The 1153433-nt window shown below is 41.8% G+C and overlaps 10 protein-coding genes and 1 pseudogene across 27 annotated transcripts; 5 read left to right on the top strand and 6 right to left on the bottom strand.

The window, feature by feature from the left end:
• Positions 1–1572: 1572 nt before the first annotated feature.
• LOC140910002 (histone H2A.J-like) lies at positions 1573–1970 on the top strand (annotated as a pseudogene).
• Positions 1971–120633: 118663 nt separating this feature from the next.
• On the bottom strand, positions 120634–193530 carry GABRA4 (gamma-aminobutyric acid type A receptor subunit alpha4). Of its 5 annotated transcripts, none has more exons than XM_073342133.1 (9): positions 193424–193530; positions 192286–192404; positions 180504–180571; positions 174512–174732; positions 174327–174409; positions 172605–172748; positions 167964–168116; positions 159326–159585; positions 120634–122576 (listed from the first exon to the last, which is right to left on the bottom strand). In XM_073342133.1, the coding sequence occupies exons 3-9, from the start codon at positions 180504–180506 to the stop codon at positions 122043–122045; spliced, it is 1398 nt and encodes a 465-aa protein (XP_073198234.1). In that variant the 5' UTR covers positions 180507–180571; positions 192286–192404; positions 193424–193530; the 3' UTR covers positions 120634–122042. The 5 variants fall into 5 exon arrangements, with proteins under 5 accessions (XP_073198234.1, XP_073198230.1, XP_073198231.1 ...); XM_073342129.1 differs by lacking the exon at positions 193424–193530 and adding an exon at positions 192619–193200; XM_073342130.1 differs by lacking the exons at positions 167964–168116; positions 193424–193530 and adding an exon at positions 192619–193200.
• A 40828-nt stretch (positions 193531–234358) lies between these two features.
• Positions 234359–495729, top strand: GABRB1 (gamma-aminobutyric acid type A receptor subunit beta1). 3 transcript variants are annotated; one of them, XM_073342125.1, is made up of 9 exons: positions 234359–234603; positions 234761–234852; positions 235144–235211; positions 386741–386961; positions 442521–442603; positions 476594–476731; positions 476820–476972; positions 478260–478501; positions 495097–495729. In XM_073342125.1, the coding sequence occupies exons 1-9, from the start codon at positions 234524–234526 to the stop codon at positions 495442–495444; spliced, it is 1425 nt and encodes a 474-aa protein (XP_073198226.1). In that variant the 5' UTR covers positions 234359–234523; the 3' UTR covers positions 495445–495729. The 3 variants fall into 3 exon arrangements, with proteins under 3 accessions (XP_073198226.1, XP_073198228.1, XP_073198229.1); XM_073342127.1 differs by lacking the exon at positions 234761–234852 and having other exon boundaries at positions 234549–234603; XM_073342128.1 differs by lacking the exons at positions 234359–234603; positions 234761–234852; positions 235144–235211 and adding an exon at positions 382478–382552.
• On the bottom strand, positions 422786–424383 carry LOC140910791 (uncharacterized). The gene is made up of 3 exons (XM_073342636.1): positions 424228–424383; positions 423726–424131; positions 422786–423138 (listed from the first exon to the last, which is right to left on the bottom strand). Exons 1-3 carry the CDS (start codon positions 424303–424305, stop codon positions 422786–422788), a joined length of 837 nt encoding a protein of 278 aa, XP_073198737.1. The 5' UTR covers positions 424306–424383.
• Positions 495730–510257: 14528 nt separating the features above from the next.
• On the bottom strand, positions 510258–523093 carry COMMD8 (COMM domain containing 8). The gene is given in 6 exon segments (XM_073342124.1): positions 510258–511280; positions 513792–513947; positions 517081–517233; positions 519105–519260; positions 522780–522964; positions 522967–523093. Coding segments are annotated over 6 exon segments (783 nt in total). The 5' UTR covers positions 523079–523093; the 3' UTR covers positions 510258–511259.
• ATP10D (ATPase phospholipid transporting 10D (putative)) lies at positions 523025–631127 on the top strand. 5 transcript variants are annotated; one of them, XM_073342118.1, is made up of 26 exons: positions 523025–523426; positions 524124–524233; positions 545833–545926; positions 555999–556059; positions 581510–581818; positions 586419–586613; positions 590350–590554; positions 595441–595526; positions 597178–597284; positions 598074–598205; positions 600246–600373; positions 600557–600809; positions 605355–605575; positions 608230–608418; positions 611547–612165; positions 613398–613504; positions 614163–614289; positions 617304–617488; positions 619316–619625; positions 620339–620415; positions 620956–621081; positions 621631–621831; positions 626591–626671; positions 626918–627022; positions 628452–628639; positions 630029–631127. In XM_073342118.1, the coding sequence occupies exons 5-26, from the start codon at positions 581550–581552 to the stop codon at positions 630555–630557; spliced, it is 4440 nt and encodes a 1479-aa protein (XP_073198219.1). In that variant the 5' UTR covers positions 523025–523426; positions 524124–524233; positions 545833–545926; positions 555999–556059; positions 581510–581549; the 3' UTR covers positions 630558–631127. The 5 variants fall into 5 exon arrangements, with proteins under 5 accessions (XP_073198219.1, XP_073198222.1, XP_073198221.1 ...); XM_073342121.1 differs by lacking the exons at positions 545833–545926; positions 555999–556059 and having other exon boundaries at positions 524124–524195; XM_073342120.1 differs by lacking the exons at positions 545833–545926; positions 555999–556059.
• Positions 631128–633786: 2659 nt separating this feature from the next.
• CORIN (corin, serine peptidase) lies at positions 633787–953218 on the bottom strand. Its single transcript, XM_073342123.1, has 22 exons — positions 953093–953218; positions 901408–901549; positions 888744–889196; positions 843244–843454; positions 808854–809035; positions 751226–751339; positions 732527–732634; positions 723109–723219; positions 719277–719399; positions 713446–713553; positions 703050–703281; positions 696432–696577; positions 691764–691871; positions 685386–685499; positions 676766–676876; positions 674841–674970; positions 659581–659703; positions 651207–651256; positions 647999–648173; positions 639279–639550; positions 637075–637208; positions 633787–635864 (listed from the first exon to the last, which is right to left on the bottom strand). The coding sequence occupies exons 1-22, from the start codon at positions 953165–953167 to the stop codon at positions 635682–635684; spliced, it is 3405 nt and encodes a 1134-aa protein (XP_073198224.1). The 5' UTR covers positions 953168–953218; the 3' UTR covers positions 633787–635681.
• LOC140910789 (uncharacterized) lies at positions 918733–931560 on the top strand. Its single transcript, XM_073342634.1, has 3 exons — positions 918733–919367; positions 919955–920026; positions 931286–931560. The coding sequence occupies exons 1-3, from the start codon at positions 918785–918787 to the stop codon at positions 931558–931560; spliced, it is 930 nt and encodes a 309-aa protein (XP_073198735.1). The 5' UTR covers positions 918733–918784.
• A 4823-nt stretch (positions 953219–958041) lies between the features above and the next one.
• On the bottom strand, positions 958042–1049084 carry NFXL1 (nuclear transcription factor, X-box binding like 1). Of its 4 annotated transcripts, XM_073342114.1 has the most exons (23): positions 1048757–1049083; positions 1045841–1046008; positions 1044258–1044367; positions 1040652–1040785; positions 1039085–1039153; positions 1032637–1032815; positions 1032232–1032393; positions 1031975–1032075; positions 1031181–1031295; positions 1030634–1030758; positions 1028769–1028891; positions 1024970–1025060; positions 1011815–1011935; positions 1007318–1007474; positions 1006294–1006385; positions 1000308–1000329; positions 990404–990544; positions 983840–984006; positions 979454–979523; positions 973102–973206; positions 971262–971348; positions 967247–967300; positions 958043–961674 (listed from the first exon to the last, which is right to left on the bottom strand). In XM_073342114.1, exons 1-23 carry the CDS (start codon positions 1048968–1048970, stop codon positions 961501–961503), a joined length of 2781 nt encoding a protein of 926 aa, XP_073198215.1. In that variant the 5' UTR covers positions 1048971–1049083; the 3' UTR covers positions 958043–961500. The 4 variants fall into 4 exon arrangements, with proteins under 4 accessions (XP_073198217.1, XP_073198218.1, XP_073198215.1 ...); XM_073342115.1 differs by lacking the exon at positions 1039085–1039153; XM_073342116.1 differs by lacking the exons at positions 979454–979523; positions 983840–984006 and having other exon boundaries at positions 958042–961674; positions 1048757–1049084.
• A 4564-nt stretch (positions 1049085–1053648) lies between these two features.
• CNGA1 (cyclic nucleotide gated channel subunit alpha 1) lies at positions 1053649–1100260 on the bottom strand. 4 transcript variants are annotated; one of them, XM_073342109.1, is made up of 10 exons: positions 1099944–1100260; positions 1072166–1072288; positions 1070190–1070306; positions 1066091–1066255; positions 1065348–1065410; positions 1064952–1064978; positions 1064742–1064855; positions 1058220–1058327; positions 1057339–1057445; positions 1053649–1055536 (listed from the first exon to the last, which is right to left on the bottom strand). In XM_073342109.1, the coding sequence occupies exons 1-10, from the start codon at positions 1100063–1100065 to the stop codon at positions 1054152–1054154; spliced, it is 2331 nt and encodes a 776-aa protein (XP_073198210.1). In that variant the 5' UTR covers positions 1100066–1100260; the 3' UTR covers positions 1053649–1054151. The 4 variants fall into 4 exon arrangements, with proteins under 4 accessions (XP_073198210.1, XP_073198212.1, XP_073198211.1 ...); XM_073342111.1 differs by lacking the exon at positions 1099944–1100260 and adding an exon at positions 1079136–1079511; XM_073342110.1 differs by lacking the exon at positions 1070190–1070306.
• Positions 1100261–1100388: 128 nt separating this feature from the next.
• NIPAL1 (NIPA like domain containing 1) lies at positions 1100389–1145659 on the top strand. 2 transcript variants are annotated; one of them, XM_073342107.1, is made up of 6 exons: positions 1100389–1100488; positions 1126034–1126300; positions 1127394–1127450; positions 1128822–1128912; positions 1132499–1132659; positions 1142372–1145659. In XM_073342107.1, exons 1-6 carry the CDS (start codon positions 1100440–1100442, stop codon positions 1143001–1143003), a joined length of 1257 nt encoding a protein of 418 aa, XP_073198208.1. In that variant the 5' UTR covers positions 1100389–1100439; the 3' UTR covers positions 1143004–1145659. The 2 variants fall into 2 exon arrangements, with proteins under 2 accessions (XP_073198208.1, XP_073198209.1); XM_073342108.1 differs by lacking the exon at positions 1100389–1100488 and adding an exon at positions 1123506–1123532.
• The last annotated feature ends 7774 nt before the right edge of the window (positions 1145660–1153433 follow it).

Genomic DNA, 1153433 nt, shown 5'->3' with positions numbered 1-1153433 from the left:
CCAACGGCAAAATTAGGAAGTAGGAGAGTGCTACATTGCAGAGCTGAGTTAATAGCTGAAGATATAAAAAAGTTGCCAGTAAAAAGAAAAAAAAAAGTCAGTTAAGATTAGAGTTCCACATCATTCTCTTTTACCTTTGTACACACCATCAAGTTGATCCCTCTGGTTGAATTAAACGAGAGCTGACTATGTTTTTTACTGACTCTCTTGAATTGGGCCTGGGTTGTCAGACAGGAATTGCTGATGTGGTGTGGGGGGGCTGAACAGAGAGAAGCAGGCAGTCTACAGCAGACAGACTTCTGCTGGCTTGACAGGGGATGTTGTGCTAAGAAAACTGGCAGAAGAAGAGAGGGTTTATCGGCACCTCACTCACTTCCCCTCCAGACTAGGTGCACTGCCATGGATTTAGAAGGTGGTTCCTAGAAGAAGAGGCAGGGCCATGCCTCCATCCTACCCTCCTTATGCTATATCAGCAGGGCTACCCTATGAGGGCAGAATCAGCCGGCATTGGCACAAGATTGCAGCTGGAGACATTGAATGCAGCCAGCAGATGACTCTGCTGCGCAGCACTCTTTCAACCTGAATGCAGCAACCTGAGGCAGTGGCTGAAGTTGCTATCAGCCCACTGAGAAAATACCTGGCTGTCCATTGGCTGTGTTGGGCCTGACCAACAGTAAAAGCAGGTCTCTTATATGCATATCATACAAACCCATAGAACATTCAGGCTTCATGATTAAGCAGAAAAATTAAGAAACCCAGGGTTGCATTTGTAGCCTTAACTCTGCCCCCTTGTGCATAGACACTATAAGGTCAGATTTAATTATACTGTTCCTCAGATAAAGAAAATATAAGGAACTATACTGTATTGTCTACAGGATTAGACACACACTTTAGGTCCATAGCACCTTAGGAAACCCAAAGGAGGGAGCCTTTCTCATGTGCCCTCCACAGCTGGCAATGCTCTCTTTTCTACAGCTGGCATTTTAGTATTTTAAATCTACTAGTGATGCAGCTCCGAGTCAAACTATTCCCTCTTATATTCACAAAGGGAATATATTCAAATCCTGTTTTTCTCTCTGTTCTGGTGACAATAAGCACTTTTGTACCTGCTTCAGACTTAATGAAATATCAAAAAGTATAGCCACTCTGACTAAAAAGGCTAATCCAATACATCAAGGCTATGGCTCATGAGCAGCAGCTGTTAAATTCTTGACAAACAGCTCCTTCAGCATTTGCATCGCTAGCATGGCTTCTTGCACAATTCCTAGTTTTTCTCTGATTTGAAAAGGTCATATCAAGCTATAAGTACTTATGCTTTTGTTCTCTCATCTGTGGATGGTTAGAGAGAGGAATCCTGAATTATTTGAGAGGTTTTTTTAAATGAATACATGCTATTTAGAAAAGGATAGAAATATTACATGGACACGGCTCTTCTTCTCTCATGCAACCCTACTGAGTCCAATGGGGCTGCATAGGTATATTGGACAGCAGAATTTGACTCTGTTTTCAGATGCTTTTTCTGTTTGTTTCTATTTCTGTGAATGGTGGTGGCTGTGGTGAAGAAGCGTTGCAATGTTGGGCCAAGGGATACAAGGCAGCAAAGTGTGGGCTAAGGCAAACTCTTGTTCATCTAGGGCTGACTTGCAGTTCACAGTGGGACGTGTGTTCATTGGCTTCTCTGGAAGGGTAATTATGCTGAGCAAGTTGGAGCTGGAGCCCCTGTTTGTATGACTGCCATCTTAGAATATCTGACTGCTGAGATTCTCGAGTTGGCTGGCAATGCTGGTCGGGATAACAAAAAAACCAGGATCATCCTCCGCCATCTGCAGCTCGCCGTCCGTAATGATGAGGAGCTCAACAAGCTACTGGAGAAAGTCACTATTGCTCAAAGGGGTGTTTGGCCCAACATCCAGGCTGTGCTGCTGCCTAAGAAAACTGAAAGTCATAAAGCCAAGAGCAAGTACAAGTGACCTAGAGGAAACGAAAGATCCGAATCTGTGCTTAAAATAATTTAAAAAAAATAAATAAATAGAGCATTGTTGGCACAGAGCTTCAGTTCTGGTAATGCTATCTTCTTGTAGTTAGTGCTATGTTTTCCCAAACACAGAAAGCCAAAGAAGTATCTCTCACACTAGATCTCTCTATCTAGGTGTAACATAGCACCTATTCCCAAGGCATAAGAGCATGACCAAGAATTCTGCAGGGTATGTGTGAGATATAGCTTGCTCATGCCTCACTCTTTCTTCCATCTACCAGCAATTGGGTTTTTTGTTGTTTGCTATAGGGGAAGGCTCAGCTGAAGAGCTTTGAAGGAACTCTGGTTCCTGGACGTCCTCATCTCTTCCAGATGTATATGCCAGTGTGACATTATCTAATAAAATATAACCTGTAGAACATTGTTGCTACCGCTGTTCTATAATTGCAATAAATCTTGTACAAAATGTGGCATGTAAGATGTCTGTGCAAAAGTTATGATTCGCTGAAAATGGATTATGCTATTTGTATGCATGTATCATTTTTGTATCTGAAGTTATAAGTATTGGTTCTATACCTGAATTTCTAATGTGTTTGCTTCTGGGAAACACCAACAAGGTGTTTAGCCAGCACATTGTGAAGGAACTATTCAAATACAACAGCTCATCAAGGAACACCCTCTTTCAGTATTGTTATCACTAGTAATATTTTAAGGTACCTTTGTGCTGTGTCCCACACTTCCTATTCATCCTTCAAAAACTACTGATCTTAAGGGGTTTCTATGTGTAACCCTTCTGCCAGGTGGAGTATCTTGAGGTTCCACCCAGCTCTCAGTGATTTCAGCTCTTAGTGAGGGAACCTCACTGCTAGTGCAGGCTGGGCAGTCTCTTTCTCAGAAACGCTGTTGGGCAGCAGGTATAAGGCTTAGCACTTAGACCTGGTTATCAGTGATTTCAGCTCTAGTGATCACTTAACTAACAAATTTCAGAGGAACAGCCGTGTTAGTCTGTATTCGCAAAAAGAAAAGGAGTACTTGTGGCACCTTAGAGACTAACCAATTTATTTGAGCATGAGCTTTCGTGAGCTACAGCTCATGAAGTGAGCTGTAGCTCACGAAAGCTCATGCTCAAATAAATTGGTTAGTCTCTAAGGTGCCACAAGTACTCCTTTTCTTTTAACTAACAAAATATTCCATTGAGCCTAATCAGCTCTGTCTTTAAACAGCAGAGAGGGGCAGATCAAATGGTGCCTGTAACTCACACAATTATGAACCAGAAGTTCAGGATTACAAGCCTTAGACTGGCTGTAAGAGATAAAGGACAGAGCCTCAGCAGGTTAACCTGGCCTCTCCCCATGTTTAATTAAGCTTCTGTTACAAATCTGCCTTCTTGCAGCATCACTTATTGCTAATGGAACAGTAAAGGATTGCTTATGGGGACAAAGAGCAGCATAGAAAGAAAAGTCAGACCCAAGGATAGCCGGCATTTTGTGTTCTCCTTTGCCAATAGATGCAAAGGACCTGTTGGGTTTGTAGGCAACAATTTTTGCTCCTCTGCATGGCCATAAATGCCTCCCTTTATGAGAACTATGAGGTAACAGCTTCACAAATCTATTTTTCCTTTGTAGTTCAAAGAGACAGTTACTGGAAGACAGTGTGGGGCAGAAAGGGGTGTTTTAAGTGGTTAAACACCAAGTAATTTTATCCCCCAAATTACTAACAATTTACAAACTAGAGCAACAAAAAATGACAAGCCAGACCTTTGTAATTCTCTCTCTCTCAAAGACAATTCAGGAATATAACTCCCACTATTTTAGTCACATGGAGTTCTTTTCATACCATAGGGAACACCACCATTAGAGGCTGGCAAGAGAGTCAGTTATTAACTATGACTATTTTCTTATTGAGAAAAGAAAACTGAGACAAACAACAGTCTGCAAACTATTGTTACTTCAATTCTAATCTTTTCTCTACATTTCTCTCTGGAGAGTTTGCAACAGAGATTATATCTTTGAGATTGGGTCTGACCTGGTGGAGACACTCTTCCCTAAGTGAATTAAGACCTAAGTATATAATTACCAAAATCAGTAGTGAGTTCTGTTTCCATGTATCATAGAAAAGTATGACAGCTTGTAGATAGGAAGGGGATTTTTTTTAAAATGAGAGATGAATCCTATTTATTTTCATGGATAACAAAGTTTAAGAAAATCTTTTAATTGCTTAAAAGAAGCCACTCAACAAGTAGTTTTAAAAATTTTCAATCCAATTTAAACCCCGTTGTTTTTCTGTTTACCAAATGTAGCTGTTGGCTACTCCCTGGGAAAGCATACCATGGTAGCTACTCTGTGCATCCCCTTCCCATGAGGGGATGCACAACTTTGCAGGCCCCTGCCCCTGTTATTCCCTTCTTGTGTGCCCCTTAAGCACTCCACAGCCTCTCTCATGACTAACAGCATCCCCCACCACCCCCGCCCTGCAGGACTGGTTAACAGCAAAGAAGTTCAGGCATTGCACAGATAGTCCCCAAAATAAGGTCCATAATAACAGACATTCACACTCAGCCCTGGTTCTTCTGCCACACACAAAGCTCTTCCATTGTCTCAGTTTGCTCCATCCAAAGCCACCAGCCCTTTCTGCCAGAAGCTCTAGCCCTGACTTCCTTCTCTTTTAGCATTCTGAGGGAGAGGGTTGCCTATATACCGCCCTCCTCCAGCGCTCACCCCACAATTGGCTGGAAGAGAGGAGCCCTGCCCCACCCTAAATTAAAGGGCTCCTGATCCCAGCCCTTAAAGGAAGGGTGTCCTGCAAGTTACTCCACATCCAACTCATAATTCCCCAGGGAATGCTTCCTCTCCTCCAGGACCACGCCATTTCCTGAACCTTTGATTATTCCAATTCCCCGGACAGGGATCTTCTGGCTCCCTTTACTCTTCAAGGGCTTGTATATCCCATTACAGAATCCATAGTCTAAACAATCTGGTATTTAACAGGAGAAGCTGTTAGATATTAACTTATAATAACACTTCAATGTCCCATTAAAATCACTAAAATTAAAATTTAAACCTAATTCCTTGGCAGTGCTTTTGTAAACTCCAACTCACTGATGCATTTTGAAGAACAACGCTATGCTGGAAGGTTGCTGCTTCTTTTTTCTTGCTGAGCTGAGATGAACAGGATGAGTTGAAATGAAAGTGCTGCCAAGCTGAAGGATGGAAACAGAGTGTTACTGCTTTCTTGCTCTGTTCAGAGAGCTTGATAGGCTGTTTCTTTCCTAGTTTCACTGGAGGAGGAAGACACTTCTTTTGGGTATAGCTGGATTTTAATATCAGCTGCTGTCACCCTTTTATTGGCTCAGCACCTTCATGAGATGATCCTGGTAACAGCTCCATCTCATGAATATGTGATCTGCTAATGCATATACAAGAGAGTTGCAACTGGCTTTGTCTCTTGGCAGGAAATTCTCAGCGCATCTTCAAAGGGTAGAGGTTTTACTTTTATTTAGTCCATTTTCTGAGCTATCGCTTTAGTTCCATCAGGGTTTAATAAAAGTTGAAATTCCATTTCAAATAAATACATACACTCATATTTCCTATGTAAAGGTCTTTAGTCTCTCAAAATAGTCTAACAAATAATTCTTAAAAAGAGTCCCTTAAATTTAAACAACCAAAGAAGGCATTATCTCTTCTCAATCTTTGGAGAGGTTCTTTTAATCTTTCAGTTTGGTAAAAAGTTGCTTAATCATTGTCAGATTAATATCAGTTGGAGAATTAATTAGTTATTTGTTGTTCCTCAAATGGGCTCATACATTACTAACCAGTTATTAGCAACCAGTTAAGTGACCTTTCTATATGAAACATCTGACTATTCATATAACAAAGGCATCAGGAAATTGTTACATGAGGCTTATATTTAGATGCAAAATATTTGAAAATATACACTTTCAAAAGAAACCTATGCCATTTTAGGCATTTAAGGAGGTTTTCACCTTTAAGTGGAAACATGGATTAGAACAACAAAGGCCTTCTACAAAGCATTTCCCAACTATAAGTTATTTACTTAAGAGCTGAAGACTGAAGGCTTTAGAGTGTCTATAAAAGAAAATTTTCAATAACAATTTTTTCGTAGAATCTTTTTTGTGAGTTTCAAACCAAGAGATTTTTCCTTGCAAATGGGAGAGAGTAAAAGGCCCACTTTTATAAATTAATGTACTGCTTCTGATTCCACATAATAAGGATTACTTCTCTTTATGTTCTTTTATACAGTGTACCACTTATAGCTTTTACAACTTGTAATTAAAAGCTCCTATCAAATGTTCTGTACATTCACAATAACAAACACTTGTATACATCTTTCAAAACATAGCATAAGAACAGAGTATAGAATGTTAATGGAAAACAGAAGTTTCAAGACTGCATGTCAGAGACACTGAAAAAACACCAAGTGTAATCTCCCTTGATGCTGTGGCGCCTGTCTCATTGACAGAAAGCAGAGACCCTCCAGAAGTTTCCTTAACTAGCTTGACACGTTATATAATTAAACAAACAGCTAATATATTCTCCAAGCACCATGGGTATGAAAATTATTTTAAGTAAAGACAAAGGTAAGTTTGTAATAACCCAAACCCAAAGAATAAATAATATTAATAGCTATTTTACATCTGTAATGATGTTTACTCCCTACTTTACCCAATGAAGCAAGCAATTATATGCATAATGTATACCTGAGAAAATGATTTAAAAGGGGCATGTAGGACATGTAAATTATATAAACCAAAGTAATTTAGGGCATAAGTATCTCATGTTACAATGGTAGTTAGAAATTAAGATAGTCTTTTGTACAATAAATCAATGTAATCAGGAGGCAGGGAGAAATATAAGTGAATCAGAGCTTAGTAGAGTTTTGTTATATATTACTGTAGATAAGATACACAAGCACACAGGCAAGATATTTGGTACAAGTGTCATATTTCTCTGAAAGATTCATTTTGTGTTGGTATTTTAGTCTGGGTCCAAGGTTGTTTTGAAGCCCATCTTTCCTCTAACTGTCCCCTGCTTTGATACTATATTCCCAAGGAAGCACATCCTCATATGATAAGATCTGTCTTCTACTTGTTTATTTTGGAAACAGAGATTAATTTGATAATTTCTGCTCTCTTCACTTCTGCCACCCCTATGTATCAGTGAAAATTGTGTAATGTACTGTAGTAATATTATCGTTACTTCCTATAGCTTACGATATTTGCATTGTTAGGACCTCATTTCAATCTCATACCAATGAGTTCTGACTCATTAATTTTCAACTTCCATGAATTTTCATTACGGGGAGAGCAGGAGTCTGAAAATATTTGTTTGGCAGTTTCATACATACAGAATAATCATAAAATGCTTCACCGGTGATTAAAATCTATGGGTTTGACCTTCATCTTATTGAAACTGGTTTTATACTCATGTAAATCCACAGCACTCTCTCCGAGTTTACCCTGCTGTAAGTGACAGCTAAATCAGGCCCTATACCTACAAGTGCAAGTAAACAACATGGGTTATATCAATATATCACACAATTGCCTTCAGTAGATATGGACCACAGAAGTGAAAAGTAGTACGATGGCTAAATTATGGGGGGAAATGACTGGCCAGAAGGGTGACTGGGAAGATGGGTGAGATTTTCAAAAGTGCTTACAATAATTCAGAGCACAAATATTATTGACTTTTAACAGGACTTGTGCTTCTTAGTCACTTTTGAAAATCTCCCTTTTCTTTCACATACTATTTTAGAGAGGAGTTTTAACTAAATGCATATACCTGGGAAAGGCGATAGATAAGAGATCTTGGAGTTAAGTTGTACAGCTGACACTGAAAGTAAATGTTAGATGCAATTTGAAGAGGATTTGATGAAGTTTTGGTGAATTCAGGAGCGAAATAGCCAGTTAAATAAAATATTTGGGATGGGAGAGGGCGATAGGTCCTGGGACACACAGGGAAAGCTTTTGGGCAATAATACTATGAAAAAGCCTAATATACAGATTGGTCCCATCATCTTGGACCCACAAAGATACTTAAATCCTATTTTTATGCTCCTCTGTGATCCACAAAATTCCCACTCAGCTGCTGCCGAACTCTGAAGGTATCTAAACTCGCTCAGCATCTACATTTCCACTGTAAAAGTTCTCTAGACTCATAAGTTTCTGTCTCTGGACACTGTCTCACACTCGGTGTCAAAGCACCCATCTCCTGCCTAAGCCCCAGAACAACCCACAAACAGGCACTGCTCAACCAATCTCATCAGTGGGCTAGATCCAGTAGGCACACTCAGAGACCAGCTACCAGATTAGGTCCCATTTAAACTCCAACCAGTAGCAGTGACCTTGTAATTTTTATCCCAATGGTTAGAACACTCACCCAGGATGTGGGAGACCAGGTTCAATGTCCCCCTCTACCTGGGATGGAAGAAGGTATTTAATTAGGGGTCTCCCATTTCTCAGTAGAATGCACTAATTGCTCAGCTATGGGATATCCTGATGTGAGGGTCCCTCTATCAGAGACAGGAATGTGGGTAATCAGACCTAGTGATTAGAGCAGGAGCCCAGCCTAGTAGTTAGAGCAGTAGTTAGGCAGCTAGGAATAGGAGTCCAGAGTCAGCACCAGAGCTAGAGTGAGAAGTCAGGAATCAGAGCCAATGGTCAGATGCCATAGACAAGGGTCAGAGCCAAAGTAAGAAGTCAGGAATCAGAGCCGAGGTTCAGAGACGGGTTATCTGGAATGAGGGAGAATGGGAACTAACACAATTATGAGCAAATGCCTTGAGCAACCTTTGTCCCATTGCTGATGCCGGTCTTAAGAGCAGGTCTGCTGATCCCTCGGCCAATCAGGTGGCCTGATCAGTCAAGTGATTCTGCTGCAAGCCAATAGTGATTCAGCTGCGAGTCCTCTCTCTCTTACTGGGGAGGTGGAGCTAGCTGTCCCAGGCTCAGTTGCAAGCCCTAATTCCTGAAACCCCACAATCTCTCCTGTTCAAGCTATTTCTCTTTGGACAAATAATTAGAGAGTCACTGGAGCCGGGGGACTGGACCCTGAGTCTCCCACCAACTAGGTTAGTGCCCTACCCACCTGACTTTACAGTCACTCACTCAATAGGGTAAGACACATAACTTGGAAGGCCTTGGAAGTGCAGATAAGTTGTGTGCTTTCGATGCAGTGTTGAAGGAAGAACCAGTGAGGGAAACAAAGAGAGAGCTGATGTGGTCAAAGCAAAGAGCCACGAAAGATGATCTTTGCAGCAGTATTCTGAATCACTGTAGGGATCCAAATCACACTAGGGAACAGGATGACTCCTCCCGTATGCAAGTAACTACGACAGATAAGAAAAAAAAAAGCCGCATGATCACTTCAGTTTGAGTGACACATGCTGGAGGTCTCATGCTGCCAATACTAAATCATCTTTGGAATGTCTAAACATAATAGATGACAATTTCCTAACTCAAAATCTGTTGCAGCCAACATGGGGGAATTCTGTATTAGACCCTGTCCTAACAGATAAAGAGGAACTGATCAGAGAACTAAGAGTTAACGATAACTTAGGTACAAGTGATCATGACTTGATCACATTTATAACGTGCTAACAGAATAAAGTCAAAACCAGCAATATATATATACCTATATAATATATATATATTAATAGAGCCAATTTCACAAAGCTGAAAACAACTATGAGCCAAAGCAGCTGAGAGGAAGAATTTAATCAGACAAATCTGAATGTTAATTAAGATAACCTTACTAGATGCCCAAAAAGCCACACTCAAGGAAGAAGGCTGTGCTGGTTAAAAAGCCAACCTAATTGAGAGGGGAAGTGAAGGCAGCTGTAAAACAATAAAACCAACAAAATACAACCAATGGAATAAAGGGGGAGTTGATAGTAATGAATATAAATCAGAAGTTAGGAATTATAGAAACTTGATAAGGAATACCAAGGGACAAAAGGAGAAATGTATGGTCATCAGAGATAAGGACAATAAGGAGTTTTAAAAAAATATGTTAGGAAAAAAAAGAATCTGGACAAGGGTATTTGTCCATCACTAGATGGAAATGGTAGAATTATCAATAATAATATAGAAAAGGCAGAAGTGTTCAAACAGAATCATAGAACTCTGCACTGAGAAAGGACTAAATACTATCTAGAATATCCCCTGACAGGCGTTTGTCTAACCTGTTCTTAAAAACCTCCAATGAGGAAAATTCCACAACCTTGCTAGGTAATTTGTTCCAATGTTTAACTACCCTGAGAGTGGAGAAGTTTTTCCTTAATGTCTAACCTAACTCTCCCTTGCTGCAAGTTAAGCCCATTACTTCTTGTTCTGTCCTCAGCGGATAAGGAGAACAATTTATCACCTTCCTCTTTATAACTACCTTTTACATACTTGAAGTCTGTTATGTCCTGGAGCCCTCAGTCTTCTCTTCTCCAGAACAAAAATCTTTCCTCACAGGTCACGTGTTCTAGACCTTTAATCCATTTTTGTTCTCCTCTGGACTTCCTCCAATTTGTCCAGATCTTTCCCAAAGTGTGGTGCCCAGAAACGGAGTACTCCCGTTGAGGCCTTATCATTGCTGATTGGAAGAATTACTTCTCATGCTTGCTTACAACACTCCTGCTTATACACCCCAGGAATGACGTTTGCTTTTTTTTTTTTTTGCAACAGTATTACATTATTGACTCATATTTAGTTTGTGATCCACTATAACCCCCAAATCCTTTTCTGCTGTACTCCTTCCTAGGCAGAAATTTCTCACTTTGTATTTGTGCAATTGATTATTTCTTCCTAAGTTTAGAACTTTGCATTTGTCCATATTGAATTTCATCCTATCTATTTCAGACCATTTCTCTAGTTTGCCAAGATCATTTTGAATTCTAATCCTGCTCTCCAAAGTGCTTGCAACCCCTCCCAGCTTGGCATCATGCACAGACTTTGTAAATGTTCTCTTTATGCCATTATCCAAATCATTTATGAAGATATTGAATAGACCCAGAACCAATCCAGCAGGACCCCACTCAATATGCCTTTCCAGCTTGACTGTGAACAATTGATAACTACTTTTTGAGTATAGTTTTCCAACCAGTTGTGCACCCACCTTTCAAGTAGATTCATCTAGGTTATATTTCCCTAGTTTACTTCTGAGAAGGTCATGGAAGACAATGTGAAAAGCCTTAATAAAGTCAAGATATATCACATCAATTGCTGCCCCACTATCCACAATGCTTGTTACCCCATCAAAGAAGGATATTATGTTGATTTGACATGATGTGTTCTTGTCAAATTCATGTTGATGGTCACTTATCACCTTATCTTCTATGTGTTTACAAATTGATTGTTTGATTATTTGCTCCATTATCTTTCTGAGTACTGAAATTAATCTTTCTGGTCTATAATTTTCTACATTGCCCTTATTCCCCTTTTTATAGATAGGTACTTAATTTGCCCTATTCCACTCCTCTATTATCTCTCCTGTCCTATATAATTTCTCTAAGGTAAACGCTAATGGCTCAGAGATCTCTTCAGCCAGTTCCTTAAATATTCTAGGATGTATTTTGTCAGGTTCTGCTGACTTGAAGACATCTAACATGCCTGTCTTTCCCTCATCATTCAGTAATGGGCTTATTCTTTCATTGGTATTTCTCTTGCTTCCAATATATTTGTAAAATGTTTTATTTTTACCTTTTATGTCCCTGTTCTGCATTTGTATTCTGTTCTGTATTTGGGGGGGAAAGATGATATAGTCACATCAAATGGTGATAATAACACTCTTTCCATCCACTAGTACCTCTGGAGGATGTTAAACAGGTGCTACTAAAGTTAAACATTTTAAAATCAGCAGGACAAGGGTTTGGCTGAGGAGCTGGCTGCACCGTGAATGTTGATTCTCAAAAAGTCTTGGAACACTGAGGCAGTTCCAGAAGACTGGAAGAAAACTAATTTCGTGCTATTTTTTTAAAACGGGTAAATGGGATGAGCTGAGTAATTATAGGTCTATCAGTCTCACATCGATCCCAGGCAAGATAATGGAGCAGCTGATACAGGACTTGATTAATAAAGAACTCCAAGTGAGTGTGTCAGGGGGCCGGCTGGATGCTCCTGGCTGATAATACCACCTAATGGTGATGCTCTGGGATATAACACCCAACAGTGGGCTTCACCTAGTGGCAATAGAATCATAGAATATTAGGGTTGGAAGAGACCTCAAGAGGTAATCTAGTCCAACCCCCTGCTCAAAGAAGGACCAACCCCAAGTAAATCATCCCAGCCAGGGATTTGTCAAGCCGGGCCTTAAAAACCTCTAAGGATGGAGATTCCACCACCTCCCTAGGTAACCCATTCCAGTGCTTCACCACCCTCCTAGTGAAATAGTTTTTCCATACCTAGACTTCCCCCACTGCAACTTGAGACCATTGTTCCTTGTTCTGTCATCTGCCACCACTGAGAACAGCGTAGGTCCATCCCCTTTGGAACCCCCCTTCAAGTAGTTGAAGGCTGTTATCAAATCACCCTCATCCTTCTCTTCCGCAGACTAAATAAGCGAAGTTTCCTCACCCTCTTCTTGTAAGTCATGTGCCCTAGTCCCCTAGCACAGGGGTAGTATCGTCCAGTGGCAAGAATGAGGAGGGTAGGGGAACCTAGGCCCCAGGTTAGAATGTGGAGTAGAATGTGATGGAGTATCCATCACATTCTAACCCAACCACGGCCCTTCAAAACAAGGTACCCTGACACAGGATTCAGGTCCCAATGCCCCCCAAATGTATTCCCTGGGTCACTTTCTACCCTCATCCCAGTCCCTGCAGCGTTGTCTCTGGTGTGGGACATGGGGTCCCTCTAATGTTCCCTCTGCTCAGTCTCCTGCAACTCCTCCACTGGCAACAAGAAGTCATCCCCTTTGGTCTCTGCAGGCAACTGGCCTCCCATGATGCAGCTAAGAGGCTCAATCCTGGCAGCATGGAGTTCCACCAGTTTCCTGGCAAGAGGCTGCTGCACTCAACTGCTCTCCTTTTCAGTCAGCCCAGACTGAGCTGAGTTGTTCCTTTTTGAACGCTTCCTCAACAGGGAGTGTGCCCGACAAGGGTGAGGGGGTGTGGTCTCTTGGACCCAGAGCAGTTTGTCCATCCTCATCTCTCCAGTGCAGGGTTGGTACACTCCTTCATGTAATTAATGCAAATCAACATATGTGTATGAAAAACAGATCCTGTCAAATTAACTTGCTTTTTTTATAAGGTTACAAGTTTGGATGATAAAAGTAATAGTGTTGATGTAATAGACTTATCTAGAATTTTATATTATTCTAGTTTTTTAAATCAAAATGTGCTGCAACCATTTTGATTAAAAAAGTAGACTATAAAATTAACATGGATTAAATGTATTAAAACTGGCTAACTGATAGGTCTCAAAATGTAATTATAAAGAGGAAATTGTCACTGAGCAAGCTGGTTTTTAGTGGGGTCCCACTGGGAACAGTTCTTGGCCCTATGCTATTTAACTTTTTAAACAAAATAATCACTGACAAAGTTTGCAGACACAAAAATTGGTGGAGCAGTAAATAATGAAGGGGACAGGTCACTGATTCAGAGCAATGTGGACCACTCATTCAACTGGGTGCAAGCAAACAATATGTATTTTAATAGGTCTAAATGTATATATCTAGGAACAAAGAATGTATCTACCTAGAATATATCTAGGAACAAAGGCCATGCTTACAGGATGGGAGACTCTACCCTCAGAAGTAGTAACTCTGAAAAAGATCTGGGGGTTGTGGTGGATAATCAGCTGAATGAGAGCTCCCAAGGGGATGTTGTGACCAAAAGAGCTAACATGACCCTGGGATGCATAACCAGGGGGATATTGAGAATTAGAGTGATTATTTTACCTCTGTTTTTGCCACTGATTCAACTGCTGCTGGAATACTGTGTCCAGTTCTGGAGTCCACAATTCAAGATAAATTGGAGACGGTTCAGAAAAGAGCCATGAGAACAATTAAAGGATTGGAAAACATGCGGTATAGTGACAGCCTCAAGGAGCTCAATCTATTTAGCTTTAACAAATAGAAGGTTAAGTGTTGACTTAATTACAGTTAATGAGTACCTACACAGGGAACAAATATTTAATAATGGGCTCTGTGATCTGGTAGAGAAAGGTATACGATCCAATGGCTGGAAGTTGAAGCTAGACAAATTCACACTGGAAATAAGGCATACATTTTCAACAGTGAGAGTAATTAACCATTGGAACAATTTACCAAGAATTGTAGTGGCTTCTCCATCACTGACAATTTTAAAATCAAGATTGCATGTTTTTCTGTAAGATTTGCTCTGTAAATTTGGTTTGGGGAAGTCCTATGATTCATGTTGAGGTCAGACTATATGATTCTGCGGAAAGGGACCTAGGGGTGACAGTGGACGAGAAGCTGGATATGAGTCAGCAGTGTGCCCTTGTTGCCAAGAAGGCCAATGGCATTTTGGGATGTATAAGTAGGGGCATAGCGAGCAGATCGAGGGACGTGATCGTTCCCCTCTATTCGACATTGGTGAGGCCTCATCTGGAGTACTGTGTCCAGTTTTGGGCCCCACACTACAAGAAGGATGTGGATAAATTGGAGAGAGTCCAGCGAAGGGCAACAAAAATGATTAGGGGTCTGGAACACATGACTTATGAGGAGAGGCTGAGGGAGCTGGGATTGTTTAGCCTGCAGAAGAGAAGAATGAGGGGGGATTTGATAGCTGCTTTCAACTACCTGAAAGGAGGTTCCAAAGAGGATGGCTCTAGACTGTTCTCAATGGTAGCAGATGACAGAACGAGGAGTAATGGTCTCAAGTTGCAGTGGGGGAGGTTTAGATTGGATATTAGGAAAAACTTTTTCACTAAGAGGGTGGTGAAACACTGGAATGCGTTACCTAGGGAGGTGGTAGAATCTCCTTCCTTAGAGGTTTTTAAGGTCAGGCTTGACAAAGCCCTGGCTGGGATGATTTAACTGGGAATTGGTCCTGCTTCGAGCAGGGGGTTGGACTAGATGACCTTCAGGGGTCCCTTCCAACCCTGATATTCTATGATTCTATGATTCTATGATCATAATGGTCCCTTCTGAACTAAGAATGTGAGAGAGTCTATGAATGGATAAGTGGGACAAGATGGAATTTTTCAATGTCAGAGAAGTATGTTGCAGAAGTAGAAAAGTGAGATACTGAGAGCCTGAACAAGAATTTTAGCTGTGTGGATGGAGAGGAAAGACTGTATCTTAGAGGTGTTGACTTAACTATTGCATTTCACTTGTCACCATGCAAAGACCCAAGGAGAACAAAATTGCCATGCTGTCACAGACATCAGAGCCAGAGTTCACAGACACGAGAGAGGAATCAAGAGTCAGCTGGGTCAGGATACTGAGAGATCAGAACCACAAGTTAGGAGTCAGTCAGACTGGGTCAGGATACCAGTGGGAGTCAGAGGCAAGAGACAAACTGGAGGTTAGGAACCACAAGTCAGACACCAGGAGTCAAGCTCCAGGAGCAGGAAGTGCAAGGCCCACAGTTAACAGCAGGGTGGATCCCAGTTGTTCACACAGCTTCCTGTTCCTGCTGCTGGCTTAAGTAGGGCCAACGGACCAATCACCTCTGTGACTCTGCCAATAGGCCCTCAAGGGCAGAGCCTCAAACTGGGGCTGAAGTTGTGGGTCCTAGGTAAGCAGTTGTCAGCAGGCAGCCAGGTGGAGGGCTGGAGTATGGCTGTTCCCTGATGGACCCACATTGGAGACCTGTGGGTCATGACACCTGCTCACTATTGAAAAATCTATATCCCAAATTCACTAACCACCAAGGTTAGTCCTATAAGTAAGAGCTGCAATATTGCTTTTCTTCTAACTGCCTTCAGATCACTACTGTCACTCTCAGTATAATGTGATATTGCATTACCAGATTTTACATCCACATTTTTAATGGAACTCAGATTTGTGCAACATCAATATTTCAGAGAGCAACAGGAAGCTAAAATTGTAGCTACCCAGCTGCTGCTAATCACTATTAACATTAGTATTTCCAAACTCAGATTCCTATTTGTAATTCTGAAGTAGTGTTACTCCTTTGTAGGAAATAACTGATATTTCCCCTAGAATAAGTGAGGAAAGCTATAAGGCTGTACAACATGCCTAACACAAATCTCTTCACTGACTGAGGAGACAAAGATTACTTTTGCTGGTAGAGTGACACCAGTTCGGTCTTTTGGTTTGCATTAACCTTTTACATTTTACAAAAATCAGCAACTTCGTTTTCCCCCTCTGTCTGGAAACCATAGAAACCAAAGCGAATGCAGAGGGAAGCAGTTCGTCATTTGGCTACCTCTGGCCGATCTCCATGGAAACATTTCAGGGTTTTTTTAAGTGAAAGATTTCCACATCAGACACATGACCGTAGCTTGATGGGGCTGTGACATCTTTGGAAACAATTTTAAATTGAGAAAATAATGTCAAGAATTTCTGGTTTATATATTCTTGTCACATTTCTAGCTAGCATTATTCATGCCAGGTTTGCTTCAACAATTATAATTATAGATTTACTTTTAAAGTAAGCTTATCAAAAAAGGCTTTGAACTGGGGGTAAAAAGTAGTGATACTGGAAGTTCCACCCACTATCCAAGCTCTGCTCACTTGAGGCACCAAAATGAGATGCTATTCATTGTAGAAGATACGAGCATAAGAAAGGCCATACTGGGTGAGACCAATGGTCCATCTAGCCCAGTATCCTGTCTTCTGAACTGTGGCCAGTGCAAGGTGCTAGAGAGGGAATGAACAGAACAGGTAATCATCAAGTGATCCATTCCTTGTTGCTCATTCCCAGCTTCTGGCAAACAGAGGCTAGAGACACTTCAGACCATGGTTTTGCATCCCTGCCCATTCTGGCTAATAACCACTGATGGACCTATCCTCCATGAATATATTCAGTTCTTTTTTGTTCTTTGTTAAAGTCTTGGCCTTCATTTGTAGGGTACACCAATCTTCTAATATCTTTCTTGTGTGTTTTGTTCAGCAGTGAAATAGTTAATATTAACTAAATTGTAATAATTAAGGTTATAATAACTAGGATTCAGAGCTAAAATTACATGTAATGACATGCAAGGTGAATGGAGCAATTCACACCTCCCATAGCAATTATTCAAGACTCTCTGAAGACTCAGGCAGGCATTATTGTATTAGTTCTATTATGTTTACATTTTGGAGATTATTAGATTTGTCATTGTAAGTGCTAGTTACTTAATTTTTAAAAATAAAAGCTGAGATTCCAGAGACAAGATGGCAGCCACCATAATAAAAAGGATTACTTCACACAGCTGTCAACAGAGATAGCCCAAATTGACCCTTGTATCAAACTATGTAGCTATGCTACAAACATGACTGAAATACTGAATGCATCTGTTCTGTTTCTGAGCCGTTATTGTAAGTGTTCTCTTTACACATCTAGCCAGTAGGATATACCAGCTATACTAGCATAAATGGTTTCACTGTATCCACCTGGGGGCACCGATACTCTAACTAGCCACCCTGAGAGCAGGGGCAGCTCTAACCACCTGAAGCCATCCCTAAAAAGGTTATTTGGTGGGGAGGGAAAGAGGAATAAAGAGCTGTGGGTGGTTCAGACAACAGAAGCAGCAAAGGAGAAGATAAGGAGCGGGTCCTGGAATTGTGCCCAGCTTCAACTGCAGGAACTAGCTGCAGCTGGGAGCAAGAGGGAGGAAAGCAATTGGTAGCAGAGACCCTTCTCCCCAGCCAGGCTACTCAGCTCTCGCCTTATTTTTGAAGAGGACACAGGTGGAATGAGGCAGAGAGGGAGATGAGCAAAATATTTGGAGAAAGGGGTATACAATGGCCCAATGCCCTTGGGGGTCAAAATTTTCAAGGGTGAAGTTGTATTTGGGGTTAAAGGGGAAACCTCAGAGGTGAGGAAATATGAGGATCGGAGAGATTAAGGGGTTAGACACAATTGGAGGGCACATTATGAGAAGGATGCACAGACAGAGAGATTTCTGGGGAACTGGAGAAGGAAGGCAAGAGAGAGATGGACGGGACTGAGAGAATGTGATCTTGCATTATCAGATTTTACATCTTATGGTTAATGGAACCCAAATGTGTGCAACAGGCAGGTTAACAATGTTCTACTTCAGCATGGCAATTCCTAAAAAGTTAGAAAGAAACTTTATTTCTACTCCATGAAGATGGCGCTTGATTGGAGTCAGATAGAGATCCAGCAGTATTTGTAAAAATGATTTGCTGTGAACTTTTTGACATGTTGTTTCTTCTCATAGCAGTAAAGTTAATCACCTTTCATTTTTTTCCCCATTCTGCCTTTTCTTCCACTTTTCTGTTTACAGAGTCTTTTTAAAAATTATTTTCCATAATTTGTAAGAAGTCTTTCTAAGAGAGAAAAATGACACCCAGATTTAATGTTAAATACATTACACGTGTGCTGTCAAAGCCTAATAGACTAAGTTATTAAATTTGTCTATCAGTTTCTGAGGCCAAATAATTGCAAGATTTGTGATACGTAACTGTCTTTTTTTAAAAAATAAGAAACTATTCTTACTGTAAGAATGGGGGAATAAAATGTGCTACTGACCCAGTAAACACTAAGTCACAAAAATAAATGTTGGAAGGTGCTACTTCAGCTAATAGCTCTTTTATTTTGATGTGATAGTTATTATCCTTTGAGAATGGCTTATAGCTCACATCAGATACAGCTAGTCTTGCAAAATGTGCTTTAAATCATGTCTTTTGGGGTTTTTCCCCTTTACACAATGTACAGACATTTAAATATACTTGATTAATTCCTCTAATGGCTAGTCAATGGGTTGTCATATCAAGTTTTATTTCTCATTTTTTGGTGAAAAAAGGAAAACACTGAACAAGAAAATTAAAATTGAATAAAATAATCAGTTAATTTTTAATTAAAGGTATAATAATTTCCTGATGAGTCACTTCCACTTGGAAGCCTGCAAAAAACTATGTCTAATGACAAGGCTGCGGGGTATTTGGAGCTTATGGCCCAGGTCCTGGTACAGCAGCTCCATCTCTGCAGAATCTGGGCACGTAGACAACTGGCCATGGGATGATCACCGGAATATAGGGGGCTTCTTCAGTGGCATGGAAGAGGCACTGCAGGTTCTACTCCACCCTCCTTCTCTCTGCTAGTGTAGGGAGTATGGCCAAGAGGATATGGCTAGAGTTTCTGTATGACCCACTGAACCTTTGGCTGCTCTCAGTTACAACAGGGATACAAAGCATTGCACCTATTGTAAAAGGATTTGGGCTTGCATATATCCCACCAAAATACAAAACCAAAACCTATGGTATTACCAAGACATAACCAACTGCCACCTTCCATACTCTGTTTGAACGTTGGGTGCTTTCCCCCTATTCTTTGTCATTCTGGGCTGCTGTCCTTTTACAGCCTGCTCCAGCAGACACGTACACATGTAAATGTAATCTTCTGGATTGTCTCAGTGAGGCACTGCCCTCCAGTGGTGGTTGTGGTGTGAAGTTGAATCCTTGCTGTGCATGGGGGAGTGTGGTCATTGCTACACCCACAGAGAGAACGCAGTGAGCATTTCTCCTTGGAGCCATCCTCCTCCAGCTCCACCTTCTCCTTGCTCCTTTGAGGCTCACTAGTGTGAAGCAGGTGAGGACAGCCTGGTAGTGGTGATAGCAAGCCAAAAAGGGGCAAGGAGAAGGTGGGTTGGATGGCTCCAAGCAGAGGTGTACACTGCATGCTCCCTGCTCCTTCCCATCCTCTTTGGGATGTCTTGCATCATGTACTGGAATGGGACAGTCACTGCACTCAGAGGAATGTATGGACAGCAACTACTTTCAGTTGTTCATAAGAAAAGGAAAAACTTCTTGTGCCCTTCTCTGCCCTTATGGACCCCTGGAGCAGCCAGATGCTAATCTGACTCTTTGTTGGGGCAAAAGGAACTAAGATGATGCAGACTGTGCCAGACTATGACAAAGACCCGGAAAAACATTAAATTGAGAGTTCAGCATGGGAAACATGCTTTTTAAAATAGTGTAGTCTCTCTGTGCTGGGGTGTTGCATAGAGTATATCCTAGCAGCTGCATGTGTTTATTTTATTAATTCCTTCCTTTATTCTTCCCTTCTTTTTGGTTGAAGTCATATTTTTCTTCTTCTTGTCTTGCTTCAGTTACCTTCAGGCCTAATGTTGCAAATACTACTGAATGTAGTCCCTATGGTGCACTTCACTGACCTCCTACCTTGACCTCAGTCACTTAAGTTAATGGGACTACTTGCAGTAATAAGCACCGAGTTCAGCAGACCGAGTTTGCTGACTCAGGCTTTGATTGTAAGCTTCTTGGCACAGGCTTATCATTTTTTTGTGTGTGTGTATCATTTATGTAAAGCACCAAGCACAGGCTGGGTGATTTGTGAGGCCAGTAGGTTGTGAAGTGGCTTTGGATGGTAAAGGACGAGAACCTGAAGAGCCACCTTTGGCTACCTCTTTGCTACAAGCTAGGAGGGTGGTTCCCCTGCATGCATACACATACTCATGCTAGCTCTCATCAAGCTAGTACAAGTATAAATAACATTGTAGACATGGTAGCATGGGTAGCAGCTGGGCAGGACTGGCTTAGCCATGCCATGTATATGCCTACTGTGCCTCAGCTGCTACTACAGATGATACCATGGCTACGCTGCTAGAAATGGTCTGAAGTAACTAGGAGGAAGTTCAATAAGGACAAGTGCAAATTACTCCCCTTACGAAGGAACAATCAGTTGCGCACATACAAAATGGGAAACGACTGCCTAGGAAGAAGTACTGAGGAAAGGGATCTGGGGTTCATAGTGGATCACAACATAAAAATGAGTCAGTGTAACATGGTTGCAGAAAAAGGGGAACATCATTCTGGGATGTATTATCAGGAGTGTTGTAAGCAAAATATGAGAAGAATTCTTTAGCTCTGCCCCACCCTGATACGGCCTCAACTGGAGAATTGTGTCCATGTTTCAGGAAAGATGTGGGCAAATTGGGTTTGTTTAGTCCCGAGAAGAGAAGACAGAGGTGATATAGCAGTTTTCAAGTCATAAAAGGTTGTTACAAGGATGAGGGAGAAAAATTGTTGTCGTTAACCTCTGAGGATAGGACAAGAAGCAATGGGTTAAATTGCAGCCAGTTTTGGTTGGACATAAGGAAAAACTTCCTAACTGTCAGGGTGGTTAAGCACTGAAATAAATTGCCTGGGGAGGTTGTGGAATCTCCAATATTGGAGATTTTTAAGAGCAGGTTAGACAAACACCTGTCAGGGATGGTCTAGATAATACTTAGTCCTGCAGTGAGTGCAGGAGACAGACTAGATGACAGAAACCCTCTGTTTCTTGTCCTATTCCAGGCTTTTTAACCTCTACTGGCTGCTGTACATCCAGAACTCGACCCCTGTCCCAATGTACCTTCATGGAGCATTACAAGATAAAGTGTTTCCATGATGCAGTTGGGCTCAAAAGTTCTTAAGAGGGTTGACAAGCCATTATAGTACCAGAAGCAGCGGGAGAAATGGGATGCCAAGAGGCAGGAGGAAAGGCTGAGGCTCGCCGTGCAGCTGGATGAGAAGGGTCTCATCGAGGGAGCAGGCACTTGCAGTGCAGTTCCTGAAACAGGAATGGAGGTTAACATAGGAGGACAGAGCTCAACAGAGAGAACTGTTTGAAGGACTCATCTATATCATGGCTGGAAGAGTACCAGCTCCTGCTGTCTCTCACACACCACAGCCTGATCTCCCAGCAACATACCCGCAGACCAGTGGTAGTTTAGACAACTCCATATCAGGGTGTCCCATGCAGTCAGGTCCCATAAGCAGCCAGCAGGGCAGCTAAACCTCATGCAGCCTTCCTTCTTGAACCTCTCTCCTGTGGATTCCTCCACCTCCCTCCCCTGGCACCAAGTGCATGGAAAGTGGAGAAAGACGGGCCAGGGGACATGCAGCAGTAGGGAGTTTGTGTCGTGTTTCCACTGTTTCCTGCACTATTTTTTGTTTTGTTTTGAAAATATTCTTCTGTTACTCGTTTTGGGGTGTAGTAATAGCAGCTGGCCTGCCTAGCAACGGGTGACTGTTGTACTGTTTTAACATATGTTTACAAATAAAGCCTTTTATGTCATCCAGAACATATATTGGTATCACTGCATCCCATCATAAAATCATGATCAGAAGCAATTATACATTACTAAGCAAACATTATTCCTCTATACCATTAGGTACAGCAATTTATGCTTCAATAATTACTTATATGAACCCATACTGTGATTCATTCCCCTTTTCCCCACCAAGTCATTATTCATCATGTCATTCATAAGTATATTGCATGGCAATCAAGCATCCACCCCTCCCAAGCACTGAACATCCCACCCACAATTAATTAGTCCTTCCCCTTCCACCAAGAACATTCTTTCAGGTACTGTTTCTTCCAGCCATGCAAGTCCATAATGTCCCTGACTTCGGTTGCCCGGGTGCATCCAGCTCCAGCTGTGGCAGCTGCACTTTCTGGCTGAGGGAACCGATTCAGTGGCCCCTTGCTGACATAGGTCCATTCAGGGGGAAATGGCTCACCTCTGGCTTCACAGAGATTGTGAAGAGCACAGCAAGCCCCAGTAACGTGGACAGCATTGATAATACTGGCATCCAAACAGATCTATAAACGTCTCCAACAGGCTTTCAGTCTGCCAAAAGCACATTCAACAACTATTCTGTGCCTCTGAGAGAGTGTAATTAAACTATCTTTCGCCAGGGCCTCTGAAATCAGGTACAGTTTCATAAGCCAAAGCAAAAAGAGGGTACGTGAGGTCCCCCAAAATAATGGTGGGGACAGTAACTTTGTTCATGACAATGTTGTTTGGTGGGACTACTGTTCCAGCCTGTCCATGAATATAGAGTCCCAACTGGTGAAAAATCCTGGCATCATGGACTTTTCCAGTGTAGCTCACGCTGACATTCATAAATCTGTCTCTGTGGTCCACAAAGGCTTGCATAACAATGGAATAGTACCCTTTGTGGTTTATGTACTCATGTGTTCCTTGAGGATGGGCACATGAATCCCATCAGTAGCCCCAGCACAGTTAAGAAACCCCATTCTCTCAAATCCAGCAGTTACTTCAGGAATATCTTTTATGCCTGCCACTTTGAGGTAAACCATACGCCTGGTTGCCACAGAAACCTCTGCCACCATTTTACCCACAGTTGACTTTTCAACACCAAACAGACTTGTACCAGTCTGGGGTAGCCAGCTATCACAGCCTGCTTCTGGACCATCAAGGGTGACCTCATTCATGCATTTTTACATCAAAGGTTTAGGTCAAACTGCTCACAAAGCTCCAGAAATGTAGCTTTCTTCATGCAAAAGTTCTGGACTCACTGCTGGCCATCCCAAATCTGCATGATGATGTGATCCCACCAGTCTGTGCTTGTAGCCCTGCACTGGAAGTGCCATGCAAGGGGCAGCCACAGCTATGCTAGTGTACTGAGCAGTATCAGCCAATATGAGTTTGCCATGCATGAGTTTCCTCCTCCATCATAGAATCCGTCAGGTGCCTTTGGTGGGTCAGAAAACACTGTTGAAACGTCCACCAGCATCTCATGGAATCTCTGCCCATTTCCTGACACAAAAGTGAAAATGTAAGCAAGAGAACTTCTTCGAAAGGCACCTCCTCCCTGTTGCCGACTTCAGTAGATGGGAGCAAACAGACCAAAAAGACCACTTGTCAGACTGTTCAAAGTTCCTGTAACATGCAGGGTGGACAGTCCCCCACAGTTCATCACAGTCAAAGGGCTAGAGCAGCCTCATTTTGGGATGGCACTAGAAAACCTGGGTTACAGTTGGTTTGGCTTGGGTCTGTGTATTCCAGTGCGAATGCCAAAGCCCCAGGTTTGAGCTTGGGTTAGAAAATTGTTAACATAGGGCTAAGAATTAGTATAGACATTCAAGCCCGTGGTTCTCTAAAATTGGTCAGCTGACTCAAGGCCCATTAACCCTGGGCTTACACTGCAGTGTAGACACACCTCTAGCAACGAAAACTTAACAGCAATACAGTCTTGATTCAAGGCAAGATTTTTACCACAGTACCTTCCAGCAAGGTGGCTGACCACCCCTCTGGTCAGGATCTCTCACAAAGTCCATCTTTTGTCTTCTTAGGTGAAAGATAGAGGGACAACAAACCCAAGTTCTTTTGTAGTTCAGGGAACCTTTGAAATGGATTCTCCTGAAGGTAACTCTCCAAAGTAAAGTTCATTCAAGTTGTGCGGAGGGAGACATGGAGTCCCCTGGTGAAGGAAATTCTGTGCTGATTCTTCCCCCACTGGTGTTTGCTAACTGTTCCTACAGTCTCCTCCCCCTGCCATGATGCTGAGTGGTTATCTCCACCCCTTGTTAACTTGATAGCTTTTAGGTAAATGCATTCCCATTGTCTTTCAATGTATTCTGGAAGTATCATCAAGGTGGTAGAATGACATTCCTTTTCTCTCGGGTAGGGTAACTTCAGCCTGTCCAGTCTGGCAGACATATTAAGAATATAATTCTCAATATGTTTGTAATTTTGAATTTGTCCTCCGTACAAATTACACCCAGCAGTAATATTAGTGATTAGTATGATACTAGCTTTCCACTGATATCTCACATGACACCTTTTAGATAGAGGTTATAATATTAATGAGTTGCACTGGTCAGGCCCGCTGAAACTCGCCACCAGATACCAGAGAGCCTGCTGTACTAGGATGCAGTTAAGAGTCTCAGTATATTATAGACATTACTCACTACAGTAGTATATACTGTAATGAGTAATTTCATAATGTTCCCCAGTGGGCTTTAACATGGTACTGTTTCATACAGCACTGTGTTAAAGTGCACTAAGGAACTTTTGGTACACACCACCAAGGTCTACACGGATTCATTAATGCACAACTTATTAGTGCAATTTAGAAATCACAGCATAGAATCATAGAATATCAGGTTGGAAGGGACCTCAGGAGGTCATCTAGTCCAACCCCCTGCTCAAAGCAGGACCTCATCCCCAACTAAATCTGCCTTGTGGTCTACATTAGTGCTCCATGTATACAAGCCCTTAGATACAAATAATCATTTCTGGTGTTTTTCCTGTGCTTTTTGGATAAACACTGTTTTTTTATTTGTTGTACTGGGGGTTAAAATCAGAAGCCCTATCTATAGCAGAGTCATTAGTGATTAAAATGCACAAATACTTTACTGAGCTACAGGAAGTTATATAGCATAATATTTAAATAAATAGTTCTTGTTGCAAAATCAGCTGATGGAGCTGATGCAACTCAGGTTTTTGTTAACTTCAAGAAAAGAGTTCTTAGTTGTGGGTTGATGCGTGACTAAAGAAAAAACCCACCAGACACAGCTGTGAAATAAAAAACTTCCTACTTTAAGCAAACCAGCTGTCCCACACTACTTCTCCTGGACAAGGGACTGGAATGGTGTTTTGGATGTCAAGACTGCAGAATTTGAGGGAGATGCACAAAGGGCAATTGCGCACCTAACTCCTATTGACATTCTGTGCCATTTCAGTCCCATTCACTTTAAGTCTGACTCTTCACACGAAAGCAAAAGCTAACAGGTAAAAGAAGCCTGGGGTAAAACATGCCTAAGTGACTTAAGAGCTAAAGTTCCATTTTGAAAAGTGACTTAGGCAAAGAAAAGGCTAATAAGGACAGACACTGAAGTTATTTAACTATAAGCTCAGGAAAAGAGATCTTAGAAAGAATATGGATTATGCTTTAGATTTTCTTTAATTAAGTAAAGCAAAAGAAACTGGATTGAATGTAGAGTGGATATAGGAGTTATTTGCTTTATTACTACAAATTAATCTGTCAGAACTACCATGAGTTATAGTGTAATCTTTCCAATGTCATAGCTACTTCATTATAGTAAAATAATATCTGGTAGTGGCAGCTTATTGAATTACTCCTGTCAAAAGTGTATCTGTGAAGAAATAGTGCCAATGCATAGAATAATCTAATCGATATGGGGTCATCCAGACATCATCCAAATTCAACCACAGACAACTGTCATTGACTAGGAGAGTGAAATCCTTATGACACTGACATTTGAAAGAATATTGGAAAGATTGTAGTGAATTATCTAGAGCCAGCGACAGAAATCAGCAGAAGTAGCAACTCAATGAAAGCATGAAAATATATTCACAAAGAGGAAGTGAAAGGTGAGTTATGACACAGCTGATAGTTTCAACAAGTATCCAAAAGAAGACGATAGTCTTGAGCAGAGAAGAAGAAAAAGCTCAAAATCACCATCATCTGGGATGGTTGCATTAGAAACGCATGAGTAAGGACTCAGTTAGTAAAAGCTGCATAGTTTGGCCCAGATACAGATATGGTTGTCTAAGCGTATCCATTCAGACTACTTAGGCCTGATCTATACATAGGTTTTGAACTGGTATAACTATGTCAGTTAGGTGTGAGGTATTTCCTGATATAGTTTAACTAATACAACCTCCACTCTTTCTTGTCAACTGTTGAGAATTGCCTACTTCCAACTTAAATTGAATTGGCTCGTTAACACTGACCCCGCACTTGGTAAGGCAACTCCCACCTTTTCATGTGCTGTATATTTATACCTCCCTACTGTATGCTCCACTCCATGCATCTGATGAAGTGGGTTTTAGCCCACAAAAGCTTATGCCCAAATAAATGTGTTAGTCTCTTAAGTGCCACAAGGCCTCCTTGTTGTTTTTAGTATAGACACAGTTATATTTGTATAAAGGTGCTTTATACCAGTATAGCTTATTCTTCCTGTATGGGAATAAACTACATTTATAGTAGTATAACTTTCATAGTGCTAGAACTGTGTCTGCACTAAGGAAGTTATACTGATTTAACTAGTCCAGTGTAGTTAAAACGGGACAAGGTTTCTGTTTAGACAGGGCCTTATTTTCCAAATATTTTACATCTAGGCTGTCTTTTTCCAGGCACAGTCTGCCTGAAGGTTAATTTTTATTATTTATTTTAGTGTTTCAGGGAAATGGTTTCTCCATTTCTGAGTAAGGAAAGTGTGTGTGTGTGGGGGGGGAGAATACACTTTCTAAAATATTAAAAAATTGCTGACCGCTTTAGCACTGAATCACCACAGATTAATTTCTTAGCTGTTACAGAGAAACCATCCTCACTGAGGAGAAGTGGCTTTCAAGAATCCAATGAAAGTTTATTTTGATTCAATCAAGTTGTATTTCAAAATTCTAATTTATGCAGTAAATTGTGAATGGTGGCAACGGAATTTTTATCAATATCTGTAATTTTCTGAGGAAAAATAAGATTTTTGCACATACACATACATGCCTGGTTTCCTCAGAATATCACCTCATCCCAGCTTTTAGGTAAGGCCTTTATGAATTAGCAGGGCATGACAGCAGTGGAAAGAATAGGGAGCATTTCTAATGTGACCTGTTAGATGGCGTCTGGCTGTGTTGGAGGTAAGTTCATGAGGTGGATACTTTTAGACAGCGTGATGCCAGTTCCAACACAACACCTCTCACACTCTCCCTAGACCTCCACACCACAGCACTGAATCAAACATACCCGTATGGACTGTACTGAGACAGCAACATGACTAATATTACCTCAATATGACCAACTGCAAGAGTTCAAAAATTGTGAGACAAAACCTAAAAACTATGAGTTTTATTTCAAACAAAAAATCATGGTGATGGGTCTGTCTTCTTGTCTCTGAGCTCTCCTGCCCATCAGTGTGCATATATAAGGGCGGCATGTAGAAAATTTGACCTTAAATGCATAAAACTGTAAACACAAAAATGCAGATCCCAGCTCCACTGTGCACCCCCTTCTGCAACTCTCCCCATTCCCTGCCTCCCCACTGAGAGGCTCGTGTAGTCCCACATCTGCCAGTACCCCACTCCTACTACAGACTCCTGCAGCACCTCACTGGCCCAGAGACGACACTGCCCTAGCTGGCTTCCAGAGTCCCTCACTCAACCCAGGCAGTGTCCTGCAGCACTCACTCCCCTGCTTCTTTTCCCAGCTACATTGATTAGGAAACACAGAGCAGAAGCTTCTAGGCAGAGCTAGTCCTTGGGAGCAATAGGACTTCCCCAACAACGAACAGCCAGGAGCCACAAAGAGGCAGGGCAATGTTAATATCTGTGCTGTGCTTATGTAAGCGGGGGATGCTCAGGGACTATTCTGTGTAAGTATTCATTCCCCTCCTTCCGGCTCCTCAGCTAGAGTTCAACCTCATGGCAATTGTTTGTAAAACCCTGATAAATGCATGGTAATCGTTACCAGTCAATTTCAAAGAGTGAGCATCATTCACTGTCTTAGCAAACATTTAATGCATACAAAACCACATTGTAAATAGTATAAAATATTGCAAACAGCGTTTGGCATACGATGTATAACTTTTAAATAAAAGCTGTTGGAGAGTAAATCTACTGGGTGTGCTTTATACAGACTTTTCCCCTTTTGTTTTTGTTACAAACATTCAAATATAAAGGTTTTTCTGTAACATTTTCTATACTTCAGCACACACATTTAAAACATATTCCAGTCTGATCTTATCTCAGATATGATTTCTCAGTCTTTATAATGTGCCCGTACTATGTAAAGTGTATCACCTGGACTCTTCAAAGTTCAAGAAATGGCAGCATCTCAGCTCTTTCAAACACGCCAGAACCTGTCAGCAAGCAAGCAGGCTAGGGAATCTCCAGAGCTAGCAGCATTCCAACCTTTAGGTTAATAGCTGACTAGTTAATTTCCCCCTCAGTTTTTCTTGAAGCCTGCTGGTGGACTGTAATAAAACTGCAGCTGGAAACACTAACATATTCCCTTACTACTTTTACAGAAGGAACCACTAAGTACATTTGGCTCTCTTTCAAATTCTTTAATTTACTTAAAATGTAATTGCTTTGTGATTCATGCATTTGCTAAATCTATGCAAGTTGTGGGCCATGTTTATTAGCATATTAAACCCTAGAACTAAAAAGATTAGTTAACAGAATTTCTTGCCTGGACAGTGACACTTAGCAGATAAATTTCATTATTTAAATGTTTAATGAAAACAAAGAGAAATTATGACAGCAATGGTTTTATATTACACAGTTGCTCCACTTTTTAAAGAGTTTAGCAGTTGTTCTATGTTGAATTTGTTTACCGGTTGAGGGACACAAGCTATGTACTATAGAAAATGAAGTTTTTGAGTAGTAAATTCATGAGATCAGAGTCATTACCTGATGTAATTCTTCTGACTTCAGTAGAGGTTCAGAGTTTTTTTTAAACCGAAGGGACTGTTGTGATAATGTAGTCTGCATAAGACAGGATATAGAATTTCACTTATAATTTGCTGCATCAAGCCCTTGATTTCTTTTGAGCCATTTATCTTTTTGAAAGATACCCAATTTTAATGTAAATAGTTCACATGATACAGAAAACACCATGTCCCTAGGTAAGTTATTTCAGTGTTTAATTATGTTCACTTTCTAGTCTGAATTTGTCTCGCTTCAGATTCAAACTACTGGATTTTGTTGTGCCTTTGTTTGCTAGATTAAAGAGCCATCTTCTATCAGAAATCTACTCCCCCTAAAGGTACGTTTAGACCATGATCCAGTCAGATCCACCTTTTCTTGGGGAAACTAAATAGATTGAGCTCCTTTAGTCTTCCACTATAAAGCAGATTTCCCCAAGACCCTGAGATGTAGGTGACCATGATATGTTTTTCTGGAATACCACGGGAATTCTTATGGGGTGGGGGGGCTGGTAGAATTGGGGGATGGGCACATTAGTGATGACATATGGCAAATGGTGCTTTGACAACGGCAAGCTACAAAATTGTATTAACAAGCAGAAGTACTTACAATAATGATATGTGGCTATAGATGGGCCCTCTAGGGAGCAATTTCAAAAGATTAGGTCTGGAGTAGCATGTGATCCTAACAACTTATAGCAGCCGTAACACTGACAGCGGCCAATTGGATGATGAGGCCACCTTCACTAAGTCAGTGGTATAGGACAGTGACCCCTCCTTATGCATATTTTTAAGTAAATTATCCACAGCTTTGAGACCCTTCTCACTAAGGGCTTGTCTACACTGAGAATGTTAAAGCCCTGCCATGAGCTCTCCCAGCACTCTAAAAAAACGACCTGCACGAGGAGAGTAGCTACCAGCACTGAAAGCATAGCTCCCAGTGCTGGGGCACTGTCTACACTGGCGCGTTACAGCACTGAAACTTGCTGCACTGGGGGAGGGGTGTTTTTTCACACCCCTGAGCGAGAAAGTTGCAGTGCTGTAAAGCGCCAGTGTAGACAAGCCCCAAGTGATATGGAGAGCAGTTCTGCTGAGGGAAATGAGGTCATAGAAAGCATGACACAACATAAGTCATTGATCAATAAAGCTCTAAGACATTACAACAATACGTGAGCAATTTGGGATAAAATGAATGGATTAATCAAAGCAGCAGGATTTCTGTTTTTATTACCATGAGTATAAGACAACTAGGGGAAAGTGACATTTGTCTAAAAGCTAATAACAAACCTATTCCATTAATAGTGTCATGAGGTTTGAGACAAATGCGGTGTGTCGCACTTACGCCTTTTAGGAGTATTTTATATTCTTTGCGAAATGAGTGATTAAAATTGCCAATGCTTATCATCATTAATCACTCATATCTCCCAACCTTCCTTTCTTATGACAATTGATTCTCTGGATAATTACACATTAGGATATTTTCAGTTAGAATGTTATAAATGCTTTTGCAGAAGAATGAAAGGGGCTGTACATAACTCTTTTTTAGATTCAAAATCTACAACATCAAGACTCCATGGATTTTGTTTTCTCAGGTTTAAATTTTAGATTGCTAAGCTATTCCTTTCTTAAAACAAAAACTACACTGAACACATGTCAGATGGCTGCCTCTTGTTTTTTCCCCCAGATTTTGGAAATCTGTTATTCACCCATAACACTAACATGTAAAGTTAACTCAAAACTATGTTAGGCAGCCACCCAATACTTTGTGGGAAAAGGAAACAGTCATGGTATGCTCAGCTGATACTCTTCTAAGAAGATCAATGTTGAAATTAGAGCTGTTGATTAATCGTGATTACTCAAAAAAATTAATTGTGATTAAAAAAATGTATCATGATTAATGGCAGTTTTAATCACACTGCTAAACAATAGAATACCAATTTATTAAATATTTTTGGATGTTTTTCTACATTTTCAAATATATTGATTTCTATTACAACACAGAATACAAAGTGTACTGTGCTCACTTTATATTATTTTTTATTCTAAATATTTGCATTGTGAAAGTTGTAAACAAAAGAAATAGTATTTTTCAGTTCACCTCAAGCAAGTACTGTAGTGCAATTTCTTTTTTGTGAAAGTGCAATTTACAAATGTAGTTTTGTTACATAACTGCACTCAAAAACAAAACAATGTAGGCTCTAAAGTTTTACAAGTCCACTCAGTCCTACTTTTTTTTCAGCCAATGGCTAAGACAAACAAGTTTGTTTCCATTTATGGGAGATAATGCTGTGCACTTCTTAATTACAAGGTCACCTGAAAGTGAGAACAGGCGTTCGCATGGCACTTTTGTAGCAGGCATTGCAAGGTACTTATGTGCCAGATATGCTAAACATTTGTATGCCCCTTTCTTCTTTGGCCACCATTCCAGAGGACATGCTTCCATGCTGATGACGCTCATTAAAAAAATCATGCATTAATGAAATTTGTGAATTAACTCCTTGAGGGAGAATTGTATGTCTTCTCCTCTGTTTTACCTGCATTCTGCCATATATTTCATGTTATAGCTGTCTCAGATAGTGACCTAGCACATGTTGCTCATTTCAAGAACACTTGTACCAATTTGAGATTTCTAAAAAGATAGCTACAGCACTCGACCCAAGGTTTATGAATCTGAAGTACCTTCCAAAATCTGATTGGGATGAAGTGTGGAACATGCTTTCAGAAGTCTTAAAAGAGCAACACTCCGATGTGGAAACTACAGAAAGTGAACCACCACACACAAAATAATCAACCTTCTGTTGGTGGCATCTGACTCAAATGATGAAAAAGAACATGTGTTGGTCCACACAGTTTTGAATCGTTATCTAACAGAACCCATCATCAGCATGGATGCATCTTCTCTGGAATGATGGTTGAAGCATGAAGGGACATATGAATCTTAGCTCATCTGGCTCGTAAATATCTTGCAACACCTGCTACAACAATGCCATGTGCATGCCTATTCTCACTTTTAGGTGACATTGTAAAAAAGAAGTGGGCAGTATTACCTCCCGTAAATGTAAACAAACTTGTTTGTCTGAGCAATTGGCTGAACAAGAAGTAGGACTGAGTGGACTTGTAGGCTCTAAAGTTTTACAATGTTTTATTTTTGAGTGCAGTTATTTTTTGTACATAATTCTACATTTGTAATTTCAACTTTCATGACAAAGAGACTGCACTACAGTACTTGTATTAGGTGAACTGAAAAATACTATTTCTTTTATTTTTTACTATGCTAATATTTGTAGTTAAAAATAAATATAAAGTGAGCACTGTACATTTTGTATTCTATGTTCTAATTGTAATCAATATATTTGAAAATGTAGAAAACATCTCAAGTATTTAAATAAATGGTACTCTCTTTTTGTTTAACAATGTGATTAATCGCGTGATTAACCGTGATTAATTTTTTTAATCACTTGACAGCCCTAGTTGAAACTGACTACAGCTCGTAGAAAAAATTCTGTCAAAATGATTGTCTCTTATTGTTGTTGAAAAAGCCGTTTGTCACAGAACATTCTCATTCAAAAAAATTACCCATTTTTGTCTCAACATTTCAGGTTTTCATTGAAAACCCAACAAATTTCAAAGAAGTTTTGACTTTTGTTTTTTGAGGGGAAAAAATCGTTTCCCAACCAGCTCTCAAACTGATCTTTAAGGTTGGATCTTATAGGTCATTTCAAAGTTACTATTTTGTGAAGATTAAAAAAACCCACCACATACATGTATAACCACTTCCAGAGCATTTCACAGGAGTTTTGAATTAGCTCTCAGTTATGTGCAGTTATAACATGGACCAAATCAGAGGAAAAAGGCATACATGGGCATGCAGACCTGAAAATGTAGGGTAGAGTATGGACAGGAAGAGTGCCCCTACCTATATGCTGTAGTGACTATAACTTCAGTGAGCATCCGATGAAGTGTGCTGTAGCTCACAAAAGCTTATGCTCAAATAAATGTGTTAGTCTCTAAGGTGCCACAAGTACTCCTTTTCTTTTTGCGAATACAGACTATACTTTGTAAAAATTGTAGTCAGCATTCCTGCAGTACCGCCACCATTATCATGGTGTACAGGGAGGTGTGGGCAATAGCTTCACTCTTGTCCTACCTATGCGCACTCCCTTTTGGCCTACCAATCTTGGAAGTGTTGTTCACCAAACATAACTCTTGCATTCCAAAAGCAAATCATGGCTGAGCCTCCTGTAGGCGCACTAGAAACAGGAAAGGACTTCTTGTGTCCTTTTTGTCCATAACATGCTGGAGTGGTCATAGTTTGTCCCTGCACATTTTTACCATAATATTTTTAACTTTTTTGCCTTCATGTAATGCATCATTACATAGGAATTTATTTACAGTGTGAACAATAACTATTTAAAGTGACACCAGAAGATAAGGTTATTCATATACTAGTATTTCCCTAGTACACATCTACCTCAGAGGGCTCTTTGGAGGCTTAGTTTGCTGTCTGTGCAGACTAGAGCTCATAGGAAAATGATGAACAGATATCATGAAAAAATTTCAACAGTCTCTAGTAAAGAGCTTTAAGATTGTTAGATGGAAGGTGCCACAAGAGTGTAACTTATCACTCTGCAGTAGTGACACAATATTTTTCAGTTACCAAGTGAGATCTTGTGAATTTTACTCCAGTTACTATGTGTGAGTATATTGGATTTTATTCCAACAGTTGATTTAAATGAAGCAACTTGCCAAATAGCCGTACATCTGCAGTAACTGCACAATTACTTGATATGCACTTGTATTTTGTGTATCCTCATTCTTCCACCCGAATATCAGATTTATTGTCCATTTTAGTTTGGTTTAGAGTACCAAATAATGAGGTATGACAGAAACAAAGATTATTTTAGTAGTGAAGAAATTAACATATTGGCGATTTACTTTCATTACGTGATGCAAACATCCTACCTCAAACTAATTAACTGAAAGAAACAACATAGCAGTTAAAAGGCATTTGCTCCTTTTGTTGTGACAAGTTGTATATCACATCCCTCTCTATGAGCACCAGTGTTTAGATTGCCTTAAGAAGAGAAACTAGAAAGCAATGGTAATTATCACTTTTGCTCATAGAAATTACCTAGTATTGAAACCATCATGAGTGCAGAGAGAGATGTATTTGCTAATTAACATCTTAATGAGATATGCTCTCAGAAAGTTAATTAGGTCAGTCCCTGGGGTTGCTGTCATTATGATTTTTAAAAACCTTGACAAATCCCTTTCTTGGTGTTTCTTACAGTAGAGGTTAGCAGATGGTGTCAGGTTCAATGGGATGCACTTTGGTAATGATAGCATTGGATTAAGGAAGAAATCAACAATTAGAAACACTTATCAGAGGCAAGAAATCTGATGTCCCAATACATACAACTTTAATTAAACCAAACATTGTGGCTATTGAGAGAATTGTGATGAATGAAGCAAGAAATTGCTGGTTGTTTGTTGTGTCCTCTTATTTTTGACATTAATATTTGAAGAAGTGTGAGGTCACGAGAAACGATTTAGTCACGTTCATGATTGCACCAGGTAATTTATGCACATCATCATAATGTTCAGTGTTGAAATTAGGGATAGTCAAATTGGCTTGGAAAAACTAAGCCCTAGTATTAATCTTCACCCATCTCCAAACACACTGAATTGATTGAATTAAAGAGCACTCCCTGTACTCCTAATCATAGAATCATAGAATATCAGGGTTGGAGGGGACCCCTGAAGGTCATCTAGTCCAACCCCCTGCTCGAAGCAGGACCAATTCCCAGTTAAATCATCCCAGCCAGGGCTTTGTCAAGCCTGACCTTAAAAAATCTTCGCTATCGCTCCCTACCTTCCTCCCCCCCGCCCCCAAAGTTCAGAACAGGTTCTGGCTCCCTCCCTTGTCTTGGAACGCTTTTATTTTTAAATTATTTTTAGAGTGTTATTAGGCCAGTGTCATAAAAAACCTGGATCTCTGTATAATAACATGATTTAATGGTAAGCTTGATTTAATGAGTGCAGGCTAAGAGTACTGGGCCTGGTTCTGCTCCTATTGACACTGATTTCACAGTACGCTTCCACTGATTTTGATGGAGTCACTTTTTATTGACTCCCAGTGAGAGATCAAAATCAGGTCTGTCGTGCTTACTTCCTCTACTATTCTTTTGATCCAGAACATTCTCCATGTTATATACCCCATGATAGATAGTACAGGCACAATACCTAACAACCTGAATAAGTTTGGTAATTATTTATAGTCCATTACAGACTGACGCATAAGCCTATTAATACATATGATAATATGTTGGTATTGCCCTCTATCTTACATGAGGATCTGATGCACGATACAGACTAACACTGGAGACATTGACCAAATTCTGCTCTCATTTATACTGATGTAGAGCCTCCAGTAAGTCAGTGGAGCTACTCCAGCTATGCACCTGGGCATTATTTGCCTTCTAATTAATCTAAAATGAGAAAGAATATCAGTGGATATTTTTAACCAACTCACTTTTCATGAGATAATATACTGCTCTAATCATTTCTCAATGTTCCTCTTGTATTTTAGTCTTAACGTTTTGTTTAATATTGCATTCATTCTCCAAGTTTGCTTTTATTCATACTTTTAGAATACCTTAACTTCAGTAAGATGTGTCCTCTTGAGGCACACAATGCTTCATAAATGGTCTACACCTCTTTGTGGTTATTTTTCAAATGTTTGTGCTTTTTTAGCCCATTAGATTTCTAGGCTGGGCATTGCAAGAGAACATACATAATTCTCAGGCACCCAGCGTATTAATTTACCATTGAATGCTGTTAGTTTTGTTTTGCCCTTCTGAAGCTTGCTCTCATCTCTCTCAATTTTAGAAAAAAGAAGGGCTCCGAACATCTCACTTGTCAGTTAAGCCAACCTTGCTTCTTACTGCAAACAATGCTAGTAGCAGAGTTGTTCAGTGAAAGGCTTTACATTATGAGGCAAATCTGGTTTTCTTTTGTGGGTCACAGTACGTCAAACTGAAAATGGTTCTTGGGGCTTCTGTGAGAGAGGCATGAAGGGTAAGGTAACTTGGATAGAAATTATTCTCCACTACTTGAATGTGCAAACTGAAGTAATTTTTTAAAATATAAACAATTAAAGAGGCTGAACGGCATACAATAAAGGTGAGTGGAATAGAGGGAAGATAACATAGTATTACAGAGTAATCTGTCAAAAAAACCAAAGAGATGGATTCCAGAGCAGAGGAACTTTTGCCCAGTCCTAACTAAACCCCAGTGCAATTATATGATGAGAACTGGACTGCACAGCCTTTTCTTAAGTTGGTGAGCATTAACCCAATGCTTTGATTTCAACAGAACCTCTGTGTAAGTATGCATGCACTAGCTGAGGGAAGGTTGTGCAACCAAACCAAAAATATTTAACAATTAATGGGATTCTTCCCCATTTCACAGAATCCACAATATGTGAATCCAAGTTAGATTCCAAACACAGGTGGTGTTAATGACTGCTTAGAAAGGAGTACCACAGAAAAAGATCTGGGCATTATAGGGGATCACAAACTAAATGAGTCTACAATGGAATACTATTGCAACACAACAAAAGAAGCAACGAACATCAATCTGGGATGTATTAGCAGGAATGTGGTAAGCAAGACATGAGAAATAATTCCTCATTCTGCTTAGCACTTATCAGGATGATTAAAGGTCTAGAAAACATGACCTATGGAGGAAAGATTGAAAAAACTGGGTTTGTTTAGTCCAGAGAAGACAAGACTGACGGGGAACATAAGTACATAAAAGGTTGTTATAAAGAGGAGGGTGACAAATTGTTCTCTTTATCCACTGAGAATAGAACAAGACGTAATGGTCTTAAATTGCAGCAAGGGAGATTTAAGTTAAGGGTAGTTAAGCACTGGAACAAATTACCCGGTGAGGTTGTGGAATCTCCATCATGGGAGATTTTTAAGAACAGATTAGACAAATTCTTGTCATGGATGGTCTAGATAATATTAGCCTTTCTGCAGTGCAGGGGACTGGACTGGACGACCTATCAAGTTTCCTTCCAGTCCTAGATTTCTTTGATTCTATAATCCAGTGACCAAGGAGTGGAAGCCTCTATATCCATCACCAATCCCCTACAAAAATGAGCCATATTTTAGATTATCCCAAAGAATGTAAGGGCCAGTTCTTCCCTGATGATGAACAAGTTTGGGACTTAAGTGTTGAGAGTAGTTAATAAGTTTATAGTGTGTAAGAGAGGGTTTATTATTCTGGTATTCTCCCTTGTTCTCCCAGAAGAAGCCAAAAGGAAAGTTTATTCTGAAGTCTTATAATGTCAGCAAAGTATTAAAAAAATCTGTGCCCAGGGTATCAGTACTAGGTTGTCTTCCGCCAGCAGGTTTGTGCTCTGCAGAAGCCCTATGGTATACAACCCAACCACTCCATATTGCACTTTTTTAAGAGCTATCAAGGTCTGTCCTCCTCCTCCCCCCACCCATATACAGAAATCATATGCAAGGGAGCATGTCCATCCCCAGTTAAATAGCTCTTGAACCCTAACAAAGAAGCACCACCACAAGGCCTGTTATTTCCAGTCAATAATATTCTGTTGGCCCTTTGACACAATCTGTAATGGAGCTCTGTATTGCTCATGGTCACCACTACCTCACTAATGCTCTGGTGAAATTCTGGCCTCACCAAAGTCAATGGCAGACCTTCCAATGACTTCTACAGGAGCCAGGATTTCATCCGTCTGCCTCCTCATCAACTTTATCATATTTATCAGACATACCAGTCACTATCATCAGCATCTATTTTGAACAGTGAATCAGTGATTGATCCCTGTTTCCTAACAGCTTGGCCTGTGCTGTGGATTTTAAGTTCCACTTTAATTTCACAAAGCAGCTTTTGACATTTGGAGGAAGAACTGCCTTGTTGACAAAGAAGTGAAAATAATGCCCGTTCAAGTCCAGCTGTAACCGACTCTCTTGATTCTGAAACAGGATGTGCCCTGACTCCTGGGAACTTGGACCTGCAAAATACAGTCATGGGGTAGAAATTTGAGAGGTGTTTATTGAAATCAATGGTAAAATTCCTATTGACTTCAGTGGGAGCAGAGTTAGTTGTTGAAAATCTACCCATAATATTTTTCATTTTCAGAAGATGTGACAATTTGAAAATCTCTCTTATGAATTCTGATTGATATAATGAAGTGTTCTATGACAATTGCTGTCTCATAATGCCTCTCTCTATATCTCTTTACCAAACTGCAAACTTAATTTTGAATGTGCAGTCCTTTGCCTTCTCTATTGCCCGTTTAACTCCATGTTGGACTGAAATTCTAAAGGCTGGAGATGGCAAAAGAAAAGAGAGTTGTTAAACTTTGACGTTCAGCCATCCAGGTGATTAAGAGATGGTTGCTGCCAGTTTTTCAAGTCTGACTTCAGGGGAGAGGTCATCAGGAAGGATTTGTGATCACCTGCTTAAGCCATCAATGGGATCACTTGGCGAAGAGAACTAAGAATTATAAAGATGGAGGCAGTCAGATCTTTGGCCATTTTGTCTCCAGATCAGGAGGATAAAAAAAAGCATCCCAGCACAAAGAAACCTTCATAAGTCAGGGTGCCCTGTAATGGAATGCTAAACTGTATCATACTGTTTTGACTGAATGCCACTGTGTGTAACATACCTTATTCAAGCTAACCTCAGCCAGCCTTGCCAGGCAGAGCATTAAAGGATCTTATAGAAGACACATATGGTGCATCTCTCTCAGATGGAAGCGCTGTAGTCAGTCCCTTTCTGATTCAGAAGTGTGACCTGCTAGTTGCAGCCCTGCAACCTACCATATACAAGAAAATAAATGACAAGTCCTGCCTGCTTTCCTGAGCCCAGAGTGTTTCTCAGGGAAGGGAAGGATGAACAAGTAAGGGGCATTTTGGTTAGGATGTTTTCTACACAATATGTTCTCTCGTGCTTTATATGATGATGTAAGAGATCAGTTGTGTTAGACTCTGGGCAAAGCATCTGTGTGTTTTATGTTTCAGAACTAGAACGTGCCTCCTGAGAGAGTTAGGCAGTAAACCAGAAAACTCACACTTTGGGAGAGGGTGCATTTAAGTATGGGGGAGTCTGAAGGGTCAGCACTGCACATAGAAAGGACAGGCAGCTGGACAGCAGATTCCAGCTCTTAGAAGGCATTGTTGGAGTGCAGGTGTGATACTGATAGATTGGTCAACTTGTGTGTGACCCATAACCACTTAATGGGAGGCACTGAAATTTAGTCAAGACAATCTTCGTGTGTGCGAATTTCAGAGAAATGTACTAGACCAGGAACCGTTAACCCATTTATCTGTAGTAATAGAGATCAAGGGTAGATGCTAAGTGTATTTGTCTGTGTTTACATGCATCCTGTTAGAAAGTTTAACTATGTGATCTAATTAGCTAGTAGATGTTCCTGTCTTATGCCTCATTACAGTATTCGATTGAGTCAAAAATCAAAGATGTAAGATACTACAGGAACTAATAATAATATTTATGTTTTCTTCAGCTTAATTATCTATGCTATAATGAACTGCCTTGATAGTTTGAATGGCTAATTATCTTATCTAAATGGATGTAGCTAGTTTACCTGTGTATGTATAGGAACTAGATTAGCTTCAAAGCAACAATCTACACTGTCCATTCTTCATCTGTGGAATGTCCTGATGTGACAATTGCTATCATAGGCTTATCAGCTTGCTAAAGGACTATGAAAAAGAAAAAGCCCTGAGCCACATCCTGCCATCTCAGCTCTGCTTAAACTGCTTAAGGTCTAAGCCATAGGACTGAGGTTTCGTGGTTTGCTCTGGAATTCTCATGGAAGAACTTGAACAGACTCCACACCTGGACTGCTTATTGGACTATAACTTTTTTAATTGATTCCAGAAAGACTTTTACCAATCAGCTGCCTCACCATCTCTGCTATGAAATTGACCTAAGGACTTTACACATATCTGTATGTATATTGATCTTTTAATCACAACAACTCTTTCTTTTTCTTATTAAAACTTTAGTCTTTTAGTTACAAAAGGACTTACATCTGTGTGATTATTGGGCAAGATCTCAGACTCGTATTAACCTGGGGATCAGTGTCCAGTCCTGGGAGTGGTGGACCTAACCTTATGGTGAATCTGGTTTTCAGTAACCACCCACTATATTAGACTTGGCTATCTAGATGGGGACCAAGAGTTGGAATGCTTAAAGGGACTGTATTTGACTTCTTAATAACCAGTGTGGTGTTACAGAAGATGTTTTGTTATGGGCTTGGTGAATCTAATTATAGAATAAACCACCAGCTTTGGGGACTTTCTGCCCTATTCCTTGCAGTTTGCCCTGAGTATAGCATTCTCAGTGTGGCCCCTCCAGGCACCTTACTCCAAGAGTGTGCCTAGAGACCCCAAGTTTGGAGTAGTGGCTGGACCCTGTTCAGGCCCCAGATACTTAAAAACACCCTTAGATTCCACCCACAGTAATCTGGAGGGTAGCCATCAGGAGGTGCTCTACTGGATCTGTGAGAGATAACGGCCCGATTCTTTTTTCAGTTACTCTTGCTTTAAACAGATGTAACTCATCTGAACATAGTATTACACCAATCAGCTTGGGAGGTGGAGAAGAGAGCAATGGTCTCTGAGTTAGCTAGGGCCAAATCTGTCAGGGTTTTGAAAATCCAGACACTGTAAAAAGGACTCTGGGGAGCAACCACAGAGTGGTGTCAGGGTTATATATTCCCAGCAACTTCTGTTGCTGAGCAGATGGGCTGGTGCATTCTGAACCAGTGGAATATCCTTAGGGCATCAGGCTTCTTTCCTAATTACAGGAAATTACAATAATTTTTAAAGACGTGTTGATCACAACATCTAAATATGAGTCCAATGGGATCATGCACAATCTTCTTGTCAGACACAGGTGGAAATTGATGCATTTGGCTCTCTGAGTGCTTAAATACAGTGTGGAGTCTAAAAAGACCAAGGCTATAGACTAATTAATAAGATTAGATTAGTATGGTAGAGTAGAGATCAAAACATTGCCCTCTTCTCACTAGCATAACCTCAGTTTCTCCAAGTTCATCTTCAATCAGCTGGTCTTCAACCAGGTGCTGATCTCTCCACAACTTACCTACGTTCCCTTCCCCTTCATCATGCTCACCTGCACTCACCTGGCTAGACTGTGTTTCAAACAGGTCTCATGACATGGCTGGAGCCCTCCCCCCTCCCCATGCTGCATTTCCCTTCCCACCCCCCCAAGTTCCTCATCCTCATTGCTCACAGCAGAGGTTTCTGTATCTGACTCCTGCAAGGTATCCACAGTGCTCTCCAGGATGCTGGTGGGGTTTCTACCAAGTGTGGCATGCACCCATTGTAAAAACAGCAGCTCTGTGGGGCACCAGCAGATCTATTGTTGGCTTCCATGGCCTTATGGTATCCTGACAAAGTTCCTTCACTTTTACGCACCACTGCTGCTGATCCCCAGTTTACTCTTTTGCCGGCATCCCCCATGCAATCTGTTCATAGATGTCCACGTTTCTACAGGTAGTCCATAGCTATGCTTGCTTGCATAACCTCTTCCCCCATGGTTCCAGGAGATCCAATACCTTCGGTCTACTCCAGGCAGTAGTGCATCTAGTGCCTGGAGCCAGCATGGTTGGCTGGGCAGCTACACACAACACAGGAAAGCCGCTAGGTGTGCTCACCAAGGTGGGCAAACAGGAAAAGGCATTTTAAAAATGTGGGGGGTGGGGTTAGTGACGGGTATGTGGTCTCCAGTTTCTATGACCCCCATGGAGTTTACAGTTGTGACCAGAGGCTCACAGGGAATTGGCCATTGTTGGACAGCTGCTGGAGGACAACAAAGGTCACACGGTGTCTACACTCATACTGCATTGACCTCAGGAGGTTGACCAGGGTTCCATGCTGTCTGAGGTGGTTGTTTTACTAGGTTGACGTAACGGGGCACTTACATTGGCTGGAGACAAATTTGAGTATAGAACCATGCACAAGTCGGTTGACACAAGATGACTTATGTCGACTTTACTTTGTCGTGCAGACTAGGCCTCAGTAAGTAGAGCACTGACTGCAACTTACAACAGCGGAGGATTTTGAACAATACCTCTGAAGACTGATTGCTATGACCCTAATGTGACCTCCTTTGAGAAGAGTTCATTGCAGTAAATTGTCTTTCAAATTTATGCTCGATCATATCAACTCGTCAATCTTTTGGTCATTTCATGTCAAATAGCTGCATGACATCATTCATTAGTCGTAGTTACCCGAGTGTGACATAATTGCAATGGAACTAGTTAATGGAGTTTGTGACCTGAAAAAAATCTGAGACCTTGATTCTTCTTTAGGTGCCATCATTTCTAAGGCATTGTATTTCATTTATTCAAGTTTTAAACTGTTATTGATATATTTTACAATAAAACAATTTACTCACAAAAATAAAGAGGCAGCTACAAATTAAAATAAAGGCAGATTAATAGCATTAAATATTTATAAGGTGATGGACTAGGAATATTATATACATATATAAATACAAGAATTCTAATATGAATTTGAACACCTTTAATAATTCTTAAGGTATGCTATGGTTAAGTTCGTTTGATTTCTCTCTTGTTGCTCTGGAGAAAAAGAGAAATATTTTGTTCATTTAAATGTATTGAAAAGATGTTTTTTAAAAAAAAAAGACAAGTGGGACTTTCAGAAGTATCTGAGTTAGTTAGGAGCACTTGTGTGACATTTAGATTAATAGATTCCAAGGCCAGAAAGCATCACCATGCTTATCTACAGATAAACTACAAATCATAGACCTTTCCCAAAATAATTCCTGTTTGAATTTGAGCCTATCTTTTAGGAAACATCCAATCTGGATTTTAAAATGGTCAGTGAAAATCCACCACAACCGTTGTACAATTGTTCTGACAGCTAATTATAAAAAAACTACACTTTATTTCCAGTCTGAATTTGTCTAGCTTCAGCTTCCAGCCATTGGATCATGTTATGCCTTTCTCTGCCAGACTGAAGATCCCATTATCATGTATTTGTTCCCCACGAAAATACTTATAGATAAAGCTAAGATTTTGTCACGCTTATTTTCAGTAAAAGTCACAGACTGGTCACAGGCAAGAGACAAAAATTCATGGAACCCCGTGACCTGTCCCTAACTTTTACTAAAAATAACAGACAAAATGGAAAAGAAAGGGGGTTCAGCACCAACTGCTGCTGAGGCTCCAGGATCCCCCAGGTACCCCCGCCACCTGTGAGCAAAGGCAAACAGCTACAGGGGGCCCCGTGGTGGCTGACAGCTCCAGCCCCACTGCCCCGGGGCTGAAGCAGAAAGTGTCACAGTCGTCTCTAGAAGTCATGGATTCCATGACTTCTGTGACCTCCATGACATAATCTTAGCCTTATTACAGACTTGTCAAGACACCCTATAATCTTCTCATTTTTAAACTAAATAGATTGAGCTCTTTGAGTCTATCACTATAAGGCATGTTTTCTAAACCTTTAATCATTCTCATTGATCTTCTCTGAACCCTCTCCAATTTATCAACATACTTCTTGAACAGTGGACACCAGAACTGGACACATTATTCCATCAGCAGCTGCACCAGTGTCAAAGGTAAAATAACCTCTCTACTCCTACTTGAGATTCCCCTATTTATGCGCCCACTGGACTTGCACTTAGGGACTTATGAAAAGCCTTCTCAAAATTCCTCCACTTCAGCACCTCCATGCTCAGAAATTACAAATAAAAATTCCTTGCACTTCCATAGCATTGTTAATCTGAGGATCTCAAAGCACTTTAGAACATTTAATTAATGGTCGCAAGACCTTTGTGAGGCAGGACACTAGGTCAGTGGCAGAGCCAGAAACAGATTTTCACATAGTCTAAGCCACTAAACTCTTAAATGTGCTGCTACCTACAATCTTCAATACACTCTCCTTCTCCTCACTTTTCATCAGAAAGGGCTGAATGTTGTAAAGGCCAAGATTATAACAGGGTTCAAAAAAGAACTAGATAAATTCATGGAGGATAGGTCCATCAATGGCTATTAGCCAGGATGGGCAGGGATAGTGTCCCTAGCCTCTGTTTGCCAGAAGCTGGGAATGGGCGACAGGGGATGGATCACTTGATGATTACCTGTTCTGTTCATTCCCTCTGGGGCACCTGGCATTGGCCACTGTTGGAAGACAGGATACTGGGCTAGATGGACCTTTAGTCTGACCCAGTATGGTCATTCTTATGTTCTGACATTGCAATGTGAATTGAGTCATACTCTGCTAATAGGGAAAAGAAAGGTTTGGGAGGCTGCAGAAGGAAAAAGTAGGAGAGGAGCACTATGCCACCAAAATAACCAAACTAATTTATATTAAAACACTTTGCCTGTTGTCAATTTCTAATGAAATGGATACAATACAGCATAAGCCAAAGATACAGTAATAGATTTGCTAGTGTTTCAGACACTTCCCAAATGAACTCAAGTTTACCATATCTATCTATAAATGCTAATAGATGAGTATTTACAAAGACTAGCTATTTAAAGGAAAATTACATACAGATTGTCAAAAGTTCAGGGAAATTGACACATTTCAGTAACAAAGCATAAAATAAATAAATGTCAAATATGCCTTCAATATATTGGTAATAAGTTACTGAAGCTTTCTCTCTGCTCTGTTCATCAGGAAGCAATCATTCTATTTCCCTCCCCCGACAACCAAGATTACAGTAATCACCTCTTCCAGACTCAAGTTCCTCATAAAGGGACTAATGAACAACGGGAGCTCAATATCCACCTTCCAAGATGTGAGGTTCATTGTCTAAGATACCTCAAAAAATCACAAGAATGAGAAATCAGATCCTCAAATTCAGACGATTGTTACTCAGACAAGAGCTTCCCATGATCTGCATGTGGGTAAAGCCTCCCATCCCTGTCTGGCTCTAGGGAACCCCAAGAGGTTGACAAAGAAATGCTTTCCCATTGTGTCCTCTGGTGCCAAGAGATGGGGGAGGAGAGACCATGAGTCCACAAAAGTGTTTAAGGAATAGCTCACTGGGAGGCTCAGAAAACTAAAGGTGCCAGATGTCAAATTTAGGTGCCAGATGTCAAAGAAATCTAATTTTGTCTTCTTTATGAATCAAAGGTATCAAGGTAGATAGCCTGTCTTCTTCCTTCAAAATGATCTCTTGTTTTATAGTAGATCCCAAAAGACTGGAGATAAAAGGTATTTTTATTTTAGATATAATTACAGAATGTATGAACCACATCCACAAAATTTAGAGAAACTATAAAGGATTTTATTTGTTTTCTTTCTAAATTATTGTTGCACTGTAGAAGTGATATGAATTGTATGGCACATATTGAAAGATGTAAGCCTCTAACCAGTGCAGAACTTTGATATACAAAAGAAATTGCTTAAAAAGAAGGGAATTCCAATTACTAGTAAGGGTTAATAGAAATTCAGTTCTTGAAAGGATCAAAGAAATGTGTTATATGCCATCCCATCTACTGGATATCAACAAAAACAGGTGAGAAATGGGGAGAGCAAAAACTGAGAGCCCACTTGGCAAGCATCCAATAGAAATCAGAGCCTTGACCTCCAACAACCCCCAAAACAGGGTATATAAACTGTCCACCACAGTGACTTCAGAGTTTTCTGAACCCTCAAAAGAAGCTGCAGAACTGAGAAGTGCTACTGGACACTTGACAAGCCCCATGAACAGACTGTCCTCTCCCAGGGCTACCAGGACAAAGAAGTCTCATTCCAGAGACTGTTCCTTTCACATAACAAACTGAGGCATTACCTTGATGAGTCTGCACTCTCTCTAGTGGAACTTGAGGGAACCATAATTTGGATTTTAACTATAGAATTGTTATAATGTGTATAATCAACTACCAAATAGGAGAAGTGGGCAGACTACCAAAACTAGACACATTCCCTGGTTTACATTTTGTTCATTGTTGGCACTGGTGGAAAGTAGGGTGCCTACAGAACCATTGCAGTCATATGTGTGTGTTGGCTGAATAAAAAGACTTAATACCTAAAGAAGCTGCCACATGTGTGGTTCACAATACAACATATGGGAATGAGGTAGAGCTGAAATTACAAGAACAGAAGAAAAAAAAGAGAGAGAGAGAAAGAAATAGGTTTGGGACACCATCTGTACATAAGACCTACAAACCCTTACAAACATAGAGGAAATGGCTGCAACCTATGGGACTATTTCAACATTTAATCTGCAACTCCAAACTTGGGAAGAATACTGTGAAATATTATCTTGTTTTTTTCACTGCTAACGATATTACAGAAGAAAGTGATCATATTCAGCATCACAGGAGCCAAGACTAACGAGAAAAACCTCTTAACCCCTGAAAAGCCTGGAGAGTTAACTTCTGATGAGCTAGTAAATCTGTTAAAAAACCCATTTCAACCCAACACCCAGTGAAATAATAGAATGATTTAAGTTTCTCTCTTGGTCAAGGAAAGCAGAGGAGACAGTAGGGGAATTTGTGGCAGAACTGAGGAAGCTCTCTCAAGATTGCAATTTTGGTGTGACCCTGACAAATGCTAAGAGACTGATTAATTTGTGGCGCTGATCATGACAAAATGCAAAGGAGATAACTGTGCTTCAGACAGTAAACATTTGAAACAACTCTGAAATTGGCCCAGGCAGTGGCATCTGCAACCACAACCCCACAGGAGCCTGGGAAGATGAAAATAGCACACAGGAAACACAAAACTGCAGGGCAATCTGGAAAACAGATCCAATAAGCTAGCAGGGAGTGCTACTGTTGTGGAGGCAAACACACTCCAAGGAACAGCAGATTTAAAAATGAGAAATGTCACATTTTCTGGTTGACAGGGCACATTCAAAGGGTGTGTTGCAACAAAACCAGGAAAGCAGATATACAAAACCACAATAAAAAGCAGACTCATAGCCATGGTACTTTTCACGTACCTGAGAAGGAAAGTAGTGAAAAAGATGATGAGGAAGTAGCTTATACTACCTATAGTATAAGTGAAACAAATACTCATAAAGTAGGTCCCATTCATATGGGGCTGTTTGTAAATGAAAAAAAAAATGTACAACTTGGAGTTCAAACACAGGATGTAGTGTAACTGTTATGAGTCAAGACACATGTGAGACCTTGTAGAAAGAGAGTGAACATTTCCATTGCAGAAATGCAAGATAAAATTAAAAACATACACTGGAAAAGCAGTAAAGATATTGAGAGCCACTAACGTGAAGGTTTGCCACCAGAGCCAAGTAAGACATCTGCTACTGGTCACAGGCACTGACCCTAACTTGCTCAGCAGAGGGTGGCTGGCTGACCTTTCATTAGATGGGAAAGGAAAAATGCATCACTTGAAATGAGAAGATTATCTAGTTCTGGAAACTACATATTAGGAACTATTTAAATGATTAAGTGTGCACTTTAAAAGTGTCACGCCTTGTTATTTCAAACCCAGACCTGTACCCTTTGCCATGAAACAAAAAGTTTAAACTGAGTTTAAAAGACTACAGGCCACTGGTATTATTGAACCTGTGAAGTTTTCTGAATGGGCTGCAACAATAGTACCAGTGTTGAAGCCGGATGGCTCCATACGCATATGTGGTAAGGATAAATTGACTGTACATAGGGCCTCACATAGCACGCAGTTCCAAAACCTGAGTCTCTGATTGCAGTTTTAGCAAAAGGGCAGTTATTCACACAGTTAGGCATGAGCCATGCCTACCAACAGATCATCCTGGAAGAAGATTCCAAGCGGTATGTCGCAGGAAATACTCACAAAGGACTGCTTAAATATAATCAGTTACCTTTTGATGTGTCCTCCACCTCCACTATTTTCCAAGAAACCATGGAGAGACTCCTTTAACACTCCTGCTAAATGTTGTAAAACACGCTAAAGAAAGCAGGTCTGTGCCTAAAACAAAAATAAGTGTTCCTTCCTGACACTTGAAGTGATATAAAGTGGATGCCCAGGGACTGCACCCAGTGAGAGAGAAAGTCAAAGTAATGTGGGATGCCCGTGGCACCTAGGAATATTTCAAAGCTGAAGGCTTACTTAGGCTTGCTGAATTACTAAGGTACGTTTTTGCTAAACTTATCAACACTTCTAATGCCTGTTACTTAAAAAGGGGGGGGGTGCAGAAGTTCCACAAATATGGTCAGAGGTTTACAGTTTACACTGACCACAACCCCCTGATCTCACTGTTTAATGAGATGAAAGCTATACCACAGATGATATCACCCAGAATCCAGAGATGGGCAGTGACATTAAGAGCCTATGAACGTATCATTGTATACAAAGCTTGTAAGAAGTTGGGAAATGCAGATAGTTTATGCAGTTACCTTTACTGGAGAGGCATGAAAGAGACAAATGTGAAGAGAGAGTGTTTAATGGACTATCTCAATATACATCCAGTAACAGTGTTACAGGTAAAATCATGGACAGGTACAGATTTGGTTAGAGATCTTTGTTAGAGAAGTTGGAGAATCTGTGCTAAGAGAATGGCCCCAGACCAAAGCTGATCAGGAACTCACACCTTATTATAAGCGACTGTAGCAGAGCGTGGCAGGGCCCCCTTGGCTCCTGCCTCTGCTAGGTCCACAAAGTCACTCTGAGACCTTGGGGTTAGTAACCATAGCTGCAGTTTATTTAAAGGTTTGTTCCCACCACCATTTCACCATGGACAGTTGACCCTTCGCTCTCTGAAGGCAGGAGGGAGGGAAGAGCTACCTCCCTGCTTCTACTCCCTGCCTTTTCCCTTTCTTTCTGCTCTTCCCCTCCCCCTGCCAGCTTCCTTTCCCTGAGGCTATTATACAGCCCCAGGCTACTTAGGCAGCGGCTGGCTCTGCTTCTCCAATTAGGACCAGGTTATCATCAGCCAGCTCTAATTTATTCCTCTAAATGGGAGCTGGCATAACAGAGGGCTGAATCAATAACCCTTTGCCCAGCACCCTGTAACAGTGAACTTAGTGTGCAAGGTGGATGTGTATTATGGGATGCACAGGTCATCATTCCAAAGCAAGGCCGTGAAGTAATAATGGATGAACTCCCTCAGGTACACCAAGATACTAAAATGAAAAGATGGCCAAAGATGGATATGGATATTGAGAGTAAGGTACAATCCTGTTCTATTTGTCAAGAGAGTTGAAATCTCCTACTGTGGGTCCACTCTTATATATGAGTCTATACTTAATAGGAAAAATACAGCAAAAACGACAGAAGCAAAAGCGGCAACATGACAAGCATGATCAAGAGCATAGTTTTACTGTTGGAGAACTGTCTATACTGTCCCAATCCCAACTGGATGCCAGCTATCATGCAAGATTTTTCACAACTAGTCTCATACAGGGTAATTGAGGGGGATGGCAGGGTTTGTGGGCCAACATGTGGATGAGCTGCGAATAAGGATTGTGGTAAACTCTGGAGATGTTAGTACAGCAACAGTGGAATTGCACCTTGGAGAATGCCCAGTTAGGTTCAGCACCAGTTTCTGGAATTCTGGCCCAAGATCAGCTACTATGGAGAGACCTCTTGGACAGACTGTTCTCAAGTTCCCACATCTCAAAATGACAGGTTTGAACCAAAAGTGGTTTCTGAAAATGCAGCAGTGAAGGCAGAATTACCTTTTGCAGTGGTTGAACTGAGGTGTTCCACATGTGAGAAACGTCCATCTACATACATGAAAGATTAAGTGTAATAGTGATTGACTGCCTATTTGTTTATTATTTGCAATGCATTTCTAATTATTATTGATAGTTTTGTAAGTTGTGTAGTAAATACTTAAAATGTAGGGAAATGCTATAATGTGTATAATAGACCAGCCACTAGGGGGAGTGGACAGATAGTTAAACAAGGAAATATGTGGCTGTCTAGGTTTGGTTTTATTCATTGTTAGCACCTGCAGAAAGTGGGGGGAACCGCAGAATCACCTCAGTTGGCTGAATAAAGACCGTTAATACCTCAAGAAGGTGCCGTACACGTGGTTCACGATCCTACTGTAATGCTAAATGTTGTTCTCTTTTGTAAGTCCAAGTAAATGGGCCTAACAGAATCTCAAACAATAATTTTAAGCAGTTGCTTTTAATGTTTTAAACCAAACGCTAGAAATAACAGGTTCCTGAGATTGCCTTACAAGAAAATTACATCCTTACTCCTTGGAGAATTACTTGAAGTGTGATAACTATTAGACATACTAAATAAATGATGATTGTAAGCAAGTGTCATAAGAAATCTTGGTGATTTGTATCATTCTATGACAGTGGTTTTCAAACTTTTTTTCTGGAGACCCCGTTAAAGAAAATTGTTGATGCCTGCAACTCAACAGAGCTGGGGATGAGGGATTTGGGGTGTGGGAGGGGGGTCACAACTCTGGGCTGGGGGGGCAGGCTCTGGGGTGGGGCTGGGGAAGAGGAGGTTGGGGTGCAGGAAGGGGCTCCAGGCTAGGGCAGGGGATTGGGGTGCAGGTTTAGCTCCGGCGGCTCCCGGTTAGTGGCACAACCCGGGCGCAGAGGCAGGCTTCCCGCCTGTCCTGGCACCGCAGACCGTGTAGCGCTCCGGAAGTGGCCAGCAGCTCTGTTCACAGGCACTGCCCCCCAGTTCCCATTGGCCTGGAACTGGTCCATGGGAGTGTGGAGCCGGTGCTCAGTGCAGGGGCAGTGAGCAGAGCCCCATGGCCCCTTTGCTTATGAGCCAGACCTGCTGCTGGCTTCTTCTGGGGCAGAGCATGGTGTCAGAGCAGGTAGGGACTACTAGTTTTTACTGGCCAGCCGACAGGGTCTCTGGGTGCTGAGCAAGGTGACCCAGTGCCTGCATTCCGCAACTCAGTACTGGGTCACGCCCCGAACTTTGAAAACCACTGTTCTATGATATAATGCTTGACCTCAATGCTGTTTATGTCAGTTGCTTACAACACAGCACGTTGTATTTAGTACTTCCCTAGAATCTTTGATATCCTAACAATCTATAAAAACTATTAGTTATATAAGCGTGTGATTCTTGGTGAACTGGTAAACTTGTTGATAGTTGAAAGCTAAGTGGCTTGATTTGGAATTTACTACCCAAGGTAAAAGCAGAACCCAGTGTGAAAAGAACCCATCATTAAAATTAGTAAGCTAATGCTCCCTGGCCTCTAAGTTAGGATGACCCCCCTTTTTTTTTTTTAATTCCATTCAGCTATTGCTATAACACTTATTAAATTGGCAAATCCAGATTGTTATATTTCAGCTTTAAAATTTAACTGGCACGTTGGCAAATTCATAAAATTGACCCATTCATTCTTACAAGAGCAACCAGTCTATTGTCTACCCTTTGGATATAACCATCACTTCCAAGTGGTCAGTCCATAACTCCTTGATTACATGCATCCTTTTCTGATCCATGCAGGAGCATAGTTTAGCCTCAAGGACCATGACGTGTTTGTGCTCTTACACAAAAACAGCCTGACTAGGGAAATGGAGTGTGCAACAACTGCCAGATTGGGCCCTCAGTATATTTCTCCAGAAAGCGTTAGTTTGGATTACACAGATCAAACAGGAGAAATACTTTCAAAAACATTTAGTATTGAGTAACAAGTGACAGGAAATTCCTATGGTGGGAGGAGTTTAGCAGACACACTATTACAATGGATTTTTATCCGCAATGTGAACCTGAGGCACAAAAATTACAGACGTAGTTTCTGAAACAGTTGAAATCAGGCTGCACCAGTGAGTGAAAAGCTTGCAGGCTCCTTATGGAAAGGGTACCCTTTTTTCTAACCCCCATGAAAATCCACCCAGGATTGTCTTAACTATAGCTATAGAAAGTCACCAGGCCTCACTAAACCTCTGTCTTCACTCTGAAGCAGGCCTATGGACCACAGCCTCAGGACCTGATAGAAAGTGGCTCCTCTTCTGACCCAACCATGAGGTCAAACTTCCCTGTGAGAAACCACCACATTATACAGTTCACCTGTAAATGTATGCCTACCAGAGACGTACATTGCTATTGGCGAAAATAGAGTTAAAGTATTACTCTATAGAGTAACTGTGAGGAATGAGGCAGAGTCTGTCAGTGAAAGTGATCTGCCATGTGCATTTGGGTAGGGTTGAAGGTATATTAAAGAAGGATACCTGAATAAGCATTTTCTTGTTTTTAAGGGTCATGGGTGGGGAGCTATTCCTGTTAAGCAACTATAACTGTTTTGTGACCAATTTTTTTTTCTTTGTAAATTAAAGGCCCATTCATTATACAGCAGTAGCAGGTGTCAATAAGTATTAGGAGAGTTGGAGGAACAGGATGAATCTTAAGGCTGGATTCCACTCAGCATAGAACCAATGTCTGAGAGATCAGCTTTTCTTGTTAACGGAGCTTTTTATATTTTTTCCACTCTGTCTGTTTGCCAAACATATGATAATTCAGATCTTACTGTGTTACAGGTGCATTTGACAAAGTACACCAGACCTTTGGAAAAGTACCAATATAAAATAGGTTAAGAAAATGTTGCACCTTTAATTCCTGAAAAAGTTTGTCTTTAATATGCTCTCCCTTCTTCCCAGCTCCCTACTGATTGTTGCTTGGAATTATCTGAAATTATTAGAATTAGGCTCTGTACAGAACAATGTTGCTAGAGCACATGCTGGCAAGAGTAGGTGGCATTGTCCTGGTGGGTTTATTATTTCCTTCTAGAAATTAGAAATAAATTTGTTTCCATAGCAAAAATCTAAAATTACTTTATTGCTGTACCTGTTTCTCTGCATTTCAATTATACAAGAATCTGAAGCATAAACTATGGTAATGCAGTGATCTTGCTAGGCCCTGCATGTAAAGAGGGGCAATGATTTTTTTCTGTTGGGAACAAGCTATTCTGCAGAGTATTATTAACAAACAGCAAATGTGCTCCTCTATAGAAACTCTATACATCAGTGCAGAAAGTCCATGGCTGTTATGGTTTGTTTTTAAATTAAGGGTCAGATAACTGTAAAAATAGTATGCAGATCAGGTTTTATCATTGTTAGATAAAAATTTACAAATAATTTGCCATTCAATACATATTTTCTAAACATAATGTACAGAGTATAACTATTTCCTCCTGCCACAGGTTCTTATGTAGAGTATGAACAAATACTATTTGATAAAAGTTTCCTGTTTATTTAAAGTTTAACATCAATTACTGGGTTTGCAGAATATTTGTCTAATTCTCCAATGCCCTGCAGCTTTTGCTGTCATTTACATCTGTGCAAAGTGGATGCTAATGCTGAAGAGTGACTCACTGATGCAAGCACTCCCTTGTGGCTAGGTGTGGGGTATCAGGCTTTCCTCCTTTGGTACCTCCTGCTGATAGCTGCTCCAGTCCTCCAGTGGTCCACTTCTTGTGACTCAGATTTCATAGTTTCCCCCCACTCCCATGCCCTTCCGGAGTGACAAAATCATGCCAACAAATAGTTAGATTACCACCTTATGTCAAGTCTTTGGCCTCTGTCTCTAGGCCCAGTGGTCCTTACAGCTCTTGTTGCAGGGCTTCTATTAGCCTTACCCCTTGTATCAGAAGGCTTTCCAACACTTTCTTTGGTGATCAGTAGGGGGAATCTAAGTTCCCTCTCTCCTGTTTTCCAGCCCAGGGACCCTACACTGAGCAGTGTCTTCTCCTCCATCCCCTTGCTGCTCCCCTGGACTTCTTCCTACCTTGGTCTATCTCTAGGCCCTTTTCCCCAGCCCCTTTCTAGTCCCTGCAGGGTCCTTTCTAGTTCATGTAATGAGCAACACTTCCCAGCAATTTCTCCCTGGCAATTGGGTTCCTGCCCTTTTAGCAAGGTTCATTACATGGGGTCACTCCACCCTTGTGGTTTTTCAGCATCTATCCTAGCCTATTGCCAGAATTCCTCAGAACCTATTCTCCCCCTGCACTCCCCTCCCTTCTTTTCTACCCTGAAACTCTTCCTCTATATTAGCCACCCAGCTCCTTCTCAGCTGGGTCTCCTTCTTAATTGAGCCTGACATGCCCTAACATGGTCTAGTTGACAGCTGGTATCAAGAGGAGTAACCCAAGGCTCAGTCCTGGGGTCGGTTTTGTTCAACATCTTTATTGATGATCTAGATGATGGGATAGATTGCGCCCTCAGCAAGTTCGCAAATGTCACTAAGCTGGGGTGGGGGAGGTAGATATGCTGGAGAGTAGGGTTAGGGTCCAGAGTGATTGAGACAAATTGGAGGATTGGGCCAAAGAAATCTGATGAGCTTGAACAAGGACAAGTGCAGAGTCCTGCACTTGGACAGAAGAATCCCATGCACCGCTACAGGCTGGAGACCAACTGGCTAATCAGCACTTCTGCAGAAAAAGGACCTGGGGATTACAGTGGATGAGAAGCTGAATATGAGTCAGCAGTGTGCCCCTGTTACCAAGAAGGTTAATGGCATATTGGGCTGCATTAGTAGGAGCATTGCCAGCAAATCAAGGGAAGCGATTATTCCCCTCTATTCAGCACTGGTGAGGCCACATCTGGAGTATTGCGTCCAGTTTTGGGTCCCCCCCCACAATACAGAAAGGATGTGGACAAATTGGAGAGAGTCCAGCAGCGAGCAATGAAAACAATCAGGGGGCTGGGACACATGACTTACGAGGAGAGGCTGAGGGAACTGGGCTTGTTTGGTCTGCAGAAGAAAAGAGTGAGGGGGGATTTGATAGCAGCCTTCAACTACCTGAAGGGGGGGTCCAAAGAGGATGGAGCTCGGCCATTCTTAGTGGTGGCAGATGACAGAACAAGGAGCAATGGTCTCAAGTTGCAGTGGGGAAGGTCTAGGTTGGATATTAGGAAACACTATTTCACTAGGAGGGTGGTGAAACACTGGAATGGGTTACCTAGGGAGGTGGTGGAATCTTCCTCCTTAGAGGTTTTTAAGGCGCAGCTTGACAAAGCCCTGGCTGGGATAATTTAGTTGGTGTTGGCCCTGCCTTGAGCAGGGGTTGGACTAGATGACCTCCTGAGGTCTCTTCCAATTCTAATCTTCTATGATTCTTCTATAAACACCTACATGGGGAACAGAAATTTTATAATAAAATATCAAGCGGGGAAGGAGTTATTTAAAGTTAAGTGCCAATGTTTGCACAAGGACAAATGGATGTAAACTGGCCATCAAGAAGTTTAGACTTGAAATTAGGTTAAGGTTTCTTACCATTGGAGGAGTGAAGTTCTGGAACAGCCTCCTGGGTGAGCAGTGGGGGCCAAAAATGTAAGTGGATTCAAGACTGAGCTTGTTAAGTTTATGGATGGGGATGGTATGATTAGATTGCATACAATGGCACATAGCCGATCTGTAACTGCTAGTAGCAAATATCTCCAACAGCCGGTGATGGGTCACTAGATGGGGAGGGCTGAGTTACTACAGAGAATTCTTTCCCATTGTCTGGCAGCTGGGTCTTGCCCATATGCTCAAGGTCTAACTGATTGCCATATTTGGGGTCAGGAAGGAATTTCCCGCCAGGTCAGATTGTCAGAGACAGTGGAGGTTTTCGCCTTCCTCTGCAGCATGGGGCATGGGTCACTTGCAGGTTTAAGCTAGTGTAAATGGTGGATTCACTGCAACTTAAAGTTTTTAAATCTTTTTTTGAGGACCTCAGTAACTCAGCCAGAGATTAAGGAACTATTATAGGAGTGGGTGGGCAAGGTTCTGTGGCTTGTAATGTGCAGGAGGTCAGATTAAGTAATCATGATGGTTCCTTCTGGCCTTAAAGTCCATTAGACTATAACAGAAGCCTTTTCACTAGACAATCACAATGGTCCCTTCTGGTCTTAAAAATCTATGAATTTTCTCTTCAGGGATGGTGAATACCATTGCTAATTTCCCATGGTAGGACAACTTTATATTGGAAAAAGTTAAAGCAGAGTGTAATAATGCTCCTAGTTTATCTTTTTAAATTAAACCAATGGGCCATGACAGACACTAAGACCCAGATCCACAAAGGGATTTAGACATTGTGACTCTGAGTGTCACAACACCTAACTTTTAGGCACCTAGAAAAAAAAATCACAGAAAGAGCACCGAGATCCCCAAAGCCAGAGTTAGGCTGCATATATAACAGCTGGGGAGAGATAGATGTCTTAGAATACGAACCACCAAACCAGCATGCTAGGTGAGGAGCTGCCTAAGATAGCCAATAGGATGATCAGAAGGGTGTGTGCCAAGCCCCATCCCTCTCGTGGAGATAGTCATCTGAGTCTCCCCTTCCCTGCAGGGAAGGGCCTATCTCTGCTTGTGATTGATGAACTGGGAGATGGTAGGTGTTCACCCGCCTAGGTTGCATACGGGGCCTGGTAGGTACGCTTAGAGGCCACCTACTGAATCTGTCCTTTCAGGTGAGTTCACACAAAATGGGGGGGGAGAGGGGAAAGAGAAAAAGAAGGGGATTCTTTATAAGCTTTAGCCTAATGGATCGGTTACTCACTCAGGATGTGGAAGACCCGCAGGTCAAGTCCCCCCTCAGCTTGTTAAAGTGAAGGGATTTGAACATGGATCTACCAGCTTGCGGGTGAGTGCCCTAACTGCTAGGTATGGGATAGTCTGATGTGGGTGTCCCTCAATCTCTCTTATTAAGTTGTTGCACTTTATTCAATTATTTAATTAAATATTAATTGGGCCAGCAAAAGAAAATGAATCTATAGCCTAGTGATTAGGATACTCATCCAAAAGGTGGCAGATCCCCTGTTCAAATCCCTTCTTGTAGAATCATAGGACTGGAAAGGACCTCAAGAGGTCATCTAGTCCCATCCCCTGCATTCATGACAGGGTAAGACCTAGACCATTCCTGACAGGTGTTTGTCTAACCTGGTCTTAAAAATCTCCAATTATGGAGATTCCACAATCTTCCTACACAATTTATTCTGGTGCTTAACCACACTGATAGTTAGGAATTTTTTCCTAACGTCCAACCTAAACCTCCCTTGCTGCAATTTAAGCCTACTGCTTCTTGTCCTATCCTCAGGAGTTAAGAAAAACACTTTCTTCCTCCTCCTCCTAACAACCTTTTATGTCCCTTCTCAGTCTTTTCTCCAGACTGAAAAAGCTGAGTTTGTTCAATCTTCCCTCATAGGTCATGTTTTCTAGACCATCAATCATTTTTGTTGCTCTTCTCTGGACTTTCTCCAATTTGTCCACATCTTTGCTCAAATGTGGCACCCAGAACTGGACACAATACTCCAGTTGAGGCCTAATCAGTGAGGAGTAGAGCAGAAGAATTAGTTCTCATGTCTTGCTTACAACACTCCTGCTAATACATCCCAGAATGATGGCTGGTTTTTTTGCAAGTGTGTTACACTGTTGACTCATATTTAGCTTGTAGTGCACTATGACCCCAGATCTCTTTTCACAGTGCTCCTTCCTAAACAGTCATTTCCCATTTTCTATTTGTGCAATTGATTGTTCCTTCCTAAGTGGAGTACTTTGCATTTGTCCTTATTGAATTGCATCCTATTTACTTCAGGCCATTTCTCCAGTTTGACCTGATCATTTTGAATTATAATCCTATCCTCCAAAGCACTTGCAACCTGTCCCAACTTCGTATCATCTGAAAACTTTATAAGTGTACTCTCTATACCATTATCTAAATCACTGATGAAGTTATTGAACAGAACCACACCCAGAACTGATCCCTGCAGGACCCCATTCATTATGCCCTTCCAGTATGACTGTGAACCACTGATAACTACTTTCTGGGAATGGTTTTCCCAACAGTTATGCACCCACCTTATAATAGCTCCATCTAGATTGTATTTCCATAGTTTGTTTATGAGACGGTCATGCAAGACAGTATCAAAAGCTTTACTAAAGTCAAGATATACCACGTCTACCACTTTCCCTCTATCCAGAAGGCTTGTTACTCTGACGAAGAAAGCTATCAGGTTGGTTTGACATGGTTTGTTCTTGACAAATCCATGCTGACTGTTATATATCACGTTTTTATCTTCTAGACGTTTGCAAATGTATTGCTTAATTATTTGTTCCATTATCTTTCTGGGTACAAAAGTTAAGGTGAATGGACTGTAATTCCCTGGGTTGTCCTTATTTACCTTTTTAATAGATTGGCACTATATTTGCACTTTTCCAGTCTTCTGGAATCTCTCCCTTCTTCCATGACTTTTCAAAGATAATCACTAATGGCTCAAATATCTCCTCAGTCAACTCCCTGAGTATTCTAAGATGCATTTTATCAGGCCCTGGTGACTTGAAAACATCTAACTTGTGTAAGTAATTTTTAAACTTCTTCTTTCCCTATTTTAGCCTCTGATCCTACCTCATTTTCATTGGCATTCACTATGTTAGCCGACCAATCACCACCAACCTCCTTGGTGAAAACCGAAACAAAGAAGTCATTAAGCACCTCTGCCATTTCCACATTTTGTTATTGTTTTTCTTGTCAGGAGGAGACACCTACCCACTAGGCTACAGGTCATAAGGGAGTTCCTCCTTACACCCCACTTCCCTCATTTTTTGTGAGCCTGCCTGAGGAGCCTGATCTGGTAAGCAGCCTCTGAGCACATCTACCGTATTGGGCCCTGCACAGGACTTTGGCAGCTGAATGCCTGTCTTTCCTGGTTTGTGAATCACTCTGTGGATTGGCGGGAGAGAGCCGCCTTGTGCCTGGGTGCCTAGAGGGAGGTAGCAGTGCACATGCCCAGAGGCAAAACTTTAGGTACTTACAGGGTTAGGCGGCATCCAAGTAGGAGTTTTGTTGATCACAATGGTACCTAAAAATGGGATTTAGGCAACTAAGTACCTTCATGCATTGCACCCTACAGTTCCTGAATGGTTATTGCACGCTGTTGGGGTGTTCAAAGGCATAAGACAGAAGGCTAAATGGCTTTTAACCACTCAAGCAGAGAGATAATCAACCTGAAATGGATTACCTGGAGTGTGTTATTGCATTGTAATTTATAATTCATGCATCCAAATAAAGAAAAACAAATTGTGATATATTTTAAGAAAAACAATTTTCAAGAAACATTAAAATAGGAAGAACTGATACAATGAAAAATTAGGAGGAAGCCATGAAATATTATCTTAGACCAGTTTGCTAGTTCATCCATAGTCTTAAGACCCATGAAAACTGACATTATTTCTATTAAGTAGACTGGTTAAAGATATACTGTGTACTATATAAGGCGGTGTTGATGAGTATTGACAGAATAAGAGAATATTTCACCACATGTGAAAAAATTGTCAAGTATAATTAATTTGACCAGAATTAGACAAACACATAAAAGTAGTAACAACAGGGGATATTAATACAACTGGGCTCATTTATCTATTATTAATAGTTATTATTGCCTGTTATAGGTAATACTTCCATTAATGTCAGTACTTCAATAGATGCAGGATTAAGCCCTAAATTTGACAGATGAGTTAGGGAAAGTAGTGCATTACAAGCTCTTATGGGTCTTAACCATTTTAGGAGGAAATCCCATTTATCAGCAGCTCTCTGTACTGGGTCCCATTATATGATCTGTTATGGTCTAAAAGGAAGAAACACAAAGAAAATTTAAAAACCCTCTACATTTGAGATTAACAACACTGATAACTAATTAGAGGGCTCTCATTATTTCTAGAGCAATACCATAATCAATGGCACTGGACACTAATTAAATACGTTTTGAAGGGCCAGTTAGGTCTTTTAGGTAATTCCACAGTTCTGTTTAAAGCCTCATTACCCAGTTATTTTATTGAGATAAAAGGCCAAAATTTCAAAGGAACTTTAACTCAGCCGCTAACTTTACACCTTCTGTCAGTTCTGGGTACAAGTGACTGCAAGTGAAAATGACAGAAGTGGCATACCTAAATAGAATTGTAGCACAGTCAGACTGAAACATCTAAACGGTCACAAAATCAGAGATTTTTGAAAATGTGGTCCTCTAAATGTGACTTCTCTCATTATGTACATGAGATGGGGGAAAGGAGGAACAACTGGGGTTTTTCTTCTCCCATAATACATTTTAAAGCATATAGTGTTTAGTAGAAAAGGCATTATTCTTCCCCCGTGTATCCATCCTGTCTCCTCCCGCTCAGCCACTGGACTCAGCAGTGCTGGAGAAGCCATTGACTCCTTGTACACTTAATTGGGAACTAAGTCAAACCCGGCTGAAACTGTTGAAATTTCATCTTATGTGAAAGTTCAACTGAAAAATAACTTCTTCTGGAGCGGTAGTGAGCCAGGTGGGAGGAGACAGTTGATGGATCTCTTTGGAAACCCGATGAGGTAGGTGGTCCCCTTCAGAAGCTCCTAGGTGACCAGGAATCCAGGCATCTCGGAGAGATGCTGTCTGTCTCTGTGAGTGCAGCAGCTGCTGCACTCACAGTGCAGCAGAAGTGTCCTGGCTACTTTTGCGTTTTACTTAAAAACCTAAACTGGGAGCATTTAAAACAGCTCCAATTTTCATTTCTTAAGTAGAAGTTAAACTTCAAATCAACCCAACCATCTCTAAAGCACTGATGATGGAATGGAGGTGGCAGTTTTCCTTTGAAGAGGACAACTGAACTTCAAGGAGAAGCACTGCAGCCATCAACTGCCTGGCTTATCAGTGCTTTGCAGATGACCAGGCTGTCTTTAAGTTGAGCAGTTCATTTGTACAGCCCCGATTCAGCTGTGAAATATACATTTAAACTTGAAAGTGACTCAGCAACTGCACAGCATGAGCAGCTGGGAGAAAAAGCACCTGCCTCCGAGAGGCTAAAAAATCCATTTAGAACACGAATGGATACAATTTGGAGTAGTTTGAGGATTCATGGATCTCTCAAACTCTTTGGTGGCTTTCAAGCTATGGAAATCTAACTAGAAGTTGAAACCCATTGTGTTTATATCTTAAATCCCTAGGGAGGGAGTTGGGGAAAATGGAGTTTTGTTTAACTAACTTTGAGAAAGTCACATTAGCGATATAAGAACAACCCCCTTAAACTAGTCTGCCGCAAGGAGGAGTCTTATCTACTGTATTCATTTTCCTCATTTTCCCCCACACTCTCTTCTAAGTGGAGAGCAAACCTAATCATTTTCAAATTCAGACACATGAGGCTTCTCACAAACCTTATTCTCAACTGCTGTGACTTCAGACCTTTGAATGATGACCCACTGCTATGTTTTAAAAGCAGCACTTCTGTAAGAATTGTATCATTCACTCACAATCGCCTGACTATGACAATTAGTTAGAGACTTTTGGAAGTCCAGAGTAAATTAATATTTGGCTTAAGAATGTAGAAGCAGCATTAACTAAACAAAATAGTGATTTGTATACAATGTAAACCAAACTATATTCCATTCTCCTTTTTATAAACATAAGTGAGTGAAGGGAGATGGGAGCACTGTGAGAAGTAGTGGTTGCCCTTGTGGTCCCTGAGGGTCTAAAGTCTCAGGTATGGGGGTCCCTTCATGCTAATTGCATCTGACAACCAATATGCCTATCTATAGCAACAGGGAGGTGAACTGTAGTCTGGTAGGCCCCATGGCTCTTTGGGAGTACCTATGCATTATTTTATATTCTAGCTCATGTACATAAGCCTCACATTACATGGATTCCTTCCTGACTCAAAGGCAGAAATAATCCATTGAAAGCAATTTCATTTGTGGTTTACAGCAAACTTTATACGTAATTTTCTTATCACACTCACACCAAGTAATAGGTCCACAATCAAGCTACACCAGTTTACACCAGCTGAGCATCTGGGCGTATGTATGTACAGTCTTACTTGCAAAGAGTCTGGCTAGATCCTTGTCTGTCTCATTTAACTTCTCATGAGCCTGGGGTGTGGCCATGGATAAACTGTAGGGTGTATTCACAAACCCTTGTAAACCCATTTGATTAACTACATTAATTCTACCCTCACTACCAAAGCCACAAAGATTATGGCCCAGATTCTCAACTGCTTTGCACTTTGTTTATTCAGGCACACCTCTACAAACAGAGTACAAAGCAGGCATGAAAAATCAGAATGGGAGCACTTTATGCCTACTTTGCACACATGTAAATAAAGTACCAGGCATTGGCAAATCAAGTCCAGGGTCTGAGAATGGCCAGCTGAACACCATTCGTGCATATATGCATGATCATACACTAATGTACATTTGTATTGCACAAGAAAATTGGTGTGAATGAGTACACACTCTTCCCTAAACACTACTGAGAACAAAAATGTGTATGCAGAAGAGGGGAAAAAATTATGTGATTTTTGCTGAATCAAAATGCAATTGAAAATTTATGAAATGTTTGAATACTAGTTCCTACATTGCATCAATCTATAGTTAATGATGCAACATATACTGTAACAAGCCCCCATCTTTGTCTCCAGGTTACAGGGAAACAAAGGTCATGTAGATACATTCTTACCATTCTTGGTCTGTTACAGAAATTCTTGGGTTAGTCATAACATACAAAAATGATAGATCAGACTAAGAGAAAACAATACCTTGTTTTTGTTCATCATGCACTTTTCAAAAGAGTCAGAACTTTATTTATGTCCTGAATTGAAATACCTTGAAACTAAGTCCAGCTTTAACAATGCTTGGAAAATGTGGGTGTGTGTACACACATGTACAGGAGGAATCCTCTCACATTCTTCAACAGTGCCATTCCTGCCATGCAGTAACAACTGCAGTAGATCAACTGCTTGTGTACATTGCTAGTGACACAGTGGACCTCTGCTACATGGGTATGATTTTTTTTTTCTGTTGGGTCTTTTGATTTTCACTCTTGCCTGTTAGGCTCCTTATGAAAAATTAGATCACGATAAATTCCCTTATTTTGTATTGAAGTGTTGCTGAAAATCCTCTCCCTACCCCACCCTTCATGACAGAAAGTAATTGACATGTCAGGAAGATAGATGCAATGGCCAGCAGCAGGGAAAGCAGAAACTCCACCATAGATCCTAATAACAAATGCTCTATGTCCAAAGGCTAGTGCCATGGTGCCTGATTGTCTAACCTATAAATGAATTCTGAGGTTGCTCACTGACAGGGCTTTGTGACTTTCAAAGAGATTTCACTTCCAAGGCTCAAGACATTTTCAAAACTTGAAATGCGTTAAGAAAAACAGATGAGTAATTGCACCATGCCAAATGCAGGAACGTAGAAAGCGCTCTTTTTGAAAAGAGGGACTGTAGTTTTGGCTGAATACATCTCCAGGAACACACATTACATCTTTCAGAGTAGCAGCTGTGTTAGTCTGTATTCACAAAAAGAAAAGGAGGACTTGTGGCACCTTTTGTGGCTACAGCTCACAAAAGCTCATGCTCAAATAAATTGGTCAGTCTCTAAGGTGCCACTAGTACTCCTTTTCTTTTTACACATTACATCATAAATCAACTTTGCTGCTGAATCTAATGTGTTCATTGTTTACAAATAACATTAGAGTAATTAATGGGGGGCAAAGATGTCTTGGGCGAATGAAAGTCTGGGATGATTTTTTCCCTAAACCAGTTTCCTCCATCTGGAATTTATTATTGATATATCAGCAATTCTGCCCATGCACACTAAAATGGAGCTATTCGAATTATTCACTATTTCTGTTCACAGAAATAAAGATGGGTTTGAAAAGAATTTGTGAACATAATTGTTCATAAATATTCCATAAGTAGTTTCAACATCATCACCAGGGTTATTGGCAAACTCTTTACTTTGATTGTTTGATAGTCTTTATTTGTGATGTATGGTTGATTACCTATGTAACATGGCATTGTCTTTTCCTCTCCCTGATTGGATGACAAACTTTTCAAAAGCAGGGAAATGACTGATGACTACAGCTTTGGATGAAAAAAGAAAAATATTTTACATGGAAAAGCTTCATTCATTTTTCCCCCTGCTTTTTCCTCAACATTCTTTAGATAGTTGTCATTCATGTTTAGTAAAGCAGAATAAATAAGCACTAAGACCCTAATTCTGCAAACCCTTGGTTGAATAGTTTTTCACTTTCAGGATTACTCACACATGTTAAAATTATTCACTTGCATACATACATGTAGGATCAATGCTTTAGTGATAATTTGACAGCTACCTAGAGGTCATCCAAATACTCACTGCCCACATTTGCAAAGGCCTTATGCTCAACTTGATGGCATTTCTCGGTTTGTATTTATGTTTGTAATGTGTTAATTTATGAATACAGCAATCACATCTGAGCAATTCCACTGTTTCAGAGAGTATTCTAGGCAGCAGACTTCAGGATCATATTGATTTGGAGGATAATTGGATAACTGAAAGGGAAACGGGGGGAGGAGGGGCACAAATTGAGCCCCAGCCATCAGCTTAGCACGGCCACAGCTTCAAGCACCTCTGCAATTGTCTGTAGAACAAGCATCTAGTTATAGTACCCATTAATTCTATCCAGCATAACTACTCCATCTCATTTCTTCACTTCCTCTCACTGGAATTTAACATGGTGACACCCTAACTGAGTTATCTGCCAGAGAGAAAGAATAATGGTGGGAGTGAGGGTGGAATAGAGCACACAGAAGCCCAGGCACAGTGGGATGGGAGATTGGGGGACCCTGGAATGGGAGGGGATGCATACAGACACTGCCCTGGGGGGAATTCAGAGCATGGGGGATGCACACAAAGCTGCTAGTACCGTAGGAGAAGCATACAGAACCCCTGGCAGAGGGTCCCTGAAATAGAAGGGGATGGGAGGGTGAAACACAGGGAGCTTGTGGGGGCAGGCAAATGGAAGGATGCAAGGAGCCCCTGGTGTGTGCAATAAACTCAGCCTACACAAGGTGTGCAGTGTGCAGCCCCTACTAAATAACAACGTGAATCCATGAATGTGAAGTTGATCTCTTTATCTGCAAATAGTTTAGACCGTTTTCATTATTATACCAAATGCATATGTGTATTAACTAATTCAGACAGACCGTTAATCGCCCCATGCCACATATCCTGGAGTGCAATATTCACCATGCTTGCTACCTTGAGAACTTGTGAAAAGATGAGAGCATGAGATGGACCGAGTATGCCCCAACTCTGCAATTCAGCCTGAGCCCCGCTGACCTTAGGGGACAGGCAAGGGGTCTACCTGTGGGAACAATTTGCAGAATTAGGGCCTCAGAGATTTTTAGTCTCCACAGCATAATCATAAAGTAAATCGCTCCCTTTCTTCTCTCTAGCATCTGTAACACTTCATTGCTCTGCAGCTAATTAGCGCTACACCAAGAAAAATATTGCTGTGACTCATTCACGAGAACACACAGGGGGGTTTCATAATTGGTTCAAACATTTATTTGCAATATTAAATTTTTTAACATTAAGAAAAATTAGACTCAGGAAATCAGCACTTTCGGATACTTTGGCAGCTCCCGATTTTCGTCATAGCCCTTGTAGGTTCTCTCTAATCTCTCTTCAGATATTTTGAAAGTGTACGCGAATTGGACCTAAAATACTTGAATTTAATGTAATTAGATATTTATTTTAACCCAGTGGGCAGATTTGTTGACGGAGGCTCTCCAAATTATGAAGGCCATACACGACATGCTTTGTACTGTGAGCAGATTGGGCGTACTGTACATCATCATCATCATCACTTCCCTGCCTCGGCTCCGAGTTTAATTAGACTAGCTGTTGCAGACAGATGCCCTTCCCAAATGCTGTAAATGCCAGAGCAAAAATATGAATATTGGAGTGGGGGGGGAAGGGGGGGGTTCTGCAAAGCAAACCTGTGGCACTTTACTATACATGACCATGATATAAGCTTTCAAAGCACAAGAAACTATAGGAGAGAGGTCCAGATCTCACAAGTCAAATTATTTTATAAATGTACACAATAGCATAATCTAATTATTCCAACAAAAACACTGAGTACTCTTAACTACCACTTTGCTTCTAGAAAAATCATGCTTGATATGAACATGACGATCCATTGCTACAGGTCTTGTGAAGAATTTTCTTTCATGGATATACAGAACTCTAATTTTCCAACATCTATAACTTGGATAAATCCTAGAAAGTATCTTGCATGTAGTCATTCACTCTTACAATGTAATAACTAACCAAGATCTTGATAAAAATTATTTGTAGTTGGAAATCATTCATGCCTTAGAAGATATGTTATGTGACGAACTGGGTTGTCATACTTACTGAGTGCTGTTAAACTAGCAGAAAACAAACTGAAATGTCTGAGCACACTATTTTATAATGAAACCTGTATTAAGAGTCAATTGGCTACCAGGTAATTCTGAAGGATTACAAACTTTGATCCTGATCTTGCATACCGTAACCATGTGCTTAATTTTAAGGACATGAGTAGTCTCAGTGGTATGTTGACACAGCAACTAGATACCCCCAGCTGGCCCTTTCTAGGGGACTCATGCGGGCTGTGGGGCTGTTTCATTGCTGTTTAGACTTCCAGCTGCAGCCCAGGTTTAAGAACCCTGTGGAGTAGGAGGGTTCCAGAGCTCGGGCTCCAGCCTGAGCCAAGGAGTCTACACAGCAACAAAACAGCCCCGCAGCCCAAGCCAGCTGGCATGGGCCAGCCACAGGGTTTTCTTTGCTGTGTAAACATACCCAGCGATGGTAATGAGACTACTTGTCTGAGAAAAGGTGTGTTTGTAGGGTCAGGGCCTTTGTGGTACCAGCATTGTTATATAGACTTGTAAAGGGGGAGTTATTACTAGCTCCCTGACCAGGATATCACTGGTCCTTAAAGTAGTTATCAAATTGACATTCAGAACATGCACCCACAATCTCCTTGACTGAAAACAGGTAAAATTGTTGTAGGATTGGGCCAAGCTGGTCTAATAAAACAGATCTAATAAAAACCTATTTGTACAACAGCCTGTTGGGTGCATTGTGAAGTTCTCCCTGGCAACCATGTAAGAAATATGCTTATCCTTAAAAAGCAAGCAACCTGAAGTGTATCTGCATTTACCAAAAAAATAGTTAAGGAAATATGTTGAAATTGTAAGACACGAAGGACTGTGAGCTGGAACCCAGTGAAGTGGGTTGCCTCAGATTCCCCTACCTACTCCAGCCAAAAACAACTCTGGAGAAAGTGGCTCTAAAACCAGGAGACCTAAGGCTGTCCAGCCCCCACTAGGGTCAGGGAACTTTCAACTCCCCTTTATCTTGAAGGGGACAGACTATTAAGGACCCATCCAGAGGAATGGATGACAAACTTGATTAACACAGAACTGAGTGTGGCAGCATAAGGACAAGGGAGTCAGGTGGTGTAGCTCCTCATTCTGCTGCAACAGGGTGCTAACAAATAGAGACCCCATATTAAAAAGTGGGAACAATTATTTCACAACAGCAGATAATTAAAAGACAGCTGAAAAAAGACAAGCTAAACAATGGAAAAAGTAGTGGAGGAAAAATGAACCAATAGGCTGTAACCTCTTTAGACCCGAGATAATTTCTGTCATACGCTTGTACCTTGCCTAGCACAACAGGGCTGGAGCCTCCAGCTGCCTATCACAATACAGATAATAATTACCATAAAGCTTTGAACAAAACAAGTTATAACAAACCAGCAAAGTTCTATTAAAAAGAAAAAATGAACCAGCTGGACACATACTAAAATTTGCCTCCAGCATCTAGGTGGAGCTAATAAAGGGAAGAATGCTTTAGAAGTGTGTGTAATAATAAATGCCCAGTGCTTACCATTGGTGATGCTCATGTATGGCTGCCAGGAGAGCTCCTCCACTATGTATTTAGTAGGGTCGTCAATTACTCGCAGTTAACTCACGCGATTAACTCAAAAAATTAATTGCTGTTTTAATCACACTGTTAAACAATAGAATACCAAACTGAAATTTATTAAATATTTTTGGTTTTTCTACATTTTCAAATCTATTGATTTCAGTTACAACACAGAATACAAAGGGTACAGTGCTCACTTCATATTTTTATTACAAATATTTGCACTGTAAAATAAGTCTCCTCATATAATAAAGTAATGCAATCATAGAAGTGCAACTTAATGTAGATTGTTACATAACTGCACTCAGATACAAAAAGTAAAACTTTAGAGCCTACAAGTCCACTCAGTCCTACTTCTTGTTCAGCCAATCGCTAAGACAAACAAGTTTGTTTACATTTACAGGTGATAATGCTGCTCTCGTCTTATTTACAATGTCACCAGAAAGTGAGAACAGGCATTTGCATGGCACTTTTGTAGCCCGCATTGAAAGGTATTTACATGCCAGATATGCTAAACAGTCGTATGCCCCTTCATGTTTCAGCCACCATTCCAGAGGACATGCTTCTATGTTGATGACGCTCGTTAAAAAAATAATGCAATTCATGAAATTTGTGACTGAACTCCTTGGGGGAGAATTATAGGTCTCCTGCTCTGTTTTATCTGCATTCTGCCATACATTTCATATTACAGCAGTCTCGGATGATGACTCAGCACATGTTGTTCATTTTAAGAACACTTTCACTGCAGATTTGACAAAATACAAAGAAGGTACCAAGGTGAGATTTCTAAAGATAGCTACATCACTCAACCCCAGGTTTAAGAATCTGAAGTGCCTTCCAAAATCTGAGAGGGATGAGGTGTGGAATATGCTTTCAGAAGTCATAAAAGAGCAACACTGCAATGTGGAAACTACAGAACCTGAACCACCAAAAAAGAAAATCAGCCTTCTGCTGGTGGCATCTGACTCAGATGATAAAAGTGAACATGCGTCACTCTGCACTGCTTTGGATCATTATCGAGCAGAACCCCTTATCAGCATAGATGCATGTCCTTTGGAATGGTGATTGAAGCATGAAGAGATATGAATTTTTAACTCATCTGGCACGTAAATATCTTGCAATGCTGGCTACAACAGTGCAATGCGAATGCCTGTTCTCACTTTCAGGTGACATTGTCAACAAGAAGCAGGAAGCATTACCTCCTGCAAATGTAAACAAACTTTTTGTCTTAGTGATTGGTTGAACAAGAAGTAGGACTGAGTGGACTTATAGGTTCTAAAATTTTACATTGTTTTATTTTGGAATGCAGTTAATTTTTGTATATAATTCAACATTTGTAAGTTCAACTTTCATAATAGATTGTATTACAGTACTTATGAGAGGTTTCAGAGTAACAGCCATGTTAGTCTGTATTCGCAAAAAGAAAAGGAGGACTTGTGGCACCTTAGAGACTAACCAATTTATTTGAGCATAAGCTTTCGTGAGCTACAGCTCACTTAATCATAAGTGAGCTGTAGCTCACGAAAGCTTATGCTCAAATAAATTGGTTAGTCTCTAAGGTGCCACAAGTCCTCCTTTTCTTTTTGCGAATACAGACTAGCACAGCTGCTACTCTGAAACCTGTATTTAGTGTGGGTCTACCTGTTAAAACAGTGACTGTTTTACTGGGAGTCTGAAATGCCAGAACTGCTATTCCTGATTGTTTGTCATCACATCTGAGAATGGCATGTAGAACTAGGATGAAGATACATTTCATTTCAATTTCATTCCCTCATTGTTCTCACAGATGCAGGGATTTGGGTGCTCGAACAGAGATTCTGCTGTATCATCTCCATATGAAGAAGAGTCTTGTGCTACTGTTAATGTGTAAGTATACAGTATGCCATGAAAAATCCTAAAGCTTCAAGGATCATCATACAAACGTTCTTTATTTCAGCAGGATTGAGCTAGAGCAGGAGCTCAGATCCACCTAGAAATGTAGGAGCTGAAAGGAAATGCTCTGAGAACACACACACAAAATATGAATGAACACCTCGAACTTAAAGTTACTCAGATCTGACAAATAGCTCTGTGTAGTTCTAACTCATACCTTCCACCAATAGAAGTTGGTCCAGTGAAAGATATTGCCTCATCTACCTGTCTACCTCATAAATCAGACATTCAGAGCCCTCAACATTATAGAAAATACTGAACTACCTTAAGAGCCTGATTTAGATCCCAGTGAAATCAATCCCAAGGAAATCATTCCATTGACTTCAGTGGACTCTGGATCAGGCCCTTTCTGAACTATGGAAAGCATTTTCATTATTGTACTTTGTGTAAATTGACACATTCTGCTACTTAAAGGTAAGTTATCAGAATTCTATCCTGAAAGAATTTTGGTTTACTGAGCTTTATATTCCCTTCTTATTTCCTGATGATTCACATCAGGAGTTCAAACTTTCCTTTCACTGAGCCACAAATACATAAAAAGTAAAATATGGAGTTTGATTTTAATGTAGGTTTCTAATAAAATTATTTTGTTAAGCCCCAAGGAGATGTGGAATAAAAGTAAAGAAGCTCTTATAAATTATATAGATAAAACCTGAGAATCATACTATATTGAATGTGAGAAATTGAAAATAACGTAGCTGCTGACTCAGGGCAGTTAGAGTTATAACAGCAAGTCAGTGAACTTTGAGTTAGTATAGCCTTTATTTCATAGTCTTAAAACTGGAGCTTTGGATGCAAAATAAGTTCTATAAAATAGAAAACCTGCCTTTCTGAAAAGCAGCAAAACTGGTAACCTCAGAAATTAATTAGTATTTGGGATTACAACTGGTCAAACTGGTTTCTCCCTACCCCGCACAAAAAATATTTAAAAAAAGGAAGGGATTTTGTCGTCATTTTGTTTCACTCAGTTAGGAAAAATCCCACTTTGTCTTTTCACATCCTTCCCCCCTGCACAGACACACGCTTTTCCACTGGAGTTAGGATGTGGAGTAAAAAATGGTCTGGGGTGTGGGGTAAGAGTCTTCCCTCTCCTCCCAACCTAGGAGCCGAAGTCACTTCTAAAAAAAGAACTTCAGAGCTTTTGACAAATGTACCTGAAGTATTACTTTGTGTTCCTGCCTCTCACTTTGAGACACAGTTAAGTGAGACTCACACAGAGAAGTGAGTTACAAATTACTAGTGTAAGTGTTGCTTTAACTTTAACTTTTTTTAAAATGTATCTCTCCCCCCCCACACACACACTTTTCTTGTGGGGGAAAAAAGAGGTAAAGGGAGCAGTTCACTTCCATTTTACATGGTTTTGAGAATTTCCTGGTATGCTTTTAATCAAGTGCTGCTTTTATACAGCAAGACTTCCTAATGGTCTTCTTTCCTCAATGCATTTTTTATTATTATTTTATTAAAAGAGCTCAGGATCTCAGCCATTTTCTGAGTCATTATTAGTTTCACCATCTTTCTTGAAAATTAGTGAACCTGCTTTCTCTCTTCTTGCTTCTATCTCACCACCTTGTCCAGTTACTAGAGGCTTTATCATGTTAATATCTATAATTAGATTTAACTCATTCTGCTTCCTTGATCTTTTCCATGCAAATATTAATATACCCATTGCATTCTTGATTGATGTCTCCCTCGTTTTCTGTTTATAGTTGAAAGGACACATACCCGTGAGTTTTTGAGCAGGCCATTATGAAACTGCCCTGGCTGCTTCTTGTTCCTTTCCATCTTTCAAAGATCTCTCTGCCTTGCTTCCTTCATTTCCAGTTTTATTTGTTTATTTTTAAACACACACACACACACACACACACACAACTCTTCACTGTTAAGGCAATAAGAGGAGAGAAAGGAAAAGGGGAGTTTCTGCCAGAGTGGAGTATATTTGATATCAGAGAAAGTTATTTTCGGTTCTTGTTCCTGGTAGGTGTCTTAGTCCCACTTTTCACTCTTAATTTTAGTCTCCTGGATCAGTGTTTACACATGAGTATGTCAGTATCATTTTGTCCTCTATTTCCTATTTATTATTTTTCATTATTATATTTTTACTTTTGACTTAACACAATTAGAACAACTTTAAGGAAATCTTTAAGGATTCAGTGTCAGCTACTTACCTCATTTCTACCCCTTGTTTATTATGGTCTTGATCCAAAGTCCATTAGGAGTCTTCCTCACAGTACAGCAGGCTTTGCATCAGGCCCTTTGAGTATCAGCTAATCTGTTTCTTCATGTGTGACCAAATACTATTTGGCAGTAAGGAGCCCAGGTTGGGAGCTTCAGCAGCAGAGCACTGTGAGGCACCCCAGGTTTCAGGGCAGGGGTGACAGTAACTAACTGGTCTGGATTGCACTCCAGAATGTTATATCATGCATTAAAGAAAACTGGGAAAGAAGGCTTCTGAAATCATTTGTGATGGTTCCACTACTTGGAAAATAATCCCCTTCACTTTGATGTCAGGATAGACATTAGTTGAATGCTGGCTGTGTAGTATTAAGAGAACGAATTGCACAAATGAAAAGTGGGGGAAGAACAAGACTGCGTTAATAGTATACCTTTGCATATGGTGGTGAGACAGGTACTAGAATGTTGTATACCGTTTGGACATCCATTTTTGAAAAAAGTTGAAAACTGGAGACACTGCAGAAGAGAATCACAAAAAAAAATTTAAGAGCTGAAAAAAATTCCTTAAAGGGAAAGACTTAAGAAGCTCAGTCTGTTTAGCTAATCAAAACAGAAGAGTGAAAGGTGACTTAATTACATTGTAGGTACCGTCAGAGAGACAACACAAGGTACTGAAAGACTAGCAGAAAAGGCTGATGCCAGGAAAATTCAGATTAGAAACATAAGGTCCAGATTTTTAACAATAAAGGTGATTAACCACTGGAACAAAAACTACCAAGGGAAGTGGTGGGTTCTCCATTGCTTGGAGACTTCAAATAAAGCCTTTCTGGAGGTATGCTTTAGTCAAACACAAAATATTGGATTCAATACTGTGTGAAGTTCTATGGCCTGTTATATAAGCTATCAGACCAGATCTAATGGTCCCATCTGGCCTTAAAGTGTACAACTATTTTAATTGGGCCAACTAGAGTTTGCCACCTACTGGGTGGACATGTGTAGTAGGTTCTGAAGAGCACAGGAACAAACTAACCATATGTACCACAGCATATGTTAACATGCACATAACATGGATCGTGTCTGGGCTTTTCATAAACAGGGAGTTTATGCGAGCAGTCAAAGAAGATGGAAAGGCTGTTCATGCTTAGCAGTGTGTCAAGAAGTTGTTAATGTAAAAAGATCAGGATTCTCTCTATCTGTGGATCCTGGAAGCTCTCACTTTAAATTGCAGCACACAAGCAGCTAATACAGGAAAAGAAAACAATCTACTACACTAAGCATTTAGGTTAAACATTTCCCACAGAATGCTGTCATGCTTGGCCCCCTAGCCCTCCTGTCCCTTGCACCCAGAGCTAAGGCTGAAACAAGCCATAACATTAGCTACGAAGAGAGGTTATCTAAGTGGGTCATAATTACTTTTTGTAGATTTCCTTACTCTTTGGGTGTGGGGGGAGGGTTGTTTCCAAAATATTCATGCCATTCATCTTAGCTTCTAAATACAATACAGCTTCAGTAAATCTATTTGGAGCTTGTATTTCTTTTTCATCATGCATCAACTGTGTCAAGATCTCCCCACTGCCCAGAATACAGTTTTAGGGTTTTTTTGTTTTGTTTTTTTAAACAAAGTGGGAGCATGAGGAGCAGAGTTGGGAAGTGCAAATAACAGTGTTTTTAATTACAGCTTTTGGAGAAAAGTTTATGATTTTTTAGTTTCCTAGGCTGACATTCCATTGCTGTCACACATCACTTCTCATTAATGACACAAAAAGAAAAGGAGTACTTGTGGCACCTTAGAGACTAACCAATTTATTTGAGCATGAGCTTTCGTGAGCTACAGCTCACTTCATCGGATGCATGCCGTGGAAACTGCAGCAGACTTTATTTATACACAGAGAATATGAAAAAATATCTCCTCCCACCCCACTGTCCTGCTGGTAATAGCTTATCTAAAGTGATCATCAAGTTGGGCCATTTCCAGCACAAATCCAGGTTTTCTCACCCTCCACCCCCCCACACAAATTCACTCTCCTGCTGGTGATAGCCCATCCAAAGTGACAACTCTTTACACAATGTGCATGATAATAAAGTTGGGCCATTTCCTGCACAAATCCAGGTTCTCTCACCCCCTCACCCCCCTCCCAAAAACCCCACACACAAACTCACTATCCTGCTGGTAATAGCTCATCCAAACTGACCACTCTCCAAGTTTAAATCCAAGTTAAACCAGAACATCTGGAGGGGGGGGGTAGGAAAAAACAAGGAGGAAATAGGCCAATTGTGCCCACATATCTATTCAGGGGACACCATCACATGGCCTAATAACATCAGCCACACTATCAGAGGCTCGTATACCTGCACATCCACCAATGTGATATATGCCATCATGTGCCAGCAATGTCCCTCTGCCATGTACATTGGTCAAACTGGACAGTCTCTACGTAAAAGAATAAATGGACACAAATCAGATGTCAAGAATTATAACATTCATAAACCAGTCGGAGAACACTTCAATCTCTCTGGTCACGCAATCACAGACATGAAGGTCGCTATCTTAAAACAAAAAAACTTCAAATCCAGACTCCAGCGAGAAACTGCTGAATTGGAATTCATTTGCAAATTGGATACTATTAATTTAGGCTTAAATAGAGACTGGGAGTGGCTAAGTCATTATGCAAGGTAGCCTATTTCCTCTTGTTTTTTCCTACCCCCCCCCCAGATGTTCTGGTTTAACTTGGATTTAAACTTGGAGAGTGGTCAGTTTGGATGAGCTATTACCAGCAGGATAGTGAGTTTGTGTGTGGGGTTTTTGGGAGGGGGGTGAGAGAACATGGATTTGTGCAGGAAATGGCCCAACTTTATTATCATGCTGTCAAGGTTCCTCCCCCACTCTGAACTCTAGGGTACAGATGTGGGGACCTGCATGAAAAACCTCCTAAGCTTATCTTTACCAGCTTAGGTCAAAACTTCCCCAAGGTACAAAATATTACCCCCGTTATCCTTGGAATGGCCGCTACCACCACCAAACTAATACTGGTTACTGGGGAAGAGCTGTTTGGACGCGTCCTTCCCCCCAAAATACTTCCCAAAACCTTGCACCCCACTTCCTGGGCAAGGTTTGGTAAAAAGCCTCACCAATTTGCCTAGGTGACTACAGATCCAGACCCTTGGATCTTAAGAACAATGAACAATCCTCCCAACACTTGCACCCCCCCTTTCCTGGGAAATGTTGGATAAAAAGCCTCACCAATTTGCATAGGTGACCACAAACCCAAACCCTTGGATCTGAGAACAATGAAAAAGCATTCAGTGTTTTACAAGAAGACTTTTAATAAAAAATAGAAGTAAATAGAAATAAAGAAATCCCCCCTGTAAAATCAGGATGGTATATATCTTACAGGGTAATTAGATTCAAAAACATAGAGAACCTCTCTAGGCAAAACCTTAAGTTACAAAAAAGATACACAGACAGAAATAGTTATTCTATTCAGCACAATTCTTTTCTCAGCCATTTAAAGAAATCATAATCTAACACATACCTAGCTAAAAGTTCTAAGACTCCATTCCTGTTCTGTCCCTGGCAAGCGCAGCATACAGACAGACACAGACCCTTTGTTTCTCTCCCTCCTCCCAGCTTTTGAAAGTATCTTGTCTCCTCATTGGTCATTTTGGTCAGGTGCCAGCGAGGTTACCTTTAGCTTCTTAACCCTTTACAGGTGAGAGGAGCTTTCCCCTGGCCAGGAGGGATTTCAAAGGGGTTTACCCTTCCCTTTATATTTATGACACGCCCCCCAAATCTCAGCTAGGGTGAAACACTGGCTGGGATTTCTTCCTGGAGCTCTAGAAAAACAGAGTTAATAAGACACATGCATCTCTAACTATACTACCAAGTACATAAAGACTAACAATATTTTCCACATCTCAAGGACGATTTTAACCAGTTGATTCTGGGAAACTTTCACGGGAGAGTGCATCAGCCACTTTGTTAGAAGCTCCTGAGATGTGTTGGATGTCGAAATCAAAATCTTGGAGAGCTAAACTCCACCGAAGAAGTTTTTTGTTAGTTTCTTTGACGGTGTGAAGCCACTTTAGTGCAGCATGGTCGGTTTGCAGGTGGAAACGCCATCCCCAAACATATGGGCGTAGCTTTTCCAGAGCGTAGACAATGGCATAACATTCTTTTTCAGTGACTGACCAGTTGCTTTCCCTCTCAGACAGTTTTTTGCTGAGAAACACTACAGGGTGGAATTCTTGATCAGGTCCTTTCTGCATTAAAACTGCTCCCACACCACGCTCGGATGCATCTGTGGTTACTAGGAATGGTTTGTCAAAGTCTGGGGCCCTTAGTACAGGGTCAGACATGAGTGTCGCTTTAAGCTTGTTAAAGGCCTTCTGACACTTTCCGGTCCACTGAACAGCATTTGGCTGTTTCTTTTTGGTTAGGTCTGTCAGTGGGGCAGCGATTTGGCTGTAGTGCGGTACAAATCGTCTGTAATAACCGGCCAAGCCTAAGAAGGATTGAACCTGTTTCTTTGACTTTGGGACAGGCCACTTTTGGATAGCATCCACTTTGGCCTGTAGGGGGCTGATAGTTCCTTGACCCACCTGGTGTCCAAGGTAAGTCACTCTGTTTAGGCCTATTTGACACTTCTTAGCCTTAACAGTTAGTCCTGCCTCCCTTATGCGCTCAAGGACTTTTTGTAGATGTTCCAGGTGGTCTGCCCAGGAATCCGAAAATATGGCCACATCGTCAAGGTAGGCGACTGCATATTCTCCTAATCCCGCTAGGAGACCATCTACAAGTCTTTGGAAAGTGGCGGGTGCATTTCGCAGCCCGAAAGGGAGTACATTAAATTCATACAGCCCGAGATGTGTGATGAAGGCTGACCTTTCCTTGGCAGATTCATCTAGCGGTACCTGCCAGTACCCCTTGGTTAAGTCCAAGGTAGAGATGAACTGGGCCCTTCCCAGTTTCTCTAATAGTTCATCTGTGCGTGGCATGGGATAGTTGTCTGGGCGAGTTACAGCATTTAGCTTACGGTAGTCCACGCAAAAACGTATTTCCCCATCTGGTTTGGGAACTAGAACCACTGGAGATGCCCATGCACTTTCAGAGGGGCGGATTACACCCATCTGTAACATATCCTGGATCTCCCGTTCTATAGCAGTTTTAGCTTGAGGAGACACCCGGTAAGGTTGGACCCTAATTGGGTGAGCATTACCTGTGTCAATGGAGTGGTATGCCCGTTCAGTCAGTCCTGGGGTGGCTGAGAACGTTGGCGCGTAGCTAGTGCCCAGCTCCTGGATCTGCTGTCGCTGCATACGCCCAAGGGTCATGGAGAGGTTCACCTCTTCCACACCACCAGCACATTTCCCTTCGTAGTAGACACCTTCAGGCCACTCAGCGTCGTCTCCTCCCTGGGCTGTAAACTGACAAACCTTTAATTCTCTGGAATAAAAGGGCTTTAGAGAATTAATATGATACACCTTAGGCTTTCGGTTGGAGGTGGGGAATGCTATGAGATAATTAACAGCTCCCAGGCGCTCCTGGACCACGAATGGCCCTTCCCACGATGCTTCCATTTTATGGGCCTGGAGCACCTTTAAGACCATGACCTGGTCTCCTACTTTGAAGGAACGCTCTCTGGCATGTTTATCATACCAGGCTTTTTGCTCTTTTTGAGCATCCTGTAAGTTTTCTCTAGCAAGGGCTAAAGAGGTTCGGAGGGTGTTTTGTAGGTTGGTTACAAAGTCCAGAATGTTAGTTCCTGGAGAAGGTGTAAATCCCTCCCATTGCTGCTTCACCAACTGCAATGGCCCCTTAACCTCACGGCCATATACAAGTTCAAATGGGAAAAACCCTAAACTGGGATGTGGTACAGCTCTGTAGGCAAAGAGCAACTGCTGCAATACTAGGTCCCAATCATTGGAGTGCTCATTTACGAATTTACGTATCATGGCCCCCAAAGTTCCATTAAACTTCTCCACCATGCCATTTGTTTGATGATGGTAAGGAGTGGCAACCAAGTGATTTACCCCATGAGCTTCCCAAAGGTTTTTCATAGTTCCTGCCAGGAAATTAGTCCCTGCATCTGTGAGGATGTCGGAGGGCCAACCTACCCTGGCAAAAATGTCCGCTAGTGCCTGGCACACACTTTTAGCCCTGGTGTTGCTTAGAGCTACTGCTTCCGGCCATCGGGTGGCAAAATCCATGAAAGTCAGTATGTACTGCTTTCCTCTGGGTGTCTTTTTCGGAAAAGGACCCAGAATATCCACAGCTACTCGCTGAAATGGAACTTCAATGATGGGGAGTGGCTGGAGAGGAGCTTTGACCTGGTCTTGGGGTTTTCCCACTCTTTGGCACACCTCACAAGACTGGACATAGGTAGAAACATCCTTGCCCATTCCCTCCCAGTGGAATGACCCCCCCAAACGGTCTTTGGTCCTGTTCACCCCAGCATGGCCACTAGGGTGATCATGGGCTAAGCTCAAGAGCTTGGCCCGGTATTTAGTTGGAACTACCAACTGTCTCTGAGGATGCCAGTCTTCCTGGTGTCCCCCAGAAAGAGTTTCCTTGTATAAAAGTCCTCTTTCTACAACAAACCTGGATCGATTAGAAGAGCTGAGAGGCGGTGGGTTGCTCCATGCCGCCGTCCAAGCTCTCTGGAGGCTTTCATCTGCTTCCTGTTCGGTCTGGAACTGTTCCCTTGATGCTGGAGACATCAGTTCCTCATGGGATTGTGGACCTAGGCTTGGTCCCTCTGGAAGCGATATAGGGGATGGAGCTGTTTCTGTTGACTGTGAACCGCTCTCCGCTGGTGCACTATGTTGGGATTCAGGCTCCGGCTGAGCCTCTTGTGTAGGGTTATCGGCTGCTGCCAGTTCAGGTTCGGTGGGGCCCTCTGGTGTTGAGGTTGCAAGTACTGGATTCAGTGCTGACACGGGGTCTGGTGTTGGTTGTTTGGCTGGTTCCGGTTCTGGGACTGGTTCCGTCTGGGTCTCTGGGACTGGATCCACTACTGCTGTTGCAGACATTGGCCTGGGGTCCAGGTCCATCACCTCTGACTGGGTCCTGATAGAAGTTTCCGGAACAGAGCTAGGCCTCACGGCTTGTTTAGCCTGGTTGCGGGTGACCATTCCCACCCTCTTGGCCTGCTTCACATGATTGGCCAAGTCTTCCCCCAACAGCATGGGGATGGGATAATCATCATAGACTGCAAAAGTCCACATTCCTGACCAGCCCTTGTACTGGACAGGCAACTTAGCTGTAGGCAAATTGAAAGAGTTGGACTTGAAGGGTTGAATCGTCACTTGGATCTCTGGGTTGATTAAATTGGGGTCCACTAAGGAAGCATGGATAGCTGACACTTGTGCTCCGGTGTCCCTCCACGCGGTGACCTTCTTCCCACCCACACTCACAGTTTCCCTCCGCTCCAAGGGTATCTGGGAGGTATCTGGGCCTGTGGACCTCTGGTGTGATTCCGGTGCAATGAACTGTAATCTGTTGGGGTTCTTGGGGCAGTTGGCGTTTACATGCCCCAGCTCGTTACACTTAAAACATCGTCCAGCTGACGGGTCACTGGGGCGAGGAGGGTTGCTGGAGAACGGGGTGGTGGGACGATAAGGGGTCTGGAGGGTTCTTTGGGAGGTAGGTGGGGCTTTGGGCGGCCCCCGGTAATAGGGTGTGGTCTGGGGTGGTCTCTTCTGGTCTCCGCTCCAACTGCGACCAGTTTTCTTCTTCTCTGCCACCTCCACCCATCTGGCTCCAATCTCTCCTGCCTCAATTACAGTTTTGGGTTTCCCATCTAGGATGTATCTTTCTATTTCCTCAGGAACACCCTCTAAGAATTGTTCCATTTGCATTAGGAAGGGCAAATTTACTGGAGATTCAACACTTGCTCCTGATATCCAGGCATCCCAATGTTTTACAATGTGGTAGGCATGTCGGGTAAATGACATGTCTGGTTTCCACCTTAGGGCTCTGAACCTCCGACGAGACTGCTCAGGTGTTATCCCCATTCTGACTCTCGCCTTGGATTTAAACAGTTCATACTTGTTCATGTGTTCTTTAGGCATTTCAGCTGCCACCTCAGCTAAGGGTCCACTGAGCTGCGGCCTCAGCTCTACCATGTATTGGTCAGTAGAGATGTTGTACCCAAGGCAGGCCCTTTCGAAGTTTTCTAGGAAGGCCTCAGTATCATCACCTGCCTTGTAGGTGGGGAACTTTCTGGGATGGGAAGTGGTACCTGGAGAAGGATTGCTAGGGTTTGTTGGTATATTCTGCTGGGCCTTTATCCTCTCCATCTCCTCCACATGCTTCCTCTCTTTTTCCTTCTCCTCCTCCTTCAGCCGCATGAGTTCTATCTATCTGTCTTTCATGTTCCCTTTGTTTTTCCTCAGCCTGAAATTTGGCTAATTCCAGCTGTAGTCGAGCTGAGGATTTGGCCATTCTAACCTCTCTGTTTTTAACTAACTTTACACCCGAGGTTTAGAAATAAACAAACAAAACTTGGCTGTAAAATTTTGCTGTGCTGGAATAGAATACCTATTCTCTGATAGTGATTGTCAGCCTACAGAAAAAGACAATTCCCTTGTCTCTGCTCTGGGCCCAAATTAAAGCAAAAAACCTCCAACTACTTGGAAACCTGCTTACCCAGCCCAAAGAAGAAAAAAAATTTCTTTTCAAACCTGTGCTCCTTGTAAAACAAAAAAAAAAATCAAAATCCTAAAAAAAACCCTGCCACTTTTGTCTCCAGGCAAATGGGTAGAGCACACACCCCCTATTTACTTTTAGGAAGAAAAGAAAAAAAAAAAAACCTCTGGGTTGGAAGACTGTGAATTTCCCTGCAGGAGTTAAGTACCCTGCCTCCAGGCAAAGAAAACCTGCAATTCACAAGATAATCCCCTTTTGTCTCTGCTTGGCCACAAAGCAGAGAGAAACCAAGCTGCTTTCAGTTTCAAAGCTGCCTTCTGGACTTCCTAAAAATTCCTTTTTAAAATCTGTATTTCTAGTTCAAAAAATCTCAACTGGATCTCAAAATGATTTCAGGTTAATCCCACCACTGTGCCACCATGTCAAGGTTCCTCCCCCACTCTGAACTCTAGGGTACAGATGTGGGGACCTGCATGAAAAACCTCCTAAGCTTATCTTTACCAGCTTAGGTCAAAACTTCCCCAAGGTACAAAATATTACCCCCGTTATCCTTGGAATGGCCGCTACCACCACCAAACTAATACTGGTTACTGGGGAAGAGCTGTTTGGACGCGTCCTTCCCCCCAAAATACTTCCCAAAACCTTGCACCCCACTTCCTGGGCAAGGTTTGGTAAAAAGCCTCACCAATTTGCCTAGGTGACTACAGATCCAGACCCTTGGATCTTAAGAACAATGAACAATCCTCCCAACACTTGCACCCCCCCTTTCCTGGGAAATGTTGGATAAAAAGCCTCACCAATTTGCATAGGTGACCACAAACCCAAACCCTTGGATCTGAGAACAATGAAAAAGCATTCAGTGTTTTACAAGAAGACTTTTAATAAAAAATAGAAGTAAATAGAAATAAAGAAATCCCCCCTGTAAAATCAGGATGGTATATATCTTACAGGGTAATTAGATTCAAAAACATAGAGAACCTCTCTAGGCAAAACCTTAAGTTACAAAAAAGATACACAGACAGAAATAGTTATTCTATTCAGCACAATTCTTTTCTCAGCCATTTAAAGAAATCATAATCTAACACATACCTAGCTAGATTACTTACTAAAAGTTCTAAGACTCCATTCCTGTTCTGTCCCTGGCAAGCGCAGCATACAGACAGACACAGACCCTTTGTTTCTCTCCCTCCTCCCAGCTTTTGAAAGTATCTTGTCTCCTCATTGGTCATTTTGGTCAGGTGCCAGCGAGGTTACCTTTAGCTTCTTAACCCTTTACAGGTGAGAGGAGCTTTCCCCTGGCCAGGAGGGATTTCAAAGGGGTTTACCCTTCCCTTTATATTTATGACACATGCACATTGTGTAAAGATTTGTCACTTTGGATGGGCTATCACCAGCAGGAGAGTGAATTTGTGTGGGGGGGTGGAGGGTGAGAAAACCTGGATTTGTGCTGGAAATGGCCCACCTGATGATCACTTTAGATAAGCTATTACCAGCAGGACAGTGGGGTGGGAGGAGGTATTGTTTCATATTCTCTGTGTATAAATAAAGTCTGCTGCAGTTTCCACGGCATGCATCCGATGAAGTGAGCTGTAGCTCACGAAAGCTCATGCTCAAATAAATTGGTTAGTCTCTAAGGTGCCACAAGTACTCCTTTTCTTTTTGCGAATACAGACTAACACGGCTGTTACTCTGAAACCTGTCATTAATGACACATACTCCTTGAATGAGGTGACAATGTGCTGCATCACTGCAATAATGATACCAGTAGATTTAAAAAAAAAAATCAGATTTAAAGATGGCCCTTAGTGAAATATAAATCTTTGACTTTTTTTTAACACCAGAATTTTGCTAATATACCTCAGTGCTGACTTGTAACACCTCTGTTTGTCCAGCATTAAATTTCAGTCTCAGGACTAGATAATCTCAGGTAAATCCCATAAGAGATCATTTATTTCCAAAAACCTTGGACCCATCACCACTTCTCTAGGAGTACTTGTTAGTCACTACCCAGTTTTACACAGCCCCTTTTTAGAAATGGTGATTGAGAATTCCAGCTGCATATTGTGGGTATCTACTGTACGTTCTGTCATGATCACAGCACAGAAAGAAGTTAGATTAAAACAAAGTACTCTTGTTGGAAGACTGCAAAACAACACTACTTTATTTCTTAGAATCCAGAACCCTAACACTAAAGAACCAAAAACACAGAGAGAGAGCGCAAGAGAGAGAGCACACACACAAGCTGTTCCTTAAGGCAGAGAGGTACAACTCACTACCGCTTGTTCCAGGGTGACTCTTGGCAGATAGAAAGATGTGGATCTCACAATCTGCCAAAAGTCTAAGATTTATATTTCACTAAGGGCCATTTTTAAATCTGATTTTTTTTTTTTAAATCTACTGGTATCATTCTTGCAGTGATGCAGCACATTGTCACCTCATTCAAGGAGTATGTGTCATTAATGACCGGTTTCAGAGGAACAGCCGTGTTAGTCTGTATTCGCAAAAAGAAAAGGAGTACTTGTGGCACCTTAGAGACTAACCAATTTATCTGAGCATAAGCTTTTGTGAGCTACAGCTCACTTCATCGGATGCATATGCTCAAATAAATTGGTTAGTCTCTAAGGTGCCACAAGTACTCCTTTTCTTTTTGCGCATACAGACTAACACGGCTGTTACTCTGAAACCTGTCTTTCTTCAGTCACTTTCCTACAGGGCCTCTTAGCATGAAAACAGGAGCCAGGACCATTTAAAATTATGCTTATAATTTTAACAGTTTTCAATGCATCACAAATTCCAGTCTGAGTAAATTGGCTATTTTGGTTGGACTCTGCCAGATCAATCTTCCTAAGGGCTTGGCTACACTTGCAGGTGTAGAGCGCTGGGAGTTAAACCAGCTTTCGGAGACCACAGCAGGGAAAATGCTGCCGTGTGTTTACACTGTCAGCTGCAAGCACACTGGCTTGGCGACATTAGCAGCTCCTACAAAGCCACAAAGAGCAGTGCATTGTGGTAGCTATCCCAGTGTGCAAGTGGCTGCAGCATGCTTTTCAAATGGAGGGCGTGGAGCGTGACAGGGAGGGTGTTGTGTGTCTCTCCCCACCCGCACCCAATGCGTTTTGGGGGGCTGAGAGAGCATCAGCGTGCTGTCTTGTAAGTTCAGACAGCAGCAGCCCGCCCTCCCCCACCTCTGTCTCACACACACTCACAACAGCAACATTCCACACTAATGGTTTGCTTGGTCCTGGAGCAGATAAGCATTCCGGCTGTCCAAAAGGGAGCTTTGAAAGGGGCTATCCGCATGCCTGCGGGCGATTTCAAAACAATGAGAAGAGTGGCCACTTGACTTCGGAGGATTATGGGAGGTTTCTGGAGGCCAATCACAGCACAATAATGCAACACCTCGTCCACACTGATGCCTAAGCAATTCAGCCAGGGCGTAGCAGCCTTTATGCTTCTCCTGGAGGTGGATTACCAGGAGCGCTCCAGCTGCAGAGGCCAGGTGCTCTACATGCCTAACCAGTGACACCTCAGGAGTTAAGATGCCCGGGGCTGCTTTAATGCGCTCTAACTTGCAAGTGTAGCCAAGCCCTTAGCCCTCTCACAGATCTTGGGAGACAGGCCAGTCCTTGCCTACAGACAGCCCCCCAACCTGAAGCAAATACTCACCAGCAACCACATACCACACAACAGAACCACTAACCCCAGAACCTATCCTTGCAACAAAGCCCGTTGCCAACTGTGCCCACATATCTATTCAGGGGACACCATCACAGGGCCTAATAACATCAGCCACACTATCAGAGGCTCGTTCACCTGCACATTCACCAATGTGATACATGCCATCATGTGTCAGCAATGCCCCTCTGCCATGTACATTGGTCAAACTGGACAGTCTCTACGTAAAAGAATAAATGGACACAAATCAGATGTCAAGAATTATAACATTCATAAACCAGTCGGAGAACACTTCAATCTCTCTGGTCACGCAATCACATGAAAGTTGCGATATTACAGCAAAAAAACTTCAAAACCAGACTGCAGCGAGAGACTATTGAATTGGAATTCATTTGCAAATTGGATACAATTAACTTAGGCTTGAATAGAGACTGGGAGTGGCTAAGTCATTATGCAAGGTAACCTATTTCCCCTTGTTTTTTCCTACTCCCACCCCCCTCAGACGTTCTTGTTAAACCCTGGATTTGTGCTGGAAATGGCTCACCTTGATTATCATACACATTGTAAGGAGAGTGATCACTTTAATAAGCTATTACCAGCAGGAGAGTGGGGTGGGGGAGAGAGAAAACCTTTTGTAGTGGTAAACACCCATTTTTTCATGCTTTGTGTGTATAAAAAGATCTTCTGTACTTTCCACAGCATGCATCTGATGAAGTGAGCTGTAGCTCACGAAAGCTCATGCTCAAATAAATTGGTTAGTCTCTAAGGTGCCACAAGTCCTCCTTTTCTTTTTGCGAATACAGACTAACACGGCTGTTACTCTGAAACAAGCCCTTAGTGTGACTGTGGAGCTCAGTCTCTGGCTTGGGAGGATTGAATTGAATAGCTCTTCCAAAATGGCTCCACAAGAGAAGAAAAAAGAAGAATGCAGCAGGTTTCATACAACTTGGGTTCAAAATCTCCGCTCACATTTCCGTAGTACCCTGTAGTGGTTTCAGAATGCACCAAGAGTACGACTCTTTCATCCCCATTAATTCACTATGGAGGTGCTGGGGAACGTAGGGGATGGCTCACCTGCAGTAGCCCTGAGATGAAGGGCCAAAGTACTGTGATAAGCTGTTAGATAAGGAGATTGCTATTTTTAGCAGCCTTTAAGGAAACAGGTTTCTATTCAAGCTAAAACTGCCTCTTTTGCTCTGTAGCATGTGGAGCCTGAGGACACAGAACAATTCCCCCCCCCCCCACTCCCCCCTCAAAATTTGTCAAATCTATTTCCAGCTGGGCTGAGACTGTTTGCCAAATTTGACCCTGGAGAAAAAAAACTCAATTGTCAAATTTAAATATCGCTGTAAATAAAAGGCTTTTTAGTGAAGATACTGACACACCCTTAGCTGTGTGCTGTAAGAATAGTATATTATTATATTATTCAGTCAGGCTGGGGAATGTTGGCCTCAAACATTGTAAAACCTCACTTATAGGGCTATTTGCTTTATATTTTCTCATCACCATTTTCAGCTTCATGATTTCTACTTTTTCCCCCTTTTTCTTCCCCCGAATAATTTTGCCATTTACCCACAGTAATTTACCCTAATTTATATTAACAATTTCTTAAACGGAACCTACCAAGATACTGTTTCTGTAATATTAATTTCTTTGCAATGAAGTCTTCTCTCCTAACTCAGCTAGCATTAAACATTTAAATGCTTTACTGAATATTAATTCCAAATTCATGTTAAGCAGCTGCAGCTGTTCCAATATTTAAATATCCTCTTTTGTTATTGTTGCCTGATGCTCTCAGGTTTTTCTCTTCCTCTCTTGTATTCAGTTCTCACATAATGCAGTTTTGTAACTGGTGTGAGGAACGCTTCAAGCTCTTTATTCCCCCATAACAAGTCCTTTCAACATAAGCAAGATGCAGGTAGTTCATGCATGCCATACAAGCGGGATGCATAACAGTATCTACAGAAGGATGCTTCCTCTTCAGCTCTCCCAATATTTAGACGCGTAAACACACACACACACACAGGTACTAGAAACTTAATCACTGAGAATATAGACAAACATTGTTGCTGTAAAAAAAAATAAATGCAAGACACTTCTGAACTCTGGCAACTGACGTAGTTTGTGTTGCTTATATAGGCTCTGCCCTATAGTTTGCTGAGCACTCTTATCCCCTATCCAGCCAAGCATGTACTTTGTTTTAAGATACTCACATGCTTAAAGTTACATACACACACAAACTTACTTAAGTGGTTGCCTGGAGCAGAGTGGGCAGCACTGGCGGTACCATATACTATGCATAGAGTACAGGGAGTGTGCAAATCAGACTGGGTTTATAAACAAAATAATTTTTATGTATCCCAAGGTAAGTGCCAGTCATATCCCTACTTATCTTTATTGGAGGGGAGAAGTTAGTTGGTCTGAAGCTCTTCATTTGGCTGTCATCACATAAGCAATCATTATATTATGCTCTCTTATGTTGTGCTTTGTCACCCTGGGTACAGAAGATTCTTGATGCCCCCCACCCCAAGGTCATGAATATCCTGGAAATATATGCACACATTCAGTAGTACGGAATCAGACTTTGTGCTGGATTGAGGCTGCTTCCTTTTCTTAAGCTTTGATAATTATCTTCCCTAGTTCCTAACATCTGTACATACATAGGTTTGGGAGACTTCATATCCTTCCCCGAGCACCAGTGATCAAACTTAACTGAGATACACCATGCACCTTCCGACCCAAACAGCAAGCACTGGTCTTTGTGTTTATCAGAATAGTCAAAAAAATGCCCTTTTCCCCCCCTGAAAATTGAGGAAAAAAATTCATTGCGCTTTGTAGAGGTTTCCCATTAAAATTCACAGTTTTGACTAGACAAATAGAACCCCACAAAAGGGTTTGTTTTTTTGAAAAATAAGAGGGTGTGTTCAACCAATAAAACTAAGTTTATTGAAAATGAAACAGATTGTTAAAGTTTTAATTTTTGATTAAGCTTTTTATGATCAAAATTGACATTTTTCCTATCAAATAGTAAAGAGCTTCAAGTTTTCAGATACGTACCTATTGAGTGCTCATGAACGGTGCCTGCTTGACACTGATTTCCCCCTTTTAAATGTATACATTTTCTCTGCCTGTTGTATTAACTCTATAGGCATGCTGTGTATTTAGTGAACACCAAATCCTACCAAGTGTAGCTTATGTGCAATCGGAGAAAGGCAGCACAGGGATGCCCTTTCCAGCATCAACCTCCACTCTACCCCAGCAGCTGCTGAACAGACAGGATCCATACGTGGTGCTCCATAGAGCACTAGAAGCTGAAGATGCTGCCAAAGCACCCACTGACAAATCACACCCCCAAGGGCTATGGTGTTCAAGCTAAGAAAAGCATCACAAATGTATAGCAATGCTAGCTAGGCAGCAGATACCACTACTTTCCCCTCTCCAAATGATACATAAGAATGGGAGCAGCATTGAATCCTAAAATCGTTCACCATAAATAACCAAAACTGATGACCACAGCAGCCACACCCTTGAAGTCAAAGAAAATATTTCCCCTCAGGATCTTTTCATAGTTCCTTTTATATTGCAGCAGGACTGACAGAGGAATGCACTAAGAGCTCAAGGTCCTATAACAGGAGTGAAGTTACACAAACCTAACACACGGTTTCAGGCAATTGAATTTGTATTTTCAACTAGTAGCAGACAAACTGTCTTCTGCTTTTATTAATGCAGTTCAGCTCATATGAGCAGACAGAACTGAAAGGGAGGAGGAATGTACTTTATTATCTGGTGGAGAATTTCAATTTTCTTTTTCAAATACAGTTGAATGACTCTTTGCAGCCAAAGAAACTGAAGATCTTGATTACTGTTGCAAGAATAATCTCAGCTTTGCTGTGCAGAAGACAGAGGAAATAAATACTGTTGATGGATGCTGTCATCTGTAAGCTACAAAACAAGAGCCAGAATATTAAATCTGGAGACTAACCTTAGGTGACAGTTATTAACATGTTTTAATTGTGCTTTTAGCAAGAAGTATGAGTGTTACAAAACAAAAAATATTTTTCTTACACTGCTGGTTGAATTACTGATTGAAATTAACAGATCCTGAAAATGTTCACCCCTTTTTATATTCTTGGCTAATTCACAGACTGAACCTGATTTTTGAGAACATCTGTTATTTGTTAGTATTCACCAAGTGGTTTACGCAAATAAATTTCTGACTAGATTATTCAGAATGTTCACTAAAATTATTCCCTGTTAATGGTGCATGGCCAGTAACTGAAGTCCCAGGATATTATTTCTGTTCCCTGAGAAATAGGAGAAAATGTTTTGAATAGATGAAAAGCAAATAATGCACTTCCAGGATATATTTTGAATGGTGTGTCATAAATATAAAGGGAAGGGCAACAACCTTCCTGTATCCAATACTATAAAATCCCTCCTGGCCAGAGGCACAAAATCCTTTTACCTGTAAAGGTTAAGAAACTTGGGTAACCTGGCTGGCACCTGACCAAAAGGACCAATAAGGGGACAAGATACTTTCAAATCTGGGGGGGCGGGTTGGTTTTAGTTTGTCTGTTCTGTGTGCTTGCTGGACAGATCAAGGGAGCAAGCAATCCAACTCCATAAGAATCAGTAAGTACAAACAAGGGAATGCGTTAGTTTATTTTTGTTTTGGCTTGTGATTTTCTCTGTGCTGAGAGGAAGGTGTATTCCTGGTTTGTAACTTTACATTTTGGCCCAGAGGGAAATCCTCTGTGTTTTTTAATCTGATTGCCCTGTAAGATTATCTTCCATTCTAAAAGAAATAGAACTTTATTAGAAAGAAAAAGGCTAAAAGAAGCACCTCTGTAAAATTAGAATCTGATTCAGGGGGGGTTTTGTGTGTCCTAAAAAAACCCAAGGTTGGTCTGTGCTTATCTTGTTTATTCTCAAGCCTCCCCAGGAAAGGGGGTGCAGGGGCTTGGGGGGGGATATTAGGGTGGAGTAGGAACTCCAAGTGGTCCTTTCCCTGAGTTTGTCTAAATCACTTGGTGGTGGTGGCAGCGTTACCTAATCCAAGGTACAAAGGAGAATTTGTGCCTTGGGGAGTTTTTAAACCTAAGCTGGTAGCAATAAGCTTAGGGGGTTTCTCATGTGGGTCCCCACATCTGTACCTTAGAATTCAGAGTGGGGAGGGAACCCTGATAGGTGCTAAGCCTTTGTAATGTATGAAACTTTTGGTGGCCATTTGAGTGCTCAAAGACCATGAATAATGCTGACCTCACCCATACATTGAACTTGGGCGAGTCAGTGTTTGTAATAGTTGAGCAGCTCTAGAATTTAGGATACTATCACTTTTAATATAAAATACGACTTCATGAATGTCAACTGTCAACACCTTTAATGAAAGGGAGAGAGGAATCAGACAGAACATCAAGAGCACAAACATACCCAGCAAACATGATATAGAAAAGAAGAATCAGCATCCTCAGAGGAGTTTGCTTAGTATGCTGAAGTTGTTGCACTCGTGCCTGATTGCAGGGCAATTCCATTTGAGGCACTTAAGGGTCTGAGAGGAAACCGATACAGTCGCTCCACTTGTGTTTAAACTAGCAAGTTGTGCATTTCAGCATTTCTGAATTGTTCATGCTCTGACATTTCAGTCTGAACAATAAAGGAAATCACTCACAAGATGAGGAGTTTCTGCTGAAAAGGAAGTTATCCCCTGTGTGATCAGCACCACCATCCTGCCCACCACTCAGACCACTAACCTGGGCATCACCTTCTACTTGAGCCTCTCTAGTTCCTCACCTCCAGGCTGCATCTATATTTTGCTGATTCCTTCTGCACAACATCTCTAAGAGATGGTCTCTCTTATCCATGCACATAGCTAACACTCTCACCCAAGCTCTTATCTGGATTACTGCAACACCCTTTTTTCTGGCCTTGGCAAATGCAATCGTGCCCTGCTTGTATCCATTCAGATGTAGCTGCAAAGACCATCCTCCCAGTCCATCACGGAGAAAGGGGGACCAGTAGAGAGATTCAAAGACAGGAGTGACATGCTCAATTGGATCAAACATAAGCTGTTCATCTTCACTTTCAAAGTTCTTCCCAGTAAATCCCCACCCTGCCTATCATCTCTCACTCACTACCAAGCCATTTCTTTGCCCCCGATCAGCTCACAAGACCAGCCTCCATTGCCCATTTGATAAAAGGTGTCTGCTTGAAAATTAAATTTTTCCTGGGCTGCCCCACACTTTTGGGAGGAACACTTTGTAACCATCACAGTCATCCCATTATCCACCTTCAAATCCCCCCTTTGCTATGACATATGCAAAACAATTGATAACAGTTAGGCTGCTGGTGTGCGGGCCTAAACTATCCCTTTAAAGGAAGATGTAAATATTAAATAGGATTCGTATCTTGCCATTATTCTATTCATGGAACTCCCACTGAAATCAAAAGTGATTTTAATCTTGGGGATATGGTTGTGAGGCCCTGAAATGGTAAGGCATTCATTGCTCATAAGAGTAATATTTTTATCTATTTAGATATTCTAGGGGATTGTGTGTGGAATTTTCAAAAGTACCCAGTTTTGGCCTAACTGCCCCACTGAAGTAGATGGTAGAACTCCCTTTGACTTCAGTGGAAGTGGAAAGAGGCCAGTGGTGAGTACTTTTGAAAATCCTGTCCTATGAAAAGAGATAAGTCTTTCTCCTTCTACTCCCCATCCCCAAATCAACGTTGGGCATCAAAAAAAGGTGGGATTCATAATCCCGAAGCCCAAGTTACCATGCAAATACATAGGATTATTTAACCAAAGCCAGCCAAGATGGCTCTTCTCCCTGCCACACCTAGTTAGGGTAGGGAACTGAAGACACTGCAAATAAAAACAAATGTCTGGCCCGTGCCAGCTGACTCAGGCTCCCAGGACTCAGGCTCTGGGACTGTTTCATTTCAGTTCATTTCTGAGACCTCCTAGAGCCTGGGCTCCAATCCAAGCAGAGAAATCTACACTGCGATTAAGCAATCCTTTAGCCCAAGTCCCAGGAACCCAAATCAGCTGGCATAGGCCAGCCTTGGGTGTCTAATAACAGCGTAAACATACCCAAAGTGTCCTTGCTCATAGACCCTCACCCAGCCCCTTTCATTCTATAATCAAATTCACAGTGAAGACCACCACCACAGGATCATTAAAGGAGAAAGCAGAACACAAAGCAAGGTGCTCCATGCATTGGGAGTAACCTAGCATGCTATGCAATAAGCCCCCTGACATACATAAGCCAATGGAAGTAATTGGGCCGAGAGAAGGTGGTTAAACATTTTAAACGCTGTTTTCTTTTTGTGACAGAATCTTCACTTCTCAGACAGGAATACCTGAGGCAGAGGCTTAGGATTCATGGTGACTAAAGCAGACTCTGATGAAGCATTTTACAGCATTTATCAGTGAGGGAATTTCCCAGCTGTAAGGTGATAATCGAGGATTGATGGTTGAAACTAGTCCTCTTACTGAAATCTGGGGCTCTGTGTTCAAAGCAGATACACTTGAGGAGTACCAGGATTGATGGTGTATTTTGCAAGATCATGTTTGTGTTTGTCTTTATATTTGCTTATGGTGACAATTTTGTTGCTACTGAAAAATAGTTAAGTTGTTATTTAAAAAGTTGAATATAATTTTTACATTTACTTTGCATTCCTACAGACCTACACTTAAAAGACTATGTAAATGTCTAGTGATGATTAAAAATTCTACATTTCTGGAGGGAAAAAATGATTTATTCAGCTGACTGAACAATTTGTAAACAACAACTAATTTGATTAAAGTTGCCATTTTTAATTTCACGAAATGTCCATGAACTAAATCAAATTTTCTCAGATTTATTTATAATTTTTGACAACTCTTCATAAATTAACAAGCCAAGATGAATAGAATTTAGGTCCTGATTAAGGAAAGCATCCTTGTTCAGGAAAAGTACTTATGCCTATGCATTATACTGTCTATGCTTAAGGACCATTGAATACAATTGTGTCAATAGGATTTTGTTGAGAGGGGATTTAGCTGTAAAGAGAAACAAGAATCAACTCAGTCCCTGGAAAAATCATGGAGCAGGTCCTCAAAGAATCAATCCTGAAGCACTTGCATGAGAGGAAAGTGATCAGGAACAGCCAGCATGGATTCACCAAGGGAAGGTCATGCCTGACTAATCTAATCGCCTTTTATGATGAGATTACTGGTTCTGTGGATGAAGGGAAAGCAGTGGATGTATTGTTTGACTTTAGCAAAGCTTTTGACACGGTCTTCCACAGTATTCTTGTCAGCAAGTTAAGGAAGTATGGGCTGGATGAATGCACTATAAGGTGGGTAGAAAGCTGGCTAGATTGTCGGGCTCAACGGGTAGTGATCAATGGCTCCATGTCTAGTTGGCAGCCGGTATCAAGTGGAGTGCCCCAAGGGTCGGTCCTGGGGCCGGTTTTGTTCAATATCTTCATAAATGATCTGGAGGATGGTGTGGATTGCACTCTCAGCAAATTTGCGGATGATACTAAACTGGGAGGAGTGGTAGATACGCTGGAGGGAAGGGATAGGATACAGAAGGACCTAGACAAATTAGAGGATTGGGCCAAAAGAAATCTGATGAGGTTCAATAAGGATAAGTGCAGGGTCCTGCACTTAGGACGGAAGAACCCAATGCACAGCTACAGACTAGGGACCGAATGGCTAGGCAGCAGTTCTGCGGAAGAGGACCTAGGGGTGACAGTGGACGAGAAGCTGTATATGAGTCAGCAGTGTGCCCTTGTTGCCAAGAAGGCCAATGGCATTTTGGGATGTATAAGTAGGGGCATAGCGAGCAGATCGAGGGACGTGATCGTTCCCCTCTATTTGACATTGGTGAGGCCTCATCTGGAGTACTGTGTCCAGTTTTGGGCCCCACACTACAAGAAGGATGTGGATAAATTGGAGAGAGTCCAGCGAAGGGCAACAAAAATGATTAGGGGTCTGGAACACATGACTTATGAGGAGAGGCTGAGGGAGCTGGGATTGTTTAGCCTGCAGAAGAGAAGAATGAGGGGGGATTTGATAGCTGCTTTCATCTACCTGAAAGGGGGTTCCAAAGAGGATGGCTCTAGACTGTTCTCAATGGTAGCAGATGACAGAACGAGGAGTAATGGTCTCAAGTTGCAGTGGGGGAGGTTTAGATTGGATATTAGGAAAAACTTTTTCACTAAGAGGGTGGTGAAACACTGGAATGCGTTACCTAGGGAGGTGGTAGAATCTCCTTCCTTAGAGGTTTTTAAGGTCAGGCTTGACAAAGCCCTGGCTGGGATGATTTAACTGGGAATTGGTCCTGCTTCGAGCAGGGGGTTGGACTAGATGACCTTCTGGGGTCCCTTCCAACCCTGATATTCTATGATTCTATGATTCTGAGAAAGGTAGACACTAGAGGGGGTATGGGAGAAGGGAAAGCAGGGGAACACAGAGGGAATGTGGAGAAAAGCTGAAGTAAAGAGACTACGAGGAAGGGTTGGGAGACCGTGGGAACAGCCAGCCAACCTGTTCAAGGTCTCAGTCCTTAGCTTCAAGGTGCTCCATGACTTGGGCTCAGGGTATCTAGAAGATTGCCTAAAGCTTCATGATAAAGACGTGGTCAACAACTTTATTCCTCATGCACAATGGACCTTGTTATATTTGGACTAAACAAAAAAAAAAAGATAGTGACACGGGTTGCTGATTCAAAGAACAGCTGCCTGCTGTGGTAGCTTTATTGTTGTTTTGGCAGCATAAGTGAAGGCAACACGAAAGTGAGACTTTTCACTTTTCCTTCCTCTGTGTAAAATGCCCAAACATTTAGAGATCAGACATCACATTCCTCCACCCTACATAAAAAAGCCTTTCCAAACATATACATCATGTACATGGCTAACACTATAGAGTCTAATGAAAAGTTGTCGGTGGACACCACAGACGCAAATTGCAAGGGATTATTCTGCCCTGGAATAGCAACTCACTAACAACTTATCAGTTCAGGCACACCGTTGATTGCTGTGTGAGAGCTTTCTCGGGGGTTGGTCTAAGACTGTGGAATGAATTCCCCCAGGAACTTGGGACCATCACAAACCTCACCCACCTTCTGCTCCAAGTGCAAGGTGTATTTCTTTGCCCTTTCTTTCTCCAGCACAAAACACAGCAACAGGCATACTGAGAAAATCCTGCCGAAACAAGACACTGCACACAATTCCCTCCCAGGAGAGGATGAGACCCCAGCCATGTGGCAGATGCTGTTGAATGCACTACTGGAAGGTGTGCAGATACTATGGTGATGCCTGTGATATAAGAACCTATCTAGAATAGAATCAGCAGACAAGGTTGTCCAGAGTAGGGTTACCTCCTTTGAAATGCAAAAAACTGCTTTGTCTCCCTACAGTAAAGCAAGCCTGCCACAACCCCAACCCCCAAACAACTCTACAACCCCACCCCACCACAAAACAGCCACTTATTGTATCTAGAGAAACAACACAGAGGTAAGGTTGAGGAGACGTGCAATGTTATCACTCTTGCATGACTCAAACCCTCTCTCAAATACGTGCCGTGCACTTGCATATTGGTGGGCAGCCAGCTGCTGTATTTTCAGCAGTTTTTATCTGTTATCATGTAAACTGCAGGAGTGGGAATATACCAGCATCTTTAGCTGGACACAGACATTTACCGTTAGATATCTGAGTGCATTGTGCTAATAATTCACGTATTTTGACCCACGTAAAAAAAAATACCCAGCAGATTAAACTATTTTTCTGGCAACTGGCAAATCCACAAAACAGCCAGAGCAGTCAAATACCAGCCAGATGTCAAATCTAGTCCAGAATAAATCTATAAAGATATTGTAATCTGATGCTGTCAAAGCCTGCATCTGCCTACCACAGCTACTTGTCTCTGCTGCTCTCAGCTGAGTTTCTGGGGGGCTCCTTCCAGCTGTCTTTTTCCCTATGCTGACATGCTGGATGAGGGGCAGGACCCCATGGGCCCTCATGCCCCCAGAAATTCTCTCCCCTGCATAGTCCTCAGGGTGCTGGGAGAGAGTTAACGCCAGCGGGATTAATAATTAGTTATCTACCTATTATGGGGTCTTGTGGTGATTGATAGAGAAAGTGAGATGGGGGAAGACACTGAAGAGACAATGAAATACAGCTGGGAACATGGAAGAGGACAGCCATGAGGAAAAAGGGACAATGTTTCTAGTAGGGATGCTGGTGATGGAAGCCATATATTTGGTGTTTGTTATTACTAATTTAAGCCAGGGGGTGCAGCAGTGTCCCAGCTAGTTCCAGCACCACTGAAGAGGGGAGAAAGAAAATGTAGCACAAGAGAGCCATGGGGTAAAGAGCAGAAGGTGGAGTTAACAGGAGAATGAGAGGAAACGTGCTGCTGCTTTTCACTGAGATATATGACAGAAAGGAGAGAATATAAAAAAGAAACAGGTAAAATGAAGGGTGCAGACCTGGCTCCTCTGCTGCCTTCCCCTGCAGCCCTTAGTGCAGTGGGCAAATAGGAGGCACTTCTGGAACAAGCTGTGTTCAGCTGGGGCATTGGGCAGCAAATCAGGAGGCTGTCGCCAGTACTTTGAGGGCCCCCACCCTGAGTGAAGCAAAGGATGCAGCCCTCTATTTTTTGTCTAGCTCTTATTTCCTCAAGACTTTTGTGCCATGCTACTCTTGTATTTTGCTTCCATAGAAGTCAATTCTCTTTTTAACCACACATTGTGTTTGTTTAAATCACACACAGTTATTTTTAACTTGAATTAACTGTTTTGCAAGCAAGCTAAATTTAGAGCTATGTTACAGTAACCTGGGCCTACTGAATACCGAAAGCAAATAGACCAGGGGTAGTAAGAAAACATGGAGGCAACCCATTTTGTAAGGGCATAACCAATACTCGTGGGGGAACATCCATGACAATGAATTAAACACATGATTAAATAATTATTTGGTTGATTTGATTTGCTCAATTTAGCACACCTTGAAACACCAGGAAAAATGCTTCTGTGATAATGGAAATAGAGTTGGGCAAATTATTATAGAACAATTTTCTCAATGAATTTGCTTTGTGTGTGAATTATTCACTAAAACTGACAGATTTTTATTCATTTGTTTTATGCAAACACATTTCCTCCAAAGGAGTGTTCACAAACTATTCACTGCAACTTTGGTTTGAGTATTTGCACTCTAGTGGGTCATTTATTTCACAAGGTATTCTGCCTGATCTGTGATTGGCTAACTCATTCATAGTAAAAGGAGCGGGGTGGGTCCTTGAATATGTACCTACCTAGGCTGATTAACTCAATTTCCAGTGGAAGCCTGTCTGTGACTAGAGTCACATGATTGTTTTCAGCACTCGCTTTCCATGATCTTTGAGAGCACACAAAATGCCTCTATGAATGTTCACAGGGAATTTAAAGGGTTTTGCTTACTATTGAAATTAAATTGAGGTTTATATCTGAATACATTTATGAAAATCCTTTTTTGCAGTATAGGAAGAATGGATGTCCTTAACTGCCCCAGGCTTCCTGAAGGACCTCAGGCAAGTCTTTGTACCTCATTTTGTCTTCTGTTAAATGGGGGATAAGGATACTTCCTTTTTAATCTAATTAGATTGTCAAATATTCAAGGCAGGGACTGTTTTATACGGTGCGTAGGTATAGTGCCTACCATGTTGTAGCGGTGATCTTGGCAAAGGGCTCTAGATACTCTACTGGAGACAGAAGATTTACAAGAGTCAATCCTGCTAACAAGAATGATAGGATTTCATGCATGTGTATCTGGGAATTAGGGGATGCTTTGATTGAAAAGGTGTCTCAGATTCGATGGAAGTTAGGGGGAAATACAATAGAGCAGGGAGTGATAGAGAGAATTTCTGAGTCTAGATAACCTTACATACGTTTAGGTGCTTATCTGAATAGAGTAGAATTAACAAACCTTCCAACATTTCAAGGTTCACTCACCACTATGATACTTTAGTGAGTTAATCATAATTGAGCCATTGTGAGCAGGTGGCTTTCATATCAACTCTAAGGGCTTGTTTACACAAGGAGTTATGCTGGAATAGCTATTCCTGATTAACTGATTAACTGTTCCAGAATAGATTAAGCTAAATGGGAACAAAGTAATATTATTCCAGAATAAGAGCACTGTATGCGACTAACTGTGCTGGAACACCCATCATGGCAAAAATCTATGGTCTTGGCTCTCCAGTCAGGTCACTTTTTGTTCTCATCCCTTCCAGGGTAACGAAGTCCCTTAGTCCAAAAACAGCATCAAAACAATCTTCAGACCCACTGAGCTCAGCCTTCAGCCCCCTTCCTTGCAGGCAGGCCACAGTCCATTTTACTGCCTGTCATCTCTTGGCCCCAGTCACCCTGACAATGCAGACCAGGTCTATCTTCCTCTCAAGGGATCCAGCAGTACTCCTATAATCCCTAGGCCAAGACAGGCCAGGCCAGGCCAGGCTCCTTGCCTCACACAGGAGCAGTCTGTCTGCTCTCCTTAAATGACAGCCCTCAACTGCTTAGTTTTCTGCCTCTTAAGTCCCACAATCCACACAGATGTAGCAAGGCAGATCTAACTGAATAGGGCTGGCTGGTTCAAAGCCTTCTGGCCTTTAAAGCAGATGTCCATCCTGTTACAAGCAACCACCCACACATGCAGTTAATTAGGAATAATTAATCTGCTTTAAATTCATACCCTACTTTATTCCATATTAACTTTCATGTTTTAAAGACAAGTACAGTCCAGTTTTCCTATATATGTGGAGTTAACTTTCCTCCCCCAAGGTTTTACTTTATAAACAAACCAATAAATTTGACAGATAAAAATCCAGCCTAAACTCCCCCCCAGCATGTCCAAGGACTCCTAGTTCAGTGCTTCTTAATCCACGTCCATCTCTGTCTGATGCCCAAGATCTTTTTATCAAGGCAGCCCTTCTCTGAACTCTACTTCTTCCGACCTTGATGCGGCTGGCAGGTGTTGCTGACTGAAGCCAGCCCACTAACCTGTTCCTGCTCCAGCCTTGTATAGAGTTTTGCTCATCCTATCACAGATGTGCTTTTTTTTTAGTGGTAGAAATCACTCCTGCTAGGACATCCTAATCTCCAGGTATTTCCAAACAGCAATTGGAGTCACAACATAGTATAATTTGTATTAGTTACAGATTAGTTTAAGGGCTGGATACTAATACATTAATTGAAAATGTTAAATCTATATAGTAGCTTTCATATAGATGGACAGCATCAGACGTAAGCAATGAACTTAACTAATCTCTCTCTCTAGTACACTGCATGCAAACAGCCATTTGCGAGCCACTCATTGAGAAATAGATCCTTCCTGACATATGAAAAAATATATACCCTTCCTAATATATGAAAAATATATTTATTCAATTAACATGAAAAGTGGTGTGGTGTACAGCCATTGGTGTCCTAGCCAAATTTCTAGGACTATGTGACTTTGATGAACATTGAGAGGTGGGAAACCCCTGTTTAAATCCCTTCTCATTTAGGGGAGGAGGGGAAATTGAACTGGGGTCTCCCACATCCTGGGTAAGTGCTCTAACCACAAGCCTAACAATTATAAGGGAGGCTGCTGTTCCTCCTTCCCAGCTATATTATGGAATCTGAGCCTCCCAAGCAAGAGACTGGGCAACACCCAGTTTGGGGATCCCACTGGGGCTTAGGCATAAGATAGTTCTGACAGCCAACATCTGAGACAGCTCTGAGCATGCCCAGAGGCAGAAATTTAGGTGCCTCAGAGACTTTAATGGAAGATGTTTCAGCTGCCAAAGTCAGCTGGATTAGAGCGGTGAGCATTAATTGATAAAAACACAGTTTTCACAAAGTCTGCAAAACTGCCTCATATTGATGCAATTAAATTAAAGCCAAGGCTTGAGCTGCTGTAACATGTTTTACATTCGGTCTCTAAGGACCCAGGTCTCCTTCCATATTTACTGATACATCTCCAGCTCACAACCTCTTTCTAAGGCATGACTACAAATATCAATGACCTCAAGTTTGCATCCAAATATGTCAACTTCAGGACACCTCTTGGTGTCTCTTTATTCTTCCTTTTCTCCTCCTACCTCAGTGGGAGTTGAGAGCAGTTAAAAGTTTGTTGGACTCTTCCCTCAGAGACCACAGTGGCAGGCACCATATAAAAGCATAAGATAGTTGGGCTGCTGAATTGTGGTCGCTTTTACACACTATCAAAGGCTTCTGATTATAGCAGCTGTGGCAGTGATTGCTATGGCTAATGTCTGTTGATAAATAGTATAGTCAACTACATGACCATACTTAGTTTTTTATGAAATATATTCAAGAGACCAAATAACCAATATTAGTCAGGTTTATTGCTGAAAGTCAATGATAGTGTACATCACAAGGTGGTCCCCTGAGAGTCTCTTGCCACAGTCACTGCAGGCCGTCTTCACCACCACCGGGCTTTACCATAGTGTTCTATCAGGCCTGCAGTACTATTTACATACATACAAATCCCAGTCAGCTCCCCTCTTACTTCTGGGGGGCGGGGAAGGGGGAGGGAAGGGAGATGTACTAGCAGCAGCCAGTTCTGCACCCTTTTTTCCAGGGATTCCTTCCTATTCATCTGTTCCCAGATACTGGGGTTGCTTCTCCCTCTAATTAGCCCTTCAGTTTTGGCTCTACCTGTTTTGGTCTTCCACTTAGATCCCAATTAACCTATGTTGGTGGGGATTTGAGTGACAGCTTACCAAGTTAGCTCCTCACTAAGAGCCCCTGTGTGATGATGTAGGACTGAGATATGATCATTTATAGTATTAATATTGCCATTGCTGGACAATTGCAATAAAACTTATAGAAAGTATACCATGTAAGGTGTCAATGAAAAAGTTATGCTTTGCCAAGTATGATTGTCCTGTTTGTGTGTGTGTCATTTTGAAGTTATGGATATTGGTTATAGATCTGTATCCTAAAATGTGTGTGTTCCTGGGGTAACACCCAGCAAGTACAATCTAAATTGAAGCCAGACAGCTTTGTACTGATGGACCACTAAAGATAATTAACTCTCACAATGGGCCATAAAAGGAACTCTTCCCACCCAGCATGTCTTCCTGTAGATGTCTTAGCCTCCAAGTGGGCAAGGGCTTGCCCCTGTGAGTCAACCACCCATATAAGGACATGTGACTTGCTCATGTGACCCTGGACTCCATCTTGTGCCTGTACTTGTCCACAAACTGTGCTGGGGCTTTGTTTGGGACAGTAAAATTCCAGCCCCATGGGAGAGGGTATAAGACCCTGGAAACATCTCAATTTTATCTTCATTTCCTGCTTCACTTCTCTGGACTGGATTTCTAACAAGGAAGCTCTAAACAAGGACTGATAACCCCAAGCTGTCTGGGTAATTTCCAGAGCGACTCTTGCAAACTAGTAGTTTATTCCTTCACTGCTTCCAACCTGATAAGAACTTTGCAATGACTGTATGTATACAATTTCCTTAACAGTTTTAACTTTCTACCTCTCTCTTAAAAATAAACCTTTAGATTTTAGCCACTAAAGGATTGGCAAGAGCATGATTATTGGGTAAGATCACCATTATATATTGATCTGGCTCTGTGGCTGATCTTTTGATATCGGAAGGACCCTATATTTAATTGGTTTTCAATAACCACTCAAAGTCTAGTGTCTGGATGATGAAATAAGTGCTGGAATGCCTAAGGAGACTGCATTTTTGACTTCTTAACTAGTGTGGGGAAACAGAGGTTTATTTTTGTTACTGGCTTGGTATATCTCATGCTAGACTAACTGCCAGGTTGGGCTCAGTCTGCCCTATTTTTCAGTTTGTCCTAATCTGGCATCCTCAGCTGTCACCCACTAAGGCACAGTGACACCCTGTCACAGTATAGTACAGGAAAAAGGTTTGATAAAATGGGGGAAGCCATCTATTGCAGCTTTGTTACCTTCTTCTTACACAGAAGATATACTTGCAAAGTGACAAGTTACAAAAAACTCTTTACACACCCCCTAAAATCCACTCAGTTAGTTAAGTTGCATAACTTGTTGTTCTTTACCTTCCTTATCTTTGTTTTGGATACTAGTAGTCCAGGTACTGGTCCATGAAGGTACTTCCCTAGCTTGTACTAAGACATAGAACGAATGTATCTTGATTTTGACAAGTTTCCTCCATTTATGCCAAAGGGTGAGTTATACTATTGCAGGGTACTGTGGGATGTGGCATGAGTGAACAGAACTCTGAGAAAAACAGACCATTTCAGCTCTAATAACTGCCAGGCAGTCATCATAGGATATATACTAAGCCCACACATACATTAGGTAACAGGTTGCATACTAGTTCCCATGTGTATCTGCTGGTTTTGGTCATTCCCAAAATAGTTAACTTGTGGTCTGAAATTTTGTCAGGTTTGACCTCTGCACAAAAGTGACTTTTATAAATTGGAGTAAAAATGACATGGGGAGAGTGGTGTGGAATCACAGCTGCACCCCCGTCTCCCACACGTGTCCCAGGAAAGTTGGCTGGTGTTCTGCTCCAGTATGCTAAGGAGTCCTGCCTTTCTGCACTGGAATGCTCCACATGGGACAGTGCTGGTCTGCATTGCCCCCGAGACCAGGCTATGCTTTACAGTCAGGGTGGGGCCCACAGTGAATAACTGAAGTGAATGATAAATACTCAGCGCTGTGTTCAAAGAATGGATTATCCTGGGAATGATCAGCAAAGTCACAACCACAACTTTGTCTGAACTTTGACAGCTGCGATAGAAAGTGTCCACAAAGGAAAAAGAAAACCCTAAGGAACTTGCAGAAAAAATGATCCAAAGTCTCCTGCAATGTGTTTTAAAAACACACACACACACACACAAACCTGTTACTGCAGCAGAACAATGTATGAAAAGGGAAAATGAATTTAAATTACTGCCATCAAATAGGCTGCTGAAGAGCTTGCCTCCATTCCTGGCTCTCCTCCCTCTCCCTGCCCTCCCCCAATATCATCCACAGGGTGAGGGAACAGCAGAGGGATTCTCTGTGACATTTAGCCACCCTGTGGAGTAGGGAGTAATGCACCCTGTGGAGGGCTCAGGGTTTGAGTGTGTCTCTGGGTAAAGCACAATCCCTCTGCGACTGGACCAGTGCCCATCAAGACTGTATATTATAACCCCACCCTCGTGATCATACATTATAGGACTATAACTGTGACAGGCTCTGGGATGATTAGGAGCCAACTCCTCACATGACTGCTCTTTCTGTGCCAGTGACGGCTGCAAATAAGGCACTGCTTTCATTCCCGGCTACCCTGCAAATAGAAGTATAAGACTGACTCTCATGAATAGATATTATGCAAGTTGTCATCACCATTATGACCCTACTTTAAAATCTAAATGAAACTCACCTTATATTCAGATTCTTTTCCTGTGAAGGTAGGGCCATGAGGGGTGCTTTCTACAGATGACTCACTTAGTGAAACTAAGTGTGAGTAGAGATTTGCATGGTGGAGGTCTTGCACAAAAATTTGAGCCAGGCTTCCACCATGCAAATCTCTACTCACACTTAGTTTCGCTAAGTGAGTCATCTCCACCAACTTCCCATTCAGATAAGAATTTCTGGTAATTTCAAAGGCAACAGTTTCCTCCAATACTTGGGCTGTGGCTGAAGACATAGGAGGAAGTGTGGAGAACAAAAATGTGCAAGACTCAATGCTTTTCTGGGTTGCATCAATGGGAATGTTCACATAAACACATGCATAAATATTTGCAGGGTCAGGACTTCGATATGTGGAATGGGGCTACTAAAGTAAATATTTTTGCCTTTTCAAGTGAAAATACATGGCGTTCTCTTTTCCTTGTTGTTATAAGGTGCTCTTTAGGATTAGTAATAAAAAGTGGAGTTACACATTTTTAAAGAGTTTAAAAGTTGTGATTTTCCATTGTTTTTTCTAACTTCATAAAATGTGTGATTATCTGGTTCCTTTTTGTTTTGGCTTCTTGACAGACAATTCTCTTATGGGGACAAAGTAGTATAAATCAACGGAGAAGTCAAAACATCAGAAGCAGCTAGATCAATTAATAGATTGCAAATTTGGCATTGCAAGTAGAGCCTCTTTGAAGGCACTGGCCACAGAGGCTGTAGTCTATCACTCACACAGCTCCAGTCTGTCTATTGATTTGGTTTCTTTGGCATCTCTAGGGGAAAACACTTTATATCAGCTTATTAAGAAAATGGATCATAAATTGAAAACATTTCTTAAGATTCAGACAACTGAAGCTTCTACAGAACAGATGAACAAGAATAAATCTATTAAGGAACTAATTCAATTCAACCGGGTGTTAAATAGTCCAAAAATGCCATTGCATAGATTGGTGAAACACCATGCTATGTTACATTGCAAATTCTGGGAAATAAGTCTATAGCTTGCTTGCAACAGGCTTGAAAGTGGGACTGGAGGGGAGCGAGAGAGTCCCCTAAATTTCTTTGCCAAAGTTGTTTGGAGAGTTTGAATGAAAAATATGATCCTACACTATCTTCAAAAAGGGCTTTGCAGTTCTCCATGTGGTATTTTGATACAGGGATGTTGATGGGAGAGGAATTAGATGACAACTTCCTTGGAGATTTAAAATTAAATTTCTTTGATAATATTTCAAAGTTATTTATTGAAGACTTCAAATTTTAGTCTTTCCCAATATTGCTCAGGAAACACAAGGCCACAGATTATGGTTTAATGTATTTAGATCTGGATTCAGCAAGGCAAGCACAGAAGTCTCACTTACTTCAGTGGAACTATTCCAGTACTTTAAGTATGTGCTTAGTGCCTTGCTAAATCAGGGCATTAAATAAGATATTAGTAAAAGCAAAGCAAAATTGTCATTTTAGCCAGGCAAGCTCCATGTCATACATAAAACCAAGAATGGAATTATCATCAAGGTCAAGTAAGTAAGTCTACTTACTATATGCATGCCCCCCACCCCCATCCCATGGGTGGGTGTGACAAAGAAGCCACTTCTCCTTTGGTACCAACTCCCCCTCCAACCCAGTGATGGTCTGCATCTTCCTGTGACCCAGTCCTTCAGTCAGAGCACTTTTAGTCCTCTCTCTTCTGGGAGAAACAGAGTCCACACACCAATAATCTAGCAGCATCACAGCAGACCTTTGGCCCAACTTCAGGCTTTGTGGGCCTTTCGGCCCTAGGCTTCAGGGTCTTCACATCACCACCGTAGGTGGAGCAGTTAGGGAACCCAAGCCAACCATCTACTCTGGATTCTAGCCCCAGGATTCTTTATGAAACATATGGTGTCTTTTATTCATACCCTCTGCTGTATCCCTGAACTGCTACCTACCTTCCCCACAGCTAGGCCTTTCTCAGTCTCTTCTGTAGATTTCAAAAAAGAAGAACCAAACTAGTTATGGAGAATGCAAGAAACAAGAGGTCCCACACAAGGCCTACTTGCCCCAGGAGACTTTGGCATCTATACATCTCTAGTTAGGCTCTGCCCCCAGTTGAGCCTTCCATCACAGGGCTAGCTCAAGAAGTTCACACCCTTTCCCAGACAGCCACTGCTAAACTGGTCTTTTTCTTCTTAACTCCTCCCTGCAAGTTTGACACCTCTGACAGGTGTAACAAGGTGGAGCCGATTGATCCCATAGGCCCTCATTAGCCCCTTCTGGGTCAATGTGGGAGGCCCATCACAGCTACAGAATAAATGTAATGCTCTATTAGTGGCAACTTTGAATGTGTGATTATACATATTTTGCCATTTTCCCCCCCACTGAAATGGGGTTTGTTACAGCTCTATTATTGATGGCCTTATGTGTAGGACTAATTGTATATGTTTAGTATTTTTTTAAAATATATAAATTAAACTCAGTTAAGTTAAACTCAGAACCTTGCAGACTGCAGGATATTTGACAGTTTTTAATTGCTAACTTATTTGTGACCATCAGAAATGGTTTCATTGTATAAAAATCAGTGTTGCAGCATGGTTCATTGATCAGGAAGAACAAAGTCCTCCCTGAAATTGTTGTGCAGGGTACTGTACCACATACAGTAAACCAAGCATTGCAAAGGCAGGCTGTCACTTTCTCATAGTATTCTCAGCAGGGTGTGTTGTGCTACTTTTACCTTGGTGGGCAGTATATGCTTACTTCCCAGTGGCGCTGTACAGGTCTAGACAACAGCAGTGGAAATGTTTGCAGTCTGTCTACACTAGCTGCCACCAATAGAGGAGCTACAAGAATGGGAGCTTTCTTGAAAAAGACCAGTGCACACAAGGCTATAGTCTTTTCTATTTCCCTTTGAGACATCTCCCACTCAAATGGAAAGTGTGGGGGGAGAGAAGAGAGGGTAAGTTCTCCAGCAATAACTCTAACTCTTTCAGTCTCTTCCCACCATCTCGGATTTCAGCTCCAGTAGAAGAAGGGAGAGGAGTCTCAGTTTAGTGGTAACAGCCATTTACATCAATACCAAATGATATTATACTGTTAAAACATCAGTAGCAGGGTATGGACTGTGAGAGCCTCTTTTGGCACAGATAAAAAAAAAGTTTTGTAGTAGCTTTTCTTCCCCAAAATAAATTCATCCTTCCATTTTAGGGCCATTTTGAATATTTTCAGGACATCAAAATTCAAAACACCTCCCAAGAGAGGGAGTTGTGATACTACATAACTTTCTAAACATAAAAAAAAGTAACATAGCCCAGCCAATCAACAAGAAACTTGAAGTGCGTGTCCAGTCAAGGAAGGAACATAGTTAGCTAATATTCAGTAATGTAGAGAGAGGCCCATAAAAAGCATTTTTGTTTTCTATCCAATATAGCTGTGTCACAGAGCGCATCACTCACCACCAGCTTGGCACCTTCTCCTGGTTGCTCTGGAGTTTAGCTCAAGGCCGACACCCCATCCATGTTCTGCATGTCCTCACTCTCTCTCTCTCTGTTGTCCATCTGTAGCCCTTCTCCCAGCCTCAGGAACTGAAGCATCCTCTTTGTGGCTTGCCTCTCCAGCCATATCATTATTTGTGTTTCCCCCTTCTGGAGGGGGAGTTAGTATTGCAGCCCAATAGTCCAACCACTTCTCCAGTGGCAAATAGGGGGAGGGGGGCCAAAACCCAGGCCCACCCACTACTCCATGTATCGACCCAGGGACTCTCTGAAGCACAGTCACCTACTGTGTTCCTTTGCTTCAACTGCTGCTGCATTTCCCTGGGCCACAGCACCCTATTCAGTCCCAGCTCCTTCTTGACTCCCTAGGTCCCTGTCCAAGGCACTACAGGGTTGTGACTACTAGCAACAGTCTTTTCTCTTCAAACACCCAGCAACCACTGACCCTGTTCTTCCCTGCAGCTCTTCTTATTTGGGCCTCCTAGGCCCAGATTGGCTGCTCCTCACAGCTTTCCTCCTATTGGCTCCTTCCCCACACAGCCTCCCTAGGCCTCTCTTAACCCCTTCCATGTCAGTGTGGGGTGGATGCCCCATCACAAGCAATAATAATCATGGTAAGTGATAATAAATCATTGTAAGCATCATACTCTGACAGAACATAGCACATTTAATCCAGAAAGGACTTTGCAACCTGTGTTAAATCCCACCTGTACCTACACAGGAGCCAATTCTTACTTGTCGTATTCACAAAAGGCCTGATCCAGTGTCTACTCAAGTCAATGGGGCTCTTTCCATTGACTTGAGTGGGTGCTGGACTAGTCCTATAGGTTGTTCCGTTGAAGTCAATGGAGTTGCTTGCTTGAGTAAGATGTGCGGGATTTGAAACCAAGTGCATAAGGAGGTAACAATATGCACAGGACGCAAGCAGCCTTGTGCATGATGTGAGCAAGAGTTTCTTGCCACAGACCACCAGAGTGCTGTAGCATATACATCTACTCAATACAGCCAGGCAAACTATGACCAAAGAGAGAAAGGGACAGAGCGGGGCCCAAAGCTATTAAGAACATGTGGCTGCAGCAGTAATACACATCTCGGAGCATATTCAGATGGCCTGACGTCTTTCAACCAAGCCTGCAAAATGAAGATTTCTATGACCACACCTAGCAGCATAACCGAGTATAGAATGATGCCTGCACTGCATAGGCATTTGGTCATATTGACAGGATTTGACTGTAAATATCTGTGTATGTACATATCTTTCTAGTTATCATTTCATTCACCACTGAAATGCAGCCACCTCAGCTCTAACTCAGTTGACAATCTTTTGTTTCATGGAGGCTGGATGAGGTCCTAGCAGAGCACAGCATCCCAACACAATAGGTTAGTACAGGTAATAAGGTAGAACACCATACACAGTTGGAATTGAGGTAGTTAGAACAGGAAGTAAGAAATTGAGGTTGGATTTACAGGAAGAAATATCTCAGAATAACATGGCTGCTGCTAGTGCATGAATTACTTGTTTCTGTTACTGGCAGAGATGCAGGCTAATTTGTTTAGGTTTTAGCTGATTAATGTATTGAGCAGCATCTTGGCAATAATATTATTATGCCAGTAGGACTGTGTGCCAGTTTAATGTATTATACAATAGATTAGCATTCATCACATTGCTGATTAAGGCCATTCCCCTATAAGTTCACATGCAGCATCAGATGGATGAATCACTGAGCTTGATGTTTTAACACTAACTTCAAGGGGATCCATATCAAAGATTACAGCAGCATTTCCACTGCTCCAGACCACAGAGGACCAGTATTTAAGAACTCTCACAAGAGTATTTTATTTGACATCAGCAATATACATCGGTATATAATAGGAAAAGTTTGCACAATCTTTCTTGTAAGACGGATTTATTTTCCAAATACACAGATGTTCATAATACAGGTAGGTAACAATTAAGCTGCACGATAGCAAAACAAGTTTACAGTTATTGAACCACCTTAGATTGTTATTATAATCAGGTGACCAGCACGGAACATATGCAAATTAGCCTAATAACTAAATTAACGTTTTACTCTTCCAGTCCTTCAGACACATTGTTTCATTCCAATAAAAATGTGCATGAAGAATATTATAAAAGAACCCAACAGCTTCCACCTCCAGAAAACTAGGCATAACTTAACATTTAAAACCACCCAATGTAATAATGAGACTTCATGGTGACTATCTAGGTTTGATGTTCCTCCCCCACCCCCACTCCTCCCATATTGCAGTACTGTTATGGAGTACATGAGAATGTGGCATGGCATAAAGGCGTTTGGGCTGGTTGCCTGACTCACTAGTTTTAAATTCATGACGGAGAAGTTATTCAGCTCATTCCCACATGCGTGCTAATGACACATTTCTACCACCACATTATTGTGCTCTTTTGTGTGCCACATTTTATTTTATTTTAAAGTATTTTAGGGAGTTTTAAAAAATTGTGTTGGGACGACTTCTTGTATCCCTCTACCTGTAAAGTCAAGGGCCTTACTTACCATGAACAGGACTTCACAGGCAATGAAAAAGTTAAAACTAATAAAAAACCATCAAATATTATCTAAAATAGCTTTTCTGTACTTAAAAATATCACTGAGTGAGAAGCACCTGCTTTGTGTCAAATTGGAAGGCTGGGAATCTCCCTTTTCCGTTGGTTTCTAGCTCCATACAGCCATAATGTGTCAAACTTTAAATCAGTCACCGGTGTGGAAAAGAATATTGCCTAGCCTGCATCTCTGACCAGTGTCATTTGAGAGTGGGAGGGGTAGGAAATTCTACATTTTGGGGAAAGAAACATTTTTGTGGCAGGTTGATTGATTTTTTTAAAAGCTGGCAGCTGCTCAGAGGCTGGACTGTTAGAATTAACCTGCAGGAGATGGATTAGTGGGCAGAGTACAGATGAGTGCTCAAGGGCGCATAATAAATGCAACCTGTCACATGTCTGTGCAACTTATCACATGGCTCCATCATTTATCATATGGCTGTCGTCACCACACACATAAAATGTGCGTGAATATATAACAGCCAGTGCTACTGGTACATTTCAGCTGCTTTACACTTCTCCAGTGATGCAACAAAGTTGTAAACCAGGTTCAATTAGCAAGTTAATGTGTTTGCCACTGTATGTCATCAGAACAACCCAAAGCAACACCAGTGAATCTGTCCCACACCATATACATACACACACCTTCACGGGCACATTTGTTTTTACTTTCAGTATTAAATATGCACAAGAGTCTTGTTCCTGACATTCTATAGAGAAAATATTGGTCTCAACAAGCCAAGTAAAATGTATGGGTTTCTAACAGGTATTCCATATAGTTCATCATCAGTGGGGTTAACTGCCAGCTTGGGAGAGGGAACATGATCTAGTGGAATGAGCCTAAAGCTGGGAGCCTGGAACTCCTGAGTTCTCAGACCAGCCTTGTTACTAACTTGGGTCCCGGTGCTGCGGTGCTTGGTGCCCTGAACTCTGATTGACTTTATGGGAAGCTGAAGGTGCTTACTCCTCATAACAGCACCCTCATTTAACTGGACTATTAGATGCCTAACTTTAGGAACCCATCTTCCTGCTCCACTGTAATGTTGCACCTCCCTTCGTCAGCCTGGTCTGCTGTTCCCAGAGGTGCATTCAGCTACTGAAGTGTAGCTGGCAGTACTGCTGTCTCTCATCTCTCATAGTGTCCATTAGGGTGGCAACTCTAATCTCTGGCTGTGATTCCTGCCAACAGAAGTCGGCAGTTATGTGCTGAATCAGAGCATCCCCAGCTGCCCTGGCCATTCTCCCTCTCTGCTCAATGCTGCCTCCTCTTGGAAATGCTCAAGGTGGTTGCATTTCCCCCAGCTGAGGGGATACTGAGGGAGTCTTGTACCACTGCAATATCCCCTCTGATTAGACTTTTTGACACTGGGAACTAACCACCAGGATCTCTTGAGTGCAGGATGAGGGAAGGAGGATTAGAGATGGTCATAATTTTTGCAAAAGTGGTAGGATGTTGTGTACATTTGTTTTGTTTTCAGGAAAATGTTTCCCATTTTTTCCCCTGACAGTTATTGAGCAGTCCCTTGCTGTAAAGCAGAAGTGGATTCCCTCTGCCCCCCCCCTTAAGCAAAAGGCTCAGTGGTCCCCAAGATCAGCTGTCCTACTATGGAGCCAGCATACAGTAAGAGGCTGTCATGCCTGACTACATCTTAAATGAACTGCCAAACTGGGCCTTAAAGTTCCACATATTTGGTTGATAATCTATCCCTGCCAACATTTCCCTGGACTTGTATTGTCTGGGGTAGGGGGGAATAATTTAAGCAAAGGGAAAAATATTTTCTAAGTTATATATGAATGGTAAATGACAGGTTGTAACTTAGATATATTCTTCTCTTCTATTATTTTACATAGCCTGGATGTATGTATTTATATATATTTATACATGCAGTATGCAGAGAGGAGAAATCTGTGTGTGTGTGTGTGTGTGTGTGTGTGTGTGTGTAAATATAAATATCTCTCTCCTCCTCGTTCTTTACAGGCTCTGAAAGAAAAGATGTATTCAATATATTTATTTTCAACTATATAAGAAACCATCACTGAATAACATCACAGTGTTAAATATTTCCTATTCTGATTGATACCAACCATCTTACACTATGAGATAAAAAATAGAGTAACAATTGACATTCACTGGATCTTATTTCCAATATCCACAGAGGAGAGCTCAAATGGAAATATCTTTAAGACAAAATTAGCTTCTCTAGCATGGACAAAATACTCTGAAAAATTATAAATTGTTTAAGAACTAACTAACTAACTAACTAAACACCACCCAGCTGAAGGACAATTAACTTGTTTACTTTTTATTTTAAAACAGGTTTTTAACCAGTTTTCCCAGACATTTTCCCATTCAGTTGTTACCTTGGTGGCATTCTCTACCTTCCCCTTCTCTCTGATTTGCACTAGGACTTTACAATTCACATATCAGTTTGTTTTAAATTGAAATCAGAAAACATTTTCCCTTGATGTTTCATTTAACAAACAAACAACAAAACAAAGCAAGGGGGAAGCATCAACAAGAAAAAGTTTTAAAATGTTAAAAGTACGGGCTAAGCTCTAGGCTACAGAGGTGTAGTGACTAAGAAGACCACACTCCTCGAAAGGAAACACTGCATGTGAGTAAACCCACTGACTACTTGCATGGAACACTGACCACAAATACTTGAATGAAGTGTGGTGATAGCTGGAGGCTTTTTCCCTACCCAGTGCAGAGTCCAGAGAACGCATGTGTAGTTCCTCAGGGAGCATACTGAGCAGCAGCGTTGAGCTCAGGAATGCTTTTGCTTTTTTTTTTTTTTTTTTTAAATGTAGTTTATTTTTGCACTCCCTCCAGTGCTGGCCTCTGGACAGCAGATGTGCAGGTTGGAGATAGGAGCCTGGTTACCCAATTCACACAGCCAAGCCTTCTTTTGGGTGTTCAGAGCTGATGGCTGTGCTAATTTTTAAATCTTTCTCATTTAACTTTTTAAATTAAAGCTCAAACAAAAACCTCTGGATTTAGCTTTCTTAATATAATGAGTATGTTTAATGATCAAGGCACCAACCTGCACTGTTTAAAGAATTATCAGGGTCTGGAGTGCTAGGAAACTTTAAAAAGCCACTCTTTGTTCTAGGCTGAGAAATGCTTCAAAATTAAGCAGAATAATAATGTTTAAATAATTGACTTTTATCCTACCTCTTAATCCTTCCTGACCTCCTCTAATGAGCTAGAAAGGGTGTATTCAATGAACAGAAAAAATGTTTTAAAAAGGGCACTTGCCAAGATATTTTCCATATTTGTTTTCTCATAATTCATAAAAAAAATTTGTTTGCAAGCTGTCTCCTGCCCAAACTCCTCACAAAATAACATTTCTTAAAATAACTCTTTGGAAGCCAGAAACTGAATTCTGCTTCCGTAGCCACATTCTCCCCCTCGCCCACACACAGCCTGGTTGATTTACGCACTTTCATGAGTCCTGGGCTCCTGGGATATGATTTTTGGTCCTTTAGTTGTTTTAAGTGCACAGAATCACCACACCAATCAAAAGGAAGCACCAGAGACAGTAAAGCCTCTGGGTGTATTGCCACTGCTTTGACTGGAAAAAGCTACCTCGGTGAGCTTTGCCAGTAGATTATATTAAAATGTTTTCTTACTTACCAACCCGCAACTTTTATTCTAAAATCTTTTTCCTAGGTACAAAATCTAGGCTTGATTTTTCTCAGACTGACAGTGAAGAAGCATTTCCATTGACTTTACTGGCAACAGGAGAAAACCAACGTGCCAGGCCCTCTATGTCTCATAAGACGGCCTCAGAGCAGGAGTCACAGTAAAGAGAGGCAGGGGTACTACAGCTCCCCATCCTCTGCTAAAAGTACAGAGCAAGCTCTCTTTTCTTACCCCAGCTTAGGCAAGTGACACTCCCTCACTGCTCCCTCTTGCCCTTGGCTTGTGTGCGGAGAGCTTCCCTTCTAGTTTCAGTCTGCTTTAGCCACTGTCCCAGTAAATACATTTTTATACAATTATATTTTACTTTTTGGGGCACAAAGCGCTGCCTTATTCGCACTGCATGTGTTGGAGGGAGCAAAGAGTACATCCCACCCCCTGAGCACACCCACGCAGCAGCCGATCAGGATTGCAGTCGAATTCCCTTGTGTGTCAGACAGAGGGAGTGGCTAATGCAGACATTTGTGCACCAAGTACATATGGCCTACCAGCCTGAGACCTTGTTATGCCTGTGGTCTCCTGTGTGGCGTTCTGAGGCACGTGACAAGAAAGGTGAAGGGAAGAGCTATATGATGATGCTTTTTGTAGCACCTGTGAGGTCCAGGTAGGAGCATTTTCCTCCCAGAATCCCTGAGCTAGGCTGCTGACAGGGAAACTCAGGGACCCGCTACAAAACTATCGCTACTCGGCCACATATACCACCCCCATCCCCACCAGGCATGGCTGAAATTTGCAAGAGCAAGAGTTTGCCCCAGCTCCATGAAAAGTATAAGTGGCATATGATCTGGAAAGGCATGTATGTAATTACTATGTAACAAAACTGCATTTTTCATGTAAATTCCAAAACAACTATGGTTACCTGCATGGTTATCTGAAATGTTTTAAATCTCAAACAACGTCTGTCATCTAAGTTAACAATGAAGCACATAAATCATTCTTTTTCTCTTGAACATGCATTCATTACTCATGGTTCCTTTGATGATTAGATGAATTCTAACATAAAGGAAGCTTTTCAAACTTGCAACGGCAAAGCAGACTTTGACATTAATTTGTAGCGATGAGTTTCAGCCAAACAATCTCATGCTTTGAAAGCACTTTAGATGAAATGCAGGTAAAAAGTAAACATTCCTGACTTCTGAGCGCTCCACCGTTACATCCTCGCAGAACAGGAAGATGAGCCGTCATCATTAGCGGCAAGGCCAGGCAGGGTTCAGTTTCACATAGCTTGGAAAGTATTGTTCTGAGAACCCCAACTGGGTATTTCATGTAGATTTATGCTTCTTCTATCAATCTCCAGTCAAGCTCTTTTTTTTAAATGGCAAAACCAGGCATGTAAATAATATTGATTTTACAAAAATAAATACTCTCTGATAATCTGTTATGTCTGTTTTTTTATAGAATAACAGTGAGTTGTGGTATTCACTCTAACAGACAATATGGATACAGCTTTTATTAAAATGCAGAGCAAGCATGCTGAAGTAGATCAGCAGCAGCCAAAAATCAAACTAAAACTATGTATTAGTCAAAGGTTAATTCTAATAGTACAATATATTATTTCTCTTACCTAAGTATCTTTGTTTGATTTTGAAAATAAAATTGCACAGACAACAACAACATATACTGAGCTTTTATATTCTTTTCATCCATGCAGAAACCCTTTCAAATTTAGGTTGGCTTGCTTTTAAGTACACCTTCATAATGTCTCCTTTACAATTCAGTAAATATAATATTTGAACATTTTTTTCAATGTTCAACAGTATACTGATGTACTACATTGAGTCTTGATCATGTTAACATTTTTTAATACTGGACTTATGCTGCCCTTTAGTGAAACCTTTCAGTAATTCTTGACTAGATTTGAATACTTCGCTAAGGCTTAGTTCACAGAATCTGAGATTCCAGTTGCCTTTTTTTTTTATTTATTTAAAGAAGTTGTATGGCTTTCTCTGTTGTACAGGAAATTAGAATAGAATTTGAATTAAAAAATCTGAGCAAATTACAGTGAGGTTTCAGAGTAACAGCCGTGTTAGTCTGTATTCGCAAAAAGAAAAGGAGTACTTGTGGCACCTTAGAGACTAACCAATTTATTTGAGCATAAGCTTTCGTGAGCTACAGCTCACTTCATCAGATGCAGTTATCCGATGAAGTGAGCTGTAGCTCACGAAAGCTTATGCTCAAATAAATTGGTTAGTCTCTAAGGTGCCACAAGTACTCCTTTTCTTTTTACAGTGAAGTTGACTTTTTAGTTGACTGATTTGCTTTGGAATCATTTCTAATGAAGTAATATACAAAAGATTAGAAAGTCCAAGAGAAATCTCTCAGTACTTTAAATTATACATTACAAAGCAAAACAACAACAACAAAGATTTTAAAAGGTATATCCATCACCTCTGTTAATTCAACGGTGAAAACAAACCATGTTGTGCAGGCCTCACTTATTTTTAAAAGAATTGCATTTTTCCATTCTCTACCTTTAAGCACTGCAGGGAGCTTTTAATCAAGGTGCTCAGTACTTCACTTTAGCTAAGCATGCACATGGAATGTGAAGAAGAGGCTTGCTTTCAAAAAGTCTGCATTACACAGAACAGTTTGAAATTGAATTTGTTTTTTTAAAATAAATTAAAAAAGCATAAGCTAAGAAAGTTCTGTTTTTATTCTGAAAGCTAACCACGAAGGTCTATCAGAACTTTCCAAAAGATGGCAGCTTTCTCCTTGTGAAAGAGGCTATGTGCCTGATTCTCCTCTTACTTAAGGCCTGATCTAAAGCCCATTGGAATCAGTGGAAAGATTCCCACTGACCTATGTGGGCTTTGGATCAAGTTCTTATACCAATATAATCAGAAGTGACTTACACTGAAATCAGTGGAGTTACACCAGTGCAAAACCAGTGGAAGTAAAAGAAAGTTGTGTTTTTGAGGGAGGAGTCATGCTATTGTCATTTAATTGCTTTACCTTTGCATAGTTTTTAGCATTTTTTTAGAAACCTCTGACGTGTACGTTCATTTGTTCTATTTAACTGTCACTTGTTAAATACAAATTTTGCATTAAGTTCTTTCTACTTCAGTGAGTTGGTGCTGTCCCACTTCTTGCATTGTTAACTTATTTGTAACAAGATTATAAAGCGAAGGTACATCTTAATCTTTCCCTTCCCAAATGATCTGAATAAATTATTGCTACATAATTTAAGAGTTTAGAAATACTATGAAAGTCTTGATTATAATTGTCATTGCTTGTTCTGTATTATTACAAGGTGTTCCAAGGCATTAGCCTTTATTTAGGTTTGTCTGCACTACAATTGCTACTTGGTTTTTAATCCCCATTCATTAAGATTTACAATCATGTTAGTTAAGAACATAAGAATGTCCTCACTGGGTCAGAACAATGGTCCATCTAGTCTAGTATCCTGTCGTCTGGCAGTGGCCAGTGCCAGATGCTTCAGAGGGAACAAACAGAATAGGACAATTATCAAGTGATCCATCCCCTTGTCCTCCAATCCAGCTTCTGGCAGGTATAGGTTTAGAGACACCTAGAGCATGGGGTTGCATCCCTGACCAGCTTGGCTAAGAGCCATTGATAGCCCTATCTTCCACCAACCTATCTAATTCTTTTTTAAACTCAGTTATACTTTTGGCCTTTACAACATCCACAGGTTGACTCTGCATTGTGTGAGGAAGCACTGCCTTATCTTTGTTTTAAACCTGTTGTCTAGTAATTTCACTGAGTGACCCCTGGTTCTTGTGTTATGTGAAGGTGTAAATAACACTTCCTTATTCACTTTCTCCACACCCGTCATGATTTTAGAGACCTCGATCATATCCCTCCCTTAGTCGTCTCTTTTCTAAACGAAACAGTCCCAGTCTTTTTAATCTCTTCTCTTATGGAAGGCTATTCCATAACCCTAATCATTTTTGTTGCTCTTCTCTATACTTTTTCCGATTCTAATATATCTTTTTTGAGGTGGGGTGATCAGAACTACCCACAGTATTCAATGTGTGGGCATACCAGAGATTTATATAGCGGCATTATGATATTTTCTGTCTATCCATTTCCTAATGATTCCTAATATTCTGTTATCTTTTTTGACTGCCACTGCACAGTGAACAAATGTCAGGGGACTAGCCACAATAACTCCAAGATTTCTTTCTTGAGTGGTAACAGCTAATTTAAATGCCATCATTTTGTATGTATAGTAGGGATTATTTTTCCAATGTACATTATTTTGCCTTTATCAGCATTGAATTTCATCTGCCATTTTGTTGCCCAGTCACACAGTTTTGTGAGATCCCTTTGTAATTCTTAGTCATCTTTGGACTTCACGATCTTGAGAAATTTTGATCATCTGCAAACTTTGCCACCTTGCTTTGCCACCCCTTTTCCAGATCATTTATGAATGTTGAACAGCACTGGTCCCAGTACAGATCCTTGGAGACCCCTCTATTTACCTTTTCCATTGTGAAAACTGACCATAAATTCCAACCCTTTGTTTCCTATCGTTTAACCAGCTACTGATCCCTTAGACAAACTTCCTTCTTATCCTAGGACTGCTTACGAGCCTTTGGTGTGGGGCCACGGCAAAGGCTTTCTGAAAGTCTAACTACACTATATCAACTAGATCACCTTTGTCCACATACTTGCTGACACCCTCAAAGAATGTTAATACACAAAGAGCATATACAGGAGAAGGAGTAACAGACAAAGGCCCCATCCCTGTTTGTGATCCAAGGATGCTGCAATCCACCCAGATGAATCACAGTGAAGGACGGGGGCTAGGCTTACATCTCCAACTGTTGTATACCTTATTGTAATATTCTACTGCTATGTTATTCTCAATTTAGTATTGCAGTGAAACCTGATAATAATAACCACCACAGGGTCCGATGGATTTCTGACAATGATGACAGATGACTACATGATGAAGTGTGATCACTGTGGATGAGCATTGTGGGTGAACTGAGATTCTACTGGTCTTTTGGCCAGGTGCCCACTTTTAGGGGTCTGTACCTGCATCACTGAAATCAATGGGAGTTTTGCTATTAACCTCAATGTATATGCAGTGTTGTAGCCCTTGGGCAAACACTTTTCACAAAATGATTATTCTATATCTGATTTCTCAGTCCTCATCCTCAAAGGAAACCTGCACAACACCTTCAAAAGACGAGCCTGGGCACTTACATTCATAAAATTTGTTAGACACTAATAATCATGGTCTTAATAAAGACACTGGATTTATGGCTCATTACAACAATTTGTAACCCACTAACCCCCCTTTTTTGTCCCAGGACTGCAAAGGGTGTTAACAGGAAACTTCACTTTGAATGGTCCCTTCCAATGTGTGTTAACTACTAAACAACCTGTTCTACCTTATATTTAGCTGTGATACTGAGTACCTTTCCCAGACCTGAAGAAGAGCATGGTGTAGCTCAAAAGCTTGTCTCTTTCGAGAAGTTGGTCCAATAAAAAAATATTACCTCACCCACCTTATGAATGTCTGTGGACAGTCTCTTAGCAGGTCGCAGTTGGTAAAGATTTCACCTGGAGTACATCAACACTAGAAAGGTAACAACGGTACAGCCGCAATCTCTCCAAGAGATGGTAGTTAGGGCAACGGAAGAATTCTTTCACAGCCCTGAGCAATGTAGTTAAGCCAATCTAACTCTGTAGTGTAGACCGGCCCTAGGTTTCTAATATTCTGATTTTTTTTTAAACTATCACCACCTTATTTACGATTTATAAACTGGATTTTATAAATCAGATTGGTTGATTGTTTTTAAATCATTGTAGTATTACTTTAAAAAAAAAAACAGAAGAGGGCATTGTTTAACTGATCGCTGAAATTATAAGAAATTTTGGGGCATACAATTTAAGCTGCCAATTTTGAACCTATAGCCAAAGACTCCTAGCATATCTTTGGTGTGTTTCTTTTTGGGTTTTTTGTGTGCCTCTGAACTGCAGATGGTTCATAACATGCTAATATTGACTACACTGCAGCCTCTCTGCTGTTTCTGATTTCTCTGCTATAAAATTAAGAAGTAACAAAAAAAACCTCCATTAACAACTTTCCCTTTACATTGTCCTTATGCAATTTGGAAAGCTAGTTATGGTAATTTCTTCATATGCCCTAACACAAAAACATAGTGCAGCATTACAAATTATTCCTAGCCTCACGATGAGATTGTCGTATCTCATTTTGAATGCAACCATGCAGATGTTGGCAGGTGCTTAAGTAGTACTCTGACAGATTAAAAAAAAAAACCAAAACCCACTTTTCTGAGAAACTCCTAAACATTCTCCTCCAAAATATTCTCTCCCCCAGAAGGTTGGAACTGAATGTTTGTAAGTTTGTTAATTTTCTATGGTTGTGTTGCAGGTTTTATCAAACCAGAGTAGGAATTGGCAGGGAATCCAAGATACATATTCAAATCATCTTGGTCAACTAGCCTGAACCAACATATGGTCCTGCTGAACAATGTGCTTATTATACATCCAACATAGGGAGGTGGGAGGAAAAGGAAGACAGCTGTTTCCAGTGACTTGTTTAAAGCTGTGCATGAGAAATGAAGATAATTTCTCTCCTCATCATAGTGGAAAGCGAAGCTCATTTTTAGTAGCTTTCAGAGCAAATGCTGCAGTTTCCAAACAAACCAAAATTACATTGTTCATCATGATAGAAATTTTAGTATTTGTGTAGTTTTTTGTTATCTCTTAGTTTAACCTGATAAATCGATTATGGCTTCTGCCCGTGGGCGATAGTGTGATTATGACACTGTGACTAAATTAGGGAGCAAAGGCTACCATGCCCAGAGATGCATCCAAGGATTCAGAACGGCTTCAGACAGCTAATTAGTGCACATGCTGCATTTGTAATTTTGTGCGACGGCAGCTACTGCGGTATTTTAAGAAGTGTGGCAATCTTACACTTGTTATACAATAAAAAATCGTATTAGGCCTTTTGGTAGATGTAAAGAAGCAAAATGTAAATGACGGCATCTGGCTGCTTGGCAAAACCAGTGAAACAAAAAATTAAAGAAAATTCTTATATGTTACATCATAATAAACTCACATAAGTCAATTTCCATGCAGTCTAATGTAACACAACCTGATGAACTGAAACGCATACCACATGCAGGATTAAACTCCATGCTTGGGGTTACCCTAAACCTCTGACAACCAAAACCTGGGAGATCATTGGATCATTCCATAATCCCCATGAAACTCTGGAATGGGCCCCAGTTGGAAACAAGATATTGGGTAAGATGGACCATAGTCTGACCCAGTCTGGTAGCTCTTATGTTCTTACCTCTCATGGTCTCTAAAGTCTTTTAAACTACAGGTTTCAGAGTAGCAGCTATGTTAGTCTGTATTCGCAAAAAGAAAAGGGGTACTTGTTGCACCTTAAAGACTAACAAATTTATTTGAGCTGTAGGTCACGAAAGCTTATGCTCAAATAAATTTGTTAGTCTCTAAGGTGCCACAAGTACTCCTTATTTTAAACTACAGTGTCAGATTCTCAGCGAAAGCCTGTGTCCATGAGATAGAGGTGGGAAGAAGGGCTGCAAAGATCCCAGTTGTCGTTTCCTCATTCTGGGGCATTTTTACACTGACTCTGATCCCAGAATAGTTTAGGGCAGCCTCTGGAACGTTCTAAACTACTCAAGCTGGCTGTGGCCCCCAAAGGTCCATCTGTCAGCTGGTCATTGCCAGAGCGCAGTAAAGTGTTGGCAATACCCCTTCCGCCCCTAACATATCCCCTATGCTAGGGGCTCCTAAAGGAGTGGCTTAGGAGTCAGTTATGTTACTCTATTCCAGCTGGGGACTAATCCACCCAAGCATATCCCCAAATATGCCGGAGCATAGCTGAGAATCCAGACTATTATTTTTGGTAGTCAATTGCAGAGACGTATCAGAGGGGTAGCCGTGTTTGCTGCTTTTACAGATCAAGACTAAGAGTCCTGTGGCACCTTATAGACTAACGGATGTATTGGAGCATGAGCTTTCGTGGGTGAATACCCACTTCGTCGGATGCATCCATGCATCCGACGAAGTGGGTATTCACCCACGAAAGCTCATGCTCCAATACGTCTGTTAAGTCTATACATTGAAGAGAAGTTAATTTAGCTACCCAGGTGAAGTTTGTACAAGCAATTTTTTTTAAAATCAGCATATCGTCTACCCAGTATGGTAGAAAGGAAATTGATAAACAAGACCTCTGGTAGATTTAAACAGTTCACTTCATCCAAGAACTCCAAATACTTACCTGCCTGCACATTTTAACTCCAACCATTCAGGAGAGCACTTTACTGCTATTGAGCAATTTTAAAACAGGCTGGGGTGAGAGGAAAAGCACCTTACCCCATCTAGAAAAGTATTCCTCTTATTTATGTGACATGACTACTTCCCAAAGGAACTGACCTCCCTTCCTTACAATTGTACTATACCCGTAACCATAGAAAGAATGGGCAAACTCATTTTGCCATTTTAAAGCCACTTGAACTCAAACACTATTGGGTATGCATTCTGGTTAGGGAAGGCTACAAGAAACAGTGCAAAAGGGAAAAATAATGGTGAAAAAAGGAGGAGAGCAGACAGTGAAAAACAAAACAGGGGAAAGGCACCAGAGAAGGAAGAATTCTAAGCAAAACTTAAGCATCATGGGCCTGTTTCTTCTCTGTCTTACACAGTTGTAAATTAGGAATAACTACACTTAAGTTAAATATGGTGTAAATGAAAGAAGGATCAGGCTATTAAGTTGGTTTTGCAAACCCAAAAGAATTAGTTCCAGAGGTTCATAAAATCTCAGACTCCACAAGATTCACTCATCCTTTAATTCAGAGAGAATTTTCTACGTAGCGGCACAAAATACTGCTTAGTAAAAATATATGGAGTTCTCCAACTCCTTTGCCTAATTCTTTTCTACAGTGCTCCCCTCACCCCCTCTCCCGCCCACCAACCCTCCACCAGTAGGACTCCCTCTGTTTTCTTCTGTCACTACTCATTATTTCTTTCATCAGCTTTAATCTAGCAGGGAAAAGTCCCTTTCTGGCAGCATTTAAAAATATCCACAAAACAGTCACTGCAAGTCATAGTGGAAAATGCATTGCTGGACCTTGGCAGTGGTGCTGGGGGCCTCAGGGATTCGTAATAATCATTAGGGCATACTACTAAAAGTCAGTGCATGTTACACTGCATAAATGTGTGTGTCTGCATTCTATTTGCTTCCCATCACTGTTCCTCTCCTTCCCTGCCCCCCATGGCAAGTTCTGCATACCCATTTGGGGGAGATAAGTCAATTTTCTTACCCTTCACTCAGCGATGAGTTAGTTAATTGTCCCAATAAACTTGTTCATTGCGGCAGGAACCTAGCACAGAGCCTTGTAAAATAAGAATTAATGGTCTCTTTTTTAAGAAAAAAATGTTTTAAAAGAAGGAACCCTGCAACAAATGTGTTATAATAATTAAGGAAACTACTACATAGCAGCAAAACTACATTAGACTTTCTGATTTTTCCATGGTGTCCTTGGATAGATACACTACCCAGTAGACCATGTTAAATGCTCCAAATGTGACAGGAAATAGAATGCGTGCATATTTGTCTATCTTACTAGTGCCAGAGCTGGAAGCAGGGGGAGCAGGAGACGGAGAGATAGCAGACGGCTTTACAGATGCTCCCACCGTATTAGCTGTGGTCTGAATCTGCTCCAGTCTAGATCCAAGTAAATGATGAATAGATGGGGATCCAGCTGTGGTATGCTGGGTTATGCATCCAGTTAAAATTGGGGTGGAGGGAGGAGCTGGAGGAGTAGCTCTTGCAGAAGACAATGTTTCTGATACACTGAGGCGACTGAACGGGTTTGGACTTGATGCTGAAAGAGACTGGGGTGTAATGTCAGAAGACCCCTGAGTTACCCCAGAAGGTTGGGTGGAACTGTTTGCTGTGTCAGTTCGGTTCCCACCATCGGCTTCTGACTGTGCCATGGCATTTGTTCTTTTCCTCACATTTGAATTGGCATCTGTAGTCTGCAAAGTTACAAGAAATAATATTAGTCATTTTTAAAATAGACACAAATAGAAGTGATGGGAACTTTTTAAACAAGCCCTATCATGCTAATACTCATTCATATCAAAGTTAGCTTGATCCTGAAGTTCAAAGATACCATCTGCTCATGAATATGAACTTTAAAAAACCCCAAAACTATGAACAAGAAATCTCCTACTAGCTATAATATCGACATGGCCAAATCCGAAACTACCAGCATCAAGTGACATCAATTTAAACTTGATACCATTAATCTAAGGACTCTTAGCTTGTTTTTCTCCCTTTTGGGGCTGTGATTGGGCACAAAAAGCCCATACTGAGCCTCAAGGACTTAAAAGACAAATACTTGGCCCACGCTAAATGAGAGTTCAGAAGCGCAGGCAAAGGGTCGTGGACAGGCTGCAGGAGAGAGGAATGCTTCTCCAGGAAGCTAGACAGAAGGTTGAGCCTGAGTGTGGACCACAGAGCAGGTAAGGCCCCCACACATTGCCTTCTCCATCTACCCCAGGGCCCTGCTCCTTTGGACTTTTGGAGGGGGCAGGGGGGGGGCAGTTGAGAGAGACTGACTTTTTGGCCTATAGGAGCCATGCCCCAAACAGAAAAGCCCTGTTGGCAGGAAGTAGCCCAGGGAAGTGAACCTGTACTTACTACAGGGAGGATCCTGCTGCTGTTGCTGCCCGGTGGAGAGGGAGGGCTCAGGTCCCACTACCACACCCCTTTAGAGCCAAGGCCCAGATGTAGGAGGAAAGCTGAAGATTCCTGGATTTAAGGTCAGGAACAGATATTGCTACCACCCTGACAGGGAGGCCTGGGGGCAGAAGTCGGGCGTGCTAACCACTAGGCCACCCTGACCTCTGAGCCCCCATCACACATGGAAGAGAATGTGGGGAGCATAGTGTCCCAGACCTGAAAGTAGGCCAGAAAAGAGGGGGAGATGGAAGGCACAAATAGATTTTGAGAAGTTGCTGAAGTGGGCCCTGGAAAACCATTAACAGGTAGCCCAGCAACAGCAGTAGCAGAGCTAATGGCTCCAGCACTCTCTTCCCAGCAACAGCAGCTGATTAAAGAAATGGGGACACAGCAGCAGCTCATCAAGCAGATTATTACACTCATACAGCCACTTGGGGCAGCAGCAAGTCTCACCAGGGCAGGGGGAGGTGCCACCCTAATGCCATCCATCCTGGTGAAACTGACAAAGATGGGGCACACAGATGACCCAGAGGCATTCCTCCTCACATTCAAGAGAGTCACTGACATGACTCCGTGGCCAGTGGAAAGCTGGGCCAACCTATTGGCCCTCCACTTGTCAGGCCTGGTCCAGGCTGAATAATGGGTCTTTGATGTGGTAGCCACCCAGGATAACACTCAAGTCAGGGCAGTAATTCTGGGTGCCTGAACCTCTCCCCAAACCTACCACCAGTGGTTCTGTCAGGAGGAATTCTTGATTGGGACTCAGCCCTGGGCCATTGCCCAGAGTCTGAAAGAACATTGCTGGTGGTGCCAGAGGGTTGCACAGGTGCCACAGAAGGTAGGCATGGAACAGGGAGCACAGATCCTCTCTACGGGGGGTGTACATGGATTAGAAGGCAACATCCTGAAATTCTCACAGAGGTCATTGCCCTGGCAGAGAACTCTCTCAGATCCCTCGGGTCCAAAGCAAAAATGCCCGAAGTAACACCGGCATGAACCCAGGGCATATACATTACTGACCTCCGAATCCAGCCAAAGGTTCCCTGGGAACTGGGATGCCCAAACCCAGGGGTAAGGATACAAAGGTCTCAAAAGAGCCCAGAAGTCCAACCTCACTCTGTTAGGAGGGATCTGGACCCAATGGAGTGACTTTGCCCGCAGGGGCCATTTCCACAGGGAGAAGAAGTGATGGGATTGACTTCAACTGCAGGGGTTTGCTTTGCCTGTGGGCAACAAAGCAATTTTTGGCAAGACTGCCTATTCATGGATTGTATTTATGGGCAGGCCTAGACCACAGACAGCCAGGCTCAGAAGAGGGGGCCCAAGGAAAACGTTAGTCCAAGTGGACAGAGTGACCATTCAAGGACGGACAGACTCTGGCTGCAGCCAAACCCTGGTCAGGGAACCAGGGGGGCCAGGAGGGAAGCACAGAGTTATGATCTACCTCCAGTTCATCAATGGAAATATACAGCCCTACGCAATGAGAGAGATGAAATTAACTGTGCAAAACTGCACCAAGATCCTGGAGTGGCCAAAGACCTGGCCTATCTGGTCATCCTGGGGTGTGACTGGTGGTTTTGGAAGAGGTTATCCTGAGGCAGGATCCCTAGTGGAGGCAGGTTCGAGGCCAAAAGACCTCAGAAAACAGGAGATGGTCACAGTGGCCGAGGAAGGGTGCCACAAGGGGAGTTCCTAGGAGATGTCAAGGACCCAGAGGAAGGACTGTCCTTGGTAAAGGACCATACACCGGGGCCAAACCAGAGCAGTAAGGGTCCACCACTACCCCTCAATGTGGACTTGTTGTCTGGTGAGATGGACTTTGTAGCCTGGATGCAGCAGAGTATATAATACACTCTTGACCTAATGAAAGGGTATTGGCAGATACCCTTGACGCCCGAGTCTAAAGAGACAGCTGCCTTCTCCATCCAATTTGGTGGTATCAATTTAAGACCATGCCTTTTGGGCTTCCTGGGGCCACTGCCACCTTTCAGAGATTGATGGATAAAGTGCTGTGGCCACATGGGGCATAAACAGCCACCTACATTAACAGTATTTTCGTATACGGTGAAGATGGGATAACCATATAAGGCACATTATTGCAAACTACAAGCTCTTATGGAGGCAGTGTTGATGGCTAACCCAATCAAGTGCCACCTGGCTGCCAAAGTAGTCACTTACCTGTGGTATACAGTGAGAGGGGGACAATTACGATCTCTGGTGGACAAAGTCCAAGCCCTAGCGGATTGCTCCATCCCCTCCACCAAGAAGCAAGGTCACTGTTTATTGGGACTTTTGGGGATGAATCTCTGACAGTACCCCCACCTTTGCTACCATTACTGACCCTTTGATGGACCTGGTAAAGGATTCAGTACCCCTGTCATAAATATAAAGGAAAGGGTAAACACCTTTAAATCCCTCTTGGCCAGAGGAAAAACCCTTTCACCTGTAAAGGGTTAAGAAGCTAAGACAAACTCGCTGGCACCTGACCAAAATGACCAATGAAGAGACAAGATACTTTCAAAGCTGGAGGGGGGGAAACAAAGGGTTCTCTCTGTCTGTGTGTTGTTTTTGCCGGGACCAGAGCAGGAGTGCAAGTCAGAACTCCTGTAAAAAGTCAGTAAGCAATCTACTTAGATATGTGTTAGATTCTGTTTTATTTAAATGGCTAATAAAATAAGTTGTGCTGGAGGGAATGTATATTCCTGTTTTTATGTCTTTTTGTAACTTGAGGTTTTGCCTAGAGGGATTCTCCATGTTTTGAATCTGATTGCCCTGTAAGGTATTTACCATCCTGATTTTACAGAGGTGATTCTTTTACTTTTTCTTTAATTAAAATTCTTCTTTTAAGAGCCTGATTGCTTTTTCATTGTTCTTAAGATCCAAGGGTTTGGGTCTGTGTTCACCGATGCAAACTGGGGTAATAAACTCATTTTATCAAACCTTCCCCAGGAAAGGGGGTATAGGGCTTGGCGGGATTTTGGAGGGAAAGACATTTCCAAGCGGGCTCTTTCCCTGTTATATTTGTTAGACGCTTGGTGGTGGCAGGAAAAAAGTCCAGGGACAAAAGGTAAAATAGTTTGTACCTTGGGGAAGTTTTAACCTAAGCTGGTAAGAATAAGCTTGGGGGGGTTTTCATGCAGGTCCCCACATCTGCACCCTAGAGTTCAGAGTGGGGAAGGAACCTTGACAGCCCCAATAAATCTGTTGGATGAAATACTGTGATGAGACATTCAAAGCATTGAAAGACCAGTTGAGCCAGGAACTGGTGCTATTCCACCCAAAGGTCACAAAACCATTTATTATGCAAACGGATGCAGTCGACGTCAGGCTCAGGGCACTGCTGTCTCAGGAATTCAGTGTAGAAGAGCATCCCATCCTCTGTCTCAGTAGAAAGTTGTTCCCCTGGGAGGTGGCATGCTCACTCACTGGAGAAAGAGGCCCTGGCTCATTCACTGGAGAAAGAGGCCCTGGCTTAGTCACTGAGAAAATCAGCTGTTGATGTCCTGTGATATTACTTATGGGGGCAGCCCTTCTGACTAGTAGCAGACCATGCATCTCTCCTGAACTCCATGAAAGACCACAATCTGTCCATCGTACAGTGGTATCTCACGCTGCAGCCATATAGCTTCCATGTCTCCCAATGCACAGGCAGGAAAAACAAAAATGCCAATTTCTTTTATGAGCCAGAGGAGATGTGGATCAGCCCTGTGACATCACAACTTGGTGGCTGAGTGGGAGGGTATGTGATGGGGTATACAAACCCCACATAGGGCCCAAAAGTGTTAAAAAGACAATACTGGGACCAAGTAGCCTTGTCCGGCCAGGCTTGCTGAGCATGCACCACCTGGAGGAGCCGGTTAAGTGGGGGCTCAGAAGCCCAGGCAAGGGGTGATGGACAGGCTGCAGGAGAGAGGAATGCTTCTCTAGGAAGCTAGACAGAAAGTTGAGCCTGAGAGGGGACCACCCAGCAGGTAAGGCCCCCCAGACCGTGCTTCTCCAACCACCATCCCCTCTGAGAACAGTAGGTCCTGTAGGGCCCTTGGACTTTTTTGTGGTTGTTGAGAGACTGAATGCACTATAGGGGCCAAGCCCCAAACTGAAGGGCCTCCTGATAGGAAGTAGCCCAGAGAAGTGAACTTGGATTTACTGCAGGGAGGACCTGGCCAGTGTTGCTTTCCACAGGGCCCTGGATTGGGACGGCCCAGGTCCCCATACCACGTCCCTTTAAGGGCTGAAGCCCAGATGCTGGTGGAAAGCTGAAGATTACTGGCCTAAGGTCAGCAACAGATATCACTACCGCCCTGACTGAGGGGCAAGGGGCCAGAAGTCAGGTGCACTAACCACTGGACCCCCTTGCCCTCCAATCCCCCTATCACAACAACATTCATATTTTTAACTCTGGGCTCAGATTCACTGGTATGTTCTTACTCCTTTGGTGATGTAAAACAGCTCTAAATCCAGCTCTTGATAAACCTGGTTTAGCTGCTTTGTATCACTGGTGCAACTCAAAGCAGCTGGAATTTACCAGGGAATCTGGCCCCTATTCTCTAAGTTGACACATTGTGGCCCAAGGATTCTGACACACTGTACTCTCCTAGATGCCACTTGTGGTAATTGCTGGCAAATGCTGACTTTTCAAAGGCAATGACTGCACTCCACATACAGTATTTTCAACCTCAAATTATGTTATGAAGCAAAAAACCATGCAGATTTAGAATTACTGCTATTAAAAGGCCAAGTGGGTGGAAACTTCTCTTTATGTACTCCATATACCCTTTCACAGCATGCATTTCATCTTGGCAACAGAAAGTTAACAACTACTTTATATTCAATTAGACATTTTTATTTTGTTGAAAACAGCAGAAAAATCGATGTTCACCCCAGTTTTTTGTTTTAATCAATATACATATTGAAATACTGAAAAGATCTAATATTGAGCTATTACACTAAGTGAAACACGTACATATCCCTCTACCAAATGATTACATGTCATGTCATCTCTGTACTGTGATTAAAAAAAAAAACCCATCAAAACCCACTATATATAATACACTAGCATTCCTTTCCTTCAACTAATATCCAACTAACATAAAAAATAAAACATTAAAATGTGACTTAGAAGCGGAAATGAACAGGTCTAAGAGCAAACAAGCTAGAATTCCAAAGTCACGTGGCTATTTACCATCACCGCTAATGAACAAACTGCAGCAGACCTCATCAACGAGGGCACTACTCTCGATAACTCCTGTCCGTCTGACTAAACACACACACACACCTCGCTCCAAAACAAGCAAGTATATGAGGAATTCAGGAAAGCCATGTTTGGCAGAGTGATAACAATACTTTGAAAACAGACTGCCATTTCAATGTTGCATCCTCAAGGCACTGTACCAATCTTAGCTATTTAATACATTTAAGTAGCAATCACATAAAAACAGAGCTGTTGCAAATGTCACATCAGCAGCTTTACTGTGGTGTTCTGCATGATAATTTGGGGCCAGATTCATATAGGGACTTTGGTGCCCCAACTGCTACTTGAGCCTATATCCAACATTTAGGCAGGACTGACATTCAAAGAATTCCCACTCAGCTGCCACCTAAGCATATAGGTGCCTAAACACACCCAGTGCCTAAAAAACTTTTCTGCTGTAAAAGTTCCCTAGATACCTATATTTCTGGTTCTGGGCACACGCACTGCTGCCTCACTTGAGGCATCTGGAAGTCTAAGCCCCAGCGTGATACCCAAAGCAAGGGAAAATACGAGTTCAGTGCTCACCTACTGGATTGGGGCCTGTAGTTATGTTGGTGATGATTATATAACTTTTAGCTCAGTCAGACCATTCACAGGGGATGTGGGAAACCCAGGTTCAATATCCCCCTCTGCTAAGGCAGAGGAATTGAACTGGCAACTCCTACCTCTCAGGCAAGGGCCTTAACCGCAGAGCTATGGGATAGTCGGGGAGGGGGTTCCTCACTCTCTCCTTTTGAAGCTGAAGCACTTTGGATAAATAAGGAGCCACTGGACCAGAGAGAGAGAAAGAATGACTCTGTAGCCTGGTGGGTAGGGCCCTCACCAGAGGGTGGGAAAGCCAGTCCCCTTGCTCCTATCATTATTTATCCAAAGGGTAACAGCTTCAATAGGAGAGACTGAGGGAGCCCTACATCAGAAAATGCCTTTGCCCAGTGGTTAGGGCACTCACACCTGAGAGGTGGGAGATCGCTGTTCCAATCCTTTCTTCTCATCAAGCAGAAGGGAAAGACTGAATCTGGGTCTCCCACATCCTAAGTGAGCACTCTAACCACTAGGCTAAAAGCAGCGTAGCTTCTCCTTTTCCTCCTAAGCAGAAGCTCCTAACTCCCTGAGAGGCGTGAGGCTTAGGGCACACCCCTCTCCTCTGCAGCTCCCTGCTCAGAGTGCTGGCTTCAGCAAATTCCATTCTTAGGTGCCTCTCTCTCCCCATTCACTCTAGAAGGAGCCCAGATGCCTACCACAGCCTTTGTGAATCCCATGCTTTCCTGGATACCTAAAAGTCATTAAGTGCCTTTGTGAATCTCTCCCTTGGTCAACAGATTACCTACCATAGCAAACCTGCTTTATGTGGCTTGGAGGAATTAATGATACACAGCTAAATGATTTTTCTGAAATGTGGGAAAACAATTTTGTATGTCTGCCAGCAATAACTGATTCTCCAGACTCACGCTACAGTTGAACTGATGGATAAACTGGTCTCATTTGTATGAAGAGTACTGAACCAACAGATTCTTCCAAAATGTGGGAAAGGACAATAAAGAAGAACTTAAAAGATTTCCTAATATAGCCCATAATCCTTAATGAAAGAAAAACACAACATGCTGAAAAGAGCTGTTATCACTACTAGACAAGTTTGAACATTTAGGGGTAGCTCTAAATAAAGCAACAAGTTCAGAGCAATCTAAGTTAGGGGAGGCCTTGTTCCATCTAAAATTGAGTCTACATTTCCAGCTATCACAAATACATACAACCCCTAAAAAGGCACGGTTATTTCGAGATGTTAGACTTTCTGAATGAAAAGGAAGCAATTTTCAAATCTAGAAAAGAAATCTTGAGATAAAAAATAAATACAATGGTCACAGTTCCTATAAGAAGTCAGAGGTTACAGTGTAGAAGTACCTTCACAGATAGAAAATACCAGCTACTGAAGGACTGTTTATTCTAGCAGAGAAAGACATAACGAGAGTCAATGGCTGGAAGTTAACCCTAGACAAATTCAAACTAGAAATCAGGCACAATTTATTTTTTTCAGCAGATTCGGTGATTAACCACTGGAACAAACTATCTAGGAAAGAGGTGGATTCTCCATCTTTGAATGTCTTCATATCAAGATTGGTGGCCTTCATGGAAGATATGCTTCAGCTAAACACAAGTTAATGGGCTCTGTACAAGGGTAACAGGGAAATTCTGTGACCTGTGTTATTCTGGAGGTCAGACTAAATGATCTCAATGTTCCTTCCAGCCTTACAAATCTATGTAACAATCGGGGGGCGGGGGGAGAGAGATATCTACTAATATTAATTAATTCTTTAAAAAGTCTCCTTACCCCTTTTGTGTCTGATGATTGCAAACACCAGAGCACTCAAGCTTTACTGGCAACATGTATGCGGAAAGTGAATTTCAAAGATTGCATGTGCAAGTTTTCACAGAAACTGAAATTTTAACTTCAAACATGCAAGTTCTAGCACCAGAAGTGCTTATGTAATCAGGGAACACAAACAGTGCCATGTGACTGATCTGACCAATCACACAAACAATACAGCTCACATTTGTAGTATCAGTAATCAGTTTATAGGTTAAAGTTTTTTTAAAAGATATTCCTCAAATAAACTCCAATAAGGAATACATTTGAAGAAACTGTGTTCTGCTTGAAGATTTCCCATAAACAGAAAAAAAAATTAATTCATCGAATATGTGTGTTTCAAATTGTGTACTCTGCTTTAGTCCTGACAACAAAAGCTCAACAGTAACTTTCAAAACATCAACAAAAGAAAAGGCTAAATTGCAGGATCATAAAAATATAACAACTCTCCCTTTAGCACCAAGACCATGAGCTGATATATTGTAGAATTGTTTTTTTTTTCATAATGCAAATAATGTAACCATGACATTTTCTGGTTGCAAAATGTTCTAGTTTTAGAGTATATTTCATGCACACACCTGTACCTGCTATCCTCAAAAGTTTACATGTTCTAATCTAAAAGGTAAAACACAGTCCCTGCAATTTCATATATGTCCTCAAGAAATTGACGTCAATGTAACTGGCCGCCCACAGCATATGCCAGTTCAGTTGCAATATGTTTATTTCAGAATCTCTCTTAGGTTTTAAATATCTCCTTTTCCATTGCCGGCTGCTAATTGCCTTGTTTGTTTATTTATTTATGGTGCTGCAGCTTGAATAAGTGAAGGGCTGAATTACTGTGTAAAAAGAAGGGGAAATGATACTTCCTGAAAGAAACACTAATTATTCCATTTGAAATAGAAAGGCTAAGTCATTATTCAAAATGTATGCTGCATGCACGGATGTGCAGTTTGCATACCTCTGCAAGAGGGTTGCTTACAATCCCAAGCAGATTTTAAGATATCTAAATGAAAACTAAAATAAAATTATACATTCTGTAAGAGTTGGAATGTGCATTTGCTGTGACATCGCTGTAAGCTGACTGTATACCAGACTGTGCACATCACATGTCAGCTGAAGGCTTGCAAAGCTTAAAACAGATGTGATTTACTAACGAGCGCTGTCCAAACCAACAGTGCTGGTTTGCAGAAAGGATAGCACTGGAGTTCTTAAAATGGGAGCTGGTATTAATCTCTTATGTACAGAGCTATTAGCACATAATACATTTTGGCTCTACTTGGGTGACATCCACCTGCAGTGCAGAGGGCCAGCCCAAAGCCCTTTTTACTATATAATCTCTGTATGGGGAGAGAACTGGGGCGAAGCAGCTGTATAAGAGTGCCTGCATTCTCCTCCATGTTCCACAGATAGTGTCTCCATGGCAGCCCTGCACAGATCAGCATGGAAGGCTACGATGTGGGTGGGCAACAGGTTTGATCAGCATTTATATGAATCCATTAGTCTCACATATCGTGCACACAGAGGGGTACAGCCACTATTCCAGCCGATAGGCCGGGCTAGGAGTTGTGGAGAAACAGTTGCACACTGGTCCCAGGTTGGGAGTTTTGGATTTAAGCACCCCCCACCCCTTTCTGCACTTTACCTGCAGAGAGTCCGGTTACTTGAGTTTTATGTGGATGGAGAGAATTTTGCCCGTTATGAATAGCAAGTCTCCAATCAGTATGGGCTAGATTGTAAAACAGCTGCATGGCCCCAAGAGCAAAGAATGAATTATGACTCAGAGTCACAATTCATCCCCTGGCCCCCATTTGCCCTGTCATTTGTTTTCATGGCCTAGCTTAATTCTGCCCCACTCCCCACCTGTGCGCCCAATCAGCTACTGCTGCTTGTGAATAAGAGGAGGTGAATCCAGGGTTCCTCCTACTTCCTACTCCTATCCATTCCCTCCCCATCCAGTTGATCTTGGCAAGGAAGAGCCCCAGTTTTCCCCATTGCACTATGAGAAGGAGGGGTGTTGGGGTGGGGTGGTGGGATGAAGGGGTGGCTACTTCCCTAAACAGGCAAATAAGGGCAGGAGCAATCTAATCCTTTAATCACGATGAAGCCCTGTTTTGAAGTTGTCTTAGCCACTGAAAATGGGCTAACCACGTATTTAGACTATTTTCCTGCAATAATAAGAAAAAAGTTTAAGTATACAGAGAGAGAGAGAGTCTGTTGTTCACACTAAAATTTACATTTCTGAAGACACCATACAGATTACACTTCATTTTATACCATCACTATATAATATTGTACAATAAACCAGAATAGTGTGTGCGATTCTGGTGAATGTTGGACATCATCTGCTGGCACCATAAAATGCCCAATACCTGGAAATTAGAAAGCATATTTGGAGATTTTGGGCCAAATTCTGTTCTCAGTTACACTAGTATAAATCTGTTATCAATAAAGGGGATTGCACTGGATTTTCCACCAGTGAAACTGAGTTTAGATTCTGGCCTTTGAATTACAGTTTATCCTTAAAATATGGATAAACAACTATAATATAAGCAAAGACGAGTCATATTACATTGCATCCAGAAAGGCACTGATTTCAGCCAACCCCATAACAGTTAGAATGGCTCCTGAAAGAATATCAAACAGCACCAGCAAAAGCAACAATAGAAGTGTTTAAAAACCCAGTCCAATTCCACTGAGGTGAATGGGAGTTAGATAAGGCACTACGATACCAACCACAATATAGACCTAATATAGCATTCCACTTCTACATGAAATGTTTCCCGAAACTGTGCAGGTCTAGAAGTTGTGGAGTATGCCCCTTGGTGAAAGGGATGGGACAATATCATAATGACAATACTAACAGCACAAGGAAACATTGTTATTCATTTTTGTTTAGAGCACCTATTGCCACAGCAGCAAAGCATTTGAATACCCGAATTACACAAACCTACAGGCAATGGGTAACATTTAAAGTCTTGGATTTTGGAGGTATAAGAACTAGTGGGGGAAAAGCTAAAACTAAATGGCTTTGAGGCAACCTAGAAGGTGCAGTGATTATCCAACTAAGGATTCACCCCAGAGAAAAGCAGGGAGCAGTACAGCCAACCTCCACCACAGAAGGGCAGCTTTAAGCTTCCGTTGATTGAGGCTCCGTATAGAGCTCTCCAGCAGTATACCCGGGACAGTCTCTGAATGATTACCAGGCATCAGGATCATGATTGGGACATGGATGGTTGTGCCTAATTGTTGGAGCCCTGGAGGTGGCCAGGCCTGGATATCAGAGGAGAGCTGAGCCAAGCTGGAGTTGAGAGTCAGGACCATGGGACATCTGGGGACATGGTCAAGAGCAGAATCAAGGTTGGGAACCAGGGATCAGAAGCTGAAAATCAGAGCCAATGAGTGAGTGGGAGACAAATCAGGAAGAAGAGCTGGAAGTCAGGGCCAGGGACCAGATGCCAGAAGCCAGAGCCAATACAATGGAGACATCAGGAAGCAGCACCAGAAGTCAGAGCCTGGGGTGTCAAGGATGGAGAAGGGCAGGAACTGAAGTATCATAGAATATCAGGGTTGGAAGGGACCTCAGGAGGTCATCTAGTCCAACCCCCTGCTCAAAGCAGTACCAATCCCCAATTAAATCATCCCAGCCAGGGCTTTGTCAAGCCTGACCTTAAAAACTTCTAAGGAAGGAGATTCTACCACCTCCCTAGGTAACGCATTCCAGTGTTTCACCACCCTCCCAGTGAAAAAGTTTTTCCTAATATCCAACCTAAACCTCCCCCACTGCAACTTGAGACCATTACTCCTTGTCCTGTCCTCTTCTACCACTGAGAATAGTCTAGAACCATCCTCTCTAGAACCACCTCTCAGGTAGTTGAAAGCAGCTATCAAATCCCCCCTCATTCTTCTCTTCTGCAGACTAAACAATCCCAGTTCCCTCAGCCTCTCCTCATAAGTCATGTGTTCCAGACCCCTAATCATTTTTGTTGCCCTTCGCTGGACTCTCTCCAATTTATCCACATCCTTCTTGTAGTGTTGGGCCCAAAACTGGACACAGTACTCCAGATGAGGCCTCATCAATGTTGAATATAGGGGGATGATCACGTCCCTCGATCTGCTCGCTATGCCCCTACTTACACATCCCAAAATACCATTGGCCTTCTTGGCAACAAGGGCACACTGCTGACTCATATCCAGCTTCTCGTCCACTGTCACCCCTAGGTCCTTTTCTGCAGAACTGCTGCCTAGCCATTCGGTCCCTAGTCTGTAGCTGTGCATTGGTTCTTCCGTCCTAAGTGCAGGACCCTGCACTTATCCTTATTGAACCTCATCAGATTTCTTTTGGCCCAATCCTCCAATTTGTCTAGGTCCCTCTGTATCCTATCCCTGCCCTCCAGCGCATCTACCACTCCTCCCAGTTTAGTATCATCTGCAAATTTGCTGAGAGTGCAATCCACACCATCCTCCAGATCATTTATGAACATATTGAACAAAACCGGCCCCAGGACTGACCCCTGGGGCACTCCACTTGACACCAGCTGCCAACTAGACATGGAGCCATTGATCACTACCCGTTGAGCCCGACAATCTAGCCAACTTTCTACCCATCTTATAGTGCATTCATCCAGCCCATACCTCTTTAACTTGCTGACAAGAATACTGTGAGAGACCGTGTCAAAAGCTTTGCTAAAGTCAAGAAACAATACATCCACTGCTTTCCCTTCATCCACAGAACCAGTAATCTCATCATAGAAGGCAATTAGATTGGTCAGGCATGACCTTCCCTTGGTGAATCCATGCTGACTGTTCCTGATCACTTTCCTCTCATGTAAGTGCTTCAGGATTGATTCTTTGAGGACCTGCTCCATGATTTTTCCAGGGACTGAGGTGAGGCTGACTGGCCTGTAGTTCCCAGGATCCTCCTTCTTCCCTTTTTTAAAGATTGGCACTACATTACCCTTTTTCCAGTCATCTGGGACTTCCCCTGTTCACCACGAGTTTTCAAAGATAATGGCCAATGGCTCTGCGATCACAGCCGCCAATTTCTTTAGCACTCTCGGATGGAACTCGTCCGGCCTCATGGACTTGTGCACGTCCAGCTTTTCTAAATAGTCCCTAACCACCTCTTTCTTCACAGAGGGCTGGCCATCTATTCCCCATGTTGTGATGCCCAGCGCAGCAGTCTGGGAGCTGACCTTGTTAGTGAAGACAGAGGCAAAAAAAGCATTGAGTACATTAGCTTTTTCCACATTCTCTGTCACTAGGTTGCCTCCCTCCTTCAGTAAGGGGCCCACACTTTCCTTGGCTTTCTTCTTGTTGCTAACATACCTGAAGAAACCCTTATTGTTACTCTTGACATCTCTCGCTAGCTGCAGCTCCAGGTGCGATTTGGCCCTCCTGATTTCATTCCTACATGCCCGAGCAATATTTTTATACTCTTCCCTGGTCATATGTCCAACCTTCCACTTCTTGTAAGCTTCTTTTTTATGTTTAAGATCCACTAGGATTTCACCGTTAAGCCAAGCTGGTCGCCTGCCATATTTACTATTCTTTCGACACATCGGGATGGTTTGTCCCTGTAATCTCAACAGGGATTCCTTGAAATACAGGCAGCTCTCCTGGACTCCTTTCCCCTTCATGTTAGTCCCCCAGGGGATCCTACCCATCTGTTCCCTGAGGGAGTCGAAGTCTGCTTTCCTGAAGTCCAGGGTCCGTATCCTGCTGCTTACCTTTCTTCCCTGTGTCAGGATCCTGAACTCAGCCAACTCATGGTCACTGCCTCCCAGATTCCCACCCACTTTTGCTTCCCCCACTAATTCTTCCCGGTTTGTGAGCAGCAGGTCAAGAAAAGCTCCCCCGCAGTCGGCTCCTCTAGCACTTGCACCAGGAAATTGTCCCCTACGCTTTCCAAAAACTTCCTGGAGTGTCTACGCGCCGCCGTAGTGCTCTCCCGGCAGATAGCAGGAAACAGGCTCAAGAGTAGCCTGGGCAGGAGCAGGCACCGGAAGCAGGACCAAGTGCAGCTGCAGGCATGGAACGCACTGAGCAGACAGCAAGCTCTAGCTGCTGCTGTGTTAAGTAGTAGCTTAGCTCTGCCCCTCCACCAATCAATCACACAGCCCCTTCAACAAATCAGTCCAACATGTCCTGGAAAATGTCATTCATGAAATGCTGAAAATGTAGCCAGAGCATTACGCAGCCCAAATGGCATAACTAATTACTCAAAATGGCCATATCAAGCGCACAACTGTGAAGTCTTCCACTTGTTGCATTCCCTGATACAAGCCAGACTGTAGCCTCTGCAAAAGTCCAGTTTAGAAAAAACTCTGGCCAAGCCAAGTCTTTCAAAAGGGTATCTATTTCAAACTGTCACTCTATTCAGAGCCTGGTAATCAACACAGGGCACCAGGAGCCATCTATTTTGCCACAAAAAAAAAGATCGGGGGCCCCTTGGTAGAAGGATGAACAAACTCTTCCTCTAAATTCTCACTGAGGTATTCCCGGAGCATTTGGAGTTCTGGTTCTGAGAGGTAGTAAATATGACTGAAGGGACTGTCAGCCAGCCCTGGGCTGCAGGTCAATGGGGCAATCATAACTGTGATACGGTGTCTAGACAAGTGAATATAGTCTGATAATGAGCTCCACTAGAGCCTAGTCAGTGGGAAATGACAGGAGTTGTAGCATGAACAGGAGCCAACACTGATTCAGGAAGCTGCAAAATTCCCTGCAGTCATTGGGAAATTGGGCCAGCGAGAGAATCGTTGGTTTCCTAGGGACCTGGGCAGCAAGACCTGCACCTGCAGAACCATGATCTGAGTCTCCAGCATCTGCAAGGTGTCCATTAACTCCCTCAGGGTAATGGAGATCAAACTCGCAGCCAAGCCTGATCGCCGGTCTTTGTCTCTTGGGCTGAACAAACTGTCAGGATCATGATCTGAATGTAGACGGTCAGGCCTAATGGTCAGAGCCATGATAGTGGCCTGGCCTGGAGGTTAGAGTGGAACTGAGATGGGCTGGAGTCAGGGCTATGGATATAGTTGAGAGCAAAGGCAAGGGTGAGAACCAGGGATCAGAAGCCAAAAAACAGAGCCAATGAGTGAGCCAGAGAAGTGGTGGGGAAAGCAGAGCCAGAGGTGTCAAGGAAAGATGAAGGGCAGGAACTGAAGTGGGCACAAGCGCAAGCACAGGAAACAGGACCAAGCACGTCAGCAGACATGGAACACATTGATCAGCCAGCAAGCTCTGGATGCTGATGAGTCAAGTAATATCTTAGCTCTACCCCTCCAACAATCAGGAAGCAAAGTCAACCAGGCAGCCCCTGCCAGGATCAGCTGCACCCAGTGTGTTGCTAGGAGACGGACTCCGCTGTGTGGCTCACTGACACAGTGAGAAGGATGAGTGGAACTGAACAAAGGAACCTGGTCAGGTTTCAGGAAAAACCAAATGCAGTGTGGCAGCAGGCACTCAGGAATGCAGGCTACATCCCGGACAGTAGAGTTGGAGTATGTAACACTGGTCTAATATAGCATGCTTAATAAAGATCTCTTTCCTGCAATGCCACCTGCCTGCCATATCACTTATTGCCAATAAAACAGGCACCTCATCCTTGCTCTGACCAGACCCACCCGCTCTTTGGGTGTACCCGCCAGTCTGATAACCTCCAGCTAGGTAGGGGGTACTATGATGCATCACATTCTAAGAGGACTTTCTGCTGCCAGAAACCTGCAGTCTTGGCTCTGCCAGCTGTGAATCTTATCCAATAAGAATATTTTCAGTGAGTGTTTCCAAATCCCAAAGGATCCGCACGCCCAGTTCACATTAATGTTAATGGGAATAGCATGTGCAAATCCCTTAGACAGTTTTGATAATCTCCATTTCTGTATTTTGCTTCAGTTCCGGGATTTCTTCAATTGAAGAAGCAGCTCTGCTGCTGGCTCTGGTGTGGTCAATCCCAGAAACCAGCAGCAACAGCCTCCCATTTGGTTGTAACTGCTAGGAGAGGCTACAGTGCAAGATGTGGATTTTCAGACAGCCAAGTTTCAGTCTGCTCAGGATCTCAAAGATTATCACTAACATCATGGAATTTAGTGCAGACTTGAGCACAGGCATTATGCATTCTCAGCTGTGGCCCCCACTTAGGAGGCAGGCACCTGAATTCTGCATCAGCAGAAGTAAAGTACATTGCTGTAATCTAGTCTGAAGGTGAGAAAAATGTGGATGACTGTTGTCAGGGCTAGATTACCCAATAGGCAGACTAAGCACATGCTTAGGGCACCAGCAAAGCAGGGGGCACAAAAAAAAAAAGATTTTTTTTTTTAAAAATTGATATTTCAAAAAAAGCATTGAAATAGTCATCATGGGAAAAATCAGAACTTTGTTAGACTTCCTTACACTCCACTACACGCTCTTCCCCCGTTTGTCTGTTCTCTTTTTATTACTTATCCCCACCTAAACCAGGGGGGCGTCCTACTAATGTAGATCGAAATAATGCAAGGAAATCAGATCCTATCATGTATTGCAATAAATTTATGTTTTATTATTGATATATTCTTCTGAGCTATACGTTCTCGATTTGTTTTTTTTCTTTCTTATATATATATATATATATATATATATATATACACATACATACATATATATACATACATACATACATACACACATACCCATAAAATAGTGTATGTTGTGTAATAATTTGTTGGGTTTTTTAAGTTCAGATAACTGAGATAAGGAGCAGGATGAAACATAACCAACTGAGTGGAGCACACAAACGTAAACTGGCGGAAGAAAACAAACAAAAAACTAGTGAAATTTTTCAAAATCTTCCAAAGCTGACATTTTTCAAAGCGAATCCATCAAAAGGAACATCTTCTCTCAGTAGCACAGACATCGTTCCAAAACCTGTAGGTGCTTCAGAGACTGACCCTTCTTCTATTGGTGAAACAAACACCATTCCAGAACATGTGGATGTGTCAGAGATTGTAACTGATCATCCTACTCCTGGTGGTAAAACAGACATTGTTGTAGATGGTGTGGATGTGTCAGAGACTGAACCTGCTCATGCTGTAAATAATAGAAGAAAAGATCCTAGTACGTGGGTTGATTTCAGTACGATGATGTAGCTTACTGGATAGATTGTGGACCAAATGACTGTCAACACCACACTGGGCCTTTTGAGAAATCACGTCATAGTGATTTTTACCAATGGCAAACAAACAAGATATTGCCCACAAAAAATATTTTTCGGCATGAAAGCGAAAGGTGAGAAATACACTTGAGAATGGCTACCGTATTCACCATCAACAGGGTCTCTGTACTGTTTTGTTTGCAAACTTTTTGCATATAAACCTTCAGCATCCCGGTTTGCTGCAGATGGATTTAGTGACTGACAGAATACTGTTTTAATTGAACAACATGAAAATAGCACTACTCACAGAGATTCAATGTTGACATATTTAAATCGAAGACAGGGCTATGGATTGACACAAAAATTGGAAGAACAAATTAAAGGGGAGCGTGAATACTGACAACATGTCTTGCAGCGTGTTACAGCTGTTATTCAAACATTAGCTGAACGTGGTGTGCCTTTCCGGGGATCAAATGACACATTTGGATCATTGCAGAATGGAAATTTCTTGGGACTGTTGGAGCTTGTGGCTCAATTTGACCCATTTTTAGCAGGCCATATCTCAAAATATGGGAATGCTGGCAAAGGTAAACCAACACACTTATCCAAGACAATATGTGATGAACTCATTGGTCTAATGAGTGACAAAGTTCGTTCAGCTATTGTGGATGAAATAAGTACTGCTGGGTACTTCAGTTTATCTGTCGACTCTACACCTGATCTTTCACATACTGATCAATTGAGTATTATACTAAGATATGCGTCTCCCACAGATGGAAAACCAGTTGAACGATTTATAACATTCCTCAATTTGAAAATTTGGTGAAGAAATGGCAAATCAAGTACTGCATTATCTGTGCCAAGTTTGCAAAATAGATTTCTCAAAGTGCAGAGGTCAGTCTTATGACAACGCTGCCAACATATCAGGGCGTTATCGAGGAATGCAGAAGAAGCTTTCAGAACAGAACAAATATGCCATATTCATACCTTGTGCTGCACACTCTCTCAAGCTTGTTGGCCACAGTGCTGTTGATTGTTGTCCGGTGGCAGTAAGTTTTTTCTCAACAGTCCAGTTACTTTATACATTTTTCTCTGCCTCAACACACCGATGGGCAGTTCTTAAAACATTTTTGGGCAATGATCGTGTGTTGAAATCTCTTTCTAATACTCGCTGGGAGGCACATGCAGTGGCAACAAGTGCAATTCTGGAGTCCTACTCAAAGATGGTGGATGCATTGGAAAGTATAGCTGAAGACCAATCACAAAAGGGAGAAACTATACGAGAGGCAGAAAACATTGCAAACAAGATGCAAGAACTAGAGTTTGTATTCATGTGGACCATGTGGAATGAAATTTTACAACACTTTTACCACACAAGTCAAGCTCTCCAAGAAAAAGAATTGGATTTGAAAACATGTGCAGACCTCTGTCAATCATTAGCAGACCACTTACACACTTTGAAGAATGATTTCAAAACATTTGAAGACATATCAAAAGATATCTAACCTGATACTAACTACAAAGAAGCCCAGTCCCGCAAGCAAATCAGGAAAAAACAAGCAAATGATAGCAGTGCAACAGAAACAACCCCTCAGACAGAGACAAACATCTACAAGATCTCTATCAAGCATTCTTACAACTACAATACCCACCTGCTGAAGTGAGGAGACAGATTGACAGAGCCAGAAGAGTACCCAGAAGTCACCTACTACAGGACAGGCCCAACAAAGAAAATAACAGAACGCCACTAGCCATCAACTTCAGCCCCCAACTAAAACCTCTCCAACGCATTATCAAGGATCTACAACCTATCCTGAAGGATGACCCAACACTCTCACAAATCTTGGGAGACGGGCCAGTCCTTGCCTACAGACAGCCCCACAACCTGAAGCAAATACTCACCAGCAACCACATACCACACAGCAGAACCACTAACCCAGGAACCTATCCTTGCAACAAAGCCCGTTGCCAACTGTGTCCACATAGAGAAAAGGAGTACTTGTGGCACCTTAGAGACTAACCAATTTATTTGAGCATGAGCTTTCGTGAGCTACAGCTCACTTCATCGGATGCATACCGTGGAAACTGCAGCAGACTTTATATACACACAGAGATCATGAAACAATACCTCCTCCCACCCCACTGTCCTGCTGGTAATAGCTTATCTAAAGTGATCATCAAGTTGGTCCATTTCCAGCACAAATCCAGGTTTTCTCACCCTCCACCCCCACACACACACAAACTCACTCTCCTGCTGGTAATAGCCCATCCAAAGTGACAACTCTCTACACAATGTGCATGATAATCAAGGTGGGCCATTTCCTGCACAAATCCAGGTTCTCTCACCCTTGGAGAGTGGTCAGTTTGGATGAGCTATTGCCAGCAGGAGAGTGAGTTTGTGTGTGTGTTTTTTGGAGGGGGGTGAGAGAACCTGGATTTGTGCAGGAAATGGCCCACCTTGATTATCATGCACATTGTGTAGAGAGTTGTCACTTTGGATGGGCTATTACCAGCAGGAGAGTGGGGGGGTGGAGGGTGAGAAAACCTGGATTTGTGCTGGAAATGGCCCACCTTGATGATCACTTTAGATAAGCTATTACCAGCAGGACAGTGGGGTGGGAGGAGGTATTGTTTCATGATCTCTGTGTGTATATAAAGTCTGCTGCAGTTTCCACGGTATGCATTCGATGAAGTGAGCTGTAGCTCACGAAAGCTCATGCTCAAATAAATTGGTTAGTCTCTAAGGTGCCACAAGTACTCCTTTTCTTTTTGCGAATACAGACTAACACGGCTGTTACTCTGAAATGTGTCCACATATCTATTCAGGGGACACCATTATAGGGCCTAATCACATCAGCCACGCTATCAGAGGCTCGTTCACCTGGGCATCTACCAATGTGATATATGCCATCATGTGCCAGCAATGCCCCTCTGCCATGTACATTAGCCAAACTGGACAGTCTCTACGTAAAAGAATAAATGGACACAAATCAGACGTCAAGAATTATAACATTCAAAAACCAGTCGGAGAACACTTCAATCTTTTTGGTCACTCGATTACAGACCTAAAAGTGGCAATTCTTCAAGAAAAAAAACTTCAAAAACAGACTCCAATGAGAGACTGCTGAATTGGAATTAATTTGCAAACTGGATACAAGTAATTTAGGCTTGAATAAAGACTGGGAGTGGATGTGTCATTACACAAAGTAAAACTATTTCCTCTTTTTTATTCCCCCCCTATTGTTCTTGTAAACTGCTGGAAATGACCCACCTTGATTATCACTGCAAAAGGTTCCCTCTCCCCACCCCCCGCTCTCCTGCTGGTAATAGCCCACCTTTCCTGATCGCTCTGGTTACAATCTGTATGGTAACACCCATTGTTTCATGTTCTCTGTGTATATAAAATCTCCCCACTATATTTTCCACTGTATGCATCTGATGAAGTGAGCTGTAGCTCACAAAAGCTTATGCTCAAATAAATTTGTTAGTCTCTAAGTTGCCACAAGTATTCCTTTTCTTTTTGCGGATACAGACTAACACAGCTGCTACTCTGAAACCTACTCAGAAACAGCACTGAATCCTAGAGACAAATTTCACATATCTACTTACTATACTATAATTGATTCACTTGAAGCTCATATGGAGAGGAGAGGTGAAGTGTACAAAGAAGCATCAAGTAGATTTTCTTTTCTAAACGATATGGACTTATCTGACGAACAATATTCACAAGGTTCCCAAAAGCTAGTTGACTCATACCCTGTTGACTTGAACATGAATCTCTGGTGGAGAAGTACGGCAGTTCCACTGTTATATGCACGGAAAGTTTACTGAAACAGGAAAAATAAAATTCAGTCACATTGATCTTCATGACAATACTGAAAGATGGAATACAACGTGTATTTCCAAATGTAGAGATCGCACTACGTATTTTTCTAACACTGATGATTACTAACTGCTCCGCAGAATGCTCTTTTTCTCAGCTGAAAAGAATAAAAAACCCGCAGAGAACAGCAATGTGTCAGGACAGACTTGATTCACTTTCCCTATTGGGTATGGAAGCGGACATGCTTCGTCGAGTCAGCTTTGGTGAACTTATTCAGAATTTTGCAATCAGAAAATCTAGAAAGAAGCTATTTTAATTTCAGCATACACGTAAGTTTTGTGTCATTTCGAAAAATAAAATTTTATTTTACAGTATAGTATTGTTTTTATTTTTTAATTTTATATGGGGGTCACCATAATCTTTTCAGTGCTTAGGGCCTCTAAAGGTCTTAATCCGGCCCTGACTGTTGTAAATCCTGTGAGAGGAGAGTGGTAACAGCCTCTTGGCTCACAAGACTGCAAATTTTTTTTCTGAAAGTTGGACAAATTTGAGTTGTTTGAGTTGATGGTGGAGATGTAATAACTCCCTCCCTGTCATCAGTAGGGTTCAAACCCATGGCCTTCAGCATCACAAAGCAGATTGCTACCACTTGCTCTAACAGAGTAATTCCATTAGGGGATAACGGCCTCCTGCTGTTAATGAAGTAGCACCTAAAGGGGGCGATGAGAAACACTATGTTAGTGTGAATTCTGTACTCTCCCTGTTAAAGGCAAATGAGCATGTGGGGGTGTAATGACTTTGTAATGACTCCCTGCACAAACCTCTACCACTCAAATGAGTAACTCTATTAGCTGGCAGCAAGAGGAGATTGTCCTTTAGTAGATTGGCCATGAAAGGGACAACATGCTACACACTAATAACACAGGTCACACAGATACTGTGTCTGCCTGGTCTTCTAAATGATTTACATAACAAATAAGCTTGTCTTTTTCAGGTTAAACTAGAGCCAATTTTCTGAAGGGCCTATCCTTCATCAATGAACCCAATGGAAGTTTTGCCACTGATATCGAGGAGAGCAGGATAAGGCCATTTATATTATAAACTATTCAGAGCAGCAATCTTCTTAACAGCCTGTAAAGCACCTAACACTGATTGCTGGAGTTACACCAATAATAAATAATCAAAAAGACTATGCTAGGATATGATTTGAAAAAAAATAGAGATCCACGGAATGATATATTTATGATTTCTTTTCTCAGAGCAAAATATATTCTGGTTATGACAAGATGAGGTATCTCAAATGAGATGCTGGGTGCAGGAGAAAATTGTTATAAAAATGATTGGCTATTTCTAGCACATCTTCTCAAAGTTTTATTCTCATTTGTTTCTTCCTAGAGTAATAATGTGAATATGAAAGAAGTGTCTCTTAATATTAGCATCCATTGAATTTGATACTAAATAGATGAATTAAAGTGGACTGTTCTTGAAATAAGACCCTCTAATAATCTATTCAATTCAAAATAGGTTTATTTTCCTTATCAGTGTTAACCATTTTGGCAGTCAGCCAATATTTTGGCCCACTGATATTTCTTTAGTGAAGATAGAAACTCTTATATTTCGAGCAGTAATACCAACTGCAGCGTACAATTGGCTTTTGAAATCCTTATTGTAGTCAAACAATTTAAAGTTCTTCCCTTAATTATTAAATAGTCAAAACATTCTGAATGTTTTTTGAAAGATTTTTTTTCCAGGGGACTGGTTGCAATGGACAAATGACTTCATGCTGGCTTTTCTAAATCCCAAGAATTTTCAAACACAACCCTTTTCAAAATCTTAGTGCAGAAATTCAGTCCATTTGACTTGGCATGAAGGTAGGATAACTAGGCAAACTTCCTTGCAGGCATGCATAAATATTGTGATTAATGCTGTGCCCTTCTCTTTTCAAGTGGAAGCACATGCAATTGACCATAGATAACACAATGAAGTATGCTATTAGCATAGTTCAACATAGATTGGATACATTTAGCATTAAATCTTATGGCAGGTTTCTGCAGCAAGGTTGTGTTGGTCACCTTATAGGAGAAAATACATCACACCACCAAAATAGAGTAATAAATCACTCACAAAATCAACTCCCAGATCATTCCCTGTGTCCATAAAGTAAGACTCAAACCGCTGGTTACTGTTTGCTATCACACTAAAATGAAGTTCAAATAGGAGTCAATCAAAAAACTCTTCAATATTTAACAAGGTTTGCACACTATAAAAGCTGTTCATCTAAATACAAATTTTGAAACTTCCTCTGAGCCTACATAATCCTTGACTTGAGCCAAACAAAATCAGGTAGTAGATTGTTTTTTTCCCCCCACGTTTTACCAGTTTATGACAAGCAAGCCAATTTTGCACTTCAGTGAAGTCAGATTGCCAATTTAGCATGAACTGAAACAGTGCAGAGCAGCTGAGCTGAGATTTACAGCAACTGGATCAACAACATATTAATATACACACTGAAATGACAAACTTAGTCATGTTGTTTTAAAACAAATAAAACGAATCAACACATCCATTTCACAACCTCCGTGATGAGACCCGATCAAGTCATCTGTAAAACAAGCAAGTACGTACTTTTAAAATATTGCAGGATAGATGCCTTATACAAGCCTCAGGAAATGCAGCATTCGTATGGAAAGGCTGAAGCAACGATAAAAGTATTTACAGTGCATCAAATTATGCAAACCCCACTGAATAGGTCTATGATGCAAAATACTGAGAATTGTGCAAGCTGTAAGAAAGTCATATGCTAGTGCAGCATTATGCAGTTCCTTGCCGAGCCCCTTTCTAGCTCTCAACAAAGTGTTTTGAGAATCCTCTTGCAGCACACTAGTGTTCTACATAGCAGTTTTAAATCATTCTGTTTCATTTAAAATTGCTTTCACAGTTTGTATGAGGAACATGCCCTATTGGGATCTGAATTAAAAGAAAGAGTAAATCTCCTATTAGTTCAGCTAAAGAACTATCAGTCGTAGTAGTGCATAAATCCGCTTTGTAGGTCTCTAGCCATTCCGGACAAGACTATCACCAACTGCTGATAAGCAGGAATGTGATACATTTAGGGTCACTTATTTGCAGATCAGCTTCAGCACTATTTTGAACAGAGTAAGCCACAGCAGCACTTCAGCAATCCTGGAGCTGGGTGAGACAACACTTTAGCAGTGCTATGTCTGTCTTGTCCTACTCCAGACATATTCAGAGCAGCCTCGTGGAACGTCCCAGGACCGCTTTTGCAGCAACTGTGCACTACAAGGAAGCTCTCATTGCTATGGAGGCATGTTTTTTCAGAGCTTTAACAATCCCTTTATGTCACTAGATTCTACACCAGTAGGGTCTCCATTTAGGTCAGAGATACTGTACCATCAATTCGGAATAATAGGCTTGTTGTGTTGCTGTTTTAAAGGGGAAGGATATAGCCATAATATAGACTAAAGACGGTTTTATGGTTATGTGGAGAAAAGCAAATGTTAAATTCATGTGTATGTGCCCTCCCCCCATAATTTAGCAGGCCCGGGGTTAGAGTCGGTCTTCGTCCATGGCAGTATCACTAAGATTTCAGTAATTTACAATCCACATGCAGGTTAACTTAATGTACAGGAAGAACAGGGAGTCATTTGATGTCACACAGTCAAAGTATGTATTTTTCAAAATTAGAACTCCTTTACTCACACCAAAAGGCACACATTTTATGGGACTTCAAATACATGCAACTTTTGTCCGCATAATAATGGTGCTTCCATGAACAAATTGAGTAATTTTGTTTTCAGATGGTGCTTCTTAGCCACTAGTGCCACAATTCCTTAATTTACATATGCAACCACTGCAAAACACATGTAAATAAAGTGCAAATATGGCTAATTTTCAAAATCCTATCTAAGAGGAAATTGTGAAGGTGAGGGTGGTCACCTGTCTGGATTTCAATATAAATTTGGGAGATTTAGGCACAGATTCTGTCAATAAGTGCAGTACTGTTTAGCCACGCCATGAAAACCTGCCTTTATCCCAGTTTAGAAACACTTTTCCATTGCACTCTAATCCAAGAGCCCTTTTCTTATCCTGTCTGCTGTTTCCTAGAGAAGCGCCGGTTTCCAGTTACTTCAGGAGGAATGACAGCTTGCCAAATTGCATGAGATTTGAGGTTTGCCACGGAGATAACATGTTCTCATCAAGAAAAGGAGTACTTGTGGCACCTTAGAGACTAACCAATTTATTTGAGCATAAGCTTTCGTGAGCTACAGTTCACTTCATCGGATGCATACCGTGAAAGTGTAGAAGATCTTATTATATACACACAAAGCATGAAAAAATACATCCTCCCACCCCACTCTCCTGCTGGTAATAGCTTATCTAAAGTGATCACTCTCCTTACAATGTGTATGATAATCAAGGTGGGCCATTTCCAGCACAAATCCAGGGTTTAACAAGAACGTCTGGGGGGGGGGGGGGTAGGAAAAACCAAGGGGAAATAGGCTACCTTGCATAATGACTAAGCCACTCCCAGTCTCTATTCAAGCCTAAGTTAATTGTACCCAATTTGCAAATGAATTCCAATTCAGTAGTTTCTCGCTGGAGTCTGGATTTGAAGTTTTTCTGTTGTAAAATAGCGACTTTCATGTCTGTAATTGCGTGACCAGAGAGATTGAAGTGTTCTCCGACTGGTTTATGAATGTTAGAATTCTTGACATCTGATTTGTGTCCATTTATTCTTTTACGTAGAGATTGTCCAGTTTGACCAATGTACATGGCAGAGGGGCATTGCTGGCACATGATGGCATATATCACATTGGTGGATGTGCAGGTGAACGAGCCTCTGATAGTGTGCCTGATGTTATTAGGCCCTGTGATGGTGTCCCCTGAATAGATATGTGGGCACAGTTGGCAACGGGCTTTGTTGCAAGGATAGGTTCCTGCTGTGTGGTATGTGGTTGCTGGTGAGTATTTGCTTCAGGTTGGGGGGCTGTCTGTAGGCAAGGACTGTCCCGTCTCCCAAGATTTGTGAGAGTGTTGGGTCATCCTTCAGGATAGGTTGTAGATCCTTAATAATGCGTTGAAGGGGTTTTAGTTGGGGGCTGAAGGTGACGGCTAGTGGCGTTCTGTTATTTTCTTTGTTAGGCCTGTCCTGTAGTAGGTGACTTCTGGGAACTCTTCTGGCTCTATCAATCTGTTTCTTCACTTCCGCAGGTGGGTATTTTAGTTGTAAGAATGCTTGATAGAGATCTTGTAGGTGTCTGTCTCTGTCTGAGGGGTTGGAGCAAATGCGGTTGTATTGCAGAGCTTGGCTGTATACGATGGATCGTGTGGTGTGGTCAGGGTGAAAGCTGGAGGCATGTAGGTCTACTGACCACTATTCCTACCTACATCTCCCCCCCCCCCCCCCCATACGTTCTTGTTAAACCCTGGATTTGTGCTGGAAATGGCCCACCTTGATTATCATACACAATGTAAGGAGAGTGGTCACTTTGGATAAGCTATTACCAGCAGGAGAGTTGGGTGGGAGGAGGTATTTTTTCACGCTTTGTGTGTATATAATAAGATCTTCTACACTTTCCACGGTATGCATCTGATAAAGTGAGCTGTAGCTCACGAAAGCTTATGCTCAAATAAATTGGTTAGTCTCTAAGGTGCCACAAGTACTCCTTTTCTTTTTGTGAATACAGACTAACACGGCTGTTACTCTGAAACATGTTCTCATCAGTGTAAACAACAGTTGTCTTCCTCTCTTTGGTATGCATTGTTCACTTCTGCCCCTCTCCCAGATATTTATCGCTGATTATGTACTATAAGAAAATCAAAAATCCTTTCAGGCCCCGATTCGCCATCTTGCCATGTCACAGCAAAACATATAAACTTGGAACAGAAGTATCTCTTAGGTTGACGTTCCAGAGCCAGGGGGATCAATATTTACTGAAAAATGCATTATAGATTTTACTTTGCCTAGTCCTAGTAAAATCTACACCTGCACAAAGGACAATGAATTCCATTACAAAGAGAGAAGAATACCATAGTGCACAAAAACTATTTCATAATTTGGAAATCAATAGAGTTTAGAATTATGTGAACAGAAATAATAGTTATTGAAAGCTACTGTTTATAATCCTATCTGTAATGCCGGATATTTAACTATGTCATATCACCCCCTCCAGCTGTGCAATATTTAGGCTCAAGATTTAAAATAAAAATGCAAAACAATCATGCAATTTAGATAAAGCCAGAGTATGAGAATCAGGAAACAAAACTGAATATAGCAAAGATCCATTAGGTTTATTTGTTTATCCCCCATTGCAGGATTGTTCCATATAGTGTATTCAAAGGAAGAGAGGAAAGAGTTGATTAGAAACGAGAAGGACTTTTAAAAAGTGTTTTCTCCACTTTTCAATTCTCCAGTGACCTTAAATTCTCCTTAAATTTGTTACAGTGGCTTGGTGAAAATGTCTTTGAAAACATACTAATCTGCCTGAGGGATTTTTCCAAGCTTCTAACAGATTTATTTCCCCCCACCCTCATCCCCTCAGAGTATAAATGAAATTAGCTAAAATGTCACCATTAGCATAGAAAACTCACCCTAAAGTTTGGTGGTGCTTGGGCTCACCTGTACCACAAACCTCACTACTCAGTTTTTCCCATAACAATTTTCAAACCAATAAAAAAATATTGAAGCCACAGTACAAACAACAATTCAAATTTAACTCACAGGCTTATCATAAAAATCTTTACAGGAAACAGGAAAATTGATCCTCTTTGTGGATAAATACACATCCATATAAATGAGGACTATTGAAATGACAACTTTAAATTTTTTTTTAGTCTTTTCCTCATTTGTTCTTTAGAAAGCATAGTATTTATTCAGAACTACCTGAAAATCCTACTCCTTCCAGCCAGGGGCTTAGTCTCCTTTTGTGTTTTTAAAATGTTCTAAGATATTACAATACTTGGCTATTTTCAATATTTACTTTCATTAAAAACTAGAAGACAAAAAGATCTGATAAACTGGTTTCATCCAAATCCCAACTGGGTTCTTGAAGCCAATATTAAAACAACAACCATTATTTATTTCAGTGGTGAACCTGAAGAGTATTTACTTTTCAGTGGATCTGTTCAATTCTCCCTGACTGAGGAATGCACTTAAGCACATGCTTAAATCCATCCCTAGTTAGTAATCCACTTAAGCATGTGCTTTCATTTATTAAGCATGTACTTAAGTGCTTTCCTGAACAGAGGCCTACAAAAACAACATTATCTATTTATGCTTTAATTTCCAAAGTAAGTGCCTGATCTAAAACCCAATTAACTCAATGGAATTTGACTCCGGCCTTTGGAGCTTAAAATGACTAATAACAGAGAAGAGCCTCACAGTGCCTAGCTTGCATTTCTGGCAGTTCTTTATAGTATTAGAGTTACAAGAATTAGCAAACTGCTACACTTTCTAGCAGGCTTTGCAGGTGGGAAGGACTCCAGAAGGACATCCTGTTTATTTACAAGAAATCTGCTGTGACAGAACTCCTGTGGTAACAACTTTAAAGTCAAACAATTTTGGTCACATTACCGTCATTACAACCTGATTATCCATGGCCAAACCCAGATCTGTAACTCAATGGATTTTTCTTCTGGATTTACAGTGGTTGGATCAGAATCTGACCTAAATCAAATACCTTGATTTCCATCTCCCAAGAATTTCTCACCTTCCAAAAGAAGAAAGTTTTCACTTTTCCACAGCTGCCTATGAATCATAGAATATCAGGGTTGGAAGGGACCTCAGGAGGTCATCTAGTCCAACCCCCTGCTCAAAGCAGGACCAGTCCCCCATAGTTGCCCCAGATCCCTAAATGACCCCCTCAAGGATTGAACTCACAACCCTGTGTTTAGCAGGCCAATGCTCAAACCACTGAGCTTCCCTCCCCCGCTATGTTGCACACCCTAACCATATCAAAGGTATCGTCAATCCAAGGTTTCTGGATAGGGACCATCCAGTTAATAGAACGCTATGATTTATACCATTCAGAATGATATTGCTAATGTGAAATACTAAGAAGCCCATTTAAACTACTTGCAATGTTGGCAGTTAGGTTCGATCCCGTAAAGATTTATACATATGCTTAACTCTGCTGAAGTCAATGGGTCTACTCATAGTATGTAAAGTTAAAGGCACGCATAGGGCTTCAGCAGGCTAACAGTGATATTCAAATAGAAGCTGGACTTTATCCTCAAGTATCCAAATGCTCAGCATGCACATTGAATCACCACAGAGTTAGGCAGCTAGTCATCACTACCATACCTTTCAAATAAGGTTTAATATGAGATATGCCACTCACACTAGACCCACATCTACTTTCATCCCACACAGAACTGCTCTCTCATTATTACTCTAAATTACTGATAGCAGAGATGCTAACGAAACTAAAGCGATAGAAAATTGTTGACATGTCAAATACATTATTCAGAGAGCACTGAAAGCTCCCTCCTTTATCTGATCATCGTCATTCCCATCCATTTGCATGACCACCTGACATTTTTTAAGGCCAGTATCTCTCATTTGGTTCCTGGCTGGATTTAACTGCTAAACACCATGACTTTTTTTTTTTTAAATTACCTAAGGCTATGGAAATAGAAGTGAAACCCTACTATTACATTTTAAAACTGAATCATTATTCCATTTTCTAGTGTTATTTAAGTCTTAGAATTTAATAACGATTAAACTGAACACTTGTGTAACTAAACAGCTAGGGCCAGAATGGGAGTGACTGCACGTCCGTGCAAGGGAGTAAGCGAGCATATACCCAGACATGGGCAATATGAACATTAGATCTGGTCAGGTTGGAGCAAGCAAAGCCACTTGCCGCTTTACTCCCTCTTCAGAGCAGGCTCCACCCCTCTACTCCCTGCCTAGAATAGCTAAAGGGGGAGCTAATAATGTACTGCCGCTGTTAGAGCGCAGAGGAAGCAGGGGGAGGAATTGTGGGGCGCACCGTATGCATCTCTCCTTGCTCAGCACTGTGCCTGAAGTCACAGGGTGAAATCCTACCCCAGTACAGCCCATGGCAAAACTCCTATTGGCTCAGTGTGGTCAAACAACAACGATGAGATAATATCTGGCATGTGCTAGGTTTGGATAATAAATGACCAAAAAATATAAGATTTTTAAAAAGACACCCAATAAGACAACAATACTTTAGCTGGGTTAGGATAAAAAAAAGGGATCTGAGTCAGTATGGATTACATCTATTTGTAACTTTAAGCTTTAAAAATATTTGATTTAATTTTAAGTGCTCAGAATTGTAGAAAAGGGTTTGTTTAAACTGACCTACTTTTCGGACCGCACATCCCAGAGATACACTGAGAAGGATAAAGGTCTTACTAATAGTGCTGAAGAGGTTTGTTTTTTTAAAATGGAACTTTTTGAAATGATCCAAAATGTGATGAAATTCTTCTTTAACACAAAAAGTCAGTATGTCTTTAAATGGAAGTGAAACTAGCACAGAAACATAAAAATAGAATCATGATTCTGAGAAACCATAAATCATTCCGCTTCCTCCAGCACTAGGGTTGCCAACCCTCCAGGCTTGTCCTGTACTCTCTAGGGATTAAAGATTAATCTTAATTAAAGATTATGTCATGTGACGAAACCTCCAGGAATACGGCCAACCACAGTTGGCAACCCTAATCACATACAACAATATTTCTGCTTTTCCTAAACAAAGATCAAAATATACAGGGCCAGATTCAGTCTTGCTGATGCAAGAAGGTGCTAACCTGCTGCCTGCCCCATCACCCCAGGGTTACACTTGAGGGAGGGCAGGCTCGGATAGGTGCTACCTGTCCTCGCCTATTGGTTTGGGTCAGAGGAGGGTAGCTTTAAGCTCTGCTGCACTTTTCTCAGGAATAATGCAGGCAGAAGCTGCCTAGGAGAAGTGCATATTCCTTGCATCCTGGGTTGCCATACCCTATCTCCATACAGACTGAACAAAAAAAAATGCCATTACCCATAAGCCCAGGGCAGAGGAGTGTTATCTGGGCAGATATAGGTGCCCGATTTCCTGTTTGCTGGACAACAACAGTAAAGGAAGCTGACATGGTGGGGAGGAGGTAACATTAAGGTAACAACAGCAGCACTAAGTGCAGGGTAGCCAGAGGGGCTGAGTGGGCATGGAGATAGTGAACTGAGCGAACAAAAGGCCTGGGAGAGGAGAAGGGACTGACAAGAACAACAGAAAGGAGCTGAACTTGGAGTAGAACGCTGTGTAGGCAAGGCATGTCTCTTTGTTCAGAAATTACATATGAAAGAAGGTAAGCAACACATAACTCAGAATACACTTTGAATAAAGCCCTTAAAAGCAATAAGGCAATGCCCTTATTTCCCATCCTTGACCTTCAGGGACAATTGCTTCCCCCTGAGATGGAGATCATAAGAGGGGAAAGAAAAATAATTTTTCCTCAAAAGGCCCAGTCACCATGTTTCTGAATAAATACTGACTTCATGTTGACCTGTTACTGTATGTTAAATCATTGTAGTAACAAAGCAATTTCTAATATAATAATTGTCACAGGCCAAATTCTGCCCTTCCAGATTATCCATACAACCCTCATTGATTTCAACATGAGTTGCACATCAGAGAATAGACTCTGACCTACTAATATGACATGATTTTCCTGCTCATGTGAACTGATTACTCTTTTGCTATGTTACCAGCACTTTCTACCAGCTAGAGAACAATACTAGGCAAAACTGACTTCTATAACACTAACAAAATATTGACTGTTTTAGGGGAACAAACTGGAGACAAATAAAAAAAAAAATCACGAACCAAGGCAGTTTTTGTTTGTGACACACAAATTACATTTCTTACAGGAGCAGATATAGCCTTGGAAAATGTAATACAACAAAGTTATCAAATTTAAATTATCCTACAGAGGTATCAGGAAAATAAGAGTCTTCAGAGGCCTGATAAGAAAAGTTATTATTATAACCTTGTCTGATAATGGGAAACAGAAATTGCTTGTGTCTTAGTGAAATAAATACTTGGATATTTATAGTACAGCCAAATAGCAGAATTAAAACCAATCTCAGGAAGAATAAACAGCAAAAAGAGAATAAATATTTGCACCTCAGTATGAATAATGCAAGAACACTCCCTTTCAGTCAAACATCCCATGTGATGTATCCTCTGTACCACTAAACTCTTTAATTTACGTTGTGGTGGAATGCTTGCAGCAGCATCAGCACATCACAGCGGAGATTCAAGGGCCTGATCCAAAGCCCACTGAGTTCTATCGAACATCTCCAAGAGTCTCTGAGAGATCATGGCTGATAGGCAAACCTCATTCCTCCCTCCTATGTAAAGACATCAAAATCGGATCCCAAGATACCAATCCTGTAGCTTGTTTCACAAGAGCAGGGGTCCACCTCTGCAGAGTCAATTGCAGAATTGAGGCCCAAGTACAGTAATAAATCCATTGATGTCAGAAAGGTGTGTTAGACTGGTTGAGTAATGAAAGTATTGGAATATATTGGTCTAAGTTAAAATGCATCGGATTGTCTAACTATGCTCTGAAAAAGCTTACTGGTTTTTTTAGACAAAAGGTAATTTAATTTAAAATATATTAGGTCAGTCTCATCCATGATGTAAACGTAGTGAAGTAAATGTAATTATACAAAAGAACAACTAGTCACATCATACAGCCAATATCTTTGTCAAAGTATGTTGTAGTCAAAGCTATGCTACCTTTGATATAGATTTGCATGAGTTATGCATAATGTAAATGGACACCTCCAAATAGACCAGAATGCATCTCTTTCCAATGAAACAGCTTTCCAAAGAAAACCTATCAGACATTTGGAGAATGGGCTTTTGATTAAAAATCTAGATCTCTCTTTAAAAAACCACAGTATATTGGTCTGAGTAATATATACATTGACTTTACATGAAAATCACATTTTAAAATTATTGTTGGTCTCATGGAAACAGATCTAATGGATGACATACATACTTGAAAAACTATTTCTAATAATAAAATCTTTATTTTATCAAATCCTATTATTAATTTGCTTAATTCTTATGTTTATTGGGCTGTACAATCCCCTTCCATCACAAGGGACCTACCTTCATAGTCCAATTCCCTCCTTCCTCATACAGAGGCCAGTGCTGCAAATCCATATTTATACTCCACTTCAATTATTGGGATCGTTCATATAGATAAGGAATACTCATTCAGGAACAACAGCCCAGAGAAGGGCAGAACTTAGTTCTACTTTTCATATATAGCATTTTTTTTCATAAGATCAGTTACTGTCTTTTTGTTGTTGTTTTGAGGGGGATCTAAAGCTACCCTAAGTCTGGGGAATCTCAATGGTGAAAAACCAGCATAGTCATCTCTACAGCGCCCAAGGTGGATGATAGCAGGGGCAGTCCAGTCTCAGTCAGGAAGGGGAGTAGGAGATTCCTATCACACAATATAGATACTGTGGCTGTGCACCAGGGAGAGGGTTTAGGGCTTTTAAGATTTTTGGACAGCTTTTTCAAAATTTACAAGTGCGAAGTTTTGGCTAACTGTCTTTTTGAATGTTCACATTTTCCCGTGGACAACGGCCAGTCTGTCGAAATTCTGCCAACAATCTAAATTTCAGGAGGGCTAAGTTGTGTAAGACAAGTTTAAAAAAAGGTCTCATGAATTTCACAAGTTTTGCCCAAGTTTATTGCTAATTCCACTATTTTAACACAAATGTCAACATAGGAGAAACCAAACAGGATTGACATAAGAAATCAAAATGAAACACCTAATTAGGATGAGACAAAATAATAGTAATAGTAAAAGACAAATTACATTTAAAAGTTATTTTTATGGTATATTAATACTAAACACTGGGCAATCCTTCTGAACTCAAAACTCAGGGCTTGCCTACATAGAAGAGTTATTGTGAACTAAGTTAGGGTATGAATTAAAAGTTCAGTAGGTACTCTGCAATAATTCTACATGTGGACATGCTTATTCCATGTTCAGAGTATCCACAGGGGATGCTACTGTGGAATAGCTATGAAGGAGGGTAGTGAGAGAGCAAAGAGGTGGGAAGGAAAGTGGAAGTGGGTGGACAGCAGGGGAGGAAAGCAATAGAGAGTGAAGGTGGAGGGAAGAGGTCAATCCTAGAATCATAGAAATGTAGGGAAGGTAGGGTCCTCAAGAGGTCATCTAGTCCATCCACCCACACAGAGGCAGGACCAAGTATAGCTAGACGATTCCTGACAGGTGTCTTGTCTAACCTGTTCTTAAAAACTTCCAATGACAGGGATTCCACAACCTCCCTTGGAAGCCTATTCCAGTATTTAAGTATCCTTATTGTTAGAAAGATTTTCCTAATATCTAAATCTTCCTTGCCACTTCCCAAGGGTCTGGGGCATCACAAAGTTGGCTTGAAGCTGAGTGGAGCTGAAGATCTAGCCTCTGGACCCAAAGGGTACATCTACATGGCCAAAAAAACAAACAAAAAAAAACAACCACCTGCTGCAGCAAGTCTCAGACCCCAGGTCAGCTGCCTCCAGCTCACATTATGAGGCTAGAAATAGTCACGTCGACATTCCAGCTCAGGCTTTGAAACTGATGTGGGCTCTGAAACTTGCTGCCACTGGCGTTTTTGCAGTACAGGCATACTCTTAGGGTCTGATACAACCCAAGCTTCCATCGACTTCAACGGGAGTTGGGGTCAGACTTTTAATTAGCGGGCCTGGATATCAAGATAAGTACTAAGGAATCACACAAACTACCTAGATCTCATTTAGGACACTACGATAGCTAAAAAGCAATCCACGGAAAAGGCTTGACAGTAGGTAGGTGGGGTGCCTGTGCAAAAAGACATTATAATCAGCTCCTTGAAAACAAATCCATGACTGAAATAGCTGGATCTGACAAATCCCACGTGATAAGAGTCTTGAACACTTACTGATTTCATAGAAAATGAAGGTTCAGTGCTGTGAGATCTGCACATAAAGGAATACTGATTGTTGGATAGATTGTGCCACCCTTGCTTATTCTGAGTAGTACCTTATTCCACTGATTTAAATGTATTACTCACCGTGAGCAAGGGGATCAGAATCTGGCCCTATGTCATTAGCTTCTTTGATAAATTAAAATAAATAAATGAAGATATAAAAGGGTTACAGAATCCCAGAGAAGTCCTTCCCAACAGGCTCAAACCAAAACTTTAACTGCTTCATTAATAAATTCAGGAGAGGCGGGAAAAAAGACTATTAAAAAACAGTCTGCAAGAAGAAAGATATAATTATTGATGGACACAACCAACTGATTTTTCCGGACACCGTCCAATCACTCAGCAATGCAAGGAAGAATTAAAAAAAATTATAAATGGCGACAGCAAAGCCGCAGACTTACATTTGGCTGAATTCCATGTTTAGCGTAGAGGGGAACTTTCTTATTGCCGAATGCTATTTTTTTTTAACCTGTCTAACTGATTTTAAAATTACTGCTTGCAGCCAGACCACCACCACCACATTGGATCCCGACTCTTGGAGGATGATACACATTTTCTTTCCTTCTTTGAAATCTTAACTAAGTATGAATCCCAGAACTCCATGCAGAGACTGGCCTGCCTGCCTCTTATACGGATATGGATACAGTTGCCTCTGTGGTTACCCCTATTGTCTGGGAGCCTTCAGAGGGCATCCTGATGGCTTGGGACACTGTGCAGGGGTGACAGTAGAAAGGAGTGAGCAGGCTGGGATCTAGGTTGAGGATCAGGTACATTGTCACCTCCATTAGTCTTGCAGAGATTTCCATGGAAAAGTAATAGTCTCGGACTCTCAGGGTGCTGGTGCCAACCACAGCCAGGGGTGGCCCAGATAATGTGGCTCCAATGAAGACAAGAGGGTAAAGGGAAGGTTAAAACACTCAGAAACAATAGAAAGGCATCAAGCCTCCATGTAGATGATCCCAGTCTCCTCTGGTGCCCTGGGATCTGTATATTTTGTGGACTGGACACACAGCCTAGGCAACAGGGAGATGGAGTGAAAACAACACAATGGAATGACTTGGGAGGAAACCCCACAAGGAGAACCTTCTAGCTTAGCTCCCTCCCATGAGGAGAATGCAGTCTGGCCCGCTCTTCTCAGATGGATAAATATAAGCTACATGTGTTGTTAAATATTCTACTTTCATCTTCACTCTATTTCATCAAGATTAGACCCTCTATCTGGAAGGTATAACTCGTTAATCAAAATGGACAATATGGAAAGATCCTAAGAGAACCAAGTCCTGGTCCCATTTATGACAGTGGAAAAAAGCCCTCAATAGGACCAGGATTTATCCCTTACAATGTTCTCTTACGGGACCCTATAAATATATTGTCAGATATTTTTCATGCACTGGACTCAAACAAGTGTATATAGTCCTGAAAACAGTATAACAAACAACAGATAAATAAAATACCATGAGTGCCTCTTCTGTGCACTGTTCTCGCTGCACCGGCAAGATTGGAAATTCAAGGAGTGATTTCACTGTCTTCCTTTTGGCCTTTTCCAGCTGAACATTAGTAAAATAGTTGACAGCAGCAAATTCAATAAGAGCAGAGAACACAAAGGCAAAGCAGACAGCTATGAACCAGTCCATGGCAGTGGCATAGGATACTTTTGGCAACGAATGCCTTGCACTGATGCTCAACGTTGTCATTGTCAAAACTGTCGTTATTCCTTCAAAGCAAAGAAACAAAGCAAAATTAATTGCTCTATCCATATTTTATTTTATCAGATCAGAATGGCAATAAAAAAAGAAAAATCAAAACCATCTAGTAGTTTTCCATTTGTAATTGCAAAACCTAACATCAAAAAATACAATTAAATTGCAGATCTCAAGATAATCCTCATTTAACTGAACATGCCACTTAAATCATCTTGCCAATGAATAATGAGGAGAAAGGAACTCAATATTCAATTTTTTTTAAAATAGCACTAATGATCCTTATAGCTTTAAAGCAAAATAGGCAACAATAATTTGTGAGAAAACAATTTATACTGCGCTTGACCTTGCAGTTCAGGGATAACGTAACTCTAATGCCATAAGAGGATCTCAATTCAGGTCCCAAGTTGAGACTAATACTCCCATGCTAGGAAAATATGTGAAGAGCAAGATCTCTCAATCCCTCATGAAAAGAGAGCACCATGTCTTGCTCTCTGTGGGCGAATGGGAACAGTGATTGGACCTAATCTTCCAGTTTTTATTCTGGCAAAACTCCAGTTGAAGCCAATGGGAGACTTGCCTGAGTAAGGACTGCAGAATGAGATCCTTTATGGGCTGAGGCGTCTTGATTTGTGTGCAACTCTTATCATCTACATTGATGACTTTGCTCAACATGGAACTTCTAAGAGGAAATTGAGGGCAGAATAGGTGAAACCTAAAGGTCAAACCCAACAAGGTAAATACAGTTCATTGTGAGCTTGCAGGAGTCTTACTCAAAAAGGTGATGGTGGACATACTGATGTGGGTGATGGGATTTTCTCAGGCTAATTAAAGTAATTTAGCTAGTAAAGAAATCCCTATTGAAATAGTTGTTTCTAAAGAAGATGACTCTGTTTTCCAAGACTCAGTAGTTTAGCTGATATGTCTTTACTGATGACATTATTAATGTGTTGGTTAGCAGAGGAAGGTCCTGACCTTTCTTAAACATGAAGTGATCAGAGTCCTCCTCAAGGAGGCACCACTTAATGCTGGAGTGATTTGTTAATTATTTCCCAGAATCAAACCTCTCCTATTTGGGAAAAGAGATTGAGAAGCTAGTAGCTATTAAATTACCCATGGACGTCAGTGGCACTATGGGTAAATTCTGAACCAATCAACAATTGGGAGAACCTAGAAATGTTGAGAAGGGAAAAACATAATAAAATAAATAAAATAAAATGGTGTCGATGGGGCAGAAGTTCTTCCCCAGAATGTTTTCAAAGTATCAGATGCAATTTTCTATATTTTATAAGCTTTTAAGATATTTCAAAAATATCCCAGCCCTTAACTGCTCTTTATGTTTGTGTGTGTCATAGGCTAACTTTCCAGAGTAGCAAATTACGTTCTATTAAAATGCTAACAGACATGAGCCCTAAACACACTTATGCATTTCCAAGCAGATGCACATAAGCATTTTTTAAAAAAAGAATCAGCATAGTAAGCAAAAAGATAAAACCCCTAAAACTATGCAGATTATTTCTCCCCCTTTCCTAAGGAACACTGATCTCCCGTATCCACCCAGCAGCACCTCTCCAAAACTCCACCTAGTCTATAGAATCCTATTCCTGATATGTAAAAATCAGATCTTTTGTACATAGTTTATTGTAAGATTTTGGCACCAAATTTATACAATAAATCACAAATCTGACTTACTACTGTGCATGTTTCTGTTACTTATCAGCATTACAATAGGTTTGGCTAGGATAGGATGTGAGCCGTACGAGGCAGCATAATTCCCAGGGGTTTCTGTGGCTTGCAGAACTCAACTCTATAGATCTATAGAACTGGCCCCTAAAAACTGAACTTTGCCTTCCCATATTAACTAGCATTAATGCAGGATCAGAACTCACTGAGGCCAATTATCTAATTATTTTTTTGAACCCAGTTATACTTTTGCCTGTCAAAACATTCCCTGGCAACAGGTTCCACAGATTCACTGTGCATCATGTAAGAAGTACTTCCTTATGTTTTAAACCTCTGCCTATTCATTTCAGTGGGTGACCTCTGGTGCTTGTGTTATGTATAGGGGTAAACAACACTTCCATATTAACTTTCTCCACAACATTCATGTTTTTATACACCTCTATCATATCCCCCTCCCTTAGTCATCTCTTTTCTAAGATGAACAGTTCCAGTCTTCTTTAATCTCTCCTCCTATGGAAGCTGTTCCACACCCCTAATCATTTTGTTGTCTTTCTCCGTACTTGTTCCAATTCTAAGATACCTTTTTTGAGATGAAGCGACCAGAACTGCATGCAATATTCTAGGTGTGGGCATATCATGGATTTATATAGTGGCATGATGATATTTTCTGCCTATGCCTTTCTAAATGGTTCCTAACATTCTGTTCGCTTTTTGGACTGGCTGCCATCATTTGTTCCTTTATTTGCAGCTAAAATGGAGAGTGTATATTTAGAGAATGTTTACACTGCTGTGCTAAACCAAATAGGTGCTGCTTTATTTTAAGTGATAAAATGTGGCCTTCGACTGTAATATTGTGAATCTAAATCCTTCCCACATCATCAATGAGACAAGGCTCCACCATCCCTGCCTATCCTGGGCTGCTCTTTTCATGTCCTCTCTGTTGTTAAGTCTACACATTTTCCCTCTCGAAATAATGGTTGACAGAGGGATTCTTTCAATTGACCCCTGTCACACATTCCTCCAGCTGCCCAATTGCACGCCTGCCATGGCAGATGTTCTAGATTCTTAACACGTCCCAGATATTTTCATCTTCTTTTCTGGATTACTTTGGAAATAAGGAGTTGCAGAACTCTGAGGAATCTCAGCATTTGTTAACAATTAATTCAGTTTCATACTTAGTATTTTCCTGAAGCATTTGGACATCTGTCTGTATCTCTGGTGGATCTCTAGCTTTCAAATCATAATATTTCAGTTGATGATTCATAGTTTGGTCTTTATGTTGTAGATTTTCAATAGCCAAATCTTGTTTAAGATGGTCATGGCAGCTGCTATCTTGCTGATTCATGACATTATTTTTAGTCTAGGGGCCCACATGGAAAATGCTGCCTGTATTTGAAATTCAGAGCAACCCCCCACCACACACACACACACACACACAAAGAGTTTAATGCATTTTAATTTGGGGATTAACCCTCAAGTGTGATTTTAGGGCAAGGAAGATGTGGTATTATGCAGTTATAATCTGAGAATTATGGACAATTTTTATTAAGTCATGTCAAAATTCCTTCACAAATTTCTTGAAACAGTCAAAGTAATGACTCTCTCTTAACATGTGTATAATTACATACTAATTTTATCCTATATTGATTTCATTATGGTAAATTTTATTTAAATATGTTCTGCTTGTTGTTTTGTCTATATGCGTAATTTATGATCTGCTTACACCATGTAATTTCTTTAAAAAATTAGCTTATTTCAACATCATGTTTTACAACTATAAACATGGCAAAGGGTGTTTTAATTTTAGCTCAATGTGGTAGTCTACCAGACCCCCTCTATTCCGGAAGGCAGCTTTGGCACAGTAGCCGCTCAGGCTCAAACAAAGAAAACAGCACCGCAAAGACAATCACTTGAAACTCCTGCAATGTTCCAAGACATACTGGAGTGCAATCCTCATGGGTAATGATCTACACCAAATCTTGTGGGGAAAGTAAAAAGTAACTGGTATACTGGTAATGAGGCTTTCCAACAAGCCACCAACTTTGATCTGCAATGGATAATTCTAAGATGCTGCCCAACCAAACTATCTGATGCAAATTTGAAAAGGTGAATGCTCAGCAAATATCAGGATGGACAGCTTTTAATGTGATGATTTCTTCTGCCACACCAACCATCACATCTATTGGGTACTGTCCAATGCTGCCAGCACCACCTACTGAACAGAGTACAGTTTTCACTGTAATGAAGAATGTCAGCAAGATGTCCAGGACTCTTGAACAAGATTACAGTGTCCCCATATTTGATGGGGCTATATATTGTAAGGCCAAAGAGAAAGCCAGTGGAGGCGCCCAAAGGAATTTCAGAAAACAATCTTAAGAAGGGTAGATTCCACAGAGACATTTCTTGCTGCAATTGGAAAGATGTATGAAGACAGTGGCCTTGAAGACAGCCTCACAGAATCGCAGGTGTATGGTAGCAACACAGCAATCAACGTACTTAAAGGCAAATAATACCACCGTGGATTGAGGGCCCACAACGTTGTAGTGGAGGCTTTATCCAGACTGCAGTGGATAGCATTTTGTAAGTGGGTACAAGACAATGAGAGTGACTGAGATGTAGACAGGTTTCAGAGTAGCAGCCGTGTTAGTCTGTATCTGCAAAAAGAAAAGGAGGACTTGTGGCACCTTAGAGCGATAGCAAGCTCCAAGAATGTCAAAGCACGGCAGCAACACTTTCCCAGCTCAGTCATGCCCTCAAGAATGCACGGGATGTATTGCACAGAGTCTGCAATTTTGGAACATCAATTTCCCCACCTTTGCATTCTGGGACGATTACATCAAAATGGTTAACATCTTAACGTGTTTCATTAGAGCTGAACATGAAAGCAACTGGGACTTGCACCTTGTGACAGTTGTAGAGATGCTACCACTATTTTTTGTCTTTGACCACACCAACTATGCCCTCTGGGTATCTGAGAACATCAGCGATATGAAGTTTCTGCCAGATTATGGCCCCAAAGTTCATGAGCAGTCTGTGCATGGAAATCATGCTGTGGCTCAGTCTAGCAATAAATTCAGCGAAGTATGGACAGACATGGCACTTGAACAAAGAGTAAACTGTGAGAGTAAAGTAAAAGTGGGTATAGGGGGGTTTATTTTGAAACCAGGAGCCTTGGCTAGATGGTTCATCGCTACTCATAAGCACTCAGCAATCACAACTTCCATGAAAGTAATGTGTGATAAGGCAGACTCAGATGTTTCAGAAGGAAAACATGAGGAGGGCATGCAACATGTTGAAGGAGATGTAGATAATGTTGTTCACACAATCACCAACTCCATGACAAAACTATTTGATTTGAATGCTGACTTAATAGACTCACCAACATTGCAACTGCATTGCGCAGAGGTTGCCACCCAGCTTGTTACTGAGAATGATACAGGAATCAAAGCAATGGAATAGTTTGTAGAAGATAGATTAAATTCAAATATCACTGGATTCTTTGAATCAGTGCACAAACTCAACAATCAAGACATTTGCATCACTAAGAAAAAGATCAAATCTGAAGTTAGTGATTGCAGACAGGGAGTTGTTAGCCATCCTGTAGTAGCTGAACAAATAAGAGAGATTAATCTGAAGGAAGTTTTCACACGTTTACCACAGTTCCATATGCTCTAGCACATTCTGATGGTACCCTGAACAAAAACCACAAAGAATAAGCAATTGCCTGAATTAGGAAAAGAAAGAGTCAATGTACCCAACATGCCCACAGCTTGGATAATATAGCTGTTACACAAATGGTCACACAAGGAGGTGCAACTAGCTTTGCAAAACTTGCTGAACTGAACTTCAGAATAGTACACCAGCCTCTACAGAGTTATGAAAGCTGCAAAAGAGTATATGTTGATAAAAGATGATATGTCGTCAAAGATTCAAGTAAAGCTTTTAAGGGTGCACAAAAGCAATCTTCACAAAGCAATGAAGTCAAAATCCATGATTCCAAAACACCCAACCTACAGCAGTGGAGTAAATTCACTGGAAATCCCAAGAATAAGGCACAAATGGTAATATTTTTGTCAGACTCATGGTGTGATATGGCAGAAACTTTACTCATCCCAGCTCAGAAAATGGTTATTGCAGGTAGATTCAAGGATGGCCTCATTGCTTGCATCGTCACTTCAGATGGAGCTGTAGATCAAGAATATCTATTCTCATTGTATGAAGAAGCAGATACTCAGCCTCAACATCATGTTGCACATGTTTCACAAGAATACCCTTATGTAGTGGTGTGGTCTCCAGACACTGACGTTGCAGTTCTCCGTGTACATTTTATTCATAAACAAACAGCTCAAGACCTTCGGTTTCATACCGGTATGAAAGATAAATCCAGGTTTATACCAACCCACACGATAGCAGCTCAATTTGGCCAACAACTATGCAGAATGTTGCCAGCAGTACATATGCTGACTGAGTGTAATTCAACCAGAAGTCTGGCAGAAGTTGGCAGACTAAAACCATGGAAGCTTGTCAGGAAAAGAAAAAAAAAAATTTAGAGGCCTTGCTAATTTTGGCACTACAGTGGATATACTTCCTGCACAACTGAAATCAGTAGAACTTTTACTAATCCTTCTCTATGACCCAACAGCTAACTCAGTGGATGTAAATAGTGTACGATATAAGCTTTTCTGTTGCAATCAGGCCCGGACAAGGCCCTCCTCTAACTTACAGTAGTCTTCTGCAACATACCAAGCATGCAAATTACCAGACCCTTATCTGAAACCATGACATGGAGGCTCAGCCTGACATCCCTTCCCCAATTGGAAATGACTAGCAACATGACAAGGGTGGACACATTTCTCCAACACTAATGACATAGACACCAAAGCACTCCTGGAACTCATTATATGGGGTGTAAAAAACCAAAAAGTGTAAGCTCAAGTATAGTTGCTCAAGACAGAGCATGGAGTGCACACAGGCTTACTTGTGTACTTGTGGTGAGGACTATTCAAAGTTGCCAGTGTGGATCCAGATGAGTCTGACACTACAGATGGCTTAGATAGATATGTTGAATATGGCAAATATATTGACAAAGGATAGACACACATATATAATGTCATATTACCGACCACTGAGAGGGAGTCCATTGGCTATTAGTGTTTTGTTAGCACCATGGTGTTCAAGAGTATACCTGGTTTCTATTATAATGAATGTTTAAAACTTGTGTCAATAAATAACCTATGCATTTATCAATACAAAATATGAGGCCAACATTCTTTAAGTAATGAGCCTTAATAACGTGTCAAAGAAACCTTTTATAGGACTAAGATTTGTTTCTGTCTTATAAAATAAGAAAAATCCCATTTTACTGGCAATTTTTTCTTTCAGACTTGTCTTGACAACTTAGGTACATTTCTGTGGCCTTTTCACTTGTGCAAAAGATCGTTTTGACATGGGTACAAAAATCTTGCATTAGCATACTTGGCTACCACTTTACAATACCATATCTGCCCTAGATAAGTACCTAAGGGACACTTCTATCAAAACAACATAGTTGCTGGTTTCTGTACTGGGGGAGGGGATGCTATGTCACCAACAATGTCCAGCCAGGCCCCCAGACTATTCCATCTGGACATCCCCATTGCCTTGCATGTTACTGCCAATGTACATGGGAATTGACTCACCACTTGTATACCTTCCCCTCTAACGTAATGCTTGAGTGGGGTGTTAAGGTTCTCATTAGATTTATTTTTTTTCCATTACTGACTATTAACCAGATCTTTTTGTGATGCTGGACAGTCTTCCAGTCTTTGCTTGTGTGTTGGTTGAGCTGTCACTTAGAAGTATTCTTATTCTTTTAAATCTATATATAATACATCTTTTGGCTAAATGCTCTCCAGCTGATTAATCTCGCTTCAAAATACAATACATTATAGAGTCACTTTACAAGATTGCTTTAACTATGCTTGTTTTTTCCATTCCTTTGTTAGGAACCAGTTTGGTTTTGTACATTTTGTCTTCCACACATTTGTTTGTTCATTTTCAGTGTTCGTTGTAGCGTCTCTTTTCAAATTGTATTTTAATGAGTGTCACTTTAATATTTTCTGATCGTTTGCCTAATTGCTTTTTCGGTTCACTTTCATGGAGGCAGCAGGAGAAAAAAGACAGTTTCACTGCAATACAGGACCTAAACCTAAACTCCTTACTTGGACAAAACTCCCACTGATGTCAGTGAGACTTGTGCCTGAGATCTGTGCACACATATACGTAATTCCAAAAAAATTAGTTCAATGACACTTTAGTTGTAGTTACTCTAAGAAGAGCCATGAACATACACCTGAGGGTAAAACTGTCCCTTCTGCAGGCTGAGGGCCTGATTTGGATATGGGAGTTTTCCCATTTGCTTCAATGGGCAAAGGGATGGGTCCCAATAAATTTAACCCTGCTACAATCAACCACATTCCCCTCCAAGTTAAATATTCCAAGTTTCCCTCCACAGTCCAGTGAGCCAAGTTACATATTCCTAATATTTATAATTAGGCAGATAGTAAACAAAGGCCCATCTGCCTTTGAACTTAATTTATTTTCTCATGTTAGCAGCACTGGTTTTGAGAAAGTATGCATATTCTGTCCGCTAATGAGGATTATTCTAGTAAAAATTATTAGAGGAGGAAACATAATTAAATGGAAAAAAGAAAGAAGAGATTATAATTACCAAATACGGTTCTAGCTGGAACAGATTCCTTATTTATCCAAAATGACACTTGTGAGAGGATCACGGTCATAATGCACGGGATATATGTCTGAATCATAAAATAACCCATTTTCCTTCTGAGGTGGAAGTAAACTGTCATAACAACATATTCACCTATAAAATAAAGCGAAAGGCAAATATACTTCTGACTCCGTATACAATTTTGCAGAATAACCATGTTTCTGACAGCCAACCAGCATTAGATATGAAAATATTATCTTCAGAGCTTAGCAATACAAGCACGGGAAGATGTGTTGCTTAGGAAACAAGAAGGAAAGGAAGTGTGATATCAAACAAAATGGAAAGTAATACATCCTTACAATGCCATTCTGGAAACATAATATAAAAGACTATAAATTAATAGGTAATGTTAGATTGCCTTTTATGGTTTAAGTGCTATTTAAGAGATCTTTTGGCATCTCAAGAAGAAAACACTCTCAAGGCATAGAAGGCATCTATTTACCATCTATCCAGCTGTGGCATTTGTAATATCCATTTCACTGTATATAGACACCATACTATAATATCTAGGTACTGCCTTATGGAACATATTAGTTCATATGGAAACTTGTAATTGTTTCACAAGATGTTCCCATTCTAGTACTGCTGTCATAATTAAACAGTGAATGAATAAATAAATACTCCGTACTTACATAATGCCTTTAAAATTCTTTACTGGTATCAGGTTTCAGAGTAACAGCCATGTTAGTCTGTGTTCGCAAAAAGAAAAGGAGTACTTGTGGCACCTTAGAGACTAACCAATTTATTTGAGCATGAGCTTTCCTGAGCTACAGCTCACTTCATCGGATGCATACCGTGGAAACTGCAGAAGACATTATATACACAGAGACCATGAAACAATACCTCCTCCCACCCCACTCTCCTGCTGGTAATAGCTTATCTAAAGTGATCATCAAGTTGGGCCATTTCCAGCACAAATCCAGGTTCTCACCCCCCCACCCCCCTCCAAAAACCACACACACAAACTCACTCTCCTGCTGGTAATAGCCCATCCAAAGTGACCACTCTCTTTAAAATGTGTATGATAATCAAGGTGGGCCATTTCCAGCATAAATCCAAGTTTAACCAGAACGTCGGGGGGGATAGAAAAAAACAAGGGGAAATAGGCTACCTTGCATAATGACTTAGCCACTCCCAGTCTCTATTTAAGCCTAAATTAATAGTATCCAATTTGCAAATGAATTCCAATTCAGCAGTTTCAGCCCCCAACTAAAATCCCTCCAACGCATTATTAAGGATCTACAACCTATCCTGAAGGATGACCCAACACTCTCACAAATCTTGGGAGATGGGCCAGTCCTTGCCTACAGACAGCCCCGCAACCTGAAGCAAATACTCATCAACAACCACATACCACACAACAGAACCACTAACCCAGGAACCTATCCTTGCAACAAAGCCCGTTGCCAACTGTGCCCACATATCTATTCAGGGGACACCATCACAGGGCCTAATAACATCAGCCACACTATCAGAGGCTCATTCACCTGCACATCCACCAATGTGATATATGCCATCATGGGTGCCAGCAATGCCCCTCTGCCATGTACATTGGTCAAACTGGACAATCTCTATGTAAAAGAATAAATGGACACAAATCAGATGTCAAGAATTCTAACATTCATAAACCAGTCGGAGAACACTTCAATCTCTCTGGTCACGCAATCACAGACATGAAGGTTGCTATCTTACAACAAAAAAACTTCAAATCCAGACTCCAGCGAGAAATTGCTGAATTGGAATTCATTTGCAAATTGGATACAATTAATTTAGGCTTAAATAGAGACTGGGAGTGGCTAAGTCATTATGCAAGGTAGCCTATTTCCCCTTGTTTTTTTCTCCCCCCCCCCCCCCCCCGACGTTCTGGTTAAACTTGGATTTATGCTGGAAATGGCCCATCTTGATTATCATACACATTTTAAAGAGAGTGGTCACTTTGGATGGGCTATTACCAGCAGGAGAGTGAGTTTGTGTGTGTGGTTTTTGGAGCGGGGTGGGGGGGGTGAGAAAACCTGGATTTGTGCTGGAAATGGCCCAACTTGATGATCACTTTAGATAAGCTATTACCAGCAGGAGAGTGGGGTGGGAGGAGGTATTGTTTCATGGTCTCTGTGTATATGTCTTCTGCAGTTTCCACGGTATGCATCCGATGAAGTGAGCTGTAGCTCAGGAAAGCTCATGCTCAAATAAATTGGTTAGTCTCTAAGGTGCCATAAGTACTCCTTTTCTTTTTACTGGTATCAGTTAATTTAGTCTAACAACCATTACATAAGGTGGCCATCATTATTAAAAGTGTGAGAAATATTCAGAATGAAATGCAAATGGTGGGTCTTATCCAACTGCCATTGAAGTCAATGGGAATCTTTCCATTTGGATCAGACCCACTCTCAGCTAACATGGAGTGGTTCAGAACTATGGGGATTTGGAAAACAAAATGCCTGGAGAGAAAGAGATTTACAATAATGGTTAAAACCAGTCTCAGAAAGTCATGTAAATAGTACTATAGCAGTCATTATTTTAACTTTAGCTTTAGAATGACACTGTTGTTTGTACATTTATCACTATGACAGAGGTGTATAAAACAATGAATGAGAAAGGAAGGGTAAACTGAGCCTTCAAACATTCACAGTTATATTTGATAGGATAATTGTATATATAAATAGATAGATAGATATAGATTATAAACTCTCATCCTCCAGGGCATACACCAACCACTGACTGACAGGAGTTAGGAAAAATATTCCATGATGGGCAGGTTATTCTAAGTTGTCCATTTGGGGATTTCTTATACCTGTTTCTGAAGCTTCTGGTACTGACCACTGTCAAAAACAGGACGTTGAACTAGATGGACCTGATCTGATCCAGTATGGCAATGCCAATGTTTCTAGTCTTACAGCCCCCCACTTGATAGAAATTATTTTTGGGAAGTTATATGGCCTGTGTTATACAGGATGTCAAACTAGATGATCACAACAGTTCCTTCTGGCCTTGTATTCTATGAATCTACGGTAGGGAATAGAGACGAAAAAGTAGACCAGGCCAGACCAAGAAGAGCAGGGACAGTCCATTTTGGAGCAGGCCTCTTCAGAGGGGATGAACTCTTACTCATTTGAAATCAAGAGGCTATTTCAGTGAGTCAGGACTACTCACAAGAGAAAGAAGTTTGCAAGATTAAGTCCCAAGGCTGTCCTACACCCTGCAGAGGAGATCAGGGAAGGCTCCTGTGCCACTTTCTTCCCAGAATAGAACTATGCACAATCTACCCCCTTATCTTCTCATTCCAGTCAATGGAAATTCCTCTCCACAAAAAACCCAACAACAACAAAACCAAAGGATTTCTATTGTAGTGGTAGAGTTGCTCCACCAGTCACCACCCATATAGACACACACAGAGTCATGAAAATTCACACCCTTCTGCTAGAAATTACAGTATTAATTAATGATATCACAGGCGGCCCTTACAAAAAGCCTAAATTGAAATCCAGAATTTAATTACAGGAAAAGTAACACAAACCGTCTAGTACAGAATAGATGGCTTTGAAGTCCAGTCTTCACCACAGGTGAAATCCTCGCCCCTTGAAGTCAATGGCAAAAATCCCATTGACTTCAGCAGGAACAGGATTTTACGCCATGCATCTCTGAGCTAGTATTCTGAAGACAAACAAACACAACAAGCTTAGACTGCAAGAGGTCTCCAGAAACTGTTTTTTGGGTTTTTTTGGGGGGTGGGGGAGGGGCAGGGAAGTGATCAGGTTTGTCTTATTATCTTATGGATAATCAACAACATCTCGTGCTAATAATATCCAGATATATTAAGAAAATATTTTTATCTTGAAATAAAAAAAAAGAGAAATCTGTCAAATACATTCCTCAATCTGTTGTTTAATTTTTGTCTTTGTCCTGCCACAGCATTTCATTTTACAGTACCAAACATCAAGGATTTAGTAATGTAATTTTGTAACAAATCAACAATAGATAATATTTTTAAAACAAATTTTATCAAACAGCTAATCAGTGAGATTTCACTTACTGGGTCTACCTTGATATTGTCACTTGCCTTAGTAGAAATTTTAGTAGCACAAATAGCAGCAGCAGGCTCTGTTGTGATTACCACTATGCTACTCTGAATATAGTTCTAATTTATTACTTTAACAACATATTCCACATGTTGTATTTCTCTTTGGAATTGTTTGCATTGCCAAACAAAAGCAAGTATTTTCCCAAATAATACAGACAGAGCACCGAGAAAGTATTTTTATAACTGGAATTCAAGACCTCTAACAGCCTTAGTTACATGGCTCCTAACTCTACAGATTACATTTTAAGCAATCATTACACACGTTCATCTAGCCTTTCTGACTAGTGACCTCATACTTGCTTTCCAAATGGACTATGGACTCCACTATAGTGAATCTGCAAGTGGTAATATGAAGAACGAAAACCTGAGCTCTGATTTAAGCGTGTATATGCATATACATAATATGTCAGTCAAAACTATGGAATACCTTATAGAAAAGGCTAGGACAAAATTACATTGTTAATTCCGCATCTCAAATTGATTCACATTGACGAGATTCTTACCTGTAATAGATTTAACAGTTTCAGTGGATACAGTATGCCCAAGCAGGTCATACTGAACTAAACTGGAAGACTCTTCAGGAACTTCCACAGACTGCTCAGGTCCTTTTGTCCAGGTGTAAATCATTTCACTCTTTGGATATGCATCTAAAACAACATATTGTTAGCATGACTAAATAGAAGTGTCTTATCACACCACATTAAGGTCCTGATACAAAGCCCATTGAAATCAATGGAATACATATGGAACCACCATGAACTTGTGGGGGGAGTGTAGACATAACTAGAGGGACTCAATCTTAGATCCACCCCGTGCCAGTTGGGTCCTAGGACCCAGCTTTTGAGTTCTTGCTGACCTGAGTCTGAGAGACTCATGTGTGTGGACAGAAGAGGGATTTCGGCTCAAACCTAACTCTGAGCCCAGGTTTACAATCAGTGTAGACATACCCCAGGTGGATACATCTGAGAGGCTGGGGACACATTTATTTTAAGGAAATAACACTTATGCCAAGCTCAGAAATTTTCAAAATATTTGCCAAAATCTGAAGGCCTGTAAAAAAAAATTCCCAGCAGCCAAAATATATTCCCAGTCCCCAAGAAATATTCAAATAATAATATGAAATAAAGTGATAATGCCGAGTATGTAGTCTCTACATAGCCAAAACTCATGTTAAAGCCAAATCCAGCCCTCCTGTTACATGTGAAATGAGTATGACCTTTTTATCATTTCACTGAACATATGGTTGGATATTCCAGTCTGCCAAGTGCAATTTCCACTGCATTTATTTAAACTGGCCAGTGATCCCCCTGGAGAATTCTCCCTATATACAGGGAATCTCTGCTACTATATGGCTGTTGTCATAGCCACCTTTTATGCCAGCTGCCATCCATCTGGGAAGATGAAGAGTTTCAGGGCAAGTGGGCAGCCACACCAATCCCTATGCCTGATTTTTCACTGGTGTAAGCTGAATTAATGCCAGCAGCAGAAGTTAGGAGTACACGCCCTACTGCTCTAACTTCCACTGGAATGGGTGGCCAGAGAACAGGGAGCTGGCAACCAGCTCCCTGCAGGCACACTGTCCACAACATCCGACTGCAGCACAGGGACATGCCAGGGGTTGGACTAGGGGACTAGATTAGATTGTAATGTGATCTAGCAAGCCCAAGGTGGTCCCCAGGCCACTCAGAACTGCTCTGGGGGCAAAAGAGAGAAACAGGGAGCCATGACTGGCTCCTCCTCTCTCTTGTGCCCTATGCAAGATGGAGGCAATACAGAATCTGGCCCAATATGTTACCATTAGAGAATATTAAAAGAATTTAGGAGATCTTACAGATATCTGGTACTGGATTTCTAAAGCTTTCCTTTCTATATCAGACACAAAAGGTCTGAGCCAAAGCCTGCTGGAGTCCTTGGGAATCTTTCCACGGACTTCTGTGAACGTTAGATCAGGCCCTGAAACATCCGTGTGGTCAGAGAGGTGGAGTTTAACTTAATATCTGAATCTGTGCCCCTTTGTCAATTTGCTGCCTTGATAGCACTATGGGCTTGATTCTGCAGCCCCCATATCAACAAAACTCATATGGAAGTCAATGGGCTTTTTCTATGCATAAGGCATGTGGCTCAAGCCTAGTATTCAGAAACTTCAGTTATGATACAAAGAATTTTTAAAAATCCACATCTGTTTTTAAAACTAAAGCTTCAAGAAATTCATAATTGTAACTTACAACTCCCAAATTTGAGAGGACAAGCATGACCATCCATTGGAAAATCCACTAATCTCATGGGACATTCTGCACTTATGGTAAGCCTATAATGAAACAAATTGAATACACTTTGGTTTGGATTTTGTCTCGGCAGCATAACTTTTCTCTACAGTAATTGAAAGAAGCCAAACAAATAAACTGAATACCTCATTGTGTATAAGATGGTGCCATTTCTCATTATTCTAAAGAGTTTGTTTGGGGCTGTCATATTATGCGAGACGGATTTTTTCCCATTCCTGAAAAAAGTGTCCGGTGTCCACACCTTCGAAACCATCATATTATTAAGTCTTAAGATTTCAATGGGACCATCATATTTTAATCTTTTGTCCACCCATGTCTGACGAAAGAAGACATCCATTGTGTATTCCTATAGCATATTGTAGAAAAAACAAATGTTACACTTTTATGTGTAGGTTTCCTGTAAAAATCCCTTAGGAGCAAACAAATGAATGGTGAAGTAAATGTTGTTAAGTCAACTACAAAATATATTGCTACCAATTAAAGTGAATTGTACACTTCTTAATACCTTAATTTCCCGTATTAGTCATATAAATAAATTGCTATACATATTTAATCATACAGGAGCAATTACTATAATCTAATAAAATTGCAGGAAGCAGACAATTAAGCTTGTACTCTAGCATATAACTGGAAACAAAATGAGTAATGTGTAAAGTGTCAATGGACTGTAAAAAAAAAAAATCGATGGATTTTTTTTTTTTTTTTTTTTTTTTTTTTTACAGCTGGACAGATTGAAAATATAAGGACACATGATTTCTTATTTCTCCCAAGTTCACCAAAATCACACAAGAAAATATACATCTAATATCAACTGACAAAACAGGTGGTTTACTGAAAAGGGATCAATAGTTCTTTTGTCACATCTACAAAAAGTGGATATAATAAACCCTGCTCCTGCAAACATTTACGTTTTAACTTTAAGCACCTGCGTAGTCCCATTGACTAACATGGGACTACTCATGTGCTTAAAATAAAGTATGTGCACAAATATTTGCATGATTAGGGCCATGAATATGTAACAAGAACACACACACCTGAATGAATGCATGAAGGAGGGAATCTTTACATGGTACTTGTTATCTTGGGATATCAAATCACTTGCACACTGTCTTATTCGCATAATATTGGTTTAACAGTGAAGGGCATTATCCCCTCTAGCTGTTATGCAACTGCAGTTTTGTGCTAAAACATCTTCAAATTATTGTGATCTAATTTCTTTATGACAATTTTCCGAGAAGCGTATGAAACGTAAAACCTCCTCATTAGAGACTTGATGCTGCAAATCCTTCCTCACACGGGTAATCAATCATTGGGCCTGCTCAAAACCACTGGAACTACTCATGTGATTAATGACTAGTCAGATGAGCAATGATTTGTAGGGCTGGGCTCCTGATTTTATTGTATGATACAGGTGGCTTGGCTTGGGGAACTTGTTTTGTGAACAGAAGGAGTACGTAACAATATGCATTTCTCATGATCAGGGCTGGCCTTACCATGAGGTGAACTGAGATGGCCGCCTCAGGTGCCAGACTGTGGGGAGGTGCCACTAGGACCCAGAGTGTAGAAAATTGTGTCTGCTGATGGTGCATATGTATTCTCTCCACTCTAGATGCACAGAGATGGTGCAGTGCTGTTCTGGAGGAAGGAGGACACAAGCGACATAACAGGCAGGCAGGAGAAAAGCTGAGAGGGAATAACAAAGCAGCAGGAGCTACAGGGAGAGAGAGAGAGAGAGGAGGAGAAGCCTCTTATGTACCTCTCTAGCACCCCCAGGAGCCTGGACTGATTAACACCAGCTTCTCCGGGAGCTTCCTGTTTCCTGCTGCTTCCCTGAACCCACTTGAGGAGAACAGGCAGTCAACTGAAGCAGTAGGAGCCAGTTAAGCCCTTAAGACGTTGATATCTTCCCTCACTCAGGCCCTGCTTATTTGTCCTCTTCAATTGAGTGTTGAGAGTCACTATAGCTGGGACAGAACAGCAGTCATGAATGAAAGAAGAAAACGCCCCTCTGGGGCAGCATTCAGAAAAAGAAAGCAAGCAAAGGAAGCTTTTCTATCTAAGCAGGAAGGAGCTCTCCTGAGATACATAGACACAAATGTTCACAGTGAGCCTTCCGGCCCCAGTGAGGGATGTGAGTGGTGAGGAGATGCCTGATCTTCCAGTTAGTCAGAGTGCAGGTGACCTGGCAGCCACTGCAGCATCCATATCTCCATCTCGAATGGATGTAAGCAGGCACATTCCTGAAGAAAAGTGTAGATCAGAGAAGAGTGTGGTGGAGGCGCAAGAAACAGCTGCTGCTGTTTAGTTTCTTAAGTCTAGATGATCCAGAACTGTGGACCCACTTGAGCAGTAGCCGGAGGAACTTCCTTGTACTGCATGGGCCACAGCAAATGAAAAACTTCATGTTTCCCCAAAACAATGAAAATAGAAGTTTCCATCCAACACATTACTGGTGTGAAATTCCCAATGGCGACAAAGTGGAGAGACCATGGCTTATGTACTCAAAAACCCAGAATGCAGCATACTGTTTTTGTTGCAAACTCTTCCAGTCTAATGTTCCAGCCACATTGGGTTCTACAGGAACAAAGGACTGGAAAAATCTGGCTAGAAATCTGGCATGCCATGAGAAGGCAGCAAATCATCAGAGAGCATTCCATAGGTGGAAAGAGCTTGAGATGAGACTAAAGTTAAAGGCCACCATAGATGATCAGCATCAAGAGAAGATTGCATCAGAGTCTCTTTACTGGCAAAATGTTCTGAAAAGGCTCATTGCCATTGTGAGAATGCTTGCTACCCTTAACCTAGTACTGCGTGGCACTTCAGGTCAGCTGTATGTGCCAAACAATGGAAACTTCCTTAAAATTGTGGAGCTGATGGCTGAGTTTGATGCTGTACTCCAGGAGCATCTAAGAAGTCACCACCCAAGAAATGTACACACACCACTAACTTGGAAAAACCATTCAAAATGAAATCATACAGTTACTGGCAACAAAAGTCATACAGAAGATTGTGGCAGATCTGAAGTCAGCAAGATATTACTCTGTTATTCTGGACTGCACACCTGACATCAGCCATACGGAACAAATGCCTTTAATGGTGCGTTTTGTAACAACAAGAGAACCTAGTGAAAATGTCCCTGCAATGGTGACTGTCAGCATTTTCTAGAATTTATTGGCATTGATGATACTATAGAAGCTGGTATGACAAATGTGCTTCTTAAAAAGCTGGAAGATACGGGAATTGTGATAGCTGACGAGAGGTCAGGGCTATGATAATGGTGCCAACATGAGAGGAAAGAAGAGAGGAGTGCAGACACAGATCCGAGAGTTAAACCCTCGAGCTTTTTATGTCCCGTGCAGTTTTCATTCATTGAATTTGGTGGTCAGTGATGCAGCATCAGCTTCTAGTGAAGCTGCTGAATTTTTTAATGTAATTCAAAGCATCTTTGTATTTTTCCTCTGCATCAACTCCTAGATGGCAAATTTTGAAGCAACATCTGGGAACATCCTCTCTGACACTGAAACCACCGAGTGCCACACGATGAGAAAGTAGAGTGGAGGCAATAAAGCCTATCAAACACCAAATTGGGAAGACAGATGATGCCATAGTTGCCATTATGGAGGATAATGCTATGACAGGAACTCTTCATGGGAGAACAGTAGCAGAGGGAAATGGAATCACCAGAAACATACCTAACTTCAAATTTCTGTGTGGCTTAGTGTTGTGGCATGACATACCGTTTGAAATAAATATTGTAAGCAAGAGACTCCAAGGTGTTGATTTATCTGGAGCAACGGAACAACTGAACAAAGCAAAGTCATACCTACAGCTTACCGGTCAGATGAGGGATTTCAAAATGTTCTGAAGAGTGCACAGAAGTTGGCAGAGGAACTTCACACTGAAGCTATTTTCCCACCCATTCAAGAATACAAGAAGATGACGACATTTTGATTACAGGGCACGGGATAACCCCATAAGAGACCCCAAACAACAATTCAAAGTTGAATTCTTTAACCAGGTGCTAGATTGTGCAATACAGTCAGTTGAAGAATGTTTCATGCAGCTCAAGGAACACAGCAGTATATTTGGGATGTTGTATGATTTCCAAAACTCCTCACTATACCTAAAGACAACCTACACCAGCAATGCAGGGCACTAGTGACAGTGTTGACATATGACAATATGCGCGATATTGATGCGAGCGATTTAGGTGATGAACTGAAAGCCCTTTCAAGATACATTTCAGTAGGATCAACTCCGAAGGCTGTTCTGGAATATATGTGCACAAATAAGATGACCACCCTCTTTCCAAATGCTTTTGTTGCTCTGCGCATATTTCTAACACTTCCCGTAACAGTTGCCAGTGGAGAATGCAGCTTCTCCGAACTGAAGTTAATAAAAACACATCTACGCTCCACGACACAGGAGAGGCTGGTCGGCCTTGCAACCATTTCAATAGAGCATGAGCTGGCCCAGACTGTGGACCTTCACGAGGAAGCAGTTCAAATCTTTGCACCCAAGAAGGCACGGAAAGCATCACTTTGATTATTCAAACAGATAAAAATGCCAGTGTTTACTATGCAGACAAGAAAAGTTAAATTTGCTGTTCAGGCATTTGAAAGTTAAGTGTTACTTAAAATTTTTGAACAAGGCATTTTAAGTTGTTAGTTCTACTTTATTGGGGTAGGTAGCAGAGCAGTACCATGAGAGGAGTAGAACAGGAAGAAGGCAGAATTGAGACCTTTCAAAGTTTTGGCCCAAGCGAGTGGACATGGGGGCGTCGTTTGAGCTCCCCGCCTCAGGTGCCAAAATGTTTGGGCCGGTCCTGCTCATGATCTTTCACTGCTTTTGTCCTGTTTTGTCTCCTTTCCCTTACACCTTGTGTTCATTCTCACCCCTTGCTAGATCATGCCCAATTCAGTTTATGGCTTTGCAATTCTGTATTATGTCTAATGTTATGTCATTGAGCTCAATAAGGCTGCTTGCATCCGTAAAAAGTACTCAACGTAAGTAATGGTTGCAGAATTGAGCCTTAAATCATTAGCGCCTTGGGGCAGAGATTTGCCAATTTTAGTTGCCTGTAAAGTGCCGAGCAGACCCATAGTGCTGTATAATTAAATAAGCGGAGCTAATAATTCACAATTAATAATTTAGTTGACAAATACAGTCTTTAGTCTGTGGTGATACTTAATTATCTCAAATGTATTCACTACTCAGATTTACTTGGGGCCAGATTCTGATGTCCTTACTCATGCTGGATAGCACCCTAATGCACAAGTGCAACCACTTAACGAGCAAGGTGCTATTCAAAAGCCATAAGGCCCTTGAAGAATATCTTGTCTAAACTTTACTCCAAAGCTTAGCAATGTATCTACATAATTTGAGCTTTGGCGCTTGGCCACATAAGTCACACAACATATTTTCTTTTCCCCTTATTAAGGGCTGGGACTTGCACCATAGAAGTCAATGGGACTGGATCAGGCCTTGAATGAGTGTGGAAGCCTTTCAGGCACAAATGTGTGTACATTTAACATTTGTCTTCTGTGGCTACTCATGCATGTCACTTTGACATTCACTTTTTGCAAACTGGTTTTCTGGTAAAACTCTCATTTGAATGTTTAGTGAAAGTGTTGTCAAGAGGGGCATGAAGATGGATGACAAATTCATTTGAAGTGACAATGTCAACAAATATTTGGGGAATAATGTCATTATTTACCCATTAGTAATAAATACTAAATACTAATAAGCTAGGGAGGCAGAGAAACGCTAGCTCCAGAGGGGAAAGGCATTTCTGTGACCTCATCAGAGAAATCATCTGCTCTCCGTACAGTGCTCTCAGATACCCCACTGGGCCTGAGTTGGCTCCGACACCAGTATAAATCTGTTGTAAAGTAATTGATGTCAATTCTTTCTACCAGTCTAAAAACAGTCTGAATGAGATCAGAATCAGGCCTGCTCTATCTAATTATAGCCTACAAATTAAGCTGCTGGTAATCTTTCCTACTTTGCATGACTGACAGTACAGTACAAAGTCATATGAATTAAGCATTCACTCCTTACTGCAGTTAATGGTTTCTCAGCACCAGAAAATGGTATTTTAATTCCAGAAGTACATACCATTTCTACATCAGAAACCGGTCCAAAACTGGTGACATATATATCTGTTTTGACTTCAGTAACAGGACCTAACATATAAAAAGGAAGTGAGCAAGAAAAATCAAATGTTGCAGGTTAACATGTCTCAAAAATGATATCAGCACGTAAGCCACATTTTATGCAGTTGTCACTCTGAAGATTCTTTGGACTAATCAGAAGAAAATACATAGACATCATGTTCTCAGAACGAAGCCTACTGTAATTTACAACAGTTGCACAATGTAAATTATGCAAGTGAAGGTAATTCTCTAATAAGTAAATCATATATGTTTACAATGCAAATTCTCACTCAGAAAATATACTTTGACTCAGTGGATAAGAAAACAGGTGCCACAATGGAAAGACTTAAGCAAATTAGTATTTTAAACAATTAGGGACCTGATTCAGCAAAACCTTATTACCAAGACCAAGTTATTTACTACTACTACTAACATGCATAAGTCTACTAAATTAATGGGAATACAAGTATTGTAAGCAGTATGCTACCTTTGACCCATTCTTGCAACTTCCGCTGATATTAGCACAATGGCCATGAAAGTTGCACTGAATACTTATATCCTATGCTTGTCAATAGATTGGATACAGCATGGGAAATAACAGTTCACTGCAAAGATTCTCCAGCTAAACCCATCATTGTTCTTTGCCATTCTATAGAGAAACCACCTCCAGAAGACCAATAAGGATCCAGCAACTAATAAGGGCCTGATCCAACTCCCATTAAAGAAAATGGAAAGACTTCTGTAGCCGTTAATGGGAATTGAATCTATCCCTTCTGAGACAGCTAAAGGGGTGCTAAATAGTACTAACTATAATGGGTGTTTTGAGATGTGGGCACTAGTCCAATAGCAATTTAACTTGGACCATCAACTCATGTCATATATGCTATTAAACAGCCATTAGATAGACGGTAACAGCTTTCGGACATATTTGAAATGGTTTCCAGTCTCCTGAGATTCACGTTTCTAAAGAAAAGACATTATCTGAGTCTATATTAACTCGGGCTTTTTGATAGTTCTTACAATCCAATAAGAAGCACATAAAAACTTGAAGACTTTGTTTCAAAGGCAAAGAATGTCTGCCTCTTGTAAAACTGTTGTATGCACAGATGTCATTTTAAATCAAAATGCAGAAATGAAAGGAAAGAAGAAAGTAGACAACTTGCAAACAAATGAACTATTTGTCTCTTCAGCCAAGCGCACACATTGCAGACTACAAACCAAAAGCAAATTAAAAGTTTGTAAAATTATTCCATTCAACAGCCTGCACACAATGTCTTAAGGAAAAGTTAGGAGAAAATGCCAACACTAATCTCTATTTCTCAAGGGCATAAGAATATTAGTTGTGTATTTTAGATTATATAATCACTTTAATCAGCTACTTTATCTGTTAGCTCTAAGCAACTGAGTTTTAACATTCCTCAAACTCTTTTACTTCCTCTTTCTTTTCAAAGTGTATTTTTCCATTTTGATTTCACTGATTGCTATAACTTTATAACTGCATCAAAATCACCAAAGGCACAAACATCCATTGGAATGGGGGATTCTTGCAGACACAGACTGATTATTTTGGTCTACTAAATAGCTGCAAAATCATGGATGACAAGTTTACAGAGTGTATTAAATGAAATCACTCTTTGGAGTATCCTGAAACAGAAGATGCAAAACTAAGGCCAGGAAAGTGATTTAAAGTCTCAAATTAGGCAACACAGAGGTCTAATGACAGTACCTCATGGGACCAGTGTTTGAGTAACTAGTTACACCCTCACATCACAGGTAGGTGGAGGCTAGAAGCACTTAAGAGTAGAGCTGTGTGACAAGCAGAATTTCCAACATTTCAAAATATGTTTTGTTCCTAATTTAAAAAAAAAAGTTATTTTTGGGTCAACTGAAATATTTCATTTCAATTTTGAGATTTGTTTATAAATATTAATTTCTGAACAAAAAGTCATTTTGAAACAGAAAATCAGTTCCAAAAACATATCAAAATAAAACGTTTCAATCTTAAAGCGCTTCCCCCCCAAAAAAAACGAAGTTTCGGCCAAACAGACACGTTCCCACAGGAAGTTTCCATCTTTACAAAATGACATTTTCTGGTGGAAAAATGATGCATTGGAAAACTTTTGATTAGCTCTGCTGCAGAAGTAAATGTGATGTGAAGCTGTGATAAAGGAGCATATGACTTTCTAGCAACTACTTCTAGTCAACTCTTGGAATAGGTTTAATGAGCTCCTGACACACACACATTCACACCATGTAAAGGGATCTTTAATGGAGAATAAAGAAGGAAATAGGAGCTCCCAGAGAAGATCTCTCTCTAACTATCTCTCTCTCTCTCACACACACACACACACACACACACACCTAAAATTAAGGGACTGTTCACTGACTTCAATTGTGTTGTCTCATCTAATATCAGTGAGATACTGAAATTAATTCCTTGCATTTTAAGGCATTACAACCCAGAAATCATGTCACTGTAAATAAAATCATTTAATTTTAAATGTTTTAGGGGAATGTCATGCTTACAAAAGTAAAAATTGAAATATTAATGACAGTAGTTTACAGAACTAGACATAAAGAATGCAAGCAATGTTCAAACTTTCACCTAGAGTTCTACCACTCATCCTAACCGGCAACACTCTGCTTCTCCTATTCTCTGGCCACAGGCTACCAATCATGCTAAACTGTTTGGTGGTTTGGAAGTGTGTAGTAGGAGCAGGTCACTTTGACTTGAGACTAAATGACACTCCGGCATGAAAGCACTGTACCACTTATTTTGAGATTATTAACTATGTAATCAGAATGACTTGCTACAAAACCCTAACCTGCTGTTATTGATAGAGTGGACATTTATATATTAAATTACCTTAAGCAAAGGATTGTACAGAAGCCTATTAACACTGGATTTGATCAGTAAAAATTGCTCGTCACTGGACCATGTGAATGTTTCTGCACATCAACAAATCCTCAGAAACAATTAGGAACTATTTACAATACACTGGTGGTTAGTATTTTTTTAAATCCACTAAGGAGTAGGGGCGTCCTACACACCGCTATGGGCACTGTCAAGCCTGAATCACGGCCTGCAAGATAAAATGCTTCTAGATCTCCTCATGCAGGATTAAAATCAACTCAAGCAAAAAGCTAGAATTAATTGGGTGTGTGCAGGGAAGTTAATGAATTACTGAAAGAAACAGATTCCAGCCCCTAAAACTATGAGCAGGCCACAGGATAATAGCATAGGGTTCCCGGGATTGCTATTCCAGCGTATGGACTGAATTGTAACTACAGGCCTCCCAATGCCTCCTAGGAAGAGGTTCTGGGCTACTGGAGCCTTGTAAATTTAATCTATTATCTCCTCCCCTGTGCCACCCTATCCTCAGTGGACAACTCTAGGGTGACTGCAGGAACAATGTGGAGGTTACGTGGTGCAGAAAGCCTTGTATGGATCTTGGCAAATTTCACCATTAGAGAAATTTCAAACAGAAGAATTAGGAAATTAATTAGGGGTTAAAGTTTGTGCAGAGCCTTCTGTGTGTGAAGTGCAATTTAGGTGCTAAGCATTGTTATTACCATTATTGGGAGAACAGTCCCTTGAGCACTGGGATACATAATCTGTTTTAGGACTGTCCCCAAAGGTATGGCTAAAGTCAACTGGTACAGCAAAAGCTGTTTGTGGATGATTTGGTACTCTCTCTTTTTAGGTACCTTCTGGCTAGACAATAGAGGAAAACAACATACATTTGGGATTGGGAAGCCATCAACCAATACAATTCAAATAAAACCGAAAGAGCAATCGGCAAGAATAGCAGAAGGAAACCTGAACAGGGCCACAATTTTGGTTTTAAATTGTGAAGTCATGGTAACTGAGTAGGATATTTTTTAAAGTGACTGTTTAGTGGTCATGGAAGGTCCAAGATAGATAGCACTGGGCAATGTACCCCCCACAGCCTATTCAGACAGACAGATAGAGAGACACCGCATAGGCATAATCAATTCTCAAATACCAGTGCCCCTTCACCTACCCATGTGTCTGAACCCTGACCCTCTCTAGGAATAAGGAAACTGCTCAGTCTCTTTGCCTGTTCAACTCTTAGTCCCTCTGCTGAAACTGCCAACAAGGGTGGTACTGGTGCCAATTTCATGATGTAGGCACCTGTCTACTGAGAACTGGACAAATATCACCAGCTAATTTTACATAGATCACTGAACAGCAGACAGATGGTAATGACTTCAGTCACAACCAGCCTGGGTTATATTCAAAACAGCCAACTACAGGTAAACAGTCCTATATCTTTGGAATAATCCCCTGACTCATCCAATTTAACCATCTGAGGAAGACTGGACAATTGCCTGGAAAACCATATCAGCTTCATGGCACAGTTCCCAGTGATAGCCCACTGATGATTTTTAGTAAGTACATTAGGCCATATAATGTAACCTTGAAGCTATGTATGAATTTTTAATAGAGGCTCATAATTGTAAATATTTTTCTATCCTCTAGAAACAGACTAAATTACCTCTCTGTTTTTCCAGTGTAGCTTGTGGTTATTTTCTGGCTTACTGGATGTCAAGTCTAAATTAAAGGCCTTACCCCACAAGCCCTCCCTCACTCAAGTATTTCTTGCTCACAATAGGAGCTCTAAGGATTTTCAGAAGTAGGCCTTAAACCATTAACAAATGATGTATTGGTCTCTCTGGACTGGTAAGGAGTGCAAACTCTCCAGAACGGATGCTCAGATGCTGAGCACTGAGCAGCTAGAGTGTGCCCTGAGGATGGGTGGAAGGACCTTTGTAACAACCCTAATGCTTGGAGTGGAGCTGTTCAGCTCCACAAAGAATCCATGCACACTTTCACCGATATGGGCTCTGCAGGGGAAACAGGCAAATCCTCCTGAGCCTCAGAAGTTATTAATCAATTAAAAGCTGAGAAAAAATGCTTATGTCTATCATTCAAGTGCAGTACAACTGTGAAGTGACTGTGTAAAGTGGCATTATGGGAATCCATGTTTACTGTCTCTCAATTATTTCCAGATTAAGTAGGCACAGTTTACAAATATAAACAAGGTACAGGGGATTTGGGGGGGGGGGGGAAAGAGAGCACATTTCTCTAACTGCCAGCTTGTCAAACTCAGTCTAGATTCTGACAGTCAAGCTGGTTGTTTCATTTTCAGACATTATCACTAGTAATAAAGACTGTGCAGACCAAATAATGCCCTGAGTGAACCTGTATAGCCCCCATGCATTCAGATTATGTTCTCAGTGACACCTGTGTAAACCCATTTTCTTCAGTGAGTTTACACAGGTATAGCTCATTAGAAATTAGTAAGCAATCCTGTAGATTATGAACAGAAAGGAGTAGAATCCATCATATTGCCTCTTAACTGCATCAGCTCTGTCAGGGCTAACAGGGCAAAAAAACCCAAATACATAGTTTTGCTAGTCATGTACGCAAATACACACAGGAATGGATCTGTTGAAAAAAAAAAAAAAGAGGCTACTTTTGCATAATTACTTTTTAGACTAGAACCACACATTAAATTAAACGGGGGGTGGAATTAATCACATCAATAATTTTTAACAAAATTTGTTTTTAAACCTAACATATATTTCATTAGTCTATGAAATAGCAGTGATTTTTAAGGAAAAATATTAATCATGTCCAGACTGGATCCCATGCTTTTTTTACAGGATAAATTCACAGAGAGGTTAATTACACAGCTTCACCACTAATTTACAAAGGGAGGTATAATACTTTTAGTGATGCAACTCTCCTTAAAGTCAGAAATCCTCACTTTGAAACAGTGGCAGTCAGTGTCTCTATGTGGCATAGGTGTTGGCATAATCCCTGAATCGATAATCCATAGATTGAGACTGAATTACCAGTGTAGTCCGGTGACAGCTGAAAGCAAAACTAGCCCATTAAGGTTTAATCAGAGTCAATTTTCAAGAGCAGATAAAGATTGCATAATATGTGATTAAACACAGGCTGGGCATGTCTATCCTGCCTAAACTTACTTGTCATTTATATGAACAATGAAATTCCTACAATCCCTAGCAGATCAAAAGTTTACTTGGTAAGAATATATGACTTTCCCCACCAGGTCAGATCAGTGGTCCATCAAGGCCAGTATCCTGTCTCTGGCTTTCTCTAGTACCAGATGCTTCAGAGGAAGGTTCACAAAAAAACAAACAAACCCCACCACTATCTGTAATGGACAACTTGCCCACAGTTTCTTCCTAACTCCAGTCAGTGGTCGTCTTATACCCTGATGCATCCATTATATCCATTTTCATGTTTTAATTAGATCCTCTGTCTCTGAGCATATTCTCATTATCCTAATAAAAAGGTCTTATTTTTCTGAATCCTACCACGATGAGCTTAATCCAGCAGAGGGCAACAAAAATTATTAGGGGGCTGGAGCACATGATTTATGAGGAAAGGCTGAGGGGACTGGGATTATTTACTCTGCAGAAGAGAAGAATGAGGGTGGATTTGATAGCTGTTTCAACAACCTGAAAGGGGGTTCCAGAGAGGATGGATCTAGACTGTTCTCAGTGGTAGCAGATGACAGAACAAGGAGTAATGGTGTCAAGTTGCGGGGGGGGGGGGGGGGGAGGTTTAGGTTGGATATTAGGAAAAACTTTTTCACTAGGAGGGTGGTGAAGCACTGGAATGGGTTACCTAGGGAGGTGATGGAATCTCCTTCCTTAGAGGTTTTTAAGGTCAGGCTTGACAAAGCCCTGGCTGGGATGATTTAGTTGGGGATGGGTTCTGCTTTGAGCGGGGGTTGGACTAGATGACCTCCTGAGGTCCCTTCCAACCCAGATAGCTTATAGAATCAGACTCTATGCTATCCGGCCACAATAGCTTCCACAGGCTAGTTGTAGATTGCAGTAGAAAGATTTCCTTTCATTCATTTTGAATTTGCTGCCTTTCAGCTTCATTGAATGTGCCTTTGCTCTTGCATTATGAGAATATGAAAACGGAGGGCCCCATTTCCCTTCTCCATGCCATTCATTATTTCATGTCTCTCAATCAGATCCCCATGGTTAAAAGTGTCTGAGTGCAGAGCTCAGCTGTGCCAATCCTATCTGGGTGCATACTGCAGGTGGGGATATAAGGTTTCCAGGAAACTTCTCCCCCCTTTGCATGTCCTCACTGAGACTAGATATAATGGCAGTACATTTCCGTGCCCTAAACTCATTGACTGCTCCAAGTGAACAACTCTATCCGCACTAGCCTCCCCCAAGTGAATGGGAAAAGCAATCATTGCCTCAGTCTACCTCGTAAAGAGCCAGTGGATCTGGCTTAATATGGGAAGGGAACACATGCTGCAACCTCAAAGAGGGTGGGGTACTAGGTAGACTCCCCCATGCTCCAGGAATTATTGCCACTCCATAGGTTGCCACCGGGATTTCCAGCTCTGCACTACCACTTGTGCTGGGCTGTGTGCCTTCAAGGCACAATCAACTCCTTAGAGTCATAATACCTACTTGCCTACATCTGGGCACACAACTCCCATTAACTTACCGTAGGGGTTATGTCAAAGATCAAGTGTTACAGGGGAAGAAAGAGCCATTGGAGTTTATTTTCTCAATGGTACAGGCTTTCAAAATCAGCAAAAGTACAAAAATACATACTTGTGCTGATCCTGTTCACGCTAAATGCAACAGCCAGAATTCTTCGTAGTTCAATAGGAACAGGAGCAGGCTTACTGTGTTTACCTGATAAACCACGCAAGTTCTAAGGGACCATACAGTCCATTAAGAAAACACACACCAAAAAGCATGTGTTATAAATATGAAAGTATGACCCTGATTGGGATATCACTTGCACTGGTATAAATCATGAGTAATTCCATTAACGTCCATGGAGTTGCATTAAATCAGTACGCATGAGACAGAATCAAGCACTATATTTACTCAAGTAAATAATATACCTTTAAAAATCACTTTCAATTATATTACTTAATTTAGTACAAGATCACCAGTGAAATGTGAACAAGCTCAATTTTCAGAAAAAACACAGGTTTTATAGTTGTTTATAAGAGATTTTTCTTCCTTTTCTATTATGATAAAATAAAGGAAACACACAAGCCGTGAATTCACATTGTGGCTGGAACTGGTGCTCCATCTGATTGTTGCTTCTGAAAATTTTGTGGCAGGTTACCATTTTTGGTAATACTTTTGCAATTTTGCGACAGATGAGGACTATTTATACAAAATCATAACTTTCTTTTCATAACCACATCGCAGGTATTTACTGTGAGCTCCATGCTTTTCTGATCCAGTGTACCATAATGTTTTGATTTGGAAAGCAGGGTGCATTGTAAATTCTAGTGAGAATACTGAATGCAATATATATATATTGCAGATAGTGTAATCGACTTGAGTTCTACTACTGTGTACTTCCAAACCTTACAGAGCAATATTTTATTCATTAGTCTCTACATATTTTCCCACTCCTGAAACAGCACCTGATTATCTTCAAAACAGCTGTACACTAGAAATCTTCCTGATTATACTTCACAACTTTCTTCTACAAAATTGCCCTTTTAATTTTTGGGAAAATTAAAGCCATGCTATCGATTTAGTTTTATGTTGCTATTCACCAGGTTATTCCCCTTTCCCAAAACTATTCATCAGCTTATTCCCCTCCCCCAAAATCTGTAAATTCACTACTATTCTGAAAACAGCCATCTAAAATTTAGAAACCATTTCATAGCTATCATGGCCTTTTTAATGAAAACATCTATTTTTGTGTACAAAAACTGCCAAACTCGCAATGCACACTAACCAGACATATGTTTTTGGTTTTGTATTTGTTTTATTAAGTTAGTTGATCGTTAATGACTGGCACCAGCCTGACTTGCATGGGAGACCTGATTCCTCCATTTATCCACAGAACGGATACAGAATGGGTTATCGCTTTCCCACCCCCAGTTTTACATGAGGTTCAATCCCATACTTGTAGGACCACTTCTAAATGTAAGATGGCAGTTTGTCTCTATGCTCATTCAGACTCTCCTGTTTCTCAAAACTAGCATTAACTAGCACAGTTGTTGGCAGTGTTTGGATCCATATTAGGCTTGATCCAATTCCTATTAAAGTATTTTCCATTCAGTTTTATAGGAGCTGGAGCGAACCCATTTTTAGGAAATCATCCAAAAAAAATTATATATCTTTCCCATTTTGCCTCTGTATGCAGAATTTTTCATAAATTGTTATTGTGGCAAAGCTGGCATATGCCAGAAAATTTCAAAAACTATGGCTAGCTTCCTGGGTCTGATTCTAATCTCACTTAAACTAGTGAAAATCAGAAATAACTCCCTTGAGTTTGGGTATATAAAATTAAAGTCATAATGCCTGGGAAATAAGTTCTTGGGCCTTGTTTGGAGCTGCAAGAGCTATGGACGGTGAATAAGCTTCAGCATTGACTATTATGCTGTTTGTCAGCATGCGACATAACTGACATTACTGAAACATATTGTACTTTTTCCCTGTGAATACTGATGTCCTCTGTGACACTTGTTTACTATGCATTCATTGGTGAATGACCCACTTTTAAGATGTGAATCACATTTAGCATAAATATTTATCAGCAAAGACCAGAATACAAGGAAAAACATGATTGAGGATGTAAATATTTTAATGATTAATCATCTGCTATTACTCCGAGTTCTGCCAAAGAATCAAACCTCTACATTTATATGCATTACTTTATGCTAAAAGCAACTCTTGCCAGTTCAGGTAAAGGTAACTTTTGCAACTAAAGACACCTTCTTAAAAAATTAAAGTATTTTTCATGTATTACTTATAAGCTTTATAACATTAAAACCACTCACCTTTGAGTTTTAAAGTTAGCTACTAGAAGAAACAAGCCATCTAGTCCCCATACTTTAAAATATTCACCAAAAATACATTTTTCAACCTGAACTCTGGGTTTTCCTTTCACCTGCAAACCCTAAACTATTTACATTTGTAGTTGGGAGGTGAAAAGGAGGACAGAATTCTCTTTTGCTTCCTGTTAGAATTTTTAAAAAACCAATAACATGTTTTTAATTATTCTGTATTTACACAATAAGCTGCAAATATAAAATCTCCATGAACTGTATATTGGTTACAGATTCAGCATTCCAATACTTTGCTTAAAGTATATTTTACATGCTTAATAACTGTGTGTTCAAAACAGAATAACGAAGTCTTGTTCACAGCACATCCCTCTGAAAGAAACCTGCAGAAGAGTAATCTGTCTTTAGGAGAGTCAAACTGCAAAAGACCATCTGCGTAAATTATCTTCACCCATGCTTTAACAAGATTAACTTTATTTACACCTAATGTCCTAAGCCTAGCTTATAGAAAGCCCACTCCACAAGGTAAAAAACATCTAAAATAAACAAAAATTGATTAAAGGTGCTCTGTGTGTTTTTCTTGTACGGTAAAGTCATGCATGCGTGCATATTATTTGGTATGTGCATGGAGTGTTTTAGCTTGATGTAGATGTATCAAATGTATGAAGAAGGTATGTCAGGGCAGGAGCAAAGTATTTCACAGAACAAGCCTACATAAAGCCCTCATTCAAACCTGATGGGTAGAAGCCCCATGACTGTCTTGGTCAGCCTGGTGCATCAGCAGAGATGCTGTGTCACTTTTCTTTTTCCCAAGCCTATATTTTAATCCCCTAATTCCAGGAAAAAGTAAAAACTGGATTTATCTGGATCTTTATGGGTTTTGGTCCCTATCTCCCAAATTATACCATCAAAAGAGAGAACATACTGTCTAGCTTCTCCTGTAGCGCCAGAAAAAAAAACCCTGGCATCCCAATACTTCCTGGCACAATAGTGCCATAAAAACCAAGATTCAGCACCTCGAGCCAGCTAAATATTGTTCTAAAGAAAAGACAAAAATTGAGGCATTTCAGTTAAAAATTGACAGGGTCCGATACCCAATTTGTATTTTCCCCTAGTACTGTTGGAGCAGATGCAGGAGGGTCCAGATTTGTCAGTGAAGTAGGAGTAGCTATGCTGGTTTCTGTTTAGATTGTACATATAGGATCTGGGGGCCAAAAATTGCCAAAATCCAGCTGGATCCAGGTGTCAGATACATATTTTTGAAGCCCCATTATGCCAGTATATGGTGGGCTCAAAATATTGAGAGAGTAGTAGGAGCAGCTAAACCCATTCTGTGTTAAACAGTGGAACTTGGGAGGTGGGGGCTAAAAATTAGCAGGATCCAACAGTGTTCAGGTGATGGATCTGAGTCTTTGCATTGTTATGCTGATATTTTTGGCACACTCAGTATAGCTGAACTGGTTCTATGTAGTGGAATTTGGGCTATTACTGCCTACTTGTGTCAGGACCCACATACTGGACTTAGGGATCTATGGCACTTCTGCTCCAGAGTCCAGATTCTTTTGGTGCAGTAGAAGCAGCTAGACTTGCTCTTTATTTTGAGGGCACAATCTGGGGATCAAAAATCAGCAGTATTTGGCAGGATCTAAGTAGATCCAGCTTTTTGCTCTCCTCGCTCCCACTGATATAGCTTCTCCTCAGACTCTGAGGGACAGTCTTTTTGGGAGGGGGGAGCAGGAGGGGGTCTTTTCACATTATCTTTCGTCGATAACAAAATCAGGATCATTACTTTGGTTTGCTTTTTAAACGCACAAAGCCTACCTAGTTCTCCCCACAGACAGACACACAGGCAGACTGACAGACAGGAGGGACCGTGCACAGTAACCATACCCCCAAATCCAGGACGCAGCCTGTTGTCATAACCATCCAGGAGACTGTTCAGGATGCTTGTAAAATTCTCCGGCCATAATTTCTCCTCCTTTTTGATCTGCCCCGGGGGCTCGGTGACGCTGCCAGGGGAACAGACAAGCCATTATCATTGTAGATGCGAACTTGGGGGTGGAGGGGGGGTAGGATCAGCCAGGGGTCAGGATGGGTTTTCTTCAACCCCCACCCCCCCTTCCTCCGTCCCCTGCCCCGGGTCAGACGCACGGTCCAAAGCCAGCGCGCCGGGGATCAATCAACGGGCAGGTGGCCTGGAGCCGCTGGCTCGGGGGGACTCACCAGGTCGCCAGGCACAGGAAGTGCAGGAGGGTGATGCAGAGACCCGAGGACATCGCGATCACTAGCTCCTTGGCAGAGACCATCTTTGCATGCCATTCTTCAAGCCTGGCCGCGTGCCCCGTCACTCAGCGCCTGGCCCGGAGGGGAGACCCCGGCCGCCGGCGGGGGAGGGGGCGGCCCGCCCCAGAGGAACCAGCGCGGGGGGGACCCTGCTTGCCCGCGCCGCTGGTCTCCCGGCCGCGCTACCTCTCGCGGCTGCCGCGTCGCCGGGCGCTCTGCACATCCAGGCGGCTGGGCGAGGCTGCCCGAGCCGCTAACTCGCGAGGGGGCAACAGGCTCCCGTCCCCCAGCCCCGCTCCTCCCTTCGTCCCGCCCCCCCGCTAGTCCCTCGCAAGAGGGGGTTCGGCTCGATCACATGGAGCCGGGCGCTGCGGCTCGCCTGGTTGTTTGCCCCGCTCCATTGCGAGCGCCAGAGGAGAGGGAGGATCCAACGTGGCAACTACGAGGCAGAAACCGGGGGTGGATGGGTGGGTAGGGAGGGTCTCCTCCCTCCCTTGCGTCCCTTCACCCCACCGCTCTGGGGTGGGTGGGAAAAGGTTAAAGCCTCGCTTCCCTGCCAAGTGTTAATTTTATACTGGGGAGGGGAGGGGCACAGCCATTAATTGGCGAGAGAAAATGTCACTTTAGCAAGAAGCCCATTGATTACCAAGAATAGGCTGTTTGAGGACACCGCCCTTTCCCCCAGCACTTCCACCTCCATCTAAACACACACACACCCCCATTCCCTTTTGGGGCATTATTATACCTTGTTGCCTGCTGGTGACAAATACTTTCACTTCTTTGAAACACTGTATCCCAGAATGACGCAGACTTGCTGGGAGACTTCCCCCTCTCTTCCCCTGGTGGCTCTCTCCCCAGCTGTCCTGGTGATGATCATGGTGATGAAGTCTTCATTTGTCTTGACTGTCTTTTCTTTCTTAGGAAGGGGTGGGGGAGAAACAAACCCACCAGCCACAAAGAAATGAAAGCCTGGCGCATGTATTTCCTGGGTGTGGGAGGTTTGAAAGAAGAAGACTTTTTTTTCCCCATGTAGATCGTGGTATAAAATAAGGGGAGGGGGGAGAGAATTGTAGCTGCAGTGTTAAAAACAGTGCACACCCAAAATGGATGCAATCGAGCTAATTACCCTTGGATAGAAACACGGAGATGCTACACAGAGAGAGCAGATAGCTTGCACATTCAAGAGCTGGTTGTTTTGTGGTTGGTTGGTTTTGTTTTTGTTTCCTCATAGTGATGAAACCAGCTGTGATGACCCAAATAATTTCCATTATATTAAGTCCAAGGGATTATGCACCAATTACAGAGAGCTCCTTTTTGAAATGTTACTACTCAATCAGAGACTATTTAGGTTACAAGGTTTCTTCCTCCCTCTCCCCCCCCCCATTTCTTTTTTCTCAGTCACACTAAAAGTGTTTACTATGAACATCGACTTGTTCTTCTGATCCAGTGTACTGTACAGTTGTTTGTATTTGGAAACTAGAGTGCATATAAATCTTAATGAGGATTCTGAATTTCATTGTGCTGGAGTATATAAAGCAGGTATTGTAATTGACTCAACTACTGTTGTACTGCCAAGCCTGCCAGAAAAGGGCTTTATTTGTTACTTGCAACAGATTCTACAACCATTGAAATGGCACCTGATTATCTTCAAAACTGCTCTCCACTCGAAATCTTCCTGACTGTACTTCAGAATTTGCTCCAAGGAAGGTGCCCTTTTCTTACTCCTTTGAAAAACAATTAAAGCTGTGCTAAATAGATTTCAAGCACATGCTGCTGTTTATCTTTCAAAAGACTCCATCTAGGCAGGCCCTATTTAGGGTTGTGCAAATTCTTAGTCTGCTTTCTGGCAGTTTCAAAGGGGAAATGCAAGAAGCTTCCCTTTGGGATTTTTTCCCTATACTGTATTTTGTATGTTATTTAATATGTAGTACACATTGTAAATTAAATTAATTATTATTACACGTTAGAAAAAACTGAAATCAGGGCCTTATTATGCTAGAGGCAGTACATACAAATAGTAAGAGACAGTTCCTGCCATGAAGAGCTCACAATCTAAATAGACAAGACAGAGCAGAGATTGGGAGAAAGGAAGGATTATTATTCCCATTTTACAGATGAAAACAGAACCCAGAAAATTTGAGTGATTTGACCAGGGTCATACAGGATATTTGCATCAGAGCAAGGAATTTAACTCAGATCTTCTGAGTTCCTCTCCAGGTCTTTAACCACAAGCTCATCCTTCCTCCTAAGGCACAACAAAAATCTGTGTGTAAAGATGCAGTATTCAATGGGCCTAGGTTTGCCCTCACTCATAATTCCCACTTCATTCATGGCACTTACACCAGGAATGAAGTCACCCCAATATATTTTACTCTGAAGTGTGATATTAACAAGAGCACTTTATAATATCACTTATTTTAACACACACTTCTTCAACATCCTGTAACAGTGATGGGGAATCCCTTTTAGTGCAAATGCAAAATAACGCCAATGTTGTTGACTTAAATTGGGTTTCTGTGGTTCCTGACAGCAGTGAAAATGTGGTTGTTTAAGCAGGTGAACTGTGAGCTTTGTGCACAAGCCCTGCTAAAGCCACAATCTCAGCTGGAACAAGATTTATGACAGTGGTCACTGCTAGGGATTGCCAATTTTTGGCCAACCAAAAAAAAAAATTTCTCAAACAATAAAAGACTTGTGGACCTCCATTCCCAGTCTCCATCCTACAGCTTCCAATGTTGTCTCTCCTCCATCCAAGTCTTTGCTTCTTACATTCACTTAAACCTTTAAGTTAATTTTTACCAGGGAGTTTTGCTGGCATTAGGCCCATTGCCAGTCTCTTTCACCCACCACCTACCCGCTCCATTGGGCAACTGGCTCCATGGAAGGAGCAAGGACAGCACAGTTCCTGTGCACAAGGATTGCGCTGGTACTCTGCCCTCACACAAGGTAGCTATTTTTATAGTTTCCTGGGCACCCACGCAGGGGCAGCTCATGTTTTTGTCCTCAGTGGTAGAGGGGGATTGGAAGTCAAATCCTGGGCATCCCTGGAAAATCTTGCAGGATAATCTGGTCATTTGAGGATAGACAGAAATGACTTTCTCAGTATAATGCAGACCCTATCACAGAGGCATCTCAGTTTCATTTAGCCTGAGTTGGGGGGACACGGTTAGGATGAGGAATCAGGGAAACAACTTCTCAGTACACCATGTTCCCCTTTGAGGGCTGCTAAGTTATAATTCAAAATGTATCATAAATTTCTGTTGCCCAGAGCAACAGTAACAATCCCTCTGCAGCTTTTCACACTGCGGGAGGGTAAGGGGAGATGGCTGACAGCTTCAAGATAGCAGCAATTCTTCAGGGATAAGCTCATGCTACAGCTGCCTTACTAAATCTGAAGGTGAGTGCAGATGGGCTGAGAATTAGCCTTATTCTTCTTGCACACCTATGCATTCTGGTAGAACTTCCTGCCCCCGCCCCAGCTTTTCTACTCTGCCACTGGCCCTGGCTCCCAGAGGGGATGATAGAACAGCAGTACAGAAAGGACACCCAGCTGTAGGGATTGAGATGCTCTTGGGGCGTACACAGCACATAATGAGTATAACCCCAGGAGTAGAGTTCAACCTTCGATGGAAACCTTAGACCCAATTCTTGCATTATGGAGTATTGCCACTCTCGTGGTTTTAGTGCAAGTCTCACAATGGTTGATATTTTTTCTTAAAGCCTCAGCTTCTGGAAGCAAATGATTACATGAGAATCTGAGCTTTCCTTAAAACAGAGAAAAAGAAAGTTTCTATCCCTCATTGTTGCAGAGAAGAGCCTGAAACTCTGAGCTGAGTCCCTCCTGCAGCCTCAAAAACCAGAAGGCAAATCAAAAGAACACAATATTATTATTAATTATTATTATTATTATTTTATTATTATTAATAATAATAAATCTCACTACTTTAGTGGGGGCTTACTGGTGATTCTTGAACCATTGGGGCTGGCCATACTGGTTATGGCCCATTTATGGTGCTATAATGTGAACTCTCTGTTTGCCAGTGGTGGGTTAGCAAAGCCAGGCACTGTCTCTGGAACAAGGATGGAGGCACCTGTTCAGCGAATAACAGAACTACATCTATTTATTACTGGAAGAGGGTACAAAGGCAGCTCACCTCTTGCTGGTATCAGAATACTTTCCCTTTCACCCTGAGACTAGGGCCTTTTCCATCTGGGCGAAGCCATATCCTGAAGGGGCTGTATCTCTGGGTGTGCCATGACAAAAGAAACACCCCCTCGCCCCGGTAACATAGTAATCCTGTTACAATGCCCTGATGGCATCAAGGGACCATAAAGGCAATGGAGCTGGTCCTGGTGTAAAGAAATTCTTCTGTGCCACCCCCTCCACTGATCCACATGATATGGTGGGCTGCAGTCAGCAGGAAAGGGAAGTAGCCTCAGTCTGGTTATGCACAGCTGCTGGCATATTCCTTGTGGTCTGAAGCTGCTTAAAATGTGGGGAGACACAAAAATATGTTAAAGCCACCATTTCCTCTCTCCAGTCCCAAGCAGAGCTCAGTCTGAACTGATAATCAGACCCATTACATCTAAATGTCCTGGCTACCGGGGATTCAAAACCTGTAAAGTTTAGCAAAGCAGCAAGTGTAGCAGCTGTGCTGAATAATTTAGATGCCTTATTTTAATATTTATAAATGTTTACTGGTCTTGAAAAGTAAAGTAGGTAGATGTGTTGTGATTTTAATTATTAAAAAGAAACATAGAAATCCACCTGCATATAAATGGATATGGTCCATCAAATATACTAAAACCAAATCTTCTTTTGAATTACACCATCATTGTTCTAAAGGACAACAGACTCATTTAATAATGCCATGAATGCTTTGACACTAGATGTAAAAATACTTCATCTTTTTTTCGAAAGAAAAAAACATTTGAAGAGTCTGCAATGCAAACAGACCCTATAAGTCAGACTTTTGTAGCGGCCCAATGAACAGGAAAGAACTGAGCAGTTTAGCTTTTACAGCTGAACTCATGTAATCCCAGTGGCAAAGACTAAACATGCCACAGGAGTCATACCCTACTTTCTCAGACCACACACAAGCCAGTCTGCTCTTCATTAGCGCCTGGTGGTTGCTGTTTGGAGTGGCACTGCACACATTTCTAAAAGGAAGTGAAAGGTACTTGTAATGTCATTGCCAAAAGAAAAATGGCAGAGGAGCAATCTTGTCTTAAAGTGTGCCGGGGAGGAGGGGGCGGAGAGGTTGGACAGGATCATACTTGGCGCATCTAGCCCACTCAGCTGCGGCAGCTGCACTTCGATTTTCAGTGTGCTAGCTTGATCCGAGCTAGCGCAGGTACATCTACCCAAGCTGGAAAATGCACCTCCAGCTCCAATGTATTCATACCCTTAGAGGCATTGACCGTAAAGGTATCAGACTGAGAAAATATTGAAAAGGTGAACAGACGGAGGCAAAACACAAAATGAAGGAACATTTCGTGTTAGTTCATCACGTAATAAACCTGTGACAGGATCCCCCCAGGTTGCCACATGGAACTGGGGTATCACTGAGCCCTCTGACCCCCCAGCTTGGGCTTCCTTTCACACTGTACTACTGTGACAAGCTGCAAAGCCCTCCAGCCTTCACTTTCACCAGCATACATACAGGTAGGGACACACACAGCTGCAGTTACATGCAGGCTCTCTGACCAGCCCCGCATAGGAAGGATACAGCTAAGGCAACTCCCAGCTCCCCAGACACGCAGCCCTTCTGGAGTATAAACCCAAAATTATACTGTCTTGTGCTGCACAGGGAACTGTACAGTGTAAGCTCATAAAGTTCACCCCCTCCCTCAATGTGGAGAGGAATATGCAACAACCTTTGCCCCTTGTGTTAAGATTCCCATATACATCACTCCAACTCACTGGTTTAGATAAAACGAGTGTATTAACTACAAAAGATAGGTTTTAAATTATTATAAGTGATAGCAATCAGATCAAAGCAGATTACCTAGCAAATAAACAAAAAACGCAAACTAAACTTGATATACTAAATAGATTGGATATGAATTAGCAGATTCTCACCCTAAGAGATTATACAAGCAGGCTTCAGATTCTTAAGGGGCAAGCTGCACTAGTTTACAGCTTGGAATCCCAAGGTGTTTCATACACAGGCTAGAAATCCCTTTAGCTTGGGTCCAGCACTTCCCCCAGTTCAATCTTTGTTCCTTGGGTGTTTCCAGGAGTCTTCTTGTGTGGGGAGTGAAGAACACCAGATGATGTCTCTCCCTCCCTTATATAGCTTTTGCATATGGTGTGAACTCTTGTTCCAAAGCTTAGTTCCCAGATCAGTCTGTGGAAAAATACTGACATCCCAATATGGAGTCCAGCATCATGTGGTCTGATCACATGTCCTTGTAGAGTCATAGCAGCCATTACTCACAGGCTGTTTGGAGTGTTCTCAGGAAGGCTCATCACCATGTGGGAGATAAGCTTCTCCTAAGGCCTACTGTTTTTTCCTAATGGCCCATTGCCCTGAATAGGCCCTTTCCCACCCACTATCTAGACTGAAAGCATCTTGTCTAGTGGGTGTTACCCAGATGTAATCTCATTAGAAATACAGATACATAGTCAATATTCATAACTTCTGATACAAAAATGATACATGCATACAAATAGGATAATCATATTTCCAATGACACCTCACATGAAGTTGCATAAGTCTTGCATAAAACATCATAATTATGTCAATCATATCATAATAACATCACTATAAAGAATATGGGGTGCAGTGTCACAACACCTATCTGTAACAATTCTGCAAGATTCTGAGTACCTTCTGGGAAAGGTTGAGCACCATCAATTACTTCTGAAATCGACAGAAATTGAGGGCACTCAGAATCTTGCAAGATTAGCCACATTGGTAACCATTTCTAATAATTCGGGGCCCAGATCACCCATACCACTTAGTCTGGAAAGAACCTACCCTTGTGCTGAGGAACAGAGAAGTGACATCTCCACCTGAGAGCCATGCTAAAGGAGCATTGTGGGATTTTGGGGAGGAGCTGAGATCAGAAAGATTGGAGCAGTGAGATCAGATGTTCTAAATTGTACAGTTGCCGTTTTTGTGCAAAAGTTAGAAATTATGGTTACTTGAAGCAACACTAATTCTGATAAATCTCTCCCCCAAATCTGCATCTGGGCAGGCTAGGGTAAGTGGTGCACTGAGCATCTTTCATAGAAGGGCACTTGTCCCTACATGCATCTGAAGATGCCCTTCTCTGCAAATCTTCTGCACACATGGAGTTGGAAGATCATTGCCCTCCTCCCCACCTCTCTCTTCTTTCCTTTCCTTTCTGAGGGGATGCTTCTCAGGAAATGCCATGAGGAGATCCTCACAATTTTCTGGCCGTCATCACTGGCTTTTTGGTGGGCAGGGGTAATCTGTTTCTAGGCTAGGAGGAATGAATTATAAGACTCTCTAAAGCATTGTAATATCTCATTGCTTCTGCTTTCGTGCATGTCAACCTCTAACTGATAGGGGTTCAGATGAAACTTCCTCATATAGACAGTTTATTCCATAATTTTCCACTATGGGATATACTGCAACATCTGAAACATCTGGTTTTGGCTACTATCAGACAGGAGACTGGCCCTGGTGGACTACTGGTCTGATCCACTATGGAAATTCCTATGTATTAATTTGCAAAGTCAGTATGAAACAAAATAAGATAACCCCAGGATTGTAACCGTAACATTTACCAAGCCTGCGACACCTTACAAACAGAAATACTTTTCATTACAGTCTCACAACTGGAATCAATTATAGTCTTTATTTAAGGAAAGTAAATAACTCAGACAGGTATACATGATGGAAGAACAAACACAAAATACTGTAGTCTCCTGTTAGGGCAAATCCATACAAGGGAATCTGGTGGTTCGCAAGATTTGAGAGGCAGTGTAGATCAAGTTAAGGAGTGAATGGGGGTTGGGAACTAGGGAACTCTTGAGTTCCATTCCCAGCTCTGAAACTGAATTGTGTGGCCTTGTGCTGGTCACTTAGGCCAAACTCAAAGCACCTACATAAGCATAGCCTGAATTTCAGGAGTGCTGAATAACCACATCTTCCACTGGCTATAGAATCATAGAAATACAGGATCCTCAAGAAGTCATCAAGTCCATCTCCATGCACTCAGGCAGGGCCAAGTAAACCTATATTATCCCTGACAGATGTTTGTCCAACCTGTTCTTAAAAAACCTCCAATGATGGGGATTCCACAATCTCCCATGGAAGCCTGTTCCAGAATTTAACTACCCTGAAAGTTAGAATGTTTTTTTTCCCTAATATCTAATCTAAATCTCCCTGGCTGCAGATTAAACCCATTACTTCTTGTCCTACCTTCAGTGGACACAGAGAACAAATGACCAGAGACCTCTTTATAACAGCCCTTAACATATTTGAAGACTTATCAGGTTCTTCCTCCCCCAGTCTTCTTCTCTCAAGATTAAACATACCCAACTTTTTTAACCTTTCATTATAGGTCAGGTTTTCTATACTTTTCATCATTTTTCTGGCTTTCCTCTGGACTCTCTCCAATTATCTTTCATAAAGTGTGGCACCCAGAATTGGGCACAGTACTCCAGTTGGGGCCTTACTAGTGCCAAATAGAACAGGACATATTGACTAGGATTTTCATTAATGACTTGGATAATGGAGTGGAGAGTATGGACTCACCAATTTTAAAATGTTGATCCTAACAGCAAGACTCACAGAAACAATCCTCAAACCACTCATCATACAAAGGGCCAGCTTCCTGCAAGACACAACTGACTTCCTCCACAAACTCCACAACATTAACAACCTCCCTCAGAACACCATCCTTTCCACCATGGATGTCAATTCCCTGTACACCAAGATGCATCACAATGACAGCATAGTTGCCTGCCTCAAATATTTGCAAGACAATGGACAACCCTCAGATATCCACCCCAAACACATTGCCAAACTTATCCATTTCACCCAAGACATTGTCCAAACCATGGGAACAGCCATTGGTACTAAGATAACTCCCCAGGATGCCAACCTCTTTATCGGCCACCTTGAGGAAGAATCTCTGGACAAATGCACTACAAAACCAATGGTATACCTGAGATACATCAATGATATTTTCATCCTCTGGACTGGACAGACAGCTTAAACTCCCTCATAGATTTCCACCACAACTTCAACAACCACTATCCATCCATTAAACACTTGCTAGAACACTCCCATACTAGCATCAACTTCCTGGGCATTCCAATCAGCTTCAACAGTGGAACCCTACAGACAACCATATATACAAGCAACCCATGGATCACCACACCTACCTTCATAGATCCACTAACCACCCCAAACACACCAAGAAATCTGTTATCTACAGCCAGACACTAAGATATCACAAAATATGCTCCAAGGAGAAATTCTGGGATATACATCTTAACACACTTAAAACCACTTTCACCAAGCAAGGACACTCCACCAGAGAAGTAGATTGTATCATGGAACAGGCCACCAAAATACCCCAGGAGAACCTGCTTAAATACAGAAATAAAAACCCCTCTCACTGTACAACCCTATTGGTAACCTACCACCCCACACTGGAATGCATATTGGGTATCATCCAACAATTACAACCCATACTCAATGGGGACCTCATCTTGAAATAAATCTTTCCTGAACCCCCACTTCTGGCCTTCAGACATCCCCCCAACCTCTCCAAGCTCATCAGAAGCAAGCTCCCCCCAGATCAGGACACATCAACTCAAAGTAGCACCAGACCATGTCAGAACAACTGATGCAACACCTGCAGACATAGCTCCACTGCTACAATGATCAACACCCCGCACAACACACCTTTCAAGATCCATGGCTCCTACATATGCCTATCACAAAGTAGTATACCTCATCTAATGCAATAAATACCCCAATAACTAAGTGCGTGAAACCAGACAATCATGATGCTCTCAAATGAAGTCACACAGGAAAATGATAAAAGACAAAAACACCCTATCACCTGTGGGTGAACACTTTTCACATAGCGATCCTTCCACATCTGACCTCTCAGTCCTCATCCTCAATGGAAACCTGTACAACACTGTTTTAGATGTTTGGCTGCTTGCGTTCCCTCTGTATGCCGTCCCAGATCTACGCAGATAACTAACCCAGCAGACCTCAAGTGAACCACCCAATGGCCACATGATCTGTTAAGGTATGAAGTCACCCAGCCAGGTTTATTACTGACAAAGTATAGTACTAGTACCCTGCAGACTCTATTGGACAACTAATACACGTATGTCCATAACAACGGACCAACTCAGTGACCAGAGGGATTTTCTGTTCCTCCCTAGGCCAGACAGAGACATTTCCTCTGAGATACCTCTTTATACACCGATACAAAAAAGTTACATATTTCCCCTCTGACATAGCTAAGTTCCACCCTCTGACATATCTGGGTGCCACCTTCTGCCTTATACCTGTTGGTTCAGTCAAAATATCTCTACCCATCATGCTGTCATCCTGACCTTATCTCTAGGATGGGTCAGCATGTTCCTGTTATCTTTGGGAAATGTGCTGGTATTGGGGTGTTCTGGTACCACTCTTCTGGAATGTGTTTGTGTGTATATTCTTGTGCCCAGCACTACTTAGGAATGTGTGTTTCTGCAATATCAGCCTTGTTCTTGCCAGATTCTGTGAGCAGGGCCTGCCTCTTGCTTACAACTTAACTTTGCTTTATAGCAGCAAAGCTTTGATCACTATTTTAGTTCAGGCATCAGGCCTCATACCAGGCCTCTGATACAAGGGCTTTATGTTTCAGGCCCGCTTCCTACTTCAAACACTTTCAGAAGACGAGCCTAGGAGCTTAAATTCATAACTTTGCTAGACATTAAAAATCATGAATTGAACAAAGACACTGGATTTATGGCTTATTGCAAAAAACTGTAATGCACTAACTTTCTTTTTTTGTCCTATGACTACAGAGGTGTTAACGGACCAGTCCGCCTTGATTGGTCCCTTAAAATATGTACTCACTACTTATGCTAAATCTGTTCTACCTTGCATTTAACTGTGTTGCTCAAAATATCTTTCACAGACCTGAAGAAGAGCTCTGTGTGGCTCGAAAGCTTGTCTCGATCAACAAAGGAAGTTGGTCCAACAAAAGATATTATACCCACCTGGTCTCCCTAGTGATTCTAACCACCATGAGTGTGAATTTCCCATTCTGTAAAAAAGGGATGATATGTACTTATGTATTTCATAAGGATAGTGTGAGGATTAGCTAATATTTGCACAGTAGTTTGAAAAGGTAAAGCAGTATATCAATAAGTATTACTACAAATAGGTCAATATTTAACCCATACTCATGTCCCTTTGTGGATCTCAGTTTATGTATTTTGTCTACTTTGTATCACATTCTGCATGTTTAATCCATAATCGGCTTTCTAAATATTTCTTCACTGGACATAGGCCATCATAGTAAATGAGATTAATACTGTGAGAAATAAGCTATTATGGGCTGAAACTCCAGTGTCTAAAAAGCTTAGCCAACATACTGTCTACATGAACAGAAAATTCATTGTCACTTAACTGATCAGTTGGCAGACATGAAGGGTTTTTTTTAAAAAAAGACAAATGAGAAGATGGTGGATACAAAGTAAATAAATTAAAATCAACCTTTTCACAAAAATAAATGTACAACTCCTGTAGGCAGGCTTTGAAGAGAAGGAATTTCAACTGCATAAATGGGGGTTGCATAATTCAGGCCTGCACTCATATAAGCTACCAACAAAGATACAGCTTACTGCATCTCTTGGAAAATCCTCTCCCCCTGCCTACTGCTTCAGGGCTTTCCTATTCTTTTTCCTGTTGCGGTGTTCAACACCCAGCAAAGAGATGAACTGTTTGTAAACATGAATTAACGTATGACTTAGATACAGGGGTCTTCTGGGGCCTGATGTAAAGCCCAATAAAGTGAATGGAAAGACTTCCATTTGCTTCAATAGGCTATGGATCAGAACCATAATGTAGCTTGCATTTTGAGTGCTTTGGTTACTGATTTTATGCCTCTGTTTGGTTTTATGGCTATTTGTTTTATTAGAGCCTTTTTTGTACAATCGATCATGCAAGCCTCCTACCTGTTCTGTTCTTCATTTGAGAGACAGAAAAATGTCACTTACCTACACCAAAGGGTGATCGGAGCTTTATATTGTTGATGTTTGCAAGGCACATGCAGATCTTCCACCTGAAGGCACTATACAAGTACATTTTTCAGTATTCTGTCCATGTGAGTGCTCAGTATTAAGATTGCTTTAGGGTTTTTTTGGGTGGTACCCACAGAACAAAACAGGACCTAGGCCACATTGTGATAGGTGATGTACAAAACACATAGCAAAAGACAGTCCCTAGATTAAGGAAGGAACAATCCAAGTAGACATTTGGCAAGAAAAGGGAAGACACAATTGAGAGAGATGGTAGAGGTATAAGGGAGCATTGCTTACAAGTACAAGGTTACACCTTAGCTTAGTGATCCTGCAAACAGCTTTTCTGTGAGCGGGAGGGAATATTTCAGTCTGAATTATGAAGTCATTTACTCCTCTTACCTACAGGCTAGTCTCTCCATGAAGCAACCCCTACCTCTCCTCCTTTTACTCCTCATTCATCCCACTATATGGACCTTTCTCATTGGTCATCTGGAATGTTGTTGGAAAGTTTCAGAAAACTGGTATTGCTGACAACAGAGGTCTCCCAGTCTTGTGAACTCTCCTGCTGCTCCTTCTCCTCCAGGGGGAATCAAAGGGGCACTCTGCAGCCCTTTATTCTCCGTCTGTCCCACTGCTGCTGCTTTGGCTGCAGCTTCACTCCCTGGTTCCCCGGTGAGTCACTTCTCCGAGAGCCCTCCTTTGGAGAGGTGCTGGGGATTTTTTTGCCCTTGGTGGCTGGGACAAGAGTCGCCAATGAAGCCATTGTCCCCATAGCAGCTCAGTCTGGTTTCTGGGGTAGGAAAACAGAAAGATACCCAATAGCCCCCCACTTGTCATCTGCCCCATTGATGCTGCTCTGTCTACTGGCTGGCTGGTTTCTCTCCCCTGCCCCCCATCCAAGTAAATCTCTTTCCCTAGTGGTCCCCCTTGTGAAAGATGCTAAGCTTCTGTCCCACACGTGGCAGTGTGTGTGTGAGACAGAGAAAGTGACTGGGATTGCATGCCCCATAGTGGCTCAGTGCTATAAACTGTAGGGCAGATAAGGGGGATTCTGCAGCCCCTTAGCAAAGTGGGCGGGAAGTGAGTGTGTTCCTATTTTTCTTAGGTTTCATTTTAGGTTTTTGCAAATAGCTGAAAACACTACATTTGTTTTACTACTGGTTATCTTGGCACAGAAAAGTATTTCTTCTAAGAAGGAAATAAAAGTTTCTTTATTCACTACATTGAAGAAGTGTCACTTGTAACAAATGGTTGATGAAGTCTAGGATTTTGTCAATGAGCTGGTTCAGGATATGATGCTATAACACATTTGGAAAGTGAGAACAGAATGTACCAGAACATTTTTTTCCAGAACCATATTAGTGACAATAACGTGCCTCACTCTATGCAAAATACAAAATTAGAAAAAGCCCCAGACCCAAAGATCTTACAAAGGAAAGGCCTGATCCTACAAACTCATGCATAGTTTTGCTCACATGAATTGCCCCATTAAAAAAAAATCAGTGAGACTGCACACAGATTAAATTTACATATGTACATAAGTGACTGCAGGATCAGGACCGTAAACCCCTTAACACATTGTAGTTTGCCCCTGACATCAATTATTAACTCTATGTAAGAGTTTGACTCACTAGTCGGTAACGTCCCCTTGTGCCTGGACACAGTGGTCCTCCATTCGCACTCACTTCCAACAACCGCTCCAGCCCTGCAGTCGTCTGTGTCTTTTTGAGACTCAGCCCCTAGGCTGCTTCACATCTAAGCCTACCCCTTTCAGGATAGCCCAATAGCTCCACAAACAATAGTCCAAGAATTTCATGTTGGCCCTTCGGTCCAGCTCCAGCCTCGCTAGTCTTAACTCCTTGTGTTGCGGGTTTCAACACTTCATACCTTTTGTCTCTAGAGGTTTCTGACCCACCTTCCTCAGTTGCCCAGTAGGGGAACCCAGGCCACACCTCACCTCTAGGTTCCAGTCCAGAGCCCCTTTAATAAGCAACCATGGCCTGACTATGCAGACCCCTTGCTGCCTCCCTGGATTACCTCCTACCACAACCTGTCTTAGGTCTTTCCCACAGCCTTTTCCCAAGCTGACTGTGCATCCACATCATTCTTTCTAGACCTCTTCTCTAGGCTGACTTCAGAGCTTCTTAACAGTTTCACCTGTCTGGCTGGTTCTGCTTCACGAGTGTTTTCTCCTCACAGGAGAGTCCCTGATCCCGCCAAAATGTTTCTTCTCCCTGCAGGACTCTGTGCCAGCATCGAGAATTCTGGGTAGATTCCCTTCCCCCATCTTTCCTTCACAACTAGTTTGTGTTCCCTGTTGTGGGCCCACTTTCCATCTGGGAAGCTGCCTGGCAGCAAGTTAATCTAGTTCCCTGGCTCCAGCCAGGCTTCTCGGTGAGTAAGAACCAGCTCCACCTGCTACCTTGGTTCAGCCCTTTTCACTTCTCCCTCCAGGCTTGACACCTCCTAACAAGGTGAGGCTAATTGAGCCCACAGACTCTGATTAACCCTTTTGGCCTAGTGTGGGGGTTGGCACACACCATCACACTGTTTTCCCATCCTGACTGAAACATCTTCCATGCTGTAGAAAATATCAGCTATGTAGAACTGTGCCAAAAGAAGTACCATTTCATCTGAATAACAGCAGGACAACTTGAACATTTCCTATATGTTTTCATCTTTTTAATCCCTCCTTACAGCATACTTCTGCCATAATGCCGACAAAACATTACTAATGGACACCAGTTTAGACTGGTGACAACCTGTGACAACCATGAGGCTAATAAATCATGCAAATGTGCACAAACTTGTTACTCCATTTGCCTGTTTATATAACTGTTGAATCCCCTCATAATCCATTGTACATTGTTAGCTCTCTGAACCAGGGGACTGTCCTGTTTAATCATTTGTACAGTGTACAGCAAAGAACCCCAACTCTTTGGTTGGGGCCATCAGACTCTACAGCAATATAAATATACATTTTACTAATTACATAATAATTTTCTCCTCTGTCTCTCTATTTTGACATATCACCACAGGGCAGAAGGAACTCATGATCCTTCCACACTTGGAATGAAAAAAATTGTCACCTACTGGAGACAACAAAGGCCAAATCCCTCCAGTGTGTCTTGGAAAAATGGAGCATAGGAAGTGCGTGAGTTTGGGGCCACTATGCATTCAGCCTTGGACTCGTGTCTGGAAATAAAGCAAACTTTGTACTGAAGTGAACAGCTTGTGGGATGTGTGGTGTATACAAAATGTTGAAATATCTAATGGATGGTTTAGAAAGACTAGTGCTACCTCTACATGGAATTATTAAAGTGGCTCTAAGTCATTCTGATAGTGGAAATTGGAGGACAGAAAAGAAGGATGATGTAGTCTTTATTTCGTATTCTCATCTCACTTTAAGGATCAAACAGCACCCCAACTTCAACGCTCAGATGTATTTATTATTATTCCTTTGTGTAGACTCAACACTGTACTGGGTGTTTTATAGGTTTACCAGCACCCGCACCACAAAGCTTACAGTCTAACTTCACAGCATACAAATAGAGGGATGAGGAAGAGAGGGCACAAAAAGTAACATGAATGAGCAGTGAAGAATGACACACATCTTGTTAGTTCTGCAATTTCTTTTTCTTTCCTGAGAAGAAAGCTAGGATGTATAGGAAGAGCATGAAAGAGGACTGGGCTGGGGAGACAGTTCTAGACATAGGAATCCCAGTCAAAAGACACTGAGTCAAATGGTGACAAAGGAGTTCATGAGGCAAGCAGCTTGGGTAGAGCAAAATGAGCAAGATGGTGATACACGTAGTGCATTTTTGGGACCCCAGCATAATGGGAGACCTGTTCAAGCTACTTAGAGAAGGGGTGGGGAAGAAAGCTGAGATACTCCAGATCTGAACCATGAAAGCTGGAGCCAAGCACTTCCAAGAAAGAGCTTGAACTATGTTGGGACATTGTGCTGGGATATATTGAGAAAGTCACATTGCCTTTCCAAGACAAATGCCACTCTCACTGAGGTTTGAAAGGAGAATATACACATAGTCCTACTGCCCATGGCAAAACCTCTATGGCTCTGGCGTCACAAGGGAACGTTAGCTAAAGTTTCCAACCAACGCTGCCATCACTGTACTAGCAATAGCTCACTGGCGGCATCCTCAGCCAGAACCCTAGTGCAGACAAGGTTCCAGCTGTTTCCATCATTTTTACTGTCATGTCAACAGAACTTGCTAGTACTTGAGTTCCCACCAGCATCTAGCTCTTCAGCAGGGTTACAGTGAGAGGAAAAATGGTCCAGTGACTATGCCACTAGTATAGGATGTGGGAGTCTTGAGTTTGAGTCCCTGCTCTACTACAGACTTCCTGTATCACCTCAGACAAGTCACTTAGGTACCTTATTCCTTTTGTACATTTAGGCCTAAGTCCCACTGTTGGAACCACTGCAATGCACAAAACTCCCACTGAATCCTGTAGATGCCTAAACTCACATGGGGTATGTATACACAGGAAAGAAAAACCCATGGCTGGCCTGCACCAGCCAACTCGGGCTCATGGAACTCGGGCTGCAGGGCTGTTTCATTGCTGTGTAGATGTCTGGCCTTGGGCTGGAGCCAAGGCTTAGGACTCCATGGGGTCTCAGAGCTCAGGGTCCAGCTCAAGCCAGGAAGTCTACGCAGCAATGACAAGCAATTGTCTACGGAGTGACAAGTCTGAGTTGGATGGCATGGGCCAGCCATGGATTTTTCTTTGCTGTGTTGACATGCTCTCAGTACCTAAGGTTTTACTGTGAAAGTTCCCTAGGTGCCTATATTTCTGCCTCTGGGCTTCTGAACTGCTGCCTCACTCTAGGCATCCAAATACCTAAGACCCAGAGCAATTCACAAGTTAGGGGAAGATAAGTGTTCAGCCACCTAAGTTAGGTGCAGGCCCTTCTCTGTTAGGCATGCTCAGAAACCATCTACCACATCAGGCCTCTCAGGTGAGTTCACACAAAACAGCTTTGGGGGGGGTGGAGGAGAAGATGAAGAGGACAAATAACTCTTAAAGAGAGAGCACACACAGATGTGAATGGCTCTAGCCTGGTGGTTAGAGCACTCACATGGGAAACCCAGGAGCCAGTTCCCCTTCTACAATGATTCGTTATTCATCCAGAGTGCAACAGCTTCAAAAGCAGCGACTGAGGGAGCCCTGCGCCGGAACGTCCTGTAGCCGAATGGTTAGAACACTCACCCAAGAGGTGGAAGGCCACTCTTTAAATCCCTTCTCCCCATCAGGCAGAGGAGGGACTTGACCTCCCACATCCAAGAGGAATACCCCAAGCACTGGGCTAAAAGTTCTGAGGGAGGGCTCTCAGATTACCCCTGGCTTCTTGCTAAAGTGATGTAGATGCCTAGTACCAAGAGAAGGTTTGAAGCTCAGACTTTCAAGCAGAGATAGGTGCCTCCCTGCAACCCAGACACAGTTGCCTATGCTGAGACGGGGCAGGGCTTAACCAATGGGAGTGGCCGATGATGCGGGTTTGTGCTATCTTAGACGGCTCCCTACCTCATGTGCTGGCTTTTATGAATCTCAATTTAAGGTCCCTGTCTCTCCCCCTGCATTGTACAGGAGCATAGGTGCCTAACTCAGGCTTTGGGAGTTGCAGTGATTTTCTAAGCACCTAAAGTGAGGCATTGTGATGCTCATCATCATAATACCCAAGTCTCTTTGTGCATTCAGGCCTTAGCCTCACTGTGCCTCTGCCCCAAAGGCACTATCTCTGCTCAGGATCCACAGTCATGAACCCACTGGTGGTAGTACCTCCCACTCAGTATTCTAAACCCCAGTGGTTAAAGTATTCATCTGGGAGGTGGAAGACCTGAATTCAAATCCTATTCTGCCTTGTTTGGAACAGGGATTTGAACCCAGTCTCCCACCACCCAGATGAATACTTTAACCACGGGGGTTCCCACTAACCCAGTATAGCTACAACTATCCCTTGAACTAACCTAGGAAATATACATATTATTCATAGATTAATATTTTTCCTTGTGAAGGATGTGGGGGGCTGCTTTGTATAAGTTTGTTTGATAACCTTGGATCCCAAATCGTTACACATCAATAAAGTTTTCTGCACATTATATACATTTAATACAGTAGCTGAAATATCAAGTTGTTTGTGCTAGCACAACTTACATTTCAAATACTTTTGCCCGTGTTTTCCCATTGGCCCCCACTTAGGAGATCATCTTAAAGGAGGCAAAAGGAGAAAGAGCTGAATGCAACTTGGGAATCTGTGCATGCGCCCAAAGTAACCATGCTCCATTGGAGAGGAGATGGACGGTGTCACACCTGTGCCAGAAGGAGGATGGGGAGCATTGAGGTCCCAATACAAAGACCTCAACACCACAGCAACCATGATAATTGCATGTGAAAAATTAGAACTCTTTAGACATTGAAACACAACTTTTCCTAGCTTAGCTGTGGCCAAGGACGCCTGTGTAAAATGTGTGCTCACACATGATTTAAACATGCAGCATTCTCACAGAAAGCTGCCTGCCCGTGCATGAAGTGGCAATAATGTCAACCGGTGAGCAATGAAACATAGCTTCAGCTGTTGCCCACCTCTTTATTCTGGATACACCTGTTTGAAATTTTTTTGAAAGATTTGAGTTATTTTCATCCCAAAGTATTCAAAATAGACCCATTACGTTTAAAAAAAATTACTGAAAACATTGTCCAAAAACCAGGTAATCAAATATGTCAATAACCACTTCAATGCCATTTTTGACACAAGTCTGTGAGAATAAGAGGCACACAAAATGTGTTGGGAAAGCCAGAAAAATGGCAACAATGACAAGGATTTGTCATGGATATTTTCACTGTTGAGAGAGAAAAAAAGAAAGAAAGATGTCAGCCAGCCCTAACTGAGGCTATACTCTCCCAAATGCAAAAGCATCGTCTTCTTCCCCATCTGCAGTGATCACCTCCACAATAACTTTTCCCTGTATTGAAAGGGACTAACAGTTTGTGGTTCTCCATACTGCACACATCAGCTATCAGGAAGTGGAAGCATTTTATCACTGTCGGGAGGGCTCCACGCTTCTTTTAAAAAGCAGGTGCTGTTTGAGCAGAATAGTATCCTTTTTATTTTGAGCTATGCAAGCTCTTGATTTAGAACAGAAAATGTGCACTGGGGAACAGATCTTTAATAAACTGAAAACCAGCCTCTGCTAAAAAAAGGTTTCCCAGAAAGTTCTGCATAATGAAGATGAAAAATGAATACATAATTGGCCTAGGACAATTTTATGAATCAAGCTGTTAGTTTTTATAATTTTTGTTGCATCTGGTACATATGTAATATGCCTCCAAATATGGACACAAAAACTTTAGAACAAGAGTGCTTTAATTGCTTTTGACCATGCTTGACTTATGCCAAAGATTTTCACCCCCAGTCCTGCAGTTCCTTCTTCACTCACTATTCTCTTCACTAGTATCTACATATAACATAATAGGCAGAAATTGTTTTAAAGACTTTTTTTATTTTCCCCACAGCTGTGTGTTTCCTTGGACTTACATAGATTGTTAAAGCCAGAAGGGATCGTTAGATTATCTAGGTCTGACTTCCTGTCAAGTACAGGCCATAGAATTGCACGCAGCATCTCTGTACTGATCCCAATATCTTGTGTTTGACTAAAGCATATTTCCAGAAAGGCATCCAGTCTTCATTTGAAGACAGCAAGAGATGGAGAATCCACTGCTTCCCTTGGCAGTTTGTTCCAACGTTAATCACCCTCACTGTTAAAACGGTGTGCGCCCTAATTTCTAATTTGAATGTGTCTGTCTTTAAGTTACAGCCATCTGGTTCTTGTTATGCCTCTCTCTGATAAATTAAAGAGCCCTTAAGTACCTGGCATTTTCTCTCTTGTGAATATACTTATACACTATAATCAAGCCACCTCTAGATCTTTTATTTTGATAAACTTAGTTTTCTCTGGGGTTTGACTGAATGATATAATATTACTCTTTTTCCTATATTTGGCAACAATACAGCAGACAGTGGAAACTCAAGAGCACCTAATATAATTCTGATCTGGACAAACTGAATTTTACCAAAATTATCTGCAAAGTTCATTTTCATTATGAGAATTAGCAAGATAATTTTTTGCACCCAAATAGAAATTTGGAAATGTATATATTGGACAATTCTTCCTCTTCCCTCCTGCATCTGATCACTATCCTCTAGAAGTACAGAGAGAAGTCCAGTTACTCAGTTAGCTGGTTAAAATCAGGAGCACTCCCTCTTGGGACACAAGCTTCCCTCAACTTACATGGAGTTCATATGTTTGTGGCTGAAAGACAATTCGAGATACTTGGCAAGCTTGATTTAAAAATATATATTTAGGAGATGTGGTAAAGTCCAGTATTTTTCTGGTTATTCACAGATTGCAAGTGAAATCAGACTCCTCTTGGGCCAAAAAACTAAACTCAGGATTCCATATGAGTCCTGTTACAGCTCACATTCACCACCAGAGTACCCCTTGTGTCAGAACACAGGGTTGCAGGGGTTCTTTCACTCTTGCTGGTTCCACAACAGTCTGTACCTTCTGTGGCCTAGCCCTGCAGCCAGGTAACCTCTCAGTCCACTCCCCTTCCAGGGTTAACAAAAAACGTTAAAAATAAAAAACCACAAAGTCTAGTGGCTTCTAAGCCCAGCCCTCAGCCTCCATCTGGGACTCATAGGTCTCAGCTTCTTTCACTCCTGACACCTGTACTTCCCCTCTTGGTCTAGGGAAAAGATAGGGTAACCCAGGCCCACCCTCTCCTCTGGGATCCATCCCAGGGACCTTGTTTAAGGCAGATACAGACTGTTCCTTTGGTCCCTTTGCCACTCCTACCTTTGCCCTGCTTGTCGGTGTCTTTACCAGGTCTGCTGACTGCACTGTCCCCACCTTGGAGTTGTGGTTCCTCATGGCTTCTTCTTAGCCAGTTATGGAGGTGCTTCCTCAAAACCATTCCCAGCCCCTCTGCCAGCAGCTGGGATGTATTTCTAACAGTACCTCTGTCTGTCACCTTAAGGCAGTCGGTATCTTGATCCTTCAGTCAGGAGTCTCCCCCTGCCCTCCTTCAGGGGCTGGGATTGTGTTTCAGGCAGTCCCACTGACTCTTGCCTTGTGGCTGTCAGGATCTCCCTCCTTCAAACAGTAGTTCCCTCAATTCTACTCTGAGCTGCGGCTGATGCCAGCTCTAAAGCCTAATCAGCTCCTCCTTCAATTGGACCCTTTTCCCCAATTAGCTCTCCACTTGGAAGGATTCAGCGAGTCAGTCTTCTCCTACTAGTGTCTACCTTGTTATGGGGGAGGAGGGGGTATATATGCTGGTCCCCTTCCTGGAGCTCATCCCAATTAGCTGGGAGAGTGGGACACCTTGCCTCATCCACTCTGCAAGGCTCCTGGTCCCTCCCAGGCCCTTAAAGAGACAGTAACAGCATTCCTCCCAAACTTCTTATTCCTGGGACTATTTCCTCTCTCTCAATATCTCCTCCATCTCTGTACATAAGACCACCCAAAATCTTCAAGGAGCCACACTATGTGACAGGGATGACTCCTAACCACCACTATCCTTAAGGGGCAGATCTCCCCATCATAAGCCCTGATAGCAGAAACTGTCTAGGACATGGGTTGAATCTGTTTGGGAGCCATCTGAAATAGACCATCTCTCAGGTGTCCTGACCCCACCGCCTCCCTGTCTAGCTCCATTGATTTTATGGGCTATGGTGGTCAGCCCAGTGTATGCCTTCCAATGGAAGAAGGGATGAAAGCAGTTTGTAGTGCTGCATCAATGCTCCTGGTGGACTTCTTGTAACCGGGATCATGCACTCTGGGTTCCACTGAGAGGCCTGAGGTAGTGAATATGGTCCCTAATATTTAAAGGGGAACCTTGCATGATACCTAAAAGTTGATAGAGAAATAAAAGATTGATGTCACTCATCAAACTTGTTTAATAATATGTGGCCCTATTTTGGCTTATTCCAGTACCTCAGTGACATATCATTTTTTAAAATTCACAGTTGATTAATTTTCTTACATCATTCTGTGCTTCAATTTTGTGGTAGACTAATTTATAACACTCATTTAAAAACAAAACCATACATATATTTAAAAAAAAAATTCCAGCAAGCCATTTTGTTTCCAAGATTTATGTCTAATAGACCCTATAAATGTTAAACAGAGTGGAACAGAAGGCTGAAAAAGGAATTAAAAATTAACATTGGTGATGGTCCAATGGAAAAAGATTGATAGGAATGTAATAAAAGCCATCTTTAGTGCAAGGCAAAGACCTACGCAATTCAAAATCAAAGCAGCAATAGAAGTTAATTTCCTTTTACAGATTTTGAAAACAAAAAGCAATGATTTTAGAACTTGAAAGCCTAAAGTTACAGTCCTAGATCCAAATTTAGGAACCTAAATAAATGACCTGATTTTTAAAAGCACTAAGTAATCAGCAGCTTTCATTAGGCCTAATCCAAAGCTAATTTAAATTAATGGAAAGACTCCCATTTACTTTCGGGGGCTTTGGATCAGACTTATTGCCTCCAATGGGAACTGCGGGGCTTAACACTTTTGCAGTCAGGCTACTTATTCAGGTGCCTAAATAGGAAGTTAGGAGCCTGCTGCTATTTTGAATATCTTGGCCAAAAAATCACTAGCTCAGACAAATGCTGGGGATGCTACACCAGTTCTAGGAGTTTAGTATATATATTTTAGAGATGTCTGGTCACTGGGAGACACTGGTTGGATACCACTGCCTGGTTGATAATATACTTGCTATAAAACTTAGCCCTTTACCAAGTTCAGACATTTTAGGGGACCCTTGTGCCCACAAATGAGTCTAGTTAACAAGTAGCTGCTAACAGTGACACTGTTGACAAAAGAATAGTTATTGTTGAAGTGGAAGAATGCAGATTCTACCACACTAATGGCTTGGAAAATGTTACTGTATGTTAGATCTCTGGAGAAAACAATTTGCTGTAAAGAAAATGTTTAAATGTTCTCAAAATTTGCCATAAAGCAATTGAGCATTTCACTAGTTAACAGCATAGACAGAACTGAGTCCTGCTATTATTAGTTTGCCTTTCCAAGCCTCCAGAAAGGATGGAAGTGTATGCTGTGGGATCAGATCCTGCCCTCAGTATTCACACTGGGATGGAACAAGATCCCTCCTAATACTTCTGCTGAGATGGCATGGTTCCACCCTGCCTTCTACTGTGGGACAACTGTTCAAAGCACCATACAAATCCCAAACTCCCAATTCTTTCCTGTGTATACCAAATGCAAGCTGCTCAGCTGGACAATTAATGATCAAGACGCTCTGAGTGTGTGCGGCTGGAGAACCCAGGCCCAGCAAATACAAACAATTCATGCCCACAAATAGGATGGACAAGTAGATACTGTGCAATGGAGCAGTGGTGAATGTACTTATAGAGACAAAGCCTCAGATTACACAAAACACACACCTACCTGTAGACCAATGGACACAGCTTGACAAGAAACCAATGGAGAGATTTTCTGAAGTATAAATGGGAGTTGAGCACCTAACTACCTTTGGTGTCTTTGAAAATTTTCCCCTATATTTGTGTCACTGGTGACCCCGAGTCCCATCAGGCAATGGACATATCCTCAGGTCAGGGGTTTTGAACAGTAAGGGTTAGTGGTGTGGGGAGGGTGATGCTACTAAATTTGCACATACAAGCAGTTCCATCATTCCCAGGTTACTATGGAGATCCTCGATAGTGAAGTAATAAATAAGGAGTTTTATCAGACATGTCTGCACTCACTGAAAAATCACACACTACTGACTAAGCTGCCAAAGTCCTGTCTCAGCATGCACTGGGCTAAGTGTAGAAACTGGGATGCATTCTCTGGAGGAAGTCTCCTTTGGTTGTTCCATAGTCCTGATTAAGAGTCTGGAGAGGATGTTTCCACATTACATCTCTCCATATTTCCAGTAATGAAAGTTGTCTTCTGTTGTGGGAAATACTCAATTAACTGATGGCCTATGGTACGTTCAGTGAGGGTATCAGGGTACTATTCTGAGAAACAAGGCAACTCAGTGAGGTTAGGGCATTGTAGGGAAAGGCTTGTGATGAAGGGTGTCATTGTCATTCCTTTCCAGAACTGCATTCATTTAACTGAGGATTTGGTAATGGCTGAAGACGAGATGTAAGGCGGTAGACCTAGCACATGCCTTTCCTGACTGTCACTATTATAGCTTTCATTTTCTTACAGCCAACAGGGGTCGGTGTGGTAAGGAATGGATCGCTTGCTATGTGGTCATGTATTCTTCTTACCTAATTTGCACTTGTCTACCACAAGAGGATTGAAGGATACATGACCCTGCATTCCACTGCTGGGCATCCATATCCTCAACTTTTAGCATCATTCTTCAACCACAGTGGTCACCATAATACGGCTATTGAAAGGGCACAGTCCCTCCTCCCAGACCCTGTACTATATGTTAAATAAATTCCTTTCTAGCAAATATTTGATTCAGCTCTAACTTAGCATTCTAACAACTTGATTTTATAGCTACTCTGAAGACAGTTCCATATGTAGGGAATTATAACACTGGACCCTGAGGAATAAGAATAATCACTGAAGTTGTTTGTGAGGAGATACATTCTGGTGGGCTAAGCAGGTTGACCATCTCTCTGTCACATAACCTAGTGTGATTTCCAAGTGCTCTTTGATAAATTTGAAATGATCATCAAGCAAGACACAGTCCTCCAAAGCAGCCTGGTAAATAAGGAGTCTGTCAAGAGCCTACCATGCAGCAGACCTTATAATCACTCCAAGGAAGATCCCTTTTTAAACACTTCAGAGGAGCAATGTCAGTTTATCATATATACACCTGGCACAGCAATGAGTATAAACACTCTTATTAGCCCTCGGTAGGAAGGATTTTTCAAAAAGTGTTGTACTCAATCAGCACAAATTACATACATTCCCAAAAGTCATTTGAATAGTGTTGAAATATGCTCAACTTGATTAATGTATTTTCAAAACTCTTTCAAAACAGCAAAGCTGAAGGACTGTCAGATTAAAAAAATTAATTACCACTAGATGAAATATTACAGAAAGTAATAAAGGAAAAGAAACATGAGTGAAAGAAGAGTTTAACGTAAAAGTCCAAAAAGTGTATTTAAAATTAAAATTTTACTGGAACAGAAACAGCAAGAGGATAGATAGTTATTATAGATATTACAGAAAGCAGGTAGGAGTAATTTGTTTTAATGTTCTCCCAAACTGTTATTCATTCTCACAAACTACCGGTGTTCTGGGTGTTAGAGGTAGTCATGACAAAGAAATTATCCTGTTCTAACCTTTGTAATATTGATGCTCTCCTATTTCTCCAAGAGTAACAAATTTCATTAGTGAAACAGCTAAGGTTGCTGAAAAATAGCATTAGAGTTTATAGGACTTACTATACATTTCAATATAGCTGAATTTTTCAAACACTGTGGCCTACTTCCACTAAATAAATAAATAAATCTGCCTTTTTCTGCTAAATAAGTTCAAACAACATTGTGGGAGCCTCAAAAACATCAATTACACATTCTCAGGTCACTGCACACAGCACTATATAGAGTACAAATGAGGGGGTTGAATTTGAGAAGGATAAATGTTATCTCTGCTGAGTTACTGAGCAGGGAAATATTTAGAAAGGCATCAGTGAAATAACAGATTGTTCTATGAGCCCTGATTAGTCAGCGTAAAATTTCTTGGAGTAGGTCAGGGTAATTAATAGCATAAACCCATATAAAATTTAAAAAATCCTCTCCTGAATGCAAGATCAGTTACTTTGCCTGAGCAATAGTAGTTGAAAATATGTTGATATGTTTTTGCATATTAATGCCTAGTTAATATGCTAAAAACAAATAATTAGTACTTTTGAGTGACAGATAGCTCCAGTGACAAATTACTCCAGGAAGCAAAGCATTACACAAATTTATCATCAAAGCTCAAATTTCTAGAGCTCGTAAATAACGCAATACATTTCCAGCAAATAGTCTTTCAATGTTTTAAATTAATTTCAACCATGCTCACACCCCTTTTTCAATTAGTTTTGAAAAAAAATCAATTTTTCCTGACACAAATGTTCCCAGAAAGAACTATAGTCGGGTTTAAAAGGAACCCTGTCTCCAGAGAGAGGTCATAGTTATTCAGAGAAACCAGACAGAGACACAGGCATCCAGTGGGGTGTCTGAAGAAAATAGACCTACCTTGGTTACCGTCAAAGAGCTTTAGGTAAGGTAGATGTGCATAGATTGTATCCTGTTTTAAAATCTTTTTTCTCTAAATGCTATTGACTAAAAGGTGTGGCCAATTGTTTGGCTATACTCATGGTTCATTCTTAAAAATGTTCAAGTGACCAAATAACCGAACTTAGCCAAATTTATTGTCTAAAGACAAAACAATACAACAAGAAAAAGAGACATACATACCCTCTTTCCAGGATGCAAATTCTCACAGCATGTTCACCTTTTAGGTTTTCACAGAAGGTGTTCTTCAAAGATATGCATTTCAGTATTTATAGGATGATTTTACAAGTTACAAATCCCTTTACACATCACTAAAATCTAACCCATCAGTTTGTAGTAGTTCCTTAACTTGGTCTGTACCGTCCTTATCTATATTATGGATACCAACATTCCAGGTATTGGTCTGTGAAGGCACCTCCCAGCTTGCACCAGGGAAGAATATTAATGCATTTTGCCTTTGTCGAGTTTCCTGTTTTCTAGGGCTGTCAATTAATCACAGTTAACTCACGTGATTAATTCAAAAAATGAATCACGATTAAAAATATTAATCTCAATTAATTGCACAGTTTTAATCACACTGTTAAACAACAGAATACCAATTGAAATTTATTAAATATTTTGGATGGTTTTTCTACATTTTCAAATATATTGATTTCAATTACAACACAGAATACAAAGTGTGCAGTGCTCACTTTATATTATTATTTTTATTACAAATATTTGCACCGTAAAAATGATAAAAGAAATAGAATTTTTCAAGTCACCTCATACAATCTCTGTAGTGCAATCTCTTTATCTTGAAAGTGCAACTTACAAGTGTGTAGGATTCATACGGGGTTCATGCACTTGGCAACATTCAGGGCACACCCGGAGTGTTGTATAGGAGCTGTGCACACACGGCTCCTCTCAAGGGCATGAACCTTGGAATCTCGCCCAGATGACATGAACTGTGGGAAGCCTCCGAGGACTGGGCTCAAGGCCCGAGAGCAAGGAATGCAGTAGATAGAAATTGGTAAATAAGAATGTTAAACAAAGCCAGTGTATTCCTTTTATCTGTTGGAGTATGTAATGCGCAGGAGGGAGAGAAATAAAAGAGAGGGTGGAAAGCTGACAGGCGGACCAGCCCGTTGGCAGACCAGCCTGCTTGCTTGCTTAAAGCTTTGTGCTGTCTTATCATTGAACTGCAACAACTGGCGCCCAAACGTGGGGCCCTCAGCACTCACCTCGCCCGGCAAGGGTTTCAGATGCGTCACTCATCCACTTCGCTGATCCCGGTGAGTATTTTTCATTGTGGTAAGTATGGGAAGCTCCCTCTCTGCTTTGCAAGTGCAACACCACAGTGAGCTACAGTATTTTCTGTGTAAGGCTCAGCATGACTGCCCCTCTCGAGAACTCACTCTCCTGCTACAGGAGGTGAGTGCCCAGTGCCCGTGGTACCCTGAAGCTGGAACCCTTAAGCTAGCGGACTGGGAGCAGTTGGGCCAGACATTGCACAAAGAGCCTCGGGCGCCCATGCAGGCTTTACATGCCTGGCACCTCTGCCGCGACACGATACAGCGTGTCGCCTCGGACAGGCCCTCCCTTGCGAGGCTGGTGCTCTCGCCACTCCCGTCCGCTCCTGCAGCCATCCCCCCTCCTGGCGATGCGACACAGCGTGTCGCCTCGGAAAGGCCCTCTCCCGCGCCAACAGAGGGGCTGCGGATCCCGCCACCCCCGTCCGCTCCTGCAGCCATCCCTCCCCCTGCTTCGCCCCCAGTGCCTCTATTACCACCGCCTCCCTGGCCTTCCCCACTGGAGTCAGTGTGTGATCACCATCCCCCCGTGGGGCCCCATGCTCCGGGGCCCCCCGGGGGGTCATCCGCGTCTGCTCAGGGTCTTTCGCTGGTGCAACAAATGGTTCACGCAGCGAAGACTCGCTCAGATATTACAGCAGAGGAGCTGGCTGATCTGGTCTCAGTTTGTCCGGTGACCTGGCAGGATGATGGCCAGGGCAACCAGGTTGCAAACTGGATCAGTTTGCCTTACTCGGTGATCAGAGACGTAAAGAAAGCGATTCGCGAGTTCGGCCTCACCAGCACGTATGTAAGTGGTCTCACTGAAGGGCTAGGTACTGGGTACACCCTGATCCCTGAAGATTGGAAGGTGCTGTTGCGCATGATGCTGACGCCCAGTCAGTATGTTATTTGGCTTAGTGAGTATCGGCAGATGGTGGAACGCCAAGCCCAGGTATATAGAGAGCAAGGTATCATTTATGAGCATTTGGCAGGGGAGGGCCAGTTTGCTACCATTCAGATGCAGTCTCAACTCCCTCAGGCCGTCTTCCCCATTATTTCCACCTGGGCCCAGCATGCTTTCCGGAAGGTCCCGGATTCAGGCAAGCCTACCAAAAGCTTTGCCAGTATCCGTCAGGGTGCATCAGAGTCCTTTATGGATTTTACCAACAGATTGCAGGCGGCTATCCTCCGACAGGTGGATAACTCTGTGGCAGCTCAGGAGATCCTGTTAAAAATGGCGGTTGAAAATGTGAACGAGGATTGTTGCCGTGCTCTTCAAGCAGCACAAGCCGCTGGCGTTCTAGAGCTGTCGGACATGCTGTGGGCGTGCCAAAACATCGGCACACAAGCACATAAAGCTGGGGTTATGGCCGCCGCCCTGCGGAAAAGCGGGAAGGAGGGGAAGCGTTGTTACCTCTGTGGTAAGGAGGGTCACTTTCAGCGGGAGTGCCGCTCATCGACGGCGCCCGCCCGCCCCTCAAAGAAGTGCCCCAAGTGTCGGAAGGGCTATCACTGGGCTAATCAGTGTCGTAGCGGGTCAGGAAACCACGCGACGGGTCCCCCCCCCCGAACCCAGGGCCAAATGGGGGTGTTTCCCACTCAGACAACTGTTCCTCTGCCTTAAAATCCATAGACTCCATGAGGGCGGCGACTGCCGGAAGTGCAGGGCTTGATTTGATTATGCCCAGCATTATTAAGGTTCAGGTATGGACCCGTCTTCCGCAGTCGCTCCTGCGTGGACAGTCAATTGCGCAATTGATTTTAGTCCCCTATCAGGTGCCAGCCGCAGAGGATCAAGCCCGGGGCAGGAACGGCTTTGGATCGACGCTGTCTCAGTTGCCGTCTCACAACATGTCCTCTCCACTTGTTGCTCTAATAATGTCGGTCCGCCCCTCGAAACCTCAGTTAACACTTCTCTTAAATAATGTTCCTTTTACAGGGCTGGTGGACACTGGAGCTGATGTTTCGGTGATTCGTGATCCAGAGTGGCCGGTCGGTTGGCCAACAGTTCCTTCTAAAGAGTTGTGGGGGATTGGAGGTAGCAAACCCGGGCGCCAAAGTTTGTCTTGGGTCACGGTCTCTAAACCAGGAGGCTGTGCCCTTGCTACAATCCGCCATATTCGTTGTTACATGTTTCCATTGATACCTATTCAGGATTCCTCTGGGCGACCCCACAGCGTGGGGAAGCCACTCCCAAAGTTATTCACCATTTGCTAGCCTGTTTTGCTATTATGGGTCGCCCGAGCCAGATACAAACGGATAATGCCCCAGCCTATTGCTCCACAGCTCTCTCCACCTTTTGTGCCCAATGGGACGTCCGTTTCAAACACGGGATTCCTTATAATTCCACAGGCAAAGCTATTGTTGAACGTGCAAATCGCACGCTAAAAACCTTGCTCGACAAACAATTAAAACAAGGGGAGCTGCATCTCCGAACCTTAGGAGACATTCAGCAACAAATGCATATCCTTTTGTTTACTTTAAATAATTTAACATTGAATACAGATCAGCAGACCCCCACGGATTGGCATTTTCATAAGTCCGAGGAACTGGAAAGACTGCATGTCTATTACCATTAGCTGCCCGATCCGCAATGGCTGGGCCCAGTGCCTTTAATCACTTGGGGTTGGGGATATGCTGCTTTGTTTCTCCCTGCAGGACCGTTGTGGGTTCCGGCCCAGTGTGTGCGACCGGCACTGAAACAGCATGGCGTGGCACCAGGGGCTGTCGAACCCCATACCGGAGTTTCAGCTGACCTTGGAGGAGAACGCGGTGCCTCCCGGGTCGACAATGGCGGGATGGAGACTGAGGAGACGTAGTGTCCCAAGCCAGCCCGTGACATGGGGAGCAGTAAAAGCATTGGTTGCCGCGGCTCAACGAAGACTGGCAGCAAACCAACAGCCAGAGACTCCTGAGACTTTGTTTGTGGCAATTCTCGCCCAAATTACTGCTAATTCTGTATTGATTGTATGCCTTTTATGCCTGCTATTTCCTGTAGGGGTTGGCTCGGGAGCGCTTCCTCCATTACGGGCCCAAATGATATATAACCTATGGGAAAGATTGGCTTCAATAGCAAATGTTACCCACTTTTGTTTATTTGATTTTGTAGCAGCTGAAGAATTGTTAGGTACGTGCCTTATTCCAGTATGTCATCACCCTGAGGAAATTGGAAATGAGATGATGCTCGCTGCTTACGCGAACCTCTCTTCCCAGTACTCTAGCATGGCTAATTGGGGCCCAGCCAATTACACTTTACCTTCTTGAGCTTATTTTTTGCTGTTGCTGTGTGCAATGTATTTCCTTTTTGTTAAGGCTTTGTCGAGAACTGCCCTGGCAGGCTCCACGAGTTATGACCTCATGTGTCCGGGAGTTAATTGGCTTGCAAAAGCAAATTGATGGCTACCATGAGATGGCCGAGCACAAATAAACAAAAAAGGAGGGGATGTAGGATTCATACAGGGTTCATGCGCTTGGCAACATCCAGGGCACACCCGGAGTGTTGTATAGGAGCTGTGCACACACACCTCCTCTCAAGGGCATGAACCTTGGAATCTCACCCAGATGACATGAACCGTGGGAAGCCTCCAAGGACTGGGCTCAAGGCCCGAGAGCAAGGAATGCGGTAGATAGAAATTGGTAAATAAGAATGTTAAACAAAGCCAGTATATTCCTTTTATCTGTTGGAGAATGTATTGCGCAGGGGGAGAGAAAAGAATAAAGGAGAGGGTGGAAAGCTGACAGGCAGAAGGCCGTTGGCAGACCAGCCTGTTTGCTTGCTTAAAGCTTTGTGCTGTCTTGTCATTGAACCGCAACACAAGTGCATTTTTTTTGTTACATAACTGCACTCAAAAACAAAACAATGTAAAACTTTAGCGCCTACAGGTCCACTCAGTCCTATTTCTTGTTCAGTCAATCACTAAGACAAACAAGTTTATTTACATTTACTGGAGATAATGCTGCCTGCTTCTTATTTACAATGTCACCTGAAAATGAGAATAGGCGTTCACATGGCACTTTTGTAGCCAGCATTGCAAGGTATTTACATGCTGGATATGCTAAACATTTGTATGCCTCTTCATACTTTGGCCACCATTCCAGAGGACGTGCTTCCATGCTGATGACGCTTGTTAAAAAAATGGTTAATTAAATTTGTGACTAAATTTCTTGGGGGAGAATTGTATATCTCCTGCTCTGTTTTACCTGCAGCCTGCCATATATTTCATGTTATAGCAGTCTCGGATGATGACCCAGCATACGTTGTTCGTTTTAAGAACACTTTCACTGCAGATTTGACAAAACACAAAGAAGGTACCAAGGTGAGATTTCTAAAGATAGCTACAGCACTCGAGCCAAGGTTTAAGAATCTGAAGTGCCTTCCAAAATCTGAGAGAGAAAAAGTGTGGCACATGCTTTCAGAAATCTTAAAAGAGCAACACTTTGATGCAGAAACTACAGAACCCGAACCACCAAAAAAGAAAAAAATCAACCTTCTGCTGTTGGCATCTGACTCAGAAGATTAAATTGAACATGCATCGGTCCGTACTACATTGGATCGTTATCAAGTACAATCTGTCATCAGCATGGACGCATATCCTCTGGAATGGTGGTTGAAGCATGAAGAGACATATGCCTCTTTAGCGCATCTGGCACATAAATGTCTTGCGACGCCAGCTACAACAGTGTCATGCGAACACCTGTTCTCACTTTCAGGTGACATTGTAAATAGGAAGCAGGCAGCATTATCGCCTGCAAATGTAAACAAACTTGTTTGTCTGAGCAATTGCTTGAACAAGAAGTAGAACTGAGTGGACTTATAGGCTCTAAAGTTTTACATTGTTTTATTTTTTGAGTGCAGTTATTTTTTGTACATAATTCTACAGTTGTAAATTCAACTTTTACAATAAAGAGATTGCACGACAGTACTTGTATTAGGTGAATTGAAAGTACTATTTCCTTTGTTTCTGTTTTACAGTGTAAATATTTGTAATCAAAATAAATATACAGTGAGCACTGTACACTTTGTATTCTGTGTTGTAACTGAAATCAATGTATTTGAAAATGTAGAAAACATCCAAAAATATTTAAATAAATGGTATTCTATTATTGTTTAACAGCACAATTAATCATGATTAATTTTTTTTAATTGCTTAGCCCTACTATTTTCAAATACCAAAGCTGACTTCAGTTTGCAAAGTGTTGTGGGATACTTGACATGAGTGAACAGAATTATAGGGAGAGCATAATATAGTCAATTAACATAATTTCCCAATACTTATATATACACAATGTATATTATACTAATAACACATACATAACACCTATTAATGTGGTGTACATATATATAGTGTAACAATGCTGTGTTCCTATTGCTAAAATAAATAATACTTTTGTTTGCAGAAGTTTGTCGAGTAACTATATACACCCCTGGTCACAGACCCCTGATGGGAAGAACCGCAGGCGTCCAAACGGAGCCCTGCTGAGTTAGACTGATTGATACACCGTAGACTATAGCTCACAACCTGCTCTAGTAGTAGATAGATAAAGGCACAAGGTCTGACACCTGAAGGCACAAGACAAAGGTCAGAGGTGCAGCTAGCCCTATGACGTACTGAGTAAACAATTTATTGAGAATTAATTGCTCATTTCCTGTAGATGATCAAGTCATTTTATCAAAGTAAATGAATGGACAAGGTCAGATTCGCAATATCCTCTGTCACTAGCACTGCTTTCTGTAGCAGCAGCAGAAGCCGCATTTATCCTCTGGCTACGACAGGAAGTTGACTCTGAAAGCAGAATGCTACAAACCCTTGTAGTTGTAGAAGTCATTTGACATACTTAATATTAGAAATGGTATATCCTTGGAAAGGATGATGACCCATGGCCATAAGGATGGACTCAGTTACAGTTCACAGAACCTCAGTACCATCTCCTGGTGATGAAAAATCATTGACCTAACTGCATGGCGTGGGATCCTGTCAATACATATGTTTCATTGTCAACAGATATCAATGAAGTCAAAGATTTAGGCTATTTTAGACCATGAGGGAGTGAATTTCAAAACTAAGGCCTTGTGTCACAAAGCCAGGGTGAACTGCATCTTAACAGCTTGGCCTTAGATCCTTTCATTTGATGCAGCCAGCTCAGAGACACCTGGTCAGTGTACACAGTAAAATTTCACCTGAACAGGTATGGTTTGGACTTTTTAAGTCCCACACTATAGCAAGGCATTCCTTTTCAATAGTGGCATAGTTTTATTCCTGGTCCAGAAACTTCCTGTTCGGATATACAACATGGTGACTCTCTTTCTTATCAGCAACAATCTGTATTAGCACAGCACTTAACCCTCTGTCTGAGGCATCTGTGAAAACCATAAAAGGATTGTTAAAGTCTGGATTTACCAGAACCGGGTCTTTGCTCGTGGCTTCCTTCAGAAGGCCTTTTGATACTGTTCAGTCCAGACCACTTTGTCTGGTTTACCTTTTTTTTACAGTTCAGGGATGAGTAAATCTAGAAAGCTAAAGTGGGGTACAAAGCTCCTGTAATACCCAGCCATCCTGACAAAAGATTGAGCCTGTTTTGGGGTTCAGCCCAATCTTTTAGAGCCTCCATCTTTGCCAGTTATGGCATAATCTGGCCACTTCCCACTTTATTGGCCCAGATAAATTACCTCAGCTATTCCCACTTTACACTTCTCCTTTACAGTCAATCCTACATCTTGAGTGCATTTGAGCACTTTTCCAACCTGAGTCACAAGCTCCTCCCAGGACTAAAATATAAATATCAATATATGCAAAGACAACCCCCCTGTCACTTTCAGTATCTCATCCACCAGATGTTGATAGGTAGCTGGAGCCCCCTTGAGCACAAAGGGTAAAACCACAAAGTCAAGAGGTGATAAATGCAGATTTAAGTCTATCATCAGAGTCCAAAGATACCTGCCAATAACCTTTTGTAAAGTAAACTATGCATCCCCCTAGCTTGTCCAGTATCTCATTCATTCTAGACATAGGCTACACATCACATACTGTGAAAGCACTAAGCTTTCTATAGTGCACACAAAATCTGATAGTCCCAAACCAGTCTTCAAAACAAAGCATTATTTATTTATCCTCCAAAGGTACAAAACACAGAGAGCAAAGGTTTAAACAATAAACTGCCTATATGGATGGGTCTTACACCTTAAACTGTGCTTGACAGCTTTTGGAAGTACCCCTCAGCCCAGATAACTTCACCGCTGGTAGGGAGAAGCAGACTGTCCTGCCCACACCTTCTGGGATGCTCCTTTTGAGTCTTTCTGTCAGCATGTTGACAGCCCATAAACCAACTTTCCTCCTTCCTAGGCTAGCACCTCTAAGGTTTTAGTATAGGCTTTGATCCTAGGTTCAGCCTGGGAAATGGAAACCTGGCCAGTCTGGATGGAGCTAGAGAGGGGCTATTCTCCAACTGAGAGCTCCTTGCATTGTTTCCTCTCGGAGCCTTATCTTTACCATTGTTTAATTTCCTCTTTGCGCTCCCCCCCCCCCGCATTGATTTAACTCCAGGATAATATCACACAAACAGACTGAGGCACATATGATATTTATAAAAAATATTAACAAATACTTGCCAGTTCTCCACAGCTCCTCACTGAGAACATCCTGCCAGCATCTCCCCTCTCTTACATCAAGGGAGCTCCCGCTCAAGTACGTCTTCTGTTTGAAGCAGTGGTTATATGGCACATGGAGAGGGGAGGTCCCTCAACAAGAAAAGATAATGCCACCTAGGCCATGTCTACACTTGCAATTTAGGTAAATCTACCCCATCTCATCTAGTCCAACTCTAAGTAGGGTTATCTGAACTCATGTATTAGGGTTCTTTTGGCCTGAGTAGGCTGCAGCTTTGTCTCTTTCCTTAGCCTCTCTGGCATGCTTCCAAGCCACAGGCAGTGTGCTATCCCTTCACAGAAATGGGACCCCATGGCCTACCTGTTCTAGGGCCCCAGAACCAGTGCTGACCCCCCAACCCCTGACTCTCCAGTAGCTTAAGCACACCCTTTAGCAGAGCTCCAACCCTGGAGGTACTCTGGGTTTACAGTTCTTCATGAACTGATGATAGTGAAAGCAAATAGACACACAGACTTCGAAAGGGGTTCCAAAACCAATCCTCTTTACTTTAGCTAGCAAAAGAAATATACTAACCTAGACCAGATAAAAAAACACCTCCACACATTTCCCTGCCTCAGTTTCTTCTCCACTATTCAGCGTTCTTGGGCTTAGGTCAGAGTCATCTAAAAAACTTAGGATTTCCCTGTCCTGAAAATGGTTTCTCCAAATCATGGTCACTCTCTCTCACACTTGCTCTCTCTCTCTCCCTCCCTCTACTCTGCAGCCAGTTTTCTTCTTCTTCTTCTTTGACTGGTCTAGCAATTAAAAAGAACCCCTTTGCTAAAAAAAAAAATTATGCATTTCTGTTCCTCTCTCTTGTCCAAGCTTTCTTTGTTGTGAGTCCTTTTAAGTCTCCCACCATCACCACTGACACCCATGTCTCTGGCTCTGCGGTTTTTAAGATGCAGCATTAACGCCTGATATCTCTGTTATCTTGTTTGGGGATATTCCTGTTACGATATAGATATTCAGGCCTGTCTGTAAAGGCCTATACTCTAAGAATTTAGGTGTATTCTTATCACTTGGCTAGTTATAGAGGTATAAAAGGAAGAATCAAAATCACTGTCTGCCAGTGTAAGGTCCTTCTCTTACTGTGACAGTCTGAGGCCCTGTGCTTAGGCTAAGGCCTTTGGCTAAGCAACAGAAGCAACCATAAGCAACCATCACATCCTCACATTCCAAACTCGTCACATTGAAAGAAGATACTGGTGGGCTGTTAGGAATACAGTCCTGTCCTGATAATGCCCATTGCCTCCACAGAAAGGGAAGTGCCTAGAAAATGTAAAAAGAAACTTAGTTTGATAGCATCCTGTCTGGCAAGAACTCACTTATCAATAGCTGGGATGTGAAATCCTCACTTCTGTATTGTTTGTCATTATAGTTCCCACTTTGCTATTGTTTGTCTGTATAATCTCTGTCTGGTTCTGTGATTGTTCCCGTCTGCTGTATAATTAATTTTGCTGGGTGTAAACTAATTAAGGTGGTGGGATATAATTGGTTACATAATCACGTTACACTATGTTAGGATTGGTTAGTTAAATTTCAGTAAAATGATTGGTTAAGGTATAGCTAAGCAGAACTCAAGTTTTACTATATAGTCTGCAGTCAGTCAGGAAGTGAGTGGGTGTGGGGGAGGGAAAAATGGGAATCATGTTTTGCTAAGGGGAGGAAATGGGAACAGGGAATGGGGGTGGGGAAATTGGAATCATGTTTAGCTAAAGGGGGAAATGGGAACAGGGACACAGGTAAGCCTCTGTGGTGTCAAAGCTGGGAAGGGGGACACAAAGGAAGGAAACTGGAATCATGCTTGCTGGAAGTTCACCCCAATAAACATTGAATTGTTTGCACCTTTGGACTTCGGGTATTGTTGCTCTCTGTTCATGCGAGAAGGACCAGGGAAGTAAGTGGGTGAAGGAATAAGCCCCCTAACATCTTCTGTTGATTTACACTATTTTACACACCCCTCCATTGATTCCCAGTGAGCTCCTTGTTTTGTTTGTATTTCTTTTACCCCATCTCCAATATACACTGCACACGTCCTGGGAAAATGCACATTCCTTCCATATAGTTTAATCTCCATAACATATTAGCGATATTAATTTTACATAAGGTGTAACTGCCTCCCCCATGCCCACAGTTTTCATGCACACCCACCAAAGCGGCAGTCCAATCCCCCAGAGCCACCCAAAGGCTTAGTGTTCCCATCATTCCTCCCCTTTTCCTTTTCTTTTACCTGTGCACACAAAAAATTCTCTTTTGCCTAACGTTTCTTGCACTGTGATTACTCTTTTACACAACTGTACCTGATTATACTCCCATCTTGTACAACTAAACACAGCCGGGGCAGCCAAGTTACGTTCCAATAGAAACCCCTTACAGTCCTTTAGTGATTTTGATTACATTACCCAATAGTCAAATAATTTTGATCAGATTCTCTCTCCGCCTGCTGCCTGGAGCAATCCCTTACAGACCATTTCTGTGGGAAAAGGGCCCATTTTCCCTCAGAATAGCTGTGAAGGCTTCTGGGGACAGAAGCATAGTGGTGGTAGTAACCACTCTACCTGACCCCCTGGGATAATTTAATTACCAAGCTTCCATCCAATGTGACTGCACAGAGTTGCACATACAGTTACATTTATATAACTGGGTTTTATCATTAAACAAAAACTTCCTTCTTGTAACACCACAACTGTTACTCTTTTACTATTTCCACAACTCCCAAATGTTTACTTTCCTGCAAACCCTGTATCATCAATTTTTGCAAAAGCTATTTGTAACTTTTCACTCACTTCTTTAAATCACTTACTCCTACATTTAGTTCTTTAAGGTAGTGCAATTTGTCTGTAACAACTTAGCCACCACGTACAATTATTGCCACACAGCTGCCTTAACCTGTGCTGTCTTTGCCTTGAGACTGTTCAAATCCAATTTCCCCACCCCATTCCCTGTTCCCATTCCCCCCCTCCCACACTCACTTCCTGTAGCTCACAAAAGCTTATACTCAAATAAATTGGCTAGTCTCTAAGGTGCCACAAATACTCCTTTTCCTTTTTGCAAATACAGACTAACATGGCTGTTACTCTGAAACCTGCAGAGTACCATAGTAAAACTTGAGTTCTGCTTAGCTATACCTTAACCAATCATTTTACTGAAATTTAACTAACCAATCCTAACATATTGTAACATGATTATGTAACCAATTATATCCCACCACCTTAATTAGTTTACACCCAGCAAAAGTAATTATACAGCAGACAGAAACAATCGCAGAACCAGACAGAGATTATACAGACAAACAATAGCAAAGTGGGAACTATAATGACAAACAATACAGAAGTGAGGATTTCACATCCCAGCTATCCCAGACTGTCTCAGTAAGAGAAGGACCTTACACTGGCAGACAGTGATTTTGATTCTTTCTTTTGTACCTCTATAACTAGCCAAGTGATAAGAATACACCTAAATTCTTAGAGTATAGGCCTTTACAGACAGGCCTGAACATCCTTATCCTAACAATTCCACTTTCCAAATCCCAGCCTCCCACAGAGAAGTTGGAGAACCGTGGTTTCATCTGGGATATGGCCATCCCCTTGTCCCATTTCAATGGGAGCTATCAAAGTTTAATACCCTCGGGTGGAAGATGGTGTATTCCACATACACTGAGGCATTCAATGATACAGCAATTTCATTAATCAGGCAAAATTCATATGCTGTACATAGCGAGATACATCAAATTGTCACAGGCCAATAGTACACACTACACAAGAGGAGAGACAAGGTGGAGCCCCACATGAGGATGCACATCAGTTGCCAAAATCACCCCCTTTGGAACTCTCTGCAAGAAGGGAATGGAATCACCAGAGAACAGGTCCATTCACTCATGGTAGGGTTCTTGGTGAGTCAACAATACCTCATGATCAGTACCAAGTACAAGGGATGGATTAAGTGCAGTCTCTGGGAGAGATGAATTACCTGTTTCCCACAGTACAGGTTCCACTTAGCACTAAAACGATTTTGTAATCAGATATTCAAGAAGTTAAAAAAATGCAGTTAATGTGAAGAAATATGTGAAAATCCAGCTGGAGCATGGATTCTCCTTAAAAGAGATTCTTCTCCCCATAGCACTTCTCCACCCTTTAGATGGTTGTGAACAAAAGATCATTATGAAGTCTGCAGACCCTTCAATAGCGTAATTTGTTGAAAGGACAGCATGCTTCTTCAGAAGCCTTTGGAAGCCAATCAGGTGCCATTAGCCTGCAAGGGAAGATCAACAAAGCATGTCCCTTACCACAACAGGAAATGTGTGTCCCTCCCACAAACTACAGGCTGTAATGATCAATCCATGACAGCTCCAATCACAGGCCACATATCAGATCATTAGTATACCCAGTTTTATAAATTGAGCCGACCACCATCTACAATAGTGCTGTGGGTGTCATGAAGGCCATGGTGCTGATGGAACTAGGTGGGGGGGGGGAGAGGGGGCTGCCGCACCCCTGCTTGAATAACAAACACCAGATATATGGTTTCTATCATCAGCACCCTCACTATAAAAATTGTTCCAGCACCCATTAAAATCACCAGCTGACTCAGACAATCCACCATCCACATCAGTTATGAAGTCACTGAGCTACAGCACATCAAACAAAAACTACTCCTACTTTTAGGCAGAGATGGGTCGGTACCCCTAAATTGAAAGCATGTGCCAATTGGCCTAGGCCATAGTGTTTGGATCCAGGATTTTGGTTCAGCCCATTACAGGAATAGGGGGCATTTGCTTGATTTGGATTGTGATCTAAACTTCTCCAAAGTCTAGGAATGCTCAGGTGCAGGGTGCTTGATTTGGGACTGATGAAAAAAGAGTTTTATTTTTTAAGATGGAGCAAGAAACCAAAAAACCCTAGTTTAGCTGACATTTTTAGAGGAGCTCGCTGCAGTACCTGGCTTTGGCAAAGGTTTCTTCCTCCCACTCTTGTGTGGGTTTGCAGCGGTTTAGTATAATGCCGACCTTGTCCTTGGACTCCCACTCCACTGTGACAGGCGCCCTTGGAGGGACGTTTTGCCCAGCGTTTGAGCTGCTCAGAACTCCTCCGTGTTCTCACTGTCTATTTGAGGAACAAGCCGTCCCGACTGATCACTTGCTTCAAGTATGCATATTCATGTGCCCTGGTGCTCAGGATCCTTGACCTCTCTGCCTTGGGTATCAAACACCCGAATCAGCAGAGGGTGGGCGTTATCTTTTACCTTGGTAACCCCCCTGGGAAACTCCGAGGAGACTTGTTGCCCTGTGACAATGATTTCTGCACTTCACATTCGGGAGAGGAAACAAACAAACATCGAGGCGCAGGCAGCCTGGGATCCCGGATCCCGCAAGCACCTTTGTGCTGTGGTGAAAGGGGGGCGGATTGTAGCCGTCGCATTGCTCTTCATCAACATTCAAGAAATGTCTGGAAGGAAAAGAACAGACTGAGCCCGCCCCCCGCCCTTCAGCCTTCTCACGCCAAACCCGCTGGGAGCGGCGGTGTGACATCTGGGCAGTCAGTACGCGCCCGCACTGTGTCCAGCTGTGCCGCAGCAGCACGCCGGTTGCAGTGTTGTGTCTCCCCAAGGTGCGCACACAGGGTTCCTTCCCAGGTGTGCCTGCCACCCCTCGGGAGCCGCATGAGCTATTCCTGGTGATAAAACACAACCCAGGAACAAAACCCAGGCAGGGTGCAGGCTACCCCCGCGTGCGGAGGGCTGCGAGGAAGAGAGGTAGTAGCGATCAGGTGTGCCACGCGTTTGCGGATGCCTACCGCGGCGGGGCGGGTACTGGCCACTTGTGTGGTGGCTGTAGGTGTGGGGAGCCGAGTGGCGCTCACGTTTGTGGAGCCGCTGTTGCCCATGTCAGTTACAACAGAGGCTTTTGCTCCCGCCACAAACATAATCGGAGCACAGCTCACGGGCTTGCTGCTTCTCTCACTCCACCCCACCCCTCCGCCCCCCATCAGAGAAACCGTGACCCGCTCTGTCCCAGAACACTTTCCACGGCCGGCCATGTCCCGAACAATTCCCTGGCGTCTGAGCTCCATCCAGATCGACAGCCTCCGGTTGCAATGTGCAATCGGGGACTGTCCACACTAGATGCCAAAGCAGCGCCTGGTTCTGTCTGAGCCCACGACGCTGGTGCTTTTCTGAGCTGCTCTGAGAAACCTGGCTGAAGAGACCGGGAACTTCGAGCGGTTTGGCTCTGTTGACGGTTTTACACAAATTGTTTTCAAGGCGAAAGGTGTCTGGAGATCAAGCGAGCTCCGCGCATGCGTTGGTCTGTTGGGAATTATTGCTCTGCCTTGGACTAAGTTGCATTCCTTGGATCTTCGCAGAAAAGCCAATTCTTCAGACAGAGTTAGGAATGTGGACAGTTCACAGTCGAGGGTATTTTGGGATTCTCTCGTTCCCCGTGATGATAGCCATGGTCTGCTGTGCGCAAAGGTGAGCGTTATTCTCCGGGGTGCTCTCTCCGGGTTTTGTCGGTGCGTGTGCGGACTGTTGATCTCATTGTTTTGGGAGGTGTACGTGCATTTCTTTTTCTGTCTGCCAGCAGTTTCTAGCCTTGATTCTCAATCCAATCCGTCCTTCTTCCCTTCAGCGTTAATGAGCCTAGCAACATGTCATATGTGAAAGAGACAGTGGACAGATTGCTCCACGGATACGACATTCGCTTGAGGCCAGACTTTGGAGGTAATTTGTCAGTCTTTTTCAACGTGTAGCACAACCGTGTTGCATTTCCTGTATTAGAGGGAAACGTCAGTTCAATTGCAAATTAGTCCTTGCAAATGGTTGTGGGCCAATTTCTGACCAAGTACACACACAAACACACATACTCACATGCGTGCACACACCCCCTGATGCACCCCATTTACACATGCAAACACACACCCATGTATATATGCCGCTATACAGCCAGGCACAGGGATGGTGTTTTTAAATGCCTGTGATGTGCATAACAAACCCCCCTGTTTCTCATTAAAGGTGCTCCTGTTGACGTCGGGATGAGGATAGACATTGCCAATATAGACATGGTCTCAGAGGTCAACATGGTGAGTACACGCCCTGAATTAAACCAGAGCTCTGAAATTGGCACATTTTGTGCCTACCCCTTAGAGTTTAGTTGCGGGGGAGAGGGTGTCTCAGACTCGTATCTGTGCAGCTTTCTCTTTCATGCCAGAGCAAGGGACGGGGAGCGGAGAGTTACATACGTTGAGTGCTCTTTGGAGACGAGCTGTTGATAGCTGCCCTGGGGAAACCTGTTTGGGACGAGTTTACACAGCACCTTCTTCTCCTTTCACGTCCTTTTAAAATAGGGCACGGCGCCATCTGCCGATCATTGCGCCTTACTGCCTTTCAGCACCGAGGACAGCTCCACGCTTCCTCGCTCTCTCAGCCCTCAGAGCCCTGGCCCGCTGGAGCCGGGAATGAATAAATAAATAAATAAATAAATAAATAAATAAAATAAAAATAAAACGCATATTTGACACCATGACAATGCTGCATTTGTGGAGTCTGGGGGGCGGGGTAAGGACAACCATGCTTCCCTCGGAAGAAATAGCTACAGCTAAGGCAAGCTGACTGTTGACTGGTCAGGAGACAGAGATCCTTTGCCTTGGCAAAGGTTGCTAACAGCCTTCAAGAAAAGAAAAAGGGCGGGCGGACGGTGGATTTTGCGTGTGTCTCTGTATGCAACTTATAGAGCTACATATTCAGACAGCAGGAGCAGAAATCTGCTCTGCTTGAACCGCCCATTTGCTGCTGGAACCCAGAGGCACCTGTGGGGAGGGGCGAGATCGTTGTGTTAGGAAGCTAGAGGGCAAAGTATAGTCTGTTTATATTTTAATCTCCTCTTGTGATTTGGTGCGGAGGAAATAGTCAAAGCAACAGTAGCTGCTGCTAGGCTGTCTGCTAAGCACCATGTTCTGCATAAGCAGCAATGCTGCTGAGACTCTGGGCTGGCAGAATTGGTACTGCTTGAGACAGAGCAGAAGCCTGTTGATTTCCCTCTAGCATATCAGAGATCTCTTGCCTGGGATCGGTGAATTGTAATTGCTGAATGGCTGACAAATCTTAGCTGTAATGTGATTAGTCCACACGCAAATATGTCCGTGAGGATTTTAACAGCAAGGAGGGGTGAAAGGGGGGGGGGGGTTTGAAAGGCTTCCATCACGTTTTAGCTCGGTGTCCAATCTCTCATAAAGTGCCTGCTAAAAGCAAACAGTTTGATACTGCAGATTGAATCACATACTTTGGAGTAGCAGGATTAAGAGCAAATGTCTGTGTAAAGCAATTCAGGGCTGCTAAAAAGAAAAGTCATTTGGAATATTTCTATAATTTGAATATACTTAAATCAGAATTTTGAAATTGCTCACTGCATTTAAATATATGTAATATATAAGGTTTTTGTTTTACTCTTTGTTTTCACCCCAGTCAGCTATATATATTTGAAATACTAGAAATATTAAAGATTCCTGGTACATATTTTTGACAGATGGACAGACTGAATTTCTCTGTCAATTGATTTAGATGGTAGAGATAAAGGCTGTTATAAAGAACGAACATCACCTCCACAAACTAAAAACTTCTCAACATAAAAGCAAAGAAAAAGAAAACTAATGCTGGAAAGTGCTTTTTTCATTGGGAAAAAGAAAAAAGTGTATACATGAAGGAAGCTCCACAGCTAATTAGCAAAATTAGAAAAATGAAAACTGGTTGAGAGTCAAATAAAATGCAACTTCAGACAAAGATGTGTGATACATTGTACTTGATTGCGTTAATTTCATTGCTGAGATGATTGAATTAAAATAGTTATGAATGCAAAAGTAAAGCACAGAATATCTAGTACTAGGCTGGTTTCACATTCTCTTCCAATACTACAGAAAATGAAAATCAGTTGGAACTTTTAATCCCATCAAAATCATTTCTGATTAATATACTTAAAGGGCATTTTGGTGTGTGGGGGGGGACAGTCTCAAATGAAAATCTAAGGTACTTTTTTCCCATCTGAAGAGGAACATCTATGCAACTAAGAGGAACTGGATAGCTGTGCTTTGTTTTGATACCAGCTGTCAGTTTATTGAAATTTCACAAAGCACTAAGACATTAATCAGTCTCAAATTAATTTCCCTTTTCCTAATATTCCTGCAGTCTAATATTTATCACTGGAATGCTTAAAAAGATAGTATTTATTTCTCTTCAGATTTATTTTTACTACTCTTAACTGTATATCTTAATTTTCTGTTGTTGAATAAATATAGATGTTATATTTATTTTAGTGTCACAGTTACGTTGTAAGTTCTTTGGGGGAGGGACTGTTTTTACCATATGTGGTGTGCACAGCACAATGGAGCCACGAATGGGACATAAAAGTCATATCTTAATTCAGATGTTAAGTAATAATAAACAGTAGGTCGGAGAAGGGAAAACACAATGGACAGGCTTTGCAAATTCTAACTTGCAGAGTTCCTGCTGAACTTTCCTTTCAAAGAGAACATGTTAGTGACTGTGCAGATGGGGTGGACGAAAGAGCACATAAACCTTGCATATGTCAAGGATAAGCAAGGAGTACAAACCCTATCCTCACCCTCAAACCATTACCTGGGAGCAAGGTCAGACTCCCCACACTAATCACTGAGCAAATCATCCCTTCTAACATAATGGCTACCTTAGATGATGTGTCCACCCGGGGCCATGACTTTATGTTGACCTCCTTTTCAGAGGTGCAGGAGCAAAGTGAAATTAATGCCAACACTAATGGTACTAAAGTCCTTATTCTGAGAGGTGCAGAGCATGCTGGATCCTCAAATGGGAGTTTTGAGTTAGGGAGCCAGGCCAGAGGAGGCACTCTGTGCTGTGCAGGGTCAATTATGTTGTATTTTCCAGCAGTATTTCCACTTGGGGCTGCATAGAGCACGATCCATAATGTGTCTGCCCTCCGCCAGCTCCTCTCCCTTCCCACACAAGCAAAACAGAGTTTGCAGATAAAAACAAAAATTGCGGGAGTTGCACTGACACAACCATTCTGATAATGGGCTCTTTAATCTAGCAGAGAAAGGTATAATATGATCCAATGACTGAAAGTTGAAGCTAGACAAATTCAGACTGGAAATAAGGTGTAATTTCTTAACAGTGAGGGTAATTAACCACTGAAACAATTTACCAAGGGTCCTGGTGGATTCTCCATCACTGACAATTTTTAAATAAAGACTGGATGTTTTTCTAAAAGATATGGGGAAGTTCTATGGCCTGTGTTATACAGGATATCAGACTAGATGATCACAATGGTCCCTTCTGGCCTTGGAATCTCTGGATCATAGATTCATAATCTATGAAAAAACTGATAGGACTGGAGACTCTTCACTCAAATGTTGGCTTTCCTACTTTTCTATCTCCATCTTGCTTTACTGTACTTTGCAATCTGACTTACTATAGTGAAATAAACTTAAATTAACTTATGGATGGTCCAATGGTTACAGCCCTAGCCTGGGACTCAGCACTTCTGCAAATCAAGCCACTTAGGTGCCTTGCTTTAGATACCAAGTTTTTACAACCTGATGCAAACCTTCACATCCTCTTTCTATTTATGCTTAGGAAATATTAACTGAGATTCTGACAAATGCTTCAAACCAGATAGCTATCCTTTTGTTTTCATTACATTTCCAAGGCCAACAAGGTGGCCCTCTTCACATTTTCAAAATGCTTGAGCTTCATTAGCTAACTTCGGACCCCATGCCCTCTTTCCATTCCCTCTGCTGCTGCTTCCCCATGCTAATTTACTTATTTATAAACACCTACTTTCAAAGCTATTTAAAAACATTTCTAGCATAATAAGAACCAGCAGGGTTTTTTTGTTGGTGGTTTATCTATTCTCAAAGTGGCAGCAATGAAGTTTCCCTCTTAGGAATTATTAAGCCTCGGGTAGCTTTTTCACTGGGGAATTTAATTATGGCCTAAGAGTAGTATTACTGCTTGAATCTAAACCTATGCTACAGCCCTGATCCAAAGGCCACTGAAGTGGAGGAAAGCCCATGGAATATATATCACTATATGACTTTGTAAGACCCATTTCCAATCTAAACTGTGCCAAATGGTGATATTTAGCCGCCACCCTCAGTAACAGACTGTTTGTAGCCACACTGCCCCAGGAGGTGTTCAAGGAGGGGTTATGCCTCTCGTATCACTGTGGAGACGACACTGTGCTTTAGATTGGTGCACTCTCCTCTGCTACTGCTGCAGGGCCCTGGACCCACCTCCTTCCTGCCTCACTTCCTTTCTAGCACTGGGAACCTTGGGGATGCACTGAGAGCAGTCCCTGTGCTCTTTCCAGTGCAAGTCTGCAGCTCGGTCTGGCCCTGTATATTTTTTTTCAAGCTCCATAGATGTTATTGGCATGACAGGTTATACAAGTGGTGCCAAATAAATTAAAACCACACCTCCTCCCCCTCTGTGTGCCCAAGTACAGGCCTGTCACAATCTGGACCACAAGCAGAACAGTCACAAATATTTTGAAAATGTCCTTAAATATCGGAAGTAAAATGTAAATAGTTTCACCCTGGTTTTTAAAGGCACTGAGATCCAGATCTTCAAAAGTATTTAGGCACTTAACTCCCAGCAATCTCAATGGCACTTAAATAGGAATGGAGTTCCTTTGATAATCTGATCCTTTGTGGAGCAGTGTTTGGGCATCTGGCACTGCTCTGAATTTGGCTTTGATGGACTTACCATCACTGTGGGGCTAACAGCCTGGTTACTGTATCTGCGTGAATCCTGTTTCCAGACTTGCTGCAACTTTAGCTTAGACTCTAGAAAAAGGACTACTGTGAACTCTGTGCATATCATCAGGAATAATAGACTGTTTGTGCAGCTTACCCAATGATGGAGCCTTTTGAAAATATACCCTTCTATTGTGAAACATCTCACCCATTTGGGTATTGAAACTTACCCGGCCTTGGAATCAACCCTGCTGGTATTTTCCCAAAATTACTTATTTTATGTCTACTCAGCTTCTTTGGACTGCATTGTTCTATAGTTATTGTCTTTAGTAGTTTAATAATACTACTGCTACACTTAGCTTCTACAGTGACTTTCATGTTTCAGAGTAACAGCCGTGTTAGTCTGTATTCGCAAAAAGAAAAGGAGTATTTGTAGCACCTTAGAGACTAACCAATTTATTTGAGCATAAGCTTTTTTCATGCTTTGTGTGTATAAAAAGATCTTCTATACTTTCCACAGTATGCATCTGATGAAGTGAGCTGTAGCTCACAAAAGCTTATGCTCAAATAAATTGGTTAGTCTCTAAGGTGCCACAAGTGACTTTCATATAAAGGATTAATCCAAGCATTTGTTCTCATGCCCCCCCTGTTTGGGATGTAGGTATGTTGTGTTATACTCATTTTATAGGTGGGTAAACTCCGGCACCGGGAGAATATATGACTTGCCTTACATTAATCAGCAAATCAATGGCAGAGGCTGAAGTGGGACCAGTAGTACTGGCCCCCATTCCCTTGTTCTAAACACTGTACACACTCCCTCCTTCCCTAATGTACCATGAGACACGGTTTAATGGGTTTATTTTTGCATCTTTGTTATAGTAATTGAAATTTACAAAGTGTTTCCTTTCAAAACTACAAGGTGACCCTTTTGCTTTGTCTCAGTTAATGATGTTTGACTAATTTTCCGCCATGACAGAATTCTTATGAAAGTATATTAGACCTTTACATGAATATGAAATGAGTTCATTAGGAACCATGCTATGACAAAATCTATTAAGTTTCTGTGACATGATTTGTCTGGTTTACTGCCATACCTTGACCCAAGTTAACAAAACAGGCTGCTAATACCAAAGAATACGTCTGGGTAGTATGATGCATGGTAGCTGTGTTCAAGCTTCAGGGCAAACAAATGAAGAGTGTATATCTATATCTACCAGAAAATGGTCACTAAGAAGTGGGCCTCAGAAAAGAATCGTTCACATGCAATAAATGAGTTAAAATGTTACCTCCAAAAGCTTTCCCCAATAGTCTCCATTCAATGGCACAGAGGTCAAAGCATTACAAGAGTAGCAAAAAATCTCAGTTACATGTGCTTGTAGAGATTTGAAAACTCATGTATGATATAAAAACAAACACAGACTTGTTTAAACCACGATATGAGGACTTCAATAGCTCAGACATAGGTGAGAGATTTTTCGCAGGAGTGGGTGGGTGAAATTCTGTGGCCTGCATTGTGCAGGAGGTCAGACTAGATGATCATAATGGTCCCTTCTGACCTTAGTATCTATGAATCTATTAATCAAATATAATCATGTTTCCATAGCTTGTAGGGTTCAGTTCCTGATCTACAACACTGAAAATACTCTCATGCTAGAGCTTCTATACTGGTACATGGCCCTGATCTAGCAAAGCACCTGAGCACACGAGTAGCACTGTTTAACTCTGGCAGCACCCAGGAAGGAAACTGTGCCATCAGAATGAATGAGGATGCTTTCAGGGTTCTTACGTTAGGTATATACTTAAGGGACCTTGCTGTGTCAGGATCAGAATGACTAAACTCCAGCCATTGGGGCTAACCTTATCTAATAAGTGGATTCCTAGGGCTTAAGACTGGACTGGCCTTTTCAGTTGGCAAGAGATACTCCTCACTGGAATACTATCCACTACCTTACAGAATTCTAGGAACCATTAGGAAAGGGACAGATAATAAGATGGAAACTATCATAATGCTATTGTATAAATCAATGGTATGCCCACACCTCGAATACTATGTGCAAATTTGGTTGCCCCATCTCAAAAAAGATATATTAGAATTGAAAAAAGTACAGAGAAGGGCAACAAAAATGACTAGGGGTATGGAACAGCTTCCATGTGAGGAGAAATTAAAAAGACTGGAACTGTTCATAAGAACATAAAAACAGCCATACTGGGTCAGATCAAAGGTCCATCTAGTCCTGTATCCTGTCTTCCAACAGTGACCAATGCCAGGTGCCCCTCCCCAGAGGTAGAGTTATTGACTCCGTCCTGCCTTATTGCTGTATATTGTTAGTAAGTCATAGAGAAGCACTTGATGGATGTAGTGAGTACACACATTACATTCCCTGATACCTTATCAGGAGATGAGTCCCTCCAGAGTTGACTGACAGGAGTGATTTTTAAAGTTTGGCTCTGTCCTGAAAAGTGGCTGAAAAGATGGCATCGTGGGGTCCCATGATTTTTATCTTTCAGTGATTCCATAGCAAATGTGCTCAGTTTACACAAATAAAGGTTTGCTTTTCATAACTGCCAGTCATGCAAACTTAGCCTGCATTCCAAACTTACAACGGAGTTCTTTCTGGCTAAGAAGAGAGAAGTGGAATAAAAATCTTTGTCAGAAAATTAAGCAGATATGACTAAATCTGGTCAAGGAGCCCCTCTGTTGAAAAAGAAGGAACTCTCAGTACAGGATTAGAATTGTGAAATTCTTTGGGCCTATGTTATACAGGAAATCAGGCTAGATGATCATAATGGTCTCTTGCAGCCTTAAAATCTGTGAAGGGACCATTTCTTTCAGGCCTTTTATTGCTAATCATAGCACTCTAAAATTGAACATCTGAAATGGAAGTGTCCCAGGTGAAAGTTTCAGTATGGAGCTGATGCTTTTAGCACAGAGATGAAGCCCATTGGGTGGAAGATTCCACCACATCGCTCCCATTTCAATGATATCACTGATTAAGGAGTTGGGATTCTCATTTCCAGCAAAGGAAATACTGTCTTATCCAGAGACTAGGAACTTGAACCAACTTCTAGTCTCTCCAGGCAGAATTTGGGATGGCAAAGATACTTCTCTCAACAATTACACTGTTACTTATTTTAAAAAACAACAAGAAGGTCTGGAACTGCACAGTAGTCATTAGTACAGCACTATGGCTGTGGTAACTACTATAAATATTGTGGTCCTAGCAGGGGAGAAGAGTTCCAGAACCCCAGGGTATTACTCTTTACATGTCTTGTGACCTTGTATAACTCAAACTTTCACCTGTGGCATGGGTGTTTACTGTGGTGCACCAGGCTGACTTGTCTGTAGAATAGGTGGCCCTTGTGTGCAACTGGCTTATGAGATGTTCAGGGCTCTACACGCCCCATAAGGTCACAAAATAGAGACTTTTGTGCAAGACAAAATAGAGACTTTTGTGAATCTCCTGTATTCTGCAGGAGATTCACAGAACTTTTTATCTGTGATACCTATCCCCCACTCCGACCCCCAACCCATTACCGTAATCTAAGCACTGCACAATCTTTTATGTATTTTAGCTTCACAACATCTCTGTGGGCTAGTCAAGAACTAGCATCCAGTACAGCATCTGGAACACAGGGAGACAAGGGGGTTGCCCAAGGTCACACAGGAAGTCTATGACAGAGCAAGGAACCGAATCTGAGTCTCCTGAGTTCCAGGCTAGCACCCTTGTCACTACGAACTTGAAGCCAAGTCTCAGCAAGTTAAAAAATACCTGTTCAATTATTCTGTAAAATTATTTGGGGTGGAAATACAATTGAAATAACAGAGACTAGGTTTGATTTGCTATTTTGGATATTTTTTATAATATTACCAGTCCAGTACCTCTAATACTATCAGATAAGTAACTACTATACTATGATCATTAGTTAGATTGTAAGTAAAATCTTGTTAAAAAAAGTACAAATTTTGCAATAACTCTTCATATTATTTTCATTGGCTTTTCAAAATTTCATTCTCTTCTCCTCCATAAACCCTGCCCCCCCCAAAATAAACCATTTCAACCAGTTCTAACTGTAAGCTGCTTGGGACAGACTACTACATCTATCACATATAGCACCAAGCACACTTAGCATGCTTAACAAACCATAAACAACAATAATGATTAACTGGTAGCAAGAAAGAAGCTTGAAAGAAGTGCTAATGTGAAAATTCTCATTAATTACCTCACCAAATATCTCAGTTGTTTTATCCTATAGTCAAGTGTTTAAAAAATAAAGAGAGACGACCCTCATGAACATTTATCTCTTATTTCATTGAAAGTGCACAAGCATGAACATGCAGTATAAGTATCATGAGGTTGTGTCTATCTTTTATAGTTGGGGAGTCTCATTCAAATGATGATTTTAGGAAAGGTGTAATCACCAAACTAACCTGATTATTTTGCCTCAAGGCCTACAAAAGAAGCAGGTCACCTAAAAGGCATCCTGTTTGATGAATATTGGTATGGGGAAGGAAGAAATGAAGGCTCTGTGAGGTAGCATATCATGCTATACATTTTGTATGCAAAAGGGGTGTATAGATAGATGAAGACAGGAGGAATTTAGACCTAAACTGAGCCATTATGCTGAGTAGCACAGAAAGAGTGACTCAGAGACCCCCTGATTCCCCTTGTTCCCAAAGGAGAATAATTTACTGCAGCCCTTTGCTGGTTGTAGATTATTCCCCACCTTGTGTCAGCTCAGCCTTGCTGGTTGACATGTTATGGAGAGTGTAGCCTAGGCTCAGCCTACTCCCACACCTTTGTGCCTACCTGCTCAAGGGACATGTGAGGGGGAGAAGAGGCACACAGACCCTTGCAGCCAAAATAAGGTAAGTGGCAACTAGAGCTGAGCAAATAATAGATTTTTTAGTTCAGGGAAGAGCCAAAAAATCCTTAAGAAAAAGAGTCAGTTCAGTTCAAACCAAAACTGATTTGTTTAAGTTTTTGCTCATTGAAACCAAAGCCAAAACACAAAATTTTGGTCTGGAGTCAAATGAAACTCTTAGTTGAACCCTTTCCAATTTTATTATTTTGTGTGTGTTTTGGTTTGGGGTGTTTTTCACCATTTTCTAAAAAACAGTCCTATATTTCTAAATCAAACATCATTTCAACTCAAAACATCAAAACACTTCGCAATTAAAAAAAATCCAGGGGCGGGTTTCAGTCAAATTTGCCCTAAATCCACAAATAGTTCCAACGCCCTGAAAAATGAATTTAAAAAAGTATATATTTTTTTGCCAATTAAGTATTTGCCTAAAAAAATTTGCCCATCTCAAATGGCAAAATAGCTGTGTTTGGGTCTTAGTCTCTACTAATCAGCTATGCAGCCACATAGGGTTGGGTCACAAAGCCCTCAGTAAATGGAGAAATTCTGATACAGACCTATAAAATTAAGAAAATTCAGATTTGAATTTACTTTTGTATTAGGCAAAGGGTGGAAAGAGGGAATAGAAAAATGAGTAATTAGAGGGAATCTCCATCAGGGGAGGAATGTGAGACCAAATGCATCAAAACAGAAGAAGTGGTCTAGGAGCAGTCTGAAAAACTGTGAGAGATAGCCTAATGCAGGGGTTCTCAAACTGCATTGCATCGTGACCATCTTCTGAGAACAAAAATTATTACACCACCCCAGGATGGGGGAGTGAAGCCTGAGCCAGCCCAAGACTCACTTCCCTAGGTGGGGTGGGGGTCCAAAACTGAAGCCCAAGCCTCGTCGCCCCGGGCTGGGGGGCTAAAGCCAAATCCCAAGGGTGGTGGGGCTTGGGCTTTGGCTTCAGCCCTGGGCCCCAGCAAGTCTAACACCAGCCCTGGTGACCCCATTAAAATGGAGTCGTGATCCACTTTGGGGTCCCAACCCACAGTTTGAGAATCGCTGGACTAATGTGTGAGATAACAAATGATCTTCTGCAGAACAGCTGGGAGAATTGTATTAATTTTTAAACAGAAGTCCTTTGTACTTATATAATACTATACACAAAACACATATTAAATATGTAAGTTATGTAAAAAGCAAAGTCAAGCACTAAAAAGTTAGGACATGCCAGATTTATGGCTGCCAATGCAACTTAACTCTGCCTCCAGTCTATGTATCCAACTTGCATCTTGAATGAGGGCAGGAGTTCTGTTGAAAAACAAATAGTATGTGATCATGTAATTAAAGATTGCATCATACTGTAGTAGGGGGCTGAATTAAGGTTGCATGGAGAACTATATATCTGATTTTTCTTAACTTTCAAGTGCTTGGCTTGGCAACTTAAATAACACTCTTTTAATGTAGGGATTTGGGGGAGTAATTTCCTGTGGATTGTTTTTTAAAGAAAAAGTTAAAAATAAAATTCTATGCAGTGTGACTGTAACAAACCCTCTCACCTCACAAATCCTGTTTTGAACATCAAATCTTCAACACTGTAACACAGATAGCTACCACGCAATACTTTAGGACCAATACATTAGAGGCAGCAAAAGAAGGCTGTCTGCGGGTGAGGGAAGGGGGAAGAAGAGATGGGCTGGCCCATGTGTTATCCCTGGATGGGGGGGAATGGACTGTTGGTGCCATGTACGGAATGCAGGGTTGCTGGGATGGGAAAAGATACTGCTCTATTCTCGGTCCCTGGTTATAGCTGCTCCAGGATTACATGGAGCCCGTTGTAATAACTGGCATCTAGAAGGCCTACCCCAACTGAAGGAAAACTGATAAAAGTTAATAAAATGATCCAATCACCTATAATAATAAATATTTATGGGAGAGGTAAAATAGGAGACAAAAGACTGGGTTAATTCAAACAAAAAGGCCTACTGATACAACCCAAGGACAGTGTTGAGATCATGTCTAGTAAATTAGAGAAGTGTGAGACTGAAAATCAATGGACCAGACTTGGTATGTCATAAATGAGGGCTAATTGGTGAGCAAAATAGTGGGAGAATGGGCTATTCCACCTATCATTCCCTTTTGGAGTCCTTAAAAAAGTACTTCAGTAGGAGGATCAAATTAGCAGCTCGCTGGGAACCAGGTGGACTGAAAGGAGCAAGCTTTACCATCATGGCTGCCACCTCAACCATCTCTAGCAACCCCAGGTTCCACAGTGATACCACTGGGCCTCCATCACCCTGATCCTGAGAGATGTCCAGACCAGATCAGGCCAGAGAGAGGGACCCAGATGGTATGCCACCTCCACTGGCACCAGCTAAATCATGACCACCTCTGGAATGAGAGACTTTGGTTTCTGCTGTCATTTTCCTTCCCCATTTTATTTATTCTCTTTCCTATTTCTTTCTTTTTGCTTCTGTCTAATAAGAATTTGACTTAGCTGTCCTAGATTGCATCTTTTGCAACACTGCTGTGAGTCCAAGGCCCAGAGAGGCTAAAATAAATGTCCTAAACAGCCTGATGCTGGTATAAGTAAGTTTGCCAGGTCTCAGAGTGGCTGATCAGACTTTGTGCTTGGCCCATGTTTCTCTAGCAGTGAGGTTGCAAATGCTGCAGTGAAGACATACCCTGTGGGTACAACTACACTGGAATAAGAGACCCGTGGCATGGTGGCTGGCCCAGGTCAGCTGACTTGGGCTCACGGGGCTTAGGCTGCGGGGCTAAAAATTGCTGTGTAAACATTCAGGTGTGGGCTGGAGTCTAGGTTCTGGGACCCTCCCCCCTCACAGGGTCCCAGAGCTCAGGCTCCAGCCTGAGCTCAAACCTCTACACAACAATTTTACAGCCCCGCAGCCCAAGTTCCGCAAGCCTGAATCAGCTGACCCAGGCCCGCCAAGGCTGATAAATTGCACATTGTGAAGAGAGTGGTCACTTTGGATGGGCTATTACCAGCAGGAGAGTGAGTTTGTGTGGAGGGGGGGGCGGAGGGTGAGAAAACCTGGATTTGTGCTGGAAATGGCCCAACTTGATGATCACTTTAGATAAGCTATTACCAGCAGGACAGTGGGGTGGGAGGAGGTATTGTTTCATGGTCTCTGTGTGTATATAATGTCTTCTGCAGTTTCCACGGTATGCATCCGATGAAGTGAGCTGTAGCTCACGAAAGTTTATGCTCAAATAAATTGGTTAGTCTCTAAGGTGCCACAAGTACTCCTTTTCTTTTTACTCAAGAAGGGTCATGCAAAAGACCTTAACCAGGACTCTGCCCTACAAGGAAATAACATGAACAATCTGACCATGCCTTTTATGCTCAGAATAAACACACAATTTCTATGGGTGAATACAACCAAAGAAAGTTAATCTCAGCACTAACTCGGCCTATAATATTACAATAGCCTAATTTTTATAGAAGTGCTGACCCTGCATAATGCAAAGTTTCCAGAAAGAGAAAGGTTTAATGTCATCTAAAAATTCCCTAATCTATTACTCATCCAAAGAAGGAACAGAAACAATACTGTGAGCAGTCACAGAATGGTAATAATAGTACTTGCAGGTAGCAAACTGCTTATGAGCACGTCACAGGTTGAGATGTGCTTGCATGAACAAATTCATAAAGATCAAAAATTGTTTGGAACTGAAAAGGAGGCAAAATTCATCAAATAAACCATTCACAATGAAAAGCTCCCCAAGCTCTAGTGCAGAAGATGTAGACAGAAGCACATTTATATTATACACATTTATATTATACAGCAACTCTGTGTTGAAAGGGATAATGACATGCAAGAATATTTGAAATGAATACTAATGAGAATGTTCAGCACCTGATTTTAATTTTTCCAGCAAATACAGAAAAAGAAATCAAGCAATAATACATAAAGGTCAAATCCTTTTATCACTGTCCATTCACAAATGGAGAATTTTATTAAGAATGAGACACAGAATGCATTCTTAAGTAGGCAGCTTGAGGTTAAACCACTGAGTCACTGTTACTAAAAAGCTTTTCAGCTTATTTTTCATTTGTCTAAATGGGCAAATGGTCCTTCAATGAAACAGGACCCAGGCAAAATGAATAAAGCAATACTCAAGCAAACGTCCTTCTGTATGCCCCTGAAGGGGGATTTAATCCATTTTTTTTCAGAGCTTGAATAAACAGAAGGCTTGTCTACACAGGGAAATTTACCGATATAGCCATGCTGATATAGTTACACTAGAATGGCTAGGTCATTAAGTTTCCCCATGTAGACGAACACTTTGTCCCAAAGCTCTCTGACTTCAGAGTTAGAGCAAACAGTATTCCAAATTCTGAGCCACACAAACAGGTGCAAATTCCCTGGCTTCAGAGTTCAAAGCAAATAAAAGTCACAAACACCCTTTCAATAAGGTGTGAAGTAAATAAAACTCTCCGTTACCTCAGGGCTCAGAGTAATTGTCTGGCTCTTCAGCCACACTCACCAATCTACCCTTGATTTCTGGTTTGGTTTCATTGGAGGCTTTTGGCTTCCAGTTGCTTCTAGTCCCTGTACATTAACCCCTTGTCTTCCAGCAGGGGGTCTTAGCACTGAAGTCCCAGAGCTTCTTGACACTCTTGGGCTTCAGCCAAATATTACAACCCATCACAGAGTACATTGCTGAAGGAAGTATATAAAATGGTAAAGCCTCCCTTTCGTATAAATAATGTGCTGAGAATGCTGCCAAATAGCATAAGATACACAAATCCCTGTGATAATGAGAATGGAAAAGAAAATGACTGGAGTGGGTACATTTTTTCCTGTGGGCCACCTCCTCATTGTTCACATGCACACACTTTTTTTTTCTGAGCCCAAAGTTGGACAAATGGAATGGGAATCTTGTTGCTATTGCTGTCCCACACAGGCAAAAATCTGATGCCAGGGGACCATCTGCCTGTGGCTGGCAACTCTAAGAAATGTGCCAAGTCAGGCACAATTTCTAGGTCATGCTTCTAGCATACCTCTTCACCCAGGTGTAATTCTTGGTGGCTACAGCTACTTCCACCACAGATGTGACCAGAGATGCAAGTGCATATAAAATGTTGCGTGAAATCCTGGCCCTCTTCATGTTAACGGGAGTTTTGCCATTTACTTTGATGGCAGCAGGAGGGTGGAAGAGCAGTGAGAATGTGTTTGACTTGCAATTACAGTTAGAGGATCATCTGCAGAGTAGTAACAACTTGTTCCTGGCATTCCCCATCCTGCCCACCTCCTCCAGCATTTGTACCCATGGGCATCCCCTCTGAAAAGTGTCAATTGGTTCAAACAGTACTTGCCCTCTGTTAGTGTCACTAACTCAATCAGTTATGTGTGCAGTATCCTTTTGAAACTATCCAGGACCCTTAATATCAAGACACTTCCTGATCCCTTAATATTAGAGCTAGTCAACATTTGTCATTCAAAAATTTTTTCAACAAAAATTGTCCTTTTCTAAAATAATTTTCAGTTTTTTTCAATGTTCTCAGTTGTCAAGCACAATTTTTCCCCAATTTCTCTGCCCTTTTCCTTCCACCCTCCCCAATCTCTTTTCATTTTGTCACTTAAAAAGCAAGAGAAAGGAGGAAAATTAAAACTAAAACTCCAATATCAATAATATCAGAAGACTTTAAAATTTCATTTTTTGTGTGAAACAAACTGACCATGTTTTGACCAGCTCTGCTTAACACTATAGAACCCAAGAAGTTCCCCCAACACACACACACTCCTCAGTGCACTGAGCACACTGTGGCAACAGCTGAAACTGCTTTGTTAAATCAAACCCAAAGATTTTCAAGTGGCTCCCACTGAGGTATGCTGCTAATGGGGGAGCTAGAGACAATTGCTGCTGAGAACTGTTTTCTAAGATTTCTTGGTTCCCAGGATGTTAAATCTTGTGGGACCCCTCAGTATGCTGAACTTTTAAAGTGACAGCAAAGTATGAAATGTAGCTCTTACTGGATGAAAGAGTCCAAGATGGCAGCCAATAGAGAAACACCTTGTGGATGCTTTTAAAGCTCAATAAGGATCATTTTTCTTTTTATAGAAAAAGACTTCTGGAGGTCACAAAGGCACTTTCAAGCTTGTAAAATTTCTGTCATTTTAAATTCCTCCTCTTCTGTGGCCTGTGCTCAAAAAGGCGTTTTAAACAAAACCCCCTTCACCTCAAAGGTTTTAAAGCTTAAAATATAGCCACAAGGAATTCCATAATGTCACCTACTGTATATTATGGGGGCATATGACCAACTAATGCAGTTTGTTCCACAATTTTTCAAGCAGTAGCCCTGTGTAAATAATTACATGGACTAGGGTAGAAAGGTAGGTCAAATTTCATCCCCTCAACCTTGAAAGGGCCCTTTTAAGTTTAAAAGATTGCTTGGCCTAAGTAATGTCAGTTTTCTCCATCTCTGTTTTAGCAAACCTTTGACGGCTTGCATTGTATCCTGAACAAAGGAAAGGTGATGACACAAATGCAGCTTCTAGAAATACAGTATTGTGATTCTGCATAAACATCCAATAGCATATGTACATTCACCTTGTAACAAGACAGGATGATGACTGGAAGGTTTTTTAAAATAAAATGTTCAAGAGAGAGAGCCTGGCTTCAAAGCAAAAGATGAATGATTTCAGACTGCCAAATGTAATTACAGGTTGGAATAAATGTTCTCCATTAAAATGCAGCAATCCATTGGACTGAGATTGAAGACTCTCAGTAGTGTCTTTTTTAATTGTCTCTGTTAGAATAGAAAGCACTCAAGTGGCAACAAAGTTGAGATCTTTGAAATAGATACACACTGTGTCTAAATATTGTTCAGCATCTTAATCATATTAAAGTAATAGAGTGATTTGTTTTTCCTGGATTTCAACTTGATGAGACTCTTAACAGCATCAGTAGAAAAGTGAATGCTAGTCACCTGCAGACATATGATCACAGATGTATACAATGGAACTAAATTGGGGTCTTATTAACTATAGGCTGCTCCTGCAAGATGCTGAACTCTCTGGCCCAAACCCAGGAAAGCACTTAAATATGTGCTTAACACTAAGAGTGTGAATTTCACCTGGACCTCTCAGGCTTCGTTGTTTTGCTGGATCAGGGCCAGGGTGCTCAGTTTTACAATTCTGTAACACAACTGACATCAGTGGAGTTACTCCTGATTTACATCAGTGTGAGAGGTGAGTATGGGACCCTACCCACCGTCCCTCCCCCTGCTCATCCATGGGATCACCAGCTAAAACATATCCACTTTTTACACCCTAAAAGCGGAGGAGTTTCTTTGGCCCATGCTTTTGCAAACAATTTACTCTGCATATCTTTAGCACTAATGTTCACACGCCAGGCAGTGGTGCAAACATGCATTTCAGAGCGGGTGGCTTCATACTAGACAGCTGGGGAATGTAGACATTTTCATTCCAGTATGAAACAAAACAAATATTTTTGAAACTTTCCATTAAATGGAAAGTCTAAAAAAATTCTATATTGAATTTTTTTTAATTGAAATTTCATTTCATTTTTTTTAATTTTTATATTACTTTTACATTGTTACGGCATGTCACCAGTAGTGCATAATATGATGTCAAGATAAATATTCTATTATTCTATGTTATTCTGTTATTAAAATCATTAAGGGCAGCTGTGCATAGTACTCATTGAAATGCCTTATTTTAATTTCTAGATCAAAATGTCTCCTGTTTGTGTTGTTATTAAACAGTTTGACCCTTTGATCTAGAAAACAAGATAAAGCACTCAGTCTACTAATTAGATGAGCAGCTGTTTTCAATTTCTTTGTGTTAGCCCAGAATCATTTTCCATTTCAATATTTTTATGGGAAATTGCATCAAAATCTACAGGATTTTGTGAAAAAAATTCGATTTTGTCCAAGCAGCATTTTGCAATGGAGAACCGGTTTGACAAAAAGTTTCCACCCTGCTCTACTTCACACATACACCACGCGTCACAGGCAGCGTAGCAACATCACTAGCTTCCTCTGAGGAAACTTTAACACTGAAAACATATTAGCAGAAATCTGTAAATTCTCTGGTTATTTTATCCACTGTGTCAGGATTGAGCAGGGAAAAAACTAAGAGGAAGCTGCAATTGATCAGTAACATGCTGGGGGTTGCATCTGAAGTAGAAGGTTTCAGCTTGTCACTGCTTGGCTTGTTAAATGGTCAACAGGCTCCTAGAGAAGTGGGGAACCAGACGCTCACAGTGCAGTGGTCTTTTATCAGACATAGCCTTATACACAGTGAGCCTTATAGTGAGAGGTTAACAATTTATCCTTTTCTGCAGCAATCTGTAAAGGCTGACTTCAGGACAAACTGTCGCTACCAGCAGTGACTAAGTTATGGCAGAGACATACAGCATGGATGAGCAATCAAATGACTTCACGTACAGGCAGATCTCAAACTGACATTGAACTGTGCCGTATCATAATGGTAAAGACTCACAGAAAGAGTCACTTTCTTCAAATGCTGAACAAGGAATTTTATTAGAATAAGCAAAACCATGTAGCCTCTAAAGCTACACTGTCTCTTTCTACTTCACCATACAGCTTTCACCTAGAACCTGCCTGGAATCCGGCCAGAGATTTAACGACTCAGTACACATATCCTCATAGCTTCTCCTCACACTGGTCCTGCTTCTTCAAACCATTATGCACAAATATTAAACAAAAAATAATATTGAACAAATTCTAGATCAAGAAAAGTCACTGGTTTTACCACTTGCCCAGATTCGGTCATCACCTGGCCTTGAGAAGAGTTTTATTCAATTGACCCACTTGCAATATCAAATCAGTGCTCACATTCTATCTGTAACCCTAAGCAAATATTTCTCCAGTATAATTGGTACATGATCCACATTAGTTAGTTTGTTTTCTTTTAATAGTAATAACCCTTTGCACTTCTAAGGCACCACCAGTTTCAGGATCTCAAAGTGCTTTAAGTAATTTATGTTGTCTCAACACTTTTAATTATTATATTCTCCTGTTTGTTTGCTTGTCATTAGTTGCTTTCTTTTAAATATCAGAATGCTGATGAGTTCTTTTAAGCAGGAAACTCCTTGGCTCCTTTCCATGAGCATAGGGTCAAATTATGGTCTCACAGTTCAATAGGTTCTTATATCACCCTCCTTGCCACTGTATCTGAGTACAATGAAGTCAATGGGAGTCTTACCCAGTGTTTGACCCGGGGCAGGAGATACCTTACATTGTTGATCATTATACATGCACTCCTGGTTAATTATTTTAGCAGGAGTATGGATCTGGTATAATACAAAGGAAGAAATTCCTGCTTCAAATGCCTTACCCACATTTCCATATCATAAGTGGGTCTTCTGAATATATCGTCTACTTTCTTCGTACTTTATTAAATACTTTTCTTAAAACAAAGTTTCAAATATGGAGTCCAAATTGAGGGTCTCTTTACTTTTGCCTCAGTTGCACATAAAGGCTAAAAAATATAGGAACTTTCCAGTTTCCAGAGAAATGGTTCTGTTTTCAATAAGCTCCCCAGTATGTGTTAAGAGCCATACTTGTTTCTAGAGACACATTCGTTCTTTTAATGATTATCATTAGAATTTCAAAGCAGATGATTAAAATGACTGTAGCATAGTAAGTTAGGAAATATAACGCAAAGACAACTCTAGCTAAAATACCACCCATATATATGATATTTGTATCACATTTGGCCTAGTTCTTATGGCCCAGAGAGTCAGCCTATCATTTCACCACCTGAGATTTGCACTGTGAGGAAACTTTAACACATGGGGCCAATTTTAACATCGGGTTGTGCCCGCAAGGGCCGGGGGGAGAGGGATACCAGCAAAAGGAGGACACTCAGGCCTAAGAATAGTAAACTATGCTTTATTGAAGGAAGGAAGGAAGGAAGGAAGGAAGGAAGGAAGGAAGGAAGGAAGGAAGGAAGGAGAACTTACGCTCCAATCTGCACGGGGAGGACACACGGAGGGGCTGCAGGGGACTCTGGCCGTTTGGGACAGCTGACCAGGCAGGACTCCGCCGGGGAGGAGTCCACTGCAGTGCTATATTCTCCGCACTTATCTCGGGGTTACATGGGGTCAACAGCTGGTTACATTCTTATATGTATGATTTATGCTTATTACATAAACTAACTTGTTTACAGGCAAAAATATGCTGACTTATGCTACAATATCTTTTGGCAGGGTCTGTCAGACAAAGTTCATTTAAACTGCCTGCATCCTCCACTTACATCCAGTCACGTACTCAGTCCACCACTTAGCTCCTCGCCAATCTTCCGCAACCTTGCCCCTACACGGGTCAATTAAAATATGAAGCTAAAACTTCTGCTTCATACTTCAGGGCTTGCTACTGCCAATGAAAGACACTACAGAGCAATGTATCTCAACAATTCCCCAGGTACCCATTCTTTCCCTAGATATTGTACCTGGGGAGAGATGCAGGCCATCAATAGACATCAGAAAGGGAAAAGGTTTTTACAAAGTATTAATATTAATTCTTTTACAAGCCAGCACTTTTGTGGAGAATTTTCACAAGATAAGGAAAACTCCTGGCCTCCTGTTAAAGGTGGTTCCCATTGCAAAGGACATCAGCATCAGTCCACGGTCCAACAGATGGTGAAAACAGCATGCACAGTGCTGGTAAAGAGCAGCTGCACAGCCAGCTGCGTTTCCAGTACCAGGTGTTAACTTACAATCCGTCTTCAAAATGTCAAGTCAAAACATGGACAGCAGCCTCCCCCAAGGTGATAACACCAAGTAAGATGGGGATCCTGATACTGTCTCTGCTATGAAGTTGTCAGACTTAGGAAAGTTTCATTTTCACATCAAACCCAAATCCAGGTTCACCCAGCACTGTGTAAAGCATGGAGGCAGAGATTTTTCTCAAAATCATAAAGTGCAAACAAAAAAATGAATAAATATATTTAATTTCCTCAGTAAACATTTTCCTTCCTACCGCTACTTTCCTGTCTATAACCAGTTGTCAAGGTTCCTTCCCCACTCTGAACTCTAGGGTACAGATGTGGGGACCTGCATGAAAGACCCCCTAAGCTTATTCTTACCAGCTTAGGTTAAAAGTTCCCCAAGGTACAAACTTTTACCTTTTGTCCCTGGACCTTATGCTGCCGCCACCAAAGTGTCTAACAAAAATAACAGTGGAAATGCCCACTTGGAAACGTCTGCCCCCTCCAAAATATCCCCCTAAGCACTACACCCCCTTTCCTGGGGAAGGTTTGATAAAAATCCTCACCAATTTGCATAGGTGAACACAGACTCAAACCCTTGGATCTTAAGAACAATGAAAAAAGCAATCAGATTCTTAAAAGAGAATTTTAATTAAAGAAAAAGTAAAAGAATCACCTCTGTAAAATCAGGATGGTAAATACCTTACAGGGTAATCAGATTCAAAACACAGAGAATCCGCCTAGGCAAAACCTTAAGTTACAAAAAGACACAAAACCAGGAATATACATTCCCTCCAGCACAACTTATTTTATCAGCCATTTAAACAAAACAGAATCTAACGCATATCTAACTAGATTGCTTACTAACTCTTTACGGGAGTTCTGACCTGCATTCCTGCTCTGGTCCCGGCAAAAGCATCACATAGACAGAGAGGACCCTTTGCTTCCCCCCACACCCCCCAGCTTTGAAAGTATATTGTCTCCTCATTGGTCATTTTGGTCAGGTGCCAGCGAGGTTATCGTAGCTTCTTAACCCTTTACAGGTGAAAGGGTTTTTCCTCTGGCCAGGAGGGATTTAAAGGTGTTTACCGTTCCCTTTATATTTATGACACCAGTCCCTTCCCACCAAATGCCATCTATTAAGCCACTAATTTATTCAAAACAAGTATTTATTTTTAAAAAAATGATAAAATATTACTATGAAGATGATGTAGACATGAACTATTTAGACAAGTTTATTCCATAGGCAATGCCTTCACTTCCTTTACCAGATTTGGTGGGTCCAGTGATTCCCACAGTTTGTATTCTGAAATCCTATCAGGAGGGTAGCTAGAGATGATGGAAGCTGGAGGGACCAACCACCAAGTACAAGATAAGCAGGAACATCATTTTCGATGGGCCGCAAGGGTCAGTCTCTTTTTTGCTTCGCTCCCCATCCACCAGGCTTTGCAGGATATAATATCATATATATAATGTTCTATATACTGACACCATTTTTGCCTCCTCCCCAACCAGAATTTTTCTGAAATGATGCCCCAGTCACACAGGAAACAATCTGAAGCCCCAGTCCTACAAACTGCTCTGTGTGGGTGGAACCTTGTGCCCACATGGAACCCCATCGACATCAGTGGGGTTCTGCACAGGCAGCCCATGCAGAGAAGTTGGCAGGATCAGGACCTACCTTTTCTGACCATATTTAAAACAAAAGAACATATGGGGCCAAATTCTTCTCTCAGTTTTGACTCAGTGTGGCATCTCTAGATATACATTATTGTAAGTGGGCCCACATAGAGCCACTTACCTGCAAATACAGACAGGACATGCAATCTTTCTGATCAGGCTTATGGGTTGTTTTCCTGGGGTGGAGGGGACGCTTAGGGGTGTAGATGGGTTTTTGTGCTAAAGCAAGAGAGGGGATCTACAGCCCTATTAGTTACTTTTCTTCTTTCCATTCAAATGTTTAAAATAATGGATGGTTCAGCATGATTTTATTGGAAGGGATGAAAAAATTGAGTGTTACATACTGAACTGAAAACACAGTGAATCAATCACGCTCAGTAGGATGCTTAATTTTGTCCTACTTATACTAAGACAAATTGTGAGTCACAGTTTCAAATACTTTCCAGGTATATAAATTAGCATAACAAAACATTGTAACATCCAAGAATTTAATAACATCAGGCCACAGAAATATTAGACAACTGCAGAGTGGTGCACATTTAGAATCAAGGTATTGAAATATTTTTGAATATATCACTAGATATATTAGATTTATCCATGTGCACTTGAGTGATTTATTTTTGTAAACCCCATCTCAAGAAAAAGAGTTATATTTGATGTCTAGATGGGAAAATGTCATTTTCAGTTCTCACTGTTCTTTCACTACAAATATCAATCCCCAGATGCTCTTCTTGATTACTTGAAACTAGAAATGCTGGGATGAGATCAATGGAGTTATACCAGGGATGAATCTGGCCAATTGTATTTAAACTGATAATATTTTATTGCAATAATTGATGATTTTCAACACATAGAAACTCAAAACAAGCTGACCTGCTCTGAATGGTATGTAGATATTAAGGAGAATCTTTAATGGTTGATTTCGAAGCCATATTTTCTGTGAATAGTTCAATGAGAATTCAAACGCAGATAAAGAAACATTGGTTTGTAGGAAAAACAAAGAACTCCTTCCTTGTTCTCTCAAACATACACTCTCCTCCATTACACCCATATGGGTTGCAGATAATTTGGTTTTTCTTACAGCTATTTTACATTTCCCTGCTACTACATCTATCCATCCTAAGATACCATTTAAATGTTGATTTAAGCGGCTATCACGCTCCTGACAGTAATCTGACACCTCATTCTCTCTGCTCTCGATATAAGCAACTCCCACTGAAGCCCAGATAATCAGACCATCTACCTATCCATCATTTTTATATCATGTCCACGACTGTGGTATCAGACTGCCCTACAAGCTTTGAAAGACAAGGTAACAATCTCTCTCCCTATTGCTTAAGAACATAAGAACGGCCATACTGGGTTAGACCAAAGATCCATCTAGCCCAGCATCATGTCTTCTGACATTGCCAGGTGCTTCAAAGGGAATGAACAGAAGAGGTAATTGTCAAGTTATGTCAAGTCAAAGCTATGAGTCATTGGCTGGAGTTCGTTATATTAGTATTTTCATTTTTAAATAAAAAATAAGGATAAGCTCACCATATGAGTTTTTCATGTACTTCTGAACATGGTGAGATCTGTGGGTGGTAACTCTTCTCTCTCAGCTGAGTTAGGTTTTTTAGTCTCCTGTGATCACGTCACCCTCAGTGGTCAGCGCTTTCATTGTCATAGTGGAACAAAAATTACATGGGAGGTCACAGTCACAAAGGGAGAGGCAGTGTTTCAGACACTGGGCCAGTCCCATGAAGGGCTTGAAAAGCAACACAGACTTGAGATTTAACTTTGCATTCAGTGGGAAGCACCACCCATCAGAACTCAAGCCACCAATCAAGGTGGTTGTATATGATGGTATTTTGAAAGGAGAGCAGATTGGGGAGGGATAAAGGATGTGCTCATGGTTGAGGCACTGTTTGGAGACCTGGGTTCAATTTCCAGTACTTCTACAGATTTTCTCAGTGCCTCAATTCTTCATCTGTTAAAAGTGAATATTATTATTTCTCTACCTCACAGGGATAACCAGGGGATAAATTCATTATCATTTTTATACACTCAGCTATTACAGTGATGGGGCCACATAAATTCCTAAATATACAGTGGATGCATGTTTGCCTGCATTGGGTTGTAGGGTGGTTGTCTGCCTGCACTCGAAGAAAGCATGTCCCGAATGGCCTGTACTCGTAGCAGAACACCCTGACCTGTGACCCAGCCAGTCTGTTCCTACAGCTGTACCACAGTATTCCTACAGCACTGACAGGAATTCATTTCTGACTTACCGTATGAGAAATCCCAAGACAGCACAAGATGTTCCATGGTAATTACACTTTACTCAGCAGGATTACTGAGTGACATGTTGTTGTGATATATCAAGAGGCAACTGTGAAGTTAACTTGAATTACCACACTTGTCTCTTTGTCCACTGCATTATGTTTACAGCTAAACACAGTATGAATGTGGAGATAAAAGAAAATTGCTAGATAGTTCACAGTATCATGCACGCTCTGTCGGTATTAGCCATTTAGAACAAGCACACTTGCTCTTTCATTCTTTTCTCTGGCTTGAGAAACCTGTGTATTCATAATTTATTTAGTTTACATATTGGTTTTAATATTTAAGGCCATACTGTTTTCAGAACAGATTCACAAGCGAATGCAGTAATGATACGCATTTGAGTTATGATTCAAATATGCCATAGTATAAAACATGTTATTTCTTTCTATTTGTTCTTTAAATCTAAAACTTCTGATGCCATTAAATGCAGAGAGTATTTCTGGTGAGTACCTGAACAAGCAAGGGAACAAATTTGTTGTGACTATTCTGTAGAAGGGCTAAAACGTTTCATCAAAGATCAGGTCATATATGCACAATTTATAGACCATTACACTGGTAGCAGCAAGGACAGAAAGTCTTGCTAATAATTGACGTTTGGACTGATTTGTGTTCCTCCATGGTCTATCTGTCTTTGGCTTCCAGACAGTTCCAATCACCATGGTTATGTAGAGCTGCAAAATATTAAAGAGAACAAAAGACTGGAGCAAAAGATGTTTTCCTCCTTTCCTTCCTGAAGGACAGAGGAGCTTGACTTTGTATGTGAGAAGGATTTTTATTATTTATTTATTTATTTATGTTAAGAGCTTTAATGCATAGTGTCATACTATGTCCTTTCTCCTCCCTTGATGTGGGGCTTTTAAGAAAATGGATCTTCATAAATACAGTGGTCTGTGTCCTGGCCTGCCATGCTACTCAGCTGAGTTATATCTTACTCTGTGAGCAACAGTGTTGAAGTCTATCCCCAAGGGAATTGGATCTTCAGTAATTTCAGTTGTACAGCTGGGCAGATCAGCAGACGTGATCCTGGGAGGTGTTGAGCACCCTCAACTCCCACTGACTTTCAGCACTTGCAGAATTGGGCATGTAGGCCCAGATCCTCAAAGGTATTGATTTCACTGGGAGTTAGGTACCTTCTGAAGATCTGGGCCTACTGTCCTGTGAAAGTAGCCATCTGCCTTGCTTCACATTATATTACCTTTTAAATACAAAGAACTTCACTTTATTTGCCCAGTGCACCTGAGCTATATTGGTATAGAGGTGCCCCCAAATCTAGTTACCAGAGCAGGTCCAGAATACAACTTAGAGCAACCTAAGGGCTGCTATATGTTGCATAGCTGATAAGCTAGGGATTGACTGGATACAGTGGCTCTTCAGCCAAACTTCCTTTTTCCTGACCATATCCCCTGCCTTAGAGTAATAGGAGATGTTATGCTATGCCATCTGGGAATTTTCTCAAGCTGAGGGAATCCTTGGGTAGCTGATTATATTGGGGTCTGTAGCTGCCTTATAGAGAAGGACCAGTACTAACCAGCCTCAGTAAGGACGAGAATCTGGCCCATGATGTATAAAGAATTATCATAACCAGAGAAAACTTGTTATATCCATAAACAGAGAAGTATAGAAACATTCAAACTAGTGACTCCTTTAAGTCATCTAGCCATTCGCCCGGAGTCCAGTGCAGGACTTTCTCTACAGTACATTTTCTACTGTTTTCTCCAGGCTAGTTTAAAATGTCCCAAGAGATAGTATTGGGAGACGACTGCACACCCTAATATATCTCACTGTCAGGATGTTTCCTCCCTCCTTGACATTTAACCTAAAGGTTAAAATTAGGAAAAGTATTACCCCTTATTATACCCTTATATATCATTCTAAAATAATTACATCCCTCAGTATTTACACCTTTCAGATAAATATAGCTAGTTGTTATGTCCCTCCATTTGGTACCATTTTATACTAAAGAAATTCAGTTTACTCAAACTTTGTCATAAATCACATTCTGAAACCCCTGTGCCATTTTGGTTGCCTATCCTTGAAACTTTTCTATCTTTATATCTATTTTAAAGTGAGCGAAGCAGAATTCTGCATATTATTCCAGATCCTAGCCAATGTAAAGAGATACTATAAGCTGTTGTATGCAGACTTACCAATGCATTCTACAAAGCACTCTGACACATTGGGTCTGATTGTCCTCTCATTTACGCTACTATACGTCAGGAGTAATTCCATTGAAGTCAATGCCCAGGTGAAACCAGTGTAAGTGAGAAAAGAATTAGGCCCACTATGTCTTGCAAGGCCCACTATGTGTTTTATATATACATATCCCATAACAGAGCTTTTTCATATTCTTTGGATGTGACATGAATTCATATTATCATCCCCAAATCTCTCTCTCTTTCCCCATGACTACTTCTTATACAACACTTCTCTAATTTACACTTATGCTGTGGGTTCTATTTCCCCAGCTGCATTATCATGCATTTCCTTATACCAAAGCACTCTCACTTGAGTCCAAGCAGCCACCTAAGTCATCAGGCAACACCAGTTTTTAATGTGTAACTTGCTGCATTCGCTAAACCTCCTAGCTGTGTTTCATCCAGGGGGTGAGTGCTGTGCTCGGGAAGTGCTGGAACACAAGTATAGGAAATATCACAAGAAGCCATTCTGGCTCCAAGAAAAAGTACTGGAACAACATTCTGGACTATTCTGGCATGACTCAAGCATTGGTGTCATCCTATAGATTAGTCAGAGTTGAAGTAACCTTCACTTAGGTCATCAATTAATATATCGACTAGTCCTGGTCTAACCCTGAGAGACCCCACATAACACATCCTCCAATCCTACGCTATGCTGAACATCTCCAGCCAGGTGCTGCATGCCTCCAGCTCCCCCTGATGTCAGTGAGGGCACTCAGTAGCTTGCGGGATAGTGTCCATAAAAAGCAGTTGAACCACACTGAGCCAAGGACAGGACAGTAAGTAATTTATACAAAATTCCTCAAAGAACAGAGCTAAGACCAATATTTGAACCAATGTCTTTGAGATAAGAAAAGGGGTTAAATTCTTTCGCCACTTTATTATTAATTATTATTATTATTTTATTTTATTATTTATTATTATTATTATTATTTATGTACGCTTTATTGCTGACATATATGAAATATGTTCTCCCTGAAAATGCAATACATTTTACAATATGTACCTCTAGGTAGATGGCATTTTCAGTACTGCATTCTATGTTGAAAACATAGCCTGATGCATATTCATTTTCAAGCAAACATGAGTGCAAAGTATGTTATAAAAAGTTAAGGAATCTCACACTTTATAAAGTGAGCAATTCAGTTCATTTTCCTGGCATAGGACTTTGCACTGTGTTTATAGCAGCAGACAGTCATCAAATGAAATTTGTTTTTCAGATCATTGAACTTATCATTCAATATCTTCTGCTTCCTACAGATCCGATATGCATGATGGGATAGGGGCCTGGGAGGCAGGGGTTCTCCAGGTGGCTGGCTCATTAGCATAGGAGGGAGAATGGAACACCTGCATGGCAAATGAGAAGGAAGAACTCTGGCAGGGTGTAAGAAGAGATCCAGCTGGATGTTAGTTATGGGTTTGCTAAAGTTGGCGTGCACTCAGTAAGACATTTTGGATGACATTCAAGGGTTTTATCTAGCCCTAGGGAGAAAATTATGACATTTTAAAATGGCATTGGATGCAAAGACAAAGGGGGAATAAGCTTTAAGCCCAGACATCAGAGCATAATACAGCTCCCAACTAATAAACACAAAGCACTCTCTCATCTCCAGCATGTTTCAGAGTTATGGGAGGAGGGAGAGATGTTCCTATACAAGCGAATCATCTATTTCAAACAAGCATGTTTCCCTCTTTAGCAGTGGTTGATCTACTGTCTTGGTATGGGACTTAGACAATTTCTCAGTTCTTTCACAGCCTTTAGGAAACCCAGTCATAGTGAGAGCTCAATTCACAAAGTGACATTATTACAGCCTGTGGGACAGTGAATGCAAAATATTTCACCAAGAATGTACAGATGCAAGAAATAATAAGGGGTCTGTTAAATATCTGAGCACCCCAGAACACAACACAATGAACACTGGATAGTATGGCCTCTGGGGAGAATGCTAAAAAAAACCTTCCAAATAATTAATTGATAAGTTTTGGAAATAGCCATGTTAACCCCATACACTTAAGTCAAAGTCCTATATTTGTTACCTCTTGGCTCCCCTCATCCATTTGTTGCATTCACCTGTTGTATTATCTTCTTATTACTAGCCTGTGAGCTCCTTAGGATAGGGACTGTCTTTTTGTTACGTGTTCGTACAGTGCATAGCACAATGGGGTGGTGCCTACAGGGATCACCGTAACACAATTAAATGGCAAAAAACTCTATTAATGCAGAGTGAAGGTTGCTTGGTGGTACATCGGTCCCTTGCAGAATGCTGAGTTGAGGAAAACTCAAACTTCTGAAAACCAGGAAAAATGCACAGTTAACATTGCCCATTAAACCTTAACCCTGCTCTCTCTTTCAGCAATGCCCCACTACGCTCCATTAATACACCTACCTTTACTCTGTCAACCCCCAGCTGCTGAAATGTACAAGCTCTTCACCTCCTTTTACAACCCATTCACTCTCACCCACAGAATCCCATCTCACACTATTAAAGGACAAAAAGGGGTGTGGGAAGTAGCCCACAACACCTTATTTCTGTTCCCCTGGAGCTGGAAGTAGCCAATGGGAACCACTTGCATACACTCCAGGTGCAGTCAGTGTATTAGATGTGCCTGCACTAAATGGTGGAGGCAGGAGTTGGGCTTGCTTGGTAAAGGTGTGTTTGTTGCACACGAATAAAAGAATTTGAAGAGATCCTCCACATCCTTCATTAAAGCATTGAGCTTCCCTCCTTTTTGTTTGTTCATACTTTATATAGCCCACCAGCTGCACAGGAAGTTCAATTGTGGTCCATATGCTTATGAAAATGGAGAAGATAGGCCTTCCAAGAGAACACCTTATCAATGCCACTTCTTCCCTAGCCCAAGGAGTTGCTGTTCAACTCAGTGTACCTTCCACAAAGGCTGAGCTTGGAGCCTTTGTCCCATCTCCCAGCCCTTGCAAAGCCTGCAAGTTAGAGACTGGAACTGGAGACTCATATCAGTGCTGGCATCTCCAGTACTCTCTTCTACATATTCTGCTTATGAAATATCACAGCCTACAACTTATCCTAAAATTAGAATTTAGGCAAGAATATAAGGGATCTTCCATACACAGAAATAGGATGTGGAAAATATCCTGCTCTATTCTCACAAAACACTAACACACACAGGTGTTGGCAGTGCTCCACCCCCGCTCCACCTTGAGGCCCTGCCCGCACTCCGCCCCTTCCCTGAGACCCCATCCTTGCCCCGCCTCTTCCTGCCCCCGCTCCGCTCTCTACGCCGAGGCTCCACCTCACTCTGCTTTTTCCCACCCCCACTCCACCCCCTCCTCCAAGTGCACTCCATCCTTGCTTTGCCTCTTCCCACCCCTGCTCCTCCCTCTCCCCCTGTCTGCCGCCAAACAGCTAATTGGCGGCTGACAGCAGAAACTCGGGGGGAAGGAGAGGGAGAAGAGCTGATCAGTGGAGCCTGATGGACAGTTGATCGGCAGGTGGCTGATGGGTGCCTATGCTAATATGTATTCACTTAGGATTAAATTTACCTTTGTGCAGAGGGCCAGCATAAGGCTTATGAACCAGTTAAATCACAGTCTTGTCGCTGGTGATGAGTATTGTATTGTAAGCCCCCCACCTTTCCCTCTCTATATAAATAAAAATGACAAGGGGGCAGACAATTTTCTTTGTTCATTCATTTGGTGCTCGGAGGTGGGTAACTAGATTATGGACTTTATCATATATGCACAATGGGGAGAGAACATCCCTGAGGAATCCATCTTGGTTTGACGTCACTGGCAAGTTAATCTTGCATTCATTTCCTCTGTCATTCTTACTCATGGTACTTGTTTTGTAACTCGAGAACTTCAGAGGCCTTGAGTTTTCATGAAACTATATTGCTAGCACACACAAGGTCAGTAAGTACGGTCCGGTTTCTGATGTAAGGCCTCTAGCTAGGAGCGTAGGTGAAAGTTTTTATTGAAAAATGCATCTTCCATAGCCATTTTCTTCCACAAAAATGAACCTATTTAAGAATAGCACATAATAAAAATACATATACAATACCCAGTCCTTATGGAACCAAAGCTTGCAACCAATAATAGTCTGATCCTAGTTCTGAACCAGTCACAGTCTGGTTTGACCAATAGTTCAACCAATAACCCAAACTTGCAAGCTTTTATAGATAGGCTGTTGTCAAGCCATAACTTCCTTTTCTCCCCACAGCTTCCCCACATGGTAGTTACGCTTATTCCCTTTGTCTGGTACACATTGCGAATATCCACATATATTTTGCAATATCCAGACGTGCCATACTAAACTGGTTAGTACGTTTGCTATTAAAAACACTTGTTCTGATAGACAGGATATAATACTAAACATTAAGCAACTAAAATTTCTACTCTTCGTAAACCAGATTTCCCACTCAATACACCTTACACCATTTAATATTATTATTACAGATTATTTGTAATGCTTGCTATGGGTTTGGTTGACTTAACAATAGGTCTTTTCTTAGCAATAGCCCTTTGGCTTAATAGTTAACAGAGGATAGCCTTTTAATCCTTGAAGTTTACATTTCTCTTTCTTTCCTTTGTCTGCCTTTATCAGAATTAATAGATCATGAATACATGTTAGGATCTGCAAAGTATTCTTCCCTGTTACAATAGTTCGTATTTGAACCATGAGACAATGTTTATCACTGGGAATCATAATGAAAGACAGATTTAATTTAAATGTCCTGTTACATTTATTCACAGCTCAAAAAATATTTTTGTCTCATCTCTATCCCTAGAATATAGATATCTCAAGTAACAGTTTGCATGGAATCTGTCTGTCAATATGTCACTACATGATCAAAACAAAACTGGCAAATTATCTTAACAAAAGAGCCAAAATAAGTATAGCTTGGGTTCAGTCTTTCCACTAAGAGATTAGGCCCTTTGATAATAGTGGAATAGCATTTAATGACATGAATACTCAAGGGCAAGGTTCTCAGTAGGTTAAAGTCATGCACTTGTACTTTTTGTAAAACTAATCTGTGTATTTTTAATGTTGATGTATGAGCTGAAATCCTGAACCAAACAGGTCTTATCTAGGAGCTGTTTTCAAATTTTGCTGGATACTCATAGCTCCATGTGTATAACTTTGGGGGTAAGGAATATGTGGTTGTGCTGTGCTAGGCTGCAGGCCGATCAGGAGTGCTCTGAAAGAACGAAGCCTACACGCAGCAAAGCAGCGAGTTATTGGCTTTATTGAAGGTAAGTGACACACCCGCAATGGGGACTCCAAGTGTTGCTGTCACGGAGGCGGGGAACCCAGAGCACCGGAGCTCTGCCTGGGACGGAGTCCGACAAAGGGGTACTCAGCGAGCCATAATAAGCAGTACACAGCAACAGCTCATGAATATATAATTAGGTACTTTCCTAAAGGGGCTTTCCCCTACCATGCAGGGCAGACAGAACCGGCCTAAAGCTGGTTGTGGCTGGTTTTCCATGTCCTACAGTGACCCGTCAGCTCCGAGTAAGTGGAAGTTCCCTAGCTAGGCTGTAACAAAGTCTTTCGCAGTCCCTTACAGTGGTGATGGTCAGGAAAAGAAATAAGGTAATTCAAGTTTACCTTGTTTGCATGAGCCATTGAAATGCAGATATAAACATAATATTTCTGTAAACAAGGTATCTTAAAGCAGAATTTAGGTTCACAGTGTATTATCTCTTTACAAGCATCACCTCCTTTGGTAATAGGGATTTGTTGATTCATTTTGTGGGATGATAACACTAGAGCTGTTCCCTGACATTTCATCTTCGCGGTTCCTGTCTCAGAAAATGAATTTGTTACCTGATGTGATTGATTTTGTTCATGCTATGCTGCAAAGTAAAAATACCACAGTATAATTAATACAAACACTGTGCTCATCAGTAGAGCTATGTGGGAACCAGAATTTCCTTTTAACGTTTCCAGTTTTAAAATTTCCACTGTTATAAAATTTGTTTTTGTTCAGAATCAGAACAAAAGCAAAGAACTTTGAAATTTTCTATGAAACAAAATTTTCCAAAAAAAAAAAAAAAGTTTAGCGTTACTGGATACAGTTCATTTCAAGTCTGACTTACATTTTTTATAACATAGAATAATTTTTCTAAACAAAGTAGTTTTGAAATGAAAAATCAAATGATTCCATTCTGAAAATATTGAAACAGAACATTTTGATATTACCAAAATGCATTTTCCCCCCAACTCTTTCTAAATTAAATTTTGTCAAAATTCACAAGACCCCATGAAATGTGTCAGTTGTGGTTCATTCTATGCAGTTTCAGCATTTTCTGATGGAACAACGTTCCACTGGAAAATTTTCAACCAGGTCTGCTCATAAAGAAAGCAACTTGATTGGAAAATGTGTTTTCTGCTGTTTCAAGCTTTAAACCAGACTAGATTTTCATGGGGAGTCACAATCTCTCTCAGCTTCAGATATTGAGAATCTGATTCTCCACTCACACTCATTTTACATTTGTGTAGCTCCAGTGATGACAGGAGGGCTATTCCCAGTTGACGTGGATGTGAGAGGAGGATTAGTCTTTGTGGGGTTATTGAGAGAGAGAGAGAGAGAGAGAGAGAGAGAGAAATTAACATGTTACAGAGGTATTGTTTGTATTTAACCAGGTTTGAATATAACATCAAGCTAAGATTTGTTGTAAATTCACTACATGGATTTGAATACAGGTCCCATTCATCCTTGCCTTGCACCAGTGCAAAGTGAAAGCAAAGGGGGTGTTAAAGGTTAACAAATCAGAATATTGGCCTTTTTACCCACTTTTCACTCGAGTAAATGGCTACACAAGATACAGAGTAAGTGTGAACTGGGTTCATATAACCCCTCCATCAGCTAAAACACACAGGGCCAAATTCTTCCCTTGTGTAACTCCACTGATTCGTAGAATTGATGTATAAAGAGGTCTCATTAGTACAGTATGCTCCAAGGCCTTTCTTTACTATGTTATCCACCCAGAAGTGTGGCACAAATGTTGAATAGGTGTAACAGAGGACAGAATTTGGTCTATTCCATTTGTGAACAAAATCACATAATCAGCGGATTTGATTTAGAGTATGTTTGAAAAACTATTTCTGTGTGAATAATTAGAAGTTATATCCAGGTCAAAGGATCTTAAACAAACCCAGCAGAGTCAGAACACTAGAGTGACCTATCATTCAGATTTTCACTTCCCATTGTTTCTCCTTCTCCTCTGCGCCATTTTGGCTCAAAATGGCACAGCACTGCTAGTTGCTATGCAGTGCAACAAATAGAATCAGTTGTTTCAGCACAAATGCACCACCTAGATTATGAATAGAAAGGATCACAGTGTTCTAATCCAGACAAACTAAAGAAGCAGCCAGGCTCTCAGGGATGCTTCAGACTCTTGTAGTTCAGTATTTTTTCCCTTCCTCATCATGTTGTAAATTGAACAGTACAGCCAAAGAGATTATATTAAACAGACCTATGTGGAACTGGATATTTTTCTCATCAGCATTGATATATGACTATCAAGGATTTTAAAAAACCATGAAAACGAGCAACGGTGGTCAAAATAGCACAACGCATAATTCCTGCCAACATTCATGGTGTTTCATGATGAAAACTAGTGAGTTTCCATTCTGAAACAAATTTCAGATGATGACATAATACAACATAATGATCTAAGCACTATCCTTTGGGTTTTAAACCTGTTCTTTATGTGACTGTGGTGACAGCTGTCCTTCAGGCCCAAATCAAGAAGGCCCTTCCACAATCTCATGTCAAAGTTCTTTTCTTCCTGAGACTCTCCTGTTACCTTCTCTGATTGGCATCCCCTCCCTTGTTGTCCAGGGATGACCAGCTCAAGTTGGGGGAAGCTCCAGGAACTGCTGATTCTGTTCCTGACCTTCCATGACAGCTATATTCCACTAGAACAATGGAACGATTGACCAATAGGTGAAGGCTCATGAGTATGGTAGGCAGAACTCTTACGGAAGCAGAACCTATACTACGGAACTGACTCCAGCTAGAGATTAGAATGACCATAGACTTAACCATATTCAGAACTAAACACAAAATTCATTGCCCTATATGAGTTCTTCACTCGCCCACCTTATAAGCTAATCAAGCTATTTTACCGACAGATAGGGAAAGGAAGAAAAGGAGAGATTGTTACTTCTGTTTAAATTTGGGAGGTACATAGATACACCAATAGAATAAAACAGCTGCAGAAGAAAATAGTGTGTGTAAATTCATGGAATTTAATTTCAGCTGAGTTGGTTAAGAAAAGCTTCCACAGATTATGGGTCCCTTTCATTACCATCTATTAGAAAGGAAGGATGGCTTTGTGGTTAAGGCACTGGAGATCTGATTTCAATTCACAGTTGTGCCACAGTCTCTCTTGATTCTCATCACTAAAATGGGGATAATAATAATTCCTTTCTAGCACCTTCTGTCTGTCATGTCTATGTAGTTTGTAAACTCAGCAGGCCCGGGTCTGTTTCACTTTAAGCGTTTGTTTGGTGCCCAGCACAATGGAGTCCCTGTCTTGGTGTGCCTCTAGGTGCTACTGCAATACAAACGATCTGTTAACATGCTATTTTAGTAATGAAGTACAGTAACAGCAGAATGGAGTAAATAGATAAAAAGTCTATTCAGTAAATTAGTTTAAATCATGTACTAAACTTAAAATATATGGATCACCTCAAAAGCTCCATTTTAATAGAGTATTTTAAAGATATTCAGTTACAGCAAATGCACTAGAAAAAACTAATCTGGGGAAGAACACAACATTACAATTAGCTTTGTGTGACTCTAACATCTGTTTGCTGAAGTACATTCAGTTTCTTTACCTGCTTTGTGTTCTCTGAGCTTATCTGTGTTAGCAGCTATAACAATATCCAATGGATTTATTGCTAGAACACAAGACTACAATTTAGCGATGAGATTATATAGGAGGCACCAGTGATTTCTTTTTAAAACTAGGCTAGCCTAACAAAATTGGCACAGACACATCATGTAGTGTGATTTAGTGCTCTCTGTAACGTGTGTGTGCATATGCATGTGTGCTGCCAGACAAGAGGAACACTTGCCTCCAACTTTTCAAGATCTCAGGAGAGCTTCTTTCAGTGCTCCTTCTGAGACACTTAATTCAAGTTGCTAATTTCTGGAAAAAAAATCATTTTTGTTCAAATGTTTGCAGAAAATGAGGTTTTTTCAATTTCTCCACGGCTGTGTTCCATTGTAATATCTCCTAAATCAATATCAAGTTCTAGTATTTGTCTCATCACATAATTCTAGTAGTTGACTTGAACTTGGTCTATTTAAAACAGCCAGAAAAAGCCCTGCCCATCTTTTTCTTTGCTCTTCTTCTATACTAAGAGTCTTTGCATTTGCATCTTTAATAGGGCCACCAGTGCTAATGAAGTTTCCTGTTAGTTGTTTCATTGTCTTATGCAAGGTTGTAAAGTCACCTCCTTGGCTAGCATCTAGTGACATGAGTGTGACATCAGCCAATACTTTGCAGTGACAGCTGGAGAAACGAAAGGGTATATTGATTCCCCACTAGTGTTTGCACTGATATTGACTAGGACATGAGGAAAGTAACTGCAGAAGGCAACCAAGGAATATTATGGACAAATGCTAAAGCACAATTGGCTGATCTCATTTTTGCTCATGACATTGTTCTACTTACTTTCATACATTGCTTAATGGAAGACGACAAGACTCAGTTTTTGGCAGATACAGCAAAACAAGTTGTTCTATTCATCAACATGCGGCAGACAGAAATATATGACTATTAGTGTCCCAAAAGTAACCATTAGATGAAGAAACACTAGAAGTACATCATTTTACCTGTCTAGAGAGAGATGTGTAATGAAGATGACTGCGTGCTAGATGTCAAGCAAATATCAAAAGCAGCACAATACTCTCATAAACTTAAGAAGATCTGGAAAAGTAACTTGATTGTTACTGACATAAAAATACAAATTTTTAACACCAGCAGAGTCATGGAAATTGATAAGCAGATCAATTAATTCGAAAGTAAATGCCTGCAGAAGATCTTCAGAGTCCAATGGAAAGAGTTTCTGCAACATCAAAAATTCTAAGTAGAGTAAACCAATCAAAAGTATCAAATGTGGTAAGATGTTGGACATATGTAGGACCATGTAGAGAGGCTAGCCAGGGCTCGTCTCTCTCCGGGGCGGCAGGGAACCACACCGCCTCACTACCTTGGGGAATAGCTCTTGCGGGGAATTGGTCTGGCCGCGGGAGTCTTCCTCTATGGCCTTAGTGATGGTACAAATAAACACAGTGAGCCCAGGCCCTGGGTCAGGGTGGGGCACTGGTGAATCAGGTGCTCAGGCCCTCAGGCAGGGGCTGAGGCAGGGGCTGAGCAACAACAGTATATAGAAACAATAGGCGCAGGCCCTATGTTCCAAAGGGCCTGGGAGAGGGGGAGACTGCCACCTGCGAGTTGGGTGGCAGGGGGGACACAGGCCCTCCCCCTCCACTGCGTCCCAGCCTGGGGCCCTAGCAGCAGCAGAAGACCCGCTGCTGAGTCATTGGGGATCCTGGCAGCAACACGCTGACATGGGTTCTGGCAGTGCTGCAGCCAGACTAGGGTTGGAGCCCCCCAGGCTACTTCCAGACTCCCCCTCTTGAGATACCTGGGTCAGGGTGGTGTCCTTAGGGGGGTCCAGCACCATGGGTTCCTCCGGATAGCTGGCCAGGGGTAGACTCAGCAACTCCTTCTGGTAGCTGACGCGGGGCAGGCCAGGCCAGTGCTCAGGTCTTCCGCAGGCCGCTGGGCTTTCCCACTCGTGAGCTAGGCCGGAGGCGTCTGGCCTCCCCAGCAGCTGCTTCCCCAGTGAGCCCTGAGGTCAGGCCTTTATACTTCCGGGGCAGTGCCTGACCCTCTGGGGGGTGGTCTTAGAGTTCCCTGGCTCCACCCACTCTGGCGTCCGGAAGGATGCGTCTCTCTCCAGGGCGGCAGGGAACCACACCGCCTCATTACACACCACCTTAAAGGATGCCACCAAAACAACTTTCACAGGAAGTGATTACACAGACACCACCTGAAAGGAGAAAAAGAGGGTGACCTAGAGAAACATTTTGCAGAACTATAGAGAAAGAAATCAAATCCATCAGCATGACACTCAGAAATCTGAGCAGACCAGTAAAAGACTAAATGAATGACAAAAACTGGTGGATGCCCTATGCCCCCGAGGTTGTGGGAGGATAGAGAAAGAAGGGAAGAAGTGTTGTGTTCATCGTTTATTAGTGGGGCCAGGAAATTCATGAAAGGACATCATGTAAAAATGAGATTTTTGCTTCACCAGGTGCTTTCCCCTGACCCTGCTACAAATCAGCTTGTCAGTTGTTTCTGTGTTGGACTCTGTATGCCAGAAGAGTCTTGCTCACATTACTTTTCATGCTCAGTATGGGTCTCACTGGATACCTAGTGCCCTGGTGACCTAGGGTGAAATTCTGACTCCTTTAATCAATGGAGGTATTGCTGTGGACTTGAACGGGACCAGCATTTCATCCTTAATGTGGCAGATGAAGGGCACAATCCATTGGTATGGTAGCTAGGTTTTGGGCACTGTGTTACATCCTCTAGATTTTTTCCTATTAGGTCATCTCCCCTGGGACTGTACATAGTTCACTTTTTGGTTGCTTCTGTGAAGGAACTGGGGGCATGAGCTGAGAATCTAGGGCTCCCTATGGTTCAATTAGCTTTGTTTGGGCTTTCAGGGTAAGTAAGCTCCCTTGCCCCTCCTCAGCACAGCAGTGACCCTCGATTCTCTATCTTCCCTTGGAATCAGTCAGACTGAGGAAGGTGCCTCTACGGCTTGTGCAGAGTCTATCAGGAAACTGAGTTTGTCTGTGTTGGTCAGACTGTGATGTTAGTTGTTGGGAAGGAAATAGAAGGAACATATTATGCGCAACCATGACTGCAGCTGCATGAGTACCAAGCTGTGGCAACTACAGTTCTTCAACTGCACTCATTTGGAGATGCCAGCAAGGTGAAGTATCAGATCTCCTTTTTAATGCTGAGACATATTTGGAAAAATAAGAGGGACCTGTTTGGGTTCCTCTAATTTATCCGATATATTCAATGTTTCCCAAGTAATGGCTTTGAGAAGGTGAGATTACTGTTATATATTTTTTCACGCCAAATGCATGAAAAGCTGTATCCAAAAACAAGACTTTTGAGCAGATGCTACTATTTAGTTTTTCCTGGGACAATATTCTATTTTAGAGTTCTGTTGGATTTTAGACCATCCTGAAAGCCCCCCACTCTCCTACACTGAGTATATCTTGTGCAAGAGAGAGAATCTAGCCCAGGGTAAACAGACCAATAGGACCTAATTCGTCTGTGTATATCAGGAGTAACTCCACTGAAGTCAATAGAGTTAAACCAGTGTAAATTTTAAATCAGAATCATATGCAATAACTATATTGGCATAATATTGGCTTCCTTAGAGCGTTTTGATGGTTTGCATAGTATTTGTGCTATACATTGGAGAGATCATTGCAGTGATCCTATATTTTTTACAGAGTCTGCAGTTTAGTACTGAATAAAGTAGAGTTTTTCAAATTTGGGGCCCTGTTTTGCTCTTGTTGGAAGTCAATGACCAAACTCCTATGTGATTTTAAAATAACATATGAACCAACCAACTGCAATATGGAAAACCAGCACAAAAAACAAACAAACAGCTGAACATCAATTTTATGGCTTTCTGACTAAAAATAATCATACAGACTTGAAAAGAAAAGAAAAGAAAAGAAAAGAAAAGAAAAGAAAAGAAAAGAAAAGAAAAGGCGATTATGGGCTGAGGATTCATATTCCAAGTTTCCTTCGGTTGAATAGCTGTGTTGTAAACCCATCAGACTTCTCACTATATTCACACTGCCAAGAATTGTTCTAATCTATTACCAAAGCTAGCCAGCAGTAATTCTACTAATTCAAACAGTTAATGACATTTACTAGTGAAGCCATGCTGTTTAGTGCATCTTCGAAAATAGATGCAAATATTCTACAGCATGTCATTCTAAACAGACTACATTTAGAGCCCAGATCTCCACTCCTTGCTCTCTGTTGAGTCATTTCCACCAAATCAGAATGGTAGTATTTTGCATCCACTTTGCATTGTTATAAATATATATATATTCAGAATTGAGTGAGTGGGAGAATAGTCACAGATTTTTAAGGGGGAAATTACATACAGTGAGTACTCATTGTTTGTTGGAAATCTGACACTAGCTAAGAACACCGATATTTACAGTCTTATTCTAGTTAGGATAAATATGGAATTATACTGTTTACTGTGTTCAAGTACTCAAATTTATAGGTGTAGTAAAGCAAGTTCTACTGTAATCTTACATCTGTCTTAAAAGTCTATGTCAATGCAGGTGGTTGTGTCCTTGTGGAAAACCTTCCAACCATACTTTAATTCCCTATGTCATGGTGCTGGTGGGTGGGATGTCCCATTGAGGAGTGTGGATGAAGAAGGCAGCCTGGCCCCAAAAGCTAATTCTCCTTCCAGTGTTATAAGCTTGTATGATTTTTATCACACAGAGTCATGCACACAAAGTAAGGTCCTAATTTTCCCCTGCCGTTCCCCTTGTCTAGTCATTTGCACCTGTGCCATGTGGATGTAAGAGAGGTAGCCATTTACCCATATTTTGTGCAAGCATAAATAATTACACAAGGGGACAGGTAGTAGAGAATCAGACCCAAAATCTTTTCTCATAGTTCAGGCTTAAGAGCAAGAATTGTTTATTTTTTGCAATGAATTGTTGGCCATATTTGGATAACAATATATGTCAGGAAGTGTTCCTGGATTAAACTACCAAACTTTCATGCAGTCCCAAATAAAGACTGGCAAGTTAGGTACAGGCCTACACTGAAATTTCCCCGAAGGTTGGAAGTGTTAGATCCATCGTTTGGTTCAGGTCCCTCTCTAGTTCCAGGTAGGTTATTGGCAAGGTAAATCATGAGATGAGAGGGATCGAGGGTCCTCTGATTTTTCCCCACCCAAACCTCTGGGCGGTATTAATCTGTGCTGCTTCCTCCTGGTGCTGCTTCTTCATTAGCACACCCTGGAATGGCTGCAGAAACCATTACATCCAAGGGCAGACAGGAGCCTGGGATGGGTGGAGGGAAGGGAAGTCTTCAGAGTGGACACAAGGGGCATCTCCCAAGATCTATGTTATAAGGATTATAACACTGGCATTTTCCAAAGGAGGGACAAGAACACACAGTTGAAACAAAAGAATGCAGAGGAAACTCCACAAGTTGAGACTCGTTTACTCTCCCCGCTCTGCAGGTGTTTGCACTGTCACCTTCCCTAGGGATTCCACCAGGACAGGGAAGATTTCATCTGCCTGGGATGAGGTGAATCAGCACATTCCCCAATTACCGTGCTAAAATCTCCTCCCTTGCCAGTGCCTCCTAGTTTGGGGCCTGCTGTGGCCATCCACAAACCCCACAATGATGTCAGGATTTCACACACCTTCTGCCAGCACAGCCACCTTTGGTGGACAATCCACCACCAGAGGCCTTGCACCAATGTTACAATCTTTAATAACCTCTCCCCCTCACTTAGACATGAATGCACATCAATGTGTAACCCTTCTGCCAGGTGGAGCCAGCAGCAACCAGTGCTGGGTTCAATATCTAGGGGTTCCTTTCCATCGATACAACACAGAATTGTCTTGAGCCCCAACCCAGTAACCTGGGAAAATTACACACCACCCCTGGGTACCTCTGAGAGGTAATAGTTCCCCATGGGCAAGCACAGAGTCCGAGTGTAGAAAGGAAACTTTTAATAGAAGGAGGGAAGTAACTCAGAGTTAATTTGGAAAAACACAGCAAACAGGGTTCATAAACATAAACCATCAGTAAAAGATCCACCCCCAAGTAGGTTTGGCAGTGCCCTTTCCCCATCAGGTCTTTAAGTCCTGCAATCCAAACGTCCCATTCACATGCCCAATCCTTCTCTGCACCCCCCTCAGTTACTGTCCTTGGTCAGTGCAGACCCAGAGTTCAGAGGTGCATTTGCAGAGTTCACCTCCCACACTGGATGGGGGAGTAAAGAGGAATCTTGCTCCGCTGGCCGCTCACTGGCCACCTGCTCACCGCTCTCGTGACACCTCTCTGCTGCCACCCTGCTGGCACTCATCACGTCTGTTCGCCGCTGCCCTGCTGGCTGCTCATTCACCAGCTGACTGTCAATCACCTTCTGCCTCTCTGCTGTGACCTCTGCACATCAGTCTCTCAGTGATTTTAGTTCTTAGCAGCCAGGGCAGAAATACAGTCTTGCCACAACTGGTTTCAGCTCTGACTGAGCAATTAAAATAACAAAAGAGGCTCCTAATAAAGCCTATTTAGCTCTATCCTTTGAACAGTGGGGAAGAACAAGTTAAGCCAGTCTAGAGAGGACCCCTAGTGGGGCTGTGCATCCTTCTGACCAGGACTCATGTCCCCACACTTCTTACTTTCTCAGGGCTTTGGCAATCGAGCCCCTGGCTCAATGAGGTCCTCTGCACTAAGGGTAACCCCTCCTCCCCACATTTGGAACAGGTTAAGCACAGTTCTGCTTCCCTGCATTCCCACAATAATCACAATATTGGTAACATAATTTCACTACCCCTGCATTCAGTACTAACGTGATTTGTGATCCAACACCAGCCAAGTCGATTACAATGAGCAAAACACCGCTCCATCTGCTGAATATCTAAGCAAATCTAAGCAAACCAGGAGCAAACTATATTTACATAACCACACCCAGAGTCTAACCTCCCCCCCCCCCCCGCCAGCTAGCTGTCAGGGAAGCATTCATTCAGACCCTGCTTACAAATGGTATCATGCTCCACTGACTCACCTCCAGTGTAGCCACCAATGAAAAACAAAGGCTAGCATGCACGAGAGCTAATTCAAACTTAATGACTATCAGCAAGACCCATGACAAATATCAATTGCCTAAGTTTAGTAGTTCTATTGTTGTTCTGCTCCCCTCACGTTACTTACTGATCCTGCTTCTCTTTGTTAATATAATCAGGAGAAGTAGGGGGCAGTCTTTCACCTGCTGCTCAGACGCTCACAAAGCAGTGCAATACATATGAAAACTGACTGTTCAAATGCTCCTCCTCCAGCATCTAGGGCGCAAATAGGAACATTTTTCCAAAGGATAACATGCTGTTCTGTGCAGAGGCAGATTTAAGGGTCAGAGCATGGTCAGCAAACATGCAATATGCGGCCCACTGATCATGTCACCTGAGGCTTTTTTAAAGATAAAAAGTTTTTTTTTAAACATAGAACAAAAATCATGGGCTTAACCAAAAGCGGAATCTCGCCAAAAATTGTGTTGGCTTGTCTATTTCTAGTTACTGGACCATCACACAACAGTGACACTTTCCTTGGCAAATTGTTCTATGATGCTGCCCAGATCCAACCTTGCTATCTTGCCTTTCTCAAATGTAAGGAGAACAAGGTCACTCAGCCATCTCTGTGATAGTGTGTTGAATGCATGTAGTTTTTGACACATCTTCATGTGCTCATTGTGCATTCAGCACCAACCACTCCAGCTGGTATGGTGAGAAAAAGTCGACACAACATTTCCATTTCTGGTAAAACATCAACAAGTTAGCTCTGGACTCCAAGAGACAAAATGAACACCTCTGTGTCCTTTGTGAAACAGTACATCTTGAAAGACAGTCTCAGAACCCAAGTCTAAAGAAAAATATGAGTATTTCCCATGAGTTTAAGAACTACCGCCTTTGACTCTTCTAAATTTATATTTTGGAGTCGCCTGGGATGGAAGAAACCAAATAGAGTAGATACCTCTTGAAATTCCTCACATCAAGATGTTAGTTCCTTGATTGTATTGTCTAAGACTTCAAAATGTTTCCTTCAATGGTTATCCATTGCTTCTAACACAAAATTGTATGCAAATTCATCATCTATGAGGGGTACACTTCTCCTGTAGCTTAGATAGTCTACATTTTCAAAACCTATTGCTTTGCACCTGTTCTGAGATTCTTTTACTATTCTCCCATACTTTTCTTCAGATCTGAGTTGGCTGAGCTCATTCACTGTGCTCTCAAATGTCCAGAGGACTTGGAACAGGTCATTTGTCTTTGACTGAAAGATTCCAGAGGTTGCAGCTATAACTGAGATCTGCATAACAGATTGAGATAGAACATCCAAGCCATCAAAGAATGGTTGAGCAAAAAGCAACCTATGTCCCCACTATTTCTGTGTTCAGTGACAGTTTCATCTTTGAGGCATTCAATTGTACTCTGAACATTTACTAACATTGCCTCAGTGGCTTTCATTCGAGCTGCCCATCTAGCTTTGCAGAGAGTGCCTTTAGATGTGAAGGTCTCCTTCGTTCTTCAGAAGCCTGTTCGATTTCATCTGCTGCATCAATCCTGTCAACTGCTTCAGGGGCCTGAATTTACCATCAAGTTTGCAAAACTGTACTCTCTTGAACAAGAGTTTGAAGATTAAGATTATTTTTAGTCTTAATCATTAGTTTTTCCCCTTGACAGTGAGAGTGTGCAAAATATTTATATATTTCCTGCAAAGTTGCAAAAAAAAAGCCTTCAGGTCTGGACTGGCCTTATCTTCACCAGCATGCACCAAAACTAAGTTAATTTGATGGGCTTGGCAATGGATGTATGGTGCATACACATCGGCTCCCTTGCCCTGAAAGATATTCTCTCATTTTTTCTTGCAATCCTTCACAAACACTGGCCATAACACCTGTCCCATCCGATCTCTGTTCAGACATGTATTTGGGGTCTAACACATACTTGCAGAATAAAACATTAGTTACTTTATGCCACAAAGCTTACAAAATGCTCTTTTATATCTACTTTTTCTTCAACAGGATCAATATTAACAAGGCAAAGCAAATTGGCCATTTGATCAACATGGCTAATATCCATGGTTGCATCTGCAATGACAGTAAAAAAAAAAACACCTAGCTTCTTGACAGCTATTAAGTGTGCACCTCCTGGTTTCTGGTGCTGAAAGACATACGTGTATCAGTAACTGTCCTGCTCAAGTATTTGATTCTCTTGGTGCGACTGACATGCTGGGCAAAAGTTGTGTTATGTCTGACAAGTAGCTTACCACATTTCTCTCTATCATGCAATAGTGACCATGGAAGTGGACTAGCTAAACTAGCTAAAGTTCCTACTGTGTCAAGCAATATTTTTTGTACATCTTGCCATTTCTTACTATTTTCAGATGCTTGTTTCTCAAAATCCTGTAACCCTTTACGAACTGTAGAGCTGCCTCATGTGACTGCACATGTTGTTTGCTCCTTCCATGAACAGACATTGACTTTAGCGTATCCTTCCCATCACTGTTAATCCATGTTGATTTTCAAGTTCCTGTATCCCTGAACAACCAACAAATGTGACAGTATGAATAATCTGAAAGGTATGTTAAGCCACTTGGCAGGCAAATCTTCATGAGGTGCATTTTTTATTCTGTGAAATGAAGATGAAAAATGGTGATTTGTAGGAGAAAAAGGAAACTATCCATTTGACATATCACGTTCAATGGGCTGTCAAGGACAATTCTGCACACGCATAAGCAATTGCTCAGCTGATAAAACAATCTTGAAAGTGACATCAAATGGGAACTTCAAACCTATTTCAGCAGGAAGACTGCTTTTGACCTGTTTCATTGCTGACCTGCTCATCTACAGGACCTTTAGTTTTGCTCCTTTCAAGTTCATCTACAGGGCATTTGGGGGGGTTTTGGTTTTAAGATCACGTACGGAATCTTTGGCTTTGTCGGTTTTTAGGCTCTTCAGTTGTGCTTGTTTCAAGCAAAGGTTCTCTGGAAATATCATCAGTACTACAGGTGGTACTGCACAAATCGTTTTCCTGACTTAAGCCTTGACAGGACAGATTCATGCTTGCTGAATTGAGAGGCAGTTCGTGACTGTAGGAGTTGATCAGAAAGTTTACAAAATGACAGTTTCTGCTGCTTAGGATCTTTGGAGGCAGTTTGCAATAATAAAATCTCTTTTTCTTTTCATTTTCTAAAACCAGGATTTGAACTGATGGCTTTCATTTTCAGATATCTTCCAATAAGAGAATAAGTTGAAAATACAGGAACTCCTCACTTAAAATCGTCCCGGTTAACGTTGTTTTGTTGTTACGTTGCTGATCAATTCAGGAACATGCTCGTTTAAAGTTGTGCAATGCTCCCTTCTAAGGTCGTTTGGCAGCTGCCTGCTTTGTCCACTGCTTACAGGAAGAACAGCCTGTTGCAGCTGAGCTGGTGGGTAGTTGGAACCAGGGTGAACCGGCATCCCCCCCATCAGCTTCCCGCTCCTCTAAGTTCCCTGTGCAGCAGCTGCTCAGCAAGCTATCAATTGCCGGCAGTTCCGCTGTCCCTCCCGGCACTGCCATGAGCTGCTTCCCGAGACTCCTGCTTGCTGGGGGGGGGGGGCGGAGTCGGGAGGGGAAGAAGAGGAGGGCTAATGTCAGGGTGCCCCCTTTCCCCTGCTCCTGCACCCCACTTACCCCATCTTCCATAGAACAGGGGGGACACACTGACAAGGGAGCTGCGCCTGGTCTCAGCTTGCTGATCTAATTAACAAGGCAGTGTACTTCTCACCCCACTCTTCATACTTAAAGGGGAAATGCGCATCTCTATCTCTCAAACACACACAGGGTGTGTGTCTCTGTCTGCCCTCCCCCCTTTCCTGCTGCCTTGTAGAGTGTGAGAGTTAACCCTTGAGGGCTCAGCCAATTGCTAGTTCATCATTTAGCAGCAAGGCATTCCCTGGGAAATATCCCACCCTCGGACTCCTCCACCTCAACCAAGCTTCACAATCATCGTCTCTGTGTACCAGTATTAAATTGTTTGTTTAAAACTTATACTCTGTGTGTGTATAAATATAGACACACACACACAGAGAGTATAAGTTTTAAATAAACAATTATATAAATATATATCAAATTTAGTCTTTTGTCTGGTGAAAAAAACTTCCCTGGAATCTAACCCCCCCATTTACATTAAGTCTTATGGGTATATTGGATTTGCTTAACATCATTTCACTTAAAGTCACATTTTTCAGGAACATAACTACAACATTAAATGAGGAGTTCCTGTATAGGCCTACATAAAGTGTATTTTTGTGCTGCTTACTTTATCCTTCAGTTGTGAGGTAATCTTTAAAAAAATGTTGGTTTTTCTATGCAGAATCTAGCAGAGATAGGCGGAACTAGACTTGGGCAAGCTGGGGAGAGATGGCTGTGGGTGGGGAGATGCCAGGGCAAGCAAATACATCTCTGTCAGTGTCTCACAGCAAGAGGAGGATACAGAGGGTATGAAAACAAACTATATTTCCCAACAATAGCCCCTTCAGCACTAGAGCATACCCAGTGGCTGTGATCCCTTCAGGGTTGTTTAGGAAACGTCTACTACTACCAGCCACTGCTGGGCATGCTCAAATGTGGTGGGATTTTGCCAAGGCATTTTAGGACAGGTGGGTATGGGTTCCCTGGAGCCCCTATAAAAATGGGGGCTGAGGGCCTCGGGCAACATTCAACACGTGCAAGCCATGTAATTGCAGCAGCTCTGAGGCAGTAAGAGGGCCCTTTGCCATGGTGACTGACTCAGTCCCTTGTGGGGGGGAGCAGAATTGAGTGGGGGCAGAGGGCAGTGGCACAGCAATAGTTGTTGCAGCTGCTCAAGGGCCCACGCACTTGAAGGGTCCCTGGAGGCTGTTAAGGAAAAGTTAGCACATGTGACTCCATTTTGGTTTGGGGCCCACCATTGTTTAAATGCCAGCACATCATACACCAGGAGGAGTAATCCTTAGATATTGAATCCCTGTGAAAATCCTCCTCCTTGTCTCCAGCCTGCCTTGACTCCCAGTATCTGGTTTTTGTCAGTCTTTTACTCCCAGTTTCTTGGCCTTGATGTGAGGCCTCCCATCCTGATAATAAAAGTTACTGATGCATAGCTTTAGGACCATGCTGTGTAATTAACATACTGGTATAGCACGAGGAATGCACCAAGCAGGGATAGGTGGTAGATAAAACAAGGGTTTGTTTATTGGCTAAGATTTCCGATGCACGAGGGCAACATGCTTTGCTAAAAGGTATATAACCTTTGTATAATCTGCATTCAGGGTCCCCTCCTGGCTAGCAGGGGGGCACCACGCTCGAGCGTAATAAACTTAGTGTCTTTTGGGAACTCTGCAGTTGTGGACTTTGTTTCTGTGCCTCAGCCTAGATTCGAACTGTGCGTGACCTATCAGGTATAATTCGCAGCACTGGTGTGCGTGTCCTATCAGGTATAATTCGCAGCATTTGTGTGCGTGTCCTACAAGGTGTAATTCGTAGCACTTGTGTGCGTGTCCTACCAGGTGTAATTCGTAACAAGGCTTAGAGCTGCTCAGCCATAAAACATATGCCCAGTGCAAGCTGAGACCATTGTTTGCAGCCCGCTGGAACCTCTAGGAAGAGGAGCGTGTTGGACCCCACTTCCCACATTTGAATTTGCTCAGGGAGGGGGCCTCCAAAATGGTGGCTCTCTGATTAGTGGGCCCACCAATGGTGGAGCCTCCATTTGGGTTGGAGGCCCCTGCTCCCCTCCCCTTGCAAACTCAAATTCAGGAAACAGGAACCAGTGTAGTCCTCTTCCTAAAGACTCTGACACTCGCTCCGGCGGCAGCTGTGGTGGCTTATGGCTCTGGCTCCTATGACAGCAGTTCTGGCTTTGGCAGGAGCAGTGATGATGGCTCTTACGGTAGCAGCTCTGATGCGGGGCCCAGGCCACAGGGAGCAGATGACACTGCAGGGAGTTGGGGGGGGGAGGCACTGGGAGTGCAGAGGGAGGGACAAGGGGGTGGGAGGGGATGAGGGAAGTGAGAGTTTACTTTAATGTGGGACATGTGATGGCAGGTGGGGCCCATAATAAAAACCTGCACCAGGGCCCATCTTTTTGTTCCTCTGACACTGGCAGATGGGAGAAGGAGACAGGTGGCCCAGACCAGATGGGGTCCATTCAGCATTTGCTGACTATTAAATCTGTCACTGGGTCCATGCAAATATTTACAGCCCATATTCCCATCCCGTCTATGAAACTGGGATAATGTTTGAGGTTGCAAGAGAACCCTGAACCCACCCAAGTGTTCTACTGATTCAGCCTCCTATGTAAACTCGTCACATAGTCCTAGCACAGTGCTTCCCAAACTGTGAGCCATGGTCCCTTGGGAAGCCAGGAAGAGTTCCTTGGGAAAACATGAGTATTGGGGGGGGGGGAATTAAGCAAAATGCCCATTTAGGGCTTTTCTGAGGGGGGGGTTAATATAAGAAACTATTAACCTAGGCTTAAAATTCATCTGTGTCTTATCTATGGATTTGCATCTTATGTTGCTGCTTCAATCAGGGCTGGGAGCCAGAGGGTGTGTCTACACTGCAATTAAAAACCATTCCAGCTGAGTCAGGCTCACAGGGTTGGGCTGAGGGGCTGTTTAATTGGAGTGTAGACTTCCGGGCCTGGGCTAGAGGCTGGGCTCTAGGACGCTGTGAAGGTCCCAGAGCACAGGCCAGCCACGGGCGTCTAATTGCACTGTAGGTGCCCGTGGCTTCAAAGGAAGAGTTTAAAGTACTTCCAAATACTGCCTGCCCCTGCATTCCCCTGCCAATCACTGTGGTTTTACAATCACATTTTCTCATCTTTGCAAAAGTTCTTCTTTTTCCTATTGCTGTGTGAAAAACCCGCTCTGACATGATGGGGAAATGACTAGGGCCCTACTCCTGCAGGCTGTTCTATGCAGGTGGATCCCTGCCCAAAGCCCCATTGAAGTGCTACCAAATATAGAGCAGCTGGCAGAATCAGAACCTAAATGACTATATGGGGGAAACAGTGAAACTGATTAGATGCATGTTGCTGTCAAATGCACAAAACTATACAAACTAAAAATATTGACTTTTTTTCTCTACTCTCTTTACTTGCTATTGTTTCAAGTGCAGATCACTGTAAATTAAAGAAATTTCAAGCAGAAGTGTGATTTTAAATTAATGGTGTCCTTTCCAGAAGAATAAGCATCTGTAATTAGAGTCAATAGACCTATTCCATTTCTGTTGTATAAATATAGACAATATGTAAGTCACCAAATTTTAATATAAAACAATTTAGAAAGAAAGGAAAGATTGGTATAGGAGAGAAAGACAGAGGGAGAAAGGTTTAGGAACTTTTTTTCCCCATGGTTAAAATTTACAATGAAACCTAAGATCTACTATGGAGCTTTAGGACTGTTTTAAAAGTGTTTATGGCCATGGAGCTATGAGATGTAATCCTTATTGTATCATTCAGTTACATTTGGTGAGCTAAAAGATCTCATGACAATAACTACATGCTAAGTGAATTTTGTTGGGGAGACCCAAATCAGGTTGAATGATTCTTAATGGAAGAATGAAAAAAATAGAACAATACAGTGCTCTGGTAATTGTGAAGGACTGTGAATGTGTTCTCTAAACCGTGAGGAAACATCACAGACCACTGGCACAGTTCCTGAGGTAACTGCACCTCTGATCCCTTCATGGCCTCCCCAAGAATAACCCACTTAGGTCTCAGGCTTCTCATCATCACCTTTCTGGGGGCAGAGCCCTGCAACTCCTCCCTCTAGACCTGGGCCTCAGGCTGTGGACTCCTGCAATTTCTCAGCAGATCTGACTGCAGTCTCATGAACAATTAGAGGGTTATTCAGTGACCAGCCAGCCTTCATAAAACAAAGTCCTATTTTTTCAGAACAAGAGCAGTATAGAAAAAACATATCTTGAAAACAAATAAACCATATATACGCATGTCCAGCTTGCTTACCATCTACAGCATGGAGACCCTGGCAGGTTCCTAAGTACCTCATGGCCTGTATTTGGTCATAGGCTCAGGTCTTTCAATTCTTGGAAAGAGTCTGTGACCTTTTCCCAGATCAGGGTGATCTCTCTCTATATATAGTTTACAGTTCTTTGTTTGCCAGCCTCTTGAGCCAGGTCAAACCAGGATATGCTACTTCCCCAGGAGCTAAAACATCCCCAGACTTGATACCTGCATTAGGTATTTTGCATTAATTACTCCCAAGTATACGAAGCATCATTTAGCTCACCAACTGAGCCAGGAACACAATCACTAGCAACCCATAAAGATACACATAATACTTACACAGTTGATACAATTGTCTTTGAATAACCCATGTGTTCATAACATCTACTACATCTGCACAGCTACATGATTAAAGGGACTTGAAATCAGCCTCTAAATTTGCAACTTTAATTTTTACACATACCATTTCCTTCCCTTCCCCATATTTAGATCCAAGAGAGTACATTATAGACAGCATTTTTGGAGCCCTTCCCCAATTACATCTTAATTGTCTTGGAAAGGATACATATGTATCTGTGCTTACAAGAGTAAGGGTGAGTGTTCCCTTGATATGTAAGAGCACAGAACAAGTAACCTTATTTCTTCTGCAGATGCTCTGTGTATTGTGGCTAATTTCATGCCTCCTTGTGCACATCAGTAAAGTATGACTAAGTCCCTCTTTCTGGTTTTGGGTGTAAAACATGTTTTTCTGAGTAGAATTAAAATAGACAACATCAACTTTGGAAAAGTTACTTTACACAAGGAGGGAAATCTGCAAGTGACCTTTGTGGATTTTTCTCTTCTGTAGTAATGTTAACAATGTACTTCTTAAGGAAGTACTTGCACCATCCACATTAAGATCTACTGATTAATCATCATAATTGTTAGTACAATGTGTGCCAAGGGAGTTGTTACTGATTTAATCATTTAAAATGGGCACCATTCCACAAAGGCACAATTAAGCTGACTTGGACTTCAATGAGTTGTGTTTCCTGAAAGGAGTGTACAGGGAAAACAATATTCACATAGATCTCAAGCCCAAACTCCCCTCCACCCTACCCTACCCTTTTTGCCTTCAACCCAAAACGTCCTCCTAACCTACATCTCCCTCTTTACACCTCTGCTGTGTCTGCCTTCTTAATTGCCTCCACCCCTCCAGTGTCTGTATCCATTTATACCAGTAGTTAGCAAGAGGGCATGGCCACCGTCTACTGCTTCCTTTGGATGGCGACCGCCTTCCCAGTGTGCTGCACCTGTCGCTGGAATATTGCAAAATAACTTTGATTTTTAAGAACTTTTTTAGTGTTGATATTCTAAGGTGTTTTAGTTTAAACTAGATGTTTCTTGAACAACTTAAAAATAAGTGTAAAGGCCCACAAAACACAAACACACACGACTCTGTTTAGACAGATCACCACTAGTCTGCATCACGGTCAGAGAAAACACATTAATATGTACCTTATGGTACGTCAGGTTCTTAGATAGAGATCATTGTTTAGACAGATCAATTGTAAAGATAGATATCCGGTCCTTGCCTGAAGTGTAAACTCAGATACTGAAGTAATAGACATGATATAAGTATCTGGGTATGTAACTATATAGATTTGATAGCTAGAAATTCTAGTTTGGCAGCCAGAGACTATGACTGGGGGTGCCTATGTCCTGTGTGGCACAGAGGCCAGCTCCACATGGCTTCTTCCACATCGCTGCAGAGGAAGTGTTGAGGGTGAGTCAAGGATGCAGGAGGAGTGGAGCTGGTGAACCCAAAACATGTTTGTACTAGCCATTCCTCCACTGTAGGAAGTGGCGCAAAAAGCCCTGAGGAACTTGCAGCCCAAAATGGCTGCAGAGTGGCTCTGTTCTCACCTTGACTTTCAGAGATGATTTGTCATCTTTTTACCTGTACATTTCCCTTGAGCCAAGCTTCAGTTCTCAAGACTTACATGGAATGGGATTTACTTCATCCTCCACACTTAACAGACAGAGTGTTATCAAACAGACCTATATAGATACAATTGGGGGGTAGAAGCCTCAGACAACTGCACGGAAAAAAAATCCAGCACTACTGCCACAAAGGACTTCTTTATTGTGCAGGAATATTAGCAGAGCTCAAGTTGATAGGATGTCCAAATTCACTTTTCAGAGATCTTGGGAGGTGGGACCCTATTTGGTCTGAAAACAATCTCAGGTGCTGTTTGTAATACAACTAATAGAAATTTCAAAAGTCAAAGTCTGCACTGAGCCCCAGATGGCTCATAGACTGACGTGCTTTAAGGCCCATCAGCTTTCATAACCAAAGATACACAAGGGAGTGATGTGGCCAGCATCACAGCCAACCGCCTTTGACTGTCCTAACCCTATGGATCAGGTACTACTTTGCAGGTGGGGGAACTGGAGGCAACCTTTCAGTGTGAGATTCAGCTGGACTGGAACCCACAACCACCAGCATATTAATTATAGGGCCAGAGCCCGGCCTGCTCCCATTGGCTGAGACTGGGAAAATTGAACAGCCCAGACTAAAAGGCAATGTACAGCTGCCCTGCTCTTTGTGGGAACTTGAGAACTACTGCTGTACAGAGGGAGCTCACCTGCTGATACACCTTTCATTTGTTGCAATGTACTATGTCTCTTGCATGTATTTGTATACATACATGGCCAATCAGGGGCCCAAATGGCTAACTCCCTCCACAAACAAACTGGAGGCAGAGCCTAAGCTGGTGTAAATTTCCATAGAACCATTGACTCCAGTGGCACTGACAACTTAACAGCAGCTAAGGAGATGCCCTCTAATTTTCATGTGCATGTCAGGAGTGTGCAAAGATACACTTAAATTTGCATATGCCTAGCTTTTAAAATGTAATCCATTAATATTTAGCACCAAAGGTTATATATATAACCTAATTACTTTTCAGTCTTATATTCCACATGGGTGACTCTAAATGCAGATGTACAGAGAGTGCAAAAATGGAACATGCCCTCCTTTGCTTGCTGCAATATGTGATCAATTTGTTTTCTGTTTATTTACAAAATGCTAATATATAATTGTATCTTATGACAATACTGGTTAGCAATGCAGTAAGTTCTTGAACACACAAAAGGAGGAAATGGTCCCATACTGTTGTTTGATGTGTTTGTAGAATATGCACACATAGATTCCAAGGCTAGAAGGGACTAGTTTGATTATCTAGTCTGATCTCCTGTATGACACAGGCCAGAGAAATCCCCCAGAATAATTCCTAGAGCAGATCTTCTAGAGAAACCTCCTAGCTTGATTTAAAAATTGCCAGTGATGGAGAATATTTTACATTTACATTCACGTTTAGTAAGCCATGCAAGATGGTATGTTTTCCACCATTTACTGCTCATTATATATTGTCATAGTTAATCTGTATATTTTATGTGTGTAATTAAGCCACAAGAGTACCAAGGTTTAGGGGCGTGTGACACTGCTGAATTCAGAAATTTGACTCTGTTTTCTTTATATATTTAGGATTAAATTCAGTTCAGCCATATAAAGTCTGATCATTCAAGCTTTATGTCGATGAAGTTTGCAGCATTGGGGATGTTGGCCATCAAGAGACCTGTGGCAATGTTCACATAGTAAAGCCAGAAATAATAAAAATTGTATATAACAAAAATATGAACTTGTACAATACAGGAATGGAAACATATAATAAAATTATAGTGGTCAGCAATTATAATTTTGCTGCACCTTAGCTGGACTATCTATGGGTAGAATGGGTAGGATCCCCTGGGGGACTAACATGAAGGGGAAAGGAGTCCAGGAGAGCTGGCTGTATTTCAAGGAATCCCTGTTGAGGTTACAGGGACAAACCATCCCGATGTGTTAAAAGAATAGTAAATATGGCAGGCGACCAGCTTGGCTTAACGGTGAAATCCTAGCGGATCTTAAACATAAAAAAGAAGCTTACAAGAAGTGGAAGGTTGGACATATGACCAGGGAAGAGTATAAAAATATTGCTCGGGCATGTAGGAATGATATCAGGAGGGCCAAATCGCACCTGGAGATGTTAAGAGTAACAAGAAAGGTTTCTTCAGGTATGTTGGCAACAAGAAGAAAGCCAAGGAAAGTGTGGGCCCCTTAATGAATGAGGGAGGCAACCTAGTGACAGAGGATGTGGAAAAAGCTAATGTACTCAATGCTTTTTTTGCCTCTGTCTTCACTAACAAGGTTAGCTCCCAGACTGCTGTGCTGGGCATCAGAACATGGGGAATAGTTGGCCAGCCCTCTGTGGAGAAAGAGGTGGTTAGGGACTATTTAGAAAAGCTGGACGTGCACAAGTCCATGGGGCCGGACGAGTTGCACCTGAGAGTGCTAAAGGAACTGGCGGCTGTGATTGCAGAGCCATTGGCCATTATCTTTGAAAACTCGTGGCGAACAGGGGAAGTCCCGGATGACTGGAAAAAGGCTAATGTAGTGCCAATCTTTAAAAAAGGGAAGAAAGAGGATCCTGGGAACTACAGGCCAGTCAGCCTCACTTCAGTCCCTGGAAAAATCATGGAGCAGGTCCTCAAAGAATCAATCCTGAAGCACTTAGAGGAGAGGAAAGTGATCAGGAACAGTCAGCATGGATTCACCAAGGGAAGGTCATGCCTGACTAATCTAATCGCCTTCTATGATGAGATTACTGGTTCTGTGGATGAAGGGAAAGCAGTGGATGTATTGTTTCTTGACTTTAGCAAAGCTTTTGACACGGTCTTCCACAGTATTCTTGTCAGCAAGTTAAAGAAGTATGGGCTGGATGAATGCACTATAAGGTGGGTAGAAAGTTGGCTAGATTGTCGGGCTCAATGGGTAGTGATCAATGGCTCCATGTCTAGTTGGCAGTCAGTGTCAAGTGGAGTGCCCCAGGGGTCGGTCCTGGGGCCGGTTTTGTTCAATATCTTCATAAATGATCTGGAGGATGGTGTGGATTGCACTCTCAGCAAATTTGTGGATGATACTAAACTGGGAGGAGTGGTAGATATGCTGGAGGGCAGGAATAGGATACAGAGGGACCTAGACAAATTGGAGGATTGGGCCAAAAGAAATCTGATGAGGTTCAATAAGGATAAGTGCAGGGTCCTGCACTTAGGACGGAAGAACCCAATGCACAGCTACAGACTAGGGACCGAATGGCTAGGCAGCAGTTCTGCAGAAAAGGACCTAGGGGTGACAGTGGACGAGAAGCTGGATATGAGTCAGCAGTGTGCCCTTGTTGCCAAGAAGGCCAATGGCATTTTGGGATGTATAAGTAGGGCAGATCGAGGGACGTGATCGTCCCCCTCTATTCGACATTGGTGAGGCCTCATCTGGAGTACTGTGTTCAGTTTTGGGCCCCACACTACAAGAAGGATGTGGATAAATTGGAAAGAGTCCAGCGAAGGGCAACAAAAATGATTAGGGGTCTGGAACACATGACTTATGAGGAGAGGCTGAGGGAACTGGGATTGTTTAGTCTGCAGAAGAGAAGAATAAGGGGGGATTTGATAGCTACTTTCAACTACCTGCGAGGTGGTTCCAGAGAGGATGGTTCTAGACTATTCTCAGTGGTAGAAGAGGACAGGACAAGGAGTAATGGTCTCAAGTTGCAGTGGGGGAGGTTTAGGTTGGATATTAGGAAAAACTTTTTCACTAGGAGGGTGGTGAAACACTGGAATGTGTTGCCTAGGGAGGTGGTGGAATCTCCTTCCTTAGAAGTTTTTAAGGTCAGGCTTGACAAAGCCCTGGCTGGGATGATTTAATTGGGGATTGGTCCTGCTTTTGAGCAGGGGGTTGGACTAGATGACCTCCTGAGGTCCCTTCCAACCCTGATATTCTATGATTCTATGTAAGCATTAGGTGACTCTTGGTTAACCAAGTGATACCAATGCACATCTATTGATAAATCTTCAGAATGGCCAAATGTGGATTCTGAAAAAAATGAAAGCTAGACTCACTGAATTATTACAAAACAATGCAATGCTTCTTATATGTACGGAAAGAAGTTACGGAAAGACTTCTACTAGTCAATCAGTCCCTAGAGGAATGTACGCAAGATAATGAATCACTATGAAAGACATTCCCACAGCATAGGAGCCTGCTTCCTTTGAAGTCAGTGAGCATTTTGAGATTGATTTCATTGGAAGCAAGACTGGGCCAAGAATCTTCTGTAATTCTCTCCCCTTTTAAAATTCTGAACACGTTTCCTGTAAGTTTCTTTGGCTTCTAGCTGACCAATATGTCTGAGTTGCTTCTAAAGCTTTTTCCATCTGTTCTGGTATAATTCATCATACCAGCTGGTGTATTTCTAATTTAATAATCCTCCACTCTGAATATTATATCAGTTTCCCCAGATGATTACACACTGTGATCAAATCATTGGGTCTCTCTCAATTTACCTTGTCCAGGATAAATATTCTACAACTTCCTCTGAAAAGCTAGTCTGTAATGGCCTCCACTTTAATGTAAACATACACTGTGCCATCAGGTATCATGGATTTTCAAAAGCTCTCAGTCTTGGCCTAAATCTGTTCCACTGAAATCAGTGGTAAAAACTTGTGTATAGTAAATGTTTAGTTACTTATTAAATAAGTTACACCAGCATAAATCATTAGCTCTGAGGCTGCTCATCTCCTATGAAGCACTCCATTCATTTAAAAAAGGGGGGGGCTTTAAATTGTATAACTGGTTCAGTTAATCCTTTAGAACCCATAAACATACATAAAATATTTCAGATTGGGCAATAGGTATCTACGTCTGTGGACCCCATTACTGTTTTATGGCAGCATCATAAAGAGTCTGGTTTTCACTTGGCAGACACATTATCTTGTCCCAGTAAGATTGTTCTTGGAGCTAATACCTGATGTTATTGCCAAGTGACCCTAAGAATATGGTAAGAGTTCGAGGATACCCTGATGCCCATAGGAACACTAAAGTATTTACACTTTGGATTTCCAAATGTGTCTCATCTTCTATGCACTTAACTAGATTATCAGTTGTTGAGGTAGGGACTGTCATTATTGTATATTGTACCATGCTGAGTAGAGCTGGTTGTAAATTTTCAACTGAAGAATCTTCCCCTTGGGAAATGTGGTTTTGTTGATATTTTCCACAGGAAAAATGTAGGTTTTGATGGTTTGGTTTTTTTCCAATTCTCCAGTCAGGTGAATTTAAACAAAAAAAAGTTTCAAAATGTTGATTCAAAACAAAACATTTAATTTCATTTAGAAACAGTGAAATTTTCCATTTTGACTTTTCTGATTCCAAACTCTTAGGATTCTTCTCGTTTCACAAACAATTTCAATATTTCAACTTTTCATCCCAATTTGGAAAGGAAAGTAATTGTGAAATATCAGTTTCCCATTAAAAGAAAAATTCCATCTTTTAAACAGCACTAGTGTTGGTAACATAATTGGTCTGAATAAATAGATAGTAAAGATGTAGCCTATGTGGCAAAGAGCTCTTTTTAATAACGAAAAGAAAATAACCATAACTGGTCAGCAGGAGCACTGCCTTTAATTTCCTAAGTCACGCCCAAGTCAACTCTGATTTCTCAAAAGCACCCAGGAGGTACTAGGTAGGAGCTACGTGAATGACAGATTTCTGGTTCACTAACAGTTCTGGAAAAAAAACATTTTAAAAATAATTTAGAAAACACATTTTTGAAACTTTCGGGCAATCAAAAGAGAAAAAAAATGTTGCCTCAGGTTGAAAAAAACATTTCTTCCAACCTGAAACAAAACATTTCATTTCAATTTCAGCCACTTTTATGTTTTTGTATTTTTAACAATAAAATTAAAAGACATTTCAAAATGAAAAGCTATTTTGACCCCCAAAATTGAAACGTTTCATTTAAAAAATGTCAAAATGAGGCCTTCCAACTTTTTTGGAATTGGTGTTTGGTTGGTTGGTCGGTTGGTTTTCCCCAGAACAATTTGGTGAAATTGACACAAATTCATGAAAGATTTCAGTATAGCAAATCTGCATTTTTTGCCAGAAATGTTCAGCCAAAATATTTCATCCAGGTCTTGCGATGGAACTAGTGGGAAGTATTGCACTTCCTTACAAATAATAAAAGTTACAGGAAACATGTCAGACTAGGTTTTAAATCTTAAATATGAATTCCCTTGCTTTTAAGTTTATGGGTTTCTGCTATACTCAATCTTATTTTAACATAGTGTATTTCATTAATACAATTGCTTTTTAAATATTGAGAGAAGTTATCATGGGGTTATATGTTTCTAGGAAATGTTTAATACCAAATCTAAGTACAGATAGATAAGTCCCTATAATACTGAGCTGAATCTATGGACGTTTATAGATATTACCTACCCTATATTTCACTAGAAGAATGGACCCTAGCTATTATGGTTAAGTGTTCACACTAGAAATGTACTGTATATACTCGTTCATTAGCACGTTCGTTTATAAGCCGACCCCCCAAGATGGATAGGTAAAAATAGTAAAAACTGTATGACCCTTTCATAAGCCGACCCTATATTTTGGAGGTTGGCAAACTTTGGCTGGCGGGTCGGGACGTTTTGTTTACCTGGAGCGTCTGCAGGCAGGAGCCCCTCAGCTCCCAGTGGCCAAGGTGCGCCATTCCTAGGCAATGGCGAACCGCACCCCATGCAGAGGGGTCCTAGCTCTGGCTGAGCTGAGGAAGGACAAGACTTGTCCATCCTCTGCACAACTGCTCTCAGGGAGAGTTCAGACACACCTCCAGGTGCCTTCCCCTACTGCAGGACACTCTGGGGCGGGGTAGCAGCCCCAGAGGTTCCTGCAAGTGGAGGAAGCTTGTGGAGGTGGGTCCGATCTCCCGCTGCTGGTAGGAGCACCCCAGCCAGAGGGCTCCTAGCTCAGGCTGGGCTGGGGAGGGATAGGACTTTTCTATCCCCTGCATAGCTGCTCTCGGGGGGAGTTCAGATCCACCTCCACTTCCGGGAACCTCCTGAGGCTGCAGGAAGCTCTGTGGTTACTGCCTTCAGTGTCCAGCTCTGAAGGCAGCACAGAAGTGAGGGTGGCAATCCCGTGACCCCCTCACAACAGGTTTGTGACTCCCTCACAATCCCATTTTGGGTCAGGACCCACATGGTTACAACACCGTGAAATTTCAGATTTGAACATCTGAAAACGTGAAATTTACTAGTTTTCAAATCCTATAGCTGTGAAATTGGTCATAATGGACTGTGAATTTGGCAGGGCCCTAATTATGAAGGTTGGACTTTCTGGGTTATTTTGGCTGGGCTATTTTTATGACTGCGATATTTTAATTAATGTCAGGATGCCTTGAATTACACTACATGCTTTTGTCATTCAAAATTTAAATAAATAGATGCAAAAAAAATATAATGTGACCTATATTTTCTGATGGGCCTCATAATGCATTGTACTGAGGATGGGATCAGATATTATTATACACTTTGGCTGTGCTGATGCTCCAGATACAAACATGTGGAGTAAAAAGTATTAGGTAAAGATGAGAGCAGCAAACCTTATGTCTCATTGCCTTCAGAACTGCAGCAGCAGCTAGGATGCTTACTCACTGCCCACCTGGTAAAACTCACGTACCCAAATGCAAAGTCAATCTTGACAGCCAAAAAGAAAAATATAAACATACGTAAAAATGGGTTTAAAATGGGTGTAATCTTGAGCTACTTAAAACCCCTGATTTAAATCTGTGTAGAAATTACAAAGGCACCAATGTCGTGAAATTCTGGGCTCTGTACATTGGGAAGGAGGACTAGTTTATTAGCCATTTTCCATTACATAAAACTGATTGTGTCTTACAGCTATATTATTTTATGTGACATAAAACTTATCAATTTATTTTCAATTGCCTAATCAATGGGCAGCCCATGGTATGACATTAATAATATTTTTCCAATCATATCAGTAATTATTTTCAGATTGGAGAAAGAAATCTGATAGCATTAGCTAAAGGTAATTAGGAAATTTTCTTATCAGGACATTTCCTTAAGATCGAATTCCCCGCCCATATCATGGTAGGGTTACATCTTTGTGACTCTGGGACCCCTTAGTGCCAACTGGCACAGGGCACAGGATTTACAGGGATCCCTGGGCCAGAAATACTCATAACAGTTCACCGAAGGGTGGCAAATGAGGTCTGTAGAGAGAGCTAGTAGCCCACTGGTCAACATAGTAATTGCAAAATGTATGTACCTATACTAAAAATTATGTTCTTAAGGTCTTGGAGTTGAGGCAGGTCAACAGCTGGTGACATACCTCTGAAATGTTCCTTTCAGGCAGGAGGTAACAGACACCTATCTCTCTGTCTGGCCAAGTGTGTCCTGTATGCTGCACCCTGAGCAGGGCAGGATGGAAAATTGCAAAATTTACAAGAGAGAAAATTTAAAGAATAAAAAGAACAGCAGGGGGTGCCCTGTTTATGAATAAAGACAGATATTTGGTCTGGTGTATCTTGAGGTGCAAGGAAACACATTGAATCCTTCATCTAGGAGGCAACTGACAGTCTGTTTGTCTCAGGAAATGGGATCACAGCCATCCTGGCTGTAAAGCACTGAAAGGACCGTGGGAAGCAATACTATACACAACATGAGAGTATCTTGTTAAGTCTACGCTCTAGAATGCATGTTATGATTTTATTATATGTAGCCATTTGTTTCCAATACCTCTGCTTGCTCTTACTTGAATCTCTATGCTTTCTTTAAATAAACATATACTTGATTTCACTATAAACGTATCTAAATGCTTTGTGTTAAGCAGAGCCGTAATCTGAGCTGGAACTGGTAAGCTGGTGTGTAGCGTTTCTTTGGAAGCAGCAAATCTATGAATACTGTGAGTGTCCAGCAGAACAGGGGCTGGACACTCAGAGAGAGCTCAGAGGTTGGAGCATGTCAATTGCCAAACTGTACAGTATCAGCAAGGCCTCAATCAGAGCGCTTGTGTTGCCCGTGGCCAGTGGAGTTGGCTCACAGCAAGCCAGACAAGGCTTCCTCACACGAAGAGCAGGTGGTAGCGAGGTGCCTCACAAACCTGGGTGCCCCTCGGAAGTGTCACAATCTTTTCCTCTCCAACACTGAAAATTCATGAAAAAGGGACAAAGGGCCCAAGAAATGCAGCAAGGTTCACCTCATGGAGTTTCTAGTGAATTTTACTTGCGGGGAAAAAGGCTGGGGACCCAGGAAGGAAGTCAGAAGTGTGACCTCAAAATCCAAGGCTCCCATAAAAGCATCCATTATAAAAGTTAACAGTTTCAGTCACTCATTTAAGGAGTAGAAATAGGAGTAGGAGGACTTAGGTGATGTCAAGGTTCCTCCTCCACTCTGAACGCTAGGGTACAGATGTGGGGACCTGCATGAAAACCTCCTAAGCTTATCTTTACCAGCTTAGGTTTAAACTTCCCCAAGGTACAAAATATTCCACCCTTTGTCCTTGGATTGGCTGCTACCACCACCACCAAACAAATACTGGTTACTGGGGAAGAGCTCTTTGGAAACGTCTTTGCCCCCAAAATACTTCCCAAAACCTTGCACACCACTTCCTGGACAAGGTTTGGTAAAAAGCCTCACCAATTTGCATAGGTGACCACAGACCCAAACCCTTGGATCTGAGAACAATGAAAAAGCATTCAGTTTTCTTACAAGAAGACTTTTAATAGAAATAGGAGTAAATAGAAGTAAAGAAATCCCCTCTGTAAAATCAGGATGGTAGATACCTTACAGGGTAATTAGATTCAAAACATAGCGAATCCCTCTAGGCAAAACCTTAAGTTACAAAAAAGATACACAGACAGAAATAGTTATTCTATTCAGCACAATTCTTTTCTCAGCCATTTAAAGAAATCATAATCTAACACATACCTAGCTAGATTACTTACTAAAAGTTCTAAGACTCCATTCCTGGTCTATCCCCGGCAAAGACAGAATATAGACAGACACAGACCCTTTGTTTCTCTCCCTCCTCCCAGCTTTTGAAAGTATCTTGTCTCCTCATTGGTCATTTTGGTCAGGTGCCAGTGAGGTTACCTTTAGCTTCTTAACCCTTTATAGGTGAGAGGAGTTTTCCTCTGGCCAGGAGGGATTTTAAAGGGGTTTACCCTTCCCTTTATATTTATGACAGGTGAGCATCCGCTTATCACAGATAGCGGAAAGTTCATGAATATCCCTTAGGCTGAAACTGTTCAATGAACACAGTATGCAAATGTATTTCCAATAACAAACCCAATAATGAAAATCCAAGACCAGTCACTGCTAATTTGTGAATAAGACGAGAGACTAAATTAACTGAATAAACTGTTCACTCTAGATAGTTGGACTTGCTGAATTTCAGAAAAGAGAGACTCCAACCCTTTATTCAGTTGGCTCGGTCTTTCTGAGGTGACATTGTATCTGAGTCTAGAATGTAGGAATACTAAAGGCTTGGGTTCACTACTGTGTTACCGCAGTTTTTGCTGGAGTACTTCCATAGATTTCAGTGGTGTTAGAATATTATAAAACTGGCATAATGCAGCAATGAAGTAAGCCTTAATTCTCTACAAAACTCAGTCTTCATCTAAGATAATAAGCTCCTTGGGGCTGGGACTATTTGTATCTTCTACAGAGCCATCTACATATTTCCAGTGAAATCCTGGTTCCATATAGGTCAAAACAAGGTACCTAGTGGGATTTTTCAATTCCCATTGAAATCAATTAATGAAATTTTGAGATTTGCTATCACTTTCACAAATACCCTGCAGTTGTTCATGAAGATTCACAAGTAAAGAACAACATAAGCTCTTGATTCATACTAACCTCAACTCAGTGCTTTTGCTCACAAAAAAAGGTCCATGGAGCAGGCGTCTGCTTTTTTACTATTGTATTAAGCCTCTGTTGTAGTCTAATTTAAAAACACAGAGGTGGCTTTTTTATAGCAAAGTATTTAAAACTCTGATGTCTGGCAGCTTTGAGAAGAGACAGGGAAAACATTGCCTAGTGAAGTGTTTGTACTGTGCTAGATTCAACGGGGGAAAGGCCACTGTGTTACACACACCAAATTAAAAAGAAACCTACTGACTAGTACATATTGCAGTAGGAGCTGCCATACTCCATCTGCCAACTGTAGAGGGAAGACAGCAATTAGGAATTAAACTGTGCAAGGGTCAGAGTGGGCTTCTTTGCATATAATATTTATAATAATCTATTTAATTCACTTTATGTTCTATTATGCTGCAGTAGATATATCAGCATATGACATTAGGAAAAACTTACATACAGCAGTGGAGTTTCCAAATTCTTTGAGAGTTGTTTGGAAGAGAATGAATTTTAAAAGCCCATACTTGCAGCAGTCTATTATGTGAGTTCCATCAGAATGAATTCAACTAGTATACAAAGATTAGAGAGAGGTGAATAGTTGAGCATCAAGACCTTTAATCATTAGTATCATCGTGATCATTTATATGACATTAGCACCCGGATCTCCACTCAGGATTGGGCTGTCATTGTGCTGAGTGCTGTATATGTCTGTTAAAAGACCGTAGAACAAAAATGTATTTTACTGTACTTCCATTTGTGTTTTCTTCTACCTGTGAAATAAACATCGGAGATTCTAACACTTTGGGCTAAAATAAGATGGTGCTCCCAGCTCACGTGAAGGGACTGTGCCATCCCGGGAGCAGACCAAGGAAAGAACTGTGACTCAGAATCACCATTCCCTCCTTGGTCCCTGTCAAGGTTCCTCCCCCACTCTGAACTCTAGGGTACAGATGTGGGGACCTGCATGAAAAACCTCCTAAGCTTATCTTTACCAGCTTAGGTCAAAACTTCCCCAAGGTACAAAATATTACACCCGTTATCCTTGGACTGGCCGCTACCACCACCAAACTAATACTGGTTACTGGGGAAGAGCTGTTTGGACGCGTCCTTCCCCCCAAAATACTTCCCAAAACCTTGCACCCCACTTCCTGGACAAGGTTTGGTAAAAAGCCTCACCAATTTGCCGAGGTGACTACAGACCCAGACCCTTGGATCTTAAGAACAATGAACAATCCTCCCAACACTTGCACCCCCCCTTTCCTGGGAAATGTTGGATAAAAAGCCTCACCAATTTGCATAGGTGACCACAGACCCAAACCCTTGGATCTGAGAACAATGAAAAAGCATTCAGTGTTTTACAAGAAGACTTTTAATAAAAAATAGAAGTAAATAGAAATAAAGAAATCCCCTCTGTAAAATCAGGATGGTAGATATCTTACAGGGTAATTAGATTCAAAAACATAGAGAACCCCTCTAGGCAAAACCTTAAGTTACAAAAAAGATACACAGACAGAAATAGTTATTCTATTCAGCACAATTCTTTTCTCAGCCATTTAAAGAAATCATAATCTAACACATACCTAGCTAGATTACTTACTAAAAGTTCTAAGACTCCATTCCTGTTCTGTCCCTGGCCAAGACGACTACAGACAGACACAGACCCTTTGTTTCTCTCCCTCCTCCCAGCTTTTGAAAGTATCTTGTCTCCTCATTGGTCATTTTGGTCAGGTGCCAGCGAGGTTACCTTTAGCTTCTTAACCCTTTACAGGTGAGAGGAGCTTTCCCCTGGCCAGGAGGGATTTCAAAGGGGTTTACCCTTCCCTTTATATTTATGACAGTCCCCCCCTCCCCTTGCTCCAGGGGAACAATAATGAGCTACTGGCCCCTTCCAGAGGCAGATTACTTCCTCTTTGTACCATCTCAGGTCCTGTGGCTATACATTGAGGGCCATGGCTCTGCCCATTCTCCATCATCCTGCACAAAGGTGGAGGGTGATTAGGGGCCTGACAGTCTCTACACACAGCAATGCTAAAAGGAGGAAGTATGTGCTTTATCCCCTCTTGCCCTATTGAGCTAGCATATCGGGAAGTGACAATACTGCACTTTGGGACTTGGCCCCTGGCAAAGACAGAGTTGTTTGGGGATTGTACTGACCAGTAAAAGACCTGTAAAGAAGACTACGTTGTGTATGTGACACCCATCATAGCCTATCTGTAAAAAGCCAGCTCTGAAAAGTTGCTAGGTAACAGTGTCTCCTCAGAATCACTGATCTGTCAACGATGATTTGTTTTCATGTTGCAATGCTTAATATCCGTGCTAGAAAGTTCTGCAGGTAGAGATTTTTTTTAAACCAAAAACAGTCGGAACTAGTTGTTGTTTGGAAAATGCTCTCACTGTCCTGCTCATGGAAATGGATTATTTTCTTTTTCTAAAAGCACTTGCCAACATTCTAATGTGCCAATGAATTTTTAAGTATTATCCCAAGCACACCTCCCTCCAGGCAATGGAAAATATAAAAAAAAAACACCCACTCTCTCTAAATCCTTACTCTTCTTGAAAGACCTATGGAGGAGCCTTAGTGCTGGAAAGATTGTCCCAGTAGGTGGTGCTTTTCCGATGATCAGAAATAGTCCCTCTTTAAAACAGCTGAAATAATTTAATTTACACATCAGCACATGCTGAAATAAGTCTAATCAGTTATTCATTCTTTAAGTTATAAGATAATACGCTATGTACAGTATTGTGTGCTACGTGTAGAATTGTTTGAATGGTGAGAAGAAACTGCATCTTATGTAGGTTCTAGACCAAAATAGATATTTAAACAGCAGCTATGTGAGAGGGAATCTGGAATTTTTGTCATCCACAAAGAAAAGACTCACCCCCAAATAGGATTGGAATAGGACTTATGATGTTTGAGAAGTAGGCATGTTAGTCAGTGCCAAAGTGCAGCAAATTCCCCATAGCCCATAATAATTAATAAAACCTCTGCAGCTGACATAACATCACTATGTATTGGATGATTTGATGTGACTGTAACTGAGACTGACAGGGGCTCCTCTTGTGCTGTTTTTTCCCCAATCTGTTAACCTAGCTTGCCCATTCCTTTGCTTTGTTGGTGATGGTGGCTTGTGGGGGTGGTTGGTTTGGTTGGGTTTCTTTTAAGAAGTGGAACAAACAATACATCCTAGACTTCTGTCTCTCTCCTAAATTAGAATTCCTAGGGCTAGATTTTGTCACCCACTGTGGAGGTGGGGGACGGATGGAACGCCACCAGCCGTTCCCACAGGCCTTGCTCCTGAGCTGGGCACAAAGCCTCTGAGAGAGGACACATAGGGAGCATCCTCAGCAAGTTCATCTGTTCCACCTGTCAACCCAGGTGCATTGGTGCGGGAACTCCTCACACGCTGACCCAGCTCTTTGTCAGGAGGAAGGGTGGGGCTGTGGCTTTATCCATTCCACCCCCTTCGGGATTTCTAAGAGCACAATCAACGGACATGGAAATCGGGCACTGACAGAAGGGCAACCACCAAATTTATGCTGGCACCCTGTCCTAGGAAGCAAGGGATGGGGGAGAAAAGATGACTCAGCTTCTCTTGCTTTCTCCCTTGCCACCCCCCACCCTGGCAGGAATATTACGCAATTAGCTCCTAGCGAGTACATTCTCCTTAAGAGAGATCCTTTGCAAATGGATACAAAAATGCCATTCCAGCTATTCTCCTATTTCAAGTGGTGTGAATAATCCCCTACCTGCCTGGCACTACTTTGTGCCTTTCTCATTAATACTCTTACCTGTGGCAATCTCAGGACAGCCCCAGCTATGACATATATCACCAGCTTGATTCTGGTTAACTACCTGCCTATGACCAAATGTTCCTGAAAATATGGCTATAACTGGGTTCTTTCCTCCAAGTTATGTAACAACAACAACATCGCTATTTTATTTGATTGCTGGATGTATTACACAATACTCTGTTCATATTCTCTAGCACTGAAACTAGGCAATCTACATACAAAACTCTGTAAGACCAACAGATATCTGGATAGGAATGCAAGTTCCATTACAACTTTTCTCTTATACCTAGTGTTGTGGTTCAGGAGTGAGATGCAAATAGGATCTCTTCCCCAGTCCTCTTTTCAAGTGAGAGGCCTCTACCTGCACTTCTCCCAGAGTGGAAACTTGCTGCTCACCCCATTTGAGAGTGGATCACCCGGATATAATGCCAATGTTTCACTAACAGGGCCATCACGGTTACAGGATGTACTTAGACCTCTTCAGCATCCCTCACAAGCACACCCCTCAGGTGACAGGTTGCACTATGTTCCCCTTTCTCTAGGTGGAACCTTGCCAGTTCTACCACTCTTACACTGAATCCCAAGGGGCCAGCCCCTGTTTCCAACCATATCAACTCACCAGGCCCATCTGTGTTATATATTCACCCAAAGATACACAGCAAGCAGGTGGAAGGGTTAACAGAACACAAGCCTACATGCATCTGATCCTACCTCAACCTTAATTCTCTCCTTACAAGTAATTGTAAATTCCAATAAAACCAGATGCCCCCAGCTCTAGGCTGGGAGGAAGACTGCCTTGCTGCAGACTCTGCCTTCATCAGTGGCTCTCATTTCAGCATCTCCCCTGAAGCAACTGCTGACAGATCATCTCCACCTTCTTTCTCCCGCAGGTCTTTTTAACTGTTTAGGGTCATTTTGCTCTCATCATTTTGGCAAAGCAATTGGGCATTTGTTTTGGAGCCTGGAAGTCATCTCTTCCCAGCTGAGAGCTCACTGATTGTCTTTCAAGGCTTTGCTGTACTGTTTCTCATCTGCGCTTTATTGTGTTGCCTCCCTGCTTGTTTTTCCCAACAGCCTGCCATTACCCTGAATCCATACATAACTCAACATTGCTATACACTGACTGCCATAAAAGCTAGGTCACGTATTCATCAAATTATTACAGATTAACCACATCTTCTCCACATCAAGCAAATTCAGTAATTTCAAAATGCTTTTGGCATATGGTATGATGGATTAATACCCTTGTCACATCCTACTATGGTTTAAATTTCTGTTTCTTCTAACCTACAAAGACCAATTCTACTCAATCTGAATAAATGAAATTGTTCATAGATATTCACCTTAAGCTTTTTCAGGGATATTATAAACAGATGGAAAAGTTCAAAGAAAACAGAGTCATTACATTTCTCAGGAGTTCTGAATTAATTTTCTACTTACCCCTGGCTTTTTTAAAATCTAAATGTAAAGAATTATTTCTTAGTCATGTCCTATTATCCATCACAGTTGTAGGTTTCCTCGGATTCTCGCTGCTGACATGCTGTTCTTTTTTATCACATTATTAAGTCTCTTTCATCAGGTGTCACTGCTGTGCTAATCTCAGCTGCAATAGGTTTGGTGATGAGGGTATTCAGATAATCTGCACACAACTAGAGCTTTTTATTTAATACAATTGTACATCTTACTGTGGCAATTCCATTATTTTTATTTTGAAAAATTGCAGACACACCAAATCCCATACCAAGCCTCTCCTAATGTCCTGCTTTTTCACTATGGGTGAATGCTGTGTGTTAAAGTATATTTCATTTTGCAACACAGTCTAGTCAAGGCTTTTCCATACTAACACAACTGCTGATGCTGGAATGTGATTGATACATTTTATCTGACTCCGTATTGAATTTATTCTTCACTGGACTTATTTCAATGTCATTTTAATTTCATTAACCACTCATAACCTTGTGTTATTAATAAAAATCTTTACCCATCAATCTTGCTCGTTTACTTTGTGGGTCTCAATATATAGTATGGTTCGGCACTTTCACTTTAAAGGTTTCTACTGGTTTGATTTTTTTTAAACCTGTTTCAGAGTAAAACATTAGAACATGTAACAGCTTTAAAGTCAGTAGAAACTCTGGGAGCAAGTCCATTCTCTCAGCATGTGGGCTGGGTTTGGTGAATGCCGTTTGGAATTGTTTATCTCTAGGTCACTGGTTCAAATCTGCTTCAGGTCAGTAGAAATCAAAAGTTATTACTATGCAATGGTTGCCTGTAGACCTATGTGAAGTAAGATGGGAGTATCTGATTCCTAGTATTCAACAGTCCGTATAATAAAAACCACTGACACAGTTACCTTCATTCTTAATAGACTTCAAAAGCCAAGGATGGAATGGGTAGGGAGATTGTCACCGTAGCTCTCCCCGAACCACAGAAGTGCTATCTGCAGGACTGAGGCATATTGGAAAGGAGGATGAGAGCACTTGCTCTGTTGCTGTCCACCCCATATATCTTCACTGATCAAGAGGGGGAATTTTTTCGGTGATCACAAACCAAATTTAGCTGACACCTTTGTCTTAGTTTTATTCCGATTTTCATGTTTATCGATACAAGGTCAAATCCAAGTTCCTCTTAAGCCAGACAAGTCATAGAATCATAGAATATCAGGGTTGGAAGGGACCTCAGGAGGTCATCTAGTCCAACCCCCTGCTCAAAGCAGGACCAATCCCCAATTTTTGCCCCAGATCCCAAGTGGCCCCCTCAAGGATTGAACTCACAACCCTGGGTTTAGCAGGCCAATGCTCAAACCACTGAGCTATCCCTCTCCCCCCCCCCAAGTCATGGCCAAATCAAAAGAAAATCTGTATTTGTGCTGCACTGATGTTCAAAACAGAGAACTAGGGCTGGTTGAGCTATCACAGAGAGCAATTCCATCATTCTGTTTTCTTTTTGGCGATTTATCTGCAGACAGATGACAATTTCCACCAACTATTGTTCAAAATTGTTTGATGAATATTTTATGCATGCATACTTCAACCTTCAAACTGTTTGCTGCAAATATTTGTTTCTAGAATATGATGTTCAAAGTGGAACTCTTGGGATTGGTCACATGCCACATTTCTGTTTGCTGATGGGATGAGCATTACTCTTAGAATCAAGTTTATTCTGTGAACATTTATGATTATGACTTTCTGCAAATATTCTACAAAACCCATTTAATATTCCCTGTTCCAATGACCATTTGTGCCAGTAAGCTGGAATGTTACAGATAAAAAACATTAAAAGAATTTATACACGGTTGAAGCTAATTTAAACATTCAAACACATGGTTATGAATGTTGTTCACCCTATTTGCCAGCTCTCCAGAGAATTTATGCTGGGAAACTATGTTTCCACGTTTGCTGCAGATACCATAAGTTTTCCACAGTAGGTTTTCCTAGAGCCACCACCCAGCTGGGGATTTGCGGAGCAGGTCATGCTCCAGCCACTTCACCAGCTTGCCCTTCCCCATTCCCAAGCTCCCGTGTGCCGCAGGGAGGAAGCTATGGGAACTGCTAGAGCCTGCAAGAGGTTTCTGCTCAATCCCCTCCTCTTTAAGCTAGAGCGCTGTTAGTTTGAGCATTCCCACTGCCTGTGACGGTAGTAGAATCAGAAGGGGGAAGACAGTTCCCTCCGATAACCAGGTACCAAAACATTTAGAATTTTATAAGCTATAACCCACACTTTAAACTCTAGCAGAGATGCTATCTGGCAGCTAGTACAGACTACAAAATACTGGCATGATGTGAAGCACTCCTCCTTCGGTTAACAGACATTCAGCCCAGATTTTAGCTTCCAGACAGCTTCAGTATATGATTCCATCTACACTTTGTTGTTAGTCTAGTCCTAAATTGATAAAGGATAACTCTAGAAAGGTTGGCATCCCAAAGAAAACACGGAAGTCTTTTCACCAGGAACAGGGGGAAAACCATTTGTGGCTATCTGAGCATCCAGAACTAGCCAAACCCTCAAACTGAAAACTTTTAATAAATGGTGAATGTGCTCCCAGGATAAAGTGATTTATCCTAACCCCAGCCTTGGGGCAGGACACAGACTATCAGTGCAACTCCTCTATTGCTTCAAAGAGCCATAGTCTTTGGGTATGTCTACACTGCATTCGGGAGGTGTGATTGCAGCACATGTAAATATATCCAAGCTAGCTTTAATCTAGTTAGCTCAGGCCCAACAACAATGAAGCCATGGCGGTATGGATTTCAACTCCGGCTAGCCACCTGAATACATACCCAGGTCCTGGGTGAACTTGTATAGCCCTCACTGAAGACCATGCAGAAGTCCATGCTGCTGCAGCTTCACTGCTATTGGTATCTGAGCTAACTAGATTAAAGCTAGCTTCAGTATGCCTACACATGCTGCAAACAAACACCCTGATTTCAGTGTAGCTATACCATTAATGGCCACCCCTCTATTATTTTCCTGGCCAGCCTTTCTCTACACATCTTTTCACCATGAACCTGCAGTGGCAACCACCCTGGAGCTGTGTGCCGTAACCCATGGGCTAAAGTGACTCCCTTCATCACTTCTTTGCACCTTACTTCTCTCTGTGCCATGGAACTATGTCAGATCGGATTTGTTCAGAGCCTTCTGCAGCACTTAGCTCTAAATGAGCACTCATTAATTTAAACAAAATAATTTCATTTGTAATGTATTATTAAAAGTACCTAAAACCTGCTTACTAAAATTAGCTTCCCTTTTTGACTACATATCAAGGAACTGCAAATTTCTTAGCCAGTGCTAAATCTGTATCATCATTTTGTGGGGGAGGTAGCAGGAAGGGTCTTAAATAACTGATAACAATGGGTTTGTGAGTCATCTTTACATTTTTGAACTAATTTAAAGAATCAAAAGGCCATTTCCTTTCTAAGCAAGCTAGAAATCTCTTGGGATTTCAAATTGTGAAGAAGTTCTGAGTGGAAATCTACTAGAACTCCGGGGCCCTGCTTAAAAGTTATAGAGTCATGTGGACTCAGTTCCTCGCGCAATGTCAAATAGCTCTTACCTGGGTTTTAAAACAAAGAAGATCTTCCAAAAGGGTACTCCGCGAAAACATGATGTTGCCAAGTCCCAAAGCTATTGTTTTCCAATGGTTTGGGCACAAAGATTTTAGTTAGATTATGGATTAGTTGCATGGTTCCAGTACTTGGATTCCCACCCTTCATATTAATGCTGGACAGAATGATACTATTTGTGGACAGATGAATAGATTTATATTTTAGTTTTAATGCACTTGCTTAAAATGATTTGTGAAATTCTCAATAAAACAGCTGCCCTACTGATTTCTCCAGACCTAGCATTGATTAGTACTAACAATTTACAAGAGAGTTAAAGGAACCTTGTACAATGGGCACCACAAACATAAATCCCACTCTCCTCCCATCTAGAGGTGAGATACTATTTATATGTTTTTTTAAGTATTGCTGTGACATTTTATACATGCAGACTGTAACAATTATAGCTCTTTACTAGAGATTAATTAATTAAGACTCCAAGACCTCTACGAGATAAATAAGGCTATTATTATCCACCTTTTACAGTGAATAAACTAAGGCACAGAGACATTAGCATCAGGGAGAAGCAAGTAAGAGTACCGAAGACAAGCTTACAACCATGTTTGCTTTTGCATGAATATTGTAAGGTTCTTTCATTTAGCTGCACTGTCTCAGGGATTGGTCCGAGACAGTGCAATAAACCCCACAAGGAACTAGGGACCATCACAAACTCGCCAACTCCTGCTCCAAGTGCAAGGTGCATTTCTCTGATCTTTCATGCTCTAACAAACACATAGCAATAGGTAATGTATAATAAAAATCACCACAAAAATGAAAAACCCAGCAAAACAAGACACTCCATTGCACGTGCTTCTTGCTCGGTGGAGAGGATGACAGAACACACACATGATAGATGTGTAGTCACATTGCTAAATGAACTATTAAAAGGAGCTCAGATGTAATGGGTGCAATATGAAAACAATATAGAATAGAATAGACATCATGTGTGATTTTTCAGAGGTGCTTAGGACCCATCGCTCCAACTGGATGCGAGATTTGGGTCCTTGAGCACCTCTGGATATCAGGCACAAGATGTCTCAAGAGGAGTACCCAGAAACTAAGGCACACAAAAGTAACACTTCTAAAAAAGGCTAGCCATGGAAAAAAAAGGAGACGATGACTCACTCATGGCTCAAATCAGTATTATCTGCCTCTTGCACAATTAATGAGATAATGCTGACATCTTACCAATATATATTTTTCCTGAATTCTATAACAGGTCTGACCAGTTCTTTCAGGACAAGGTTTTGAAAGGACTAATGAGGTGATTACAGTGAGTAAAGCAAATAAATAAGTGGAACAGCCAAGAACATTGGAGTGTGTTACACCCTGCTGCCAATGCTCCATACCTTTTAAAATCTCTTGGCATTTTAGGGCAGCTAAAAGGGCTTCGGAGTTTCACTTTAGAAGGAAATAAATTTTAATTAGCATTTGGCACTTAAGAATGATGGAGGAAACAGAGAGAGGCTAATGGAATTTCCTGAAGGCTGATGCCAAATCCTTGGCTTGTTTTCCATAACTTGGAAACCAGTGATTTCATTTTATGTGATCCAAGATCAATATCCCTCCCTTTCCCAGTTTAAATGACTCCATTTGGAATATGCCTCGCTTGCCTAATTTCACATTCACCACATGCCATCAATCTTTTATATTTCTGCACGGCTGCCACTGCATTTCAGAGTCCCTCCAGACAAATTTCCACAAGCACTTGAAAAGTAATTCTGTAAAGGTTGAAGCATTCATTGATTTTTTTCACAGAGAACACATTTTCTTTGGGTATCAATATTCACCTGTAATAATGCCACCAGCCTTATTAGTTAGCATTTCTCCTTTTCCCATAATAAGTGAGCTCAAGCACAGAATGGGGCAGGAGTTGTAGACCAAGCTGGATGAGCAAGCATCTGAGAGAGGTGATTAAGAAAAAGCAGAAAGCCTACAGGGAGTGGAAGATGGGAGGGATCAGCAAGGAAAGCTACCTTATTGAGGTCAGAACATGTAGGGATAAAGTGAGACAGGCTAAAGGTCAAGTAGAGCTGGACCTTGCAAAGGGAATTAAAACCAACAGTAGAAGGTTCTATAGCCATATAAATAAGAAGAAAACAAAGAAAGAAAAAGTGGGACTGCTAAACACTGAGGCCGGAGTGGAGGTCAAGGATAATCTAGGCACGGCCCAATATCTAAACAAATACTTTGCCTCAGTCTTTAATAAGGCTAAAGAGGATCTTAGGGATAATGGTAGCATGACAAATGGGAATGAGGATATGGAGGTAGATATTATCATATCTGAGGTAGAAGCGAAACTCAAACAGCTTAATGGGACTAAATCGGGGGGCCCAGATAATCTTCATCCAAGAATATTAAAGGAAGTAACGGAGGAGGAAAAGGTCCTTGGAGTACTGGTTGATCATAGGATGACTGTGAGCTGCCAATGTGATATGGCTGTGAAAAAAGCTAATGCAGTCTTGGGATGCATCAGGAGAGGTATTTCCTGTACAGATAAGGAGGTTTCAGTACCGTTATACAAGGCACTGGTGAGACCTCACCTGGAATACTGTGTGCAGTTCTGGTTTCCCATGTTTAAGAAGGACGACTTCAAACTGGAACAGGTACAGAGAAGGGCTACTAGGATGATCCAAGGAATGGAAAAACCTGTCTTATGAAAGAAGACTCAAGAAGCTTGGCTTGTTTAGCCTAACTAAAAGAAGGTTGAGGGGAGATATGATTGCTCTCTATAAATATATCAGAGGGATAAATACCAGAGAGGGAGAGGAATTATTTAAGCTCAGCACCAATGTGGACACAAGAACAAATGGATATAATGGTCATTGGGAAGTTTAGACTTGAAATTAGATGAAGGTTTCTAACTATGAGAGGAGTGAAGTTTTGGAATAGCCTTCCAAGGGAAGCAGTGGGGGCAAAAGACCTATCTGGCTTCAAGATTAAACTTGATAAGTTTATGGAGGAGACGGTATGATGGGATAACATGATTTGGCCATTAATTAATCTTTAAATATTCATGGTAAATAGGCCCAATGGCCTGTGATGTGATGTTAGATGGGGTGGGATCTGAGTTACTACAGAGAATTCTTTCCTGGATATCTGGCTGGTGAATCTTGCCCACATGCTCAGGGTTCAGCTGATCGCCATATTTGGGGTCGGGAAGGAATTTTCCTCCAGGGCAGATTGGAAGAGGCCCTGGGGGTTTTTCGCCTTCCTCTGTAGCATGGGGCACGGGTCACTTGATGGAGGATTCTCTGCACCTTGAAGTCTTTAAACCACAATTTGAGGACTTCAATAGCTCAGACATAGGTGAGAGGTTTTTCGCAGGAGTGGGTGTTTGAGATTCTGTGGTCTGCGTTGTGCAGGAGGTCAGACTAGATGATTATAATGGTCCCTTCTGACCTTAATATCTATAAAAAAAAGAATCAGTATCAAGGAAACATTAGACAACTTTTTGAGGATATAAAGTTTGTGATTTTGTGCCAAAACAGCTACACTGACAAATAGCAGAACAGATTGAAAGCAGTGTAAGAACTAAGTTGCTGCATTCAAAAATAGATATTAAATATTTTCAGTATCTCTTATTGCCAGAAGGTAACACATTACCAGTCAAACATTCCAAGTGAGCATAAATTCTCATCTGACGCAATCACTATACACTCAGAATGGAATTAAAGGGAAAGAGAAATTGCTCATATGGGGCTGATAGAAAGCCCTTAGAAGTCAATTAAATGACCACCATTGACTTTATGGGCACTGGTTCGGGCCACTGGTCACCTATCTCAATATGCAAGGTATTGTCTTTCAGCTAATTCTCACATATTAAATACTTTAGAAAAAGGAAATTCAGATTTGAAAATAAGAGGAAACATTAAGCAGCAGGTTTTCGAATATTATGAAATCAAGATCATGACTCAGGGACCCATTCAGTAGTTAAGATGGAAAAAGTATGGGCCAGCTCGTTAACTGGATTATGGCCCCTTTATTCCACTGCACTGGTGCAAAGGGGCAGTAATCTGGCTGCAGAACCCCAGAAAAGAATCCCCCAGGTGTAGGGTACATCTGTGCTTCTCCCCCACTCCTCCAGCAGTGTCTAGGCCATGTCAGAGGGGCAAAGGAGGTAAGTTACTAGAGCCAGTCAGGATTTCCCCTCACCCCAAAAATGTGATAAAAATGAAATTATATATATTTGCTAGTTTTTCTGGAAATGTTTCAAGTTTTCATTGAGAAACCAAAACCCCCACATTTTATGTTATTGAAAATGGACATATTTAGCAAAAATTTCTGCTTTCCAAAAAGCCATTTTCTGTTTTAAAAAAATTGGTTTGATTGAAAAATGTTGACCATTCTATTATCGAAATGGGGAAATTATTATCCAAAAATAAATGTATGCATAATCTTCACTCAATAAAGAAAAAGGAATGTATAAATCAGAGGTGGCCAAACTGTGGCTCACAAGCCACATGAGGCTCTTTTTCCATTAAAATGTGCTGTGTGGAGCGCCCCCATGCACCCATGCCCCATTCTCCACCTACCAGATTGGGGGGAAGCTCTGGACCTCTGCCTTGCAGTGGGGTGGTAGGTTAGGGGCTTCTGCCCAGCTGGGATGGGGGTTCTCAGGGCTTCAGCCCCTCGGGATTCACCTCCTGGGGCTCAGGACTTCAGTAGGAGCAGGTCTGAAGCTCCGAGCCCTGTCAGGTGCCTCCCATAGGGCTGAAGCCTAGGGTTGCCAGGTGTCCGGTTTTTGACTGAAACACCCGGTTGAAAAGGAACCCTGGCAGCTCCAGGTGGCACTGCCGACTGGGCCATTAAATGCCCGGTCGGCAGCGCAGAGGGGGCGGAGACTAAGGCAGGCTCCCTGTCTGCTCTGGCTCAGCATGGCTCGAGAAGCGACCGCCAGGTCCCTGTGGCCCCTAGGCACCGGGGCGGCCAGGGAGGCTATGTGCACTGCCCCCACCCTGAGTGCTGGCTCTGCAACTCCCATTGGCTGGGAACAGCGACCAATGAATGCTGCGGGGGCAGCACCTGCGGGCACAAGGGCAACACATGGGGCCTCCTTGGCCTCCCATGTTCCTAGGGGCTGCAAGGACCTGGTGGCCGCTTCCTGGGAGCTGCGGTAATTGCTGCCGGGACCCTGCACCCTGAACCCCATCCCACACCACAACCCCCTACCCCAGTCTGGAGTCCTCTCCTGCACCCAAACTGCCTCCCAGAGCCGTCACCTGCATCCCCCACAACATCTCAGCCCTGATCCTCCTCCTGCATCCCAAACCCCTCATCCCCGCCCCCCCGAACCCACACTCCTAGCCAGAGCACTCACACACACCCTGTACCCCAACCCCCTGCCCCAACCCAGAGCCCACTCCTGCCCCTCAAACCCTTCATCCCCAGCCCTACCCTAGAACCCGCACCCCCAGCTGGAGCCGGCACCCCCACCAGACATCAACCCCCACCCCCAGCCCTGAGTCCCCTCCCACACTCCAAACCCCTCATCCCCAGCCCTATCCCAGAGACTACACCCCCAGCCAGAGCCCTCACTCCCCCGCACAACCCAACCCCCTGCCCCAGTCCAGAGCCCTCTCCTGCATCCTGAATCCCTCATTTCTGGCCCCACCTGGAGCCCACACCCCCAGCCCAGAGCCCATACCCCCCCCAACACACACACACCACAACCCCCTGCCCCATCCTGGAGCCTTCTCCCACACCACAAACCCCTCATCCCCGACCCCACTCCAGAGCCCGCACCCCAATCAGACCCCTCACACCCCTTCTGCATCCCAACACTCTGCCCCAGTCTAGTGAAAGAGAGTGTAGGTGGGGCAGAACAAGCGATGGAGGGAGGGGGGATGGAGTGAGCAGGGATGGGGCCTCAGAGAAGGGGGGTCAGGGCCTCAGGGAAGGGGCAGGGAAGGGTGTTCAGTTTTGTGAACCCTACTGAAGCCCCAAGCCTTGGCAGGTGCACCCCGACTCTCAAACTTCTGAAGATTGTCGTATGCAGCTCAGAGGGTCAGAAAGTTTGGCCACACTGGTATAAATGGAATACCGTGAAAAGGAAATCATAGCAGCTCGATTGACTAAGTTTGTGAAACAATATCAGGAGACCAATGAGTCAATTAGCTGTGTACACGCAGCCAATGGACCCTCTCGGCCTAGGTGAAAATTTACCAAGATAATTCAGCTTTAGTTAGTTAGTTGCTGAAATTTCTACCACCATAGTGTAAGAGACTATTTGATTCATACCTGGCCTCACTCACAGATGATTGACTATATGAGATTAGGAACCAACAAAATGCCAATTGTATTTCCCAATACACTGAAAATGGATGGAGATCACAACCTAAGCAATGGATGTGCAATTTCTGTAGAAAACAAGATTGGGTTATTATTATTTATCCCATTACAGATATGAATTTCATCCAGTTAAAGGTCTTTTCTTGATTCAGGCACATTCAATTTCATCTGCACCTTTTCTCAAAAACACAGTCCATTAGCCACAGTATTACAAGAAAGAACATTCTTCATTTCAGCGTGTCAGATAGCATGTTCACTTATGCCCCAAGTAGTAGGTAATAAATCTGTTTTGCTACAGAGGAACTGTCTACCATTACATTTCCAGTGCCTCTGAAAGAGAGGAAGGATAATCTTGTGGACAGCATAAAGGACCGGATATCAAGGGGTCCAGGTTTTGCAATATCTCACTGATGGGCAGACCAGAGTCAAGATAAATCTTTCATTATGAACAGGAACTATGTACAGCAATGAAATAACAAAACTCCCGACTACTCTAGAATACACTGTCCTGGGCTTCTTCACCCCAGGAAGCATGTCACCAGAAACCAAAGATTGCATGAAGCGTGTACAGGAAGTCCAGCATCTTGACAAAGCCCTGGCTGGGATGATTTAGTCAGGGATCGGTCCTGCTTTGAGCAGGGGGTTGGACTAGATGACCTCCTGAGGTCCCTTCCAACCCTGATATTCTATGATTCTATGATTCATCTCAGCTCTTCCTGAAGGACTTCATCTATAGCCCAGGCTCTGCCACAGATCTCTTCGTGGGGAAAAAACACTGTGGTAGGGAGTTTCAGAGCCCAGGTCAACTGACTTAGGCTACAGGGCTAAAAATAGCAGTGTAGCCCTTCCTCCTAGGGCTGGAGCCAAGGCTCTGAAACCTAACCAAGGGGGCCAGACCCCAGCCCAAGCAGAAACATCTACACTGGTATTTTTAGCCCCTTAGCACAAGCCCAATGAGCCTGGGTCAGTTGACCTGGGCTTAAAGACTCGCTGTCGCAGGGTTTGGGGGGGTTTTTTTGTTTGTTTTTTTAAAGAGTGTTGATGTACTATTAATCTCTCTGTGCTTTCAGTTAGGTCATCTGTAAAATGAGGAAAATACCACCATCACAGGGGTATTGGGAGTTCATTAATATTTGTACAACTCCTTGAGGTCTTCAGACAGAAGGTGGTGTAAGTGCAGTGGATTATTATTTTTACTGCCATTTATTTGTATTCTTGTAACACCCATGAAATGTGAGGCAATGCCCTGCCCCAGGGAACTTACCCTTTAAGGAGACAAGCAACATATCACAGATGTGGATACAAACAAAACATGTCAATTTCTATATACATCAGGGGTTTTGTTCTATTTTATTCATTTTTGTTGTTAAATAAACAAACATCCCCTACGCGCAACTGTCCCTCAACCAGTCAAGTCAGTCTTAAGGGGGGATTTGAAAGAGTATTATTGTTTTAGGTCCCAAGTCAAGGACAACCCTTATGCATGTGCTTAACTTTTAACACAAGTTTAAGTCCCACTAAAGTCAGTGGGGCTTAAGCCCAAGCCTAAGAGCTTCTCTGAACTGGGGTCAGAAACTGTTAGCAAGCAGTAATGATGCATCATGAAGTGGCACTTACGACACCATGATGCATGTAACGCCCTTTGTGGACACTGTAAGTAATAACCACTTGTATCGAACAGTTACTTTCTCCATTTTATTTGATTTTTAACTAGACATTTCAATTAAATGGATCTGCATTTACAACAGTGGATTATTTCCTACCCTGATACACAAAATGGATACGGAGTAAATGAAATTATATGTTAGGAATCCTGTTTTGTTAACTCTGCTATAAGGTTTAAAACTGAGCTCTGACAAAAAAAAAGAGCATAACAATGAACTCTACCCATCTATGATTCTTTGTTCTATGAATATTTCAGTAGGGTGCTTCCAATAATAAGTAGGAGAGGATGGCACAGTGAGTTCTCCCTGAGGTTTGACTTTTTATTTGGTTGGGTTTTTTCCTTTAGAGACTTGGGGTGAAATCCTGACTCTATTAGCATCAGAGGGAGTTTTGACATGGACTTCAAAGGGGCCGGGATTTCATTCTTGGATTCAAATTTGAATTTGGATAAAAGTTTCTGGTTCCTAATGAACATTTCCATTATTTCTCTTACCTCCCATTTGCACCAAAAACTTCCTTTGTTTGGCAAGTTAAGGTTGCTAGAGGACATGCCCCACCTCTCAAAAGCAGGAAAATAAGAAGTGAAGGGAAAATCCTCCAGCATTCCTTGCCTTCTTCCCATTGCCTTCAGCTGCCAATAACACACTCCAACATTTCATAAGGCATTCACTTCCATCTCCAACAGATACCCAATAGCACCATATACCCCAACTTCATGAAACTCCGACTCTAATAAAAACCAACAACCACATGCTGTCTCATAGCAGCAAATCAGAACATCTGACTGTCACAAGTTCCATATATCTGGAAATTTACTCTGCTTTAACATTACTGGGGTGCTCTTGAGGTTCTGCATTAGAACAGGTGTACTGCATTTCTACACCAAGTTCTATGGAGCCAGCACTGGAGAAGATGCGTGACCGGTCACAGCCCAACCCCTTCCCCAATGTAGATCCTCAGAGCCATGCAGACTGCTTTTCATATAGTCTGGGAAGAAGGGTACTGCCATGGGAGGTCGCTGAGCCCTCCTTAGTTTGGAGGGCTCTCAGGGGTATGACTTAGCTCACAGTTCCTGATCCAAAGCCTTTTGAAGTCATTTCCACCAACTTCAGAGGGCTTTGAACCTGACCCACAGTCATTAAGACCAGCATAGCAGTGTGCAGTTCTGCTCTTTGTTTTCCCTAGGTTTTGCAGGTTTACTTATTGTTCTCTCCACTTCTCTATTATACACTCACAGTTCTCAGAGTCTGCTCAGGAAAGGTCCAGGATTACAATGGCAAAGGCATACAAGCCAAAGTTGCCAGGCAGTAGAAGGGATGTCTGGGGAAGCGTATACAGGGTTTGCTAACACTGAGGTCAATTCTGCAGCCCTTACTCACTAGAGCAATCCTTTTTGACTGGACTATTCTCATGCATAAGAGTTGCAGGATCTGGCCCATTGTCTCTGATTCTGACAGCTCCTCTTCATCTCTTATTTCCATGGCAAACACAATTACAAGAAACATTTTAAAGAATGTTTACATTGTTAAGTGATGAGTATTCACAGACTAAATAGGGAGGGTTAAATGTAACATCATATAGGATATTTCTAAGAATTAAAGAGAAAGAATAAAATTCATTAATGCCCTTTCACAAAACTACTTTAGGATGCCATAGGATCATCATCATCAGGTTGACATGGCAACCAGTGTTTCTAAGGCAACTTCCCTTGTGTTGTGAGGATAAATCCAATGCTAATGTTTGTAAGGGGCTCTGCTATGATGGTGATGAGCACCATAACAAATTAATTAATTATTATTTATTTATTTGCATTGAGGTAGCACCTAGAGGCCCCAATAAGGGATTGAAGAGGCACTGTACACAGATACAAAGAAAAATATAGTCTCTGGCCCATGCTGTAACAATAATTACAGGACACAAAAGGTATTTTAGATACATACAGAAATGTACTTTGAATGGAAAGGGGGGACCAGGATGTTTAAACCACAAAGCCTAAAGTTAGGCTTCCTAGTCTATATTTAGGTCCCAAAATAAGTGACCTGATTTTCAAAAGTGCCGACACCCCAGCAGCTCCCACTGAAGTCAATTAGATCTTAACTTTTTCCAAGTTTGGAAATGGGTGAAGGGGTGTTTCAGTTTGGGATTCTGGCACAAGCCACATCTACTATTAAAGAAGAATGTCACACACAGTCAATACTTCCTCTTAGGAAACATCTGTTATTAAATTATTGTTCAGTTATGCCATATTTATTACCTATTTTCCTTACCCTTGTTTTTTGCATTTTCTAATTGTTATTAAACAAAATATGTCATAAGCATATTCAAAAATGCCCTCCGTGTTTGTAAAGCCCTCAGAGGAATTGCTGCAGCCGGCCTTGTGGACTCTTTCTTCGTATTCCTCACCCATAATCAGCTTTCTTGGTCTCTCTCATTCTCTCTCTACTACACATGTACCTGTTCTTCTGCCATCTGGAAGATCCCTCCCATGTGCCTCTGCCTTTTCCCATTCTTCCCAAATCTCATTTAAAAATCTCTCTTTTCAGACTTATTTCACTCCCCCCATTTTTTATTAAATTCATGATCCAGCATGAGGATCCAGAAGCATGGACCACCATGAACTTCCTTGAGACTCTGCATGGCCAGAGGTGTTCATATTAGCCCATTTTGATACAGAGTCATTATTATTCATTTATTGTAATACCACAGTGTCTACGACCCCAGGCATGGACCAGGACCCCATTGTGCTGAACAAACAGAACACAAAAATAGTCCCTGCCTGAAAGAGTTTACAATCCAAGGATCAGGGCTTCACATACTAAGTTTTATTTTAATCCTGAGAAGCTGCTGTTTTCCGAGCTTTATTAATCTCATTTTTCAGGATTTTTTTTTTGAAGTGCGGGGTGGGGGAGAGGGGTTTTAAGCAATTTTTGAGTTCTGTGTAAAGCTCCAAAAATTGGGAATTTTGGCACTCTCTCCTCTTTGTATATACATAGTATTGTTTGAAACAGCACTATGTTAAAGTGCACTAGGGAACACTTAGTGGACACCAGCAGAGTCTACATGGACCAGTTAACATGCAACACAATGCACTTTAGTAATCACACTGCCTTAATCTGCATTACTGCTCTATGTAGACAAGCCCTTAGATACAAGCCAGGAAGCGGGGACCTTGCCTATATAAACAAACTGAACTGGGAGAGCGGTGAAGTCAACGCAAACAGAGTAACTGTTCCCGGTGTTTTTCCAGAGTTTATTAAACACCATTTTTTCTTTGTTGTTGTTGTTTTGTTTTTGTACTGGGCTTGTTTTGTCAGCGTTTATCAATCACAACCAAAAATCACAAAAAGAAAATGAGTACAGCTCACGAAAGCTTATGCTCAAATAAATTGGTTAGTCTCTAAGGTGCCACAAGTCCTCCTTTTCTTTTTGCGAATACAGACTAACACGGCTGTTACTCTGAAACCAAAAATCAGAAGCTTTAACTATGCTGTATTCTTTTTATCTAATGGGAAATATTTTGTATTAGTTATTAGGCATAGTTTTCTCTATTTTAAAATTTACAAAATGCAACCACTACATGCATCTCCGGACATGTACAATATAGTGTGATTTTAAAACCACGAGTTCTGTAAATATGAATCCATTGACTCTGTTGACATTGGATTTAAGTCACTATCACGTTGGTTAACTTCAAGTGAGTCCATTGCCTACCGCCTTGCATTATGGCACACAAGAGGGTTTTCAGTTTTGGCTGCTAGCCAAGGATTCTGGCAAGTCCAACTCAAAAAACTTGTACTTTCATTCTATTCCCCTTTTAGTAGATATATGTTTAAGCAACTTCCCTTTGGGATTACATCAACACCTGGATCTTTACAGCTCTGGATGGGGTGGAAGTAAATGTTAATGATCTGTTTCAGAGTAGCAGCCGTGTTAGTCTGTATTTGCAAAAAGAAAAGGAGGACTTGTGGTACCTTAGAGACTAACCAATTTATATGAGCATAAGCTTTCGTGAGATGCATCCGATGAAGTGAGCTGTAGCTCATGAAAGCTTATGCTCAAATAAATTGGTTAGTCTCTAAGGTGCCACAAGTCCTCCTTTTGTTTTTGTTAATGATCTGGTGATTCAGGACAAAAATAATTCACACCACAATGAAAGTCACATAATGTTCTGCAGCAGGCCAGGCACAGTTGCAGACTCTGTTCTCCCTCCAGCCCTTTTTCTGCCCCAGAGGTGCAAAGTGCCAGAAAGGGACAGAAAGTGTGGGGAGAAGGCAGGCTTCACCCTTCTCTCCACACAGGCCCCTGGAGCACCTAACTGGTGCACCACAGAGAGAATGGTGAACCCCATAAAGAAGTGTAGCAAACTTTAGCAAAACTTTTGATATGGTCGCCCACAGTATACTTGCCAGCAAGTTAAAGTAGTATGGATTGGGTGAATGGACTATAAGGTGGATAGAAAGCTGGCTAGATCATCGGGCTCAACGGGTAGTGATCAATGGCTCCATGTCTAGTTGGCAGCTGGTATCAAGCAGAGTGCCCCATGGGTCGCTCCTGGGGCCGGTTTTGTTCAATATCCTTATTAATGATCTGGATGATAGGATGGATTGCACCCTCAGCAAGTTCACGGATGACACTAAGCTGAGGGGAGAGATAGATTAACACTGGAGGGTAGGGATAGGGTCCAGAGAGACGTGAGCTGTAGCTCACGAAAGCTTATGCTCAAATAAATTGGTTAGTCTCTAAGGTGCCACAAGTACTCCTTTTCTTTTTGCGAATACAGGCTAACACGGCTATTACTCTGAAAAGTAGACAAATTTGAGGATTGGGCCAAAAGAAATCTGATGAGGCTTAACAAGGACAAGTGCAGACTCCTGCACTTAGGATGGAAGAATCCCATGCACTGCTTCAGGCTGGGGACCAACTGGCTAAGCAGCAGTTCTGCAGAAAAGGACCTGGGGATTACAGTGAATGAGAAGCTGGATATGAGTCAGCAGTGTGCCCTTCTTGCCAAGAAGGCTAATGGCATATTGGGCTGCATTAGTACGAACATTGCCAGCAGATCAAGGATAGTGATTATTCCCCTCTACTCGGCACTGATGAGGCCACATCTGGAGTATTGCGTCCAGTTTTGGGCCCCCTGTTAGGGGGCTTATTCCTTCACCCACTTACTTCCCTGGTCCTTCTTGCATGAACAGAGAGCAACAATACCCAAAGTCCAAAGGTGCAAACGATTCGATGTTTATTGGGGTGAACCTCCAGCAAGCATGTTTTCAGTTTTCTTCCTTCGTGTCCCCCTTCCCAGCTCTGACACCATAGAGCCTTACACCTGTGTCCCTGTTCCCATTCCTGCCCTTAGCCAAACATGATTCCAATTTCCCCACCCCCATTCCCTGTTCCCATTTCTCCCCCACACCCGCCCACTTCCTGACTGACTGCAGACTATATAATAAAACTTGAGTTCTGCTTAGCTATACCTTAACCAATCATGTTCCTGAAATTTAACTAACCAATCCTAACATGATTATGTAACCAATTATATCCCAGCACCTTAATTAGTTTACACCCAGCAAAATTAATTATACAGCAGACAGGAACAATCACAGAACCAGACAGAGATTATACAGACAAACAATAGCGAAGTGGGAACTATAATGACAAGACAATACAGAAGTGAGGATTTCACATCCCAGCTATTGATAAGTGAGTTCTTGCCAGACAGGATGCTATCAAACTAAGTTTCCTTTTACATTTTCTAGGCACTTCTCTTTCTCTGGAGGCGATAGGTACTATCAGGACAGGACTGTATTCCTAACAGCCCAATAGCACCTTATTTCAGTGTGACTAGTTTGGAATGTGAGGAAGTGACCGGTTGCTTCCCAGCTTATGGCTGCCTCTGTTGCTTATGCCTTAGCCTAAGCACAGGGCCTCAGACTCTCACAGTAAGAGAAGGACCTTACACTGGCAGACAGTGATTTTGATTCTCTCTTTTATACCTCTATAACTAGCCAAGTGATAAGAATACACCTAAATTCATAGAGTATTGGCCTTTACAGACAGGCCTGAATATCAATATCCTAACACCCCCGACTACAGAAAGGATGTGGACAAATTGGAGAGAGTCCAGCGGAGGGCAACAAAAATGCTTAGGGGGCTGGGGCACATGACTTATGAGGAGAGGTTGAGGGAACTGGGCTTATTTAGTCTGCAGAAGAGAAGAGCGAGAGGAGATTTGATGGCAGCCTTCAACTACCTGAAGGGGGGTTCTAAAGAGGATGGAGCTTGGCTGGTCTCAGTGGAGGCAGATGACAGAACAAGGAGCAACTGTTTCAAGTTGCACTAGGGGCGGTCTTGGTTGCATATTAGGAAAAACTATTTCACTAGGAGGGTGGTGAAGCACTGGAATGGGTTACCTCAGGAGGTGGTGGAATCTCCATCCTTAGAGGTTTTTAAGGCTCTAACTGGGATGATTTAGATGGGATTGGCCCTGCTTTGAGCAGAGGGTTGGACTGGATGACCTCCTGAGGTCTCTTCCAACCCTAGTCTTCTCTGATTCTAAGATGTGGTTCTCCTGGACACCGGAAAGCAGGCAGTTTAACTTCATCCCGCCCCAAGGCACAGCTGACTCCCAAATGGAGTATCTCCTTTTTGTTACAGCTCTGCCATCCTTACGCACCTGGAATTGGTAAATATACATGTAAGCCAGAGGAAAAATGCAGCATAGAACTCATAGTCCACATAGTATGGGAAGTAATTTGTGCTGCAAAACCACAGGGTGAGGTTAACTGTATGCAAGCCAATGGCACTAGGTAAACTCATAGATCGGCCACTTTGAAAGTGAAATTATACAACCTGTTGATCATATTATACTGTGACTGCAAGACTCAAGACTTTATACATGTATAACTACTAAAACAACAGCGAGCTACTGTTGTGTTGATGAGTCTTCATATTAGATATTTTTGAAGTATAGGTTAAGATACTGGAAAGACTTATTTCTTCCTGTCACTCAGTATCAGAAGTCATTTCAAACCCAGCACAACTAAACATTTCTTAAGGATCAAAGGTGAACCAAAAGCAACATGCTTAGAGTCCCCTAGGTGAAACAACAACCCCCGTGACATTTATACAGCATCCAGCACCCAGTAAAGACAGGAAATTAAGCAACTTACCAAGAAACTAGCTAGGTGTAAACTCAGATATGCCAGCTGTTGAGCCGGACATCTGAAGCAAGTGTTTATTAACTGCAGTCTGCTGGGAATGATAAAGAAGGATTCAATGGAGCAGACAGAAAAGCGGCAAGAGAAGGTAGAGGAAAAAATTAACGTTTAGGTGTCCATTTCATTTTTTAAAAATTATGCTGTTATTTAAATAAGATTTCAGTTGTGCATAAATAAATCAAAACCATAAATTTAGAAGCAGATTTATTCAAAAAGAAAAATTAAAACTCGTGGAAAGCTCTGAACTACAGCAAAGTAAATGTTTAAGCAGGGCTAGCCCAGTGCCATATGGGGGCCCAGCAAGTATGAAAACAGTGACTGGAGGAAAACATCCTCCACATGACTGCAAAAGCTGCACAGCTCAAATGTGCTGCTTTCGTTATTTATTTATTGCAGTTCATTAAATAGAGATACACACTCCCATCCCTACGTTGCAGAAGCCTATTCTCTTACATGTGTTTTGACCAAAGACTACCTAAGAATATACACTCCAGCACTAAGCCTACTGCCTCCTCAAAAGCCCCAAAAATGATGCACTTTGCACTGTGCCCAGAAAGTTAACAAATCTGGGCCCTGGTGGACGAAGGGGGGAGATACAAGTCCCAAAACTGAGGACCCCTCACGAAGAAGGTCCTGCCAGCAGCTCCCTTTCATTTATTTCAAGGAGGCTCCAGCCTGAGCTATATTCAGTTGTGGCAGTAGGTCATGTGGAAGGAGGCAGCTTTTCAGGTCCCCAAAATTCCACCTAGAATTACATCATTGATATTGCAAAAAGAAAAGGAGTACTTGTGGCACCTTAGAGACTAACCAATTTATTTGAGCATAAGCTTTCGTGAGCTACAGCTCACTTCATCGGATGTATGCTCAAATAAATTGGTTAGTCTCTAAGGTGCCACAAGTACTCCTTTTCTTTTTGCGAATACAGACTAACACGGCTGTTACTCTGAAACCTATCATTGATATTGGACCTTCATCTATGTGCTTGTGAAAATACTGGCTATTAAAATCATTCTAGAGTTAAAGTGTTTGTGAGGGTGAGCGTGGAGGGGAGAAGAAAAAGATGGCAATCCGAATCACCTGATTTTAAAGTATAGCATCACCTAAGTATTTGGTTTAAATCATAAGCTGATGATGATATGAGTATTTTGTATTTCTATACTCTCAAGAAGGTACTACAATCCACTAAGTAGAGAAAATGCCAACCCCAGGCCAGGAACACAGAGGGTTAAGTCCCAAGCAGACTGTGAAGAGCTACAAAAGGATCTCACAAAACTGGGTGACTGGGCAACAAAATTGCACTATTGATAAATGCAAAGTAATGCACATTGGAAAACATAATCCTAACTATGCATATTAAATGATGGGGTTTAAATTAGCTGTTACCACTCAAGAAAGAGATTTTGAAGTCATTGTGGATAGTTCTCTGAAAACATCCACTCAATGTGCAGCTGCCGTCAAAAAAGCTAACAGAATGTTGGGAATCATTAAGAAAGGGATAGATAATAAGACAGAAAATATCATATTTCCTCTATTTAAATCCACGGTACGCCCAGATCTTGAACACTGCGTGCAAATGTGATCACCTCATCTCAAAAGAGATATACTGGAATTGGAAAAGGTTCAGAAAAGGGCAACAAAAATGATTAGGGGTATGGAATGGCTTTCGTATGAGGAGAGATTAATAAGACTGGGACTTTTCATCTTGTAAAAGAGACAACTAAGTGAGGGATATGATAGAGGTCTATAAAATCATGACTGGTATGGAAAGTAAATAAGGAAGTGTTATTTACTCCTTCTCATAACACAAGAACTAGGGGTCACCAAATAAAATGAATAGGCAACAGGTTTAAAACAAACAAAAGGAAGTATTTTTTCACACAACGAACAGTCAATCTGTGGAACTCCTTGCCAGAGGATGTTGTGAAGGCCAAGACTATAATAAGGTTCAAAAAAGAACTTGATAAGTTCATGGAGGAAAGGTCCATCAATGGCTACTAGCCAGGATGGGCAGAGATGGTGTCCCTAGCTTCTGTTTGCCAGAATCTGGAAAATGGGCAAAAGGGGATGGATCACTTGATGATTACCCATTCAGTTCATTCCCTCTGGGGCACCTGGCACTGACCACCGTCAGAAGACGAGATACTGGGCTAGATGAACCTATCGTCTGATCCGTTGGCCGCTCTTATGGTATGGTATGGCCGTTTTTATGTTCTTATGTAATCAAATCCACTGAACTTCACTGGGCTGCTCTAGTTCCTCTCAAAAGTGGAAGTACACATTGCTGATTATGTCAATAGCAGCCAAAAAGGAATCATACAGCTTCTTACACGTTGCTTGCAGGGGGAATCACAACAATCGGATAAATATTATCTAGTGCTGGTCAAAAGAAGGGAAACACTTCTCATGAAAAATCTGATGAAAAATTGTGTCCCTTTTTGTTGAAAAAAAATCAAATGTTTAACTTTTTAACCAGCTCCACTCAATGTCCAATCAAATCTAATAACTCAGCTCTCTTCCTTTTTAAGATACTGAAATTTTACAAAACTATCATTCAATAACAAGAAAAAATGCATTAATAAATGTTATAACACTCATGCTTTGAAGGTCCAATGTTTTGTGATTTGGCAGGGCAAGAAATGCTTTCAGGACACTTTTTGAAGTTCTCTATGCACAGATGCAAGACCAATGATCAGTGTGTCAGGTGAATAAGAGTTAAAGCTGGGTGACATATTTTGGCCATTTGTGCAGGGTGGAGAGAGAAAAATGCAAATTCAGATCAACTGAAACATTTCACAAATGTATCAAATTTTCCAAAACTGTTTGAGTTGGAAAAAACAAGAAAAAAATCCCCAAACCCCTATTTCATTGTGACGTTTTCAAAACAAAACATTTCAATGTGTGGATTTAGAATGACTTTATTTTAAAATTTCCTTTTTTAAAAAAAAGGTTTAAAAGCCCAAAAATCAAAAGATTTTGGTTTTGGGTCAAATTAAATGTGTCGTTTGACTTAAAAATATTTTTTTTTCCAACTGCCAGAAAACCAAAAAAAAATCATTTTTTGCCAAACTTTAGCAAGAGCGTTCATCTGCAGTGAGGATGAGGAACAGTCCCTCTGGCTTATGCTTACACTATACAGTCCTTGACTCACACACAGTTTTCTTCTGCTCTGTGGTGCTGTATCTTGGTTCATGCCCTAAAATAGCTCCTATTATCTTTTTTCTCTCTGATTGCCTTTTTTCTTCCCTGATACCTGTCACAAGACAAATCATTATGAAGGAACTTGACAAAGCCATAGGCTCAAAGATCAGTTCTATTGCCTAGAAGACAGTAATCTCAATGACAAATGAGCATGTTTAGACTAGCATACGTAATAAAAGGCTGAGAGCGAACAAAATGTGACTGAGTCATGAGCTGGGAAGCGAGGTTGAAAATAACTGAAAGGAGAGAGAGTAAGGAACTCAAAAGAATTCAAATGTTAGGCTCAAAGGGGCATAAAACCTCAAAGGGGCATATTCCTTTTGTTTGTACAATCCTGCTAGCCTTCATGGCAAAATTATCTACAAGAAGAAGATTTTAGGTATTCTTCATGCTCTGATACATTGTTATTTGGGGATGATTTTTATGATGCAATGTTACATGAGGAGAGAACTGTTGGACCAACTGAGAAAAAAAATGATTGATGTTGCAATGAAGAGCAATACCCCATCTGGGGCCCTTTTAGTCAACAGAGCAAACTATTTTAACCCAAAAACAAAGCCTATTGAGTGCTGCCTTTGTAAAACACATCTATCTACTACAGGGTTATTTGGAGGGTTTTTCCCTTCCATAGAACAACAACAGATCCTTGGCTCTGTGTGAAAGCAGTCTAGTCTATTTATAAGTACACTTCACAAAAATGAAAGTCATTGCTATGAAGGAATGATAATGACTTACAAGGCATACTGAAAGCAAACTAATGAAAAATGAGTTTAGCCTGGAAATGTAGGCCAACTCCCTCCACAAACTAGGCTGCTGGGAAATTCAGCACAGAACTTGGATGGTTTGGGTTTTTACTGTGGTCACACAAACAATAAAACTGAGATGACATGACTTTGAGAGAGAATTTTTGTACATTTTTTCCCTCCTACTTTCTGGTTTATTCAAGATGTCGCAGAATACATTATGGTGTGATTTCACAAACACCATGGACTGCCTGGATCACGAGAGTTTTGTTAAATTATATACCATACAGCAGTGGTTCTCAACCAGGGGTAAGTGTATCCCTGGGGATACACAGAGGTCTTCCAGGGAATATGTCAACTCATTTTTCAACAGGCTCTAGAGTTCTGCAGAAGGACTGGGATCCCAAAGGACCCACTGCCATACCAGCAGGAGCGGGACAGAAATTCAACAATGTGGGAATGGGTGGGAGTGGGTATTGAGGGGCAGGAGCAGGAATAAAAAATAGTCCTCCCATGCTGCAAACAACATGAATACTCTGACCGACAGCCACTGATCTCCAGTCACCCAGATCTGAAGGCAGAGCTGCCACCAGCAGCAGTGCAGAAGGATGGCACGGTATGGTATTGCCACCCTTACTTCTCCACTGCTGCTGACAGCAGCGCTGAGTTGAGAGCTGGGTGGCTGGGGAGTTTTTAAGTGAGGTGAAACTTGGGGTACACAAGACAAATCAAACTTCTGAAAGGGGTACAATAGTCTGGAAAGGTTGAGAACCACAGCTATACAGTGACATCTTCCATATACAAAGGGAGGGGCAGGAAGTAATTTTGAAAAGGTTACCAAAAATGTATTTTTTTTGGTCAAGTCTCCTTCACAGCCGATTTACTGAGGGCATTGACCATATATTTCTAAGCATAACAGTTTTCATTTTTGCTTTACAGTTAATTATCAGCCAGTGTTATTGTTATAGCTAAACATATAATTTACAGTGAACAAAATACTCAGCAAAGTCCACTGCCTCTTTCTCTTCAGAAATTGCGCATAAGCAGATTACAATTTTTTCTAGTGTATTCATTACTGAAAAGATACTCAGTGAATAATTTTGGTCACTAACACTGATCTGGATATATAGTTGGGACGCGATAATAGTTTTGATTAGACATTGAGGCAGGGCCGGCCCACAACATTTTGGCACCTGAGGCGGGGAGCTCAAATGACACCCCCATGTCCCCTCGCTTGGGCCAAAACTTTGAAAGGTCTCAATTCTGCCTTCTTCCTGTTCTACTCCTCTCATGGTCCTGCTCTGCTACCTACCCCAATAAAGGAGAACTAACAATTTAAAATGCCTTGTTCAAAAATTTTAAGTAACACTTAACTTTCAAACACCTGAACAGCAAATGTAACTTTTCTTGTCTGCCTAGTAAACACTGGCATTTTTATCTGTTTGAATAATCAGGGTGATGCTTTCCGTGCCTTCTTGGGTGCAAAGATTTGAACTGCTTCCTCGTGAAGGTCCACAGTCTGGGCCAGCTCATGCTCTATTGAGATGGTTGCAAGGCCAACCAGCCTCTCCTGTGTCATTGTGGAGCATAGATGTGTTTTTATTAACTTCAGCTTGGAAAAGCTGCGTTCTCCTCTGGCAACTGTTACAGGAAGTATTAGAAGTGTGCGCAGAGCAACAAAAGCATTTGGAAGGAGGGTGGTCATCTTATTTGTGCACATATATTCCAGAACAGCCTTTGGAGTTGATCCTAATGAAATGTATCTTGAAAGGGCTTTCAGTTCATCACCTAAATCACTCACATCAATATTGCGCATGTCATCATGTGTCAGCACTGTCTCCAGTGCCCTGCATTGCTGGTGTAGGTCTTCTTCAGGTATAGTGAGGAGTTTTGGAATATCATAAAACATCCCAAATAAACTGCTGTGTTCCTTGAGCTGCATGAAATGTTCTTCAACTGACTGTATTGCACAATCTAGCACCTGGTTAAAGAATTCAACTTTGAATTGTTGTTTGGAGTCTCTTATGGGATTATCCTGTGCCTCGTAATCAAAATGTCGTCTTCTTTGGTGACTCTTGTATTCTGAATGGGTGGGAAAATAGCTTCAGTGTGAAGTTCCTCTGCCAACTTCTGTGCACTCTTCAGAACATTTTGAAATCCCTCATCTGACCGGTAAGCTGTAGGTATGACTTTGCTTTGTCCAGTTGTTCCATTGCTCCAGATATATCAAGGTCAACACCTTGGAGTCTCTTGCTTACAACATTTATTTCAAACAGTATATCATGCCACAACACTAAGCCACACAGAAATTTGAAGTTATGTATGTTTCTGGTGATTCCATTTTCCTCTGCCACTGTTTTCCCATGTACAGTTCCTGTCATAGCATTATCCGCCATAATGGCAACTATGGCATCATCTATCTTCCCAATTTGGTATCTGATAGGCTTTATCGCCTCCACTCAACTTTCCCATCATGGGGCACTCAATGGTTTCAGTCTCAGAGAGGATGCTCCCAGATGTTGCTTCAAAATTTGCCATCAATGAGTTGACGCAGAGAAAAATACATAGATGCTTTGAATTATATTAAAAAATTCGGCAGCCTCACTAGAAGTTGATGCTGCATCACTGACCACCAAGTTCAATGAATGAGAACTGAATGGGACAAAAATGCTTGAGAGTTTAACTCTCAGATCCATGTCTGCACTCCTCTGTTCTTTCCTCTCACGTTGGCACCATTATCGTAGCCCTGACCTCTCATGTCAGCTATCGCAATTCCCGTATCTTCCAGCTTTTTAAGAAGCACATTTGTCATACCAGCTCCTGTAGTATCACCAATGTCAGTAAATTCTAGAAAATGCTCTCTGACAGTCACCATTGCAGGGACATTTTCACTAGGTTCTGTTGTTATTGTTACAAAATGCACCATGAAAGGCATTTGTTCCGTATGGCTGATGTCAGGTGTGCAGTCCAAAATAACAGAGTAATATCTTGCTGACTTCAGATCTGCCACAATCTTCTGTTTGACTTTTGTTGCCAGTAACTGTATGATCTCATTTTGAATGGTTTTTCCAAGGTAGTGGTGTGTGTACATTTCTTGGGTGGTGACTTCTTAGATGCTCCTGGAGTACAGCATCAAACTCAGCCATCAGCTCCACAGCTGTAAGGAAGTTTCCATTGTTTGGCACATACAGCTAATCTGAAGTGCCACGCAGTGCTAGGTTTTGGGAAGCAAGCATTCTCACAATGGCAATGAGCCTTTTCAGAACATTTTGCCAGTAAAGAGACTCTGATGCAATCTTCTTTTGATGCTGATCATCTATGGTGGCCTTTAACCTTAGTCTCATCTCAAGCTCTTTCCACCTCTGGAAATCTCTCTGGTGATTTGCTGCCGTCTCATGGCATGCCAGATTTCTAGCCAGATTTTTCCAGTCCTTTGTTCCTGTAGAACCCAATGTAGCTGGAATATTAACTGGAAGAGTTTGCAACAAAAACAGTATACAGCATTCTGGGTTTCTGAGTACATAAGCCATGGTCTCGTCACTTTCTCACCATTGGGGATTTCATGCCAGAAATGTGCTGGATGGAAACTTCTATTTTCATTGTCTTTTGGGGAACATGAAGTTTTTCACTTGCTGTGGCCCAAGAAGTACAAGGAAGTTCCTCCGGCTACTGCTCAAGTGGGTCCGCAGTCCTGGATCATCTAGACTTAAGGCATTAAACTCAGCAGCAGCTGTTTCTTGCGCCTCCACCATACTCTTCTCTGATCTACATTTTTTTTCAGGAAAGTGCCTGGTTACATCCATTTGAGATGGAGATATGGATGCTGCAGTAGCTTCCAGGTCACCTGCACTCTGACTAACTGGAAGATCTCCTCACCACTCACATCCTCACCAGGGCCAGAAGGCTCACCATTAACATTTGTGTCTATGTAGCTCAGGAGAGCTCCTTCCTGCTTAGATAGAAAAGCTTCCTTTTCTTTCTTTCTTTTTCTGAATGCTGCCCCAGAGGGGCATTTTCTTCTTTCATTCATGACTGCTGTTCTGTGCCAGCTATAGTGGCTCTCAACACTCAGCTGAAGGGGACAAATAAGCAGGCTGGTAGCAGGGCCTGAGTGAGGGAAGATATCAACGCCTTAAGGGACTAACTGGCTCCTACTACTTCAGTTGACTGCCTGTTCTCCTCAAGTGGGTTCTGGGAAGCAGCAGGAAACAGGAAGCTCCCTGAGAAGATGCTGTTAATCAGTCCAGGCTCCTGGGGGTGCTAGAAAGGTACATAAGAGGCTCCTCCTCTCTCTCTCTCCCTGCAGCTCCTGCTGATTTCTGTTATTCCCTCTTGCCTGCCTGTTATGTCTCTTGTGCCCTCCTTCCTCCAGCACAGCACTCCACCATCTCTGTGCGTCTAGAGCGGAGAGAATACATATGAGCCAGCAGCAGACATAATTTTCTACACTTTGGGTCCTAGTGGTACCCCCCACAATCTGGCACCAGAGGCGGCTGCCTCGGTTCACCTGATGGTTAGACCAGCCCTGCATTGAGGTCACACAAAGTGAGATTTTCAAAAGGGCTCAGAATTGCCGTCAATTTTTATCTACGAATATAAACTACGTTAAAAATGATGAGGGGAATGTTTCAGAGGGAAAATGCACAACAGTTGTCAGATGGCTAATGCTAGTAATTACAAGGTTTAGATTTGGATTCTCTAACAATATCCCAGAGAGGCTGCCCAGTCCTGTCACTCACTAAGCAGTTTGGATGTTATTTGTAGTAGCAAAGCAGAAAGCTAACATGCAGTACTCAGTATTCTTTAAGGCTGGTTTGTACAGGTTGCCTTAAATAAAACACTGATCTAACATGGTATAAAAAGCCAAATTCAGATTTCCGCAGCTGTGAAATGTAAGAGATTCGTTGTGAAATTGGGAAACTTGCCTAAGGCGGACACTACCACCTAGTATGAACGAATGCATTTGTCAGAAGTCTTTGTTGTTTGCCAGAAATGAGGATCCATTTTCAAAGGCCTGCACCACCTGCTTTTACTGATTCCTCCTTTGTATGCTGGTACACTGATCTGCATTGCTCAAGAAGCCTTGTGGCTCTTTGGTGGATTTCCCATAGTACCAATTTCCTGTTTTAGCCGGTGGCTAAGAAGTCACCACCCAAGAAGTGTACACACACCACTACCTTGGAAAAACCATTCTAAATGAGATGCTGGTCCCCTGCAGCACATGAGATATTTGCTAGCTTTCACAGAGTGGTTAAGACACAGCTCTTATTAAGGGTGTCTAAACTGGAGGCTTTCTGTGAGACATGCCACACATATTTGCCCATAACCACGTTCAAAGCCCTTACACATGCATCTTGGGGTGAGTTAAACCCAGTTTGGTGTGTTCATCTGGCTATAGGTCAGAGCATGTGTTGATCTGTGACCTAACCACCCACCATGCAGTGTGGATGTAGCAAAGGGATGGGTACTTGGCCTCAAGTCTACATGGTCCTCCACTGCCATTTCCACAATTCCCTGTACATGTATAAGCGGGGGAATAGTCCCGCTATTGTGGGGAACTTTCCTGGCTTCTGCACTACCCCAGTGAAGTGGGCTAGCAAAAGGATCTGAGTCCTCGCTCCCACTTCCTTTACCCAGTGGCCTCCCTGCCCTGGAAGACTCCCCTTCCACTCTCCTATCTGGCAGAGTCCTCGTAATCCCAACAAGGCTGGGCCCAGGATTCCTGGGGGGCTCGACCCCCAACCCTGCTGTGGTCACCTAGGACAGGGGGTAGGGTGTCACCACTCTGGGGTACTCTCTCTGCACTGGGCACTTCTCTGACCCCTGACCATTACATACAATTTAAAGCAAATGCAGGTTATTTAATCAACAATTAATTTTAAAAAGAATAAGGGAAAATGAGAAAGGTTAAAGGAAACCCATCAACCCGCTCTGTGGCAGGGGACATCACAAACAGTGTCTCTGGAATGTCAGGGCAGTTCAGAGTCTGTTCCTTGTAAGTCCCAGGCCTCCTTCTCAGGCCCTGGCTGTGCTGCAGGGATGCTGTGGCTTGGACACTTGCTCTGGTGGTGGCCTCATGCTCTCAGGCTCTAAGCAGTAGGACCCTTCTTCCCTGTGTCGCCCCCGCCCTGTCAGGGTTACAATCCAAGCCTGGCCTGCAGAGCTGTCTCCCTGTGCTGGGCCCGCTGCCTAGGGTCCCCCTCGCTCTCCCCAGCTGCTCACCGCACCCAGCTCCGGACTGCTCCAGCCCCAGCTCCACCACTCTGTCTCAGCACTGCTGCTGCTGCTCTGCCTCCAGCTCCCTGGGCTGCTTCTTTGGCCCCTCTGCCTCTGGTTGCTGCAGCTCTGCTCCCAAGACAGGTCTGCTCTGCAGGAGGCTTCTATGACTCTGCTCCCAGCACTGACCTGCTTCGTGGGCTGCTTTTCTGGCCCCTCTGGCTCTGGTTGCTGCAGCTCTGCTCCCAGGACAGGGTCTGCTCTCTCTAGGCTGTTTTTCTGATCCCTCTGGATCTGGCACAGCTCTGCTCCCCAGCTTACCTTAAGCCCCTGCTTTCTCCTTAGCTCAGCCCCACTCTGTCTGACCCAGGCAATTCCAGCTCACATGGCCTCCTGAATCCCTGATTAGCCTGCCCGCCCTGTCATTCAGGCTGACCTGGAGCACGGGCCTCTCCCCATTGTTCCTGGGGGCTGTCAGTCTCAGGGTCCTGATTTCCCATAGACCCTTCCCCTTTTAGTACTGGGAGCTAGCCAACCAAAACACCCCCACTGACTGTTAGTAAGGGGTCAACAGTCCCCTTACACATGCATCTTCCCGCCATTCTACCTGCTCATTTCCCCCTTGAGTTCAATGCACCAGAAGCTACCTACTGAGTTATAATACACTTGCTTGATGTTTAACCTTTCATTTTCCACGGCCTACTCCATTTTTTTACTTCAGTTCAGCTTTGTCCAGCCATTTTGCACAGATGATCATCCCTCATGCTGCTAGCTGGCTGGCTTGAGCATGCCAGAGTTATAGCTGACTTCTGGTGTAAGTAAACAGGACCATGGTTTTAGCTCCAGAAATATCCACCTCTGCCAGACCATCTTGAAGAGACTGGTGAAGGTGGGCATCCCCAGACTGGTGTGCAGAGCAGATAGCAGATTGACACTTGAAGCAGCTGTATCACAAGGCCAAGGATGCAAATGGCAGGTCTGGCAGCATGCCCTCTACATGCCCCTCTATGAGGAACTCAACTGGATGCTTGACACCATGCCAAGCACAGCACCCATGACATCCTGGAAGCAGGGACTCTTATTTTCAGACCTGTGGAATAGGAGGCACAATTCCTGGATGCTGGAAGCTGTGGATTAGCCCAAACTAGCAGAAATCTTTGGTCCATTTTTTGAGGACATATTCATGGATGGACTCAGGTAACAACCTGGAGAGGGAAGCAGAGCAGAGCCAGGGGACAGATCTGCAGCTCAGTAAGTGCTGCCTGCCATGTTTGTTATCATATGGGAAATATTATTTTCAAGAGGAAGGGCTTTCCGGGTTATTACCAATAAAATTATTATGCAGACTATTGCATGCAATGGGTTGGGTTTAGCATCAGCTGAGGCAGAAGCTATGACATTTCTACAGTCTACTTTCCTCTTCCCTATCCCCTTCCTCCTCACCCCCTTCCATGTGCAATCCAAGATGGTTGCCAAGTGGAAGGGTAAAAAAATTAAACATGCAACTAGTTACTCTTTCAAGCTACCTTTGGAATTATTGCTTGCAAAACAATTAAAGGCTTACAGGCCGAGCAGGTATGAGTGCATATCTTTGCAATGCAGCCCTTTGGTAACTTCAGTCCTACTGATGTAATGATGTTGATTTACCTTGGCTAACTAGCCATTGCTGCATACAGCATGGATTATAAATCCACTTGCAGAAAGTGGTAAAGTCCTTTCTGGTCATTATTGCTTTTTCATCTTGCTGTCTGTTCATGGGATGCTTCCCAGGCTGTGGCAGGGGAGAGTGAGTGGAGTGCTCCATTGCTGGCCATCCTCTGCACCCTTGCCAAGGAGCCTTGTTAATTTTCATCATACTCTTCTTCCACTCCTAGTAGGTGAGGCTTGAAAATTTTTCAGGCAGCTGGAATTTTAGTCAGTTGGTCAGATTCCTGGGAAAGGCAAACTTTCCCAGGCCACCCAGGTAACTTACTAAACCTCTCCGCTTGCTGACACATTGTTCAGACACCAAAATGTCTCCTTTGTATAGATAGATGGAATCCCTCCCTCTGGCCTGAAAATTTACTTCCTTCTTCCATTCTAGTAGTTCCAAGATTTAAATCCTCCTGGACTTCCCTGGTCTGAAACAAAGTTCAAACCAATCCTTGTAACAATGCCCTTCTCAGGAATTCACTCCATCCTCCGTTAGCCAGGCCCAACATCTTTTTAAATTTTTCTAAATCAAATTAATATATTGTTCTTACCATAATATGTCTCTGCAGGCTTCCAATGTTAGCAGCTGAAGAATTCATAAAGGAATAATATAAGCCTTCCAAAATGATAAAAGTTGTAAACTGTGGCAAAGTGAGGGCATTTTCATTTTCTTCCCGTGACAAAAATGTCACACACATGTGCACACTCTGTCTTTCATTGCCTTGGCAGATATTTCCACATCAGATGGGCCATCCCTCCCAGCAAGGATTATGGGTGTCAGGACTCTCCAGCAGTGGGGAAAAAACAAGAGAGCCAGGAATGAGCTGTTTGACAAAATGCCACACCAGTGTGAAGCATCCTTGGCATACAAGAGGGCAAAGGATGAGCAGGTTATGCAGTAGGAGGAGTGACTGCTGGACAAGTTCCCTGTGGAAAAGTGGATGACTAGAGAGCAGGACTGTATGCTCACGGAGTAAATGGTCAGCCTGGTGGCCCACAAGATGCTGCTGCCTGCTCCAGCAGCAGCTCCGCAACTACTTCCAACAGCTCCTGCACCAATGCCTGAGCCAGCAGAAGCGTTGCTAAACACTCCTCTATGTTACCACATAAGAACGGCCCCACTGGGTCAGACCAAAGATCCATCTAGCCCAGTATCCTGACTTCTGACAGCGGCCAATGCCAGGTGCCCCAGAGGGAATGAACAGGTAATCATCAAGTGACTGTTCGTGTTAGCTTGTAGAAGCCCTTATCCCCGATAATGTCATGGCAAACCTGGTGGCTGACCTTTGTGACTTTGTCCTCACCCACAACTATTTCACATTTGGGGACAATGTATACCTTCAAGTCAGCCACACTGCTATGGGTACCCGCATGGCCCCACAGTATGCCAACATTTATGGCTGACTTAGAACAACGCTTCCTCAGCTTTTGTCCCCTAATGCCCCTACTCTACTTGCGCTACACTGATGACATCTTCATCATCTGGATCCATGGAAAAGAAGCCTTTGAGGAATTCCACCATGATTTCAACAATTTCCATCCCACCATCAACCTCAGCCTAGACCAATCCACACAAGCGATCAATTTCCTGGACACTACTGTACTAATAAGCGATGGTCACATAAACACCACCCTATACCGGAAACCTACTGACCCCTATACTTACCTACATGCCTCCAGCTTCCATCCAGGACACACCACACGATCCATTGTCTACAGCCAAGCAAATACAACCGTATTTGCTCCAATCCCTCAGACAGAGACAAACACCTACAAGATCTCTATCAAGCATTCTTAAAACTACAGTACTCACCTGCTGAAGTGAAAAAACAGATTGACAGAGCCAGAAGAGTACCCAGAATTCACCTACTACAGGACAGGCCCAACAAAGAAAATAAAAGAACGCCACTAGCTGTTACCTTCAGCCCCCAACTAAAACCCCTCCAACGCATCATCACATATTTACAACCTATCCTGAAAAATGATCCCACACTCTCACAGATCATGGGAGACAGACCAGTCCTCCTTTACAGATAGCCCCCGAACCTGAAGCAAATACTCTCCAGCAACCACACACCACACAGCAAAAACACTAACCCAGGAACCTATCCTTGCAACAAAGCCCAATGCCAACTCTGTCCACATATTTATTCAAGTGACACCATCATAGGACATAATCACATTAGACACGCCATCAGTGGCTCGTTCACCTGCACATCTACCAATGTAATATATGGCATCATGTGCCAGCAATGCCCCTCTGCCATGTACATTGGCGAAACCGGACTGTCTCTATGCAAAAGAATAAATGGACACAAATCTGACATCAGGAATCATAACATTCAAAAACCAGTAGGAGAACACTTCAACTTCTCTGGCCACTCTGTAAAAGATTTAAGGGTGGCAATTTTGCAACAGAAAAGCTTCAAAAACAGACTCCAACAAGAAACTGCTGAGCTTGAATTAATATGCAAACTAGATACCATTAACTTGGGTTTGAATAGAGACTGGAAGTGGCTGGGTCATTACACATATTGAATCTATTTCCCTATGTTAAGTATCCTCACACCTTCTGTCAACTGTCTAAATGGACCATCTTGATTATCACTACAGAAGTTTTTTTCTCTCCTGCTAATAGCTTATCTTAATTAATTAGCCTCTTACAGATTGTATGACAACTTCCACCTTCTCTGTGTGTGTGTGTGTGTGTATATATATATCCTCTTACTATATGTTCCATTCTATACATCTGATGAAGTGAGCTGTAGCCCACGAAAGCTTATGCTCTAATAAATTTGTTAGTCTCTAAGATGCCACAAGTACTCCTGTTCTTTTTGCAAATACATGGAAACTTTGCTTTAAATAAAGTCTGTATACTATTATTGATGATGGAGAATAAGTCAAAGTCATGGGCAAGAATCACCTGGTAAATGTTTGGTGTCATGCAGTTTACAAGGAGATCATTTGTCAGCATAACAGTGCTGCTATGTATACCTGTACGTGTGAAACTGCACAGCCCTGCAATATATTTCCATAGTGACCCTACACATTTGTTAGGCTTGACTTTTTTTAAGTAACAGTCTCATTTCTAGATACTACGGTCTTCATAGCCTGATTTTAAAAACCAATAGTTCATATGCAGAGGGAGGAATATCTCTGTCTGTAAGATTTCTCTGAGCTTACTGAACTGGTGGGTATTTGGATGCCCGAGGTTCTATTTTGATGCACTTTGAAATGACTCACACACAATGTACTGATTTTGAATTACTACACTACAGTGGTACTAGAAGGACCAGAGGCACTGAACAGTCTTTATTTTTAGTAATGCAGGTACTGGCAGGAAGACCTTCAGGGGCTGTAGCCTGAAAGCTACATGATCTAAATACAAAAAAAAAAAAGAGAGAATTGACTGCTTTTTTCACATTTTTGACTTGTAAGTATTGATGGAAAAATACCAAGTTCTCCAGCTGTTTCTAATGGGGATAAAAGCAACACTCAGTTTATAAAGCTGAAACAACGTTATGTGGTTTAGAGACCCTACAACATAAAATTGTACAGAAAATAAATTGTACCATAACAATTTGATAACTCATAGTTTTAGATGAATAAAGTTGACCAGATAGCAGATGCTGATAAATAATGCTTTTCTACAGAATTCCAGGAAGAATTGCCCTCTTCCACACTGGCCATTCCTTCCCATTGTTGCCCTTCAACATTCCCTCCTTTGTCTTTGTTTAGCAAATCCTCTCCCAATTCTACCCAAAACATTTTTTAAAGGAAACATAAGAACATAAAAATGGCCCTACTGGGTCAGACCAAGGGTCCAGCTCACCCAGTATCCTGTCTTCTGACATTGGCCAGTGCCAGGTGCCCCAGGGGGAATGAACAGAAGAGGTAATCATCAAGAGACCCATCCCCTGTCACTCATTGCCAGCTTCTAACAAACAGAGGCTAGGGACACCATTCCTGCCCATCCAGGCTAATAGCCATTGATGGACCTATCCTCCATGAATTTATGTAGTTCTTTTTTGAACCCTGTTATGATCTTTGCCTTCAAAACATCCTCTGGCAAGGAGTTCCACAGGTTGACTGTGCGTTGTGTGAAGCAATACTTCCTTTTATTTGTTTTAAACCTGCTGCCTATTAATTTTATTTGGTGATCCCTAGTTCTTGTGTTATGAGAAGAAGTAAACAATACTTCCTTATTTACTTTCTGTACACCAGTCATGATTTTATAGACCTCAATCATATCTCCCCTTAGCCATCTCTTTTCCAAGCTGAAAAGTTCCAGTCTTATTAATCTCTTCTCATACAGAAGCTGTTCCATACCCCAAATCATTTTTGTTGCCCTTTTCTGAACCTTTTCCAATTCTAATATATCTTTTTTGAGATGGGACGACCACAGCTGCACAAAGTATTCAAGATGTGGGCGTACCATGGAGTTATATAGAGGCAACATGATATTTTCTGTCCTATTATCTATCCCTTTCTTAATTATTCCCAGCATTCTGTTCACTCAATGTGCATCGGCAGTCAAAAAAGCGGACGTTTTCAGAGAACTATCCACAATGACTCCAAGATCTCTCTTGATTGGTAACAGCTAATTTAGATCCCATCATTTTATATATATATAGTTGGGATTATGCTTTCCAATGTGCATTACTTTGCATTTATCAACATTAAACTTCATCTGCCATTTTGTTGCCCAGTCACCCAGTTTTGAGAGATCCTTTTGCAGCTCTTCGCAGTCTGCTTTGGACTTAACTATCTTGAGTAGTTTTGTATCATCTGCAAATTTTGCCACCTCACTGTTTACCCCTTTTTCCAGATCATTTATGAACATGTTGAATAGGACTGAACAGAGCCTGGGACCAGTCCTATTCAACATGTTCATAAACATACCAAAAAAGGGAGCTCTAACATGACGTTCACAGACCATCATATTGTTTGCCCCATGGGTGTGTTGTAGCTCTCCCCCTAACCCTTTGTCTGTCTATTTAAATTGTAAGGTCTTTATAGAGGAGCTGTCTTTTATTCAGCTTCGGCACTACTCTAATGATCATAATTAATAAAGTGTGAGAGTTTGGGGGATTTTATCTACAGCATGCAAATGTACCATAGGAAGCTATGTTAGCCTACAGCTTTAGAACAGGCAATTCTAAATTCACCCAGCTGTAGCTAGAATGTTTATAGTAAAACACAGCACATGCAACAGACTGTTGTGACTGAAAATATGAAAGTGCCTCACTAAAACAAGTCCTACTAAATAATACAATTAATTTTTAATTGCACAACAAATTCAAAACAAATGATAGAATATTTTTAACGCTTTGTTCACATTAATATTTAAAGAGATACTGTCAAGTTACAAAATCATGGGGGCTGATCCATGAAATCCTTACTTCTGCAAGTAGTTTCAGTGACTCCAATGAGATTGCTCACATGGATAAGAGTTTGCAACATCAGGCTCCATATGTGGTGGAACCCTGATTTTCTAAATTCAAAGTTAACCAGAAACTCCTTGCAAGCCAGAGTTTGCTTATGTCCTAAAAGGGTTGCACTGACTCAGTTTTCACTTCAGCTTCAACACGTCCCAGTTCATGCTTGTCCTACAGCTCTCCTAAACACCTCAGAGCTAAAACACAGCTTCTTATGAGTGGACCTGCACAGAAATTCTGCACCTGTGGAGTTTAGGCGATCCTCCGGATCTGAGCTGCAGCTCTGCAGGACTGAGCCTTCCAATTGCATGGATTCCCAATCTCTGAAACCTATGAACACTTTACCTCTGTTATAACAACTTATAATATATTTTAAATCTTTCCTCATTTCATTCAAAGTATAAGGTGACAATACTAGTGTGTATTTCTTATTTACAGTCAGATTCTCTTTGACCCATGAACTAGGACAGTGCTGGAGTGCTTGGATGACAAAAAGTACAGGGACCTAGATAACCATTAGAAAACAGGCCCACCATAAACAATTTTCCTCCCCAGTCCAAATCTTATCAGGAGGAAACACCTACAGACAGCCCAGTCTGGTATCTAGTAAGCACATCACCAAATACCTACAACCAATCAGTGCTACTAACCACCTTCTATGAGATTACAATAGACATGACCAAACACCAGGCTCTTCTGCTTCTACTAATGAACAGAAGGTCAGTGGTCAAGAACCCCTCAGTCATCCATGATCTCATTGTTAACAAGACCTCTGATCTGGCCTGCATCACTGAAACATACATAAGATCCATCTACAGTTACAATAGCTTGTAGAGTACACACTACAGTGAGCACAGGTATAAATAGCAGTGTAGATGGTGAGGCACAGCCTAAGTGAGGAGGGGACAGCAGAATGCCCTACATGCCTGAACCCCCAGGGTATGTACCCTACACAGCTCTACACACCCAAGCAGTACCTCCTCCGGCTACCCTGCCGTTTTTAGCAGCGTACTGTCTCGCTGCCTTTGCATTGCAGAGCCCTTCCCTGCTGCCTCCCCACTACAGGAGCCCTTCCCCACTGCCAGAGCCTTTCCCCGCTGTCCCTCCGCCCCCCTCCCCCATTGGATCCTTTCACTGCAATACATAGCTATGCCTGTAGTGTCTGCACTGTACACAGTGCCATAAATATAGTCACAACCTTATATGATGCTGCAGGCCAAATGTTAGAACCACTGGGTGAAATTAAATGGCCTGAGTCATGCAGGAAATCTAATTACATTATCTCCGTTGTCTCTTCTGCCTTCAGTATCAATTAAACTCATCCCTAAAGCTACTCTGAACAAAACAAACCGACAATGGTCAAGGATCGGAAGGGAGTGGGCATTCTATTCCCACCCACCCTCAAACATGAGAGGGGCTTCCTTTAAAGGATGTATTGAAAGGGTTTTGTGTCAATCTACAAGTTCAGGGGCATCAACAACATCTGCAGTGAGCTAATTAATAGACCCAAAACCAACAATGTTTCCGAGAGTAGCTGATTGAGACCCAGTCAGACATGGTGATAAAGTTCCCAAGCCTCACTAAACAGAAGAGAGTAATTATAGTACAAAGACTTTTTTTAAAATGTATACAACATTTAAATTAGGTTTTTCTGTACCTGAAAGATAAGAAAATCAAATATAATAAAACACAACAATTTATATGTTGAAGAAATTAAAAAATGCATCACATGCTGAACAGGTAAATGTGACATATTATTGACAATTATAAGATGGAAAGATGACAAGTATGGTGTTTCTAATGCTGCAAACTTCTAATCAGTTAACCACTTCACTCTGAAAACAAAGGAATGTGGATAATAGAGAAGAGAACATGAGAGACAAAATAAAGATAATGCCACTGATTCCAATGAAAAAATATTGCCTAATTTATATACTTATTTCATCATCATTGGTTAGTTATTGCATTTAGGATTGTAGAAATAAATTTTCACATAGCCTTAGCTTTGTTTTTTCTTTTCTATTACGTATAAAGGGAATTTACTGTAGCCCTCTGTTTAGCCAAAGAACAGGTACAGTACAGGTTGTAGCAGTTAAAGTTTTCCCACGCAATTTCACCAAACTGTCTCATCTGTGACAGGGAGGGGTCACCTACAGGGGTGAAATGGCAACATAGTCTGGGCCAGATCCTCACCTGGGGCTCAATACTTCAAAGTACTGAGCACTCCAGCCCTGATCCATTAAAGCATTTAAGCCTCTGAATAACTTTAAGCCCATGAGTAGTACCAGTGACTTTAGTGGGAATACATATGCACCTGCTCAGCATCCTGCAGGACTGGGCCCCTGGTTATAATTGGTGTAGTTCCATCAACTTCAATGGAGCTTTACCAATTTACACCATCTGAGGATCCGGCCCAGAGACTTGTATTTCTGGCCCTGATTCTGTAAGGTACTTAAGTACAGGAGTAACTTTAAGCACACGAGTAGTACCACTGAAGTCAGTTGGATTACTTATATGCTTAAAGTTATGCAGTGCTTGAGTAAACTTACAGAACTGGGACCTATGTTATTTCAGTCCTTGGCCACTCTGGCAGGACTGCCAACATGTGTTGCTGATGTCGGGAGTACCCCTAGCCATTTTTCCAACCAGAACGGAAAATGTTTTCTGCACCCACTCCCCCCCACCCCCACTCCACCTCCAAAATCATGGCTGTCCAGAGTGAAGCAAAAAAAACCCGCTGGTCAATCAGAGTGGAGGGGAACAGCCAAGCAGCAAGGTGGTCAGGTGGCCCCTGGAACAAAGAGTCCAGGGCCCTGTTCACCAAGCCCTAAAACCAACCTCGCCTGATGTGGTTGTGTTTTGTGATATGGACACCTGTCTACTGATAACTAGATTAAGGCCACCTACTTTTCCCTAATAGGCCATAAGGAATTGGATGGGAATGATTAGTTTCTACTAATTTGGACTTATAACCTAGGAGGTGAAAAGAACCATAACTAAATGCCAACTACCTGAGTCATCAGTCACTGGCTGTAGCTTTAAAGGAATTTATAGGTTTCATAATGTTCATTGTTTCCATACTGCCTGAAATTTATTAAACTGCCCAATAAGAAAATTAGCTAAACTTGCAGTTGGACTGATATCAGATTTAAAATTGTTTCTTGGCTGGCATGGAGAGCTGACACACACTGCTAACCAAACTGATGATTAATTCTCATATTTCTGATTGAAGATCAGCTACACTGAGCTGGGTTTTAAAGTAATCCCAAATTTGTTTAGTTTTTATATAAGCATTTTATTAAATGATACAAGACTGAATGCTAACCCAAAAAAGCTGCTCTGGAATTATTTGAGAATGTCTGTGTCTGTTCTGGCACTTGGAAATACTAACCCAAATAGCTGGGGATGTCATACATATCTACTTGAAAAAATAAGGCTTAAATCCTGGACTCATTGCTAGAACTGAGAACAGTAACCAAAGCAATTTCCCTGTGTTCCTAGACCTTGACTTGCCAAGCAAAGGGAAGAAAAGAGGTTGAGGAAGAGAATTAAGAATTTCATCCAATATGGAGCAGACATCTATTGTTGAACCTACATCTCTGCTGTAGAAAAATGAAAAAGTCGACTTTAGAATAAGGCATCTTTGCAAACAGATCTCGAAGCAATGAACATTTAAAAATAAAATTAGTATTATGGAACATGATTTGTTCCTAAAAATACAAAAGCATCCAAAGGTAAAAGAAAGGGCACCATACCCGCTTGAAAAAAACCATCATCTTCCCTACCATGCAGATCCCGTTCCTGGAAGGTGCAACATGCAGGATTGCTGGTCAGAGACTGAACTTTATTTCCCATCCCCAGTTACTTGACCTAAGTCATCAGTTACAAAAGGTTAATATCCCTGCACGCAACATCAATGGCTACTGTTACAGCAGGCATCACACGACGTTTTTCAAGCAAAGCCTACAAAAATTAATTTTTCCAAGTCTGAAACTGGTCTGATTTTTCCCTGATAAATCAGTAAGACTATGTATGTTAATTATATCCATGATTCTGCAGAGCTCTTCAGGATCTACCTCAAGTTGCAGTGGGGGAGGTTTAGATTGGATATTAGGAAAAACTTTTTCACTAAAAGGGTGGTGAAACACTGGAATGCGTTACCTAAGGAGGTGGTAGAATCTCCTTCCTTAGAGGTTTTTAAGGTCAGGCTTGACAAAGCCCTGGCTGGGATGATTTAACTGGGAATTGGTCCTGCTTTGAGCAGGGGGTTGGACTAGATGACCTTCTGGGGTCCCTTCCAACCCTGATATTCTATGATTCTATGAGTCTATGATTCTTGTGGAATTCCTTGTATAGCCTTGAGGGTGAGTTTTTTTGTTGTTATTCCATTTTTCATTTTATCAGGTACATCAAAGGAGATCCAGGTATTAACACACGTCTGACTATCTTTGGAACATAGGAACTGCTACACTGGATTAGACCCAGCATCCATCTAGCCCAGTAGCTGGTCTCCAACAGTGGCCAGCACCAGATGCTTCAGAGAAAGGTGTAAGAACCTCAAAAGAAGATGTGGGATAATCTGCCTCCAGCATTAGCTCTCACCCTGATAGCTAGTAATTTGACAGGTTTAGAGTAACAGCCGTGTTAGTCTGTATTCGCAAAAAGAAAAGGAGTCCCCCGATGAAGTGAGCTGTAGCTCACGAAAGCTTATGCTCAAATAAATTGGTTAGTCTCTAAGGTGCCACAAGTACTCCTTTTCTTTCTAGTAATTTGAGATTGTTTAAAACCTGAAGCATGAGACTTTATGTCCCTTCCAAAAGTGTTGTTAGCTTTCACTATAACTTGTTTATGATGTGTTTTCCCAATCTAGTTCCAACATGTAGAAATTGTGTGTCTGGCCCATTTCTATATAAAATATAAACAAACTAAAGTTAATGTCAGGAAATTTAGTGACTTCATACATCTTCAATATTTTAAGGAACTGTGGAGGCATAACCACTCCCAGGGCACCTCAGGGAGCACAGGGTGTGAGGATTTACTCCATCCACTAGGATCACACAGGTAGTGCTCACAGGAATTGCCATTGCAATCTGTCCAGGTCACAGAGTCACTGTTCTGTCCCCTGCCCTACTCCTGAGACAGCACAACTATGTACTGCCCCTGACTCAGCCTAGATTAAAAGATGCCAATCCAGTGCTAAATTTGTCAAAGGATACATCCAGTGACTACAGACACTCAATCCTAAAATGTTAGAATGAAAGTTAGCTGAAGGAAGTAGAACTGTCACTAAGTACCGTCTTAACAGGACTCTCGGGCCCCCTGTTTATTAGCTCTGTGTTTATTGGTTATCAACAGTCAATCTCCAGAGAGCAGATGTTTGTGTTATCTGAGATATCTAGAGATGTTGTAATTAGCTGAAAGCAACCATGAAACTATATTACTCAGCAGTTTGGTAAGTATATTACTGTCCTGCAATAGCTACAAAAAGCTTTGATAGCAAATGAGTAAAAAATTAAATGGACATCCAGATACAAAGAATCACACTGAAAAATCCTGAAAATAAAGAGGAGTATTTATCTACTGGTATTTAAATGAAAACTGAAGCTAATGACATTAGTTTATCTGATTTAAAAAAATCTTTTTTTTTCTTGCAAATTAAACTTGATAATGTTGTTAGTCTCCAAACTGACTGCACTTTTACTTTAGGAGACTTGCATCTTTAACTCTCAAAATCAGGATATTTACTAAATAATTTATTGTTACATTTTAATTCCTTGGTCAAAAACATCATAAAGAGTTAAAGCTACTGTAAGGATGGTAATTGTTTTAAATGTAGTATGGTCTGGATTTAATATAGTATAATACTTTTCATTTATAAATGCTAAATGTGATACGAAGGGCTAAAGCAGAGGTGTGATTTTGATTTCTCTGAATCCAGACTTAAACCTATTTCTTCCACATCCCACAACTATTGGGTGGGTCTCTCTTTTTTTTTCCCCCATAACAATCTTGAAAGGTCTCATTTCCATTCCACTTCAAAATTAAAATGAATCTCAAAACTTCCATTTTCATGAAAATGAAACTGTTGCTTTCCAGCCCGCCCTTGACCAGTACCACATGCTGCTTTGTGTTGCATTATGGAGGATCACTCATCTGATCACCTTTAGCCTTTCAACGGGGCAAATCTTCTACCCAGTGGGCTCCCAAAGCACCAGATGGGAGGCCACCAGACAGATCCATCTATCAGTGTTGGCGGTGGAGGGGAGAGGGAAAGCAGCAGTAGCAAGCCATCAATCCTTTCGCCACCAAAGATGATATATACAAAGAATGATGGGAGAGTGTGTGGGAATAGAGGACCCTATTGGTAAACATCTAAACTTTGATTCTTGAGTATGGTCTTGATATATAGCTATAAAGAGGTAGCAGATTAGATATAGATATTTGCATGCACAGATATGCATACACACACATGGAGTTTGGCGATGTTGAGATAGGCTAATAGAATGCTTTTGCAAGTAGATTAGCACCTACACTGCCAATTTACAGTGCATTTTTATTGATATTTTAATGCTAGGTTTATTTGTATATATCAGTGCTGCCCAACTTCAAGCTGAGGAGATACTTGCATCCCTTGAGATTCTAAACTATGGCCCTCAAAGGTTACTGCATTAAGAAATCATTCATATTTGATTATGAACTGAAAATACATTCCCTCAGTTACAACCTGCAACTTTTAAACTGGAGTGCTTGATTCACTCCCCCAATCCCAACAAGGAGGAAATAAGGAGCATGATCTCCACAAATGCCTCCCACCACTTCCCCCTGCAACCCCAGGAGCAGTTTTGCTGGGAGCCAGCACTGCTCTGAGCAGATGAGGTCCCTCTACTCTTCAAATAGTTTGTCCTGTTGCCTTTTCCAGCCAACTGTGAGGGCACTGTGGGGGGGGGTAGTCAATAGGCAAACTGCAGGCCAAATCCTGACCACCAGACACTTTTGAATGGACCGCAAAATCTTTTTATTTATTTATCATCATTACTGTTATTGCGGTGTGAAAAACGTTTCTCTGGAGGCTGGACCTTGATTATAGCTTGACCAAGAAATTTGGACCTTGACAAAAAATAATTGACCTCCCCCTGCTGTAGAGCAAGAGAGGGGCCCTAAACTCAGAAAGGAGGCATCCTGAGAAGAACAAATTGAAATCATTTTTTACTGGAATTCTCCTACCTGGGAGAGTCAAAATGCAGAAGCAGTTTGAAAAGTTTGTTATATCTGTGAACACACTGAATTTAAATCCATGTATGTTATTTCATTTACCAAAGTAACAAATGTTCATGGGCAGCAAGTATTTTTCACAAAAACAATCAAAGAGTTTTTGCAGTCAGAGTTAGAACACATGCAGTGATCCCAGGATTAAAGACCCTTCAGGCCAACATTGACCGGACAATGATCCATGGCCTCAGGATTCTTGGGTAGCCACTGACGCGATATATCTTTATAGTGCCTTTAGCCTGTGTAATGTCAATACTCCATACGAAGGACTCCCTAAATCCATGTCTTCCGTGTCACTGATCATCAGGTAATGGGTCACTGAGAGATGTTTTAACTGGAACGTTCCCTCCATGCCACAGTGCTTTTCGGCTGGAATGTGGTAGGGTGAAGCTCTGTATCTGAGGTCACCCCAGGCATTGTAACATGTACTTCAACTGAAAACTCCATGACAAATTTTGTTGATAACTAGAACTAGAAAACTAATAAAAATATCTACCAGAAAGGCTGCCAATCTGTCCTCTATAAATAGCACAGTGTTGTAAGATGGGTCTCAGCAGTGCCTCATCATTCTGTAGTGTAGTTTGACACTATTAAGTGAGCTAAGGCACAAACGTCAGCCTTAAGTCTAAACTTCCTTTCTTTTGTTAATTAAAATTCTAACTCTAATTTTACTCTTACTGTAACCAGGCACTGACTCACCAGTGGCACCCCCTGCTGGTCATCTCAGGGAATTAGCTCACCAGCCTCCAGAGCGCCCTCTTTAGGCTGGTGTCTTGCCTTGCTGCTGGCTCCCATGTCCCTCCCAGGACCTCAGTGCCCCTTTCACTGGGTGCTGCCCCCTGGCAGTACCCCATAGTTCTGGGTCTCCCCCTTCCAGGGGAACCCCCCACCCACTATCCCTACCTCACTTCAGACAGAGGCTACTGCCAGTCACTAGTTAGCCCCTGTGCCCTGGGGCAGACTGCAGTATGAGCCATTCATCATAGGCAAGGTTGGGTTTGGACCTGCTGCCTCGGTCTAGCCTTGGTCTGTCCCCTGCAACCCCAGTACCTATTGGGCCTAATGCTAGGCCACAGCCTGGGGCTTTCCTGGCTGCAGCTCCCCAGCCTCTTCCCCAGCCTTGCTCCAATCTAGGTACTCTGCTTAGGTCCCTGCAGCCAGGTCCCTCCCTCTCAGAACTTAGAGAGAGTCTCTCTGGGCTTCTAGCTCACAGCCTTTATAGAGCCAGCTGGGCCCTGATTGGGGCGTGGCCCCCATCTGAGGCTCCTCCTGCAATCAGCCCCACTGCCTTCCTTCCCCTGATAAAGTTCAAGCAGATCAGAGAGGACAGGATCAGGCCCTAGAGTTCTTTTATAGATCTCTGGTAGGCTATGATAGCCTTTTGGCATCAGATGAACACAGCAGGTACCCTTGGATGAAGGATAGGTAATAGACACTGTTACTTTGAAGCAATCCTCTTTCCTATCTCCTAGGTATATGTGGGTAGTTAGTTGCATTCATCAGCAAGGTAATCATCTATTCAAGCAATTCATAGTTTACTACAAACTTCAACAAGAAATATAGACAATGATATTATTACACCCAAGTTTCATATAAATGTTAATATTGATCTCCTTCAATCTCTGAATCAATAGAACATAGTAACAGGCAGGAAGAGAAGTTTATCATCTACCAGTTAATGAGATCACATTGAGAAGCTTCTAACAGACATAGGTAAACTCAGACAAATACAATTAGTATTTACTTCTAATTCTCCAACAATACAAATTTGCATTTCAAACACTCTGCTCTGTCTAACAGGGTTTTGATAACTGTATACAAGAAATGGCCCTGTTTACCATTTCAATACCACTCTAATATGTTCTTAAAGGGTCACTTTAGCCTTTTGGTTGCTTAACCATCACTGGCTCAGTGTCACAATTAATATTATATTATATTATAACAGCTAGGGCTTGACTACACTTGCGAGTTAGAGCGCATTAAAGCGGCCCCACGTGCCCTAACTCATGACGCAGCCACACTGGCAAGGCACATAGAGCGCCCGGACTCCGCAGCTGAAGCGCTCCTGGTACTCCACCTCAACAAGAAGCATAATGCTCCTGTTCCTTGGCTGGAGTGCCATGGTGCCAGTGTGGATGCCCTGGACTATTAATGCGCTCTGGTCGGCCTCCGGAAGTGTCCCACAATGCCTGTTCTAGCCACTCTGGTCATCACTTTGAACTCTACTGCCCTGTCCTCAGGTGACCAACCGTCAGACCCGCTGTTTAAATTCTCTGGGAATTTTGAAAATCCCCTTCCTGTTTGCTCAGCCAGGTATGGAGTGCTCTCAGTGAGTCTTTCCAGGTGACCATGCCTCCACGCACCAGGCAATCCCCAGTATGGAGCCATGGCAAGGTGCTGGACCTCATCAGTGTTTGTGGGGAGGAAGCTGTCCAGTCCCAGCTGCACTCCAGCCATAGGAATTACGATACCTGAGGGCAGATATCAAGGGACATGATGGAAAGGGGCCATGACTGGGACGCACTGCAGTGCAGGGTTAAAGTGAAGGAGCTGCGGAATGCCTACCACAAAGCACATGAGGCAAACCACTGCTCTGGTGCTGCCCCTGCGACCTGCCGTTTCTACGAAGAGCTGGACGCAATACTTGGGGGCGACCCCACCTCCACTTCGGGGCCACCATGGACACTTCAGAGCCCAGTTCAATAAGGCAGGAGGAGGAGGAAAGCAGGAGCGAGGGTGCTAAGGAGGAGGGGGACAGCCCGGCATCCCTAGATCTATTCAGCCAGGAGCTGTTTTCAAGCCACGAGGAAGGTAGTCAGTCGCAGTGGACGGTGCTTGGGGAAGAACTAACAGCAGAGGAGGTGCCCGGTAAGTGGCTTTTATTTTGGGAAGGAAGATGTTCGGTGTGGGCTCTTGGGGCGAGGAGGGTTAGGGCTGCATGCATGCCTAGATGCGGAATAGGACGTTGATGTGCTCTCTCACATCGCGGTAATCGGCCTCAGTGATCTCTTCAAAGGTCTCATGCGGAAGCTGGGCAATCCGCTTGCGCAAGTTCCTTGGGAGAGCTACTGTGCTCCTTGTCCCATTAAGGCTAACGTGTTTGCGCCGCTGTGCTGTGACGGGTGGGGGGACCATTGCTGCACACAGGCAAGCTGCATATGGGCCAGGGTGGAAGCCGCATTGCAGTAGAAGACCCTCCCTTGCTTCCCAGGTCACCCTCAGCAGCGTGATATCTTCCAGGACGAACTCATCCTGTGGAAAATATGGGGACAGTGTCCAGTATAGGCTCTCTCTGACACACAGAACCCCAGAGGACAGTACAGCCATGAAATAATCAGTCCCTCTCACCCCTGTGCTTACTCACCATTTTGGGGCTTCTGTGGGTTATGTGTGCTCACTTTGGGATGGGCAATTTCTGCTATTGTGTACACTGTACTTGTCTTTAAGTATGGCTGAATCATTGCTCTGTCTGGTATGAACAATGCTGCCTCTGTTAAGTGTTGCATTTTGGCTTTACAGATGCAACCTTGAGATTCCAGCCATCCTTCTTATCAACAGCTGAAAGACTCCAAAGAATCAGGAAGCGTCTGCAAAGAAGCAAAGAGGACATGGTGCATGAAGTCATGCAGCAGTCCCTTAATGAAAATCAAAAAGTGCAGGAGTGGCAGGAGAGTGAAAGGAGGATCTGCCAGAAGAATGTGGATCGCTGGCACCAAAGCACAGAGCGGCTGCTAAGCATCATGGACCGCCAAGCGGACTCGATACAGGCGCTCGTAGTAATGCAGGCGGAGCACCTCCGCGCCCACCCCATGCTGCAGCCCTTGTCCCAAAACTCTTTCCCTTGTGCCCCCATGTCACCTCCAATCCACTTTCCCCAACATCCGGGTTCTTATCGCCACCAGCTGCCTCCAACACCTGTAGCTTCACCGCCCAGCCCTGCAAACTACGATCCTTACCCACTGTACTCAATCCCCATCACCATGCATTTTAGCCAGCCTGAAGTGCAGCACCCATTGCACAGCACTCCAGACAGGAAGGCTGAGTATGATAACAGGACATACGCAAATATGTGATTGTCCCGTTCCCCACTCCATCCCCTTCCCTCATCCCACAAAGCACAGATGTGTCATGCCCTTTCTGTTTCCCAAGCAGTTGAGTTTCTTTTCAATAAATGAATTCTCTTTTCAATAAATGAATTTTTTGGCTTTGAAAACATTCTTTATTATTGCATTAAGTAAAAGATACAGTAGCCCAGGAAAGCAACAGGCACTGCAAGTCAGTGCATCATAAGTAGCAAACACAGATTCCTACTAACATTGGAACCACTGCACTTCACTCCCATGCAGGGCACCAAACCTTAGTGGTGGCTTTCAGCCTCAGATTGCTCCCTCAAGGAATCCCTAATCCTTGCAGCCCCATGCTGGGCCCCTCTAACAGCCCTGCTCACTGGCTGTTAGAATTCAGCCTCCAGGTGTTGAACCTCCGAGGTCCATGCCTGAGTGAATATTTCACCCTTCCCTTCGCAAATGTTATGGAGGGTACAGCACGTGGATATAACCATGGGGATGTTGTCATCGGCCAGGTCCAGCTTCCCATACAGACAGTGCCAACAGCCCTTTAAACAGCCAAAAGCACACTCCACAGTCATTCTGCACTGACTCAGCCTGTTGTTGAACCGCTCACTGCTGCTGTCAAGGCTCCCTGTGTAGGGTTTCATAAGCCATGGCATTAAAGGGTAAGTGGGATCTCTAAGGATCACAATGGTCATTTCGACTTCCCCTATGGTGATCTTCTGGGAAGAAAGTCCCAGCTTGTAGCTTCCTGAACAGGCCTGTGTTCTGAAAGATGCATGCGTCATGCACCTTTCCAGACCAGCCTGCGTTAATGTCAATGAAATGCCCATGGTGATCCACAAGCACCTGGAGAACCATAGAAAAATACCCCTTCCAATGTATGTACTTGGAGGCTAGATGGGCTGGTGCCAGTATTGAAATATGCGTCCCATCTATCGCCCCTCCGCAGTTTGGGAAACCCATTTGTGCAAAGCCAGCCACAATGTCATGCACGTTACCCCAGAGTCATGATTCTTCTGAGCAGGATGCGATTAATGGCCCTGCAAACTTGCATCAACACAATTCCAACGGTCGACTTTCCCACTCCAAACTGGTTAATGACCAATCGGTAGCTGTCTGGAGTTGCCAGCTTTCAGATTACAATAGCCACCCACTTCTCCACCAGCAGAGCAGCTCTCAATCTTGTGTCCTTGCACCGCAAGGTGGGAACGAGCTCAGCACACAGTCCCATGAAAGTGGCTTTTCTCATCCAAAAGTTCTGCAGCCACTGCTCATCATCCTAGACTTGCATGACGATGTGATCCCACCACTCAGTGCTTGTTTCCCGAGCCCAGAAGCAGCATTCCACTGTGGTGAGCATGTCCGTGAATGCCACAAGCAATCTCGTGTCGTATGCATTATGCGAGTCAACGTCATCATTGGACTCCTCACTGTCAGTTGGTAGCTTAAGGAGTAACTCAACTGCAATTCATGACGTGCTGGTGAGACCCATCAGCATATTCCTCAGCAGTTTGGGATCCATTCCCGCAGACCAAAAGGGAAGACAGAGCGTGCAGTACAAAAAACGTTGAAAGATGGCTCCAAATGTGGATGGAAGCACAGGGATTGCTGGGATATGAAGCAATGCAGCATGGGGCATTGGGACAGGACCAGAATGCCCCACACCCCCCTGCACTCTTCCCACAAGCCACAGTGCCAGAATGGGAAGAGGTGCTCTGTGGGATAGCTGCCTATAATGCACTGCTCCTAATGCCGCTGCAAGTGCTGTAGATGTGGCCATGCCAGTGCGCTTGCAGTTGACAGTGTGAACACACTGCAGCGCTTTCCCTACTGTGGTCTCCGAGGGCTGGTTTAATGCACAGAGCTCTACATCTGCAAGTGTAGCCATACCCTTAGTCAAATACGTAAGTTATCCCAAAACCTGATTCAGTTATCAATGTAATACCACAGGGAAGAGGCAAGACAATTATTTTGGGAGCATACGACATGATCCTAATGGATAGCTCAGTAGACACACTCCCCCACCTTCCTGAAGATCTGGAAGGGATGGAGTCTCTCAAAGACCAGTCCTTTCCAGAACACCCCCTTTCACCGTCCTGTAGCTGAAAGTCACAATTTGACACACTGTATGCAAATGAGCTAAGGTGTATGCACAGGAAAGATGCTCTAGGAGACCAAAGTTCATCCACCTACAGAAGTCACCTGCTGGAGACACTAGCTCAACTGTTAGTCTGGCTACTGTTTATTTTATATATTTATCCTACCGTTAAAATAAGTGAGCATATGAACCCTTGTTCCATGACAAAACACCATCTACTGGAACTACACAAAAGAGACATAATATCTTTTCATGCCATGATTGGAACTGAGAGCATAAGTCACATGTTTTCAAACTGACTGGTGATTTTGTTGTTGTTCTTGTTTGTTTTTACCCTTCTTAAAATGCCCAGACACCTTGAAAAATGCTTTAAAATGTGGAATTCTGTGATACTGGCAACGACACTGGATTTATCATATTAAATAAACCAATTCCCGTTAGTTACCCAATTAAGTTATGCTATTTCAAACTTAAAAATAAAACAATGTCTTATTATCAGTGCTCTAAAAATAGCTTGCATTTTGCCAAAGCCAGTGATCCACATTATACATGAATCATGCATCCTCAAGGAAAATTGGTTCACTTGTGGTTTCCTAAAGCAAGTTTTCAATAGAAAATCTGCACCAGGCATGTAAACTCATTATGTATCATGTTAAATCATTATGTAAGAAGATTAATATTTAAATTGCACTGCTTGTGGGAAGTCACGCGGGGAAGATCTTTGTGGAATTGTCTTTTGTACTCTGATAGAAACAGACCAGATGCAAAATGACTATTTATAGAGCCTTTACAAAATGAGAATGAAAAAGAAAACAGCTCAAGCCCCCTGAAACTGTGAAAAATGAAAACAGCCACATTTAACTTCCAGAATATTTTAATACAAAGTGACTTCAAAATCCTTCTGGAATTGTCATAGTTCAGTGGTGACATCATGAGGCCACTACCTCTTAAGCAATTAAAATAAATTGCCATGGCAACCCCAAGGCTGAATCATTCAAACATGATTCTTTTTAAAATGTTGGGTGAGAGATGTCGCTGGAGGATTATTTTAATAAGGGGATATACTGGTCAGCAACAAGTTGAGTGTAACTGCAGCTTCACACCCTACACAAAGAGCTTGATAAAGCATTGAAATTTCTCTAAAAATCACATTTGAGAGTACTCTAGAGCTTGTAAATTCTCGGGCCACACCAGGAGGTGAGGATACCACAACTAATGCAACACACAACAGCCCATCCTTTAAGCAAGAAAAGCCAATAAGAGTACATTATGTCCATGTTCCATAAACTACACCAGTTAAACTTCTTTAGAGCTTCCGTTCACATTTGACACCTAGATACCATCGAGAGTACATTAAACATATCTGAGATACTGACTTCACTTTTATATTCTAGTATTCCATAACAACAGCAGATGGCTAATTGTTACTATGTGAAACATTCTCATTTTACTATCACCCTGCCCGTCTACTCCCATTTTGCTGTTTCATGTACCTGTGGTATTTTGTTATAAACCTAGTTTGTGAGCTTTCTGGAGCAGGGACCAGCTACTTGCTACTTACCTGAACAGGGCCTAGAAGAATGAGGCTCTGATCCTTGATTGGAGATATCAGGTGCTACTATAATACAAATAAATAATAAAATAATAAGAAGAAAAGGAGTACTTGTGGCACCTTAGAGACTAACAAATTTATTTGAGCATAAGCTTTCGTGAGCTACAGCTCACTCACGAAAGCTTATGCTCAAATAAATTTGTTAGTCTCTACGGTGCCACAAGTACTCCTTTTCTTTTTGCGAATACAGACTAACACAGCTGCTACTCTGAAAATAATAATAATAATTCTCAAAACCCTGTGAGTCAAATACTGAAATCTTTATTCAGGCAAAATTCTCATTTGTATCAGGAGAAGCTTTGCCTGAGTACAGACCAGGCTGGATTAATGGAGGGTCTTCAGGGGCTGCAGCCGTGGGCCCCGGTACAGCTGGGCTCAGGCAGGCTGCCTGCATGCTGTGGCCCCACACCACTCCCAGAAGTGGCCAGCCACTGGAACATCTCTGCAGCTCCAAGTGGGGTACGGAAGGAGGCCCCGCACGCTGCTCCCGCCCCCAGCACCATCCCCGTAGCTCCCATTGGCTGGTTTCTGGACAATGGGAGCTGCGGCGGCAATGCCTGCAGGTGCGGGCAGCACACAGAGACACATTGTCCCCCTTCTCCCAGGGGGGCACAGAGACATGGCAGCAGCTGGCCGCTTCTGGGAGCGGTGAGGGGCCACAGCAAGCAGGCAGCCTGCCTGACCCCTGCTGCACTGCTGGGAGGAGCCATCTGTGGTAAGTGCCTCCCAGCTGGAGCCTGCACCTCGCACCCCCTCCTGCACCCCAACCCCCAGCCTCAGGTCAGAATCCCCTCCTACACCAAACTCCCTCCCAGAGCCCACACCCCTTACCTGCACCCCAACACTCTGCCCCAGCCTGGAACGCCCTCCTCCACCCAAACTCCCTCCCAGAAAGAAACAAATATAACAGCTGTTCTAAGGTAAGGAGTAGGCTATTTTGAATTACCTTAACTATATTCTACGTTTTAAGACTGAAATGTAACCACAGAACAGCTTTATGCAAGTTTACTATAGCGTTAATAGCCTCGATGCCATAATTGTGATAATTTTGTTTTAAATTAGGAAAAAGACTTGTTTCCAGGGGCCCCACAAAATCTAATAACCCCGGGCCCACAGGAGAGTTAATCCGGCCCTGAGTACAGACTGCAGGATTGGGCTCTGCAGCAACTCTACTGCAAGCTGTAATGTTTTGGACCAGTGGCTTATTTTTGTTTTTGTAACAATACCGTAGGGTTGTCATTTTTAAGTCCATCACAGTTGCATGCATACCCAGTTTTGTTACAAACAGCCGGATCCTGCATTCCTCATACAAACAAAACTGTCTAGACTCTTGATAAAGTCAATGGGAGTTTTGCCTCCATAAGGAATGTGGGATTGGGTCCTGCTGGAGGTGCCATTCCTCAGCTGAGATATTAAACTCAGTAGGTAAAATTAAGAACTGAACTAAAAGTCAGATGTGAAATATAAACTAAATTTTTCCCCGTTGAATCTATTCAATCAGCACCCCTCATAAAATAAAAACAACCCCTAATCTATGTAAAAAAATAAACTGGTAAAAAATAGATAGCAGTTACAAATCAGGATGGTCTACTCTGTAGTATAGGTCCAGGCTTTTACTTGGGCACCACCCCTAACCCTCCCACACATACAAAAACATCTCCCTTGAGTTAAATGGTGCTTTCAACTCAGGCTGGCTCACTTAGCTGGGGGTGTGGGTTAGAGCCCAGGTTCTGCTTTCACTGAGGTTCAACCTGGCCACTATACAGCGAGGATGCAGGTTAAATCATTCAAGTGCAGATAGTCCTCCAGTGCCTTCCCACAACCACCACCACCACCACCAAGTGCCCAGAATGACAGACAAGTTCTGCCATAATTCACTGGGAAAGAATCAGAGTAGCTCATCTTACTGCAGCACAAAGAATCACAAAGTGGAAGGCGTCTTAGGTGAAAGTGATCATGAAATGACAGAGTTCATGATTCTAAGGAATGATAGGAGGGAGAACAGCACAATAAAGAGAATGGATTTCAAGAAGGCAGACTTTAGCAAACTCAAGGAGTTGGTAGGTAAGATCCCATGGGAAGCGAGCCTATGGGGAAAAACAATTGAAGACAGTTGGCAGTTTTTCAAAGAGAAATTATTAAGGGCACAAGAGCCAAGAATCCCACTGCATAGGAAAGATAGGAAGTATGGCAAGAGTATGGCTTAACCAGGAGATCTTCAATGATCTAAAAATCAAAAAAGAGTCCCACAAAAAGTGGAAACTAGGTCAAATTAAAAAGGATGAATATATATTAATAAAAAAAAGTATGTAGGCAGAAAAATAGAAAGGCTAAGGCACAAAACAAGATCAAACTAGCTAGACACATAAAGGGTAACAAGAAAACATTCTTTCTACAAATAAATTAGAAGCAAGAAGAAGAACAAGGACAGGGTAGGCCCATTACTCAAAGGGGGGGGGAAATAATAACAGAAAATGTGGAAGTGGCAGAGGTGCTTAATGACTTCTTTGTTTCGGTTTTCACCAAGAAGGTTGGTGGCGATTGGACATCTAACATAGTGAATGTCAGTGAAAATGCGGTAGGATCAGAGGCTAAAATAGGAAAAGAACTAGTTAAAAATTATGTAGACAAGTGAGATGTCTTCAAGTCACCGGGGCCTGATGAAATGCATCCTAGAATACTCAAGTAGCTGACTGAGGAAATATCTGAGCCATTAGCCATTATCTCTGAAAAGTCATAGAAGACGGGAGAGATTGCAGATGACTGGAAAAGGGCAAATATAGTGCCAATCTATAAAAAGGGAAATAAGAACAACCCAGAGAATTACAGACCAGTCAGCTTAACTTCTGTATCCGGAAAGATAATGGAGCAAATAATTAAGCAATCAATTTGCAAACATCTAGAAGATAATAAGATGATAAGTAACAGTCAGCATGGATTTGTCAAGAACAAATCATGTCAAACCAACCTGATAGCTTTCTTTGACTGGGTAACAAGCCTTGTGGATGGGGGGACATGATATATCTTGACTTTAGTAAAGCTTTTGATATTGTCTTGCATGACTTTCTCATAAACAAACTATGGAAATGCAACCTAGATGGAGCTACTATAAGGTGGGTGCAAAACTGGTTGGAAAATTGTTTCCAGAGAGTAGTTATCAGTAGTTCACAGTCATGCTGGAAGGGCATAACGAGTAGGGTCCTGCAGGGATCAGTTCTGGGTCAGGTTCTGTTCAATATCTTCATCAATGGTTTAGATAATGGCATAGAGAGTACACTTATAAACTTTGTGGACGATATCAACCTGGGAGGGGTTGCAAGTGCTTGGGAGGATAGGATTAAAATTCAAAGTGATCTGGACAAACTGGAGAAATTGTCTGAAGTAAATAAGATGAAATTCAATAAGGACAAATGCATAGTACTCCATTTAGGAAGGAACAATCAGTTGCACACATACAAACTGGGAAGTGACTGCCAAGGAAGGAGTACTGTGGAAAGGGATCTGCGGGTCAGAGTGGACCGCAAGCTAAATATGAGTCAACAATGTAACTCTGTTGCAAAAAAAAAATCATCATTCTAGGATGTATTAGCAGGAGTGTTGTAAGTAAGACACGAGAAGTAATTCTTCCGCTCTACTCCTCGCTGATTAGGCCTCAACTGAAGTATTGTGTGTAGTTCTGGGTGCCACATTTCAGGAAAGATGAGGACAAATTAGAGAAAGTCCAGAGAAGAACAACAAAAATGATTAAAGGTCTAGAAAACATGACCGATGAAGGAAGACTGAAAAAATTGGGTTTATTTAGTCTGGAAAAGTAAAGACTGAGAGGAGACCTGATAACAGTTTTCAAGTACATAAAAGGTTGTTACAAGGAGGAGGGAGAAGAATTGTTCTTCTTAACCTCTGAGGATAGGACAAGAAGCAATGGGCTTAAATTGCAGCAAGGGAGGTTTAGGTTGGACATTAGGAAACCTAATTGTCCAGGTGGTTAAACACTGGAATAAATTGCCTAAGGAGGTTGTGGAATCTCAATCATTGGAGATTTCGAAGATCAGGTTAGTCAAACACCTGTCAGGAATGGTCTAGATCAGTAGTTCTCAACTGTGGTCCACCACTTGTTCAGGGAAAGCCCCGGCGCGCCGGGCCGATTTGTTTACCTGCCGCGTCTGCAGATTCGGCCGATCGCGGCTCCCACTGGCCGCGATTCGCCACTTTAGGCCAATGGGGGCTGCGGGAAGGGCGGCCAGCACATCCCTCAGCCCGTGCTGCTTCCCGCAGCCCCCATTGGCCAGGCACAGCAAACCGTGGCCAGTGGGAGCCACGATTGGCCGAACCTGTAGATGCGGCAGGTAAACAAACTGGCCGGGCATGCCAGGGGCTTTCCCTGAACAAGTGGCGGACCACAGTTGAGAACCACTGGTCTAGATAATACTTAGTCCCGCCATGAGTGCAGGGGACTGGACTAGATGACTTCTCGAGGCCCCTTGCAGGCCTATGATTCTATGGGCTATGTCCTAACACACAGGGATGAACAGCACCAGTGAGGACAGTAACTCAGGTATGGCACAGCAGCGTGGCTGCTTGCATCCAGACCTAGACTAACCTAGGTGCTGAGACCCAAGTCTGGATGACCCAGACTAATACTACAGTGAAGACACCCTCCGAGACTTCTCAAATCACAACATTAAACAGGAAATATGTCTCTCTGATTTATGCTTACATTTCTTCTAACAAATATATCTAGGTCTGGATTAATCTACTTCAGTCTCTGCTTTGGCCTTTGTTCGGTCCCAGGTGTCCCAAGCAAATCCAAAATAGAAGAGTATTGTTAAATATTTTGCCCTCTGTAAGAGTATTTCATTTATATACACAGAACACAGGACCAACAGGATATATTCATATCATATATATTTTTATACTTCAATGTATTTGTTTCCCAGGCACACACTGCAATATGGCTTCCCTTAAGCACCATACAACATGCACCCACTAGGTGCCATATTCATTTTCTCCATTTGTGTTCAGAGTTTTAAAGACCAGCATTTTTTATTAAATATACCAAGCACTCATCTCACTTCCACGCCTCCCAAGCTTCTGCATACACTAGTCAGCAGTGCAAGTAAGTCGTTATACCCCGGTATGCCATACCAGCAAGCTATTTACAGCCGGTATGGCGTACCAGAAAGACAACAGCAGCCCCACCAGAGGAGAGGGCTGGGGGGCAGGGCGGGGGGCTCTGCTCCTTTTCCCACTGGGAGGGGCCGCAGGGAAAGGAGCAGAATGCTGGCAGCTCTTCCAGCCTCTGTACAGCCCCCAGCCCCGTCCTATGACAGGGCTGCTGCTACAGTCGAGGAAGGATGGAGACGCAGCTCCATGAAAGGGCAGGGGGCAGGGCTTGGAGTTCTGCTCCTTTATATTCCACATGAGCAAAAGTTTCATTTTAGCAGAAATGGTACTCCTAGATCTCCCAATGCAAACAAACAAATAGGATATTCAGACTTTAATCCACTTTGTAGGACAGTTTAAACAGTTAAGTAATAACAAAGAGCAAGGAAAGTAATTCCTGGCAATTAGAGTCTGATCCAAAGCCCAGTGGAAGTCTCTCCACACCATTGGAGACTAGCTAGAAAAGATTAAGTCAGACCATAACCCACCAAAGTCCAAGAAATGCTCAACCCAGAGAGTGTTACTGCTATCATAAACTATGAAAATATAAAACTATAAGCAATCTAGATATATTTATGTGCTAATACATTATGCAAAATGCAGGCAAGTACATAGTATTCTGTTAACAGGCCTGAATTTTACGGTGTTAATAAGAATTAGAGACAATGGGGTGACATCCTGTTCCCATTGCACTCAATGCGAATTCTTCCACTGACTGCTCAGGGAGCAATATCAGGTCCCAATACAGAAATGATTAGGCCTTTCATTCGCCACATCCTTATACATGTATAATGAATCTTATTTTATTTCTGACTGTGTTTAGAGCAATAAAGAGCATCTTTACGGCCTCTGTGACTCCTGCCAGATTTTTACCTTTTTTCTTTTTTTATATATAGAGATATGACTCCATGCTGTGCGCTTAATTTAATTGTGAAGTTGTAAGTGCCAACAATGTTTATGATTCATTTCTCTGGAGAATAAGTAATCAGCAATTTTTCTTCCGAGTGGTAATTTTGAATAAAGGCTATCAATGTTGCTTAGAAAATGGAGCCAGGTTTCTGTTAAATGCAGAACACTTTACTAACCATCAGAATTTCTACACAGATCAAATAAAATTTAAAAAATAGTATTCTAAGATTTCTATGAAAGAAGACCTTTTCTCATTTGTAGAGATGGTCAGGAATTTTCTGTCAGAATGGTTTTCCATTATGAAAAATACAGTTTCCATAAAATCAAAATTTGTTGTGGGATATTCACAGCATAATATCTGTGAAGCAAGGGGGAAAAGTTGCCACTAGGATGGAGGGTGGAGGTGGAGCAGCTGTCTGCTGAGTTTGAACAGCCAGACACAAGGGCTATCAGAAGAGCTCAATGTGGTGCTATATAGCTCTGGGAATATCTGAAAAAGCACTTTAACAATGAGACACAATAATGCATCGTGATGTACTGTGCTCTACTTGGGCCTGTTGAGAATTATGTGGTACTCAGTGTACATCTATGAATATAACACTGACCAGTCACCTATTAATGTTGGGGGTGCATTGTGTACATTTATGATTATTGCATTGTGTTTGTCACTGATCCATGAGTTGTGTCATCATGTACTTTCACTACTGCCAGGCATTCTGCAACATCTGTTGGGAACTAATAAAGATGAATTATTTTCCAAACAATATTGTTTTACTGAGTAATGAAAACACTTAAAAAATTCTAGGCAAGTTAAAAGCAAATACATTAAAACCTTAATAAATGTATGGAACTGTGCTTAAAGAAGGGGAAGGAACATTCATGTCTATTTTAGCTTCACTACATACTTCAACTGTGGATTTCACACATCAGTGTATGTCAAGCTGAGTTGCCCTTCACGCCCCCCAGCGTATAGTGGTAAGGGTAGGGATGTGGCCTCTGATGCCACCTGGAATGTTGAGGGGGTATAGAGAGGTCCTGTACTGGAGTTCTCCATGGACTGCAAAGGGAGGCAGTAGATTTCACAGTTGTAAGCAAAGTGGTCAGTGTCAAACATTGTGGGTCAGCTGCTGGAGGACTGTTAAAGTCGGCTTAGGTAATGCAATGTCTACATTTGTGCTGCATCAGCCTCAATACGTAGACTATGGCACAGTGCTTTTTGGGGATTTGGTCTTATTATGTCTCCACAATAGAAAGTTTACATGAGTGGAAGACAAATTTAAGTGTAGACACGTACAATGAAGTTGATTCAAGGCAGGTTACATTGATCTAACTTTGACTTAGACCAGGCCTAAGTCAAACCTTTTTCTGTATTTTGGTACAACTGGGTTTTTGTTTTCCCTACTTTCCCCCCAACAAGTTTCAGGTTTGAACAATTTCTGAAACATTTTTTTTAAAGGAAAAGCTGCTGTTTTTAAAAACATAAAAGGTTCAGTTTGTCATCAAAACAAACAATCTGAAAATATTTTCCACTGTATTTTTGAGGGTTTATCCCCTTGTCCCCTGCTTTTTGCTATGGAATACAATGGAACAAACGATGGGGGAGGGAAAGGAAAGTGTGTATTTCCCCATACACACTTTTACACACTTTCTCTGTTTTCCTTTTTCCACTCTGTCATTTTTCCAGATTCTCAACTTTTAAAGAGTTATAGCAGTAAAAGGAAAGTGGGGGCGGGGGGAGGGAACAGTCATTTTATTGTACTCAGTAATAAATAGGGGGGAAATGGGGGAAAAAGTGTGGGGAAGGATTTTAAGTTTCACAATTTTCAATTTTGTGAATTTTTTTGAAAACCATTTAAAATTTTGGGGGTTTTTTTAAGCAAAAAAAATGTTTTTTTTTATCAGAAACACAAAACACAGAAAACCAGCCATATTATTTTCCATCACTCTACTGGGAAATTAAATGTGCGCCATCTTCAGTCCCCTTGTTGTGCAACCCCTCACTACTTACAAAACCCTTCCTGGTGGTCCACAGAATTAAATCTTTTTGTAAACCAAAGAGCAGGGCACTGGAGCACACAGAAGAAGAATGGGGTTCATAAGAGATTCTCTTCCTTGAGCTGGCTACAGAAGGATAAAGCTGGAGAACCACTTATGTAAAGGAGACATGTTGGATGCTTGTGTAAAAACAATCTGATACAAAATGAAATGGCTACATTTTTTTGTTTTGTTGTAATGACTTCTAACTATATACCCCAACTGATTCCTCTGAATATCTGTTTAAAGTGGTCAATTTTCCTGTCCCAAAACTAATATTTATGAGTAAATTGTAAATCTCCCAAAAATACAGGTTAATTTTTAAAAAGGGAAAAACTGATTTTTAACTAGAGTATAATACCATTCCTAGAATGGTATTGAAAAACAGGACAAAATTAAGATTCATTTGTGTTTTAGTTCCTTTTAGCAGACTGTCTAAAATCTGAGCAAAATACACCATACATTTGAAAGGTGGGTTTGAATTCTTTAGTATCTCTCAATCCTGGCCCCTGTTCTGGCTGCTTGGTGCTGCTCCATCAGCATGAACAGCCAGAGAGCCAATAGATCCAGCCCTATGAGGTTTCTCCTTATGTGAATAAACCTTTAAGTGGCAGAGGACAGGAGTAGTGGTTCCTTTGTGCCTCACCTCCCAGCCCATTGCAAAGGGGATGTTATCTGGGAGAAAGGGGGCACAGCTAGAGCAGGGATTTCTTTATTTGCCATGCACACCTGTGGGCTATACACAGATATTATTATTATTTGTATTACCGTATCATCTAGGAGCCCTAGGCATGGATCATAACTCCATTGTACTAGGTCCTAGGAGAGAGGATCAAAATCATTAATTGAATCCAGGGGTGAAAGTAATATTAAATTCTTACTGGTACGGGGACCGGCTACGGGCCCCAGAAGGGGCGGGGCTGGCAGGAGTCAGCCTCCCCCTGCCAGCCCATCCACGTTGCCTGGTCCCCCGCTGCCTGTGGCTCCAACGGCAATTTAAAAGGGCCCAGGGCTCCAGCCACTGCTGCAGTAGCAGCAGCTGGAAGCCCCATCCCCTTTTAAATCGCTGGCCCCAGGCAGCTGCCCCTTTTGCCCCCCTCCACCTCCCCCCTCCGTCAGCAGCCCAGGGGGAGGGCAAAACGGGCAATAACGTTAAAGCGCTGCTGGGACAGCGCTTTAAGGAGGGTCCTTTGCCATGGCAGCGCTTTAATGTTGCTGCCCCTTCCCCCTGACAGCAGCCCTGCTGGTAGGGACCATACCGACAGGGCTGCCAACAGGGGATGCAAAAGGGGCAGCGACGTTAAAGTGATGTTAACGTGGGCTGCGTACTGGCCGGTACCAGCTTCTTACCAGTATGCTGTACGGGCTCACTTTCACCCCGGTTGAATCCATCCTGAATGGAGCTCAGAGTCAAATTTCACTTGTGTTTTAATGTTTGAAAATGCATCAAGATTCAAGAGGACAACAGAAATATACAGTAACTTATTCCTCTGAGCAAATATAGTCCATTTTATTCAGTTCACATCCTTTTTTTAGGTGACGCATCATTCCCATTATGTTGGAAAGGAAAAAGTCTTTGAGGCACACCCTTTTAAACGGTGTGTAATTTGAATGCACAACACAGCTCTTAAATTAGATAAAATGTAAGATTCAGTGTGTAAGTGATGCCAGATTAGTGTCGCTGGCTAGAAAACATGGGAGGCACAGAAAATGCCTAACATTCACCTGTCAAACCTTTGCTGAGCTACAACTTATTCTTGCATCTGAAGAAGTGGGGTTTTTTACCCACGAAAGCTTATGCCCAAATAAATCTGTTTGTCTTTAAGGTGCCACTGGACTCCTTGTAGTTTTTGTGGATACAGACTAGCACGGCTACCCCCTGAAACTTATTCTTTGCTGTTCTATTTAGAAAGAACATTTTATATTCTGCATTTTTAAAAGAGCACCCTTTCACCGAAAGCTGATTCAGCAAGACTCCCTATATACTGATTAATAACCAATTTTGTCCCTGATACATGGCTGCAGAGTGCTCCATTGCAGCAGAATTGGTCTGGTTCCACTGTACTAAGGGCTGAATTAGAGGAGCTTGTGCAAAGAGTCCATAACCCCCAGGCCAATATTGCTCAGGTATATATATGGATTCTAATTATATACAACAGCAGCAGGTTTCTAGGCAGTCCTGACAAGGAGTTGGGCAAGTAGGGTTCTCAACCCTCCCAGATTGTTCTGGAGTCTCCAGGAATTAAAGATTAATCTTTAAAGAAAGATTATGTCATGTTATGAAACCTGCAGGAATATGGCCAGCCAATATTGGCAACCCAATGGGCTGTCAGTTTAAAATGAGTCAAGCATACTCATTGCAAGGGGTCTCCTACATAATGCAGGCCCACTCAAGGTCTGTATGCTCAGAGTCTGCAGGCACCATCTTGTTACATATATAAATGAGTTGTGGTTTCAACATTTTATCCCTGATCTCACTCTGTTCCTGAAATACAGAGACTGCAGCATACTCACAAGGAAGACACTCTCAGCAGCCAGATTGTGCTATAACGTATGACAGTAAAGACCTTGGAGTAGGTCTGTTACTTCTGCTCCATGGTGTGGTGGGACTGAGAACATTATTTTCTCATAGTCCTGCCTAATACCCTGCATCAAGCCCAACTATTTATGGGGAAGTAGCTGTGGGTTGCTGGAAAGTACATGATTTAATTCTAGGCAACAACCCATTCTTAATATCCATTATTTATAGATCAGGATACACTTTCAGATATTCCTCAGGAGTTCCGAGGTAGATCAGTGGTAAGAATCAATGTGATTCTGTTACCAGCTTGGCACTAATACTTTTTTTTTACATCGAGGCAAGCCAGTAACTTATGAGTTAACATGCCTTTTTCAAATTTGCACTTCCAGCGATTAACAAATCCTCTCAAAACCTTACCCTTCCCACACTGCTTAGGGTCCAGTAAATTTGAAAAATCATCTTTTTTCCAATTAATCATAGCTTGCAATCACAGCAGGATTTACATATGTTGGTGTACCACAATATATGGCCCCATTTCTATCAATATTAGTATTCACATCACTCTATATTTCATCTTAAATTGTCATTTCAATTATGTTTGCACTGATTAAGTTATACATATATTTGAGTTGTATTGCATCTCATTTTCTGCAGTACCTCCAGATATTTAATTATTGGATGTTTCCGTAGGATATTTAGATTCAAGGCAGTTTTTGTGTGCAGTATGCACTCCTCAAGTGTACATATGTACATGAGGTACTGTGATCTATTAAAAGTATTTTACTGATGACCTAAATATTATATTTATTTTATAGCACAGTACAATCTTGGTATAATAGAACTCCAATATTCAATTAACATGATGTCTGCTGCCTCTTATTTATTAATTGCAGTGGTTCTCAAACTTTAGCAACCCAAGGACACCCATTTTGATTTAAAATTGTTTGCGGACCCCTAAGCCACCCACTCAGCCCCAGGCCCTGCCCCAACTCCACCCCTTCCCCCAAAGCCCCACTTCTGCCCCAACTCTTCCCACCCCCACTCCACTTCTTCCCCTCCTTTTCCCTGCCTCTTTCTGCCCTCTCCCCTGAGCACACCCCATCCTCACTCCTCCCTCTTCCTCCCAGCGCCTCCTATACACCGCTGAACAGCTGTTCCACGGCATGCAGGAGGCACTGGGAGGGAGGGGGAGGAGTTGATCAGTGGGGCCAGCGGCCCTGAACATTACTCATGGACCCCCACGGGACCGCAGTTTGAAAAACCCTGATTTATTGCATTATGAGAACTCAAGAGTTTGGGGGTTTGTTTTGACCCTGTGCTTGATTCCTGAATAAATATTTATTAATGCCAGCAAGTATTCCCCCACAGTGAAGGAATTCTCAGCAGTCTGATTAACGCAGCTTTAAATCCCATTTGCACACTGAAGTAGCACATTGGTGACTTCACCAGAACCTTGATGATCTATCCCACTAATTCTTCCTGATACAAGGGCAAATGAAAGTGAAACTGGACAAATGATACATTTACCAAATTAAAATGGTACATATTTTTAATGATGAGATGCCTACCCATTGCATTTTTGCCAGTCAATTGTGCAATTATTGCCATCTTTAGACTCAGCTAGAACTATAACAGCTAACATCATTTTCACCAAGGAAAGATAAAGCTTTGCAAGCATATTCTTGCATTTACCAACTTTTACTAAAAATTGCTTTCACAGCCTCGTGTTTCAGCTGGTGAGACTTTGTGAAGATGCTTTGGTTTTCAGTTACTCAAACCAGTTTTCAGTTTAAAGATTTGTCTGAATGCATTAAGCAACTCCACCAATACAGGGAACAATTAATGTTGTAATAAAAATTACATGTAAGTCTTAATAGCAAACCAGAAGGGATCAAAGGACATTGACACAAAATTGTCAACTGAAAACAAAATTATTTCAAGTTTTCCTTTTAAACAGACATGTATGCCTATAAAATCTATTGAATATCAGCATGTGTCAGTCTGGATATATTACAGTAATTACTTTAGTCACTTATTCTACTACTGTCTATATTTGAGCTGATGAGGGTTTCATGTCCTCATTTATGTAACCATATGTCCTAGCAGGCCAGATTCCTTTGTGGCATTTTCTATCACATTCTGTTCTCTCATGGTGGAATGACATGGGATGAGTTGACATATTGTGACAAAACACCACACAGTAGAAATTACAAGTGTCTCCACATTAGAAACTTTCAGATTTCTACTGAAAACATATAATCAAATTGGGAGGGCTCTGAGTTACTACAGAGAATTCTTTCCCAGGTGTGTGACTGCTTGGTCTTGCCCATATGCTCAGGGTCAAACTGATCACCATATTCGGGGTCAGGAAGGAATTTTCCTCTGTGTTAGATTGACAGAGACCCTGAGGGTGTTTGTCTTCTTCTGCAGCATGGGGTACAGGTCACTTGAAGGTTTAAACTAGTGTAAATGGAGGATTCTCTATAACTTGAAGTCTTTAAACAATGATTTGAGACTTCAATAACTCAACCAGAGATTAGGGGTCTATTACAGGAGTGGGTGAGTGAGGTTCTATGGCCTGCAATGTGCAGGAGGTCAGACTAGATGATTATGATGGTCCATTCTGACCTTAAAGTCTATGATCACAAAGTAGTAATGTTTTAACAATGTAATACACACAAATATATTAACTTCAGTGAGGTGCTATGATTTATCACAAGTGTTCAAAGAAGTGTTGGCCTTAAATTACACATAAATTACACATCATTCGTAAACTATGAAACAACTAAAATACAGGAATAAGTTATCTGAGACAGCATCAGTGTAACCAATTATTTGAGCTCTCCACCTGTTAGTAGGGTACCAGGTTCTGTGGTGGGGTAGAATTTCAGTCTCTTAGAGAGTACAGATAATTCAGCTCCAGTCAGGTCTTGATAAATTGGATGAACAGTTTTGACAAAACAATCACTCCATATCTAACCTCTCAGTCCCCATTCTCAAAGGGAACCTACACAATACCTTCAAAAGATGAGTTTGGGAGCTTACATTCATAACTTAGGCCTGATCTACACTGGGGGGGATGGATCGATCTAAGTTACGCAACTTAGTTGAAGTTGACATACTTCGATCTACCTACCGCAGTGTCTTCACTGCGGTAAGTCAACAACTGACGCTCTCCCATCAACTCCGCCTGTGCCTCTCAACCTGATGGAGTACCGGAGTCAACGAGAGAGTGCTCGGCAGTTGATTTATCACATCTAGACTAGACCCCCGATAAATTGACCCTCGCTGGATCGATCGCTGCCCGTCGATCCATCAGGTAATGTAGACAAGCCCTTAGCTAGACACTAAAAATCATGATCTTAATAAATACACTGGATTTACAGTTTATTACGACAATCTGTAACCCACTAACCTCCTTTTTGTCCTATGACTGCAGAGGTGTTAATGGGACACTGACCTTGAATAGCCCCTTAGAATACATGTTAACTACTTATGATAAACAATCTATTCCACATTGTATTTAGCTGTGACATACTAAGTTTCCCAGACCTGATGAAGAGCTCTGTGTAGCTCAAAAGTTTATCTTGTTCACCAACAGAAGTTGGTCAAATAAAAGATATTATCTCACCCACCTTATTTCTCTAATATCCTGGGACCAACACAGCTACACCAACACTGTCAGAAGCTGGGAATGGGTGACAGGAAGTAGCACTTGATTATTACCTGTTCTGTTCATTCCCTCTGGGGCACCTGGCATTGGCCATTGCCGGAAGACAGGATACTGAGCTAGATGGACCTTTGGTCAGACCCAGTATGGCCATCTTATGTACTGCAAACAGCAATGGAAGACATCAAATTTGGCTTTCTGAAATGAAAACTCCACAGCACAAAGAAAAAGGAAGCACAACATAACAGTGGTATCTACTTCCCGAGCAAATGCAAGAAACAAAACATCATTCCCAAAGGACTCACCATCTATAATCCTCTGATCACTACATAGAACTCCAGATACACTGAATAGCTCAGCAGAAGGACTTCCAAAAAACTGAGGAATCACCTCCTGCACTTCACAAACTCCCACACACTGGAAGGGAAAAACAGGAAAACTACCTGGAGATCAGGCAAGAAACCCAAAACAGCTATCAAAAACCCTGATGATAGCCATCCAACACAAAAACAAAAAATGGAAACAACTACAACATCTCCACAACCCACAGAACACCACCTCCAGGAGAAACCATGCCACCAGGACCCAACACATGGACAGTACACAAGACCCCAAAATCATCAATTTATCAAGACTCCCCCTAAGCAGAGCTAAATGATCTGTACTCTCCAAAAGACAACTTCTGCCCCACCACAGAACCTGATCCCTTATTAACATGCAGAGAACTCGAAGAATTCTTTCACTGACTTCACCTCAAAGACTTATTTCCAAAATCATGACACCACCCACAATTACCATGTCTCCACTGATAGTCATAAGAAAAAAGACTAATCTGACTGGACATGCCACAATGGGCTGTGATGTTATTAATATGAACTTGCCTGAGGAGGTTGTGAAGGCTAGGACTATAACAGGGTTTAAAAGAGAACTAGATAAATTCATGGAGGTTAAGTCTATTAATGACTATTAGCCAGGATGGGTAAGGAATCGTGTTCCTAGCCTCTGTTTGTCAGAGGGTGGAGATGGATGGCAGGAGAGAGATCACTTGATCATTACCTGTTAGGTTCACTCCCTCTGGGGCACCTAGCATTAGCCACTGTCAGCAGACAGGATACTGGGCTGGATGGTCCTTTGGTCTGATCCAGTATGGCCATTCTTATGTTATGTTCTTAACTGTGACCGTATAGATCATTGTTGCAATCAAGGTCCTATAGTGGCACCAAATCTTGTACAAAGGAGGTCACTAAGGTGTCCATGAAAAGGTTATGATTTGATGTTATGATTATGCTATCTGCCTGCATGTATCATTTTTGGGTGACACCTGAGACAATTTGGCATCAGCACTGCTTAGCCTGCTTGACGACCCATTAAGGACCATCAGCTATACAACTGACTCATTGACAGAAGGCAGTTACACCTTGTGACTCAGAAAGGCATGCAGGGATATGCCTAGGGACAGAACTCTAAGGTCTTTCCATGCCATGTGCTAGGTAGCTTGTGTTTGGAACAAAGGAAGCACAAGCCACATGGCAAAAGCACTATGAAAGGCAGCTGCATCATCTCCATTTTGTCTTCAATCCTGCTTCTTACCTCTGGAGGAACTTTGCTACAAACTGAAGCTCTGAACAAAAGACTGAATGACCCATCCAAGTTGTGGATGTACTCCAGAGGCTTGCTTTGAACCTGCAGTTTATTTCATCACTGCTACAAGCCTGAACCAAGAACTTTGCCATTACTGTATGTAATTGATTCCATTTAACCAATTTTAGCTCTCATCTATATTGCTTTTTATGAACAAACCTTTAGATTTTAGATTCTAAAGGATTGGCAACATTGCGATTTGTGGGTAAGATCTGACTTGTATATCAACCTGGTCTGGGGCTTGGTTCTTTGGAATCAGGAGAACCATTTTTCTTTTACTGGGGTATCGGTTTTCAGAACCATTTGTCCCCATAAGGAGTGGTGCTGGTGGTGATACAAGGCAATTGCTTGTTAGCTAGAAGTGGGGTAAAACCAAAGTCTTCTGTTTGGCTGGTTTGGCATGCCTTAATAGTAAAGGAACTCCAGCTTTGGGCTGTAACTGCCCTGCTCTAAGCAATTTGTCCTGAACTGATACTCTCAGTTGTGTCCTGCCAGAGGCAGCATTGTTACATGGGCAAAACCACACATTTGACCATTACATTGATTGCTTCAGGAAATTGACTGTGAAATCCTTAACAAACATCACATCTATATAGTCCCTGAAAATGCAACCACTAGATAGTGATCAAAGCTGTAAACAAAGGGCATGCCATCATAGTTCTCAACTGTGATGACTATGTCAACTAGGCCAACTGACATCTCCCCAATGCTATCTACTATAAAGAACTCAAAGAAGATACCACACCACAATTCACCCAAGAATTTAAGGATATCACCAAATCCTTCCCCAAACAACTCCAAAAGAAACTCTATAACCTCATCCCCCATGAGCCCCCACCTGCACCCCAAGGACCGTGCACATGCTTCCCAAGATATACAAATAAGGGAACCCAGGCAGACACATCATATCTGGCCATGGCACTCTTATTGAAGGAATATGAGGATTTACTGAAATCATCTTCAAATCACTCACCACAGCAACAGCCAGCTTCCTCTAAGACACAGCTGACTTCCTCCAGCAACTCTGCAACCTTAACAACCAGAACACCATCCTTGCCACTATGGATGTCAATTCCCTCTACACCAACATCCATCACAATGACTGCATTGCTGCCTACCTCAAATATCTACAATACAATGGACAACCCTCAGATATTCACCCCAAACACATCGCCAAACCATCCATTTAATCCTCACCCATAACAACTTTACATTCAATGACAAAACACTTTGTTCAAACCATGGGAACAGCCATGGGTAATAAGATGGCTCCCCAGTATGCCAACCTCTTCATGGGCCACCTTGAGGAAGAATTTCTGGACAAATGCACCACAAAACTAATTATATACCTGAGATACATTGATGCTAGTTTCATCCTATAGACGGATGACCTAAACTCTTTCAGATTTCCACCACAGCTTCAACCACCAGCACCCATTCATCAAACTCTTTCTAGAACACTCCTGACCTAGCATCAAATTTCTGGAAACCATGATCAGCTTCAGCAATGGAACCATACAGACAACTGTATACAAGAAACCCACAGATCATCATACTTACCTCACAGATCCAGTAACCATCCCAAACACAAAACAATCTGTTATCCATAGCTAGGCACTCTGATACAACAGAGGAGAACATGTGGAATACACACCTTAATACACTTAAAACCACCTTCACCAAACAAGGAAACTCCACCAGAGAAGAAGATCGCATCATGGAATGGGCCACCCAAATACCCCAAGAGAACCTGCTTCAATACAGGGAGTGGGGAAAACTCCAACCGCATATCCCTAATTGTCAGCTACTACCCCATACTGAAACCCACATGGAGTATCATTAAACAATTGCAATCAATACTTGATGGGGACCACATTCTGAAAGAAACCTTTCCTGAACCCCCACTTCTGGCCTTCAGACAACCCCCAAACTCTCCAAGCTCATCATCAGAAGCAAGCTCCCCACAGAACAGCACCAATCAACTCAAAGCAGCATCAGACCCTGCCATAACAACAAATGCAAAATTTACAGACATATCTCCACTGCTATGATGATCAATACCCCCCCCCACAACATATTTTTCAAGATCCATGGATTCTATATATGCCTATCACAACATGTGGCATACCTCATCCAGTGCACTAAATGACCTAATAACTATGTGGCTGAAACCAGACAATCACTATGCTATCAAATGTAGGTGAAACCAGACAATCACTATGCTCTCAAATGAACTCCCACAGAAAAAAGAAAAAAGACAAAAACACCATATCACCTATGACTGAACACTTTTCAGAAAGCAGTTACTCCATATCGGACCTCTCAGTTCTCATCCTCAAAGAAAACTGGCACAACACCTTCATAGAGTCATAGAACATAGAATATCAGGGTTGGAAGGGACCTCAGGAGGTCATCTAGTCCAACCCCCTGCTCAAAGCAGGACCAATCCCCAACTAAATCATCCCAGCCAGGGCTTTGTCAAGCCTGGGAGCTTCAAAAGACAAGCCTGGGAGCTTAAATTCATAACTTTGCTAGACACTAAAAAGCCTGGTCTTAATAAACACACTAAATGTATGGCTTATTACAACAATCTGTAACCCACAACCCCACCTTTTTTGTTCTATGACTGAAGTTAATGGGACATGTCACTTTGAATGATCTCTTAGAATGTGTGTTAACTACTTATGCTAAACAATCTGTTCCACTTTGTATTTAGCTGTAAAACTGTGTACCTTTCCCAGACCTGAAGAAGAGCTCTGTGTAGCTCGAAAACTTGTGTCTTCACCAACGGAAGATAGTGCAATAAAAGATATTACCGCACCCACCTTGTCTCTCTAATGTATATAATGTGCACTCATGATTTTTGTGCTATTAGAAGACCACACAATTTTTTGCTGAATCAAAACTGGTGTTTGGAGACAGGGCCAAATTCTAATATTGAAATGCTATCCAAACGAAGTTTTTAAATGTTCACATGTGCACACGAGTATGTTGCTGTGCACATCTGGCTGTGGAAGGTTTCCACAACTTCATTCTCTGAACTCATAATCAATCAGTGTTCAGCCAATGGTTAGCTCTGTGCCTAGAGGCAGATTTAGAAAAAGTTTGTTGGTTCAAGGCATTTTGTTCTAGCTGCCTGTCAAGGTTCCTCCCCCACTCTGAACTCTAGGGTACAGATGTGGGGACCTGCATGAAAAACCTCCTAAGCTTATCTTTACCAGCTTAGGTCAAAACTTCCCCAAGGTACAAAATATTACACCCGTTATCCTTGGACTGGCCGCTACCACCACCAAACTAATACTGGTTACTGGGGAAGAGCTGTTTGGACGCGTCCTTCCCCCCAAAATACTTCCCAAAACCTTGCACCCCACTTCCTGGACAAGGTTTGGTAAAAAGCCTCACCAATTTGCCGAGGTGACTACAGACCCAGACCCTTGGATCTTAAGAACAATGAACAATCCTCCCAACACTTGCACCCCCCCTTTCCTGGGAAATGTTGGATAAAAAGCCTCACCAATTTGCATAGGTGACCACAGACCCAAACCCTTGGATCTGAGAACAATGAAAAAGCATTCAGTGTTTTACAAGAAGACTTTTAATAAAAAATAGAAGTAAATAGAAATAAAGAAATCCCCCCTGTAAAATCAGGATGGTAGATATCTTACAGGGTAATTAGATTCAAAAACATAGAGAACCCCTCTAGGCAAAACCTTAAGTTACAAAAAAGATACACAGACAGAAATAGTTATTCTATTCAGCACAATTCTTTTCTCAGCCATTTAAAGAAATCATAATCTAACACATACCTAGCTAGATTACTTACTAAAAGTTCTAAGGCTCCATTCCTGGTCTATCCCTGGCAGAAACCAGCATACAGACAGACACAGACCCTTTGTTTCTCTCCCTCCTCCCAGCTTTTGAAAGTATCTTGTCTCCTCATTGGTCATTTTGGTCAGGTGCCAGCAAGGTTACCTTTAGCTTCTTAACCCTTTACAGGTGAGAGGAGCTTTCCCCTGGCCAGGAGGGATTTTAAAGGGGTTTACCCTTCCCTTTACATTTATGACACTGCCCAATAGAACAGGTTCTCTTATTCATCACATTTTCACAGACTATCTTTTAACCGGGACAATCATCGGCTCAAGTACGTGAAGTTTGTGCTGAGGGACCACTCTAAAACTCTCATCCAAGCTCTCATCTTGAGACTCAATTACTGCAACATTTCTGTTCTCCGCCCTTGACAAACACAATCTTTGGGGAGCAGAGACATATTTCTGTTCTGTGTTTATACAATGCTTAGCACAATAGGGTCCCTGGTCCATGCCTAGGCAGGGCTCCACTAATTAGGTGCTTGGACCCTGGAGAAGATGCACATGTAAGGTGAGGTAGTGGCCTTGCGGGGGGAATATGGGATGGTGGGAGGGGGCAGTAGGGTGAGAAGGGGGGGTGGGAGGAATCTGGGACGTGCAGGGCTGTGGTGGTCAGAGAAAGAGGCGACTTTCCCCAGTTCCAAGTCTGCGGCTGCTGGGGAGAGACGGCCCTCCTTGTCAGCCTCAGCTCTGTGGCTGGGAATAGAACCCCCTCCTTCTCAGCCCCAGCTCAGGGGCTGCCGTGGTGTAGGACAGAAGGCACATCCATCTCACTAGAAAGGTAAGACTACTGATATTAAAATAGGAGTTGTGTGCTTTTCTTTGTAGAACAAAAAAACATTAATTGTAATTAAGTTTTTTTTAATATAGCCCTTTTATCCAAAGTGTTTTACAATAGTTATCTAATGGTACAAACAACATTTGGAAAGATCATTAAGTGGTCTGCCGAGACCCTCAGCAATTTTCAAGTGGTCTGCAAAAAAAAAAGGTTGAGAACCACTGACCTAGAGATTAGGATCCATACAAGAAGGGTTTCAAGCAGTTTGTCACATACATGTTAATACAGAGAAATGGATGCCATATCCTTGGTTTTCACTTGACCAATTTTTTTTTAAACCTAAGTGGGGCTTTCTTATCCCGTTTGTAATGGCTATCCCTGCCATATGCCACAAAATGCTGCAATCCTGTTTCACATTTTGGATACACAAAAAGTCTGCTCTGCTGTGTTCTACCACACACAGCATTCAAAACTAGTTAAAACTGTAGCTATTTTGCTCATCCCAGAAGCGTGACATTTCATAAAATGATACCAAATGCATTTTAATCTGTGTTTGGTTTTATCTGCACTAAAAATAACTTTTTCCTAATTTTCAAAAAACTGATTTGAGGGAAATTAGCGGATTGACTTAAATGGCATGAAACATATAAGAGAACCAGGATTATATCTGTGCCAGTGTTATCATTTTAATAGAACTGAAATCATCCAGAAAGTGCTCTATTTACCTATGTTCTTGATCGCTGATGTTTGTACGGGGACTGTTACTTTAGCAGAAATATATAAAATATATGTTTATTTCAATCTATTAACCAAGTGACCCCAGATTTTAAGAAACTGCTACTTATCTAAAAGTGAAAGTAATTTGCATTTTACTACAAGGTTATCTTCAGTTTATTGTAGCATCAGGATTCTGGAATGACATTTACTAGTGCATTTTGCTCAAATGCCACCTGAGAACCAAGCCAATGAGAGATCTCTGTCATTTCCACCACTATCCCATTTATTTAAAGCAGGTTTGGTGTTCAAACCATTAAAAAGTATGGATTTCACTGAAAAATCATAAGCTGGCCAAGCTTTATTCAAAACTGGGGTCAGTGTCCTTCAAAAGTATTGTCATTCTCAGTGAACCTTTCTATGGATCTGGACTAAGGTTTGAATCTGAAACAAATCTCCAAATCTGGTAATTTGGGTATTTATTGTGCACACTGCTCAGTGTGGTTTCTAACCACTCAGAAAGCACAGGAACTGTGATATTTGATTAGAGCAATGGCCCATCTATTCCAGCATGGAATAGAAAAGGCCATTGCTGAGAAGCTAAATAAATTCCTTGCATCATTCTTCAGTGCAGAGGATGTGAGGGAGATTCTCAAACCTGAGCCATGTTTTTTAGGTGACAGATCTGAGGAACTGCCCCAGTTTAAGGTGTCAATAGAGGAAGTTTTGGAACAAAACAATAAATTAAATAATAATAAATCAACGGAACCAGATAGTATTCACCCAAGTGTTCTGAAGGAACTCAAATATGAAATTGCAAAATTGTGGTATGTAGCCTCCTGTTTAAATCAGCCTCTACCAGATGACTGGAGGATAGTTAACGTAACACCACATCCTGGCAATTACACAATGTTGTGAATCATTAGGAAAGGAATAGATAATAAGACAGAAAATATCACAATGCCACTATATAATTCCATGGTACAGCCACACCTTGCATACTGTGTGCTGTTCTGGTCGCCTCATCTGAAAAAAGATACATTAGAAATGGAAAAAGTAAAGCGAAGGGCAAAAGGGAAAAAAGATTAGGGGTATGGAACAGCTTCCATATGAGAAGAGATGAAAAAGACTGGAATGTTCTGTTTAGAAAAGAGATAACTAAGGGGTGAGGATATGATAGAGGTCTACAAAATCATGAATGGTGTAGAAGAGGTGAATAAGGAAGTGTTATTTACCCCTTCATGTAACACAAGTACCCAGGGTCACCTAATGAAATTAAGAGGCAGCAGATTTAAAATATAAGGAAATACTTCTTCATACAACACCCAATAAACCTGTGGAACTCATTGCCAGGGGATGTTGTGGAGGTCAAAAGAATAAGTGGGTTAAAAAACATTAGATACGTTCATGGAGAATAGGTCTATCAATGGCTATTAACCAAGATGGCTAAGCCTCTAACTGTCAGATGCTGGGACTGGACGACAGGGGATGGATCACTTGATAATTGCCTGTTCTGTTCATTTCGTCCGAAGCACCTGGCATTAGCCATTGTCAAAAGACAGGATACTGGGCCGAATGGACCATTGGTCTGACCTTGTGTGGCCATTTTTATGTTCTTATCCTGTCATCTACAGTGGCCAGGGCCTTATATTACAGAGGAAGGTGCAAAAATAGATCAGTCAGTAGGCTGTTATGCGATAACCTGCCACTAAGAAAAAGTTTCCTCCTAGCTCCTAATATTCATCACTTGTACAATGCGTTCTAGTCATATTATAGATGACAGGACACAGGTTTACATACATAGCACAATTCTCTTCTCTGTAACCAGAGCCTATCAACACTGTAAGCCAAACATTACCACAAAAAAACCTAATCAATTCCCTGCCCCCACCCCAAAAAATGTAATTAAGTGACACAGCACCCATACTAGAATTCCTTGGACTTAAAGCTTTAATCCATCCAGGAAATTCTAGTTTGGGTGCTGTGTCACTTAATTACATTAAATATAGGTTCCAGTGGGCATTACTACTTAGAGCTTGAGAGTCCAGATTCCTGACTGGTGAAGAGGAGATATTCTGTACCATAAACGAGTTCTTCAAAGTCTCCATTTCCTAATCTGGAACCTGTCAGTAACATGGCCTGTTAATATGTCAATATTTGTCAATACGTTGGTTGAATCATTTGTTGTCTTATCCAAATAGTGTAAAGTATTAAGAGCTACAGAATAACTCATTTGATACCATCCTCATTGGGAAGTTTGCTGACAGGGAAAATCTGGAGATTAACCTTTGTGAAATGATACAAAACAAAAGAACCTATTGGTCCAGACTGCTACAGAGAGTTTGCAGAAACCTGATTTACTAGAAGGAGAAAATGTCCCTGGCTCTCAAGCCACAAAATGTGAGTTATGTGTGTATCCTAAAAATTTAAAATACTTGTCTGAGCCCATCTGGTTCAGTCTTTTCAACATCCATCCCTCTCTGCTTTTATTTATATTGACCCATTTTCTAGTGACAAGAACACATACCAGTCACTGTTACCTTTTCGTACCTTGATTAATTATACTTTATTAACAAATATGGATATACACTTTGTAATGGGTATTCAGTTCATTAATTAATGAGACATCAAATGGTTATGCTCAATTGCTTTTTATTAATCAAAGATTAGACATCTAGGATTAATCAGCACAAGCACAAAAAGGAAAAGTCTCTAGTCATCCTTCCTGGGAATCCAGGTTACAGCATTTCTTAGGTCCAACTTGGTAATCATTTCATAGGTTTTTACACCCTACGTGTTTACTTCATTCTATAATTTTCAGTGAGCTATACTCTTATCACCACCAATCACAATGAGATGTCACCCCTGAGGTCAATCATCTAGATAGTTACATATTCCATTATGTCCCAATACACTCCAAATTTTCAAAGTACAAAAGGTCACAACAGTTTTGGCCTATTCAACAGAGACAATACTAGGTTGCAAGTAACACTTTTCAATCAATCATTTAATTTTACAGTTGGTTACATTTTATGTATTATCCAATCATATGTTAATGTCATATTGAAGTTATGCACCTATCAAGTGAATCATGTTCCTTTACAGAATTCTATTATATATGCCCTTTCATGTGGTTTCCATTATAATTTCATTTGCCAGTCACAAACACTGTTTTCTACTTTAAAAATAGGCTATGAAAGTGTGTCATGATCTTAGATAGAGACTGCTTACAGAGCAAAACTAGGTACATGAGTAATTCTGCATTGTCTCTCTTTTAGCATTACTTTGCAGCAACACTTTTTTGGGAACTTTGGCCAATAAACTAACAATCAAATATACCTTTTTGGTTCACATGAGGGATGGTGGGAGCTCTAGGTCCATAGGGAAACAGTACCCATTAACTATCATCATTCACAGGTGCCAATACAGAAAAGTTTTTGAGGCAGGGACCCTTCCTGTGTGCATGGACTGTACCTAGCACATTGTGGAGTCTACCAGAATACATAAAAATAAGAATTGGAATGCCATCATTTCACAGCAATCTGACAGGATCTTGCAATTATTATGAAATTCAACATCATTTTAGCCTGATAAATACATAGTTCTACATTCTGCAAGAGAAATGGTTCAAGACATGAAAGATCAATGCTGCAGAAATTCATTGAATTAATTAATGTTATAACTTTCATAGGTTTTTATTTTAATTTTTGAATTTATCATACAAGAAATATCATGGAGAGGCATAAATAGAAATATTGTTCCAAAAGTATGGTTCTCAACCTTTTCAGAACTGTGATCCAACGTTAAAATGGAAAGAAGTTTCAGGATTCCCCTCCCATCTACACATAAAGATAGGGAGGAGGGGCATGACTAGAGCTCAGCAGAACTTGTTGGATTAATAGATTATTCACTGAAAAATGCAGATTCAGGCCAACCAACATGAATGTTCTAAAGAGCTCCAGCCCTTTCACGGGGTTTGCTGCTCACCATTTGGCAGCACCCCCTTGCGGCTCATCTAGGAAATTAGCTCGCCACTGTCCACATCCCATCTGGCAGTCGCTTGCCCCTTTTTCCCAGTCACTCACTCTGCGGCTGCCCTCCTGCTAGTCCAGAGTGTAGTGCCTCTCCTTTGTGGCTTAGCCCTCCGGCCAAGTCATCATTGTCCTCTCCTTCTGGGATATTATTAGAGTCTCCTTCCTCAAAATCTCAGGCAGTCTCCATCTCCACTGTACTGACTGCACTACTCCCGCATTAGTGTGTAGGGGAACTCGAGCCCATCCTCTTCACTGGGTTCCAGTCCAGGGACCCTTGAACCAGCAGTTGAGATCTATCCCTCTCAGACCTTACTGCCCAGGTGAGCTTTGTTCTCAGTCAGTCTCATGGCCCTTGAGCTCCCCAGCCAGTGCCGCCTAAGGTTAATTGGCCTCTCGTGCCCCTTTAGCCCCATCCATGCTGGTCTGGGGTGAACATCCCACCACAAACCCCCCCAAAAATTTGGGCTAGATTCAAAGAGACTTAAGCACCATTCATAAAACCACTGGCCAGTGGAGGAGGAAGTAGTGTCCCCCATGGTAAGGGTTCTCAGATGGGATGTGGGAAACCCAAGTTCAAGTCCTCCTCTAAATCAGAGAGAGCGAGAATTTGAACACAGATCTCTCACACCCCAGGTGAGCACTGTAACCATGGGGCTATAGAGTATTAGAAGGGGAAATGCCTCCTCCGGTGGTGGTTTTGTGAATGACATTTCCAAATTTCCTTTGCTTTTATTAAAAGTCATTTTAAATGCCCAAAATCTAAACAAAACATTATGTTAAACCAACAGTTTTTTTCAGATTTTTTTGGCCAAGAAACCCAAAAAATAATGTTTCAGGTCAATCTAAATGAAGGATATTTTTGATGTTTTGGTTTGGCCAGTGAACCAAAAAAATTGATCATTCACACAGCTCTGTGATTGCAGAGCCATTATCTTTGAAAACTCATGGCGATCGGGGGAAGTCCCAGACGACTGGAAAAAGGCTAATGTAGTGCCCATCTTTAAAAAAGGGAAGAAGGAGGATCCTGGGAACTACAGGCCAGTCAGCCTCACCTCAGTCCCTGGAAAAATCATGGAGCAGGTCCTCAAGGAATCAATTCTGAAGCACTTAGAGGAGAGGAAAGTGATCAGGAATAGTGAGCATGGATTCACCAAGGGCAAGTCATGCCTGACTAATCTAATTGCCTTCTATGACGAGATAACTGGCTCTGTGGATGAGGGAAAAGCAGTGGTCGTGTTGTTCCTTGACTTTAGCAAAGCTTTTGACATGGTCTCCCACAGTATTCTTGCCAGTAAGTTAAAAAAGTATGGGCTGGATGAATGGACTATAAGGTGGATAAAAAGCTGGCTAGATTGTCGGGCTCAATGGGTAGTGATCAATGGCTCCATGTCTAGTTGGCAGCTGGTATCAAGTGGAGTGCCCCAAGGGTCGTCCTTGGGCCGGTTTTGTTCAATATCTTCATAAATGATCTGGAGGACGGTGTGGATTGCACCCTCAGCAAGTTTGCTGATGACACTAAACTGGGAGGAGAAGTAGACATGCTGGAGGGTAGGGATAGGATACAGAGGGACCTAGACAAATTAGAGGATTGGGCCAAAAGAAATCTGATGAGGTTCAACAAGGACAAGTGCAGAGTCCTGCACTTAGGACGGAAGAATCCCATGCACCGCTACAGACTAGGGACCGAATGGCTCGGCAGCAGTTCTGCAGAAAAGGACCTACAGGTTACAGTGGATGAGAAGCTGGATATGAGTCAACAGTGTGCCCTTGTTGCCAACAAGGCCAATGGCATTAGGGGCATTGCCAGCAGATCGAGGGACATGATCGTTCCCCTCTATTCGACATTGGTGAGGCCTCATCTGGAGTACTGTGTCCAGTTTTGGGCCCCACACTACAAGAAGGATGTGGAAAAATTGGAAAGAGTCCAGCGGAGGGCAACAAAAATGATTAGGGGACTGAAACACATGACTTATGAGGAGAGGCTGAGGTAACTGGGACTGTTTAGTCTGTGGAAGAGAAGAATGAGGGGGGATTTGATAGCTGCTTTCAACTAACTGAAAGGGGGTTCCAAAGAGGATGGATTTAGACTGTTCTCAGTGGTAGCGGATGACAGAACAAGGAGTAATGGTCTCAAGTTGTAGTGGGGGAGGTTTAGGTTGGATATTAGGAAAAACTTTTTCACTAGGAGGGTGGTGAAACACTGGAATGTGTTACCTATGGAGGTGGTGGAATCTCCTTTCTTAGAAGTTTTTAAGGTCAGGCTTGACAAAGCCCTGGCTGGGATGATTTAGTTGGGAACTGGTCCTGCTTTGAGCAGGGGGTTGGACTAGATGACCTCCTGAGGTCCCTTCCAACCCTGATATTCTATGATTCTAGTCAAAATACCCACGCCAGAACTCTTTGTGTTGTGACTCCCCCCAGACTGAGAACTCACAAGCAAAACATATCCCATATCCTAAAGGAGATATTGATCAATTACCATCAACTGGATATCTGAAAAAGAAAATCCTGGAAGATTGATAAATCCAGTAAGTGCCTGCTCCATATGGAACAAAGCATCCTGTTAAGATCAGCATTCTTGGTTTTAATTACCTTTATATATTGATTGTTACAGCGTGTAATAAGAGAATCAGCGGGAGTTCAGTGTAGCCTTCTAGTTATTTCTATTCCTACTGAGGCATGGATAACATGTAGGCATTTAAGAAATGGATGTTTCTATCTTCATCAAGAAAATGATCATTGAAATACTGAGCCCTGAATCACTAATTAGAATTTGTTGACCAGTGGCAGACTAAGTCACGGTTTTATTATCTCAAATGCAATTTAATTAAGCTTTAACATGCATACAAGTTAGAATTAATACTATTCATGCTGCTATGAAGCACAGTGTATGCTTTACGTCTATATCTTGGGAACCAACAGCCTTATTAAACAAAATAAATCTGGGAGTTTTAGCTTCTCATACATAAGTGCAGACAGAATCATTCATCTTGCATTCTCAGAAAGGTTGGTATCTTAAGTCTTGTAATACTGCCAGAAGGTCACAATTCTGAGCAAACAACAATCAGAATGCTACCTAGACTTAAAGGATAGGCTGGAAAAATTAGAAACCCTAGATCTTGAAATTCTAAGTATTTCTCTGCCCCCACCCCGCCCCAGTTGGACTTTTCTCCTCCTCAACAGTTCTCTTTGTCATTTTTCACACTGTTCGTTTTCTGCTCTGTTTTTCCACACCTTTTTATACCTTAATTTTTTTTCTGTGCTCTCTCGTGTGATCATAGTTGTTCCTAAAGAAATATGAACTTAACATCAGAGTTCAAGTTGAACTTTTGAATGCACAATGTTGGATTGGGTGGGAAACAAGGAAAAACAAGTTTGCACAGTCTAGGCTATTTTTTTAAAAGGACAACTTTAATTTATTTTTCTAAATTGAATTTTCTTTTTAAATCTAGTTTTAAATCTAGTTTAAAAAACTGACTACGCTTAAAAATCAGCAGATTCAGAGGTGGGGGAAATCAGATGGTCTTCAGAAGCCTTTTGAAACAATTTTCTTTCCACATCAAGCTGAGGTCTCCCGGGGCCACAATATGGTAGTAAATAGAAGATATGAATTCCCTTCATGCTGATGCTTTGGCCTGGTGTCCATAAGAAAAATCCATAGTTAAGCCAACCTAAATCCCTGTGTAGACAGTGCTAAGGTCAATAGAAGAATTCTTCCACCAACCTAGCTACTGCCCCTTGGGGAGGTGGATTACCTACACCAGGGGTAGGCAAACTTTTTGGCCTGAGGGCCACACCTGGGAATAGAAATTATATGACGGGCCATGAATACTCACAAAATTGGGGTTGGGGTGCGGGAGAGTGTAAGGCCTCTGGTTGGGGGTGCGGGCTCTGGGGTGGGGCCAAAAATGAGGAGTTCAAGGTGCGGGAGGGGACTCTGGGCTGGGGTGGGGGAGTGGGGTGCGGGAGGCGGGGTTAGGCTGGGCTGGGGCTGGGGCTGAGGAGTTTGGAGCGTAGGAGGGTGGTCTGGGCCTGGATTGAGTGGTTTGGAGGATGGGAGGGGGATCAGGGCTGGGGCAGGGGATTGGGGAATGGGGTTAGGCTCTGGCTGGTGCTTACCTCAAGCACCTCCCAGAAGCAGCGTCATGTCCCCCTCTGGCTCCTATGCGGAGGTGTGGCCAAGCAGCTCTTCACGCTGTCCCGTTCACAGCACCACCCCTACAGTTCCCACTGGAGTGCCAGAGGGGGCCACTGGAACGCGTAGGAGCTGGAGGGGGCCATGCTGCTGTTTCCAGGAGCCGCGTGGAATGGCCCCTGACCCTTCCCCCAGCTGGAGCCCCAGAGTGGGGCCATGCCGCAGCTTCCAGGAGCTGTGTGGAGTGGCCCCCGACCCTGCTCCCCAGTTGGAGTGGGGAAAGCCCCAGACCCCACTCCCCAGTGGGAGCCCAATGACCGGCTTAAAACGACTGGCGGGCCGAATCTGGCCGACGGGCCATAGTTTGCTCATCCCTGATCTACAACAATAGGAGAATCCCTCCCATCACCATAGGTAGCATCTACACTGAAGCACTACATGTGTGTCTTTGTAGCGTTTTAAGAGTAGACAAGCCTGTAGTTTTCAGGCCCAGAAAAGTCTCAGGACCAAAGTGAATTCATGACTATAAATGGTGAATTGGGATTGGTGGGCCTTAATAAACATTGTGGGAAAAGTACCTGATCTTGTGCTTTGAGATGAAATATTTACTATCTGCTAAAGGGTGTAGGGACAGCATGCCCTCTTGGATTGTTTTAGAGTGGAATGAGGAAGGTGAGAGAACACATCAACAAGAGCTCTGCAAGTGCCGGGCTTGGCTATTGGCTGAAATCAGGCAAAAGCAGCTCTCTTCAGGTTGAGGATAAACCTCAAGAAACATGTAACACATGATTTATGGACTGGAGTCCCTTAATGTTACTCCCTAACGCATGAGTGCCAAGTATTCTATTTCAGTGGCTTTCAACCTTTCCAGACTACTGCACCCCTTTCAGGAGTCTGATTTGTCTTGCGTACCCCCAAGTTACACCTCACTTCAAAATTACTTGCTTACAAAATCAGACACAAAACTACAAAAGTGTCTCAGCACACTATTAATGAAAAAATTGCGTACTTTCTTATTTTTACCACTGTAATTATAAAATAAATCATTTGGAATATAAATATTGTACTTACATTTCAGTGTATAGTATATAGAGAAATATAAACAAGTCATTGTCTGTATGAAATTTTAGTTTGTACTGACTTCACTAGTGCTTTTTACATAGCCTGTTGTAAAACTAGACAAATATCTAGATGAGTTGATGGACCCCCTGGAAGACCTCTGCCTACCGCCACGTACCTCTGGTTGAGAACCACTGCTCTATTTGATGTGGGAGGAGACACTGAGGCCTACTGCAGTTTCATAGAATCATAGAATATCAGGGTTGGAAGGGACCCCTGAAGGTCATCTAGTCCAACCCCCTGCTCGAAGCAGGACCAATTCCCAGTTAAATCATCCCAGCCAGGGCTTTGTCAAGCCTGACCTTAAAAACCTCTAAGGAAGGAGATTCTATCACCTCCCTAGGTAATGCATTCCAGTGTTTCACCACCCTCTTAGTGAAAAAGTTTTTCCTAATATCCAATCTAAACCTCCCCCACTGCAACTTGAGACCATTACTCCTCGTTCTGTCATCTGCTACCATTGAGAACAGTCTAGAGCCATCCTCTTTGGAACCCCCTTTCAGGTAGTTGAAAGCAGCTATCAAATCCCCCCTCATTCTTCTCTTCTGCAGGCTAAACAATCCCAGCTCCCTCAGCCTCTCCTCATAACTCATGTGTTCTAGACCCCTAATCATTTTTGTTGCCCTTCGCTGGACTCTCTCCAATTTATCCACATCCTTCTTGTAGTGTGGGGCCCAAAACTGGACACAGTACTCCAGATGAGGCCTCACCAATGTCGAATAGAGGGGAACGATCACGTCCCTCGATCTGCTCGCTATGCCCCTACTTATACATCCCAAAATGCCATTGGCCTTCTTGGCAACAAGGGTACACTGCTGACTCATATCCAGCTTCTCGTCCACTGTAACCTGTAGGTCCTTTTCTGCAGAACTGCTGCCGAGCCATTCGGTCCCTAGTCTGTAGCGGTGCATTGGATTCTTCCATCCTAAGTGCAGGACCCTGCACTTATCCTTATTGAACCTCATCAGATTTCTTTTGGCCCAATCCTCCAATTTGTCTAGGTCCCTCTGTATCCTATCCCTGCCCTCCAGCGTATCTACCACTCCTCCCAGTTTAGTATCATCCGCAAATTTGCTGAGAGTGCAATCCACACCATCCTCCAGATCATTTATGAAGATATTGAACAAAACCGGCCCCAGGACCGACCGTTGGGGCACTCCACTTGATACCACTTTCCAACAACTGCAAGGATATTTCGCAAGGTTCACCAGCTGTAATCAGAAGGAAGGTCAACATTAACATATACAGTTCAAGAGTCACAGATGTGGTTACTGAATAGAGATCTACGTTTACTACAAAGTTTCAGTGATCCTTAAACTTTCAAGTGTGCTATTAATATTAATATAAATGTATTCAATAATTAAATATTGAACTTAAATGATCAAAACTAAAATTATAGATATATAAACTATTGTGCAAAATAAACAACTACTAAAATACCTTTTTTCTTTTTTGCTTCCAGGACTACACACTCACAATGTATTTCCAGCAGTCCTGGAGGGATAAAAGGCTGTCTTACTCTGGAATACCTCTGAACCTAACTTTGGACAACAGAGTAGCTGACCAGCTCTGGGTGCCAGACACATACTTCCAAAATGACAAGAAGTCATATGTTCATGGGGTTACAGTGAAAAATCGAATGATTCGACTACATCCTGATGGAACTGTCCTTTATGGCCTACGGTATGTAGTATTTTATCTTACATTTCATGTTTTTTTGGAATAATTATACACAACACTGTAGTAGCCATACAGCATGACTTATCACCAACATATTTTCCTTTATTTTGGCTTATTCTGAAAGTTTTACTCAAGTTCACTGGGGCTATAGGTTGAAGTAACTAAAATATCCACCTACAGCATAGGAACCATACTTAACCTCCATATTTTCCACAACACAGCCACACTACCATTTATGTATATAACTATGACTGATGTGAAAGCCTAATGCCGCCACATCTTTTGGCTCTTCTGAGCATGTTGGTGCTGCTAAGGAGTCTGGCATTACTGTGTTACTCAAACAATGAAGAAGTATTGACTGGAATGAGTTTTAGAGCTGAGTATTGCTTAGTAAGGATGCAATGATCTAAAACCAAGAGGTAGATGAAAAAGTACAAAAATTAGCTAATCCAAATATGCACTATTCCGTGCTCTCCAGTGATGGAATTTTTCATGTGTGTTTGGCTTTATCATTTAACATGGCTGGTTCAGATTTCCTGACCCATTTGCCCATCCACACAAGAATATGCTCTTAGTGTACTACAAGCATGCATATCAGCTGGAGTCATCAGTATCTTGCAAGCACTGGGAGAAGAGGTAGGTAATGGACATTTTGCCTTCACCAAGTCAAAAGAACTAGGTTTGGGAGATGTGGATAAGATCCACTCAAAAAATCAGTAAGTAAAGGGGTATGCGAGTTGTTAAAGCATACAAGGATAGTCCATCCTGTGGACATGTCACAGGACATTTTAAATTATTTGTAAATATTTTCTTGGAAACCTGGATGTATTCAGGCATGAATTATTTACCATTCAGCTTTTATTTTAACTTGTAACTAGCAAGGTCCATAAGCGCTTTTATTAACGTACTGCTCTATATCTAATTACATCTTCTATGCTAGTAGGCCGATTGGACCAGATTCTGGCCCCTTTTTTGCCCCACATGCTCTGTTCCAACAGTATAAAGATGGCACAGCTGGCTAGATGAGGATTCTTCTGGTGTAAAGTGGCATAGGGCTCACATACATGCCCTGACATTGGGCAGGGCCGGAGAAAGGAGTTGTGCCTATTGTGCTCGGTGCTATAGGGTTTCTGGGCTGCATAGGCAGCCTTGGGGAAGCCCTGGGGGCTGCTCTAAATTATGCCAGCAACTGTTTCAGTGCCCACAGCTCCCATATGGCACAAAAGTGGCATTAAACCACTTCTGTCCCGTTCTTCCTAGGCTACCCCTATTGTGTTGAACCTCTGAGAAGATGTAGCTTAGAACCTACCCCATTGAGAACAGAGATATATTTGCTGCAGGAGATAATGGACACACTGCAGGTGGAGAGCAACAGAGCAGATATGCAGTTACATTTTGTGAAAAGTATTTACCCTGAGTGAAAGGGTGTTTTTGTCTTATTTTTCTGTGAGAGTTCATTCAAGAGTGTAGTGATTGGCTGGTTTCATCCATTATAGTTACTGGGGCATTTAGTGCACTGGACGAGGTACACTACATGTTATTATAGGCATGAGTAGGACCCATGCATTTTGAAAAGCGTGTTGTGGGGGTTTTTGAACACCATAGCAGTGGAGATATATCCGCGGGTATTGCATTGATTGGTAGGGCAGAGTGTGGTGCAGGTCTGAGCTGGTGTGTCCTGGTCTCGTGGGGAGCTTGCTTCTAATGATGAGTGATGATGCTGGGGGTTTGTTTAAACAGAACAGAAATATCTCTACGGCTACGATGATCAACACCTCCTACGATACACCTTTCACGATCCATGGGTCCTACACATGCCTACTACAACACATGACGGACCTCATCCATTAAATGCCCTAATATCAAGTACGTGGGTAAAATGAGAATCACCATTCTATCAAATAGATTCACAGTAAAGTGATAAAAGACAAGAACACCATATCAACTGTGGGCAAATACTTTTTATAAAATCATCACTTCATATCTGACCTCTTAGTCCTCATCCACAAAGGAAACCTGTACAATACCTCCAAAAGACGAGCCTGAGTGCTTTAATTCATAGCTCTGCTTGTCACCAACAATCATGGACTTTATAGAGACAGTGGATTTATGGCTCATTACAACAATCCATAACTCACTAACTCTCCTTTGACCTGTGTCCACTTCATCTTGAATGGTCTCTTGCAATTTGTGTTAATTCCTTATATGCTCCACCCTTGTATTTAACTGTGACATTTTGTACCTGTCCAAAACCTGAAGAAGAGCTGTGTAAGCTAAAAAGCTTGTCTCTTTCACCAACGTAAGTTGGTCCAATAAATTATATTTCCTCAACACCTTGTCTCTAAATATTCTGGGACCAATATAGCCTACAACAACATTGCAGGCAACAGATCAATGAGTGTATGTACAAAAAACGGTACTTAGAAACGAAGTGTGCACGCATGTAGAAACAGTAACACACTTATGTCCTTTTACAGAGATAAAAATGCTAATGTCTTACTTTTTCCAATTATTTCCAAGAGACTGTATTACAAATACAGAGAGACTACAAATTCACTTCCCTTGGATTATTTATCTTTCTGTCTCCAGCACTGAACATAATAAAACAAATGCTGGACATAAAGTATCATACATCATCTGTTCAGAGAAAAAAGCTGTTTTGATTGTTCTTTTATTCTTCTTCTCACTAAAGTGTCTATATAAAAGCATCAGACCTTGTTTATGCAAATAAGCTGCATAAACTGTTATATCAGGCGGAAGATGCAGCCTCCTTTTAAGCCTGAGAACCTGGATCTTTCATCTGTGAGGTCCTGAAGGAGGTCTTCCTCTCACTGAAACACTCCTTTGGCACGGAACCACAAAGAGGCTTCAGCTGGAGCTACAGAGCTGACAGAAAACATCCCGCTGTTGACAATGTAAAAGCCAGGGAGCGCTACTGAAACCATAAGAATGTTCCAAGTGACAGGCACCACATAATCATTTTATTCTGAAGATGATTGGCAGGGGAAGCTTCCCAGTGTGTTGTGTGGGGCAGGGAAAGGAGAGACACATGAAGCTTGAACATCAAAGAGACTGAAACTTAGAAGTGGAGAAATACGGGAAGAACAGTCACAAAAAAACCACTTTTATATTAAAAAAAGTTTTCAAACACTGATTTTCAGGAGCTTTCTTTAAACTCACTAGAGGCCAGATTTTTGGCTGCTGTAAAGGGACTTTCATGACACTCCAATACTGTCCAAGGATCTGGCAATCGCCATAAACAATGGAGAGCCAGATTTACTGAAGTATTTATGTGCCTAAAGATGAACATAGGGCCAATCCTGGGTCCAGTACTATTCAATATTTTCATTAGTGACTTGGATAATGGAGTGGAGAGTGTGCTTATAAAATTGACAGCGGATTCCAACCTGGGAGGGGCTGTAAGCACTTTTCAGGGGGAGGGATTAGAATTCAAAATGAGCTTGGCAAATTAGAGAATTGGTCTGAAATCAACATGATGAAATTCAATAAAGACAAGTGTAAAGTACTTCATTTAGGAAGGAAAAATTCAAATGCACAACTACAAAACTGGAAATAACTGGCTGGGAGCTAGTACTGCAGAAAAGGATCTGAGAGCTGTCCCACTCTGCTCAGCAATGGTGAGGCCTCAGCTGGAGTACTATGTCGAATTCTGGGTACCATGCTTTAGGAAAGATGTGCACAAACTGGAGACAGTCCAGAGGAGAGCAATAGAAAATGATAAAGGTTTAGAAAACCTGACCTATAAGCAAAGGCTAGAAAACCTGACCATATCTAGTCTTGAGACAAGAAGTTTGAGGGGGACCCTGATAACAGTCTTCAAACAAGTTAAGGGCGGTTATAAAGAGGATGATGATCAATTGTTCTCCACGTCCACTGAAGGTTGCACAAGAAGTAATGGATTTAATTTGTAGCAAGGGAGATTTAGGTTAGATATTAGGAAAAAGCTTTCTAAGGGTAGTTAAGCTCTGGAATAGGCTTCCAGAGGAGGTTGTGGAATCCCCATCACTGGAGGTTTTTGAGAACACGTCGGACAAATGCCTGTCAGGGATGGTTTAGGTTTACTAGATCCTGCCTCAGTGCAGGGGACTAGACTTGACTTCTCAAGGTCTCTTCAGCCCTACATTTCTGTGATTCAACAATACATGCCTATCTACATTTTTACCCACTCTGGCCCTCAGTGGTTAAAGTTCACCAGAAGCATTCTTTCTGAAAGCAGAAGTCCCTTCCAATGCAATTAAAAATGAAACAAAACAATTCAGACAGTTTTACCTATTTTTAAAAGTATTTTTCTTAAGCAAGTGGATGATCTAATTCCAGTTCCTAACTTCCCAAGACCACTAGCACCACTGGTCCCAGCGAGCACCATTGTTGGTAATTTCATTAGAAAGGCTGAGACTGAATGGACATGGAAATCCAACAACTTTCTGACTCCTTGAAGCAGTCAATCCAGGTCATCATGGAAGCAGGGCAATACAGGGATATTCATGATGTACCTCTTCTGTATATAGAGGACTTCAGGCTCCTGGTCTGTCCGTTGGCACCTTTCTTTTCAACTAAATTAATTTAAAAGCAAATTTTTAAACTTTTAAAAGCATCTTACATGATAAAGAGCATCAATGGGGGTAGGAGAGGAAAGGGGACTGCGCAGAAAAACACTGTCCTACTGCCTCAAGAGAAGTAAGAAGGAAAAATTAATCCAGTCTTTTTTTTAACTTTTTGAGAGATGCTCAGATACTTCAGTGACAAGTGTCACAATAAAGACCTGGATGGATTAGATTACATTAAGAAGCAGAAGTACCTGGACTTGAATGGTTTTTAGTTCTTCTCCTAAAGAACTAATAACATTTATATTACTAGGAGTTAAATTTCACAAGTACCCTCCACCTCACTCTGAGTAATTGTCTTCAAGTGTAAATTCACCTCTTTCATTTGATGTCTGTTAATACGTATATTTAGTTTAATTTAAATTACTAAATTCCTTTATAGACACTAAGATTCCTACATGGCCACCACGCTAGAGCTTTCTGGAAGGCAACTGTGGGTAAACACACAGCTCACAACATCTAGAGTTTAGTAATATTACCTTCTCTTAATTTACAAAGAAGAGGCCAAGAGACCAAAGGGTATTTTGATGCCAGCAACACTGATTTGCAAGAACAGCGGATAGTCACAGGCATCATGCTTGTAAATAATGTTAGTCATAGAAGGTAAGAAGGACTTTACTTATTGACTTATTAACTTATTAACTTTAGATGGTATACATTTCAGGAATTTGTTTTCTGAAGGAGAACAAGATATATCATATATTCTAAATTCTAAGTACAATACTACAGGAATTTCTTAAAGCAAGCACATGAAAAAAACCAAGTCGAAGTATTTTTTACATTTTTTGTTTTCATTTTGTTTTGGAACAGAAAAAAAATTTCAAAGTTGTAAAATTTCCCATGAAACAGAAAATCTGTTTCCCAGTCAATGTTAGCCATAACTTAGACATTTAATTGCTTTCCAGTGTTTCAGAGTAGATTTTTAGAACAATGTACTGTTATGCCTTTTGACCCTAGTGGTTTGTCAAAGTTCAGAGCCCTGATGATATTCCAGGAAGGAGTAGAAATTGGTGATGGAGTCTGGTATTTTCTTTGATGCAATCTTATTTACAATGGAGGAGAAACCAAAAACCAAGGGATAGCTTCTTTGCTTATAGCCCAAGCTTCTGTCAACCACCACAGTCAATCCAGAACTTTGCTCTAGGCTTCTCCAGGGTCACACTCTGCTTTCAGGCTGCTCCTTAGCTTTCTACACCACTGGCCAGATCGAGGGTCAGCAATCGATCCAGCGGGGATCAATTTATGTCTATACAATACAGACATGATAAATTGACCGCTGATCGCTCTAGTATCAATTCTGGTACTCCACCTCAATGAGAAGTGCAAGGGGAATCGATGGGAGAGCATCTCCCATCGACACACCGCAGTGAAGACACCATGGTCAAATATAACTTGGTTTATTATTGCCTTGCAACACCAGAAGTTCACCAGTTCTGTACAATGTATTTTATAGTCCACCATTGTAGGGGGAACATTTTTAAAGTTATAGTTAAATACAATCTAAAGTATCAAATATGCAAATCTAAAATCAAAGGATCATGTTATTCCTTATGTTGAGATAGCACCAAAATCTATTTTACTAGGATTTGTATGGTTTCCAAGGGAGAGGGGACTTTGCCAGGAAGAGAGTTGGCTACTTATGACAAACTTTGCCCATAGTTGTTTTACAGCAATGGAAATAATGGCAAGAGAATATAGTGAAAAGCATAATTCAGTCAACCTGAAAAACAAAGACATAATGCACAATGTATCTTGGATCCATTTGGTACATTTTTTAAAAATGTGGATAAGATAGGATTGACAAGTAACACAAATTGCTTCACAGTCAAAAAAAGGGATCAATTTCTGAACATCTTAACTATGGCTTAATCTGTGCAAAATAAAAGGCTCAAATATCACTTCCATTCTCTGACTATATAGCCAAATACAGTAGCTTGAAAACTAGTAAAATATACCTCTATACATATATACAAAGTAACATGTTTCCACTTATCAAAATCAAGCTTAAGATATATTAGCAGGAAAAACAGATATTAAATATTTGTTTATTGATTATTTTGACCCATCATGAGTTTCCTGTCACATTCTTCAAACATCTGTGAAACACTTCCTGTCAAACACTTCCAACACAGCTGGGTGGATGCTACAAAAACTGTATCAAGTCTATCAGGGAATACTAGGACTTCCTGATCTAGAGATATGTATTCTGTTAGTGGCAAACTGCTACTTCAATTGTGAAAGAGAGACCAACACACCCATAAAGAAATGGCTGAGAGCTTGAAGAACGTGGTTTTCATGTGTTAAACAGAGCACGTGGAGAATGTGTTTCCATTTGCCTTCAGACTTCACGTCTGTAATTCCCTTCCATCAAACTAACTGCTGAAAATCAGCTTATCAGGTGCGTTATGCTTAAGAGGATTTCTTCGAGAAAACCTTCTAAAATTTTCTTTTTGAAAATAGGTAATGGATTTGCCTTCCACTCTTTGTGTATAGAACTAGCCATCATTTCAGTCCTTTAAAATCATAATGCGTATGAGAACCATATGTATCTTCAGCAGTGACATTCAGATTAGCTGAACTCACTGGTGAGTGTGTTACAGGTCCCACTCTGTGCCTCATTCAAAGAGGAAACGAATCTGTCACTGTCCCAGCTAAGTACCTTTGGCTCTTTAGCCCAAGCTGTGGCAGCTCATGCTTTTAGCTCTGGAGGTCCCTGCTTAAATCACCAGTGTGCCAGCCAAGATGGGGGCCACCACACAGTTATACCTGTATATACACTAATCAGTCATGAGCTCACCTAGTTAAATAATAATAATTGATCATTTGTATTCCAATAGTGCCTAGAGATCCCAATAAAACTCAGCTTCTTATTGCTTTGGGCAACTAGCTGTAGAAACAGATATTTATGGACAATCCCTGCTCCTAGATGCTTACAGTCTAAAGCCCCATTCCCGCAAGTCAGGGCATGCAGGAGGACCCTTCTGCCCACATCAGACCATATTTAAGACAAGATACAACAAGTGAAGGGTGACAAACTGACAAAGGAATGGCCACAGGAAGATGTTTCATAGGTGGAGTAATTTTTTGAGGAGATAAAACAAGCAAAATTAAATGATATCTGTAACTCCTAGTGGCCACCTTTCTTGATGATAATAGTTCTGTTATGGCCATTCATCCTACATTGCTTATAGATCATATGAATGAGGATTTCATATGAAAGGGCATGCACTGAATGACATAAATGCCTCATAAAAGAGAGGAAAGAAGAACGAAGAATGGGAGAAAAAGGCTGCTAACAGAGAAGAGATTCTTCCCTGAGAATACAGCAGAGTCTCCAATTAAGTCTCCTGGGTAAAAACCAAGCATTGCAATATATTAGTGAGCATTTAGCAGCTGCCGCACAGTAGATGAGTATAAATAGACTATCATCAAGCCTCTCAGAGAGATGCAATGACCTGCAAGTTTCACTTTCATTTCTGAAAATGGAACATCAGCCAGGCACTGCTTGAACAAGACAACCCCAATTATGCTGCAAACAAGATTTGAATTCCCTACAAATCATTAGTTCTCTCAGACAGGTCTTTAAACTGTATCTATACCATGATTTTAATGCTTGATTTCCCCCAGGTCTTCTATTCCCATTTTCAGTCCAGAGTCAAACATTTATTTTCAGACTCAGATATGAAAGATTGCTGACACTTCTTAAATGAGAAGTTGGAATACTCAAAGTTCTAAATAACATTTTGTCTGTATCTCAGAGCTAGGCAGTTTGGAATTAATAAATGTACAATTTAAACAGGGACAAAGAAAAACAAAGCAAGATTAATAATTCAGTTCCACATGAATAAACAATACAAATATAAACACAATACATTAATATGGTATTAGATTATCTTTATGAAACTCTACTGCTTCACTACATGTTTATTACATAGTAGTACTTCTCTTATTTGACATAACTCTACAAAAAAGGCCCCTTAGCCATTATTTTAGAACATTCAACTGCCATAACAGAGTTGGTTTAAGACAGACATGTAGGGGCACTTAGCTACTCAGTTCCAGTGCTGAATATTTCTGAACTCCCCAACTCACTGATATGATCTATCTCCCAGTGCAACTACTACTTCTGGAAATGATTAGCCATAATGAGGTGTAACACACTCATCATAGTATTCAAATAACTGCTCCATCTAAAGTCACAGTCCTAGAAACACTTATGCACACATTTAATTTTAATCCCATTGATTTCAACTGAAAACATGTCAGATGTTTTGACCAAATATTTTTAACTATGCCCTTATATGTACATATAATATTTACATAGATCTAGATATATTTGTTCTTACATTTTTATTTAAGACGGCAGTCAGTGTCTTACTAGGTTCATATCATATAGCAATATTTCTAACTTATTTCTTACGTTGTACTTTATTGTCCAGTATTCCTGCTATAAGTTAGTAACAGACCCAGTTTATATTTCAGGCCTCTATATTTTTCCTTTTTTGGTGAACAAATTTAACTTTTTTCAAGAATTTTTTTGAAGCTGCAATTCAGGTAAAATTAAACAATACTTTGGGGCACTATGTCTAAAATTAGTTTTTCTTTTGATTTTTCAAAGCTCAGATTCCTGAAATCACAAATCTTTATTTTCACACTCTCATATGTACATTCTTGTAGGACCCAGGCGAGCAGTTCTGTAGTTAACTATACTTTTAAGGGTTTTTTGTTAACTTGTGGTGGTGTGTTTCATACAACTTCCTACACAGTATCAAAATGGAAGCTTCCATTTAAAAGATCCTTTTTTCAGTAGCCCTCCCACCCCTTTCCTTGAGCTCTTTGCAACATTTCAATATTATCACCTGACATCACATGCTGCTCATTACTATTACTCTTTCACCATTATAACCAGATCCAGTACTTTACAGTGAAGTACTTCGTTTTGGACTATGCTACAATCTGTGGATATGTGAACCAGTTCAGATAACAAAAGGAATATAGGCTCAAGCCTCTGACTAAAATGCAAAATGAATCTGATGTGTGTAGAGAGAGAGACACACACACACAAATCAGGTTCAAATGAAGTGAAACACACATACACCCCTCGGTACTTCCTGGGAGCAAATACTCCCAACTATTATGAGTTTTTCCATCTGGTCCACCCCTGGAAGTACCAGCAATACCATTACTCTGATTTGAGAGATTTACAGAGAAAATATATTTGGATATACTGTAGGTATCTGAAGTGAACCTCAAATATTTTTAGTGTTGCCTATTACAACAACAACTTCCACTGATAAATGGGAACAGAATTTTGTCCAGTGTATTTTAAGAATGAACACATTGCACGTACCTCAGAAGTATTAGCTTCTGTTTAAAAGTTCATTTTAATTTCAGAAGTGCAAGGCAATTATTACTGAAACTGCATGATCACACTCTAGCAGTGTTTTCTTAGGTCCTGATCTAACTTGCATTTTAATATCAGTGGGAGTCTTTCAATTGACGTCAATACAATTGGACTGGGCATAGTTTAAGACAGATACAAGGGGCTGGCTCAGATCGGTCACAGTTTTTTAGTGTTTGCTTTTAGCCATCCCATGTTATTGTTATTTATTATTTGTATCGCAGTAACGTGCAATACAATTGTGCTAGGCACTGTACAACATAAATCCTATAGCTTGTTATTTATGTAGGGGCCATGTAGCATAAATGTTCTAGCAGGGCAGTTTTCTATCCACACAGTGCATATGACACGTCTGTAGTACGCACATTGCTGGAATTCTAAGCAGATCAGTAATCAGTAGTAACGCTGACATGGATTTAAAAGTTTTCCATGAGTACATTATGGTCACGTTTTCAAACAGCCTTCCCTAACTGCACCAACAAAATTTGGCAGATATAGATTTTTGCATACAAAGGTTCAGATTGTGCAACAATTCTCATTGTGCTATCCACATATTTACACAAGTGCCACTAAAGTCAGACTAACACAACCTAGTCAAAATGAGCAATAGTACAGGCAAGGTAGTATTTGAACTCACAGTTACCTATTTTGTGAGTGTGAGTGCGGGTGCCATTTTTTAAAAAACATGAAAATAGTTTTGCCAGCAAATACAATAGGAATATTCACAGAATCTTAGAAATGTAGAACTGGCAGGATGAAGTATGCCTATGCCGTGCCGCAAAGTTGTCTGTCTAACCTATTCTTAAACACAGGGATTCTATAGACGCCTTGGATAACCTGTTCCAGTGTTTAACTGTCCTTGTAGTTAGAAAGTTTTTCCTAATATCAGACCTGAATTTCCCTTCCTGCAAATTAAGCCAATTATTTCTTGTGCTACCCTTGGTGAACACGGAAGGCAATGGATCACCATCCTCTTTAGAACAACCTTTTACATAGTTGAAGTCTGTTATATCCCCCATTTGGTCTTCTCTGAACGAAACATGCCCGTTTCTTTCAACCTTTCCTGATGGGTCAGGTTTTCTAAACCTCTTATTTTTGTTGCTCTCCTCTGGACTTTCTCCAATTTGTTTGCACAATTCTTAAAGCATGGTGCCTAGGACTGGATACAAAATTCCAACTGAGGCCTCAACCATGCAGTGTAGAGTGGAACAATTAGCTCCCGCGTCTTACCTATGACACTCCAGTTAGTATATTCCAGAATGATGCTTATATTTTTCGCAACAGCAAAATTGCTGACTCACATTCAATTTGTGATCCACTATAACCCCCAGATCCTTTTCTGCAGTACCGCTGCCTAGCCTGTTATTCCCCACTTTGTATTTCATAGCCAAATTTTCAAACACCACAGTCTCTGACTGGCTCATTCTACTTTAGTAACACATCTGTCAGCAACATTAAAGAATTTTAATAATCCACAGCTCAAGTCTTTTAATGCAGTGGAATGTCATATCGTTGTGTGGATTTTTCCCCCCGATTTCTTTAAGGGACTGGGGATGTTGAGCCTTGCTGGGGTAGGCCATCACAGCAATGTAGGGAGTCTACTATTGCTAATGTTCAAGCATTGCATATTTCTTTTTGTGCTACCGCATAATTCTATTCAGAAGAGACTGTAGTTTTCAAAAAGTTAAAAGTAATGTATAAAAAGCTACTCTTACTTCACTCCGTAGAAAAACACAGGGCAACATGCTGTGCATTCTTTTATGAGGTGATAAAGTAGCTTTGAAAATGAGCCAACTAGCTATCTCTCATCTTCCATATATCAGTGCCAACAGATATAGTAGTAGCAAGCAGCTCAATGTAATTAAGAATCATGTTGCACTACAGCATCCAAGGAGGAGCAAGAAATTATAGTTGAAACAGGAAAGATTTACATCCTTCCACTTAGTGTGTTCATGTTGTACAATTATCTGGTTTTTTGGAGCTCATAAAAGTTGGTTTCAGGCTTCCTTTATTTTGAGGACCTATAAATGTAAGATTGATTTCTATTTTAAAGCTGTTCCTAGGGCTGAACATTTGCCACTATGATTTTTCCTACAGCTCACAGGTTATTAATGGTCCCTATTACAGTGCTAGCTTTTGGGGCCCATGAATCAGGTGACTGGTCTGCCCCCCAGTTTATGGTTCAGGAGGTGGGGGTTTCCCATTCACAGTTGTGGGTGCCATATAGGCTGCTACAGGTGGTATTAGGGCTGCTGCAAGCTTTCTCCCAGCTGGCTGCTTTTAAATGAGCCAATTTGTGTGCTGAGCAGCCAGGATGGCCCCTGATCACAAGAGGTACAGGCTAATTAGGGTCTAAGGTACATTTCAAGGTCCATTTGTTGTCCATAACTGCAAGGAAGTGGGAAAACCGTGGAGGGAGAGTTTATATATGTTTCAGCTGGTTGGTATCAGAGCTCCCAGCTGCACTGGTATTAAAGGCTATGTCTGCTACCCCAGACGTAGGTGGTGTCTTGCAGGGCAGGTTCCAGTGGCTGGCTGGTGGGGGAAGGAGAAGATGCCCCTCCTGTAGCTCTGGACCCTCTCCGCTCTTCCAATACTTCTACTTGCTATCACTAGAATCGCTATACTTTGTTAAATTATGTTTATAGTGAAAACAAGGAAAAGTTATCTAAGTGCTACGTGTCAAGCTCAGCAGTGATCTGAGGTGTAACTGGTAAGCTGGGGTGCTCCATTCTCAGACTTACATAAAAATTCTAAGGCAAGTTCTGATTATCAGGCTTTGAGAAAGTTAATTTGATGAACTACTTCTAGCTGTTCCCAGACTGTTCAGTGAAAGTGCCTGTAGTCTTCAGCATCACTTTGGAAATTCTTCTAGTTTTCTTCAGTTCGCAGATTCAAAGTCAAATTAAATTACATTTAGTCTCTAATTAAAAAAGACATGATGTTGCATTGTTAGTACCCCAGTAAACTAAACCAGAGATTTAAAAAGGCACAGCATTAATGCTATTGCATGACAATAACTGCAGAAACAATTGGAAATTATGCAAAGTTCACCCCCTTCCTTCTATGGCTCCATTCATCAACATTTGACTCTTCCAATATATAAGTGGGCACTGGTGACAAAATTAATATACATATTGCTTTGATTACCTGGAGTTATCTGACATTTATTATTTTGTCATTAGAGATGGAGCTGGTAGCTGCACAAGCAACCTTAATTCTGACATTTCCTAATTTTTTGAGTGCTTTACATACAAAACGGCATTAAAAAAAAGTTAAGGTTGCAAAGTTATGTCTAGTGAGAACATGAAAGTTATCTCACTACCACTGCACGTAGCTTTTCATATAGTAAGGTAAATAGGACATAATGTATTCATAAATACAGCTTTATAGTTTAGAGGCCATCATTTGGTGAAGAGGGAAGGGAATACCCTTGTGTGAAATATAACTGCAGGGGTTTACAAATGAAAAAAATATATCCACTAACTGCAGAAGTTGAGGCTAAAATTAGTTGTGGTAAGATCTGTAATAATAAGATCTAGTTTTTAAGACTCAGTGGGGTGTGCAGCATAATGTGTTCTTTAGTAATGAATGCAAAATAGAGAAAACCGATAACTCTTTATGGGCTACCATTTACAAATCAAAATATCACTCCCTTGTGCTCTCACAATTCCAAGGCTGTTCTCTGGGTCAAACACAGGACAGAGGCATGGGGAGCTTACAAAGTAAAGTGGTAGATCATAAATAGCATAAATCCAAACATGAGGAGGAAATGGAAAACATACCCCCCAGACTTTAAAACTTTCAGTCCAGAGTCTGGACCTAAATTTCATTTACACTAAGATCCTTTTATACCTCTCTGGAAGTTTAAATAAGGCCTTGGTGTAAAGGACAATAAGTCCCTCCATCTTACTTCATAACAGTGGCCTCATTAGCAGGAGCAGGCCTGCTATTAAGACCTTTCCCTGAGAAAAGTAATGGACTGCACACCACAAAAATTTGACAGTGTGCAGCACCCACTTGCCTTTGCTGAAAGCATGATGGCAGTCATATCAATAAAGGCTACACAACAGTGCAGCAGAACACAGGACAGTAAGGAAAGCAAAATGGAAGAACATGAAGCAGACAGGTTAGATAAAGAATGTCCCTATGTATGAAAGGTTCTCACCCTGGACTGAAGTAAAATGTTTGGAATCTATAACACTAAAGGTGTTATGAACTTATGAGTCCAAAAGGGTGGGAAGGTGATGATAGTGTCCAGCCCTTGTTCCAACTGTTACTGGAGTAGCTTTCAGTTTTTCCAGAATCAAATGGGAAGAAAGGCTCATATAGGGGCCTAATTCAGCAATGCTTGCACTCAGTGGATAATATTTATTCACAGAAATAGTCCTGCTGATTTCACAGAAAATGAACACAGAGGGCACTAGCAAAGCCAAAATAAAAATTTACTTTTAAATTCCTGTGAATGTTCATGAAGAACATTTGGGGGCTTTTTGTCCAGATTTACTAATAGCCTTGCCTCAAAAATACTCCCCTGCTCCCTCAAAAGAAGCAACAACATTGTATGTTTTTCTGAAGTGGTTCATGTCTTAACACTTAAGAAATTTCATCATGTGGCAATGACAGGCCCAGTCATTCTTTGAGGCCATGTAAGACCCTTTTGGAATCAGTGATTTCCAGACTAGACTCTTATTGTCCCATTCCAACCAAAACGTAGTGCAATGCAGCAAAACTTTGGGGCAGAATACATTTTAAAAATACAATATTTTACAGAATACAGAACTAAGAGAACTACATATAGGTCCCAATCTGAAAAAGCTTTTACACACATGCGTATAAAACACGTTTAGTCTCTAGTCCCCTGGCAATCAATTTTAAGAACATCACTGGTCTAACTGAAGTCAATTGGACTAGTCATGTGCTTAGGGTTAATCATGTGCTTTAGGTGTTCTGCTGGATTGAGACAATAATGCTAAACACCTTGTAGAATCAAGCCTTAAGTATTTTGCTGAACAAAAGCCAGAAGGCCGAATACAAAGTCCACTGAAATTAGTTATGGTCTCCAACAGGTTTTCGATCAAGCCCATAATCCTTATAACTGAAGTAGTTCATTGCCTAATCACCCAATTATTAACAAATTTAAATCCACCCCAAGAACAATTAAACCATACAAAACAAGACTAAGAACAAAAATAAATGAGATGAAAATGGAAGTTATTTTTATGGTGAAGACATCTTACAAAAGAGAATTACATATTTTCATACAGGATAGGTACATTAATTCTTTATCCATCAATATAAGTTGGAAAGGGTTTCCATATATTTTCAGGTAGATCTCCCCGTCCTGTACTTTATAAATTGTTCTCTAGAGATGCAATCTGAGCCAGGTTAGTCATCTATTTCACCTCTACTAGAGAAATTGTCTATCCAATTTTTTTAAATTATTCTCTTTCCCCACTATTAATCCAATCTAGATCAAGGTTGCCTTTCTTGATTTGATATTCCTCAAACCTGCAGAATCTTTTGGAAATGCACTGACATTTGGCATGCAGTGTAATTGTAGCCTAGTCAGTCCCAGCATATTACATAGACAAGGTGGGTGAGGTAATATCTTTTATTGGACCAACTTCTGTTGGTGAGAGACAAGCTTTCGAGCTACACAGAGCTCTTCTTCAGCTCAGATCCAAACAGCTACTCTTTGTAGCTCGAAAGCTTGTCAGGCTCTTGATATTTGGCAGGCATTTTCATTAAAGCACACTTATGGAACTGTATAAATGCTGTATTTCGATAACCCCTAAATTTGTCACACCATTTCTATAGTAACAAAAGTAATTCTTCATGACAATGACTTGCTTTAAAAATTTTAAAACATCTTTGATCCAGAAGAATCATAAAGCATGTTATAAGCCTTTTCTTTAAGCAGCTCTTCAGATCATACTGAAATGCAGCCACCACAGAAACCAAACTACAATATCTTTATTTCCAGTGACAGTGGCTACGTGGAGAGCTGAATGACCCCACATCCTGACATATTAAGTTGATTTTAACGAATTGTAACAGCTCAAATGTCTCATGTCAGAGATTGCAAAAATGGATTACAGGGATATATAACTAATAAAAAGGAAAATAAAAATATGATCAGGAAGACTTCTTGGTGGCGGTCCACATGATCAGTTGCTAACACCAACACACAGAAGCTGGAGTTTCAGCTTCATGTTAAATGAGTTAGCTGTCTACATTTGCCTAATTTTGTATTAAGTATATGATATAAGAATAAAGATACTGTTCTTATTTGGATTGATTCACTACTTATTCCGCAAGCTCTTCCCCTGCTCCAGAATAGTGGATTTTAATGAAAGTTCTTGCAGTTATTTAGGGTCTCAGTGAAAAATGATTGGGAACTAATGCCAGATTGCAGCATGTAACTAGAATAAGCTTCCTGTGTGATTATATCCTTTATAGTGTTTAAAGAACAAAAACAGCTCTTAACATTAACTTAGTTCTGCTGTGTATAATCAAGATGTTATTCTGATTAGTATACTGTATATTGGCATTTGATATATTCAGCATAACATATGGTTTTTCTTGACTCAAATCTCTTTTAAAAGGTAGTTTGAGAAAAACAAATCTATTTCATTTATACAAATCAAGATAAAGGGGCAGTAATTAAAGTTGTACTTAGCTTTGGGTTTCCAGATCGCATGTAATTAACACTAATATATCAAGAGAAGTTTGGCAATAAGAGTGCTCACTGAGCCAGATTCTGATTTCACATACACTAATGCAAATTTTGTGTAAATCCACTGAACTCAATGGAGTTATACCAGGATAAAACCAGTGAGACAGGAGAATCAATTAAAGCAACACAGAGGATAAATGAGGTTCTAGGCAAGGCTACAAATAGGAACATAACATAAGAATGGCCATACTGGGTCAGACCAATGGTCTATCTAGCCCAGTATTCTGTCCTCTGACAGTGGCCAACGCTAAGTGCTTCAGAGGAAATGAACAAAACAGGCAATCAAGTGATCCATACAATATGAGGCTGGTGTTTTCCCAGGGGATCCCCTGGGGGTGGGCAGCCATCTTGTGACACCTCTATCATCTCTTCCCTTTGTCCTCTCTTTTCTAAGCTGAGCAGTCCCAGGTTTTTTAATATCTCCTCATACAGAATCTGCTCCATACCTCTAATCACTTTTGTTGCCCTTCTATGCATTTTTCCCCCCAATTTTAATCGGTTTTGAGATGGGGTGTCCAAATCTGCACATTATATTCAAGGGGTGGATGTACCAGGGATTTATAGAGTGGCATTATGATATTTTCTGTCACTCTATTCCTTTCCTAATAGTTCCTAACATTGTTTGCTTTTTTGACTGTCTCTGCACACTGAGTGGATGTTTTCAGAGAACTATCCACAATGACTGCAAGATCTCTTTCTTGAGTGGTAACAGCTAATTTAGACCCCATCATTTTGTACTGGGATTATGTTTTCCAACCTGCATTGATCTGCAATTATCAACATTGAATTTCATCAGCCATTTTGTTACAAAGGATCTCACAAAACTTGGTGACTGGGTAACTCTTCGCAGTCTGCTTTCACCTTAACTATCTTGAGTAGTTTTGTACCACATGAAAATTTTGCTACCTCACTGTTGATCCCCTTTGTCCAGATCATTTATGACTATGTTAAACAGCACTGGTCCCAGTACAGACCCTGGAGGGACATCACTATTTACCTCTCTCAATTTTTCAGAATAAACTGGCCATTTATTCCTACCCTTTGTTTCCTATCTTTTAACTAGCTAGTGATCAATGACAGGATCTTCCCTCTTATCCCAGAACTTCTTATTTAGCTTAAGAGCCTTTGGTGTTAAACTTTGTCAAAGGCTTTCTGAAAGTTGAAGTACACTATATCCACTGGATCACCTTTGCCCACATGTTTGTTGACCTCTTCAAAGAATTCTAACAGATTTGTGAGACATGATTTCCCTTTACAAAGACCATGTTGACTCTTCCCTAACAAATTGTGTTCATCTGTGTGTCTGATAATTCTGTTTTTTACTATAGTTTCAACCAATTTGAAGCTAGGTTTACCAGCCTATAATTGCTGGTATCGCCTCTGGAGCCTTTTTTTAAAAAATAAGTAACACATTACCTATCCTCCAGTCACCTGGTTCAGAAGCCAATTTAAATGACAGATTACATACCACAGTTAGTAGTTCTTCAAGTTCATATCTGAGTTCCTTCAGAACTCTTGGGTGAATAGATAAGATTAGGAATAGATACCATCCAGATTACTGTGACAGACGAATGGATTTTGCCTGTGTCCAGCTCTGATATTCGTAGTCTTTAGGGATTATCACAACAGGGATCCACAAAGCTGAGAAGTAGAATTATTCATGCTGCATATTCTGATGAAGTCACAACACTGAATGATGGTGCTTTATGGATGCTAAGACAACTGATTCTCTGAAGAGGTGCAACATGGGAACATAGGTTCAGTCAAATGCCTTCATAAATCCTGACAGGCCAACCTAAATAAAAAATGGGGACTTGTTGAAGCTGCTGGCTTGTCAGACTTTCAATAAATTAAGAAAGCCAATAAACCAATGCTGCTGTTACCTGCTCTGTGATCCATGGCACTGAAGACACCCTATCAGGTGTGTAGTAGTTATCTGAATCAGTAGAAAAATTGCTTACCTGATACACACAGGATGGCAATCTATGAGCAAAGATTTATAAGTAACTTAACCACAGAACGTATAATACTAGTACTGTGCACAGAAATGATGCCTGTGGGCAATGTTCATCCCTCTTACTTTCTGCTACTCTTCCTCAGTAACACTGCCTGAAAGTGACAGTGTCAGAGTTTGACTTTTCTTCTTGCATATACTTGGTCTATTTTTCCAGTATATAAATAGCTGGAGGAAAGGCAACGTGTTATTTTAACTATTTGCTACCCAGAGCAATAGCCAGCACTAGAGTAGAATAAATGTGGAATGTCAGATGAACTTTCATTTATTTTTTCTGATATATTAATAACAAAGACAGGATTGCATTAGTGTCAGGCCAAAATAGCCTCACATTCCTTTCTATTATTCAAAAACCATAGAATCACTCTAGTTTTTCTAACTCCTTTACAATGATCCCATTTAATTTACAAAGTCATACTAACATCATCACTTTCCTAAACACTTGTGAAGGCTGGTAATTAAATCTCACATCACACTACCAGTAGAGGCCCAATGTCCTGATAATATTTATACATATTATCATATGTGAAGTGAAATTACATCTAACTAACATAATAATGATGAAAATATCTGATCATTCAATCAAACCACAGATTGAACCAATTTGCACAATATTACCTGAGGAGACAAGAGAACCAGATTAACAGAGGAGTAGGGGTTATGTTTAACTCAATAAAGCAGTACAGAACTATTTTGTGACCTATACAAACTGAGCTGGTTATATCAGTCTATTCCCTAGTTCTGGCCATATCACCACCCAAATTTGTACCCTTGTTATTAGACTTAGCAAAGAAGCCAAGCACTGCAGAGGCTTCGGGCCAGATTTTCAAAGAGACACAAATGCACCTAAGCAGGTTAGGTGCCTGTCCTAGGATCCACTTGCCACTAAGGCATCTCTTTCTGGATGCTCTAGGGATTGGCTCCATGCAGATCTGATGCTCCCTTCCACTGTCTCAGTCATTCTCTGGGACTCCATGCACTTCCTCATCATGACTCAGCCCTCTGGCAAGGTCACTGCATAACCTCCCTTTTCAGGGTATCAAAGTCTCTCCTTAGAAACCATCCCAGGTAGTCTTCCCATTCACTGCCCAGTCTGTGCCATTTTTCTCCTGTGGCCAGTAGGGGAACCCAGGTCCACCCTCTACACTGGGTTCCAGCTCAGGGACCCTCTAATCAGCAGCTAAGGTCTGCACTATCTTAAACTTTGCTGCTGTTTTCCTGAGCCTTTTCCTACACCTTCTCTTCCTAGATTTCCTCCCTTTCTAACATCCAGAGAATAGTTGCAGGCTCCCACACTGTAGCCCCCTTCTACTGCCAGCTTCCTGGCTTTATATTAGCCACGCCTGTTCCTTCTCAGATGGGCTCCATCATCATTCAGGGGTTACTTAGGCCACCTAATTCCCCTCAGTTGTGGCTTATCCAGTTAATTGGCCCCTTCTCAGGCTCATTAATCCCTTCTAGGCTAGTGTGGGGTGAACACCCCATCACAGTGCCTAAACTACTTAGGCACATTTGTAAATCCCAATAAGGTAAAGATTAAAATGTAAAATTTTCAGAAGCACTTAAGACACATAGGAGCCCAAGTCCAATTTTCAAAAGTGACAGATACTTAGGAGTGCAGGTCTTACTGAAAATCTCCTGAGTCTCCAGTGAGAACTGGTGCTTCAGCGCTTTTGAAAATCCATCTTTAGGCACCTAAATAGCTTTGAAAACCTAGCCCTAGGGCACTTTTTCAAATTTTATCCTGAGGCACTGATGAAGCTGTGTGGGTAAACTTGCACTTCTGCTGTTTGTGCTGACTTCCTTCTTCAGTTTGAGGAGGCAACACACAGAAGGGTTGGCAATCCAACATCTTTTATAAGAACTAAATTCATTTAATTAAGAACATCTCAATGCCATTATAAGAAAGGTACTTTGAAAATATGATTCTGAGTGAATAATAAAGGTTCAATCTCCAATATAAACAAAATAAAGATCAGTGTGAAGACAGATGATATCATATGCTATTGTGATTCTTATAGGATGTACGCAACAGCATGCCACAAGTTATTTTAAACTACATTATGCCATGTTCTTTGTATTAACAATTTAGGAATAAAACCAGAAATGCTAAAATATAATCTGATTGAGCATTGATAATAGTGCTTAACGCTTCTGTGCCTTTAGAGTTAATATACAGCAGCATCTGTTCTGTGCACATTACTGTTATAGGAAATAATTGCATTAACCTGTGTAGGTGCAATTTGTATAAATTTTTAGAGAAATGTTGTAGCTACTTTCCTTATGTATTTTCATACTACTGTAGTATCTGCAATAGTTTTTAGAGATTTGCAAAGAACCAAAACCATCTTTGGTATTGTCCAACCAAACCCAAAATTTCAGGCAATTTGGATATGAAGTTAAGAAGATTTGGGTAAATGTTTATTATAAAAGAGTTAGATGCAAATAGGCTGTAAATATCAGTGTTTATGAAGTATTTATTCTGTTTTGTATATTAGAGTATGTAGAATAGGAAAGCTACATGTGTTTGCTCGTAGAGTTTCTGCATCCTATGCTAGGGTTCACTGGTCATTAGAGTCAAACATTGATGTCAGACCTTGAAAGTCAAGGGAACTATAGTCAGAGATTGCACTGAATGCTCTTAAGCAGTCTTGATGTGTTCTCATTCAGCAGGATGTTTGTGTGAAAGCAGTGGCAAATGGATCCATTAAATGCAGCTGATCGGCTGGGCTGATTTCAGCTGATTTCATCCTAGAGTCAGTTCAGTGAAAAGTATAATGCAACAGTGTTCGACAGTCCCCCTTGGGAAACATAGCAGGAAACACCTTCAAAAGATCCATGAAGAAAACAAAACAGATGTTGCAAGAACTCACAGTATTTTCATTCATACAATGCAGACCAGCATCTTGGCAGAAGATGGAGTCAATTTCCAGAAATAAGATGGCCCTGCATGGCTGGATATACTGTACATGTGTGACAACAGGTTGATTTCACACCCACTGAATCAGAGGTCCAGATTCTCAACTGGTAGAAATCAATATAACTCCACTGAACCCTCAGTGATTAGTCTGCTGTTTTGATTATATTGTTTCTAATGTATTGTTTTAGGAACATTAGCCTGAACCCACCTCACAGCCTGAGAAACTGGGCCTTGCCCTACAGAGATTGATTAGGTCCTGGGAGGGTGGAAGGCCTTCTCTGCACCTTTTGGGCTACGCAACTCCATTTCAACCACTGACGCACCATCATGGCTGTACTGTAGTAGTCCCTCCCTATATGTCAAGTCTAGTGCTGAAGCTATTAATATGGACCATATTGCTACACCTTGTTAATAAAGCATTAACTCAGTACTTATCTCTGTGCCTGGATCTGCTTCCATAGAACACTACACAAGGGCTTGAATTCTGAAAACCAATGGCAGAGCCAACAGCTGAATGCAAATCCCTTGAGTCCCAGATCAAATGCTTTAACAAAACTACCCCGCTGCTCATCTTTTTGCTCTATATTCATACTGTAAATTTGATTCTAAGAGCTACTCTGATCCAATCAGTGAACAGAAACATGCCATGTGACCTGTGTAGCTAATAAAAACATCTTGAATTTGATCAAATCCTCACAATGAACTATTCATAAACAAGCTACAGACCAAGAATGATCCATAACAAAATTTTAATGACTACTTTTGAATAATAAATTTGAAAAAATCTGGTCATAGATCATTCATGAACAGAAAAAAAAGAAGGGAAATTTGATAAATAATTTGTTATGAAATATCTGAAATACAATTGATACTATCATTTCTGCCTTGCCGCCAGGTCTCCATCTGTTAAGCCTTGTATAAAATGAATAAAAGTGTGCCATAAAATCAGTTTAAATGTTGCTTTGCTAATTCCTTTGAGGAGTCCAGAGCAATGGATCAAAGCTTCACTTTTTACACTATGCCTTCTTATCGTGACACTGGTGACTCTGTTCTTAACATAATTAGTGCCACCTCGTCTTAACATACAAATATTAAAAACCAATTATATTGAGTCACTGAAATTTAAACTATCCCAAGCAATTTCTGAAATATTACATGAAATCTAGTCTAAACAGGCAGGAGAGCCATATTGGGCCAGATTTTCAAAAGAGCTCAACTACCATATAAATATTTAAATAACAGCCATGTTTTCAGAAGAGCTCTGCACCCAATACCTTGCTTGAGAAAGGCGGGGAGGGGGAAGTGTTATTTTTTAAAATCTGTTAGCTGTATACCATAGCTTAACTCAATACCTGGACATTTTAAATACACAACTTCTGTGCAAATGCTAGCTGCTATTATGAGTTAAGATCACTCAAGATTTCTCAAGGTAACCTGAGAGTCCCCTGCTGGGAGTCTGCCTTCATGAAGCATGCAAAGAAAAAGTGTCAGTATGAAGGTATAAATACCACAGATGTTTCAGTAATAATTAAATATGGTACGTATGGTGTGTTGTCCATCAGATTGACTGAATCCTTCGCTTTACATAAGCAAATCCCTGTGCAGCAAAAAACAACTGTTTATTCCATGCCTCAGACTCATCCAGTTCCCTTGACACTACTTAAACTATATTATATATACACATTTCTATAGTACTCATCACTGTAGTATCTGGGTGCTCTCTAATGTTAACAATACACTATTATTACGATGTTGTGGGCTCTGCAAGCCAGCTGCAGGCCTCCTTAGGAGGAGGGATTATAAGCAGTTTGTACCACTGGTTCCTGGACAAAATGAGGAGCGAGGCCTGCATGAGACCCACAACCTGGTTTCCACTACTGGAACCCAATGAATGAACCTGACACAATGAATACTTCTGAGACATGGCTTTAGCACAGTAAATTGCATGAGAGTCAGTGCGGATAATTTATTAGTTTACTCAAAGAGACATTAAAGGCCATGGTACTGGTTAGTATGTGAGTATGAAATTAGTATGCAAATGTGATGGTGTAATACTAGTATGGGAGTGGGTAAGCTATTTTCTGCATTAAAGCATTGAGTGTGCCCAGAGTAAACAAGAGGTTTTCAGAAACCTGTGCTAACTCAGTGTGAACTAAGTTCTTATGCAATTAAAAGCTGTGTCGTCTCTCCTGACAAACCTGACTCCTGAGAGCCTCAACCCTAACACACCACAGCTGAGATCTTTGGATCTACCTAGGGGATTTAGACTCCCAAATTCCATTACTTTTAATGAGAATTCAGAGTCTAAATCCCACAAATAGCTTCACAAAATCTCATGACTCTAGTGCTGTAGTGACCACAGAGCTTATTCTTGCTTTCTCGAGTAATTTACTGTGCATATTACAATGCTGACACCAATCGGTAGAAGAGTTCCTTATAAAGAGAGAGTATTATAAAGCTAGTAGCATTATTATCTTTTGGAACAAGTACTTCACATTTGGCAGATGGGGACTTTTGTGCCTTTTGCCATACCTGTGAAAATCCACCCAAATTTGACCAATATATAAACTTTTGGAAAAAATCTCAATTTGCACTTGCTCATGACCAATTTTCTAGAGTTTCACAACTTAAAATTCCAAAGATTCCATCCACACTGAGTTTGCTCCATCCTGGGGACTCAAGGAGCTGATCAGGACTTTCCCTGAAATTGTAGATCTGGGTTTCTGTGGGCTGGAGCTGGACACCAGATCTGAAAGTCAGGAGACTCTATCCTGTGCTTTCAGTGCTTCCCCTGGTCGTGTCCAGACAACATGGAAGACAAGGAGCCTGGAGAGAGCACACAACTGGGACTGGAAGCTGGCAGGGAGGGAAAGGAAAACTAGGACTGGGATAGTGGGGAAGACTGGGACTGGCTGGGCAACAGGGTGGAGGAGCATGGAAAATTTATAGATACCCAGATTTTAAAGGATTTAGTGAACATTAGTCATCTAGTCTACCCTCAGAGGAGATTGGTATGAGAACCAGTGGAGTAGAAGGAAGGAGGTGAGGGGGAGAGACGGATCTCACAAGGAATCAGGGTGGAGAACCCGTGATTTTTAAGTCTCACCATTCCTTTGCTGTCACCAAATATCTATGAAACTGACATGCTGTACCTCAGAGCAGCACCCTGGAACCCCCATGTTCACCACTGTCACATAATTATGATATGTTTTGTACAAAGTATACCTTGTGAGATATCATTCTAAAACTCTTGATCTGTTGAACATTAATATCCTGTGCTATCATTGTATGTGAAGTTATGACGTTTGCTATGTGTGTGTTACTGAAATATGTTGTGAGGTTGGGAACACCCCACAACCAGCCTTTCACGTACAACAATGGAGTAGCCAGACAGCACTGGCTACTGTCTTTCTGTAATTAATAAATCTGTTTTATATTTTACGTAAAACAGCATGGTTTGATTGAAGTGCTTGGGAAATCTCAGCTCAGTTTACAAGGGTTAGCATGTGTCCTCTCCACACTGAGGGAGGGGCAAACTAGGTAATGAACTTACACTGGCCAGGCTTCTGACCAGTGCAAGATGGTACACTTCTCGGGTGCAAGGCTGGGGGGAATTGGCCAGAGCCTCTCTATTGTTGGTTCATGAGTGGCTGCGAGATCATTCATGTAACTCAGTTGGGCGTGTCCCTGCCTGTGAACGGCTGTGTACGTGCAGTGCCTGTCAGTGGCTTGTAGTTTCACATCAGCATCACATTTTGAGAGGCAACCTAGGTTGGTGAGTAGTGGGGTGGGGCTCAGTGGTCTCACAGTCCAAGTTGCACTCCGGAGACCCTGTCATAGAAACTCACTAGCAAAGTGTCTCATCCCCCTCTTTCATATAAAGGATGACAGCCTACTACTGCTGTCAAGCTTCAGAGGGGTAGCTGTGTTAACCTGGATCTGTAAAAGCGGCAAAGAGTCCTGTGGCACCTTATAGACTAACAGACGTATTGGAGCATAACCTTTCGTGGGTGAATTGCCGGACGCATGTAGTGGAAATTTCCAGAGGCAGGTATAAATATGCAAGCAAGAATCAGGCTAGGGATAACGAGGTTTGTACAATCAGGGAGGATGAGGCCCTCTTCTAGCAGTTGAGGTGTGAACACCAAGGGAGGAGAAACTGCTTTTGTAGTGGGCTAGCCAGTCACAGTCTGTGTTTAATCCTGAGCTGATGGTGTCAAATTTGCAAATGAACTGAAGCTCAGCAGTTTCTCTTTGAAGTCTGGTCCTGAAGTTTTTTTGCTGCAGGATGGCTACCTTTAAATCTGCTATTGTGTGTCCAGGGAGGCTGAAGTGTTCTCCTACAGGTTTTTGTATATTGCCATTCCTAATATCTGATTTGTGTCCATTTATCCTTTTACTTAGGGACTGTCCAGTTTGGCCAATGTAAATGGCAGAGGGGCATTGCTGGCACATGATTGTGTGTATATTACATTGGTGGACGTGCAGGTGAATGAACCAGTGATGGTGTGGCTGATCTGGCTAGGTCCTGTGATGGTGTTGCAGACTTTAAGGTCACACTAGTCACCTCATTTGGCCTTCTTGTGCATGTGCATTGTGATACAGTCTTTAATTACATGATCACACACTATTTTTTCCATAGGATCTCTGATTCATTTGGTGCACAGAACAGACAGTGTTCTTTAATGAACAGCTATTCAATGTTTTGTTTTTTCCTAACTGTTCAGTGTGTGGCCCCAGGCCTTATTTACTGCACACTATTCAAACCCTGCTCTGAAGACAGAATAATTAATTTCCTCCTGGGTTTTTCTATGGCACTGATTACTATAGTATCTGAGTGCTTCACAAAACATTTATTTTCAGAAAACCCTGTTATATAAAGGGGTAGTATCCCCGTTTTACTGATGGGGAACTGAGGCACAGAGAGATTAAGGTTAAAAAATATCCAATCTGAGATGCCTGGGACCTGATTTTATAGAGCACATACCTATAGTACTTTATTTGTTCAAATGACAGCTCCCATTGACTTCAACTGCAGCTGTGAGTGCTCAGCATTTCTGCAAATCAGACCATAGGGTCTCAAGTCAAGCACCCTGAAAGTGAGGAAAATACAGTTAATGACCATCTGTGAAAAGTTTGGTTTAAGTGACTTGCCCAGCATCACACAAGAACTCTGTGGCAGAGCTAGGAATAGAATCCAGTTTTCCAGGGCAGCATTCAACTGCCTTAACCATGAGGCCATCCTTTCTCTTCCTGAAACCCCCACCTCATTCACGACACATCTTCCACCTTCTGTAGGGATCCTAACAGGCAGCAGTCTTCTTTCATTATACTACAGTCCTGAGTCATCCCCATAGAAGGTCTTGCCAGTGCACTGAATGAGGCAGGGGACTAGTGGAAGAAATAGTATGAGATCATGTCATAAAACATGGTATCAGAATGCATATCCACAAGGGGGCCTAATTAAGGTTTTACAGACAACCTCAATTCTGGCACGCCTTATCTTTTGAGTGCTTGACTTTACAGCCTTAATGGTTTTAACATCACTTTATGTGCCTAACCTACAGAGGTTTGGATCACATGGTGAGAAGTTCACTTTAAACAATACGCTAATAATGGTAAACACGCGGTCTAGAAATCAAGAATGCACTATTACTTCTGCTGCCTACCCAGAGACAAGACAAGGAGTAGCCTGCTTCCTTCCTCATTTTTCCTTCAGGCTAAAGGCAGCTGGGGGCTAAAGGTTTCACTGGGGATTCTGCTGGGCCAGCAGGAACAGCTAGCTCAGGAAGCCCAAGAATGCATAGATAGGAAGCGTGTCAACCAAAGCAGCATTAAAAAAGGAAGCTGAGTGGACTTTGTGTCACCTAGTGTTTTGGAGCCAGCTTCTCTCTTTTTGGAGTCTTGGCAAACAAGTATTAAGTTGCATATGGTAACTAAGGGCAGTACCGGATTTACTATGGCACCATGGCACTGAGCCCACACTCAGAAGGGGCCCTAGTGTCCAGGCTGTGGCCCCGCTTGGCCTCTTGCCCCCTCCCTCTGCCCACCGTTTGCTCCTCTCCTCCCCTTCTCTCCACCCTGCCCCCTATCCCCCCATGCGAGTGGCAGACAGAGCCTCGGGGGGAAGAGAGAAAAGAGTCTGAGTGGGGATGGGACCTTGGGGCAGAGTGCAGGCAGAGTGGGCGGGGGGGCACAGTCCAGGTGCCTTGGCCCACAAAAGGTCAATCTGGCCCTGACTATGGTAATGGCCATTTTGGGCACCGCCACCAGGATTTTCTCATAGTTCCTGTAAAAACTGATTGAACTGTAGAGGCAATTTCTAGAGCTATAAGGAGAATTTAATCTCTGGACCAGCCCAGTCCTTGGCCTGTCTACCTAGACTTCCGATAAGGTTGCCACTTAACTCAAATTCTTGGTGACTGTTTTGTGGTATGATCCCATGTCCACTGAGAACCTGATTAAGAGTGCCAAACAGCTGTCACATAAAAACTCTCTCGTTACTACTGACCTGAGCTGCATTTGAACTAAAAATCTAGCCATGAAGGACTTCATAACCTATTGCAAATTCCTGCTCTGCAATTTCTTGTGTGAGAAACAGACATATTTTAAAGGCATCAGTGAAAATATCAAGAATGTTTTGTTGAAAACTAGATGCTTGCATGCCAACAACAAGAATCTAACTAAAAGAGGGTAACTATTAAACACCCTTACCCCACGAGTTTTCAGTTAAATTTAAGTAACTCACTTCTGCCCTGCTTGCAGCCGTTCTGGGCTCACTGGCCATGAAATTCAAATCAGTGAGTTTTGCTAACATGAATCCTTGTGGAAATTATATGTTAAGTTTGCATATCCAAGTACTCAGAGTACAAATTTTAAACATTCAGGTGCAACTACTTACACTAGAAGGGACATGTTTTATGCTGGATGGGATTGATTCCCTTATTCAATAGGGTGGTGAGGATACTCAAAACTCCTTATCAGAGCCCTGGCAAAAAGACAATTAAATGTGTAAGCAAGGAATTTACCACAGTCTTCACAGCCAGAACCACACATGTAGTTATTCTGTATCAAAGTGACAAAGAGAAATTAAATTAAGGCTTATTGTGTGATCCAGAATAAAAGAGGTTAAAATATCCTAATCTGAGCTATCAGCTACCACTCCCAGAAAGATTCCAAACCCTCTCCTTGGTTATAGGAATTCAACATCCAATCAAGGAAGAGAAATCATTCCATGTGATTTGTGTGACCAGTCACAATTAACCAACTGTTTGAATTTCAGGACCATTTTATGGATATTTATAGTGAACTGCTTACAATCAATCCACAGAGGGACAACGCTCAACACCTACAAGCAATTTTGAACAAGGGCATTTGAGGAAATCATGGCCTTCTCAAAGATGTTCCAGAAGTAGAAAAAGGAGCTAAATTCAGTGTGAATAACTGTCTACAAAATTATGCATTCAGTTCTTATCTTAATCATTATTTTTTAAATAAATCACGCTATTCTCCACAGAAAGGGAGAGATGAAAAGATACAGTTCAGAAAGTAATCCCTCATAAAGGCTATGCACCATTATTGTAGACCCTGCTAGGATTTTTTTTGAGTGCCCAGGAGCGTGTTAGGTACTTCACAGAAACAAGGCAGGCCATTTTCCCTGTCCTAAGAGCTTGCAATCTGAATTTAGATAGGATACTGGTAGGAAGGTCAGAATTATACAAGTGAGGAAGGAAAGAGAGATGACAATGATTTCTTTCATAAATTCTTAAAAGTGTGCATTAAAGCATTGTCTTAGTGAAAGCATGCCCATATAAAATGATAAAATGTGGTTCAACTTTTCAAAAGCAGGGGGAGGAGGAGAACTGCTGAATCTTGAAATGCAGAAGGCAATAATATTCCATGGTTGGGCAGCAGCTTCCCATTTCACATCGCAATCCTGTTCATGAAGGACTAACAATCCTTTAAATCCTTCAAATACCCCCCTCATACTTCTACAAGGCATGAAATAGCACCAGAGACAGGATGGAACGACACAGAAAGAGTTAAACTTTGTAAACATCCTCTGTGTTGGTTTTAGCTGAAGATTTTCCTCACAGCGATGGAAAACTTTGAATGGAAAATAAATGAGGCTGTTCATAAGAACTTAATAGAGCTTAAATCTTAACTCAGTGTTTTAACATTCTGAGAAATAGCAGCTCTATCATCTAAACATTACTGTCTGTCACAAAAATCAGGAGAAATAATTGAATGCATTATTTCCATCTCATTTATTTTTTTCCTTCAGAGACAATTTGCTCTTGTTACTCGCTGCCTCATCTTAGTTGGTTTTGCAATGCTCCACTGAAAACAAAGGTCTGTTTTTTATCATAATTGGGTTGTAAAGGACATGGCTCCGTTCCTGTATACATGATGGTATTTGCTTCTTGTACACACATATATATTACACATGAGTCACCAGAGATTAAGGTAATTCAAAATACCATTCAATCTCCGAGAAATCATGCAGTGCTGGTGAGATGGGGGTTCACCTTGTCACTGAAAGGAATATAGGAAATAGCTACTAATTAAAATGAAAAGATTAACCTGAAAATATAAAATGTATATACACATTACCTGTACAGAAATAGCCTTGAGGGACGGGGAGAGAAGGGGAAAGCAGCATGAGGTCAGTGAGGTGAACCCTCCCCAGACATGTATGCATTAATTTATTTTTCTGGCTGAAAGTTTTCTCTTTCCTACGTATCTGGTTGTGAAATCTTCTGCCCCAAAGCTATTGATTCCCCCAAACCCCTGGGAATTTTGCAATCAGAGTGAAGGCTGTGAAGACATTACATATTATCCACACTGAGGCTCCACTGATACACCAAGCGGTGCAGATGAACCGCTGATAACACCAGAGGGAATTTTTTTTTTCCTCAGATCCCCTACTGGAAACAAAGCCTTTAGGATGTTGATTTTCTCAGATCCAAAGGAACAAAACAATAGAAATGAAGCCTTTATAAAGGAGCCCTGAACCTATTACATAAAAGAGTGGAAGCCATTAACTGGCTTTTACAATACTCCAGCAGAAAGCTGGTTTGGGGTGGTGGGGAGAATGAAACAACAGAGTGGCTGCCCCTGAAGCAGCTTTAGCAAAAGAGCCACATCTTGATTGTCTGTAGAAATATGAAATAAAATACAGACATGTTCCCAGGGGAAAGGGAAAATAGAGAATTTTCTGGGTCTGCAGGGTTATAAAAGCTCACTCAGAGTAGAAGGAAGGAGAAGGGCAGCAACGGGGAGAGGGAAGCTTCCTGGCAAAGACCAAAACAAAAGTTGGGTTGGAGAAAGTCCATCAGGTTCAAGGCAGCAATACAAACATGAGTACTACTCATGGGGCTACTTGATTGTAATGGGACCGTAAAGGACATGGCTAAGTCCCTGTATACATGATGGTACTTGCTCCTTATACACACATGTACATTATACATATGCTACGAGAGATGTAAGTAATTCAAAATATCACTTCAATCTCTGAGAATTCATGCAGTACTGGTGAGATGGGGATTCATCTGGTCACTGAATGGGATGTAGGACTCCTTACATACTTAAAGGAAAGCAGCTTTGCTGGATCAGGGCCAGAGCATTCAGTAACATCTTGCAGGATTGCGTCCTTACATCTGCGTAACACTATTGTTTTCAGATTAACCTCTGTTACTCCTGTTCAAGTGCACTGGAGGTTAATGGGGTTGGTATGGACATAATTGATGGCTTAATAGGAAAACAATGGGATTACACAGATGAAACAGATGGATCACATTCATCCTGCAGAACATCCCCTACAAGCCTGACCTTTTTTCCCCTGGTACCTACAGCCTGTCTTTGTCCCAGTCTCTCCATCCCAACCCCCACTCCTTATCCCAGTCCCATCCCATCACCCTTCAGTCCTCATCCCATTCCCACCCAGCCCCTTGTCCCAATCTTCTCTTTCACCACCTTTCCAGAACCATCTCATCACCATGCTGTATTCAAGAGTTCCAGCATTCCAACAAACTTGCTGTCCAGTACAAAACCTCAAATGCAACCTCATACTCTCCAATATCAAACACCTCAGCTCATCTGGCTGTTACACATTACATGCATTTGGGAAGTTATTCTGCCTTAACATGGCCAAGAAGGAATCAAAACTGATAGTGATATTTGAATGACTACGTTATATGCCCTTTCATGTAACTCTTTATTTTCTCACGCTGTTTAAAAAGCGTGTGTGTGCACATTTACATATAGAGAGATATAAATGTACACACACAACATAAGGTGCCTTAATATCTAGAAGAAAGAATTCATACAGTGCAACTAGATATTTATAGACTATACAGGATTCTTTACATTTTGGTTTATATTTATTTTATTCTGAAAGAGACTTTTTCATAGTGAGCTAGTATGCTATGTTTTAGTATTTATGTATTTGAGAGGGTGTGCCATGTGTATGGTTGGGCAGATGTATGCTATGCACTGTATATACATTAACTATTTTGGCTCCATAGGACATACGCTAACTAGTTAGATGCTTCTTGGAGATGAAGTGAAGCGCAGTATAGGACAGTACTTTAGAGTACAAGAGTAAACAGAGAGAACATGTTGATGAGCACCACCCAGAAGCCTTCAAACAAATGAAAAAACAAAACCTCAGATTTAGAGCTGGTCAAAAAACAGAAAATCAGTTTCGCAGAAAATTTTGAACATGCTTCTGATCTGCAGGGCTTGAAACATCCATTTGGCATTTTCAGCACACAAAAGTGTTCAACATCAATCACAATTTCCATAAAAAAAATTAGAAATATCAATAAAAAGTTACTAGAACTTTCACAAGCTCTAGAAAACATCAAAGGTGTCAGCATTGCTAAGTCTTATGTTGTTGAAAAAGACCATTTTTCATTTGGTCAGTATTTTTTTTGTGAGAAATGTGGGTGCTAACATTTTCTTCTAAAAAAACTGATCCACTCAGGCACAACCACACCACTCTCTCCATACCCATGCCTCACCCATGACTGTTAATTGGCAAGCAGGAGAATCTAGTGTTCGAGGCATGACCAAATCACTTCTTGAGTGACCATGAAGTCATTGACCTCCTTGTATCTCACATAACCCCAGCAGTAAAACTGGGTAAAAAGCAGGATTATGCTTAAAAATAAAGAAAAGAACTGAGATTTGCTGTAGTAAATGGTGCATGGGCGGGGGGATAGGTGTATTAGGGTATGTCTACACTACGGAATAAGGTCAAATTTATAGAAGTCGTTTTTTTAGAAATCGGTTTTATATATTCGAGTGTGTGTGTCCCCACAGAAAATGCTCTAAGTGCATTAAGTGCATTAACTTGGCGGAGTGCTTCCACAGTACCGAGGCAAGCGTCGACTTCCGGAGTGTTGCACTGTGGGTAGCTATCCCACAGTTCCTGCAGTCTCCACTGCCCATTGGAATTCTGGGTTGAGATCCCAATGCCTGATGGGGCTAAAACATTGTCGCGGGTGGTTCTGGGTACATATCGTCAGGCCCCCGTTCCCTCCCTCCCTCCGTGAAAGCAAAGGCAGACAATCGTTTCGTGCCTTTTTTCCTGAGTTACCTGTGCAGACGCCATACCACGGCAAGCATGGAGCCCGCTCAGGTAACCGTCACCCTATGTCTCCTGGGTGCTGGCAGACGCGGTACAGCATTGCTACACAGTAGCAGCAACCCATTGCCTTCTGGCAGCAGACGGTGCAATATGACTGGTAGCTGTCATCGTCATGTCCGAGGTGCACCTGGGCAGACATGGTCGCAGGGACTAAATTTGGAGTGACTTGATCAGGTCATTCTCTTTAGTCCTGCAGTCAGTCCTATTAAACCGTCTTATGGTGAGCAGGCAGGCGATACGGATTGCTAGCAGTCGTACTGTACCATCTTCTGCCGGGCAGCCATGAGATGTGGATGGCATGCAGTCCTTCTGCACCGTCTGCTGCCAGCCAAAGATGTAAAAGATAGATGGAGTGGATCAAAACAAGAAATAGACCAGATTTGTTTTGTATTCATTTGCTTCCCTCCCCCCCCCCCCCCGTCTAGGGAACTCATTCCTCTAGGTCACACTGCAGTCACTCACAGAGAAGGTGCAGCGAGGTAAATCTAGCCATGTATCAATCAGAGGCCAGACTAACCTCCTTGTTCCAATAAGAACAATAACTTAGGTGCACCATTTCTTATTGGAACCCTCCGTGAAGTCCTACCTGAAATACTCCTTGATGTAAAGCCACCCCCCTTTGTTGATTTTAGCTCCCTGAAGCCAACCCTGTAAGCCATGTAATCAGTCGCCCCTCCCTCCGTCAGAGCAATGGCAGACAATCGTTCCACGCCTTTTTTCTGTGCGGACGCCATACCAAGGCAAGCATGGAGGCCGCTCAACTCACTTTGGCAATTAGGAGCACATTAAACACCACACGCATTATCCAGCAGTATATGCAGCACCAGAACCTGGCAGAGCGATACCGGGCGAGGAGGCGACGTCAGCGCGGTCACGTGAGTGATCAGGACATGGACACAGATTTCTCTGAAAGCATGGGCCCTGCCAATGCATGCATCATGGTGCTAATGGGGCAGGTTCATGCTGTGGAATGCTGATTCTGGGATCGGGAAACAAGCACAGACTGGTGGGACCGCATAGTGTTGCAGGTCTGGGACGATTCCCAGTGGCTGCGAAACTTTCGCATGCGTAAGGGCACTTTCATGGAACTTTGTGACTTGCTTTCCCCTGCCCTGAAGCGCATGAATACCAAGATGAGAGCAGCCCTCACAGTTGAGAAGCGAGTGGCGATAGCCCTGTGGAAGCTTGCAATGCCAGATAGCTACTGGTCAGTTAGGAATCAATTTGGAGCGGGCAAGTCTACTGTTGGGGATGCTGTGATGCAAGTAGCCCACGCAATCAAAGATCTGCTGATATCAAGGGTAGTGACCCTGGGAAATGTGCAGGTCATAGTGGATGGCTTTGCTGCAATGGGATTCCCTAACTGTGGTGGGGCCATAGACGGAACCCATATCCCTATCTTGGCACCGGAGCACCAAGCCGGCGAGTACATAAACCGCAAGGGGTACTTTTCAATAGTGCTGCAAGCCCTGGTAGATCACAAGGGACGTTTCACCAACATCAACGTGGGATGGCTGGGAAAGGTACATGACGCTCGCATCTTCAGGAACCCTGGTCTGTTTCAAAAGCTGCAGGAAGGGACTTTATTCCCAGACCAGAAAATAATTGTTGGGGATGTTGAAATGCCTATATGTATCCTTGGGGACCCAGCCTACCCCTTAATGCCATGGCTCATGAAGCCATACACAGGCAGCCTGGACAGTAGTCAGGAGCTGTTCAACTACAGGCTGAGCAAGTGCAGAATTGTGGTAGAATGTGCATTTGGACGTTTAAAGGCGCGCTGGCGCAGTTTACTGACTCGCTTAGACCTCAGCGAAACCAATATTCCCACTGTTATTACTGCTTGCTGTGTGCTCCACAATATCTGTGAGAGTAAGGGGGAGATGTTTACGGCGGGGTGGGAGGTTGAGGCAAATCGCCTGGCTGCTGGTTACGCGCAGCCAGACACCAGGGCGGTTAGAAGAGCACAGGAGGGCGCGGTACGCATCAGAGAAGCTTTGAAAACAAGTTTCATGACTGGCCAGGCTACGGTGTGAAAGTTCTCTTTGTTTCTCCTTAATGAAACCCCCCGCCCCTTGGTTCACTCTACTTCCCTGCAAGCTAACCACCCTCCCCTCCTCCCTTTAATCATTGCTTGCAGAGGCAATAAAGTCATTGTTGCTTCACATTCATGCATTCTTTATTCATTCAACACACAAATAGGGGGATGACTACCAAGGTAGCCCAGGAGAGGTGGTGGAGGAAGGAAGGAAAATGCCAGACAGCACTTTAAAAGTTTACAACTTTAAAATTTATTGAATGCCAGCCTTCTTTTTTTTTGGGCAATCCTCTGTGGCGGAATGGCTGGTTGGCCGGTGGCCCCCCCACCGCGTTCTTGGGCGTCTGGGTGTGGAGGCTATGGAATTTGGGGAGGAGGGTGGTTGGTTACACAGGGGCTGTAGTGGCAGTCTGTGCTCCAGCTGCCTTTGCTGCAGCTCAACCATACACTGGAGCATACTGGCTTGGAGCATACTTCAGCAGCCTCAGCATTGAATCCTGCCTCCTCTCATCACGCTGCCGCCACATTTGAGCTTCAGTCCTGTCTTCAGCCTGCCACTTACTCTCTTCAGCCCGCCATTTACTCTCTTCAGCCCACCACCTCTCCTCCCGGTCATTTTGTGCTTTCCTGCACTCTGACATTATTTGCCTCCACGCATTCGTCTGTGCTCTGTCAGTGTGGGAGGACAGTATGAGCTCAGAGAACATTTCATCACGAGTGCGTTTTTTTTTTCTAATCTTCACTAGCCTCTGGGAAGGAGAAGATCCTGTGATCATTGAAACACATGCAGCTGGTGGAGAAAAAAAAGGGACAGCGGTATTTAAAAAGACACATTTTATAAAACAGTGGCTACACTCTTTCAGGGTAAACCGTGCTGTTAACATTACATACATAGCACATGTGCTTTCGTTACAAGGTCGCATTTTGCCTCTCCCTACCATGTGGCTACCCCCTCAACCCTCCCCCCTCCCCGTGGCTAACAGCGGGGAACATTTCTGTTCAGCCACAGGTAAACAGCCCAGCAGGAATGCGCTCCTCTGAGTGTCCCCTGAAGAAAAGCACCCTATTTCAACCAGGTGACCATGAATGATATCTCACTCTCCTGAGGATAACACAGAGAGATAAAGAAAGGATGTTGTTTGAACGCCAGCAAACATACACTGCAATGCTTTGTTGTACAATAATTCCCGAGTACGTGTTACTGGCCTGGAGTGGTAAAGTGTCCTACCATGGAGGACGCAATAAGGCTGCCCTCCCCAGAAACCATTTGCAAAGGCTTTGGGAGTACATCCAGGAGAGCCGCGAATGCCAGGGCAAAGTAATCCTTTCACATGCTTGCTTTTAAACCATGTATAGTATTTTAAAAGGTACACTCACCGGAGGTCCCTTCTCCGCCTGCCGGGTCCAGGAAGCAGCCTTGGGTGGGTTCGGGGGGTACTGGCTCCAGGTCCAGGGTGAGAAACAGTTCCTGGCTGTCGGGAAAACTGGTTTCTCCGCTTGCTTGCTGTGAGCTATCTACAACCTCATAATCATCATCTTCTTCGTCCCCAAAACCTGCTTCTGTGTTGCCTCCATCTCCATTGAAGGAGTCAAACAACATGGCTGGGGTAGTGGTGGCTGAACCCCCTAAAATGGCATGCAGCTCATAATAGAAGCGGCATGTTTGGGGCTCTGACCCGAAGCGGCTGTTCACCTCTCTGGTTTTCTGGTAGGCTTTCCTCAGCTCCTTAAGTTTCACGCGGCACTGCTTCGGGTCCCTGTTATGGCCTCTGTCCTTCATGCCCTGGGAGATTTTGACAAAGGTTTTGGCATTTCGAAAACTGGAATGGAGTTCTAATAGCATGGATTCCTCTCCCCATACAGCTATCAGATCCCGTACCTTCCGTTCGGTCCATGCTGGAGCTCTTTTGCGATTCTGGGACTCCATCATGGTCACCTCTGTTGATGAGCTCTGCATGGTCACCTGCAGCTTGCCACGCTGGCCAAACAGGAAATGAGATTCAAAAGTTCGCGGTTCTTTTCCTGTCTACCTGGCCAGTGCATCTGAGTTGAGAGTGCTGTCCAGAGCGGTCACAATGGAGCACTCTGGGATAGCTCCCGGAGGCCAATACCGTCGAGTTGTGTCCACAGTACCCCAAATTCGACCCGGCAAGGCCGATTTAAGCGCTAATCCATTTGTCAGGGGTGGAGTAAGGAAATCGATTTTAAGAGACCTTTAAGTCGAAATAAAGGGCTTCATCGTGTGGACGGGTGCAGATTTACATCTATTTAACGCTGCTAACTTCAACCTAAAGTCCTAGTGTAGACCAGGGCTTAGGAAGCAACAACTCCTGTGAATCACAGCCAAAGAAAAGGTTCACATGAAACCACGCAAACTGCAACCACTGAGGGCTAAATTCTACCACTGTTACCAATGTTGAGGCATATCTTATTCCATGACTAATCCCACTGAAATCAGTGAGACTACTTGCAGAATAAGGTACTGCTCAACATGAGTAAGGCCTCATCTACACTTATGGTGATATGTAAGGTACCTGTAGCTACACGCCACAGTGAAAAGCTGGCTGTGTTCACACTGATGTACAGCTACATATGGCAGTGAAAGGCTCTGGCAGGGGGAAGCCACAAAGGAAAGGTTCCAACAGCTCCTTGCAGCAGGGGAAGGCCCAGCAGCAAGAAGCTGCCGGACCCTTTCTCCACTGTTTCCCAGCTGATAGACCCTTTCACTGCAGCAAGGAAAGGCTCTGGCAGCAGGACACTACACTGATTCAAGGTGGCTTCTCTGAAATTCATTGCTCAGCTACTAGCCAGTGGCTGCCAAACACAGCATCCTCACTTACACAAATCAGCCCAATCGCACATCCAGAGGAAAGTGCAAACACCACACACAGTTTAGACCCACGCTCCTCACAACTGGACACCACCAGAGAGAAGCATGATGTGCACCTGAGCCAGGCCTGTAAGGATCCGCTCCACCCCACCACTGCATTTTCCCAAAAACTAAATCAAATCATGGATCACACATTTTGTTTCAAATCAACTAGACCTTAAATACTTTTTAAAAAGACAAACAGGATTAAAACATCACACAACTGCATGTGTTAATACTCTATTGCATTCTGACCTTAATCTACAGAGTTTAAAATAACTATAATGAAGTCCATAGGGAGTGATTTTTTTATGTTCCAAAATTGCCATAACTTTAGTATAAGACTTAGTGTCTTGCCTTTATATGCACTCTTCAGGAAATTATTAGAAACAAACACAAGTTAAATAACATATTCAGTAACTTCTTAATACCTATCATGGTGCATTCTATTGTTAGTAATTCAAAACCATAATCCTGCCTCCTTCTTATATTTGACAGACAGGGAAATAGTAAAAAATTGTGTTGAACTATTAAATTATTGGAAAGGTTTCCATGCCAACCATGAGAGTTTGGAACATTTAGTTCACTTCTCTTTAAAAATAACCATTCTGTATATTCAGTAAAGGCTTAGCGATAGTGGATCTCTCCTTTCCAAACCATTTCTAATGGCTAGAAAACTGGCTCACTCCCCACATTGAAAAAACCTACAGGAGCAGACCAGAAAAGCAGGAAACTGAAGTGGCTCTTGGCTCAATGTGGTTCCGCTGGCCCCTTTCTCTCTGGCAGCACGATTCCTGCAGGAGTCATGCTGCCATTGACAAGTTCTACCCTGTGGATGCTACGCAGTGAGCCATAGTGTATATCTACACTTGGAGCTAGGGGTGTGATTCACAGTTTGAGAAGACATACCCATGCTAAAAGAAAAGGAGTACTTGTGGCACCTTTGAGACTAACAAATTTATTTCTGATTGAGCAAGTGTGCTAAAAATAGAGTGTAGCTATGGGCAGTGGCAGGAGGGGCTAAGCTAACTCAAGTGTGTCTCCTCAAACTGGCAATCACACACCCCAGCTCTATTCTCTTCTCATAGACTCAGACTTTAAGACCAGGACCATCATGATCACCTAGCTTGAACTCCTGCACATCTCAGGCCACACCCATTCCTACAATAGGCCCACAACATCTGGCTGAGTTCCTAAAGTCCTCTAATCTTGGTTTTAAAACATCAAGTTACACACAACCCACCATTTACTCTATTTCAAACGAGCAAATGACCCAAGTTCCATGCTGCAGAAGAAGGCAAAACCTGCCCCTGGGTCTCTGGCAATCTGACCTGGGGGGAAATTCTTTCGTGACCCCAAATATGGCAACCAGTTGGACCCTGAGGATGTGGATGAGACTCAGCAGACAGACAGACATCTGGGAAAGAACTCTCTGCAGTAACTCTGAACCCTCCCATCTCCAGCCACTGGAGATATTTGCTAACAGTAGTTGCCGATAGGCCATACGCCGTGGTAGGCAACCTCATCATACCATCAAACTCAGTCTTGAAACAGGTTCAGTGTTTTGCCCCCACTACTCCCTTTGGAAGGCTGATCTAGAACTTCACTCCTCTGATGGCTAGAAACCTTCATCTAATTTCAAGCCTAATCGTGTTGGTGGCCAATTTATATTCATTTGTTCTTGTGCCAACATTGGCCCTTAACTTAAAGAAGTTCTCTCCCTTTTTGGTGTTTATCCCTCTGATGTATTTAAAGAGAGCAATTGTATCTCCCCTCAACCTTTCTTTGTTAGACTAAACAAGCCAAGCTCCTTAAGTCTCCTCTCCTAAGAGAGATTCTCTATTCCTTTGATCATCCTAGTAGCCCTTCTCTGCACCTGTTCCAGTTTGAATTCAGCTTTCTCAAATATGGGACACCAAGTCCTGCTCCCAAAGCCCCAGGGAACCTGAGGGAAGGGGCTTCTACAGGTTGCAAGGGAGAGTGGATAGTGAAGGCTCAGAGGCAGCTTTTCTCACTACAGCTGGTCAGAATATCTGTGGTGAAATAAAGTTTTTCTGTTTTGTTGAAGCTGAAAGTTTTTGGAGGCATCAGTATCAACAGAGTTTTCATCAGCGCAGGGAGTGACAGAGCCTCTCTCTTGAACTGTACTGTCCAGTGATTAGGGCCCTGGGATGTGGGAGACCCAGATTCATGTCCCTGCTCTGCCTGATATAGAGTGATCTGGGATGAAAAATTCTGATTTGAAGTAGGCAGAGCATGGTCTTGAACCTTGGTGTCCCACATTCCCAGGTGATGCCCTAACCACTATGTCACATTCACACCCTGCTGTTTCCTGAATCAAAAAGCTCAGGTTTTGGTTAAAAGATGGACACTTTGCTGGCTTGGAGCCACAATACATAGGGCGTGGGGATGGAGGAGAGCTGAGTAACTTAACAGGGCGGGTAGGGGGAAATGCTCTTGGGAGAGCTATTTTTACTTTGTTTCAGCTGCAGGTTTTAAAATCCAATTTGGACTGTCTTGAGCTAGATGATGAGGCCTGGGCAGATTACTACTGGGATGTTTGATGAAAGAAGTGAGTTTTGAAGAAGGAGAGTGAATATCACCAACTGGCACAGGAAGGGGGGGAAACGGTTTAAGATACCCAGGGAAAAGGTAATGGAGTTGTGAACTCAAGGAGAGAAGGGGGGTATCAAGGTGCACAAAGATAGAGCATAAGATGAGCAAGAGGATATAGTAGGAGATAAAGGCAGAGATGGTGGGAGGAATTAGCAAAAAGCTTGATGTTGAAGATGAGGTATTTATGAAAAAGGAGACTGAAAGCCTCCAAGGGAGAAGAGACGTGATCAGAGTCATTGGAGCTCTCCTTAAGTATACAATGCAGGTGTTTGTTTTCCCTTTGTACAGCCTCAGAAAGGTCTCCAACATACACCTATTTGCAGACTTTTAATGTAGTTAAACTCAAACCTCTTCCCAGTAACACTCCAGACACAGCCACAAGTAGGAGTGGAAGCCTCCTGTGATACTGGAGCAGTCCCTAAACAAGTCCATCCACGATTCCTCCCAGTGAAATAGGAGATCAGGGCATGATCACTTGCTCCCAAGATCTCAAGCAATTTCAAATGGGGGTTGAACTGCTAATACTGCACCTCCCTTCTCCAAGAATGAGTTTTCCCCAAGATTTCTCACTCCCAATGGGTTGGCCCAGGTCCTCTCAACCCAAAGATCTCCTGCACTTCCAGAGAGTGGCTGGCTGAGGGTGCAGGTTGGACTATTATCTGTTTTGTTATCCCTGGCCTCCATTTACTGGCTCCAGGATTTACCCTTAAATCCCCATATCACCACAAGACTGGGTTCCATGTGTCAGATTATTTAATTAAATTCCATATGTAAGAGGGAATAAAGATTCTAAAAATCAATTTCAGCTCCTCTGAATATAAAATTAGGGACTCCTGCAAGTATCTAATGAGTATTAATTAGAGATTGCAATGCACTTTGAAGATATAACAAAATGCTGAAGAGATACAGGTTTCAGAGTAACAGCCGTGTTAGTCTGTATTCGCAAAAAGAAAAGGAGTACTTGTGGCACCTTAGCGACTAACCAATTTATTTGAGCATAAGCTTTCGTGAGCTACAGCTCACTTCATCGGATGTAGCTCACGAAAGCATATGCTCAAATAAATTGGTTAGTCTCTAAGGTGCCACAAGTACTCCTTTTCTTTTTGAAGAGATACAATGCACACAAATTAACAACGTTCATTACTTTTATTATTTCCCTTTAACATTAACAGTAAAAACCCAAAGGTCACATTTGAAACCACTACCACAGACAAGAAAGCAGGTTGTGATCAAGGATAGATTTTAACTTTAGTTAAAAATGAGATCTCTATTAACACATATGTTAACCCTTTATGCTTAATCTGTCCCAGTTTGTATTCAGCTCAAACACTCAGGTTTCCTTTCCCCAACCTGAAGAAGAGCTCTGTGAGGCTTGAAAGCTTGTCTCTCTCACAACAAAAGTTGGTCCAATAAAAGATATTACCTCACCTATCTTGGTTTATCTCCAGTAATAGTCAGACTAGATATGGTCAAGAGCCAAAACCCTACATCCAAAACAACCTCCTCCCTTCCTTCAACTATGCGAGGTATGGAACTCAATCCAAATGTTATGGCTTAAGACCATTCCAACATTTTTTGGTTTGCTAGCAATTCCAGAAAGACAGAAATACAGAAGCTAGCTTGCTTTGGGTAAAATGAAACATGTTTTGTTTTGATTGAGCATTTTAAATATTATTTTAACATTAAAAGAAACTTTAAAGTCAAAAGTTGTTTTAAATCAAAAGAACCAAAACATTTCATTTCAAAAGCGTTGAAACAAAATGTTTTGATTGTGGGGGGAAGAGGAGGAATCTGGGTCTTTTCCCCAAAAATGAACAATTCAGCAAAAACATGAATTCACAAAATGTTCCCAGGGGCACTGAATCTGCATTTTTTGCTGGAAAAAGTTTTGGTGAAAAGAACATGTTGCCCAACTCTAAGTAAAGCTGAAGAGGGCCTGGTAAGGCCAAAGGGGAGGAACAAAATCTAACCTTTACCTCAATTGCCTAGCCCATTGCTGACCCTCGCCTTCCAAGCACACATCTGTAGACGACTAGCTAATGAGTAGCTTTTGTAAAGTTTAAAAAGAAGAACTTAACCATTTATTTGAAAGTTAGACAGTTTCAGTTTGTCACTGGTAGTTCTCATTCAGCTCTTTCCTGCAGATCACTAGCATGCAACTAATGGAGCAATGTCAAGACTAAGGGCATGTCTACGCTTGCCATTTAAAGTGGAAAAAGTCCCTTTTTTGCACAAAAACCATGGGAGCATCTAAACTTGCCAATGACTTTTTGCAGTGAAACTCAGAAGTTTCACCGCAAAAAGAAAACCACCTCCACGAGAGGCGTACAGCTCTTACCGGTGATGCTTTTGCAGTGATGTGCAAGTGAAGACACATTCTTCCTGTTTACAAAGCTTTTAGTCTCCGCAGGATATCCCACAGTGCCTAAGTGACCACTCTGGCCAGCAGCTCTGCTGCCAGGTAAACAGACATCCACTCCTCCCCCTGTAAAGCCCCGGGAACTTTGAAACTCCCCTTCCTGTTTTCTTGGCAAGTGCTCACTTATGATCTGGCCAGGTGACAATGCCTGCTCCACGGAGCAAACAATCCCCTGCTTAGAGCAATGCTGAGCTACAGGAGCTGATCAGTGTTTGGGGAGAGGAGGCTGTAGAGGGACCCAAGATGCCCCACAATCACACACCCCCTTCCCACAAGACCCATCGTCAAAATGGAGAGAGCTGCACTGTGGGATAATTGCCCTCAGTGCACTGCTCTCATCCGCGATGGAAGTGCTGCAAATGTAAACACTCTATGATGTCTGTGGAAGTAAGTGAGTACCCAAACCAGTGCTTTTCTTTCAACAGTTCACTATCACCAATAAAACTGACAGCACAAAAACTCTGCAAAGTGTAGACATCCCTATACAATATCAAGACTCAGAGTTTGACAAACCAAATCCCTGGAGATCTAGCAAAAGTTCTAAGTCTTAACTTTGAAAGGGCCTCTAATCATTTCTGTACTTAATGATCCTAAAACAAGAACAGCAGTGACTTTTTCTAGCACATAGTCCTTCAAAACAAAGACCAGACACTTATGGTAGATTGAAAAGAAAAAGAAAGAAAGAAAAATAGCATACTAAGAAAATAATGGTCTTCTCTAATGCAGACTTTTGATATATGCCAAGAGGGTATCCATGATCCCCATAAAAAAAATTATGTTCCTCAAAAGGAAAATTATGAAAACATTTGTACACCCATCCAAATTCAGGATTATCACCCAAAACATATTCTGGAATGTCCAGGAAACAATCATCTAACAGAAAAGCAGGAATTTTCTGGATTAGGATCCATTTTAGAAGCACTAGATGCAAACTGTACATGGTTGAGAAACAAGATATTTGTCCCCTTACAGATTTAAGACACTTGAGTAATTTGCAATTTTTTGTTTAAGATTATGTTTTTTATTAAAAAGAAAAACATAGTTATGCAACTAATAGCTGCAATTATACAAAATATTTTACCTAATTATTACACTTCCAGATATGCAGCTCTGCTCTCACAAGGAGTGACTGTGCTAGAATTTAAATAAAACAAATGAAAAAGTGGAAGAGGATTAAAGACATGGCCATTGCTTATTTCATCTTTTCTCCAATTCTCCAAGAAAAGTATGGACTGCAAGGTTTTCCCTAGGGCCAGATTTTCAAACTCAGAAACACGAAATTGAACTCCTGTCTTACGCACATAAACACCCATTCATGCGAAGTGGCCATGCACATGTGCAGATCCCAGAGTGTGTGTGCAGACTGGGTCTCTGCAAATATAGGTTTGGTGCCAAATATATGTCTCCAGTTATGCAAGCCTAACTGAAAAAATCTGATCCACTCTGTATTATTGCCATTCAAAACTCAGTCAGTCCCTAGCAAATAATATTTTAATAATATATATTATTTATTTGTATTTCAGCAGCACCTAGGAGCAGCAGTCCTTTACCACTGTGCTAGTTGCTGTACAAACACAGAATAAAAAGGTGGTCCATGTCCCAGAGAGATCACAATCATGTTCTTTTTTGTCTTTAGGGTGCTCTTAGATCACATTTTCAAGCTTTTCTCCACAACCATGAGGACTCTAAGTGTACCTCTTTTTAAAATGAAAACTTAGATTTTCACCTAATCATCTGCCTCCAGGAGCTGGGGATTTAAGAAAAAAACCAATATGGCACGATTTGTGATAAAACATGTTGCCAGCTCTCTCATTATGTCAAATATGACAAAAGAGTGCTAATAAGTACTGTAGTTTCATTTGTGGAGGGCTTGATTAGCCCCTGGGTTACAACTGTTTTATTTAACTCATATGGCCTAGGCCAAAGCCCACTGAAATCTATTGGAGTCTTCCTTGACTTCAGTGGATTTTGCTTTTAACACTTCACTGTGAGCCCAATGCAATCAATAAAAATTATTCAAACTCCAGTGAAATTACACACCAGTTGCAAGGTTATTGACTTTCCTAAATACAGCTCTCAAATAAAGATGAAAATAAATCTTTAGTAGGGGGCTGGAGTGAAAATTTCTACTTTAATTCAATTCCCTTTCTGTCCAGATAAGATATGTCAGTGTTTTAATTTGGTGTGTAAAGTGTCTTGTAACAGTTTACACCTAACCCCTGAAAGATATATTTGGAGGACACAATTTTAGAGTAACAATTCAAAGTGAAAGGAAGTACAGTAACATTCCTTCCAATTAGTGACAGCCTCCCAGGAAGTGGTGTTGCAATGGCTGAGCAGGGGCTCAGAATACAAAATTTCAAGGGTGCTCCTAAATGTTCCTGCTTAGGCATCTACACCATTACCTTTCTACTCTTGCATTAGCCTTGCCAGTATTTTCTTTATCTATGATGTATAAGATGAATTATGAATGAGTTGTGAATTTTTCAGATCTTGGCACATGGGAAAGTCCACATGTCATCCTACATATGATCTCATTATTGTAGTTTATGCAGGGATTAATTGACAAGCATTGTTGAAGTAATAAGGAAGATATGGTACATTTATCTATCTATCATGCTTCACTGTGCAGACTATGGGCCCTGACCCTTTACTGACACAGCTAGCCCTTGCTCCCAAGAATAGTTCTATTGACTTCAGTGGGATCATTCATGTGGTTAAGTGTTTGCATGACTGGACCTTTCAGTGGCATCATTCAACTATGGTGTCAGTGAACTTGGGGATCAGATTTGGGGATAAACCAATGACTACAATTGACTACAAAATGACTACAATTTCTGTTGGGTACTAAGGAACGTTTGAAATTTTGTACTAAGTGTTTTCTGAGCCTCTGGGTTTACTTTTTTTTTTTTTTTTAGACTTTAAATGCTGCGTAGTTTCTAATTAATCTTGCTTTGGGGTTGGAGAGGACTAACAAAACTAGAATGTTTGGCCACCAGCCCTCCCATCCTCCAGCTTCTCTCAGATTGTGCTTTACTTTTAGGCACTTGATTCCATAAAGTAGGGAATAGACTTTTCTGAGAAGAATGTCCATGTATAAACATGGTAACAGGGGTCAGATGCAGCAATGACTTTTATAAACAATTATCTTATTCCACGCCAATGCAGCTGATTGATTTGACTCGTATATTAACTTTTCATGTCCCTGTTTACATTTGACAAGAAATGTATTCCTCCTATGAAAGTTATTGGGTGTATGAGAACTGATGAGAAACTCAAAATGAATCCTTCAACCCAAACAACTTCTTTCAGCATTTCAATATGCCAAAAATTTTTGAAACATTTTCATTCAGCTTGATCTGGAAAAAATAGATATCTTTTGGACAAGCAACAAAACCAAATGTTTAGTCATTCACACAGCCCTACTCACCAAATACTTGCCCCAAATCTACCTGACTGCTGGTTATTTTGACTTTGTTCATTATGACACCAATGACTGGTTCAGGACAGCAACATTACTTAAAGATAATTAAAACAGTTTTCACAAGTTTTTGACAAGTGGCTTTGGATTAATGCTTATTCCACACCTTGAAAATATATTTTTTTAAAAATAAAGTTGTCTGGCATTGCAGGTGAGAAATATACGGACTAGAAACCCAGAGGGGAATGGGAAGGAAACAAAAGGCACATGAAGGGTGGCTTAGGATACAAGAAATGGGATTAGACACTGGCTCCTAAACTCTACTGGTTCATGAACCACCTTCTTAAAAAATTGTTGTGAAGTGAATGAATTGAACATCAAGCTCACAGACCCAGTTTGGGAACCCCTGGATTAGAGGTTACACTTTATATTAAGGTTCTATTTCTAAAGAGTTTATAAAAGGATAATAAATGATTAACAGACATTTTACTAAATGGTAAATCTATAGTGATAGATAGTTACAGAACCCAACAGGTTTTATGCACCAGTGGCTTACAAACATCTATAAGAACTTCTACTGATGCATTTATAACCATCTGTAACACATTACACAAAACTTTCAAAAGCGCTTAAGTGACTTAGGAACCTACATCCCATTTCCCCACCTGTTAGTGAGACAGGATCCTAAATCACTTAGTCTGAAAATTCTGTACCGTGCTTATAACAGCCATTATTCATTTATTAATCCTTTATAAGCTATTTATAACTGTACTTTTCATATAATGTGACCAGACAAGAGATACTGAGGGTAGTTGATTTTGTAACCATATATTATAAAAATATTTGATCCGGCAAACTTCAATTAACACCAAGCATATGTGCAGCACATAGAAGTAAATGGGAATACTCACAGTGCATAAAGTTCAGCAGAGTCATGTTTTCAGGATCAAGGCCTATTATCAATCCTGGGGTTCTGGTGGCTATGAACAAAGTGCCCAGGCTTTGCTTTTGTAATGTATGATGTCACCAGATTCTCTGGAATTAAAGCCTTATATGAGGCATATATAGGTAAAGGATGCTGTTTTTATATTGTAAACCACATGTATCATTTTCTCTTATGCAAAGTACTCTATTGAGGAAGGAACAATCAGTTGCACACATACAAAATGGGGAGTGACTGCCTAGGAAGGAGTACTGCGGAAAGGGATCTGGGAGTCATAGTGGATCACAAGCTAAATATAAGTCAACAGTAGAACACTGTTGCAAAAAAAGCGAACATCATTCTGGTATGTATTAGCAGGAGTGTTGTAAGCAAGACATGAGAAATAATTCTTCTGTTCTACTCCACACTGATTTAGGCCTCAACTGGAGTATTGTGTCCAGTTCTGGGCACCATATTTCAGGAAAATTGTGGACAAATTGGAGAAAGTCCAGAGAAGAGCCACAAAAATTATTAAAGACCTAGAAAACATGACCTATGAGGGAAGATTGAAAAAACTGATTTTGTTTAGTCTGGAGAAGAGAAGACTGAGAGGGGACATGATAATAGTTTTCAAGTATATAACAGGTTGTTACAAGGAGGAGGGAGAAAAATTGTTCGTAACCTCTGAGGATAGGAGAGGCAGCAATGGGCTTAAATTGCAGCAAGGGAGGTTTAAGTTGGACATTAGGAAAAACTTCCTGTCAGGGTGGTTAAGCACTGGAATAAATTGCCTAGGGAGACTGTGGAATCTCCATGATTGGAGATTTTTTAAGAGCAGGTGAGACAAGCACCTGTCAGGAATGGTCTAGATAATACTTTGTCTTGCCATGAATGCAGGGGATTGGACTAGATGACCTCTTGAGGTCCCTTCCAGTCCTATGATTCTAAAATTCTGCGTTTCTTGTAATAATTTTGCCAACAAGTTGTCCTTCTGAAACCCAAGCATAAAACAGGTTGTCTTAGACTTACATTTTAAACAGAAAAATTAAGCAGTTATTTCCAGAGATGAATCCTTGGCCTGATTCTGATCTCACGGCAGCGTGATGGAGTTACTCCAGAGTCAATGTGTACAGCTGATACAAGATCAGGAAGAGCAACTTTTCCCCTTGGTGTAAAAGTTCACTTTCAAACTGCAGTTCAGGCTGAGTTTTTACAGTGTGCACAAGAGACTTTTAAAAAACAAAAACGCTCGTCTTCCCCAGTTCATACCCTTATTCACATTTATAATTTATACTATGTTGGTTGAAAGAGGTGGCAAGAACACATTAAAATTTTATTCCTTCTTCTCCAAGTGGGACAAGACTTTTCATGACAGGATTTGTATCATTTAGCTCTGGGTCCTCTCTATATTTAATCGTTCATGCTATGTTAAACATTGCTTCTTTTTCCTCTATAGAGAGCTCTGAAGAATAGACAACAGCTTTTTGGCAATGCTATTGTGGTGAAATGCTCTGACCAAGTATTAAGCAATAGCTACACTTCATGTTACTGCCTCTGTGTTTATTTTAACCCCGGTAGTCTACACTGCAATTACACAGCCCTGCAGCCCAAGCCAGCTGGCACAGGCCAGCTGCAGGTTTTTAATTGCAATGTAGACATATCCATAGTAAGAGAGAGTCCCAGAGCTTGCCGTCTAAATAGAAACAGCAGACAAAGGGTGTAAGGGGAAATCAATCCAACTTTTACACACACAACTAATTCCATTGAAGATAACAGGACTAGTCACATGTGTAAATGTCCACAGCACCTTGCCACAATTCAGTATTGTCATGAGAGTTGCCTGTTCAATGAGATTTTTAGGGATAATTTTTCTGCCTACAAAAGTCTTGCAGCTTGTCCTTTTCTTTTGTCTGATTGAGAAATACAAAAATTACATAGTTCTAATACAGTCTATTAAGCAGTACAATCTCCCTAAAGACAACTTGGGAAATTCTATGGAAAAATCAATTAAAACTATATCATAATACATGTTGCTTCATGCAGAGAAATTTGGTATTATGGTAATACCTAGAGTCTTCAGTACGGTAGAAGACTCTAGGTATTACCAGAAGGCATTGTACAAAATCCATAAGAGACAGTCCCTTCCCTGAAGAGTTTACCATCTACAGACAACACAGACAAGAGGGGGTGAGGGAACAGAAGAGGAAATAGGCACAGACACATGAAGGCATTTGACCAAAGTCATCCAGCAGGTCACTGACAGAGCTGGCAATGGAACCCAGGTCTCCAGACTCCCAATCCAGTGCCATTAGAACACACAACCTCCCAAGAATGGTTTTGCACAGAATCTCACATGCAGTATCCGATTCTTCTTCCACTGAAGTCAATGAAACCAGTATCAGTCCCAAACAACATTTTTCACAAGTCATCACAAACTCTGTACCATAGCAGTTCCCACATATTAGCTACTCATAAGACAATTCATACTTGTCTGTTATGCTAGCAGCTGTTTCCTTTGGAGGTAAGAGAAAATTGGTTATATTTATATTGGTCTTAGGTTTGGTAAAAACTTGTTTTCAGAAACCTAAGTATTGGGCCCAATTTCAGTTGACAATAAACTAAAACCAACAGAGCTCAGAGTGTATTTTCTGTCCTACTAACTCAACTAGACACCTATTGCAAGGATGAAATATGAAAAAAGGATGAAAAGGATACAAAAATTTCTGTATTATTGAATGCCTCAGTGTATACTGAATTAGCCATTTCCTGCCAGGGCTGGCATCACCGATGTCCCAGACCAGGAAAAACTGAAAGTCATCAACCTGAATAGCTTTCCATTCAAATGGGAGCACCTTCGAGCAATGGGACCACTGCAGCCTACAAGAAAACCAGTTCCACCCAGGTTGCCTGCCAGAGGCTGAAGCAGTGGAAAATTCCTAACAAAAAAAAGAAACAACCCATTTTAAAAGTGTATTGAACTAAACAGGAAGAAGGCCTTCTTATTCTGGAATAAAAGTATCCAACATGGAGTTAATCAGAAACAAGTCCATGTGTATACAAGCCCTCCAAACTGACACTTAACAACACAGTCTCTGGGAGATTGAGAGAACACAAAGGGGACATCTCTCTGAGCTGGAAAACGTTTTGACTGCTGAATCCAAACAAGCTGAGGGGAGGTTGATGCAGGAATCAGAGGGGGCTTCATGATCAGGAAGAGAAGACTGAGCCAGAGAAGTGAGATCCAAAAGAGAGGACCTGGGACCCCTGAGGGCACTGACCAAAACCCATAGAATGTTCAAGAATGGTGAGGACTCTGAGGGAGGGAATTACATACTGGCATTTCTGATTTTTCCTAGATCAATGTATCTCCTGTGCTTTGTCTATGAGTAATTAATTATTGATTTAGAAATTCCTCTGCAAAGTGTGTGTCTTACTTCAACTGTCATGTTCCCAGAAGGGTTAAAATATAAATCAGAGTACCCAGGGGGGTGGAGCTTTGGTGACGGTGTATGGAGGGTCGCATGGGTCCTGGAGCCCATTACTTAGAAGTGACACCAGACAAGCTCTGTGCCCAGAAAGTATGTCTGAGAGGCCAGAGGCTGGAGCCTGTCAGAACCAGAGGAGTGTAGAAACACATAGATCCAGCACAAAAGTCCAAACACAGCTGCTTGGTGAGCAGCCACAAGGGGGAGCTCAGCCAGGACTTACTATTTTCTTGCCATTTTTGATTTTGTTTCTTTTTCCCTCTGATTCACTAACTGTTTTTCAAATTCTTAAAGTGGTTCATGAATCATTCAGCCTCAGTAGAAATGAATAATAATAAGCCCATTTTCATTGTGTTCAGTATGCAACTAATTACCTGAAAATGACTGCCTGGTATTGCATCAAGGATTGTCTCATTAGCATTCAGTGCTCCTGTTATAGCAGAAAGGAGGAAAGAAAAGAAGAGAAAAAAGGGGAGTAGAGAGCACAAAATCATTTTTTTACTGTGCTTTGGGCTGCTCATTAACCCTTTCCCACAAATACACCAAATGGTATGTACGATACCGTGTCTTGCAGGAGGCATGATAGAGGTTGCAGAATGAATGGTGTAGAGAAAGTAAGTCCAATGCTCTATTTACTTTCTCTCAAATTACAAGAGCAAGAGGAAATGCAATGAAAATTAAGGGCACCACATTTAAATCCCACATAAGGAGATATGGGTAAAAAAAAATAACTTTTGAAATTCACTGCCATAAGTTACCACTGAAGCCAAGAATTTGGTTTATGCAGCAGAGGAAACCTACCTATTAAGCAGTCTCTTGCAAGCTCCATTCAAGGTCCAAATACAGTAATAATATAGTGTCTTACCACAAAAACTGCACAATATTGCTATTTCTTTATTTGTATTACAGTCGTGCTTAGAAGCCTCCATTAGGGATTGGATCCCACTGTGTTAGGCACTGTACATGCATAGAATGAAAAGATGGTCCTTGCCCAAAAGAGTTAATTCTGCTTTACAGAGTAATTGTATAAAAAAGTTGCTCAGTGGAACATTTAAGGCTTATAGAATAATTGACCAACAACCATTATATCAGTTTTACAGTGGATTAGTTGCATTAACATAAAATCCTTGAAACTATGGAGTAAACTGGCATTAAAAATGTACTACTATTTATACGATGGGATTTTCAAAAGTGCTTAAGTGACTTAGGAGCACAAGCCCCGTCGTCAGTCAATGGGACATGTGCTCCCCTTGTCACTTAGGTGCTTTTGAAAATCCAACCTTATAATCATAAGAAAGCAAGTTGGCCACTATAGTGCTATGATCATTGTGCCATCCAGGAAATCTTGTATTGATGTCTATGGGTTGTGCAATCTTTCTGAATCAATCAATCTACTGCAAATGAGCTAAATTAAGGCTGATTAACTGGGAACAAAAGAAATACTGTTTGGAATCTTCATAAAAAAGCATTTAACTGGACTAACACTAATATATGCAGTTATGTATAGAATTAAGTAGGAAAGAATGAATACCTTTTACTGTGCATTTTCAATGAGTCCTTTGGCATAAGGTTTCTCTGCCACAAGGATGATATAAACTAGCTCCTATCTTCACTGAAGTCCTTGACCACCACAATAAACACCACCCTATTAAGAGAAGCAATTCAGTTTAATACGCAAAATCATGTGGCTCCCAAAACCAGCCTTCCAGAAAGAATGCAATTTGTTCAGAGCATATATTTGCATTGTATCTGAAACAGATAATCTGAAATATTCCAATGTATTGTGATGGTCTGACTCACATAACAATGCTATCTGCAATTAGTCCTTAAGCATAGAGTTTAAAACCATGTATATATATAATTTTTATAACTAAGAAACATTAAACACACTGCGGCACTAAGGTATGCAGCATATTGATAGTTGTAGCAGATTATTGTCCAATTCCAGACAGTACTTAAATTGTTGCTTAATTTACAGCACACCAGTAGTAAATTTCTGTATGTCTTCCTAGGTACTTCCATGGCACTTGTCACCACCGTATCTGAGTGCTTCAAAATTATTCATGAATCTTATTCTCACAATAAGCATGTTAGGTAGAGAGCTATTATACCCATTTTACAGATATTAAGGGTAAAATTTTCACAAGTACCTAAATCTCATTTTCAAAAGCGATGTAGGCATTTAAGAGCTAAAGTCTCACTGAAAGTCAATAGGACTTAGGCTACTAATTCACATGGGGTAATATTTTCAAAAACACCAACTGTCTTGCCCAAGGCCAGACAGGAAGTCTATGAGCAAGTTTAGGATTTGAACCCCAATTTCCTGGTTTAGCGCAGTGATTTATCCTGCCTCCCATTGACAATACTCCCATTGGCTTCATGTGCTGAAAATTAAATACCTGCTTAAGTTCTCTGCAGGCCTAACCAAAGTCCAGAAAGAGAGCTGGTTCCCCTACAATCATAAAAATGATACCACCAAATATACTCTGAAAGTAAATTACTGAATCACAACCCAAATGACAAACACTACGGACAGACAAATGATACATCAATGTTTTATTTGCTTAAAGAAAATGTAGACATAGACAATCCCATCTTTTCATACTACTTGCCAGAGAGATTTGGCAACACAAAAAGGGACAACTCGAGTGCTTTCATTTCACTGCTACCTTTTGATCTTTTCCCATTTCAATTCTGTGCCAATTTCATGTTTGGTAGCTCTTAGAAACATCTCTCCCCAGCTTAGAGATAAGAATTCATCCTTTCTGAACTACCAAACCATAAAAGTGAAAAATGGTAAAGGCCTCCTAAATCATCCACTACACATCTCTATATGTGCAGGATTGTTCCCTCCAGTAGAATCACTACTGTTTTGTCTAGTCTCATTTTCAATGCCACAATCACTTCTCTAGGACTGCTTTAATTAGTAAGAAGCAGAATCTAGCCCATATTGTGGCTATTATCACAGAGAACAGTTGTTTGGAGGAGAACATGATATCTTTATGTTATAGTACATCATCTTTTGATAGCATAACTCCATTTTGGAGAGGTCTAGTCTATTTATCATAGATAAATGATGGAGTGATTTATGAAAGTATATGCTAGTTCACCATCTATTATTTAAAACTCTTCCTTCACTAATGTCATAAATATAAAGGGAAGGGTAACCACCTTTCTGTATACAGTGCTATAAAATCCCTCCTGCCCAGAGGCAAAACCCTTCCACCTGTAAAGGGTTAAGAAGCTAAGATAACCTCGCTGGCACCTGACCCAAAATGACCAATGAGGGACAAGATACTTTCAAATCTGGACCGGGTAGGGGTGGTGAGAACAAAGGGTTCTGTCTGTCTGTGTGATGCTTTTGCTGGGAACAGATCAGGAATGCAACCTTACAACTCCGGTAAAGTTAGTACGTAATCTAGCTAGAAAATACGGTAGATTTTCTTTTGTTTAATGGCTGGTAAAATAAGCTGTGCTGGAGGGAATATGTATTCCTGTTTTTGTGTCTTTTTGTAACTTAAGGTTTTGCCTAGAGGGATTCTCTAGGTTTTGAATCTGATTACCCTGTAAGGTTTTTACCATCTTGATTTTACAGAGTTGATTCTTTTACCTTTTCTTTAATTAAAATTCTTCTTTTAAGAACCTGATTGATTTTTTATTGCTCTTAAGATCCAAGGGTTTGGGTCTGTGTTCACCTGTACCAATTGGTGAGGATTATTATCAAGCCTTCCCCGGGAAAGGGGGTGTAGGGCTTGGGGGGATATTTTGGGGGAAGACGTCTCCAAGTGGTCTCTTTCCCTGTTCTTTGTTTAAAACGCTTGGTGGTAGCAGCATATTGTTCAAGGACAAGATAACGTTTGTACCTTGGGGAAGTTTTTAACCTAAACTGGTAAGAATAAGCTTAGGGGGTCTTTCATGCAGGTACCCACATCTGTACCCTGGAGTTCAGAGTGTGGAAGGAACCTTGACAACTAATATTTAAAGCTTGGATGAAAATTGTTATAGAAGTGTTAAACATAAATGTACAATAACGGTAAGTAAAGATAGATCAGAAAGTTTTCATTTTAGGCGATACGCAATACATAGGTTATAAAGAAAAACATTTATAATATAAATTTGAAGAGACCTTAACTGCCAATCTTAAAATGAGACACCCAAATAGAATTTTCACTAAAACATCAGAGCTTCTCTTATGTGTTGAGCTGCAATTTTCAGTAGGAATTTTGCTATTGTATTTTAATATTCGATAAATTCTCTTAATGGAATATATGGTTACCAAACATACAGAATAGCGAATAATATGTAACTGTAAGACACAAAGAGCCTGGTGATGTGGCTAGTGGGTGTAAAAGAAGCTGCCCATTAAAACAGTAAAATATTTGGTCACAGATACCATACCAGGGACTTTTTCCATGAACCCATCTTTTTTCCTTCTTATAGGATCACAACTACAGCTGCTTGCATGATGGATCTACGTAGATACCCTCTGGATGAACAAAACTGCACACTAGAAATTGAAAGCTGTAAGTTGTGGGAGGGAGAGGGTTGACCACAATGCATCTTTGAATTGAAAATAATTCATTGGCTAAGTAAAGTCTATAGTTGGTCTACAACAGAATTCACAGCCCTATTATATTCTTATCAGTTTGGTTTGTGTATAGAAACTATATAAATGCATAATAAAATGAATTGAGTAAGATGAGCCACATTTAATTCACATTATTTTGCTGTTCCAAGACTATCAAATTTCTGTGAAGGTCTCTTGCCTAAAGGAGGGAGTGCTGTGTAATGGTTAGATCAGAGTCCTGAGTCAGATCTTTTGCCTTCTCCATCACCTACTCACCATAGTATCTTATCTTGGGAAAGTCACCTCACCTCAATTTATTCATCTGAAAAAGTAACACTAATATTAGCATTTGCAAAGCACTTTTAGAACCTCAGATGAAAGACACTATAAAAATGAGGTCCTGGATTCTATATCATTAAAGCCAATGGGAGCTTTGCCATTGACTTCAATGAGCATAGTTTCAAGCTCTGTAAGATTAAATTCTTCTTTCTCGTATCTTAATAGTTCTCTACAGATAGGAGACTCACAAAAACTCTATGGTGAGATTTAATGAATGGTGCTTGTATACTCAACGTTGTCTAAGTCAATCCATTGTCTTCATAAAACACATTATCTCAACATATCTGATTAAAAACTTCCAAAGCAGAATATCTCAAATAGGACATTGCAGCAGTTTCTATGAAATAGTTCCAGTAGTCATATTATAACTTTTGTAAATTGACTGTAGTAATGTGTTAACCTCTTACTGTAACTAGTATTTGTTTCTACTTTTTTGTGAAACTCCCAGTGAGTGTCATAATACAGTAACTTTAACTGGAAACTTCCTTCATAACCCGCAAAGCTGCACATTATGATTGGCAGCTCTGCTACTTCAGACTTTGCAGTCCCAGCTCGCCATCTTTCTGGCACAAAACGCCATAATGACAGCTGCAGCGGCACAGGAGTGAGCAAACAGAGCTGTAAACAGGGGAGTTTGAAAGGGGAGTTTGTATTGCGGTGCTCGTTGGGGGTTTGTTTTTGCTGTGGGTGGTGGTGTTTTGGTGTGGTTTGTGTTTCCCAGATTAACAGGATTTAGGTGGGAAGGCTATGACAGATACAGAGGCAGGAGTGGGAGTGACCCATGTAGTGGAAGACACAATGAAGATGACTGGATGTGGAAGCTGCAGTATGATCCTGGAGGGGGTACCTGGAAAGATTTTCGTCTGCATGAAGTGCCATCTCATAGAGCTGATGGAAGGAAAGATCCGAGGATTGGAGATGCAGGTAGAAAGTCTGATTGAGTTTAGAAGGGGCTTCGAGTGGATTATGGAGCAAAGACATGAGGAGGCGGAAGAGAAAAGCTCAGACTTGCAGATAGAAGCAGGACTGAAGAATTCTGAGGGGAGACTGCTGGGTGAAGAAAATGGACAGTGGAAGCATATGACTAAGAGAACCAGGCAGAGGAAAAGACGGGCTACTGAAGGAGAAATAGAACTCAAGAACAGGTTTGCAGAGTTGGAAAATGAAGAAGGGGCTCAGCAGGTGGTCACTGAAGGTGGAAGGGCAAGGAAGAAGAGAAGAGCGGCTAGTCCTATAGGAAAAGGGGAAGAGTCAATTGAGACTACACCAAATATGAGCCCCAGGAGGATACAGGATGGGTTGAGGAGGATTACAATGGAGAATAGGAATGGAAAGAACCTGTAGCCAGAGGGAACAGGGGATAGACCGGAGAATTGCACCGTCACCAGGAAAAGGCAGGTCTTTGTGATTGGGGACTCCTTACTGAGAAGAATGGACAGACCTGTAACCAGAGCTGATCCAGAGAATAGAAGGGTGTGCTGCTTTCCAGGTGCTAAGATACGGGATGTGGACCTCAGGTTGAAAAGAATCCTAAAGGGAGCGGGAAAGAATCCACTGATCGTCCTTCATGTGGGAACAAATGATACTGGTAGATTCTCGCTGGAACATATCAAGGGAGACTATGCCAGGCTGGGGAAGGAAGACACTTAAGGAAATCGAGGTTCAGGTGATCTTCAGTGGGATTCTGCCTGTTCCTAGAGAAGGGCAACAAAGATGTGACAAGATCATGACTATCAACAGATGGCTCAGGCAGTGGTGGGCTGTAAGGAGGGCTTTGAGATGTATGACCACTGGGAGGCATTCATGGACAGAGGATAGTTCTCTCGGGATGGACTTCATCTGAGTAGGGAAGGAAATAGACTTCAAGGATGGAGGCTGGCACAACTGATTAAGAGAGCTTTAAACTAGGAATCTGGGGGAGATGGTTGGGAGATGTCCAGGTAATCTCCACGCTGGATTTTAGCATTGAGAGGGAACAAAACAAAGTAAGAAAAGATACAACCGTGGGTAGGAGAATGGACATAAGGAGGAAGGGCAGTGTGGATACCAGTGTAATAGATCATACTGGCTGCAGAATGTCCGTGCCTAATCGGGTAAAGAATGTGAGCAAGGCCAAACAGCAAAAATTAAGATGTTTGTACACCAATGCGAGGAGCCTAGGTAACAAAATGGAGGAACTAGAGCTACTGGTGCAGGAAGTGAAGCCAGATATTATAGGGATAACAGAAACATGATGGAATAGTCGTCATGACTGGACTACAGGTATTGAAGGGTATGTGCTGTTTAGGAAAGACCGAAATAAAGGTAAAGGTGGTGGAGTAGCATTGTATATCAATCATGAGGTAGAATGTAAAGAAATAAGAAGCAATGGAATGGATAAGACAGAGTCCGTCTGGGAAAAAATCACATTGGGAAAGAAAACTACTAGAGCCTCCCCTGTGATAGTGCTTGGGGTGTGCTATAGACCGCCGGGATCTAATTTGGATATAGATAGAGCCCTCTTTAGTGTTTTTAATGAAGCAAATAAGAATGGAAACTGCGTGATCATGGGAGACTTTAACTTCCCAGATATAGACTGGAGGACAAGTGCTAGTAATAGTAATAGGACTCAGATTTTCCTAGATGCAATAGCTGATGGATTCCTTCATCAAGTGGTTTCTGAACCAACAAGAGGGGATTCCATTTTAGATTTGTTTTGGTGAGTAGTGAGGACCTCATAGAAGAAATGGTTGTAGAGACAACCTTGGTTCAAGTGATCATGAGCTAATTTAGTTCAAACTGAACGGAAGGATAAACAAACATAAATCTGCGACTAGGGTTTTTGATTTCAAAAGAGCTGACTTTCAAAAATTAAGGAAAGTAGTTAGGGAAGTGGATTGGACTGAAGAACGTATGGATCTAAAGGCAGAGGAGGCCTGGGATTATTTGAAGTCAAAGCTACAGAAGCTATCAGAAGTATGCATCCCAAGAAAGGAAAAAAAATTCATAGGCAGGAGTTGTAGACCAAGCTGGATGAGCAAGCATCTTGGAGAGGTGATTAAGAAAAAAGCAGAAAGCATACAGGGAGTGGAAGATGGGAGAGATCAGCAAGGAAAGCTACCTTATTGAGGTCAGAACATGTAGGGATAAAGTGAGACAGGCTAAAAGCCAAGTAGAGTTGGACCTTGCAAAGGGAATTAAAACCAACAGTAGAAGGTTCTATAGCCATATAAATAAGAAGAAAACAAAGAAAGAAGAAGTGGGACAGCTAAACACTGAGGATGGAGTGGAGGTTAAGGATAATCTAGGCATGGCCCAATATCGAAACAAATACTTTGCCTCAGTCTTTAATGAGGCTAATGAGAATCTTAGGGATAATGGTAGCATGACAAATGGGAATGAGGATATGGAGGTAGATATTACCATATCTGAGGTAGAAACGAAACTCGAACAGCTTAATGGGACTAAATCGGGGGGCCCAGATAATCTTCATCCAAGAATATTAAAGGAATTGGCACATGAAATTGCAAGCCCATTAGCAAGAATTTTTAATGAATCTGTAAACTCAGGGGTTGTACCGTATGATTGGAGAATTGCTAACATAGTTCATATTTTTAAGAAAGGGAAAAAAAGCGATCCGGGTAACTACAGGCCTGTTAGTTTGACATCTGTAGTATGCAAGGTCTTGGAAAAAATGTTGAAGGAGAAAGTAGATAAGGACATTGAGGTCAATGGTAAATGGAACAAAATACAACATGGTTTTACAAAAGGTAGATCGTGCCAAACCAACGTAATCTCCTTCTTTGAGAAAGTAACAGATTTTTTAGGCAAAGGAAATGCAGTGGATCTAATTTACCTAGATTTCAGTAAGGCATTTGATATGGTGCCACATGGGGAATTATTAGTTAAATTGGAAAACATGGGGATCAATATGAAAATTGAAAGGTGGATAAAGAATTGGTTAAAGGGGAGACTACAGTGGGTCATACTGAAAGGTGACCTGTCAGGCTGGAGGGAGGTTACCAGTGGAGTTCCTCAGGGATCGGTTTTGGGACCAATCTTATTTAATCTTTTTATTACTGACCTCGGCACAAAAAGTGGGTGTGCGCTAATAAAGTTTGTGGATGATACAAAGCTGGGCGGTATTGCCAATTTAGAGAAGGACCGGGATATCACAGAGGAGGATCTGTATGACCTTGTAAACTGGAGTAATAGTAATAGGATGAAATTTAATAGGAGAAGTGTAAGGTTATGTATTTAGGGATTAATAACAAGAATTTTAGTTATAAGCTGGGGACGCATCAATTAGAAGTAACAGAGGAGGAGAAGGACCTTGGAGTATTGGTTGACCACAGGATGACTATGAGCCGCTAATGTGATATGGCCATGATAAAAGCTAATGCGGTCTTGGGATGCATCAGGCGAGGTATTTCCAGTAGAGATAAGGAGGTGTTAGTACCGTTATACAAGGCACTGGTGAGACCTCATCTGGAATACTGTGTGCAGTTCTGGACTCCCATGTTTAAGAAGGATGAATTCAAACTGGAACAGGTACAGAGAAGGGCTACAAGGATAATCCAAGGAATGGAAAACCTGTCTTATGAAAGGAGACTCAAGGAGCTTGGCTTGTTTAGCCTAAATAAAAGAAAGTTGAGGGGAGATATGATTGCTCTCTATAAATATATCAGAAGGATAAATACCAGAGAGGGAAAGGAATTATTTAAGATCAGTACCAATGTGGACACAAGAACAAATGGATATAAACTGGCCATCGGGAAGTTTAGACTTGAAATTAGATGAAGGTTTCTAACCATCAGAGGAGTGAAGTTCTGGAATAGTCTTCCAAGGGAAGCAGTGGGGGCAAAAGACCTATCTGGCTTCAAGAATAAACTCGATAAGTTTATGGAGGAGATGGTATGATGGGATAACATGATTTTGGCAATTAATTGATCTTTAACTATTCATGGTAAATAGGCCCAATGGCCTGTGACGGGATGTTAGATGGGGTGGGATCTGAGTTACTACAGAGAATTCTTTCCTGGGCATCTGGCCAGTGAATCTTGCCCACATGCTCAGGGTTCAGCTGATTGCCATATCTGGGATCGGGAAGGAATTTTCCTCCAGGGCAGATTGGAAGAGGCCCTGGGGGTTTTTCGCCTTCCTCTGTAACATGGGGCATGGGTCACTTGCTGGAGGATTCTCTGCACCTTGAAGTCTTTAAACCATGATTTGAGCACTTCAATAGCTCAGACATAGGTGAGAGGTTTTTCGCAGGAGTGGGTGGGTGAGATTCTGTCGCTTGCATTGTGCAGGAGGTCAGACTAGATGATCATAATGGTCCCTTCTGACCTTAATATCTATGAATCTATAATGCCACTTGCTGCTGGGCTCATCTCCTGGTTTGCAATTAAAAAGCCCTGCAGTCAGTACATTTGGAGAACAATTCCCCCCTGGACTCTCAATAAAGGGTCACCTTATCTGCAATAACTTTTCCCCACTACTAGCACTGAGAGTTAATATAAATATCTACAATACATAATAATTAAAATTAACAGAGACATGAGCTCCCCAGTCTGCTTTGCTAGGGGAGCACTTGAATAATCAAGCCTAGTCAAGCCTAGTCATTAGCATTAATTACTAGAGTTGATCAACAAATATAAAAACTTCTTTGTAAACAGTCTAAGGAATTAGAAACCAGTTTGTGACTTGGTCTGTTCATACTTCTTCATTATTTACTGTTTGAGAGCCTTCATACAACTGAAGCTTTGTTTGGTTTGAATGCTCATGACAATGAATTTTAGTTATGCAGCTGAGATCTGTGTAATCAAGAAACAAAATAAATATTAGTCAGAATATGGTGATAAAGATTAATTCAAATCTAATCAGGAAACAGACAATACCAGGTTTTGTCTGTCACTGGTTGCTTAACTCTTAACTAGAGAATGTCAAATAATCTACTGAACACTTGCTGTGGATAACTCAGAGCTTCAGCGTGTTTATAGTATTTGCTAAGCAGTTTCAAATTGACAAAATCTTTAAAAACTGATCTGTTACAGAAAAAGGGAAAAATAGATTGAATACATTATTTTTAGTCAGTAGGTAGACCAGCTCTACTAAAAATTAAGAGAGTGATTTTCAAAAGGCACTGCAAGACCTAACTCCTTCTGAAAGCCAATGTGTTCAGATACAACAGTGCTGTTTGTGCCTTCGAAAATCTCCCTCAGAAATGTCTCTCTATCATTATAATAGTTTCTCCTTGGTGTACTGTCTCAGATATACTAACCTTTTAAAATAATGGATATAGTGTCTCTAAATAAATTATAAGAACTCAACATTATAGGCAGTGCACCTGAAAATATGGGTATATGATCTAAAAAAATAAAAATTATGCCAAAAGTTAGGCTCCATAATCCATGTTTTAATTTTGGCAATTAAATAAGTAGCCTGATTTTCAAAACTGCTGAGCACTCAATTGCTCATATTAACTTCACTGGGAACTGCTGGCCTCCCTCACTTTTCAAAATCAGGGGCTAATAATTAGTCACTTTTTTAAATCTTAGAACAAAGACTTATCATTTTCATAATCTTATTCCAGTGTTAAAAAAATCACTAAACAACAGTCCCAATGGGATTACATGGGAAGTCCGAGAAGAATCTGATTCTTGAATTTAAGGGTTGTTGGGAAATCAAACTTCAAACAGCATTAAGCAAATTGAAATAGCCTGAGTACCAATGAACTGCGGCATTCACCACCATGTAGAAATCCAGAGCTGACCCACAGCATTTTGGCACCTGAGGCGGGAAACTTAAATGACACCCCCATGCTCCCTCGCTTGGGCCAAAACTTTGAAAGGTCTCAATTCTGCCTTCTTCCTGTTCTACTCCTCTCATGGTACTGCTCTACTACTTACCCCAATAAAGGAGAACTAACAACTGAAAATGCCTTGTTCAAAAATTTTAAGTAACACTTAACTTTCAATGCCTGAACAGCAAATGTAACTTTTCTTGTCTGCATAGTAAACACTGGCATTTTTATCTGTTTGAATAATCAAAGTGATGCTTTCTGTGCCTTCTTGGATGTAAAGATTTGAACTGCTTCCTGCTGAAGGTCCACAGTCTGGCCAGCTCATGCTCTGTTGAGATGGTTGCAAGGCCGACCAGCCTCTCCTGTGTCACTGTGGAGCATAGATGTGTTTTTATTAACTTCAGCTTGGAGAAGCTGTGTTCTCCGCTGGCAACTGTTACAGGAAGTGTTAGAAGTATGCACAGAGCAACAAAAGCATTTGGAAAGAGGGTGGTCATCTTATTTGTGCACATATATCCAGAACAGCCTTTGGAGTTGATCCTGCTGAAATGTATCTTGAAAGGACTTTCGGTTCATCACCTAAATCACTCGCATCAATGTCGCGCATGTCATCATGTGTCAACACTGTCTCTAGTGCCTTGCATTGCTGGTGTAGGTCTTCTTCAGGTATAGTGAGGAGTTTTGGAATATCATAAAACATCCCAAATAAACTGCTGTGTTCCTTGAGCTGCATGAAACGTTCTTCAACAGACTGTATTGCACAATCTAGCACCTGGTTAAAGAATTCAATTTTGCATTGTTGTTTGGGGTCTCTAATGGGATTATCCTGTGCCTCGTAATCCAAATGTCTTCTTCTTTGGTGACTCTTGTATTCTTGAATGGGTGGAAAAATAGCTTCAGTGTGAAGTTCCTCTGCCAACTTCTGTGCACTCTTCAGAACATTTTGAAATCCCTCATCTGACCGGTAAGCTGTAGGTATGACTTTGCTTTGTCCAGTTGTTCCATTGCTCCAGATATATCAAGGTCAACACTTTGGAGTCTCTTGCTTACAATATTTATTTCAAACAGTATGTCATGTCACAACACTAAGCCACAAAGAAATATGAAGTTATGTATGTTTCTGGTGATTCCATTTTCCTCTGCCACTGTTTTCCCATGAACAGTTCCTGTCATAGCATTATCCGCCATAATGGCAACTATGGCATCATCTATCTTCCCAATTTGGTATTTGATAGGCTTTATCGCCTCCACTCAACTTTCCCATTGTGTGGCACTCAGTGGTTTCAGTGTCAGAGAGGATGCTCCCAGATGTTACTTCAAAATTTGCCATCGATGAGTTGACGCAGAGAAAAATACAAAGATGCTCTGAATTACATTAAAAAATTCAGCAGCCTCACTAGAAGCTGATGCTGCATCACTGACCACCAAAAATGCTTGAGGGTTTAACTCCCAGATCCACGTCTGCACTCCTCTGTTCTTTCCTCTCATGTTGGCACCATTATCGTAGCCCTGACCTCTCATGTCAGCTATCGCAATTCCCGTATCTTCCAGCTTTTTAAGAAGCACATTTGTCATACCAGCTCCTGTAGTATCACCAATGTAATTCTAGAAAATGTAGTAAATTCTAGAAAATGCTCTCTGACAGTCACCATTGCAGGGACTTTTCATTAGGTTCTGTTGTTGTTGTTACAAAGTGCACCATTAGAGGCATTTGTTCCGTATGGTTTATGTCAGGTGTGCAATCCAGAATAACAGATTAATATCTTGCTGACTTCAGATCTGCCACAATCTTCTGTTTGACTTTTGTTGCCAGTAACTGTATGATCTCATTTTGAATGGTTTTTCCAAGGTAGTGGTGTGTGTACATTTCTTGGGTGGTGACTTCTTAGATGTTCCTGGAGTACAGCATCAAACTCAGCCATCAGCTCCACAGTTTTAAGGAATTTTCCATTGTTTGGCACATACAGCTGATCTGAAGTGCCACGCAGTGCTAGGTTTTGAGTAGCAAGCAGTCTCACAATGGCAATGAGCCTTTTCAGAACATTTTGCCAGTAAAGAGACTCTGATGCAATCTTCTCTTGATGGTGATCACCTATGGTGGCCTTTAACCTTAGTCTCATCTCAAGCTCTTTCCACCTCTGGAAATCTCTCTGGTGATTTGCTGCCGTCTTATGGCATGCCAGATTTCTAGCCAGATTTTTCCAGTCCTTTGTTCCTGTAGAACCCAATGTGACTGGAACATTAGACTGGAAGAATTTGCAACAAAAACAGTATGCAGCATTCTGGGTTTTTGAGTACATAAGCCATGGCCTCTCCACTTTGTCACCATAGGGAATTTCACACCAGTAATGTGTTGGATGGAAACTTCTATTTTCATTGTTTTGGGGAAACATGAAGTTTTTCACTTGCTGTGGCCCAAGCAGTACAAGGAAGTCCCTCAGGCTACTGCTCAAGTGGGTCCACAGTCCTGGATCATCTAGACTTAAGGAACTAAACTCAGCAGCAGCTGTTTCTTGTGCCTCCAACACACTCTTCTCTGATCTACACTTTTCTTCAGGAATGTGCATGGTTACGTCCTTTTGAGATGGAGATATGGATGCTGCAGTAGCTGCCAAGTCACCTGCACTCTGACTAACTGGAAGATCAGACATCTCCTCACCACTCACATCCCTCACTGGGGCCGGAAGGCTCACCATGAACATTTGTGTCTATGTAGCTCAGGAGAGCTCCTTCCTGCTTAGATAGAAAAGCTTCCTTTGTTTTCTTTCTTCTTCTGAATGATGCCCCAGAGGGGCATTTTCTTCTTTCACTCATGACTGCTGTTCTGTGCCAGTTATAGTTGTTCTCAACATTCAATTGAAGGGGACAAATAAGCAGGCTGGTAGCAAGGCCTGAGTGAGGGAAGATATCAACATCTTAAGGGCCTACCTGTCTCCTACTACTTCAGTTGACTGCCTGTTCTCCTCAAGTGGGTTCAGGGAAGCAGCAGGAAACAGGAAGCTCCCTGAGAAGCTGGCGTTAATCAGGCCAGGCTTCTGGGGGTGCTAGAGAGGTATATAAGAGGCTCCTCCTCCTCTCTCTCCCTGCAGCTCCTGCTGCTTTCTGTTATTCCCTCTCACCTTTTCTCCTGCCTTCCTGTTATGTCTCTTGTGCCCTCCTTCCTCCAGCACAGCACTCCACCATCTCTGTGCATCTAGAGCAGAGAGAATACATATGCACTGTTAGGGGGCTTATTCCTTCACACACTTACTTCCCTGGTCCTTCTCGCACGAACAGAGAGCAACAATACCCAAAGTCCAAAGGTTCAAACAATTCAATGTTTATTGGGGTGAACTTCCAGCAAGCATGATTCCAGTTTCCTTCCTTAGTGTCCCCCTTCCCAGCTCTGACACCACAGAGCCTTACACCTGTGTCCCTGTTCCCATTCCTGCCCTTAGTCAAACATGATTCCAATTTCCCCACCCCCATTCCCATTTCCCCCTTTAGCAAAACATGATTCCAATTTCCCCACCCCGATTCCCTGTTCCCATTTCCCCCACACACACCCACACTCCCGCTTCCTGATTGACTGCAGACTATATAGTAAAATTTGAGTTCTGCTTAGCTATACCTTAACCAATCATTTTACTGAAATTTAACTAACCAATCCTAACATATTGTAACATGATTATGTAACCAGTTATATCCCACCACCTTAATTACTTTACACCCAGCAAAATTAATTATACAGCAGACAGAAACAATCACAGAACCAGCAGAGATTATACAGACAAACAATAGCAAAGTGGGAACTATAATGACAAAACAATACAGAAGTGAGGATTTCACATCCCAGCTATTGATAAGTGAGTTCTTGCCAGACAGGATGCTATCAAACTAAGTTTTCTTTTACATTTTCTAGGCATTTCCCTTTCTCTGGAGGCAATAGGCATTATCAGGACAGGATTGTATTCCTAACAGCCCACTAGCACCTTCTTTCAATGTGACTAGTTTGGAACGTGAGGATGTGACTGGTTGCTTCCCAGCTTATGGCTGCCTCTGTTGCTTAGCCAAAAGCCTTAGCCTAAGCACAGGGCCTCAGACTGTCACAGTAAGAGAAGGACCTTACACTGGAAGACAGTGATTTTGATTCTCTCTTTTATACCTCTAGAACTAGCCAAGTGATAAGAATACACCTAAATTCTTATAGACCTTTACAGACAGGCCTGAATATCTATATCCTAACATGCACCAGCAGCAGACACAATTTTCTACACTCTGGGTCCTAGTGCCCCCCCTCAAATTTGGCGCCTGAGGCAGCCGCCTCAGTTCACCCCTTGGTAAGGCCAGCCCTGTAGAAATTACACACTACATAATTTATCAAGCCACCCATTTCAGACAACTGGAAAATGTTTCTTCTCAATTTTACACCCTGTTCTACAGTTGCAAGAATTAATACTCTTGGGACTGAGTTCAGGGGCAACATGGATCATGGAAATCCTGACTGAATAGCCATCACCACTTTGGATGACAAGCTCCCAATTGTCATTATTTTTCTTCTTTTGCTGCCAAAGCTCCCATTGACTTCAGTGGGAGCAGAGTTAGTCTAATGCTGACTACTTTTGAAAATCCCTTAACTTCTTAAGTATCTCTCACCCAGCCTCACCATCCTGTGAGTTATCATCTCTGATACTATTGATAGATCAGTGTATCCTCCACACATGTAGGATAGACATGAAAACCAGGCAACTGAGTGAAAGAAATGCAAAGAGCAATATCCCCACTCAGCGCTAGAATGAACCACTAAGCGTACAGCACTCAGTAGCATGTAATTCAAATAGACTTTAATGGTCCAGCTCCTCAGCTGATGTAAATTGGCATGGTCCCATTTAAAATCAGAGGAGCTCACTTCATTTACACCAGCTGATAATCTGCCTTGTGTTCTTTATTCACCCATTTTATCATGCTCTCTAAGTGTTGGGCCACCAATGGGCACTAGGTCTCAAACCCCCTCACCCTGAGGCTGACCAAAACAGGAGATATGGTAAAAGTCATTTTGGAAACAGGATGAAATATTAAGAGAAGGTTAGGACAGCCTTTGCACTGCTATTACCTGACTGAGAATCTAAATTATCTTCAGCATCCAAAATTAAACAACAGGAAACTTGCATGACAATTAAGAATGTAAAGAACATGATGAGGGATGCAAAATAAACACGTTTAACGTTTAAATGAGTGATATGTCTTTAGAGAACTCAATTTAGAGGGCTTTTTTTCCCAGGAGCAACAACTACACTGATCTAAATTTACTCGTAGATGAAACAAGATGTGGGGGAGTGAACATACAAAGGAAGTTATATAAATATATAGTATGAGCTAACGATTGCAAACAAAAGCCTTGGAGACTGCTTTACTAATGGCTTGGTATCAGATCACTATTTCAGATTGGCACTAAAAATAGCATCTGATCCTCACACATGCTATTCACAGATGTTAAATGCCAACAAAGAGAAGGAAATTTAACTCTGTGAATGGTTCATGATTTTTTTTTTTTTTACAAGCTCATCTAGTCCCATGGTCGGGGAAATTAGTGCTGCTGGATAGCTCCTTAAAGAACACTGATTTTGCAGAACTCAGCTGACTGCTAAGAGAAGATGGATGTTTTAGAGTTATGTTCACAGAAGCATCTCCCACTGCATTCTGTCTCCTCCACATATTGTTAGTTTTGTCTTACACCTGGATTAATAATTTATATATTAATTGTGGGTCAGATTGTGACTGAGCGCTGCATGTGGGAGTGCACCAGCGGAGAGGATGCTGGAGCACTCCTTTCCCTCCCTTCGCTATGTGGAATATCTACAGCTACAGCCCATGGTTTCCTGAGTACAGACACTCCAAAGGGTGTCATCTCTCAGCTCACTGGCCAGCTGAACTAGCTGGGTGCAAAATGGGACAAATGCTTCACCCTTCTAAGGGTCCCCTTGTACCCAGGAGTTCTGGGAGGCATTTTGCCTCCCTACAGTTCAGTGGTTTCTAGTGCATTCACTGGGGCAATGCAGCTTTACTCCAACCCCAATGTAGACCTGTACTTTAACCCCACAATCTAGCCCTATCTAGGGAAACTGTAGGTATGTGAATTACTTTCATGCCATTTCAGCAGTGATCTTCCCCCCAATTTAGAAGGCCCCATGGGAATTAGGCTGCACAACAGACAACTTATTCCTAACTATCCATAGAAGAGACAAACATATCACAGTGCGTCAATATAAACAGGCCCACTGAGTCATTCTGTCTCACAGAGGGGTTGGGAGAATTAACTAATTACAATGCTCTGAAGATGTAAATTGTTATATAAACGCTGAGAATTCACACTTTTGTTATTTAATATTTAGTAAATGCAATATGTTATGGAAAACTGTTACAACAGCCACACTGGATAGGAACAGAAGTTGACAATGGGCCTATCATCTATTCTGGTATCATGCCTCCAGCAGAGCAGAGGAAGAGAAATAGAATTAGCCAGTAGATTATTTTGGTATTTTTATAAAGCTTTTCAAAGTCAGCTTTTTAAAAATTTTCTTACTTGTGTCTGTGCAGGCCACTATTTCCATTAGTCCATAATCTGCACAGCTACCAAACAGAGAAAAGTGCCGGTTTAGGCACAGAAAAAGTGATTAATTTATGCATGTTTCTGTATACAGAATTATATGATCTTTACTCAATTTGTTCACTAAATCCTGAGTTTTTAAAGGGAGAAAGCTGCTCTGAGATGTCACCGTGCCTCCGAGAGTGACAGCCACCATCTTGGCTGACACACAAGGGATTAAATTAGGGACCTCCAGAGCTAAAACCATGAGCTGCTCCAGCATGAGCATCAAGTCAGTGTTCCCTACTTGGGACAGCAACAACTCATATCCTCTGTGGACTGGCAGAGAGGGCGACTTGTAACATATACTCAGCAGTGAGTTACAAGAGCACTTAGGCAGTGCACACAGCAGCCCCAACTGCTGCAGTTCACCTTTATCATGCTGCATATCATGCCAACATATATGATGACCTAGCTCTGCTAGCCAGTGCATAAGGGAGGGCAGGACTAAGGCGGATATAACAGTGCCCTTCTTCTTCCACTCTCTTTGGGGTTTCTAGTGTCACTGTTATGGCAGGAGCTTAAGGGCCAAATTTCTTCCAGCCTGTGTAACCCACACTCCTCCTGGGTATGGTGTTCTGAGCTGGCTGGCTGGCTGGGAAAGAGATTAATGAGTCTGCTTTACAGCCTTAGCTAAGAGTTAGTTGGCTTTTAGTTCATACAGTAGAGGCTCATTGACAAAGCTCCAGAAGTCCCAGGTTCGATCCCAGGGTCTGTCGGTGTTACACCTGCACTCAGCGGAGTAAAGGATGGGGAAAGGGCTCTGCTTCATTTGTATGTCCTACTCTACTGCAGCAACTCTGTTATACTGCAGCAGCCCTGCAACACGGGTGAAATGTGCAAGATAGACAGGACTAAACTGTGAGCCTACTTTGCAGAATTATGGACTTGATGCAGAAATTTTTGGGTGAGGTTCTATGGTCAGTGTTATGCAGCAGGTCTGAACAGATGATCAGAATGGTCCCTTCGGACCTTTAAGGCTGTAGAACGGTTCAGGAATGCAATTAAAATATGGTTTAGATGCTTCTACATAACACTGAATTATGTTTTAACCCCGTCAGGAGCTTTCTTTTTGTAACCATAATCAATGTGGTAGGATTGAGCAGACCCAATGAAAACTATTCCCCAAACCTAATTAGAAAGGGGTGGGAAGAATGGAGAGTAGTGCTTTATTAAGCCAGTTACAGCATGAGAAAAGGCATCCCACGTTGAGAAAACAGTCTGTTTTTCTCCAGTCTCTTTATATCTATTTCTGTACAAAGCAGAAACAACCATAACACTAAATACATGTAATGCTTGAATGAAACAGCAACCAATTTCAAGTAATATTAGAGTGAATCAATAAGATATTCCACTGGACTCTATAGGTGGTTTGTTGTCAGGAAAGAAGAACCGTGTTCATACCTAAACTTTCATTATCTTTTCTGTTGGCGCAGAGTGTTGTGACAAAATGAGATTTGAACAGATTTATCACAGCTCCCCACTTGAGACAAGATTGCATTGATCTGGAATAGGATTGCATTTGAACTACGTGGGTGGTAGAACCTATGCTTCAGAGTAAAAGGTTTTCTTATTAGAGCCGAAGAACTGTCTTAAATTCAAGCCTTCCTAGATAGGGGGACCTGCTTGTCAACAGACACAAGAAATGTAGTACTTAAGTGCCTGACGCACTAATCAAATCTAGCAGAGTGAACACCCGTCCCGAATTGGGCAGGACAGTCCCAAAATGCAGAGTTCAAGAGTCAGTCCTGGGCTGAATGAGTCCAGGACAGCATGTGTCCTGGATTCCCTGTGGTGCTGCCCTGCAGCTGCCTGAGGCTCAAGGGTAGCACCAGCCTTTTCCCAGTGAGGTGGGGGAGGGATGTGAGGTGGGCCTTAGACCCTCTTGCCACAAGGCCCCGCATCCTGCTCCTCCTTTCCTGCAGCTAGGCCAGAAGCCAGAGCCAGGCAGTAGTAAGAGCCGCCCAGGGAGTCCAGGCTGCTGTGCGGAGCCCCAGACCCTCCACTTGCCCTGGACAGTGCACCCCGGGGTTGGGAACACAGGCTGGGGGCTGCTGTCAGGCACCCCAGCCCCCCACCTAGGGCAGGTGGAGAGTCCAGGGCTCCCCATTGCAGCCTGGGCTCACTGGGCAGCTCTTACCTCGGCCCCACTCCTAATTCCGGCCTGGCCAGGGGGTGGGGCCACAGGGGAGGGCAGGGTTTAGGATTGCCAACTTTCTAATTTCAAAAAACTGAACACAGCCAATGTGCATTCCTTTGCACTTATCAACACTGAATTTCATCTGTCAATTTCTTGCCTAGTCACCCAGTTTTGTGAGATCCTTTTGTAACCCTTCGCAGTCTGGCTGAGACATAACTACCTTGAGTAGTTTTGTATCATCGGCAAATTTTGCCACCTCACTGTTTACCCCTTTTTCCAGATCATTTATGAATATGTTGAATAGGACTGGTCCCATTACAGACCGCTGGGGGACACCACTATTCACCTCTCTCCATTCTGAAAACCGACTATTTATTCCTACCCTTTGTTTCCTATCTTTTAACCAGTTACCAATCCATGAGAGGACCTTCCCTCTTATCCCAGGACAGCTTACTTTGCTTAAGAGCCTTTGGTGAGGGACCTTGCCAAAGGCTTTCTGAAAATCTGAGTGCACTATATCCACTGGATCCCCCTTGTCCACATGCTTGTTGACCCCCTCAAAGGGACACTAGATGAGGAGGGCTCTGAGTTACTATAGAGAATTCTTTCCCAGATGTCTGGCTGGTGGGTTTTTCCCACATGCTCAGGGTTTAACTGATCACCATATTTGGAGTCAAGAAGGAGTTTTTCCCCAGTCAGATTGGCAGAGACCCAGGGGTTTGTTTGTTTCCTTCCTCTGCAGCATAAGAACTTAAGAACGGCCCTACCGGGTCAGACCAAAGATCCATCTAGCCCAGTATCCTGTCTTCTGACAGTGGCCAGAGCCAGGTGCCCCAGAGGGAATGAACAGAACAGGTAATCATCAAGTCATCCATCCCCTGTTACTCATTCCCAGCTTCTGGCAAACAGAGGCTAGGGACACCATTCCTGCCCATCCTGGCTAATAGCCATTGATGGACCCATCCTCCATGAATTTATCTAGTTCTTTATGGCATGAGGCGCAGGTCACTTGCAAGTTTAAACTAGTATAAATGGTGAATTCTCTATAACTTGAAGCCTTTAAACTACGATTTGAGGATTTCAATAATGCAGCCAGAAGTTAGGGGTCTATGACAGGAGTGGGTGGGCAATGTGCAGGAGGTCACACTAGATGATCATGATGGTCCCTTCTGGCCTTGAAGTCTATGAGTCTCCTCTCTCCACTTTTGTTACATCATGTCTAATTTACTTTGTATGCTCGTTGGAGCAGCAATCAAGTTTTCTGTTTCTGGAGATGCCTAGCTCACCCTTGGATGCTGACAGAAATGATAGAGGAAATCATTGAAATAACCATTGTGTCTACCCTTCATTTGCATAAGTAATTTGTAACAAAACTAGGGGGCTCAGAGGGAAAGCACTGGAGACAGAGACAGACTCTAGCCCCCAGTGCAGTCTCTATGCACTGCTCTAGCAGCGCAAGGGACTGTTAATCTGTCCTAACCAGACAGCTGAGGATTTCTCTGGGTGGCATAGTTGCTGTAACCACAGCATAGGGAGCATATTGGGAATGTGTCCCAGGGAAAGGGTCTGGCCATTTTTCTGCAATGTTTCAGTGTTCCCTAGTTGGCTAATGGCCCCATGGGACCTATTACCACCCACTAGCATAAGTTAGAGTAGCCTCGGGACTGCTCTAACTTACACTGGCCTGAACAGTCTCCTGATGGCCCCAGAGACAACAAAAGCTGGCACAGAAACCTTTCCATACCAGCTCAGTCAGGCCCAAGAATTAGGATGTTATGTTATGTTATCAGGCTAATGCTAGGCTGAGAGGAAAAACGCAGCCTGTTACTCAGAACTGAAGTTCTGGTGGAGGGAGGGAGGTATGGACTTGAACAAGAGATAAGTTGTTCCCCTCGCACAAGGGATTAAAGACTGTATATTGGAAATGTATTCTAACTGATTCCACAAGTCCTTTTGTGAATCTTGAGAAACTGGTCCAGATTCTGCTCTTAAATGAACTTAAGGGATTCCCATTGAATTCATTTGGAGATGTACATACACACCTGAGATCAAATATTTTTCAAACTGCATTATCTCCAGATGGCATTCTAAGGGTGTTTAAATTGATGTAGTTCCACTGCTCATTAGGTACAGTCAACTATTAAATCATTGTGAGCTATAGAGTTTTGCCAGATATACCTCAAGCATTCTCACATTATACAAGTTCTGACATTCACATCCACAAAGAGGGCAAACAAGCCCTACACATTGATGTCACCAGAACTCAGGATTGCTGCTCTGTTGAGTTAGCTCTTGGCAACTTTTTAGTTGAAAAGGGAAATATTAAATCTCTTTAGTTAGACAGAGGCAGACAAAATAAGCTCTGAACCTTGTCATTTCACATTTTGGAAGGCCAGGCATGCACTGTTTTGAGTTAATACAATTGTTGTGGTATTTTATGGCCTTTAGCAGAGTTTATGCATTTACTGGTTTTCTGCCAAGATGTGAACAGCTGCTTAAAATGTAGACAATTAAAACCCAGGATGACTTTAAAGATTCATATGTCTGTTGATTCAGTTCAGGTTGTGAGAGCCGAGTCCAACCCCAAATATATCTGAGCTTACATGCCTCAATCATTTATTTGATGAAGGCACAGCTGATTGTATATGAATATACCTGGTCACTCAGCAAGGTCAGTTAATGCTAGATTAATATTTAAGATATTTAATATGGAGTTAGCAGGGGTAATAAACAACTCTCCCAACTATGGACAACCAATGGTCATAACTTGAACAGCATTTTTACTTGAGAGTTATCAGTCATAGGAAAAATTCTTATTAGTACTTCCTCCATGTACAGCTACTTCTACTAGCTTTATTTTGGTAACATTTTTATTTTGCTATAAACAAACAGCAATAAATATTTCAAGAAAGAGCAGAAACTTTGCTCTTTATGAACAAACCAAAGTGAGTGGAAAACTTTTAAGAAGAAACATTAAACATTTCAATCTTGTCCAAAGAGTCTGTCATACTATTATCATCGTTAACTGAATGTGTTCCTTGTGAAAGGTGCCTTTATGACAGCCCCAGAGACTCGAGCTCTCAGTATATTCACAGAACAATGCTGCTTGGGCAGCAGCAATACAAGCTTTCCCCCACTATCACGCCAATCTCCATCAACCCAGCTGTGCTGGGACACGCCTCTGTAAAGGAGCGCATTCCACTCTCCATCAGTATTCAGGACGAGGTTTTTCTGCTAACATTACCTGCCGTCCCAGTAGTCCCGATTCCAACAGTGTTTTTCATGAGGTGGACAACAGTCCACTGGGACCCAAATGAAAATTGGGTTAGATAGCAACTCATTTCATAGGAGATACTCTACCACCATCTGGTGGTAATGAATTTAGATCAATATAGTTATGGCCCATTCCCTTGAGCCATCTAGTTCCTTCATACTCCTATCTTAAAAATAGATATGAACTTCTCCACAACCAAAAGGACAAGCCTTCCCCTAAATCCTATTGTTATCTGCAGAGAACTCTACCGAAGAAAATTTAATGTTATTCAAAATATCCCCTTCCCTTCTACTCCCAGCCACACACAGGATCACTTTCTGGACTTGAATTCAAGTTTTAGTGCCAAAGGATCTCAAATTCCATTGAAAACCCCATGCAACAGGGATATTAATTCAAACACTTCACATGGGCAGGTTTTGTGTTAGTCAGGCTAGGGGCATAGGGTGGAATTTGTGCAGAGTCTAAGGATCAGTGAGGAAATTTGGCCCAAGTCCTGCAGATCTTGGAGCTTCTTTGTGTGGAATGCCTGCCCTTCTGTTGTCCTTACAGTCCACCCACCACTTTGATATCTGGTAGTGTAACCCACTGGTAAGCAAGGTCCCCTACTGTTCTGATCCACACAAAATATGAGTTATTACAGCCCCCCACTAAGGAGCTTTAGCTCAAGTTGTAGCAGCTCATGATTTTAGCTCTGAAGGCCCCAGTTCAATCCCATGCTGACAGCCAAGATGGCAGCTACCACAGTAGCTTGACCAGCTTGGTGGACATGATACCAGTAGTCCTCTGCTCTCTTCCAATGTACGGCCACACTCTGCTTTTAATCACTATTATAGCCTATACAGCAGTGACACCTATTAGGCTAGTAAGGCCTAAAACTTTCCATTATAACCCTCTCCTTTCATTGGCTTCTCATTTTGACCTTTCAGGGTGAAATTTTCCTTCAGGTTGAGTTACTAGATAGTATATTGTGTTCTAAAGAAATCATGACACCTCAACTTCCTGCTCCCCAGTTCTCCCCTTTACATTTGATCACATTCCTTTAAAAAAATAAATCACATGCGCAGTGTCATATACACATTGTTCAAGCAGAGAGACCTCTGGCAACATGAGCAGCAGAGTGTACCCAGAACTTCCACCTCTCACCTCTAAACTCAGCCTCATTTTGTTGGTATTTGGACATATTTCCTCTAAACCACTGCAACAGAGAATAGGACTTTTAATTCTTCTCTATTGTAATTTTGCAAAATTTTCCCCACCATTGCTAGCACCAGCTCCTCTCCACCACAGTTAGCAAAGCTGGGAGCCTACTGTAGATGGGCCGCCAGCATTTCAAACACTGTGTTCATTATCCCGGCTCTGAACTGAGTTAGATGAAAAAAGTGTTTAAAATGGTCATGGCTCACCTGCACAAGGTCTCTCCCATGAAACTGAGGTCAGAACTGAATTCTGATTTATCCTATTATAACAATAGATGTGATTTGGATCTGGATTTTAATCAGGATCTGATCTTCCCTAATTTTCAGGTCTGGTGCTCTGAATAGGCTTTTCTTTGCTCCTAGTAATTGTAAAAGTGCTTGATTAATCTTTAACTGTGGTCACAAAGACCAACTAGATGAAAAAAAGCATTTGAAAACAAAGGTCAAATAGATATATATTGGACTGTGTGGTCATTGCATCAACACTGAAGTTTTCATGTTATTTTTATTAATTCTTTATTATAGGTCACCCTTGGTTAGTAGGACATAGGGCAAGCATCAACCTAAAGGGTAACCTTTTGGTCAAATATAAACATCTGTATTAGGATTAAAATGAAACGGTCTTCTCTACCATGATCATGGTGACACTAACACTACATGCAAACAGGTTATGCCAACATATTTTATATTATGACATGAGTAAACAACATGCAGCGTTGTGCATTGATTCATAGATTGGATCACCAATCAATCAATCCTGGTCCCACTGAAATCAAAACTCTTATTGACTTAAACAGAACCCGGTTTTGGCCCTGTATTCCCAATGCCTGCATCATGAAGAAAGAACAGTTGCATCTAAATTTGGAGGAATCTGCCTGGGAACAAAATGTGTGTGCTATAGAAGTAGATCTTAAGCAGTCAGAATAAACGAATGCTCAAAGGCAAGATGTATTTACAATATGAGTAGACAAAATTATGTACCATGCAATATTGACTGGACTAAATTAAATGAATGCCAAGCAACTGGACATCTGTAGCCAATGTTGACCTAATGTGCTTACAAATAGGTTTGGTTCATTTTGTTTTTAAATTTCTAAAGCATTTACAGTTGGAAAAACTTCCAGGATTATGGTCCAGCAATGACATAACCACACATTACAAACACCAAGGGAGTATGGCAGTCCAAAATGGGGAATAAAAGATTAACTAAGGGGGACAATGATTGGGGAATGCAATGATTTCTATCGGATGTATAACATATAAAGAAAGGAAGATTTTGAAACAAGGGATAGAGTCAAAGGGCTAGAACTTTGTCTGGTATAAATTGGTGTAGCTCCAAGGAGTACATATTGAAATCACTGAAGCTATACCAAATTACCAGCTGAGCAGCTGGCTCAAATATGTAGGAACTAGTGGATGAAGATTGCATATATAAGGGCTGATTTTTAAATGTCAAGTGTGCATCTGTGCTCAAATATTGCATATACAGTTACATACACAATACCCAGTTTGTGCAAGCATAGAATGGTAAGTTTTTTCTACTAATGAGAGGCAAAAAATGCATGCCTGATTTGTTTAAAAAAATTAAGACCCAAAGAAAGCTGTTAATATCACTGCTGTTCATTTCGGGAGAGTAACAATCAAAATGTCTTTGAAATGGAAGTTAAATAATGGACAATATCTGCAGAGAGGTTCATTTGAATGTGGGAAGAGGAGAATCTAAGTTTTCAGTCATCTTTTGCCTGCTGGGTTATGATGATAATTAAAATCAAGTCTTTTCATTGATAAGCAAACTGTGAAAACCAACAGGATTTTAGAAATAGAGCTTAAACTTAAATGAATTACACACACAAAATTGAGGAATTGAGGGCCCTGGACATCTGGTTAAAAATCAGCTTACACAGAGCAATAGTGAAAATGTGGCTTATAAAGGCCAAAGATCAAACTGACACCAATCTAGTCAGCAATGGGTCATATCATGATATAACGCTCCTGTACATATACAAATAGGAAATTGCAGCAAGAACAATATTTGATGTTTGTCTGCATTATTGCAAAGGAAAGAGGAGCCAGTAAAGAAGTTATGTACTGTTGTACAGGGAAAAACTTATGGGGGAAAGAATGGTAAGGAAGTAATTAAGATCATCAAGGTGTCCCATAGTGATCAGAGGGGGCATCCCTCATACTTGAATACCTTAGCAGATTAAAAAAATATCAGTATGTAGGTCCTGGCTGTCCTCTCCCTTATATCTATCTGCTTTACACTGGTGGCATTCCATTGAAGTCACTGGCATAAACCCAGAGTAGTGGAGTGATGTATTGGACCCAGTATTTCCATGGAATGCCACAAGTGTTATAATTTGTATGAATCTCCAAAGTACCAAGAAGGTAGCTTAAATCTTCTGCTATATAAAGTTTCCATCTATAGCTCCATTATTATGATTACACCATCACCTAGGGCTAGATCTATAAAGGGGACTTAGAATCGCAATGCTGAGTCTAACTTTTAGGCACTCTGACACCTAGTGAAATCTACAGTCAGGTGCCTAAGTTAGGCACCTAAGAATGGGATCCACAAAAGCCAACATGCTGAGCAGGGATGTGCCTAGAGTTAGCCAAGGAGAAATGCTGAGAAGAGAGGTGAGTCGTAAATCCTGCCCTTCAAAGGGCCTTAGGCTCCTAACTCTAGGCCAAAGGGAGGTGCCGCCTTCTGCTCAGGTTTCACAGCTGTGAAACCGCTCCTGGAATCATGGGCCTGAACCCTTTCTTGCAAAAGTAACTAGATTAAGGGGGGAGTGCACTCCTTATTACTTTAGCCCAGTGGTTAGAGTACTCACCCAGATGTGGAAACCCAGGTTCCAGTCTCCTCATTACAGTGCACTTAATAATTTATGCACAATGGAACAGCTTCAATAAGAGAGACTGAGAACAACCAGCCCACAGAATACCCTACAGCCCTGTGATTAGGGCACTCTCCTAGGAATGGGGTAACCCCAACTTCAACTCCCTTCTCCCCATCAGGCAGAGGGGGGAATTGAACCCAGGTCTCCCATGCCCTGAGCAAGTCTTCTAACCTCTGGGGTAAAAGTTATAAGGAGGGTGTGGCCACGGGCCACCAACAACTGGTGAGATAGAATTTAGGCACCTAAAGTTGCAGTTAGGCACCTAAATCCCTTTGTGGATCTAGCCCTTTGACCAGATCCCCATTGTGCTAGGTAGCGAACTGATATTAAGCCTAGACTGGCATGCTGTATGGTGACTTTAGGCAACATGCGGTAGTAACAGAATGGGAAGTCCCCAACTAGAACATCACACATGATATTTGTTTGATGTATTATTGTTCAAAAAGTACACTGTCTTTTTTAGGTAACTGGAAACTCATTTCCTTGTCAGACTCTGGCCATCTGCCAAGTGCCCTCCATCAGCGTCTGTTTGAGACAATGCTGTCCCAAGTTCTGACTCAAGTTCTCAATTCCAAACCACCATCTGTCATTGGACATTACAGGAAGCCTTCCTTACTATCAACTTGTCCAAACTTCTTAATGAAAAAAAGCACATGCACTCAATACATTTGTAGATAAACAGACCAGTCCTAAAACAAATCTCTGAGCTGGCAAAGAAGCAGCTATGTGGGGTAATACCAGCTTAAGAACAGCTTGGGGCTTCTGCTTTCCAAACTGAACCCATTAGATCTTCGATTTCTTGGTCATGTTTTGGGGAGTGGCAGTGCTGTTCATTGTATCAGTGTATGAGCCATTTTCTCCCAGTGGCAAGGGCTTAGAGATGTGTTAATGGCAGAAGGAAAAGAAGCTTCATCTTCCTGTTTCTGGGTGGATACGAATGGAGTCATGATGGTGGCAATTAGGTAAAATAAGGAAATACTGTAAAAATGTAACTAGCAGCAGAGATTAGAATGAGATAGTCTGCTGGAATTCCAAGCAATAGAGCCCTGACAGGAAGGATGGTTTGATGGTTAAGGCATCTGAAAGGGCCTCAGGAGATCTGGAAAAGTTCCTTGCTCTACAACAAAGCAACCACAGGTTAATCACTTAATCTGTTTGTGCCTTGGTTCCCCATCTGTAAAACAGGGATATTAAATACTTATGTTGTCTGACTTGTCTATTTAGATTGGCAGCTCCTTGGGGCAGAGAGTGTCTCTTGTTGCATGCTTGTAGAGTGCCTGACATAATGGGTCTCCAGTCTCAGTTGAGCGTTACTGTGATAAAATAGGAATGGATCTGCAAGGTAAATGCAGACTTTGCATTATTTTATCCTGTAAGGAGTCATGACAGATATAAGTGGCAGAGAGGAAAAAAGAGCCCAATTATATCAGAAAATGGAGTAATCTCTAGCACATTGCTCATTTGCTGTCTCATGTTGATAGTAAAACTCCTTCTATAGCAATTGTTCTTGGAATAGTAAGATCTGTACCTTCCTTCTTTCACAACCTACCTAAGTGTTGTTACTTTTTAGACATATGGAACTTGTGTCTATATGCATGCTAAATAACTTCTCAGATGCTGATCTAAGAAAACGTAAAACGGCTGTATTGACAATGCTGTATTGCATTGACAATTGCTGACAATACAAAGATACAGTATTGTCTTATGGTGCCTATACAATAGCTTTGCTTTTGTCTACATAACTGAACTGAAAATATTGAAGTCAGAGTATGTCAATTCTTCTATTTCTAGAGAGATATTGGAGCTGGAAAAACATTTTTCCCCCAGCAAATTAACTCTTAAACAAGGCAGGAGGCTTCAGTATATCTGTTTGTTTCTGCAGGAGAACATTTTTTCTAAACAGCTTAAAAACCTTTTCATTCTTTACATGGACAAAATATGTCAAAACTAGGTGAATCAGTTGAATGATAAATATGGACTAGCCTGTTACAGGTGTCAGTGTAAAAACAGGCCACATTCTCTCTGAAAGTATCTAGGAAATTTATTAAACCCAAAATTAATCTTCTATATGTAGCATCATGATTAGTTACAATTTCACATATTAAACTACTTACATTTCCATCCTGAAATCCTGCTTTTTACTAACTGCTATCATACAAAATTAGCTAGCATGAGTAATCCTTTACGATACACACTTTGTAAGGGTGAATGATCCTAAATTCACACATGGAATGAAATGTTTGATTAAGTGTGAAGGATAAATGAAACTGGATCCCAAACCGTCAGGGACTGCATGGATGCAACTAACTAAAGCAGATCTTGAGTGCCCCCTTGTGCTCTATTTCATCTGGTAATGCTTGGCTAATCAAAGAGAAGAGATGATGATGATGGAATAAGATTTCTAAGTTTGTTAAATACTTGCACGCCTTGTGGTTAACATTCTTTAAATGCATTTTAAAATACTTTGTGTTCATGTACTGGCTCAAGTAAAGTCAGTTATTGTTTTTCTCTGTTTGGAAGAATACACCTGGACTGGGATGGAGAAGATTCGTGTTCACAGTTGCATATTCTGATCTTGGGGAGCAGAATGTAATTGAATAAATAGGATTCAACACACACACACATACACACAGAGTAATTATGACTAAAAATCATTACTCGGCACTTCAGATTCCCAGTTCTTGACCTTGTTTTGAAATCAGTTAAGGATTTCATTAGATTTTGTTTGGGCACCAGCATAAATATTGTCTGGATTATGAATACTACTTTTTCTATTACAAAAAAAATCCACCATTATATATAGTGACAGGTATATATGAAAGAGAAATCACACCATCGAGAAGAACAGCTGGTGAAGGAATTGTACTGTATAGAAGTTCAGTGAACAATCAGCATATTTTAGAGCCATGTTTAGCCCACACTAGTACCAATTTTCTATAATTTTTATTGCTATTCTGGGCTTGGGAACCCCAGAAAGGAGGGTTTATTATTATTTGCTAGCCAGAATTAGTAGCTGCTCCACACTGTATATTTCTTATTGTATGTACTAACACTCTTCACCATGAATTAAAAGACACATCCACTTTAACAGGGCAGTGCAATGATTGATTATCTGTCCTACCTCAGTTTCTCTTTTTGAATCTGTCTTGTTCTTTCCAAACCACAAACCTCTTATTGAATATTCGAAACCCTGCTAATGTGAGTAAACCTTAGGCCTGGTCTACACTGCAGGGGGAGATTGAATAATGTAGCTGAAGTCAACGTACTTAGATCTACTTACCACGGGGCATCCACACTACACTATGTTGATGGGAGATGCTCTCCCGTCGACTCCCCTTGCTCTTCTCATTCATATGGAGTACAGGAGTCGACGGGAGAGTGATCTGCAGTTGATTTAGCGGGTCTTCATTAGACCCGCTAAATCAACCGCCACACGTCGATCTCCCGGGAAGTGTAGACAAGCCCTTATTCATGACAGCAGTGCCACTGACACATCTACTGAAATACATATATATCATAATGTAAGGCAATAACACAAGGTGAATCCCATCACACTGAAACATGTATTGCTCACTAGAACACATACATCACATATTATTTAATGCGGATATAAAAGAGGCCCCAATCAGAATAAGGACCTTTTGAGGTAGGGGTCCTATACAAACAAATAATAAAGTCCCTGTCCAATTACTGTATTACAGGCAGAGCCAATATCACTTCCTATTAAGGTTGCCTGATGTTTCCCATTCAAAGACCCTGTTTTCAGTTTCTTATAACTTGCAAAACTTTAAACAATTGGGCTGAAATTTTCCATGCTGGATGTCTGCTTCAGGCTGAAACTCTTTGGAAAACTTCGGCCAACACAATTTGGCTGTTTTCAAGAATGAGATGAGGAAAAACACCTTTTGCCCATGTCAAAAAATTCTGGCAATCTCTTTGAAAAAGGGAATTGAAGTTTGGCAGCGGGTGGCCTGTGTGTCAGGGATGTGCCTTTTTCTGTCCCCACAGAAATCCACCCAAATTTGTCCAAGTTATAAGCCTTTGAAAAATCTCAATTTGTACCAGCTCAGTGGAAATGTCTTAGATTTTAGCAGCTAGATTCCCCGAAGACACTGTCCACTGAGATGCTGCAAGCTGTGCCATGTTAGGATACCAGAACTGAGAGCAAGGAGCCTGTCTTTCCAGTGCTTGCAAGGACACCCCACCACCACCACCTTGCAGGTCCAGGCAGCATGGAGGAGGAAGTTGCCTCATTCAAATGCAGGGGGATTAGACTGGGACAAGGGAGCCTCAGAATGGAGGCTGGGGTGGGGGAGGTAGGAGAGGAAAACTGGGAATGGAGCTGGGATAAAGGGAGAGCCTGGGACTGGCTGGGCAAAAAACATGGAATTAAGAAGTAGTGGGGGGGTGGAAGAAGTTGAGGAGAGAGGGGGAGACAGCTCTGATAAATAGATGAGGTGCAGGGGGAGAACTAGGATAGACTGACAAAGACTGAGACAAGGAGTCAGGTGGCAGAGATTGGGTTGGAGGAGCTAGCAGGGATGGGGGGTTAACCAGAGGCCAGGATGAGGAGAGAAGTAAATTGGAAGAGAAGCCAGGAGGGAGGAACTGGGATTGGCCGCGGGCAAGGAGAACAACACTGGCATTAGAACAATGAGACCAGAGAGGTGAGACTGGTGCTTTCTGGACAAACACATGGGGGCCAGGATGAGAAGCCTGAAGAGTGCAGACTGTGATTGGCTGGGTGAGGAAAATGGGATGAGGAGCCAGGGTTGGGGAAGAGCGAAAATCTGTACAAGAGGTCACACGGGGGGCAGAAGAGTGTGTCCACTAGAGCACATTCCCCTCCAGAGCCTGCAATGAAACCCAGGATTCCCAAATCTCACTATCCCTCCACTATCAGCAAGTACCTATGAAATCCACTGGCAAAAATTGTGTTTATCGCCTTCTAATGCACATAGAGGTAGACAACTTATTATTGCTATCAGTTACTCCCGTAGCTCAATTGGCAGAGAGCACCAGACTATTGGCTCTCACCAGGGATGTGAAACACCTAGGTTCAAATCCCTGCTCTAAGCAAAAAAGATTTTGGCCCAAAAAAGTGCCCTGGCTCTAGCAATTATGCATCTATATAATACACAGAAAAGTGTTATTGGCCATGGGACTTTTTGCCACACACCCAAAGCAGTCACTTCTAACTCTGACTTCTGAAAAGTTCTCCTGCCATTTTGTCCTATATATCTTCGATGTTGATAAATGCAAAGTGATGCACATTGGAAAACATAATCTGAACTATACATATAAAATGATGGGGTCTAAATTAGCTGTTACCACTGAAGAAAGAGATCTTGGAATCATTGTGGATAGTTCTCTGAAAACATCCACTCAGTGTGCAGCGGCAGTCAAAAAAGTGAACAGAATGTTGAAAATCATTAAGAAAGGGAGAGATAATAAGACAGAAAATATATTGCCTCTACATAAATCCATGGTATGCCCACATCTCGAATACTGTGTGCAGATGTGGTTCGTCATCTCAAAAAAGATATATCGGAATTGGAAAAGGTACAGAAAAAAGCAACAAAAATTATTAGGTGCATGGAACAGCTTCCACATGAGGAGAAACTAATAAGACTGGGACTTTTCAACATAGAAAAGAGACAACTAAAGGGGGATATGATAGAAGTCTACAAAATCATGACTGGTGTGGAGAAAATAAATAAGGAAGAGTTATTTACTCCTTCTCATAACCAAGAAATAGGGGTCACCAAATGAAATTAATAGGCAGCAGGTTTAAAACAAACAAAAGCAAGTACTTCTTCACACAACATACAGTCAACCTGTGGAACTCTTTGCTAGAGGATGTTGCAAAGGCCAACACTTTAACAGGGTTCAAAAAAGAACTAGAAACATTCATGGAGGATAGGTCCACCAATGGCTATTAGCCAGGATGGGCAGGAATGGTGTCTCTAGCCTTTGTTTGCCAGAAGTTGGGAATGGGCAAAAGGGGATGGTTTGATGATTACCTATTCTGTTTATTCCCTTTGAAGCACCTGGCGTTGGCCACTGTTGGAAGACAGGATACTGGGCTAGATGGACCTTTGGTCTGACCCAGTATGGCCATTCTTATGTTCTTATCTGGTTCTTGAATTAAAAGGGGTGGCTTTACTTTTAATTTCTCTCTTGCTTAAAGTATGTTGTGACCATGAAACATTTTTAAATGGTAAAATGCTCCTCTGAAATCTGCAGAACTTAAAGCAGGGGGGGGAATAAAAAAATCTTTCTATTAACTGTGGGTTAAATTGTAACTTTACCTTCTGTCTTGAGTGGCTACACCCCAGGTAGCAGCACTGCACCAAGGGCAGACTTTGGGGAACAATTGCAGAAAACAGCCAGCCAGAAACTCCAGCTGATAGGCCCAGAAGCAGGGACTGCTGGACCTTCTGGTCAAAACCAGAGACTGTTCTCAGACTTTCTCTGCCGTGTGCTGATTGGCTGTTTGCCCCAACCTTCCCCCTTCCTTGCAGGTTTTTCACTTCAGCAGCACTCCACACCTGCCCCCTTGCCCTCTCCTGTCCCCGCTCACACCTCTTCCCTTCCCATTTAGCTAAACCTCTCCTAAGTAAACCCACCCCAAAAATAATCATGGAACTAACATGATGTTTGCCACCACCACATTGTTCACGCTGCTTGTGTTATACCAGTTCCCCCACCCTCTTTAGACACTATTGTCTCACTGTTTCCTTGTACTCCCCCATCGATCTGTCCAAATCCATCTGTTATCTCTTGTCTTATACTTAGATGTAAGCTCTTTGGGGTAGGGACTTTTTGGTTTGTGTTTGGACAGTGCCTAGTAGAATGGGCTCCTGGTCCGTGACTATGGCTCCAAGTTACTACAGTACCACAAATAATATAAGAAATAATAAACAGAACCCTAACATTCTTTTAACAGGTTTTATAGAGCAGGGAGGAAAAAGGGTCTTGTAGGTAAGGCACTGGACTGGAATTGGAGCATCCAGGTTCAATTCCCAGCACTACCATGTAGCCTTGTGCAAGTCACTTAGTCTGGAATTAGTCTCACAAAATTAAGGTACCACTCAGCATGAGTAATGATGGTGGCTTCTGGCCCCAAGACATAATTAGCTATAGTACTTTGATCAGTTGTAGCAGAGTTGTAATATATTCTATCCCTTCAAAACCAGTATGTCTCCTTTACCTTTTAACACTTGTGCAGAGTAAATTCACCTTTTAAATTAGAACAATTTCCATTAATCACTTTCTACCACAGACCATTTTAGCATTATCAAACAATTTAGTTGAGCACTGAAAGTGAAGCAAGGTACAGAAATCTGACAAACTGACCATTTTAACCAACTCTAAAATTGTCATTTTTACCTAGCAGAGGACTCTGAAAAATGTATGTAAAATGCACCAAAGGAAGAAACAAGCTGCTATTTTTAGACATTTCATTTTTTACAGAAAATCAAATACACAACATTTAGCTTTTTGCAAAATAAGGTATCTCTCTCCCTCCCCCCTCCCCAGACCTTTGCTGTAACCAGTTTTGCCAGCAGACAAAGAGTCTGATCAAGCAATATGTCAAGCGCTCTTAACTCCCACTTGAAATCAGTGGAAACCAAGGGTGCTCAGCACATTGCATGACAGCCCTAAAACAGGAGATCCCTATTTACTATGAGGTAACTTGAGTGCTGTACGCATGAGCAACCAGAAGCCAGCAGTTTCATCTTATCTAACAGCAATGATCTGTGCTAAAAGAGTACTAAACTATCTAGAAGCGATTCAGATGATCAACAAACAGTGGCATTCAGTAGTTCACAAACAGCTAATACATGTTAGCATTTCCCTTTGTTCAATCCATCACAAATATTTGCATCAAAAGATGTTTATTCAGTAACTTCAACTGCTAAGCAGTCCCATGAGTCAAAGAGCAAGCTCTGAGAGCCCCTGCGTCATTACTGTTGCTAGGGAAACTACACCCACCCTATACATGCCTTTAAGAGAGACTAGACTATAGTAAGGCACTGGCATAGATAAATTACATTTTTGACTTTTCTTGCTATGTAAAAATATATTGCTGGCACACATAAAACATGTTTTTAAATCTTTACCATCTGAAGTATCCACCCTAGCCAAGATGCAGTTAACTGTACTCTAAAGATTTGAATTCAGATACATGTTTTCATTTAATTTGTGCAGTGTAAATTAAGTCTGACCAAATCTTTACCTTTTCCAGGTAGCAGATTACTTTCTCTCTGGAGTAAAGGGGAACCAATGACCATATGGGGAACATATGACAGAATCCTAATATGGTTTCTGATCCATTTCTGGAGCAGCTCAGTTTATTCAAGATAATTGCAAAAATTCTAAAAGAGAGCTTCTTTCCTGCAGCATAAAACCAAAACCAAACTGATCTGTTTTGCAGTTTCAGAATTCAAAGTTTAGTATTTGCAGAAGAAATGAATAAATGCCTCAAATACTCAGGGCTCAGTTTAAAAAAATAGATCAATCCCTCGGATGCTTAGAAGACACAAAGTGACTCCAATAACCAAAAAGTACAATTACAAGATATGGAGTAAAAGGAGCAGTGAGAGTCCAGGTAGAAAAAAAAAAAAAGGAACAAAACACAAGCCTAGATTTCACAGGCCTCACTCGGCTGTGCAGGCAAGTAAGGAGGCATAAGGCCCCATTGGGCTACTTACCCAGTACTCCAGAGTGCAAGCAAAGTACAGCGGGATGGGTGTACAAGGAGCTCTACTTCTGCCCTGACTTATCAGCCAGAGTAGCCAGCCAGGCATGCAGGGAAAACATTTACACTGCATCTGGGGGCGAGCCTCCCTGGCCGGAGACCGAGACTCACACTAGCATGCTAAAAACAGCAGTGTTGATGTACTGGAGGAGGCTTGGGCTTCTCAGAACCACCTAACCCCTGGGCCTAGGTATCTATGCAATCTTATTTGCCCCCCAACCTCTTTGCGCATGTTCATTGTGATGTAATCTTTAATTACAAGAGCATGTACTATTTTTTCCCATAGAACCCCTGCCTCATTTACTGCATAAGATGGACAGAGCTCATTTAATGAGCAGCTGGTCAATATTCTGTTTATTCCTCATTGTTTATTGTGTAGCCCTAGGCCTTATTTACCTGCACACTACTCTAACCCTGCTCTGAAGACAGAGCTTTTCATTTCCTCCTGTGCTTTTCAATTGCACTCATCACCATAGTATTTGAGTGCTTCACAAACAATTAATTTTCATGACTCCCCATAAGGTGGAGAGTATTATCCCCATTTTACAGATAAGGAACTGAGGCACAGAGATTAAGGTTAAAATGGTTTCCACTAATCATGAGTTCCTAATTTAAGACACCTATGGCCTTTTTTTCAGAGTAGTTAGCGTATATAGCACTTTATGTGTTCCAGGTACAGCTCCCATTCATGTCAGCTGTACATGGGAGAGCTCAGCACTTCCACAGATCAGACAAGATGTTTCAAGTTGGGCACTCAAAAAAATAAAGACATAGTTAGTGGTCACCTGTGAAAAGTTTGCTTTAAGGGACTTGACTAGCATCACACAAAACCCCTGTGACAGAGGCAGGGATTCTCCCGCATTCCCCTTAACCATGAGGCTGCCCCCTCTCCTCCTGTAATTCCCAGCCTCATTTACCACACACTTCCCAACTTCCGCAACAAAGGCAGGAGTCCTACAGACAGCCTCCTGCACTGCACAACCCTGATTCATTCCCAGAGCAGGTTCATCCAGTGCCTTAAATGAGGCAGGGGTCCTATGTTAAATATAGTATGTGATCATGTAAAGACTACATTATAATGCACAAGGGGACTAAATTATTTCCCATACTATTCTCGAAAGTGGCTGAACCATTTTTGATGAAGCTCTCCAAAAAAATTTAGCCTGAGGCAAACACCCGGCATACAAAATGTTAACCTGAACAACTAAAGTTTGGCAAAATTGTAAGCACTGAAAACAGGGTCTAGTGGAAAGTGTTGGGCAACCTTAACTACAAGCAGTACTATTAGCTTCTCCTATAATTTTTCATCTTATTTCTGTACTTTTATTTATAATCTTCTGCATATCCATTCGCTTAGATCAGTGGTTCTCAACTCTAGTCCACCACTTGTTCAGGAAAAGCCTCAGGAGTGCCGGGCCGATTTGTTTACCTGCCGCGTCTGCAGGTTCGGCTGATCGCAGCTCCCACTGGCCGCAGTTCACCGCTCCAGGCCAATGGGGGCTGCGGGAAGGGCGGTCAGCATATCCCTTGGCCCGGGCCTCTTTCTGCAGCCCCATTGGCCTGGAGCAGTGAATCGCGGCCAGTTGGAGCCGCAATTGGCCGAACCTGTGGACGCGGCAGGTAAACAAACCGGCCCGGCCCACCAGGGGCTTTCCCTGAACAAGCGGTGGACCAGAGTTGAGAACCACTGGCTTAGATATTGCCTCTTACTAAAAAGAAAACAATGACTTGTATGTAACTTAGAATTCATGTAACAGCACATTGAACTCATGATTCAAGAAGCTACATTTTTAAAAACAAGCATTCCAAACCCAGAAAAAATAGATGATGTTTCCTTCCTCATTAAAAAGTGTGGCTTGGAAAACCAACTGACCAAAAAATCACAAACAAGCAATAGTCAAATTGTGTTTCTTTGTTTTAGATGGATACACCACTGATGATATTGAGTTTTACTGGAATGGAGGGGAATCTGCAGTAACAGGAGTTAATAATATTGAGCTTCCACAGTTTTCAATTGTTGATTACAAGATGGTATCAAAAAAAGTGGAATTTACAACAGGTAAGCACTGACTATCTCAAAAAGTACACCCGACACAGAAATATCAATGGCTGAAGTTTTCATAACGTCACTTTCATCCTTCTTTCAGGGGCATATCCTCGATTATCACTTAGTTTTCGGCTTAAACGAAATATTGGTTACTTCATTTTGCAAACCTACATGCCTTCCACGTTGATCACAATTCTATCGTGGGTATCTTTTTGGATCAACTATGATGCCTCTGCTGCAAGAGTTGCCCTAGGTAATTTATTTTCAAAGCTATTGAAGTGGCTTGAGTACTGACTTGTGTAACTCAGCATGGCTCCATAGTCAATGGAACTATGTTGATTCACAGTAACTGAAAACTTGACCCTGTGTTTCACCCACATGCCAGCTCATATTGTGATACCATGCTACCTGCTACAATTTTACCTGAGCAATCTGAAAGGAGGTCCTCAACCTGTTAGCATAGTTTATAAGGACTGTTTGTGGTTTGAGCCTATAATCTTTTCAAAAGCTAACTGCAGTAAATCATGTTGTCCCCAGGCTCCTTTAATTGGAGCACCTTATGACTAAATGAATCTAGAGCTATTCATTAGATATATTAACGGCCTGTGATTAGAACAGAATAGAAACTGGTTTCATTCTCATAGACCAACATCAAAAATTAATAACATTGTGGTTGATAGATTACAAAGCCATGAGCTGGAAAAGTTTCACCTCATAGAATGAAGTAATCCCTTTGAAAATTAGTGAAGAGGGCTATTATGATGGCACCACCAACCTCCCTACACTAATGCCCACCATTCCGGTCTGGAGCCTCCATTTATCCCCTCAACTTTCGATCCTCAGTCAAAATTACTCCTAATACCTTTCCTCTGGCTAGGATACTTACTCTGAACTCCAAGAACACTGGTAAATTTAATTCCACTCTATGTGGATCAGGCAGGATGGCTACTTTAAGAATCAAGTTAGCAGCATTCCCTCACCTGACAAGACCAAGTGTCTTCTCCATAACAACCCTGTTCTGTAGTGACTACATCAGCCAGCACTGGAATGTGACTTTGTAAATCACATATTCTTCGTAAAGGGTCTTAAGTGTATTAAAAAAAAAGCAGGGTAGGCTACTAATGAGACAGGCAACTGGAGAAGAAAAGTGTTCAGGTAACTGATTGTCCCTCCTGCCATGGAAAAGGCAAGGGGTTGGCCCCCAAGGCCTGCAGAGCTTGCAGTTTAATATGTCACTTAAAGAAGGCAACTGCTGTTTCAAATTTCCCACTTTCCTCTTCACTGGCTCCCTTCACTACCAGTTTATATACATAAACCTAGCATGTTATATAGGTCATACTGTCTTGATGCCCATTAATATTTTTTGCTAGATGACAAATGAATTCCCTTAATGGTTAGGAGTGTCTGCTGAAATAATTAAGCCAACTATGTCATAAGCCCAATGGCATTGTGTTTGAGCAATGATACAGCTTTTATGCCTTCAAAGTGACGAACAATGTATCAGAGTTGCCTTACCGACATTTTTTTTTTAACTTCACAGGAATCACAACTGTGCTGACCATGACCACAATCAGCACTCATCTCAGGGAAACACTGCCAAAGATTCCCTATGTAAAGGCAATAGATATTTACCTAATGGGATGCTTTGTGTTTGTATTTCTCGCCTTGCTGGAATATGCCTTTGTAAACTACATATTCTTTGGGAAAGGTCCTCACCGTCAAAAAAAGGCAGCTGAGAAGGCTACTGATGAGGAGGGCAAACCAGAGATGAATAAAGTCCAGGTACTTGAGTAAAGCTAATGTTTCATATATTTTTATTTCTAATAGGGCATAAATGAAAGCATTAAACATTTTCCAAAGAAGTTAATATATAATAAGGGAGTTACTGCAACTAAACTATGGTGCCTGTCTTCAACTCAAATATGGTGCCACATTTCTGTCAGTGCCAATGAGCTCATCATCCTCATTGTACTACACGGCCAGATAAAAATACTTACCTACATTCATCTGTTGTCCAAAACCATACAGAGTGACCTCTTATGCTACATGGAAATTCAGTTCAAGACCCTGACACCTACAGGTACTCCACAAAGGGTTCCCCCTACACTGTTAAGGGCATAAGCCATCCCTTTATGGATTATTCGCTGGAGATGCTGTCCATACCTATGCTGCATTCAGATGAGAAGCGGGGAAAACAAGTTAACAGAGGCCAGTTTCAAACACTCACACCTCTGCTCAAACACCCCAAAGCTATTCTGATCCAGGTGGAAGGTGGACAGTGAGGATCCATGAAGAAAATAGAGAAGCACCTCTTCTCCAGCATCAGCCCTGGCTGTGTGGACCCTGGTACATGAGCAGATGACTTTGTAGGTGGTCCATGGAACAGAGGTAAGTTACATTTTTTCTACAGATTTGGTGACACCAGTTACATCTTGCTGACGTTCACCAAAGCCAGTTTAAAACTTTCACTTTGATCGTAAACTGGCAGAAATATTACAGAAATTAAGAACGTCTGTATCAGACAATTGCTTAATTGAATTGCCTTTTACACACACTCAACATATGCCTGTGACACACAGGCATTTAAATTAATTGTTAAAGAGATCTGTCAATTAATGATTTTGTTGTTGTATTGGTGACTGTAGACATACTGCATGCATGATCCTCGTAAGTATCCTTTTGGCTTGCAGTATGGAAAATATTGATGTTCTAAGGTTGGCTTTATCTTTCAGTTTTACATAGGAAGAATACATGATCAGAGCTGCAGGTTGGAAGCTAATTGGCGGAACTGGTGGAGCTGGAGTAGTTCATCTGAGCCCTAATCTACAGAATTTCCCTATATCTTTCATATTTCAGCGGTCAGTACCAAAATATAGGAAGCTGATTTCAGAGGGTGAGAGAAGAGCAGCAGTAAGTATGTACAATCACAAGATATGGCTTCCTCTACCATATTGACCCATGTCATATATCCATATTAGTTACCACTGTAAACAACAGTGATGTACACATAACAGTTCTTCTCCTTTTCTCCAGGTTAATAGTGCTACTTATTTCTACCTGAGATGTGCCCTAGGTAAGGAGGATGAGTTTCTTCCTACAGCAAATTCAGCATATCTAATGGCATAGTGAGACATCCAATGAACTGATTATGAAATTGAACCAGCACCTGAAAGAGAAACTGGATAAGTTTATGCTCAAATAAATTTGGATGCAGATAATGACCTTGTAATGTTCCACACATGGTGTTTTTTCTTCCTCAACCTGACAGAGGAGGAATCCAGGATCACCACAGTCCTACATCAATGTGCCATTTTTATTTTAACATTTTTATAGATGAAGGAATTTTTTTTATTCATTACAAATAAGCTCTCATTGTTCTTGGTTCTATTTTTGATGATAAAATATTTTAAAAATCCTTTATATCTCCCTGTCCTCTTATTGTCTTTTCATGGAGAGCTAGTTATAGCTTTGGATATCTGGGACAAAACAGCCAAAGGAGTAACACACTTGTAAGGTGTATGTTTCTATTTGTAGATGAGTAACTGTTAAAAAAACTTCAAAAGGATATCTCACCTTTGAAGCTCAGTTCATATTCCCTTCACCATTCTATATCTACGCTGCAACAGAAGACCCATGGCTGGCCTGGATCAGCTGACTTGGGCTGCATGTCTGTAAAATTGCTGTGTAGACCTCTGGGCTTGGTCTGGAGCCTGGGCTCTGAGATCCCAACGAGGGGTGGGGTGTCCCAGAGCCCAAATGTCTACACAGCAATGATATAGCCCTGCAGCCCAAACCCTGCAAGCCTGAGTCAGCTGACCCAGGCCAGCTGTGGCCGTGTCATCGGTCTTTTATCACAGTGTAGGGGCAAATTGCAACACCTTTACACACTGACTATAATGTGATTATTTTTGTGCCTAACTGCAGGTTATTACGTGTAAGGGGCTTAAAATCTGGTCCTAAACTTTTGTCTCAGAACTCAAAGAAAAATTTATTACATCCTTCAGTCATTTATATGCAATGGATGAACTCAATTCACTCTAGACAAAATTGAAAGTTTCTGAGGCTAGTCCTCTGATAATAAATTGCAATGAGAGAACCATATTAGGTTGTTTCTATAGATGTCTGAGTACCCTTTACAGCCATCAGCAATATATTTTGCATATGTACATTACTTGCAGCCAAAACTATTTTGGACTGTCTTTCAGTGTTGCTTAAAAGCCACAAAGCTTGATACAGCATTCATCATCCTCTAGATAAATGTACTAGCTTGAGTTTCTTTAATCTTTACTGAGCAGTCACCCCCAAGGGATATCACTAATGAAGATTCATGCATATGTGGTCTGTCATGATTTAGGTCTTAAGCAGCTTCACTGAAGTTTTCTTAGGGTATGTCTAAACTACGAAATTAGGTCGATTTTATAGAAGTCAATTTTTAGAAATCGATTTTATACAGTCGATTGTGTGTGTCCCCACTAAGTGCATTAAGCTGGTGGAGTGCGTCCTCAATACCGTGTCTAGAATCAACTCACGAAGTGGTGCACTGTGGGTAGCTATCCCGCAGTTCCCGCAATCTCCGCTGCCCATTGGAATTCTGGGTTAAGCTCCCAGTGCCTGATGGGGCAAAAACATTGTCACAGGTGGGTTTGGGTATATGTGAAAAGCTCTGTGAAAGCAATGGCAGACAATTGTTTTGCGCCTTTTTTCCTGGGTTACCCGTGCAGACACCATACCACGGCAAGCATGGAGCCTGCTCAGATCACCACTGCTGTTGTGAGCATTGTAAAAACCTCGTGCATTATCCTGGAGTATTTGCAGAACCAGGCTAAGAGATGCCAGCACGAGGACATGGACACAGACGTTCCTGAAAGCATGGGCTGTGGCAACTGGGACATCATGGTGGCAGTGGGGCTAGTTGATACAGTGGAACACTGATTCTGGGCTCGGCAAACAAGCACAGACTGGTGGAACCGCATAGTGTTGCGAGTATGGGATGATTCACAGTGGCTGCGAAACTTTCGCTTGGGTAAGGCCACTTTCCTTGAACTTTGTGAGTTGCTTTCCCCTGCCCTGGAGCGCAGGAATACCAATATGAAACCTGCCCTGACAGCTAGGAAGCGAGTGGTGATAGCCCTGTGGAAGCTTGCAACACCTGACTGCTACCGGTCAGTCGGGAATCAATTTGGAGTGGGCAAGCCTACTGTAGGCACTGCCAATGCAATCACTGACATTCTGTTATCAAGGGTAGTGACTCTGGGAAATGTGCAGGTCATACTGGATGGCTTTGCTGCAATGGGGTTCCCTAACTGTGGTGGGGGTGATAAATGGAATGCATATCCCTATCGTGGCACCAGACCACCTTACCAACCAGTACATAAACCGCAAGGGGTACTTCTCAATGGTGCTGCAAGCAGTGGTGGATCACAAGGGACCTTTCACTGACATCAACGTGGGATGGCCGGGAAAGGTGCATGAAGCTCGCATCTTTAGGAACTCAGGGCTATTCGAGAAGTTGCAAGAAGGGACTTACTTCCCAGACCAGAATATTACCATTGGGGATGTTGAAATGCCAATAGTTTTCCTTGGGGACCCTGCCTGCCCCTTGCTCCCATGGCTCATGAAGCCATACACAGGCAGCCTGGACAGTAGTAAGGAGCAGTTCAACTATAGGGTGAGCAAGTGCAAAATGGTGGTAGAATGTGCCTTTGGACGTTTAAAAGCTCGCTGGTGCTGTTTGCTGACTAGGTTAGACCTCAGTGCAACCAACATTCCCCTTGTTATTGTTCCTTGCTGTGTGCTTCATAATATCTGTGAGAATAAGGGGGAGACGTTTATGGTGGGGTGGGAGGTTAAGGCAAATCGCCTGGCGGCTGATTTTGAGCAGCCAGACACCAGGGTAATTAGAAGAGCACAGCTAGGCACGCTGCACATCAGAGAGGCTTTGAAAACCAGTTTCATGACTAGCCAGGCTACGATGTAACAGTTGTGTGTGTTTTTCTTTGCTGCACACCCGCCCCCTTTTTTTAATTTTAATTCTCTGTAAGCCAACCACTGTCCCCCCTTCGATCACAGCTGGGAAAGGAAATAAAGTAACTATTGTTTTGAAACCATGCATTCTTTCTTTATTAATTAAAAAAAAAAGAGAGAGATAACTGACAAGGTAGCCCAGGTGGGGTGGGGTGAGGGAGGAGGGAAGGACAAGGCCACATTGCTTATTGTAGCCACACTACAAATCAAAACTGTCTGAATGACAGCCTTCTGTTGCTTGGGCATCCTCTGGAGTGGAGAGGCTGGGTGACCGGAACCTCCCCCCGTGTTCTTGGGCATCTGTGTGAGGAGGATATGGAACTTGCAAAGGAGGGCAGGCAGTTATACAATGGATGCAGCGGTGGTCTGTGCTCTTGCTGGCTTTTCTGCAGCTCCAACAGATGCTTCATCATGTCTGTTTGCTCCGCCATTAGCCTCAGCGTCGTCTCCTGCCTCTGCTCTTCACGCTCACTTAATGCTTTCCTGGTCTCTGCCACTGAATGCCTCCATGCATTAAGCTGTGCGGGAGGGCTGCATGAGCTCGGAAAACATGTCATTGTGAGTGCTTTTTTTTTTTGCCTTCTAATCTGCGGTAACCTCAGGGACACAGATGATAGAGGGAGCATAGAAACATTTGCACATGGGGGGAGATAAAAAGAGAGTAAAATTTAAGATGATACATTTCTGAGAACAAATGGGAGACTCTTTCACAGTGAATCAAGCAATTCACAGCAGACAGCACATGTGCTTTAGGTACAAGGTCGCATTTTGCCTTTTATATTGAGCACCTGCTGGTATGGAGACACATCACAAACAGCTGGGCAACAGAATTTGGTTTCCAGGCAGCCATGGTAAGCCTTTTGGTACACAGGGTTGGCTTCTTTCACCTTCATAAAATGTGGGAATGGTTTCAGACTGCCATCCTTTCCCATAGCTTGCAATGCCAGTTAGGTTTCACATTTAAAAGGAGGGGCTGTGGTTTTTGGGTGGATGTGCAGCACACACCTCCCCCTACCCCTACTGTGTGGCTATTCTCTGGGATGATCCCCTAACCTCTCCCTGCACCGCAGGGCTATTCTCCAGGATGATCCCTTTTAGCCAAGTGCAAACAACTCAGCATGATTGGGGTCCTTTTACTGTTCCCCTACAAAAATCCCTCTACTTCAACCAGGTGACCATGAATGATATCACTCTCCTGAGGCTAACACAGAAAGATATAGCCTGAATGTTGCTTTAATGTGACCAAAACCCAGGACCATTCGCTGCCATGCTTTGGGCGTCAATGATTCCAGACTACTTGCTACTGGCTTGGAGTGGTAAAGTGTCCTACCGTGGAGGATGAAATAAGGCAGCCCTCCCCAGAAACCTTCTACAAAGGCTTTCAGAGTACCTCCAGGAGACCTTCATGGACATGTCCCTGGAGGATTCCCGCTCCATCCCCAGACACATTAACAGACTTTTCCAGTAGCTGTACTGGCTGCGAATGCATCCCAATTCTTCAGGGAAAATCAAACATTAAATACTATTGCTTTTAAACCCTGTACGGTAGTTACAAATGTGCACTCACCAGAGGTGCCTTCTCCGGCTTCAGGGTCGGGGATCCCGCCTTGGGAGGGTATTGGCTCCAGGGTGACGAAAAGGTCCTGGCTGCCAGGGAGAACAGCTTCACCACTTGCCTGCTGTGCATTCTCTTCCTCTTCCTCATCCACAAAATCCTCCTCCCTGTTGTGAGACACTCCCCCCTTGCAGGTGTCCACGGACAGTGGTGGGGTAGTGGTAGGGTCCCCACCTGGAATGCCATGCAGCTGATCATAGAAGCAACAAGTATGGGGCTCTGACCCAGAGTGACCGTTTGCCTCCTTTGTCTTTTGGTAGGCTTGCCTGAGCTCCTTGACTTTCACGTGGCACTGCTATGTGTCCCTGTTGTAGCCTCTGTCCATCATGCCCTGTGAGATTTTGGCATATATATTAGCATTTCTTCTTTTTGATCGGAGTTCGGCCTGCACAGATTCTTCTCCCCATACAGCAATCAGATCCAGTGTCTCCCTTTCGGTCCATGTTGGAGCTCATTTGTGATTCTGGGGAGACTGCATAGTCACCTGTGCTGCTGAGCTCAACATGCTGACCAAACAGGAAATAAAATTCAAAATTTCCCGGGGCTTTTCCTGTATACCTGGCTAGTGCATCGGAGTTGAAAGTTCTGTCCAGAGCGGTCACATTGGAGCACTCTGGGATAGCTCCCGGAGGCCAATAATGTCGATTTGCGTCCGCACTACCCCAAATTCGACCTAGCAAGGTCGATTTTAGCACTACTCCCCTTGACAGGGAGGAGTATAGAAGTGGATTTTAAGAGACCTTTAGGTCAACAGAATGGGGTTGGTTGTGTAGACGCATTCATTTTAAGATCAGCCTAATGCAGCTAAATTCAACCTAACCCCATAGTGTAGACCAGGGCTTAGAGTGAAAAACAGAGCGGACTAAAAAAAATTGTAAATTCAGCAGAGACTAAAAGTGATGTGTTTTCTCCAGTGTTTTCCCCAGGAATTGAAATTGGGGTGGGGTGGGGGGGTGGAGGTCAGGGCCGATAAGAGGTGAGACTGTGAGGGTGAAGGCGGGCTGTATGGCACCATAGTAAAACTGAAAAATGTTTAAAGACCATTTTTACTAGATTTAACGCATGTTTTAAAATCACACAAATTAAAGTTGGCTACTCAAGCCTTCTATGAAGTACATCATCTACATCCTTCTTGGTTTCTTGTTATAATTTTGCACAACTCTGTTAATGAATTTCTTGAATGCAATGCTTTCATCTTTGGTGGCTTCTCGTGTGTCCAGTACTTCCATTCCTTCAATTGATATGCTCGTGAGTTCATTTACATGATCAGGCAGAAGGCGACTTCTTTCAGAACATAAAATTCTATTCAATGATGAATAAGAATGCTCAACTGTAGCTGCTGTGACTGGGAGTAGCAAGAGATGAATTCCTACTTCTTTCATCCCAGGAAACATAGCATAAAGATCAGGTCGAGCCACTAGTGATGATAAAAAAGAAGTTGAAGTCAAATCTTCATTCGTTCATTCATACATATGATATTCCACTCTGTTCAAATTCTCTATTCTGTCCTGAGCACATGGCAGCCCCATTGCTGGTAGTGCCTCATTCCACTCAACTGTTGGTGTTTTATAGGACAGGGATCTGTAAAAGCTATGTAGAGGTTGAGTCGAATCTAGAAGTCATTGTTTTAGATTTTTAAGAATCAAGTCTGTGTACTTTTTCAGTTGTCTTAACAAACACTTCTTGTCCTCTTCACTTAAGGATTCAATATAAATGCCTTCGTTGGTCAACTTCTGGACTGAAGTCTTTGCTTCTTCCAGTACTTTTTCAATGGATAGCTCTCTGATTGATCCAAATGTAGCTTCTATTGCTGGACAAAGATCTACTACTGTTGAAGCAGATGCCTGGATGGCATTGTTTAATGACCCAAGTGGTTTCAACAGTACGCTTACAAGAGAAAGAATGGCAATAGTAGTCTCTGAACATAATAGCAAAAGTAATCCACCAGCCTCACTACTTAGATTCATCCCATCTTCATAGATGCTTTCCAAAGCTAGTAGTAACGTCTGGAGTAATTTTTAAGACAACAGCCAAGGATCACTCATGAGAAAGCCAAAGGGTTTTCCCAGGTTGGACAAATTTGAACTTCAGTCAGTGTCTCTTCTATATTTTCCAAGATATTCAGTCTTTTTGGACTCTTGCTGAAAAAAGAATATAATGAAGAAATTAAATTTATAGCTTTTTAAATGTCTTTTGAAGAGTCTGCAGCTCGTACTACTGCTAGTTGGAGTAGATGGCCTCTGCAGTGTGTATAGGAGAGATTAGGGTTACACTTTTCTCTGAGCAAAGCTTGTACTCCATCATATCTTCCAGAGAAGTTTGCAGCTCCATCAAATGCACAAGCAGCCATCTGTTTGGGGTCCAACTGACAAGCATTTAACTCTTCTAAGATGTGGGTTGTCACAGATGCAGCCAATGTGTCTTCCATAACTTGAACATCTAGAAATGCATCTACTGGCCTACCATTGACATCAAGATAATGTACACAGTGACTTAATACCCGTTTGCATCAGTGCATTCATCAGCCATGTATGCAAATTTTTTTCAATGTGGTGATAGAGTTCTTCACTTTTTCAACTGTTGAGTCTTTCACTGTTGCACCACATGCGTCTAGCCAGTCAGTTGAGTTTCTTGCAGAAAGATAGTGAGCATTTGCTGGTCTTGTTCGGAACCAGTGTTCAACTTCAGGATGAACAAGTGACAGTGCACTTAACATTGGCCTCCAGTTTGTAGTGTGTGGTATCTCTTGCTTAAATAGAAAGTATGATGCCACAGCCATGTTTGTTCGCATGAACTGTGTTGTGTCTCCAGCATTCTTAACAGCCTCATTAACACTCACCAGTGTTGTCCTTGGTCTATAGAGACTCAGAGTTCAGAGGTGCTTTCACATCAGTTCACCTCCCAGTTCGGGGGCAAGAAGGCACCTTGCTCGTTCCTCCAGCTGCTCACTGTTCACTCTGGTCACTGTTGTTCATTCATGCCATTGCTCTGTTGCCAATGGCCCTGCGCGGTCACCTTCTGCTGCCACCTGCCACTGTGACCTCTGCGAGTTGCTCTCTTGAGGTTCCACCCAGCTTTCAGTGATTTCAGCTGAGCTCTCCGTGGGGGAACCTCGCTGCTAGTGCAGACTGGGCCGTCTCTTCCACAGAAATACTGTCCCACAGCAGGTCTAAGCACTGAGACCTGATTATCAGTGATTTCAGCTGTAGTGGTCACTTAACAAAACAAAAGACTATCTATGGAGCCTAATCAGCTCTGTCTTTAAACAGTGGAGAGGGGCAGGTCAAATAGTACTTGCTACTCAGGCAGACCATCAAGCAAAACACCTGCCCTCACCCTCTCTCTTGATGCCCTCAATCAGCACAGGCTAAGTACAGTTCTACTGCCCTTTACTCATACAATAAGAACAACAACATTTCATCACCCCCCGCATTCAAGCGATTTGTAACCCAACCCCAGCCAAAATCTATCACTTGGGTAACACAGCTCCGTTTGCTGGATACCTAGGTAGATTAGGTGTGAATGTAAATACAATCTGGTCCTGATGCCTTTCCCCCCAGCTGCCAGCTTATCACTAACTGAGGGGGAGAGCTCATTTAGACTTTGCTTACAAATCATAATTTGAAGTTATTAGGCTGGCCAGCATGCCAAAATGAATGCACTGACATGGTCATAAAAAACAACAGCTGTATAAGGAAGCTAGTCTATGTTAATACTTTTCAAATCTATTACACTTTTTCAGATACACGTGTTTTATCATACACTTTATATGTTTTTAAAGTGTGTATTAATGTTTCAATTTCAATTCAAATGTCCAAACAATCACTAATTGGCAACACTGCATGTAACTAGTTCACAAACCTGGGAGGGGGGGTGTTGGGGAAATTCAGGCCTGGTTTTCACTATAAAGAAATGTTCAATGTAAACTACATCATTTGTCTGAAATGTGAAGGATATTTAAACTTTTTTTATTTTTTTTTTACAAAGGCAAGAGATCAGCTCAATCACATTTTATAATTCTCCTTATAAACCATTTAGGTCATCTTCAGATAACAGCCCAACAGTGTAACTATACTTTACATTTCCATAGCCACTGTCATCAGAGGCTTGCACAGTGACTTACTAAAGTTAATTTAGGTTCAGATTATCACTGGATAGGGCATTATATCCCCATTTTATAGATGGTGAAACTAAGACTCAGAGTTTACCCAAGGTAACTCCAAGACTGACCCATCTCTCCTGACTGTCAGTCCTATCCTTTAATCATAGGAACAATCATTCTCTATCTGGATCCCATCCTGCACATGCTTACACACACAGAATCCCAATGAAGTCATTGAGACGTCTCACAGAAGTAAAATTACAGATTTGTATGTATGTTCTAGATGTAAGTACTTATGCAAATGTCCTTGGCTTACTGTAGGAAATTATTTAGTTTACATTCATTCCTAAATGGGCAAAGTTGCATGTAATTCACTAAGCAAAATGTCAGATATCCATCTCTCTACACAGCTTGATTTTCAGACATGACTGGTGATTTTGGATGTCCCAATTTGAGATGCCTCAAAGAAATCCCCCAAAGAGGTTTCTCTGCAAGGCAAGCATCACTTTAAAATCCTGGCTAACATTTCCAAGGTTACGTATGTGTGAAGTCAAAATGTTTGTAAAGGGTAACGGCAATATTTCTCTCCCTAGATAGCATTCTATTCTATTTATAGATCACCAGGAGTATATCTGAAAGGTTATACTGGGGGTTAATCCAAACTAGTAATATGCATTGTGAGGCAGGTCATGGTGCATCCTGCGTATCCATTTAGGAGAGTAAGGGAGTCGGGTGTACTCACTCTCTCTTGCAAGTGGATGAAGAGTGGGCAGGCAGAAACACGGAGTGGGCAGAGCCTTGGTTGCATCCCCACAACCTCTAGTATTCTGGCCAGCACAAATGTGCCTGTGCACCAGGGGATGTAATCTGCACTAGGTATAGGGCTGGGATGTGTTCCCCCAAATTGAAAGGCAGATTGTGACCAAGTCAGAATCTGCTTCCTAGGCTGCTCTTAGGACAGCACATTACCCCAGGCACAACCAACTGTTGTCCAGAGTTAGGTCTGGGTGGTGGTAAGATTTTTTAATTATTTATTGTTTAAAGAAACTAAATCTACCTAGTTTTAATTTGAAATTTATAACAGATATTTCCATCTAAAATTAATGTAGTCAGGGATTGTGTGTAGTGTCGCTGTAGCCAGTGTCGCTGTAGCCATGAGAGAGACCAGTTGGCTGAGGTAATATCTTTTATTGGATCAACTTCTGTTGGTGGAAGGTACAAGCTTTTGAGCCACACAGAGCTCTTCTTCAGGTCTGGGGACAGAAGCAAAGTGTCTGAGCTAAGACATTTTTAAATAAAAGATTCTCTCTGTAGTCAGGGATGACAGTTCTGCAAACAAGTCTCTTTTGGAGATTTCTTTTGGCAGTTGCCTATTATTTCAAGATTCTTGTTATGCCTCAGTAATTAAACATCTGCTATACTTTTGATTTTTAAAAAGCAGTATTTTGATCTGAAGTTTAGTACACCCTGAAATGACTATTAAAGACACAGGGGTCAAATCCTCTGATGACCTAGTTCCATATCATTTGATCAGAGAATATTACATATATATGAACTAGTTTGCTTCTCTTGGATATTTTTCTTAGAGATCATAAACACTTTGCTATGAACTGTAAAACCTATAATTCTAAGGTGGTGAATTGCTTTGCTGATTATTCAAATCAGCAAGCTTAAAATGATTTAAAAACTCATTTAAAAATGTAACAGGATCATAACACTTAAATTAAAGCACCAATTCATATGGCACTTGGCTTGCAATAAACTGTGAGCGTATATTAGTTTACAAGGAAGCATCCATGTGAATCAATTTAAATTGTAAGCACTTATGAGTTATTTGTCTTTATAAGGAGAAGCTATAATAGAGTAACTTAATGATGCTTACACTACTGTTGCAACTGATTCTATATTACACAACTCAAAAACCCTTAATTTACACATAGGATTATACAGTAACAAACAGCCATGAGATATATTCAGCTCCTTCACAAGCCCTGTGAGGCTTTATTTCCCAGTTTAATATACAGTCACATTTTTCTCCCTCCAAAGGTTTTCTTGTGTCTAGTTCTCAGTCAGACTCTTAGCTCCTTGGGACAGGGGCTTTATCTTCCTTTTTGACTGAAAGTACCTTGCATGGCTTTTAGTGTCATCAGTTTGCAGATGACACTGAGCTGTATCTTTTCTCATTCAAGTGATGCAGATCGCTTTCCTCAGCGTCTGGTTGAGACTGGGGCACGGATGACAAACAACTGGATGGATGAAGCTCAATCCAGATAAAACAGAAGTGACGGAGGGCTAGTGGAAGGAAGTGGAAGATATAGTAAAGGTTGTACCTTCCCCTTTTATTGAGTGTGGTTGTACACCACTTATCCCTTGTCTTCACAACTTGGGAGTCTGATTAAATTTCCAATTATGGTTGGATGATCAGCAACCAAGACAGCCTTTCATCATTTGCATCTGACCAGGAAGTTACAACTTACGATATTTCAAACATACCTTGCTACTGTGTCACCTGAAGGCTAGATTTCTGCAATGTGCTCAGCTAGGGGCTTTTTCTGAAACCCGTTCAGAAACTGAAGTTGGAGTAGGATGAGACAGCCTGGTTGTTAAGCAGAATATCTGGCTGCAGGCATATCACACTGGTGCTTCATGATCTGGACTAGCTTTTTGTGAATTTCTAGATGAAGTTTAAGTGTTGGTTTTGCCTTACAGGAACAAAGCCCTACATGTCCTAGAACCTGTCTGAGAGACTGCTTCACTCTCCATGCCATACCACTGCAGTTAGTGGTGACTCTGAAGCAGAAGGCTCCTCTAGTAAAAACAGAGGGAGCTAGTGGCAGATCATTCTCTATGTAACTGTGTTCTGAATTTGCAATTCACTCCTTAACTTGGTCTGATACAGCCAGAACATGTTGCCCTTCAGGGAAAAGCCCCTCATTTTTATGGAGGATTCTCAGGAGAAGTTGTTACAGGAGTAATTGTTAGGGAGGATTTGGCATTTTTCTTATAATTTCTTCTTTACTTATCATGGCGGATGCTGCTGGGTTTCATCTTTATTTATGTTGATAAACAACTGTTAATGGCAACTAGAGCCTCTTATTGGTTTTTGAAGAACAGGCAAAAATATTACTTCTCAGTTGGAAAAAATTATACAAAGAAAATTCAATACCTCCTTTGAAAAGATGTTTAAAATACTTAATTAAATGAGACAAGCTAACAGCATTGTGGACTAATAGAATGATATAGCCCTTTCCCTCCTCTTTGCTCTCCCCCATATCATTACTATATGGTCTCTCTTCACAGTTCCAAAATTGGCTCCTAATTGTAATCATTTAAAAATCACTTTTTTTTTAAACTACTAAATACACAGAATTCTTGCCTGAACCATCCATACCCTATTTTTTTTACTCTTTTACATTTATAATGGATTTATTGAAATAAAGTAATTTCTGGATGACATTTCCTTAACTCCAGCCATAACCATTTTTCATTTTTGGTGGATTCTTCCTTCTCTGATATTTGCATCTCTTTCCTCCTTCAAGAAATTCCATGAAGAAAAACAGAATCCGAAACTTCCAATTCTTTATGGTAACTTTATGGCTTAAAGTCGAGTAGGACAAGAAGTAATGGGCTTAATCTGCAACAAGGGAGATGTAGGTTAGATATCTATGGTCTAACTATACTGGTACTTAAACACTGGAATAGGCTACCAAGAAAGGTTGTGGAATCCTCCACATGGAGATTTTTAAGAATGGGTTGAAAAAACACCTGTCAGGGATGATCTAGGTTTACTTGATCCTGCCTCAGTACAGGGAGCTCTCGAGGTCCCTAAACTTGTATTGTATGAAGATCTCAAGTCCTTGGGTCTTTTAAAAGTCAAGTATTTTAAGTTGACTACGAAACATGATGGGAAGTCAATGCAGAAAAAGAGGAGGGATGGGGGATGACATGCCATAATAATTTGAAGCTAGAAAGTAGCCATTCAGCCATAATTGCATCCTGTGGATTTATCAAATACTGCACTCCAGCTAGGAAAAAAATCATGACAGTCTTGCCTTGAGATGATTACAGCATGAACAAATAACTTAGCATGACACTGGAAAAGAGTTTCACTCTGGCAATATTCTTCAAATAGTGATAAAATCATAATCTATAGCTACATGCAACAGGATCAACTATTGAATGTAAGCTTTAAAATTGTATTTTAACATGTTACAAAAGTCTAGGAGGAGGATCTAAAGGAAAAAAAAACTGTGAGAACAGCATCCATTACTTAGAAATAATGCAAGAACTGATAGCCTCTTTGTGCAACTGGTATTTCCTAAGAGTTGTTTGAAGTTCCTAATACAGAGGTTCGCTGACCTTTCCATTGTGAGGCCTACACATTAAAAATAAAAAAAATAAAGATTTTCTTGGGGACACCTTTCCTTGCCATTTATTACTCTGCAGACTGTGCACTGATTCACAACTGCATGACATTCCTGTAGCAACTACAGCAATTGCTATCACGGAAAAATAATATTAAGGATATATTTAATGTATTTTGTCATATTTTAATGACTGGAAACAAGAAAACCCAACACTGTAGACCTAATCCCATTACCTACTGGCGTCAATGATAAGACTGCCACTGAAGGCCAGGCCCTAAGTGACCAGCCAGTTCTCTGCAGACCACCAGATGTTGCTCCACAGATCACCAGTAGTCCACTGACCAGTTTGGGAGCCTCTGCCCTAATCTTTACAAATATTGGAGTGACCTGTAGAAATTGAAGAAATGAGTTTCTGAGTGTTCCAAGGAAACAATGTAGGTTGGGTCCCTGTTCAATCAGTGGTAAGAGAATAGCTTTGATACTCAAAACTGAAAGAAGAGATTTCAAAAATCGTATGTCTGAAGTCTATTTCCTGAATGAATTAGGGTGACCAGTTTTTGACCAAAAAATCTGGTCGAAAAGGGGACCTGCTGGTGTCTGGTCAGATCTACTGGCTGGACACCCAAAGTCCGGTTACTGCAGGTGGGAGAAGCAGGGAGGACTGAGTCATCACCCTCGCCAGCCCCTACTCAGCCAAGGTTGCTTCCTACCTGCACTAGGCAGCTCCAGCCCCGGCTCTGCAGGCAAGTCCATCCCGACCCACACAGGGAGTGGGGAGAGGGTAAAGGCAGTAAGCAATGGAAGGAGGGGGAAAGAGGAGCAAACGGGGGACAAGGCTTTGGGGGGAAGGTGTGGGACAGGAGTGGGGCTTTGTCCTCAGGGGGAAGGTGTGGGGCAGGGGAGGTTCTGGCACTCCTGCTGGAGTGTCTGGTTTTTAAATATTGCAAAGTTGGCAATCCTAGAATGATTCTTTGTCTAATATGAACTATTATAGGAGATTTCTCAAATATTTATATTCCTAACACTTTCCAAAATTAGGACATTATCCTGGAGAGGCCAAAAGCATTCCTACACCAATAGAAGTTTTACCACTCAGGAGTACATGCAAATTTGAGAAGGGTGAAGAGTGGGGGAGGGTGTCATTTGTGACCATTTTAGTGAATATAAAATCAACTATTCAATTTGGCCGAGCGGCACTCCTTTTTGTTTGCTTTTCATTCACAGCCAGGTTGGGAGGTGGCTTGCAAAGGCCTATGTTACCAACATGAACAAGGGTTCTGAGATGTATACATGGCTGTAGTATTTGTTATTTGTTCCAGAAGTGCTAACTTCATTTGTAAATTTTGCGTCACCTAATCAGGGGCAGCAACAATGCTATGTACTGTAGGTGACCAATCATAACAGCACAAATAATGAATATCAAATAAGTGAAAATATAGTTGAAACAACTAATTCAGGAACAGGTTGAAATGCATCCACATTAAGCATCCATTGAACATTTTAGTACATTTGTAAAACAAAACTGAAGTTTGTTCACACTAATTCACACATAGAATAAACTCTTTGCTAAAAAACAGCTCACCTGCCTCTTCTACCCGTACATTGGCAGCCTATGTATTTTTAATACCCAGACTTTAAATCTATGCAGGACAATATACATTTATACTTATTTCTATCACTACAAAAGATGGCTAATACGCATTCTGCTGGAGCTGGTTGATAAGACACATCCATAGCCTGGGACATTTTTCTTGGGAAGGAAGCCCACTGTCATGAACCATAGCAACAATAAGTTTTAGAAATGAGTACACAGCCCTGAAACTGTAAAACAAACAAAAAAACAGAAAAATTGTATGTTCAGCATAAGTACATGACAATGTCAGCATGACCTGACACGCTTTGTTAAGTGGATGTCACATTTTTATAACAAAGATTGAGCCTTAAAGGTAAAATTAGGAGAATTTTAGAAAGGGGAGCAACTGTGCCCTCTAATTGAATGAAGCAATCCCCAAACCAAGATACCGTCTCATGATAAAATATATTTAACCACTAAACAATTAATTTCATCTTTAGCATCAGGCAGATGGGGAACAGTAGCAATATCTTCAGGTAATACTTATTATCTTTAATCGTACTGATGTTCTACCCTTTCTGAAGCAGCTTCCTCATTTGTAAAATCAAGTGAGATTTGCAAGAGGAAAAAAAATATGCTGATGCAATGATAACTAACTAGATAAATTATCTAAACTACATTCCTTTCTTGCCACAGGTTGATACCCGTGGAAACATTCTTCTTACAACTCTGGAATTAAGAAATGAGATCAGCAGCTCAGAAGTGTTCACAGGTATCAGTGACCCAAAAGCCACCATGTATTCATATGACAGTGCCAGCATCCAGTACAGAAGACCCATATCAAGCAGAGAACTCTACAGCAGAAGCACGTTGGACAGGCAGATGGTTCATAAAAAGGGGCGCTTACGGAGAAGAGCATCACAGCTCAGAGTCAAAATTCCAGATCTGACAGATGTTAATTCTATAGACAAATGGTCAAGGATGGTCTTTCCTATCACATTTATTATTTTCAATGTAGTTTACTGGCTTTACTATGTCCACTAATGTATGCACCTATCATCTCATCGCTAGATTTATTTTCTTCCCTTCATTTTGTTAACTCTCAAGGACTGCAGTAGCCATAATGCTACATTTCCAAGGTAAGATACACAGCCATTGAACAGTTCTTGTTTAAAAAAACCAAAAACATTTAGCCAGGTTCACTTCAGAAGAGTACAGTGTCTACTCCAGCATACTGTTATTTGAGATCTGTTCTTAAAGAGCATCTTCAACAAGGAAATAAGTGCTATTTCTTTACTTATCCAAAAAAATTGTGTATCTTCCATGATATTTTCCTACTTTTTTTAATCTGGATTTTTTTAAGTTAAATAAAAGACTGTCTTTTTTCCACCACATTCTGGTAGAATAACACTTGTCAAACAAGGCTGTATATTGTCTCAAATCGGGCACTTGACAAGCTACAGCTTTCCAGCATAAACAGGACTCAAAGACACGTGGAAAAATACCTGTTATAAAGATTATGTCTAATTTACATAAAGTACTGTTCAAAAGTGAGTACTTATGCTAGCGCTGGCCTTTGACAATGTTTGCAGGAAGTACCAGTCAAGGGTACATAAGTCCCAACTATCAATTTTCCATAAGGCTAGAATTTTCAAAGGAGCAGAAGGGAGCTAGGTGCCCAAATCAGGGTCACTGGAACCGGGGGCCAGAGGCCCCTAGCTCCATCATTTTAAAAGTGGGAGGGCTATGCCCTCCCACTTTTTACGGGCTGAAAGGGCAAGTGATGGGGGGGAGGGGTTTCAGGGGGAAGAGGCGGAGTTGGGGCGGGGCCTTGGGGGTGGGGGGGGGAAGAGGCAGCGCGGGGGTGGGACCACGGTTCAGGCACCAGTGGCTCTTCACTTATAGGGAGCTTCCACCACTCCTGGCTCAAATCCCATTGAAATTTTATCAGGCAAATGGCTGATCTGATCTTACCTGGAATTCTGTTATTTCCATGAAGGAGTGAAGTAGAGAATTGAAAACAACATTTTGTAATTTGGAAGTTTGTATTAAAAAATATTAAATGGATTAATTCTAGGCAGTTACTAACCATTTTACTAAGGAATAGTCTGAACTGAGGGGGATTTTGCCTTCTCTCTCTCATCTCTCCCTTTATTTAGGGATTGCTTCATATTTTTCCACTTGTTTTACTTGGCTGCTTAGTACAACAGCTCTACTTCAGGAGGACAATGTAGGTTAATCTTTTTGTGATGGAAAAATTTCATCAAGTTTTTAGGAAAGCAAGATGCACAGGCTGAACAATGCTGCATAACTATGAAGAATATGTCAACTGCCGTTCATACTAATAAAAACAAATATTGAGATAAATACCACGAGTAGTTAAAAAGCAGGTGGCTAACAAAGATGACCCTTAACAAGAGCCAGCTAAAAGCTTTCATAACTGATCTCCATTGAACTGGAATGGATTCGTATTCTCAATTTGGTGGCCTTCCCACCAGTTGACATTATGTCATTTAGTATGGTTTTGTTGTTAATGACAAGGCAATCTAAAAGTTATTTTTTGACATTCATCCTAAGGATTGACCCTTCTTCCAACTCAGAGAACAGGCTCCTGTGGCCCTTTCCTCCACTCTAGCAGCATAAAGGAGTCATAAAGGGCTCCTTGAGGAATTCCCCAGCTGCAGGACAGATATGGGGTTAAACACAGCCATAGACTACGGGACAGAAAAGGGCCACATCAGAGGCAGAAGTGTTCATAGCCTGCTATGCTAGAGTAATTCTGGGCTGTGGAGCAGCCCACAGACAGCCACTTTAGGTGGCACTAAGTTAGAGAAGCCCTTGAGGCTACTCCAACCCCAGAGCACCCCAAATTCCAAGCACAGAGGTGGCCTAAAGTCACCTTTGCAATCAGTCCTCCTGGACTGCGTCTTCTTTGTTGTGACTTCTGAGAGGTGCAGCACAATATCACACCCCAAACCTAGATCTTACCCATCAACCACAAAAAAGCAGAACATGTCATTAGGGTTGCTAGGCGTCCGGTTTTCAAACAGAATGCCTGGTCAAAACGGGACCCTGGCGGCTCCGGTCAGCACCACCAACTGGGCTGTTAAAAGTCCAGTTGGCGGTGCTGCGGGTGTAAAGCAGGCTAGTCTCTACCCGTCCTACCACCACGCTGCACCCTAGAAGCAGCCAGCAGGTTCAGCTCCCTAGGCAGAGGGGCCATGGGGCTCCACGTGCTGCACCCACCCCTAGCAGCAGCTCCGCACTCCCACTGCCTGAGAACCACAGCCAATGGGAGCTGGGTGGTGGTGCCTGCAGGCGAGATCAGCACATGAAGCATCGTGGCCCCCCTGCCCAGGAGCCAGACATACTGGCCACTTCTGGGGCACAGCACGGTGCCAGGATAGGTAGGGAGCCTGACTTAGCCTCGCTGCGCTGCAGACCAGGAGCCACCCAAGGTAAGCCCGCACCCCAACCCCAACCCCCTGCCCCAGCCCTGAGCCCCCCCAAACCTGGAGCCCCCTCCCAAACCCTAAACCCCTCAGCCCTGGGCCCACCCCAGAGCTGCACCCCCTGCAACACCCCAACCCCCTGTCTCAACCTGCAGCCCCCTCCTGCACTCTGAATCCCTTGGCCCCACCCCCCAGCCTGGATCTTCCCCTGCACCCCAAAGCTCTGCCACAGCTCAGTGAAATTGAGTGAAGGTGAGGGAGAGTGAGCCACCGAGGGAAGGTGAATGTACTGAACGGGGGACAGGGCCTTGGAGAAGGGGCAGGGCTAGGGTGTTTGGTTTGTGCAAATAGAAAATTGGCAACCCTACATGTAATGGAATCTCTGAAAGTAAAAGTCCTAACTGTGGAGGGCCCGGACTAGTTACTACTGGTGTGGAAATTGCAAAAGAAGAGCTTTGCTGAGTTTATTGCAGTTTTTACAACAAAACACTCACAAGACTAAAAAAAGGATGCAATCCAGTAAAACCTGACATTTTGTGCAAATTGATATTGTTCAAGATAAATGCAACCCAAATCAAAATGTCACTTCTGATCATAAATATGAACTCTGTAGTCAGCCCCCCAGCCTAAAATGACTCCAGATTTTTTTTTAAACAGTGAAAGCTTGCACTGTGCTAGCAATCTGAAATGAAAATCCACATATAGTGATTCCTTTCACACAAAATTACAGACTTTAGCCAATACCAGGTTTGCAGGCTGTTTTGCTAAAGACAATTTTCATAGTAAGTAACAAGAATTCTTTGGGATGTGATAACATTCCATCAACAAGGCATACAAAACACAGAAAAATTATGTGTTATAAACGACATCGGATTTTTCTGTCTCAAAAATGTTTGAGTTAAGCTTAGGTATAGAGTGATAAAACACAGCTTTTCCTGTAAATTCAAAATGCACAGAACAATGCACCACTGAATAGTGCGTGGTGTTCGAATCAGACAAACATAGAATCATAGAATATCAGGGCTGGAAGGGACCTCAGGAGGTCAACTAGTCCAACCCCCTACTCAAAGCAGGGCCAATCTCCAATTTTTGGCCCAGATCCCTAAATGGCCCCCCTCAAGGATTGAACTCACAATCCTGGGTTTAGCAGGCCAATGCTCAAACCACTGAGCTATCCCTCCCTCATGTACTGAACCTAGCACAAGTAGAAAAGGAGTACTTGTGGCACCTTAGAGACTAACCAATTTATTTGAGCATGAGCTTTCGTGAGCTACAGCTCACTTCATCGGATGCATACCGTGGAAACTGCAGAAGACATTATATACACACAGAGACCATGAAACAATACCTCCTCCCACCCCACTGTCCTGCTGGTAATAGCTTATCTAAAGTGATCATCAAGTTGGGCCATTTCCAGCACAAATCCAGGTTCTCTCACCCCCTCACCCCCCTCCAAAAACCACACACACAAACTCACTCTCCTGCTGCTAATAGCTTATCCAAAGTGACCACTCTCCCTACAATGTGCATGATAATCAAGGTGAGTGGTCACTTTGGATAAGCTATTACCAGCAGGAGAGTGAGTTTGTGTGTGTGGTTTTTGGAGGGGGGTGAGAGAACCTGGATTTGTGCAGGAAATGGCCCACCTTGATTATCATACACATTGTGAAGAGAGTGGTCACTTTGGATGGGCTATTACCAGCAGGAGAGTGAGTTTGTGTGTGGGGGGACGGAGGGTGAGAAAACCTGGATTTGTGCTGGAAATGGCCCAACTTGATGATCACTTTAGATAAGCTATTACCAGCAGGACAGTGGGGTGGGAGGAGGTATTGTTTCATGGTCTCTGTGTGTATATAATGTCTTCTGCAGTTTCCACGGTATGCATCCGATGAAGTGAGCTGTAGCTCACGAAAGCTCATGCTCAAATAAATTGGTTAGTCTCTAAGGTGCCACAAGTACTCCTTTTCTTTTTGTGAATACAGACTAACACGGCTGTTACTCTGAAACTAGTACAAGTAGGAGTTATCAGCAACTGCTACTTGCCATTTCCAAACACCTCAGATTTCATTCTCTACTTTCTATAGGCTGCATTTCTTTTGAATACAACACACTATGTTTTGTAACATCCTGGCACACAGAATATTAGACATGTAGGGCTGGAAGGGACCTTGATTGCTCATCATGTCCAGCACCCTGCATGGAGGCAGAACCAAGTAAACCTAGACGATCCCAGTCAAACCTCTTTCTAAAAACCTCCAGTGATGGGGATTCCACAACCTCCCTTGGAAACCTATTCTGGTGCTTAATAACCCTTATAGTTAGCAAGTTTTTCCTAATATCTAACCTGAAAGCTCCCTTGCCACAGATTAAGCCCATTATTTCTTATCCTACCTTCTGTGGACCTGGAGAACAATTAATCATCATCCTTCTTTATAACGGCCTTTAACGTATTTGAAGATTTATCAGGTCCCCTCTAAATCGTCTTTCCTCAAGATTAAACATGCTGGGTTTTTTAACCTTTCCTCATAAGTCAGGTTTTCCAAACATTTTATCATTTTTATTGCTCTCCTCTGGACTCTCTCTAATTTGTCCGCATCTGTTTTAGTGTGTGGCACCCAGAACTACAAGATAATATTCCAGCTGAGGCTTCACCACTGCTGAGTAGAGTGGTACAATTACGTCCCATGTTTTACATGCAACACTGCTGTTAATACACCCCAAAGTGATATTTGCATTTTTCACAACTATATCACACCGTTGGCTCATATTCAATTTGCGATCCACTATACTCCCCAGATCCTTTTCAGTAACACTACCTCCAATTATTCCCCATTTTGTAGTTGTGCATTTGATTTTTCCTTCCTAAATGTAGTACTTTGCCCTTCTCTTTAATGAATTTCATCTCGATTTCAGACCAATCCTCCCATTTCTAAAGGTCAATGTGAATTCTAATCCTGTCCTCCAAAGGGCTAGCAACCCCTCCCAGCCTGGTGTCATCTGCAAATTTTATAAGCGTACTCTCCACTCCATTATACAAGTCATTAATGAAGATATTAATTACTACGAGACCCAGGACAGACCTCTGTGGGACTCTGATAAATACAGGCCCCAGTCTGACAGTGAACCACTGAACACTATTCTTTGAGTATGATCTTTCAGCCAGTTATGCACTCATCTAATAGTAATCTTATCTGGACCACATTTCCCTATTTTATGAGAACGTCATGAGGGTCTAACATATACAAGCTCCCCTCCTATCCACTCGGCCAGTAACCCTGTCAAAGGACCTAAGAAGGCAAACTCTACCCCAGGATGATTTGGGGAACTCTCTCTGAGAGTAACCTCAGAGTCCTCCTCCCCACCAGCACCCCCTAAGGCAGGGAAGCATTCACGCTTTTTGTTGTTAATACAAATATTTAATCAGAAATTATTCAGGTTTTTGCTCCCATGAACCAGACCAGGGTTGCAGCCTCTGACATGCAGAAAAAACAGCAACTACCCGCCACAACCAACAGAAACTGGCCACTGGTCACCAACTCCCCTTCCCCTCAACAAAAAGAGTGCTAAGGCCGACTATAGCTAATTATTGCTAAAATGTTTTAGAGAACCATTTTACACCAAAAAATAACACAAATGTGTATTTTTATGATATTTTCTTACCTTATCCTAACACAGCTCTGCAGTGCAGGCCACAAGGCTGTGAATTGAAGAGCAAACTGATGTATCCCAAGTGAAAAAAAGGGCACATCAAATTTTTTCACCATGAAGTCAGCACAAAAAGCAGCCAGGGGGCTACCCTAACGAGATGACCAAGATTAAGCTCCAGCTTCAGTGAATTAAGTTTTGTGGTATTAATGGATTTACAAAACCACCTGAACTTTGTAAAAATTTAAAGCTCATAGAACTTGTGAATGGTTAAATGAGCCGCATGATAGCAAACATTCAAATACAACCACCACATAACACAGGGCCACTCTATGAATATGTCCAGTTCTTGTTAGGAAAAGAGACAGGGATGCAAAAACAAAGTATGAAAGACACTATTGTGCAAAATTCTGGAATTCTGTGACTTTGAGCCATGAAGTGCAGAGCTGAGAAAAAGGTGTGTGAATGAAAGAGCGAGAGAGTCAAGTTTAAGGATCCAACACCCTTCTCCAGTCATTTACATCCCATTTTTGCCATGGAAAGTAGCATCTTGCCATATAAAAGTTCCTCAACATGTTCAAGCTAAGCAAAGCAAGGGTACATGATTTTAAAAAGGCAAGAATCTCCTATTAAGAAACATAAGAATTGCCCAATCAGTGCTGTTTTAAAACATATATTTTAAAGTTCTACATAAAATAGAGCTGTCCTATGTAGCTGTAAGCTGGCTAATATGTGCCAGCTTGTGTCTGATCTTCTGTGGGTGAGCAAGGGGGCAGGCACACACAAGAGGCCTATCTACCCCTCTTTACACACCCTCAGGGATGACATGATAACAGTCTTTGCATTCCATAAAATACAGCTGCGTGAAACTATCTCCCACAGTCATTCATCACAATGACAGGCCTCATATTGCTAGGCACAAGGGGGAGCACATCCTGGGCCTTATAACAAGGTGGCTCAGTGACTGCACTCCTCCTCGGACAGTTACACCTCCACGCCAGGACTCAGGTGCAGCTGTGTCTGTGAAACACAACCAAGGTCTGGCTCTATGCACTATTCACCCTCTTGTATCATCATACATTAAATGGGCCAAAAACTGTGCTGACTTTCACAGTGCTCAGTGGTGTTGCAAGGGATGTAAATATTACAGAATTTGTCCCAATACATGTTAAACAAAGACGACATTCCGTAATACATGTGAAATACATATCAAAAAGACAAAACAGAATTTTCTCTGTTGATAACATACCGAGCACGACCTCCAACTGCACGTACATAACGACTATAAATTCACATAAATTGATTCATCAACCACCACAAAAAATTAGTCTGTGACACCAATCCACCCCTCAAAAGGCCTGAGTTAGGCCTTACAACTTGCTCTGAAAGTCATTTTTCAGATCTTTCAAACCAAGAAGAGAAAATGAATTCCAGTGGAGAGCCCATTGCTGAAGACACCCTGTGTCTCCAGCCTCAAAGACAATCAAATCTAGGCACTATCAGATCAAGTGACTCAGCTAATCTGAACTGCCGGGCCCAGGGCATGAGGGGAGCATGAAGAGATAGGAAGTTTGCAGGATACACAGGACTCAAACCATAAATCTAACTCAACACCTTAAACTGCACCTGGAAATAAACTGGAAGATGACAATGCATTCTGTGGCACTCAGGTGTAAGGTGCTCCATACACAAAACATTTAAAGTGAGCAAGCAGACAGAATCTGCACTAACTGAAGTTTCCCAGTGGTCTTCAAGGATAGGCCCAGATAGACCACATTCCAAAAATCCCATCTAGAGTTGATAAAGTAATTACTACATCAAAGTCCCCATTAGGAAGGAGTTGCAACTTCCTCACCAACCAAGGAAGGAAAAAAGCCCTCTGGGTCACCATTGTAATCTGGACATCTAGAAGCAGCCACAAATCCATTGACTCCTAGATTGCGAACATTAGTAACGAACAGTAGGCATTTGCCTTCTATTAAAAGAGCAGATATCATTTCCACCACACCCTCCAGCATTTCTTTCTTATAGACTCCTACAATCAGCTATGTCTTATCTATATTAAGTTTCACCCAACTAGCTTTTATCCAAATACCAGACCCTAGGAAAACAATCAGTAGTACTATGGAGTTCCAGTGAAAGAGACATAGAGACAAGTGTCATCAGCATGTTGAAGGCACTGCAAACCCAAACCATTTCCCCTGGTGACCTCTGACACAGACGAAAATAGGCAGGTGACAAAATAGAGCACTGTAGTACCCTGCTTAGAAAATACCAAACTCTAGTCTCACTCTGAGCAGCTTTATCCAAAACATATAACGGAAAGTCTGCAATGAGAAACACTAAACTCTACACCTGAGTAGACGCAACCATTTTTCCCCAAGCGACCTATCACCTGGAAGAGCTCCATTTATTGGGACTTTCCAGAACGTAATGGTGAAGAAGCTATTCTTTGCCTCTATTGTAGCCAGGGCATAGGATTGAATTAATTCAGAATACAATTTCTGCTAATGGTAGTTTCTTTCATTCTTGCTCCATCTATCACAAGTCATTTGTGTACAACAGTTACTTATAAGGATGGAGCAAAGGGAGGGGAAACATGATGGAGAAAGCAGTCACTGAGGATGTGAAAACCTAAGGAGTAGGTCTATGAAAGGAATAATTTAATAATCTATGTTATTTGCATTCAAACTCCTTATTGAGTTATATATAAAGTCTTAAGGGAAAACAGAACCCAATTACAGTGTACACATTGCAGTGTTGGCTTGTCTCCCTCCCTTCTAACTACCCCTTTCTTTAAAAACAGAGAGAGGAATTCTTACCTTGAGGCAGCATTCTGGCAAAATTTTCTCTATAACCAGGGTAGACCAGTGTTTGCTGCTAGTTGTTGGACTCCATGGGTCATATAAGGGGACTTGTAAGTGCTGCTATTTATACCTTTGTACAGTACCACCTAGTGTTAGGAATGCAGTATTGCAAAGGCAGCACCACTGCAGCTTCCCATTTAAACTAATTGGCTAAAGTAAGGGGCTGAGATAAGTGACTATAAAGCTGGTTTCCAACACTAGACACATATTTTTGGGTGGGCTTTAGTCTAGTTTGAGAACTTGTTTTAGTCTTGGGAACTCATTGTAGTTTAAGAGTGTTTCCTGCAGCACCCCCAGGTTTTATGCAGGGCCGCTGACTCCGTGCCCTGCTCTCCAGGTGCTGGCTCCACACATAAAACCTGGGAGTGCTTCCCGGACCCATGCCCTGCTCCTGGCCCTCTGCCCACACTCTGCTCTCCAGCTCCTCACCTGGGGCTCAGGTCCCGGCCGCTGGCCCTATGCCCGGGCCCGCAACCTGGCCCCCAATTCTGGCCCCATGCCCAGCCCCACCCCCTGGGGCCCATTCCTGGGACCCTGCACCTGGCCCCATGGCCAGGACTCTTCTCTTGGCCCCACACGTGGCGTCCCGGCTGCTGGGCCCTGCCTGGGGTTCTGCTCCTGGCCCCATACCCACCCCCAGCTGTGGCCTCGGCTCTCTTACCCCAGTACAGGTCCCCTCTCCCAAAGACACAGCCCTGCTCCTGGGGGGGGGGGGGGTAGGGGTGCAAACAGGGCTAAGGCTTGCAGCACCCCCACTACTAAAAATGTTCCAGCGCCACTGGGTGGCTATTCTAGATGACTGATTCTTTCAGAATTCTGTAATTTAAAATGTGGTTTTTTTGGGCTCTCGCATTAAAAGGCCTTAATTTTGATACTTACAGTGGCTTCCTGGTTACATTTGACCTTACCTCTCTTTACTATATTTACAGATCTGTGATCCACACTTCCCGCATTACAATCACAATATGACCATATGTTTAGGAGCCCCTGTACCGATAATCATGAAAAGGATAATCATAATATCCTACCAAACTATTAACAGAGTGGTCCAGGGGCTGAACAGGAAACCTTGTCAGAGTAGGTTTCAGAGTAGCAGCAGTGTTAGTCTGTATCCGCAAAAAGAACAGGAGTACTTGTGGCAGTTTAGAGACCAACAAATTTATTTGAGCGTAAGCTTTCGTGGGCTACAGCCCACTTCATCGGATGCATAGAATGGAACATATAGTAAGAATATATATATACACACACATACAGAGAACATGAAAAGGTGGAAGTAGCCATACCAACTGTAAGAGGCTAATTAATTAAGATGATCGATTATCAGCAGGAATAATATCACTATTATTGTAGTGATGTCTAAATGGGCCATCTTGATTATCACTACAATAATAGTGATATTATTCCTGCTGATAATCGATCATCTTAATTAATTAGCCTCTTACAGTTGGTATGGCTACTTCCACCTTTTCATGTTCTCTGTATGTGTGTATATATATCTTCTTACTATATGTTCCATTCTATGCATCCGATGAAGAGGGCTGTAGCCCACGAAAGCTTACGCTCAGATAAATTTGTTGGTCTCTAAACTGCCACAAGTACTCCTGTTCTTCTCAGAGTAGTTAGTTACTTAATCTCCAGAGGCAGAATAAAACAGGCGACTTAAATCTGACATTCCTTAACTGCAAGTAAAGTTACCATGGGCTGTTCATGTGGTACTGAAGCCTAGACTGAACTTTACGTCTTTTGCTTACTTCTTATGACATGTCACTTTTTATTTTATAGCTCTTTTTGTACTTCTTAAATTTTTAAGTTACGATAACCTGCTACCTCGGGCAGAACTGGTGCCAGTCTCACAATCATCCCCTTTTGGCCTTGTCTATCTACCATTACTTTCTTATTTTGGTAAAACTCCCAGTTGCCCTTGAACATCACGTCCGTGTTAATAGGAAGTGTTGGTCGCTCCATTGCAGCACTTACACCTAATTTCTCCAGAAAAGGTTCCATCCCCATAATTTCTATAAACTCATCACAGTGTTTTTATTTATTTACAGGATTTTTTTCATAGTTGTAAAGACATGTATAAAGAGCATTAGCAATCATTTTAAATAAGACATTATAATGAGAGCTGCTTTTTTGTAGATTCTCTAATTAAGCAAGATCAGCAGAGGGATAGAATCTCCTTTTTCATAATCTAAGAAAATCTCATTTGTCTAACTTTGATCTAACAGACAAAATAGTGTGTTGGTTGATTTTTAGACTAACAGCTATATTGGAAGGTAGTGCTAACAAATGGTGGTTTTACAAAGTAGAAGTGATAAACCATTGTTATTGTGACTATTTCTTGAGAAAAGGCCTGAAGGAGAGTTTGGGGTATGCAAAGAATGCAGGATTGAGTCGGTACAGAGTCTTAGCTGTTCTGCTTGATTCACTGTTTACACTGCAATGTAAGCCCAGGGTTCGAACTCAGGCTCAAGGCTAACCCCCTTCCATCTACACACAAATTGTGCTAACCCAGAGCTCAGATCCAGGGTCCCAAGACCCCATGGTGCTGCAGAGTCTGAGCCTGAGTCAAGCTGGGACCCAGGGTTGAAACCCTATTGCTTTGTAGTGTTGAGACAGCCCCACAGGACTCATGCTCTGAGGGTACGTCTACACAAGGATAAAAGACCTGCAGCATGGCCATGGCTGGCCCAAATCAGATGACTCGGGCTCGTGGGGCCTGGGCTGCAGAGCTAAAAATCATTAGACGTTCAGGCTCAGGCCAAAGCCTGAGCTTTGGAATCCTGCAAGGGTGGAGGCTCCCAAAACTCCGATTTTTCAGCCCTGAAGTCTGAGACCTGTGAGCTTGAGTCAGCTGACCCAGGCCAGTCATGGTTTTTTTATCCCTGTGTAGGCATACCCTGGGAGCCACCAAAAAATTTCAGAATTCCATGGGTTGGTTTTGTGTGTCTTCTGGACAGTCATGTTTTCCTACACTGCACCATGGACAAAGGGCTAGAGCAGCCACATTTTGGGAAGGCTCTAGGAAGTCAGGGATTTGGGTGGTTGGACTCAACCTACATAATGCTGCGTCGATAGTGGAACCCCAGGTTGCTGAACTTCAACTAAATTCTCCCCTCAGGGAGAGGGGTTGGAAAAATCTGCAGAGAAGGCTAGAAGCATAGGATCTTATCCTCTAAAGCAGGGGTAGGCAAACTTTTTGGCCCAAGGGCCACACTGGGGTGGCAAAACTGTATGGAGGGCCAGGTAGGGAAGGTTGTGCCTCCCCAAACAGCCTGGCCCCTCCCCCTATCCGACCCCTCCCACTTCCCACCCCCTGACTGCCCCCCTCAGAACCTCTGACCCTTCCAACCCCCCTGCTCCTTGTCCCCTGACCACCCCCTCCCAGGATCCCCTGCCCCTATCCAACCCCCCCGCCGTCCAGCTCCCTGTCCCCTGACTGCCCTGACCCCTATCCACACTCCAGCCCTGACAGGCCCCCCGGGACTCCCATGCCTTTCCAACCCCCCATTCCCCGTCCCCTGACCACCCCCCCAGAACCTCCGCCCCATCCAACCACCCCTTGACAGACCCCCCAGGACTCCCACACCTATCCAACCCCCCCCCCCTGCTCCCTGACTGCCCCCTGGGACTCCCCAGCCCCCTTACCATGCCACTCAGAGCAGCATGTCTGGCAGCCACGCCACCCTGCAGGAGCCAGACACTACTGCCGTGCTGCCCTGCAGAATCGCGCAGCCCTGCCGCCCAGAGCGCTGCCCGCACGGTGGCGTAGCTGCGGAGGAGGGCTAGCCTCCCCGGCGCGGAGCTCAAGGGCCAGGCAGGACAGTCCCGCGGGCCGTAGTTTGCCCACCTCTGCTCTAAAGCAACTAAGAGATTTCAAGTGCCTCAATTTTTGAGTGCCAAAAACTTCTAGAAAAGCAGCCCCTCTAAGCACTTTTGAAAATTTAGACCACAGCATCCAAAACCCGAAGAGCCCAAAGAGACACAAACCACGCTGTTAGTTTGTCCACAGTACTAACTTTCTCAGGCACTCTGGCTTGAGGAGCTCACAACCTCAAGGAGTTGCTGTTGATGCTACTGTCTCTAACTATCAAACCAGTGATATTCAAACGGAGGCTCACGAGGTGCAAGTGGCTCTTTAATGCGTCTCCTGCAGCTCTTTGCAGCACATGATATAAAAACACTGTGTGATTTAATTATTAACCAATCAGGATGCTTTTACTATGTTATTAGCCAATTGTAGTTGATAAAATAATACTTGGGCAGTCATTTTGCTGTGAGAATAATATATATAAATTAAGTACTTCCCATGTCATACTGTTTAAATCTGAATATACTGTTTAAATCTGAAGCTACAGTAAATGAAAGAAGTCACACTACTGTGGCTCTTTAGGGTAATACTGATCGATAATTTGGCTCTTGAACCACTGAGGTCTGAGTATCACTGTAAAAGACTGTAGTTACTAAATTGGATAAACATGATTGCATATTTTAGGTAAATACATTTCTCCAGCCAAGTTACAAAACTTGTCTACAACCAATTAATATAAAAATAAACTTTGCATACAATGACTAAATGCCTGACACAGAAATGAAATGCTAAAGATATATTTTGGGGTTCTCTCCTCTCTTGTTAACGAGTCAATACCCCTTCCTTGGTCCCTTTACTATACACATATTCAGCTGGATGCTGGTCCATGACTAGGGCTCCTAAGTAGTACAAATAATATACAGTACTACTCGTCCAGTATACAGTACAGACATGGAGGACTTCAGGGTTTAGAGGGATTTTACCCCATGACGGGTACTCTACATGGGAAATACTATCCTGAATATTTCTTCCATAACTTCCCAGCAATCTTGGGGAGTCAATTCTGCACACTAGTGATCAAAAGGTGGCAGCCCTGAGGGTTACTTCCATGCTAGCCTAAACCAGTAGAATTCATATTCACAAATCAATAATGGATTGTGTTAACCTGATAAGCAACCCTATTCACTCATTTCAACAATAGAAAGACAAAAACAAGGCTAAAAAAGCAACAATAGCCTGAATATCTTTGAGCAAGCAACAAAATTGCTATATTTCAATCAGAAAAATCCAGTGCATCTCTCTGCATCTAAAACAAATTGCTTGAAGTTATATGTAACTATTCTATGTGATATATGAAGGTTGTTTTTCTCTAGTTCACTCCTACCGGAGATCCCATTACAATTAAACAGTAAAATAAGAGTTCATTTGCAATTATCATTTCTGAAATTTTGTTATGTAGTACTCTGACTATAATATTAAATACTGGTGGTTCATCACTTTTTCATTAGCTTGCCATACGCAAAACACAAAGTATTTACACATTCAATTACAAATACTATTCACTGTGGAAAGAGAAAATTAAAATCCTATTTAAGGCAGAAAAACAGAAAATAATGAATATGAATTTGCATTTCAGTAATTAAGGTAACGTAAAGTGAATTCCTTCATATTGCTGACTTAAAAGACACCTATATTTTATGATGCCAGGGCTAATGTTTCCTTAGAGGGCCAGCTTCTTAAGCAATGCAAGTTGGCAAAGCTCCATTAAACTCTAACAATGGAGCTACAATCGATTTATGCCAGGTGAGGATCTGGCCTACAGAATGTTGTAGTGGCTGGCTGTTTTCTCTTGGAGATGTAAATCTGAACTCAGGTCTTGCTCCCACACAAGTCAATGGGAACCTCACCACTGAAATTAATGATAGTCTTGGGTCTTGTACCTCACAAATCACTATTATCTGGGTATAAGAGCAGGATCCTGCCCTTTACATCACTTCTGCATCCTTCTGCTGAAAGAGAGTCACAAGAATTTATTTGTTAAAGGCAGATAACATGGCTTACTACAGTTCACTGCAAGTAAAATGAATGCATAAGTATTTTTTTTATTCTATTTAAATACAACTAAATGTGTTTCGATAGTAGACAAGCACGTAATAATTGGAATCAGACAGATTTCTGGTGTCAATAAATTCTCGGCAGAAATTCTGCATGTAGTCTAAATCCTACCCCCAACCTCTGCAGGTGTGTAACACCCTCCCTGCAGAAAAAATGGCTATATTGGACTGGGAGCACTATTCTGACAGCCTGTGTACAGCATATACACTCTTAGACACACTTTGGAAATAGCTGACCTACTGTTCTGCAAAGCCATCACTTGATTTTATATATATATATATATATATATATATATATATATATATATATATATATATATATATATTTTGAGTCACACGTATCAGTTGAAAGCCATGTGTTTCTTATTCAGAACTTTGACACTGGTCCAGTTTTCAGAGCAGTTTCAAGACAATTATGTGAAACTCACAAGACACAGGTTGGCAGGTTCTGAATGTTTAAAGATTTTTAAATTTTCAAAAGCCATTATCCATGTAAAGCATCAACTGTTTATTACTCTGCTATTTACAAGTATCAAATATTTATGTTCCAGGACACGGCTGTGCTTAACCTTCCCAGGAAAGCAACTCATATTACACTGTTATGTAATAAGTTACTTTGGAGGCAAGATGTCTTATTCTGAACAAAAAAAGCTTATGTACATCTGCAAAATCTCTTCTCCAAAGTCAAACACGGAACTCAAATTTTTCATAAATGCTACTGTAGTCTTTCGTAGACCTATACAACTTTCAACATTTTCTACAAGGCAATTGTGTTTCGGGTCTAGTGGACTGCAGGGTCTCTTTTTCCACCAAGTTTGTAATAAATCTTCTGGTCCACATCAGTGTTGCTTACTTAACTCAGTACTTTAATAGCATCATTACTCTCCCACTTTATAGAGTATATCTCCATTCTCTTTGCAGTCTCTTGTGGAACCATCACCAACAGATGTCACTGACAGTCAGAATCTCGTCATTTCAGCTGCAAAACAACCTTCAGAAAGAAATTGAAAGAAAGAGATTCAGCTACAATCAGGGCCAGAGTCACAGGCTCAAGAAGCCTGGACAATACCTTACAAACAGTCTTTGCAAATATACCTGCAGGTTTCTGCTTCACACGGCAGACATGGGACACCATTCACAGAGTGAGTCCCTCCTCTCAATACATATAATCAAACATGAGAAAACTTTACCTTACTTTCCCCTGCAATAATGAGGAGAGCGCAGAGCAAGCTGGAGTCTGCTGAAGCCTGGGCTAACGGAGCCCTGGCTGGGTAGCCCAGAATCTTGATGAGCAACTGCTCCTTTGGCTTCATTTGCAGGAAATTAAGGGGTACCCAGAGGCCTCAAAGTGTTCCTGTGATCAGCTCTGAGAAGGCCCAAACAGGAACTGTTGCCAACTGCCTAGGAGAACACTCTGCCAAGAAGGAGCAGTTCCTGTAGGTAGCCACAGAGCTACCCCTAAAAGCAAGAGAAGGCTTTTGGCCACGGCAGGGCATATATGGAAATGTCTGCTGCACCTGGGATGAAGATGACCAGCCCAATGAGTAGCTGTCAGGTTGCCTGGTGGCCCAGTCCTGGCCCTACTACACTGATGTGCTCGTACTACTTTGAACTATGTATGACCATTTTTTTAAAAAAAACAGCACTATTACTGTCATACTTCTTCCTCATTTAGCATTTGTTATTAAAAGCACTAAGAATTACAAGCCAGGATTTCCCAGTTGCCAAGCACTCTTGAAGAAGCATTAGAAGTGTTGGCCTGCATATTGCAGCCACGACACTAAGATATTATGGATAGATAACAGCGATTAGTTTGTCAGCTAAGTTTAAAAAAAAAACAAAAAAAAACCTTGACCTAAGAGATAAATAGCCAACTTCTAACTGGACAATTACTTTATTCCATCATTTCTCCACTCATTCTACTGGGAGACAGAAGTTTGTAAACTGTCATTATTCCACTCCCAGGAATTAATTTGCAAACTAGACACTATTAAATTAGGCTTGAATAAAGACTGGCAGTGGATGGGTCATTACACAAAGTAAAACTACTTCCCCATGCTTATTCCTCCCCTCCCCCTCCCACCCCGTTACTCTCACCTTCTTGTCAACTGTTGGAAACGGGCCATCCTGATTATCAATACAAAAGGTTTTTTCTCCTGCTGATAATAGCTCACCTGAATTGATCACGCTCATTATAGTGTGTATGGCAACACCCATTTTTTCATGTTTGGTGTGTGTGCGTGCATACCTCTTCCAACTGTATTTTCCACTGCATGCATCCAATGAAGTGGGTTTTAGCCCACGAAAGCTTATGCACAAATATATTTGTTAGTCTCTAAGGTGCCACAAGTACTCCTCGTTCTTTTTGCTGATACAGACTAACATGGCTACCACTCTGAAACCTGTCATTATCAGTAAATCAACAGATATTTAAAGCACGTATGTCATTCATCAACAGTGCTAACAAACCACTGCACCTTATAAAGTGCCTTGAATAAATGCTGCAATTTGGTTGAGGATGCCTCCAATTCATGTGATTACCATCAACAAATATACAAGTCAGACAATACTGCGTCCTTCCCTATCACCACACCACTCCAAACATGTTTAAATTACTTTCTTCTGCATATTTTCTGCTCTTTCCATTGTCCAATTTGGAACAATTCCAGAGAATTTAGTTTCCATTCAAATAAAATTTTTCAATGTCAGATATACTTGCATTCTCAGTGTACAATTCCCTTTCTATCTGTTCTGTTAGCCCACAGGAAATAAAGGATTGCTTGATCTAGATAAACCCATATAATGTGTCAAAGAGTCCATTTCCAGCCACTGATTCTTTGTGGGGTTCAGGAGGAAATTCTGTCTTCAAATCATTCTGTATGTGGCTCTTAGCTAAAATGCTGTTCTTTTCATATTCTCTTCTGCTCCCTATAACTTTCAAGGCATTTTGACCCTGATCTTAGTTGTCTATTGTGCTTGCTGCATTCCTGCCTCTATAGAAGGAATGGGAACCTTTGAAATGGAACTTGTTCTAGTGTACAGCATCAAGAACATTTTGTTGTTAGGTAGCAATATCCAGAGCTCAGTCTTGCTATACAGAACCAGACAGGCTAACCATGGTAACCAAACACTATGAAACAAAACAATATAAGAGGGGCATGCCAAATTTTGGGCCCAGGACAAAGAACTCCAACCGGGGGTAGAGCAGCAGAGGAAGAAAGTTTGATAAAAATCAACTAGTGTTAATGACAAAATAATATTTTAACTGTTCATTAGAGGAAGAGATATTTTTTATAAAACTGTGGAAGAGATAAACTAAGACTGCTAAAGATAAACATAAACAGACTTAAATACAATAATAAACTCCACAGAAGCATGTTCCACTACCAAGTCACTTCCTATAAGGTGCTATAATAACAACAGGAATACTGGAAAGTAAAAATGATTGTAGTACTTAGGACCTAATTAAGAAAGGATGTAATAAAAAGCCAGTAACAAATACCTTATTAGCTGCTTCCAGAGCATTTATTAGGTTCTGCAGTTCTTCCTTATTCATTTCTACAGAGACTGGCTTAATTTCGCCATTTTCTTTCACATCCAGATCAAGATTGAGAAGTGGCATTTGCAACATGGAGATCTTATCACTGGAGAGAGCAAGCTGTATATGATGAATTAAAAGTCATTTAAAGTAGAGACATTAAATGTTATATGTCCACCATGCCACCACATCTACACTTTATCTTGAAACGTCACTGTCAGGATTAATGTTAAGTATTTTTCTTCTTGTTAATTATACCCATCCTCTTTGAAGCCTGAAACTTTCATTCTGTTTCTTTAGCTACAACTGTTTTCCCCTCCATTGCACAATAGTTTGTTAATGCAAAATTGTTCAAAGATGACAGGATAACGGCATTTTTTGTTATAGGTAGCAGTACTGAATCATGGGTTTTGAAATCATTCCTCAAAACTTGGGTTGCATGAATTTTGCAATCAGATTTTAAAGCAGATTACATTTTGGGCCTGCCGACACTTAAACAGTGACACTGTAAAGCTTCTTGCTTATTTAGTTTTTCATATAATCCAGCATGCAAGTTCTACAATGGAATGGAATTGAAATATGCATCCAACAAGGGCCAGGATTAGATAAAAAGGGCAAATATGCTGAGAGAGCAAGCCATGAAAGGATAAAAAGGTAAAAGAGATGACAGTAGGGCTGACTGAACAGTATTTACAACTTATTCAACAAGTACCAGAGTAATTGGGTAAGTACCAGAGTAAAAGTATCAGAAAAGAATGGGGGATATGATAAAGGTCTATAAAATCATGACTGATGTGGAGAAAGTAAATAAGGAACTGTTATTTACTCCATCTCATGACACAAGAACTCGAAATGAAATTACAGTAAAAACTGTGTTATCCGGCACTTTACCACCCAGAAAGTTCTAGAAACCGGCATTTGTGATATCCATTAAAAGTCCAGTTTGTGCGGGGCTGGCAGGCTCCCTTCCTGGCTCCTCAGAAGAGGTGACATGTCCCTGTTGTTCCTAGGTGGAGGAACAGCCACAGGGGCTCTATGTTATCCGTCTGCTCCGCCCTGAGTGCTGGCTCCGCAGCTCCCATTGGCCGGGAACTGCGGCCAATAGGAGCTGAGGCAGCAGTGCCTGCGTGTGGAGGCAGCGTGTAGCGCCACTGGCCACGCTTCTGCCTAGGAGCAGCAGAGACATGTTGCTGCTTGCGGGGAAATGCCCAAGATAAGCACCGCCTGGATCTGGCACCGTGAAACTTCCCCCGCACCCCAACCCCTGCCCCGAGACCCCTCCCGCACCCAAACTCCCTCCCAGAGCCTGCACCCCAACCCCACCACAACCCCCAGCCCTGAGCCTCCTCCCGCATCCAAACTGCCTCCGTCCATTGGTTAGTATACCTGTTAGTTAAGCAGAATTTTTTTTACTTATGAGCACCCCCCCATTTTCCCAACATGCCATTTTCCCAACATGCCAAATAACAAAGCTTTTACTGTAACAGGCAGCAGGTTTAAAACAAACAAAAGGAAGTATTTCATCACATAACACAGTTAATCTGTGGAACTCTTTGCCAGAGAATATTGTGAAGGCCAGGACTATAACGGTTAAAAAAAGAACTAGATAAGTTCATGGAGGATAAGTCCATCAATGGCTATTAGCCAGGATGGGCAGGGATGCAAAACTATGCTCTGAAGAGTCCCTAGCCTCTGTTTGCCAGAAGCTGGGACTGGACAACAGGGGTTGGATCACTCAACGATTACCTGTTCTGTTCACACCCTCTGAAGCACCTGGCACTGGCCACTGTCAGAAGACAAGATACTGGGCTAGATGGACCTCTGGTCTGACTCAGTATAGCCATTCTTACATTCTTAAGTGGTTTTTTGCACTTTCCAGCCAACTCTGCAGCTGATCAAATACTATTTAACAAATATACAATTTTTCAAATACTGATAAAATTGGTCAAATGGCATGTCAATGTTTTTCTACTATTCAAATCAGCCTCAGTAAAAAGTTATTTTTTTTAAAATGTAATAGAAAGTTTATTGACAATTTTGCAACTAAATACAGTACACAACTCTATTCCTTTAAATTGCAGGGGTGTGAAGCGGTGCAGGTATTCTTCACATTGGCTAGCAAACACTGAATACATTTTTCCAGTCACTTGGCAGTATTATCATATACCAGATACAGAGAGCCTGTGACTTGATTTTGGTCCTGTACAATTATGGGAAGGCAGCTGGTCCTATATAACTATTACAGCAGCATTTCCCCAAAGGAGAGTTTCTGATTTTAATAAATTGCACAGGTGACTAATGGGAATAAAGGATAAAGCGAAATGTGAGCCACAGAGGAAGAAATAGACAGCTGTAAATTAGTTCAGATGTTATATTAATTCAGAATTAATTCTTAGCCAGAAATTTAAAAAAAAAAAAAACCCTCAATAGGAGAAAGTAACAAGAAACTGCAGGCAGCAACTGGATGTTTTTATAGGTCTGGTTTATAATTTTGCCAACAGTACTTAGCAAGCAGCTCATCTGAAGCACAACATGATGTTATGCTATCAGCTCCTGCAAAATCTGGTCCAGTCAGAAACTGACTTGGAGTTCAAAATCATTTTTCAGCAAAAAATATCTACAGTGCTTGTTAGGACAAAAAGCTAGTCTGTTATTTAACAACTAACAAGGACAGATAAACATAAGCAATATTATCAGGATTATTTCTATAATGCACTTCTGGCAGATTAAAATGTTTATGCAAAAGAGCACTTCTACTATAGGCAGATTTTCTTCCAACTTTGGGCAGCACTGTTCTCATTAGTAAAATAAAACTAAATACAACTGATTTCAATCTATCCCTTAAACATACATACATTTAGTTATGATCTAGAGGGTTGTTTTTTTCACATGAGTCAGGGAATTCCATCTAGTATTCATGTAGCTTTACTTTTTTATTTTATTCTAAGTACAGGTTTTCTTCTTCTATTCAGTCAAGTTTCCAAGTCAGGGCTCAAATTGTGATGGAGAGAAGTAAATCAAATGTGTGAGGAGAATCAAAAAATCTCAAAAAAACATCCAAGAGATGGCAATAATGCAGTACAGCAAAGGGGAGCTTATTTTCATGAGCTGTATGCCTTCCCAGCAATTCTTCTGCTCTGGGTTTCTGGTATCCATACAAGTCTAACCTTACCTCTGAATCAGGCAGCCTATCAGAGGCTGTGTCTGTAGCCTTCTAGGCTCTGGACAATAAGAGACACAGATACAGGCTCACCTTTAACTGCCAGTCAAAATCCTGTAGCTGGGCAGAGGAGATTGCACTTATGCTTTCCACCAGTGCATGCCTGATTTCTTCCTTTCTGCCTTTCAAGCATTTTGCAATTGCTTCTTGATGGCTTGAGCTCAATTCATTCAACTGCTGAACAGCCTGAAAACATCAGTAAAAAGAGAGTTTTAATTATGAAGCAGAAAAGGTCAGATTTACAATAGAATATAGCTGTACTGGAAAAGAAGCCAAAACGACAACTGCTACCTGGAGTTATTCAGTTTATGCCCTTGCCTCTCCCAACAGGTCACAATGGCAGACAGTGGACATAAGCAACCACCAAAGCACCCTCAGATATAGTGAATAAAAATTTCACTGTAAACCCTTGTTTATATGCTAGGGAAATTTGTGAAATGTTTGCTCACTGTTGTTAACAACGATCCAGCTGAATACAGTTGAGGCTTGAAAAATTCAAGGAAGCTTCCCTTTCAATGCCCCTTTCCCACTGATTTCCCCGATGTGTGTTTCCTATGGTGCATAAGCAAACATGACTCCATTAAGTTTATCTCCATAACTGTAAATTAAATACAATATCACTCATGTATAAACATTGACTGGAGAACGGTCTCTCAAAGGTATACTGTTAACCTGTTTAGATTCCTTTCTTAAAAGAAAAGTTCCAATTAGAATCCGCTGAGGCGCCCTTTACAAAATAAAATAAAAGGTAACTCTCCCAGAGCTAGTTTGAAAGGACACACTGGTATTGACTGTTTATCTGTCACTCAGCTGCCCACATACACTCTGGAGCTAGCATTCTGGCTGCTTCCTCCCTGCTATCCATAAAATGAAATACATTCCTAACTGTATTTAGGAGCACCTACAAGTTTTCCTTAAAATTAGACACACTGGATCTTCCACAATATCAATACCACATCTCATCTCTGCTCATCCTCCCAATAGAATAACTTGCTGACATCCTGAATGACTTATCTCCCGGATAGAGAATGAGGGAAGAGAGGAAATGGGGACATACATACAGCCCAGGCATGAAGGGAGGGGGGAATGGATCACACAGAAACCCTGGAAGAGGGAGGAAGGAAATTGGGGAAACCTCGTTGGGGGGGAGGGAGCAGACAGAGCCACTAGGATGGTAGAGGAAGGTGGGAATGCAGGGGGAGCAGCCAGAGCCCCTGGCATGGGTGGAAGGGGAGGAGAGTTTGCAGAGTCCCTGCTATGGGAGTCCCTGCTATAGGGGTATGGGGGGGAAGGGGACACAGAATCCCTGGTATGAGGGCACACACAGCCCCTACCATGAGTGGGAAGAATGGGTGGCCCCAGAATGGAAGAAGGGGGGCACACATAGCCCTGGCCAGGGAAAAGGAATATGCAAAGACCCTTGGCGGGGAGAAGAGGACTGTAGACCCTATTGCGGGGGAAGAACACCAAGCTTCTAGCATGTGGGAAGAAGGCAGGAATGGGGAAGCACACATAGCCCATGGCATGGGAGGAGGAGGAATGGACCCCACAGAACCCTGAAAGGCATATTAGAGACCTGAGATTGAGGTCACACACAGAGTCCCTGCCACGTAGAGGGAATAATGGGGGAACTTGGAATGGGGCATACAGAACCACAGACAGGGACAGTGGATGGGTGGGGAAATCTGGCATGGGAGAAGGGATTGTGAAGAAAGTCCCTGCTACGGCGGGGAAGTGAGAATGGGGTGCACATAGAACTGCTGGTATGTGGGGAGAATGGAGGACCCTGGTAGGGTAGGAAGGAAATAGAGGTCACACAGAACCTGGAACAGAGAGAAAATGGGGGGAGCTGCACAGAATCCCTGAAATAAAGGGGGAATCAGAGGGGGCAGACAGGGTGCTGCTTAAGGTGATCAAGATTTGGTCTATTTTATTACTATCCAAGTCCTATATTTAACATATGAACCCCACTTAAAATATATAAATATTTCAGGATAGAATAACAATAGTACTAGGCTTGATGGAAGAAAGTCAAATCTAATTGATGATAGTCTCACCTCTTCATCTGACAGATTTTTGCCAACTGTAGTTTTGAAGTATGTTGTTGTTTCTTCTAATACCGCCATCCATTCTGTCAAATTCCAAACACTCCCATAATCCTGATATCGACAATATGCACGGCCACATATGCCATCAACTACTTGGTGAAGGAACTGGGGGGGGAAAGAAAACCCTAAGGCTTTATAGTGGCTCCATTATTACCCTACACAAGAAGCAAAGTTCAGCAGACAATTCAGGTGTCACTTTTGCCTCAGAGGCTGGATGCTGAAGGAATGCCACCCTGGTATTGTGTAAAGGGATAATGTGCAGCTAGAGGTAGCATATTCTGGAAGAGCTGTTAAAAAAATTAAAAATAAAGAAATCCTGACTACATCACACAACACTTTTCACTAGAGGAGATATGTTTAATTCCTTTGCTTTGACCAGGTTCCACACAGGGTAACTACATCATGCCTCTTCATTGGGATAGTTTCCCCCCCCCCCCCCCGTCTTCTGTTATGCAGTATTGGTATGTGCTATTAAACTATAACTGAGTGTCACGTGAGTGAGGTACAATGATCTTTCTGAAGAACTTTGGAATCTTCAAAATTAAATGTGCAACACAAATACCAGATGTTAATAAGTGAGTATCCACTGCTACTCTAATTCCCCATTCCCCAAATCACCAGCTGCTTGCATCCAGAAATGCTCCCCTAGTTTCTCTGTCCTCAAGGCCCAGTGCAGCAACTACTTTCTTTGTGGCTGGAAAGGACTGACTAGTACTTCATTTACAAAAAAAAAAAAAAAATCAACCATCCTCAGAGCTGTTGTGACAGCAGCAGAGGATTCTGGGTTATTGTCAGCGAGGAAAGTCATAGCCCAAAACAAATTAAACACTGACAGTTGTGAGGATGACTAAAGAATATCTCAAATGTTTTTATTTGTACTGGTAGAAAACTATTAGATACATGATAAGTAGGGCTGTCAATTAATCGCAGTTAACTCTCACGATTAACTCAAAAATATTAATTGCAGTTTTAATCGCACTGTTAAACAAAAGAATATCAATTGAAATGTAGTAAATATTTTGGATGTTTTTCTACATTTTCAAATATATTGATTTCAATTACAACACAGAATACAAAGTGTACAGTGCTCACTTTATATTATTTTTATCACAAATATTTGCATTGTAAAAATGATAAAAGAAATATTATTTTTCAATTCACCTCTAACAAGTACCGTAGTGCAATCTCTTTATCGTAAAAGCACAACTTACAAATGTCAATTTTTTTCTTACAGAACTGCACTCAAAAACCAAACAATGTAAAACTTTAGAGCCTACAAGTCCACTCAGTCCTGCTTCTTATTCAGCCAGTCGCTAAGACAAACAAGTTTGTTTACATTTACAGGAGATAATGTTGCCCTCTTCTTATTTACAATGTCACATGAAAATGAGAACAGGCGTTTGCATGGCACTTTTGTAGCCAGCACTGCAAGGCATTTACATGCTAGATATGCTAAACATTCATATGTCCCTTCATGCTTTAACCACCATTCCAAAGGACATGCTTCCATGCTGATGACGCTCGTTAAAAAAATCATGCATTAATTAAATTTGTGACTGAACTCCTTGGGGAAGAATTTTATGTCTCTTTCTCTGTGTTTTACCTGCATTCTGCCATATATTTCATATTACAGTAGTCTCGGATGATGACCCAGCACATGTTGTTCGTTTTAAGAAAACTTTCACTGCAGATTTCACAAAACACAAAGAAGGTACCAATGTGAGATTTCTAAAAATAGCTACAGCACTCAACCCAAGGTTTAAGAATCAGAAATGACTTCCAAAATCTGAGAGGGAGGAGGTGTGGAGCATGCTTTCAGAAGTCTTGAAAGAACAACACTCCGATGCAGAAACTACAGAACCCGAACCACCAAAAAATAAAATCAACCTTCCACTGGTGACATCTGACTCAGATGATAAAAATGAACATGCATTGGTCTGCACTGATTTAGATCGTTATCGAGCAGAATCCATCATCAGCATGGACACATGTCCCATGGAATGGTGGTTGAAGTATGAAGGGACATATAAATCTTTAGCCCATCTGGCATGTAAATACCTTAAAACACGGCTACAACAGTGCCATGCAAACACCTTTTCTCACTTTCAGGTGACATTGTAAACAAGAAGCAGGCAGCATTATCTCCTGCTAATGTAAACAAACTTGTTTGTCTGAACAATTGGCTGAACAAGAAGTGGGCTTGTAGGCTCACTTTACATAGTTTTATTTTTGAATGAAATTTTTTTTACATAATTCTACATTTGTAAGTTGAATTTGCCTGATAAAGAGATTGCACTACAGTACTTGTATTAAGTGAATTGAAAAATACTATTTTATTTTTACAATGCAAATATTTATAATAAAAAATAAATATAAAGTGAGCACAGTACACTTTATATTCTGCGTTGTAACTGAAACCAATATATTTGAAAATGTGGAAAATATCCAAAAATATTCATATAATCACAATTATTTTTTTTAATCGCACAATTAATTGCGATTCATTTTTTTAATTGCTTGACAGCCCTAATGATAAGCTAATAGGAGCTGACTGGAGAGAAGGGAACAACAGGAGAAAGATTTCCCCGGCTCATTTTATTAGGATTTGATGGATTAATGCAGCCTTTAAAATTACATTTAAAGACAAATGTAACCGATACCCTTCTCCTGACACTTAAAAGTATTTATCTCATTACTTCCAAGAAGTTAAGACCCAATCATCCCTTCAAGTTTAGTGAGCAGAGGGAATCCTGATCCATACAGAAACATGTCCACTAAAACTCCACAGGATGGTTGTCATTGATGGTTTATTCTATTTTTGGGAGGAAAGCAGATGGGGGGCGGGGAGGAAGGAAGCCTCCCAGCAAGGATGGGAAGGAGTCCTTGTCCTGAACATTCCTCCCTTCATAGACAGCAAGTATCGATGCCTAAGTTACTTAAAATATTGACCACAGAAGTTTAGTCAATAAATCCCAGAACCACCAGGTGTGCTGGGATGGCTTCCCCATGCGTACGGTGTGAATGCTGAGGGCGGGGGAGCGGGGACCCCAAGCCGCACGTGCACAGCTGTCGTGGCCCAGGGGTCACACGCAGGAGCGCGCACCCTAGATGTTACTGACAAGCACCCGCCACACACCAGGGGGAGCTGGTCTGTGTGTCCCCGAGGAGGGCAGGGCGGCTCCGGTCACCCACACACGGTGAGGAATTCCGGGCGCTTGCTCTGTGCTTACGTACAGCAAAGCTCGGGGGGGGGGGTGTCCCGTTATTGGCAAGGACGAGACACCCCGTGACCTGGGACTAGCCGGGAGAAGACGGGCCCGGGCCCCGGGCGGGCTGCGGCGCCGACAGCTCACGTGCAGCATGGGGCAGTGACGCGCTCCAGGGCGCCTGGCCCCGAGCCGCAGCCGGGGTAGCCAGGCGGGCGCCCGGTCACGGCCGGGGCCGCTCGCTGCCCACGGGCAGCCCGCCCGGCGGGGCGCGGTACTGCGCCGGCCCGCACCGGGCGCCGCCTGGGAGCCCCTGCGGGGAGGGGCTGCGGGCGGCCAGGGCCACAGAGCCCAGCCCAGCCCGCTCCGCCGGGGGTGGGGGCGGGGGCGGCGCACCGGCTGCGGGGGCGGGTCTCACCTTCAGGACCTGGTCAGCCGGGAGCTTCTCCAGCTGCAGCAACATCGTCCCGTCCAGTCTCCACCTCGGGGGCGGGGCGAGCGACAACACGTGACCCTCGCCGCTCCCGCTCGGCCCTCCTCCGGAAGTGCCGTGAGAGACCCTCGGCGGGATGGGAGAGCTACAGAGCGCATGCGCAGGGACAGGGGCCTCGCGGGGCGGGGCGGAGGCTGGCTGGGAGCGCGCATGAGCAGGGAAGGGGGTGGGGCTTGTCCGGCTGCAGCCGCGGCAGGGGCTCCTGGCTGTTGGGGGGGTCTCATGGGGTGGGCGGTGCCCCAGAGGAGTCGCTGCCTTTGCTAGCCCGGGGGAGCGGCGGGGCCCCGCGGGCGGGAGAGGGCTGAGGCGCAGCCTGGCCCGCTGGAGGGGCGCGAAGCCGTGAGCCTGCGCCGCCAGCCGCTCGCTCGCCCCGAGCTCTCCCGGGGGGCGGTGACACTTCCCAGCGGGGGTCCCGTAATGTTCGGGCTCGTTCTGCGGCGCAGGGGCCCACAGCGCAGGGAGGTGGCCGGGATCCACTGCGGGGGACTCCTGGGAGCGGGAGCTGCCGCGGCGCTGGCGAGAAGCCCCATGTGGAAGCGGCTGAGACTGTCAGACGTCGCGGCCGGCTGCAGGTCTGCGTGGGACTTCTTCGGCGGCAGCAGCAGCTGGGCGGGGAGCCAGCGCAGGGGGGCCCGAATGCGAGAGACGAAGGCCTTGTCTACACTGCCACTTGACAGCGCTGCAGCTTTCTCACTCGGGTGTGAAAAAGCACCCCCCTGAGCGCTGCAAGTTTCAGCGCTGTAAAGTGGCAGAGTAGATAGTGCACCAGTGCTGGGAGTTGCTCCTCTCATGGGGGTAGTTCTTTTGCGGGGAGATGGTGCCGCAACTACACAGCCACCTTAAAAGTGCTGCCCTAACATCGGCTGTGTAGACATGCCCTTGCTCCGGCCTGGAGCCCTGCAGGCTCCCATTTGCTTGAATAGAAACTGGAGTGTAGAGGGCACCCTGGGGTCTGAAGAGCCCTGATCCTGGATTGGACTGGTGCTCTGGGCCTCAGACAGGAATTGCTGTTACTCCTTTTGAAGTCTTAACTGTTTAAACTGCTAAATGCCCAGGATATTTGCAGACTTTCCTTTTCCTGCCAGCCCTAGTAAAATACCCTTTGCTCACTCATGTGTGAGTGGTCAGTGAGACACACGGGATAATGCCTATAAGGCCTAGCTGCTGAAGGACCTACAGTAGTTGCCTCTGAGTACTCATGGGGGAATTGTGTGCCATTGCTTGTGCACACAATTCATGTCTCATGCAGATTTTTTTGCTTCCGTGCAGAAAAATGACTTTCTGACAGGGAAACAGAGGGAAGCTGCAAGCGTAGTCACTCACCACTCCCTAGCTGCGCAGGTACATTGTTTCAGGCACCCGGAGCAGCCGTCAGAGAGGTAAATCATCACAGGGTTGGAGACACTCTAGCCAGTGGCTCCTACCCTGAGCTGGGATCAGCTGCTAGTCCTCGCTGGGCTGGAGGCAGGAGAGGATGGGACTTCCTGTTCCCCTGCAACAAGTGGCTGGGGCTGTGTCAGACCCACCCCCAGAAACCTCCCCAAGCTGCAGGAAACTGGGGATCCTCCCCTCCTTCCTGCCCCCATTGCTCCTCAGCTGTGGGGGAGGGGTTACTGTATGGAGAGCTGCTCCCCCATCTGCCCAACTCCCATGCAGCCCAACCTCCCATACCCAGACACCCCCTGCCAAGCCATACCCAGTACCCACCTAGTCCTCCATACCCAAACCCCACCCCATTGAACCTCAACCTCTGCATTGGGAGCCCCCTGCACCCAGACCCTCACCCCTGTACCCAGACCATCCCCCATTGAGCTCCCTGCATTCAAACCTGCACCCTGATGAGTTCCACCACCCTGAGCCCCTACATACAGACCCCGATGCCACTGACCACCAACTAGCTACGCCCAGACCCCCTGCTGAGACACTCACACCCAGACCCTTCCACTGAACCCCAACCACTTTCACCTGGAAGCCCCTGCAGCATCCCATTGCCCCTGCACCCGGAACCCCACCCCCAATGAGCCTCTGGGCATCCAGATCCCCCCACACCTAGACCCCCCCACTGAGTTGCCTGCACCCAGATTGTTGCACACAGAATCCTCTCCCCCCACACTTGGATCTGTCTGGTTGATCTTGACTGCCCCACACCTGGTGCAGAGGGGCAGGGCCCCAGGGTGTTTCTGGGGAAGGCCCAGGCCTTGTGCGGTGTCAGGGTTAGGTGCAGCCTCACCTGAGTCTGTGTCCTAAGGGTGGAGAGGCTGCAGGGTGATCTCTCATCTTTGTGCTGCCAGTGCCCTGTGCTTCCCACTGGCATGCTGGAGCATCTGCATTTATTTATTGACAAAACTCTTAAAATATTGCAGAATTTTTAAATTTTTTGATGCAACATTTTTAATTTTTGGCACAGAATGCCCTCAGGAGTACTCTGAGATGTGGTACACTTGGTATGCTAATGGCACCCTTGGGTTTGGTGTACTGAACAGCCACAATAATTACAATTAGTAAAACCTTTTCAAGTCCTTGAGTAAAAGGTGCTGTGGAAGTGCAAAGTATTTATTTAAACGAATTAACAAACTTCCTCAGCATGTATAATATAAATGTATGAATTAAAGCCCCATTACAACAAAGTACTGAAAGCCTCTGCTTAACTTTCTGCCTGTGAATAGTCCCATTAGACTTTAATTCATTGAAATCAGTGGGACAACTCTTGCTTAAAATTAAGCTCCCATGAGAGAGTTTATGAGAGTGGGTGCTAAAATGACAGACCCATGAACGAGTTGGAGAAACTGTTACAATACTCCATTGGTGGAGAGTGGCACAATGGAAGGCCACATGATGGTTAGCTCTGCTTGAAGCACATCTACTCCAAACGGTGGCATAGGCAGCGTTACGCTTTTAGAACCATTTTGTGTGGATGTTTCATGTATTAAAGTAATGTCAGGGGAACAAATGGGTAGGATGCCATATTTCACTTGTGTAGATAATTGCAGTAAACTCCCGGACAGGCAAAATTACTGCTATTGAGGAGGGTGGCCTACAGTGGAGTTTGCTCTTTCCAAGGGAAAGTTTTTGTCCGTTTCAGATATCTTATAGTAATAAATCTGTGTTTTTTCATAATATACATTTGCCATTCTTGCTACATTACAATTTCCAAAACAATATAATGGCTTCTGAAAAAAATAAACATTTAATTTTAAAATTTAAATCTAAATAGTATTTGATGCTATAATTGAATGTACAAAACAGCAAATGTATAGATGAATAAATTAAATTTTAAAATCATTTTCAGTAGTAATCCCATTCTCCTCCCCCTCCAGGCATTTTCACTTGTAACCTTGTCTCAAAAATGCATGATAGATAACTGGAAATGAGGCCAATTTCATCTGTTTGTAGTACAGTCTCAGATGCAATAAAACAGAACAGCAGGGGGAGTGTTACACAAAACAAAGCTTCAGGTGATCAAAGGTAACATGAAATTAAGGGACCGGATGAAGAAAAGACAATTTGGGGAAAGAAAGAAAACCTGGGTGAATAGAGACAACATATGCACATAGAGGGTATGTCTACACTTCAGACTTAAGTCAGTAGTTCAACGTACGATCACCTCAGTAATTACTGCACTCTGTGTCTACACTACTCTCCTCTTGGTGGTGCACTTCCTCACCAGGAGTGCTTACACTGACTTAAGAGGAGCAGTGTGGAGAGAGTAAGAGCCTGGGCTCTCAGCTCCACATGCAGCTCCCTGCTGGAAGCCCAGCTTGCCCCTTGAGCTCTGGGTGGGGAGCTTCATGCCCAGAGCCTGGGCAACTGCAGGGCTCCCAGTGTGGAGCCAGGAACCTGGATACAGCTGGGAACCTGGGTGACAGCCTGGCTCGGAGCAGGGAGCATGGACCTTGAGGGGCAGCAGGGAGTCCGAGCCTGAGCCTGGCGGAGAGCCAGAAGTCCAAGGGGCCGCCTTGCTAGAGCTGGAGTCCCCCACCTGCCCTGTAGTGATAGCTCAAGGACAAAAATGACAGCCAACAGCTGATGTAAGTAAGATAGTGTCTACATGGACACAGTGTCGCCCTCACTACACCAACATAGCCCCCCTACACTTCTTGTGGAGGTAGAGTTATTGTGTCAGTATAGTCGGGCACTTGCATGAGTGGGAGCATGGCTGGAGCGTGGGCACTGACATAATTGGGTTGACATAAGCTGCCTTATGTTGACCTAGCTCTGTAGTACAGACCAGGCCAGAGATTGTTGATCTCCTTCAGCTGAGAGCTTCTCATAGAACACAATGTGACAGGGCAGCAGACTTGGTACACTGATAGAAAATGTATTTGATTTGGTGAAGCCTCAGTGAAGAGACTTTCTAATTTCATACACATTTTTCAATTTTGAATAGTAAAAAATGTCACTTAGGATAACCGTGGCATAATGGCAAAACCCTACATTTACTTTACTGAGGGGTGAGGAGGATGGTGGGATTGGGGCAGGAGATCAGAACTGGGAAATGTTCCTGAGCCATCCTGCAATGGCAGAGCAGTTTGGCTCAGAAGCCTGACCAATGCGCTTCATAGCAGTTCTAATTGTTCTTTTAAAAAGGACAGTCTCCTCTGCATTGCTCTCAATGGCAACATATAGACAAGGCCCTAGGAGCTTAAAGACTTTCAAAGTGGTAGACTACTCCTTCATGACAGGTTTCAGAGTAACAGCCGTGTTAGTCTGTATTCGCAAAAAGAAAAGGAGTACTTGTGGCACCTTAGAGACTAACCAATTTATTTGAGCATAAGCTTACTTCATCGGATGTAGCTCACGAAAGCTTATGCTCAAATAAATTGGTTAGTCTCTAAGGTGCCACAAGTACTCCTTTTCTTTTTACTCCTTCATGATGCTCCTTCAATCTCCTTCAGCTTGCTAGTCAAAAGAATGCTCTACTGGAGTCATTTCCAGCTGCTGTGTCAGTGTGCCAGTGGGGAAGAAGCTTCCTGCACACTTTTAACAACCCTCCCCCATTTGTGCAATAAAAGGTAGAATTTTGCTCTTAATTTTAATATACATTTTTAGGAAACCAGCTTTGCTAGCCATTCTCCCCTTTGGGACCTATAGTTCTAGACTCTAGAGGAGGGGTACTGTATTGTGCTTTACTTGCAAGTGTCTGTTCAGAAAGTGAGACCCAATCTATCAGACCTAGTCTTTAAAAGTAATTTTTTATATTTATTTAAATCAGCCACTTTCTCTGCTTTTTTTGTGGGATGATGATAATAAATGAATTGGGAAATATTTAAATTGATTATTTTTCAAGTTTATCCACCAGAACAATTACACCAGACACTGTTTGCATGTATATTTCATCAGTCTCATGTTTTCACACTGCAACAGTTGCAAAGTAGAAGGTATGTCTTCACTAGAAATGCTACAGCAGCACAGCTGTAGCTATTCTGTCACTTCTTCTGTCACTATAATAAATCCACCTCTTCAAGAGGCAGTAGCTAGGTCAATGGAGGAAGTGTCTACACCAGGGCTTACATCAGCTTTTTGCTTTGCACAGGGTATGACATTTTTTGTAGCCCTGAGTGATGTAGCTAAGTTGACCTAACTTGGTAGTATACACCAGCCCAAAGTCTAAGACCTTGTCTACGCTTAAACGTTTTGCCACTTTAACCATGCCAGCATAGTTAAAATGGCAAGTCCAGCCCCATACAGTAGATGTAATTATGCCTTATAAAAGTGTTTATGCCAGAATAGTTTATTCTGATTTGGTGAAGCAAAGAAGCTATACTGGTATACAGTACCTTATACCAATATGATTGCATCTTTATAAAACTTTTTAAGTGTAGACCAAACCTGAGGCATTAATGGCAATCAATGAACCAATCTGATTTAGACCAGGAATCCAGCAAAGCTTAAATATAAACTTGTTCTTTTGTACTAATGAAATGACAACAAGAAATTACATGTACTGTACCTTTATTTAGTTCTTACACTCAGACCTACCATTCAAGTTTATAATAAGAAAAGCTGACTAGACAACACTGGATTGATGCTCTGAGCATTTTTATTAGCTATTTACTCTGTACAGTATATATTCTGTAACATAATCCTCACTCTTAAATTGTTGCAATGGTTGGAGACTCCTTGTATTAATATTACAGTTGTAAGTTAAGTATACTCTTGAGAACATTTATGCTCTTGAGATCAAAGCTAAAAACCCTGTTTCCTAATGTGGTTCTGGAACCATGTTTTTTCATCCACACTGGCAATAAAATTATGTTATGACATGCTGGCACCTATCCATGCTAGAGAATCATGCACTATGGATAAAAGCACTACATGAGTACTAAATGTGTGTAATTAATTGTTATAACTATTTGCTCATGCTTTTCTTGTAGTGTAGACAGACACTATCAAAAACATCCTGCAGCAGTGTGTATCAATTTAAGTGCATAATTCAAAGCTTACAGAAACCTTCTGAGTACCCTCAATACATACCAGCCTCATCTCCTCTGCTATTAAGTTTTTTTTCTTTGATGGGGAAAAGATCTGTCAGCTTGAAATATCTTCTGGTGGTTCTTAATCTTCAGGGGAGGCCCACAGCCCTTTACCCTTCTGGCCCATTAGGGGTAGACCCAAGGCATTTATTCCTTCTTCTGAACTCGGCTGACTTTAAAGGTATCTTTTGACTCCTTTTCTAGATAGCTTTTGAGTAGGAAATTTCTTACCTCTGTGAGGTCTTTAGCCTGGTATCCTAAGGGCAGAGAACCATGGACATTTCACTTCCTATCTTCCTGTTCTCTTCTAATACACTTGAGGACATAAGCCATCAAGGAATGACAAGCCAAGACAAGAGGATGATTCAAATGATGTTATAAGATGCCTTATAGGCAGGAGCAAGGCTCCATATGTACTAAATGACCACCACAATGATGAATAATATTAAAAATACATACAGTACATGAAACAACTGGTGTTATGGTGGTGACAGAGGGGGATGCATGAAAATACTATAATGCTAAAGAGGAAAGAATAATCTAATTCCTGAAGTCCCATGTTGTTCACATATGACCTCATCTCCTTACTGTTTTGATGTTTCCATTTCTTTGGCCAGGAGTGCGTTCCTTGACCCCCAAGCATATACTTATGTCCAGGAGGGGGGAAAAAAAGTGCTCTCAGGTTATAAGAAAAAAGGCAATGATAATGAATGGGGATATCCCCGTTCAGCGTCAACCCATTTGATCCCTTACTCATAGAGGAATCAGAGTAACAGCCGTGTTAGTCTGTATTCGCAAAAAGAAAAGGAGTACTTGTGGCACCTTAGAGACTAACCAATTTATTAGAGCATAAGCTTTTGTGAGCTACAGCTCACTTCCTCAGATGCATATCGTGGAAACTGCAGCAGGCTTTATATATACACAGAGAATATGAAACAATACCTACTCCCACCCCACTGTCCTGCTGGTAATAGCTTATCTAAAGTGATCATCAGGTGGGCCATTTCCAGCACAAATCCAGGTTTTCTCACCCTCCACCCCCCCCCACAAATTCACTCTCCTGCTGGTGATAGCCCATCCAAAGTGACAACTCTTTACACAATGTGCATGACAATCAAGTTGGGCTATTTCCTGGGGATGTGAGAAAACCTGGATTTGTGCAGGAAATAGCCCAACTTGATTGTCATGCACATTGTGTAAAGAGTTGTCACTTTGGATGGGCTATCACCAGCAGGAGAGTGAATTTGTGTGGGGGGGTGGAGGGTGAGAAAACCTGGATTTGTGCTGGAAATGGCCCACCTGATGATCACTTTAGATAAGCTATTACCAGCAGGACAGTGGGGTGGGAGTAGGTATTGTTTCATATTCTCTGTGTATATATAAAGCCTGCTGCAGTTTCCACGATATGCATCTGAGGAAGTGAGCTGTAGCTCACAAAAGCTTATGCTCTAATAAATTGGTTAGTCTCTAAGGTGCCACAAGTACTCCTTTTCTTCATAGAGGAATGACAGCCAAGGAATGCAGTAGGAGTCTCCAAGGACAGGGGTGAACTGATGGATCCTCTTCCTGCAGTCACTTAATTTTGAGTAGAGCCTCCTGCACTAACGTGGTCATTTCCAAGACCCCGAGACCTGATGCCGTCCCAATTTATTTTCTCCATTAAAATTAACAAGCACAGGTATATTCCTGAGAATCTTGGATCTTGAGATTTCATTGAGATCACATATCTCCCCATAACCATAGTCCATCAAGGGGACAAGTTTTATATATATATGCACATCTTTTTTATGGCTATCAGCTCTCTGGATAGATAAAGCATTCAGAATAGTTTTGCTGCATTGTGACGTTTTCATCAAATGCACAGACACTACAATTTCAGAGCCATTTCCGGGCATGTTCCAAAAATGGCAGATGGCCAAAGATAGCATGCACATGGTGCTTGGAATCAACAAAGTTAACATAATAAAAGCATTTAATAACTATAATGTGTACAGCTTGAGATTCTTTCCACACAGACTGCAACTCTGTATCAGTATCCATTGTTAGGACAACCCTCTGCAGGAACCCCGATTGCAGTCATTCTGGAAGTTGGAGAAACATTTCAAATATTATTTTTCTTCCATCTCTAAGCTGCACAGAATGCAGGTGATTATGATTGGCTTCTTTGAGATGTCATGAGTAGGGCTGTGTAAATAACCAAGTTTTTGATAAGGTGGCCAAACTGAAAAATGATAAAAAATAATTTTGGATCAACCCCAAATTAATTTTGTTAATGTTTAGGCAAAACAGAAAAGTAAAAAAAAAAATCATTTTGGGTCAAATGAATCATTTTGTTTGATCCAATCAATAAATATGGAAGTAAAATTCTAAACAAAAAATTGATTCAAATCAAAAGAAAACATTTAATTTAGAAAATGTCAAACCAAAAAGTTTTAACTTCCTTGGAATTTTCTTTCTTTTCTTTTTGGCTGAAAAAAATTGTTTCATTTTACATGAAATGTTGTGGTTGAGTCAAATATTCCTTTTTCTCCCCAAAAGAGTTTCATTCAAAAAATTTTGCCCAGCTCTAGTCAAGAGCAATTACGACATGTTTAGATACCAATGGGAAAATAAATGGTTTATCATGGTCATTGTTGCGAAGACCTCAGTGTCAGTCCATTGACTCTGTCCTAGTGGAATTTTGCAGAGACTTAGGGTTATCAGACATCCAGTTTTTAAAGGGACAGTCCAATATTTAAGCCCTCCTGCACGTGTCCTGACTTTTTCTTAAAAACGGGCAAATTGTCCCATATTTTCTGTTCCCCGCCCCTCCATCAGTACTGGTGGGTCCTGCTGCTGGCCAGATCCCTGCTTGCTAGCCGCCCACCCCCCAGCAATGAGTGGGGCTGTCCAGTGGTGATCATGGGGGTGGGTGTCCAAGGCTGATGGCGGGGCAAAGCTGCAGCGCGCAGGGCCAGCCACTCCCCCTGCTGGTCCATCAGTGCAGCCCCTGCTGCATGCCGGCTCTCAGCCACCAGGGCCCCGCTTCTCCGTTCTGTTTTCGGCTGGCACTGGCTGTGCAGTGTGAGCTGCAGTGGCTGGTGAGTGCGGGCAGGCACCAGGCGGCAGCTGGTTACGTGTTGCCTCTGCTGCCCATCCATCGACCCTTTATGTGCTCCCCCTCTCATTGTCCTCTCCATGCTTCGCCCCTTTACCCCCCTCCAGCCCCACTGCTCCTCCATATCCCCCTGGCAGGGTGTGCCTTGCTCCCAGTGCTGTGCGGAGAACCAGCCCGTGGTTGAAGCGCTCAACTCACCAACAGCCTGGCCAACAGGCTCCTTCCTTCCCCCACTGCCTCTGGCTGGGCAAGCTCAAGACCCTCCAGCCTGTGGCGCTGGCCAGGAGGAGCTGAGCCCTGCATGTGCCAAAGCCCCACACAGCCCAGCACAGAGGGCAGAGAGCACCGGGCAGGGAGGGTCAGGTCACCTCTTCTGTGTAAGAAAGATGTACAGGAGTGCGTGTGTATCACCTCTCCCTGTGTGAACCCTAAAGCCTGAAAGATAAGAAGTTAAATAAAAAGAAACCAACTACACAGTATTTCTTTTTAACAGGGGCTCAGTCAACTTGATGTTAATTTGAAGGTATGTACTGCATAGTTCTGACTGATTGCCCTTGAACTCACTTGAATACGAGTAATACGACACATAACCAGATGTCCCGTATTCAGCATAGGGAAATATGGTCACCCTACAGAGATTAGTATCAGAGGGGTAGCCATGTTAGTCTGGATCTATAAAAGCGGCAAAGAGTCCTGTGGCACCTTATAGACTAACAGACGTAGTGGAGCATAAGCTTTCGTGGGTGAATACCCACTTCATCGGATGCATGTAGTTTTTTTGCTGCAGGATGGCTACCTTTAAATCTGCTATTTTGTGTCCAGCAAGATTGAAGTAAAAATAAAAGGAGTACTTGTGGCACCTTAGAGACTAACCAATTTATTTGAGCATAAGCTTTCATGAGCTACAGCTCACTTCATCGGATGCATCGGATGCATACTTTCCACAGTATGCATCCGATGAAGTGAGCTGTAGCTCACGAAAGCTTATGCTCAAATAAATTGGTTAGTCTCTAAGGTGCCACAAGTACTCCTTTTCTTTTTGTGAATACAGACTAACATGGCTGTTACTCTGAAACCGAGATTGAAGTGTTCTCCTACAGGTTTTTGTATATTGTCATTCCTAATATCTGATTTGTGTCCATTTATCCTTTTAGGTAGGGACTGTCAGCAAAAAAACTTCAGAACCAGACTTCAAAGAGAAATAGCTGAGCTTCAGTTCAGTTGCAAATTTGACACCATCAGCTCAGGATTAAACAATCCTGTGAATGGCTAGCCCACTACAAAAGCAGTGTCTCCTCCCTTGGTGTTCACACCTCAACTGCTAGAAGAGGGCCTCATTCTCCCTGATTGAACTAACCTCGTTATCCCTAGCCTGATTCTTGCTTGCATATTTATACCTGCCTCTGGAAATTTCCACTACGTGCATCCGACGAAGTGGGTATTCACCCACGAAAGCTTATGCTCCAATACGTCTGTTAGTCAATAAGGTGCCACAGGACTCTTTGCCTACAGAGGCTGTAATTCAAGTAATCAAGCTGTGCAAGGGGCTGACCCATTAAATGCTCATACAAAGCAAATATTTTTATGCTAATCTCCGATGTTCAAGATGTTTCCCAAAATATTTCCCCTTTGATCATTCTGCATCTTGCTGCCATATATGAAGGTCACAGGTGGGGATAGGTTTGATGGCTTTTCTTTATAGCCAGTCTGAGTGAGGAGTCCCTTATGCCAGGATAGGAGGAGAACTTTCCAGTTGTGAAGCTGTGCAGTTCTGGAAAGGCTGAACATCAGGCAAGCAGAAGGACCAGGGGTTGTACAGACCTAGCCACTCTAATGGCAAGCAAAATGTTGAAAAATAATATTATCCTCGCTTCTAATGCTAACGAAACAAATCAGTATATCAGTTCTGATTTTCATCTCGTTTTCATTCCCTGCATGTAGATTTTCACAAGAATGAAACAATATACTTTGATATTTAATAATATTTTGTCATTTTCAAGATGTTTCCTTTGTATTTAATAAAACATAAAAGGAAATGCCCTGTAGGTAAACAATGGTGACTCTTAGCACTTTCAATTAAAACATCTAGCAGAAATTGGAACATACAGCAAAACATGCTGTACCAACACTTGGTAACAGCAAACAGGATAGAAACTTCTGCATTAGCAACGTGTAAATGCATCCACTGTGTCCATCTGACCTCAGCAATATGAGGGATTAATTTAAAATATATATATTATATACTTCTGCGATTCATAATGTCATCACATTATGGTTCTACTGTAGTTATCTATGTGTCTTGTTTCTTGCATATAATATTTAAACATACCTAATGCAACATCTGCACTGTGTAATCCTTACCTGGATCCATCATAAAGCATGACTGCAATGGAGCTATGTGGATTTACATCAGCTGAGAATCTAGCCCTTAATTTTTAAAGATAACACTATCAAATATCACTTTGGGGAACTTATGTATTAATGATATTAAAATATTTTGTGTATTTATTACTAACTACAAATGCTAAATACTCAAAACTTATCATTGGCACTAATTCCGAGAAAAATCCAAACTAGGCATGAAGACTGAACTGTTTTATCACCCTTAAAGGTAATCCCCTCTAGGATAACGCACATTGTAGAGGCAGTATGGAGTTCATATGGATATGTTCCATAACTGTTCTGTGGATAAATAGAGAATTCCATTCTCTAAGCCTGGAAACCCAGCACATTTCAGAAACTCTAATTTTACTCAGTCTTTTACTGGTAGCCTAATTCTGTTCTGATTGAAGTCAAAGATAAAATTCCTGTTGACTTTCGTAGAAGCAGTTATGCTTTTGAAAATTCCACTCTGAAAGCCCCACTCTCTCCTCAGACACTAAAATACTTACCTCTCACATTGAAATAAGTGGGAGTTGTGCATAAATATACAAAAGCAGAATTGAATGCTAAATAAACTGGGGGATATACATGAAATTGGAAGGAGAGGCTCAGTTTTGAAATATGGGGGCCTTATTAGGACATCCAAATCCTGCACATGGGTGCTCAAATTGGCCTTAGACACATAAAACAGGTATCTCAGTGCCCACATGTGGGATTTGGATGCCTTAACTTACACACCTAGGTATAACAATGGGCTGTAAAATGAGATAGATTGTGTCTAACCTTGCATGAGAAGGGATTGGAAGTGTGTGTTCAAAGTTTATTGCCCACCTGTGTCCCAGTGTAGGGACCGATCACAATCACAGTCCTTGCATTCATCAAGCACCAGGACTGATCAAAATTAAGTTCCAGGGTGGGGTGAAGGTACAGTCATACCCCCTTTGCTGCTCTGGCCAGCATGGTTGACCAGTACAGCTGAATGTACGTATGCACATTGCACTTCCTTCCGGGTCAGCTGGGCCACTCGTCTGCTGGTCCTAGAGGCATTGTGCCATGGACAGTGGGTTCACACTGTCAGCACATCTCCACTATCCTACAGATTTACACACACACACAAATCAAACTATCTTTCTTAACATCAGGCCAGTTTATAGTCCACTGCCATTATCATCAATAAATCTTCAACCCTCGAGCACTAATAATTACATTATTAGAGATCTTTGTGAAGTTATTGTTATGCTATATTTAAAGTCCATGGATATCAGTTAAAAGTAGGCTTGGAAGGACTAGATTTTTATTGGTAAATGTCCATTTTAAACACACAAATCAACAAAAAAATATTTCCATTGAGAATAATAGAAATTTACAGATAGGCAGAGCAAGAAAAATGCTGCTTGAGACCCTAGAGCTTAATTTTGTATATTTTGACATCTGATGTTGACAATTTGTGTTTTAACAGCTTTAAATCTTTAACTTTTTAAATTTCAGTGTCTGTCATTAAATAATTATTGTCTGACTCCCCCCCCCAGTGACTGATCCCCCATAATATCCCACAACTATGAACATTTAAATTTATAAAAATTGAAAACATGCTTAGAAATAAACAGTGATATCTGTAAAAATTATAAAATTAAAAATAAAAATTGAATTCTGCCAAACCTCGTTAAAGGGTAGTGAATAGACTTTGATCTACCAATGGCTGCCACATATAGAGAGGATATCGTGGATGTTTATAAAAGAATTGTACTAAAGTAGCCAGTGTCATTTTGTCTTTGTTGTTACTTGCAACAGTTTTGACTATGTGAACTCCTACATTGTCTTATAAAATGTCTATTAAAGAGATAACTGCAAAATGTAAAGGATAACGAGAGTAAAAAGAAACTAAGGTGATGTCTACACTTACAAGCTTACAATGGCAAAGCTGTACAGCTGTGCCTCTGTAAGAGCTCTTTGTAGCCACGTTATGCCAACAGGAGAGAGCTCGTCTGTCGACATAATAAAACCAGCTCAATGAGCAGCGGTAGCTATGTCAGCAGGAGAGCATCTCCCGCCCACATAGTGCTTTGCACACAAGCACTTACGCCAGCAAAACTTATGTCGCTCGGGAGGGGGCGGGGTTCACATCCCTGAGCGACCAAAGTTTTGCCGACATAAGTGCTAGTGTAGACATGGCCTAAGAGACTTAAAATCATTGAAAGATTACAGTAATTACACACCACAATTTAAAATAGAATCTGAATGATGCACTGGTGTATTTCTTCATCTGGACAGCTCTACTGATATTGCCACCGTGACAAGCTTTGGGTTTCATATTACTACAACTAGCAACTAGAAAGGGTAGGTAACCTTAGTAATTGTCCAGGCTGACTTACACAATTTGCAAAAAATTTGCCAGAGACACTAAATACTTAATCACAGTATCAAGACAACATCTATAAGAAAACTGCGGAATCCAGATATTCCATCAGCAACTAAATACTACAGTGCTTTAATGTGTCTTTTCCGCTCAGCTTTCACTCCCTGGAAATCATTTCCCTTCCACCACCTTCAGCATTGCTCTGACCAAGTGCTGATCTTCCTGTCTATCCAGAGATTAATTTTTTCCATTATTACTTGCCAACTCTTGCCGATCCAGCTTCTGTTCACCTACAATTGTTAACTACTTCATAATAGAGTCTCATCACAGAAGTGCTCTATTTCCTTTCTTTCCTGTTCACAATATCTTAGTTCTTACATGCATTCTCAAATCCTTACCATCTCTCATCTGAGCACTAGCTATGGTGAAGAAGCCTCTAAACTGATGCTCTTGGGCTCTGTAGCAATGATGCTTCAGCGGGGTAATGAGTTAGACTTCAAGACTACTAAATACTATATTAGTGGCAGGACAAAATATTTAATTACTCAGCACTCTCACCAATAAAATAACCAGAACAAAGCAGACAGTTAATGTTCATGAATAATATCCATACACAAGGAATACATTTCAGGGTGAAAAGGAGGCCTGATCCACTCCAGAAAAATGTAATTCAAAAAAAAAATATCTAGCAATATATACTTACTAAGCAGTTCAAAATACTGTATTCATGTTTTGAGCAGAGCATTGATTTTAGGGAAGCAGTTTTAAGGAGACCTGTGTTAAAAGGTTCCAGCTTGCTTTCTGCTAGCACCCAACTTTTAGTGTTGACTTGATTGGTGCTTCACTAGTTGATTAGATATGATAGAATACACTAGAACTGACATTTTCAATAATGAACTATAACTATTGCCCTGACTCCTAGGGCAAATTCTGCTTTTAGTTACACCAGTGCAACTCCATTGATTTCACCAGTATAAGTGAGAGCAGAATTTGGCTATTTTCTACTGTTGAACAGCATCAGAAACATAAACATTAAAGAGAAAAACTGTGTACTTGTTTGTAATGACACAAATAACTCACTTGTAACTTGATAACTCATGAGTAATGTGGTCATTTCAGACTCATGCCAATAAAACCATTCTGTATTCTGTCACATCATGCCACACTGTAGCCTATGAATCTTGTATTTGTAGCTCCAAGAAAACCTTGTCAGCTAACTTGAAGCCGTTATGTACCCAACTGAAGGAGCGTGAAGTTAATCACAGAACTACTTTTGATTTATTTGCATGCACAAGGTCCTTTGAAGTACAAGAGGTGGTATTTACATGGAATGATAATGTCTCTTATAGTAAAGAGATGGATCACTTTGTACAGGGGACAATGGCCCCGGTTCTCTTCTAACTTACATGGGCTTTGCAATGGTTTAACACCACTGACATCATGAAGATACTCTTGATTTGCATGGAGTAAGTGAGGTCAGAATCAGATTAACTGTTATTTAAGTAGTTTTTAGAGCTGTTGCAAGTTCCGGAAAGAATCCAGTTTCCATTCTGCCTGTGTCTAGGCCATGTCTACACTACAATCATTGGTTGATGCAAGTTACATTGGCATAAAGCCAGTGCAGTTAGTTTATTGCTTGTGCACATGCATACTTGGCAGCTTTTGTACTCACCAGGAGTGCTTGTGTCAAAGCACAGTGCAGTACACTATGGGTAGGTATCCCAATGTGACCAAACAGCAAGTATGAAAAATCGGAAAGGGGTGGGAGGTAATAGGTATCTATATAAGACAAAGCCCCAAATATCAGGATTGTTCCTATAAAATTGGGACAGCTAGTCACCCTACACACGCCACCATCCAGAAAATTTTTGCAGTGCATCATGGAGCAGAAACAAGTAGTGCAGGGGTGACTGGGAGCAAGGGAGCGAGTTCCCATCATGCACCTTTTCCCGTCCCATAATGTTATACATATCCCATAATTTTTGCACTTAAAAAAAAATCCTACAAACCTGTGCAGCACTTTTCCTTGTCGACCATCTCTGACAGAATCACGGAGCCTGCAGTACTCTGGGCGATAGTCATGAACACTGCAAATACAGAACCCTTGATTCTTTGGTATTTGCAGGGCCGCAGGAAGAACCGCCACAAATGGGGACCTGATGATTTCGACAAGCACAGATTGTTGAGGGACATAGCAATAATCAATTCAAGGTCATGGGTAGCATTCGTGCAGCAGCTGCAGATGTCAACCCTCTCTTTTTCATTGGCCTGTGTCCCCTAGAAACACAAGGGACCCCAAATTCTATAGGCTGTGTAGGTTTTTGTTAACATTGACTTACCACCTTTATCTTGCAGTTAAGGCATGTGTTAGAGACAATATTTGTTGTTACAGCATTTTATAATTTAAATTGAATCTTTCCAGCTATACTTTTGCAATATTACCAGTTGGTACCTCTTTCCCATAATCTTTTCGGTTATTTCTTGGTCATTGACTTGTGTCATCATTTCTTGTCTCCAAGGCCTAAAATAGCTAAGCTAAAGTCTTGCAGGCCTCAGCCCACAGTTTATTGTGTTTCAGCTTGTCTTACTCATGTCTACTACCTAGTTCCTCTAAATGCTGATCAGTCGTATACTTTTATAATCCTACAAATTAACTCTGATTGACATACAATGAATATATGTAATATAACATATTGATGAATCATAACATCACACAATAAATGGATACTTAATAATAATAAATTAATAATAATAATAAATTAAGATAATTGACTACACTTGTTACAGAGTACCTCAGTAGAATGGGCTTCTTTTCTATGGTTATGCTAGTTTTGGTGGATCACTGGGAGTGTTTCACTAACATCAATTTAGGCTGGTCAGGGAAGGTGTGTGATGCTTGCATCTTTAAAAAGGAGTACTTGTGGCACCTTAGAGACTAACCAATGCCACAAGTACTCCTTTTCTTTTTGCGAATACAGATTAACACGGCTGTTACTCTGAAACTTGCATCTTTAAGAACACAGGACTCTTCAGAAAGTTGCAAGTAGGACCATCTTTTTCCAACCAAAAATTATCATTGGTGATACTGAAAGGCCAGTAGTGATCCTGAGGAACCCAGCCTACCTCTTATTCCCCTGACTCATGAAGCCAGACACTGGCCACTTTGACATCACCACGGAAAGATTCAGCTACCAACTCCATGGGTGCAGAATGATAGTGGAATGTGCTTTCTGTAGATTGAAGGATGCTGGCAATATTTACTCACAAAACTGGATCTTAGTGAGAAAAATATCCCAATGGTTATAGCTGCCAGTTATGTTCTTCATAATTAAGGCTATGATTATGTGCTGCCTGAGAAGCCCCATTATCTCCCTCTCCTTTTTCCTGTTGGGACTCCTCAGTCTTTCTCCTGTCTGCCATATTCACCTTCCAGGCTCTCTGTTCATGGTCTGATGCAGCACTGGCTTGCAGGATCCTGAACATATCCTCCCTAGTCTGCTTCTTTCTCCTCCTCACAGAATCAGCTGTTCTGTGGTTGAGGAGGGGGCACCCCTCAAGTCCTTAACAACAGCAACTACAGATAAAACAGACAGCTGTATTAGTGGATTTACAGTCACAACAGACAGGGAAAGATACGTTGCAGAATGACATGCTTATTGACTCTTTATCTTTGGAGCGCCTCAGCACGGCACCGCTCTCCAGCTCCAGCCATGGTAAGTATGGCCTGGCAGGGCAAGGGAGGAAGCAATGACAAGGGAAATCTTCAGTTGCATGAAACAATAACATTTCGGACTCTATTTCCTTACTTATGAGTATAGGTCAGTGGCACTGAATACTGGCACTATTTTCAACAGACAGTGGAGAGATTAGCTGATACCTCACTCCTGAGGGTTACAAAGGCGTAGAGAACACAGCTGCTACTGGCATCCTGAAGCTGCCTGGGCCTGTATGCTGCTAGTCCCTTTACTGCAACAGTGTCTACTGTAGTCCTCATGGAGTGGCATGGGGAAGTATTCTACTACGGAGGAAGAAATAAGGCTGCCATCCCTGGAAACCTTTGACAGAGGATTGCAGAGAATCTCTTGAAAGTTTCATCAAGATCTCTCCAGAGGATAAAAGAGACAGCCTTAGAAATATAAACAAACTGCTCCAACCCACCTCATGAAGCCATTCCTACGGGGGAATGAAAAGCAGATATCAACTCTACCTCTGTTTGTCGTTCCACTATTCTTCTCTTATGAGTCAAACAATGAAACCTGTATCCTGCTGACTTGAGGCTGGGCCGTGCGCCATCTTCTTGTTTAAATGTTGTAAGGAAAAATGCATGCACAGACTTACCCAAGGTTCCTTCCCCTTTATCAGGCTTGACCTTGCTTGGCTGGTGTGACCAATTAGACTGCAGTGGATTGTGAAACAGGTACTGACTCATGGCACAGCTGGATGCCCCTGCCGCCTGTCCCCCTTCCTCCTCCTCACTCTCACTGTTTACAGCAGGGATCTCTGTCTTGGGCTTCTTGGAGGTATCCATGGTGGTCTGCAGGGTGCTGGTGAGGTCACAGCAAGGATAGCATGCAGCTCATAAAAGTGGCAGGTCTGCAGCTGACTTTGTGGTATGCTTGCTGCAGTTCCTTTGGTTTCAAGTGGCATTGCTGTTGATCCCTCTCCTACCCCTTCACCTGTATCCCCTATTCAACCTTTCATAGATGTCCACTTTTCTACAGTTGGCTCATAGCTGTGCCTGCCTGGCCTCTTCTCCCCATGGGAAGTCCAATATCTCCTGTCTACTTTAGGCAGGAGTGCAGTGCACATCTAGTGCATGGAGCCAGCACTTTTCATCAGGCAACTGCATGCAACAAGGGAAAGCTGCTAGCTGTGCTCATCAAGGTGGACAATCAGGAAAAGGCATTTCAAAAAAATGCAGGGTTTTTAAAGGAGTGTATGGCTTCCAGTTTCCATGACCTCTGGGCAGTGGAGTTCACAATTATGACGAGCAGTCACTGTCAGGCATTGTGGGACAATGCTGCTGTAGGACTGCTAGGGTTGATGTAGATCATGCAGTGTGTACACTCACGTCGACCTCAGTGGGGTGATCGTGGCTCAACACCATTCAGGGAAGTGGTTTTACTGCCTCACCATAACAGAGCGCTTATGTCAGTCAGAGACAAATTTGAGTTTAGACACCTGCACAAATAGATTGATACAAGGTGACTGTGACCCGGTGTGCCTGTGGTAGCCCTTACAGAAAATGCTGAGGTCAGGGCAAGCTGCAAAAAGGAGAACAGATACTCTCCAAACTGGTGGTTAACACTGAAGTTAAACTCACCAACCAGTCACAGACTGTACTTCTGATCCCCCACACTGGTTATCAAGAAGTTAAAAAAAGAAATCACACAGCCCCCTTGTTGCATTCCAGTTCTCTGGCTTCCAATCAGCACCTAGGTCCAGTACAGTGAGAAGTTATTTAAAAACCTCTGCTCACTGTACAAAATGTTATTCTGAACCCCAAAGGGCTTCTTTTCTATGCCACATTGCCAGGTCACTATTAGGTTGGATCTTACCCAAAATACCATGCTGCCAGCCAATCATTTAGTGTCTAAAATTAAAGGTTTATTATAAAGAAAAAAGAAAGAACAAGAAGAGCGTTGTTAAATGGTAAAGCAGTCAGATACATACAGAAACTTCAAACTCCACATATCAGCTCTTAGCAGTATTGGTAGTTTGTTGGCTTGAAAGTCCCACAGGAGCACATCCACAGCTTGGGTGGGTCATCCAGTCCTTTATTCAAAGCTTCATTTATAGAAAAGTTACCCCAGAGGTAACAATTAGGAATGAAGACAAAATGGAGATAGTGCAGCTGCCTTTTATAGTTTTTGGCCAGGCAGCCAAATACTTTGTCCCAAACACAAGCTTCCCAGCATATTACATGGAAAAGCCTTAGAGCTCTCTGTCCACAGGCATACCACATGCCTTGCTGACTCATAAGGTGTACTCCCTGGTTCCTTTCTCTGGGTTCTTCAAACAGGGTAGGCAGTGCTGAAGCCAATCTGTCTGGCGGTGTCTCCCAGATGCACAGCACAAGTGGGAATTCTATCCAATCTCCGGACCTAGGATGGTGAGGAAGGAGAGGCCTATTCTTCATTTCATAAGCTCCGGTAAGGACCAGGGAGGCAAGTGGCATGTGCAGGGAAACGTCTGTCTTCACTCCTTGTGGAATGCCTTAGGCAAATCTTGCATGGCCCAGAAGAGAAAGGTTTAAAATCTTCTAAAATGCCCTAATGCCATTAATCTCCTCCCTGTGAGGCTTTGCCTTCACTGGTATACCACATTAGCTAACACAGTTTGTAGTTTTCACATTTATTATTAATATAAAGGTAAGTTCTTGGCTTCCCCCTAATGTTCACCTTGACCTGCTAAAACTTGTAAAAACTACAGTCTGTCTTCACTAAGATTTTACTATGTGTTACCTAATACATGGTAAGAAAACCCCCTTCTTCCTTGTATGGACAAATCCTGAAAGAGACAAATCCTCCCTGGCATCTCAAATCATCCTCCTCATTATAAATGTCAAACTCATCCAGTCAGGAAACAGAAATAATACCATGTGAAATAAACAACCAATAATTAATTCCATGTGGTATATACAAGAACAACTAGCCAACTCACCTTGTATTTTGGATATTGAATATCAGTGATCTGTTCACAACCAATATAGAGAGGGTACAAAAAGTTGCTGAAAAATTCATTGGGTAAAATGAAATGAAAAAAAAACATCTGAGAATAATCACAATCTGTTTGTAGATCTTCAACAAGCGGAAAGAAAGTCTACATTTGTTGATAGATTATTTGATGTGAATGACTGGCTCAGCTTTCTTTACTATCCAGTAAAATGGATTCATAAAATGAAGATGCAGAGTTAAGGTTATTTTATGGGCCAGATATAATTGGCTGATAAAGAAACTTGCAGAATTACATAGATGATGTATACAATGATACTGTGGAAATACAAGCGTTCTTAGTTTGCACATCAAAGCCATTTTGATGCACAATAAAATTCTTATAAATTGTAGCAATGTAAAGAGGCTAATAACATGTTTATAGCTAAAGATAAGATAAGGCTGAAGATTAGCTATGGAGAATTTTCACCACATTGTAATAAAATGGGATAAGTCAACATACAGTGAGACAAGCCCATCCCTGGTGTTATTCTACTGAGCTGAGACTAGAAATCATCGTCTTCTCTCAGCTCCCACCCTGCACACTTTTTCATGGGCTGAAAGGGAGTGGCTATTGCTGCGGTGTCCCCCTCACCCAGAGCTCTTGCTCTGTGTCTACTACGTAGGAAGCCCTGATCATTATCCCATCATGATAGCTCAACTTGGCCTAGAATAAATTCAGTATCTAAATTGGGCTATGCTGATGGGATACTAATTGGGGCTCCCAATATTATAGTTACAGTTGCAGAGCTAGAGCTCCAGACAAGGGGGACACAGAAACACCTATCTTTCATGGACCTTTGGTGTGCTGGACTAGGAGTCAGGAATAGATCATGAGTAGGGCTGCAGATTTGTCCCAGTGTTTATAATAAAAAATCACAGAGCAATCATGGTACAGTTAGTTAAAAATCACAGGTTTAGGGGGAAATGGTGTGTAAGGTCATGGGAATGCCATTCAAAGTGTGTGTGTGTGGAGGCTCCAGTCCTGTGGGGCTGGGCCCAGCTTGCGACTGCAGGCATTGTATCGTGGTGAATGGAGTCAAAGGACCACTCAGGTTTGGCCCCGCTGCCCCTCCATCATGATGGGGTGCGGGGTGGCTGAGACAAATTTGAGTGAGAGGTGCTGCAAGTCTGTGAGTCAGGTCGCAATGCTTGCAGTGGAAAGCCAAACCCAGCACTGTGGACAGAAGTCACAAGAGCCATCACTGCTGGGTGAGTTTATTACAATTGCATACACAAAGACAAGTCACAGATAAACAGAAACATCATAGTATCTGTGACATTTTTACCTCTGTGAAAACCCTGCAGCCCTAATCATGAGTTTTTGTCTAAGCTCTTCTACTTCCTGGTGTTAATTCTGTGTGGGAGCTCTTGTTATTGAGCAATGCCTCTTACTTCTAACTTAGGAGAGAAGCAAGTATTATTCACCAGTTTTACAAATAAAGTAACTGAAAGATCACTTTCTGACAGAGCTGGCAATAGAACTGAAGTCTCTCCAATGCGTGGGACTGCCTTTCAGGATGAAAGTGCCAAACCTACATGCTTGGCTGTGCTGCCTGTAACCACTACACTACACCACATTCCTCTCTAGGGGTAAGCACAGAATAAAATCCAGGGTTCTCAGCATTCCTCAGCTGTGTCAAAAATAGATGTGTAAACCGCTGACAAAGTGTGAGGATATTATAGAGGATAATAACCGACTATGGCAACCATTTATTCCTTTGCTCAAGTTATAGTGTTCCAACATGCTGATGACTAATACAGGGGGTCAATATGGTTTCATGTGATATGTAGCTGTTGAAAGATGAGTGGAGAATGAGGCATAGGTCCTCTGCCAGAGGTGGGAACAGAAGTCAGTTCAATCCCTGGCTTTGTTGCAGACAGCCTATGTGCTACAAGGAAATTCACTTAGACCAGAATTTTTTCCCCTTCTTTTTTTCTTTTTGTCCTTTAATAGTGTTACATGGGATCCTGTGGGAGAGAGTGAATGGGTTGTAAAAGAAAGTGAAGAGCTTGTACATTTCAGCAGCTGTGGAGTTGACAGCATAAAGGTATGTGTGTTAACACAGTGTATTAGGGCACTGCTGAAAGAGGGCAGAGATAAGGTTTCATGGGCAACCTTAACTGTGCATTTTCCCCGGTTTTCAGAAGTTTGAGTTTTGCTCAAGTCAGCATTCTGCAAGGGGATGACATACCACCAAGCATCCTTAACTCTGCATTAACGTCGCTTGGTGTAATTAAATATAAATCTGCATGAAAACTGTAACATTACTTAGCAGATGAATTTTTAAGGCATCCGTAGAATCAGGAATGCAAGATAATATATGAAATATAAGCTGTAAGAGTGAAATTCAGGCTTCCCTATTAAAGCCTAATTACTTGGTCTTAATGTAGGGAACTAAGCAGAGTTAGGCTGGGCAGGTTATTAAACTGCTGAGTAAGAGATTAAAGTCCAGGGCTCCTTGGTAGCATTCTCTGAAATGCTTCCAGTTCCACATGCAGGGCCAGTCGGATGAGACGATAGTGTAAGGAGGAGGGGTTTAGGTTTATTAGGAACTGGGGAACCTTTTGGGAAAGGAGGAGCCATACAAGAAGGGGCTCCACCTAAACCAAAATGGAACCAGGTTGCTGGTATGTAAAATTAAAAAGGTAAAAATTAAGAAGAGTTTTTAACTAAGGGCCGGGAGAAAGCCCACAGGTACAGAGGAGCACATGGTTCAGACAGAGACATCGCAAGGATGTCTATTAACGGAGATTCTCTATATCCTAGAAAAGAGGAGAGGATAGACGTTGATAAAGTACAGGTAGGAACTGAAGAAAAACAGTCAAATGAAAAAGAGTCCCATTCAATTACATCCCCTAACAGTAGACAGCTAAAAAGTGAAAATTTTATAAGTATATACAAATGCTATAAGTCTAAATACTAACATGGGTGAACTAGAGTACATGGTTTTAAGTGGGAATATTGATATAATAGGCATTGCAGGAACCCCATCTCAAAAAAGATATAGAATTGGAAAAGGTACAGAGAAAGGCAATAAAAATGAGTAAGGGTATGGAACAACTTCCATGTGAGGAGAGGTTAAAAAGACTGGGACTGTTCATCTTGGAAAAGAGATGACTAAGGGGGGATATGATAGAGGTCTATAAAATCACAGAAAGAAAAAAGTGTAGAGAAAGTGTACAGGGAAGTGTTATTTACTCTGTCACATAACACAAGAACCAGGGGTCATCCGATACATTTAATAGGTTGCAGGTTTAAAACAAACATAAGGAGGTACTTCTTCACACAATACACAGTCAACCTGTGGAACTCATTGCCAGGGGATACTGTGAAGGCCAAAACTATAAGTCAGTTCAAAAAAGAATAAGGCTATGTCTACACTGAGCACCTTACAATGGCGTGATTGTGCCGCTGCAGCCGCGCGGTTGTAACATGCACAGTGTAGCTGCTCTTTGTCGCTGGGAGAGACCCCAATGAGGGGCAGTAGCCTCATTGACGGGAGAGTGGCTCCTGCCAACGAAGCGCTGTCCACGCTGGTGCTTTTCATCGTTAAAACTTTTGTTGTTCAAGGGGTTGTTTTTTCACACGATTGAGCAACAAAAATTTTAATGACGAAAGTGCCAGTGTAAACAAAAAGTCCATCAATGGCTATTAGCCAAGATGATCAGGAGGCTGTTAGCCAAGATGATCACCCATTCTCTGGGTGTCCCTAGCCGCTGCCTGCCAGTAGCTGGGAGTGGACGATAGGAGATGGATAAGGGAATAGAGAGTATGCTTATAAAATTTGTGGGTAACACCAAGATGGGAGGGTTTGTAAGCACTTTGGAGGACAGGATTAGAATTCAAAACTACCTTAACAAATTGGAGAACATAAGAATGGACATATTCAGTCAGACTGGTCCATCTGGCCCAGTATTCTGTCTTCCAACGTAGCCAATGCCAGGATACTGGGCTAGATGAACTACTGATCTGACCCAGTATAGCCAGGGCCGTCCTTAGGATTTATGGGGCCCTACACAGTATTATTAAACTGGTGCCCCGATGCCCGACGGCAACCTGGGCTTGCAGCCCAGGGGAGGAGGGACGAGGTAGCAAGGATATTGAGCCACTTTATTGTGGTGGAGAGTCACAGTTCCCTGCAGAGACCCCCATACCCTCTCCCTCATGCAGAATGTGTGGCTGCCGTGCATTTGGCTCTGTCAATATGGAGCCTGCCAAAGGACACTGCAGCACATGCTGCGTGTGTGGGAGCAGACCTGCTCTTACCCAGTGTCAAGGGCGGGGGGGTGAAGCTGCGGCTTAGGGAGGCTAGCTGTGGCCCCACCCATACTCCAACCCTGCTCAGTCCCAGACCCTTCCCCAACTCTGCCCAGGCCCCGCCCCTCCCCACTGTCTCCCTCCTCTCTTCCCTCCCCCTCCCTGCTCTCCCCCTTCAAGCCAAATCTCTGAACCCAAGTGAAGCAAATGACATTAGAAAGAAATTACAGAAGGGTGTTTTTTTCACAATAAAATGGAGCATGTTTTCCATTGCATGCCAAAAGGTGAAGACTGGACATGTAGAAGGTACCTAATTAAAAGCTCTAAATTTAGGAATAAAAAATATCAGTCACAGGTATTTTGATATACCCTGAAGTTTGTCAGAGATTTATTTGCAAAACCTTTGTATTAAGGGCAAGTCAGCTGTCCTGCTGAATACAATCTTAAATATTAAGGAATACATGATGCATCTCTTCTCTGTTTTACATTTTCTTAATCAGTATTTCTGAGCTGAATTTATATTGTAAATATACTCTTAAGTCTTCAGAAAGTAATCATTCCAGATTACTACATATTTAACTCACTGAAACAAAGACATTATTTTAAATTAATCAGTCACAGAGTTTTAGTGTGTTTATAACAATGTTCATTGCTTTTAGAAAAAGGGAACACTAATTTTCTTTGTGTGATCTCCATAACAACAGACATGTTTATGAAATTTTACCAACTTTAAAAAAATATGTTTCCAAAGATTTTAGACATAACAAAGGATTTTATATCTTACTAAGGTACTGATTTTGCTGGAGGGTTCTCTTAAAATTAGTTCATGAAATCAGAAGTAAAGAAAGGGAAACTCGTTTGTCCAGCTATGTGGAAGGAAAGGGGTGTTTTCTCTTTACGGCTAGCATCTCTTCAAAAGGGGGGTGAAGGGAGAAAGGGATGGACAGAAAGGACAAGAAGACTTTGGAGGCAAGTTTTTTTATACTATAGTAATTAAATTTAAAATGTGTATTTTAGATAAGAGTGGTCTTTTGAAGGATTTATTTAAAAAACTACATGTCTGAAGATCCAAGCATTTAAGGTTAAAGATGAATACTCAGATTGTGGATCTAAAAACCTATGCAAGTATTTTTAGAGATGTGACTTTATAATCTTCAGCAATCTTCTAATGAAATATTTTTAAAGCAAATTTTAAACTAAGGTCCTATAGACTAACATGTTCTGAGTAAATATTACAGTAATGCACAACTGTTTTTGTTAGTAAATTCAGAAACTGACAGTATATACCTATGGGTTGGCAAATACCTGTTAAATGGCCCCATTACCAATTGACAGGTTTCAGAGTAACAGCCGTGTTAGTCTGTATTCGCAAAAAGAAAAGGAGTACTTGTGGCACCTTAGAGACTAACCAATTTATTTGAGCATGAGCTTTCGTGAGCTACAGCTCACTTCATCGGATGCATGCCGTGGACATCCGATGAAGTGAGCTGTAGCTCACGAAAGCTCATGCTCAAATAAATTGGTTAGTCTCTAAGGTGCCACAAGTACTCCTTTTCTTATTACCAATTGAATGGCTCTTTAACAGTTTCAGTGTTGTGCTAATCCCTCCGTCAGGCTGGAAGGGGTTTTCACTTTTAAGTTACTAGATCTCCTCTGGAATAAGAGTCACCAGGCTGCAGCAGCTAGCTATGGGAGGCTGCAGAAAGGGTCAGAACAGGGAGAGGAAGAGTCTGGAGTGGTGCCCCAAATTTTTGGGTGCCCTACGCAGCCACATATGCCTAAGGATGGCCCTGAGTATAGCTGTTCTTATGTTCTTAGCCCCTCCATAGCCATTATTCCAGTCTATAGGATGAATATGTCACTGCAACTTCCACGGTATTTAATGCCGAATATGTTGTATGTCACTAAATATTTATGAGAGAGACAAGAAGAACTCCATGTAGCTCGGAAGCTTGCTTCTTTCTCTTCAACAAAAACTGGCCTGATAAAAGATATTACCTCACTCACCTTGTCTCTCTCTCATATCCTGGGACCAACATGTCTACAATAACACTGCAAACTAAATATTTACGTTGTGGGTCAAACCTCTGGCATATAGGCATGCATGTGGTAGGGAGAACACATCTAGATACAGGTGTCAGTTTTTTATTATGATTTAAATAGTGATATTGGGATTGTGCCTGAGGGCCCCAGTCAAGATTGGGACCCCATTATAGTAGGCTCTGTACAGCCCAAAGAAGTTTTCTAAAACTCATCCCTCCCGCCCCTCCAGAAGATGGAGTCAGAGTACGAATTTCTCCTCAGTTCCTTGTAAATGGACACAGTCTGAGATGTGATTTACTTGAGAAGAATATTTGTGTGTGTATCTGTGTTTTGGGGGGAGTGACTGTGCAGGAGATAAGAATACAACAGTTATGTTTGGACTCCCTAACAGGTGTTTGAACAGCATTTATTGGCTCATTCAGATACCTGTTATTCAACTCTAAACAAATGATTTGATAACATGGGCAGTTTCTCCACAGCTAGAGGCAAAAAGAAAAGGAGTACTTGTGGCACCTTAGAGACTAACACATTTATTTGAGCATAAGCTTTCATGGGCTACAGCCCACTTCATCGGATGCACAGAATGGAACATATAGTGATATATATATATATATATATATATATATATACACACACACATACAGAGAACATGAAAAGGTGGAAGTAGCCATACCAAGTGTAAGAGGCTAATTAATTAAGATGATCTATTATCAGCAGGACAAAAAACATTTTTGTAGTGATAATCAAGATGGCCCATTTAGACTGTTGACAAGAAGGTGTGAGGATACTTAACATGGGGAGATAGATTCAATATGTGTAATGACCCAGCCACTCCCAGTCTCTATTCAAATCCAAATTAATGGTATCTAGTTTGCATATTAATTCAAAAAGAAAGATTTATGTAACACTTAAACATAATGAGCACTTGGAAGAAAGGAGGCCTTTATTAAAGAGCAGCTGCCTCTCTCCCTTTAACTAAGGTGTGAGAGCTCATAATACAAGCACTTTTCTACACAGACATTTTGCAAAGTTTCTCTTTATTACTAGCCCCATTTTAGCTCTAAGGGTGTTAATGATATTGGACAGTCTAATCTGCATATTAACTACCAGCTGAAGTTGGCACTCTAAACACTGATTAGCCACGCTCTGGGTTAGATGACAAGGTGCTTAAAATGCCAGTCAGCAATTACTTTCTCACTAATTGCACTGTTTGCCAAGATCCAGACTGCCGAGTGTTTTGTAACCAAGAGTTTGCATATAGACTGCTGGTGGAACAAACGACGTGTCTGGTCAAGGAAGAAAGGAGAGCAGCAGAATATGGACCTTGGACTTCAGAAAAGCAGACTTTGACTCCCTCAGGAAACTGATGGGCAGGATCACCTGGGAGAATAACATGAGGGGGAAAGGAGTCCAGGAGAGCTGGCTGTACTTTAAAGAATCCTTATTGAGGTTGCAGGAACAAACCATCCCAATGTGTAGAAAGAATAGTAAATATGGCAGGTGACCAGCTTGGCTTGTTTTTCCACTTTATGCATCCGATGAAGTGAGCTGTAGCTCACGAGAGCTTATGCTCAAATAAATTGGTTAGTCTCTAAGGTGCCACAAGTACTCCTTTTCTTTTTAGTGAAATCCTTGCTGATCTTAAACACAAAAAAGAAGCTTACAAGAAGCGGAAGATTGGACAAATGACCAGGGAGGAGTATAAAAATATTGCTCAGGCATGCAGGAGTAAAATCAGGAAGGCCAAATTACACTTGGAGTTGCAGCTAGCAAGAGATGTTAAGAGTAACAAGAAGGGTTTCCTCAGGTATGTTAGCAACAAGAAGAAAGTCAAGGAAAGTGTGGGCCCCTTACTGAGTGAAGGAGGCAACCTAGTGACAGAGGATGTGGAAAAAGCTAATGTACTCAATGCTTTTTTTGCCTCTGTCTTCACAAACAAGGTCAGCTCCCAGACTGCTGCACTGGGCAGCACAGCATGGGGAGGAGGTGACCAGCCCTCTGTAGAGAAAGAAGTGGTTCAGGACTATTTAGAAAAGCTGGACAAGCACAAGTCCATGGTACTGGATGCACTACATCCGAGGGTGCTAAAGGAGTTGGCGGATGTGATTGCAGAGCCGTTGGCCATTATCTTTGAAAACTCATGGCGATCGGGGGAGGTCCCGGAAGCCTGGAAAAAGGCTAATGTAGTGCCCATCTTTAAAAAAGGGGAAGGAGGAGGATCTGGGGAACTACAGGCCAGTCAGCCTCACCTCAGTCCCTGGAAAAATCATTGAGCAGGTCCTCAAGGAATCAATTCTGAAGCACTTGGAGGAGAGGAAAGTGATCAGGAACAGTCAGCATGGATTCACCAAGGGCAAGTCATGCCTCACTAACCTAATTGCCTTCTATGACGAGATAACTGGCTCTGTGGATGAGGGGAAAGCAGTGGATGTGTTATTTCTTGACTTTAGCAAAGCTTTTGACATGGTCTCCCACAGTATTCTTGCCAGCAAGTTAAAGAAGTATGGGCTGGATGAATGAACTATAAGGTAGACAGAAAGCTGGCCAGATCATCGGGCTCAATGTATAGTGATCAATAGCTCCATGTTTAGTTGGCAGCCAGTATCAAGTGGAGTGCCCCAAGGGTCGGTGCTGGGGCCAGTTTTGTTCAATATCTTCATTAATGATCTGGAGGATAGTGTGGATTGCACCCTCAGCAAGTTTGCAGATGACACTAAACTGGGCGGAGTGGTAGATATGCTGGAGGGTAGGAATAGGATACAGAGGGACATAGACAAATTAGAGGATTGGGCCAAAAGAAATCTGATGAGGTTCAACAAGGACAAATGCAGTGTCCTGTACTTAGGACGGAAGAATCCCATACACTGCCACAGGGACCGAATGCCTAGGCAGCAGTTCTGCAGAAAAGGACCTTGGGGTTACAGTGGACGATCAGCTGGATATGAGTCAACAGTGTGCCCTTGTTGCCAAGAAGGCTAACGGCATTTTGGGCAGTATAAGTAGGGGCATTGCCAGCCGATGAAGGGATGTGATCATTCTCCTGTATTCGACATAGGTGAGGCCTCATCTGGAGTACTGTGTCCAGTTTTGGGCCCCACACTACAAGAAGGATGTGGAAAAATTTGAAGAGTCCAGCGTAGGGCAACAAAAATGATTAGGGGGCTGGAGCACATGACTTATGAGGAGAGGCTGAGGGAACTGGGTTTGTTTAGTCTGCAGAAGAGAAGAATGAGGGGGGATTTAATAACTGCTTTCAACTACCTGAAATGGGGTTCCAAAGAGGATGGATCTAGACTGTTCTGAGTGGTACCAGATGACAGAACAAGGAGTAATGGTCTCAAATTGCAGTGGGTGAAGTTTAGGTTGGATGTTAGGAAAAAATTTTCACTAGGAGGGTGGTGAAGCACTGGAATGGGTTACCTAGGGAGGTGGTGGAATCTCCTTCCTTAGAGGTTTTCAAGGTCAGGCTTGACAAAGCCCTGGCTGGGATGATTTAGTTGGGGATTGGTCCTGCTTTGAGCAGGGGGTTGGACTAGATGGCCTCCTGAGGTCCCTTCCAACCCTGATATTCTATGATGCTGTAAAAAGAAAAGGAGAACTTGTGGCACCTTAGAGACTAACAAATTTATTTGAGCATAAGCTTTCGTGAGCTACAGCTCACTTCATCAGATGCATTCAGTGGAAAATACAGTGGAGAGATTTATATACACAGAGAACATGAAACAATGGGTGTTATCAAACACACTGTAACGAGAGTGATCACTTAAGGTGAGTTGTTACCAGCAGGGGATGGGGGGAGAAACAGTTTCCAGCAGTTGACAAGAATGTCTGAGGAACGGGGTGGGGGTGGAGAGGGGCAAATAGTTTTACTGTGTGTAATGACCCATCCACTCCCAGTCTTTAATCAAGCCTAAGTTAATTGTATCCAGTTTGCAAATTAATTCCAATTCAGCAGTCTCTCGTTGGAGTCTGTTTTTAAATTTTATTTTTTTTTTGAAGAATTGCAACTTTTAGGTCTGTGAGTGACCAAAGAGATTAAAGTGTTCTCCGATTGGTTTTTGAATGTTATAATTCTTGACGTCTGATTTGTGTCCATTTATTCTTTTACGTAGAGACTGTCCAGTTTGACCAATGTACATGGCAGAGGGGCATTGCTGGCACATGATGGCATATATCATATTGGTAGAAGTGCAGGTGAGTGAGCCTCTAATAGTGTGGCTGATGTGATTAGGCCCTATGATGGTGTCCCCTGAATAGATACGTGGATACAGTTGGCAACGGGCTTTGTTGCAAGGATAGGTTCCTGGTTAGTGGTTCTGTTGTGTGGTATGTGGTTGCTAGTGAGTATTTGCTTCAGGTTGGGGGGCTGTCTGTAAGCAAGGACTGGCCTGTCTCCCAAGATCTGTGAGAGTGATGGGTCGTCCTTCAGGATAGGTTGTAGATCTTTGACGATGCGTTGGAGAGGTTTTAGTTGGGGGCTGAAGGTGATGGCTAGTGGTGTTCTGTTATTTTCTTTGTTGGGCCTGTCCTGTGGTAGGTGACTTCTGGCTGCTCTTCTGGCTCTCTCAATCTGTTTCTTCACTTCAGCAGGTGGGTATTGTAGTTGTAAGAATGCTTGATAGAGATCTTGTAGGTGTTTGTCTCTGTCTGAGGGGTTGGAGGAAATGTGGTTGTATCGTAGAGCTTGGCTGTAGACAATGGATCATGTGGTGTGGTCTGGATGAAAGCTGGAGGCATATAGGTAGGAATAGAGGTCAGTAGGTTTCCAGTATAGGGTGGTGTTTATGTGACCATTGCTTATTAGCACCGTAGTGTCCAGGAAGTGGATCTCTTTTGTGGACTGGTCCAGGCTGAGGTTGATGATGGGATGGAAATTGTTGAAATCATGGTGGAATTCCTCAAGGGCTTCTTTTCCATGGGTCCAGATGATGAAGATGTCATCAATATAGCGCAACTAGAGTAGGGGCGTTAGGGGATGAGAGCTGAGGAAGCGTTGTTCTAAGTCAGCCATAAAAATGTTGGCATACTGTTGGGCCATGCGGGTACCCATAGCAGTGCCACTGATTTGAAGGTATACTTTGTCCCCAAATGTGAAACTGTTATGGGTGAGGACAAAGTCATAAAGTTCAGCCACCAGGTTAGCCGTGACATTATCAGGGATAGTGTTCTTGACGGCTTGTAGTCCATCTTTGTGTGGAATGTTGGTGTAGAGGGCTTCTACATCCATAGTGGCCAGCATGGTGTTTTCAGGAAGATCACCGATGGATTGTAGTTTCCTCAGGAAGTCAGTGGTGTCTCGAAGATAGCTGGGAGTGCTGGTAGCGTAGGGCCTGAGGAGGGAGTCTACATAGCCAGACAATCCTGCTGTCAGAGTGCCAATGCCTGAGATGATGGGGCGTCCACGATTTCCAGGTTTGTGGATCTTGAGTAGCAGATAGCTCACCTTAAGTGATCACTCTCGTTACAGTGTGTATGGTAACACCCATTGTTTCATGTTCTCTATGTATATAAATCTCCCCACTGTATTTTCCACTGAATGCATCCGATGAAATGAGCTGTAGCTCACAAAAGCTTATGCTCAAATAAATTGGTGAGTCTCTAAGGTGCCACAAGTATTCCTTTTCTTTTTGCGAATACAGACTAACACGGCTGCTACTCTGAAACCTATGATTCTGTGGTCTCTCATATCCCAATCAGTGTGTGTGCGCGTGTATTTTACCCCTCACACTTCTAAAACAAACAAAAGGAAAACACCACTGCTTTTGCCAAGCCTACTGCTACTCAGTAACTCCTCTTATATGTTCATTATTTTCTCTCAGTTTCTAGGGTTGCTGTTTTAAAATGGGTGAAATTTTTACCTTCGGGGAAATTCAAATAATCGTAAGTGAAGTTTTTAATAACTCATTCAAACACACATGTCGCAAGAGCAATTTAAACACTGCCCTAAAAGAATTCCCAACATAAGAAAGCCGCCTCCGCCTCCAAATCAACGCAAGTTAGCAGGTCTGCAGCTTTGTTAAAACAAGTGGTGAACGTCATTACCTCCACGAAATTTTGCACCGTGAATGGGCGCACATGCCATTTCTCCCCCTCAACGCCGTACAGAGCACGGGGATAAGGGCAGAGTGGAACAGCGGAGAAGAAGGAAGGAAGAGGGGAGAGGACAGATCAAGAAAAGGGAGCAGACAGTAAGCAAAGAGCAGAAGCCAGGAAAGGTAAAACTAAAGAGAAGCGAGGTCCGGAGAGAAGAGTGAACATACTAGAGCACAGAAAGGCTGCGGGGCTCCCACCAGAGGGAGTGAGGGAGAGCCGCTCAAGAGGTGCCTGGAGGAGACGTCAGAGGGGGCGAGGCCGGGCTGCGATTCGCTGCTCCCTGCAGCCCCCCGGGGAAGGAGGATGTCCCAGCCGAAGCCTCGCGAAGGCAGGGACCTGGTGCTGAGTGAGGCGCGGGGCGCAGCGGCGCTGGATTCGGCCCGCAGAAATGGCTGGGGCAGAAGCGCCTTCCGCGTGACCTGGCCACGCTGCGCGGCCGCGTCTCCGCCGCGGTTTGGGGGCTCGCGGCCGTGACGCTGGGATGCGCGTAGCGGGACTGGTAAGCGTGGAACCCCTGCTGCTAACTCTTTCCTTCCCCCCCGGCCCCCGCGCGTCTTCCTTTGGGCTGGGGCGCTCAGGTTCCTGCTGAAGCTTGTGGTGGTTTGCCCGAGGAGCAGCGTGATAATCCCTCAGGAGTGCCCCATAGGTTGATTCAGGCCATTCGTCCCGCATGATTTTCTTTTAACTACCCCCGGATTATGTTTATTTGTGCCCCATAGGAGTGAATGCATTACCTCTATTTTCTGAATGCAGACAGCCCTACATCTTCTGTAGGAAGGTTACACTAGGCCGTGCGGGGGTGGGGGTGGAAGAGAAGCATGAAATACAGTCAGACTCTGCGTATATTTTGTAGCCGATTCTTTTCCCTCATTGGCGTTAGTGGGGGGGTTACAAAAGTACCAATGATAAGGTATGTAAAAGCAAAACCTAGATTTGGTGTTTGGTGGAACTGCTTTATATTTATGAAGATAAAGGAGAACCTGTACATTAATTCAGAGAGACAATTGCTGGTTTGCCTGTGGTTGTGGTGAGGTCTTGCACTAGGCCCTATACAGTGTACACATTTCATACCAGACTTCTTTTGTATTGGGCTTGGCCAACTACTAATACGTTATTAAACATGCTAGAACTGAGGGCACAGTCCAAGTGAAGATCCTAGTCTGTGGTGTTATGGTCCAGTCACAAAGAATTTAGTAACTGCGCTGGCCCTTTTCCTATCTCTCTGTGCCCCTAAATGTGGGGAAGGAAGCAGAATCATAGAATATTAGGGTTGGAAGGGACCTCAGGAGGTCATCTAGTCCAACCCCCTGCTCAAAGCAGGACCAATCCCAAATTTTTGCCCCAGATCCCTAAATGGCCCCCTCAAGGATTGAACTCACAACCCTGGGTTTAGCAGGCCAATGCTCAAACCAAGAGAAAATAATAGCTAGGAAAGTGTGTGGTTATTGTTGATTTCAGTCTGTAAACAATTAATAAAATATTGTGTACCTTCAGACTAGGAAACCTTCAGTCTCTGCTGCCGTAGCTTAAGCTACGGCAACTATCATCTTTTCATGTGCTGTAATATATATACTGCTTACTGTATTTTTCACGCCATGCATCTGATGAAGTGGGTTTTAGCCCACGAAAGCATATGCCCAAATAAATTTGTTAGTCTCTAAGGTGCCACAAGGACTCCTCGTTGTTAGTGCCCAATGTATGAGACCTTTGAAGGATCAGACTCAAACTGCCTCAACAGTTCCATGGAAAAATTGATGATCAGAAAAACAAATATTTTCTAGTCAAGTTTAAGTCAGAACTTAATTATGAACAAAGTAGAAAAGTTTGCCAGTATAGAAATAGGTACAGTCCTGGAAATCTTCTGCAAATGGGAATACAGCATGTGCAGTTCTTTCAGTGAAATCTGAACTCTTTAGTCAGATAAAGTTTTAACTGAGTAGAAGGAAAAGGTGGATGAGGTAATATCTTTTATTGGGCCAACTTCTGCTGGTGAGAGAGGCAAGCTTTCAAGCTATACAGAGCTCTTCTTCATGTCTGAGAAAAGTACTAAGAGTGTCACAGCTAAATAAAAGAGTATTGTACCTTTTCCAGACCTGTAGAAGAGCTCTGTATAGATCGAAAGCTTATTTCTCACTAACAAAAGTTGGCTCAATAAAAGATATTACCCCACCAGTTGCCTCTCTAATATCCTGGGACTGACACTGGCTACAAAACCACTGCATAAATAGTGCAGGGTCATGCCCGTGGGTCTCAGTGGAGTGTTAATCATTCTGTAAGAAGAGATACTACAATGCAGTATATTTGACCTTTGAATTTCAGTATTAAACTCAAAGATTTTAACCTGTCTGCTCATTCCCTTTGGGGCACCTGCCATTGGCCACTGTCAGAGGACAGGATACTGGGCTTGATGGACCTTTTGGTCTAACGCAGCATGGCTGTTCTTAGATGCATTGGTTGTAGCATAAGAGAAGTCCTGTTTTTACTAATTCAGTAGCTTTCTTTTGCTTTGAAAAGCATGTGATCTAGTCTATATACATGCTAGTATTATGGAAAACTCTGTAGTGTTGCTGTTTAGCATTATCGTCTCCATGTTACTCTTTTAATTGATAATACAAGGGATTATGTGTAAATGTCAGACAATGGAGAACTTGAAGTGAAACTTACTTATATTATTTTAGGAGCTGCTTCCTGTCAGACGTTTCCTTTTTATGTAAATGTAGTCCATTGAGCTTTGCAGAAAGGCAGAAACCTTAATCTAGAAAGTGAAAGTTTGAATTGGATTTTTTTTATTATTATTTGTCACAGACATTAGGGAGAGGGACTGGTTTTTTTTCCATATTTTGTAGTAATTAAGGATTTAGTCCCTGCAACTTGTAGCAAGTAGGCAGACGTGGGCACACACGGGGTCCTATTGAAATCCGTGGGTCTTCATGTGGTCACAGAGAAGTACCTGCATAAAATAAGTTTCAGAATCGGGCACTTCATCTAAAATTGAGCACAAAAAGTTGCTTAAAATTACACAGAAGTAATAGTTCCTAAAGGGGAAACTGTTGTGCTGCAGTTTTGGATATTGAACAGTAGAATTTATTTTAATGCTATTTTAATACTTCTATATAGTATCTGAGCACCTCAGAATCTTTAATATATTTAATGTATTGGATCACCCCTGTGAAGTAGGGAAGGGCTATTTTCCCCACTTTGCAGATAGGGAACTGAGGCACGGAGACACTTGGGGTATGCCCACAATACAGTGCCTTAGCTGTTCCAGTATAGTATCTATAGTGTAGAGACTTGCTACAGCGATGGAATGGCTTTTTCACACCTCTGAGTGACATAGCTAGGTTGACCTAAGTTTTAGGTGCAGACTAGGCCTAAGTGACTTGTCCAAGGTGTCACGGGAAGTCTGTAGCAGAGCAGGGATTTGAATCCAGGTCTCCCAAATCCTAGGCTATCCTAACCACTGGGTCATCCTTCAAACTATTGTACTGTCGTTATCTAATAATGGATCCTCACAACTGACCTATGAGGAAGGTATTATTTACAGGAGGAAAATCTGAGATAGAGAGATGAAAGCTGAAATTTTCAAAAATGGTCACTGATTGTGGATGCTGCAGTTGAGAGCTTTGGGTGCCCAGCATCTCTGAAAGGGTATGTCCACTCTATGACATCTTTTCCTAGCAAAGACGAGGCCAAAATCTCTAGGGAGGTACCAAAAACCTTGACCTTAGTGACTAACTCAAGGTCACAGCATAAGTCAGTGGAAGGCCCACGGTTAGAACCTGGGAGGTTTTTGGTCTCTGTCTTGTGTTTAGGCCACTACACCATACAGTTTCATTTTTTAGCAATATGAGAAACTAAAATAAAAACTATTTGTGGTTGAGCTGTGAGATATTGTTGGTAGTGAGCCTACTGAACTTGTTTCAGAGGTCTGAAGCTGTTCTCGTTCAACAAGCACGCTTTACAGTGTTACAGCACCTTTTGTAGTGGTTAAAGTGGATTCACAGGTTATTCCTGTCAAGAATATCTTCGAACAGTGGACAGATGTGTATTATTACAGCCAAATGTACTGATTGTCTCTCACCTGGTAGGCACTTCAGCTTTGTCATTGATTCATTGCAGAATTGGACAATTAAATTTCACTTTTATCTTTAATTCCATTGTACAGTATACTGTTTTGCGGACCATCTGTGTCATGGCAGCAAAAATTCCCTTACAATAACAACACGACTTCTCTGGATATTGCTATGCAATCTCACACACACACACACAATTCTGCTCTTGCATTATAACTTAAGGAAAGCCCAAAATATAGTTGGTGCCTCACTGTATAAAAAGAAGAGATGGTTCTTGCCTCTAGGGGATTACAAAGTAAATGTAGGCTGACAGAGCTATGGTGCTGAGAGATGTGAAAAATCCACATCCCAGAGCACCGTAGCTATGCCAGCCTAGCCCCCTGTGTAGACGCAGCTAGGCTGATGGAATAATGCTTCTATCAACCTAGTTATGGCCTCTCAGGGAGGTACTGTTTCTACAGTGACAGAAAAAAAACTTTTGTCGCTATAGACTGTATCTACGTTATGGGGTTATGCCGGCATAGCTACGGTTCTGCAGGTGTGCTACTATAGACCCCATAGTGTAGATCAGGGATCGGCAATGTTTTAACCTGGCAGGCCGGGTCAGTTTGTTTACCTGCTGCGTCCGCAGGTTTGGCTGATCGCAGCTCCCATTGGCCACGGGTCGCTGCTCCAGGCCAATGGGGGCTACGGGAAGCTGCAGCCAGCACATCCCTTGGCCCACGCCATTTCCCGCAGCCCCCATTGGCCTGGAGCAGCGAACCGCGGCCAGTGGGAGCCGCGATCGGCCAAAGCTGCGGACACGGCAGGTCAACAAACCGGCCTGGCCCGCCAGAGGGCTTACCCTGGCAGGCTGTGTGCCAAACGTTGCCAATCCCTGGTGTAGATATAGCCTCAGACTTCTAAGAATAATGGCCAAGGGGAGAAGGTGGCTGTTTCTGCTAAACTGAAAGCAGTGATATAATTAGTGTTGACAGTTAAATTGCCATTAGCTTTGGAGTTAACGTCCCATTGAAATGAATGGGTACTTCATTCCTCGCATTTTAGGGAAAATAACAGTACACTGGTTCACATTTAGAAAGCTATATTCAAAAGAAGGACTAAAATGTTTGTTTTCTTTGAGGATGACCCACAGAGGATTTTTTTTTTTCCAAATGTGGGTTGTGCCCTTTTTCTCTTTCTAAGAAGACCTGAAGGGTATTTCCCCAGCTTGTTTTTTACATTAAAATTTCAGGTCTTACTTGTATAGCTTGTTTTGCTTGTGGGTGGCAATTTTACTATCAAAAAGAAAAGGAGTACTAGTGGCACCTTAGAGACTAACCAATTTATTTGAGTATAAGCTTTCGTGAGCTACAGCTCACTTCATCGGATACATTCGGTGAAGTGAGCTGTAGGTCACGAAAGCTTAGGCTCAAATAAATTGGTGAGTCTCTAAGGTGCCACAAGTCCTCCTTTTCTTTTTGCAGATACAGACTAACACGGCTGCTACTCTGAAACCAATTTTACTATCGTTGTACTAAGTGTAGTTCTGCCAGTACAGTTGCGTCCACACTAGGAGCACTTTGCTGGTGTAGTGTACTGGTATTTCTATACCAGTAAAACACTTCTAGTGTAGACATGGCCCTAAGTAGATAAAAACACTTGGGAGCATAGAATAGAACATTGTATGTTGGCCACGTGAACATAAGCAAGGTGTGCATTTCATTTATGAGAGGCTCTGAAGAGGAACAGAGAGAGAGGGCAGGATTAAAAAAGGGAGTCCTGTGGTCAAGGATTTCGGAAAAGGGTGTGGAACCTGAAACTCCATGGCATTCACGTATCCCCATTCTGAACATGATGAGCCTGAGACTGAGCTGCAAAATTCAGATCTGAATTTTGAACCCTCAAAATCTGGGGCCATTTAGATTTGGCCTATTATAAATACAGGGATTGATGCAAAATGGTGATATGGATCCTAAATATCCTCCTCCAATTTTGGGGCCATATCTAGTTTTACTTAAAGGTATTACTCCCACTCACTGAGACATTATCAACATTATCCAGCCATGTGGGATTTTATTTACAGTTTAAATTACCTTGTAATTGTCCTTGTGCCAGCTCCCCGGCACTTCCCAGTTCCTAACAGCTGCAGAAGGCACCTTGCTGATTGCTGTGTTGGACAGGGGCTTCTAACTGTATTTGAACTGCTTAGAAACCAGAGGAGGTCTTATGCAGGTTAAGGTGTGTTAAGGGTTCCAGAAGAGGACGGGAAATATGAGAAAGGGATTTCGAGGGAAGGCAGCTTGTGGGATGGAGCAGAGCATCTTTCCATGACGGGGGCAACTTGTAAGCTGTAGAGGCGTCTTTAAACCCATTCACTCTCAATGTTGGGGAGCTATTGATGGGATAGAGCCAACATGAAGGCAGCTGTGTGCTGAGGAAGGGTGTGCGGAGAGAAGCTACAGTTAAAAAATCTCCATGTTCCATGGGGAAAACTTTTTTGCTGCTGCTGGCTCCTACTGCTTCTCAGGTGTCATTTTGCATGGGGTTGGAGTGAGCTGAGTGTGGATTCTTGTCACTTTATTTGTTCAGATCCCACTTCTGTGCCCTTGTGACTCTGATTTTATTGTACTCTAACGCACTGTCAAGCTTTCTACTTGTTCCCTGTACTAAATCAGGCTTGTAGGTAGCATTGTAGGGTCAGATACTGACATGTATGGGCACCTTCCATAGTTATTTTCACCTGTGTGCTATTCTGATCTGGTAGTGTTTTACATCCCCTTTACATCAGTATAAATCACTACACAAGTTACAAGGCAATGGAGGAGTAGGGCCTGAGAATTGAAAGCAGCCAAACCTTTCTCTTAGTTGGTGGAGTTCAGATGTCTGCAGGCTATATTCTGTATGCCTACAGGCCATTTAACTGCACAGGTAGCTTCTGTTGTTTGTAACACAAGTGTCCCAGAAAAAATGTTGATCTTGTTTTATATGTGAGAATTCAAATTCTGATTTACTAAAGGCAACTCCATTAAAGATGACTCCGTGCAGATTTGATTTGGATTTGCAAAGACTTTTGTTAGTGCCTTTTGCAGTGTCTTGTTACAGAGAAAACAATAACAAATGCCTTCCCAAGAGAGGATTATTATTGTTTGCTTTCCACAATAAAAATTGATCCTTAGGCCTGTGGGTGCTCTAAACCTCTGCATGTTTAATAACTCTTTATGTTTTAGCCTCCTAATCTGTTTTGACAACAAAGCCTTGTGTACATTTAGTCTGTGTAGTTTTGACACTGAAATCAAAGCGTCATTATTTATGTACTGCCACAGGTATTTGTGGGCCTGCGCAGTAGGTAAAACTGGCCAACTAACAGAGGCCCATATGATTCACATGCAGCTGCGACCTCTGTGTGTGTATCAAATCCTTCCTGTGGAAGGTGGTATCAGCTGCTTCAGAACCAACATCTGTCACAGCTTGTACCTCTTTGCTTACAGAGCTCCCTAAGACGCTGAAAACCCATGAATAGAAGGCGATGGAAAGTGGGCCTGGTGAGAATATGCACTGTCTATCTTTCTCTTGATTGGCCCCTGCAGAGATTTTTCCAGGAAAGTTAATGTAGCCCTTCACTATCCTTTAAAACGGAGCCCTGGCAGAGTGGCTCCATTGGAGACCCACTGTCAGGAGCTGGCTACTGGGAACAAAGACCTGGTGCAGAAGCAGAGGGCCTTCCATTGATACCTGTAGGTCAGTCTAGACATGTGGAGGTACAGTATAAAATGATACCAGATCAGAACACGCGCACACAGTGAGTTAGAGACATTACAGTTGGAAAGCTTTGTGGAACAGGAGTGTGTATGCATGTGTGTGTGAGTGAGTAAGCTCACGTAGCTGACAATAATTTGGAGATCATTGCAAGTGAAAATAATGACCTGAAAGGAGGCATGTTGTCAGGAGAGGATGGAAGGAGTCAAAGGGAGTGGTCAAGAAAAAAGTGAGGGTGGTGTACAGGGAAATGTAAATGATGTGTGAGTGTAGTAGCACAATATATAGTGATATACAGCTTCAAAGCACTATAACTATTAACTAATTAATCTATACCATATCACTGTAAGACAGGTAATTTTACAGAGGAAAAGCTGATGCAGAAAAGTTAAGTGACTTGCCCAAGGCTACACAGCAAGTCAGTAACAAGGTGGTAATTAGAACTCAGTAGTTCCAGACTTCCGGTCCTCTGTTCAGTCTGCTAGACCCTGTTGACTCTAGGGGGATGAGGGAAGAGTAGTAGCAAAGCCTTGCGAGTGAGGATGAGAAGCTCAAAACTTAGAGGTTGAAGGAGTTTGCAAAAGAGCGAGGATGGGAGAAGAAAAGTGACGTTATTTTGACAGTACCATGATGTAAAAACTTCAGTGCCTGTCTCCACTATGGTTTTACAACAGGATAGCTAATGCACATTAGTTATCCTGTTGCAAAAATACATTTTTTCTTTGTGGTGAAGAGAGAGCCTCAGTGACTCTGAATCCAGTTATTTAATGACTCCAAATGTATCACAGAGACCAGAATCTGCTCCACAGCATATTGTTTCAGCTGTCAAACCTAACATTTGACCTTTTAGATTCTTTTCTTTTCTGTTTGCAAAGTCCATATCTAAATTTTTTCTTTTTTTAAAAAAATGAGACTTTTAAAAATGGTGCAAGTGACCATGTCTGAGTAAGGCTTCTACTGCAGGTCATTTTTGAATACCTGTGAAACAAAGCGGGGGAAATGGGGCTTGTACCAGTTTTGGCTTCTTTATGATGATCAAAAAAGGTGTGAAAAATAGCTTTAAAAATAACTCGCTTGTCTTTTACATTGCAATTTCCTGTCCCGTGTAGGCCAGAGAGCTTGTATGAAAAATGATATGACAGGATAAAGAGTCAAAGTAGAACCATTTTAAAAGCAAAAAGGGTTTTTAAAGCTTTGTTTTTTGTTAAATCTTCAGGATCTTCACCTCTTCAAATACTATGTTAAGAGTTAACAGTAAACGTCCCTTACACTTTCCAGTATGCAGGGAAGCATTCCTGATTTTTATAAGGTTAAAACACAAGCAGGAAAAAATGTTTATTTCTAAATTAGGTTTTGTTTGCTTGCTTGTTTCTAACCTTTTAGGCTTTTAAAGGAGCAGGACAATCCCAATTAAAAAAAAATCTTTAAATGAATCAAGGAAAAGCAAGCCAAAGGTAGTAAGCCTATGTGGGTATGTCTGCACTCCAATTAAACCCCTGTGGCTGGCCCATGTGAACTGACTCATGCGGCTTGGGCTATGGGGCTGTTTAATTGCAGTATAGATATTCGGGCTGGAACCTGGGCTCTGGGACTCTGTGCTACAGCCTGAACGTTTACACCACAATTAAACAGGCCTGAGCCCCACAAGCCTGAGTCAGCTGACGTGGGCCAGCCTCATGGATTTAATTGCAGTGTAGACATACCATATGTGGCCTGTTTAGATAGTTTTCAAGAGAGGTGGGCTCACTGACATAGTTCTCCCTTTTGTACTGTCAGGATGCATTGTGACTCAGGCTTGGCCATATCTGTTATTCCCACTCTGCCTTTAGGGTATTTTGTGTGTGAATTTCTGTAACTTGATTCCTTAAAATTGTTTTTGTCAATATAATTCCCTCATGACTTTCCCTAAAAGTTGCTACAACAAAATTCTAGCATTACCCTCTGGATAAAGAACTCTAGCGTAACAGTGATGCATACCCTGTAACTTAAAAATGCTCAATACAAAGTGTTTTTAGCAAAGAAACACTATGTATCTTAAGTTTCAAGAGCACAGTAGGCAAGCCACAAGAGGTAGCTGTCGGAGTTTGGGAGGTCTTCAAGTCTGAGGAATATTTTCTCTTCTACTTCCCCTTTCTCAACAACCACTCTGAAAATACCTGTTTCTATTGCTTATTACCGAAGACACAACTCTTCAACTTTTAGAGACACCTGATTTTAATCTCACACTGCATGCAAATTATCTAGTCATGTAAGTGTGATCTGAATTTTGTAATGCATTCAGTGAGCTGTGGAAGTTTTTTCAAGCATCTCATGAAAGAAGTCTCCCCTTGTGCTTTTCCCTCTGGCCTCCCGCTGCCAAAACATCCCCATCAGATATGTTTGATGTTTATTGGAAAATAAATGCTGTTGCCCATAACAAAAATCAGTTTCTCATAATTTTAAGTCAAAATCTAAAGAGTGTTGGGTGATACCCAACTCTAATTGTGCTCAGAGCTGAAGAACATGTCACAGTTACTGATTTAGTCCTACGCAAGAGCATTATACATTGCAAGAGCTCATTGCTACAGATTTGTCATTTTCCTGCGGCTCCTCTAATCTTCAGCAAAGCTGTGAAAGAACTATTGCTTCATACAAAGGTGCAGTAATAAACCTGTGTGACTCATGCTAAAGATGGCTACATAATAGTGGTAGCTTGACAGAGACGAAGGGCTTGTCTAAACTGCCAATTTTCAGCGCTGTAAAGCGCCAGTGTAGACAGTGCACTAGGGCTGGGAGCCGCGCCCCTTGTGGAGGTGGTCTTTTTAGAGCGCTGGGAGAGCTTTCTCCCAGCGCTGCTGCAGTCACACAAGCCACGTTAAAGACAATGGGATAGAGAAATCACGGGGAAAAAACATCCCCCTGCATAAATTGCTGTTTAAAGGCAAGTTTAAAGAAGTAACATTTATATTCATTTCATAATATTAAGGTAACTCAGTTTGTGAAAACCCTGCCAATTTATCACAGTAAAGAAGGTTGAGGGGGATTTGCTATTTCTCAAGACTTGCAAAGCCCCAAGGACATAGTCCAGTTATAATGACTCCCTACTCATTCTTTGTGGCCGTGTTTCTTAAACTCATCAGAGCAAATGAGCTTAGGCCCTCTTCTTCACATGTGCTAGAGACGTTATTCATATATACATGAAAGTAACACTCAACACTTACTGGTATGGAGGCTGGCTCCAGCTCCCGGAAGGGGTGGGGCTCCAACAGAAGGGGCGGGGTTGGAGGTCAGCCATCCGCGGGGCAGATGCTCCTTCTCCCCCCCTGTTGGCGGCCTGAGGGGGGAAGGGGCAACAACATTAAAGTGCTGCTTGGGAACACTATCCCACCAAATGCAAACTTCCTCTTTTTTGCTACTTGGAACTTGGCTGAGAAACAACTGATGCTCCTGCTTTTTCATACCCTTTACAACGAGGCTCTCTTATTGCATGTTATCTTTCATGAGGATGTCCTTAAGATAGATAGGGGAAACACTGTTCTCTGTATGGATGTTGTTAGTAGAATTTGCTATTCTCGGAAGAATTCCTGAATTCAGTAAGCGTGTGGGGTTGGCAGCAAATGGGCACTCAACAAATCGAATCCTACGTTATGAAGAGTTTAGGAATGAAAGACTCATTCGGTGCAATATTAGGAGTTCCATTATTGTCGGTACCTAGAAAATGCATATTTTACTGTTTGATCTAATTCTGTCGAGATGGTTCCTTGCAGCAATTGCTGCCTGTTGTGGGTGTTTATTGGTATATCCAGACTGCTTTTAGTGCTCCTTTTCTTCATCTGCACTCTTTCTTCCACCTTCTCTGCACTTGTAGAATTTATTCTATAACAGTCAATCTTTGAGTTCAGAAAGCTTAACTGCTTTCACTTTATTAAGGAAGTTTTAACAGGTTTGCAAATCCTAGCCATGTAAAAATCAGAGACAGTACAATAATTGTTACAACAGTTAGTTTTTCTTTAGAGAAACATTATACAGTAATATAAACATTGGATCTCTTTATTTAACAATGTTCCATGTTACCGAGTGAACATCTTTACACTAGTTGTTTCTAGTGATTTTATTAAATTGACTGAAATCTCTGATTATACATATTTAACAATCCAGGCATATCCAAAAAAGTAGTCAAAAATGGGACAGAAATGCTGGGGTTTTTTGTTTTGCTTTTTGCAGGTGAATATACTTTGTTGAATAAATGATAATCAAATATCCAAGTATCTATTTGTCTGTTTTGTGGGTATGTAATTGGTGCATTAATTTTTCTATAACAGCCACCTCCCATATTGTTTGAACCATTCCTCTAGAGATAACCTATTTTTCTTTTTCCAGTGGGAGGCACCTACTTAGCTGATGAGAGATTAATACTTTTCCTTTCATATCACTTCTGTTTTTGCCTCTGGACTGGGAACAGTATTTCTTTTGGCAAGTAATGTTTCTGAAGCTGTTTTAATTTCAGAGCTCTTGGCATTCTAAAGAGTAGAAGGTGTGGAAAGCTTGTGGGAGGGGACAACCATAAGAAAAAGGGCATGAGGTGAGACAAAAGCCTCTGATTTATTTTTTTTTATTTGTCCTTTGAATAGTCATATATTTGAGCTTGAGGATGCTTTAATACTGGTATAGCTAAAGCAGCAAAACTTTTTAGTGTAGACAAGCTTTTAGTGACATTTCTTTAGCTTAATCTCCTACTCTCTCCATGCTCTACCCAATATCTCCCTTTTTAATCACTGTGGACAACACCATCCTCCTACCTGTCACTCAGGCCCATTAAATTCTTGGGGTCACTGTTGGCACCAGGGGGCTACTACCCCTGAATGGATCTTTAATGGCTCCCAGCGGAGCAGATTACTGTCATACCAATGAAAAAGGTCCACAGTAATTACTTTGCATGCACTGCAGTTTATTTGAAAAGGAATTACACAAGCGGTAAAGGGTTACATTAAGCACATAACTCCTACGGTAGACATTAAAGAACTATACATTAAGAGCTATACATTCCTCTTAGTGAGCCTCTCTTTCAAAAACATACACAAACAGGCCCTGTGCTAGCCTCACACAGTTCCTGCTCGGCAAACAGAGAAGGTGGTTACCAAATTCTATGGACGACTTCTCCTCTCCAGGTCTGTCTCCTTAGCCCTCTGATCTTTCTCCAATTCCTTGACTGCCTGGAAACCCCTCTGGCTCACAGTCCTACTCGAGCCCATGGAGCAGAGTTTTGGCTACTCTGTCTAGCAGCGTTGCTTCTTTAAGCATTAATTAAGAAATCCCCCCAACAGTAATTTAATCTGCTTGATTTTTGTACTCTTTTTTCTCGAAGGAGTCACATGTCTTAAAAGCATGCCTATGGGCGTGTGGCTACTAATTTTTACCTAATTAATACTTTAGGAGGAGACTGCAGAGTGGTGCCAACGGAAAATTACCACACATTCACTCCCTTATTAATCATTCACTTCAGCCCCCTGCGTGATGTCCTTTAACAGGGTTGAGATGCCCTGGTCAGCCCATGCTCCACTAAGGATGGATGTTCAGAACTCAGGATGTTCTACACATGTTGTTTGTTTCAAGTAAACATATTTGCTGACCCAAAGATCAGTATTGATCATACATGCACCATGGAGCCAGTCAGTTTCACCTCTGCCATCTGCCTGATGCTAAGAGAAGGATTCTGCTCCGAGAATCCTCTTTCACAGTTCAGTCATGTCAAGCCATGTTCTCATTCATTCATTCAGTATGGCCATACCAATTCAGCACCATGCCCACTTTTAATTTTATTGCCCCTAATTCTTTTCTAGGAGTCGAAAAGCTGATATTTAAAATCTAAGGTAGGATACGGGACACGCATTTCTGCTCTGTCTAATGGTAAATCTTGTCCCTCATGAAAACATTTATTTATATTCATATTGTTACCCACGATTTTCAGAACCCAAGCAATTCTCTCCCAACTGTTTCTCCCTAGGTGGTGTCAGGAATAAATCAATGGGGACACAGTTCCTCTGATATATGATTGATACAATCAGAATGCTTTTATCTAAAACTACTTTTTATTAGGTCTCAAGCACACGCACACTCACTCGCTATAGCATTAGGTTCAGAACGTCCTATATTTTTATATTTACTAAAGATAAGATGGTTTAGAGGAAACAGCAGCCAGTCTTCCAGGGGCCTTCCTTCTGTTTCACTTCTGGGGAACTTAAGTGTCAGATCCTTGCCCAAAGAAAAGCTTCCTAAGACTGCCCCAAAGCACACTTTCTAACTTTTTATAAAGCACATAACTCATAGCCCCTAATAGGCTAATAATTTCCCTAACAACAGCCAATAACAATTTATTATTCTCCTTATCAGCAAAACATTTCCAATCATAACAATAAAACTTACATGTCAGAGGCACCTAAAACTTAAGTCAGCTGTCCAGACATTCATTGTTTTCATGGAACATTAACTCCCTGTCCCAGCCTCCCATTCTGATTAACAGAGGTGCAAACATGCAGCTGCACAGCCTTGCCGCTCAGGGCCTAAGATTATTTCTAGCTATATGATGTTCGGGTTTCAGTTGGCAGTGGTTGACCATACAAAATGGCTGACTGCGGGTACATACAGGGATGTGAAATTCAGGGGCTACAATCTAACTTTGCACCCTCTTTTTTAATATCACTAATGTTGGACCTAAACTAACCATCATTGTCTCTTTAAATATAACTGTAATTAAAAACTAACTGTATTTAAAAACAGTTGTATACTATTGGTGGAGCGTATAGCACAGGGGTGGGCAAACTGGAGGCCAGATCTGGCCTGTTAGGGCTTTGGGTCCGGCCCCTGGGATTGCCCCCCCTGTGGCGCTGCAGGCCCCGCGCTGCTCCCAGAAGTGGCAGGCACCACATCCTGTGGCCCCGGAGGGAGGGGGAGCAGAGGGCTCCATGCGCTGCCCTCACCTGCAGGCACCGACCCCTGTGGCTCCTATTGGCCACCGTTCCTGGCCAATGGGAGCTTCGGGGGAGGTATTCACAGACAAGGGCAGCGCACGAAGCCCTCTGCCTCCCCTCCCTCAGGGGCCACAGGGACGTGGTGCCAGCCCCTTTTGGGAGCGGCGTGGGGCCAGGGCAGGCAGGCAGGGAGCCTGCCCTGGCCCCAGTGTGCGCTGCTGCCACCCCGGAGCCGCTCCAGGTAAGCGGTGCTGGGCCAGAGCCTGAACCCCAAACCCCTCCTGCACCCCGCAGCCCAACTCCCTGCCTTGAACCCCCTGCCACACCCAGCCTGCACCCCAACCCCTTGCTGCACCCTACACCCCTTCTGCATCTCAGTCCCCTGCCCTGAGCCCCCTCCTGCACCCCAATCCTCTTCCCTGAGCCCCCTCGTATACCCTGCACCCCTCCTCTGCCCCAGCCCCTTGCCCCGTCCCGCACCCCGCATTCTCTCCCGCACCCCAACCCCCTGCCCCAGCCCTACATTCATGGCCCTGCATGCAATTTCTCCATCCAGATGTGGCCCTGAGGCCCAAAAGTTTGCCCACTCCTGGTATAGCAGTACCTGTATTAAGGTTACACCCATGTACTTCAGAATGAAAGGGTGTTAGCCTTTTGACTGAAATTTGGTAGGCCTGCTATAAGTCAGGTAGCAATTTTTTTTTTCTTACAATTTCACCAGAAGTGGTGGAGCCATTTTTAAGCATGGAGAAGGTGGGGGAGGAATGCAGTTTTTCTGCTAACAAAAATGTGTGCTGTTTTTTTAACAGCTTGTCCTATCTTAGCTGGAGGTGACAGGTAAAATTGTTAGGGATGTAAACTGTCAAAATGAGTCTTTTGGTGGTCCAATGAAAATTACTTTTGGTTTGGTTTATTTATGAGCTTCATTCGGTTGGACAGTTGTGCCCATGAGAAACCCTACTGACTTCAATTAGGGCTACATCTAGGTGTGATGGCTGGTCTTACCTCATGGATCTTATAGAAGGAGTGGAGCTTTGGCCCACATTAAGGATTAGTGCATCAGGCATGTTTGCATGGACTTGGTTTAGAAGTCAAAGTTCTCTACTAACAGTTTTATTTGAATTAGGTTATGCTTGCAGATAGTGTAATGTGCATTTAAAAAAAAAAAGTATACTGAATATCTTTAAGCCCAGAGAAAAATGTGCGTGGTTTTGCAAACATGCTTACAGGAAGGCTGCAATCCTGCAAACACAGCAGGTACATAACTTCACAGTGAGACTGATCAACGTAAGTAAAGTATTTTCACTTTCTTAAGTGTTAGAAGGATTGGGGTCTGAGAAAGTACTTGGTTACAAGGACTACAGAAAACACAGCATTTAAGAAAGAACTTTTTTCTTAACTGCAAGATAGGAGAACCTAATTTTAACAACAGCATTTTATAGTACTGGTGTTTTAAGGCCCCTCCCCCTCAAAAAAACCAACCACTCCCAAGCAATCATATTTTGCATGTGTCATAACAGTGCCATGGAAAAGATGCAGAGAACAGGAGTGTTAAACTTTTGCAGCAAAATTCTAACTGTGCCAGAATTAACCACATTTTCAGAAGAAGTACCTTAGATAATGAGTTACAGACATTACAGAAGAGGTAAAATGAGACATAAGAATAGAGGAAATATAAAGATAAATAGGTAATGCTGGTTGGAAAATGCTCAAACCAACTTACATGCTGCTTATAATTCAATTATTATTACTGCCTAGTAGTTGTTTGAAGTAATCCAAATCCTTTATGTTTAGCAAGAGGATCTTTCTAATCTGTGAATAAATTAATCATCCAAATCAATTTGATTCATGTATGGAAAAAAATATCCTGCAGAGTTGGTATTAAAACCATTTTAGAAACAGAATGTGCTTAGTTTGTATTATGGCAACAAAAGGCAAGTTCTGTAGAGAATTAGACCAAGTCTGCATTTCACTAAAATCTTGCAATTAAATACCTTTTGCAGTGGTTGAAACTACAAATCCCCAAAATTGCTCACTATGTGTCTGTTCGTCCATTGAAATGTTGGGGAGTCTGCCCATTGACTTCAGTTTTGGATCAGGCACTTTTTCAGTTATTTGCCCCCATGAAGATTTAATCTGTACATATGAGAATAATATGATTCCTTCACATCTTTAAATCCCAGCTCTGTTTTTCAATCCATGGTTCAGATTTTCAGATCCGATAGGTTTACACTTGGTGAGGAGGAGGGAAAGGAGGCCTAAAGCTGTCTTTTCACCACCAGACTGGCACAACTTCTACACTAAGGGGAGCTGAGAGGGGCTAGCATAGAGCCTGCTATATTGGCCCTAGGGCAGTTAAGGATTTTCTCATACCTGGACAATCTCCATCTGTCTTGTTAGGCCCACTCTCTGGCCCATTTATGTTGTTGGACTTGCACAAAGGGGGCAGAATGAGGCCTAAGAATCTTGCCATGTGTATGGGACAGAAGTTGTTAATTTTGCTGTTGATCATTAGTAATGAGGTAATTATTTTCAAGTGTTTATCTTGGTTCAGATTACTTTGAAGATATGTGAGGTGAGATTAATAATTTCTTTGAGTATTTAACTGAAAATGTTGTACTGAGATCACTTTTTCTGTTGAATTTAAAAAACATTATTTGCCCAACAAGATTTTGGAAAACTCAAGCACAATATTATATTTGATCCTATGTGAGGCCATGATTTAGGAAATGACTAAATCAGTAGAGAACCTAGTAAAGGAATGTTAATGTTATCAGAGAAATAATCTACATTTTTATTACATGTTCACCTGAAATAATCAGGAAGGTTTATATCTTCTGGAACTGTAAAAGCATCAGTAAGTTGTCATTTTTATATAAATGCCCTTTATGAGGGATGATTGACTTGCTAGCTAAAAGATGCATTGTCACATCACAAACGGTTAATGTTTTAAAGCAATGATAGAATAATTAATGCCTCACTCATTTTATTTAAGAGAAGGTTTAGTATTTTAATTAGCACTGTTCAAAAATCGGGGAATTTATTTTGCAAAATTAATTTTTGTGCAAGTTGTGAAAAGGAACAGCTTTCAGAATTTTTCATGAAAATATTTATTTTTGAAAATCATTTATGTGTGGGGTGTTTAGTTTTTGCACACATACCCCATTATCACCCTGTTTTTCCACCAGAAAAAGGAGGGAGGGGAAGAAAGAGGAGGAAAAAGAAAAATAATAATATACTGAAAAATGACTACTTTGTTTTCTTTTGTATTGTTGAAAAATAGAAAATGAAAAAAACAAACCAATTTTTTTCACAAAGACTCTCCATTTAGAAAATGGTTTTAGGAAAAAATGTTTAAAAATTTTCGATCGGCTTTAATTTTAATATGAAGTGTTTGTCAGCCTATACCTGCTATTAACTTTATAGGAGGAGGGGAGAGGATGATTGAGTAATTAATTAATTAATTTTATACTGTCTAAAGAGAGAGAGGTAAACACTATAAAACACCCCTTTGTGCAAGTGTAGCCTAGGATAAATTAATTTATATAGGAGTTATAACTTTACAATGTAAGGGCTAGCTATTGGATGATTCATAATAAATTGTTGGCAGAGCCGTAGCCATGTTTGTCCCAGGATATTAGAGAGACAAGATGGGTGAGGGTAATATCTTTTATTGGATCAACTTTCCAGTGTACCTGAAGAAGAGCTCTGTGTAAGCTCAAAAGCTTGTCTCTGTCATCAACACAAGTGATCCAATAAAAGATACGGCCTCATCCACCTGGTCTCTCCTAAGAAGTTATCTTTCTAGGTTGATCTTGTTAAATTTGCAAAGGTAATCATGTTTCTATCTGATTAATATTTGGACAGATGACATACTGTGCTGTATTACGAACTGTTTGCATCCTTGTAGGAATAACAGAAGATAGCAACGGTGTGTGATGGTATGATCTCTTATGCAAACCTAGATTTGGCATGGTGGGCTCTTGGATGAAACAGTTGGGAGTATGTCGATACTTCAGTTAGACACCCACGACTGGTATGTGCCAGCTAACTTGGGCTCATGGCTCTCGGGTTAAGGGACTGTTTAATTGTAGTGTAGATATTTGGGCTTGGGCTGGAGCCTGGGCTCTCAGACCTTGTGACTAAACAGCTCTTTAGCCCAAGTCAGCTGGCACAGACCAGCTGTGGATGTCTAATTGCAGGCATACCCTTGGAAAAAAGCAATCCAGGAAGCATTTGCATATTTTGTGCAGCTGCAGGACTTGTACTCCCCCCCCCCCCGCCTTATTTCATGTTCAGGAATGTTTTGCACCCTGGGGGAGGGCTGGGTCAGGCATTTTTCCTGAGGTGTTCTGGAGAGCAAGCTTCCTTATCAGTTGGAATGGAGGAGTTGGCTTGGGAAAAACTTGTCACTTTATTCCTTTCTCTTTGTCTCCCCTTATTTAGTTAATTTTTAATTAAGGAAATTGTTCCCTGGAAATATTTTTGTGAAGGCGAAGTGAAGAATGACTATTTACATACAAAATAGTTAGGACGGTCCCAACTAATTTCTGCATTCCCAAGTATATTTGATTTGTTCAGAAATAAAAGGGTGGAAGAAAATCAAGTAGGTGGTGAGTCCATAGGGTAGGTTTTTGAACAGTGATGAGGGGAAGGAAGAGCATGCCAGAGCAGAGAGGAGCATCAGGAAAGTGGGTGGAGCTGTGACATCCCCATTGGTTAGAGAAGGAGGAGGAAGAGATGCAGCCCTGTGGGGAAGGAGGAGATAAAGAGGTAGCCCTGGGCACAATGGGGAGGAGCAGGAGTCATGAGCCTGGATAGATAAGTAAAGTTACAGATGGGAGAAAACTGAGAGTTTGAGATGTATCTATAGCAAGTGATGGCTGGAGGAGGAGGATGTGGGTGGTGGTTAGTTGGAGATATGGCTAGGCACAGGAGACTAAGGAAAAAATCAGAGCAGTAGCAACATGGCTGCAGTTAGCATGGGAACAGGTGAAGGACAGGTGCTCCAGGGAAGCTGAGAGGAGAGTAGGAGCTGCAATTTGAGAGGAGTGTGAGACCAAAGGACTTTTCACTTCATCTCACAGCTGTGCCCAACTTGCCAGGAAACGTGACATGGAGATCCCAATGAGGTTCCTACGCTAAGCTGACCTCTTCCACTTTCTGCCCAGGCTTTGAAATGGACTCTTTCATTTCCGCATTGCACAGTGTAAATGCAGGAATAAAATAGTACAAGTATAAAATAATGCACTTGAGGTTAGAGAAAAAAGACCCACTCCAGTTTTCATAAGATCACACATTGAAAAATATAGTGTGTGCACTGGGACACTTGCATGGCTTTTTTGTTTGTGAGGAGACATCCTCTCTGTCTAGTTGTTTCAGCCTCCCTTTCCTCCCCTTACACTTTCACCTGCATAGTTTTCCTGGGCCTTAGATCAGAGTTGTCTGCAACCCTATTCATCAAAGTGCTGCAAATCCTTGCTCAGAATCCTTCTAAAGTAATCACTAAACCTCAATTAGCAGCTAGGCTCTTAAAACCCTTTAAATGAAAGCTTTACTGAATAGACACAGTACAAAATTATAATTGTGTTTATATTCTCGTCGCACCTGCAGGAGCAGGGCCCTGTTGTGCCATGTGCTGCACAGGAGGATGGAGTCCCTGCCCCCAGAGAGCTTACAGTCAAAGGAAAGGAAATGGTCAACAAATATGTATTGGGTTTATAAATAATCTCAAGCAAGTAGCTTTATTTTCATTGTGGAACACAAGACTCTCTCATTCACCAAATCCATATTTTAGTAAATGTCTCCATTGGCTCGCTCGTCCCCAGTGATTGGGGGGTGATGGGGCGAGGGGGGGGAATCATAACATGGAACAAAGTCCACTGGAAACTACACTTTTCTCCTGTGGTATATCCTCTTAATCAGGGGTTCTCAAACTGGGGATTGGGACCCCTCAGGGGGTCGTGAGGTTATTACATGGGGGTCATGAGTTGTCAGCCTCCAACCCAAACCCCACTTTGTCTCCAGCTTCTATAATGGTGTTAAATATATAAAAAAGTGATTTTAATTTATAAGGTGGGGTCACACTCAGAGGCTTGCTATGTGAAAGGGGTCACCAGTACAAAAGTTCGAGAACCACAGCTGTTAATTATCCTCTGAGGCAAGGGGGTTTGGATCCTGCAGAGTCAATATGGTGTGTGGTGATCTGAAAACCCCATAGAGAAACTGGGCTCCATCCTCCTGGATCCTGCACCTCTCCAGCTGGTCCCCTTTCCCACAAGAAGTATTGCTTGTTTAGATTAACATTGCCATGGCTTTCACCCACATCACTCAGTGTGAAATCCTGGCCCCATTGAAGTCAATGGCAAAATTCCGATTGACTTCAATAGAGAGAGGATTTAATCTTTGTGTATACCAGGTAGAAGGGGCTAGAAGGTGCAGAAGATAATGCTTGCTTGGATTTCCACTGGGAAATACACTAGATCAGGGGTTCTCAACCTCTTTCTTTCCGAGGTCCCCCAACTTGCTATAAAAACTCCATGGCCCAACTGTGTCACAACAACTGATTTTCTGCACATAAAAGCCAGGGCCATTGTTAGGGGGTAGTAAGGAGGTAGTAAGGAGGCGCTACACCACATAGGGGCACTGTGAAGTTAAGTTGCTCAGGCTTTGGCTTCAGACCCAGGTGGTGCGGCCCCGGGCTGCAGTCCCGTGTGGCGGAACTTCGGCTTTCTGCCTTGGGCTCTAGCGAGTCTAGTATCAGCCATGCTTGGCAGACCCCCTGAAACCTGCTCACGGCCCTCCCGGGGGCCTCTGTGGGAGCATGCCACAGAGAAGGCCACTTTCCAGCCACACTTGTTCACAAACCACCCTGATCACACAGAGTTCTGGAAAGGGCTCACCACCTCCTATGTGCCCCAACCCCAGTTACATAAGAGGAGAGAAATTCAGGCCTAAGCTGTGTCTTCAGTGCCTGATACTTTGTCCATTGAAGGCTTCCGTCAACTTTAGTTGTGCAGGATCAAACCCTGTGTTTCTGGCCTTTTTGTGAAAAATGAGCTTAAAAGTCTTCCCACTCAGTCAGCTTGAATTCTACAGCCCTCTTGCTGCACTGAAGGTGTATTAGGAGAGTGATTGGTATCATTATGCAGGCCCTCTGCAAATAATAAAGAAGCTTAGGGAGGAGGGATAGCTCAGTGGTTTGAGCATTGACCTGCTAAATCCAGGGCTGTGAGTTCAATCCTTGAGGGGGCCATTTAGGGATCTGGGGCAAAAATTGGGGATTGGTCCTGCTTTGAGCAGGGGGTTGGACTAGATGACCTCCTGAGGTCCCTTCCACGCCTCATATTTTATGATTCTAATGCAAAGACAGGCATGCATGTGAGTCTGGCAAAAATATACAAATCTTGTCATGGAACACAGAAAATACAGTAGGATATGGCTTCTGAGTACTGGAACCTAATGTGAGATCCAGAAATGAAAACTGTACATTTTGCAGATTTCCTCTCCTTTCCGTTCCCTCCACCCCTCATATACTGGTATTGAGATATCCGCTATACAAAAACAGGATATCGTCAGCTAGCAGCAGCTTCACTGTTGATCTAGGAAACTAAATATAATACTTACGAAACAAGAAACTACAGTCTAAGAAGCAGAGCTACTAAGCATGGTGGGGAAAATAAACACACTTCTTGCTAGAATCAAAGTTGAACAGAACAGAACTTTGCTATCAGGTTTATCTGTTATGGCAGAGGAAAGCCTGACCTAAAAGGAATTCCTTTTAAAATTCTGCTGCCAGATGAGCTAGCAGGCTCGGCTGGTTATGCAGCCTAGGGAATGGGAAGGATGAGTGCCCTGGTGAGATGGCTGGCGATCCCGGTTTGACCATGGAGGGATAATCAGTAGGGCTCTGTGTTTGTCACAGAGGTCATGGAAGTCACGGATTCTGTGACTTATCATAGAATATCAGGGTTGGAAGGGACCTCAGGAGGTCATCTAGTCACTTTTACTAAAAATACCCATACCTAAATCGTAGCCTTAATATTTGGTAAATGACTAGAGGAGGAATCAAACATGTCAAATGGTGGTTGGTGGTCATCTGTGTCTGTCAGAGGCCTAGGAAGAAATAACCCCCTTGGCCTCTGTTCCTGGGCTGGAAAAGCAGGATCATGATAAGAAAGCTGGGATGCTGCAGAGAAATAACACAAGTGAGAATTGAGACCTATAGCTGGTTGTAATATATGCAACTCAGACTGCAGGGCCCACAATTCCAAGAGGCCTCTGTGTGAGGTGCAGGAGCTCTGTCTTCACACATCCCACAAATGCCACTATTCTCTCATGCTTCTCATAAGGAAAGGCCTGTTGGAAGCTGACTCTTAACAAAAATATTAAATAAGACAGGTCATTGTCATGGCTGGGGATTTGTTTTGTTTTATCAAATCCAAATTTAAATGATAGGCTGTGTACATAAAGCGGCACTAGAATTCTAGAGCATCTCTGAACTACCGGACTGCCACTCTTACTGTAAATGCTAGAGGGCCTACAGAGCCGTAAATCTGCAAAAGAATTTACGTAACAGTATATGTATGGGATACTGAGCGGTGTAAATATAGCTGGTTGGGTTACTGCTTAAATCAAAGATTTTCTCTTGTTTAGTGGGATTGAAAAATGCCTTAGATTATGTTACTGTAAAGGTATTGAAGTATATTAGATGTCCTGTGCTGGCCTAGCTTTCTGAGTGAAGAGCATGCAATATTGTCTTATAATGGACAATATATAGCCCTGAACATCTTTCTCACTTGGAAAAGGAGTACTTGTGGCACCTTAGAGACTAACAAATTTAAGGTGCCACAAGTACTCCTTTTCTTTTTGCGAATACAGACTAACACGGCTGCTACTCTGAAATTTCTCACTTGGATTTATCAGACTTCAGGTACCAATTTATTGCATGCACATCTTTGGGTCCTGTATCTAGAGATTTATATGATTAATAATTTTAAATGGTTCCTCTGTGTACCGTCAGTGTTGTCGAGCAGCATATGACGCTGTCTCGTATGGCATACAATTGAGAGTGCCGATCTCAGGTCAGACTGCCAGAAAACAGAGCAGATACCCCAAAATGATGGTATATTCTATAATTAGATTTCACCAAGACAGTAACAAATGTGTGCTTTTGGATTACTATATTAATTTTACATGGAGCCACAAACAGGCTCGCCAGCTCCGTTTTACCACCCCAACAAACTGGACTTCGTGATGAAAGGTTATTAAACCAAAAATCACCTCATATTGGGTTACCCGCAGCCCCAAAAGCCCAGTCACTTACCCCAGCTCAATGGGTACTCTGGACATCACACCAAAGAGAACACTGACAGCTAATTTCTCTAGTAAACTAAAGGTTTATTAGCTAAGAAAAAGAAATGAGAGGTTAAAGCAGGTAAAATACAGGCGAGTCAAAGTTTGAGAATCCAGTATGATAGCAGAGATGTAGTGATCTGCTAGTTTTCCTTAAGTGTCTCAGGGTTACCCAAACTAACTTTGGGGGTTGCTGTCCAATTGCTCAGTATTCCACCATGTCAGAATCCATCAGGCCAGAGATGCAGGATCATTCCCTTAAAGTAGTATTTATAGATCCTGCTTGCAGAAGACATTCACCTACTTGAGTTTTGATGAGTAGCAATTGCAGATTGTCTGTGGATTTCCATTGCTGAATACAATGACCCTTGCTTTGAAGTTAGCATTTTATTTCCTGGCATTCACAAGTAGTTGGTTACAGTGATATTACTCTGAAACCTGTCATAATGCAATTGTTTGCCATTGCATTATAATCAGGATCGATAAGTGAAACAATGTAAGTATCATTCATTAGTATTCATGAAGTTCTAATGTCTGAATATACACACACTTTGATCTAGTGTTATTTAATTACAGGGATATATGTAATGTGATAGCAATCAGCAGGTTTATAAATAAGTGAAGACAATTCCATTAACATTCCTTTGACTAAACTACTACAGGCAACCTACTAGTCAGCATTACACAGGAAAACATAAGTATTCTATGGGAAAAATTTTCACCAATCTTTATATCAGTAGTTGATGGATATTGGGGTGCGGATTGTGCTTTGTATTTATGGTACAATTATTTTAAAGAAATGTTAAATTAAAACAAACCAAAACTGATGTGATTATATCTCTTTCTAGTTCCTGAGAGGTAGAATTAAATCTAAATAGCCCTTCAATATAGATTACTGCACTATTCAATCAGAGGGTTTTACCTCACATAAACTATTAATAGTTCCTTTCATTTTGAAATCAAAAATGGGTAGTAACTCAATTCTCATTGTAAGGTTAACAAACCAAGTTAACCTCACTTAAAGGCCTTTGCAGTAACCATTGTGAACAGCTTTTTTGTTTGTATTTTGAACTAAAGCTTCTCCAGACTTACTGTGTAATTTTCTTGACTTTAAAATTTTGCTAGAAAGAAGACCTGGCCTGGATCACAAATCATTTCAGACGATATGGCAGACCCCATCCGATGGGCCCGATATCGCTGGCAGCGTCTGGTATCCGCAGAAGGCAGGGATGGAAGCAGCAGCAGCTCCTCATGTGACAAGTGTTATCAATCATCCAAAGTGCCTAGCAGACATAGGATAGTTATACCATGTCTGGGACACTTTAAAGAAGAGTATGAAAAGGTATCAAAATTATATATGAACAACAGAATACGGACTACTAAATACACTTTATTCAACTTTCTACCACGGAATTTATTTGAACAGTTTTACAGGTAAAGGATTCTTGTGTGTAATTGTGGAAATTATTCGAATGTGGGTTTTTTTGTTTGTTTGAAATTCATGTGCTAATATCTACAAATTTGTTTTTATAAACTACTCTTCTCTCCTGAATTTAGCAATCAGTTCTGATAACTTTGTAACAAGATACATTATCCCAAAACTGATACTCAAAAGAGGTCTCTCTCCTCATTTGGTGTCATGTCCTTTCTTTCACCATTTCGGATCAGTTAGATCAGGGGTGGGAACCTACGGCCCACAGGCTGGATCCGGAGTGTCAGTTAATTTCATCTGGCCTGCAGCGTCCATCCGCCCCTCCCCCCATGGGGCTGGAGCTGCAAGCACCAGCTTGCCCTGCTGCAGGGGGGAAGCCCTGAGCCTCAACCACCCCAGCAGGTGAGTGGTCTGCAATTGATTTTCTTCTGTGGGTCAATGGCCAATGATAGAAAAAAGGTTCCTCACTCCTGAGTTAGATGGTCCCTCCTCTTGGATCACTGACATAGAGCAGCGTATGATAAGATTTCACCCCCATCCAGTTTGGCAGGTGTAGTGGTGGAGAAGAATGAGGTTGGTTCTCCTTTTCTTCAGCCACTCTATGAATTTGCATGGCGGCTGGCTTGAAAGGTGATGTTAAGAGGGTGGTGGGAGGGCTCACTTGGGGAAGCAACATGGTGGCCTCGGGGGGTGTGTGTCCAAAAATGGGTTTTGTAAAACCAGCAAGGACACTGTCACAAGCCTTGCAATTGATGAGATTTTTGGTTGGTCCACTCTAGCTTTAGTGGAAGAGATATGTAGAACATCTGTCATGTCCTCAGTCCAAGCCTCCTTAAGTCATCAAAGGGCTGGTACTCTAGTAATTTTTGCCTCTGTGGATACTCTTTGACCACAAAGCCTTGAGGGCTGTAGTTCAGCCAAAGTTTCTTGACCTGCTCTTGTTTCTAGATTGGGAGATTGCAGTTCTATCAGTGGCAAATTTGTTTAAATGGAGGGTGCAGACTTAGAACTTAAAAAAGATAAAAATGTGTTCTCTGTTTTCTGCGTTGTCTGATCATCAGTTTGAAACAATCATCTCAGCAACTCTGTTGGTTGGAGAATGGAAACAGGGTTTGTGTCTCTTTTATTCTTAATTTTGTGGGGAGTGGATGAGTTACTGGTAGCTTCAGTCTCTGTGTGGTATACAATGGGAGACATGGAAGAGGATGTCTCAACACAAGAAAGGGAGCCAGAACAAGGAAAGTGGCATAAACATCTGAGGGAGGAGGGAATGCCCTGGGACGGATTCAGTCATAGAGACCCCCTTGGGCCTGTCACCTGATGTGCTGAGATTACCTCTGAACCCATTTTCCCTGCCAGCAAAAACACGCAAGTCTAAGCGTAATACATTAAGAAACTGATTACAGGTAAAATCTCACCCTCAGAAATATTCCAATAAGCTTCTTTCACAGGCTAGACTCCTTCCTAGTCTGGGCCCAATCCTTTCCTCTGGTACAGTCCTTGGTACTTCCAGCAGACATCTTAGTTGGAAACTGGGGGTGTTCTCATGACTGGCAGCCACCTTTGTTCTGTTCCACTCCCTTTTATAGCTTTGGCACAAGGAGAGAATCTTTTGTCTCTCTGGGTCCCCTCCTTCTAAATGGAAAGCACCAGGTTTAAGATGGATTCCAGTATCGGGTGACATGTTCACATGTCCTGTGAGACCCCAGCCTCCATTCTTCCAGGGCTGGCCTGCACGTACCCAGGAAGGTTTGTAAGTAAACAGAGCCATTTACAACCAATTGTCCTAGTCAATGGGAGCTGTCAAGATTCTAAACCACCATTAATGGCCCACACTTCGCATAATTACAATAGGACCTCAGAGTTATATTTCATATTGCTATCTTCAGATACAAGAATGATACATACATACAAATAGGATGAATACACTCAGTAGATTATATGCTTTGTAATGATACCTTACAAGAGACCTCTTGCATAAACTATATTCCAGTTACATCATATTTGCACTCATAAGCATATTTCCATAAAACATTATGGAGTGCAACATCACACACCCTTCACGTATAAATTCTTGACTGAAAATGTAGGAAGCCAGCTTTAACAGGTAAGAATTCCTGAGAAGATCTGACTTACTAGTGCAGGGGTCGGCAACCTTTCAGAAGTGGTGTGCCAAGTCTTAATTTATTCACTGTAATTTAAGGTTTTGCATGCAAGTAATACATTTTAACGTTTTTAGAATGTCTCTCTCTATAAGTCTATATTCTATAACTAAACTATTGTTGTATGTAAAGTAAATAAGGTTTTAAAAACCTTTAAGAAGCTTCGTTTAAAATTAAATTTAAAGTGCAGATCTTATCAGTTTAGCGTGATCCTTGCTTTTCCTTGCTGAGTTTTCCAATGTCCCCCAGGAAGGCAGTGGGCTAAGCGGGCCGGCGGCCGGGACCCCAGACCGGCAGTGGGCTAAGCGGGCCGGCGGCCGGGACCCCAGACCAGCAGTGGGCTGAGCGGGGCCGGCGGCTGGGATCCCAGCTGGCAAGGGGCCAGCGATCGGAACCCCAGACCGTCAGCAGAGTGCCACTGAAAATCAGCTTGTGTGCTACCTTGGGCATACGTGCCATAGGTTGCTGACCCCTGTACTAGTGGATCATGTGGAAACCTCTACCTAGGGCCCTACCAAATTCACGGTCTATTTTAATAAATGTCATGGTCATAGCATTTTTTAAATTTTGAACTTTATGGTTTCAGATATTTAATCTTAAAATGTCACAGAGTTGTAACAAAACATGAATATGTATTTAAAAACAGCAAAATATAAACCTGTAAAGTCTGTTAAGTCAGCGTTTCTCAAACTGGGGGTCCCGACCCAAAAGCGGGTTGCAAAGCTATTGTAGGGGGGGTTGTGGTATTGCCACCTTTCTGCGTTGCCTTCAGAACTTGTTGGCTGGAGAGCAGCAGCTGTTGGATGGGTGCTGAGCTCTGAAGGCAGTGTCACCACCGGGAGCAGCGCAGCCTTCAGAGCTAAGTGGCTAGAGATTAGTGGTTGCTGGCTGGGAACCCAGCTCTGAAGACAGAGCCACTGCCAGCAGAAATGCAGAAATAAGGGTGGCAATACCATACCATGTCACCTCTACTTCTGTGCAGCTGCTGACAGTGACACTGCATTCAGACCTGGACACCTGGCCAGCAGCCGCTGCTCTCCGGTCACCCAGATCTGAGGGCAGTACAGAAGAAAGGGTGGCAATACTGAAACCCCTCTACAATCAGCTTGACCCTGTTGTTAGGGAGCCCCAGTTTGAGAAACATTGTGTACTTGTATATACTTTTACCATATAGTGTAAAAGAGTGTAGTATAGGGTAAAAGTATACAGACGACCAGATTTCATGGGGGAGACAAGGTTTCATGGTCTGTGATGCGTTTTTCATGGCCGTGAATTTGGTAGGGCCTTAGCTATACCAAACATGTTTGGTTACGTTTGGAATATCAAAGATACAAATGGTGACTAATCTGTTGGTGTGTACAATATGCCCTATTGACCTGTTATTTCAGGACGTTTTACTCCATGAAAATATGTGTAAGTGCCTTGAATTTTCTTTATAGAAGTCCCTCTAACACTCTCAAAGAAGGTTATTGCTTTGATGGTTAAACAGTTAAATGCTGAAAGTGCTTCAACTCTTTCTGTATCCTTTGTTTATGGTAGTTTCTTGTTTACATCTTTCCACTTATCTAAGGCCAGAAATTGCTGGTGATCTGTATTTGTTTTCCCACTTGATTGAATATGTTACTGTAATAGCCTGTACCAAGGAAGGCTGCTAATGAAAGGTGTGTTGAAAAGTTGGAAGGTGAAGCTATAATTATGTAATTCTTCAATCGATGCAGAAGTGTTTCATGTTTTCTTTAAGTTAAATTCTGATTGTGTGGGCAGGGGATGTGATTCATGATGCTTATTGCTTCTGTGTTTTGCCTCAACATTGACAATAGAAAATTTCTAAGTGATATTGGGTATGGCTGAAGCCGTTAAATGCTAAAATTGAGATGTTTGAGGTTTGCGTGGAGATGACCTTTAAGGTAATGTGCTTGTGTTTCTATATAGGGTAATAGATCTTTTGCGGGAAATTTAATTAAAATTTGTTGGTGTGACCTCATCACTGAATATCTGAATAATGCTGAGATATGTGGACATAAGGCTTCCGCTAACATTTTAATAACTTTGGATATAAAAAGCGTGGTGTCTTCTAATATGTTGATCTTTGCTGACAACTGCTAATTTTGTACAAAAATCAAGCTGAGAGATGTAGGAATGTTTGGCATTATGTTGCCTGTGAAAAGGAGTTATCATTTTGAAGCTCTGGTTGCATGGTAAGAACTCAGTTTAGTTTCTTGGTATTTAAGCTACATGAATGCCATGTCTCTTTCCAGCATGCAGCCTCTTACGCAACATAAAGCTCTGCATAAATGTTACTTCTAAAGTATGTAGAAACTTCTGCTTAACTCAGTTTGCTAGTGAACTGCAGGTCATTACATGTGTCACCTGCCTTTTACTCACCTCCTAAACTTCATTCCATTCCTAACTCCTGCATCTGTTTTTGTGTTTGTTTCAGAGCTGCCAATTTATATTTCCTATTTTTAGTTGTCCTGAACTGGGTTCCACTGGTGGAAGCCTTCCAGAAAGAAATTACCATGTTACCTCTAGTAGTTGTTCTCACAATTATTGCAGTTAAAGATGGCCTTGAGGATTACTCAAAATACAAATTAGATAAGCAGATAAACAACTTATTAACTAAAGTATACAGCAGGTAAGTGTTTGTCTGACTTTGTTATTGATGAATAATGTACAATGTGTATTATTAGTGTTAATATACAAAACAGTAAGTTTGAGGAACCTTAACAAAATTGGTTTCTGGATTGATCAGTTGGCCACATTCTTATTTTGGTTTAAAAGTGACTTATTTCAGTCACACTGCTATTGTCGCACAATTTGGAACAGTTGTTAGTGTCTGTTAAACAGTCGCAGAACCAGAATATCAGGGATGTTGCGACCCAGGGTTATAATACAATGGCAGTTGGAAAAGTTTGCGTAACACCATTGTGAACCATGCTTTCCTTAAATTAATGCTGTTATGTTTCTAAATCAACTAGTAAAGAGTTCCCAAATAAGTGATGATAATAGGACCTGACCAGTTCCTTTCTTCACTTGGACATTGGCTACGAAGTTAGAGAGAAATCCTTGGTTTTTTCCAGATGCTACCACAAGTTTCCTAGGTGACCTTTTGCACCTTAGTTTCCTCATCTGTAAAATAAGGATAACAGTTCAGACATACCTACCGTGAAAGGGTATTGTGAGGCTAAATTAATTAATAATTATCAAATGGAAAGTACTATGGACCACATTACTCTTGCTGTGTGATCATGCAGGGGTATAAGGAGCCCCATTATTCATTTGCTGTGATAGCTATTTCAGGGAGTAGCATGCAGGGAGAGCAAGTGGGCAGCTGAAGCATTGCAGAGAGGGAAGTAAGCTGCACCAAGAAACGGTGTGGCACAGTTTATTTCTCCCATGGAGGAAGCAGGGACTGGGTCTGTGCAGCTGCACACTGATGCTCACGCCTTGTCTTCACTTTGAAAATAAAGTGTTGGGTTTTTTTTAAATGTGTTGTCTAACACATGTTAAAATCCTAGTGTACTAGAAGACAAGTTATAGTTTCAACATGTGTTAGCTGATTGAAGTAAACCCTTGGCTCCCCCTAGTGTAGACATGGCCTCCCTCAGGGCAGATTGCAAAATTACAATCTAGCCCTGTGTAAACGATGAGTATTATTTTGTGATTAATTCTCAGGATGAAAAATGTTAGTTCTCTGACATGTAGCATGCCCTATTGATTTTTTTTTTTTTTTGAGAGCTAGTTCCATAACAATATGAATAACCTGGAGAATGCTTTCTTAATGTAATTGCAAAGAAACAAAATTGCATCCAGTTCTGTACAGCAACTTTCTGGGAGTCAAATTATTCAGCCAATTATGATTGGAGCCTGAAACAGGAATATAATTAAACTTTTAGAGAGCTGAAGTAATTTCTCTCCTTTCAAGTCCTGCATGTGTTAATGATAGAAGGCTTGAGGGCAAAGTCTGTTCTTTTATGGTCTCATGTAGTTATGCTGATAAACTGCAGGTTTCATGAATGCTATTCAGTCTCAGTAGAGTGGAGCATCCAAATATTTGGGTTTCTGAATTCTCTTTGTGTTACTCAGACTAAATAAGTGTAGTTCCTGTCAGTGGGAATTTAATTTGCAACTACTAATATTGCCTTGTGACTTTTTCTTTTTTAAAAATATTAATAATGATCAATATAATGTGGGAATTTATTATTTTTGTAAGAATCTGTAAAATTTCTCCAGCTGTGCATGTAAAAGATGTATGTTTTTAATTGGTATGATTTAATTTTTTTCTTAGGGTCTTCTTCATAAACTAGATTGTTTTACTAGCTGCTATTCATTCTCCTGCCCCCTCCCCACCTTCAGCACGACTATCTGCGATACAGATAGCAAAATAGTGTATGATTTCATGAGTTCCTAATGTAGTATTCTCTGGTAAACAAATTAAGAACCAATTCTTAAATGTACGGAATGTGTGATTCATCAGGTAATGTAGACACCGATAGAGCTGTTGATGTTAATGGGCCCTCTAGAGTGAGGAGGCTTGAACATTCTAAGCAGGAGTGCCGTGAGATGTTAGCACATGGTGCCCACCTCCTTAGAAAGTTGTTAGCCAGTCATACTCCAGATTTCCTATGTCTCATTTCAGATATAGCATTACAACATTATTGGGAATGAGCAATGCATAAAGGTGGTAATTCAATTTTAACACCAGGAATGTTTTAGAATGCTTCTAATATACATTAATGTGGGTTTATTTATTTTCTGCATCCATACTACAGTATTGATTTTGACTGCTTGGAAAACCCGTAATAATGATCTTGAGAAGGAGGCAGGCATGTGACTTGCACTAATTTTATTTTTAGGCTAGCTTTAGCTTTTATAGTGTCCTACTCTTGGTTCTGTTGCACTTTGAAGGATATGAAGTCACCTGTGCTTAACTAGGGAAATCTGTCAGTACACCACTTACTTATGTTTCCTTTGTGGCATCTCCCCTTTAGGCTTGCACTTTTAAGGGGATGCTGTCAAATAGTTCAGGCTCCAAAAGTTTTAGTTACAAAACCTAATGTATGAAATATTTCTCTGATATTTTCTTTTTTATTGAAATTGTTTTTTTTATTTGCCTGCAACATTTTACTCAGCTAACAATTTGATCAATGCCAGTACATTAATCTGCCAGTCTGTACAAAAATAGTGCACTGGTTGGTCTCTTGGGCTCCATGTTAAATGGTAACAATACCTGACACCAGAAATGCCTTTTGTCCATTCACAATAAGACACAGAAGTGTCCCTACCACCAAGAAGGTTTGATCACTTGGAGCAATCATCACACTCCGTCTACTTGCACCAGTGCATTCTGTACTGGTGCCCACAGTTCATCAGATGCTCATTGCTTACTCCTTACCTGAAATCCTCATCCTGTTGCATCAAAATAACGTTCACATTAACCATCTGTGATCATATAAAAGGAGGATTATGGTCTCAGGTAAGCACTGAACAGCAGAAATAGATGGGAAGAAGAAGAAGAAATAAGCATCAAAAACAATATTTTAAGGGCTTTCGTAATAAAGGGTCCAATTCTGCAAGGTGCTGAGAGCCCTAAACTCCTTCTTGACTTTACTTGGAGTTGCAAGATCTTTGCACCTTACAATGTTGACCTCAGAGCTATTAAAAAATACATAAATGCAAATAGAAAAGGAGGACTTGTGGCACCTTAGAGACTAACCAATTTATTAGAGCATAAGCTTTCGTGAGCTACAGCTCACTGTAGCTCACGAAAGCTTATGCTCTAATAAATTGGTTAGTCTCTAAGGTGCCACAAGTCCTCCTTTTCTTTTTGCGAATACAGACTAACACGGCTGTCACTCTGAAACCTGTCATAAATGCAAATGTTTTAAGTAGAATTATGTTCTAAATATTCAGTGATGTGCCAGCTAAATGTTTAAGATTTTGTGTACTTGCCTATCCAATTAAGAGACAAAAATTTGGGTTCTGGAGTCACTGTCAGGGGAGAGAGAGGTGAAGATTTGACACTTGGTTTATATAATTTGGAAGTGTAATTCACATAGTGAGAGAATTTTAGATCACTACTTCTCCGTGGGAATAGAAATCATAGGACCAAATTCTGTGCTGAGTTTTACCCCAGTCAACCTCACAGAATGTGTTTTTATTCTCATGTATAAGGTCTGGCCCTGATCCAACAATTGATTGTGTTGTGGGTACACTCACCCTAAATTAGTAAACTGTCTCCCCAGCACTTTGGTGCATACTGATTTAGACTAACTATTTTATAGTCAAAAAAATAATCTTTTGTAGTTAGTTTATTAATTTGAGCTTGCAGCTTGTGGAATTTTTCATTTAGATTTTTATATATATTTCAGGAAAGAGAAGAAATACATAGATGAGTGCTGGAAAGATGTTAATGTCGGGGACTTCATTCGACTTTCATGTAATGAGATAATTCCTGCTGATATGGTGTTGTTATACTCTACTGATCCAGATGGGATCTGTCACATTGAAACAGCCAGCCTTGATGGAGAGACCAATCTGAAGCAGAGGCAGGTGGTGAGAGGATATGCAGAGCAGGTGACCATTGCGCATTTCTAATCACTTTTAAGAAAACTGAGGTTTCAAGAATTTTATTTAAAAAATTATTTTAATAAAAATCTCTAGTTCATCTACTTGGTGGTTGAGGTGGGGCTTGTCTACACCTGCATTGGAACCAAAATAACTAAATCAGTTTTAATTCACACCTTTGGTTATTTCACCGCAAATCTGTGTGTGGTCACTAATTTCAGGGTAAGAGTGTCCTATTTCAAATCAATGTAAGTCAGTAAAAAAATTCTTCTTCAGGTAAATGTCAGTGTGGATTCCACTATAGGTCTGCCTTTGTGCCTCTATGCATGTGAGACTGGAGTCTTTTGAATAGCAGTGTCCATCAGCACTGTACGTGCTCGCTGTGCCTCCTTGTGCAAGGGCATAAAGGGAAGGGCATCCCCGACTCTCCCTCTGTTCCTTCTTACCACCTGTGGCAGCAAGATGTAACCTGGCAAGTGTCCATCAGACCTGCTGGTTCTCGGATTTGGCTAAATTATTTCAAACACTTCATAAAACCTTCCGAACCCTTCTGATTTTCTGACATACAACAGCCGTGAACAATATCAGCCCATCTGGACTGAATATTGAACATCCCTTGTAGAGATCCCCTCATACACTCTTTCACCTACAAATCCCTTTATATGGCTTTGCAACATTGGTAGATTTAAAACCTGCAGGCTACAATCCCTGCCCATCCTGTGGTGGGATAATTCTATTGAAAAATTTGATGGGACTGTCAGGAGTCACATCAGATCCAGTCCAGACAGCCTGACCTTTGGAAGCTGCATTGTCCTATTCCACCGGGCGTGTTCTGTCATCCCATCGGGCAGATGGACGCTAGAGATCATTGCCCCTTGCTACCCCATCCAGTTCTGTTCTCTATTTGCTATCCACTACCCTCCCGTCTCTCTTCAAGGACCCTTCTCACAAAAGCCTTTTACAGGTGGAAGTGGTCTTGTTGTTTGTTGCATCTAAGATCCATCGTAGAGATACCACTGGAATTCAGGGGAGGAGGTTTGTACTCCTAGTATTTCCTTATCCCGAAGAAGAATGGGGGAAGGAAAAGGGGAGGGTTGGTCCTTTCCTAGACCTGGGGAGACTCAGCAAATGAATGTTCAGGATGGTAGTGCTTGCCTCCCTCATCTCTCCAAGCTTAGGACAGTTTCATGGTTATGTACTTCCATGTCTCTACCCATCCAGCCCACAGGAAGTACCCAAGATTCACAGTGGGGCCCAACTATTATCAATACAGGGTTATGCTCCATAGCAGCAAGAGTATTCACAAAATGCCTGGCAGCAGTGGTAGTGTACTTATGGAGAATTCACACTTATCCATAACTGGCTGATTAGATGCAGGTTCCTGCAGACCTTGGCAGCCCTGTCATACATCCACTTCCTGTTCTCCAAACTAGGACTCCTTGTGAACTTGAAAAACTGTCACTGATTCCATTGCAGACAACTGAGTTCATAGGAGCTATGATTGACTCTTGGTGGTAAGAGGTTACCTGTCAGAGGACTGGTTCCAGTCCCTTCAGTCATTGGCAAGGGACTTAAGATCAAACCCAAGAACAATGGTGCATACATGTCTGAAGCTACTAGGCCATATATCAGTGTATACATATGTGACACTGTTAGCCAAGCTTCTTCACCTGCAGCCCTTATACCAACCTCAGCCATAATTGTATTCTTCATTTAAGCATCATGTGATCAGAAGTCATGGTCCTGCTAAAGGTTTTACAGAACTCACTTGGTGGCTGTACTCAGAGAACATATGAAAGCTGTGCCATTCTACCCCCTTCTCAATAATGACAATTGCCTGCAATGGCTTCAGTCTGCTTCAGAATCATGCTTATATCCTTGATTTGCAAATCAGGAATGGTGAGCAAAGTGCTAACTTCTGTAAAATATTTCACCCTTGTTAAAATATTACACGCTTGTCATGTCTGCTAGGTTTGATGCCAAGTTTGGGAGATCGTCTCTTCTTCTTCAATCTGTGTTTGACTAATGTGACATGTGTTGTTCATTCCAACCATAAGAACGGCTATACTGGGTCAGACCAAAGGTCCATCTAGACCAGTATCCTGTCTTCCGACAGTGGCCAATCCCAGTTGTCCCAGAGGGAATGAGCAGAACAGGTAATCATCAAGTGATCCATCCCCTGTCACCCATTCCCAGCTTCTGGCAAACAGAGGCTAGGGACTCCATCCCTGCCCATCCTGGTTAATAGCCATTGATGAACCTATCCTCCGAGAATTTATCTAGTTCTTTTTCTGTTCCCTCTGACAAATAAGTGACACTTTTGTTTTGAATATTTGCTAACTGTGCAGGTTAGCAGGATATAAACAGTTCCTTGGGCTTTGCAATAGTATTTCTGTGGATACTTTTTATAAGTAAACATAAAAATTAGGAAAAACAATATTAGAGGCAGAAAGCATTCAATACCCTTACAGCCAATCTTAAAAATTTGTACAAACAGATATTTAATGACTTTTCCTATTTAGTATTGATTTGTTCAGATAACGCTTTAAGAGAAGACTAACCTTCTATATAAAGTTTGTCTTCTGCCCCCATAAACATCCCCATGGGGGCAGAAGGATCTGAACCTCCAATGGAGATCCTGATTGCCAGTCCTCTGTAGTGGGGGGCGCGCACGCGCGCACACACACAGAGAAACTGAGCGGGAATTGTGGCCATGCCACTCTTTACGCCCTTGTACAGGAACGCAAGGAGATATAGGGCATGTGCACGGCTCTAGCTGACACTGTTGTTCAAAAGTATCTGATCTTGTGTGCTTAAAGCACATGCACACCTTGAGTGGGATCCACACTGACTGCAACATCTAACAAACCACAGTTCCTGTAGAACAAGTAACAATTTCTATTTAAATTAACTCTAAATAGGACATACTTAATCTGCAGTAACTGTCTACATACAAAAAGAAAAGGAATAGTAGTGACACCTTAGAGACTAACCAATTTATTTGAGTATAAGCTTTCGTGAGCTACAGCTCACTTCATCGAAAAAGCTTATGATCAGATAAATTGGTTAGTCTCTAAGGTGCCACTAGTACTCCTTTTCTTTTTGCGAATACAGACTAACACGGCTGCTACTCTGAAACCTGTCTACATACAGACTCACACCAAAATAACTAAAGATATGAATTAAAACAGATTTAGTTAATTTGGTTCCAGTTTGTGGGTAGATGAGCCCTGATTTTCCACAGCCTTGTACCTTGTGGAATAACTTACTCCTGTGCAAAGTGAGTGTAAAATACTGCTGATCAGAATAGTAGCATTTTACAGCCACTTTGCACTCATAAGAACATAAGAGCTGCCATACTGGGTCAGACCAGTGGTTCATCTATCCCAGTATCCTGTCTGACAGTGGCCAGTACCAGAGCTCCAGGGGGAGTGTACAGAACAGGGTAATTTTGGAGTGATACACCCTAGTCTTCCACTCCCAGATTCTGACAGTCAAAGGTTTAGAGTTGCTCTGAGCGTGGCGTTATATCCCTGACCATCTTGGCTAATAGCCATTGATAGACCTATCCTCCAGGAACTTACCTAGTTTGCTTTTGGGTTTTTTTTGTTTTTTTTTAAATCCAGTTATAGTTTTGACTATCACAACATCCCAGGGCAATGAGTTCCTCAGGTTAATTGAGCATTATGTGAAAAAGTACTTCCTCATATTTGTATTAAACCTGTGCCTATTAATTTCATTGGTGACCCTATTTTTTTGCATTGTGTGAAACGGTAAATAACACTCGCTTCTCTGTTCACTTTGTCCACACCATTCATGATTTTATAGACCTCTATCATGTCCCCCCTTAGTTGTCTCTTTTCTAAGCTGAACAGCTCTAGTCTTTTTAATATCTCCTAATGTGTAAATAAACAAGGAGCAGGGCAGAGGAGAAAGAAGCCCTATATATTTAATTATTTATATTTATAAATGACAAGAGGCGCCTATCAGAGGCTCTAGGCATTTCTGACAGTATGTCAAAATTAACAGCAGGCCAGCAAGGTATGTGTAAATAAGAAAATACCAAGCTTAGATTTCCTACGTTCGAACTCTGCCTGTGGATTTATATCTTAGCCTCAGGGTTGGCATCCTCTATCGATGGAAAGAAGTCTAATGTGAGAATTCAGGGTTCTTTGAAACCCTTAATTATGAAGAAGATATTTCAAATAAAACCCATGAGTTGTAGACTTTGAATTTGACAACCTGAGTCTAATACTCTTTCTTTAAAGAATAGCTGACATGTCAAGGAACTCTTTTGTAAAGCATTCTACTGAGAAAGCATTCTATTTCGATATCAGAGGCCAGATTTTCAAAGCTGCAGAATCTTCATGTATCCCATTAATTTCAGTTGGAATTGTGGGTTCTAAGTACTTCTGCAAAATCACATACACTTTTCCATAGTACTTGCCAACTTTCAGTCTTTTTTAAGAAGGGAATTTTCTCAAGGCAGTAACTGTTTGTTTGTTTGTTTTTTTGCCATTCTGTTGCTCAACTGCTCCTGCTTATTCATCACTTGTAGTTCTTGTTCTCTGCAATAATCATTTCTCTAGCACTAGTTAGGCTTTGTCTACACTAGAAAGTTTTACTGGCAAAACTTCCCTTCTGTTGGTATAGTCTACAGCCCGGTTGTGTCGATGAAGCATCAGCAGTTCATCTGATACATCCAGGGTTTTATGTTGGCTAGGCAATCTCTCCATTCATCTTGCATTCTGATTTATCAAAATACCTGCTTTTCCACGTTGCAATACTTGCTATTATGAACTACTGCAAAGTCTGAAACTGCTGCTGTGAATTAATAATTTTTGTAAGCTACATCATTCCTTGTCTGAATTTTATGTTCTTCCCTGTGAATATAGGTCTCTGAAATTGATCCAGAGAAGTTTTCAAGTAGAATAGAATGTGAAAGTCCTAACAATGACCTCAGTCGATTCCGTGGCTTTGTGTAAGTAGGCTTAGGGGGAATTTGCCATTTGTTACGGTAATTTGGCTCATTTGTTGAAGGCTTGTAATGTTTACTTTTTAAAACACCTTATATTTAAATCACATTGTCCGATTCTAGTTGCACCCTTAAGTTTGTGTGCATGGTTGAGAAGACCTGGAGCTCCAAAAATGCTTTCTGTACCAAAGCTTGTGAATGGCGGAGGCTCCTTGATTAATTTTTGTTAGAATGAAATTTTCAAGCGCCTAGTTTATATTGTAATTCACACTGGTACCTTCTTTTTTCAAAATGGCTCTCTTATTTGTTTTTAATCATTTGTGATGCCTGCAATAATGCTTTCCCTAATACTCATTCTGGACCGTAGTCTGAATAGAGAGACAGTATTGTCTAATGGTGAAAGACTGGAACTGGGAACGAAGAGGCCTGTGCTCTATTCTTCAGGGTTAGTTTACCCTGAAAAGGCTTTGCCAATATAGCTATAGCAGAAAAGCCCTCTAGGGGAGACACAGCTTATGCCAGCAAAAGGAGTTTTTTGTCAATATAGTTAAACCAGCTCTTCAAATGACATAAGCTGTGCTAGCAAAAGAACTCCTGTTTCGGGTATAACTGGTATCTGCCTGAGGGGAGTGGTTGCCAGCCTAGCTAGATTGGTTAAGAGTGTGGTATTTTTTCTTGTATTCTTTATGCTCCTAACCAACATGGCTAGACCAGCAAAACTCTGTAGTGTGGACCTGGCCTGACTCTGCCTCTCGCTTGCTGTGTGACCCTAGGCAACTTGCTTAACTTCCCTGGGATTCAGTTTTCCCATCTGTAAAATCTCCTTTGTAAAGAGTTTGTGACATCTGTGTGAAAAGCACAGTTTATGGTGCAAAATATTTTTTAATGCAAACTATTTCCATTTTAATTTTGAAACTTGCTGTTTCTATGGTGCCCCTTCTCTGCCCTCCATGGCATGGAGAATAAAAATTATAAATGAGAGAAAAGGAGGGAAAAACATAGATTGACTATCTATGTTATAATTAACCTGCTTACAACACCGTTAATGTAGCATTCTGTCTCCTAGTATTGATAGGTCCTAACTGTGTATTAGCCACGACCTTGGTCCATTTGACAGCCTAGGATAGAGCGAGGCTGTAGAATATTTTGGGGACCCTGCTGTTAGGTCATTTCTGCACTACAAGGTGGGGATCATGTTTTAACAGCTGTCAAGAGGGGCCCAGGTTCTACTCTGGTTCCTAAGCACAGGTTTGATTGAGGCATAGCTGGGGCTGATACCATCAGAGTTCCTCCCCAGTATACACATGTAGTATGAATTGGGATGTGCTGGGTTGAAGTGTCTGCTTTCCATTCTTAGTGTTGGTCCTGAGATCGCTATGTTGCCCTTTTGTAGGATTTTCTTCTAATTATGCTGCTGCCAAACCGTTGACTTGTTAACTTGTGAAATCTCAGTATAAACCAAGAGAGCATGCGTGTCCAGATTTTCAAAAGAGATCAATATGTTCGGTGCTGAGCTTTGTTGAAAATCTGTACGTGTCACAATGGGAGTTGCTGGGTACTGGGCGAAAATCTGCCCCAAGGTGCTTTTGAGGCTTGGTTGCTATAGATTCTGTGGGAGGCTCTGGCACACCTGTTAAGTAATGCACTGTGTTTGCAGTGAACATTCAAACAAGGAGCGAGTGGGCCTGAGTAGAGAGAACTTGCTGTTACGAGGATGCACAATCAGAAACACAGAAGCCGTTGTGGGCATTGTGGTGTATGCAGGTTAGTGGACCGGGGGCTTGCACTGATTTTCATGCAAACATGAGTTCTTCACGATTTCCTTTTTAAGTTGTATTTACCTGATTTGAGAAACAGTACGGTTCAGGCACTGGTAAATGGGAAATAGAGCCGTTTACCTTTAGATTGCCACTTTCAGTCTAGCACTGGGGAGTAGTATCTGGAAGCATTGCTAATGGCTGTTCAGTAGGCTATGTGAAATAAACTGGTTTCTGTCTTAGAGCTTTATGCTGCTGTAATATGTGAGCACAGATAAGTGATCTCAGTTCAGTTCCATGTGAACGCGTCCCCCCTCCCCACCCTCTCCACAATTAGCACTGATTAGTAGTTGCCTCAAAATAGAGTCCAAAGAATGTGATCGGCATATTGAGACTGATGCCATGTCCTTCTGTTTCAGGATTGAGGTTGTGCTGTTATTGCCTGTCCTGTGTGTATTCTTTGACAAAGGACAAGTCTCCAGAGCAATCAGTCTGGCCCCTTTAGCAAGCACTACAGTTCATATTTAGAAAGTAATAACCCACCTTGAAGTGCAACTTCTGTTAGAAAGAATGGAAAAGTATACAGGGGGCCAAACAAAACAGAAGCTTTTCTTCTTAGAGCAGAATTAACCGATGCATTGTATTAGCAGATAATTGCTTTACTTAAGTTTAGAACTCCAGTCCAAATACTAATTAACGCATGCATCCAATTTTCTCAGTCTTTCAGGGATGTATTTGAGTTTTGGTTTGAATATCTGCCATAGAAGGAAAATTAAACATTTATTGTGTGTTACAGGTCATGAAACCAAAGCAATGCTGAATAACAGCGGCCCTCGTTACAAACGCAGTAAATTGGAAAGGAGAGTGAACACTGATGTCCTTTGGTGTGTTCTGCTTCTGATTTTAATGTGTTTAATTGGTGCTTTAGGTAAGTAAAGTGTAAGGATCTGCAAAGTAGTATTTTTGTTTGTTTGTTGTCTCATCCACCCCCTTTTTCTCTGCAAGTTTTTTAGTGCTTTATTTTTGAGGTTGTCAGTGCGATGGGATCTAGGAATAAAATAATAGTCTGACTCTTTCAGGAAGCATACTCTTTGCCCAACAGTAACTGAGTTAAGAATGAAGAGTGATCTGAAATAAATTAATATCAACTAGCTAAATTTCTTGTATACCTAGTAGGCCTAGGCCAGGGGTGGGAAAAGTATGGGCTGGATCTGGCCCCTCAGGGCTTTGGATCCGGCCAGTGGGATTGCCACCCCCATGGTGCCACGGGCTCTGGGAAGCAGCCAGCACCATGTCCCTGCGGCCCCCTCTGTGCGCTGCCCTTGCTTGTGGGTACCTCCCCCGAAGCTCCCATTGGCCGGGAACAGGGAACTGCAGCCAATGGGAGCTTCGGGGGAGGTACCCACAGGCAAGGGCAGTGCGCGGAACTCTTTGCCTTCCCTCCCGCAGGGACCACAGGGATGTGGTGCCAGCCGCTTCCCAGGGCGGTGCAGGGTGGGGCCAGGGCCAGGGAAGGCAGGCAGGGAGCCTGCCCTGGCCCCAATGCATGCCGCTGCCACCCCGGAGCCGCTCCAGGTAAGCGGTGCTGGGCCGAAGCCTGAACACCTCCTGCAACCCAACTCCCTGCCCTGAGCCCCCTGCTGCACCCCGCACTCCTCCTGCACCCCAACCCCCTTCTCTGAGCCCCTTCATACACACCACACCCCTCCTCTGCCACAACCCCTTGCCCAGAGTCCCTTCCTGCACACCGCACTCTCTTCCACACCCTGTACCCCAACCCCCTGTCCCAGCCCTCCCTGCAATTTCCCCACTCGGATGTGGCCCTTGGGCCAAACGATTTGCCGACCCCTGGCCTAGGCATTGAAAGTTGAAGATTGAGGCTTATCTGTGCTATGAAATGTGCCACCGTTTTCAGGAAATCTTAAAAACAGTTTTTAACTCCCACAGTTACACTGCCTGTATGGATGAGGTACTGGTGTCTAGCTCACTTCTGGGTGCAATTTAAAGTGGTTCCATAAATAGTTTAGGTCCCAAGCTCCTCAAAAGCTGCCTCTCTCCTTGTGTGATACTTCATCAGCTGAGCTGCATACAGTGCTTAAGTTCACAGTCTCTTGTTCTGTTCAGAGAGGCCTGGAGGAAGAATATTCTCAGTGAAAGGCCTTCAACTTGGGATCGTGCTTCCCCAGCTGGTCTTCCATTGACCTTACTGGTAATGCTGCAAAGCTCATATTTCCTCCTAAGTCCTTTTCTGGGAAAAAAGGCTGACAGGATGGTATTGGATGGAGAGTCTAAGTTTGCATGGGTTTTGGGGGAGTTTATATTTTGGACATTGGTTAAATTTAATACTTGCACTCAGCTGCCTGTACATTTTATTATCCAAATAAGCCAGTTTGTAAAAAATTTACTGAAACACTTGAGACGCTCTTAGTCCTGGAGTACATTGGTGGTACAAGTTTTTAAGGTTGGATTTTTAAAACCATTTTCTAACAGCCAGTGTTGTAATTGAGGCAGGACCTACTTTTTGCCCTCATTGTGCATATTAAGTAGCCTGGATAAGCCATGGTTTACAAGCTAGAGGTGTTGCCCACACAAGCTCCTGGGAGGTACTTCATTGTTGGTATTTTCCAGAAATAAAAGAAAAATCCTTTGAAGCTTATATTAACTGTATCTTTCTAACATTCCCATTGGATTGCGGATGAGTAGTTAAATAAATAATCAAAGTGCTACTTGCCCCTGCTCTTCATGCAATCCTATGGCAACCTTCATTCATGAATTAGAATAGGCAAAGTGAGAGGAGGAGTTTGTTTTGATTAACTCTTTCTTGAGAAAAACCAAAAAGCTGAAGTCTAGTTGTTGTTAGGCACCAGGCTTTAAACCTCTTCCAGTTTTTGTTCAGCTTGACACTAAACTATGGGCCAGTGTATGTACTACTAACTCTTTTTTTTCTTTCTTTCTTTTTTTTTAAAAGGTCATGGAATTTGGTTAAGTAGCTATTCGGAGATGCCTCTTTTTAATGTCCCTGAGCCCAGTGGAAAATCCACTCCACCAGCATTAGCAGGGTTTTATATGTTTTGGACAATGATCATTTTATTACAGGTAACTTCACCTTAAACAGAATGGGCCAGATTCTGCTCTCATTTACGCTCGTGTATATCTGGAGTAACTCTTTTGACTTCAGTGAAGTTACTTTTATTTACACTGGTGTAACTGGATCAGAATTTGGTTTCATAATCATCAGATTATCTAGCTGCATGTAATCCACTCATTTTATTTTGTCAGGTCTTGATCCCGATTTCTCTCTATGTTTCAATCGAAGTTGTCAAATTGGGACAAATCTATTTAATTCAGAATGATATTGACTTGTACCATGAGAAAACTGACTCCACTATTCAGTGTCGAGCGCTGAATATCGCTGAAGACTTAGGTCAAATCCAGTATATCTTCTCTGACAAGACTGGAACCCTCACTGAGAACAAAATGGTTTTCCGGAGATGCAGCATTGCAGGACAGGAATATTGCCATGAGGAGAATGGTAAGGAATGAAATATTAAGGCAACATTCATACCTTCTTTATTCTTGCAGAAGTTGAAAGGTTTGATAGGGTAGAGTGCATGTCAAGTCCATTTGGCAGACCCATGCACAGTAGCATGGAGAAGCGGGAATGCAGGCTAACCCTATTAGCAACAGTGCTTCTGCCCTATGTGTGAACTGTGGAGTGTTATCCATGCATTGCCTTCTGTGCTAAGAATCTTGAGAACTGTGGTGAGTGAGCTAGTATGCAGATAGTTATGTTTCTATTCACTGTGCTGGAGAGAAACTTTTTTCTTTTTTTTTTTTTTTCTTAACTGGCTGACTGAACTTCACTGGAATTCAATCACTGCGCTCTGCCTCTCTCCATGAAATTTTGGAAACTCTGTCACTGGGAAACTGCAAATAATCTTGCCTCTTTTTTTTAAGTAGTGAGCCAGGCATAATATCTTCACAGTATTTTAGGGTGCAGCTGCCCAGTTCATCACCATGGTAGAGACATGAAAATATCCTACCTCACTCCATGGAGCATTGTTTTAGGCCTCAATTCAGCATGTGGGTATTTAAAAGCACAAGTGAATCCCACATGCTGGATACAATCCCACTGAAATTGTATGCTTAAATTTAGCCACATACTTATATGTTTTGCTGTGTCAAGGCCTTAGTGACTTCACTAATGTTAGTGCACAAACAAATTCATCTGCACGCATAGCAGATATGTAGTAATTTGATGAACTGACATTCAACTAGCAAAGACCTGCACTTCTATTCTAGCATGCTTTGTTTAGAATGCCTGTAAACTGGCGTATCACAAATAGGTGGAAGTATTATTAACTTAAATTTAGAAACCCATGTACTGAGTTATGAACGCTCTGTGTCCTATATATGAGTGACATTCTGTATCTAGCTCTCAGTAGCCTATTAATTGCCCACTGGGAGTCAAGTTTTTTTATTAGTGGCTTTGTATTTTTAAAAATGCATAAACAAACTATAGGATGCAACTCTAGACATAGGAGGAAGTTATATACAACATCACAGACTTTTCCACTTCATTTGATCATTGGTTAATTTAGCTGTCTGGCTAAGTTGGATCAAAAATACAGAAATATAATATATTTCAATCACTTTGTGCAGGTACTATTAGATAATACTGCTCACCGCAGAAATCTGCCATTTAATCAGTAGGCAAGGCCAATGTTCCTTACTTGATCAAAGAGGATTGAACCAAAGTGAGATCATGATAATACATCCTTAGTAAAACTAGTGGTATTCACAATATAGTGTTTACTATTGCTGTGATTGATGTAACAAGAAAAGGAGTACTTGTGGCACCTTAGACTAACAAATTTATTTGAGCATAAGCTTTCGTGAGCTACAGCTCACTTCATCGGATGCATTCAGTGGAAAATACAGTGGGGAGATTTATATACACAGAGAACATGAAACAATGGGTGTTACCATACACACTGTAACCAGGGTGATCACTTAGGTGAGCTATTACCAGCAAGAGAGCTGCGGGGGGGGGGGGGGGAGGGAGTGAGCCTTTTGTAGTGATAATCAAGGTGGGCCATTTCCAGCAGTTGACAAGAACGTCTGAGGAACAGTGGGGGGGAGGGGATAAACATGGGGAAATAGTTTTACTTTGTGTTATGACCCATCCACTCCCAGTCTCTATTCAAGCCTAAGTTAATTGTATCCAGTTTGCAAATGAATTCCAATTCAGCAGTCTCTCGTTGGAGTCTGTTTTTGAAGGTTTTTTGTTGAAGTATTGCCACTTTTAGGTCTGTAAAACTATTTCCCCATGTTTATCCCCCCCCCCCCACTGTTCCTCAGACGTTCTTGTCAACTGCTGGAAATGGCCCACCTTGATTATTACTACAAAAGGCTCACTCCCTCCCCCCGCGCTCCTGCTGGTAATAGCTCACCTGTGATCACTCTGGTTACGGTGTGTATGGTAACACCCATTGTTTCATGTTCTCTGTGTATATAAATCTCCCCACTGTATTTTCCACTGAATGCATCCAATGAAGTGAGCTGTAGCTCACGAAAGCTTATGCTCAAATAAATTGGTTAGTCTCTAAGGTGCCACAAGTACTCCTTTTCTCTTTGCGAATAGAGACTAACATGGCTGTTACTCTGAAACCTGTCATTGATGTAACAGTTCGTTATGCAAACTAGATACACCACCTAGTGGTCACATTGAAAGAGATTGATCAGTTTATCAATGTTATGGAAACACACTTGATTAGAAACCAGTTTTAAAAAATAATTTCTGCATAAATTTTTGAGTAGTGTATGGAGTAGATACAATAATACTGGTGATTCCCTTACATTTCACATATGCACAAATTTAGAAGAAAGTGGGGGCAGTAACAGATATTAAAAATATGAAGAAAACTTCCATCAGCTTCCAATTTTTGAACCCTCATTAAAACAATAAAAAAATGTAAATAGAGAAAGTACACTGAAAAGCTAATGAAATAATAAAAAAGTTTTAAGAAGAAATAAACTGATGACTATATAGTACATATCAGAAGTCATTTGTACGGCAATAGCACCTAGAGGCTGCCTGTCAAGGATCAGAGCCCTCTAGTGCTAGTTGCTGTACATCCACTAGTCATTTTCTGTGTGTGGGCTGGTCTGTTAGTATCACCTTAATAAAATGCCATAATGTTCGCTATAGTTCCAGTTGTTTCATGTTGTGCCCTGGTGGCTGGGGGTGGGTCATGTATTTATCGATGGTGACATTTGAATACAAAAACAGTGTAAATACAGCATGAAGAATCCTAGGGACAGTTTGTTTTCATTATTTATTTATTTGTTTAAAGGATTTGGAGGGGACCCACAAATTGGTTAATTTTGTAGATGCAGCTTTTTAGAACATTGCACAGGATTTTTATTCACATATCTCCTGTTTTAGACAATAGGAGTTGCATTGCAGAAACCCAGTGGAATCGTTGGGTATATGCCACTTAATCTATGTGTATACATTTGTGCTTATTAATATACATAAACTCTCATTGCACAGGATGCAAGAGTCAAGAAGCACATAATTGTGTTGATCGCAGTGGCTGTGTTGCCTTATAATGCTCTTACCATAATAATCTTGTAATGTGCTAAGTAGTCTCAGTGTCCTCTGTGTCAGTACTACTGCTCTCTGGATCAATATCACTGGCACGTGCTTTGATGCTGTTATATGTGGTGCAGGAGGTGAGGGACTTCACCTGAAGTCTTCTGTATTTCATAGTTGGAGCAGTCATGATAACGGGTACCAGAACTTTGCACTGGAGGTAATGAGGCCCTAATACAAGACCCTATTGGAGTAGCGCATTTGTAAGGTCACTGATTTCAGCCATACTTCCCTTCAGTTACCACATTTTATTTTATAAACCATGTGACATCTTCACAAAACTGTTATTTGTTCCTGTTGCAGAAAATATCAGATTATGAAAACAAACATTTTTGGTGGATGAAAACTATGACTAGTAGACATGTCTTTTACTAGAGATTTCCTTGCACTGTAGTTGCGTAAGGAAGAGTGTCAGTGGAAGGGCATGTAACACAGACAATCTTCTTGAAAAAACTGTCTCAGCTTTCAAGTGAACGAGTTGTGTGTCTCGTAATCTCATAGACTTTAAGATCAGAAGGGACCATCATTATCATCTAGTCTGACCGCCTGTAGTCTGCAGACCACCTTCACATGATTCAGATTAATTTCTGGAATACATACAACATGAGGGCAGCCATTTTGAATATTACTCAGTTCCTTCCTCATACCTTTATCTTTACCGCTTCCCCGGTTCCCTAGGTTCCTGCAGCCTGAATCCTTTCCTCCAGTATTTTGCCATCATCCGTCACCTAGGCTGTCTCCTTCCCTGGTTTGGCTGTTTCCCTAATAGAGGCTATTGTTGTCCACAGTTTGAATTTTTAACTTAGAGCCGCTCTGTGATATGTGAGCTCTTATTTTAAAAAAATATTTTTTTCTCTATTCGTATTGAGGCAAAGGAGATAATAGCCTGAACCCTCCTTTCCAGGTTGTCTCCATGATCAGTGATGCCCCCTGGGAGGAGTTTGGAATCATCAAAATGCCAAATTTGGCAAATAGGGACTATGGTCTCCTAAACTGGGGGAAGGAGAGGATTTTATTTATACCTGAGGGTGGGAACAAGACCTCCCCCACATGACACATGACACGCATGATTCAGGTTTTACTGACCAGTTATTGTACTGATGAGACCAGCTTTTCAGTTGTAAAAATTGATAAATCAAAAAAGTTCTTTTCTCAAACAGATGAACTTCAGGCAGGATTCACAGAGCCCTTATTAAAAGTGATACTTGTGCTGCCAAACCAGTGTCCATGTGATCAGTGTGTTGGCTGTTTTGTTTTGCTTTTGATTAAATTATATGTAATCCATTTTTACACACATGTACACAATTCCGTGTTTTAAAGTTCATATGTCAGGCTTCCACCTGATGATTTGAGCTTGTAATATTGGACAAATGAGGGATTCTTCTTGGTGGCTGAAATGTGATTTCCCCCTCTCATTAGCCAAGAGGCTGGAATCCTATCAAGAGGCTGATTCAGACGATGAAGATTTAACAGATGCTCTGTGTGGTTCGTTGAGCCGCATGCCAAAGCAGAAGGTGCACAGCTGCAGGACAGTGAGTCGGCCTTTGAATCAGCTGGCTGGTAGCTGTTCTGCCTTAGGAGAGAAAGATGGAGTCAGTAACATTCCACACTCAAGACATGTAGCTTTCAGCAGCCCCATTGTAAGTATAACTTGATGTCTTTTGATCTTAAATATCTGAAGTAACTCATGAAGACATTTGATTCTTTTTCTTTAAAATTGAATAGATCATTTTGTCTTATCTGAAATCCTTTGTTTTCCTTCAAAAAGAACTGAAAAAGTGCCTCCCCACAGCTGTAATTTTGTAATTGATATGTTTTTAAATGATGGCAAAAATAAAATGTGGATTTGCAGCTTTTAAAGCGAGGCCAGAATTGAACTGGGAGCATGAGGTGTTCATTCATGGTTATCCCTTTCTAGACTGTTCACATAAAGCTAGAGGAGAAGGATAGTCTAATGGTTAGGGTAACAGATTCAATTTTCTGTTCTTCCACAGACTACCAGTATGACTTTGGACAAGTTGCGTAGCTTCTCTGTGCCTCGGTTCCCTACCTGTAAAATGGGGCTAATAGCACTTCTGTACCTCACTGGGGTGGTGTGAGGATAAATGGGGGTTCTCAAACTGGGGGTTGTGACCCTTCACGGCATCACAAGGTGGTTACATGGGGGTCGCAAGCTGTCAGTTCCATGGGGCTGACAGACCTGAACTCCCATTAAATTAAATTACTCCCATCCCCGTTTTTAATTTGTAAGTGGGGGTCACACTCAAAGGTTTGCTGTGTGAAAAGGGGTCACCTATACAAAAAGTTTGAAAACCCCTTGGATAAATTGTGAGTTGCTCAGATGCTACAGTGATGGGTGCCAGATAAATACCTAAGATAGCTAGATCAAAGGGCTTGCCTATGAAGCAATTGTTTGTTTGATGACATATATTTGATACGCACAGTGTGTTATGCCTGGCAGTGCATAAAAACACTTAAAAGTGTTTTTAATGTTTGTATTAGATAATGCAAGTGCTACTAAATAATTCAGATCACCAGCGCGTCTGCATTGAATCTTGCTGGCATAATTCCACGAGCGCACCAGCTGAAATGAATAAATCAAATGTAATCAGCATTTGCCGTGTTGCTTTGAGAGGGTTTTTAAACCTTATAGGTGTGGGTAAGCAGTATTCCAGCCTAATGCACCAAGTTTTGGGGGCAAAAATGCTGCCTGCACCATGTATGTCCTTTATAAATGAGACTTAAAGTAACATTAAATAGGTGGTGGCTCAGTTTTATTTAATTTCTGCTGAAGTGCTCATGAGTAAGGCTAAGATTTTGTCGCTGTTATTTTTAATAAAAGTCACGACAGGTCACGGGCAACAAACAACATCTCCAGTGAGCCCATGACTTGTCTGTGACTTTACTAAAAATAACTGGGGGGCAGAGCTAGGTACGGGGAGAAATGACAACTGGAGTCATGGGGATCGGGGGGTGGGGGGTCCGAACAGGCTGAGCCCCACAGCCACAGGGCGGGCTCACAGACCCGGCTCCGGTGCTGGCTGCAGGGCAGGAGTACACAGTCCCAGCTCCAGCCACAGGGGGAGGGGTGGTGATGGCCCTGGGAAGCTGCGGGGCAGGGGCACGCAGTCCCGGCTGCCTCCCCTGCTGGAAGCCACAGGGCAGGGACGCACGGCCCCCACTGACAGCTGAAGCTGAAGAAGTCATGGAGGTCCAGTAAAGTTCCGGAATCCGTGACCTCTGTGACTCAATCATATCCTTACTCATGAGCTAATGCTTGTGAAGACTGCATTCTGTCTATGTAGATATGAAATTCACTCTATGCAGAAGGTTAGCACAAGGTCAAGGCACATTCAAGTCCCACTTACATCCTGGAGTACATAAGTGGCACTTTGCCTGGCGCTGGCCCCTCTGAATTGGGGTGAAGATCATCCCCTGTGAGAAATATCCAAGTTCCGAATGCGGCATATCCTACCCCTTTTCTCTGCAGATGCAGGAGGAGGGCTGGTAGCAAAAGAATTCTGGTATGCAAAGGGATGGGGGAACAATTTAAAGGTTTACCCTCATGAAATTAGGATGGTGGGGAAGTGGAAATCTGTGTTTAGGGTTCAAAATTAACAATGCTTATGCAGGAAAAAGACCTGGGTATCAGTGGCCAGCTTCATGAAGATCTCTACTCAATGTGCTGCTGTGGTTAAAAAAAAAAAAAGACAACAAAATATTAGAATACACTAGGGATTAGGATAAGACTTCCGGGGGGGCACATTATAGTCTGCCTATTGAATAGGTTCTTAAATCTTCCTCAAAGCATCTGGTGCCAGCCATTGTTGGAGACAGGATACTGGTCTAGATGGACTGTGTCTGATCCAGTATGTCAGTTCCTATGGTGCTATGAATTATCATGCACTGAAAACTACCAGTGTTTAAGGACGTGCTCCTACAAAGTGTTGACGACACCTGTGATATGCTGCATATATCAGGGTGCTCTCCTCTCTCCCAGAAGTGCTCCGCATCTAGCAGGACGGAGCCTTTGTTAGCAGGAGGACATTGCCCAAACTTCTCTAATCCCTCCATGTTATAAACTGTAGTAGGTTTTACTTTTTCAGTTTTAGATTAACTTCCTTGCAGCAGCTGCAGGAGGAGTTTGGGGAGTGATTATTCTATTTATATGCACTTCTAAGAGTACTCTATTCATTGTAAAGTCTTGCAACACTGAAACTGTCTTGTGCCAGGAACCACATCAGGCCTTTTGGAACTATATGGTAAAAGGATATCTATTTTATTTAATCAACAGGAAACTGATGTTGTTCCAGACGCAAAGCTCATGGAGAAATTTAGTCAAATTACCTGTCATTCATATGTGCAATCAGAAGAAACTGACAGAGAGCCATCCTTGGAGACAGTATACATCACTGACTTCTTTCTTGCTCTGGCAATTTGTAATACTGTGGTAGTTTCAGCTCCTAACCAACCACGTCAAAAGGTAAGGAAGAAAAATCGGCAACTCAAGTAGTCACGCTTCTGGCTGCTGCAGCATATTACAGCTTTTCATGTGTTCCCTATAGTCTTGTTTGCATGGGGAGAAAAAAAGGCACTGCCATTTAAAAGTGGTCATTTCCCCCTCCATTGGTTTGCTGTGTTTGCTTGAAGGAAAAGAATGATTGTACAGTTGAAACTGAACAGTCCAGTAAGTTAATGCATAATATACAGCTAGCAAAAGTTTCCAGTGAAGTGCGGCTTGCCTTGAATACTTTATACTACGGGTGTCAATTAATTAACTCAAAAAAATTAATCGCAATTAAAAAATTAATTGCAATAAATCACAGTTTTAATCGGACTGTTAAATAATAGAATACCAATTGAAATGTATTAAATATTTTTGGATGTTTTTCTACATTTTCAAATATATTGATTTAAATTACAACACACAGTACAAAGTGCACAGTGCTCATTTTATATTATTATTTTTATTACAAATATTTGCACTGTAAAAATGATAAACAAAAGAAATAGTATTTTTCAGTTCACCTCATACAAGTACTGTAGTGCAATCTCTTTATCATGAAAGTGCAATTTACAAATGTAGAATTTTTTTTGGTTACATAACTGCACTCAAAAACAAAACAATGTAAAACTTTAGAGCCTACAAGTCCACTCAGCCCTACTTCTTGTTCAGCCAGTCGCTAAGACAAACAAGTTTGTTTACATTTACGGGAGATAATGTTGCCCTCTTCTTATTTACAATGTCGCCAGAAAGTGAGAAAAAGCATTCACATGGCACTTTTGTAGCTGGCATTGCAAGGTATTTACGTGCCAGATATGCTAAACATTCATATGCCCCTTCATGCGTCAGCCACCATTCCAGAGGACATGCTTTTATGCTGATGATGCTCATGTTGTTCATTTTAAGAACACTTTCTGTACAGATTTGACAAAACGCAAAGAAGGTACCAAGGTGAGACTTCTAAAGATAGCTATAGCACTCAACCCAAGGTTTAAGAATCTGAAGTGCCTTCCAAAATCTGAAAGGGACAAGGTGTGGAACATGCTGTCAGAAGTCTTAAAAGAACAACACTGATGCGGAAACTACAGAATCCAAACTACTAAAAAAGAAAATCAGCTTTCTGCTGGTGGCATCTGACTCAGATGATGGAAGTGAACATGTGTCTGTCTGCACTGCTTTGGATCGTTGCCGAGCAGAACCCGTCATCAGCATGGATACATCCTCTGGAATGCGGGTTGAAGCTTGAAGGGACATAGGAATCTTTAGTGCATCTGGCACGTAAATATCTTGCGACACCGGCTACAACAGTGCCATGTGAATGTCTGTTCTCACTTTCAGGTGACATTGTAAACAAGAAGCAGGCAACATTATCTCCTGCAAATGTAAACAAACTTGTGTGTCTGAGTGACTGACTGACCAAGAAGTAGGACTGAATGGACTTGTAGGCTCTAAAGTTTTAATTGTTTTGTTTTGGAATGCAGTTACGTAACAAAGAAAATCTACATTTGTAAGTTGCACTTTCATGATAAAGAGATTGCACTACAGTACTTGTACGGGATGAATGGAAAAATACTATTTATTTTATTTTTTACGGCACAAATATTTGTAATAAAAATACATATAAAGTGGGCACTGTACACTTTGTGTTCTGTGCTGTAATTGAAATCAATATATTTGAAAATGTAGAAAACATCCAAAAATATTTAAATGGTATTCCATTATTGTTTAATCGTGTGATTAATTTGTTTAATTGCTTGACAGCCCTACTTTATACTTACTTTTTTACGAGAGGGACTCTAAAATTAAGTTGGATTTGCCATTTTTACTGTGTTCTATTCACCAATAAGATGTCTGGTTTTAATACCCCATCCAGTATGAAAAATGTGGTGTATAGCAAACCGTAACTGCCTCCTGGCATTACTACAAAGCTAGGGAGAGCCTGCTGTTCCGTTTTGTACTGTAATAATAGTAATAACTAAAACATACCTAGCGGCTGGAACACATTGCTAAAGCACAACAGCTATTTTGTGGGTAGTGATCTTCCTCTTTGCAGTAATAAAGTATCACTTTATGTTTGTAACTGGAACTCGTTGGTTTTTTTTAAAAAAATTAAATTGAATTTATCCTCTGAGTAACCTTATTTTAGAAAAGGCTAGGGTTGAACTTCCCTCAAAAAGCATGTGATGACTATAAGTAAATGACACTTAATTGAAAACTTGTGCCTCCTGCTAAATGGCAGGGTTTCAAACTTACAATAGGGTGCAGATCTTTAGAGTGTCATATCTGTGAATTTGGCTTTGCTGCTGCATTCAAAAAATTGTTGATGGGAAAAAAATAGCTTATTTTCCCTAAGCAATAATACAAAAAACTCCTTTCCAATCACCCTAACCTAATTCACACATGGAAAATACACTATAAAAATTTTAAATAGTAAAATACATTCCATAGTTCTTTTAGAGTTTTTAATTCTTCAGGGTGCTTTATAACCACAAGACATTAGCTGTTTGCAGTAGATTGTAAGCTATTAACTGTAGTACTGTTCTTATCAGTGTCCAATAGACTAAACCGAGCATTTTGTATTAATATTTTCTATGTAAGTCCAAATAATAAGAAAAGCGCTTCTAAAGGATTTTATTTCTAAAAGCTATTTTTAGGTGATTGTCACTTTTTTTGTGGGGCAGGTTTAATCCTTGCACTCATCTGACTGATTCAGAATAAGCAGAATAAAACTTTAAGTCCATTTTCTGTGAAATTAAAAAAAGTTAGAAAGTAAGTCATGCTATTTGTTTCATTATTGGCCCAAATTCTAGAAATGGGCCACAGTCATTAACTAGACATGGAATGAGTGTAATTTTACAAATCTGAAGTGCGTTTACAGTTGATGTGTTTGGAATCTAATTACCTATGGGTTTGGCTGAATTTATTTAATAGAATGATACAATAATATATATAAAATATAATTTAAGTCCAAAAAGTCGACATTGAAGTTGAAATAAGCGATTATATTAAGAATAATATCCTTGCTGAAATAAAATACCTCTATTACTAATTGAAATTGTTTCAGCACACTTATAAATGTTTTTGCTGATTTTTTAATTCTGTTGCAGATGAGACTATCTTCGCTAGGTAGAATGCCTATTAAATCCCTTGAGGAAATCAAACAGATGTTCCAGAGGTTGTCAGTCCGAAGGCTGAGTTCATCACCAGTTCCAAGTGCAAAGGAGTCATCATCTGAGAGCCCTAGTACTTTTGTGAGCAAACTATCTATTTTCAGAGTGAAGCTGGCTTCTCCTGCTATAGAAGGGGTGGCCCAAATGGCTAATGAACCTCAGGCTACTGATAGCCTACAATGCACCAAAGTACCTCCACTTGGACCACTAGATAGAGTGGACGTAGCTGCAGGCAGTGAGCACTGTGATGCTGGATCATCTCTTGAACGATCTATATCTAAGCTGTGTTATGAGGCTGAGAGCCCTGATGAAGCTGCACTAGTTCATGCTGCCAAGGCTTACAAATGCACTTTACAGTCTAGGACTCCTGATCAAGTTACTGTGGACCTGGCTGCTTTGGGATCTTTGACATTTCAGCTTTTGCACATATTGCCTTTTGACTCAGTACGAAAAAGAATGTCAGTAGTAGTTAGACATCCGCTCTCCAACAAAGTGGTGGTGTACACGAAAGGTGCAGACTCGGTCATTATGGATTTGTTGTGGACTGGACCTGCAGGTACATACAGAACTTTGTCAGCTCTTGGTTTCACCTTTGTATCTCTCAAGAATAATTAATTGATTAACATTTTTTTGGAGTGACACGTAAAAGAAGGTAAATAACTACACAGACCTACCTTAGTCAACAGTTCTCTGGTTCCTATGCTCCCACAGAAATATTTAGTTGTTCATTCCTGAGGTACCACTGTGACAGGTGTTCTACAGACACCCAAGAAAGTGAAGAAAATTGGGGTTCAAGACCTCAATTCAGCAAAATACATAGACGCTGCTGAACTTTAAGCACATATGTATACCCATTGAAGAGAATGGGACTATTCCTGTGCTTAAAGCAAAGCACCTGCTCAAGTATAGTGCTGAATTCAGACCCCCCCCATTATGATAGTAACACATCTTATTAATGAAAGTATGAAATACACTATATTGGGGTTAGACAGTGTCCAGTCTTTCTTTATGTCAACCGTTCTGAGTTCTAAGAACTTCTAATATTAGATGTTGTCACCCGATGTATGATCTCTAGCCTGTGTCTGTAGAGTTCTGTGGCACCTTTTACTTGTGCCTGTTTGTTTATGTGGCAAACACTTTTGAACTCTGCAACAGGAAACACTGACTTCTGTAGTACAATTCCTTGTTTGCTGTTGCACTGTAATGATTGATTTACATGGAATGGAAAACACCAGCTGCTTTTTATTGAAGGTCATTGAGGGCAAGAAACCAGGTCTTCTTAACTATATGGATCAGTGGTAAATATCTCAGTTTATTATTCTTGTTATCATTATTTTTATTTTTAATCAAGGAAAAATGTTTGATATTTTTTAGATTTGGGAAAACTCAGGGTGGGCATTTTCTAAAAGTGCTCAGTGTTGCCCTGACTCTTCTCCCATTGAAATCAAAGGGAGTTTTACCATTGATTTAAGTGGGAGAACAGTTAGCCCAATACAGAGTACTTTTGCAAATCCCAGCCTTTGATTTTTGGTCTAATATGACCCAAAGAGTGTTCTTTTAATCCTCTCCCAGCTAACCCATGGACCGAGCAAGACATTCTGGTATGGTCACCAAACGTGTGACCTGAATATGATTTGCAAATATAAAGATCTGTTTAAAAGTTAAAATAATATTTGTTTTACTTTTATTTTTAAACCTGCTCTTTTGAAAGTCTGTCAGTAAGTAAACGCCAACAATGCATATTTTACTCTTCCCTCTACCCCCCCCTTTTTTTTTTTTAAATTTCAGATGATGACAAATCAGAAATGGAACAAAAGAAAATTAAGGAAAGAACTCAGAAACACTTAAATGATTATGCCAGAAGAGGACTGCGCACATTGTGTATAGCTAAAAAGGTAACTTGTGAAGAGATTTATGGTAGTTCATGAAATGACATACTTTCTCTGGAATGTGGAGTGCTATAGGTGTGAGACATACATCACTACTTCTAAACAAATGATTGCATATCGGCACTAGACTTTTATTTTTAATTTAGTGTGATTTGAAGAGAGATTAGTAAATTGACCTGTGCTACTGCATAACTTCACTTTTAACAGTCATAGCTGGTGGCAGTGGAGGATGTCAAATGGCTTAATGTCTACAACTTTATCCATAAAATTGTGATTAACCAATAGTTAACCCGGTTTTCTGAGTAAGACATGTGGGAGGTGAGTAGGGTTAGGGAAATGCTCACAAAATATGAGAGGCTTGCTCAGTGTGGGGGTTTGTTACAAACCCCAGTGAACTTGGGCCAGTTTTGTGGCTTCACTTTCAGACCATGTACAGTTGACAGTGCTGTGTGGTTTGAATGCAAAATATCATTTTGACATTTCAGCTGAGTTTCATTTTGGATTTTGAGCTGCCCAGAAATTCAAAGTATAGCTCAGCAGTAATGAAAGGGGAAGAAATGTCCCAAACTTCTCTGCAAAGCAAAACCTCAGAGGTTGTGTAGCTCAAGTACTGAGTAGAGCTGAGGCTTTTATCTCTGTGTTTTTTCCCCCTCTTCCTCCACAGGTGATGAGTGATGCAGAATATGCTGAATGGTTAAATAGTCATTTTTTAGCAGAAACCAGTATTGACAATAAGGAAGAGCTTCTGCTTGAATCTGCCATGAAGCTTGAGAACAAGTTAACACTTCTTGGTAGGTAGAAAACACTATCACTTGCTGGAAATCCTTTATTTCACTTAAAATCTGCTTGAATAAATGGATTCATTTTGCAAGGCACTATACAAAACTGAATTTGTTTTTAAAGTGGCTTTCTGTAGACTTAGGATTTATGGCTTGTTATTAAATTTCCATAAAGTATTAGTACCTAAACTAGATTATGACTTAATTGGAATTACACAGGCTTAGAATATTGGTATGGGGGTATAGTTTGTTCAGGAAGAACAAAAAGGGAAAAAGGGGAGAAGATGTTTCATTGTACATTAAGAATGTATATACTTGTTCTGAGCTCCAGAAGAGTTGAAAGCCTCTAGGTGAAGATAAAAGGGGGAAAGAAACCGGAGTGATGTCACAGTAAGGGTCTACTATAGACCACCAAATCAGGAGGAGTGGTGAAATGAGCTATTTCTGGAACAAGCAACAGAAATAACCAAAACTCAAGACCTGGTATTAATGGGGAACTTCAGCTACCCAGACATCTGCAGGAAAAATAATAAAATAATAAGGCAAAATACAAAATGTCCAATAAGTTCTTGGAATGTGTTGGGGACAATTTTTTGTTTCAGAAGGTGGAAGAAGTAACCGGGGGGCAGACATTTTAGACTTGATTCTAACTAACAGGGAGGAATTGGATTTGAATCTGAAAGTTGAGAGCAATTTGGGTGAAAGGAATCATGAAATGATAGATTTCATGGTTCTAAGGAAAGTGTGAGAGCAACAGAATAGGGACAAAAAGAAAAGGAGTACTTGTGGCACCTTAGAGACTAACCAATTTATTTGAGCATAAGCTTTCGTGAGCTGCAGCTCACTTAAGCTTATGCTCAAATAAATTGGTTAGTCTCTAAGGTGCCACAAGCACTCCTTTTCTTTTTGCGAATACAGACTAACACGGCTGCTACTCTGAAACCTGTCAGAACAGGGATGGTACAATTAACAAATCAGGCTTTAACAAACTAAGAAAACTAGTAGGAAGGTCCTATAGGTAGAAATTCTAAGGGAAAAAGTGGTTTAGGAGAGCTGGCAGTTTCTAAAAGTTAATATTTAGGGTTCAACAGAAGACTATCCTAATGCAAAGGATAGATAGGAAGACTTGTACGAGGCCAGTGTGGCTCCATCAGGACCTCTTTAATGACCTGAATTAAAAAGAAATCCTGCGGAGAGTGGAAACATGGACAGATTTCTAAGGATTGGTACAAAAGAATAGCATGAGCATGTGGGGACAAAGTCAGAAAGGCTAAGGCACGAAATAAATTATGATTGGAGAGGGACATAAGAGACACTGAGAAAAGAGGGTCTATAAATACATTAGGAACGAGAGCAATCAGAAGCAACGTGTAGGTCAACTTAATGGGGAAGGAGAGATAATAACAAAAGACACCAAGAAGGCTGAGGTGTTTAATGCCAATTTTGCTTTAGTCTTCACTAAAAAGTTAATTGTGTCCACATATTTAACACAGTTAATATTCACAACAAGGGGGAAGGAGTGCAAGCCAGGATAAGGAAAGAACAGGTTAAGGAATATTTAGATAAGTTAGATGTATTTAAGTCGGCAGCACCTGAAGAAATTCACCATAGGGTACTTTAGGAAGTAGCTGAAGCAATCCCAGAACCATCAGCAATTATCTTCAAGAACTCATGGAGGATGGGTGAGGTCCCAGAGGACTGGAGAAAGGCAAACATGGTACCTTGTCCTTAAAAAGGGGAATGAAAAGGACCCAGGGAATTAGGTCTAATCAGCCTAACTTCGATATCTGGAAAGGTACTGGAACAAATTGTTAAACTATCAATTTGTAAACCCCGAGGGGATAATAGGGTGATAAGGAATAGCCACCATCATGGATTTATCAAAAAACAAATAATGCCAAACAAACCTAATTTCCTCCTTTGACAGGGTTACGGCCTAGTGGATAGAGGGGAAGCAGTAGACGAGCTAAATAGGCTCCAGCGCAGCTCACAGGGAATTTAGCTCACAGACTAAGTATCAATCATTTGGTGGCAACCTGGGAGGTTGTAGCTAGTGGAGGCCTGCCAAAGGTCTGTCCTGGATCCAGTACCATTCAATATTTTCATTAATGACTTGGATGATGGAGTGGAGAGTATGCTTATAAAATTTGTGGATGACACCAAGCTGAGAGGGGTTGCTAGCACTCCGGAGGACAGGATTAGAATTCAGAACTACCTTGATAAATTGGAAGCAGATTCAAATACACAACTACAAAATGGGGACTAACCGTCTAGGCAGTAGTACTGCAGAAAAAAGATCTAGGGGTTATAGTGGGTCACAAATCAAATATGAGCCAACAGTGTGATGCTGTTGTGAAAAGGCTGATATCATTCTGGGGTGTATTAACAGGAGTGTCGTATGTAAGACATGGGAGGTAATTGTCCTGCTGTACTTGGTACTGGGTGAGGCCCCAGCTGGAGTACTATGTCCAGTTCTGGGTCCCACACTTTAGGAAAGATGTGGACAAATTGGAGAGCAACAAAAATGATAAAAGGATTAGAAAACCTGACCTATGAGGAAAGAGTAAAAACTGGGTGTTTTTAGCCTTAAGAAAAGGAGACTGAAGGGGGACATAACCATCTTCAGATCAGTTAAGGGGTGTTGAAAGAGGATGGTAATCAGTTGTTCTTCCTGTCCACTGAAGGTAGGACCGGAAGTAATTAGCTTAGTCTGCAGCAAGGGAGGTTTCAGTTAGATATTAGGAAAACATTTCTAATTATAAGGCTAGTTAAACACAGGAATAGATTTCCAAGGAAGGCTGTGGAATCCCCGTGACTGGAGGTTTTTAAGGATAGGTTAGGCAAACACCTGTCAGGGATGTTTTAAGTATATTTGGTGCTGCTTCAGCATGGGGAGCTGGACTAAATGAACTTTCAGGTCCCTTCCAGCCCTAAATTTCTGAGACACAATGACTAGTTAGAATTTTCCATGTTTATTTGTTTTGTATTTTTAATTTTTGCTTTAATCCACATGTTTTTTATTGCAGGTGCCACTGGGATTGAGGATCGCCTGCAGGAGGGTGTTCCAGACACTATAGAGGCACTACGAAAAGCTGGAATCAAAATTTGGATGCTGACGGGAGATAAACAAGAAACTGCTGTCAATATTGCGTATGCTTGCAGGTTATTGGAACCAGATGACAAAATCTTCACCCTCAAATCTCTAAGTAAAGTGAGTAGAAAATGAGATTGCCCTCCCTGTTACCCCACAAACAAATTTTTGCCAGAAATGATTGGTCAGACTATACTAGAAGTGCTGTTTAAAAAACAAAACAAAACAAAAAAACACCACGTTTTCTAAGATGTCCTTTGTATACTGAAAAACTGAGGGTCTTTCCCCCCCCATTCTGTGCGTAAAGTATATTTTACATTTATTTTACAGAAATCTATTCCTAAATACAACCCCTAAATGCTTGTTAAGTATTTAAATTGACTGCAGTGTCTCACTTCTCTTTGTATTAGGAAAAGATATTGATACAATGTACATGTTTATAAATGTTTGCAGAAAGCTAGACATTGAAGTATACTAGGAATATAATCGCTGGTCAAAGAATTATTGACATGGAAATTGTGTTAAATTAAATTTTTTGCTGCTCTGTGTCATATTTTCCCTCAGCCCTGCTTGATTAGCATTAAAACACAAGGAATTATCTCATTAAAGTGGTATTACACACAGATCCAGAGAATTAATCTACTTACATTTTTTAACAGAGAAAAATCTTTTTTTTTTCCTTCTCCTTTTGAAAATAGTTCAGTCATTTTGTAAATAAAACAGTGTTCAAAAATGTAACTGCAGTGGAAGTTCAACACAGTCTTGCTTGATAATTGTGCCATCTGCTGGATGTGTATAACTAACTGCATTTTGATTCTCTGTTTTGTGAGCTATTGAAGATAGAATTTTAAAGAAAAAATGGCTAGCCATTATCCAGATTAAGTGACCTGCAAAAATAGTATTGTAGTTGAGGGTAAACATGGGCACACAGAGTTTACCTACTTCTCCTTTGGGAAATAAGGAGTTTAGTTAAAGTTTTTAGTTTAGATTGGTTTACCCACATCTTTTTACCGCTGTACTGCTGCTTGCTCAATCCATGTGTGTGGGGAGGACTGGGCATGTGACATTTTATTCTTTATGATTTAAAAGAATGTGTGAAAGAGGTGTGAGTGTGTTTTGCTTGTACTATACCTTAGAAACTCAGGTCATGCCTTTGGGAGATTTTCTGGTAACTGGATAATCAGTGCAACAACAGATTGAAAAGGGAAGGGATTTTTAAGTCATTCTATAAAAAAAATTGTTGGATATTTATTTTTGTTCACAGCCATCTGCCTTCCACAATTGCTTAACAATTTGGATAAATGGTGCCTTTGTTAGTGCTTTTTTGGTTAGGGTGTTAGCTGTAACAATAAACAGGTGCTGAGGTCCTCCAGCAAAACTTGACATTGTTGATATGTCTAGGTAAAGTTAGAACCAGACAAAAACTTTGTTTACAAAAATCTTTTGGGCCTTTTTATAGATTTTAAAGAAGCCAAAAAAAAAAAAAAAACCTACAAGGCCAATTTTTTTGGAAGGTTTTGCAGGTCACCTTTTAACCTGGATTTGAAAGTTATCCCTGGTTTTCCTTTCCAAACTAAACAAATTAAGAGAGCAAAAGACTCATAACTAAGCCTGATTTATATTACGGAATCCTTAATGGTCATTACTCACATTATAGTCCAGTAAATATTTTCCTGGGTAGTAGTGCAAAATCCATGCCAATGTGCTTTAACAAGGTTGAAATGATCTTTTCTGCAGACAGCAAACTCTGTCCAACTGTAGTTTTAAAAAACAATAGAGCTGGAGAGCCAATTCAGGCCACCTTCCTCATGCGTGAAGTCCCACTGAAGTCATGGGATGACTCATGCAAGGTTTGGCCTTCTGCATAATATGTATTTTACATATTGGAAACAGAGCCAGGGTAGAAGATAGAACGTTACATCAGCCTTTCTCTTTGCCTTACACAAGGACGCCTGTGCATTGTTGATGAACGCTATTTTAGAAGACATCCAAAAAAGTATGTGTGCCAAAAAAAATCACAACTCCAAACTTGCGAGCGTCTTTCCAGCTCCCTCCACCCAAGCTCCAGATTTCAGTGCCTCCCTGGTTATTGATGGAAAGACTTTAGAATATGCCCTGCACGAGAGCCTGCAAAGTATCTTCCTGGAACTCACGGAGAGGTGCCGGGCTGTGGTCTGCTGCAGAGCAATGCCCCTGCAGAAAAGTGAAGTGGTCAAACTGGTGCGAAACAGGTTGAAAGTGATGACGCTAGCTGTAGGTGAGTCTCCGCCCAAGCTGTGCACTCCGTTATCTCTGCTCCCTGGAAAAAGAGGAGCTATTTTTAATATTTTTGTTGCTGTCTCTTATACATTTTACCCATGGAAGAGATGAATTACCTAGGGCCAAATTTACTTCTGACATAAACTGGTGTAACTCCACTGAGTCAATACTGCCAGTGAATTTGGCCCTTAAACTAGTTACTGGCAAGCCCTTCTTCCTAGGCTCGCAATAACAATAATAGTGATGCTTTCCCTGGTACTTTATCAGTTCATTTTTTAAGGGGTACGTTGGGGAGTTTTTCTGCCATTCTCTATCACAAATATCCCATGCTGGGGAGAAATAGGAAATGGTCCAGTCTCTTTCACATAGGGCTAAAGTTAACAAAGATCCCGGTCCTGCTGTCCCAGGTTATCGGCAAGTTTCTGAAAAATGTAACAGCAAACATCCATTGGGCACTATTTTCCTGTAAAATCCACCACTTCCCGTTACTAGCTGCTTATTCATGGGGTATTCCATCGTTTACAGTATTGATTAGAACAATAATTCTTAGTATTCTGGGCAGTGTTCTGATAGATTTGTCTCTTCTCACCATCTCTGTGTAGAATACATTAGCCAGCAGAGCTACCTCCGTGTTGTGTTCCAACTAAGATTATCTTCTTATTCCTCTCCCTCCCTCCTCGCCCGCCCCCACCCTCCCGCTCTCCCTGGAAGGTGATGGTGCCAATGATGTCAGTATGATCCAAGTGGCTGATACTGGAGTGGGACTCTCAGGCCAAGAAGGCATGCAGGTAGTGAAGACAGAAAACAGCTGCAAATCAAACCAGACTCAGATTGAAATATAATCAAGGTTCAGCTTTGAGGTTTAGAGGCTACACAATACGTTGCCACAGAAGGGACCAGCTTGTGTTCTGAGCTCACTCCCAAGCCTGAGTGCTTTTCCAGGAGCAATCAGAGGCTGAGCACTGCAGGGGTTCGTGCTCTTGGACGAGAGAGCCTGTTGCTCGTTACTGAACTCCCTGTTCCTCAAACTCCCTGTTGTTCACTTCCTGGCCAACACATGGCGCCCACATTGTAGTTGGCATGGATGTACATGAAGGCAGAGATTGGCCTCCTGCCTCTGACATGTTAGTCAGAGTTGTGTTTATGTAGCCTGTAGCACATAGGGGCTCTGATCTGAACGGAGCACTAGGTGCTTCTCTTGTCCTTATGAACAGTAAATAGAAGCAATGTAATATAAATGCCCCACTCATTTGTCAGCATTTGATGCACATCACGTCTGGTATTTTAACTGTTCAGGTGTCACAACTCTTTCTTTGTGTGTGTTGCAGGCTGTGATGGCGAGTGACTTTGCAATTTCGCAGTTCAAACACCTCCGCAAGCTGCTGCTTGTCCATGGTCACTGGTGTTACACCAGGCTGGCCAACATGATCCTTTATTTTTTCTACAAGAATGTGGTATGTAGCTACAGTGTATCTGGGAAAAGGTTCTTAGTTTGCAAGTGTGAGATGGTGCGGTTTGGTTACCTATTCTTGCTTGGTTTTCCTTTTGGCTTTTGAAGGTGGAGACTGTAGAATAAATGCATAATTGTCAGAAATAAAGGGCAAGCATTAAGGGACTTAACTTTGAAGCTCCATTGGCAGAGGGCTGAGCCTGTCCATCTGCCTTGGATTGAGTTCACTGCTCCAGATTAATTTAAAATCACTTAAGCTTTATCTGTTTTATTTAAAAAGCTATCTGTAGTCGTTACTGGGAGGCAGGGACAAGGGGGAATATTGAAATGAGTTATGCATCTGGACAATGGGTTTTGAAATATTAAGACATTTACCAGTAAAATTATATTTTAAGTGCAGTGTCGGGGCATATTTGTTTGGAAAGCAAGTGTGTATTTCATTTCCTGCAGACCTCCTGTAACAATGCAGAGATAAGATCTGTCCTCTTTTTCCTGAGCTTGCATAATGCTCAGCTGTGGGCTTTGGTTTGTTCTTTTGTCTTTGAACTGTCAGGCCTTTGTAAACCTCCTCTTCTGGTACCAGTTCTTTTGTGGGTTTTCGGGAACATCCATGACCGACTATTGGGTTTTGATTTTCTTCAACCTCCTCTTCACTTCGGTGCCGCCCATCATTTATGGCATTCTGGACAAAGATATCTCTGCAGAGGTCCTCATGCAGCTGCCTGAGCTTTATGTGACTGGTCAGAAGTCTCAGGTACGTTAAAGAATCGTTGGCCTCAGGCAGATTGAGACACTCAGAATTGGTTTCAGTTTTTTTCTTTGCTGCATGCTCCTCATCAGTGAAAACACTTTTCCTGTCTTAAACCATCTAGAGGGGACATGCAACTAACAGCTATTTTTCAGAGATCTTTAGTTAGGCCTCTTGCTGTCTTGCGGGGTGAGTAGGAAGGAGGGGAGAGGAGAGCTGTGGCTGAGGCTGTGAGCTAGGTGAATATTCTGTTACCAGTATGGTCTGTATTGGCTAATGCCTAGTTTACAATGGTTGAGACAGAGCTGTCCACAAGATCTCTAGAATCTAAGGTACCCGTACTTCAGTGTCGTTGAAGGGCTCAGCTATCACAGTGATAAGCACAATGTAAGAACCTGAACAGAGTAGAATTTATTGCACCTTGTGGGACCATCTTCAGATAAATTCCATCATTCTGGGTTCTTTTCCTCCTGATGCCTGCTGTCCTGGACTTCACTGGTTCCTTCCTTTCGCAGCTCCCTTCTGTATACGCTACACTTTGTGTCTGCCTGTAATAAAGCAGGAAAACTTTAACAACATGTTTAAAATCAGCAGATCACGTTAATCTGAATAAAGATTGTTTTTAAGTTAAAACGAGGCAGCTCATTCTGCCTTTCCCTCATTTCTGCTTTGCTCAGCATGAGTCGTAGCAACGTTTTTACTCGTATGAATTTTGAGGGAAGTAAAGTACCATATTCTAGCGACTTTTGGTGATGCAATAGCAATAGCAAGCTTAGAGGTGCATTCAGCATACTGTTAGCCTAAAACTCACCATTTTCTGACCATCTTAGGCCTCTCAACAGCAGACATCACCAGATTAATGGCTCCTGGTCTACAAGATGCTCGAGCATGCAGTGTGCTGATGACCTAACATCAGCTGTAGATCCTTGCTGTAGCCCAGTGCTCCTTTAGAAGGGGAAAAACAGTGGTGAGGTGAGGGAGCAACAGGGCAGGGAGTTTAGTAAATACAAGTTTGGCATTGTAGGGAGAGGGATATCGACCTCCCAAAACTTGTTCAGTTTCACTTTTCGTATTTTGCATCACTTGGTTTATAGAGCAATAAAGTTTGCAAAACCATATGATCCATCAAAATAAGATGCTTGTGAAGCCTCTCTGTGCAGGCTGTAGCTGGGGGTCTGTGCCCTGCAAGTCAGAGATTTGACTAAATACATCTCTGGAAGAACCTCAAGATCCCATATCCTGGCTTCCTCCCTCTGAGATGCTGAATCTCTCCACCTTTTCCCAGTTACCTCCAAACCTTCCCCTTCCCTTCAGCCTAGCATGGGGGTAATGATTACTGCTTTCCACAATAGATTTTTAACAAAACTTTGGTCTAATTTTTGTCCAGTCGCTGCCACCAGTTGTCACGGAGTCCCCGGGCGATGCTCTGGAACTGCTCCCCATGAAGCCAGTCAAGACTCTGGGGAAGTCTCCTTTCTGGGAGCAGACTGTCTGCAGGACACACAGCTCACACAGCTTCCACCTTCCTGGGTCTGACCTAGGAGCATTCAGCATCCTCTGCCCCTCCGTGCGCTTCCCACAACGAGTCCGCTCAGGCAGGGTCTTGGGGAAGCCAGAGAGTCCTGCACCCCAACTCCGCAGTCAGACGTGACTCTCAGCCAGCCAGTAAAACAGAGGTTTATTAGATGACAGGAACATGGTCTAAAACAGAGCTTGTAGGTGCAGAGAACAGGACCCCTCAGCTGGGTCCATTTTGTGGGGGCAGTGAGCCAGACAACCACGTCTGCACTTCACTCCACGTCCCCAGCCAGCCCCAAACTGAACCTCTCTCCAGCCCCTCCTCCTCTGGGCTTTGTCCCTTTCCCGGGCCAGGAGGTCACCTGATTTCTTTGTTCTCCAACCCTTTAGCTCTCATCTTGCAGGGGGGAAGGGCCATGCCATCAGTTGCCAGGAAACAGGGTGTTAGCCATTCTCTGTGTCCAGACCCCTGCACACACCTGCCCTCCAGGGCTCTGCAGTGACCATACACCCTTATCCCACCACCTAGATACTTAAGAACTGCATAGGGGAAACTGAGGCACCCCCACACTATTCAGAGGAAACGTTAAGAACAGTCCCACTTCGTCACATCTCTTCCCCCCTTTGAGACCAAACTGAGTGGGGTCACTTTAGCCGGTGACCTGGGGAAGTTCGAAGCCACCAACATTCCCATGGATGCCCCAGCATCTCTCCCGTTCCTTGGTGGGAGTTACACCAGGCCTTTCCAGTCTCACGCCCTCCCTTAGGTCGGGGGTGGTCGATAGCACTCGCATTCCGCATGTGGGGAGGTTTATGTGGCCCGTTCCCTTTTGCCACCCCAAAACCCCCGGAGGGTCAAATTGGGATCGGGTCTTCTCGGGCTCTCGAGGTTAAGAGCTCCCATCTTGACCTGGGCCACATACTGTTCACTTACAGAACTAGCATGGAGACATTCCTCTCTCTACAACCTTGTCTCCCCAACAAGCTGGCCAAACACAGCCACTTGATTATAGGACTGTTTAACTTTCTTAACAGCTTTCACTTCATCTGAGACCTTCTCAAAGCTATCCACACTGGATCTTTCAACAGGAAAGTCAGTGGATCCTTCACAACAGAAAATTTCTGGCTGTTAGGAACTGAAACTTTCTCGATTAAATCACTTTCACACCCTTCAGTTGCAGTAAACTGCTTGCAAAGACTACCATGAGGATTCCTTTCCTTAGGGGCTTTTCTATGCAACAGTTCACCCTTCACAGAAATTCTGCCCCTACCCTCTTCACCTAGGGCTTGCTCTAGAGGAACACTTTCCTGAGCAACAACCAACTCTTTCTGGGTCTCACTTACATCCAGAATCACCTCTGGCCCATCAGGCGGGTTCCTATACAATCCCCTTTCAGTCAAACTTACAGACTTCCTAGATAAAAGGTGAGAAGCATTCTCCTTCCCTTTGCCACACACAAGCTCAGGAATCTTTTCCTTCTTGCCACAGGTTTCCACACCATCAGTAGGTAACACAATCAAATCACCTTTCTGCTGTCCTTGTGCCTTGGCTAGGATCTCACTCTGATTAGACAGAGTTGCTACACCCTTTCCCAACAACACACTAGCAACAGGCAAAATACAAGCACCAGAATTGTCTAGTCTCTGGGATTTTGCACAGACACTAACTGGATGCAACCTAGTTACAGTGCCATTCTCCCTAGCAGACACAAACTTAGGACCATTCCCTTCCTGGGCTTTAGCTGAATCCAGAACCAACTCTGAGATAACTGCACTATTCTCAACCAGCACAGGCTGAAAGGCCCCTTCTGTCTGCTCCACAGACAAAGAAGAGCCGGAGACACATTCTCCTTTACCAGACACGCAGCTTGGGATCTCATTCCCCTTGTCCCAGCACACAGGGCTGTTCACAGACAACTGCTTGGAGACCGGGGTGGCTCCCTCTATAGGAAAGTCAATACCCCTGACAGACACAGGCCCATTTCCTTCACTGTCACACTTCTCCACCCAGGTAACAGGTAAGGTACAGGGACATTCATCTTCCACTATCCTCGCCTTCCAACACTGCTGACTAGACAAAGCCATCAGCTCACAAGGCTGCCTAGGCTCATACAAAGTTTCCTTACCAAGCACCTTGCCACTCCCAACAGATAACCTGCCCTGCCTGTGTCTCCCCCTACTCAGCTGGGGTCTCAGCTCCCCCTGTGATCAGCGCTGCCCTTGCTGTCCCAGTGGGGGTAGGCAGCGAGCTCGCTGCTTTCCTCACTGCATCAGAGCCAGCGTGAGCCACCTGAGCCCTCTTTCTGGTGTGGAAGGGGGCGGGAAGCATTAGTCTCTAAGGTGCCACAAGTACTCCTTTTCTTTTTGCAAATACAGACTAACATGGCTGCTACTCTGAAACCTGTCATTTTGCCTTGCTGTCTCTTCTGGAGCCATTGTTAAATTGTATTTCCCTTTACCTCTTGCTATGAAGTGCATTGACACAGGCATTCTGAGTGAAAGTCACAATATAAAAACAAGTGGACATGTTTTGTAAAATAATTGTATCACAATATTGCACTAGTAGGTTGATTTTTTTTATACCGTGCTTGCTATAGTTTACATTCTTCAAAGGACAGATCTTTTCAGTGCTCAGCCCTGTACAAAATGAGGAAGAAGAGTGTGTCTGACCCCAGGGGTTTACAATCTATGATCCAGGTCCTGCATCAGCACCTACTATTGCAGCTCCAAGAGACATCTCACCAAGATTAATGGGACTCCACGTGGTCCTGGGGAAGTGCTAGCAGAGTCTGCTGCAAGACCAGGGTCCACATCTCATTCTTGATATAATCTCTGATAATTAGTTGCATGCCTACAATGAGCTCTCTCGTTTTTACTATGACCATCTCTCTAAGGGTTTGTCTATATGGGGAAATTGACCAAAATAAGCTATGCAAGAGCTATTTTAGTTGTTTTTCCCATGTAGACAACCAATAAATGTCTCCTTTTGTGCGATGTTAACATATGACTCTTCCTGTGGGATATTGGTTAGGGGTTTGCTAGCACTGGAGAGGCTCACTGTCTGTATTGTCTTAAAATAGCATTTTAAAGTGCAGTAAGTAGAGCTCCCACGCGCTTGAGCAAACAAGATGATTATGCATGATGACAGGAATTTAGTTTTCCCAGAGTCATAAATGTATTACAGCTGAGGCTGCTGGGATTTGTTCATTTCACTGAGGCTATGGTACCTCCTGTGTTTCCTCTTTAGGCATATTCACCTCCAATTTTCTGGATCACCTTGCTGGATGCTTTTTACCAAAGTCTGGTTTGCTTTTTTGTGCCTTACTTTGTAAGTACTAGATTTGAATTGTATTAATACACTTGTTTTCTCTAATTTGCTGGTCTGGTTTTTAAACCTAAGGGTTTTTAGTTGCACTTTCTCATACACTGCAATAATTATTGGACCCATTTTGAATTTTGCATATGTAAATTGATCCAGTATTGCAGCTGTTTGTATCCCAGTGGAATGTGATACATCAAAATATTAGGGCTGTATGCATAGTATGTATCAATTAGCGTGTCTCTTACTTTGCAGACTTATCGTGGCTCTGACATAGACATCTTTTCTTTTGGAAACCCGTTAAACACAGCAGCACTCTTCATAATATTACTGCACCTCCTAATTGAGAGTAAAACTTTGGTAAGTATGTTCTTCATGCGTTCTAAAGGGTATATTCTCTCCCCAGTGTGTGCATACAACTCTTATTAAAGCTAAACAAGGAAAGCACTCTCTATATGAAAGCAAATAAATATATTAAGGGTGAAACATTGATCGTTTTACTCATGCGAGCAGTAAGTACTCCTATAACTAGCCCATTGGAACCAACAGGATTACTCACATGAGTAAGGCAAGCAAGCTCTGCCACCAATATTGTTAATAAATAACAAAATAATCCTGCTCTTAACAGCTTCTGTTGCTTTGGTGCTGTAAGTTTAATCTTGCAAAGGGGAAAACGGATGTCGAGATACCCTGCCTTTATCAGTTCCTAAGGCTTGATTTCCATAGACGACAAATGTGGAATGCTAGTTTTGAATGCTGGGAACCGATAAACCGTCTGTAGCCAAGATGAACAATTCAAAGGTGTCTTCCCTGCAGGACTAAAAGAAGCTGTTTTATGCCATAAAACCGTCATCTTAGTGTTAAGTCTGCACAAGCTAAGACAACAACAGATAGTATTCCAGTTCGATCGGATTAATTTAATTTCTTTTTAAACAAGGGTAAAATAGTGACTATTTGTCATAATTCTGGAGAAAAATGTAATCATCCTGTTCAAAGTTGGAGGATGCAGGACGGTGGTTGTTTACTCAATGCAGAAAAATAAATAAAAAAGACCATTTCATTCTTGAGTTGTTTCACAGTAGATGGAATGTCAAGCTGCATTCTAAAGTATTTTGACTTAAAGATTTGTGTGTATAAACCAAGGCTTTTTATCCTGGATATGGAGGGCACAATAACCTTCACAAAAATCCCTTTGTTTAGCAAACTATGGATGATATTAATGTCTCCATTCTCTGAATAGCATAAATGAATTTCTTTTGGCATTTAGAGACGTCAGCAAGCTGTCGGACCTGGCAACCGATTATATTCTTAGTAACTAACGTACTCTAAATTGCAAAACAAAAGAAATCTGAGACCAATACACAGTTATTCTGTGTTTACATCAAACTGTGTAGTGGTATCATGTGAAGATTTTGTTCCCGCTTGTTTGTGAAGGTCTTCTCTGATGCTTATGAGTAATGTAGTCATCTGACGTACTTGGCATTAAAAAGTCTTGTACCATGGTATCATGAGTTGTATATTTAATAGATAAAAATGAAAGAAGGTTAAGGGGGGAAGAATTTTCAAATTATGTGGCTGTTTCCTGTCAACTATAGAGGGAAGAAACCCGTCTCCCTGGGAATATTTTATCTGAAATCAAGAGGGTCCTGTCTGTCTGAACTGTTTTATGATTTACTTCAGTTCAAGACACTGTGTGTGTGTATGCACACACTTTTCTGTTTGTAATAACTTTGATCCTGAATCTCTGATTCTTGTCTTGTTTCCCCTATCCCTCCTTTCCACATTATAGACTTGGATACACATGGCTGTTATGATAGGTAGCATCTTATTTTACTTGGTCTTTGCACTGATGTTTGGAGCAACCTGCAAAACCTGTAATCCACCATCAAATCCCTATTGGATCATGGAAAAGCACATGACAGACCCAGTGTTTTATCTGGTTTGCATCATTACTACTTGTGTTGCTCTTCTACCCAGGTACTTTGTTGTTTTATAACCACTAGTATTAACCGGCTCTGGTTTTCGTTGTGGCTATGATGCTATAAATCTCTGTGGTGTGGTCTTGTCTTTTTTGAACATATAAAATTGGATAGCCTGGTAGTTTAAGCATAAATGAGCCCATATGTATGCAAGGAACTGTTAATTGGGATCTTCTCCAGTCAAATTTAAACAAGTACAAAATTGCTGTAATGACTTAGTCTAAATCCTACTTCTCATGTTTAAATCAATAATTTACCTTAATCACTTTTCAAAGGTTAGAATTTATATCCAAAGAAGTTGTATAAGGTAGCAGCGTGAATCATGTACATGTCATAGAGAAGCTAATTATGGGCGTGTTTTTATTACCGAAACGGTTTTTTCAAATGTTTTCTTTCTTTTTTTGAAAAAGCTTGAACCCAGAGTTTTTGTAAATGGACAAAATGGTCAAAAAAAATCTCTGGATTCCTACAAGTTGTGAGATTACTGCTGTGGGATATACAACTTGTCCCTCCCAATTGTGGGTTGGGGCACAGCATACATAGGATACACATTTTGCTTTAGGGCATAAACATATCACTGTGGTTTTCAACTTTGGCTCAGACCTTGCAACTAAACCAGCTGATGGTGGTACTGTAGGCCTGGGCTGAGTTGTATCAGAAAAGCTCTCCCTTCTGCAGTGTTCCTGACTCCAGATGGTGCCACTAACCACTTGCTTTCCCTCCTAAATTAATTTAAAAAGCAAATTGTGTAGCAATAATGAGCCAAGATGGGAGAATGCTTTCAACACATGGGCTGTTTTAAATCAAACAAACCAGTGAGTGAAACATAAGGGTTCTGGTTTTAGGAGAGGCTGATTTTCATGGTAGACTGAATGCAAAGTTTTTAGACTTTATAAATAAGGTTCTTTGAGTCGCTTTCAATCTCCCAGTGCCAGAAAAGTTTCAACAGCATTGCCAAAACAAATGGTTTTTGTTTTGAGACATGCAGGGTCCAATTTTCAGCACTCCTGAGAGCCTGCAGCTTCCACTGACTTCAGCTGGAGTGCAAGTACACACCATCCCTGAAAATCAGAGCCTAGGGGTGTCACGCCCAACATGCAAAAAACAGAGGCACTGAAGTCCGTGGCCACTTTTAAACATGTTGGTCCTAATAACCTGTTCTAGTGCAAAAGTGCAGGCACAATTATTTATGTGTGCAAGCCTAAAGGTCATTGCTGCAGGGGCTACTGCAGCTTTGGGATTACAGGGCTATCACTACAGCCTGGATGGTAGGAATGATGCCTCCTCTCCTTTCCCTGCATGCTCCTGTTTGGGTCCTTTACCATTGCTGAGAAGAGCTTGAATCTGCTTCTGAATGGCTTACTGGAAAACCCTGTTTATGTTCTAGATACTTGTTCAGAGTTCTTCAAGGGGCACTGTTTCCATCTCCAGTGTTGAGAGCCAAGCACCTTGACAGACTGACTCCTGAGGAGCAGAGGGAAGCAATTAAAAAGTGGAAGGATGATCGTGTTGGGAAGTGTAGAATGGGTTTCCAGGGCACTCGTGCATGTTCCAGGTCTGCTGAAGATGCTGCATCAGTAAGAGAAAGCACTGACCACTCTTCATACATCCCAGTGTCTAAGACACCTTTTCATACCTGTCCAGCAGACAGGTCAGTGCAGAAGTCTACCTTCATATCAGACAAACAGGATGAGTTCAGGGATGTGAACGACCTGACTTGTGAGAGAGCTGCATTTTTGAACTCCTCGAAGGAAACCTATTCAGAAACATATTGTGCTAATAATTCGTGTGCCGGCGCCCCGGAGTTTACTTTTGCAAAGGGCAGCAATGAAATTTCTCTAATAAATAAGGCAGGTTTGAATTGTGCTTTGACTGAACAGGATGTTTTAACATGCCCTGCGAAACTGGAATGTTAACTGTTTAAAAAAACCAAGAACAAGAACATTGGTGCATTACATTACATTCGGGTTTTTTGTTGGTGATGGTTTTTGGGGTGTTTTGGTCAAGTCAGTTGATGCACAAATTTATTCAGAAGCCTTTTGTATTTTTAAAACATTTTAAGTAACTTATTGAGGTATCCAGAGTCTAAATGGGCATGAAGTATTGTGCAAGTACCAGCTTTATTAAAAACTCATCATTTTTGGTACATGCTAACTGTATGACATAGTAACTTTGGTAAAAGTGACAGTGATGTAATTTAAAGGCTGTCCTGGTGGAGACACTTTTACCAGTTGACCCTGACTTTGTCATCCTGAGCTCCACCTAGTGTTGTTGCAATCTTGTGGTCTGTAGCGATGTTACAATGGCAACTAGTGCTGATAAGGTCCACTGCACTCCTCTCCAGGAACCTCTTTGCAAAATGTTTTTTATACTCATCATTCTGTTTGTGATCTTATCAACGTGGAGGGTCCAAGCCAGCAAGATTTACAGAACACACTGGTCATGTTCAAAGTCCATTTTATGAAAAAATAAAACCTTCAGTGTCATATGGGCTCTCACTTTTTTGGTACACTAATACAAAAGGATCTGGATATTTCTAAGTCTGGAGCTGCTTGGCACAAGCAGGGCCAAGTTGGTTTCTGAATGTCTGTTGTGGGTAAGAGGTCATGTCAGTAATCCCTATTTGCTGTGGTTTGGTTTGCTTTCACTTGGATTGTGAGGATAAATAAGTCCTACCTTTTCACCCGCCAGTTGACTAACCTTCTCCTCGTTAGTGTTGTTTGGGAAAGCTCCACCTGTCACACTGTCCCTGGTGATAGAAACAGTAGGAGACTTCCTGAAAATCATTAATGAAGACACAGCCTAGGATAATGCCCCCTTCCCGAGCACCATGGCTTTGCTAAGATTGTCACCTCCTTGGGCAGCTTTCAGGAGCTTGGGGGGTTGGAAGGTGAAGAGAATAATGATTCTCCTAGAGGAAATCCATCTTCCCATCCCTCAGGACAATTTATTTTCTTTATTTGCAAAATAAGAGAGATGGAGCCCTGAAACAAACAACTGACAGATCTCCCCTCCATGCCCATCATCTACCTCTGTCTCAAGCTTTTGATGTCATGCTTACTGTTGCAGTATGGTCCTGATTTAGGAATGTACTTATCCTGAATAGGGATGGACTTAATCATGTGTTTATCTTGACTTTAAGCATGAACTGAAGTGTTCTTCTGAACATGGCTGCTTTCCTGAATTGGGGTCTGTCTGAGCACGGTAAGCATCATAATGATTTTGTACCATCAGAGCTCCCTCCATTTATTTAATTTATATTTCATTCGAATCAGTGCATTTCTTGGGTGGTTGGAGCGATTCATCCTTTTGTCTCATGCCTCTCAATATTCCCAAGATAAACCAGTATCAATTTTTTTGTTGTACTGCTTAACTACTTTTTGGCCAACTACTTTTCTCCAAGCTGAGAATAGTTTCTACTTCATAGCTTTATACAGATGTCACGTTAGAAGTTTCTTGTGTGATCAGTGGAGTTATAGAAACACTGGGTGCCAATCCTCGTGAGCTTGACTCTCTTAGTAGAACCCTCGCTCACCTATATCGCTGAACATACATTCCGCTGTTGCCTTGGACTCGCACACTATTTGTGTAATGTAAGTAAGGCTACGTTTTAGTCACGGGTATTTTTAAAGGTCACGGGCAGTAAAGAAAAATTCACAGCCCGTGACCTGTCCGTGACTTTTACTATATACCCCTGACTAAAACTTTGGGGGGGTGGGGCTGGAGAAGGGTGCCGTGGTTGCTGGGTGGGGTGGGGGATGCTGGTGTGCAGTCTGGGACCCCCGCTGCTACTGGGGCCCTCAACACACTGGTCTATTGCAAGGATTCTTGGGGTTTTTTCATAGCACAGACCTCTCCTCCCATTTGCTGTCGCATGGGCACCTTAACACTGATAGCTGAACAACAGAGACTGTTCAGGTAGAATATAGGGGAGTGGCATGATGTGTATTTAACTGTGTTTAATATGAAGTTTTAGTTTCTGAAAGAACAAATCACTGCATCTCCTTTTGTTCTTCATATAATTTGTATCCTCCTCCCACACCTCTACTGTTTCTCTCCGTGGCTCCCCTTCATGTGTGTCTCTGTTGACTGGCCCAATCCCTTCTGCCCTATCTACACTTCTTGCACTTGGTGCCCATTCGTCAGGACATGCTGCCTCGTTACCTCATTTTCTTATCTTTCAGATAGTCTTCTCCAAAGGGTGATTGACTGCTCCAGTCCCGCTGGCACCCCAATCCCTGAGCACATCCTGTTTCCTCCTGTTATATCACAGCCTCCCCTAGTAGAGGTGGCTAGAATGACTCATCTTCTTTGCTGTCAGTTGCTTTTGCAGGCCTCCAGACTCTTCTTTAAATTAACAACCTAGGTGCCTATAGAAGCTACTAGAAACACGGAAGAGATTCAGCACCATGTGACCTTTCAGCTGTTCTGGAAGCCACCGGTAGGAACCACAGTTTGAGAATCTGAGTCTGTTTCTTTAGCCCAGGCTATTTAAAATATTGCCTGTTTGTTTTTTTTAATTATTTTATCTTACATAGCCAATTCATGGAGCAATGTAGGGAATTTTTTGAGTCCACTAGGGCCTACTGAAATAAACACAACTCAAAAAGTGCAGCTCCTATTAAATTATCATCTATGATTCTATGATTAGTATTTGAGCCCATTTTCTGTTCTGTTTCCTTCTGAAATTTTTTGCTTGCACAATTCCAAGAATGTGCGTATTTTGCTCTCTGCACATTTACACAGTGCTGAAACTCTGCCTATTGTTTATCTGTACTGATGCTAATCATTTTGAAATAATGTCATCGAAGAAATATTGCTCTAAAGATATTCAGAGAAGCCACTATATGGCTTAGTGGGTTTTTTAATTTCCCACTACAAAAATGTAATTTAATCCAAAATAATTGTAAGCAGTCACACTTCTTGATCTTTCTGTATTGGTAACACACATGAGAAATATGGGTAAGGACCACACCCAAGTTGTAGAGACAGAATCTGAACAAACGGATACTGTGCTAAGAGGCAGCTAGGGGTAGTACAGTAAGCAGCTTGGCGCATGTATGCTAATTGGTTTCAATCACAAGAGAGTAGAGGTATAGTCTTGCTTCTAACTTCTTCCATTTGAACTGAGTCTCTGGCAAGAATAAAAACGTGTTTATTTTAGATCACAGAAATTATTGGACAATTGTTGTACATATTTGTTTAATATGGGTAGAAATAAACACATCTGCCTAGTTGTTAATTCCATGTGGAGCTGTAGCTGTGACAGGAGTGAAACAACCAAGGTGTTTTTATCACCTTAAAATGGGGCTACAAGTGTTAGATAATTCTCATGGTCATAGAGATGACAATACACAGGAAAGGACTAATACATTGGAAGGAGGGAGTAAATTTGACTCTTTCAAACCTACATACAATATTATCATGTGCACATATAGAAGGGGGAAAACCAGTATAAAAATACATTTATAAAATTACAAATATCGTCTTTACATGGAATGTTGTGGCAGAAATGATTTGGAAAAAAAACTTCTGCTCCTTTCTGATGCTGCTTGGGATGCATCATTTCCTAACACAGGTGATTATATTCAATGGGCTATATGGTGCCACCAGCTTTTAATCAGAACTCATTTATTTTACAGGGAAGTTCTGCTTGAAAACTGGTTGTAGGCCAAGGCCCAAGTAATCAATGAGGAAATAAGAAATTACCTTAAATATTATTTCTTGGCAGTGCTTACATATACATAGAATGGCTGTAAGTGTTCCAGTGCTTTACAATAAAATCAAAGCCAACTTTAACTACATCTTTTGGTGAACAGATATGGCAGGAGAGGCTGTTCATTTTATGACAGCATTTTTTTCCTAATACTGAAAACAAAACTTCCTGAAAATCCTGTATTTCGTAATCCAGTTCCCCTCTATTAGTGCAAGGTTGTCCAACTGGCCCTTACACACTAAAGGCCAGAGCTTAAGATGGTTTATATCAATATGGTGGCTTTGATTTTAACTGAACTATATCAGGTTACACCAGCTGAGGACCTGGTGCTGTGGAGAAAGATGGAGCCTGGGCTACTGGAAGTTGTAATTTCTGCACCTTTTTGCATTTGAGATTAGGATGTCGACAATCTATCTCAACTTTCATGAGTCAGATGCAGCCCTGAACTAGAGAAATTTGGACACAGCTGTATTATTTAGAGGTCGGGGGAGAATTATTTTGCTGTCCCCTAAACCCATAATCTACAATGAGACATACTGTCAAGTCACTGGGTTTTTTTTCTCCTAGTGAAACTGCAATACACCAGTGACTTAAAAGTAGTTTAATAATCCATAACACTATTAATATTTATGAGTACAGTTAATATTTCTATAGAACACTATCTGGTACATGTTACATTAGGTGAATCAATACAGAAGGTACTGAACTTTAGAGGTAAATGTTTCGCTTAACAGTAGTCTGAACTATGTGACTTAATTGTAGTGTGACAGTATCTAAAACATCAGTTATCTCAAAGAACTACATATTCTCCCATGCCGGTTGTATTTTTGACAAGGCCCTGCTATGCTCACATGGGAGCAAACTCAAGGTAGCAGAAGGGCTAATTTTAATATAGACCTCAATCTCATTTTTGAGAATATATTGATTTAATTCTTCACTGGAAGAATTGTGGGCTGAAACTGCATGTGCTACTGTTTGTTTTTCCCCCAAAGTTTTATAGTTTTACTAAGTCTGTGCTACAGCTTAATTTAAATGTCTGAAAGGCAGAAAATTGGTTGATTCTTCCTTTAAGCCTTCTGTTGTGCCTGGAATAGTAACACAATGCAGCTAAAGGAAAAGTCAAAAAAGATTACAAAAATAATAGTGCTGCCCCAGAGTATCTTTAGTAGCAGAGAGTTTAATCAATTCATTTATGCTGCATTTTCCATACCTCCCCATCAACAACACAGAGCTTGTAACGTCCTCTTAAGTGAATTGGTTGCACAATCCTCAATGCTCAAAGGCCAATGATCTTTGCCTCTTGTATGTCAGCAGACCACTAGCCTTAGTTTAGTAGAAAGGTGTGAATGTATATTTGTCTTTCAATCCATTCAATGAAGTGTGACACGTTGCTGTAAACTCCAGGTCCCAAAACTTTGGAAAAGCAGACAGAGCCCCACGAGGTTAAACCAAACAATGTCCAGCGTCCTGCAGGCTGCTCACAAACAAGAGGTCCTCCACTGTCGCCCTGTAATGCAAGAGAAAAAACAACCTATGGATGTTACAGCCAATGCTATTATGGCTCGAGCTATATCTGAGTTTCTATAAAATCTGCTTTTCATGACTAATGCAGCTGTAAAAATGGGTTTCAACTAATCTAGAAAAAAGCATACAAACTGGACAGCTAATATTTTGAAACAATGTCAGTAAGGTTTGGTTGGCTGGTATGTTCATACCAAAAAAATTGCTATTTAATATTCACGCAAACGAAAGAAAAAAAAATCAGCCTACTACTTAACATACACTACTAGTTAGAGGCTCCAAGCAGTAGATCATAAGTAAAGCTACGTTTTAGTCACAGGTATTTTTAGTAAAAGTCATGGACAGGTGATGGGCAGTAAATAAAAATTCACGGCCTGGGACGTGTCCATGACTTCTACTATACAGCCCTGACTCAATCTGGGGAGGGGCAGCTTGGGAGTGCCATGGGTGCTGGGGGGGGGGGGGGAAGGGGTAGGTGCCACTGTGTGGCCCAGGACCCCTGCTGGTGCTGGAGGGTGGGGGGGAAATGGCGGGGCCAGCAGGCTCCCTACCTAGCTCCATGCCTTGCTGGAAGTGGGGACATTCCCCCTTGCTCAGCTCCTAGGCGGAGGCATGTCCAGGCATGTCCATGTGCTGCCTCTACCCAGTGCGCTAGCTTCACAGCTCCCATTGGCCAGGAACCGCAGACAATGCAAGCTTGTTGGGGTGATGCCTGCAGGTGGAGGCAGCACGCAGAACTACCTGACCACACGTCCGCCTAGGAGCTGAGGGGGATGTTGCTGCTTCTGGGGAGCACCCCAGAGGTAAGCACTCCCCAGAGCTTGCCACCTCCCCTCCCCCCACCATACCTAAACTCTGCTGCTGCTGGGGTGAGGGTGTCACGGTGGCTGGAGACTGCCCCAGCAGCAACTGGGCCAGGGGTGCCCCCGGCCCAGGCGCACCAGTGACTTCAGAGATCATGGAAAGTCAAGGAATCTGTGAAACTTGCAGACTTAATAAAATCAACTTTGAATGGATTATGATTAAGAGAAATAAATAATTGGTCAAAAATGTTTGTCCATTTCTAAGTAAGTACTATGAAAATTAATGTTACCTCTGTATCAAAACTAACCTCTAGTGCCCATTGAAATACCCTAGGTTCTTAGACTTTTATTTTAGAAAATCTGCTTCATGTTTCTACTCAGAAAAAGGCCTACCATGCAAGAGTCCACAGTTCCAGACTCATAGCCTGCACATAACATCCTGCTGGTAATGGTCTTCATGTCAAAGTATGACTGGCATTGTTCTAGGGAAATAATACGAACTTCTCCTTCTTGAAGTTTAAAAGGCACTGGAAAAAAAATCTTTATTAAAGTATACACTGTAATATACAGAAATACTTATATTCATTGCTAGTTGAGATTGCAACATTCTTTTCTACTATGATAGGCTAAACTTAAAAATAGTAATGATAATAAAATTAGCTTTAAACGTGTATTTAATATAAGAAGAAAAGCTTCTTTGCCCCATTCCCGCCAGTAAGGGGGGTAGTTTCATATACACCGACAAGTGGGGATTCACATTTCTCAAGCTCACAGGACAGTGGGTATAGGTGTGGGGATTGGCCCACCTTCTATTCCAGAGCGGGTGTGAGCATTTTATGTTGTGCCTCCAGCTAAACCAGGCTTAGAGTTGACAGACTGGGGAGGGAGCCTTTAAAAGACATAGCAAGAAAAGGAGGACTTGTGGCACCTTAGAGACTAACCAATTTATTTGAGCCTAAGCTTTCGTGAGCTATTCTTTCTGCGAATACAGACTAACACGGCTGCTACTTTAAAAGACATGTTATGGGACTTTTGAGATTGGGGGTTGGGAAGAAGACATAATTAGGGAGCATATATTTAGGGCTCAAAAGCCATGTCCCACAACAACACTGTCACCCTCATACTTAGTATAATAAACCCATCAAAGCTGATTGCTTTACTTGGGGTGGAGGGCCTATGTGAAGGCTTAGTTCATGGCAAGCTGTGGGCTGAATCTAGCCTGCACACATGGTCTGTGTGCACCTGTCTCCTACACACTAAAAGTTCTCTAGTGCATTTTGACACAGGAGCACCTCAAAGTGCACTAGGAAACATTTAGTGCATAGAGGCATGATCCACACAGCCACTTAGTGTGCAGCGGGCTAGACTTGCCATGAACTAAATTCTTGGGTTGATGAACCCTCAGAGAGCGTATCAGAGAAGAGCAAAACCTATCACACCATTCATCCTGTCCCAAAGGGGCCAGTGCAGGCTTGTTGCCTGCTGTCTCTGCCAAAATTAAGGTGAAGGGAAACTGTTAAACCTAAAGTACAAAGTACTAACCACTATGCAATCAAGATGAACACCTTTGTTTTATGGTGCTTAGTAACCTGTAACTTTGAACCTGATGTCATTGACAACATGACTGCTTGGGCGAGCAAAAAAACAACGTTTTGCCATTTACCAATGGTATGAAAGCTCATCACTGCGTCATTAGGTCTGCTACCTTTAGAGTAGGGGTACACGGACAGAATGGATTTCTTGTTAGCAAACAGACTACACCAGTCAGTGGCATTTAATTCAGCATTGTTCTGGACTGTAGAACGTTTCAGTTTTAAAAGGAATGGTATGAATGGTATGAATAGGAATGGTATTACCCCATGTTTGACATACATCCAATGTTATGTTCCTATTCTCCAGAGTTCAGGGCTTACCTCCTTCCCCTGCTCGTGATTACAATAACTAAAAAAGAGAAATATTTCCACATCACTGGTACTTAAGAGCCAGGGCAGCCACAACATTTTCCCTCTGCTCTGTGTCATGGGACCCTGGCCCTTCCATTTAACAAAAACAAGGCAAAACCTTTCTGGGAGAAAAGAGGCACCTGGGGATTATGTGGGGGGTGGGATAAATAGTGCCACAGCATGCTATGGAGAGTTTTGGTTAAATAAATAAATCTTGTTTAGTCAAGCGACAAGCCAAGATTTGAGCCTGAAGCTTTGCACACGGCTAACGTTATCGTCCTCTGATCATTTGCCACACTCTCAATATAGCTTCAAATGCAGCTTAAGCAAGTAACAGACTATAGCCAAGATTTTCAGGCTATTTCCTCAGTAGAAGCTCCTGGATGGGCAGTACTCTTAAAAATCACATCATATATGTAGCTACTGAAATATGGATTTAGCAGCCTGACTTTAACAGCTCCTGCCTTTGACAAGCTAAGCTCTAGCCACAGGTATAGCCTTTTGTGAATACATACAGATTATGTACAAGTGGCCTAATAAGGCACAAGTATATAACTAGAGGTAGACACAGTGGTTTGCAATTGGAGCCAAGTAGTTAATCAGGTTCGTAGAAGGTTAGATTTCTCCAAAGAGTCTGGAAAGCATTCTTCTTACTTTTGTTGCCCATGTGTCCCCAGCCTGTGATGTAACAGTAGGTATGTGGCTCAACCAACTGCTCCCTGCTGGGTAAGCAGACTGGCCTTACATAACTTGTCTCATTGATATCTTCATTTAGTTCTACAATGCTGATATCATAGTCAACTACTGCTCTGTTATAGCGTGGATGCAAGATAATAGTCTTCACCAGTCGTGTCTGCATGAAGATTGATGGATGATCCAGATTGTTTATACCAAACACCACTTTCCAGACTGCAGCGTTTTCTCTCCTTTGTAAGAGAAAGAAAAAATTGTAAATTTCCCCCTACAGTTCTTTTATACACAATTGTATAATTGAGGACTTCTGGATACCTTTCTGCAATGCACTGAACACACAAGTGGTACTACAGAACTAACAGAAATATTACTTAGAGGTTACACTAAAAATTAAGTTAAGATCTCACCAAAAAACACACAATCATACTTTCTTTCCTTCAAATTTTCCACCCAAGGAACACAGGGCTAGATTCACCAGGGGACTCCACGAGAGAGAGCCAGCAGAACGTCAAGTTTTATGAATTCCACTGTGCCTTACCTGGATTTGCATATACCCACCAGTAAAAACTTACACCTAAGTCCCCCCATGTGAATCTAGGCCTCAGTACTCAAACATTCATGAATTCACTCTTGCCTCACTCTTGTGAGGTTAGAAAGTTTTATAGATGGAAGAACTGAGCAAAGTCTCCTGCCTCCCATCCATGTATTTTAGCTGTAGTACCATCCTTCTCTTGTTAGTTTGTGCAAAAGGAAGAACAATAATCTCAGGTTGCAATCAGGTCATGGCAAATTTTAGAAAACAATTCCTGAATAAAAATACTGGAAAAAGCAAAAGTCACAGAACCATAATTGGGTGGATAGTCACCAAATCACTAGAATAAAATTATACCCAAAATAATCACTCACGTTTCCATTTTTAGTGCAAACCACAAGAACAGTGCATATGCTGTTTTGAACAAGAGGCACCACATCAGAACATAACTTAGATCAAATTGCCTTGCCCCTTCCCTGAGGTCTGCTATTATTTTTAAGAAGAGGCTGTATATATTTTAACTTTGGCAGAGGCTGGTCCTTTCTGGCTCCTGTAATGTGACAAGCCCTCAATTCCTATTGCCGTCAAGGTGCTCAGTATCATTAGGGCAGGGCTAGGAAATCCACTAATGTGGTCTTTTGCCTCTCTCCTGCTTTGTCACTAAGCAATTGATTTCTATGTGCTACTCAAGCAACTCTGAATTTAACTTTACAGCTCAAACAAGAGAGCTGTCCTTGTATTCTGCCACCAGCTAGTATCAAAAAAATCATCACATCACTTTGCTGTATGTCAGGTGTGGCCAATCTGGTTCCAGAGCCACATGCGGCTCTTCAGAAGTTAATATGCAGCTCCTTCTATAGGCAGCGGGAGTGGGGGGCGCGGATGTGGGGATGCTGATGTATTACTGTGGCTCTTTGGCAATCTACATTGGTAAATTTTGGCTCCTTCTCCGGCTCAGGGTGGCCACCCCTGCTCTATATGGAAATTATGAAAGCTGTGTCGTTCACGGCAACTGTCCAGCCTTAGGTGTTAGGCCCCAAGATGTCAAGTGTCAGCAACCTAAGTTTGAAGGTCACATTTCAATTTGACGTTTAGCCGTGATTGCCTAAGACTACGTTTCCATGATTGTATTTTTTAAAAATTGTAGCCATCATTATTGACATTTGTGGATTTTTGCAGTTGAGGAAGGGGAAGTAACAGTGTCAAGAGGAGTGAACCAACATCAGTTGAGCTACATGCGAACCGCCATGTTAAAGTGTGGGCTGTATCAGAGGCTAAGAGTATTAAATCACATGATGAGAACTAGTGGGAAGTCACAGGTTCTCTGACTTCCCTGTGGCTTTTAAAAAAAAAAGGAAGCATTCACTATTTACATAGCTGATTGAACATGGTTTTGTAAAGCTTGGCTGCCTTTACAGAGACTGCGGCAGAAAGAAGCTGTGAAAATGCAAAAGTACAGCTCTTTCTCAGCACTGTGGTTTTCTGATTGCATAATAAATGTTATTTTCGGTTAAAATAAGGTAACATGCCATTGCTGACATTGCAGACTCTCTCTTTTTTTGTCTGTCATGGCTCTCTGTATGACGACAAACCACAAGGCATATTTATGTCTTACTATGTCTTGTGGGAACAAAGCAAGGAAGGATTCTGAAAATGCAGAGCCATGGGCAATGAAAAGTCACAACATGAATATATTCTCAAACAGAAAAGAAACCTCTTGGTTAGTTTAAATTGATCTTAGGCGTTTTCATGGGATTTATTGCAAAACAGACTCAACAAAACCATAGGGTACATAATGAGGAAACACTAGCAATGGCAAGAAGATGGACTAGATGCTTTATGAAGTCTCATCGCTATTGTCTGAGTATCTAAGAGCACATTTGCTGTAATGTTCTCTGCGAGTGGCTGCAACACTTGTATACACATAGTCCCTACATGCTGGCTGACTCTTTGCCAAAATGCCTCTAACTAATAAGTCTCAGGATAAAAATATATTATCTTTTAAGATCACTTTAAAATTCCTCTTTAATTGCTTTTTTTTGACTGGCACAATTTAAAATAATTTTCCTCAGACCATCTTAATCCACAATACAACATCATAATGTCAAACAGATAAAGGAAACAGACTGGGCCCTCCAATTTATGAAAGTATACTTTTAAAATGATTTAACAATGTAAGACCTCACATTTATAGTTTGGTGCCACTATAGGGTCAGAAGAGTGAGCATAACCCATTTCTTGTAATTTCACAGTGTCAGATTCAAACAAGATATCAGTATAGAAATTTACAAACCTTTTCATCCCAGCAATTTCAAATGGCTGGCATTTGGGATTCATTCTGGGACACAGTGTCCTTTTAAAGGAAACATACTAGGTACACACTGATGCAGTATAGATCTATCCAGGGACAAATGAACCACTTCAAAAAGTCTAAGTTCTATAGAATGAAAACTTCCCCAAGCAGCTTCTCTCCTCAATCATCATTAACGGGTAATACCTCTCTACTGTCACGTTCTGCAATGTTGTTGCTGAGGGCTCTAGGACTAAGCCCCGCCCTTCAACTCAGCTTACCCAAGAAGTTCTTCCAAAACTATAGAAAGAGTTCAGCAACCGATAAACAGCATTAAGAGGAAATTTGGTTGACTTGTGTTTAAGTTTCCCTTTAAAGGAAAAAAATCAATGTATTGTAAGTTAGAAGTTACATTCTGGTCTTCCAGAGTGGGTTGTATGAGAAGAGAAGCTACTAACAGAAAAAAAAAAATGTATCGGGTAAGAAATGTCTCATTGTGCTGCATAACGCCTTTCCTCGTTCATCTGCAATGGGGACTAGCGAGCAGTGAATCACAGAAATGGGCTAAGTGGAAAGGAGGATAAAGTGGAATTTTAATTATTGTTACAATAGAATAATAGGCAGAAATAGAGCTTCCCTCTCTATAAAAGCACAACTTTGTAATTTGTTTAGGAACCAACCCAGCACCAACTTTCTAATAAAAGATGTTACTACAGAGGAATGGAAACCTACTGTGTAAATGAGAGGCTCTCTTTCCACAATGCCACTAGGACCCATTTCAAGGGCAGCCTTGATGCCCTTTGTGCATGACAACTGGCCCAGGATTTTAACATCTTGCTCATAGCAACTATGAAGCCCTCAGACCCTGGCATTTAGAGTAAATGAGATGAACAGGATAGGACTGGTATGTGTATCCATGCAATGTCGTTAGATCGCTAGGACTCCACATGTATGCTGCATCCTTTCAAAAACGTGTGGAAGCTTGGAACAAAACAAGAAAGGCCAGCCACAGGTTTGTCTAGTCTGGCCAGGCTGATCAATCTTGACGCCTAATGACACTCAGTTGTGGGGTCAGATATAGCTGTATAAAGAATGCCACTAATACCAACTTTTCATGGTGCTTGGTTGCAGGATTTTGACCATCCATTCAGTAGAAACTCTAATGAGGCTAAGATCACCAGAACTTTGGGATTATTAATTGCATTAATTAGAGGCCAAGGTGGCATTGTGCTGGGCACTGTATAGAGGGAGCTTACTGTTTCCCTTCATTACCGGAAATGAAACTTGACCACATCAATGATTAAAATTTTCTCATTAAGTTCTGTCTAGATACCAAAATGTATCAATGAGGCTACAGAGAATTCGTGCTGAACTACACTTCTCTTCTGACGTGTAGGCTGTTAACTAGATGGTTCAGGTCAGGATGAAGGAGGTGTCCCTACTTCAAGAGGTCTGTTCTTTTCCACAGATGCAGTGAAAGTTCCTTGACTGTCTATTTAGTCCAAGCCAGTGGCAGGCTAGGATGACAACTTCAGCTCTTGCGACTTCTTTTCTGTACTCTTTATGTGAACTGTCTTTAAACACAGCAAATTCTTCTCTGACCAGGACATTATTTCAAATGCCTCATAGAAGTTTTGACCTCTGGCTACTTAGTGGATTTGGAAGGGATACAAACATTCACCTTTAAGATCATAAACCAACTTCTAACTACATAGGAGGAAGATTCCTCTGGGGGACAAGTTGTTCTGTAACTGCCCACTATGGGGTTTCTTGCATTTTCCTCTTGCAGCTAGTATGACCACTAACAGAGACAAAGTACTGGATGCTATGGTCTGACCCAATATGGGCATTCCTATGTGTGTTTGTTCAGCCACTCTGCTGCTAGCCTGCTAGAAGTGTCAAAGTGAACTAAAAGGATATGCAAAAAGAAAAGGAGTACTTGTGGCACCTTAGAGACTAACCAATTTATTTGAGCATGAGCTTTGCTCAAATAAATTGGTTAGTCTCTAAGGTGCCACAAGTACTCCTTTTCTTTTTGCGAATACAGACTAACACGGCTGTTCCTCTGAAACCTAAAAGGATATGTACTCTGAGATTTTGCAAAATTGTGTAGCACAAGGTGTGAGCTTCAGAGAGCTGGATGCTTCCCTTCTGCTAAGTAAGGGACCATAAATCCTGAATCATCTTCTCTTCCAAGTATGCACCCCACCTTGCAACGCTTGCTTTTGTAGCAAGTATGCAAAGGTCTATAAGTGAAAACTGAGTAAGCTGTCAGCAAGTTGTTTGTACTTGCCCATAAAAGGGCATTCAGACGTGATCCAAGAGTGACACCTAATTTTGCATTGCATCAGCTGTGTTATTCTACAACCTCAGAAGGAATCTCGGAGGCACATTGTATGAAATCCCATGCACAGGTTGATACTGATGCATAAACCAATAAACCTAGTCAGTGGAGACAGTTAGCTATAGCTGACTGCTGGTAGGAAACAACTTTTGCAATGATCTCTTCGATCTTTGTAAATCTTTACCATGGTGGTAAAATTATGACCCGTGCCAGGCCTTTTTTGACTCATCTTTTTTGACAGTTTTCTGTTGGGCTCAAAAAGCCCTTCTTGATTTTGAACTGGTGCGTTTGAATCCTTTCTAGCAGTTGGCAAGTTATGAGTGGGTCTGTTTCTCTAAACAGGAAATGGATTGTGAAATTGTCCATAAATATGTATAGATGGGTAACTACTAAAAGCCATTTAAGACTTTGGGTGGAGAGGGTGGATCAGAAGGCAGAGTCTTGTACATGAACTGTGAGCTGTCATACATCAATGCCCATTTTGTCTTTGTCATGCTGAGGTTTGTTGGTTTGTGAAGAAAAAAAAATCTAGGTCTTCCCTGGGAGCTTCTCTTCCAGTTTATTTCCTCTGCTAGTAGAAATAGTCCCTTCTTGAGTACCCTGTTGGTGGTGACCAACAGATTGCTATGCTGGATTTCATAGAGATGCTTGAGGCCGCTCAGCGTTCTCAGATATTAATTTCTCCAAAGTTTCCCCCACATAGCCGCTCATGTATAAATTTGGCTGCACAAGGTATCTGTTTAAGACGAGTGATTGCTACTCATGGTGTAGCCATGGAGTTAGGAGGCAATGCTCATCTCAAATCACATCAAGAGCCAGGAAATATTCCAAAGAAATAATATTTTACACACTGCTCCCAGCATTGACCAGAATGTGAACCTGAGACCTCTGACATTCAAAGCAAAAATCACATCCCTAGGCAGTAGCAAGCAAGAGGCTCATCAAGTTGGTTTTCCTTAATAAGGATAGGATCTGAATGGCCACAACTGAAGCTTTGAAATTTCACTCTTATAGTCTATCAGGGATCTTTTGGAAGGAAGCCCCCTTCTTATGCTTTGACTGTCTTTCACTGGTGGAGCTACTGCTGCACCAGCTGTAGCTTCCGAAAGGTTATGGAATTTTCATCCATTTTTATATAACATGGTTTAACATTTAGTTTTAACCAGAAATCCCCATTCAGATCTTGTGATGTTCTTAAAGCAGGCACATACTGGAAACTCTGTATCTAATTTTGCTTAAAGGAGAATATTTTATAATTATTAATGCATTCTCTGTGAGCCACTGGCTTCTTGCCCTGTGAGAGTCATGAGTTTTTTTAGGTTTTGTTAGTTTTTGGTGGTACGCATATGAGACTTTCTCTGGTTGTTGGGAGGAAGGAGGTAGCATGCTATTCATCCTGGCCTAGGGACCACTTGATTGGGATGGGTACTGGAACAAATATTCGGATTGGTGTTCTTTTGAAGGCTAGCTGGTGGGCTATTTCCACAACCCACTGCCCACGCTGGCTATCACCCTGGTAAGTACTTCAGGAGCAACCTAGTGTCACTCTCAGGCTTTACTCACTAAATCAGGAGTCATTTTGAACATGGAAAGGGATTTTTCATTTGTCTCGCTGTAATCCCATGATGGTTGAGCTGCATCAGAAATGGAGTCCTCCTGTGCCCCTGTTCTGTCTCATATGGCCTGAGGTGCTCCTTATATTTTAGTATGAAGCCAGTCGATAGGGAAGGGGAAGGGAAGCGAGAGACCCCTTCTCACCTTTCAGACTGTGAGCCCCTTTCCCTGGCAGAGTGAGGGTCTGCAGGCTGACAACCTGATAGGCACAAATTCTCACCACACTGCAGCCTGAGGCAGGGCTCACTAGGTGTACCAGGCTTCTCTGCCTGCCCAGACTATGGCATAGAGTGCGGGAGGGGCAGTGAACCTAATACAGCAAGATGTGAGAAAGTCCTGTAGAGGACAGAAGCCCCGACAAACCCTCCCTCAGGGTGAGATGGCAAAGGAGACAGGGTTCAAACCCTGATTTTTACACCCCTTGCTCATTAACAATACAAACTGCTGCATTACAAAAGGGACACTTGCTTTTGTCTTTTTTTAAAACCTGAAGTCTCGCTAAGATGTGAGGGGGTTCTCCTCTGTATGAATGCTCATGCTCCAGGTGAGACTTCCCATGATGGAGTCATGGATTTGGATGGCGGATGAAGCCCTGGCACAGCTGTCTGGCTCAAAACTCTATGCAAGTTGGCAACCCTTGGCAGCAGGCCATAGCTCTCCCTCTGAAGCCCCATGCTCTGGCAATGCAAGGATCAGTGGCAGTAAGCCATAGCTCACCCTTTAAGTTTCCTGAAAAGCTGCCTACAGCACCCTTTGGATGTGGCTCAATGCTTGTAGGGGTTCTCTGCTGCTGTGGTGGGTGGGAGGGAGGGAGAGCCTGTTCAAAAGGTGCTGCATCAGAGGGATGGAGCCTCAATGTTCCAGTGATTCCTCACGTCAGGAAAGGGTAAGGGGAATTAGAAGGTGAGATGAAGTTGCTGCTGCACAAAAATGAATACTAATTAGAGTTTTAAACAAAGTGGGGTCAGGACAAGCTGAGCCACCAGTTTGTTCTACTGCCAGAAGCAGAATTTCTGGTGGCCTGAGTTGAAGGGTGGCACTTCGTTCAGTGCTGTTGCTGGAGACTCCAGGATTATCTCCAAACTCCACAGGTGGGAGGCATCTCCCATTAGGGATGAATGAGCTGAGAAGCTGTGCAGCAGAAATGTACTTAGACTATATGAGGGGAAAGCATGTTAACTGTTGAAACACATTTTAATTCTCTTTAGAAATCTAATTAACAGGACTTGGTGCAAAACATGAAGTAAGGTAATAAACTTCCACCCAAAATTCTGTTTAATCAGAATGATACCATGATTAGCATTAAACTGTCACCCATGTCTGGTGCCTGAGGTACATCATGGTTCCTGTGCGTCAAACAGAAAATCCTTGTGGTATCAAATCTCAGATACTAGAAATTTTCACTCCATGGTAAGTGCTGACTTTTTAATAGTGACAGTGGAGATAGCGTAGCATTTCTCTGTAGTTAGAAAAGGCAATAAATAGCTCCATCATCTCAGATACCACTGTGGCGAAGTGTCGATTTTATTTTTTCTGGTTAAACAGCTACCACTGTCCCTGTATTCTTGTGTTATTTTTATTCTGGCTCTCAGTGAGAAGATTTATTACTCTATAGTTATATGAGACACATTAGTGAAATATCATAAATGAAAGGGATAGTTTTTTATGAATTTCCTAGCTGAAAGTCAAAGCCTTTATCAACTTTAGGTATCAAAGTGAATATTAAAACTAGTCAAACCCTCAGCTGAAATCATTTAATAACATTCATTGTCTCTTTAGTCTCCAAAAAGAGATTTGCTGTTTTGACAAGATCTGATTTTTTTTAAATATGTTTATGTGGAAGTTATTTGTCTAACTAGCCATTTGTACGTCAACAGTAAAACTGTCTCAGCTCTGCTCACCCCTCAAAGCAGTGTGCTACCGTCAAAACCCATTTGTTTGCAATCAAAACACAGCCACATATGTGCCCACTTGGTTCACTCTGCAGAGAGCACTGCCAAGGCCACCGTCCTGGACGACTAGTCCTGCCACCAAGGATCCTCTTGCTCATGCGAGCTGCAGGGCGACGGCCACAATCTAGCGAGAAATGTAAGATACAGTGTGTTATTCACTGCCACGAAATTCAACATGCATAGAACGTTCTCAAAATCTGCTCTGAAAAAAATATTGCAAAGGGATTTCTCTATACGGAATGAAGTTATAAAACTCATGAAATTATGTTGCACTTATGGGAAGAATTTATAAAAACAACACACTGTGTTGAATTCCATATACAATGAGCCAAATTCATCCCTCCTTTCACTTAAGTGGACTGAGCCCAGGGATTAATTTGACCTATTTAGATTCCCAAATAAGACAAATGGGCGGGGGGGAGGGGGAGGGAGCCAGACTAAGTTGGAAAAGTTTGGCTTTCTCTGCGAAGTAGAGCTATCAACCTATCCTTGGGCAAGGGGGTTATATCACCTGTCAATCACCAGCATGCTGTTGCTACCCTGGACTACACCCCAGAAGTGGCACTGGAGTAGCACATTGGAAAGCCTTTGCCCAGTCTCAGAAGTCCAAGTGTGGATGTGCATCTATCTGCAGGATATATAATACTTGCTCTACTCATGGAAATTTCAAATGAAAAATAGCTATTTGCTCATATATAGCTTGCCAGTGAAGATTCATTTTTTACAATGCCTATTCTAATGCTTTGTCCATTCTAGTTTTAAATATCCACCACTTCCCTTGGAAATTATATCATATTGTTATAAATTTCACTGACAAGAAGTTTTCCATTAACTTGTTGGTCAGCTACACACCTTTTAAAAATATGTTCATCCCTTTCTTTTAGTTCTCCTTTTTAATTCTGGGATTGTAATGTGACAGGCTCTTATAAATCTCTTGTTTTATTACTGCCCAATTTAGAGAATTGACTGAAATAGTATCAGTTTCTGGAATCCTTCCCCAGGAGAGGATATCCTGTTTTGCATATATGTGGGAATTTAGCAATGAAGAAATAAATTAGTACAATGTTGATTTGTAACTATTAAATTCTTAGCACGTTCCCTCAAATAACTTCAGGGGGCAAGGACCTTTGTGTTGCTTTAAAGTCCTCTATATGTACTACATGTAAGAGGCAAACAACCTTACAGAGTCCTACAAGATGACTTTTTTTTGGTAATAGTAAACTTTGAGTAGTTTCCTGGATCTAGGTCATGCTTTATGATTAATCTTTGTCATCAGGCTAATATATTTATTCAAAATGTTCTTCAAGAAAGCTTTTTCATTTTGTAGAACCTAACATCCATCTGAAGAATTGCTGTATTTTCAAACCACTTAAACTTGCACAATCCACTGTGCATTTAGATTTAATCTGGAGTTTTCATCTTTAAATTTCCCTATCCCCTTGACAGTCACAGCTACAAATGTATCACATACTATATCAGGAGCTTACTTACTATAGTGGTAGCAAAAGATGTTCCCAACAGGAACAAAAGTTTAGTCTAATCACAACATGGATATTGACAAGATTAGGGCAAACCAGGAATTCATCCTTTGGTTCTGGTTCCATTTGCAAGACATTGGAAATATGATTATACCAGTGCAAACAGTTAGTGATATAATTTCTGGGACAGATTCTGTTTTCAGTCAATCCAGAGTAAATCCAATAAAGTCAGTGAATTTACTCCAGACTCACTAATATCTCAGTCTAACCCTTTCTCACTAGACTCTATGGACCAAATCTTTATGTCTTTATTCAGGCAAGTTTCCACAGAAGCCTGAGAGAGTCTTCCTAAGTAAGACTTGAGGAAGAACTATGTAACATGCTGTCATAAACATAAAGGGAAGGGTAAACACCTTTAAAATCCCTCCTAGCCAGAGGAAAAACCCTTTCACCTGTAAAGGGTTAAGAAGCTAGGATAACCTCGCTGGCACCTGACCAAAATGAGCAATGAGGAGACAAGATACTTTCAAAAGCTGGGGGGAGGGAGAAGCAAAGCCTCTCTCTCTGTCTGTGATGCTTTTGCGGGGGAAAGAACAGGAATGGAGTCTGTCATCTTAACCTCTCTGTTTTTAACTAACTTTACACCCGAGAGTTAGAAAGAAAACAAAACAAAACAAAAACTTGGCTTGTAAAATTTTGCTGTGCTGTCCGGATACCTATGTTCTCTGATAGTGATTGTCAGCCTACAGAGAAATCCTTAAAAAAAAACCTAACACCTTTGTCTCCAGGCAAATAGGCAGAAAACCCCTCTAGTTGCTATTAGGAAAAAAAAAAAACTTCTTCAGGTCTGCCTTTAGGTAGAGAAAACTCCAGCTCACAAAAGACAATTCCCTTTTGTCTCTGCTCTGGCCCCAAAGCAGAGAAAAAAAAACCTCTAACTGCTTTCAGCCAAAAACCTGCTTTTCAGCAGCCCAAAGGAAACAAAATTCCTTTTTAAGATCTGTGCTTCTTGTTAAAAAAATCAAAATCCTAAAACAAAACCAAAAACTAACACCTTTGTCTCCAGGCAAATAGACAGAAAACCCCTCTAGTTGCTCCTAGGTAAAAAACAACTTCAGGTTCAAAAGCATCACACAGACAGAGAGAGAGAGGCTTTGTTTCTCCCTTCCCCCAGCTTTTGAAAGCATCTTGTCTCCTCATTGGTCATTTTGGTCAGGTGCCAGCGAGGTTATCCTAGCTTCTTAACGCTTTACAGGTGAAAGGGTTTTTCCTCTGGCTAGGAGGGATTTTAAAGGTGTTTACCTGTCCCTTTATATTTATGACACATGCAGTACTTGTAACTATATCATCATACCAATTATGGACCAAGTCTGCTCCCTTTGAAATTAATTGCAAGACTCCCAATTAATTTAGTGGGGGCAGAAGCCAGCCTTAGTCCAATACAATGGACAATTTCATCATCAAAAGGGGAAAAAAGCTGAAAACATTGGATGTAGTGGCCAAAAAAAATTAATGGGAAACTAATAGATGAACAAAAGTATATCAGATTTCAAAGGGAAATACACATTAAAGATTTGTTTTTGAGAAACTATATTTCAACATATCAAAGACACATGCTTAAGAATCCAAATAAAATGCTCTTTGTATGTTGTTCCAGGAATTATGTGTTTTTCTCTTACCTTTTTTGCTACAGAGAAGGGACACTTTGCTTCTGCTTTGACATGACTGCCTAAGTGTTGAAACAATAAAAATTAAAAACATATTATCAATTTACATATCCTATCAGCCCAATATAAGAGCAATTGGATCATTTGTTTAAACACAGCAAAATCAATCCACATGATACAATGAAACACAGGGAGCATTATATTGGGACACCAGAAATTGCACTGGCTTCCAGTTTGTTTCTGAAGGCAGTTAAAGGTGTTATTTTAGATATATATAAAGCCTTTATGAATTGGGTGCTGCATATTTTAGCCCTGGTCTACACAACGAGCTTAGGTCGAATTTAGCAGCATTAGATCAATTTAACCGTGCACCCATCCACACGATGAAGCCATTGTCGTCGACTTAAAGGGCTCTTAAAATCGATTTCTATACTCCACCCCGACGAGGGGATTAGCGCTGAAATCGACATTGCCGGGTCAAATTTGGGGTAGTGTGGACGCAATTCAACAGTGTTGGCCTCCGGGAGCTGTCCCAGAGTGCTCCATTGTGACCGCTCTAGACAACACTTTCAACTCCGATGCACTAGCCAGGTACACAGGAAAAGCCCCGGGAACTTTTGAATTTCATTTCCTGTTTGGCCAGCATGGCAAGCTCACCAGCACAGGTGACCATGCAGTCCCAGAATCACAAAAGAGCTCCAGCATGGACTGAACAGGAGGTACTGGAGCTGATCACTGTATGGGGAGACAAATCTGTGCTATCAGAACACCATTCCAAAAGATGAAATGCCAAAATATTTGCAAAAATCTCCGAGGGCATGATGGACAGAGGCTACAACAGGGACTCACAGCAGTGCTGCGTGAAAATTAAGGAGCTCAGGCAAGCCTACCAAAAAACCGAAGAGGCAAATGGCCACTCCAGGTCAGAGCCCCAGACGTGCCACTTCTATGAGTTGTGTGCAATTCTGGGGGGAAGGGGAGGCCCTACCACTACCCCACCCCTGTCCGTGGACACCTGCAAGGGGGGAGTCTCATGCAACAGGGATGAGGATTTTGGGGATGAGGAAGGTGAGGAGGAGAAGGAGGATAGTGCACGGCAGGCAAGCAGAGAAACCATTCTCCCTGACAGCCAGGAACTGTTTATCACCCTGGAGCCAATACCCTCCCAACCATCCCAAGGCGCACTCCTGGACAATGAAGCCAGAGAAGGCACCTCTGGTGAGTGTACCTTTGTAAATATAATACATGGTTTAAAAGCAAGCATGTTTAATGATTAATTTGCCCTGAAGACTTGGGATGCATTTGCAGCCAGTACAGCTACTGGAAAAGTCTGTTAACATGTCTGGGGATGGAGTGGAAATCCTCCAGGGACATCTCCATGAAGTTCTCCTGGAGGTACTCCCAAAGCCTTTGCAAAAGGTTTCTGGGGAGGGCAGCCTTATTCTGTCCTCCATATTAGGACAAAAAGAAAAGGAGTACTTGTGGCACCTTAGAGACTAACCAATTTATTTGAGCATAAGCTTTCGTGAGCTACAGCTCACCTCATCGGATGCATACTGTGGAAAGTACAGAAGATCTTTTTATACACACAAAGCATGAAAAAATGGGTGTTTACCACTACAAAAGGTTTTCTCTCCCCCCACCCCACTCTCCTGCTGGTAATAGCTTATCTAAAGTGATCACTCTCCTTACAATGTGTATGATAATCAGGTTGGGCCATTTCCAGCACAAATCCAGGTTTTCTCTCCCCCCCCAACCCACTCTCCTGTTGGTAATAGCTTATCTAAAGTGATCACTCTCCTTACAATGTGTATGATAATCAAGGTGGGCCATTTTTAGCACAAATCCAGGGTTTAACAAGAACGTCGGGGTAGGAAAAAACAAAGGGAAATAGGTTACCCCCCCCAGACGTTCTTGTGGCCTTGTCCTTCCCTCCTCCCCTCATCCACCACCCCACCTGGTGCTTCCTTCCTCCCCCACCCCTCCCGGGCTACCTTGGCAGTTATCCCCCTATTTGTGTAATGAATTAATAAAGAATGCATGATTTTGAAACAACAATGATTTTATTGCCTCTGCAAGCGGTGATCAAAGGGGGGAGGGTGGTTGCCTTACAGGGAAGTAGAGTGAACCAAGGGGGCGGGTTTTCATCAAGGAGAAACAAAGAGAACTGTCACACCGCAGCCTGGCCAGTCATGAAACTGGTTTTCAAAGCTTCTCTGATGCGCAGTGTGCCCAGCTGTGCTCTTCTGATCATCCTGGTATCTGGCTGCATGTAATCAGTGGCCAAGCAATTTTCCTCAACCTCCCACCCCGCCATAAACGTCTCCCCCTTACTCCCACAGATATTGTGGAGCACACAGCAAGGAGCAATAACACTGGGAATATTGGTTGTGCTAAGGTCTAACCGAGTCAGTAAACTGCGCCAGCGAGCTTTTAAACATCCAAATGCACATTCTACCACTATTCTGCACTTGCTCAGCCTATAGTTGAACAGCTCCTTACTACTATCCAGGGTGCCTGTGTATGGCTTCATGAGCCATGGCATTAAGGGGTAGGCTGGGTCCCCAAGGATAACTATAGTCATTTCAACATCCCCAACAGTTATTTTCTGGTCTGGGAAGTAAGTCCCTTCCTGCAGCTGTTCAAACAGTCCAGAGTTCCTGAAGATGCGAGCATCATGTACCTTTCCCGGCCATCCCACGTTGATGTCGGTGAAACGTCCCTTGTGATCCACCAGTGCTTGCAGCACCATTGAAAAGTACCCCTTGCCATTTATGTACTGGCTGCCAAGGTGGTCCGGTCCCAAGATAGGGATATGCATTCTGTCTATCGCCTCTCCACAGTTAGGGAATCCCACTGCAGCAAAGCCATCCACTATGACCTGAACATTTCCCAGAGTCACTACCCTTGATAGCAGCATCTCAGTGATTGCATTGGCTACTTGGATCATAGCAGCCCCCACAGTAGATTTTCCCACCCCAAATTGATTCCCGAATGACTGGTAGCAGTCTGGCGTTGCAAGCTTCCAGAGGTCTATCGCCACTCGCTTGTGAACTGTGAGGGCTGCTCTCATCTTGGTATTCTTGCGCTTCAGGGCAGGGGAAAGCAAGTCACAAAGTTCATGAAAGTGCCCTTATGCATGAGAAAGTTTCGCAGCCACTGGGAATCAACCCAGACCTGCAACACTTTGTGGTCCCACCAGTCTGTGCTTGTTTCCCAGGCCCAGAATCGTCGTTCCACTGCATAAGCCTTCCCCATTGCCACCAGAATGTCCAAATTGCCGGGGCCCGTGCTTTGAGAGAAGTCTGTGTCCATGTCCTCATCACTCTCATCACCGCGCTGCCGTCACCTCCTCACCTGCTTTTGCAGGTTCTGGTTCTGCACATACTGCAGGATAATGTGCAAGGGGTTTACAATGCTCATAACTGCCGCAGTGATCTGAGCAGGCTCCATGTTTGCTGTGGTATGGCATCTGTAGGTGAGCAGAGTTGCAGCAGAAGCGGTGGCTGACGATGGATGCCATGAGAATAGATATTTATAGAGAACGAAGAGGACCTGCGAGGTGGATTCACGAGGGCAGGAGAGCAGAGTTGCAGCAGAAGTGGTGGAGGATGACGGTTAATACCGCACACATTTCCCGAGGAAGAACACACATACCCGGGAGCCCATGACAGACAACATGGAGAAATTCGATATTCAGACAACAGCAGCAGAGCAGAGTTGCAGCAGAAGCGGTTTATGACGATGGTTAGCAGTCCTACTGCACAGTCTGCTGCCAGCAGCACCCAGGACACGACAGCAGTGGTGTCACTAAGCTGAGCTGAGCGGGCTGCACGCTTGCCATGGTATGGCGTCTGCATGGAAAAAAGGCGTGAAACAATTGTCTGCTGTTGCTTTCATGGAGGGAGGGGTGACTGACGACGTACCCAAAACCACCCGTGACAATGTTTTTGCCCCATCAGGCACTGGGAGCTTAACCCAGAATTCCAATGGGTGGCGGAGACTGCGGGAACTGTGAGATAGCTACCCACAGTGCAATGCTCCGAAAGTCCACGCTAGCCACGGAAGTGAGGATGCACTCCGCCAACTTAATGTGCTTAGTGTGGACATACGCAATCTACTTCTATAAAATTGACTAAATTTCATAGTGTAGACATACGCTTAGAGACTACCTCTTTCTTTATTAATTAACCCAACAGCTGAGATGTACTATCTGATCATTCCTAAATTCAGACATCTGAAGGCAAATAAATCTCTGTGAAGCTCTCTTGGTTCTTCCAGGTAGGTGAAAGATTTTTGTTGACACTTATTTGATAGAAAATGGCTTTTAGATTAAACAGAATCTTTTGCCAAAAGAATTCTGGTCTTTTGATGAAAACCCAGAAAGTTTCCAAGGAAAACGTTTATCCAACTGAAGAGTTCACATTTTTGTTGTAGGTTTTTGGGAGGGAGAGAATCATTTCCCTACCAGTAGTATTGATTCTACAGTTCATTTGCCTCCTTGTGTCACATAGTCCAAGGTTCATTGACTTCAATGGGATTACTCACACTATGAGTCAAGTTATTCATGTGCATGACTGACAGTACCTGCAAATCATTAAACCCAGTCAATAAGAGAGAGACATCTTGAATAAGATGAAATATGAACAAGACACCAATTGCTATGAAGATCTCAATATTTATTTACTATACCTATGGATTTGCTAAGAATGGAAGGCCAAATTATTGTTATCCATGTTTTTAAGTTTTTTTCTGTGTGTCTTGAGGGACTGATGAGCACAATATACTAGTGCATATATATATATAAAAATGAGAGGCTTTCTTAGATTTCAGTGACAGTACCACTTAAAATCTGGACAAGTTCTCAACCAAAACCATATTAAAACATAAATCAATTTTGTGTTTCTCTTTTATATTAACCCAGATAATTTTCAGGCCAGCAGAGATATCAGGAATGTGGGCACATATAGAAATTAAAGGAAAATCAAATACAGGTCAGGCTTCAGGAAAAATCCTTGTTCTGGAAGAATGATAAATGTGTCCAGTGTTCTAAGAGGCAGTATTACACGCTGTTATAACATTGCACTGTACATAAGAACGGCCATACTGGGTCAGAACAAAGGTCCATCTAGCCCAATATCCCTGTCTTCTGATATGTGGCCAATGCCAGATGCCCCAGAGGGAATGAACAGAATAGGTAATCATCAAGTGATCCATTCCCTGTCACTCATTCCCAACTTCTGGAAAACAGAGGCTAGGGACACCATCCTTTCCCATCCTGGTTAAGAGCCATTGATGGACCTATCCTCCATGAATTTATCTAGTTCTTTTTTGAACCCTGTTATAGTCTTGGCCTTCACAACATCCTCTGGAAAAGAGTTCCATAGGTTGACTGTGCATTGTGTGAAGAAATACTTCATTTTGTTTGTTTTAAACCTGCTACCTATTAATTTCTTTCAGTGACCTCTAGTTCTCGTGTTATGAGCAGGAGTAAATAACACTTCCTTATCTGTATTACTAGATAGAGCAAAAAAAGAATGAAGTATACTAACTTATATTTATATTGTGCTTTTCATCCAGAAGGATCACAAAGTATTTTACAAACTTACTGTCACTTGCTGGTTTGAACTGGAGTAAACCGTGGATTCTCTGTAACATCTAGGCAAGATTTGAGGACTTCAGTAACTAAGGCAGTGGGTCTATTACAGGAATGGGTAAAAGGTGAAAGTCTGTGGCCTGCAATGTGCAGGAGGTCAGACTATATGATCATGATGGTCCCTTTTGGCCTTAAAGTCTATGAGTCGAATTTAAACTTATACACAAAATACTGTAGAGAGAGTAAAATACTGTACACTAGGGGTTTTCAACCTGTGGTCTGTGGACCCCTGGGAATTTCCAAAGGGGTCTGCACCTCCATTTGAAATTTTGTAGGGGTGTACATATGAAAAAAGGTTGAAAACCACTGCCGTATACCATGCACACTATGGTGAAAGACAAAATGATAAATACCCTTGCATCTATTTGAAAATTTAAGATTTTTTTTTTTACATAAACAGAATGTAATTCGACTAGGAATTTGGCTAGGCTACTGGAATTAACACTTCTGTTGCAAAAAGGCTATGGGCCCTACTCAGGCCACTAGTGGTCAGGAACTAAATTCTATATATCACTGGAAAGATGGAAGAGATGAATGGCCATAATGGATGAATACACAAATAAATCCAGCTCTGAAGTAAACTGGCATAACTCCAGTGACATGAATAGAGTTAGAATCATAGAAGATTAGGGTTGAAAGAGACCTCAGGAGGTCATCTAGTCCAATCCCCTGCTCAAAGCAAGATCAATACCAACTAAATCATCCCAGCCAGGGCTTTATCATAGAATCATAGAATATCAGGTTTGGAAGGGACCTCAGTAGGTCATCTAGTCCAACCCCCTGCTCAAAAGCAGGACCCATCCCCAATTAAATCATCCCAGCCAGGGCTTTGTCAAGCCGGGCCTTAAAAACCTTTAAGGATGAAGATTCCACCATCTCCCTAGGTAACCCATTCCAGTGCTTCACCCTCCTAGTGAAATAGTGTTTCCTAATATCCAACCTAGACCTCCTCCATTGCAACCTGAGACCATTGCTCCTTGTTCTGTCATCTGCCACCACTGAGAACGGCCGAGCTCATCCTCTTTGGAACCCCCCTTCAGGTAGCTGAAGGCTGCTATCAAATCCCCCCTCACTCTTGTCTTCTGCAAACTAAGCAGTTCCCCTCAGCCCAGTTCCCTCAGCCTCTGCTCATAAGTCATGTGCCCCAGCCCCCTCATCATTTATGTTACCCTCCGCTGGACTCTCTCCGATTTGTCCACATCCTTTCTGTAGTGGGGGGCTGAAAACTGGATGCAGTACTCCAGATGTGGCCTCACCAGTGCCGAATAGAGAGGAATAATCACTTCCCTCTATCTGCTGGCAATGCTCCTACTAATGCAGCCCAATATGCCGTTAGCCTTCTTGGCAACAAGGGTACACTGCTGACTCATATCCAGCTTCTCATCCACTGTAATCCCCAGGTCCTTTTCTGCAGAACTGCTGCTTAGCCAGTCGGTCCCCAGCCTGTAGCGGTACATGGGATTCTTCCGTCCTAAGTGCAGGACTCTGCACTTGTTCTTGTTGAACCTCATCAGATTTTTTTTTGGCCCAATCCTCCAATTTGTCTAGGTCACTCTGGACCCTATCCCTACCCTCCAGTGTATCTACCTCTTCCCCCAGCTAAATGTCATCTGTGAACTTGCTGAGGGTTCAATCCATCCCTTCATCCAGAACATTAATGAAGATGTTGAATAAAACCGGCCCCAGGACCAACCATTTTATACTGGCTGCCAACTAGACATTGAGCCGTTGATCACTACCTGTTGAGCCCAACAATCTAGCCAGCTTTCTATCCACCTTACAGTCCATTCATCCAATCCATACTTTTTTAACTTGCTGGCAAGAATACTGTGGGAGACCGTATCAAAAGCTTTGCTAAGGTCAAGATATATCACACCCACTGCTTTCCCCATATCCACAGAGCCAGTTATCTCATCATAGAAGGCAATCAGGTTGGTTGTACCAGTTTACACTGAATTTGGACCATAATACTTAAATATTTCAATGGTTTCTTAATTATGGTTACTACTTTCTAGATAGCTATCAAATGTAACAGATAACTCAAACTTGAGAATGGGAAATGGGGGGAGAAGGGTGCATATTGTGCTCAGAATCCTACAACGGAAAAACTAAACAGTGAACCATATGTAGTTCTGTTGATAAATATCCCCCGTGGAAAACATGCAAACACTTTTTTAAAATAAGAAGAGACATTATTATTGTTCAAACCCGACTGGCCATACATTTACACAATCATTATTCCGCTCTGTGTGATCTGGGCCAAATTCTCAGCTGATTTACAACTCTGTTGAAATTAATGTGGTAGCCTGGAGTTTATGTTGTATAAAAATTGGTGTAAAAATCTATCCTGCTTTGTCTGAAAACAGATTGCAAAATTCTATTCTCACTGGAATTAACACTTCTGTTACAAAACAGACACTTTGCCAATCTCAGTAATGTAAGTATGTTCTCCTTAAATATATGGAACTCCTAGGGAAATTCCTAAGCAGTTCTACTTGTGTAAGGAGTGCAGAATATCAGAGTGAATAATGAGAGTGAAGTTGTAAGAGACATTAGCCTCACTGTGAAATTTACATTACGTCATGCATACATATGTTTATGTGAATGCAAACACAGATACCTTTCTACACTCAGAACACAAAATTCACTAATGGAAATACCATCCCTCATTGCTATAGCTCCGTCCACCTCTCTGAAGCACATATGGAGCACACACTAGCTGTCCCTTACCCTTTCACTACAAGGGCAGGTAATGTGGATGCATTTTTATTCTTCCAGTCAGAATGCAGATTCAGCCACTTTTGATGGTGTAGTTGCTCATTTTCTTGTATAATTTTTGTTGCAGACGGCCCCCTGAAACAAATAAAAACAGTCCATGGATCTTCAAATATCTTTGACTCTGACTATCCATACATTAAATTGATGGGAGGGAAAGATGCTTTAGTACTTCCCCTTTATGCCAAAGTCGGGCAATTGAATGATACTCCAGATCTGCAGATGGTTGCGGGACAGGTTTTGGCCAGTCAGACCTACTCACATTTTACCGTTATTCATGATAAATGTTCTAACAAGTGGGAGTGGGAAAAGGAAACGGCAAAAGTTCTCTGGTGGCAGAAAATATAAGCATTATTTCACATCTACTTTATTCATTACTATTACATTTTGGTCATAATGCTCAGAATCACATCCAAACTTTTTCTTCCCACAAATTTCCTTTCCAAGCAATTTTCAGTTACCCACTATGTGTCTGTTTAGCTCATATTGCTTCCACAAGATATAACCAGGAATGATGATCACAGTATGGATTGATTTTATTCATACTGATCAACAGACACAGGAAAATTTCAGAACATATCAAAATAGAGTCTCTTAAACGGAAGTAGCAGATAATCAGATTTGGCAGGTTGGTAAGATCAATTTTCCCCCCTTTTTTTTCCTGGTAAGTAAGACTTCCATCTCTCTCTTTGAAGCTCTTCATTGTAAGGTTACTTATACAAAGAATCAAGCCCTCAGTTACTTACCTGGTTCTAGATTCAACAACTGCTTGGTCAAAAAATTATACATTTTTCTCCTGAATTAATTTGTACAAGATGCCGTTTAAAAAAAACTGAAAAGATTTTTTTTAAACCATTTATGCATTAGACAAGCAGGTCAATTTAAGGGAACATCAGATCATTCTGCCCCAGAATACAAATGCCTTTTAATAAAAAAAATTAGCAGATTCTCAAAACAGCAGGAAGATTCTTCATGGATTTGGATTTCAAAAGATATGGTGCATATGTGCAGTAACATGAAAGCTGTGTAAACATAGTGATCATTTGTTAAATTTTATCATTTCATTTCAGGCGATTTTGCACTCTTGAAATATTGCAGAAAAGGATCTAGGGGTTATAATGGACGAGAAGCTGGATATGAGTCAACAGTGTGCCCTTGTTGCCAAGAAGGCTAACGGCATTTTGGGCTGTATAAGTAGGGGCATTGCCAGCAGATCGAGGGATGTGATCATTCCCCTCTATTCAACATTGGTGAGGCCTCATCTGGAGTACTGTGTCCAGTTTTGGGCCCCACACTACAAGAAAGATGTGGAAAAATTGGAAAGAGTCCAGCAGAGGGCAACAAAAATTATTAGGGTGCTGGAGCACATGACTTATGAGGAGAGGCTGAGGGAACTGGGATTGTTTAGTCTGCAGAAGAATGAGGGGGGATTTGATAACTGCTTTCAACTACCTGAAGGGGGGTTCCAAAGAGGATAGATCTAGACTGTTCTTAGTGGTACCAGATGACAGAACAAGGAGTAATGGTCTCAAGTTGCAGTGGGGGAGGTTTAGGTTGGATGTTAGGAAAAGCTTTTTCACTGGGAGGGTGGTGAAGCACTGGAATGGGTTACCTAGGGAGGTGGTGGAATTTCCTTCCTTAGAGGTTTTCAAGATCAGGCTTGACAAAGCCCTGGCTGAGATGATTTAGTTGGGGATTGGTCCTCCTTTGAGCAGGGGGTTGGACTAGATGACCTTGTACGGGGAGACTTTGGCAAACCAGTAAAGTGCCTGAAACCACTATGGCTTATTGCTAAAAGCAGCCAAGTCAGCAGGCTGTAAATTGGCCATTCAGCACTCTCAGTTTAACCAAGGCAGGAGGGGAAGAGGGTTTTTGGGTGCCACAGAGAGGGCAGCTTGACCCCGCACCCTTCCTGATAAGAATTGTGTTGAGTTGCTGATACATGCATTTTAGAAGAGCAGGATGTGCCCCAGGAATGTCTATTGGGGCCTCAAAGCTGCAAACTCTGGAAAAACTCACACCTGGTTAATCGATAATCAGAAGGAACCTCTTGCTTGACCATTGAAACTGCTTACTTAACAAGTTTGCTTTAAGGGACATGTCATTCTATTACTAATGTATAAATAAGGGGGAAAAGTCTGAGGTGGTGGGACTCTTCAGGACTGGACTCTCCCTCTGGATGCATCTTGTGTTCCCCACCGGCAGATGGGCTGCCGCTGTGCCACTCGAGAGCCACACTCAGCTTTGGTAATTATCAAGGGTTGGGGGTGTTTTACTAACCTGTTGCGGACGTGTGTATAAGTGCTTGAGACTAAGAAAGGTTTAGCTTTAAGTGAAAGCACTCGTGTTGTCCTGTTTGTGTCAGCCATCTATTGGTCAGATGGCCGTGTCTCCCCTGATTTATTTCCTGACACCACCTCGCACAGAGTAAAAGTTACCAAGAGCTTTGGGTTGAAAGAACCCTGGGTAACAACCTCCTGAGGTCCCTTCCAACCCTGATATTCTATGATTGCTCTTCTGCAAAACATTTGGCAAAATTGGTTATTTTTTTATCTTAAAACCCTTCAAAAACACACATTTCTGAATATTTGCTCTTGTGCTGTGAATTTGAAATGAGTTCCATATGTAGCTCTACAGCATGAGTTAACTAACAAAATACCAGATCCTGAAGTCCAGTGAAACTGTATAGGGTACAGCTCAGGTGCACTAAAGTTTGCCTTTATGCTCCCTTGATCCTGAGCTCTCTATATGTTGGAGTGGTTCCCAAGCATAAGTAAGAGCAGGTACTCTAGAGTCATTTATGCTAGCTGCGATCAGCTCCAGGAAGCTGAACAGCAGGCAGCACCTGGCAGGGCATACGGAAACCTCCATCATGTTCCATTGCCCCTGGTCCCATGCATCCTTCTCCAGTAGCAGAAAGGCAAGGCTATGTTCAGGCCTAGGTAACATCAAAGCGCAGTGGGACTGTGCAGCTCCATAGCAATCTATACGACAGACACCCCAGGGCCAAAAATTTTGCCCCTCCCAAAAAGGGGGACCGAGCTGAAATTAAGGGTGTATATATTAGAAAGAAAGAAAGAAAATCTTAGGGGGACACACACAGAGACAGAAAACTGAATAGTAATATGGAAGATACAGGCAAAGGAAAAATGTGTAAGGGCGGGGCTAGCTCCAGACATTACAAACTTTTAGATTTAGATTGACAAACTTTAAACTGATAAATAGATGTTACATCCTCTGGCAAAAGCAAGTTTTTGTTTGCTTGACTGGTTAAAGACATCAGATAAATGTTGGAAGATTCAGAAAAGGTACCTAAAGCAGCTTTCTGTCTGGAGCTGGAGCTAAAGCAGTGCAATGGACTACCACTGAAAATCTTTCAAAGCTGGTGAAACTAGAGGCAAAAACCCACCCAATTGTGATTTTACTAAGGTGGGTGGCAAGGGTCTAGGGAAAATAAGTGGGAAGAAAAAATAAAGCCCTGTTATTACGATCGTTATTTAAGTGTTGACAATGTGCTTAGGAATGATGCTCCCATTTCGGCAAAGTGCTCAAGCATGTGCTTAACTTTTAGCATGTACTTAAGTCCCATTGACTTAAGTGTCACTATGGTTTGATTAATTAGACACTGGAATTGGGGGGGGGGAAACAAGCACAGTGGAAGTTATGACTAAAGAGAAATAGTTTTGTAAATATTATTAAGGGCCTGATTGTGCCTTCCCCATACACCCAAAACTCCCATTAAAGTCAGTGGAAGATTTGGGTACATAAGAAATGCAGGATCTGCACTAAGAAGCACACGCGGACAGTGAAGATGAATGATGAACAATATATTGTATTTCAAAAAAAGTTCTGACCTTGTCTGAGCAATGGGTGTAAGAAGCAAACATGATAGATTCTCAGATTCTGCCAAGATGCCTTTAAGCTTTCAATGAAACATTCAACTCTCAGACTTGTTTCCTCATCAAGATTTTTTTTAATGACAATCTAAAGCCATGATGAAGAAAAATCTGGCTTTCCTCAACAGAAAAAATCTGCAGGAATGACTTGTTCAAGATTCTAAAAAGCTGTTACACATGAAGAGTTTTAAAAAAGTGTAAAAAAATCCAATGCCATTTTCCTTTAAACTGAAGTTAGACAAAAGTCATGAGTAGGTTTGGAAAAATACAGATATTCAGGGCTACTGCACAATTAGTGAACCACAAACAAACTGATTCATAGTTTAATTGTATTTTTAAGCATCTTACAGTTTCTAATGCTTGATTTCTCCCCCCCCGCCCCCACCTAGGAAATCTGTTACTGTTTGTCCCTTTCCTGGAAAACTAATTTGTTTTTCAGACCCATCCATTTGATCTAATACAGAAGTTTCTGTTATGTCCAAGACCACGCTCCTACTCAGAAGATTATAGAATCCCTAAGCTTGATAGCTAAGGAATCCTTTATGGGAGAAGAGAGGGATAACACTTAGTATACTTTAAAATAAATCACTTATCTAATGTTAAAAAATAAAATTCCTTCTTGTACTTTTTTAATTACACATGTGGGAAATTACGTTATATTATATATTATACACACACACGTAGTAGTAGTAGAGAGTTTGGGGTTTTCTAATTGATACTGACCATCAGAAGCTTGTTAACCTGTAAAAATGTAAAGATAAAACTGGACTTCAGTTATAGAATTTAACAGTCTGAGTCCAAGTTTTCAAGTCTGCTAAACAAAACAAATAGCTAGAGGAACCTGGGAGTCTACATCTGTCCAACAGACAACTGAATATAGATTGGAATGGTTCCACTAAATGATATTTTCAGACTTACACCTCTTGAGCCCAGCCATTATCTGTTATTATGCTAACAACTCTGCCTGTGTATCTACTAAATAAGTTGCTGTTTTTGATATGTTTGAATTGCTATATGAAGGAGAGGACATAGCTCATAAATGGCTCCAGACACCTCATGGTTTTCCTGTAAAGAATGATCTATTAGCCATAAAAATTAACAATATGGTACATCATGCTCTATGTCAGCAGTGAGTTAGTTTGCCAGGTCTGCATCAACTAAAGTCTAACAATAACTCAAATTCTGGATTCCAGCCAATGGAAGGAACAACAAAAAAAAAAAAAAACAGGAAAAATGTCAAAGGGCCTAGAGATTTCTCCTGCATCTTTCTCATAGGGCAGCACATGGCATTAGGCTATTTTTAAATCTGAGCTATATTACTTTTACAGTGGTTTAAAACAGGTAGCATCCATTGGTTAGCTTACTATACAAGTTGTTGATGATCGACTAAGCATGATTTTTTGGCAATGGCTGTCAGTGCTACCATATGGAAATACTCTCAGCAGGACTGGCAGAATTAATTAGACTCTAAGGTCCTGTCCTTGGATTCTGTCCATTGTATGGTTTCCTTCTCTAATCTCCTCTGGGCATATTAAACAATTATCACTCCATGATCTACTAGCCACCAGCGGTTGCTAGTAAGCACTTTTAAAACAGTTTTCACCTCATCAGATGAAAGCTCTTCTGCAGCAAAGAGCTTCTACCTCCTGTGTCTGCTTATGGTAAACAGACACAGCTGTCTCCTTCTATTAATTTCCAGTATTTTCTCATTTCCCCTTCCATCTCCTCCAACAATGTTCACAAAACCATTTGTTTAACATTTTTGACCTGTCTTCTTTGTATGAAGAATCTGCCATGAGCAACTTCTCCATTACTTCATAATTTTGTAGAATGGTGTTTTATCCATTGTGTGGCTTTCACCAAATATGTAATTTATAAAATATATAATTCAGAAAAATGTATTTTTAAACATGAACATCATCATGCCAGTTGATGGATGCAAGCTTATATTACCCCAGTGGTTCTCGAACTGTGGCTTGGGACCCCGTTTTAATGGGGTCGTCAGGGCTGGTGTTAGACTTGCTGGGGCCCAGGGTCAAAGCCCAAGCCTGAGCCCCCGACTCTGGGCAGCAAGGCTTGGGCTTCAGCTTCAGCCCTGGGCAGTGGGGCTGGGGCTTTGGGGCTTGGGCTTGGGCTTCAGCCCTGGGTGGCGGGGCTGAAGCCAGCTGGCTTTGGCTCTCCTATCCCCTCAGGGCGGTGTGGCTTGGGTGGGCTCAGGCTTCAGTCCCCCGTGCTGGAGTCGTGTAGTAATTTTTGTTGTCAGAAGGGGGTCGCAGTGCAATGAAGTTTGTAAATCTCTGTATTACCCCAAATATTGTGTGATCTTAATAAGGTAAAACAAACAGACTGTAGCTAACCTATGCTTTGTATTTATAAAAAGAAGTAATTCCAGATTATATTCTATAATAATATATCCATTCACCACCTTTAAAAGGACACTATCATTTGAATGCTCTGAAAGTGACTAAGTATTAAATCTAGTTCCTGATGCCCCCTCTTCCCCATTCCACAAACCTAGGCATAGTGGACAGTGCCAGGGACACAGTTTGGAGCAGGAGTAGCATGGTATGACTCAGGTCGGGCCTGTGGTGGAGTTTCTGGGCAGCTCTGCAGCCCAGAGGCAGCCATAATACTTACAGAGGCCCCTGTATCATGATCAATGGAAATGGAGTCAGAGTGCCCATGTTCCCTGCAGGGGCTGTTATTGACACGACAACAAGGGAACAGGGAATAAATGGAGTTAGGCTGGAAGCAACTCAACCACATGAACAAAGCAGTGCACAAGATTTAATAATGTTCCACTTCTTCAACTTAACCTGCTCTATTCAGCTTCACTCTTTGCTAACAAGAGAGCCCTCAAGCTTGTGAGGGTGCAAAGATGGCCATTTAAGCCACTCCCATCTCCTGGCTGCAAGATCCGTAGTGCACCTCTTACAGATATGGCACAGAATTTCACCCATGGAATACAACCTGGACAAAGGAAGAAAATTGTTTCTTCCCTAACTTCTCTCAGGGTTAGTCATCTGAGGTTTTATTTTTAACTCTAGAAGGAACAAGGATTTTGATCAACAGTGTGATTTTCAAGTGTGTTTTTTGTTGTTTGTTTTTTAAAGACATACATGCTTTTGGAGAACTTCCTACAGTTTTGACTGGACTCTCTCTGGCCTGTGCTGATTGGCTATTTGCACCAACCCTTCCCTTTCCCCTCCCTCACAGTCTCTTCACTTTAGCATCGCTACACATCATCTACTCCCCTGGCCTTTCCCCCACACCCCTTTCCCTTTTCTTTTCTTTCTATTGACTGATTCCTTGCTAAATAAACTCCATCCCCCATGCCCCTCCACAAAAAATATTGTGGAACTCACACTATACTTGCTGCCATCACAGTATTCACTCTGTTTATAAGAATCTTGTATGTTCTACCCTTTTCCCCATCCTATGGATGTCCTGTCTACTTACATTGTAAGCTGTTCAGGGCAGGGAACCATCTACTGTTGTTTGTACAGTGCCTAGCACAATGGGACTGCACTCTTGGATCTTAGGCATTACCATACTAAACCTGTTTAATAATAAAGTATTTTGGAGATATGCACAGTTCATAAAGAAGAAGAAGAGCTTGCACTTCTTGCAAGGTTTCCTAACATTTGATTGGCTTATATCTCAAAAATCACCTGGCCCAGAAACTCCAAGTTTGTTTTAATCTGTTGACATTGGCACTAATTTAATTACTCTCACCATTAAAACTTTATACCCTATTTCCAGTCTGAATTTGTCTAGCTTTAACTTCCAGCCATTGGATTGTGTTGTACCTTTCTCAGCTTGATTGAAGAGCCAATTATTAAATATTTGTTCCCCAGTAGATACTTATAGACAGTAATCAAGTCAACCCTTTTAACCTTCTCTTTGTTAAGCTAAATAGATGGAGCTCTTTGGTCTATCACTATAAGGCAAGTTTTCTAGTCTTTTAATTATTCTTAAAAAGAAAAGGAGTACTTGTGGCACCTTAGAGACTAACAAATTTATTTGAGCATAAGCTTTCGTGAGCTACAAAAGCTTATGCTCAAATAAATTTGTTAGTCTCTAAGGTGCCACAAGTACTCCTTTTCTTTTTGCAGATACAGACTAACACGGCTGCTACTCTGAAACCTTAATTATTCTTGTGTCTCTTCTCTGAATCCTCTCCAATTTACCAACATCCTTCTTGAATTGTGGGCACCAGAACTAGACACAATATTCCAGTAGTGGTTGCACTAATGCCAAATAGAGAGGTAAAAATAATAACCTCTCTACTCCTACTCAAGATTCCCCTGTTAATGCATTCCAGGATCGCAATAGCTCCTTTGACCACTGTGTCACACTGTGGGAGCTCATGTTCAGTTAATTATCCACAATGAACCCCAAATCTTTTTCAGAGTCACTGCTTCCCAGGATAAAGTCCCCCATCCTATAAGTATGCTCTACATTCTTTGTTCCTAGATGAATCCATTTACATTAAAATGTATTAAAACATTAAAATGTGGTGATTACTAAGATCAGATTCTCCAACAGAGTCCACGAAGAGCTGAGCAGCTCTGCCAGAATCAATGTGCCATTATAATACCCCCATGATAGTACCTGTATGGAACTACTGAAATGCATTATGAGGTCATTATAATACCCACATGATTCCAGGGTTCCATTAGAATACCTACATGAATACACAGACCATATGTGCGTAACTGAATAGTCCTGTGGGTATTATAAGATCTGCATGGATACATATAGCTTGAATGAATGATGTTAGAATTTCTGAGCTCCAGATCAGTCAGCATGGCAGCTAGCTGAAGCCTCAACTTATGGGTTTCTTAACCCACAAAACCCCCATAGCATGTAAAATTTAAGTCCAGAACTGCAGATAATAAAGTTTTATAGTGCTGTTCTGTTTTACTCAGTGACTCCATGGCGCTCTGATGGTAATACTAAATTATTAGTTAGCTATATAGTTATAGTTATTGAGTTAGCTATATAGTGAAGGCAAGGCCTATGGATTTTCAAAAGCACCTAAGTGACTTAGAGGCCTAAGGCCCATTTTCAAAATGAAATGGGATTTAGGCTCCTAACACCCAGATCCTCAAAGGTATGTCAATGGGAATTAGGTGGCTAAATACTTTGAAGATCTGAGCCTCAGTTACTTTTTTAAAACGGGACTTTGATGCATTTGAAAATTTCACCCCATATCAATACTGCACAGATGTCTAGATCAATACATCTCTTTTAGAAATCTACAATGGACATCAGAGGTAACATGGTATTGTAACAGAGCTGATTTTTAAAATCTAAGAAAATTCTCAACAAAATAATTATGTTGGAGTTAAAGTTGAAACTAGGCATCTATAACACCAGAAAGCCAAGAAATTCTGTGTTAAGGTTACACTTAAATAGCAGTACATCAAAGAGTACTATGGAACTTTCAGAGCATGGTAGTAAGGTCCACATGGCCAGTTAGTGCATGGAAAGCTAGTTCACTGTACATTCATATTCTGGTTTGCCATGCATTAAGTCTCCATGTAGACAAGCCCTTACACTTCTGAATCTAGCACTGACTGTGAGGTGCGTGTTCTATTATGCAGGACTACAGCAATTTGGATGATATTACATACTTACCCAACAAAAAGGAGTTAAATTACAATTATTGTCAGAAAAGTGACAGATTATTACTTAAAATTGCTTCTTGTTTGAATTCAGTCTCATATCTGCATACTTTACAAACAAAAATAAGTTTTTAATGGCTCTTTACTCTTGTTAGAAATACAGAGACAATACAGCTAAGAAAGAGTAATCTGGAGGCTATCTGGATTTGCACTTCAACAGAATTTACTAAATTCAAGATACAGAACTACTATAACAGGGTGCTCTGCCCTTTTCAGAGCCAGGGATCATATCACATCATTATGTTGCACTGTAACAAACTGTAGAAAAAATACAATCTGTATGGAATTAGTATTGACTGTCAGCCAGGCAAATAGCCTGTGTTTAGTACAATAGGCAGAAACTGGGTTATTTTTTATGTTGCTCCAGCTACCAGAGGTCAAGTTTATAATATGTACATTTTCAAACTGACTGATGTTTTAGAATCTGTCATTTAGAAACGTTATTCATGTGTATTTGGAACCAATTGCTAAATTCATTTAACAGAACCACATTTCATTGTCCTTAAATTCTATTCATTTGTTTGCGGTTAATAAATTCTCAATTCTTAAAATAAACAAACAAACAAAGATCCAAAAGCAGTTAAAACAGGGGTTGGCAAACTTTTTGGTCCAAGGGCCACATCTGGGTATGGAAATTGTATGGTGACCATGAATGCTCATGAAATTGGGGGTTGGGGTGCAGAAGGGGGTGAGGGATCCAGCTGTGGGTGTGGGCTCTGGAGTGGGGCCAGAAATGAGGAGTTCAGGGTGCGGGAGAGGGCTCTGGCAGGGGGTTGGGGTGCAGGTTCCGGCTGGGGGTGCGGGCTTTGGAGTGCAAGAGGGTGCTCTGGGCTGGGACTGAGGGGTTCGGAGGGTGGGACAGGGATCAGGACTGGGGCAGGGGGTTGAGGCACGGGAGGGGGTCGGAGGTGCAGGCTCCGGGCAGTGCTTACCTCAAGCAGCTCCTGGAAGCAGCGGCACGTCCCACTCCTGGCTCCTACACGGAGGCCCGACCAGGCGGCTCTGTGTGCTGCCCTGTCTGCAGGGCGCTGCCCCGTCTGCAGGGCGCTGCCCCTGCAGTTCCCATTGGCTATGGTTGCCAGCCAATGGGAGCTGCGGGGGCAATGTGTGGAGCCCCCTGGCTGCCCCTCTGCATAGGAGCTGGAGTGGGAACATGCTGCTGCTTCTGGGAGCCACGCAGAGCCACAGAGCGGCATGGCATGCACTGGAGCGTTGGAGCGGGGCAAGCCCCGGACCCTGCTCCCCAGCAGAAGCTCAAGGGCCAGATTAAAACATCTGAAGGGCTGCATGCGGCCCCCAGGCCATAGTTTGCTCACCCCTGAGTTAGAAAGCCATTCCTTCTATGTTCTAAAGACTACAGAGCACTGGGACTTATCATCTGGGAATTCACTACTAAATAAAACTATGTTTTCTATCTTGAACAACTGTACAGAGAAGAAAAGTACCATGTACTACCTTTCCTTGTAATTTCAGGCATAAGGTAACATAGACTCACATAAACTATTATTAAACAAACATATATCTATATAACAAATGCCTTCTGTATAATGGCATCATACAGGTGGCATTTATTTGTTTAGATCTTTAAATTTATTCATGGTGGTGGGGAATGTAAATCACAAAATATTCCCTTTTTAAAATCACTTTATGATCTGGATTATTATGAATGTCCATGCACACAAAAAAAGTTTTGCTCAAGATGTTATTACCCTTAGAACAGAATGTGACTATTGCAAGGGAAAATCATTTGTCATTGATATTTTCTTGCTTTATATAATATATATTCTAACTTAATATATAATCCATCCTACTAAATTGTGTCTGGAAATAAGCAACCTACTGACAACATGTCAAATGTTATCAGTCTACTATTACAGGCTTTCTTGTTAGAGGCCATTTTATATCTAATAAACCATATAGGATGTCAATGGCAAACAGGTGAGGTATATGACTTGAAGTGTGATTTCAAAGCAATTTGAAATCCTGAAAACATTACATCATCTAGTCCCTCTCCCTGCCAATGCAGAAAATGTTCACATAAGTGATGTATTCACTGCCAACCTGGCTTAAGGTCTAAAGAAGAACTAAATATGTTATAGTCGTTCAAATTCCTTCTTTCCACAACTGGTTCTGGTAAATGTATTGTGTTCCTCATTTTTCTCAAAGACCTCCTTCAAAGATGATTTATGCCATTATTGGCTCTGTCACTGTGTAATGAAAATAAGCTGAGAAAATGAAGCTTCAGATGACTGACAGAATTTTGCCTCAAGAGTAGGAAAAAAGAACCTGACTTCAGTTTTCTGAAGAATCAGGAGACATCAACATTTATTGTTAGCTGACTGCGAAGAGTTACAAAAGGACCTCACTAAACTGGATGACTGAACAACAAAATGGCAGATGAAATTCAATGTTGATAACTGTAAAGTAATGCACATTGGAAAAGTAATCCCAACTAAATATAAAAGATGATTGGGTCTAAATTAGCTGTTACCTCTCAAGAAAGAGATCTTGGACTCGTGGATAGTTCTCTGAAAACATCTACCCAATGTAGAGCGGTAGTCAAAAAAAAGCTATGCAATTATGAAATAGCAGACAAGGGGTTATTTGCCATGAAGGCTCCATGTGAGAATTGGCAACACTGCCTGGGTGGGGGCCAAACATCCCATCCTAGTTTTAACTGACCATAAGAATCTAGAATATCTATGATCTGCCGAAGCACTGAATCAGCATCAGTTGTGTTGGGCCCTATTCTTTTCAAGATTCGATTTCATAATCATGTATAATCCAGGCAACATGAATGGCTAGGCTGATGCCCTCTGACGAAAAGGGGAATACTATTCAGAACCCACTAACCCCAAAGAACCGCCACCTTACACATTAAAACCACATGATTTAATTTGTGGGTCTGTAGCCTCGGACTTCCTTACCATGCTTTGAGCAGCTCTCCCTAATAATCCAACACCACTATCCCTGGGTCAATAACCTCCTCTATATCAATGGCTCCCTATCCATCCCCAAGGGTTTTCCAAGACTGGAAGTACTGTGCATACATCGTGATACCCCTTAGGCAGGTGACTTTGGGCAATCCAAGACTCTGAGTTGTAGCCCACTTGTTCTGGTGGCCACAAATGCAAGGTGACATTTGGTCCTACATCAGGTCCTGCAATATCTGTGCTTGCACAAAACTCCTCTAGAGCAGGACTTTTGGCCTTCTGATGCCAACCTGGGACCCTTTCCTGGCCCTGGTCACATATTACCCTTGATTTTTATAGTGGAACTACCCGAATCTGAAGGCCTAACACCATACTAACTATCACGGACCAACTCACCAAAACAGCCAATTTTGTACCATGCACACGTGGAAACTACTGCATGCCTTCTAGTCACACATATCTTCCACCTCCATGGCCTCCCAAAACATCTTACCACAGACTGTGGCTTCCAAGTCATATCCAGGTTCTGGAAGGATGAGTTTTCCCTCCAAGATGTCCAGATCATGCATCCACCACACATTACCCTCATATGGATGGCCAATCAGAAAAGGTCAACCAGGTGCTTGAACAATAGATTGACAAATAGGTAGGAGTGATGACTGTGTATTAGATATATAAGTAAAGCATGGCTAGAATGCAAAGCCTACAGGCTGAGGCCTGTAAGATTTTAGTTTAGCCATAGTAGGTCGTAGGCTTAAGAATGCTTGACATGAGTGGTTTCAGAGTAGCAACAATGGACTGTAGCCCACGAAAGCTTATGCTCTAATAGATTTGTTAGTCTCTAAGGTGCCACAAGTACTTCTGTTCTTTTTGACATGAGTGGGTAACTTAGGAATAACCATATGCCAGGTAGGTTAGAAGATTACTGTAAAAGATGAGCCAATAGGTGATGTTATGGAAAAATAAACCGCAACGTACTGTCCAAGACCACAAGACGCCTGATTGTAACATCATGGAATGTCCTGTTCTGATTGCAGGTTACCATGGACACATGTTGTGTGTAGATGCTAATGAGAATAAGAGGAACTAAGATAACCTATGAAAAATGGGGCACCCAAATATTCATGGGGTGTGGAAGTACAGATAAGGAAAAGAGGGTTGAAACTCTAATGCGTGTGCACAGGGTGTTAAGCATGGTCGGAAAAACAGTATAAAAGAGGTTCCCTGGTTGGGTAAAAGTGGGAAAACCCCAAGGGAAGACCTACGGGAAACCCCAGCAGGAACCACCTCTACCCCTGGTTCAAGTTCAAGACCATGAGACATATCTCGTCCACGACAGCCTGGACCCCCAAATGCATAGAGGGCCCCTGTACTATCTGATCGATTGGGATAGTTATGGACCTGAAGAATTCTCTTGGGAGCCAGCTCATCATGTGCACACCCCTGCAAAAGTATGGACCTTCCACAGGAATCACGCAGAGAAGTCTGACCCCGTGGATTACCCTAGGAGATGGGGTTGCATCAGGCACCACCAGTCTTGATCCTAGGCCTGGGCAGCTGCCAAGCAGGAGCCTTACTCTGTATATCATCATGTTGCAAGAACTGATGTGGGAACTGCTGCTAATATCTCCCACTCACACACCAGAAGCTACACCTGCTGATTCAGTGGGGTCAGATGACTAACAGCAGATGGCTGATTGGACACTACTGATCATAAAGCTTCCTATTCCTGTCCCATCCCTTTTCTGAGCAACTAGTTGCTAGGCTGGTTGCTGCCCAGACTGCTGAGACCAAGTCCCCACCTCCCTGCCTTGTTCCTTTTCCCCATATTTGTCCCTATTCCTGTGACCACACCTTGTTCCCCATTGCTGATTCAAGCTGTGACCCTTGGCATGACTTCTGAGTCCCCCTTTGACCTTTGGTGTGACCATGACCTGACCCTACTCCTGACTCTCACCAGTAGGTCAGAGAGCTCTCATTATGGGCCCTAACACCTATCATAGTCAAAATGCAGTTTTCTGTTAGTCCTCTGGACAGACCCTGACTAGATTACAGGTGCTCCTCACATCCAGCTTGGTGACTAACCAGGCCATTCTTACTTGGTCTATGAGCACTGGGATTAGGGGTAGCAATTTTTGCATGGTAATTTTATTTAGGGCACAGTAGTCCATGCACAGCCTTAAGGATCCATCCTTCTTTTTAATGAAAATGACAGGGGCTCTGACTGGGGAGGTGAGTGTCGGATAAAACCCTTTTTAAAATTCTCATGGATACATTCTAATTACAGAACTCCACTGAACAATCTGAAATTACCACAGTTTCTCCTTTCTGTTTCATAAAGCAAACTGTTTGTTTTTTAGTCGCTAGGAACAAATACAGTATCAAATTTCAAAGCTATAATTAGTTTCAAAAATAATTATAAATTCAATTTACTTTCCAATACCTGGCTGAAAGGTTATCTTTTTAACTACCTCCTTTAATTACAGTTGTGTAGTGTTTATAAAGTGTCAGAATTTTAATGAGAGTTTGCTTTCAAGAGTTCATAGAATTCCATTACCCCTTTCCTTTACTAACCCTTTTTGTACTAAATTTAATCTCACGCAGGTCACACTAACAATAGTCACAATAGACTCAACTAACTCTGCTGCCCCCATCAGCCGGGGAAATTCATCAATGCTACAAACTACTGACCTTACCCTAAACCCATTTGATTGCAGGCCAGTTGGCTTAACTTTTCTTGCCACTCATCAGCACAAACATGGTAGTCAGTAGCTGACCTGTGAATAGTCAGGAATGCCAAAGAGCTTGTGTTTTTAGATAGGGTCACTGCAAAGAAAAAGAAAAGTAACTTAAGTATTTCTTCAGCTAGTTGGTATGCTGTTTGTTACATTGTAAATATAAGAATACTTTCAAAAGTGTCTTTGAGTAATGCAAGATCCAGTTATTTTTTATCTCCTCTATACTTTATGAAGATTTAATTCAAGAAGGAGGCAGCAGTGCCCATCAGACTCTAGGTAGTCCTAGACAAGACAGTACATAAGATAACAAACAAGAGAGACATCCTGAAGTTTAGATCAAACCGAACCACTTCAATTCATCATTTGTTTATATGGGGCCAGACTGACAGCCTAACTCATGTTGAGTAGTACCTTACTCCACAAGTAGTCCAACTGAAATCTATGAGACCACTTGTGGAATAAGGTGCTACTCAATATAAGAACAGTATCAGAATCTGGCCCTTGATAAATTTATATTGCTCCTATTATGACTATATCAGGTGTGTTTATAGAAATGAAGAACAATCAATAGCTATTGACCACAAAAAAGACCATCCTCTGCCATTATCATCATCTCTTTCCCCAACCTGCTTATTGGCTTAATGTCTGCCTTTGTTTTGATCCTGCACAAGAAAGCTTCCAAATGGCCAAAAATGCACTGAGGTAAACTTAGGTGCCCTATAGTACTACAGTTTGTGACAGGAACTCTTGACAGAAGGTTTTTTGTGTGCATTTTTCCCCAAATACATATTGTTTTTATTTAGACTTTGTACTTCTCACTTATTCTTGAATTTCATTCATCCGAACTCACTTAGTCATTAAGCATTTTTCATTCATACTACACTGCCTTTACCTCTCTATAAGAAAATTATATATTAATCTTTGATTCCTCCTTCTCGATACTTCTAACTCATGTTTATAGGACTTTTTGTCTCCACTGCCTAAGTAATTTTGATGGATGTGTGCACAATGTATTTTCTCAGCAGTATGAATAAAGAATATTTGTTTCTCTAAACAACAGGATATCTTTCTGTTTTACACTAAAAATGTCATAAAACATCCGATTTCTTCGTGGTACCGTATTACCTTCACACAGAGAAATAGATTAGCTTCAGATAGCATCACATATACAGTGCAGCCAATTGCTGTCTGGTGGAGTTCGGGTATATGGGCCAGGACACCACAACACACACACACATCCTGCTTCCTTCAGATATTGCTATTGCTTATGTGGGACTCACATAATTCTTACTCAAACAGCCATGCTTTGAGAATTCTTATTTTAATAACACATAAAAGCATGAGGCCTTTTTATGGATGCTGGTACTGCAGGTGGGTAATAGCCAGATTTCTCTGCTGACTGTCCCCTTTCTCACTCCAGTACATTCAAAATGGAGCTGCCAGGCTTATTTTCTTCTCAGCACCATTGAAGTCAATGGGAATTCTGACATGAAGTTCAATGAGTACAGGATCAAAGCCCTAGTCATTCTGCCCAAGTCATTTGTATACTTCAGTTTCTTCATTGCCTCTCTGCCTTCTTTTACAGCAGTCTCAAGACTCTACTCCTCACTTCAGAAGCTCTCCACATTTCCATTCAGTCAACATCACTTCTCTCATCTTATCTCCTCCTGCACCTTGCAGTATCCACACATTTGTCATCTAACCCTCTCTCTTTCTCCCTTGCCCACTGTACAGTTTGTACTGACTTTCATGCTTTCCTGGAACAGGCTCCTAGTCCAAGTTCTTCCAGCCCCACTTTGGAAAAATGTTAAAAAAACTCAACTATTTCATGACATTTACCATCCACAACATTACTTCCATCCAGTAGCACAGATGAGACTTACCACAGTTCCATTCGTCTGAGTTGTCCATGCAGTCTAGCTGCCCATCGCACCACACTTCACGTGGCACACAATCATGACTGGCACATTCAAGCTCATCTGCCTTGCAAAATGCTGCCAAGACAAACACAAATATTAAGATGATGATCTTAAAAACGGCTATCATAAAAATGCACACTAGGATATGATTGGGTAAAGGCATAGGGACAAGTTCAGAGCAGGTTTATGGAGCAGGGGGATAGAGTCAGCAGGCAGAAAATCTGTTCGGGGTGGGGAGGAGGACTTAGCTGGAGGGGATCCGTGGTAGGCCAGCAAACCTCAAAGGTGGGAAGTAGTGTCTGGAAATAGCATGGCCAGGGTACATGTTTCAGTGCATCCTACCTACCAAGTTTCAACTATGATCCTACCACTATAGCATTGGAGTCCCTCACAAACTTTAGATGGAAACTTTTGTTTCTCACTTTTTGCTGGACTGCACTAATCCTAATCCAGACAGTTATTCTGTGTTGATTAGACATTCATCCTTTACCCTAAGGCCTGGTCTACACTACGAGTTTATGTCGGATTTAGCAGCATTAAATCCGAATTAACCCTGCACCCATCCACACAACAAAGCCATTTTTTCAACATAAAGGGCTCTTAAAACCGATTTCTGTACTCTTCCCCAACGAGGGGATTAGCGCTGAAATTGACATCGCCGTTTCGAATTAGTGTTAGTGTGGGCACAATTCGAAGGTATTGGCCTCCCACAGCGCAATCATTGTGACCGCTCTGGACAGCACTCTGAACTAGGATGCACTGGCCAGGTGTACAGGAAAAGCGCCGGGAACTTTTGAATCTCATTTCCTGTTTGGCCAGGTGAGCTCATCAGCACAGGTGACCATGCAGTCCCAGAATCGAAAAAGAGCTCCAGCATGGACCGAACGGGAGGTACTGGATCTGATCGCTGTATGGGGAGAGGAATCTGTGCTATCAGAACTACGTTCCAAAAGACAAAATGCCAAAAAATCTCAGAGGCCATGAGGGACAGATGCTACATCAGGGACGCAACACAGTGCCGCGTGAAACTTAAGGAGCTCAGACAAGCGTACCAGAAAACCAAAGAATCAAACGGACGCTCCGTGACAGAACCCCAGACATGCCGTTTCTACACTGAGCTGCATGCAATTCTAGGGGGGGCCGCCACCACTACCCCACCCCTGTCCGTGGACTCTGAGGATGGGATACTCTCCACCATGGCTGAGGATTTTGAAGATGGGGAAGATGAGGAGGAGGACGAGCTTGGGGAGAGCACACAGCACACCGTTTTCCCCGACAGCCAGGATCTTTTTATCATCCTGACTGAAATACCCTCCCAACCCAACGAAGCCGGAGAAAGGACCTCTGGTGAGTGTACCTTTTTTAATATAATATATGTTATAAAAGCAAGTATTTTTTAATGATTAAGTAGCCCTGAGGACTTGGGATGCATTTGTGGCCAGTACTGCTATTGGAAAAGTCTGTTAACATGTCTGGGGATGGAGCGGAAATCTTCCAGGGACATCTCCATGAAGGTACTCCTAGAGGTACTCTAAAAGCCTTTGCAGAAGGTTTCTGGGGAGAGCAGACTTATTCCGTCCTCCATAGTAGGACACTTTACCACGCCATGCTAAGTAGCAAGTAATCTGGTATCACTGCATGACAAAGCCTGGCAGCGTATGGTCCCAGTGTTTGCTGGCATTCAAGCAACATCTGTTCTTTATCTCTCTTTATCCTCAGGAGAGTGATATCATTCATGGTAACCAGGTTGAAATAGGGGAATTTGATTAAGGGAACTTTCAGAAGTGGCCGTTCCTACTGGGCTGTTTGCCTATGGCTGAAAATAAATCCTCCCTGCAGTTAGCCACACGGTGGGAGTGGGGAGACATTGATGCTGAGCTGAGCGTTTGGCTAGCAGGGAACTTCCCTGATACCAGCCAGGCACTGGTGGGAGGGGAAAAGCAATCATCCCAGAGAATTGGATGGGGGGAGGGGGTTAGTTTGGTTTCTGCTGCTGCACATTAACAGGAAAACTGCAGCAGTAAATGGCCAACTCAACGGGCTTTGCTTGGTATGGGAAAGGAGGGGGCTGCTGTTATGAAGGTTGCAGAAGCCAAAAGACTATGGCTTACCATGGCCGCCTGCAAGCCGAATTCTGTTGCCCGGCCCTGCGTGTGTGATCTCTAACACCAAAGCCGCAGGCACTCAATATAAGATGCAAAATGTGACCTTGTACCAAAATCACATGTGCTATGTAATGTGAATAGTGTTGTTCACTGTGAAAGAGTATAGCCATTGTTCTGTAAAATGTATCTTTTTAAATACTTCACTCCCTTTTTTTCCTCCAGCAGCTGCAAATGTTTCAAGCCTCCCTCCTCCATCCCAGAAGCTATCTCAGATAAGGCAGTGAAAAAAAACGCACACGCGATGAGATGTTCTCTGAGCTCATGCAGTTGTCCGGCACTGACAGAGCTGTGTGGAGGGACACAATAGCAGAGTACAGGACAGTGGCTGATGAACGTGAGGAGAGGTGGCAGCAGGAAGATCAGAGGAGGCATGAGGAAACGCTGGGGATACTGCGGGATCAAACAGACATGCTCCAGCATCTGGTGGAGGTTCATGAATGGCAGCAGGATCACAGACTGCCGCTGCAGTTGCTGCTTAACCGCCCTTCCTCCTCCCCAAGTTCCATAGCCTCCTCACCCAGACACCCAAGAACGCGGGGTGGGAGGCTCCAGGCACCCAACCTCTCCTCCCCAGTGGACAGCCCAAGCAACAGAAGGCTGGCATTCAACAAGTTTTAAAGTGGCCTTTTCCTTCCCTCCTACCCTCCTCCCACACCCCACCTGGGCTACCTTTCCCTATTTTTATAATCAATTAATAAAGAATACATGTTTTTTAAATGATAGTGACTGTATTTCCTTTGCAAGCAAGATGTGATCAAAGGCGGGAGGGCGGGTGGCTTACAGGGAATTAGAGTCAACCAAGGGGGCGGGTTTTCATCAAGGAGAAACAAACAGAAGTGTCACACAGTACCCTGGCCAGTCATGAAACTGGTTTTCAAAGCTTCTCTGATGCGCACCGCTTCCTGCTGTGCTCTTCTAACTGCTCTGGTGTCTGGCTGCACGTATTCAGTGACCACAGTTAGGGAATCCCATTGCAGCAAAGCCATCCACTATGACCTGCACATTTCCCAGAGTCACTACCCTTGATAGCAGCAGCTCAGTGATTGCGTTGGCTTCTTGCATCACAGCAACCCCCACAGTAGATCTGCCCACTCCAAATTGATTCCCGACTGACCGGTAGCTGTCTGGCATTGCAAGCTTCCACCTGGCTATTGCCACTCGCTTGTGAACTGTGATGGCTGCTCTCATCTTGGTATTCTTGTGCTTCAGGGCAGGGGAAAGCAAGTCACAAAGTTCCATGAAAGTGCCCTTACTCATGCGAAAGTTTTGGAGCCACTGGGAATCATCCCAGACCTGCAACACTCTGTGCTTGTTTCCCAGGCCCAGAATCGGCATTCCACGGCATGAGCCTGCCCCATTAACACCATGATCTCCAAATTGTGGGGGAACGCGGTTTTAGAGAAAAGTGTGTTCATGTCCTCATCACTGCGCTGCCGTCGCCTCCTCGTCTGGTTTTTCAGGTGCTGGTTCTGCATACACTGCATGATAATGCACGAGGTGTTTACAATGGTCATAACTGCTGCGGTGAGCTGAACAGGCTCCATGCTTGCTGTGCTATGGTGTCTGCTCCTGCTCGGGCAATCCAGGGAAAAGGGTGTGAAACGATTGTTTGCCGTTGTTCTGGAGGAGGGAGGGGCGACGGACAACATGGCATACAGGGTTGGCTTTCAGGGAATTAAAATCAACAAAGGGGGTGGCTTTGCAAGAAACAGAATGGTCCCCTCAAGGATAGAACTCAAAACGGGGTTTAGCAGGCCGTTGATTTCACGGAGGGAGGGAGAAGAAAATGAATACAAAATAAATCTGGTCTATTTCTTGTTTTGATCCACTTCATCTACCTTTATACATCTTGCTGGCAGCAGACTGTGCAGTACGACCGCTAGCCATCGTCATCACCTGGGTGCTCGGCAGAAGACGGTGCAGTATGACTGCTAGCCATTGTCTTCTGCTGGCTGCAGATTAAAAGACAGTGCACTGCCGGTAGGACTGAATCGCCATGAGACGAAACTTAAAAGGGAAATGACCTGGCTGGAGTCATTCCCATGTTTGCCCAGGCACCCGATTAAAAGAGCACCCAGGACTACGTTGATGACAGTTACCAGTCATACTGCACTGTCTGCTGCCAAAAGGCAATTAACTGCTGCTGTGTAGCAATGTAATACCGCGTCTGCCAGCACCCAGGAGACATACAGTGACAGTTAGCTGAGCAGACTCCATGCTTGCCGTGGTATGGCGTCTGCACAGGTAACTCAAGAAAAAAGGCGCAAAACGATTGTCTGCCCTTGCTTTCACGGAGGGAGGGAGAGAAGGGGGGCCTGACGATATGTACCCAGAACCACCCGCGACAATGTTTTAGCCCCATCAGGCACTGGGATTTCTACCCAGAATTCAAATGGGTTGCGGTGCTGCGGGAACTGTGGAGTAGCTACCCACAGTGCAACGCTCCGGAAGTCGACGGTTGCCTCAGTACTGTGGACACACTCCGCCGACTACATGCACCTAGAGCATTTGTGTGGGGACACACACAATCGACTGTATAAAAACGCTTTCTACAAAACCGACTGCTATAAATTCAACCTAATTTCATAGTGAAGACAAGGCCTAAGATACCTAAAATTCAGAAGTACTGTCATCGTCATTTCAGAGGTGGGAAACTGAAGCATGGAGTGGCTTGCTCAAGGTCACATAGATAGCTTGCGGCAGAGCCAGGACCTGAACTCAATACTCCTGCATCCCAGTCCAGTATCCACAAGATCATTTTGATGTCAGTTTGTGCTCATGTACAGTCCCCATAGGATTTTACAGCTACCCGATGCCATCGCAAAATCCCCAGGAAGGGCAGTCATGCAACATTACCAGCCCCACTTTATCAGGCTTTCCCACTGGGGCACCAGTGCAGGCTGACACAAAGAAGTACAATTAGCACCATCATGCAGTAGCTTTAGTGACTCTGGCCCTTAGCTCTCATTAATTTTTTTATATGTCTTATTAGTTTATAGAGTGTATTACTGTACAGGTCAGGCATTTATTTACAACACTAAAAGACCCATCTTATCATACATCAAACAATCCACAATGAAAACCATAAAACAATGTAAACTGATACTGTCTGCTGTGACATACTGTGACATTAACAGCCATGTGTCTTCAGGGCAGGAACAAAGGATGTAACCCCAGAAAAACAAGAACACACACACGCACGCACATGCATGTACAAAATCAAGAAAAAGCTAAACCAAACAACCACGCCTCACATCATGCCCTGAAGCTCCCTAACTCTGGCTCTGGAAGGCCTCCAAGGGGAACGAATTCCAGAGGTAGAGAGCCCTCAGCTGAGAAGGGGGAGAAAATTCCAGAGGTAGAGGACCCCCAGCTGAGAAGGGGGAGCAAATTCCAGAGGTAGAGAGCCCTCAGCTGAGAAGCTCTACTGCCATTCCTGAATAATTCATCCCCAGGACTGACAGCAAGAGTAGAGAGGAAGGATGGTGCAATGGTTAGTGTGCTAGCCTGGGACTCAGGAGACCCAGATTCAGTTTCTTGAGGTCACAGACTTCTTATGTGACCTTTGGCAAGTCACTTAGTCTCTCTGTTCCTCAGTTCCTGTCTGTAAAATGAGGATAATAGTACCTCCGTATCTCACAGGGGCATTTTGAGGAAAAGTACATTAAAGATTGTGAGACATCATTCTACAGTTATGGAAACCATATAAGTAGCATAAGTACAGTATCCCAGCTGATCTGAAAAGCTGCAGTTTATTGTGTAAATGTAAGTTGCTCTCAGTTATTCACATCTCAAAACATTCAGAGCTTTAGAGACATCTTGACTTGTGTAATCTGTGCATTGGCTTATGGGTTACGCTGAGTTCAAAACTAGCTTATATGCATTAAAACAAGATATAAGAGAGAAATGCAAGAAGACTACAGGCCTAAACCTGTAAAATAGTAACTTAAGCAGTTAACATAAGGATATGGACTTTGGCAAAAGTAAATTGTTTAGCTTACCATACGTTAGCAGTGACGCTAGGTCATAAAATGGCATAAAACATAATTTTGCAATAAATAATTTTGCTGAAATTTTGCAGAATGTTGATGAGAAACTGCAAAAAGTCAGTTGATGCCAGTATGGAGTATTTTGTGACAGGCACATCAGCAGATGCTTAATCACAGAATTGTTATAGTAACCAATTGACATATACACTAATGAGTTTGATATAATTAATATACTAGTCCATAAATTAGAACAAGGAAACCCCAACATTATTAAGGTAAAACAGTTAGTTATGGGCAAAGGACGCTGAACACTCTTAGGAATATTCATGACAGTCATCAAACTTACAATAGGTCTGACCATGAAGTAGGCTGACAAAACCTCAATCCAGCAATCATTATTAAGGCTGCGAGTCTGTCACGGAGGCCACGAAAGTCTCGGATTCCATGACTTTTCATGACCTCTGTGATTTCTGCAGCAGCTGCACCTATGGCACCCCCGGACTCCCCCCACAGAGCACCCACAGCCCCCCACCCAAGGTTTAGTCAGGGCGGGCATTTTTAGTAAAAGTCCCGGACAGGTCCCGGGCCCATGAATTTTTCTTTATGGCCCGTGACCTGTCCATGACTTTTACTAAAAATATCAGTGACTAAAACGTAGCCTTAATCATTATGCAAGTCAGAGAGAAGACAGCTGGTGGTCCACAGGGGTCCTGTCTCAGTAATTCTAGGTCTCCAGAAGAATAGTTGTGAGTATGTGTATGAGATGATACTGGATGTCAAATTAGTACGAATAATGCAATAATGTCATCTGCACTGGAACATTTGTGTGTTAACTAACTTTAGTAATACAAATCTTAAAAGAGCAAAAGATCTTTTCCAACCGTGCGTGTCAGGGTTCCCAAATGAACAATAATCCTCATAATACTGGATCTGATCTTTGGACAAGAGCCTATCAAACATCAGTGTGTTAAGTTGTTAATTGGGAATTCTTAAGTAATCAATATAATTAATCCACCATCAATAAATCAGACAATACTTGCACCTGAAAGCATGCAGGAAGCCAAAAAGAGATTTGAGCACTGATTCTATGTGCTCTTCTAGACAAGAGCAGCTGCATTCTGTATGGCAAAACTGCATTTACCCTACACAGATACTGCAAATACTGCATTTACCCTACACAGATGGTGCAGACACTGCCTCTCTAAGCATCTGCCCCTTCCAACAAGCATCAGAGCTGGTCAGGAATTATACATCAACATGTTTTTTCAACTGAAAATGTGTTTTCCACAATCAGGATGAAAACAAATGCTGAAATATCTGAATTTCCTGGGGGACAGACATTCAGATTTTCAATCAGCTCTAACAGATACCATTCCTCTCTTTGGCAGATCAGATGGCAGAAGATGAGACCACAGAACTCGGTTTGATTAAAAGCAGATGAAACAGAGAATCGTCTATACATTAAATTGCAGCCAAAAGCATTTCCCAACCTCCACTTCTGACTTCACATACACACTGAAAATATAAGCAACAAGATGGAAGCTCGTACAGCAGCTGCCACTCAGTAGCTCCTCCTCCTCCTCCTCTTCCCATCCCACTGATAAACTGTGTACTGTGAAAAGGAACTCGCGTCTGTTTCTAGCTATCAGCCGAAGGAAGGAGGAACTTCTTAGTGGTTGCAGGTATAGAACCATAACCCAGGCCTCAGTGGGGATCGTTGGGGTATCCCTACACTCTTGTTGGCACTGCATGGGATACACTTGTATTCCTCTTCTGGTTCTGTCGGTCTGTTTCTTCACTTCTGCAGTATGCATCCAATGAAGTGAGATGTAGCTCACGAAAGCTTATGCTCAAATAAATTGGTTAGTCTCTAAGGTGCCACAAGTACTCCTTTTCTTTTTGCGAATACAGACTAACACGGCTGTTACTCTGAAACTTGTATTCCGCTGGCACTCATTGCCACCTTGGATACGGTGAGAAGGAAGAGACAATGGAAACATGGGAAGAAAGGAGCAAAGGGAGCAGGGGGAGGAACAAAAGCCAAAAAGTCCCGGGATTTGGTAAGACAAGTGGGAGTAAAGAAGATCCAAGCAGCCATAGGTTATACGAAAGGGAGTCAAGGAGCCTAGAGGAAGAGACAGGAGCCAAGGAGCTACAAATAAAAAATAGCAGCCAAGTGGACACAAACAGAAAGAGACTAGGCAAGGAGAGACAGGACGAGGTGGAGATATGGAGCCACAGCAGTGAGAAGTGGAACCAAGGAGAGAGGTTATAGGATGGAGAGGGAGAACTTGGAGCAACAAGGCGAATGATAGGGAGCTAAGGGGAGGGGTGGGTCCATTATGCCTTTAGGGGACTGCTTCTACAGTTTGTCCAGTGCCCCCAAAATTCTAGATTCAGTCTTGACCGTCACCCTGGTTAAGCACTTACAGCAGTTCTTTTCATCCACCTTGTCAGGACAATCCGGAAAGCCGTCACAGATCATGGCATGCTGGATACACAGCTTGTTCGATGGACATTCCCAAAGTCCCCTTTCTCTACAACCTGGACACAGAGAACAAGAGCTTTGAGATATTCCATTTTAACATTTATTTGCAATTAGAGCTGTGTGAATGGCTGATTTTCCAGTTAGCTTGTAGTTCTGAGAAACAAGGAAAAAAACTGGTTCAGGTCAAATTGAAACAAATTTTTCAAAATTTTAGGTGAATTAGAAAGTTGGAAAAAAATGGTTTCAGGTGAAACTAAACATTTTGTTCCACCTGAAACTTGAATTGTCATTGGGTCAAAAAGAGAAAGCAAGTGAGACTGACTCTGTAACCCAGTGGTTAGGGCACTCAGCTGGGATGGGGAACCCTTGGGTTCCGGTTCATGCTCCAATGACTCTTCAAGAATTTTATACAAAGTAGAAAAGACTCAACAGGATAAACTGAGAAAGAGAAAAGGAGTACTTGGGGCACCTTAGAGACTAACCAATTTATTTGAGCATAAGTTTCCATGAGCTACAGCTCACTTCATCGGATGCATCCGATGAAGTGAGCTGTAGCTCACGAAAGATTATGCTCAAATAAATTGGTTAGTCTCTAAGGTGCCACAAGTACTCCTTTTCTTTTTGCGAATACAGACTAACACGGCTGTTACTCTGAAATCTGAGAGAGAGAGAGTTACTCCAAAATACCATTTAGCTGGGTAGTATGGGCACTCCCAGGAGACCAGGGTTCAAGTCCCCGCTCCAGAGTAGTAATTCAAATTTGGGTCTCCCAGATGAGTGCTGTAACCACTGAGCTAAAAGCTATAAGGAGACCACCTCCTCCTCCTGTTCTGTGAATGGTGCCTGAATCTCCTTCTGCATCTAGACCCCAAAAGTCTAAATGTTCCATTTTGATGTCAAAACAAATCACTTTGACATTTCCAAACATTTTTCTTTTTTCACATTTACCAAAAACACCTGCTGAAATCTACACGAATTCATGAAGTTTTGAATGTTGCCGCAGATCTACTTACAATATCAGATCTCAAAAAGGTGGTTTTTTCCTTAATGTTTCTGAAAAATTCAAGGTATGTTCAATTTTCAATGTATATTTTAAAAAGTATCAAAAATAATTACTGATGAGGGAATAGAAGCAATATTGTCAAAATAAACACTTATTCAAATGAACATGAAATATACAATATTCCATTGTTCTTTCTGACCAATTACACTTACCTTATCCTTTGCTTACACTATATCCATCAAGTTAGGTCCTAACTCAGGAAAACATCCCTACCAAACTATTTCTGATATACATTACTAAGGATATGTGAATAGTTCTCATCCTGGATGCGGCACAATTTAATTTAAAAGTAAAGGGGCTATGTTCAAAATATCAACATTTAGCATACTCATCTTTCAAAAATGGAAATACTGTGAATTTGTTTCTTTTAGTAATCTCCATTAAATACCATGGAATATTTTTTCTTGCAATATTGATGTAAAAAGAGGCAGAGAACAGACTGAGAGGTGGAGAGGAGCTAGCCATATTGGGCATAAGTACAATGCTTCCTTGTTTGCAGTAATCTAATATTTTACCACTGCATCGAGTGGTTACACAGATTCACCCTTGCCAACTATATGCATCTACCTGAAAATTCATTATTATGCAGCTAACACAGCCATTGTCTCCTCCAAGTGACATTAATCAGTTGCACTGGCTTCATAAAAAAATCAAGATGAACTCTTGTAAAACTGGGTCAGAGTTTTTTGATAGTAGGTTCCTAGTTTGTCAAATGGAGGAAATTAAGAATGGCATAATGTAGGTTCATAAAACATCTAGCTTTCCAATTTTACCTTTACAGTTTTCTGTAAATAATTATTAAAGCATCTCATTGTAACATCAGAGTTTGGAAACAGTTCACTTTGACGAAGAAATGTCCTCATGCATCACTGACACAACAGTAACACAGGAGGACATAATAATACATGATAAATAGAATTCTCTTGATTTTACTCTACTAATATTTATTTGAAATAGATGGAGTTCGGGCTGCCTTGTTTAATCCATTCTATAGATGATCACATTGGCTTTTATACTTAAAACTTAATCCAAGGTCAGATTCAGGTGACTGGCCCATGTGATCAAAACAAAAAATAAACAAACCTCTGTTCTGTGAGTTCACTACGGTACAAGTGGCTTGGACAGTATAGTACTATTAAACTTTTCCTGGGGCTGGAGCTCATGTAGTGCACTAGTTCAGCAAAGGATAGCAGTTACTAAGTTAGCAAAAGGAAATGTAGCTTACACAGGGTCTATTTCCAAGGTGAACACGTTTATGACTGTGAGTGCGAGAAAAGTCAGCTCACATGACTATAGAAATAATTTGTTTGGGTTCCTCCATCAGTAATTGTAATGTAGTATACTGAATGCACATAGTACTCCACTTCATTTACATCTTATTTAAAAAGCCACATTAGAACTGTTATGAGTTGTACACAGAGGAATAATTGGCCTTCCTGAGAGGTCATGCATTACTGGGCGAGAATAAGCAATACTACGATGAACCAGTTTCAGGAATGAGAACTTGCAGCTGTATCTTGTCCAGTCTCCAGGCAGCCTATGAGCACAGGTGAGCAACAGCAGGTCCACCTGATAGGCCACTTGCCTGACTGGCTGAGGAAGTCCGCAAGTCTACTTTTAAGTCCCACAGCAACAAATGATCACTGGCTCCTCAATGCACGCATCCACATCTGCTATCTTTTCTGTGCCTGCCCTGCTCCTAGTCTCACTCCAGCCTTGCTCCTGCCTTGTTCCCAGCCTTGCTCCTGTCCTGGCCAGTCCATTCCAGCCTCACTAGACCTGACCACCCATGTTCCAGTTCATGACAACAAGAATGAGGCATTATTAATTTATTTTCATTTTCTCATATTTAAACACCTTGGTGCTGACAGTTATCAATTGTTGAAATGATTCCAGATGGGCCAAGGAGGCAATGGTGAGAGCCAGGTTATCATGCTCTGCGTTTTGCTCAGTTTAGGTTACAGATTCTATCCCAAAAATCAGAGCTAACATTTGGGTTGAAGGTGCCAATATCTCAGAAGTCGATTTTGTGAGATTCCTGCATGCCCTTCCTCTGGTTGAATTCTCTTCTAAGTTACAGAAGTCCAGGTTAGGACACATGTGTGTGAGTTACACTTCCCTGTACCAGAGGAGGGATAGCTTATGCATCCCTGTCCCATGCAGGGCTTTTGTATCTCAGGAATATGTTCAAGGTCAAATTCAGAGTCTTTGTCTTCATTTTAAAGGCACTTAATGGTCTAGGTGCAGGAGACCTAAAAGATTGCCTGAAACTCCAGGATTGGGCCTATGGTTGGTATGTGGCTACTCAATGCACACACCCACATCGGTGATCTCTCCTGTCCCTGCCCTGCTCCTCGGGACAATAGAGTTATCCACTGCAAGGATAAAGCTCATCTGTGCAGTGATTAGAGCTTTCTTGGGTGCCAGTGCAAGGCTGCGAAATGAACTCTCACAGGTTCTAATAACCATCTCAAATATCACCACTTTCCATTCCAAATACAAGGTGCAGCTCTTTGACCATGCCTTCCTAATAAATACATATAGCATAGCTGCCATACATTGAATGCTAATTTTCCCACTGAGGGGGAAAAGGGAGGTGAATGTTAGTCACATTGCTTAATGTACTTTTGGAAGGCACTCAGACAGTATGATGGTGAGGGGAGATCTAAGAACCTGAATAGAACAGAATAGGTGACTTTAGCCTAAGAATCTAAGGGCAAGTCTGGACAAACAGTTAGTGCATGACAAGCTGGGCCGTAAACCAACCGTGCACTAGAGTGCTGTGTGGTAACTGTGTGGGACCCTGCTGCTGCACAATAAAAATTCCGTAGAGCACTTTGATCTACTCCACTTTGAAATGGGAGTAAGTCAATGCACACTAAGGAACTTTTAGTGCAGTGTAGCAGAGTCCACATGGACAGCTAGTATACAACCCACTAGTGCTTTGTAAGTTTACACCCCAACTTCTCATGCACTTACTGTTAGACAGGACCAAAGTTATGCATCAGTCTGACTAACCATTTACCACCAACTAAATATTTGTTCATTGTTGCCCTTGATTACTTTTAAAATGTTTACAAAGTTTTACTGTCAAGTGTCCTATGACTCCTGAGGACACTACATAAATGCATTAACATTGTTTATCTTTGAATGGAACAGAGGCACCCGTTAGAACAGAAGTTCAGTGTGTATATTTCAATGACTCCAGCCATGGACATACAAACTATTTTTGCAGCAGAAGATTGTGAGTTCTATTCTGCATGCCAAATGTGTCGTTTTTGATGAGCATCTGTAGAATAAGGATTTTGTTATAACATGAATTTCTTAATGTTTTATGGAAAACATGTCTGTATTTATACAATTCCCATGTCAAATCCTGTTTTTGATGGGAGAAGGGGATTCACGCACTATCTCACCTTTGTTCTCCTTAAAGTTATGTGTTAACTCATTGTTACCGGTACATTCATTGTGCAATTCTTATTACTCAAGTCCTTAAAATTAAATGCCAGGACTTTTTGACCCCAGCTAAAATACTACAGTGAGAACTAGAGCTGCAGCAAACTGTAGAAGACAAAATGCTGATTTTGAAGGTTACGCTCCTTCACATTCACAATACTCCTGTTTACCACCTTTCTGCTATCTACTTGCTATCCCCAGTGGAGTAATGAAACTCTCAGAGCTAGAGCAAAAGCTGACAGAGCTGGCTCCTAAGACAACCAAGCAACCCATCCAACCACAGAGGGCATGTCAGAGCAAGGAAGGGCACAAAGGGAGAGGGCACAGCTGGCACTGAGCACAGCTCTGTTCTGCCAATTTTAAATTTGCAGATGGACTCTTACGCGCAGCCTAAGGGCTGCTCTAACTTACACTTGAGCCAGGGCAGCTTGAGAATGAGGGAACTGTAAATGGCCCCCTTCATCCTGTGATGTGCAGATTTTGTCACAGGACATCAATGGACATAGTCAGTCTGGTTGTCCTAACACAGTATCCGCTACTATGCCTACTGTTTATGGCATCTAAAATATACATTCTTTAAATACAGCTTGGTGAACTAATGGTACAAAAATCAGTGTGTTCTTTTCTTAAAAAACTAAATCCAATATATTCTGAGCTAGCCATTTACACAGGGAAAGTTCAATGATCTCTGAGTTTGTCCTACACACAAAGAATATGAATGAGCTAGGGACAGCAACTTCTAGAGCTCTAAAAGCACTGGCTGTTCTTCAGTAACAACATTACCCGTGGTCAATGAAATGTCACTCTGACAGCTGTAATTTTCTAGCAGATGCAGCCTTCCATATTTATAGAAGCTGATAAGAATTCCGTTGATTGCTAGCGACATTTTGTCTAGACTAAAAAGAGAGAGATCTACTTAAGAAATTTGTTTTATGTATCAAAGCAATATTTCAGACCTTAAAGTCAAGGAGTATAAAATGAGTCTAAAAGATAGTTCGCTATTAGTGTTCTTGGGAGTTAAAAGCAAGTGTCAATGACAATAATTTTGAAGGAAGGGCAACCAAAACAATTGTTAATTAACTAGAATTGTTTTCCAGGGGACTTGCTCATTGTTGCTCAGCCAAAGCACTTTCTCTACATTTAAGCGGTAAGAGTGGCTTTTCACCATGAAAGAACTTTGGAATGAAACTGAAAATAAAGTTTGTAGTTACATGTGATATTCTTGAGCCTACTGCTGGAGGCTCACAGCTGAAAACTGACATCATTCCTGACGCTTCCAGTGTTGGAGCCCATTGCAGTAAGGGAAACTAGACTACAATAAGGTCTCCAGCCTGTGTTCAACACATCATAAAAAGAATGTTGACATGTAAACATTTAAAATTGTAATTGAATATTCAGGGCCTGATTGTCAGCATTCATTCCTTTTTTATCCCAGTATAACTCCATCAGTATCAAGAGAGCAATACAATGGGGAATTGAGCCTGCACAACTAAAGATTTCCTCCTAAATGATAAACTAATATTCAAACAGTCCGAAAGTTGGCTTACCAGGGCTCCCACACTTTCAGTGTCACAAATGATGTTGATATTCAGCAAGCAGGATGTGGCCTGCACTAATTTGACAACCAATCATTAAAAATTCAATATTCAAATACATTTCACAGCTTTTTCTTGAGGAAAAGGGGCTTATCTTTTGAACTTTCAGACTGTGGGCTGAACAAAATGATGGAGAGCAACTGTTATGTACTCTGATACTCCAGCAGCTCTCCATTCAATCAACTGCACTCATTTCGTTTATTTACCACAGTTGTCCTCGTCACTATCGTCTTCACAGTCAGCCTGGCCATCACATCTTCTGGAGGCCAAGACACACCTCCCAGAACGGCACTTGAAGTGACTGGGTGAGCACTCTGTCAATGTCAGAAAACATAACACTTTCAGCAAACTGGAAAGCATTAATTATCACATAGTACTCTTTATTTATTACGATTATTAATCATTGTGACTGAGTAAAAAGGATAGAAGACAGGAACACGAACTCTATGAGATACTAAGTTGGAACTATGCAGAAACGGAAACTATCCTTGACAAATATACGGAGGATGGAGTGGGTCTGAGTACCCATCACTACTTTCCCACATACTGCCACTCTCAAGTTTCAAAGCCTCACAACATTATTGGCAGATATTGTTTAGGTTGAGGGCACCACTTTTCTAGTTATATTGTCCACTGATGTTGTGTTGAACAGATAGAGGTAAACCATTCAGTGTGTTGATTTTATAACAGATAACAATATTTAGCAATTACATGGCCTTTTTTAAAAATTCAGAGTCCTTAATAAGTATTCACCAATTAATCCTCACATCACAATGGCCAGAAAGGATTTTCAGAAGTGCCTTAGGGGAAAAAAGTCCCATTGAAAGTCAATGTTGACTTTTGCTCCTAAGTCACTTAGGGCTAGATTCACAAAAGGATTTAGGTGCCTAACTGCCACTTTAGGTACCTAAGTCCAACATTAGGTGCAACTGAGATCCTTAAAACCTCTGCTCAGCTGCTGCCTAACCCTGGAGCCACCTAAAGTCCCTAGGCAGCTAAGTTTCCGTCATTTAACTCCCAAGGCACCTAGGTTTCCACCAGTGAATATGCACACAATTGCCTCAGTCTAGGCAGCTGGGCTCCTATCTCTTGCCTAAGCCCCAGTGGGATCCTCAAACAAGGGCTTCCTCTGCCTATCTTTCTGTGAACCCAATCCAGTAGAACTTCTCAGAGCACTCTTATACACATACAAAGCCTGGAAAGCCAGTGGCCTGCGTTATACCCTTTAGTCCATTGGTTAAGGTACTTGCCAGGATGTGACTAGTTACATTCCCTCCTCTGCCTCATGGGATTTGAATTTGGGTTTCCTACCTCTCTGGTGAGTGCTGTTACCACTGGACCATGGGATATTTTGGTGTAGGGCTCTCTCAGGGCCTTTTGTTGAAGTTGTTCCATTGTTTGTAAATAAATATACATTGGGTCAGAGAGACTGAGAATAACTCTGTAGAGAATGACAGGTTTCAGAGTAGCAGCCGTGTTAGTCTGTATTTGCAAAAAGAAAAAGGAGTACTTGTGGCACCTTAGAGACTAACCAATTTATTTGAGCATAAGCTTTCGTGAGCTACAGCTCACTTCATCGGATGCATTCAGTGGAAGATGCATTTGATGAAGTGAACTGTAGCTCACGAAAGCTTATGCTCAAATAAATTTGTTAATGTCTAAGGTGCCACAAGTACTCCTTTTCTTTCTGTAGAGAATGTGTGAGAATCCCAAGCAGAGATAAGTGCCTCTTTCCAGCCCAGATATAGATGCCTAACATCTCAAGAGGGGAGGGATTTAAGCCATACCACTGTCCTCAGCATTTTCCTTTGGCTAGATTATGCAGCTACCCGATCAGCATGCCAGGTTTTGTGGATTGCATTCTTAGGTATCTAACTCTCCCATTAGGTGTTTTTGAAAATCCACGCATTTATCCCCATTTTACAGCTGGGGAACTTTGACTCCTCCCAACTCCCTATCAATGACATCCAATCCCTCTATTTTCTACTTCCTTTTCCTACAAGTTCTCTAGGGTATTTAATACAATACAATTTCTTATGTACTTTTTATATCTAATTTTTAAGGTGCTATATGAGAAAAAGTTACAAATAAAATTCACGACCTTAAAAAAATAGCAATGTTTTCCACTTTCTTTTAAACAAAAAGAATTGTGTTTACGTGGGGATAAAGTCTGCTATGAATAAATTCATTTGAGTTCACTGGGCACGCCATCTAGGAGCAGTTTATTCTTGGATTCATCACATAATGTAAGGTTTTGGGGGGCTTAAATGATTCAATACTGTAATGTTTTTGACAGCTATAGTTTAAGTGGGCAAATCACCTATATTTTGTAATCATTGATAGGGCTCTGTGTCTGTCATGGAGATTGTAGAAGTCATGGATTGCGTGACCTCTGTGACTTCCGCAGCAGCCAGTGTGGCTGACCCCAGCGATGCCCAAGCAGCTGGCTCAGGGGCTACCTGCTCAGGTGGCCCTGGGGACAGCCACACCAGCCGCTGCTGGAGCAGCTCTGCAGCCAGCCGCTCATGCAGCCCTACAGCCTGCTGTAACAGTTGTTGCTGGCCCTGGACAGTGGTCCCCGGGGTGGCCGGAGAAGTGGCCCCTTGGGGTGTCCTTCCCCTGCAGCCGTGTCCACCCCACAGCGGCGCCACTCTGCAGTGGCCTCCCCAAGATTTAGTCAGGGGTATTTATAGTATAAGTCATGGACAGGTCACAGGCTGTGAATTTTTGTTTACTGCCCGTGACCTGTCCATGACTAATTACTAAAAATACCCAAAAGTCTAACTTCTTTTGCTGTAATGTCCTTCCGAAATATTTATTATAGTATTTTAAACTTTCCAAGAGGCTTGTTTTTCTAACTAACACTGGCAGCTGGTGCAAATCTTTCATTAGACAAATGAGAAATACTAGCAATGAGTCAGCCTAAGGATAACTTTGATAACATTGCTTTACTAAGCAATTAGGCTACTTATAAAGGCGTAACTAACAGTATAAATTTCTCTTTTGATTTGTTCTACAAAGGTGTCTAATTCATACTGTCAGTGACAAGATAATAAATGGACAGCCAGGTAGTCAGCACAGTAGCCACATTCTATTTTACTAATTTAACTGAGATGTTCCTGAAAGGGACTTTAAAGGAGATGCTGAATAAAATGTGTGCACCCAATTTAACTCTATAAACATCTCACAACTGTTTTTAAAAATTCATTTAAAAATGTATCCAATTACATCCTACCACCCAAAACCAAAGTTTTTACTCCACACAGAGGAGGGATGGAAGTTAATTTATACACTGCAGATTAACACCGCATTATTTTTCCTACAACTTGGGATTTTCACTAGGATCCCTTGCACCAGAAGTTTGATTTTATTTCCCCTATATAGTACCTTCTATTAATGGGTGATTATTTTCCCCCACCAGATTGCTGCAGGGCATAGCTTAAGGCTGAATTTACTCCTATGTCTTCTAACTTCTCAGAATAACTATTTTATTATTATTACATGATTTATGCATATCTTTCATGGTGATTTGGGCACACAGACATTGGTGCAGAGTGTGGAGCACAGCAAGTAATATGTTCTCACTCACAGTCTTCTGAGTGGACCAGGACAGTCATATTCTGCACTAACCAGGCCAATCCAGGTAGGGCATGTTGCATTAGCCTAGCCTAGAGATAACAAAGGTGCATACAAATGGAGTTTGGTCGGCACTGTGAAGGTATAACAAAACGGTGGATTTGCTCACTAATGCAATCTCAGAATCCAGGAAGCAACAAAGGCTTTTGTAAGGTCTCCCAATTGTGAACCAATGTGGTGATCTGCAGGTAAACACCTTGGATGCAGCTATACCCTTTGCTGAACCCTGGAATACTTCCCTATACAAGTCAGCATCATATCTTTCTTATCTAGTTGGATTGTAAAACAACTGGCTTTCATCTGTGATCCAATCTCAATCAGACACCAGGAGAATGTGGAGACATCTACATCTTAGTCAAATGAAAGGGAGATTAAAGAGTTGAGGTTCATAAGCATATTGCTGATACTCTAGCTCATGTCACCTCACTATCACAGCAATGAGTAAAGACTCTGATAAAAAATGAAAGGCGGGATAGAGTTGCCCCACTCCACAGCTGAGGCCCTTTAGTTAGGAGGAGCAACTGTACAACACCAGCCTCCCTCTCTTTATAGGGAATAAGCAGAATCATTTAAAGGCAATTCCATTCATGTGTTCTAGACCCCTGATTTGCATCAACAGTATTTGGTGAGCAATAGTATGGATGGGTTCAAGAAATCTGAGGTTGTTAGATGTTGAAGTTGGTCTGATACTCCTTTCAGACCTTCCCCCAAAAGGGGAAAGAGAGCAGACAGTAGTTAGCAAGGACACTAACATCTGTAGAATTGGTTTCTTAAGCAAAGACTGGATCACAGCTTGTTTGTTTAGCATTGCCAAGATCTTGGCTCTCCCTTAGATAAATAGTAATGCTTCACAGCAGCAGGTTGGCAGGTCTGAAGGTAACTGGGCTCATGTGCAAATACAGGCAAGTGGGAGGTGTTTTGTTTACCCACATGTGAGATGTGTGGATAATAAGAATGAGGGTAATTTTGTCCTTCCCTAGAATGAAAGCTCTTCAATTTCTTAACAAAACTTTCTCCTAGATGTAAATAGATAATATGTAGTTGGAAGAAACAGGAATTCTCTCAAATCTGATTTTGAATCATTTGTACAGTATATTAGCCATACTGAGAGTTTAATTCACCTACTTTGCATAATATAATTTAAAGAGGGTGTATTAAAGTATGAAATGGGATCACTAACTTACAGCAAGCTACAAATTTATATTCAATATCCAGTTATAAATATTCTAACTAGTAACCTTCCACATCCTCATCAGGTGTTAGGCAGGTTCGGTTGTCTGAGTTTTCTTCTGGGAACTGAGTGCAGTCTGTGTCTTCTGGCCACTGCAGGCCCACAATTCCAAGCACAGATTCACAGCGTTCTTTGGAATGCTCACACAGCACCCTGGAGGGATGAATTGGAGAGGGTGAGTAAAGACATAGGGTGGAAAAACATGTCATGACGAGTTACCAACTATTGCTGGAAACTAGCACTCCTAGTTGAGGATTTGAAGATGGAAGAAAAAAATAAGCGGTTAATCTTCCTTATATGAAAGAAAGCTTTTTTTTACATGTTTTACATGTTTAACTTTCCTTAGACTAAAGAAAAATATATTAAAATGTTTCATCACTGCTGAAATTTTTGTTAAGAAAATTATGGTAAGCAAACTATTGCCTGAGTCATAACATAAAAGTCACAATAGCAATTGTAAAGTTTCTTACAAACAACCTTTGCTCAGATGGAAATGACAGAGGAGACATTCTTAAAGCAAAAGATACTAAACTCCATTCTATGCAGAGAGATCAGGGAAAGATATTATTCTAGAAGAAATTTTTAAATGAATCAGTATAACAATACTAATGTTTCACAGCTACACTAAAACCGGCCTCCTGAAGGATGCATTCACAAAAAGCATACAAACTGCACCAATGAAATACTGTCTCTTATGATGTGGAGGGCAGCAGCCATACCACACTGCAAAACAACTAGCAGGGAAAAGAAAATTTTGGCCAGGGACACTGGATCATATGCCTTATCTAACAAAGAAGTGCCATAAGAACTTTTAATGTTCATAGAAAACAGGCAGGTGCTAGATTTTTAAGGGCTCTTCTCAGAGACCCACTCACAGGGTGTAGTACACTATCTACTGCACAGATGGTTACAGGGCTGAGTGCATCCTGCATGTATTTGAACCTGTGATTCCAGGCAGCCTAGGGATTTAAAACCTGGAAAACAAAAGAGCAGAAGACTTCAGTGAATTTTGTAAAATTAAGATGGTTTGAGACCATGTGACCTAGTTTTGAGGGTGTGGTCACTTTAACCATCAACATTTGTATCAGGCCTATAGAGGCAAAAAAATTGTGTTGATTTTGAATATTTATTTTCCATCACAGAAACACAGGAACTGCCATAGAAGATCAGATCAATAGTCCATCTAGACTAGTATCCTGTCTCTCAGAATGGCCAGTACCAAATACTTCAATTGCATGGAAAGAAAACCCATAATTGGAAATTTTGTAATAACTTGTCTATGGGCGAAGCTTCCTCCTAACCACAGGTAATTATTGATTGGCTTATGTCCTGTATCAGGGGCTGATATGCCTATAATTTTTTATTCTATCCAAGTAACTGCAGATGATATTCTTATATTCATGGAATGGTCCAGTCCTTTTTTGAATCTTACAAAGGTCTTTGTTCCGATTATATCTTTTTTCAGTGAGTTCCACCGGTTAATTGTGTATTGTGTAAAAAAGCGTTTTGTTTTATCAGTTGTAAATGTTGCCTTCCAACTTCAGTGAATGTACCCGTAGTACTTATATTATGAGAAAGGTTTTGAACAGGAGGGTCCAATTTATCTTCTCAGTATTTTGTGTGCTTCTGTCACGTCACCTTTAATTTGCCTCTTCTCAATACTAAGCAGCGCTGATCTTTTTAATTTTGGCTCATATATGGAAGTCATTCCATACTACTAATCATTTTCATGGTCTTTCTCTGGACCTCTTCTCCTGCTGTCACTTTGCAAAAGGAGTGACCTAAACTTAACATGCTGTTTAAACCAAGGTCATATATACTGTACCAACAATGACATCATAATATTTTCAGTATTATTCTAAAATTTAATTTGGTTTTGTGGGGAGGGGGGAGGTTAAAAAAATAAGGTTAATTTTTATTTCTGTGCCTGAATGATCAACCCTTCATTTAAATAGTAAGAATGGAGTGTGTATGTATTGTAGAGGTGTGTGTGTGTACCCTACATTCTGCAGAGAAAAGCTGCAAAATCAGTTGCCTGTGTGGCAAGTGCTGGAAACTAGAGTGGATAATGGCAGTTGCCCTTTGCCTTTGCAAAAGGTATCTGCATATTCTTTTCAGTTAGCCACAGAAAACCATTCAGTTATTTTACTTGTGACTGTAACAAGATTCACTTAGAATGAGAACAGACTGAACTCTATTTCTGTGCCTAATTGAAATGAGGCACAGTGTACTATAAAGAGATTCATTTTATAAGAATGGTCTTAAATCAACTTGCTTTGTTACAGCTCAGCAGTAATCTGTTTCTTTTTAGATTTGCCTCTCCTCCAAACAGGGCCAGCCCTAGGCATCAGCAAAACAAGCAGGTGCTTGGGGCGGCACATTTCTAGGGGAGGCATTCTGGCGCCGGCCATGCTGCCCCTAGAAATGTGCCCCCACCACTCCAGATCACCTCCGTTCCACTTCTCCCCCTCCCTCCCAGGCTTGCAGCGTGCGAAACAGCTGTTTGGCGCGGCAAGCCTGGGAGGGAGGAAGGAGAAGCCGAGCAGCGGTGCGCTCGGGGGAGGCGGTAGTGGTGGAGCAGAGGTGAGCTGGGGCGGGGAGAGGTTCCTCTACCCCCCCGTTACTTCCTGTGCTTCCCCCCGCCCACACCCTCGATCACCTCCACTCCGCCTGCTCCCCTGAATGCGCTGCCTCTCCCTCGCCTGAGAGGGAGGGGGGAGACGTGGAGCGGCGGTGTGTTCAGGGGAGCAGGCGGAGCGGAGGTGAGCTAGGGCGGGGGGTTGGGGGGGAGTTGCAGGAAGTAATGGGAGGGGGGAATGCAGCACGCTGGGGGAGGAGGCGGGGCAGAGGATTTGGGGAAGGGGTTGGGAAGAGGCAGAGTTGGGGCGGAGCCAGGGGCGGCGTGGCACGAAAAAAAAGCAGGAGCAGCCAAAAAATTTTTTGTTTGGGGCCGCAAAAATCCTAGAGTCAGCCCTGCCTCCAAACAAGCTTACTACTCTGTGTTGATTCAAATCACATTTGAACAGTTGCCCTACATTGTTTTGTAATTTGGCCTCAACCTTCTGAATTCCAGAGTTTTCTGCTCTGCTTATTTTCTGATGACAGCCAGAGCAGTGAAAACAATAAAGTAGATTTTAGAAGTTTTGTTCTAGTTTACTGAAACATCTGAGTAACTTGTGCCTTCAACATGTCCCTGCTCCTTCAACCTCACCCCTTCAAAAAAACAACCTTCTCTCAGAGGAGACAGTTTCCAAAAACTGCTGCAAGACTTTCAGTTTTAATTTTGGGGGAATAATTAAAATGCAGTTAACATGTCAAACACATGTCTGAAGCCAATAACAGTGCAGATGTTAGCTCTTTGCAATATAGCAAGAAAAAACAGCACACAGTTTAGAAGAACAATGTTGCCTTTTGCTGTTCCAATAAAATGTCTCCCTTCTGGGGTACTGAATGGTTTAGGGGCTTGGTAACAGAATACGGAGCTTTTTTACTTCTAGGTCACTCGTTCAAATCTGGTCTTGGTTGTATTGACCAAAGTTGACATTTGCTGGCTATTCGGCAGTCTGTGCAAAATGATCTGGTGGTCTGAATCTTGTTCTTAGTTAACAGGCAATCACAACAAAATGGAGACAGACTACCACACTAGTTTGGCAGAGCCAACAGAAAGTCCAAGGAAGAAATGGGTAGCAGAGAACAAGGATGATGGTCACTGGCAAAGCAGCGAGGAAGCTCTCTCTATTTTGCATTAAACCAGGAACTTCAGTCTGCACGGTTTTCAATCTAGCACCTTCCATGAATATTAAACTTATTTAAAAGTAAACTGAAATAAAAGTGGTGTAACAAGGCCCCAGAAAGCCCTCTTGCAAAAATAAGTAAGGGACCCCCTTCCCGATTCCACCCCCAACACCTCACCCACTGAGCTCCAACACTCCCCACTCACCCCATGACATAGGAGCTAAATTTGAGTGAGTGGCATTGTGACCCCATTTGCCAGATGAAGTGTCAGAGCATTGCTCCATCTGGTTTGGTCTCCATAACTTCATGGACCTTGGTCTGACTGCACCACTTGCACCACTGTAGCTATGCTGCTACAAAATATTTCCTTGATCTCTGCAAAATGCCACTAATTCAAATACAGGGTGATACTGTACAAAATGATGGGAATACCTAAATTACATCAGTTGTGAGGAAATTTAGTCTCCCCAGAAATCTGTTGCTGCCAGCACATTCTTTATGCCACAGACCTGATTGATCAAACAACCAAAGTCTCTAGAAACTACTTGCAAATAAAAATAATGTAATCTCAAAATTTTGGAAGGACAGCTCTGACTGTGGAGGGCTTAAAGGATCATGCCCTTTGTCACTGCAGAAGTGCTATGTACTGTTCAGTTAACAGGACCAGTGCTGATACCACAAATGCCTTATTAAAGATGAACCACATTGCACAGAATTTGAAATCATATATGATAGATCAGTAAATTGCCTCAATAATAGCCATCTTAATTTTCAAAAACTGGTTCAACATGTTCCCCTTGCTTCAAAGTCTTCTGCACTAAAAATAAAGCATAATGATCAAAATAATAATAAAAAGGTGATAAAGCATATGTTATATACCTAGAAAACAGAAATAAAATTGCTGATCAGTATTACCTAGAATAGAAAATGGAGATGAGTATCCACAATATAAATAAATCTTATATTCATCAGATGGGTATATGTTATAACAGCTGTATGATTACAATGTGAATTTGAAATCCAAGGTTGTAAATTGCACTTGGACTTAGAAAGTTTATCACAGCGAAAATTACATTAGCTGAATTTTGTTTAATATTTACAGAAAGAGACAATGTGTACGCACTGTTCAAACCAATTAATCACTGCTGTAATTGAACAAGGGTGTAATTAATTTGTAAAGGCGGGAGCAGATTCTAGGAAAACAGTCTTAGAAATTTTCCAAGGGAAAGTAAATAGTCTGCTTTTTAAGAGCTTCAGGCAGCAATTAAATATTTAAAAATAAATATTTTATATTTCTGTCTCTTGCATTTACCCAAGTTAAAATCACAGTCCACTAGGATGAATCCATTTCTTTACAGCTTCCAAATAATTTTTCTATTTCTATCTATTACTGTGTCTAAAGTTCTTCCTAAATCAGTATAATCTGTGAATCAATCAAATATAACAATGTACTACTTAGTCAATATTTTAATGGAAACACTTAACATTACAAATCCCAATGCTGACCCCTAAGGAAACAGAAGAGGCCTTGCACTGATAGACTAAGAAGCATTTTAGTTTGTACAATAAAAAACAATGGGACAAAACTAGACTATATTTTTATAGTACTTGCTCTCCAATTTTGGAAAAGTGACCATCACATTCAAATCTCGTCTTTCATTAGTTAATATTTGGTAGAGTGCTTTGAATATATGAAGCTTTCCATATGAGCTAAGCACTATTATGAATACTGTATTTCTAGCTACACTCTTCATTTGCTGTGTATTCTTATACCCCTTCTATTGGTGCAATTCGAATCATAGAATCATAGAATATCAGGGTTGGAAGGGACCTCAGGAGGTCATCTGGTCCAACCCCCTGCTCAAAGCAGGACCAATCCCCAATTAAATCATCCCAGCCAGGACTTTGTCAAGCCTGACCTTAAAAACTTCTAAGGAAGGAGATTCCACCACCTCCCTAGGTAACCCATTCCAGTGTTTCACCACCCTCCTAGTGAAAAAGTTTTTCCTAATATCCAACCTAAACCTCCCCCACTGCAACTTGAGACCATTACTCCTTGTCCTGTCATCTTCTACCACTGAGAATATTCTAGAACCATCCTCTTTGGAACCACCTCTCAGGTAGCTGAAAGCAGCTATCAAATCCCCCCTCATTCTTCTCTTCTGCAGACTAAACAATCCCAGTTCCCTCAGCCTCTCCTCATAAGTCATGCGTTCCAGACCCCTAATCATTTTTGTTGCCCTTCGCTGGACTCTCTCCAATTTATCCACATCCTTCTTGCAGTTTGGGGCCCAAAACTGGACACAGTACTCCAGATGAGGCCTCACCAATGTTGAATAGAGGGGAACGATCACGTCCCTTGATCTGCTGGCTATGCCCCTACTTATACATCCAAAAATGCCATTGGCCTTCTTGGCAACAAGGGCACACTGTTGACTCATATCCAGCTTCTCGTCCACTGTCACCCCTAGGTCCTTTTCCGTAGAACTGCTGCCTAGCCATTCGGTCCCTAGTCTGTAGCAGTGCATTGGATTCTTCCGTCCTAAGTGCAGGACTCTGCACTTATCCTTGTTGAACCTTATCAGATTTCATCAGAATATTTATAATATTTATAGGGTTGTATAAACATAGTTTAAAATAGAAAACTTAACCAAATTGCTATTCTTTTACCTATGTCATTAAATATTTCAAAAACTTCAAAAAATAATCACACGTATATAAAGAAGTACACCCCTTTCACTTTGCAAAATATGGGCCCAATCCTGATCCTACTGAAGTCAAAAGCAAAACTTCTCCTGATTTCAATGGAAGCAGAGTTAACCTTTAAGAAAGACGCATATGGTACTGAATGAAACTAGTCAAGAATCCAGTTAGGAAGCAATCACATTACCTGCAGGGTGGGATACGCTGATTTGTTTGAGGGTCACATTTTGGCACCAAGATTGTACAGGCAAAAAACATAAGATACTTGTAGCAGTTAGTCTGAACCAAGGCTGGAAAAAGGGAAGACTCCCAGCTGATGGAGGCTTCCTTCTGAGTCCTATGACCCAAGTAGTTTGGATAGTTAGTATAGTTGTATGGCAGGTTCATGCAGAGTTCCAGAGTAATTGGTTCACACTGACCTTTTGAAAGAAAAGAACATACATTGTGTAAAACCAGATGAAACCCGAAATAATTACAAGATTCTAATAATTTAAACCGATAATACTCTCTCTGGCCTCCTAAAGTAGGTCTTGTTTTCCACAGACAAAGGTGGCTTGTGGAGTTTTACCAAGTAGCCAGTAGCCTCTCTAATCTTTAATACAAAGATGTAGTTTTATAAAAACTACAGGTCCTTGAGTGCAGTGGTCCATATGAGACTAGTCATGTCAGCAAGGGAAGGAGACTTTGATCTCTACGAAGCTATTAAGTTAATCACAATCTTCATATTTATACTTACTCTTTCTGTATCATAACTTTTGAATGCTCATTTATAAAAAGGTACAAATAAACTACTACATGAGCTAATTCTTTTCAACTAATAACTCTTTAAACATCAAGAGCTTTTATATAGAACTATCAAAATACAGCAGATTGGAAAGCTTTTGTCAACATTCCCCCCACTCCCAAATTAACAAGAGTGTTTAACAGAATAAAGATTATTATTTTTATTACATTAAACCCCGAAACCCCGATCAGGATGGACCCTCATTGGACTAGGCACTGTACGAACACATAGTAAGAGGCAGTCACTGCCCCCACGAGTTTACAGTTTAAGACAAGTGAATGTAATTAACAAAACAGGAAGATACACAGGGGGAGAACAAGGATAACAAGAAGTATGCACGGTTATGCCAGCTAGTTATATGTTTAATTAGCAGGTTTTGAGGGGTTTTATAACATAAATAGGGCTGGTCAGAGACTTATAAGTATTTTCTAGGAAAAACTGTTAAAGAAATGCAAAATCTGGACGTTAAAAAAAAAATCAAGAAATTTTCATTTTATCAAAAGGAAAAATATTTAAAAAATTAAAACAAAAAATTCATTTAAAGTCAATGTGAGATTAAAGTTTTCATTTAGAATTGAAACAAAAATAACATTTTGTTTCATTTAAATGAATTTTTTTTACTATGAAATTTTTCCAGGGAGAATTTTGTATAATTTAATACTCCATATTTCATTGGAAAAAAGTTTTGATCAGCTCTGTAAACAAACAAGATATGTTAATGACTTTAGTAATTTCCGCTGGCCACCTGCGTAGCCATTATAAGTTCACAGTTTACTGCAAGTATCATTATATAGGTGAGTCTTGAGGAGAGATTTGAAAGAAGATTCAGTAGTATCTGACAATCTTGCCTGGCCTGACAGCCCCTAGTGCAACCTCCTTTAGCAGTCACCTCTCTAATACAAGAAAGACTCAGATGACTATAGGAATTCCTGTGTATGTTGTGCCATGCAATGTAGTCTAGGCAGATCCACTTTTGGAGCATGCCACGTTGCCCATTATATCCTGATTTGGTTGTGCACTAACACAAGTCAGTAGTATTTCTAAATTCATAAATGCATACAACTGAAACCATACATGTTGCTCTTGAAGTTATGTTGTTTTCTAGCTGAGTCTAGATGGAAATCAGTGGCAAAAAGTGGTTGGCTCCCATGTGGACACGGAATCCATAGGAATCTTAACAGGAAATTCTCTATTTTGTATATATAAGGTTGCAGATTTAGTGGTTTTTTTCTCATCCTCAACTGCAAGTAAAACAAGTTTTATGTTTGGAAATTAAAACACAGGTCAGACTTAGAATTGACAGTAATTAGGGCATAAAACCATCACAGAAACCTCTCAAGCCACATTAGGTCACATGATGTTAATTTGACAATACTGCCTGAAAATGTGAATATTTATAGCATGTATGGCAAGAATACTGAGAAAGGGTCGGGGGAGGTCAAATTCAATTCCAAATCCTCTTAATAGTGAGTGGTCTGGGATGAAATTATTTTGTGGAGTTGAGACAGATAAAAAGCACTGAAATTGATTTGCTTTGTGCACCTAGACAACAAATTCTTGATTGCATAAAAGTATTTTTCTTGGGCTCTGAACAGCTTATTCATCTTATTGTTGAGTCTTTGCATATTTACTGCTTACTATCATTCATTCACCATATAACTGCTTCACAGCTTAACTGATTCTTTGCACTATTGATCAACAGCATAACTGATTGACCCATGGAATAGCTGATAATTACTCATGACCAGTCACCTCTCACCTGTTGCTCTGTCCACCTCCTTTCTCATCTCCATAACCTCTTTCACTTCTCACTTTCACACATATAATCAGTTCACATACACCCATCACCACCACACACACAATCCTCTGCCATTCTTCTTTGTGACCAGCAACATCCACCCTGGTTCCCTTTCTTGCTCTCTTACTGTTGCTTCTGGTATACCCTCTCCATCTATGTCTTCACCTCCTGGTACCTCCATCTCCTGACTCTCTGAGAAACCTGATTCATCACTTTCTGTCACTTCTCTTTTTACAGTGAATTTTCCTCACACACGTACATACCCTGAATACACAACTGAATTTCTTCATATTGTTGAAATGTGTTAGGTATTGGCCTTGTTTTTATGCACTGAAACAACAAGGAGTCCGGTGGCACCTTAAAGACTAATAGATTTATTTGGGCATAAGCTTTCGTGGGTAAAAAACCCCACTTCTTCAGATGCATTGAGTGAAAATTACAGATGTAGGCATAATTATACTGACACATGAACAGATGGGAGAACCAGTGTTAACAAGGCCAATTCAATCAAGGTGGATGTGGTCCACTCCCAATAACTGATGAGGAGGTGTCAATACCAAGAGGGGAAAATTGCTTTTGTAGTGAGCCAGCCACTCCAAGTCCCTGTTCAAGCCCAAAATTAATGATGTTAAATTTGCAAATGAATTGTAGCTCTGCAGTTTCTCTTTGAAGTCTGTTTTTGAAGCTTTTTTTATTGAAGAATGGCTACTTTTAAATCTGTTATTGAATGTCCAGGGAGATTGAAGTGTTCTCCTACTGGCTTTTGTATGTTACCATTCCTGATGTCTGATTTGTGTCCATTTATTCTTTTACATAGAGACTATCCTGTTTGTCCAATGTACATGGCAGAGGGGCATTGCTGGCACATATCACATTAGTATATGTGCAGGTGAATGAGCCCCTAATGGTGTGCTCATGTGGTTGGGTCCTCTGATGGTATCGCTAGAGGAGATATGTGCAGTGGTGAACTGGAGCTGGTTTTCACCGGTTTGCTAGAACTGGTTGTTAAACTTAGAAGCCCTTTTAGAACTGGTTGTTCCATGAGGGACAACCGGTTCTAAAAGGGCTTCTAAATTTAACTGGCCAAAAGTGGTGCCTTAGGCACTGTCTCCATGGGTGCTCCAGCCCTGGAGCACCCAAGGGGAAAATTTGATGGGTGCAGAGCACCCACTGGCAGCTCCCCGCCCCACCCCCACCCCCAGCTCACCTCCGCCTCCGTCGCCACCCCACCCTGCTTCTCCACCCCCGCAGGCTTCCTGCGAATGAGCTGTTTGCGTGGGAAACTGGGGCAGGCTGAGAAGCAGGCCGCGGCTTCCCGCTCAGGCCCAGGGAGGCGGAGGTGAGCTGGGGGGCGCGAGGAGGGCCACCTGCGCTGCAGCAGGTAACCCAGGGGTGAGGGAGCGCGCACAGGGGAACCGCTCCCCGCCCCAGCTCACCTCCACCACCCCTGGCCTCAGTGTGAAGCCGCCATCTGCTTCTCAGCCCTCTCCAGCTTCCTGCCGAACAGCTGATTTGCGGGAAGCCAGGGGAGGGGGCAGAGAAGCAGAGCAGGGCAGCGCATTCAGCAGAGGAGGCGGAGAGCAGGTGAGCTGGGGCCGGGCATGGGGTGGGGAGCTGCTGGTGGCACCCACCAAATTTTCCCAGTGGGTGCTCCAGGCCCGGAGCACCCAGGGAGTCGGCGCCTAAGGCGCCACTTTTGATTTGATCAGTGGGGGAGCAGCCGCTCCCCCTTCTCCCCCCCAGCTATGCTCCCCCACCCCTAGGAGCTAGAAGGACCTGCTGGATGCTTCCTGGGAGCTGCCCCAGGTAAGCACCTCTGGGACTCCCCACCTCGCCCCCCGGCAGGTGCCTTTGGCTCTTGGGGTGGGGTGGGCACCCACTATGGTGGCCCACAAGACCCTCCTGCCCAGTTCTGGGGGCAGTCAGGGGACTGGGGAGGGGAGTGGATGGGGCAGGGGTCCTGGGGGGGAGTGCGTCAAGGAACGTGGGAGGGGTTGGATGGGGCAGGAGTCCCGGGGGGCAGGGGTGGGTAACAACCCCCCCCGTGGGGTGAGGAGAGAACCTGTTAAGATTTTGGCAGCTCATCACTGGATATGGGGACAGAGTAGACAACAGGGTTTGTTACAGGGATTGGTTCCCGGGTTAGTGTTTCTGTGGTGTGGTGTGTAGTTGCTGGCGTGGTGGTAGTTGCTGGCTTTTATGCATTGCGATTTGGTATGAATTTGTGATTCTTCATTATGAAAGTCAGATACACTAATATAGGTTGCAAATGCAAGTACATCTAAGCTTTCAAAGAGTTTACATAATATAAATTTAATCTAGGCTGAGGAGAGACTGATTGTCTTCTTGACATGCATGTGTAATTACCATTAATATTAATAGGATTTCTACTCATGTTTGGAAGAAATAGAAATTAAAACTAGAAAAGATCAATTAGATCAGTGTTTCTCAAACTGAGTGGATCCCAGTGATCAACTCCTCCCCTTCCCTCAACTCCTCCCCCGCCCTCCCAATGCCTCCTGCATGCCGGGGAACAGCTGGAAGGGAGGGGGAGGAGTGGGGACGGGACGGGATGGGCCTGGGGAAAGGGGTGGAGTGGGGTCAGGGCCTGGGGCTGAGCAGGAAGGGCTTGGGGTCCACCAAAAATTTAAATCAAAATGGGGGTCCTTGGGTTGCTAAAGTTTGAGAACCACTGAATTAGATCATGCAGTCTATCACCCATGCAGTCCATCACCCAGCTTTTCAGTTCATTTTACAGGACTTTAATAATCATAGTGGACTGATTTAAATCACAGCAATTTAAATCACCAATTTTAATCAAAGTTTAAATCAGCAAGCTGGAAACCTTGATTTAAATCATCAATTTAAATTTTGTTTTGCATTTGTGCCTTTTAGTTATTTAGTTATTTTTAGGGCTGTCAATTAATCGCAGTTAACTCACGCGATAAACTCAAAAAATTAATCGCGATTAATCACACTGTTAAACAATAGAATATAATGTCACCTGAAAGAGAGAACACACGTTCGCATGGCACTTTTATAGCCTGCGTTGCAAGGTGTGCCAGATATGCTGAACATTTGTATGCCCGTTCATGCTTCGGCCACCATTCCAGAGGACATGCTTCCATGCTGATGATGCTCATTAAAAAATAATGCGTTAATTAAATTTGTGACTGAAATCTTTGGGGAGAACTGTATGTCTTCAGCTCTGTTTTACCTGCATTCTGCAATATATTTCATATTATAGCAGTCTCAGATGATGATCCAGCACATGTTCGTTTTAAGAACACTTTCACTGCAGATTTGACAAAACGCAAAGACGATATCAATGTGAGATTTCTAAAAATAGCTACAGAACTCAACCCAAGGTTCAAGAATCAGAAATGCCTTCCAAAATCTGAGAGGGACGAGGTGTGGAGCATGCTTTCAGAAGTCTTAAAATAGCGAAAAGGAAAGGAGTACTTGTGGTACCTTAGAGACTAACAAATTTATTTGAGCATAAGCTTTCGTGTGCTACTCTGAAACCTGTTAAAATAGCAACATTCAGATGCGGAAACTACAGAACCCGAACCACCAAAAAAAAAATCAACCTTCTGCTGGTGGCATCTGATTCAGAAGATGAAAATGAACATGCATTGGTCCGCTCTGTTTTGGATCATTATTGAGCAGAACCCATCATCAGCATGGACACATGTCCTATGGAATGGTGGTTGAAACACGAAGGGACATATGAATCTTTAGCACATCTGGTACATAAATATTTTGTGACGATGGCTACAAAAGTGCCATGCAAACACCTGTTCTCACTTTCAGGTGACATGGTAAACAAGAAGCAGGCAGCATTATCTCTTGCAAATAAGTTTGTTTGTCAGAGCAATTGACTGAAGTAGGACTGAGTGGACTTGTAGGCTCTAAAGTTTTACATTGTTTTATTTTTCAATGGAGTTATTTTTTTGAATATAATTCTACATTTGTAAGTTCAACTTTCATGATAAAGAGACTGCACTACAGTACTTGTATGAAGTGAATTGAAAAATACTATTTCTTTTGTTTTTTTACAGTGAAAATATTTGTAATCAAAAATAAATATAAAGTGAGCACTATACACTTTGTATTCTGCATTGTAATTGAAATCAATATATTTGAAAATGTAGAAAACATCCAAAAATATGTAACTAAATGGTATTCCATTATTGTTTAACTGTGCGATTAATCACAATTAATTTTTTTAATCGCTTGACTGCCCTAGTTATTTTCCTAAAGAACGGTTGGTATTGGTTGGTAACCATTAAAACATGATGACTTGCAACTAAATATAGCCTTTATACTAAATTTTGTACTTCTTTTTGTTAACCAGGAAATATACTATCTATAAACATTTATTTCAATAATTACATAATTTAATTTATATTTATTAAGAGTCTTAATTTCTACATTTTTTTATTACGTTAGAACAGGGGCTCTCAAACTTCATCGCACCGTGACCCCCTTCTGACAACAAAAATTACTACAGCACCACAGAAGGGGGGACCAAAGTCTGAGCCCACCCAAGCCCCGCTACCCTGGGAGATGGGAGGGAGGAGGTCAAAGCCCCACTGCCCCAGGCCAGGGACCCATAGCCGAAGCAAGGGCTTCAGCCCCAGACAGGAGGCCTGTAAACTTAGCCCCACCACCCAGGGCTGAAGCTCTCGGGCTTGGGCTTTGGCCCTAGGCCCCTGCAAGTCTAAGCCAGACCTGGCGAGCCCATTAAAATGGGGTTGCAACCCACTTTGGGGTCCCGACCCACAGTTTGAGAACCGCCGTGTGAGAAAATAGTAAATAATGCATTTCTCATTTACTAAATTATTAAAATTTTGCTTATGATTTGTGTCACGCTCTTTGGATGGAAATTCAAATTCAATGACAAATGCCCAAAAGGAGCATTTTATATTAATTAAATAAAACTACCTTAAATATTCTGGATACACAAGAAAAAAAATCAAAACATGTTTTGCATTTAAAACTAACAAGTTTATTAAACAAAGGAAGTATTATATATAGTTAGGGAACTGACCTAAATATTTCTGGTAACTATGTCCTTCAGCAAAAAGGAAAGGAGTACTTGTGGCACCTTAGAGACTAACCAATTTATTTGAGCATAAGCTTTCGTGAGCTACAGCTCACTTCATCGGATGCATAGTAGATCTCTTCCTCTTACACCTAGCTTTTAATCATAGATTAGAAAAAGAAAACTTTCCTGTTCTTTCAACTCCCAGTTGGTTTCTTAGCTTTGAATGAACTAGACATTGAACTGACCTAACTGAATACACTGAAATGAAGAAAATATTCTCTCTGCACCTGCAGAAGACGCTACTGCTGTCAAAAGTTGGTTTAGCATTTCTGCAAACTCTGGTTCGAGGTGCTTACCCAGAGACTTCCAGCAGTTCAGTGGCTTGACTTTCTTTAAAACTTGGCAGCAAATATGTTCTGTTATTATTTGTTTTATTTATTTATTTATTTATTGAAAAGATTTTAATAGATTATTAATTTAGGCCTCAAAACAGGATGTTAATTTCAAATTTAATTTTAAATAGGTTTATTTTGAAAAAAATAAACCTGGTTTTAATTTAAATTAAAAAATCCAAATTAAAAAAATTAGATTTTTTAAAATCATTGATTTTTATTCACCCAGCTAGTAATAGAACCATATTGCTTCCTTTTGAAATATATTCTATACTTTAATAGGAAATAAATCCTTATTTGTAGTATTATCTCTAAGTACAACCTAATGAGTAAGGGACAAAGTAATAAAATCCCTTGCATCTGTCATCTTAAGCCAAAATCCTATAGAAATATCAGAAATGCAGGGCTGGGAGGGATCTCGAGAGGTCACCTAGTCCAGCCTCCAGCACTGAGGCAGGACCAGAATAACTTTAATTTTTTTTTAAAATATACAATAAAAATAATTTGCCTGGGCCTTATCCACTAACAAAATATTAGGCCCAGATCTGAATAAAAGCATTAATTATATTAGATATGAGGATGTCTGATATGACAGTAATATCTCCATCAGCTCCCTTCGATATACTCTCAGAAGAAGTGTCTAAGACATCTGTACTGTCATTAAAAAGATGCCACAACTACATTACGATGTCAGCCTAAATGGATTGGAAATTATGATGACCGGAGGGCATTCAGTCCATCCTGAATGCTTTGAAACGTAGCCCCTGCTCTTACTGTTTTCCAAGGTTACCACCCAGACATCAGTCATGTTTTACATGTGGATGATGCCTGCAACAGGTTATTCTTTAAAAATAAATTTCTTTACTGTAAAACTGGTTAGAAATAAAGAAAAATACTTGATCAAACCATTTTTGCCCCCTCTAAAAATAAACCAATGTGCATATCCCAAAAATGTCTCATTGAGGCCAGCTACCTGTATAATATGTTTCATCCTGATTAAATTTGAAATTGTCAGACTAGTAAACTCATAACCCAGTGTCTAAATCTAAAGCCTGAAACTATTTCAGCGGTAGCATATGAAAGCTATAACACACTTCTTATGATCAAAGAACAGATGGGAAACAACGGCTCAAACTAATAATGTGCCTGTTCTTAGGAAAACTATATCTCTATAGCCAAATTCAGCACAGCCCAAGTAAACAGCCCTTTTTTCAGGAGGACCTTTGATTGGGGAGATGGAGTCATCCCTCAAAGTCGTGGAACACTGGCACTGTTGCTACCAGCAGCAGCTGGAGAGAGCTGGGATAGACACTGTTGCAACAATGGTGCTGTGAGACAGCCCTTCTGATACCCCATACACCATTAAACATAAAACAAAGACAACTTATTAATCATGCCATGTGCTACAAAGTCATAGCTGGCTAACATTGCAGTATGCTCCAAGCAATTCTACAATAATTAATAAGATCCTTGGGAATGACATTCCCAAATCCCCCAGGCTTTGTCCTACATGATCTGCCAAAGTCAATATACTCACTTCAGGGCTAATTCCGTGAAGTGCTGAACACCCTTAACTCTCATTGTCTTCAATTAAGTTAAGGGCACTCAATATCCTGAATAGTCAGACTGCATAGACTACACAAAGTCGGTTAGGGGAGGGAGTGGAAGGGGCTACAGCACTAAATCTAAGGTCTGATACCAAGATGATATGGAAATCATTATCACTTTCCCCATGAGACTGGTTCCCAAGCACAGCCAAACTGGTAGCCATTCAATAGTTCATTTACAATTGAAATAATTCCAACCTGAATTTATGAGCTAAATTCCAAATTTTCTTTCATACCTGTTCAACTTACTCCTCAAAATGATTTTGCATGCTCCCAGTAAACAATCGCTTGTGACGATAAATCAAAACCGCCTATGAACAATCCATTCCTAGAGGGCACGATCTCCACACTTTTCTCCCTTTCTTTTCATCTTTCTTTAAAACTCCTCTTTAAACCATAGTACCCAATTGAACTCTTCAATTGGCATGCCTCACTTGGCCTATTTTAACATCTGTCGAGAGTCAATCTTAATACCGTATTATCCTAATGTTTGGCCACCTGTTAAGGTACATACTTGCTATATACTAGACTGTATTTTGTCTAGGGAGACATATGTGGATTCATGAGTCATGCTCTGTACTTTGTTTCCTTTGTGCACATTTTAGTGTTCTTTAACTTTATTTAAACAAATTGCAACAATGAACACCCACACAGCAGAACAAAACAAAGAAAATATGCTGAGGGAAAAAATGAGGGTCTAATGTCATAAAGATGTTAAAAAGTGCATGGCATCTTAGTCATGATTCAAGATTGATTTGTTTCTGGTTTGGCCTAACCAAGACCATTTCAACAACTTAACTGCTAGACTTGCATCCATTAGTCATCAAATTAAGGTGAAATGAAAAGACTTTTCTTCTGTATTCTGTAGCACATCTTCATAAATTCAATTACAGTGAAAGCTCTGGAAATGTGCCTTGAGACAACAATGGCAGGAAATACATGCTCTACTTACTACAGTTTGTCTGGCTATTGGTCATGTCACAGAGAAAAGAGGTGCCACAAGAGTCAGGGCAGGAAGTATCAATACATCTCTGGTCCCCTTCCTGACATGGTGGTTGACCTGAAGAAAAAACAATAAAAGCTTGTTACTATTAGGGTGACCAGATGTCCCAATTTTATAGGGACAGTCCCGATTTTTGGGTCTTTTTCTTATATAGGTTCCTATTACTCCCCACCCTGGTCCCGATTTTTCACACTTGCTGTCTGGTCACCCTAGTTACTATAATGGTTTAGTAGAGGAATAAAAGTGACAGTGTAGTGGTCAGAAGATACAGTTACAGATTAACAGACACAGACTAAAAGTGTTTCCAAGTGCATTAGATGGTTCAGTAACAATCTGCCGTTAGACCACCACAGTACTTGCCATTTTCAAGGTATTTTCCGTGGTGAGCATAGAGCCCCCAGCATTTCCACTAGTACACCTGGGACACCAGTGCTTAAAACATTTCTAAGGTGGAAAAAAACTTATTGGTGTTTAACAAGATTTCTCCTTTCCATCTTCTTATCCCCAGGTTTAAATTAAATTAAATGTGAGAAAGTTTATAGCCCAGATTCTGGGCTGTGCATGAGGAGTGCTTTCAGCCTGTCACATAGCTATTTGGGGAAGAGTATAAGAGGAATAAGAAGCTGGGTCAAAGGGGAATGGTATGTCCTCTCACCTCCTGGCTGGTTAAAGCAGGGAAAGCCTGTGGGAATTATTCCTCTGTATTTTTCAACTGATTTGCTTTTTGTTTTGTAGACAATAAAAACAAAGCGCCTTAAAAGACTAATCCCTAAAGCTTTGTTTTCCTTCCTTGGCTGGTGAAGCTGCCCTCCAGCCTATAGAGCAATGGTTCTCAACATTTGTGGCCCAATCAGCTCACAGCTGTGGCCTATGTGACATCCTCAGGGCCACTCAGGTAGTATATATAATTGTATGGATGTGGCCCATATAACACATAGAGAGCTGCATATGCAGCCCACAATCGTAAATAGGTTGGGAACCACTGCTATAGACGGATATCCAACAGCCAAATGCAGCAAAGTTTACGCCTCACCAGAGAGCTTCCGTGTTCGAAACTTTGGCCCATCCACACTTCCTCTCACAGAATACTATCTCTACTGCTCTATTACTATCTATGTGCTGTATGACTCTGAGTCCTCCCCACCCAACTAAAATCTTTGCTAAGGGTACAGCCGGGGCTGGCATTGAAAGTCACCTCCTTTATGTGGCTTTGGCTGTTTTGTAAAGTTACCTCAATTAACTGCTCTTGAACACAGAGACTCAGTGTATAATGTTATCACTCCGTCAAGTTTAAAATCGTATTATTACAATTGTCATTTGCACTGAAGTAGTGTCCATGGGCACCAACCACCAGACACTGTGCAGACACACAATAAAGAGACAAGACCCTGTCCCCAAAGAGCTCACAATCTAAATTATGTAGCTTAACCCTGAGCTAGGTGTATCAAGAGTATCTTTTCATTCCTTTGGTGGCTTCACTTCATCTGAGGTATGGCAGAGGATGTATGTTTTACATCTTTACCACATTTGCTACAGTACAATATGATGTGTACATACAGGAACTACTAGATTTTTGGTCTTTTTATTTTACAAGAGCACTTGATCCTAAAATGAAACTCATAGGATAGGAAAATCTTTACAGACTTCCAAAATTGTCATAAATCTGGGCATTAAAACATATTTTTAAAGTCTTGCCATCACCACGTCTCAGCTACCTCCTACCCATCTCCCAAACAGAGGTCCTTTCTCAAGTCCTTGGTATGCTACCATCTGTGGGTACAGTACAGATTCTTTCTAATCATAATAGAGTCCACATTGAATTCATATAAACACAGTCTGCCATGTCTTTAGAAAGCATCATAGACTCAGTTTTGATTACTTCCATATTGGATTTCTATTTTCACAGAATGAGACAGCATTAAGGTCGTAATTACATTTCCTTAAGGTATGTAAGGAAGGTACGTTTTCTCATTCAATAATATGGTAAGCCAATATTCATTTGTAGATTATATGGATGAAGTAGCAAGTTACTGGCTGTTCTCCCTCTCATATCTATTCTGATGATATCACAAATGTGCTACTACTGCTCAACTGTTTTTTGAAGCCAAACCAACATCCTAAATCGTTTAAGAACTTCTCTGCCTCTCTTAGATGAATCCATACTCCTTTAACTGTGAAAAGATGAAAGAATGATTATTTACCCTTCAGTAACTGTAGTTCTTCGAGATGCTGTAGTCAGTATGGATCCCCTTCTAAGTGCACATGTACGTCATGTGCGCAAGCTCAGAATATTTTGAATAGTAATGTCTGTCAGGGAGTGGAGGTGGTGCACCCCTGGAAAAAAGCAAAAGTCAGCGCCTATGGGCAGGAAGTCATGTGATCCACACTGACTACATCTTGAAGAACCAGAGTTATTGTGGTGTAAATAATCGTTCTTTCTTTGAGTATGTGTCATTGTGGATTCCACTGTAGGTGACTCGCAAGCAGTATCTTCTTCAGGTTGGTGAATATGAGGAGTATCAACTGCATCAGTCAAATAGAGATTGGAGTACAGTCTCCCAAACTTATCATCTGCTCTAGCAGCCAAGTCCAGTGCATAATGCTTGGCAAATGTGAGCAGTTTATTTCACGAGCAGCCTTGCAGAGTCTGGATACTGTTTGCATGAACAGTGCTTGACAATTGGAGGGCTACCTAAGAATAGACTTTCTGGACAAAAGTATCTAGCTCTTTGGTGTCCTTGTCTTGATGCCCTTGGTGGATCTGGTCTTCTCCTACACTACAGAGATAATAAGCAACCCCAGTATCAAATGGGCATAAAAATGCTAGAAGTCCTTAGGTGGGACCTAGTAGTGTTTTTCCACCCGCTTCGAGGTTGGGGGGAGTAAGACCAGGTGTGCCACAGATACTTTGCTGGATGCAGAGACCCTTCAAAATACAAAGTACAGACTGAGGCAGTGTGGTCTGTCTGGGTCAGTAGAGGGAGATAAAATTATAGGACTAGCATGAGCTACTGAAAGCTTGCCAGAGGCAGACTGGTGTGGGGGTACCAAAAGTTTAAACAAGATGTAGGTAAGTATTTGAATGTTTGAAAGCTTAGCTGAATAGGCCCATGTCTATAAATCCTCTGAGGTTCTCCCATTACCATTCTGAAATGGGGTATATGGAGACTATATTTTTATTTTAAAAGATCAGATGGTCAACTAACATGTGGTCATGCCACGTCTTCCTGCAGGCTTGATTACTTTCTGAATTGAATGCTCTCATTAACATTAAAAGTAAGGAATTTACTCTTTCAATTGTCTCAGAGAGACTTTCAGTGTGTCGCCTCCAGCCCCCACGAACATAATATTTGGCTTCACTGTAAACTGATTCTGCACGTGTGTGTGACACAAGAATCCGCACAATTTGGGAGTTTCTTAAGCACATATTTGGTAGTGCCCAGTATTATACAGGTTATAGAGAAATTTCAATTATAAGGCCATTTTCTCACTATTTAAAAAAAATTAGCATTGTGGGGAGGTGCGGGAGGGAGGGGGGAGTTTTCATGTTTGGACTCTGCCTGGAATTGAGTTTGAGGAAAATTTGAGAAAATCACTTTATCCAGTTTGAGTTTTGTGAGGATGTAAAACACTATTCTCATGCTTTAGAATTCCAGTCATATTTCTTCAGACAGAGCTATAGCAGAAAAGACTGAAGTTAGAAAGCAAAAGCTGGGTATGGTCCTAAGTGAGAACAAAAGTAATTGCAGGGATTGTTTTGACAAAACTGTGACTCCTTGAAAACTGTTTACTGAGCATACAAGACAGATACACACAGTTCTCCTATGTGAAGCTAGTTCAAAGAAGGGATCAAAGAATCTACAAGTTCTCCTGGCTTTGATAGCAAAGCTTGTAAGTTATGTAAAATGACATTATAACAAATGAACTTACAAGCTCGGATGGCAGAGACAGCAGAATGTGTAAAGCACACAGTCTGACTAGGTCTGGGCTGCACCCTTAGGAAAAGCACAGGAAGGTCCTCTCTCTTTACAAAGTGCAACTTATTTCTCTTCGTACAACAGCCAGTGCCTGAGGTATGGTGGAGCTGAGGCATGGCCCAACCTGTTCTGTATGCCCTAGGGCAGTAGGGAAGGGGTGGTCCCTGAACTCCCAAATGTAAGGACTGGAATTCTGCCTGGCCCTTATGGGGACTGTGCAACGGGCACAGTAGAAATCTCCACAGTATGCACCCGGATAACAACCAGGCAGAACTTCAATCCCAAGTAAATTTAGAGAGACGCTTTCCCAGTGGGAAAACTTGACAAGGTTGTCTAAATGAAGGTCCCTGCTCTCTGGCAGATTGCTAAAAGTGTTTAACAGCATTTTACTAAATATTTAAGGATAATGAACAGAAGAGAAAATTTTCTAATAATTTGAAGACATTGCAGCTGAAGTGTTTAGATGGGAACACTTTAAGCTGTAAGCATATAGTCAGAACATTGACTGTATAATAAAGGCCCCTTCTCACTCTTTGTCTGCTCCTTGTATCTTTGAGTCATACCCTGTCACTTTACTGGCAGAAAAAAATTTATTACTCTTAGTCCCACAGTGGCAAGAAAAACAATGAGTGAGAGAGAGCAAGACAGACAGACATGCACCTGGATTCTATTGTGTCTCATGCACCAATATGTCAGCTAAATAGTCTTGTATTAGCGATGAATAATTTAGGAGGCAGAAAGTAAGGTGGATGTGACAAGGCTATTTCAGAAAAGCATCTTTCAGAGGCTGCTAGAGACAGTAGTACAGTTTCTAGCATATTCCACTCTCCTTTCTCAACTCCCCTCCTTTCCCCTCTATCTTGCAACCTCCAACAGGAGAAGCAGAGGGACCTGGAAAGTACAGTATAAGCGTGGGGATGCAGAAAATGACAACAAAAATAGACACCAGAGAAGGGGAAATATGGAGGAGAGGAAATTGAGCCTTGATTGGGGTTGCACAGATATAACTGAGGGCAACATTTGGCTCTGGGTTTTACATCTTCATATGACAAAAATGTAAAAACTATCCTGCTGTAGCTTTCACCAATGCAAGTTGTAAGATCTAGCAATCTTGGTGGGGGAGAAGGAGCTGAATTTCTCTGCTTTATTTCTTCAGTTATTCTTTAGACCAGATGACTTAAAATAGCAATGGGAAGGGCCAGAGATGAAAAAGGTACCAGACGACCCCAGAGGAGAGTGGACTTATACGAAAGGATTTTATTTTTTTCCCCAAAGTGTGTCAGTTCGGTGTTCTGCCATTATTGCCAGTTGTGAGCATTTACAACATACCTGTTTTTCCCCTTACTGAGCTTCCTACATTTAACCAGTAGTTCAACAATGAGAACACTTTCTTCCTCTAATTCTCTGTTTTCAATCAGGAAAGTCTTTCCCCGGAGGTTCCTTGCCAAGTGGCAATAACCACTAATGATATCTAAATGCCACTGACCCATCCTAACCGCAGGGAAACTCTTAACAGCTGGATTTATTGAAATACAGAGAATACTAGTATTTTTTAAAAAACGGATTAGTTATGAAACCAAATGCTAGCATGGCATTTCCATCTCTTTGCTTAGCCTCAGAGTAGGTTCTTCAGGAGTGGTTAAGAAAAAGTTCTGACTGTAACATGGAGGAGTGGGGGGCACTTCTTGTGTGCCAGTTGGGGGACAGACATCCTTATGTCCTTATTTCCCAAAAGGAAGTTCCAGTACAGAGGGTCATTGGGGATTGGTTGACTTACTGCAAAGAGAATGAAACACAGCATACCCTTATTTTCACTGCAATTATCTTCATCACTTCCATCTTTACAGTCATTATCCCCATCACACTGGAAAGCACTGGGAATGCACTGTCCATTTCTGCACTCCACCAGACCCTGACTGTAACATGCTGGGGAAACAATAACACATTCCAATCATCCTACATGTCTACAGGTCTCATTTCTTTTAAAGATAATTTTTGAAAAAAAATATTGTTGGAGGGGCTGGCAGCAACGCTTAGAAAGGTAGCCCAACTGTTACCATTATAAAGACCCTGTTTTCAGCTGCTTATAAACTTTCTCAAATTTTAACCATTTGGGCTGAAATTTTCCTTATCAGGTGTCTCCCTCAGGCTAAATTGTTCTGGAAAATTTCAGCCAAATGGGTTGGCTTTTTCTAAGAATGAGGGTAAGGAAAAATAAGTTGTTTTGCCCATGTTAAAAAATTGTTCAAAAATCTGCAGTGCCTGCATTCTTTGGAGCAGGGATTTGAAATTTGGCAGGGGGTGGGTTTTTGCTGTCTCTGCACAAAAACATCAACATTTTACCAAATGATAAGACTGGGGAGGGGGGAGGGAACAATTTACACATGATCAGTAGATTTTTGCAGATACATTTTTGGAAGACTGTCTGCTCTGAGCATGCTCCAGTTTGTTCCTGAGCAGGACTTTCCATGTAATATCAGCTGTGGGATGATGACAGCTCTGCCTGGTCCAGTCTGGGTAGCTGAACTGAGAGCCTCTCTCTCCTGTGCTCTCAATGGATATGGCTACACAGGGATAAAAAACCACAGCTGGCCCAGGTCAGCTACTTGGGCTCACAGGACTCAGGCTCTGAGCTGAAAAATTACTGTGTAGATGTCCCTACTCCAAAATGCTTACAATTTAAGAAGGACAGTTACAGTATTCCAATTGAAGTGATAATGAACCAGAAGGAAAGGTGAAGAACATAAGAACAACCATACTGGATCAGACCAATGGTCCACCTAGCCCAGTATCCTGTCTTCCAACAGTGGCCAACGCCAGGTGCTTCAGAAGAATTGAAAAGAATACGTAATCATCAAATGATACATCCCCGTCACCCATTCCCAGCTTTTGGCAAACAAAGGCCAGGGAGAATTCAGAGCATGGTTTTGCATCCCTGCCAATCCTGACTAATAGGCATTGATGGACCTATCCTCCATGAACTTATCTAGTTCTTTTTTTAACCCAGTTATAGTCTTGGCCTTTATCACATCCTCTGGCAAAGAGTTCCACAGGTTGACTGTGTGTTGTGTGAAGAAATACTTCCTTTTGTTTGTTTTAAACATGCTGCCTATTAATTTCATGTGGTGATCCTTAGTTCTTGTGTTATGAGAAGGAGTAAATAACACTTCCTTATTTACTTTCTCCACACCAGTCATAATTTCATAGACCTCTATCATATGCCCCCTTTGTCGTCTTTTCCCCCCCAAGATGAAAAGTCCCAGTCTTATTAATCTCTCCGCATATGGAAGCTATTCTATACCCCTAATCATTTTTGTTGCCATTCCCTGTACCTTTTCCAATTCCAATATATCTTTTTTGACATGGCGTGACCAGATCTGCACGCAGTATTCAAGATGTGGGGATACCATATAGAGGCAATACGATATTTTCTGTCTTATTATCTATCACTTTCCTAATGATTCCCAACACTGTTTTAGCTTTTTTGACTGCCACTACACACTAAGTGGAGGTTTTCAGAGAACTGTGCACAATCATAGAATCATAGAAGATTAGGGTTGGAAGAGACCTCAGGAGGTCATCTAGTCCAACCCCCTGCTCAAAGCAGGACCAATACCAGCTAAATCATCCCAGCCAGGGCTTTCTCAAGCCAGGCCTTAAAAACCTCTAAGGATGGAGATTCCACCACCTTCCTAGGTAACCCATTCCAGTGTTTCACCACCCTCCTAGTGAAATAGTTTTTCCTAATATCCAACCTAGACCTCCCACACTGCAACTTGAGACCATTGCTTCTTGTTCTGTCATCTGCCACCATGGAGAACAGCCTAGCTCCATCCTCTTTGGAACCCCCCCTTCACGTAGCTGAAGGCTGCTATCAAATCCCCCCTCACTCTTCTCTTCTGCAGATTAAATAAGCCCAGTTCCCTCAGCCTCTTCTCATAAGTCATGTGCTCCAACCCCCTAATCATTTTTGTTGCCCTCTGCTGGACTCTCCCCAATTTGTCCACATCCTTTCTGTAGTGGAGGGCCCAAAACTGGATGGAATACTCCAGATATGGCCTCAGCAGTGCCAAATAGACTCCAAGATCACTTTCTTGAGGGGTAACAGCTAATTTAGACCCCATCATTTTATATGTATAGTTGGGATTATGTTTTCCAGTGTGCAGTACTTCGCACTTATCAACATTGAATTTCATTTGCCATTTTGTTGTCCAGTCACCCAGTTTTGTGAGATCCCTTTTGTGACAGGGTCGGGCCAGATGGTTACAGGAGAGCGATAGAAGGCAGATATATTAGCCCCAGGTTAAGTAGGTCCCTTGTCCCTGGGTAAGGTAACAGGGAAAGTTCCAGAACAATCAGGAACTTTCTGGAAACAATGATTAGAACACCTGCAGCTAATCAAGAAGCTGCTAGAATCAATTAAGGCAGGCTAATCAGGGCACCTGGGTTTAAAAAGGAGCTCACTTCAGTTTGTGGTGCGCGTGTGAGGAGCAAGAGGAACTAGGAGCTGAGAGTGAGAATGCGCACTGTTGGAGGACTGAGGAGTACAAGTATTCTTGGACACCAGGAGGAAGGTCCTATGGTGTGGTTCAAGAAGATGTTGGGAGGAGGCCATGGGGAAGTAGCGCAGGGAGTTATAGCTGTCACACAGCTGTTTCAGGAGGCACTCTAGACAGCTGCATTCCACAGGGCCCTGGGCTGGAACCCAGAGTAGAGGGCAGGCCCGGGTTCCCCCCAAACCTCCCAGCTCCTGGTCATACACAGGAGGAGTTGACCTGGACTGTGGGTTCACAAAAATGGCTGAACTGAGGGCTGCCGTGAATCTCCGAGGCAAGCAAATCCGCCAATAAGTGCAAGACCCACCAAGGTAGAGGAGGAACTTTGTCACACTTTGTAACTCTTCACAGTCTGCTTTGGACTTAACTATCTTGAGTAGTTTTGTATCATCTGCAAATTTTGCCACCTCACTGTTTACCCCTTTGTCTAGATCATTTATGAATATGTTGAACAGTACTGGTCCCTATACAACCCGCTGGGGGACACCACTATTTACCTCTCTCCTTTCTGAGAACTGACCATTTATTCCTACCCTTTGTTTCCTATCTTTTAACCAGTTACTGATCCAAGAGAGGCCCTTCCCTCTTATTCCATGACAGCTTACTTTGCTTAAGAGCTTCTGGTGACGGACCTTGTCAAAGGCTTTCTGAAAATCTAAGTACACTACATCCACTAGATCACCCTTGTCCACATGCCTCCCTCAAAGAATTTTAGTAGACTGGTGAGGCATGATTTCCCTTTACAAAAATCATGTGGACTCTTCCCCCAACAAATCATGTGTCTGATAATTCTGTTCTTTACTATAGTTTCAACCAATTTGCCTGGTACTGAAGTTAGGCATATTGGCCTGTAATTGCCAGGATCACCTCTGGAGCCCATTTTTAAAAATTGGAATCACATTAGCTAACCTCTAGGGTAACTATGTTTGCCACAGTACGGTACCTGCAAGGACATTTACCACTTACTAAGCTGTATGAAATCAAATTACCTTAAATTCTTGTATTTCTAGCAATATTCCATCCTTAACATTTTGTTAAAACAGTATTGATATGGAGACTTAAGAAACCAGGTAACTTACAGCAATTGACTTCATCTGACTTGTCTATACAATCATGGTCACCATCACATACCCAGTCTACCGTTATACATCTTCCATCTCCACATCGATGTTGCTTCAATGGATTGCAATCTGATGAAAAATTAGGTGGGAAAAAAAGGAAAGAGGAAAAAAAATAATTCCAATTGTGTAATTCCTATTTCTGCTTGACAATTCTATGCTCTGAAAAGGTCATTATCATTACAAATTTGGCAATTTAGTGTTAGATTAGCAACAGTACACAAGGTTACCATACTGCAGTATTACTTAAACTATTTTATACTTATAGTAAATGCCTTGAACAAAGGAAAAACTGATGTAAAGTGAGGTCAGAATGCTGAGAGAGATGGAGTTTGCACCAGCTCTCTCGTCACTATTACCACTAATTAGGTTCCTAGAGAAGGCCTAATTGGTCAGAGATGGGCCTACTTACAAGACAGGGGTTAGGAAGTTGTAACCTGAAGAATTATTACACTTATAAGATTATGTATTGGGGTGCAACAGGCACTTGTTACAGATAACTCATTCTTTTCCTAGGTGGAAAATTAGAGTTAATTGAGAAGATGGTTACTTGGTGAAACACACACAGAAGCTTTATTTAATACAGACAAGTATAACTGACATAGTAGAAAAGGATCAATATACATAAATATAAGGATAAGATAAGTGCAGTAAAGTGGTTTCCTGTATTGTTCATACTTATAATCTTGCATGGTGCATACTCACAATTTATGGAGACCATTGAAAACCAGATAGAAGGGAAAGTAAGTGGAGCCCATCAGAATGGAGGTCCCGATTCAGTTTACACCATCTCGGGGACCCAACAAACCCAAAGAAACAGGAACTGGGTGTAACATTTTATGCCATTAATTATGGTAATAATATGGATATATACCATATTTGATCCTTTACCCTAATAATTATAAGGTCAATAGCTGCCCCATCCACATGTGGCGTTTGGGGTGTCCATAATTAAGCATCAGACATTAATATTCATGATTTATATACTTATTTCTTAATAATTCCTATATGTAAATGAGGTCTAACTGCTTACATACTCCATAGCAACCTAATTGCCAAAGCCCCCTGTGATGGGATCCCCAGGGTGAAACCTGGACTATGGGACCACTGAGCCCTCCAAACTTACCAGCCTGGGCTGCTTCTCACATGGACATGTTAATGTCAAGCTATAAGCCTCTGACAGGCACTGCATTTACACAGCCAGCCGCAGGCAGGGACATACCCAACTGAGTTACATGAATGAACTCCCAGCCATTCATGAACCATCAATTGGGAGGCTTCAGCCAATTCCACCCCAATTCCAGAACTGTGCTGTCTTGCACTGGTCAGAGCCTGGCCAGTGTAAGATTATTACTTAATTCACCACTTCTTCATAGGAAAGTGGACATGCACCAGCCTTTGTAACCCAAGCTGAGATTCTCCTATCACTTCAACCAAAAACACACTGCTTTAGGTAAAATATAAAACAGATGTATTAATTATAGAAAGATATAATCACTTAAAATCTAAGTAATAGGCATAGAGATCAAAGTTGGTTACCTAAGAACTAAAAATAGAAATTGTCTAAATTCTAACTTTAACAGACTAAGCAAGATTTGAATCAAACAGTTTCTTTTTGATAGGCAGCTTACAGTTCCTCAATACACAGACTGGACTCCGATCCAGCATGGGACCAATTTCCCTAATTCTAAGTCTTTGTCTTTCAGACGATCTTCTGGATGTTGAGATGGGAGGTGGTGGAGAGACTAAGTGATGTCACTCTCTCTTTTTATACCTTCTTCCAGCTGCTAGAAAGATCCTTCCTGTGACATGGGGGTCAGGCAGTCCCCATTGTTCGAGCAGTCTCCATTGGATACATGCCTACTCTAAGGAGCCTCTGGGAGAGTGAATTCTTTTTGATGGGCCATCTACACCTATCTGGCCCTCTTTTGTTGCAACTGAAAGGCTGGTTGTGGGAGTCTCCAAACCTTACAACATATTTCAGTAGCACATGTAGCAATACTTCATAACTTCACATATAATGACAGTACACACAAACCAACAGGAATTTTACTAATTTTATTAATGTTCAACAAATCAAGAATTTTTAAATGATACCTCACTAGATATACTTTGTACAAAACTTATAATCATATGAACGTAGTGAATAAGGAGGTTCCAGGGTCCTACTTTGAGGTACAGAGTGTCACACACCCTTCTTCCAGATCTCTGTGGTGGACTGTACCCATTTGTGGTTACTTGTTTGTCTCCCAGAACGAGAGTGTCTCCCAGAATGAGAGTGCAAAGTTTCTGACCTGGGGTTATTGCCTTAGGTCTTTCACATTTCAGCTACACTTCAGCCTGTAGTATAATTCCTTGTGATGGGGTGAGACTCACTACTCTGGTGCCTCCTGCCAGCTGTCATGGGAATTAGCTTTTCTTGCCAGTGCACCCTCTTCTGGTAGTGTCTTGCCACTGTCACTTCTACGCTGGGACCCAAGTCACTCCCAGGACTGCAGCGTGCTCTTCAGTGACACAGCCCTCTGGTTGCGCTGCACTCTGTGCTCCCCCCTTCCAGGGGAATATTGCCATCCCTTAGTCCAGCTTCTTCTTCAGTGCCGAGTGGGATGCGGGGGACCCACGCATGGCAGCACCCCTCTGACTCCTCTGTACATTTCCCTGGGCCACTTCCCCACAGCCCCAGCACCCTCTTTGCCCTTGCCTCAGGGCCACAGCCTGCAGATCCCTGCAGCCCATCAGAAACTGCCTTTAGCTCCCTGGGTCTCTGCCTGCAGCACTACTCTGTCCAGGGTGCCTGCTGTCTTCAGCCTGAAAGGCAGCCAGTCCACCTCACTCCTCAAGCTCCAGGGAGTGACTGAAGCTGCTCTGTTCTGAAGCCCTTCTTATATGGGCCAGCCCGGCCCTGATTGACTGCTTCTTTCAGCTCCTCTCTGATTGGCTGCCTCCTGTGCAGCCTCCCAAGGGCTCTATTAACCCCTCAGAGCCCCATGTGCGGCAGGCACCCCATCACGCACCCTCCTCCTTTAGACCGACTTCCCCTGTAGCTGTGGTCGCAGGGTGTCCCTCTCCCATCTCAGATTCTCCACTAGGAGGAGCAAGTTATCATTCTCCTCTCTGGTATTCCTTATTTTCTCTGTCTGTGCCATCTTGTGCTATTTGCAAGGCCAGCTCGGTGGCTTTCAGCCTCTCCCATAGCCCTGGTCCTTGCTCTGCTAACTCTGCCAGTACCCCTTTTCCTAGGGTCTGAGTTTCCAGCTCCCTTCAATTGGTCTCTATATAAGTGCCCACATCCTTCAGCTGGATGTCTAAGGGACTCTTCTTTCCCTCCTGTCTCTCTGGTTCAGCCCCTTTGGCCTTCTCTACCATATCGGTGCAGCCCCCTCTGGGTATCTGGCACCTCTTTCTGTTCCTTTCTGGCTCCCTTGCCCTTCTCCTGGCTTGGGTCCCCTTTCTCATCACCAATCAGGACGCTGCCCTTCCCTGGGCTCCTGTTCTGCCTGTGAGGGCACTGCCTCTTCACATGCCCTGGTTCCCCACAGACAAAACAAGCATCCCCCCTTCCTGTTCTCTTCCCAGGTCAGGGACCTTGCAGTTTCCCTGCTTTCATTCCCTTGGGGCTAGACTTCTTCTCTTCCCGATAGGGGCACCCTCTCTTGAAGTGTCCCCTCCGCCCACAGGCCTAACACTGCCTTGCTTGTGCTTCTGGCCTGACCCTGGGACCTTGCTTCTTGCTCTTGGGCCCCTGATCACCCCTTGGAGGGTCTTGAGCAAATAACGCTTCTCTTCCGCTAACTGACTCAGGGATTTGTGTAGGTATTTCTGTGCCTCCCATTGTTGCCTCTGGCTCTCCAGGATCTACCCCACCAGGACCTGAATCCCTCTTGTTTGCTCTTCAACCCCCTCCAGTGGAAGCAGCAACTCTGAAGTCCAACTTGGGAAGGTACACCTGCCTTCTACCAAAAAGGCCTCCAAACATGGCAGCCCCATAGTCCCTAAACCCCCAAGTGTCCCTTAAATAGTCTTTCAAACTCCCCTTGTACCAGGGGCAGTGGTCTGGGGCTTCCTGCCAGCTGTCATGGGAAATTAGGTCTTCTCACCAGTGCACCCTCTTCTGGTGGTGCCTTGCCACAATCACTTCTGCTCTGGGACCCACATCACTCCCAGGATTGCGGTGTCCTCTTCAGTGACACAACCCTCGGGCTGTGCTGCACTCTGTGCTCCCTGCTTCCAGGGGAATGTTGCAGTCCCTTAGTACTACCACTTCCTCAGTGGTGAGTGGGGGGAGAGGGACTCAGGTGTGCCCACTACTACAGGTCCCAGACCAGGCACCCTGTGTATGGCCATTTCCCCATGGCCCCAGCACCCTCTTTGCCCTTGCCTCAGAGCCACAGCCTGCAGATTGCAGCAGCCCACCAGGAGCTGCCTTTAGCTCCCTGGGTCTCTGCCTGAAGCACTGTCCAGGGTGCTTGCTGCCTTCAGCCTGCAAGGCAGCCAATCCACCTCATTCCTCAAGCTCCAGGAAGTGACTGAAGCTACTCTGTGCTGCAGCCCTTCTTATATGGGCCAACCCGGCCCTGACTGGTTGCTCATCACAGTCCCTCTGATTGGCTGCCTCCTGCGCAGCCTCCCAAGGGCTCTATTAACCCCTTAGATCTCAGTGTGGGGCAGGCACCCCACCACACTCCTGCACAAAGCTTTCACCTAATATAACAGACCCTTAACTCTAGCCACCTTAATTAGCCATTTACCTATGTTCACCTATTTGCACCCCATGCAAGTTCGAAGCTAATAAGCAATACACCCCTTCACTCCTACAATGTCATTTTACCTCTAGCAAGCATAAAATCACCCACAAGACGTGAGAGAGGACCATAGATCATAAGATTAAGTCAGGGGTTAACAATGTTAATGAGCTAATTAACCCATTAGCAGGCAAGTGGTTAAAAAGGAGCACAGGAAGGAAGTGCTTGAGGAGAGCCAGCCAGCCAGCCAGCCAGCCAGCCAGCTCGCTCGCTCGCTCGCTCGCTCTTGGAGTAGAGACATCTCAGCCACTCACCCCTGGAAGAAAGGGCCAGAAAGTTGGAAAACAGTGCAATGGTGTGGTTGCACTGCTATCGGGGTGACAGTAACATTATACAATTACCAGTATGGGACCCTGGCTCTGGACCCCTGGAAGGGGCAGGGCTGCGGGCGGAGGGGTGGGGCTTTGGGGGGGGTCAGCCTCCCCCAGCCAGCTTACCCATGCTGCCCAGAGCTCTGGCCCTGGCCCATGCCACCCGGAGCTCTGGCAACGATTTAAAGGTCCCAGGGCTCCAGCTGCTGCTGCCCTCCAGCCCTTTTAAATCACCGGCCCTGGGGGAGCTGCTCCTTTTGCTGCCCCCCCCATCGGCGGCCCGGGGGGCGCAAAAGGGGCAATGATGTTAAAGCGCTGCGGCGGCAGCACTTTAAGCAGAGTCCTTTGTTGCAGCAGCACTTTCGTGTCGGCTGCAGAAGGGCCGGTACCGGTGGCCATTTGTCACCAGTACGCTGTACCGGCCCACTTTCGCCCCTGACTGATATGTACTGATGGAAGGACTGAGACACTGTAAATAAAGTACATGCTGGTGTTCACAAGCAGGAAGGTCTCAGAGTGGTCTGTGTTCGTGAAAGAGGTGGGGGAACAGCAGCTGTGAGCTGTCACAATGTTACCTAAGGCAATTGCCAAGTTTCCAATGGTGACTACCATAGTATAGACCAATATCTTTTTTCCTATTAAAGTAATTTAGTTTTATATTAACAAATGGGAAATAGCCTGGATAGAGAAACTAAGCAACTACTACATGTAATTTTGTGCTTTATCCATATATTTTAGCATATTATTTCATAGACAGTTCTGAATATGAAATTTAATGTCAGGTACATCCATTTAATTTGCAATTCCTACATAGGGATGTCTGTATGATAGAGTATTTGTTCCCAAACTGAAGTTCACAGAGCACTCAAATTGTCTGCAGAACTGTATCTCTCGTAGCATATCAATACCTGTTGAGAAAAGATGTGTCCAATGGCCATGGGATGCGAGTAGAGTGAGTAACTGTGCTGAGGTCCCACAGAATTACTAAAACCCACTGGTCTGGTAATTTTGTTTTGTTTTTGACATTACATTCAATTTCTAATAGATAATACGACCGGAAGAAATAAAATATTTCTGAGGTAAAAGATGAAACTGAAGACTCAAATAGTATATAAGGAATAGACTATAGTCTGGCTCAGAGGACTGAAGAGACACCACCTTGGATGCCACCTATTTTAAAAGAGTCTTGGAGGAAACTCCAACAAGTGGATTGCTGGAATCACTAGTGATCTCCAACAAGGATTTGGAGATCTGCAGTATCTGTGGCCAACACTGCAGAGAAAACAGTTCATGCTGAAAAAATAATTTTGATGGCCAAAGAAGCTGCACCAACAAAAAGTGGGTGAGGTAAAAGATTTTCAAAGAGATCTATCTGTCCCTAGTGAAAGATAAGATAAAGGATTATGAACAGAGACATAGAAGTAACGATGTAAAAATTTTAGGCTGCCATAAGGCACAGCAGGAGGCAATGATACTGTGTTTGTGTAAACACTACTTCTTCCCATTACAAACCCAGATGGAGACATCAGTTGAGAGTTGGAATGAACACATCAAACATGGGTTCCCAGATGGAAATAACTAAGATTCCCAGATAAACAAAGCATTCTTCAGAAGGCTAAAGCTCTTGCGATCATATCTATTATAGACACAGCTATTTATTTGCCAGCCTTCTTGGCTAAGGTAGAGGAAAAATCTTTCTTCACTCCCACCATAAAATTGTTCAGAAGTAAAAAAAGAAAGATCTGCATTGCATTATGGGACACATAATGATCCCACTACCCTGCTAATCTTTGGAAGAGGCCAAGAATTTTCCATAAGAAAGCTCCAAGAAGAGACAGAAATCTTAGCCTTATTTGCCCTTTCATCATTCTTTTTCCTCCAGTAATGAAACTTTCTTTGTCAAACCCTTAGGAAAGGTTGAATATACAGAATACACTTGGTATAAAAAGTACTTGAGAGTATGTTAAAGATGAGGAAAAGAGAATGGGACACAACAAATCTGGGAGTAATCACTGTCAAACACTGTTTTTATGTCACTGTTTTCTGTAGGCTATTAAGTTAGGAAGTTTAACTTGTTTCCATTGTTCTCAAAAATTATTACCAACCATGCTACACAACTGAGCACTTTAATGGGACCAGGATTTCACTGTAAGGGCCTGATTCTGCCAATCTAGCTCACAAGGAGTAATACCTTACAGCACAAGTAGTCCCTTTGATAGATTCCAATGGAAGTACTTGAGGAATAAGGAAAAATCCACACCCCGAGAGATGTAGCTATGCCAACCTAACCCACAGTGTAAACAGTGCTAGGTTGAAGGAAGAATTCTTCCATCAACCTAGCTACTGTCTCTAATGGATGTGGATTACCTATGCCAATGAGAGAACCCCTTCCATAAGCATAGGAAGCGTCTACTCTGAAGTGCTACAGCAGTGCAGCTGCAGTGGTTTAAGTGCAGGCACACCCTAACGTCTGGTCTATACTTAAAATTTTTTGGAATAATCTTTTGGTTAGGGGTGTGATTTTTTTCTCCCAAAATAATTATATCAGTAGAAGGGTGACTTATACCTGAATAGTTATTTCCCTTCCCATACAGGAATAGCTACACCCTTGTGAAGCAACTGCATCTGCACTTGGGAGGTTAACTATACTTGTATAGTGGAAGCAGTACAGCTTTTTACTTAAATTCATACTTAAAGTCCTTAAATTCATGCATAACTTTGTTCACATAAGAAATCCCACTGAAGTCTTCAAAATAGTAAATTCATAAGTCATATGAAGACTACTCACATGAAGAAAGCTCTGCACAAGATTAAGTGCTTGCAGGATTGGGGCCTATTCACTGTAAAAGTGATCAGATTCAATGGGGAAAAAAATTAAAAGAAAAAATGGGTGGGACAGTTGTGGAGAGTTTTTGTTATTGCAGGTTACGAATGCCTGTTGTCCACCAATGCAGCTATTACTGCCTACTACTCAAAACTGGCCTAACAGCAACAGACTTGTGGTAGGCAAGATTAGAAGTATCCAGGCCAGAAAGGAGGAGATTACAATAACCAATGCACAAGACAATAAACACTTGAACAAGCCATAGGTAGTCTATACAGAGAGAAAAGGTTGAATCTTATGGACGTTATATAGGATAAAGTAATATTAGGAAGACAAGATGTGATCAAAACTGGATGGAAATTTTTTTCAATGAAAAGATTTTTAATAAAAAAAGCTTTTGTAAATGATTTTTTGCAATTAAATCTCATTTTTTATTACATTTTTCATTTAAATATATTGAATAAATTTTTTAGAAAAAAAACATGTATTCAGTATTTTTGAAAATTTTTGTTTTGAAATTGTTAAAAAATGGACACCTTCTCTTATTTTTTCTCACTCCCAGAAAAGTGGGAGGAAAGTAAAAGCTAAAAAGGAACAGGGTTTTTTTTATTTTAACAAAATATTATTTTACATGTTTAAAGGCATCTCTTTCAGAGAGAAAGTAGCACTTTCACTTTGTTTAACTTTTTCTCTCTGGCAAAAATTGGAAAAATAAGATTTTTCCACACTAACTTTTTTAAATTTTGCCTCAGGAAACCATTTATTTCCTGGTGGCAAAATTCCAAATGGGGACTTTTTCCCCATGAAAATTTCTACGGGAAAAATTCCCATTTTCAAGCCAGTCATACATGTAATGTGGATTGTGAGAGGAAGAGGATCTGCCAAACAAGACATTGAAGAAGTGATCAGAGAGGTGGGAGGATAATTATTAGTGGAAAGAGCCTTGAAATTCAATGGAGAACAGGATTTAAGGAGCAGTGAATGGCTGATGGTCAAGGAGGACAAGTCTGTCCTGATGCTAATACAGGAAGAATTTAGTCATAATGCTCTGCTGGCACCAATGATATGCAGCATTTTTAGGTTCTATTTTGTCTCATATGAGCTGCTGAATTAGCTGGAAAATTGACAACACATCTTGAACAAGTCTACAATAAATAACAAAGTTAACATTTCTTCAATAAAATGTGCACCTGATTTGTATAAAACATAAAAATTGTGTAAAAATACCATTTGCTGAAAAAGCATTGAATAATAAAATTCTCCAAATCTTTTAAATTAGTTACAGAGAGCCACAAACTTTAATCTGTGTTCACTTCCTTGCTAAATAAAGTGGAATGCATGGGTATATTACTGTTTCTGATAAGTCTAAGGGAAAAGATTCTGTCAGTTTAGACAATGCTATTATATTAAAGCCTTTTGAAAAATGTAACACTCCCAATTACCACAGTTTTGTTCATCACTCAGGTCTCCACAATCATCATATCCATCACAAACAAAGGTGTAATTGAGGCATTTCCCGGTAGTACAGCGGAACACATCATCACTGCAGTCTGCAAAACAAATATTTGTAAAGCACATCAACAAAACACTACATTGTGTTCTATTTTTATAACACCACAGCAGTGATAGAGCAAGTTAAACTACATTAATAGCTACACACAGTAGCTATATTATAGTAGTAAACACACATATAAGCCAACAACTATATTTGATAAGCACATGAGTTCATTAGAATCCAATATGGATACTGAATATAAGAAGAAGGATCAAAGACACTTTGTGGACCTTTCTGGCTGCAGCCAAGAAGGAAGTGTTGGGACATTCCTTCCCCAGCCCACAAACCTGTCTGAGGCCAGGGCTCGGCACAACCCAGCGCTCCCACGCCAGGGCAGGATGCAGTCCAGAAAGCACATGGAAAGATAGTGTGCAGCCCCAGAACTTCCCTGGTTACAGCCCCACAGACCTGCCTGAGGCCAGGGACTGTCTTCCTAAAAAAAAGTTGTAAGCGGCATGCCTCTTGCCAATATCCGAATCCAATTAATATTAAAGTCAATGGAACAGGATCGGTTCCCAGCAAAATGTTGCCATTAAATGAAAGGCATTAGTCTACGGATTGCTATTAAGCAAAAGGCACTGTATTTCGCGCTCAGAAAGTATGTGTCTTTGCCCTGAAAATGGTGATAAGGTTAATTCTCACTTCTTCCTACCATCCTCGGGAAATGCGTTGGCCAAATCCTCCGAAACAGTGAAGTCCCTTTGCACCATACTGCACACATAACCTGGTCATTGAGCCAGCATATCTGACCCAAGAAAGATGTCCAGCATACGGAGATTCTCTGGTGATGAAAAGTCTACATAAAGATTGCTACCCTACCTTCTCTGCTAGTGACTGGAGGAAAGTGTGTATGGCTGGGAAACTCATGGGTTGTTCCAAAACCTGGCTATGGTTTCTACCCCTTGTGGAATTGGTAGCAGCAGTAAATTAGCAGAAGCCTCAAGATGCCCTACTGTATGCCCAGAGACCAGCCCTTCATACCGTGACCCCAGAATTAGGCCTGATTTGTTCTGCATGTTCCTTCGCTGAAGACAAGGGTCTGGGCCTGCTGTATCTTTTTTAAGATACAACACACCTCTCCTGAAAGTTAGAGATAAGTATAAGCACTGGAAATCTGCAAATGGAAAGATTTTGTTGATTTGATGGGCTGGATCAAGCATTCACAAATCTTACACATCACATCTGTCATTGTAATAACAATGTTATCAAGACATAGATAAGCAAATTTTAACATTTTCCAAGGCATGATACAGTGCTTTGTGTGGCTAGGCACCTCCTGTCTCTTGTCAGACTTAGCGCTTTCCCCTCTGGCGATGGCGGAGCTGATGTAATCATCCCCTCTGAGGGCAGGGTTTGCCTTCACCTTCCGTGTTCCCTTAGTCCTATTTTCAGGGTAGGCCTGAGGATCGGCCTATGAGGTGATCCTCCAACAAACAAAAAGGAAACAGTCTCATAAACAAAAAAAACCCCAGGGGGGTAACTTTAGCTGCCGCCTCACTGGTGAAGGGTGTCATCCTGTTGGTTGCCCTGGGGTGTCAGTCCTTCCCCTAGTAGGCACTCAGGTTTCCCCTAGGGGAAGGAACACAGCCTCTCACCTTGGAGTGGCTTATTTCCCTACTGTTACTAGCCTGGCAGCAGCTGCAGCAGCTGCAGCAGCTTTTTTCTCTCTCTCTCTCTCTCTCTCTCTCTCTCTCTCTCTCTCTCTCTCTCTCTCTCTCTCTCTCTCTCTTTCTTTCTTTCTTCCCTTCTTCTCTGCCCAGAGGAGGGGTTTTTAAAGGCCTCAGGCAGTCCTTAATTGGAATCAGTTGTCCCTAATTGACCTGAGGTAATCCCTTCTCAGTTTGTTGGAAAAAGAGACTTTATCATTCTGAGGCTAACATATCGGCCTACCGCAACCCTCTTGCAGCCATCCAGCCTGACTCTGTCACACAGACACACACCCCTGCTCAACACCATGGGGTTGGGCTACTTGAGTCAAAAAACAGTGCACCCTTGACAGGCCATCAGTATTGCCATGCCTGGTCCCTGACCTGTGTTGCTACTCTGAAGTGGAAGGGTTGTAATGACAGGAACTATCTTATTACCCTTGCATTTCTTTCTTTGTTCCAGTGCATCCATTTCAGGGGGTGTGCCAGGGCAGGAGTAAACCCCTTTAAGGCCTTGCCAAAATGATGGCTGCAGCCTGCTCTCTGGCCAGGAGGCCAGGGGTAGAGACACAGGTATTCAGCAGGGAGCACAGCTGCAAGCCCTAACGAGGGCTGGCTCAGAGGAACATTCTGAGCTAAGTAGTGACAGCTGGGCAAACCTCAGTGAGGAGGCAAGAGGGTGGTATCGCTGTCTCCTTACCAAAGAAGGAAGCCTCAAAAGCCAGGAGACCCTGGGGAGGGTCTGTGGGGCACTAGCTGTTGGGGGATCTGGGAACTAAATGAACATTGTAAATAAAGACAGACACTTGGGTGATCCAGCAAAAGAAGGCATGGAAGAGTCTTTATTATACCAGCCTAAACACAGGGTGCAGGCTCAAGAGGGAGAAAACCTGCGGGGACCCTGTGACGGGGGGCATGGTTAGCGTCAAGGGTAAACCTCCGTCCAAGTAGGTAGTATCGGAGGGGTTCCATGGCCCACCTTACCGCAAGGCCTTCCTTCTCTACCATGGCATACCTTAGTAGGAAATTCTTGCCCAGAGAACAAAGGAATAAGATTGGGTATTCTTTCTCTGTTACCATTTGAGAAAGCATGGCTCCCAACCTGACCTTGGAGGCATCGGTTTGCAGCAAGAACACTTTCTCAAAGTCCGGAGCTACTAGCACTGGGTTACTGCAGAGGGCGGTCCTCAGATCTGTAACAGCTTCTTCAGTTAAGCTGGTCTATTTCACTATGTCTGGGTCCCAGCCTTTTATTAGGTCCATCAACTGGTATGCTCTGGTAGCAAAGTGGGGAATGAATCGCCTGTAGTACGCAGCTATCCCCAGGAATGCCCTGACATGTTTCTTCCGGATCGGTAGGGGGCCAACTTTGTATCGCCTCTGACTTGTTCAGTTGGGCTTCACTATGCTCCTCCCAACGACGTACCTGAGGTATTTGGCTTCACTTAGCCCTATTGCACATTTGGAGAGATTCGCAGTGAGACCCGCCTTCCTCAGGTTATCCAATACTGCTTCCACCTTTTCTAGGTGTCTCTCCCAGTCTGGGCTATGTATGATGACATCATTAAGGTAAGTGGCCGCATACTTGCCATGTGGACTCAACAGCTTATCCATGAGCCACTGCAAGGTTGCGGGAGCCCCACGTAATCCGACTGTTTACTGGTACAATCCCTCTGGTGTCGAAAAGGCAGTCTTCTCTTTGGCTTTCTTGGCCTGAGACTTCTCCAGTGGGCCTATCAGGTCCATGGCTATCCTATTGAATGGAACTTTGATAATTGGCAGAGGTACTAAAGGGATGTCAGGTGCGGTTGGGAGACATGCAATTGGCAGTCTGAGCAGGAGGCACAATATCGTCATACCTCCGTATAAACTCCTGGCCAAAAGAACCTCTGTAGGATTCAATCAAGGGTCTTATCTACCCCCCGATGTCCTCCAAATAAATGACTATGAGCTAGGTCTAACACTGCCCTGTGGTGCCTTCAAGGTACCAAGAGCTGCTCCACCTCTTGCTCTTGGACTACTCTATATAATAGGTCCCTTTTTATCATGAAATATAGCCCTGGGACTTGGGTTTTCCCCTCCACTGGGACCCCATTCACTTCAACTATCTCTTTTCTAATATTATTGTATAGCAGATCATTGGCATGATCCTGCCCAAAATTCTCAAATGAGGGTCCAATGTGTCCAAATTCAAGGGACCTACTTCTGCTTCCCCCTCAGGGTTGGTCTCCGTGGAACTGGGTCCAGCTTCTAACTTGTTGACTCTCTGCATCACCCCTTGCCAGCTGGACATGATTTCTTCCCTATGAGTGCAGCCTTTTGGTTCTGGGCCAAGATCCTGGTTCCCAACCTCTTGTCTGCCCTCCTTTCTCACCTAGTCTTCCAAGGCTTCCCAGTTGTAGAGAACAAGTCCTGGGCTAATTCACAGAAGACCGGGAGAGGGCTAGTTACTGGGGCCATTGTATTCATCCCGGGGTCACTACTCTCTTCTGACTCATCTATGGGGAATAGACCTCCAAACCCTGGGAAGTCTCATCCTATAAGGACTGGATATGGGAATTTCGGGACCAGCCCCGCCATCACTCTGGTGGTATTCCCCTAGACCTCAATTTGTACAGGAATGGTTGGATAATTGACAGCACCATGTACACAGGTTATTCCAGCGTGCTTGGCCCGAGACAACTGGTCCCGACCCACAAGTTTCCCTGAGACCAGCATGATGGCACTTCCGGAGTCCACTAATTCAATGGTCTGTATGCCATTTATCCTAAGTGGCCACATGTATCTATGGGGGGCCATCGCTACTCCCAAGAGGTTTATCAAGCCAGATCTTCATGATCCCCCAGATTGCACTGCATGGGCTCCTCCACTTTAGGGCACTGGATCATTATATGCCCCATTCCCCCACAAGCATAACACCTATATCCTACTCGAGGTATCCCTGTATTCTTTGGGCTAGTGGGCCTTATCCCATGACCCTTTCTCCCCAGGTCCCCAAGTCCCTTTGCAGCCTCAGGCCACTCTTCAGCCTCCTTCCCCCACCCAATATAGTTCTGCCCAGTGCTTCAGAAGCCTGGGCCCTTGGGGTGGGGACTGACCTCTTGCCCCAGTGCATCTCTTCCCTGGTAGTCCAAGAAAGTTCTTTAGCTATTAAGTGTCTCTCTACGAGGGCAACTAATGCATCACAGGAGGAGGTGTCACTTTGGCTGACCCATCCTCGTAGGTTTGGCAGTAGTCCTCTTGTGAACCTGTCCAAGGTTATGACTTTCATAATTTTCTCCAGGTTGTGGATCTCGGGGCACAGCCACTTCTACATCAGATGGATCAGGTCGAACGGGTGAGACCTCGGTGCTCTGCCATCCCGATACCTTCACTCATGGAACCTCTGGCCCTTATAGATGTTGTCACCCCGGACCTCACCAGAATCTCAGCCTTCAGCCGGGGGTAAACTGTAGCTGCTTCCACTGCCATGTCGTAGTATGCCTTCTGGGCCTCCCCACACAGGAAAGGGGCGAGGATGCTGGCCCACTGGTCTTGGGGCCAGGCCTCACGTTGGCCCATTCTCTTGGGGGCAAGAAGATATGCCTCCACATCATCTTCCACTGTCATCTTCTGTAGGTAACTACTTGCCCTTAGGGACCATGTCCCATCATGGCCATGGGTCAGAGCGGTCAGGGCCTTCAGCTGGTTCATGACCTCCTTCAGGGTGGCTCGATCCTGGGCTGCTGGCACATCAGCAGTTGATTTGTTTCCTGCTGTAGCTATACCGACTCCTGTTGGGCAGCCATCTGGACCCTGGTAGTCTTTTGTTTTGCTGCTGTGGCCTGTACTGGTGCCCTCACTACATCGTCCATTTTGGGGGTGGAAGTGATTTACCTTGCCGTGGGACAGTTTGCCACGAAGTCTATCCCACTCCTAACACCAGGTGTGGCAAGGCACCTCCTTTCTCTCGCCAGATTTAGCGCTGCCCCCTCTGGCAATGGTGGGCCTGAGGTGGGCAACCCTTCTCAGGGCAGGGTTTGCCTTCCCCCTTCTGTGCTCCCTTAGTCCCAATTTCAGGGCTGAGGGTTGGCCTTTGGGGTTATCCTCCACCAAACAAAAAGGAAACAGTCTCATAAACAAAAAAAACCCCAGGGGGGTAACTTTCGCTGCCCCTCACTGGTGCAGGGTGTCGTCCTGTTGATTGTCCTGGGGTGTTAGTCCTCCCTCCAGCAGGCGCTCAGGTTTGGCTGTTTCCCTAACGGAAGGAGCACAGCCTTTCACCCTGGAACAGCTTATTTCTCTGCTGCCACTAGCCTGGCAACAGCTTGTCTCTCTCTCTCTCTCTTCCCCTCTTCTCTGCCCAGAGAAGGGGTTTTTAAAGGCCTCAGGCAGCCCTTAGTTGGAATCAGGTGTCCCTAATTGACCTGAGGTAACCACTTCTCAGTTTATAGGGAAAAGAGCCTTTAATATTCTGGGGCTAACATATCGGCCTACCAAGACTCTCTTGCAGCCATCTGGCCTGACTTTGTGTTATAGACCCAAAGCAGAGGGAGCTAGGGCTACATTATGAAAATCATTTTAACCTATTGTGAAATAGCACATGCATAACAATTTCTCATTGTATCCAATGATTTTAACAGCATGGAACTGTCCAATATTGTGCTCATGAATTATTCTCCGGGGCTCAGAAATTATAGCAATTGTGACTTCTTATCCCTACTCCCATCCTCACTTCTAGACCACCCAGGATCACTCTTGATTTTCAAGGGCCACAGCTAAACAAAGAGTAAGCTGTTTTGAAAATCTGACCCTAAATCTTTTACTTATAAGAACTTGTGGGCCTGACTTTGATCTTACTAGAATGACTTCAAAGGCATAACTTTGGGTTTACACTGGTGTGAGCACAGAATCTGGTCCACTATTTTCTCTCCAAATGATCTACTAATACAGACATCCCCAAGTGGGTTTATTCTTTCTTTCCATGACTGTCAATTGTGTGGCAGATGGGACAAAGGACCCAGTAGGCTAAGTTCCCTGTAAGCTGCGTGGCCGCGCAGCAGCCTTCCTAGCACCACTCAGAGAACCCGTCCAGGGACTTGCCAAGGGAGGGAAGGCTCTCCCCCCGCCCCAAACTAGCCCAGCCCCCAACCTGCTGCATCTGGGGCAGCCCGGACCGGTGTGGGGTACCCTTCCCCGAGCCCCAAGTCTGCCACAGCCAGGGTGCCTGGATCAGCTGGGCCAGGGCGGCCCTCCCACGTGCCAAACCCAGCCCCATCGCAGACTTGCCACAATGCCCATCCCCTGGCCCAAACCCAGCCCCAGCCCAGTCCTGCCAGGGGAGGGGTGCCAATCCTGCGGCCCCAGCCCCGGAGTTGCCACATTGTGGAGAGGCACCTCTCCCCCACAGCCTAGGTGTTGCTGTGGGAAGAGAGAGCTGGGGAGAGTCCTCTCTCCCTGGCATAGCCCCAGAACACCCTCTTGCATCCCAAACCCCTCATCCCTGGCCTCACCCCAGAGCCTGCACCCTCAGCAGGAGCCCTCACCCCCTGCACCCAACCCTCTGCCCCAGCCCAGAGCCCGCACCCCCAGCCGGAGCCCTCACACCCCTGCACTCCAGCCCCCTCTGACACTCCGAACCCCTCAGCCCCACCCCCACCACATTAATTTTCTTACGTGCACCAATATGAAGGTGATGTGTCACACATCACCTCCATATTAGTGCACATAACAAAATTCATTCCGCATATAGGTGGGAAAAATTGGAGGGAACACTGCCAGTAAGTACTCTTGTGTTCAGTCTAAAATACTGACTATCCTCTTAATTCAGTGTTGTTCCACATTGTTATAGTGTGAGACACTAAAGTACAGAAAATTACTCACAATTAATTTTTTGGGGTAGCATAATTAACAAAACCGTAACAGGTACATTGTTTTGTTTTGTCATATCTGATGGCAGTAGTAAATTGATGCTAGTACCTGCCAAATTGTAATTTAGAGATAAGAGATTGATTCATTGATAGAAAGGATAAGGTTATGCTGTTCTCTGGCCACCCAGCTCTAAAGGCAGTGCAGAAATAAGGGTGGCAATACCATGACTCCGCTACAATAGCCAGATTTCACAGGGGAGACCAGATTCCACGGGAGAGACCAGATTTCATGGTTCGTGCCATGTTTTTCATGGCCATGAATTTGGTAGGGCTCTACTTAGGGGTTTGGTGTACCACAGCATGGAGCAGCTATAACAAGTACACACACAAGAAAGATCTCTCCCTGATTCTTGACCTGGATTTAAGAACAACCCAAGAATTCTCAATCTACCACACAAAATCCTTCTATTTTCACACTTCCCCCAAAGCATGCTGGGCTAAGACACAATGAGATTAGTCAGTATAATATGTAGACTTTCATGCAATATAGATATGTCCAGTAAACATGAGAGATGTGCACCTCCATATTGAGACTCAGTGCTTTAATTCAAAGAGCTCCCAGTAATCTGAGAGACAGCACCAACATACCAGCAAGAGAGAAGACAGGATTTCTCTAGGCTTATTTAATGCCGGCCAGAGAGAGACAATATAAAAAGAGAGATAAGAAATGTAAGAACGGCCATACTGGGTTAGATCAATGATCCATCTAACCCAGTATCCTGTCTTCTGACAGTGGCCAATGCCAGATGCTTCAGAGGGAATGAACAGAACAGGCAATCAGCGAGTCATCCATGCTCTGTCGTCCAGTCCCAGTTACTGGCAGTCAGAAACTACGGATACTCAGAGCAGGGGGGTTCATCCCTCACCATCTTGGCTAATAGCAATTGATGGACCTATCCTACATGAATTTATCTCATTCTTTTTTGAGCCTCATTATACTTTTGGCCTTCAGAATATCCCCTGGCAATGAATTCCATAGATTGACTGTGCATTGTGTGAAGAAGTACCTCCTTATGTTTGTTTTAAACGTACTGCCTATTCATTTAAGTGGGTGACCCCAGGTTTTTGTGTTATGTGAAGGGGTAAATAACACTTCTTTATTCACTTTTTCTATGTCATTCATGATTTTATAGAGCTCTATCATATCCCCCCTTAGTCATCTCTTTTCTACGCTGAACAGTTCCAGCTTTTTAAAATCTTGTATGGAAACTGTTCTATACCCCAAATCATTTTTGTTGTCCTTCTCTGTACTTCTTCCAATTCTAACATATCTTTTTTGAGGTGGGAGGATCAGAACTGCATACAGTATTCAAGGTGTGGGCATACCCTGAATTTAGATAGTGTCATTATGATATTTTCTGTTTTATGTACCCTTTTCCTAATGGTTACTAATATTCTGTTAGCTTCTTTGACTGCCACTGCACATTGAGGAGTTATTTTCAGAGAACTATCCACAATGACTCCAAGATCTCTTTCTTGAGTGGTAACAGTAATTTAGACCCCATCATTTGGTATGTATAATTGGGATTATATTTTCCAGTGCATTTATCAACAATGAAGTTCATCTACCATTTTGTTGCTCAGGCACCCAGTTTTGTGAGACTCCTTTGTAACTCTTCATAATTAGCTTTGGACTTAACTATCTTGAATAATTTTGCATAGTCAGAAAACATTGCCACCTCTCTGTCTACCCCTTTTTCCAGATCATTTATGAAAATGTTGAACAGCTCTAGTCCCAGTACAGATCAGTGGGGGACCCCACTATTTACCTTTCTGCACTGTGAAAACTGACCATTTATTCCTACCCTTTGTTTCCTGTCTTTTAACCAGTTACTGATCCATGAGAGAACCTTCCCTCTTAACCCATGACAGCTGACTTTGCTTAAGAGCCTTTGGTGAGGGACCTTGTCAAAGGCTTTCTGAAAGTTCAAGTACATTATATCCACTGTACCACCCTGTCCACAAGATTGTCGACCCCGTCAAAGAATTTTAATAAATTAGTGAGGCATGATTTCCCTTTACAAAAGCAATTTTGACGTTTTTCCAACATAATTGTGTTCATCAATATGTTTGATATTTCTGTTCTTTATTATAGTTTAACCAATTTGCCTGGTACTGAAGTTAGGCTTAGTGCCCTGTATTTGCTAGGATTGCCTCTGGAGCCTTTTAAAAAAATTGACATTACATTAGCTATCCGCCAGTCATCTGGTTCAAAGGCTGATTAAAGTGATAGGTTACATACCACAGTAATAGTTCTGCAATTTCATATTTGAGTTCCATCAGAACTCTTGGGTGAAGACCATCTGGTCCTGCTGATTTATTACTGTTTAATTTATCAATTTGTTCCAAAACCTCCTCTACTGACACCTCAAAATGGGACAGTTCCTCAGCTCTGTCACCAAAAAAAAATGGCTCCGGTGTGGGATCTGCCTTACATCCTCTGCAGTGAAGACCGATGCAAAGAATTAATTTAGCATCTCCAAAACAGCATTAGCTCCTTTAGCACCTTAATGATCCAGTAGCCCCACTGATTGGCAGGCTTCCTGCTTCTGATGTACTTCTGATCTTCCTGGCAGAGAGTTCCAAAGCAAATCAGCCAACCAAGGGAAGAGGAGAAAGTTCACCAAGATAAAGAAACTATGATTCCTGGTAATCCGGGAGGGAAAATGGCCAGAACTCCAGCAGCCACTACACTCCCACACATATTGCTACATGGTAACATCTTTTATTACTCTTTTTAGAAGATGAATATCCATCCTCAAACCCTCTGTCTTTGCACACAGGAGCCACATGAAGATCACTGTAGCACTTTTGCACTTCTTTGCATGGAGAGAAGGGGTTGGAAATGCTCATGGCACTGTTTGGGGGAGAAGAAAGGGTAGGGAGTTCATTAACATGCGCTCCTAAACCTTTAAGCAGTAACCAGTCACACAGAGGGTGCAGGTCTCCTCTTCCCAACCTTAGACATGGGGCTTGACAGTCTTCAGGCTTGGCCTGACTGCTTTAGTATTAGCACTTCTGTTAATAGAACTAAGGGAGTGGTCTCAAATTTGGGAGAGTTTGGTAAATTTGTAGAGCTTCCCCAGGCTTAACAACCTTAATTTTGGACTATGTATATTAATCACTTCTTACCCCCACAAAAAGATTTGTTCTCTCTACTAATTTTGCATTATTTCAGAAGTTTAGATCTGAACTTATGACTTAAAGCCAAGCACTGTGTGTAAGAGAATGTAATAAAATAATGTCACTGTCTTGAATTTTTCAGACCAGTGTATAAAAAAAGAGAAAAGGAACGAAATGGCAAATTCCAAAACCATAAAACTAAATGAAAATATGTGACTTCTGTGTATATTTCATATGAGCAGAACAGCACCCCGCTGGGTTTAAAATTCAAAACATTATTTGTCTTGAATCTGTATCAGCATGAACTACCCTGGCAAGCCTCTATCTTTTCCCATCGGTATGTAACTCTGACTGTATCTATTTCTTAGTATTCCTCATTGTAAACAAAACAAAGCTGTCTTTTCCCCATGGTCCCTCTTCTGGCTAAGTTAACTGTTTGATCTGCATTCATGCCCTAATACATATTTACAATCATCCTTTCATAGCTACAGAAATGACATTTAGAGCATGGCACAGCTTGACAACAGCACTCTGAAACTCAGACAGTGTAATTTAAACAAAGGCACACAGATGTCTTTGCAAGGGCTGAAATAAGTGAATATGCAAGTCTAAATGTCTTAACGTTTTCATTAAGGTTTTGGCAATAATATATTAGACAGCTACTTATTCTCATCATTATACAAATCCCACTTCATAACCACCACTTCTAACTGGTAGAATTTAATTTTCATTAGGGATGGGCCAAAGCCAGTTTTCATAAAATAAAAATTAGTTGAACTTCATTCCTGTTCCTAATCTCTATTAAACCCAAATCTTTTTTAAGTTTCATATCAGTTTGGTTAAGGCTGGTCAAGCTTTCAGATTTACCAGCCCTTTGACCTCTATTAACGTACTTGCCCTTTCAATTTCCCTATTGCAATACACACTCTTCTGTCTGTCAATTCCCCATCCCACCCCTTAAAGATAATTTTAAGTTCCAGCAACTTCTGTGTCATTTGTTTTAAAATATGTTTGTATAATTTCACTGGATTTGTTTAGTAAAATTGGGTATAAGGAATCTTATATGCAGTATGAAAAATTCTGCCTCCAGTTACACCCATCCACGTCAGTAAAGTTGCACAGTGTGTAAGTCAGGGCAGAAATTGCCCCTGTACTTGTAAACTTAATAACTTAAAAGTCTCTTACATTTCATGATTAAAATTGCTATGTTAATCTCGTGTGTGTGTGTGTGTGTGTAATATCTGCCTGAAAATAAAGAAACGACAGTATCTCACATAAAACATGAAACGATCATTGCAAACGGCTCATTGGATTCTACAATTGTCTAGACTCTAAAAGTTACCTAAATAATTTATTTGGTGTATCAGAAGAAGCCAAGGAGAGGAAAGGAAGATAATTCACTGTGCAATATAATACTGATAATTTATTGATGCAGGCCACTTAAAACACTCTGGGATTCATCTCTTTAGTATCAGTAATTCTTTTTATAACCTCTATTTCATGAGCCTGCATTTGCGATATAAATTATTTTCAAAAATAAAAGTATCTTGATTGAGGCCTTTGGATGTTACTGCAATACAAATAACAAAAGACATCTCAATGAGAGCTGCGATTTTACTACTAATGTATTTCCCAGAAAGACATTCTGTGTTCTGACATAATCCAAAATAATGGAAGTATTAACCAGTAGATTAATTCAGGAGAGGCTGAAGAGCTCCCTAGTTGTTTTAAGGTAACTTTTATTATGTATTAGAAAAGTTTGCATGGAAAATATGTAAACATTCTTTGAACTAATAAAGAGTTCTAATAAATAATAGATCTTGACTGTGAAAATCTCTAGCCTTCCCCATGCATTCAAATGCTGAGAAGCCCTTTCTTTGTTGCAGACTATGGGCTAAATCTCACTCACCTTCTTCACATGAGTGGTCCTCTTGAAGTCAATGACACTTTTTATGCAAGGAAGATAAGCAGAATTTGTCTCCCTAGGGGGCCAGATCCTGCAACTGGGTCCACCTGAGCAGACACTTACACCCATGCAGAACAATGGGGCTGTATGCAGTTGCAGGAGTCCACCTGAGAAAATCCAGGTGTAGCCACAAGTTAGCAGACAAGCAAGATGGGTAGCTCCCTATTTCTTCAGCCATTTGGAATTATTATTTAATTTAACAAAACATTAGTAGAAAACAATGATTGTTTTGAACATTTAAAAAAAACAACAACCCTAAATGAAGTGATTACATAATTGTTTAAAAATAAGTACTTTGCTGTACTTGTTTGCCAACAATTTGACCTCCTCATCTGTCACATGCTGGAGAAATCATAATGCTCTTATGCTTAAATCTAAAACAAACTAACAAAAATGTTTTCGTTTAAATCACAAAACATATTCATGGAAGTATTTCTTTTCATCTTTAATTTAATAACCATTGTGTTTTTACATAATCCCATATTTTTACTTCCATACAGCTGTGCCAGTTTACAACAGCAGAATTTGGCCCTTTGAACCTAAGGGTAAATCTACATTTGCACTAGGAGGTGCGATTCTCAGTTTGCATAGACATACCCATGTTAGCAGTGTTTGGGATAGCACCTACAAGTAGCAGTGTGTCCACAGCGGCACACCAAGCGTGCACGCAGGGGGTAGGATTGTCCCAGGCAGGACAGTACTTGGGGCAGCTAGCCTGAGCAGCCACCCATGCCACCACAGACACATTGTTATTTTTAGGAGCTAGCTCAAGCAAAGCTAGCATGGGTATGTCTATGCGAGCTGGGAATCACACATCCCAGTTCAAATATAGATGTACCCTAAATCAGTCCAGTGCCCCTTCAAAGATACAATTAACTACATTTTAAAGTCTACTGATCTGAAACCAGATAGAGTTTGTTGGTTAATTAGTTTACAGAAAGCCTTTTACGTCATTTCAAAGAAATAAAATCTTTTTTTAGTTTTATGAAGTTATGTAGCATCACTGTCTAGACACACTGAGGACTGACTTAATTACAGTACATCAAATCAATTTAACTGAACGGCTAAACATCAACACAGTGTACAACCAAGAGAAAGCTACTTCCACAGCAAATTATTCATCATTGTCACCACAGCCTCATTCTGTTCACTCCAGAGAAAACACTCTGGACAAACAATCCTCCCCTGGGCCAGGAATAAATGAACAGGTCTAGAAAAGACTACCAAGATTCTGATACTGCAAACCTTCAAGCATGTCGGTAACTTGAGCAATCTCATTGTCACTCACATTAGCAACCTCATTGTATTCAACAGGATTACTCATGTCAGCAACGTTACACAAGTGCTTAATTGTTTGCAGGATCAGGATTCAAATTTGTTTCTCCATCTACATTACTAGAAGCCTTTGCTTCCACCTACTGATCTTCAGAGAACAGTTCCATAGAAGTGAAGTTATACCAGTGTAAATGAGATCAGAGTTGAGCCAGATGTTTTACAACTGGTCAAATTACTTAACACAACCAGAACCTTATCTCTGATTCTGTAGTTAAGTTTGCATCTGCTGTTCCATAAACCTCTTTTTTTCTCTCCAAAAGTTTACAGCTGGAGCATTAAAACAAACTTCACTCCAGATCAAACTTATCTAAGATCTAATAAAGTTTGGACTTTGTTAAATTACACCAGTGTAAAAAGTTTCCCAGGTGTTGTTCTGGATCCTGTTAAATACAGGAATGCCACATATCAGTATCAGCACTGTTAGTTTATGCAAACTAGTTTAAAGCACAGAAAGTTAGAGAAAAGCACATTTTCTTTTCCTCTCCGTTATCTTCTTAGACAGATCATCAACCATGTAATAATTCAACTATCAACAACACATCAAAATATTTGGGGTAACTAGCACATTTCTTTATTATGAAAGCACTGGTATTGGTTCCAGTTACTGTCTTACACTTAAAGCAGGGATTGAAAAACTTTATTATGTCTCAAGAACACTTTAGCTCAATACACAGCAGCGGTCAAAAAGGCCAACAGAATGTTAGGAACTATTAGGAAAGGGATAGAAAATAAGACTAAAAATATCATAATGCTACTATATAAATCCACAGTGCACACACACAATTAACCTGTGGAACTCATTGCCATAGGATGTTGTGCTGGCCAAAAGTATAACTGAGTTCAACAAAGAACTAGATAAGTTCACAGAGGATAGGTCTATCAATGGCTATTTGCCAAAATGGTCAGGCATGTAATTCCATGCTCAGGGTAACCCTAAACCTCTCACAGCCAGAAGCTGAGAGTACAAGACAAAGCGGTTCACTGCAACTGCTCTGTTCAGTACAGTTCCCCTGAAGCCCTGGTACTAGCCACTGTAGGAGACAGGATACTGGGCTAGATGGATCATTGGTCTGACACAGCATGGCTATTCTTATGTTCTTATATCTTTTTTTTTAACTTTAGCTGTTGAATTATGTTAATATTTTTTAGCTACTAGTTAGTCTTAATTAGGGTAAACAACCTATTGATGCTGTTAGTATCCTAAGTAATCATAGAATCATAGAATATCAGGGTTGGAAGGGACCCCAGAAGGTCATCTAGTCCAACCCCCTGCTCGAAGCAGGACCAATTCCCAGTTAAATCATCCCAGCCAGGGCTTTGTCAAGCCTGACCTTAAAAACCTCTAAGGAAGGAGATTCTACCACCTCCCTAGGTAACGCATTCCAGTGTTTCACCACCCTCTTAGTGAAAAAGTTTTTCCTAATATCCAATCTAAACCTCCCCCACTGCAACTTGAGACCATTACTCCTCGTTCTGTCATCTGCTACCATTGAGAACAGTCTAGAGCCATCCTCTTTGGAACCCCCTTTCAGGTAGTTGAAAGCAGCTATCAAATCCCCCCTCATTCTTCTCTTCTGCAGGCTAAATAATCCCAGCTCCCTCAGGCGCTCCTCATAACTCATGTGTTCCAGTCCCCTAATCATTTTTGTTGCCCTTCGCTGGACTCTCTCCAATTTATCCACATCCTTCTTGAAGTGTGGGGCCCAAAACTGGACACAGTACTCCAGATGAGGCCTCACCAATGTCGAATAGAGGGGAACGATCACGTCCCTCGATCTGCTCGCTATGCCCCTACTTATACATCCCAAAATGCCATTGGCCTTCTTGGCAACAAGGGCACACTGCTGACTCATATCCAGCTTCTCGTCCACTGTCACCCCTAGGTCCTTTTCTGCAGAACTGCTGCCTAGCCATTCGGTCCCTAGTCTGTAGCTGTGCATTGGGTTCTTCCGTCCTAAGTGCAGGACCCTGCACTTATCCTTGTTGAACCTCATCAGATTTCTTTTGGCCCAATCCTCCAATTTGTCTATGGTAATCAAGTGAATACCATAGTGGTTGGTTTCAGAGTAGCAGCCGTGTAAGTCTGTATTCGCAAAAAGAAAAGGAGTACTTGTGGCACCTTAGAGACTAACAAATTTATTTGAGCATAAGCTTTCGTGAGCTACAGAAATTTAATAAAATAAATTTGTTAGTCTCTAAGGTGCCACAAGTACTCCTTTTCTTTTTACCATACTGGTTGATGCTCATAGTTTTCAAATTTTATACTCAATTTTTTAATACTAGTTCATTCACTAAAGTTAACCAACTTTGTTTCAATGTACTTTATATTTTAGAATTTCATATTGCTTTAAATATTGCTACATTGTATCACTGCTTTTATTTACCTGTTTTTATCTGGTGTATCCCATTTGCATTATCCCTATTGATTTAATTATTAGTTTCTTTTTTCATTTTGATGTTTAAATAAATGTTTCAAAGTCACATTCAATTGTTTATTTGGGGACATCCTTTAGTGTATAGGGAAAAGAATTCTTTGTAAAATGTAAGTGGTTAATCCTTGAGTGCAGTCTCATTAATAATCATAATCAATAATTCCATCTTTTGATTTGGTTATCCTGAACTCCTCATATGAGAAGCAATTAATTAGTAATTCCATGTAATTGACTGTTGGTTCTCCCAATTATCAAGTCTGATAATTGTTTGTTTTCTTTAGGTAATTTTATTTTGAAAATTACCTGGTGCCCAACCTCTTTCTATCCCAGAGCACCCTGTGTCTGACCATGTTTTTGCCTCTCAGCATCTGAACAATGCAGACTCTTCAACCTACCCACATAGCTAAAACTCATTCAAATCCCACACATTAGCTATATTTGAAGATTTGTTTTAGAATTAATAGTAATTTTTGCTATTATTCTTCATAATTGAAAGTTTCTTATTCAGCAGGGGCTGACATATAATGTTCTTCCATTTCAAATTGGCTGCCACTCTGTTATTGCTGTCCATAAGAGTGAGGCCACAGCCTGCCCTTAGCTACTTATTCCAATAAGAGTAAAAGCGAAGCTGCCCTCAAGGGAAGGTGGTACTCCCTGTCAGAACAGGGGACAATGCATGGTTAAGGCAACCAAATAACCTTACCTCTCCCTTGTGTGCCACTATGAGGGGAGAAAATAGAAAAAAATCTGTGTCTTTAAAATTCAATTTAATTTAATCTAGGATTACAAACACTGATGCACTAATCATATTTGTATATTGATTGCACAGTGTTATGCAAGTTAATGTTAACTGTGCATTTCCATACCTTCACATGTTTGGATTTCTTTTCAATCTAATCTTAATTCTGAATTTTCTGAGTTTGTAATGCTTGTTTTTTAATAATTACAACATCCCTGTAATGCTTTACTGTTAAATTACTTCTATGCCCTCAACCTTTCAATTGACTTTCAATAGGATATAGGATCCTAAATCATGTAGGTACTTTTGAAAATGTTATTCTAAATTAAACTGGAGTTAACACTGAGGGTAAAAACACAACAGGTTTGGCAACCTGTAGCCTTACTCCTATTGAGACTTATAGGAGATGGCAGCCATGACTTGCTTCTAATAGATTCCCAGATAAAAACTATGTGTAAAAATTTCCCAAAGCAGCTAAATTATTTGTGAATTTAAGTCACATTAATTTATGGACCTCCAATGTGACTCAGAATCCTAACTCACTTAGGCATTTTATGCATGTTACACATAGTTTCCCTCTGGGAATCCATAAGAGGCAAGTGATTTTCAGAAGTGAGCCCAAGCTACATAGTTCAGATCCTAATCCAGATCTGATTTTTTTCAAAGTTTGGGTGTATTTGGATCCAGAGTTTTGATTTGACTCTCTGATAATTTTCCCTATCTATTTACTTATCCCCCAAACCGCCCCTCTTTCTTCCTATTTTACCCTTTTCACTGTTTTGTCTACTGTTCATTTTTTCAGAGTCTCTGAACACAGGGGTTAGTTTTAGAATTTAGTCATCTAAACAGATGATCATGTGTATGAGCTTTGAAATATATACTACACTGGAGAAGGGAAATGACAAATGAAGATACTTAATGGGCATATATATTTTCCTTTTCCATGGCACCTCATAGTAAAATTTGTTTATAAAAGACACATTCAGGGCTGGAGAAGAAACAACTTTCTAAGCAGATGATTTTGTATCTGCTGTAGAATCAAAGCCAAGTACCAGAAGAGTATACACTCAAAACTTGTAACCTGGTTATCTCTTTACAAAAATGGTCTTTATGGCAAGTTACTTATCGATTAAAAAAACCACAGTCCTGTCCAATAATACTTTTAACCGCCATAGGTCCTTGAAATCTTAGCTGTTCAACTGCCAATAAAATCAAGCTTCTAAACATAAACTTTAAAAGGTCTACAAAGACAATCTGTGGTCAGGCTGGGCAAAGGCAAACATATTCATAGGCACCTGAAAGAGAGGCCAGAAGCGAATATACACAAAAGCTACACAAAGCTCTTTTCCTGTTACAATAGTTGACTTTTGTTTCTAGGCTCCCCTGGACTCAGTGTTCTGTCTAGACAAATACTATAAGGATATAAAGTAACATACTGCAATGTGCCTCATCGCTCCAGTCATCACAGTCATTGTAGCCATTACATTGTAGTTTCCCAGGGATGCAGATTCCACTGGCACATAAGAAGCTCTCGTCTCCTCCGCACAGCACTTGGAAGGGAAGGGAAAGGAAAAAACACAGGATAAGCCTTTCAGATTTTAAAAAATAACATCATAAGCAATATCTGTTTTGAACGTGTGTCATCCATTAAAAGTGTATTTAAATAACAAACTCATGATTAATCAGTCTTAATTAGAGATGGGCTGGGAAAGTGGAGTTCAGATGCACACCAAATTTAGGCCAGCAACTGGGCGCTCAGGAGCAAGACAATCAGGGCTAAGGTTCCAGCTCAGTAGTGCCAAAGTGAGATTTTCTTTCTATGAATTTATATGCCCCACTTCACCATAGTGTGGGTGCCCCTCAAACATTCATGAATTTATCTCATAATACCCCGGTGTATTAGGGAAGTATTATTATCCCCAGTAGACAGATTGTGAACTGACACACCCAAATTGTGACTAGTGGTTTTGGATGCCCCTCTTGAGATACCTTAAAGAGGGCCTGATTTTTTAGAGGGTGGGTACTCAAAATGTTCTGACAACGCAGCCCCTTTCTGGTGTCTCAAGCTGGGCATTCAAAAATGGAGGCATTGAAAATCACCGGTCATTCACAAAAATCTTAACCTAATTGACATGTATAAGATCCCAGACAAAGCTAGGAATACAATCCACATGCCCACGTACATGCTTTACCCAAAGGCCTTGCACACCTACGCTGACAAAATTTGTGAGGTCCGTAAATAGTATTATACAGGGGTACAATTCTAAAGGCTGTCAGGTACAGGGGGTTGACCTGCATTGTGTGGTTTTGTTCTTTTTAAAAACTACAGCAGTACTCAATAAACTTAAGCAAAACAGCAATTCTCAGCAACCGTAAAATATAGTTATAAAAATGAAAATGAGAGAGAGTTTCCAGGAGCAGAAAACTATCACTTTGCAGCTAGAAAGTCATTAAATTTAATTGTGAAAATGGGAAATTTCCATCAGGCAATTTCATTAAAATTCAAAATTCTGTTCACATAGTGGAACTTAACCATTTTTAGCCAGGTCAGTTTTGCACTGTATTAGAAATGCAGCTGGCCATATAATAGAGTCTGAAGCTTAATATGACACGTCACCAAAGTTTACGGTCACATAAAGGAGCCATAGAAATGTTAGAAGAAAAAGTTCACTAAATTGAATTTTGTATGCTTGGGTAAAGCATTTCCAAAAGCTGTACTTCTGTTGTATCCCAAAGTACAAACCAAATTAGGTTTAGAGCCAAATTATGTTTATAATTGATAATATTACTGTGACAGGTATGCCAACCACATGCAGTGTCTTTGGGGACTATTGTATTAACTTTATGAATGTCATATGTGTTACTGTAGGCTAGGGATTGTATTCTGCTTCATGGGAGAGGGTCATCACTGGTCTTTCAGGAACAAAAACCACTCCGGGGAGATTATAGCTGTCCTGGGACTGAAAACAGCTCCAGAGAAGTACAACCCCCTGGAGTGACTGGCATATACTGGTTCAGGTCAGTTTCAAAAGCCACGGGAGACAAAGAAAGAACCTGGGGGATCAAGAGCCAGATTGAATTGACAGAAAGGGCTTCATTTTAATCCAATGAACAGCCATGACCCTTTGACCAAGGCAGGAGCCAAACCCTGCTGTATGTTTAGGATGCATTTAGACCTGTTATTATTTTATATATTTTCTTTGTAAGGCTTCTGTCCTTCAATATATATACTCTGCTTTGAGAGAGCTGTTTGGTTACTGATAACCACTAGCATATATTGATCAGAACCCTTGGAGAGAAAGCAAAGCACAGGTGCTGGATATTAGTCACTCCTGCCAGGATAATCTCCACAAATTGCCAGGGAGCTACAGCCTAACTCCTGGTGAGAAGGGAGAGGGATGCAGGTCCCAGCTCAGAGAGAGGTGACAGTTAGAGGCCTCAGACCTGAAAGGGCATTCCTTAAGCATACCACAGAGGAGGGGGCCACAGGTGCAGTTATCCCAAAACTGTGACAATTATTATTTACTTTGCAGTAATGTCTAAAGGCCCCAGTCAGGGGCCAATGTTCTTGGCATACCTAGATGCAGATCTGCCTGGAAAAGTGGAAGCAGTGCATTATGCATCCAGAGGACATTGGTACAGTAGTGAGCAGCAGCTCTTCCTACATCTTTAGAAAAGGTGTAGCAAATCTTCGCACCTATTGCTACCCTGCCAGCTATTACTATCTGCAATTACTAGGTTTAAATCTCATGGCGGAACAGGTTCCCTGACAGGCAGAAACACTATAATTAGGTCTTTCAGAAACCTAATCACTGTCAAATGAGAAGATTTTGTGATTCTCTGCCAGCGCGTCGTAAGTTGAGATGGTTGCCATGTGAACCTTGATAGAGCTGAGGGACAAATTCTTTCTTTTTAGCTCAAGTAACTAGTGAAGAATCTGCAGGATCGAGGAGTAATGTGGAATCAATGAGTGAAGTGGAATCAATGAATGGAGACTGCTGCATTGATGACATCCATCTAGTCACCATGCTGTGAAGTGCAGGGACAGTAGATTTGGATGTGGGATCTGTCTCTGGTTCTGACACAGCAGGTCTGGGAGCAGAGGTAAGTCTTGGGATGGGATACTGACAGGTCAATAGACCTGTGAACCAGAATTGTCTTTTCATTTGCCACTGTGACCACACAGCAGGAAGGGGTGTAAAAGAATTTCGCACCTGTAAGAGGCATGCATTGTGAGATATAGGCAGTGCCAAAGCAGGCATCTGCCACAGGGTTCCGATGTGGTGCTCATTGACGGGAGGGCTTACTTTCCTGCAGAGTATATCCACCAACTCCTTTACTTCCTCAACAGGGATTTGGAGGGCCTAGGCCATCCTTTTTAATAGGTTTTGGATAGCCTTGTAGTCATGCATTTCTGAGGCCAATTGTGGCACTACAGCAGCCTCATCGGGGACAAAGAGAAAAGGATTACCAGTGCTGGAAGGTGCCTGCTCTTCCATTTCTTCCTCTTCTGCTTATGGCTGTACTGGAACCCAGGGGAGGGACACTGTTGGGATCTCTGTGTGTGCAGTGCCATGGAGCAGATAGTCTTCTGGTGGTACAGTTGCTCACTCACACCAAGACTCCTCTGAGCCAACTAGAGTCCCCAACAGGGCGACATGGGAACTGGTGGATAAGAGTCTAGTGGCCAGGGTGTAGGGACTCATGAGTCCAGGTTCTGTGGGTCCCAGTATCTCTCTTGTGAGAAATGTCTGGACTCGCTATAAGATGTTGAGGGCTGTGGTGAGAATCTGGGTGAGTAAAGATGCTGCTGGTATGAATCTTCCTCACCCCCTGAGTCTGAAGATAAAGCTGAAAAGAATGTATAACCCAGATTCAGGTGGTGCTGTGGCCTTCGGGCTGATGGTGCCATCCTAGTGGATAAAGTCAGTGTTGACTGTAGTGCTGAAGTTGACAGAAAAGGGGACTGTGGCTCCAGATGTGCCGTCTGTGCAGGTCCATCGGTATGGATCACCTGAAGAATGCTGTGTGGGGTTGTATAAATGAGCTGTAACCAAGTTTTCTTAGGGTAGTACCACAGTCTTTGCCATGATGATGGTGCACTACTGCAATCAACCTGGTTCAGGTGCTGAGAGAGTCAATGCCAGGGCCACTGAGGCAGACGGTGCTGGGGTCAATGCCAAACTATTTCCCGAAGTCTCAGATTTCAGTGCCAGGTGTTTTGGTGCCATATTGTCAGAATTGGTCTGGGACTGAGATTTGGTGATGAGACTGGGCGGGGCTGTGAAGTCTCACATGATGTTCACTACTGTGGGGTGGTTTTCCTCTTAGAGTAAGCCCTGGTAGGTGATCTACCTTTGGAACTTCTAGATGCTTGTGGTCTGTCTGAGGACAATGCTCTCTTCATCATTTGATCCAGGGCCTTTGAAAGCAATGAGCCTGTGCTCATGTTCTTGGATTGTGAAGGTCCCTGTACAGGGGAGTTCAATGAGCCCAGTTCAGAAATGAGTCTCACGGATTTAGTCATTCAGAAGACCTGAAGGTGGGCCTCACTGTCTTTCCTAGCCCAGGAGCTGAAGAAATTACAAATGGCACATTTATTAGGAATGTGCAGTTCTCCTGGAGTAATAGAGACATTTTGAGTGTCTGCATGAAGTTGGAATAGTTCCCTTGCAGGAGTGGCAGCATTTGAACTCAGGAGAACTGGATGACACCATACCCATGACAAATAAACCCGCTAACAACTAAAGGTTGCAACAGGCAACCGGATGAATAAATTACTAAAACAATAAACGAAATTGAACTGTAAAAAACCAATTAGCTATGAAGTACAGATGAAAGGCTGACAGTCTGTTGGACAGTCAGGCTCTGTCCCTAAACTGGGAAGCAGTGAGAGGAACTGAATAATGGCAGGCACATCTCGCCCTTATGTGCCTTCTCAATGGAGCATGAGGACTGAAGAGTGCATGCCCTAAACTATTTTTTTTAATGTGAGAGTTTGAGAGAAGGAGAATGTGAATGGCGGGGGCGGGAGGGGGGGATTCTGGAGGGTTATGTACAGGAAAAAAAAACAGAAAATGAGGGAGGTAAATAAAAAGATGATCAGATTAAAATAATATAAATAATGGGAGAAGATTTAAGCCCTGAAGCAGTGCCAACAACCCTGGCAATTTTTTCATGAGTCTCATAATATTTGAGGCTTTTTCTTTCTGTTTGAGTCAAGTGATTATGTGAGAATATCAACTTTCACTTAAAACAAAACAAATCTTCTAGCCCTATGGTTGCTTGTTCACCTGCACATCTACCAATGTGATATATGCCACCATGTGGCAATTCAAATACATGCAGAGGGAGTTCAGCATTTTTATTTATTCAAATGTTTATGAATACTTTTTTGGGGTCGGGGGAGGTAGTATTTACCCAGCTCTATGCTATTCTATCTAGTCAGAGTTATATTCAGTTCCTAGGGTCTGTGCTATACATTACATTAGCAAAAGAGGGGAGGGAAAATTTTATATGGAAACATATGGAAAATGTTGTTTTCCACAATGTTTCGTCCACAACAATTAGCCCAGCAATGCTGTATGTATTTTCATATTTATATATTTAAAGGGGAAGAGACTTATGATTTAACCCCTCTTGCTTGACTGATGTGTATGAATAGGGCCCTACCAAATTCACAGACCGTGACATCTGGTCTCCTCCATGAAATCTGGTCTTTGGTGTGCTTTTACCCTCTACTATGCAAATTTCATGAGGAGACCAGCATCTCTCAGAATGGGGATTCCTACCCAAAAGAGGGTTGTGAGGGGGGAGGGGGTTGCAAGGTTACTGTAGGGCAGTATTTGTCACCCTTACTTCTGAGCTGCCTTCAGAGCTGGGTGGCTGGAGAACAGCAGCTGCTGGCCAGGTGCCCAAATCTGAAGGTAGCGCCCTGCCAGCAGCAGAGGAGAAGTAAGGGTGGCAATACCATACCATGCCACCTTTTCTTCTGTGCTGCTGCCTTCAGAGTTGAGTCAGGACCCCATCAGTTACAACACTGTGAAATTTCAATGTCATGGTCATACGATTTTTAAACAAACAACAAACAACAAAACCACTAACCACTAACCCAGAAACCAATCCTTGCAACACAGCCCGTTGCAAACTGTGTCCACATATCTATTCAGGGGATACCATCATAGGGCCTAATCACATCAGCCACACTATCAGAGGCTCGTTCACCTGCACATCTACCAATGTGATATATGCCATCATGTGCCAGCAATGCCCCTCTGCCATGTACATTGGCCAAACTGGACGGTCTCTACGTAAAAGAATAAATGGACACAAGAATTATAACATTCAAAAACCAGCCAGAGAACACTTCAATCTCTTTGGTCACTCAATTACAGACCTAAAAGTGGCAATTCTTCAACAAAAAACCTTCAAAAACAGACTCCAACGAGAGACTGCTGAATTGGAATTAATTTGCAAACTGGGTACAATTAACTTAGGCTTGAATAAAGACTGGGAGTGGATGTGTCATTACACAAAGTAAAACTATTTCCCCATGTTTATTTCCCCCCCACACACTGTTCCTCACACATTCTTGTCAACTGCTGGAAATGGCCCACCTTGATTATCACTACACAAGGTTTCCCCCCCCACCCCCCCACTCTCTGGCTGGTAATAGCTTACCTTACCTGATCACTCTTGTTACAGTCTGTATGGTAACACCCATTGCTTCATGTTCTCCGTGTATATAAATCTCCCCACTGTATTTTCCACTGCATGCATCCGATGAAGTGAGCTGTAGCTCACGAAAGCTTATGCTCAAATAAATTGGTTAGTCTCTAAGGTGCCACAAGTACTCCTTTTCTTTTTACAAACTTTAATAACATCCTGAGTTTTCCTGAGTGAAATTCACATTTGCACAGAGGGCCAGAACAATGCTAACACACCACTTAAAGTCCCCACTGTAAATCACTAACAGTTCACATTTGTTATGGTAAGTTTGCTTCAGATTTTTGTTTTGTTTTCATGGAGTTTTATATTTCATAGAGTTTGAAGCCAGAAAGCACCATGAGATCATCTAAACTGATCTCCCTTATATCACAGTCATGACATTTACCAAAGTTCTCCTATATTAAGCCCAAAGACTTTAGTTAGACCAAAACATTTCAGGGCATGGGAAACTGAAGTGTGTGCCTCAGGCCAAGAACAGGAACGACTGAGGTTCCACCAAAGCTCGAGGTGATAGAGAATGGATTAGGTGAGATATGCCCAGATGATCCCAGCTGATGACCCATGTTCCAGGCTACAGAGAAAGGCCAAAAAAAAAAAAATCCCAAACTAAAGAAGAACTCTGGGAGCTCAAAAGCTTGTCTGTTACTAATTGAAGATGGTCCAATAAAAGATACTACCTCACCCACCTTGTCTCTCTCATACCCTGGGACCAACACAGCTACAACACTGCATATAATAACCAAGATCAGTCATTTCTTTGACCTCTGTTAGCCCATAAACAGCAGATGTACAGGTTGTCTATAGGAAATGGAGAACCACCTGAGTAATCTGTATTTTAGGCATGTAATAGGCAAAACTTCCATTGACTTCTATGGTGCAGACTCAGACCTAAAGCCTATAAGTCTCATTTAAGCAACTATAGGTACCCTTCTCTTTCTGCAATTCAAATACATGCAGAGGGAGTTCAGCATTTTTATTTATTCAAATGTCTATGAATACTTTTTTGGGGTCGGGGTAGGTAGTATTTACCCAGCTCTATGCTATTCTATCTAGTCAGAGTTATATTCAGTTCCTAGGGTCTGTGCTATACATTACATTAGCAAAAGAGGGGAGGGAAAATTTATTTGGAAACATATGGAACCAAAATGTTGTTTTCCACAGTGTTTCATCCACACCAATTAGCCCAGCAATGCTGCTATGTATTTTCATATTTATACATTTAAAGGGGAAGAGACTTATGATTTAACCCCTCTTACTTGACTGATGTATATGAATAGGGCCCTACCAAATTCACAGACCATGAAATCTGGTCTCCCCCATGAAATCTGGTCTTTGGTGTGCTTTTACCCTCTACTATGCAAATTTCATGAGGAGACCAGCATCTCTCAGAATGGGGATTCCTACCCAAAAGAGGGTTGTGAGGGGGGAGGGGGTTGCAAGGTTACTGTAGGGCAGTATTTGTCACCCTTACTTCTGCGCTGCCTTCAAAGCTGGGTGGCTGGAGAACAGCAGCTGCTGGCCAGGTGCCCAAATCTGAAGGTAGCGCCCTGCCAGCAGCAAAGGAGAAGTAAGGGTGGCAATACCATACCATGCCACCTTTTCTTCTGTGCTGCTGCCTTCAGAGTTGAGTCAGGACCCCATCAGTTACTGTGAAATTTCAGATTTAAATATCTGAAATCATGAAATTTATGATTTTTAAAATCCTATGACTATGACATTGACCAAAATGGACCATGAATTTGGTAGGCCCTACCTATGAATTATGAGGGCCAGCTTTCTTTTTATTTGATCATGTTTCCAACTGTAAATTTTATTTGAAATTACTTACATTTTAATTACAATGAGATAGTTTTAAATAAAGTTGCAGCCTCTGTATTTAAACAAGTTATGGGGGTCTGTCTCATTTGCCATAAAATATTAAATCATTTTAATCTCCTGCCCTGCCGCCCACCACTAGCACACCTTGAATGATCCTATTATAGTTATGGAATATTTAACAGATCAGATTCTGTGAAATGACACCAAATTTTGAAAGATTGCTTGGAACATTTTTAAGCTTTTTAGAATCCATTCAAGGATCAAATCTGGGAAGCTAAACATCATCCATGTTTCCTTAATACACAGCCCTGGAACTCTATCCTACTTCCCTTGTGTACACCAAACTCCCAGTGACGCTAATAGGGACTTGGGGTGTGAAATGAATATAGGATTGGGCCCTCAGTGAATAATCTATTTAGCTTCTTATGAGGGCTGGGGTGAGAGTGATACAAATGCTTTGAAGCCAATGGAAGTCTGAACATAAATACTGAAGGAATATAATGATACATGATAAATATAAATAATGAATATTAAACAAGATTCAGATTCTTAACTGCTGTAATGAAACACAAAATAATCATTGCTAGTGCCTGAGTCTTTTGATCCTGAAATAAACTATTTTGATAGGATCAACATGCAGAGGAATGTCCACTATTGAAATCATGCTTGGTGTTTTAAAAGTCTCTCTGGTTGTTACCAACATGGTTACCCAAACCGAGCCAGGGCTGTCACCCTTTAGATGTCTTCACTGCAATTAGCTTTGTATCTGGGTTTTTGCAATATTGAGTTAAGGTGCAGCTTGGAAAGTGATGTTTTGCTATTCATTATCCCTTAATTTTTGAGTGTATTAATTAATTAAAGACAAGAAGAGATTGGCATATGAAGGTACCTTCCCTTTTCGTGCACAATATGGAGTTAAAGAAGTGTGTAATGTGAAATAATATATACATGAGCCAAATGCATCCCTGATTTTACTCCACTGGAATCAACCCAATAGAATCAATGTAACACCAGCAATGAACGTGGCCCAATACTTTAAATCACAAACAGATTTGTAATCTCTGGCAAGGAAAATTCACTTATCTCTAATACCTGAAAATGCAGATGTCTTGTGGTGCACAGAACTATTTGCATCTCCAAATATAAACTTCTTATTTCAAGACCTATACCAGTCAGTACCATACTGAATTTGTTTGCTACTATTAAATATGTGAGAGAAATGGTAGTCAGATTCAATTTGGCTTCACAGAATCATAGAAATGTGGGGCTGGAAGGGACTGCAAGAAGTCATTGGATCCAACACACTGGGCTGTGGCAGGGCCAAGTAAACCTACACCAACCCTGATAAGTGTCTGTCCAACCTGTTTTTAAAAACTTCCTGTATATAAACATCTATACTTGTAAGAAAAGTCTATGGCTTTAAAGCCTTTAGTCCCACAGAAATTACTTCATTTTATAGGAAGAAAAGTCCAAATTAAGCTCTTCAATAGTTTGAAAGGCTTCACAGATGCATGTTGATCATATTTTGAAGAAATACAGACAGTCTGACTTGCAGGCCGAGATGTGCAGGTTATCTGTTGATTTGGAAAGGTATCTTCATTGTTTTTTCTCTGCCACATCTGAGGTATAGTTACAAGAAGGAATATCACTCACCCCTGATAATTTGGGTTCTCAAAAATGCTGAGCCCTCTCACAACTCCAACTGCAGGCTCTCACCTTGAAAAATCAAGCCCAAATGAAGAATAAAATAAGAGAACTTATCTAACTCCACTAACTAAGGGCCTGATCCTGCAATATTTTTCCCCTGAAGGAAAGATCAGGTCTTCATATCAATCTTTGATCTGCTTTCCTGACAAGCTTTGATAATTTTTTCTATTCAAATTTCACTCAAATCCTTCACAGACTGTGAGCACACAGCAGGAAACTTTATAAACTCCAGTCTCTATAAAATGCTGATGTGGTTTTATTTTTTCAGTTAGCATCTGAGATCTCTTCAAGAAGACATCTTTCAAAATTGTAGAATAAGTCAGATTCTTTTGGAAGCAGGGTGGAGAGGTGTGCCTCTATGTCTCATGCAGTTTGCGGCTCCCCTCAGCTTAACTCCCCTATCGCTGGGGTGGAGGAGACTGGTTTCCAGTCAGGGTACCTGGGCATGCCTGAAGGGGCATTGCTTTCATACCTGGGCTCAGGCTTAGGTGCCTGTTCAGGTCTGCACTGGAATAACCCTGGCAGGCAGTTTGGGGTGGTTAACAGTTTTAAATAAAATTGCAGTCTCTGCATTTAACCATACTATTTTGTCTGTGTCTCATTGTTTCCATATCCACATGAATAATTACAGCTCACTTTTGCTGTTCTGTAGTTCAGATCTGAAGTTCTGGGTGCTCTTCTTAACCAAACCACGCTGTCCTTTTAAGGTAATAACAAGTTTATGAAGTGCCAAATGTGTACTATACATTTTACAGACAAATCTGAGGAAAGCATCCCTGCCCGAAGCATTTATAATATAAGACCCTGATCTTACAACTTCCAGAGCATGGGCAGATGTCTATATCTATGCAATGCCCCATTAACTTCAACAGGACTCTGTAAGGATGTAGGGGTTTGCCCATGAAGTGGCAATTTCAGGATTTGGTATCCAAATGGGTAATATAGACATATGGGGTTTGATGAAATAAGAACAAGTGAAAGAGCATCTCTTTTTTGTTTTATGCTTTTTTTTCTCCAATCACTTATTTGAATCCCAACTAAAATAATGTACTAAAGAATAATGGGTATACAGTCACAAATATCACTGTTACACAAACGTTAATCTCAAATATATTTTTAAATCAAATGTTTTTAAAGACATTTATACCTTATACAATAGGTGGCTGTAATAGATGAACAACTAATCCAATTTTAGTAATACTGACTATTTATTGGGGATAGCAAAAAGAAAAGGAGTACTTGTGGCACCTTAGAGACTCACCAATTTATTTGAGCATGAGCTTTCGTGAGCTACAGCTCACTTCATCGGATGCATCCGATGAAGTGAGCTGTAGCTCACGAAAGCTCATGCTCAAATAAATTGGTTAGTCTCTAAGGTGCCACAAGTACTCCTTTTCTTTTTGCAAAGATAGACTAACACGGCTGCTACTCTGAAACCTGTCTTTATTGGGGATATATCCCTTTTTTGACCTGAATACTCCAAACGTAACATGCATTGACTTAGTTTCCTTCTCCAAATACCAAGAAGTTGTGATAGCCTCAGCACATTGAGCATAACTATTTCTCAAGTGTATTCCAGATCACTGATGGAAATGGCTGGCTCTGCCCTCATAACCCATTCTTTTAAAATAGGTTTTCCTTTCAGGTTCAGTTTTCTAAAATCACTTCCAGTGTCAAATGCCCTCCTACAGCAACAGATGTCTCTATTATGGATTAAATTAGATCTAATGGGCATTCTTGATCTATTTCCCCATTTGTGTGGTAGCATCAATAGCAAAGAATGCTATTCCATTTCCATTCTTTGGAAAGCAGAAGTAGTAACAATATGATTAGCAGAAGGAGCTGCAGCACTGTCTTTGGTGGCAATTTTGTTGTCCAAAGCCAGCCACATGTTCTTGCATACTATGCTGAGGCTGTTCTGAAACTGGCAAACTTGGTAGGGGTTTCCTCATATATGAGGAGTTCCAGGTTATCAAAATATGATATTTCTGATCATCCCGTAATTGAAAGCCATACCCCAAAAAAGTTTACACCCAGAACCCCATCCATAGACTGGTGGTCTGGTGAAGGTGAAGGGTTAAAATCCATTGCTGATGTAATAACCTGGTATATGGATTTGTGTACAGGCCCAAAATCCAGAGTTTGGTCAAAAGGTCAGAGACCTAGCAAATAGTGATTAGCTAAGAGAAAGCAGAATAACCAAAAGATAACCTTGTTTGTGTTAAGATATGCCTGGTCAGCAAAACACCAGATGTTGGGGGCAATAATTGTGTCTTATTCAAAGTTGCGAATAGAACAAAGAAGCCCCGTTTCCGTTGTGTTAGTTTCTTCTGTAGGGAGATGTTCTTCCCACACATCCAACCCTGAGTTTATGAAAAGGTTGGAACATATCAGTATAAGATATGGCCTCCTCCCACCTCCCTTTTCCAGGAACCAAACACAAATAAGCAACTTGAAAGACAATCTTTATTGCCATATACTTTCACTGTTTCTTTGCTTTTACCCCTAGGTATGTATCTGTTGGGCAATCAAAGGAGCTACTTCATTCCTATGGACCGCAAATCAAAATTCAACATATATTTTATACTAATACATTTATTAAAGTACTAATTAAATGTTAAATGTTAATTTGTTAACTTGAGACCATGGGCGGAAACATTATGTAATCTTTGACCATTGGCTACTGTGCTATCATGTCTTGATGCTACACCTATGCGGGGGTGTGGGACTGCTTACCCCATCATTTTTCCCTGCCCATGGAAAATCCATATATTCCACTGTAATCAATTGATTGACAGTGTCTCCGAGCCTAATAAGCGAGGTGACACTCTGTCAGCGCTGTACGTAATAAACTCCTATGCTTGACCTCTACTCGGTGTGGATTTATGACCTTCAAAGGTTTCCTGATGAAGGCTGATACCAGAGCATTCTATTAATGCTGATTATATCAAAGTCAGTACAGGATATGTTGTCCCACTATATTAAAATGCAGTGTCCTTCCTGTGAAATCAATAGAAAACAGTTGAAACTGAAATTTGGCCTGCAGTAACATACTGATTGGCAAGCAATGTTGTGTATCCCGAAGCAATGTTGGTGTACATATATAAGATGCATATAAACAAAAGAAAAGTTTCACTTTCAAAATGGCAGAAGAATACCAGATAAACATAAATCATGAACAAAGGTAATTCCAAGCCAACTTCCATGGGGTGTGAGTCATAACAACCAAAATTAGGGTCTCTGCTAATTTTTTCTTCCAACTCATAGAATCATAGAATCACAGAATATCAGGGTTGGAAGGGACCTCAGGAGGTCATCTAGTCCAACCCCCTGCTCAAAGCAGGACCAATCCCCAACTAAATCATCCCAGCCAGGGCTTTGTCAAGCCTGACCTTAAAAACTTCTAAGGAAGGAGATTCCACAACCTCCCTAGGTAACCCATTCCAGTGTTTCACCACCCTCCTAGTGAAAAAGTTTTTCCTAATATCCAACTATTCTCAGACATGTTACCTCTCAAACTCTACTGATTTATAGTTTCTAAAAGTGATTTCATTTCCATATTTTTTAAAAAAAAATAGATTTTAAACAGCAGAATCAAAAGCATAAACTGAAATTTGTTAAAACTACAGCATATTGCACCTTTAAAATAATGGACTTTGATTAACTAACTTGAAGAAATATTAATTAGTCTTTAACTTGCTCTGTCCTCATACAATAGAGCGTCACTAACATATTTATATTTGAAAACTAAGAAACACCTGCAATTCACACAAAACCTGTGATACGTGGAAGATTTAGAATATAGCCTTTCAAATTTATAAGTAAATCCATGGAAACACACAAGAGGATTTGTAGAGGTCATTATTAAGAAGTCAGCATTAACCAACTGTTTCCATACCAAGATGTGTGAGATACACTAGTCACTTCCTATTCCGATTCCTATTCTAAGTTATTTTTATCTATAAGGAAAGACAGTGCTGCCTAAGATTCGGAGATACGATTGCTTTTAGTAAATGATGCCTCTTTAAATGGCATCTTCTGTATATTTGGTGTCATTAAGAAGTAGCGTGACCAGATGCCCTGATGTTATAGGGACTGTCCCAATACTAGGGGCTGTGTCTTATATATGCAACTATGCCCTCCCACTACCACCATCCCCCGTCCAAAAAAAAATGTCCCATTATTTCAGACTTGCTATCTGGTCACCCTTTTAAGAAGTCAACATTTATCTTGGTACAGTATAAATACTTCCCAGTAGTGTCATATTCTACATTCAGGAAGTATTTTGGGTAAAGTCAATACCACATTAGAGTATTTGTTTACATTTTAAAGGCGTCCACTGCATTTGGAAGTAATTAATCAATCAAAATGAATAATTCATTAGGAGAAAAGGCTATTAATGGGAATCATAAATCTAGAATATTTGATGAAACTTGATAAGCTTCTCAAAACTAGTTGTGGAAAAAAAAAGTTTTCAAAAACTTTATTCAAAAACTGAAAGATTCTAATGTATGCACTAAACCGGAGGAAATGATTTACAATACCCCAATTAGGGAACAGTTCTTAAATTCACTGAAGAACAAAGCACTTCTGGCTTTCATTATTTACAGTTTCCTGTTAAACAACAACAAAATCACATTTAAAACTTAAGCATACATAAACTTGATCTAAAAATTGTGTGGCAGACATCTATCTTGCAATCAGAGACACTAAACATAACTTGAATTTTCTAAAGTAGGGAGAGGTTTCTTGGAACCTCCAAAGGAGGATTAATTTGGTTTCTGCAGAAACGTTCATGTGCTGGAGATGCTTAGCACATACAAACAATTATAAAACAATTTGTTATTGTCCCAACCATAAGGAAATTCTAGAACGACATTTGGCAGTTAAACAAAATCAACCCTTATATAAAGGTAACACACATTTTTCACTTAAACATCTCAAAGTGCCTTTACAAAATGATAGTGTTATCTTACATATGGGGAAATTAAGGCACAGAGAAGTAAAATGACTTGCCCAAGGTCACATAAGGAATCAGTGGCAGTGTAAAGAGGGTTCATGGAAGTCCCTTGGTAAAATTTTACCCCCAAACTGAATGAAAGGTTTTGTCAATTTCCCTGCTTCTGATGGAGTTCACCTGCTCATTCAATCCTTCTTCAGCATTGCTGTCAGATAGGATCTATTGCAAGAGCTTATGAAAATGCCTCTGAAGAGCAGACACTTTTGCTTTTAGAAAACCACATTGCACAGAACTGCAGATTTTTTTAAAATATTTCTTGGGAAATACTCGTAAACCCCCTTGAAAAGTCCAGATGCCCTAAAGGAGTCTTTAGACCTGACCCTTCAAATTACATAAACTGAACACTGTTATCCTAATGATAAACTCATCAGTATATTTTTTGGGATCCACGTATAAACTTTTTCAGGAAAGTACAACTTTATATAGGTTTACTAAATTCTGCGTCCTCCCTGGGTTTTGTTTGAGAAAAATCTAATTTTTTTAAAAAAATGAATGGATCCCCAGTCTCTCATTCTTGCTGCAAACACATACTTGTATGAAAATTGGAGTGTGGGGAGGTTTTTGTTCCTTGCACTATACTTCTAATGTTTTATCCAGATTAACTTTAAATGTCTCAAATTATGGAGGTTCCACTACTTCCTTTGAGATACTATTCCACAGTTTTATACATTATCTCACTGTCGGGATGATTTCCCTGATATTTAATCTAAGTTTTCTCTTTCTTAACATCAACCTATTACTCTTCATTATAACCCAATGTGTCACACTAAATACATAATTTCTCTCACTCCTTCATGCTTCAAATATTTGTAAACTGTTATCATATCCCAAATATACATATAAAATGATGGGATCTCAATTTCCTGTTACCACTCAAGAAAGAGATCTTGAAGTCACTGTGGATAATTCTCTGAAAATGTCTGCTCAGTGTGCAGCAGCAGTCAAAAAGCTAACAGACTGTTAGGAACCATTAGGAAAGGGATAGATAATAAGACAGAAAATATCATTATTACACTGCATAAATCCATGGTATGCCCACACCTTGAATACTGCATGCAGTTCTGGTCATCTCATCTCAAAAAAGATATATTAGAATTGGAAAAGGTACAGAGAAGGGAAACAAAAATGATTTAAGGGTATAGAACAGCTTCCATATGAGGAAAGATTAAAAAGACTGGAACTTTTTAGCTTAGAAAAGAGACAACTACAGGGTGGGAGGATATGATAGGTGACTATAAAATCAGAAATGGTGTGGAGAAAATGAATAAGGAAGAGTTATTTACTCCTTTACATAACATGAGAACCAGGAGTCACCCAATGAAATTAATAAGCAGCAAGTTTAAAACAAACAAAAGGAAGTACTTCTTCACACAACACACAGTCAACCTGTGGAACTTGTTGCCAGGGGATGTTGTGAAGGCCAAAAGTATAACAAGACTCAAAAATAAATTAGATAAGTTCATGGAGGATAGGTTCATCAATGGCTATTAGCCAAGATGGTGAGGGATGCAACCTCATGATCTGGGTGTCCCTAGCCTCTGACTGCCAGAAACTTCATCTTAGTGTACGTGCAACATGCCTCAGGTGGCATGTGACAAGGATTCATCACCAAATTTGGTCCGCTGGTTGGATCATTTGCTTCCCTGGCCCGGGCTGGGTACCGACAGGGAGTGCAACGTGAATGCTGATCCATGCTCCCTTGCCAGAAACTGGGACAGGATAACAGGAGATGGATCACTCGATGACTGTCTGTTCTGTTCATTCCCTTTGAAGTATCTGGCATTAGCCACTGTTGGAAGACAGGATACTGGTTAGATGAACCATTGGTCTGACCCCATATGGATTTTCTTCTGTTTCTTATCCTCCTTTTTACATCTTAGTCAAGCTATAAACATTTCATTTTGATTAGACTTTTCTTATAAGTCTTTCTCTCTAACTTCCTAATCATTTTTGTCACTTACCTCAGAATTCTTTCCAGGTTTTCAATCTTTCTGGTACTGTGGTGCTCACAAATGAGAATTATATCCCAGGTGTAGTTGCATTCACAGCATCCAAATACTTAAAAGAACTAGATTTAATCAATTTTCCTTTTATCACCACTCATTATCAAGCATGTGGAATGTGAAAAACATGAAAAGACTCCATGCTTTTAAAGCTAAACTGATCTTTTATTAAGAGAACTATTTGCAGAGATGTTGCAACTGCAGGTAGCATTCTAACCATGTGCATACAGACTGACCTCCTGGCACAGCCTCCACACAATTCTCTCCTGCAGCCTATGTTCCTCCATCCAAGTTCTATGCAGGTGACTACATCTTTCCTTATAACAATTTTTGTTCTGTCTTTTATGCAAGAGTTTGTTGACATGCTGTTCAAACCAGCCTCCCACTTCTTGTCTGTTATTACCACTAGTGGGGACCTGTTTCAACCCTGTTGCTGCCTTCATTCTGTGGAGCGGTATTCTGTTGGCTCCCTGTATTGCTCACATACCTTGTTTCTTCTGATTCTCCTGTGTCAGGCCAGCTGATGGCTAAGGCTCTTTCAATGTTCTCCTGCTCCTGGCCGGGCCCCATTGGTCCAGGTGTGCCAACTGTCTTCTACTGCTCCACAGCTGCCTTTGGTTTTGTCTCCACTACTATCTTGAATCTGTAGCTACCTCACACAGCCTGTGTGCTTTGTATGGCTATATGAGGACTGTACCCAGATCAGCTCACCTGTGTGTAGCATCTTCAGGTCCTTGGCTCCTTTGTTATAGTGGGCTGCCCGCTTAGCCTGGCATTCTCTTAACTGCTTCTGTTTACTGTCTGTTGTTCCTCCGCTGCAGCAGAGTACCCCTTGTGGACAGCCGAGGTTTGATCCTCTCACCCATCAGTGCTGGGCTACTACCTAGTTCCTGGGAGGGTGTACTGTGATAGACTGACGTTACCAGGTAGAGATCCTTTCCTGTCTGTTATGCCTTTGCCATGAGTTTCTTGGCTGTCTTTACTGCCAGCTCTGCCTTCCCATTGCTTTATGGATACTCAGAAGAAGACATCTTGTACTCAAATTTCCATTTAGTGTTGAATCACTTGAATTCTGCTTCAGAGTACTGTGTTCCATTGTCTGAGCATACCATGTCAGCTAAGCCATACCTTGCAAAATGCACCTTCTGTTTCCTGATCACATTTCTTGCGTAGGTATCCTCCAGATAGTCCACATCCTAGAAATCAGAATAGTAATCATGTAGTGTCTGCCATTAAAAGTAAACAAGTCTGTTCTGACCTTTTCTAAGGGTCAGGCTGGGATTTCATGAGGCTGTAGAGTCTCCTTCTGTTATCCATCACTGTACTTTTTACACACCATGCACTGCTTCATGCATGCTGTCAATTCGGCATCCATGTCTGCCCAGCAGATACCATTCCTGGCTCATCTCAGGCATGTCTCTGTCCTCAGATGTGAAGCATGTTTCTATCTTCTAATGCCAGCTCTTAAATCTATTGGGATTACTGCTCGGTCACCTTTAAACAAAATACTGTCTTGCATACAAAGTTCATCCCTCATATGGTCAATCTCCTGGGGCACAGCTGCTTGCGATCTGGACAACTCTAGAGTATGAACTGTTGTTTTGCTTGTAGTATCCCAAACAGTTCAGTACTTTGTTGAATTGCCAGGAGCCTCCCATCAGAGGGATGGTAGCATGTTGACAGACTTCTCCTGTTCCAAAGAGCCACCTGTGTTGTACTGTAGTAGGTTTGCCCTGCTCAGTGTAATTGCCACCAGTAGTGACTTCACTGTGCAGTACCTTATCCTCAAATCATAGTGCTGGACTCTCAATAACATGCATTGTAGCCACTTGGATACACTCAGCAGTGACTTCTTTGTGATGCTTTCTGATGGCTTGTGAGTTGACTGCATGTCCACCTTGTGCCCAAAGGTGAATTGATGGAATTGTTCCATTCCAAAGAGCCCAGTCAGTAGCCCCTTTTCTATCTGAGCATATCCCCTTTCTGTGTCTGTCACAGCTCAACTAGCAAATGCTATAATCAGCTGGCATTGTATCAGTGCTGCTCCAAGGCCTCCTTCTGAGGCATCTAGCTGCTACCCAGTGCTGTAGTACTGGTGCCTTACTTACAATTTTATTTTTTCTTTAAAATGTCTGTTTTGGGGTCTGACTACTCATCGTGTGTTAATGGTCTCAAGGGTTCATAAGTTTCTGTGTGCACAGAATCCGGAAAGACAGGTGGTCATCCTTATAAATCGCTTTCACATCCTTTGGTCTTCATATTTCCTTAATGGTTCTGTGTCTCAGGATTCATCTGGAGACCCCCAGAAGTCAGTAGGTATCTGAGGAAGGGAACCTCAGTTTTCTTGGGGTCCAACTCATCTGCATTCAGCCTAATAGTCTGCTCCCAGCACTTATTTAGGGATGGTCACAGTTTGGTATCATGTTCCTGAATTGTCTCCCTTGTCATCTCCTCCTCCTCCAATAAGAAGGTCATCAGCTATAACCTTGATGCAGGGGAGTACATCTTGTGCCTAGTTCAGTTTACACTGGGGCCAGGCTGATGCACTTAGGCATCTGTACCCAGAGCTATCTGCCAAAAGTATGGCAAAAGGTGTCAAGCAGCTGGATGGCTCAATATGCGAGAACCCATTCTTGACATCACAAAAACTGAACGTTTCTGCCCTGGATAAATTGAGCAGTACGTCCTCAGTCATTGGTAATGGGTGAGAGTGACTTCTTTTCAATGATCTGTTCAGTGGTTTCAGGTCAGTGCAGATCCCCAGTTTACTTGAAAGTGTTCTCACTGCTGCTAGGTAGCTGATCTACTCCGTGCTAGTTTCAGTGGGTAGAATGATGCCTCTTCGTTACAGGCTTGCCAGTTCTTTCTTCAGTGGCTCCACTAGAGCACATGAAACTCATTGTTTCAATAGTCTCATAAGCTGCTTACTGGGGTCTATTTCTAACTTCAGCTGCCTTTCTAGGTGGCCGTCTCCTTGAAAAATGTCCTTATATTCTGTTAGAATACTAGACAGAGCCCATGGTGACAGTTCTCCCTCTTCTTTCATGTTGAAGATATTCTGGTCTTTTATTGTGAGGAAATCCAAGGGGCCTGTTGCCCAGCAATGGTTGTACTCCTGTGTGTCAACTACTATGAACGCCAAGCAATAATATCTGTTGTTTCATGGGCTTCTTATCAACAGTCTGCATTAGCCCACTCACCTCATAATGGTTTTATTGTACATCACCAGCACTCAGTCACATTTCTCCAGTCTTATTATATTGCTGCTTGTCAGTGTTACTGGGATTTTTTACAGCTGGCTCCACAATCCATTTGGAATCAAACTAGTCATAGATTTAATAGCATAGTTACAAAGTGGCAACTGAATGGCTGGCAGCCTTCTCCTGCAATGCATGTATATTGAGAGTCTTTGTGTCTACTAAAATCACACTGCAGACTTCCTCCTCTTCACTGGAAGTCTGTATGTTCTCCATCACAGCCTACAAAACCACTATTTTCTTCCTGAGCTAGCTGTGGAATCGGGACAGAAAGTGGTTCTGTTTCCACCCCTTTTGCCACAGACTGAGCATTTTTGTTTCTGTCTTTCATGTTGCTTTCTACAGTATACACACTGACCCAAAGAATGCAGATATTATGGTCATGTCTATACTGCGAAGTCGTCGACAAAACTTTTGTCTTTCACAGGTACTTTAAAAAGCCCCCCCGCGAAAGACAAAAGTTTTGCAGACACAAGCGGCAGTGTGAATGTGGCTTTGACAGCAAGAGCATTCTCCTGCCCACAAAGCTAACGCTGCTCATGGGGCTGGAAGTGTTTTGTCAGCAGAAGTGCCGACAAAGTACCGACAAAGAGTGTTTACACACACTGACTTAGTGACAAGGCTGACTTGACCTTTAGATATGAGTCCGCTTGCACCCACCTATCCCCAGAGCCTCCAACAGAGCCGCAGTGAGTCATCACGCAGGCATGCAGCAACAACTTAGCTGCACTGACTTACCCTTCCCACAGACCTTTCAGTGACAATCTTCAGGCATGCGGCAGCAGCCTATCACTGAGCACAGCCTGGGTCAGATGATCCCCATGCTCAAGTATTTTCCCAACCCCACCAAAGCTGCAAGTCAGTCTGCTGTGCAACAAAACTACCTTCCCAGAAAATCTTTCTGATACCCCACACTGTAACAGACTCTCTAGATTCAGTGCTTGCTCTTGATCCAGTTCCTGCCCCAGCCTTTCATGAGTTCCATTCTTGTACTTGCCCTACCCTGATCTTGCCTCAGCCCTGTTACCGACCCACTCCAGTCTTGCCTCTAGCTCCTGACCCCCTCGGACTCTGACCACCCAGCTTCAACCTTTGGCCCACACCTGAACTCTGACTATAGTACAAATTTTGGCTAATCTATGCACTCTGATCTCAGTTCTGACCCCAGCCTGGCCCTGGCCCTGGTCCTTGGTTCCAGTGCTACCCCTGGCCCAATCCTGACCCGACATCCAGCTTTGACCTTTGCTCCAAACACTAGGACGGACTACCCGGAGGCAACACCTGACAGCTTCCATGCTTGTTTCCTAAAATAATTTCTTTAAAAATCCTTGAAAGGATTTGTCTCCTTTGGATTCAGAATTCAGTATAATCTTTTCACAGCTGTATATAAATACTACTTTATGATGGACAGTACATCCCATCTCATCTAGTGTAACATTCTTCCCTCCGGCCTCCAAACACATATACATTGCCTTCCTTCAATCCATACAAAATGCAATTACCAAAGTCATCTACTTTGCCTATCAATACGATCATGTCATTCCCCTCTCTGAGTCACTCCACTAGTTCCCAATCCACCAGTGCAACAAATTTCTGCTTCTTATCACCATATTCATAACTCTAGTTATCCTCCCCTTGCCAAGATTCACATTGCCCCACTACTTTTCAATTCTAAAATGGCTCCTGACAATAGCGCTAAGTGGCTCATCCGAGTCTTCTTAAGCCAGAAACCATCTTCTGGAACAATCTTCTAAAATACAATAGTACAAGACAATAATGCACTATTGTGATCTTTACCAGCAACATATGGTAACATATACAGGACAATTAGACTTTCTCCTAACCCTTCTTCCCCCAAGATTAATTTTCAGTAAAATTAATATAGGATAGCTTTCATATGTTTTTTTATTATCCTAAAATGAAACACACTGAATACTGCACTGTACCATATATTGTCATAAGCTTGTCAAAAATTAACCCCATTTAATAACGCAAAGGGCTCTCATTCATATGAATGAAACAGGATTGTCAATTTCTGCTTTGGATGTTACTGTGGTTACAAGCCACATGTCAAAAGATCGAATTTATTATACTGAGCCATCTGGTATCCAGACAACTGGCTGCAATGTGTGATAACAAAAGTCTCTAAACATTTACAGGCTTATGAATGATGGGTTTAACATCCAGAATATCAAACACAATTTTCAAAGAACAACTAGGCATTTTATGACATATTTATATAACAGTGTGCCTCGGCCAGTGAAAAATGGTTCTGAAAGTTCTTCAGGCATATTTTAATTGATGGAATAATGTGTTGTTAATTTAAAGCAGTTGTTTAAAGCTTGCTGTCTATTAGGTGAAGTTTTGCAAGCAAGCCATTATGTGAAGATTTACAAACTGATGTCCATGAACAAAAAAGCAATATTTTAGCTTACATAACACTAAGCTCACTAGACCTCCAAAATACCTATTATGAAATGAAAACACTTACTCTAAATAATTTTTGCCCTACGCACAGATTAGAAAAATCAGCAAGAATTAATTTATAGCTATCATTTTTTACCAGTAGGCGTGCATAAGTGCTACCCAGAATAATTCAGAGAACATGGAAATAATTTAACATAAGCAGCAGCTTCTTGCATGCTAAACAAACAGAAATTAAAATTAATGGTTCCTCAGAACTTCCAAACTCAACATTAAATCATATTAAGGGCCTAAAACTGGCCTCTTTACTCTGAAACAAATCATGTCCTACACAATAAAATCCTGTATTAGGGCTAGAAAAGTTAATGAGTTTTAACTTGTGTACTTTCCTACACATCATACTGCTTGCCCTTCATCTTCATTGTCATAGAGTGGTCAGAAGGGGATGTGGCCTGAAAAGGCCCATATAATACAGCTAATCACAGAGAGCTGAGAGCTGCAGGGAAACAAACCCAGTTACCATGATGGGAAGTGGTGCCCATTTTTGTACAAGTCCCCTTCACTTCAAGGATATTTTGCAACGGGATGATTTCACCCATAGGCAAAATTGCCATTGGCTACAATGGGAGAGATGACTGAGTCAGGACAGCTAGATCAGGTGCTGAAAGTGCTCTAGCATAAATAGGCTTGGCAGAATTCAATTTTTTTTTATAATTTCAACAGATAATATTGATGTTTATTTTAAGCATCTTTTAAAATTTTTATCCATTTACATTTTCACAGTTGTACAAAACTATGGATTTTAAGGGTCTTTTAAACTTAATTTGAGGGAATTTATTGGGGGGCATCAGGCAATAATTATTTAATGACAGACATTGAAATTCAAGAGGATAACCATTAAAACACAAACTGTCAACGTCACATATTTAAAATGTACAAAGTAAATATCCTTAAATCAAACTCTAATAAGTTCTTAAGCAATATTTTTCCTACTTTGCCTATCTGCAAATTTTGATTATCAATGAAAATATTTTTCATCAGTTTGTGTGTGTGTGTGTACAGAGAATTCGACTTGACCAATATTTACCGATAAAAATTGAATCCTTCCGAGCCTAAGCATAATGTTGCTCAGAATTAAAGTTAAAAACAAAAAACAGTTAAAATGGTAAGAATCTCGGAAAAAAATATACTCTAAAGTTAACATTTTGCTTAAATAGTGTCATAGATTCAGCATTAATATCCACGTAAGCAAATCATTAATTATTTGTACCGTTTATTCATTTGTTGAAAAGTACCGGCTGCCCCACACAGGGAGAAGAAAGGGGCTTAAAAGCAGCACCAGGGAGGTTGCGCAGAACCCACAAATGAGGAAAGGGCTTATTGAGCCCACCAATAGGGGGAAGGCTTGCTGGAGCAGCCAATCAGGGCCGGCGAGGGCCATATATAAAGGGCTGCTCAGCAACACAGAGGAGAGTCTCTCCCTGGAAGGCAAGGGCAGAGGTCTAGCTGCCTGACGCAGGGGCAGGGGCAGGGGCAGGGGCAGCAGAGTGTGAGGGTGAGCTGCTGTCTGACCACTGCCAGGCTGGGCCCTTGCTAAAAGGGCTGAGAGGGTGCTAGGGCTATGGGGGAAGTGGCCCAGGGAAAATAGGCAGCAGGGTGGAGGAGGGCAATAGGTGGCTGCCAGCTATAGGGTCCCTGGGTTGGAACCCAGAGTAGCAGGGGGACCTGCCCCCCCCTTTCACCTTACTTGCCAATGAGGAGAGTGGCCGGTATCCAGACTGCAGTTTGCCCCCGAGGCAAGGGGCTGGACCTTGGACTGCAGTTGGCCACTGAGGCAAGTGGCGGGATTAAGGACTGTTGGTCTCCCAGGAATGGGGGGAGAAAGCAGAGTGGAGGCACAGCCGGAGGGCTGTGTCTGGAAGAGGACGCTGATGTCCGGGGAGTGATGTGGGTCCAAAGAGTGGTGACAGCAGTGACAGCAGGTGTGACATCACTAGCTGAAGGAGGACTGGAAGGCCCGAGAGCTAATTCCCAGGATGGCCAGCAGGAGGAGTCGTGGTGGTGAGTCCCGCCCCATTACAAAAACAAAAACATTGTTGAGCTTTGGTATTCATTTTTCATGGGTTTTTTTCTGACTCTCCTGTTTTTCCCTCTACTTTTCCTTTTTCCCTCCACTCTTTCCTTTTTCCATTTCCAGTGACAAAATGGATAAAGGAAAAGGAGTGAAACAAAATAGGGAAAGACAGGTGAGGCAGGAAACGAAAATAAATTTTAAAAAATCTGGCATTTGGTTTTTTGAAATCACAAATACATTTTATTATAGTGTCCAAATGAAAGTTTGTTTTTTTTTCCTTTTGGCACAGAATTTTTGCCACAGGCATTGTCTTTATTATAGTTGCAGTCTTGAGAACGCCAATGGCTTAGTGCCAGAGAGCCTGAGTTTTGCCATGGGGTTTCAATGAGCCACATTGACTTCTGTGGAAATAGTTCATCTCCTCTATGGGGAGATTTATGCCCCAGGAATTTGCAAAAAACTGTAAAACTTGAAATTCTAACTTTTTCTAGTGAGATTTGCAGCTAAGCTCCAAATCTCTTCCAACATCTGGTGATTTGACTCAGTCTAAATGACGCAATAATGTCTTATTCAACACATACAACAGATAGCACAAACAAATATGACCTTACCATGCTTGCTAAGTTTTTCATAAACTATATTTATCATAATGACCTATGTTACATCTATGTTATATCACAGTTGGGTCAGGGTTGGAACACAGCACGTTAGGTAATGAAGCGATAGGCTGACAGCTCCAAAACTACAAGAAAAAATAGTTGCTTCTTAGAATAAATATTTAACACCCAATCAAATTTCATGGCAATCAAACTCTTTCATGCTATTCAAGAAGTGCTAGCATTCCTGCTAAAAACTTGGTGACTAATAAATAAAACCCATCACAATTAGTATTGTCTTTTAAAATGAAGGCATTTAATGAGATATGGTCTGCCACACACTAATTACTAGAATATCGAAAGAAGAAAACATGAACATCTTGCCATTTTGACTGAAAAACAGCACATTTTTTCCTTTTACATTTGCTTCTTTATAAAATATTTCTTTAAATTATTTTTATAGTTATGGTTCAGGGATAGTTAGAAAAAGTACAATTAAAATAATCATGTATTTTATCTGATAACATTAAATTACACCTTATGTCCTTTTATACTATAAACCTTTGTTAGTTAAAAGGGTCCACTGGGCAGCACAGTATGGGGAGCAGGTGAGCAGCCCTCAGTGGTGAAAGAACAGGTTAAGGACTATTTAGAAAAGCTGGACATGCACAAGTCTATGGGTCCTGATCTAATGCATCTGAGGGTCCTGAGGGAGTTGGCTGATGTGATTGCAGAGCCATTGGCCATTATCTTTGAAAACTCGTGGTAATCAGGGGAGGTCCCAGACAACTGGAAAAAGGCAAATGTAGTGCCCATCTTTAAAACAGGGAAGAAGGAGAATCCAGGGAACTACACACTGGCCAGCCTCACCTCAGTCCCTGGAAAAATCATGGAGCAGGTCCTCAAGGAATCAATTCTGAAGCACTTAGAGGAGAGGAAGGTGATCAGAAACAGTCAACATGGATTCACCAAGGGCAAGTCATTCCTGACCAACCTAATTGCCTTTTATTATGAGATAACTGGCTCTGTCGATATGGGGAAAGCAGTGGACATGATATATCTTGACTTTAGCAAAGCTTTTGATAACGGTCTCCCACAGTATTCTTGCCAGCAAGTTAAAGTAGTATGGATTGGATGAATGCACTATAAGGTGGATCCAGGGACGGCGAGTTGTATGGGCCCGTGGTGCCCAGGCTCCAGCAATATTCAGGGTCCGGAAGCCAGCTCCACCAATGTTTGGGGCCGGGTCTCTCCCCAGGCCATGCCTGCCCCCCCGCACCTCCCCCAAGTGTCCCCAGGCCCCCACTTGCTGCCCCCGCACACCTCCCCTGGGTCCCGGAGCATCACTGCCTCTCCCCTGCAGCTCCATGCTGCCTCCGCTCTGCTGGCTCCCAGCATCAACTGCTGCCGCAGGGTCCTTCCACTTAGGACCCTTCCCTTTTCCAATGGAACCTTACACTAGTACAGGGGGCCCCGCTGCCTGCAGTCACCGCTCCTGCCCCATGCTGGGCAAGGGGCAGCCCCATCCCCCACCCTCCAGTAAGACTACAATGAGGGGCAGCAGCAGGGGAGGAGGAGCACATGTGATGGCAGCCCCCCCCCAGCCCCCCCCACAGGGAAGGTGAGGGGGCTTCCTGGACCTGAGAGGGACCCTAGGAGCACGTGCAGTGACAGTGGTGCGAGGTGAATGTGCTGCCAGGTGGGAGAGGGGCATCCCTCCCCCAGAGCTCACTGCTGCTGGCGGAGAGAGGGCTGGGGGGGAGTCCTGCTCTCTGGCCCCAGGCAGCCTGCCTGCACCCCAAATGCATCCCCAGCTTTGCCCCACCCCAGAGCCCGCACCCCCAGACAGAGCCCTCACCCCCCCATACCCTCTGCCCTAGCCCTGAGCCCCTCCCACACCCCAAACCCCTCATACCTGGCCCCAGCCAGAGCCCTCATCCCCCCGCACCCTAATCCTCTGCCCCAGCCCTGAGCCCCCTCCTGCATCATGAACCCCCCAGCCCTCACCCCAACTCTCTGCCCTAGCCCTGAGCCCCCCCACACCAAACCCCTCATCCCCAGCCACACCCAAAACCCCTCATCCCTGCACCCCCTCCCTCCTCACCCCTTCCCACCCCAACTCCCTCCTAGAGCTTGCACCCCCTCCCTCCACACGCCCTCCCATCCCCAAACTCCCTCCCAGAGCCTGCACCCCTAACCACCTCCTATACCCCCAGCCCAGAGCCTGCGCCCAAACTCCATCCTGGAGCCTGCACTCCTCACCCCCTGCCCCAGCCCAGAACCTGCACCCAGCACCCAAACTCCATCCCACAGCCTGCACCCCAGACCCCCTTCCCCACCAAAACTCCCTCCCAGAGCCCAACCTCTCACCCCTTTTGCACCCAAACTCCCTCCCAGAGCCTGCACCCCTCCTGCACCCCAATTCCCTGCCCCAGCCCAGGGCCTGCACCCCAGACCTCCTCCCCGCACCCTAACTCCATTCCAGAGCCTTAGGCAGGTCGGGGACTGAGTTTGAGGGGAGGCGGGTTCTGGGTACCACCAAAATTTCTACAAACCTGCCATCCCTGGGTGGATAGAAAGTTGCCTAGATCATTGGGATGAACGGCTAGTGATCAACAGCTCGATGTCTAGTTGGCAGCTGATATGAAGCAGAGTGCCCCAGGGGTGTGACCTGGGGATGATTTTGTTCAACGTCTTCATTAATCATCTGGATGATGGGATGGATCACACCTTCAGCAAGTTCGTGGATGACACTAAATTGTGGGGAGAGGTAGATATGCTGGAGGGTAAGGATAGGGTCCAGAGTGACCTAGACAAATTGGAGGATTGGGCCAAAAGAAATCTGATGAGGTTCAACAAGGACAAGTGCAGAGTCTTGCATTTAGGATGGAAGAATCCCATGCACAGCGACAGGCTGGGGACCGACTGGCTAAGTGGCAGTTCTGCAGAAAAGGACCTGGGATTACAGTGGACAAGAAGCTGGATATGAGTTAACAGTGTGCCCTTGTTGCAAGAAGGCTAACGGCATATTGGGCTGCATTAATAGAAGCATTGCCAGCAGATCGAGGGAAGTGATTATTCCCCTCTACTCAGCACTGGTGAGGCCACATCTGGAGTACTGTGTCCTGTTTTGGGCCCCCCGCTACAGAAAGGATGTGGACAAATTGGAGAAAGTCCAGTGGAGGGCAACGAAAATGATTAGATGGCTGGGGCACATGACTTATGAGGAGAGGCTGAGGGAACTATTCTGCAGAAGAGAAGAGTGAGGGGGGATCTGTTAGCAGCCTTCAACTACCTGAAGGCGGGTTCCAAAGAGGATGGACCTAGGCTTTTCAAAGTGGTGGCAGGTGACAGAACAAGGAGCAATAGTCTCAAGTTGCAGTGTGGGAGGTCTAAGTTGGATATTAGGAAAAACTATTTCACTAGGAGGATGGTGAAGCACTGGAATGGGTTACCTAGGGAGGTGGTAGAAACTCCATCCTTAGAGGTTTTTAAGGTCAGGCTTGACAAAGCCCTGCTTGGGATGATTTAGTTGGGATTGGTCCTGCTTTGCACACGGGGTTGGACTAGATGACCTCCTGAGATCTCTTCCAACCCTAATCTTCTATGATTCTATGGTGAATATTCAGAAAAAATAACTGTAAAGTGACCTTACGCATCCGAGATCAGCAGACAACACTACATAAGAAAAACTAGGGAAATCTAGGAGAGGCAGTAGGATTTTATGGTTAAGGCACTGTAGTGGGGCTCGAAAGATGTATGTTCGGTTCTCTGCTCTGCACACACTCTCTGTGTGAACTCTGGAGGAGTCACTTAATCTTTCAGGGCCTCTGTTCTCCTTCTGTACAATGAGGATAATACTCAGGGCTTAAATACTCACTGAATAGTTCCCAAAGCCATGGGGCTTCAGCCCCATGGGAGATGCTGGGGCTCGCTTGCAGGGTGTGCCAAGGCTTGGGCTTCTGCCCCATAAGAGGTGCCGGGGCTCCTGCAGGTTTAAAATATTGTACCGCTCTGGCTGAATTTAAGCCCTGATAATAATACTTCCTTGCCTTACAGAGGTGTTCTGAGGATAAAAGCTGTCAGTGTATTGGGATAATACAATGGTGGGCAACATTGGAAAGCCTATACAGTTATTTTCATTCTGATGAAAAAAATTAAATTGAAGGTTTCTCCTGGGAACTGAGAAATATATGTCCAATCAGGAAACATGAGGACAGCTCACAATGGAAGATACCTAATTCAATGATAGTTAAGAGAAAAGCTCAGAGACAAGGTGCGCAAGGTGACCTGGAGCAGAACACTATGTAGCTCAAAAGCATGTTTCTTTCACTAACAGAAGTTGGTCCAATAATAGATATTATCTCACCCACCTTGTCTCTCAAAAATCCTGGGACCAACAGGGCTACAACAACTCTGCAAACAAAGAGAAAAGCTATAAGATAAATCTTAATGGAAACAATATAACTTTTGTGATAGAACAAAACAATTAAATCTGCCCAATATGAATAATATATTTTGAAAGACTTCAATGGGCAGCCTTAAGAGATCAGTACACCGGGTAATCCTGTCTTGTACAGGATAAGGAACCTTTAATGTGCTTAAGAAAGAAAAACTGGATTTCTGACAAGGACCGGCGTTGCCATATAGGAATGCATGATATCTATTCTCCACAATTATTTTGATCAGCTGCAAAACAATGGATGGATCTGATAAACTGTCGAGTGCTGGACCACCCACACAAGGAAGGCTGTGATTTTCAAAGGTGTCAGCCACCTACAGTTAGCATAGACTTCAACTGGAATTACAGGGCTCAAGGCCTCTGAAAATTAAGCCCTAGGTTTCCACTGTCTTGCAGCCCTGGCACACAGTTGCTCATCCTACTGCACTATTCCAGTATCAAAAAAGATCTTCTACAGTACTTCCACTTGTCTAGAGCTAGCTGTTGACAGCAAGAAATTACTTATAAAGCCTACTTACACAATCCTGAAGATTACATCCTCCACAAGAAACAAATCAGTCTTAGAGTTAGTAAGTCAACCTACAAACTTGTATAGAAAAATGTGTTTATGATAAAATGTATCTGAATAATTCAAAAATCTCTTCTACACATTCCCAGGTGCACTTCCCATACAGTCATATACCCGCCACCCCACACACTAGTCACTGCACTCTCTACTGAGGGGCAGAACATTGTATCAAAATTATGTAATGGGGTCACAGATACTACAATAAGAGACAGTTAATAGACTATGACATCTGTCTTAATGAATGTCTATAGCTCCAAGCTTGGTGGCAGCAAGGTGACCAGAATATAAAAGATGTTAAAACACGGGTTTTGGACTATACTGTGCCATTTTAACACAAACATTAGTAAGAGCCAGTGCCACTGGGGAACACAGCAAGGTGCCTCTGAACATCCACTAGTCAGTGCACTCCTGTACTCTCCTGTGAGGGCACACCTTTTTACTCCCTGCGTGGCCAGTCAAGTTTGCTAGCTGGTGCATGTGGAAGAGTTTGGAGCTATAGTCCTACCATCTCACTGCCCTTTTTGAGGCCCCATGCACCCCAAAGTAGTAGGAAGGGATGGAAGACCCCCAACACTCTCCAAAGGCCTCTACAAGCAGCAGGATAGCTCCTTACACCATCCCCCATCACCGTGCTTCATATTTTTATTTTCAAAGTACTCCTGTAACATTAGCTGGCATTAGCCCCATTTTACACATGGGGAACTGAGGCACAGAGAGATTATGGCCAAGTGGTCAAAGTGCCCACTAATTTTGGGTGCCCAATTTGAGTCTCCGAGGCCCTTATTTTTCAGAGTAATCAGGTTTTTTATTTGTAGGCTTGGCAGAATTTGTTTTTTTATATATAGATATAATTTTGATAGATAATACTGATGTTTATTTTTAAACATTTTTTCAATTTTTGGTTGAGGGAAATTACAGGGAGGTCAGGCAATAGGGGGAATCAGGCCATAATTATATAATGACTCTAGACATTGAAATTGAAAAAATTAAAATTTTATAATCAGTTAAACACGAAATGTCAACATCACATGTCAAAATATACTAAGGGTATGTCTACACTACGGAATAAGGTTGAATTTATAAAAGTCGGTTTTTTAGAAATCGGTTTTATATATTCGAGTGTGTGTGTCCCCACAGAAAATGCTCTAAGTGCATTAAGTGCATTAACTCGGCGGAGTGCTTCCACAGTACCAAGGCTAGAGTCGACTTCCGGAGCGTTGCACTGTGGATAGCTATCCCACAGTTCCCGCAGTCTCCACTGCCCATTGGAATTCTGGGTTGAGATCCCAATGCCTGATGGGGCTAAAACATTGTCGCGGGTGGTTCTGGATACATATCATCAGGCCCCCCTTCCCTCCCTCCCTCCGTGAAAGCAAGGGCAGACAATCGTTTCGCGCCTTTTTTCCTGAGTTACCTGTGCAGACGCCATACCACGGCAAGCATGGAACCCACTCAGGTAACCGTCACCGTATGTCTCCTGGGTGCTGGCAGACGCGGTACGGCATTGCTACACAGTAGCAGCAACCCATTGCCTTGTGGCAGCAGACAGTGCAGTACGACTGGTAGCCGTCCTCGTCGTGTCCGAGGTGCTCCTGGCCACGTCGACTGGGAGCGCCTGGGCAGACATGGGCACAGGGACTAAATTTGGAGTGACTTGACCAGGTCATTCTCTTTAGTCCTGCTGTCAGTCCTATTGAACTGTCTTATGGTGAGCAGGCAGGCGATATGGATTGCTAGCAGTCCTATTGCATCATCTTCTGCCGAGCAGGCAAGAGATGAGGATGGCTAGCAGTCCTACTACACCATCTTCTGCTGAGCAGCCATGAGATGTGGATGGCATGCAGTCCTTCGGCACTGTCTGCTGCCAGCCAAAGATGTAAAAGATAGATGGAGTGGATCAAAACAAGAAATAGACCAGATTTGTTTTGTACTCATTTGCCTCCTCCCCCGTCTAGGGGACTCATTCCTCTAGGTCACACTGCAGTCACTCACAGAGAAGGTGCAGCGAGGTAAATCTAGCCATGTATCAATCAGAGGCCAGGCTAACCTCCTTGTTCCAATAAGAACAATAACTTAGGTGCACCATTTCTTATTGGAACCCTCCGTGAAGTCCTGCCTGAAATACTCCTTGATGTAAAGACACCCCCTTTGTTGATTTTAGCTCCCTGAAGCCAATCCTGTAAGCTGTGTCGTCAGTCGCCCCTCCCTCCATCAGAGCAACGGCAGACAATCGTTCCGCGCCTTTTTTCTGTGCGGACGCCATACCAAGGCAAGCATGGAGGCCGCTCAGCTCACTTTGGCAATTAGGAGCACATTAAACACCACACGCATTATCCAGCAGTATATGCAGCACCAGAACCTGGCAAAGCGATACCGGGCGAGGAGGCGACGTCAGCGCGGTCACGTGAGTGATCAGGACATGGACACAGATTTCTCTCAAAGCATGGGCCCTGCCAATGCATGCATCATGGTGCTAATGGGGCAGGTTCATGCTGTGGAACGCCAATTCTGGGCTCGGGAAACAAGCACAGACTGGTGGGACCGCATAATGTTGAAGGTCTGGGACGATTCCCAGTGGCTGCGAAACTTTCGCATGCGTAAGGGCACTTTCATGGAACTTTGTGACTTGCTTTCCCCTGCCCTGAGGCGATGAATACCAAGATGAGAGCAGCCCTCACAGTTGAGAAGCGAGTGGCGATAGCCCTGTGGAAGCTTGCAGTGCCAGACAACTACCGGTCAGTTGGGAATCAATTTGGAGTGGGCAAATCTACTGTGGGGGTTGCTGTGATGCAAGTAGCTCACACAATCAAAGATCTGCTGATATCAAGGGTAGTGACCCTGGGAAATATGCAAGTCATAGTGGATGGCTTTGCTGCAATGGGATTCCCTAACTGTGGTGGGGCCATAGACGGAACCCATATGCCTATCTTGGCACCGGAGCACCAAGCCGCCGAGTACATAAACCGCAAGGGGTACTTTTCGATAGTGCTGCAAGCTCTGGTGGATCACAAGGGACATTTCACCAACATCAATGTGGGATGGCTGGGAAAGGTACATGACACTCGCATCTTCAGGAACTCTGGTCTGTTTCAAAAGCTGCAGGAAGGGACTTTATTCCCAGACCAGAAAATAACTGTTGGGGATGTTGAAATGCCTATATGTATCCTTGGGGACCCAGCCTACCCCTTAATGCCATGGCTCATGAAGCCGTACACGGCAGCCTGGACAGTAGTCAGGAGCTGTTCAACTACAGGCTGAGCAAGTGCAGAATGGTGGTAGAATGTGCATTTGGACGTTTAAAGGCGCGCTGGCGCAGTTTACTGACTCGCTTAGGCCTCAACGAAACCAATATTCCCACTGTTATTACTGCTTGCTGTGTGCTCCACAATATCTGTGAGAGTAAGGGGGAGACGTTTATGGCGGGGTGGGAGGTTGAGGCAAATCGCCTGGCTGCTGGTTACGCGCAGCCAGACACCAGGGCGGTTAGAAGAGCACAGGAGGGCGCGGTACGCATCAGAGAAGCTTTGAAAACAAGTTTCATGACTGGCCAGGCTACGGTGTGAAAGTTCTGCTTGTTTCTCCTTGATGAAACCCCCCCGCCCCTTGGTTCACTCTACTTCCCTGTAAGCTAACCACCCTCCTCTCCTCTCTTCGATCACCGCTTGCAGAGGCAATAAAGTCATTGTTGCTTCACATTCATGCATTCTTTATTCATTCATCACACAAATAGGGGGATGACTACCAAGGTAGCCCAGGAGGGGTGGTGGAGGAGGGAAGGAAAATGCCACACAGCACTTTAAAAGTTTATAACTTTAAAATTTATTGAATGCCAGCCTTCTTTTTTTGGGGCAATCCTCTGTGGCAGAGTGGCTGGTTGGCCGGTGGCCCCCCCACTGCGTTCTTGGGCATCTGGGTGTGGAGGCTATGGAACTTGGGGAGGAGGGCGGTTGGTTACACAGGGGCTGTAGTGGCAGTCTGTGCTCCAGCTGCCTTTGCTGCAGCTCAACCATACACTGGAGCATACTGGTTTGGTCCTCCAGCAGCCTCAGCATTGAATCCTGCCTCCTCTCATCACGCTGCTGCCACATTTGAGCTTCAGCCCTGTCTTCAGCCCACCACTTACTCTCTTCAGCCCACCACCTCTCCTCCCGGTCATTTTGTGCTTTCCTGCACTCTGACATTATTTGCCTCCACGCATTCGTCTGTGCTCTGTCAGTGTGGGAGGACAGCATGAGCTCAGAGAACATTTCATCTCGAGTGAGTTTTTTTTTCTTTCTAAGCTTCACTAGCCTCTGGGAAGGAGAAGATCCTGTGATCATTGAAACACATGCAGAGAGATAAAGAACGGATGTTGTTTGAACGCCAGCAAACATACACTGCAATGCTTTGTTGTACAATGATTCCCGAGTACGTGTTACTGGCCTGGAGTGGTAAAGTGTCCTATCAGGAAGGACGCAATAAGGCTGCCCTCCCCAGAAACTTTTGCAAAGACTTTGGGAGTACATCCAGGAGAGCTGCGAATGCCAGGGCAAAGTAATCCTTTCACATGCTTGCTTTTAAACCATGTATATAGTATTTTAAAAGGTACACTCACCGGAGGTCCCTTCTCCACCTGCTGGGTCCAGGAGGCAGCCTTGGGTGGGTTTGGGGGGTACTGGCTCCAGGTACAGGGTGAGAAACCGTTCCTGGCTGTCGGGAAAACCGGTTTCTCCGCTTGCTTGCTGTGAGCTATCTACAACCTCCTCATCATCATCTTCTTTGTCCCCAAAACCTGCTTCCATATTGCCTCCATCTCCATTGAAGGAGTCAAACAACACAGCTTGTGTAGTGGTGGCTGAACCCCCTAAAATGGCATGCAGCTCATCATAGAAGCGGTATGTTTGGGGCTCTGACCCGGAGCGGCTGTTCGCCTCTCTGGTTTTCTGGTAGGCTTGCCTCAGCTCCTTAAGTTTCACGTGGCACTGCTTTGGGTCCCTGTTATGGCCTCTGTCCTTCATGCCCTGGGAGATTTTGACAAAGGTTTTGGCATTTCGAAAACTGGAACGGAGTTCTGATAGCACGGATTCCTCTCCCCGTACAGCGATCAGATCCCGTACCTCCCGTTCGGTCCATGCTGGAGCTCTTTTGCGATTCTGGGACTCCATCATGGTCACCTGTGCTGATGAGCTCTGCATGGTCACCTGCAGCTTGCCACGCTGGCCAAACAGGAAATGAGATTCAAAAGTTCGCGGTTCTTTTCCTGTTTACCTAGCCAGTGCATCTGAGTTGAGAGTGCTGTCCAGAACGGTCACAATGGAGCACTCTGGGATAGCTCCCGGAGGCCAATACCGTCGAATTGTGTCCACAGTACCCCAAATTCGAGCCGGCAAGACCGATTTAAGCACTAATCCACTTGTCAGGGGTGGAGTAAGGAAATCGATTTTAAGAGCCCTTTAAGTCGAAATAAAGGGCTTCATCGTGTGGACGGGTGCAGGTTTACATCGATTTAATGCTGCTAAATTCAACCTAAAGTCCTAGTGTAGACCAGGGCAAAGTAAATTCCTTAAATCAAACTAAAAAGTTCTTAAGCATCATTTTTTCTACTTTGCCTGTTTGTAAATTTTGATTATTATAAATGGAAATATTTTTGTCGGTTTGTATGTGTGCAGTGAAATTGACCTTTACCAACATTTACCAGTATAAATCTAGTGCTTCCATGCCTATTTATATCACTTGTTCAAAGCACTGCTCCCATTGCTTCAGCTGAAGTTGTGAGAGCCCAACCCATCTGCAAATGATCCCAGATGTCTCAAACTGGACTCTGTGAAGGAGTCTACTACCCCTTTAAAAGTCAGCCAGGACTCACAATCAGAAACGCTTGGGTATAATCAAGGAGACTCCCTTCCCCAGTCTAGCACAGACCTATTTAAAGAGGAACAGAATGTCATTATTAAATATTTATTCCCCACATAGGTACTTACAGACTGTAATCAAGTCACCCCCTAACCTTCTCTTTGTTAAGATAAATAAATTGAGCTTCTTGAGTCTATTAATGAGGCATGTTTTATAATCCATTAATCATTCTCACAGCTCTTCACTGCACTCTCTCCAATTTATCAACATCTTACCTGGACTGTAGACACCAGAATTGGACACAGTATTCCAGCAGCAGTTAAACCTATGCCAAATACAGAGGTAAAATAACCTCTCTATGTCTACTCAAGATTCTGCTGTTTATGCATCCAAGTATTGCATTAGTTCTTTCAGCCACAGCACTGCACTGTGAGTTCATGTTCAGCTGATTATCTGCTATGACCCCAAATATTTTATAGGGTCACTGCTTCCCTGTAAGCCTGGCCTACATTCTTTGTTCCTAGATGTATACATATTAAAATGCATTTTAGCCCAGCTTACCAAGTGATCCAGATCACTTTTCAGAGTGGTAGCCATGTTAGTCTGTATCAGCAAAAACAACGAGGAGTCCTTGTGACACCTTAGAGACTAACAAATTTATTTGGACATAGGCTTTCGTAGGCTAAAATGATGAAGTGGGTTTTAGCCCACGAAAGCTTATGCCCAAATAAATGTGTTAGTCTCTGAGGTGTCACAAGGACTCCTCGTCGTTTTTCCAGATCACTTTGTAACAGTGAACTGTCCTCTTCATTGTTTTGCACTCCCTCCACTCCTTTGTGCAACTTGCAAACTTAATCAGTGATCTTATGTTTTCTTCCAGGTCATTAACAAAAATGTTAATAGCATATGCCTTAATGATCCCTGGGGGACCCCACTAGAAACACACCTGTTCAGTGATGATTCCCCATTTACAATTACAATAGTGATCTCCCTCCAGCTCCAGAAGGGTAGCCTGTCCAGGCACAAAGTCTTTGTTTTGGACCTTAGGTTTAGGATCTCTGGACTTGGGTCCTGAGATAAGGACCTTTGAGTTTCCATGGGCTTCATTAAAGCAGACATATCTTCTTTTCATTGATGTATTTAGGTTCTCATTTCCCTAATCGAGGGGTAGTCAATTATTTTTATCAAGGTCCAAATTTCTTGGTCAAGGTATATTCAAGGTCCAGACTCCAGAGAAAATTAAAAAAATAAACTATAATGATAGCAATAAGTAAATAAAAAAGATTTTGGGGTCTGTTCAAAAGCACCTGGTGGATTTGGCTCACGATTCATCAATTAACTACCCCTGCCCTAATCTGTGCATGTGAATTTATTGACACCCAGTGGGGGAAAGTAAGGTGTGCCACACCCGGCCAGAAGCAGGTGCAGAGTGTGGCCCACCCCTTTACAGACACCCAGAAAGTGAGGAACACAACAATAATGGCCACGTGTGGAAAAATGTGATTTAAATGACTTGCCCAGGATCACAGAGGAAATCTATGCACAGGCAGGGATAGGCTCTAATTCTCCAGCTGATGTTTAACTTTCTTAACTTTCCTTTCTTCCTGCTATCCCCTGCCTCATTCACTACACACCTTCCTACTTCTGCAACAAATAAGGCAAAGGTCATACAGACAACAGTCTCCTTCACTCCATGACCCTGATTCATTCCCAGAGCACTGTCTATGCTATGCACTGAATGAGGGAAGAATCCTTTTAAAATAGCAGTATGTAATCATAAAGAGATGAGGTGGGGGAGCTAATATCTTTTATTGGACCAACTTCTGTTGGTGAAAAAGACAAGCTTTTAAGCTACACAGAGCTCTTTTTCATATCTGGGAAAGATACTCATAGTGTCACAGCTAAATACAAGGTGGAGAAGATTGTTTAGCATAAGTAGTTAGCACATAACGTAAGAGACCATTCAAAGTAAAAGTGTCCTGTTAACATCCTCACAATCATAGGACAAAAATGGGGAGTTAGTGGGTTACAGATTGTTGTAATAAGCCATAAATCCATGATTTTTAGTGTCTAGCAAACTTATAAATTAAAGCTCCCAGGCATGGCTTTTGAAAGCGTTTGCAAGTTTCCTTTGAGGACAAGGACCGAGAAGTCAAATACAGAGTGACTGCTTTGTGAAAAGCAGTCACTCACAGACGTGATATTTTTGTCTTTTATCATTTTCCTGTGTGAGTTCATTTGAGAACATAGTGACTGTCTGGTTTCACCCATATAGTTGTTGTTGGGATAAAATGCAGGTGGGTTGGTGAAACCAGATAATCACTACACTCTTCACATGATTTTAAGATAGGTTTTTATGTAACTTCCTAATTTTTTTTATAAAACAGAAAAATAAATTCCATTATATGGAACCATACTGACCCCTATATGGGTCCTCATCAGGTTTGGGACTTTTATATCCAGAATACAGACCTCTACCATTTGAGCTAAGAAAGTAATAGGTAGAAATAGCAGACTCTTACTGTCTACGAGGATGCACCAGCCACTAGAGTGGAGAATGAGAAAAAAACGGTTACTCACCTTCTCGTAACTGTTGTTCCTCAAGATGTCTTGTTCATGTCCATTCCAATCAGGTGTATGCGTGCATGCCTGCATGGCAGCCAGAAGATTTTTCCCCTAGCAGTATCCGTCGGGTCAGTATGGGTACCACCTGGAGTGGCGCCATCATGGCACTCAATACAGGGCTTTACCGACCCGCCACCCCCTCCGTTCCTTCTTGCTGGAGGGTAGGAGGGTGGATATAGGAATGGACATGAACAACACATCTCAAAGAACAGTTACGAGAAGGTGAGTAACCGTTTTTTCTTCTTTCGGTGCTTGTTCATGTCAATTCCAATCAGGTGCCTCCCAAGCCTCAATTCAGGAGGCAGGGTCAGAGCTGTCCACTGACTGGAGCACTGCTCTACCAAAGGCCTCATCATCTCTGGCCTGCTGGGTAATCGCATAATACACCGTGAAAATATGTATCGAGAACCACGTCACCGCTCTGCATATTTCCTGGGTCAGGACTTGCGCCAGGAATGCTACTGAAGAAGCTTGTACCCTAGTGGAGTGTACTGTGAGTGGAGGGGCAGGTACCTCTGCCAGGTTATAGCATTCACAATGCAGGACGTGATCCATGAGGAAACTCATTGGGAGGAGACTGGAAGACCCTTCATCCTGTCTGCCATGGCCACAAACAGTTGAATGGACTTTCTAAACAGTTTCATTCTTTCAATGTAAAAGGCTAGAACTCTGCAGACATCCAACGAGTGAAGCCTCTGCTCTCTGCCGCTTGAGTGCGGCTAAGGATAGAATACTGGGAGGAATATGTCCTGGTTGATGTGAAACTGGGAGACAACCTTTGGGAGAAAAGCTGGATGTGGCCTGAGCTGAACCTTGTCCTTCTAGAACACGGTATAAGGGGGCTCTGATGTTAGGGCCTTGAGCTCAGACATCCTCCTGGCTGAGGTTATTCCTACCAGAAATGCCACCTTGTATGACAGGTAGAGCAGTTGGTGGTGGTTCAAAGGGCAGATACATCAATTTGGAAAGGACCAGACTGAGGTCCCAGGTTGGGGTCGGTTGCCAGACGTGTGGCTATAGCCTGTCGGACCTTTCAGGAAATGGCTGACCATGGGGTTGGCAAACACCGATCAGCCCTCTAAGCCAGAATGGGAGGCAGAGATGGCAGCCAAGTGAACCCTTATTGATAACATGGACAGTCCCTGCTGCTTGAGATGGGGAAGGTAGTCCAGTATGAGTGGTATAGAGGCAAGCCTCTGGGACGAGTGATCCTGCACCAACCAGAATGAGAATTTCTTCCACTTGGCAAGGTAGGTAGCCTTGGTGGAGGGTTTCCTACTGCCAAGGAGGACTTGTCTAACTGGGACCGAGCAAGAGAGCTCCGGGGGGGTTCAGCCATGGAGCTTCCATGCCTTGAGGTGCAATGACTCAAGGTTCGGGTGCTAGAGACGGCCGTGATCCTGCGTTATTAAGTCCAGGAGGAGTGGCAAGGTAACTGGGGCTTTCACAGACATTTCCAGGAGAGCTGTGTACCAATGCTGGCGGGGCCAGGTTGGAGCTATCAATATCACTGAAGCCTCTTCACTCCATATCCTGAGGAGCACCTTGTGAATGAGAAGGATGGGCAGGAACGTGTAGAGAAGATGGCCTCCCCATGGGATGAGGAACATGTCTGTGATGGAGCCTGGGCTGTGGTTCGGGAAGGAGCAAAACTGTTGGCACTTCCTATTGCATTGCATGGTGAACAAGTCCATCTGGGGAAAGCCACACTGTTGGAAGATGGAGTTTACAATATCAGGGCATAGGGACCACTCATGGCCATGAAAGGACCTACTGAGATGGTCCACCAACTCATTCTGTACTCCCAGGAGGTACGATGCTTGCAGGTGTGTCGAATGAGCTACACAAAAGTCCCACAGCATGATGACTTCCTGGCACAGGGAAGAGGAGAGTGTACCCCCCTGTTTTTTGATACAGAACATCGCTGTGGTGTTGTCTGTCATGACTGATACACATCTCACCATCAAGCGGGCTTGGAAAGTCTGGCATGCCAGACACGCAGCTCTCTGACATTGATGTGGAGAGCAAGTTCCGCCTGAGACCAGAGGCCTTATCCTGAGGTCTCCCAGATATACTCCCCAGCCCAAGGCTGACATGTCTCTCACTAGCAAGAGGGATGGCTGAGGACCAGTGAAGGGGACCCCTGCACACACTACCTGCGGGTCAAGCCAACACTGGAGGGAGTCAAGGACTGGGCAGGGCAGAGTCATGACCCTGTCCAAACTGTCCTGAGCCAGCCAGTACACTGAGGCTAGCCATGACTGGAGACGCCAGAATCTGGGCCTGGCGTGTTGCACCACATAGGTACAAGAGGCCCTGTGTCCTATAAGCTTCAGGCAATTCCTTGCTGTGGTGGTGGGAAACTTCAAATGATGTCGCCGGGCCAAGAGCCTCCTCTCATGGTAGACATCACCCAAGTGGCCACATCAGCCCCATCCAAAGCGGCCTGCAACGAAGCCCGGGAAATGAGCGTGCCCTCCTCCACCAGAGCCGAGAATTCAGCATGAGAGTCCTGCAGCAGCAGCTCTGTAAACTTTGCCATTGTCTCACATGTATTGTAGCAGTACCTGCTGATAATGGCCTGCTGATTAGAAATGCAGTGCTACAAACCACCGGTAAAGTAGACCTTTCTACCAAAAAGGTAGAGTCATTTCGCTTCCCGATTCTTTGGGGAGAGGCCTTGGTAGCCCTGGCACTTGCTTTGGTTAGCAGCATCCACGACCAAGGAATCTGGTGGAAGATGAGTATACAAGTGCTCGTAGGCCCTGGACGGCACAAAATGGCATCTTTCATTGCTCTTAGCCCTAGGGGACAACAAAGCAGATGTCTGCCACGAGGTTTTGTGGTGTTGGCAATGGTCTTTATGAGGGGTAGGGCAATACATACCAGTCCAGAGGGGGCGAGGATACCCACCACTGGATCTGTGTCCTCCACTACCTCCTCTGCCTGAATGCCCAGGCCCTGGGCAATTCTCCTCAGCAATTGCTGTAGGACCCTGTTGTCCTCCAGGGCCAGGGCTACTGAAGTGCCCACCAGTGCTTTGTCTGGAAAGGAGGAGGAAGAGATCCCCTCAAGGAATGGTTGCTCTCTTCCCTCCATGCCCAAGGGGTCCCGTGGCACTTGGGGATTCTGGGCGGGAGCCAACGTGAATGGTGCCATGGCTCTCAGTGCTGGAGCTGTATACGTTGGTGCTGAGGCCACTGGTGCTGAAGCTGGAACCGATGGTGTTGGGGCTGTCGGTGCTGAGGCTGTCAGCACTGATATCGCTGGAGCTGGAATAGCTGACGCCGATGCTGCAGGGGTTGGGATGGTAGCGTCAGAGAGTGATGGAGCTACCCCCAATCCTGCTGATGCCAGAGGCGGTACAAAAGTGGCTGAAAGGCCCTTGGTGAAAGGCCCAGGGGATCCAAAAGGGCCGCTGTGCCAGGGGCTGCTACTGCGCACACCACGGTGCCGGGTAGAGGTGCTGGTCTCATGATGACCTGGACTGTCTATTTCTGCTCCTACAAGATCGATAGGAGTCCGACTCCGAGGCCTCTGAAAAGGAGGACCATGGAGGGGCAGCACTTTGAGGCACCGAGGGTCTGCGCCGAGGGCTCGGGGACCAACGAGACTGCTGACCCTGTTCCGGCACCGGGGAGCAGTGCACCGGGGATGGAGACTACCAGGCCATCATTGTGTGCTTTCCCTTTGAAGGTGCTGGGGGAGCAACCAGTGACAGCGACCTCTCCTATGTAGGTGAGGAGAATGGTGCCGTAAGCTGGAGCAGGTCCCGTGCTGCCTCAAAAGCCTCTGGGGTCAATGGGAGGTGAAGTTGTCGGCTCGGTCTCAGTGAGCGAGAAGTGTCCGGACTCAACCGCCCTTCCATGGGAGCAGGAGTCGACATGACCGTCTTTGGCAGTGAGGCTGAAGTAGTGTGGCCCAACTCAGGTCTCACAACAGCTGGCTCCTTGGGTTTAGCCGGGGGGGAATGACCTGTCTCCGACCTCCTCTTCTTATGCAGAACCGGTGATTGAGACCAGTGCCTGCGGCATGTGAGCTATGAGTGGAGCCATGATGGTGCCGGGAGTCCTTGTCTTTACTCAGCACCGATCCCCGTACCGACGGTGCCAGGGCACTGCGTACCAAGGAGGAGGTACTCAACACCGGGTCCTCCAATCCGGGATCAGACTGGGGCCGGAGTGCCACTTCCATTAGGATCTTCAGGTGCTTATCTCTATCTTTCAGTGTCCTGGGGCAAAACCCCCTATAGATCCTACAGCAAGGATGGGCAAACTACAGCCCACAGTGGGTCACATCCAGCCCACCAGCCGATTTAATCCGGCCCTCAAGCCGCTGTGCACTCCTCCATTTGCCCTCTCCTCAATCTACAAAGCTATTATAGGAGAGGGGCACAGTGGATCTCTCCCTTCCTCTTGGGCAGAGTATTAGGATGATGGTGGCCTAAAAAAACAAAGACGCAAGGGACTAGGGAGGCACAGAATGGAAACAATAAGAGAGACAAGGAGTAGGAAAGCAGGAGAAGGGAGAGAGACAAACGGCTGGGGTGGCATACGTGGGGAAAGAAAGAAATCAAGGGACATAATCAAGTATGAGTCATTGATGGAGAGAATTGCTCTTTGGGAATTCCTTGTTTGTGAATATTGCCCTCAGCTTTCAGCTTCACATGACAGACCACAATCTCAGGAACTACTTTATCTCCCTCCAGGCAGTATTTTACTATATCATTCTTCCAGCCACAAAATAGCAATATTACAGATACACACATCATATCTTTCTCCCGCTCTCTGACTTTCTCTCTATAAAATTAATGCAAAGATGAAAAGGAAAGATAATGTTTTCCTGATTTTAGACAATGTTTATCAGACAGTTTTTATTGTTGGATATACAAAACAAAGTCACAATTTTGAATAAGAAATACCTGCCCACAGCCAACTACTGCCAGTCACTCTTGGTTTGAAACCAGTTCATTCCCTAAATTTATACTTACACTCAGTGGTGAGCTGGAGCCGGTTAGCACCGGTTCGCTGGAACCAGTTGTTAAATTTAGAAGCCCTTTTAGAACCGGTTGTCCTGCAAGGGACAACCAGTTCTAAAAGGGCTTCTAAATTTAACAACCGGCCAAAGTGGCCGACTTCGTGCCGGAGCACCCAAGGGGAAAATTTCTCCCTGCCCCGCGCCCAGCCCCAGGTCACCTCCACTCAGCCTCTGAACGCACCGCCCCACTCCGCTTCTCCACATCCCCCTCATCCCCCGCTTCCCATGAATCAGCTGTTCGCGCAGGAAGCCTGGGAGGGCTGAGAAGCAAGTGGTGGCTTCGCACTCAGGCCCAGGGAGGCGGAGTGGAGGTGAGCTGGGGTGGGGGCACGCGAGGAGGGCTTCCCGTGCCTCAGCAGGTAACCGGGGTAGGGAGACACAGGGGAACTGCTCCCTGCCCCAGTTCACCTCTGCCTCCCTGGGCCTGAACGCGAAGCCACCACTTGCTTCTCAGCCCTCCCTGGCTTCCCGCGCGAACAGCTGATTCACAGGGAGCGGGGCGGGGGGCGTTTGGGGAGGAGGCGGAGGGGACATGACCTGGGGCCAGGCGTGGGGCGGGGAGCTGCTGGTGGGTGCTCTGCACCCACCAAATTCTCCCCATGGGGGCTCCAGCCCTGGAGCACCCACAGAGTCAGCGCCTTAGGTGCCACTTTTGATGTGATCAGTGTGGGGAGCAGCTGCTCCCCCTGCTCCTCCCCTAGCTATACTACCCTGCCCCTAGGAGCCAGAGGGACCTGCTGGATGCTTCCTGGGAGCCGTCCCAGGTAAGCACTGCCGGGACTCCCCACCTCGCGCCCCGGCAGGTCCCTCTGGCTCTTAGGGGCAGGGCAGGGTGGGCACCCACTACGGTGGCCCACGAGACCCTCCTGCCTGGATCCAGGGGCAGTCAGGGGACAGGGGAGGGGGTGGATGGGGCAGGGGTCTGGGGGGGAGAGTGGGGCGGGCCACAACCCTCTCATGGGGTGAGGAGGGAACCGGTTGTTAAGATTTTGGCAGCTCATCACTGCTTATGTTTTACATTTATATGGGCCCAGTGGCAGGAAGACAGATTGGATGTCAGAGACAATAAAAACTTGAACTAGTTCAATATGTATTTGACTTGGAAAGTAACTTGTTTCTACAGCTTTATGCAACTGACATTATCTGGCACATCTTGGATTTTTTCTGTTTGAAAATACTTTGGACTAAAAAGTGATTTTAGAATTGTCTGCAGTGCAGTGCCTTGCACATGACAAAATAATGTACAATGCTATCAGCTATCAAGAGGAAACTTGATGGAATAGTTCAAACTGGAAAAGAAAGCTCAAAGGAGCCCCTAGCCTCAGACAATGTTTTTTATTGTATGGGGAAAACAAGTGCTATGGCACAGGATGACTGTCATCTTTAAGAGGGAGTGGGTCCAGTGCACCTGTGACTTGTCAGCTGCCTCCTAATTGGGTTTTAAGAGAGGGATCTTGGGCCATATAAATGGGAGACCCTGATAACAGATGGGGTCAGTCAGGTGATTGGTGTGTCTTTGGGGAATGCTGCACAGATCAGAAAGCTCTCTGCAGCCCCTCCCTGGATGAAAGAGGAATGTCATTAAGCCAGTGGAAGGCTAATCTGCTGAGTTTCCTGTGCCAGTGCTGAGAGGCTGGAAAGGCCAGAGGGCTAGGAAGCCTGAGGAGGGCAAGCCAGCAAAGACCAGTGTGGTGTGAGGAATGGTGAGAGATGCTATTGCTGTACTGGGTGTGTTATATGTATTGTTTGGACTATGCTGGGGAATTCCAGACTATGGTTATGGAACTTTTATTATGATTTGTGCATGGGATTCTTGTAATAAATTAACTCTGCAATGGTTTTAGATAGATATGATAACACATACACATGGAAAGCCTTAAGGACTATTTCTGGGGTCTCTGAAGGAGGGAAATTGAGGCAGCTGCAATTGTTGTGCCACAAGCGGATGCTCCAGGTGGGGCTCTCCTGTTTCACTACTGATGACCCTTAAAATGGCATTACAGTATGTAACAGCTTTTTTTGTTTTTTTGTAGGACTTTTGAGTAGTATAAATGTATGTACCCTTTGCTAAAACTTCTTAATGTGGAGTTCCTATTAAAAACTCCTTATCCAGATTAACATGTATTAAGGACTCCTGTGGTGACATCTACAAACCGACTAAAGAGCTCACTCTAATTATTCAGATCTGTAGCCCCTTTCAGTCCCCTGAACATTGCTGAGAGTCTGTATTTGCACAATAACCAATATTGTGTTTTTTCCAAGAAGGGAGCTTATCTAGGCTATCTGCAGTGGTTTTCTTGCTGGAGAACTCCTATAACACTCCCGGCCAGAAACAAATCTAATTAAAATACTGCATCCAGATAAGCATGCAGTGAAAAGTTCACAAAAATAAATCTCCTCTATAGAACGGTTAATGTCTCCAAGTTACTTTTAATTACACAAGTTTCACAGTATTTATCCATAGATCACTCACTGCTCTTAGGACCCAACTGATCTGCCTGCAAACATCTGTTATTAAAAGTAAGTCTGCACTGATTTACAAACATGTATTCTACTTTCTATAACATTTCAGTCAACGAAATCATCATGATGTGATGGCTGTCAGGTTGCCGGACAGTATCATGTTTGGTTATCTATGTCTCTAAGAACAACAGCATAACCACAAGGAAGGCTAGGTGCTAACAGGAAATGTTAAGGATTAGAATCTCCAGACTGGGTGTGAGGTATGTACATCACATCCCAGTGATGTGTAGGGTGATCAGATAGCAAAGGTGAAAAATCAGGACGGGGGGGGGGGAGGGGGTAATTGGCACCTATATATGACAAAGCCCCAAATATCAGGGCTGTCCCTATAAAATCAGGACATCTGGTAACCCTAGTGATGTATCAGGCAGGCTGATTTTCAGACCCAGGCTTCCACTTGTGCATATGTAATTTTGTTCATAAATTCTTGATGAACTAACATCTGATGAGCACCTGAGGAGAAGATTAGGACTTGTAAGAAGAGGTGTGTTTTAAGGAGAGACCTAAGGAGGAAGAAATGGAGGCATATCAAACAAGGTCAGGAAGGGATTCCTGGGCAGTCCAAATGGAAGGGGCACAGGTGCAGAAATCAAAATGTAACACAAAGGAGGTGGTGAGCCAGGCAGACTGGGGAAAGTATATGGGGCAATGAGGGGAAAAGGAGGACATAAGAACAGAGAGGTAGGTGATGATAGCCACATTGTGCAGGGTCTTAAAAATGAGGACGTGGAACTTGAATTGTACCTGGTGTGTGAGGGGAAGCGAGTGAAGGGACCTTAAGAGGGTTGGACATGGTCAGAGCAATGGACTAGGAAGATCACTTCTGTGGTAATATTTTGGATGGACTGAAGTGGGGGATGAGATGAGGTTTACTGGGGTTGGGGCTAGCAGGAGTAGGGGTGAGAAATCAGAGTCAGGGGAATGGAGAGAAACAGAAAAATTATGGAGGGGAAAAAACCAGAGTGTAGTTTCTGCACTGGGTTATGAGCCATGATTTTAGCCTTCAGCTTTCACTCTAACAGAAGTGAAATTATGATTGTAAGAAGATTTGCAATAAACCATGGGAGCAGGAAGAGTGTTTTAATCCAAAACCTACACTTTTTGAAATATCACAAAAACCCAACCTTGGGGAAGTAAAATCACCTGAGACAAAACTGCAGAAGTGTCCAGGAAAAATGTTGCTAACAACGTGACAGTCTTACTGCTAATTACAAAAAAATTATTCTACTATAGCAATAAACAGGATTTATCTGATCTTCCTGTACCATTTCAGCAGAGGGCCACTAGACACTACTAAAGTATAAATAAATAAGTGTGACAGTCTAATGGAATATAGAATCTTTTATAATTACAAAGTAAAATTTTAAAAGTCCAAAAATTAACTGTTTTCTCATGCAAGAAATGGCATATAATTCTGAAATGTTAATCTTGCCCACATCCTGTCATATGAGCCACTTGTGCATGAGTTTTTAACAGTACAACAACATTAAACATAGAGCCTCTGCTGTTCAGCAAAATGAATATACAGCACTCTCCTTTTGAGGTGAATCAACTTTATTTTTGTTTTCCTGTGGGGCATTTAGGGGAGAGAACTTAAAACAAATCAACAATGCCAACGCTGCTCTGGAATAACCTCAGAATTAAAATGCATTTATTGTGCTTTCAAAGTTAAAAAAAAAAATTCAAAGCTTTGTGTGTTAGGGTAACAACAGAACTATGAGTGTCTCTGATCTGCATCTCATCTGTTGTGCTGATCAGCAGGAAAGCCACCCTCAACCATGTGAGCTAGCCTCTTTTAATGTCACACAATTTATATTTAGAAATTGTCTGCAATTATTATGCAATTTTACAAATGATTTTCTAGCTACTGGCAAGAATGTGTGACCAAAGGGTAATTTATTCTTGGGATTTACCTTTCCAGAGAATGTTGTTTAGAACAGACAATGCAGAAATGAGCTAACTACATGAAGATACCTCTATATCTAGACTCACCAAAGCAAGAAGTATGAGTGAAAAGCAAGAGTGGTGTGTGACGGTGCCCCCCATAAGGCTTTAAGAAAATATGCTTATTCATAGATATTAAGGTCAGAAGGGATCATTATGATCATCTAGTCTGACCTCCTGCACAATATATGACATAACTAGAATGTGTTTTATGCTACATATGCCATGTAATATATCTCTGTAAAGGTTGTGATCTACTGAATCTATTCCTATTTTATGCATTTATCATTTTTGTATTTGAAGTTATGAATATTGACTGCATACTTGTTTGATTCCAAGTAGGTTTTAGTGAAGCAGTTGGTCAGCTTCCTGAGAAAAGACTATTCTTAGTAAGTGCCCAGTCAAGAAGCCCTTAAACCAACAATGAACTTGGAGACGCCAATCCACATCTGGGTTCTCCCAGGAATGTGGCTTGGCTGGTAAGGAACTCAGTCATGCATGGATATGTGACTTGCCCAGGTGACTCCAAAACTCCATTTTGTAGTTGGACTTTGCAAGGAGAGAGGAGGGGGTCTCCACCCACAAGAGAGTCTATTTAAACCCCTGGAAGACCCCTCCATTTTGTCTTCAGCTGGCTAAAGAGAGAGCCTCTCCTCCCCCAAAGACACCTGAAAGAAACCGGAACAAAGGACAGTAACTACAGGGGATGTGAGTGATTGCTGGACCCAGACTAGAAGGAGATTAGTCTGTAAAAGAAAGCTTACTGGAACTACTGAGGTTTTTTATCTGTATTCAGTTTGATTAGACATAGACTTGTGTGTTTTATTTCATTTTGCTTGGTAATTCACTTTGCTCTGTCTGTTACTACTTGGAACCACTGAAATCCTATTTTCTGTATTTAATAAAATCACTTTTTACTTATTAATTAACCCAGAGTATGTGTTAATACCTGGGGGAAGGGGACAAACAGCTGTGCATATCTATCAGTGTTATAGACGGCAAACAATTTATAAGTTTACCCTGTATAAGCTTTATACAGGGTAAAACGGATTTATTTACGGTTTGGACCCCATTGGGAGTTGGGCATCTGAGTGTCAAAGACAGGAATACTTCCTCAGCTGCTTTCAATTAAGCCTACAGCTATTAGGGGACGTGGTTCAGACCTGGGTCTGGGTTTGCAGCAGGCTAGTGGGCCTGGCTCAAACCAGGCAGGGCACTTGTCATAAATATAAAGGGAAGGGTAAACACCTTTAAAATCCCTCCTGGCCAGAGGAAAAACCCTTTCACCTGTAAAGGGTTAAGAAGCTAGGATAACCTCGCTGGCACCTGACCAAAATGACCAATGAGGAGACAAGATACTTTCAAAGCTGGAGGGGGGAGAAACAAAGGTTCTCTCTGTCTGTGTGTTGTTTTTTACCAGGAACAGAAAAGGAATGGAGTCTTAGAACTTAATAAGTAAGCTAGTTAAATATGCGTAAGATTCTGTTTTGTTTAAATGGCTGATAAAATAAGTTGTGCTGAATGGAATGTATATTCCTGTTTTTGTCTTTTTGTAACTTAAGGTTTTGCCTAGAGGGATTCTCTATGTTTTGAATCTGATTACCCTGTAAGGTATTTACCACCCTGATTTTACAGAGATGATTCTTTTACTTTTTCTTCAATTAAAATTCTTCTTTTAAAAACCTGATTGCTTTTTCATTGTTCTTAAGATCCAAGGGTTTGGGTCTGTGTTCACCTATGCAAGTTGGTGAGGATTTTTATCAAGCCTTCCCCAGGAAAGGGGGTGTAGGGCTTGGGAGGATTTTGGGGGGAAAGACATTTCCAAGTGGGCTCTTTCTCTGTTATATATTTGTTAGATGCTTGGTGGTGGCAGCAATAAAGTCCAAGGGCAAAAGGTAAAATAGTTTGTACCTTGGGGAAGTTTTAACCTAAGCTGGTAAAAATAAGCTTAGGGGGTTTTTCATACAGTTCCCCACATCTATACCCTAGAGTTCAGAATCGGGAAGGAACCTTGACAGCACTGAAATCCTAAGCTGACAGGACAGGAAAGCAGGAGCAGAAGTAGTCTTGGCACATCAGGTGGCAAGTCCCAAGGGGGTTTCTGTTATCCAACCCGCCACATGGTGTATAGCCTCAAAAGCTGTGTTTATTTTTTATTTATTTGTATTATTGTAGCACCTAGGAGCCATAGCCAGGGAGCAGCACCCCATTGTGCTAAACACTGTATAGACATAGAACAAAAAACTCCAAACAACTTACAATCTAAGTATAAGAAAGGAGACAACAGATGGATATAGACAGGGGAGTACAGAGAAACAATGACATAATATCAGTCAGCGTGGCAGGCAGAAGTCTTAGCACACCAGCAGCCTAACTGTTGTCAATTTTTTTTATATTTTTTTAGGTATTACAGCACAGGAGAGTTCTGAAGAGATTTAAGGATCTGAAGGAGAATAATGAAGTATGTACATTATAAGAAACTCCTCGCAAGCATGAGGGGCAGCATGAGAGAAAGCAAAAAGAGGCAGGAGTCGACAGCTCAATTGCAAAGGAGAGATGATTGGTAGGGTGGGAATAGGCCATGAAGGGCCTTGAACATGAAGATAAATGTATGTTTGATGCAATAAAGGAGAAGTGGTATGGTCAAAGTGACAAGCTAGGAAAAAGATCCTTATGGAGGAATGGGACAAGATGGCATTTTGCCAGTCAAAATTAGGGATGTTGCAGTAATCAAGAAATGAGAAGTTGAGAGCCTGGATGAGAATTTTAGCCATGTAGATGGATAAGAAAGGCCACAACTTAGAGATGTGATTCTAAAAGAATTTGCAAGACTTAAATGTAGCCGGGATGTAAAGACCTAGACTGAGGTCAGAATCAAAGATGATGCCCAGATTATGGGCCTGAGTGGAAGGATGGTCAGGTGGTTCACAGTCCTTGAGAAAGGAGGTAGCAGTGAGAGCTTAGAGGGAGATTGAGCTTGAGCTGATGGCTAAACATCTATGAGGATATGTCAGAGACATGCTGAGATTTTAGTTTAGACAGAAGAGGACAGGTATGGAGTAGGGAGGTAGATCTGTGAGTCATCTGCATAAAGACAATAGATGAATTTGTGTCTGTGAATGAGATTACCAAAGATAGTCTAGGGAGAGAAGAGGAGGAGACCAAGGAGAGAACCCTGTGGAGGCCCCACAGAAAGCTAGAAAGGATTGAGGAGGATCCTCCGAAGAACATGCTGAAGGAATAGTTAGAGAAGTAGGCAAGAACCCGGAGAGTCAACAGCACAGAAGCTAAGGGAGGACAAGATTTCATAAAGAGCATGGTTGATGGTGCTGATAGGTCATGGAGAATGAGGATGGAGTACTGGTTCTGAGACCTGGCGCGGAAGAGGTCATTAGAGATTTTGGCAAGGGAAATTTCAGTTGAGTGCAAGAGACAGCAACAGGACTGTGGAAGGTTTGGGATGGAATTGGAGGAGAGGAACTCCAGACAGTGGTTGTTGACAGTTTGCTCAATGATCTTAGAGGTGAAATGGGGAAGGGAGATGTGGCTGTAGTTGGAGAGGCAAGAAGAGTGCGGGGGTGGGGGTGGGTGGGTTAAAATGGAAGGACAAAAGCATGTTGTATTGTGAGCAGAAAGAGCCAGAGGAGAGTGCTAATTACCAGGCAGCAATCAAAGACTGGTATCAAGGAAGGAAATACAAGATACACTGAGGGCTTGTGTACATTACAAAATGTTCGTGTTTGAATACAACTATGACATGCTGAACATGATTATTCCTGGTCTACATTGACCACAAGGTCTGGTCAGCACTCTGTCAAAAAATAATTGTGTTTGAGGCCACAGAAAGCAGCACACACACAACCATAATCTTGAAAGCAAGCTGTGACTCTATAATCCATACTGTAATCTTATTTCTGTTGCAGTAATGACTGTGGGCCCGTGGCTCCATTGTGCTAGGCACTGTGCAAACACAATCCTACCCTGAAGAGATGACAGTCTAACTAAAATGTACAAATGGTGATGATGCAGAAATACAGCTGTCAGCTAGACACCATGAAAGAGATGACTTAGCAGCCGCCACAACCTTGAAGCTACTGAGTGAGTCCTCAGACAAGCTTAGTAGCCCATTCCAAAAGGACATTAATGACAGAGAAACTTATGACTGATTGTTAGCATTAATGAAGAACATTACTAAAAGCATACAAAAGGAAAACCACAGTATCATGAAGAGTACAGCAGCACCAACAGAAGGCTATAGACCAGTTTATCATGTATCAAATGTCTTCCCTGCTGTACTAGCTCTTGCTGCATTCACTCATTTAGTAACAATCAGACCTGTTATACAAATACACTTCTTAAGCCCTTGTGCTCTGTAGGCTACCCAGTAATAGAACAGTTCTCTACAGTTGTCCCTCATTGCAAATAATGGCCCTACTGGAATAAAGGGAGAGTTGTCACTTAGATGCCTAATGAGCAAATGTGCTACACAGTCCGTGTTCTGCACATCAAATGAAATTTTTCCCCTCAAATATCTGATAATTAAAAATCAATTAACTTCACAAAAATTTATGCAATGAAAAGATGTCTAATGTACTATATTCCATGTAGATAATCAGTCTTGTTTTGCCAGCTTACCTGCTAAGATCCATTAATGGATATCTCAGTTATCAAGGGCCTTGATCCCAGTTAATCTCTCTTGCAAAAGTTTGTAAAGCAGAAGTAAATAAATTATTAAAATTTCTCTATACAACTTCTACGTGGTTAACAGAATAGGACTAAAGCCCTCTAGAAGTGGTCCAAGCAGACATGTGTAACCAGTATTTTAACAAAGGGCTTCCACAAACATTTTCCCGCTGAGCCTTTGTTAAACCCAACACGATGGGTCCATGTGCTCTGGAGTACTGGAGAGACACTAGGAAATCCATACACTTCTTTTCATTTAAACAAACAAACAAGGTTTCTCCTGGCCATAACCAAAGGAGGAGGCAGCACCACTTCGCAAACCAACATATATTGTTTGGCACCTTGCTAGAAATGTTTATGCTCACATCCTGAAACCAATACCGATTGTAGGAATACTAACAGCATAATATTCATCTTTTGTCATTTGAAATGGAGTGATGGTGAAGAAGGCCTTTAATAAGACCGGTCAGGATCCTCCTGGTGGTCTTAATTGTGACTGTTTAGAGTAGCCACTAGGGGGCAAAGAGCAAGGAGGCTGTGTAAATGGGAAAAACAAAGACAGTCTAAGACCATCTGGCATTCACCCCACCATGGTGTGCTCCACATTGCTGTATTTGCAATAATGTTCAATGCTTAATAACAATCATTATTCTAAAATTCAGTGTTATTGTTTCACAGTCAAAATAAATTGCAGGATGTCAACAATAACCAGCATCCCAGACAAAAACATCATTAAGCTGAGGTTAAAGCTGATGGTACATAGCAATAACATAAGAGTAAAATTTTTAAAAAGCAGATGTAGTTATCAAAAACACCAACCATTAGCAACCTAGGAAACTCAAATTTTAACAGAAAAGAAACCTAAACATTTGAAAGTGGGGCACTCTCAGTCTGAGTTCCAGCTAAATGAAATTTTTGTCTGGAAACTGTCTTTTTTTAGTCTGGGTTATTTTTACAATTTTGAACGTTCATTACTTGCATTGGGAAAAGGGAAGCATGATACCCTGTGGTACTCCTGAGTTTTGGAACTGGGAAAGACAACAGGAGAGAATCTGCAGATCACTGGAGATGAGGGGGAAAGCAGAGAGCAGGTAACTCTTGTAGCAATCAGGAGCTGTATGCTTCCCAGCTTCCATGAGTCAGCTCCTATTAGCCCTAGAGACACTAAACTTTGATTCCTGCTCCCACTTTCAGGTTGGCTTCCCTGCAGACCTTCTAAAGGCCCCAGGATGTGTTGCAAACAGAAGTCAGCAGGAGGAGTGGACCAGAAGTGCATTCTACTAAGGGCCACGACAACTAGTGCAGATTTTAACATGTCCACAGGGAGGCAAATATGGGAACAGAAGCAGGAATCTAGGTGTGGAACCTGCAAGAGCAGCAGAGTCAGGGCATTAGTGGGAAGATGACTTTGAGAAGCCAGGAGGGCTGTAAAACATACCAGGACCAGGGAAAAGGTGGCACAGAATAAGATCTCTTTGGGCCCTCTGAACTAGAGGTACAAGGGGAACCTGGGGAATTTAGGATCTTCACAGGGCTACAGGAGTCCTCCAGGCATGGGGAAGTTGGAACCTAGCTGCACATGTTCAACTATTTGCAGGTGTTTGTGGTTGCTATCTTGCCAGCTGCTGCCTAGTCATGGTTGTATCTTGTATACGTTTCACACACTGTATGAAGTACAGTAGCATCTATATTCACTGTTGGTTCTAAAAACATTTTGCAATCTAGATTATTTACTTAAGACACAATTCCAGGGCTCCCTGATAGGCTTCAAGCTTATAGAAGCCAGCTCCTTGCATTCATTTTACTTCTTACTTAAATTACCACATACTATTTATTCTCTCAAGTACACTATCATCAGCTTTGGCTACTCAAGGCAAATAAAGATACCAGGGAGGTGGAGAGAGAGCTAAAAGAAAGGAAAATAACTGAAGTATTTCCTAACTGGTTAGGGAGGTGTATTTCAGACCCACAGGAATGCTATTTAAATATTATTTTTTCCAAGTATGCAGACAAGGTGGTGGATAGGTTAGAGGGATCAAGTGGGAGGAAAGACTGACAAAACTCGACCTTCACTCCCTTACTCACAACTCATCTGTGGAAACTAATGCAAATATTTTTTTAAAACCTCTGCAGCTGAATTCCCAGAGCTCTGTATTTTTGTATCAGCCAATTTCTCTTTCAGCCTTTAGTGGGCACATTCTGCATAATAATGGAAAATAGAAAAGAAAATAGGCTGCATAATGAGACGTTTGCCAGGCAGTGAGAGAGTGCTAAGTGGCCTTGTCTTCAGTGATGCTTTCATTTCCACACAAGACCTACAGAATACCAGCCTCAGAAGTTGCTAACATTTTTCAAAAACCCAGGTTCTCTTGTGATACTTGCAACTAAAAAAATAGCATTTTGATTTAAAACTCTCCTGTATTTTATTGGTAGCATTTAACAGCAGAGAAGCCATTTTGTCTTTTGACTAAAGTTGTAGAGAACCATGAAATTATTGCATTGTGATATCTTTGCATTGTGTTGTTTTGGTCACAGTGGCATCTATATTTGACATTGTGTCTTTAAGACAGAAAAGCCTAAATGCTACAGAGAGATACCTTTAGCATTCTTTTTCAACCTCATCTCCTCAGCTGCTGGCACTCTTCTCTCTTTCTCCCTACCTCCTGGCAACTGAGAGTCGTATCTCTGCCCTTTCCCCTCCTTTTCTGGATGTGAGCTCCATTCTTACCTGTAGTGGGAAAATGGGGCTTGGAGACAGATAACAATACCTCTTACATGGATATGTTTGTCTGCTAGGCACCCCTCGTTCTGCCTGGCAGACAAAAATTAGGGAGCCTGGTAATTGGCCATTGTGATAAGTGTTTGTGGTCCTGGCAAACCGAATAGAAATAAAGTCAGGTATATGGACACCCTCCCCTTAGAATCCATAAGATCCACATAAGCCTTAGGAGCAAAACATTGAGGACCATAGTTAACGTATGAAAACACACAATAGTCAGACACCATCTGTAAGAAGAGAGAGTGAAAATAGAAATGCTCTTAAAAATGAAAAATATTCAGTATTCTGTAGTTTCCATCACACATTCTACATGGAATCTCTTCATATACACATAAGCACACACTCATTATTTGTGCATGTCCAAGCAAAAACACAATTTAAATTACCTTTTGCTTTAATTGGTAGCATGTCAGAACTGCAAATAATAAACCAAGATCACTGCAGTTTGCACAGCCCCATCCTCTCTCTTCCTCCCACCTGGCTTCTCATCCGAGCTCCATTCATCTTGCCGAACCAGTCCCAGTCTTCTCTCCTCAGGCTTCTCATCCCAGTCATCTTGCCCAGCTAGTGCAAGTCTCCCCTTTCGGGTTCCCTGTCCAAAACCTAGTATTTCCCCTTCCGAGCATCTCCCATCTCACGCTCCTAGTCCTAATCTCCTGGCCCAGCCAGTGCTAGTTCCTCCTTCCCAGCTCCTCATCTAATCTGTCTCTTCCCCATCCCCCAGCCTCCTGTCACCATCTACCACAATTTCCTGTTCTCCTGTTCCTGCTTCCAGTCCCAATCCCCCCCCCCACACACACACACACACACCTGGCTCTTCAGCCAATCTCAGTCTCCCCACTCCTTGACTCCTTTTTCCAGTCTGTTTGACCTTCCAATCCTTGTTCTCCCCTCCACATCCAGATCTGTCTCCTCCTTCCCCTGCCCCCCACTAGTTCCTAGTCCCAGTCTCCTCCACCCCCATCTCCCAGTCTCCTTATCCAACCAGTCCCAGCCTCCCCCGCCCTTATCTCCATCCCCAACCAGTCTCTAGCTCCCCTTCCAACACCCCCATCACCTCCCAGTCCCCATCTCCTTACCCAGCCAGTCCTCTTCTCCCACCCCAGCTTCCAAATCAAGTCCCCTCCCAACTTCTGGACACAGTTTCTCTCCCTCCCACTTGATCCCAAGTCTCTCTAGCTACTTATCCAAATTCACTCTTTTCCTTCCCAGTACAGTCCTTGTCCTCCCTGCACCTGAGTCTGGCACCTTCCTTCTCCATGCTGCCTTGGTGCAAGCGGGAGGGAGGGGTATGATTAAGAATAAAAGGGAGACAGACTCCCTGCCTTCAATTCCAGTGTATGGCTCCCCCTGGGAATGGAAATTAGTCAGTCACTCTGTAGGGATGGTGTATACACAATCCTGTCAGTACTAGGATGGAGCACACTCGGTGCACACAGAATCTTTGGAGGTTTTAGCTCCTAAAGTCTGAGTCTGTATTGAGCATGTGCAGTCTGCAATTCCTAAAAGGCTTAAAAATTTGGCCAAATTTGGGTGGATTTTCACAGGAACAGCAAAAGGCATATTCCTGACACAAAGGCTGCACCTCTGCCAAATTTCAAGATCTTGCTCCAAAGTATGGGGGTGCTAGAGCTTTTCAGAGAAAAGGTCACCATATTTTATTACTTTTCCCTAGCCTTGTTCTTGGAAGCAACTGTACTGTTTTGGCTGAAATTTCCCCCTCAAAATATCAGCCTCCAGCATGCATGCAGCATGGAAAATTTCAGCCCAAATGGTTAACGTTTGTCAAAACAACAACTCATATCAGGTTCTTATAATGGGAAGTGTTGGGCAATCTTAATAATAGGCCACGCTACCAACCTCATCTTGTAATCACAATTTCATCCCCTGGAAGCTTTGATTTTGTAGGCTAAATTTACCCAAAGATGCGTTATTAAGCAAAACCTAATAAATACAATTTGGTGATTAAAACAAAGTAACGTACATTGTTTTCCTCTCTCTTGCCATGGTGAGAAGCAGACCCTCGTGGTGTTGTCATTTTCAGTTCTGTTTTGGAACTGGGAACATTTGAGGAACTCAGGCCACGAAGAATTTACCATTCCCAGAACTGGTTCACAACCTTCCTTTGCTGCCTCACAAAATGATTGACAGGGCAGGAGTCCTCGACTGGAGGAAAGAAAGAAAGAAGAAAAAGAAATAACCTATTGTCTCATGAAATTATTTCTACTTTTTTCTATATTTTTTTTAATTTAAAAAAAATCAACGTTTTTGAGTAATTGCATGTTCAACAAAACTATGCAGTGATATGAAAGTGGATAAAATGATCTGAAACTAAGTCTTCATTATTCATCAAAGGTCCCATCTACACTGTGGTTTAAAATAAATTTAAATCCAAGTTAAATTCAAACCAATTTCTTATTCAGGTCAATTCCATCCAAGCTGAGTAGCCAAAATAGCCTACAAACCAGACTGGCAATGAGGATTAAACATGATTTGAACTTGATTGAAAAAAACAGTGTCACAGGCTTAAAGAAATTGTACTTGTCTGTTTCATTTTCTAACTCTGACATATATGTATTGTAGGGAGCCAGGCTGGCTCCCCTCCGAACCAGAGGGTAAAGAGCCACCCTTGCAGCCTGAGTGGGTGGGGCCAGGCCAAGCTTCTGCTAATCCCCGGAAGGGGAAGGGTGGGACAGGAAGTATAAAGGGCGGGGCCCTCTGCCCAGTGAGGAGAGCACCAGGGAGGGAGACAGACACAGGCTGCTCCCTCACGATCCTGCTGCTGACCCAGGCGAAGCTCTGGGCAAGGAGGAGCCTGACTGGGAGGAAGGCCTGTGTCAACCAGGGCTGCCAGCCGCTGAATACCCAGAGGACCTGGAGGGGCCTGACGGCAGCCCGGGCCAGCATGAGTCCGATACCGAGGGGGAGCAGGAGTGGCCCGCAGCGGAATACTTGGACGAGATGGAGGGACCGGAGCAACCCGCCTGAGAGACCGGGTAGGAAGTAGCCCAGGGGCCGAACTACACCGTGGGGTGGGTGTGTTTGGTCAGTGGGCGTGGATGGCCCTGCTGACCCAGCGGCGGGACTTTCACCTCCCGCCACTGCCAGGGCCCTGGGCAGGAACGCAGTGGAGTTGGGTGGGCCTGACTCGTGCCGGCGCTCCCCTGCCTGAGGGGCGTGCCACTGACTCGTGCCGGCGCTCCCCTGCCTGAGGGGCGCACCACTGACTCGTGCCAGCGCACCTTCCCCGCTAATTCCCCAAGGCCCGGAAGGTGTGGCTGAGGCCTACCACGGAGACCATAGCTCTCCATCGCCCCTAGGAGCTCGGAGGACCGACCGACACCTGTCACATGTATGTATACACCTGCTTCCCTTTGGTCTTCCCTATTCATACACATACATATACACACACACACACACACACACACATATATATATATATATATATATATATATATATATATATAAAATCAGAACAAGAGAAAAATTACAACTCAAATGTGAAACACCTCTAATAATAACCTAATTAGATTTTTCTATTTTTTCTATTATTTCTATATATTAATACATTTATGAATGATCTGGAAATGGAAGTGATCAGTGAGGTAGCAAAATTTGCAGATGACACAAAATTTGTAAGGTTAGTCAAGAGTTGAGTAAACTGTGATAAGCATCAGAGGGACCTAACTAAGCTACGTGAAAGGGCAACATGATGGCAGATGAAATCCAGTGCTGACAAATACAAAAATAATACATATGGGAAGAAATAATGTGAAGTGTTCATACACCTTACTAGATTCTAAATTAACATTAGCAGCTCAGGAAGAAGTATCTATCATTGTGGCCAGCTCAATGAAACTCTGCTCAGTGTGCAACAGTGGTCAAACAAACAAAATGTCTGAGGAATGGGATGGAGAATACTACTGAAAATATGATAACAGCGTTATATAAACCAGTGGTATACCCTCATCTGGAATACTTTGTCCTATCTCAGAAAAAGCATATCAGCAACAATAGATTAGGTTTAGAGACAGGTGATGAGAAAAACTCTGATATGATAAATGATTGAAAAAACTGGAACTATTTATCTTACAAGGGATACAAACAAGAAAGGAAATGATGAATATATACAAAATAGTAAATGATACAGAGAAGGTAAATCAGGAATTCTATTCACCCTTCATTATAATTCCCGAACAAGGAGATTCAATTAAATTAAAAGTTGGCAATATAAAACTGATAAAAGAAATACTTTTTCATACAACACCACTAGCTTAGAATCATAGAAGGTTAGGGTTGGAAGGGACCTCACGAGGTCATCTAGTCCAACCCCCTGCTCAAAGCAGGACCAATCTCCAATTTTTGCTTGCGGAACTCATTGCAAGATACCATTGAGGGCAATGGTTTAACAGGATTCAGAAAAGGATTATTTATATGGATTAGAAGAATATCCCAAATTATTATAGTAAGGATTAAAAATAGCCCAGAGTTTTGAAGGGCTATCAACTCTTTTGCTTGAGGAAATAAAGCAGCTTCTAACTCATGGAGATTAGGAAGAAACTTTTCTTGTGGGCAGGTTATTCCATAACTCATTTCTTCAAGGTTTCTTGCACCTTCCTCTGAAGCAGCTGGTACTGGCCAATCTCAAAGACAAGAAACTGGACTAGCTGCACCACTGGTCTGATCCAATATGGTAATTTCTATGAACCTATGAAATATCCTGGCTTTAGAGTAGGATCTCAGACCTTTCCAGGGTTAAAAGCAAGTGCTGTGTATCCTGGTTGAGAGCTGGGAATCTTCAATAGTATAAAGTTCATATTTCTATAAAGTCTAGTACCATAATATGTCAGAAACTAAAGCATATGCAATAGCTGGTGTCAGCCCAGAACTGAGTCTTGCTCATCCTCAGTCCCCAGGAAGGGAGTAATTTTTACAGGAGAAATTCCAAGTTTGTGGGAACAAGGAAACAGTTCTTTGACAGGCCGATTCAAATAAAACCAGCTTCTGCTCAAAGCCACTCCAGGGTTTGGAATATTAGAGTAAGTTCTGGGGAGATGGTTTAGTAGGACATATCTGAATGGTTTGGGATGACCAGCATTACTCCTGCATATCTGTCATGAGTGAGCTAAACTCATGCTAGTAAAACCCTTATACTTCCCCACACCAACCATTCTAGCAGAAATAACCTCACAGCGATTTACAATGTACGTGATTGGGAGTGGTTATTTATCACGAAGGGACAAGTCCTGTCCTTTCCCCTAAAGCTGTGGCGGGTCCCCTGGAAGCAAAGGAAGTGCAGTTTCTCGGTTGCAAGGCCAGGTGCCTCATTTGGGAACCCCTACTCATTAGGAGCTATCTGCATGGCAGAGTGCAGGATGTGGGGAAGGAAAGGGCCAGGCCAGAGGATCTGCCACCATGCAGGTCCTCCACCCCACAGAAGGGATGTGTAAGGTGCATGGAGGTCTAATTTAGCAGAGCCCCCATGAAGGGGCTCTGCATATGCTCCAGGCCTGTGAGAGAGGATTCTTCCCTCTTGTTCATCTACTCACAACCCAGTCTGGCTACTCAGAGTGAGCATTGCAATAAGGGTTCAGCCCTAACTGACTACAATTTGGGGTCTATATAGGCCAAGATTTTCATGTCCATATTTAGGCTCCTAAATAAGTGGCCTGATTTTTAGAGGTGCTGAGCACTCAGCAGCTCCTGCTGACTTCACTGTGTTTTCCTGTTTGAGTGGAAAAGTGAATTAACGGGTCAATAATAACAAAGTGATACTATGCTGGGGATCAAAAAGCTACAGTAGCTGTCAGATTACCTAGTGGTGAAGAGAAGAAAGATGAATCAGCTCACATGTTTATGAGAATGAGCCTTCTATTTTATAAATATAAAACTTGTATTAGCTCAAAATCACAGGAGCCTGAGGAGATTTCAGTTTTCCCTCTTGACCTATTGTGTTGGCTTGTGTTTCTGAAATCAGTCTGATGGCATTTCTTTGCTTTAAACACTAATGAGGTGAATGTACAACCAGTACCCTTATCATGTTTACAGGGCATCCTGATTGACTGTGGAACTGGAATTGGTGTTTAGAGATATGTTCTGGATATGGAACTGTATTTAGAGATATGTTCCTAAGTCACGCTAAGGACTTTCACACAATGCTAAATGCACTTTACACATTGAAGTGTGGGAATTATCTCATATCTGAGATAAAGATCTGTATCTCTAAACTTGTCTCTTGTGGCTCCCTGAGTGATTATCTGTAGTTGGCAGTTTGTTTGTTGCTTGGAAATAAGCACTTACATTCTAAAATAGTACCTTTCACCACGACTTTGTCATGCTGAAGGCAGATAGTTTCGATATCATGTAAAAGGTCTGGCTGTGTGCAGAATAAAAACAAATGGCTTCTGTATTCTCCTGTTGACAGTAAGAGCTGCTGGTTATTCATATTCTTTTGATGTTGCCAGCACACTGTTCTGGCAGTTAAAGACTCACTATCAGAACCAGTAAAACCTCTTCAGATAAAGTCATTCAAAAAACACTTTTCCTGTTTTTTATGGAGCCTATTTTTGGAGGGACAGAGACAGTGAAAATATGAGAGGAAGCATGTGTATATGGGGCCTTTCAGTGCCTGTCAATGTTTATCTGCAGAACAGGGTTAACACAGTCCCTGTCTCATTTCTGGGAATATGGCACAACATTAATTAACAATTTTCTTTCAGGAACTTTAATTTTTGTATCCCAAAGTGCGTGTATGGGTAATACAAATAGCTTGATAATAATTTAGAAATTACTAGGCTATTAAAGGACAATTGCATGGTGATTAAATAAACCAACAGAAATTATGTGTTTATGAAAGGTTATATATGGATGATCATAAAAGGTTATATATGTCTGGGCAAAGTTACTTATGCTTATGAAAGGCTATATATGCATGATCATGTCTGGGCAAAGTTACTCACATGTGTAGTCCCATTGACTTGCATGAGTAAGGGTTGAACAATTAAGTCCATAATGTGAGTGCATGTATACAGAAAATTCTAGAAGAAATCGTTTCATAGATGTTTAAAAATGGTGGTGAAGTTAAGTGAGGCTGAACGATTCCAATATCTCAGCAATAAATGAGATGCCATGTATCTAAAACAGAACTAGAGATAAATTTACTGAATTTAGCCACAATCTATATAGGCTGATCTTTTAAAGTCCCAACTGTTCATTCAAATTTAAGAAAATATGTAAATTACAATGCACAACTACATTTGAATGGAAGGATGTAAGGGGCATAATTAATAAGACTATTGACTAATTCATTAACTCTGAGCCTCTCCCATTAGTCTGATAGAGCCCCTCTGTTGGACTCAAGGCACAGTTAAAAATCCATCTATTCTTTTAACCTTTGCCTGACGGGGTAATGACAGGGTTATTTGTTATGTTTAACAATTCTGTGGTTTGGGTCTATTTATTTTTAGTTAACACTGGCTAACTAATTTTGTATTGTTTTTAAGATTTGCACAAACACACAGTGACAAATGAAGGGACACATTTTTAAAAATAAAGTACTCTGAGAATCTGATATGAAAAGCATTACTGAAATGCATCGTGTCCCTATTTGGTCTTAGCATTCACTATCTAAATCTACAGTCCTCAAAATAATTTACAAATTGCTATGTTGCAGCACTCTGGCAGTTCTGCCATTTTTTTTCTTCTAAGTGATGTGAAGAACGTGACATTAACCCTGTTAGATAGTGATGCGGCTATCCTAATCTTTGCAAATATAACTACAACATATTAGTCCAAATTCATCACAGGTGCATAAGAATGGTGGGATTTATGCACACAAGATACATTAAAAGTTTCATGGCTGGGTAATTTTTTCAGGAAACTCATCTACAAATAAATGGACTTATATCTTCTAAACCATGCATATGGGAAAAGTTCAGCTTCATTTGGTCATCTTATGCAATTCTAAGTCTAAATGTTACAATGCAGTATGCATGTACGGGTAATACAAATATCTTGATAATAATTTGAAAATTATTAGTCTTTTAAAGGAAAATGGCATGGTGATTAAATAAACCAACAGAATGTATGGTCTCTAGAGATACCTTGACAAACTAGGAAATGGTAGGATTATCCAACAATGACTGTAATATTTGGCCCAGTTACAATACTCAGTCATTTGTGCTCCATAAAAATAAATATTTTTGGACAGTGATCAAGTTTATCATGGACATATTTGCTTAACCCCCTGAAGGATGAAAGGATGATTAAGCATTCCCATCTTGATTACTCTTTATTTATGACTACATGAAGACCAGGCCTTTTAAAATAAACAGGCAGTGCTGTTAGAATCTTTTCACAATTTATTTGGCACCAACACAGGATACAGAATAAGATTACACAGTTTTAGGGCCCAATTCTGCTCCCACTGGTCTACAAAAAAATTCCCATTGAAGATAGGTGAAGGTAATTACATTATCATGTGCCAGTTCTAACTTTGTGGTTTGTCTTCCCCAACCTTGAAATTCATATCTCAGTTATTTCTTTATAAACCCCTTGTAATTGCCTCTCCATTGTGAATTGTGTGGCAATGGCAGGAAAAGGGCTTATTATCAAGGTGAACAGAAATTTACATTAACTTTTTTTGTTTCTGCAAGAGATGTTATGATAACTTCTAGGAAAAAGAATACAGTTTCATTTCCTTATAATTATTTACATTTTTCAAATTCTATGGATTTATAATGTGGCATGTGCAAACAGGATTGCTTTTATACAAACTGGGAAAGATGTAATTCAGGTTTTCCCAACTACATATTTTATGCTGAAATTTCAAGTACTTTTCTTGATCAAATACTTGACTGATTCACTTCGGGCCAATACTTTGACCTTCTGCCCAAAGGATGATTGCTTAGGACTTACTGAAGTAACAGGTAACCTTACCATTTTTGAATGGACCTTTAAAAAGAGTTTCCATGTGCTATCCCTTCTCTCCATTGGGATCACACCACTATGTGCATGCTCACTGGCTTATGGACTTTAGAAGAGGCAATGGAATTATTATTTCAGACACCCCAAAAGTTAACAGACTTATTTGATACAAAAACTAGGGACAAGATCTTTGGGCAACCATCAGCCTTCTGCTGCAAATTTTGGTAACTTTATTTTATGTTCAGGCAATAATTGTCCAAATAGGTTTGGGGTTGGAAGACACCACACATTCAGTAGTCATTAGAGGACTATGTGTGCATTCTGGTTAATCCTAGCACTAAGGTGTTCTATCTAAGGTGTTTCTATAGTACCCATCGCTTTAGTATCCACAGTGGCAAATGTTAGCTTTACACATTAATTAACAGTCATAATTAACACCTCTTATTAATTGTGTTAAGCATCTGGTCACAATTAACATTTTTAGGGAACACAAGCAAAATTAGTATTAAACACCTCTGGTTTCTTCATGTCAGTTTTCCTTCCCCGTTGAGTAGTGAACCTACACTTTCCTTCAACTTTCTCTTGTTCCTAGTGTGTTTTACAGAACCTCTTCCTATTGCCTTTTATGTCCCTTGCTAGGTATAATTCATTTTGTGCCTTAGCCTTTCTGATTTTGTCCCTACATGCCTGTGCTATTCTTTTGTGACATACTGCTGTTTCAGAAGTGCCTCAGAGCACACTATGGAACTTTTAATACACAGCAGCAGGGTTCATATGACCATTTAGTGCATGTCAGGGTAGAGCACTATAGATTTACATCCCGGCATGCCACACACTAAATCACCAGATAGACAAGCCCTTGCTTCCTTACCTGAGTCAAAATCTAAGCCCAAGTACATACATGAGCTCAGATGCAAAGACTGTACTATGTGCAGCCCAGCAAAAGACGTGGTGGGGACTCCACTCTTTGTTAGTTTGTTCCAAACACTTACGACCTTTGGAAAGTCAAGAATTCACTCCAGAGCTGTTCCAACACACTGATCTACCCTATCCCCTTTATTAGCATGTACAGAACCCCGGTGCCATTGTAAAGCACAGTCACTTCATGGAAGTACAACATAAATACAAGATGCCTAAAAGGAACTCTACCTCCATCAATCACAAACAGTCTCCAGGGCCCCTCCAGCCTCCACTCCTTTGTCCCAGATTAAGGTACTTCCTTCCCTTTGGTGTCCAATTCTCATGTGCAGTGCTCACTCATAGGAACCAAACACTCAGGCAGCTCCATGGTCCCATCCCCCTGCCCTGAGCTCAGACTCTGTCTGCTGTGTCTCTGCAGCAGCAGCATATGCCCTCTCCTGCAGGCCACCTAGTCCCTTCTTAAACAGTAATGTGACACTTCCCAGGGGTACTAAGGATTATGAGGCACCTTACTACCACCAGCCCAGCCCAACCACCAGTCCAGTGAGAGAGCCTTGTCTGTGACCAGCTCCCTGAAACCATCTGTCTCTGGCAACACAAACAGGCCTCGCTCTCTCTGTACAGTTTCGTATAAGCACATACCAACCCCCGAGTCTTTCAGGTGTCCCTCTGGAGCATTCAGCCTGTTCCACTGAACTCTCCCAGAACTCTTACATCCACTGTTCCCAAAGCAACAGTACATACCAGCTTGTAAGATTCAATTCAGGATCACCACTTTGCATAGTACACAGCACTTAATTTTATATATATATAGTGAAAACAAGAATAAGTTTATCATCGAAGAAGTGACAGTGATAAGAATATTCTAAACAAATAGTTACATATAAACAAAACACAATCATAACATGCTTTCTAGACACTAAACTTACCTAAAAAGGCATTCCCTTATCTCCAACAAGATAGTTCACCACAAGTTTTTCCCCAGCCTTTTCAACCAGTTTGGTTGAGACCCCTTCTCAGAAAACCAAGCCCACAGGCAGCTCGTCCTCACAGACTGAAGGAATATCTAGTGTTTCCGCTGTACCCTAGATAGAGTTTCAGAAGGTCATTTTGTCTTACTCCTAAGCAGGATAACTCCTGCTGTTTTTGTTTTTTCCTCCATCCCCCATAATCTATTGATTAGCATTTTGCTCAGACAGGACATTCATTGTGAATGATACAATACTGAATTTGCATGTGACCAGCCAAAGTGAGATAAGCATGTCAGGTGTATGTGGATTACCTTCTGGTGACCTGTCTTAACTCACAGACCCAGAGAACATAATTTTTAGTACATAAACATAACTCTTCATATATTTCCCATGTATATATCTTACAATTATTATGTTGACCAGTGTGACACATGCTTTCACTGGGACCCTACATGACATTCTTTTGGTGAACACAGGTGATCCCTATATCTCTGTGCCCTCTGGATCACAATAATCCCATCCTCCAATCAGAAGAGAGCTGGCAGCAGGACCCTGGGGCCAGATTTCCAGCCAGCTCTCTAGCCAATTGGGGATCATGGAGTGAGGGGGTACAGGTGGAGAGTGCAATTTCTCCAGTCCCCAGCTGATCAGGGCTCTGGGGGCAGGGCCAGCCCTCACAGCACTTCTGCTCATCTGTGAAGTGGGGGCAGCACCCACATTATTTATTGTATTCTAAAACTCAAAACCTAATCCTTGACTGTATTTTTGTTCATATTATAAAGCAGCTATAATCAGAAGACCTTTGTACCAAAGGTGAAATCCTACTTCCAGTGAAGTCAATGAGAGTTTTGCCATTGACTTGAGTGGAGCCAGGATTTTACACCAATTATTATTATTAGGGTGAACACTACTCTATAGTTAGAGAGGAAACTTGAGGACAGTTTGCATGGGCTTGATTCAGCAATGTGAGCTTTCAATGGTCTGCTTGCCAGTGAAGAAGCAATGGCTTCTGATAGGCATCTTTTTAAATGGCAAGCAGTGGTGCAAAGAAATACACCATTTCCTTTGATGTCAACAAAGCCTTCTTGTAGCACTTTGCTCATCTCTATAATACACCTTTCGGAAAGGAAAGTTCGGATATTGTACCTTTCTCCTATATCACTTTAATGCGTCTAATGGGTTGTCCTCAGATTTCTATAAATATCATAATAAGCCTTCTCCTAACAGTGTTGAACTGCAATTTCTTTGCTACTGGAAAGGCAAGATAAAATAATGGCAAAAAATGGCAGATTGTGTTCAGAAAAGCTTAGCTTTTTCTGTACCAAGTACCAATACCATGCAATCCTTTTCTGAAATTAAGATGTCCATATCTAAGAAAAAGAGTTAGGATGCCTAAGGACTCCAGTAAGGTACTGTGATTTTTATGATAACACTAGTATTTTTTATGCAGCTGTGTGACGATATGTTTGACTTTTAAAACCATTTTAAAAAATCAACATCTAATATATTTAAGTAGTTCTTTAAAAATAATCAAGACCGTTAATGAAACTGACTGGTAATGGCCTTTTTGATGGCCTTTTTTAAAACAACCCAAAAACATTGTTTTTATATTATATTAAGTTTATGCTAAAATGAGAATAAACCCCAGAATTGGAAAAAAATAAACACAGGAAACACTATTTATGTCTATAAAACAAAGTATCAAATGGATTGTTCTAGTTAGACTTCCATACACTATTTAATTTAACCCTATAGAACACCTATCCCATGGCCCACAAAGTTTTGGAATGTGTGTGTGAGTAATGGGGCAAATTGTAATTATTTTGTTTCTTTAATTTCTTCTAAAGTGATAGAATATACAAAACTTTGTATATAACACCACAGGAAAGGACCCAAGTTTTAACAGTCACCAAACTGTTGTGGGTGTGAAAAGGATCAGCTTATGGAATGTTCATATCTATCTCACTAAATGACTCAGCTCACTGTTTTGGAACTGTACATGGTTTAAAAGGTTACTAGTGATAAACTAGGTGTTAGAAGAAACTAAGTACATTCTGGAACATCCACTAAAAAGTGTGGGAACTCTCCAAAAATCCTTTTAACCTAGCTACTGTATGACTTGAAACCATTTTTTTTATTACAACCTGCAAAAAGAGAAAATATGTACAACTACTATTAAAGTTTTGCTATATAATAAAATATATTCGTCCAACTATGTCTCTTCAGTTGTTGAGTCTGATTGGCACAAGTCTGACAGGTTAAATAATCCAGTGCGAATTCTGCACTCATTGTGTCCTACTGCCTGTGAAAATCTAAGGAGGTATTCAAAGCTCAGGTACAGTTGTGTGTTCCAACTCATTACACAAAATAAGTCTATTTCCCTCCCTTGTTTTAAGAACAATGGTTTGTTTATCTAAACTACAAATTCAAATATTTAAACAAATCTTTAGACCAATCTTAACAGGGGGTTATTATGTTCCTTTCCTGATATAATGTGAATAATGGTTTTAATTACTTAGAATAAACTCCCGTTATTTATTATAGATGGCTTGATGCTGTTCTAAGTTATATAAAAATCACAGGCATCAGATGGAGCAGGTGGCCTATGATCCCTAGTTAACATACCAATTTGTAGACCAGAAACTACACATAATAAATTATATGTACTGTGCACACTCATCAGTAAAATATTATACAATATTTTGGGGCTGGAGCAACCAACCAACCAAGTGCAAGTTCATAAAATAACCAGTCTTTCTGATTTCCATTTATGCCTCCCTCCCATAACTCGTGGGGGCAATGTTATGAAATGTTTTCAAAGGGATGTTCCCATGTCCAAATTGTATAATAAATTTCTTCCCCTGCTCAATAAAAATACATCTCCATCCTCTCCCCCAAGTCATCCCAACACACTCACTCTCTCTCTCTCTCTCTCTCTCTCTCTCTCCACTGTGGAAGGAAGTGCTTCTGTGATGTGGAAAAGCTTTCATGGATGATAACAAACAGACTGAGAATCTTTGAAGATCATAATGGAGTATGGATACATAGTTTGTTGCCTACTGCTTTAATAAATGTAAATTTCCTCACACACTAGACCTACAAGATTATTTAATGCCCCCCCCAACAGCACCCACAGCCACTGTTGTTTTTCCCCTATAATATGTATTCCAGAATCTCCTTCAATCTAGTTTAAATTATTTTCAGCAATAGTTCTTCCATTTTTCTCCCAAGCAATCCTGTATTTATGAATATAGATATACGTAGACTCTAGTCTGTGTTTTTTGTTTGCTTGTTTTGTTTTTCAAGAGCATTCTCTCACGCTTTCTAGGTGATTATATGATCAGTGTCAGCAGAGATAAGATTTCCTTTCTTGATAAAGTCCTGTATCAAACATGGTAGTTTGCTAGTAAATGGCTACTATACAAATACTCTGCTCCTTCCCCAAGATCACATAGGATAGCTCTCCTTTGTTCATTATAGTGGGCCACCAGTTCTGCTTCTATCATTTTCAGTTTGCCTGAAATTTTTATATTTATTTGTCCTCTGTTCATTTAGATTGAGGATTCAGGCAATGTCATGTTCACAACACCATTTTACTCTGGCAGTTTGTATGGCATGTGTCATAATACGTAAAGTAGTTCCATAACAACTGGTCACAATAATTGGTTTAGTACTATTTAACAGCTATCTTGATCAGAAATTTTTGCTTGTTTTTAATCTCTTTGTTTAAAAAGTACATTAAGCCTCTCAACCATTCTATCTTCCTGTTGCCATACATAGGTTGTATGCTGGTGTAGTATTTATATTATGGTAGTATACAAATGCCTAATTAGGATTGGGGTCCCATTGTGCTAGGTACTATAGGAACACGACAGCACCCCTGCTAGAAGTCCTGACCTTGAAATAGCCCACGGTCAGTTTTGACATTGTTGGGACTGGCAATGATGGTGAATATTTTGTCTAGCACTGGCAGTATAGCTCTGGCTGCATCTGATTTTACTTATTCTAGAAGACAGTATCTTGAGTATTTATCAGTAATGCCTCTCTCCCTGAGAGCTCACTTCTAAAACAAAAGAATCCTCATGTAGTTATAATTACTGGGAATAAACTGCTGGGAGGCAGTGTGGCCTAGCGGCTAAATCATTAGACTGGGTCTCAGGAGACCTGGGTTGAATTCTCGGCTCTTCCACTAGCCTGCTGGGTGACCTTGGTTGAGTGACTTTACCTCCTTATGTCTCAGTTTCCCAACTGTAAAAAGGGGATAATGATACTTCCAAAGTGCTTTGAAATCTACTCAAGAAAAAGCACTTTATAAGAGCTAGGTATTATCATTACCGTTCTTTGGTTTCTGAGTGAAATCATCATTATTTTGTCAGCAGTTTACAGCAGTCAATACAGGTCTCTTAACTGTGTCTACAACTTCCCTAATCGTTAAAGATTTTGCAGTTCCATTGATACCAAATGTGATTGGCATACTGATCCTCTAGTGATTAAGTTATTTTGGTGGTTATGGAATGAGTGAAGTTGCTCTCTGCTAGGCTCTATATTAAAACAGTATGCTTCAAGTTGTAGACCTCACCATTCAATTCTGGATAGCTCTTTGACTTTACAATAGCCAAACCAAGCTAATAGTGTTTGGTGATTAGTAACAATGGTGACTAGGGCACCTTATACATATAGCTCAGGGGTGGGCAAACTCCGGCCCTTCAGACGTTTTAATCCAGCCCTCGAGTTCCCACCAGAGAGTGAGATCCAGGGCTTGCCCCGCTCTGCGTGGTTCCCAGAAGCAACGGCATGTCCCCGCTCCAGCTCCTATGCGTAGGGGCAGCCAGGGGCTCTGTATGCTGCCCCTGCCCCAAGCGCCGGCTCTGCAGCTCCCATTAGCCAGGAACCACAGCCAATGGGAGCTGCAAGGGTGGTGACTGCAGATGGGAAAGCATGCAGAGCCACTTGGCTGTGCCTCCACATAGGAGCCAGAGGGGGGACATGCTGCTGCTTCCAGGAGCTGCTTGAGGTAAGCGCCAACCGCAGCCTGCACCCCGACCCCCTCCTGCACCCCAATCCCCTGCCCTAGCCCTGATCCCCCTCCTGCCCTCTGAGCCCCTCGGTCCCAGCCCAGAGCACCCTCCTGCACCCCCAACCCCTCATCCTCAGCCCCAGCCCCACCCCAGAGCCCGCACCCCCAGCTGGAGCCCTCACCTCCCCCGCACCCAAATCCCCTGCCCCAGTCTGGAGCCCCCTCCCACACCATGAACTCCTCATTTCTGGCCCTCTCCAGAGCCCTCACCCCTTCCTGCACCCCAACCCCCCAATTTTGTGAGCATTTATGGCTGCCACACAATTTCCATACCCAGGTGTGGCCCTCATGCCAAAAAGTTTGCCCACCCCTAGTATATATGAAAGTGTTCACAACCTCACACTTCACCCTAAAGATTCTCCCTGTTTGAGAATTTTTGCTTTCAGCATCTGTCAGGATTCAATTTGAAAGGGCTATGACATGTTATTTATCAGCTAGATGAGCTTTCGTGAACTACAAGCGCATGTGAAAACTCAGAGAGGAATTATGACATGGTTATGTATTCAAAGATAGATTGTATGACTTTGATGCCTTAAGATATTTTCTTCCACATAAACAGCCTGTCATGTTTTGCAAGTGCTCAGAGTGAAGAAAAGGCAAAATTTAAGATAACTTGTGCAGTAAATGCACCATGCCAATAAATTACTAAATATTTGCAACATTGCTGTCTTGGGCAATCGTCTAAATTCTTTAATGTCTATTGTAACTGGGCCGGCCACATCTGTCTGGAAATGTATGTCAGAACAATTTAAGCTGTTGTTTTAAAAAATAAAATCTGTTCTTGTTTAATGTTAAATGGTATGTCGTCAAGCATTTCAGGACATTGAGTGCTTTATCATGTTCTTGGCATGTTGTTCTAAAGTATCATCACTGAATGTCACAAGCACAATATTCACAGGATCAGAAATTGTTAGATCCATGGATGGGTGTTTTGGCTAACTGAAGTCTATATCCTTCCGTTTCAATAAACATACACTAATATGTACCTTACATATTATACATTGTTATACCTTACATTGTTTATTACACAAATATACATTATTGCAGTCTATATAGGTTTTCTACAAGATGGGTTGGACCACATCTTACCTATCTAGTTTCTTAGCCACAAGTCCCATGATGACCCCAAGTTTAGCAATCTTTGAGACAGAGGGATGGGTTCTGCTCATATTTACATGAGATATAAATCAATGTGAGTGCAGAATCAGGCTTACGGAATCATCCACAAACCTTTTCACAACCACTTTAACAATCTCCCTCACTGCAGTAGACTTCATCCCACCATGGAACCAGACCATGGAATGACTATTGCTCAAGATGGTTTTGCAGCTAACTGGAGCATCAAGCTTTGGGGATGGTACAGATAGCACACCAGCATTCCCAAAACTCACAATATTCACTTATCAGAAGTCCTGGATACCCTAAAGGAGTCTTGACCCAAGTCTTGTGAATCAGACTTCCTTCTTGTGAAAGAAAGTCATGAACAACAGGTGCCATTCCTAACTGAAACAGCCAATGCCTCCTTTAGAGAAGGAATCTTCTCTTCCTCCTTCAGACACATAATAGTATGACCAATACTGAAGAAACCTACCCTAGATATTTTTGCCTAGGAAACTACCCCGTGTCAAACCTCCCATTTCAGAGCAAGTTCATACAGAAGCTAGCAGAAAGACCAACTACAAGTTCATCTAACTGAAACTAACTTTCTAGACCTGGCTCAGACAGGATTTGGGCCGGGACGTGAAAGCAAAACCGCCTTAATTTTGACGTATTTTTATTTGCCTTCTGGGTTTTGAGCCTTTTGAGGTCACATTTTCAAGCTTTTCTCCGCAACCATAAGGGCTAGAAACTTGTCTTCAAAAAAAAATCTGAGATTTTCATGTAACCACTTGACTCCAAGAGATGATGCTTTAAGAAAAACACCAAATATCACAAAACTCAATAAAATTGCAAGAACTGGTACATAGGTAGATCTAAGGACATGTGTAAGTATTTGCAGGATCAGTGCTTTAGATTACAAGGTCCTTAGGGTAAGGATTACTATGCCTTTTATTTGTCTGTAAAGTACCAAGCACAGTTTGGCCTCTATTGAGCAAACCATCCTTATTCAGCAAAGTCCTGAAGTCTCATTTACTCGAAAGGGCCTCAGGCACATGATTAAAATTAAACATGTGCTTATATATTTCCTCAGTAGGGCTGGACTTAGGCAAGTGCTTACATGCTTTGCTGACCAATACTGAACATTTATGCTTTGTATACATAAGTAGATAACTGTCTTAAAATAAAAATGATCTTAGACCCTGACCTGGGCAATACAGTGAAAATGATGCAAAGAGAGCAATTCTCTAAAGTTTCTATTAGCCACGATTAGTTTTAAGTAGGATTTCTCACTAACTGTCTTATTAAAAAATCCAAACAAAATCCACTACGGTGTGAGCACTATGTAATTCTAACTTGCAGAGAATGACCAAGTCAATGAACTTGCACATGTCTTGTAAAATAAGACCTTCTGTAAATAGATGGTGCCATCTAATTCAATATGGGCTGTTTTTCATATTTTAAAAAGGGACATTGAAAAGATTTTAATTTAAATTTGGTTATTATCTGCTTCAGGTTGGTTGTTGTTGTTGTTTGTTTTTGAAGTCTAGTACTCCAGCACAGGACATTTTAAAAATGTTTTAAACACTTACAAACAGAAAACAGAAATTAATTTTTTTTTTTTTGCTTTTACAAATGACAGAAGATAGATGAAATCCAAGAACCAGAAAAATGGGAAGAAAACAAAAGTACATTTCTCACAATCATGATAGAACAACTCTAAAAATTCTTCTAAATTAATAACAGATCTATACAAGATGACTAAGAATTAAAACAACCGTTCTCCTAGTAAAACTGAATTATCCTTAATTTCATAGCACCACAAAAATACATCATTTGGATCCCCTTCTGCTAGCTTTCCAAGAGTTTTTAACTGACCACAGCTGTTTCTACAGTGCACATTATTTCGTAAATACTAGTACTTAATTTAAGGGCTCATCCACATGGAGATTTACTACATGGCAAGCCAGGGTATAAACCTCGCACACTAGTCTGCTGCATGCTAAGTCTCTGTGTGGACCCTGCTACCACATACTAAAAGTTTGATAGTGCACAGGTATGGAACATTTATTGTACAGTACCAGGGTCCACGGAGAGACTTAGCATGCAGCAGGCTAATGCACTGTAAATTCTTGTCCCACTTTGCCACGCACTAAGTTTCCATGTGGACAAGCTCTTAGACAGTTTGACATGACAAAATGCTTTGTAGAGAGCCAAGATGGGTGAGGTAATATCTTTTGTTGGACCAACTTCTATTGGTGAGAGAGACAAGCTTTTGAGCTTACACAGAGCACTTCTTCAGGAAAGGTCATGGGAGTGTCACAGCTAAATACAAAGTAGACTGATGACAGACATCCAGTACAACAAGAAAAAGTGGAACGAACTACAACAACTCCACAAACCACAGAACACCACGTCCAGGAGAAACCATGGCACCAGGCCGACCACATGAACAGTATATAACATCCCAACATCATCAATTTTTCAAGACTGTCCTCAACCAGAGCTGAAGTATCTGTACTCTCCCAAAAGACTGAACTTCTGCCTCACCACAGAACCTGATCATATTAGCATACTAACATGTGGAGAACTAGAAGAATTCTTCTATCAACTCTGCCTCAAAGAATTCTTTCATAGTGAAGACACACTGACATTTACCACATCCCCAGACAGTCATATGAAAAACAAATCGTCTGACTACCCACAGCAGACGAAACCACACTCTTGATCATTACATTGATTACTTCAGAAAAACAACTGATTGTGAAATACTTAACAAACATCACAATCTCTCCACCGCTGAGAGATCAGCTGAGAGGACAGTCCCTGAAATGCAGCCACCAAGTAGTGATCAAACCAGCAGACAAAGAGGGTGCCATCGTAGTCCTCACATGTGACTACTATATTAACAGGGCCAACGGACAACTCTCTGACACCTCCTACTATAAAGAACTCAAAGAACATCCCACACCACAATTTATGCAGGAATTTCAGAATATCATCAAATCCTTCCCCAAATAACTCCAAGAGAAACTCTACAACCTCATCCCCCCATGAACCCACCCCAGAGACTTCCCAAGATACAAAAACAAGGGAACCCAGACAGACCCATCATATCTGGCCACAGCACTCTTACTGAAGGAATATCAGGACTCTCATAGAAACCATCCTCAACCAACTAACCACACAAAGGGCCAACTTCCTCCAGAAACTCTGAAACATTAACAGCCTCCCTCAGAACATCATCCTTACCACCATGGATATCACCTCCCTATACACCAACATCCCTCATCCCTGCCTGCCTCAAATATTTATAAGATAATGGACAACACTCCGATATCCATCTCAAACACATCACCAAACTCATCTATTTCATCCTCATCCATAACAATTTTACATTCAACAACAAACTCTTTGTCAAAGCCATGGGTACTAGGATCACTCCCCAATATGCCAACTTCTTCATGGGTCAGCTTGAAGAAGAATTTCTGGATAAGTGCACCACAAAACCAATGATACATCTGAGATACATCAATGATATTTTCATCCTTTGGAGAGCCGACCTAACCCCTCCATAGATTTCCACCTTAATCTCAACAACCACCATCCATCCATTAAACTCTCTCTAGAACACTCCCACACTAGCATCAGCTTCCTGGACACCACAATCAGTTTCAACAATGGAACCCTACAGACATCTCTATACAGGAAACCCACAGACCACCAAACCTGCATTCAAAGATTCAATAATCACTCCAAACACACCAAGAAATCTGTTATCTACAGCCAGCATCTCAGATACCACAGAATGTTCTCTGAGGAGAAAGTCCGGGATATACACCTTAAAACACTTAAAACCAACTTCGCCAAACAAGGACACTTCATCATAGAAGTAGATTGCATCATGGGATGGGCTACCCAAACACCCTGAGAACGCCTGCTTTAACACAGAAGTAAAACTCTTTCTGATCACACACCTCTAATTGTCACCTGCCACCCCACACTGGAACCCATATGGGATATCATCAAATAACTATAACTCATACTCAATGGGGACCACATCCTGAAAGAAATCTTTCCTGAACTCTCTCTTCTGGCCTTCAAACAACCCCCCAGCCTCTTCAATCTCATCATCAGAAGCAAGCTCCCCACAGACCAGGACACACCAACTCACAGCAGCACCAGACCGTGGAAGAACAACAAATGCAAAACTTGCAGACGTATCTCCACTGCTACAATGACCAACACCCCACACAACACACCTTTCAAGACTGGGTCCTACAGATGCCTGTCACAACATGTAGTCTACCTCATCCAGTGCACTACATGCCCCAATAACAACTACATGGGTAAAACAAGACAATCAATACGCTCTCAAATGAACTCACTCAGGAAAACGATAAAAGACAAAAACACCATAGTACCTGTGGGTGAACACTTTTCACTGCAGTCACTCTACCTCTGACCTCTCAGTCCTTGTCCTCAAAGGAAGCCAGCACAACACCTTCAAAAGATGAGCGTGGGAGCATAAATATTTTACTTTGCTCAATACTAAAAATCATGGACTATATAGAGACACTGGATTTATGGCTTATTACAACAATCTATAACCCACTTAATCACCCTCCAATGTTATTTTTCCTTTCTCCCCTATGACTGGAGAGATGTTAACAGGCCACTTCACCTTGAAAGGTCTCTTGAAATGTGTGTTAAACAATCTGTTCCACCTTGTATTTAGCTGTGACCCTCTGAGTTCATTTCCCAGACTTGAAGAGGAGCTCCGGTGAGCTCAGAAGCTTCTCTCACTCACTAACAGAAGTTGGTCCAATAAAAGATATTACCTCACCTGCCTAATCTCACTAATATCCTGGGAACAACACAGCTACAACACTGCATACAGAAATGCTTTGTGGGAGTAGCTGATGAACAAAAGAAACCATGTTAATTCAGCTTCTTTATCATCTTAAGGGGAAATAATCTTTTTCAAATTAAAAAGACAAATTTGGTGGGGAAACATGTTTTTGTTCCTTCAGTGGGTATTGGATAAGGCCCAAAGTGAGTAAAGCAGATCACCAGCAAAGTGAATACATAAGTTTTATTCGAGAGGAAGGATAATCTAGTAGTTAAGACTCTGAATTTAGGAGATCTAGGTTTAACTCCTAGTTCTGCAACAGACTTCCTGTATGACCAAGTCATATTGCACTGTATCTCAGTTTTCCATCTGTAAAAGAAGATAATACTACTTCCTCTCTTCCATTCTCTGTCTATATTGTCTATTTAGTTTGTAAACTCTTTAGGGCAGGGATTGTCTATTAGGATTGTTAAGTATTTGTATAGTGCCTAGCACAACAGCCATGGTCTCAACTGGGGCCTTTAGGCACACGTATAATATAAATAATAGTAATTTCACAAGATTATTTGCAAATACGGTTGATATACAAACAGCTATAGCATGTGGACTATATTACATACATGGATGAACAGCTATATTAAGTATTTCACACTGAGAGCACATTATGGCTATGCTTAATAATTCGCTCTGCCTGCCTATTAGTTTCTAGGTAGAATTGAAGTTGTTGAGTTTGACCTCCTAAGGCCTAAACAATTTGGGACCTACCTACATAAGAGACTGCCTCTCTCCCTGGGAGCTACTTCCACAGAGGAGATCAGTGGAGGCACTTGAGCTATCAGTTCCTGGCTTAGAAGAATAGAGTAGGACCATGACAGCGTGTATTACATATGGGTCCTTGATTTTGCAATTCACTCCCTGCACTTGAGGTCAGAAATAATCCATGCCTTTAGGGCATGCTGCAACACCATTCTACTTCACCTTGTTTTTTACTTCACCTTTACAGAGAGCAGGGTTTGGGGTTTTATTTTGACCAGCTGACTGGCTGGTTTGTATTATGAAGGTAGGGATTGATCCATGTTGGACTACTTTTTAATTCTTATTAGTTTTGTATCTTTTAAATTATATTTAAGCACCTAAGATTTCAAGATAGACTTTTGCTTACAAATCTACATAAATTATGCATTTTATTTTGATATTTCTTGTGATCTTGTGCATTGATGTAAAAACCTATGATTTAGTTACAAATCAGTCCTGACCAACAGCTCTTCCTTCTTACTATAGTACAGTATATGATACAATCTTATAAATTACAGCCTTGTATTTTACAGTATGATGTCACAAACTAATGCTAGCTACCAAGGTCTATGTTGATCTTTGATCTCTGAATGTTTAAAATAAAGTTAAAATTTACGCAGGTAAACTGGCTTTAACTAATATTTACATTGTTATAGCATTGTAACCTTGGTGTTACTTTTCCCCATTGACTCTCACATTCATTCTTTCCAGGGCTGTTCAACTGTGACAATTTGAAATAGCTAGATTTAAAAACAAATTGTGAAGTAAGATTAAAAAAATCTTACTGAAACACATCCAGCCAAACTCTGAATCACAAAAGAAAGATAACTTAAAGATACTTTATGAACTCACCTAAAATGACAGTCACAGTCTTCATTGACAGGTCTGTCTGAGTTCTAACTTTCCTTCCCCTCCCCACCAATTTAGACTTTTCTATCTTTCCATTATAGAAAAACCAGCATTAAAAAAGGCTTCGCCTTACCAATGTCACTCTGTGATATGATTCTATGGACCTTTCTACTTTACACAAAACTAGCAGTATAGGTTGATTGTATGCTGGAAATTGAATAAAATTTTTAAACTGCATTTGATCTTGCTGCTGTATAATGTTTTAAATTGTATCCAGATATATCAAGACAATTTTATTGTTCATATTTATTATTAGAAGTAACAGTATTGTGGTAGTCTATACAGGAGTCCCAGCCCTGGACCTGGAACACATTGTGCCAGATGCTGTACAAACACACAACTAAAAGATTACACCTGCCTCAAAGTATTAATAAATAAAGACTATTTTACAAACACAAGAAAAAATTATAGAACATGAAACTAGTAAGTAAACATAGACAGAAAGTAAATTAAAACTACACCCAACCCTCGCTAGAACACAGGATTTGGGATCCATGCACAGTACTGCGTTAACTGCGGGGACCGCGTTAAAATGAATTGCAATTAAAGTAATTAAATTTGGGATCCATGGCCACGACTGTGTTATATGCAAATTCGCACTATGTAGACGCGCATTCTAGTGAGGGTCTGGTGTATGTAATAATGACACATTGGATGCCAGCGATTAATGGCTGCACATTTCATTCTGGCTGGTTCTCATGAAATGTACAATCTGTCAGAACTTTACCATCATGGTTTAAACTGTCACCAGAAACTATAAAATATGTATAAGAATAAACAACAGTAACTGTGATCGTTTTATGTATTTCTTTTAATTCTTTCAATTGTGTAAAGAGCATTTTTAAAGCATGCTTTCAGCTCTAGTCAACTTTACAATAAGCTAAAAACACTATCATTTTAAAAAAATCAATTCCTCAGTGATTTTTCTGCTTCTTCAGACCTCTTACGTGTATCTCACCTTCCTCAAATTCCTCTGTTCAATTTCCCTTCCCAACTCAGCCTCTACCTTCTTCCCATTCTTCTTTCAACATCTCCAGAATGACTTCCCCATATTGCTCAAAGAGCTTTTCATATCAACATATTAGAAGTGGCCCTTCCCTGCCACTCCAGAAACACTGATAGGTTTCAGTTTTGTATTTCTTAGGCATAACATTTCACCCGACTGACTGAGTAGAGGAGTTTAGTTTTGTTTTTCAACTATCTAATCATATATTTTAGCTGTCTATCTTGCACAGTTGCCAAGACTGTATTCTTTTTATGAAAAATATAATCCATTTATTCTAAGTCATTCTGATTTTTTTGGACCCTTATGATACTGAATTTAAATAGTCTTTTAAACTTATAATCAATTTTTTTTAAAAAAAGCATGTTACATTGACACCAGAAAAGTTTGTAGATATTACCAGATGAAGAATAACGAACAATCCAGAGGTTTTTACTGCTTTCTAACCTTTGACCAATGGTAGAAGAAGTAGCTGAGATTGGTGGAAATGAATAATCATGTATTTCAGATTTGGAAGCATTATTTTATCCAAGACTTTACACTCTGCTAGGTAGCACCACTGGGTAACAGGGGCAAATACATCCCTTTTTTGAAAGTCTCCAGATAAAAGGTGGAGCTGACACAATTGCATGAGTGTAATCTACTGTACCTTGGTGTTACCCTTGATCAGACGCTGAGCTATCAACAACATTTTGACAACACCAAAAAGAAGATAAAAACAGGGATTAACATTAACCAGAAGCTTGCTGACATGTGATACATGCATGCTTCGAATGTCAGTTCAAGTCCTGGTCTTGCCAACAGCAAAGTGGTATGCACCAGTTTGGTTCAAAAGCTCCCACACCAGTCTTGCTGACACTGAAATCAGTGCCATGCTCAGGATTCTTAGCGACTCTCTTAAATCAACACCAATCCCGTGGCTCTCAGTTTTGGTGGACATTGGGCCAGCCAACATTCAGATGAGAAGCTGCGGTGCTTCCACAGTGCAATAAGAGCCTGGCTGCTCCAGACCTGTCACTACATCAAGACCTCAATCCACTGCAACTCTCCCAATTCAAATCCAGGAATCCTTTCTTGATCCACACATCAATGCTGCAGGCCAACAGAAAGGACGCAGCACTCAATGGCTCAAATAGCGGGCCACTTGTGACATCCCAAACAAACACCTGAGTGAAGATCCAAGGAAAGAAGTCCTGGGATTCTTCCTTTCCCATAGGCAGTGGACTGCACTCAACCACGTTCAGAAAATGCACGGAAGATGTGGCTATTTCTTCCACAAATGAAAAAAAATCAAAGAATAATCAAATTGTGACTGTGGTGAGGTACAAACCATGTGACACATCTGTGACATTGCACTCCATATGTTTTATGGAAATATGCTCATGAGTGTGAATATGATGTAACTGGAATATGCTTTATGCAAAACGTCTCTTGTAAGGTATCATAACAAAGGTTATAAACTACTGAATATATTCCTCCTATTTGTATGTATGTATCATTCCTGTATATGAAGCTAGAAATATGAAGTATAACTCTGAGGTCCTATTGTGATTATGCAAAGTATGGGCCATTAATGGTGGTTTAGAATCTCAATGGCTCCCATTGACTAGGACAATTGGTTGTAAATGGTTTATTTATCTGAAAACCTTCCTGTGTATGTGTGGGCCGACCCAGGAAGAATGGAGACTAGAGGTCTTACAGTGACATGTGACCATGTCACATGATAGTGGAATCCATCTTAATCCTTGTACTTTTCCATTGATAAGGAGGGGGTGGGGATAGGCACAGACAAAAGATTTCTGCCTTGTGCAAAAGCTATAAAAGGGGATGGAGCAGGACAAAAGGTGCTGCCAATCATGAGAGAACCCCTGCTTACCACCTGAGATGTCTGCTGGAACTAACAAGGACTGCACCAGAGGATAGGATTGGCCCCAAAGTAGGAAGGAGTCTAGTCTGTGAAAGAAGCTTATTGGAACATCTCTGAGGGTGAGGTATTACCTGTAATTAGTTTCTTAATGTATTAGGCTTAGACTTGTGTGTTTTTTGCTTTATGTTGCTGGTGACTTACTTTGTTCTGGCTGTTATTACATGAAACCACTTAAATCCTACCTTTTATACTTAATAAAATCATTTTTGTTTATTGAAAAACTCAGAGTAAGTGATTACTACCTGGGGGAGCAAACAGCTCTGCATATCTCTCTATCAGTGTTATAGAGGGCAGACAATTTATGAATTTATGAGTTTTTCAGACTCCCTGCTTCCCAGGATAGAGTCCCCCCTCCTGGAAATTTGGCCTACATTCTTTGTTCCTAAATGCATACATTTACATTTGGCTGTATTAAAAGACATTTTGTTTGCTTGCGCCCGGTTTACAAAGCAATCCAGATCACTCTGAATCAGTGGCCTGTCCTCTTCATTATCTACCACTCCCCCAATTTTTGTCTCATCTGCAAACTTAATCAGTGATGATTTTATGTTTTCTTCCTCGTCACTGATAAAAATGTTAAACATAGGGCAAGAACCAATCCCTGTGGGACCCTTGTGCAAACATACCCATTCGATGATGATTTCCCATTCACAGTTGCATTTTGAGACCTATCAGTTAGCCAGTTTTTAATCCATTTATTGTGTGCCATGCTCATTTTATATTTTGTTTTTTTAATCAAAATGTTGTGCGATACCAAGTCATGAAACAATGAAAATTTTATCAACGCATTTTCTTCCATGCTCTTTAAACTCCTTCTAGAACTTATTTGATATCATCACTTTTATGTGGTAGGAAGTTGCACATTGTCTAGTATAATTATTTCAAGTATTTGTTTACATTTTTCACAGGCTTTTTAATGTCTTAGGAAGTCATTTAAGGGGCTCAAATAATCTAAAATCTGATTTTGCTACATTTTATTTCTTATTTGCTTGAAATACTGCAAGAATACTAAATCTCTTGTTGTTTTCACCTCACATATAGCTACCTATGGCATTAAAATATATGAAGTAAACACAAATATAAATACCAAGATATTTGGGTGGGGGTTTCAGGTTATGCATCCAATGAACCATTTGAATGATGTATTATTAATTAATGGAAAATTTAATGCAGTCTTATTTTAAAAACTAAATCTTATAAGAAATATAGTCTCAAAGTTTTACATCCTAAATGACCTTGGCTTCTGATAGATCAGATCTAAAAGATATCTCTCTATCTGCAAGTAAGCAGAGGATCTGCAAGATAAATTATCTACCGGATACCCACTTAAAAGGTTGATTCATATAAAGCAACCAAAAATTACCCCCAAAGAAAGATTACTGAGAATTAGGAGTTGGATTTGGGTGACACATTTAGGTTTGGAAAACCAGCAATATTTTTTGACAGGCCACCATTTCAATTCCTCCCTGCTACTCCACAATCTGTCAGCATCCATCTCTGTTGACACCGCTGCCATGAGAAGTAGATAGCTGCTAAGGTTTCTCTTTTTTTAGCAGAATCTTATGTAGCCCTTTATGATTTAGGCACATTCTGCCTCCCCAGCCTAATGGGAACATGTAGTACATCCCTCCAAATATATATCAGTAAAATGAAAATCAAACCCCCTGCACTACATTGACAGTAGGAACAGGAGAAAACTGTGGCCACGGAAAAATTGCTTATCTTTCAAGTTTTTGGTCTCTATTCAAATGTGGCAATAACCTGAAAATACTAAAGTTTTTTCCTAATTTTTATATTTTAATTGCCAAGACATAACTGTTATAGTGTAAATAGATTAGCTACTGCCATGTTATCCCATGCCTCATCTACCTGGGAGGTTTAGTTCTCGCACAGTTGATGCATACTAATTGGTGTGCAATATGTAAGCTGCACCAGTAGCATACACACTGGATGACTGTGGCCTCTTTCAATTTTCATCACTGTGTACGCATGGGAAGGTCTTGGTATATACTATGTGCATGGCATTCTGGGAGGGTATCCCATGATCTCTGCTTTGCTGCTGAGCAGTGTGTGGTCTGCAATTTTTCCTGCTGTGCATTGTGGGATGCATAGCAGAAGCCAGTGGAAGTCTAGGAAAACAGTGTTTCTGGGCTCAGGAAACCAATGTCAATTGCTGGGAAAGGGTCATTCTGCAGAACTGGGATGACCAGCACTGGAGGGACAATTTCAGAATGGGGAAGGCAACCTTTTTTGAGATCTGTGCTGAACTAGCTCTGGAGCTGCAGGGGCAGTGTATCAACATGAGGTGCTCTGTACTTGAGGACAAATGGGTTGCCATTACCATCTGGAAGCTGGCCACCCCTGAATGTTAACAGACCAGAGCCAAACAATTTGGCATCAATTGTTGAGGCTATTGCCATACAGGGGTGTGATGCCATACATAAGGTACTGTTGCACCAGGTTATAAACCTTATTAATGTTCAGGAGATTGTTGATGGCTTTGTAAGCATGGGGTTCCCAAACTGTATTGGGGAAACTGGTATGATCCATCTGTCTATTGCTTGCCCCCAACAGCAGGGTTCGGAGTTTATAAACAGAGAGGGGTCTTTCTCCATTGTGTTCCATGGTTGATTGCCATGGTAGATTCACAAACATAAATGCAGGGTGGTGTGGAGAATCCATGATGCTAGCATCTTTCAGAACTCAGCTCTGTGTACCTTAATGAATAATTAAGTTGTCATGGGATAAGAGGGAAGATCCTTTCATGGATTGAGAACTGGTTGAAAGACAGGGAACAAAGGGTAGGAATAAATGGTAAATTTTCAGAATGGAGAGGGGTAACTAGTGGTGTTCCCCAAGGGTCAGTCCTAGGCCCAATCCTATTCAACCTATTCATAAATGATCTGGAGAAAGGGATAAACAGCAAGGTGGCAAAGTTTGCAGATGATACTAACTGCTCAAGATAGTTAAGACCAAAGCAGACTGTGAAGAACTTCAAAAAGATCTCACAAAACTAAGTGATTGGGCAACAAAATGGCAAATGAAATTTAGTGTGGATAAATGTAAAGTAATGCACATTGGCAAAAATAACCCCAACTATACATACAATATGATGGGGGCTAATTTAGCTACAACCAAACAGGAGAAATCTTGGAGTCATCGTGGATAGTTCTCTGAAGACAGTCACGCAGTGTGCAGCAGCAGTCAAAGCAAATGGGATGTTAGGAATCATTTAAAAAGGGATAGAGAATAAAATGGAGAATATCTTATTGCCCTTATATAAATCCATGGTACTCCCACATCTTGAATACTGTGTACAGATGTGGTCCCCTCATCTCAAAAAAAATATACAGGCATTAGAAAAGGTTCAGAAAAGGGCAACTAAAATGATTAGGGATTTGGAATGGGTCCCATATGAGGAGAGAATAAAGAGGCTAGGCCTTTTCATCTTGGAAAAGAGAAGACTAAGGGGGGATATGCTAGAGGTATATAAAATCATGAGTGGTGTGGAGAAAGTGAATAAGGAAAAGTTATTTACTTGTTCCCATAATATAAGAACTAGGGGCCACCAAATGAAATTAATGGGTAGCAGATTTAAAACAAATAAAAGGAAGTTCTTCTTCACTCAGCGCACAGCCAACATGTGGGAACTCTTTGCCTGAGGAGATTGTGAAGCCTAGGACTATAACAGCGTTTAAGAGAACTGGATAAATTCATGGAGGTTAAGTCCATTAATGGCTGTTAACCAGGATGGGTAAGGAATGGTGTCCCTAGCCTCCATTTGTCAGAGGGTGGAGATGGATGGCAGGAGAGAGATCACTAGATCTTTACCTGTAAGGTTCACTCCCTCTGGGGCACCTGGCATTGGCCACTGACGGTAGACAGGATACTGGGCTGGATGAACCTTTGGTCTGACACAGTATGGCCATTCTTATGTTCTTATGAGACTTTTCCCCCATGATTACTATGGACATTAATCGTGTGGAGAGTACACTAGTTATCCTGAAACACTCATCTTATAATTTGCTTCTCTAGCTAATTAAGCAATTCACAAGGCACTTGAACAGAAGAAAGGAACTCTTTAAGTCAGTGGCCTCAATAGTTGCAGAATGACAGTGGAGCACGCATTTGGCCATCTTTGAGTCTCAGGCCTCAAAATATGCAGCTATACATCCACGTTATCCCAGGGAAGAGGGTTGGTGAATGGATTAAGATCATTGCAGTGTCTTTTATGGGGTGATAATCTGGCACATTGTGGCATTCCTTATTTTATTTTGTGATTGTAAAATCCTATAACATGCAAAATTTATTCATTTATTTATGATTACAGATTATTTATGAATGAATTTAATGGTTTTGTTATTAAACAACAATTTTATATAACAACCAGAAACAAACCTTTAATTAAAACAACAATGAAACACTGCAGCAGAGGGCACAACAAAAGAATGTGGGTGGGGGGAGGTCTCCAGTTCATAGGTGAGTTTATGCCTTGCCTCTACATCTTCTTGTTCTTCTCTCTCCTGGTGTAGAGTGTGGGGTCTTGAAAGAGCTGGGCTTGCAGGTGCAATTGTTCTCGCTCCCCTGAGCTTGGGCCAGGGAGTGGACTGGCATCTGGGAGCATGGCTACAGGGGTACAGAGGGGAACACATGAGGGTATTCCCAGTACCCTGTAGTGTCCGGGGCACTACATTGTCTGCAGCAAATCATTCTGCATCTGTATTGCCTCCAGAGGCTGCTTTTACATGTCCCTGTCTTTCTCTACAGTGTTTTTTGCCATGGCAATGCTGTCTCTGGCCACTTCAACACCCTCTCTGGAGAGCTTCCTGTCTTTTTCCCTCTGTGACCCCAAATACAACCTCCAGCTCTCTCTAATGTTTTCAATTTGGGGGCAGGGGTGTGTCAGAAATGTGGTCTGCAAACATTTCATCCTGACTTCTCCGTTTCTTCCTCTTCAAGTTAGCCAGCCACTCAACTGTTGATGAAGACCCTGTCCTTAAGGGTCTGGCTGCTGCAGGTGCCATAGAATAGGAGAGTAGGGGGAAAAACAAGCAGTTATTGTTCATATTCCAGAGAGGCTAGAATAGCATTTTTAAACATGTATTTCTCATTTCCCCTCCCTGAAATTCTTTTCCAGACTTAAAGGGACCTCAGAGATGATCAGTGGCGTGTGCATGGAGGCTTGATTGGGAATTTCTGGGTGTGCATATATGCTGTGTGGATTTGCAGTTGTGCTTTACAAGATACAGATGGTTAGGAATTATATTCCCAGTTTGGCTTTGCAGTTTAGGCAGTGCCTTGGAGGTGATTTTATGGTATCAGAGGGACTAATAAGGGCCATCTGGGAGAGAACGGGAAAGTAATCCCCTCTATATCCCCTTTAGGTGCCCTGGCTCTCAATAATGTTACACTGAGGCAGGTGACAAGGAGACAGAGAATGGTGTTATTCCAAAAGGCAGAGGGCAGACCAGTGAGTTATGCTGTGAAGTTATTCACCAAGATGGTCCCCCCAGAAGTGCTGCAGGAGTAGAAGGGAGTTGTGTGCTTTGCCAGAAGCAAAGAGTGCAGCTATTCCACAGAATGTTTGGACCAAACCTGTGCTATTTCTTAGTATTAGATTCTGCTTTATCTTCCCTGCAGACATGCTGAAAGTACACAGAGAAACAAATAAGGCTTCAGAAAATCAGTGCAGAACCATAACTGCTCCCATTCTTTTTCTATGTGAGCCTGTGAAAAGCCATTAAGAGCTACATGGCTATGCTATACCTAAGGTAAACTTCTTATCCTATATGAATGCATCTTACAGGACACATATACCTCAGCAGGGAGCTGTAGTCTTTGTACCTTTATGGGCATACAATGCCCATGTCTACCTCATGTAAAATGAAAACACTAACTAAACTTTTTTTCCCTGTCACCACTGTCTCCATAACCTGTTGAATTTCATGCACAACTGAATGTTTTCATTATTTGGGTATGCTGCCATGAGGGGAGGAGAAGAATGGTGGGACAGAGGTGACAGCTGTGCCATGCTGCTGGCTATTATTTTGAGCAGGCAGCTTTATTTTGTTGTTGGGGGGGGCACAGGGCCATGCATTCACTGAGCAGGACAGATGCAGGGAGAGAAAAGGAAACTAGGTAGATTGGTATGTGCCTTCCGTGCCACAAGTCCCTGCTTGCAGCTTCCTGAACAGGCCAGTGTTCCTGTCAGGGTTCTCTCCCCACTCTGAACTCTAGAGTACAGATGTGGGGACCCGAATGAGAGATCCCTTAAGCTTATTTCTACCAGCTTACCCCCTTTCCTGGGGAGGCTTGAGAATAAACAAGATGAGCACAGACCAACCTTGGGTTTTTTTAGGACACTAAAAAAAAAACCCAATCAGATTCTAAAAGAAACAGAACTTTATTATAAAGAAAAAAGGTAAAAGAAGCACCTCTATAAAATTAGAATGGAAGATAATCTTACAGGGCAATCAGATTCAAAAACACAGAGGATTTCCCTCTGGGCCAAACTTTAAAGTTACAAAAAGAAAACCAGGAATACACCTTCCTCTCAGGACAGAAAAAATCACAAGCCAAAACAAAAATAAGCTTCCCTTGCTCGTACTTACTAATTCTAATGGAGTTAGATTGCTTGCTTCCTTGATCTGTGTCTGGCAAGCACACAGAACAGACAGACCAAAACCTTTCCCGCCTTCTCCCGCCCCCAGATTTGAAAGTGTCTTGTCCCCTTATTGGTCCTTTTGGTTAGGTGCCAGCCAGGTTACCTGAGCTTCTTAACCCTTTACAGGTAAAAGGATTTTGTGCCTCTGGCCAGGAGGGATTTTATAGTACTGGATACAGGAAGGTTGTTACCCTTCCCTTTATATTTATGACAGTCCCAAAGATTCATGCATCATGCACCTTTCCAGACCAGCCTGCATTAATGTCCATGAAATGCCCACAGTGATCCACAAGCACCTGGAGAACCACTGGGAAATACCCCTTCTGATTAATGTACTTGGTGGCTAGGAGGTCTGGTGCCAGAATTGGAATGTGTGTGCAATCTATTGCCCCTCCGCAGTTCGGGAAGCCCATTTGTGCAAAGCCATCCACAATGTCACACACATTGCCAAGAGTCACCGTCTTTCGGAGCAGGATGCGATTGATGGCCCTGCAGACTTCCATCAACTTGAGTCCAGTGGTTGATTTTCCCACTCCAAACTGGTTAGCAAGTGATCGGCAGCAGTCTGGAGTAGCCAGCTTCCACAGTGCAATCTCCATGCGCTTCTCCAATGGCAGGGCAGCTCTCAGTCTCGTGTCCTTGCGCCACAGGGCTGGGGCGAGCTCATCACACAGTCCCATGAATGTGACTTTCCTCACCCAAAATTCTACAGCCACTGCTCATCATCCCAGAGGTGCATCACGATGTGATTCACTGCTCAGTGCTTGTTTCCTGAGCCCAAAAGCGGCGTTCCACTGTGGTCAGAACCTCCGTGAATGCCACAAACAATCTCGTGTCGTAGCTACTGTGTGTGGTGAGATCAATGTCACACTGCTCTTGCCTTGTAGTTTAAGGAATAACTCCACTGCCATTCATGACGTGTTGGTCAGAGCGAGCAGCATACTGGTCAACAGTTCGGGATCCATTCCTGCACCCCGAAGAGGCAGGGTGAGCAATACACAAACCATTGAAAGACGGCGCCAAATGCAGACAGAAGCACTGGGATTGCTGGGATGCAAAACAATGCATCACAGGGCACTGGAACAGGACCCAGGATACCCCATGACCCCTTCCGCCTTCCCACAACTCTTAGCAGCAGAAGAGAAAGAGGTGCTCTGTGGGATAGCTGCCCAGAATGCAAAGCTCCGAATACTGCTGCAAGTGTGACCATGCTATTGCGCAGGCAGCTGACTGTGTGAACACACAACCGCAGTTTCTCTTCAGCGTTCTCTGAGCAGCGCTGTAACTCCCAGCGCTGTAACTCTGCCATCATAGACATGCCTTTAAGTTAGTACAGGCTAAATCACCCACGTAGAAAAGCCCCCAATCTTACAGAAAGCTGTCTTCAGACAAAGAATAACGTGTGAATTTATTCTCCTTCCACTCCATCCACCTCATTGAGTTACGAACTTTGCACCCCTCTCCCATCCCATTCACTCTCAGAAAGGGGTGTGAACTTCAAATCCTAAATGGAACATTTAAAAGTGACCTGCAAACATGTTGTTTTAGTTGGGTTTGTGCCCTTTTTCACTTCTTTATAACATTATAAAGAGGATCTTTTTTCTACTTGTTAAATGTTATCAGGAAAGTTAAACATAGCCTTCCCTGGTATTGCTGGATGATTTTTTGTGGGGGAAGGAGTGTCAGAGGTGTATCCTCCGAACTCTCACTCCTTAAGTGGAGGAACAGGAATGCGGAATCTTTAACCAAGTGCTGGTCTGCTGTGGCAGCGCTTTAACGTGGCTTGTGTGGTCACGGCAGAGCACTGGAAGAGAGCTCTCCCAGCACTCTAAAAAAACCACCTCCATGAGGGGCATAGCTCCCAGTGCTGGTACACTGTCTACACTGGCAATTTACAGTGCTGAAACTTGCTGTGCTAAGGGGGGTGTTTTTTCACACCCCTGAGCAAGAAAGTTGCCGCGCTGTAAATTGCCAGTGTAGACAAGCCCTCAATTGCCTAATGAATGCTTGAGTGAAAGGATGTCTGAGGGCTTGTCTACACTGGCAATTTACAGCGCTGAAACTTGCTGTGCTAAGGGGGGTGTTTTTTCACACCCCTGAGCAAGAAAGTTGCAGCGCTGTAAATTGCCAGTGTAGGCAAGCCCTCAGACATCCTTTCACTCAAGCATTCATTAGGCAATTAAGTTAAATAGGTGTTAACAAAAACCAAAGAGTTTTAAACTCTCTGACAAAACATCCTATCCCTTCTCAACTGTTGGGCTTTCAGACTCTTGGTACAAAGACCTGAATTTCAAATGGAAAAAAACAGGAGTAAGAAACATGGTTTGTGGTTTTGGTTTGTTTGTTTGTTTTTTAGTTTAAAAAGGAAAACTAAAACAACTTTACAGACCTTCTGTATTTATCAAAAACAAAAAAGGCACCAGCCTATTTCCCCCTTTATGTCACTTTTAATTTTCAACATTATTAAACATGAATGATCTCATTATTTTCCTTTAAAAAAAGGAAAGTCAGTGCAAAATTACATGAATGGGACATTAAAGTTGCATAATTAATTGTAAAAATCAGGACATGCTATTGCTGAAGTTCCTAAAATAATATTAACTCAGGACCATTCCATACATGCTGCTAAATAAACTATACACTATAAAATACACAAGACATAAATATATTTATCTTATTTTTCTTAAATTAGTAGAATAGAAAACACTACAAACGTAGTACATGGCTGAGTTACTGTTGCATTAGAAACCGTAAATTTTGTTTACCCTGACTTGTTTATTAAATTTTACTTTGATTATTCATAACATTTTATGCATTTAATTACATATTACATATATGTAATACGTATGTTTTTAAAATATATTCATATATCACTCCATTTGGGCACATGACCACTAGATAGGCTTCCCTTACTATATCTTTTTCATTGATTGTGCTAAGAAAGCAACCCCTGACTGCATTGCAGTTCTGTTCTAACTTGTGGCACAAATTATTCAAACTATTATAATGACACTAATTAATTTCTTCCCAGCAAAAATACTAAGCTTGTTCTAACAGAAGAGCTTGAAGACAGTTTAGTAAGGCAGAAATGCTGGGGGGGATAGCTTTGACTAGCAGGATTTTTGCAATGAAAAGGCCATAGGCTTAGCTCAGGACTGTTTTGTTCTGATTAGATATGCAGTATTATGCTACAATTGGCTCTACTCACTGACTGATTTTAGTTCCCAAATACCTGTCATCACCATCACTGATGCACTCAGGAAGAGCAAGGCTACAGCCGAATAGCATGATGTGTTGATAGCAGCTGAGTCGGTTGAGATAACTGAAGAACTTGAGGAACTTTTCCATTTCAATGCTTTTGACAATGGAAAGAACTGATGTTAGAGTGGTGTGGTTATATGGCAGCATTTGGCACTGGCTGTAGGTGATATTTATGCAGGCACCTGTGAAATCAAAACAGTTAAATTTAGAACATATGAACCAATTAAAATCTTATATGGTGACAGTAAGTATCTGCTGAATTGAATAGTTAACTTTAAACACTATCACTTCACACCATGAAAGAGGAGCATTTTCTTAGTGCTTGAAGAACCTGGAGAAGTTTGGGGTTTAGTTTGGATATGCAGCCAAAAGTTTGGCTTTCACATTTATCTGAACCTCTTGGTTCTTCAAAACTGGATTGGAAACTATATATAACAGGCTCCCTCATGAATTTTACGTTAAAGTTAGGATAGACAGACCATGAGAATACCCTCTTGTGGTATTTTTACATAAACTGTTCTGGCTGAAAGAGGGAAGGAAGCAGAAGAGATCAATTAAGGCTAGTTGGGCCTTCCACAAGCTTCTCCTGTCCTCTTTTTATTTTATCCAGATTGGTTCTCCCATCCCTAATTTTTCTGCAATACACTGAAGGTTCTCAGAGGCCCACAGAAGACCTAGTAAAAATCAAGGGATAAAATCTTGGACCCATTGAGGTCAATGGCAAGACTCCCATTGACTTATTTGGGCCGCAGTTTCACCCAAGGGTTTTTAACATTTCCTCTCCTCTGCATACTGCTAATGAAAGTAAGAGTAAAACACTGACTTGAGGGAGGCATAGTACAGGTGGGCATTACACAAGCCTTCCCATACCACTGCACAGGAGTGCACACCACTCTTGATCTTCAATTCCCTGTTAGTCCCATGCTGAGCACCTTTTGGCATATAGAGTGCCAAGTCTATTTGCACAGAGCCAAATTTTTCAGAAGAATTTAGGGTCAGATTTTCAAGTGCTCGGTGCCCTTAAACAAAGGCAATTTTTCGGAAAAGCACATAAATAAAGGCCAGATTTTCAAAGGTGATCAGCACCCAGTTGCTCCCATTGAGACACCTCTGGACAGATTTTCAAAACATCTCTATATTCAATATATTTAGCTCTTCTGAAAATCTGGCCACTTATTTTGATGCCTATTTTGGGCCCAAAAGTGAAATGCTTGCAAGTGCATGGAATTTTTTAAAAAACATCATAACAGAGTCTCAAATATGGATATGATGTAATCAGTCAAACATCTAGCTTGGTGGTCAGGGCCACCATACCAGACAGTTTAATGTATTTTACTGAACATGTGTAAAAGTAATTTGGACATCCTGAGAAGTGCCCCAATAGCCTATTAATCTTAGCCTGGCATGACTAATTGCTATTAGAATCTGGCTCCTTAATTTTACATTTCTTTAAAAAAAATTTTTTAATCTTATTTTAGAGAAGGATTTATTGAGCCTATCCTTCCACTAAGAAAAATAGTTTCTAGTAGAGGACTAATGAAAATATTAGGGAAAAGCTTATAAACTCCTTCTCTATTATTTTGAATATGTTTGTTCTTATATTCTCTTTTTGTATATACTTCAGTTCCTGTATTCATCAGATCCTTTCTTCTGTGAGCCCAGTTACACTTTTCAGCAGTGGTGTAGGGCCCAACAGCCACTTTCAACTCAGTTTCTATTGCAAAAAATGATTTGGGGGTAAACAGCACCAAGTGAATTAAAATCAGGTGACGGGCCATGGACTGGTGCTAAACTATAGTCAATGATGCTGAGCTCATCTGAGGAAAGCAGCTCCTTAAATCTGCTCCTTGATCAGTTTTTTTTAAAGCAATGTGCAGTTCAAAGAAGTCTGGCTACCTCTGGAAAACTGCAGTTCTCTGAGGCCAGGCTCTGACGGGAAACAGCAGCTGTGCTTTAAATTGCCACCAGGAGGAGCACTTGCCATTAAATATAAGGGGCAAAGAGATTTTACTTTTTCTTTTGGTAATGAAATATTCCAGCTGCACAGATGGTAGTCAGTGCACAGCAGTGATATCATCCAAAAGGCCCAAATGGCTGGAAAGAATTTGACTTTGGATAATCAGTGTCCATAGCCATACTCTGTTTATATCATATCTAGTTTGGTAGAATTTAAGGCAGTCAGGCTGGGGTGGGTAGGGAATCATATTTTTCAATTTTCAAACCATTTGGAATCTCCATGTTTTTACTGGTTGAGGTTTTCAGATAAGCTTTCCCACAACCATTATGATTCATTATTTCACTTGCATGCTGCAGTTGTGTACTTGATCTAGTGGGTGGCCAAACAGAATTAAGTCTCTCCACATCTGCTACTGCTACTGACAAAGGGCTTGTCTTCATTGGCAATTTACAGCGCTGCAACTTTCTTGCTCAGGGGTGTGAAAAAACATCCCCCTGAACGCAGCAAGTTTCAGTGCTGTAAAGCAGTGAAGACAATGCACCAGCGCTGGGAGCTGCGCCCCTTGTGAAGGTGGGTTTTTTTAGAGCGCTCGCAGAGCTCTCTCCCAGCGCTCCACTGCGACCACACAAGGCACGTTAAAGCGCTGCCATGGCAGCGCTTTAGCATTGCCAGTGTAGACTAGCCCCGAGTTATTATTTATTACTGATATTATAATAGTGCCCAAAGGTGTCTATCAGGACTGAAGACCTATTTTTCAAGGTGCTGTACCAATAGAAAAGCATGGTCCCTGCTCCTAAGAACTTAAAGGAAAAATTACTTCTGTTCTCAAACAGAGGCAGACAATGAGGTGGTGGAAGGAGAGAGAAAAAGAACACTGTAAATCTGTTGGCCTGCAGCTGCTTGAAATAATTTTTTTCCCTAAGATCCAAATTTTGCCTTCAAACACCAGTAAGAAATACAATGTACACCTCCATCAGATACAGATTTTGTAAAGATTCTGATTCAGAAAAAGCACTATCAGATTGCATAGGGTTCCTCAGCTTCTCAAAGAACTAGAGAATGTTCTGTAGGAATCTATGCTGGATTGGCAGCAGGATGGACTCAATGAGTCTTCCCCGTCTCTAATGTCTATGTGTACTGCTCTCTTCTTTGACGCTACTCCAGTGCTTTTCCTAAGGAATTACTTTAGACCACAGTTTTGTAACGAATGTCAAGTAGCAGGAAAAACCACTTAAAAACTCTCAAGAGAAAACATTTATTTAATCAGGAATTGGGACTTCAATCAAAAGCATTATATTTTTTTGTTTGGAAAAACCCGTTCATAATAGGCAATAATTTTAAAACTAAAGGGGTAAACTCAAAGTAATTAAATCAAAACTTCCTACCAACAAATAGACACCGAATTAAATAAGAACATAGTAAACCCCAAAATTTATTAATAAATCCACCACTGAGTTGCCACAATAACAAATGACAAAACATGATATCCCATATAAAGTCTAAATCCACCTTACAAACTCAAACTTTTAACATAATACCAGGTGAATCTGACTAACACTACAACATACTAATACCAAACACACTACAAATCAATTGTAGAATGAACCAGAGATGGGAAAAAATCAGGTATGGGTACAGCAGAAGCCTCAATCCAATAAGAACATAAGATCCGCCATATTGGGTCAGACCAAAGGTCCCTCTAGCCCAGTATCCTGTCTTCTGACAGTGGACAATGTCAGGTGCCCCAGAGGGAATGAACAGAACAGGTAATCACGGAATCATAGGACTGGAAGAGACCTCAAGAGCTCATCTAGTCTAGTCACCTGCACTCATGGCAGGACTAAGTATTATCTAGACCATACCTGACAGAAATGTTTCTAACCTGCTCTTAAAAATCTCCAATGATGGAGATTCTACAACCTCCCTAGGCAATTTATTCCGGCACTCAACCACCCTGACAGTGCGGAAGTTTTTCCTGATGTCCAACATAAACCTCCCTTGCTCCAATTTAAGGCCATTGCTTTTTATCCTATCGTCAGAGATTAAGAATAACAACTTTTTCTCCCTCCTCCTTGTAACAACCTTTTATATACTTGAAAACTGTTATCATGTCCCCTCTCAGTCTTCATTTTTCCAGACTAAACAAGCCCAATTTTTCCAATCTTCCTTCATAGATCATGTTTTCTAGACCTTTAATCGTTGTGTTTTTGTTTTTTTGAATAGAATAGAATATTAGGGTTGGAAGAGCCCTCAGAAGGTCATCTAGTCCAATCACCTGCTCAAAGCAGGACCAACACCCACTAAATCATCCCAGCCAGGGTTTTATTAAGCCAGGCCTTAAAAACCTCTAAGGATGCAGATTACACCACCGCTCTAGGTAAACCATTCCAGTGCTTTTACCACCCTCCTAGTGAAATAGTGTTTCCTAATACCCAAACTAGACCTCCCCCACTGCAGCTTGAGACCATTGCTTCTTGTTCTGTCATCTGCCACCACTGAGAACAGCCTAGCTCCATCCTCTTTGGAACCTCCTTCACGTAGTTGAAGGCTGCTATCAAATCCCCCCTCACTCTTCTCTTCTGCAGACTAAATAACCCCAGTTCCCTCAGCCTCTCCTCATAAGTCATGTGCTCCAGCCCCCTAATCATTTTCGTTGCCCTCCGCTGGACTCTCTCCGATTTGTCCATATCCCTTCTGTAGTGGGGGGACCAAAACTGGACGCAATACTCGGGGTGTGGCCTCACCAGTGCTGAATAGAGGGGAATAATCACTTCCCTCAATCTGCTGGGAATGCTCCTACTAATACAGCCCAATATGCCGTTGGCCTTCTTGGCAATAAAGGCACACTGCTGATGCATATCCAGCTTCTTGTCCACTGTAATCCCCAGGTCCTTTTCTGCAGAACTGCTGCTTAGCCAATCAGTCCCCAGCCTGTAGCAGTGCATGGGATTCTTCCTTCCTAAGTGCAAGACTCTGCACTTGTCCTTGTTGAACCTTATCAGATTTTTTTGGCCCAATCCTCTGATTTGTCTAGGTCACTCTGGACCCTATCCCTACTCTCCAGCATATCTACCTCTCCCCACAGCTTAGCGTCATCTGCAAATTTGCTGAGGGTGCAATTAATCCCATCATCCTGATAATTAATAAAGATGTTGAACAAAACCAGCCCCAGGACCAACCCCTGGGGCACTCCGCTTAATACCGGCTGCCCGCTAGACATCAAGCCGTTGATCACTACCCGTTAAGCCTGACAATCTAGCCAGCTTTCTATCTACCTTATAGTCCATTCATCCAATCCATACTTCTTTAACTTACTTGCAAGAATACTGTGGGATCATCAAGTGATCCATCCCATTGCCCATTTCCAGCTTCTGGCAAATAGAGGCTAGTGACACCATTCCTGCCCATCCTGGCTAATAGCCATTTATGGACCTATCCTCCATGAACTTTAGTTCTTTTTTGAATCCAGTTATAGTCTTGGCCTTCGCAAGGAGTTCCACAGATTGTGCGTTGTATGAAAAATACTTCCTTTTCTTTGTTTTAAACCTGTTGCCTATTAATTTCATTTGATGACCCCTAGTTCATGTGCTATGAGAAAGAGTAAATAACACTTCCTTATTTACTTTCTCCACACCAGTCGTGATTTTATAGACCTCTATCATATCTCCCTTTAGTCGTTTTATTAATCTCCCCTCCCCTGTTCCAGCAATCCCAGTTGCTTCCTCTCTCCACTAAAGATCCTTTAATTATAGGAAACACAAGAAACATAAAAGAATCTCAATTATACATAGAAGACTGGGCAGTGGATGTGAGGATGATAAAATGGGGGAAAGTGTTTAATCGGCTCTCTATGTTCTGTACCAATATGGCTCATTCTTCTTTTTGAGATGAATTAGGGTTACTCTGTATATTTCACTGGCTGGTGGAGAATGGATTTACTGAGCTGGTGATTTTTTCCATCTCTAACATATATGATCTAAGCCAGATAATCAGGAGGTCTAGTCTTAGAGGACTTGAGCTCATGTACAGTACTGACATTGTAATAGCTGTTGCCAACTAGCTGTTATAACATAAAAAAAGATGCTGGGGACTTTATATAACAGTAAATGGTACATTTATTACTGAGAACCATACAGGTAGACATTCCAGGCTTGCCTGCCTGGCTACAAGTGCTGTAACAAATGCAGTGTGCTTTTGCCGATAAGGTTACATAATGATGCCCTCCATACAAGACCATAGGTAATAACTTTGGTTTTTACTCCAGAGTTCCTACTATCATCACATCTCTCTTTTATTCTTAAATTAAATACATACAGTGTAACTGAATTTCAACTTTTTTACTTAACCATATCACCTTAATTCAGCACTCATAAATCTAATTTGAATCCTTAAAAATCTAGAACAATTAGTCTGTTTCTCTAGCCAGCTCTCTTATCACTCTGCCTTTAGAGGTAGTAACAGGAGTATCAGAGCTTTTCCCCCGTATTTGAACTGACAATTTGAGACTCAGTAGATTCAGTAGACTGGTCTGGTATTGCTTGCATTTTTGAGTTCTATGTTGACACAGTTTCTGTTTGTTCCATATTTTCATACTCCTGCACAATCCTTTTTATGCTTATCAAATTCTGTTTCTTCTATAGACATCTCCTTCCTCTGTCTTAACAAGATAAGCAGTTGGAGCAGTGTGTTGGTCAACCGCCTTTGCAGGTTTCCATGTTCCTTTTTGACAAATACAAAAAGTCTCTCCATTTTCCAGAGGTGAAAAAGATTTTGCACCTTTGTCAAAGAAATATTTCTGCTTTGCTTGTCTCAATTTTAGGCTACTTTGTAGGTCTCCTGGTATCAGCTTGGGTTGTAACAACTGTGATGAAGTTTGTAATCTGGTCCTTAGTCATCTTTCCGTGAGGAGTTGAGTACATAATCCTCATCCTCTCAGAGGTGTATTCTGATAGTACACCAAGCTAAAATAGGGATCTGTATTATCCAAGCTAGATTTTTTAAAGAATTCTTTTTACAGTTTGAATTGCTCTCTCAGCCATTCTGTTCAACTGTGGGAACAATGAACTTGAAGTTTAGTGACTAAAACTGCATTGCTTTGCAAAAGTCCCTGGAGAAAAACTGTAGTCCATTATCACTAATAAGTTCTTCAGGATGCCATACCTTGCAAATATAGACTTGCTGCGTCTGATGACACAGCATCCTGAGTCAAGCAAATGTCTACGTATTTTGAATACTAATTAGGGCTGTCAAAGTATTAAAAAAATTAATCATGATTAATCACACGATTAATCGCACTAACAAACAATAGAATACCATTTATTTTAATAGTTTTGGATATTTTCTACATTTTCAAATATATTGATTTCAGTTACAACAAAGAATACAAAGTGTACAGTGCTCACTTCATATTTATTTTTGATTACAAATATTTGCACTGTAAACAAAAGAAATTGTATTTTTCAATTCACCTTATACAATTACTGTAGTGCAATCGCTTTATCATGAAAGTTGAACTTACAAATGTAGAATCATGTACAAAAAATAACTGCATTCAAAAATAAAATAATGTAAAACTTTAGAGCCTACAAGTCCACTCAATCCTACTTCTTGTTCAGCCAATCAAGTTTGTTTACATTTGCAGGAGATAATGCTGCCCGTTTCTTGTTTACAATATTACCTTGTCATAAATATAAAGGGAAGGGTAAACACCTTTAAAATCCCTCCTGGCCAGAGGAAAAACCCTTTCACCTGTAAAGGGTTAAGAAGCTAGGATAACCTCACTGGCACCTGACCAAAATGACCAATGAGGAGACAAGATACTTTCAAAAGCTGGGGGGAGGGAGAAACAAATCCTCTCACTCTGTCTGTGTGATGCTTTTGCCAGGGACAGAACAGGAATGGAGTCTTAGAACTTAGTAAGTAATCTAGCTAGATATGCATTAGATTCTGATTTCTTTAAATGGCTGAGAGAATAAGCTGTGCTGAATGGAATGGATATTCCTGTTTTTGTGTCTTTTTGTAACTTAAGGTTTTGCCTAGAGAAAAAAAAAAAGTAAAAAGAATCACCTCTGTAAAATCAGGATGGTAAATACCTTACAGGGTAATTAGATTCAAAACATAGAGAATCCCTCTAGGATTCTAGTTCTAAGACTCCATTCCTGTTCTGTCCCTGGCAAAAGCATCACACAGACAGAGAGAGAGGCTTTGTTTCTCCCACCCCCCAGCATTTGAAAGTATCTTGTCTCCTCATTGGTCATTTTGGTCAGGTGCCAGTGAGGTTATCCTAGCTTCTTAACCCTTTACAGGTGAAAGGGTTTTTCCTCTGGCCAGGAGGGATTTTAAAGATATTTACCCTTCCCTTTATATTTATGACACACCTGAAAGTGAGAACAGGCATTCGCATGGCTCTGTTGTAGCTGGCATTGCAAGATATTTATGTGCCAGATGCAGTGAAGATTCATATGTCCCTTCATGCTTCAGCCACCATTCCAGAGGACATGTATCCATGCTGATAATGGCTTCTGCTCAATAGCCATCCAAAGCAGTGTGGACTAACGCATGTTCATTTTCAAAATCTGAGTCAGATGCCATCAGCAGAAGGTTGATTTTCTTTTTTTGTGGTTCAAGTTCTGTAGTTTCCGCATTGTAGTGTTGCTCTTTTAAGACTTCTGTAAGCATGCTCCACCCTGCCCTCTCAGATTCTGAAAAGCACTGAAAGCAGTGAAATTGTTCTTAAAACAAACAACATGTATGGGTGTAGGGAGCCAGGGTGGCTCCCCTCCGAACCAGAGGGTAAAGAGCCACCCTCTCAGCCTGAGTGGGCGGGGCCAGACCAAGCTTCCGCCAATCCCCGGAAGGGGAAGGGTGGGACAGGAAGTATAAAGGGCAGGGCCCTCTGCCCAGTGAGGAGAGCACCAGGGAGGGAGACAGACACAGGCTGCTCCCTCGCGATCCTGCTGCTGACCCAGGCGAAGCCCTGGGCAAGGAGGAGCCTGACCATGAGGAAGACCTGGGGCAACCAGGGCTGCCTGCCGCCGAATACCCAGAGGACCTGGAGGGGCCTGACTGAAGCCCGGGCCAGCGTGAGTCCGATACCGAGGGGGAGCGGGAGTAGCCCGCAGCGGAATACTTGGACAAGATGGAGGGACCGGAACGGCCCACAGCGGAATACCCGGACGAGATGGAGGGACCGGAACGGCCCACAGCGGAATACCCGGACGAGATGGAGGGACCGGAACGGCCCACAGCGGAATGCCCGGAGGAGATGGAGGGACCGGAGTGACCTGCCTGAGAGACTGGGTAGGAAGTAGCCCAGGGGCCGAACTACACCGTGGGGTGGGTGTGTTTGGTCAGTGGGCGCGGACAGCCCCGCTGACCCAGTGGCGGGATTCTCACCTCCTGCCACTGTCAGGGCCCTGGGCTGGAACGCAGTGGAGTTGGGTGGGCCTGCGTTCCCCTACCCTGACGCTCCCCTGCCTGAGGGGCGTGCTACTGACTCGTGCCGGCGCTCCCCTGCCTGAGGGGCGCGCTACTGACTCGTGCCAGCGCACCTTCCCCGCTAATTCCCCAACGCCCAGAAGGTGTGGCTGAGGCCTGCCAGGGGGACCATAGCCTTTGCAATCCAGCTTTGCAGGTTGGTGCAGCCATTTCAGTTATAGCAGCAATTTTTGAGTTGTCAGATGTTCGACCTTCTTTTGTCAAGTGATGCCCCAAATATTGTATCTGTCAGAGACAATTTGCATTTAGTTTTGTTCAGTCACAGGCTCCTTTCTTGACACCTATCTAGAACTCTCTTGAGCCTTTGCCTTTCATTCAACACCTTTGAGACCTTCAAATGTTACTCCTGGGGGCATTCTGTGCCAAAAATTAAAAATTATGCGCACAATATTTTAAAATTCTGTAAATTTTATTTGTCAAAACAACACTACATAATCAAGCCAGTTTCAATTATTTTGGTAATTTATTTCAAAATACCTATCAGCAAGTATGTCTGTAACAATACAGACAGACACACACAAATTCCCCCAGGAGTAGAGAGTTAAAGAAACTCCTCTGACAACCCAGTTCCTGTTTCTCTGCCCCTTTCCCCACCCCTACTCCTACCCCAAGCCTAGCTGGGGAGCCAGACACCCACAACCCTTCCCACCCTGAGTTGCAGGGCCCCCCCAGCCCTGATACCTGCACCTTCTTCCCCCCAGAGCCCAGCTGCGGGGCCCCCCCAGCCCAGATACCTGCTCCCCTTCCCCCCAGGAGGCCAGGTACAGGGCCCCCCCTTACCTAGATACCCACACCCCTCCCCCCAGAGCCCAGCTGTGGGGCCCACATGACCCAGATACCCGACCCCCTCCCCACTCATAGCCCAGCCATGGGCCCCCTAGCCCAGACACCTGGGTTTCCTGGGCACCGTTGCTTCCTTCCTTCAGGACGTGCTGGGAACTGCAGCTGCTGGGAACCTTCCAGTTGTCTTCAATGTGCAAGCTGGGCTCTGCCGGGTCCAATGGCCCCTGGTGGCAGCTAGCAACATGGCAGCCATTTCTGTGTGGGAAAGGAAATTCTGCACGCACGTTAATTTCTGGAAAAGTCTGCATTGTGCAGTGGCGCAGAATTCCCCCAGGAGTAAAATGTCTGTTGGTACACTTCAGGAGCTGAATAGCTGCCAAAAGGAAATCCAATGAATCGGTACCTGCCAAATGGTGGGTTAAATGTAGAGAGTCTAGAACTTTGTCATCCAGCTATATTTGAGAAAATCCACTACTGGCATCGAAGAGAGTGAAAACTGTAGCTTTTGCTAACTTGTTGGTGATTTCTTCTACTGTAGGCAATTGGAAATGTTCCCTTTATATCGCTTTATTCATATCTCTTGGATCCAAGCATATTCTTATTTCATCTCAACCTGGTTTGTCTACAGTTACTCTAGAATTAAACCATTTGGTAGGTTCTTGCACTTTCGTTATTACTTGCAGCTGTTCTATATGGTGCAATTATTTTTCTGCTTTGTTCCTTAAAAGTTCCTGGAACTTTACAAGGCGCATGAATTACCGATAGTACTAGTGAGTTCATCTTTATGATTTGCATACCTGGATAGCTTCCTACACCTTCAAATACATCCTTGTAGTCTTTAAATGTATCCCAGTTACCTTATGGCACTTTCTTTACCAATATTGACTCTTTGCACGAAGTTTAAACTTGCCACAACCCGTAAGCCCAGTATGACTTGTGAATCAATTCCATCACATGAAATTCCTGCAATGCTTTTTTATCCCTATACTCACAATATAAGCTGCATTTACCACATACTTGCAGTTTGTCCCTTGAGCAGGTTAACAGCTGGATCACTGAGCTGCAAAGTGGTTGGTCTTTAAAGTGCTGTATAACTTGACAGTACAGACCATCACATTGACCTATGCCACATTATCAATTTTAAAACTCACAGTTTTCTGATCGTTAATGAGCAAATTCACAATCCACTCATTCTTGGGAGGCTCCGTACTCAGCATATTGAGAAACAGATCCTGCAAGTGCTCGTCCGTTTCTGTGAGGATAAACATCTGTTTGCACCGGGACGTTACCTTTCCAGAGTTGCACATTTTGGCAAAATGATTGTGTTTGCCCCATCTTCAGCATTCTTGCCCATACACAGGACAATTCCTTATGGCATGGCTATCACTGTATCTATAACAACCCTTAGTTACTTCTGACTGCTCTTTTTTCATGTCACTTGATTGCAGGCTTTTATTAGCAGCAGAATGCCTTCCAGTCCATGACCACATATCTGGGTGCTTACTAAAAGGTGGGCTTATGCTGCAACTTGTGCACGTTTTTCAGGTTCACCCAGTTCATTAGACAATTTTGCAGTCATTCTATCTGCATGACATATGTCCATGCACGTTCAACGGTTAAATTGTCTCCATCAATAACCTGCACCGAGTCTGATTACCACACAAAATGCAGTCTTTAATGAGTGAGTCACACAGTTCTCTAAATTCACAGGATTGCACTGCCAGTTTTAAATCAGTCCCATATTGATCTATGCTTTCCTCTTCTGACTGACTTCTAGTGAAAAATGTGTGCCTCTCTTCATGGGCCTCAAACTTATTCTTTCAGACTTGTGTTTTTTCTTTATCTGTGGAATTGTCAAATTGAAAAGTGTTAAATACCTTTCTTGCTTCTTCACCTGCCACAAGATGAAATAATGTTGTTTGCAGCTGTTCATCTTTTTTGTCTGCACCACTCAAAGTGCTGTACAGCTCAAACCCTTGCTTCCACTTTCTCCAGTTTTCTGCTGCATTTCCTTCAAATACTAACTTTCCTAGAGGCTTTAAGTCAGATCATTTTTCAGATGTTTTCTACTCTTTTCTTACTTTTAGCTTTGTTCTGACACCATGTAATAGCTGTTGCCACGCAGCTATTATACCATAAAAAAGATATCGGGGACTTTAAATAACGGTAAACACTTAAATTATTGTTGAGAACTGTAGAGACAAGTATTCCTATCTTGCCTGCCTGGCTCCAAGTGATGTAGCAAATGCAATGTGCTTCTGCTGATAAGACTCACTACATAATGATTTTCCCCCGTACAACATTATGGGTAACTTTGGTTTCTCCTCCAAAGTTCCTACTATCATTACAGACACTACACACTGCAGTGCAGCAGGGTTAGGACAGCTGAATTGCACTGTTAGAGCTGCTGTCCTTCAGATGAGACATTAAAAGAACAATTTTACTCTAAAAATTGAATGTGTACAGTTGGTGTGGTTCTGTGTTTATTGCATCTGACTGACTGTGTATCAATGTCCTCAATTCACAAATAAAATTATGAATTTTCCAATTGCCATCCTGCAAACATAACCTAGGATCTGAAAGTGAAACTAAACTCTTTCCTCTTCATGCATCTTTATCAGTAATAAAGATTCTGCAGGTCAGATTATGCCCTCATTTATGTCTGTAGAAACCCATTAAAGCTATTGGTGTGTGCCGTTGTGTTCAGAGGCCTAGATCCTAATTGTAGTATTATGCTCCAAGTTGATAAGCAGCAAACAAACACATCAGTCTTAGGTACACAATTGCAATAGAATAGAGAGTTGTAAGAGTACACATAATTTGGCATGAAGGATTTTTATTACTGGTAATGATGCTTGAAAATGAAAGGACTTAGCTTCATTTTCAAATCACAGGTGTAGTTTGTAGGGGTGTCAGAAAAAATCATATTTTTATTTGTAAATTGAGCAAATTTTACACTGAGTCATTAAGAGGCAAACATGGAACAGCACAATGCTATTTTATTTAGTAACTTTTCAGTATAGAACTATACTTAAGAAAAAAAGTGTCCCTGGATGAAATCCTGACCCCACTGAAATCAAGAGAGAAACTTCCACTGACTTCAATAGGGCCAAGATTTCAGCCCCGATCTTTGAAAGAGAAATGGGTCTGCAGCCTGAGCAGAGCTCTCCCTAATGAATGGGAAGGACATCCAGCTCCAGTAGTGGCCCCAGCACTTCCTCACTAGACTTCACCACTTGAGTGTAACTCATGAGCGGCAGCCCATAAATCCCCTAGTATCTCTGGAGCCTCAGAGGAGCATATCTGCTGAACCCCAAATTGAGAAGAGGGTGTTTGTTCACCCTCCATAAAATGAAGCTCTACCACCACCATAGAGACAGGTTTCTCAATCTGAATCTTTAAAGTAACTTGAAAACACCTCATACTTTCATTTTAAAAATCTGGCCCTTATAGCTTTGAAGGATCTACAGTGTGAAAGCAGCTATATTAAACCCATTATTTTCTGTTCTGTTACAATTACACGCCTAAGACTCTGGGTTTCTTTTGCTTAAGATAAGAACATAAGAATGGCCATACTGGGTCAGACCGAAGGTCCATCTAGCTCTGTATCCTTCTGACAGTGACTGATGCCAGATGCTCTGGAGGGAATGAACAGAACAGGTAACATCAAGTGATCCATCCCATTGCCCATTCCCAGCTTCTGGCAAACAGAGACTAGGGACATGTTAGGATATAGATATTCAGGCCTGTTTGCAAAGGCCTATACTTTAAGAATTTAGGTGTATTCTTATCACTTAGCTAGTTATAGAGGTATAACAGTGACAGTCTGATAGCCTGCTCTTAGGCTAAGATCTTTGGCTAAACAGCAGAGGCAGCCATAAGCTAGGAAGTGTATGATCACATCCTCACATTCTAAACTAGTCACATTGAAATAAGGCAATCTGGGGCTGTTAGAAAGGTGATCTGATCTATCACCTCAAGAGAAAGGGAAGAGCCTAGAGGATGTAAAAAGAAGTTTAGTTTGATAGTTTTCTGTTCGGTAAGAACTCACTTATCTATAGACACAGCTGGGAAACCCTTATGTCTTTATAGATGTAGTTGTGAAATCCTCACTTCTGTATTGTTTTGTCATTACAGTTCCCACTTTACTGTTGCTTATTTGCATGGTCTCTGTCTGGTTCTGTGATTGTTTCTGTTTGCAGTATCATTAATTTTGCTGGGTGCAAACTAATTAAAGTGGTGGGATATAAGTGGTTAAATAATCATGTTACAACATGTTAGGATTGGTTAGTTAAATTTCAGTAAAATGATTGGTTAAGGCAGTGGTTCCCAAACTTGTTCCGCCGCTTGTACGGGGAAAGCCCCTGGCGGGCCGGGCCAGTTTGTTTACCTGCCGTGTCTGCAGGTTTGGCCGATCACAGCTCCCAGTGGCCACGGTTCGCTGTTCCAGGCCAATGGGAGCTGATGGAAGCAGTGACAAGGACATGCCTCGGCCCGTGCTGCTTCCAGCAGCTCCCATTGGCCTCAAGCGGTGAACCACAGCCACTGGGAGCCGCGATCAGCCGAACCTGCGGACGCGGCAAGTAAATAAACTGGCTCAGCCCACCAGGGACTTTCCCTGCACAAGCTGCAGAACAAGTTTGGGAACCACTGGGTTAAGGTATAGCTAAGCAGAACTCAAGTTTTACTATATAGGCTGCAGTCAATCAGAAAGAAAAGGGGGGAATGGGAATGGGGAATGGGGGAATTGGAATCATGTTTTGCTAAGTGGGGGGAATGGGAACAGGGACACAGGTAAGGCTCTGTGGTGTCAGAGCTGGGAAGGGGGACACTAAGGAAGGAAACTGGAATCATGCTTGCTGGAAGTTCACCCCAATAAACATTGAATTGTTTGCACCTTTGGACTTCAGGTATTGTTGCTCTCTGTTCATGAGAGAAGGACCAGGGAAGAAAGCGGGTGAAGGAATAAGCCCTCTAACACACCATCCTTGCCCATCCTGGCTAAGAGCCATTTTTGGACCTATCCTCCATAAATTTATCTAGTTCTTTTTTGAACCCTGTTATAGTCTTGGCCTTCACAACATCCTCTGGCAAGGAATTCCACAGGTTGACTGTGCGTTGTGTGAAATAATACTTGCTTTTGTTTGTTTTTAAATCTGCTGCCTATTAATTTAATATGGTGGCCCTTAGTTCTTGTGTTTGAGAAAGAGTAAATAACACTTCCTTATTTACTTTCTCCATACCAGTCATGATTTTACAGACCTCTATCTTATCTCCCCGTTAATCGTCTCTTTTCCAAGCTGAAAAGTCCCAGGCTTATTAATCTCTCCTTATATGACAGTCATTCCATACCCCTAATAATTTTTGTTGCCCTTTTCTGAACTTTTTCCAATTCTAATATATCTTTTTTGAGATGGGATGACCACAGCTGCAGGCAGTATTCAAAATGTGGGCGTACCATGGATTTATATAGAGGCAATATGATATTTCCTGTCTTATTATTTACTCTGTTCTTAATGATTCCCAACATTCTGTAAGCTTTTTAGATTGCCGCATTGAGTGGATGTTTTCAGAGAACTATCTACAATGACTCCAAGATCTCTTTCTTGAGTGGTAACAGCTAATTTAGACCCCATCATTTTATATGTATAGTTGGGATTATGTTTTCTAATGTGCATTACTTTGCATTTATCAACATTGAATTTCATCTCCCATTTTGTTGCCCACTCACCCAGATTTGAGAGATCCTTTTGTAGCTCTTTGCAGTCTGTCTGGGACTTAACCGTCTTGATTAGTTTTGTATTATCTGCAAATTTTACCACGTCACTGTTTAACCCTTTTTCCAGATCATTTATGAATATGTTAAATAAACTGGTCCCAGTACAGACCCCTCTCTCCATTGTGAAAACTGCCCATTTATTCCTAGCCTTTGTTTCCTATCTTTTAACCAGTTACCAATCCACAAGAGAACCTTCCCTCTTATCCCATGACTGCTTACTTTGCATAAGAGCCTTTGGTGAGAGACCTTGTCAAAGGCTTTCTGAAAATCTAAATACACGATATCCACTGGATCCCACTAGTCCCCAGGCTTATTGACCCCTTCAAGAATTCTAGTAGATTGGTGTGGCATGATTTCCCTTTACAAAAACTATGTTGACTATTCCCCAACAAATTATGTTCATCTATGCGTCTCACAATTTTGTTCTTTACTATAGTTTCAACCAGTTTACCCAGTACTGCAGTCAGACTTGCCAGACTGTAGTTGCCAGAGTCACTTCTGGAGCCCTTTTTAAAAATTGGCATCACGTTAGCTATCCTCCATTCATTTAGTACAGAAGCTGATTTAAATGATAGGTTACAGACTACAGTTAGTAGTCCTGCAATTTCACATTTGAGTTCCTTCAGAACTCTTGGGTGAATACCATCTGGTCCTGGTGACTTATTCCTGTTTAGTTTCTCAATTTGTTCCAAAACCTCCTCTAATGACACCTCAATCTTGGACAGTTCTTCAGATTTGTAACCTAAAAAGAATGGCTCAGGATTGGGACGATCCCTCACATCCTCAACCATGAAGACCAATGCAAAGAATTGATTTAGTTTCTCCGCAATGGCCTTATTGTCCTTGAGTGCTTCTTTAGCATCTCGATCATCCAGTGGCGTCACTGGTTGTTTAGCAAGCTTCCTGCTTCTGATGTACTTAAAAAATATTTTGATATTACTTTTTGAGTCTTTGGCTAGCTGTTCTTCAAATTCTTTTTTGGCCTTCCGAATTATATTTTTACACTTCATTTACCAGAGTTTATGCTCCTTTCTATTTTCCTCACTAGGATTCAACTTCCACTTTTTAAAACAATGCCTTTTTGCCGCTCACTGCTTCTTTTACTTTGCTGTTTAGCCATGGTGGCTCTTTTTTGGTTCTCTTACTATGTTTTTTTAATTTGGGATATACATTTAAGGTGAGCCTCTATTATGGTGTCTTTAAAAAATTTCCATGCAGCTTGCAGGGATTTTACCTTTGGTGCCCAGATCAACTAGGAGTATGACATATTAGCTAGGGTCTGGTCTTTGAACAAAACTACTTTCCAAAATTCATTCTCTTCTTCCCAAATTATAGTACTTCATTTGGATCTCTATGATATCTTGTACATTTTTCATACCTGTCAAAATAAAAGACAGACAGCCCTCCTGGCCTATTTCCAGTCTGGAATTTCCCTTGGTGCAGTCCATTTCGGACCAGATTCTCATTTCAGATGCCTGCTGCATAACTCAAGAAAAGCCCCTGCCGTGTGATTTTTGTGTCATGCGCCACAATGCATGCCATTTGTCTGAGATTAAAATTTATTACACTACCATCAGGGGAATCTGCAAACTGTTTTTCCCTTAATTAAAATAGCAATGTTTAGATCAACTATATTACAATGAAAGTGTACTCTATACAATTTTTTTCATATGGGCTTTGAGTTCAAAATAAGATGAGAGTTTCACATTCCAGAATTCTCAGAAACTGTAGCCTCACTTTCTTAACAAAAGAAAGAAGTTGGTTGCTGGGCTGAATGTACGATTGATATTAAACTCTGAATACATTTTCATATGTTTTCCTGTGTTTATTTCAGAATCCCAACAAATCTGTGCACTCATTCCCTTTTAAGATGCATATAACACCATAGCAGAAACACCAAGCCATCTTAAAAAGTAGCATACAATCCCAATACAATGTTAAGGGGGAAATGACAAAACACGTGCAGCCTTTTAGAGAGAAAAATGGCCAATGTCTGCATAATTAAGTAAGAGAGAACGCTTTTTTCATTCTTTTTACTCTCTCGGAAAGGTAAATTATGGAACTGTTGTACAAACATTTGAATTTAGGAGGAGCAGATTTTAAGAAACCTGAAACACACACACAAATTCAAATGCACAAAAGAATAGTTACAAAAATTATATGAGATACTTCTGTAAAGCAGATGAAATTTAAATTCATCCACAGATTCTAGTGGACCTTTTTTCTAATGTCTAGATAAACTGGTACATCTTCTTTCCTAGTGTTTCTCCTGGATATTTTTAATGTGCTTGTCACTGTGATATCTAGGAGTCACAAATTAAAAATCTTCAGTTCCTTTCAAGTGTAATCTTCACCTCTCCATCGTTTGTACTGATTTCTTCATGTCATGTTCTGACTTGTCTCCAGGAAGCACTCTGCTGGGCTATGCAGCAGTTGACATGATCACGGAAGACTTGTACCAAGACTGGCATCTTACACTGCACATTAAAGGTGTTAGAAACCTGCCCTCCTTTGGTAAAGAATACCATAGCCAATGGCTTACTGCTAAGGATGACCGTTCTCCAGCCTCAAGACTTCCATCCTGCAGCAGTGTCCCATTTGATTGCAATTATCCTAGTGATTTCTGGTGTTTACTGCAGCCAAGCACTTAAATTGAACCACAAGTTGACCAGGAGACAGTGCAGAGTGAGCAGTACTACTGAGACGTGTTTTCATCAGTTTACTTTGCCACTGGGCTCCTATCCCAGATACTGTACATTACAGTAGCCCTGCACAGAGGTAAAGAAGACATGAGTACCATAGATAGTCCAATACCTGAGAGGAACCTTCAAAGAAGTTTTAACTATATCTGCTCAAAATGTTCCTATGAAGATAATTTTTCACTTCCTCCACAATTTGGGGATAAAATCATAGAATATCAGGGTTGGAAGGGACCTCGGGAGGCCATCTACTCCAAGCCCCTGCTCAAAGTTGGACCAATCACCAACTAAATCATCCCAGCCAGAGCTTTGTCAAGCCTGACCTTGAAAACCTCTCAGGAAGGAGATTCCACCACCTCTCTAGGTAACCCATTCCGGTGCTTCACCACCCTCCTAGTGAAAAAGATTTTCCTAATATCCAACCTAAACCTCCCCCACTGCAACTTGAGACCATTACTCCTTGTTCTGTCACCTGCCACCACTGAGAACAATCTACATCCATCCTCTTTGGAACCCCCCTTCCAGTAGTTTAAAGCAGCTATCAAATCCCCCCTCATTCTTCTCTTCTGCAGACTTAACAATCCCAGTTCCCTCCGCGTTGCCTCATAAATCATGTGCTCCAGCCCCCTAACCATTTTTGTTGCCCTCCGCTGGACATTTTCCAATTCTTCCACATCATTCTTGTAGTGTGGGCCCCAAAACTGGACACAGTACTCCAGATGAGTCCTCACCAATGTCAAATAGAGGGGAATGATCACGTCCCTCGATCTGCTGGCAATGCCCCTACTTATACAGCCCAAAATGCCGTTAGCCCTCTTGGCAACAAGGGCACACTGTTGACTCGTATCCAGCTTCTCGTCCACTATAACCTCTAGGTCCTTTTCTGCAGAACTGCTGCCGAGCCATTCGGTCCCTCATCTGTAGCAGTGCATGGGATTCTTCTGTCCTAAGTGCAGGACTCTGCACTTGTCCTTGTTGAACCTCATCAGATTTCTTTTGGCCCAATCCTCTAAATTGTCTAGATCTCTCCGTATCCGATCCCTACCCTCCAGCGTATTTATTACTCCTCCCAGTTTAGTGTCATCTGCAAATTTGCTGAGGGTGCAGCCCACACCATCCTCCAGATCATTAATAAAGATATTGAACAAAATCAGCCTCAGGACCGACCCTTGGGTCACTCTGCTTGGTAGCAGCTGCCAACTAGACATAGAGCCATTGATCACTACTCGTTGAGCCAGACAATCTAGCCAGCTTTCTATCCACCTTATAGTCCATTCATGCAGCCCATATTTCTTTAACTTGCTGGCAAGAATACTGTGGGAGACTAACAAAACCTTTGCTAAAGTCAAGGAATAACACATCTACTGCTTTCCCCTCATCCACAGAGCCAGTTATCTCGTCATAGAAGGCAACTCGGTTAGTCAGGCATGACTTGTCCTTGGTGAATCTATGCTGACTGTACCTGATCACTTTCCTCTCCTCTAAGTGCTTCAGAATTGATTCCTTGAGGACCTGCTCCATGATTTTTACAGGGACTGAGGTGAGGCTGACTAGCCTGTAGTTCCCAGATCCTCCTCCTTCCCTTTTTTAAAGATGGGCACTACATTAGTCTTTTTCCAGTCGTCCAGGACCTCCCCTCATCGCCATGAGTTTTTAAAGCTAATAACCAATGGTTCTGCAATCACATCCGCCAACTCCTTTAGCACTCTCGGATGCAGCGCATCCGGCCCCATGGACTTGTGCTCATCCAGCTTTTCTAAATAGTCCCGAACCACTTCTTTCTCCACAGAGGGCTGGTCACCTCCTCCCCATGCTGTGCTGCCCAGTGCAGCAGTCTGGGAGCTGACCTTGTTCGTGAAGACAGAAGCAAGCAAAAAAAAGCATTGAGTACATTAGCTTTTTCCACATCCTCTGTCACTAGGTTGCCTCCCTCATTCAGTAAGGGGCCCACACTTTCCTTGGCTTTCTTCTTGTTGCTAACATACCTGAAGAAACCCTTCTTGTTACTCTTAACATCTCTTGCTAGCTGCAATTCCAGGTGTGATTTGGTCTTCCTGATTTCACACCTGCATGCCTGAACAATATTTTTATACTCCTCCCTGGAGGCCATCTGTCTGGTTTTGTCAGTCACTGAAAGGGTACTGTAATATCTTGATTAGTTGTTTGGGTTTCCTCTAGTATTTCCACTTCAGACTCTAGAAAATGTGTGTGTTTCTGACATCTGCCCTGCATTTGCCATTGTAAAATAATGAGAAAAAGAATACATTTAATTTCTTCAGCAATGTCAAGTGCTTTGGTGTTTAAATTATTTTTGCCATCTGTTAGATACCCCTGCTGTCTCCTCCCCAGGCTTTTTTTTGTTCTGTAAGTGGTGGGAATTTTTCTTTTTATAACTTATCTTCTTATGTAAATATATTTCTTTTCATTCTCCATCTCTGCCTTTTCTATCATTTCCTTTTTTATGTCAACTTCATTCTCTAATTTTTTACAGTCCTCTTGTATCTTGAATAGGTCTCTTATTTTCCTTTACTGTTTACATATCCTTGTTCATACATTTCCGCCCCCCCCTCGAATAAAGTGACTAGTACTCATAATCCATGGACATATAATTTATATTTCAATATTTTTCACTTCCATCACATTCCTTTTTTAATTTATTCAATTCAGATTTCACTCGTTTCCTGCAGTTAAAAGGGATACAGTAATGTTTCAAATTACAGTTTAAAAATGGCCTTACTTATACATATTAGATTATTCAAACACACATCACTTAAAAATAATCAAATGTACGATTTCCTCTTTATGCTGCTTATTTACTTTTTGCATTCTTCTCATCTTAGACCATGAAAATAACCTAAATAGTTTCACTTATGTTTATGGTCAGTTTCTACTCAATTTAATTTTCGGTTCTCAGGCATAATGCTGGAACATGTAGAATACAAACACTGCAGATGGATTTTTACTTATTTAACTGACGTAATGAATGTGTGTTGTAACCAGGATATGCTTGGCCCCAGTTCAAGAAAGTATCCCTACCCAGGACAGCATTTTAGATATGCTTAAGTGCTGTTTTGAGTAGGGATTGCTTTAGACCATGCACAAGTGTTTTCCTGAACAGTCACCTTACATGATAGGCAGCGAAGTTTGAAAATCTTGGCCTATGTTATTTGCAGGTATCTTGAAATGTAATGTGTGCACCAACATACAATATTAGTCAACATTTAGAAGAATAAAGAGGTTCATGGAAGAGGTGACTGTAGCTGAAGAAGGGAGGGCATTCCAAGCAGGTTCCAAATTCTGTGAGGTTGTAGGAATGACTAAATAATGTGGAAGATGATAAAGAAATACAACACTTTAGATAAAAGCCTATGCACGATGACTGAATAACTAATGGGCACAAGAAAAGGCAGAGTTGTTGCAAAATCCTCATAATCAATTCAAACAATTCTCCTCATCCTGCTCCACAGCAGTTTAGGCATATAAATACCACAACAAGGAAATAAGAATATATTTAAGGGGAAACTCTCCCTTAGAAGAGAGGCTCACAAATATTTTCATAGTATGGATCATATCTCACTAGATTGTCATATAGATGTTCTTGTCTCCCGTTCGTTATTGTGCAGACCACATCCCCTCCCACTCCCAATTGCTTACGTGGAAAAGTACTGAATGTATGTTTCACTTCCCTTAATGTGATTAAGCAGCTAGAAACAGGGAGGCACTGTGGTCTAAAGGGTATGATGGTGAACTGAGAGTCAGAAGACCTGGATTCCATTCTTCACTCTGCAGTGGACCTATAGTGTGACTTTGGGAAAGTCTCTTCCCCTTCTACCTATTTATTTAGATTGGAATATTTCCTGAGTGGAGACTTTGTGACTGATCTAAGAGTGTCTAGGACAATGGGGGTCAAATCTTGGCTGGGGCCTCTAGGTGTAATATAGTAATACTGCTAACAGTGAGTTAGTGCCATGTGACTAACCAGCTCTCCATAAAACATCACCAAATACTGTGTGGACTTCTAATAGTCTATGTACCACTGCTTTGGAATTCCTGATTTACAAAGAAAAACAAAAACAAGAACCATCTCACCGTAGAACTGTTCTCAATTACTCAGTATAGTTACAGCAATGTATAAATACTTAATACATTAATAAGGATTTTCCAGCATTCACTTCAATCTCCCCCAAAATATCAGCTCATGCTCACTCAGCATAAATTGTGATGATGTTGCCCAAAATATTTTTTGGGATACTCTAATGGTTCTGCATGCAACACAGAGCTGTCCTTTCAAAACTGTTACTATCTGGAAAAATTGAGATAGGTGGTAGCCCTGTAACGGGAAGTAGTTACAATATATTTACACTGCCCTAATGCCTTTCAGAGTGAAAACAACATGCTTAGGGATACCAGTCTTGTGATAGTATATCTTTTGCTGTCATGCTTCAGTAATTTAATAGAGAATCCAAAAGATGTGCAGCTTTCAGTGATGCAAAAAGGTAACAGATCTTCCATTGGCAAATAATTGACAAAAGGCTGCATTAAAATCATAGAATCATAGAATATCAGGGTTGGAAGGGACCTCAGAAGGTCATCTAGTTCAACCCCCTGCTCAAAGCAGGACCAATCCCCAACTAAATCATCCCAGCCAAGGCTTTGTCAAGCCTGACCTTAAAAATATCTAAGGAAGGAGATTCCACCACCTCCCTAGGTAACCCATTCCAGTGTTTCACCACCCTCCTAGTGAAAAAGTTTTTCCTAATATCCAACCTAAACCTCCCTCACTGCAACTTGAGACCATTACTCCTTGTTCTGTCATCAGATACCACTGAACAGTATAGAGCCATCCTCTTCGGAACCCCCTTTCAGGTAGTTGAAAGCAGCTATCAAATCCCCCCTTATTCTTTTCTTCTGCAGACTAAACAATCCCAGTTCCCTCCGCCTCTCCTCATAAGTCATCTGTTCCAGTCCCCTAATCATTTTTGTTACCCTCCGCTGGACGTTTTCCAATTTTTCCACATCCTTCTTGTAGTGTGGGGCCCAGAACTGGACACAGTACTCCAGATGAGGCCTCACCAATGTTGAATAAAGGGGAACAATCACATCCCTCGATCTGCTGGCAATGCCCCTACATATACATCCCAAAATGCCATTGGCCTTCTTGGCAACAAGGGCACACTGTTGACTCATATCCAGCTTCTCGTCCACTGTAACCCCTAGGTCCTTTTCTGCAGAACTGCTGCCAAGCCATTCGGTCCCTAGTCTGTAGCGATGCATGGGATTCTTTTGTCCTAAGTGCAGGACTCTGCACTTGTCCTTGTTGAACCTCATCAGATTTCTTTTGGCCAATCCTCTAATTTGTCTAGGTCCCTCTGTATCCTATCCCTACCCTCCAGTGTATCTACCTCTCCTCCCAGTTTAGTGTCATCTGCAAACTTGCTGAGGGTGCAATCCACACCATCCTCCAGATCATTTCTGAAGATATTGAATTAAATCGGCCTCAAGACCGACCCTTGGAGCACTCCACTTGATACTGGCTGCCAACTAGACATGGAGCCATTGATCACTACCCATTGAACCAGACAATCTAGCCAACTTTCTATCCACCCTAAAGTCCATTCATGCAGCCCATACTTCTTTAACTTGCTGGCAAGAATACTGTGGGAGACCATGTCAAAAGCTTTGCTAAAGTCAAGGAACAACACGTCCACCGCTTTCCCCTCATCCACAGAGCCAGTTATCTCGTCATAGAAGGCAATTAGATTAGTAGGCGTGACTTGCCCTTGGTGAATCCATGCTGAATGTTCCGGATCACTTTCCTCTCCTCTAAGTGCTTCAGAATTGATTCCTTGAGGACCTGCTCCATGATTTTTACAGGGACTGAGGTTAGGCTGACTGGCCTGTAGTTCCCAGGATCCTCCTTCTTCCCTTTTTTAAAGATGGGCACTACATTAGCCTTTTTCCAGTAGTCCGGGACTTCCCCCGATCACCATGAGTTTTCAAAGATAATGGCTAATGGCTCTGCAATCACATCCGCCAACTCCTTTAGCACTCTCGGATGCAGCGCATCCGGCCCCGTGGACTTGTGCTCATCCAGCTTTTCTAAATAGTCCCGAACCACCTCTTTCTCCACAGAGGGCTGGTCACCTTCTCCCCATGCTGTGCTGCCCAGTGCAGTAGTCTGGGAGCTGACCTTGTTCGTGAAGACAGAGGCAAAAAAAGCACTGAGTACATTAGCTTTTTCCACATCCTCTGTCACTAGGTTGTCTCCATCATTCAGTAAGGGGCCCTCACTTTCCTTGACTTTCTTCTTGTTGTTAACATACCTGAAGAAACCCTTCTTGTTACTCTTAACATCCCTTGCTAGCTGCAACTCCAGGTGTAATTTGGCCTTCCTGATTTCACTACTGCATTCCCAAGCAATATTTTTATACTCTTCCCTGGTCATTTGTCCAATCTTTCACTTCTTGTAAGCTTCTTTTTTGTGTTCAAGATCAGCAAGGATTTCACTGTTAAGCCAAGCTGGTCACCTGCCATATTTACTATTCTTTCTACACATCGGGATGGTTTGTCCCTGTAACCTCAATAAAGATTCTTTAAAATACAGCCAGCTCTCCTAGACTCCTTTCCCCCTCATGTTATTCTCCCAGGGGATCCTGCCCATCAGTTCCCTGAGGGAGTCAGTCTGCTTTTCTGAAGTCCAGGGTCCGTATTCTGCTGCTCTCCTTTCTTCCCTGTGTCAGGATCCTGAACTCGACCATCTAATGGTCACTGCCTCCCAAGTTCCCATCCACTTTAGCTTCCCCTACTAATTCTTCCCGGTTTGTGAGCAGCAGGTCAAGAAGAGCTCTGCCCCTAGTTGGTTCCTCCAGCACTTGCACCAGGAAATTGTCCCCTACCCTTTCCAAAAACTTCTTGGATTGTCTGTGCACCGCTGTATTGCTCTCCCAGCAGATTTCAGAGTGATTGAAGTCTCCCATGAGAACCAGGGCCTGCGATCTAGTAACTTCCGTTAGTTGCCGGAAGAAAGCCTCGTCCACGTCATCCCCCTGGTCCGGTGGTCTATAGCAGACTCCCACCATGACATCACCCTTGTTGCTCACACTTCTAAACTTAATCCAGAGACACTCAGGTTTTTCTGCAGTTTCATACTTGAGCTCTGAGCACTCATACTGCTCCCTTACATACAGTGCAACTCCCCCACCTTTTCTGCCCTGTCTGTCCTTCCTGAACAGTTTATATCCATCCATGACAGTACTCTAGTCATGTGAGTTATCTTACCAAGTCTCTGTTATTCCAATCACATCATAATTCCTTGATTGTGCCAGGACTTCCAGTTCTCCCTGCTTGTTTCCCGGGCTTCTTGCATTTGTGTATAGGCACTTGAGATAACTCACTGATCATCCCTCTTTCTCAGTATGAGGCAGGAGCCCTGCCCTCTCGCGCGCTCCTGCTTCCTCCCAGTATCCCACTTCCCCACTTACCTGAGGGCTTTGGTCTCCTTCCCCCGGTGAACCTAGCACAAAAGCATTAGAGTTATGATAGTACCACTATCCTTTTTGCAAAGGATATAAAACTTATTGCTTCAGATTTGAAACCAATTTCTAACTATTAGAGATTAGGATGAGATTTCAGGAGAGGCAGATTATCCCACCTCTGTCTGCTCCTGGTTTCCTCACAGCTTCCTGTGAATCACTGGGTGTTGGCCACTGTCGGAGACAGGATACTGGATTATGAATCACAAGTCATATCCAGTAAGGCAATTCCTACGTTTGTTCGTGTCATGTGGTATGCACACCCCATCCTCCTTAGGATTGGGTAGGGGCAGCGATGCCACCATGGTTACAGTCTATCAAACTGTCCTTAGGCTGAGAGAAGCACAGCCCAGAGGCCGGAGTCAACATGGCAGCCTTCGAGTACAGGGCTGCATGGCCTAGTGCCCAAAGTCTATCCAATTGCCCTCTGAGTCAGGGCTGTGCAGCCTAATGACCAGAGTCTATGCAGCTGCCCTTGGAGTCAGGGCTGGCGTGGCCTACTGCCCAGAGGGAAGTGGATCACCGCCTATGAGTGGGTGGCGGCCGGCTAGGGGGACCTGGGCCCTCCCTCTCTACCAGGTCCCAGTCCAGGGCCCTGTCGGCAACAGGATTGATGGTCATCCAGTCAGTGGCGAATCCAACAACACACTTACCTTGTTTGAGTGGTAGATACCACTCCCTCCACCTCCCTGGACCACTTCCTACCACATCTCCTGAGGTAGCAGTCCATACAGCGTCAGGGTCTCCAGATTCCCTTGCGGGGGTAAATCCCTGGGAGTCTGACTCCCAGTGATCCACTGGAGATAGCAGTTCACCAGTCTGGTCCCCAAGTTTTCTGGTTTCCCGCAGTCTGTGGCTGTAGCAGCTCCTGGCCTGGAGCCTCCCACAAGCATGTTCTCCCCGTGGTGGTCAGCCTAGAATGAGCTGGGCTCTTTTATACTGAGGCAGCAGTTGGAGCATGGCCAACCCAGTCTGAGGGGTGGGACTTCCACCACCCATAATGTAGAGTGAACTCTCTCTTGTCCAGTGTGGGGTATGCACACCTCATCACAGTTTGATTTATGGTAGTATCCCTGCTCCTCGTCAGAGACTTTGACATGAAGGGTGCAAAATGGCAGAAGGTTTTGTGCCACTCAAGTCAGTAAGAGAGGAGCTTGTTTTAAAAGTGCTGCAGACCACATGCCATCTTGTTTCCTTTTATGGGCTATGACAGAAACATTGTCTAGTAAGACTCATTTCGCACAAAGTGAGCTAGTGTTCTTAGGCCATATCAGACTGCTCTGAGCTCCAACAAGTAGATGCAGTATTATAATCTCTCTTTTGGGACCATGTTTACTGGAGCAGGGTCAACTGTGTTCACCATCCTCCCAGACTGGCATATATTGCAAGGACCATCTAGTCTAGCTTTGCTGATTGAGTACCACATTATTAATCTGTCCTTTTCTGGACACTATTTCAGAGAGCTAGATGCAGCCTGTGGGATCTCTACCCTCATTGATCGTTGAGATATGGATAAGCCTTGAATGTGATCGGAACTACTGCAGCATGCACATACACAAAACTGGCATCCCTAAAATTAATTTGAGATTGAATTGTCACTTCTGTTTCCCTCTTATGTCCCTTATACTATCCAAATTCCACTGATGTTCCATGGAGATGAATCATAGAATCATAGAATATCAGGGTTGGAAGGGACCCCAGAAGGTCATCTAGTCCAACCCCCTGCTCGAAGCAGGACCAATTCCCAGTTAAATCATCCCAGCCAGGGCTTTGTCAAGCCTGACCTTAAAAACCTCTAAGGAAGGAGATTCTACCACCTCCCTAGGTAACGCATTCCAGTGTTTCACCACCCTCATAGTGAAAAAGTTTTTCCTAATATCCTTATGCCTGATGGTATCTATTATTTATCTGGTGGTGAAGGTAGAGTTCAGTGAATATTTAACTTTATACTCCAATTATTATAAATCTGTAATTCTCCAAAACCTTTATTGACCTCAGGATGTTCATTTCCATGTTGCCTCTTGACAGGACCATGATCAGCTGATTGTCTAAAAAGGGTATATATGTTTCTCTTCCTGTCTGAAGGTTGCTACTGTGACCAGTAGAACTCTGGTAAAGACTCTGGCTCTGTGGATAGTCCAAATAGGAAAGATTGGTACTGTAAAAGTGTTGCCAGTCATAAGCAAAGTAAAGAGACTGTCTATGGCAACAGTTACCACTGTCCAAGCCACCACCACCCCTGAAACCAGGAGTGGGGCCACAGCTCGTGAGGGGGAATGTGGACAGGAGTAAGGGGGCCGGGACCAGGGGCTAAGGCTGCGTGTGGGAGTGGAGCCGCAGCCAGGATGCAGTGTAGGCTGTCACTCAGGCCCACAGCCAGGTGCAGGTCCACTCCTTGCCTTCCTCCCAGCCTCGGCCCCAGGCCAGGAACAGAGCCGTGTCCAGTGGCCGACACTGGGGGCTGGTGCAGGGCTGGGAGATGTGCTGAGGCTGGGGATAGGGCCAGGCACAAGGCCGGGAGCCAGGGATGCAGCTGGGAGCAGGACCAGGACTGGAGCAGAATGGGGGTGGAGAAAGGCTGCGTGGCACTCCCTTCCTGCCATAGGTCACATATCTTGCTTGGAGAAAAGTTGCGAAGCAGCACCTTGTTAAAATTTGGGGAGCACATCACAAAGGCAGACACTCAGACGACTCAGTTTTTATGTGCAGAGTTGGTGCAGTATCGTTATATGTGAGTAGGTCCTTCAGATACTTGGTATGGGTATGTTCCTTGAAGACTAGAATTATTTTGTATTCATATTTTAGTTCAGGGCTGAGGTTTTATGCCTAATTTTTTTTTTGTTCTTTTATATGTTGTGAGCAGATGATCTGTTAAATCTCATCTTTCCTCAAACTGATCCTGAGATTGGCTGATTTGAGCTGTAATTTGTTCCATACCTTGTATTTCATCTAGCCACAGCCTAATTTTATGAGTCTTTAGTGTGCCATATATGGGGATACATTTCCAAGAAATAAATTATAAGATTCATTTTATTCTGTGTTTTTCTGAAGGAGCTGGGGGTCTATTTCCAGCACCACAGAAAGCTGGATTGAGTGTTGAAGGTATTTTTAAAGCTGTTGCATGAGAAATTAAACTTTTTAATTACAAATATGTTTGCTGAAGAAGAGACACAGATACTCAAATGCAATGCCTTACGGATATGTTTCCAATAAATTAAAATGAGGACTGGGTTATATTAATACAATTTAATTATTTAATGTATACATAAGAACATAAGAATGGCCACACTGGGTCAGACCAAAGATCCATCCAGCCCAGTATCCTGTCTACCGACAGTGGCCAATGCCAGGTTCACTCCCTCTGGGGCATCTAACAGAGGCTAGGGACACCATTCCTTAACCATCCTGGCTAATAGCCATTAATGGACTTAACCTCCATGAATTTATCCAGTTCTCTTTTAAACCCTGTTATAGTCCTAGCCTTCACAACCTCCTTAGGCAAGGAGTTCCACAGGTTGACTGTGTGCTGAGTGAAGAAGAACTTCCTTTTATTTGTTTTAATAATTTCATTTGGTGGCCCCTAGTTCTTATATTATGGGAACAAGTAAATAATTTTTCCTTATTCACTTTCTCCATACCACTCATGATTTTATATACCTCTATCATATCCCCCCTTAGTCTCCTCTTTTCCAAGATAAAAAGTCCTAGCCTCTTTAATCTCTCCTCATATGGGACCCGTTCCAAAACTCTAATCATTTTAGTTGCCCTTTTCTGAACCTTTTCTAATGCCAGTATATCTTTTTTGAGATGAGGGGACCACATCTGTCCGCAGTATTCAAGATGTGGGCGTACCATGGATTTATATAAGGGCAATAAGATATTCTCCATTTTATTCTCTATCCCTTTTTCAATGATTCCTACCATCCCATTTGCTTTTTTGACTGCTGCTGCATACTGTGTGGACGTCTTCAGAGAACTATCCATGATGACTTCAAGATCTTTCTCCTGATTAGTTGTAGCTAAATTAGCCCCCATCATATTATATTGTATGTATAGTTGGGGTTATTTTTTCCAATGTGCATTACTTTACATTTATCCACATTAAATTTCATTTGCCATTTTGTTGCCCAATCACTTAGTTTTGTGAGATCTTTTTGAAATTCTTCACAGTCTGCTTTGGTCTTAACTATCTTGAACAGTTTAGTATCATCTGCAAACTTTGCCACTTCACTGTTTACCCCTTTCTCCAGATCATTTATGAATAAGTTGAATGTGTTTTCATATTTTTATAGTCGGAATAACAAAGAAAAATATTTTGTTAACAACATAAAGATTCACAGTAGAGACATAAAGGCTACAAGTAGGGAAGGAGTGAGCTGTCTAAACAGAGTCTTTTTGGATTCCCAGTTACCAGGGGTTGGTCACCATTTACCAGTAGCCAAGGGTACTTTTTATAATTATGTCTTGGAGGATGTCATGACCTCTCTTTTGGGACGCACCCTTACCACTGTAATTCATGCCATCCTTACCTCTAAACAACTCTAATGTAATGTGCTCTACCTGGGATGGTACCTTAAATCTATTCAGAAACTAAATCTACGGCAGAATGCAGCAGCCTGCTTGGGAACTGGAGCACTGCAAATACATTCAGCCTGGATGTTGTAATCTGCAATGCCTCCTTTGGATTTTTCAGGAGAAATTTAGGATCCTGGTATTGATCTACAAACTCCTAAATGGCCTGAGGTTCACCAATCATCATCCTCCCTGGGCCATAATTCCATAACTGAATTCTGTAGAAGCACTCAATCTGGACCTCCACTGAACAAAAAAACAAGAGGAGGTTGCTAACAGAAGTTTCTATGAAAGACCTTTTCCTTTGGAACATTCTTCCCACTGGCCCACAATACTGTAGCCCAGATCTGTTGATCTTCAGGGCAAATGTTGTGATGCTGCTGCTGACTTTCTTTTACATACTTTATATAAAGCTTATGCTCTAATAAATTGGTTAGTCTCTAAGGTGCCACAAGTACTCCTTTTCTTTTTGCGAATACAGACTAACACGGCTGTTACTCTGAAACCATACTTTACATTGTACTTCTAGGGTGATATTTTCAAAAGTGCTCAGTGGTGGCCTACTCTCCTCTGAATGAGCCTATGGTAAAACTCTCCTTGACTTCAGCAGGAGTAGAGTTTTCACCAACCCTGATTACTTTTGAAAATCTCACCCTTAATTATCAGAGGCATCTACAGTGTAAAATAATTACCCTTTCAATTGTATAAATATAAATAAAATACAATAAATAAAATAAAAACAAACTGCAATGTCCAATACTTCCCAGGAAGGAGAGGGATTGGAAAAAATAACTTAGTCTCATTCAAGATAGGATTTATTAGATAACATCTCCTTTTATAAGCCATTGTAAATGTAAAATTAAAATCTCACATAACACACTGTTGTTATGTGCACAACAATATGCAAGCATATTTGACAGGTTCACACTAAGGTCCTGATCCTGCAAGCTCATTCATGCAAACTGACCCCTCTGCCCACATGAAGCCCCAATGGAGTCAATGGGGCTCTGTGCAGGCATAGCAATTAAGAGGTTAGCAAACATATTAGTTTGCAAGATTGGGGATTAAATCTCTTGCAAATGTTTTGCAGGATAGGATACGCTGTTCTTTCTATTTTGTCACCTTATGCTTTAATATAAAGAGAGACGCGCATAACTGTTTTGAACAGTTTCTATAAGGATCATTTACTGTTTAGAATATATCTATATTAATAGCGGATTTCAAACTTAAAATGTGATTATGATGAAAAAAGTGGCAATTGGAAAACAATATTTTCTCACTCGAAAGACCTGTGTGTATTCTGGATCTTATCTATTCACTGACAAAAAACATTTAATATTTATCACTCGTTAGTACCACAGAGCCAATTCAGTTCTGTGGGATAGTGTGTTGGGCTCTCTTCTGGGTCTCATATCAACAACAGGAATTGTTAATTAAAGTTCTATTTGCAGAATATTTATTATTGGTGATGTGCAAGCCAAAGAGAATACAGCTTGGCTTTCAGACTTTGAGGAACTGGCAGTTAGGAAAACCTTCTTTTTACATGTATATTGAGTAGATTTAATCTGGATGTCACTGAGAAACAATAAATATGAAAAATTTTACACAGTCACTTTTCAGAGTAGAGCCACACTTAAATTGTGCAAATAATTTGCAGGCTGGAGGTTTGTAAACCTCGAGGAGTTTGGAGTGAAGTAGTTGAAGTATGAGCATTCAAACAGAAAGTCTTTTTATTTCTTTAATGTCATTTGTCTAAAGAGTAGAGACAGCTTTCCTCAGTCTTGGCTTTTTTAGATCTTTCCATGTTAGTTATGCAGATTACAGCAAACATATATTCCCATAAAATCAGGCCAAGACTGCTTTCAGTACATCTAAGCAGGCCCCCATATTATATGTTATGCATTTATTCAGACATGAAAATTCTAATTATCCCATATCCCAAGACAAAGAATTTTTTATTTTATAAGAAAATAGAACCATTAATTTTTTCGTTTTTATCAATCATCATGACAAAGTTCACGTAAATAGATTTTGTGCTTGGGTTAGTAAATTTTCATGATAATTTTGCAAGGCTCCATTTATTAGATATTCAAGCTTCAGCTGCTATGGCTAATTTATCATCACCTCAAATTTCCTGTCCCCAAATTATTCTTATTTACAATGTATTTACTTTTTATTTTGTTCTTGGACTTCAAAAGTTTTCAGTGAGAAAAGAAAAAAATGTTAGAAACAGCAAGAGATTCAGATTGAAAGACATGACCTGTCTTTGCTGTTTACATGAGAATATTGTCTTCTCCAAATACTTCTATGCAACATGACAGTAGTTATGAACCATAAATTGATGTATCAATACTAAGACTTCAGGCTTTGTGACTGATATTCTGGATTCTACTTTGGTACCAGTGGCGTATTAACGCCTAGGCCGACAAGGCCTAGGCCTAGGGCGGCAAATTTATAATAGCAGCCAGAGGCTGCTTTCCCCGGCGCCAGTTCGCACCCTCCCCCCCAACTCCACCCATTCCCCGCCCCCTCGCTGCTCCTATTGGTCCCCTTCCCCAAATCCCCGCCCCGGCTTCGCCTCCTCTCCTTAGCAAGCCTCGTTCCCCCCTCTTCCCCCTCCTTCACGAAGCTGCTTCACGCACAAGCACTGGCAGGGAGCGGAGAGAAGCAGGACCCGGCGGTGCGGTCAGGGGAGGAGGCAGAGGTGGATCAGAGGTGAGCGGGGGAGGGGGGGCAGCAATTATTTCAGGGTCTAGGGGTGGCAAAATCTTTAATCCGCCACTGCTTGGTACATTAATGATGAGTCTATGTCCACATCCTACTTTACTGGATGTGCTATAATCTACAGTGGATCATGCAAAAGCATGAAGTAGACCAAGTCTTATTGTAAGTCACAAATATCCAATTGCCAGAAGCAGACACTAGCTAATAAAGCCAAGGCATATATCTAGTAAACTGGTATAAAGGCCAAAAAAATAAGCATACAACAGGACAACCCTAATCTACCTGGTACTCTAGCACAATAGCCACAAATACTCTTTACTGAAACAAACAGATAATTCATTTTACCTGTGTATTTGAGAGAGAAAGAAAGAATGTGGCAAGTTTGAAAAGGAAATAATACCATTCTCAGCCAATTAATTTACAGTACCACTAGCATTCAGTCCTGCCATTCCTAGGGAGTATTGTGCCACCGTTGGCATATTACTTCATACTTAACCACTTGGCCAGTTGGCAGTTTAATATTTTGTTAATGAGCATCTGTTTAAACTATAAGCCACAAAATGTAAAAATGTACAACATAGGAGGAACATTGATTGGCTCAAGGCTGAAAAGGACTTCTGTTCTTTACATAAAAATTGGTGTTAAGGTGCTACATCTATAATTCTAAATGCACACAGATGTCATATAAAGGCAGGGAAAACAACAGGTACAAAACCAGCTTTGTTCTAACCGGAAAGTCTCCCACTCAGCAGCACAGCACACTGCCAAAAAGCTGAAGAGCGTAGACACATGAGCAAGTGAAAATGTTACTGTGAGGGGGTGTATGCAATTATGTATTCATAATACTACATATAGTATTAATTCCAATGTACATCTGAGTCTGTTAAATATATTATTCTGAGCATTGTTTCACTACTATATATTTAGGTAGATGATCATCTAGAAACTAAATAAGCACAATAAGGAGCCATGAGTTAGCACAATAATTGTAGTGAATTAAAGTCACAAGCTTAGTTGGAGGGACAATATATGATGGGACTGATAAACTTACTAAAATTTGTGCCTTGAACGTTGGATATTTATTTATTTTGTATACTTCTAATTGCCTACGAGGGGAAAAAGTGAAAGGTTAGTAAGTCTCTTTTTCCTCTTGAACACAAACTGAAATGAAAGAGAAGGTTGTATTATTATTCCAAACTCTCTGTGAAGTTAACTTATTTGTAAAATGGAGGGCTGATACTTGACTGCCTCCTAACGTAGAAGAACAAGACCTTACTCAATAAGAAAAATTATAAGCATCAGTGAGTAGAAGAGGTGAAAGGTGACCTCATAGGGCTTGTCTACACTGGCAACGCTAAAGAGCTGCTGCAGCAGCGCTTTAACGTGCCTTGTGCGGTCACGGCCCAGCACCGGGAGAAAGCTCTCCCAGTGCTCTAAAAAAAAATCACCTCCACGAGGGGCGCAGCTCCCAGCACTGATGCACTGTCTAGCTGGCGCTTTCCAACGCTGAAACTTGCTGCGCTCGGGCAGGTGTTTTTTCACCCCTCAGAGCCAGAAAGTTGCAGCGCTGTAAATTACCAGTGTAGACAAGCCCTATAGTCTCCTCGTTCCCACCCCTGTGTACCTTTACTTACGCTAAAGGGTACTTTGATTCAGAAGACTCTTCCTCTCTCTCTCTCTCTCGCTCTCTGACTCAACAGTGCTTCGGATCAGGGAGCCTGCTTCAGCTGAACTGCAGAACATCCCACAAAATCTGATGCACTTAAGAGCTCTCCTCCTCTCCTTCCCCCAGCAACATCAAAGTCTCCCTCCCTCCTTATAATACAGCTGCAACATATTTGTGTTTCAATAAAAAGTCAAAACAGTTCGAGGTAAAAACCATTTTGATTTTTATCTTGAAGAAACACTCCGTGTCCTTTAAGATAAACCAACACATGTAAAAGTATTCTTTTTTTTCTATTTACTGTCAATTAGTGGTTTAACAGAATATCACACAGAAGGTTTCTAAATTAAATGAATATACTTTACTGGACCTCTGAATTCTTAACAATTTTCCCTATTGCTATTTTTGTTCTTAGAAAACACGCACATGGACTATGCTTGACCTATGCCAGTGACTTAAATCTATAGAGCACACTCTGTTTCCAAAACAATGAACCAGAAATGTAGCCACATTAACTCAAACTTCTTGACTGAAAAACACATTTCTCCCCTTTCCTTCCAACACAGATGTAACTCAGAGTATTCCTTTACTAAACTGCTTTAAAGGAATTTAATTTCCTTTATTTAAAATACATTTTCAGTCACCTCTTATTTAACAGAGAAGAAACCAAAACCTCTCTCAGTGAAAATCATCTTTTGTTTCAAAACCTCCGACCTATGGGATAAAAGTTAAAACTTGATGATTGTTTTATGTGACCTATCTTCCACTATGTTATAACAAAAATTACATCTAATAGTAACAATTTTACTGTACTTGGTTTATTGCTGTGGCGACAACTAGGGAATGTTTACTACAGACATAGGCCAGTGATATGAATCAACCTAAGGAGAAAACTTAGGAAGTTCCATACAAAAAAAGCAATGTTAAGAGAACATTGAGGTTGCAAAGTTTACAGCAAGGACATCAGAACCATTAAATATATGGAGGCAGTATTTTAGTCAACTACTAAAAGGTGAGGCTGTGGCCAATCTCCCGTTATAGAGGACAGAGACAATCTGTATGTCAGACGAGGGCCAATCACCAGAGTAGATGTAATATGGCCATCAATCAGTTAAAAATGGAAAAGGCACCAGTTCTGGACAACACTCTGACAGTGGTTCTTAAGGTAGTCTACTGTGGTCTTCTAGTCATTTTTATAGGCCTCTTACAAAAGATATGGGAAAAAGTAAAAATACCAAACAAATCGAAACGTGTCATACAGTGAAACTCCAAAGAAAGGAGAACTCAGTCAGTGTAAAAGCTGGACGGGCATTCATATGCTGTCTATTCCAAGTAAGGTATTTACATGTATTATTCTATACAAAATAAAGAGAGTGGTCAATTCAAGGGTTCAGAAGGAGGAATCACATATAGATCAAATGATAATCTTATGTATCATCATAGAACTGTGGATTGAATTGCAATCACTACTTTATTTGAATTGTATAGATTTCCAGAAAGCCTTTGACACAGTGGATGGAGCAGTTTTATGGAAGTTGTTTTGCCACAATGGAATACCTCAGAAATTTTTGAACATCAAGAGCTTTTATGAAAATATGACATGCCACATTACATATAACAGCTAACTGACTAAACCATTCAAGGTTACTATGGGCATCAGGCAAAGATGTCTTTTGTCACTCATATCTTTTTACTGAGAGTCAATTCGGTAATGAGAAAAACCACAGAACCAAGGGGCATACAATGGACTTTCATGCAAAAGTAAGAGGACCTTGACTTTGCAGATGACATCAACTTACTATCCCATACCCAGAGAGACATGCAAGCTAAAATTATCTCTAGGCTTATGCACAATTAGTAGGGTTGAAAATCAACATTGAGAAAACTAAAACCATGAGAATCAACACAAGAAACACCAATAAAACTTTCTGAGACTTACAAAGAAGAGGTCCAATATTTCCCATAGCTTGGCAGCACTGTAAGTACAACAGATGGAATAGACAAAGACAAAGCCAGAAAAGGGAAAGTCAGACATACCTTTGTAATTCTAAAGCTGAACTGGAGTAACAACAAGCTTGCCCTCCAAACTAAACTTTAAATATTTAACACCATTGTAAAGTTGATCTTACTATATGGCGCTGAAACTTGGAGCCTTATTAAAACCTTACTGTTGAAATTCCAAATTTTCATGAACAACTGCCTTTTAGACAAATCCTCAGTATTTATGGGGGGAGGGATAGCTCAGTGGTTTGAGCACTGGCCTGCTAAACCCAGGGTTGTGAGTTCAATCCTTGAGGGGGCCAGTTAGGGATCTGGGGCAACTATGGGGGATTGGTCCTGCTTTGAGCAGGGGGTTGGACTAGATAACCTCCTGAGGTCCCTTCCAACCCTGATAGTCTATGATTCCATGATTCATAGGCACCTGTGGAAAAGTGAAAGCTTTCTTCTTGATAACTGGCTCTGTGGATGAGGGGAAAGCAGTGGACGTGTTGTTCCTTGACTTTAGCAAAGTTTTGACACGGTCAAACCTCCCCCACTGCAACTGGAGACCATTACTCCTTGTTCTGTCATCAGGTACCACTGAGAACAGTCTAGACCCATCCTCTTTGGAACCCCCTTTCAGGTAGTTGAAAGCAGCTATCAAATCCCCACTCATTCTTGTCTTCCGCAGACTAAACAAAACCGGCCCGAGGACCGACCCTTGGGGCACTCCACTTGATATCGGATGCCAGCTAGACATAGAGCCATTGATCACTACCGGTTGAGCCTGACAATCTAGCCAACTTTCTATCCACCTTATAGTCCATTCATCCAGCCCATACTTCTTTAACTTGCTGGCAAGAATACTGTGGGAGACCGTGTCAAAAGCTTTGCTAAAGTCAAGGAACAACACGTCCACTGCTTTCCCCTCATCCACAGAGCCAGTTATCTCATCATAGAAGGCAATTAGATTAGTCAGGCATGACTTGCCCTTGGTGGACCCATGCTGACTGTACCTGATCACTTTCCTTTCCTCTAAGTGCTTCAGAATTGATTCCTTGAGGACCTGTTCCATGATTTTTACAGGGACTGAGGTGAGGCTGACTGGCCTGTAGTTCCCAGAATCATCCTCCTTCCCTTTTTTAAAGATGGGCACTACATTAGCCTTTTTCCAGTTGTCCGGGACTTCCCCTGATCGCCATGAGTTTTCAAAGATAATGGCCAATGGCTCTGCAATAGATTCCGCCAACTCCTTTAGCACTCTCAGATCTTGCAGCCAAACTCTCCTGCCTGCCAATATATGGCAAACATTTATTTTAAATGTGAAACTAAGGTAATTCCCAAACCAACTGTCCCTTTGTTGCCTCCCCTCGCACCCACCAGTAAGCTAGAATTAAGGTTGAGAGGTAACATATCAGTATTTTACTAGGTCGGGATGGGGGGAACCCTTACAAAAATGTTGCAATCATCAACAGAAAGCCCACCATTTGAAACTCAGGAAATTCAGATTTAAGGTTTAAAAAAAGTGTATGTTATTTTCTCTTTACACAACAAAAGCATGAAGAAACCATACTATCACAGTTGCGTCCCAAATAACCATGTTTACTAAATATACACAAACATGCCAGGCCTACCTAAATTCATATTGCTGGTCTGCCTGGTTTATTTCAGCTTCTAAAACATAGAACAACACGAGGGGGCTCACAAACTATTTAAAGGGGTACTATTCTATTCCTATACATTACAGAAATTCAAAGATCTGAAAGTATAGGAATACACAGTTCAGATTGCCCAAACCAATTTTAGTCCTGCTCCTGCATTAATCATAGAATCATAGACTTTAAGGTCAGAAGGGACCATTATGATCATCTAGTCTGACCTCCTGCACAACGCAAGCCACAGAATCTCACCCACCCACTCCTGTAACAAACCCCTAACCTATGTCTGAGCTATTGAAGTCCTCAAATCGTGGTTTAAAGACTTCAAGGTGCAGAGAATCCTCCAGCAAATGACCCATGACCCACGCTAAAGAGGAAGGCAAAAAACCCCCACGGCCTCTTCCTATCTGCCCTGGAGGAAAATTCCTTCCCGACCCCAAATATGGTGATCAGCTAAACCCTGAGCATGTGGGCAAGACTTACCAGCCAGACACCCAGGAAAAAATTCTCTGTAGTAACTCAGATCCCACCCCCTCTAACTTCCCATCACAGGCCATTGGGCATATCTTACCGCTAATAGTCCAAGATCAATAAATTGCCGAAATTAGTCTAACCCATCATATAATCCCTTCCATAAATTTATCAAGCTTAGTTTTGAAGCCAGATATGTCTTTTGCCCCCACTGCTTCCCTTGGAAGGTGGTTACAGAACTTCACTCCTCTGATGGTTAGAAACCTTCATCTAATTTCAAGTCTAAACTTCCTGATGGCCAGTTTATATCCATTTGTTCTTGTGTCCACATTGGTACTGAGCTTAAATAATTCTTCTCCCTCCATGGTATTTATCCCTCTGATATATTTAGAGAGAGCAATCATATCTCCTCTCAGCCTTCTTTTGGTTAGGCTAAACAAGCCATTAATGCCCTGAGGGGGAAAAAAATCCCACACTTTGAAAGAAACACCCGTATCCATCTATATACAGGTTCATCTCATGACTTACCACAAAAATTTAAAATGCTTTACTTTACACTAGTAACTGACAGTCCACGTCACCACACAGGTGTAGCAGTTGGGCCACGTAATCCATCATCTGTCTCCCTCATATAACCAATGAAATGCAAATTAGCCGTACAGTAAGGTTGATGATTGGTTACCTTTGATATCACAGTGATCTAGGATACATGCCTTCCTGTCACATGAATATAATTTGTAAAGTCAAAATGGCTGAGACTTTAAATATTGGATGGTAACAAATCACAAACCCCTGTGATGATTGAACTTGGAGATATTCTGACTAAAAAGAGCTCTCGACCATACTTGTAGCTGTTTCCATCACTTCACACTGATTCAACAGACAGAGTGATACACAGAGTGACAAATCCTGGAATCTTATTATATAGATTAGCCAGACTCCATATTTCCAGTTAATTCAGGTATCCCAAATTTGAGGATTAGGCCACAAAGATATTGCTGAGCCCAGGCATTTCAATACATTTACACACTGTCTTGTGCAAGAAACTGCTGAATTGGAATTCATTTGCAAATTGGATACTATTAATTTAGGCTTAAATAGAGACTTGGAGTGGCTAAGTCATTATGCAAGGTAGCCTGTTTCCTCTTGTTTTTTCCTACCCCCCCCCCCCAGATGTTCTGGTTTAACTTGGATTTTAACTTGAAGAGTGGTCAGTTTGGATGAGCTATTACCAGCAGGAGAGTGAGTTTGTGTGTGTATGGGGGTGGGGGGGATGTGAGAACCTGGATTTATGCAGGAAATAGCCCAGCTTAATTGTCATGCACATTGTGTAAAGAGTTATCACTTTGGATGGGCTATCACCAGCAGGAGAGTGAATTTGTGTGGGGGGGTGGAGGGTGAGAAAACCTGGATTTGTGCTGGAAATCACTTTAGATAAGCTATTACCAGCAGGACAGTGGGGTGGGGATAGGTATTGTTTCATATTCTCTGTGTATATATAAAGCCTGCTGCAGTTTCCACGATATGCATCTGAAGAAGTGAGCTGTAGCTCACGAAAGCTTATGCTCTAATAAATTGGTTAGTCTCTAAGGTGCCACAAGTCCTCCTTTTCTTTTTGCGAATACAGACTAACACGGCTGTTACTCTGAAACATGATATATACTGTATCTATCCAATCAATGAAAATTAATCATGAAGACATCATGACCCAGAAAAGAAATAACCAGCTCCTGTAATATATCTTTAAAAGGTAATGTTCAAGGACAAGGAAGAGCAAAACTATGATTTTGCTCTATGTTAAATTAGAAGCTGCTATGTTTGAAGTTTGTTTTTGGTTTGTTTGTTTTGTTGCTAAACTGTCAATAATGGCATTTGTAAGAAATATCTCATTCCAAATCTGTAATGGCCCAGTATATTTCTATGCTTTTGATCAGTGCAGAGACATAGTAGCAAAATAAAGTAAATCAGTAAAATGGCCCATAGGATGCAAGTGTGGGCATGCACATGTGTGTTTTCAATTGTGGGAAGAGAAGACTAGCAATTGGAGAACATATTACATCCAGAAAGTAATCAGGATCTCAGACAGTGTGTTACAGAAGCTCTGTGTCCTTCAGATTACCTGTGAAACAACCTGTCACGGGTTACAGAAACCCCACAGTAGCACAGAAGGGGCTAAGGAGTTGCTTTGGGCTGAAGTGGCCCTGCCCCTCTACACCTTCAAATCATGCCAGTATTGTAGAAGGAGTTAAAATGAGGGAACTCCACTCTGATGGGGGCAACCCTGGGGAGGGAACAGGCTGTTGAGCTTCTCCAGCCCTGAAGAACGGGCTGACAGCCAGTAGAGCCTCTGCCCTCACAGAACTAACAAAGAGAAAAAAGACTGATACTTGTGCTGAACTCTGAAGTGAACTAGAAAAGGAGTACTTGTGGCACCTTATCATGCTCAAATAAATTGGTTAGTCTCCAAGGTGCCACAAGTACTCCTTTTCTTTTTGCGAATACAGACTAACACGGCTGTTACTCTGAAATCTGAAGTGAACTGTGATACACCCAGGGCCCTCTGCAATAAGAGAGGCCCATATCCTGATGGCAGCTGCCTACAGATTTTTCCCCCTTGCTTTTCCTTCATACCTTTATTTAACCCTGTTAGCTGACTGTGGGCTGTTTTGTTGTTTCACCTTGGAGCCTGAGAGGGGAAGAAACAGCCAAGAGGTCTTGGAAAGAGGGTTGAGAGCCAGCCCACTAGAACAGGGGCAGGCAAACTTTTTGGTCCAAGGCCACATCTGAGTTTGGAAATTGTATGGCGGGCCATGAATGCTCACAAATTTGGGGTTGGGGTGTGGGAGGGGGTGAGGGCTCTGGCTGGGGGTGCGGGCGCTGGGGTGGGGCTGGGGATGAGGGGTTTGGAATACAGGAGGGTTCTCCAGGCTCGGACTGAGGGGTTCGGAGGGCAGGAGAGGGATCAGGGCTGGAGCAGGGGGTTGGGGCGTGGAAGGGGGACGGGGTGCAGGCTCTGGGCGGTGCTTACCTCAAGCAGCTCCCAAAAGCAGCGGCATGTCCCCTTTCCAGCTCCTACGCGGAGGCACAACCAGGCAGCTCTGCGCGCTGCCCCATCTGTAGGCGCTGCCCCTGCAGCTCCCAGAAGCAGCGTCATGTTCCCCTCTCCGACTCCTACACGGAGGCATGGCCAGGCAGCTTTGCATGCTGCCCCATCCGCAGTCACCGCCCCTTCAGCTCCCACTGGCCGTGGTTCCCAGCTAATCGGAGCTGTGGGGATGGTGCTTGGGGCAAAGAGGCAGCATGCAGAACCACCTGGCTGCCCTTACATGTAGGAGCCGAAGGAAGGACATGCTACTGCTTCCGGGAGCCACGGCACATGTGGAGCAGGGCAAGCCCCCAACCCCGCTCCCCGGCAAGAGCTCGAGGGCTGGTTTAGAATAGCAGATGGGCCAAATGTGGCCCGTAGTTTGCCCACCCTTGCACTAGAAAGACACACCTCTATACACCTACTGGGGTAGGAGTAATTGGACTCACACATATGTGCTCCCCACTTAGTTCCTAAAGGAGGAGCTCTACCACAGATTCATGACACAACCACTATCCATACAACAGAAAAGAATCTGCATCATCTCCTCTCTACAGCAAGTTAGCCCTGGGAAAAGTTAAGCAAATAGGCCACAAGAATGATTTGTGAGTGACAGTTGTGACAGATATGACAATTTCCTACAATATCCTTGAGAAACCTTCTTGAATTAAGTTTAAGTATCTTTGGGGTCCATTGTTCTAAGTGCAAAGGTTATGTACTATTGTGACTTGGGATTGATGTAACCTCTCTAGAGGGGTAGATGTGATGTAAAGCCTGGATGATCAAAAGACTATAGTGAACAATTTGCTAGTCTGTTTGCCATGAATAGAATGGATTTGAGGGACAATATGTGTGAAGTGGATTTGCTGGGAAATACCTAAGGAGAGGTTAATGCAAATTCCCAAACTCTTTATGCAAGAATTGTGCCTTTTGAAGCTATGCCTTGAGGAGAGGGTCTTTGTCTGCTGATCACCTGTAATATGAGTCCAAAATCAAAGGCCCAAGCACTATAAAGCAAATGGTTGCTCTGGTCCTGAATCTGAGACATTTATGAAATTATGACCATGGGGAAAACCCCAGTTGTGCATTTTGAAGGACTGACACCAACCAGAGCCAGAGGCTGAAGTTGGGGTGACCCGCATGTAGGTTCTTTTATTGTTTTAATAAGTTTTCTCTACAATGCTTTCACCTCAAGAATAAATGTGTTTGATTATAAAGAGCTACGTGCTCACTTGTAACTGCTGATAGTTACAGCTGTTCATAGCCCTGGGAAAGAAAGCAAAGTTTAGACTCTGTCCCATTTACTCTGGCTTGATGGAGACATCACAGTGTAGGCAGGGAACTGTGCAGGCTGCCAAAAACCCAGTCAGGAGGGAGAAAGATGCTGATCTCCACCCAAGAGAGGTGACAGGTCCAGGTGGTCTAGATAATACTTAGTCCTATCATGAGTGCAGAGGACTGGACTAGATGAACTCTTTAGGTCCCTTTCAGTCCTATGATTCTATGAGAGCAGAGGAGCCAGGAGCCTAGAGTGGGTGCCCTTGGTGGACCACGAGGGGGGAAATATAGGTGCATTTGCTCTGAACTGTGACAACAGTGTGTAATATATTCCTAAAACTTACTCAAGAAGAAAAATAAGAGCTCCCAGCCATCCACCCCTTTCCATAGGAGAGGTTACTACAACCATCTTTTTCAGAAGCTTTCCCTGTTTTTATGTCATTGTAGGAGGAAAAGGGAAATAGGATTTGAAAATGTCTCTTTGGATTTAGCAAGGGTTTATCCTCTGTTGTGCTGAAGAAGAGAAAAGCAGATAAAGGAGCCCTCAGTGCTGAAGATATAAATTGTATCTCACATGAAAATTTTACACTAAAGGTTTTCTGATGTGACATTCTAAAATCACATCAGCTCAGCTTGAATAATACAACAATGATTAAAAATTTCAGATAAATCAGTATCGGATGTTACTGCTTAACGAGCCACAATGCCTGGCACCAGAGTACGGTACACATCATTCTCCTCAAAATAACCAGTAGTATAGATCTTTCTGAAGCAGTTACAACCATGAGACACTGTCTCTCTATTCCCACTACAGAAGTTCTCAAAAATACCATGGCATTACTAAAAGACTGCCATTCTCACATCATTCTGGTTATCATTTCATCTCTGATGAAATATGATAGCTGATTTATTCCAGTTCTGTGAAGATACCTTTGTGGTATCAGGTGATCAATAGCAAGGCAGTGGTATCAAAGTAAAAGGAAGCATTCAATGTCAGTTTAATACTGTACCACTGTGTTTTAGAAAACTATGCAGAAATGATACCTTGGAGTCCCTCCCCTAACCCGCCAAACTCTGCTAATAAAATTACCATAACGTTACGGTATTGCACCAGTAGCTGCTGTCATAATGGTAAAACCTGACCACCATTATCTTCAGTATTATTTTTTGTTGTTTATTTCTTTAGAGTCCCCACAAATGTGATAGGTTCTTTACAAATACATATTCTATTAGCTTCAAATTGAGCAGGTATTTGTCCAATAAGATACGAAAAAATGTAACCTTAACATTAGGGCCCCCATTCTGCACTGTGCCTAATTTTAAGCATGTGAGTAGGCCTATTGACTTCAATGCAACTACTTATGCACTTAAAGTTAAACATGTTTTTAATCCATCTTACTGAATGGGGGCCTAAACTGACTTTCAAAATCACTGAAATATGAAAGAACTCAGTCTAAAACACGGGGTTAAAATCTGCAATAACTCACTTTCAGACAAGATAAACATGCATAGTTGTCACAATATGCAATATGTAACCAACCAAACAGCAGTCTCAGTAAGAGTTACTTAACCATAAAGGAGATTCATGTCTCTTCCTCATCAGGGCTGACTATGTATTCTGATAAATTGATTCCTTAAGATACAGAACCTGCATGTTGAAAACTATCTAGAACTGACTTCTATTCCTGAGAATTCATGGGTTTGGAAAGTATTCCAATCACAATACCACCTGTATATTTTTTGTACTTTTTGTGTCATAATTAGTTATAGAGTCAAATAAAATATCATCTTACTTTTTTTCAGATTCATTTCTTGTACAGCAGCTGGATGGATAGAACTTAACGTAGGTAGAGAGGATATCCTGTCTGTGATCTTGATGGATGTATCTGTGGACCAAAGAGTTTTCTCCTCTGTACTGGAAAATGACCATGTATTGTCTCCAGGGGCTCTGGTCAAAATACCAACATCTGTAGTCGTGCGGTTAAGTGGTGGGGCTGGTGTAGTAGGAGCCAAGGAATCTTCCTGTAAGCCCTGCCTGAACATACTTAAGTTTTTGTGCATTTGATCAACATGAGATAAAGGACTTTGGGTCCAGGATGATGGCAGCATTTTGAGATCCACAGTGGGAACCACATCCGAACCATTTTCAACAATATTTGGAAAAGGAATGTCAGATGTTTGAATGTTGCCACCAGCAGCTAGAAGTTCACTCCCATTTGAATAAAAACATGTTTTTTCTAATATACCTGGAAGAGAAAAAAAAATGTTCAACACTTACAATCAACACACTCACCAGGATTATTAGGAAGGACAGAAATTTGACCCAATAGTTTTTGAAGGCTAATACTACTTCTAACACACTAATTGTTAAAATAATGTTGTGACACTGCACCCCATATCCTTCACAGTGATATTATGATAATATGATTGTGACATAATTATAATGTATTTTATGCAAGATCAGTCATGTGAGGGGTCATTGGAAAAGTTATGATTTGCTGACTATGATTATCCTATTTGTATGCATGTATCACTTTTGTATCTGAAGTCATGAATATTGACTATGTATCTGTATTTTCAAATGTAGTTACACCTGGATAACGCCCACTAGACAAGATATTTTCAGTCTAGATAGTGAGTGGGGAAGGGCCCATTCAGGGCAATGGGCCATTAGGGAAAAAAAACAGACCTTAGGAGAAGCTTATTTCCCATCTTGGGTGCCTTTCTGAGAACGCTACAGGCAGCCTCCGAGTAACAGCTGCTATGACCCTACAAGGACATGTGATGAGACCACATGTCTCTGGACTCCGTCTTGGGATGTCAGTATTTTTCCACAGACTGGTCTGGAAACAAAGCTTTGCAAAAGCTATATAAGGCAAGGAGTGACATCATCTGGTCTGTGTTCTTCACTCCTCATAAAAGACGACTCCTGGAAACACCTGAGGAACAAAGACTGAACTGGGGGAAGTGCTGGACCCAGGGTAAAGTGATTTTTAGCCTGTGAATGAAACATCTGGGGATTCCAAACTGTTAAGCAAGTGCAGCTTGCCCCTTAAGAATCTGCAGTCTGCTTGTATCATCTCTTAGGGTGAGACTCTGCTATTCATATCCAATCTATTTAGTATATCAAGCTTAGTTTGCATTTTTTGTTTATTTGCCAAGTAATCTGCTTTGATCTGTTTGCTATCACCTACAATCACTTAAAATCTTTTGTAGTTAATAAACTTGTTTTTGCTTTATCTAAACCAGTGCATTGGAGTGAAGTGTGTGGGAATCATAACTCAGGGGCAAAGGTTGTTGCATATTCCTCTCCACCTTGAGGGACAGAGCTTACGCTGTACAGTTTTTTTATGAGCTTATGCTGTACAGTTCCCTGTGCAGCACAAGACAGCATAATTTTGAGTTTACACTCCAGAGGAGATGCGTGCCTAAGAAGTTGGGAGTTGCCTTAGCTGTAGCCTTCCTATGCAGGGCTTGTCAGAGAGCATGCCTGTAACTGCAGCTGGGTGTGTCCCTACCTGTATGTATGCTGGCGAAAGTGCAGGCTGGAGGGCTTTGCAGCTTGTCACAGCAGTACGGTGTGAGAGGGAGCCCAGGCTGGTGGGTCAGGGGGCTCAGTCTGGTGGGCCAGTTCCAGGTGGCACCCCAGGGAGAACCCACCAGAAATGTATTTTTACTTTTTAAAAGTTTCATAGGTCAGATAGAATAGAACTAAAACCAGAATTTTCAAAAGGGCCACCAAGTAAAATAAAGCCGCAGCCAAATAAAAGCCACAATAAATATATTAATTCATCACCCAACACAAATAAGTAGTCCTCACAAAACACAAACTAAAAACATTTTGGCCTTATCCAGAATGAAGTCACTGGGCTTTTACTTTTTTTTTTTTTAAACTGTGGATTAGAATGGGAGCAGATGTGATGTATAGTTGTTCTAGGGCATCATTTTATTAACAAGACTAGAAATAATTTTCTTTCCATTGCATCACTACTAGTCTACAAATTGCCAGCTGTATCTTTAGAAGGATACTTTACAGCTTCAAATAAGATATTTTAAACATAGTAACATTTAAAATGGAAAGTAGACATTGTTTTCTATGTATAGCATGATGCAATTTAAAGTTAAATGCTAAAAAATAGATTCAAGAATTATTTAGCTTCCTACTCTGGTGCTTAAGAAGATTTCTTTAAAATATATTTATATCTAGATTTCTAGACAATTGATGTACTGTATTTTATTGGTTTAGAGTAAAACAAACATATATTGGGTTTATCTGTATGTTTTTTGACACTTACAAATTATTACTAGATCATAAATCAAAATAGATATACAGCTGCTTCCTAGCTTAACGTTGTGATAACTCAGAAGATGACATGGTTCTATATGCTTCAGAAAATTCAGCCCAAATGATAAAATAGTCTGTGCTTAACCATAGCTGTTTATAAAGGTATTTAATTTGTTGTAGAACATGATGAAGACATATGAATTACATATAGGAATAATTAACTTGCTGAAAATTATTACATTTAAAAATGGGTATGGGCACATTTATCTAATAGCTTTGTTATTTGATCAGGAGTTATATTTAAGGGCTATTTACACAGTGGATAAAAAGCACTATTCTGTACTGTAGTATATGAACTATATGGTAAATAGGAATTATTTTTGCTTCTAGTTAATCATTTAAGGGAGTATAATGACATAAATTTACTTGTAACAGCTAGACAGATAGATATATTCCATTACAAATAATTAAAAGGGAGTTCCTCAGCACATTTCATCAGCTGTTCTTAAACACCCCACAAGTAGAGATCAGTATTATTAATAGCCAACCCTGTTGACTTTTCACCAAATGCTGGAATGTGAGAACACCCAATAGCAAATGTTAAGCTGAAATCTTAATTGTATACAGTTGCTTTTATTGTTCAGGTATGCTACAATTGCTAGGACTGCACTGCCTTTCTGAACACAGACCACCACTCTTTCTTGCTTTGAACTTCCCAAGTTCAAAATGTTTCTACCTCAATAAAGAAAAGCGAGCATGTAATAGCTATGTTTAAGGCTACTGGAACTTGACAGGATTCTACTCCTATCATGAGCTTAAACACTTTCTGGTGTGCATTATTATATAAACAGAAAAGTAAATGCAAAGAATGACTTTTCCTTGAGGGACTAAACATAAATACACCACCACTCTTCTTAATCAACATCTAAAGCAAAAGTGTGGCTTGCTTTAGCCAGGTTAAGATGGGAAGAAGAAACAACCCACAATCTGCAGAGAGCACAAAGATGGCTTAAAACTACTGTAGGCATAAGTTGACCCTAACTCTGAGTCAACTGTAAAAAGTATATAAATGTTCATAAATATCACAATAACCTAGAGGGCACACACACCCCTGATCAAGTTGGCAAGAGAAAATGGGACAAATGCCCATTTTTGCCAAAAAAGGCAGGACGGCTAGGACAAGGCTTAAGAAAGGGACTGTCCAAACCAAAACGGAACATATGGTCACCCTAACTTTGGGGGGAGAAAACAGAAAACAGTATGGAGGCTACTAAGACAAGTGTCAGCCTTATGACTGCCATCACCACTGTCTCCTGGGACTCTGGGCCTTTGTCAGCCTAATCCTGAGATGTCCTGACCAGACCAGGCCACAAAGTGGCACCCAATTGACACTGTCACCTCTGCTGCCTCCAGTTGAATCCCAAACACAATCTGAGATGACATGGGATCAGACTTTAACAGCTCCAGCTCATCTCAACTAATTTCGTCTCTTTTACTCAAAAAGAGTTATTACCATCTTCAATACCATCTAAAAAATACAGTCAAGCCCAGGGTTTTTTCCCCTCTAAAATTCTCTCCAACTAAAAGGAAAAAAATATTGTTAAAATAAAAGCTTAATTTAATGCTTTAAATTTCAAATATTTTAACTGTATTTCCCTCTTTTCTTTATCTTTAAGAAGAAGTTAAAAGCGTTTTTAATAGTGTATTTGCTAAATAGTACTAGGCAGGCTAACGTCTCCATATACTAAACCTCAGAGACCTTATTTAATACAATTTAATTTTAGACAGCAACAAAGTTACCTTAATACCTTTAGCCTATATATTACATCTAAATTAATACAACTCTCTCCACCCCACTCTCTCAGCCCTTTAAAAGTCCTTAGAATAAAATAAATCTTTCAAAGAAGGTAGAAAGGTAGCAAAGAAGGGAAACTAAGAGGCTGGTGTCATTGTGGAGGCAGAGCTATGGCTTTTGGGATATTACCATACTTTCAAACCTTTGGGCATATGCTAAATTTGACCTTAAATTTGAATTTCATAGGTTTCTAGCAGTTGTTTGGTTTTGGTTTTGTATAACTCCAGTGTTCTTATAAGGATTTTAATCCCTAAATTACAGCTACATACCCTTAAACTTTAACCTATTTTTAACAGAAATGGTTTTTTATCTGGGAACAACGTTCCAGAAAGTCTAGCGGAACCAGTTAATTTCAAGGCTCATAAGAAAAGAGCACAATCCCAGATCCTCAAAAGTATTTAGGCACCTAACTCCCACTGATTAGAGATTCCTTGAGGAGCTCCACCATGAGGCTTTAAAACAATATTTTATATATCTCCAAGGTACTTAGAGCTGGGTCTCTGCAACGTCTTAAACAATACACTACAACATGCATTATATAAAAAAGATACACTATGGATTTCATTCATTTACATATGTGTGTTGTATCAAAATACTCTGCAGACATGTGTCTGCATATATAGATATATATAGTAAATCATAACTGCGGCCAAATATCAAAGTTAATAAACGTATCTGTTTTGGATTTGTGTCTCAAACTACATTTGGAGATGACCAGATGATGGAAGCGTATAGCACACTGGCAATCAGTATGTTCAGTATAAAAATGAGAGATATGCGCTAAGCTCATTCAGTTCAGAGCAATACCATGCCAACAATACCATGCCAAACTTTACTGATCATTTTCCAGTTGTTATTTGCTAGTGGAAAATTAATATTTTATTTAAAGATGTGCAACAGACAGTGCTGAGATCTAAAAAAAGATTCACATACTCTAAGCTAGAAGCCAAACAAAGAGGATTAAATGGCAATTTTGGCTATGTGTAGTGAGGGTGACTTCTAGGCCATTCCTACAGCAGGAAAGGTCAGGCTAGTCTAAAAATGTGATCAAACAAAGCAAAGAGCCTAATGAAGAGTATGTAACAGATCAAACAGTTAGAGAGAGAACAAAATATTGGTTTATGATTGGTTAAAAATATTTCTGTAATTAGTTAGCAAATATCTACTGGTACCTCCTCAGCAGGCTCAGCCCGAGGCTCGTCCTATTGCAGATACTGAAACGTATAGGGTTGGAGGTGGAAGGCAATTTGAATACCGGACTTTGATGTTTTGACAATTTGTGGTGGGAGAGTAGGTGTTGGTCAATCCTGCCAGGATAGGCAAACCACTGGATATCACAGCTCATTCTAGTCCTTATCTCAACCAGGAACTGACCCAGCACTGGGCCCTTTGAAATGAGTAGGTAACAGTAATATGCTTAGTGCTTAATTTGGGATATACACTGAGATCACTCATAAACTAAAGCAATCGCAGAATGCAGTGGCTGGTTTACTACTCAGGAGTTTCTTATCAGGAGCACATTACAATTGTCCAAGACCTGCACTCTCTGCAAACAGGCTTCTAGGGTGCATTCAAGGTGTTTGTTATAAGCCTGTAAAGCACTAAATAGTTGTATATTTTACTGTAATGTAAATAGAGCCCAGAGTGCCCCTCTGCAGCCTCAGAGGTGGGGGGCTTTGTCTGGGAAAGAAAAAGCCTTTGCCCCTTTAAGGATTGCTGCATCCCCTCCCTTCCTCATGGGCTTGAAGAGAGGAGGAGGATGGCACTCTGTTGCTGATTGGTAGGACAGAGTGCAACATAAGCCTATTCACTCCCACATACTCAGTGGGGAGGTCTTATAAGCCCTTCTGCCTGCTCAAGGGTGCCATTCTGTGCTAGGAAGAAGAGCTTCCTCCTCCTTCCTCTCTTGAAATTAGAGTAGGATCCAGTGTGGCAGCCTTGCTGTGGGTATTATGCTAATTACCTTTATGGGGCTAGGAAGGAATTTTGCCCTCACTGCCAAAGTGGCCTGGGAGGGGTGCGTTTTTTACCTTCCTCTCAGCAGTGCAGGGACTCGGTGGGGTAGGTTCACTTGTAAAACTCATTTTGTCACAACTGGCACAACTTGGCAGGTGCCCAGTTCAGATTGTTCAGTAAGGGGTCTGTTTCCCTGATCAACTGGAATTGGAAGTGGATTAGGAGAAGGTATCCCCTAAAGAAGGTGGGGCAGAGCTCCTAATGTCTGATACAATGAGGAGACAACCCCATCTTCTCTACCCTCTTATCCCTTATACAAGGGGAGAGTGATAGGGAGCATGAAATGGTGCTGGGACCAATTTATTGGGGTGGGGAGGATGATGGCAGCCATTCAGATTGCAATAGGAGGGATGACCTGCACTGAATGAGTTATTGCCCAGTAGTTCTTAGATGTATTGTTTAATAAAGCTGTGGCCTTGCTAAACCACATTTCTGGTGTCTTGTCTTTCTGCCTGCATTGCCCAAGACAACATAGCATAGGTACCTATTGGGGCTCTTATAAACCTAAATGAATATAACATTGACCTAAAGCCACCACAGCATCTCAGAAATCAGTCTGAAAGTCTGTAACAACGTTAATCAATCCCTTTGCACTGGCCACTGAGTGTTGCTTGATTGGCTCCCCAGCAACACTTTTGCTGAAAACATGTCTCAGCCATCACACTATGTGTGCATGCACTCCGGCTTGCCACATTTATTTTTTGGGTGGCAGAAGTCTCTTGAAGATGGAGAAACCATTCTGCATTAGATACAATGGTGTCATGTTCTGGCAATTTGATTGGGAACTGGGCTCAGAGCTACATGTATTGTTCCAAGCTTCCAGGGAATTCAGTGATGGGGAATTCTTTAAAGGGAATTAGTACATGGAGTGGAGGCTTGCAGATTAGGACACATGGAGGCTGGTTCTGGATACTATCTTCTTGAAATGCTTCCCTGTCCTATTTGCATATGGAGAGACAGATTCAAGAATAAGCAGATAGTTTTCTTGTCCAATGCCACATCCCTCTGCACACTATCTCCCAGGAACAAGTGGCTTGTTCACACTTTTTTGTTAAAGTTCCTAACTCTGAACACCTGTTTATAGCAAATCAGACTGAGTATTGACAATGGCATTGCTGATGTTTTGTCTTGCTTCCAGAAGGTCAAGTTTTAAGCCTCTATGCCAGGAGCTACTGTGGATTCTGAGGTTGTGTTATATTTTGGAAACTTGAGGCCTGATAACACTGAGACTAGGAGGAATATCAGTAGCCCTTAGGGCATGGTGAACATAAAATGTTACGCTCTCTAACGTCTCATTATTCACGGCTCAAGATGGTTTCCTTAAAAAAAAAAAAAAAAAAAAGCAAATTTTCTGCGGCCTTAATTCAGTTATAGCAAGCCATTCCACTATATCTGTGCAGCCAAAAGGCATTTCATTTTGTACCAGTACGGCTAGCTTCCTCAAAAAATGTAGGGGTTTCATATTGTGCACGCTAACCAAAAATGCTCAGTGACTGAGAATCCACCACGACGCTTAGTAAATTGTTCCAATAGTTAATTATTCTCACTGTTAAAAATGTATACCTTATTTCCAGCCTGTACTTGTCTAGCTTCAACTTCTAACCACAGGCTTATGGTATACCTTTTTCTGCTAGATTGAAGAACCCATTATTAAATATTTGTTCCCCACGTACATACTTATTGTCTGTAATCAAGTCACCCCTTTACCTTCTCTTTGTTAAGCTAAATAGATTGAGCTCCTTGCTTCTATCATTGTAAGGCATGTTTTCTAATCCTTTAATCATTCTTGTGGCTCTTCTCTGAACCCTCTCCAATTTATCAACATCCTTCTTGAATTGTGAACACCAGAACTGGACACCATATTCCAGCAGCAGTCGCAATAGGGCCAATCACAGAGGTAAAATAACCTCTCTCCTCCTACTCAAGATTCCCTTTGTTTATGGTAGAGGACCACACAGAAGTAAGTATATAAAAAGTGAAATGCTGTATCTACACAAGATCCTCCAGATCCTATTTCTTGGTCTTTTTTAATAACTGACTGACTTTCAATTATGTTCCAATGAATATCAAATAGTTTTGTTTTCCCTACTAGAGTTTGCTATTGCTAAGCAGCTGTGCCCCATCGAAAAAATTTTTTTATTTAATTCAGAAGTGACTCAATGTTGTTTTAAAAATTATTCAAAAGTGAAGGATAATTAACTTCTCAAGCCAAAAACAGTAGTGAGCGATGTTTTCTAGCCTTTGTAGGAAAAGGTTTATTTTTAAAGCCAGTAATATTTGCTTGATTACTCAAGAAGCAAGGTACCACTCAATGTGAGTAATGATTGTAGAACATGGCCCATAGATTATAAATGCAAGCTTACGTTCAATATGGTCTTCTTGCTTTATATTTAACCTCTTCTAAGGGGCTATTCAAACCATGGCGTCAGTTATTGTTTTTTTTTAAATAATCCAAATGAAATCTACTTTAACTTATTGTATTTCTATCAACTGCTCCTTTTCTTTAAAAGGAAGACAACTCTGTAAGTTTAACACGTACCATATTTTAAAATGTAAGCACATTTGCAAGTAAAATCTGTAATGTCCTAACAAAAAATTTAAAAAAAAAAATAAAAAAGGGGATGTGCCTTTTATAACTATTAAACAAGAGTTAGTTTAGAGATTGCCCCCTGCCACACAGAAATCAGAGAGCTGTTCTAAACTGAGCCTATTCATTTTATTTCTCATTTTTATGACATCTGAAATTTTCAGAATGTCTTCCCTTTCTGCCTCTTTTCCCTCATCACATATCAGCAGACTATGTAGGCTATGATGCACCATAATATGATTTCTCTGTAGCTTGTAACTCCAGACAAATTTAAACTGTATGAAGGGGCCTTAATGGATCATTTTATGAACCTCCACACACTCTAACAACTAGCTCACAACTATGCTTCTGTCAGGAGAGCAAGAAATTAGGGTCCAATCTCATCAGGTGCTGATTATTCTCAATGCCCATCAATATCAAGGGGAGTTGTAAGAGATTAGAACCTTGTAAAATCCACCCCTTTGTTTCCTTCAAAGTTTAATTATTTAGGCAGTCCACAAACTAGCCTATGGCCCTTAAAGAAGGAGGATTCCCAATCCCCACTCTCTCTTTCTCTCCTCTGTGATATGACCCAGCCACTTAATAAAGTAGGAGTGTCAGGTTTGTTCTGAAAGCCAAATTTCCTCAACAGCAGCTGAGATCACTGCTTTCACTTCATATGAGAAGAACAAAGCATCCTCTTGATAGGTTCAGAAATGTGCCATATTTTCTGGCAAGTAAGGGATAGAAGAACAGCCAGAATCAAGAAGCATACGCATATAAAAGAATGCAAAAGCTTTCAGAGAAATATATTCCTTATTTCTGCAGTGAGATTTTAAACTAAGTGTGACTTTTGTGTATGGAGTTTAAAAGCCCCTTGTTATATCTACTTTAACATAATTTTGCCAGATAGTCATATTAATTTGCACCTCCTTGTTCATTACTTACATTGCCTTTTCTTCTCTGCATACAGATTAATAAAATTTCATGGCCCAATTTTTCAAGGGTGACTAGTGATTTGGGGTACCTTACTTTAGACACCATAGAGGGGCCTGATTTTCAGGGAGTGAGTGCTCAGCATTTTCTGAACATCAGCTTTTTAAAGCATCTCAGGTAGGATACCTCAAATCACTAGACTATAGAGCTGTACAGCCCCAGTTGCCTCATACTGGATTCCAGATTTATTTTACATCAGAACTAGGAAGATGAGAACAGCCTATCCAGAAGTCTGCATTAGGATAAGGAGAAAGTCAGAAGGTTGATACATGTATATTTAGCAGGGTGAATGGAAATATTTTATATCAGCTCAATACTATGTGTGCACATATGTGTGTGTGTACCTGCCTTATCTTATGAAAATAATTGAAAACAGCAGCAGTAATAGAACATTTTCCTAAAAGTTTTCAATAAGAAATGAAACTCTTTGCCTGCAAAATGGAGCCAAAATGTTCCCAATTTTCTAATAGACGTAATAACCAAAGTTAAGAAGAGAAAGTTAATTTCAGCAATAGAATGTAAAGTTCCAAATGACACATTGGAATTGTCCATTCATGTTTCAAGCATCTATTATTCTTTCTAGGGCACCAAGGTGTAGTATGTGAGCACAGACTAACAAAGCTTAAAAAGATTTTGTCCTTTCCATTACAAAAAAGCTTTTTTTCATTCCTTAAAAAACACACAAATCTAGAAGTGATGAAAGATATCAGATTTACAGCACTGGAAACTGATCTGATCTGAATTTGAATTAATGACCTGGATGTAGCCTGTTACATTATTCTGACATCACATACACTTTAAGGATGCCCTTAGAATTATCCATTTATTTCTAGACAGCCTGGAAAAGAGGTCTACTTGTGTCATCAGTGTGCTTTAAACTAAAGCTGTTCTAATTGCTCTAGGAAAAAAGAATAATAAATAATAATCAGAATAATCTTAAAGGATGCTGGAGACAGTTTTACTGATTTATGGGTGTCCCATACATTAGACCTAACCAATAACATTGGGTCTGATTCTCCTCACACATATACTAGTTTTACACTAGTGTAATTTCATTGATTTTAGTGGTTTATGCTGGCTAAGTAAGATCAGAATCAGGCCCCTTTTGCCTGAGCATTTTGCAGTACAATTTCAGTATGTATTATGTAGACACTTTCTTCTAAGGAATAGATTGAGTATGACAGAAAAACACACCTACCTTTCTTCATCTACTTTCTCATTTAATAGTGAAAATCTAGGGCAAAGGATATAAAGGATTCAGATGGAATGCTAAACACCAGGAAATGAACTGGGGGTGGGGTATCACGTTTCCTAATTGTCAGACTTATATGATCTTAATCCACTTCAGTCTGTTCTCAGTTTAAAGATAGATCCCAAGACTTAGTTATCAGTCACCACATTCATTAGGTTTTTATTCTGGCCACCCATCCTAAGCACAATGAGAAGACCAGACATTATGGGTCTTGTTGCAGGTCATCCTCCACAGACTGAAATGAATATAAAGATTCAATGTGACTTGAATTTGGCAGAGGCAGAGCTGTCACCTGGATACAGATTCAGTTTTATTTCCAGACATCCTAACTGCTTCAATTATATGGTATTTCTTTAGACTGATTGATTTTTTAATAGGGAAAGAGCTGATAATTTTGTATATTTTACTATCTTTCTGGAACTGGCAAAAAATGCACATTCCTTAGTCTCCCTAAGAGAAGTAAAACGCTGTTTCATAGATACATACTTCAAGTGAAAAAGGCAGGCAGTATCATCCAGCACTGAAATAAGAGACAGCTATGCTGCTAAACCACTGAATGCATTTCAATAAAAAAAAAAATCTTTAAGAGCAAAAAAACCCCCCAAAAGTACACAAGCAACTACAACCCTACAGTACTATACACAACTAAAAGCAAAAAGTTATATAATGTGCTATCTACTTTCTCTCTCATCACAGGTATGATTTAATTGCAGGCACGTCAACTTTGCTGTGAAGGTAACCAAGAACTAGCTTTTTTTAAATTGTTGCTCTCTAATAAATCATTAATGTGTTAATTCCACATCAAATTTGCAATTAATTAATGGACTGAGTAACTAACAAATTAAGTATATCTGCAAATCTATCTTCAGTGAAATATGATTGTGGTTCTGAAATCATGTGTATTTAAAGTTAATAACAAAACACTTATATTTTATTGGTGAAGGAGAGGAGATCTTGTAGCCTGTTCAGAAAGTTTTATTGCTATTTGTACATTAACTTTCTCCTGAAAATAGATATTAGGTTTATAAATTGGTGTGTGTAATGGTAAAGGAGCAATATGTTGTGCCACTTAGAGATATTTAAATATATTTATTTCATACACACACACATATATAAAATATATATATTTAAAAACTTATCAAAAAGTGCTTGTAAGAGTTACTATTGAAAACAATCAATATAATGTATGTCCAAGGCAGCAAGTATATAAAAAATTAATTTTCAGAGACTCAAAAATTGTTTCCCCCAATTACTTTTTAATTATTTTTAAACATAAACAGTCAAAATCAGGTATTCTCTGCAACTGAAGCAGCATAGCAGAACTTGAAAAAAAGCATAATTTACTTAGTTTTATGTGGATGTTCTAAGACATTTGTTTACATTCTACAAGTAGACTACACTGTGAGTTTATAGTGCTTATTTGTATCATCTTGTTAAAATACAACTATATTTCAGCTTCCTTCTCTTTAGTTAAGACTAATACTCACCTACAAAGGTAAGCAGAATCACCAATAGGAGGATGAGAGCACAGATACATGGAATCAGTATTAGTAGCAAAAGTCGAAGGTATTTGGCAGAAGCCAGCTTCTGAGAGCAACCATCCATATTATCTTCATCTGTTCCTAAGACCTGAAACACAGAAGAGTTCAGTTTTATCATTCTGATGTAACTCGGAAACTCCAATGATATATTTTAAGACTAGTGTTATCTGATACACATAACAGCAGTACTGCAGAAATATATGCCATAAATATATTTAGGTCATGAATGAAAGGTAATATAAAAATTTAAACTGGCCTGTCAACAAATAAGCAGTACACATAAGTTACATGTTTAACTCATTCTTCAATGTGTCAGAATGTATAGCTCCACCACCAGCATTTCAGAAACTTGTTTGCTGAACTTTTTAAATGGTTAGGCTGAGTGAACGTCATTGCATTTTGACAGTCATAAAATACATAAAAATTTTAAACAATAGAGGCTAAATTCTGCCCACCTTACCCAGATGTGCAGAAAGTAGTCCATTAAAAAAACAGTTATTAATGGCTGCATAACTGACTCCATCTTTTCAAGGATATATTATTAAGGAATCTGTCAGTCTGTTATAAATCCTGTTTTAAATAATAATACTCAGCTCTTAAGCACCATGATGCTTTTACATCTTCAACACACTTTACAAACTGTAAGTTATTATTCCTCACTGCACACTCTGAAGCTGATAAATATTATTTCCACTTTACAAATGGGGACATGAAGGACTAGGGATCTTAAGTTGAATTTTCTGAACTCAGTGGAACTACTCAATGTGCATAAAGTTAAACATGTGCAAAAGTCTTTGAAGGATCAAGTTTTAGAATGCATGATGTACCCAGAAAAAAAAAGTCCTTATATGCCAGAACTGTATTCAGGCCTATGCTTCAGTCTACTAGAAAAAATACTGTCCTTTTTAAACAGAGACAAAACAAATTATTTACATGTTTAACAGGAAGAGTAGATTTATTGTCATTCAATTTTTGTAAAAGTACATACACAATCCTGGTTTTAAAAAATTTAAAATTCTACACATTTTTTTTTTTTTTTTTTTTTGCTTGAAAGACTCTAGGGTGAACAACATGCATTTGATAAGGTCATAGGATGGTAAAGTTATTAATTTCAGACTTTGTCTCCCCTAAAGCTGACTTATCAGTTGAGTGATATGAGCAATTATCTAAATTCTTTGTCAGGAAAATCTAAGTTAAGTATCCTCACACCTTCTTGTCAACTGTCTAAATGGGCCATCTTGATTATCACTACAAAAGTTTTTTTCTCCTGCTGATAATAGCTCATCTTAACTAATTAGCCTCTCACCGTTTGTATGGCAACTTCCAACTTATCTGTATATATCTATATATATTTTCTTACTATACGTTCCATGCTATGCATCCGATGAAGTGGGCTGTAGCCCACGAAAGCTTATGCTCTAATAAATTTGTTAGTCTCTAAGGTGCTACAAGTACTCATGTTTTTTTTTGTGGATACAGACTAACACAGCTGCTACTCTGAAACCAGTCATACTGAAGTTTGTCCCTTTTGCACTTGATAGAGGGAGACAGTGACAGGACACAAGAGTACAAATGCATCCATTACCATGACAGTATCTTACCCCAAACACATAGAAAGGGACTCTGGGAAGCTGAAATCCATAACCTATGACTGGGATCTTTGCCCACCATATAAATGCCAATGGTTAAGTGTTCTCCCACTGGTAGTTTCTGTTATAAATGCCTTTTTGTGGAGAACAGGATACCAGATTGTCTGACATAAACCAAAGTTTGACTGCTGCTTAAGAAACTGTTTCTTAACACAGAGGTCTTACTTATTTATGTCCTAGGCTTAGCCCTCCCTTTTATGGAGGTGGCTGAGAAGATTGCAGATGACAAGTATCTAGAATAGGATTCTTTGGCATCATCCAATCCATCCAGTCCTAGAATGGCACAAACAATACTGGTGTGCAAGATGGATGCGAGACAACTCCCCATCCAAATAACATAGGAGCTATCATCTGTTTTTGATACGATTGATTATGAGTTGCGGGTGACCAAATTGTATGGACAGGAGGAAATTACCAGGATTTCATGACTGTGGTTCCATTTATTTCTTTTGAACATCACTGGGTAATGTTACTCATCTGCACTGAGAACCCTCCAGTATGGAATCCCACACAGATTTCTTGTGTCACCATTGCTGTTCAAAGTAACATCGAAAACTGATATGGCAGCAGCATAGCCTGAGCTATTAGCAGTAACTCATGATACCCAAATAAGCATTGCTACCTCTTCTTATCACAGTTATTCAGTCTCAGCACAGTTGCATTGTCTGGCTCAGGTTGCAGGTCAAGCTACAGATGATAGAGATATTGCTTTCATGACAAGGAGAGCATTTGAAGCTGTCACTTTGGGGCCAGGGTACTGCTAGCTTTTGATATGGTTTTCCCGAGTGAGTTGACAGGACTCCCAACTTAGAGGCCACAACAAACTGAATATGGAAACCAATGTTTCATCAGTTGCCAGGAGTACTTTTTTAACCCCAAAATATTCAGAAGTTGCAATCTTTTTTCTGGACTAAGACCAGAATCCAGGCTTTTGTGACCTCTCAGCTAAATTACTGCAATGCACTCTTTAGGTTGTATCTACTGCACAGTATGCACAAGATTCTTCACCAATGAGAGTCCATGAGCAGAACTTGCAGTCTAATGTTCAGCAAGTGCACTTCAAAAACTAATCATTTCAGTTTTTAAGTCCCAGGCAAAGCCTATTGAAATCATCCTGGCTCATAACCATTGACGGACACCTAATTCTCCATGAACATGTATTTAGTTCTTTTTTTAATGCTGTTATAGTTTTGGACTTCACAACATCATCCCCTGGCAAAGAGGGAATAGTATTCCAATAGTAATAAAGTCCTTCACTACGGCTATTCCAGGAGATAAAGGACCTTTCATGTATAGCTGACAATGGTGGGAACTATTGCCCAATTGCTAAAAGTAACTGGCAGTCAGTGTAAATGCTGACCCATGGCAGTACCAAAAGCTGAGCTTAAGAATAATGGAGATATAATATCAGACATCATAACAAAGTTTTGTAGTCACGTACAGAACTGAGAAAACAGCCAGCAGTGTAGGACCATCAATTTACTTAACTAATTTTCAATTTTCTTCCTTATGGGGAAAAGGAGATTTAACATTGGTCCTACATGAGATCTTAATTCTTTATTCTGTGCTGTGTGGCATATAAGTGAAAATATGAGAATAGAGTTGCAGCCACCATAGTACAGTTGCCTGAAGAGTCATGTAAGGCGAGACCTAAAACATGTTATGACATACCTGTCATGCCAGTGCAGACATGAACTTCTAAAAGCCCTTCACCATGTGTTCCTCAGTCTCTGTGAGAGACAATTACCCGAGTGCTACTGACATCTTTGTGAGCCATCGTATGCAAGAATCTGTGTACTAGAGATGTATCACAGGAATCAGAAATATTTAAAAGCATGACCAGTAATGGTCAAAATGGTTATAAAGATCTTAAATGTTGATTTAATAGTTTTCGTATCTACCTATTGCTAATACATATTTTAGATATTTTCTTTATTACAATTCAGTTGCTAAAGGCAACCAAAGTACATCCTAACTATTTCACTGACAATCTACTTTCACAGATGTTAATGGGATATTACGGAATTATTAGATATAAATTTGTATCCAGTGACTGCCCAGGAATTGAATGCTGAAGAGATAATTTTATAAAAGACCCTTAATTGCTAGCATAGTGATAACAGCAAAGCAAATATTTATAAAACAACTAAAAAGGACTGTTCTGTTTTTCCTCTTGCAGAAGGAGTTCTTATTACTCAAGCAGAAACACTAGACTAATTTAACATTACCATCAGTGAATCATCAGGAATAAACTCAATAAACTTGTTTTCTTTCAGTTGAGCATCTTTATGTTTTTTATTCACCCACATATATGGAAAATGTGAAATAACTAGAGGTTGTTCTGACAGAGGGCCATTCTCTAACACAAATGAGAAAACTTGAGGATATTGATTAAAAAGACTGGGCCTTTTCAGCTTCGAAAAGAGACAAGTAAGAGGAGGTCAATAAAATAGGTCAATAAAATCATGAATGGTGTGGAGAAAGTGAATAAGGAAATGTTATTTACTCCTCCACATAACACAAGAACCAGGGGGTCACTCAATGAAATTAATAGGCAGCAGGTTTAAAACAAACAAGCAAAAGGAAGTACTTCTTCACATAACACACAGTCAACCTGTGGAACTTATTACCCAGGCATGGTGTGAAGGCCAAAATTATAGCAGGGGTCAAAAAAGAATTAGATAAGTAGATGGAGGATAGGTCCATCAATGGTTATTAGCCAAGATGGCCAAGGATGCAACCCCCATGTTCTGGGTATCCCTAACCTCTGACTTCCAAAAGCTGGGAGTGGATGACAGGGGATGGATCACACAATAATTGCATGTTCTCTTCATTCCATCTGAAGCACCTGGCATTGGCCACTGTCGGAAGACAGAATACTGGACTAGATGGAGGATTGGTCTGAACCAGTATGGCTATTTTTATGTTCTTATGTCCTATAGAGTTAATTATAAAAGCATTCCACTTGCTATATTATAGAATCCCTGACGCCATTATCTTCCCTGCCACCACCCAAACTTTGGGATGGGCCAGAAATTAGAATCATAAGGTCAGAAGGGACTACAAGGGTCATCTAGTCTAACCCCATGCCAATATGCATGATTTGTTGTGGGTAAGCCATCCAAGACAGATGGCTATCCAGCCTCCTTTTGAAAACCTCCAGCAAAGGAGCTTCCACAACCTACCTAGGCAATCTAGTCAATTCATGCACCAAAATTTGTCCTAAAGTAAAACTTTCGACTACTTGACCCTCAGGAATAAATGCCACCCCCATCACAGCAAGGGGTATATATCCAATAGAACCAACAGGGGAAAGACAAACCCTGGAGTCCTGAGAGAAGGGGTCAAGGGAGGGGCAAGCTTGACTGCTCAGGGCTTTCCAACTCAGAATACATGTGACAGGTTTCAGAGTAACAGCCGTGTTAGTCTGTATTCGCAAAAAGAAAAGGAGTACTTGTGGCACCTTAGAGACTAACACTGCACTTAGGACGGAAGAATCCAATGCACCACTACAGACTAGGGACCGAATGGCTAGGCAGCAGTTCTGCAGAAAAGGACCTAGGGGTTACAGTGGACGAGAAGTTGGATATGAACCAACAGTGTGCCCTTGTTGCCAAGAAGGCCAATGGCATTTTGGGATGTATAAGTAGGGGCATTGCAGCAGATCGAGGGACGTGATCGTTCCCCTCTATTCGACATTGGTGAGGCCTCATCTGGAGTACTGTGTCTAGTTTTGGGCCCCACACTACAAGAAGGATGTGGAAAAATTGGAAAGAGTCCAGCGAAGGGCAACAAAAATTATTAGGGGACTGGAACACATGACTTATGAGGAGAGGCTGAGGGAACTGGGGATGTTTAGTCTTCAGAAGAGAAGAATGAGGGGGGATTTGATAGCTGCTTTCAACTACCTGAAAGGGGTGGCTCTAGACTGTTCTCTAGACTCCAAGGAGGATGGCTCTAGACTGTTCTCAGTCGTAGCAGATGACAGAACAAGGAGTAATGGTCTCAAGTTTCAGTGGGGGAGATTTAGGTTGGATATTAGGAAAAACTTTTTCACTAGGAGGGTGGTGAAACACTGGAATGGGTTACCTAGGGAGGTGGTGGAATCTCCTTCCCTAGAAGTTTTTAAGGTCAGGCTTAACAAAGCCCTGGCTGGGATGATTTAGTCGGGGATAGGTCCTGCTTTGAGCAGGGGGTTGGACTAGATGACCTCCTGAGGTCCCTTCCAACCCTGATATTCTATGATTCATTCCCCCTTCTGAGAAAAGGGTGAGAAGGCTGGGGGATGGGCTGAATCCTAGCAGTGAGGATGAAGGGGGCTGACCCTGAATATTGGTTATTTGACAGGGAGACCATTTAACGCTGCACTGGACCCAAATAAATGCCTGGTTTTGTTTTGGTGTCTCTCCCCACACTACAGCTAATAAAGTTGCAGCCTTCCACTTTAAAAATTCATCACTTTGCCTGCGTTTATTTCTCCTGCATGTCCTGATCAAAGTTATGTTGTTTAACTATTGCTGACCTGATGGACAGGGTGTTGTAGCAAGAAGTAGTACTGTAAATGCCTCCTGTAGCATGAGAGTACATAAACTTCCCTGTATAAATAAGACAGATATAGACTCGTAATGACAATACCAAAGAGTCATAAAAAGTTGATCCAATGAGGGTTTCTTTCAATTAAGTTATGGGCTCACTGGTAGTCTGAAAACTTAACCTTCATTTTGTGCGGTAATAAAAATCATTTTTCTTTAACCTAATCAGTTTCCATATCAAAACAGGTGTCAGCTGTGAATATATAGCATGCTTAAAACATCAAACTGCAGGCTAAAACATTCTCTCCTACTGAACTGCTATTAACTGCTACTTAGCTAAGCTCCATTCTTCCTGTATTGATTGCTATAAAGAAAATAAAACTTGCAATAAGCATGAGCTAATTTTAATTCAGTCTACAAGAAAAACCTAGTCTGATGATAGCCAAAACACTCCTTTAATCCCCACTGTCCACAGCGCAGCTGGCTCTCTCAAGTGAGAAAGGCTCATTCTGTCCCATTCTGCTACTTTGCCTGCATCTGATCTCAGCCCACTGTGAACAAAATGTGGGGGACAATGCACAAGATACATACAGAATGGGGGACATCAAAAAAATCAAAATGCTGTGGGAGTCATTCCTTCAGTTGAAATATTTTTCCCGTAAACTCAGTTTCAAAATTCTTTATTTCTGATGTAAACAATTTTCAACAAATGTGTTTGTCACAGAGGTAACTTTGGGACTATGATGAGGGACATTTGAGTGATACAGTGTTCACTATGTGTTAGAGCAGGGTTCGGCAACTACAGCCTGCTGGCCAAATCCAACCCGCCAGCCATTTTAATCTAGCCCTTGAGCTCCCACTGGGGAGTGGGGTCTGGGGCTTGCCCCACTCCAGCGCTCCAGCCAGGGAGCAAGATTGGGGACCACTCCATGGGTTAGAACATATGTTCAACTTAGCCATCAATTTTCCATGCCTTTGTCACCTCAAGATTACATAACTGCAATGTACACTACACAGGGCTACACCTTTAATCAACTCAGAAATGTAAAATAGTTCAGAAGGCAGTAACTTGCTTGTTAAGTAGTTTCCCACCACCAGCACGTAACAAGAGTGCTCTGTGATATGCACAGGCAGCCTGTGGATCACCAAATTGAGCTCAGAGTGTTAATATTGACCTATAAAGTCCTAACTGGCTTGGGATCTTCCTGTTTAAGGGACAGGCCCTCTCCCCATGCCATACTGCTACACCTGTTGTGAGAAGAGGCAATCAAACTGGAGCTCCCTCCTTTTAAAAGGGAGGTAACTGCTGGTATGCTATTCTTTGTGGGACCTTAGACTTTGGAATTAACTCCAACTGCACACCACCCCACACTTTGGTCAGGGAACAGTGTAGGAGCATCGCTTTTCCCAGGTTGTTATTGAGGAAGAAGTGAGCTGACGGCTGGGAAGTGCTCACTGAGGCTGGAGTCTGTGAATCATAGAATCATAGAATATCAGCGTTGGAAGGGACCCCAGAAGGTCATCTAGTCCAACCCCCTGCTCGAAGCAGGACCAATTCCCAGTTAAATCATCCCAGCCAGGGCTTTGTCAAGCCTGACCTTAAAAACCTCTAAGGAAGGAGATTCTACCACCTCCCTAGGTAACGCATTCCAGTGTTTCACCACCCTCTTAGTGAAAAAGTTTTTCCTAATATCCAATCTAAACCTCCCCCACTGCAACTTGAGACCATTACTCCTCGTTCTGTCATCTGCTACCATTGAGAACAGTCTAGAGCCATCCTCTTTGGAACCCCCTTTCAGGTAGTTGAAAGCAGCTATCAAATCCCCCCTCATTCTTCTCTTCTGCAGGCTAAACAATCCCAGCTCCCTCAGCCTCTCCTCATAACTCATGTGTTCCAGACCCCTAATCATTTTTGTTGCCCTTCGCTGGACTCTCTCCAATTTATCCACATCCTTCTTGAAGTGTGGGGCCCAAAACTGGACACAGTACTCCAGATGAGGCCTCACCAATGTCGAATAGAGGGGAACGATCACGTCCCTCGATCTGCTCGCTATGCCCCTACTTATACATCCCAAAATGCCATTGGCCTTCTTGGCAACAAGGGCACACTGCTGACTCATATCCAGCTTCTCGTCCACTGTCACCCCTAGGTCCTTTTCCGCAGAACTGCTGCCTAGCCATTCGGTCCCTAGTCTGTAGCTGTGCATTGGGTTCTTCCGTCCTAAGTGCAGGACCCTGCACTTATCCTTATTGAACTGTGGCTATAGTCTGTTTCTTTTCATTACCTTCTGGTTTGGAGAGAGGCTGCTGTATTTCTGTATGTTTAATATATGGTAAGTGCCTTCTTAGAGCTTTAGGTAAGTACCTATTTTATGTTTACAAAAACCTAAAAAAACCCCAAATATACTGCATGTATGCCAAGGCTTGGTTTAGAAATCAGAAAGTTATTAAAATTCAAACTACAGGCCTCAAATCTGACCTGAAGCTAAGCTAAACTCAGCACAGCTCAGGATGAAATAGGGCAAAGGGCTGGGAGGAGGATGGCTATTTGCCCTGTTTTTAGTTTCCTTGGTTTCTGGGTATCCAGCAGAGCACTGGTTTAATCTGGTCTCCAATGTAGATAAAGCCAGAACAGCTTTATGCCACCCACCCTTACAGCTCTCAGTGTAGAGAGGTAGTAGGGGAGAGGTGCTACATTCCTCAGGAAGGCTGCTGCAGTTAATTATAAATTAGAGCAGCCCTCCTGAGGAATGCAGCACCTCTCCCCCTATCATTGCTCTACACTGAGAGCTGTGAGGGTGGATGGCATAGAACTGTTCTGCCAATTCCCTGCCCCCTGGGAAACCCCCTTTTCCAGGAGTAATATCTCTGCACTGGTTCCACTATTTTAACTGCTCCTTTTCAACAATGAGTTGGTAGCGTAGTATAGCCATAGTGCAAGACAGAATCATAGAAATGTATGGCTGGAAGGGACCTTGAGAGGTCTAATCCAGCCCCCTGTGCTAAGGCAGGACCAAGTAAACCTAGACCATCCCTTACAGGTGTTTATCCCACTTCTTCCTCAAAACCTCCAATGATAGGGATTCCATAACCTCCCTTGGAAGTCTATTACAGTGTTTAACTACGCTCATAATTTGGCAGTTTTTACTGATATCTAACCTAAATCTCCCTTGCTGCAGATTAAGCTGATTCCTTCTTGTCCTACTTTCAATGGACATAGAGAACAACTGATCGCTGTCCTCTTTGATCAGGCCCCTCCTCAGCCTTCTTTTAGAGACTAAAAATACCCAGTTTTTTACCCTTTCCTCATAGATCACGTTTTCTAAACCTTTTATCATTTTTGCTGCTTTCCTCTGGATTTTCTCCAATTTGTCCACATCTTTCTTAAAGTGTGCAGCCCAAAAGAGGATACAATACTCCACCTGAGGCCTCACTAGTGCTGGATAGAACAATTACCTCCCATGTCTTACATACAACACTCCTGTTAATACACCTCAGAATTATATTAACTTTTTGCAACTGCATCAAATTGTTTGGCTCATATTCAATTTGTTACCCACTATAATCCCAGATCTTTTTTCTGCGGTACTATTGCCTAGCCAGGTTTTCCTCATTTTGTAGTAGTGCATTTGATTTTTCCTTCCTAAGTGCAGAGCTTTGTACTTGTCTTTATTGAATTTCATCTTGTTTATGTCAGGCCAATTCTCCAATTTATCAATGTCATTTTAAATCCTAATCTGTCCTCCAAAGTGCTTGCAACTCCTCCCAGCTTGGTGTCATCCACACATTTTATAAGCATCCTTTCCACTCCATTATGCAAGTCATGAATGAATATGTTGAAAAGCACTGGACCCAAGACAGACCCCTGTGGGACCCCACTAGATACATCCTCCCAGTTTGACAGTGAACCATTTAACAATCTTTCAATTAGTTATGCACTCACCTTAGTTCATCTACATTTCTTTAGTTTGCTTGTGAGAATGTCATGTGGGACTGCGTCAAAAGACTTACTAAAATAAGAATATATCACGTCTACTACTCTTCTTCCCCCCTCCTCCCCGCATCCATCCACTAGGCCAGTAACCCTGTCAAAGAAGAAAATTAGGTTGATTTGGCATGATTTGTTCTCGACAAATCCACGTTGACTATTACTTATTGCCTTATTATCTTCTAGGTGCTTACAAACTGATTGTTTAATAATTTGTTTCAGTATCTTTCCAGGTAACAAGGTTAGGCTAACTGGTTTATAATCCCATAGTATAGGCTAGAATTAGAATCACTATACCTAGTTATATATCTCAGTGTGGCAGTCTCCATGGTAAATAGCGCCAGGTTGTACTAATGACTATCATGATCTCCATACGTTTTATACTGTGAGCCAGGCATATCTCCTAATTTCCATAAAATCCAATTACTCAGCCCTTTCCAAAATTTATAATGGAGAAGGAAGAAAGAGGACATTTATCAGAGAACTTGGGAATTGGTTTTCCTCTCAAGGGAAGCACTGCTGAACACCTTTTATCACAAAGTGCAATGATTTGTTAAGTATGATTTCCTCAACACTGTACAATGCACGTGTGTCATGGAATCAGTAAATTGTAGGAGTCAGAGTAACTTGCAGTTAGACAGATAGCCATGGATGCTTCAAAAGTCTTACAACCTGATCTTGCTGAATTTTCAACACAATTTTGGCCTACAAAGTACTTGAATTGGTGATAAACTAACTCAAATTCTAGGCTCTTTCCTTGTCTGTAACAGCTGCAGGTAAAGGTGTAAAAACAACGAGGAGTCCTGGTGGCACCTTAGAGAGGCCTCATTAGTGCTACAAAAAGTAATTTTCCCTCTGTTGATATTCACCCCTTCTTGTCAACTGTTGGGAATGGGCTACATCCACCCTAATTGAATTGGCCTCGTTAGCACTGACTCCCCACTTGGTAAGGCAACTCCCATCTTTTCATGTGCTGTATATTTATACCTGTTTACTGTATTTTCCACTCCATGCATCTAATGAAGTGGGTTATATACCACGAAAGCTTATGCCCAAATAAATTTGTTAGTCTCTAAGGTGCCACAAAGACTCATTGTTTTTGCGGATACAGACTAACACGGCTTACCCCTCTGAAAGGTAAAGGTGTGTGACCTTGTTGTATATTTGCACCAAACCTAGCACAATGATGTCCTGGACCATGATTAGGGGTCTTAGGCACTACAGTAACACTAATAGTAAGAAGATGATGGTGATAAGATTAAGCTTTAACATCAAGATATCATCCTATTCACCTATTCATTATCCTATTCATTTTGAGCACCTATCCTGGTGCTCAAAATGGCTGCAGTTTTGTACCTCTGACAGGACTCACTACTGATTGGCCAGGAGCCTCCAGCTTCTAACTCAGGGTGTTACTCCTGGGGGAATTCTGTGCCACTATGCAGTGCAGAATTTGTGTAAAATTAATGTTTCGCATAGAATTTCCTTTTTCCCTTGCTGAAATGAGCTGCAGAGCTGCTGGCTACCACTAGAGGTTGCTGGACCTGGCCAAGCCCAGTTCCCTAATTTGTAAATTAGGAAGAGGGGGAGGAGGAACTGGAGGGTTCCCAGCAGCTGCAGTTCCTGGCATGCTCCGAAGGAAGGAGGTGGTGTGCTGGAAACTCCATACAAGCCTGGGACCTAGCAACGGGCTCTCTCTCTCCCTCTGGATCCCTGGGCTCTGCGGGGATAGGGGGTGCGGGTGTCTGGACTAGGGGGTGCCCTATGGCTGGGCTCTGGGGATAGGGGTGCGGGTGTCTGACCCCCCAGATAGGCTCTGAGGAAGAGGGGGCAGAGAAACAAGAACTAGGGTTGTAGGGGTTTCTTTAACTCTCTACTCCTGGAGGAATTTTTTTGTTACCTGTATTGTTACAGATATAGTTGCTGACAGGTATTTTGAAATACATTTACCAAAATAATTGAAACTAGCATGATTATATAGTATTAGTTTGACAAATAAAATATGCAGATTTTTTCAGAATTTTAAAATATTGTGTGCAGAATTTTTTGGTGCCGAATTCCCCCAGGAGTAGGGTGTATGTGTGTTCATGCAAGAATGTCTTCCCTTAATGAAGCCTTCCATACCAGCTTCAGAACAGCTCCTGAGCATGGTGAACAATTTCCTGCACTCAGTCTAGTGTGCTGAAATAGCAACTATTTGTTTGCAGTCACTGCCACCTTGCCTGGGAGTGTTTCCATATCAACTCAGAGCAAGTTGGAAGAGTAGCTATAATTACAGCAAGAAGGTTTTTGGCTGAACACCAGGAAATAAGAAACAGAAAAGGGGGTCACATATACATCACCAGGAGATTTCTTGTTTAGATGTCAATTTTTTTCTTTCCTCTTGATCAATCCAGCAGTCTACCGTACAACTAGTTACCGCCCACATATTAATGGCTTTGATCAAATTCTTCAAGTTGTTTTGTCCTTAGAGTGGTTTTTATTAACCTGTAATAGTCTTTCTTTGACTTATGTTGAACTCAAACAGTTCCCTGATTCCAAGGTACTTGTAGGGGCCATGCTGAGAGATCTTGGATAGTATCTTCATTAACTTGTATGTTATCTGATTGTACAAGTTTGCCCCTCTTCTGACGCACATTTAGTCAAGCCAACTAGTAGCTTTATATCTTCACTAAACTTTTCTACATGTCATCAATCTCTGTATCTCCTTTTGTGGCTGTCCATGTAGTTTCAGATCATCCACGTACAACAATTGGTTAACTGGTTGTTGCTCTTTGCTGATCTGCAATTTATATTCTTGAACATCCATGTCAGCAGCAGCATTGCTATCCTGAAAAGCGTTGGTGATAAGGAATCCTCTTGAAAGATTTTCTTTTTCAATTTGGATCTCATCAGAGTCCCTTCCAGATAGAGTCAAGTAGGAAGGTGGGAAACTACAGCATGAGTCCACCCGATTTAGCCTTAGTCAATTTTCTCCTTTATTTATACATTTTCAGACTGAATTGTTGTCACTTATATTTTCTGGTTATAAACATATGACATACAATAAGACAGATAAGATGGAACAGGTAGGGGCCCAAATTACCAAGTTCTGGGGTACTGGGAAGCTCTCCAAGATGGTTGTCTCAGTCTCTGGACTGGGTCCTCCAACTTGGGCCTTCGTTCACTTTTCCTTTTTATACATTAATTTATCCTTCTATATCATCTAACATTTCATGTACCCGGCAGTACATTTACTCAGTCTTTCATAATTTGATGTTGTTACAAGTCCTTAACATTATATCAACGATACTTTTACCATTTAACATACATTGTCATAAACCATTAACATTTAACTAACAAAACGTAACACTTCTTTTCTACCATTCAGCTGTTTTCTTCATATTTTAATATCTTTGTTCAGTATACCTGTAACATCCTAAATTATTCATTAACATAACCTTTATTTTTCTTATTTGAATAGGAAAGTTATGCAGAACAACATGCCCTAACATCAGCATATGCTTAACTTTTTCAAGCGACTTTTTGCTCTATGTTGAGCACCATGTTTGTAAATCACATACAAGCCTTGTTAGCAATTTTGCCTGTTGCATTTTGAGGGACTTTATTCACTTTAGGGACTTGTCAAGGTTCCTCCCCCATTCTGAACTCTAGGGTACAGATGTGGGGACCTGCATGAAAAACCTCCTAAGCTTATCTTTACCAGCTTAGGTCAAAACTTCCCCAAGGTACAAAATATTCCACCCGTCGTCCTTGGATTGGCCGCTACCACCACCAAACTAATACTGGTTACTGGGGAAGAGCTGTTTGGACGCGTCTTTCCCCCCAAAATACTTCCCAAAACCTTGCACCCCACTTCCTGGACAAGGTTTGGTAAAAAGCCTCACCAATTTGCCTAGGTGACTACAGACCCAGACCCTGGGATCTTAAGAACAATGAACAATCCTCCCAACACTTGCACCCCCCCTTTCCTGGGAAATGTTGGATAAAAAGCCTCACCAATTTGCATAGGTGACCACAGACCCAAACCCTTGGATCTGAGAACAATGAAAAAGCATTCAGTTTTTTACAAGAAGACTTTTAATAAAAATAGAAGTAAATAGAAATAAAGAAATCCCCCCTGTAAAATCAGGATGGTAGATCTCTTACAGGGTAATTAGATTCAAAAACATAGAGAACCCCTCTAGGCAAAACCTTAAGTTACAAAAAAGATACACAGACAGAAGTAGTTATTCTATTCAGCACAATTCTTTTCTCAGCCATTTAAAGAAATCATAATCTAACACATACCTAGCTAGATTACTTACTAAAAGTTCTAAGACTCCATTCCTGGTCTATCCCCGGCAGAAAACCAGCATATAGACAGACACACAGACCCTTTGTTTCTCTCCCTCCTCCCAGCTTTTGAAAGTATCTTGTCTCCTCATTGGTCATTTTGGTCAGGTGCCAGCGAGGTTACCTTTAGCTTCTTAACCCTTTACAGGTGAGAGGAGCTTTCCCCTGGCCAGGAGGGATTTCAAAGGGGTTTACCCTTCCCTTTATATTTATGACAGGCCTAGATGTTTATTTTTTCCCCAACAGAATGTTCCTGTTGTTAACCATAGATCGCTGCAGAAAGGAAACGATCTTTGGATGAATCTTGTGCATTTTCAGTGTCTTGATGATCCACGAATGTCATATGCTTTTTGGTAGTTTATCCACACTATCTCTAAATTTTTCATTTTGTTTTGTATCTTCTGTGATTCTCTTGTAAAGCTTGATGTGATCTTTTGTCCCTTGAATGTTTACCTTTTTGCTCAGGAAGCAGCATTCCATGCGAGCTAGCACTATCTGGATCTCCTTTGCCAAAATTGCTGTTAGAAGTTTCCACATAGTTGGTAAACACATGATTGGCCTGTAATTCATAGGATCACTGTGTCCTTCTTTCTGTTTTTGCATGAGGATGATTCTCCCTGTCACTATCCATCCTGGGCATCTGTTCTTCAAACATTTATTAAGTTATTCAAATAAACAATCATGGAGAGTTGTTAGGTGTTTCAGCCAGAATCCATGCACCCCAGCTGTCTGGGTGCTTTCCAATTTTTCATTCCTCTCAGTACCTCATCTATTTATTTCTTTGATATTCCTGCATCGTCTTCTATTGTGTGATTTTTTAATTTCTCACATTTTTAATCCAGCCCTTTGTCTGATTATGTTGTACATTCTCATACCAGATTTCCTTCCAGTAGCTTCCACATTACTTACTAGCTTTCTATTTTTTCCGATTTTCCTATTCCGCTTTTAATGCCCATCAGATCAAAGAATCTCTTAGGGTCTCTCATGAAGAGTCTGTTCTCTGTCTGATACTGAACGCTTTGTGATGAATATCTTTCAAGTCTATGACTAAGTGTGATCCCTTTCTGTTTACATTGTTCCTTCACAACACTCGCATCCCTTTCATTCAGCTGATATTTCATCTCCAGGGTTGTTCGCTTCTGTCTTCTCTTCAAATGATGTTTCAGCTCTTCAAGGAGAAGACAAAGCTTACAGGGTAACCCAAATTGAATCTGTGGGTTGGATCACAATACAGTTTCTTTGCAGGAGTCAGTGAGATTGAGACTAAGAAAACACCATGAAGGAAGACTTGTACACTGGAGGCCAAATGTCTTCATGAGGTGTATTATATCTTTGAACCAAAGACAGTGTGTGAGCCTAACAACTACAGTAATTTACAGTTTTTCTTAAAGTTGTGTCTGTGCTCAATTGTGTGGATGCTGAAACAATTGGTTATGTAATACAACTAAATGCTTTATTTAATTGTCAAAATATCCAGGGTGAGCTTATGTGAAACCAGAAGGTCTCAGATTGTTAGAAGTCCCAACCCCTGTATTTATTTTGGAAGGTATTTTAATATATATATTATATATATAATTAGGGCTTAGACCACAGGTTATATTCTTCATTTTAAAGGGAAATAACACATCTGTAGTTAGTGATGTTAGTCTAGCTAGGGTACATTGAAACTGCTGTGCTGTAACACTTTATCTTTGGAGCGTTATTCAGTAAAAAGAAATTTTGAAACTACTAAATGTGTGTGTGTGCGCACGTGCATAACTGTCTTATAAGAAAGACTGGTACTGGATTTATAAGAAGGGAAAGAAAGTGAATCCTATTATAATTTCCACTTAGTATTTAGAGGCTTCCCATAGAAAATCCAGTCTCTTGCAAAAATATGAATTCATGATCTGTGAAAATACTTTAAGTCAGATAGAGGAGTTCTGTAGCACAGAATTGGTAAGTAAGTTTACTTACCTCCCCTCTCTGTATGTTACTTATAGAATAATGAATATTAATCAAGACGTGAACAAGATTTGACAATCTGAAAAGGTCTGCTATCTGTGGAGGAAACAACTGACAATGAAGAATATAATATCAAAATATACGAGGAGTCAACCAGAGTAAAAGATCATCTGGTTGTAGTAACAATCAATGGTTGAGCATACATCCCAGTCCAAGAAAGGAGAAAGCAAATCACCAAAGAAAGACTTGAAAGACTTATGCAGAAATCAGTGCACAGACAGTGGTGGAGAGAGATCAAATGCATTCATGATTGAAGATTAACAAACTCATGGCTTGTAGAAAGATACCTCAAAAAAAGAGAGACAGAAAGCCTCATTATGAGTGCACAAGAGCAGTTCTTCAGGCTTAACTACTGTTGAAACACAATTGACCAACAGAACTGTTCCCCAAACTGCAGAATGTGTTTTGAAAAGGAAGAGATGATGGAGCATGTGTCGAGTGCCTACAGGAGCTTGGCTGAGCCCTGGTCTACACTAGGACTTTAGGTCAAATTTAGCAGCATTAAATTGATGTAAACCTGAACCCGTCCACACGATGAAGCCCTTTATTTCGACTTAAAGGGCTCTTAAAATCGATTTCCTTACTCCCCCCCGACAAGTGGATTAGCGCTTAAATCGGCCTTGCCGGCTCGAATTTGGGGTACTGTGGACACAATTCGACGGTATTGGCCTCCGGGAGCTATCCCAGAGTGCTCCATTGTGACCGCTCTGGACAGCACTCTCAACTCAGATGCACTGGCCAGGTAGACAGGAAAAGAACCGCGAACTTTTGAATCTCATTTCCTGTTTGGCCAGCGTGGCAAGCTGCAGGTGACCATGCAGAGCTCATCAGCACAGGTGACCATGATGGAGTCCCAGAATCGCAAAAGAGCTCCAGCATGGACCAAACGGGAGGTACGGAATCTGATCGCTGTTTGGGGAGAGGAATCCGTGCTATCAGAACTCTGTTCCAGTTTTCGAAATGCCAAAACCTTTGTCAAAATCTCCCAGGGCATGAAGGACAGAGGCCATAACAGGGACCCGAAGCAGTGCCGCGTGAAACTGAAGGAGCTGAGGCAAGCCTACCAGAAAACCAGAGAGGCGAACAGCCGCTCCGGGTCAGAACCCCAAACATGCCACTTCTATGATGAGCTGCATGCCATTTTAGGGGGTTCAGCCACCACTGCCCCAGCCGTGTTGTTTGACTCCTTCAATGGAGATGGAGGCAATACGGAAGCAGGTTTTGGGGACGAAGAAGATGATGATGATGATGAGGTTGTAGATAGCTCACAGCAAGCAAGTGGAGAAACCGGTTTTCCCGACAGCCAGGAACTGTTTCTCACCCTGGACCTGGAGCCAGTACCCCCCGAACCCACCCAAGGCTGCCTCCTGGACCCAGCAGGTGGAGAAGGGACCTCTGGTGAGTGTACCTTTTAAAATACTATACATGGTTTAAAAGCAAGCATGTGAAAGGATTACTTTGCCCTGGCATTCGCGGCTCTCCTGGATGTACTCCCAAAGCCTTTGCAAAAGGTTTCTGGGGAGGGCAGCCTTACTGCGTCCTTCATGGTAGGACACTTTACCACTCCAGGCCAGTAACACGTACTCGGGAATCATTGTACAACAAAGCATTGCAGTGTATGTTTGCTGGCGTTCAAACAACATCCGTTCTTTATCTCTCTGTGTTATCCTCAGGAGAGTGAGATATAATTCATGGTCACCAGGTTGAAATAGAGTGCTTTTCTTCACGGGACACTCAGAGGAGCCCACTCCTGCTGGGCTGTTTGCCTGTGGCTAAACAGAAATGTTCCCCGCTGTTAGCCACAGGGAGGGGGGAAGGTTGAGGGGGTAGCTACGCGGTGGGGGGAGGCAAAATGCAACCTTGTAACGAAAGCACATGTACTATGTATGTAATGTTAACAGCAAGGTTTACCCTGAAAGAGTGTAACCACTGTTTTATAAAATGTGTCTTTTTAAATACCGCTGTCCCTTTTTTTTCTCCACCAGCTGCATGTGTTTCAATGATCACAGGATCTTCTCCTTCCCAGAGGCTAGTGAAGCTTAGAAAGAAAAAAAAATGTTCTAAAAATGCACTAGCGATGAAATGTTCTCCGAGTTCATGCTGTCCTCCCACACTGACAGAGCACAGACGAATGCGTGGAGGCAAATAATGTCAGAGTGCAGGAAAGCACAAAATGACCGGGAGGAGAGGTGGTGGGCTGAAGAGTGTAAGTGGCGGGCTGAAGACAGGGTTGAAGCTCAAAGGTGGCGGCAGCGTGATGAGAGGAGGCAGGATTCAATGCTGAGGCTGCTGGAGGACCAAACCAGTATGCTCCAGTGTGTGGTTGAGCTGCAGCAAAGGCAGCTGGAGCACAGACTGCCACTACAGCCCCTGTGTAACCAACCGCCCTCCTCCCCAAGTTCCATAGCCTCCACACCCAGACGCCCAAGAGCGGTGGGGGGGCCTCCGGCCAACCAGCCACTCCACCACAGAGGATTGCCCAAAAAAAGAAGGCTGTCATTCAATAAATTTTAAAGTTGTAAACTTTTAAAGTGCTGTGTGGCATTTTCCTTCCCTCCTCCACCACCCCTCCTGGGCTACCTTGGTAGTCATCCCCCTATTTGTGTGATGAATGAATAAAGAATGCATGAATGTGAAGCAACAATGACTTTATTGCCTCTGCAAGCGGTGATTGAAGGGAGGAGGGGCGGGTGGTTAGCTTACAGGGAAGTAGAGTGAACCAAGGGGCGGAGGGTTTCATCAAGGAGAAACAAACAGAACTTTCACACCGTAGCCTGGCCAGTCATGAAACCGGTTTTCAAAGCTTCTCTGATGCGTACCGCGGCCTCCTGTGCTCTTCTAACCGCCCTGGTGTCTGGCTGCCAGGCGATTTGCCTCAACCTCCCACCCCGCCATAAACGTCTCCCCCTTACTCTCACAGATATTGTGGAGCACACAGCAAGCAGTAATAACAGTGGGAATATTGGTTTCGCTGAGGTCTAAGCTAGTCAGTAAACTGCGCCAGCGCGCCTTTAAACGTCCAAATGCACATTCTACCACCATTCTGCACTTGCTCAGCCTGTAGTTGAACAGCTCCTGACTACTGTCCAGGCTGCCTGTGTACGGCTTCATGAGCCACGGCATTAAGGGGTAGGCTGGGTCCCCAAGGATACATATAGGCATTTCAACAACCCCAACAGTTATTTTCTGGTCTGGGAATAAAGTCCCTTCCTGCAGCTTTTGAAACAGACCAGAGTTCCTGAAGATGCGAGCGTCATGTACCTTTCCCGGCCATCCCACGTTGATGTTGGTGAAACGTCCCTTGTGATCCACCAGAGCTTGCAGCACTATCGAAAAGTACCCCTTGCGGTTTATGTACTCGGCGGCTTGGTGCTCCGGTGCCAAAATAGGGATATGGGTTCCGTCTATGGCCCCACCACAGTTAGGGAATCCCATTGCAGCAAAGCCATCCACTATGACCTGCACATTTCCCAGGGTCACTACCCTTGATATCAGCAGATCTTTGATTGCGTGAGCTACTTGCATAACAGCAGCCCCCACAGTAGATTTGCCCACTCCAAATTGATTCCCAACTGACCGGTAGCTGTCTGGCGTTGCAAGCTTCCACAGGGCTATCGCCACTCGCTTCTCAACTGTGAGGGCTGCTCTCATCTTGGTATTCATGCACCTCAGGGCAGGGGAAAGCAAGTCACAAAGTTCCATGAAAGTGCCCTTACACATGCGAAAGTTATGCAGCCACTGGGAATCGTCCTAGACCTGCAACACTATGCGGTCCCACCAGTCTGTGCTTGTTTCCCGAGCCCAGAATCGGCGTTCCACAGCATGAACCTGCCCCATTAGCACCATGATGCATGCATTGGCAGGGCCCATGCTTTCAGAGAAATCTGTGTCCATGTCCTGATCACTCACGTGACCGCGCTGACGTCGCCTCCTCGCCCGGTATCGCTTTGCTAGGTTCTGGTGCTGCATATACTGCGGGATAATGTGTGTGGTGTTTAATGTGCTCCTAATTGCCAAAGTGAGCTGAGCGGCCTCCATGCTTGCCTTGGTATGGCGTCCGCACAGAAAAAAGGCGCGGAATGATTGTCTGCTGTTGCTCTGACGGAGGGAGTGGCGACTGACAACACGGCTTACAGGGTTGGCTTCAGGGAGCTAAAATCAACAAAGGGGGTGTCTTTACATCAAGGAGTATTTCAGGCAGGACTTCATGGAGGGTTCCAATAAGAAATGGTGCACCTAAGTTATTGTTCTTATTGGAACAAGGAGGTTAGCCTGGCCTCTGATTGATAATGGCTAGATTTACCTCGCTGCACCTTCTCTGTGAGTGACTGCAGTGTGACCTAGAGGAATGAGTCCCCTAGACGGGGGAGGAGGCAAATGAGTACAAAACAAATCTGGTCTATTTCTTGTTTTGATCCACTCCATCTATCTTTTACATCTTTGGCTGGCAGCAGACGGTGCAGAAGGACTGCATGCCATCCACATCTCATGGCTGCTCCGCAGAAGATGGTACAGTACGACTGCTAGCCATCCTCATCTCTTGCCTGCCCGGCAGAAGATGGTACAATACGACTGCTAGCCATCCTCATCTCTTGCCTGCCCGGCAGAAGATGGTACAATACGACTGCTAGCCATCCGTATCACCTGCCTGCTCACCATAAGACGGTTCAATAGGACTGACTGCTGGACTAAAGAGAATGACCTGGTCAAGTCACTCCAAATTTAGTCCCTGCGCCCATGTCTGCCCAGGCGCTCCCAGCCGACATGGCCAGGAGCACCTCGGACACGACGAGGATGGCTACCAGTCGTATTGCACCATCTGCTGCCAAGTAGGTTGCTGCTACTGTGTAGCAATGCTGTACCACGTCTGCCAGCACCCAGGAGACATAGGGTGACGGTTACCTGAGTGGGCTCCATGCTTGCCGTGGTATGGCGTCTGCACAGGTAACTCAGGAAAAAAGGCGCGAAACGATTGTTTGCCCTTGCTTTCACGGAGGGAGGGAGGGAACGGGGGCCTGACAATATGCACCCAGAACCACCCACGACAATGTTTTAGCCCCATCAGAGTGCTCCATTGTGACTGCTCTGGACAGCACTCTCAGATGCACGATTGTTTGCCGTTGTTCTGATGCAGGGAGGGGCGACTGAGGACACAGCTTACAGAAGATGGTACAGTACGACTGCTAGCAATCCGTATCGCCTGCCTGCTCACCATAAGACGGTTCAATAGGACTGACTGCAGGACTAAAGAGAATGACCTGGTCAAGTCACTCCAAATTTAGTCCCTGCACCCATGTCTGCCCAGGCGCTCCCAGACGACGTGGCCAGGAGCACCTCGGACACGACGAGGACGGCTACCAGTCGTACTGTACCGTCTGCTGCCACAAGGCAAGGGGTTGCTGCTGCTGTGTAGCAATGCCGTACCGCGTCTGCCAGCACCCAGAAGACATAGGGTGACAGTTACCTGAGCGGGCTCCATGCTTGCCGTGGTATGGCATCTGCACAGGTAACTCAGGAAAAAAGGCGCGAAACGATTGCCTGCCCTTGCTTTCATGGAGGGAGGGAGGGAACGGGGGCCTGACGATATGTACCCAGAACCACCCGCAACAATGTTTTAGCCCCATCAGGCATTGGGATCTCAACCCAGAATTCCAATGGGCAGCGGAGACTGCGGGAACTGTGGGATAGCTATCCACAGTGCAATGCTCCGGAAGTCGACTCTAGCCTCGGTACTGTGGAAGCACTCCGCCGAGTTAATGCACTTAATGCACTTAGAGCATTTTCTGTGGGGACACACACACTCGAATATATAAAACCGATTTCTAAAAAAACGACTTCTATAAATTCGACCTTATTCCGTAGTGTAGACATACCCTGAGAGAAAATATATGAACAGACACAATGAGGGCACCAAGCGTCTGAACTGGAGCCTCTGTGGGAAGTATGGATTTAAACAAACCATACAGTATTATGACCTCAGAATTGAAAGTGCTATAGAACATGAAGAGGCTAAGATTTTATGAGATCTTCAAATCATCAGGGCCTGATGAAATCCATCCTAGAATATTGAAGGAGCTCACTGAAGAGATATCTGAACCATTAGCAATTATCTTTGAAAAGTCATGGAAGACTGGAAAAGGGCAAATATAGTGTCCATCTCCATAAAGGGAAATAAAGACAACCTGGGGGATTACAGACCAGTCAGCTTAACTTTTGTACCCAGAATGATAATGGAGCAAATAATTAAGAAATCAATTTATAAACACCTAGAAGATAATAAAGTGACAAATAATAGTCAGCATGGATTTCTCAAGAACAAATCGTGTCAAACCAACCTGATAGCTTTCTTTGACTGGGTAACAAGCCTTGTGGATAGGGGGGAACTGGTAGTGTGGAATATCTTGACTTTAGTAAGGCTTTTGATACGGTCTCCCATGACCTTCTCATAAACAAACTATGGAAATACAACCTAGATGGAGCTACTATAAGGTGGGTGCATAACTGGTTAGAAAGTCATTCCCAGAGAGTAGTTATCAGGTTCTTTACAGGTTCACAGTCATGCTGGAAGGACATAACAGGTGGGGTCCCGCAGGGATCAGTTCTGGGTCCGGTTCTGTTCAATATATTCATCAATGATTTAGATAATGGCATAGAAATTACACTTATAAAGTTTGCAGGCGATACCACGCTGGGAGGGGTTGCAAGCGCTTTGGAGGATAGGATTAAAATTCAAAATGATCTGGACAAACTGGAGAAATGGTCTGAAGTAAACAGGATGAAATTCAATAAGGACAAATGCAAAGTACTCCACCTAGGAAGGAACAATCAGTTGCACACATACAAAATGGGAAATGACTGCCTAGGAAGGAGTACTGCGGAAAGGGATCTGGGGATCATAGTGGATAACAAGCTAAATGTGAGTCAACAGTGTAACCCTGTTGCAAAAAAAGCAAACATCATTCTGGGATGTATCAGCAGGAGTGTTGTAAGCAAGACATGAGAAGTAATTCTTCCACTCTACTCCTCGCTGATTAGGCCTCAACTGGAGTATTGTGTCCAGTTCTGGGGGCCACATTTCAGGAAAGATGTGGACAAATTGGAGAAAGTCATGAGAAGAGCAACAAAAATGATTAAAGGTCTAGAAAACAGAGTGGATAAAAATAAAAAAACACAGATTTTTTTTTAAATCAGATGTTTTTGATAAAATGCTTTTTGAGGAAAAAACCTTTCTAAAGATAGTTTTTTAATTAAGATACATTATAGCTCAAAGATATCTCACCATGGAATAGGGATTATAAATTCTAATTCTATAATCTGAGACAATATATTCATATAACGTTTAAGAAAAGTTTTGTAAATGAGTTCCAATAGTTCATGGATTAAGGACCCAATTTGATGGGGTTCCAGGGGCTTCTGTATAGATTTAGATTAATCTTTCTATTTACCCAATGGGACTCAGTGCTCAGTCTAGAAGATACCATCAGAGATGCTTAGTTTTGCAGTTCTCAAACTGTTGATTTGTGTCTTCAAAGATAAAATGCTTGTTAACAGCAAAAATGTTTTTAAATAAGAGATAGAGATGAGAAATAACAGACTTCAACCCTATTGTCCCTCTGCAAATTTGTGTACACAGAGTCAATCCCTTACCTCTCTCTAAAAGTGCAAAGTTTCAAAAAGTTCAATGAATAGAAGATTGTTGGGGGCGGAATAGAACTGGACAAGGAGAAGAAGTCTGGAGATGAATGTAAGAAGGGAGGGACAGGCAGCAGAAACAAAAGTGAAACTGTTTGAGCAGCGTATTCCAGAATTCTTGAGGTCTTTGAGTGTAGCCTTCATTGATTTGAGATCTACCATACCCTTCTCTCACTAGAAGGGAAAACCTATAATGGCAGCAGGCTGTAAAAGAGACCCAGTTTGGGAATATTTTAGTGAAGTTTCTCTTCCTATGGGTAAGACAGGCATGTGTGCAAAATGCAAACAGTACAACAAAGAAATACAAGGCCTGGTTTCCCAAACGAAACAACATCATGAGCAGTGTTCCTTCTCAGGAGGAACCTGTGTTGAAGATGATGAAAGAACATGTCTGAACATGCAGGAACTTTTTTATTTCATACTTCTTTCTTAAGGGCTGCCTGTCTTCCTTCTGGACTATTCTTGAATTCTCTCATGTTTGAGCAAAAAATATAGTTGTTACTCTGTGGTACTATCATTTTAGATGCAGTTGTGATTAAAAAATAAATAGCTGAAATAGGCAGTGTGACACGGTTAGTCACAGAGACCCCCTTGGGACTGTCATCTGATGTGCTGAAATTATCTCTGAGCCTGTTTTCCCTGCCAGCTTGGGACTTCCAGAACCCTGTCTTGTTGAGCCAGACCCGCTAGCCTGCTGCAACACAGACATAGGGTCTGGTCCACGCCCCCAAAGCAGCAGCCTTAACTGAAAACAGCTCACCAGGTCACCTGTCTCCAGCACCCAGACACCCAGTTCTCAATGGGATCCAAACCCCAAATAAATCTGTTTTACTCTGTATAAAACTTATACAATGTAAATTCATAAATTGTCCGCCCTCTGTAGCACTGATAGAGAGATATGCACAGCTGTTTGCTCCCCCAGGTATTAATAACTTACTCTGGGTTTATTAATAAACAAAAGTGATTTTATTAAGTATCAAAAGTAGAATTTAAGTGGTTTCAAGTAATAACAGACAGAATAAAGTAAGTCACCAAGCAAAATAAAGCAAAAACACACAAGTCTAAGCCTAATACATTAAGAAACTGATTATCGGTAATATCTCATCCTCAGAGATATTCCAATAAGCTTCTTTCACAGACTGGACTCCTTCCTAGTCTGGGCTCAATCCCTTCCTCTGGTACAGTCCTTATTAGTTCCAGCAGACATCTCAGTTGGTAAGCAGGGGTTTTCTCATGACTGGCAGCCTCTTTTGTCCTGCTCCACCCCTTTTTATAGCTTTGGCAATAGGCAGGAATCTTTTGTCTGTGCTTGTCCCCACCCCCACTGCATCAATGAAAAAGCACAAGGATTAAGATGGATTCCTGTATCATGTGACATGATCACATGTCACCTAGTCTCCTGGGTCGGCCCACACGTACACAGGAAAGTTTGCAGGTAAATAACTATTTGCAACCAATTGTCCTAGTCAACGGGACCGGACCCATCAAGATTCTAAACCACCATTAATGGCCCATACTTTGCATAATTACAATAGGACCTCAGAGTTATACTTCATATTTCTAGCTTCAGATACAAGAATGATACATGCATACAAATTGGAGGAATATATTCAGTAATTTATAACCTTTGTTATGACACCTTACAAGAGACCTTTTCCATAAAGCATATTCCAGTTCATCACAGTCAAACTCAAAAGCATATTTCCATAAAACATATGGAGTGCAACGTCACAGGCAGATTTTCCTTTTACAATTTCACCTTTAAAGTAGTACTGAGTGTCAGCGAATGCAATGAATAACACTAAATGAGCACTGACTTATTTTGTTTCGGGGAATCCATCCTCAACATACAGGATTCTGAAGACTATCGATCTTCAAGATCACCATCATTTCCTATAGTTTCAGAGTTATCTGCCAGCGATAGTGTTTCAGTAATATCAAGTATGTAACATGGCCACAGTATATCACCTGTAGCAAAAAGAAAAAAAATCTCCATCATCCCAAAACAACCACAGATAACTTTGTGATAAGAGCCAGCAGATTACAAAAAGAGGTAATTGATGAAAAAATTGCCCGGATTGTTTATGCAAGAAACTCTCCTTTCCATATGATTGAGAACCCACATTTCATTAACATGGTTCAGTCATTAAGACCAGGATACAGTCCACCCAGCAGAGCAGATGTTGCAGGCAAATTGCTGGATAAAGTGTATGAAAGAGAAAATGTGCAGTGTGCAAAAGGTCTAGAGGGTGAAATTGTTAACCTGAGTCTTGATAGGTGGAGCAATGTCCATAATGATCCTGTTGTATGTGCTTGTGTGACAACAGAAGAAGGGAATGTCTTCCTTACAGAAACAACTGATCCATCAGGAAATGCACACACAGCAGAATACTTACAAGAAACAGAAGTAAAAGCTAGAACAAACTGTGAAAAAAATTCAAATGTCTAGTACACAGCTTGGTCACAGACAATGCTGCAAATGTATCCAAGATGAGAAGAAATTATATAGAAGAGAGTCCCAAGCTAATAACATGCGGCTGCCGTGCTCATTTGATGCACCTCCTAGCCAAAGACTTCAGTGTTCCAGAAATAAAGACTAATGTTGAAATTGCAAAATACTTCCGTAACAACCACTTTGCAGCAGCTGCTCTGAAAAAAGTGGGAGGAACCAAGCTAACTCTCCCACAAGACATGCAATGGAACTCAGTAGTGGACTGTTTTGAGCACTATATCAAGAACTGGCCTAATCTGATGACAGTTTGTGAACAAAATTGTGAAAAAATAGATGGTACTGTCACAGCCAAAGTTCTCAACATTGGGCTTAAGAGAAATGTTGAACACATGCTGAGTACCCTGAAGCTTATTTCTGTAGCCTTGAACAAAATGCAGGGAGATAGCTGTTTTCTTGCTGACACTGCTGAAATTTGGAAGGAACTGAGTGAGATCTTAAAAAGAGAAATATGCAATGACAGAGTTAAATTACAAGCATTAAAAAAAATGAATGGGACAAGCATATCTTCAGCTCATTGTCATGCAAATATTCTCAATACTCGATACGAGGGTCAAACCTTAACTGCTCAAGAAGAGGAGTTGGCTATGACATGGACATCCAGCAATCATCCCTCCATAATGCCAACTATAATAAACTTCAGAGCTAAGAGTGAACCATTCAAGAAACATATGTTTGCTGATGATGTTCTAAAGCAAGGCACACCAGTGAATGGGTGGAAGTCACTTAAGCACTTGGATTCAGAGACTGTTGAAATGATAAGCTCACTTTTAACAGCAGTAGCTTCATCTGCCAGGATGACCCAACACTCTCACAAGTCTTGGGAGACAGGCCAGTCCTTGCCTACAGACAGCCCCGCAACCTGAAGCAAATACTCACCAACAACCACATACCACACAACAGAACCACTAACCCAGGAACTTATCCTTGCAACAAAGCCCGTTGCCAATTGTGCCCACATATCTATTCAGGGGACACCATCACAGGGCCTAATAACATCAGCCACACTATCAGAGGCTCGTTCACCTGCACATCCACCAATGTGATCTATGCCATCATGTGCCAGCAATGCCCCTCTGCCATGTACATTGGTCAAACTGGACAGTCTCTACGTAAAAGAATAAATGGACACAAATCAGATGTCAAGAATTATAACATTCATAAACCAGTCGGAGAACACTTCAATCTCTCTGGTCACGCAATCACAGACATGAAGGTCGCTATCTTAAAACAAAAAAACTTCAAATCCAGACTCCAGCGAGAAACTGCTGAATTGGAATTCATTTGCAAATTGGATACTATTAATTTAGGCTTAAATAGAGACTGGGAGTGGCTAAGTCATTATGCAAGGTAGCCTGTTTCCTCTTGTTTTTTCCTACCCCCCCCCCCCCCCCAGATGTTCTGGTTTAACTTGGATTTAAACCTGGAGAATGGTCAGTTTAGATGAGCTATTACCAGCAGGAGAGTGAGTTTGTGTGTGTATGGGGGTGGGGGGGATGTGAGAAAACCTTGATCTATGCAGGAAATAGCCCGACTTGATTATGTAAAGAGTTGTCACTTTGGATGGGCTAGCACCAGCAGGAGAGTGAATTTGTGTGGGGGGTGGAGGGTGAGAAAACCTGGATTTGTGCTGGAAATGGCCCACCTGTTGATCACTTTAGATAAGCTATTACCAGCAGGACAGTGGGGTGGGAGGAGGTATTGTTTCATGATTTCTGTGTGTATATAAAGTCTGCTGCAGTTTCCACGGTAAACATCTGATGAAGTGAGCTGTAGCTCACGAAAGCTCATGCTCAAATAAATTGGTTAGTCTCTAAGGTGCCACAAGTACTCCTTTTCTTTTTGCGAATACAGACTAACACGGCTGTTCCTCTGAAACCTGTAGAAAGAATATTTTCTTCCTTTGGACTAATTCGTTCGAAATTGAGAAATTGTTTGGAATCTGAAAAAGCAGGAAAGCTTGTTTTTCTTTTCCAGATTATGAACAGGAAAATGAAGGTGAACACAACTGAGTTAGCTGCAGAAGCCAATATTTTAAGTTTCTCATGTTGACTTGGCTGACATAGTCTATTTAATTTTTGTTGTTTTTTTGTTTTTGTTTCGTTCTTTTAATATTTCATTTAGCTATTTTACTAAAACACTTTTTTAACAAATACAAACCTGATTTTAAAAAACTTGAATGTTTAACTAAATTCAAAAATTCATATGCTTGTTTTGTTAAAATAATATATATTTGCTGTTGAAGAAAAAATCCAGACTACATAACATTGTTGTTTTAGTTAAATAAAACAATTTAAATGTCTGTCTGTTGATGTTCTCCTCCTAATACAGCATGGCAAGAAAATCCTCCAAAGATTTATGATTAACCTGTTGAATTGGAGATACTTCACCTCCCAATGACTTCATAAATATCTGCTTCAGTTACCTTTGGAAAATGAAATAATCAATCATTCATTTTCTGATATAGTGTAAAACTAATCTGAAAAGTTTTCAAAATAAATCACTTAAAAATGTATAGTGTGAACCTTCTAAAAATGAAATAAACATCTATCTCTGAGCTGTGAAGATTATGTATTAAGGTTATAACAACCAACAAGAATGCACTTTTATGTAGAAATCCATGATTAAATTGAGTCTTCCTGACTAGTGATCTAAATCATGGTTTAAATCAAATCCATCCTGCTAGAAAATATGACCTGTGAGGGAAGATTGAAAAAACTGGGTTTGTTTAGTCTGGAGAAGAGAACACTGAGAGGGGACATAACAACAGTTTTCAAGTACATACAAGGTTGTTACAAGGAGGAGGGAGAAAAATTGTTCTTCTTAACTTCAGAGGTTAGGACAAGAAGCAATGGGCTTAAATTGCAGCAAGGGCAGTTTAGGTTGGACATTAGGAAAAATTTCCTAACTGTCAGAGTGGTTGAGCACTGCAATAAATTGCCTAGGGAGGTGGTGGAATCTCCATCATTGGGGATTTTTAAGAACAGGTTGGACAAACACCTGTCAGGGGTGGTCTAGATAATTCTTAGTCCTGTCTTGAGTGCAGGGGACTGGACTAGATGACTTCTCGAGGTCCCTTCCAGTTCTATGTTTCTAACTGTCACAGACTGAACAGTGCAGGCAAATGGGCCGGACATAGTTGTTGTAGAAACAAAGACAAACAAGACCATGTTAATTGATATTGCCATACCAGCAGACAGAAACATCAAAAAGCAACAAGAAGAGAAGATAGTGAAGTATGAAGAACGGTGCTATGAAGTGGAATGGCTGTGGAAAACTAGAACAAAGATCATCCCTATGGGTATGAAAGAGCAGCTCAAGAACACATTAGGCATGCAACACAACACGATCAGTGACTTCCAGAAAACAGTGCTCTTAAGCACTGTGTGAATTTTAAGACGAGTCAAAGGAGAATGTGAGCACCTAAAATGCTGGAGTTCTGCAGAGGTTTAACTAAAGTCCTGACTACCCAAATCTTTGGAGTCCATTTGTGATCAGGATTTATTGGTGACTCAAGGGAATATATTTTAGACAGTAGTTTTCCCCTTTTTATGCTTAAAGATCTTGAATGTTCTGAAGGTTAAAAAGGGGGGAAAAAATCTCCATGATGTAATACTGAGAGATAAAAAAGATTTGGCTAGATAGGATGGGAGACCTCCAAGGATAAAATGAAAAGAGGAGCCTGTAGAAATTTTTTATGCACCAGATTATAGCTATTATTTTATCTCTTTGAAGCTCTTCCAATATTTCTGCTCCTTGGGAATTTGATGAGCAGAAGCAGGTGGCAGAGCTATTAACACAAGAAAACAGAGGCTGCAGGCAAAAAAAAGTAGCAGAGATTTCTTAACACTCCCCACTTGAAGCAGGCAAGAGACAGATTAGCAGAGACCCTCCTCCACTTTGTGCAGCTAGGACAATTTGAAGTGGAAGAAGAGACAGCAAGTTGCCTTCTGCCCTTAGGATTACAGCTTTAAACATATTAGACACCAGCTAGCTATATGAATACAATAATTTAAGGGAAATCAAACATCTCAAAGGAGAGATGGGTTGAACATTTGTCAGGAAGGGTAGGTGGAAGACTGTACGAAGAGGAAGAAATCATCTTTGGGGCATTTGTCCCTTAATGCTTTGTGGGTTTTTTTAAGAAGACGAAATAAGAAAACTATGTAAGTACTAGTCCCTCTGCCATAAAATTTCGTTAATGCAAAATTAAAATTTAGGATTCAAGTATGACTTTTCTGACTTGATATATTAGCTTTGCACTACTGATTTTTCTTTAGAGGGAATTATGAGACATTGTTCTATGGGGATGGGATGGGCAGTAGCAACATCTGCTGTCTAAAAGGAAGGCTCTTATTTAGCGTCAAAGTGATAGTTTTACTAACTCAGGGTAGTAGAATCCCTATTACATTTAGGCCTCTTCCCAGAGACGAACATGGAAGCATACAATGACACGTATGTTGCTAACTCATTAACTGTAAAACTGAGATAGGTGAATAATTCACTTTTCATTAGGATTCCATGATCCTCCATTCAGAAATATTTAGACCTTGATCATTTTGCTTCAGTAGAAGCGGAAGAAAGAAAGGAAAGGAAAATTTTTAAACTATAAAGATACCTTGACAAAAGTAATTAAGAGAGATGACTAGCAAGCAAATCTATTTTCTGTTTCATGAGTCAGGTAATAATGAGCTGCTAAACGAAGCTCAAGGTTAAATGGGTTAATAATGCACTTATGTTCTTGTAATTTTTTTTAATTGACACTTTGATATTATATCAAAGTCTTAATGTTGGTACAGGATCCCCAGGAGAAAAAACATCTGCCCAAAGTCACCTGAATGACATTACAAGGCTTACAAGCCCATCAATATAAGTTTCCAGAAAAATTCAACAAATCAGTCTCTCAATAAAGGAAGCTCTTACTGCTGTTATGGCTTGAGTCAGGAAGTAAAAAACTATCTGATCTGAACTTCATCCATAGAAAACATTTTTTCCTCCCTTTCACACTTTCTCTGGGATCTACAAACAGCCCACATAAAACCCCTACCATATGATGAGGAGGAAGCAAAAGAAAACCATCTGGGCACAGTACAGATCCTGTGGATCCATGATGTTATCTGATTAAAATATGACCATATAGATCATTGTTGCAACCACTGTTATATATTTGCAGGAAATCTTGTACAAAGGTTGTCAAGTGAGGTGTCTATGAAAATGTTATGATTTTCTGGTTATGATTATGCTATCTGTATGCATGTATCATTTTTGTATTTGAAATTATAAGTATTGGCTCTATACCTGGATTTCAAATGTTGCTCCTGGGGTACCACCCACAAGGTATACAGCCAGCACATCTTGGAGGGATTATTCAAATTAAGTGGTTCATCAAGAAACACTTGGTTGACAATGGACCATGGGAGACACCCATCTACACTGAGTGGACTGTCATTTAAATATGGCTTCCTGCAATGACGGAGCGAAATTGGGCATGAACATGAGACTTGCCCATGTGACTCCAAACACCATCTTGTTGTTATAATTTTCCACAGTAAGAACAATGCGATGCCCTCCACATGGCAAAAGCTATAAAAGGCCCTGGAAACACCTCCATTTTGTCTTCAATCCTGCTTCTTACCTCTGGAGGAACTTTGCTACAAACGGAAGCTCTGAACAAAGGACTGAATGACCCATCCAAGCTGTGGATGTACTCCAGAGACTTGACTTAAGACAGCAGTTTATTCCATCACTGCTACAAGCCTGAACCAAGAACTTTGCTGTTACTGTATGTAATTGATTCCTTTAACCAATTTTAACTCTCACCTTTCTTTCTTTTTCTTATGAATAAACCTTTAGATTTCAGATACTAAAGGATTGGCATCAGCGTGATTTTTGGGTAAGATCTAAGTTTTATATTGACCTGGGTGTGTGGCTGGTCCTTTACGATCAGAAGAACCTATTATTTGATGAGACTGGTTGTAAAGAACCACTCATCTCTGAATCCAATGTTTTTGGTGGTGATATAAGAACTGGAATGGCTGAGGAAACTGCCTTTATGTTTTCTTGTTAGCCAGTGTGGTGAAACAGAAGTTTACTTTTGTTGCTGGTTTGGTATATCCTATGGGGGATTAGCCACTAGTCTTGGGGTGTATCTGCCCTATTTCTCAGCAGATCATCCTGAATTTGGCATCCTCAGTTGTGACCCACTGAGGCATGGTTACAGTGACACATAATCATTGAAACTCAAATAGCGAAGAAAAAGAATGGTTCCTTACTCTACAGTAAGTGATTCTTCCAGAATGGAGTTGGCAAGTGGTTTAAGCCCAGACTAGCTTACTTGCTCAGGGTACAAATTAGAACCTGAGCTCTAATTTAACTCAGGCTGGAACTCGCCCACTTTTCAGTGAGGATGTAGCCAAAATCACTTTGATGCTGATAGTCCCCCTATGCCTTTCCCGCAATTCCCTCCAAAGAACAGACAAGTTCTCCTGCAACTGCCAGGGAAAGACTCCTAGAGCATCTCAACACAAAGAACCATGAGATATGCCCCCAAACACACACACAGATGATTGTAGAAATTGTGAGGACACTGTAATACAGGCTTGGGCTTTGCTGTCTGAACACTCACACCCAGGTGAGGCTAACTCAGGATCTCAGACCTGGGTGCCAGTCACCCAGGTTAATTTTGCAGTGAAGACATTCTGCTTGCATCACCTTGTGCAGATGGAATACTACATAAGATGGACCCACAATGAGGATTTGGCTCTCTCCTATTCATAAAATTAGAGGTATACCCACTAAAAGGCAGCCTTCAAATAGGTGGTATAGAGCAGGGGTTCTCAACCTTTTCATTTCTGAGGCCCTCCTCCCAACATGCTATAAAAACTCCACAGCCCAGCTGTGCCACAACTACTGGTTTTCTGCTTGTAAAAGCCAGGGCCAGCATTAGGGGGTAGCAAGCAGGGCAATTGCCCGGGGCCTTATACCCCAGGAGGCCCCACAAAGCTAAGTTGCTCAGACTTCAGCTTTGGCCTCGGTTGGTGGAGCTCAGGGCCCCAGGCTACAGTCCTACACAGTGGGGCTTTGGCTTGCTGCCCTGGGCTCTAGCAAGTCTAACACCAGCCGTGCTTGGAGCCCTGAAACCTGCTTGTGGCCTCCCAGGGGGCCCTAGACCCCTGGTTGAGAACTACTGGTATAGAGAACAGGCTCCTAAAAGTTCAAAGGGGGCCCCATGAAACCTGATAACATGACACTGAGGTCCCAAGAGGGTGGAATATCCCAAACAAAAGGAAAGATGAATAAACACCCTTGAAGAATCAAAAAAAGAAAAGGAGTACTTGTGGCACCTAAGAGACTAACCAATTTATTTCAGCATAAGCTTTCGTGAGCTACAGCTCACTTCATCGGATGCATACTGGGGAAATCCCAGCCTCTCCCATCAGCTATGGAAATCTGATAGGCTGGGATTTCCCCAGTATGCATCCGATGAAGTGAGCTGTAGCTCACGAAAGCTTATGCTCAAATAAATTGGTTAGTCTCTAAGGTGCCACAAGTCCTCCTTTTCTTTTTGCAAATACAGACTAACAGGGCTGTTACTCTGAAACTTGAGGAATCAAGCAACTGTTAAGTGTGAGAAGACTGTGTTTGTGCCTTCACCTTGAGAGTGGTCATCTTTCCTACCCCTTTCCTCTGAAAATTGGGTGGACAAAAGCTTAGGTGCCCTTCCTGTTCAGTAGTACAAAAGTGCTACTTCTGGAGGAAGAGCAAACCCTGGAGCTTGGGTGTCTGTTTCTTTCATGTTTGTACATCAGAAATCTAAATGAAAAACAATCACACTTGGACAGGAATTATGTGTTCACCACCAGTATACTAAGAGCTGTGTGTGTCTGGAAAGCTTGTATCTCTCACCAAGTTGGGCCAATAAAAGATATTCGCTCACCCACCTTGTCTCTCTGATATGTTTTTTATCTGACAATGGCTCCATATTCAAACTCGTTCAGTCCACAAGTAAAAAGGAGGTTTTCCTCCTAACCTCCGGCTCCAGCTCTGCAAACTCAAGCTGGGAACCGAAAAGGAACTCCGACTCCTGCACAGTCCCACAGTATGAAATGTTCTGCGATGGGCCCTTACCAAGCCGCCCGGTGCTAACGCACGGGATGGAACCCAGCTCCCTCTCCCTCAGCTGTGCGGAGCTAACAGGCGTCCCAAGCGCTGGGCACTTACTTCGCTCCCCCAAGGCCTTGGGACACGCACAGGAGACTCCCCGTAACGCCAGCGGAGCCGGTGGCGCTGCGCCTGCCCGAGCGGGGCACTAAGGGAACAGACGCGGGAGGCAGCCGCGCGCTTGTCCCACCCGGGCTTTTCCCACCACACCTGCGCGGCCCGGCTCGCTCGCCGCAGCGGCCCCTTGGCCCAAGTGGAAAATCTGCCCAGGTCCTGTAACCAATAGGAACCGCTCCCTGCAGACAAGCACTTGGGACTCCGGCCCCTTGGCACAGGGGCGGGCTGCGGCGGGAGGGGCCCTGGCGCCCTTGCTCGGCGCTAAACTGGAGGGAGGGCTGGGGGCGCGCTCTGGGGTCTCGCCAGGGCAGCGGCTCCCGTCCGCTGGCGCTAGGACCTGCCGCGGCGCCGCCCGACTACTTTATTTTTACCGCGGTATTTTAATCCGCGGCCAGGGGTCCCGCTCCGCCAGGGGAATCTGACAGCTCAGCCGGGCGGGAGCTATTTATAGCGCGGGGCTGCGGACTCTGCATAGCTCCTGGCCGGCTGTGGGAACCCGAGACGGCAGCGAACAGCACCCCGCCCCGGCCGCCCGGGCCCTTGGCAGCGGCTCCGGCCCTGGCCCTGGCCCTCAGCGCGGCTGGGCCAAGCGGCTGCGGCGGCCGGGGAGTCCCCGTGGAACGCCGCGCGCGGTGCTCCATGGCCTCGGCTCGCCGCGCTGCATTCCCGCCACGCGCTGCAGGGGCAGCCCCAGCAGGGGAGCCGCTCACAGGCGCCCGGAGCGTGGGGTTTCAGGCGCGCGGTGCAACAGGGCAGCCCCCCTTCCCCACCTCTCCCCCAGTTTCCTCTCGCTGCCCCGCTCCAGGAAAGTGGGCCCCCGTTCTCCGCTCTTCCTCCTGGCAGGCTCTGCGAAATGCTAACCTGCTAACCCAGGGCAGCCTAGAGACTTCCTATCACGCTCCTACTAGCAAAGCCCCTCACAAAGCTCTTGGAAGGTGACAGGGTCAGGGGCTGGGAGGGCCAAGCCTTGGGGCACTTATAGAGGAGGCTACAACTGTCTGGATACCCTCCCCCCCCCCAAGGAGTTGGCGGGGCTTGTCTGAAATGGCCTTTTTGAGGTTAGCTGACTGCTAGTAAGAAAATTGGTGCAGATGATTTGAACTTTAAAAGCATAGCCCTACCGGGGAAACTGCCAAATGGTACAAGGTGATATAATCCACTTGCCTGTCACCTGGGTTTCATAGTTGTGCTCCTAATACCTGCTAATTACCAGAGTCATTTCTGTCTGGGGGAGGGGCTTGCTCGCTGGGGTTTTTTGCCTTCCTCTTTAGCATGGATCACTGGCAAGTTTAAACTAGAGTAAATGGTGAATTGTCTGTAACTTAAAGTCTTTAAGTCATGATTTGAGGACTTCAGTAACTCAGCTAGCAGTTGTGAGTCTGTTACAAGAGTGGGTGGGTGAGGTTCTGTGGCCTGCAATGTGTAGGAGGTCAGACTAGATCATGATGGTCCCTTCTGGCCTTAAAGTCTGAACCCTCCTGGATGAGCATGCAATGAACTGGTAATAAGAACAGGAGTACTTGTGGCACCTTAGAGATGAACACATTTATTTGAGCATAAGCTTTTGTGGGCTACAGCCCACTGAGCTTATGCTCAAATAAATGTGTTAGTCTCTAAGGTGCCACAATTACTCCTGTTCTTTTTGCGGATACAGACTAACACGGCTGCTACTCTGAACTGATAATGAATCTGTGATTAAAGCGTTTTCTAGGAAACCAGAGTTTAGTCACATAAATAGTCTTATGCCTAAAGACAGTAACCTTGAATTTTTTCAAAATACCAGGCCGAATTTACATTAAAACTTGAAGTTTAATGATCGGGTGAAGGGCCACCCAGTGGTGTGTACACACTGCTGGAAATACAGGATTCATTTGGTAATGCAGAATTTGTACTTTGCTGGGACCTGATCAGTTCTTTTGAATCCCTGAATGGATCCACTTCAACACCAAAGGTGCTCCTGCCCAAGATCCTAATGCTGCTATTGATTAAATCTCCTAATCCTAATTGGAGGATGACCCAGATCTCAGTACCCCTGGATTCTGCTAGCTGCCACAGTGTGTTGATATTTTCACTAAACCACAGACAAAGTAATGAAGAGTGAAGTTGGTTGATGCTTTTATAATGTTAATTACAACTGTGAGGTTTCTCTCTGCCTTAGTCTACCAGCCCATTTGTAGCTCTCAGTTTATGCCATGTAAGCAATGATCAGATTATGTGCATTGTAAAATGTGGATTTAGGACAAAGGTAACAACCAGAGGAGGAACAAAGTGCTAAGGGCTAAAACCATTGTTGTATATCCTTTTTACTAGTAAAATGCATCATACTATATTGATATAAGGCAGCATTTTTTAAAAAAATTGCTGAATCTCACCATAGGCTTGACTTTCCATTCGTATGTTGAGATATTATCAAACAGTAATAGATATTTGTTAAATTGTACTATAAATCTTGTATTTATATAGCACCTCACATCCTGAAGAATTACAAAGTGCCTTATTCTTTTGATTCCCTACACACATAGTTATGTCATAGATATGGAATTACCTGTGGGGTGGAATACGCAAGCCACTCAGTGCCAATGCAGTTTTTAGGAGAGGAAATGAACAATACTTTATTCCACTGAAGCTACAAAGGGGATTGGGGTGAAAATCCACATCCCACTAGAAAACAAATTGGAACACTGGATTTAATACCCATATTATTGCTAAAAGTGTCATGAGATTTTATGTGTATAGATCATAGAACATAAATCAAGAATCTGTCATATCTCCAGTGTCCAACAGATGGATGAAAAACAGACTAACTGGCAAATTGCCAGAAAATGGCTCTATCAGATATTAATGTAGTAGCATGAACACAGATTTTCTAGTCTGGAAAAGTTAATTTGGCCACTTCATTCCCCATCCTGCAACGTTTTTCATGAGTAGCTTCACTGTAGTCAATGGAACTAATCATCTAAGAGGTGTAGCAAAGCCTGCAGGGCTGGGCTCGATCACTTTCCTTCAGAAAGAGAAGCTGAGCTGGAGGGGAGAAAACCCTTAGTATAATACTCAATAATGCTGATTTTCAATAAGTCTTGCAACACCAGACATGTTCCAGAAGACTGGAAAAAAGCTGATGTTGTGCCAATATGTAAAGAGGGTAAATGAGCTCCCCTGGGTAATTATAGGCCTGTCAGTCTGACATCAGTCCTGGCCAAGATAATGGAGAGGCTGATACAGGACTCAATTAATAAAGAATTAAAGGAGGGTAATATAATTAATGTTAATCAACATGGGTTTATGGAAAATAAATACTGCCAAACTAACTTTATATCATTGTGATGAGATTACAAATTTGGTTGATAAAGGTAAATAGTGTTGATGTAATATACTTAGACTTCTTGAAGGTATTTGACTTGGGAACGCATGACAAAAAATAGAACAATATAAAATTAACATTAAATGGATTAATAGATGGCTAACTGATAGGTCTCAAAATGTAGCTGTAAATGGGGAATCATCATTGAATGAGTGTGTGTGTGTGTGTGTGTGTCTAGTGGAGTCCCATGGGGATTGGTTGTGGGCCCTACACTATTTAGCATTTTTATTAATGACCTGAAAGAAAACACAAATTCATCACTGTTAAAGTTTGCAGATGACATTTTGACATTCTGTACCCCAAAGCAACACTCTGGCACCCCCATATGTACCATGGTGATATATATTTTGTATAAAGTATGCTTTTGTGTGGTATCATTTTACAAGTCTTGGTCTGTTGTATATTCATATCCTGTTGGATTGTTTTTGCTGTTGTATCTGGTGTTATGAAGTTTTGCTATGTGTTTGTTACTGAAATACGTTGTGAGGTTAAAAACACCCAAAAACAGCTTTTCAGGTACAACAACAAAAAGGCCAAACAGCATTAATAGCCCATTGAGGGAAATACACATACTCACAAGGATTACCCCAAGAACTGTGTACAATGGAAACCTCTCAGAGATAACATACACAATGGAGACTGCTTGAATCATGTCACAGCAAAAGATCTTTCCAGCAAGCTGGAAGAAGCTATAAAAGGGGGAAGCGACATCATCACTGGGCCTCACTCCCCACACAACTAAACACCTAGAAACACCTTAGGAACAAAGACTGAACTGGTAATGTAGTCCCAGGTGGGAAAGAAGTAATCCCAGCCTGTGTATGGAAGATTGATGGACTGTTTATACCATCAGAGTGAGACACTTCTTGATTCAAATCCTGTCTAGAGTATAGAACTTACATTTTATTTCCTATGGTAATCAACTTTGATCTGTATGCTATTACTTATAATCGCTTAAAATTTATCTTTCTGTAGTTAATAAACCTGTTTTACATTTTTTACCTAAAAACAGTGTGGTGTTTGAAGTGTAAAAGAAATCTGCTCAGGAACAGGGGCTGGTGTATTGTCCTCTCCACGTTGAGGAAGGGGCAGACTGGGTAATAACTTACACTGGTTAGGCTTCTGACCAGGGTAGGACAGTACACATCTGGAGTCCTAGGCTGGGGTGCTGGGGGAAGTTGGCTGGAGCCTCTCTGTTGTTAGTTCATGAGTGGCTAGGAGAAGCATTCATGTAACTGCAGCTGGGTGTGTCCCTGTTTGTATAAGGCTGTGTGAGTGCAGGACCTGGAGAGGTCTGCAGCTTGTCACAGCATCACAGTGGGAGAGGGAGCCCAGGCTGGGGAGATAGAGGGCTCAGCACTACCCCTGTTCCAGATTGAACCCTGGGGAAGTTCACCACAGACACAAAAGTGGGAGAGGTAAATAATGAAGAGGACAAGTCACCAATACAGAGCAATCTGGATCACTTGGTAAGATGGGGCAAGCAAACACTGTGCATTTTAATATGGCTAAATGTAAATGTTACCTATTTAGCAACAGATAATAAAGGCCATAATTACAGGATGGGCAAATCTATCCTGGGATGAAGTGACTCAAAAACAATTGGGAGTTGTGGTGGCTAATCAGCAGAACATGTGCGATGTTGTGGACAAAAGAGTTACTGCAATCCTTGGAAGCATAAACAGGAATCTCAAGTAGGAGTAGAGAGATTATTTTACCTCTCTATCTGGCACTTGTGCAGCCACTGCTGAAATACTGTGTTCAGTTCTGGTGTCCACAATTCAAGAAGGATGTTGATAAACTGGACAGGGTTCAGATAAGAGCCACAGGAGTGATTAAAGGATTAGAAAACATGCCTAACAGCAGACTAGCAGAGTCTGGAATAACATGAGTACCTGAAGCAATCTGCCTCCATTGACTTCCAAAACCTACTAAAGTACTCCTCCCAAAAAAATAGCCAAAAACAAGAGCACAGGATTACAGAGAATGGATTCTCCAAGAAAATCTGAACATTTAAAAAGGTACTTCACCAAGATGAGTGTTTCTGGCTCACAGCATGGAGAGACCTCTCACACTTTATGTGAACACGTGGCAGCCAAATCAGGCAGAAGTGCCAGGGTCGACGAAAATCAAATGGCTAACAAAGCAAACATTCTGTAGATGATAGCTCAGCTTAAGGCCATGAGAGATGATCTGACAACCAAACTTCTCACAGTACTGCATGACACTGATGGAGCAGAGAGAGGGAGAAAGAGCTTGTCATAAATATAAAGGGAAGGGTAAACCCCTTTGAAATCCCTCCTGGCCAGGGGAAAGCTCCTCTCACCTGTAAAGGGTTAAGAAGCTAAAGGTAACCTCGCTGGCACCTGACCAAAATGACCAATGAGGAGACAAGATACTTTCAAAAGCTGGGAGGAGGGAGAGAAACAAAGGGTCTGTGTCTGTCTGTATGCTGGGTCTTTGCTGGGGATAGACCAGGAATGGAGTCTTAAAACTTTTAGTAAGTAATCTAGCTAGGTATGTGTTAGATTATGATTTCTTTAAATGGCTGAGAAAAGAATTGTGCTGAATAGAATAACTATTTCTGTCTGTGTATCTTTTGTGTAACTTAAGGTTTTGCCTAGAGGGGTTCTCTATGTTTTTGAATCTAATTACCCTGTAAGAGATCTACCATCCTGATTTTACAGGGGGGATTTCTTTATTTCTATTTACTTCTATTTTTTATTAAAAGTCTTCTTGTAAAAAACTGAATGCTTTTTCATTGTTCTCAGATCCAAGGGTTTGGGTCTGTGGTCACCTATGCAAATTGGTGAGGCTTTTTATCCAACATTTCCCAGGAAAGGGGGGGTGCAAGTGTTGGGAGGATTGTTCATTGTTCTTAAGATCCAAGGGTCTGGGTCTGTAGTCACCTAGGCAAATTGGTGAGGCTTTTTACCAAACCTTGTCCAGGAAGTGGGGTGCAAGGTTTTGGGAAGTATTTTGGGGGGAAGGACGCGTCCAAACAGCTCTTCCCCAGTAACCAGTATTAGTTTGGTGGTGGTAGCGGCCAGCCCAAGGACAACGGGTGGAATCTTTTGTACCTTGGGGAAGTTTTGACCTAAGCTGGTAAAGATAAGCTTAGGAGGTTTTTCATGCAGGTCCCCACATCTGTACCCTAGAGTTCAGAGTGGGGGAGGAACCTTGACAGAGCTGCATCTTAAAGTGGACTATACAGAAAACAGATTCAGAAGACACATCATCAGAATTAAGGGGTTGCCTGGAAATACTGAAGGAGAAAACCCAGTCTGGTTTGTAAAAACTTTAATTGTGCAGCTGTAACATCCGAGCTCCCTGGAAGAAGTAAAAATAGAGAGAGCCCATAGGACGCTACTCCCCCTGCCTTGACCTCATAATAATACAGTAATAAAAACCTAGAGACCTACTTGTGAAACTTCATAATTTATCATCAGAAAAATTTAATTATGAAAAAGCCAGAGAGCACTCTGAGCTCATACTCAAAGGCCACAAGCTGCATTTTTTTCCATGAACACTCTGTCCTAACTTTACAAAGGAGAAGAGAGCTGGGAGAAATTACAGCAGCACTCAGGTGGGCAGATATCTGCTACAGATTGGTATTCCCATTTAAACTCTCAATCAGCTTCCAAAATCAATATTATACAGTAAGAGACTTTAAGCAAGGAAAAAAACATACTCCAGTGGCTTGGAATAGAAATCCAAACCGCTGATGTACAAAATAACTGTCCAGAAGGAGAACTCCAGATAAGTTTCTGAAAAACTCTTGGCAAATGGTGAAATACAGGAAAAAGAAGATAGGAAAAGACAAAGGTCTCTAGCAACTGTATTGGCAATGGCAGAAGTAAAGCTGAACAAAAGAATTTGGATACCCGATGAGTAATCTAAAGACCAACCAGAAGTGACTTTCTGGTAGTCACCAGGAGTGAACAGATGAATATGTTACTGTTATAAAGAAAATAGCATAAAATTTGCCTTAATTGCCGTGATCAATAATAGCTGTGTTCTGTATTTTAAAATATAGAGGAAATAAAGGACAATAACAGAGGAGGGGGAGAGGATGGAGGAGACTGGAAAAAACAGAGAGGGAATGGCGAGGAGCCTTTAGGGATTCTCTGTAAATTCTTCTCATAACTCAAATGACCAGACAGTAATCCATCCCTAAGGGCAAGGTCCCATAGGTAGAAATTGCACCTCATTTGGATTGCAAGAGAAGCAGGCCAAGTGTTCTTAGGGAGAGTTTAGGATTCACAAAACACAATCATTTGGGTTTCATTTCACATATTATGTTGGTAATTCATTTGTGGTTGGATTTAGGTCTAGTCTACACTACAAACATATCGGTATAACTACGGCACTGAGAGGTGTGAAAAATCCACACCGCTGAGCAACACAGCTATACTGACCTAACTTCCCCTCGTCCCCATGCTTCTCCCACTGACATATCTACAGCCTCTTGGGGAGGTGGTAGGCTGGCAGGAGAGAGCTCTCCCATTGGTGTAGAGAGTCTTCATTAAAGAGCTACAGCAGCACAGATGCATTGGTGCAGCCGCACCAGTGCAGCGTTTTAAGTTTTGATTTGGTGTTAGAGTAAGAGGATCACAGGAGAAGAGAGGGAACTGGGGAGATAGGGAGGGGGTTACAAACAGAAACCAAGTTATATTCAGGCACACAGTCATGAATGCAACTATTGAAAACAAGAGAGACATTGACAACACAAGGTTTCATGCCATCAGGTAGCTAGAGAATCTCAATAATTTCAAGTTTTTCAATAAGCTAAATAGTTACTTTCAATGGTTATTCCTTTTAAAGTGACATCTTTGTCAAAGGCTAAATAATGTCATTAAAAGAGGGGGGGAATCTAGGTATAATTTATTTTTAAAAAACTTTCAGATTATTCAACTCCAAGAAACCCATTTTCAGGAAGAACAAATTATGAGCATGAAAAGTAATTGGTTTCAGCACGCATTTTTTTGCTTCAGCAAAAAGAAAAGGGGAGTGGGCATTACACTTGCTACACATGTGCCTTTTCAAATTAAGGATCAATTTAAGGAGAAGGAGGGACGATTTATATTGTTGAAGAGCACAATTGCTAGGTTAATAACAACACTGGGCTTAGTGTATGCTCCCAACCAAAAGCTAAGTAAACAAGAATAAATAAATAATAAATATTAAGGACATCTTTAAAACACTGCAACACTTTGGGGAAGGGGAAACTATACTTGGAGGAGACTTCAGTTGGATCGGCACAAATCTGATAAAAAAAGAAAAGGGGGATATGGAAGCAGATGAAGCATGGACTTCTCTTGACAACAATTTCATCTCTCAGATTGCTGAAGAGAATTGTACCCAGGAGAAAAAGATTACACATTTTATTCACACCCTCATCAGTTATACACTAGAATAGACCTAATATTAATATCTAAATCCTTAATGAAGCAGAAAAGATATGTGGAAATTGGCAACATTATGTGGTCAGATCATGCACCCTTGGAAGTAATATTGGTTGGGTTCTAAAGATAATTTTTTGGGGGAAAATGAACTGCTTGCTTCTCCATGACAATCACCGGGTTCCAGCAATTAAAGATGACATTGTTCAAAACTTTCAAATAAATAATACAGACAATATAAAAAAAAGTCTTTTCTGGGAGTTAGGTAAATCAGTATTTAGGGGCCAGTTGACAAGCAATGCCTCTCAACTGAAAAAAGAAAGAGCTCAAGAAAAAATAGAATTAGAACAGGAGATAAAAAGTTATAAGATATTCACAAAAACACAAATTAAAAAAAATACCAACAATTAACTAATATTAGAGGGAAGATGAATATGTTGCAGGAGAGATGCCACTGAAAAAGCCCTTGGATATACAAAGCAGAAGTTTTATGAAAATGAAAATAAAAGTGATAGAGTATTGGCTCAAAAACTTAAAGGGATTCTAAAGCAATCAGCAAAAGATAGTTACACACCCCGATGCAATAAGTGCAACTTTTGCTGCTTATTATAAAAATCTCTACACCTCATATACTGCAAGCTCTGAAGTTATTCAAAAATATCTGGAAGTAGAAGACTTGCCAAAGATAAGCGAAACTGATAAAGAAACTTTAGATAAAGAAATAACAGAAGAAATTCTAGAGACAATAGCAAGTATGAAAAGCGGCAAAACTCCAGGACTTGCTGTCTTTCCAGCTAAATTTGATAAGGTATTTAAGGAAGTATTAGTGTGTCTCCGTTGAGAGATACCTTCAATACTTCAATACTATTCTGTTAGGAATATGTTCTGGAGGCACTTCCACAACCGATGAAAGAAGCTGTTGTGGTTGTCCTCCCTAAAGATGGGGAAAGGCCTTACCTTAGGCAGCTCCGATAGGCCCATAACACTTTTAAATCATGACATGAACATTTTAGCAAAAATACTAGCTAGCTATTACAGTCTTTGCTCTCAGCTTTTATAAATCCAGATCGAAGTGGATTAATTAAGGATAGACAAATGTCAGACAATAGTTGGAGAGTACTTGGAATCACCCATAATGCCAGATCAAAGTAAGATCAATTTCTTATGTTATCACTAGATGCAGAGAAAGCCTTTGATAGAATAGAGTGGAACTGTTCATTTCAAGGCCTGTTCCATATAGATTTAGACCCCCCAGTTCCTGAAATGGATAACTGCTCTTTACAGGAGCCCAAAAGCAGCTGTGTGAGTTAATAGGGTCAAACCTCTCCTATTTGAATTGTCCCCTTTATTTTTCCCACTGGCCATGAATCCTTTTGCATAGAGGATAAGGAACAATGAATCCATCACAGGAATAAAGCTTACAGAAATACATCAGAAAATGATGCTATATGCAGAGGATATAATATTATTTCTATTTACACCAAATATTTCCCTAAAATTAGTTGCTAAAGAAATCCAGGACTTTGGGAAAGCATCTGGTTTTAAAGTAAACTATGCCCAACCTGAAATGCTAGTTATAAATTTCTGAAAAGTCAGGTTCTGAAAAGTCACTCCTCCAGAAAACATTTGGGTACAAATAGGCAGCAACTACAATACCTTGGAATTCAAATCTCAAACAATCTAGAAGATCTCTATGATTTAAATATCAAACTACTACTTCAGCAAACGAGCCAAGATCTGAATGCTGGGAGAAGTATGCAATTTCTTGGTTGGGAAGGATAGCCACATCAAAAGGAATATTCTGCCAATATTTTTTGTTTCAAAATCCTTCTGTGATTATCCCCAATAAAACCGTAGCAAGAATACAGAGGATGTTGTTAGAATTTATATGGAACAAGAGAAGACCAAGCGTGAGTGCAGCTATTTTGTACAGACCCATTAAACAGGGTAGACTGGCTGTTCCAAATATTCTGTGGTGCTATCAAGCCAGCCAGCTCAAAGCGGTAGTGGAGTTGGGGTGCTCTAACCCAGTCAAATACTGGATCTTTTTTAGACAAGAAAATTGTAACAGTGTAAACATCACTAGGCTACCATGGATTGATAAAATATTGTGCCCTCCAGAAATTTACACACATCCTTTAGCAAAGTGTAATCTATGGGTTTGGGACAGAACTAGAGATAAGATAAATTCTTTCCCCTCACCAATGACACTCATTGCAAATAATCCAGATCTTAACCCAAATTGTGAACCAGAAAGCTGCACACATTGGAAGAGTTATGGAATACACATGGTTGGCCAGCTATTCAGTAAAGACAATTTTCTAATTTATTTAGAGATCAAAACTAACTTTAATTGGCCCACTCTACCCTGGTACCAGTACTTTCAGGTCAAAAGTTATGTTTCTCAACTTTCTGTAGAAGTGATAGTGTCTGGTCAATTTGAAAACAAAATAATTTATTAATTAATTTATTTAATTAATTTATATCGTCTTTTCAGACAGCTTTTATAACAAAAAAGTCTCCATATATGACACACTGGGGAAAGGATGTGGATAGATAAATTACTGCAAAGAAATAGGGTTTGACCTGGAAAAGAGGACCAGCAACCTCAATCTGTAGAATAATAAAAGAAAATGTCTTTAAGATATTGTTTCAATGGTACCTCACATCAGTCAGGGTAAAAAATATATAGAGATTGAATGTGGATAAAAGTCAGAGAAACTGTGGTGAAATAAGAGATTTTATGCATGTATAGTGGATATGCCTGGACATTAGAAAGTACTGGGATGCAATTCATAACAGTATATCCCAAATTGTTGGAAACGTATTACCATATGATCCTTTGGTAATCCTTCTGGGGCTTCCTAGTGGACATGGTCACACAAGAGGAAATGAAGAATTAATCTCCCATATGCTAGTAGCTGCTTGACTATTGGTAGCCTCTCTCTGGGGAAAAAAAATAGTCCCACCATAAAGGAATGGTTCAATATTATGAGAGGTTTTGCTTATGGAAAAATTAACACACCAATTATGTACCCACCAAAATAGAGGACAGTTTGATATTTAGATATTTATATTTAGACCTTTTATTCATTACTCACACAAAGTACACTCACCTGAAAAAAAGCCCCAGCACACCTGTCCAATTTTTTAAATATTAATATTTGATAGATATGCCTGGTATGTTATATATATGTTTATATTGAAATGTCACTTAATAAAATTACTAGAAATTACGTATTATAGGTGTTGTAATGATGCTCAATCTGTAATATAGTAACACCCTGTTAAATAGAAAGATCTGATGATGTATTCCTGTATAATGTCTCTTTAAACAAAAGCATAACTGTTTGTAATGATTCTGATATTTATACACACTGTAAGGAGAGTGATCACTTAAAGTGAGATATTACCAACAGGATTGGAATTAATTTGCAAACTGGATATAATTAATTTAGGCTTGAATAGAGACTGGGAGTGGATGGGTCATTACACAAAGTAAAACTATTTCCCCATGTTTATTCCACCCCCCACCAGTCCTCAGACGTTCTTGTCAACTGCTGGAAATGGCCCACCTTGATTATCACTACAAAAGGTTCCCCCCACCCACACCCCCGCCAGCTCTCCTGCTGGTAATAGCTCACATTAAGTGATCACTCTCCTTACAGTGTGTATGGTAACACCCACTGTTTCATGTTCTCTACGTATATAAATCTCCCCACTGTATTTTCCACTGAATGCATTGGATGAAGTGAGCTGTAGATCGAAAACTTATGCTCAAATAAATTTGTTAGTCTCTAAGGTGCCACAAGTACTCCTTTTCTTTTTGCGAATACAGACTAACACGGCTGTTACTCTGAAACCTGTCATTAGACTAGATCAGTGGCTCTCAACCTTTCCAGACTATTGTACCCCTTTCAGAAGTCTGATTTGTCTTGCATACTCCCAAGTTTCACCTCACTTAAAAACTGCTTGCTTACAAGGACATCAGACATAAAAATGCAAAAAGTGTCTCAGCACACTATTACTGAAAAATTGTTTACTTTCTCATTTTTACCATACAATTATAAAATAAATCAATTGGAATATAAATATTGTACATTTCAGTGTGTGGTACAGGGGTGGCCAAACTTATTGACCCTCTGAGCTGCATACGACAATTTTCATAACCTGGAGAACTGGGCATGCCTGCTGGGGCTCAGGGCTTCAGTCCTGTGGGGCTCACCTGCTGGGGCCTGGGGCTTCTGCCCTGCAGCAGGGTGCTATGGTTTGAGGCTTCCGCTTTATAGGAGGCACATGCCAAGGCTCAGGGCCCCAGCAAGTGCACCCACCGGGTTGAAGCCCTGAGCCCTGTCAGAGGCCAGAAGCCCCAAGCTCCCTTCCCTGCCAGTCTTTTAGGCAGAGAAAGGGGGGCATGGTGGGCTCCAGAAGCTGCATTTTAACTGTAAAAGAGCCACATGTTGCTCATGAGCTGCAGTTTGGCCACCCCCGTATAGTATATAGAGCAGTATAAATAAGTTGTATGAAACTGTAGTTTGTACTGACTTCACTAGTGCTTTTCATGTAGCCTGTTGTAAAACCAGACAACTATCTAGATGGGTTGATGTGCCCTCTGGAAGATCTCTGTCTACCCCCAGGGGTACATGTACCCCTGGGTAAGAACCACGGGACTGGCTGATCCCAGTGGTCTCTTCTGGCCTTGGACTCTATGGCTGCTCTGCCCTGAGATGTGACTAAAGGACCTGGATTTTAAATCAAGTGGAGAATGGGGACAACATAATATAGGACAATATTTACAAACGTTTCAAATAATGGGCTGTGTTAATTGTTTATCGTGTTTTATTGTATGCAGTGTATAAAATGTTTTTAAAGTGTACTAAACGCTATTGCTGTACAGCGCCAAAATGTAAAGTCGGTGTTTTGCGGTTCCTTCCTAGACATTGTGTAAGAAGCCATTAGCTACTTAGCTAGAAGTGAGTTTTGAAATGTTGCCGCCCCCCCCCCCCAGAAGGGCTCATTCCTTCGCTGGGAGTTCTGGTCTTCTCATTAGAGCAGGACATTATAACACCCCGTGGGGAGAAAGGCTCTGAACGTCACACGCGCACTGTTCAAGCTATTGCCCCAGTGGCGGTATATTACATCTGAGCTCTGTGCCGAGTCGGGAACCCTTTATACATCTCCCTTGCTGCTCTTTAGGAAGCTCAAACGTTTATAGAAAAGGAGGACTTGTGGCACCTTAGAGACTCACCAATTTATTTGAGCATGAGCTTTCCTGAGCTACAGCTCACTTCATCGGATGCATACTGTGGAAACGCAGAAGACATTATATACACAGAGACCATGAAACAATACCCCCTCCCACCCTACTCTCCTGCTGGTAATAGCCTATCTAAAGTGATCATCAGAGCTATTACCAGCAGGAGAGTGAGTTTGTGTGTGTGGTTTTTGGAGTGAGGTGGGGGGGGGTGAGAAAACCTGGATTTGTGCTGGAAATGGCCCACCTTGATCATCATACACATTTTAAAGAGAAAAAGAAAAGGAGTACTTGTGGCACCTTAGAGACTAACCAATTTATTTGAGCATAAGCTTTCGTGAGCTACAGCTCACTTCATCGGATGCATGCTGTGGAAACTGCAGCAGACTTTACATATACACAGAGAATATGAAACAATACCTCCTCCCACCCCACTGTCCTTTGCATGGGCTATTACCAGCAGGAGAGTGAGTTTGTGTGTGGGGGGAGGGAGGGTGAGAAAACCTGGATTTGAGCTGGAAATGGCCCAACTTTAGATACTTTAGATAGGCTATTACCAGCAAGAGAGTGGGGTGGGAGGGGGTATTGTTTCATGGTCTCTGTGTATATAATGTCTTCTGCCGTTTCCACAGCATGCATCCGATGAAGTGAGCTGTAGCTCAGGAAAGCTCATGCTCAAATAAATTGGTTAGTCTCTAAGGTGCCTCAAGTCCTCCTTTTCTTTTTGCGAATCCAGACTAACACCGCTGTTACTCTGAAACCTGTCAAACGTTTATGTTCACGACTTCCCCTTAGTCTGCCCAGCAGCCCCTGACTTGGCGACCCTTCCTTCCCCGCCCCTACCCCAGAGTACCCGGAGTCTGGGGCTGGTGCAGGAGACCATAGTTCCGACACGCGCCCGCTTCCCTAGTCTGGGGTCCAGGGTGCACCTGGGCGAGCGACAGCGAGTTAACACTAGGATTTTGCCCTGTCTACAGTAGGATTTTACAACGTGTTAGTTAACACGTGATCGCTGTCCCCTTGTCTCTCTTTTTCCTAGCGTAGCCCGGGCCCCAGCATTCTCCGGCCCAGGGAACGTGCCTAGAGGACTGGGAACACCCGTACTCGGCACATCCTCCCGTTTGGATTCATCACAACCGCGCTGCCCCTCAGAGCGCGATTAACTGCCCGTTTCCGCCTTGCATTTCACTCCTGCGTCTTCGGCGAGCCCGCACGAGATGGGCTCCGCGCGCTGCCCCGCGGCAGCCGGGAAGAAAAGCACAAGCGTCGCTCTAACCCTGGCCGTGCTGCGTCTAGTTCTGCCTCTCCCCCGCCTCGCCCTTGAGGAAGGGCAATAATCACATTGACACTCACTCGGGACAGCGCGCAGCACAGACGCCGGAGAGCAGCTGCTCCGCGCACACATGGCCAGACACGCGGAGCGAACTTGTTACCTGCTGCGCTCCGCATGACTTTTCTCAGCTCTCGCCAATCACCGGCCGCAAATGGATCCGATTAAAACCAAATTAACCCCCTTTGCTGTTCTCCTTGAGCCCGGGCCGCTAACAGAACGCGGCGGGGCTGGGCACAGGAAGGTGACTGCGGATTTATCCTTTGTAGGGCAAGTCTTACCCTGGACTTCTGTTCAACTTGGGGGCTCAGCCCGCGCCTGTCTCCAGGGAGTCAGTCCTGTCTGGGGCCAGTCAGATGCGGTGATATTTTATTTCAGCCCTAAAGGGCCTGGCTATTGGAACACATTCATTTTGATCACTTCCCTGATTGCTAAGGGAGGCTGGGGACAGAACCACTGGCGGCATTTGTTGATTACACACCGTCCTCCCTTGACAATGAAAGGAAACGAAACGTTCCCTGGTTACATTAAAGGGCAGCAGGGCGGTTTCTCCTTGCCAATGATTCGCCGCTGTAAGTTGGTGTGCCATTGTGGTGTCTCGGCGGTGACGGGCTGAACTTTCTCGAGTGTCTGAAGTAAGCTAAAGTTAATTGCCCCTTTACAAAATATAAAGCGGGCGGTGGAAAGGCAGAGGGCTGCTACGCTTGCTGTGCAAGGTGCAGCGGCTCGGCCACCAGGCTGGACCCGCTCAAGAAGTTTCTCCTTTCCCCAGAGCGCTTCTCGAACACACCCGTCGGGCCGGAATGAGACACTCCGGTTTCTGCCCCCAAGGAACTATGCCCCCTTTAAAGGGGATCGTTTCTGCAAAGCTAATTCGGCTTGAGCTGGTTTCCTTGGGACCGTGGGTTCCTCTAACCCGAACCATGTGGATTCCTACCCTGCTGCCCCTCGCCCCAGTCTGCGGGCGACTCAGCGAGGAGAGCGCTAGGCGCTGCCCAGACAGCCTCGCTGCAGAGCGCTGCCGGAACCGCGGTGTTCTCGTCCCCCTTCTGCTGCGCATCTTGCGCGCCTCTCGGCGCGGTCCTCGGGACCCCCGGCTGCTACAGCCCGAGACCCCTGGCTGGCAGCCGCTCTGGGGCTTACTTACTCACCCGGGAGGTGGAGATGACTACATCGGGACCCGATGGGCTACGAACGCAGCCCCGGGCGCGCCAGGAGCCTGTGGCCACCGCTGGTGCCAAGGGGACGGACCCATGCGGTAGCTGCGTAGGGTGGCCGGGGAGCTGCGCTTGCCTTACCCGGTCAGTGGAGAGGACCTGGCGGTAACTCTCTTCTTCCGGAGGCAGGGCAGGGAACGGTTGCATCGAGAACATGCTCTGGCTGCTGCTTAGTCTTCTCCACCTTCCTCCCCCCACCCCTTCTCCTTTCTACATCTCACACGGAAGTGCCACGACTGCCTGCCTCCCTCCTAAACCCACAGGCTGGGCTCAGGGGCGGGAGGGGGCTCCGCATTTTGTCTGCTCCCCCCGCCACCCTCTCCCACCCAATAATAATAAACCTCAACGCGCAAGCCACCATTCCCCCCTCCCCCCCTTTGTTCGCAAGGACTCGATTCCCTGGGAACAGGCTGGGAGCCAACTCCCCGAACTCATCTTACTGGGAGGAGAGGTAACCGGGGGCAGGAAACTAAGGCAGGAAGATTAAGAGTCAGGCAGATCAGCCCCAGCTTTTACCCCCATGGCAGGTGACGTGCAAAGGGATCGAGGCTATGCCCGGCCACCACTAATCACTCGCTAAAGCTAAGGGACAGGGGCTGGTCACGTAGCTCACCCCACTTGTGTAGATGAATTTCTGTCACTCTGACCTGTCCTCGCCTTATCCGGGCTACAGGGGCTCTCCTGGAGAAAAGTGGCAGCACTGCCTTGCCCCTCCACCCTTTGGTTCCCTGCCAATAAAACGATCCTATCGCCCTACCAAGTTCGGCCGGCTGGCCGGTAGCCTTTCCGGGGTCAGCCAGGTGCACAGCTCGCCCAGAGGAGCTAGCCTCCATTCCTTCCCCGGCTGATCACAAAGTAAAGGGAAGGGTGGAATCGATCCCTCCCCCAACCCAGGTTTATTTCACTCAGGCAATCTTGAATAGGATGCCACTACTGGCTGCAAAGAATATTTGGCTTCTGGGTTTATTTTGTTTTAATGGTCTTGTCGCTGACAGTTTGATGAAGCAGGGGTTGCAAAGCTCTTCTCACAAGGGCTTTTACTCCTCTGTGCAAGGAAACATGAAAGGTGGGGAGGTAATTGATGATCATATTTGATTAGACAGAATGCTGTGCTCTATTTCTACAGGCTCTTGGACAAAGTACAAGTACGTTGCCCGCTCTGCAGCCTCCTGAGGGACTAGAGAAGAATGGAAATTAAGCCCCAGGGAAGTGCTGATTAAGACACCATTCACATTCCCCACCGAAGATGGCAGGTGGGGGAAGTTATCTGGGCACATTTAAAATTAATGATTGTCCTCTGATCCTATGGACTAGGTGAAATTGAGGCTAGAATTCCACAGAGAAATGGGTTAGACGTTGCCAGTATAAAAGGAGAGCCCAGCCTGGGCAAGGAGAGAAGAAAGCTGGAGGAATAGACTCCTGGGAGCTTGAAACAGGGCCAATGAGCTCCCTTCACCCTATCAGGGGCCTCCAATCCCAACTCGTTCAAGTACCTGAGCAAGATCCATCTCTTCACTTTATTTCCTAGGGGGTAAAAGTGGCATGTTGCTGAAGGACTCGAAATCCCGGAAGGGGGAAGAGCAAATCACAGATGGATGATTTCATATACAGCCTTCCCAACCCATAGTCTAAACTCCAAGGCCGAAGAAATATGTAAAACAAATTTAAAGATAGTGTGACAGCTACCGTGCCCGGGACCTCAAAAGCTGAAAGTGAGGGAGTTTCCACAGCTTGAACCACAGAGCCAGGTGCTCAAGCTCAGAGCTGTGCCAGACTGGTATCGCTGTGGGTCAGGCACAGGGAGAAACCTCACACACACTGAACAATGATTACAATCCATATAAACAGGTGTCAGAGTAACAGCCCTGTTAGTCTGTATTCGCAAAAAGAAAAGGAGAACTTGTGGCACCTTAGAGACTAACCAATTTATTTGAGCATGAGCTTTCGTGAGCTACAGCATTCGATGCATTCGATGAAGTGAGCTGTAGCTCAGGAAAGCTTAGTCTCTAAGGTGCCACAAGTACTCCTTTTCTTTTTGCGAATCCATATAAAATTTGCACATATTTTGATTGGTTCCCCTTCTCCTTGTACATTGCTTGTTGGCTCATGCTCCAATCCTGCAACTGGATCCGTACAGAAGGACCCTTATAGCCAGGTGGAGCCTCACTGAAGTCAGTGGATCTCTGCAGGGTTCCCAGTGTCCACATATATGCATCTGATTGCAGGACTTCAGCCAAAGATCAAGGCAGGGAGTACCTGTGTTTGCGGACAATGCCTACTACATTGTGGATGCTACCAGAATATAAAAGGATCCAGTACTTTTCCAGGAGCTGCAGTCACCCTTCACTTAGAAAGGACACCATCTTGTGTAAGTAGATTATGAGAATATGCTTCAGCTCTACTTACTAAAACAAATAAGCTTCTACTATTGTACTTTAAGAATGTTTTTTAGCGCTAGTGCAATGTCACTGTAGTGATCATAAGAAAAAAAGTGAGAATCTAGCTCCAACTAAAAAAACCCTTGACTTGAACCTAACTTCCATCACTGATCTCCACCCTGGCTCTCATTCCAGACACTACCCCATATTTTAGAGTAAAAGAGAGACCACCAAGATACTTAAATAAGCACATCTCACGATCTTCTGCCAACCCATACTCTTCCCCAGCCCTCCTGTGTCACCATCCCTTGCTTTATGCCACGCCTAATTTACCTGCAAGCTCCTAGGGCAGGGACTGGCCATTTTGTTTCTCAAATGCCATGCACACCAAACTGTACATAAATGCTTCCAATCCAAATGCTACGGTCCAATCTTGCATTTTTCACTTGGGCAAAATCCCCCGGTAGAAAATGAAAAGTAGAACAAGTTGCTGCTACTCCACAAATAACAGCAAATGTGTGGAATAAGAAACAGAGAACCAAACGGTTTAAAAGACTTTGCGACTGCTGGCTGTTCAACAGTAGTCAGACAGGGAATTAGCCTTTACACAGTGATTTTCTTGGTTAATATTTTGTAAAGTATGTTAACTATTCCTCTCAAACGCCTACATTAGGAAGAGGGTGAATAGTGGCATTAACCCCATTTTACAGATAGGGAAACCGAAGCCCAGAGGAGAAGTGTATTGCTCAAAGCCCACAGCAAGTCAGTAGTGGAGCTGGAATTAGATCACCTGGACACCTCACTCCACCCACATTCTATGTTGCCACTCCAGTTGCTGAAGCCTCTGTGAAAACTATCCACATTTTTATTGTAAGGTCTGGAAGCCAGGGCAAACCTAAGCAAAGTTCTGTTTCTAGCAGCTATTTTACTGAGACCACTACATTTTGGAAATTAATATATTAACAAAGTGTTCTGTTATTTTAACATGCTCCCCTCCCCCATCGCTTCGCTTATTAGTGGTTTCCAGATCAGGAACATAGCTTGCCATTTAGTCTGTCTTCACACTAACTAGATACCCACACACAGTTGGTGACATTAGTCTATCAGCGGAAAGCAGAACTTGTTTTCCAGTGGAATGATCTGTATAAATTTATAGTACAATACACATTTTAAAAAAACTGTTACTGAGAATAGTGAAACAAGGGAATACACATACATATTATTGTCTCCTAGCAAATTTGATTTACTAATGTAGATAATTTCTCTTTGATTTTATTGTTCTCAACCATATGCTTGGCTTCCACTGCCTGGTAGAGTGCAGAATAATTTTGTTAAATTTATATGTATTGAAAGCAACTGGTTAGTTTGGTTGGAGCCAGAAGATAAAGACTGAAGTATATACTTGCATTTCAGTGCAGCCAGAGGGAGAAACGTCTAAAATGGCCAGAGCATGAAAAATAATTTAAGAGGAAGAGATTGGAGTAAACAATATTTAAGAGGAAAAATGGGACTATACTATGCCTGACCTTTGCCTGCTTTTGCAGTCTTCTCCCAACCTGTGCATCGCAGAACAGCAGCCATACAAGAAGTGTAGTTCTTAGGCTCTATGGCACAATTACTTCTGGCTAAGAGTATTAGCCATCCTACAAGTGGTAGGAATTAGCTCTCTGCCCTCGTCTCCGTCCCGCACCCCAGCAGCCAGATACAGCTGGAATCAGAAAGGAGCACACACACACAAAATCTAAAAGAGCGATGTATGAGCTGCACCCCACCAGGCATCGTGGCTGACGCATGGCTGTTGGTGCCCCTACTGGGACAGTCCATGTTTGTACATTATCCAATATAGAGCAGTGTTTTAAAGCTTCAACTGAGCCCACAAACTTTGTACAAATAGTTTTAGTGTGTCTACATAGTGAGATTTTAACCATGACTATTTAATGCAGGAGGAATGATGGGATGTCTGTGTGACAGATATTGCAATCCCATGCACTGTCTTTGGAGACCATATTTTATTAAGGTTATGGTTAATGTATCACGGTGGGCCAGGAACTGTGTGCAACTCCAAGAAGGAGGGTTATCACAGCTCTGAAAGGCGCTAAACACAGTGGGTCAGTGATTAAGGTGGCTCATTCAGGATGCAAACCCCACCAGAGAAGTAACACCCCCCTAGGGAGGGTTGCATATCGTGGATTCTCAGACACAGACAAGGCATGTGGTATAAAAAGGCTGGGTTTAAACCGACTCAGGGGCCTTCTCTCTGACCCAGCACATGGACCTTCTGTCCAAGGGAAGCCCCCAATCCTTCTGGAAGGGTGGGAAAGATCTTGGCCTACTCGGGCCCCGTAACACTGAATGACTCTGGTAAGCTTTTAGCATGTATATAGGAACTTCCTCTTTTATGTTTTTTCTGTAATGCTTTAATGAACATGCTTGCTTAGAGCTGCGTGTCAACTGGAACCTGTTTCTAATATATTGTTCATAGCCCTTGGAGACAGAGCAATGCATGGGCCCTGGCCATTAGGCAGACCGGCTTGCTGGAGATACCACCGTGTAAGGCAGGGAGCTGTGCAGCCTTAAAACCCCTTGTCAAAAGAAAGTGTGAGAAAGGTCCCACCCCAGAGATAGGTAATGGCTGGAGTCCTGACACCTGACTGGGTGCTCCTGGCATGGACTACGGGGCAGATACAGGTGCAGTTACCGTAAAACTGTATTTAAGTTGGATGTATATTTGAATAAAGTGCCTGGATAGGGATAACAGTGCTGATATACCAACATGTTGGTCAAAGAGAGCTGAAGACCATTAATTCCCTCCCACACGATCTACTTGAGTGGACTCCCCCTCTTTCAGGTTTCACTTTTGCCAGTGCATGAAAATGAAGAAATATGAATAAATAATTGCAATGTTAAAGTTGCCTACTTTGTTGCTCTATCTACATTCTCTCCTCTCCCCCCCTTTCTCCCCTTTTAATCCTTTTAGTTATTAAGCAAAACCATCAAATTAACTTTATTGACAGAGAATGGATATTATAAAGGCTTGAGATAGGAGAGACCTATTAAGTCACCTTCTCTAACTTTGCAATAGTTCAGCATTGTTCTCTCGTCTACAGTAGACTGGATAAAATTCTGGGGAATATAATTTTAAATGACAAGCAAGGGAGCTACCACCACTTCACTTGAGAGAGTAATTCCACAGTTTAATAGATCTCAGTTAATTTTTTCCTAGAATAAATTTAATCTCCTTCCTCCTATTTATAGCTCAGGGACTGAAATGAATCTTCAGGAGGGGCAAAGAGAAAATCAGGGGAGTAGCCATCAAAAAGGGGGATATGACAAGTAGGAAATTAACAGTTTTTCCATTTTGATCCATATCAAAGTTTACTGTTTAAGTACTGTGCGCTCCTTTATCATATTACTACTTGAGAACAAATGCATGATCTAGATTTTATTCCATGTTTATTGTCTGGCTGGGTTTTTAACAGCTGACTGTAAAGTATACAGTGCCAAAAGGTATGCATGATACTTTACAGATAAATGACAGTTCTCCTGCTGCCAAGGGGCTTATAATCTAACGGCCCAATCCTCCAAAATGCTGAGTGACCCCTGAAAGGTAAGGGAGCACCTTTAACTCCTATTAATACTAGTGGGAGATGAGGTTGCTTAACACCTTGCAGGAGTTATTCAGATTTGGAAGATGCTTTGTACTTAAATATATAGCTAAATATACTGTATTTTAAGACTAACAAGTATGTATGCTAATCAGACACTTCCCTTCTAGTACTTATGTCACTTGGGCTGATATAGACTTCTCCATTCTTACTTTCTTTGCAAAATAAAATTCTTAATATTTGAATGTTTTTTCATTATGCTGTAATGTAGTAGAAACATACTATTTAAATGATTGCAAATAAGCTTCAATATTTTCCCTATACAAGTTATAAACAATTCAAGTACTGAGTAAATCATAAAATGTGTTATTTGCATGTTGTACTTCCAAATACTTTGTTGCATCTATAAACAAACTGACTAGCCTCCTCATCCAACGTTAAAATGTAAGTAATCAAATGTATAAGATCATAAGTGGAAGAGAAGTTAGTAATCTGTTGCATTTAAGATGCAGATTGTTTTAACCCACTCACATTCCTTGATGCTAGGATTCATGAATACTTATTCAACAAGCACTGCTTGTAGCAGACCTACCAACTTTAGAGAGTGCAAATGACTAAGATGCTTTTCTGTGATTGGATTATACACCACTAGTTTTGATATTTTGTTTATTTTAAGTTCTATCTTTCTCTCATACCAACAGATCAGGAGATAATTAGTCCCTTTAATAAGAGGATGTGTCTTTTACATATGAAAAGAAATAATTTAAAAATGGCAATGTGTTTTCCTGCCAAACAAGAAATACAAATATTTAACATAATCAATGAAGTTGCCAGTATTTCCCTCCAATATTTTACATCAAGTTGATAAAAAATACTCAAAGCAATCTACACAAAGCTTCTGCTGCAAGAGCAGACCATTTTCATGTGGTTTCTCTATTTGGAGAGATGGATTCCTTCTCTTTTGGCAACAGAAGTAGAGCTAAGCAGGCAGACGCTTTACAATGTATTTGTTTTAATGAAGAAATAGCCAACACGGTCATAGAAAAAAATGAGTTCGTTTCAAGTAAGGTGAGAACTGCTTCAACAAAGCCCTGCTCACATTGATATGAATATTGGTCCGCAACATATTACTTGACAATGGAACAGACTATCTTCATACATCTGTTTAAGGAAAATCTCCTCTTTTCTCCTCTCTTCATCAAAAGGAGGATTACTTGGCATAAGTGTTCACAAAAAAATACCGTTTGCTCTCTGGCCTGGAAGAGCAAAGTCCGCATTTATGGCATGGATTTGGAATAAGCCTCTACTTATCACTAAAGGAATATATGAAAGCAGAAAAATAAAGTGGGTTTTTCCTTATACTGTAAAGGAAATTTGTTCAAGAAAAAAAAGTCTCACAAGACAGCACAGCTTTGAGAGCTCACTTCATTGTCAAGCAACTTCCCATATGATCAGCACAAGTCTGCGATTCCATTAGGCTTTTTATTTTTTTGAGGCACAGAAAAATTAAGGGTTTGAAAAGTAACGATGTGAGACCCACTGTACTGTTTGATAGCGCAAGCGAAGTAAATAAACCTTTTGTGAGGAAACCTGACATTTCCACTGTGGAAAGCCCAAGTCTTCTAGACCCTTTGAAGTTCTATATTCAATAAAATGATGATTAAAAGCTGCTGAAGGATGGTTCTTCCTATTTTGTTTTGTATGAATTATGATTTATCTAAATCAAAGACTAAAAATACTAATCTTTATTAAGAGAGTGTCAACTCAAGGCAATCTGCTGCCCTAGGCGACGCTTCAGTGCACTGCCTTCACATCACTGAAATATGGCCTGGCCACTGCTCCATCATGACAGAGTGGTGGCCAGGCCAAATCTGAGAAAGTGGTATTGCAACCTAGGGCCACACCACCACTCAAATTTGGGCTGGCTCTCTCTTTTGTCATCATGGGGTCACAACGTCACTCAAATTTGGCCTGACTGTCCCCCATCATGACAGAGGAGCAGCTGGACTAAAATCTTCCTTTCTAGGCAGCTGCCCAGAAATCTGCCATCCTAGGCAGCTGCCTAGCTTGCCATACACAGAGCGGCCTCTGCTTATTAAAGTGGCAAAAATACAACGTTGATTTACTGCAAATATGGCTCAATTTAACCTTATTTTACAAATGTACTGGTATGCAGTACAACCAAATTAAAAAACCTATGCTTAATATTGCAAAGTGGAGTTAATGAGACATAATACAATATATTAAAACAGATGGTGAAACTATGCAGGATAAACTGCATGACCACATGCACTGTACAACTTTAAATCATTCTACTCTGAATTCATATTTTTGTGCTGTTAACTAAGATTTAAAAGCTTCACATGCTTTTTTTTTCCCCCTCATGATATCAATTAAATATACAACTGAACTATGAACATGAAGTTCTAGTATATACAGACTAACATTCTAGCAATAAGAGGTACCTAAAGCCCAACTGAGGAATATTACAATAGATCAAATTATTTCAGTTGTTGTAAGCCATGAGCCACGCAAGCATCACAACAGCAACTCCACATACTGGCAGCATGATAAAATTCTTATATTTTTGCCACACCGATTGCTCAACTTCTACGTCATCCTTTCTTCTCTTGTTTTTTCGTCGTCCTTTTAACCTGTTCTCAAAAGCCTCTAGTTCAGCCTAGGTAGGACAGAAAACAAATAGTTGACATGTTTTCAGCATTAAAAACTTGGAAATGCATTTATATTTTAAATGTCAATTTATGACAAGTCAGTGGCTTATGAAATAGATCTGTATACGACTGGGGGGTTGGTAGCACCACCTACTATTCAGATTGCCCCGAACTTCCCCTTTTAAGACCTTGTTGTCAGTTGCTTATAACATAGCTAAAGTTTAACCATTAGGGCTGAACTTTTACATGCCAGATGTCTGCCTCATTAATTAATTAATTTTTATTATTATTTTGGAGAGGGAAAGGGGAATTTAAGCCAAAACTGTTCAGTCATTTCAGGGAAAGGAAAAATACATTTTGTCCAGATTAAAAAATTCTGGAGACCTCTTCTTTGAACGGCTCTAGAGCACAGACCTGATGTTTTATAGGGGGTGACCTGTGTGTCAAGGATGTGCCTTTTGCCATCTCTGTAAAAGAACGCTCAAATTGCTCCAAATTATATATTTGGGAAAAAAAATCCTTTGGAAAAAAAATCACAGTTCACACATGCTCAGTAGAGACTTTTCAGATTTTAATAGCTAAAAATCATTGAAGACTCCATCCTCGCCAAGTGCTGACTAGACTGCACATGCACCATCCCACAAAGCAACTGAACATGCTTCCGACCAGGCAAACAGAGGTGAAGCCAGATTTTCCCTGTAATGGCTGCTCCAGGCCATGGTGGAGCTGGGCACCCAAACTGACAGCAGGAGGCCCATCTCTCCTATGTTCTCCGCGACCCCATTCCTGGCACCCTGGCAGCAAGAGGAGGACCAGCTGATTTGAATGCAAAGGGGACAAAAGCCAGACAGGGGGAAGGAAAGGAGTATACTGGGAAAAGGAATCTGAAACTGGAACTGGTTGGGCAAGAAAATTAGGACTAGGAGCGAGGGAAGCAAATGAGCAATGGGGTGGGGAGATGATGAGATTAGAGAAGGGAGATCAGGATTCAGACCCAGGACGTGTGAAGGTGTGGGGAGGAAACAGGAGAGACCTGATAATGACCTGGACACGGGAGAAAAACTGGGACTGGCTGGGCAAAAAGACAGACAAGGAGAGTGGGAAGACAGGGACAAGGAGCCATAAAGGGGGTGAGGGGAAAGACAGATTGGATGAGGAGCCTGGGGAGGCAGACTAGGTCTATGAGCCAGTGGGAGGGCAGAGACACATCAGACAGGGAGCAGGAAGAGAAAGGAGGGTTTCACAGTTAGGGGCAATTGAATGCTGCACTCTATCCCTGCCTCTGCCACAAAATCCCTAGTAATGTAATGCTAGTCAAGCCCCTTAAACCAAAACTTTTCAGTTTTTCATAGGTGGCCACAAACTCCATTCCTCATTTTCTAGGTGTCCAATTTGATTCCCTGTGGTCTGATTTACAGAAGAAGTGCTGAGCACTTACAGTTGAAACTTCAGTCATCTGGAGCTGTGGTTTGAACAAGTGCTATATAATCCTAAGTCCTCTAAATAACTGGGTTGTACATGTCTAAAATGGGGCACTCAAAACTTAGTGGAAACTTGACCTTACTCTCTCTGTGCCTTGATTTCCCAATCTGTATGGGGACAGAGCCATCCCCTCACCTAGCAAGATGTTGTAAAGTTAAATTAACCAAAGTGCTGTACACTTTGTAGCTTCTCTAGGCTGAGCTCATTGCCCTCTATCTCCCACCCACAAGGTTTCTCTGCACAACCCTTCCATCACCCTCTATTTCAGGGACACCCTGAAACCCCCACCTCCACATTCCAGGACCTCTGCACCCCCCTTCCCCTCTCCAGCATATGCTGAGGCTCTGTGTACCCTCCATGTCCCTCTTCCCACACACTACTGTCCCCCATTTCCCTCCCATGCCAGGGGGTAGGTGTGCCCTTATTCTTCCCATGCCCTCATCCCCTCCATTACATGGTGTCTGTATCCTCCCCAGACCTGCCCCACCTGTCAGGGATTTCATGCGACTCCCATTGCCCTCACGCCAGGGTCCCAGTTCCCATCCCTCCCACTATGCCAGGGGTTATGCACACTTGCCCTTTCCCTCCTGCCCCTCCACCATTCTTATTTATTTTATTTCTGGGAGATAAATCATTCATGGTGTCAAGTGTATTGGGAGGATCAGCAGAGCTGAGATGGGGTATTGTTATGCTGGAAAGTGTTAACGGGTTCTTTGATCTATAAGCAAGGGTCCACAAACTTTTTGCTGCCATGACCTTGTTTTAATGAAGTATTTCCTGCCAGGACCCCCCAGACAACATGGAGGACACTATTCTGAAGAGCAAAATGGCATTCTCAGTCCAGTGGGGCCTTGCACACACTGTACGTTGAGGTCATGCCGATCCCTATTGTGTGGAGGACACCTTTTTCCTCTGCAGAATGTGACCTTGTACATATGGTGCATGTGAGGTCACGCTTCATCCATTGTTTTCTCACATTAACCATACACGCAAGGTCATGTTGTGCAAAGCAAAAGGACATCTTCCATATGTTAAGGTTCACCATGACCCCATCTGCTGATAGCATGACCCTATTTGGGGCTGCATTCCACAGTTTGGAAACTGCTGCTCTGTAGACAACTGCAGACCTGGATGAAGCTGCTGGGCCTGCTAGCCAGATGCCAAAGGCTCCATATGTCACCTGTTTCCCCCTTCCAGTTTTTCTCACACACCAAAACCCACCAATAGGATCCTGTCCATTGATGCCTAAAATATTCCCATAAATGTTGCGATTTAGCAGATGTGTTCAGAAGTTATCACATTACCGGGGCACTTCTCTATCTGAGTTGAGTGTGAACATTTGTCTACACGTGAAAATTAATTCAGAAAAAGGTAGTGTGTGAATTTAAAGCAAATTTACTATTCCTGATTAATTCTAGGAGTGGTGGAATGGTCTAATTCCAGAGGCAGAGTAACTTGTTTATATATTAGAATTAGAAGAGGTACAGAGAAGAGCAAAAAAAAATAAAAATAAAAATAAAATAAAGGATAGGAACCAGCTTCCATATAAGGAGAGAATAAAAAGACTGCAACTTGGAAAAGAGATGACTAAGAGGTTTACATAAATCATGACTGGTGTTGAGTTAGTGAAAAAGGAAGTGTTATTTACTCCTTCATATAACACAAGAACCAGGGGTCACCCAATGAAATTAATAGGCAACAGGTTTAAAACAAACAAAAGGAAGTACTTCTTCACACAACACACAATCAATCTGAGGAGCTTGTTACCACGGGATATGGTAAAGGCCAAAATTATAACAGTATTCAAAAAAGAACTAGATAAGTTCATAGAGGATAGGTCATCAATGGTTATTAGCCAGGATTGGCAGGGATGGTGTCTCTAGTCTGTGTTGCCAGAATCTGGGAGTGGATGACGGGGGATGGATCACACAATGACTTCCTGTTCTGTTCATTCCCTCCGAAGTATCTGTCATTGGTCACTGTCTGAAGACAGGATAGTGGACTAGACGGATCATTGGTCTGACCCAGTATGGCCATTCTTATGTTTCAAATTACCTTAAATCAGAATAATGGCATGGAGTTAATCAGGAATAGCTATTCTGGAATAACTCCCTGTATAGCCAAGCCCTTAGACTTCACTGTGCTTAGCCAATTAACATTTATGAAGCACTGTGATTCTATAGTGATAGGCACCATAAAAAAGCCCACAAGGAAATTAATAATTTTATTGTCAGAGCTGGGTTTGACTAACGCACAGTAAATAAAGTCTACAGTCAAATCAGCAAGGGAGGTTAAAACAAAATATTGAATAGCAGCTGACTAAGTGAGCTCTATTCATCCTGTGTACTAAATGAGACGGGGTCCTGTAGAAAAAAAATAGTATGTGATCATGTCATTAAAAATGGAATCATAATGCGCGCACACACGGGGGGCTGGGACAAATTAAGTTTGCATGAGCAACTATAAATCCTAACTTGTTAGGGCTTGACTTTTCACTCTTTCTAAAATGTTTTTAAAATCTTTTTGCTACATAAAAACATTTAATTACCTATCATCAGCAGGGTTTGAACCCTGACCCTCCAAGACTGCAGCAAAAGACCACCACCACTTGCGCTTCAGAACTAAATACATTAACTGCCAGCTGCAGAAGTCTGTTAACGCAGAATGAGGGATGGACAGCTGGATCTACAGGGTTGGGCAGCCCAGCCTGGCATTGCCCCTATATGGAGGAAGAGAGCACTAAGAAACTCCGGCCCCATGTGATGCCGCTGTGTTAGGAGAGGAAAGGAAGATGGGTTGCTGGATCTAGGTGCTGGGTCTAAGGGTGGTCTATGGTGAGGACAGGGAACCTGACCAGGCACTCTTCCCCCCCCTCCACTGGGAAAATGGGGGATCCTCCCCCATGTGATGTCCTCAAAGGGGCTTGGGCACTGCGGCCATGTGTGGTACACAGGCCAGCTCTCTCCTGCTACAGTACAATCTGCTGCTACCACTATTTTGGCATCAGCTCAACCTTAGAATTTTTTTGTCCAGTTATCTTGGAAGGCTACCAAGATTTTCCTGGGGTATGTGAACAAGAGAAGAGAAATTGCAATTTTAAACAATTTCAAGCTCCAAAAGTGTGAGCAAGGTTTCACTGAAGAAAAAGAAAAGGCACTTCTGCAGCCTGAGTGCTATCAGGCCTGCTGCAAAATAATGGAGGTGCGAAGTTCTCAAATTAAGAATATTTTATAAGTGTGAAGTGTTAGAGGGGTTGCTACGTCAATATAGCTAATCAAGCATAGGCATTTATTTTAATAAAATATGTAACTTTTACCTTGTCAGAAGGAGAAAGCACAAACAGGGGATGTTTTATTGTACTACAAGGTCCCTAAGAAAATTGCAGCCTCCATTTAAATGCTTACAGGGTCTGTTTCTGCAACCAAAACTACATTTTCCCAAAGTTTATTTTTCTTATTTTATAAAGGTTTGGCAAAATGTAAAAGAGCAATTGCATATAAAAATACTAATTTAATACAATACTTAAGATATTTTAACTCATGAAACATGAATAATGCGTTAATCATTTATACATGATTTTGCACATACTTATAGATGTTTGGTGATGTGGAAGAACACTTCGGCTTTACTATTATAAGTCACTCATAACACAGGCCTGAGTTCTTTGGGCCAGAATCCTTAGCTGGTGTGAAAAATCTTGGCCCTTAGCATCTGAAGACAATGTACTGCAAACCTTTAGCTATGCATAAATTAACAGATTTACCAAGAGAATTAAGGCCATGTCTACACTACAGTTTATGTCGGCATAACGTATCACTCGGGGATGTGAATAAATCAGCCCCCTGGAGCAATGTAAGTTACACTGACATAAGCGCCAGTGTGGACAGCACTATGCTGGTTGGAGAGCTTCTTCTGACAGCACAGCTTCTGCCACTCACAGGGGCTGGAGTAGTTAAGCTGACAGGAGAGCTCTCTCCCCCATCAGCTTAGAGTGGCTACACTGGAGAGCTTACAGTGGTGCAGCTGTAAACTCTCTAGTGTAGCCCTGCCCTAAGACTTGGGGAGAGATGCTGGGGTCAGAGGAAGAAGGGTTGGTACCTGTTGCCTTCGCTTTTCTTCTTCAATAGCAGCTTTGGCTTCTGCCTCTTTTATCTGTTCAAACACATACAAAATAATGGGTAACTGACATTGTAAGTTACTGATTATAGTATAAATTCTGTTTTCTGATTTCTCACAGGATCATTTTGGCTTTTCACAGAATGAGACTCATTACAAAAATACCAAAAAAGTGTAAACTTCCTCCTGGGTGAGCTTCTAATCTACTACTTAGATTGCAAGATACTCAGGGCAGAAATTGCATTGTCATATATTGGGGAAGTATCTAGCACATAGCGGGGTGCCTTTGGTTTATAAATAATAATAGCATGCTGTGATAATTTGTGAATCCATCTATACAATTTATTAATTGTGTTTGATACTGGGGGCTTTGTACATATCTGTGGCAGACTGCAAATTCCATTTTCAGCGTGCAGCCTTTTGCCTTCTCTATTACTTGTTTGCCTCCATGCTGGACTGAAAATTTCAAAGGCTGGTGGCAAAAGAACAACAGAGTTGTTAAAATATGATGCTCAGCTTTCCAAATGACAAAGATCAGGAGAGAGATTGCCTTGACTACAAAGTCAATTGGCAGGGCTCTCTGATCACCTGGGGATGCTGGCAGCAGGGTCACCTGACATAGGGAGCCAAAAGTTATAAAAATGGGGGGATTGGAGTTTTCTGGGCCCTTTGGCCATTTTGTCTCCAGCTAAAGAGGAGAGAGAAGCATCCCAGCATGTAGGTACCTGCAGGAGGTAGGGGCCCTGCCCAGTTCCCCCCACTCTCATGGGAAGGGTAAGCTATGAGAGGCATTGGGGTTAGGACATTTTTAGTCTTCTAAATGATGAAATAAAAGAGAAATGACATTAGACTCTGGTAAAGTAGTAAATACTTTACAACTATCCTGTTTCCCCCTGAGAGAGTTCACTGATAAAGCAGAAGGCTCAAACCTTGAGGTGGGATTCTGTGAGAGGGTGTCTAAGTACAGGGGAGTCCGAATGGTCAGCCACGAATCTAAAGGGGCTAGGCTGCTGAACAGCAGGTTTCAGTCCTCAGGATGGTGAGACAAAGGATCAGAACCCTACAGAGTGTGCCTATGGACCCCGAGGTTAGGACAGTGACTGGACTCTGTTCAGGCCGAGAGGCTTAACACACCTGGGGATCCAGTGACCCAGAGGCTTGGACTCCCTTCACAGCAGTCTTGTGGGTGGCCACCAGGGGCACTCAACCAGATCTGACACATGCAACGTTCAACAGCTCTAAGTTCCTCAAAGATGCACTGCGTTTCCTGTTACACATATACTTCTGGAACACCATTTCTCAGAATACTATAGTGTAAACAGTGAACTAGCAGCAAGTAGGAAAAATAAAACATTAAATATATATAAAATGAAACTATTCCTTGTACCTGAAATCAGCAAAAAAAATCTCACTCACTAATGTGAAGTCAGGGTTTAGCTTTAGCTCTTGGCAGTGTTTCTTGAAAGCAACGGCATTTCTAGACCTTTAATATTTTTAGCTATTGTATTACTCTGATAAAGTTACATTCAAAATCTGCTTAATAACCTGAAAGCAAGCACCATTTAGATCCCAACATTAAACTTGAATAGATATTTCAATTATTTATTTGCATTCGGACAGTGACAATGTGCTAAACATTGTCCACATAGACAAGTCCCTGTCCCAAATAGCTCATAATCCAAGAAGAAATGTTGAAGACAAAGTGGAACTCTCAGAAATTTACACTATATAGTACACCATGTACACGCTCATCACTGAAGGCAATTTAATAAGCAGCCCAATAACCTTTGTAGATTTTCATGTACCCTTTTAAACTGTTGAGGCAGGAAGCTTAAAAAGCCACAAAAATGGCTTACAGAATTAAGAACTGCAACAAAATGCAAAGTGAAATAAAAAAGACTTTATTGGAAAAATATTTCAACCACATATACTTGTACCCAAAAAGTGTGGCGTGAATAAGTGTACAAATTCCAAGTGTCTGATATTTTACCGCCACCTATTGGTAAGGCATCAGCTCTGAAAGATGAGTTAGCCATCCATGATATAACACAGCTAACAGTATGAAAGAGAGCAGCAGACTACTGTGGTTGAATTTGAACCAGGGGGAGAGGATTAACCAAAATGATCAGTGTTATGTTCCACTGAGAAAATGAGGTAGAGTCGGTAGAAAAAATGTTCTTAAAAAGAAAAGAATGTGCATTAAAAGAAATCTCAAACTACTCAGCAGTGCGCATTCATTAGGCACTATTATACTGGCTTGTACAGTTAAAATGTCAGTGATTTCTGGAAACTGATGGTCACCTTGTAACACTGCAAGATGGTTTCTTTTGTAAATGTCTGCAGTCTTAATCAAAATGCTGCTCAGTCTTGATATGCTGCTCTGAACTGTAATTATGTGGAGTGTACATAATAGGAGTTAATTCTAGTTTGTCATTATCAAGCCTTCACATGTTCCAGAATATTGCCTAATAATAAGCACTTGTACAACACTTTTCAACTTCAAAGCACAGAACACTCAATTCTGAGGCAGGTATTCAGTTATCCCATGCCCAACATGTCTGTGGCAACGCATGCAGTGAAACCTGGGAGTGCTTGGCTACTAGTCTTATGCTCTGTGCACTAGACAATTCTTCCCTGCAGATTACAACAAGATTGCAAAAAACAGCAGAGGGCGTACAGCCAATTTATGCTGTCACTTGCTAGTGTTTAATTTTGAGTCTGAAAATCTCAGTTCTTAAACAGAAAAGGTCTAGTCTGAGACTGTTGAAATGACTCGTAAGATAACCGAAATATTTTTCAGCTAAGCCATGGACATAAGTGGCCAGATTGCTTGTCGTCATCCGATTGCTGTTCAGCTGCTACTGAGTTAGTGGTTTCAGTCCAGTCTCTAGTGAACATGTGCCCACATCACTAAAATTACGATCACAAATTGTGGTCTTAGCAAAGGTGCCAAGGACTGAACAAACAAATTCTTCTATTCCTAGTGACTGATTTCTAGAGCAAGGTGGAGGCTTATTGATAGCATGAGGATGCTAGTATTACAACTACATGTGAGGACAAAGGATGTCAGTCTCCTTAGAAGTTGCAGTCACGCTGGCAATCTTTATCGAAACATTTTAATTGAAAAGCACCTGTAGCTAACAAGACTTGTTCAAAATCCTTCATTATACAGAGAATGGGCCAAACTCATCCATCATTTACACTTTCATAAATCCAGAATAATTTCACTGATTTCAGAGTTATTCCAGATTAAGGTCAGAATAAATGAGATCCCAGTTTAACCCAATGTATTTTCTACCAGCTATTGAGAAAGTTCTACGATTTCCCAAACAGCTATTCTAACTAATTGCAACAGGGTATATAGAAACCATATGGCTACCTTGCACTGCTTCTGACAAAGAGGGATAATTTTGGCCATTCATAGTTTCTGAGTTAAATTTATTCTCTGACATGACTGAAAATCAGTGGTAACATACCTTGAGCAAGCAATGTTCCTGCGGGACAGTTAAGAGGTGCCCCAGAATCAGAGTTGAATAACTATATAGTTTGAGGATTTCAAGGGCACGTCCTGTTCCCATTCCACAAAAATACAAAACCCTCCCCTAACAATAGTATAAAAATGGGTCCTCCACAAGGTCAACTGTGTACAGACTGAAGCATTTTTCACTCCCCTCAAAGGCTTTGCCATAGTATAGGGCACAATTTAGCTCGTGAGACAGGCTACGACACACGAGAAAAAATTACCGGAGTATTATTCTAGCATAACCCAAAAGTTCACTAACTCATACTTATGTTAAGTATTAGCATTGTGTCTACAAAAGAACTATTTTTCCACATTTAACCAAAACCAACAGTCTGAAGCAGCAGCTGTTAAACATGTACATTTGATTTGATTACATGATATTTCTTGCTGGTATTGTCTTGGAAAATAAAACTGTATTCATTTCTTTTTTTCTGAAGCAGTGAGAATATATTATAACCACAAGAGACACATTACCTCAGATGCTTTCCGTTTCATTTCCTTACACAATGTGTCACATTCTAGTGAAACCTGGCCTTCTCGTACCTTGCTGCACTGTAATTCCTGTAGGTATGAAAAAACTTCAAATTTAAAAACCACTTCTCTACATAAAGTATACAGTTTATTAATTATCAACATAAAAGATGACAGATTTCTATTTGATAAAACATGCTATAAAATGGAAAAAAGCTAATTAGAACATTTTCAAGTCTATAATTTTATTTTTGTAATTCAGTGAAGATCAAAGTATCAATACAATTAATACCATGCAAAGTGATTTTTTTTAATTAGTTATGTTTATATTTCACCATTTTCATTGTCTCCTCCACCCCACACAGCCTCAGAGGTGGGTGGAGGCCTTTGTCTGGGCCAGCAAGGAAAAGAAAATCCTAGGCCCTTTTAAAGAATTACATCCTTAAGTGTAATGCAACTAGCACCTTGAACATTCAGGTATAGACTGGGGTGTGAAAGCATTTACTCCACTCCATTTGAGAGCAGAGTGAAAGCTCTCTCAATTTGACATTACAATCTTGGGTGTCATGATTGTGTCATTCGGGGTGTCATCCTGGGCTGGCATCAGACACTTATTGCGTTGTTTATTGAGCAGCAGACTTTGCAACAGGGTATCAGACTACCAGAAACCGTAGCAGGTTCTAGCTAGGTTATTGCAGGGGTGAAATCTACCAGGGCTAATAAGGAGACAGAAGGGCAGATTCAGACGGGGACTTTGGTTTAGGGGTTTGTAATGGGTTAGGAGAGAGATCTGCCAACCTGAATCTCAGAGTGTCAAAGAAACCAATTAAGGGCTGACAAGGTAAGTCATTATACTAGGAGTGTTGGGAGGCTGGGATTTGGCCAACCAAAGCAGTATAAACTTGCTGCGCATGGAGGCTGCTGGTGCCAGGATGCTCTTCCCTCACTGGGAAAGAAATTACCTCAGAAAAGGAAGTTTCAGTTCACAGTGATGTCAAAGAAGCTGTATTTCTGAGGTTCTCCTATTGAACTGGGATCCCATTTGTTCATGACTGGAGTGGCTGGAATAGGGGCAAAAGGGGGTATCTCTATCAATGGTGGCATCCAAATGCAGAAAGGGGCATGGAGACCCATCAGGGAGGATATTTAGTGCCTTGTATGTACTAAACTCTTCCTATTTATTCTTTCCCTCACAGGAGTTGGTGACGGGATGTTTGGGCACAACACTGCATTTGACTCATAGGTAGGTGGCCGGTTCATGCTGGAAATTCACTGCTGGGCCTCAGTGGTGAAGCAACTCTGTGTTGGTTTGGGTGAAGGGGCATGCTCTGGTGCCAGCAGATGCCCTTTTATGTCTGTTGGCTAGGGAAAGGCCACATGAATGGATCAATCTATTACAACCTAATGATGATGCCACCATATTTGCATTCAGATTTACACAGAAACTTAGCTGTGTCAATGGATTTTTTATGTAATTAAATATGCACTTCCCTGATCTCTGGTCAGAAAAATGTACTTTGTTTCTTTTATCTGAAATAGTTTTGAGTGAGACTTATCATATACTAGTCTCCCAGTGGAGCTATAAAAATCTAAGTGTATTTGAAACAATTCACTGCAATATTACAATATTTGTAGGTTACAGAACAATTTTACATCTTCAATGAATACTTTGATACCAAGGGTAGGCTCCTCAGCTGACATAAGTGTTTTAGCTCCATTAAAATAATTGGATCTACTGTATACCAACTTACTCCAGTGATGATCGTGCCCTGTGGATGCAGAGATAAAGCAAAAAAGGAAGTTTACAGCTACAATTCTCTCAAAATTACAACATGGAATTTACCTTTTTCATTCTCTTGCATGGACATCTGAGTTTAACCTTCTGGTTGCAATTTTGAGGACAATCACCCGAATGGCAAATCTCTTTACATCGATGACCACAGGGCAACTGAGAAACAAAGAGACCGGTTCTCTGCAACTGGACTATAAAATGTTTCTATTTCAAACACAGCATTTAAACAGAACTAAAGTCACGAAAGCGCAATTAATGTATCAGTTTCCCACGCATGTAGTAACTAACTACATGAAGCTGGGAATGGACAGCAGAGGACGGATCACTTGATTACTTGCTCTGTTCATTCCCTCTGGGGCATCTCGCATTGGCCACTGTCGGAAGACAGGATATTGGGCTAGATGGACCTGTGGTCTGACCCAGCATGGCCCATTCTTAGGTTCTTAGCTTGTTCATTAATATTTGCTTTTTATTTATTCACAGCATTTTTAGTTCCTATTACTAGAAACTATGCAACATGCAAAGTATGATTTCTCTTTATGAACTTCATTTTCACAGTTTGATTGAAAACAAGATCCAGTTATTTTAAATACAAATTTTCAGTAAGTACAATATCTCCTTTAAAATGACACACACAACAACAATATACAAGTCCAGCCATGTATATTTTGGAGGGAATAAGGTCTGGAAGAAGGGGAAAAGGAGGGAAAGAAAAAATTAGAAGCTGTTCTGCATTCCATATCTTCAAGTTATATTTCAAATGGGCGAGAACAAAAACAGAAGGAAATGGAAGTTTCTACTATGACGTATTTTGAACCATAAACTGTACAATAAGGATACACTACAAAGGTTTTTTTAGCCTCCTTTCAAATTCAGAAAATCTTAAGTGTGAGTCTTTGAAGGACTATCCCATTTCTTGTCTTTGGGATATGGGGAACTACAAACTTTTTTCCTATTATAAGTAGAAATCCTTTAAATAAGACTACAAAAAACACAATTCAACTGCTTTTTTAAAAACGATATTTTTATTATCCTATATGACAGACATTTTTTAATGTTAACTATGCCTGTTCTTGTAAGTGCTCATTGAAGATTTAATTAATTTCTTACAACAGTATGGTGATTATAATTAATTTAGGGATGCACCAAACACTGTATTAGATATAAAATGCCAGAGGACAGAGACATTTTTCATTTAAGGTAAAGAACTTAGCTTCACATAACCCTTTACATATCTATGAAAATACTTTTTTCGCCCCTCAACTGCTAAACATGCTTTTAATAACCTAAGCTGCTACCTAAAGGTAGCATGTTTGATTAAGTGATTTATAAATGAACTTTAATTCCCAAAACTGTTCAAAAATTTTATCTGGAGATACTCATAGTTTAAAGTAAACTTTCAGTTGTAGTCAAGTGATTAATACACTCTGGAAAATGTCAAAGGGAGCCACAATTATTTTAATATTTAGGATGTATGTTTTTCACATTTACTGGTAACTGTAAGTTTATAACATATTACATGAATAAATCCAGAAGAATTTAACATTATGTACTATTATAAAATAACCCAATGAAGTGCATATATATGTTAGTAAATTCAGATTCACAGACTTAAAAGTAGTATTGATTAACTGATTTAGCCAAGAGTCTATAGATACAGAGCACATGCTTAGAACTTGCATGATCTTTAGATAGAAAGTTTGTGCACATACCTGTTCCTACTATGTCTCAGACAAAATTTCTTTGTGTAAGTAGGTAGCCCTAGCAATGTCGATCACTATACTATTAATGTACCTATCTTTTTGAATGGAGTACAGTTGACATTATGCAACAGTGTTTGACTGTGTTTACCTGCTGGTGAGCATAAAATTTGTCTTTTACAGGTTCTGACAAAGTTTCCTTGCACTGCTCAGCAGTGCAAGAGTCTTAAGGAAGAGCAGAAGGAACTGTGTTTGCCTCCAAGACAGAGAAATAAAATGTCAAATTATATCTAACAAACACTGCATGGCACAGCAATATTTGTACCCCAATATTGCAGTTCTTACTCACGTAAATAGTTCTGAAGTGAGTGAGATTACACACAAGTGCTACAGGACCAAGCTCCAAGGCCTACAATGTTTTTTCTTAAAGTCTCCCACTGTTGCACTGCCACCAGTGTAACATCAGGGTGGGACTGCTAGTGTAGACCACCTGCTGGCATTTCAATTAACATGAGCCGGGTTAGATAACAGTGGTAAAAAACCCTGTGCCTTCAATTTAAATTAGATCTCACTGTTGCTGCCGCCGAATTAGATCACCACTAGTGCAACTGTGGAAGAATTTTTTTTTAAAAAAAAGCTTAGTGTATATACTCAGATCAATCAAGAATGCAATGTCTACATTCCATTAGCTCCCTTTTACACTATGCAAAATCACACTCTCAGTAGTCCATAGCAACTAGACCAAATGCTGCACCTATCTGACTAGGTAGTTGACAGATGCCAAACATTTTAAAAAGAAAATCCTCTATGAAAAACACCAAAACCAAATAAACCAAAAGCTACAAGTATGAAAACACAAAATTCCAAAACTTCTTTCATCTGGGTGCCCAGTTCAAATCCTGTTCTCTGCTTCATAAGGAGTGGAAGAAGGGCTACTGCAGTTTGCTGCCTCAGCAGAGAGTGAGGCCACACCACCAGGGTCCCCGCCCATGGATTAGCATACAGATCTAGATACTGGGAATTGAGGTGATCATTTTGGTTGGCTGATTCTAAAATTTTTCCTCAAGTGCATGATCTAACTATACTATGCATAGGTCAAGGTGGACAGTGGGAGGAAGCAGCTGGTTGTTTCCCACAGGGTCAGAGCACCTGAACTGTCAGAGCTGGATGAAGGGATTTTTAAAAGAACAAACAAAAAGGGAAATAATTTATCTTATATTATACTAAAAAATAAATAAGATAAAGAAACTAGAGATAGAAAAGAACTAGTCCATCATGTGCATATCCCTGTCAGGGTCCTGTGTGTGAGAAAATCAGCAGTAATCTGACTGAAACAGTTACCATTTTTGGGTGTTCACTGGTTTCCATAGTTCTAGTGAACAGATGTCTGTCTCTTAAACAAAACCACCACTCCTGAATGGCACTATTTTTGGCAGCCTCAGAGGCAAAGTACAAATGGAAACAAAAATATTCCTTTCAACCCGAATTGTGGGCCCTCTAGTTTAAACGTTAAAAGACCTATTATGTGGGGTATGTGGGAAAGCTTATATTCCTCCTGCCATACCTTGTTCTGTGTGGCCTTTATCCGCGGGAAATTATTTCACAAGTACTGCATTTACTTTTAAAAAAATTTACAGCAAGCTGCCTAAACTGTCAATATTTTATGTTACAACTCCAGTAATTAAACTATAGAAGGAGAAATTTTATAGCTGTACATCAGCAGGTAAAAGTTAGAGCTACTACAGGTTTTCAAGTATGACTTTTACCTTTACAGTGCTGGAACGTTAAAATAAACTATGCCAAATCACAGGTCACGTATTACTGTTAAATTGAAAACCAATCTCCTTTGTAATAGTAAATTCTGATTACAGAGAACACAGAAGAGTACAAAGAGTAATATGTTTAAGCAAAGATTGATATGGACATACAAACTTGGGAAAGTTTCTAAATTGTGAACACTTCCCTTTTAGAATTGTCCTAAACATTTACAAAATGTGTTCTGCATAAGAATTTGAGTAGTCATTACTGATCTATAATTTCCTTCCTCAGGATATTTGGTTTTACTGCCAAATAAAAAAAGCACTTTAAAAATGTTTTAACTTTACTAGCATCTCTGGCAAATCAAAGCCTTTGCTATTCCCTAAAGCAGAAAGGACATCTGAAATAAGAGAGTACCATTTGTATCAGACTATGGAAGTCCTCTGAGTAGTTTGTATAACCATAGCCAAAACACAACTACGAAACTTGGCAAAACTTTTACAGTTACTGCTATATCTTTTAAGCCACCAGTCTACGTAATTAAGGGTCTTTCACAATTCCCAACAGTAATATCAGACTTACAATTCAAATATTGCATGATTTTGTCTACTACAAATTGCATCAATTCAAGTAAAAAAACAGTAGTGTCTAAAGGCTATGACTTAAGAAATAAAACAGTTTATTACATTTTAGAGAAGTAAATTTTTATTACTCCGGACTTCGGTGGAGGTTTCGTTACAAAGCAATGTGCAACGTGCAACAACAAGTAACAAGGTCACTAGGCTTTTCCATACTAACACGGAGCCAGTCACTGGCACTTATATGAAGATTTGCTCTCACAATAAAAAGGAAAATTACATTTGGATGAAAGAAAACAATCAAGTTAACATGGCACTGATTAGCTTTTTTTGACTTTGTCAAAACAGTATGTGAACTCATGGTGCAATGGTATTAATTACATATTATGGAGGCATTGTTTGCAGCACCATTGTTAAGGCTGAAGTGAGTTTCATCCCTGAAACTCTCACACTATTCTTCAAAGAATCTTTCCATTTACCATTGGCCCTTTTTGTAAGCCTAAACCATTCAGCTCCCACTATCCATATCACCATTCTGACCTGTGGCTTGTCTATTAAAATTTCTGGTTTCTGAAAGATTTCTCTGCCATATTCAGTAGCTGATTGATCTGCATTATATTGTCAGTCTCTGATTTTCAAATTTACCTAAAATTCCTCTAATGGCTTTTGTGCCTGTCCAGGTCCTACTTCCATATATTAGAATATTTTCAACTTGGTTCTTTTTAAAAAAAAACAAAAAAACCCCACAAACTTGACAGAGCTACTTTCAAAGCCTCCCACAGTGTGCAGTCCTATCTATATCCCCTAATCTTTGAACAAGTCACTTAATCCTTGCCAGAAGGGGGCCACAGTTAGCTTGGTCTTTTCAGACTGCAAAAGGTAAATATGTTCTGAGCCTGTTCCTTCGTATTTTGCACCTGTTTTACATATTAATATTTCCTTTAAGGTTGCAAGAGCTGCAGAAAGATTTTCTAGAAAATGGTAAGATATGACAGAGTGACAGGAATAAAAACAGACTAAGTTTTATTCAACTCCCATTTAAGTCAATGGCAGTCTTTTAATTAACTTTGCAGATTTGTGGCCTTCTCCAGTGCCAGTGAAGTAGATTGGAATAATCCAAGAAAGTTCTTAAAACAAAAAGAACAATTTTAAACTGGATCCTAAAATGTGGGTTTTGAATTTTTAAGGTTGCAAGTTATGTGGTCTTGCTTTTTTTTGTGGGTTTTGTCTCTGTGTGTGTGTGTGAGAAGCTGGGTCATTGAAGTCAGAGAAGTGAGTTACAATAGTCAAGATGAGATATAGAGGAGGTTTCAGAAGAGGTGGAGTTGAGGCACTGGATTATTCAGTAAATGTTGCAGAGAGACAGGTACATTAGTAGACAGGAGGAGGAAATTTCAGAGCAAAGGACTCCAAGATTACAGAAAGTCAAATGAAAGAACTGAGTTAAGGAGGTAGATGGAGGGAATAAAACTGTGTTTGAGAATGCTCCTCTTGCCCCCAAGAAAGCACTTTCAGATACCTAGCTTAAGGAAATTGTGATAAATCTACTTATTTACTTGCTCAAGATAAGGAGAGACTGAACAGGGAAGAGTCATTAAAAGGCACAAACAGGGCTGAAAGCAGCAGAGGGAAGGAAGTAAGAGGAAAAATAATTCTGAGCCTGGAAGGCTGGTCATGTGTTTCTTGTGAGCCTGGAAATATTGGATGGGAGGATCAGAGCTGTGAAGAGGTTAGGCAGGAAGAGAGGGATTCTCAGTCTGGGGTTTATATATAGATGTATCGCGTTTCTGAGTAGGCTCGCTTGAGGGGAGCTGGGGGAATTTGGAGTCTGAGCTGGCAGGGTTGTGTGAAAGGAAATGGAGTTAACTGATGAATGAAGATTTAAGTGAACTGGCGGGCGTATGTAGGAGATAAAGGGAATTTGTGGGGCAGAGGTAGATTGGAGAGGGACAGCCTGAGGCTAGGAGAAAACAGTGAAAGTTCGGTAGAGGGATAAATATTGTCCTCCTGTCCCACCCTGCTACCCTTTAATGTAAAAATGCGTCCCAGTTTTTCACTCTCAAGTGGGGAAAAGATTGCTCCTTCTTCATATCCAACCTCCTCCTCCTATCTCCCAAGAGGATGGCTTTTCTGTAATCTCTCTGACTGCAGTATCCTTATTTCCCTTCTTGAAAATCCTACCTGCATTTGGGAAGGGAAGGAAGAAATTGCTATTTGTAGCCCCTCCAGTTAATTTGGCACTAGCCAAAGAACAAGGGTATGATAACCCAGAGAGAGGTGGTGGACAGAAAACAGAAAAGAATAAATTGCTTCCTGGGAATACCAAAGAAGAATCAAAGTAAGCATTAATTTACCAATACAGCTTACCTCTTTTGGACACTGATTTTTGCAGGAACTGAGAAGATCCTTTTCTTTTAAGTCAGCACAAGTTATTTTTCTATTAAAAAAGAGAAAATGTTTAACAAGGCCAAATTAAAACTAATTCAATCAAGTATAGTTATGAACACATTTAACTATATATTTTTGCGTGGCAAAGAGATAGTTTCAGCTGCCTGCATGTTGTACAAAGAGAAACTGTCTCAAATAAAAATTCTTTAAGATCAATTGACTTTATGGACAACTCAGATCACCACCATTATGCTGGCAATTTAATAACGCAATCAGCTTCTTCACTGTCAAAGCTTAAAGCAATTGTTGACGCAGCTGACTGAGAACATTTAAATTTAAAGTGCGAAGTGTTAACAAAAACAGGGAATTGTTCAAAGATATCCTGCTGGATACCCAAAACACCCAATTCAGCAGATGTGGAAAAAAAGCCGTACTGGTTAAAAGGATACGTGGAAACAACGACACACACATGAAGCTAAAGGAATCAATGAAACATCAGTGGCCAAGAAAGTTAAAGGCATTTTAAAAAACATTAAGAACCAGAAAAGCCCTGGTCTGGTCTACGTCTATCACTAGATATAGACAGTGGAATAATAAATGTTGATGTAGAAAAGAGAAATGTTTATCGATATTTTTGCTCTATACTTGGAATGAAGCAGGATGTTGTGGATGGAACAGAAAGTTTACCATCTGTAACAAAGAATAATGTGAGGTAGCATTTGTTAAAATTAAACATTTTCAAATCAACAGGCCCAGATAACTTACATCCAAGAGTTTTAAAGGAACTAATGGAGAAGCTCTCTGAATGGCTAGTTAATTTAATAAATCTTGGCAAATTGGGGCAATTACAAAGGAATGGAGGACTGCAAATGTAGTTCCAATATTTAAAAAGGGCAAAGAAGGATAACCCAAGGAACTACTGACTAGTTAGCCTGATGCTGATATCATGTAAAATAAAGTAATGCTTTATTGGGGATTCTATTAACAAAGAATTAGAGGCTAAAAATATTAATTAATGCCAGTTAGCATGGTTTCATACAAGGTATTTTGATTATTATTTTTTTTGTAAACCACCCTTGGCCATAGGCTTGGTTGATACAGGCAGCTGTGTTGATACAGTGTATCTGGATTTCTCCAAGGCATTTGACTTAGTACCACATGACATTTTGATAAAAAATTGCACTGTAGGGAATTAACACGGTATGCATTAGATAGATTAAAAACTGGCTTAGAGGGGTCCACCAGGAATTGATTCTTGGTACAACACTATATATTTTAATCAACAATCTAGAGGATGACATAAAAATCTCTGCTGATATTTGCAGATGACACAAAGATTGGTGGGGCAGTATATAACAGGTCACCACTAGAGGGATCTGAATTGCTTGATTAAATCATCACAATCCAACAGCCAAATGCAAATTAATATATCTTGGGAACCAAGAATGCAGGTTATACCACAGGACAGAAGATTGCCTTGGAAAGCAGTAACTCAGAGAAGGACTTAGAAGCATCATAGATAAATTGCCTCAAAATGATGTTTCAGTATAAGGCTATGGCAAAAAAAAAAAAAAAAAAAAAAAAAGAGAATGCAATCTTTAGCTGGATTAAGAAAAGGGAATATCAATTAGAGTAGGAAAGTGATCTTGCCTCTGTACAAAGCATTGGTAAGACCAACATCACAACCGAATATAATATCAAGAAGGTATGGAGATACTGGAGAGAGATCAAAGAAGGGGACACAAAAATGATCTGGGGGTTGAAAACAAACTTTATAATGTGAGGTTTGAAGAGCTCAGCTCACTATTGATTGGTGTCTTTAAAATGAGATTAGATATAGTTTTAAAAATTATGTTTAATTCAGCTTCTGGGGAAAATTCTGCAGCTTGTATGCATGCACTTGGGCTGGGTAGTCGTGGTGATCTCCTTCTATCCTTGGTGTCTGAAACTGTGGGTTCCCTGTTCATCCCATTCCTTTCTGGGCCACAGAACAGGATTATCTGCATTGCCCTCATCATAACTGTAACACTTGCAGACTCTGCATTAATGTAATCACTATAATCAAATCTCACGCTTCAGCTGGTCACTTGCAGAGGTCAGGAAAGATTTTTTTTTTTCCTCCAATGCACAATTGGCTAGATTTATTCTTCATTTCCCCCTCCACCCAGTTTTCCTCTGAAGCATCAAAGACTGGCCATAGCTGGAGAAGGGACATGCCAGATCAGTTCTCTGAGGTGGCACAGAGAATCCTTTGCAGGTGCCTTGCCGGTGTGTCTTGCTCACCAACTTCTAGTTATACTGATCACCAGATTTGTGGTTGAGAAGGAATTTTCCCCCAGGTCAGACTGGCAGGTAGCTTAGAGGGTTTTCATCTTCCTCTGCAGCATAAGGTCATCCAATATTTTGAAAACAACTGGCTGAAGACCTTACTGGAACATTATTGTTGATTTTCAATAATGCTTGGAGCACTGAAGAAGTTGTTCTAGAAGACTGGGAAAAAAGCTTATACACCCATATTTAAAAAGGGTAAATGGGATGAGTTAGTTACAGGCCCATCAGCCTGACATCGATCCCACACAAAATAAATGGAATGGCTGCCATAGGATTCAATTACAAAAGAATTAGAGGGTTACATTAATGACAATCAGCAAAAGTTTATAGAAAACAGATCCTGTCAAATTAACATCAAGTTTGGTAGATAAAGTAACTAGTATTAATGTAACAGACTTCTTTCTGTAAGGCATTTGACTTGGATCACAAAACATTTTGATTAAAAAAACTTGAATACAAAATCAAGTAGGCACATGTTAAACGACTTGAGAACTGGCTAACTGGTAGGTCTCAAGGTGTAATTGTAAATGGGAAATTATCAATGAGTGGATAGGTTTCCAGGGTGGGGTCATAAGAAACACAAAAATGGCCATACTGGGTCACACCAAAGGTTCAGCTAGCCTAGTATCCTGTATTCCGACAGTGGCCAACGCCAGGTGCCCCATAGGGAGCAAACAGAAAGGTTATCATCAAGTGATCCATCCCCCATTCCCAGCTTCTAGCAAACAGAGGCTAGGAACACCATTCCCGCAGGGATTGGTTCTTGGCCCCACACTATTTAATATTTTTATCAATGACAGAGAAAAAAATAATCAAAATAATAATTGATAAAGTTTGCAGATGTCAAAAGGTTGCGGGAGTAGTAAATAATAATGAAGAGGACAGGTCACTGACAGAAAGCAATCCAAATTGCCCTGTAAACTGGGCACAAGCAAACAACGTGTGTTTTAATGGAGCCTCATATAAAGTCCTATCTAGGAACAAAGAATACAAGGCCATACTAACAGGACAGGGGATGCTATCCTGGGAAACAGTAACTGAACAAAACCTGGGAGACTATGGTAGATAATCAGCTGAACCCAAGTGCAATTCCAGGGCAATGCTGTCACCTAAAGGCTTATGCAATCCTTGGATGTATAACAGGGGAATATCGAGTAAGAGTAGAGAGGACATATTTGAGTGCTACTCAAATTGTAGATGCAAAAACTAGGCAGTAAGCCACAAGAGTGTTGATAAATAGGAGATGGTTCATGGAAGAGCCGCAAGAATGATTAAAGGATTGAAAAACATACTTTATAGTGATAGTCTCCAGAAACTCAATCTATTTAGTTTAGCAAAGAGAAGGTTATGGTGTGACTTGATCACAGCCTATAAGTACCTATCATGGGGAACAAAAATTTGATAAAGAGATCTTCAACCTAGGAGTGAAACACATAACAAGATCCAGTAACTGGAAGTTGGAGAGACATATTCGGACTAGGAATAAAGGCACACATTTTTAACAATGAGGATAATTAACAATTTGAACAATCCACCACAGACATCATGGCTTCTCCACAACTGGCAATTTTAAAAATCAATGCTGGAAGTTTTTCTAAAATATAAACTCTAGTTTAAACGGTAATTCGAGAAAGTTCTATAACCTGTATTATGACTATAATCTATGAATTACAGAGTTTTAATTGAAAAGATCTTTACAGAACCTAGTAAGTCTGTGTACTACATTCATTCTAAAACTACCCAGGAGAATAAAGTCCATTTCTGGCATATGTTACCAAAAATTCAACTACATCCACAAACCAGTTATGCTCTTAACACTGTTGTAGAGTCTTAATATTTTAACTGGCAATAGTGAAACAGATCTGAATGGACAGAAAAAGAGATGGAGATTTTTTTTAGTGCTGCTTTTTCTGAGCCACCACCAATTGTGTAATCTTCAAATAAAAAATTAAAAGACCTGACCAAGAGACATTTTAAATGCCTCCTTCCAAGCAGTCATATTTCTGAATTCAAGCTTCCCCTTTATCTACTTACATGCATTCAACATACAGGTTTGTGAGTTTGCAGTGACACTTTATTTTAAGCATTTGGACACATGGTGGACATTGGTCAGGATGACAGGGCAAAATGCACGAGTGAGGGCAGCCTGGTGGTCGTGGCTTGGTACACGCCTCCTCACAGTGAGAACATTCTGGACTAGCCTAATAAAACAATACAAGAAAAATTATTGAACCAAACAGTTGTTTTGCTAAACATCATTTTAGTGAACTATTACATCTAGGGACAAATTTATGTAAAGAGGGAGCTTTGTTCTTCAATGAGATGTCTATCAAACTAAATACTAAAATATGTTTTTAATAGAATGGAAGGAATGCCTGCAATCGGTAGTCAAAGAGAGAGGCTCCTACGTTCCCGCCCAGACATAAAGAGGGCCACTTAAGATTAATACTTTGAAAAACTGCCACTCAGCACTACTATATTAAGTTTGCATCATTAAAAGTAGTTAATCAGGAAATGCTAAAGTTAAGACAGCATATATAAAACTTTAACTCTGCACCCCCAGTGTATATTCATCATGATGCAGTAATCTTGTAACATACTACTTCTTAAATACATTATTTTTTCTACAACAGCTTTAAAATACACTTGTACTAATGTAAGTTTCATTATGGTCCAAAAACTACTGATTTAGTACCACGTTTTGAGGGCTGCTGAATACTGCCTCAACTATGTACAAGTTACAAAATCTACAAGAGCCCTAGTCAACAGGGCAGATCACAGAGTTCGCGTTCCTTAGATGCTCATTTAGCCCTTGATTGTGCTATCAGATCCACAGGATGAGCAGATCTGACTGTACAGATGGGGCCTTAATGAGCACAGCAAAATATTTCTACACATGATCACACTCCAGTTCATAAGTTAACCAAATTAAAGAATTTCCTAAAGAATTAGGTTGTGCATTGCTCCTCCAGGAGGACTATCTTCAAGCCACATTTCAACTCCATAATGTTCTGACTGCAGGGCTGTTCAAAATAAAGTCATAAGATTTTTTCATTCATTCAATAAGGAAAACGCCATTTCCCTCCAATCCCTCTCATTCTGCTCACACACGGTTGAGCTGTTTTCACTAACATTTAAAAGAAGTAGGCACCTCTGGGTGGTGACTAAGCATGGAAAGTGTCACCCCAAGAAGTGCACCTTCCAGTTACTCTTAACTTTCTGAAAACAGGTTGTAAGGTTGCATAACAGCCTTCTTTAATGATAGCAGGTTAACGAATAGAACAGATATTAGTACAGTGCTTTTCACCTGCAAAGTACTGAACAAACTTTAACTTGATGCAGGAAGGAGTCGTTGCTCAGAGATCAGAAAAATAAAACTAACCAGGCTTTTATAATAAGTCTGTAGTTTTGTATCTGCCAAAGAGCAGAGAAAAAGTCCTAAAAGTAAGGGGTTAAAAACTTTATTTAAAAAAGTATTCAAAGCAATCTTTACGATTTACTGATATTCTGCACTTTTTGCATTTCTCCCCCCTCAAACAGCAGTTTGAACAGCATTGGGATGGAAACCTACTATATAGCAGGCTGAAAAATTAGTACATCAGGATTATTGTATGATTAAAGTATGCATTTCAGAAAAAGGACAAAGACTCAATTCCACACGACATGGAGAATAATCTTTAAAAGGTTAAATTTTTGTCTGTATTTTAGTGAGGTTTAAATTTATTCCAATAGGGTTATTTACTTAGCAAATTCTAATCCACGTTAGCACAGAGTCAAGGAAACAAGCACTATTTCCTTCAGTGGTTAATATAAATCTCATTACTGAACAGATAGAGATGGGCACATAAAGCAACAGCTTTACTTTCATTCATACACTAAATGTGCCACTTTTTTTTTTTTAACTTTAAAACATTTACTTTAAAACATTTGTTGAATATAACAAACAGTTAATATTTAACCTTCAGAATTTTATAACAACATTTGACTGATAAAAAGGGCAACATTTACTTCTATTGTTCTCTGACGCCGATATCTTCCAGTTAGGCTTATTCAGATGGCCATCAACATGCCATCCAGAGAGCACTTCAAACCATATAATTTCCTAGCTGCCTTCCCTATCCAGTGGCAAGTAGATCTCAGGGAGGGGCCTATGTCTCACCAGCTGAGCTCAAAATTGAGTAATGGTGAGTAATAAGGTGCTTTTTCTCACCATCAGCTCAATTTTGAGCTGGGCTAGTGAGACATAAGCCTGATCTATACACACAATATCAAATAAAGGGTGTTATTATAGACCAATTTAGTTACACTAGTGCAAACCACTACTCTTACAATCAGTTTAAACCTGGCATACGTTGGGGTTTACCTTGTGTTGGTGAATTTGCAGTTGCAAGCTAAACATCTACATAACCAGTTTTATACAGATTGGGGAGTGTCCAAATAGGGGTTTACACAGTTTTAACCTACTTTTTTTTTTAAAAAACAGTTTTTAGTTAAATCAGTGTAACTTATGAGCACATACAAGGCCCTATACAGATTGTTTCTTTCCAAACAGAAACACACAATTTCAGGTAAGTAATTTGTCCTCACTCCAAGAGGCAAGTATTGTTGGAGTGTTCCACTTGTGAAGATTAAAATTTTACAGTGAGCCATGAAATGCATATAGTTAAGCTAGACTCAGAACAGAGAGTAACTGAAGGAATAGAGTAATAACCTTTATAATAATTTCTTTGATGAGACATAAAACTAAGAAAGACGACAATTTATTTAAAACTTACAGGTATCCCACAAAACTAAGATTCCATTACCTCTATTGGCTCCCTGTTTTATACTTACAACAAATTCTGCACATCCTCATCATTATTGCCTTTTGAAACTCTGCCCCTCCCTTTTTTCCATTTTAAATGAGTTCTGCCCCTTCCACTCCAACAATGCTATGCAAGATCACCAGTTTGTCTATGTCCCCAAAAAGCATATTCACACTTCTTCCATGCTGCTTCTTAAATGTGGAATGATCTTCTTGAGTTAGCCCATAAACTCCTCCTCAAAACACACTTCTACCATGCTGCTGACAGGAAAATGCAAATTCATAATGGCTAAGCAGAGGGCCAGCAGGGATCAGAGATATTGATTTTGTTTATACCTTATGATTAAAAAAAAAAACAAAGCAATTCACCATCATCTAATTGAGCACAGCTAGCCAAAGCAACCATGTATTTTAGGGAATGGAATGAAGACATAATAATTGTTACATCAGCTTGTTGCATCTTGTCTTAAATTAAGTAGTAAGAACCAACACCTATCCTAAAGTCTAGTAACGTGTTAGTACATTGCCTAGCACATCAGTGCCCCCAATCCAGAATGAGACTTTTGGATGCTGCCATAACAAATAAAAGCCAGAATTCTGTAACATGGAATTAAAACAGGACATTCCATCTACAGGAGGCAGCATGAAAGAAGCTTGTCAGAGAATCGGGAAAATCTACACTAAAACCTCAAATCGCTGACTTGGTGGTGATAAAAATTTAGGTGAAAAAGGTTCCATGCAGTTGGCCTTATAGCTCTCATGGAACGAGGTGACCAGTTGGTTAGCATCACTGACAGGCTCTAACTACCTCTTGTTCTGTGGTGGCACTGTTTCAAGAGTCAACTGACAAACAAGTAATGTACGACTGGCTAGCATCAATTTAGCCAAGGAAGATGATGGGTTTTTATAAGTCTGCCTCAGAGAAAACCCAGGGTGCATTTTTATGTCCAATTTACAGAGCACGAAGAAACCTACACTGGTAGGTGGGTTCAATGGTGGTTAGGATCAAGTTTTACAGTGAGTCCTCCTACCTCCTTATGCTGTTGGGAGTATAAGATACAACTTTCAGAATTAAAGTTATATTTTGTACCCCAACTGAATGCTGCTCAACTGTCCAAATTTCTAGCATGCCATGTAAATCCAAGATCTCTGGACTAATCATTGGACATGAAACCCTTCTTGGTGAGCTGCTCAACTGAGGTTAAGCATACCGGAATTAACAGAACCTGTATCTGAAGAGCTTGTAAAGTTGTCTTTTCATACCCATGAATGGCTCAAAGGAACTGCTGAAACAGTCAGCCCCAAAACTCGTGCCTTTGTTCTAACTAGAATTTTACTCTGCCCAAGTCAATAATCCTCTATTTGGAAGGCCCTAATAATTGGAACTTGTTAGTGTCCAAAATCATCTTGGTTGTAACATACTTTGCGAGGAAGGAACAGATCATCTAACAGACCGAAATGTTCAATGAGAAAATTTCATGAGTGGTTCCCAAATCAAGAAGGAAATGTAATCCTTTGTGAACTGAGACAATCAAGATGAACCTTTGCTACACCTCAGCAAAAGATTTACACTCTTCTCCATGCAGTATGAGGGTTCAAACACTTTTTCTTCCTCCAATTTTTGCAGGCGCACTGACCCTGTGACCCAGGGACCTCTAGTGCCAAATGGCAGAGGGCACAGGGAGTGCTTAGTTTTAAAGGGATCCCCTGCATTGGATATATGCATAATACTTCACTATGAATGGCATCTACCAAGAGCCCACTGGCATCATAATCATTGCAAAATGTATGAACAGATAATGTCTAAGGAATTATGTATCTGTACTGAAAATTATGTTCCTAAGGTATATGAGATAAGGCAGGTCACCAGAAGGTGATAAACATGCTCCTTTCAGGTAGTAGGGAGGAGATTCTCATCTCTCCTCTGTCTGGTCACACATGTATTGTACACTTCACAACAGAGGCCTATCTGCAGTCTGAGCCAAATGCCAAACAAGAGATTGTGAAGTCGACAAGAAAGAGGCAAACAGGAAAAAGCAATTAGCAGCGGGACTTCCTGTTTATGAGTAACATTAATGTTTTAGGGGAGTATTGCTGGGGGTACTGGGAGACGCCCTAGAGCTTTTCCACTGAGGGAAGCAGACAGCATGACTTGCCTCATGAATGAAAGATTACAGCCAACCTGGCTGTAAAATGCTGGAAGGACTTTGGGGGTAAGCATTAGTTACATAAGTCTAGGTTTTAGAATGCATGTTATGATTTTATTTTATATGCAACCATTTATTTCCAATATTTCTACCTGCCACCATTTGGATCTCTTTCCTTTGTTAAATGAACTTTTAAACTTATACTTTAACCTTATTTAAGTGCTACAAGATAAGCAGAGCGATGAGCTCAGTGGTAACTGACAAGCTGGGGAGTACTGCTTCTTTGGGAGCAGTGAATCTGTAACTACTGTAAGTGTTCAGTGGAACAGGGACTGGACACTCGGAGGGCTCAGGGGTTGAAGTGTGCCCATCACTAGCCTGCAGAGAAACATTAGAGCCTGCATAGGCTGAGAGGGAAGTGTTTGTGTTGCCTGTGGTCAATGGAGCCAAGAGCTGACCCACAACAGACACAAACAAGGCTTCCTCATGCTAAGAGCTGGCGGTAGCAGGGTGCCTCTCAAACCTAGGCAGACCCAGGAAGGACCACCGACCCTTAAGTGAGATTAGGACAGACACCGTGACCTTAGTTGCCTTTACTGGCTACAGTAAGTTTTGTTTCCAGTCCTGCTGGATCTGATCAGACTGAGTATGCCAGTTCTGATGACTAACCCCCCTTTTAGTCCTATTACTATGGTGGTGTTAGTGGACCATCTTCACCTTGAAAGGGCCCTGGTAATGTGTGTTACCTACTTATGTTTAACAATCTGTTCCACCTAGTATTTAGCTGTGACACTTTGAATACTTTTCCCAGACCTGAAGAACTGCTACGTGTAAGCTTCAAAGGTGGTCTCTCTTACCAACAGAATTTGGTCCAATAAAAGATATTACCTCACCCACCTTGTCAACTCAAAACTAGGGCAGTTCTTCATCCCTACCCAATCTCTCATTTTTGTTTCATCGTACCTCCAGCAACTACAATCTTCTAGCCCCTGGCTTCACGTACTCAACAAGCAAATAATCTTATAGTGTAGGAATTTTTTTTAAATAGTCTCTAGTGGTCTCTTGATGGATCTTAACATGCAGTCTCACTACTTTTTTGTGTGTGGAAATCTCAGCCTTGTGGTTCTGACATACTTCTAGTGACGAGGTAGAATTTCTCTACTGTTAAAGGGTTTGCTGGCTTTCTGTACTGCAAGTTTGACTGGTGAGCAATTTCTCCCCAACAAACTATCATGGGGTTTGTGAACCCCCCTTACCTCACCCCTCAAGATAAACTTGGATTCCTCCCAACACTACATCAGTAGGCCACACAACCCAGGAAGAGTTGTCATATTTGACTTTGGAGGAAGTTTATAAATATACAAAAAAGTGATACTGGACGGGGGGGGGGGGGGAAATCTACGTGACTACTTAGGTTTAAATGTTACAACAGAAATAATAACAGTGCTTAATATTTACAAAATAGCTAATTAACAACTATCCCAATTTTAAAGATGAAATGAAAACACAGAAAGGTTAAGTGACTTGCTAAAGGTCGCCAAGTAAGTCACTGATAGAGTTGGAAACAGAACCTTTGTTTCCTGACCGCAAATCTTGTGCTCTTGAGCCAAGAACAGACGAAAGAAAAATACAACCTCTAAAACTTACCTTTTGCCTGTCAGTATTACCATTTACTTTGGTAAATTTATGACATTCCTTCATGCAGGTATGATTCTTACAATCAAGCAGCCGTCCACAAAATCTTTTACATGAGTAGGGGCCCGCAGAGTGACATGGTAAAGGACTCGCCTAAAAGGTTAAAAAAACCCAACGTATGGCATTAGTACCACGATAGAGAACTTCTGGTGCTTCTGAATGTCTGACAAATAACCTTAATTAACACAGTAAAAAGAAAAGTTCAATTAAGTTTATGTACTTGATTTTATATTATACCTAAGTAAATAAAAAAACTAACAAGCTTGCTTTCTGAAAACAGCTGCTGAATATCTGGAAAACAGACTATCAGTTGCAGACTTTCAGTGTGTTTTAGTAATACTTTGCACATCTATTGTGCCTTTTGCTAGAGACTTTCTAAGTGCTTTACAACTGTTAAAGAATTAAGCCTCACAATAACCCCGTGGAGACACTATGTATAGTGAGCTCACTCAAAGTCCATTCTAGTTCTAGAATTAAGCTCCAGAATCTCCCTACACATCGGATATATCATCGGATACATCATCTCTAAAACCAGAACTTTAAGCATATCCACTGTAACTCCACAGAGAAACAGAACGCAGAAAGGTGTCCAACATCAAACAGCATGTCAGTGTCAGAACTAGAATTTAAACTTATTCACTCCCAGTTCCCCTCCTTTAACTAATGCACCATGTTCACATTCAAAATTGTTTGTGATGCTGTCACCCATCCATTAGGAATTGAAAATTGATAATTTCACAGAGCACTGAATACAAATTTTGTCAGACTAGGATAACTTTCAGTAACTACTTTCATTTTGGCTAGACTCCAACTGAGAAGTTAGGAGACTAAAGGCTCCATATTGTTACCTATACACTGACACTTCCAAATATTTTGTGGGCCTTATGCAAAGTTCTGCCCCTGCCCCATATAACTGGGCTCTCCCTCCAACTCTCACATACACCTAATTTCTATAATAATACATTTTTGTGGCTGTGTGGACTTGGTGACAGCCCTTTCAGGGGCTGGGAAGACAGAAGATGGAACTGAAGTAGGATATCCTCAACAGGGAATCTGAGAAGTGTTCTGGATGGCAGGTTGGTTATATGATTGTGGCATGGGACATGTGGAAGGCTGTCATTGCCAAATTACTCCACTTCTCCACAGTATCATGGGGAAATTGAAGCTAACTATGCTGGCTGAAGCGTGAGCCATCTTCCCAAATACCTAGAAGTATGTGGCTCTTTGGGGTAAAAAAATTACACTTTAATATTTTAAGTTGCTTCCTTTTCTTCTCAGGTTTCACTTCCACTTCCTGACTTCAGGCAGGTATTAGTCATTCTGCTGTGAATGTCAGTGACAGATCAAAAGAGCATCTTAAAGAAAACATTATAGTGTTCCAGCAGCAGGAGACTAAACTAGAATGACTAATATAATTAATCTCACTATCATTATCAGCACAAGAAATCCATAGCTTCAAGGAGGCTGATGGGGTGGAGATAATAGGAAAAAAGTTGATGAGAGTGGAAGGTCACTTTTAGAAACTGATTAGGAACAAGTAAATATAGCCTCACCATTTCCCAGTACAGATCTACCAGAAGGAGACTGCAGAGGGACAGAGCTAAAAGAGGAAGTACAAAACCTTCTAAATTTGAGCAGTTCATCCCAGTCTTTTCTGCATGAAAAGTGGTTTTGATATCAGCAACAGAACAACCTAAAGACCTGCCTGCAACTGGAAAGCGGAATTAAAACCAAAGAAAAATATAGGAGGAAGTTTAAATACTTCGACTCCCTCAGGGAACGGATGGCCAGGATCCCCTGGGGGACTAACTTGAAGGGGAAAGGAGTCCAGGAGAGCTGGCTGTATTTCAAGGAATCCCTGTTGAGGTTACAGGGACAAACCATCCCGATGAGTCGAAAGAATAGTAAATATGGCAGGCGACCAACTTGGCTTAATGGTGAAATCCTAGCGGATCTTAAACATAAAAAAGAAGCTTACAAGAAGTGGAAGGTTGGACATATGACCAGGGAAGAGTATAAAAATATTGCTCGGGCATGTAGGAATGTTATCAGGAGGGCCAAATCGCACCTGGAGCTGCAGCTAGCCAGAGATGTCAAGAGTAACAAGAAGGGTTTCTTCAGGTATGTTGGCAACAAGAAGAAAGCCAAGGAACGTGTGGGCCCCTTACTGAATGAGGGAGGCAACCTAGTGACAGAGGATGTGGAAAAAGCTAATGTACTCAATGCTTTTTTTGCCTCTGTTTTCACTAACAAGGTCAGCTCCCAGACTGCTGCGCTGGGCATCACAAAATGCGGAAGAGATGGCCAGCCCTCTGTGGAGATAGAGGCGGTTAGGGACTATTTAGAAAAGCTGGACGTGCACAAGTCCATGGGGCCGGACGAGTTGCATCCGAGAGCTGAAGGAATTGGCGGCTGTGATTGCAGAGCCACTGGCCATTATCTTTGAAAACTCGTGGCGAACCGGGGAAGTCCCGGATGACTGGAAAAAGGCTAATGTAGTGCCAATCTTTAAAAAAGGGAAGAAGGAAGATCCTGGGAACTACAGGCCAGTCAGCCTCACCTCAGTCCCTGGAAAAATCATGGAGCAGGTTCTCAAAGAATCAATCCTGAAGCACTTGCATGAGAGGAAAGTGATCAGGAACAGCCAGCATGGATTCACCAAGGGAAGGTCATGCCTGACTAATCTAATCGCCTTTTATGATGAGATTACTGGTTCTGTGGATGAAGGGAAAGCAGTGGATGTATTGTTTCTTGACTTTAGCAAAGCTTTTGACACGGTCTCCCATAGTATTCTTGTCAGCAAGTTAAGGAAGTATGGGCTGGATGAATGCACCATAAGGTGGGTAGAAAGCTGGCTAAATTGTCGGGCTCAACGGGTAGTGATCAATGGCTCCATGTCTAGTTGGCAGCCGGTATCAAGTGGAGTGCCCCAGGGGTCGGTCCTGGGGCCGGTTTTATTCAATATCTTCATAAATGATCTGGAGGATGGTGTGGATTGCACTCTCAGCAAATTTGCGGATGATACTAAACTGGGAGGAGTGGTAGATACGCTGGAGGGGAGGGATAGGATACAGAAGGACCTAGACCAATTGGAAGATTGGGCCAAAAGGAATCTGATGAGGTTCAATAAGGATAAGTGCAGGGTCCTGCACTTAGGACGGAAGAACCCAATGCACAGCTACAGACTAGGGACCGAATGGCTAGGCAGCAGTTCTGCAGAAAAGGACCTAGGGGTGACAGTGGACGAGAAGCTGGATATGAGTCAGCAGTGTGCCCTTGTTGCCAAGAAGGCCAATGGCATTTTGGGATGTATAAGTAGGGGCATAGCGAGCAGATCGAGGGACGTGATCGTTCCCCTCTATTCGACATTGGTGAGGCCTCATCTGGAGTACTGTGTCCAGTTTTGGGCCCCACACTTCAAGAAGGATGTGGATAAATTGGAGAGAGTCCAGCGAAGGGCAACAAAAATGATTAGGGGACTGGAACACATGAGTTATGAGGAGAGGCTGAGGGAGCTGGGATTGTTTAGCCTGCAGAAGAGAAGAATGAGGGGGGATTTGATAGCTGCTTTCAACTACCTGAAAGGGGGTTCCAAAGAGGATGGCTCTAGACTGTTCTCAATGGTACCAGATGACAGAACGAGGAGTAATGGTCTCAAGTTGCAGTGGGGGAGGTTTAGATTGGATATTAGGAAAAACTTTTTCACTAAGAGGGTGGTGAAACACTGGAATGCGTTACCTAGGGAGGTGGTAGAATCTCCTTCCTTAGAGGTTTTTAAGGTCAGGCTTGACAAAGCCCTGGCTGGGATGATTTAACTGGGAATTGGTCCTGCTTTGAGCAGGGGGTTGGACTAGATGACCTTCTGGGGTCCCTTCCAACCCTGAGATTCTATGATTCTATGATTCTAGACATGGAGGATTTAGGAGTGGATGGACTGTTTGTTTTTGGTTTTAAAATTAGTATTTGATTACATTTTAAATTTTAAATAGGTAGTTAGGGAACTAAAACCACAATAACTGTACTTTAGGCTAAGACTGAACCACATCTAAACAGGAGCTAGCATAAAAGAATGTACACATGCAGAGTCAGATTAATATAATCTATTGCCACAGAATTCAAAAATGAAATTAAAATTATGAGAAAAAACAAATTAGAACAAAATCAGAACATAAAACCACAATGGAAGACACCACCAAAATGGTTGTATACTACCAAAAAAAAAAAAAAAAAAAATGAACAAAAGCCTGGCTGTTCTTTGCATACAGAGGTCAGAACATGTAGAGATAAAGTGAGAAAGGCTAAAAGTCAAGTAGAGTTGGACCTTGCAAAGGGAATTAAAACCAATAGTAAAAGGTTCTATAGCCATATAAATAAAAGAGAGAGAGAAAGAGAGAAGTGGTACCGCTAAACACTGAGGATGGAGCGGAGGTTAAGGATAATCTAGGCATGGCCCAATATCTAAACAAATACTTTGCCTCAGTCTTTAATGAGGCTAATGAGGAGCTTAGGGATAACGGTAGGATATGGAGGTAGATATTACCATATCCGAGGTAGAAGTGAAACTCGAACAGCTTAATGGGACTAAATCGAGGGGCCCAGATAATCTTCAACCAAGAATATTAAAGGGACTGGCACATGAAATTGCAAGCCCATTAGCAAGAATTTTTAATGAATCTGTAAACTCAGGGGTTGTACCATATGACTGGAGAATTGCTAACATAGTTCATATTTTTAAGAAAGGAAAAAAAATGTGATCCGGGTAACTACAGGCCTGTTAGTTTGACATCTATAGTATGCAAGATCTTGGAAAATTTTCTGAAGGAGGAAGTAGTTAAGGACATTGAGGTCAATGGTAAATGGGACAAAATACAACATGGTTTTACAAAAGGTAGCTCGTGCCAAACCAACCTGATCTTCTTTGAGAACGTAACAGATTTTTTTAGACAAAGGAAACACAGTGGATCTAATTTACCTAGATTTCAGTAAGGCGTTTGATACCGTGCCACATGGGGAATTATTAGTTAAATTAGAAAAGATGAGGATCAATATGAAAATTGAAAGTTGGATAAGGAATTGGTTAAAGGGGAGACTACAGCAGGTCATACTAAAAGGTGAACCATCAGGCTGGAGGGAGGTTACCAGTGGAGTTCCTCAGTGATCAGTTTTGGGACCAATCTTTTTATCACTGACCTCAGCACAAAAAGTGGGTGTGCGCCAATAAAGTCTGCGGATGATACAAAGCTGGGAGGTATTGCCAATTTAGAGAAGGACCAGGATATCATACAGGAGGATCTGGATGACCTTGTAAACTGGAGTAATAGTAATAGGATGAAATTTAATAGTGAGAAGTGTAAGGTCATGCATTTAGAGATTAATAAGAATTTTAGTTATAAGCTGGGGACGCATCAATTAGAAGTAACGGAGGAGGAGACTGACCTTGCAGTATTGGTTGATCATAGGATGACTAAGAGCTGCCAGTATGATATGGCTGTGAAAAAAGCTAATGTGGCCTTGGGATGCATCAGGCGAGGTATTTCCAGTAAAGGTAAGATGGTGTTAGTACCGTTCTACAAGGCACTGGTGAGACCTCATCTGGAATACTGTGTGCAGTTCTGGTCTCCCATGTTTAAGAAGGATGAATTCAAACTGCAACAGGTTCAGAGAAGGGCTACTACGATGATCCGAGGAATGGAAAGCTTGTCTTATGAAAGGAGACTCAAGGAGCTTGGCTTGTTTAGCCTAACTAAAAGAAGGTTGATGGGAGATATGATTGCTTTCTATATCAGAGAGATAAATACCAGAGAGGGAGAGGAATTATTTAACCTCAGTACCAATGAGGACACAAGAACAAATGGATATAAACTGGCCATCAGGAAGTTTAGACTTGAAATTAGACGAAGGTTTCTAACCATCAGAGGAGTGAAGTTCTGGAATAGCCTTCCAAGGGAAGCAGTGGGGGCAAAAGACCTATCTGGCTTCAAGATTAAACTTGATAAGTTTATGGAGGAGATGGTATGATGGCATAACATCTTCACAATGGGAAGAGTCTATCTTTGAGTTTATTTTTCATTAAACAAGGTAATTCCATAGAATTATTCATTAAAGATAGCTGCAAATAGCTTCTTAAAGCACTTAAATACTACTCTATCATGTCAGGTTTATCTACATAATTTATTAGATTGTGTTTAGTTGCTGTATATATGTTTGGGGAAGTTTTAGCTTATGTATTTTTCTGTAGTGGGTATTTTAGAAGTCTATGCACCAGCCTTTAGAAGTCACGTAATCAAAGGGGTGCAGTATCATGCAGATTTCAAATACGTTCATGAGGATTTATTTATGGCACACCTTTGGAGTTCATGACAGAGTACAACTTACATGACTTAGTACTATAAATTTATCCCAAAGCCCACAAATATCTCTAATGTGGATGGGGCAGGGGGAGGAAGGATGACACTGTCTTAAAGGGGTCTGTGCTATAAGTAGCACATACGTAGAACACAATCCTATACAGCAATGAGATATAAAAGGACACACGAATTCCAAAATCCAATGAGTGGGATTGTCCCAGCCATGCAGGAAGGAAGGTAAAATGCAGCAGATGTGATTTAATTAGGTGGCAATTTTATTAACATACCTCACCTGGAAAATACTCTGCAATCGGTTGTACAGCACAGGCCACCATTATTTCCTTAATCATTCCCACCTATTTGGGAGTACTGTTGTCAGCCCTCACTCATCCTAACCTGATCCTTGCCCATTGTTGTGACCATACCACCCCCCCATACGAGGGTAGGAGAAGCAATTGGAAAAGGGGGGTTGTCTCCCTACTGTACCAGACATTAAGAGAACCAAACCCTTTTCCCAGCTTCATTAAGGGATGCCTTTCCCAAAGTCCATTTCCAATGTCAGTTTTATGAGGGAACTGGACTCCTTAACTGCACTGGACTCTTGCTACCTGCTAGGTTGAGACAACTAGATCTAACCTCATTACCTACCCCAGTACAAACAATGGCCAGTGTCCCACCTGAGCCAGCCTCTTCCAGTTGCCCTTGGCTTTGGAAACTGTCCCCTTTGCTCTCCCTGCATAGGGGAAACTTAAAGGCAGTAAGGGAAACTTAAAGGAGCCACAACCCCTTTTCATCCTGCTGAGTGGACAAAACCCCACTATACTGAGACTGCAGTGAGTACAGACTCACTGCAATCTTTGAGAAATAGCTTGAAGTGGTTGAAGTAAAACAGAGAGAAAGTCTGAGAAACGGTTGACGTAAAACAGATAGAAAGAAGGCGTGCATACATGATGTTGAAAAGGAGACTACTTACCACAAAGAAGAAATTATTTAGATCAACTATAAAATTACCGAGGTCAGTAAAAAATACTGATTTTGGTTGCACACATTAAGTCTATCTGTACAGAAGGCAATTTCTATAAAAAAATTCTAATACTTTGAAGAAAGCACATATGAAGTGTATACCTTTTATCTAACCTCTGAAACTTTTCCTCCCACTGAAATTATGCACACACAAAACCATAAACCTAAATCTTGACTCTCACATACTTCACAAGTTTCCACAGATAAGCACTAAATGACCAAGGAAAAAAAAACCCACCAATTTCATTTAAATCAAAGGAGACATACCGTACATATTTTTTTTCATTCACGCTACAGAACAATGTGTGCACAAGATTAGGACAGTTGTTTGCCAGTATTAAATATTTACTTAGTCTTTTAAAGACTACATACATCTTTGTAACATTTGACCTTCCATATTATTATACAAGATGGTGTCATTTCTACTTCAACTTTCAAAACTAATTTGTAGATGCACTTACATGATATCTACATCATCAAGCCAACAGTACATGGTGTACCAAAATGCAGACACTCATTTTATATAAAAACATTCCAGCATAAATTGGAAATATATTGAGGAAAGTTATATGGGAACAATGAACATCTGATTTAAAAACCTCATGGTTATGATTACAACAATTATGTGAATTATGAATCATAATGACCGCTAACAAATAAACTTTACATCTCGATTGTCTAATTTAAAAGAGCTCTAAATTAGAATGTCACTGATATTACAAAAAGGAGTACTTGTGGCACCTTAGAGACTAACAAATTTATTTGAGCATAAGCTTTCGTGAGCTACAGCTCACTTCATCGGATGCATTTATCCGATGAAGTGAGCTGTAGCTCACGAAAGCTTATGCTCAAATAAATTTGTTAGTCTCTAAGGTGCCACAAGTACTCCTTTTCTTTTTGTGAATATAGACTAACACGGCTGCTACTCTGAAAACTGATATTAAAAAACTTGACATATTAGTGAAAAGTCTGCAATAAGCCTAACAAAACACCTGCTTATACTATCATTAAAATGTAGCTGTAATTTTAAAATTAGTGAAAAATTAATTATAAAAAGTGGTAAATGATTTTTGGATTACTTTTCTAACTGTTAAATGATTGTGAAAATTAATTACATTTTCCTCTAGAGCAGTGGTTCCCAAACTAGGCTTTGTGAAATGTTACAGGGCGTTCTCAAGAAAAAATTCCCTAACGGCGGACAGAGCTGTCCCTCAGGACCCCGGGGCCAGCAGCCCAGAGCCCCTGGACTTCCAAGAGCTAAGCAGTTCAAAGCCAGCATATCTAACACACAGAGGAGATTTAAACTTCAAGACTCCTTATAAGAAATACAAAGGGAGGTAGATTTTTTTGCTGTTCTTAAAATGAAACAAGCAGCTAGTATCGTTTTTAAAATGATGATGAACAAGTTTAAGCTTCGTTGTAACCTGAGTGGTTTGCCTGGACTGCTCAAGACCTGAATGCTTGTATAGGAGGAATTCTTGATGTGAGTTGGCTTTTTTAAATCCCTACATGCTGTTTCACATCTGATACTCCTTGATGAAACCAAGGAGCCTTGTTGTTTAACAGGCTTATTCAAAATGATACAAGCGACAGAAGTGAGATCTCAGAAGAGTGTTGCCATTTTCATAATATAATAAAGATACTATAATGATAAATAATAATAAATACATAGTGTGTGATCAGGATGTCATAAAAACCAATTTTATATTGCCAAGATCACTGCTTTTCTAATTTATACTCAGGTAAAGGAGAAAATCCCTGGAAATGTTCATTTTTAGGAGGGGGTTTGCGAGACTCGGCATTTTAGTGAAAGGGGTTCACGGGTTGTTAAAGTTTGGGAACCACTGCTCTAGAGAAAATCTCTACTACTAGATTATAGAAGGCTGCACCAAATGAAAAGTTAATTCTCTGGATCTCTCATAGGAGAGTCTCCACCCCACGTCCAATCTTCCCACTCTGCATCTAAATCACACAGTGGCATTACCATTTACTGTCGCATATGCAATGCAAAGCCTCCATCCCTTCTGAGGAATAGTGTAGTGATGGCAGCTACTTGGACAAGAAAATTTGATGGGGGAGAGGAGGAACATTGCTTACATATAAGCCGAGCGAAATATTTAATGAAACAGACAACATGCAATTAAATACACTCACTAGTGCAAGAGCATTTCACCATTATAACCTGTATAAAATGTACAAAAACAACAATAATTTTGTGGATACATTTTAACACGGCTACCCCAATACTTGTATAAAATGTCGTTTCAAAAGCCAAGAACTTAAACTTTGATCAAACAACCTAAAATTCAACTGTTATACATTTTCTAATACAAAATGCTATAATACTGTCCTAATGAACACGACAGCACTCAAATAAAAACATTTCATAGATTTTAATGCAAAAAATATTTTGTAAGAACTAATTAATCAAAACAAAATGATGCACACTTCATATTCACTCAAATGGTCATTTCTCTGTGACTCACCTCATGCTGCCCAAGACATTCCCTGCAAAGAAGGGAAAAAAAATATTGAGAGAATTGCAAACAGGTGTACTCCTTAAAGCAATAAGGCATCTGAAGCAATGTCAATGTTTTGCTGTGGGAAATAATCAGTTATAAAACATCAGTTCCACAAATGCATAGAACTTCTGATGCAGCTGTGCTGCTACAAGGTCTCCTCCATAGCCACCCTATGCCGATGGGAGAGAACTCTTCAGTCAACATAATTAAAACACCTCAACAAGCAGCAGCAGCTGTCAACACTGGTGCTTCTGTCAGTGCAACTTATGTCGCTCTCAGGGGTGTTTTTTTCACATCCTTGAGAGATGTAAGTTATACCAACAAAAGTGCTAGTGTAGACATAGCTTAAGTCTGAGAGTTCACATGAATTTAAGGGCATTCCTAGATATGGCCTCAGTTAGTAGGAGTGACCAGTACCTTTTAGCAAAGATGCTCCCTAATCCACTTGTTCTAATTCTCCCCTAACACCACCCCCTTTCAGCAACAGTCTCATGGAGGGCAGCTCTACATGGCACCACATCAAGGTCAAAGGGTGGGTCCAACATTCATGCTGCTTTTGGAGCACAACTACACTGTTAGATCAATGTGTTAACCTCTAATTTTCCATTCTTACTTGGATTCTAATTTATCAGTTTTATAGACAGAATAAAGTATTCCAACTGCAGACTCAGCAAGGCTGTATAAAGAAATGTATTATCTTTATTGCAGAAACTTCTGAATTATTGTTTTCTAAGCATACTCCTTTGAGTCTTTTAATAGGCATTATTTTCCCTATTTCACAATTTTAGAGGCTTTTTCGTAAGTGGTCTACTCCTGTAGAAATTTATTTCTTCCTTCAGATGGTCAAAGATACAAAACAATGGCGGAACCCAGGAGAGCCTAAATCAATCTTCTGCTCAGTTTGTGTGTTGATGGTGCTTACTTTCTACCTTTGGTTGAGTACCAGGTTCAGATCTGCAGTATCTTTTCCAAAGAGTATCCTTCTCATTCCTCTACTGGAGCCTCCTATTGAAAGCTTCACTAAATTTCAGGTACAATGACCCCAATCCTCAGATCTGGCTAAAGAACATGGAGGAATTTAGGCTAGAAGGCGGGGGTGGCAATAATTGTTCTGACATACGGCAGCTACCAACAACTCCAAATGGCTTTTCCAGTTGCCACAAAACAGCAAGATACAGGGACACCCCACTGATGCTACTTTCCTCTGGCTACAAGAAAGAGTTGGGAGCACAGGAACCTTCGAGGGGCTCTACATCATTGAGGAATCCCCATATCCTGAGATGATTCACCAGTAGTCAGTTAATCTGGTTTACAGCATCTTTGTCCTTCATATCAGCACAAAATCTGTCCTAGTGCAGGAGGAAAAAGCTGGCCCAGTACGTTCACAATACTTAACTTTCCAGACATTCCTTTTAAACTCTTCATAAAGGCCGATATTAAATTTGTTTTTATCCAGCCCTTTGGCCTCTCACCTATCTAAAGTTGTCAAATAACGATTAACAGAACTACTGACAACTGTTTATGAACATGGTTGTTTTGCTTTATCCTGAAGTGTGCTTTCTACATCTCCAAGTCCCTTTCACCTCAAGTATTGAACAGGCCCAACCCTGATTAACTTTTAAAACCAGATGAGATCATGTATGTTCATCAGACTAATATCAGCTGTTCTTCAAAATATTTTGCATTTAGCCATTGTCTTTTCAAATGCAAGTTTCTCCCAACCTCAAACTATTCATTCCAGGATACCATTAGGAATGTACCATATCTGATTTAAGGAGATGTATATTTTGTGGTAAGGCACTTGACTGGAACATTGACTAAGCAGGGCAGAAATATTAATATTTATAATATTACTATTCATATTACATCATAAACAAGAGCTCAGAGACAATTTAACAACATTCTATTTTGAGAATGGTCGTTTCCTTATTTAGGTCCCAAAGCTGCAAATGTTTATTCACATGAGTAGTAACAATGAAATCAGTAAGAACACTCACATGATTAAAGTGAAGCACATGCTTACATATTTGCAGTATTTTAGTGAACTCTGAACGCTCAATATCCAACCTTTAGATATCTGTAAATGTCTTCAAGCAAAGCAAAGCATGCGTTGTTCACTCAGAGCTATATACTGTAGCTCACAGAGTGGTCTTTAGCATTTATTTTATTCAGCAGTAATGCAAGGAAACTACAGGCCTGTTTCCTGTAAGACATTGGCTTTAGCATTTAACATCAGGCTAGAAGCCTGTTAACTCTGGCACAGATAAATGGCCTAATGGTCACCTCTCAGTTTTGGGGAACTTGGACTAGAGTGCTTAAGGGGGAAGTTTGTCCATAACACCACCAGCCAACAATAGGAACATGAGCTAACACCAGCTTTTGGATACTGTAGGATGGGAACCTCTGCAGATGTCTGACATATAGGATAATAAATTGAGATCATTAATATACTAACCTATAGGAGAAGGGCACCCCAAAATTAATAGGGTGAGGAAATACAAATAAGGAAGAGGGGAGAAACTCCTACTGAATATGCATCAGACACAGAGGCTTCAGCGTAACATATTATAAAAGCGTATCCCACACTGCGGGCAGGAGGAGAGAGATATCCTTGGGAGGTGCCAGGATGATGGCCACTGGTGGTGATGAGGAAAATACTGACTAACATTTCAGGTTGTTCTGCAAGATCTGGTGCAAGTATATGGATGTTCAGATATACATTCTGTATTATCTCTATCTACCTTGCTAGGTTAGAGTGTTTGTGACTTTGCAAATATAGAAGAGTTCCTAAAGTGAGCGTGTTGTAACTGCACATCGGGGTTCTCAACTAAACAGTAATTTTAATACTGGTCCTGATCTTGGGACAAGAACCTGTCAAATCTCAGAGTGATAATTGTGAATTCTTAAGTAATCAATATACAATTCACAGATCGGGCTACAATATACGTCAAATCTGAAATGAAACAAGTGTTCAAGTTACACAACAGCAATAGAATTGACAAAAAAGTAAAATATTAAATAGGAGGATAGGTATTTACTTTCCATGCATGGTTATTCAAAATGACTGGACAGGTGAGTTTTTAAGGAGAAAATTTAGCTAATTTTATTCTTGTTCTCAGCACAAAACTGTACTCTAGAGAAAACTGTCTTACACAGCAGTTTAACACAGAAACGACATCTATATCAACCTCAAATACAGCACTGCTATATTCTTGTGTGTGTATTTAGGGGGCTTATAGCTTTACCTAACTTTAATCAGGCTGAATTTTTCCATGCGGGGTGTCTGCCTCACGTGAAATCTGGGAAATTCAAGGACAGGGCTATGGAAAAAAGGGAAAATATGTTTTGTCCATGCTAAAAAAAATTCTGATATTTTATTTGAAAAGCACTTGCAGACCCATGCTTTAGAGAAGGAATGTGAAATTTTGCAGGGGTGTGACCTGTGTTTCATGGATGTGCATTTTGCTGTCCCCATGAAAATCCATCCAAATTTGGCCAAGTCATAAACCTCTGAAAATGTGGGGAGGAAAAGAAATTGGAACTAGAAGCCTGGAGAGGGGGACAGGACAGAATCTGGGCCTAGCTAGGCAAGAAGACTGGGGATAAAGAGCGGTGGTGGAAGGTGGTGAGAGGAGACAGATTTGATGAGAACCCTGAAGAGTGGACAGTGGGACTGGCTAGGTGAAGAGAATGGAACTGGAGTGGGAAACAGACAAGACTGGGACAAGGCAGAAGAGGTCAGACTGGGGGGACATGGGTAGTGTGCCCTCTACCCCAGCCTGGAAAGGAACCCAACTTTCCTGAGTTTTGTCATTTCTCTGCTATCAGCAAAGGTGTAACAAAAGTGTTTATTCGCCCTCTAGTGCTGGTCCATTTAGATTACTACCTTATGACTATTAATTACTCCAATAGTTCAAGTGCCACGTCTGTGTGGTGGATATAAAAGCTCCAACCCACCTGATGAACCATGCTGGTGTCAGTATGATGCCACGTGATCAGATTTGTTTTCCAGTTTGCTAGGAAATTACACACACAAAATGTCTAAAAGAACATTAAGTTTGCAAAGTCAAGTGCTTAAAAACTAAGAAATGCCAGAATTAAGGTTGCTGGTGCCACCTGAATTTGCCCTCCTTGGGTGTATGCACTATGTAATCACATACTATTTTTTTCCCCACTGTAACCCTGCCTCATTCAGCACACAAAATGGAGCTGCTCTAGGTAAAAAAAAAAAATCATACTTGTTTAGTGAAGGAGGCTGTTGTCTGTAGGACCCTGCTTCATTTGTTCCAGAAACTCGAAAGTGAGTATTGAAAGAGGCAGGAGACTACAGGAAGACAAAGGAGGGTTTCATGGTAAAGGCAGTTAAATGCTGCCCTGGAGAAATGGATTCTATCCTGGCCTCTATCACGTATCTGATTGGTGGTGGGTTGCCAGCGGGGAGAGCCCAAACTCCTACGAAGGAAATCCCAACCTCTGGATCCCTGTGTGTTTTAAGCTTCCCTGGGTCTCAGAAAGTTACATCACTGTTTCCTTCCTTCATCCCTGTGGCACATTTCCTGCACACCAATTCTCAGTCTGCTACACCTTACTGAGTAGCCCACCTGCCTTAGGCCCCAGGACCATGCTGGCCCCCCAAGATACCCCAACAGCTGGAAAATATACTCTCCCAGAATCCCATCAAATAAACTATAACCCAGAAGGCTTGTGTAACTTTCGATAGAGGCATGTTGTAGTTGTGTATATGTTATATGCGTCACGTTTTGCACAAAGACATTATTTGCTCTTTAATTACTCAGATGAAAAATATATGGATCTTTAAAAAATAAACTCTACGTGCATTTCCCTTCACTGTAGCTCACCCTTTCCTTGGGAGTGACCACCTGCATTGGTGGTTCTCCAGTCCCCTTGCCTCTGCCAGAGCCTGCAGTAGCTTCCATCATCCTGAGGTAGTAAAAATGGCTGAAGAGAACCCTGAAGAGAGCAGTTCCTGTATTTTTATAACCTTCCTGTCCCCGTCAGGTGACTCCCAGGATCAGACTCCTCAGGTGATCACAGAACCCTGCCAGGTAACTTCCAGACTACATTTCCCACAATAAACCAACTCCTGATGGGGATACAGTGTACTGTTTAGGGATATTCCTTTTCAATGGAAGGGCACTTCAGATTTAATGACCTTCTATTGGCAATCCTATCCCACTATGCTGTTGGAATTTCAGTCCAACATGGAGGTAAACTGATAGAGAAGGACAAAGAGGATGTACATTCAAAATTGAGTCAAAAGATACATACAGAAGGTTCATAATTTCACAGAGAATTAGAATGTATCTGTACTATCTTTTACATCATCAGAGCCTCTGCAACAGAGTTCCTATGTGATGCTAGTCAAATCATTTAAACCAGACTTTTCAAAGGTGGTCACTAATTCCCCATTTTGTGGGTAACTGACACAAGATACTGGATTCTAATTTACAGAAGTGCTGGGCATTCAAAGCTGCAAGTGAAGTCAATGGGAGAAGTCCTTTGAGCATGAAGTGCTATATAATGTTATATACTCTGAAAAATAAAGTCTTACGTGTCTCAAATGGGACACCCAAAATTAGTGGATATTTTTGCTCTCTCTGTGCCTCAGTCTCCTATCTGTAAAATGTTCTTTTAACACAGCTTTGTGCATTTGTTTATACAGATTTTAAAATCAGGCACTTATTTTACTCTTCCTATCCATCCCTTAGTGCATCGAGCAGACCATTCTAAGATGCTACCTATTGGCCACCGAAAGAAATTCCCTGCCTTTAGAGATACTATGTTTCCACCAAAAATGTAAGTCAGACATGCTGCATCAGTACAAAACCTTGTAAAATTCTGAAGCACAAAAAGTGATGCCTTCAAAAACACATTACATAGCAATGAAAAATTTGATACAATTTCAAAGCAAAACTCCTTTTATACTTACGTTAGTAAAGGAATCTGACATGGGGGGCAAGGTAATGCAGTTTGAATAAAAGCTGGCTCAGATGGCTGTTCCCAGGGCCCGGCAGGTTGGTGCTGAGAGCAAAACAAATACATTGCTGTGTTTATATTATTGCATTATATAAATTGTGGCGACAACTCTGAGTCAACTGTTTAGCTATAAATATCCACAATGCCTGGTAAAATCTTAGTTCTAACAGGTCTATTTTCCCCCAACTGAAGAAATTCTATTACTAGAACTAAGACATGAATGCAGTACATGCCTGGATAATCATTTCATTTTCTGTCATGGCTAAGAATAGGAGACTGAAGGCCAAGTGGCTTTATTATACCACAAGTCACGATTTCATTCCCTTACTGTTTAACCTGAGGACAAGGACAAGTCAAAAATTAATAAAATCATTCTAAATGTTGAACAACAGAGGAAAGGCAAGTAAAATTAACAGTACATTCTCACCTGTTCAAAATACTCTACTCCAGGAGTATGATTACTTTGAAGTTCTTACTATACTTTGCACATGAAGTTTAAGGTCTGAAAGCTTCAACGTAGAGTTTCCTATTTTGAAACATAGTTTCCTATTTTGCTTCCTAATATGATAGTTTAGCAAATACCTGCCAGCTAACCATCAGTTTTAAACAGAGGCAAATAAAAATTAAGTTGACAGCTGATATTAAAAGCAAACAAGATATTAAATAAAATTGTTGACAAAAACTTAAACAATATGGGGTGGGGGGAGGAAGAGGAAAGAAAAGGAAGACTAGATTTACCTGTGGAAATATATGAAGAATCGAGTATCAGTTATGGCCAGGATAAAAAGCAATTAGATTTTAAACAAGGCAAGTAGAAGCAGAACCTTAATTTTTCAATTAAGTATCACGCAGCATATCGATCCCTAAATATTTACTCCTAGTAGCTATACTTTCCAACATAAAATCAGGGACAGAAGTGTTCATTTTCTTGTTAAGCAGAGTGCTAGTACTTAATACATTTCTGGCTATTGTCTTACCAAGCCAGTTTGCTTCACAAGAGCTTCATCGTGGCAAGAAGCAGGACACAAGTGACCGCACTTTAACACTTTCTGGCAGGACTGACGACATGCAGGGCAAGGGCCAAAGTGACAACTGTGTTTCTCTTGGCTGGGGTGATGGCAGGTTGGTGGCCGACTAAAGTAGAAAACCAAGAACAAATACAATATGAAACATGTAACTGCAGTCCCTGGGTATATGCATTAATACAATCACAAAAAATTAGGGAGCACAGTTTACTGTACTTAATAATTTTAAATAAAACCGATCAGTTATATTTAGCAGTGCTTTAATATGCTTATATAAAGCCACACACACACACACACACACAATGTATTTCACTAACTCAAAATGACCTTAAACACATAATGTCTGATTTGCCATACTAGAAAAAACCACTGGTCCACCAAGTCCATTAGCCACTTCAGGGGAAGGTTAAAAAAAAATATTTTTTTTACACACACACACACACACACACACACACGCACGCGTGAGTGAATGTATGTACCTACCCAGTTATAAAGAACTATGTATTAGGGAAATGCCTTTCTTCACGTTATACCTTGAGCAGGATTAAAAATTTACACTGAGCTTAGTAATCATAAAATTATCCAGCAATAATATTTGACTCTGGGCCCCCTGTGGCAGTGAATTCCAAAGGCCAACAAAACACTGCAGGGAAATGCTTCTTCTCACATATGTTCCAAGATGCACTAACCATTGTAGAACATCCATACCAATACAGACAGACAGTCCAGCACATACAGTGTTTTCCAGCTCCACCTATTAGGAAGCAAGAAGGTAAAGAATCTAACAAGACCCCAGTTTGTCCACTATGTTCTTATATGGCCTCAAACTCTGTGGAAGCCAAGCACCTCACAAAAAAACACTGATGATTCATGAGTTCATCCTCACAATGATTGGGAAGAATGATCTCCAATTTATAAATGGGCAACAGACATGGAAGGTCCACAGAAAATGAGATACACGAACTGAATGCAGATTTCAATTGTCACTCAAGTACTCTAATCACCAATCTTCCTCCGCCTTCCACTCCAATTTAGACACTGCCTACTTCTCACATTTTTGCAAACCAGCCTTTTGCTTTCATCGTTTCCCCACCATCTTCTTCTCAAGACAAGCTGCACCCAAGAGACTTCAGCAGCCCCATCACCTCCTCTGCTGCCTACCAACGTAAGCAGCTCTACTGAGATCAGGCTGGCTCAGCTTCCACCTTTGCTTTAAGTGAAAAGTCAAACGTGGCACTTCAGGGACTTCAGCCACTTCTTCTCAGGACAGCCGAATGAGCTATTAACTTGAAAGTGTTATGCTCTTCTTGGGCACTTTCACTAGTGCTTTCTCTCCATCCCTGTAAACCCTCATGAACCATCAAAAATTTAAGATTTTCTGGATAAGAGAGCCATTCAATCAGTTGCCATAGGCAATCGGGGTAGGTCAGCTCAGTATTTTACTTTCATTACTCTTTCAAGCACAGGAATATGAGGTTTTGCAGTTGCTTCCTGAACTTGTGCAAATGAAAGGTTTGGATGGAAGCCTTAGGTCTCCTACCCCCCCACCCCCACAGGAAAGTTTCCATTGCTCAGCTAACCTTCAGGATACTTATCTCCATGTCCCCATCCACCTGGGCCACTGGAATGTTCTCTACCTCGCGACTGACAAACACTACCAGTTTGTCCCTCACTCCTTCAGTCTGTTCTATATAGGTTTTTTACACCATCCTCTTCCCTGTAGCATCTAAGCACTTTCCAGTAGTGCACTATATGACAAGATTAACATCTGTCACATGTGGTTTGTTCTCAATCCTCAGTTTTTCATCTATCCCCCTGGAGCTTCACAAGAACCTGGCAATTCTAGTGGCCAATTTTGATCAGTATAGGATATACCTGTTTCCCCCTCTCAAAGGCATCCTGATCAGAACCCTGTTGAAGCAGTTATGGGACAAGGTTCTGTAGTACCATGTAACCCAGGGCTTCCTAATCAATCAGGACAGTTCACATTTGCTTCTTTCAGGCTCTTCTGATCCTGGACAGTAGAGTGGCAAATGGACACACTTCTCCAGATAGGCTTTAGGGCTCAACTGAAAAGACACAAGACGTGAAATAATCTGGTCAAAACCTCTCTTTTTCTTCTGAACCACGTTGTATCCTGTGGTGAGCTACATCCTGGGTTTATTTTCAGCATCTACAATACTACCCTCTGGCCAGATGGCATTCTGCCTCTTCCTCCAAAAATCTCCTTTTCCACCAGCTGTCTCTTCCTTCCTTTCTAGATGTTCCAATTTACCCGATAACATGGTGGACCTTTCTTTTGCTACCCTTTTCTAGTTTCTGACTATGGATACCAGTCCGAGGATATGACTTGCACCAGCATTCCCGCACACTCTAGCAGACTTGGTTCCTTCACAGAGACTGATCATCAGCTGACTTGAGTCTCAGACCATCTTAGCCCTTCAGACACAAAAGGTATTGTACTTTCACAAGTACCTTCTGATTCAGCCTGGCAACTAGGCTGAGCAAGCAGGGACCAAGTGCACGCTTACTTTCAGAATCCCTCTCCTGGATCTGGGAAAGAGTGTCACTTCTTGTCACTTCAGGCAGTCTATTTGCAGGGGAAAATTGGAAGGGCAGTTCAGCTAACACCAACTGACAATCAGTGAATGACATTTCATTACCCTCAGCTTCAAGCAAATATGCTGCATCCTGGAATTTCAGTGATTGACTGTTACAGAATAAACTGATCTATCTTCCTTGCTCTCTGTACACTCAGGGCCTCACACAAATATGTTAATCTTTAGCCCAAAGTACTAGGCAAAGAGCCAAGATTCTGCTCCCCACAACCTTACTCCTCCCGCTCCCCTCAGTGCTTAAGGTGGTGAAACAGGACAAAGAAGAGATAATACTGTTAGTCTCTTCGTGAGACAGACACCCCTGGTTTCAGGAGCTGATGAGCCTGTTGGCAGATTGGGTCAACCTTTGAATCACATCAAACTATCATTTTCCCACTCTGCCAAATTCTGCTTTTCCCAGACAGACTTCACTTCCCAGATAAACAGGTTGACATTCTTTGTGTCTCATTCACAAGCATTCAGAGAAGTGTAGCAATTATTTTGAGAACGGTCATAAATCCATCACCACCAGACAGCATCTTGCTTGCCCACGAGCAAGTAAAACACCAGGGTCACAAACTGGTCAAAGATCAGTCTGCTAGTCATCGCCACTCCCCAGACAGAGTTGAAGACCTCATTTCAAAGGTGTTTAAGAAGCAGTGCAGTCTTCTCTACAAGTGGTAAAGTGCTGTCAATCCAGATCTGTCCATATCTGAAAACTGTTCCTTCAGACGCAGTTCTTCACAGGGTAATAAGTTAAGATCTCTTTCATATGGTAGTGCTATAAAGTTTGCTGTGTGTCAGTGACTGTCCCTACTGCTGGGGTAAAAGAAGAGTGATGTACAAAAGAAGTTACTCATTGGCAATTTCTTGTGTCACTGTCTCTCCCATACTACATCTCACTCTTTTTCCATAAGATGAGATGCTCCCTTATATACTTAAATCTCTTCCCTTCAGTTCTCTAACTCTCCTGCAGAAAGACACTTCCTAAGAAGGCAGGACTGTGACCTTATTTATAGTTTGACAGATTCTTTGCCTCTTTGAGGTAGAGCCATGACACTGTATGTCCTGCACTGTTCCATAATGGTAGAAGAGGACTGAAAAAAATAACTGCAAGCAAATAATTTTCCTTTAACATTATTTATTTTAACTTCATAGTGAGACAGTCAAGCTGGATCTTTAACAACTCAATAGAACCATTAAACCATTTAAATATACATGTACTTAATTATTAAAACTGTTTTCCTTGAACAAAGATAGCTGACCAAATTGTTTTCAGGCCTATGCCACACAAAAGCCTATCAAGCTATTAAGCTTTAAAACGAGCACATTCAAATCAATAAAATACATTTTCTATGGATTTCAGTGTGTTTTCCTCTTCCCATACCCAAAGACCACTGATTTCAGTGTACTTTCATATCATATACAGATTTTTTTTAAATGCCAGCTCTATTGGCAAATGAAAAGATTTCAGTAGTGCAAAGTATAAGCCACTAAAACCATACTTCAACTGTAAAAATGAGAACAAGGCCTTTACTCCTCAACATCAACAACTCTGACCAATTAAGAAGGAGAATTGTTGAGCTCCAAAGAGATGCAGTCTTCTGAGGACAGAAGAATAAGAGCCAGCCAACTAAAGGGGGAATCAGAGTGCAAAGGACATTGGTGCAATCATCTGGTACAGAGGAGTACAAAAACAATCCTGGGAAGACAATGGTCTTACATACCATAAATCTGACATAATGCATCCCTCACAGAAATAGCAGCAAGTAAGTATTTAGATGCATTCAAATCCTTCAAGTCATCCAAAGAACTGGAAATTAATGTGTGCGCATAAGTCTTCTGTACCAACCTGCACAGCTCTTTGCATTTTGGAGGCTTGGTGCTACGTTCTCTGCCACAGGGTACTTTGAGAACAGTTTTACCGCAATTGCACAACACATCTACAGTCTCTGGGCATGGGTAGCAACTACCTAAAACAAATACATGAACAGAGTGATAGTCAAAATATCCCATTGCTTCTAAAATGGTAATCACCACAATTCTGAATTTGGGAACCTTTTTGTACTAATCTGTCTATGCTGCATGGTCTGAAGAAAAAAAACCTGATGTTACACTTGCATCTCGATTCAAAGTTTCAAGAACTAATTTGAAGAGACAATTTCAGATGTTTGAAACAAACATTAAGTTTGACTGTTCTATAGTGATATAACTACTATCCAAGAAAGAAAAGTTCAATTTGTAGACTTAAAATGGAAGGCAGTATTATCAATGCAAGACAAGTCATCCTGACCAAATGGCATTTACATAATGCTATTTATATTTCACAGACTCTTATGAATGTGAAGACAGATTATAGCCTTTCATCAATTTCTGAAAGGTCAACAAAGAAAATCAGATTTCTGACATTTATAAGATGCCATTTTGCAACTTTTATCATGCTTGACAAAAATGCAAATTTGTTGCTTAACTGCACAGAGGCTGATAAAATGCACCTATCTAATAAGTCTTCCTCCTTTTTAAATGATTCATATTAGGAAATACTAATAAATATTTCAAAATTAAAAAGGTAAAGATCAGAAAAGGTTAAAACATCTTTTTTTAAGACTCTTCCACTCATTTTATTTATCAAATACCAAATGTAAAGTTTTATTGTCTGTGCCACTCCTGACATCAATTGCATAAGAAAGCAGATGCAGAGATGGAAAGATTCAGGTTTTCACCCAATATCTGTAACTCCATTTTCTTGTTAAGTTTATGAAAAAATATGTATAGTTTAAAACCATTAATGGGGATATAACTTTGCGGATAATCCTGGCTGTCTCAATGGTATTAGAGATGCAATATTTCTAGAATCAGGAGTCCTCTCACTGACAACACAAACTGCCCAAAAAGGATATGCAAGTGTCCAGTTTTTATAAAAAATTAAAAGCTCTATGGCAAGACTACACCTCAGACTCTGGATAATGCGTGTACAACTTATTTAAATATTTGCATCAATGGGGACAAATACTAGCATTTCTAGAAAAATGGAAGGGGCAGATACGAGATTTGACACATTTGGGGCTTTCCACATTTTGCATTCCTATGTTTAATACATACTTCAGAGGGTCATTCATATTTCTGCCTACTTCCGTCACTTTTCAGCTGACAAATGCACCTTTCCATGAAGAACAGGTGATAGCCATTGTGCATGCAAAAGATTCTGGAACTGCCCTATCAGTTATGCAGCAGCAGAAACGGACACACCCAAGTTAGTGATGAAAGGGACCAGTGCCATTTTCTTTGGGAAGGACATTTTTGCTGTCAACAAAAGAGGGCAGCAAACAGTACCATGCTAATGCATAAAAAGTACTTTGCCAAGGTTTGCAGCATTTTCTCATCTGTCTTGCACTCATTAAAACAGTGGTATTCCTGAGGTCAGTGCTCCTCCCTCTCTCAGTGCACAGAGCATCAAGAGTGTTAACTCTGCAGTTACTCTTGCATTCAGCACCATGATGTTTTTATAATTTAAAAGTGAAAATAAAGTTTACATGGTTTAGGTAGGAAGAACACACCTACATTAGGGAACAGTGTAAAAAAGAAAGAACGAACAAAAAATACTCGAGGAATCACTCCTTGTTTAACAGGTTTCAGAGTAACAGCCATGTTAGTCTGTATTCGCAAAAAGAAAAGGAGTACTTGTGGCACCTTAGAGACTAACCAATTTATTTGAGCTTAAGCTTTCGTGAGCTACAGCTCACTTCATCGGATACATACTGTGGAAAGTGTAGAAGATCTTTTTATACACACAAAGCATGAAAAAATACCTCCCCCCACCCCACCCTCCTGCTGGTAATAGCTTATCTAAAGTGATCACTCTCCTTACAATCTGTATGATAATCAAGTTGGGCCATTTCCAGCACAAATGTTTAACACTTGTTTAACACTACCTCTTGTCAGTGCTAGAAAACGGACCTGTTTAATAATTTGTTCCAGATCTTTCCAGGTCTCACAGGTCTATAATTCTCCAGGTCCTCTTTGTTCCCCTTTTTAAAGCTTGGTAGTATATTGGCCCTTCTCTAGTTCTCTAGGAACTCATCTGTTCTCCCTGAGTTCTCAACGACAATTGTTAATGGTTCCAAGATTGCTTCAGCTAGTTCCTTAAGTCCTGTAGGATCAATTTTATCAGACTCTGCCAATTTGAATACATCTACCTTACCTAAATATTCTTTAACCTATTATTCCCCCCCTATTTTGACTTGCTTTCCTTTCCCTTTGTTAATGCATATTGTGTTAATTATCTGGTCATATTCACAATTAACCTTTCTTTAGTGAAAACTGAAGCAAAATAGACATCCTGATATTCTTTTACTCTGCAGTTATAAGGTAATGATACTATGAAATAGCTTACACTAGAATAATGCATTAAAACTTGAAGACCTGATTTTAGACCAAGTTATTTTCAACTGAAAATGTTCTAAACCATTTTAATATCCTTCCCTGCATCCTGAACTAGCAGTTTTCTAACTACATGAATGTTATCTTGTTCCCTTCAAACAAAAATGCATGGTTGTCAGGCAAGAAAAAGAAAAGGCCACTTAAAGTCTCCACACATTCCAAACCATAAATGAATGGCCTCCTGTTCTTTATTCCCAGTTCTCTTTGTTTATATTTCTATTTAACACTTTGAATAAGTCTGTGTTAAAACACTACACTAATAAAGTTGGAAACAAGATTTAACGCTCCAAAAATGTCTTAAAATATACTTAGTATCAAAACAGAGCTCTCAATTTGTGACACAGAAGCAGCTACACATTGACAGAGAAACCTACACAAATAATACTAAAAGGAACAAACTTTTCCCACATAAAGAAGCTACAATTAAATTTGGACAGCAAAATGAGACCATAAACCCAAGTGTCTGCAAAATAAACGTCTCCAAAATTGTTTTGGAGAATTTATCATCTTTCAGCAAACACTATTGGTCCCAACACAGCCACTAATGCATCTCTTAATGTGCAAAGGAATTAATTAATTTAAGAAGTAATCTCACAACATTCCTTAATTCATAAATTAAACAACCCGTGTTTTAGCCATCCAGAGAACAATAAAACTTTAAGGCCAAACCTCATTTTATGACATTGCTGTAAAAACGTAAGGAGTTCAAAGGCTTTCTGAAAGGAAGTGGCCATTATGGAAATATATATTGGGTGTGTGTGTGTGTGTGTGTGTGTATACACACATACACACACACTTTTTTACTAACATATTTTAGAGGTTTTGGTGTATAAAATTTAGTGTATGCACATATATTAGTAAATCTAGATATGCTGTTTTAACAATTACTAAGTTATAGTAGAAGACATTAACATGTGACACGAATGTGTTCATGTGACTACGATACTATTCTGATAAATCAGAACTGGCATATGAATTTTATTCTTATTTCACAGCACCTATAAATGATCAGATCTCAAAGTTTCGCTTCTGCCTCATGTGTTTTTCCCTGGACATCCACATACTATGTGATGACAGGCAATAGAAAGTGGAATATGATATTAGTATAAAATAATTTTAACCAGGCTGCAAGACGTATCAGTCACATTGGATTTTTATTATTCAATTTAAGCCAAAAGTTAAAGAGTCTATAACATAACAGACTAATTATTGTATGCACTATTATTAAGGCTAAGAGTCTGTCATGGATTCCATTACTTTCCGTGACCTCCATGACTTCTACAGTGGCTGGTGCGGCTCAAGGGCTGCCTGAGCTGGGCAGCCGCAGGGCCAGCAGCAGCAGTTTGGGTGTGTGGGCGAGTGCTCAGGGCTAGGGGCAGGGGGCGGAGGACTGCAGGGGGCGGAGGACTGCAGGGGGCGCTTACCTTCGGGTGAGGGACTCCCCAGTTCTCACTGGCATGGCTCCCTTGCAGCTCCTAGGCAGCGGAGGGGTCTCCGCACCATGCGCTGCCTGAGCCCACAGCCAGCACTTGGGGCAGAAGCAGCGGAGCCCCTGTATGGCCCCTGCCTTCGTCGCCTAGGAGCTGCAGGGACATGAACCGAGTAGGAAGCCCCTGCCAGCCCCACCAACCCCTCCCCCCAGCACCAGCAGGAGTCCCAGGCCACCCCGCCCAGCACCCACAGCACCCCCGGATCGCCTCCACCCACCCAAGTTTTAGTCAGGGTGGGTATTTTTAGTAAAAGTCATGGACAGGTCACAGGTCCATGAATTTTTGTTTACGGCCCGTGACCTGTCCATGACTACCAAAAATACCCATGACTAAAACATAGCCTTAACTATTATTCGCTTACTGTTTTAAAAAAAATATAAAATGGTTTGCACAACTTATTTTCTGCAATTTGGCTGCACTAGTACAAACTACTGAGGTAGCAGTAACACCCTGTTTTTCCCCCACAGAACAAAATTAGGGTTTCCACAGTTTTGGAACCTAGCAGCACACCATAACAATGAACCTGCAAGCTGAACTATAACTGAGCTGAAGTTCAGGCTAATGCTATATTCCTTCTGAGAGGCACATCACACACAGAGATAGCTCTGACAGACTGCAGACTCTAGTCAATATAAGAGAGACAGCTTAATAATGATAAAAGCTGCCAGATCATTTGTTATTGTTCTTGTCTTTTTCTTTCACCCAAGAGTTCTGAAGGAGCTCTGATATGGAATTGTACAACCCATCACTTAAATTAGCCTCTGTATGAAATGATTGGAAGATAGCTAATGTAATACCAATTTTTATAAAAGCCTCCAGAGGGGATCCTGGCAACTACAGGCTATTAATCCTAACTGCAGTACCAGGCAAACTGATGGAAACCTATACTTAAGTACAGAATTACCAGATACATAGATGAACACAATATGTGGAAAAAACAGTCAACATGGCTTTTGCAAAGGGAAATCTTTTAGAATTCTTTAAGGGGGAGGGGGTGTCCACAAGCATGTGGACAAGGGTGATCCAGTGCGTACAGTATACTTAGATTTTCAAAAAGCCTTTGACAATTATTCAAAATAATTAAGTTTAAAGCTAAATGTGAAGAGTTACAAAGGGATCACGCTACACTGAGTGATTGGGCAACAAAATGGCAGATGAAATTCAGTGTTGAAAAAGCTAAGTAATGCATGTTGGAAAACTAAACCCAATTACACATACAAAATGATAGGCTCTAAATTAGGTGTTACCACTCAAAAAAAAGATCTTGGAGTAATCGTGGACAGTTCTCTGAAAATATCTGCTCAATGTGTAGCAGCAGTTAAAAAAGCTAAAAATGTTAGGAACCATTAGGAAAGGGACAGATAAGAGGACAGAAATTATAATGGCACTATATAAATGCATGATATGTCCACACCTTGAACACGGTGTGCATCTCTGATCTCCCCATCTCAAAAAAGACACATTAGAATTGGAAAAAGTACAGAGGAGGGCAACAAAAATGGTTAGGGGTATGGAACAGCTTCCATATTTGGAGAGATTAAAAAGACTTGCACTTTTCATCTTGAAAAAGAGAGGACTAAGAGCGGAGACCAATAAAATCAGGACTGGTATGGAGAAAGTGAAAGTGTTATTTACCCCTTCACATAATACAAGAACCAATTAAATTAACAGGCAGCAGATTTAAAAAACAAACAAAAATACAGTAACTCCTCACTTAAAGTCGTCCCGGTTAACATTGTTTCATAGAATAGCAGGGTTTGAAGGGACCTCAGGAGGTCATCTAGTCCAACCCCCTGCTCAAAGCAGGGCCAATCCCCAATTAAATCATCCCAGCCAGGGCTTTGTCAAGCCGGACCTTAAAAACTTCTAAGGAAGGAGATTCCACCACCTCTCTAGGTAACCCATTCCAGTGCTTCACCACCCTCCTAGTGAAAAAGTTTTTCCTAATATCCAATATCCTTGTTACGTTGCAGATCAATTAGGGAACATGCTCGTTTAAAGTTGTGCAATGCTCCCTTATAACGTTGTTCGGCAGCAGCCTGCTTTGTCCACTGCTTGCAGGAAGAGCAGCCTGTTGCAGCTAGCTGGTGGGGGCTTGGAACCAGGGTGGACAGGCAGTCCCCCCATCAGCTCCCCATTCCCCTAAGTTCCCTGGGCGGGCCCAGCAGGCTATCAATTGCAGACAGTTGAGCTGTCCCTCTCCGCACTGCCATGTGCTGCTCCTGCCCTCTGCCTTGGAGCTGCTCTCCAGAACCTCCTGCTTGCCGTGTGGGGGAGGAAGAGTGTGTTTGTGTGTGGGGGGGGGAGGGGCGAAGGGGGCGGGAGAGAGAAGAGGGACTAAAGTCAGGGTGTTCCCCTCTGTCCTGTTCCTGCACCCTGCTTACCCTTTCTTCCATAGAGCAAGGGGACACACACGACAGGGCTCAGGACGGAGGGCGCTTCCTAGCAGCAACTGCTGTCTCAGCTTGCTGATTATCTTAAAAGGGCAGTTTACTTAAGAGTGGGGTCAGCGTACTCAGCCCTGGTCTACACTACGAGTTTAGGTCGAATTTAGCAGCGTTAGTTCGATTTAACCCTGCACCTGTCCACACGACCAAACCTGTTTTGTCGACTTAAAGGGCTCTTAAAATTGATTTCTGTACTCCTCCCCGGCGAGGGGAGTAGCGCTAAAATCAACCTCGCTGGGTCGAATTTGGGGTAGTGTGGACGCAATTCGATGGTATTGGCCTCTGGGAGCTATCCCAGAGTGCTCCATTGTGACCACTCTGGACGGCACTATCAACTCAGATGCACTGGCCAGATAGACAGGAAAAGGGCCAGGAACTTTTGAATTTCATTTCCTGTTTGGCCAGCATGGCGAGCTGATCAGCACAGGTGACCATGGAGTCCCAGAACTGCAAAAGAGCTCCAGCATGGACCGAACGGGAGGTACTGGATCTGATCACCATTGGGGAGAAGAATCCATGCAGGCAGAACTCCGTTCCAAAAGACGAAATGCCAATATATTTGCCAAAACCTCCAAGGGCATGACGGACAGAGGCTACAACAGGGACACACAGCAGTGCCGTGTGAAATTAAGGAGCGGAGGTAAGCCTACCAAAAACCAAAGGATGCAAACCGTCGCTCCGGGTCAGAGCCCCATACATGCCGCATCTATGATGAGCTGCATGCAATTCTAGGTGGGCCCCTACCACTACCCGTGGACACCTGCAAGGGGGGAGTCTCACGCAATAGGGATGAGGATTGTGTGGATGAGGAAGATGAGGAGGTGGTGGTGGTGGTTGAGGATAGTGCACAGCAGGCAAGCGGAGAATCTCTTTTCCCCCAGCAGCCAGGAACTGTTCATCACTCTGGAGCCAATACCCTCCCAAGGTGTGCTCCCGGACCATGAAGCCAGAGAAGGCACCTCTGGTGAGTGTACCTTTGTAAACAGAATACAGGGTTTAAACGCAAGCATGTTTAATGATTAATTTGCTCTGAAGACTTTGGATGCATTCACAGCGAGTATAGCTATTGGAAAAGCCTGTCTGGGGATGGAGTAGAAATCCTCCAGGGACATCTCCATGAAGCTCTCCCGGAGGTACACTCTGTGTTAGCCTCAGGAGAGTGATATCATTCATGGTCACCTGGTTGAAATACAGGAAATTTGTTTAAGGGGACATTCAGAGGGTGCCTGTTTCTGCTGGGCTGTTTGCCTTTGGCTGAAAAGAAATCATCCCCGCTGTTAGCCACGCAGTGGGAGAAGGCCCGTTCATGGTGAGCTGTTCGTGTTCGGCCGACAGGGATCTTCCCTGATACTAGCCATGCGGTTGGGGGGGGGCGGGGTGTGGGTGTGAAGAGATTATCCCAGAGAATTGGGGGGAGTTCAGTTGTGCTGCACATTCACCCTAAAACAGCAGCCCCTCCTTTTAAATGGCTAACCCAATGGACTTTGTTTGATATGGGAAAGGAGAGCGCTGCTGTTTGAAACCGTTCCATGTTATGAAGGTTGAAGAGGCTGAACCCTTTGCCTTACCATGACTGTCTGCAAGCCTAATTCTGTTGCCCAGCCAACTGTGTGTGATGTCTCACACCAAACCGACAGGCACTCAATGTAAGAGGCAATATGCGACCTTGTACCAAAAGCACATGTGCTATGTAATGTGAATCGCTTGATTCAGTGTGAAATAGTCTTGTCTTTGTTCTCTAAAATGTATCTTTTCAAATATTACTCTCCCCTTTTTCCTCCCACAGCTGCAAATATTTCTACGCTCCCCCTGTAATCTCCGTCCCAGAGGCTAGCGCAGATTAGAATGTGAAAAAAATGCACTCGCAATGAAATGTTCTCAGAGCTCATGCAGTTCTCCCACACTGAAAGAGCTCAGCAGAATGAGTGGAGGCAGAGTCCAGGAAAGCGTTAAATGAACGCGATGAGAGGAGGGAGGAGCGCAATGAGAGGAGACAGGTTGCAATGCTGAGGCTAATGGGGGAGCAAAGTGACATGCTCAGGCATCTGGTGGAGCTGCAGGAAAAGCAGCAGGAGCACAGACCGCCGCTGCAGCCCCTGTATAACTGCCTGCCCTCCTCCCCAAGTTCCATATCCTCCTCAGCCAAACGCCCAAGAACATGGGGGGGGGGGGAAGAAGGTGCTACGGGCACCCAGCCACTCCACCCCAGAGGATTACCCAAGCAATAGAAGGTTGGCATTCAATAAGTTTTGAACTGTAGTGTGGCCTTGTCCTTCCCGCCTCCCCTCATCCACCACCCCACCCAGTGCTTCCCTCCTCACGCACCCCTCCCAGGCTACCTTGCGAGTTTTCCCCCTATTTGTGTGATGAATTAATAATGAATGCATGATTTTGAAACAATAATGACTTTATTGCCTCTGAAAGCGGTGATCAATGGGGAGAGGTCGGTTGGCTTACAGGGAAGTAGAGTGAACCAAGGGGGTGGGTTTTCATCAAGGAGAAACAAAACAGAACTGTCACACCGTAGCCTGGCCAGTCATGAAAAGTTTTCAAAGCTTCTCTGATGCGCAGGGCGCCCAGTTATGCTCTTCTCATCACCCTGGTGTCTGGCTGTGTGTAATCGACCGCCAGGCCATTTTCCTCAACCTCCCACCCTGCTATAAATCTCTCCCCCTTACTCTCACAGATATTGTGGAGTACACAGCAGTAACAATGGGAATATTGGTTTCGCTGAGGTTTAACCTAGTCAGTAAACTGCACCAGCGAGCTTTTAAACATCCAAATGCACATTCTACCACCATTCTGCACTTGCTCAGCCTATAGTTGAACTGCTCCTTACTTCAGTCCAGGGTGCCTGTGTATGGCTTCATGAGCCAAGGCATTAAGGAGTAGGCTGGGTCCCCAAGAATAACTATAGGCATTTCAACATCCCCAATAATAATTTTCTGGTCTGGGAAGTAAGTTCCTTCCTGCAGCTGTTCAAACAGACCAGAGTTCCTGAAGATGCGAGCGTCATGCTCCTTTCCCGGCCATCCCACATTGATATCGGTGAAACGTCCCTTGCGATCCACCAGTGCATGCAGCACCATTGAAAAGTACCCCTTGCCGTTTATGTACTGGCTGCCAAGGTGGTCCGGTCCCAAGATAGGGATATGCGTTCCATCTATCGCCCCACCAGAATTTGGGAACCCCATTGCAGCAAAGCCATCCACTATGACCTGCACATTTCCCAGAGTCACTACCCTTGATAGCAGCAGCTCAGTGACTGCATTGGCTACTTGGATCATAGCAGCCCCCACAGTAGATTTGCCCACTCCAAATTGATTCCCGACTGACTGGTAGCTGTCTGGCGTTGCAAGCTTCCACAGGGCTATCGCCACTCGCTTCTCAACTGTGAGGGCTGCTCTCATCTTGGTATTCTTGCGCTTCAGGGCAGGGGAAAGCAAGTCACAAAGTTCCATGGAAGTGCCCTTACGCATGCGAAAGTTTCGCAGCCACTGGGAATCATCCCAGACCTGCAACACTATGTGGTCCCACCAGTCTGTGCTTGTTTCCCGGGCCCAGAATCAGCGTTCCACAGCATGAACCTGCCCCATTACCACCATGATGTCCAAATTGCCAAGGTCTGTGCTTTGAGAGAAGTCTGTGTCCATGTCCTCATCACTATCGTGATCGTGAGGTCGTCGCCTCCTCACCTGCTTTTGCAGGTTCTGCACATACTGCAGGATAACGTGCGAGGTGTTTGCAATGCTCATAACAGCAGCGATGAGCTGAGTGGGCTCCATGCTTGCTCTGGTATTGCGTCTGCAGGAGAGCAGAGCTGCAGCGGAAGCCGTGATGACGACGGATGCCACAAGTATAGATATTTATACAGAACGACAAGAGGACCTGGGAGGTGGATTCATGGCACCAGTAGAGCAGAGTTGCAGTGGAAGCTGTGGATGACGACGGTTAGCAGTCCTACTGCACTGTCTGCTGACAGCAGTACAGCGTCTGTGTGGAAAAAAGGTGCGAAACGATGGTCTGCTGTTGCTTTCATGGAGGGAGGGGCGACTGATGACACATACCCAAAACCACCTGCGACAATCTTTTTGCCTCATCAGGCATTGGGAGCTCAACCCAGAATTCCATGGGCAGCGGAGACTGAGGGAACTGTGGCACAGCTACCCACAGTGCAACACTCCGAAAGTTGACGCTAGCCACGGTAGTGAGGATGCACTTTGCCGACTTAATGCGCTTAGTGTGGACATATGCAATCAACTGTATAAAATAGATTTCTAAAAATCTACTTCTATAAGATCGACCTAATTTCATAGTGTAGACATACCCTCAAAGGAGCAATGCACATTTCTCTCTCTCTCACACAGACATACACACGGTGTGTGTCTGTCTGCCATGCTGTCTCCCCTCTCTCCATTCATAGAATTATAGAATACCAGGGTTGGAAGTGACCTCAGGAGGTCATCTAGTCCAACCCCCTGCTTAAAGCAGGACCAATCCCCAATTTTTGTCCCAGATCCCAAATGGCCCCCTCAAGGATTGAACTCACAACCTTGGGTTTAGCAGGCCAATGCTCAAACCACTGAGCTCGTGCTGCCTTGTAGAGTGTGAGGCTACATTAACAACGAGTTAACCCTTGAGGGCTCAGCCAACTGCTAGTTCATCATTTAGCAGTAAGGCATCCCCTGGGAAATATCCAACCCTCTGACTTCACCACCTCAACCAAGGTTCACAATCATCGCGGTGTACCCGTATTAAATTGTTTGTTTAAAACTTATACTGTGTGTGTGTAGTCTTTTCCAGGAAATTTTTTTTCACAAGACCTTAACCTCCCCTATTTACATTAATTCTTATGGGGAAATTGGATTCGCTTAACATCATTTTGCTTAAAGTCGCATTTTTCAGGACCATAACTACAATGTTAAACGAAGAGTTACTGTACTTCTTTATACAACGTACAGTCAACCTGTGGATCTTGTTGCCAGGGGATGTTGTGAAGGTCAAAAGGGTAACTGCATTCAAAAAAGAATTGGATAAGTTCATGGAGGATAGGTCCTTCAATGGCATTAGCCAGGATAGTCAGGGACACAATTCCATGCTCTGGGTGTCTCGAAGGGCAGGTCTACACTACAACTTTACATTGGCGCTGCTGTAGTGGTGGTGTGTCTGGTGAAGACACCCCATGCTAACAGGAGACAGATTTCCCATCGGCTTAATAAGTCAACCTCCACAAGAGGCAGTAGCTATACTGGAAAGAGAAATTCTCCTGTCAACATAGGGCTGTCTACATGCAGGATTAAGGTCAGTATCACTGAGGGTTGTGGATTTTTCCCACCCCTGAGCGATGTAGTTACACCGGAGTAAGTATATAGCGTAGACCAAGCCTACACCTTTGACTGCCAGAAGCTGAGAGTGGATAACAGTGGATGGATCACTCAATAAATAGCCCTGTTCTGTTCATTCCCTTTGAAGCATCTGGCACCAGCCACTGCTGGAAGGGAGGATGCTGGGCTGGATGGACCATTGGTCTGACCCAGTGTGGCCAATCTCATGTTCCTTTGTAACTGGGATCTGGGGCTGCTGGAGGGAACTTTTCTTAGGTTCCTTTGTCATGTGTTTAGTAACTAGTTTTTATTTTTTCTAACCGGCAAAATACCAAACACACTCATCTTTTATCAAAATAAAAAAAATAAAAATAAAAAATTGGAGCCCTCTAGCATAGGATTTCTCAACCTATGGGTCAAGAACCAAAATGGGGTCACCAGAATGTTTCAAAGGATCATGTGGCAGCTCCTTTACCATGGGGCTAGCTGGACTTGCCTCCCTGCTCCTGGCATTGCAAATCTATGGGAATCCAAGCGCCACTCACATTTAGCACACTTGTCATGACGACAGGAGTCCAGGTAGGCCAAATTTTAATGAGTAGGACCGCAACCCCATGAGCCAGATCACAATTCCACTCTCACAAGTCCAGTCAGGAGGACAGGGCCAGACCCGAGAAGCACTGCAATCCTGGAGTTTGCAATGCCTGGAGCAGAGAGCCACACCCAGCCAGCCCCACAGCACAGGAGCCGTAGGATCTGCCATTGTAGAGTGAGTGCCAGGCAGGACCCAACCCCCACTGGAGGGCAGGATCCGAACAAAACCACCCCCAGACTATTTACTGGTTCTCAACAGGCCATAAACATTTACAAATGGCTCATGAGCCCCAAAAGGTTGAAAACCACTGCATATTGTGTTTCAGAAACCACCAAACATGACCACATGAACAATATGTAGATATAACTAGGCCTCACACATTGCATATTCAATAAACAGTTACTTTTGTAGGTTAGTTTTTCTTTCAAAGACCAAAACAGTTATTACGATAGGTATTCCCTCTCAGTGGAACTTTGTCAAACAAAAGTTACCAGGTAAGAAACCCTGAAACTTGGCTGTCATTGTGCAAAATGAGAAGATCCAAATACCAGTTCCTTACTTATCCCTACCCAAAGAGGCAGACAGACATCCAGGAAAGGAAGACAATTCTTCCAGGCAGCATGGTTGGAAAAAACCCATTCTAGTGCCAACAGAAACAATATTCCAACAAAAAGGCATCAATACAACAGGAATTTTTCAACATAGTCTTACCTCTGTGGCAAACTGAAGGACATTTGTGATTTCTACACCCTAAAGTTCGTCCGCAGAGTTGATCACAAGGTGGACAGTTTCCAGAACAACACTATAAAATAAAAAAAACACAAAAGATTCCAAGGAAGTGGCTATTTTATAATTTCCAACATGACATCTTCTTACAATGCCATTCATATGAGAGACAGTAGAAGTACAGAAACTGAGCGCTTGTAATAAAAGATGACACTTTCAAATGACTTTCTAGTGTCATTTCAATACATTAGGAAGATACAGATCTTCTAGTAAAAAAAGCCCACACACCTATTAAGATGAATATCTAGAATACTTTTGCACATGGCTGACTTGTGAAGTCATTTTAGACTTAATTACTGCACAGTTTGTGTGATTGATCATCATTAACCTGGGTCTCCCGCAGCACTCTCCAAGATCTGTTTTTCCACCATCTCTGTGCCTGCAGCATGGGAATACTGCTTACACTCCTGTGGGATTTGTGGTCCATTCACGGTGCTTATTCTCAAGTGTGTAATACTATCCGTTCTGCCCAGTACACATGTATCAAGCAGAACAAGTGAATGGACTCCAGGGTAGGAGACAGAAATCGCTCCCCCTGTGAAAGAACTGAAGAACGAACGGATAGGGATTAGCAAAAGGAACTTGGGCTTTTTTTTTTTGTTCAACTGAAAAATGGCAACTCTTTGTTCTCTTCACTGTACCGAAATTTTTAAAATGCTTCAAGAGTGTGCCAGTCAAAACTAAGAGGTTTCAGAGTAACAGCCGTGTTAGTCTGTATTCGCAAAAAGAAAAGGAGGACTTGTGGCACCTTAGAGACTAACCAATTTATTTGAGCATGAGCTTTCGTGAGCTACAGCTCACTTCATCGGATGCATACCGTGGAAACTGCAGAATGCATCCGATGAAGTGAGCTGTAGCTCACGAAAGCTCATGCTCAAATAAATTGGTTAGTCTCTAAGGTGCCACAAGTACTCCTTTTCTTTTAGTCAAAACTAAAAACCAGTTCTCTTTACCTCAGTGTGACAAATCCAAATTTTTAAAAAGTAACTCAAATGAAAAAGATTTTTCAAATTTTGCCTGACGGATCTCTTTTTAATTGGGCTCAAATACCCAAATGTGTAATTGGTATACATTAGCTATTCCATGTTCTCCCACCCACATCATCTTAAAAAATGTCAATACTAAAATACCCTCTTCTATTTCTGAAATATTTACTTTTAACATTTAGAGGATAACTAGTCAAAGGTAGGAAAAGGGCCCAAAGGAACTGGAACTCCCTGCTAACTACAACATTTCTTGTTCTTCGTCTTTAGAGAAAGAAGAGAATTACTAGGTCACCTAGTCTACCCCACTGAAAATTCAAGATTGCTCCTTACAATACATTTACTTGTGCTTTGTCTAGTCTAGTTTTTAAAACTGAACTGCAGAGCTGAAAAATGTCTGTACCTTCGTCATTTATGATGCATATAGATAATCTTAAAATTTTTCTTTTACTTTGAGGAATGAAGGTTGTTTGTCTTTTACATTAGAAGTAAAGACTCAGCATCTCATCTCCTCTTCGTTGGGAGAATGAAGGAAGGGGAAGGCTGCAGCTCAGATGACAACTTTTTGTGACATTATTCCGGTCCTTCAATAAAAAGAGGAATTAACCCCTTATATTTCAAGTGTTAGAAAAAAGTTTTGAAGTGTCTGAGGCAGCCTTTGTATAGCATAAAATAGCAGTGCAGACAGTAATTTTGCTCAGCAGACCATCATTAAAATAAGTGTGCTTGAAATAAAAAACAAAACAAACACCAGCTTGTAGACTCCGAGTCAGAAACTCCACCTTCCTATGTTTGTCTAACACCTCACAGATTCTGGATACTACAATACTACTACTAAGACTGCTGAAAAGAAACCCATAAACCAAAATCAAGCCAGAAATTCACCCACACAACTCAAACACACAGTCAATCTGGTCATTTTCGTTAAAAATGACTGGTTGGGTCAACTGAGATTTCTGAGGACATCTGACAGGCAAGCTACCAAAAAAAGGGAGAAAAATAAAGACTGCTTCTTCTCCTCTCTAATATCCTATGGCTCCCTTAGCGCTGCATTCAAGGACATTTTTAAGGATGACAAAGAACAAACAATGAACAGGAAAAGATACAATTTCAGACCCCTTACAGCTTTCCTCAGGTTCCACTTCTGAATGTTGCTCTTTCCAAATATGAATGATACAATGGGGGTAGAGTTACACTTATTTGCAGCAGTCAAATCTTTAAAAAGAGTCAGTTCCCATTTGGGCTGAGGTGTTTGCCTTGGCATATAGAGGAACATTGGGAGTTTTAGTTATAATAATGAAGCAAGCAATAATCAAGCAAAAAGCAACTTGGAGCCTCTTGACTGACTATTAGTGCTCTCTCTACATACAAAACTGGAAATTATGCTTCTATGCATATTTAATTTGGCCTCATGGATCTACATATAGCAAATATAAGAAAGGAGAATTTTGAGAAACGGACTGCCTAAACTGATTTTTATAATCAAATTCTAGTACAGCCACTTAGTGCCGCACCCGCATACCCTGAACACAAATGTCAGGAGCTATGAATCTCTCTAATGGATGATCTGATGTATAAAAGTGTACTCCAACTGCAACAATGATTATAATTTGGGAGTTTTCATGTTTAAGTTTACTAGATATGAAATTTTTTCAGAGTTGAGCACAGACTAAAACTTCTACAGCAAATTTTTGTGGTAATGCTGCCACATGAGCATACTATTCAACTCATACTGTAGATTTTTTCCATTGTGAAGCTTCCTAATACCTAAACCACACTAAAATTGTAAACCAATAAAATTCTCTGAATGATCTCTGACCATTTCATTACTAAATGTGTATTTTACCCACCAATATTAAAATCTATAACACCAGCACTGCTGGTGTTCTTATAGATTTTAATATTGGTGGGCTAGGTACACATTCTGTACCTACTAACATGTTACAAAAGAGCCGAGAGATACACTACAAAAGAAAAATCATTAAGTATGCTGTACACTTTCACTACACACACGCCCCTCATTCTTTTCAGACATGAGCTCTTCCTTTATGTTAACAAAAGGAATACAGCTGGGTTGAGGTTTAGATAGGCTGCTACCCTGTTCTTTAATATTCAAAGAGGCTTGTGGGGGAGGTGGGAAGGATATTATTTCTATTAACATTTAGATGAAGATTTTTTAAGTCACAAAAGGTAGTTTAGGCACTGAAGTCCCAATGAAAGCAAAAGCTGATCTACTTGGTGACTAGCTCCCTTAAAGCTGAGTAAGCTGCAAAAATCTACTAGGTACCCTCTAAAGACAACTTGCCAACAAATTAGCCCCTCAGGTCAACAAGAGAAACTTTTTGCAAAGGCTATAGATGTTTGAGACTTTTGAACAACTTTACCGTCAATTTAAACCTTCAAAAACATATGCTGAAATAGAAGGGGAAAGTTATTTCAGAAAAACGGAGATAGTTAATATCAAAATATATTCCCAGCAGCATAGCTAAAGCAACCTGTGTTCTTCGGTTTTGGAATTTGCCACAGAAACTACCCTATGCTGCAGATTGAGCTTTTATTTATTAATTAGCTAGCCCTTACAGTTGAAAGAAAGCCTTCCAAATGTAAAACAAAGGTATGTTGATGCAATGCTACATTTGTACAACAAGAATATAAAATTGGACCAAAAACTGAAAGAGTCACATTTAGAACTTTAATGATTGCTGTGTAAGTGTACTGTTAATACACATTTTAACACTCACCTTTCTCTTACATTGGTGCTTCTGGCAATCACGAATTTTAGTACACTTTGTCTCACACAGATACGGTTTATGACACGGCATGCGTTTAGTATGCTTTCCACAACGACACTGCTTTTCAACTTCCTGGGGTGGGGGGGAGGGGAGAAAATGACAACATTATAGTTGGAAGCTAAAAAGAGTTTTCTACTAAGAACCATAAGGCAAACTGACTAATTTTATTACAGTATCACCCAGAGACTGCATTATGTTAGGCACCATAGAAACATATAAGGACACTGTCTCTGCTCAGCTTACAACCCAAAAAGACAAATGACTCAAAGATGTGAGGAAAGGGGATACAAATATACACAGTTTATGTATAAATTAAATAAACAAGCTTATCTGACCCTCTTTCCAACTACCATACATTAGCTAGTATCCCACAGGCATTGTAGCTGAGTTTATCTGAAGGCGATAATGGAAAGAGGATGGGGAGTAGATCAATTGAGAGAGCATTCCATGCATAAAAGGACAGAGTGAAAGACCCCAGCACCCAGAGGATATAGTCCCAACAGATTCTTTCCCGATGCCACGACTTTTAAGCTTAATTCAAGGAATGCAATTCAACATAATCATCTATGACTAAGAGGCAGAACTGAATATTCTTTGAAAGCCACAATGTGGGCCTTATGGTCTCTAGTTGCAGCAAAATGCCATGCACAGAACTATGGCACTGAGCTCAATACACAAATCACTTCCATGCTCTCTGAGCTGTAGTGCTGCACACACACATCAAGGGAGGGTAAATTAGTCCCTTGGAATGCCCTCAACTCATGTGCTTCTGCTAGACCAGAAGCAATGCCAAGTGGCTCTGAGTGAGCCATGTCCAATTAGCCTCATCATAGACAGTACAGTTGTTGGGAAGGCATGCCTTCAATGGCAAGTTGGAGGGAAACCTCCTTCCAAATTGCCATAAAGTGTTTTCAAGCCAACTTATCACTAGAATTCTAAACAGAACCACAGATCTCCAGGTTGTGCCAAAAATAAAAGGGACAACGAACATACATCTTAGGTACTTATATAGCCTCCATTACTATAGTATCTGAGCACCTCACAATCTTTTCATGTATTCATCCTCACAAGCCTCCAGGGTAATACTATTATTCACAATTTACAGATAGGAAATTGAGGCAGACAGACTAAGTGACTTGCACAAAGTCAGTGGTGGAGCAGGGAACTGAACCTGGGTCCCTAGTACTCAAGCCAATGCCCTAACCACTAGACAGTCCTTCCTCTCGGTCATGTTAATTAAAACTTTACTATTACGAATAGCTAGTTTTAAAAAAAATTCATTTTATTAACTTGTGTCTTTTATGCAGCTCGTTTTTCACATTTAACTCAGCTTGGACTAAAATAAGAAGTCAGTTTGACTTCTACATTCTCATGTCTTGGGAAAAATTTTATTTGGGTTAACACTCCCAAGGAATGCCTAAAAAAAGAATTCAATACTGGAAACTTACAAAAAATAAAGCCTTTTCGCCACCCACATATTTTAAAATTTTGGCCTAAAAAAGTTCTCAGCATCACTTTAGCAATGTTAGTAGCCTATATTCCTTTTCTTATGGTGGAAGATGTACATTACCCACACAGGGACTTCCAGTTAAGTTTGCTCAACTACCAGTTCAAACTTGCCTTTAACATGGCCTTTAGAAACTGGTTAGGTCAAGACAGGGTGTAATGCATTTTTCTGAACACATTTACCCCAAGAATCTTGTCTTAGATGGGTGCTTTTAGTGACAGATATGCCAGATTCTTAGGAGGCAAAAAACCTTTATTAGAGTTACAAAGTATTTAAAAGCCACATGCTGGAAGAGATTAAAACTAACCTGTCTACAAATTTCACAGGGACCTCGATGACAACGCTGCGAACACCTATGGATTCCACATTCAAGAACTTTGTCACAACTATCTCCACAAGTAGGTACATCTTCCGTACAGGGCAAAAAAAACACTAAAAGAAAAAAGACAGCACATGTACTAAAGAAAACACAAAGATACATCTAGATATGCAGTTGACAATTTGACTTGTATTTTCTAGCTTCACCCTCTCATTTTTAAAGAAACTCTACAGAAAATATATACAAATATATTGAATTAAGTTAGTACCTCTATCATAAAATCATAGTTAAATTAAGTAATATCAAACTTGTAAAGAATCAAGCAAGAAAGTTACATAAAACTTGCAGCTTTCATTGCTTATTGGAACCTGCTAAGTAACTGCACTGCAGAAGTAAGCCGTTGACCATCACTACCGTAAAAAACATTTATAAACCTGAGCTACAACATTCTCCTGTAAATTCATACTAGTTGGGGAATGTTTGAATCCTATTACAGCAAACAGATGTGCTTCAATGAGAGAAAAAAAATCCTTACTTGATTTCTCACACGGACAGGGCCTTTTCCCAGATCGAGGACATTCGCCACAGGGACCAGAGTGACAAACTTGTTCACATGTGTGATTACCACAAGGCAAAGTTCTCCCACATACCTTAAAGAAAAAATAAAACTATAATACCTCAACAGCTGACAGTGAGCAATTTAACAAGATAAAAGGACACAAAACCCAATGGGATTGTGAAGGAGAAGGGAGTTTTTTCCCTGAGCTTTAAAAGTAGACTTAAGCTACAAATTAAAATCAGAGGTTCTGCGCTGTCTTATGAGAGCACTCATCTTTTGCTTTCCTTCAATTTAAGGTTTTTACGATCTACAGTGTCAGTTGTAGCTCTGAGCCACAAATATTGAATCATTCTTAGAAAATTGATTAAGCTTTTCATAGTTGATACTAGTAAACAAACAAAGCACTAGAGCACATACTAAGCTGTGTTTCATACTTGCTTAAGATGGCAACAGAAGTTTCTCTCAAAAGAATCTAAAAGTTACTCAAAATGATGGGGACTGAAAGTAAAGTTTACTACTGTCATAAGCATGCAGAATTCCAACATAGTCAAAGCTGTGAATACTAATGTCAAGAGTGAATTGGACCCATGTAATGTATTCGTCTTCAAATGACCGCTGCTTAGATTTGCGTGTGTATGTTTAAAAACCACGTACCTTAAAAATTAAATAATAATAAACTCTTAACAGGTAACACTTTTCAATTTTCCAATATAGGAAGTAGCCCATTTTCTTTAAGATAAAGACAATACAAAGAGACTTCTGAAACATACCTGCTCACACTGCCAAAATGGACATGCACAAAGTCTTTCTGTTATTTGTCTACCACAGACACACCTTTGTTTACTGACTCGTGGGCAAGACTGACAATCTCCTAAAAATAAGTGATTAATATAGACTTAATTGTGAGGTGACAGAGGGAGAAGAATTACAATAATTTTTTCCTTTTAATTAGTTCATACAGGCAAGCTTCAACTCTTCGTAACTAATGCAAAACTACTCTCTGAACAATTAAGAAGATCAGGTCTACCTGGGTGACAAGGGTTCTCACAACTGTGCTGTCCACATGGCAGTTTTCGACCACATGGCAGCTGACATGACCATTCTTTGGTACTGCACCTTCTCGGCACTGGTTTAGCCTTCTTACAGTAACAGGCTATTGTTACCATCTTTGGGCAAGGAGGACAAGGACCTGAGAATGGTTAAAAGGAAACAATAAAATTAACATTTCATCACTAGCTCCATAACTCATTTTATTCTCCTTTTATTAGCGTTCAATAACTTTTACTTATAACTTTTAATAATGCAATTTCCCAAAAATATTCACTCTCTCCTATTTATTAAAGTTTTAAGTCCAGTGTCATAAGTGATTTTAAGCATGATAGTTTTCATGACTAATTGTGAACAGTTAATCAATAGCATAGAAAGGACTTACCTGGGTGACAGAGCAGTAGGCACTTATGTCCACATGGAGGTTTAAATTCCCTCTCACATACTTGGCCACATGAGTGAGGTACCAGCCATGGGTCCAACTCTGGATCTTCTACCTTCCCACAGTAGCAGTAGTATCTAGTGGGAGTTTCAGAACGTTTGTACTCAAACCTACATTTTGGACTGATATGGGCAAGAAAAGAAAAAGGACAGTTTTACTAATTCTATTCGGCAAAGCAACACTGATGTTATCAACTACACAGATTTTTGTCCACCCTGAAAAAAAGCTGTATGATTTTTTTTTAAAAGTCATACATACAATCATTTTATTTAGATTTTTTTATTTTGATATTTAAATAATTTTGTTTAAAAAATAAAGCTGTTTAAAATATAAGTGTAATATAAAATACGTTAAGGCCTAAATTTATAATCTCTTAAAACATTTAAATAAAAAAAATATGATGAAATTAGCTTCTATCAGAAACTTTATATAGAAAAGCAGCCTTTGACTCAAAGTATCAGAGAAAACACATCTAACATTTGAGGTTAAGCTTTACAAATATGGCACAACAGGTCAGCTTAAGTAACTTAGGAGCCTGTCTCATTTCAGGAATTTACAGTCCAGTCACTTCCACTTAGGCATATTTGAAAAATCTTCCCAGGCTAAACAGAAATAATCAGTTTTATTAACCGAACTGAGTGCTTAACTACAGTCAATGAATTCATATAGTTGTAAATGTGAAATATATTTTGATAAGCACATGTATCCAAAAAATATTTAAGCTTTTGTTTAATAAAAATAAAATGTTATATGCTGTTGTGTGTTTAATTAAATTCCAGTTACCACCCTAATGCTGCTTGATACAAATCATGAGCCAAAAGTTAATAAAGCAATAAGTCATTCACTATTTTCTAACATACCAAAATGTACAATTAAGACTCTGAAAGTATTAAACTATGTAACTGCTTAAATAGATGTATATAGTTATAGTGTACCCCCCTAGGTAGCAAAAAGATGTGTGAAATATAGTGTAAAGGCTCTATTTAATTGTAAATCAATGTGTTGACCTATTGAGGTCCCTTCAGGTCCTACACTTCTAGGATTCTATGTTTTAATGGTTATGTTAACCAATGAGAACACACCTTTCTTTAGAAGATAATTGAAGTACAAATGGAAAAGTTGATTAAAATCAATTATTCAAATTGAGGCTTTCTACTTGCTGATTTAAAATCAACCCACACTGCTTTTCTACAACTGTTTTAGTTAATGATATAGTTAAATTTATAATACACCAGGGTGGCTGCTACATACTAATTTTTAAATGCACAATTTCACCATAACAAATTCTTCATGCTCCCAGCTCCACCATACCTTTTCCATGAAAAAGTGTAAGACTTGAGAGCATTTAGTATAGCAAACCTTGAGAATAATATTTTACACCTCAAGTAATATCCAAATACTACAATTTTATTCCAAAACAGTACCTGTAACAAAATTATTACTTCCTCTGCATAGGACCACGAATAGTGACATTAAAAACTGGGAACTCTTACTGGACTAGACTCCTAAGATATTCAAATAAAAACTTAGCGATGCTAATACATTAAAAATATAGGTCTACAAGAGATTTCAAGTTACAGCTGGGACTTGCTGTAATCAGTCCTTGAAATGTATCGGTAGACTCAGGGACCAATGACAATTCACAACCACAAGGGCTATAAATTACAGAGGGAGTTTGACTGGGAGTTCGCCTGGGGAGAGCCCACTGAGGGGAGAGCCCCTCCCACTGTGGAGAGCCCATGAGAAGCAAGTTTAAGGGGAAAAACAATTGAAGACAGTTGGCAGTTTTTCAGAGAGACATTATTAAGGGCATAAGAGCAAACTATCCCACTGCATAGGAAAGATAAGAAGTATGGCAAGAGATCACCCTGGCTTAATCAGGAGATCTTCAATGATCTAAAACTGAAAAGAGTCCTACAAAAAGTGGAAACTCGGTCAAATTACAAAGGATGAATATAAACAAATAACACAAGCATGTAGGGACAAAATTAGAAAGGCCAAGGCACAAAATGAGATCAAACTAGCTAGGGACATAAAGAGTAACAAGAAAACATTCTACAAATACATTAGAAGCAAGAGGAAAACCAAGGACAGAGTAGGCTGGGCACTCAACGACGGGAGAAAGACAACAACAGAAAATGTGGAAACAGCAGAGATGCTTAATGACTTCTTTGTTTCAGTTTTCACCAAGAAGCTTGGTGGCGATTGGACGTCTAACATACTGAATGCCAGTGAAAATGAGGTAGGATCAGAGTCTAAAATAGGGAAAGAACAAGTCAAAAATTACTTAGACAAGTTAGATGTCTACAAATCACCAGGGCCTGATAAAATGCATCCTAGAATACTCAAGTAGCTGACTGAGGAGATATCTGAGCCATAAGCAATTATCTTTGAAAAGTCATGGAAGACAGGAGACATTCCAGAAGACTGGAAAAGGGCAAATATAGTGCCCATCTATAAAAAGGGAAATAAGGACAACCCAGGAAACTACAGACCCGTCACCTTAACTTCTGTACCCGGAAAGATAATGGAGCAAATAATTAAGAAATCAATTTGCAAACACTTAGAAGATAATGAGGTGATAAGTAACAGTCACCATGGATTTCTCAAGAACAAATAGTGTCAAACCAACCTACTAGCTTTCTTTGACACGGTAACAAGCCTTGTGGATAATATGGAAGCAGTAGATGTGGCATATCTTGATTTTAGTAAGGCTTTTGATACTCTCTCACATGACCTTCTCATAAACAGAAAAGCAACCTAGATGGAGCTACTATAAGGTGGGTGCATAACTGGTTGGAAAATTGTTTCCAGAGAGTAGTTATCAGTGGTTCACAGTCATGGTAGAAGGGCATAACGAGTGTGGTGCCGCAGGGATCGGTTCTGGGTCTGTTCAATATCTTCATCAATGATTTAGATAATGGCATAGAGAGTACACTTATAAAGTTTGCAGGCGATACCAAGATGGGAGGGATTAAAAATGCTTGGAGGATAGGATTAAAATTCAAAATGATCTGGACAAACTGGAGAAATCGTCTGAAGTAAATAGGATGAAATTCAATAAAGACAAATGCAAAGTACTCCATTTAGGAAGGACGATCAGTTGCACACATACAAAATGGGAAATGACTGCCTAGGAAGGAGTACTGCGGAAAGGGATCTGGGGGTCATAGTGGACCGCAAGCTAAATATGAGTCAACAGTGTAACACAGTTCCAAAAAAAGCAAACATCATTCTGGGATATAATAGCAGGAATATTGTAAGCAAGACAAGAAATAATTCTTCCGCTCTACTCCGCACTGATTATGCCCCGATTGGAGTATTATGTCCAGTTCTGGGCGCCGCATTTCAGGAAAGATGTGGACAAACTGGAGAAAGTCCAGAGAAGAGCAACGAAAATGATTAAAGGTCTAGAAAACATGACCTATGAGGGAAGATTGAAAAAATTGGGTTTGTTTAGTCTGGCCAAGAGAAGACTGAGAGGGGACACAATAACAGTTTTCAAGTACATAAAAGGTTGTTACAAGGAGGAGGGAGAAGAATTGTTGTTCTTAACCTCTGAGGATAGGACGAGAAGCAATGGGCTAAAATTGCAGCAAGGGCGGTTAAGGTTTTACGTTAGGAAAAACTTCTGGCAGAGTGGTTAAGCACTGGAATAAATTGCCTAGGGAGGTTGTGGAATCTCCATCCTTTGGGATTTTTAAGAGCAGGTTGCACAAACACTTGTCAAGAATGGTCTAGACAATACTTAGTCCTGCTCTGAGTGCAGGGGACTGGACTATATGACCTCTTGAGGTCCCTTCCAGTTTTATATTTCTATGATTCTATCATATCATCATCCTATTTGTATACCTGTATCATTTTTGTATCTGAAGTTATGAATATTGACTATGTCTCTGTATTTCAAAATGTAGTTACACCTGGGAAACTCCCATTAGACAAGATGCTTTCAGTCTAGCCAGTGGGTGGGGAATAGGCCATTAGGAAAACAATAGGCCTTAGGAGAAGCTTATCTCCCACTTGGGGCGTCTTCCTGAGACCACTAGAGACAGCCTCCGAGAATGGCTGCTAGGACTCTGCAAGGACATGTAATGAGACCATTACTCTAGACTCTAGTCTCTAGACTCCATCTTGGGATATCAGTGTTTTCCTACAGACCAGTCTGGGAACCAAGCTTTGAAACAAAGGATTCCTGCCCTATCCAAAAGCTATATAAATAAGATCTTCTAAACTTTCCACAGTATGCATCCGATGAAGTGAGCTGTAGCTCATGAAAGCTTATGCCCAAATAAATTGGTTAGTCTGTAAGGTGCCACAAGTACTCCTTTTCTTTTTGCATAAGGCAGGAAGTGACATCAACTGGGGTTCTTCACTCCCCACACAAGAAGATTCCTGGAAATACCTGAGGAACAAAGACTGAACTGATGGAAGTGCTGGAGCCAGGCTAAAGGGATTTTTGGCCTGTGAATAGAACACCTGGGGATTCCAAGCTGTAAGCTAGCGCAACTTGCCCCCTAAGAATCTGCAGCCTGCTTCTATCATCTCTTACAATGAGAATCTGCTATTCATATGCAATTTATTTAGTATATTAAGCTTAGTTTGTGTTGTTTATTGACTAGAAAATCAGCTTTGATCTGTTTGCTATCCCTTATAATCACTTAAAATTAGGGCTGTCGATTAATCGCAGCTAACTCACGCGATTAATGAAAAAAATTAATCACGATTAATCACAGTTTTAATCACAGTTTTAACTGCACTGTTAAACAGAATACCAATTGAAATTTATTAAATACTTTGGATGTTTTTCTACATTTTCACATATATTGTACTGTGTTGTAATTGAAATCAAAGTGTATATTGTTTTTATTAGAAATATTTGCACTGTAGATACGATAAAGATAGTATTTTTCAATTCACTTCATACCAGTACTACAGTTCAATCTCTGTTGTGAAAGTGCAACTTACAAATTTATAAATTTTTTTTGTTACATAACTGCACTCAAAAGCAAAACAATGTAAAACTTCAGAGCCTGCAAGTCCACTCAATCCTCCTTCTTGTTCAGCCAATCGCTAAGACAAACATGTTTGTTTACATTTACAGGAGATAATGCAGCCCTCTTATTTACAACGTCACCAGAAAGTGAGAACAGGCATTCTCATGGCACTGCTGTAGCTGGCATTGCAAGGTATTTATGCTAAAAATGTGTAGCTGTTGACGCTCATTAAAAAAAAAATGCATTAATGAAATTTGTGACTGAACTACATGGGGGAGAATTGTCTTCCCCTGCTCTGTTTTACCCACATTCTGCCATATATTTCATGTTATAGCAGTCTTGGATGATGACCCAGCACATGTTCATTTTAAGAACACTTTCACTGCAGATTTGACAAAATGCAAAGAAGGTACCAATGTGAGATTTCCAGAAATAGCTACAGCACTCAACCACAGGTTTAAGAATCTGAAGTGACTTCCAAATCAGAGGGACGAGGTGTGGAACATGCTTTCAGAAGTCTCAAAAGAGCAATAGTCCGATACAGAAACTACAGAACCCGAACCACAAAAAAACCAAACAAAAAAAAAATCAACCTTCTGCTGGTGGCATCTGACTCAGATAGCGAAAATGAAGGTGTGTTGGTCCGCACTGCTTTGGATGGTTAATGAGCAGAACCTGTCATCAGCATGGATGCATGTCTCTAGGAATGGTGGTTGAAGCATGAAGGGGCATATGAATCTTTAGTGCATCTGGCACACAAATATCATAGAATATCAGGGTTGGAAGGGACCTCAGGAGGTCATCTAGTCCAACCCCCTGCTCAAAGCAGGACCAATCCCCAATTAAATCATCCCAGCCAGGGCTTTGTCAAGCCTGACCTTTGTCAAGCCTGATCTTGCAATGCCGGCTACAACGGTGCCATGCGAACACCTGTTCTCACTTTCACATGGCATTGTAAATCAGAAGCAGGCAGCATTATCTCCTACAAATGTAAACAAACTTGTTTGTCTGAGTGACTGGCTGAACAAGAAGCAGGAATAAGTGGACTTGTAGGCTCTATTTGTTTTGGTTTTGAATGCAGATTTTTTTGTACATAATTCTACATTTTTAAGTTCAACTTTCATGATAAAGAGACTGCACTACACTACTTGTATTAGGTGAATTGAAAAATACTATTTCTTTTGTTGTTTTACAGTGCAAATACTTGGTTTCAGAGTAGCAGCCGTGTTAGTCTGTATCCGCAAAAAGAAAAGGAGTACTTGTGGCACGTGAGAGACCAACAAATTTATCTAAGCATAAGCTTTTGTGAGCTACAGATCACTTCATCAGATACATGCAGTGGAAAATACAGTGGGGAGATTTTATATACACAGAGAACATGAAACAATGGGTGTTACCTGATCACTCTTGTTACAGTGTGTATGGTAAGGTGAGCTATTACCAGCAGGAGAGCGGCGGGGGGGAACCTTTTGTAGTGATAATCAAGGTGAGCCATTTCCAGCAGTTGACAAGAACATGTGAGGAATAGTGGAGGAGGAGGAAAGAGGAGAGAATAAACATGGGTAAAGAGTTTTACTTTGTGTAATGACCCATCCACTCCCAGTCTTTATTCAAGTCTAAGTTAATTGTATCCAGTTTGCAATTTAATTCCAATGCAGCAGTCTCTCGGAGTCTGTTTTTGAAGTTTTTTTGTTGAAGAATTGCCGAGTGACCAAAGAGATTGAAGTGTTCTCCAACTGGTTTTTGAATGTTATAATTCTTGACGTCTGATATGTGTCCATTTATTCTTTTACATAGAGATTGTCCAGTTTGGCCAATGTACATGGCAGAGGGGCATTATAGCACATGATGGCATATATCACATTGGTAGATGTGCAAATGAACGAGCCTCTGACAGTGTGGCTGATGTGATTAGGCCCTATGATAGTGTTCCCTGAATAGATATGTGGACACAGTGGGCAACGGGCTTTGTTGCAAGGATAGCTTCCTGGTTTAGTGGTTTTGTTGTGTGGTTGCTGGTGAGTATTTGCTTCAGGTTGGGGGGTTGTCTGTAAGCAAGGACTGGCCTGTCTCCCAAGATCTGTGAGAGTGATTGGTCAATATATTTTATCAAAACTATAAAGCAAGTACTGTATACTTTGTATTTTGTGTTTTAATTGAAATCTATATGTGAAAATGTAGGAAACATCCAAAAATATTTAAATAGATGGTATTTTATTATGCTTAATCACAGGGTTTTTTTTAAGTTGCTTAAAATCTCTCTTTTGTAGTTAAACTTATTTTTGCTTTATCTAAAACAATGTGTGGAAATCATAACTCAAGGGCAAAAAGCTATTGCATATTCCTCTCCACATAGAGGGAGAGAGTGAATTTTATGAGTTTTGCTGTACAGCTCCCTGTGCAGCACAAGATGCTATAATTTTGGGTTTATACTCCAGAGTCGGTGCATGCTTGAGAAGCTGGTAGTTTCCCTAGCTGTAGCCTTCCCATGCAAGGGCCGGTCAAAGAGCCGTTGCGTAACAGGAGCTGGGTGTGTCCCTATCTGTGTGTATGCAGGTGAAAGTGCAGGCTGGAGAGGGCTTTGCAACTTGTCACAGCAATACAGTGCAAAAAGGAGCCCAGACTGGTGGGTCAGGAAGGCTTAGTGGTACTCCAGTTCCAGGTGGTACACCAGGGGGGAAACCCATCAAAACCACATTTTAACTGAGGGCAAAACATGATATCTGTACAACAGTCAAGTTACTGTCTTCACATGTTGAAATTTCAATGCAGTGATTTTTTTTTTTAATGCTTCCTAAACACAAACTGTGCCAGTGTGAACTTCAAACAAATTCACAGAACAATGTGAAAGCAAGTATGGAGTACACATTTTCCAGTTACAAGTACTGTTACTTTTTAAAGTGAGTCAGTTCTCACTTACTCCTCAATCAAGGCATCTTTTTAAATGTAACATGCAAAGCTTACCAAGGCCATGGATAATCTTTCTTCCCAAAATCATCATCTGTCAAGGGAGAAGATATAAGAAAAAGGCTGTCCTTAGCCCACTTTTGGATACATGGCATGTGAAATATACAGAAACATCCAGAACAGCTCCAGACCTAAAAGATAAACATAAAAGAAATGATTATTAGGCTTGCTTCTGATTAAATGAATGAAAAAAAAAAACAGTGTCTAAAAGGGATACCAACTTTAAATCTACTCAATTAAAAAAAAAAAAAAAAAAAAAGGTAAAACTAGTTTCATATACTACATGTATTCCTGTATTCACCTGCCAATTTTGATGATTTTACTACTACAGCTTCATACTGTTGTAAAATGTTGTTCTCTCTTCTATTGCTGTGTAAGTTTTTCCTGTTGCTTATGTGGGCCTAATTACACAAAAGAAACAGTAAAACATTTTTTACCTCTCTAATCTTAGGTGTTACGTGCAAAAATAATAAACCAAAGACTCATGCAGAAGTGTCAGTTTAAATGTAGTATCCCTTTTAAAGCAGGTACTTTCATAACTGACAAACTTAAAAAAAAAAAAAAAAAACTAGTAATTTATTGCAGCCAGTCTCCTTCTGTGCTCTCCTTGCCATAACTGAAGTTGTATGTTCTTGCTCCTGGCTGTATTTCTTTGCTGATCCTGAAGCGAAATCATTATCGTATGCTCAGTACGTCAGTTGAGAATCAAGTGAAATAGAATAAATGTAGCTTTATGATTTCACTACAAGATGAAATAGAAGGTGAGTGGTGAAGGAATATACTTTGTCTAAAAAGAGAACTGGAAACCTGCAAACAGGATAAACACATAAAAGGTGTTATGAAAACACCTCAATGGTGAATAAATTTGTACTGTCAGTCTGATATTTGAAAGATTACTATGAAAATTATCTCAAAGCAATATTATAAGCAAAAATATACAAAAATACATCCAATTTAGGCACACAGCCTCCAGTGCATAAACGTGAATCAGGGTCTGTGAACATACGTAAGTATGTATGCAAATCTTGTGCAATGCCCAAGGAAGGCAAGTCTGTACACACCTATGTCACAGCCCTTTAAGTTAAAATGTCCTTGTTTGCAAGTTTATAGTCTAACTTATGATGTGACGCCCTTTAGGGTATGTCTACACAGCCCATGGCAGAAAGTCTCCCAGTCCAGGCTCGCTCTACTGTGCTTAAAAAAACAAAACAAAACCAACTGTGTACGCAGCACTTTGATGTCATGGCTTGGGCTGGAGCTCTAGGTCTGAAGTCTACCCCCCTCCCCAGGGCTCAGAGCCTAAGCTGCAACGGCATTTTTAGCACGGTAGCATGAGCCCTACAAACCTGAGTCCGTCATCCCAGAATGGGAGGCTCACTACCATGATCTCCATAGACACCTTAAAAGATTGTGTGTTGCAGGAACCAGACGTAATGGGGTAAGTGAAACAGCTGAAGATTTAAGTCTGAATTTCCTTTTTCTCTGGATTTACCCTTGGACATTTTAAAATGGAAGCAGGTTATTTTATGTTTAGCTTGTGAAAGGCAAGAGAGAAAACATTTCCAATCTTCTGACAACGTCAAAAGTGTGTTACCCCAGACCCACTAAAAGTTACTAACAGCTCAATTGCTCATTTCCAAAACTAACATTTATAAACAGTTGACAGATTTACTAAATTTGAATTAAAATACTCAATGGAAAAAACAGTTAAGGATCCAAGATGAGTAACAATGTGTTGATTTAAAAAAAATGAAAACAACAAAACACAAACAACTTTCATTTAAATTTCCAAATGATTTTAGGTCTACTCATAAGTCAAGTCCCAATGGCCTGTGATGGGTTTTTAGATGGGGTAAGATCCAAGTTACCCGGGAAAGAATTTTCTGTAGTATCTGGCTGATGAATCTTGCCCATATGCTCAGGGTTTAGCTGATCGCCATATTTGGGGTCGGGAAGGAATTTTCCTCCAGGGCAGATTGGAAGGCCCTGGAGGTTTTTCGCCTTCCTCTGTAGCATGGGGCACGGGTCACTTGCTGGAGGATTCTCTGCTCCTTGAGGTCTTCAAACTACAATTTGAGGACTTCAATAGCACAGATATAGGTGTGAGGTCTTTTTTAGGAGTGGTGGGTGAAATTCTGTGGCCTGCATTGTGCAGGAGGTCAGACTAGATGATCATAATGGTCCCTTCTGACCTAAATATCTATGAATCTATAAGTCAACTGTCACAGGACAAATCATATTAAAAAAATAATTAAAAAAAACACAAAAAACCTGGCCTTGACACATTAAAAATGCATTTCATTTGTAAGAACCAAAAGGTCTAATATAAAAATCACATACCATGTGTTGTATGAGACTTCTGTGAACAAGTTAACATCTTCAGTTTTATTAGGTATGTATAACAACTATCCACCATTTAAAAAAAAAAAGGAAAGTTTTTCTGCACACTACCTCTTTTGCAGCAAGATTTGTTATTGCAAACCAAGGGCATAGCCAGTCTGTTTCCCCTTACAATATTTACTACAGTGAAGTATGATGGGCCCAATCATGAACCTATTGAATTAAATGGAGTTTTCCACTGACTTCAGTGGGAGTAAAATTTGGCTTGAGATATGTTGGGTTATGGAAAAATGTGGCTGCATGAAACGAAAAAGACGTGGGTCAGGGGACGTGAAGTCATTTTAGCTATATTTATTCAATCATGCAGATCTCAAAACCCAGACAAGCAAAATCCCACATTCTTCTCTCATTGTACCTTACTGACCCATTCTGCAATACTGTAGCTTAATTTTGGTTCCCCTTACTATATGATCCAACTGTGATACTCCCCTATTGCGGACTGTAACAATATCTTAACCAAGATTCAACAACCGTATCCTTTTGAAGTGTAGGCCCTATTGCTGCTGCTTTTTGTATCTGTGACTTTCTAAAATTTAAAAATGTGATCCTTCTAATTAGGCTTGAAAGGCCTAAGTTTTTATTGATAAATATCAAATAAATTTATCTTTATACACACAAACCAATGAAAAAAATATTTCCCTAGATAGTAATCAAAATTTACAAATTTAAGAAATGTACCTCCTGAAAACTTTTAAAGCTATTTATTTTGTATGTTTTGACATATTGACAATTTGTATTTTAACAGTAATAAAGCTTTACCTTTTTGAATCTCAATGTTATTAGCTAAATGTCTGACTCCCCTCCCCTAATTTCCTACAACTGTGAAAATGTAAATAGTTAAAAATATTGATATTATCCATCAAAATTATATTAAAATAAAAATCAAATTATGTCAAGCTTACTTATACTGTACCATGACCACAGGTTTGACAGGAACCTCACAGAACAAAAACCAAAATTCACCACTACGATTTCAAGTTATGTATGCACAAGTTTTGATACTGCACAAACATGACAGTTAGCTGAAAGTGAACTATAATTTTTATGTAGTATTTAGCACTCCTAGAAACTTTCATATTAATCCTCAACACTCCAATAAGTCAGGCAAGTGTTCATATTTAAATATTTAACATTTGCTTGATACATATTAATAAAAAGCAATTTAGCTGTTTAATACCTTGAAGACTATTGTAAAATACTTACAGCTTGGTTTCTCTTAACTGAAGCAATGCAAATCAAGCATGTCAAAGCCCCAGACTGAAATGCTTCATTCACATATTGTCTTGTACGTTCTAGTTCACTTGCATCTCCATCTTTAATACACAAAAAACAAAGCCTTCTTGTAAGACCATTAACAGTGTTTGATCCTCTATTTATATCTGAGCACCCAAAGATGAGCACTCACGTTTAAAGATAATCAAATGTTCATTTGTGTAGCATTATTTCCAAGCACAAGTCAAAGAAAATGTCACATTAGAGTTTTACTGAGCTTAGAAGAGGAAAGGAAAAAAAAAATCACACTAATCAAGATGGCAAGTCTGTCCACCCAGCATATAATTGAGTATAAATAGTCAGCAGGTGCACAGGGATTTAGTTAGTTTCATTTCAATTCTTGGGACCAAATGGCTAAATCCTGCAGCCCTCTTCCTCACCTGCATCTCACCAGATCTCTTCTTCCCCCCATCAAGTGGTGGCAAGTATACCAAAATTGCTACTCCCATCTCCCCTCGCCAACTTCTGCCTCAGATGGCACACTTCCCACTCCTCAGCTGCTACCTATCCATACCCTACCAGTCCAAACACAGCCCTGCCTGACCAGTTCTGCTCTGTTACTCCTGTCATCTCCTCTCCTTCAATTTTCAGGAGCTCTTCCACCACTACCATTCCACTTCCCTTGCCCCACCAAATAAAACAAAAATGTAGACATGAAAGAACTAAAGAACCGGAAAGGTCCAGATGCTACATCTCCCATGCATGGGACTAACTTACCCAAGTTGCAGGGCTATAACAATTCAGCATAAGGAGTTAGAATAAATGCCTACATGTATCCTCTCTCCAAAAACAAAACAATACAAACCTATGAAAAACCACACAGTTCTGAAGCCTTGTTTTGCAAACCTGAGACTTTTCTTCCCCTTTGCCTAATCAGCCAGCTTTTCTCCTCAACTAGCTGGCCTGGTGTATAAGTGGCATATGCAATTGTGATAAGGTGCTAGCAGCAGCATCCTTATCAATTGCTGCAGTATGAAGTCTACTGCAAGCTCAGCTGTGAACAATTAAACACTTTCTGTTGTGGGATTATGAGCACCTGGGTGGTAATACTGGGCTGACAACATCATTGGGAGGATATAAATAGAAGGAACAGGAAACAAGGGTGAGCTCAGAAGGGAAGCTCAGAGAGTGAGCTGTACTAAGGAGGGAGGCTATATTGAAAGCTTCTGCTACACAATACCTGTGTGATATTCTGTGCATTTAAAAAAAAGCAGAGGAATAAAAGATACATGTAGTGAAAGGAAAACAGCCTGGGAGTGTTTGTAACTGTGAGGTGACAGAAACATTCTAGACAGCATAGCACACCAGGTAGTGACAGAGATACCCTGTGACAAATCTTCTACCAATCTTGACCACCACAGAAAATTAAGTACTTAACATCGTATGTTAAGAACATTACAATATCAGAATTATCTATCTCTAATTATCAAAGCTTTTAAATATAAGATGATCGTACAATGCTGCCAATTTTTTTATGCCACAAACAGAGATGTCAATATATTAAAATATTTTACCAGTTTGATTAGTATAAATTGTGAATGTTTTGGCCAATATCTTTCCATGTTTTCCTTCGCTATCTTCATCTTCTTCAGAAGAGGAACTAAACTGGTCTTCAACAAACTTTTTTGCTGCCGCTTGATTAGCCTTCTTAATTTCATCAAATTTCTTCTGAGAAGATAATTCTGTATAAAAAATACATTAATTTTAATGCCATATTAAATTCTGAAGACTCCACTGTCCTTTTTAGTTTTTTTTTAAACTTAATGTTCTCAATAAGTATTCTCTCCTTACAGCCAGTTCAGCATTTTAGTGTTTCTAATGCAGGACAAGTAAATATGGCTCCTCCCTCCCCTCCCCCCAAATACTGTGCATCAGCATGAATGTTCAGTTTTGGGAGTACTTAATTGCATTTGATGCACCAGTATCACTATTTCAAAAGAAATATTAATCTAACCAAACACACACATCCTATCAAAGTATGCTGGCTAGACAGTACATACTGCTGCTTTACCTAAAGGCTATTAAAAACACTATTCCTTTTTGTTGGGTCAGGCACATAAAATTTCACAACTGTTTGTAATAGTGCATCTGTGCTATTTTGCGGAAACTTTGGAGGTACATTTAATTGTTTCTATTACTTTGACAATTGTGACTTTTGGGGCTCTCTCACCAGTCCATTGCATCGCTACTGCAGTAATGGATCCATGCCACCACTTCATTTGAAAACATTAAGTAGCCTCCATATGGTCATTTTAATAGATAATTTGTTAGACCACCAAGTATGATGTAGCGGGAGACTGGATCTGCAGCTGGGACTCTACTGCAAAGTCTCACTTCCTTCCTTCGCATTTATTAAGACTATTAGTCTCTCTCCAATCTTGCGCCACTTATATTCATTCAGAATGCTACTATAAAGTTAATTTTCCTAGCCCATTGCTTTGACCATGTCATCTCTTTGTCTTTGCATCTCTCCACTGGGTCACCCTTTTTTACTGCAAAGAAACTACCTGCTTTCATTTTCAAAGCCCATCACAACCTATCCCTACCCTACTAATCCCTTATTTGGTATCAAAAGGTTGATTCTTAACTTTGATCAACCGATGATACTAGCCTCCATCAGGCACTTGTTAAATTTTCAAACAAGAACTTCCATACTTTCCCCATACTTTCTTGCTTGGGAGGATGGCCACATCAGTGGTCCCTCTAATTTTTCCCATGCATGTATGGAATGAATTTTGTTATATGCACCAACATGGAAGTGATGTGACGTGACACACATCACTTCCATATTGGTGCACATAAAATTAATGTGGTGGGGCTGGGGCTGAGGGGTTCGGTGTGTGAGAGAGGGGCTCAGGGTGCAAGAGAATGAGGGCTCTGGGGTGGGGCCAGGGATGAGCGGTTTGGGGTGTAGGCTGCCCAGGGGCTACAGTGGGGAGAGAGGACCCCTCCCCCAGCTCTCTCTCACCGCCGCAGCATGTCTATGCTGGGGGAGAAGCGCCTCTCCCCTTGGCAGCCCTGAACCCCTGCACAGGGCTTAATAGGCAGCTGCATGGCCGTGCAGCTTAGAGGGAACTTAGGTCCCCATAACTGTCTGCAAAGCTACCTCATATCCACCTTCATAACTCTCATCTGCCATGATGCATACAAAAAGCTTGGTAATGGTTAGGCTGCTGATATACTGAGCCCACTGCCCATCCTGTCAACCAATACTGTTTCACTGCTCATATGTACTCTCCCTACTGTCTGTATCCATCTATTATCTCTTAACTTATATTTAAATTGTAATCTCTTTGGGGCAGGCACCATCTTTCTGCTCTGTGTTTGTATAGCACCTAGTACAATGGAATCCCGGCCCATGACTAGGGCTCCCAAGCACTACAATAATATAAATGAATACTAATAAAATCACAAACTGGTTAAGAGTCCAACATAAAAGTATAGTAACCATAAGATCAGATACTATAGAATTAGAGATGCAAAGGATTTCTTAGGCCAGTCATTTCATCCCCATGCCACGTGCAGTTTGTTCCCTATAATGTATTTATAAGTGCTTTAAAACTAGACTTAACAAAAGTCTTCCTTGCTTTCCTTGGGAGACTATACCATGACCTAACTCAGCTTGCTGTAAATAAAGAGGAGTTTACTAATAAAGAGAAGGTGGGTGAGGCAATGTGTTTTATTGGACTAATTTCTATTGATAGAAGAAACAACTTTTTGAGATTCACAGAGCTTTTATTCATGTCTGGAGAAAGTAACCAGAGTGTCACAGCTAAATACAAGGTAAAGCAGATTGTTAAACTTAAGGGGTTAAATATTTATTTACAAATTTTTCCATGCCCCTCATCAACATAGCAGCTCAGTATTTCACAAACAGAGAATGTATATTCACAATACTCCTGTGAGATACTGATAATCTCCATTTTACGAATAGGAAACGGCGGCAGAAACTAGGGGCCAGATTATGGGGCCCTTGCCCACACTGGGGAGCACGTATTCAGGTGAGCAGCCCCACCAGAGGCAAGACTAGACTTCGCTGGCTGCAATGTCTTACGTGTTTGGGAACAATCACTACAAGGGTGCAGGCTGTGACCCTCGCACAGAAGGGTGGGAAATCAACAGCGCCACTCAGGGGAGCGGAGGCTCACCAGCGCGGGCAAGGCAGAGACACCCCGGCAGCGCCGGGAATTAACTCAGGCCTCCCGACCCGCAGCCCTGGGCTGTCGGCTACCTCTGGCTTGCGTGGCTGGGGCTTCAGGCTGCGCCCCCCACTATTAACGAAGCCCCTCTGCGTTGGCCCCAGCCGGCCAATGCTGCCGCTGCCCTACAAGCGGGGGCCGCCAGCGGCTCAGGGCGCCCCGTGGAGCCTGCCGGAGAGTCCAGCCCGGCGTCTGCCTCCCCCGGCTGCGCCGCCCCGGGAGGATACTCACCTCTGGCTCCCAGGGAGCTGCTGCTGCTGCCGGTGAGCGGGATACAGGGAGTGCCGCCGCCGCCGCCGCCTCCTCCTCTCCCCCGGCCGGACCCGGACCCGGGCCGGGCGGCGCCGCCGTTAGCTCCCCCGCGGGCACAGAGCCCGATCCCGGCCTGGCCACTGGCCCGGGCTCGCCCCCTGCCCCGGCCGGCCTGGCGCCACGCCGCCTCCATCCCTCTGGCCAGGCACCGAGCAGACCCCTTGTCCGCCCGGCTCCTCCGCCCGCTCGCTCGCTCGCTCCTCTATCCGGGCAGCGCCAGCAGCGGGAGATTAGCCCCGCCCCTTCCGCCCGAAGCTCCGCCCCTTCCGCCCGCCGGAGGCCCCGCCCTGGCTGAGCCGCCGGCCGGCCCGAGCATGATCCGACCAGTTCTTTAGGGGCTGCCCCTCATCGAGGTTACGCCGGAGGCGGTTCAGCTAGGGGGGAAGGCAGGAGACATGATCGCAGCTCTGGGGCATGGTTACCTTACTCATCTTTTATGGTGTTGCACGTAGCAAGGTCAACTGTAATTTAACAGTGTCGGGGTGTTTTTGTTTGTGTTCTTTAATAAATAATTGAGTCCAAACTAGGCTGTTCCAATTATATTGATATTTATTGTCCTTCCTTTTTTATTGCTCATTTACCTGCTAGTTTGCAAAATTCAATCAGTCATAATAGGTCTCTTAGTTAGTGCAAATTAGCAGGCGCTATTACATCTTTTTAATTACACTTTATAAACTAAACTTCATAAGACCTCTCATAATTAGGATCAAATGCTAGAACTCAGTGTGCATAGTATATAATATTCATTTGTTTTTGTTGTTCTTAACTTACTTTAGGTTATGACTAACAAAGGATCATCTTGTAAAGAGGCCTGACTGGATTCTTATTTTTAGTTTTCTATAACTAGCAAAATAGATGTATAACCTCTTGGCAAGTAAATAGTAGATGTCTTTGGTTGGTAAGCATGCTTGTGTTTTCAGTACTAATGTGTATTTACTTTTCTAATGCTGACTTTTTATTGAAATTCCCTCATAAAGATATTACAGTAGAACCTCAGAGTTATAAACTGACTGGTCAACCACACACTTCATCTGGAACCAGAAGTACACAATCAGGTAGCAGCAAAGACAAAAATAATAAAGCAAAGATAATACATTACTGTGTTAAATGTAAACTACTAAAAAACAGGGAAAGTTTAAAAAAAGGATTTGACAAGGTAAAGAAACTGTTTCTGTGCTTTTTTCATTTAAATTAAGATGGTTAAAAGCAGCATTTTTCTTCTGCATAGTACAGGTTTCAAAGCTGTGTAAACATTGGAATGAACAACCATAAAATTTTGTTCAGAGTTACGAACCACCTCCGTTCCTGAGGTGTTCGTAACTCTCAGGTTCTGCTACGCATATATGTGTTGTTAATTCTTGTTGAGGGAATAAATGCACCCTTATCTATAAAGTAAGTAAGTTGGGGGAAGAGTGTTGCTATTTGGAGGGTTTTTTATGTCTGTTTGAAAGGATTGTTAAAATAGGAATGAGCCAAATTTAAATATGAAAATCAGTTGTGATTTTTTAATCCTCTTCAGATAGGATTATATTAATGCGAATGAGAAACCTTTAAGTTTGTGCCCACAGCCTCTACACAGGGAAGTTACAGCACAGCACTCTGGTGCCCACTGCTCTTCACACCCTCAGAGCTTGAACTGCAGGGCTGTGTAGACATGCCCCAAGTCTCCATGTAGATAAGCCCTAAGTAAAAGAATGAAAACTGCTTACTGGAGTAATTCAGGACATATGTGAAGAGGACAGAAAAAAAAATCTTAAGTGTCAGGCCAGTAAGTCAGGGTATTCTGAGTTATGGATAGAAAAGAAGGGCCATACTGAACTGTTACGCTTAAACAGAGTAGATTACAATCTAGATAGAACATGTTATTTAATAAATAATTAGTCTGTTGTGAGATTAAAAAAATCAACCACTATCCATACTCAGCAACTTCACTATAAGAATGTCTCAGAAGATCTTTACTTCACAAAACAGGAATTGAAGAATATGTTTGTAATCGATGGGATTTACTTCAATGACAAGTTCTTAAAAATTGTTGCAATACTGTAGATATTTATTTCATACACCATAGATTTAATCTATTAAATACACAAGATTTCCTAACCATATTTGTATACATTTGTGACTGACAGTTGCTTCACTCTTAATGGTAAACTCTGGAGTTGAGAATTCTGAAATAAAACACTCCAGTTTTGCGGGGTTCTTTGAAATCCAAACCCACATTTGAATACAGTAGGATCTGTGTCTATAATGGACCAAACTAGAACCCCAATTGCTAAGTCCTGATCCTGCAAATACTGAAGCTTGTTCACAACTTGACTCATCTATGAAGTCCAATTGACTTCAGCAGAACTACTCACGGAAGTAGTGTTATGCATGCACTTAAAATTTTGCAGAATTAAGGTATTTAGGATGTTTTACAAGAGCTACAGTGTCTTTAACATGAAACTTGAAACATTTTTTAAAATGTTGACAGATAAACAATGTGGAAGAATTTTAATGAATGTGACTGGAGTGTACGCATAACCCCTACATTTTTATTTCAAACTACTTCCTTTGTCAGAAGAAAACTTTAAACATAGTTTTATTTTAGCAAATACATGCTTGTTAAAGTTAAAAATATCAATATTTTACATTATAAAACTTCTGTCTGAAATACACCAGCGTATGATTTGGTGTTTCTATTAGAAATACAGCATTTTGTTTTGCATTCAATGATTTTTGGTTCAAGATTTCTATTGTCAAGAAAATTTGTTCATGTAATAACAGTGGCATCTAGTGGCTATTACTGATGTTACAGCCTGATGGGCCAATTAAAATAAGCCAAAAATTGTGGTTATGACAATAGATATCCACTTTTCTTCACTAAAACACATCAACACCGTAACAGTGATATCTGGCAGCTACTTCATGTTACTATCACTGAACCACAAGTTTCACTACTGTAGATAACTTCTCATACCAGGGATTGGCAACTTTTGGCACGCAGCCCGCCAGGGTATGCCCCCCTGGCATGCCGGAACATTTTGTTTACTTGCCATGTCCACAGGTTCAGCTGATCGCAACTCCCACTAGCCGCGGTTTGCCACTCCAGGCCAATGGGGGCTGCGGGAAGCAACAGCCAGCACATCCCTCGGCCTGCACCGCTTGCTGCAGCCCCCATTGGCATAGAGCAGCAAACTGATTGGCCGAACCTGCGGACGCAGCAGGTAAACAAACCAGCCTGGGCCACCGGGGGGCTTACTCTGACGGGCCGCGGGCCAAAGGTTGCCGATACCTGTCTCATACCCTTCTTCAAATCATGAGTTTTATTACTTAGACTCTTAGAGTAAGCCATTCAAGGCAGGGATAATCTGTTTCTGAAATATTTGTATAGTGCCTAGCAAAACAGGACTTGGTCCTGTAAGTGCTGCAGCAATATAAATAATAAACTACATAATATTCTTTTACTATAAGGTTTTTTTTAAGGTTGCCAAGCCAAACACTAAGAAGTTAGGAAATGCCAAAATTAAGGTTGGTGAGGTAATATCTTTTATTGGACCAACTTCTGTTGGTGGAAGGGACAAGCTTTCAGGCTTCATAGAGCTGCTTTTTAGGTCTGCAAAAAGTAACCAGAGTGTCTCAGCTAAGTACATGGTGGGACAGCATGTTAAACATAAAGGGTTAAACACATTGCAAGAAACCACTTAAAATGAAGTGGGCAAGTAACACCTCTGCATTCATAGGACCAAACAAGGGTTAGTGGGTTACAATTATTGTAATGAGCTATGAAATCATGGTGTCTTTGTTGAGACTATGATTTTTAGTGTCCAGCAAAGTTATGAATTTAAGTTCCCCAACTTGTCTTTTGAAGGAGTTGTGCAGGTTTCCTTTGAGGACGAGGAGTAATGGGTCAGAGATGAAGTGATCGCTTTGTGAAAAGTGTTTGCCCATGGGTGATATGTTGTTTTTGTCTTTTATCATTTTTCTATGAGTTCATTTGAGAGTGTAGTAATTGTCAGATTTCACCCACACACTTGTTTTTGGGGCTTTTGATACACTGGATGAGGTCCACCACAGGTTGTGATAGGCATGTATAGGACCCAGGGATCTTGAAAGGTGTGTTGTGGGAGGTATTGATCATCGTAGCTGTGGAAATATGTCTTCAGGTTTTACACCTATTGTACATCTACTGGCAGAGTGTGGTGCCACTTTGAGTTGGTGTGTCCTGGTCTGTGGGGAGCTTGCTTCTGGCAATGAGGTTGGTGAGGTTAGGGGCTTGTTTAAAGGCCATATTACATTTATAGTATAACCTCAGTTATGAACACTAGAGTTACAAACTGACCAGTCAACCACACATCTCCTTTGGAACCAGAAATACATAATCAGGCAGCAGCAGAGACCCCCCGCCCCCCATAAAAAAGCAAGTACAGTACTGTGTTAAACATAAACTACTAAAAAATAAAGGGAAAGCAGCATTTTTCTTCTGCATAATAAAGTTTCAAAGCTGTATTGAGTCAATGTTCAGTTGTAAACTTTGGAATGAACAACCATAATGTTTTGTTCAGAGTTAGGAACATTTCAGAATTATGAACCACCTCCATTCCCAAGGTGTTCGTAACTCTGAGGTTTTACTGTATACCTATGCAGACTTCAGATAACCAATAAAAATGTTACCAAATGTTTCCTTATTTACATAGTGAATGAGAAGGAAATTATAAAAAATTATAATATGGAGTACAACTTTGCATGGCTATCAACATATTATAGTATGTAGATTAAATGCACTTGTTTTTACAACAATGTTACATAAAGGATAATATAAATAACCCATTAGCAAACATTTTATATTACTGATATTTATTATTTATTTTGCTTTAGGGCCTAACAAATATACCAGCTATTTTCAAAATACAGAGGAAATACAAATACACAGTCCTTGTCCTGAAGGGCCTACAATTGTTAAAGACAAAATGATTGATAGGTTTTTATTGTAACATTTTCACTGAGATTAAATATCAAAACACTAAATTTATGTACGCACTTCATAAATATAACTGCAAGCCCAGGACTGAGTAGCATTTTGTAGCATGAAAACAATGATATTTATGCTCCTTTCTTATGCCTGATTCTTCATCTTATTTTTTTCTTGACGTTTACTGTGTATGTATATTGCCTAATATGAAATAAGTGATGTTTCATGACTAAGTAGTAGCTTATAATAAAGGGCCACATCCTCAAGGATCAGAGTTGAGGGCACTCGGTAGCTTACAAGATTTATCCTTAACTGCTAGTGGCAGTCCCCAGTGTTTTATTCTAGTGTTGACACATTTCAGATTTATTTATCTAATTCTTCTAAATCTGAGAATTCAAACTGCATAGTTGATTTCAGTATTTTCTCAACCTCTGTCAGTCGTTTTTTCAGTTTCTGCTGTGTGGCATCATACTCAGCCAAAAGCCTGGCAAGCTTGGTTTGTAAGTTGTCCACTGCTCCTTCCATTTGAATGACCTTTTCTTCAATGTTTTTAGGGTCGCTTCCTGTATTTGCAACATCTATATCCAGTAACCCATCCTTCAGCAAGATTTCCTTACCTTTCTCTTCCAGCAGGGCCTTTGCATCTGGGTATTCTATTAAAGCCTCCACGAGGTCATCTTTAGATAGACAAAATAAGTCTGAGTATCCAATGCTTCTAATGTTGGCTGTTCTTCGATTGCCAGCTTTGCTGCCTTTAATATTAAGTATGCTAATCTCCCCAAAGTAGCTGCCATCACTTAAGACCACAAATTGTGTAATTCCATCATCAGCTACTACAGCAAGTTTACCTTCTTTGATAATGTACATCTCTCGTCCAATGTCCCCCTTTCGGCAGATGTAATCTCCTGGACTGAAGACTTGAGGCTGCAGTTTCAAGACTAATTCAACTAACAAGCCAGCTTCACAATCTGCAAAAATTCGAACTTTCTTTAATGTGTCCAGATGAACACTGATTGCAATCTCTGCTCTTAATTTATCTGGTAGATATTTTAAAACTTCCCTTTCATCCACTGCCTTTTTATTTGTCCACAAGTAGTCGAACCACTTAATAACTCTTTTTTCTATTTCTTTATTCACATTTCGAAAGTGCATATACTGCTTGATAGCATCAATCCTTCCTTGAAACTCTGCTCTGGCTGCATTCATATTGGAGATCATAGAACCAATGTTACCAACAATAGTAGCAAAAATCAACACCCCAACCAAGAAGTCAACAACCACAAAGAAGTACTCAGAATCCTTTATAGGAGGAGGTGTTTCCCCAATAGTGGTCAAGGTCAGCGTCGACCAGTAGAGGCTATATACATATTTTCTCGCCAGACGGGCAAATTCAGGATCAGAGGTGTTTGGATAGACCCATGTGTCTGCCCCAAATCCAATGGCTTTGGAGATAGAATAGTACACACATGCATTCCAGTGAATAATAATCACTATGTACATGACAAGAGTAGAGATCCTGAAGATATTTGGATAGTTTGTCCTTGTTTCTGTTCGCTGGAAGAACTCAAACATACGAGATACTTTAAGTATTCTGTTTATTCTTAATTCTGGATAGGTCAGACCTAATTTAAAGTACAGTAGATCAGTTGGTATGACTGACAGTAGATCTAGTTTAAATTGTAAAGTGCCTGTATATTTCTGTTTAAGTTTAAGTTCTTCTTTCACCAACAAACCTTGCTCCAAATAACCTAAAATAAAATATAAAATCTTTAAAATTCTTTGACTTGGACTTTTTTGTTGCTTTATCATCTATTGCATTCTGTTATATGTGAATTTCAAATTAATCTTTAAAATGATTTTGGCTATAGAGTTTCTGGCTGTACATAATTTTCCAACTTTTTATTAAGATGCATAGTTTTAACAGCTATATATTTTAACTGGATTTGAACTTTAAGGCCCTATGTTGAATTTTTGTAGCTAAGCAATTGGGGCCAAATCTTGGACCTAGCTGACTTGATTAAGCAGAGCCATCTGTACTGCCTGGCCTGGCTGGGCTCTGTGGAGTCTTATGGAAATCCTGAAGGGAGGAACCATCCCCCATGGTGGAAGTGTCACACTTACAGCCTCCCAAGTTCACCCTCTTCCTGCTACAGTTTGTGCTGCCCTAGCACCTAGTAACCTCCATGGCCCTTGTGTGGGAGAGAGAGAGTTAGAGTGAGGGCAGTGCTCATGCACTCATTCCATTCCTTGTTCACCCATCCCACCCACAAACAACTCTCCTTCTCGGGTAAGATTTGTAAAAATGGATACATGAATAAAATGAAGCTAACTGGAGCTGCTGTGTGGTCATCACTCTCGAAAATCAGGCTACTGATTTAGGTGCTTAAATATGGAATTAGGAACCTAATTTTATTAACACATTTTTGAAAATCTTGATCCTAACTCATGCAGACAGCAAGTGGATTCTCTGCCTTGTCCTGTACCAGATGGGTCTCAAGTTCAGCCAGCAAAGGTTGCAGGTGGCTTAAATGGTGGCAAGAGATTTATATATTCCTTACTACTTCATAAAGGTGGTGCAGGGTTTTATCCACATGATATATCCTGGTTTGCAGTTCATAAGGTAGGTTCATTACACCTGGGGTAAGGAGGTATAATTTTATTTTTCCTCCACCAATATGACCCCTTGCACACCAGGGATTCACCACAAAAGAGGGCAAATGGTTCCTCTTCCCTTGGGGTTTTCTTCTATTCTTTTAGAAAATGTTTACAACTTGGATTATAAAGATATTTTAAAATCTTTAACAAAGGGAAAAAAAGATAAAACTTCTAGCTTTAGTTTGATTAGGCAGCATATCTAGTTTGAGTATAGTTTCAGTGATTGGGGCTTTCTAGGAGTTTTGTCAGTGGAGAATACAAATCAGCACATCCCTACCATATGTATAATGTTGTTCTCTATTTAGCAATTTCACCTACCACGTCACATTTCCTACCAAAGCCCTGTTTTGAGCATAAGCAGCTGGACACTGCCCTTCTTTTTCAGGTAAATTCCAGTTGAATTTCAATGGTGGTTGTGCCTAAAAAGGGATTGCTGGATTGGTCCCTGCTTTATGGAATATTTAAATTAGGACACTAAAGTAGAATACAGATAAATTTATGTCTGATTTATAAAACATGATGAAGTACATCACAGGATAGAAACAAGTGTGTGTGTGGGTGAAATATTTGAAGTGTAACTCTAAAACTGCAGAAATTATGTTTGCAATGGAAGGACTTCAGTTCCTTTCTGCTAGAAATCAGGATGACCTTGTATGTCAAGATATATTTCAGTGTGAAGTCCTTCCGGCCTCCTTTATTGAGGGAACATTGTCAGCAAGATACTTCTTTACTTCGTCATTTCATAGACATAAAGTGTAACTGGAAAGTCAATTTAACTAGGAGAGAGCCAATTCTTCTTTAATTGTTGTATTTGGCCCCTAAATCATATACTGATGGGCACCTTAAAGTGCATAACACAGATAAATGTAGATAACTAAACAGTGAGTACATCTACCTGTTCTTGTCCGCACAAACATATCAGCAATATAGATTAGATCTGATATATAATCAAAAATGAACCACATTCCTAAATGGTCGTTCTGAAGTTCGTCAAAACAGGCTCTGGATAGGAAAAGAAAAAAAGCACACAATTTAAATAGTCCCATGAGACCAGTAATTAATACAGTAAATTTGCCATATATTCAGAGGCCCTACCATTTTTTTTAATGTGTCTTTAAAGGATCTCTGTTATGCTTGATCAAACTTTGGAAAATGTAATATTTTTATCAAAACTTTTATAACATAAAAACAAGTATTTTAAAGCTTTGTGGAAAAACCTGTTTTCAGATCTCCTTTCAGAAAATGTTTACAACTCAGATTATAAGGATCTTTTAAAGTATTTAACTGAGAAAAATTAATTTGAGTAACTGTAGATGGAGCTGATAGTTATGCCAATGGTTAAGATTGCCTAACACTTTCCTTTATAAGATCCTGTTTTATGTTGCTTTTAACTTTTCCAAACCTCCATTAATGTGTACGCATTTCATTATCAGGGAGCATAAGACTGATAAAATATTGAAGCTTCAGACAGAAAAATATAATGAAATTAAGTTAATGAAAGTCCTTTATTGAACTGGACAAAAGACATGATGGAAAGAACTTTAGAGATTGTAAATAAATGTGTGTGATCTCTGCTACTGAACCTAAAAGACTGTAGACTGTATTCAATACCAGACTGAAAGGATAAACGCAGTAAAAGTACTAGGTCAATAGATTATTTGTATCCATTCTATCTGATAAAAACAAGGCTTTCCTTGTGGCAACCAGATGTGAGGATTTCATTACTTTAATGGGGAAAGAGAGAGGATAGGGAAAATACACACTGTTATACATCACCTTGCAATGATCATGGTCCAGTTGTACATGACGGGTAATGTGATGCAAAACAGCCAGTAGTAATACAAGTTTCCTGATGGATCAATAACAAAAAGATCTTTCTTCTCCCTGAGCAGTAAGCAGAAAGGAAAGGGAATATTAGTGAGAAACTTATAAAAATGGAAATGGGTTTTAGGAACCACAAAAGATGTTCTATGGTTACTAACATATGCTGGTCATTTAGTTTAGTAGGCAGTTCATTTGTGCAAGAACACCCTTACATGAAAATTAGCCTCCTTTCTTGAATGCCTGGATAAAGAACTAGTTGGTGAAGATGGTTTGGATTCTAGAACCTAGGACACAAGGGAAATTAAAATGGCAGGCCTCAACACAAAGTAATACTGACACATGTAGTTTCACCCTTTTTCAAAATAACCTGTTTCCCACTAAGTTTAATTTTCTTCTTTGTAGGATAAATGACTCAAAGCATCTATGCCTCATTTTTTCAGAAGGAAAATGGTTATGTGGCCATTAGTATTTGAATGTGTTGAACAGATCATGCCTTCAGTATTAGGGGAGTGACTGGTTGTGAAAGATGAAACACTGCAAAGGATTACAAAAGAAACTGTCTACACTACCTACCGGATTGGTGGGTAGTGATTGATCCCCGATCGCTCTGCCATCGACTCCTGTACTCCACCATGGCAAGAGGCAGAAGTGGAGATGACGGGGGAGAGGCGACAGTCGACCCCTGCGCCATGAGGACATGAGGTAAGTCGACCTAAGGTACGTCGACTTCAGCTATGCTATTCTCGTAGCTGAAGTTGCATATCTTAGGTCGATCCCACTCCCTAATGTAGACCTTAGGGCACTTCATTGCTTTACATTCCTCCTGGCCCCCCAAATTCTATTTATTTACAAAGTAAAATGCCTAAACATACTAAGAGGAAAAAAAAGACTCTTTACATTGTAGGTGCTGTTAACTCGCCTTTGGATCAATATGAGTGGATGAGGCTGCTTTATTGTGGCCCAAGTACATCCTTGCAGTGAGTTTTCACAAGGATGGTGATGAAGTTTTATATGAAGCTCTGCATAGTTCCATCTTATCACCGCTCTTATTCAATATTTGTGTGGCATTACTGAGAGGGTTAACAAGGAGACAAGGACTGCATCATTTCCAGTATGGTGATGACATGCAGCTTTGTCACCATTTCATGTGACCAATTAAAATGCTCAATGAGTTTAATATGTGTGTGAAATTGGGGCATGGATGACAGCTAGATAGTTGACATTCATCCCAGTCAAGACTGAGGTGGTGATACTTTTGGGAAGAAGCAACAAGAATATGTGGCAAGAATACCTCTCCTTTTAATGGAGGGCACCTCTTCTACCTGTTGGTTAGGTTTCCAATCGTCTGGCTGGATTTCCAACTGCTACTAGAAAATCAGGTAGCAGCAAGAGTCAAATCACATTTTTATCATTTCTGTATAGTCAGGAGAATGTGCATGTTCCTTTTGGAAGAAGTCATTGTGACGGTCATTCCTGTCTTTATCATCTCAAGACTGAATTACTGCACTGCACTCAATATCAGCTGAAGCTTGTAGAGAATACAGCAGCCTGTTTGATCAGTGGAGGATCTCACTGGGATTGTAATAATTTGACAAGTGCTCCAATCTCTGCACTGGCTGCCTGTAGAGCTTCAGGTGAAGTTTAAGGAATCGGTTTTGACCAGTGAACATTTATGTCTCAGGCGCTACCTACATGAGAGACCACTTCTCTCCTCATGCTAAAATACCATAGCAGAGAACAGCAGAAGTGCCAGAACTGAAGCCTGGTGTTATATATTGGGCTGCTGATAGGTCATTCTCTCTGAGGGACCCACAGCTTAGGAATTCACTCCCCACGTTGCTTCAGGAAAGCCTGAATCTGATGAGCTTCAGAGCATACTGTAAAGCTCCTCTCTACTCCCCAGGTATTTGAAAAGAAGGTAATTGCTGGACCGGAGGGGAAGGGGGTTTGAGTTCTTAAGTTGCGTGGTTTGCTGGTGCTCGGTCATACTGAATTGTACTGCTTCACTTCAGTTCTCTTGAGATAGTTTGATGCCTTTTAGGTGTATAGCTAGGTGCCCTTTTCAGCATTTATATAAATCTAATTAATAGATAAATGTAAAACAATAAAGAGTCAGAGTGGCATTAGTAGCCACTTCCATAATAAGTGTAATTGGACACTGCACCAGTTGCAGTTCCTGGAGGCATTTTGCCCGTGGAAAACACAAACAGATAAAAATACTGTTTGAGGGCATTGCCACAGTGCACCATAGAGCAGCATTTAGTGCATCCTTTAATGGTGCAGTTTGTACTTCTCCCACCACTCACCCTGGTTGTCCAGCTACTGGTGGAAAAGGAGCAAGGGTATAGCCATACTCCATCATGCCTCCTTTGGAGCTCTCTTACTTTCCCTCAGGAGCACAAGCATCACAGTTTTGGCTGCCCCCTGCACAAATGAGCAAGTGGAGGTGCTCTCTTCCCCCTTTACACACTCACACAACAGCAGCCAGAAACTGGCCCAATTATTCTTTACACGACATGCAGAGAAATTTCAGTACATTCATTATATACAATACAATAGTAAAAACACATGCAAAGGTAAATGATAACACTAAGTGGTAAAACATACACAAACAAAGACAGTTTTGCAAAGCTATCAGAATGGTGTATAGGTTTGTATTTTCTGTAATACTCGGTCTACCACCTCGACCTTTATTTCTGCCTTCGTGAACAGCACATGCCCTTCAATACCTGTACTCCAGTCATGACCACTATTCCACCATATTTCTGTTATCCCTATAATATCTGGTGTCACTTCCTGCACCAGTTGTTCTAGTTTTTCCATTTTGTTACCCAGGCTCCTTGCATTGGTTCACAGACATCTTAGTTGTTTCTGCTTAGCTTCACCCAGATTCCTCAACTGAGTAGGTACAGTCATTCTAGTACCGGTATCACCTGCCTGACAATTAGCATCATTGGTATTGGCACTGTCTTTCCTCTTAATATCCTACCCACTGGTGTTCCTTTCTCCATTCCTGTAGTCTCTCTTTCTTGATTTTCCTCTTGGTCAATATTAGCCTTTGAACGCTGTTTCAAAATTTCTGATGGTTTGTCCAATTTCAAGTCTAAACTCATTGTTGGCCAGTTTATATCCATTTGTTCTTTTGCCAGCACAGGCCCTTAACTGAAATAGCTCCTCTCCCTTCCTGGCCTTTATCCATCTGATGTATTTATAAAAAGCAACCATATCTCCCCTCAGCCTTTGTTTTGTTAGGCTAAACAAGCCAAGCCCCTTAAGTCTTCTCCATCCCTCTGATCTTCCAAGTAGCCCTTCTCTGCACCTGTTCCAATTTGAATGCATCTTTCTTAAACATGGGAGACCAAAATTGTACACAGTATTCCAGATGATGTCTCATCAGTCCCATGTATAATGGTAATAACACTTTCCTATCTTTCCTGGAAATATCTTGACTGATGCATCCTCAGATAGCATTAGCATTTTTCACAGCCACATCAAATTCGTTGCTAATAGTCATCCTCTGATCAACTAGTACTCCCAGGTCTTCCAACTGATAGCAAAAATTCTTCTTGTTCTTCCCTAAGTGCATGACCTTACACTTTGCACTATTAAACTTCATCCCATTTCTAATATTCCAGTTTTCAAGGTCATCTAAATCTTCTTATATGATGTTCCAGTCCTCCTCCTATATTGGCAGTACCCTCCTACTTTGTCTCATCTGCAATTTTTATTAGCACATTCCCACTTTTCGTGCCAGGGCTATTAATGAAAATGTTAAATAAGACTGGACCCAAGACTGATCCTTGAGGAACTCCACTGGAAACCTCCTTCCCACGTGACATTTCATCTTTTAGCATAACCTGTTGCAATCTTCCCTTTAACTAGTTCCTTACAACCCTTTTGATTCTTATATTAATCCCCATCTTCTCCAATTTAACTAATTTCTCCTGTGGAGCTGTATCAAATGCTTAACTGAAATCCTGGTATATTAGATCTACTGCATGTATCTCCGTGTACGAATATCTATTCACTGTTGAGTTTAGTAATAGTGAAGTTATCAAGATTCTGAAAATACAGTACTGGGATATTTAGACTTTTAAACTAAAACAGGTTACCAAAATCTATATACCATATATTCAAATTTCATTTGATTTGAAATTACACCCTGCTGTTAAGTGGAACAGTAACACTCTGTCTTGCAGAAGGAGTGGTAATAGCTATGAAAATGGCCTGACTTAAGTGGATGGAAGAATTTAAATACATAAAGGGCTTGGTCTATACACAAGAGATTCTACACATGGGGTTCTGCTGATTAATTTCATGTATGGACATTCTTATTCTGGAATAAGAGTGCCTTGTCTCCATTTAGCTCAACCCCTAAAAAGAAACAAGACACACTTAGACTCTCCAGTTCTAGAATAAGGTTATGTCTACACTAGCACTTCTGTCAGTCAGGGACATGGGCAGCAGGTGAACATGGGCTAGCAGGGACATGGGCTAGCAACCTGTCCTACATCTTTTGGCCAAGGCCACACCCCTTCTCACTTCTCACAGGTGGGCTGAGAGCGTGGAGCTCCTCCCTCATGGCCAGGGACCGCAACGGCAGAGCTCCAAGCCCCTCCCACATCTCATTCCTTCTCCTGCCATCCTGTCCCTGTTCCACTCTCAGTCCCTCCCCCAATCCACTCCCACTCTGTCTCTTCCCCCCAAGGCCCTGCCCCCAGCTCACTCCTTTCCAAACACACCCCGCTGCAGCCCCAAGACTGGAAAAGCTCTGTGGCCCTAGCAGGGAGTCAGATCTCCTCCAGTCCTGGGGCTGTGGTGGGAGGAGATTTTTCTGGGGGCCTCAAATTGGCTGGGGCCCCTGGGAATGGGTTCTATAGGCCCGTGCAGTAATCTGTCACTGCTCCCCACTTCCCCCCCGGGCGGCGCAAGGTTTGGGGAGATATTGCCTACCCCAGCCTCCATTATGTGCTGCCTATGGTCAGGTGTGTGAAAAAAACACCCCCTAAGCGACATAAATGTCACCAACAGAAGCACCAATGTGGACAGCGCTATGTCAGTGGGAGACACTCTCCCACCAACATAGCTACTGCCACTTGTTGGGGGTAGTTTAATTATGCTGATAGGAGAGCTCTCTCCCCTCGACATAGAGCAGGCTACACAGGAGACCTTAGAGTGGAAAAAAAACAGCCCTGACCAACAAAAGTTTTACTAAGGAAAAGTGCCAGTGTGGACAGCGCTATGTTGGCAGAAGATTCTCTCCCAGTGACAAAGCTACCGCCCTCCATTGGGGGTATTCTATTTTGTTGGCAGGAGAGCTCTCTCCCGTCGACAAGGAGCGACTATAACGGCGCGGCTGTACCAGCACAACTGTGCCGCTATAAGGTGGGCAGTGTAGACATAGCCTGTGCCTTGTTCCTGTTTAGGATTTAAGCTTAACAGAGACAAGGCACTCTTATTCTGGAATATGAGTGTCCACACATGGAATTAATCAGGAACAACTTCATGAACATACAAGACCTAACAGTGGTCAGCATATTCACTTATCTAGGGCTAACATACACAACATGCTTGCAGTATACCTGTCAAGGTTCCTTCCCCACTCTGAACTCTAGGTACAGATGTGGGGACCTGCATGAAAACCTCCTAAGCTTACTTTTACCAGCTTAGGTTAAAACTTCCCCAAGGTACAAACTATTTTACCTTTTGCCCTTGGACTTTTGCTGCCACCACCAAACGTCTAACCAGTATTATTAGGAAAGAGTCCGTTTGGAAACGTCTTTCCCCCCAAAATCCTCCCAAACGTTACCCCCCCCTTTCCTGGGGAAGGTTTGATAAAAATCCTCACCAATTTGCATAGGTGACCACAGATCCAAACCCTGGGATCTTAAGAACAATGAAAAAGCATTCAGTTTCTTAAAAGAAGAATTTTAATAGAAGAAAAAATAAAAAGAATCACCTTTGTAAAATCAGGATGGTAAATACCTTACAGGGTAATTAGATTCAAAACATAGAGAATCCCTCTAGGCAAAACCTTAAGTTACAAAAAGACACAAAAACAGGAATATCCATTCCATTCAGCACAGCTTATTTTCTCAGCCATTTCAACAAAACAGAATCTAACGCATATCTAGCTAGATTACTTACTAAGTTCTAAGACTCCATTCCTGTTCTGTCCTCGGCAAAAGCATGACACAGACAGAGAGAGAGAGGCTTTGTTTTTCCCTCCCCCCAGCTTTTGAAAGTATCTTGTCTCCTCATGGGTCATTTTGGTCAGGTGCCAGCGAGGTTACCTTTAGCTTCTTAACCCTTTACAGGTGAAAGGGTTTTTCCTCTGGCCAGGAGGGATTTTAAAGGTGTTTACCCTTCCCTTTATATTTATGACAATACCCATGACTGGATTCAGTTGTGCAGGCAAGGCAATTTTACTAGAAGAACATAACACTATTTTGAAACCAAATGAAGAACACTTACTCCTCTTTCTTGTCTTTCTTCTTATGCTTATCTTTATTTCTGTGTTTTTCCTTTTTTTCCTTGTTCTTTTGCATTTCTGTGTCCTTTTTCTTTTCCTTTTTACCATCAGACTTGCTGAAACAATGGATTAAAATGTTATGGTTTTACGGAAAAACTAGAATGATAGTTTCTTTACAAGCTATCTTCTAAAATGTAATATTATTGTCTTACCCCTTCTTTTCTTTTTTCTGTTTCTCCCTAAAAAAGAAACAATATCTCTGTGATTGGCTCTTGGGATGCATATAACTATTATTTCCACTATTTTTCCTGTTAAAATCAGCTGAGTTCTATAAGTCTAACATTATGCTTAAGATTTTGGCCTTTGAATAAAACCTTTGTTTATAGTTTTCAACTATTTCCATTTTTACATGATTAAACAGGACACTAAGAACTTTTGTGTTTGAAAAACATTTGCTGTGCATATAGTTCAGATGTACATGTAATTTCTTATTGGATTACTTGTATGATGCTGCAATAATTTGCAAGGAAAGAACTAGGTATATTGCTTTTTTTCTTACTATTCTCTACAATATATATAACTTTATAGTGAAACTGTAGAGTACTTACTCATCTTTATTACTGTTGTTGTTGATATTGTACTGTGCAATGGCACTAGGTAGGTAATGTTCCCTAAGAAACAGCAAAATAAAAGTTATATCTGCTGCATGACACTAAATAGGCTAGTACTTGTAAACCAGTCTTTTAATGTAAGATTTACAGCTGCATAAGTTAGTTAAGATTTCCTAACTGGTTTGATAAGTTTAGAATGAAAATATTCACCAGTTAAGTACAGAGATGAAGAAAACCACTGAAATGTTGGTTATGTCTCTGTTTTCCTTTCTTGGAGTTTCAACACTTCTGAAAAGAAAAGGGGTGAAATCTTGGTGCCATTGAAGCCATGAGGAATTTTGCCATTGACTTCAGTGGAATCAGGATTTTACCGTTGATGTTTGCCCTGTTAAATGCCTGATCACATGGATTTTGGTTTTAAACTGCAGGTGTCTTCATAGCCTCCTAGGGTATTTCATGTTTAGACATTCAAACTGAACCATATTTTTATGACTGAGCATACAGAATGCTCAGGTAGGGAATCTGGTTGTGTTATCAAGGTGCCTGCGTTTTAAATCTAGGCCGTGAACATTAATGTTGCCCCTAATCAAAATAGATTTTACTGAAATTAGATAAAATAAAATTGTTTTGTGGCATAAAGTGAGATACAAAAACAAGCAGATAAAAATCCACATAAACAGGACCATATGGACACAGTCAAAGATTTGACATATACCCCATACAAGGAGCACAAAACTCACATGATTTCTTCTGATATCTCACCACAGAGATTCTGATTATTAAAATTATTGCTCCATCTTAGCTGTGGACCTTGAATTTTTTCCAAGAAAGAGTCTGAGGTTTGGCAGCCTTCATCAGAAACCCTCTTCTTCCAGTATTTTAAAGTAACCAAAAAGTTGGATATACTAAAAATAGATAGAAATATTAGTTAATATTTTTAAAAAGCTTAATTTCTTTGTTGAGGAAAAAAAAACCTTTGTAGGAAACCGAAATGTCACAATGCATTTGCACATATGTAACTTTCACTGTAGATTTCATTCACCATGCAGAGTGAGGATGGATGGCTTTGTACAAATCAGACAGATCCAGAAGAGGAAGAGCTGCCAGACTGTGGAAGTGGGGAGTCACAATACCTCCATCCTTCCTTGCGCCTATGGGACAGGGAAAAAATCACTGAATTCAGGGGGACAGCAAGAGATGAGCTAATAATATTGCCCCACACATACACAGAAGAGAAAGTCACCAGCTGCAGGGGTGGGACCTGAAGAACCCACACAAACTCCTTCACTTAGTAAAAATTCCTTTTAAGTAAAAGAGAATTTCATAACTTCCTCCCAGAAGCCAGGTTGATGGATGACACAGCTCCCAGAAGGTGGAGTCCTCTCCCACCTGCCTCATTTACCAGTAGGAGGGGAAAGAGAGCCACAACACCTCATTCCATCAGCAGGAGAGATTGTAGAGCCTTTTGCCTTACCAGCACCTAGGGGAGCAGAGTGTAGATCAGTGTATTCTGTGGGTGGCACACTGGACTTACATCCTAAAACAAGGCCCCCATTAGAGAACTTCAAAGAACGAACACGTCGGGAATGGAGGTTGTTTGTAACTCTGAACAAAATGTTACAGTTGTTCTTTCAAAAGTTTACAACTGAACATTGACTTAATACAGCTTTGAAACTTTACTATGCAGAAGAAAAATACTGTTTTTCCTTTATTTTTTTAAGTAGGTTATGTTTAAGATAGTATTATACTGTATTTGCTTTTTTTCGGGCGGGGGGGGGCGGGAGGTGTCTCTGCTGCTGCATTCTTGTGTACTTCTGGTTCCAAATGAGGTATGGTTGACTGGTCAGTTCGTAACTCTGGTGTTCATAACGCTGAGATTCTACTGTATCTCCAATGTGTTAGCCCTGAATTCTGAGGCAAGGTGTAAATTTTGTGACTGTATGAAATACATGGTTAAACATTCTAATTGTTATTGAACTAAGTATAATGGTGTTGATGCTGTTATTTTAATTTTTAATTCAGTGAACACTTTTACATGCCATAGTAGTCAGAATTTCCCATGCCATAATAGTATAATTTTATTCTTCTATGCACCAAAGATACCAAGGACCCTGGCACATAATATAGATCAAGTGTTGAATAACATAGGACCCTTGCACTCAATATTACTAGCTTGAAGACTATCAGAGCAACGTTTCTCTCCAGTAATTTTTCCATGTTGTGTTAAATGTTATGGCAACTAAAACAGAAAAGTTGAAAATAAATCTGTCAGTAGTATATCAGCTTAAGTTTAATTTTCTCCTTATATGAACAAATATTTTAAATTGATACTGTCTAGTTTAGATATCACAGTGACAGGATAGGCTTAGAGAAAACTAAATAGAGAGATCTGAGTATAGTTTCATTATTTCAGTTTTTAAATACTTTTCTTACAGGCTGAATACAAATCAATTAAAAAAACTCTGATTTCTAAAAAATGTATATTAATACATTTTAATTTTTCAAATTAAACCTACTTAAAATTAAATTTGAAATTATCTCATCCTCTATTATGGCCTAAATTTACTAAAATCTGTTAAAGTTGCTAAAATTCTATTTTAAAAAAATCAAGCAGTACATGTTTGCTGCCAAAATTTTAAAGAAAGTCAAACCACTGAACTGATGAAAGTCATTGGTTAAGCACCTGAAACCAAAGTTTGTTGAAGTGCTAAACCAGTTTTTGACTGCAATAGCCTCTTCTGCAAGTGCAAGGAGAATATTTTCTTCATTTCAGTTTATTCCACTAGTTCAGTTTAATGACTAGTTGAATCAAAATTGAGAAATAGATTAGGAGTTGAAAGAGCAGGAAAGCTTCTTTTTCTCTTCCAATCTATGATGTGTGAGAGGATGAGATATACTAGTTCTAAAATTGTGGAGGATGTGATGACCAGAAACAATTAATTCAGTTCACGAACAGCAGATAATACTTCCTTTGTTTAATAAATCAGTTAGTTTTAAATGCAAAAATATGTTTTGATAAACTTTTATTATGTATCCAACATATTTAAGGTAAAAAGAAAAGGAGTACTTGTGGCACCTTAGAGACTAACATTTATTAGAGCATAAGCTTTCATCATGAAAACCATATTTAAGGTAGTTTCAGTTAGCTATCAAACCATTTTAAAATGCTGGTTTGTAAATTTTAATTGAATTATCATTTCCATCCAAATTCAGCTTGATACAAATCACAAGTAAAAAAAAGTTAATCATCTAATAAATAAGAAACGTTATTCATTATTTCTAACATAGTAAAAAATGTAAAAATTAAGAAGCTATATGTATATATGTATGTTATGCTATATAATTGCTTACATTAATTTGTTTAGATATAATGTATCCTCCTGGTTAGCAAAAAGAAGTATCAAATTTAGTGTAAAACCTATATTTAGTTGCAAATCAACATGTTTTAATAGTTACCAACCTTTCTTTAAGAAAATAACTAAAAAGTTTAAATTCAAAACAACATGACAACTGATTTAAATTAAGGTTTTCTTCTTGCTGATTAAAATCTGTGATTTAACTCACTTTGATTTAAGTCACTCCACACTGTTTTATTATATTGCATTGATTGTAATTCTCACTTAAAAGCCTGAAAATAAGATTACTTGTCCTATGAATTTTGCCCTTTTACAGTTGGAATACATATTTTTCTTGTGTATTTTCAGTGGGAAAAAATTGTGGGTTTTGTTCCTTATTTGTGTATCAGCATCACTGATGATAATAACAGTGATGTCAGCTCACCACAGCAATCAGATAGATTGCTTGTTTTTTTAATTGCCTTTGGTTAACTAGTGCTCCCTTTGTTGACTGGCTGATTCTGCAGTAAACAAAATATTTAAAAATCACAAGCCAAAATCCTCCCTGGAGCAACTGTCCTTATTAGAGAGAAGAAGAATGGTCTTGTGATTAAGGTACTGCATTATTATTATTTATTTTACTGTTCGTATTGCAGCAGCACCTAGGTGCCCCAATCATAGTGCAGGACCACAGTGTGCTAAGTACTGTACAGTCCCTGCCCCAAATCTTGGGACAAAAGAAATCAGAGTTCGATTTCCAGTGCGATCATGGACTGACTTTGTGACCTTGAGTGAGTCACTTAATCTCTCTGTGTCTCAGTTTCCCAACTTTCTCCCAAACTTTGTCTGTCTTGTCTTTAGATTGTATACTCTTTTGGGGGCAGAGATGTGGGATATGTTGACCAGAGAGTAGAAGAGCTATTAGAGATGGGACAAAGACCACAAGGAAGACCCCGAAAAAGGTGGTTTGAGATGCTGAAGGAAGATATGAAGAAGGTTGGTGTCAGCTTGGAAGACACACTTTACAAAAATATTTGGAAACACAGAACAAGAGCTGCCAACCCCAAATGATGGGAAAAGACAAAGGTGAAGAGACTCTTTGGGCAGGGACTGTTTCTTACTAATGATGTGTATGTATGGTGCCTAACGCGATGGGGCCCTGACCTGGGTTGGGGCTTCTAGGTGCTAATACAATAATTATTGGTATAATTAATTATCAGAAACAAATTTGGCACCATGCCATAAACTTCATATAACTAGTGATTATTGCTGAGAGTTTCTCAGTTGCTTTGATTTCAGGGCATTTCCTTCCAAAAATAATGTATATATGTCAAGTTTTAATCGTAAACTCAAGAATGTCCCCTTAAAATCGATGTTTTAAACGTGAGAAAGATTACCAAAATATCACCACTAAACTTGTGTAAATAAATGGATCCATGGAGAGGTAAACACATAAATATGTAGGTACCCTGTGCTAAACATGGATTCCTGGGATGTACCTCACCTCTGTAGCACTCCTTTCACTGCCTGTGAGTTGTTTGTGGAAGAATAACCGGGGCAGCTGTCCCCATGCTCCTGTGTTTGTAATATGGATGAACTATCATACACTTCAGCCAGAGACCTATAATTAAACAGTATGTACAATGAAGAAATTATCTACTGTACTACAGCAACAATTCATAAATAGAAAAGGAGTACTTGTGGCACCTTAGAGATTAACCAATTTATTTGAGCATAAGCTTTTGTGAGCTACAGCTGCTTAAATAAATCGGTTAGTCTCTAAGGTGCCACAAGTACTCCTTTTCTTTTTGCGAATACAGACTAACACGGCTGTTACTCTGAAACAATTCATAAATAGTGGTTCCCAGGCATGATTTACTTATGTGTTTTATCTCTAAACCTTAAAGTTGCATTATTTTTTGGTATGGACTTTTGTTATTTGTTAAGAATTGAGAGTGTGCTGTGCTGGGAACTCTACAAAACACAGAAGAACTTTCAGTACCTGTCCCTACATAGTCCCTGACCCTGCAGAAATGAACAAACCTAAGGCCCCAACCTTGGAAAGTCAGTGGGACTACCCACATGTGTAAAGTTAAGCGCACACAAAATCTTTGCAGGGTTAAGGATTAAGGAAAATGTACCCCTGTATCAGTGTACGTTACTTGGATATAGGATGTTCCCATGCAATCCATGATGCATTCTTTAGTGAACTAGAAAGTGGATTTCATAACAGAGGGAATAGCAGTTTTACCAAATTAAGTTAACATGTCTGTTGAATGCCCTGTTGAATGTCTGTTGAATGCTACAGCCTGTAAATGGCAGCTCTGAACACACATTTCTGGCTTTAGCACACTTTTCATTTAACTTTAAAATTCACCTGTTTTGTGAGCCAATTTTTTAAACCAGCCTCCAAAATTGCAGATACTCCAGACGTGCATTGTACATGCAAATTGTCTAGTTAGATATTCCTCAAGCAAAACTTGCAAGCACAATTTTGTGCTGAAAACCTGCAACTCCCATTGAAATCAATAGGACTTTCTGCAGGTGCTCATCAGGCCACTTTTATTTGTCTAAACTTAGATGCCTGGACTTTAGGCACCCAGGTTTGAAAAATGTGGCCACAGTGACCAGTCTGTAAACAAACCATTAGGCTACAATTTGACTTCAGTGGGAGCTCTGGGTGTTCAGCACCTCGGAATATCAGAATACTTTTTATTTAGAAACCAAAACATGGATTGAGTAGTCTAAATTTGGACAGACAAATATGAAAGTATTAGCCACTGAGCAGTCACAACTTGTTATTCACTTTTTTTTTGCTATATGATCAATCATCTGAGTCACAGGATATTATTTCAGTTCCCTGATTTGATGAACTAAGCTTTAGAAACTTGAAAGAATCCCCTTTTCTGTGTGAAAAATTTATCTACAAACATTTGTAACTGTGTAGTGGTTTTCTGCAAAAAAGTTTTTCAAAATGGTTTTCCCAGTGTTTAATGCTCACAAATATTTATTCAGAATAGTATTCATCTTGCTTAGCTTTTAGTGGACTTTCTTGGTAATAAAAAGTGGCTCAGTTGAACGTCTACAAATAATCCAATAAAAAGGGTTGTGAATGCCAGCGAAGTGGGATTTACTCACAACTATATTTTTTACAGTATTGTCCCAACGCAAGGCATGAGCCACTTTGCAGGATGGTGAAACACTCAAATAGTCATTACCAAGTTATTTTTTGACTAGTTGAACTCATTTTTAAGGAAGCCAAATAATTTGACTAACAAATATAGTCACATTTTACCTTATCCTAATTAATTACAATGAGCAATGTATCACAGGTAGGTTAAAAGCTAAACTTCTTATGAATGGAAGAGGAAAGACACTAAGACAGGGACAGACATCTGTCTCCTGTCACTCTCATGCAAACTAATAAAAATTAAAAAATCCCGAGAGCAGAATTTGACCTACTTAGTATACTTGACTTACCTCCTGTTTCTATTCTCTATCCTTCCTACGCCCGCATCAGCATTCTGTACTGCCAGTCTGGGAACATTTATATAGGAGCGATGGGTGTTAATCACACCAACCTTCATGGTCAGATTGGTACTCCTTGGTTGAGAGGGGAGGAATCATTTCAAAATGAAAAAAAGTACTTTTATGGTTCTATACAAAAAGAAACACCGGAATGGCTAACATCTGCATGTTACATGCTCTAGGGCAAAGAGTAGAAAATTGATTATAGAAATTAGAGATATGCAATTTAAACATAGATCTCTTTGCTCCTGATTCAATCATTACACATCTGGAAAATAGGAGGTAGAATCAGGAAAAAACAAACCACCCAGAATGTCTTCCACAATACCAGAAAATGGGACCATTCAACCAAACAAAAATATAAATGTAATAAGACACAATTGTGTGTTTTAAGAATGTTAAGCAAATTTAAATTTATTATGTACAATTCAATAAAAACACATAGAACACATTGTCTCTATTCACAATACTTGTATTACAGCATTAAAATCTAGCTCTATGTAATGTACCTGATTCTGTAGTTCTTTACACGTGTGTAGCTCTCTCAGAGGTCAGTGGAAGTTGTGTGTATGTCAGTAATTTGGCTTCAGACTTAATATGTGACTTACCCCAATAAAAGTAGAAAAAATATGAAGTATTATTAAGTATAAAATATGTCAACTACTTCCCCTATTACAACAACAAATGGCAAAGGCACTCTAGCTGAAGCGTACTGCCCTCATCCTCCCTCCCCTCTTCTTCCAGTTATTTTTCACAGCCACTTGTCGCATCTTGCCCTTGGTTAGATTGCAAGCATGTCAGGGCAAAGGCTGTGTCTTTCTACGTGTTTGTACAGTGCCTGGCACAAATGAGCCCTGCTCCTGATTGGTGCCTTTAGCTGCTGCTGCAATACAACTAAGAAGTAATAAAAATTATAAAATATGACACTGTAAGATTAAGGAGATATGAGATTAGACTCTAGGTCTGAGTGCAAGCCGCAAATTGCAAAACTGAATGCAGTTCAGCTCACCTATGTACTATAACTTTAGAATAAATGTAATGGAGCTAATTCTCCTCTCACCCTGGTGTCAGTCAGGAACACTTCTACTGAAGTCAGTGGAATTACACTAGTTTTAAACTGGTGTCAGTGGCAGGAGAATCAGGCCCAATAACTTTGCCTACTAAATATGTAGGGTGGAATCCTGGTCCTTTCAAAGAAAACTTTGCCATTGATTTATTTCACTCTTAATGCTTTTCCAGGAATTCACAAAGACAGTAGCAGCTGAGAGAGTTTGCTCCATTGGGCCCTCTGGTGGTCCCCATGAAGTCAACAGCAAAACTCCCAATATAATGGGACTGTCATAAATATAAAGGGAAGGGTAAACCCCTTTAAAATCCCTCCTGGCCAGAGGAAAAATCCTCTCACCTGTAAAGGGTTAAGAAGCTAAAGGTAACCTCGCTGGCACCTGACCAAAATGACCAATGAGGAGACAAGATACTTTCAAAAGCTGGGGGGAGGGAAAAACAAAGCCTCTCTCTCTCTGTCTGTGTCATGCTTTTGCCGAGGACAGAACAAGAATGGATTCTTAGAACTTTTAGTAAGTAATCTAGCTAGGTATGTGTTAGATTCTGTTTTGTTGAAATGGCTGAGAAAAGAGCTGTACTGAATAGAATGACTATTCCTGTCTGTGTGTCTTTTTTGTAACTTAAGGTTTTGCTTAGAGGGATTCTTTATGTTTTAATCTAATTACCCTGTAAGGTATCTACCATCCTGATTTTACAGGGGGGATTTCTTTATTTCTATTTACTTCTATTTTTATTAAAAGTCTTGTAAGAAAACTGAATGCTTTTTCATTGTTCTAAGATCCAAGGGTTTGGGTCTGTGGTCACCTAGGCAAATTGGTGAGGATTTTTACCAAACCTTCTCCAGGAAAGACATGTCCAAACTACGTTTCCCAGTAAACCCGGATAAAGTTTGGTGGTGGCAGTGGAAATCCAAGGGCAAAGGGTAAAATTAATTTGTACCTTGGGGAAGTTTTAACCTAAGCTGGTAAAAGTAAGCTTAGGAGGTTTTCATGCAGGTCCCCACATTTGTACCCTAGAGTTCAGAGGGGGGAAGGAACTTTGACAGGGACCATGGTAGGGGCCCTCCATGTGGAATCATTTAGGTTTTTCAAACATGGCCCATTATGTAGCTGAGTAAGACAGGAAGGATGGTTTAGGGTAGTTAGGGTACTAGCCTAGTATTTGAGAGACCGAGGTTCAATTCATTGCTCTGTCACAGACTTCCTGTGTGACCTTGGGCACAACCCTTAGTCTCTCTGCCTCAGTTCCCCACTGTTAAATGCACTTCCCTACCTCATAGGGTTGTAAGGATAAAATTATTAAAGATTGTGAAGCACTCAGATATAATGTTGATGGAGGCCATATAAGTACCTTAGATACAGTACCATGCGGTCACATAAATAAGGGGCCTGTGCCTGACATGAAGTTTTACTGTTGGAGAGAGAATTTCATAGCAAATCATGAACTAAATTTGGTACACTAGCCCTTGCCCAATGCATTCTGGTTAATATGCAATCTCAGTGTTCAGTTACAAAATAAAGGTAGGTGTTTTATAAAATCCTTTCAGAAATGCTGGTAAAAGTGAGTCACTATACCCAGCATGTTATTCGGTTGCCTGTCCTGAGTATTTTCAAATTTGCCAACAGGCACAATTTCAATCAGCCTGTCAGTTTGAAGATGCATGAAGATGACAGTTTTGAAGTTGCCAGTAACTGACAGGAATTACTTCAAAAAAGGCCCATTCATGATTTGCTGTGCTGCTGAGAAGTGCCATAAAATGCCACTGACAGGATCACTTTTGATGAAAATACCTGTGCCGTTCAATCCAGCCTGCGGCTGGGAAGATGATGGAAGAAGCATTGTGATACTGCTACAGCATGTGTCTACTAAACTAAACAGGAATATGATGTATTTGTTGGTGGATTATGTCTTTGTGTTAGCCAGTGAAACTGAAGGCACCATTCCCACTTGCCTAACTCATTTCATATGGGAGAGCGGAGAGGAAACTCTGTTTCCAACAGGCAAACAGGCAGTGCATGCAGGCTATGCAGACATCTACCACAGTCCATAAAATAAAAAGATTAAGATTGAATACTAACAAGTATCATTCCATTATATCTTGCCTTTAAAATGGCTAATTGTATGGCTTAGCTATAAGGAGGCAGGCACATAAGAAACATATTTTTAAGACCTAACCAATGAGTCAACCATGGCATAGGTGCTGGAAGGAGGACTTTCACTGGATTGCTTCAGCAAGGGCCTTAGGGATTGAAACTACACCAGCTTTTATTAAGCGGTTGTATCTCTACACATGAATGGGGAGCAATATCAAAAGTGGGTAATGCTGGCACCCAAAGGCAGCTCAGATCCACCCTGATTCAACCACTCCCTGAAGAAGCTATTAAAAAGATCCAATTTGGAACATTAGTGTAAATTAAAGCTGGTCATCTTCCTGGTCAAAACTCAATACTGGACAAAGGCAGAAACACTGTTTACCCTTCACAGGGGAAATCTCTTTTCTAACAAAATTGACTGGGGGCAGAAAAAGGGAATGCGGGGGTGGGAGGATTGGGGATGCATTCAGAGCCCCTAGCATGGGGGAGAGAATGGGGAACAATGATAGGGGGCGTGGGAGATGGGCCACACACAGCCCTTGGCATGAGTCAGAGGGGAATTGCAGCAGGGGATGGGAGAGTGGAATTCAGGTTACTTGGTGGATGTGGGGAGGAGGATTGGAGGAATGTAAGGAACACCAGTGTGTGCAATCCATTCAGCCTATAGAAGCTATATAGTGTGCAACCCCCTAGCTATGAAAGGGGCTAAGGGCTGCCCAATAAAGGTTGTTGATATAATCACATATGACTAATCTGTCCACAGAAAGATGAGATGGTGTAAAATTGTTGCATCCAGAGGGTCACTGATGCTGGTGTGGGTCAAGCACTCAGCTGAAGCCCCTTTGTGTTGTAAGGCTGCACATATGGAGCAGGGCACTGAATCCAAAACAGTGTTAAGCATCTAGCAAACAATATTTGGAGAGACTTTGTGTTATGCTTCAGGAGACAGTTTGTGGTCTCTGTAAGAGCCTTAAAAGTGTTGTGTGGGACATCATAAGAAAACAGAGGCTTCTTGGATACCAGGCTGGAATATCTAGCTTAGAATTTCTGCAAAAGCTGGTCTGCTGTATATTCCTCTGCTGTTCAGAGAAACAGGACTTTGTGTATATTTCAGTAAATAAATGGATTACACCAAGGTTACTCCAACTTCTTGTCACTGACTTCTCATTCAAATGGAACTACCCCATAAGGATTTTCCAATCGGCCTAAGGGACAATCATAGCAATATAAATCCTGGCCTAGAACTTTTAAAAGGAGCTGTCAGCTGGGGACAGGGAACAAATGGGACTGAAGCATTCCTTCCCCCAAGACATTGGAAAAGAGGACAGTAGAGACTCTTCAAACCCTCCCTCGCCCTCAAGCACTGGAATTTGGAGGCTTTGACTGAGCCGCATGTTCCCCTAAGATCCTTGGTCTCATACCCACACATCACTCCACCAAAGATACAGATGGGCCAGAATCTATAGAGGCCCTGTGAGTAGGGTTGTCAGGTGCCCTGGTTTTGACCTGAATGGCCAGTCAAAAAGGGACCCTGGCAGCTCCGCTCAGCACTGCTGAGCCATCAAAAGTCCAGTCAGCAGTACAGCAGGATTAAGGCAGGCTCCCTACCTGCTGTGGCTCCGTGCAGCTCCCGGAAGCAGCCGGCATGTCCCTGCGGGCCCCTAGGCACAAGGGTAGCCAGGGAAGCTTCACATGCTGACCCCACCCCAAAAGCCAGCTCTGCAGCTCCCGTTGGCCGGGAAGCACGCAGTTGCTTGGCTGCGTCTCCACCTAGGGGTCGGACATGCCAGCCACTTCCAGGAACAGCGTGGAGCCAGAGCAGGCAGGGAGCCTACCTTAGCTGCACTGCACCGCCGACCTGGACCCACCTGAGGTAAGCGCCACCTGGCCTGCACCCTGAACCCCCTGCCCCAGATCAGAACCCTATCCCACACTCTAAGACCATCCCAGACCCTGCACCCTCACCTGCACCCCAACCCTGTACCCCTGGTCGTAACCCCCTCCTGCACTCACACTCCCTCCCAGAGCCCACACCCCACACCTCCTCCCACATCCCACACCTCTGCCCCAGCCCTGAGCCCCCTCCCAAACCCAAACTCTCTCCCAGAGCCTGTGCCCTGACACCCCCGCACACCCAACCCTTTGCCCCGACACCCCCGCACACCCAACCCTTTGCCCCAGCCCCGAGCCCCCTTCCACACTCCAAATTCCTTGGCCCAGCCTGGAGCCCTCTCCTGCACCCCAAACCCCTCACCTCTGTCCCCACCCCAAAGACCACACCCCTAGCCGGAGCAATCACTCCCTCCCACACACCAATCCCCTGCCCCAGCTCAGATCCCCCTCCTGCACCCTGAAACACTCATTATTGGCCCTACCCTGCAGCCTGCACCCCCAGCTGGAACTCTCACCTCCTTTCACACCCCAACCCCCTGCCCCAGCCCCGTGAAAGTGAGTGAAGGTGGCGAAGAACCAGCAACAGAGGGAGGGGGTCTGGAGTGAGTAGGGGGTGGGGCCTCAGAGAAGGGGCAGGGCTGGGGCAAGGGTGTTTGGTTTTGTGTAATTAGAAAGTTGGCAACCCTAGTTCCACTGGTTCAGACTGTGGAGCAACCACTCTGAGGCCTCTTCTTCCCCAGCCTGATAGTTCTGATTAGACTGGTGTGGAACTCCTATGCACAGATGTGGAAAGGACTTGACCCCCCCATAGTTCCAAATTAGTGGGTCACAATTTGGATCTCAGTAAAGAGTACAGGATCAGGTTGTTTTTCCTGTCTTCAAATTCTATTAGCATTAAAGAATATATTTGATAATTTCAGATGTGAAGGGCCACATTTTTAAACTCAGAAGCCCAAAATTGTCCTGTAGAAATGACAACACAACTGTCTGCCTATATGTGCCTGACCTGTGAGCGTGGTATTTTTATTGAGCACTTGTGGGTCAAAATCCCTGCCCCACTGAAGTTATGTTAAGCAAAATATTTTTGGACTATATTAATTATGTTAATATAGCTTTTCCTTATTCTCTAGCTACACCAGTTTTGTTAAAATATCATATTAGCACAAACTATCATACTGATTATTATCTTCTAGCCCACTCCACAACAGCAGATTACAATATTTAGGAAGTTAGACTTCAAGGTAATGCAAATGAACTTTTGCTTTAGAAATATTACACAATTATTATCAGGTCATGGATTTCACAAATAATCTGGCTCTATGTATTCTCTTTTTAAAAAGATAAGAGAGTTATGAAGAACAACTAAATGTTCAAACTCTTACTGTTTTTTTTTAAAAAAAACTATTTTACCAGTGATAAGCCAAGAGCATTAGGATGCAAGAAAACAAAAGAGAGCATTATTCATGTACAGAATTGTAATGAATGGAGGATTAGCAGATCCATCTGCTGTGCTTTTTTACATTAGCCAGTTCTCGCTTTCCTATTGGCACAATGGTCCAAATTTACCCCTGCTGTATCTACACTGACTTCAGGGATGTAATGACTTCAACAGAGAAACACCAGGGATTAATTTGGCCCAGTACGTCTATTTGCTTACTTTTAATTATTGAAGAACAACATACAAAATATTCAGTTACATTACTTTAAAAAAAGTTACAAAATTTCTAGATTGTTGTTACAAAATCTCTAGATTTTGCCCTCTAGGATACATCTAGAATAAAGCAAATTAAAAAAAAAATACCTAAGTGGGGAAAAAAAAGACACCGATATTATTGCTGTCACAAGGGTGCTTTGCTATTGTGGGTGCTTACCTTGGTAATGTAATCTACTCCTAGTAATGATTGCAGTCCTTTAAGTTGTCAGCATTTCCACGCTCAATGTAAACAGCCACAATGAAAATCCAAAAATAATCAACATGTCAGGGTATTAATTTCCTTATTGCTGAATTTCTTAAATGGGCAGTCTAATGGTACTTCTCTGTATTATTCCAAGACCAGGGCATGGTCATTAGACAAGGATTTCCTTGACCTAGTGCTGGATTTTGAGATTTAGAGACAGATGAAAGTGACAGTGACAGTCACCTTTATCCCTCACCTGAGCAGAAGCTTATGAATACTATGAATATGCATGGGATTTGACAAAGACTATTGAACAATTCCTGTTCTGAAACTAAGGAAGATATTGGAAAAGCGTTACATAGCAATATTGATTGGTGGTATTTTTGTATTACTTTATTGCAGATTCATACCTTATTATTGTACTAGAGTTTTTCACTGGAATAGGTATGGATTACTGTTTGTTCTTTCATATTTTATCATACAGCCTAGAATAATAATAATTACAGTTTTAGTCAATTTGGAAACTTCTCAGCCAAACTAATACAGCTTTGTAAGGGACTATAATGTTCCCATTGTGATGCTTAAAATACCTGTAAAATGTTTCATATATGTTTAGTTCAAAATGTTATTGTTTATAACATCTTTCTTGCCAATTCTAAGAAAAAGTATTATTTTAGCTATCAGAGAGAGAGAAAACCTATTAGTAGTAATCTCCTTGCTCTATCTTAGGTTTTGAAAAAGGACAAACTGTGTCAGAAAAGTTGTGTGTGTCAGAACATAAAACTGCATCAGAACATAAAACAGCAAAGAATTAATCACAAGCTGACAAGAAAGTATGATTTGTGGTTAAGGCACTGAGATAGATGCCAGGAGATTTGGTTCAGATCCTAGCTTTGCCACAGGTTTCCCTTCTGTCCTTCCCTTAGGGTTCAATTCACAATTTCCCTGAGGGCACTTTGGGTAAGTCTACACTGCAGTATAAGTGGGACTTGAGTCATCTGGGCCTCGGTTAAAGAACCCAGGTCTTGAGCATCTACATTGATTTTTAACCCTACATTAAGAATTTTCTAATCCAGGCTTGAACCTGGGACTCTGGCACCATAGAATTGGAAGAGACCTCTGGAGATCATCTAGTCCAGTCCCCTGCTCAAAGCAGGACAAACACCCACTAATTCATCCCAGTCAGGGCTTTGTCAAGCCGGGCATTAAAAATCTCTAAGGACAGAGATTTCATCACCTCCCTAGGTAACCCATTCCAGTCTACAGAAGAGAAGAGAAGAGTGAGGGGGGATTTGATAGCAGCATTCAACTACCTGAAAGGGGGTTCCAAAGAGGAAGGAGCTAGACTGTTCTCAGTGGTGGCACATGACAGAACAAGAAGCAGTGGTCACAAGTTGCCGTGGGGGATGACCAACAGTGGCTCCAGAACTTTTGCATAGAGAAAGCTACATTTCTGGAGCTTTGTAAGCAGCTTGCCCCAAGCCTCCAGTTAAAGACACACGCATGAGGGCAACCATCCTGATCCAGAAATGGGTTACTATAATCCTCTCAAAGCTGGCTATCCCAGACTGCTACACATCATTGCCAACCAGTTTGGTGTTGGAAAGATGACTGTAGGTAAAGTGGTGGCAGAGGTTTCTGAGGCAATCAGGTTTACCTCAACGTGGTGGGCATAAAAGATATTTCTGACGTAACTGCTGGCTTTGAAAGAATGTGGTTTCCAAACTGCACCAGCACGACTGATGGGACTCATGTGCCCACAGTTTGCCCTCTTAGGAGCACAAGTACATAAACCTAGTCTGTGGGTAACTTGCTTCTGATGATGACCTTGGGGGGGTTGTTTGAAGGCCAGATGAGGGGAATCAGGAAAGATTTCTTTCAGGATGGGGTCCCCAGTGAGTATGGGTTGTAGTTGTTTGATGATACCCAGTATGGGTTCCAGTGTGGGGTGGTAGGTGACAACTAGGGGTGTGTGGTCACAGGGGGTTTTATTTCTGTATTGAAGCAGGTTCTATCAGGGTGTTAACATGCCACATCACCTTCAATGTTCCCTTATAATATATGCTAACTATTTATACTACTGCTGGGGGAATTATGTGCACTACGCAATGCAGAATTTGGACAGAATTAATGTTCTGCATAGAATTTCATTTTTTCCCCACAGAATTGGTGCAACAGAACTGCTGGCCACCACCTGGGGCTGCTGAACCAAGCAGAGCCCAGCTCTCCAGCTCGCAAATACAGGACACTGCTGGTGGAAGGGGGAGGGAGAGCTGGAGGGTTCCAGGCAGCTGCAGCTCTCAGCACATCTTGAAGGAAAGAGGCAGTGTGCAGGAAACTCCATACAAACCCCAGACCCAGTATCAAGCTGTTTCTCTCTCTGGATCCCTGAGCTCTGGGGGTAGGGAGTGTGGGTGTGTGCGCTTGCAGGCACCCTACAGCTGGACTCTGGGAAAGGGGGTGTGAGTGTCTGGGCTGGAGGGCGCCCCACAGATGGGCTCTGGGTGGGAGGGGATGCAGGTGTCTTGGCCAGGGGACATCCTGCAGCTGGGTTCTGAGGGATGGGGGTACAGGTGTCTGGGTGTGGTAGGGGGTTCCCCAAAGCTGGGCTCGGGGGGGTATCTGAGACCAGAAGGAAGAGGTTTCCCCCAAGATGTGCCCAGCTGGCACGTGTGACACACCCAGACTGAGGCACCCAACAAAAACAGAACAGAGAAACAGAAACTGGGTTGTCACAGGGATTTCTTTAACTCTCTACTTCTGGGGGAATCTATTTTGTTGTGTGTATTATTACTGACATACCTGTTGAAAGGTATTTTGAAATAAATTACCAAAATAATTCAAACTGGTGTGATTATATTGTGTTATTTTGACAAATAAAATATGCAGAATTTCAAAATATTGGGCACAGAATTTTTAATTTTTTGGTGCAGAAGGTTCCCAGGAGTATTATGCTAAACCATCTGTTTGATTTTGTACGTAGGTGTGATACTTTGAATAATTTCCCCATACCTGAGGAAGAGCTCTGTGTAGCTCAAAAGCCTGTCTCTCTCACCAACAGAAGTTGGTTCAATAAAAAATATTATCTCACCCACCTTGTCTCTGTAATATCCTATCCTGGGACTGATGTGGCTACAACAATACTGCATTTACAAGAACATTGTAGCTATTAGAAACAAGCAAAACACCACATATTAGAAACCCAGTAAATTCATAGTTAATGTTATACCCAAATATGCAGATAAGTAAAAGGCATCCAGAATATCAAATGAAATCAGATGCAAATCACATGTCAAATTCAGGCAAATTTTCAGGACATAATTTATTGTTGTTTCAGCAAGGTTGAAAATTCAACTTCTATCAAGTTAAATGATTTTTCTTGAATCTTTTATTTAACTGCTCCTGTGCCTGTATTATAGAACGTGGTCTTTTATTACTAAAAATATCAAATTTCATGTTGTTTTCATGTTGGTCCACAAGTACTGTGGACCAAATCTATTTGTTTCTTTCTCAACAATTTGGTTATGTTTTATGTAAAGGAATTTTGAATTCCATCTAAAATCCAATGGGGTTATATCTTAACTGAGATAGGGAAGGGTCAGATTTGCTTTAAATATGTGGTTCTGTTCTTGCAAACCCTTACTCCAGTGAGTAATTTTTATTCATGAGTATTTCCATTGGAGTCAATGGGATAATTCCAACTCTTATGAGTAGGGGTTTGCAGGATCAAGCCCTATATTTGCTGAATGACTTGACAAATAGGCACAACTCTGCTCCCTTTTAAGTCAAAATCAGAAATCCCATTAATGTCAGGGAGAGCTCAATTAGTTCCAGTGTTTATACAAGAGTCAATATTTTCCCATAGGGATTTCTTACATTGTTTTGTATTTAAATCAAGTAACCTTGACTGACGGGAGGAAGATAGAAGCCCTGGATTATGGTTTTATTAGGCTTGTTTTAATCTATTTCCATATGTGGCTTTGTCAGCTCCTTTATAATTCTTCTCAATCCTATTAAGGCTGTCTCTATTTGCAAGCTCTCATTTACATGACATGTATACATATTTATTTATAAATAATTAGTTTCTGAAAGGAAGGGCTCTGCTTTGTAGTCACAAAGGAAATTGGAAATTTACTATTTTGTTGTAGTTATCTAGGTGGATAAATGCTTAGGTCTTGTCTACACTGTAGGTATGTTTGTTTGTTTTTTGCAAATATTCCCCGCCTTTTCCTGGCGCTGGTGCTGTTCCAACAATGGTAGGAGCACCAGCATAGAAAAGCCTCCCGCAGTTCCTAGCATTTTAAATCTTATATCATTTAGGCCTTCTCTGAGCAAGATTAGAAACAAACTTAAAACACAGGCAGCGTCAGAAGCACTGTTTATAGAATCACAATTAATTTGTTAAGGTGGCCAGGGTAATATCTGTAGCAAGAACAGGAATATTAATATACTACAGGCAGTTATATTTTTCAGCTCTGACATAGTCACATCTTAAAGGAGTTTTCATCTATTTATTCAGGAAAGTGAATGAATGACCACAGAAAACTTGAACCTGTGCCATGAACAAACTGTCTTTTACTGAAAATAAAGGGTTAGTAAAGATGATTTTGTATTTTGTAGCATTGCGGTTGTACATGAGATGTGGAACAGAACTCAATAATACTAGCCAACTCCTTCATTCCTTAGTCAGGAAAAATTTCCATTTGAAGTCAAATGGCAATTTTGACTGAATAACGTCTGCAGGGTTAAGTCCATTTTAAGACAACTAAAGTGTATTTGTAATTCACATAAAAACACTTTCAGCACACACACAATAAAGGGTTCCATTGAGTTTATTGGCATTTTTGTCTTTGACTAAATGAGAGCAGGATTGGAACTAGTTTGTAGTTAAATTTAAGGCCTCATGAGTCTAGAACAGAGCTGCCAGGTAGCGAATATCTCCAAACTGCCACCCAGCAGTAACTGTAACCAACTTGTGCGTCACTGCTCACGACCCACTGTGGAGACAGATCACAGGAAATCCTGCCTCAGGGGGTTTGACAGGCGCAGCCTCATGGCTCTTGATTGGTTCCCCGCCATAGATAAACATGAGTGTTCCGGGAAGCGTCCAGGTAAAAGATGGATTTTCTGTAGCTGCTATGACCTTGGATTGATTTGGACTACACCTCATGACTCGGACTCTGAGCCTTAGTATTGACTCCAGCCTGGAACCAGACTAAGAATGCTTCCAGTACTCCCAGTCTCAGGTTTGCCTCTGCTCTGATCCTTCATCCTGAGTGCCCTTGCTGGGACGCTGACAGTAAACAAGATATAACGTTCACTTTAAAAAGGCTTCAGGATGATTCTCATTTTATCTCATTTATGCCCAAGATGGCCAGCAAACTACCATTTCCTTTTCTTCACACTGATGACAATTTTTGTCTGTTGCCAAATCCACATGCCGATTCTCCTGACCTTCAACATGATATCCAGCAGCACTTGCTCCATTCTTCTTTGGCTCATCTCTAAGAGATTTTCCATTTTCGTAGTCTCCATACGAGTTTCTGCACCATAGGTGACAACAGAGAAATGCAGATGTTTTATAATTTCTGCTTCAAGGTAAGTGGCATCCTTAAACTAGTTTAGCCTGCTGAATGCCCTGTAGCCTTTGTTCATTCCTCTTACTACTTCTCCTTCTTGGTCACTATCTCTGCAAACCATCTCTCCCAGGTAGACATACTCTTCCATATCTTCTGTTGCATTGGCCTTTGTCAAGGTTCCTTCCCCGCTCTGAACTCTAGGGTACAGATGTGGGGACCTGCATCAAAGACCCCCTAAGCTTATTCTTACCAGCTTAGGTTAAAAACTTCCCCAAGGTACAAACTTTGCCTTGTCCTTGAACCCTATGCTGCCACCACCAAGCGTGTTACACAAAGAACAGGGGAAGAGACCACTTGGAGATGTCTTCCCCCAAAATATTCCCCCCAAGCCCTACACCCCCTTTCCTGGGGAAAGCTTCATAAAAATCCTCACCAATCTGTACAGGTGAATACAGACCCAAACCCTTGGATCTTAAGAACAATGAAAAATCAATCAGGTTCTTAAAAGAAGAATTTTAATTAAAGAAAAGATAAAAGAATCACCTCTGTAAAATCAGGATGGTAAATACCTTACAGGGTAATCAGATTCAAAACACAGAGAATCCCTCTAGGCAAAACCTTAAGTTACAAAAAGACACAAAAACAGGAATATACATTCCATTCAGCACAGCATATTTTACCAGCCATTAAACAAAAGGAAATCTAACGCATTTCTAGCTAGATTACTTACTAACTAGCAGAAGTTCTGAGAGTGCATTCCTGATCTGTTCCCGGCAAAAGCATCACACAGACAGATAGACCCTTTGTTCCCTGTCCCACTCCAGCTTTGAAAGTATCTTGTCTCCTCATTGGTCATTTTGGTCAGGTGCCAGTGAGGTTATCTTTGCTTCTTAACCCTTTACAGGTGAAAGGGTTCTGCCTTTGGCCAGGAGGGATTTTATAGCACTGTATACAGAAAGGTGGTTACCCTTCCCTTTATTTTTATGACAGCCTTATATTTAGATGTTAAGTATCTGTGCACCAGGTATATTTGATATGGGTCTTTGTCCTCTTGTGATTCATGTGCAGATCTATCTTCCTGCTTGTCTCATTGAGCTCAGGGAGTATATCTTGAAGCCAATTGCAGTCTTTGCTAATAGAACAATATTACCTGCAAATTGCAGATTGTTCACTCATTTCCTGTTAATGTTTAGACTCTTGTCCTACCAGACAAACTCTTTGAAGAATTCTAATACAGCCATAAACCTTCTGTGACCCTTCTGTTCTCTTCTTCCAATCTGGAATGACTGAGCTGGACTAACAAATCAATATAAATGTTGTTAAGCAATTTGATGTAAGTGGTAGGCACACCTTGTCTCTGCCATGCTTGGAGCACTGTTGAAAGCTTTCTTGTAGTCCATGAAAGTGAGGTATAAGAGGGGTGATTGTATTTTCAATTCTTCTGTGTCACTCCACCCACTGTGAGCACATGTTCTCTGACAGAATAGCTCACCTCGTTCTCTTGACTGGTTTGCACCCAGTTGTGCAATCTGTCAGTCAGTGATGACCTTCTTGACATTTTATATGCACATGACATGATAAAACAATGCACTGGTTGCCACTCTCCACACTGCAAGGACATCACTGCTCTTTTGACATTTAATGAACAATTGGATCAGTTCTAGTAATATCTTCCAGCAGTCAGTGTTTCAACCATGACTCAAAGTGGCCATGGGGATTTGCCCTTTTTTTATGGAGTTGAGCACAGCACTGACTTTTTCTAGTTGAACATCTGGCATTTTGACAAGGTTTTCATCAGTGGTGTTCAACATTGTCAAGGTGGTTGTCTCCTTCTACACAAATTGTGATAAAACTGCTTCAGTATTTTATCAGGATCATGTAACAATCCATCATCTTCAGTTTTCATGCAGGCCACTTGATTTCAACAAGAACCAGCATCTTTCATGCCATTTTTAGTCCATAGCAGTCTCCAGGGCTTACTGTTCATCATTCACAACACCCCTTGTCACCTACTCACTATTCTGAGGCTACACATAGGATTTGATGGGGAGACTAAGGGCTTATCTACACTTAAAACGCTGCAGCAATGCAGGGGTACCGCTGTTGTGTTTCAGTGAAGAGGTTATCTAAGCCAACAGGAGAGTTTCTATCATCAGTGTAGGTACTCCACCTTCCTGAGAGGTGGTAGCAAGGTGTCAACGTTCCTCCCCCACTCTGAACTCTAGGGTACAGATGTGGGGACCTGCATGAAAAACCTCCTAAGCCTATCTTTACCAGCTTAGGTCAAAACTTCCCCAAGGTACAAAATATTCCACCCTTTGTCCTTGGATTGGCTGCTACCACCACCAAACTAATACTGGTTACTGGGGAAGAGCTGTTTGGACGCGTCTTTCCCCCCAAAATACTTCCCAAAACCTTGCACCCCCCCCCTTTCCTGGGAAATGTTGGATAAAAAGCCTCACCAATTTGCATAGGTGACCACAGACCCAAACCCTTGGATCTGAGAACAATGAAAAAGCATTCAGTTTTCTTACAAGACGACTTTTAATAAAAATAGAAGTAAATAGAAATAAAGAAATCCCCCCTGTAAAATCAGGATGGTAGATACCTTACAGGGTAATTAGATTCAAAAACATAGAGAACCCCTCTAGGCAAAACCTTAAGTTACAAAAAAATACACAGACAGAAATAGTTATTCTATTCAGCACAATTCTTTTCTCAGCCATTTAAAGAAATCATAATCTAACACGTACCTAGCTAGATTACTTACTAAAAATTCTAAGACTCCATTCCTGGTCTATCCCCGGCAAAGACAGAATATAGACAGACAGACAGACCCTTTGTTTCTCTCCCTCCTCCCAGCTTTTGAAAGTATCTTGTCTCCTCATTGGTCATTTTGGTCAGGTGCCAGCGAGGTTACCCTTAGCTTCTTAACCCTTTACAGGTGAGAGGAGCTTTCCCCTGGCCAGGAGGGATTTCAAAGGGGTTTACCCTTCCCTTTATATTTATGACACAAGGTTAACAGGAAAATTCTCCCATCAACTTAGTGCTGTCTACACCAGGGTTAGTTTGGTTTAACTGCATCATTCAATGATGGGGATTTATTATACTCCTGAGTGACATAGTTATACCAACCTAATTTCCTAGTGTAGACAGGCTTGAGTCTCTAAAATTTCTTCTATTTTGTAATGTTTGCAGGAAATAGATTGAATAAAATGTAATGAGAGGCTGTTCTCATAATTCCAATCTCCTGAAATTATGAAGTTCTGGAAATCTCACAAGAGGAACTGAACACAAAAGATTTCCAAAATACACATAAACATCTGAAATTTTGTACATGTAAACATCCCTGTTTTTAACTGTAACTTCAGCTTTGAATTTCCTGGATATTGCTGGGTTATGTTAGTCCATAAATGTTACTGAAACAGTATTTTTTCTTTTAAAATTACTCTACCTATTAAGCATATTTGTTTATTAGTTTATTCATATAACAATGAACTGACAATACATACAAAAGATGGTGGTTTTAAGAAGATTAATTCCTTCAGACACAATGATAAATAGGCTTGCAAGGATTAAATTTTTATCAGTGTCTGTAAACCTTGATTTCACTGTATACATACAGACAAAAAATATTTCCATTGATAATCTTCTAAATCTACAGATAGGTTTTCAAGCAGCATTTTTATTTGACCTATTAGAGTACAAATCCAGTGATTTAGACTTTTGAATAAGGCTTGTTACAAATGGACAAATGAATGGTGAAAACAGGTATGATTTACGGATATTTACCTTGTATATTTTGACATGTGATGTTGATAATTTCTATTAATGGTTTATGAAGCTTTAACATTTTGAATCTTAGTGTCTCCTGTCATTAAATAATTGTCTGACCTCCCCCTTATTTCCTGCAACTTAGAACATTTGTTTTGGGTAGATGTGGGGCGGGTGATGGCAGAACATAAAGAAACTGAGAACAGACAAGAAAGAGTGAGGGGTGGTCTACACTGATAAGTTAGGTTGACTCAGTTACATTGCTCTGTGATGTGAAAAATTCACATCCCTGAGCAACATAATTAAGCTGACCTAACCCCCAGTATAGATCAACGGAAGAATTCTTCTGCCAACCTAGCTACCAACTCTTGAAGAGCTGGATTAAATACAGTGATGGAAGAACCCCTCCTATCACTGCACTGTCTACAGTGAAGCATTATAGTGATGCAGCTGCAACTGTGCCACAGCAGTGTTGTAAGTGTAGACATAGCTGTGAAAGAAATAGCGAAAAGGAGTAGTTGAAAGCACAGTGGCTGACCCTGGCAGAAACCTGGATGGTTGTTTTTGCATTAAGAGTGCAGGCTGAAGAGAGTGCCCACAGTCTTGTGCGCACAAAAAATTGTTTCCTGCTATTTGATTCCTTCTGTGTTCAGAGACACAGGACTCTGAATATTCTTTGTAAATAAACAAAACTGCATCACAGAAAATACCACTCTATCAATTTCTACTTCCAAGTGGAATATCTCCAGGGTCCTGAACTTTGAGTAGCCACTTAGGTCAAAAGGGGCAAGAGTACCATAATTCTAAATTTCTGTCTTTCAACAATATTACTGTCATTAAAACTTGGGTCTACAATAACATCTGACAAAAATATTTCAGAATATTTTTAATTTATATGACTTTACCTTAAAGAAGCTTTAATTTAATAAAGGATCACGGAACTTAATCTCATTTACTACTTTACTTAATTTTCTAGGTTGATTGCATCGAATAATCATGACGCACTTACCTCCCTCCCTCGTTCCCTGAAATCAACAGCAAACAAACCAAGTCTTTTTTGTGCCTTTTTTCCTCAGCCTGGGTTACCCCTGCAGATGCCATAGCACAGCAAGCATGAACCCCGCTCAGCTATATACTGTTGTTGTGAATTTTACAAACATCTCACTCTTTATCCTGCAGTATTTGCTCAGCTGAAGCAGGAGCCACCACACAAAACAGTGTGATGCCATGCAAGCAGCCCTGCTGGAAGCCATGGCGCAGAGCAACTTGCAGATGCTGGCGACAGTTGCGCATCACCTTGACATGGTAGAGCAGCACTTCTGGGCCCAGGAAACAAGCACTGATTGGTGGGACCACATAGTTATTCAGCTATGGGATGACAAGCAGTGCACAAGGCACTTTCATGGAACTGTGTGAAGAGCTTTCCCTAGCCCTGAAGCACAGCGATACTAAAATGAGAGCTGTTCTGACAGTTGGGAAGTGAGTGGCGATAGCTCTATGGAAGCTTGCAACGCCAGACTGCTACCGGTCAGTGGGGAATCAATTTGGAGTGGGTAAATCTACCATAGGATCTGCTGTGATCCAAGTTGCCAGGGCAATCAATAGACTTCTGTTAAGAAGAATAGTGACTCTGGGAAATGTGCAGGACATAGTGGATGGTTTTGCCATGGTGGGGTTCCCTAACTGCAGTGGGACAATAGAGATATGGGTTCTGTCTAACTTGGCACCAGACCACCTTGCCAAAGAGTACATAAATCAAAAGGGGTACTTCTCAATTGTGTTGCAAGTGCTGGTAGATCACAGGGGCCGTTTCACCAACAGTAACTTGGGGATGGTTGGGAAAGGTGCATGACAAGCGCATCTTTAGGAACTCCGGTCTATTCAGAAAGCTGCAAGCAGGAACTTTCTTTTCCGACTGCAAAATAACTGTTGACGATATTGAAATGCCAGTCGTGGTCCTGGGAGACCCAGCCTACCCCTTGCTCCTATGGCTCATGAAGCTATGCACAGGAAGCCTGGATGCCAGTAAGGAGCGGTTCAGCCATGGGCGGAGCAAGTTCGGAATGGTGGTGGAATGTGCCTTTGGAGTTAAAAAGCCCGCTGGCAAAGTTTGCTTACTAGGTTAGACCTCAGTGAAAGCAATATCTCCATTGTTGTTGCTGGCTGATGTATGCTCCATAATATCTGTGAAACAAAGAAAGAAAAGTTTCTGGTAGGGTGGAGGTGGAGGCAGATCTCCTGGCAGCCAATTTGGAGCAGCCAGACACCACGGCAAAAAGAAGAGCAGACCAAGCGTGCTGCATCTTTGTGAGGCTTTGAAAACCAGTTTCATCAATGACCCACAGTAATGTGACACTTATGTGTGTTGTTCCTGTGACGATGTGATGCAGCAGGGAGGGGGGAGTGTTGACCTGGGAATGTGCCCTGGGGATGGGAGACCTGAGAGCCTGTAACCTGAACCGGGAGGGGGAGGTAACACCTCTGCCCAGGAATGTGAAGACAGGCTGCAGGAGAGAGCCTGCTGGGGGGGTTAATTTCAGTTTGGGGCTGGGTGGAGGAACACAGGGAACCCCAGGGCTGGGGTCTAAGCTCCCTGCTCCCCCAGAAGGACTTGACTGAGGGGTCCTGGGTGCACCAACAAGCTCTGTTTTGGACTGTGTTCCTGTTGTCCAATAAACCTTCTGTTTTACTGGCTGGCTGAGAGTCTCCATGAATCCCAGGAAGAGGGGTGCAGGGCCTGGACTCCCCCACACTCCATGACAGTTCCTTACTTACCTGTCCCCTTCATTGCATGTATCCCCTTGTAAACTAAACCCCTGCTAACCATTGTGTGCTGAATGAATAAAGAGCCTTTTCTCTTCAATCCATTAATTTTGATTATGCTCACAAACACTGAGAGACAGAAAAGAAAGATAACCGGAGCAAAAGGGCTGATAACACTTGTGTGTGGGGGAGAAACAAGGACAGTTTGCTTACAGTTGCACTGCAATAACAATCAAAGGTGTGGGAATGGGTGTCTTCTGGTCCTTGTAACCTCCCCTGAAGTTGAGTGCAAGGGATACTGGACTTCCTCCCCCTTCCCTGCCCCCTTCTCCTCCACCGGTGCATCCTAGGATGTCTGGGAGAAGAGGATGTGGAACTTGGCAACGATGGTAGCAGGTTCAGCATAGGCTGCCGAAGGACACCAGCATCCAGCTGCCTTTCTTGAACTTTAGCCAGATGCCTTAACATGTCTGTTTGCTCCCCCATAATCCACACCATCTTGTCCTGCACATCACACTTGTGTTCCCTGCATGCTCTTCTGTCCTCGTGGTCATTGTGCAGGTTCTCAGACAATGCAATCCTCCATGCACTGAGCTCCGTCTTGTCACTCATGGAGGCACGCATTAACTCATTGAACATGTCCTCCCAAGTCTTCTTTTTCCACCTTCTAATCTGGAAAAGTCTCTGTCCCATTGTGGAGGGTGCACCTATGTACAAGGTTTCAGCTGCAAAGAATACAAAATACAAGGGTAGCATTGACAGTGCATCATTGTTTCTGGTGCAAGATTAAATCTTTTTATAAAAGAAACAACCCTCAATGCACTTCCCTGCAAGCCACAATGTAAGCAGACTGCAGGCTACTGCAGGAGTCAGTTTGCTACTCCAACCATGGTGAGTCAGGCCATGAGGCCTTATGCTGCAGCTTTTGTTAAGACATCCTTGGAATCAATGGTTGCAACCTCAGCACAACCCCCTTTCCCATAGCAACCTGGATGGTACTTGAGACAGGCACTAGCGTAAAGCCCCACAAATAGTTTGATTGTTACAAAAGCGGCACCGGGTTGAGGTGGAAGGGAGACAAATAGGAAGTGCCCCCCCACACACTTTTTTTTTTTTAAATGTTGGCTGCAATACACAGTGATTCCTTCTAACCACAACCATGGCACGCTCAGGAAAGTGTGGCTGTGTGACCCAGAATTCACCAAACAGGGACAGATTACTTATCGAATTGCTTGCAGTTTAAGGGCTAGCATATAAAACTTCCCCTGTTTTCTCTAGGTGACCATATACAATATCACTCTCCTGAGGGTAACAGGGGCAGAAAGGGAGCGGATGCTGCAAGAGTCTGGGTACAGATCTGGTCCTTATGCTGCAATGCTGTGTGCTGCAATGATGCCAGAAGAGTTAATACTGGAGTGGCGCAAGAAAGTGTCCTACCGTGGTGGACGAAATAAGGCAGCCCTTCCCAGAACCTTCTGCAAAGGATTGCAGAGTATCTCCATAAAAGCTTCTTAGAGATCTCGAGGGAGGATTCCTGGACCATCCCCGGGCTTATAAACAGTTTTTTTCGGAGAACATTCTCTGTGTAGCTGGAGTGGCCACCAATAACTTCTATCTCAATTTTTAAATTCCGATTCAACATTAAAAATAGTAGCATGTAACCCCTACAGGTTGACTGAAAATGTGTATTCACCAGAGGTGTCTTCCCTGGCATCATGCTCCGTCGACAACTGATCCTGTGAGGGGATGGCCTCCAGAGTTAAAAAAAGTTCTTGGCTGTCGGGGAGAATAGATCCTCCACTTGCCTGCCATGCATTCTCCTCCTTGTCAACAATGTCCTCCTCGTTGTTGCCCAAGGTCACCCAGGGCTCCTGGGAGGTATCCACGGAGTGTTTTGGGGTAGTTGTGGGGTCGATGCCGAGAATCGCATGCAGCTCCTCAAAGAAGAGGCATGTCTGTGGGGCAGAACCAGAGTGACTGTTCACCTCCCTTGTCTTCTGATACGCTTGCCGGAGCTCCTTTATTTTCACACAGCACTGCTGTGTCCTGGTGTAGCCCTTCTCCCCCATGCCCTGTGCGATTTTGGCATAAATGTTAGTGTTTCTTCTGCTGGTTTGGAGCTCTGCCTGCACAGACTTTTCCCCCAACACAGCAATAAGATCTACTACATCCTGTGTGCTCCATGCCAGAGTGCATTTGCGGCCTTGAGCATCCACCATCAGCTGTGTTGATGAACTCTCCAGGCCGATCAAACAGGAATTGAAAATTCAGAAGTTCCTGGGGCTTTAACAGGAGGGCAGCTGCTTCCTGTGTACCTGACTGAAGTGCAGTGGAGTTGAAAGTGATCTCCAGAGCAGTCACAGTGGAGCACTGTGGGACAGCTCCTGGAGGCCAATTCGTTCGAATTGCTGTGCAGTGTCTACATTGTCCCCATGTCGATGCATGGACGGCGACTGAAGCACTGTGCCTCTTGTGGAGGTGGAGTACAGAAGTCAACTTTACAAGCCCTTTAGGTCAGCGGAAGGGACGCTGTAGTGTAGACACATACATTATTAACTCGACCTAACGTGGCATATGTCGACCTAACTTTGTAGTGTAGACCAGGCCTGAGCCAGATTCTCTCATTTCACGGATACTGATTTTACTGACTTCAGCTAATCCTGATTCAGACTGGTGTAAATCAGAATCTAACTCATTATTTCGTTCTTCTCTTATCTCAATACCTTTTCCCATGCTGCCCATGATGCATCTAATCTCTTGGTACTTACACAGTGTTCATTGCTATAACAACTGAGTACATCACAAACATTAATACCCCTATAAAGAAGTGAAAGCAGTTCAAAACAGCAGTGTATCAGTGTGCACTAAGGAACTTTTAGTGCACAGCAGGAGGGTCCACCCAGAAAGTTAGCGTACAGCACACTGGAGCACTGCAAATTTACACCCCAGCATGCCACACATTAATTGATCATTTAGGTATGCCCTAGTCCATATAATAAATGTCACATTACACACAGGGCCCAATCTTCTATTGGTATAAATTAGCATAGTTCTACTGAAGTAAACAGAGCTACAACAACTTATACCAGTTGCTCTCGCCCAAAATATATAAAAATATAACATTGTTAATAAATCACTATTATATGGCACCTTTCTTCTTAAATAGTTCCAAAGTCCGTCACAAGTACAGTACACATAGAATCACAAATACACTTACTCACATACACCTTTACATGATAATCCCATATACTATATGTTCTAAAATAATTTGTTAACATTAATTATGTCTTTCTGAAGTTCTGGATTTTTAGTTTTGGATTTTTATTCATTGGATTTTTTTTTCTTAGAGACAGAAAAGTTTGAAATTATTGTTACAGCTCCTTCTGTGGCTTAATAAACACAAGGAACAACTGATCCAAAGTTAAAGATATTATACAACACAGATTAAAACATTCCATTCTGTAACTAAAATAACCTATTCTCCCTGGGCTGCTGAAGGAGCAGCACATTAGGTGGGGGTTTTTTTGGTAAGAGTCTAAAGAGGGTGTCTGGACTCTGATCCTGCTCTTGCAATGAGGAGGTCTCCCTATGCAGAACTTACTGATGGATCAGGGCCTAAAAAAAATTTGATGTACATGTTAATACACTGTCAAGAATGTTTGTTTCTGGTTTCAAAGTTAGAGAGATATGTTTTCTGACTTAGCTACAACAGCTTTCTTTACTGTTTTGGGGAAGTGAATTTATTTTTGTTCTTTCACTCCAAAGTGGATTATTAATTATATCTTTTAGTAGGACTTATTTTGAAGTTATAGAACTAAAACCATCAAGATGAGCAACGGATTGCACAAGAAGGGCCAAATTCTTTACCGACATAACTCCACTGACTTTAGTGGAGAATTTGCCCCTATGATTACAAAAGCAGTTACACCGAAGAAAAAGCTCTACATTCATATAATATTAGAAGGAAAGTTGTGTTTTCAGATAAAAGGCATTTTCAAACCTTGGAAAGTTTAAAATTGTACAAACATATCCAATTACCTCAATTTTAACTATTACATTGAGACTAAGGGTCCCAATCCAATTGCCTATTTGGCATGAGTTGTCCCATTGACTATTTATACGCAAAAAGTTAAGCAGATGTATAAATCATTGCAGGCTCAGGGCCAGATTAAGTAACTGGGATAACTCACCCAAACCCAATATCCACATGACTTCCACAGAGTAAGGGGGCAGACTTTTGTAATGGTCCCTTGATATACTGTAGCTTTTACAATAGTCAGTTTTACTAAAAGTGAGCATGACTCACTGCAATTGTCATGTTACCTCAAACTTTTTGTTACCTCACTTTTCTTGAGTCCAATTCTCCCTTTTGCTAGAGCCCCTTAGCCACAGTGACCTTGATGCAATAGCTACATCAAGTTTGCTACAAAGTAAATTGAACCTTATAAAAAGTGAATGCAATATTGGATCCCAAATGTTTAAATTGTGCAGTCTGTTCTGCTGCTAGCCGGCGTACTGCCAGTGCTACTGCTCTGTTATACTCCGTCTTCATTTCTACTGTGCTTAGCATTTTTGCTCTTCAATCTTTCGTCTCCAGAACACAGGAACCAGTGGATAAATGGCACAGTTGAAACATAAGTAAGTTTGCTAGCTGTGTGTTCAGGTTTTGTTGTTTCTTAGTATTGCTGTTTAAAAAAATACATTCCATAGTAGCATTTTTTCCTGTCATGCCTGGACTTGAAACAGAAAGAATGGAGGAAAATTTATATATAAATTAGGGCTGTCAAGCATTTTTTTTTAAAAATATTTTTGATTACAAATATTTGTACAGTAAAAATGGCAAACAAAAGAAATAGTATTTTTCAATTCATCTCATACAAGTACTGTAGTGCAATATCTTTATTGTGAAAGCTGAACTTAAGTGTAGAATTATGTACAAAAAACCCTGCATTATAATAAAAAAATGTAAAACTTTAGAGCCTACAAGTCCATTCAGTCCTACTTCTTGTTCAGCCAAATCACTAAAAGAAGTTTGTTTACATTTGCAGGAGATAATGCTGCCCGCTTCTTGTTTACAGTATCACCTGAAAGTGAGAACAGGCATTCACATGGCACTGTTGAAGCTGTCACTGCAAGATATTTATGTGCCAGATGCACTAGAGATTCATATGTCCCTTCATACTTCAACCACTGTTCCAGAGGACATGCGTCCATGCTGATAACAGGTTCTGCTTGATAACCATCCAAAGCAGTGCAGACTGACGCATCTTCATTTTCATCATCTGAGTCAGATGTCACCAGCAGAAAGGTTGATTTTCTTTTCTGGTGGTTTGAGTTCTGTAGTTTCTACACCAAAGTGTTACTCTTTTATGACTTCTGAAAGCATGCTCTACACCTTATCCCTCTCAGATTTTGGAAGGCACTTCAGATTCTAAAACCTTGAGTTTTAGAGTGCTGTAGCTATCTTTAGACATCTCACAGTGGTACCTTCTTTGTGTTTTGTCAAATCTGCAGTGAAAGTGGTCTTAAAATAAACAACATGTGCTGGGTCATCATCTGAGACTGCTATAACATGAAATAGTGGCAGAATGCAAGTAAAACAGAGTAGGAGACATACAATTCTCCTCCCAGGAGTTCAGTCACAAATTTAATTAATGCATTTTTTTAAATGAGCATCATCAGCCCAGAAGCATATCCTCTAGAATGGTGGCGAAAGCATGAAGGCGCATACGAATGTTTAGCATAACTGGCATGTAAATACTTTGCAATGCTGGCTACAAAAGTACCATGTGAATGCCTGTTTTCACTTTCAGGTGACATTTAAATAAGAAGTAGGCAGCATTATCTCCCGTAAATGTAAACAAACTTGTTTGTCTTAGTCATTGGCTAAACAAGAAGTAGGACTGAGTGGACTTGTAGGCTCTAAAGTTTTACATTGTTTTATTTTTGAATGTAGGTTTTTTGTACATAATTCTAAACTTAAGTTCAGCTTTCATGATAAAGAGATTGCACTACAGTACTTGTATGAAGTGAATTGAAAAATACTATTTCTTTTGTTTGCCATTTTTACAGTGCAAATATTTGTAATAAAATATAAAGTGAGCACTGTACACTTTGCATACTGTGTTGCAATTGAAACCAATATATTTAAAAATGTAGAAAACATCCAAAAATATTTAATATATTTCAATTGGTATTCTATTGTTTAACAGTGCAATTAATTGCAATTGATTTTTTTAATCATGATTAATTTTTTTGAGTTACTTTGTGAGTTAACTGCGATTAATTGACAGCCCTAATATAAATGAAAGGGTTTGGTACAAATTTGCAATCAAAGCGGGTTCTCAGCCAGTCATGAAGAATGCTGATGTTTACCAGCCAAATGAGCCAATCATCTACCCAAACATCCAGATTTTAGAAGCAAAAGGTAAGAACAGAAAACATATTATATGATGGCCAATATCTATTTGGATGCTAGACAAATTGTTTAGGTTTGTTAATAAATACTGCTGGCAGCATTGCTCTAAATTATGTGGTTACGTTATTCAAGACTTTGTAGTTAAATAATTGCTATTGTTTTGACTGCTTTTACGTTTTTTTAATTATTAGCTCAGATTTCTTTATATCTATTTCTTTTTCTGTTACTATCCCCATAGCACCCGTAGTGCTTTGGATCATCAGTCTCTCAAGGGACAATTTTTTTCTTTTCATAAATAGGGGCACCGTGTCCTTACGCAGTTCTTGGACATTGAATATGGTCCAAACTTACCCCTTCCTGGGGTTTGCCTGAGAAGTTATCAAAATGATGATTCTTTTCACAATACACTCCAATGATTATCCAGGTAGCTGCCTTAGTATTTTCTGAACAAGAAGCTCCTTTAAATTGAATTAGTCATATAACCATGCTTACACTATAAGAAAAAAAGAGTTTGTTCCCAAATATTTAAAGTTTGTTTTGAAGCTTTAAAGTTAACAACAAACTGCATATCTCTTGTAGTAAGAATCTCTGTTTAAAATGGACATGTTTAAAATTTGGAATATAATTCTCAGCTTTGAGGCAGAAATCAAACAACACTCCAAATACATTATCAGTCTGAATAATATGGGATATCTGTAATTGATATAGCTTATCTAGCAAATTGAACTTTGCATCAAGGTCTTAAAAAAAGTTAAAGCATTGGATTTGTATGTCATTGACAAATAAATTTGACTTCACTTTCATCAGCTCAAAACAAGAAAAACAAGATCTGTTCTGAAACCACTAGGTAACAAAGTTAGTATCTTTTTATGATTACATATAGCAAGAACAAACACAGTAAATCATACTGCGGGTGGGTACACGCTGCACCCATTTTGCTCATTGGCATGTGCAGAAAATTCCTGTGGGGTGAAAATTTCACCCGCATAGAGCCTGAGTGATCAAGTCACACACCACAACAAAGAGGCAGGACCCAAAGCTGCAGCACACCTCCCATGTTACTACTGTTACAATGCAGCCACAGCCTCTCCATGCCAGTTGTGGTGAATGTTTTGTGGAAACTAAAGGCCCTCCCCAGTCCCTAAAGTTACTCCTACCAAGGCCTGTGGTGTCAGTCTATGCAGAGCCAGAACACAGACTCTTTATTTGGCATTCCAGAGGCCCACAGGCCCTCTTTCTGCATGCTTGCTGTACCCTCATGTGGTCTATCCTATGTGAGGCTTAGGGTTCATAATGACTTATGTAAGGGGCTGTTGGCCCCTTACTAAAACTCAGTGTGTTTTTTTTGGTTGGCCACCTCCTAGTACCAAAAGAAAGGGGAAGGGTCGATGCAAAATCAGGACCCTGAGACTGACAGTCCGCAGGAACAACAGGGAGAGGCCAATGCTCTAGGTTAGCCTCATTGACAGGGTGGGCAGGCTAATTAGGGAGTCGGGGGGGGGGGGGGTCCCATCTTCCATGTGAGCTGGAACTACCTGGGACAGAGTGGGGCCAGTCCTAAGGAGAGAGCAGGAGCCCAAACTGAGCTGGAGAGCAGGGCTACACCAGCCAGAGAAGCAGCCGAGGAAGTAGATCCCTGCTGGGAGCAGAGCCACAGAAGCAGCCCAGAGAGCAGCCCTGTGCTGGGAGGAGAACTGCAGCACAGAGCCAGAGGGGCCAGAAAAAGCAACCCAGGGGGCAGGAGCCAGAGCAGCATCAGTGCTGAGGCAGAGTGGAGCTGGGGCTGGAGCAGTCCAAAGCCAGGTGCAGTGAGCAGCTGGGGAGAAGTGACAGGGGACCCTGGGCAACAGGCCCAGCGCAGGGAGATGCCCCCAGCCAAGAGGCCTGGCAGGCCAGACTTGGAAGGGGATCGTAACCCCGACAGTGGGGGCTGACACTGAGAAGAAGGGTCCTGCCACGTAGAGCCTGTATGCATATGGCCACCACCAGAGCAAGTGTCTGACCTGCAACATCCCTGCAGCACAGCCAGGGCCTGAGAAGGAGGCCTGGGACATGTCATGAACAGACTATGAACTTCCTTTATATTCCAGAGATGCTGGCAGAGGAGGCAGGTTTGGATAATTTTTGGTGGTGCCCAGAACAGGTCCAAGGTCTCCCCCTCAAGGCTCTGGGAGAGAGTTTGGGTGCTGGGTGAAGGCTCTGGGCTGGGGCAGGGGTGCAGGAGGGGGCCAGGGGGTCCACGCTTACCTTATGCGGTGTCGGCTCCTGAAAGCGACCCGCAGACCCCTCTTGCAGCAGCTCGGCACTCGGGGCCGGGGCAGCGTGTGGAGACTTTCCCTCCACCCCCCTCCCCAGGGCCGCAGGGACATGCTGGCCGCCTCCCGGAGTGGCGCGGCGCGGGCGGGCAGGAAGCCGCCATAGGCTGTGTCTACACTGCCACTTTCAGCGCTAAAAACAGTGTGAAGAAACACCCCCCCAGCGACAAAAGTTTTAGCGCTGAAAAGCGCCGCTACAGACAGTGCTTTTATCCCCTCTGAGCTCCCCTTTGCCCTGGATTCCCCACGGCCCCGTCACCGTGACACCACAATGAGGCGAGCGGGGGCAGGGCTCCGGCCGCGGCCTCCGCACCTGGGCGGGGAGTGGCTGAGGGAGGTGGGGGCCGGTGCAGCGCCGGGCGGGGCTGGAGGCCGGGATGTGGCTGTGAGGAGACGCTGCGCCCAGCACTCCGTGAGAGCCCAGAGGCATGGGGGAGCAGCCCGTGATGGTACCAGCCCGGGAGCCCTGCCGCGCAGGTCAGTCGCACCCGCCCGGGAGCGGGGAGCAGTGAAGGGCCGAGAGGGGCTGGGGTGTCTCTGGCTGGTGGCACTGGCCTGAGGGAGGGCAGAGGAGCGGGCAGGTGGCTGGGGAGGCGGCGGCGGACGGGCTGACTCGGGAGAGAGCAGCCTGTGGGGAGGCGATGGGGAGAAGAGCGCGGACAGCCGGCAGGAGGCGCTGCTGGGCGGAGTGGGGCTGGGGTGGGCTGTGTCTCCACAGCAGTAGCGGCCTGACGCTGGTGCGACCTTCCTGGGAACAGAGCAGCCTGCAAATGCAGTGGGGCGGATTGAGAAAGATCCCGTCTCTAGGGCAGCACCTAGCGATCTGAGATTCTGTTCTACAACGGTTGTTGTAGCACTGATTTCACTATAGCTGTTACGTTAAACAAGCAAGGCAAGTATTATACCGCTATAAACACACTGAGGGTATGTCTACACTACGAAATAAGGTCGAATTTATAGAAGTCGGTTTTTTAGAAATCGGTTTTATATATTCGAGTGTGTGTCCCCCCACAGAAAATGCTCTAAGTGCATTAAGTGCATTAACTCGGCGGAGTGCTTCCACAGTACCGAGGCTAGAGTCGACTTCTGGAGCATTGCACTGAGGGTGGCTATCCCACAGTTCCTGCAGTCTCCGCTGCCCATTGGAATTCTGGGTTGAGATCCCAATGCCTGATGGGGCTAAAACATTGCCGCAGGTGGTTCTGGGTACATATCGTCAGGCCCCCGTTCCCTCCCTCCCTCCCTCCGTGAAAGCAAGGGCAGACAATCGTTTTGCGCCTTTTTTCCTGAGTTACCTGTGCAGACGCCATACCACGGCAAGCATGGAGCTCGCTCAGGTAACCGTCACCCTATGTCTCCTGGGTGCTGGCAGACGTGGTACTGCATTGCTACACAGCAGCATCAACCCATTGCCTTGTGGCAGCAAGACGGTACAGTACAACTGGTAGCCGTCATCGTCATGTCCGAGGTGCTCCTGGCCACACGTGCGCAGGGACTAAATTTGGAGTCACTTGACCAGGTCATTCTCTTTAGTCCTGCAGTCAGTCCTATTGAACCATCTTATGGTGAGCAGGCAGGCAATACGGATTGCTAGCAGTCCTACTGTACCATCTTCTGCTAGGCAGGCAAGAGATGAGGATGGCTAGCAGTCCTACTGCACCGTCTTCTGCCGAGCAGCCATGAGATGTGGATGGCTTGCAGTCCTTCTGCACCGTCTGCTGCCAGCCAAAGATGTAAAAGATAGATGGAGTAGATCAAAACAAGAAATAGACCATATTTGTTTTGTAACCGTCCCCTCCCCCGTCTAGGGAACTCATTCCTCTAGGTCACACTGCAGTCACTCACAGAGAAGGTGCAGTGAGGTAACTCTAGCCATGTATCAATCAGAGGCCAGACCAACCTGCTTGTTCCAATAAGAACAATTACTTAAGTGCACCATTTCTTATTGGAACCCTCCATGAAGTCCTGCTTGAAATACTCATTGATGTAAAGCCACCCCCTTTGTTTATTTTAATTCCCTGTAAGCCATGTCGTCAGTCGCCCCTCCCTCCATCAGAGCAACGGCAGACAATCATTCTGTGCCTTTTTTCTGTGCGGACGCCATACCAAGGCAAGCATGGAGGCCGCTCAGCTCACTTTGGCAATTAGGAGCACATTAAACACCACACGCATTATCCAGCAGTATATGCAGCACCAGAACCTGGCAGAGTGATACCGGACGAGGAGGCGATGTCAGCGCGGTCACGTGAGTGATCAGGACATGGACACAGATTTCTCTCAAAGCATGGGCCCTGCCAATGCATGCATCATGGTGCTAATGGGGCAGGTTCATGCTGTGGAACGCCGATTCTGGGCTTGGGAAACAAGCACAGACTGGTGGGACCGCATAGTGTTGCAGATCTGGGACGATTCCCAGTGGCTGCGAAACTTTCGCATGTGTAAGGGCACTTTCATGGAACTTTGTGACTTGCTTTCCCCTGCCCTGAGGTGCATGAATACCAAGATGAGAGCAGCCCTCACAGTTGAGAAGCGAGTGGCGATAGCCCTGTGGAAGCTTGCAATGCCAGACAGCTACCGGTCAGTTGGGAATCCATTTGGAGTGGGCAAATCTACTGTGGGGGCTGCTGTGATGCAAGTAGCCCACGCAATCAAAGATCTGCTGATATCAAGGATAGTGACCCTGGGAAATGTGCAGGTCATAGTGGATGGCTTTGCTGCAATGGGATTTCCTAACTGTGGTAGGGCCATAGACGGAACCCATATCCCTATCTTGGCACCGGAGCACGAAGCCGGCGAGTACATAAACCGCAAGGGGTACTTTTCAAAAGTGCTGCAAGCTCTGGTGGATCACAAGGGACGTTTCACCAACATCAACGTGGGATGGCCGGGAAAGGTACATGACGCTCGCATCTTCAGGAACTCTGGTCTGTTTCAAAAGCTGCAGGAAGGGACTTTATTCCCAGACCAGAAAATAACTGTTGGGGATGTTGAAATGCCTATATGTATCCTTGGGGACCCAGCCTACCCCTTAATGCCATGGCTCATGAAGCCGTACACAGGCAGCCTGGACAGTAGTCAGGAGCTGTTCAACTACAGGCTGAGCAAGTGCAGAATGGTGGTAGAATGTGCATTTGGACGTTTAAAGGCGCGCTGGCGCAGTTTACTGACTCATTTAGACCTCAGCAAAACCAATATTGCCACTGCTATTACTGCTTGCTGTGTGCTCCACAATATCTGAGAGACTAAGGGGGAGATGTTTATGGTGGGGTGGGAGGTTGAGGCAAATCACCTGGCTGCTGGTTATGCGCAGCCAGACACCAGGGCGGTTAGAAGAGCACAGGAGGGCGCGGTACGCATCAGAGAAGAAAACCAGTTTCATGACTGGCCAGGCTACGGTGTGAAAGTTCTGTTTGTTTCTCCTTGATGAAACCCTCCACCCCTTGGTTCACTCTACTTCCCTGTAAGCTAACCACCCTCCCCTCCTCCCTTCGATCACCGCTTGCAGAGGCAATAAAGTCATTGTTGCTTCACATTCATGCATTCTTTATTCATTCATCACACAAATAGGGGGATGACTACCAAGGTAGCCCAGGAGGGGTGGTGGAGGAGGGAAGGAAAATGCCACACAGCACTTTAAAAGTTTACAACTTTAAAATTTATTGAATGTCAGCCTTCTGTTTTTTGGGCAATCCTCGGTGGTGGAGTGGCTGGTTGGCCAGAGGCCCCCCCACCGCGTTCTTGGGCGTCTGGGTGTGGAGGCTATGGAACTTGGGGAGGAGGGTGGTTGGTTACACATGGGTTGTAGTGGCAGTCTGTGCTCCAGCTGCCTTTGCTGCAGCTGAACCATACACTGGAGCATATTGGTTTGATCCTCCAGCAGCCTCAGCATTGAATCCTGCCTCCTCTCATCACGCTGCCGCCACCTTTGAGCTTCAGCCCTGTCTTCAGCCCGCCACTTACTCTCTTCAGCCCGCCACCTCTCCTCCTGGTCATTTTGAGCTTTCCTGCACTCTGACATTATTTGCCTCCACACATTCGTCTGTGCTCTGTCAGTGTGGGAGGACAGCATGAGCTCAGAGAACATTTCATCACGAGTGCGTTTTTTTTCTTTCTAATCTTCACTAGCCTCTGGGAAGGAGAAGATCCTGTGATCATTGAAACACATGCAGCTGGTGGAGAAAAAAAGGGACAGCGGTATTTAAAAAGACACATTTTATAAAACAGTGGCTACACTCTTTCAGGGTAAACCTTGCTGTTAACATTACATACATAGCACATGTGCTTTCGTTACAAGGTCGCATTTTGCCTCCCCCCACCACGTGGCTACCCCCTCAACCCTCCCCCCTCCCCGTGGCTAACAGCGGGGAACATTTCTGTTCAGCCATAGGCAAACAGCCCAGCAGGAACGGGCACCTCTGAGTGTCCCCTGAAGAAAAGCACCCTATTTCAACCAGGTGACCATAAATGATATCTCACTCTCCTGAGGATAACACAGAGAGATAAAGAACAGATGTTGTTTGAATGCCGGCAAACATACACTGCAATGCTTTGTTGTACAATGATTCCCGAGTACATGTCACTGGCCTGGAGTGGTAAAGTGTCCTACCATGGAGGACGCAATAAGACTGCCCTCCCCAGAAACCTTTTGCAAAGGCTTTGGGAGTACATCCAGGAGAGCTGCGAATGCCAGGCCAAATTAATCCTTTCACGTGCTTGCTTTTAAACCATGTATAGTATTTTAAAAGGTACACTCACCGGAGGTCCCTTCTCTGCCTGCCGGGTCCAGGAGGCAGCCTTGGGTGGGTTCGGGGGGTACTGGCTCCAGGTCCAGGGTGAGAAACAGTTCCTGGCTGTCAGGGAAAACCGGTTTCTCCGCTTGCTTGCTGTGAGCTATCTACAACCTCATCATCATCATCTTCTTTGTCCCCAAAACCTGCTCCCGTGTTGCCTCTATCTCCATCGAAGGAGTCAAACAACACGGCTGGGGTAGTGGTGGCTGAACCCCCTAAAATGGCATGCAGCTCATCATACAAGCGGCATATTTGGGGCTCTGACCCGGAGCGGCTGTTCGCCTCTCTGGTTTTCTGGTAGGCTTGCCTCAGCTCCTTAAGTTTCACGGGGCACTGCTTCGGGTCCCTGTTATGGCCTCTGTCCTTCATGCCCTGGGAGATTTTGACAAAGGTTTTGGCATTTCGAAAACTGGAATGGAGTTCTGATAGCACGGATTCCTCTCCCCATACAGCGATCAGATCCCGTACCTCCCGTTCAGTCCATGCTGGAGCTCTTTTGCGATTCTGGGACTCCATCATGGTCACCTCTGCTGATGAGCTCTGCATTGTTACCTGCAGCTTGCCACGCTGGCCAAACAGGAAATGAGATTCAAAAGTTCGCGGTTCTTTTCCTGTCTACCCGGCCAGTGCATCTGAGTTGAGAGTGCTGTCCAGAGCGGTCACAATGGAGTACTCTGGGATAGCTCCCGGAGGCCGATACCATTGAATTGTGTCCACAGTACCCCAAATTCGACCTGGCAAGGCCGATTTAAGCGCTAATCCACTTGTCAGGGGTGGAGTAAGGAAATCGATTTTTAAGAGCCCTTTAAGTCGACAATGGCTTCATCGTGTGGATGGGTGCAGGTTTACATCGATTGAATGCTGCTAAATTCAACCTAAAGTCCTAGTGTAGACCAGGGCTCAGTGATACAGCCTGTGCCCACAGGCATTACACTGGTGCAAAAACTGTGTGCGGAGAAATCAAGAGTAGCTAATTTGATGCTTACCTCTCTCTCCGCTGTTTTTGCAGTTGTCCCATAATTTAAACAGACTCCCTTCAGCACAGGTACACACAGAGCAGAAGTTAGCATCCTGGGTCTCTGATCCTGAGTGGGACTTTTGGTTGCTGCTGCTGCAATACAATCATAAATACACTAAAGTGAAGTTCTGCCCTGAAAGATGACTAAGAATGTCACTTTCACAAATCTGCTCTCTGTGTATTAAAGCACCAAAAAGCAGCAAGAGGGTGATGATGTCTCTTGGTTCCATTGACATGAGATTGGGCAAAAGTAGCTACAGTACAATTTCTACAAAAACTGAACATGTAACTTTATTTAATATCTTAGGGCCTGATCTTACTATCCTTGGACAGAACTCCCAAAACTTCTGGAGAAGAGCATTATTTACTGAACTAAAATATACTTAATAGGCTCTGCTGTGTTGGGCAGTAACTTAGTATCTGGATAAAGCAGACCAAGTCAAGGGTATTCTGCTTCTTTCTCATCTCACCCTTGGGGTTGCCATTTTAAAAAAAGTGTATAAAAGTTAGCCCCTGTTACAAGATGGCAACATCCGTGTTTCATTATATCAGAGCTGCAGTTATGTGTTTAGTAACTAGTATGGAGAGAAGGATCCTGTACTGATAATGACACCGAATATCAGGCCACACCAACTCTGAAGGAAAGTTGGAACTATTTTTGGAAGCTCTTTAAAATTTCCAGGTTTGGCTTTGTACTCTTCATAAATGCTACAGTATTTCAGCCTTATTCCCTGAACAAATGTTTCTTTAAACTGGCTTTTTTAGCTTCAACTTCTCTTCCTGTTAAAAAAAGCATAGTCCTATTTGCCCTGCAATGTCCAAATATTATAACTCATTTTTTTAACATAAAACAAGATGGTAAAGGAAGGGGTTAGAACATGGTCCATCCACCCCAGTATCCTGTCTACCGACAGTGGCCAATGCCAGGTGCCCCAGAGGGAGTGAACCTAACAGATAATGATCAAGTGATCTCTCTCCTGCCATCCATCTCCACTCTCTGACAATCAGAGGCTAGGGACATCATTCCTTGCCCATCCTGGCTAATAGCCATTAATGGACTTAACCTCCATGAATTTATCCAGTTCTCTTTTAAACCCTGTTATAGTCCTAGCCTTCACAATCTCCTCAGGCAAGGAGTTCCACAGATTGACTGTGCGCTGAGTGAAGAACTTCCTTTTATTTGTTTTAAACCTACTACCCATTAATTTCATTTGGTGGCCCCTAGTTCTTATATTATAGGAACATGTAAATAACTTTTCCTTATTCACTTTCTCCACACCACTCATGATTTTATATACCTCTATCATATCCCCCCTCAGTCTCCTCTTTTCCAAGATGAAAAGTCCTAGCCTCTTTAATCTCTCCTCATATGGGACCCGTTCCAAACCCCTAATCATTTTAGTTGCCCTTTTCTGAACCTTTTCTAATGCCAGCATATCTTTTTTTTGAGATGAGGGGACCACATCTGTATGCAGTATTCAAGATGTGTGCGTACATGGATTTATATAAAGGCAATAAGATATTCTCCATCTTATTCTCTATCCTGCTTTTAATGATTCCTAACATCCTGTTTGCTTTTTTGGCTGCCACTGCACACCATATGGACTTCGTCAGAGAACTATCCATGACGACTCCAAGATCTTTCTCCTGATTAGTTGTAGCTAAATTAGCCCCCATCATATTGTATGTATAGTTGGGGTTATTTTTTCCCATGTGCATTACTTTACATTTATCCACATTAAATTTCATTTGCCATTTTGTTGTCCAATCACTTAGTTTTTTGAGATCTTTTTGAAGTTCTTCACAGTCTGCTTTGGTCTTGACTATCTTGAGCAGTTTAGTATCATCTGCATCACTTTTCTTGATCAAAGCTCAAGTAATGTTGAGTGGTTCCAACTGAATTGTGTCAACCAAAGTGAAAATTGCCAGAATTCAGGGCCCTTGTCACAAAGGGAGAAATAAAATGGGTGGAGAGCAGAAGGGAAAGATGACGTCACAGAGGATCCATCTCACCAAAGGTTGAACTATGTAAGAATACTCACTAATTTGAGGGTCCTGTGATATTCGCACATTGAAATGAGTAAGGACTTGTGCTGTGAAAAGCTTAGATTAATTTCTTTGCATATTTGAAGGTGACCTGTAAAGTTGCAGGAGAAGAGGGAAATTGGGTTTATACCCTACTTTTTCCATGATGTGTGAAAGAGGCTTGCACGATGTGTGGCAGTGATTTAAAAATAAAAAAAAAAAACCCTTAAAAGTATCAGAAATGCTAATCCATACTTCTCTCTTCTTGTAAGAGAACATGTTGGATGACCCAGGGGTATGACTACACTAGAGCTGGAAGGCGTGAATGTGATCTCGAGGAGATATATACCTAGGCTCACTGTGAACAAGCTAGCGTGCCAAAAACAGAGGATAGCTGCGGTAGTATCTGCAGCAGGAGGAGCTCGCTGCCCTTTGTTTGTACTTATCTGAAATGCTAGGCATTTACTTGGGGTGGCTAGCCTCTCCCACCACTCATGCTACCACAGATGCACTCTGCTTTTAGCACACTAGCTTGATCCCAGTTAGTGCAGCTATGTCTCCTCAAGATGGAATTTACACCTTAGACTTGAAGTGTAAACCTACCATCAAAGATGTATATTACTTGTAATTGAAACTTTAACAAAGCAGTATTTTTTCCAGCTGTTAAAGTTAGTTAACAAAAGCAGAATTATATATGCTCTGAATAAAAAGAACCACTGTAATTAATCAGCTTTCACTTACCCAAAACAACAGAGTAGGACACTGTAGTAAGATTATAGTTAGAATAGAGTAGGGCATCAGGTTTGAACTGTACGAGATTAGTTTTATGAGTGATGAGGTGGCTGTAAAGAGTAAATATTTAAACAGTATAGGAGGTCACATTGGAACGGTAAGGACACATGGCAGGATGAGGTGTGTTTAAAGTGACCTACTACTGAACAACTTTTTAAATGCACCCACCATAATACAGTATAAAGTAGGGTGTTTTGAGTTCGTTTTCTGTCAAGGTGGTCATTATTCCAGAGACATTTTATTGGATCTGAATGATTTTTTAAATTTTCATAAAGAAAGACAATGAAAGTACAAAGTGGTAAATCACTTACAGCTTGGGTGTTGCCAAATACGACACACTTCATGGGATCGCCAATAGAATTTTGTAGGAGTGTTGTAAGTAAGACAAAAGAAGTAATTTTTACTCTGCTCAGCACTGAAAAGACCTCAACTGGAGTACTGTGTCCAGTTCTGGGTACCACACTTCAGGAAAGAGGCAGATGGATTGCTCTCCTCTGGACTTTCTCCAGTGAAAATAGTCAAAGGTCTAGAAAATATGACCTATGAAGAAAGATTGAAAATATTGGCTATGTTTTGTCTGGAGAAGAAAAGACTAAGAGAGGGGATTTGTAACAGTATTCAAGTATGTAAAAAGTTGTTATAAAGAGGAGGATAAGTCACCAGTGACCGATAAAATACATCCAAAAATACTCAAGAAGCTGACTTAGGAGATATGAGGTATTCATGATTAACTTCAAAAAGTAAGGAAGATGGGAGAGATTCCACAGGACTGGAAAAGGGCAAATATAGTGCCCATCTATAAAAAGGGAAATAAGGACAACCCCAGGGTATTGCAGATCAGTCAGCTTAACTTCAGTACAGGAAAGATAATGGAGCAAATAATTAAGCAATCAATTTGTGAACACCTGAAAGGAAAATATGGTGATAAGTAACAGTCAACATGGATTTGTGAAGAACAAATTGTGTCAAACCAACCTATTAGCTTTCTTTGGCAGGGTAACAAGCCTTATGGATAGTAGGGAACCAGTAGATGTGGTATATCTTGACTGTAGTAAGGCTTTTGATACCGTCTCGCATGACCTTCTCATAAAAAAACTAAGGAAATATAACGGATGGAGCTACTATAAGGTGGGTGTATAAGTGGTTGGAAAACTGTTCCCAGAGAGTAGTTTATCAGTGGTTCACAGTCAAGCTGGAAGGGCAAGTCGAGTGGGGTCTCGCAAGGATCAGTTCTGGGTCCAGTTCTGATCAATATCCTCATCAGTTATTTGGAAAATGGCATAGAGAGTACACTTATAAAGTTTGTGGACAATACCAAGCTGGGAGGGCTTGCAAGTGCTTTGGAGGATAAAATTAAAATTCAAAATGATCTGCACAAACGGGAGAAATGGTCTGACATAAATAGGATGAAATTCAATAAGGACAAATGCAAAGTAATCCATGTAGGAAGGAATAATCCGTTGCATACATACAAAATGGGAAATGATGCCTAGGAAGGAGTACTGCAGAAAGGGATCTGGGGGTCATAGTGGATCACAAGCTCAATATGAATCAGTGTAACTGTTGCGGGGGGAGAAAAAAAAACCACACACAAACATCATTCTGGGATGATTTAGCAGGAGTGTTGTAAGCAAGACATGTAGAAATTCTTCCCCTCTACTCTGCGCAGATATGGCCTCAGCTGGAGTATTGTGTCCAGTTCTGGGTGCTACATTTCAGGAAAGATGGGGACAAATTGGAGAAAGTCATAAAGCAATGGGCTTAAATTGCAGCAAGGGCAGTTTCAGGTTGGACATTAGGAAAAAGCTTCCTAAATGTATGGATAATTAAGCACTGGAACAAAATACCTGAAGAGGTTGTGGAATATCTGTCTTTGAAGGTTTTTAAGAATAGGTTAGCCAAAAATCTAACAGGAATGGTCTAGATAATACTTAGTCCTGCCTCAGTGGAGGAGCCTGGATTAGATGAGCTATGGAGGTCCCTTCCAGTCTTACATTTCTATGATTCTATGCAATTACACAATTTTACAACTTGTCAAATCTGTAAGACCAGACAATATAAAACCAGACACTATTACATAGAAAGAACATATTAGGGTCAGTAATAAAGTAAGAGATGTCTGTGAATGGGAGTAGAACACTGGGGAGGGAAGGGAAAAGAGGACAAGGTTAGTGGAATGGAGGTCTGGCATTTTTGAACTATTAGATACATTTGGATTTAAAAAAATGTTGAAAAAGTATGGGGTCTACAGTGATAAGATATTCTTTGTTTGGCTGCTAACTCAAACAGGTCCAAATACCACTGTTCTATTCTTGGGCATAAGCCCACTCTTCCATTTTATGCTTGGTGATCATTGCAGCCGTCAAGAACCAGAGTCTTTCTGGTGGAGTTAAACACAGGTTAGCAGGTAAATAATCTGAGATATGATTTTCAGTTGAGGTTTGGCTGCTGAAGCCAAGCACCATTTTATTTTTTGTGGCTGCCTCTTTCCACAGCTTCCTGACAGTTGAAAAGTTGTATAGCATATGGATCAGGGTTCCTCTTTCTTTGTTACAGTGCCCACAAAGATCAGAGGATAAAGTCTTTCTTGTGCAACCTCTGTGGCATCCAGTACATTTTGAATAAAAATCTTTTGCTGTGTCAAGCATAGTTGGAGATCCACACGGACATTTTTAATATGTGGAATAAAAAGTGAGAAATAGTACAGAAAGATTTTTTTTAAATGCCTCAGTTCTTTAAACGATTGCATATGTCCATTAAGTGTGTGCATGTCTCATGTACCAGTGCTCGAGAGTCTTCCCTAGTAATACCTATAGGTAGGGTTACCAGACAGCAAATGTGAAAAATCGGGACGGGGGTGGGGGTTAATAGGAGCCCATATAAGAAAAAGGCCCAAAAGTCAGGACTGTCCCTATGAAATCATAGGGACAGTCCTGGTCACCCTACCTATAGGGTCTCTGTGCCTGCACCCTAATGTCCCTGGTGCTCTGAGTCAAGGCAATAAAAGGGCAGAGCTGTTCTGCCCATCCTCCAGTCCCTTCTTACCGTCAGTGGTCAGAGCATGCTGTCAGGTCACTCCTTCTGTGACTATACCATTTGTTAGTTGTTGCTAGTAGTACTTAGAAAGAAAAGGGGGGTCCAAGGACCCAAAATTGAATAACACTTTTCCTACCTACCTATTGTTCTGACTGTCAGTAATCAGTGGACTCCAGGCTCTGCCCAAGGTCCCTTTGTTTCAAACCCTGCTCCAGGAGTCACAAGCTGATGCCTGTGAGTGACCCTCACTCCCACTGCCTGAAGTGGTTGGGTGAGGGTCACGTCAGGCATAAGTGTTCGATTTGCAGGGGCTTCAAGACAAGAATTAGGGAGCAAAATGAAGAACCTCAGGTACATCTTCAAGGAGGTCTAGCATCAGAACCACCTCAGTCAGAGGATATTCCTCTTCCTCCATAAGCCTACACACCTGTGAAGAAAGTGGTGAGCCTCTTGGTAGAGTCCTCATTGAACATTCAGACTGACAGTGCCTTGCTGAGGCCATCACATGTGGTGTACATGTTGGCTTCCACACTGGGGCCTGCTGCACTGCCAGCAACTTCAGGTGTGGTAGCATTTCCATTGTGCCTGCTGCCAACTCAGAGACCAAGAGTAACTATTCCAACTCAGTGCATGGTACTGATAGCCAAGAACTCCCTGATGTTGCTGCCAGTACTGCAGTAAATCACAGTCCTAATCTCTGATGATGACACTCTGTACCGTTTTACTTGGGCCTTTGGAATACTCCTACTCCTTCTCAGAGTTTGATGTGGGTGTGATGCAGGCAGACCAGGTGCCAGTTCATGCCAAGGACCCTAGGCCTCATCTGAGCACTGGCCAATACATAGCTGGAAACCAGTCTGATTCACCTGTGTGTTAGTATTATTAAAATAGGCATTAGATTTATATTGGTATTTATGAAATGCTTGTAGGATGCTGCATGTATTCATCTCACTTATGACCTGGGGTACAGATATTAAGATTATATTAAGTGTTAGAAGTTTACAATGCAAACTGTATAACTTTCCAAACAGGAAAGCAGCATTAATTAATGTAAAGACGGGCCTTCTAGAGAAGGTGTTTGACCCTGCACACAAAAAAGTCCATTGAAGTGAAATGAGCCATTGTGAAATAAAGAACACTTTGTAGATTGCTCCCCTTACACCCATGTAGAGGAGATATGCATGAGGACTCGTCCCATCATCTTGAACTCTGCGGGGAGGGAATAAAAATCCCTGTCAAGAAGAAACTTTGTATCTATGCTGCTTGGACTTGGAGTGGGCAAAATTTTAAAGCATAAGTAAGTGATCCCCAGCTGCTTAGCCTGAGTTAGCCCTAAAGGACATAACAGGATGAGGGGGTCTCAGTCCCATTTTGGACCTTTGAATCTTGAACAAGTACATGAAGAAGCTACGGTTCTATATGGTTTTCTTCACAACTGTTATACCTTCATTAGATCCAGGGAGATTGGAATGCTGCCCTTGACTTGAGGGATGTGTATTTCCATGTCATGATCCACCTATGCCACAGAACATTTCTAAAGTTCATTGGAGGAAGAGACCCTTTCCAGCTGACATAACCCTCTGGCCTATCATCCACAGAGGGTTTTTGCCAATTGTATGGCAGTAGTGGCAGCCCACTTCTGCCACTGGTATTTACTGATATACCCTTGCTGATGTGGGGTCACTCCCATCAGCAGATGGAGGAAAATATCCATCAAACACTGTCTATTTACATGCTTAGGACTGGAGGCGAACGGAGAGAAATTGATCTTCGCACCCCTGTAGAGAAAAGAATTTATTGGGGTAGTCCTGAATTCAACCCTGACCAGCGGTTTTCTAGTGCTACCAAGGTTTCTATCTATACAAGGCCTCCGTGCATCCTTCAAGGGACATCCCCAAACGTCAGTGAAGAACTGCTTCAAGAGCCTGGGGCATATGGCAGTGTTCACTTATGGGACTCCTTGCCTGTATGCCAGGCTGCATCTCAGAGAGTTATGGATGTGGCTCAAGTCGGTGTAGCCCCTCAGATACATCACCTGGACAGACTAGTATGTATTCAGGACAATGTCCTATTATCCTTGAATTGGTGGATGAACCAAGACAATGTTTGCAGAAGGGGTCCCCGTCTCCCCACCCTTCCCCCCTTTGACTTTGGTAGCGGAGGCTTCAGTCATGGGGTGGGAAGTGTATCTGAGAGATCTGCAAGCTCAAGTCTTGTCCACTCAAGGAGGCTGGGCTGTATATAAACATTTTAGAGTTACAGGCAGTCGCCACAGTGCACCATCGTTTTCTGCCTCATGTGCAGGGCAGAACTATCCACGTACTTACTGACAACAGTACAGCAATGTTCTGTGCCAACAAGTTGGGGAGAGAGCAGGGGTGCCAGGAGGCAGTCAGGCTTTGGCACTTTTGTATATGGAATTCCCTGACTCTCATCGGACCTACTGATAGTTCAAAATTGATTAGCAGACCTGTTGTGCAAGTTGCTCATCTTGGATCAAGAACTGTCTCTCAACATGGCTATTCAAAGATTAGTACTTCAAGTAGGGGGAGTCCCAAGAGTGGACTTATTTGCAAACCCTTCAGAATAGGAAATACCCTCTTTTCTATTCCAGGGCAGCCATAACCCCAGGTCCATCTTGAAAATGTTTCTCTTCCTCTGAGATAGGAGCCTGCTCTATGCCTATCATTCAGTGCTCCTGATTCCCAAGAGCATTTTTAAGCTGAGGCAAGAGGAAGGCAAAATGATATTCATTGCACCAGCATGGGCAAGGCAGCCATAGCTCTCAGACTGGCACAAAAAGTCAATCAGGAAACTTTTTTACTCCTGCCTTTAGTCAAGGGCCTCATATTGCAGAATCGCTGGCTGGTGTTGCACCTGAATGTTCAGTGACTGCACCTCTCAGCCTGGTTCCTCAATGGGTAAAACCAGAAGAGGCTCACTGTTCAGAAGCCGTCCAGAGTGTCTTGCTTAATAGTGGGAAACAAGAGCTACTTACCTTTAATAAGTGGAAGTATTTTTCCATCTGAGAAGCTAGCCATGTGATATCTCTTTTACTCATTCTATGATTCAAAATATCTTGGACTATTTGTTTCACTTCAAAAAGTCAAGTTTGCCAGTCAGCTCCATCAAAGTCCTTTTGGCTACAATTTCAGCATTTCTCTCCTATATCATGGCAGGACTGTATTCTCTATTCCTATGACTACCAAGTTCCTAAAAGGTGGAAACAGTCTTTCTAGGCCAATCAGAGACCCTACTCCACAGTGAGATTTGAAGCTAGTGTTCTCAGCCCTTATGGGTCTCCCTTTCAAGCCACTAGCCTCCTGTTCATTGTTACACCTCTCAGAGCAAAGGTGGCTTTTTTAACAGCCATCACCTCTTCCAGGACAATAGGAGACCTCTGTGCCCTGATGTCACAGGATCTGCCCACTGTTAGGGGTGCTTCCTCCTGGCCTCTATGGCTGTTAGCTCCTTCCAGGTCTGAGGCCCCCCCTTCTGCTGCTCACTGCACATACTGCTGCCAGTCTCTCTCTCTCTCTCTGCAACTCTGGGTATTCCCTCTTTGTCACAACTTGGCCCTCCAGCCAAGTCACTATATGTGTTTCCTCCTTCCAGGGTATCAAAGTCTTTCCTCACTAGCAGTCTCTGGTTGTCTTCCCTGTCACTGCCCCTGATTGTCATAAGATTGACCTCTGCACTTTGAGAAATCTATTTTGTAAACTTGGCGCAGATAATGCAGTACTTGATTTGCCATTTCTTCACCAGTGTGGCTTTTCAAAGTCCTTCTCCAGTGATTGGCAGGGGAATCTAGGCCCACCCTCTACTTCAGGTTCCAGCTCAAGGACCCTCTAGTCAGCAGTCAAGTTCTGTTGCCTCCTAGACCTTACTGCCTTTTTCCTAAGCCCTTTCTTTAACTTCTGGTTCTCCCACCCTCTCTGGGTTTGCCAGCCTCCCCACTTTCTCCTCCCCAGGGAGTAACTGTGGGCTACCTCCCTATATAGCCCCAAACATTCCTTCTTTCTCCCAGGGAGTGACACAGCCCTTTGTGTCATCAGCTTCCTGCATTTATAAACCCAGCCCAGCTCCTTCCTCCTCAGCTGTGCTCCCTCATTCACTCAGGGGATTACTTAAGCCACCTGATCCCCCTCAGCTGTAGCCTGTCTGCTTAATTGGCCCCCTGCTTCTTAGTCTACATTAACCCCTTCAAGGCAAGTGCGGGGGGTGGAAACCCCATCACACCTGCTAACAGATTCTCCATACACAATTTTTGTTTTTGTTTTAAACAAGGACAAGGTAAAGCATTAGGCCACACCCTAAATTTCTCTCCAAAGTAGCATCAGATTTCCACCTCAACCAGTCAGTATATTACCCGTCGTCTTTCCAAAGCCACATGGTTATAAAGATGAACAAAAGCTCCACACTTTGGATGTTCGCTGAGCCACTGGTTTCTTTAGATCTAGATAGATTAGCCCTTTTGGGTCATTTCACAGCTGCTTGTCTCCTAAGTAGAAAGAATGATAGGGAATCGTGGAACAGCACAATGACCATCCAGATGGATCACCAGCAGTAATGTCATGTGCTACAAGATGAAGGGCATCGCACCTCCTGAAAAGCACTCTGTACATTCAGCCATATCACACGCAGCTTCCACGGTGTTTGTGAGAAATGTCCGTGTTGTGAACATCTGCAGAGTAGCACTACGGTCTTCAGAGTATGCAGGGCCGGATTAAAACCTTTAGAGGCCCTAAGCACTGAAAAGATTATGGTGCTCCCCCCATATGTAATTCAAAATAAAAACAATACTATACTGTAAAATAAAATTTTAGTTTTCGAAATGACACAAAACTTACATGTATGCTGAAATTAAAATAGCTTCTTTCTAGATTTTCTGACTGCAAAATTCTGGATAAGTTCATCGAAGCTGACTCGACGAAGCATGTCCGCTTCCATACACAATAGGGAAAGTGAATCAAGTCTGTCCTGACACATTGTTGTTCTCTGACGGTTTTTTATTCTTTTCAGCTGAGAGAAAGAGCGTTCTGCAGAGCAGTTAGTAATCATCAATGTTAGAAAAATGCGTAGTGCAGTCTCTACATTTGGAAATACACATTGTATTCCATCTTTCAGTATTGTGTCATGAAAATCAATGTGACTGAATTTCATTTTTTCTGTTTCATTAAACTTTGCGTGCAAATAACAGTGGAACTGCCATACTTCTCCACAGAGATTCATGTTCAAGTCAACAGGGTATGAGTCAACTAGCTTTTGGGAACCTTGTGAATATTGTTAGTCAGATAAGTCCATATTGTTTAGAAAAGAAAATCTACTTGGTGCTTCTTCGTACGCTTCACCTCTTCTCTTCATATGAGCTTCAAGTGTATCAATTATAGTGTAGTAAGTAGATATGCAAAATTTGTCTCTAGGATTCAATGCTGTTTCTTTTGCACTGCTATCATTTGCTTGTTTTTTCCTGATTCGCTTGCGGGACTGGGCTTCTTTGTAGTTAGTATCAGGCAAGATATCTTTTGATATGTCTTCAAATCTTTCAAAATCATTCCTCAAAGTGTGTAAGTGGTCTGCTAATGATTGACAGAGGTCTGCACATGTTTTCAAATCCAATTCTTTTTCTTGGAGAGCTTGACTTGTGTGGTAAAAGTGTTGTAAAATTTCATTCCACATGGTCCATGTGAATACAAACTCTAGTTCTTGCATCTTGTTTGCAATGTTTTCTGCCTCTCGTGTAGTTTCTCCCTTTTGTAATTGGTCTTCAGCTATACTTTCTAATGCATCCACAGTCTTTGAGTAGGACTCCAGAATTGCACTTGTTGCCACTGCATGTGCCTCCCAGCGAGTATTAGAAAGAGATTTCAACACATCATCATTGCCCAAATATGTTTTAAGAACTGCCCATCGATGTGTTGAGGCAGAGAAAAATGAATAAAGTAACTGGACTGTTGAGAAAAAACTTACTGCCACTGGACAACAATCAACAGCACTGCGGCCAACAAGATTGAGAGAGTGTGCAGCACATGGCATGAATATGGCATATTTGTTCTGTTCTAAAAGCTTCTTCTGCGTTCCTTGATAACGCCCTGACATGTTGGCAGCGTTGTCATAAGATTGACCTCTGCACTTTGAGAAACCTATTTTGCAAACTTGGCACAGATAATGCAGTACTTGATTTGCCATTTCTTCAGCAGTGTGGCTTTTCAAATTGAGGAATGTTATAAATCGTTCAACTGGTTTTCCATCTGTGGGAGACACATATCTTAGTACAATACTCAATTGATCAGTATGTGAAAGATCAGGTGTAGAGTCGACAGATAAACTGAAGTACCCAGCAGTACTTATTTCATCCACAATAGCTGAACGAACTTTGTCACTCATTAGACCAATGAGTTCATCACATATTGTCTTGGATAAGTGTGGTGGGTTACCTTTGCCAGCATTCCCATATTTTGAGATATGGCCTGCTAAAAATGGGTCAAACTGAGTCACAATACATGACAGGATCTGATTTCCTCACATTATTTCGATCTACGTTAGTAGGACACCCCCGCTGGTTTAGGTGGGGATGAGTAATAAAAAGAGAAGAGAAAAATGGGGGAAGAGTTTGTAGTGGAGTGTAAGGAAGTTTAACAAAGTTCTGATTTTTCTCATGATGACTACTTCGATGCTTTTTTTGAAATATCAAATATCAATATTTTAAAAAAAAACTTTTTTTTTTTGGTGCCCCCTGCTTTGCTGGTGCCCTAAGCACGTGGTTAGTCTGCCCACTGGGTAATCCAGCCCTGAGTGTATGCTTGTGCTAAACATTATGCGATTACCACTGCATCAAGAGAAGAAGCAACTTAGGGAAAGCAGTCCTGTAGTCCCTCTTCTGATGAGACTCTTAGCCCCACTTCTATTGGAAACTGCTTGGGAGTTATCTACTGTGATGGACATATGCAATGACTTGAAGAATTAAAAATGGTTACTCACCTCTCCATAATTGTTGTTCTTTGAGATGTGTTGCAAATGTCTATTGCATGAACCACCCTCCTTCCCCAGTGCATCAGAGTCTTTCATCTAAGACTCTGGTCAGAAGGTACTGAAGGATGGGCAAAGTGGCTTTGCCCAGTGATGAGCTGCCAAAATGTTAACAACCGGTTCCCTCCTCACCCCACAAAAGGGTTGTGGCCTGCCCCTGCCCCCCGGGACCCCTGCTCCATCCACCCCACTCCTCTGTCCCCTGACTGCCCCCAGAACCGGGCAGGAGGGTCTCATGGGCTACCATAGTGGGTGCCCACTGTGCCCCGCCCCTATGAGCCAGAGGGACCTGCTGTGGGGGGCGAGGTGGGGAGTCCCAGCAGTGCTTACCTGGGGCGGCTCCCAGGAAGCATCCGGCAGGTCCCTCTGGCTCCAAGAGGTGGTGTAGCATAGCTGGGGGGGAGCGGGGGAGTGGCCACTTCTCCCACTGATCACATCAAAAGTGGCGCCTTAGGCACGAACTCCATGGGTGCTCCGGGGCTGGAGCACCTACGGGGAAAATTTGGTGGGTGGAGAGCACCCACCGGCGGCTCCCCACCCCGCACCTGGCCCCAGCTCACCTCTGCTCTGCCTCCGCTCCTAAATGTGCTGCCCCACTCTGCTTCTCCGCCCCACCCCCCAGGTTTCCCGCGAATCAGCTGTTCGCGCGGGAAGCTGGGGAGGGCTGAGAAGCAAGCAGCGGCTTCGCACTTAGGCCCAGGGAGGTGGAGGCAAGCTGGGGCGGGGAGCGGTTCCCCTGCGCGCCCACCGAGTAACCTGCTGTGGTGCGGGTGGCCCTCCTCACGCCGCCCTGCCCCAGCTCACCTCCGCTCTGCCTCCCTGGGCCTGAGCACGAAGCCGCCGCCTGCTTCTCAGCCCTCCCAGGCTTCCCTCGCAAACAGCTGATTCGCGGGAAACCTGGGCGGGTGGGGGCAGAGAAGCAGAGCGGGGCAGTGTGTTCAGGAGAGGAGGCGGAGTGGAGGTGAGGTGAGCTGGGGCAGGGCGGGGAGCTGCCAGTGGGTGCTCTGCACCCACCAAATTTTCCCCGTGGGTGCTCCAGCCCCGGAGCACCCACGGAGTCGGCACCTAAGGTGCCACTTTTCGCCGGTTGTTAAATTTAGAAGGCCTTTTAGAACCGGTTGTCCCTTACGGGACAGCCGGTTCTAAAAGGCCTTCTAAATTTAACAACTGGCTCCAGCTCACCACTGGTTCTGCCCCTTTCTACCTTCAGCTCAGAGAACAAGGGACACCAACGCACAGGTGTAGCAGCCCCTATGGGTACTGCTAGGGAAAACTCTCTGGCACCAGTGTACAAGACATGCACACATGTAGTGTAATGGACAAATGCAACACATCGCTAGGAACAACAGTTAAGAGAGGTAACAAATCATTTCTTCTTCAACTTTGTTCCACTCTCTCCCACTTTTTTTTCCTGCCCTCATTGCTGCTTTTGGTAGTTTTAAAAGTTTCCTACTTTGACTCGACCAGCTTGGATGTGCAGTGCTTACTGAGGCTGTGCTTCCCCTTACTGATAAAGAATGCCACTTCTGGTGTTTGATATCAATCCACAGGCTCTACTTAAAATGTTCTGATTTTCTTTACCTCCCAGCTGATCAATGTCTTTTTTTTTTCTTAATTCAGAATAAAGATTATTCTTCTTCAATGGCTTTTACTTTTTTCCATACAGCATGTTCAAAGCTGTAGATCAAAATCCAGATAGCAGAAGGACCTGCCCAGCAGCATTTGTTGGTTAGATACTGTAAGTAGTTGTGAAACTGAATATTAAGGACCCAATCCTGAAAACCAGTGGTTTTCCACCTTTTTTCATTTGTGGACCCCTAAAAATTTTTGAATGGATATGTGGACCCATTTGGAAATCTTAGACATAGTCTGTGGATTCCCAGGTGTCTGTGAAGCACAGGTTGAAAAACACTGCTGTAAACGGTAATGCTCAACTTTACATGAGTGCCCACATGTGTAAGCGTTTATAGGATTGGGAACTAAATTTTTATTCACTTCTCACAACTAAACCTTTAGTCTTGCATTGTTTTATAATTCAGTCATCACTTTCAACTGAACTAATATAAACATTGCCTGTGTTTGTATAAACAGATACTGGCAGTATACCTGACCTGTACAAAGTACAATAAACAATTGTACGTGGCAGTTAGCAATCCATTTCCTGTATGTTTAGGAAAAGGGTCAAAGAACGGATTAAAGGACAGAGGAACAGGAAAAGAAACTTTTGTATGTGAACAAATGAGACCCCCTTCCTGAATTATCTACCTCTTTCTCACCTTACTTTTTTAAATAAAACTTTTTAAATCCCTGTATCTATCCTGCTATTTTCACTTAGTCTATTTCTACATTTGTTGTTTTTTAAACTTGTTTTAAAAAAATAATCATGTTAATATCAGCACAAGTAAGTCATGTTACAATTAGCTCTAACAAGCAATCTTACAAGCTTGTTACAAGTAACATTCTTTTCCAATGGCTGAATTTTGATTTGTTCCCTGTAAGATGATGGAATATTTTTTGTTACTTTCCAAATTTCCTCTCTTACCTGTGATGTTATTCTAATTTGATTTCCTTTTCCCATTTAGGCAAGTTAGGCATCAAACTGGTCATGTAAATCTAAATTCTGTTTTTTGAACGTAGGATTGTTAAATAACATTAATAAGGCTATTTTAATATGTTTAAACTCTACCAACTTCTAAACAACAAGCAAATCTGATATACAAACATCTATTGAATTGATTTTAAAATTTAAATAGTTAAATCCATAGACTTTCAGGTGGGTTGGCTGAAAAGAAAAAAAGTCCTGATCTAGTCCAATTTGATCTTATGGTTCAAAAGGAGGGACATGCTGTTAATGATTCATAGTTTAAGGTCAGCATAGACCATTAGACCATCTCGTCTGGACTATACATCACAGGTTATTAAATTTCACTCAGTCACCTAGAATTGAGGCTGAAGGCTTGTTTGGCTAAAGTATAGCATATATTAGGCTAAAGCATATCTTCCAGAAAGGCATTTAGTCTTGATTAGAAGACATCAAGAGATGCATAATCCACCACTTCCCTTGGTAGTTTTTTCCAATAGTTAATCATCCTCACTGCTAAAAATTTGTGCCAAATTTCTTATTTGAATTTGTCTGGCTTCATCTTACAGCCATTGATTTTTGTTGTGTCTTTCTCTTCTAGATTAAAGTGACCTTTAGTACCCAGTATTTTCTCCCTATGTAGGTACTTATACACTGTAATCAACTAATTTCTCAATCTTCTTTATGGTAAATGGAACAGAATGAGCTCTTTAAGCCTCTCCCAGTAAGGCATTTTCTCTAGCCCTTGAATCATTTGTGTGGTTCTTTTCTACACCATCTCTAATTTTTCAACCTCCTTTTTAAACTGTAGACACCAGGGCCCAGATCCATAGAAGGACTTAAGCATTACTACACTGAGTGTTGCAGCACTTAACTTTTAGACACTTAGAAAATTACAGGAACAACACTGTGATTCACAAAGCCAATCTCCCTATACAGTGAACGGGGAGAGGAAGGCATGTTACACTGCGTCTACTCAATGAATGGCAGGAAATCTCAGAGTCTGAGTCAAGTCAGGCTTGAGCTACCACACTGAAAATAGCTGTGTAAATATTGCAGTTCAGGATCTGAAGCCTAGTCTTCTCCCTAGAAGGGATTTGAACAGGGCTCTGCCATATTTCAGGTGAGCACCCTAACCATTAGACGATGGAATATTCTGATGTGGGTCTCCCTCTGTCTCTCCTATTGAAGTTGTTCTACTATTAAATAACTGAATCATTAAATATTAATTGGGCCAGTGAAAAAGTTAGAATGACACTACAGCCTACTGTTTAGGGCAATAGCCTGAGAGGTAGCAAATCCCTGTTTAGATTCTTTTTCCCCCTCAGGGAGAAGAGGATCTTGAATCAGGAGCTTTCCACATGCTGGGTGGGTACTCTAAGCTAAAGGTTATAAGGGGAAGCCTCCAACTCTCCCCCAACTCCCTGGCTGTTTTGTGGGGCTAGGCAGCCTCTGAAAGTACATGCTAGATTGGGTTCCACATGCAACTTAGGTGGCCAAACGCCTGTCTTCTCCAGTTTGTGGATCACTCTGGGTCTTCTTAGGCAGGAGATGAGTGCCTGAGCACCTAGAGAGAGGCAACAGTGGGAATGCTTAGGTGGGAAATTGGTGCCTAGAATGAGGTTGCAGTGTGCATGCCCAGATGCAAAATCTTAGGCGCTGAGTGAATTTAGGCACCTCCAGGTTTAGGCGGCAGCTGAGCGGGAGCTTTGTGGATCTTAAGTGGGGCTTAAAAATGGGATGTAGGCACCTAAGTACCTTCATGGAGCATACCCTCGAACTGTATGCAGTATTCCAGTACATGACTCTCAGATAAAACCTTCCTGCTCCTGCTCACTATTCCCCTGTTTATATATCCAAGGATCCCATTAGCCTTTTTTGCAATAGCTTTACTCTCTGGGAGCTCTGACCCCTAAATCCTTTTCCGAGTCACTGCTTTCCTGCATGCAATCCCCCCTTCTGTGGGTATGGCCTGCATTCCTTATTCCTAGATGTATAACTTTGCATTTGGATGTATTTAAACACATTTTGTTTGAATAGGCCTTGTCTACCAAATGATCTATGAAGCTCTCTATGACTGCCCTCTCATCATCATTATTTACCACTGTACCAGTCTGTGTTATCTGCAAATTTTTGTCAGCTCTGATTTTATATTTACTTCCAGATCACTGATGAAAATGTTGAATAGTGTTGGACCTAGTATCAATATCTCTGGAACCCCACTAGAAACCTCTTCTGTGATGATTCCCGGTGACAATTTATGTTTTGAGATTTGTTAGTTTTTAATCTATTTAATGTGTGCCTTATTGATATTCTATAGTACTACTTTTTTAATCAGAATGTCATGCAGTCCTAAATCAAACACTGTACACAAGTCTAAGTATATTACATCTACACACTTACTTTTATCAGCCAAACTTGTAATTTCATCAAAGAATGAAATCAGGTTTGTTTGAGAAGATCTGTTTTCCACAAAAGCATGTAGACTGGCATTAATTATGTTCGTCGTTCTTTATCAACTGAATCCTGTATCAACTTTTCCATTATTTTGCCTGGGATTGATGTCATGCTAACCAGTCATTAGTGACCCGTGTCATCCTGCTTGCCCTTTTTGAATATTGGCACATTAGCATTTTACCAGTATTTTGGAATTTTCTTGGTATTCCAAGATTTGTTCAAAATTTGACAACAGTGTGTCAGAGATCTTTTCAGCCAATTCTTTTAGGAGTCTTAGGTGCAAGTTATCCAAGCCTGCTTACTTTTAAAATATTTATCCCTAATCGACGATGATTAACATGCTCCCTAGTTACTAGTGGACTAAAAAGTACTTCCTCATTCTTATGTGATACTTCTTTCCAAATAAAGAATAGAAATATTTATTGAATATTTCTGCCTTTTCTACAGAATTATTAACAATTTTACCATCTCCATCTACTAATGGGCCTATACAATGTTTAGGATTTCTTTTGTTTTTAATATACATAAAAAGCTCATTATTGTTCATAGGCCTGCTGGCCATGGATTTTTTTTCATTTATGTTTTTAGCTTTCCTTATCAATTTTCTGCGCTTCATAAATTCTAATTTATATTGATTGCTACCTATTTCTCTTTTTCGCCACTTGTTATATCTTGCTTCTTTATTTCTAATTGCTGCCTTCACTTTGCCACTGAATCTGGATGGGCTTTTAGCCAAAGTTGTTCTCTCTCTTCGTTATGGAATCGTGGCTTTTTGGCCATCTAATAAACTCTTCTTAAAGAACCCCCAGTTTTTATTCACATTTTTTTGTCTAATTTTTTTCTCACAGTTAGTTTTGCTCATAATTTTCTTCAGCTTTGGGAAAGTATCCAACTGATAAAATGACATAAATGAATACAATAACAACTGGGCTTTCTTTATCTAATTTAAAAGTTGAGAAGCGGGGAATAAATTGATTAATTTCATCAAATCATAGTAAATTCTAGGTCTCTTACAAATTAAGCAAAAAGTATTTCATTATAAACAGTCTAGCATATGGGTGGCCAACCTGAGCCTGAGAAGGAGCCAGAATTTACCAATGTACGTTGCCAAAGAGCCACAATAATATGTCAGCTCCACGCCCCTGCTCCCAGCGCCTCCCACCAACTGGCAGACCTGCCAATCAGCGCCTCCCGCTCCCTGCCCACCTCCCGATCAGCTGTTTTGTGGCATGCAGGAGGCTCAGGGAAGGGGAAGGAGTGAGGGCACAGCAGGCTCGGGGTGGAGAAGGGGCAGGGCCTCTGGCAGAGCCAGAGGTTGAGCAGTGAGCCCCTCCCACCCCCGGCACACTGGAAAGTTGGTGCCTGTAGCTCCAGCCCCGGAGTCGCTGTCTATACAAGGAGCTGCATATTAACTTCTGAAGAGCCGCATGTGGCTCCGGAGCCACAGGTTGGCCACCCCTGGACTAGGATTAATTTAAAGAGAAATGAATTAGCTAGATGAGAGCTACTACGCATTAGAATTTTATAATAGGATGAACAAAAGTAATTTTCCATTATTTTGTATGAAAAATAAGGATCCATCAGCATAAAAATGTCTCTGTTCTTTCAAAAAGGGATCTGCTAACAATAAACTCTCCTAGTTTAACATCTGCTGGATGTTAAAACCCATCCCAAAATAAACTGGAGTTAAATTACCAGGAAACAAAATAGAAAAACAGGGCTACCACCTGTCCTGTAGGGTATGTTTACATGGCTGTTAGACACCCGCGGCTGGCCCCTGCCCAGCTGACTCCTGCTCACAGCACTAGGGCTAAGAGGCTGTTTAATTGAAATGTAGACTGTCAGGCTCGGACTGCAGCCCTCGCTCTGGTATCCTCCCACCTGGCTGCATCCCAAGCCTGAATGTCTACAGCACAGTTTCACAGCCCTTTAGCCCGAATCAGCTGGCACAGGCCAGGTGCATGTTTTTAATTGAAGTATAGACATACCTGTAGTAGCTACCTGTGGAGTCCTCCTTGCTGGAGAATGTGATTGGCCAGCAGCCTCCAGCCCCCACTAATTCTTTTCCTAAGGGTGGGGTAAGTCAAGCTACAATTAAACTTTTGTTTGTTAGTGGCCTGTTAGTGCGCATTCACCAGGTCACAATTTATTAAAATTACTTTTATATATAAATACCAGTATGAGGACTAGATGGTTTTCTAAATGCTGTGTATTATGCTTTCTACATTTGTTTTTGTCGTGCATCTTACAGAGGAAAAGTATCTTTCTCTCCCCCCCTCCCCCCTGTTCCCCAGGTGCTGTTCTTTCTTTGGTTTGTCGTGACTCTTACGAAGCATGGTGCCAGATCATCAATGTGTCAGAAACACAGGCCCCTTTCTTTACCTATCCAGACAATCATTCCAATGAAACAAACCTGAGTGTTTCCACATCTGCGGGAAGCAAATATAGGCTCTATGTGGGTGTGGCCCTGGCCATAGGTTCTAGTATTTTTGTCGGCTCCAGTTTTATACTGAAAAAGAAGGGCCTTCTGCAACTGGCTGACAAGGGAGTCACCAGAGCTGGTAAGAAATATTTACTTGCTTATCTTTGACAGAAAGAATGTCTGTCTATTTTTTTATCATAAGTCAGCAAGTTCAAGGTTCAAGCCAACTGATGTTTTCTGTAGTTGACTACAGGTAATATTGGATTTAAGGACCTTTAGGGGGATGCAGATGGGAGTGGGTTTTATATGTATCCAAGGTCTTTCTAATGCACCCACCACAATAATACCTAGGAGCTAGATAAAAAGTTCTTCCTCTGCCCCACTACCCGAAGATAACTAAGCTCTGTTTTTGTAAATTAAAAGCTATCAGGAAAAGTCACTGCAAAACAGAGTATTAATAAAAACTTACTAGCTAACTTGCTGGCAGTATTTTTAACAACTGTGTAGTACAGGAATTATCTCTGCAGTAAGAGTGAATTGGCCCATCAAAGTCAATAGGAATAGAATTAGACTAGTTTGGAGTGCTTTTGAAAATCCCAGTAGGATGCTGGTATTAGAATTATCACTTAAATCCTTTTTTGAAGGTTTTGAGTTTGTTTTGCTTCGCTATTTTTCTTTTGTTTGCAATGTTTCCTGCAAAATATAATACCCTACCATTCTGGATGCTCTCAGTATTTGAGGAAAAATGGATCTCTCAACATATAACTTGTTTGTATTTTGGATGAGAAAGCTTTGGATAACTAGCAGCTTTATTTTTATGTAGAAAAACAAGTTTTACGGACCTGTAAGCGTGTTCCAGATGTGTCTTGGTATAGATAGCTATGTAGGCTCTGATGTAGCAAATAACTTAAACATATGCTTTACTTTAAGCACATGAGTAATCCTAATTAATGAAGTCTTATTATCCCTTCTTGTGTCTACTGAAAGTTCAAGATACAGGACTTGAAATAATAGAATTTAATATTAAACAATTATATTTTTAAGAATAACTCAAAATTAGGTGTAGCTGACTCTCTCCATATCCCATAGAGACTAAGCATTGCACATTCAAGTTTAACTACTTCAATTTGAATAAGTTTTATAATCTGTAGAATTTGAAATATTAATGACAAATCAGAATTTTGAAGCATCATTTTAACTTTTTTTTCTAATATTAAAAATTATCTTTTCAGGACAGGGTGGATATTCTTACTTGAAGGAATGGCTCTGGTGGGCAGGATTACTTTCAAGTGAGTCACAGTAAAAATGTTTCTACCTTTCTTTGTTAAAGTACATCTAAAACAGAGCAATGTGTGTAACTTTAAAAGGGGTGTGTGGCAGGGAGAACTAGGTTTGGAGGCACCTGCTGAAGGCTTCATGGCCCTACATCACTCTGGTCCAGAACAGAGCAGTGAGAAGTTCTCCAGGCAGCCTAGAGTGGCTGCAGAAGAGTGGCCAATCAGAGGGGCTGCTGGAGCAACCAATAAGGGGCCAGAAGGGCCCTATATAAGACAAGCAGCAGAGCAGAGAAGTTCAGTTGCTGGGTTGAGCTTGAGGAGTGAAGACTGGGTGGCTGAAAGAACAGTAGTACTGTGGAGAGCTCACAGCAGACAGGACTGAAGCCCAGGGAAGGTTTTTGAAGACTATGTGCCTGGCTTGCGGGAAGAGCAGCAGGACCAGTGGAAGGTCAGTGAAATGCAGGGGAACTGAGCACAGAACCCGGCTAGGCCAATGAGGGTACCGAGATGGGCTCTGCTGGTTTGGCTGAAGACTGAGCCTAGGGAGGCCTGCTGAAACACCACCAGCTGTGGGTACTGAGATGGGCCCCAGCTGGGTGGTTGAAGAAGGCAGTGCCTCTGGGAAGAAGCTTAAGAGCTGCAGTCCCATACCAGGGCTGTGATAAGAACTTGGGACTGTGTATCCCAAAAGGGGGGGACAGTGTGTGCAGCTTGGCTGGAGGGCTGAGCTGTTGAAGACCAGCCGAGAGAATCAGCAGCTGCTGGGGTGCTTGAGAGAGGCAGGCCCCACCCTTACGTAAGACCAAAAGAAAAAGCAAGCTCATATATAACAGAGAGAAAGGGGGCCATCCACAAGAGAAGGATGCCCTCCATAAAAAGGGCAGTGATTGCAAGTATATTGGCCAGAGAAAAGGGGCCCCCATGAGAGGCGGGTGCTGACCCCGTTACAGGATGTTAAAAATCTTAATAAAAAGACTTCAAGGGAAAAAAGACTTGTTTGATTTTTTGTTCTCTTCCCTCCTGCCCCCAATCCTGTTAAACAAACCTAGGAATACAAACTGGAGTTGTGTGGAAAGAGGAAAATAGTAGTACATGAAAAGCTGTCCTCACTGCTACCATTACTGTTACATTTTAATATACCAATACAGTAATTTGAAAACTGTTCCTGTGTGTGTATTAACTCTGTAATATCTTTATTTTGGTTACATCCAGCAGTAATTGGTAGATATGTATAATTTTGAATATGTTTGGACATTAGTGTGGATAATAAGAAATATTATTTTACTACCTACCTTTCTTGTCAAACATCTTATCTTCTGTCTAGCGCCCATCATCTTAACACTTCTAGCAGTTTTTTCTGTACTAATATTGTTTCTCTTCTAGTGGGAGTAGGGGAGGCTGCCAACTTTGCTGCCTATGCCTTTGCACCTGCAACCTTGGTTACCCCATTGGGTGCACTGAGTGTTCTTATAAGGTTAGTATGAGTCAAAAGCAGCCACTGAGAAGTGAGCCTTTTACTATATAAGAAAATACTGTATTTTTATTGCACAGGGAGGATTTTAAAAGAAAACTCTGTATGGCAAATCCAGATAAAAATTTGGCTCCTAAATTACAAGGCCAGAAGGGACCACTGGGATCATCTAGTCCAGTGGTTCTCAAACTTTTTTTTTTTTTGCAGACCACTTGAAAATTGCGGACCACTTGGCGGACCACTTAATCTTTCCAAATGTTGTTTGTACCATTAGCTAACTATTGTAAAGTGCTTTGGATAAAAGTGGTATATTAAAAAAACTTAATAATCGTTTTTTATTCTACAAATAAAAGCACACAACTCCTATTTTAATATCAGTAGTCTTACCTTTCTAATGCGATGGTTGTGCTCTCTCTCCCCTGCTGTGGGAGCTCCAGAGCTGGGGCTGGGAAGGAGGGGGATCTCTCCCTCTCTCCCCTGCCACAGCAGCCACAGAGCTGGGAAGGAAGGCTGTCTCTCCCTGGCAGTTGCAGCCCTGGAGCTGGGGAAAGTTTGCCTCTTTCTTGCTGACTGCCACAGTCCTACATATCCGAAATTCCCCCCACCCCCTCTTCTCACCTCACTGCCCCTTCCCACCTACCCTCTCTTCCCACCAAGGCCACCATCTCACCTTATATGTGCGTCTTTTCCAGGGTCCAGGCACCTAATTAGTGCGGCTGCACAGGCGTGGCTCCACTAATTAGGTGGGTGACCCTTCATTCTCTTGTGTGCGGCTGCCCAGGTGCGCACCTTAGAGGGAACTATCCGCGGACCACCTGAATGGAGCTCGCGGACCACAGTTTGAGAACCTCTGATCTAGTCCGACTTCCTCAATAACACAGGCCATAGAACTTCTCCCATATAATTCCTAGAGTATACATTTTAGAAAAAGAAGCTGAGAATTGGCGAGAGGGGATGGATCACTTGATGATTACCTGTTCTGTTCATTCCCTCTGGATTGGCATTGGCCATGGTTGGAAGACAGGATCCTGGGCTAGATGGACCTTTGGTCTAACCCAGTATCGCCATTCTTATGAGCATCTCCCTTACAAAAGGAGACTTAATGAGCTTCGCTTGTTTAGCCTAACAAAACAAAAGCTGAGTGGAGATATGGTTGCTCTTTATAAATATATCAGGAGCATAAAAACCAGGGAGGGAGAGGAGCTATTTCAGTTAAGGGTCAAGGCTGGCACAAGAAGAAATGGATATAAGCTGGCCGTCAACAAGTTTAGGTTTGAAATTAGATGAAGGTTACCATGAGAGGAATGAAATTCTGAAACAGCCTTCCAAGGGCAGTAGTGGGGGCAAAAAAACCTAACATGTTTCCAGACTGAGCTTGATAAGTTTATGGAGGGGGTGGTATGAGGAGGTTGCCTACAATGTCATATGGCCCATCTGGGAGGACTATCTACAGTGGCCAGAGATGGGATACTAGATGGGGAGGGCTCTGAGTTACTACAGAGAATTCTTTCCTGTGTGTCTGGCTGATGGGTCTCACCACATGGTCACGATCACCATATCTGGGGTTGGGAAGGAATTTTTCCCACAAGTCAGATTGACAGAGATCATAGGGATTTTTTGCCTTCCTCTGCACCGGGGGGCACAGGTCATTTGCTGGTTTGAACTAGAATAAATGGTGGATTCTCTGTATTTTAAGTCCTAAATCAAGATTTGAGGACTTCAGTAACTCAGCGAGTGGTTATGGGCTTATTACAGGAGTGGGTAGGTGAAGTTCTGTGGCCTGCGCTGTGCAAGACGTCAGACTAGATTATTATGATGGTCCCTTTTGGTCTCAAAGTCTGAGATTTGATTACAGGGAGAAAATATTGGGTACTAAAGGCTCTTTAATCAAGCAAAGAAAGGCATAACAAAAACCAGTGGCTCAAAGTTAAAGCCAAACAAATTCAGATTAAATATAAGTCAAAAATTATCAATGAGGGTGATTAATCATTGGAAGAAGGTAGCTACCAAGGGTAGTAGTGGAGATGATGTCTTGTAGTGGAACATGTCTTGATGTTTTCATATCCTGACTGGATGCTTTTCTGAAAGGTATGCTTTATTCAAAGCCAAGTTACTTTAATCAGGGTAAGAATAAATGGGTGAAATGTAATGGCCTGTGATATATTGGAGATCAGACTAGATGATCAAATTGTTCTCTGTGGCCCTAAAATCTAGCAATTATTATATCCATTTTCTTAGCTTCCAGTTTCTATATAGCCATACGCTTCTCAATTTGCTTGTTTGCATTAGTGTGTACTTAAAATAAGCTGTTGTGTTCACCTAATATATGTTTTGCAATTGTCTAATATTATATCACTTCATCTAGTCATGATGTTTCAAAGTTGTACGGTATAACTAATTAATACATTGTAGTCTGCAACCGTACCATTTTGGTCCATGATCCTGTTGGATCTGACAAGCTTAGAAGCATCAGGCTGTCAGTACTTGGATGGGAGACTCCAGAGAATATTTAAGTGATACAAGAAGTGATTAAGTAGGTGATGATTTTCCTTCCAAATCAGTACTATACTAGTTCCTCAGCATTGTGTGGGAAGATGCTCTGGTATGGATCCTGGTCACTTGTAATCACACAAATGTTAAATGATCTCATGGCACTTTATGTAGGAGTAGAGATGCTTGCCTCTCTGACCTGGCCAGATTCCAATTCAGTTAATTACATTCCATTTACCTAAAATGTCTCTTTGCCATTTCAACTGAATCATATCACTTTCTGTCCAAATTTATTGTAAATGTTACTGTGCGTGCACAGTTTCAGAAGTAGATGAAATAATTTCTAGATGTATCTATGTTTGAATATTGCAGTCCATCACAGTGTTATCTGAGTAGATATAAATCCCTAATCTCATGAGAGAGTTGAGATGCTTATCAGTTTGTAAGCACTGGTATTTTGTATGTGTGATGTGTTAGATGCTAAAGTAGTATAATGATATTGTGCTGAAACAAAGGTAAATTTAAAAAAGCTGGCAAATGCCTGGTTCAGGCACCAGTCTTGCTCGGATCCCATGTGAAAATGACCTAGTTCTAATCCCAAATGGTTGCAGTCCAACAGGACTACATCCTGACTTCTACTCTACAATCCTATGTTTTCCTTGCCACACTAGCTCCAGAAAAGCCAGTCTCCAGCTTTCTAAACCTGGGGGCCATGGATTCTTTAAGTCTTTTGTTCTGTGGCTTGTGTGTCAGTAGGGCTTGCCTCTGTATTCATTCATAGGTATCCAAAAGGAAAAATGACTGGAAAAACTGGAGCTCTGTCTGACCTTGTAAAGTTATGGGGAAGGATGTGGGGGGAAGAGTCAAGGCCTGTTGGAAAGCCCCATAGAAAATGGGGCAAAATTTATCTGACCTTTATAGAATTTTTAAAAGCTTTGGAAAAAGGTTGATTTGGCTGGTTTTTATTTACTCTCAGCTGGTTTCCTTATCCCCAAATCCAAACTTTTTTTTAATTAGTATCACTATACATAAAAGCATTATGACTATATTATAAAGAGGTTCAGCTGCACAAATCAATTACCTTTTTTTAAATCCACAGTGCAATATTGTCTTCCTATTTTTTAAATGAAAAGCTCAATGTTCATGGGAAATTAGGCTGCATATTGAGCGTTTTGGGGTCAACGGTGATGGTTATTCATGCCCCTGAAGAAGAGGAGGTCACTTCTTTAGATGAAATGGAAATAAAACTGAAAGATCCAGGTCTGTAACTTAAATCATCTGTATTTAATGAAAAAATGCCTTTCAATGTCTCTTATTTTTATAGATATGTCAGCTTGCACTAGACCTGTCCATAAGTGAATAATTGGAGGGATTTCCTGTGTTATATGTTACCATCACCCCATTCACTTTCACCTGAAGATGAAATGGAATTTGTTATCACTTTGGTGCTTTACTATACTATAGCATACCTTGAAAGCAAAAATCAGGCTGTGAATGTAAGCAAGCAAGACTGACTTGAAGCATCTTTACACTAGTAGTTAAAAAATAAACAAAGAAAAATCAGCATTTACAAGAAAGCATGGCTAACTAAAAATGCTGTGTCTGTTATCACATGAAGACCACGATAATACAGGCAGTCCTTGACTTTACGAGGTTCGACTTACGAACGGCACTTACGACATTTCTGAATTGACACCCTAATTTAATTTTATGATGCTCGGTCTCGGAATGGAGTGGATTGCGGTTCCAAGTTATGACGTTTCAACTTATGATGTAATTTTCAGGAACCGATTGTGTTGTAAGTCCGAGGACTGCCTGTCGTTTGTATGCTGTAGTTAATTTCTTATTCTTGCCTCGTGCTCCTGGTTTCCAATCTGCAGATCTTGGAGAATATGCGGGAGGCACAGGGCCATTTGTGATGAGACTTTGTGAGCCAGTTATGACAGCAGCCAGAGTTCTATTCTGTTAGTGCTATGCTGGCAGCAGGGGAGTTATTACTATCCTTGCATTACCTATTTAAACAGAATAGCTAATATTCATATATGCTTTCTTAAAGATTGGGAGAGTGGGAAAGACTTTAAGGGTCTAGTGGTCAGTCTCCAGAGGCTCTTCACTCTCTCTGTTCCTTTCACTAGCCTCCTTGCACCCAGGCCCAGGCAGCTGAGTCATTTTGGGGAGGTGGAGATGGGGAGGAATACTTGTCTTTCCTTTTCCTGTCTACCCCTCTCTGGTGAGAGACCATGAGAGAGAGAGAATCTAGGGAAGGGAGTGTTGTATTGGCATCTGTCCTGTCAACCAGTAATGCAGGATTTGAGAGTGGTGCTGGCTGTTCCTGCTTCCTCGCTCCTACCATTAGCAGTGGGTGGTCCTTGTACTGCTTCAGCATGCCCCATAACTGCTGAGCAGCTTCTTTATTTAACAGCTAAGTTGCCTCCTTTGCATTCCCTAATGTTGTTCCACTGAGAAGTCCCTAGGGGACTGCCTCCCAGATGTCAGAGCAGGGGTGGGTCTTATTCCTGTGCAGAGGGCTGGATGCTCCTGGTAGCCCCATATCCCACCCATCCTATACCTCCTCAAATTATTATTATTTTTTTTACATAAACACAACAGAGTGCAGATCTACTCTGAAAATGAATTAAGCAAAATTCACTCATATCTGCTCACTTGAGTAATAGAAATAAATATTTAGCCCCAGATTTTAAAAATGGATGCCAAAAGCTAGGCACCTGGGTTGATTTTCAAAAGAATGAAGTGCCCAGCAGTTTCCATTGATTTCAGTGGAGTAGTTGAGGGCTAAGCACATCTGAAAATGAAGCTGAGATAAGGAAAACTTTTGATTTTTTTTCTAGTAAATTGAAAATAAAATGGTATGGAAACCTATTGAGAGGCAATAATCCTGGAACCCCACAACTCCATATTTCCAGAGTCACTGTTCAGAACAGACATGCACATTAAGTGGTCTGTGTTTCTCTCTGTCCGTTTGTAACTCCACATTAGTAAGATTTCAGGAGCAACTTTTCAATTTATCTAGGGTATTTCTTTAAAAAAAAACAAAACTTAAAGTTCTCATAAGCCAGATTCTTTACGCACAGAGCATCCAGAGGTAGCTGGTACCCCCAGTGCAAGGGAACTGTCTGCCAGGGAAAGCTGGCAGAGGTGTCTCCACCACCTCCTGCATCAGGTATCCCACCTCCTGTTAGCATAAGGCCCATTTTTAAAACTGGTTAGGTTGTTTTGCCACCACTAATGCTAATGAAAGGCTGCTCCAGAGTGTCTCTCCTCTGATGGCTAGAAACCGTCTTCTAATTTCCTCCCTAGTATTTGCCCCTATGATCTCTATAAATACATCAATTATATCATGAATCTTGCCCATATGCTCAGGGTTTAGCTGATCGCCATATTTGGGGTCGGGAAGGAATTTTCCTCCAGGGCAGATTGGAAGAGGCCCTGGAGGTTTTTCACCTTCCTCTGTAGCATGGGGCACAGGTTACTTGCTGGAGGGTTCTCTGCTCCTTGAAGTCTTTAAACCACAATTTGAGGACTTCAATAGCACAGACATAGGTGAGAGGTTTTTTGCAGGAGTGGTGGGTGAAATTCTGTGGCCTGCGTTGTGCAGGAGGTCAGACTAGATGATCATAATGGTCCCTTCTGACCTAAATATCTATGAATCCTTCAGCCTTAATTTTGCTGGAAGCCAAGTTCACTTAGTCTTCCTCCTCCCATAAGATTGACTTTCCATTCTCTTGATCATTGTAGTAGCCCTTCTTGGCACCTGTTCTAGTTTTGAATTCATCTTTCCAAACATGGATGATCAGAATTGTACACAGTATTTGAGATGAAGTCTTATCAGTGCTTTGTACAATGTCATTACAATTCCCTGTCTCTATTGGAAATACCTTGACTGACACATCTTAGATCCCATTTGCCTTTTTCACAGCCATATCACATTGATTGAGTAGTACACCCAAGTCTCTGTCCTCTTCTGTCATTTCCAGTTGATTAGCCCCTAATTGTGACAGTTCTGGGGATGCCCAGGACTAAGTCACCTTGTTAGTGCCCTCCCCCCCCCCCCCCCCGCAGTGAGAGAGAGACTTACTGGTGCTTAACTGGATGTCATCTCCATGACCCTGCCAGCTTATTAGCCACCCAAACAGTCTTCTCAGGCAATGTCAGCCCTTGCTTTTCCTTGCAGAACCCAGTATCCAAGCCGCTTTGAAGCATTCCCTTGCAGTATTTAGCCCCTCATCCACTGAACACTCACAGAATTTCCAGGTCAGCTGTCCCCAAAAGGAGAGTATTCACAACAGCTTGGATGATTCAGTTTAGGATCAGCTTTCTCATATAACACCACAGCACTGAGTTATATTTATAGTGAAAACAATCATAAGTTTATCATCAAAGACGGAGATTTAAGAGAGTATAGATAATGAAAAGTGAAAGGCTACATGTAAAACAAAATCATGACTCACTTTCTAGAGATTAAACTTAAATTCTATTTCAGGAAGTTTCTCACCCCAAATGTCTCTTGCATGTCTCTTCAGCCAAGCCTGGTTGAGATCCCATTTTCATGAATGTACACAACATCTGTTTAATTCCTTAGGTGCAGGCTAAAAGGGTGTCTTTTTGCCTTCCCCTTATATTTCCCAGAGTTAATTGTCTGTCCCCACAGACAAGGCAACCCTCTTTGGTTCAAGGTCTGTCTCCCTGTTGACTTTGTATGTAAATAAGTTGTGTTCTGTTGGCTTACAATACTTAATTTACATTTCAACAGAGATACACATCTTACCCCATCTGCAAGAAACCTGTTTTTCTCTTTGATTGGTGACAAACTTGAAAACATATTTGCAGTACGTATGCACGGCTCCCTAAATATCACCCATACATACGTCGCATGACAATCATGAGACTCAGCATGATATAAGTTGTTTGGGTTTTTTTAGAGACCTCCCATGACCTTATTCATGGATAAATACAATTAAAGCTGTGTGCTAGGTGTTGTGAGTTTGTCAGGCATGTTAGGGGTTTCAGTTACACAACAGTAAACCCTTTGCTAGTTGGCATTGAGGAGTTCTTCGGGTCATGGTAGCTTATAGCAGAAACTTCTGTTCAAGTAGCGTCCCTATGTGTGTTCCACTTCAGGTACACATGCACCCTGCTCATCTTTAATTGGAGATTTTCATTAGCAGTGTCTGTTTGGCTTGTGCATATGCTGCTGATATCTTTGTGCCCACACCAAGGCTATATCAGGCTGAAAAGGTGAACCGCCCTCCGTTTCTTCTCAACTCCCTTGGCCTGAAACGGATGTTCATGTGTCCACATTGTGCATGCCCTGGCTGCTTGCTGACTTTGGCCTAACTTATTTTAGTTTAGATAGCTTGTTTGTTTTATTTCCTGTGGGGAAATCCTCCCTTCACCCTGGTTTGGAACCAGGTTAGGAGAACCCAACTGTACACCAATCTCTGAGCATATCTAGTGCCCCTTCAACTTCAGCACAGCACTCTCCTTAAAAGAGAAAAGCCTCAGACCTTTTCTCAAGATCCCAAGAAGAGGTGCTCTAATTTGCCTCTTAAGGAATGCACTTCAAAAAGACCTCGCTCTCCAAGTTTGTCAACAGCCTCAGAGACTTCGACCTCAAGGCTTGGTACCGTAAAGGTGAAGGGCTCCTCCAGTACTGGCAAGGTGGGAAAATCCCATAGATCTTCTAAGAGAAATCATGGCTCTGAGAAGGCTCCAGTACATTCAGATGGTCAGAGCAAACACAGAAGACTGGTACTGTCAGGCTCAACCCCTCTTCTGGTATCCCTGTTGGGCTGTTTGGTCATGTAAGGCTAAACCTCCAGCTATATCAGCAGCATCTGTGAAGCACTCAAAACCATCCTGCAGGGACACGGATATTGGTCTGCCAATATCTCAACCTCACTCAGTGCCGCAACTCTGCTTGGTACCACAAGACCTTAGGTACCTGAAAAACTTATTGGTGACTGCTGAACCAGATGGACCATTGCTTGCAAATACCAAATGTGTCTCAATACTGAGAACCACTCAGTCTCCAAACTCTTATGCATCCTTGGTATCATCTAATTCACCTCCCTTTTTGGTTGGAGCGCCCCTCTTAGAGAAAGAAGAGGAGGATGATGATGGAGACCTACCTTCAGTATCTTCAGTCTCTGTCCAGGGTTTTCCCACATACACATATAGGAATCCCACTTCTCAAAGCCAGGGAGGATGTCCAGGGAACTTGTCACTCTTGGTGGGATGCCACCTTCTCCCCCTATGGCCCTCAATGGCCATACTGGGATCCCTGGGCAGCTTATCACCAACAGTTCTCCAGGCCCCCAACCCTCTCCCATCAGGGTGATAAGGAGACTCAAGCTTCTCCTTTCCAGCTACAGGAGGAAACATTTTGATGATCAGGAGGCTAGGGCAGACAGAGAAGCTACTCCTCAGACTACTATCTCCTCCTCATCACCAAATGAGGCAGTAATGCCTTCTCCATCTATAGCTGACGATTTTCAGCAGGTTCAAGTCTTCATTAGACAGGTGGCCAACTTCTTACAGATACCTCTTGACAAAGTCAAAGAATCTCAGCACAAACTTGGATATTCTTCACTCCTGAGATATCATCTAGAGTAGCCCTTCCTGACAACGAGGCTCTTATGGAATCTGCAAAAACCATTTGGCAAACCTCAGGCACAATAACACCTATATGTAATAGTTAAAAAGTATTATGTTCCCACCGAAGACTCAGAGTTCCTATTTTCTCATCCTCCACCCAAATGTGTCTGGTAGTGGATGTAGTGAATGAATGGGGCAAACAACATTGATATAAATCCACCCCATACAACAGTGACCAGAAACACCTGGAATCTTACTCATCAGCAAACCTACAATTTCACATTGTGAATTATCAGGTGCTGATGGCCAAATATAACTTAACAAATTATGCAAGATGTGATTCTCTTATTCAACACTTTCCTCCAGACCAAAGGGGGCAATATCAGGCTTATATTGCTGAGGGGCAGTTATAGGCCAGAACATCACTTCAGGAGGTTTGGGCACCACCGCCTGTTCTATCACTATAGCAGTTGGTAATGTAAAGGGCATCCAGCCTCTAGTTGCCTAGTTTCTCCAGAGAAGTCCAGAATATGGTAGAGGATCTCCCATTTTGATGGACTAATGTTGTTCACAGAGAATACTGACGAGTCATTGCATAACCTTGGACTCCAGGTCCACATTGCATTCATTAGCCCTCTATACTCCTGGAAACAAAAGAAAATTCAGTAGATTGCAAATGGGTGGGATCTTTGGATCAATGTAATTCTCTGGTTTTCAGAGACCAATTGAACCTTCAAGAAAGAGACATAGGTTCCAGAGAAAGAGATTCTCCAAACCACCCGACACAAGTTCGCAGCAGACTTCATCTTCGAAGCACCAGTTTTGACCAGATAGTTGAGGATTCAGACCCTCTGCTCTCTTTAGCCTGTCAGCTGCAACGATTTGCACGCTTCTCCACATCTGGAGACCAAGTTTCCCATTTCTGACAAGCATAGGAACATACCACCTCAGACAGATGGATGCTGAAAATAATAATATTGTGCTACACCATCCATTTTACCTCCCTCCCTCCTTCTAATCTCTCTCTCTCGATCAGTCTTCAGGGACCCCTCTCATGAGTTCTTACTAAGATAGGAAATACACTTCTTTTTTCATATAGGAGCAATAGAGCTGGTCCCCACTCAGCACCAGGGAAGGGGCTTCTACTTGAGGTACTTCCTTTTGCCAATAAAAATGGATGGGTGGAGACTAATCTTAGATATAAGACTCTTGAACAAATGTATGAGGTCTCAAAAGTTCAGGATGGTGACTCTAACAGCTATAATTCCTTCTCTAAATTCAGGGGATTAGTTTTCAGCTCTTTACCCTCAAGACACATACTTCCACATAGTGATACACACATCCCACAGAAGGTTCCTGCATTTTACCATAGCCCAGGATCATTTTTGGTACCGGATACTCCTATTTGGTCTCTCCTCAGCTCCAAGAGTTTTCAAAGGTTCTATCAGTAGTGGCTGCCTACCTGTGTCATCAGTAGGGCCCTACCAAATTCGCAGCAAATAGTCATCAGGCAACTGTAATATTCCTGTACCTCAATGATTGGCTGGTTAAGGGTTGGTCATAGCAGGAGGTGTTGACCACCAGACAGAAAGCACTTTCTCCATTCTTAAACTTGGGTCTTCAGTTGACTGGGAAAATCCACATTGATTCCTATACAGAATGTACAATTTATAGGGGAATCCCTGGATTTCTTGGCATCCAGAGCCTTTCTTCCTGTGGACAGATTCATGACAGTATCAACCTTGTCAGAACTATTCAAGGTAGCCCCCAGAGTTGAATCAGAAGCTGTGTTCAACTTCTGTTACAAATGTGCAAGCCGCCATATGACCTAAACATGCTAGATGACATCTTTGCTGTTTCCAGGGATGGCTCAGATCAGTTTACTTGCCAAACAGTCACAACCTCGACGAGGAATGTCAGTGTCTCAACAAGTGAAACACTCTCTAGACTGGTGGAAGGTTCATCGCAATGTAGGGTTGGGAGTTCTTTTCCTCCAACTGATGCCCACGATAACTATAACTACAGATACATCTCTGTTCGGATGGGGACCACATCTTGACACTCTAATGGTAAAGGGCAGATGGTTATCCCAAGAAACCACACTTCACATCAACGTGTTGGAGCTCAGAGCAGTTAGAAGTGCCTGCCTTCATTTTCTGCCTCTCATCAGACACTGGTCTATCAGACAATGTGGCCTGCCAGTTTTATATATATTGGCAGGGAGGAGCAAAATCCCCTTTCTCTGTACCAATGCAATAAGGTCATGGAACTGGTGTATAAAACATTGCATAAGAATTTTGGCAATGTGTCTTCTGGGCAGGTAAAATGACACTGAGAGTGTCAGCTGTATTTTTTCCCAGATTCTTGCTGACATATTTCAGACTTGGGGATTTCCAGAAGTGGACCTCTTTGGCACAGCTACACACACAAAATGCCATCGCATCTGTCTGAGGTGGGGGAGAGTGAGGTTGCCATTCCTTGTGGGATCCCTTCCTCCTCACTCATATGAAAAAGCTGTTTGTGTTTCCCCTGATGCCTCTAATTCTCTGAATAGTGAACAAAATCAGAAAGGAAAAGGGTGGGGTAGCATCATATATCAATCCAGCATCTTTGCCTTTTATTTCGATCACTCCTGAATAGTGCATATCCTTTAATATCTGTAGTCCAGTCATGATTACTGTTCCTCCATGTTTCTGTTATCCCTAGAATACCTAGTTTCACATCCTGTATCAGTAGTTCTAGTTCCTCCATTTTGTTGCCCATGCTCCTCACATTAGTATACAAAGATCTCAGTTGTTTCTGTCTGACCTCACACAATTTCCTAGCTGGATTAGGTATAGTCCTTTAGCTGCCCCTACTTCTGATGTTCCTTTATTCTTTACTATATCCTCATTTGCCTGATTTTCCTTTTCCTATGTATTAAAACCAGGCAAACAAACTCACCTGTTTGTCGGGTACAAGCTGAAACTTAACACAAGAAGTCTTTTAGAAATGCCTACTATATACACAGCATATAGAACTTCATTATCTCTCAGGGTTACCTTTTGAGATCCGAGTCATTGGGGAAGCCTTGGCTGCATGGTCCAGGAATCCCCTGCAGTTAATGTAGGAACCCAAAGCTTCCATATACATGGCACTGTGCCTCTGGCATATTCTCCAGGAGATGCCAATTTTGAGGATAGAATCCCCTGCCCTGTCTTGGGCAGAGGCCCAGACTGATCTTTAAGACACTATGTAAGTCTATTTTTTTTTTCTTCTGCCCTTTCAGCCAACTCATGTAGGTTTTTCCGTGGGAGGAAAAAATCTGACTAATAAAGCTTTCACTTCCAAGCCATCTGGATGGCAATGACCAGAAATTGTTGCCCTCGTGTGACTGATTCTTGGCCTATGTGAAATGAATTATTGGTTTCATTCTAATTTAAAGCAAACATGGCCACGTCACAAACTGGTCCATCGCTGTCTGACTTAGCAGACAGCCCAAAAATTGATGTATGCGTGGGGGAAACTTGCACAGCTGCTACCAGCATTGTACCTGTTCTTGGGTCAAATTAGAGCTTTTTGCTCTTCTTGGTTGTCAATCTGGAACATTTAATGAATAATATGTTCATTCTTTATGTTCATAATAATTAATCAGCATGTGTGTTGTGAACTCTCCAAAATTTGTGGTACAGTCTGAAGCCACAAAGGATTTTTGGGTTCAGGACTAGTTTTAGGACTAACATCTAGACTGAGTGGAGGTGTTCTGGAATAATAAATACTATATAATAAGCACAGAAGTAGCTATCAGAACCCCGTTATATTCAAGCACCGCTGTGAAAAAGAGGGTAGGAGGGCTTGACAGATTATAGTGTGGAAAAGAGGATTGCCCAGAGTGAGAGTTTGAAAAACTGAGACTATCAAGGCCAACCAAAAACTATGAATTTGCTTCAGTGAAGTGAGCATCCCTTGGTTAGGCTAATGCAATGGAACCACGCATGGGGGCTGAGAAAGAGCACCAGTATTTTTATAGGGCTGTGTGTATATATAGTCTGATATACTTCATTAGTTGTCTTTTAAATGGCCTAGTAAAATGCATAACTTCATTTACAAATATAATAATGTCTTAATGTATCAGAATACTGTAAGCATAAAGCAGGTTAGATTCTTATACCTAAATACTGGGCTAATTTCACTGTTTGAGTAAGTGGGTGTAACTCTATTGATTGCACTGGAATTGACTGCACTGTGCCTTGTGAATTTGTGCCAGTATTTATATTGCAGTTAGAAAAGCTGTATAACTTTTTTGTACCTGACTGAATCTGATTTGAAACTGTACCTCATTAATTGTGTGTAACTTCTTTTTCTCCTTCCCAAACAGTGTTCATTGCATTTGCTGTGGTTATAACTGTGGTCTCCCTGGTGCTGATTTTTGTTGTGGCTCCAAGGAAAGGTCAGACGAATATACTGGTCTACATATCAATTTGTTCAGTGATTGGTGCCTTCTCTGTCTCATCAGTCAAGGGCCTTGGCATTGCCATTAAAGAAATACTGGAGCAGAAGCCAGTTTACCAACATCCGCTGGTTTATATTTTGGTGGGGACTTTAGTGCTCTCGGTCAGCACTCAGATCAACTATCTTAACAAAGCATTGGACATGTTTAATACATCTCTAGTGACACCTATTTATTATGTGTGTTTCACTACTACAGTTGTGACATGTTCCATTATCCTGTTTAAAGAATGGAATAGCATGGACTTGGGTGATATCATTGGCAGCCTCAGTGGATTCTTCACCATAATCATAGGCATTTTCCTTTTGCATGTTTTTAAAAATACTAATATCACCCTGAAGCAATTGACATCTACAGCTATAAAAGAACCCTCATTGCCTCTGCATGGATATGATGCTCATCATACTTTATTGGAGAACATGGAGAGCCCCACGCTGGCATATGAGGAGGACAATCCTTTGTTCAGTCGAGGAAATGCACAGGGAGCTATTTGCCATTAAAATTTTGACATGCAAACCAGATCCACCTACATCAATCAGAACGGTCTCTGCTTTTTTCCTGGGGGGAAAAAAAAACTTTTATGAAGTGAGATAAATGTTGGCAACAACAGTGTGTGCTTGGAGAAATAGATAAGTCACTATGATGTTAGTTATTGAATGGAAAACTGTTGTATGTAATCAATGACACAAATAGAAATCTGCCATTGAGACTTTTTCATTGCCCATATCTCTGACAGTATATGACTTCCTCAGTCTCCTTATTGTGGTTTTGTCAATTGGAAGACTTTCTTTTTCAGCTGAAGAATTGCAATATGTGCAATATATATTGATAAAGTGCAATTTTCCTTCATGATACGGGGTAGTAAACACTTTATTAAGGTAACAGGCTCTTTATAGGTATCTTAATAAAGGCATTACTAGAAGAATATGATGACCATTTCAAAGATTGAAATGCTAATATATTGTCACGGTTAATGCATATATAACATTCAACTTTGAAGCCTATCAATTAGCAGATGTCCTGAAGGAAACACAGCTTTCCCCCATTAACAGTTCTATATTAAAACTTAATTTGTTTAAATGAGAACTTCATTTGTGAGCATTGAGCCCAGTTCAGATACTTTGAAACATAAACAGCATACTTTTGTAGCAGTTTTCTGGTATCTAGTCTCTTCGAGCTTTTTCTTTTTTCCTTTGTTAGTTCCTGTTTTTTGATGTTAAAGTCCAGTTCTTCTAACTGAGTCTGGATTTTTTTCCTATATAAAAGCTATACATGGAGCTTTTAACTATTTCTAATGCACTATAGTGTTGACTGTATATTAAGCAAAGAGAATACCATAATTTACCTTTACTGTACTGAGTGATCAAGGAGCATCAAATCATTGCATTAAGTGATTTGTCTAGCCCTTATTTTCTACAACTACTTAGTATTTGCCTCACAAATGTGTCAACTTCTTTTAAAATTATGTCTTGATGGCCTATCACCTGTGTTGCAAGAACCTCTAGGTCACAGTGTTGGCCATGAAACCTATAAAAGACAGCTGATCTATGCACAGATGATATTTTATTGCATAATTTCTATTTAATTTGACACCTCTTTCCCTGCCATATTGTGAGCCAGAAAGTGACTTCAGCTATCAAATGTGTAGGTCCAGTAGACTAGGATGGTCAAGTTCTATAGTGTCTCCTCAGCACAGCATCACCACACAGCGTGGCTCCCTTACTGAATTCCGAGCCTCTTCAGCAAGAGGTGATTTTAGGATTTAATCAATTCACTTTCCTTGCTCAAAAGTGATGTGTAAAACATGAGATGGGGGATTTTCAGTGTGTAACAAAGAAACACAAACAAATCTTTTGCAATTTAGAAAATGAAATGTTGCTCGTTCTACTTTTACAAAGTAAGCCTATGCTGTGAAGTTCACTTTAGTTTAGATGCATAAGAAAGTTTCTTTAACTTTGAAGAGTTCCTGACAAGAGGAAAATGGACCGCCATGTTTCACAAGTATTTGTATGTCTGCATAACTTATAAGGTTGTGTATTTTATTTAATTTTTGGGAGGTATTCTTAATGTGTCTTATTTGCTAATGATGATTGTTTCCCCTTATTATTTGGAAACCACCAAAAACCAGACTGATAATAGTGTTCAGAACACTAGTGTAAAACCATTTTAATCCCAAGTTTTAAACTAAATATACCTTTTTTAGCTTGGTTATGAGGGTAGTTGGAACACATTGACACAGACTATCAGTTATAGCAATCATTTGCAGATTGCCTTTAAACCACCCTCCTGTGAAATACTAGTTTGACTGAAGTGGTTTGTCTAGCTGTAATCCTCAGTAAGGTAAATACGGTATTACAGGGAAATGTTGCTATCATCAGATCCTTTCTTCACTCAGAGTTCAGGATCATAGCCTATTACAACTGCTTTTGAGAAGCATGTGGAATAAGGCTGGAATAGTTGCAGCAATGTTGCATGCAACAGGAAGAGACTTACAAAAATTCTTCTCACTTTTTAAATACGAGCATTCATATAGCTTTAGATGTTCTTCAGACATTCCAAATGAGCAATACAGGGGATGTACAGAGACTATTTGGGGTTTTATTAGTCAGGTGTGTAAGATCAAACTGTTCAGCACAAAAAGTGGGTAATACGTTACTGTAAATTTACACCATTAACTTTAGAGAGTTTGGCCTTTTAATAAAAACTTGCATTGCTTCTCAGTGGAAATTAATTATGCTGGTTACAGTGTAACGTTTAGAACAAAGTTTGTATTTTTTTTAAAAGGAAGTCTATTGGCATATGGCTTGCCTATGTTTTCATGTATAACTATCATAGTTGTATGCACAAATGGTTATTTGCATGAACAAATGCCCAGTTAGACATGTTTGTATATGTATTACTATTTTTTAAATGAACTCCTACTTGTACATTTTTGCATATGCACATGGGCTACCTATTTTTAAACCTGGCTCTGACAAAATCTGCGTGGTTGTAATAAGTATGAAATAAGTCTTTCCTGATGAACCTGGTTAGTTTGTAATCATACAAAGTTAACTTCCATAAAGAAAAATGGATGTAAAACTTGTTTTTCCTAAAGTATCAAAACCCCATAGTTAATGCTTATTTTCATTATGTCCAAGAACACTAGAATGTCAATAAAGGAAATAATTGTTTTTATTATGAGATTTGATTCTTAAAATACTTTTGAATGAATTACTTAACTAAAAGAGATTTTATATTTTGTTGGAAAGGTTTATATTTAGTGATTGCTTCCCTTGAAGGGTTTTAAAGTTTTAATTTGAGTATAAAGATATTCCACTGTTTTGTCTTGTAATAAAAAGTATATATTAATTTTGTGCTAGATCATGTTTTCTTTAAGAGAAAATGCAGTAAATAGGCTAAATGCTATAGTAAAATCAAACATATCTGTTTAATCTGAACAGAACTGTATTATCTCTGTGGTATCCCATCATATGTATCATTTATATACATGCCCATCTAAATGAAGGAGATTGTTAGGCTGAGTTCAGTGTAGATAATGGCCTGATCATGAACTCACCTGTATCAATTTTGCAGCAGTGTTAACTGCATTGACTTGAGGGGAGTCAGTCTGCATTTAGACCAGAACGGCTGAAATCAGAATCTAGCCTATAAGCTTTAATCAGTACAATTACCCTATTATAACTCATGCATTATTATAATTCTATTTTTGAATACCCAAAGATGTGCAAGGCACCTTCCAAGACAGATTAAATACAGGCCCCTCCAGACAAAAATGGCACAAGGAGAGGAAAAAGAGGGTGACAGTAACAAGTTCATATAGTTTTGCAGCAAGGCACATGTATAGCTTAGTAGGTTTGTGTTTTGTTTTGGTTTTTTTTTTTTAAAGGGAACTTTCTTCTTGTTTCTCATAGACAAGATGGCAAAAGTAAGATTTTTTGGGGGGGAACCATTTGTATGTGGTAAGGGAGGTTGGTATATAGGTGTAGGGATGAGAACAGTTCCAAGGTTTAAGGGAGCAGCATGCTATAAGGGGTGGAGAGAAAACGCCAAAGAAGGTAGTGAAGTTGCTTTTAGCACCAGAGCAGACAGAGTTAGAAAATGAGACCAGGTCTGAGAAATGCTGTGGATAAGGTAGGGGTTTACTGTGGACTTTGTACAGCAGAAGACCAACAGTTGAAAGAGATTGAATGATACAGAAGATGATGGACCAAAACAGGATAGAAACAGGGCCAGATCACACCCCCAAACATCCACACATAGAGAGTTACCTCCTCCTGTGTGTGGAGGTGGGGTCTCAGTTGCTTCCTTGGCACTGTATTCAGTCTGTACATACGCTCCATTCTGTGGAGTCCTCTCTTGGTCTGCAGTAAAAATAAAATGGAAATTCATGAGGTGGTAGCAATTACCATCCATTCCCTAACTCTGCAACTTTCTTGCTGCAATGGCAGCAAGGGAATGGAATCTCTGCTCTTGGTACTACAAGATAGGCAAATAATACTACAAAAAGGACTGTATTCACAGAAGATGGCCTCAAATTTTCTTTTTAGTAACTTGACTGTATTGTTGAGATGGTGAAGAAGGTCAAATATGCTCTGCAAGGAAAGCAAGCCAGCTGTTAGACTAACTGATACTTATATTTAGCAAGATAATGCTATAAAATTCTATAATGCTATAGAGATAATTGGGGGGTGGCATGAGTGGGAAAGAGAAAAACAAACCACGTCTAAAAAGCATGTTGGCTAATGACCTGAGGAGGTACAATGCCTTTAACTAAGCAGCAAATCTCAAAAGATCCCTGTTAGGTCAGGGTAATTTTGTTGAAGTTATTTTATCATTTGCATGGAAAACATCTGAAAACTTAGCTGAGCAAAACTCTGGAAATGCACCATGGGAACAACCCAACATTAGCAGGATATGGACTAGTGAGATGATCTGATAAGTCGTTCCCACCTCTGGCTTCTGTGATTCTTCTTTCCTGAGTTTTAAGTTGTTTTTCCTCAAATGCCTAATACAATAAACACAAGAATGCTATTTATAAAGTAACATGAAGTGTTTTTGAGGAGTGGGGGATAGTTAAAGAGTTCAAAAGGTGATATCTTGGTTTGTGTCAGAATTTGAAAGAAGTCAGATATCACCTGGCTGTAAACTAATCTATATACAAGGTATTCATAGGGTAATACAGTGTCAGGGTGCCAAATGCCAATTAACTAGTAAATTATATATCCAGCTAGTGAATGATAGTGCAGACTTTGTTATTATTGACATAAAACTTGTTAGCTAAGTACAACAGATTTCATGATAAACACATCCGGTAAAATTTTCAAAAACACCCAACTGGCATAGGGTCCTAAGTTTGGCTCCTAGGTCAGTTAGGCACTTTTGAAAATTTTATACATTATGGTTTAGTGCATTGTGTTGGGATTTGCAGTAACTAATGTTTAAAGGATCTAAAGCTACAAGGAAAATATATCCGTATATTGATTATAGACTTTTTGAGGGAACTCAGATATGTCAGACAGCAGTGAGTGAGTAGAAATTGATTAGATCCATGTCAATCAAAATGATAAAATATAACAAAAAAGAGGGAAAATAAAATTTTAACATAAATTCTTGGTAATATTAGGCACTCCCTATGTCCCATATGCTAAAGTTAACAATAAGTAATTTAATCATCTGAGGCATGCAATCTAATAATAAGCTGTATCTGCCTTGTCAGAAAATAATGTCTAATGATTCTGATTTTTGTCACATAGATTCAATTTACTCTCTAAAATACTTTTCACTTATTACCAGGCAACTATGAAAATCCTGTACATATGAATATTAGATATTTACAGCTGAGATATTTTTCAATAGTAACTTTAAATGTGCTTTTTTCCCAGCAAAGCCAATATAAAACTTACATCCAAAATATTGGTATGCCTCCTATGTCCTCCTACGAGTCCTTTACTCATACTGTGAGTAATGCTAAATGGTTGAGTGTTCTCATTTTGTAATTAGGCATTCTGTACATCGAAAAAATGAGATCTTTATTCACCCACACAACAGGGCTAGCAAAACAGACTTTAGTCTTCTGTTTTCCAAGGGCACCGTAGAGCTGATCTTTCTGTCAGTACCTGTTAGTAAATAGTAATATCTTTAATTCTTTCTTTCCGTATATTTGATTCATTTATAGGTATTAATTATTCTTTAGAATCTTTATCTTCAACAAAGACTATGTCTGAAGTCTAAGGCCCAAAACACGGGTCTTGACCAATGTGTAATCCTTTTCAGGAATTTTTCATTATGCTGTATTTAATAACTCTAGGGCACCTTTATGTCTATGTTTATAAAACTCTAGATATTCTTGGAAACCATCTCCTTAATGTATATATAAAATGCTAACATTAGCATATATAGACTAGGGAAACTAATAAGAGATTATTGTTATAGCAGATGTTTTCTGTTGGGGAAGTCAACATGGAAGAATGATTGTGGGGTAGACTCAGAGATATTAACCTGAAGAATTGTTAGTCCTCTGAGCTGCAAATAATCATGCCTTCTCACATGAGTCAGGTAAACTGAGACTGTATAAAAATGTCATCACAACACATGTTTCTGGGAGAATATTCTTGGCAACTAGGTTTCCTTTGTCTGAAACCCTATATAAAGATAATGATATGAAAACTTGGGTTTGGGGAAATGAAAACTGCATGTCCCTTTCAGATGCAGGTCAGACACACATCCAGTTCTTAGTCTGACAACAAAGGGTGGTAATGTATCTATGTCTGTGTTCTGTATAGTGCTGTACTAATCTCTGATTAATAATCTTAGATTAAATAATTTCATTTGAGCCTGTTATTTTGACAACCTCGAGTCATTAACTCAGACACGCAACACCTTCAAAGATGGTCAATAGGAGTTGAGGTCACTCAGCACCTTCCAGGATCAGGGCAATATATATTCACTCTAAAAAGAGAGGATAAAAAACTTGATCTCTCCTTCACCTGCCTATTATTTTTAAATTTAAAGTTCACTAAGTATATGTTCTACAGTTTTTTTATAAATCTTACCATAAAACTTGCTGATAAAACAGTTGGATATTGCTTTTGTATATTATCCACAGCACTTTAATTACACTTTGTAGTACAAGGACAAGGAAAAAGCATTTCTTCTGCTTAAGTTTACTCAATACAGAATATTGAGAATGATGAATCAGATTCATTAGCCTGCTTCACTAAATATGCAATGAAGTATTATGATTCAGAATGAGTCAACAACTTACTTTTTATTAGTACATACTGTAAAACTTCCTTCACTACGTTATCATTCCATCATGCCAGGCTGGCTACTGCCTTTTATATTGTTACAATAACATTCACCAGCACAAGGACACACAGATGACATGGTGATGTGGACCATGTAAGGACAGGATAAGTATGGTTCCACTGACACACAGAATGAACACTGGTTAAATAACCACAAACAAAAGGTAAATGGCATTGTAGCGTGTTTGTGGGACGCATCTAGTGGGGGGCTGCAGTGATCACTATTCAATTAGAGGGAGAGGAGAGGCACATGCTAATCAAACTTGCAGATTATACTGAATGGAAGTTACTGCAAACATTATATACACAGACCACGTCGGTCCCGTTCTCCCCCCCCCCCCCCGAATTTGTCCTGAAAACTATGTGGTAAGCAACGTATGTGGGATGATTACAGACAAGTAACAAGGCGAGGTCCCTGACCCAAAGATCTTACAATCTAAATCAAATGAATAATTGACAGACAATGAGGAGGAGAGAGACAACAGAAAACCAAGAGAGAAGGAAAACCTGCTTTTGTTGGTAACATTGTTTAATGTAGAGCTGGATTTTCAAGCTTTTCTTCTTACAGATAAATTGTGGATGAACATAACATAAGACAGGTTTCAGAGTAACAGGGGGGTGGAGGGTGAGAAAACCTGGATTTGTGCTGGAAATGGCCCAACTTGATGATCACTTTAGATAAGCTATTACCAGCAGGACAGTGGGGTGGGAGGAGGTATTGTGTCATGATCTCTGTGTGTATATAATATCTGCTGCAGTTTCCATGGTATGCATCCGATGAAGTGAGCTGTAGCTCACGAAAGCTCATGCTCAAATAAATTGGTTAGTCTCTAAGGTGCCACAAGTACTCCTTTTCTTGATAACATAAGAATGGCCATACTGGGTCAGACCAGAAGTCCATCTAACCCAGTATCCTGTCTTCTGACAGTGGCCAAAGCCAGGTGCCTCAGAGGGAATGAGCAGAACAGATAATCAAGTAATCCATCCCCTGTCGCCCACTCCCAGCTTCTAGCAAAGAGAGGCTAGGGACACCATGGTTGCTTTGCAATTTCCCTCCCTCTTTGATATACTCATGGGTAAGAGAAGAAGTGGAATGTTGTAACATAAGTAATGATCAGAAGCTGAAAGAAATTAGTTGGAAGGGAGAGAGAGGATGGCACTTTACCAAAAGGAGGGGTTTAGTCTATTCCAAGCATAGAGTGCAATATGAAAAAGGCACAAAGTCATGAGCACAGGCAGGATATTAATGGAGCAGACTGGTGAGGGGGCAGATGAAGCATACAACACAAGAGTGAGGATAGAAGGATCCAAGATCTGATGTGTAGGCTGAAGTGGAGCTGTGTGAAGCCTTGACAATAATGAGCTTGAATTTAATATGGAAGAAGTCAGGAAAGCGACTCCTAGAAAGGAATGGCATGGTCTGAACAGAGAGAGAGAGAGAAACAGATGTCCAGTGAAGACCAGAATAATACCTAATATCCTGGGAAAAGTTTAGAAACATAGGCAGGCAATGACAAAAAGATTCCATCTGGGAAAATGCTTTGTGTGTGTATCTGCTCTCTTTCATGACAAAAATAACGCTACTTTCTCTGAGTGATTGTTGCTGGGTATTTGAAGATGTTCAATAGTTTGAAATCTTAGAACATGTGATGTGAGAGCCTGATTAGTAGGTAGAGTCCAGGTGAGGCAGTCAAAGATGTATTATCTATGCAGATTGAGTCTGTGCATCATTCATTATATACAGATCAGAATTTCAACTCTGTGATTTGCTAATGGTTGTGAAATTAATCTCTCTAATAACAACAAAAAGAATAATTGTATTAGTTTGGGCTCTATATGAAACTGAAAAAAATCCCTCTGAAGGGTCAGATTCTTCAAAATTTATGCATGTTGAGTAATATCTTATGCTGTGAGACGTCTCGTTGAAGAAAATGGGATGAGTCACTAAGGTACTACTAAAGTTGGGCCATTTCCTGCACAAATCCAGGTTCTCTCACCCCCTCACCCCCCTCCCAAAAACCACACACACAAATTCACTATCCTGCTGTGTGAGTTTGTGTGTGTGGTTTTTGGGAGGGGGGTGAGGGGGTGAGAGAACCTGGATTTGTGCAGGAAATGGCCCAACTTTATTATCATGCACATTGTGTAAAGAGTTGTCACTTTGGATGGGCTATCACCAGCAGGAGAGTGAATTTGTGTGGGGGGGTGGAGGGTGAGAAAACCTGGATTTGTGCTGGAAATGGCCCACCTGATGATCACTTTAGATAAGCTATTACCAGCAGGACAGTGGGGTGGGAGGAGGTATTTTTTCATATTCTCTATGTATAAATAAAGTCTGCTGCAGTTTCCACGGTATGCATCCGATGAAGTGAGCTGTAGCTCACGAAAGCTCATGCTCAAATAAATTGGTTAGTCTCTAACGTGCCACAAGTACTCCTTTTCTTTTTGCAAATACAGACTAACACGGCTGTTACTCTGAAACCTAAGGTACTACTAAACATTAATATGGGTTGCACAATCAGACTCTACATACTAGTTTCCGCATGAGGTACTAAATATTTGAAGAGATTTTTCTGGATGGGACAGTAAAGGTGAAGGATTAAAGGCCAGAGCAACAAGAAGTGCTGAAAGAATTGGACTCTACAAGAATATGATAGTCATTTGGGGTAGGAGAGTAAAAATAATAATAGTCTGAATTACTGCAACATCCTTCTCCGTGACCTTCATAAATGCAGTTGTGCCCACTCAGAATGCTGCTGCAAAGATCATTCTTATCTTTGAGTGACTGCACATGTGCATTCCATTCTTGGTGTCTGTGCGCCCAGCACATAACTGACGGAAAGTTTTTCCCTCAGCAGTACCTGTTGGGTGGCTTAAGTGCTCCCTGCACCACTGCGTGAAGGTATAAAGCGCGGAGCTGGCCCCTCCCCCTCTGTTCCTTCTTACTGCCTAGGACAGTCACGGGAACCTCTGTCAATTGCTAGAGCAGTTTTCTCTCAGCCTTTGTGTACACAGTCTAGTTGTAGGTTAGTTTTAGTAGGTAAAAGCAAAATGTTTGTTTTTTTCCTATTTTGGGGTTCTGTTGCCCATTCTGGGGCATGCCTCGATCACTGGACTTCAAACCATGTGCTTCCTACTCAAACCCTATGCCTGTGAGCCACCCACATGGCAGTTATTTTAAGTGCCTAGGCACAGCACACATGAAGGACTAGTGCCAGATTTGTTGGGACTTCAAGGCCAGGATGAAAAAAGATAGGGAGGCTAGGCTGAAGCTCCTGCTAATTGAGGCAGTGCTGAGAGCACACTGGGAGTTGTGCTGGTCTGAGCTGGGGCCGAGTGCTGCAGTTTCAGTCAGAAGTGTGCCTTCAAGACTGTTGGGAGTCCTGGCACTGGTTACCCTCGCCTGTGCTAAGGAAGTAGCATAAGCCTTCCACAAAGGCACCATCAAGAGGAAGATCTCCACCCCACAAGTCAGGAAAGGGCGGTAAAGGGGAGTCAAGTAGAGTGCAACCGAGATCGAGGCACTCCTCCAAATTGTTGCCTAAGACGGCACCATTGAATCCAGTGCCAAAACAGGCATCATTGAGTCTGGTTCCAGAAACGGAATTGTCAGCATCAGT

This window comes from Lepidochelys kempii, chromosome 4, assembly GCF_965140265.1.
Source record: "Lepidochelys kempii isolate rLepKem1 chromosome 4, rLepKem1.hap2, whole genome shotgun sequence".
In the NCBI taxonomy this organism is placed as follows: domain Eukaryota; kingdom Metazoa; phylum Chordata; order Testudines; family Cheloniidae; genus Lepidochelys; species Lepidochelys kempii.
The sequence above is the reverse complement of the archived record's forward strand: the minus strand, read 5'-3'. Positions and strand labels throughout refer to the sequence as shown.

Excerpts from the sequence above, each read along its gene's own strand:
- NFXL1 (XM_073342114.1), bottom strand. The coding sequence starts at position 1,048,970 with ATGGAGGCGGCGTGGCGCCAGGCCGGCCGGGGCAGGGGGCGAGCCCGG. Across the intron at positions 1,032,394-1,032,636 it reads CCTACTGCTCTGTCACCCAG|GTCCTTGTCCTCCTTGCCCA; the intron begins GTAAGTCCTTTC and ends AACCATTCTCAG. Across the intron at positions 990,545-1,000,307 it reads AATGTCTTGGGCAGCATGAG|GCGAGTCCTTTACCATGTCA; the intron begins GTGAGTCACAGA and ends TTAACCTTTTAG.
- NIPAL1 (XM_073342107.1), top strand. The coding sequence starts at position 1,100,440 with ATGGGGGAGCAGCCCGTGATGGTACCAGCCCGGGAGCCCTGCCGCGCA. Across the intron at positions 1,100,489-1,126,033 it reads CCGGGAGCCCTGCCGCGCAG|GTGCTGTTCTTTCTTTGGTT; the intron begins GTCAGTCGCACC and ends CCTGTTCCCCAG. Across the intron at positions 1,126,301-1,127,393 it reads CAAGGGAGTCACCAGAGCTG|GACAGGGTGGATATTCTTAC; the intron begins GTAAGAAATATT and ends TTATCTTTTCAG.
- GABRB1 (XM_073342125.1), top strand. The coding sequence starts at position 234,524 with ATGTGGACAGTTCACAGTCGAGGGTATTTTGGGATTCTCTCGTTCCCC. Across the intron at positions 235,212-386,740 it reads TGGTCTCAGAGGTCAACATG|GACTACACACTCACAATGTA; the intron begins GTGAGTACACGC and ends TTTTGCTTCCAG. Across the intron at positions 478,502-495,096 it reads CAGAGATGAATAAAGTCCAG|GTTGATACCCGTGGAAACAT; the intron begins GTACTTGAGTAA and ends TTCTTGCCACAG.
- GABRA4 (XM_073342129.1), bottom strand. The coding sequence starts at position 192,701 with ATGGTCTCTGCCAAGGAGCTAGTGATCGCGATGTCCTCGGGTCTCTGC. Across the intron at positions 192,405-192,618 it reads TTCCTGTGCCTGGCGACCTG|CGTCACCGAGCCCCCGGGGC; the intron begins GTGAGTCCCCCC and ends TTCCCCTGGCAG. Across the intron at positions 174,733-180,503 it reads CGGTTTCTGATGTAGAAATG|GAATACACAATGGATGTCTT; the intron begins GTATGTACTTCT and ends AATATGCTATAG.
- LOC140910791 (XM_073342636.1), bottom strand. The coding sequence starts at position 424,305 with ATGCAGAGCTCATCAACAGAGGTGACCATGATGGAGTCCCAGAATCGC. Across the intron at positions 424,132-424,227 it reads CAGCATGGACCGAACGGAAG|GGCATGAAGGACAGAGGCCA; the intron begins GTACGGGATCTG and ends AAAATCTCCCAG. Across the intron at positions 423,139-423,725 it reads AGGCGGAGAAGGGACCTCCG|CTGCATGTGTTTCAATGATC; the intron begins GTGAGTGTACCT and ends TTTCTCCACCAG.
- ATP10D (XM_073342121.1), top strand. The coding sequence starts at position 581,550 with ATGGCAGACCCCATCCGATGGGCCCGATATCGCTGGCAGCGTCTGGTA. Across the intron at positions 620,416-620,955 it reads CAGGCCAAGAAGGCATGCAG|GCTGTGATGGCGAGTGACTT; the intron begins GTAGTGAAGACA and ends TGTGTGTTGCAG. Across the intron at positions 628,640-630,028 it reads TGTGTTGCTCTTCTACCCAG|ATACTTGTTCAGAGTTCTTC; the intron begins GTACTTTGTTGT and ends TTTATGTTCTAG.
- LOC140910789 (XM_073342634.1), top strand. The coding sequence starts at position 918,785 with ATGCAGAGCTCATCAGCACAGGTGACCATGATGGAGTCCCAGAATCGC. Across the intron at positions 919,368-919,954 it reads AGGTGGAGAAGGGACCTCTG|CTGCATGTGTTTCAATGATC; the intron begins GTGAGTGTACCT and ends TTTCTCCACCAG. Across the intron at positions 920,027-931,285 it reads GCTTAGAAAGAAAAAAAAAT|TGCAGGCAAATGGGCCGGAC; the intron begins GTTCTAAAAATG and ends CAGACTGAACAG.
- CORIN (XM_073342123.1), bottom strand. The coding sequence starts at position 953,167 with ATGTTCTCGATGCAACCGTTCCCTGCCCTGCCTCCGGAAGAAGAGAGT. Across the intron at positions 751,340-808,853 it reads GCAAGAGAGAGGAAAACAAT|TGCTGTGCGGAGGAGACGAG; the intron begins GTACGTTACTTT and ends TTCCCTTCCAAG. Across the intron at positions 637,209-639,278 it reads GGGACACATGGGCAACAAAA|TGCCTTTTAAACTTCAAGAA; the intron begins GTAAGAAGAATG and ends TTTTTTTTCCAG.
- CNGA1 (XM_073342109.1), bottom strand. The coding sequence starts at position 1,100,065 with ATGTCCCTGCGGCCCTGGGGAGGGGGGTGGAGGGAAAGTCTCCACACG. Across the intron at positions 1,070,307-1,072,165 it reads ATAGAGAATAGAAACAGGAG|GTCTCTGGCTGAAGTGTATG; the intron begins GTAAGTCAAGTA and ends GTTTAATTATAG. Across the intron at positions 1,065,411-1,066,090 it reads GAGATATCAGAAGAAATCAT|GGAACATTACCTACCTAGTG; the intron begins GTGAGTTTTGTG and ends GCTGTTTCTTAG.